This window comes from Miniopterus schreibersii, assembly GCF_964146895.1.
Source record: "Miniopterus schreibersii genome assembly, chromosome: 9".
Taxonomy (NCBI): domain Eukaryota; kingdom Metazoa; phylum Chordata; class Mammalia; order Chiroptera; family Miniopteridae; genus Miniopterus; species Miniopterus schreibersii.
The window spans coordinates 57,331,783-58,410,606 of NC_138118.1; the positions used below are offsets into that span (position 1 = coordinate 57,331,783).

Below are 1,078,824 nucleotides of genomic sequence, written 5' to 3' on the forward strand. Positions count from 1 at the left end.
TAGGATCCAGGCGATCGGGGGTTCGATTCCCGGTCAGGGCACGTGCCCGTGTTGCCGCTCGGTCCCCAGTCGGGGCGCGGCTGCGGGAGGCAGCCGATCAATGACTCTCTCATCACTGATGTTTCTAGTTCTCTCTCCCTCTCCTTTCCCCTCCCTAAAATCAATAAAGATAACCCAAATCTGAACGGAACTACAGGCGCGGGAAGAACAGGGTAGGTGGGAGCCGGGCGGGGGAGGGGACCGCAGGATGTTGCCGGGCGGGGCCCAGGCGGTTCTGGGAAGTGTAGTCTCCCAGGGCTTCCCGCTCGGGCGCCGGGAGGACCTGGACAGGCTCCCAGAAGCCTCCGGGGCGGCTCCCGGGAACGCACTTCCTGGGACGCGGGGAGCGCGAGCCGGGGAGGCTCTCGGGGTGGGCGAGTGGAGTGCCGCGGGCGTGAGGAACAGGTGGGTGCGGCGGCGAACCGCCCGATCCCTGGGTCTTTGGCGTAAGTATTTGAGGGTTTTGTGTAAAATAGGTAACTCGAAGGGCATCAGGGACTTTGAAAAGTGCGGACCCCATTTGTGGGTATGAAAACTGAGTGAGGAGAGGTGTCTGATAGAGCTTTAAAAACCTGTTTTGTACACGGGGGCGTGGAAACGGCGCAGCGTCTTGCGGGGATCGCCGCGGGCTCGCGGCGGGGCCGGCGGGTGTGCGCTGTGCAGCTGCAAGGTGCTATTTTTGCATCACTGGCTGCCGCCGGTTGTGTAATGACGACCTGCTGGCGGATCAAGCCCCTCTCCGTTGCTGGGCTGGGCTTGTTCTGAGAGCGCACAGCCTCCGTTGCGCTCTCTCCTATTGGCTCGAACTGAGAGAGGTTGTTTTTTTTTTTCCTTTTTCTTTTTTCCTCCCCCTTTCCGCCAGCTCCGTGCTCCTAAGGACGCGGCTCACAGGGAGGGAGGCAGGGAGGGAGATGGGGAGGGAAGGTGGGGGTGCAGATTGCTCTGGAAGCTTCGTTTGCTTTCCTCTGAAGCCCAAGTTCGGTTACAGGCCACACTTGGTGACCGCACGTAGAATAATTGCTCAGGGATCCTAGGGTGTGTTTTTTAATTGTGAAATGATCTCCCTTAACTTTGGAGTGAGCAGTTATGCTTGATACCTACTCAAGACACATACATTTAGAAAATAAAAATAATTCGATTGAAATCTCTTCCGTGCAGACCTCAGTAGGACAGCATTCTGTATGTATCATGAGCGTGATAGGGCTGGTGATAAACGCCTTAATTCAGGAAGTCATCAGGCGTTCGCAAGTGTGCTTTCTCATCCTACCAATGGAGATAAGGAGTATTTGAAGAGGAAGTTGTTGATGCTTTAAAAAGATATATGGAAACATATTTAAATAGCAGGTTGAGCCATTGGTGGCGCTGTAAACTCAAAAAAAAGCATTCTAGTTGCAAATTTTAGCATGCACAGTGCAGATCAACTTTGCCTAGTTTTGTGTCAGTATCCATTAAAGAGGCATAAAAGAAACATCATGAATTTATTTTACTTCCCAGACAATTAACTGCACAGTGTTTCCTCAGCCCTTTTTATTGTTTCGCTATAGTTATGAAAATGGTCTGAAAATTCATCAAATGTTTACAATTTATTGCTGTGACAATAAAGTGATTTTTATCCTTATATCTCCTATCTTCTCAAATCATCAAGTGAGAGTTGTTTTTTCTTCTATATGTTACATACAATGTGTGAATTTAAGAATAAACTGCCTTGCCTGGCTGGGCGTGGCTCAGCGGTTGAGCATCCACCTGGAGGTTCCATTCCCGGTCAGGGCACATGCCGGGGTTGAGGGCTCCATCTCCAGGCCTCGAGTGTGCAGGAGGCAGCTGATCTATGATGACCCCCTTATCATTGATGTTTCTTTCTCTCTCTCCCTTCCACTCTCTGAAATCAATAAAGATATTTTTTATTTTTTTTTGAAAAAACTGCCTTTTAAAAATACTTACTGCCCACCTTTTTGATATAACATCTCATTGGTTTTAGATGTTTGCTAATTATTTTTCCTAATCCATGTGAATCCAAATTGAGTTTTAAAGAAATTTGTATTAATTTGGGACATTTTTTTCTATTTCTTTAGGCCCAGATCATTTCTACTCTTTGTTCAGATGTGCATATATTCTAAGTTGATTAAAGTTGTTTTAGAACTATCAAGTACCTCAAAGAGTAAGTACCTCCTTCAATTATATTTTTCTTCTTTTTGCTACCATATATCAGATGACAGGTTTTTCTCTTTTTCAACAGAATAGTTATAGGACAGACCTCCGTTGTGAGTGCAATGATTGATGAACTACAAGTTTCAAAGAAAACCCAAATTACAGGTAGAAGGGACTGCAACTGTTACCATCAAGAATTAATTTAGCTGCTGTTATGTGTCTTCTCATATAGCTATTCCTTAGTATTGTCCCTGAAAAAATATGTAGCAATGGGTCTGAATTTGTACAGCTCTTAGCCACTATTCCTGCTCCATACTTCTTTGAACTCTATTCAAAACCACAGAACAGGTATCCTTTTGAAAATATTTTTATTTGAAATGGTATTTTTGATCACCTTTCACTGTGTACCAAATTTTATTCACCTACTTCTCTGAAAGTCACTGTGGAACAGATAGTCGAATGAGCAATATGAAATAGTGGTTTTGAAACAATCCTTACTTGATTTGGTCAGTAACTACTCCAAAGAGAATGCTCTCTCATTGTTATATGGCTGTAATCATCTGTGGGTGTTTGCTGGTAGTTCAGAAGAAAAGCATGTTACTAGCTAAAGAAAGTAATCCTGCTACTACTCATTACAAACTTAAATTGCTGATCATATTCTGTTTAAAAAGGGCTCTACTATTCATGGTCTTGCAGCTACCTTGGGGGACATTTTACAGATGAGTATTTGAAGTTCAGAGGACATGGATATCTTGTTCAGTTTGTAAATGGTAGCTTTTGTTTGGCAGTTAGGTCTTTGATCCCTTCGGCTACAGTGCCAAGCTGTCTCTCGATGGAAACAAGCCCACGCATCATATATATATGACCCAGCTCAAGGCTGTCTCCCAGCTAGTGTTCATGAGTGTTCCTCAGATTTGTTAAAGTGTGTTCTTAGCTTTGCATATTTTCCACAGTCCCTAATAAGGGCTTTTCACATGGCAAAAAGATGATTATTTTTCCCCTCATTGCTATTTTAATAGGAAAATATAATCAATTATTTAGCTTTGATGAGCAAATATTAATATGATATATTAACCACTCTTAATGAAGAGGGGTATATCCAATGCACAGCATACTTATTAAGTTGAAAACATAAACAACAGCACAGTCATAATTGATTGACTCTCTAACCACTGTGTTACTTAATCACTGTTGCCAAACTTAGATATTTCTAAAAGCATAGTTTGTGTGTAAATACCTGGGAATGGCCTCATTTTTCTTGGGAAGAAAAAGAACTTTTGTTTCTTAAAAAAATGGGAGAGACTGCCAATAGAGAGTGGAAAGCAGGGGCACAGTCTAGAAGCAGCTTGGAGGGTTTACAACACGGACTATGAATGAATGGGACTGTTGTTAATACAGCAAATTTATAACTTTCTCTCTGTATCCTGACCATACTCATGTGGACCTTTCATTTGTTTGTTTGTTCATTCATTTAACAATAATTGAGTGCATTCTATGTGCCAGTGTTGGACACAGTGAATAAAACAGAAGGCTCTCTGTCCTCCTGGAATTCACAGTCTGGTGGGAAAGATAAATACCGAGCAAGGAATTATAAGCACAATTGCTGCTACCAAAGGAAAAGTACAAAGGTGCTACCAGAGCATCTAACCAGGGGCAGGGGAAGATTAAAGAGAAAGGGGGGGAGGGCAGGGTTAGGGCCAGGCAACTAGGAACTGGAAAGATGAATTCGTGTTAGCTAAGCAAAGAATAGGATGGGATTAAGAAAGTTCTAGGGGGGCATGAGGAAAAGACCTTAGCCAATTTAAAAAGTGGAAAATTTGAGAAGTGAAAAGCGGTATAGCTATATAGATGATAGTGTGTAAGGTGGGAGAGTGACAAGTAAAAAGATTGAGAATTTGGCAGGACCAGATGGTAGGATTTGAAACTTTAAAAACTTTATTCTGAGGGAAATAGGAAGTCACTGAATGGTAAGAAATGTAGTGATATGATCAGATTTGCATTTGAAAAAAAATTATTCTTGATTCAAAATTAGTTGGTGCACAGCACAAGAGTGGAAGTTTCTTTCCTTCTCAATACAAACAAATCTTAATCCAAGAGTCAGGATTACTTTCAGTTTTAAATCACTAAACATATTCATTCTCCCAACTATCCCTACAAAGTGTTACTTCATCCTTTTAGTAGGATATATGACTTACCAAATCATACGTATATGGAGTTAAGAACAGCATAAAAAATAAAGCAGCCAAAGAAAGATACAAAGAACAAGGACATTAATTCCATCACTGAGGTTGAAACTCAGCTAAAGAATTGAGATTAATAGTATTTCCCTTCTGAAAAAGTGCTGTATCCCTGTTGGCTTTGTAAATAGGACTTTTAGGTAATCTCTGCGATCTGAGCTAAGAATGCTTCAGCAAAAGCAAGTTCAGGGGACTGGTATATCACTTGTATTGATTTGATACAGGATAAATTTGAACATACTTTATACTGAAATACTGACTGTTTATTAGTGTCATTTGATAGTCTGTAGACTAAGAAATACAGGAATTTATTAACCATAAAGTGGTTCATCTTGATCTTGTTTCTCATTCCATTTGCGTTGTAGGAAGCAGTAGTACAGGGCAGTTTGGAGAAATCTCAATTACCTTGTTGATCCAAGGACCTGTCCCCTACCTCTGAAAGCAAGAAGGAATTATGATTGGGTTAGGACTCTGAACAAGTTATCTGAAGGTGTTCTGAAGCTTTGAAAGAAACAGAGGGATCCTTTTTCTTATGTTTCACATCTTTGATCAACTCATCATTGTCTTTCATTGCTCAGTCTTTTTCTAACCCTGAATAATACATTTTTGTAAATAGGTACACTTTATTGGTTCACTTTGCTTAATTCCAAACAATAATTACTTGAGATGTAGTAATCATACAACTACTTTCACTATCAGTATTTTGAGCTCTTATAAAACAGCATATTCTTTCCCTCAATCTGACTGTTAACATATTGGGGCGAGGTCCAGCTCTTAGTGGCCTTATTGTTCCTCCTGGGCCTGACACAGTGTTTTGCATGTGCTAGATACTGGGTAAATACCTGTTGAATGAATGATTGCTTAGCAATGGCTACTTCCTTGTTCAATTCTGCATTATCGATAGCCTACCTTAGTGTTACTGAACAGAAAAAAGTTTGTCCACCTGATCCTAGCAGAGCCAAACACTAGACACTGAGAATTGGAATGGAGAAATACTGGCTTTTATTATGAATGGTCCCACCCAGGAAAATAGGAAGCTAATACTCAAAAGCTCAAACTCCTCGATGGCGTGTAGGTTACAGATTATATAGAGAAAATCACAAGACATCATGGGTTAGGAGGTTCAGAGTTGTGCTGGGAGCCGATTGGTCAGAAGTGAGGTAAGGGTAATAAATCATTTCTTGAGGTCTTGACGACAGTTCTGAGATCTGTTCTGGTGTCCCTTTATCTGGTTCATGAGAAAGTAGCCAGGGGGTTGTTTCACCGTAGGGCTCAGGGTCTGAAACACAATTTAGATCAAGGTGTTATCTTTAGCCTGTCATTTGTTAGGTCCAGGCTACTATCTTCTGGTGCCTCAGGAGTTGCTGGTTATCTGGGAAAAAGGCTATGTCTCAGGGATGGATGGATGGATGGATGGATGGATGGATGGATGGATGGATGGAGATAGGTAGATAGGTAGATAGGTAGATAGATAGATAGATAGATAGATAGATAGACAGACATAGATATATAGATAAATATAGATATATATGGAGAGAGAAAGAGGAGAGAGAGAGGTGGTTTTTAGAGGTAGGATTTAAACCTAAATTTAATTAAAGTAAAAAGAACCCTCGGTTTCATTTGTTGACTTTTCCAGTGTAAATATTCTCAAACTTGCACCAGAGCTTCCATTGCTGAACCAAGGTGGTTGGTTGCTAAATTTAAGCAAGATGGTTTTTCCCCCCAAATAAGGACTATATTTTTTTTGTTTTTTTTTTACCCATAACATTTTTTTAAAACAGTTGCTACTTCTGGTCATATTGACAGAAAGGAACATGATAAACAAGTAGTAAACTTAGAACTAATTATGCTTAAAAAATGGTCACTTGTGCTTAAACTCTGATTGTATATTGTACACTTACATATGTATGTACAGGTATGTGTGTAAACACACCTATATTTTCTGCTACTAAAATTGTTCCTGGTTTATATGATTAGATTAAATATACAAATACATCATTTTCTAAAGAACATTGTGCTTCCCATTTGAACACATCTGGCCAAGTCCTCACCCAGTTTCGTAGCATGTTGGTCATGTTCTTTCTGACCTCTGAACTCCTGAAATGCTACCCCGTCATCTCAGTAGGTCATATTTGATTCAGCAAAAGATAATAATGGATTCTCTAAACCTATACTGTATCCAGAAGTAAGAATATCATCAACCTTGCTGCTTTGTCATCATCTGACTAAAAGAAGTAAATGTACTACCTTATTAAAGTATAAAGTAGTCTGTTCTGTTGCCTTGTAGGGGGCATGATAGAAGGCAGAGAAAATATATTCGAGCTGTGTCCGGAGAGTGAGTTTCAAACTTTTGAGGAAATTAAAGCTTAATAAGATACCGGGTTTTATGGTTTGTCATATACAGAAAAAGAACACAGCCTTTTAACTTGGGATGAGAGAAAGGCCTGGCAGCTTTTCTTCTTTTCCTTATAATAGCAATAATAGAGATAGGTTATCATTACTTCAGAAATCTTAGTGTTCATCTTATATGAGCAGTAACAGTGTAATAAGCAGCGGTAGTATATTAACATACTTACCAATAACCAGTAGTATGATAAACTGCAAAGCATGCAAGTCATCTTGAGGCGGCCAGGAAGCAGCTGGGCAGAATAATTTCAGGGACTTTTTCATGTCTTTTCATTTGACTGACTCACTGGAGAGGAGTCCATTTGTGTTTTGTAATTTTCTGGTGTGCCTAGCATAAAAGAATGAGATGTTTGCTTTTTCTTGTTTTTTGAACTGCTGCAGTGTGCCAAACATTGAGCTGGTCCCTGAGAAGTGATTGACATTTGCCTTGCACTTCCAACGTGCCAGGCATGTTTTAAGCACTTGACATTATATTAACTCATTAAATACTTAGAACAGTTCTGTGAGGTAGGTCGTGTTATTTTTCACATTTTATGGATGAGGAAAATGAGGCACGGAGAAGTTTGTATCTGACCCAAGGTCACTCGGCTAGTAAGTGAGGAGGTGGGGATTAGAACCCAGGCTGTCTGCCTCAGCATCTGCCCTCAACCATTCTGCTTTCCTGTGGTGCTTCTTTCACTACATCTTTGTCTTTTATGAGCTGCCTTCACCTCTGTTGTGCACTAGTCTCATTTTACATTTGCATGAGCATTTGAGGCTGAACTTACAGTGTTTGTAATTAATGGTTGTTGAATGCCCTGACCCTATATGTTTGAGTGCCTGACACATGAAAGTATTTAATTTATGTGTGTGGAATGCTTATTGACAACCAAGAGGATTTAAGATGTGTTAAGAGAATTCGAAATTAATTTGGTTGTTCCTGTGATTCGCTGTGAAGATACTCATGTCTAAAGACTTTAGTTGCTATGTGACCCAGTCAGCGGTAATTGTGGTGTGTGTATGCCTGTGTGTGTGTCTGTGTGTGTGTGTGCGCACCTGTGCTCTGAGGTGTCACACACATGTATTTATAAACATTTTTATTGTACATATAGAGGCTATAAGGATAGAATTTTCTCTTTTTGATGACATCATTAGTTATGTTGCCAATCAGCACCACCTTTTTCCACTCTGCTCTTCTGTTCTCTCATGATTTGTCCTCTTGTGTGTGGCCCCCCTAGTCTGACTGACAGCACTGCTCAAGCCTGCCTGCCTGCCATGGGCTGTCGGGATGTCCATGCAGCCACAGTCCTCTCCTTCCTGTGTGGAATCGCCTCAGTAGCAGGCCTCTTTGCGGGGACTCTGCTTCCCAACTGGAGAAAATTACGACTGATCACATTCAACAGAAATGAGAAGAACCTGACTGTCTACACGGGCCTGTGGGTGAAGTGTGCCCGATACGATGGGAGCAGTGACTGCCTGATGTACGACACTACTTGGTATTCATCAGTTGACCAGCTGGACTTGCGGGTCCTCCAGTTTGCCTTGCCCCTCAGCATCCTAATCGCAATGGGTGCCCTGCTGCTCTGCCTGATTGGAATGTGTAACACAGCTTTCAGGTCTTCGGTGCCCAACATCAAACTGGCCAAGTGTCTGGTCAATAGTGCAGGCTGCCACCTGGTGGCAGGGCTGCTGTTTTTCCTGGCAGGTACTGTGAGCCTCTCCCCATCCATCTGGGTCTTCTTTTACAACACCCATCTGAACAGGAAGTTTGAGCCAGTCTTTACATTTGACTATGCAGTGTATGTCACAATCGCTAGTGCTGGGGGCCTGTTTATGACTTCCCTGCTGCTGTTTATTTGGTATTGTGCCTGCAAATCTTTGCCTTCTCCTTTCTGGCAACCACTCTACTCCCATCCTCCCAGTATGCATACTTACTCACAGCCCTATTCAGCACGCTCCCGCCTCTCTGCCATTGAAATTGACATTCCAGTAGTTTCACACACCACCTAATGGAGAAATAGTTGTTAAAGGAAACATTTAGCCTCACATTTCCCTTGTACAAGGAGCTGTTTTGGACCAATATACATTTTCCTTTGTTTCTGACCAGTCTATGAAGCCAAATTTGTCCTGGTAGAATGAAGTGCTGCTAGTTTTATGAAAAGTACATTATTTTAAATGTGAATCATTCCTTTTATCTTGCTTCTTATGCTAGGAGGATTTTTTACCTCTATATTGATGTCTGGTCAGTAATTCAAGTGGAAAGGACCTGTGTCTCAATTGAGGTGATTTAGAGCAACATAGTAGTGTAAAAAATGGTGGCTAAGAGAAGCTTTTGTATGTGATCTTTACGAATATTTCAGAATATGTATTGTCTTTTTTTCTATAATACCTTAAACCAGTTTAAAAAAAAGGCAATTTCAGATATAAGAAATTTCTTTCAGGTAATGGTAATTAATAATCTTTACAGTAGTCAGACTACCAGCTTAAGGCTGTGACTTTTCTTAGTTCTCTCGGGGCCAACTGCATTGGTTAGAGTTAGGTATTTTGAAGATTACTTTCTTTTGTGAGTTCCTTATCTTCTACCTCATGCCAGTGTTTAAAAATAAAATGCATTTTAAGTGATACCAGAGAAAATAAGCCAAACATTTTAAATACCTATTAGTATGGATAACAGTTAACAATTTTAAGAGTTAATGATTCTATAAATTATATTCTTGTAGTTAAAATGTGCCATGAGATGGATTGGTGCTTCCTCTGAGGCAGAAAAACATTTTTTTACAGATATCATCCACTAAGTGGTACTCATGCCCATGTATAATCTCTTAGTAACTAAGGAAAAAAATAATAGAGGCCCAAGTGGCTTGCTCTCTTTTAGGCAGTGTCCGGGGACAAGCATCTGTTCTTCAGTGACAAACATCAGAGGTTCACTCTCATTACTGCCTTTTGAGTGATGGGCGAAGTAAGGTATGGCTTCACCATGACCACATTCACTCTTGACTCAGCTCCTGCCCCCATCATTGCGTATTTCCTTGAGCATATATCTTTGCCCAACATGTTAGTAGTTACTATAGAGGATACATGAAAAGTGTGAGACCTTGTCCCATTCACTAAAAAATTTTGATAGAGAAGTTCAAACTATTATCTGACAATTAGGGAAGAGTCTGACATCATTGGTAGCTGCTCGTAACTCCTCAGTCATTGATCCAGGAATATATTTCAACCAGAGACATGGCTTTCTGGTAGACAAACTTATTGTACAATGCTAGCAATATTCTGGAGCCTAGAAATTCAATTCATTGGATCCTTTAGAGCACCTACCGTAGCTGAGACACTGTAATAACATTATGTAAGATTCATGAGAATGGGCAAAAGCAGTAGAGAAACTGTTTACTTTTCACCTCTGAAAGTATGGTGATATATTGAAGGAGGAGAATTTAAAATCTCTTCGAATGGGCTAACATTTAGATGAAACCATGTTAATACTGAGATGAATGCTTAGAAATTCAGGGATATTGGGTCTTTACCCTTGTGAATTTGAGCTGCTTACTTAATTGGTGTAATTTGCTACACATCAGTACTGTGTTCATAAGGATTTTGTTCTATTAACCATTAACCATTACTGGACTGTTTTAACATTCCACAAACAGCTAGTTGCATGGTAAATAGGTTCTTATGCCTCTTTACAAATCTGGAGTATGATTCTGGTACTTCTGTGGATGTAAGTGGTACTTTTATTTTTTCTAATTCCAACACTAGTTTATGTATATAGCAAATAAACCCAGGTCTATCATTTCTAAATGCTATTAGGAGAAAGCATGCACGGCTGTGGGTTTTTAGTTACAGCTCCTGATTTCCTTCAGTTCTGTTCCTTTTAACTCTTGTCAGATTGAGCTAAATCTTGGTCATTCCAAGACAATGGCAGGTAGAATTTTGAGATTAATGTTAATTTACCCCTTTGCTAATTAATTTCAGTCCCCTCACTAACTTTGCCCAGAAGTGTCAGGAATTCCACTATCTCCCTGTTCTTTGTGTAAACAATGTTAAAGAAAAGTAGACTCAACCATTAATATATCACACAGTTTTTAGTCCAAGGGATCGTAACTATAAATGCTAACCTTTTCCTACAAGAATGTTTTGGATTTTTTTCCTACTCTGTAGCCTTAAGTCAGTATTTATTATAGATTCATTAGACAAAAGAAACAGCTGTTTCCCTTTTTGTCTCTACTATTTCAGATTTGCGATCAGTAGCTATTCTTCAAAGCCATCAAAGGAAAGCAAGTATTTATAATTTTTTTTGTGTGTAACTTTTGAGCACTCATCAGGCTGTCATTGTGATGGGGGATCTTTTTTTGTTACAAGCCATTAATATTAAGGGCCTTTTACAGAAGCCAGCTTGAAAAGCAACCTTAAATGTGGTATGATGCACCAGATTTGGTTTATCCAGCCATGGGAGAAAGAACCCTGTTTACTTGTAAATATTCACTGTAATAGATCATATGTTTGTTGTAAGCTGCAATGTAAAACCTCAATAAAACTGCACTGTACTTCTTGATGTTATTAAAAGATGTATTTTTACAAGTTTCTGATTCTATCTTCATTTTCCTCAGTGCTTTAAGGTAAAACATTTTGAAAAATGTTTTTCAAATATGTGCAAATTTAAAGACACAGCCCCATTTAAAGCTATATAGAATAGCAATTGGAAAACTGGATTTATTATTTCAGAAGCATCAGAACCCTTTATTCGTTTCTAAGAGTCATCCTAGGAGTTTACTGGACTGTTTAACATCCATGAAAAAGCACTAAGGGCAATCAGTGTGCCAGATTTGCCTCATCAGTGGAGTTACCTAATGGACTGTGATTTTGGAGACTGGGAGTTACCAAATGGTTAAATAGAGGACCTTTCCTTACTCTGCAGAACTTGAGGTTGCCAGGAGAAGTGGTCCTGACAGGTAAGTCACCTTAAAGTTTCTGAAATCAGGGATGAGCTTTTGGTGTTTTGGATGACAGCCTCCTGGGATAGTTCTCACGTACGTGTACTCCTCACTGGGCCCTCGGGACCTTAGATGGCAGAGCCATGTGTTGCACTGGAAGCCCAAGGCTGCTTCAGGCGGGGTGACTAACACACCACAATGTGGAGTCCGCCCCTCAGTTGGACAGGCTCACTGAGGGTGACTAAATGCTTGCACATCCTTTCGTGCTAACCGGATTCACAAGAGGCTGATTCACCAACCAGGAATGAGAACTATAGATTACTTGCATCCACTATGCGAGACCAGTGTTTAAAAATACACCCTACGCAGAGCTCCTTGGAGAAAAGACTGATTCTAGTCCTGGCTAGGAAAGTACAAGATGAGCCCAACACGTCTTGTTCTTCCAGAAAGTGAGGAAATGCTCAAAGAATGATGGAGACTTATCGAGTTACAGAGGAGCCAGCCCCAAGAGGCCCTCACTGACCGAGTCTGGGAAATCCGAGCATCAGAACGAATAATAGTAATGGGTTATAACCCACTGAATAACGCAGAACTCCATGTGTCCCTACTGCAATAAACAGGCAGAGAAGGAAGAAAAGCAGCATGTCACAGTAAGACAACCGCCTTCCGACCCAGGAAGGTTCTGTGTCCGTGCTGGGCACACAGAGCCCTTTACTCCTCCCTGCAAGACTGTGGGACTCAGAGAAAAAGCTCAGTTACAGCCTGCCTAGTACTCATATCCAAATCTCATGTTGACAGGGAATTTGGGCTTGTTTCTTGCATTTTGTTTGGAAATATTCCAGCATTCCAGACTGTCCTGTAAAACAAATTCTTCAGTAAATTTTGAGGAACTAAGTGAGATGGTGGGTGAGGGAAGGAGAGAGAGTTTTCCATATGAAAAACCTAGTGTATGAAAAACCCATTTTGTATGAAAAACCCAGTGCAGCTGGGTCCTGTTAGCAGGAGACTAGTAATCATGATTTTGAAGGGTCTTTGTTCACTAAAATCCTCCATAGATAGACAGAGTGTGTGTGTTCAAGTCTCCAGGGTTTTGCTTTCTAGGAAAAGGTAGCAGCTTTTCATGAAGAGAAAAGGCATTACCAGTACTTGAACTGCATTATATCAGTGGCTTCTCTCCAAGATTCACACTCATCAGTTTGAAGGGATACTTCTGGTAAATCAGGATAATTCAGTTGTATTTTAACGTAATGTTTCCTCTACCCCCATGTCCCTTTTCTTGCCTTCACTCCCAGGCTAACTCTGTGGTCCAGAAGGTCCCAGTGGGGATTTTAGCACCAGGAGACTGCTGCAGGGAGTGGGAAGGCCCAGGGCCTGGCAGCCCCACTCTGGGGTGAACAGGAAGCCCATCTTCCCCCTCGCTGGCCATGTGAATGAGGGCTTTGGCTCAACTGCCCTGTCGTGTTTCCAACCTGCTAACCTGCTCCTGGCCACTGGAGCCAGGTGGTACTGGCCAACTGTGCACCTCCTCCCAACTCCCTGTTCAGTGACACCAGTTACTTGAAACTGGCCATGGTGGAAGTATTTATGCCACAGAAATGGACAAATTCTACAAGTTACAATCTATTTCTCTCTTTTTCTTCTTTTCTTCTCCCTCTTTTTTTCCCTCTCTCCCTCCCTTTACTCTTGAGAGCTGTTTGTGAAACATTTACCAGCACACACCATTGTTCAGGCAAGATTAATTTGCTGATGTAATAAGAGATTAAAACGCATAAGGCACTTTGGCAGCCCAGAAGAGAGGAATTTATTTCCCTAGGTGGGATTCACTTACCTATCTGACTTCCTCCAGCTCACTACCTATAAACTGCCTTTCGCAAAAACATGAACCATATTTCTGCCTTTGGAACTTTTTATGGGTTATTCCTCTGTCCACATAGCTCTGTCCTTCAGGTCTCTTGGGTCTTCTTGGCCACAGTATTTAAAATCGTATCCAACAATATTCCCCTAAAACACAAATGATTTCCTGATGCCTTCTCTGTTTCATTGTTCTGCATAGCATTTATCACTGTCAGTGACCATAAAACTTTACTCATTTGTTCAATTGGTCTACTTTGACTAAAATTTAAGCAGCATAAGGGCAGGAATTTTTGTCTGTTATATTCACTGTTATATGCGTCTCCAGTGTCCAAACAGTGGTTGGCTTTTGGTAGAGACCCATAAATGTTTGTTAAATAAATGATTAAGTTAAAAAAGATTAACTTGCTGAACTTCAGGTTAGTTGATGAGGAAATTAGGAATCGTATCAAGTGCTGAGAGCTGTAAAACTTTATCTGTGATAAGGGATTCTGTTTCCAGCATTGCCCCATTTCCCTCCCTACCACCAATCCATCCTAAAGACAGGAAACAGAATGAACTTAATAAAATGCAAATATGAATAATCTCTCCCCTACTTAAAATAATTCAGCAGCCACCTGTCAGAACAGAGTCTAAGCTCTAAGTTTGAATGGAAGGCCTTGTGCAGTAGCACATACAGGAGAACATCAAAGAACATAGAGCCAGGAAAAACAAACTGCTTGGCATAGCACAGTGACCCAGGAGTTATCTAGAAGGAAGTTTTTCTTGCTGTGCTCATAGCTAATAAGGCTCTTAGCAATTATTGACACTATCTCACAAGTCGAATGTAACAAAGAATGCAAATTTAATAATAAGGGAAATTCCTCTTCAGGGACCACTAGATTGGCCACATTCCTTACTCAGGGAATTTCTGTTTCCTTTATGATGGAAAGAGTGACCTGATAAGTGGGATAACTAGCCTTTAAGATGCCCCCAATGGTCCTTGCCTCCTGGTGTTCATACCCTTGTGTGGTTCCATCCCACACTGAGTGGGGCTGACCTCAGTTACCAGAGATTTTGCAGAAATGGTAGTATGTGACTTCTGAGGTTATTGATCATAAAAGACATTGTAGCTTCTGCCTTTCTCTCTTGGATCACTTGCTTTGGAGGAAGCCAGCTGCCATGCTGTGAAGACAGGCACAGCCCCATGGTTATCATAGGAGGAATGGAGGCCTCCTCCCAACACCCAGTATCAATTTACCAGCCGTGTATGTAGGAGAGCCATGTCGGCAGCAGATTTCCTCCACCCCAGTTGAACATTCAGATGACTGCAGCCTGATAGACCCTAAGCCAGAATCACCAACTAAGCTGCCCCCAACTTTCTGACCCACACAAACTGTGGAAATAATGCTTATTGCCTTAAGGTTCTAAGTTTTGGGGGGTGATTTGTTACACAGCAATAGATGACTAATACAAAGAGCTAAAGCAAATGCAGGGGATCAATTTTGAGGTGTTGTGATATCATAAAACATCTCTCTCGCAATCCCAGATTCCCTTGGAAAGTGCTGAATTTTTATTGCCAATATGTGATAAAACAGTCTAATCTGAAGCCTGTATGTTGGGGGTTAAAAGTGAGAAAGATCTGATCTGAGCTTTGGTTGGGAGCAGAGTTCTCTAATTTTGGTTAGGTTGTGAGTGACTGCTGATGTCACCAGAGAAATAAACTGAAGAATAAACATACATGGAGTTTGGGATAGAAGTTAAATACATTTACAGTCCAACAAATCTGATACTCATAGTAATTATATGGTTACCAGGAACAAATAAACCATAAGTATAAAAAACACATCATTTATTTTTGTCCATCTGATTATTTCTGGGGTCATTCCTTCAGGAAGAAAATTAAACTGATAGTTTCCTAGGTAGGAGAGGAAATAGCTGATTCTAAGACTCATTAGGCAGTTGAGTTGGCAAGCAATACCTCCCACTACTAGAAAAAAGGTTTGGGACACGGAAGCTAAGTTGTATTGACATTTCAGTACAGTGAATGTAATCTGATTGTCTTGCTAACAGTTGGCCTGAAAAGGGGGCCAAACTAGGTGGTTTAGGGCTCCAGAGGGGAGAGGCCTAAGGACACTGAGCTCCTTGGTTGGGGAATAAAGGAGAGAAGAAAATGTGACCAAAGTGGAAAATGGCACAACCATGAAAGCACCAGAAGCCAACTTCTACTCTTTTCAGGCTGCTTCTGTCTCCACCCAGCCTGATCAACTTGCCAGTCGCTAAGGTGGAACAAGCCATAAATGCAGAGGTAGAGTGGGGAGAGACTAGTAAACTTTCCCAGGTAGAGCCACGATGCCCATGGAATTAAGGTAGCTTTGATAGGGAGCAGAGCAGGAAATAAGAATTTCCCAACATTTCGTGGTAGCAGAAGCGTCTGTAGTTCAGCTGAAGTCCAGGGAAATTCTGCGTCCTTAGAAGTGATATCATGAAGGAATGATGCACAAAAATTCACTTTATTCAGAGTACAAAAGTATGTATTAAGGAAGTAAAGGAGTCAAACTTTTAAGATGTCGAGAGAAAAATGGCAAAGAAAAATCATCTTAATGTTTTACTTAAAAATCCTGCTACTGTCAGTCACATATCAAGAAATTGGCAGCCTATCTTTCTGTGTTTGTTTATATTTTTGTTTCTACAGATGCCTCTGAGTTTTTTGTTAGAAGCAAAGTCACTGAGACTGCCAAGAGAATTAGCAACACAGACATGAATCATACCATGGGCAGTTAGGAGGCACCCCTCCCCACTTCCCACTTGTATCTGTGCCTTTTGAAGGAATTATGACTTCAGGGCAGGACTGGCTTCACAGGCAAAAGACCTGCACAGTCACACAAAGCCCTGTGCTCAGAAGGGTCCTGCTCTTAGTTTAATATTCAGTGGTCACTATCTTGAAAGTCTTCATTTTTGAACAAGGGGCCCTGCATTTTCATTTGGGTCTGGACTCCACAAATTATGTAGCTGGTTGTGCATGAGAGCACTCGGGAAGGGAATACAGCGGCTCTGGATGCATGCAGAACTGTGATTTTATCCAAACTGCCTCTTGCTATGCAGTAGGAAAAGTACTTCGATTTCCATCTGCAGCAAGGACAATGCCATCTTACTCCTACAGTTATTACTGTAAGAATTAGGTATTTTTGTGAAGAAAGGCAGATAAAGCACCTAGTATAGTATCCCTGGCTTCACTATGATTATTGTTCATAGGTCCAACTATCAGATCCCAAGTGATATGACTGCTGATCATAAAAATAAGTATCCTTATAAAATCAGGTGTCTATTTTTGCTTTACATTTTACAGACAGCTATGGATTTAGATCTCGAATGCTATCACTTTTGCCAGGATCCTCGTGACTTATTCTTTCTGTTGGAGCTGTTAGGAGAGACTAAGGAAATTAGCAATCCTTGTAAGTATTAGCTACTTCATGTTGAGTAGCTCTGTTCTTCATGAGTCCAGAAACAAGGAGGTCAGCATGAAGTTTCCCTGATTCTTCAAGGAGGTAGGAAGCTAACCAGGATATATGTTGCCCTTTCTGATAACCTGGGACAAAGGATGTTTTCACCGTTCCCACTATTAAAACAGCTAGAACTTTTTTCTGGCTGGAGGGAATATAAATTTGAAACTTATGAAGTGATCAAACAAATAGCCTCCTGTTTTAAGCCAACCCCAAATAGCTACAGTAAGGGAAACGTACTTCCTTGTTTATTACTTTGAAAGAAAGGGTGATATTGGAGCACAGACTGACTAAACCCAAACCAATCCTTAAGTGGTCCGCACTGTGGGGAGAGGACAGGGAGCCAAGACAGGTCATGACATTACCGAAGACTGAGATGATGTACCTCAAACCAGCATGTATAGATTGTGCCTAAATAGAGCCTTTCACTATTAACAGTAGTTATATTCACTAAAGCCACCGTGAACACAGAATTAGTGTATACTGAACCCATTGCTCCTGGGAGAAAAAGAGACTGAGATTCCTGGAAACCGCTACTGACAACGTTTTCATCAATCGATCAATACATTACCTTGTTTTATGTGTGTTTCTGTTTAATCTTATTTGATATGTTTTTAATTCATTAACACTGAACTCATGGCCACACTCATGCCTAAACAAACTTATCTAACACATGTGTTTTCTACATAAGACACATCACAGTTTTCTTGCACTTAAGAACACTGTACAGCACTTAGCACTATGCTTTAAGGTCCTTTTAAACAGCAAAATTGCCAACAAAAAGCCAAAATGCAAAAAACGTGGCATTAAATAGATCACAAAAAGGACACTGTTGACAGTATGAGAGCTGAAACAAGAGTGTTGCCTTGTTTGACCTCAGCTGGGAACATGCAAGTCAAACCCTTCCAATTTTTGCTGCTCTGCATGAATCCGAGACTGACCACGAAAGCCCATAAGGATTGACTGCGGGGTAACAAATAAAATTTTAGTGAATTGGTGAATTTATAAATAACGGAATCCACCAATAATGAGAGTCAATTGTATACAGAAGTTGAGAGCGAGCAATCCCAGAGGGTGGGTTAAGAGGTGCATATAGACATGAGACCAGGCCATCGCTCTCATCTCCTCTTGGAGGAGGCAGCAGAGAGCACAATGGGTGTGGAGTCCGGAGAACTTGGGGAGTTCCAGGTCTCGTCTTACCAGCTGGGCAACTTTGGGTCGGCGTCTGCAACTCCCATTCCTGTTTCTCAGTTTCTACATCTGTGTGTTGAGACCAGTAACATCCGCCTCACTTCTTTCAAAGGGTGGTTGTGAGGGTGCAATGGATTTTTCTTTAAGTTCTGTTTACTGTCACCTAATGCTGGGGCAGAGAATGAAGGAGGGGAAGCAGGTGTCATATTTTGTATCAGAAATTTCCTTCGTAGATGGTTTGGCTCCCCAGAAAAATCTAAAGCCAAGTCCATGCAAATGTTTGGATTTGGATAAATATGTTTCCAGGTAAAATGCATTACGAATCCAAGGAAACTAAGTATAACCATGAGCATTTTCTGGATGAACTGACCTTGTGGAATAAGATAAAATAATCGAGCCAACAGTTCAAAGACCTACAACACCCCTCTTCTACTAGGATTTTAGGGGGAAATATGGAAATGAAAAATAGCACTTCTGATGTAACCACCTTGGGGGAGGGACCCAGTGAAAAGTTGGCTCCACTCTTATGGACAGGAGTTGGGGTAGGTGGACCAGACACTACAAAAGGCCCCAGCCCTGGGTGATGGTTGCATGTTAGGAATGTACTCAATAACACTTAATCACACGTTTAAAAATGGTTAAGATGGTAAATTTTATGTTATGTATATTTTACCACAATAAAAAATAATCATGAAAAAAAAAAAAAGCAAGTGGCTGGCTGGAGTTTGCCCACCCCTGCCCTAGTGGATGGATCATCATGGGTGTTTTTGGCTTAGGAGACTCCTAGACTGTAAGAGAAAAGGGTCTATATTTACTCGGTTCTTCAGTAATACGACAAAAAGAAAAATTGAAGAAAACAAAAGGGCCCAACCTGTGGCCAGTGTAGAGCTACTGCACTGTTCTTCCATCATGTTAGGATAAAGATGCAGCCCTAACCCTTCCCTTGTAGGATAGGAAAGGTGGGACATGCCATGAGCCTGGAAGAGGCATTTCTATTTTGTCCATTACAGCCCTGTCCATCCAAGGAGACCCCTGCCTGAGCTGTGAGTACATTCTCCTCTGAGGCAAGGGGGTAGAGGGACAGGGGACTGGGGACTGATGTCTTTTCTGGCTTTTAAAAATTTGTTCACAAAGTCAACAGGTAGATTTACTTTCCTCTTTTTGAAGTGCCTAAGGTAAAAGATATTTATTTTAGTTGAACCTATAGATTAGGTTAGAGAAAATTGATAATAGGCTGTTAGTATTTTTTATATCAATGCAAAAAAAAATTCTTCAGGAGAAATTCAAATAAGTATGTAAACCTGCTTTGAAAATGGTAGAATGTACCATAAATAGGAGGTATTAGGAATTGCCAAGTATCTATGGCTATATATATTTACAAATATCACTTCAATATAATCTCTTTCAATGAAAGATATTTAAAAAGCAGTTTCATCTTCAGGTTTGATATTCCACATTCTGTTTTGCCAAGATGAGGTCTTCTCAGCCCTTTTTATTATGATTTTATTCTGTGCTTGATATGAAACTAAATTAATGAGCAGCTATTTCTAAAAGTTATCATCTAACACTATTCATTTGCTTTTCTGTTTAATTTGTATCTCCTGCTTCTTTTTTTGATGAATAAAAAAAGACCAAATGTTTGGTCTTATTTTAAGACCAAACATTTATTTAGCCCTATATGTCTACATGTAATTCTTATATTTGAAACTCCTTAATCAAAACTAAATGTGGCCCTGGCTGGTGTGCTCAGTAGTTAGAGCATAGGTCCGAGGACTGAAGGGTCACAGGTTCGATTCCCCACCAAGGGCACGTACCAGGGCTGCAGGTTCAATCCTCAGCCCCAGTTGGGGCACATGCAGAAGGCAAACAACCGATGTGTCTCTCTCACATCGATGATGTTTCTCTTTCTCTCTCTTCCCCTCCCTTCCTCCTTTCCACTTTCTCTGAGAATCAATGGAAAAAAGATCCTCGGGTGAAGATTAACAATAACAACAACAAAAACAAAACTAAATGTGGACTTAGTTTTAATATTTGCCTTAGTAATTAGTTTATGAGTATAGAAACAAGTAAGTGATATGTTTTATAATATATTTGTGCCTCTGTTTTTTAGGTCAACATAAAGTATGCAGCTTGACATAAGAGCACTAGGAAATACCTGTGACAACATGGATTTTGATCATCTGAATGTTGTCTAAGGTCTTAGGTTTCCCAGTGTATCCACACATCTCAGTAGTAAGATCACACTGAATTATGCCATTTAAAGGACAATAGAGTAGACATCCTGTGCTGTCACCACATCCCATTTTTTAACTAGACAAAACCTGATGAATCTTTAAAACCATTCAGCAGCCTGGCAGGAATGGCTCAGCGGTTGAGCATCGACCTATGATCCAGATCAAGGTTTGATTCCCAGTCAGGGCACATGCTCGATCCCCAGTGCCCATCAAGGACTCTCTCTCGTCATTGATGTTTCTACCTCTCTCTCTCTCCCTCTCCCTTCCTCTCTCTGAAATCAATGAAGACATGTTTTTTAAAACACACACGCACACAAAACATTCAGCAATAGTGCTTGAAGGGTAACTCCATGTAGAGGTATTTTAAACTTAATATTCCACTCCTAAAGATTGGAAACTGTTAAATTCCTCAAAATTAATCCTCAGCAGTGAAATTTCAGGCATTATGTGTACTAGAGGTGAGATTCTTTGATTCCTGAGTTTCTCCTGGGAACTCCTAAATCATATCATACGAGCCTAACCAATTTCAGTGCATTTTAGGCTAAAGCCTTGTAAAAGCATGTAAAAACTCACTGAGATTTCATGAGAAAATATTTTTTAAATTCACCTTTATTGTTGAAATTGTGACAGATATTCCCCTTTTTTTTCCCCATTGACCCTCTCCATCGCGCCCCACCCACCTCCCAGGCCTTCATCATGCCCTTGTCTGTGTCCATTGGTTATGCATATATGCATCTAAGTTCTTTAGTTAATCTCTTCCCACCCCCTCCACCCCACCCTCAACCCTCTTTCCCTCTGAGATATTTTTTTAAAAGATAATTTGAAGATCACTTTGTGAAATGGTCTTTTGCAAAATACATTGTGATATAGAAAACAATCCTTACTTTAGCATTGCACTGGGTGGCATGTATAAGTAACAATTTTTTGAAAAGAACAGACTATATACAGTATATGAAAAAGTTCTCTACAGCCTTTGAATTTGATTGATCTGCCTGGCTATAGCTTTATTTTTGTGGAACAATTATGACATCTAGTGGTTACTCTAAGTAATTCCAAGGAATGGTTTCACATGCTATGTCTGCCTTAAATTCATTTAAGTATGAGAACTTGCCATTCAAACAATACTGTTTCTATGTAAATATCTCTTTACATAATTATATGGGATAAAGACAAAGTAGTTGAATTTCTGAGTGGAAGGATATGTATTTAAAATGTTGATAATGCCAATTCACCCTTCGAAGAAGGTTGCACCAGTTTCCGCTTCCACTGTGATGGAGAGTAGGCCTTCACATCACCCTAACAATGAGGATTACCAAACACGTTCATTTGTGTTTTAACTTTCACTTCCTTATGAATGGGGGAACTTATATTCTATGGCTTTTTTCTTTTACTTTCTTTTGTTTCTTATTTTGTGTGTTTAGCCACTTATATTTGTTTTTACATTGTATTTGTTTATATTGCCGATAGGATTACGGATGTCCCCATTCCAGCCCCCTCTTTGCCCTCTTCCACCCAGCCCCCCTCCCGCCTCTGGCCATCACCACACTGCTCTCTGTGTCCATGGGCTGTGCATATATGTTCTTTGGCTAATCTCACCTTCTTTCACCCAGTGCCCCCTCCCCTCCCCTCTGACAGCTGTCAGTCTGTTCCATGCATCCATGCCTCTGGTTCCATTTTGTTCATTAGATTCCACACATAAGTGAGATCATGTGGTATTTGTCTTTCCCTGACTTAGCCACTTCTTTTTCTTTGTCAGTGAGCCAACCCACATCTTTATTCCATTTTTTAAATTTAATGGTTCTTAAGCATTTTTTTTGTTGGCAATTTTTGCATAATAAGGAAATTAGTCATTTATCTGTCATTTCCATTGAAAATATTTTTCCTACATTGTCATTTATACTTTGTGATTGTTTTCTGCTTTGTAAAATTTTTAATTTTTCTGAAGTCAAGCATATTAGTTTTTTCCTTTCTAATTTTAGTTTTATTGTCATATTTAAAATGGGATATTGGTGACATAAGCAGAACTTTACTTTTATCTCTATACAATTCTGTATTATTTGAATATATTACTATGAGCATGTATTACTTATGTTACAAAAGTTATTTTAAAGGACTACTTAATAACGTGGAAGATATTTAGAATCTGTAGTTAACTACAGAGCAAGTTATAAAACAATAAGTAAAATATGATCCCACTTTAGAAAAATAAAAGAATATCTATGCAAAGAAAAAAGACTGGATGGATATACTATACCAAAATGTAAACAATGATCTCAGAGTTGAAGGATTTAGGTAATTTTTTATTGTTTTCTTTTGTATTAATCTCTATTTTTCTAAACCCTCTATATTGGACATATATTCCTTTTGTGGTTATCAAAAGTAAAAATAATTATATCAGAATGCATTAATTCCTGTGTACAGATCTCTGTAAGAAACTTTTACTCTAATTTCCTGTAGCTTATGTTTTACTTCTCTCTTCCCTATTCCAATGACTTATTTCATTCTTAAAAAGTTGGATTCATCAGGCATGTCTCATAAAAAAAGATTATATACTTCATTAATACCTTTAAAGGGAGAGATTTGTGGTTTGTGGAGCGAGAAGATAATTCGATACAAAAATATCAAACATGAAGGTTATTTCTTCTACCACATTTCAGTCAGGCAAGACCTCTAGTCACTGGGTTTCTCCTCCATGCTTGACTGACCTCATCTGTATTTTATGTGGAATAAATAGCAAGTACTCCTGACCTTCTTTGAATTCTTTTTATTTACATAATTATATTCACCCTTGTTCCAGAAAGGATTTACAGTAGTTAATAAAAACACACAAAGTTTAAAAACAAATAAAATGTAATCAGATAAAGTAAGTGTAAAATAAGTGGGTGAAGAAATCGGGACAAAGAATATAGAAGAGCCAGGATGGTGTGGCTAAGTGGTTGGGTGTTGACTAAGGAACCAAGAGGTCACAGTTCTATTCCCCGTCAGGGCACAGGCCTGGGTTGCGGGCTCCATCCCCACCAGGGGTGTGCAGGAGGCAGCCGATCAATGATGTTTCTCTCTCACCGATGCTTCTATCTCTCTCCCTTCCTCTCTCTCTCAAAAAATCAATAAAACCTATAAAACCTATTTTTTAAAAAGAGGAGAGATAAAATGAAATTATGAGATCTGTCCCTTAAGGGCCAGCACTTTTCTTGAGGGTCATACCAGCCTCCTTAGCTGCCAAGAGAGACCAGAATAGGAAAGGGTCAAACTGCGCTGAGATGGAGCCCAGAGGGAAATTACTCCAGTGTGACAATAACAGCATTTACTGAGGCTTCCTATGGGTTAAAAACAAGGCTCTTTACATCATGGTTTTATTTAAACTTCACAATAACCCCATTGTTAATGGGGAATGTTTATTTTTGTTTTTCTTGACTCCCTAGGAAGGACACATTTGGGAGTCACTCTTTGGGCTTCTGCCCCTTATAACATCTTCCTCCTTAGGAGAAGTTGGGGGAGTTGATGAGTTTGAGAGACTGTGGCTCCTTCACCAGGCAGACCTATTCTCCAGCCCAGAGGCTCTCTGCCCCTCCATGCACAAAGCTTGCTCTTGGAGCTCGGCCTCCTACTTCTGGCCTTCTGATGTGTTCCTCAGTTCATCTGTATCAGTAAGAAACTGACACTGTCCACAGTCCCTTATCTAAAACTCATGAGGCCACTTGGGCCTCAAAATTCAGAGATTTTCATCTACAGGTTCTGGGACAACTTCCCATCATCAAGCATATTATTATTTCTGCAATGAAAGGTATGAACGCTCACACTGAGTGGGATAAATTAAGACTATATCACAACAATTCAGATCAGATTTTACTGTCAAGTGAGTTCAGCTGATGTTGGATTTCGAAGCCAAATGAGTTTCAAGACACTTGGTTTTTAGAACGCTTTGTATCTTGAATTGTAAATGTCTGACTTCTGTGTGTACTTCCTCTGTTGGCTCCTGGCTGGGAGAAGGGAGGAAGGCGGAGGTGGCTGCACTTGGAAGGTAATAAAGCTTAAGCTTCAGGGCCCCCTCCTGTAGCCTTATAACTTATTTTATATTCATAATTTTATATTTTCTTTTAAAGAGACCCCTCAAAAACAGAAGCCTCAGGCCCCCAAAACCTAGGTCTACCCCTGGAGAGAGGTTTGATGGCCTTCCCTAAAACCCCGATAGCCTAAAGGTAGGCACCATTATCCCCATTTTTCTAAGGGAGAGACTGAGGCAAAGAGAGCTTAAATAACTTGACATTCGGTTATAAGTGGCAAAGTTTGGATTCAAATCCAGACAGTGGAACTATTGAATTTGTGCTTTTATTTACTGCCTTTCCACATGGGTGGATAAAAATAAGAAAATAATTGGTATTTACTTTCCAGTTAAAGCCAAGAGGGTAGCCCTTATCCCAATAGAAATAACCTTAGGCATCTTAATTTCTATGAACCATCTCAGTGTGATGAGAAAAGAAGGAATGGATTTGTTTAAATAAAAGCCACTAGCATCTTAGGAAAAGTACTAACATAGCGCCTCTGTACACTCTCTTCTCGAGAGAATCCTTGGGATTGAGTCCTGTTTGCCCATAATCATTTTCCTGTTGTCGAGCCTTCAATATTAGGCACAGTCTCTGCTTTTTTCTCCCCCAAAGTGATTGTCTTTCCACTTCCCAACATCTTAGCTATATTTGGCTTTTCATGTAATTCAATCTGGAAACCAGCAAGAGCTGTGTACACAGAATCCTCTAACGTTTCTCTCACGGTAAACAGTCTCGCATTTATATCACCTCATTTACTCTGCATGACAAACCTGTGAGAAAGGGGAACAGGGAACACCTACCTTTTGCAAGTGAAGAAACAGGACAAGAGAAACTAAATTCTCCAAGGTCACCAGGTACTGGTAAAATCGGCACCAGGACTCAGGACATTTCCCGCCTCGCCCAGGGACACTATGACCACCTCTGTTTTAGGCAAGCTTGAAGGACAGGGTTTTCCACAAGGGAAAACAGAGAAGATTGCTCATCTAAAGAGCATCCACCCTGCCCTGGCTGGTGTGGCGCAGTTGGCTGAGCGTTGTCCTGGGCACCGAAAAGGCGGCTGGATAGATTCCTGGCCAGGGCAACATGCCCAGATTGCAGGCCCCATCCCCAGTCGGGGTGCGTTCGGGAGGCAGCCGAGCGATGTTTCTCTCTCACATTAATGTTTCTCTCTCTCTTTATCCCTTCCTCTCTCTCTCTCTGAAATCAATAAAAACATTTTTTTTAAAAAAGCTATAAAGAGCATCCACTCCCATCATATATGTTCCACCTTGTTTCACGCGTAACTTCATCGGCTGCTAAACTGTTGAGTTCCCCAAGAACAACGAAACCATTTACACATTCAGACTGATTCTTATTTCACTCTCTCATTCCCCTTCCACTTGGCATAAGAGAACAACAAGGAAAACTTTTGTTTTAGTCCTCACAATTCAACAGTATTTTAAAACATTTTATTATGAAATATAAAGTTATAGGGAACAATGATAATCCCTTGAAGAGCATGGTGATGATACCACACAGCTACAATACACCTTAGCATTTTGCCATACGTTTGCTTTAGATTCTTTAAGCGAGTGTTTCTCCAATCCCATTATTTTCTTGCACCACTCAGAGATAACCAGCAAACTAAATTTTGTGTATTATCGTATAAGTATTTGTACAGTACTTTTGCATAAATAAAAAAAGATTATTTTATATTTATATAAAAAGGAATTTATCATTGCTATAAATATCTTGTATCTTCCATTCTGCAATCTGTTTTTTACACTCAATGGATGTTTTTTTACACTGATGTTGAAAGCTAATAGATTTATGCCTTTGGTTGTTTCATATTTATGTTTTTTAAATTGACTTTCAGAGAGGAAGGAAGAAAGACATTGATGTGAGAGAGAAACATCAATCCGTTGCCTCCCACATGCACCCCAGCCAGGGATTGAACCCCTAACCTGGATATGTCCCCTGACCAGGAATCAAACCAGGGACCTTTCCGTGCACGGAACAACGCTCAACTAACTGAGCCACACAGGCCAGGGCTATGTCCTTAGTTTTTGTAATATTGTGGAGGGATCTTTGTTGCCATTACATTTTCTAATTGTTTATGAGAACACTATTGATTTGTAATCAAGGAAACTTTCTGAACTCATTTATTTGTTCTAATAGCTTGTGGAGTCTCTTAGTTTTCCATGTAGGCAATCATCTGAAAATAAGAGCAGGTGAGCATTTTTAGAATGATTGTATTTCTCAGTGTAACCTGCACTTTCAGAATAAGAAGCTCCTAGGATATCTCATTTCTAAAATAAAATCATTGTCCACTATCTACAAGCGTCTGTTCCGATACAGAGATTCAGGAAGTGCCTCCTATCCCCATCCTGAGGTTTTTCAGGAGGTGGTGTTATAACCCTGTTCTTTTTTGGCTCTGTCACCAAAGATTTCATTCCCTGAAGAACTTGGTGTGGCTTCAAATGGAACCACAAGGCCAAAAACCTAGAAGCAAAGGGGTTACCTTTGTGTCAAGAAGAATATAGTACCCCACTTAAGGATATCTGTGATTTTATACGACAGTAGACTTTTTGGGGGACTAGTCTTTAGATTTAGGAAGGTCCTAATCAGATGTTTCTGCAAATAGATTTAAATAAATCTATCTCTTCTCTTTTTGTTTGTCAATGAAACAAGTGGAAGAAGAGCTGTGAATTCAGTATTTTCTGTTTCCATTGAGAAGAAAAGTAAAGAGTCACATAATGAAAATCAAGGTGAAAGATGCATTATCTTTGTGGCCCTTTATTCTGACCACCTATCAGGGCTGGGCAAAAAGACTAGTAGTCATAATAAAGCAAGAGTCTCCTGGAAAAGCATTGTCTGGTTTCCATGGCAACTGGGAGCCAGAGTTTTAACTGCATGTCCTGTCATTATTTTCAACTGACATCATTAAAGGACATTTTCCCAAAACTCTGCTCAATAGAAGACATTAACGAATAAACTCTATGCATCGATTAGGGTTTTTTGGATGCAAACAATAAGAACTGACTAACTTAAGCAAAAAGTTACTGGAAATATTCTAGGTAGCTCAGAGTCAAAGGAAATGTTGAACAACTGGGCCTCAGGAAGGAAAGAGATGAAGGCAGCTCTGGGAAACTGGGTAGTCGCTGCAGAGAACTGCCACTCGTCAGCTCTGCACGTTCCTGTTTGTGTCACTCCACTCCAGAGACACTGATTGGCCTGACTCATGCCAAGCGGCCCTGCCCCACCGCCCTTGGTCTGTGTGTCGATGGGCTGAAGGGGGGTGGCAGGGAAAGCACCTTCCTTTTCATGTCCTCCCACAACTAGACATGATGGAGAGGGGGTAGTTCCCAAGGGAAATCAGGGTTTTCTTATCCCTGATTTCCAAGAACAGGAGAGGTTCTCCAAGAAAGGGGGAGAATTGCTGTAGAGGAGGGTACAACAGATATTCATTTCACTCCTCCTCAGCATGATTTTTATCAAACCTTAATACAGCAGTCTCCTGGCAGAACCTCCTGGCAGTAGCACCAGAGGGGTCTAGGACCCCAGGAGGAGAGGACTCCTCTGAAAGTGGGTCCAGGAATGCTGGGAGGGGGGCCTCCGTCAAGTCCACTGGGGGACCCCAGGCTGCCAGCATGAACCTGAGTCCTTTGGGAGAAAGTAGCCTTTTCACACACACAAATAACGGGACAGAGTCTTTTAGAACCGAGAAGAGTGTTCAGTAGGCCCTTAGGGTAGGCTGGCCTAGAAAGGTCCCATAAAGGGACTGGGACTTTTATTTTTAACTTCAGACTATTGTGAGAGCAGTGAGCTCCCAGGAGGCTTCTGAGGTGCCCCTCTCCTACTCTGACACCTTGGCTTGACCACACACCCAGAGTTTGCTCTGAAACGTCTCTCCCATCAGCCTTGTCTTGCTTCTGCTGCTGCTCCCAGTGCCTTTGCCTGTGAAGCAGGTACATGTGCAGATACCAGAGTGGACCACCTGAGTTCAAGTCTGGACTCTTCTACCTACTTTCTGTGCCCCTGTCCTGGCCAATATGTGACTGCTGATGAAGCTCTCTAATCTTCATCTTTGTAAGATTTATTAAAATACCTAATCCTAGCCCAGCTGGGTGTGGCTCAGCGGTTGAGCATTGGCCTAGGATCCAGGCAATGGCGGTTCAATTCCCAGTCAGTGCACATGCCAGGGTTGTGGGCTCAACCCCCCCGTCAGGGGCGTGCAGGAGGCGGCCGATCAATGACTCTCTCATTATTGATGTTTCTATCTCTCTCTCTTCCTCTCCTTTCCTCTCTCTGAAATCAATAAAGATATGTTAAAAAAAACACCAAAAACCTAATCATAGAATTACCCCCATTTCCTGATAGCATCTAATCTGGAGAGAAGCCCTGCTTCCTTAAGCCCTCCCCCAAATCACCTAACATAAAACCAAATTCTTCATAAGCCCTTTCCAACGCCTTCTTATCGAGACACCCACATCTTCCCATGCTGCGAATTTTCCTTCTCCGTAATGAGTAATAAACCCAACTTGTTCAGTGACAGGTGTTCCTGATGGTCTTTAGCAGGAGTGTACTGACACAATCGTGGGTTTTGAAATTTGAGCGACCTGGTTTGGCATCCTGGCTCTGCCACTTACCAGTTGTATGACCTGACAGGTATCTACTATGCCTCAGTTTCCTCATTTGTAAAGTGAAGATAATGGCAGCACCTTTTCATCAAACTGTTACAGTATTAACATGTAAAGAGCTTAGCATAGTGCCTGACACATAATAAGTTATCAATAAATATTTACTAGTATTATTGGCTCAGCAATAGTATAACTTTCTTTACCTAATGGGCATGCTGATTCTAAGATTTGCATTTGATTTTGCCTTTAAAGATTGGTGGAATTACCCTTGATTTTTTTCCCCATAGTTCTTGCCAAATCACATAAACCTGAATCCCAGTGTATGTGTGCATGTGTGTGCATGCACTATTTGATGGGAGATGAGAGTAAGGCCTAACATTTACTGAATATTACATAACAGACACTTTGCTGGGGTTGTTTACTTTATTCAATGAACAAAAGCTAAGGAGATTTTTCTGAAAAATTTTTTGAGATCAGATGCAAAATTTTCCAGCAGAACTGCAAACAGTTTTGCTGGAAAAAGAGGCCATTTAGCCATCCTCTGGAGGAATTTGATCCTAATTTAAGTCTGAAGCAAGGATTTAGATTTAATTTTCCTGCTAGGGGTTGGTATATGCTTTGCCAAAGACATGACCTTCAAATTTTTTTTTTCCAAGAAATATCTTTTAGAGGCTGCAAAACAAATTCAACTCACATGAGAATGTAAATTAAGTTAGGCTTTGGAATCACATATGCTACTTAGTGGCTCCGTAGAAGTTTGACAGCAGAGTTTAGGTTGCAACAAGCTCCAAGACACCCGAGAAGACCTTTCAGTTCACGGTCTGGAATGATTAAATGATTAAAATTGCTCTTTAATAATTAAACGTGCCATCTGTATAAGGCAGAGTGTGACCTTTCACCCTGGCTCTCTCAGGCTGTTCTAGAATTTCTGCAGTTGGCACATGTGGTATCAGAAATCCATTGCTATTCTTCCTTTGAAATCTTAGAGGAGCGGACTTAGAGCAGCTGTTTTTGTGCTGCCAGATTTCATTGAAATGTGGGTTTTAAAAGCCCTTGGCTGTCATTTTGAGTTAGCTTACCTTAATCAAAAATTTCACCATAATATAATTCAGCTGATGCCTGAAACTCAATATAGCGGAACATTTGCTGAACAATGCACTTAACAATAACCAACTGGAATGTATGTTTTCCATTGAGATGTCCTTTTCATGTTTTATGTGTCCTCAAAGATGTCTAACAGATAATGAACATTCTTTTTTCTATATTTTTTAAAATATCAAGAAAATAATCTCCACCTTGCCCTCTTTCCCCAGGTCGGGCACATAAAAGGAAATGTGAATTTGGAGAACTATATGCTCTACTTCTGCAGTACCACTTGAAAATTGATGCTACCCAGTTAAGACGACTGTAGTGACTAGATAGCAAAGATGAGTACATTTGCATGTTTGTCTTAAATGTTACATCAAACAACTTCCACAGCTCAGAGATCGACAGGTACAATGGTCTGTACAAAGGAGTATCTGTCACCATAAACATGATTTCTCTGTGTGTTTGGGGGAAGGGGGCACTGACCTTAACAGTGCTCGCTAATTAATCTGTAGTGTCCTGGAGACTTTTCATCTGCTTATCTTCAGCAGGCTGTTTAGTTATTACAGTTCAGCTTTTAGGCTACATCCAATGCTTTAAATGTTGACTTTAGTGCTTCTTTTGGAGATAAACGCAATTCTCCACTTCCATTAAAGCCAGAAGCAAAGATAAGTGAGTTAGTCTTATTTTTAATATATACTGCAAATTTTATTTTAAAAAGCTAAATTCAAAAGGTTAAGGGATTAAGCAAAAAAACAACAAACAAACAAACAAACAAAAACCCCTTCATAGATAGACAACAATATGGTGATTACCAGAGGAAAAGGGAGGTAGGGAAAAGTAGGAGAGGCTAAAGGGGAAATAAATGGTGATGGGAGGAGACTTGACTTGGGGTGGTGAACACACAATATAATATATAGATGACATATTATAGAATTGCATCCCTGAAACCGATATAATTTTATTAAACAATATCACCCCAATAAATTCAATAATTAAAAAAAATTTTTTATAAAAGCTAAACCATGGGGTAAACTCTCTTAGAATCTGTTATTTGAATTTGTTTCTCACATAAACTTTATAGTTGGTAATCTGGAAAAATTACCCTATTTGCTTTACTGAGTTTTTTATTGTATTCAGGAGCCAGATGGAATTCGCTGGGCATTAAGACATAACATAAAATAGGGTACATTTTTCCTTTTTCCCCAGCAAGATTTTAAGCCATGGGGACAGAAAACAAGTATTCATTTATTCATTTATATATTTTTAAAATGTTTATTTATGATTTTCTCCTATAATGGATACTGGACTACTTACCACCACGAATGAGACATGTAAGAACTCAATCTTGAATTAATATAGGGAGCCAAATACATAAAATAAATATCCATAATATAAAGTAATTTTACATATATATGTGCATATGTATATATATATATGCATACACACACAAATTTATAAATCAGAGGAGAGGGAATTCAGTTTGTGAAGGAAAAGTGTGCTGGTTATTTGCCAGCTAACCCTCCACATTCATTCCCTACCCTTCTCTGCCCTACTCTGACCTCTATGCATTGCATTACCTCGGTTACTTTGCCCCTCTGGCTTTGGGGGGATAAGTATTAAAAGAAAGAGGTCAGGGTATGTATTCCCCCTGCTCCTTCAACCAAATTATTTTTCCTCTACCTTATGACCACAGCTCCAATCGGGCAGTCTTTCTGCTCCTGCTTTGCCCCTTCATTTCCAGGGCTGGTAATAGCTTCCCTTTGTTATTAGTCCCTGGGTGCTTCACCATCCTTTGCTCTTGTTACTCCTGCTCACACCTCTGTATTTAGTCCCTTCATTGAATTCTCTTCAATTAACTCTCCTGCTGGGCCCTAGGCTGACACAGAGAGGGGTACAGAAGGTCAAGAAAGGTGATACGGAGCTTCCTTTGCCCTCAAACGTTCAACATATATACGTGGATAGATCTGAGCAAAGCTATTATCCAGACGGAAAACATGTCATTTTTGTTGCCACCAACAGATGGCATCAGCAGTCATGTCAATCACTTAGCACTGTGCATTGTTCTTTTCTTGAGTCTGTTGGCTACTGTGATAGAATAATCACCCTTATCCTGGGTTTCTCGGTTTCAGTTACCCATATGTATAGGAAAAACATGGTATCTGTAGAATCCAGTACCATTCACAGTTTCAGGCATGCAACGGGGGACTGTTGTATTGTGATTTATAATAAGAAACATATTTGATCGCTGTGTCTGTTTCTGAGAGCTTTAAGTTTTCTTTTGTTATGTTAATGAGGCGGCTTCTATTGACATCCTAAACCCCAATGTAACTATGTTTGAAGACAGGGCCTTTGAGGGGATAATTTAGGGTAAAGAGATCATAAGGGTAGGGCCCTAATCCAATGAAACTGGTGTCCTTATGGGAAGAGGAAGAGGCACCAGGAGCATGCACTACAGAGGAAAGGCAGGTCATTGTCTATAAACCAATGAAAGGGGCCTCAGGAGAAGCCAACCCTCAACTTGGACTTCCAGCCTCCAGAACCGTCAGAAATAAACTACTTTGTTTAAGCCACTGGTCTGTGGCATTATGCTATTATGCAGACACATGCACTAACCAATGAACTGTAATCCACAAGAGACTAGGGCAAGTGACTGAGACAATGAAAGAAAATATTTGTGTGTGTGGCTAAAGGATAATAACATCAGATGCCTGTTAGCATTAGGAGAGGGCCAGGAGTTTCTTCCGAAACTTGAAATGAAGAATGACTTTGAGGTTTCTCTCTTAGGTGACTGGATGGATATTGGTGTTATGAATCAAATTAAGGAGACAGGAGGAAGAACAAATATGATGGGGAGTATGAGTCTGACTTTGGGCATACTGAATTTAAGGTATCTGAAAAACATTCAAGTAGAAATTTCCAGAAAGAACCTGAAATATAAGCCTAGAACTAAGGCGATAAATTATTTTTTTCATATAGATTTCATTGAAAATACTTATTGAGCACATAGTATATGCTAGGTACTTTTCTAATGCTTGGATTACATCAGGAAACAAAAGAGACAAAAATCCCTAGTCTGTGGGGCTTATATTCTAGTGGACAGGAGAAAGAAAAAAAGCAATAACATAACAAGTAAATTATATGGTATTTTAGAAGGTAATGCAGTGCCTGGGAACAATAGAGAGAGCCAAGGGGGTTGGGACAGGAGGGGGTGTGGACTGCATTATTCTCTGCAGAGGTTCAGCCTCATTGGGAATATGCCATTTAAGCAAAGATTTAAAGGAGCTGAGGGAGTTAACCGAGGGACTACCTGACGGAAGTGTGTCCAGGCAGAGGAAACGGCCACTGTGAAGGCCCTGAGGTCATAGCATGCCTGGTATATTTGAGACGCAGCAAAGATGCCAGCATTGCAGTAGCCTAATCGCATAAGAGAGAAGTAATTACAGATGATGCCAGAGACGCAAGATGGGCAGATGTCAGATCACATAGGGGTCAGCTCTTTATAAGGAGCTTGGGCATGATTCTGAGTGAGATGGAAGCTTTAGGATAGAAGTATTACCTGGTCTGGCTTTTAAAAGAATTACTAGCAAGGCCAAGAGAGTCGGGCAGGACAAGGGCAGAGAAACCAGGTAGGAGGCTCTTACAGTAACAAAATGGGAGGTAGAGGTTGGCTCCTTTGACGGTAGAGATGATCTGCTAATGAAATGGATGTGGAATTTCAGAAAACAAAAGGAGTCAAGGATGATTCCAAGGTGTGGGATCAGGAAAACTGGGATAGGAAAGTGGATGGAAGGAAAGCTCATAAGTTTTGAACATGTAGAGATGTAGCGATCAGATGCCATTGTTTGAAGAAGTTGAATAGGCATTTTGATATATTTGATGGGAATTTAGCAGAGAGGTCCAAACTAAAAATATAAATTTAGGAGCCTGAAGCACATGGTTGATATTTAAAGCCATATCACTGGATGAGATTGCCAAGTGGATAAATATACCTAGAAAAGAAAACCAAGCATTCTGTCTGGATCACTCAATATTAACAGGTCTTAGAGACAAGTAGCATCCAAAAAAGAGACTAAAGCAGAAACAACTTAAGAGGTAGGAAGACATTCAAGAGAACATGGTGAACTGGAAGCCAAGGGAAAAATATATTCAGGAACAATATTTGATCATTGGATTTAGCACGTGGAGGTCATTAGTGTCCTTGACAAGAGACTTTTTGGTGGATTGGGGGCTGGGGAATCTGCTTAGAGAGGGTTTAAGAGACAGTTGAATCAGAGTTGAATCAATGAATACAGACTACTCTTGCAGAATTTTCTTCCAAGGGGAAAATAAGGAAGTGGGGTTAGAAAAAGGTTTGTATGTGTTTTCAAAGACAGGACCAATAACAGCATGTTGATATACTATTGAGAATGATCCAAGAGAGACTGAGGAACAAATGATGCAAAAGAAAAACAGGAGAGTTTCTGGAGCAAAGCTGTTGGAGAGATGAGGAAGGTGAGATTTAATGCCCTTGGGTCAGGTTTGACTTTAAGTAGGAGCATGAATAATTCCTCTATAGTAACAGGCATGAAAGCAGAGAATGTGAGTGCAGATGCTGGGGTACATGTGGAGGTGGGGTCTAAGTCAGTGTTCTTCTGACTGGTTCCATTTTTTCGGGTAGTAAAGCAAGTCATCGGCTAAGAGTGACCTGGGAGGCTGAGGAGTAAGTGGTCATTGTTATGTCCAAAGAGCATGAGACTGCTGGTTCCAATCAGAGGTAGCAGAGTTGGGGCTACCTCTCTGGGCAAGATGGTACTTTTGATGAGGCAATGAAACCTCACTTACAAGGCACCAAGAGACTGAGGTCAGTGCAAGGGTTTTCAGGTGTCCCAACCCTCTGCCTGAGGTGGGGTGTTGTAATTGTTGAATAGATTCAGGACTAGTGAGGTATACATTTGGGCCAGGGGAGGAATCAGGAGGCACAGCAGACTGTTAAAGAATGAAATTCAACCAAGTAAATATGAAGATCTAATTGGCTTTATTAAGCAGTTCATGAATCAGGCAGCAAACTATCTAGCAACCAGAAGGGTGCTTGGAGGGGTTGTACAAAATGGAAAGTTTTTATAGGAAGAAGGATGAGGCAAGGCAGCTATTAACAAAAAAAATAAAGGATTGTTTTTAGACATCTTGGGGTGTGTGGGGGAGGATGACAGCAAGGATTTTTTTTTTTTTTGGTGCAGATTGCCTCTACTTTCTATGGGGGATGGAAAGGGCCATGTGACAGATTACCTCATTGGTGTTGACCAGAAAATTCCAGACTGGTTGATGAAATTTATATTTCTGGGAGAGGTTGAAACAGCAATTAGGTCAGGTATTAAATCTAGGTTTGGTATCATGGGCTTTAGCACAAGTGATGCCATTTGGGCCTGTGGTTTTCCCTTTAATAACTACGATGCTCTGAGGGAGGGAGTGTCCTGATCTTTTCTACTATTCTGCTCCAGAAATTAAGGGTCTTCTGTAACAGAAAACAATCACAATCTACTGTTCTTAATTTGGAAAAATATCAAAAAACTTTCCCTTTATCTTTTATTCATTTGGATGGAAAATTTTTGTTTATTTTGTGTATGTGTATATGTGTAAGAAATATATACACACATATATGGAAATTGTATATAGGTAGAAAGAGCAAGAGAGCAAGCTTGATTTATGAACAAAGGAGCTTTATAGATGGGATTTGTAGACTTACACATTCCCCTTCTTCATTGCAGATGTTTAGATGAAAAGGAGCATAGGGACCTTATTTAAGAACAATAAACACAAATCTTTTACCACAATTTTTCCTTCCTGTGAGGAGTCCTAAAAGGTTGTTGTCAAGGAATGCTCAACAGATGAAGAACATAACTCACAATGGCTTAAGCAAAGGGCAAATTATAGGCTCAGACAGTAGAACAGTTTGACTCCAGGGACTGTCTGATCCAGGGGCCAGACAGATCAGCAGGAACCTGTTTCTTCTGAAATGACTCAGTTCTCATGGTGGCTATTCCCTTATGAGGTGGGGTCCTCTGAGAAGCAGATGCCAAGACAGGGTTAGACAGGACGATGATTTGGGTCTCCATGTATCAATGTCAACTCAGGCCTTGTGTCCAAAAGACCTCAAAATGTCAGGTATTTCTCTTTCCCCAGTGTACAGTCACTCTAGTAAATGGTTATAGGTCCTTTGTGGAAGAACTGGGAGAATCATTATAGTATATTTTGAAGCAGTGTTGTGGCGTCCCTTCTAAAAAGTGAACACCTCTTTAGTCAATGGGTTCTGGATCTGAAAATTGGCTCAAGTTTGGGAACTGCAGAAGGGATCATGACTTTTTATTGGGGCTATTGCCCTCAGCCTCCTGCTCCTCTATTTTTGTTCTTTTCTTGTGGACGCTAAACAGTACCTTGCTGACTGCCCCTCTCTTTTGCTCTACTAACCACCATAGGTCAAGCCCCCATTGGCCTCCCCTCTGACTTTGGCGGTTGTTATGGCAAATGTGGCCTCCTGGCTTCTTGCATTTAAGTACCACCAGTTGACCATTATTACTTTGGGGGCTCTTTTGTTCTGAATGGATGTTATGAAGCCCAGATCCATGACTGCTTCTACTGTCAGTCCTGGCCTGCATGGAGAGCCATCGCTGAACTTCTTAGTGACACTGGTATGCTCCTTACCAACACATTCCTGGTGGCCTTGGTGAACGGTGTTTTCTCAGGACCCTCTCCTAGAACATAATCATCTGGTGGTTTTTCTGGATTCATATAATATGCTTACTTCAGCAAGCCTAATTCTCTAGCCTTTTCATTCCTTCCTATTCCTCCAGCCTGGACAACTCAGGCATTTCTACTTTCCCCAGTGTTGGCCATCACTTTCTTCAGGCTTCTCAGAGCCACCCTAACAGTGAGTGTGTCCCCATCCTGAGGGCTTGCTAGTGCACTAAATCCCATGTCCTGCAAAATTATCCCCAAGTTGATGAACTCTTGCTTACCCAGTTTAACATTCCTGCTCCTTGTTCAAGCACCCTCAAAATTCAATATTAGTGGCACTCATTGGCAGAAAACAATAAAAGCTAATTATACTTTGGAATATAATTTTTTCCTCTCTTATCAGGCCCAGCATATCTCCAGCTGGATTCTACTGGGATTGAACCATTATTGGCCTAGGAGCCAGGAGAAGAGGCAGGAGGCACATATGAGGGCACCTATTCAGACACCCTTGTTTTCTAGCACACAGGGAGGCCACCCCTGCAAGCTCTGAGATTTCAGAGGGAACTGCAGAGTCAACCTTACACCCCTAGGAGCATCCATCCACTCACCAAGGCCATCAAGAATGTGCTGATAAAAAGGGCTCCAGCATCACTAAGAAGTCTGGTATCTCTTCTTTATAGGATGAAACTGATGTAGAGGCTGGACTCATTAATATCCGTGTAGATTATGAGGTTCCCAAAGTAATAAGGCCCAGGAGGTGGCACTTAAACATAGCATGTTTCAGGGTCTCAAGCTTTTCTAACCAGAGCTCTGGCCTCAGCATAAGACCTGCCTGCCTAGGCACGTAAATGTCTCTGGAACTCTCTATCAGGTCCTCTGCTGCTTAGCTTTGCCCACTCTTCCATTACTAGGGACAAAGTCTACCAAAGAGGTCCTCTAGATTCCACACTTAGTCATTGACTGCTAGTCACTAGCCCTTGGTTTCTCATTACCCCTCTTTCAGGGCATCAATACAACTCTTTAACGAACCAATTCTGTTGTTCTTGTAGGCACCACTTCCCTATCCTTTCAAACGACTGAATTATATACCTACCAAGGCATTCTTATCTCCACTAGTTCATTTTCCTAAGTGGAAAACATTTCACCACCAATAAAATTTTTAGCCATTTAGCTGTCATCTCTTTTCAGGAACTATTCATACTCCACATACTGCTCAAGGTGGCATCTTTATACATTGGAGAAGAAGTGAATCAGTCTCAAAGCTTTATCTTACCTCGTTTTCTCAGAACACTTCTCGTAGCATTTGTGTTAGTTATTGTTATTTTAAGAATCAGCTGCCAAGATGGGATTAGAAGTACGAGAGGTTTATTAGGAAAACAATTGGGAAAGATAAAGGGGAGGGAGCTAGTGAAGGCGGGGAGAACCTTCACACAGCAATTCAGGTATGAAACCTGTAAAAGAGGGGGGAAAGGAGGATTTATTTGGTAGAACTTCAGAGTATACAGCCCAGTTCTAAGAAAGTTTCAACCAGATTGACAGGAAGTCCTCGAGCTTGAGCCAAAATCTTCCACTGGAGGCACCCTGCATTAGTGCTCCTGCATGCTTAGTCTTGGATGGAAGCAGCCTGTAGGAAGCATGGACTTGGCACAAATGTGATGGAAGAATCTGGGACAACCGCTGAGGCCATTAGTGAATTATGCTGTGAGCAGGGCATATTCACTGCCTTACTCTGCATGGTCTCAAGATGACTTTTGGCAGCTATGGGAATTAAACCCTTCCCAGTTCAAATCCAGAGAAAGATAAGCATCTTTGGCCCAGCATTCCTATCAAAAGCCCAGAGATTGACTTGGATTGGACCAGTGTGGGTCATGTGTCTACCCCTGACCCAGTCATGGTGGCCAGAGAAATGCCATGTTCTGATTTGTCCAGGTCTAGTTTTCAAGCTCCACTTCCAGGGTAGTGTCAGAGCCCCACTTACACTATGAGAAGTCAGAAGTGGTGAGGGGCTGGTTCCCAAACAAAAACACGCACATAAAGATTATATGTATTTTTAATATATATATGTATATATTTAAATATGTCTTTATTGATTTCAGAGAGAGGAAGAAAAATAGCAACATCAATGATGAGAGAGTCATTGATTGGCTGCCTCGTGCACATTTCCCCCCACTGGGGATCGAGCCTGCAACCTGGGCATGTGCCCTGACCTGGAATCGAACCGCAGTCTCCTGGATCATAGGTCAGTCGATGCTCAATTGCTGAGCCACAGCCAGCCGGGCTGTATTTTTAATATTAATGGCTGTTGCCTGTTTATTTTCCAAAGACACTATAACAATTCACTGTTCCACCAAAAATTATAATAGTATTTTTTTCTACATTTTCACTAGCAGTGTGTGCTAGTTTTGTTTTGATTTTTTTGCTGACCGGATGGGTACAAAGTGCTACCCATTATTACTTCAATTTACAGTTTCCTAGTGCCAGCATGCGTTAAAATATTTTTTAACACATTCTGGCTACTTGGATTTGCTTTTCACAGGTCTCTACTGGTTCTTTTCTTGCCACTTTATAAGAGCACTTTTCATGTTATAGCTTATAACCCTCCATCTGACCTCTGCATTGCAAACAGGGAAGAAAAAAGTAGTCTGGACTCTTCACAGCCTTCCCTCTCTCCATCTTTGTTATCAGTACGAGGTCCACAGGACTCAGGGTGCAGTCTAGATCAATATGCCAGGGGTGCTAAGGGACAACAGCATGTTCATTTTCTGTTTGTTTTGTTAATCTTCACCCAAGGATATTTTTTCCATTGATTTTTTTGGAGAGAATGGAAGGGAGGGTGGGAGGGGAGAGAGAGAGGAACATCAATGTGAGAGAGACACATCAATTGATTGCCTCCCTCACACGCCCTGACCCGGGTCAGGATGGAACCTGCAACCCAGGTACGTGCCCTTGACTAGGAATCGAACCCATGACCCTTCAGATGGAGGGCCCGTGAGCTAACCACTAAGCCACACAGGCCATGGCTGCATTGTTCATTTTTGAAAAACAAAACAAGATATGCCCTGGAGGGAGAAACAAGATGATGGCGTAGGTAACAGCTGCACCCGCCGCCTCCCGCAACCACATCAAAATCACAACTAAAATACAGAACCGCCATCACTCAGAACCTCCTGAGATCTGGCTGAACAGAAGCCCCACAACCAGGGAACTGAAGCAGCACCGAGACCGGTAGGAGGGGCGGAGACGCGGGCGGATGGGGGCTGAATCTTGGAGACACAGCCGCAGGCCCACACCCGGTGCCGCTGTTTAAACCCGGGAGGGAATCTCAGCAGTGGCGGTTTCCTGGAGGAGTGAGGAGTCCCAGCCCCACAGCAGGCCCTCAGCCCAGGGCTCCAGGGCCGGAAAGAGACGTCCCCACAACTCTGGGCTGTGAAACCAGCGGGGACTGTCCCTGAGGGTCGCGGAGGCTGCGGGAGCCCCAGGCTTTCTTCTTAAAGGGCCGGCACACAGACTCACTCAGACACTCTCCCTCTGAGCCCAGCGCCGGGCAGCAGCCTGAAGGGACCCGGGACACTCGGGGAGGAACTAACCTGCCTGAAGTCAGGGTGAGAGGCGGAGGGGCGGCTTCCTCCCAGGCAGAAGGGCTGGCGGAGGCCATGGCTCCTTTGGCGAGTCCTCCCCGCACACAGCCGGCAGGCAGGCACCATGTTTGAATTGCCAGCACCTGACTCCCACCTTTGGCCCCGCCCCGTGATTCCCGGAGGCCCCGCCCCTCCCCACCTGCAGCTCATCCAGGCCATTTCCAGGGGCTTTTCTGTGCAAGTGGCCTCTCCAGCCTCATGCTTAGGACTTTCCTAAAATCTCTCAAACAAGCAGCAGCGGGCCCCATACGGCTTGATAAGTGGCCCCAGGCCTGGCACTAGCGGCAGCTGCATTGGCTCATAGCTTGGCCTCTCCTGGGCACCTCCAAGCCCAGCACAAGTAGCAGCCATCTACGGTTTGCTGTGTAGCTCATGCTGGGTGGCCCTGGGCAAGGCACTGGCACAGGCTCACTTTGCACCTCCCAGGAGGCCCCAGAGACAGTGCACCTAGTGATCAGACTTGACCACACTGGATTACAACCCTACCACATCCACGAGTGACACACTCAAGGGGCACACTTGGTGAACACTGAAGCCCCACTGAAGTAAATCCTGCTCCATAGGGGTGTCTCCAGCACAGCAGCTCTTTGGCTGTAGTTGCAGCTGGTCCTCACACCCGATTGGCCACGTGGCGAATTCCTCCCAGTGATACCAATAGCAACCAAGGCTCAACTACAACAGGACAGTGCACACAGCCCACACAGGGGAGCACCTAGAAGGCCCAGCTCAGGTGACTGGGGAGGCTGAGGCCCTGGGCCCTACAGGACACCTACTACACAAAGCCACTCTACAGATTCCAGGAGACATAGCAGCTCTACCTAATACATAGAAACAAACACCTGGAAGCAGCCAAAATGTGGAGGCAAAGAAACATGTCACAAAGGAAAGAACAGAAGAAATCTCTAGAAAAGGAACTAAATGAAATAGATCCAAGCAAGGTAACAGATAGCGTTCTGAATAATGGTTATAAGAATGCTCAAGGATATTAGTAAGAGTATGACGAAAATAATTGAGAAAATCGATGACATAATAAAGTACCAATTTGAAATGCAGGCTACCTGAACTGAAATGAAGAATAATTTATAGGGAATCAACAGTAGAGTAGAGGACACTGAGAATCAAATCACCAATTTGGAACATGAAGAAACAAAAAACACCCAACCAGAAGACCAAAAAGATAAAAGAATCCAGAAATATGAAGATAGTAGAAGGAGCCTCTGGGACAACCTCAAGAGGCCCAACATTCGTATTATTGGGGTTGCCAGAAGGAGAGGAAAGAGCAAGAAATTGAAAACCTATTTGAAAAAATAATGACAGAAAACTTCCCCTACCTGGGGAAAGAAATAGACTTACAAGTCCAGAAAGCACAGAGGGTCCCAAACAAAAGGAACCCAAAGAGGCCCACAGCAAGACATCCTAATTAAAATGCCAGAGGTTAAAGACAAAGAGAGAATCCTAAAAGCAGCAAGAGAAAAGCAGTTAATTACATACAAGTGAGCCCCCATATGACTGTCAGCTGATTTCTCAACAGAAACTGCAGGCTAGAAAGGAGGGCAAGAAATATTCAAAGTGATGAAAAACATGGAACTACAACCAAGATTACTCTACCCAGCAAAGCTATCATTTAGAACTAAAGGTCAGATAAAGAGCTTTTCAGACAAGGAAAAGCTAAAAGAGTTCATCACCACCAGACCAGCACTACAGGAAATGTTGAAGGGTCTTCTTTAACAAGAAGCTAATGAACAAAAGAATATGATGAACTAAATAGATTCAGAGACATTGACGCATGTAACAGACAATCATAATACAGAGGGAAGAGGGGAGGGGGGTGGAGGGTGCAAAGAGATTAACCAAAGAAATTATATGCATATATGCATAACCCACGGACACAGACAATGACAGGATGAAGGCCTGGAGAGGGGGTGGGAGCGAGGTGGAAGGTGTCAATTGGGGAGAAAAAAGTGGGTCACCTGGAATACTCTCAACAATAAAGATAAATTAAAAAAAAAAAGATAGGCCCTGGTTAAGGACAAGTTTCCATGCCCTGTCACACCCACCCCTACCCCCACCCCACCCCCACAGTGCTCAAAGTTTAGTCATTCTGGAACCATCTGCATCATTCTGCCATATCCTTTAAACTATGTACTCCAAGTTATAGTTTTCAAGCTGTGTATTGTTGCCACTGTTTCATTATAACTACTAATTATATTTTTCTGATACACTTTAAAAATAAATTCATAGCTATGAAAAGAAAAAGAAACATTCATCTGTATACCCGTTAAAACACACCCTCTACAGGGAGACTGGCGAGCGCATGCCCCTAGGGCCACGGCGTCCAGGACGGGATCCAGGAGGCGCAGGCTCGGGACCGCAGCACCTGCCGCGCCCCCCGCGGGCCGGGTAGGTTCACCTGGGAGGAGGGCGCACGGAAAGGCGCAAAGCTTTCCACGCGCCTGAGTGGTGAAAATGAGAATCCAGGCCTCGTTCCCAAAGCAGCCTTACAGCAGGACCCAGCGAGCCTGGGCGCTCAGGGCCCCGGAAGCCCGCGCCCGCGCCCTGGCCTCGCCCCGCGCCCCTGTGCGTTCCGGCCGGAACCCTGCGGCTGCCGGGGTTCTGCGATTATGCTGGGCTCCGAGGGGCTGCCTCGGACCCGGGCCGCGGCGGTCACAGTCCCCGACCCGGGGCCGCCGGGGCCGCTGGCTGCGAGCTTGCGGGACCCAGGCCTGAGCCGCCATGTGCGGGCTGCGGGCGTGGGGCCAGGTCCTGCTGCCGGTTCTCCTCGCTGTCCTCCTCACCCAGCTCTTCATCAGCTTCTCCGAGAAGGGCCTTGCCCAGGTCTCCAGGCCCAGGGGCCAGCAGAGGCCGCGCTCGGACGTGGACAAAGGTGAGCCCCGCAGCCCGAGGCCGGCCCCCAGCCCGAGGCCCGCCCCGCAGCCCGAGGCCCGCCCCGCAGCACCCCCTCCCGGCCCCCAGCCCGAGGCCGGCCCCCAGCCCGAGGCCCGCCCCGCAGCGCCCCCTCCCGGCCCCGCAGCCCGAGGCCCGCCCCACAGCCTGAGGCCGGCCCCGCAGCGCCCCCTCCCGGCCGCCCCGCCCCGCCCCCGCTCGCCTCGCCGCCTGGTCGCTTGTGTCCTTGCGGTGCTGGCGAGAAAACCTATGGAAAGGCTCCTGACGTTCTGGGTGAAATCCAGTTAAGTTGGGCTCGAATTAATTTGTCTTATATCTGAAATGGGGGGAGAAAGATTAAAATCGTTTTAAGTTGGGGCGAGAAGGCCCCTCCCCTGGCTTTCCGCAGGGCCTGTGTAGCAAGCACGTGAGCTTCGGGCTGTGAATAAGCCGTTGGTTTTTGTTCTAACTGGACTCCTCTCAGTGGCCATAGCTAAGTAGTCTTTCTCAGTGTTTTAAGGTCTTCGCTAATAAATTGCTCACTTTGGATCTTAAGAAGTAATTGCTTTGGTTTGGAGACTTCCCTTGGTGTTTCCTCCCCAACGGAAGGGATTTTGCAGCGTTCAGAATGGTCCTGAGTTGAATTTATGAACTTGGAAGTAGGGTTTTAGAATCCTAAAGGGGAACTGTATATAGACAGAATAAGAATAAAATTTAAATTACTTGGAAAATGCCCTGTAGAGCCAAGATTGCCATTTTTATGAAGACTGTAGGACAGGATAGTTACTGCTGTCTGGTTCCCGGGGCCCTAAAGAATGTTAGCATCTCTGAGTGAATCCGTCTTCCTTACTAAAAACAAACCCAGAGCGCTCAGCTTGGAGGGGAGGGCAGTGGGGAGAGACTGAATTAGAGGCCTGGCTTGTTCCCTCCGGCTTCACCTTCCCCGTGGATTTCTCTCCTGGTCGTCTCCACACACACTCCAAGAGGAACAGTGTTCTAGCACCATCCTGCCCTGTTCTCCCCACGCCGGGACCTAAAAACACAGGCCACACCTAGACACAAATCCTTCCCTTTGTTCCCTAGCAAATTGGAGTCGCACTAGAATTTCAAAGGACCTTATTAATATACTCAAGTAAGAGCAAAATGAGAGTGAATAAAACAAATGAGGAATCAGAGAGAACACAGTCAGTGCTAGGGCTGACCACGCTGGCCAGGGCTGCTGAGGAAACAGCTTCCTTCCCGAGGGAAAGCCTGGTGCCGCCTGTCCTAGGCCTCCCCCGAGTGTCTGCCTCCCGGCCTGGGGCAATTTCCCCTTTGTCCTTGCGTGTAACTTTCCTATTAATAAGGATATGGTCTCTTAGACATGATTCCTTCACTTCTAAAACTGAGAAAGGGATTCTAACCGCTCACTGAGATCCCCACCTACATCCCTGGTAGGATTCTGAGTGAGTGATAGGACTTTGTGGGTGATCCAAGGTCAAGTGAGACCTCCCCCAAAGCAGGTCGCTTTGATCCTGAGGGCTTTTAGCCCTCACGTTCATTTATATTTGAGAACTTAGTAAGCAATATCCTAAAAACTTACAGTCTGCACTTGGGACTTTGGGTTAAGAATTTTCTTCCCCAATATCTAATGAATGAATTTAAAAAGTACTCCCATGTAGAGAAATTCTTTCACCAGGAGCAACCAGACAACAGGTGGGCATAGTCTAAAAAGCAAGTGGCAACCGAGAAAAGAAATCAAACATTCTGGATCAGCACAGCGTGGCAATGCTCTGGTGCCACCATCACCCCTTAGAAGTAACTAGAGAGTCACTCAATTCCAAGAAATTTCATTAATGCTCCCAGATTTGGGGATGCAAATTGAGCAGTATCCTGTTCTTTACTCTGTTCTGAAGATTAAGATAGGAAATGGACAGAGAGAGAGAGAGAGAGAGAGAGAGAGAAGGGTTACAGAGGAGAAATAAGGAAAACAGAAACTGAAGAGTAGCCTGACTTTGATAGAAACACAGGTTCCTGAGCTACAAACTAGATTTAGGGGGGCAGATCTACAATCCAAAGACATCCCCTTTATAGAAATGGGAAACACCTCCAATTAGCTAGAGTGAACCCTGACAGTGGAAAATGGCAAAAACCTCAGAAGAGAGTGTAGAGCCCCACAGTATAACAAAATCTGGCATAGTCTCATTTGAGTTCTATGCCTTCGTCAAATGCTGAGAGCAACCAAGTGAACAGGACATAAAATATCACAAAACTCGTTTCTCATAAAAAAAAAATCTCAAGGACAGTGGTAAGGTGATCAAGATGAAAATAGACAATATAACAACTATATGCAAATACTGCATGGCTAACAAAATAAATAATGAAATTGAGGAGTATATGATAGCATGTAGAAAATAATCTACCCTAGAAGAAAACATAACTCAGGGAACAGATGAAAACTTCCCCACTAGTGCTTTGAGCTAGAGAACCACCAAATGAGAAATAGATTCAGTGAAACAAGTCTCCAAGTTAAGATATCAGGAACAGATGAAAAGGTAGTTTTCTTTTTGTTTGTTTGTTTATTTTGTTAATTCTCGATCAGAGATACTTTTTGCATTGATCTTTAGAGAGAGTAGAAGGGGGAGAGAGAAAGAGAGAGAAACATCCATGTGAGAGAGACATATGGAATGATTGCCTCCTACACGGGCCTGATCGGGAGCGGGGATCGAACCTACAACCCAAATACATGCCCTTGACCTGGAATTGACCTGAAACCCTTTGGTGCAAGGGACGACTCTAACTACTGACCAGTAACCACTGACCAGGGCAAAAAGGTAGATTTCTTCAAGGAAATAAATTGAAGGGTAAGTAACTTGAACATGAGACAAGGCTTTCAGGCTTTCTCTTTATTCTGGAAGTATCTATTTGTTTATTTCTGCTAATGGTAAACACCAAGGATGTTTTCCTTGCACCCTCTAAGTATACTTATTGTATTGGGCTCTGGTAGCTGCCTCCTTCCTCTGTCCTCTAGACTAGGGGGTGCTGTTATCTGAAGGAGGTGGGGTTTCACTCTTTCCCCTAGTAAACTTCTCAGTCCCTTCCATCTTCTGCTTACCCAAAAGGGCCAGAAAGACTGTAAGAAAGATTGCTAGTTAGTAATGCAAATGCTCAATCTAAACCTTGGCGATGGATCCAGATCAGGTGATGTACTAACATGAAGCTAATGAGGCCATGGGGGCAGATTTGGAAAGCAATGGAAAGGTCAAGAAAAGTGAAGGTCTGAATGATGCCAAAATGCATGTGAGAGAGGAAAGAAGATGCTAGTTTGAGAACAGAATATTGTGATTTAACAGTTCATGGTTAGAGCCATGTGGGGTGATAGCAAAATCCAACTTTAGATCATGGAAATAGTTTGCTCAAAGTCAGGTGAAGAACCTACATTTTTCTGTATGGTGGAATTTCAGTTGATTTTTATTTTTTATGTATATTTATTTCTTATATTGAACATGTACCACTTTTATAACTACTTAAATATAGTAAGTCTGTTTTAAGTTGGGGGGGCAGGTTAACAGATGACAAGAAGGGGAATATCAGGACTTAGTGGAAAGAAGCGAAGCTGTGGTCTTTACATTCACGGGAACATTTTTGTCTGCAGTATAAGAAACCAAGGTTATTCACATAAGAGAAATGTAACTGTCTCACTTGAGCAAGACAAGAGGAGAAATGCAGTGGACTCAGGAATGAGGGAATCGCCACCAGTTCCCTTTGCTTCTGTTTTTCCTTTTTTTTTGCCTGTCAACTTCATTCTCTCCTACTAGCTTCTTCCTCAGGGCCTCCTTCTTGGCCCCTGGCAGCGCCCAAGCCCACATCCCTTCAGCTTTCCAAGCGAAGAGAATGAAGCCCCCACTACCCTTCGACCCTCAAGTTCCAATTTCTAAGCCGTGGGGGGAGGATCCTGATTGGTCTGACTTGGTTATACTCCCTCTCCCTGGAGCATTGGGTCTGGTCTGGGATTAGCCCAATTTGATTCAGGAGCAAAGCCTTAGGTGCCTGGCTGGGATCAGGGAGTTTGAGGAGGAGAGGGCAGTGACCTGTCCTACTATGTGTTCAGAGCTGAGGGAGCAGTTCTGCAAAGGAAGGATGGGTTCTGTTTCCCAGGAGAAGGGAGAGGTGCTGGTGGCCGAGTAAATATCATGGATGCAAATCCATACTCTGCCATATTAGCAAGCGAGCTTGAATGCGCTGACTTTTGTGAGGTCAGTTTCTTTATCAATCAAGTGGGGATAATAATAACCACCTTTCCGGATTGTGAAGATTGGCTATACTTGTTTACAAGCCAGCGTTTATGTTTATAACTTGCTCAGTAAGGATTTCATATAACCCGAGGGTGAGGGTCAGCTTATATTACCCATTAGGCCGAGTTTCTGCTGTGGCTGCTCAGAAAGGGTGAGCATTTCTCTCATTGGTCATTTCAGAGGTGCTCCTTTTCCAAGTTCACACGAAGATACCCCGTGTCTTCAACTAGTGCTAGCAGCAGCCATGTCTTCAACTTTCTCTAATGTATTTAAATATATAAAAGTTTGCCCAGCCAGCATAGCTCAGTGGTTGCCCATCGACCTAGGATCCAGGAGATCGAGGTTCGACTCCCGGTCAGGGCACATGCTGGGGTTGCTGGCTCGATCCCGAGCGGGGCGCCTGCAGGAGGCAGCCGATCAATGACTCTCTCATTATTGATGTTTCTATCTCTCTCCCTCTCCTATCCTCTCTCTGAAATCAATAAAAACGCATTTTAAAAAAATAAAAATAAGTATATAAAAGTTAAGTAAAAGCCATGTTGATATCACATACATGCTGATATGATGCGATAAGAAGAGAGTGTCACCTCTGCAGTGTTCTTTCCTAAAACCCATATTCACTCCAACCATGAGAAATACATCAGACAAACCCAAATTGAGGAACATTCTATAAAATATTTGACCTGTACTCCTCAAAACTGTCAAGTTCATGAAAAACAGGGAAAGGCTGAGAAACTGTTACCGACCAGAAGAGATATGGTGGTTAAATGCAATGTGGTTTCCTGGATCTTGGCACAGAAAAAGAACATTAGTGTAATAATTGATGAACTCTTAATAAAATCTGGAGTTTAGTTAGAAGTGATATATCAGTGTTGGGTTTTTAGTTTTGATAAGTGTATTATGATAATGTAAGATGCTAGTGATGGGGGAACTGGGCGAGGGGTATACAGGAACTCTCTGTATAATCTTTGCAGTTTTTCTGTAAATCTGAAATTGCTCCAAAATTAAAACTTAAGCTAACAAAACAAGCTGTGGGGAGCAAGGAGAATTTGGAGAATGGTGGCTTAGTCATGTGCCTTTTGTTTCCCTGCTCCTGCCTCCTGGGGTGAGCCTGAAGGCAGCTTTCCCACCGCAGCTGAGCAGTAGAGTCTTTCCCATTGACCTTGCCTTTTCCTCCACTCAGCTTTCCCCTTGGGAACTTCAAGGATGCTTTTGGATAGAAGGAAGGAACATTCAATAAGACTTAATTTGAAAAACTGTTGTAAGTTTTTTTCCAGCCAAATCAAATCTGTTTCCAATCAAACAATTTGAAATTAAATAGAAAAGTATGACTTTTTCCATAGAGCCTGTGAACTCTGTTCCCCCAAAACAGAGTGAGTTTCTTCATTGTTACTGTACCACAGGACAACTGGGGTATTCATTTCACACCCTACTTACTTTACAGAGATGTTGGAGTCATAAAACGAACCACTGAAATGCTTTTTCACAATCTCATATTTTTTATTCTAGAACTTCTGAATATAAGTTATATTCTAGTTGTGTGGGGTTTGTTTGTTTTTTCACAAAACAAGAAGAATGTAAATCCTCATTTGAAGAAAGTTTTTAAAGCTTTGTGGCAAAACAAGATGGAGAATTTATATTTTTTAATATTTAAAGGACTAGTTAACCAGCTATATCTTGGCAAAACCATGCTGAATAACAGAATTACTCAAAGAGGCTTTTAAAGTATGGTGTTTTAATTATACAGTGATATTGCGATTTTTTTCTTATTGTTTTTTAGAAGTCATTTTGTAGAACTGACTTGGGTGATCAAAGTTAGATGGTGCCATTTCCTATTTTTCCAAGTAGCAGGGGAAATAAAGATTTAAATAGCACCAATGGGAAAAGTTTCTAGATTATTGAAAATAATGAAGTAAAATGCTGGGGTATGGGTGACTATGCTATGAAACAGGAATGACTAAATGAAATGCACTTTTATATATATTGAGCAATAAGTAGGCTTTGTATTTAAATTTTTTTACTTAATATTTTTTCTTGTAGAATGTGCATTAAAGAAAAATTGTCAACTATGCATAGAAGATAGAAAAGTAAGTTAACTTTCTTATGAGGAAATTACCTTGGGAATGTTATAAAGTCGCATAATTAAGAGCTGCAGCCTAAAAGATATGCTAAACTTTGTTCTATACAATTTCTATAATATGAATGACTAATAGAAGTTATTAAGATGTATTTCTACATTTCAAACCATTCTCCAAGGATCTAGAAATAAATAAGAAGTAATTTAGTGTAAACATGTACTTCCTTCTAGATGCTTCAAAAACAGCAATTTTTTGCATGAAAAAATTGTACTGACTTTGGGAAGAATTTTTTTCTATCAAGGAAAAATAAGCCCTTTGAGATACAGTGAAAAATTTCTTGCTACTCTATCCCCTAAAGACTAGGAAGGATGACACACTGTTCCCTAACCACAATGTAGCTAACGTCCCCTTTCCTGATGATCACATGTCTGACACCTTTATTCTTCACTTCAGATTTGGAAAAAAGCAGAAATGCCGTAAGTAATGAGGTAAATGATGTTACAGAGAGCTTGGCAGCAACCCTCTCAAAATCATTCTACTCTAACAAGTATTGGAGAACTGAAAAATAACACCAGAGACAGTTAGAAAGGGCACACTAGCAATTGCTATCTGTCATAGTGATCTGGAGGTACCGCCCTGTGCCCCTGCTTATGTTCATCTAGGCCATTCCTCTGCTTTAATGAGGCCCTGGGCTCAGGGCTCTTGGACTTCTTTCTCTACTCAGTTCCTGCCATAATATTATGTGCTTTTCATCCTTGGCGATGGCCCAGACACACTCTGTCCTGCCGTGTCTGGACTTCCTCAGCTCTGTGCATTAGGAGGTCATTCCCATGGCCACACCCTGAGTCTGCGTGATCTACAAGGGCTCTTGCATTTTCATTCCCGTGCACTAGACATACTTTTTGGCCTCAACAAGACAAAGCCAGCTGGCCAGCATGGTTCAGTGGTTGAGCGTTGACCTATGAACAAGGAGATCACGGTTTGAATCCCAGTCAGGGCACATGCCCAGGTTGCAGGCTCAGTCCCCAGTAGCAGGCAGCCGATCGATGATTCTCTCTCATCATTGATGTTTCTATGTCTCTCTCCTTCTCCCTTCCTCTCTCTGAAATCAATAAAAACACACACAAAAAAACAAGGCCATCCTCTAGTCCTTTAATCTCATTTTTCCTTCAGTTTATGGCCCCCTCCTATGGACTCCCTTCCTTCCTGTGAATTCTCATGGCTGTTCACTTGAATGCACACTTTTCTTTCTTTGTTACAATGAAAATTTTCAAACATGAAAACAGTATAACTTTATACCTCCCCCCAAAAAATTCCAACTTGACCAATCTTATTTCGTGTATACCCTCTCCTTCAAAATGGATTGTTCTGAAGCAAATAATGGTACAAATACTGCGAAAAATACTGAGTAAGTGTTGTTGTGCACATGGAAATTTTAGAGTAGTGGACATTGAAAGGATCAAAACAGCATTTACTAGTTATTTATGGGCAAATGTGAGATACAGCAGAGGTTACACAGATACAGAGAGAACTGTTTTTGTGTTTGGCAGGTACAATATGTACACTACAAAAAACAAATCTCTAAATGGAAGAATATAATAATTTCAAAGGGAGTAGAACAGATATAAATGTAACAGAAGTTTATAAATGAAAGTATTCACTTCTAGTTGGTATGCCTAGATTCGATTTCTTTCAGAGAATAAGCAGAATTTGGTCTGAGCCTTGAGGATTAGGTGAAATCTGCACAGGAAAGAGTAGGCCTTGGACACACAAGCCACGGCAGAAAGAGAGAACAGGTATCCACGTGGCAGGAGTGAACATCTGGTGTGGTGGATGTTTGTGGAATTACTTGGAAGGTAAATTTCTCTCCAATTGTGATGGGGTTGGAATGCCAGACTATGGAGTCTGTGTTTTAACAATAGGGATTCAACTGAGTTATTTTGAGCTAAAAGGTGACATGACAAAAGTGCTAATTTATGATAATGAATAAAGCATCCGGAGGGGCTGGAGGAACAGAAGCCCAGGAAGTCTAGGATTGTGCCAGCTGAAAGGTAAAAATGGAAGAACTGACAGAACTTCATGAACTGCAGAGAGAGAGAAAGTAAGAACAGGAGCCAAAACCCACTGGGCTTGCTCCTCTCTGACAGGTTCAAGGTTTTTCTGGCAATTTCATCTCCCTAAAAACCCTGCTAGATGGAAAACAGAACAAAACAACCTGCTAGATGGCATGGACTTGATTCCTAGGAACTCCAAGAACTAATAACCAAAGCCAGAAGTCTCTGGGTTGCAATCCTTGAACCTAGACCTTGACTTTGCAGCTCCAGTCTTTACACAGCAGTCCTAAAGGACAGGACCCATTCAGCCTAACTGGCTTCAATCTCAGACTTGTCTAAATGACTTCATTTGACCTTTGGTCTTGCTTTGCAAGAAACAAAAACTGGCCTGTGAATACCTCCTGCTCTCAGGCTGTGTCTAAGGGGTGGTTCCTTCCATTGAGGTGAGTCATTACCTCTGCTGGTCTCAGGATGTACAGCTAGAAGTGACTGGGAGAGGTCTGGGAATCAGTCTTGGAGAGCTGATTACCAGCACAGAACCACACTGATTAGGTTAGAACTCCAGGTCCCCTATTTATTAAGTGTGTGGCCTTATGTGAGTCATTTCACTCCTCTGTGCCTTGTTGTCCTCATCTATAAAGTCGACATAATGGTACCTAGCTCACAGGGTTGTCAGGAGGATGAAGTAGTACATAAAAGGGACTTAGAATGACGCCTGTCACATGGTAAGCACAACATATGCAACAGCCATCTTTCCCACTCTGTCCTCACTTTTTCAACTTATCCAGGTTCTAGTCTTATCTCCCACAATGGTTTCCACCTCTGTACCTTGCTTTTGCTTACTTGGGCAAGGGACTTAGAATTCCCTTTTCCTATTTCCACACGATTATCTGACCACCGGTGAGCAGGAAGAGGGAGGGGGTGAGGCTAGGTTGATTGACATCACCACTGGGCCCACATATTACAGAGGAAAAGGGTGCTGCTGACAAGAGGAATGGGAAAGATAGTTGGAGAGTAAAACCCTGTCTTCAGAAGTCATTATTACTACCTCATGGAGTAACATCTCAGGCTTAGTTCCCTAAACACAGCCTGAGAAAAAGATTCAGGTACATGTCATTTCTTCAGTGACTGCTCTTTAGCAAAAATCTATGAAAGAGTAAGGGACTCAGGACAAGTAAGGGACAAGAGCCAAGCGAAGATACGCTCTCAGCTAAAGTCTCCACTTGGCCTGAACCATGGACTGCCCTGGGGCGAAAACAAATCACGTAGCAGAGTTGTCCCTGTCCTCAGGCAAAGATGCCCACTGTTTGGAACCCTACATATTAGTCAGTTACTGGCGGAGTTGGGGTGGGAAAGTTAACTCACAGGCAAGGTCGTCCCTACCCACTGAGGACAACTCAAGAAGGGCAGCTTGAGCCACTTGCAGCCACCACTCATTGCAGCTGGAATTGAGTGCATGAGCCTGGTAAGGGAAATCTGGGCAGACCACCGACAGTATCATGATGATGATGATGATGATGATGGCTGTAATTTATTGAATACTTATTGAACTAGTGCTGAAAGCTCACTAGAATTGTGATTATTATAATTGGACACTGCTTTTATTTTTTTTGTTTCCAAATACAGTGTTTTTGGTGCAGTGGAGAAAACACTTGCAAAAAGTTTTGTTTTTCATATTTGGGGTGTCAATTAAGTTCGGCATTTTGGTTAAGCTGTAACGGTGAGTTGTCCGTATTTGAATTTTTGCGTACTTTTAAAAATTAACTTGCAAGTACTAGTGATTTGCTACAGTTGAAGGATTATAAATTATTATATTTGGTTTATTAAAATAATAGCAAGGAGAGAAATGGGGGACATCTGTAATACTTTCAATAATAAAATTAAAAAAATAATAATAATAGCAAGTTTGTTCATCGGTGTTTCCCCTAATATGGGCTGATACTAGATTTTCCAGCCTTTGTTGGGTCAACTAGGTCAACATTCATTCTGATCGGTGGGTGCCTTACTGTACCAGTTGTTAAATACTTTAAATTTCATCTCTATTCTAGTGTACAATAACCATAACCCAGAGACGGGTGGATTATATTCTTATGTTGTTTTAGGAACTCCATGAATTTTTTATAAACTAGTCCTGGGGTGAGGACACATTGAGTCCAGTAGCATAACTATAACTTCTATTTCCCCAGCTAATGTATTTTTTCCTGAGAATTGCCATTCAGAACAATGACTCCCTAGGACTGAACATATCTCAATCATCAAAGAATCTTTAAATTATATCTATCATGTTATATTTTGGTTTTGTTATATGGTAACTACCAAGGCAGGGAGATGTATTAGAACATTTTAAGAAGTTTTCAAAGAGAGTTAAAACAGAAGACTTCCTGGGAACCCTGACGATCTAGAGCAACCAGCTGTCTGTCTTTTTCTTAACTGAAATGAAAAAACATAAATTTTGCCCTCAAGTCCCTGTTTTCTGTAGGTACTATTAGGTATATTAAAATCATAATTGTTTGTAGCAAAGAGTTTATAAACAAGTAACACTTCATATATTTAGTATGATGGGTAACCCTAGTCTCCTACTTCGTGTTCTGCCCTTACAGTTACACATAGCATGCGGGAAGGGTGGGGGGAGATTGCAAGTGCTAGAAATATGTTTTCCCAGCAAACACTTGTTGTCTCTTTGATAAGGAACTGCTGAATCCCCAAAAACAAAGCATCCCCTGATATCTACATACAAACCTGAAGGCAACTTGGATAAAATAAAGGAAAAAATAGCCAGTGGCCTAATAGTTTACCAATTTGGAGATAATGTTACCTCCTTTTAGCAACCCAAATTATTTTAAGATGGTAGTGACCGCTGTGCTAATGGTGATTTGATTGGAGTATGCAATGTATGCTATTGTAGCTTCAGAAACGACTGAATCTGTACTTAAGAATCAGACTGTGTGGTACTAGAAAAGATGAAAACATGAGACATTATTCGTCTTCTGTTAACTTAAAATATATTTCTTTTTATAATTTCAGTTGACATGTTCGGATTCCTGATGCTTCTGCTCATCGCAATAATAATTATAGCATTCATTTGGCATTGCTGCATCTTTCATTATTACCTGCAGGAGTATGTTCATTGTGTCCTTAGTAAGAATGTACTTTGGGATAATATCATTGAAGAAAATGCTAAGCTAGTTATCAGAAATTTTCTACCTTTTCAATGTAATAAAAATAATATATCCATATGATAAGGGAAAAAGTTCAAAAAGTACAGAATATTATAAAATGAAACATTTAACTTTCCCACCCTCTACTCCACCTCTGATACCTACTCACCAGAAGTAATTTTTTTAGTATGATTTTATTTGTAGTTCTTCTTTCAGTTACCTCAATATATTTGAACAATATGGTTATATCTCCTTTTCATGATTTATTAATTTTAGATGTTATCTTTTGACCCCTTATCATGAAAGCTGAAAAACTTATCTTGCACTATCTATATTTTTTGTTATTTTGCTGTTATCATTTTATTTTTGAATAGTAATTATTAGCTTTTAAGATTAGTAATATTTCTTCTGTTGGTTATCTTTTTTACTTTGAGTATAAAATATATTTCTTTTTATAATCTCAGTTGCTGTGTTTAGATTCCTGATGCTTCTGCTCATTGCAATAGTAATTATAGCATTCATAATGTCTGTTTCCATATTGCTCCCATTATTTAAGATAAGAAAATTTGGAACCCTATACATCTTTCTATTTATCATCTCCTCCTCTATCTTCTAAACTCTGTAAACTTTCTCACTCATTTGACCTTTTCAAGTATATATTTACGTTCTATTCTGTAACTATGTTTATACCATGAAATGCTTACTCTATAGTTTGAATCTAAAATTTTTAAGTGAATAAAAAGAATAGAACATATTATGATTGTATAAATATTGTTTGTAAAGAACCAAAATGGAAATAGGAAATGTAATTCTGTCGCTAACCCAGAATGCTTGACAGAGAAGTAACTAGTGTCCGGATCAAATTGATTCTCTTTGCTTACTCTCCATTTCTCATCATATGCTTCACTTCGGCTTGTTTCATGTTTACATTGTGCTTTTTCTGTACAGCCTTTGCATTTCCTAGAGTTTTCAATTACCTTCATTATTTCTTGTTAAGAAAGACACATGTATCTTTATTCCCATCACTGTGATTATTCATCTTACTATTTGGTAAATATATATTCACTTTCTTCTTATAGACATTCTTCTAAAAGTCCTGACTCCCTGTTCTAGTTTATAAAACTTAGTTTATTTTCAGTGCTCTACTGAGTTAGAAGAGTTTTTTGGGTCTTACATCTTCCTCTTTTTAGAATTGATTTTTTTCCCTTTTACTAGAGTACATCCTCAAGTAATTTTTTCAAAAGGGGTTCACAGAAGTATGGAAAGTATTCCCATAGTCCACACATGTCAAGAGATTTGTCTTTCTCCATTATCTGTCAGCCCAGCATGGCATTATTTTTCTTTCTTCAGATTGTGCACCTTTTCCAAAAGGACCCATCAATAAGACAGGTGCATGCTAAAAAGCCCTCCTATAAGTAAAATGTGCCTATAAAAAGGTAAGGGTTGGCCACATATCCTACTTGCTTACCTAAGACCTCTACTTTGTATAGGATTTTTGTATTTTTCTGGCTTTGAGCCTTTATCTCCTTGTTTATTAACATACAAATATAAAAGACAGGGTATGTTGGAATAAGATCACTTCTTATTCTTTACCCTCCGGAACGTAAATATATTCAGAAGGAAGAACCAATAGTATACATTGCATGTGTGGTTTAAGAGGTTGTGGCAAACATGTTGTTTTTTTCTTTTATACGTTTTCTTCCCCAAATCCTGGTGTCTAATACGTGTTATCACTTTTTTGTATGATGCTTATGAATAAAGTGGCAAATGATACCCGCGAGAGAACAGGGTCCTGAGCAAACATCCATCACTGAAGCCTCTTCTACCTGCAGTTTAAAAGGAAACCCCACAGTGCAATATACAGACATGACATAGATTGTACACCTGAAACCTGCATAATTTTGTTAACCAATGTCACCCCGATACATGTAATAGAAATAAATAAGTAAGTAAAACTAGGGGGCAAAAAGGAAATCCCTGAAGCCTTTCTGCAAATATGGCCCAACAACTGTACTCGATTCTGGTTTCGCTCTGCCATCCACCCCCCATCTCTTCTTCAGTTTCCTCTAGAGATCTCCTAAGCCTCGTTAATTCAATGAGCACTGTATTCTGTTAGAGGAATTTGTCTTACTAAGGATTTATTTCACTTCATGATCCACAGATCTTGGTTGGGCTCCAGAAACATCCACCTTTCATTTAAAAAAATGCCCTTGAATGACGAACTGATTACTACATTGGATCTAACATTCTTGTTACTCAGCAGATATGATTTAAAAGTTAAAGCACTTTTGAAAGTTTCAAATGTTAGAGAATATAAATGTTTAACTGCTCATCTACTCAGTTCCTGCTTGATTCTCGTCTGTTTCAGCAAATACGTATCGAGTGTGTATTATGCCCTCGGCTGTGTTGTCACTAGAGATATAATTGTAAACAAGAAAGGCCAAATTCTTACTTTCGTGGAGTTTACACCCTACTAAGGGGACACAGACAAGAAACAAGCAATTGTTCATTTTATTATTAACTTATTGATATTTTAATGATAGTCCATTAATTTTAATTGTGTTGTTCTCACTCAAACACTTTAATTCTCCTGCTGGATAAATAAAAGGAGAGCTTTATTAGAGGGTTGGTAATTTAAAAATTGCATAACTTTAGTCTTCTAATGAAATAAACTAATTCTAATTATAACCTTAACTATTCTGAAAATAAACCTTACTAATTCTAAATTTACCATCGTTTTGAACAGCCCCCGATTCTGTATTGCTGGAAGACCATACACCTTTCCTACTCAAGGTAGGAATACTGACAAGTGTTTTAACTTATTTCATGAGATGCCTAGACTTTTGGTAACTCACAGCTGGAGTCTTTCCCTTACTATTCCAGGCATCAAAATTAAGTATGAGTAGAAAAAATGACAGCAGATTTCATTGTTCTCCTTTCTAAAGACACATTCTTGTAGCTTCAATAGTCTAGGATGGGTAAAACCACGATATTGACAGAGAAGAGTTAAAATTTCCAACCCAAACTGGATATTAATAGCCTTCCCAGTTCCCCCAACTCCTACTCCAGGAAAGCAACTCAACAAAAGATGACCTTTGCCTGAAGGAATCCTTGTGAACTTTTCCCAGATTAATTCACTTCCTCTTACCTAGTTGGCTGATCCTCTATTCACCCTTCTCAACTGGATTCTTGAATCTCTCCCTTAGCTACAAGGCACTCTCTTACCCGGGACCCAAATCTTGGCTTCCTTTAGCTCATCACTCCTGGCTCCTGGCAGACACTCCCCTGCCCAGGCCTGGACCCTGAAACCCCAGCTGAAGTCAGAACCAGGGCCCCACTTTTCACCTGGGCAGTTGGACCACAAACATTTTTAGATCAAATATGACTGAGAAAAGGGTACTGCAAGGTCCTTTATAATTACATTAAAAATAACTTCGGGGGAACATCCAGATTATTGTGCTGCTCTGGGCCTTCGGGACAGAACAGTAAATCTGAATGAGAGGCAGGGTAAACCTCACAGGGGCAAGGGAAATGTCCAGCACATACACACTCCACTGCCAGCTCCTAGGTCTTGTTATGTAGAAATTGCCTGGGCGGTAACAGGGTGCTGAACTGTGTCAAAAGCTATTTGAGGAGGGGCCTGGAGTGCTTCCTAGGGTTGAAGCCAGAGCCCAGGGCCGCAGAGCATGCTGCAGGGTGTTCTCCCTCTGCGTTAAATTCCACAGCAGACTGCGCTGGAGAAATGCTCTGAAAAGAGCACAAGATTGAGTATTTATTATTTGAGGTAGAAACAATGATAACAATTATGTATTCACTGATTGAGGCAATTAGTTACACTAACTTCATCATAGGGAATAAAATGTAATAAAATTCCCAAGGCAAGATGCTTTTGCGCCCAGAAGAATACTCTCCAAGCCCAAGGGGGAAATGCCTGTATTAAAGGACTGAGTTAAGGAAACAGGATTCTTCAAAAGGAACTGAGAAAAAGATGGAAAAGTGGGAGACGGGGGCTATCTACATCAAGAAAGGAAGGTCTGCATATGGTTGGGGAGAGATTCACGAGTGTCCTTTGGACTTACAAATTGGGAGGTTCCTGGTAACCTGTCTTATGAGTGTTTATTCAAGACAGAATAAGCAGACTTTTGACTTACGGAGTAGAAAACTATGGAACCTGAAAAATGTTATACACAGTGTGGGGTTTGACCACGATGCTCCTCGCCCACAGTGTCAGCTTCCAGGAGTGGGGGTAATATCACCCCTCTTGGTCCTTGGTACTTGGGCCAAACTTCTCTAGAATTGAATTCAGAAGATGAATTGCTGGGTTAGGGAGTCACTGAGCATCCACGGTTTTCTCTCGCTGGAGACTAGTCTTGTGGCCACCACATAAGGTTTGACCTTTTCTTATTTGTCAAATTTATACCCAAGCCTGGCCAGCGTAGCTCAGTGCTTGAGCATTGACCTTTGATCCAGGAGGTCTCGGTTCAATTCCCGGTCAAGGCACATGCTCGGGTTGAGGGCTCGATCCCCAGACGGGGGGTGCAGGAGGCAGCTCATCGATGACTATCATCATTGATGTTTCTACCTCTCCCTCTCCCTTCCTCTCTCTGAAATCAATAAAGACATTAAAAAAAAAAATTATACCCAAGTTGGTAATACGTGAAGTCACTTGAGCTCTAAATATTAAAATAACAGTAACATTAAAACCTCAGAATAGAACTCATATGATTATTTATAAATATTTTGTGTTTAGCACTTTAAAATATTAGGTGAGTCATCATTAACTTTTCTTAGAAAGAATTTGAAAAGGTAAATTGATTTTCTCTTCTCACAGTATATGATGAATAGATAACTGAAAAGACATCTTCCAGAGAGAGAAGGAAGTCTCTATACTGGTAAGGTTTCAAATTATATCGCATGAATTTTCTGCCTTTTCCTCCCTCCAATTAAACAAACTTTTAAAAATGTAACCAGAATTATTAAGAAAGTAAATGGAAATCAAATCTGTAAGATGTGAATGGGTTTCCAATGCCTGAAAAACATGTAATAGAAGGAAGCAGAAGATGAAGATTACAGCTCCTCGCTCAGGCTGCCTTAGTGGAATTCTGGGCTTAATTTACTGAGTATTGTGTCATACTGGACAACTAACTTAACCTGTCTGTGCCTTCATTTATTCAACTGTTAATATTATCTAACGATAGTGACTGAATCATTGGGTAGCTCTGAGGATAAAGTGAGATTTTACAGGTAAAATATTTAGAATAGCCATAGACTCTTAGCACTTGAGGTCATATAAAGGTCACCCTGCCCAACCCCTCATAAGTAAAAGAACTAATGTAACAGAGCAATGGTAATAAAAATTTACGTAAGTGCAGTCTTCTAATGAAATAAGTCCAATTATAACCTTAACTATCCTGAAAATAAGCCTAACAGATTCTACATTTACCATCATTTTGAACAGAGCTCGAGTGTGTACGGCTAGAAGACCGTGCAAGGACCCTCTTATGAAGATTTTCGTCGTGATGGGTGAACAGCTAGGAGCCACCACTTGGATTAAAACAGTTACTAATTTGGCTTCGTGTGTGTATGTGCGTGTGCTCACATGCGCTTGATTTACAGCAGGTAAACACGAGGCACACTTTTCCTGCCACCGCCCACATCCCCCGGAAAGAAAGGGAGCCCCTGGCTAAAGGCGTGCGCCGTAGGCCTGTGCTCCTGGAGAGTCAGTGCAGGTGAACAGGGAGGGAGGGAAGGAGAAGGCAGTCACCTCCCAGAAACCTGCGGGCACCCTCCAGGCTAGAGTGATCCCCAGGGGGAGAGAATACATAGCAGTTTAAAAGATCAGTGACGCTAGGGCGACCGTATATCACCCAGACTGGCACCATTTTGAGAGCGAAAGGGGTGGTATGAATCTTTATGGTGTGAGAACAGGTGTAAGTAAACCAGGACTATGTTGGGCAAACGAGTGTGTAGTCAGGCTGGTGAACAACCACTGTCATAGGGGAAATGTGCCCATTTAATGTTGTTGCGGGGATCGGTTATATGCAAACTTTTTAGAAGGCAATCTGATATCTATTACTATTTTATTTTTGGGGGACTCTTTGACTTGGTAATTCTGTTATTAGAGGTTTTCTTTCCTTTACAGAAACACTTCACGAGTCATCACAATTATGTGTATTAGTTGAACCATATGACATTTCTGTGTTTTTCCAGTTATGACATACTATAAGGGGCAATTTCATATGCTTGAAACTAATAAAATGATCAGGAGTTGATCTAGGTTTTATGGGGCCTGAAGCATATGGAATTTTGGAGCCTTCTCTAAATTTTTTTTTTTTTAATTTTCCTTTTGTTATTTTACAAGAAATATTTGACTCTGATAACACATATTTTCAGGGCCTTGAAAGGGCTAGGGCAAATGAGGGCTCCTAAGCTTAAGCTACATGACACACACACATATTCTAAGAAATGTTTTAGAAATATTACATCCTTGACTAGACTTGAATGAGAATGGGACTGTTAAATACTACATTTGGGGATGTAAGTTAGTAAAAGAATTTTAAAAATCAGTTTGCTAACATAAATCAAGAGCTTTAACTTTTTTTCACACTTTATGCCAACAATATCACTTTGGGGAATTTATCCTGTAAAAATAAGATGAATAGTTTTATTTTTTAACATTTAGCTCTGTGATCCATTAGAATTAGTCATGGTATAGTGTGTGAGATTCAGCTACAAATTTTTCTTCTTCCAAATGCCTATTCAGTAGCCCCAGTACAATTTATTTTAAAAGCCCATCTTTATGCCAGTTATATGAAATGGAATCTTTTTCACAGATTAAATTTCCATACACATTTGAGTATATTTTTTTATGTTCTAGTCACTGTCATTGGTTTGTCTGGTTTATCATTCCCTAACACCATAACTGTTTAACTATGGAGAATATATAAATTATATTAGTATCTGGAAATAATGTCAAATCATTACTTTTTTTGTTTCCATTTTTCAAAAATTTTATGTTCAAGCAGAATAAAGATAAGCTGTTAATTCTAACTTGTGCCAATGCTGGAAATTACAGAAAATGAAACATTCGGCCTCCAAAAAACATAATCATTCTAGAACCTCAAAGTTCTGCATGGAAAGTAATTTATGCATTTACAATGATTTCCTCTTGGTTTGCTTCAACTTGGTTTTCCCCTCCCTCCCCTTTCCCTTCCCTCTCTCTTTCTTCCTCTTTCCTTCTTTCTTCCTTTCTCTCTTTTCTCTTTCCCTCCTTCCCTCCTATTTTCCTTTTTCAGAAGCAGGCTTACCAAAGAATTTGATGAAATTAGAGAATCTTAAAAACTTCATGTCCTCTCATGCTGCCCTGTTGTCCAACTTTTGCACAAGAACATTTCGTTTTGAATCAAAATGCGAACGCAGCGGGGAGGGAAATGTTACTGCAGAAGAGCGTTCATTATACAGTTGACTAGAATAATCATATAAAGACTTTGAATGCCAAGGACACATTTTTTAATGCTTTTTGACTAGATATTCTGTTAAAAATAAAACAGTGAAACATCTAAAAAATGAGACCTGAGTCCAATCCAAAACTGAATTCAATAAGGCAATATTTTGAAATCTTAGTATAAGGCATTAAAACATACTGGCATAAATTATAGAACTAGTTATAGATTTTTTTTCATATCTAACTAGTAAACTTAAAGAAAATGTAATGAACTGTATTGAGAGAAAAGGAATTGGTCTTGGATTGTAAGGAAGCAGGACCGTGAGAAGAGAGAAAGAGCTGGAAGGCCTGGGGTTGGGGGAAGCTTCCGCTTGGGCGATGGGAGTGGAGTGAGAGGAGTTTTGAAGACAGCGGCTCCCTGAAATTGGGTTCCCTGGGGACAGAGATTTGCCTGCAGGCGTTTCCTGGGGAATGCTTTTAGGAATAACACACCTGAGGGAGAAAGAGAAGCAGACTTGGGCAGAGGGAATAGTTGAACTGTGCTAAGGCCCAACAGAGCCCTCAGTCAATCCTCCAGGGAGCTCTGGGAATTGGATGTCTTCCCTCACTGAGGCAAAGGGGCCCAACCTCCATATCAAAAACCATCATTAGATACGGGATGCTGTCCAAAAAAAGGCTTAACTATGAGTGAGGTGGCTCCCTTTGTTTGAGGGCAATTCCCAAAGGGATCCTGGAAGCTGGAGGAACCAGCACCCTGTTCCTGGGGAGGTCCAGGCAGCACACCACAGCAAGCACAACAGTAGCTGCCGTTGATTTAGGGGAATATCGAGAATGGTGATGCTGGGAAGATAGGATTGAAACGTTCTACTCTCATAAGAGCACACGCCTCCCTCACCACTTTAGCGTTTTCTTCATAGCCTAAGTGAATATTTAAATTTCTTTCAGTTATATCTTTCCACGGGTATCTGATTTTTTTTTTAATTGACCCAATGCAGGCCTTTTGCCACATGTGACCAACTTTATTTTTAGGTTAAATAAATGTTGGAATGGAATTCATTGTGATGGTGAGCGAGAGGGGGGAAGATATGTAAACAGAAGATGGTAGATTTACTAGAAAAAGAAGGTAATAAAAAAATGGGGTGTCTTGAAGTAGAAAAAGCAGATCTAATGGAACATATAGTGGGGGAGTAGAAGGTTGTGGCCAGAAATTATAATTTCTTTCTAGAACACTAAGAGATGGAATAATTTATATCAAGGAGTAGCAAACTTTTTCTGTAAAGGGCCAGATAGTAAATATTTTAGGCTTTTCAGGCCTTATGATCTACTCAACTTTGTTGTCGTTGTGCAAAATCTGCCAGAGATAATACTTAAACAAATATATATGACTGTGTTTCAGTAAAATTTTACTTTTACTGAAGGCAGCGGGCCAGATTTGGTCTGTGAGCCATAGTTTGTGAATCCCTGGTTTAGACGATGAAAAAGACCACTGAACCAGGGTTTGCCTAACTTGTTACACTGAGCTGTCACAGTTGTTTTTTGTTTTGTTTTTTAAGTGTTTTTTATTGATTTCAGAGAGAGGAAGGGAGAGGGAGAGAGAGTTGAAACATCAATGATGAGAATCATTGATCAGCTGTCTCCCGCACGCCCCCTGCTGGGGATCGAGCCCGCAACCCGGGCATGTGCCCTGACCCAGAATCAGACCTCGGTCTCCTGGTTCATGGGCCCACATTGAACCACTGAGCCACACTGGGTGTAACGATTGTTTTTAAAGAGGCCAAATAAAAGAGCCAAAAGAAGATAAAAAGGAAAAGCTGGAAGAAAGTAGCCATTATGTGACTTCTAACCCCACCACTTTTGTCACATTGTTGATCATGTAAGCATAGCCTTTCAGTTCATGATTTACTTTTCCACGCTTCACATTTATAATATTACTTCAGAAATACTCAGGTTGTTTTTAGATAGAAGCAACGATTAATCCAACCAACGCCACATATGCCACCCTGATAGATCTAAATGGGTTTTGACAAGCACACCATTAGAAGTAGCTAATCTCAGGATACAAAATATAGCAGTAGCCTAAAAGGAATAGATCCGACTTCTGAAATACATGAGGGACGGGGAAAGGAGTCTTTCCACTTAATTTGTGAGGTTCTTGACAAATCTGTTACCCTCTATACTTCATTTTGCAGCTGTTCAACAAAAACACACTTGATACGTTTCTAGAGTTTTGAAATCTACATAATAAATTGAACTCACTTGAAAAGATGTTCAGTGCCCTTTTTAGATATTTCCCACATCCAAGTTCCTGCTCAGCCAAATCCACAAACATGGATGTTATTAAAGAAAGCCTTCAATGTGCTATAGTTGAGAAGAGATGACCCTACCCATTATAACTGTAGAGCCAATAGAAATTTACTCCAGAATTTAATTTACTCTTATAATTTGGGTTTCAAAATAATTAAAAAGGGAGAATTAAGAGAAGCCTTTATGTCTCTTAGCTATCTTTTTGGTAAACACATGCTGTTGAATTATATATTGAGCATTCCAGAGCCTAATGAGTAAATTGTGAGTGAAAATTGTGGGAAAAGACTTCGCCTGCTGTTCCATTCTGGTAGAGGAGAGTGACAGGGAAAAGGCTGAGGTGAGGGGAAGAATGACAACAGCTTTGTTAACCCGACCCTGCAGATTAGATGGTCATTGCCCGAAATGCCAGCTTCTGGTTGGCTCTAAGAAAATGCCCTTTTCTCATTTCACTCACCAGCGTTTCTCCCTCCATTTAAATGGTAATTACCCATTTATAATGCGTTGCAAGTGTGTCTAGTTTTACTCAGAATCCTCTGGGAGCTCCAGAAACTAGTACTTTCATAATGAAGTGGAATTATTTCTTTTGTGGAGTTATTTCTTTGCTTGGGAAGATTTTTTTTCTACTCTCACCTGCACTTCCCCCTCTCCCCCCCAAACCAATAGGATTCTTCCAATCAAATAATGAGCATTGGCAAAATTGAATAATGATATTGCAGTCATGTAACTTTAAATAATATCTGTATTTTAAGTAACTTTTAATTACCTTGGTAATTGTGCATGCATATTAATTTGGTATTAGTATTGTTTTCTCCTAAATAAATCAGACTTATTTCCTGTAAAGTCACCATCCCCCTCAATTTTTTGTTTTCAAAATTACATTTCTATATTATTTTAAAATCTAATGGTTAATTCTGATTCTGCACCTTTCCCTTTCCCCCTCTTTTCTTCATGCATGGCATTTAGTTCAAGGTTCAGTTGAGTATTCATATCAATACTGAGTGTTTACTTGTTTCTTTAGGTGTAGGATTTTATCATGACCTTCCAATGGCTTGAATGCAATCGAAGTGCCAGGCAAAACCTAATATCTCATGAAATTAATAACCACACGTACTAAGTATGGATCCCTCCACACACATTCCTGACCTAGTATTTACATAATCAATCACTTAATATCAATAACTTCTATCTTTCTGATATCAAGATTATTTTTATGTAAAACATCAAACTCATGGGAGAACAAGCATTTTTTTTGCCAAGTTATTTATAATAAGTAGGATTGAGTAGTCAATATAAAAAGACAGAACTTGATAAACTACAATGCAGGGATAACATTTTTTCTATAAGTTAAGCAAGATTTCTGTCAAAAGGGTGTCTAAATGAAATAAAACCACATAATGAAACCCTGTGTGTAATAATAAAATAAGAACAACAGTAAGAATAATGAATAATAAGAAGAAGGCAGTAACGCTTCTCAATGGGCTTCTAAAATGTGACAAGAGCTTTTTTTGGAGGGTGGGGAGTTCTGCGGTCAGATTTAAAAGCCTCCTCTGGGATTTACTAGATGGGAGATCTAAGGTCAGTTGCTTAACACCCGTGAGCTTTGCTTTCCTCATGTATATAGGAATAATAATAACCACTTTGCAAGGAAGCTTAGAAACAATGTAACAAAAGCTCCTGGAATAGAATATATAATCAATAAATGACAGCTCCTGGGCAGATGAAAGAGCCAGACAAGATAACCACCATGAGGTAGAGAGAGTCCAACCCCTGAACCAGCAAGATCCTAGGTTCTAATCTCTACCCACCACTTTTTAGCTGCTTAATACTAAGCAAAGCTATTTGAATACTATCTCCCTACGTAAAAGGGAAATAATGCAATAAAAGCTGTATGAGAATTTAAATACTGTATGTAAAACACTTTTTATAGTACCTGGCGCATAGTTGGTACTCAAGAAATGATTCTATTATTGCCTATGATGAGCCTGTTATGTCACCGTAGGCCTGTGGGCACTGTGCGAACATCAAGAGGAACCGTACAGGGAGCCCTAAGACACTTAAAATCCTTCCAGGAAGATAAGGCCTTGAGGTTAGTATATAAGTTCAGAAAGTGCAAAATATACTATAGTAAGTTCCACGGTAGGAGCCCCCAGCTACCTGAGAGTTGAGTTCAAGTCTAGAGAAGCACATTGACAGGGATCAGGCAGGCTCAATGGAGGCAATGGAAGCACATCAGCAGAGTTTACAGAGCTGCCAGGAAAGCAAGGGGCAGAGATTGGAACTGCCCGAGGGAATTTGGGGGAGAGGAAGCAGAATGAGCCATGAAAGCCACAAAGGTGGGAAAGCACAGAAAATACATGAGTGAAATAGTAAATAAGTTCTTCTGTTTATTTAAAGTATAAGGAATGGGGAAGTTGCAGGAATTAACACCTGATAGTTACTGGGCACTTATGTGCCTGGCACTGTTCTAAGGGCGTTACACATATTACTTCATTCACTTCTCACCACAACCCCATGAAATGCATTTTAGGATTAACTCCACTTTATAGGTCTGGAAACGGAGTCCTTCTAGTGCCTACAAGTGCAATACAAATTGGTGCCACTTCCCTTGAGCTGTAGCAGCGCGGTGCTGAGGCACAGCTTGGTAAGTGGTGTGTGGGCTACACTTCTTCCCCTGCGCACCCCTCACCTCTCAGCCTGATCCCACATTCAGGACCCCTCAGCCCACATTAGCATGTGCATCAGTCCTGCTTAATGTCACAAAGCTGGGCAATCTGGCTCCAGAGCCTGAGCTTTTAATCAAGACACTATGAGATGGGAAAGGCACCTGGTCCTTATTTGTGGGGAACTTTGAAATCCACACTTAGGAATCTGAGCTTTGTTTTAAAGTTACTGGGAGACATTGACTTTATTCTGAAGGAATGCAGGAGCACTTTTTAGCAGAGATGGGGAATAATAGAATCACATTTGTAAGAACACATGCCTTGATGGTGTTCCTGGGGGGACAGGGAGATGGGAGGGTCGATGGCTTAGAGGGAGATTCAGGCAGGGAGACAAAGTAGAAGGAGAGTGCCGGGCGTTCAAGTGGGAACAGTGGAAAGCCTCAATGAGGGCCCTGGCACTGGAAAAAGATGGAGGGGACAGGCTGGAATGACATTCAGATTAGAATTGGCAAGCCCTGGTGATCATTTAGAAGTAGAGAGTAAAATGTAGGAGCTGAAGGAGACCCCAAGGCTTCCAGCTTGAGTGATTGCAAGATAATGATGCTGATAATATAAAGAAGGGAAACTGGAGGAAGGGCAAAGAGGTTTTGGTGAGAAGGATTGAGTTTTCGTGTTAAATCTGTAGTCACAGCAAGGCATGCATGTAGAAACTTCAACTGACAGTTGGGATTGGGGGTCTGGGCCTGGGAAAATTTGAACTGGAGACGTAAATGAGGAAACAATCACCATGAAGCCATGGGTGTGGGTGAGAGTGATTGTGGATTGTGCTGAGAAAAGCAAGAAGAGCAAGAATGGGTCCTTCAGCACAGCCTTAACCTGGGTGTGGAAAGAAATTATGGAGCCTCGCCTCCAAGAAGATGGTGGAGTGACTCACGGAGGAGCTGGGCAGGACACGGCAGGGCTGAGATGTGGGATAAGGGCGGTCAGGAGCACCAAGTGCATGGCACAGGCAAACGTTGCTCCTGCACTTAGGCTATTTTGCAAACTGCAGTAACACTTTTAAAGTATTAGGATGTTTCAGGATACTAAGGAGCACTTTGCTAAATATTAGGTATCAGAGTAGCTGAAAACAGATTGTAGCATTCCAAAGTATCTTTTTTTTAAAAATTTATCTTTATTGTTGAGAGTATTACAGGTGTCCCATTCCCCTCCCCCCCCCAATTGACTCCCTCCACTCCGGTCCCACCCCCTCCCCAGGCCTTCACCCCATTATTGACTGTGTCCATGGGTTATGCATATATGCATATAACTTCTTTGGTTAATCTCTTCCCACCCTCCTTCCCTCTCTCCTCTGAAATATGATCGTCTGTTGCATGTGTCAATGTCTCTGGATCTATTTAGTTTGTCAGATTCTTTTGTTCATTAGCTTCTTCTTAAAGACCCTTCAGCTTTTCCTGTAGTGCTGGTCTGGTGGTGATGAGCTCCTTTAGCTTTTTCTTATTTGTGAAGCTCTTTATTTGACCTTCAGTTCTAAATGATAGCTTTGCTGGGTAGAGCAATGTTGGTTGTAGTTCCATGTTTTTCATCACTTTGAATATTTCTTGCCACTCCCTTCTGGTCTGCAAGGTTTCTGTTGAGAAATCAGCTGACAGTTGAATGGGTGCTCCCTTGTAGGTAACTAACTGCTTTTCTCTTGCTGCTTTTAAGATTCTCTCTTTGTCTTTAACCTTTGGCATTTTAATGATGACGTGTCTTGCTGTGGGCCTCTTTGGGTTCCTCTTGTTTGGGACCCTCTGTGCTTCCTGGACTTGTAATTCTATTTCTTTCCCCAGGTAGGGGAAGTTTTCTGTCATTATTTTTTCAAATAGGTTTTCAATTTCTTGGTCTCTCTCTTCCCCTCTGGCACCCCCAATAATACAAATATTGGGTCTCTTGAAGTTATTCCAGAGGTTCCTTCTACTATCTTCATATTTCTGGATTCTTTTATCTTTTTGGTCTTCTGGTTGGGTGTTTTTTGTTTCCTCATGTTCCAAATTGGTGATTTGATTCTCAGCGTTCTCTACTCTACTGTTGATTCCCTATAAATTATTCTTCATTTCAGTTCGTGTAGACTTCATTTCAAATTGGTACTTTATTATGTTATCGATTTTCTCAGTTATTTCCCTAATAGTGTGCTTAAACCTTCTTATGAACAAAATTCTGAACTCTGTATCTGTTAGCTTGCTTGGATCTATTTCATGTAGTTCTTCTTCTAGAGATTTCTTCTGTTCTTTCCTTTGTGACATGTTTCTTTGCCTCCACATTTTGGCTGCTTCCAGGTGTTTGTTTCTATGTATTAGGTAGAGCTGCTATGTCTCTTGGAATTTGTAGAGTGGCTTTGTGTAGTAGGTGTCCTGTAGGGCCCAGGGCCTCAGCCTCCCCAGTCACCTGAGCTGGACCTTCTGAGTGCTCCCCTGTGTGGGCTGTGTGCACTGTCCTGTTGTAGTTGAGCCTTGGTTGCTATTGGTATCACTGGGAGGAATTGGCCACGTGGCCAATCAGCTGTGAGGACCAACTGCAACTACAGCCAAAGAGCTGCTGTGCTGGAGACACCCCTATGGAGCAGGATTTACTTCAGTGGGGCTTTGGTTCACCAAGTGCGCCCCTTGAGTGTGTCACTCGTGGATGTGGTAGGGTTGTAACCCAGTGTGGTCAAGTCTGATCACCAGGTGCACTGTCTCTGGGGCCTCCCGGGAGGTGCAAAGTCAGCCTCTGCCAGTGCCTTGCCCAGGGCCACCCAGCATGGGCTACACAGCTAACCGTAGTTGGCTGCTCCTTGTGCTGGGCTTGGAGGTGCCCAGGAGAGGCCAAGCTATGAGCTAATGCAGCTGCCGCTAGTGCCAGGCGTGGGGCCACTTATCAAGCCGCATGGGGCAGCTGCTGCTTGTTTGAGAGATTTTAGGAAAGTCCTAAGCATGAGGCTGGAGAGGCCACTTGCACAGAAAAGCCCCTGGAAATGGCCTGGATGAGCTGCAGGTGGGGAGGGGCGGGGCCTCCGGGAATCACGGGGCGGGGCCAAAGGTGCGAGTCAGGTGCTGGCCATTCAAACATGGCGCCTGCCTGCCGGCTGTGTGCGGGGAGGACTCGCCACAGGAGCCATGGCCTCCGCCAGCCCTTCTGCCTGGGAGGAAGCCGCCCGCCGCCTCTCGCCCGGATCTCAGGCAGGTTAGTTCCTCCCCGAGTGTCCCGGGTCCTTTCAGGCTGCTCCCGGCGCTGGGCTCAGAGGGAGAGCGTCTGAGTGAGTCTGTGCCGGGCCCTTTAAGAAGAAAGCCTGGGGCTCCCGCAGCCTCCGCGACCCTCAGCGACAGTCCCCGCTGGTTTCACAGCCCAGAGTTGTGGGGACGTCTCTTCCCAGCCCTGGAGCCCTGGGCTGGGGCCTGCTATGGGGCTGGGACCCCTCGCTCCTCTGGGAAACCCCTACCACTGAGATTCCCTCCCGGGTTTCAACTGCGGCACCGGGTGTGGGCCCGGGGCCGAGTCTCCGTGATTCAGCCCCGACCCTCCCTCATCTCCGCCCCTCCTACCAGTCTCGGTGCTGCTTCAGTTCCCTGGTTATAGGGCTTCTGTTCAGTCGGATCTCAGGAGGCTCTGAGTGGTGGTGGTTCTGTATTTTAGTTGTGATTTTGATGTGGTCGCGGGAGGCGGCGGGTGCAGCTGTTACCTACGCCGCCACCTTGTTTCTCTCCCCCAAAGTGTCTTGAATTGCAGGAGGCACATTCTATCCTGTGACAGGGTCACGCACAATAAAGGTTTGACCTCGCAGGAGAGAGGTTGCCTAGAGCATCCTGTAGAGAAGGAATCTGAGCAATGCCCAGGCTCCCTGGGAAAGAGCACTGGGATCTATCAGCCATACCTACCCTCTGTGGGGGGAGTGGGGAGTACTGTGCCTAATGGGTCTGCCCTTCATTGGGTGCTTCCTATGGTATTGTCAAAACTCTAAAGTCTGTGATGATCAGAACCTAATTTATTATGCACATCAACTGAAAAGGGGAGGGAAAAATGTCTCCTCATAATTTCAAGCACAATTTCCCAGTGACAGGATTTGTACAATGAAGCTGAATGTCAGACTCTCTAAGAGTGAAAAAATGCAAAAGAAGGTATATTTGATATAAGTAACGAAGGATCACCACACGCCTCCGAGTCAGCCCTTTCCTGATGCAGAGGTGTGTGTGTGTGTGTGTGTGTGTGTGTGTGTGTGTGTGTGTTCAGTTGTTTGGGACTTTAGATAAAGGTCGTAATGGGAATATAGTGGGAATAAATGTATGAAGGGAATCGAGAGTAATTGCTTTTTACCGAAAGAGGAAAAACATTATTTAAATTTCTGCAGTCAAGCACTTTGATGATAGAAAGCCACAGGTAGGGAACATAAAAGCCAATGCTGAATAGAATCATTCACTGGAGAGAAGTCACAGCCACCACGTTAATAGCATTTTAGATGAGACTCTCCACTGTTCTATGTAAATAACTGTTGTGAAAAGCTTTCATTTCATAAGTACTCATTATGATAGACATTTATTGTTAGTCTTGAAGAAGTCATGCATAGACAATTTTTGGAAAATATCGTTATAATTTAAATACCTATTGGAATTAATTTTAAAATAATTTTGCCTTGCAGGATTCTAGAGGTGTAGTTCTTTGTGTTTCTCCTGACTTATTCACTGTATTGTGAGAATTTACACCAATCGTTTCATCTCTGAGTCAGAATATAAGCCCCTGGAGGGCAAGGGCGGTGTTTTATCACGGTGCCATTGACATCTCTGGGTACAGTCCTGCCTCTCGCTGGTCTCCCCTCACTTTTCTCCCCATTCACCGACATTTTCAAGAGGCAGCTTTTACAACCCGTCTGATGAAAACGGAAGTCATGGTGCCCACCATCAAAAACTCAAAATCCCGCTGTGGAGAGAACAGCCGCCAAAAATAGACACAACTAGTAGCAGAGAATGGGCTCGGTAACTGCTATTTAAAACCTCGACTGCGTTCTCATTCTCCTTCCAGCCACAGATAAAATTCTCAGGGATATACGGGCAAGGACTTCGCTACTTGGGCTCAAGAGGTATGAGAGCATGGAAGAACTCCGCTATTACTATTTCCTGGTCTCGTTTAGTATCTCTCTTCCCTGTATCTTTGTTCTCACTATTTTCTTTCTGACAAGGGCCTCTTGTACCGATTCCCAGAATTCATTTGTCAAAACCCTAATACTTTTTCAAATCTCATCTTAAATACCACAGTCAAACAAATTTTCTTGGTCTCACTTTAGCAGATACGAGCTGTTCCCGTTCACTTTTCTTTCCCCGCTCTCCTGGTACTTAAGGTGGACATTGTGTGTGCAGAATCTCACCTTTACCACTTACTGTTTGTGACATCTTGGGCACATTAGTAACTTCTCTGGATCTCAGTTTTGTCATCTTAAAAGGAGGAGTAAAAATAGTTGCTTGTCGAATTAAGTCAGACAGAAAAAGTTGAGAACCACATGATTTCACTCATATGTGGGATATAAAACTGAAACTCATAGACACAGACAACAGAGTGGTGGTTGCCAGAGGGAAGGGGGTGGGGGTCGGGGGTGGGGTAAAGGGGCCAAATATCTGGTGAAAGATGATTTGACTTTGGGTGGAGGACACACAGTTCTATATACAGATTATGTATCATAGAAGTGTACACTTGAAGCCTATATAGTCCTATTAACCAATGTCACCCCAATACATTTAATTAAAAAATATAGTTGCTTGTTTACATGGTTGTGGTGATGCAATGAGATAACATGTAAAGTACTTATAGCAGTGCCTAGCAGATAATAAACAGTAGATAATAGCTGTCATGCCAGCACCTTACAGTTTCGGGCCCATAGGTATATAAGTTGACTTGAATAATAATGATAAAATTGAATAAATGATGAGTTCATTTCGGTCTGATTCCTATAAGAAGAAAGGGAGTTAGAAAGAGATAGATTAGGGTAGAATGGATTTGCTTGAATAAGCATTTATTGTATTTTTGCTTTGTGCCACCATTGGGGATACAAGGTGGACAAGACAGATAATATCAGGGGAGATATTTGGTCAAAGGATACAAGCTTTTAGTTAAAAGATGGATATGTTCTGAGGATCTAACGTACAGCACAGTGATTATAGCTAATAATACTGTATTCTATATTGATAGTTGCTAAGAGAGTAGATCTGAAATGTTCTTAACACAAAAAAGAAATGGTGATTAGGTGGCGTGATAGAGTTGTTAGCTAATGCTGTGGTAGGGGTCATTTTAGAGTCATCAAATCAACATGTTGTACACGTTAAGCTTACATAATGTTATTGTTAATTATACCTCAATAAAGGTGGGGAAAAAGACAGACAATGTGGGCACTAAAAAAAGTGAAGAGTGCCCTGGCCGGTGTGGCTAGGATGGTTGGAGCATTGTCCTGTACACCAAAAGGTCAGGGGTTCAATTCCCTGTCAGGGCACATACCCAGGTTACAGGTTAGATCCCCAGTTGGGGTGCATATGGGAGGCAACTGATCAATGTCTCTCTCTCTCTCTCTCTCTCTCTCTCTCTCTCTCTCTCTAACTCTCTCTCACCAATGAAAAACTTATCTTTGGGTGAGAATTTTAAAAAAGGGTTTTTAAGTGAAGAGCAAATAAAAATAAAAATTGTGACACTCTTGAGAGGAAAAGAAGGCACTGAAATTGGGGAAAGTAAAGGTGGGGAGCCCACTTGAGATAAATAGGAAAGGCATCCTTGAGGAAGTGGGGTTTAAGCAACTACCAAAATGTGATCAGGAGTCAGCCACGAGCAGAGTTGGGGGAAGGAACACACCGGGTGGAGGTTCTGAGGTAAGACCGAGTGTGAGGTGTCGGAGAAACTCAAGTTCAATGTGACTGAAGTGAGCAAGGGGTTGAGCTGAAGACTTAGGCAGGGATCAGACTCTGTAAGGACTTATAGGCCATTAGGAGTCTGGGTGGCACTAGACTAGACTGAGACCCTGTGATTTTCAGCTCTGCTTAAGGCTATGAAACATGTAGAAAAATATTTGGGAGTAGGCGTTGAGACGCAAGAGCAAAGCCCAGGGGTTGTGACTAAGAACAGTGTCAGAGGAGACAAGAAATAATCTGGGAAGTGGAGGAGTTGCACTGGGGAATACGAGAAGCTATTCTCTTCTGGAGGGTCCCTTTCTACACAACAGCTGCTGCCTTTCTGGAACGAACGTTGACAGGATTTTTCTCATAGCAGATGGAAAGTCCAGCCGACATGGTGACCTTTGGAATGGGCGGTTTCTTTTCTGCCAAGTGGAACCTTTTCTGTGAATGTTTTTGCAGAGCGAACTGTCTGACCTTAGTGCAGGGTGGCCAGTGCTATCCTTCCTGAACACTCAACCTTCTTCCTTCCATGTCAGCGGAAGAAAATAAATCATTTATGTTAGCTTGAGTAATTGAAGCTTTTCATTTCCAGTTGACCCCTGTGTGTGTGTGTGACTAACTTGAGTTGATAATCATTATTACCCACATACAGCTTTTCAAGGGATGGACCATGAGTTGGAAAACATTGCATTTCAATAAAAATTGGTATAATGGCCTTGAACTTAAGCTTTCCAGTCTAAATGTGAAACCTGCGAGTTAACATTGTATTACATTTCCAATAACGACTGTGTCCTTCTTGTTTCAGGCTCCCTTCAGGATTTTAATCATCCTTACAGCCTCTTTGAGAATGATTGAACTTCTAAATTCCCTTAAGTTAAAATTTTAAATTCTAGTGAACATTTTCGTAGTGTATCTTATTACTTTTACATTATGACGTGTGTGGTAATTTAAGATCATAAGGGTTGAAAAAGCTCTTGAAACAAGATTTTACGGTTGGTTTAAAATTTTCTTTCAACTTTTGAATAATCTCCTTCCTGGCTAGTTTTACAATCATAGTCTTCTTCCCTTTGAACATAAAGTGTAATAAGTATAGAATGTTCAAATACCTGACATAAATTTATATATGGGGTAAAGATTAAAGGTTACACCCTGTGACTCTCTCTGACTTGGCTATTTTTTCATCACTTATTTTATATAATCAGATTGAACCAATGATGATATATCATAATTCTAAAATGCACAATACTATCTTTCAAGGATTAGTGATTTTGGAGTTGTTTGATGTTACAGTAAATGAAATTATGAATACCCTTGTTTTCTGGGCTCTGTTTGACTTTTTTCCTTTCCTCGCCTATCAGGGAATCTTAAAAAATAAAGTGCAACTCAGCTGGTTGTCTTTGAAGAATAACAATTTGAGATGAGAGCAAGTTGATAGTGCAGTAATAAGGTCTGGTGATAGCTTTCCCAGGAGATATCTTATGCAAAAAATGATGGAGGTCTGCCATCACTGAGCACAGAATGCTGCCATTCTCGACTTTAATAGGAAAGCATTTATCTTCTGCACCTGCTCCAGGATATGAATAGCTGTCATGTACTCCAACAAAAGAGAGGGAAAACTGTCACTATGATTTTTAAAATATGCATTGGCATAAGAATAAGGAAAATATTTTGAGCACTTAGAATTTATTGTTCTTGCTCGATTAGGCCTGGTTTCTACAGTGAATTATTTAATTTATTTTTAATATTATTAGAATTTTCCTATTGAGTTCATAGTATGACTTCATCATTACAGAAAGCTCTCTGAATTATTAAAGAGAGCCTGTGTGCGTGCTTTATGAGTAAAAGGTTATGCATTTATGATTACTGAATTGTCAGTGACACGTAGCAGAATGAAACACTTAGATAAAATGTAAATGCAGTTTTTACAAGTATGCCGGTAAGACATAATAAAACTTATTCCTAAAATTTCACTAAGTAGAATAAATGTCAAAATGGAATAAAATGCATATTGAAATTGATTATTGGAAAGACAAAAGGTTGACCCTGAAGCCAGAGCCTTAATGTTTTTATTTTATTTTAAAAGATATTTTTATTTTATTTTTTAAATTGTCAAGTTTATTTTTATTAAAATTGTTTTTTTTAAATTGATTTTATTGGGGTGACATTGGTTAATAAAATTGTATCCGTTTCAGGGGTACAATTCTGTAACACATCATCTGTATGAAGTCAGAACCTTTAAATGTTTTTTAAAAATATTGAAATGCTATTACTTTTCCACAACACTTTTATTCCTAACTATTACTGCTTTATTGGGTAAAACTATGAAGGAAGCCTGTCAGATCTCCTGTATGGTTATGTTTGCCCAGCAGGTGTTTCCTCCTGTGGCATTTTACACGCTGATTTTTCTTAAGCTGCTGTCTTTCAGCCTTAACTTTCTTGAGAAATATTCAAGAGATTTTAAGACTGCATAGACACGCAGTGTATACATATATAAATTTTAGCAAAGATTAATCTGACTCCTCTTTTAGCAGGGCTACTGCTGTTGCTTAAATGTCTTTGGACCTCTTTCTTTGAAATGCCCTTAAAAATCGGCATTTAAAACACATCATCGGTGGTTGCAGGTCATCATTCTGGGGGGAGGGTTGGGAAATGGGAGCCAAGGATTTGTTTCTGAAGTAGCAGAATGGCACCCAGGGCCCTGTGCGGTGAGCAGGCAACTGAGTGTTTCAGATCATTCATTCTTGGTCGGAGTCAGGGATAGGATATACAGAATGTGTTGCGTGCAGGGGAGAGGAAGACTGAAAAAGCAGAGAGGAAAAGGAGGGGCCAGATTAACTATAATAAGAATTTAGAAAGAAAAATACAAACTGGTTTCAGCAGTTGTTGAAAAGCTTTGAGTTTTCATGGCGACTCTTTTGAACAAATGCAATCACTTAGAAGGACTGGCCTCCCATGAGGCAGAGGTTTCACGTGATTTTCACTTCTACTTCTGAGTTCATTATATCCATATTAGGATTTAAAGTGAAATAAATTAAAACGGAATCTGATTAATTCTCGGCTCTTCCACCCACCGAGCATCAGTCTGGCCAAAAATCTTACTCTCCACCTTGTACATCATGATTGATTCCTAGTGGTGAGACATCTTCTGAACTTTGTAGAGTTTCTGCAAACTCCTGAGTTACACAGGTAGTGAGGAATCACGGTGCCTCCAGGAAATGTTGCCTTTGGACAGAGGGAGCAAAGTAAATTTAGAAAAAAAGGGAAAGGTGCCTAGATTCAGAGAGTCACCATTCTAAGTGGAACTTTGGGGGGTTTTCACATTAGGAAGCGACAATCTGGAAAGAGATAAAAAAAATGATCGGTGTAATACCAGTTGCTAGCTGAAACGTTATACTAATTATCCCAGCTTCTTTAGGTCTTACCTCATGAGATTGAACCATGTGCTTGGAAGAGGAGATGAAAATTTAGATTTAGGGAAGCTAGTCCCAGTTCAGCTCTGACCTTAAATTACTTATGATCTTTACAAATTACTTCAAGAAAATGGCCGCTTTCTCTTTTTCTAAATGAATCCTTAGAGACAGGAAAATAGTAGTGTCCCTATTGTATAAATAAGGAATTTAAGAGACAATCCAGCCACCGCAAAATAAATTGCCCAAGATTGTTTGGTTTTCAGAGGTGGAGCTGTGCTTGGAAGGATACAGCTTTTGTCTTATAAGAAGCTGCTTCTCTGTGAGATGGCAGCTCAAAAATTTCTTTTAAATTTGCCTAAATCATGCAAGAAAGAGGTGATTGTGCTAGGAAAAAAACCTTCCCTGTCAGTGAAACAGCATTTCTGGAGGAAAACGCTTTCTCAACTGTCCAACAGTAAACCAGAAAAATATATGCTTGGTTATAAAGCTAAGGATAGGTTTGCTTTTTATTGCCGTCATATTTGGTTCCAACACTTCCAGTGATTTCCAGCTCAAATGTTTCTTTTATTCATCACTGTGAAAATACAAAAGCACATAAGATTATAATAAAGCAAGTCTTCTGGTCACCTGGAAATAAAATACTAAAACCTTAGGGAACTGGGTTTCATATTCAGGAATGGTTTTATGTCCACTGTTTAATCCTAACAACATTTGAGACTTACTGTGTACAAATCTTTATCGGTTGTTCAGAAAAATTGCAATAAAAATATTACATAATGCCCCTGACATCAGGCACTATAGATGCAGATTCTAATTAGTAGGATATTTTCACGTCCCCTTGCATAAACCTACTGCTCTAGCTTATAGACAAAGAGGTATTTCATTTGAAAATATAATTACAACAGAAAAAAATCAATGAAGTGTTCATAAACATATGAAATTACCAATATGTGTTTTGGGGGATTTTTGGGGGGAAGGTTTGTTTTTTTATAAGAAGCAAGTAGAAGAGCAAAATATCCATGGTTCAAAATGCTTAATCAAATGTCTCTCATCCTCTCTAATTGTCTCCTCAAAGTTTCTCCAAAAGAGCCCTCAGCATTTTATAATCTCAACAATTCTGAATTGTTGCACTAAGGGGGAAAAAAAGGCTAGAATTGCTGTAAAAGAAAGAACCATTTACAATGTTCATTGAAATTGAGCCACATTAAGCACACTGTTATGAGATGGCTACTTTTTTGTACTATTTAGTATATACCCTTTGAAGTGTTATAGTATATACCATTTCATATACATTTTGCTAACTTTTAGAAAATATTGGCTCTTAATCAAGAATGTAACTTATGCCATATTTTTCATTTGGGGAAAAAGATCAATTTGAATTGTTATTATCAGCTTATAATAACAAGAATAAAATTTTATATAACTTTATGTTAACAAAACATTGTCACAAATATATAACCCAATGAGAGGCTTTTTTCTTCTTCTCTCCCTTTACCCCCTTCATTTTTCTTTTTTTCAAGTTTTATTGAGATATAAATGACATATAACATTGTATGACATTTAGTATTAGCATTAGCATTAGCATGCAAGATAATGATTGATATTCTATGTATATGCTACAAAATGATTACTACAGTAAGTTTAGTAACATTCATCGCCTCACATAGTTTCAATATTTTTTTCTTGTGATGAGAACTTTTAAGATCTACTCTCTTGGGAACTCTCAAATATGGGTATAGTATTATTTATTATTCTCACTCTGCTGTACATACCTCCCCAGAACTTATTCATTTTTACTGGAACTTCGTATCTTTTGACCCCCTTTGCCCATTTCACCCATTTCCTACCCCATGCCTCTGGCAACCACCGATCTGCTCTCTGTATCTGTGAGTTTGGCTTTTTTAGATTTTACATATAATTGAATATTTTGGGCATCTTTGTTATAAATTAATTGAACAAATATGCATGGATTTATTGCTGGGCTTTCTGTTCTGTCCATTGACCTATATGCCTATTTTGGGGGCAGCATCATATACTGTTTTGATTACTGTAGCTTTGTAATATAGTTTGAACTCAGGAAATGTGATGTCTCTAGCTTTGTTCTTTCTCAAGATTGCTTTGGCTAGTCAGAGTTTTTTGTGGTTCCATACAAATTTTGTTCTATTTCGGTGAAAAATATTTTTGGAATTTTGACAGGGATTGCATTGAGTCTGTAGATTGCTTTGGGTAGCATGAAGATTTTAGCAATATTAATTCTTCCAGTCTGTGAGCATAAAGTACCTTTCCATTTATTTGTGTCCTCTTAAATTTCTTTCACCAGTGTCTTACAGTTTTCAGTGTACAGGTCTTTCACCTCCTTGATTAAATTTATTCCTAGGTTGTTGTTGTTTTTATGTGATTGTAAATGGGACTGTTTTCTTAATTTCTCTTTCTGATAGCTTGTTGTTAGTGCACATAAACAACGGAATTTTGTATATTGATTTTGCATCCTGCAGCTTTACTGAATTCTCTTATCAAGTCCTCTACAAATAGACAGTTTTCTTCTTCTTTTCCAGCTTGGTTGCCTTTTATGTCTATCTCTTGCCTGATTGCTTTGGCTAGGACTTTTAGCACTATGTTGAATAAAAGTGCTAAAAGTGGACACCATTGTCTTATTCCTGATCTTAGAGGGAAAGCTTTTAGTTTTTCACCATTGAACATGATGTTAGCTGTGCACTTGTGGCCTTTATTCTATTGGGGTATGTTCCCTCTATACCCAGTTTATTGTGAGTTTTTATCATGAATGGATGTTGAATTGTGTCAAATGCTTTTTCTGCATTTATTGAGGTGATTGTATGATTTTTATATCCTTTCTTTTGTTAATGAGGTATATCACATACACCATGATCAGGTGGATTTATTCCAGGAATGCAAGGATGTTTCAACATCTACAGATCAATTCTTCACTCATCTTTGTTTAGTTCACCATGTGTTCCAATTTGCCTAGGACAGTCCTACTGCATGCCTGTTGTCTTAGTGTAATTACAAATAGAGCCCCCTCAAATAAGCACATGAAAACATGTTCACCATCCTTAGTCATTAGAAAAATGCAAATTAAAACCAAAATGAAATACCACTACACACTTACTAGAATGGCTATAATTATAAACACTGTGCGTACCAATTGTTAGTGAGGATGTTGAAAAACTAGTTTTAATACATTGCTGTAAAAAATATAAAATGGTGCAATCACTTTGGAAAATTATTTGATAGTTTTTAAAAAACTTAAATGCACTTATCATACCACCCAACCATTCTACACCTAGATACTTATCTAAGAAAAAAATAAATACATATGTCTATACCAAGACTTTTACATGAATGTCCATAGAAACTTAATTTATAATAACTCCAAAGTGGAAACCCAGGTATGTATCAAGAAGAGAATGGATACATTATGGTATAGCCATGCAATGGAACACTACTCAGAGAAATAGGAAGAAACAATTGCTGCACACAACATGGAAGAATCTCTGTGTGAAAGAAGCCAAGCAGGAAAGGACATAATATATGATCCTGTTTATATAAAATTCTGTAAAATAAACTTGTAAACAGAAACCAGATCAGTGGTTGCCTAGGAATGGGAAAAGTAGATGAAAGGAGATATTGCAAAGTGCTACAAGGAAACTTTTCACGATGGTGAATATGTTTATTATCTTGACTGTGGCCATGGTTTCACAGGTGTATGTCCAAACTCATCAAATTACAAATTTACATATGTGCAGTTTAATATAGATCAATTATACTTCAATTAGGCTGTTAAAAAATAATGCTGCCTGGCTGGTGTGGCTCAGCAGTTGAGCACTGACCTATGATCTAGGAGATCTAGGAGTTTGCGGTTTGATTCCTGGTCCGGGCATGTGCCCAAGTTGCGGGCTCCATCCTCAGCGTGGGGGCGGGCAGGAGGCAGACCATGGATTTATGAGTGACTCTCTCTCATCATTGATGTTTCTATCTCTCTCTCCCTCTCCCTCCCTCTCACTAAAATCAATAAAGACATATTTTTAAAGAAAAAAAAAATAATGCCACTGTTCACTCTCAAAGGTATTACAGTTTGAATGTTGGTAATATCTTATTTGTTAATCTGGGTGTTGATTTTATAGATTTTTTTTTAATATATCTTTATTGATTTCAGAGAGAGGAAAGGAGAGGGAGAGAGAGAGATAGAAACATCAATGATGAGAGAGTCATTGATTGAGCCCACAACCTGGGAATCGAACCCGTTCGCCTGGGTCCTAGGTCGATGCTCAACAGCTGAGCCATGCCTAGCCGGGCAATTTTATAGATTTTTAATTTGGGTATTTGTTTTGTAGATTCATTCAGTTTGTAAAAACCCACTTACAATATGTGCACTTTTCTGTTTGTTATTTTTCAAACAAACCATAACAACAATAGAAACAAAAACAACAAAAAAAGCCTGGAAGAATCCCTGAGGAAACATGCAGAAAGTGTTTCATTTGGCCAATAAACTATAGAACAGCCCAATTCTTTGTATTTTTTTTTATTTTAGAGAAAAGAAAACTGAGATATAGAAACAACTTACAAAAATAATAAATATTTCAGAGGCTACTTCAGCTAGCTTTTTATTTCCTGAAAAATCTATGTGCTTTCCTGTGCTTTTCAGGCCAGTGAAAGAACTGGCCTGTCTTTAATAAATGTTTGTTATGTTAAAAATAATCATCCTTATTTATGGTCATCCCTTATACATTCATGTCATAATTCATGATGATTCACAGATTCCTTCAGAGGTAAAAAATAATATTTATTTCAGTATTTACAGCGAGTTTGGGGACACAAAGCAACTGACCCTTGTCATTTAGTTCAATGATGCCAGTATAGTTTTTGGGACAAGGAACTGTAATACAAAAGGATTTTAAGGAAACAAAAGATGTCCCACTAGTGGATAATATCATTCTGATCATAGAATAAAATGAGCAGTAGAAGATAATAATATATTCATCAGCATTTGAGATACATGAACACTTAAGAAAAAAATAGCCATGCATTGAAGTGGATTTTTATGCATTTTGGCAGCAGCAACTCAGTAGAAATCTGTTATCTATGGAAGATTTTTTATTAGCGGGGTAAAAATAAGCAAACAAGTCTTTGAGAGTAAAGAGCAATTTAGTTTAGAAATTGATTAATTTTATAAAACAATAAACTAACTTTTAAGTAATATGGCTTATTGCATTTTAATAAACACTCCCCAAGGATTAATTTATTGGTATGATGTTTTTCATACAGTAGTCTTCAAAGTGGTGTAGACTGATTTCAGTTCAATTCATAGCCAGTTTAGGGAAGGAGAAGGTGGTAAGGCAGACAGGGAAGATACAAGAGATGGGCACCACAGAGCAAGAGACAGCAGAGAAATGCTCTGTAGATTCTAAAATAAATCATTTCCAGAGATCTTCAGCTGTTACCCAAAGCTTTGGGTTCCTTACAGAGTGTAGAACAGTCTCTTGGTTCCCTACTCAACATCTATTTCCCTCCACACATGTGCTAAAATGACCCTGATTTTGTTGAATAGCCATGAACTTGAGAGAGTTTGGCCTGATTCCCAGGCCCAGAGGGTAAATCCTAATTGGTTTATGACATTCTCATTTCCTTGCCAGTAATTGTTTTAGAAAGGACATATAACTCATTCTGACCAATCAGAAATAAGAAATCTGCTGGAAGCTTCTAGGAAAGGCTCTCTCACTCTTAAATAGGACGCAAGAAGGACACCTTCCTCTTCTTTAGTTGGGCAATTTTGTATCTAACTGTGGTTCCCAGAGCCACTTCAGCTACTTTCTGATAATGAGATAAGTGAGTCGGTGGAAAAAGTTGATACCTTATGAGGGGCAGAACTGAGCCCTGGAAAGAACCTAGGTCCCGATGATGTCATTGAGCCCCTAAATTTTCCAACCCAGGGCTTGCTGCTAACCAGCCAAGTGATCTTGAAGATTGATCTGGGCCTCAGTTTCCTCAACTATAAAATGAGGAAGATGAACCTTTTACTCAGTCCATCTGGAACTCCTCAGCTCTACCATCAATCCATGGTTCTTGCAATCCATAAATGGTTCACTGAAGTTACCAAACACTTCTTGCTGGTAAAAAAGCATATAACCAGGAAAATGCAAACATCAGTGAGCTCTACCATAATTTTTCAGTGTAATTTCTAGGAATACAAGTTTCAAAAGTTGCCTAGGGCCACACAAAATATTTTCAGGAAAAAAAGAAAAAAAATGAAGATTTTCAGGCATTTCAAATATCAAAAGCTGATATGTGCCCAGTGTTGATATAATGTGAGAAATAATTGGCAAGAAGCGTGAACTGCCACAGTCCTATTATTGTATTGATCACAGTATGAAAGGAGAGATGCTCTATGCCAGGCAATCTCACCTCAGTCACTTTTCTTTGGACCGTTATGTGAAGGTATTTTGTAACTTGGTGATTGTTCTCACTACTCTTACTTTACAGCTTGGGAATTTCAGCTTCAATGAGATGAAATGGAATTGTCTTTTGCACCGGGAGGTCACAGCGACTATTCTATCTCCTTTGTTCTCTGTTAACTTACATCTAGTGTTTCAAAGCCATTTCTTCTTGGTCTGGGTTTGCTAATGATATTTAAGGATTGCCTGACCTTTCCATTACTTACTGTTAAATATTTTCAAAGCAAAAAGAGAAAAGTGGATTCTTGCATCAAATGGGGTTTTAAGCTAAATGATTTCTAAGATCTTTTCCCACTCTTGAGAATCCCTGAGAAGTAAACACTTTCCCCAATGGAATTTTTTCTATTTTCAAAAAAAACTATTAATGTTTCCAAGTTATTGATAAAAAAGAAAGTTTTTTAGTCTAAATCCATCTAAAGTCAGCCTCATGTGAAGGCAAAGAAGCAGTGATTTTCAAGGGTCCTAGGATGTTCCCATGAGTCCTGCACCTGTGTTTGAAATGCCTGCAGAAGTCAGTTAATCACCATCTGACATAGAATTTTCCTCTGTCAAGAAAAGATGGACCAGTGTGCTCTCCAAATATTTTTCCAGGTTCAAATTTCTATGAACCAATATTATATGAATTAGGAAATTAGTAAAGGCTATTATATTTTCTTCCATGTAAATCAAATATTCGGTGAGTTCCTATAATATACAAGGTACTATGCTTTTATTTCATGCCAAAATTAAAATGTTATGGGCAGAAAACCAAGCCAATAAAAATGTAGGCATCACCTTGGAAACCCAGGACAAAGAAAGCAAGTGATAGAGACAGTAGTGGGAAAGGTCAGGAGAAAATCCTGCAATTTGTGGCCTAAATTAAGTTATAACTTAGTGTCCCATCTCTATAATGGCAGTACACTGGATGCTTTTGACTCTTAATAAAAGCCACCTGTTTATAAAGGATTAAGCATCTTATGAACTATGGCAGAGCAAATATAAATGTGATTTGGGAATCCTAAAACTAATAATAATCTCACCTAATGCTTTTTTAAAAGTGTACAAACTCTATTTTGGTCATAATGGTTCTAACATTGCAGATACATCACCATAGAGACCAGCTTTTCTCCGAACAGAGACTCTTCTCTTTGGAAATAATGTCAGGGAAAGCCAGTCTGCTTTCATTCCCCTGCCTCATCTCTCCTTTGTCTTTCCCATGATGCCCTCTGCTCACAGGCACAATTCCACCCCTGTTTCTGTCTAATCGTAGTTCTTCAGACTATCTGCAAGCTTTTCAAAATCAACTCATCCTACCAGACCTGAATGCCTGGGCTCTTCCCCCAAGCATGTTTCCAACCAGCCTGGGTCTCTGGTACATCTTGAATGCCTGGGGTCTTTCTCCTCTCCCCTCTCCCCCCTGGTTGGCTTGTCCATGGATACAGCAGCTGCCTCAGTTGCCCTGTCTGCCTTCTCACCTTCCTCACCCTCCTCCTAGGATCAACCAAATCTTTCCAGGCCATCCCACAAAATAAGCCATCCATATCTTAGAACTGAGCACGGGGCACAATTTTCCAGTATTGTGCTGGCCTCCTAGCTTAAACATCCATTTCTTCTTTCGGCGGAAGTTCTGACTTTTGCTTGGGATCCCCCTTTCTCCCATGTTAGTCCAAGTAGACGGGGTGAGCCTCTGTTCTAAGCACTAGGGGCTGGAGTTTGGGACCCAAGATAAACTATTCCCACAGTGATTGGGTCAGAGGTGGGAATATGACCTAAAATGACCCACACAGAGAAAATGTCAGACTTCCCCTAGAAGTGGCAGGATAGTTGCTCCCTTTTCTTTGGTTAAATGTAAACCTGAAAGGTTGCAACTGAAGCAAGTTTGACACTAACATTTGCAGGTCACAGAGCAAAGGAACAAATGGAAGCCTATGTTCTAAGAATAAAACCATGTGCCTAAATATGTAAAAATTATAAAATCAAACTCACTGCTAAATACAAATTGTTACTTTCCCTTTTTGGACAAATAGATTTTCTCAATGACCTGGAAGGTCAGGTTCAAATTCTCATTCTCAGACTTCTACTTTGGAACATGGGTTGGATGAAAATCTCATACTTTGTCCCATTCTGCGCTTCTCACTCCTGCCTCAGTTCTATACCACAAGACTCATGAGCCACATACAGACATCCTAGCCCGTTCATCTGAATTCCACACTCACCCTCTGCAAACAGCTCCCTCATGGTCCCCAAAGTACACAAATTGGCAATTTAGTTCACCTTCGGGTAGATGGACTCAAGGAGGAGGCCCACAAAGGGCTGAGAACTAACCTAGAGATTTTGACAGGAAGTTCTTGGGTCCACGGTCCCAGAGTGTGATCTAGAAGAATGTGACAAGTCTCCAGGGGAGTCTGTGCCTTCGCTCCAGAGGCCCTTTGTCCCCTGGGGAGGCACATGGCTGGAGGAGAGCCAGAGAAGAGCTGCCTATTGTACAAGGTCCAGGAGAGGGGCCCTTTGCCTGGATCTAAGGGTAGCACTTAGCTGCAGGCAACCATCTCACAACCACCAGGGTAGGAGCTGCCTTAGGAAAAAAAATCTAACACACCAGAGAAGAACTGGACAAACCAAAAGACTGAGAGAACTGGGTAGTGGTTACACCATGTGAGTCTCCACATAAGCCACACCTAAAGCCAACCCTATCCTGGGACTGTGCGGTTTTATGAGCTAATTCATTTGGTTTTTGCTCAAGCCAATTTGGGGTGAGGTTTCTGTCACTTGGCGACTGAAAGAATCACGTCTGATAGGCTTCTTGGTGATGGTGTGTGAATGACTCATGTCTGGGCTGCTCTGCTTCCTGAAACTGTGGGATTAACCTTGGTCTCGCCAATCTCTGCAGATGAAAGAGCCCCTCCCCCTCATTCCCTACATCCTGGTGAGGAGGGGGTTCTACGTCCAGGGCTAAGTCACTTCCTTGTCAGCCCAGTTGTGCCCAGGTACCAGCCTGCCTTGTGCCTAATCCTCCTAGTTAACAAGGGGAAGGAGCTAGAAACTGCCAAACAATAATCCACTCATTTAACTCTTGCTAAAATTATAACTACAGTTGAGCCCATTGAAAATATGCCACAACGTGATAAGCCACAAAGAAAAGACTCAAACAACTATGAAGGCTCTAGTCTTGAAAGCATCAGTCCCTCATCATCAGCTTTCTTAGCGAGGGCGGTCCAAACGCGTGGGAAGGAAATGAATGCTCCTGTTTTGAAAACTGGTTCTTCTCTTTATTGACAGGTGTGTTAATCGTTTAAGAAGATGCATATTTGTGCACATTTTGTTTCCTGTTCCCCTTTCCAATGGCCTGTCTGATTTTAGTACCAGTTAATAAAGGTTCAACTCAGAACTTTAAACCCCAAGCAGAGGCTCTAAACCCCAGAAATTAACTTCTTGAGGTCATATGGAACACTGTGTGAGAATAAATAAAGAGAATTAATTAATTCATTAGTTAATTATAATGCATATAATACTTGATCAAGTTCAACTGATGTATTACTATGTTCCCTATGAAATCCCTAAAAACTAGGGTGTGACACTTTTTCTTTAATAAAAAGAAAAATGTTGAGGATGAGAAGCCATATATGTGGATTTTTTAAAGTGAATATTAGAACATAAACTTTTTAGGGTATTAGTCCAACCACAACTCACCCCCAGTTCTTTAAAAAACAACTTCTCTGCTGGAGGGTATGTCTGTTCTGTTTATACAGCATGCCTCACCACCACCCCTCTCATCTCTGGCCACAGAGAGGAAGAGGTATGAGCAGAAATAAAGCTGATGAACAAAGAAGCAGAGATGAGACACTAAGAGGGCTCAAAGAGAGACTTGCACATACAAAACAAGAGTGGTGGCCAAGGGTCTTGACAGCTTTCCAGTTCCTGGTTCCACTCTCACCTGAGGCCCACTTTCAGCTTCTTCCTATTGGTGCTGAGAGACCCCTTGCCTCACCTCCCATAGCTTTCCAATAAAATCTGGGGTTTTTTTTTTCCTCCTTAAGCTAGCTCCAGAAGTTTTTTGCTATTTTAAATGGAAATTCTTAACAAACATATGCTTTTTAAAAGTTTGCCTTTTAACTTGTGTACAGTCATGGATTTTCAGCTCATTAAACTTAAAAGCTTCAGAGAGACTTTCTTTTAGTCTGAGAACATCCTGAAATTCTGCGATTACTGTCACTTGAACAAGAATTTGCTCTTCTGCTACATAAAAAAGTTCTATTTAAAGCAGTCTTTTTTACTGGAGATACTGTGAGTGGTACAACTTGCAATGGTCTTGGGGTTTCAAAATAAAGATCACTTCCCTGAATTTCTCAGCAATAATTAGATAACTAATCAATTGCTAACATCCACAGTGATTCAAATAATCAGCAAACTTGACAATATTGAACTTTACCTTGGGTTTTAATGGTCTCGGTGTACTTTCTATTTAAGTGATGTTGAAGCTTTCTTTGAGTAAAGGAGAAGAAACATTTTCTGCCTGGTTTCTTCTAACTTCAATTAATGCCACACCTTCTTTTTTTTAAAAAAGCAAAACAAAACTTCTATAAAAATCTCCCTATCGTTTAAACATCTGTATTAGTTTTCTAGGGCTGTCATAACAAAGTACCACAGATAGGGTGGCTTAAACAACAGAAATTTATTTTCTCACAATTCTGAAGGCTAATACTCTGAAATCAAGGTGTCAATAGGGTTGGTTTCTTCGGAGGCCTTTCTTCTTGCCTTGTAGATGGCTGCTTCCTCTTATGTCTGTATATGGTCTTTTCTCTGTGATTATCTGTGAAATGTCCTCTTCTTTTAAGGACACCAGTTATAATGGATTAGGGCCACCTAATGACATCATTTAACCTTAATTACCTCTTTAAAGACCCTATTTCCGAATACAGTCACATTCTGAGGTACTTGAGGATTAGGACTTCAACATACTAGTTCTTTGTGGAGGGGGTTGCCTTTTTTTGGTGGGAGGAAAGACACTTCAGTCTATAAAAATTTTTAACCAATATATTTTGATTACCTAATATGAGCTGTTTTAAAGATTGGGGACAATTATGAAAAAGAAAAATCCCCTGCCCTTCTAAAGATCCAAGTCTTGAGGGTTTATTTTATGTAGGATGCTGTTTAAGCCTCTGTGACAGAAACCCCATAGTAGAATAGGTGAAAATTTCTCTCCTACATTCAAGTCCCGAGGTGGGTGCCCAAGCCTGCAGGACGGCTGTGCATTCCTAGCACCAGCTTCCTCTCTGGGCACAGGGCAGCGTGTTGATATTCATACTCTTGTGTCAACTCTCCCCCACCCCCCACCTTGAATGAAGGTTGGACATAGTGTCTTGTTCCCAACAAATAGAATACAGTAAAAGTAATAGCATGTCACTTCTGGGGTTAGGTTAACAAAAGGATTGTGACTTCTGTGTTGGGTACTCTCTAGCTCTCTCTTCATCTCTCACTTACTGACCCTGGAGGAAGACAGCTGCTATGTTGTGAGCTGCCTAAGGAGATGTTGCTAAGGGAGGCCTCTGGCTTCTGGCCAGCAAGGAATTGAGGCTCTTTAGACCCACAGCCTGTGAGGAACTGAATGCTGACAATAGCCAGTTGAGCAGGTTTAGAAGCAGATTCTCTCCCCTCCCCCACACAGTTGAGTCATCAGATGAGACCACAGCCCAAGCAAATAGCCTGACAGCAACTTCATGAGAGACCTTAAGTCAGATGCACCCAGTTAAGCACCTTCCTGGTTTTGGACCCACAGGAACTGTAAGATAATAAATATTTGCTGTTTTATGCTACTAAAATTGGGGGTAATTTATTATGTAACAATAGACACTAATATACATTTCATCTATGCTTTGGAGTCTTCTCTCCTGCTTCTCTTTCCACACCTTCCAATAGCAACTAGACATGGAGAAAACTATTTAAAAGAAAGAAAACCTTCAATTTACGTTTATTCCCCTTCTAGCTACAGCTACATTACTCCCTTCCTCCTTTGAGCCAAACTTCTTGAGGTTTCTGGACTTACTCAATACCCTTTCCCTTCACGTTCCTTCCATTTCACTCCCCTCCTATTTATTCTACTGCTGTGTAGTCTTTAGCCCAATGAACTCTCAGAAACTTCTCTCACCAATGTCTCCAACAAATCCAATGGGAATTTTCAGACCTTATTTCACTTCACACTTCTGTATCATTCAGTACACCTCATTTCTCTAAGTGTTTTCCTTCCTTCATACCGATTCATCAGGTTCCCCGGTTTTCCTATCTTTTGGAACATTCCATCTCGGCCTCTTTTGCAGGCTTTTTTTACTCGGCCCTAAAAGCTCACGTTCCTCAGGGCTCAGCCCAAGGTTGTTTGCACTTCTCACTCTGTATACTGTACCTGGACGGTCTCACTTCTAATGAAGCTCTGATTGATATCCAGCTCCTTCCTGAGCTCCAGACTCATATCCAACAGTTCTACTCAGCAACTATAGGGCTACACTTATCATTAACTACCCCCCAGTCCTCCTTTTCTTCCTCTTTCTTCTATCACAGCAAATCACATTAGTACCTGGCCATTTTTGCCCAAGCTCAAAAAATAGTCACCTTGACTCCCATCTGTCCATATGTGAAATTGTTATTGTTCTCTTTTTTTAATACTTTACAATTCCGTCCACTTCCCTCCATGCACAATGTCACAACTATGGACCAAGACACCATTATCTCATGCGTAGGTAGCTGTAACAGCCTTCTAACTGGTCTTGAACTCACTGTTCTCTCTGCAGCCTATGGGGTTGTTTTATAACCCTTTAAAAATGTCAGTTCCCTGCTTAAGGCCCTTCGGTACTTTTCCATTGCCCTTAGGATCAAGTCAGAGTTTTATGTCAGAGTGCACAGGTAGTGTGGCCATTGAATTTATCATCCATATGGGGCACAGTGGAGAGTGAAAGGAAGTGCTGTTAATAATTATGAAGGAACAGGTGTGTCAATTGAGACTGTCTGGAAATAGGGGATAAAAGGTCACCTTGTTTATAGAGCCCTGGGAGATTTGCAGCATATCTCCTGTGCTATCATACCCCCAGCTATTCTGAACTTCATTCATTTCCTTGAATTCACCCTGCTCACTCTTGCTTTGAGCTTTTGGATCTATTGTTCCTTTTGCCTGAGAAACTTCTCACCTCTCTTATTCTTCTGAAAAATTTCTATTCATCTGTCTGGTCTTGACATAAATGTCCCTTGTCCAGGGAGATCTTTCCTGACCCATAGATTCCTGTGCTGTGGGTTCCTATAGAACCCCTCCTATCATGCCTCTTGCTCCTTTGTATTACTTATAATTAACTACTTGAGGACTGACTTCCCAGCTGGACTATAAGATCCTTGAAGGAAGATATTGTCCCTGTTTTGTTCATCCCTATATCACAAGAAGGAAGCAGTTCATGGAGGTAAAGCATTCAAAGTGCCTGTGTGGGATTCTAAAAAAAAAAAATCTCCCATCCTTTGACACTGCAGTAGATGGTATTATCTTCCCAACCTCCCATTCCTACTTCTGCTGGCTGGCAAATTTCATAGCCCAGGGCAGGAATTAAGCACTGTAGAAGTTTTTGGAGATAAAGATCTCACTTGCAGCGATTCTGACTCAGTTGGTCAGGTGTGGGCCCAACCAATAAAAATCTCACTGAATGATTCTAACTTGAAGCCAGGATTGCACGTAGTACTCTGAGTAGTGCTGTCCAGTAGAAATTCTTGAAAAGATGGGAATGTTCTATGTCTTTTTTTATCCATTAGGTAGCCATTCACTACATGTGGCTATTGAGTATTTGTAATGTGGTTAGCGCTACTAAAGAAGTGAATTTTTACTTTTATTTTACACATTTTAGATTTATACATGTGACTAGTGGATGTTGACAGTACAGCTCTGGAACAAAGGCTCTCAAACTTGAGTGTGCTCCAGAACCAGCCAGAGGGCTCTTAGAGTGACCCATTGCTGGGCCCCACCTCTAGAGATTCCAATAGTGTGTGTACTTCCAAAGTGGGGCCTGACAATTTGCCTTCTAGCCAGTTCCCAAGTGGGACTGCTGGTGCTGGTCGAGGCACCACACTTTCAACCTGTTAAAAATATAAACTCAGGTCCCATCCCAAATCAGAATCTACATTTAAACAAAATCCTCAGATTATATGTATGAACAGCAGAGTTTTTATTGAGGTGTAATTGACATATAACATTAGTTTCAGGATGAACACTGCAGTTCAAGAAGCACTCGTTTGGATGATCTGTGTAAGTCAGACAAGTCCAAGCTACCCATGAGCACAGCTTCTCTCCTCTGGAATTAGTTATACCTTCATTTAGCCTTCACCGTTCAAACTGGTTTTAAAAGAAAGCCGAATCATGTGTGTCACCCTGCTCTTTGTCTCATTAATGAATCATTCTCAAGATCCAAATTCTAACAGTAAATACCCAGTGCTTCACATAAGTAGAAATATGTTCCATCTAAACCAAACACTTGGTTTTCTCTCTGTGGTTTGTATTCTGCTTGCAAAGTTTTTCAGCTTATCTTTAGTTTTTTTCACAGGTTGCTTTTCTTCCCCTTTCAGTTTCACTCCAAGCTGAAACACAGTCCCTCTCTTAAGTTCCCAAAGCAAGACTTAGCTATAACTTTACCAAAGCCTTGGGAATCTATGGAATGGAAACATGCAGAAAACCAGGCGCTGGAAAGAAGTGCTTCAGGAATTCATAACCATACCTTTCCCAAGGATTATTCCGACTTTTGATTTCATTTCTTGACTTCTTGACGTGTTGCTAAGACACAGTTCACCTACCTACCCTGGACCCCTGCCTCCTACCAGATGTCTATGCTTCCTCCAAATTATAGCCTTTCCATCTCATCTGAGGACCAAAGACAGAGAAAAACCCAGCTCCCCCTTCTGTCCTGGTGCAAAGCCTACCCCAGCCCAGGTGTGTCCTCATTTGCAGTTCAGTTCCTTGCAGTCCTTAAACCTCTCCAATCTAGAAAGGATTTTGAAGGTTTCCAGTCACACCTCCCACCCCCAAATATTTATCTGCCTTCAGAGGCACGTAGTAAAATAAAAAGATGCTATAAGGTTTCATAAAAGTTAGAATTCTGCTTCAGATAGAACACCCTTTCCATATAAAATAGTTTTGTTAGTTCATTCAGGGAACAGATCGAGATGTCAGAAATTCATGTGTGGTGGCTGTATTTTTAAAAGTATTAGTGGTCATTTGTGCATGCTTGCTGTGTGAGTAGAAAGAATGACTTGAGTGTGAGTCAGGTGCCCTCTTTTTTACTCCTTATTTCCCCTTTTCAGTAATCTTTCTAAAGCTTCCTGTTTCTTGACATAATTTCAGTGAAATTTAACTTGAACAAAGTCATGTCATCAGACAGTGCTGCAACAACTAGATATTCATGTAGGGGAAATGAACCCCAACTCATACCTCACACAATACACAAAAATTAATTTGAGATAGATTATATGCCTAATCATAAAATCTAAAACTACAAAGCTTCCAGAAGAAATCGTAGGAAAATATCTCTGCAATGTTGGGGTAGGCAAAGATTTCCTAAGAAAATACAGAAAGTACTAACCACAAAAGGAAAAAAAAAATGGTAAGTTGAACTTTATAAAAATTAAACATTTTCAAAAGACACTGATAAGAGAATGAATAGAGAAGCCACAGAATGGAAGAATATATTTGCATCACATACATCTAAACAAACACTTGCACCCAAAATATATAAATACACCTACAACTTAATAATAATTTTAAAAATGTAATCTTAAAAACTGGCAAAAAGATTTGAAGGACACTTCACAAGAAAGATACATAAATGGCGATTAGGCACTTGAAAATGCTCGGTATCATTAAGTTCTCATAAAAATACAATTTTAAAACACAATGAGACACTACACACCCACTAGAATGGCTAAAATGAGCTCATACATTTCCAAACTCTCATATATTGCCAGTGGACGTATAAAATGATATAACCACTCAGGGCAATTGTTCAGCAGTTTCTTATAAAGCTAAACACACACTTACCGTACAATTCAGCAATCCCACTCATAAACATACCAAGTGAATGAAAAGATGACCTCACAAAGACCCATTGCAAATGCTTACAGCAGCTTTATTCCTAGTAGCCCTAAATTGAAACCAGCCCAGGTATCCACAAACAGGAGAATGGGTTAGCAAAGATAGCAAAAACAGCAACCACCTATGATATAGTCATACAGTAGAATACAACTCAGAAATAAACAGGAACTAACTACAAACACAACAAGGATGAGTTTCAGGAACGTGCTTAAGTAACAGAAGGCAGGCTCTAAAGATTACATACTGTGTGATTTCACTTACATGAAGTTCAAGAACAGGAAAACCCCATCTGCTGTTACAGAAATCAGAAGTTGCCTGGAGGTGGAGGTGGTTGGGAGCGACTGGGAAGAGGCCAAGGCAACTTTCAGCTGTGATAGAACCTTCTATGTCTTCATAGGAGTGTGCGTTACGCAGGAGTCAAAACTGAAATCTGTGTGTCAGTTTTGTCCCAACTGATCAAATGTACAACTAAGAGCTATACAGTTCTCTCTATTTAAGTGATACCTCAATTTTTTAAAACTTGAGCAGCTTAAAATATAATTGCATTTAACCTCTGTTACATTGATCCCACTAACTCTACTCATAATGGTCAGCTACTCAATGGTGGTGATGAATAGCAGTTTATATGTGTTGTTTAATTAACTAAAGCTACTGTTGCTATGAATTGTCTGAATTTTGCTTAAATTGCTACAGATTTATTTTAACTTCTGTTTTCAACTATAATACGCTGTAGATTTGCTTTTAGAGAATGACTGAGTTTTCAACTCAATTTCCTCAATGTTTTTCACCAACGTATGATCCTCTTACGTGCTTTTGTTCATTTTTATTTTCTGATCTGAAAGGTCTTCAACATTTTATGCTTTGCCACCAACATCCCATCAATTCATCACAGCCCAGTTCAAGTGCCATTTCCTCGATGAAGCTTTTATTCCCTTTGTAGCTAAAAGAGCTCTCAATTCTTTTCCTGACCTATTATAGCAATATTCTCTCAAGTCCTAATTCCCATGATGATACAACAGCTTAAAATGTATTTGGAACTTCTTTTCTTGAGTGCAGGCCACACAGGTTTAAGCCACAAAAAGTATTCAAACGTCTAAATAAATATTTGAACTCAAAAAAATATTCAGTCTCATGTAATATGAATCTCCTTCCCCTGAACCTAGAGCATACATGTAAAAAGATAAATAATTTGAATGTGTGAAAATAGATCTTGCCTTATCTGGAAAGTATAACAGGGAAAGTTGAATGATACTCTAACTTTTAAACTCTTATGGTTAAAATATATTGTTCTCATATCCAAGGTCATTTTAGACCTTACAGTCATTGTACTGGAAAAAGTTCAACAAAATAAAACAAAAGTGATTGATAATTTCCATCTTATTATCAAAAGACAAGAGACTGGTTTGACTCGAAGTATCTGTTTTAAACAGGCACATCATATATTTATGACAGCTCTATATGAAGACAGTTTTATATTTCAAATTATTTGTGGTAGTGGCAAGTATTTAGTCAACTCACTAGTGAGAATATTGTATACTCTCATTGCAAAGGTTAGTTGTATTGTGTTGTGTGGGACTCTTTAGTATGTATTAAGGACCATCACTAAATAAATATATTTTAGTTTTCAGGTGTTGTTGTTGTTACATTATATTTACTTAATGATCGAGGCTCATATCAGTCAGTCCTGTACTATAATGGCAATAAGAGAAACATTGCTAATAAGTGATGATTCATTACACTGGATATACAAACCCTGCTTCATAACTTTACTAATTGTCTTCCCCTGTTCCAGACATAAGCCAGTGTCAATTCTTATTAAAGGAGCATTTCAAAAGCCCTGCCAAATAAGTGCATATAGAATGTAGGAATTAACATGGTATTAAACAAACTACAGCACCATATCTATACTACACATCAGATACTGAGGTAGGTAGTTAAAGATATTTACTAAATTAAAAACCACCAGAGGGCAGCTTAATACAATAGTGATTGAGTAATTAAAAGAATATGGTAGTATTTTAAAAATAACTCCAATAAATTAGATACTATAAATCTATAGATATAGAGAAAAGAGAATAAAAAGAGACACATTTACTATTTTAAAATTTAATTTATAATAAATGTTTCTGAGTTTGGCATATTTGCATTATATTTTATAGGTAGTGCACTTTTTTTTAAAATATATCTTTATTGATTTCAGAGAGAGGAAAGGAGAGGGAGAAAGAGAGATAGAAACATCAATGATGAGAGAGTCATTGATTGAGCCCACAAGCCGGGCATGTGACCTGACGGGGAATCGAACCCTGATCACCTGGGTCCTAGGTTGACGCTCAACCGCTGAGCCATGCCCGGCCGGGCTGGAGTGCACTTTTAAAGTTGATCTTCAAATACAAATATGAATTAAAATTATTCACCTCACTTTTTTTTTTTTTTTTTTGGCAGTAGCAAAATTAACCAGGAGATCAAGCAACTTAGTCAATATTAAATTTTTTAAAATGTGATCTTAGATTCCTCCCTCTCCATAGTAGCCAATGCTCCTCCTGTACGAAGGAAGTGGCACCGTTAGCTTGTCTTTCTAATTTAATGTAATTAAAAATGAAAATTAAGATGGTAATGATAATTCTATTTAAAGTACTTTGCATAATTTGAAAATAATTGATGTATTAATTTCTTTGCTCTTTGTCTCTTCCTCTAGTTTGAATGCTCCCTGAGGTAAAAGTTATATACTTAGGGACCTTGTAGAACACAGTGGCTAGCAGTTGGTTTTCAGTAATTTTTTTGTTGGCTTGAGTAAGTAAGTAAGTAAATAAATTCTTAAGGGACTAACACTTCTAGAAACCATTCTATGTTTTCATGTACTCAACTTCCATCCATCCCTCCATCCATCCCTCCATCCATCCCTCCATCCATTCATCCCCACAGACATCTAACCCTCAAAGACAATCTTCAGACAGCATTGCTTTCTTTTTGGTAATTGAAAAAGAAAAAGAACAACAACACCTTTCTGCCCTGACCACACTGGTCAGTGGTTAGAGAGTGAGCCCTCAGACTGAAGGGTCATGGGTCGATTCCTGGTCCAGGGCACATAAGTCTGATCCCCAGCCTCTCATGGGGAGCATGTGCGAGGCAACCAATCTATGTTTCTCTCTCTCTCTCTCCTCCTCCCCCCTCGATTCTACTCTCTCTAAAAATCAATGGAAAAAATATCCTTCAGTGAGGATTAACCAAAAAAAAAAAACACCCCAAAAACTTTCTCAGTGAAGAATTCCCAGTTTAAAGACCTTCCTTCTAAAATATATTGAGTAGTCTTTACAATAGGGGCAGCCTCATTTTAAAGACTGACAGCCTTCCTCAACTTCCCTGTTGGCCAATGCAGCGGTAAAAGTGTGTAAAGGTGCATTGTGCTGTTTCCCTCCCTAAAGCCTGGGTTGCTGGTTAGAAACTACTTTCTGACAAACTGAAAGATGAAGCCTTTCTTCTTTCACAGGATATATGTTATTTATCTTGGAGCTTTTGAAGAAATTTATTGCCACTCTTGTGGCTTCTTTTTTGTTTGTTCTTTATTGTTGAAAGTATTACAGATGTCCCCCTTTTTTCCCTCATTGAACCCCTCCACCAGGCATCCACTGCCCCCCCCCAGCTCTTCTCCACATTATTGTCTGTGTCCACAGGTCATGTATACAGTATATGCATCTAAGTTCTTTATTATTTTTTAACCCTCACTTGAGGGTATTTTTTCCATTAATTTTTAGAGAGAGTGGGAGGGAGGGAGGGAGGGAGAGGAGGGAGAGGAAGAGACATATCGATTGGTTGCTTTCCAAAGGCCCCCCTGACAGGAGCTGGGGATCGGAGATCAAACCCGCAACCCAGGTACGTGCCCTTGACTGGGAATTGAGCTGGAGACCTTTCGGTCTGTGGGCTGACACTCTAACCACTGAGCCACACTGGCCAGGGCTCTTGTGTCTTCTTGGTAAAGTAATATGAGCACTAGGACTCTGCCCTCGGCCATGATCTCCTCTCACATACAAGCCCCACAGCTCTAACAATCACCTCCATGCTGATGCCTTCCAAATCTGTACTTTGAGCCCTGACTGCTTTCCAAAACTTCAGATGTGTGTACCCACCTGGATGACCCACAGCTACCTCCCACCCATAGTGGGAAGGGAAGGAAAGGAAAGGGAGAAGAGAGGAGAGAGAAGAGAGTACTTGGATGTTTTTGTAGAGTTTACCTTCCTCCTCTTCTCTTTAAAAACTGTGAGGAGAATACAGACTCCCAGAAAATGTCTGGGATCCATCAACAGCAGAGACTTGTCCCCCTTGCATCTAGGATTCTGGGAAGAGGGTGCCATTCAGAGAGCCTGACACAGCATGAGGCAGCCTAAGGAGGGTAGAAGTGTCAGAGGGTCATTTTTAGGCAGAAAGAGAGGCTGGAGACAATACTCCACCCCCCCCCCCCCAAGTTCCTCAAGGCTTACTTGAAGCAGAGAAAGGATATAAAAGTTCCATATAGTGAGGACTGGGGATGCTGAGGATTGAGCCAGTGACCTGCCAGGAGTCATCATTAGGGGTCACCTAGAACTGGAGGCTAAGTGACAGAGGGATGTCAGCCTCCTCAAGAGGGTTGAGATGAGCCAAATCAAGGGCATGGTGTAGGAAATGTGGGTCAGGGATTGGGGTTGGAAAAGACACCCAACAGGCCCTTAAGAGTGTTTACCAAGAGCAGAGACCAGAAGTCACACTGTCCAGGTGCTAAAAGAGAGCAGGCAGTGAAGATGGGTCAGTGGGAGCGAGTAAGGAAGGACCAGGTGCCAGAGTTCCTGCCCTCATTGCCATTATGTGCTACCAGAGTGGTACATTTGTTAAAACTGATGAACCTACATCGATGCCTCATAATCACCTAAAGTCTGTAGATTATCTTAGGATTCACTCTTGGTGTTGTGCATTCTGTGGGTTTGGACAAGTGTATAATAATATGTGTCCACCATAGTATCATACAAAATATTTTCAGTGGCCTAAAAATTCTCTATGCTACAACTATTCACCACCCCCCTCCTGCAGCTGAACCTCTGGCAACCACTGATCTTTTTACTGTCTCCATAGTTTTGCCTTTTCAAGAATGTCAAAGAGCTGGAATTATACAGTATGTATCCTTTTCAGATTGGCTTCTTTAACTTGGCAATATGCATTTAAGGTTCTTCCATGTCTTTTCATGGCTTGATGGCTCATTTCCATTGTCAGTATGTACCACAGTTTATCCATTCACCGACTGAAGGACATCTTGGTTGCTTCTAAGTTTGAGCAATTATGCATAAAGCTGCTATAAACATCCATGTGCAAGTTGTTTTGTTTATTTGTTTGTCTGAGATAGAGAAATATTGATTCGTTGTTCCACTTATTTATGCATTCATTGGTTGATTCTCATATGTGCCCTAACTGGGGATCAAACCCACAACCTTGGCATATCTAGACAACCCTCTAACTAACTGAGCTACCTGGCCAGGGCCCATGTGCAGGTTTTTGTATGAACATATGTTTTCAACTCCTTTGGGTAAATACCAAGGAGCACAATTGCTGAATGGCATGATAAGAGTATGTTTAGTTTTGTAAGAAACCACCAAACTGCAAAGTGGCTATACCATTTTGCATTCACACAAGCAATGAATGAAAATTCTGTTGCTCCATATCCTTGTCAGCACTTGGTGCTGTCAGTGTTCTGGATTTTGGCCATTCTACTAGATGTGTAGTGATATCTAATTGTTACTTTAATTTGAGTCTCCCTGATGATTTCTGATATGAATATCTTTTCATATGCTTGTTTGCCATCTGTTTATTTCTTTGGTGAGGTGTCTGTTAAATTTCTTGGCTGATTTTCAAATTATGTTGTTTTCTTATTGTGTTTTAAGGGTCCTTTCTATATTTTAGATAATGGTCCTTTATTAGATGTGTCTTGAGTAAATATTCTCTCCCAGTCTGTGCTTGTCTTCTATTCTCTTGACATCATTTTTGCAGGTCAGAAGTTTTTAATTTTAATGAAATTCACCTTATTGATTATTTCTTTCATGGATTGTGCCTTTGATGTATCTAAAAAGTCATTGCTATACCCAAGATCATATAGGTTTTCTTCTATATTATCTTCTAGAACTTTTATAACTTTGCATTATATCTTTAGTTCTGTGGGTCATTTTGAATTAATTTTTGTGAAGGATGTAAAGTTGGGGTGTTGATTCATTTTTTTGTGTGTGGATACCTAGTTGTTTCAACCCCGTTTGTTGAAAAGGCTCTCTGACCCACTGTATTGCCTCTATTCCTTTGTCAAAGATCAGTTGACTATATTTATATATATCTATTTCTGAACCCTAGATGCTGCCAATTCTTCTGTCAGTATCACACAGTCTTAATTACTATAGTTTTATAGTAAGTTTTGAAGTTGGATAGTGTCAGTCCTTTACCTTTGTTCTTCTCCTTCAATATTGTGTTGGCTATTCTGGGTCTCTTGCCTCTTTAAGAATCGGCCGGTTGATATCCACAAAATAGCATGTTTGAATTTTGATTGGGATTGCATCTATAGATCAAGTTGGAAGAATTAACATCTTGGCAATATTGAGTCTTTTTATGCATGAACACAAAATATCTCTCCACTTATTTAGTTCTTTGATTTTATTCATCAGACTTTTGTTGTTTTCCCTCATATAGGTCTTATACATATTTTGTTAATTTAGACCTAAGTATTTCATTTTTCGGGATTCTAATGTAAATGGTACTGTGTTTTTGGTGGGTTTTGTTTTTTCTTTTTACTGTTTTCAAGACTTTATTTTTTTAAAGTTTCTTTATCTTTATTGTTGAAAATATTTCAGATGTCCCCTTTTTACCCCCATTGATCCCCTCCACCCTGCATAATGGTACTGTGTTTTTAATTTCAAGTTCCACTGTCCATTGCTGGTCCTCAACATATTTTTTAACAGTAGCATGGTAATTAATCATATGGCTGCTTAGTAAGTTAACTAACCTCTTTCTTTGAAACAATATTTAGATTGTTTCCTGTTTGCTGCTATTTAAAAATACCAACCAGATAATGTAAAATCCTATACATATATCTTTAAAGGTTCCTAAGGTCACTTCTTTAGAATAAACTCCTTAAGGTGAAAATTCCAGATCAAAAAGTATGCAAATTTAAAGGTTTTTGATATATGTGGCCAAATTGGCCTTGAGAAGTGTCATGCCGCTTTAAATTTTAACTGACAGTGTACACTTCTCTAGCAACACTAGGTATTGTAGTATTGAAGTTCTCTTTTGGAAAAAATGTTTTTGATTGAAAAAATATCTTGTTTTAGTTTGTAATTTTATGATCACTGGAGAGATGGTACAGTTCTTATTGATGGATAAATCTCTCTATTGAGAACACCAATAATTTGCTCTATGCTGCCAGGATTTTTCCCATTTTGGTACTTTAACAGGTACTGAGCACAGGGAAGTGGCATGATGTGAAATGTCAGTAGTGACAAAAGCAATAGGTGTGTGTGGTTAATGGGCAATGATATAAGGATCCTTCTTCCCTTCTCAATAAGTAAAACATAGTCCAGAATAGAAAAATCCATTGAGACGGAGAGTAAATTAGTGGTTGCCAGAGGCCACGGGGAGGGAAGAATGGGGAGAGACTGCTAATAGGTACAGGGTTTCTTTTCGGCATGATAAAAATGTTCTAGAATTAGACAGTGGTAATGATTGCACAACTTTACGAGAGTACTAAAAACCACTAAACTGTACACTTTAAATGGGTGAAATTTGTGGTGTGTGAATTAAATCTCAATAAATCCATTATTTTAAAAAATCAGTGTAACTATTTTTCAAATATACAGATGATATTTCAAATTGAATCAACAGGACAGTGTGTTTTAAATAATTTTCCTAGGGCAAAAGAAAGATCAGAGGACTCCAGGCTTACTGAGCCAACATTAATGCAAGGGTAATGGGTACAGTTTTTCTATTTGGGGTGGTGAAATTTTTCTAAAATTAGATGTCATAATGGTTGCATAGCTGTGTGAATATACTAAAACTCAATAAAGTGTACACTTTAAAATTGTGAATTTTGTGGTATGTAAAGTATATCTCAATTTTTAAAGTTTTTTTTTTAAGTTGGCACAGAGTTACTGCATGACCCAGCCATTCCACTCCCAAGATAAATGGAAATGTACATCTACACAAAAACTTGTAACAGGTGTTCATGCCAGAGTTATTCATAATAGTAAAAACAACCCAAATGTCTATCAGTTGATGAAAGGATAAAGAAAATGTGGCTTATCTTCATAAAGGAATATTAGCAAGAAAAAGGAATGAAATATTGACACACGCTGCAATAGGATGAACCTTGAAAACACTGTGCTAAGTGAAAGAAGCCAGTAGACCACATAATGTATGATTCCATGTATGGAAAATGTCCAGAAATAGCAAATTTACAGAAGCAGAAAGTAAACTAATGGTTTTCCTGGGGGAGGAGGGGAAATGGGGAGTGACTGATAATAGGTAGGGGCTTTTCTTTTAGGGGTGATGAAACTGTTCTGGAGTTAAATGGTGGTGATGTTTGCACGATCTTGTGAATATACTAAAAACCAGTGAATTTAACACTTTAAATGGGTGAATCATGTGGTATGTGAAGACTGCATCTCAATAAAGCTGTTTAGGAAAGAAAATATGCTAATGAATAGTTACAAAATGTTGAGAAAAATGTTAAAGAAAGACAGATGGTAGAAGGTAGTCTCTGCTAATATAATGTAAAAAAAAAAAAAAACAAAACCCAAAGAATCCTCTCTTCCTTTTTCAACCTTTTTCATGAATGATAGCCAGCATTTACCCATATCTTGAATCCATAATGGCTCCTTAACCCTATTCTAGATCTTGAGTTTATTAGCCAGGATCATTTCTCCATTCTTTCCCCCACCATGGATTCATGACTCACTGTTCTATGCTTGCACACATTGCAAGTATCCTGCTTACTCACAGAGTTTATGAATTCCACATGCATTTTTTGCACAATTTCATGCTGTATTACAATAAAAAGTTTAATCCCAAATTTTTGCTTTTACCTTGCACTCTTTTTAAAAATATAGAAATACTAAGTAACGTTGGTAGCATGCATTCATGCCAGACCATCACCACAATGTTCGATTCTGCCAGAAGAAAAGCATTTAACATTAGGCTTTGGTTCTTGTTAGTATTCAACTCTCTCTCTATAAAAATTATGTCTCCCTGGTAACTAGGTAGTTTGAGCCATTGTTTTGACTTTTAACAGCGTGGGGAGTGGAATTTTGTCAAATGTTTTACGTTATTGCACTTCCAAATTCATTCAACAAACATTTATTGAGTACCTGTTATTGGCTAAGCACCATTTATTTATAATGATCATTAAAGAACTATACTTGATTAATCAAGTGTGACTTTTCTCTTGCAGACACTGGTAAGAGCACTTCAAAGATGTGAATGGGATTAATTCAGGGCTGCTGCTCCTGACAGATAAGCCAGTCTACTTGCTTGAGAATGACATGCAAAAAAGAAATTAGGTAAGAAGAAACTTATATGAGTAAATTAGTTTTGCTCTTGTAAATTGTAAAGTGCTTTTGTTTTTCAGATTTTTTTGTTTTTTTTTTTAAAACAATTTAAAGAAAAATTCTCATAAGAACTTTGGGAATGATGCGGACATGGAAAGCAGGAGGCTATGTGGTGTGCTTGCTTAGAGGAGCACAGGAATCCAGAAAGTTTAAATCTTACTATTTTATTTCAACTTAACCTCGAGAAGCAAACATCAATGACCAGGCCTCCCTAACATTTTCTCTACTGCCCATTTTACTCAAACTTGATTCTAACCTGAAGTTGCCTTTCACGAGGAGAGAGCCCCACCTATTTCCTCCATGGGACCTGGTATTCCACCCAATCTCTATATGTCTATATACATTGACCAAGGTTAAAAAGAAAACAAAATCTTTCCTCATTGTTTGGGACAATTTATCTGCAAAGTCTAAAAAAGTAAAATGTACCTCTGCTTTTTGGAGAGAAAAGTTCAGAAATGACTGTGTTTTGTAAATAAAAACTTCACAATACTTATCTTTGGCTAAAGATTAAGCATGAGAAATTCCAACCATTCAAAATGATAATTTTTGTAAAATTAGACATAGTAAAAACAAATGGATCAGATTCTTCATCTGTTGCAGACATTTTACAGCTTTAAATGTTGCCCTTATGTATATAAGTGCTGTATTTGAAGTCATTTGCATAATAAATTCTCATTCTTATCAAGCACTAACTGTTCTGTAGGAAAAACCCACACTCCTCCTCCCATGTGTCTCTTTGACTCTGACATCAGGTGTGTGGGGTCTGTTCCCACACCTAGCGATTCTGTGACATCAGCTAGGTGTCCTTCCATTTAACTCAATTCTGACAGTATCTACCCGGATAGCAACAGATCCTACAGGTTAAGGGCCCAGGCCCTATCTCGATGCCAATCAGAAGTAGTAGGTCCTCAGATTACCCACACCTTCTGGCAAACTTGGCTACAAATCAGAGGTTCCCATGACCTCCTCCCCTCTTGGATTTGATTATTTACTAGAACAGCTTATAGAACTCAGGGAAATCCTTACTTACATTTACCAGTTTATTAAATGATATGATAAAGGGTACAGATGAACATTCAGATGGAAGACATACGTAGGGTAAGGTGTATGGAAAGGGGCTTGGGCTTCCATGCTCTCTCCCAGAGCTCCACTGTCCCAGCACCTCCATGTGTTCACTAACCTAGAAGCTCTCCAAACCCCATACTTTGGGGATTTTATGAAGCCTTCATTATAGCAATAATCAATAACTAACTCCACTTCCAGCCCCTCTCCCTTATCTAAAGAATGGGAGGTGGGCTGAAAATCCTAGGCTTCTAATTATGGCTTGATCTTTCCAGTGACGAACCCCCATCCAGAAGCCATTCAGAAGCCCATCAAGAGGCACCTGATTAGAACAAAAGACACTGCTATCACCCAGGGAATTCCAAGGAATTTAGGAGCTGTGCATCATGAACTTGGGTCAAAGACCAAATATTAGTGAACAAGTTCTTAGTTCAGATATCAGTAGCTGCCCCCATACTTACCAAAATCAAATAGTGAGTTCACCAACACCAGAGCTTTAGCAGAGTTTGAAATCTCTCTCTCTCTCTGTTTCTTTTTGAAGAGGGCTCACAAGATTAGCACTAGAAGACGCTCCTAGTGCTCATATCACTTAGGTAATTACAAGGGTTTCAGGAGCTCTGTGCCAGGAACTGGGGGCAGAGACCAATATATATATATTTTCCATTATCTCACATGTACTGAGGACTATTATAAGTGGTTTATAAGTATTAACTTATCTAATTCTCATACAATACTATGAGGTGAGCTCCAAATAACATAATGTAATGGCAGAGAGTGATGCAACATGACATGGTGTGATATGATGTAACATAATGTGATGTAACATAACACACCCTCATCTTATAAATGAGGAAACTGAGGCACAGGAAGAATGAGTTTCATAGCTTTTAAGGAATAAGGTTAAGATTTTAACATATGCACTTAAACACTTTTATTTAGATCAAATGCTCTCATGTTAAGCACAAGTTCTTAGTTCAGATATCAGTAGCTGCCCCCATACTTACCAAAAGCAAATAGTGAGTTCACCAACACCAGGGCTTTAGCAGAGTTTGAAACCTCTCTCTCTCTCTCTCTCTGTTTCTTTTTGAAGAGGGCTCACAAGATTGCATGAGCATTAGGCACCACAAAACTCTGGAGCCACACCTGGGGCCTGCTTGACTGGTCCTTGTTACCTTAGCGGAATTAAATAGGAACCAAATTTGTTGGAAAGAGATTTGGGAGCCAGCAGCCTGTGCTGGATACTCTGTTTGCGCCTCCAGATGAACTCTCCACCCTTCTCGCCCCTAGTCTGCAGCTCAGGAGATGTAGCTCTATGGATGTGTCCCTGGCCTCCTTGCCATAGTCAGGGTCCAGCAGTGGGGGCACCGCAGGAGGTGGGAGGATGGGAGGAAAGAGCATTGATTCCCTTGGCTCCTTCCTTGGCTGATCATGTAGGGTGAGTTTCATGGGTGATGACTTGTGCAGTCAACAGGCCCCAAGCTCAGAGGACCCTACGCTTGGTTTAATGCTTTGCTGTCACCGTCTTGAAATTGTCAATTTTACTTTGAACGTGTGCGTTGTCAGTGAAGTCTGATATGTGAACAGAGGAGGTAAGCACAGTAGGTATCTGCCACTTCTGGTTGTCCCGTTAGCATTTCCAGTGCCCCACGATCATGGATTCCTTGCATGCACGATGCCTGGGAGTTCAGTGAGACGCAAAACAAGCACAAGGTAAAAGTGTCTCATCTACGATAGATTAAGCCCAGAAATGCCCCTCTTTCCATTTGAATTAAAACTTGCTTAAAATTCAGGAAAAAAGGACAATGGCATTCTAAGAAACATGAACAACCAAGAACTCTACCATGCCCTTTCTTACCCACGTTACTTCCCTGTATCAGCTAACCACTTGCACTAAAAATGATGCCTTAAGAGGAAGGAGAAAGGGCAGGCAATCCATAGTTCCCTTTCCTTTCAGCCCCTCTTTACTAATCAGTAAGCCAAAGGCCGAGACTGCCAGCATAGTGTCTGTATAAAGAAGTGAAATAAAACAGTCAAGTTAGTTTTTGTGCAGCATTTCTACTGTTCCTGTAAGAAAAAAAATACACATGTATATGCAAACTATTAAATACGAATTTTATAATTTTGGTGATTCCGCTCTTAAATGCTCATTATATCTCATTTAAAACTGACCTTGCACAGTGAAAATAGTAAAATTCAGATTAATAACGTAAATTTTTTAAAATTTAGAATGGCATTAGATAGAAAAATTTTTTGAAAGACCAGTCAAGAGAGGGGGAGAGAGAGATTGTGGAGGGAAAACTAAAGTTTTATATTTTAGGGCCTTCAACCACATTTTTTTTTGCATTTTAAAATTTGCACTGGACTTTACAAATTCTGTACTGGGCCTCACTTGACAGTGGCTGCCTTCCTCCACACAAGGTCACGATTCCTGATGGGTGGCCCTTTTCTATGGGTCTCCCTGGGTCCCTGTACCTTCAAGCCTGCTGCAGGTACCACACTGTCACTATTCCAGGGTGTGGTGGGAATGTGGAGGGAAAGAGGGAGACTTCACCTTCCCTTGTTTCCTTCAACCTCTATCCACCTTTGTAAATCATTTTCACTAGTCTCTTGTTTACAGTCCTTTTGCATTTATATACTTTCTTATAGACAATTTCAAACATAGACAAATATCAGATGCCCACGTAATCATTACCCAGCTTCAACAATACTTCTTTCACTCTTCTGGAGTGTGCCATTTGTTTCCTGCAGGGCTCCTGGCTGATCTAGGGCCTTCTTATGCATTTTGACTATTTAGGGTCACTACACCCCTCTCCTCGACAGGGAACAGTAACATGGCAGCCTAGTTCTGAAGAGAATCAAATGGACATCATCCCACAGATTAAAATGAGGAAAGTGGCTTTAGACACATCCCCTGCCTGTTCAATGAAACTTGGTTCCCTAATTCCTTCCCCAGCATCCTAGCTCATCTTAATCCAGGCTTTATTTTGTACACAAAGTTGCAAAGAGAGGGCATATTTGGTGTCATTTAGAATAAGCGAATCGCATGAATCAATAGCATTTATTCCCACAGATTAATAAGTGCTTCATCTTTTCATTCATAAGAGAAAAGGAACCACTCAGGAAGATTTTTTTTCTTTGTGAGGAGGTCCTCTTTGGGAGAGAATTGATTACATGGTCTTAGATCAGCAACATATTTGTCTTCCACGATTTCATGAGAATAATTTTGTCATTAATGAGATTTGCTAGTAAAGCAGAAAGGTCATATCTATAAGGATAGCATCATTTGTAATATGAGACCCTGGACTCTTTTCTCAGCAAAAAAAAAAAGAATCATTTCAGATTTAGTCTTTTCACTAGTAGGCACAATAAAAGTCATATGCTATTCTATAAATGGGTATTGGGAATTAGACTGTTTTTCATCATGTCCCACCAGGGGTACCATAGAATTGCCAAAATCAATAGTAACCTAAAGAAGGAAGGGTTGGGAGGAAGGACTGATATTTTTTGAATGCCTTCTTTGTGTTATCAGTGCTCTCAGCTTCATTATCAGTTTAATCCTCATAGTAATCCTAGGAGGCAGATGTTATCATTCCTGTGTTATGTAGGAGGGAGGTGAACCTCAAGGAGGATAAGTTGCCCCAAAGCCCATAGCTACATAGTAATCAGCATAACCACCTATTTTTGCCTTGCAGTGCTTGACGCTATGAGAAGCACTTTACATCCACGGTGAAACTTAATCAACCCCATGTAGTAAATTGATTTATGCCCATAGTACAGATGAGGTGGGTTAAGCAACTTGCCGATGGTCACATAGATAATAACTGGCCAAGTCAGAATTCCCAGTCAGTGCTGGCTCACTCAAATAAACCCTTGCTATTCTTACTGCCCTCTGTTGGCTCCCCAGGGAGATGGGCACACTGTTACAATTACTTTTTCCATCTTGAATTCTCTTGCTCTTTACCAATGTCCATTCAATCATTCTTAGATCCTTCTCTTTGATAAAAGACACAAAAGCAAACGTGAGCAGACAGGTCCTTTATCATCATATTTCATTGCACAATCAGTCTCAACAGTGGGCCTGTTCTTATCTCGACCATTTTCTTGTCTAACATAAGTTTCTCCTTTCATTGTCTCCAGACATTTTCACTCAGGTGCTCCTAAAATATTTTAAGAAGCAACACACTCCTCACCACATTTTTAAATTGATGCCTAAAATTTTTATCATGTTAAAAGAGTTGCATATATGTGCATGTGTGTAATTTCCAACACATTATAATGACATTTAAAAATAAATTGTCACATCACTATTTGATATCTATCCAGTAGAATCTGAACAATATAGCAGTTCAATACTCATCACACTTTTAAAATATATATGTCAATTCTTCTTTACCTGTAGGACATTTTTTTGTTCATTTTTCTTCTTGAGATGTTATTTCCATTCCATTTCTTAATATATTTTATCCTTTAAAATATTTATTTCATGAACAACATACTTCTATGCAACAAAAATATGTAAATAAATAAAAATAATTTTAAAATTTTCTGTGACCATGGGTTCAAAGTATTAGAAAATTCCACACAATTTCTCAAAACAGCATAATTATGTTACAAATACTGAGGAATAATTACTAAACTTAAAATGTAAAATTGTATTGGAATTGCAGTTCTTAATGGTAAAGCCTTTTCCCCTCATATATTCAGGGCTAAATATAACAGGGTTGAACATCAATGCTGAATGTATGACTTGGTACATAGAGATAGTCTGAGAAACTCTTAAATGAGTAAACAGGAGTGATGGAGTCTTGTTATAGCAACAGGGCTCAATTCTTTGAATTCTTTTGTTATATGCCAAAGATTCCAAGGTGATTTATCATCAAGATTATTTTTAGCAACCTTTCATCTGATGACTTGATTAGATGTCCTTCCCTTTGGTGGAAAGCAGAGAATTGGAGTCCGTCTGATTTTCGAGTGGATTAATTACCCTATCATTAGAGTCACTCGCTTCCCCTTCTTGAGCACACCCCGGGCAGTGCCTTAGAAGGTTTGGGCTGAGTGTGAGGTTTGCCTTTCTATTATCAAGTGATAAAAGAAAGGTGATTGCTCAAAGGAGATAGGAAGAAATAAACAGATGCTTTGATCATAGGAGCTTTCTGGGATCAGTCTAGTTTTTATGAAAGCGTATCCGGAAAAGGAATCCCTTGAAACAATTCATGCCCCTCATTAAGACTTTATGTACCCCCACCCCTGGTTCAAGACTCATTATCTCTAGCATTTGTTTTTCCAAGCTATAGCTCATTTGGCACTTTAGCACCCCAGCACTGCTGATAAGTGCGGTGGCTAGTCTTTAATATTTGTCCAGTGAAGTGGGCCTTTTTTCTCACCATCTTTAGTACATATTTCCCCCCCCCCCCCATGGGTGTTTCTTTTATCCATTCAACTACACTGTATCTTTTTATAAATTTATCTTTATTGTTGAAAGTATTACAGATGTTCCCCCTTCCCCCCCATAGGCCCCCCCTCCCACCCTCCCATTTTCTTAAACTTGAAGCTCTTCCAAAAGCTCCCTTAGGGCCTTGTAAATAAGACAAATATATGGGCACAGATGTTTAAGTGTCCTGGCCAATCCGATTGAAAAAATAAGAAAGAAAGGAAAGAGGTGTAGTAGGCAGTTAGACAGACATGTGCACAGCAAGGACGATGGGTCAGGTATAGAAGGTCACCTGGGTAGAAAGCCCCAGGTGCCCAGAAAGGACAATTGTAGGGTGGGGCTGTTACCAGGAAACCCTGGTTGGGTTCCGGCTGCCCATCATTGTGTCCAATTCAACGGAGGCAGGGTTGAATCATATAAGGCGTCTGTTGAGATGGCCAGCCAACCAAGAAGACAGGGGGTTTACAAGCATCCAAAACCTGTCTTACCGTATGGTGCAAGAGATGAGATTATAAAGGGGAATAGGGCAAATTGAGGCTGGGAACAGAACACAGCTACGTGCAGCCCCAGAGGTCTGCAGACGTCAGCTATTGTTCTTGACGGATCTGGTGATGCATGGATAAAATGGTATCTGAGTCTTGTGTCAGCACATGTTTCTGACTGTTCCCTGCCTCTAGCTTTATGACTTTGTTATCACCCTGTGGGTTTGCATCCAGCCATAAACTGGTCTGCTGAATTCAAAGGGAACACAATGGGTCTGGAAAGGACAAACTTATAACTATATCATACATCATACTATGAAATAAGCACAACTAGTTATACAATCAAACTATAAATCACAATATTCAGGCTATTGTACCCCATCAGGACCTCACCCCCAGAGTGACCTTTTCCTCCCCTAACATATCGCTGGTCATGTGGTTTGGACCCCCTGATCTTTCCTCCCTGGAGATAACATCTAGGCCTCAGTTGTATTTCAGCTCCAGGCCCAGAAATAGTAGCAAAACCAGATAAGCAGCAAAACCAGACAAGCAACACTAGGGTTATCCTCAAGACCAGCTGCACTGGATAATGACCCCCTGCCCTGGTGCCGGCCAATCAATCAATGGAGACCACAACCCTGAAAGGACACACCTGGAAAACTGCTGAATATTCTATTGAGATCTTCCCCTGGCACCTCCTTAAGATCTCCACCCTTAAAACCCTCAGGACGGAGACCCAGTGCGATCTCCCTCCAGGGAGCAGGCCTGCACCTTTCCCTTCCTCTTCACCTTCTCCCTCCCCTTCACCTTCCCCCTCCCACCCCCAGGCATATTACCATTACCTTCCTCACTCCCAAGCTCCAAGGGCGCTTCCTTTGCCTCTGTAACCTGTATCCTAAGCCCATTTCTTCTAAGAATTACTTTTTCTACCTCTGTGATTTACCAAATAAATATTCCCTTATAGTTTGGGTCTTGGCTTTGAATTCTTTCCTAGCCAGAACTCAAGTACTGAGGTTGCTGAATGCAGGTCGGCCTGGCCCCAGAGGTCTAGCAACCAGTGCCATTCCTGCCACCTACAACAGAAGGAAAGGAAGGGAAAAGAAAGGAAAGGAAAGAGGAAGGAAGATCACAAAATACTCTCTAAGGGGATTTTAAGTTATAAGAGGTTGATTCTCTACAGAGAGCCTATACATCAGGCCGCAGTTATTTGGCCTCTTGGGTTTACACAGACATTGATGGCTTCCCTCCATTCAACATCTATTCCTAGCTTCCCCCAGCAGGAGTACTCCTGAGACAGGCTAGTGAGCCAGGACAAGTGGAATAGGGAAACTGAGATAGTCACAATATCCTACCTTCCCTAACCAAAGACACTTAAGAGAAAATTTATAGTTCCCTTCCCCAACCAGAGGGTAAATTGTTTAAATCAACCTACTCAGGGAGATAGATAATGAACATTTAATTAGTGCCATTTGTGCCAACCACACCCAAGGACGGATGGAGTCTGGGGATTAAATCTCATTTTGGTGCATGGAGCTGATAACTGTTCTCTGGAGATCTTTCCCCAAGACCTGCCTAAACTCCCAGCCTTTAAAACCCTCAAGATAAGGGACCCAGAGCACTCTCCCTCTGAGGAGCATGTCTGCCCATTTCCCTTTCTCTCTTCTCCTCCCCTGGGTGTATTACCTTTGTCTTTCCCCCCTCCTAATCTTCAAGGTCCTTCTTTTGCTTCTGTAACTTGTTTCAGAAGCCCGGCTGGCTCACTTCTACTACCTCTTATAATTTGAGTTCTTGGCTCTGAATTCTTTCTTTGCTGAACTCGAGAACCAAGGTCCAGTTTTGCCGCCAAAACCACTGGTAATACCCCAGCTCATTCTCAGCCTCGGGGCTTTAGTGATTGATCCCATCTCCATTCTACAGGTAAGACCTCATTTTTTTTGTTTGTTTTTTAAATTTATTTTAGAGGGAGGAAAAGAGAAATATTTATTTGTTCCACTTACTTATGCATTCACTGGTTAATTCTTGTATGTGCTATGACTGGGAATCAAACCCACAACCTCGGCATATCAGGATGTCACTCTAACCAACTGAACTACTCAGCCAGGGCCAAGACCAAGACCTGGTTTTAGCCATAATCCATTATATCCCATATTCCTGACTGCAGGAATTGATTGGTTCAAGTAAAATGCTTTTATTTATTATTTTTAATATGTTTTTATTGATTTCAGAGAGAGGTAGAGATAAAAACATCAATGATGAGAGTCGTTGATCGGCTGCCTCCTGCACACCCCTCACTGGGGATCGAGCCCAAAACCCAGGCATGTGCCCTGACTGGGAATCGAAGCATGATCTCCAGGTTCATGGGTCTACACTCAACCACTAAGTCATGCTGGCTGGGCAAATAAAATGTTTTTAAATATACGTTTTGGCAGATGCCTCTGGCAGAGATGCTTTCTTTGCTATTGGACGTAAGTGAAGAGAACAAGCGCCAGAAGTCTCTGGCAGCTATCTTGCCACCATGAGGGCACAGGTCTCTTAAAAAGAAATACAACACCGTTTGTAGTACAATTCCTTCTTCCATCTTGAGTTTCTCAGTTCTTGGCAGAGCCAAGAAATGAAGAGAAAGAAACTGGGAACTAATCATAGTCACTTGACCTAGGATCAACTTCCCCCTGAGGCAGATAAATTCCCAAATATTCTGTTATGTGAACCAATGAATTTTCCTTATTGTTAGTTAATATGCATTAGTTTCTTGTTACTTGCTACATGAAAAGTGATAATATAGTCACTGCTGTAATCAACATCTCTGCATTTATTTTGTTAGTTAATTTTTTGAAATATTGGTGTTAGCAGGGACATGGTGAGAGCTCAGTTCTTCTCTTCTTGAAGAAATATTTCAGTCAAGAGACAAAGTGTACTGAAGCTGTCCATAAGTTGCTGACTTTGATTGAGGAATTATAGACATCAGAAGCTTTGAGTTGACTTTTGACAAAGGTAGTAAATTCAGACAACATTATGACCTAATAAACTTTTTTTTTTTTAAATGAGAAAGACAAAATATAGCAAGGAATTTATTTGCCACAGCAAAATATACTTAGGACAATGAAATAAGGAAGGACACAGAAGAAGCAACAGGAGAGACTAGGCTGGGCGGCTTTGGCTCACTGGGAAGTCAGAGAGAAGGGGGAAAGGGGACCTTGGAGACAGGTTCAGGGGATTAGCCTGGGGTGAGCTGGCGCTGCCCATTGCTCCCCTGGCTGCAAGTCTCCTGGGATCCCTTAGAGGTTAGAGGTACATGCCTAGGGGACAAGGAAAGGGGGAAGGGAATGTCACCCGCTTGAGAGCTGGCTGGGACCTTCATTTTCAGTGGTTTTAAAGGCTGGGTGTTTAGGGGAGTTCTTAGGGGTGGATCAATAGAATGTTCATCAGCTTTATGCTGACGGACCAAAATGAGGTTTATTCTCCTAATTTGTCTGTCCTTGGGAGTGGTTGGCAAATGGCACTAATTGGATATCTTTTATTTGTCCAGAGTAGGGTGATTTAAGCTACTGACCCTCTGGCTGGGGAGGAGAAATGCAAACCATTTACTCTTGAATGTCCTTGGTTTAGGGAAGATAGGATTTGTTAGGTGGCTGCAAACTGCTGTATAACTGTCTGTCTCAGTTTCTCTATTCTACTTGTCCTGGAATTTTCCTAGCTTTTACTATGCTATAACATTGGGACTAACTCCCCGGCCGGGCGTGGCTCAGTGGTTGAGCATTGACCTAGGATCCAGGCGATCAGGGTTCGATTCCCGGTCAGGGCACATGCCCAGGTTGTGGCCTCAATCAATGACTCTCTCATCATTGATGTTTCTATCTCTCTCTCTGCCTCTCCTTTCCTCTCTCTGAAATCAATAAAGATATATTTAAAAAACAACAACATTGGGACTAACATATACATCATTTAAAGAAAAAATACCATTGCTTAAAAAGATTGAAAAGCCAGATACCTAGATTTTTATTAATTTCAGGAAAGAAGTATTGGTGTTTATACAGGTCAACATATGGCACTTCTCTTTTCTCTACCTGATCTCTAAAGACATTGAGATCAAAATGCCAGGATTCTTCCCTGATGGAGCTGCTGTGGTCACAACTTAGCTATGTCATCGCAATGGACTTCCTAATACTTCAGTCCTGAGCTGGACTTCACAGTCAGCTACAGGCAGTGCTGGGCCAGCACAGGCTTGTCCTTATGAAACCTGACAAAAGCGTGCAGACAGATACACAGTACATGGGCTAGCTTCCAAGAGAAGGAAGAAAGGAGGGGCATGGCTACAGCGCCCAGCATCTAATCTCAAACTGCACCTCAGTCCTCTTATGTAGAATGAGATGAGTGAGAGGCAGGGGCCGAGAGACAAGAAAGCAAATATACAAAAATACGTATGTAGAATTGTGACAAACACTAGGAAAGAAACAAATAAGGCCTTGTAAAAGAATAAATGGGTGAGATTGTTTTAAAAGAGGTAGTCTGAACAGGCTCCTTTGTGAGATGACATTTAAATTGAGACTTGAAGGGTGACTGGAAGCCTGTCCTTCAAATGAAGGTAAGAGGCTGGAGCCCGGCAGCATTCCAGGTGGAAAGATCAGTAAGTACAAAGGCTGGTAGGTGGGGAAGAGCAGGGATGGAGGGCAGGTGGCCCAAGATGAAGCTAGAGATTTAGGCCAGGGCTGAATCATGCAGAGCTGTGAGTGATGGTCAGGTGTTTGGATTTCATTCCAAGTGAAATGGGAAGTTGCCAAACCATTGAAGAGTTTTAACAGGAGAGTGACGTGAACTGATTAGTGATTTAAAAAGATCACTGTTTTGAAAATGAACCGGGCAGGTACAAGAGCAGAGATGGGAGATCGATTGGGAGAATACAGCAATAGTCCAGGTGAGAGATAACAATGCCCTCATCTAGATCGGCAGCAGTGGAGATAAACAGAAGCCTAGACAGTTTGCTGATGGATTAAATATGATTAAATATGGGAAGTCAGGAACATCTTGATTTTTTTTTTTTTTAAATCCTCACGCAAGGATATTTTTTCCATTGCTTTTCAGAGAGAGTGGAAGGGAGGGAGAGAGAGAGAAACATCAATGTGAGAGAGACACATTGGTTGCCTCCTGCACGCACCTCAACTGGGGCCGGGGATGGAGTTGCAACTGAGGTCTGGGATGGAGTTGCAACTGAGGTGACTGCCCTTGGCTGGAATTGAACCCAGGACCCTTCAGTCCATGGGCTGATGCTCTAACCACTGAGCCAAACTGGCTAGAGCAACATCTTGACTTTTGGTTAGAACAAAAATACAATGCAGTGGTCCCTCAGTTTTCGAATGTGATTCGTTTCGGAAGCCCGTTCGAGTTCTGAAATGTTGGAAAACTGAGGGATCCAGGGCTGAGAGCTGGGCCTCAGGATCTTGCCCTCAGAGGAAGCCATGGGGCATGTTCAACTCCCGAGGCAGGTTGGAAGACCAAAGCATTTCCTTCTGGGTCTATGGCGTCCCTAAACCGAAATGTTTGTCAACAGAGACATTTGAAAACCCAGGCACCACTGTATTTCCTTCCTTCTTTCCCCTTCTCCCCTTCTTTGTTTAATTATTCTATTCTTCTTAGTCTGGGAAGAACACATCAATATTTTATTTGTAGACATGCTATGTTCAATATACATAGCTGAGATTCAACTCTATGGATATATGAATCTGGAATTTCCATTTGGGATATGCATTTGGAGATTATCACCAATAGACGACATTTAAAGCCCTGGGAGTGCTAGAGAAGCCTGAGAATTAGTAGCCAGTTGGAGAGGTGGAAAACCAGAGTATAGCATTGTGGAAGTCAAGGGAAGAGCATTTCAAGGAGGGCGGGGCTGACTGTGTTACACGCACTACCTGAGCACTGTAAGACCAGGACAGAGGGGCTTTCTGCACTTGGCCCCCTGGAGGTCTCACCTTGCCCTTGACAAGCAATTTCACTGGGGGAAGGAAACCTAATTGTAGTGCGTTGAAGAATGAATGGGAGGTGAAGAAATGGAAACAGTTATAGGGAGCCCTTCTGAAAGATTTTGTTGTGAAGGGGAGTAGAGAAGCTATAAAGGAAAGAGAATGTGAGGACAAGGGTGGCATGTGTGTGTATTTAAAGATGGGAGATTTCAAAGCTGTTTGTTTATTGTAAGAGATGATCCAGTAGGGTAGGAGATGGTAACATGCAGAAAAGAAGGGTTAAGCAAAGAAATGAGGTCCTTGAGGAGACTGAATCCAGAGCACAAGGGTTGAGACTGAAAACAGAGTAAAGGCCTGTCATCAACCTAACAGGAGAGAAAAAGGAGAGCAGACGTGAGTAGGCAAAAAAGATGAGGGAGGCTCCATCTGATGCTTCTGTTTTCTTACTGCTATTCAAGACCTAGGATAGAGTCATATATATAGTCCCCAGTAATTCCAATGTCTTAAAAATAATATTTTAATGCTGTCATATGCAAATCAAAATATGATTTAATTTACAACATTGTGAGGCTTTCCATGGATATAAATTCACAAAGACAACTTCCTTGGTCAGAACATGTGTGCAATTTTTTTTTTTTACTGCAAGTACATTCTAATCAACCATATTTAGAATTAAATATAAAAGAACCAAGAGTATTCTATAATTATAGATATAATTACTGACATTTGAAATCTGCTTGGTTGAGTAAACCAGATAATTAGAATTTTATGTTAAATAAGCTGAGGTTCAAACCTATGCAGGACTGAGTACTTTGCACAGAGAAAATTTTCCCTGGCTAGACTACTACATTTTTAACCCGGGCCAGGTATTTCAAAAATATGCTCTTTTGTGGTCATAAGGGAGCACCAGATGGGGATGGAATGGGTGGGGAGAGAAATATTACACATGACTGTGCAATCACTTCACCGCTGTTGGAAAAAGACAAAACCATGACCAAATTCGAAACATTACCTTTGGCCTCTAAAGAACAGTACATTTTTTGGCTATCATCCTCAATAATTTATCTTTCTTTTTTTTTTTTTTTAAAGTATATCTTTTTGATTTCAGAGAGAGGAAGGGAGAGAGAGATAGAAACATCAATGATGAGCGGGGTTGTCATTGATCAGCTGCCTCCTGTACGCCCCCGACCTGGGGATTGAGCCTGCAACCTGGGCATGTGCCCTGACTGGGAATTGAACCATGGTCTCCTGGATCCTAAGCCACACCCAGCCAGGGAATAATTTATCTTCATGTAACATAATCTGTTTCCTTAAGAACTCAGAGAGCCCTACACAAGTTACTTCATTTGTATTCACTGCATTCTGAAGTTGAGAGCAATTGTCTAGACTAGTGCTATTCCATGGAAATATGACACTGCCACATGTGTAATTAATAAATTTCTAGCATCTACATTTTAACAAAGTAAAAAGAAATAGGTGAAATCAATTTGAATGTTATATTGACCTAACCCAAGATGTGGAAAGTATTATCATACCAACATATAGTAAACATAAACACTTGTTCATGAGATATATCGCATTCTTTTGTTGATACTAAGTCTTTGAAATCCAGGGTGCACTTAACACTAGAGCACATTTCAATGTGGACCAGCTACATTTCAAGGGCTCAGTAGCCACATGACATCTCAGTTTTAGATAAGACTGGAAACGGTCATGTGTGGTCCCAGAATCCAAAGCCCAGGCTCTGTTTCAAGGTAATATAATGTGAGTCACAATTTATCATTTTCCTGCTCAAAAGCCTCCCAAGACTTCCTATCACTCCTAGGGCGACAGCTAAAACTCTTACCTATAAGGCTGAGCATGATACAGCCCTGCCTTCCTTGCCGACTTTATGGCCTAACAATTTCCCCTCCTAATTCTGCACCCATCCCCACTCCCAGCTTTACCTCAGGATCCTGGCACTTACTCCCAGTCAATCCTGGACTGCATTTCCTTATGGCTCAATAACTGAATTCATTCAGGTTTTTGCTGAAATGTTGTCTCAGGAAGGCCTGTGATGTAAAATAGCTCTCCTCTCTAGCCAGTCTCCAGCTACTTACCTGCTTTTTTGGTGTTCATTACACTAGGCACTGAAAATGCATGCATACTTACCTGACCGGAGATACCATGATCATGAAGGTGATTTCCCAAGGCAAGGCTTATCCATTGCGCTCGGATGTACTGACCCCTGTGATTTCCCCAAATGTGGGAAGCTCGACTGTATAATTTGTGGTAGTGGGGGACTGTGTTCGAGCTTTCCCCTACAACAAAAGTAAAAAAGAAAAGAAAATGTACATACATTTTTAAATTTGTTTACTATGTGTCTCCTTACAGTAGGAAGTAAGTTCTATGAATAGGTCAGGGGCATTGCTTTGGGCACTCTTGGATCCCCAGCACTAGGACTAGTACCTGGCACACAGCAGGTTTGCTGAATGGATGGGTGAAGAGTGTTATTTTTTGGTAGACTCCTTGAGATTAAATGTCAGCCTATCTGTTTACTATGTTTATTCATTGAGTAATTGCTTAACTTCTTTAAACTTCCTCATCTGGAAAATGAGAGTATTATTAACAATAGCATCTATTTCATAGAAACGATGTTGCTTTGGCAATTAAATGAGACAAAGAAGGTAAAGTACCATAACTGGGAGTTGTAACCTACCCCACCATTCTTTTGACAATGTTTCTGTAAATGCTGACTCTAACTAATATGTAGCTTGTAGATAAACAGCATATTTGTATAAGAACCCTAGGAACTAACTTCAGAAGTTACAGATTCCAGCTTTCAGCTGTCCCGGTTTTGGGGGATTTGCTGACCTTCAGCCGTAGAATCAAGATGACATAGAACCAGGGTGACCTACACCAGACCATCACTTGACCACTTTCAAGATCCTTATCGGAATGGACTGTGCTGGCCTGCACGTAGAGAGCTTTCCAACCCCTTCCCCTTGATTTCCTTGTTCTGGTTTGCCTTTCCCTCCTTATAAAAGGAAGGAGAGGTGCTCAGATGCTTGCACTGAGATGTTGAGATGGGCTTTGTAGAGTCCCCCTTCTCCTCAGGTGACCAGCACTTGAATAGAACCTCTTTCCTTTTTCACCAGCATCTGTCTCATGAGTTTGTTTTTTGTGGTGGCAGACAGCTGAACATGGGTCCCAGTTACAGTACCTCATATAGAATCAGGCTCATAATAACACTCAAGAAAATGTCCTACGATTCCTTTTAGTTAAACAAAGATGAAAACGAGTGCTGTGGCTCAGAGGTTCTCCTCAACCCCCACCACCGCTCCTCAGGCCTAGCTCTTTGCCTCTTCAGCGCCTCCGTTCCCATTCACGTTCAGCCACCCTTTCAGTTCCATCGAATGCTGTTCGGCATTCTCTCCCCTGACTTCCACAGTACAAAGGCCTTCCTCCCACCCCCTGCCTGCTCCCTCTCATCCCCTTCTGCCGACTACTCTTCTTCCCTTGTTTCTTCAGGCTCTGCCTTCAATGCTAGCTACTCCTTGCCCACTCCCTGAGCAATCTCATCTACTCCCAGGACTTCAGTTGCCATTTCTATGCTGCTGATTCCAAATCTACATCTCCAGCCCCACTTTCTCTGCTGAGCTCCATGTCTGTGTCTGCAAAGGCCTTGTAGCATTCCACTTGGATATCCCAAACTGAAATCAAACCATTTCCTCCAAATCAACCCCCTCCTCTTCTACTAATAAGTGGCCCCTCACCCACCCATTTTCCATACCAAGAAATGCAGTGTGAGCCTTGAGTCTTCCCTCTTCTATCTCACAATACAATAATCAGAATGTACTCACATATCTGTCTACTCTTACCTACCCCCATCGCCATACTTGAGTCCAGGCCAGAATCACTTTCTGTTTAGAGTCCAGCCTAGATAAACTAAGTTTCCTAATAGACCCTTCTGTATCCCCTTCTTTCCTTCCACTAATTCTCCACAAAATAACTAGAGCAATCTTAATAAAATGCAAATCCAATCTCACTGTCTTATCGTGCTCAGAGCCTAACTGCTAAGCCCTCCAAGATGATGGGTAATTCTCCATTGCCTTTAGGATAAAGTCAAATTTTGTGCACTTCGATGCAAACAGCAGTCCTCCAAAGTATCGTCTCCCACATTTCTGTCCACCACTCCTTATGCTTTGCCTCCCCGAGGCAACCACTCTCAACTATTTTACCTGATTCCTTTGGAATTATCTCCATATCTTTAAAGAATATTTGTATTGCTATTTTAAAAAAAAATTTCAGTGACTTCCAACTCTAGAAGATGAAAATTTAGCTTATTTTCAACAAATCCTATGATGTCCACCACATGTATGAACACCCCCCTTCCTTGTCTTCTCAACATGACCATGACTTACTTATATAATGAATTTAGTATTGGCATTGCTATGACTTTGTAAATGTTATTCACATCTAAGCCATACGGTATACTGTCCTATTAATACTTTTCCTGCACAACTTTTTTTCTTGAGTTAATAACTATCTTTTCCCCCTGTAAGTAACTTGGTTTTTGAAACAAAGAGGCTTGACTCCATTTTTTATGTTTGACTGTGGACAGCTTTCAATTTCCACCCCTCTTGTTCCTATCTGCTCTACATCTCGGCAACCAAGATAAGAAGACCAGTGTAGGCATTTACCTCCAACAGCTGATGGGAATCTCAAATATTGCAGACTATCCCATGCCTGGGAAATCCTCCACTATTCTGACTCTACCTTTTAACCACAATTAAAGCCAAGCCACCCCTCGCCCTTTGCTCATTTCCTCATCTGACCCCTGAATAACCCCCATCTCTGCTGGGTACCCAGGCTTATTTAGATTCAATGGTGGGTGAATTGTGTCATGTGTCTAGATATCCAATAAATTCCTGAGTGGGCAACCATGCCCTGTGCTGGACAGACTGATTTATGTAGTTTTCACGTACTTACCATTAATACATCCCCCAAATACTCCCACCCCCAATTTTGTAAATCTTTCCTCCAAATGCTTTAAATACCGGTCATTTTATCCATGTCATTTTCTTCATGCTGTTTGTCCCAGGGCCTCTGCCCTGCTCCAGCTCACTGACTGGTTGATCTTAGGCTTCCTTCAGAGCGGTGGCCATAGATTTTCCTTTCCCCATCAAGCTGCCTCTCTCATGTATCAGAACCCTATATCCTGGATTCCATTTTCTCTTTTCTTTTTTGGTTAAACAAATCCTCTGATAGCTTCCTGAGAAATGCACCTTTGAAGTAATGTTTTTGACCTTTCACATCTGAAAAATCTATATACTACCACCCCACTTAATTAATAACTTGGCAAGGAAACACTACATTAGAAATCATGGAAGGGAAAAAAAATCATTTCATTCTGCTGTTTTCTAGCATCCAGTGTGGCTGTCAAAAAGCCTGAGGATATCCTGATACCTGATTCTTTTTAGAATTCTCTTTTTCTTTTTTGACAGTTTTTAGAATATGAAGTGGGGAAAGGTAGGCTTATAGCTGTAATACCAATAATACAATAATTGATAAATAATAAGATGCCTCAGTGTAGGTTTATTTTCATCCATTGTCTTGGGAGGGCAATCGGCTCTTTCAATTTGGAAAGTCATGTGCTTTCATTTCAGGAAATTTTCTTGAATTGTTTACTTTGATAATTTTTTCCCTCCATTTTCACTGTCTCTCTTTCTGGAACTCCCATTGCTCAGATATTGAACTTTCTGTACCTTTCTCATCTTTTATCTCTTCTCTTTTCATCATTTTGTTTTACTTCCTGAGAGATTTAGCCAACTGTATATTTTAAACTTTCACTTGAATGTTTTCTGTTTTTAAACTTCACCTGAGGATATATTTTTCACTGATTCTAGAGCATGAGGCAGGGAGAGAGAGAGAGAGACACCCATGAGCGAGACAAACATTGATTGGTTGCCTCTGTAAAAGCCCTGACTGGGGATTGCGCACCCTTATCGGGGATCAAACCCACAACCCGGACATGTGCCTTGGCTGAGAATCAAACCCATGACCCTTCCATGCACAGGAAGAATCCCCAAGCAACTGAGCCACACCAGCCAGGGCAGAATTTTCTTTTACACTATGATTATTTTAATATCCAAGAGTTCGTTTTTTGTCCCGGCCAGGCATGGCTCAGTGGTTAAGCATTGACCTAGGATCCAGGAGATCAAGGTTCAATTCCCGGTCAGGGCACATGCCCGGGTTGCAGGCTTGATCCCCAGTTGGAGGCGTGCAGGAGGCACTCAATCAATGATAACTCTCTCATCATTGATGTCTCTCTCTCTCTCTCTCTCTCTCCCTCTCTCTGAAATCAATAAAGATATATTTTTTTTAAAAAAAGAGTTCATTTTTTGCCCTGTAACCGTTACTTTTAAAAACAAAATAAACTGGTGAACAAAATAGATCCAGAGACATAGAAGCATGGAACAGACTGGCGATTCTCAGAGGGAAGAAGGGGATGGGGGTTAGCGGTGGGGTGAGTGGGTGGGAAGAGATTAACCAAAGAACTGATATGCATGTGTGCATAACCCATGGACACAGACAATAGTGTGGTGAAGGCCTGGGGGCGGGGGGTAGAAGGGGTCTGGGGAGGAAAAAGAGGACATCTGTAATACTTTCACCAATAATGATAAATTTAAAAAGATTTAGGGAGCATTTGAGATCTTGCTTCCCAGCATGTCATTATTTTGGCTTAAACAAACTAATAAAAATTCTCTACGGGTTAAGAACCAAACCAAAACAAACACATTTAGAGCATCCAGTTCTTGTTCAATGACTGCAGTATCTTATAATGTTTTGTCCATCTTTGAATCTTTGAAGATATTAACAATAGGCTTTTCTTTTTTCTCCTGCATAGTCTTAATTTTTCCCTCATTGTTTTTCTAAGCTAGTTTGTTTTTGTTTCTTTCTGACTAGAATATTCCGTCAGGATTCCAAGGTGGTGGTGGATCAAGTGGAAGCTACACTGACACTTTCCCAGGACCAAACTGGAATGACAACTAAAGTATAGAAAAACCATCCTGGATAATCAACTGAAGACTAACTGGACATATAACCAAGGACATAAAGTGGAGACTGCACAGAGACTGGTAGGAAGTGCAGAAGCACAAGAGGGCTGGCTGGGCCACCACAGGTAACAGCTAAAGCTCTGGAGGGATATCTCAACCGTGGGGGGTTCCCAGTGAGAACTCTGGCTTCTAAACCCCAAGCTGGGCACCCCAGACCAGAGCAGTAGAGCTGAGAAAGGTACTCAGATAACATCTGGCTGTGAAAATAAGTGGGGTTTCTGTCTGCCAGAGAGACGTGGTTGGAAATGCAGGCACCCTCTTAAAGGATCAATGCACAAAGTTTTGTGTGCAGCCACTCACTTTGGGCTCCAGCAGAGTGAGGGCAGAGTGGGCTAGAGCTGTGTCAGGAAAATCCAGGATGCTGGTTCTCGGGATAGAGCTTGGAGGGCAGCCATCTGGGTTCCTGTGCTGAGTCATTCCCCAATACTGCAGAGGACATATTTCTCAGGCAGACATTTACTATCCAGCAGCTTTTGCCTTGGGGGAGGGGTGAGAGAATTGCCCCACCCCCTGGAGTTTACACCTTGTTGTGGTCTACAGCCTGAGGCTCATTAAAAGACTCAGAAAAACAATCAGCCTGCAAGAAGAGGTGGATCTCTGGGTGCTTTGAGTCTTTGCCTGATCTGCTTCTGGACCTTGGGATTGGAAAAGCAGAACCTGGTGCACATCTTGGTCCTTTCCAAACACACCCAGAACCAGAAGAGGGAGCCATGAACTGTGGATCACTGATAACTCCAAACAGGGTACTCAAGGCCAGTGACAAACAGCACCTGACATTGGTCTACACCAGAGACCCTCCAAAAAGAGGGTCTCTACCTAATAGATAGAAACAAACCCAAATAGGCATTCAAAATGGGGAGGCAAAGAAACAAGCCCCAGATGAAAGAACAGAATTCTTCAGAAGAAGAGCTGAATGAAATAAAAATAAGCAATCTATCAGATATAGAGTTCAGAATGCTGATTATAAAGATGATGAGAAAAGATAGGGAAATTATTATGAAGGAAATTAAAAATCACATAGCAGAAATAGAGAATATGTTGAAAGGGATAAACAGCTGATTAGAGGAACCTGAAGAGCAGATAAGTGAATTAGGAGACAGGGTAGAAAAAGCACTCAATCAGAGATCCAAAAAGAAAAAAACAAGTAAAACAGGATTACAGCTTAAGAGAACTGTGGGATAACATGAAATGTAACAATATTCCCATCAGAGGAATACGAGAAGGGAATAAAAGTGACCCAGGTATAGAGAATATGTTTAAAGAAATAATGGCACAAAACTTCATTAATCTGGTGAAGGGAAAATCAAACAAGTTCAGGGAGGCATAGAGTGTCCCAAGCAAGAAGAACCCAAAGAGGCCCAAGCCCAGACATAATTAAAATGCCAAAAATTCAAGACAGAGAATCTTAAAGGCAAGAAGAGAAAAGCAAGCTGTTACCTACAAAGCAGCTCCCATAAGGCTGTCAGATAATTTCTCATCAGAAACACTACAGGCCAGAAGAGAATGGCATGAAGTATTCATGGAAATGAAAAAAAGCAAGGATCTGAAACCAAAACTATTCTATTCAGCAAGGCTATCATTCAAAATAGATGGTGAAATAAAGAGCTTCCTAGACAAAAAAAAAAAAAAGTTAAAGGAGTTTATCAGCACTAAACTAACATCGCAAGAAATGTTAAAGGGACTGCTGTAATAAGAAGTAGAATGCTTGGTAAAGCTCCCCTGTGAAGCTGTCCAGACCAGGGCTTTTTTGTGTGCTGGGATTTTTTGATTACTGCTTCGATTTCATCAGTTGTTGTTGGCCTATTCAGGTTTTCTGATTCTTCCTGATTCAGTTTTATGTAATCTCACTCATATGTGGAATCTAATGAACAAAAAAAATCTGGTGTACAAAACATAGAAGCATGGAACAGACCCAGGAATCTCAGAGGGAAGGTGGGGGTGAGGAGACATTAATCAAAGAACTTACATGGATATATGCATAGCTCATGGACACAGATAATAGTGTGGAGAAGGCCTGGGGGGAGGGCGGGCAGGGACGGATACTGGGTGGAGGGGGTCAATGGGGGAAAAGAAGGGGACATCTGTAATACTTTCAACAATAAAGATAAATATTCCATCAGCTATTTGGATATCCTTGGCTGGCTGCCCATATCTAGGAGAGAGACACTAAAAAGTTTGGGGCAAGCTCAATTTACATGGTTTAACCTGTCCATTGTAGGCTTCACTGTAGGGCAATCTGTTGGTCAGAACTATGGGAAGAAAGTGAGGAAAGAAGGATAGGTGTCTTGACTTTCAATTATTAACTTTCTGTAGGTTGCCACTCAGCCTTGCCAACTGTTGGCTTAGGATTCAGCTTTTTGGGGACTGACAAGTCAGTTACTACTCAACTATAATTTCTCCAGCTTCCAAAATTATGTTGGTGATGTTTCTTCTTTATCTATGTGTTTTTGAAATTATGCTTTTAAGAAATCCATTCACTATAGTATCAGTGGCTCTTCAGGAGTAACAGAAATTACCTTGAGTGTTGTCTGACATTTCTAATAGGAATTAAAGTATGCCCAACCCTCACTGTATCTACCTTTGGTCCTTGCTGTTCACCAGCCTTATTTCAGTTCATTTTCTACTCAGACCACTTTTCAATCTCTTGAATGCAGCACATTCTCCCTTTGCTATCTGGCCCCCAAGAATGCTGATCCCTCTGCTGGGGACTCCCACTGGCTGCCCAACTGCCTCTATGGATCTTTCAGGTCTCAGTTAAGGTGAGATTGCTTGGGGCGGACATTGCTTACCCTCAGATTGGGGTGAACTCTCCCTGCTGTAGGGTATTTGAAGAACCCACTGCCTCTATTTTAAAATGGGTCACTTTTATTTTCCCTCATTAGTCTGTAAACTTTGTGCAGGCAGGGGCTGTGACCATGCTCCACCTCTTTCACTGCAGTAAATCCAGCTCTTAGCACAGTGCTTAGGACATAGTAGGTGCTCAAAGTGCATTTGATGAATGAACAAATGAGCACAGTGAAATTATTTGCTTATGATAAGAAAACATGGTACTGGAAACTGATTCTCAGCCCTTTCCGTTCAACTATATTGGCTTATCTCTTGTTTTAGTTTGTAATGAGAAGTCAAACATACTTGATTAGGAAAAGGATATAACGATCCCTTGAATTTGTAGGTTGGTAGGACCAGGAAAATTGTCTATCTCTAGTTTACAGATGAAGCAGAGAATAAGTGATGCTATACAGTTCACGAGAGAAGGTTCTAGAACTGAGACTATCTTCAGGCTCCTAGTAGTGCTGTTACTTATTTGTTTATATGGGTTTACTGTTTGAAACACCCCTAGGATGTCACCTCTCCAACTGTATTGTCTTTTATACTCTCTCCATGGTATTTCTATCTTGTTCTCTTTTCCTGACCTTCGTCAAATAACTACCATCACGTTGCCATTTAAGGGAGTAAATCAGCGATTCTTACTTGGGGTTATTCAAGAACTATCTCAGGTTCTTCTTCAATTTATACGTGTCTCTTCCTCCTCCAGTTCCTGCCTAGGAAGTTCTAGGGTAGTCCTTTGAAAATGCTCCCCAAGTGCTGTACACTGAATATTTGTCCCCCAACCCCCCCAAATTATACATTCAAACCTAATCCCCAGTGTGATGGTATTTGAAGGGTTTTTGGGAGACCATTAAGGTAGGAGGGAGAAACTGCAATGAATGGGATTAGTGCCCTTATGAAAGAGGCCCCGGGGTGCCTCCTCACCCCTTCTGCCACGTGAGGACTTCGTGGGAAGGTGATGGGAAGAGGGTTCTCCCCAGAATTCAACCGTGCTGGCAGCCTGATCATGGACTTGCAGCCTCCAGAACTGTGAGGATAAATTTCTGTTATTTAGAAGCCACTCAGCCTATGGTGTTTAGTTATAGCAGCCCAATCAGACTAAAACACCAAGTAATTTTATGTGACTCATCCTCATAGGTGGGGAATATTGGGTTAAATAGCAGTTATGACCAAACTGTACTTTATTAATCCACCGCTGATGTATGCTACAGTGGTTCAACAAGTGATAGTTGTAGAATGTGTAGTTCATTTACAAACACCAACTGGAGTAGAAAGGAGCCTCTTTCTACTCTTTCAGAGCCAACTGAGCATTTTCAATACCGTACTTTTAATTTCTTTTCATAATGTAGGAAAAAGCAAAATGCTGGGCTGGAATTTAGGAGTTTTGATCCATTTATTAACCTGTTTGAGTTGACCAGTTCCTTGAACTCTCTCTGCTTTAGAATAGTTCCTATCTATCAGGACAAAGATAACTATACCCAAAGTATAGCAAGAGAAAAAATAAATGCCACACATCATGCTACAGAAATGTTTCCTGCAGGAAAATATTTTGGTAACCAAAGTGTATCTCAGTCTGGAACTGTAAACTGTGAAGATCTTGGGGACAGCCTTGTGGCAGCTCTAGACCCATTTCTTTGTATAATATCACGTTAGTTAGAAGTAGTATTTTCTTATATTGTACAAGTTATACAACAGTGAAAAACAGGAATAAGATGCCATTGTAATATTTATGCGTGGTTTAACAGAAGAGGAGAATTTACTAGTATTTCGACTCACACTTTGGCCCTAGTAGTTTATTTTCATCAAAACTATTCTGACCTAATTTATGATTGAATTCATTTGGATATTTCAACAACCTCTTTGTTTTTTGTACAGTCATTTGCAAGTACATCAATTTACTTAGTTCCCTAGGTCTCTTGAAATATATAATAAAATACAGAATTAGCTATAAAACAATCAGACAAATTTAGGTCTTATTCTGAACAAGCCTGGAGGTTTGTGTCAGCAGTAAGTAGTTTCTGTAAATGTAAAAAGGTTTCAAACCAGGAGTGAGTGGGTAATGGACGGCTAATAGAAGGGAGGGGAAGACGAGAGGAGGCCTCGCCGATTTGGGTGTGAAGGCAAATGCAACCTTCCATTTCCCTCCTCTTTTGACTTTAATTGGCACTTTGTCAAAAATGAGGAGGAGGAGGAGGGGGAGGGACACTTAAGACTGGACATTATCCAACAGTTAGAACTTAAAAGTTGGTGACAGGAGTTTTGGATTCCATGTAACAGTTTCACTGATAACTCACTGAAAACGGCATAGCTGCTTCACTTTGTGGCTCTTCGGTTCCTGGATGAGTTCAAAAAAGGATGATAATATTTGATCCCAAAAATAATTAACTAGGGTAACTATTTAGAGTTTTAAGAGGATATTTAATTATGTAAATTTCCACCACTTTAATAATGACACTCTGACCATATGTCTTAATCTTTAGCTATCTATGCTTTGGCCCTGGCCGGGTAGGTCAGTTGTCTGTTAGAGCATTGTCCTGATAAGCCAAGATTGTGGGTTCGATCCCTGGTCAGGGCACATACAAGAAGCAACCAGTGGATGCATAAATAAGTGGAACAACAGATTGATGTCTCTGTCTCAAATCAATAAAAATAAATTAATTAAAATAAAACGACGATTTGGCTAAATTCTAAAATTTTACATTAATAAACAAATGTTTCCTCTCTCTTTACATATGTTTTTATTCATTTCAGAGAGAGGGAGAGAGATAGAAACATCGATGAGAGAGTCATTGATCATCTCCCTCCTGCACACCCCTTATTGGGGATGGAGTCTGCAACCCAGGCATGTGTCCTGACTGGGAATCGAACCGTGAACTCTTGGTTCATAGGTTGACAACCATTTAGCCACACCAGCTGGGCAACAGATGTTTTCTGTTTAACTTTATTTTCCAACTATTCTTCACACCCTTGTCAACCCTGTTTCATGGATTTTTTTTTCCTGATAATATTTTTTCATAGTTTCAGGTCAGTAAATCTGCTTCTGCATCTGTTGGTACTGTAGATTCTAATCAAATCATCTCTAGCCTTGGCCAGGTAGCTCAGTTGGTTAGAGTATTGTCCCGAAACACCGAGGTTGTGCATTCGATCTCCAGTCAGGGCACATACAAGAATCCACCAATGAAAGTATAAATAAGTGGAACAACAAATTGATCTCTCTCTCTCTGTCTCTCTTCCTCTCCCCCTTCCCACCTTGCTCTGTTTCAAAAAAACAAAACGACCTGTCTTTATTTCATCTTATTTGGATTAGGATTCATTCTCTTAAAATTTACTGTCAGCATATTAGCCTGCTATTTTTCTTATATGGACAAGATCCATTTATAATAATGGCATAATTTATGTATAGCATGACTAGAAAAAATGTATCTTAAAATTCACATAATTTCTTGTCTCTCTCATTTGTGTATTAATTACTCTTCACTAATGTGTATACTATTTAGTATATAAGCTAGGAGAGGAGAAACAGCCATTCAACTTAGAATCAGAATTTTGCAGCTAAGACTGGTGATCGATCTAGTTCAAGCCCCTCATTTTAAAGATAAGAAAGTGGGTAAGACCACACAACACTTAGTGATAGAGTAGGGACTAGAATTCATGACTCCTGGGTCTCCAGCCTCTGTTGCTACCACTCCAAGCCTAATTAATACACATGCATGCTTTAACTGATGAATCTGATTAAGGTCAACCCATGCTGAGTTAGCCCCTAGGTAAGCTTATTTGTTTGTATTCAGACACTGCACCTCTAATTCAGGCCAGCCAAAACTCTAACCTTGTGAACCACAAGTTCAGATGGAGAACTGGCACTGATCCATCTTCCCACTGAAGACACATATGCCACACAGATGCTGGATAGTCATCATGGTTTCTGAGGACAACACATCACTTCTCAGTGGCAGCGCTACATTCTACATTCATTAACAGACCTTTAATTCGCATCCACCATGAAACAGGCATGTTGTAACTTTTGTATCATTGGGTCCCTGCCCTCAGGACCTTACGATCTAAAATGATGGCAAATGTGAAACAAATAACTGAGTCCTAGAACATAAGTGTACATATCTTCAAGACATCCACTTAAAATTTTTCTTCTTTGCTCTCTCACTTTCTTGCAAAATTAGCGATTTTAATATATAACCAACAAAGGAAGCAGATAAGCATATCATGGAAAGCTGGTTATTCATAATTGCTAAGGTTTACTTGGCCCATTGCTACCGACTGTTTCTCCTGCGAGCTATACTGTTGTAATTTGGGGAATTTTTTTGGAGGTGGGAGAGCTGAAGTTTTGGAGTGGGGTAGGTAAAAATGAAGTAAATATATATTTTTAATGTTTTAAATTAGTATTTTTATTATAAAAGCAATGCATTCTTTGGGTAAAACACTTAAATTATACTTAAAAGTTTAAAGTGCAAAATAAATGTTTTTTTTTCTATTCTGGGTTTGCACACTTAACAGTTTTCTGGTTTCCCCCCCACAGATTTTCTATTTATGTAAATACACATATATGTATACATTTTCCCCCACAAATGGGTTAATGATACTTTTTTTTTCACTTACCCTAGATATATTTATACATCAATATATATTGAACTATCTCATTAAAAAAAAAAAAAAAGCGTTTACCTATCCCTCCTCAGCCTTTGGCTAAGTAAGATCATCTGTAAAAAATCTTTACCTACTCTGTATACCTTCGTATGCATATACCATAATTTATTTAAGCAGAAGTTGACCATTTAAAAAGTGGTAAATACTAAATACTGGGGTGGTAAAACAGAAAAATTACATATAAACAGCCATTGCCAGAGTAAATAATAGAACAGCCACAGACATATAGTCAGAGTTTATTAAATTAATGACTATTTGTTAATCTCTGTCGACTCTTAGAACCCATCAGTAATTCGGTTGCTCTTGTCTTCATTCATAGCTGCTGATAACTTTCTCCCTAATTAACATGAGCAAGTGGTAAAAGTGAAACTTTCCTGTCTGAGGCCATACTTGGTGCTGTTAGTAATCCCTAGATATGGTCACCATTAACCAACATCCCTGCATTTTAACTCCTGTCGACTTCCTGATGAATTCCCCACCCTCCTGTGCTCCCCACTTGACTTGACTTCCTGTGTTTTTTTAATCAGCAGCAATCCATCAAGACCCTATAAGGTGCTCAGTGCCCAGCAGAACACATCTAAGTGTTTCACCTCACAATGTAGGGAAGGCAGGAGGCTAGTTTTTGTTTTAAGATACAAATCTATTAACAAAACACAAACTCCCCAAAACTTCCTTTAAACCAAACTGCATTGTCACACGCTCACGAGCCCTTGTTACACAGCCAGATGACTCAAGATAACTAAACTTCTATTCATAAGGAGCTGGCTGGCCCCGAGTCAACACTCAGGCCCTCCCCCACCTTCCTTCGCTCTCCCCAGGGACACTGACATTTGGAGCCCTCGTTTTTTAGAGGAATGAAGATGATGTGCGTTTGCTGCCTGAACGGTTGGCTCTGGGATTTTATAAAAGTACCTCCTGCCCCCTTTTACAGTTTTTTTTTTTTTTGAGGTGGGGGAAGGGGAGGTCAGAATCTCTGGCCTCTAAGTCTTCCAGTTTGGAAATATATTCTGCACAGGGGCAGCAGGCTAAGGACTTGCGTTTGCTATTTACTCTAGAAGCGGGTATTCCTATCAGAAATCCCATCTACGGCGTGTCTCACGGCCACCGGGGATGAGGGAAGCGGAGCCCCAGCCCTGCCTTGCTCCAGCTGAAGGGGCCGCTTCTGCTCCTGACACTAAACTGGCCCACCTTTCCCTTGCCATCTTTCACTTCACAGCTTCCCAGGCAAAATGAAAAAAAAAGAAGTCACTGTTAAGCCTGAGTGTGTCCCCGAGGCCTTTCCACTCCCCCGACCTGGCGGCAGCCCCCCAGCTCCGCGCTCCATTCACACGCGGTGGTGGCGGGGAGAAGACCACGCAGGTGACCGGTCTGGACTCGGCCCCTTCCCGTCGGGGCGTCTCCAGGCCCGAGGCAGGGTCCCCAGCTGCGCGCTCCCCGCCGGGCCGGGCCCAGGTCCTCCAGCGCGGGGGCGGGGCGGCAGGGCCGGGCGGAGCGGGGGCGGCCAGGAGGGGGCGCCGCGGGCGGGGAGGGCCGCGCAGGACGCGGGCTCCGAGCGGGGAGCCGAGGTCGCGCCGGGGTCCCGCGCCCGGGGGCGGTCGCCGAGGGGAAGGCGGGGCGCGGCCGCGGGAGGGGCGCCGAGGGCGGGGCGGGCAGCGGTTCCGCGCCGCGGCTCTTTCTCCCGAGCGCCCGAAACTCGGGGCTGAGAACTTCTCCCCGCCCGCGCCCTCGGCGCCCCCCGGCGCCCGCACCGCGCCCCCGGCCCGCCCCCGCCCCTTCCCGGGCCGCGCCGCCCCGGTTACAAAGGAGGGAAAATGAGCGGGGCGGCGGCGCGGCGCGGAGCCACTGCGGCGGCGGGGACCGAGGCCGCCCCCGGCACCACGTAGAGCGCGCCCGCCGCGCAGCCCGGCCAGGCCCCAGCGCCGCCTGCGGACGGCCGCCCGCTCCGAGCCCCGCGCGTCGCCTCCCGGCCGGAGGAGGAGGCGGAGGCGGAGGCGGAGGTGGAGGCGGAGGCGCCGCCTTCCCCGCGCCGCGCGCTCGCCGTTGTCTGCGCTCCGCTCTGGACCAGTTTGGGGAAGTTGCCGCGGCCCGGCGTCGCCCAGATGTGCGACCTCATTGAACCGCAGCCGCCCGAGAAGATCGGCAAGATGAAGAAGTTGCGGAGAACTTTGTCGGAGAGTTTCAGCCGCCTCGGTGAGTGGCGCGCAGCCCGGGCACCTGGCCCGGCGCCCCCGGCCCCGCGCTCCTGGCACCCGCGGCGCAGCGGCCGCCCGGGGCTCGCGTGGGGTGCGCGCCGCTGGGCGCGGGCCGTGGAGGAGGGGACAGTGCCGGGACCTGGGGGAGGGTGACGACGGAGAGGAGCGGCACCCCTTTCCTTCAGGATCCGGGGTTCCATTTGTGGATGATATTAAGCCTGCAATTTGGGCTCCGGTCCTCGCCGCTACGCTCGGGCTCTCTGGCCGCGGGGGGCCGGGCGAGGGGCCGCACGTGGGGCTGCGCGGCTGCGTGGGTCAGTGATGTTTTGCGCTCAGGCGTTGGCACGGGGTGTCCAGGCAGTAATTCAGCTTTGGACGCTGGCGAGCCGCGGAGTTGCGCCTCGGTATTGTCTAGCACAGCCAACCTAAAGAGAAGTGGGACAGATACCTTGGGACCTTTTGTTCGGCGCTCAGGTCCTCGAAAGCGAGAATGGGGTGTTCCGTCCCGAGGTCTCCGAATTTTTCCATTGCTGCAGAGAAATGCGCGCTGGGAACTTGTCGGAACATTTAGGAATTTCTCCCGAACTTCTCCCATCTATTAAAGCCCCGGGACTATTGTCTTTAAACCGATCAACCAACTGACCAACAGATAAAAACCGACCGAGACGTGCTTAGGACATTTAAGAATAAACCCGTGTGACAGACTGTAGCAGGGAGGCACCAGTGTCACGTGGAACGGGTTGGCTGGCTTTCTGAGGCTGACCATAGAAAACCCCTTTAAACCTTAAGACGGTGGCTGCCACCTCACATAACTTGCATTTGTACAGCTAACTGCTTTCAGCAAGAAAATCGTGCCAGCACTAAAAATAACCTCAGAGTCCCTAAGAAGCCTTCTAGGCTTTGTAACGTGTCATCCACGTTAATGAAAGTGTTAATGGAAATTAAGCAAAAGATGCTTAATACCTTAAAACCCCGGGTGCATATGAGTATTATCGTCATCCTTCTATGCATGTATTTAAAAATCATTATATAACTGCATTGGAAAGTACGTAAACTTTCTTTGAGTAAAAGGAAACATGGGTCAACAGTTTTCTTTGTTGTCCTTTAAAATTTTGTATTGGGATACATCATCTTTCCCATGATGACGATGTAACGTTACCGCGGGAAACCAATATTTAGTCCTGGTTTAGTTTATTACATGCCCTGGATATTTGCAGTTTCACTTTTACAGGGTAGGGATGCATATGAAGAGCTTGTACACTCAAATGAAGTTTGAGACCAAGAAGAGTGAGAGGGAGCTAGGTGTGGAGGTGGTGTTCATTATTAAGGAGGGTGTTTCAGTCCTCCCTCCCCCCAAAACCATCACTGGGGCGGTTCTGGAGTCCATTAAGCCCTGTTCTAAAACACATTAACTGTATATTTGCTAATGCTAATGACTCTGTTGGAGCCCTTCCAGTTTTTTGTTAAATAATTCATTGCAATCGAATCTCAGTAAGAAACCAAGGACATTAATACAAAAATTCCTTATGTTTAAATAATTTCAAGGTTTTGATCGACAATCAGTAAAATTTGGATTAACTACAGTGCTGTCAAATGGGGTATTATAGTTAATTGGATTTTCTAGCTTCCTGAGATTTAGTGATGCGAAACTCCTTTTGTATTGGGATACATAATGAAACTCCTTTTGATTCTGACTCTTGTTAAAACGTCTTCTGAGATCTAGTAGGTTTTAATTCCTTTTGGAAACAGTACATTGCAGTAAATATAACATCATTGTATTGATGGAAGGTCTTGATTCTGAATGGCCTGTCTCATTCTGGAATACTGTAAAAGGAAATAAAGAGATTTAAAGTAATTATGCCCCTGGCTGGTATGGCTCAGTAGGTGGAGTGCCGAGAGGTCACCAGTTTGATTCCTAGTCAGAGCACATGCCCAGGTTATGGGCTCCATCCCCAGTGGGGGGCATGCAAGAGGCAGCTGATTGATGTTTCTCTCTTATCAATGTTTCTATCTATCCCTTTCCCTTCCTCTCTCTCTCTCTCTAAAAAAAAAAAATCAATACAAATATATTAAAAAATAAAGTAATTATAATTGAATACTAAGCCCAAGACATTTATTAGAAGTAGCATTACAGAAAAATGAATCTTTGTTATCTATGTATTTTCTTGATGTGGTATTTGCAGAATCAAAAATCAGTGAAGTCAATCTGATTATTTAAGGATTTTTAAGGTACTGGAGGGTGTTGAATTGAAGTTTTACTATGGGATCCTATAGTGCATAGATGAAGGGTGTGGTGCATAGACAGACTGGGGATTTCTGGTGTTGCCACTTGTAGCTGAGTGACCTTGGACAGGTCCTTCAATTTCTGAGCTTCAGTTTTTCATGTACAAATCAATTTGTTATTGGCATTTAGTGAAATAATACATATGAGGTCCTGTGTGGTATGTAATAAAGATTCAATAGGTGTTCATAATATGTTTATTATCATTATTAGTGATTGCATCATACGGACATAATTGATCTTCGAAGTGGAACGCAAGAGGAGTAAGGGCATAAGTGGCCACTGACTTGGCGGTAGAGCTAGCCTGAAAACAGGATAGGTTTTGGAGTTGGGCTGGTCTGGGGTTGAACCCCTTTTTCTCTGCTTGCTGTGCACCTTGGGCAATTATCAGAATTTCCCTAAACCCCAGACTTCTCATTTGTAGATTTTCTTAAGGTCGTTGTGAAGGTTAAATAGGATAAAATACATAAAATATCTAGTGCAAGATCACTCACATGATGGACATCGTTACTGGAGGCTGTTATTATTCCATCCAATTATTTTGTTTATCCCCTGTCTTACTCCTTCATGGGTACTTCATGAGGAGATGAAAGAGTAAATATTTATTCCTGTTGAATAATCCAACATCACAATATATTCATTCCCTTTAACCAATCTGCGATGGCTTTTGAAATTAACATACTGACTTTATTTTGCCTTTTTTAGTATGATTCAAAAGTGTAGCTTGTTATATGATAAAATGCACAGCAGCATTGTCTAGCCATAAGAAAGTAGTAATCATTCATCTACAGAAAATAAGGGCGATTTTTGAAAGTATACGATATCCAATCAACATTTATTAATAATAATTTCGACTATATAAAAGTGACAGTGCTGATGTGTAATTTATTCCTATGTGAAAGATCATGCCAACTTTGTCATTGCCCACCTCAACGACAGCTCATCCGAGATTGCGGTCTAATAAAACACATTGGCTTTCAGGCCATGGCGCGCTAATTTACGACATCTGCCAGGGAGTGACTATAATGCAGCTATGGTTCTTTTATTAGATGGGTGTAATTGAATTTCAAAGCCATCCATTGATTTCAATAGTATTTATGGCTTTCTGCTAAGTAGTGTCAGTGTGTTGATTTATTTAGAATTTACTACAGTTGTCTCTCATGTTGTTTTTAATATTTAGGTTAGCATAAACAAAGACAAATGGGAATTTGTTAATTAATTGCTTAGAAAGTTTATATTAAAATCCACTTCCTCTTTTCTTGTTTTATTTTTATTTTTAATTTTTGAATGTTAGCCTGGGAGGAGAAAGGCTTCCTGTGATATCTAGTGTAAGAGTAAGGTCAAACTGACATTTCTTCATAGTCATTTGAATGCATTCCTTCACCCTTATTTGGGCTTTCTCCTAGAGAAAGGAAGTTTATACTCTGTGATATTTGAGATGAAACCCATGTATACCATTTCTTTAAAAGAGTTTTTGAGAGACCTGAGTTAAAGGAAGAGTCTGTGGTTACACTGAATTTTGGGGTTCGTTACCTTGTACTGTAAGTGTGTAATTGTAGAGTCCGGTTGTCATTTGATAAGTCCATTCTGTCAGAAAAGAGAAATGGAAGGTTAAAGGGTCAGGCAAAATCGAACTGTTGTACCTCTCCCAGTGTAGTTTCAGAAGATTTTAATTTGAAAACTATGAAATGGATTTCATATCTAGGATCTTTTCGTAAGAGAGTATATGTATGGTTTTCATATGCCAGAACTTGAGAGTGCCTCAAAATGTAAGGTGTTGACTTTTTCCATTGAGATATGTAACTCATTAATTCAACATATAATTACTGAGTACCTCCTGTGTTCTAGATATTGTGCTGGCATTCAGATTCAGTGACCATTGGTAGTGGTCCTTGTCCTCAGGACTTTAAGAGAAGACAGGCCAGTGAATGGGCACTGACACTATGTGTAGAATGAAAAATTCTGCCTTGAAGATGAGCATAATTGCTATTGGAGAACATAGGAGGGGCACCACTTTGGTCTTGGTGAGATCATGGAAAGCTTTCTAGAGGAAGCAGTGTCAGAGCAGAGGACTGAATAGAAAATCTGGTTATCTTAAACAGTTTAACACATGCCCCGCTGTTAAGCCAGAAACATGTAATATGCTTTTTGTTCCATGATATCCTTGAAGACAATTGTGGGCTTACATTTACGTGAATGATTAATGACAGTCGGGGAATGTAATCAATAATGAGATGTTGTGTGCTTGCTTAGGTCTTCAGTGACCTGGTAAATATTTGGAAATGGCACCTTTAATTGGCTTTTGTTGTTACTATTACCTGTTCTTCAGGGCAAGAATTCAATATTTAGAAGAAACTGTGTAAGCTGTCAGCCTAGCAGTGAAGGGTTTCAATGAAGCGATAAACTTCTTAGTCTTAAAATGTTCTCCCCTGTAGTGTCCAGGGCTTGAGGATAGTGTGCAGGGGAGAGAATCTGGCTTCCTGTTCCTGTAGCTTAGAAAATACACCTGCAATCCCCTCTTCTGTTCTCCTTTCCTTTCTACCTACAGACCACACCCCTCTATCCAGAATGTTGGAGGAACTGGCAGGACTTAGAGGGCAAGAAGGAAATAGTCCACTCTGGGTGTTAAGAATTCTAGTTTTCTGCTTTCTTCATCTCTCAGCTTGAGGGCCTTTATTCCATATTTGCAATTCTCTAAGGGATTGTATCAGCTGTAGTTCTTATTGGATGCTTTGCTTAAGAAAAACCATGGCTAAATTTCCAGAACTTTTATCATGTCCAAAGTAAATGTATTCAAAAGTTTGTGCTGTGAATTATAAGCTTTCTGCTGTTTGTACCTTGTATGGCAGCCACATAATGATTTCCATTAATCTTCATTAAATGTGCTAGGTATGAGGCTGGACAATAATTGACTTTGTATTTGAAATCAACAAAATAATCATTTCTCATTCTAAAAAATTGTTTTTTTTAGATGGACCCACTTGTCTATATTTATGTAGGTCACTAATATATTATAACAGCTTCACTAGTCAAGTATGTTAATTAAAGAACATGCCTTGGATTGAGGGAGCAAGGGGTGTAGTCTAGTAACATTGTTGACCTGTATTTAAAGAAAGCCTTTTATTTTTATTTATTTATTTAGATGAGAAGTTTTACGTTCTAAGTTAAAATTTAACCATTAAGAACTAACCCTAACCATCAAGAATACCTAGGATCTTATATATGTATTTCTATCAAAATAGGTTATTTTAGATTTAATGTAAGTTTAGTCAAATGCATAATAAAATATGTGTAATTGAATGTGAGGCCATTTGAGACTGGGACAAAGGCCTGTCTTTTAATTTTCCATTCAGAAGAAGTTGTTCTCAAATAAAGGAAGTAGAGGAAGCTAACACAGATCAGTTTCTTAGACAAAAGGGAAAGATTAAGAATTAAATTTTCAGAAACATTTTCTCTCTCTTAACCTGCTGTCATCCTCCTTAACGCACCACCATTACTGCTGATGTTTTAAAAAGACAAATTTTTAGTATAAAACAGAAAATATACCTTGTTTTTGAGATTGCTACACTATAATAAGCTTTAATATGATAACTTCAGTTTAGGTACGTGACTTCTCTCAGAGCTTAATTGCCAAAATAATTTGCTTTCCATTGCTTTAGTCAGAGTGTGGCTTTCCAAGTACTTCTATCTGGAATAGAACTATCAGTAAGCACCTATGCACAATTCTTTAAATTTGAAACATTTCTCCAACTAGTGGTTTCAGCTAAATTAGCTACTTTGTGCATTACCTTCATATGAATCATTCTAAGTGATTGTTGGATTTAAGCAACCAAGTGTTTGCCAACTATGCATAAAATACTTCTCTTTCTCTTTTCCAGTTCTGAAGCCCGACATATTTAAAATAAATTTCAAGAATTCACTCGTTCCTATAAAATATTCTGAATGTATTGTTTCCTTTGTTGATGCTTTGTTATCAAATTTCTCCTGTTGATATGCTTGAATTATATCTCTGCAGTGCTTGTGATACATGTTTGGTCTTTCATCACCGTGCTTAAACTTCTCTCAGTAGGAAAATCTCATTCAGGGCGGTGTGCAGAGTGGGTGTCACCCTGACACTTGGTTTGGGAGGTCCATATACCATGCATAATGACATATGCGCAAAACCCAGAAGTTTAAGGGGACATTTCTTTAATAGTACTTTTTTTGATTCTGTCATACTTTCACTTAAACATTTTCCTACTGCAGAAGAGGAAGGGGAAAAATATGCATGCTTCTTTTCTGTACTTGGGAGGGCAGTACATTTACATATGTATGAGAGTGTTTCACAAAGATGCGTGCTGTGCGGTTCTCTCATTTGTATCATAACATTGTTATTCAGGCTGGGGTACAGTTTTACTTTCTGAAATGAAAACGCCATACTGCTTGGATCTGTTTGGTATTTTTTTCTGTTTTTTAGAACTTGGCCTCTTTGAGACATTTCACAATAACTGTTTCCTTTCCTTTCTTATTTTATAGCTTTGAAGAAAGACGACACCACCTTTGACGAGGTAGGTTAAATTTCTTTATCTAATGTTAGATGTATTTAATTACTGCCAGGTTAAGTCAATAGGTGCCAACTTCCCACTTAGAAACAGAGAAAAAGTGCGTTAAAAAAAGACCAACAAGAGGTGATATCTTTTTAGTTACACTATTATTATTTTTCAATTGTAAATAAGCAGTCAAAATGAATGAAGAGAAATGTGTCTTTTAAAATTAAAAACACACCAAACACACCAAACACACCAGGCCTTGGTGGCGTTGCCTTGTTGGTGATGTGCGTGCTCAGGACAGGCCTGGGGCCGTGGGTGAGCTGGGCAGCGCAGCTCCCTTGCGGACCTCCTCTGAAGCAGGGTGTGATGCGATGTTGACGCCACATATTGTCTGTCGGACTCCCAGAGGAGGTGCTGACTTTTCCCGTTCTAGTTTTCCTATTCTTTGTATATCAGATCTGTCTTTATCTACCTGCTACAGAGTAGCAAAAAAGCCTGTTCAAGTAAGGCAGAGGTAATTAATAGCATTCTGAATGTGATTTTTCAATTGTACTCTTTCCTGAGTTTTTCCAGTATCAGTGGGAATCACCAGAAAAATAATGTGTTTACAAAATGTTCTCAAGAGTGCTATGAAGTGGTGTTTCATTGTCGCCATCCAAACCACAGTAATTGATCTGTGCTGTAAACTGGACCACATGTGTACACGTATATATATTGCGTGTTTATATATGAACACAGATGTATCTACGCGATGTGCTTATCCTGAAGCCTAATGAAAGCATAGGTTAGTTTGGTGTGGTTAACAGCTGCAGAGTCCGTGACATGTGCTACCTGTCGTCCCCCGCTGTAGTGCTTCAGCGAGGAAAGGACATTTGTGCTCCTGGAAAGCCCCCTCGGCCGTGCGGCTGGCTGTGGTGCGGGGCAGGAGCACGCAGGGAAAGCCTGCTGCAGGCCGGGGTTTCTGGATGGGGCCAGCGTCATGTGGCTGTCGCGGTCTCCCGCTTCGCCGGCCTGCTGCACCTGTCCTCTTTCCCGGGCTCAGCTCTGCAAAGCTGCATGTCCCTGGGCTCCGAAGCCACTTCCCCTCCCAGCACTCCTGCACCATCCTAGAAAACTTAGTTACTCTAGACCTGAAGCAATAGAGGAATCTTTTCTTCCCCATCTGTAAAGGTTGTAACGATGTTCTCTAAACCTGTATTTCTGGAATTTCAGCAGTGTTATTGAGATGTTTTTAGGAGACTATTTTCTTCTCAGAAGAAATCAACATGAGAATATTGGGCACCTTTTCTCTCTTTATAAAGAAAAGGCTCCCCTCTAATTATGGAGGTAATTTAAGCTCATATAAAAAAGAAAAATACGGAAAAAGAGAAAGTCTCCCGAATCCCATTTCCAGTTACAGCCACTGTTGAAAGTTGTTTTTGCTTTTTTCCTCTTGTTAAAAAACACGCAGAAAGCCACAGCCCCTATATTACATCCTGTTCCTCTTTTAACCTGGAACAAACATGTTACTTTCCTGTGTTTTTACTCATGACCCCTAATCATCATTAGGAATGTAAAAAATATCTCATCTTGTTTAAATACCATTGTTAATGATCCTATGCTAGTCTGTCATGTGGCTGTGACACGTGGCTTTTAAAATAATCTGAGGCTGGAGCCTCCGTGAAAGTTAAGGAGGTATATTAAACCCTCCAGTCCCCCGAAATGTCTGTACAGAGATTTTGTAATTTGGGGAAAAATCATCCTTAGCTTTTACAAAGTGTTTTCCTTCCTCTGTACCACAAGAGATTGGTTAAATACCTCAGATTAGTGGCTCTCAGAATGTGTCCCCTGGAAGAGACATTGGAGGTCACGTGACCCATGTCGTCATCTCACCGATGAAGAAACTGAGGTCCATAGGAACCTGGTAGTTCCCAGTTAACCAGGGGAAGAGCCAGGGTCAGGAGCCTGGGAGGCAGCTGTAGCAACGGCTGCCTGACTATAAATAAACCCTAACTCAGCCACCGTCTCAAGAGCTATCGACTGACCCTTCCTAAGCCTTTTACAAAGTTGGTGTGAGAATTAAATCAGCTAAGTGTATAAGGGTTCCAGAACAGTGATGGCACATAGGAATCGTCTCTTAATTGGTATTGTCATTGTCCTTGCCATCACCTCCCCCTCATCACCGATGCTCTCACCGTGACATCCACCTTCTGTAGTCGGAAGGGCTGCAAGGATGAAGCATTTAGTTTGAAATTAAGAATTGGAGAGTTATTTCAGATATTCCTCTAAAATTCCATATAAGGCTTCGTGTGATGATTTGCATGTTAATTAAAACTGTGAAAATATTGTCTAAAACCTACCACTTCTCAGGTTCCTTCGGAGGATGACTGCATTCAGCTTTGCAATCCCTCAGGTGGCCTGCACGTGGTTAACAGTCAGTAACTATCTGCTAAATAAGAATAACTATCGGTTGCCAATCAGGAGAGAGAATGTTGAACTGAGTACCAGATGATGTGAATTCTCATTTGCCGGTTCCTACCTATCAGGGCAAGTCGTTTAATTTACCCAGGGCTCAATTTCTCATTTGTAAAACCAATCAATTAGACTATGATCTTCAAGTTGCTTTCTCTGTTTAAATGTATGACAGTGTCCTACGTAACAATCAACATAAAATTACAATTTTGCCAAGATCAGAAAAGAGCATCAGATCTGTGATTATATAAACAGAAAGTCAGTGACTTCTTCAAAGATCATCTTTGGATTATAGTGATAGAAGTTTTCCTGAACTTGTTTTGTGATCTTCCTCTCGAAATCCGGGGAACTGGACCATGTGTTGGAATTCAGTCAAGATTTGAGTCTTAAAACCCTGGGCTGGGTGAGCGACTTAGATGGGCATGGAGGTGTGGCGGCTTTCTCCCTTTCTGTGTTTATGAGCTGGAGGCTCCTTATCTCGAGGAATGGCTTCTCCAGAGGGTCTGGAGCTGGAGTTTAGTTGCTACTCCCCAATTTATGTAGAGGATTTTTCTAGGACATGTATACATGTTGGACCTGGAATGGAGGAGAGAAAAAATATGGACCTTTTTGAAAAAAATATTTATTTACTTGTTTTTAAATAGGCTGAAATTACCATGACTGTTAATTTTCATAACCAGTCTGGAATTTATTCAGGAACCGTGTGCTAATGCTTGTTGTAGAGAGAAATGAGAGGCACTTTGGAAGCTAAGTATTGAGGCCTCAGATAGTTAGATTCGTAGGCAATTTTGTTGGAATAGGGAATTTTGTTGAAGCCTTAGGGTTTGACGCAGTAAGTGGCTAAAATGAATGGGCTAAATAAATAATTGTTGGCGAAGCAAATGGTTAAGCCAGATTGAAGGATCAAAGAAGATTGCTACATTGTGTCACAGTTTTAAGTGGACAATGTTTTTGGTGACATTGTGATGAGAGTTGGTGTTGTCACTATCAATAGTGATACTATTGCAGAACTTTCCAAATTTCTTTCTTACCTTTGCTCCCCAGTGAATGGCCATGGCATGTCCCCTAAGTGGATCCATTCTTCCTGGGGCAGTGAACAGCAGCTATACTCTGACTTCTGGTGAAATTTGGAATCTTATTTTTTTATTTAATTTGTTTTAAAATAATAATACCTAAAATGTTAAAGGTCAGAAACACAGCTAATCTGCCCTAATGTAAAATTACCACATGTAAAACCTTTTGAACTTTGGAAGCAGAAAGCTCCAATTAAGTGTAAATATATGTTTATAGAAAGAGCTGGAGAAGTCTAAAGCCACAGCAATTCATGAATGGTTCTTCTGCATAAATTAAGAGGTTAAATGGTGTAGCTTTAGTTCTGCTTCATGCCTCTGTTACTTTAGCTCAGATAAGTTGTCAGAACAAAATGTTGACTATGCTTGGCTCTTTGGGGGAGAAATGCAAAAATTTTAGTGATCAAAATAAACCTTTTCAAATGAGAAGTTTTATTTGTCTATGGTATGGAGTCCAGATAGTTCAGCATTTATTTAGTTTGGAAAAAATGGGTGATCGTTTATGACTTTTTCTAATTAGTCTTCACTCTGCTCAGTTATTTCATGTTTGCGAAGTATAGGGGCTGCTAGCACATTTGCACATTTTTCTAGCCACTCTATTTTTTGTATACTAGAAAAATGTGTACAAAGCCTACCAAATAGCTTCACATTTTTACACCTGATCTGTAACTTCTCTGAGCTACCTTCTTACAAGTTAACTTGCTTCCTGTCTGCTTAATGTGATCATTTTGTGAGATGGATGGGAGCAGTAGTCCATTGATTTCAGCTTCTAGTCCAGGCCCCTCTGTTATTTTGTATGAAGACGTACCTATCATAAGCACCTGTAGTGAGAAAGGCGGCGGTGATTTTTATGAGAACTAGAGTCCAGGGCTGAGGTACAGATATGATTTGGGGATATTCTTGGCCATTCTTTTCCATCCCTTGAGGGTGGTGGAAGCTCTTGCAGTCTTTTCTCTCCCTGTCATCATCATTGGAGGCCTCAGGGTCTGTGTGAATGATGTTTGCATTGTATGCAAGGATCTAGCTTCAGACTTCTTAGAGTTCCTCATCTAAAATAATAAATCCCAGGAACAACCTTTTCTTCCTAGCTCTCTCTCTCCTGCTGCACACTCCCTTTGTCTTTCTCTCCTGGCTTCCAGTTTCCAGAAAACCCCTATCGCATTCTTCCAGCCTAAGCCTTCCCCCCTCCTCTGTTCACTCATGGTACATCACTCTCTCCCCAGTATCCTCAATGGCCTCGCCACTTTGTACTTTGCTTGTAACCTACTCTGCCAGCCCTTGATTTTGACCTGGCATCTTTTCCTTTCTTACCCAGTGGCTGCCAAGAGCTGCTTGAGGAAACCACTCTACAGTATAAATAAATTTATCGTCTCCAGCCTTTGCTGGAACCTGAAGCCACTGTGCACAGCCTTACACTGTGTGGCTGGCCTGCTTCCTGCTGAAACCTTTCCACTCCCCTCAAACCTCCTAGCAACCCTCCTCCCTTTAAGGAGATGACTTTCCCCCTGTATTAGTTTGCTAGAGTTGCCATAGAAAATTACTACCAACCAGGTGGCTTAAAACAACAGAAATTTATTGTCTCACAGTTCTGGAGACCAAAAGTCCGAAATCAAAGCGTCCCCAGGGCTGGTTTCCTCTGAGGGCTGTGAGGGAGGGATCTATGCCAAGTCTCTTTCCTTAGCTTGTTTGTTCACATCGTCTTCCCTCAGTGAGTGTTCATGTATCCAAATTTCTCTTTTATAAGGACATCAATCATACTGAGTTAGGGACCCACTCTGCTCCAGTGTGACCTCCTCTCAATTTAACTAATTCCATCTGCAGTGACCCTGTTTCTAAGTAAGATCACATTCAGAGGCACTGGGGAGTTAAGACTTCAACAGGAATTTTTGGTGGACACAGTTCAACTCCTAACTCCCTCCAACTTCTTACAGCACTTAATGCCGTTAGACTGAATCAGCACCTTGCCCCCACATGTACCTTCATTTGCTCCAGTCTTACTCCCCACTCCATCCCCATCTCAGAGGAGAGTTGTCTTTTCTGTTCTAGGCTAGTTCCTTCTCCACTTCCCTTGATTCCTTCCCCTCCTTTCCATGCCAGAAACTTGTGTAATGGAGTCTTTCTAATCGGCATTTTCTGTCTCTTCCTTTGTGTATAGGTATTTCACCATAGGCCTCGAGCATGGTTAAGTTCCCCATCTCTTTCATCATAACGGAAGCCCTCTGTCCTCTGTGGTCATTTTCTTTGTTGTTGTTGTTGCTAACCCTCACCCAAGGATACTTTTTTCCACTGATATTTATTTATTTATTTATTTAGAAAATATATCTTTATTGATTTCAGAGAGAGGAAGGGAGAGGGAGAGAGAGATAGAAATATCAGTGATGAGAGAGTCATTGATCGGCTGCCTCCTGCATGACCCCAATGGGCATTGAGCCCGCAACCCAGGCATGTGCCCTGACCAGGAATTGAACCATGATCTTCTGGATCCTAGGTTGATGCTCAACCACTGAGTAATGCTCAGCTGTGCTCCATTGATATTTAGAGAGAGTGGAAGAGAGGAGGGAGAGAGAGAATGAGAGAGAGAGAGAAAGAGAGAGAGAAAAGCATTGATGAGGAAGAGAGACACCGATTGGTTGCCTCCTGAATGCACCCAGACTGGGCCAGGATCAAACCTGCAACCTGGGTATGTGCCCTTGATCAGGAATCGAACCCATGACTCTGGTTCATGGGCTGACACTCTAACCATTGAGCTACACTGGCCAGGGCCTCTGTGGTCATTTTCTCATGCTCTCCTTTTCTGGTTTGTCTTTCCCTTGCTGTTGGCTACCCTGTATTATACTCACATCAGCGTGGCTGACTCAGCTTTCTGAACTCCACAGTCAGATGTCCAGATGCTCAATAGATGTTTCTGCCTCTGCATCTCTTGGTCACCTTGATCTCAGCACTTACAAAATGTTACTAATTCTTATATTCTCTAAACCTACACCTGTTCCCTTTCCTATCTCAGTGATTGGCTTTAACAGCCACATGATTTTTCCAAGGTGAAAACCTGACACCATCCTAAATTTCCCTTCAATTCCTAAATGTAGGCATTGGCTCTTGTTCCCTCCTGCCATCTCCATTCCCACTGCTGAGGTGCACATTCAGCCTCTTCTTGTCCTGCCTGGACTTGCAGTGGTCTAACTGGCCTCCCTGCCTAGAGCCTGCCTCCCATTCCAACTGAATGACAGACCTGAAACACAAATCAGGCTATTCACCTGCTTAATACTTTAAAAGCTTCCTGTCAACTTTAGGTTCAAGTCCAAACTCCTAGCTTGGCTTTCAAGGCCTTGTGTGATCTGTCTTTTGCCTATCTTCCCACTTATCAAACAGTCATCTCTTAATGTCTTCATCGCCGTTCCAGCTACCATGATCTCAGTTTAGGACTTTATCCCTTTTACCTATTTTATCCCAGTGACCTCCTAATTGATCTCACTGTTCCATCTGTCACTCTTCTGGTCATGGCACTTCCTTCCTTTAAATTCAAAGATTTGTACATCAAGTATTTGTTGATGTCTGTTTTATGTGAGGCTGTGGATATGCTCTCAACCTGACTCTCAGTCTAGCCAGTCTCACAGAATTTAATCCACTGACCAGTTCCTATCATCTTGTGGTGTGGTGCCCAGGCACAGATGCAATGTGACTCTTTAGAGTAAGATTTTATATACCTTTATATCCTATTTTATTTTCACGTGATGTCGTCATGTCTGCCAGTCCTGGAAGGTACGGACCTATCCCATGCAAGATGTCTAGAAATTTAGACTATTCTGATTATGCCAATAAATCTTTATGTTCAAATTCACCAAATTTGGATGACTGAAAAAGAACTTTACTTCCTCCTTAATTCTGTCATTGGAAATCTAGTTGAAATTTTCAGACGCTTGAAACTTTCTTTTGCTTCAGTTTTCCCTTTGGTTTGATCACATTTACCATCTCCCTAATTATGGTAGGCATAATTACCATAATTATGTCTAGTTTCAGACAGTGCCTACAATGTCTGGGTAGTGCTGTAAAGATTAAGGGAGGAAGTTCATGTCATAAAATGTAAAATGTATGACATTTGGGAGAATTAGTCACTTTCATTTTCTTAATTCCCAAAAGACAGAATGTTACAGAAGTTGAAGGCACCGTGCATCCTGACGACAGGCCTATTTGCCTGTAGGAAGTCTCTCCTATAAGGGCAGCTGGTGTTCCCTTTTGGGCAGTGTTTTGATTTGAGTGTTTAAATTCATTTACAGAAAGCTGACCTTGGGTGTACAAAATCTCTTGATATAGCCTAGGTACTTATGATTTTCTCCAACAAGTACAAATGGGCTGAGCTACGGGGGATATATTATACCCATTTTCCTTCTGACTGAAATTTGAGTAACTGATTTATAATCCAGAAATCCTTAAATTGCTTGATTGTATTTGAGATGCTCTTATGGTAGGAGCCATAATGATAATTGAAATCAGCTAAGTCAGGTGGTCAGGTTTTTTTTTTTTTTAGTAATCACTATTTCTCTATTACAGTTGACATACAATATTATATTAGTTTCAGGTGTCTAATCACATCCTAGTGATTAGATATTTTATAACTTACTAAGGATCATCTTGATAAATCTGACACCATGCATAGTTATTAGAATATTATTGATTATATCCTCTATGCTGTACTTTACATCCCCATTACCATTTTGTTACTACCAGCTTGCACTTTTTAATCCCTTCACCTTTTTCACCCAACCTCCCAGACTCCCTCCCATCAGGCAACCATCAAAATGTTCTTAGTACCTATGAGTCTGTTTCTGCTCTGCATGTTCATTTATTTTGTTTTTTTGACTCAATTGTTGATAGATACGTATTTATTGTCACTTTTTTTCATATTTTTGATATATTTTAAAAAAATGTTTTTTTGTTAATCCTTACCTGTGCATATTTTTTCTATTGATTTTTAGAGAGAGTGGAAGGGAGGGAGATAGAGAGAGAGAGGGAGAAACAGCGATGTGAGAGAGACACATCAAGTGGTTGCCACCTGCATGCACCCTGCCCTGGTCTGGGTATCGAACCTGCAACCCAGGTATGTGCCTTTGACCAGGAGTGGAACCCAAGACCCTTTGGTCCGCAGGCAGACACTCTAACCACGGAACCACACGGGTCAGGGCTCTTCTTTTTCTTAAAGAATACCCTTTAACATTTCATGTAATACTTGTTTGGTGGTGATAAACTCCTTTAGCTTTTTCTTGTCTGGGAAGCTCTTTATCTGTTCTTTGATTCTAAAGATAGCTTTGTTGGGCAGAGTAATCTTGGTTGTAGGTCCTTGCTTTTCATCACTTTGAATATTTCTTGCCAATCCCTCTGGCCTGCAAAGTTTCTGTTGAGAAATCAATTGACAGTCTTATGGGAGCTCCCTTGTTTAACTTTTCTCTTGCTGCTTTTAAGATTCTCTCTTTGTCTTTAACCTATTGCATTTTAATTATGATGTATCTTGTTTGGACCTCTTTGGGTTCATCTTGTTTGGGACTCTCTGCACTTCCTGGACTTGTATGTTTATTTCCTTATCCAGGCTAGGGAAGTTTTCCATCATTATTTTTTAAAATAGGTTTTCAGTTTCTTGCTCTCTCTCTCTTTGTTTTGTCACTCTGATGATTTAAATGTTGGTATGCTTGAAGTTGTCCCAGATTCTCCTTACACTCCCCTAATTTTTTTGGGTTTTTCTTCCTTTTTTGCTGTTGTGATTAGGTGTTTTTTGCTTCCTTATATTCCAAATCACTGTTTTGAATCTTAGCTGCTTCTTTTTTATTGTTTCCATGTCCTTTTTTATATTTTGAAGTTGTCACTAAGTTTATCTACTCTTCCCCTAAGTTCATTGAGTATTGTTATGACTACTGTTTAGAACTCTTCATCTAGTAGCTTGCTTCTCTCCATTTAGTTTAGTTTTTTTTTAATGGAGTTTTGTTCTGTTTTTTTCATTTAGGACATGTTTCTTTGTTTTCTCATTTTGGCAGCCTCCCTGTGTTTGTTTTTATGTATTAGGTAGAGCTGCCATGTCTCCCAGTCTTGGTAGAATGGCCTAATGTAGTAGGTGTCCTGTAGGCTCCAGTGGCACAGCTTGTCTGTTCATCTGAGCTGGGCACTCCAGGTGCTCCCTCCTCCCCCCATGTGGGCTGTGTATACACTTCTCTTGTAGTTGAGTGTTGATATTATTGGGACATCAGTGGGAGAGGTTTACCCTCAGGCCAATCTGCTGCAAGGACTGGCTGTGACCACTGTAGAGGATCAGCTGTGCAGGGCTCCACACCAAGAGCAGGACTTACTTCAGTGGGGCTCTGATGCCTGCTGAGTGTACCCCTTGAGTGGGTTGGGTCCCTTGTGGAGGTGGTTGGGTGGTACTTCAATGTATTCTGAAGCTGTTCAGTTGGGATACTGGCTCTGGGGCCTCCAGGAGGTACAGGCCAAGGTTGGCCACTGCCTGTGTTCTTCCTGGAGCCACCTGGCATGAGCTACAAAGCTATCTGTAGATAGCTGCTGCTAGTTCCGAGCCTGGGGCCTCTTAGTGAGACGTATACCGCAGGCTAGATGCTGCTTGTTTGAGAGATTTTAGGAAAGTCTGAAGCATGAGCCAAGACAGGCCATTTGTATGGAAAAGCCACTGGAAACAGCTTGGTGGGTCTGCAAATTGGTGGGTTGGGGTCTCAGGTGAATAGCGATAACGAGGTTGATGGAGACTCAGATATGCAGCGTCTGTGGAGGAAGGGCTCAGAAAGCTGCCCTTCAGTTCTCGCCGTGATGCTGGATAATTCAGGTCCTCCCTGTATGTTTCTGATGCCTTTTTAGTGCTGCCCCAATGCTGGAGCTCAGAAGGAGGGAGTCTGAGTAAGTCTGTGTGCGAGCCCTTTAAGAGGAACTGCCTGGGACTCCTGGAGCCCTGAGGCTCCCTCAGCCTGAATCCCCACTGGTTTTTATGGCCAGAGGTTATGGGGACTTCTCTTCCAGGCACTTGTACTCTGGGCTGGGGAACCTTGTATGGGGCTGAGACCCCTTGCTTCTCATATCCCTCCTGATTTTTATCCACCACTTGTAGGTGTGGGACAAGCCTGTCTGCATCTCGGCCCCTCTTCCCAGTCAAAATGTAGCTGCTTCTTTAATTCCCTAGTTGTAGGGCTTCCACTCAGCTAGATTTCAGGCCTTTCTGAATGATGTAGTTTAGTTGTATTTTTATGTGGTTGTGCAAGGAGGCCTGTACTGTGTTTACCCTACGCTGCCATCTTGACCAGAAGCCAGTTTATTTTATTTTTTAAAAATAAGGTAAAAGAAGTGTCTTTATTTTTTATGATCAAATGATTTTCTTTTTTAAAAATTAAATTTATCAGGATAACATTGGTTAATAAGTATATAAATTTCAGGTGTACAACTTTATAATATGACACCTATATACTCTATTATATGCTCAGTAGGTCAGGGTTTTTTGAGGACGGGAGTAATGGTCTGTACTTTCAATTAATTATTTTTTAAAATTTGATTTTCTTTTTTTCTTCGTGTCGTCCCTCTTTTCTTCTTGTCCTGTCCTGTCCTTTCCTTCTTTTCCTCCCTTCTTTTCCCTTATCTTTTGTTTAAGCATATGAGCCTGGGGATTTTATTAAAATTTTTTTTTTAATGATCTTAATATATGGCAGAACTCTTTGCCACAGTGTCTTATAATGCAACACTGTGTGCTTATTTTTAAAAATGAGATAAGTAGTTTTTATGTGTGTTTTTAAAAAGCTGCTCATTAAATTCCAAATTCCATGATATTAAATCTTATATGCATGGGTGAGGAATGTGTGGGGGGAAAAATTTTAAGGCTCTTATGACCAGTTAAAATAAAGTAGAAGAAATTGTCTTAACATATACTTGTATACACTGCTGATATTGTGTCATATAGAGTACTTATTTGACTTTTCACTGATAACACTTTTTCCAGCCTGGCCAATCTCACTTGTAAGTATTGAAAGAGACTGAAATTGTATGGAGAACTCTGGAGTCCTAAAGTCACAATTCCATGTGCTCATTTGTGTTCTTTCAACCTGTGGACACTCTCATGTGAGATGTCTGTAAAGTGTGATTCTAGAAGGTATTTTTACGTTCAGGCACTCACCATTCTAGTCTAGCTGACCTCAAACACATTGTTCTAACTGTGTTGACCTATTGAAGTATGCAGATAATTTCCTTAAAAAGCTGTAGAGCAGATTGATGTCAGTCTCTCAGTTGTGTTCTCATGTATTTTCTTGTGTGGGAAAGAAAGGGGCTGAGTTGCAGTTAGAGTACTAGGAGTTTGGCATAGTCCAGAGTTTGCCCATAGGAATGTGCCAAGTAGGAAATTATCACCCATGACATATGTCTTTGTGGAAACAAATGGAAATATGTTCTTCTAGTCTATTCCTTGCCTTAAGGCTGGGCTATGACTATAACTTAGTTACCTTAGAACATTATTTCTTCTGTTTTAAAGGATTTTTCAAAGAAGAGAGGGCACCAGTTTTGTAAAACAGTGATGGGCATGAGGGTGAGAGTTTTCTAAATGCTCCCTGAAGATTTTGGTGTGGACTTCACCTCTCCCTACCCCAAATTACACCTTGAAAATAACTTCTGCTGCAACCAGGGTTGTTTTTTGAGTGTATGATATCCCACAAGTGTATTCTGATGATAAATGATTGATAGCTACTCTTCTAAACTATTATTGAACTAAAAAGGGGTGGAAGATGGATATTGGTACAGTCACATGCAGTCTGAATTTTTTGAACAGCTCTTGATTTCAGATCATGCATCCTGATTTTTGGTTCAGAAAATATAGTCCTAGTTTTGCAACTGTATACTTCTTGATATCACATTAATTTTCCAGATATTTTATCCAAAGGGGAAACTATGACAGAGATAAAGAAATTTTAAACGAAGGAGGGCTAAGTAGACATTATTCCACAACAGATAAAAATGAGTAAAGATGACTTATGGTTATATTTTCAATTTTAACAAAAATTTTATTTAAAAATTATTGTTAAAGAAGCGAGAAGATAGATGGGATAAAATTGTGTTAGTCATTCAAGGCATGAATTACAACTTCTTTTGTGTTATATAGGCGCTCATTTATTTTGAATCTTCAGTTGTACAGCTTCTTTATATTGTCTTCGTGAATATGATGAAGAGTTTCTGCAGGGCTTACTTCCCTTCCCTTAAAAGGCAGACTGTTTAATTTTATAAATGAGCATCCTTGAGTCATTAGATATTGGGGTTCAGGTGTGCAAAATGCTTGTTAACATATGGCCTGTCCCCAGATGCCTTAATTGAGCTCAGAACTTTCCCCAAGAGGTTTGCATTACTTTATCTAAATGATGTTACATGTGCAAGAAAAAGGTGCTTTCATCATAAAAGGAAAATATAAATAAATATGTTCTTTGCAAGATATACTGATCTGCTTTACATTAATTTCTCTACAGTTATTAGAAGATAAAAATCTTGCAGCCCATATGAATGGCATTAATTTGATAAGTTTCAGATACTTTTAGTATCTACAGCATTCCATTTATGTCCCTTATTATATTGTTTTATATATGCATTTCCCTCAATTTGAAAAATTTTTTTTCAGGCAGCGTAGGCTTCTCACCCTGGACTTTCTTCAGGAAAAATACCTTCTTATCACAGTTACCTATTTTTCACTGAGTAGCTTTAATATTTGCTACTAAGGAAAGTAATGCTCACTGCAGAAAATTTACAAACTAGTAAAAAGCATAAAATAAAAGTTACAGTGTTAAGCGATAATATCCTTGTATATACAGGAGTATGATCTCAGCTTTAACATGTAAAACATACATGTTTCTTGCATGGGGGAATAAAGGAAATACAGAAGGCTGATAGGGAAATTGAGGTTCATTGGAGTTCGGACTTGCTCAAAGCTCCTTAGCTAGAAAGTGGTTTAATCTGTGATCCCAGCCTAGTCTCTCTGATTCCAATGTGTGCTTAGCATTTTACTGAGCTGTGTCCCAGGAGAAGGGAGAAACAAAATCTGGGCACTGGATGTGTGATATTCGGTGTATTGATGGGGATCTGGCCTAAGGTTCTTAGAAAGATGCAGCTGATGTTTGGTAGTAATTCTAACAGATCAGTGGTTTTCCTAATAAGATGTAGAGCAAGCGAACCTGGAAGATTCCTGCAGTAGATTCCAATGTAATTTTTGAGCCAAGTTCCACCAAGTTACAGAGAAGAAACTGAGGTCCAAGGTAATTAAATAAATTGCTGAAGAAAGCATGGTTGGTTAGTGTGAGATCACGGACTCTTCTAAATTACTCTTTGCGTTGCTCGTATTGCTGTTTTTATCTGTATTTGGGTGGGGTTGGGTGGAATTGTTGAAGAAATTAGCTTCCTCCTTCTAGTAGGCATTAGGATTCAGAAGACAGTGAAGGTTACGGGAGGTTAACGGATGGATGAGGTACCGTGGATCACCAGCCTGCTGGGAGATGTTAGGCGAGTGCTGGTGTGTGTTTTAAATGGCATGTTCAGAAAGCTGTGTCAGAAGATCTTTCAATGGGTGTAAATTGAACACGGCGAATAGTTACTATTGAACAGAGTACATCAGATAATAAAGTCATTCTTCCTTTTCAAATCCTATTAGCCTGTGCATGTGAAGCCACTCTAGCTTCATTTTTATTTCATATTGTGATACTTGAAATCTTCATAAAGCTTAAAATATAGAGGAAACAGGCCGATCTTTTAAATATTTACATCTCAGTAAGAAAAAAATATTTTAGGTGGGCGTGGAGAGAGACAGCGAATGCTTTGTATTCCTTCTCTTTGGTAAGTGGGTTTCGAGAATATCAGACCCAGGTTTTCTCTCTGTCCCCTTTACCCCATGCGTCCAGTATCATTGGGTGTTCTTTCCCTTTCCCCCCTGAAACTGCTTGGTCTTGGGACTGTGCTCAGCCACCAGCCACCGTGCTTTCTTCACCCCGAGCCCTTTCACGGCCCTGGCAGTGGGTCCAGGCGGTTTATGACCATTTGGCTGCGTGTGCCATCCTTCTGCTGTGGCAGACGTGCCCCTTTCCTGGGTGACCGCTGCAGGCCGGGGAAGAAGCAGAGCAAGTAGCTGGCAGGAGATGCTGAGGTTTTGGAATGATTGGCCCTCTTCTGCAAGTAGAGAATCATGGCCCTGAACAGGAACTTGAACGTCCTGCTCCCCACTGCCTTTCAGGGATGACTTCTGTCATGCCTGTCATTTGATTTACTTTGTCTAATGTTTTTACCTCCATTTGATTTGGGAAGATTTCAGGACATAAAGAGTTATTTTTAGATTCTTCTCTGGTACCAGTTGGGCTCAGAAGTAGGAGAATTTGTGACCTCTTAGTGTTCTTTTGTTTTGTTTTGTTTTTAGCCTCACCTGAGGATATGTTTATGGATTTTGAGAGACATACAGATGGACAGACAGACAGGGAAGTGAGAGAAACATTGGCCAGTTGCCTCCCGTACTCGCCTGGACCCGGCATAGAACCTGTAGCCTAGGCGTGTGCCCTGACGGGGTTTGAACCTGAAACCTTTTTGGTGTACAGGACGGTGTTCCAGCCACCTGGGCCCACCCGGCTAGGGCTCTTTTTCTTTTTGATGACAAAGAGCAGAGAAGTGAAAATCTCGAGAGGGTATAATCAGTTTTCCAGTTACCAAGCTCATTGAGTTAATATTTACTCTTAAAATGAATGTATTTGCCAGCCCTTCCTGCTGTTTGTTTGGGGAACATGTAAGTTCCATGTGAGAGCCTCTAACTTGTTTCTGCTTCCATTCGGGCATTTTACCTCTGAGGCCGGTGGCTAGTGTGCTCAAGGGTATAATACCCTTTAGTAGTATTGTACTTCAAATCATATTTATCTTGAGAGTAAAGGAAGGGACAGAGATGAAGCTAAATCATTTTTTTCCTGTTTCTCTGAGTCTACTGCTCAGTCTTCTTAAACGTATTTCTAGTAACTCAGTCGACACATACTTAAGCAGTTAAGAAAACTGGGATTAAAATACAGCCTCAAAACAGATTGTAAACAAAATAAACTGATGAACAAAATACATCCAGAGACATAGAAACATGGAACAGACTGAAGGATCTCAGAGGGAAGGTGGGGAGGGGTGTGTGGGTGGGGAGAGATTAATCAAAGAACTTATGTTTATAAGCATAACCCATGGACACAGACATTGGTATGGGGAAGGCCTGGGGGGTGGGTGGAGGGAATCAATGGGGGGAAAAAGGGGACATCTGTAATACTTTAAACAATAAGGATAAATTAAAAAAATTGTACTTGAAAAGGTGTGATATTTATTTATTATTCTAATACTCTTACATTTTTACAATATAAAATAACACCTGGTTATTAATGAACAGATAAAAAATATGATATAGAAAAATTGGGAGAGTATGAAAATTTTATATTTAGTAAAAAAATTTCCCAATACCTTTAAAACAATATTCATTTCAGTTTACAGTGTTGTTGTTTTTTACATGCGTGAATATGATATGTCCCGCTATTGTTCAAGTTTTTTTTAAAAAAAAATAAAGATCTCTTCATAAAGTATTGTAGTGCTCTTAATCTTTGTGACTTGCCTTTTCATTTGCCATTTATGTTATTTTGAGACATCTTTTAAAAAATGCTAATCAGCCCTGGCCAGGTGGCACAGTTGGTTGGAGCATAGTCCCCTACACCACAAGGCTGTGGGTTCCGTTTCCGGTCCGGGCACATACTAGGTTGTGGGTTCTGTACCCAGTTGGCACGTACAGGAGGCAACCGATCGATGTTTCTCACTCACACCAATGTTTCTCTCCCCCCCCCCCGCCTCTCCCTCCCTTCTTCTCTCTCTCTAAAAAAAAAAAAAAAATCAATAAAAACGTCCTTGGGTGCCCGGCTGGTGTGGCTCAGTGGTTGAGCATCGCCCAGGAGATTGCCATTCTATTCCCGGTCAGGGCACATGCCCGGGTTGGAGGCTCGATTCCTAGTGGGGGGCGATGACTCATTATTGATATTTCCCTCTCTCTCTTTCTCTCTCTCTTTCTCTCTCTGAAATCAGTAAAGACATATTTAAAACACCACACATACACAAAGTCCTTGGGTGAGGAATAATAATAATAATAATGATAATAAGAATGTTTTTGTTGTTTCTGGCTCCTATAGATTTTTATATACTTATTTTGTATTTTGCTATTTTACTAAACACTTGGTTTCAGTATTTTTCAGAGGTTTCCTTTGGGTTTTCTAGGTATGTAATCATGTCATCAGCAAATGATATTTTTATCTCTTCCTTTACTGTTTTTTTTAATTTTTTTTTTCTCTTGATGCTTGTAACTTTCTAAATTAAAGCTGTTATTTTCTTTAGCTCTCGGGTGAGTATTTTTCCAATATAAACAATTTTAATGAACATAAAATGTTGATTATTTCAACTTCGAGGTATTTAATAACGAAAGGGTCCTCAGGTACATTTTATTGTAAGTTTTGTTGGTGGGTTTTTAAAGCATCCTGTGTAAGAGACCTGCTGATTACATTTAATTATTTGAAGAATGTTTTGAGGAATTTTAAAATTTATTTATGTACAAAAAGAGAGACATATGGGTTTTTATTCAGTATCTTCTTGACATTCCTTTGCACTTAATAGTCTGTATATTAAATGTTTGAGTCATATCCTGCAAGATATATCAATTAACACATAATATTTTTGTCCAGTCAGAAACCTGCAAAATGTGTATGAACTTTTGGTGAGACATCTGCCACCATTTCGGGGATCATTGAACATCACCAGTTTGGGGATGAGTCACAGGAATTGTTGATTCGGTGGTCGATGGGCTGGGTATTTTTCTTCTAGATTTTTAAAAATTTTTGAGTGATTAGCGCTTGCTGTTTTTGGTTGTGACTGGGTCTGTCCAGGGCTTCCCACCCTGAGCTCCCTCTGCCGGAGGGTGGTGAGCTTGGGGATCTTTCTTCTCCTGTCTTCCAGCAGGGATCTCTCCCCCACCCCACAACCTTACGTGCCTACTTTCCCTTATCTGTCCAAGCAAGGATCATAATCTCTACCTGGCAAACTTATTGTGAAGATTAATCAGATAATGCTCGTAAATCCTTGAACAGGTCTTGGCACACCGCAGGCACTCCGCTTCTCAGGGCTTGATAGTGCCTCTCAGCATCCACCATGCTCAGTGACATCTGTGTCATCCTTCACGCCATCTGAGCCCTCACGTCTGGGGAACAAGCTGAGGGTCGCGTGATGCCTCCTTAGCTTCCTCATGGGACACCAGTGGTCTAATTTTAGGAACCTCTTCATTTTAAAGATGGGGAAACTGAGGCTGTGAAGCCCAAATTTAGGCTTCCTCCTGCCGCCGCTCCCCACCCCTCCCATCACAGCGGCCCTTCCATACCCGTGTGCGGGCCGGATCTTGCGGGAAGGAACGGCCCCTGGTGGGCTTTGTCTGCTCGGTGGGTTATTTCGTTTGTTCAGCACAGTGTCTTGCGTTTAGTATGTGCCACGTAAATGACGCTTGAAAGATTAAACAGACAACACTTTTGGAGTCTTTTTGGTGAGTTTATTTATATCCATAATCTCTCTTTTAGAATGCCATAGAATTCACTGGTCGTTTATTGATTATGAGACCAAAAAAAACCACAACAACCCAATTTTTTCTTTTTTTAAATTAAATTTACTAAGGTAACATTGGTTAATAACATTATATAAGTTTCAGGTGTAGAGTTCTATAACACCTCATCTGTATATTGCAATGTGTGCTCAACACTCAAAGCCTAGTCTTCTGTTGCCAATATAGTTGACCTACTTTATCCTTAAATGTTTTTTCTTAATGTACATTATTTAATCTTCCCAATAATGTTGGCATTATTATTTCTACTTTTACAGGTGGGGAAGCTGAGTTTTAGATTAGTTAAGCAACCAGCGCAGCAAGGCTAGTGAAGTGGTGGAACTGGGGGTGACCTGGCCCCCTCAGTAACGGCTACAGTAGCTGCTGGAAGGGACTTGCTGGATTGTTGGCTTTTAAAAGGAACGTTGAAAATTCCTTGCATTTAAATGATACTGAGTTACATTTACTGGTGAATTGTGTGACTTTCAAGTTACAGATTAATGCTAAGTGTGTAGTAGGGTAGTCCTTGGCTGTGGGACTAATTGAGAAACAAAACGACTGTTGCTGCAAACAAATTGATTTGCCTACTTAGAGTAGGCGCTTACTCCAGTCCTAACGATCCTCCAGCATTTGCCTTCAGGATTCTTTCTTATCTAATTAAAACGTACAGGCAAGATGTTGTGCGTTTTCAATAATTTAGTATCCACGACTTTTACCCCTGCTGTTCGTTTGAAAACAATTTAGAATAATCTGTGCACATTTTAAAAAACCATAAAGTGACTGCCCATTTGTGCGGTGGTGTTTTTGGTCATGTAGAGCTTATGGGTTTTTTGTACTTACCTTGAAATAACCTTGTAGAAAAATTGAGGATCCTGTGTGGTGACTGTTTCCAGAAGTCTCTAGCTTGTGATAGGGGGAAAACAAGCTGTGTGACCCATGGATATGTCTTTTGGGGTTAATTCTGTTTGTATCTTTGGATTTTCCTCCTCTTCCCAAGATATATAAAAAAATTAAACATTAGAGATTACACATTAGTGCATTGGATTTTTATCTAAGGTTGTCCCTTCTCTAAGTGGGGAGTGAGGGGACATACCTACTGACCTTATTAGAGATTTGGGAGATGTGTTATTCTGATCCCTGATAGCTTAGCAAAAGGCTATCCTGACTGTTTTTATTGAACGCTCTTCCTGTCATTGGGGTAGTTTATATTGTTTATTTATTTACCTTTGTGTAAGGAAGTTCCTTCTTTACTGGCTCATCTTATCATAGATCAAAGTTTCCACCCAGGGACCTTTACTGAAATAGTATTGTCGGAGGCTGTGTGTGGTTTCTTTCTGTCTTCTTTTTTTTTCTTCTTTTAAAAGCTTTTTGAATTTTTGCCCCATCTGCACTCGATGGTTTTCCTTCTTTTTATTTATCACTACTGTGTAATGAATATTCATAGTTTCATTATTAATGCAGTAGCATACCATTTGTCAGCTTCCTGGCTTCCTGGTACTATAATTAAAAAAAAAGACATCTGATTCTTTTATTTATTTTTCTTAATTTTTGTCATCTTTCTTTGTCTACTTTAAATTTTTTTCCTTCTCGAGTTTGTAATCATGTGAGTTTTGGGCCCCTGACTGAGACATATGTGCAGGCCTAAAACTGCACAGTTCGGGATGTCAAATGGTTTAAGAGGATTTCTGTCGTGGACTGAGGAGAGTGGAGCTGTGCCTTCTGGGGGTATAGTCTGACCACATGAATACCAGTAATTAGGCAGCTTTTATTTTAAGAGAGGGGCAGCTGTTGCTAGAGTTGGATTTGAAGATCTTTAGTTATTTTGCTCCCTCTTTAAAGAGCTACTGTCCATATATGCATCTTGTTGCCAGGGGGGATAGATATTGGCATATTGATAATGTGAAACGGAGGGGAAAATCTGAAAAAGAATATCAGAAGTGTTCTGAACATTAGATTTTAAGGTATTACGTTTGTTTACTTAAGTTTCCCCCCCAGTTTATTTAAAAAAAGTTGTTTATGTCAATTAATTTTTAGTGATTTTTAGGTACGATTTTCACCGATCTCGCACTTGATCAGAAGGTCTAGTGGCAAAAGCTCCCCTGAGCATCCGCAGCCATCCCCTAGAGATTAGGACAGTGATTGTGCTTTCCGGGGGTTCTCAAGCCTTTTATTTAAATCAGTGCTTAACACCCAGTGATGATTGGGGGGGGGTCTGTGGAGTCAGAGGGCTGGACCATTGTCTCTCCCTTTGCCTTGGTTAAAGGCCCTGTCACCCCTTCTCACATCAGGCAACGGTGTTGCTGCAGATCCACAGCAGATGTTTATAGGGCTTCAGAGTTTACAAAACAGTTTCACATGTTGTTTCAGTACATTCTTGCAGCAGCCCCACGGAGCAGGGGAGAAATACTTCCATCCCTGTTTTGAGGAGGAGGGAAGTGCGCTCCGGGAAGGTGAGTGCTGTGCCGTAGGCCACAGATTCCTGTCCTCACAGTAGAGCTGGGTCTGGAACCCAGGTTTCCCGCCCATCTACCCTCTGTTACTCTGCGTCACCCGAGGGAGTCGGGGTTTAAGGACATTGCTTTCAGGATCAAATTAGGGGAGGTGTGTGACCTAAAAGCCCTAGTAATACGGAGTTCAAAATGATAGTCCTTTCTTCAGTGTTATAACATGAATGACAAATAATATGAGTCACCCACTAATGTGCCCATTCAGACAAATGCATTTTATTCTTTCATATTTCGTGACAGATTTATAGACCTGAATACTTAATTTCCCGTAGCTGTGAAGAGCATAAATCTTATTTTGTATTCTTCAGATGCCTCCAGAGCCAGCAGCTCAAATTGTGCTAGGAATATTGGCAGTTTGGCTAGGAGGAAAGAAGGGCAGAGCGGCCGGCAGCCAGCCCCTTGAGCGTAAGGAGGAGATGAGAGGCCTTCGACAGCGGCACAAAGTGGGGCAGAGCTTGGGTGAAAGCAGGCCGCTCCCTGTGAGAGGCATTTAGCGTTCAGTAGGGATTCGAGTTTCTGCTCCACCACTTGGTAGCTTTGGTACGATGGACAGACAGCCCCCTAATCCCCGAGCCTCAGGATCCCCCTGGGAGCCTGAGGGCTGTGAGGCAGGGTCGGGTATGGGCTGAGAGGGCAGGGTGCTCGCTGCCTGGTGCCGTCAACCTGCGGTTGTGTCCAGGCTCCAGCTCTTCTTGGCTGAGCGACACTGACCGTCTCCGTGCCTTATGAGATGGGGGGATGGTGCCCTGGCCGGTGCAGCTCGGTCGGTTGTTGCATTGTCCCCTACACAAAAAGGTTGCGGGGTCTTTTCCTGGGCAGGGCACACGCCTAGGTTGTGGGTTTGATCCATGGTCTGGGTGGGTATGGGAGGCAACTCATCAGTGTCTCTCTCTCTCATAGATTTTTTTTTTTTCTCTCTCTCCCCCTTCCTGCCTCTCTCTAAAGTCAATAAAACATACTGAAAAAAAAAAAAGAAAAAAAAGAAATGGGGGGATAATAATAATAATAAATATAGGGAAGTATCTGATGCCTCTGTTAAGCTCTCAATATGTTAGTTTTTTTCTCTCCTCTATAGGTTTATTGAGGTTAAGCCCAAAGAAAGAAATTTGAATACCACTAGAATATAATTTTTTAACATTTGCATGAGATTTCATTCATGTAGTTATTGGCCTCTTATACCTTGGGCGTTTCTTTTTAAATGTGATATTTTTGTACTATTAATCACTGAAAATATTGTGTTATATCATGTCTAGGAAATTCATTATGAGCCTTTCGAAGAGAGAAGGCTTTGTGATAGAAGCCAGCTGCCCAGACATTTCCCCTCCTCCCCCCTCCCCCAGCAGACAGCAGGAGCAGCCTGTTGGCCGGGGTCCAGATTTCCTAAGTGACGGGATTGTTCCCGGGGCCAGGAATGAGAGGAATCTGCCCAGATTGGAGATGGCCTCAGCCACTTCGCTGGCTTCCTATCTGCAGTCTCCTTCCCCAACTAACTGACCTGGCACCGTTTTCCATCGTTGGGCATGCTGTTTGCACACGCTGGCAAGTGTGGAGGTCTTGCTATGAGAAAAAAAAAAAAAGACCTTTGAACCTACTCTTGAATCTCATGGAAGTTTTTCTGTTTTTCTTTGTGCTGTGGAAGAAGAACTGGGAGTTCACTTTAATTTATGGTTACATCTCTACGAATCAGTATGGTCAGCCTCTGGCTGTGTTTTTCACGTGTAGCACCTTTGCTGACCTAACTCACGTGTTGAGGTTGTGGTTTTACTTTCCCCATTTACTTAGGGTGGGAAGGGTTAGTTATTTGAATGGCTCAGACCAGGAAATTTTTGGCTGTTGTCAGTGGAATTTGTTTATCTTTTCCGCTCCTCTACATTCCTAGCCTCTGAGCGAACTCATCACTGTGATTGCACTTCACTTTGTACCAGCTCCTCCCCGGCTCTATTTTTATTAAATACCTGCTATTTCTCTCTTCTTTGGATGTGAATTCAGGGAACCCCATGCAGATATTTTAGAAAGGGCTCCCTTGCTCACATTTGTTGAAATAAAAATATTTATTGCGGAACACTTCCTGTTCCCTTTTTATTTGCCTACCTCCTAAGTACATGTTTTCTGCAGGTATTCTCTAAGATTTAGGATTTTTCTGTCTGCATAATTTTTTTAAATTTAAAGTTGATGCATGTAGTGAGGGTCCATACTAGCACTGTCCAATAGAACTATAATGTGAGCCACATATAATTAACATTTTTTTCTAGTACTCATATTAAAAAAGTAAAAGGAATGGGTTACTTTAATTTAGTATATGTTATTTAACCCAATATAATAACCCCCTTAATCAGGGAAGGTGTGTTTTCCAGATCCCCAGTAAATACCTGAAACTGGATAGTACCAAACTCTCTACATATGCACTATGTTTTTTCCTTTACAGACATACCTGTGATAAAGTTTAATTCATACATTAGGCACAGTAAGAGATTAACAATTCTAACAATAAAATAGAAGAATTATAACAATATCCTGTAATAGAAGTTATATGACTGTGGCATTAAGTAAAATAAAGGTTACTTGAACACAAGCACCTTGATATCACAACAGTGAATTTGATAACCAAGGTGGCTACTAAGTGACTCGGGCAGCCAGCAGGTACAGCATGGAAACATGGACAAAGGATGTCTTGGTGGGACGGAGTGGGATGGTGCGAAATTTCATCATCCTATTCAGAATGGCCTGCAATTTAAAACTTAGGAATTGTTTATTTCTGGAATTTTTTATTTAATATTTTTGGACCATGGTGGAATGTGGTAGTGTGAGTAACTGAAACTGTGGAAAGTGAAACCTCAGATAAGGAGAACTATTCATCAAAATATTATAATTTGGACATATAATCGATACAAAAATTATTATTGAGATTTTTGCAGTTTTTTGTACTGTTTCAAAATATGTTTGTTTATTTTATACTTACAGCATATCTCAGTTTCGACTAGCCAAATTTCAGGTGGTCAGTAGCCACATGTGGCTAGTGACTCCCTTATTGGTCAGCACAGATCTATAATGTAACTTTTGTCTCAAAAAGGCATCGCACTATACTGGCAATTATTTTCTCATCAGAGTGGCTTAGAAAAGAGGCATGAGTCTGTGCCTCCTGCCTTTGTCCATAATTAACACATATCTAGAGAAATTTCCTTTGTTAGGAAAACTAATTGTGGGATAAAACATGAATTCAAATGTAGCGTGTGTCAAGTCACCTAAACAGTTGACTGCTAGTAATAAAAATTGCTTTGTCTCACGGCCAGACTTAGCAGTCAGGACAAGACTCAGCATTTAGCACAGTCCCTGGATGCACTCACACAGAACTCACTTTAATGCTACTGAAGTCTGCCGCAAAGCTGGGAATGCTGTTTGTCATGGACACTGTATGGTCCCCCTACCTCCAATTACTTTTCAAGGTCATGGGGTTTAAAAGATGATTGATCTTTAGGATGCTAGCTCATCTGCCTTGTGTTTCATTTTGTGCACTCATTTTTCCAGGACTCCTCAATTACTTTCTTTGAAAAAATGGTTATCGTGTATTAAAGATCGTTTCTGAATCTTAAATATAGATGGTTATGGCTGAATCTACTCAAGGACAGTGTTTCTTAGACTTTAATGTGGATGTGAATCACCTGTGGATCTTGTTGCAGTGAGAGTTTGATGTAGTAGGTCTGAGGTGGGGCCTGAGAGCTTGCATTTCTGAAAAAGTGTCATACGATGCTGATGGTGCTAGTCCACAGGCCATCCTTGGAGCAGCAAGGATCTTGTGCTATGGTAAAAAAAATGACAATTTTGGTAAGTTTTTATCAGCCTGCACCAAAAAGAGAAAACTAATAATGTAGAGAGTGAGGTTTTCCCCTATGCTAAAGGTACTCTTTTGTTTTACTAATTTCTTAAAATTCTGAAATAATTTCTTTCCTGCCTTCTTGTTACCATGATCATTGTAAATAGTAGTGATTTTTTTTTTAATGACCTTTCATGGCAAAATTAAAAAGCTGACAACCCTATTTATATCTCCAAGTTAATAAAATAAAAGAATTTTACCAATCTACAAACTCCTAAATTCTGAGGCCACAATACCATCTAAACTAGTGATTTCTAATTTTCTTTTAAAGCATTTAATAGGGTCTTGTATTGATAAAATTACTTGGGTAGTTGTTTAATGTCACTTTCTCCACTGTGCTCTAAGCTCTGTTTCCCCCCCCCCCAACACTTTGTCCTTAGTACCTAGCACTGGGTCTGTTGTCTGTTAGTTTCTAATCAATACTTTTAGGACAGCTTTATGCATTGGGAGTACTGCTTCCTCAGGGAGTGTTTTGGAAATTAGAGAGAAACTAACTGGTTGTCCAAAGGAATGGAGTGTGTACTGGTGTTTGGTGGGTGGGGGACCAGAGGTACTAGACATTCTGTATTGTACCTAACAGCCAACCATAGGAAAGCTTATACTGTGCATTCTGCAAAGTCTTAGTGCAGAGTCATTGGTGAAAGACCTACCAATAATTACCTGATCCAAAAACCTAACCCATTTAGCATATAAAGACAAATTTTTTTTGGCGCAGTTCCATTTATTAAATAAATTTATTATATGAAAATTTCAGGAATGTAACAGCTCAATACTTTAAAAGTTGTACTTTGATTTATTGGTAAGTTAACAAAGACATTTTGGCATGTTCCATCACCAGCAGAAGTGCTGCTTGCAGTATTGAGTTGTACCAGTGCTCATTTGTGGCAGTGTGATGATTATGAATATACGTCTGTGTATTCTCCCTCTGTCTCTCTCTCTCTGCCTTTATTTAAAAATATCTCCTAAAAAGTCTTGCAGGTGTTCAGGTGAATGTCTTTTACTTCTTTTAAATTTAAATTTACTCACTAAAAATGGTTGCAAAAAATCTTACATCATTAAATCATTTAGTGTAGTCACCCTTATTACACAATGAAAGTAAAAATTACTCCCCTCGATTTTGTCCTTACATTTCAGTTTCTCTTTGTGTGTGTGTGTGTGTGTGTGTGTGTGTGTACACTACTTTGTAGATTCCGAATGTTTGCTATCAAAAGGTGGCGCTGGCCCGACAAGGTTGAGAACCTGTTTCCGTGGAAGCATCAGGGAATCAAGGATTCCTGGCTTTGTCTTATTTTTGTGAGCTGCTCATTTAATGTCCCTGAATTCACTAGATGATCTGCATCATGCACGTTATAGTGAATGTTTCGTGAATGAGCTCACGCATGGGAAGGTGCCCCAGCTGACTTGGTGACTGCTTGCCCAGAGCTCCTCAGAAAGGCAGACTGCCTGCCTGAGACCCCCTGTGCTGCTTCCCTTGTGTTTTCAGTGTGGACAGACAGACCGTTTTGGAGGAAGGGATTTGCCAAATGCTGAGCTATGGAGGGGTGTGGGGGTGCTGCTGGTGGGGGGGGGGCGGTTTTCCTGAGTTTTAAAGTTTGTCAAGTGAATACGAGTAGAGTATGATCTGGTTTTCCAGGAAGAATTTAAGATCCTCAGACCAGGGGCTGCTATTGTAAGAAGTTTTTGACAATTACATTTGGCCTGTTTCAGAGCGATTAACTACAAAACCCATTAAGACTCACGGGTTGGGGAGACTTGTATATGTTGCTCAGCAGTTGGCTCGGGTGGGCTACGGGCTCAAAGTCCAAGGGGGAGCCCACAGTTTACACTTGGTGCCAGGAAAGGCTCCTGGGACTGAGTTGACGAAAGATGGCAGCGGGTTCCACAGAAAACACCTTCGAGTCCAAATAATTCAGGCAAGCTTAGATCTGGCTAGAATGGTGCTCGTTAGTTGGAACTAGAAAGGTACAGGAGACTCAAGGGTAATTGCCACTGGAAGAAGGTCACTGAAGGTGAAGCCACTTGAAATGGAGATCAACATTTCATGATTAATACACATTTAAGGTTTGATTGGGATTTGGTCTTTTAGAAAACAATCTGATAATTATGAAAATAAAGTTTGTTCTAGTCTTTATTTGCAACTATGTGCTATTCTTAGGAAAAAAGAAATGAATTAAGTTTTTTTTGAATAATTATTTCTGACCATTATATGATAACACATGCTGTCCATCATTTAAGCATAATTATAAATAAATTATTTATTTATTTATATTTTTCTAAGGGATTTAAAACAATTTAGTAATCACTTCATTCTCTTTTAAAATTGTAGATTTTTTCCCCATCTTTAATTGTTAATTGTAACGAGGATCCAGAGATCCTCATTTTCTGTGGTCTTATATGTGACAAGCAGTTTTCCAAAATCACTTTCATTAATCTTATGAAATGTCTGTTTTGCAAGATTTGTAGTTGATTTGTTTGCGTTTTCAGGCCACTGGTGGGAAAGGCAGATAGGAAGGAATATTTGAGTGTGGAACTGATTTTATATGTCATTAATTCTCCAGAGAATGTTTTTGAATTATGATAAGCTACGTTTTGGGGATAAATATTTGCATCACAAATTCCCTCATACCCCTCAAATTCTTTGTGTATTTTGTAATGCCAGTTTGGTGATAGAATCAAGGGCTGATGTGTTTTTATCCCTCTATCACAGGATCTTATGCAAAGTAAGTTCTTAATAAGTGCTTGTTGAATGGAATTGTTGAATATCATGAATTTATATTCTTCCATGATTTCATAGTTGCAAAGTTTCTCTGAGTTGCTCAAAATTGACATGATAAAACTTAGCCTAGCATTCTTTTTGTGTTAACACTTTATAAGGTAATGTTTTCATCTAAAATTTAGATCATAACTGTTAAATGTTTGCTTCAAAGAGAACACTTATTCTTTGAAATTAATAATAATCTAAAAAATCACACACACAAGCTGGATAGCATCTGTGCAGGGAACTTTCCTCTCAACATTATGAGTAATTATGAAACATGACCAAAGAGAGGTCTTGTAAATTATGAATATTCTGAAAACAATGAGGCAGATTCTCCTGCTGCAAAGATAAACCTGGAGTTAATGGAAGCGCCATATGCCTAAGGGGAGCTGTCATCAAGACAAACAAGTAGTTTGTCAAAATGGCATTTAGATGATTGTAAGCAATATTAATCCAGACATAAGCTGTTGTCAAGCTTAAGTCTGAGTGTAAAAAGAGCTATTTTAGGCTTATTTGTATATTGTTGTCTAGTGGAGCAAGTGATTTGAAGCCATCAAACTTTTAGGGTAAAAGATGGAAAATTGCATATAATTAACCAGCATTTGGATCTCTTCTTTATCAACTGCTGAATGCAAACTTTGATTATTTGAATTATCTTGTCTGCTTTGACCCATCCTATTTTATTATGAAATGCTGGAGAAAGTAAGCTGCTTTTTCCACCTACAGTACCACTTCTCTCCCACATAAAGGAGGGGTTAGCAAACAGAGGCTTTGTGTAATATAACACTCATTATACTTAACCATCCAAGGGAGCCTGAGCCCCTGTAAAGCAGCTGTCTCCCAACTGGGGTACCTGTACACTTAGGGGAGTAGAACAGACTTTGTAAGTGGTATGTAGGCCTGGATAGTTTTAAGAGAATCTCTTTTCAGCTCCTTAACTTCTGATGAATTCTTCGTGAAAATTAAGCTCCCTGAAAACACACTCATGGTCTGGGCATCATGCAGAATCTTCTTGCCTGCCCTTCCGCAGCCTTCTCCAATTGTACATAAAAAAATACTCTCCTCCATCCATAATCTTGCTATGGTGTATCGACTCAAGGCTTTTAAAGGTCTGTTCATCAAGCAGAGGACCAGTTCATACTTTTGATGTCAGGTAAATCTTAAGGCCCCTTAACTATTCCCTACACCATCCATCTTATTAAGCAGTGCATTACTAATAACATTTATTTTTATGTTTAATATCTATTATAGCCAATATTATACTTATTATGCCTATTAATGATAAGTATAAGTAATTATAATAAATATATAAAAATGAAAGATAGGGAAATAATCACAATAACTGAATCCAGAAGACAGATATTAAAGCTTAGAGTTTTGTGGTCACAGGAAATCAAAGGCATTTAAACATTTTTAAGTATGTATGAAACTTTTTGCTCCAAAGAAGTGCAATAGAGTATTTCTAAGTCAGCAAAATACTTTCAAGCCTAATGTATGAGGGTGAAATTCTGAGGGAAGAGAGGAATGAAATATGATTTCAAGGAGAAAAGGGTATAATGTAAGTTTTCCTAGTCATTGTTCATATAAAACATGGATTATGTTGGGAATGAAATCTCCATGATATTTAGGCTTCTCTGGACACATTTAAAATAATAATGTTAAGAAAGTGAAAAGACAGCCTACAAAATGGGAGAACATTTTTGTGTATTTCATGTCTGATAATGAACTAATATCCATAATATATAAAGAACTATTACAACTGAACAGTAAAAAGACAAGTAATCCAATTACAAATTGGTAAAGGATCTGGATAGACATTTATCTAAAGACATACATATGGCCAATAAACATATAAAAAGATGTTCAACATGGTTAGCGATCAGAGAATTGCAAGCCAAGACCACAATGAGATACCACCTCACACCTGCTAGGATGACTAGAATGAAAAAGACAGACAATTACAAGTGTTGGCGAGAATCTGTGTGGTTCAGTTGCTTTGGAAAATAGTCTGTGGTTTCTTAAATAGAATTACAGTATGATCCAGTAATTCCACTCCTAGGTATGAGAAATAAAAACATGTCCACACAAAAAACTTCTATCCAAATATTAATAGCAGTATTGTTCATAATAGCTCAAAAATGAGAACAATCCAAAATATAAAATGTGGTGTGTCTGTACAGTGACATGTTATTAGTTAATAAAAAGAAATGAAGTGCTGATAGATGCTAAAACATGAATGAACTTTGATAACATGATGTTTAAAGAAAAAGCCAGTTTCAAAGGACTACATATTTTGTGATTTCACTTATATCAGATGTCCAAAATAGGTAAATCTGTAGAGACAGAAGGTAGATTAATGGTTGCCAGTGGTTGGGTGGGAAGGTGGTAAGAGGTTTGGGGATTGACAGCTAAGGAGTGTGTGGTTTCTTTTTGAAGTAATAGAAATGTTCTAAAATTGATTGTGTTCATGTTTGCACAGCTTTGTGAATATATTAAAAACCATTGAGTTATGTTCTTTCAATGGATAAATTGTATGATATATGAATTATACCTCAATCGAGCCATTTTAAAAAAACAGTGTAATCATTTTATTTTCAAAATGTCAGTGTTTACAATATGCTGGAAATGACATACTTTGCATCCTTTAAATAAACTTATGATGAAATGTTCCAAATATAGACATAAAAAATTTATAAAGCAACTCATTTCTGCAGTCTTAAATTACCAGCTATTTGGGTGCATACTATTTCATTGAGTTGATGCATGATACTTGGCTCATTCTCCTACGTAAGGCTGTTTTATGTTTTGATATTTTAAATAATGAAGACTTCTGTACACTAAAGTTTTTTGTTTTCTTTTGGCTATTTGGGTGAAATTCAAGCTGACTTTCAGGAATGAATGATAGTAATCAAAAAAATTATCGATTGCTTAATATATGTCAATTTTGGATTTCCTCACAGCAAAGTGTGAGTTAAACCATATTTTTATCTCCGTTTTGCAGGTGGGGAATCTGAGCATTAAGTAACTTGTCTCAGGTCTCCAAGCCGGAAAGTGAATCTGTGAACCCCTTTTGAGCTTATGTCCAATTTGAGGAAATAGCTCTGTGTAGTTCATTTATATATTTTAGTGTGTGTGTGGGGGAAACAACAATAATCAACCACACATAGATTACAAAGTATTTCCTGGCTCAGATAAGCTTGGGAAGCTTACATTTTCTTCTTGGTGGACACACATTTAATATTCAAGTCTCTGAAAACTACTTCAGTGAAGAAGCCTGTTTAACTTGAACTTCACTCTCATGTTCTTTAGATCACTTCCTAGGGGCATCCCCTGTGTTCGATGAGGAGAACTTTTCATGGAGAGCCATTTGGGCAGGACAACCCAGAGTGGTCATCAGATTCCTGTCCTGGGTCCCCAGAAGCCCACTTTATAAATATTTGATGAGCATGGATATTTACTAGAATTTCTTGAACTTAAAAATGTAATGAGACTATGTATTCATGTTACTTCAGAAAATTCAGTTGGCTTTAGCTTTTATTTTTGCATAAAGATTAGGCAAAAATCACAAGGTAGATAGTTAGGAACTTTCAACATTCTACTTCTAAGAAAAGAAAGTAGATGCCTTTATAAAAATGAGCTGCTTTGATTTTACTGAGCACCTGCCATGTGGCAGGCTTTTTGTTGGAAACAATGAGGGAGGGCCCTCATCTCATGGAATTTACATTGTAGAGAGATGTGGAGATTACTGTTAACTCATGTCCTTTTCTTTAAAAAAAACACAAAAACCTTTATTGATTTCAGAGAGAGGAAGGAGAGGGAGAGAGAGATGGAAACGTCAGTGATGAGAGAGTCATTGATCGGCTGCCTCCTGCACGCCCCCGACTGGGGATGGAGCCCGCAACCCAGGCATGTGCCCTGCCCGGGAATCGAACCCCCATCTCCTGGATCCTAGGTCGATGCTCAACCGCAAAGCCACGCCCGGCTGGGCAACTCCTGTCCTTTTCAACATGCTTATATATGTACAGGGTGGGGCAGAAGTAGATTTACAGTTGTGAGCACACGAAACAGAGTTTATTCTTGTATTATCGTGCGAACAACTGTAAAACTACCTTTGCCCCCCCCCCGCTGTATATCCCTACACGTTATTATAGTTGGAATGTTTTCTGCACCTTGTGACTGGGCACTTGGTCTATTCTTGGCAAGTAAGTTCTCAGTTTTTTCATGCATTAATGTTTTGATTATGGTAACCAGCTTTGGGTTTTTTCTTTGTTTACAATGTGTCGGTCTACAAATAAATCTTTTTTCTAATTAAACAAATGATAACTTAACTTTAAACAACCCCAAATTCTTTAAAATCACTAAAGACACTGAATAAAACTGGTTCTACATTTTCTTCCTTTTTCTGTAATGCAGAAGGAATTTTAAAATTCTAGACATTTACCAGGCTTGCATTGAAAAAGCATCTAAACATCTGGTGAAGGTGTTGGTAGATTTCTTTGGTGAGTTTTCTATCTAGTCTCATGATAGCATTGCTTAAATAATTTATAAGGGAAACTCTGGGTATTTTTCTCCTTTTTAAATAGATCATAACACATATTCGATAATACTTAAATGAATGTTTTTAGACAACTATATTTATGTATAGTTAGATAAACAAAAGTGCTTTCACCTGTTAGCAAATACAAGCTCATTTCAAGATATAAAAGTCTTGTCTTTAACATTTTGGCCAAAAGAAAAAAAAAAAGGTTCTTTTTGAAAACATGTTGTCTTCTTTTAATTTCCCTTCTTGTCACACACACTGAGAATAAATAATCGCCACATACTGGACTTCTTTTAAACAGATCACTGATCTGGGAAGTGCTCACTTAGTCTCAGAAGGGGTTTGGCCATCGGAGAAGAAAACCACAGCTGACTTTTATGGGTAGAGGCAGAGGGCAGGAGCAGCCCACTTTTCCCCAGCAGTTGCGTGGGCCTAGGGATGACTCCAGCTAGTTAGTGAAACGAGTGCTGGCTTGTTTGTATTTCTTTAACCTTGCTACTCTTCACCCAAACATTCAAAGAAAGGCAGTCTAGCGCCTTTCATGATTCACGAGGCTTAGGGAGAGAGATGTTTCTCTCGTGGATGCCTTTAGTTGTTGAGTTAGTGGTTTGCCTTAGGGTGGCAAGAGAGTTTTCATTCCCTAATTAATGAGAGGCATGCGGACAGTGTGAAGGACCTGCTTTCTCCTAGAGGTGATTTTTAATGATTGAATGTGCATGTGAGTGTCTTAAGCCCAAAGCCAGACTGGATGCTTTAATGGACTGCATTACAAATTAGTTGAAAAATATAACTTGTCTTAATTTTTTTTCTCTTGTTTGTTTTTTCTGCATTAAGCTCTTTCCTCTACCTTTTTTTTTTTTTTTTTTTTTAAATTAAGAATATAATATATGCATGCACTACAAAAGAGCATAGAAAAAAATTTTCCTCTCAGGTTCCTAGTATCCCTCTCTAGAGACAGTGCTAAACAGCATTTTAAAAACTCCTTCCAGACATTTTCTATGCTTATAAATCCTCTCCCCCCTTTTTTTTATACTAATGGGACATGCCTTGTTTTCCTTCCTAACAATATATCTCGTGGGTGTTTCATATCAACCTGCAAGATATATTTACAGTTTGCATGCTACTCATTGTATGGTTGCATTACAGTTTACCCATTTTTTAAATCGGTGAACTTTTAGATCGTTCATAGGATTTCGTCCTGACAGCGGTGAGTGGACAGTTTTGCTCACACCTGGAAATGCTGAGTCATACAGGCTACGTAGAGTTGTAACCTTAATGTATATTGCCGAACTTGCCTTTCGGAGAGAGTGCACTATTCACACCCCGCCCACCATGACTTTTTCTCTACCCTATGTTCTGATTTGTTTTTCTGGAACTTACAGATTTTTCCAGCCTGGCATATGCAAATTAATATTTTATTAGTTGTTTTAAATTTGCATACTTTAGTTATTAGTTTGGCTGAGCATCTTTTCTTTTTAAGCTTATAAGCCATTTTGATTATTTTTTTCCCTGTGAACTCCAGGCTACTTCTGATACTGATGAGAATTACTGCACAGGTTTTTGGGGGACACTCAGAGACTTGTGTCTTAGAACCTTCTTAGTGTTATTAGAGTCCTTGGAGGTCAGTCATCTCATCCCACCTTCCACTTGGTGTAAGATATATTTTATAACCTTTGATCACCTGCTTGAATTCTTCTAGTATTAGGGGCTTAAAACCTTACGGGCATCTAATACCTCTTTTGGCTTTAACTGACAGAAAATTCAAGATATGTTAAAAGAGTAGTTGAATTTATAGAGAGGGTGGGAGCAGGTGGACTCTTTAAGTAAACCACAGTAATGACGCTAGAAGATTCTCAGGCCCAGTCTGGGGACCAGAAGCAATGCATGTTTAGTCAGTCTCATCCATTTGATTATGCCATGGGAACATAACCAAGGAGGGCTCTTTGGGGATGGTTAGTTAATTATTGCTCCATAATCAGTTACCCCTAAACTTAGTGCCTTAAAACAAATAATAAACATCTAGCATCTCACAGAGTTTCTGTGGGTCAGGAATTTGGGAGCAACCTAGCTGGGTGGTTCCGGCTCTGGGGTGGCTCAAAAGTTGTAGTCAACGTTGGTTGAGCTGAAGTCGTACGAGGGCTTGTCTGGGCTGGAGGGTTTGCTCGCACCTTGGTCACTCACATGGCTGTTGGCAGAAGGCCTCAGTTCCTTGTCACGTGAATATATCTCTGTAGAGTTATAGAGAATGTCCTCAGATTCTGGCAGCAGCTTTCAGAGTGAGCAATACGGGAGAGAGCAAGGTGGAAACTGCAGTGTCTTCCATGACCTCAGAAGTCACATGCAGTCATTGCTGCAATATTCTTTTGGTTACAAAGGTCAGCCCTATTCAGTATTGGAGGCGACTACACTACAGTGTGACCATGAGGAGGCAGGGATCATTGGTGCATTCTTGGACAACCATGGCCCTCTGGCCCCCAAGGACTCACATTTCTCTTACCTGAAACACAAGATACACTCATTCCTCTTAGGGCCCCAGATCTCATCCCAGTCCAGAGGCCAACTCTTTGTGTAGGAGCATTAGGAGATATTTAAACATATTCTGGAAATGCTAGATATCTGTTAAGAATTTTCCTGTGTCAGAAGAACTTGTTGTATTTGGGTAGTGTTCTCAATTATTAAAGTATTTCTGTAGGTTCTATCCTATACTATTTCTGGCCCAAGTAAATAGGAAATAGATTTATAATCCTGACAGAAGAAAGGAGGTCTAGTCAAATATTCCAACTTATTTTTGGTCAGAAAAGCTTTATGACTTTCACTAGTTCTTGAAAATGAAGGTGGGGTTCCTGGAAAACACATATTGGAGACTTCTCAGTCCAGGAACTTGAAACCTACCAGGGAAAATAAGGATATGAAAACTGCTGGCTACTGACTTGCGGTTTCAGCTTCAAGCCCAGCATTTCATATTTTGTTTTGTGAGGCTGGGGCTGGAGCTCTGCGAAATACACTTCCCAGACTCCCTTGCCGGCTGGATGCCTGTAGGTTTCTGCCTGTAGGAGGAGACACCGGCAGAAGATTGAAGTGGAGGAGGCAGGGGGAGAAAGGACTTGGCTGTTTCGGCTCCTGTCGGCATTTCTCCTGTGGCCGGCTGTAACTCTGAGTCTATAGTTTCTTTAAGATTTTTGGCATCAACTTTGCCACAGCCCCTAACCACCGTCCAGGTATCAGTTACTGTGCATGTCCTGTTCCCCCCACCCTGCTTGGATTCCTGTTACCCGCCCCTCTTTTGAGCACCCAGGTTCTCTTAACCCCATAACCCCTTTTGCTGCTTTAGCCTTAAGGTTGTAGCTGCTTCTAGCAGTTACTAATATTAGGGTTATCTCTGTGTCTCCTGTTTACTTTTTCGATCCCCCAACACCCATGTCATCAATTTCCTCTGTTCAATCCCTGCCATTTCAAATACCTAATGTCTGAGGTTTCTGCATTGCCATTGATTGAAACAGCACTAAGGTTTCTAAATACATCACCCTCACAGTTACAGCGACCTGTTTGTAGTTATATTTTCTTTCTTGGAAGGGCATAGCAAGAGGCTACTATTCTTCATCTGGTTCTTTGTCCAGATGTTTAGTGTTTTTCTGATTTTTAGGACTCGTGTCACTGACTTCATTTTATGGACGTGTTCTCATGAGCAGGCCTCTGGGGTCCTCCTTCCTTTCTCCATAGTGGTCTTAGAGATGCAGTTATCCAGGGTGCCCGAGTACTTTCTTTTAATCTGTTTAACCCCAGCACTTTTCCAATCATCCTCAATACTAAGGAGTATACATACCCTTGGCCCCACCTGGTCCTGCCTGAGCACCTGCTCTGTGAGCCTCTTCTGCACACGTCTGCGTGGCCTCCATCCTCATAGACCCTGCCCAGCAGTGGGCCCCTGCAGGACCTGCTCTTACTATTCCTCACATCTTATGTCTTTCCCAAGGCTTGGCTCCTGTACTGCCATCTTTTTTATTTCCCTTTTCTATGCCCAACTCCAGTTCCCCCTTTTTCTTGTTATCCCCAGTTGGATTTATTCATAGTTTATATATTTTAAAATTCAAAGTGCTTGCTGTGAAGATATAACTGCTGAATTACTTGAATTTCACATAAGGACTCCTGCATGAGGAAACGTAATTATATTAACTCATTGAATCAAGTGAGCATTTTATAGACCAGAGGAAAACAACTAGTGATTTCATTCATGATACCTCTGTTCTGCAGGTTAATAGATTAATTAAGCCTTTCTATTTTTGCTAGAGGGGTTATATGTTTCTTTAGTAACCATTTATCTTGTTGCGCTGTTTGCATAGCACCATAAAGTAGGTGCATTGAGGGATAGCCAAGGAGTAAAAGGACTCACTCAGCTCTTGTCCCTTGGAAGACTATACTGTGTACCTGGGGAGCCAGAACACATACATTAAGCAGCTAAGGGACCAAAAGAAATGTAAGAAGATGTGATAGAGTCCGTATGTAATTGTATGTTGTGGGGCATATAATAACACTGCTTCCTGTGTGCAGGCCCTAAGCACTTTATGTTGGCTCATTTAATCCCCACAATTTACACAGTTCCTCTACTTTGTCCTGTTTTATAAGTGGTGAATCTGAGGCTTAGAGATTAAATCACTTGCCCCAGGATACACATCTACAAAGTGACAAGAGTTTAGAACTTGAACCCTAGATTGATCTGAGTGTAAAACTGCAAGGTAGACCTGAAGGTTGCCTGCGTGTGTGTTGTGCCTGTGTGCGTGTGGGTTTTAAGATGTGCTGGGTCCCTTCTTCATCCCTTCCCATCCTGCTCTGTGCCCTGGGTGGCCGACCTGTGTGGCTTACATCAGTGAGCGCCCTTGCCCTCCAGCTTCCAGGCAGATTCCACCATGGGAAGAACTCAGGAGATCAGAGGGCAGGTGGAGGATGGGTTTTTATTCCTCCAGCTCTTTCCTACCAGGCCCCAGCCTGTGGGCTCCATAGCTCTTCCCCCCGACCCTTCTCTGTGTCTGTCTCTGAATTCAGGAATCACTCTTACCCCTTGACCCTTCCAGCATAGAGGGGTGACGATTCCTTGTTGTCAGTAGCACTAACCCTGCCCCGATTTTAAAAGTTGTCCTTTCAAACTCAGTTTGAATGTGTCATGTTTCCTGTTGAGGCTGGTTTGAGGAAATACTTGCAAGGCATTCCTTCCTTTCTCCCTCTCTTTCTCCCTTCCGTCTTTTCTCAGTGTGTCCTGCATAGAGGTAAGAAGTAGCTAAGACGTGGTTCCTGTGCTCAAGGGACTTATAGGTGAAAATAATAATATTCGATTAATAGTAACAGAAATGAAAGCTAGTGATGTGGTGAGAAGTGGAGTTGGGACTAGATAATCTAGCACATGAAAGGAGTTGATTACTCAATGAGAAATGTAGCCAGCACTTCCCAAGTGGGTTGTTTATTTTTTCTACCTGTACATGAGCTTTTAGCTCCTGGCCAGAATTTAGAAAAAAACTTATTTTTATTTAGTTTAATAAAAAAAAAAAATTAAGGATGGTGTACATCTTTTTGAAAAAGGGAGTAACTGGAAGTGTGGTTTTTAAAACTCACCCTGTTCACTGAAAAGGTAAGTTCACCTTAAGAGTTGTCAATCGAATAAACGTCTCTGCTTTTGCCCCTGGCTTTAAGGTGCTTATGAAGTTTGAGAAGGTCTGTCAGGTTTTGTTTTTTAATTAGTAGACATTACTTTTTTGGAGCAATTTTAGGTTTAAGAAAAATTGAACCTAGTTCTGGTATCACCTCTTACCTCCCCACCCTCAATTTCTCCTATTATTAACATCTTGCATTAGTGTGGTACTTCTGTTACAATTGATGAGCCAATGTTAATTCATTGCTATTAACTAAAGTCTATAGTCTACATTAGGGTTACATAGTTCTGTGGGCTCTGACAAATGTCTAAGGGCATGTATCCACTGTTACAGCATCATACAGAATGGTTTCACTGCCCTAAAAATCCTCTCTGCACCACTGATTCACCGCTTCTCCCCTTCCCCTGAACTTGGCAACATTGATCTTTTCACCATCTCCATATTTTTGCCTTTTACAGAATCTTATATAGTTGGATTCATACAGTACATAGCCTTTCCAGATTGACTTATTTCAATTAGCTATATGCATTTCAGGTTCCTCCGTGTATTTTTGGGGAATGATAGCTCATTTCTTTTTATGGCTGAATGGTATTCCATTGTGTAGGTGAACCACAGTTTGTTTATCCATTTACCCATTGAAGGACATCTTGGTTGCTTCTGGGTTTTGGCAACTATGAATAAAAGCTGCTTTAAACATTTGTGGGTAGGTTTCTGTGTGGACACATGTTTTCGACTGGCCTCCCAGGACTTAAGATATATCGAGAGTTTGGGAAGGCCTATCAGTTTTTTTAACAGCCAGGAAAAAATGTAGTTTTTGTCTCTGTCCATGTTCAGCTCTCACCCTGTTATAATGGCTTGGTTGATTAGATAATCACTAAGGCAAAGACCCAACATCAAAAGATCACACAGGAAAAGGAAGTATTTCTGGAGTAAACTACTCATTTTCAGATGTGAAGTCCAATCTCTCATCCAGAGAAGGGAGTTCTTTGAACTATAGTCAGAGCCAAGGGGAGATACTTGCCTCCTTGCCAGACACATTGAAGCTTAATTAATCACTTAATTAATCACATACTTATGTAGGACCTGAGAATTAGAGTTGAAATAGAAACTGAGTATTTGACATTAATAAATCAAGTATCAAATACTTATCTGTTTTATAGTTTTATATGAGCAATTTACTTGATGATTTTTATTTCAAATTGAGGAAAGTAAACACATTACAAATGCATTTCTAGTGTATGAACACATCTTTGGAATGTTAATGTGACTCTCCCTTGCCTTTGAGTAAGCAAAGAGCCATTCTTTCAAGACTTCCTGTGGCCACAATACTTCTGCCAAGGGGTCTGACTCCCTGGGAATTTGCCAGCCTTTCTTCGGAGACGTTGACTCATGCTCAGGCACCCTTAGAGTTTCTAGTGGTCGGTTGAGATCTGGGTCAGTGTAGGTGGGTGCTAAGCCAGACATATAAATTTCCATCTCAAATCACCTAACTCTTGAGTGGTGTAATTTCAGGAAAATCGCTTCAACTTTTTTGTATTTTGTGAGTACCAAGCCTCCTTCTGCTGCCTGGGGGACATTATGAAGGTAGATTAGCCCAGGTTTTTTAAAGCACTTAAAGCTCCCCAGGGGAAGGGCCTTGCAACTTCCAGGCATAATGACTGGGTATATTCCAGCTGGAATGAGGTGAGCAAAGTGCACTCACTTTAAAGCCAAATGCTCTCACCCTTTTCTTCCGAGGATGCCACTTAGCCCCTTCATGGGGGTAATATATCTTGAATGTGAAAGCATTTGAGTTGCACTGGGGGATATTTTGATTTATTATGCAATATTTCACCATAAATCTGGACTCATAACATTTTGGTATCTGAACCTAAAGACATCATACGCAGTGGCCCAGAATCTTCCTTACCTAAGTGAGGGCGGGCAGGTGCTCCTCCTTGGTTCTGCAGAGCCCCTAGGCTGAGCTTCTTGATCTGCTTTTGCCTGTTTAGTGGAGCCATTCCCGTCTGCAGTATTCTCCATGTAGCTCAAAGCATCTCGTGTGAACATTGAAAAATGCTTTCCTAATTTCTTACAATTATTAATAAGAATCGTAAACGAGAAGTATTTTATATCCATAACATTTTTTTTTTCCTATTTCACAGCAAATGACTGGCTAAAATAATGATGTAACATCTTACTGCTCTCAGAGTTGGACCCTCTTTCTGTTGATATCAGCAGATAAAAAATGTGAATTGGAAATAGTTGCAGAGAAATAGATATTTAAAAATATTTTCTAAAAAAGACAGTTTATGGGTGAGACATTGGAGATCACTGTTGTTCATTTACTTAATTCCTTCTTTTCATTTTGTAGCAATAGGAGACTGTCATAGCTTACACTTTGGAGGTGTTTACGTAACAGGCAGACCATCTTAGTAATGTGACAGACTTTCAGTAGTTGATGCCGTCAGTTTCTTAGCTGGATGTAAAAGTAAAAGCTGGATGGAAAGTGTAACATGATAGTTCATTTGAGCATCCTTAGGTCTCTAGTGCAGTGATGGTAAAAATGTTCTAGATCTACATAAATTAATCTTTTGATATTTTTTCTCGATCTGTGTTGTTCAATACTATAGCCACTAGACACCTGACTTTCTTCATACTTTTGTTTTTAAAAATGCATATATAGTCTGGTTTTTATAAGTAGCATTCCCAGTGTAATGTGGACATTAGGAGTCTACAGATTTTTGGTGGAATATCGGTTGAAATAAGAATCTGCACTTTTGAGTAAGTTTAAAAGATAGTTGGGGGGAAAATTTATGAACCCAAAACCCCAAAGTAGAACCATCATCTCCGTTGGTTTTGGCATTTTTCTTGTCCTTATTATGTTCAGACCCTGAAGGGTTGGACTACATGCCTTTCTTTTGAACTGTTTGCAAGAACCAGCAGAATTTTAAGGCACTATAGATTCTTTTTGTTCAGTAAATAGATAGACATTTCTTGCTGAGACAACAGAAATCTGAAACTACTTTTAAAGACTACACATAGTTTAACTCTGTGAATGTTGCCAGATATGACCTTATTAAAATAAAGTTATGATACTTGGGCCTGCAAGAATATTACCCGGAATTGCAGTACAGTTGGTTTAAAAGGAAAGGTAGGGGGAAAGCCCTAGGATAAAAAACTCCACACTTGGGATATTTTCCCGATTTTTTTTCCCGTTTTATCCAAATATTTTCTATTGTATATTTTCTACTAGTAGATCCTAAGGAGATCACAAAACTATGTTTTATTCTTGTCTTTAGGGAGTTTATGAAATAATGACATAAGGCAGAAATGAAGAAAAAGCTCTTAGAATGATACAGAGGGCTGCGGGAAAGTTCCAAGTAGTTCAGAAAGAACTCAGCAGTCGAGGTTTGTGGAGGGGGTGGAATCCTGGAGCTGAGGAGAGAGAGTGTGTGTGTGTGTGTGTGTGTGTGTGTGTGTGTGTGTTTGGTTGACTTTTCATTTTAAAGACTTTTTAAGAGCAGTTTTAGCTTTATACTAAAATTGAGGGGAAGATACAGAGATTTCCCGTATACCTCCAGCCCCTGCACATGCATAGTCTCTCCTATTATCAACATCACTCCCCAGAATGCTGCTTTTTTTTTTTTGTTGTACCAAAGATGAATCTCGGATTTACTCTTTATAGTAAAAGCCCTACCTTATTACTTCAAACTGCACTAATTAGGAAATCTTTGTGAAATGATTAAGGATTGAGCACAAGTAGGATTTTCTAAGAAATTAATGGCATCAGTGACATCAAGTAAATGTTTGACCTGTTTAGAAGATAGTGGGTTAAAGTACGTCTGTAGTGAAGGACCCGTGCATAAACATTCCAGTAACATTGAGTATGCAGAATGTTAAGAAGGAAGAGTGTGTTGGCTAAGAGCATAGAGGCTAGCATCAGACTCCCTGGATTTAAATATTGGCTCTACTACTTACTTGCTTTTTGGCTCGATCAAGTTATTTAACTTCTCTGAGCCTCGGTTTCTTCTGCAAAATGATAATAATAGCCCTGACGGGGTTACTTAGTCGGTTGGAGCATCATCCTGTACACCAAAGGGCTGTTGGGTTCGATTCCCGGTCAGGGAACATACCTAGGTTGCAGGTTTGATCCTGGGTCCAGGTGTATGCTGGAGGCAACTGATCAAAGTTTCTCTCACATCGATATTTCCCTTCCTCTCCCCTCCTCTCTCTAAAATCAATGGACATATCCTTGGGTGAGAATAAAATATAAAACAAAATGATAATAATAATCTTGCTTACCTCATAGCATTGCCGTGAAGATTGAATGTATTAATACACATAAATACTTAGATCCTTGCTTGATACCTAATAAACACTCATTAAGTGACTGATGTTATTTGCTTATTTATTTTTAAATTAAATTTCCACCTGAGGATATATATTTACTGATTTTTAGGGAGGGGGGAGAGAGACATCAGTGCGAGACAGAAACATAGATCAGTTGCCTCCCATATGCGCCCTGACTGGGGATCCAACCCACAACCTAGATATATGCCCTGACCAGGAATTAAACCCAACAGTCCTTTGGTGTATGGGATGACACTCAACCCACTGAGCTACCCGGCCATGGTAACTGTTATCAATGTGTTCCTAGAACTGTGCTAAGAGAATTTCTGGCATCAAAAATCTTACAGACTACCAGGTAAAAGAACATGTATTGATATATAATATACATAAAACTTCAGTATAATGCAGTACAAATAGGTGCATACTTTCTAGTTTGCAATTTAAAAATGGTAACTGATTCAGTGCACTTTTAAAACCTAATTTGAATCCCTTCAGATAACAGAAAAGTAATAGCTTTTCAAAAGACATGCTCTGCAGTTTAGACTTTTCCATGAGTTATGAGTGACCTTCCCCTTGTTGGACCGATTAGTGAAATTTGGCTGTTTGGCCCACTGGGGAAGTGTACACTAACATTCAGCCTCACATCTCAGGCGAGTGTACTGATTAGGAGGAAATGCTCCTGTTTCTTGAATATTTTCCTACAGCCCAGCTGCAACACAGTGGCTCCTGAGTCTAAGGACGTGGAAACTGGCAAAACCATGGAGTGAAGCCACTAGCAGAGAGGCCCTCAGCCACACCACTTGGCACCTGAGATGGAACAGACCTTGGTCATTGGGTCATTTCCCAGTGATTCTGAAACCTTTTCTGACAGAATGTTATGACGCAAGTGAATTGAATTCTGTGTTTGTTACAGGATTCCTGTGAAACCTTTTGAGAGGCCGAAGTTTGCCTACTGAGGCCTACTCAAGCTGAAATGAAAAACAACTATATTTTGCAGCTTTCCTGTTGGTGAAAGGTTCCTGTGGCTACTGAGGCTCTTTTGCTAGCTTCATTGCTATTTTAGAAGTGTGCTCAGCAGGACCTCTGCAGTGCACAACTCCAGGGGACAGCCTCATAGGTAGTTTATGTAAAGGGCCCTCCCTGGAATTGCGTAGTCCATGGCCTGCCCACCTGCACACGGGGGGTCACTCTGAATTCTGCTCTTAGTCTTGTTTTACAGCCTGTTGTTACAAGGTCCTTGGAATGTGTGCTGATCTTATGGATGAAATCGGGCCTTTCACTAGACAAGGCCTTCAAATCCAAAGACTCAGATGACCCGTATTTAACCATGCGCCTTCTATGCCTGGTGGCATTAACCCAAATCCATGGTTATCTCCCAGGTTTTGATGACATGCCTTATCAGTGTGATTCACCTGGTGGTGGGTTTGAAGGCTTTCTGACCCTCGTGAGCTGGGACTTCACTAAGCATTCTTCACTTTTAAGTTTGATTTGTTACTGCAGCCACTGTTGCTGAGGGTGATCCTTCTGCGGTCACTGGCAGGGCTTGGAGGTTATAAATGTTGTGTGCAAGAGGCTGCGTCTCCCTTACGCAGCAAGGCGCTGTGCTTCCAGCTGCTCCGGGCGGGGTCTCAAGCCACTGCCCCAGCTGCCCCAGGAGCTGTCAGAGCCCACTCTCTCCTGCATTACAGAGGGATTAAGTATGCTCTTTGCTAGAGCTGTGTCTGGCAAGAGTCTTAGAACACTTCCAGGAAAGAAAAACAAAATTGTATTTCAACAAAGGAGTAAGAGAAGTTGGCACTCATCTCAATGAGGTCGTGTCACTTGGGACACAAAGTTTGCGTGCTCTTTATCTTAACCAAGTTTGTAGGTACTCCGAGGAATTCTTTGTGCCTGTGCTTTTAACTTAGAGAAGTTGGAACAATAACTTTGGGGTGATTGGAGCCAGGATGATGTATTTTGTGCATATAGGTTGATAGGAATTTATATTTACTCATGGACAAAGTAGATCACTGTTCATGCCCAGATTTCTTTTTTTCTACATTTGGGAGTTAGGAGTAGTGGTATAAAGCAAGTCTGTTCATTGGAACCACAGGAGTTTGGAACTGGAAGAAATTCTGATACCTTGTACGACAAACTCATTTTGCAGGTATTGAAGCCAAGACCCTGAGAAGCTAAGTAACTTGTGTGAAGTGACAGAGCTGGTGGGTGGTAGAATCTGAACCAGCACGAAGGCCATGCTGTGCCAGTGAAACATGTCCTGCTCCGTTCTCTCCCCAGGCAGGTGCCCTTGGAGAAGATAGAGAGCCTGGGGCATGTAAAGAACCCCTCTGTGGGGGGGGGGTTCACTTGAAGGGTTTATTGAGGTGCTATGGAATAATGCTTATAAAAGGCCCTATTACTTACTGGAAGAGTGGCCTTGGGTAGTTAGTTAACCTCTCTCTGCTTCGTTTCTTAATCTGTAAAGTCACATATACTTCCTTATACAAGTGCAGTGGTGCTCTAAGCTAAAATCTGTAAAGAACTTGCAGCAGTGTTGAGCACAGAGCGGCTGCTATGCAACCATGAGCTGTTAGGATTATGTGTTGAAAGTTGCCTTTTTGCTTTTTTGTATAAGAGAAGAAATATCTTTAGAGAAGTTTAAACAGTTATCATCTTGTGACCTTGCTCCTAACTAAGAGTTTTGAAAAGGGGAGAGACTTCAACACCAGATAATCATGTTTGAATCTGGGCTCCTGCACTTTCTAGCTGTGCGACCTGATGCAGCTATGCCACCTGTTCAGTTTGCTCCTCTGCCAAATGGAGATATGAATATACATCTATATATTCATTAGGTTGTGAAGGGTAGAGGAAATGGATGTGAAACCCAGCCTGGGTGCACAAATGGGAGGTGTTTTCTGTTGAGTGGAATGAGTGGAATGTCCACACACACACACACACACACACACACACACACACACACACACTTCTGTTCAAGTCCCCTTTCCTCCATTGCTCTCCAACTTTCATACATCTCTCCATATAGATTATAATACATCTGCATCACTTTCCTTCACTTTATATATACTGTCTTGAATAGTTAAATAGTTTGTTGTGTCTTTGTTTTCTCTCTCTGAAACTGAGTTCTTCTTGAGAAAGAGCATTAAGATTTGTACTTGTTTTGGATCACTCTCGCCTCAGTACTGAGGGTGTGATAGGTGCTCACTGAGAAGCTGTTGATGTTGATGGAATAGTCCATCGAAGTAACCAAAGAGTGGGTCTTCTCCTACCAGCGGTTCAGGACCTACTCTCTTCAGCTTTCTTTTTGCTTGATTACTGTTTTTAATCTCAGTACCTCTGTGTTAGCACTTTCTGCCTCTGAGCTATGAGGAGAAGCCATTGTTCCTTTATCTCTGTTGTTCTAGTGCAAGAAACTGGAGATATTCCTAGTCATTGAATTTTTATCACAAAATATTTTTGCTTAAGATTTTTGGTGATATTTCTCTCTTCAGAATGTCTCTGTGAAAATTCATTGCAGCTTTTAGTCACATTTAATAAAACAAAACCAAATTTCCATCATTTTCATGGTTCAAGAGCTTCTTGTCAGTGCTTGTATTTTATAGAACTTTTCCTCTGCAGAGTAGAAATGGCTTCCTAAAAATACTGGGTATTTATAGTTATAGAGGCTGAAGCTCTTGGAAATTGTTTACATTATCAATCTGGAGGTTTTTTTCCTTCAATCCTCACCCAAGAATATGTTTTTATTGTTTTATTTTTATTTATTTATTTAATCCTCACCTGAGGACATGTTTTTTAAAAATTGATTTTAGAGAGAGAAGAAGGGGGTGGGGAGAGAGAGGGAAACATCAATGTGAGAGAGAAACATCAATTGGTTGCCTCTGGTATTGGGATCCAATTGAGCCACCTGGCCAGGGAAAGTGGAATTTTAAATATAATATCTTCTGATATGTTTTTTATAACACATTTTTACATTTTACCTAAAAACTTTCTAAATGGATTTTTGCCCCTCTCAATGTTGCTTAAAATTATGTTGATGTTAATAATATGTAAGGAGGAGCATTCATTCATTCAGTATTTAATGCACCTTCTATTGCAGGTGGTGTACTAGGTTGTAGGAAAATAGTGGTGAATGACACAGACTTGGTATATTAGTCCTTGTATAATTTACAGCTTAGAGAAAAGTAGGAAAAAACTAACCTTCAAATGAAGTCATGCGCAAGGAAAGGTTAAAGTCAGTAGAAGTTGCTAAATTTCACTATTACTGAAACTAATGAATGTTTAAAAAAACCTTTCAAGATGTGATGAACTATGAAAGTAAGGCAAGATAAATGTAGTTTTTTCTCCATGATTGTTTACTTTTGCAAACACTATGATAATTTGTTTCTCTATACTTTATGTGGCAGAGAACCCAAAGGATCTTAGACATTGTCCTGCAGCCATCTGACACCTATGACAAATTTAACCCCTTGCAGCCCAGTGTTTGAACTTCAGCGTGCAGCATTCAAGGGAAAGGAAAGAGCTTCTTTCTATGAAACTTAAGATCACAAGTAGAGACAGGCGACTCTTCTGTTTCCACTAGAAAGTGGATGACCCCCATTTAGATGATATTTGGGTTGCCTTTACTCTGCAATAGATTTTCATCTGATAATTATAACGTTGAATTATTACGGTCACTCTCCTGAAGGGAACACAGCACAAGCAAATAATCCCTTAAAGTCCTCGTTGTTTTTCTACAGTTTAATGAGATTCTGAAAGCTGTATCTACATCCAGTGTAAAATATTTCTTTTCCCTTTTTGAAAGATGTAAGAAGGATTGACTTTTTTCAAACTGAAATAGCTAAAGGAAGAGCCAGCAGAACTTAATACATTTGATAAAGTTTATCAATCATAAGTGATTTAGGACTGTATCTTCTATTAGACATTACCTGTATGGATTAGATTGATAACCGATAGCAAGATGAGAGCAATATGAAATCTGCTGTGTGCTTGAGAAGAATTGTGAAGGTCTGAAGAGCAAAGCTCGTTGAAGGAACTCTCTTGGGGAGAACTTTTGGTAAATCTCAGTTGATGATCAGCTCAGCCCTTTGTCTTGGATCCCTAAATTTTTACTCAAGGGAAAAGAATTTGAAACGATGTTTTACTTAGGCAAGGTCATGAATCAGCCTCAGTAATGACTTACTGCATCTTATGTACTTATATCCACCAGATGCATGGAAAATCTATTTGCTTGTTCCTTTTAATTGGTAGGTATTTTTATTATTATTAATTATCTTATGCATTTAATTTGATAAACTGCTTAAATTTGGGGGGTGAAATTTAGATCAGTATAATCCTATTTAATAAAAACAAAACCAGGCACTGCAGACCACATTGCAGGAATGTAAATGGGCAAAGTGCAGGCTGAGTAGAGTGCTTGGTGTATTTGAAAGGCTCATGTGAGGGCGGGGGGGGGGAGGATTGGAGGGGGTAGTGTTGTTTTTATCTCTAGCTGATTGTATCCTGCAAAAATCCAAGCTCAGTGTTACAAATCTTCAAAAATATCAAGGGACTTAAGAAATTCAGACTTTATGTTAAATCACTACATCTTCAAATGTCCTTAATTAATTAATTAAGTTTTTTTTTTCTTAAAAGCATGGTGGATGTCATACAAACCAGTTAAAAAGCGAATTCCCAGCCAAGGGGACAGTTTTAACCTCAGCTGCAGTCAGGGTCGATAATTGAAAGTGCAACACGGGAAATAACTGTAGAGTAGCTTTTAAGTACTGAGGGGAAATCCTTTTAAGTGGCAGCATATCCTGGAAGCTTTCTCCTCTTTCTAGAAATCCAAGCATCGGAGGGAAAAAGATTTTGGAGAGGCATTTTCTATGTGTGCAATACTGGAGAACCCCGCTTTTAAAAATGTCAGCATTTACAGCCAAGTTGGAATAGTGGTAGTATTGCATGACTGAATTATACCTGGGCTGCAGTCTGAATAATTATAAATGTGGTCTGGGAAATTGCTTCATTTAGCACAACAGTTCTGTTATGGAAATGTGACTTTTCTGGAGCAAGTCATCATGCTTGCAAGTGGGTGAATGGACCGACTTTCTATTTGGGACACCAAGAAGAATTGCTGGTTTGACCACATCACTCCTCTGTTAGCACTCCAGTGGCTTTCTCCTGTTCACGCGTCAAACTCAGTAGCCCTGCAGAGTCCTTCCCTTCCTGACCCCGGCCTACTCATTCTGCCAGCCCTCCTCCAGTACTGTTTTCCAGCAATAGGGGGCTACTCTTAGTTTCCAAATGATTCATGGGTCTCTCTGTTTTTGCATCCCTGCACCTGTTACTCCCTTTGCCATGAATACAATGTTGCCTGGTTAGCTTCTCTGATTTCCAGACTCAGCTCAAATATCTTTTGTTAAACAAAGACTTTATCTCTAAATCAGCACTTGATAAGCTCTGATTTGGGTAGACTTTAAAAAAATAGACAAAAATTGTATTTATATCAGGCTCAAGAAGTGCTTTGATTCTCTGCCAGGGTTGCAAGAGAAATGTTTCATGAGCTTCCTAAGTATGCTGTATAAATAAGTCAATTTACATGAGTTTCCCAAATTAGGGATCTTCTAGCTCCTTTGGATAACTCACAGTGCATGTGAGCATATTGACAACTCTGAGAATTAGTGTAGCCAGTGCCTTAACTTCATTTGATTAGCATTTTTCAAACTTAATTGACAATGGAACTCTTCTTTCAGAGTTCATCTGTTAGTGCCTTGAGGAATGTCTGGTTTGGGGACATAATTTGGGAAAATATTGCCGTGAAACATGCTTTTGATTAATAAGAGGAAATACCTTAGGAAGGAATGTCTTAGAAGTAGAGAAAACAACAGATAAATTTTGTTCATCATTTTGAATGGACTTCACCACTTGGTTTCAGTATTTTACTATTTGCTAATTCTTAGTGGAGACCCTTCAAAGCCATGACTGGCCAAATTGCCACATAGTCCAACAACAAGCAGTGCAAATTTATATCACAATCTCTTAATAATTTTTTACTTGAAAAGTTGCAGTCACACAAAAGTAAAGAAGAGGGTATGAGGAACCCACAAATACTTTTTACCTAGATTCAACGGTAAAGGTTTTGCTACCTTGCTGTTGTTTTTTAAGTCATCTGCCCTCTTCTTTTGCTGAACTGTTCTAAGGCTCATCCAAGACCTCGTGTCATTTCACTTTACACTCTTCAGTTTGCATCTTCATAAAAGGGGCCATTGCTTTATATGACCTCAGTAATATTGTTGCATTTATAAAAATTATAATAATTTCATGGTAATGTTTAGTTGCCAGCCCATACTTAAACTTTGAAAAACATTGAGATATAGTCCACAGACCATAAAATTCCCTGTTTTCATGTACAATTCAGTGCTTTTTAGGATATTTACAAAGTTAGGCAACCACCACCATCTAACTTCAGAACTATTTTATCACCCCCCCAAAAGAAATTCATATGTATTAGCAGTCACTCCCCGTTTTGTCCTTTCCCTTAACCTAACTTTTGTCTTTAGATTTTGCCTGTTTTGGGTGCTATATGGGCTTTTGTGACTGACTTCTTTCATTTAGCTTAATGTTTTTAAAGTTCATCCATGTTTTAGCATATTTTAGTACTTTATTCCTTTTTATAGCTGAGTAATATCCCATAGTATGGATATATCAGTTTGCTTATCCATTCATCAGTTGGTGGGCATTTGCTATCTTTCTGCTTTTTGGTTGTTAAGAAACATGCAGTAATGAACATTCATGTACAGGTTTTTGTGTGAACATGTTTTTCACTTCACTTGTGTATATTCCTAAGAGTGGAATTGATGGGTGATGTGGTAACTCTATGTATAATTTTTTGAGGGACTACCAAACAGTTTTCTGAAGCAATGGCAACATTTTACATTCCCATCAGCAGTTTATGAGGGTTCCAGTTTCTCCACATGCTTACCAGCGCCTGTTATTGTCTGTGTTATATTTTAGCTGTCTTAGTGCGTGTAAAGTGGTATCTCTTGTGGTTTTGATTTGTATTTCCCTAGTGTCTAAGGATGTTAAGCACCTTTTTCATTTAGCTATTGACCACTGTATGTCTTCTATGGAGAAATATCTATTCAAATACTTGCCTAGTTTTTAAGTAGGTTATTTGTGTTTTTATTATTGAGTTCTTTATATGTTTTAAACGCTAGTCCCTTATTAGAGATATTAGTTGCATATATTTTATTTCATTCTTTGGTTTGTCTTTTTACTTTGTTGATGGTGTCCTTGGAAGCACAAAAGTTTTCAATTTTGATCAAGTCCAGTTTATCTATTTTATCTTCTGTTGCTTGTGGTTTTGGTGTCACAGTTAAGAAATTATTCTAATCAAGGTCATGTAGATTTATGCCTATTTTTTTTTTTTTCTGAAAGTTTCATAGTTTTAGCTAATACACTTAGGTTTTTGAGACATTTTCAGTTAATTTTTATATATAGTGTTATGGAAGGGGCCACACTCTCAGAAGTAAAATCTTAGCTTTAGGTTTCAGGTGACCTAGAGAGATAGCTATTTTCCCTTTGCCTGCATCCACTTGTGCACCCATCCCCACCCCCACTCCCCCATCCTTAATTAATCATGATATAATTTACTAGAACCTATTTGTATAGTAGGGAGTACAATCAGGGTTTATAAGAGGACAAAGTCTCTATTACAGATGTGATTACATTTAATTAAGTCAACAACCAAGTTATAATGGACATCTGCCATATTCTCATTCTTGCCTACTTTTCCCCTGTTCTGGAAATGGGACTTGTTTGTTCTCTGTGGAGTCCCCTTTCCACACTCTCTCTGTCTATAGGCTGATCTTACAGCACATACTTCTGCTGAAAGAGTGGGGAGTGGGCAGACTATACTGACTTGGCCTCTGAGGATTGTATCTCTAGAGCCACATATAAGTAAAATAAATGAACAGGCCGAACAGAAACAGACCCATAGATACAGAGAACATTTTGACAGTTGCCAGAGGGAGGAGGGTTGGAGGATTGGAAGAATGGGTGAAAGATGGGTACTATGGATGGTGTCAGATGGGTACTTGATTTATCAGGGTGATCACTTCCTAAACTATATAAATGTCTAATCATAAGGTTGTATACCTGAAACTAATATAATATTGTATGTCAGCTGTTAATTTAAAAATTAAAAAATAAATTAATTTTTTAAAAAGAAAAAATTCTTCTGGCATCTTAGAATAATTTCCCACTAACTTCTGTATTATATCTGTGTAAAAGTAAAACTTAGACACAAATGCTTATAGCAACATTATTCCTAATAGCCAGAGGGTTAGAACAACACAAATTTGCATCAACTGATGAGTAGATAAAAATGTAATATGTACATATGTAATGAAATATTCTTCAGCTGTAAAAAAGAACGAAGTACTGATGCATGCTATGACATGGAGAAATCCTATAAACACGCTAAGTGAAAGAAGCCAGACACAAAAGGGTCATGAGAGATACCTGTCATTAGTGGGAAAGAAAACTGACAAATACTGCTATCTTACCACCAGGAAGGGGTGTCTGTCTGTTTATAAAACCAGCATGAGGAAAGGTGAGCTGAGAGATGGATTCTTAACTATCCATGGAATAGCTGAACCTAGCTTTGCTTGAAGCATAGACTGTTTCTGGACCTATCAGATACACGAGTCTGTATATTCTTCTTTATATTCGCAGCTGAAAGAGTTGTGGTTATTACAAAGATGGAGTGCTAGAAACTGAAGACACCAGATATATAAGCTTCTTTGTGCCTCCATGGACTTGACAACTCAGAAAGAGAGTCATGAATGAATGGGTGAATGAATTAATGAATTAATGACAAATGCAAGAGCAGACATAGCTATGAAATAGATGGATAGCACACCTATTGGGGAGGGGTTAGGGAACTGGGAAAAGCCCTCAAAAAGATTAGTCTTAAGTTGAGAGGTAGGTTGGCCTTCACTAAGACTTTCTGTAAACCACAAACCTGATTTTCCCACTGCAGCCTGCAGAAGTCATTTCTGTTATGTTATCGAAGATGGATGTGTTGTTACATTCTACAGGTGGCATAGCACTTACTATCGATTGGGCTTTACCAGGGAACTTTTCTTACAGCCGTGAAGAGAAGGTGGGAACTGACTGTAGCAGGTTGTCAGAAAATTCATAATTTGGGAAGTAGTGTTAAGGTTGCAGAACATTATTTTATTTTATGTGATGTATTTTTGAAATAAAGGCCCAGTGTACATTGTGCTTCAGGTTAATCTAACCCTTTGGAACTTGGGATCATTTCATTCAACTCATTCATTTCACAAAGAAAAAAAATTATAGCCCATATAGGCTATAGAATGTACCCAAATTCACACAACAGGGCTTGAACTATAATTTTGGTTTCTTTACCCTTGTTGCAGTCTTTCTGCTACTTTATATTTTCTCCAAACAAGGCTATTGTGTTTAAGAAAGAACATATTTCTTAAGAAGAAAAGCTAGTGAGACTTGCAGTAAAATTCTTGAGGAAAAAATAAAGAACAAGGGAGGGTTTTATGTGGATGAGCCTTTTGTTTAGCAGATTGCCAGCTGGATGCTTCCATCATTCGGAGTTGGGTACCCGCACCCACTGCAATGGCTGGATGGCTGCCATTCTTCATCCAGATGGTGCGCCTCGTGCCTGTTCAATTAGGCGAGGAGCTGTGGCCCTCGCCGAGATGGTCAGCACACCTAATCCCAGCATTCAGAATTGCCAGCATACTGAATTTGAGATAAGCAATTATTAGAAGTCACCGATCAGCTCCCTCCCTAACTCTCAGGAAATTGTTTATTTTGTTAAAAAAAAAAATCTTCACTGAGCCACCATCTTCTTCCTTCTGCAAACTCCACAATAAGAAGATTATATAGGCTCCACTGTAGCTTTGAGTAAGATTATCGAAAGTGTTAAGGTGTGAGCAGACAAAATAAAGAAAAGTTAAATTTTTTTCTCAAAGAACAATTGATGCCAGTGCTTGGTCCTTTCCAGTGGTGGGCACTGAAAATCTTTACATAGAATAGGCTGTTGGTGTGCCAGTCAAGACTTGTCTTGAAGTTTCATTTGGATAGCAGGCCCATATGTATATTTTTATTTTGTATGCTATTTGGGATGCTGAATAGGGGGCAGCTGCTGGCATTGTGGGAGGAAGGGTAAGTCTCTGCCCTCCCCGGTGAGCATTGGTATATACCACCCCGCTTAGTTCTTTGTGTCTTTCCTGGTGCTCAGTGAAATCGCTTCTAATGAATTTGCCACTGTAGTAGTTATGCAACTTACCTAACAAATAAGAAGTTCCTCCAGCACCTTTACTCGTGTTAGGTAAAAGCAAACACTAAGTCGATGTGACATTCACGCTCTCTACCACGAAGGATGACACAAAAAGACAACTGTGTTCATGCTCAGCTGAAAATTATTCTGTTCCCTGGTTGTCCAGGAGCCATTTGCCAGAGCTTTGGGAATAGAATACGCTGTCAGTTATCCTTACATTGAATGTACTTTATTTTGGGGGATAAGTGAAGTGGGAGGAAAGTACAACTTCTGGAATCACTTGGATCTAGTGTGGAAAGGTGACTGGGAGAGGTGAAATCTGCATAAAGTGAAGAGAGGTGAATGTAGAAGCATATATGAATATAGAAAATAAGAATATAGAAAATCCAATTTTTTTTTTTTTTTTTTAGTAATGGCTTTACTGCGGTATTAGTCACATACCGTACAATCCACCCATTTAAAGTATACAATTCAGTGGTGGTTATTATATCCACAGAGTTGTGCAACCATTGCCTCTGTCAGTTCTAGAACATCGTATTACTGAAAAAGAAACCTTGTACGCTTTATCTGTCACCTTTCTCCCCCTACCTCACCAGCCCTAAGCAGTCACTAATATCCTTTCTGTCTCTGTGGATTTGCCCATTCTGAATATTTTTATATAAATGGAATCATACAATTACATTATGTGGCCTTTTGTGTCTGGCTTCTTTCACTTAGCGTGTTTATAAGATTTCTCCATGTTGTAGCATGCGTCAGTACTTTGTTCCTTTTTATGGCTGAATAATATTTCATTATATATGTATATATTATATTTTTATCTACTCATCAGTTGATGCAGATTTGTGTTGTTCTAACCTTCTGTTAGGAATAATGTTGCTATAAACAGTTGTGTCTAAGTTTTACACAGATATAATACAGAGGTCAGTGGGAAATTATTCTAAGATGCCAGAAGCATTTTTTCTTTTTAAAAAAATTAATTTATTTTTTAATTTTTAAATTAACAGCTGACATATAACATTATATTAGTTTCAGGTGTACAACCCTATGATTAGACATTTATATAGTTTAGGAAGTGATCACCCTGATAAATCTAGTACCCATCTGACACCATCCATAGTACCCATCTTTCACCCATCCCTGCAACCCTCCAACCCTCCTCCCTCTGGCAACTGTCAAAATGTTCTCTGTATCCATGGGTCTGTTTCTGTTTGGCTTGTTCATTTATTTTATTTTTTAGTTTCCAAATGTAAGTGAAATCATCTGGCATTTCTCTTCCTCTCTTTGACATATTTCACTCAGCATAATACCCTCTAGGTCCATCCATGTGGTTGCAGATGGCAAGATTTCATTCTTTTTTTACGGCTGAGTCATATTCCGTTGTATATATGCACCAATTCTTTATCCACTCATCTATTGATGGAAACTTGGGTTGCTTCCATACCTTGGCTATTGTAAATAATGCTTCAGTGAAATAGGGATGCATATGGCTTTTCGATTTAGTGTTCTGAGTTTCTTTGGATAAATACACAGACATTTTAGTTTGCCATCGTTTAAATGCTGGTTGACCTTTCAGAACACAAAACCCGTGTAATTACTTCTAAGGAGTAGATAAAAAATTTAGAAGACTGCTTTTAGTTCAAGTTATAGAGCTGGAACTTTTCCGCTGGTTCCATTCTCAGGAGTTTTTAAATTTCTTCCCTCATACATATCACTGTCAAAGACGTGGTTCTCACACTCTGTCATTTCACTTTGTCTAAGTGATAGCGCCTCCCCCGATCAGACACTGTGGGGCTCTGTGGTAGTGATCCTCAAGGAGCAGGGAGGGGCAGTAAGCAGAGGAAATAAATGTACAGACATCGGTGTGTTAGGTACCATCGCAGGTACCAGTGATTGGAGAAGAGGGAGTGATGCCCTCATCCTGGAAGGGTCAGGGAAGACTTTACAGGGAAGACTTCACTGATGTGGTCACATTCAAGTTTGAATTTTTAAAAACTGAATGAGAACCTAGATTTTTTGTCACAATATAAAATAGTTTAAATTTTGGGGCACTGATTTTTTTGTGTTGTTACCATCATGATCACTGTTTTTAAGCACTCATTGTTTTCTTTTTTTTTTTAAATGAAATAAAATCATGCTTACATGATTACAGAATGAAATAAATCATGTTTATATAACAAACTACCACACCCTGTCAAGTTGCACAGAATTTTTAAAAAATTCTTTGAATTTCTATTATTGATACTTTTTTCCTGAGCTTTTATATTTATTTTTGGACTAATATTTTCATTCTTTTATCTAATTACTGAACAGAAAACTTAGATACTAATGGAGTGTAATATGTGGGAAAATGAAGTTTGTAGTGTTAAAACCATATATTTAACTAGAGTTTAAAATGTCAATCCTAGAATTACAATTAATACAGTTGTTTTTGCATAAGTTTTCTCAGTATATTTTTACTACAAAAATGACATTTTAAATTCTAAATTCGTGTTTAAAGTTAAACACTAATTATTGTCTTATTTATAAATGTTATGAGAATTGCTTACTTCATTATACTAAAAGCTCTAGAATTTGGAAGAAACTCTTAAAATTGATTAATTCATTGCTCAGACATAGTAGATGGTGCCTATTAACAGAATTTTCTCTAGAAGTCTTCTGACTTCAGTATGATAATTATTCACGTCATTCTGCTGAGAAAAATTTGGATGTGAATAACCACAAATCCATCTTTCATAAATCTTAAAACTATAAATCTCAGGCTTTATTTATTATGCAACACATCCTTACTTTGCTTTCATGATTAATACTATATAATACAATAATGGAATACTGTGATTGATGTATTTTTAAATATTCTTACATCCACTGAATTTATAGCAAGGTTAAAACTTATTTTTACATATATATCAAGGGTCTAATAAACTGAATTAAAAGTCGTTTGTCCATAAACACACCACTTACTACTTTTATAGAGTGTTCAGTTGTGCTGATTGCATTGGGATGAATGTTTGTCATGGAAATACTCTTTGACAATGGGCATTTAACTAAACCTAGTTCTACAGTGAGAGGGTCTACTGTTCATAATGAAGGGGGATATAAAATTGCATGGAAATTTTGAAAGAGTCTTACACAAGGGGTGCTTCCAAAGATGGAACAGTATTTTTAAGAATATGGTTATTTATACCAAGAAGAAAAATAAAGCCTTTCAAACAAAGCCATGTGTTAATTATTGGTCTATGGGTCCTCCTGGGTAGGATCATGAGAAACTGTAGAGTTGGACCTTTGGCTACTAGAGAGATGGCTGGGGATCACTTGGTGGGATATCAGAGTTTATATTGGAAGTTTTAGTGTGAACAGATCATATCAATGTAAAGGCAGCATAGCCATAGCGGAAATGATTTATTGGGAAAGGTGGGGCCACTAATTCCTCCAGAAGAACATGAAAGATGAACTTCTGCAGATGTAGACATGTCCAAGGTGAGAAGAGAAATGAGCTGTACAGTAACCCCAACAGCTTAATTTGCTTCCATAATTATTCTTCTAAATGGGAAGGTAAAAAAAAAAGTCAACTTTTAGATTTAGATGTCTCAGAGATGATTCTCAGAGGGCTAAAAAATATCCTAAAATGCATAATTATGGTTTATGCAAGCATGTTTTTCCAAAACATTTTGTGTAGGCAATTTTACAAAGGATGATGAATGGAAACCACAGAGACATACTTGCCTCCTCCCAGGAAGCACCATCCCCTCCTCCTCTGCACACTGGCAGCTCCAGACCTCCTGGGACAGGCCAAGCCCTCTCCCCAGCGATCCCCACCTGGCTTTGCTACCAAGCCAGACACTCCTCTTACCTCTCCTTCTCTGCCTGGAGGGGGCAACACAGCCCTCTGAAGAAAGAGCCCCGTCCATCTGGGATTTACTTTCACCTATGGTGTAGAAGGTTTAAGTAGGTCCCGCCCCCAACAGTCGATTTTAGGAGCCCATTTATTGAGCATAGTTCACTCTTACTATGTGGTGTTTGGCCATGATGGGGGCAGTCATACAGGCTTATCAATAACATGGATCTCATTAGTACTGAGATGGTTTTGGGTTGAGGTTGGTTTTGAGGATCAAGGAGCCTGAAATCTTGCCCATTCAACCTTCTTTTCCATGTGTTACCCTTTTATTTATAGTAGGATTTTTTTCCTCGAAGTATTATTTTTCATTTATATGTATGTACATTCTTGTGCCAAAACGGTGCTATTTTATTTATGGTAGGCATATAGCACATTCTAATACCTGGTATGGCTAATCTGACCTTTAATTCATTGTTTCCAAATTTCTTTTAACTATTTTCATCCTTTTGTATGCTTTGCTTTTTAAGGTCTGAATAAAGCTTCTCTAACCCCCAAATGAATATTGGCATAGACTATTTAGAACTTTTTTCTTGAAATATAAATTTGGCCATTCCTAGCAAAGTATCAATAGTTAATTCTGGGTGTATGAAATAGATCCAAGGGATGTGCTTTATGAAATAACCAGCGAACCGTGACTCTGTTGAAGGGTTTATATGCTTAACTTATAAACAGCACCTTCTTGAATTACACTCAGAAATAGAATTGATTCAGTGCACCAGTGTAATTTATTCTTTTCTATATATACAAACAGATATACAAATCAGCTGTTTTCTACATTAGTTAAGTACCAACTACCTCCCTGTGAGCTTATAATATGATTCACAGATTGCAAAAGCATGTAAAACTGAGAGAAAAACTTTTAAACAACCACGACCTTGTTTCTACTTACTGATTTCTTAGCATCCTGCTTACTTTCACAAACAAGTTCAGGTTTTGCTCACAATAAAATGCTATTAAAATTTTTAAAAAATATATTTTTATTGATTTTTAGAGAGAGAGGAAGGGAGAGAGAGAGAAACATCAATGAGAGAGAGAAACATCAATTGACTGCCTCCTGCAGGACTCCTACTGGGGATCAAGCCCACACCCTGGGTATGCGCCCTGACTGGGAATCAAACCGGTGATCTCTTGGTGCATGGGATGGTGCTCAACCAACTGAGCCACACCGGCCAGGGCTAAAATGCCATTTTTAGTAAGAGTTAAAACAATGAGTACACGAAGGAAGACGTAAACTCGGAAAGGAGAGGATGGAAGGTGAAGCTGTATATCAAGAATTTTTGGCTAGGCAATGATCCTGTGAAGGGAATTAGCCAACTTCAGAGCTCATCAGAAAGGCCAGCTGGTAGACCAATCTAAGAACAGTCTTTATGTTGACATGTTCAGTCAGTCAGAAAATATTTAGTGAGCACCTACTATATGTCTGTCACTCTTTTAGGCCCTGGAAATATAGTAGTGAGCAAATCAGACACAAGTCCCTGCCCCTATAGAGCTTACATTTTAGTGAAGGGACACCAATAAACAAAATACACCATCTGTGTGGTGTGTAAGACAGTAAAAATTGTTAAGGAGAAAAGGAAATAAAGCATGGAAGGGAGATAGGAAGTGTTGGGGAGAAGCTTACATTTTTGTTGGAGTGGTCAAGGAGGGCCTCCTTGAGAAATTGACTTTGGAAAAATGGCCAGAAGGCCATGAGGGGTGGTAGGTCAGAGGAAAGAGGTGCTGGCAGAGGGGACAGGTTGTGCAAAGGCCCTGGTATGCTTGGAGGAGGGAGTGATGGAGAAGGGGCTAGGAGACTGAGTGAGGGGAGAGTTGTAGGAGGTGGTTCCAGCATCTCCAGGATCATCCCAGATGTTTCAGGGCTCTTCAGCTGAGAAAGATCAGGGCCACAAATAAAACCAAAGAAACCAGCTTGCCACCGCTTCTATTTTTATTCAGTCGTACATCAGGTTTTTTATGTGCTCAGAATTCCCAACATCTTGAAGAAGGAGAAGTGATGTTATATCCTAGTACAAGTTTGCAGTTACTTTTCTATTTACTTTGACGTAGGCCATTTTGAAATTTGAGCAAACATTTTAGGATGTACTTCTAAATGTGGTACATCGCTGTTTATTTTGGAAGCAAATAGGAAAGGACCTGTCTGGATCCACTTGGCCTTATGAATACACTACACAGACAAATACCCACTAAGAGAGTATTGTTCTAAAAGCAGGCGAACCCTGTGGTTTGTAATCTTGTTTAAACAGTCAGAGTTGCAAATAACGATCCCTGAAATATAACTTCCTGTCATTCACCTACCTGCCAATTTCCCCTTAAATTTATGGGTTTTTATAAAACTTACTGTGAAACTTGAGATGCTTGTAATAGTCAATTTCAGACTCATTTTATACTTTTTTCCAGACAAAGGTGTTTTAAAATTATGCCGCTGAAATCCTGTAGTCATTTCTCACTGTCTTATTGTATTGTTGGCTGTTTGCTGTCTGCTTAAAGAAAATAGAGTGATGCTTATAAAATCGTGGTTTCAGTTCTGTTCAGAAACCTAGCTGGGTAGTCCTTTCATTGAGGCCTCTTCTGTGTATTTCCTAAAGGGGAAAACACCACCTCGCTTTTCGCTTTCGAGGTGATGGGGAAGAATACATAATCTGTTTTCTTAGAAGCTGTTCTTTCTTGTGATTAGGACTGGGAAGTCTACCATCTGCACCCTGATGCATATACAATCAAGCCTGTTTCCTCTGAAGTTGATGATTGGTGCCTAAGATGACTCGATTTTTCCATTTTAGTGACATTTGTGATTTTTATCCCTTTGTTTATGGAAAGGGAAGATGGGGGCAAGTGTTACGAATGTCAGGTCTCTCTGGTTGGTGGGTTGGTGTCTCGCTCCAGGATACGTTGTTTCCTTAGGCTTTCAGGGAAGCGGGGTAGGAAGATGCCCCACAGTGCCAGCTGTGTGGCTGCCAAGCAGCTGGACCACATAGGCGCCTCTTTGGCAGAGTCAACACTTGGGCCAGAAAGGCTGTGACTCAGCGATGAGTGTAAACATTTGTTTAGTTTGAATGATTAGGAGCAGAGCGTCTGGTCCCTGGTTATGAACTGATTTGAAGAGCGAAATGGAGGAAAGCTGCAGCCTTTGCTGGAGAATAGTGCTGTTAGAAGTATGGACTCTAGGGCCTTTAAGGGAAGCCACTTAAGTTCAGAATATCAAGGGAAGCAATGGTGTTGGAAGACAGGCTCTTGGTGAGTTCTCCAAAGCTGAGCAGAGGGACTGGCAGAGGTGAGAGAGTGGAGGGTTTGCCTGGCACCCTTGGCCAGGGCTTGGGGTAAAAGCAAGGTGCTGTTTGCTGAGAGCCTTCACAGTCACATCAGTTGGTACATGAGCGAATAAATGCGACCCAGATCTTTAGGAGGAAGAGAGGGATAGCAAGAACCAAGGGAACAGTTCCCCCCTGTATTATTATTTGCTTATATTTATGTCTCTCCCACTAGACTGTGGATGCCCCGAGGGTGGTGTTCATGCTTATTTATTTTGTATCACCACTGTCGACCGAAATGAACTGAAGGATGGGATGAATTTTTCTTTTTAATGTCATTTTTTAACCTCTTCAGTTTGAGGGCAACTTGTTATTCACATACAAGAAGTCCACAGTGTATAATGTTACTCTTTCTTTCCTCCTTCCTTCCTTCCTTCCTTCCTTCCTTCCTTCCTTCCTTCCTTCCTTCCTTCCTTCCTTCCTTCCTTCCTCCCTCCCTCCCTCCCTCCCTCCCTCCCTCCCTCCCTCCCTCCCTCCCTTCCTTCCTTCTTTCTTCTCTCATTCATTCATTCATTCATTCATTCATTCATTCATTCATTCATTTTTATTTTTAATCCTCACTGGAGGGTATTTTTTCCATTGCTCTTCAGAGAGAGTGGACTGGGGTGGGATGGGAGGGGGGGGAGAGAGAGAGAAACATCAATGTGAGAGTGAGACAGAAGCACCAATTGGTTGCCTCCCACACACGCCCCAACCAGGGTCCGGGGATCGAGCCTGCAACCCAGGTGCCCTTGGCTAGAATTGAACCCGGAACCCTTCAGTCGGAGGGCCAACGGTCTAACTGCCAAACTGAGCCAAACTGCCAGGGCACTTTTCTTCCTTTTAAGGTATGGGATTTAAAGGAAAAGGATTACACAAGGCCAGAGGGCTGATCATCTTCATAATAATGCAGAAGTAATCATTGGTTCATTGTTCATTTGTTCATTCATTCTGTCGTTCATCAGACATGCACTACCAGTTATGTGTCAGGTGCTGGGGATGAAAAACACAACATAGTAGTTTAAGAAGGAACTCACAGACTTCTGTATTTGAAATAAAAAGAACAATAGAATAATCATCCACCTAAATTGTTTCCAAAGGATTTGTATTAGGAAGAGTTGCAAAGAGAGTTGGGAACTGCTCTTAAGAAACCGAGCTCAGAGATAATACTGTGCGATCAACTTCAATGTATTAACTGATAGCAATTTGAAATAACAAAATGAATTCAGTTACATATTCAGATACAACATTCTAAAGCTTGTTACTTAAGATAAATTTTTCTGATAATTTACCCAAAGTAATTCTATTTGTGCTTTATACTAATACTAATGACTTATTAGGGCAGGTAGTATATTGTCTCTTTAAAGGCTTCTGATGGAAACTGCCTCAGCCTTGGGCAAGTAGCTCAGTTAGTTAGAGCATTGTCTGGATACACCAAGGTTGCAGGTTTGACCCCCAGGCAGGGCACATGTAAGACTCAACCAATGAATTTATAAATAAATGGAACAACAAATCTCCCTCTCTTCCTTCCTTTCTCTCTAAAATCAATAAATAAGAAAAAAAAGAAATTATCTCAAACTGAATTAATGTATATTTAGTTAAATTGTTTATTCCTTCCAGGGCCCTCTAGAAACACCAGTCCCCAAGGCAGTTTATTTTAAAAGAGAGTTATAGGTAAAATTGCAAAGAACGGAGAAAAATCCAACTGGTAATAGTTTTTTAACCTCTTAAAATACTATGCACATTGTGACTGTGCAAGAAATGCTCTTAAGTGAACCCAGTAGATTTATTGGCTAAGAAGAGATAGCTTTCTTTTTAAATCAATCTACTTTTGTTGGCATAGTGCAATTATATTATGTGATTTGCTGTATAAATCATTGAATCTTTGATTTGTAAGAATGAGTTTTTTAAATGATCTTTAGTTCTGTAGATTCATAGTCACCATAGGCTACTGGACAGACTGCCTCAGAATGTTATGGATGGATGTCTCCAACTTACTAATATGCTGTGGCGCTCAGAGGCCATTATCTTCATTATCTTACTCCTAGCGTTTTAGATGTGATTAAAAATGATTCTCTGTGGTTGGATGTGACGGGTCTGTAGCATTAGTATCTCCTTTGTGTGTGTGCATAAATTTTATTTATACACATTTAGTTTATATTTTTGTATACATTCATTTATATATATTTACACATATATTTACATATATTTTGTATATGTGTATATACATACATATATGCTTTGTGTATATATACTACACACACAAAATATATATATAATTTGAGGAATAAATAAGAAAGTGCCATCTTGTGTAGCATGTGAATTTCTTTATGTTGTGAAATATATATATATATAAATATATCTGTATTGATTTCAGAGAGAGGAAGGGAGAGGGAGAGAGAGAGATAGAAACATCAATGATGAGAGAGTCATTGATTGGCTGCCTCCTGCATGCCCCCGACTGGGGATCGAGCCCACAACCCGGCATGTGCCCTGACCGGGAATCGAACCCCGATCGCCTGGATCCTAGGTCGATGCTCAACCGCTGAGCCACGCCCGGCCAGGCATATTGTGAAATATTAACTTGACTAATGACATTAGGAGGACATCAGTTTATATCATCCTTGGATTTTATGACAGCCTCTTTGAGCTGAACTCGAGTTTTTTTCCATCATTAGACATTTCCTAATGTCTGATTAAAAAATGAAGTTTATTTGCCCTCTTAGACTGTCACATGTTATTTAATATAATTAAATTTATCTATGAAATCATGTGGATAGAAGAGCACCCATTCTTCATTGATTGTAAAAGTAAAGTATAGAATGAATAATAAATTTAAAATCACAGTGTAGAAGCAGCCAGATGAGACCCTGGGGTCAGACAGAATGAGTTTCTATTTGTCTTGCTCTCAAACACACTGTTCTGTGTTGGAAATCTATTGGGCATATTAATCAAATTCCCTGTGTAGGCTGTTCATAATAAGACAGTGCCTTAAGTTGCATGTCTCATCACCACATATCAGATGTGCGTAATATATAGGGATTTAGATCAGATGCTGGAGTGTTTGGACGCTTTTGTTCCTTTGAGTCCTTGAGGGTGGAGAAGAGGTATGTGTGACAGAAGTTAGCTCCGGGTACCCTGACATTTATTATTTTATTGGAATATATTTCTGGAGACACAATTGGTATCTCAAATTAGATGACTGAATAATTCATTTTTAAGAGTTTAAAACTTTGTGGGCAAAACAGATTTCATCCATGCATGGGTGTGTTTGAGAATATAACTATGTACACAGTTAACACCTTTCCCCCAAACTCTGTTGGAAAATTAAAGGTTCATTTATGGATTCTACAAAGAGACGAACTCCTGCATTTGGGAGCAGTGCACATGCTTGAAAGTATGGATGCTTGGCTTTATCTTATAAGAGAGTGTCAGAGTCAGGGGTTTTACTCCCCTCTATCCTATGCTCTTTTTATTCTTTTTTTATTTGTATGGTTGTTTTTTTAGGAGATACTTTATAAGACTTGACTACTTGGGGCATGAATTTTAAACTATTGTTTATTATTCAGCACCAGACCTTTTTGTTCTCTCATATTGATGGTCTGTAAGAAAACAGGGAAATGGGGAGAAAAGGGGACATCCATAATTCTTTCAACAATAAAGATATATTTAAAAAAAGAAAAGATAAAATAAAAAAAATAAATAAATAAAAATAAAAAAAAAAGAAAACAAGGAGGCTCTTCCGTTGAGCCTGCTTGCCTGTAGACTTGATCAAATGTCACTCTGATTCCTGCGCACTTCTGGCAAGCTAAGAGGTATTCATGAAATGCTTCGTTCACTTGTTCGAGACAAATATTTTCATTACATACTTGGTAGAGGTGGCTCCATTTGTGTGTCTACCAGACATTTCCGTCCCGATCTCCTCTTCATAGACTCGTGGATTAACAGGTGCACACTGTCCATTTGTCCTGAGAATGTGCCCACCGGCAGTGTTCAGCTCCTGTCTGGGATACCCGCGCACTGGCGCCCGCATTGGTCAAACTGCATATTTTTGCTAATTGTCCTTGTGTTTCTAGTAATATAATACAGTTAACAATAAATGGAAAAATATAAGTGTAGAAAGAAAGAATGGTTGTTTCTGTGAAAAGTAAGTGAGATGCATTGGAAGGGTACAGGCATGCTCTGGCGCCCCTCCCCGTTTTTCCGGTTGACTTGAGTGTAGGGGAGACAGGTCTAAGGATTGTACAAATGTAGAAGACTTTAGCCCAAGTGTCTTTAATCTTCCCTTTATGAAACTCAATACTAGGATTTATAGATGATGCTTTATGGTTATGGTTAATGTGGGGGGCAAAAGACTGAATTCCTGATCATCTTAAAGAAAAATCCTTCACTGTATTTCAAAAGATAATTGAGTGAATGTCCATTTATAAGGATTAAGTTAAATAAAATGTTTAAGGCATGTATTATACTTTTTTGGTCAATCACTGCTTTAAATGACATTTTGCTTTGTCCATTTAGTTGTGACATCCATTAGAGTAGATTATTGCTTTACCGTCTACATTCACTTACTTGTATCTGTTTGTGCACTGAGATTATATATGAGCCTTTTTCCTTTTTATTTTTAATAGTCCAGTCACAGTCCCAAATATTAAAGTTTACATTTTTACTATCTAGTAAGAAAATATCTAGAAAACAATAATAACCTAAAAAAACCTTTAGGGAGAATGTATAAATATCTAAAAGAAGGCTTTTCTTTTACGGTAGAAGCCAGTTAAACACATTTTAAAACTTTTTTTTCCTCCAAATTTTTCTTTAAAAAACTGTTTATTTTGGAAATAATTTACACCTACAGAAACATTGTAAGAATAGTACAAAGAACATTAAAATATCTTCTCCCATTTGCTTTGTTATTTGCTCTTTCTGTCATGTATCTAATGTGTGTAGATATGCATATAGATATACAATCTCTCTCTTACACACAATCTTTTTCTGAAGTATTTGAGAGTAAGTTGCATATAAGATAACATATCTTTCCTAAGAATAAAGATATTCTCTTACATTCCCCCAGTGCAGTTATTAACTTCAGTGTATTTTGCATTGACACAATACTTTTTTTCTAATCTGTGGTCTGTTTTCCAATTTTGTCAATTGATCTAATAATGTATTTTTATGGCATTTTTTCCCCTCCTAGTGAAAAACCAAGCCTAGGATCACACATTGCATTTAGTTGTCATGTCTTTTTAGTCTCCTTTAATCTGAAACAGTTCTTCAGACTTCTCTATTTTATGACATCAACATTTTTAAATATAGGGTATGGTTTCTTTTGTGTGTGTGTGTGTGTTTAATGGAGTGTTGCTCCTGTTGTGTGATATTTCCTCTCGTTTAGATCCAGGTTCTGTGTTCCCTGCCAGAGTATTTCATCACTAATGTTGTATCCTCAGAGTCTCACATCTGGAGGCACATGACATCCATCTGCTCCTCAGCTTTGATGTTGATTTCTATCATCTAGTCAAGGTGTTAGCTGATTTCTGTATACTATTTTTTCCCATCCTACTCACAGGCAATATGTGGGGAGACATTTCCATGCAGATATCTTGCTCCTCATCAAAATATCCCCCCTAGACTTAGCATCCATCAGTCATTCTTTGTAGTGGTTGCAAAATGATGATTTCCCCCTCCACATTGACATATGTAAGCAAGAGCCCTTCCCTTTCCTCAGTGCCACTCTTTTAATTATTGAAGCACAATAATTATGTTTTTCACATATTTGGTCTTCCAATAATCATTAAAATATCTTTTACAAAATTGAAAACATTTCCTGTTGAGATTTTGATTAGTATGGCATTGAACTTTGAAACGAAATTAGGAAGAATTGCAATCTTTAAAGGGATTTCACTTTTTAATTCATGATCTGGGCAAACCCCATGTAAACATGAGATGTAGGAAGATTTAAGAGATAGCTAGAGTACTGAAATGTGTTTTGTTTTTTCTTTAAACCTAAAAATTGATCTTCAGCATGGGTCTGTTACATTCATCAACCAGTATTAAGGGCTTGTTTAGAGCTGGTCTGAAAGTCAGGCTGGGTAAGAAGTAGCTCTGGGCTACTGGACTTTTGGGTTGAGGTAGCCTCCCTTAAAATAAGAATTGTGAACAAAAAAAGGCTTTACTTAGGAGGTGGGATTTAAATTGAGTTCTGAAGGGTGAGCAGGGTTTGGGTAGAAAGTGGAAAAGGGGGGCTTTTGGGGTAAGCGTAAAAGATGGGAGGGGAGGTACTGAAAGTAGAAATAATCGTGAGGTATAAGGGCAAGAACTGATTTAGAGGCACATTAATCACTAAATGTGTATTGGGGTGGGGAAGCAGTAGACTACGTTTTTGGGGTGTCTTGATAACCAGGCAGGTTTTTTACCTGTGTTACTTTGGGTAACACGCCCACCCAACTCCAAAAGAAGGATTTAGGCAGTTATTTAAAACATAGCATTTTCATATATGCATAACCCATGGACACAGACAATAGTGGGGTGAAGGCCTGGGGGGAGGGGTACAGGATGGAGGGGATCAATGGGGGGAAAAACAGACATTTGTAATACTTTCAACAATAAAGATAAATTTAAAATAAAAATAAATTAAAAAAACCCAGTATTTTACCTTTAAAACATAATGAACTTTTCCCAAAGGAATCTGAAAGGAAAGAGAAAGGCATTATTAGTCATGAAGAAACTTATCTTGAATTACAAAAGCAATTTCTGAGATACTCTGATGAAATTGTGAAATTATTCACCTTTTGCTGATGATCTAACACAAACAGGAACTGTTGCTGTAGCCAAAAGCAATCACTGCCAAAGGACAGGAAAGCCAATGAATACTTGATTTAAGTCATCAGGTTTGACAGCCCAGAAATGTGATTTAGAATTATGACTTCTTTTTTCTCAGTGTCACCTAAATCAATACCAACAGTATTAGAATGACAAAGTATAAAGTTAAAAAGCTCAGGCTATAAGGGGAAAGTATTAGGAAGGAACTTCAAGAAATCCAGGTTGGATCTCGGTAATCACAGAGCAGTCAGAATGGACATGTCCAGCACATTCCTATGACCCTTTCCTGCATCTGAAATGAACTGAAGAAAATTATTGCTGCCCTGGCTGGGTAGCTCAGTTGAATAGGGCATCGTCCCGGTATGCCAACATTGTGGGTTTGATCTCAGGTCAGGGCACGTAAACAACCAATGAGTGCATAAATAAGTGGAACAACAAATGGATCTCTCTCTCTCTCTCTCTCGCTCTCGCTCTCTCCTTGACTCAAATCAATAAATTTTAAAAAAGAATAAAAGAATTATTGCTTCACAGATTTCCTACGGATGTTCAGTATTTGGTTTAGACACCTGGGATCACAGACCAGTGAATACAGATTTCTAATGGAAATTGGTAATGATGCCTAAGAAAATAAATAAGAAATGGAAATATAAATCGAAATAGCATGTTATTTTGTGATCACATTAAAAAATATAACAACCTGAAGATGTAATCTTTTTCACTTAGGTCATAATTAGCTTTCCCTGTATGTCAGTATCATTAAACCACTTAGTTAAAAATCTGCTTAATAATTTATATTTTATAGAAAAATATTTTTCATCGTTTACATAGCATGTGAAAATGACATAATAATCGTGCATGTTAAAGTACCAAGTCAGTAATTTATAGGCAATGACAGTAATAGCTATTAACAAAAAAACCTATGGTTAATCAATTCTTGCAAAAGTAAACTAGAAAACACAATACAGGTGTAAGTTAACAATATATATTGAAAATGTGTTATTGTAATAAAAACTGCCATACAAAGTGACCCAGTGGGAGAGTGTCCCAAGACGGGATTTCTGAGATAAGCAGGTGTTAAAATCATTGGTGCAGTTAGTGCTGATGTCAGAGACAGTTTCAAATAGCATTCATGTGTAGAAACAGTGTTTACGATGTGATTACCTGACACCACCAACCCATATGCCATAATGAATTTGCAGAATCATTCTCTCTCTCTTTCCCTCTTGTCCTGACTTCATCCCTGTCTCCTTTCTTCCATCCCTCCCACCAAAGTGACTGTGCTCCTAAGAATCTACCAGACGTTGTGTTCAGGGCTTGCAGCCATAAATAAACAAGCCGGAGGAGTCTCAGTGGTGTTCACCTTTGTGGAGCTTGAGTTCTGCTCTCACATTCTTCTACCCTAAGTGCCCGTGTTCAGACAGGTTAAGCATGCAGTTACAATGCAGTGCTAATACGAATATTGGAGTCATTTATATAATTATCTTGATCTTCAGGAGACACAGATATGGCTAAGTGTGGTTGAAAATGTATATGAGACTATGGAGTTCTTGTTTAAAAATGTCATTTATTAATTAATTTGAGAGAGGGAGGGAGAGAGACACACAGAGAGAGAAACATTGATTTGTTGTTCCGCTTATTTATTCATTCACTGGTTGATTCTTTCATGTTTCCTGTCAGGGGATGGAACCCAAAACCTTGGTGTATCTGGATGACGCTCTAACCAACTGAGCTACCAGGCCAAGGCAAGTTCTTAATGGAACTTGTGGTTCCTTTCAGGAGCCATAGAAGATGATGGTTCTGGTTTTAATGACTAATTTAACATCAAATCTATGGTTCATAAAAATTTGTGCTGTACAGATTAAAAACTGCCTTTATTTTTGTTATCCTAGGGGTCATTTGTTGTTTTGAATATGAACTGAAGGGATGTTTAGGGAGGTTGGGTGTGGGTAGAGAATCTCTTTGAGTTGTTGAGCAAGAGTGATGGAGAATGGAAGAAAGGGATTAAAGTGCAGGAATGAAAATAAATGTTTAAGTGAGCTGAGGTCTGTGAGTCCTTGGACTCTTTTGAGTTAGAGAAATACTGAAGGCATTTTCCCATTTCAGATCTTCCTTCCCAGACTGGCCCCCAGGGGGAACTGTTAACCCAAAGTAGTTTAGTTGCTGACTAGAAGCCTGTTGGAAGATTAGCAATTCATGGTTGTTGGGGACAGACTGCTTTTGTATATTCAGTGTTCATAAATTGAGTTTTCATAACTTAGGAAATTTTTTACCTTGAAATAATATTTGCTTTCTTCCCCCCTTTTTATTGAATATATTAGGGTGAGACTGGTTAACAAAATTAAACAGGTTTCAGGTGCACAATTTCACAGCACATCATTTGTACAGTGCACTGTGTGTTCACCACCCAAGTCAAGTCTCTATCTGTCACCATTTATCCCTCCTATACTCTCCTCCACCTCCCTTCACCCCCCTCAAAATAATATTGGAAAACCAGTGGAATTTGCTCCAATTTCTTTGAAGACATGAAATATATCTTTTTATTATTATTATTTTTTTCAAAAATGGATCTTTATTGATTTTAGAGAGAGGAAGGGAGAGGGAAAGAGAGAGAAACATCAATGATGAGAGAGTCATTGATCGGCTGCCTCCTGCACACCCCTCGCTGGGGATCGAGCCCACAACCCGGGCATGTGCCCTGACCAGGAATCGAACCACAATCTCCTGGATCCTAGGTCGACGCTCAACCGCTGAGCCACGCTGGCTGGGCGAAGACATGAAATACATCTTACCTATGTTTGGATCCCTCCCTAGGTTGGTTTTAGGCACTTAATCATTGCTGAATGGATGGAAGAATTTGGAAGTTCCTAATAAATTGCATATTACCCGGAAATCATTCTTTGATGATCCAATAAGAAGAGAAACTTTTGGTCTTTTTTGGGAAAATTTTTATAGAACTTTAGAATTTGTGATTGATGTGAGAGACCCATGTAGTCTAACTGCTTTATTGATGCTCGAATCTACATTTTTAGTTTTTAGTTTTTATTTAAAATTTCTAAAGTTAATAGACTTTTTTATGGATACATATGCAACTTCATTAGAAGAATCTGATAATTTGCCCTGAGAATCTTAATTGTTAATGAAGTGATGTACCACCAAAATCAAGGGCCCACATCTTTAGATTGTAAACCCTCTAAGGCACATCTCACCCGTATTTAATGCTCTGAAAGGCATGCAGGGTGGGTCTGCTTGCTATTTGCTTTGTTAGAAGAAGCAGATAGTGTAACACTTAATTGTGTGGGCTCCGGAGCAAGAGCTCCTGGCTCCAGATAGGGTGTGTTTCAATTTAAATTCTGGCTCTACTAGGTTTCCTTATTTTTTTCAGTGCTCTAGTTTCCCCACTTGTAAAATGGGAATAAAAATAGTACCTACCTACCTCAAAGGATTGCTGTACAGAGGAAATATGTCATTTCATGTAAAATGCTTAGAACTACCTGGTATTCTTATTCTTTATATTATTTATATTATTATTAACTTCCTTAGCTATGTCTGTAATTTTATTTAGAAAGTGTTTATTAAGTGAATTAAATAAAACACTGCAACTTAATTTATCTTAGAAAGAAATTCTTTTGGAAATACTAAATACTTCATTTATAACTATTCAGTGTGATAATGTGGTTTCTCTTACATTGAGCCAGATGGCGTTCTCTAGCTACAGAATAAAGGATCCTTTAGCTGTGTGTCATTTTAGTAGCAACCGCATACATTACTTTAAAATGAAATGAGCATGGAATTAAAAAAAATGATACATGGCAAATGTATAGAATTTTTACTAGGTTGTAAGAGAATCATGTTTGCATCTAGGTATTTTTAAGAGCATAAAAAAGATGCATTGCCCGTTCAGCGTGGCTCAGTGGTTGAGGGTCGACCTATCATCCAGGAGATCCCGGTTTGATTCCTGGTCAGGGCACATGCCTGGGTTGCAGACTCAGTCCCTGTGTGTGTGTGTGTGTGTGTGTGTGTGTGTGTGTATGTGTGTGTGTGCAGGAGGCAGCCGATTAATGATTCTCTCTCATCATTGATGCTTCTGTCTCTCTCTCCCTCTCCCTTCCTCTCTCTGAAATCAATAGAAAACATTAAAAAAAAAGATGCATTTGAGTAAATACTTGTAAAGACTTATTTTGACAGAGATTACTTTAGAAGGTAAGCAAATAAAAAACAAAAACGGAAAAAGCCTGTAAGTTTAATTATAAATGTGCCCATGAGTCTTTCAATGTTCAACTTAGATTTAAGTCTTAGATTTTTTATTTTATGTTTTGTTCATGGTAATAATTATTTGAAAATATTTTTTAAAAATTCTAATGTAGCCTAGCCTGGCATGGCTCAGCGGTTGAGCGTCGACCCAGGATCCAGGCGATCGGGGTTTGATTCCCGGTCAGGGCACATGCCCGGGTTGCGGGCGCGATCCCCAGTCGGGGGCGTGCACAGGAAAACTTGTAATTTTAAATAAAGTGGTCAGAACCATCCTATTTCTGTTCACAGAAGCTGTGACTTTTGAGCAGACCTGGAATCCATGAGGGAGTGAGCCACGTGGCTGCATGGGGGAAGTGTATTTTAGGTGGGGGAACAAAAGATATGGGTGGAACAGAGTCAACAAAGGGCAGAGTAGTAGGAATGAGGTCAGGAACATAAGCAGCATTTTATAGGGCCTTTTAGGCTGCTGTAAAATTGATTTACTCTTAATGAAATGGAAAACCATTGGACGTTTTTGAGCAGAGTAAGGTTATTTGGCTTCCATTTTTAAAGAATTGCTCCATTAGCTGTCCTGAGACTAGACAGTAGGAGGCGTAGGGCACCAGTTGAGAGGCTCCTGTAGTCCATAAGATGTTGCTGGATCAGGCCACCATCCAAGGAGGGTGGCTGCTGTGAAGATACTAACAAGTGGTTGGAGTCCTGATTTCCTTTGAAGGTAGAGTCAACAGGATTTGCTAACTGCTTGGGTATCAAATTAGACTCATCAAGGCTTTGGGTCTGAATAACTAGAATGATGGAATTATCGTGAACTGACATGTGGGAAGACTGTTGGAGGAGTCTGTTTCAGGATTGTTGTGGGGCAGAAGGTCAGCAGTTTTGTTTCAGATGTGTTGAGTTTGAGGGGAAAGGTGCAGGTTTCTACATATAATCCCATAGCACATGTGTGTTATACTTAAAGGAATACAAAGTAAAGGAAAATTAGCTATCATGTGCTCCAATTTGAGAAATATATGCATTTAAATATGGAATTGTTTTAAGGATACAATTGATTGCAAATACTTAGGAACTTGTATTTCTGGCTCACTTCCTTATGTCATTGTTCCATCTAACATTTCCTTTTCTGTAATTAGAGATTGTATCTTCTTTTGTTGGCTTGGATTTTAGACAAATATACCCAAACATTTCATTACACATCTATTTTTCAGAGATTTATCTTTCAAGAATTATCTACATTCAGTAGCCATGTGTTTATTCCAAAATGATTCCACAATTGCTCAAGTATACTTGGAATTCTGTTTTTATAGTAATTCAAAAACTAACCTACAAGCCATGCAGGAAAATTAGTCTGGAAGGGATTTTCAATTTTTAGACATTGACTTTCATTCAACCTCTGCTTTGGCACATTGTACATTAACACTCCTAAAGAGCCAACAGCTTTTCATATGCCAAATTTAGTCTTTTACCCATCAGTAGACTAATGACCTGGACTACCACATTGTTATGTATGAGGGCTCTGCCTGCTGGACTGTGCTGGGGTGGAGATTGGGCCCTTCCTCCTGTCTTCTGCCTCCTGCCCAGGACTGCTTGGCACTGTGACTATCCTCACCTCCCAAGCCAAGGGAGGCCAAGGTTTGCAGATACCTTTGTATTTATCTCAAAATAGATATTATATATTAAAAATATATTTCCCAATGTAAATGAAATATTTGCTGTATTTGCTAAGAAGGGATATTCTTTAATTATATAGTATCATCTTAGGAGAATCCTTGCCACAACATTTCCTTGTTTCCTATATCAGGATTAGTTACAATTCTTTTGGGGTTTATGAGTCTATGGCTTTATTATAAAAAATCTTTTTATTAATTGATTTTTTTTTAATTCTATTTTTTTTTTGTAGAGAGAGAGAGGAAAGGGGAGAAAGAATGAACAAGAAACGGATTTGTTCTTCCACTTATTTATGTAGTTGTTGGTTGGTCCTTGTTATGTGCTCTGACTGGGGATTGAACCCACAACCTCGGTGTATTGGGGTGATGCTCTAAGCAACTGAGCTACCCAGCCAGGGCTTAAAAAATCTTTATAAACACTGTCATGTCACTTATCATGGCTACTAAAAGGCTTAGTCAGATTTGTTGTTTAGCAAAAGTGAAATGCTTTTCCTTTGACTTAATTTTCTCATGCACTTATTTTTATTTTACTTTTCAATTGTGATAAAAAGCACATGACATAAACTTTACCATCTTAACCATTTCTAAGTGTCCAGTTCAGTTATGTTAACTAAACTCACATTGTTGTGCAGCCAATCTCTAGAATGTTTCTATCTTGCAAAGTGGAGACTCTGTGTTTATTGAACAACTTTCCATTTTCTCCTCCGTCTCATCAATTTATTTTTAAATTACTTTAAAAATCTAATACATACACAGAGCATTAAAATGTCAGGTTGTACTAAATGGATGATTGTAATAAAACAGCAGTTTTGTGTTTCCCATGTTTCTTCCTCTACTTGTTTTAATCTATGTGGATAGTGACAGTGAACTCTTTTTTGCTGTTCCTCAGCAGAATATGTCACAATTCTTATTTAAATCAGTAGTGTATATTTTCATTATGAAGACTATATACTCAGTATTCACTATCCAGTAGAGTGGTGTAGTATGCTTAGTTGCCATTCTTGTATGACTTTTTTTGTTTCAGCTTGAGTTAATAATGAACATTTGTTGCCTATTTAATTTTCCAGTGGCCCCACCCCTTGTCCCCCTTCCACATGTGCTGACGATATTTTAATTGATGAAAAGATTTGGGGTCCTCACAGCTCCCACTTTTCCAGCTCCACACTTACTCCTTAGGCCTGAAGAGCCTCCAGTTATCCTGGGACTTCCTTCGGTGCTTCGTCATGGTGGGTTGCATGCCCTGCGCTGGATGCTGAAATTTTGTTCCTTTCATGGCCGAAGCTGCCATTATTTTGTTCTTGCACTCGAATGGTTTGGTTGGGTGTAGAATTTTATGTTGGAAATAATTTTTTCCCTACAGAATTTAAAAATCATTGCTATATATTGTCCTCTAGGTTTCATTTTTTATTTCAAGAACTCCTTGCCATTTAATTGGTTATGGGATGAATCTGGAGACTTGTGTTTTGTTTGGAAATTTTTCTGGTTTTCATTACTTTGCTAGTCACCTCTCTTCAATTTTCCCTGTACTTTATGGAATTCCTGTTAGACTTTGGATCTACTGGGTTATGGAATTGGTAGTCTAATCCTTTTATTTGTTTACTTGGGTTTTCCATCCTTCAGTTTTTTGTTTCTCTTTTCCAAGTGATTTCTTTTCCAAGTGACTTAGTTTTACCAACTCCTTGCTTTAAATTTTTATTTGCTGATTATATTTTTAATGTTAGAGATCTCTTTCTTGGTGATTGATTTTTTTTTTTTCCCCCATAGCATCCTGGTTCTTATTTTATATACGTGATATCTTCTTTCTCAGACAATATTAATTATAGGCTCTATTTGTTTTGTCTGTGTTTAAATTCTTATCCTGTAGGGAACATTAAACATAGTTCTTCTAAAAAATAAAAGTTTCTCCTTACCTTAACATATTCTTCTGTGCAATGTCTGTGTTACATTCAGGCTGTTTTTTCCTGTTTATTTTTGTATGCTGCTCTTATATGTAGGAGGCTGTTACTGAAGTTATGGTTTTCATCCCCAAGAGCGAGTCTTGACATGTTGAGGAGCACCTGCCCGTGGAAGGCTCATGGGCAGGTCGTTTGGCTGTATGGTGATGAAGTGGTAAGCAAACTGCTTCAGCATGGGACTCACAAATGTCAGTATGGGAAGCCTTTTTTCTTAGAAAGGTTTAGTTTTTCCAGAGAAGATTCTTCTACCCTCTTGGTTGGAGAAATTAAGCCCTGTATGTGGAGCAGATTGAAGGAGTAGATCTGAGGGTCCTAGTGTTTTTCAGTTAGCAAATTTTCACTCAGTCCTTCTGTGTTGATCCCTGATTCTGCGCCCACTTTTTCTAGATAACTGATCTTCAAGCCTCTACAGGTCAGATTCTCCAGGGAATAACCTGCTTGCTTGCATTGGGTAGGGGTGGAGGCCTGCAGGGTTTCAGTTGCTCCACAGGGAGACTTCACTCAACTTTCACGTTTTCAGTTCTCCTCATTGTCTCTGTTCTTGGTTTACCTGGCCTGTCTGAGTTTTGTGCATGAATTGGCTGACGTCTCATTGATACCTTCCTAACAGGCACTTGACCAGCAGCTTTCTCCGCTCTAACTTTCCCTTTGTCCCTGTGCATTTACATCCTTTTAATTCGTTTACTAGCCTGAGTTTTGAGAGGGAGAGGAGAGAAAAGGTCTGAGTGGTTAATCTGCCATGTTTAACAAATATCCCATCCAACTATTTGAATTTTTATCTTGCTAGGTTGTACGTATTTTACTATCCACCTTAAAAATCATTTCTGAAATGAGGCTGGGTGTAACATGTTTTAAAAGCTTCCTTTGAAGGATGGTGCGGTGTGTAGGCATGAAAATGCAATATGGAGCGGAGCACAGAATTGAAAGTTAATGAAATCTTAATATAGTTTTAGAGTGAATAGAATTCAATATGATTAAAGACAACCTTTGCATTTTTAGATATCTGACGTATATAATCACCGTTCCTTCTACCTAGTTATCCCGCCCTTCACCCCAAATAAAAGGAGTGGAAAAAAATCCCAAAGAATAATAGAGTATACTTTTAGGCACATTTTCTTTATGTCACTACCTCTTTTTCAGTGCTTTACGGGTACTTTAGAGATGTGGGCATACTGAAAAATAGCCATGGTTTAAGCCCCAGGTAGTTATTTTTAGCTTTTACAGGCAACCATTCACAATCTTGGAGACAGGGACACAGTGCTTCCTTGCTACATCTTGGATCATGACGCCAACCACTGAGCACTCCTCATTGCTACATCAGTTAGTTTTATGAAGAAGAAATAATGATCTTGAGACCTCCTATGCATGGCCATACAGCTTTTAGTCAGATCAGTAAGTATTTATAGAATAGTGTCCATGAATTTAACAGATGAGACTGGACTTGTTCTTTCTGAATCTCAGTCTAATGCCCTTTTCATTTAAATAATTCCTGGATTTACTGTGGGTTGCAAATGTTAGTGCAATGTATTAGCAAGTAGAGTATATGTACCAGTAATTTTTACCTTATTTTGACACCACCAGCATTTCTGTAAATCTGTTTTGACAATAATAGGAAGTTTGTGAAGAAGGCTTGTAGTCAGAATTGGTTTCCAAGTAGCATCTGGGTCTCCCTTGGGAGGTATCACCATCAGGAGCGGTTTCTACATGAATAGCATTATTTTATATTTTCTTTGTTTCAGCTGTGTGAACTCTAAAGTTACAGATCTGACATCTTTGTAGATATAAACCCAAGTTTCATTTTCTACTTTCTAGCATCGACTTGCATTTTTCATTATATTTTGCATAGAGGTCACTGCACTGTTATGATGAGAAAGAAAAACTGCTTTAAATTCAGGGCATTGCTTCTGTCAAGTTAGAAAAAGTTATCCCTGGAGAAAAGCATTTTGCCAGCAGGGTTCCGCAGCTTGCGGGGTGTACTTGGAAAAGGTGCATAAAAATGTGAAGCACGTGAGTGAAAGAATAGTTCATTTAGCCCGTGTGTGAAATTCCAGATTCCCTTTTTATGCTCTTATGAGAAATATCCTAGGTTTTGTACATATTTGCTTCTTTCCATTTTGAAATGGTTGCTGTGTACTCTTCCCCAAGGTATTAAACATGTGATGACTTCTGTGGAATGTAAATATTAAGGTTGATGTCTAAAGGTCGTCTTTAAAATTTTAAACACCTGCACTCCTTCATACTTAAATATTTATTGAAGAGAAGTTGTGTAAGTTATATAAGCTGTGGTGAGTCCTGGAATAGACCCCCAGTCTGTGACGCCTACCTGCACAGACTTGGAGAAAACGGGCCAGGGTTAGCACCCATTCCGTAAGTGCTCCCCCGGGACAGCATCTTCAGAGGTTTCCCCATTCTCCTGTCACTTGAGTCTTTGTAATGAATCACTTGGGCAGATGCCTTTCTTCTAATTTTCCCTGTAACACCAGACACTCATGGTTGTGCTGTTGGAAACCAGGAAAGGCTTATATGGGAAGTGGTTGGGAAGCAGACGTTGGACTAGTTTGTGCTGCGATATAACTGCTGTGTTGCTCTTTGTCTCTAGAGTCAGCTCAGTGGATGTCTCAGGCCCACATGAAGAAGTGCCAGTGAGAGAGCATCTACTTGGTCATTGACTTGGAGTCCTCTGTTTTTTTTCATTCTTCTTAATGATTTCCTGTTGAGATCCCCTCTGACTTGGTATTAATCAGAAACCTGCTTACTGAGTAGAGGGGAGTTGTTTAAGCTGGCTCAGATAGCATGTCATTGCTCATTTATTGGAGTTATTTTGTTTCCTTTAAAAATGGACTTATAGCATAAGGATGCTAATGTAAGAAAGATCCTTGAGGAAGATCCAGTGTGTCATTGGAATTAAATAATTTGTATAAGGAGATAAAAGCAGATGGAGTTGGGTCAGTAAATTAAAGGGTTAGTCCACACGGTGTTGGATGCCTAAGGGGTGGGAAGGAAGGATGGATCACTGTCATCAAGATCTGCTTCAGCCCGCCCGGGTGTGGCTCAGCGGTTGAGCATCAACCTAGGATCCAGGTGATCAGGGTTCGATTCCCGGTCAGGGCACATGCCCAGGTTGTGGGCTTGATCCCCAGTTGGGGGTGTGCAGGAGGCAGCCCATCAATGATTCTCTCATCATTGATGTTTCTCTCTCTCTCTCTTTCCCTCTCCTTTCCTCTCTCTGAAATCTATAAAGATATATATATATCTTTATATATATATATATATATTTATTTATATATATATATATATATATAAATAAATCTGCTTCAGGGTGGAGCTCTTAATTTTTCATTTTTGCACCTTAGTGCTTGGATATGTAGTAGGGTTTTGGTATATGTTTTTTAAAAAGCAGTCAGGGATGGAGTACTGTCAAGTGAGATGTTGAGATTAAGCTCTAAGGTGAGAGGAAAAGTAATGATTACATTATAAATACTAAGGATACACAGAAAGCCAAGAGGAGTAGAAGGCAAAAAATGATTTGAAAAAACAATGAAAACAAACCATGTAACATTGATTGAAAGGTCTTTAATTAAAAAAGAAACTTAGTATTCTTTCGAATACTAAGAAACTTATGCATTCTATATTAAATTTCTTTATACAAGTAAATATGAAATATTAAAATCAAACCTACTGTTTTAAACTTTAAAATCTAGTTTTTCAAGTTTATATGCCTCTTGTTTAGACTAACTGAACTCTCTTTTATTTTAATTGGAAGCTTGTATTGGATAAACTCTGGACTATTTTGGTATCTGAATGATCAGATGCCAGTTGTTTTACTAATTTAAAGAAACATAACTGAAACATCTTGTTGACTATTTTCCTATCCAGTGTGGTATTAATATTTAGTATTGTTAGTGAATTAACTGATTTACCGTGCATACCCTAGAATCTTTGTGCATTAATTAAAGACGATCATGTAAGTGTTCTTGAATTAAAGAGCTAATTGATTAAAAGTTGAAAATATTCAAATAGCAACCTGCTGAGAAAATGTTTCATTTGGAAAATTAAAGATTTGTGAGCAGGGAACTATAACTGCCTTTTAGGTATGAGTAAGGGGTGAAATAATCATGTAAGACTTATATGACATGTCTCTTATATTCCATGCAGTCCTCGAGCAGCTGAGTTGCTACTTAACTAAGAACAGATATTATTTTTAAAAAGCAGTCAAGGATGGAGTATTGTCAAGTGAGATGTTGAAGTTAAGCTCTAAGGTGAGAGGAAAAGTAATGATTACATTATAAATACCAAGGATACACAGAAAGCCAAGAGGAGTAGAAGGCAAAAAATGATTTGAAAAAACAACAAAAACAATGAAAACAAACCATGTAACATTGATTGAAAGGCCTTTATATAAGCATATGTGACCAGAGTAATTTTTCCCAAATGAAATCCCCATTTCTGTTTCCTTGCTTATGAAGCCCTCGCTGCAGGATAAACCCCAAACTCAGGCTGGCACACAAGACCCTTCATGGTTGCCCATCGTCTTCTTTCAGCCTTATTCCAAGCCTTACCTTTCACCTTCCTGCTTCCTTCTCCCCCAACTTTCCCCAGATCTTCTGTAGGGAACTACCTTTATTCCCACGAAAGATGTCCTATTATTTCCTACCTCTTCGTTGCATTCATGCTGCTCTTTCTGTCTAAAAATCCACTAGCTAACATTATGAGACTCTAAAAATATAACTTGAAAAATATTTAATGGCTTCTTTTGGCATTATACCACATGCATTAAAGTAATAAACAATTGAAATATTTATTTTCTACCCCAGTAAGCAAAGACTAAGAACATAGACATGGTATTCCTTCTTGTATTTATTCAACAAATATTTATTGAGCACCTACTGTTTGCCAGAAACTATTCTTGGCCTTGGATATTGAAGCGATCAAGATAGAGACATTTCTGCCACCATGGAATTTTTACTTTAGTGGAGATGACAGATAGTAAATAAAAATATAATGGTCAAGAAGAGTGCAAGGAATAGAAACCAAAGCAAGGAAAGGGGAAAGAGAGACAGGAGGGGGAGTGTTGGTAAAACGGTCAAAGAACCTATTCCTGAGAAGGTGATGTTTGAGTGTAGGTCTCAGAGAAGGGAAGGAGTAACCGGGGAATATCTGGAGGAAGAGAGGGCAGCGGCCTTGAGTTATAGGGGGGCTTAATGTTCTTCAGAACCAGGAGGGAGCGCAGGGTGGCTGGAGGACAGTGAACAAGGGGACTGGTGAGGAGGTCATGGTTAGAATGTAACATTTCATTCTAAATCAGAATCTTTTAAGATTTTGAGCAGGGCAGTGATAGTTTCAAAAATCCTGGCTGCTGTGTATAGACAGGCAGGGAAAAGAATAGGAAAGTAGCAGCAGAAAGGCAAGTTAGGAGGCTGTAATGACCATCATGGAGAGACGGACTAGGATGGAAGCAGTGGAGGTCTGAGAAGTGGTTGGATTTGAACTATGTACTGAAAGTGGAGTCCAGCAAACTAGCTGTTGTGTTGGATGTAGGATATCAGAGAGAACAGTCAAGGATCCTCAAGTTTTTGACTAGAGAAATCAAGTATATTAATAGTAGGGCCATTTATTGAGATGTGAATACTGGGGGCGGGGAGCAGCCTGGGGAGGGTATGGAATCAGGATTTGGCTTTGGACTTGTCAGATTTGAGATTGATATATCAAAGGAATTGTCACCAAAGTAGTTAGATGTATGAGTCGGGGGGATAAGGGAAAGGTAGGGCCTGGAGATATAAATTTGGGGACCCACAGTGTATTGATGGCATTTAAACCATTACATTTAAGATCACCTAAGGAGAGAGTATAGACAGAGATGAAAAGAGGTCCTAGGTCCCAGTCCTGGGCCACCTGCACCTTAGAGTTTGGGAAGAAGAGAAACCACCAGCAAAGGAGACAGAGCGCAGAGGAAGTGAGATAGGAAGAAAACTAGCTGTGGAACCCAAGTGACGAAAAATGTTTCAGAATGGAGGAGGTGATCAATTGTATCAGTCGCTGCTGATTGGTTCAGGCGAGGTCTGGGAATTGCACACTGGGATTGGCATTGTGGAGGCCATTGCTGGCTGTGGTGGAGTGGAGAGGACGGAGCCTGGTTAAGATCAGTTGAAGAATTGCCCTGGCTGGTGTGGCTCAGTTGGTTGAGCATCGTCTCGGGCACCGAGAGGTTGTTGGTTCCATCCCCAGTCAGGGCACATACCTCAGTTGTGGGCTCAGTCCCTGGTAGGGAGCATGCAGGAGGCAGCCAATAGATGTTATGCTCCCACATCGATATTTCTCTCTTCTCTCTTCCTCTCTTTCTAAAAAATCAATAAACTAGTCTTAAAAAATAAAATAAAATAAAATGAGTTGAAGAATGAAAGGCAGTTTTTGCTTTTGGTCTCAAAAAATCATTGCTAAGATCAATGTGTAGTAATCATTTCACAGTATATACACATACCAAATCATTATGTTGTAAACCTAAAAGTCATAAAATGTTATATGTCAATTATATTTCAATACCTTGCCTTCCCCCACTCCCCCAAAAAATTAAAACAAGGAGAGGCAGTGAGTGGCGCCAATTGGGATAAACTACTTTTTGAAGAATTTTGTTATAATGAGAACCATAGCAATGAAGCTATAGGTGGGAGGGTTAAGGGATCAGGGGAGATTTAAAGTGGAAGATAACTTTGGGAATAGTGACAGTGTCATTCCCCACACTCTTTTTTGTTAAACAGGAAGCATGCTGAGCTAAAGCAGTCCTTAGCTCTAATATTTACAGTCCCTATAAATATGAGAAAATTGTCACCAAAAGACATAGGGCTTTTTACATTCTCTATGGTGTTAAAAATGTTTTTATAAAGTATCAGATTGTAGTGCATTTACAATATGCTTTTTTCTTTTAACTTCTCAGATGTTAGATAATGTCTTTGAACTGATAGAAGCTGAACTGCACTGTGTGAGATTTTCTATAAACCTAGAAGTAATTTCAGAGTAAAAATTCTAGACAGGGCTTCTATGTCTGAGCAAAATTGGTGACAGTTATGGCATTCTAATTCTTTTAGAATACTTAAATGGAATTACAAGAATTGAACATTTCCCCAATAAAAAGAAGTATTGGGTGGACATGTCAGTTGTTAGAAACATTTAAAAGAACTTAAATACTTGAAAGGTAGCTGATACATGCTACTTGATTATTGTTCTGCTAGGTGGGGCTGGCTTAGTTTTACTTAAAATTAATTGCTCACACAAAAATATGCTTCCCAGCCCTGGCCGGTGTGGCTCAGTTGGTTGGGCATTGCCCCCTGCACTGAAAGGTTGCCAGCTTGATTTCTGGTCAGGGCACATACCCTTTGTGTGTCCTGATGGCGGTAAACTTTCTCATTCCAATTTGTTCAGTAAACCTTATCTTGAAGCTGCAGGTTTGTAGTTACAGTGGAGAAATATGATGGATAGTGAGAAAAATAAGAAAGTTGAGAGAGAGAACAGAATGAGAGCGGGCTAAATGTTTTCATTACAGCTCATAGAGAACTATAAATAGCTCCTTCTACCTTTAGCCAGAGGAAATATCAAGAAGAAAGGCTAAAGGTAGCACCTATAGCTGTTAGAAAAAGTGGTTGAATTTCATGGAATGGTGCAAGAGCAAAGTGCACACACAAATATATGCTTCCCAGCCCTGGCCAGTGTGGCTCAGTTGGTTGGGAATCATCCTGCGCACTGAAAGGTGCAATGGCAATAGAAATAGAAACCCCAATAGTGAAGAAGAATCATATTGATAGGAGCTGATGGACTTAGGGGGTGACTGAGAAAATGAGTTGACAGCCCATGGCTGATACAGAAGGATTGGGCACCCAGGCATGTCCGGTCCCTGAGCTCATGATCTCTCTCCATCCAGCTGTTCTGCATCGGAATTTATGTTGAAGGTAGTACTTCAGTGTATCTGTTCACATGGTTTTACCCATGATGTTTCTTTTCTCCTTACCAAACCTGCTTCATCCCTTAGAGTTTTGAGTTAAGGAACTTTGAGGGGTGGAGACGAAATATCTGAACCAAGGCGGACCTGCGCCAGGTTCTGGTCCTTGAAGTCAGGTGGCCTGGCCAGTGCTGTAGTTGCTACGGGCCCATGGAAGGAACTGGTTGCGGTGGGCTCAGTCAGGAAGAACGAATTGCTGGTTATGTGAACTTTTATATGATCCGAATCTTCCTTGAACGATTAGGAGAAACAGTGACTGTTGAGGGAATCTGGTGCTTCAGGGGAGGATTCATAAAACTAAGCTATTCTATTGGCCTTTGTTTCATGATAAGTAAAACTCTGTCTTCCCTAAATGAGAATCAGTATTGGGGAAGAGATTGAGAGGGAGAGATGGCCACCAGGTTCCCATGACTAGCTGTTGCCACAGTCCCCAAGCGCAGTTTTCCTTAAAGAACATGGAAAAGGAGTTTGATTGTCTGCATCTGGGATAAGTAGGAAAAAACACATCTTTGAACCATATGGGCAGGCAGTGTACTTGGTGTCCCTGGAGTCCATCCAAATAATCTTCCACCAGAGGGGAGAAAAGAACCATTGTTCATGAGGGTTCAAATCACGGAAACTGTTCAACTCTACTAGGCTGGGCTCTTAGGATGTTACAGAGGTTCTTTGTTAAATTATCAAATTACATCCAGATATAGACGACAATTCTTATGCTGAGAGTAATCATTGCAAGTCTTTGGATATACATCTCTCCCCTCCCCCAACGTCTTACCTATTAGATTCTTTGTGACTCTAGTATGCAGAATTTGTTACCTAAAGTGAAAATCGGCCAGCTTTGCTTGACCCATCCTTCCGAGCCTTCCTGCTTCTGAACTCTCATAGTTTTTTCTTTTCCTTCTTCTATGGCAATTATTTCTTGTGGTACATTTCTTTGTATAAGTATCCGTGAGAGCAGCAATTGTGTCTCATTCATCTCTATGCTCCCCTATAGTACTTAATACAAAGGTTAATAAATGATTGGCACGTGAATAGAACATGAAAAAAATCCTTTAGTAATGACATATAGAAAATGTAGTTTATTTTATAGTGTCTTCTTAGCACTTTTCTGACATATTCCTTAAGTCCCTAGTGTACCTTTGTGGCTTTTTCCAAAATCCACTTCTTTAATTTTTAATAACTCTCTTTCCTTCGTGACCAGAAGCCTTCAAAACTCAGAGTTGGTGTAACAAACTGATTTCCCTTTCACAATTCCTTTGACATTTCTTAGCTACTTAAGGGTGGTGATGTTTGCCAACACTTTATAAACAGTCGGTAGGCTAAGTCAATTTATTCCCCTTTAGGTATTGTGCCTAGAATTTGAATACATGCTACCATAGCAACTTGGATGCCTGGTTAAATTAATCGGTCCAAGTATTTAGGCTTCCGACAGGTGCAGATAACAGATTAATAGGTAATACTCCATGACTTAGGGCAGTTATACACATTTCCCTGTAAGTTATAACAATAAATTAAAATTTTTTAATATATATGATAATTTAGTGCACATTTATAGAAATGTTATCATATATCGTGAGTATGTGAGTTAGCTTTGTAAAAACCTTTGGCTGCTATTAAATCCATCCTTTCCTGCCATCATATAAGTCAGCGTCAACCTTAAGTCCCCTTTTCCTAGAGTTTAAAGCAACACACCTATTAAGGGACTTAGCTCCAGCTCTGGCATTAGTGCCTCACAGTAGCTCCGCATCCTTTCGTACATGCGTTTCCATGGGTATTAGCACTCTTGGTTACAAGGAACTCAAAGTCAACCTGAAGTAGCTAAAGTGAAAATGGGATTTATTGGGAAGATAGTGTGGCAGAATAGAAACGAGGGCTGAGCAATGACACTTGAGAAAGTCAGGCAACCAGGCAGTGCTGAGACCTCAGCGGCCTGGACCAGGGACTCCACTGTTTCAGTGCTGTCTGTCTCTTGCCCTCGTCTCGAGACTCTCAGTCTTGGCAGTTTCAGGATTTCAGTCCAGCTTTTCTTCAGGGCTGGAGACATGGACATCGTTGGCTTCTAAGCTGATGCTTTCGCTGCTTTGCCACCATCGGGGGTGGAGGGATGGGGTACAACTAACTCAGTTGTGCTTGGAAAAGTCCCAGGAACGACTGGCTAAGTTGGATCCCCTGTCTGTTCCCAGACTGGGGCAGCCTCCCGAGACTGCAGTGGATGCTGCTGGGGGAGGATCCATTTCAGGAACCTGTCTTATTTTAATAACCACTCAAGAAAAACATTCCACAAGGAGTGGCAGGGAAGGATTCAGCCAATACCCATGTGCTGCTGTTGTCGCCGCTCAGTGGATCCAAAAGGCGGGCAGTAAGTTAAAGCACTTCGGAGTTGTTAACATCCCTGTTACTTGTGCATTTTGCAGCGAATCTCCTTCTCTTTTATGCCAGTGAGACTGGTCGGTGATACGATCATCTGATGATTCGTCCTTAGAGAAATGGTTACTTTGGTTTGCTTTCTGTTCTTTGAGAGTGATGTACATGTAGTTTTAGAATGATTTAAATGAATACCAGTATTAGCTTGAAAAGGCAAATACTAAGACATTGGCCACATGAAAGTTAATTAAATTACATAGGAGCATGTATAAGTAAAATCCTCAGAGAGAGAGATACATCAATGTGAGGGAAACATCCTTCGGCGACCCGGCTGCCAGGCTGCTCCCCCTCCCCTCTGCATGTGCCCATGGGGGGGATCGAACCTGCAGCCCCGGTATGCGCCCCTAGTGGGAACTGAAATGGCAACCTTTGGGTGCACGGGGTCATGCTCCAACCATCTGAGCCACTCTGGCTGGGCCATATTTTAATTTCAATTGTGAGTTATCTTTTCCTTATTGTGTTTACTGTTGAAGGTACAGGATTGTTATTTATTCTTTCCCAAGGTCCTGCTTCCTGTTGTGTTTTATTTCTCAGGTATATAGAGTAAGACAAAGAAAGCAAATTGTTTAATGAATACTTTTTATTTTAATATTTTAAAGTACATACTAGATCAGTGGCAGGGAATTTCTAGATTTAAAAAATGTCAAATGCAGCCCTGGCTGGGTAGCTCAGTTGGTTAGAGTGTTGTCCTGATACACTAAGGTTGTGAGGTTGATCCCCAGTCAAGGCACATACAAGAAGCAACCAATGAATGCATAAATAAGTGAAACAACAAATCAGTGTTTCTTCCACTCTCTCTTTTCCTCTCTCTAAAAAAAATAAAAAATAAAAAAGTCAAATACAATTTGAAGTTACTTCTCACTTATCTATTTGGTAGGAAGCTTTCTTCCTTTTGGGGTTTTTCTGGTTTTCTAACTAAGTGAAATTTTACAAAGCTGGAATAAGGTTCCTAAAAGCAATAAAGCTGACTCATAACCTTGAACTAGAAAACCCTTTCTCCCCCTTTGATAGTTAACTCAAAAACTTAGCTAAGTTTTTGAAAAATGAGCCTTCGCTTCTTAAGAAGCTTTTGAAAGTCATGGATTTGTTGGCTTTCTCCTTCCTGGCATCAGGAAGAGAGAAAATCCTCACATCTGTTCTCTCTGCCTTTTGCCTTTATTCTTGCTGTTACCTGAGGATTTTGTGTCTGCCACTGAAGTTTTATAGTTTAATGCACATTTCTCAGATCATATTAACACCACCCATTTGGAACTCTCTGATACTGTTCTTTGGTGAAGGTGGCCAGAATAAAATCACTTGTACATCTGGGTCGTCTGCTTCATTTCACACATGGGGCATGGCACCATATCAAAAATCCAGTTGCTTTTGCTGGAGCGTGAATAGGAAAAACTGTACGGGGCCATGGAAGTGCCCAGGCATTTTTAGTATCACCTGAATAAATAGTAACTACATAAATGTGTATGTGTATGTATGTAGAAACCATGCAGTGTGTGTTTTAATGCAAATACAAGTCTTATGTAAAGGATTAGAAATTTAACTGAGGAAAGCAAAGACTGAGATGTAGACAAGTTGTTACCTGGGGTCATTGAGGACACACACCCAGGAAACACTATGTACAAGGGGGGAAAATTGTTCCCTGAAGAGGAGGAGGTTGAACCCTTGGGGAGAAGTGGCAGATTTCAGATGTTTGAGATGTAGGCAAAAAATAAGGCGTGTCTTTTTCTTATTGTAATCTGCATCTACCTGCTTGTGTTATTAGATTCATGAGTCTTCTATGCTGCTTTTTACCAACATAATTTAAAGTTCCCCTGTTATAGCTCTGTCTTTGGAGTTTTCATTTCCACCTGAAGGAAGTTCATAACTGGATGTTTTTCACCTGGACATATTTTCTGCAGTTCACCAGCCCAGGGTGTATCTCTAGCCAAGATACAAAAATAGAGCCCCCATGTAGGCGCTGCAGGGAAGGGAGAGGCGAATACTTTATGGCCTGTGTGGCTGTGTCTTCTTTTTATCTGTGTTCTGGATGCATCAGGGTTTTGAATGGTCTGCCCTCAACCTTACTTTTCCCATAAGTCCTCTTGTTTTTAGGGTGCAACTTAAGAAAATGTAGCGTTTTTCAGGAACAAATTTATTGGGTTGTGATAGCATCACATGTTTACTGATAAAATTTGTTCGTCTTTTCCCCTTCAGAATCCAGAAAACACTCAAAGTTGTGTAATATTTAGAAGAAAATCCTAAGGTTTCCATGAAACGCCACGAATGGGATATGGATATTTTTGGTATTGTGGTTAAGTAATGACTTTTAAACATTCAATTCAAACTCCTTCAGAGGGTCTCGAGAAAGTATTTTAAGTAGCTTTCACAATGTTTTGAGAAAATATTTCAGAGGGTCTTGAGAAAGTATTTTAAGTAGCTTTCACAATGTTTTGAGAAAATATTTCAAGTAACTAAGATTTCTTTGAACATATAGGAGTGTAAGTAATAGCTGGCGTCCGTGGAGAATAATTAAGTTTAAAATTTTTAGGGTTTATAAAAAAATTAGGGTTTAAGTTTTCTAAAACATCATGAACATTTTAAAATAAATCATATCCTGAACATTTCTCTTTAAAAGTTTACAATAAAAGGAAATTGCTGGGGTTACACGGAATTACAATATTTTGAAATTCAAACTCTTTTGGGGAAATTTTTATCTTTTCTCCATCACTTATCAAAATGAAATATTTTTCTCTCCTTAAAAGCTTAAAGGTTTAATGAAATTAATTAATAAATTAGGTGGCTTGTATTAGATTTATATAAGTAGTCTTTATCTTACCTCTTTCTTAATTTTTAAAAACTTTTCTTATTTAATGTCTCTTTTTCCTTTTTCAGTTAGTCTTTCTGTACTTCTTTCTTCAGTTACTTCTTTTTTTCCAGGTTCATTTTTTTTTTTTTGGGGGGGGGGTAGGGAGGCATCTGTCTGTAATATCCTACTTATATAAGTGAAGGTCAGCCATCTGGCAGCCTCATATATCTGAGATAGCTCCAGGTAGGTTGATAGGAAATAAGTTTTTACACAAATGAGAAGAACCATAAAGCTGTAAGAAGGAAATCCTAATGGCAAAGAGAAAATAACCAAAAATTGAAGCAGAGAAACACATAGATGTCAATTATTGAGATCAGGGCCTGTGGCCCTGCATCCTCTCCATTAAAACCCTGTTGCCTGTCAGTAATGTTCATGACTGACCTCATCATCAATGAAAGATTAATTGTGTTTATTACAATCCATTTAAAAAGCCAGGGAAGTACATAACAGTTTTAAAATTTTTAAAAATCACATATAAAGGCAGCCACTTCAAGAAATTAATTTTCATTTTTCTGCAAAAATCACTTAAGCAGATGTCAGATTCTAATATTTTTGTCGACCCCTTTCTTTCCTGCCTTTTCCTTTATATCCACTGAGATACTATTTCCACAAAAGGCTTTTTGTCTCTTCTCTTTAAAGATGACCCTTTATTTTAACTTCTTCTATTGTTCTTTTGTGGTGTACTTTCAGATGCATCTCAGTGTCCCCCAATAAACATTCGTAGCAGTAGACTGTGAATCCTGAGTGCCATGATCACAGTGGTTAATTTCCTGCAGCTTTGCCCCCTGGACTCTATACTTCTGCTCTGTGGCCAAACTTCTTGCATAGTCGTATACATTTGTTGACACTCTTTTTTGCCCCACACATTTCTTAAGCTCCCTACCATTTCCACTCCACTGGAGCGTCATCAGCGCCTCCTTCTAGTATTTATTTATTCAGCAAGTACTGAGTGCTGTTCCAGGGGCTGGGGAAGCAGAACAAATCAAGCGAGTAGAAGTCCATGCTCTTGAACAGTTTACATTCTAGTGGGGGAGGAAGACAAACAGATAAAGTCATTTAGATACTGAAGCCAAACTTGTGCAAAGTCAAAGGGGAGGGAATGGAAGGAGTCTGCTGGGAAGAACATTCTAGGCAGACAAGACAAAGATTCCTGAGGCAGGGATCAGTTTGAGGAAAAGAAAACGTGTCCATTGTGCCTGAAGCCTAGTGTGGTGAGTGCTGTGGGCTCCCTGCTCAGGGGGTGCCCATGCTAAATGGCAGCCCTTCCTCTCCAGGCCTCAGTCAGTGACAGCCGCCAGGTGTACACAAGGCTGGCCCCCTGCTTCAGTGGGACTAGTGTTGGGTGCATTTGTTTCACCTGAGGTCACATCCCTCCTTGGCTTTTCCCCATCTTCCTGTCCTCCTCGTCACCCCTTTCCTCTGAGATCATGTCCTCAATAAATTAGGTGAACCAGAATCCTGGCCCAGCTCTGTTTCTAGGAAACCCACATTAGTGTACTTTTGACTTTTTTCTGGGCTCCAGATCCTTAGGTGCCTACCCAACATGTCCACTTGACTGTTCAGACGTACCTACAACTTCACGTGTATAAAAATTGAATTCATGACAATTTCCCCTTCTTCCTGTATCCGCTCCTTTAGTTTGGGACCCCACCTTTCACCTGATTATACTAAGAATGCAGAGTCCTGCTTAGATTTTCCCTCTCCGTTAGACCTCACATCCAGTCACTCAGCAAGTCACTCCTCCTGAATGTCTCTCACCTCCTGTGTCTCTCCGTCTCCACTCTTCCTGCTTTAGCTCAGAGCCTTGACTGAACTATTGTTTAGTCTCCCAGGTGGTCTCCTTCCCTCCCCGTTCCTCCAATCCATTTCTATACCACTGCCCCATTGCAAAACGAAAAATCCCATCCAGCCCCTTCTGCTTATAGCCCTTTAGCGATTTCCTTTTGGATTATATGGCAGCCTCCTGTAGGATAAAGTGGCTCATTTCTTAGCAGGGCAACAGTGCCAGCCAGTTATGCTCTGGCATCGGCCACCTTTCCTCCAGGCTTCACAGCCGCCACTGCTGCGTGTACTGCTCCTGTCCTGCTGTTTCTCAGATGCCCTCCCCCCCGGGCAGTGCCCAGAGGCCTCCGCTGTGCTGCCTCCTCGGTGACGTCCTCTGTGAGCCACGAAGGAACATTACTTGTGTCCAGTGCACTCATTTCGGTGTATTGGGATCACCTGCTTTATCTTAGGCACTCACAGGGTTCCTGGAATGCACTGTGGTTCACATTGCTGGGCGCATCAGCACATGCTTTTTGAATGAGTAAATGGGAAAATAAGGAGAAGCTTTATTGTGTTAAGTTTTCTGGCTTTTCTACAGGATAGCTCAGTGAATATGAATGCTGTACATGCTCTTACCCACCAACTCTACAGAAAAAAGGGTAGAGAACTACTTAGAATATAGATGAAGTGACTAAAGAGAACACTTCTAAGGTGGGGTTTCCCCAGGGAACACTGAATGATAGGGGAAGGGAGATTAAGCCCTAAACTGTGGAGTTGGGAAATTCATTAATTTGTTAACTATTTATTTAATATTGGCTAAACGCCTAGCATTGTGTTATGTGCTTTGGGGAAACAAAGTTGATACCGTTCATTCCACGAGGGCCTCAACTCGGGGAAAAAGCCGACAGTACAAGAGAGTTTCGTGAGGCAGCCTGTGACCAAATCCTAGATGAGTCAGTAAGAAGTGCTGTTGGTCTGGCAAAGGAGTCTTTGTGGGGTCATAAACAAAACCTCAGGTTTTTGAAAGCCTTACTGAAATGAAGCTTGCTATGCAGAAATGATGTTCACATAGCTTAATAGTTTCCAGATATGAAGGAGATAGCTGTCTCTCGGCTTTGGTGAGGAGGGGAGTACATCACATTGTGTTTGAAGAAGAACTTTCTGTAAGATTTTTGAGTGAGCTTTTGTGCTGCAGAAAAAATAAGGTTCGGTATCTTCACAGTGTCATTCAGAGGGATGAAGGTGAAGGTCGCTTGCCAATGGGGGATGGGGGAGATAATTCCTTTAAACCAATTAGGATGTGAAGGGAAAATGCTTTTCCCTGAGGTTGTTGTTTTTTTTAACATTTTTAAACACATTGTTTGCGGGTAGTTTTCATCCCGCACTCTACTACCAGTCAACGTAAAACGTATGAAACGTTTCCCGCATACAGTGTGTTAAAAATTGAATTTTGGAACCCTTAGCCGGTTTGGCTCAGTGGTTAGCGCTTCGGCCCTCGGACTGAAGGGTGGCGGGTTTGTTTCTGGTCAAGGGCACGTACCTCGGTTGCAGGCTCGATCCCCAGCCCTGCATGCTGGAGGCAACCAATTGATGTTTCTGTCTTTGTATCTCTCCCCTTCTACTCTCTCTAAAAAAATCAATGGAAAAAATATCCTCAGCTGAGGATTAACAAAATAAAATAAAATTGAAGTTTGGAGACAGAGGAAGGGAGAGAGAGGGGAGAGAGAGAGAGAAGGGGAGAGAGAAACATCGATTGGTTGCCTCATGAACACACCCCGACTGGGGATCGAACCTGAGACTGAGCTATGTGCCCTGACCGGGAATTGAACCCACCACCTTCTGGTGTAAGGGATGATGCTCCAACCAGCTGAGCCTCACCAGCCAGGGCTTCACTGAGCTTTCTGATTTATAAGTGTGAATCCAGTTCTGGGAGCAATGGGAATATTGGCCACTCATCGCTGACACAATAGCTACCTCCTCTTGCCCTTTAATTTCTTAATTAGATGAATATCTTTGAGGTGAGATTTCATGCCTGGCTCTTTTTCTTTTATTTCCTGCCTCACATGTTTCTCAATTGTTTCCTTGTGTCTTAATCTAATTTATTACCCTTTTGTGGTTCTGTTTTCTGAGGATAGGAAATACTTTAAGCAAGGAAAATTGTAGATCAACCACTTTCCTGTAGGCGTCGCTATGAGAGTAGCAGTTTGGCATTCTTCCTTGCCACCCAGCACCATGTGGCATGACTTGACACAATTAGCCTGAGGACTGTGAGATCTGGTTTGTGTTGGCATTTTACTTTTGAGAGTGGTATGAGCCTAACCCCACCAAGAATTCTGCAGGCTCATAGCTTTTTTATTTTATCATTTTAGTCCGTAAATGCTACCTGTGCATTTTTTTTTTTTTTTTTACCTCACATATTGGTGCATTATTTTAGAGTTCTCATTATGCCCCATTTGCGTATGACAAATAAATACACACAGACACATTAAACCATTTTAGTGGCTTTTGCATCATGAATGATGGTAGCCTAAACTTGGCCTTCTGTCGGACCTCAGATTATTGTTTAATGGGGTTGTCACTCAGGATACTTACTGGCTTCCTCCAGTGCTTTTAAAAAATTGAATTGAGTCTGATGAGGTGCATCCCCTTGATTAAATGTTTTTCTTCCCATGCAATCACCATTAGCTCTTTGGCTCCAATTCTGTATTCTTTTGAAGCAGCCCTGCATTGCAAATCAATATCTTTCTGGCGAGACAGTGTGTTGTGAATCGCCTGGACGGCATATGCACAGTTACTTTGGCTGCAATGCTGCTGCAGAGCCCGGTTACTCTGCCTTCCTGGGAACTCCACAGGCAAGTCCATCGTGTTTGGAGGAAAAAACAAGAGATTTTTTTGGAGGAAAAAATTGCACTGTTAAAGCTATTGATACTGAATGTTAGCATGTGCTTTGTGTTCTTCTGAACTATTTTTGGTCCTGTTCCACGGAGATTAGCTTCTCTGGGGTGATTTCTGGGTTGTTGTGTGTGTTTTTTTTTTTTTTTTGCTTCTGCTTCCCCCTTTCTTGGTTGTAGTACGGCCGTACCATTTCAGCTTGCTAGTGCAGAAAGATGTGAATTCAGTTACTGGATGCGCCTGGCCTGGTGCAAACACATTGCTAGAGACATGTTAAAGAGTTGCAGGTGAATCGAGCCTGAGAGAGACAACAGCGAAACGGTAAGAGGGAGCATGCTTAAAATTAGAGCAGGGGTTTTAATTTGGAGCATCTCGGCGAGTCTGAATCCTGACTCACTCATTTATAACTTGAAAAGGATTCATTTTATGCATGTCATTTTACTCATCCCCTTGCATTTAACTGCCAAAAACATCACAGACTGATCAAGGGGGTATTTAAATTAGGGATCTGACTGGAGGTTACTCATGGGAGAGTCTCTTGAGGCTCCCGAGGCTACTGCTTGTAGTTTGTAAACACCGGTAGCAGTGACAAGATGTGGAAAAGGTTTCGCGACTGTGCTTCTTTGCCATAGCTGAGTCTTATTTCTCCTGAAACTTACCTTATTTATTACAGCTGAAAGAGGTCGTACAGATTGTTTTGCCTGGCTAGGCTTGGCTGTGTGCCCTCTGAGTCAAGCTAGAGAAGGGGCAGGAGACCACTTTTTTCATTTGGGTAAACTGATGTCTATGAATTAGCTGGGTTTGATCAGAGTAGAATAAACATCTCTGATACATTAGGGACCTGGGGCTTCCTCTGTGCTCGTCCCACCCCCGCCCCTTCTGGAGCACAGAAACGCACCTGCTTTAAGTGTGTGCTGCCTGGCAGAGGTCAGTGTGCTGGTATTTTGCATCGTTACACCTGTAGTGGTTATGCTTTCACATATGGAAGTGATGATCCTTCGTGCAGTTCTGCTTGAGGTGCTGGCTGGAATAGTGGACCATTAGCATTTTGGATGCAAATGGAGAACCCCTGCTGCATTCACGAAGGACCAGGGCAACAGACAGGCTACTCCAAAATGATGCTTACAGCTCCTCCAAAATGATGCTTACCAGCTTGTGAAGAAGATAACAATCGAGAGACAGAAATGCAAACCTTGATATATCTACAGAGGTTGAATTCCTGTTTCCTTTGTTAATTGGCACAGAATATTAGTGGGTAGGGGTGGTTGAAGTTGAAGGACATGTTTTAATGTTGTTCAAAGTGAGGCTACTATACTACATGGTCCTGGTGAATTTATAAGGATCTACCTATTATATAGGAGCTGAATGTTAAGGATGTCAGCATTTGATTTTTTGCTTTAAAAATATTCTACTTATGTGTATTTAACTCAATAATTCACATAAAATTTAAATGGTATAGGTTGTGACTGTTAGTTGAGAACATCATCAGTAACTTGCTGTACCATGCTGGCCATAAGCCAGTTGTGTATAATTTTATGACATAGGCATTTTTACGAGAGACCACCTAATTACTTGACAGGCTAACTGAGAGAAATCTTGATAATATATTGGGGTTCACTAGCATATTTTGGGGGGGAGCCTTAAATATGCTTCTGTATTTACTCAACTGTTTATTGTAAAGGTTGGACATTGATTTTTGGGAATGAATATTTGAATTTTCTTCCAAAGAAAGTTCAGATTTTTGTGTTTTGACATTTTAAAATTATTTTTTTAAAGAGTAAAGATGGACTATAAGCTATTATTTCCAATACTTCAGTTGTTCTTTATAAAACAAAGAAACAAATAACTCTTTTTCTATTTAGAAGATGATGTGCCCTGTGTTTACTGTTTTTTTTTTTCTGAGAGTGATGTGTTCTAGCTATTTATATTTTTACCTTCACTCTGTGTCAGCTGTGAGGTTTATTTTTTCGGGCTGTGACAGAAGGAATTGTACATTTGCAAAAAGTAAGTAATTTTTTAAAAGGGAAACAAATAGAGCAATAATATGACATTGATTTTACAATCATACATTTTTTTATTCCTCATTGTTCAAACATTTATTAGCCATCTACTATGTGTAAGAACTTGTAGGACATGCTCTGAGGAAGTATAGATGAAATAGATACACTCCCTTCCTTGAACTGAAGGAGCTTAGATATAATAGCATTTGTATTTTTTTGTCTGGAATATGCTCCATTATACTTTCTCATGAATAAGTAAATTTAATGCTTTTTGAATATTATATTTCCCACTTAGGAGAGTCCTTTGCTTATTTTCTTTTAATCATTTATTTATTAAACAAACATTGATGATGTCTACGGTGTAATAGTGTACCTACTGTGTATCAGTAAGTAAAATAGACCTGGTCCCTGTCCTCAAGAAACTTACAATCTACTTCAATTTAAAATATTTCAAGGAGAGCCCTGTCTGGTCTTCCTCAGTGGTTAGAGCATTGGCCCGTGCACTGAAGGGTCACGGGCATGTACTTGGGTTGCAGGTTCGATCCCCAGCCCAGGTCGGGGTGCCTGTGGGAGGCAATTAATCGATGTGTCTCACATTGATGTTTCTTTCTCTCTCTGTCCCCACCCCTCTCCCTCCCTGCCTTCCACTCTCCCTTAAAAAAAAAAAAAAATCAATTAAAAAAAATGTCCTGAGGTGAAGATTAACAACAACAACAAATTAAAAAAAAAATTTCAAGAAGAAATTTTGGGGCCCTTTTTTCTTTTTTTCATTTTGGGCACTTGTGAAACAGAAACTGTATGCTTTGTTTTTTTAAATTGTGGTATAACATATACCTAACAAAATTTGCCATTCTAAACAAAATTTTTTAAAATAATTTTTAATATGTTTTTAAAAAAATTGATTTTAGAGCAAGGAGAAGGGAGAAGAATAAGAGAGAGAGAAACATCGATGAGAAACATCGATCGGCTGCCTCCTACGCATCCTCTACTAGGGACTGAGCCCACACCAGGCAGGTGCTCTGACCGAGAATCAGTCACACCGCCTCTTGATTCATGGGTCGATGCTCAACCATTGAGCCACATCGGCCAGGCAGAGATTTCTCTTTTTAATTGTACAATTTACTGACAATAACTATATCACAGTGTTTTGCTACCATCACCACTATCCAGTTCTAGAACTTTTTCATCATCTCAAACAGAAACTCTGCCCATTAAATAGTAACTCCCCATTGCCCCTCCCCCCAGGTTCTGGTCATCTGTAGTCTGGTCTAGTCTATTCTACTTTCTGTGTCTGTGAATTTGCCTATTCCAAGATACCTCATATCATATCAGGTGGAATCATACAGTATTTGTCCTTTTGCATTTGGCTTATTTCACTTACCTTGTTTTTAAGGTTCATCCATGTTGTAGCAGGTGTCAGATTTTCATTCCTTTTTAATGTACGCTTTGATTTTTTTAACGGAAAAGATAGCAATCCCCTCCTCCCTCTATATGAATTCACTAAATCAAGTTCCCATAGGGACACCAGCATGGGTAACTTAGAGATACTAAAAACAAAGACCTTGTGGGCAGGGGGAAGGGATCAGGAGTAAGAAAGCACTGAGGGAATGACCTATGGATATATTACGTTTGGGTTCTTTGCATGGCCTGGTAACTGAGCACGGCAGTTGGGCTGCTTACACTTTTCAAGTCAGTTCTTTGCTGATGGAGAGCAGCAATCTGTTGAAACAGTCAGTGGAAGGCTGGCCTGTGGCTTTTGCCATTACTAACATTTGAATTGCACGCACTCTGCCTCTAGTCCCTTACTCTAACTTTATAAGCAATGACTGATCATGTTGAGGTCCTCTTGTAGAATCAGAGACGCTTAGAACTGGCAGGTATTCAGCAGTAGTATTGTCTCAATGGCTCCTCATCATTCGTTCAGCCGGTGGGAATCTCCAGCTGCCCACTGCAAGCCACCTTTCACTCCCCACTGCTGTTCTGGGTGGACACTCGGTCTGAAAACCCCGGTTATCCTTTGAGTTGGACAGACAGGAATGAGAGAGGGTGTAAGCTTGATGTCCTATTAAGCAGTTTTCCATTGGATGAGGTAAGCTTGGCTTCATCGTATAGCAATCTCTTTCTCAGATTTCTACTTGATACTGCTTCTCTTGAATCCAGATGTTTTCCTGATAGAGGATCCTTTTTAGAAAGCCAAGTTAAGGCCCCCAGAGCTGTGTATTTATCTGCCATCGACTGATTTGATGTTTCTTAGCTTTTAACAAAGCAGCCAGGAAACACAAACATGTATGGAGGAGGAACAGTGAACGTGGCAGAATCGAATGCCTCAATCACCCCATCTTCCCCACCAGCCTGCCCTGTTGAATGAATCTTATGCTTTCTGCACCCCCTCCCCACAACTTAGCTTTTCAGTTCTGACTTTTGATATGAGGCAGAATTAGGTAAATCAAAAAAGTAAGTTGCCCTGGCCGGGTGGCTCAGTTTGTTAGCGCATTCATCCTGTACACCAAAATGTTGCAGGTTCGATCCCTGGTCGGGGCACATACGGGAGACAACTGATGGATGTTTCTCATATCGATGCTTCTCTCTCTCTCTTTCTCTTCCTCTCTCTCTTAGATAAAAACCTATCCTTGTGCGAGGATTAAAGATAAAAGTATGTTAAATTTGGGTGGTGGAGGTTGGGCAGAGGAGGGAATGATGGATCAGAGAACCTTAGACCACAGAGCAGTTATTTTGCTTTGAAAGTGCTTTTCTTTTGCATCAGAAGAAGACAGAATGAGACAAGTGTTACAGATCAGGTCTGTCCTTTGCTCATTTCTCTCAGGATAGAAAGAGAAGGCAACCTGATGGTCAACAGCTTGGGCTTTGTAGTCAGGGTCCTGGAATAAATCTCCTTCCTTCTGTTTACTCTCCGCATGGCCTTGGACACGTTACTTAATACTTATGTGCCTCAGCGTAATCATCTGTAAAATCGGGATAACAACAGTACCTCATGGGCTTGTTGTAGGGATTAATTGAGAAACTACATATAAAGCATTTTTGGTAGCAACTGTTATGTAAGAGCTCCACAACAGCTTTCATCAGCATTGTCATCATCATATAGAAATCTTTAATTTCCATCTCTCTTTTCTATCAGCTTGCATTGCATCTTGCCCACTCCGTCTCTAGTTGCTTGATTATTGAGCATACATGACTGTTTCCTAGTGTTAGTGGGTTTGAATGTATAAAAAGAGGGTCTGAAAGAGTGCTCCAGCATTCTGTTTACTGTGTGGCAGGTTTGGGAAGGAAGGGTCTATAGTCTATAGACTTCCTCTCCTGCCCAGCGGATACAAGTTGCCCCCCTCCCCTCCCCGCTTATTCCTCAGCTAAATGAGATCTCGCTAAAAATACAACAATGACAGCGGAGTGCTGCTGGGAGCACTGGGGGTTGTTTTCAGGTGGCAGACAAGCAGCAGGGTATGTGTATCCCACTGCTCTGCTCTATTCAGCTTGGATATCTCAGTTAGGATTCACTATTGACTTGCCCCAGTCATAGGAAAGGTTTACAGAGCCAGTCCTTGTGAAATCAGTTCGGACTTTATTATTAATGGATTGCTGTCAACTGAAATTTCAGCTCTTTACAGTAGATGGACCAGTTGTCAAAGCTGTATTGAAAGCTGCACTCCATTTCTCCCCAAAGGTTCATTGTTCCCTGTGTTTCTCTTCATAAGCTCTGTGTGGTTAGTGACCCATATATGATTCTCTGAAAAATTGAAGAGCTTCAAAAGTCAATCCTGCATTGAAGGATGCCCTACATTTTTCTGAATTCTTTGGTGGGGCTTGCGTCTGGATTTATTTTATGAGAGTAAAAACATTAAATTTTTAAACTTTCTAACATCACTTATGATGTTAATCACTAAATTTTTATCCAAGCATTAATAATGTATTTAAATTTTATTAAAAAGATGGTTATTGTAGGTGAGGAGAAGGGAGTTGTCTTTATTTATGTAGCCATCTGTTTCAGACTAAGAAGAGAGTACACAATTTTATTTCTCCTTCAGGAAAAGAATTTAAAAATATTTATAATATTTATTTTTAAATGCTGTCCATATGGTTTCCAGGGGAAAGAAATCCAGGCCCTAATGGATCAGTCAGTACCTCCAATAGTGTCTTTTTAGTGTCCATTTTTAATGTTACTGTGCCTTCTGGATGCTTTATCTTACATGAGGGACAGAATAGTGAGCTTACAGATATTTGAAAGGAACAAGTGCGAAGAAACAACTAGCCTGGTTTCATATAGAGAAGCTACGGGTGGTGCAGTGAAACTCAGAAGAGAAACAGAACAGAATTCAGAAGGCACCTGAGACTGTTGTTTGCACAGCCTTTGAGACATGACTGCTTCTTCGGTTCTCATGATGTTAAAAAACCTTCGCATACCAAGTATATGTGTACAGTTCGAAAGCATCCTGGACCATGGTACTGATTTCAAACACCTATGAATCTGAGTTCAGATCTGTTTATTGGTTATTAGTGCTTCTGACGTGGTAGATATTTTTCAATTGCTGTAGTTCATATTGGTCAGTCCCCCTTGCCAGGTTATTTCACACCTCTGCACGGTGAAAACACAATCTAGTTTTCCCTTCTTAAGTAGGGCCCAAGACAAAGCCCATTTAAAAGAAAATCTATAGTTAAACCTGTAAAGCCTATGTGGAGGAGGGAGGTGTCCCTATTTGCAGGCGCAGAATTTTTTTCCAGAATAAGAGCTTTAAGGGAATTCTGTCTTGATGAAGAAACTAATTGGCCATGCAGTGTGAGCCACTTTGTAGCTCGATTCTTCTGTTTTGTCAAGAATGGGTGTTCCACTTCCCATTGCAGCTCTGGGAATTGTGTAGGTTGGAATAGGCTTTGCCCTGGAATCACAGTAAAGCCACTCCCTTGTTGTGCGTGTGGGTTCTCATTTCATGTACCCCGTTTCTGAGCCCCCTGGCTCTAAGTGTGGGGGGGTTAATATAGATGTCATCTGTATTTTACTTCCCAACACTATCATTTGGCCATATGATGTGAATGCTATACCCCTGAGTCTGTCTTTTTTTCATGATGGAATTTTAACCAGCGTATAATTATGGATGTCAAATGGGAATCAGAAAATTCACGTATCTTCTTCTTTCTCCCCTTGACCTTTTTGGGATATTGTGTAAGTTTTTGGTGGAAGCAGTGACCCGGCCTTCCACAGAATTGCCGGGTCCTTCTGTTTGGGATTAGGAGTTCATGTCCTTTGTCTAGTCTGGGTGGGAAATGTTCAGAATGATTTTGTGGTAGTTTTTTTTCATCGATATGGTGGCCAATGGCAAAACAATGTTTTTGTAATAAAACATATAAATCCATACATTTCTGTGCAGGAAGTAATGTTACATATGCTGTTATAACTTGTGTACATTCTCTGTTTCTGTTCCTCACTCACCCTAATCCTGTTGATTTTTAAAGATATATAAATATATCGGGTATACCCACTACTTAAATATATTGGGTGTACCTTATCAAAAAAACTTTATTTCAGAGTTCAAAATTATGTTAAAGGATTATTTGATGTTACCACGATCTTTTGTGGGACATTTGAGCAAAATAGTTACCCAAGGAAGATTGAAATGACTATCACTCATATTGTACCCAGAGATTGAAGCAAATCTTGCCTCTGAAGAGCTTGACCTCTTTCATAATCTCAATCCCTTACTTGACCATAGTAGCAGAACCTATTATTACACAGTTTAGAGCCCTGTACCTCAAACTATACCACACACATATCTCCTGGGAATCTTGTTAAAATTTAGGGTTTGACTCAGTGGGACTGTGGATGGGTAGGGAAGGGGGCTGAAATCCCAGGTGACGTCAGTGCTTGCTGGTCTGCAACCAGCAAGGGGTTAGAGAATATTCCAGATAAAATTCGGATCCCCAAAGATAACTACCTCTGAAAAACCTGTATAGGCCACAATTAACACTAGAGGTGGCATTTCTACCTTTACTATGAGTGTTCATTAAATGTAGTGTTAAATTTATCATTATGACTTGGACAAAATAAAGAATCTAGAGGTTAGTAAATATATGCATTTATCTATGTGAGTTTATGATCAAAGCTGTATCTTTTATATCCAAATCAAGTGTGTAATTGTAACAGAAGGGAAGGCAAGCAAATAAAATTATTTTATCAATGTATATTAACAATTTAAGCTGCTGGGAAGACCACCTAAATATTTCATAATAGAATTAGGAAAACTGTTATCAGGCCTCTTGGTGGTAATGACTGAAGCCCACCCAGTGAGGGTTGTAACAAAACTACAGCCACTGAAGCGGCATAAAGGAATGTGGTGTCCTCAGGAGTTCTCCATTCAGCTGTGTCCATTAGCTGTGGATTCAGGATTGAAATTAAATCAGGTCAGACCCCAAAGAAACCAGTCAGTAGAAAAATAAGCATTTTAAAATTAAATCACAATAATAGACTGAATTCTGGTGAGTGGGAACAGCTGGTGAAAGCCTCTTCATTGATGGAAAAGATCTGGGCTCAGAAGGTGCCTCATTTTTATGTAGTTTTCTTAAGGCTGATTTTTTTTTGAAACAGCCAGTGTTTAATTAAAGGGGAAGGCTTATACTAAGTTAACCAATCCATTTTTGAGTAAATATTAACAGAACACCCATTCCATGCTGTCTTTTGGGCTTTGGGGACATTAAAGAAATAGGAGATATGGTTTCTGTTTACAGTTTGGTCATAGAAATATAATGAGTGCATGAGAAACAGAGCAAAACAAAGACCTCCTTTCACCCCCGTAAAATTAGCCAAACACATGAAAACAGATTTCACAGTTGCTTATGAAAGCATGTAAGACAGCATATATTTAAGTGACAAATTGTGAGGTACAGTCTCTGAAAATGACATAACTCTTAAGGCAGCTTTGGCCGGGACAGTGGCAGTGACAGTGACATAGGGGCACAACTAACATTTAGTAGGCAGAACCAAGTTTGCCAAATGTCCTACAGTGTGACTGCTGCACCATAGTAATTCCTCAGACAAAGCCCCAGGACTCTGTCACTGAGAAACTATGCCAGGATCTGAGAGTTAAGGAAGACCCACAGAGACTGGGGCTATCAGAAGTGTTCACGTGTGAACCTGTCTGCCTCCTTTCTAAACGCTAAAATCTGAAGGGAAATGGAACGTACAAGGAAGCACCAAGAAGTGATTTTATGTGTCTGGCCTTATCTAGTTGATCTATATAAAATCATTTACCAGCTATAAACTGCTGCCTAGAGTTCATAGTAGAACAGTCGAGCTGTAAAAGATCTTAAGAGCTGTTTACTCCCGCTGTCTCATTTGTCAGATGCGAAAACTGAGACCCAGAGAATTGAAGTGACTTCTTGTAGTCACTTAGTTCTGACTTAGGTGAGCAGCAGGCTTGCCTGTGTATTGGCTAATGTTCTGAAGGTGATTTTGGGCAAGATCTTGGTTGTGATAAAACACAGCTGTAAGTAAAAGTACACTCATGTATATATCCCTTTGTATACGTATAGCTAACACCTCCTATATCTGTTCCATGTAACCATTCACACTGCCACCTCTACACACACACAGGCACACCCCTTAGAAAATAAAAAAAAAAAGACTATAACCAAAGAGAGGACAGTATACTTTTAGATCTTCCAGGTTTAGGTTAGAGATGAAGGTAGCTGTCATGGGTTACGATTGAATAGGCTTTAGAAATCCCCACCCCACCCCAAATACCTTGTCCACCCACCTCCTAATAGCTGAAATTCCCTTTACAAGGGATGGAGCTTTTTATTCTGTATTCCTTAAAGTTGAAGTACTTCTGGGAGAGGTAATACTCTTGTTTAAGTGTGCTAAAACTTGTAAATGACCGATGGTGGTTTTTTTTATTGGGAGCAGATTTTGAGGGGAGATACTGAGTAGCAGAAAGCCATCAGGCCCTCACCAGGTGATGGGTGAAGGGGAAAACAAATGGAAGAGGCTGTTGGAATGTCGGGATTTTTGCTTATTTCAGTTTTTGCATTGGACCTGTGGTGGATATGCCTTTTATGAATGTCAAAAGACCGTGACTTAGCTCACTGTCCGATGCATGGTATATATTCGCTGTGGGTCAACTGGAATCTTTTAAACCGGTTCTTTTTCTGGTGTCTGTCTCCATGAAGAGTGTGGAATGGAGAGTCAGAGAAGGAGGCCACATTCCGAACCAGGAAAATACCGATCACCTGAAGATGGTTGATTCAAAGGGACAATTTTCAGCCCAAATGAATTCACTGGAAATGAATGCCAGCCTTAACTGAATTAAGTTGTGCTCTTTCCAATCCACTGCTGTGCGTATGGTAGACAGTTGTCTGGATTTTACATCGCTCCAAGCTAAAATTGTAGGTCAAACTGTGACTTTTGGAGCCTCCGACACCGTTTGAATTTCAAACAAGTTTTACTGAGTTTTGAGTCTGCTGGCTCGTGTACAGACCCCTGTTAATGATGAGTGAACCAAAATAATTGATTCAGAGGAACACCCGAATGTGTGGGTACTTCTCTAACCTTGTTTGAAATTCTGGCGTCTATTGAACTTGCTGGAAAAAAAGATCAGGGATTTATTTTGGTCTTTGTGATGATTTCTCCTCTGTATCTGTTTTCAGGTACCTCGAGACATCCCTGCTTATGTAAATTTTGTCACTTCAGTTTCTAAATGGAACACAGAAGTGTGAAAAGATGCAGTCATAGAGAAACTAGATCCTTGACTCCTGTTAATATTGGAATGCCTCTTGTTTTCAGGCAGCACCGATAGGACAGCTGCCTACGGTGATTGGCTCTGGGCAGAGGTACCAAACGTGTTTTCTTCTGAACCCACGAGTTGAGAAAACCCCTTTAATCTATGGGAACCCCTTACTTTCTATAAGTTAGTAAAAAAATCCTTGACCAGATCCTGCAAACAGAGGTTTGAAGGAAAAGGTCCTCTTGGTAGCTATAAAATAAAGAGGAAAAAAACCATTCTTTGCCCTTTGGAGGAGACAGTCATGTTGAGATTAAAGCATCCCCAAAGAATAATTGCAACCCTGGGTACGCCAAATATCGGAACGGAATAAATGCACAGTCACTGAGGTGAAGTCTTAATAAAGGATTGGTCTGAGTGCATGGGGTTTAACCAACAGGGCTACTGAGCAAAGGTAATTTTTGAGAAGAATCTTGAATAATATAGTTGACTCATGGCTTGGTGTTGGTGTGCCCCATGCTGAGGGCACAAACAGTGAATGTGTGAATGACAGTGAAAGCTGATGGGGTAGGGAACGCCCAAGGGTCTTCTGTGCCTGGAACAGCCGTAGTCAGTGGCTTTTGTACTTGGCCAAGTGCCCACATCCTTAGAAATATATATAGCTAATATAATATGATATAATATAATATAATAAAATATATATAGCTAAGGTAATTTTGAAAACCAATTTTTTAATCTAAGTATTAATTACTGACAATCAAATTTCTTTAATTTCAAATACTAATTTAGTGTCACTGATTATGTTAACATATTTCAGACACCTTAAAAAAAGAAAATATGCACAGATATGATTATTGCAAGTTAGATTACTAAACTGTACTTACCCCAATTTAAAACACCAATTGTTGGTTTAATTAATTTCAATGTCATTTCTGTATTCCTTTATATACCTTCCTAGAACTATAGGTGTCCTTATTTAGATTCCTTCTAGGGGTTTCAGTAATCATATTTTTTGACTCTTCTTGGTGTTGTGTAAAGTTTACAAATCCACAAGTAAAATAATGCCGTCTCAGGACAGCCAGGGTTATAGGGTCTGAGTTGTGGACTGTTGGAGTCTTGGTTGCTTTTTCCAAAAGTGATTCAGATTCAGATCTGAGTCACTGGTTAGCAGTGAAGTTTTCTTTCTCAGGGTTAAATTTCCCATAGGTATTAAAATTTAACTTATTTCCAAAAACAACACCTTCCACATTGGATTGACATAAGTTCTCTTTGCAATCTGGTATCTCTCCACCAGACATACATATTCTTTGTAAGATATTGCTTAGGTGACATCACATACCCTTTAGCCTTTTATTGTGTGACACTGACCTGTTCTGTCACCATCGGAACACCCTGTGTTGCTAATCTTTTTACACCTGTGCTGCTTAAACCCTCTCCCCACAGGCTCCGGTCAATCATTCTTATTCTCAGTACAGTTCTTACTTTTTATCCTTGGCTTACTCACAGTTCCATGAGTTAAAAACCAACCGGATCCCATTGTATTTATTCTCCATGTGCCCTTTCTATTAACTTTTCTTTCTTGAAATCATAGCAGAGTCATGGTTTCGCAGTAACTCAACTTGTTCCACTTAACCGTATTTTTCTTTTTCTTTTGATGCTCAAATATGTAGTCACGGTTCGGCCAGTAAGAACCCCCTTGTCCTTCTAGCATTGTCCCTGGCGTTTTGGAAAGGATCCCAGTGTTCTGCTAGCAGCTGGATATTTCGCAGCTGTTTTGTGCTTCCTGCCCTGTGAGCTGGAATCAGGTCACCTTCCAAGGAGCCCTCTTTTTTCATAGTGGAGAATTGGAACGTAGACCACAATCAGGGCACTAGGGGTACGCATGAAAGTTAGTAGTGCGTCAGACGGCTACAGTGGGGTGGTTGGAAACATCTGCCTTTTTGAGGTTACGGGTTTGCATTAATTTTTCCCAACTGGACATATGCTTCTGCCCTCAGGTTTTCGTACAGTTTGAGGTTTTATCGTCATCAAGACTTTCTGTGGCACTGCCCATAGCATTTTGTTGTGGGAGGAAAGACAGATTCTTCTGGGGGAGGGGAAAGGTTTGTGTAGATGGCTGACCGGTTGATAGAAAGATTCAGATGAAGATGGAGCACCGGGGAGCAGCACCAGTGCACAATCCGGTTTCTAGAACCTTCCTTCATTGCCAGGACTCCAGTCAGCTCATTCTTCTTTTCATGTACCCCGGGCACTTCAATGGTTTTATTCTGTGAGCCACCCGAGATTGCAGCTCTCCGGGGAAATGAGTGCTGTTCTCGCTCTGTCTGCCCTGCGCCCTTCTCTCAACCAAACCCTGCCTGGTTCTCGGCAGGGCCTGCAGGGCTGCCCAGCCGCTCGTGAGGTCAGGCACAGGGCCGAGTCCTCGTCATCTTCAGGAAGGGCCTGGAATCTGCTTTCTCTCTTGCTTGTGGCCAACAGAGACAGCCAGGTCACGTTTAAGTTGTTTGTCCCAGAGATTGGAAACTTGAAACTTTTCCAGAGCAGTCACTTTGGCCTGTGTGGAAAACTCGAGTATAGGTTACTCGAGGAAGATGCTTGCCCACAGCAGGTGCTGGTACTGGTATCTTCACATAAACCTCGGGCACAGTGGCGACCAGCATAAATTGTGTATAAACTTAGTTATGTGCAGAACCTGCTCATGGGCTTTATAATGCCGATGGAGTTACACCGGGGAGAAAACTCTCAATGTGTGCTTATTTATTGATAGTGGTCATAGAATCGTCACTTGTTTTCTCCTGGATCTGATACAGTGGATCGAATTCAGGGAGTGGTATCTGCAACATGTTCCTAAGAACATTCTGCTCAAATATCAAGGTGCTTCAAGCAGTTTCAGCAAAGGTGGTGTATTAGTTTTCCATTGCTATGTAACATATCACCACAGACTTACCAGGCTCTTCTCTCAGTTTCTGTAGCTTAGAAGTCCAGGCAGGGCATAGCTGGTTTCTCTGCCCTAGGTCTTACTGGGCTGAAATCAAGGTATTGGGTGTGGTCGTGGTTCTCACCTGGGGCTCAGGATTCTCTTACAAGCTCACTAGTTGTTGGCAGAACTTATTTTCTTGTGGTTGTAGTACCCTGATCCCCATTTTCCTGCTGGCTGTCAGCAGTGACCACTCTCAGCCCTTAGAGGCTGCCCCACTGCCTGTGCCACGAAATGTTTGCTTTCTTGCAGGCTAGCGAGATCGCATCTCTATCTTCTGTGACTAGCTGGAGAAAGCGTCCTGCTTTTTTTAAAAAAATATAATCTTTATTGATTTCAGAGAAAGGAAAGGAGAGGGAGAGAGATAGAAGCATCAATGATGAGAGAGTCATTGATCGAGCCCGCAACCCGGGCATGTGCCCTGACCGGGAATCAAACCCCCAGTTGCCTGGGTCCCAGGTCAACGCTCAACCGCTGAGCCATGCCCGGTGAGCTTGTCCTACTTTTAAAGAGCTCTCTTGATTAGGTCAGGCCCACCCAGGATAATCTATTTGCTCTATCATATAACATTGTGGTAGTGATATCTCACCATATTCAACTCATAGGGGAGAGGATTATTCAAAGGTGAGGGACTATGGGTGTCATGTTAGAATTCTACTGATCACAGTGGGCTTGTAGTTTTTTTAAAAATCTTACGTTTGTTGGTAGCTTTATTAATTGATTGATTGATTTTAGAGAGAGAGAGATTTGTTGTTCCACTTATTTATGCATTCGTTGGTTGGTTGTTGTATATGCCCTGACCTAGGATCAAACCCGAAACCGTGGCCATCAGGACGGCACTCTAACCAACTGAGCTACCTGCCAGGGCTGTTTGATAGGATTTTATGCATGTATATTCAGGGCGTCCCCCTAAAGATGTATACATTACTATAAAAGCCAATTCTGTTACATTTTGAAAATGAAATGTATTTTAATAAACACTGTCTTTATAATTATTCAAAGTGTGTATACATTTTTTTGGACACCCTGCATATGTTTATTATTTTTGTGTCAAGCCTGGTGTTTTTTTGACCATAGCTTTTGGATAATAAATGTTTCAGAGCTCCAGCCCTTTTTAGCAAGAGAGCATGAAAACCCACTAATTTAAATGAACCTTCTTAAATCTGATTTATTAATTCGACAGAACCTTATTGAGCTTTCCCGTGGGCTGGGTACCGAGCACAAGACGCTGTAGGAAAAGGGCGCAGTAATGTGGACAACATCTTTGCCTGCATGGAAATGGACAGGAAGATGCTGAGTCTCCAATGTGTTCTGCTGATGGGAGCCTGGGAAACATGGTGCCTGGGAAACCACTGTGGGATATTGATATTCTTAAGAATTTTCATATGAACTCGGAACTAACTGGTCACCATTTTCCCATTATTTATGATTCAATTCAGTCCCCATTTATATCTTTTTATAGTATCATTCTATACACATTTACCACCTCATTTGATTTAGATATACATATGTAAATCTTTTAGGTCAAGTAAGAAACAGTATTTTACGGCTGAAACAGAGAGATTAGCTTCTTTCTGAAAGTGTCACAGTAAATTGAAAGATCCATGTGCTTTGTTTTTTATCCTTAATTTTTGCTTTCTTCAGCTTTTGGTTTCATTGACTTTCTTAATTGTTTTCTATTTCATTTATTTCCACTCTGATATTTATTCATTATTTTCATTTTTCTGCTTCTCTGGGGTTTCGGTGCCTCTTCCTTTTTCCAGTATTTTAAGTTATAATCTCATTGCTTTGATACCTTTTGTCTTTTCTACTATTTACACTTAGTACTGTAATTTTTCTACAGCTGAAGTTTTACTTTAGCATCCTGCCATTTTTATATTTTATATTATCTTCATTTAGTTCAAGATACTTTCTGTTCCTCCTTTTGCGTTAATTTAGTTTCCAAATATTCGCTGTCACACCTATCTTTTAAAGTACTTCTCCCCACCCCCGAGTCCTTTCTAAGATATTTTCTTTAACACTGGTTTTAAGCAATATGATATTGATGTGTCTTCGTGCCATTTTCTTTGTATTTCTTGTTCTTGGGGTGCACTGACTTCTCAGGCCCAGGCGTTTATATTTTATAATTATAATTCAATTGCTTTGGTTATGTGGGTGGTTTCACATCCATGTCACCTATATTGCGTGTGGCTTTCACATTCTTAAGGAGGACACATAAAGCCTTAAAAATGTTGAGTGTATCTGATCTCCTTGTGGTAAATGTTAAGTTTTTGATCATGTGTAGAGGACTTTGTCTTTTACAAATATCTTCGGCTATTTTCTGGTCTCATAAATAAATATGATGATGTCCTTCTTATTTGACTTAATTAGAATCTAACCTGTGCTTAGTAGTTGAGACACTCTTAGGACAGGTTGATGCTGAATTACACACAGAATTTGGTGTGATTTTTTTTCTATACATTTCACTGTGCTTATACATACATACATATATATATATATATATACAGATGCCTACATCTATGTCTGTATCTGTCCGCATGTACATTTGTATCTGTTGATATCTGTTCCTACACATAGATACGTTAATTCCCACATGGAATCATCCTATATATATATTACTCAGACACTTGATAGTTTTACTTTAACAAATATAGGATTATCTGAAATATCTTCTGTTTTTCTGCCTTGTAAAGGGATGTGGAAACTTCACAAAAAGAAAAAAAAAACTTTAAAAGCAATTTTAGAGCTATCTTTTCTCTAGAGAGGATAATAAAGCTGCCTAGCTTTACAGACAAGCTAGAGGCCATAAAGTTATTGAGTAAGAACAACAAAGTCTCCAGAGTATAGGGAGAAGGAAAGAGTTAGACATAAATTAGAAAACCAGGAGCAAAAGTCAGAGACTAAAATAAGATGAGAGAGTGGGATAGGCTGCACAGAAAGAGAGTGAGTGGAGATGTCGGGAAGGGGATAAGGGTCTAGCAGAGTCATGTCAGCAGAATTTTGAAATGTGTTAGCGTTTTTCTTTTGCCAGTATTACTCCTTTTCACCCATTAGTTTTGGTATTTAAAAAGACATTATTTTTAAAATTTTCAACATCTCTAACCATGTTAATGTTTTAATATGCTCCATTCCATTTTGGAGATGAAATCAAGATGAGGGCAGATTTTAAACATACATATTCAAGCATAAAAGTTTAGAAGAACATTATGATCTTTTTGTCTGTGTTAGCTGCTTCCGGAAGACCCATGAGTTAAAACAATGATCTGATTTAGCTCAACTGAATTTATTTATTTTTTAATTAGGGAAAGTTTACCCAACTTCTTTTTTTAAAAAAAAAATTTATTTTTGTTTAAAATATTACAGATGTCCCTTTTTCTCCCCAATGACCCCACCCCATCTCCCTCCCCAGTCCCTCTCCCCACCATTGTCCGTGTCCTTGGGTTGTGCATATATGCATATAAATTCTTTGGCTACTCTCTCCCCCTCCACCCACCCGCCCTCCTCCATCCCGCTGACATTCGTCAGTCTCATCTATGCTTCCATGTCACTGAATCTATTCTGTTCATCAGTTTATTAAGTTCTTTAGATTCCACGTATAAGCGAGATCATGTGATATTTGTCTTTCGCTGCCTGGCTTATTTCACTTAGCATAATATTCTCCAGGTCCATCCATACTGTCCCAAATGGTACGAGATTCTTCTTCTTTACAGCTGCGTAGTATTCCATGGTGTAAATGTCCCACAGCTTTTTTACCCACTCATCTAGTGATGGGCACTTGGGCTGTTTCCAGATCTTAGCTATTGTAAACTGTGCTGCTATGAACGTCGGGGTACATATATCCTTTCTGATGAATGTTTCAGGATTCTTAGGATACATTCCTAGGAGTGGATACCCAACTTCTTAATGATTCAGAAATAATCCCACTTGCAGTCAGATGGTAAAACAGGTGACAAAGTTCAAGAATCACCTTGGGGCACTAGCAGTCTAGGCCTTAAGTCTCCCGTTTTAGGGCAGCATTTTAGTGACATAAGCAGAGTGATTATGAGGAGTTTTTCATATTGTGATTTAAGCTGGTGTGGCTTTTAGAATGTGTCCTTTTTGGGTCTTCCCCCAAATTAAAAGTGGCATGCTTTTTAGAATAACAAATCAGCATGGTTTTGTTTTTTTAAAAGATTCTTATAGACACTTTAATTTTGTTCTACATCAGCCATCCATCCATGAGGATAAAACTCTGTTGTACCATAGCCACATCTGGTCAATATAAAGTACTCAAAAATTACAATAGATAGTCCATTTTACCAGATTATGTTTTTCTCCAAAAAGCGATGCTCATATGTTAAAATTAGTTGATTATTTATCTTTCTTCTAGACTGAAAAGAACTTTAAAAATTTTTTTTAAAGTTTTCTTCTGTATTGAAGACATTGGGGCGACTTTGGTTAATAATAAAATTATATCGTTTTCAGGTGTAAAATTCAATAGTACCTCATCTGTATATTGCATTGTGTGTTCACCACCCAAGTCAATTCAGCATGTTTTTGGTATTCAAGTTTCAGGGGAGAGTTCTGAGTGGAATTTCTTTTTCTTTTTTCCCCCAGATATGTGTCACAAAGATGTCTACACGGAACTGCCAGGGAATGGACTCAGTGATCAAACCCCTGGACACAATTCCTGAGGATAAGAAAGTCAGGGTTCAGAGGACACAGAGCACTTTTGACCCATTTGAGAAGCCCACCAATCAAGTAAAGAGGGTGCACTCAGAGAACAATGCCTGCATTAACTTTAAGACTTCCTCCAGCGGCAAAGAGTCTCCTAAGGTTAGGCGGCACTCCAGCCCCAGCTCGGTAAGTGCAGTCTCTCATCAGTGGTAAGCAGAAGGAGTAGCCCTCTCAGAGGAGTAGCACGCTGTGCTGGAAGAGGGCGGGGGCTTGATCAGTGCATGCTCTCCCAGGGTGGTTTAAATTAGGGGAGAGAGAGTGTGTGTGCTCCAGCAAACTATATACTGACTCTTTATTCATAAGCACCCACAAGCAAATGAGAAATGATCCAAAAAAAAATCATTTTTTTTTTTCTAGTTGCTTTCAGTTAGAGGAATTTATAATTAAAAACCCTTTGGAATTTCAGGATAGCTTTGAATTTGGCAAGTCCACAAAGAATGTCGGTTCAGAATAAATGTTAAAATTTGTTCACGTGTGTTATTCCAGTTTGTTTTCAGTGTCACTGTTTTAAAATTTAAGAGCTAGACATTGAATCTTCTTAACAGAAACTATTTTATTATAATAGAGTTTTCTAAACTCAAACTCTATCAAGTTTTGCCTTTTGATCTACGGAGGTTTAAGATCTGAGGTGATTGCTGCTTTTGACTGAAAATTTTTACTGAAACTACTATTTCCAAGACTCTGCTGCATTTAACATTGTAAAAAAAAAAACAAAACACACACACCTTAGGATCTTTTAAATTAAGTAATTTTCAGATTTAACTTACACTTAAGAACCGTTTCAATAGGTGCACTTAAAAGCTAAGAGGAGAATGCTAAGAGAATTTCGATGCTGTCTTCTTGCTAAGAAAACACATGCCATTTCACAAACTTTAAACATTAAATACCATGAGAGCCAGATCAGAGCAAGAAATGTCAACTGCGAGGAGAGTATTGACACTTCAATTTAATTAAACTGTATGACACTGCACAAACTTGGTGTCACATTTTGTGTTAACGAAGCTGAAATAAATGTTATTAATGCAACATTTGTGAGGATAATTGATTATCAGCTTTTCCTCCAACTGGCGCCATCATCTTGTCTATGATTGCAAAGCAGCGTCCGTCTAGGTCACAGATATAGCACTACCTCTGGGGAGAACTTTCAGATTTAGTGTCATTTAGAAGAAATGAAAGGCGTTGTTGTGAATGACTAAGCCTATGTTATGGAAAGAGAATTACGTATTTTTACTATGTATTTATCTTAATATCTTTGTATCAACCTATAATTGATATGTAGAAATGGCATTTTCAGGTATTACAGTGAGGCATACACTAACAATTATTCACTGTTTAAATGAAATTTAATTTAACTGGTCCTGTATTTTATCTGCAATACTAATTATAATCTAATGCTATGCTATTTTTTTATTGCTCAAATTGTTCCTGCCTTGGCCACTGGGAGCTCTGTGTCCTTTTGAGATGTCTTCACACCTTTGTTTCTTGAGCAGTTTCTTGCTTTCTTGTCCTGTGGGACAGTCTTGGCTTCTATTGTGCTTTCCAAACCCCAAACCTAGAATCTGTTATTTCTCTAAAGAGCCCTGGTTCCACTTATTGGAAAATGGGATTTAGAAATGGGTCCTGGGTTTGCTTGTTGCCACTGGGGGTCATGTAGTTTTAAAAGTCAGTGTGTACATCATAGTATCAATAGCAATGGGGTTTCAATATTTACTTTTAATTTTTAATAAGTGATGAAAATCCTTATCAAGGAAAGTTGAGATGTGTCTGGTCCTCTGTGTATTTCTCTGTTTAAAGTTACAGTTTATTTTTCTTAAAGTAATGCTTGAACATAGCTTGAAAGGTCAAATAGGAGAGGATTCTGGGAGGATGGTAGTGGCATAGGTTTTGAAACTCCTCATATAATTAGAGCAACTAAAACCAAGGCAATGGATGACATTGACAACAAATACAGGATGGGGCAAAAGTAGGTTTACAGTTGTTCATATGGAAAATAATACAATGATTAATAAATAGTAATACTAGAATAAACTCTGTGTTTCAAGTAAATCTACTTTTGCCCCACCCAGTATAGCAGACCAGGTATCTCCATGAACCTCAGAGTAGGAGTGAGGGGAACAAACCATGAGCAGTATTAAGAACTGCGCCGTACCCGAAAGTGCGAGGGAGGAAGCTCAGGGAAGGCACAGGGCCTAGAGCCTACTCTCAGAGCCAGGGATCTTCCACCTTGCCATCAGAGTGCATGCTGGCAGCTCGTTGGACCATTCTTAGGACAGTGACAGCAACTGGGAGGGACTTCGATGCTCCTCTGAGTGGGTGAGTGCAAGGAGGTCAAAGGCCTGCAATGAATAGAAAGTGCTGGAGCAGACTCTGCAGGGCAGGTTCAACAGGGGCAAAGGAAACAGAAGGTGCAGAAAGAAGTATTGCAGACAGACAGGGGGAGAGTGTGTGCTAGATCATCTTTTTTTTTTAACTTCATGAAAATAAAAATGTTTATCCTATAAAGCTAGAAAAGCTATCTGGGCCATACCCCGCTATTCTTAAACTACAGAAAATTCATGTTACTTAAAAATAATCAATAGACAAATTATTGGTTGAATGCCATACAAAACTATGAGAAAAAAAAAAGGAGTAGGGAGCTGAATAACGTCTTTATAGATAATGAAAGCAAGCAAGTGGATTTTTAATGATAAATCAGCAAAATCCAAAAGAATCAATGGAATTACTACAAAAAAAACCAAGAGAAGCTATAAAATAGAAAGTTATGAAATTAACCTACAGAGCCCAATATGAAACTGTATAAAACTGTTGTAGAAACTCTTGTACAAGCCACGTCTTCCCAACTGTGTATCTACCTCTATGCTGTTTGCATGCTGGTCATTCTGTGTGTTAGGGGCCATGACTAAAGTCAAAGAACTAAGAGTGCCTCAATTTTAGTGACCGTCACATCCATCTGTACCTCCTGATTTTGTCCACATAGCGGCACTTTAAAACTCAGGTTTTCTGATTCTTCCTGATTCAGATTCAGATGATCTCACTCATATGTGGAATCTAATAAACAAAATAAACTGATGAACAAAATAGATCCAGAGACACAGAAGCATGGAACAGACTGAAGAATCTCAGTGGGAAGGTGGGAGTGGGGAAAGATTAACCAAAGAATTTATATGCATCTATGCATAACCCATGGACACAGACAATAGTGTGGGGAAGGCCTGGGGGGAAGTAGAAGGGGTCAAGGGGGAATAAAAGGAGACATCTGTAATACTTTCAACAATAAAGACAAATTTGAATTAAAAAAAATAAAGTTCAGGCAAAATGTAAAGAATGTGATTTTATCTAAATTGGTGTATTTCAAAAGGTGTTTCACAGATTTGTTGACTTGTTTCAGATGTTTTTGGAGTGCCTGCCCTTCCTGAGGCTAGGTCTAGGGTAGTGTTTAATGCTGTCACTGACAGGACAGACTTTCCCTCCCCTTTTCCTTCCACCCCCCCCAACCCGGCTGTGCTCTCCAACAGTGAGGACTGTTGGGAGCACTACAGGAGACGGCCTGCCTGTCTTGCTGGTCCAATTTAGATGGGATGTTATTGGGCTGTGCTGTCATAATCTGAGATTAAAGAGAACATAGTTTCAGACATTCGTATACAGATTACTGTCCTCTATACATTCCAAAAATTCCTCAGCATTACCTCCTTCTATTACCCGCCCCCCCCCCCCCCCCCAATGTACATCCCATGCTAGGTAGGCCCAGTCTAGAGAGGGGAGGGGGAGGGTGCAAACTTGAAAGCAAGAGTTGCACTTCAGTTCTCAGATGGTCATCCTTAGGGGGTCTCATCTTGGTATTGCCTTCTGCTTGTGGGGCTAGACCGTTCCCAGAGAGAACCAGGCCCCCTTGTCAGGTTGTCACCACGCATGGGGATTGGGTGTATCTCTCTGTCCAGCGTTTAGATCTATTTTGTTATCAAGTTACCCATCAAGTATGGGTTACCTTAGTGTGACTCTGTTTAATGGGGCTAGAAATGCAGGATGATAGAGCCTGTTCTGGAGATCCAAGGCAGAAGAAAAATTAGCCAAGGCGGCTCTCGCTTCAAATCCTGGTTGTTGACTGAGGTCACAGTTCTGGTGGAATCCTTCCCATCTTATCCTCATACCCACTCTCTCAATTATAATATAATGTAATAGAGTGGTGGTTCTTACCCGTGGTTTTCCCCATCAACTATCTTAATCAAGGGGTTATGCATAAAGGTTACAATCTATTTCAATGAATTCAGTATGAATTCTTATAGCCATATCATGGTATCATTACAGTGAACACAGAGGTGTTACTCATGCAGTTTATAAGTATAAATACAGTTCAGAACCCATCCCTCTTTTTAGGATAGGGTTTCAATAGATGATGGACTGTATCATAATTTAATATCTCCTACTTTTGGGTAGGAGTTAGGTCTACATGTAGATTCCACCAATGTAGTGGTGGTAAAAAAAATCTGTTTTTGATTCCAGTGAACCTGGTTTGAATTCTTGCTCTGCCATTAGCTGTAGGATCTTGAATGAGTTACTTGATTTCTCCAGTCTTTACATTCTTCTTGTTCAAATGGCGATACTAGTAGAACCAACCCCAGGGTGGTGGTACAGGGATTAAATTTGGATAATGTATTTAAAGTGATTAGCTGAAGCCTGGCTCATACTAAACATACGATGTTAGCTAGTTTTTGTTGATTGCACAATGAACTAGAGCTAACAAGGTCAGGGTCCAAACACCGTTCAGATGAAATATTATCTTCACTTTTTCATTATCCATGCCAATGTCCCCCACCACTGGTCCAGACAATTGACAGTTCTCTGTACCTTTATTCTGTTAAAAAAAAGTATAAACATTATCTCATTAAATTCCACGTCTCTGTGCAGTTAGTGTCCGCTAGTTATTGCTGATTAGCTCTCTGCAGTTCCAATTCCCTAAAGTGCTATCTTAAGCCTGCACTCTAAGGAGGGAAGCGATACGCAGGGAATAGGTGCCCCATGAAGCCATTTCCCACCCATGCATGCACATGACATCAAAGATGATGTTTGGAGTTGACAGCATATGGGTTTGATGTAGCATCTTCATTTAAATGTGATGCTTTGATAAATTTGCAAGGGAAAAAAAGGCAAACCAAAGGCTTGAACTTTAATTATTAAACTAAAGAGGACCTCTCCTTCTGAATTATTCTTAGTTTTGTTCATTTGACAGGACTGGTTTTATTATTGGCTTCTTTAAAGACTTAGCACTTAGATTCCTTATTTATTTACATAGTTATTACAGGTCAGAACATTTTTGCGTACTTAAAATAGGAGACTGCTTTTATGAGAATCTAACTCTTAAAGTTCAGACTATCTCATAGACATGGCCTAGTCCATAGGCCCATTCTCTTGGAGACTAGAACAACTTTCAGGGAGGTATTATATGTATTCAGTTTGTGCTGTGGAGCTAGTGTGATTGATCTGTAAGTTACAGTGTATTTCCATAATGTCTACATACCGGTTTCACAGGGCAAATAACATTGATTGTATGACCACCACAGGTGGGGAAATATTAATTTTCTGCCATCACAGTGTTCATGGAATATATTTTAACCATGGCAGTTAATGCATCCACATCCATTTAATTAGATAAATAGACTACTTTGTGCCATTAGCATTTTCTCTTACTTGATTTTTCTTGCGGATAAATGGGGTATGTTTTAAAAAATACTCCCCTTGTTTTTCTAATGTCCTCAATTTAATTTCTTCAGGTTGTAAGTGTAGTATGGTCTGTGTCTCAGAATGATTACATCAGTTCTGATATAAGACAGTTTATGAAGAGTGATTAATTTTTAGAAAATTATTTGTGCCTTCCCGGCAGAGAAAATATCCTCTTACAAATTTTGTGGGACCATGTCTAGCTCTTGCTCTAAATACGCATTAGCAGTTTACCTCCTAATATGAGCAAAGAGGAGATTGTCTGCTGCTGCTTTTTACTTCAACTTAGATTGAATTTATTCTTAAAGGAGCGCAAAAGCAAACATACAGACTTCTCATTCTGATTTTAAATAATTTAGAGTGGAACTGTGAACACAATATTTTCCCCATTGAAGATCATTTTACACTGAAGTTTAATGTAGGTTTTTAAATTTCTATTTAAAACTTGGGCTCAGGAGGGTGATGCTAAAGTGCGACATTCGCAAGCTGTTTCCCTGTGATGAAAAATGCATGAGAACATAACCCACACAGGACTTGTCAGGTGATTTTGAATGTAATTTCCCGCTAAGTTTTACTTGGTCCAACTCAACACATGGTTTGCACTTCACAAGTTTCTTGAAGAAAAGAATAGGCTATTGTCTTTATGAATCCTTTCCTACTATATATGTGTTGTTCTTTTTCTAGCTGCAGTTAAATGTCTAACTCATATTACTCTCAGGCATTCTTCTTTTCCAGTATGTGCATGTGTATTTACATTTTAATTCAAGTATTGATTTGGCTGCATCCCATGGGTCTTAAAATGTCATGTCCTTACTGCCACATATTTATTTATGAGTTTTCTGTTTTGATTTTCTTTTTGGCCTGCATGACTAAACTATTTAGTTTTTCTTTTATTCTTTATTTCTAATTTATTACACTGAGTTCAGAAAAAGTAGCTTGGAATGTTTCTGTGATTTTGAATATTGAGATTTTCTTTGTGGCCTAATCTGTGGTCATTTTTTGTGAATGTTAAATGTGTACTTAAAATAAAAAGTATCAATATGTGAATTAGATTAAAATATTAATTCTAATATGCAAGCCCACATATCCCTTACTTATTAGTTGTCTGCTTGCTTTGTTGATGTAATGAGCGATGTATGTCTCCCACTATCACCATGGGTTTGACAATTTCTCATTTTATTGCTATTAGCAGTTGTTTCATACATTTCAAAACTGTGTTATTTGGCTCAAAGTAGTTTGTGATGATTAAATTTCTTGGTGGATATTAATGTTAATTTTAATGAGATATACTAATTTAATTCGTTTGTTTCCTATAGTCTGTCTTGTCTGCCATCAGTATTGCGATAGTGCGTGATTTTGCAAAAATACTTACTTTTGCTGTATTTTTCCTGTACTCCTTTATTTTCAGGTTTACTCACTTGCTTTAATTTTGTCTCTTCTCAATAGCATATTGCTAGGTTATCTTTGTTTTTTTAGTCTGAGAACTTTCTAATAATAGAGGAAGTTTGTTCATTTATGTTTATTGTAATTTTTGATATGTTTGGATTTTCTTCTTATTTTATGATTTTTCACTTAACATGCTTTCCTACTGAGTACCCTGCCTCCTCTAGCCTCCTACTTTTTACCCTCTTCGCCCTTCTTCCTTGCAATTGTTTCTTTCAGCCCTTTCCCCCCAGATTTGTTTGGAATTTGTATCTTATTTAAATTATTCTAGGGGTTACCTTTTAAGAATTAAAACTCATACATTTGTAGTTAATCAGTATCTGCAGTCAATCCAGCGAATCTCAATATGCTTTATTTCTCCTATCCTACTGTTTCTTGCTTTCCTGCAGCTCTTCCATCACTCCAACTTCATCTTATATTGAGATAATATAGAATTTTATACCTAGATTTTTTTTTGATGGTGGTAAGATTGCAGCTTTTCCATCCCACTTGAGTAACTATTTTGAGTATAGTATTCATGATTCAAAGTCATTTCCCTTTTCATTTTGAAAATATTGCTGAATTGTCTTTCTTCAGCCAGTGTTGTCTATAAAAATATTACGCTTATTGGATAATTTTTCTGTTAAGATGCAACCTCACCTCAGAGTTTTCTGGGAAAATTCTGTTCAAACATTGAACTTAGTACTTTTTCACCTATGTCCATTCTTTTATTCACTGCCCATTAAATGTTTTATTTTACTAATTAAATATTTAATCTTTAATCTCTCTGAAGATACTGTTATTTTTATTCAAAGTTATTTTTACCTTTGCAATGTCAACTCTCTTACCAGGGTTTGAATTTACTTCCCATTAAATTTTACACTTATTGATTTTTCTGAAATGATTTGTGATTTTTGACACTCATTTTTGTGTTGGAGAATTGCTGTCGGCTTATTCTGTCTTGTGTAAATTGTCTCCAGTAATTGTACGAGAGAGGCAGGAGTTACAGCTTGGGGATGTGGGCATGTCCTGTTTTCTCTAGGTAGTGGCTGCTTCTCTTCTTGCTCTGCCCCTCTAGCCTGGATACCCACATTCTCAGCTGTGTCTTCTGTGCAAATGTCCCTGTAGTTTGCTTGAGGTGACGCCGCATGCCCAGCTGTGTGTGATATTTACTTAGAAGCTCCTGCTTCTTTTAATTGTAATAGTCTTTGCCTACATGTTGGGGCTTTAAGTTCCCCCAATTTTTTTCTCCAAAGTTATGATCCTGATTACTTCTATCTTTCAGAAGTCCTCAGAATTTCTGATTAGATATTGGTACTCTTTTCTGTTTCCCAATTCCTGTTTCTGATTGTCTTTTCAGTCACTGCATGACATTTCAGATGGCAAGGAGGTAAGAGGCATGTGCTCAACTTGCCACAGAATCCTTATAAATGGCGGGAGTCAGATTCATTGTCAGGATGCTGTGTTGTTTTGTAAGTGGTGCAAGAGTATATGCTCAAGAATAGTGTTCTGTAAACTTTTTGGAGGAAGCTATTTCCCTGAACTTCTACTGTTGGTTACTTACAAAGCACCACAATCATTAGCAACTTGTTATCAATTATATATGTACTTATAACTAGATCAGATAATCCCTTTAAGATGCTTTTAATTCCTCATATAATTATCATTTGCTAATATGTTTTGGTATTGCCCTTTTATAGCGATGTTAAAATAATATGTAATTAGCTTCCATGGAGGACAGTGCTCTCTGGTGAAGTTGGGGTGGAAGTTGAGCACAGCAAGTAATGAGCTCTCTCTCTTAGCACTTTTATGGTCATGATGGGGGATACATACCATTTCTTAAGGAAGAGTTATTTTGTTGCAGCTAAATCTAAGGGATTGGTTTTTGTAGACATAAAAGAGTTCCTTTTCTATTAATTGGTGATATCTGAATGATAGATCTTTGATTTGTCTTTGATTATCTGTTTGCATCATCAGGTATTGGAGGAATACCTTTATATGACTAAATTTTGTACAGTCATGATTTATAACAGGGTTCAGATAATAACTATTTTTAGCTTTGTTGGCCATGTGATCTCTGTTGCAACTACAACTCTGTTTTAGCTTGAAAGTCATAACATAATATCTAAATGAATGAGTAACTGTGTTCCAATACACTTTATATACACTAAAATTTGATTTTCATATAATTTTCACGTGCTATGAATTTTTTTGATCCCCCCCCTTTAAAAATATCTAAAGACTTTTCTAAACTTATGGGACATATGAAAACAGGTGGTGGATGGGATTTGCCAGCCCCTACTTTAGAAGATTATATGATGACAGAGAAAATAGTTACAATATTTTGAGTGGGAAAAAAGCAGGTTACAAGATAGTATGTATAGTGTAATCCCATTTATGTAAAAAAGCAGTCTTCTGTATACAGATAGCATTGGAAGAAGAGGTATCAAAATATTTATGGTGATTCCCTCTTAATGGCTAGATTATGGGTTAATCTAAACTTCTGTACTCTTTGTATATTCAGAATTTTGTACCCCAAATATCTGTTGTTTTTAAAAATAAGCATTCTTATATCATAAAAATGTTATTTAAAAAGTGACAGAGGATTTGTATATTTTTAGCGGAGTTGGGTTATTTATTGTTAATTAGTTTGATACAGTCTGTTTTGTTTACCCTCTGCTCCATTTTTAGCCGACAAGTCCCAAATTTGGAAAAGCTGACTCATATGAAAAACTGGAAAAACTAGGGGAAGGATCTTATGCTACAGTATACAAAGGGAAAAGCAAGTAAGTTCATTAGTTTTTTAATGTTTCAATGTGAAATGTACTTGCTCTCTTAAACTAAGTCACAGTATATTTAAATAATTTTCATGTAATATATAATAAATTTCCTCCCTCAGATTTCTTTTTTAACAAGTGTAAAAGTGAATAGAATTGGTTTTTCCTGCTAACAGTTTTGCAGACTTGTCTAGTTTGTCTTTTCTGTCCCACCCCTCCCCCCATCTTTGCTTCTCTTTCTCTCATTGGAGTTGGAAGCCTCTGGTGAGAATTCATTTCTGGGTGAATGATATGAATAATTTATCATGGAGATTTAGCTTTTGCTTAAGAATTAGAGTAGTGGCTTGACAAAGCCAAATGTATTGGCCATTCTCGATGTCTTTTTAAATGAGTTTTCACTCATCTTTCAGAAATTACTTAATAAAAAACACTGCATACTCTTTTTTATCCCTACCTGTCTCCTTTGACATCACCCTGCACATATTTTCACAAAGAGCAACAACTCTTCCCCATTTGTTTTCTTCCCCCAGGTCAGGGCACAGATTTAGGTCCTGAACAGCTCACCCCCTGCATGTTTCTGATAGACTTCCTCCCTGTCTCTGATTGATTAGGAGCACAGAGTTACTGTATTCAGTGCCATGTAATTCATAGAAAACTTAATCATATTTCAGAAATAAGTGCAGGGGACACAAGCCTTGTCTTACCTTAATCACATAACCAAATACTATTAAAAAACTATTTTCTAAATTATTCCTGTTTTTGTTTCCTTTGAAGTCATTATAAAAATTAGGAAATTTTAAGCTAAATTATATAGAAGAAAATGATCTGAACTATCATTTTAAACACATAACTGGAAATGTTGATTGTATGCTGATTTAGGTGGTTTTTGGCTTCTATGGAATGTGTTCTTATACCTTTGTGCATGATTTTTGAGTTAAGAAGGTGAAGGAATATTCCTTATAAAAGAAGATATGTAAGTAAGGAAGCGCAGCAATGCTGTACATAAAAAATACTAGTATAAATTTTGAGATCTTAGATATTTGAAAAAAGGTCTTTGTTTATTTGAATGAAAAATAAGAATGATGGGGAGTAAAAACCAAAACAAAATCTAAAGGGCCACTAATGACCTAGCGGTGCTGCTTGAGCGTTGCGGAGTGTCGCGATAATGGTCTGGGTGGTTGAGCTAATTTCAGTAGGGGTCGTGTCCCAAATTTTAAATTATTTCCTAAAGAAAAATAGTACTCTGCTGTATAAAAAGTACTCATACATCTCATGTTAATAGCATGAAGGTAACTGCACTGGGTTAAGCAATTATGGTAAATATAGTCTGATATATGCTTTGTCCCGTTGACTCCTCACCATGCCCTGTAAGATAAGGGCCTATTACTGTCGTCTCCATTTGACCAGGACACTTTGCGCTTAGAGAGTTTCAGCTGCTCGTCCAAATCCATACAGGTGGTTAGTAGCCATACTGGTTTTGGCCCGTATCTATCTGGTTTGAAGGCATTATTTTCCTAACCATTGCACTACACCGCTTCCGCAGTGTAAGGCCTTCCTTGGGAAGAGTTCATCCTTGTTGAATATTCCAGATGGTTCTCACATATACTCTCACTCGGTTTAATCATGAATCAAACAGATACAAACATACGATTTCATTATAAGGAAACAAACCAATCATTTGGAAGTCCTTCCCACAAAAGATGTGCTCCGCTGATTTCCAAATGTAAGTTAATAACTCTATTAAATGCTTAACTTTAAGATTTATGGCACAGTCTTAGGGATGGTTGAGAAATCCTTCATTTATTATGCCTGAATAAAAGGAAGACTGCCTTTTACGTACCTGCAGTCTTTGAGAAGGATGGCTCTGGACAGTTAATACTTCTCACTCCAGCAGGTTTAAATGTATCTTGTCAGCATTTCTCAAGCAGTTTCAAGCCTGCTGGTCACATGTAGTATTTAATTTCCTCCAGCTGGAGATGAAAGCCATTGACCACTCGCCTCCTATAACGGATGAGAGGCTGCATGTGCTTGCTTGCTTTAAGGTGTCGAGGTCAGGCCAAAGAACAATAGTTACGTGCCATTCAGCAAGACCTGAGGGCTGCGTTTGTTTGATGCATCCCCTGAAGTGCTACACAGTTTAAAGAGTCGCTGAATGTTGGGATCCCTGTTGCAGGTTCCTCGATAGGATTCCTCGCTGCTGTCCCATAAATGTCTGCAGCCCTGCCCCCATCTTTAAACACTGTCCTTAGCATCTTCTCCAGGAGCAGCTATTATTATCTTGCACTAAAGCTGCCTGTCATTTGTAGAGATCTCACTAATTTTTGGTTTAAGAGCATTTTACGGATGTCGATTTCCATGGGCCAAGTTCGGAATCTGCCATGAACCCCATTGCATTAGTTTGCTAAGGCTGCCGAAGGAAAGTACCATGAACTGGGTGGTTTAAACAAGAAATTTATCTTTCTTACAGTTTTGGGGACCGTGTAAGACCAAGATGTTGGCGGAGTTGGTTCTTTCTGAGGGTTGGTTCTGTAAGGGACTCTGTTCTCTGCCTCTCCCCTAGCCTCTGTGGTGTGCTGGCTTCTCGGTGTGTCACCCTCTTCCACCTTCATGTTCACATGGTTTGCTCCCTGTGTGTGCCTGTCTCTATGCCCAAATTCCCCCTTTTTATTAGGACTCTAATCATATTGCGTGACCTTATTTTAACTTGATTACACCTGTAAAGACCCTATTTCCACATAAGATCACATTCTGAGGTATTTGGTGCTAGGACACCAATATATCTCTTTTGAAGGGCACAGTTCAATCCATAACACTTATGAATTTCAGACCTCACTAATTTGGCATTGTGTTTATAACAATGTTCTTCTTGTCCTATTTATGGTATATATAAACCATCTTTTATTTCATGTTTCTTCTTTAAATAATATAAGCAGAGGATATACCCCCAGCAAGAGGTTTGTGCAGTTGTTGATTTTGGTGTAGTTGCTGTTAGCCATAATTTAGAAACTTGAGAAGGAGTAGAAAGACTTTTTATTACTCTTGAATTCTCTTGATTTTCTTATTCTTGCAGGGACACATAGGTTGGGTAGTTGACTGTGATTCCTATACTGTGTAAACCCCCTTGGTAATGAGTTTGGTTCTAAAGAGTTTGGCTGATTAACTGCAACCATATCAATGTAAAACACTCAAGAATAAGTTTAAAAAAACACACACAAAACGCTTTAAACTTTTCATATTTGAGTAGAGATTTTTTTAAAAACATTTCCCCAGCTTCATAATTATTTCTTTGTGCATGTGTGTGTTTGTGTTTGGGACAGGGAAGCAATTTATCATAACTCTAACTACTAATCTCTATATCCTGGTTTAATTTCCTTATTATGTTCTCTCTTTCAAATCCCTTTAAAATTTAATATAGGGTTTTAAAAGTCATACATTGTATAACACCTCAAATTTTAAAACTTGGTATAAAATGTCTTTAATTCAGCACCGTGAAGTCATCGCTTTACCTCTCAGTTTCCCAGGGACGTTTGTATATTAAGACACTTGCTAACCTGTTCTGAGCTTACTCAACTGGTGATGAGTATTTATTATGTTATTTTTATGCCTTTTCTATGCTGTGTGTGAAAAATAGGTATCTTAGATGTGGATTCTGCTGTCAAGAAACAATGATCTTGAAGGGAGGTGGCCCATATACATAAATAAGTCTATAAAGTTAGAATGTAATATATTCTGTAAAAGCTAGAATGTACTTAGAAAGTCCAGGTAAAATGATGTGGAGTTTCAAAAGCAAGGAAGAGAGGATGAGATTGACTAAAGTACTTTATATATGTTCTTTCCAGTGGTGAGTGTTTGAATTCACAGATTCATTTGCTTTTTAAAAAATTTTATTTTTTAATTACAGTTGCCATTCAGCATTATTTTGTATTAGTTTCAGGTATACAGAATAGCAATTAGACAGTCACATACTTTGCAAAGTACACACCTGGCACCACACATAGTTATTACAACATTATTGACTATATTCCCTGTGCTTTATTTTATATCTCAGTATATTTTGTAACTACCAGTTAGCACTTCTGATTCCTTCACCTTTTTCACCCAACCCCCCCAACCTTTTCCCCTTTCGCATCCAAGAGTCTGTTCTCTGTGTGTGTAAGTCTATTTCTATTTTGTTTGTTTGTTTACTTTGTTCTTTAGATTCCACATATAAGTTAAATCATATGGCATTTGTCTTTCTCTGACTGACTTCTTTCACTTATTGTAATACTTTCTAGCTCCATTCATACTGTTGCAAATGGTAAGATTTCATTTTTTTTTTTTTAAGGCTGAGTAATGTTCCATTGCATAAATGTACCACAGCTTTTTTTATCCACTAACCTATTGATGGGTACTTGGGCTGCTTCCATAGCTTGGATATTGTAAACAATGCTGCAGTGAACACAGGGTGCAAATCCAAAAATTTGTATGGAGACACAAGACCCCGACTAGTGACAGCAATCTTGAAAAGGAAGAACAAAGTTGGAGGTCTCTCACTTCCTGACATCAGATAATACTACAAGTCTATAGTAATCAGAACAGCATGGTACGAGCATAAAAACAGACACGTAGACCATTTGCTTTAAAATCAAGCCTTCCTCATCACTGTGTGTATTGGTAGGACGCAAGACAGTTCTCTTTTGGGGCTTGGTGGATAGCTTAGTATCAAAGGGTGATACTAAGCTATCCACTAAGTTTGTTAAAGCCTGAGGGCCTTAAAGTAAAGGCAAACTGATTCATTTTGATTATTGTGCGAATTTTGATTAAGCAAAGGTGCTATCTTTGAGTGTTAAAGTGGAATTGGCTATAAGCCATATCATTTGGAAAGGTTTGTGGGTTGTTAATATGTGAGCGCCCATGCATGTGTGGCTTTGATAGATAGGAGTTACAATCACCGGCCACCTCAACTCCCAAACTTGAGATGAGGTGGAACTCACCTGCCCCTGAGAGCCCTGGGGTCTGCTGGTGGAGCATACCCAAGTCCCTGCCAGTGCCTGAGTCCCCCAGTTTCTGCACGCAGTGGTGACACACCACGACCCTTTACTCCTGCGGGGGACAGAGGCCTCTCTTTTCGGGGCGGGGTGGTGGTGGTGCTGTAGCTGCTTGCTTTTGATTTTCTCATACTTCTAGTGTCATTTAGATCAAGAAAAATCTTTCTCTTGGTTCTACCTCTGGAATTAGAGTATTGGACTTTGACAAAGCCATCCCACAGGCGGTCCTGATTTCTGGTAATTTTTTCCTGCTTATCTTCAGTTTCTGTTGAGGCGAAGATGCAAAGCTTTACTCCTGCGGGGGCCTGCTAAACACAGAAGTCTGCCCACGCTGGTTTGTGCCAGCCTTAGGTTATCTCAGAGGCCAATGAGAACAATGAAGGGGTTTGCTCACCTGTGTAACAGGAGACTTGCGTGATTGAAAGTGTCAGTCTGCCTTTAGCATTTCATTCTGCCAGTCTCTGCTGAATTATTGAACTTGAATGAAACGACCTCATAAATTGAGAGACTAGCCCAAACCAAGACTGAAAAATACTAAATACATTTCAAAGAGCTCTTCGAAGCCCCGGGAGGAATAGCCGGAAGAAATGCTGTTAATTAAAACAAGCAGCAGTCGGGAAAGACAGTGGCAGTTAACCACCTTTTCAGAATTTGTGAGATTAAAGAGGTGGCTTTTACTGTTTGCCCTGAAGGTCAACTCCATTGCAACACTATCAGGAGTAGTTTGAAGAATTTTAAAAGTCAGAAATGCCCAGATGGAAACTGATGGCTCACCGAAGTTTCAATCTTAAGTGTTGACACGGGGACTGTCATGCTGACTTCCAGTGTCCTGAGATGTTACTGCCTGCAAATGGGAGCTCTGTGCCAAGGAGAGGCACGTCTGATTACTTGGTGTGAGCTCTGCTGCAGGATGCTCCCGAGGCCCTCTCTCTGTTTCTCATTACGTCTGCTTTGCTTTCTTTTAGACTTTGGGTCCATGGGCCAAAGCTTATTATCACAGCTCACTTCTAAGATCAAGCCTGTATCCACACTATTAGTCACAGGGTATGAAAATGGCAGCATAGTATGATAATACAGTCAGCATTAGCTTTGCAATTTAATGCACAAAATACGTGACAACATACAAGAGAAACTGGATTTTGCTCCATGTGATTTTTCAGACCTGGTGCTCCTCGTGTACAGGTAAAAGTTGAAAAAGTAAAGTTTTTATCATTGCCTAGGCCGAGGGGGATAATAACCCACCCACCAACATCTGCTAATTTTATTTTTAAAAAGCAGAGCCTCTCTTGAAATTGCAGATTCAGCCCTGACTTCCTTTAGAAAAAGAATGGAGGGCAGGAGGGTCTGGTTCATTGGTACAGCTGGTTTCACTTAGCCTGCAGCAGATAAATAAACAACGCCTAATCTTTTCGACAAAAGTGACAATGAGGATATTGTTTAGGCAAGAGGCATGATTTCAATTATTAGACTAAACTGTACAGGGATAATTTTTTTATTAGACAATGTTTAAATGTATTGGCCTCTGTTGGTCATTCTTGTTATAGGGTTCTTTGATCATTTGATTAGGGGCCCCTCAAAACAATCAGTGATATTTTCTGTCTTCAAAATTGAGGTCATATATCAGCTATGCCCAGCTGGTGAAAAAATGGGGGCATTCTTTAGATAGTGGAAGAATTTTTTGACAGAGGTAGCGTGGAAATTTCCAATTATTATAATGTCAGGGTTCCTAGAATCTCCCATAGTTCACCCTAAATAGTGTTTGAGGAGAACTGGAGGAAGGATTTGATGGTGAGATTGGTTTCAGTTTAAAGCAGACCCACATTCCTGAGTTGTTTTATTATTATTGTCACTCCTTTAGTTTAAACCAGGATGATAGGGAAGTAGTGTCTTTCTAGTCTAAACCAATGGTTGTCAACTGGCTCTCAATCTTTCACCCCAGGATACATTTGATGATATGTATCTGGAAACATTTTCGGTTTTCCCAGCTTGGGGAGAGGTGGTTGTGTTATGGACATGTAGAGAGGAGAGGCCAGGGATGCTCTTGAACGACCATGCGGATGAACAGAACAATCTTCTTCAACAGACAATTCTTTACTGCAAAGTGTGATAGTACCAAGGTTGAGAAACCCTTGTCTAAACAAGGAATGCATGGAGGCTGTGTTTGTTTCAAAGAGCTCCTGCCTTTAGAGGCATTTACTAAGCCCCTGTGGTGTTCTGCGTGTGAGGCCAGGCAATGGATATGTAGTGGTGGGAAGAACTGAGTGCCTCTTCTCATGGACCCATCATCTAGTTGGGAAGGCAAAAATTAGTCAAGTTAGCAGATATATTTGGAGTTTTAAGTTGCTTAAAGGAAAAAAGATGTATGAGAAAGAGTTAAGATAGAGAGTGGTGGGTTTTATCTATTTGTGTGAGAGAGGGGTGGGTAATAGGTGTACTTTCAATGGATGGACAACGGAAGCCTTGCTGCGAAGGGGACAGGTATGCTTAGATCTGAAGGAGGACACATGACCAACCAGGTAAAGAATAGGGACAAGACCCTTAGAAGAGGTTGGTAGGTTTCACAGACTCCGAGAGCCCCCCCCGTGACTGGAGGCATGGGATGTGTTCAGGGAGATTTGTATGAATTGAGTTTTGAGAACTTGGCAAGGCCTTGTGGATCATCTTAGGAATGTTCTGCTTATATATTGCTGCAAAGTGAACCACACCAAAAACATAAAGACTTAAAACAACACTGTTATTTAATTTGTTGCAGTTGGGGAAGGGCTGGGCAGGAAAGGTTTCTGTTCCATGTGGTATCATTTTGTGCAGCTTGACTGAGATAGGAGGGATCCATTGCCAACGTGGTTCACTCACGTGGCTGGATGTGGCTGGGAAGCTGGAGCTGGCTCTTCACATGGTTTGGGTTTCCTAATAGCATTCTGTGTCAGAGTGAATGTCCCCTGACATAGGAAGTCAGATGTCTGCCTTCAGCCCCAACATGTAAAGAGCTTGGGAGTTGTTGCTCCTATCCTGACAAGGAGAAAAAGCTGGGCAAACTGAAAATCAACAAGTTTTCTTCAGTTCATCCAAGAACAGAGTTCACAGGGAAAACCACTATACTAAAGTCTGAAGAGACAGACACGTCAAGATAGACAGAGCCATCATCTATCTCCTTACCTGGAGCACAAGCTTCTGGAGCCATACTGGTAGGAATGCTGAAATAGTAACTGATGATCTGCTGGCGACTGAGTGTGGACTAATATGAGAGTGAAAACTCCAGGAGGCTGCAGCTGTAGGAAAGCCCCCACATTTTCTCGGACTTTGCCTTCAGGAACCCCACAAGGTTCTCACAGTGAAGATCATGGAAGGAAGATCCCCTTGTGGCTCTGGCAGTGGGAGGGGGAGGGGGATCTTTGTAAAATATATCCAGACCTTTCTCCATCACAAAAGCCTACTCTGCAGGGAAAAGTCTTTGCTGGAATCTTACCCAGCCTGTGAAGGGATTTTCTTTCTCCCACTCAGTCTCTCTCCAGCCTCCTTTCTGTCTCACCAAAGTGGGAGAAACCATAGTTAACAATGGTCGGGTTTGCAAGGAAATAGACTGGGAACACTGCAGTCAGGGAAGGAAGTCGGGGTTGAAAGGGAAAAAGCTACATCATAATGGGAATACCTGCAGAAGAGGGGGTGGAGCAGAAGTATTTGAAGTAATAATGGCAGAAAACTTATCAAAATTCATGACAGACACCAAACCACAGATTCATGAAGCTCAGAGCCCACCAAGTAGGCTCTGTATAAATATATATAAACACACACACACACACACACACACACCCCGATGCCCGCAGCTAGTCATATCATATTCAAACTGCAGAAAAACAAAGACAGAGATAATCTTGAATGAAGCTAGAGGAAAAAATACTTTACCGTAAGGAACAAGGGTAAGAATTACATCAGACTTTTCATCAGAAACCAAGCAAGAGCATGGAATGGAACACTTAAAGAAGATTCTTGTAAAACATCACCAATCTAGAATTCTGTATCCAATAAATATCCTTCAGAAGTGATGGACAAATAAAAACTTTCTCAGAACTTTCTTCAGGCATTCAGGCAAAAGGAAAATCATGTAGTTTAGAAAGCTGGACCAACATAAGCAAAAGAAGAATGTCAGAGAAGGAATAAATGAAAGTAAAATAAAATCTTTTATTTTTCTTAGCTGATTTAAAAGTAAACTGCTATTTAAAGCAATAATAGGACAATGTAGTGGGTGATTATAGATAAGTGAAATGAATGACGACGGTGTCACAAGAATGGGCAATTAGAATTGAGAATACTCTAAGGCGTCTATGTTACATATGAAGCAATATAGTGCTATTTCATGGGGGACTTAGATAAGTTAGAAAGGTATCAGAGGAGGCAAGAAAAGAGTGGGGAAAGGACAAATACAATGAATAGAGAACAGTTACAAACAAGATGGGTATTAATATACCAATCTCAAAATCACTCAGAATGTAATTGGTCTAAATACACCAGTGAAAATGGAAAGACAGAGATTGCCCATGTGGATGAAAAATGAGACCCAAGCCCGGCCAGCGTGGTTCAGTGGTTGAGCATTGACCTATGATCCGGGAGATCGAATTAATGACTCATCACTGATGCTTCTCTCTCTGAAATCAATAAAAACATATTAAAAAAAACACAAGACCCAACTATATTTTTTTTCTATTTTTTCTTTTTAAATTAAGTTTGGGGTGTATTTTTTTTTTTTTCTATAACAAACTTGCCTTTCATATAAAGACTCAGGTTAAAAGTAAAAAGATGGAGAAAAATATACCATTCTAACACTGATTACAAGAAAGCTGGAGTAGCTATATTAACTTCAGGCTTAGTAGACACTTCTGACCGTTCAGAAGATCTTCAGGGATAAAGAGGGGCGTTACAGAGCGATAGAGGGATGGGTTTCCCAAGAAGACATACAGATCTTCATGTGTATGCACCTGTCACTAGAGTGTTAAACTATGTGAGGAGGAAGCTGACAGACGGGGAAGGAGAGATGGACAGATCGACAACTGTAATTGGAGACTTCAGTTGTCAGTCATAGACAGATCCCGCAAGCAGAAAGATCAGTAAGGAATAGATGAGCTGAGGGGCACTACCAGGACACAGAAAGGGAAGCTGCCGTATTTCAGGACCTGTGCCCAGAACTGGCAGTTTTGCTCAGGTGTTTGAAGAGACTGGATGGAAGGTGTAGGGGACATACGCTGCACCTCTCAGTGAGGAGTGTCAGAGAATTTGGGGCCATGTTTAAAAATCTCACAGTAGAGATTGGATTTCATTCTAGTCTGGAATGAAATCTTTGTCAGCTGTGCACAGAGTTCTTCAGTTACCTTTTCTGACCACTTTCTTGTTGACTCCTTTTTGAATTAACCTCACCAAGTTTTAGATAACATTCTTAAGACGGACAGAGATTCTGTTTGGAGTAAGGGGCTTTGTGTAGAGGGGGGCCTTTTGTCCTGGTTTGCCTGGGACAATCCTGGTTTATGGTTTTTGTCTTTGTGTAATTGTTAATACTTCTTTTTACTAATTCAGTGTTCCCATTTGGGTGATAAGTTATATGATCACCTTACTTAGATAATGCCTTATTCTTTTAGAAATTTGAAAAAAACATTTTGCCAAAACTCCAGATTTGCTTAAAATATATTATGGCATTTATAATAAGTATTTAGAAGGATTAATTTTAATGAGTCTTCGGGGAGCTTTTCGAATTGTTCGTAATTGCCATTGAACCTCTAACGCAGATTTGACAATTTAAAATGCTTCATGGCTGGTTCATGGGCTTTCGACAGCAAGGTATGAGCACTAGACTTCATGCTTTTTGTGAAACAGCAATGATCAGTCTAAAATTCAGATAACCTACCTCGATCCCTTACTACTCATAACATAAGTGATAGGCTCAGAGTAATTTAAGGTAGTGGAAATGCTGGAAATTTGAAGCAGGAATTAATGAGCCCACTGGGGCTTGAGTGAAATCCGGTGCTATTAGAGCTCCAAGCTAATAGGTTATAGTGTCAGTGAGTTTTAGTCAAATATGTATGGTCTGTTTAGCACCGATGCACACAAAAGAAGTATACTATACCAGTAGGAGCAATTATAATAATGGCGAGATGGCATGTTGCAGAAAAATCTAGGACTACAAGCTGCGTAGAGTGATCAAGTACAAGATTGGGTTGTAGACTCTGTTGACTGGGGATAGGCCAGGATCAGAGAAGAAGCGGAGTGGGGTTTGATCTGATTCTTACCCTAAGTATGCTTGGGTTGCCCAGGAAGTTCAACTTAGGCTCTCTTTTGTTGTGTCATCTTTGGGCCCAACAGCAATACCTACCCGTGTCAGTAAAATCTGAAAATGGAAAAGGTAAATGCAAGCTTAGTGGCTTCTATCCAGAAAAATATCTGAGCTTAAAAAAACATCTCAGACAGAGAGGAAATTATTTTAAAGGTTTTGGGCATGAGACATTTTTCATGCTTAATGGCTGATTCAAGAAAACAGACATCGCTTTCCCTGTATAAACAAATTCTTTGAAAAATTAAAAGATAATTCTGTCTGTAGTTCAAAATAGTCCCTTTGGGATTGCTGTGTTTTTAACCATCTCTGTTTTCGGGGATTGAAATCAGTGGTCCTACAGATCCACCAGCATTGTCTGAGCTGAGGGAAAATTGTAAACACTGGATACTTCGGTTAATAGTTGAAAGCCCTGTTGTAACTCAACAGAGAATAAGGTAGAAGTTATTCCTAATTGGCCTGATGGGTGACACAAGAGTGAATTCGGAAGCAGTTTGGCAGCCAGCACAGGGACAGACAGGCTAAAAAGCCCCTGAGGAAGCAGAAAAGGGACCAAAGGCTTTTGTTGTGCCTCTGATCAAGCCTCTGGGGAGAGAGAATAAGGAAATGGAGATCCTGAGAAACCAAATAAATGTTACAAAGGAGCCCTATTGGGGATCCCAGGGGAAGTTGAATTCCTAATGAGAAGGCAATGGACTAGGTAAAAACAGTCACACTTTTTTTTTTTACTTTGTGTTCCTGAGAAACTTTCAGTGTTAAGCTCTGGAGAGTTGTGGGCACCTGTGACTATGCCCAAAGTAAAGCATAGAAAACTATTAAATTAAAATAGAATATATCTCATCTCTGAGCGAAATAGGAGAGATGAAATAACAGAACACAAGTACTTAGAGCTGGACAAAGGAAGAACCAAGGAAGGTGAGAGGGACAGCTAGAGAGGTAACAAGAACACCAGGCAGGTACCACGGAGGGAAGAGAGTTGCAGAAGAGTGTGAATGATGAGGTCGGGTACTCAGCAAGGTCAAATCAGATGAGTCCCGAAAGAATCCATTACACTGGCAATTAGGAAGGTTTTTCTTAAGTATGTGTAGGGGATTGGTGGGGAAAGCGACCCACTTGCTTTGGGTTGAAGAGATAGAGAGAGAGAGAGAGGGAGATGAAAAACGGAGGCTAGAATGCAAGCTGTTACTTTGAGGAGTAATACAGGGAAGGGAAGAACAAAAAGAAAGGAGAGAAATACCTTTTGTTTTAGTTTTGAACTAGGAAAGAATTGAGTATGACATAGCTTATAACGAAGGAGTCAGTAAATAGAGAGAAAATGATTAAGGAAAACACTTGAAGTGCACAATTTTGATGGAGAAATCTGAGGAGCTCTGTTTCGTCTGTCGCTTGAACTTGATTCCATATGCCACAAATAACTGGTCTCCCCTGTTCCTGGTCTGATAATCTGTAGATCGGAAACAGCTGTCTTTATTGCCAGCTTCATCTCATTGGGGACTTAGACCTATCAGAACATTACCCTTCTTAAATCTTTCTTCTCTTTTTACTTGTGTTCAGAGTTCTCATTGAACTCTGGTGTAGAACATTGTGTCTCTACTTGGCCCTTTTTATTCCATTGATACTAGTTGTGATTTTTAAGAACAATATCGATTTTTGTGAGTCTCTTATTTCTCTTGGTGCTACCTTGCTCTTTGCAATTTAGGGTTATGAAATAAAGCTGATATTTAGTGAACACTGGGGTAAGCGTCATTTTTTTTCACCTATAAAAACAGGGCGAGTAATAGAATTGATTTCTTACAACTGTGAGGAATATATATAAATGAATACATTTGGAGAATTTAGAACATTGTTTTGCATATCGTGCATGGTCAGTATCAGCTGTTACTTTTTTTAGTAAAAATCCCAGAAAAGCTTTGAAATAAGACTGTTTCCCCCATTTTACAGATTTAGAAACGGAGGCCCATAAATTTTGAGTAGCTTCCCCACAATCACATAGCTAAGTGGGAGAGCCAAGATTCAGGCCCAGTCAAGTCCAACTAGAGAGCTGAGTTATAATTTTTATCTCCTTTTATTTTTTGGGGAAAAAATTTGAAATCTGCTTTCTTAAGATCTGTTCTTACTCTACCCTTTAGTAATGATTGACTCTGGGGATACATAGCTAATTTCTCCCATGATTCTTATATCTTCCTTTGTGCCAGGTTGCAATTTCCTTTCGTTATTTATCATTCGTATTCTCTGCTGTTCTAGGCAACCACAGAGTGACATCATCATAGCAATTTCCCCCCTTATTTCACCCAAGTGATTTGTGGCTTTCCATAGAGGAGATACCTGCTTGAAATAGAATACTCATTGTTCCTCTTTCCCTTCGGTCAAATATGTTTATTTTGGACAAGGTTTTCCATTCCGTTGCTGCCTTCTCCTTACGCACCTCAGCTCAGGGTTTGATGGCACCTATTTCTCTTACTACCTTTTTATTCTATTCATGTGGCAAACATAACTCCTGATCTGCCAGCACCTTGACAACCCTTTTACCCTTCTCATAAATAGTAGAGGAACTAACATCTAACATTATAGCAAGAATAGCACCTTACAAAAATAAAATTCTTTCAAGTAGAGTTTTGAATAAATCAGAAACTCAGCACCCGTGAGAATCTGCCCGAAGTATATTCCCACCACTAACTGTGAATGCAGTTAAGCATTCAGACTTAAATTAAGAGGAAAAATGGTTGTCTCTACCTGTTAGGCCATTTGGAAGTCTTGCCAAAACTTTATAGTAACATATTTATAGCCACTTCCTTATATATTTGTATCTAAACAGGTACATTTATATTGTTTGTATGTATTTACTCACACAAGCTTTTAGATGACTTATTAAATGATAAATCATTTTTGTGATGGTTGATGTGACCTGAGCTAATTTACCATTGACCTACCTGTTAAAAAAAAAAGTACTTGTTTAATTGATGAGAACTGGAGAGAACAAATATATTTAAGTTTATTTTGTCTAATAAAAATGGTTATGCGGAAGATGCTTCATCAAAAATACAATTGTTGAAACTAACGTGGCCAGATCTCTACATATGGAGCCACTTAATAGTCAGCCTGTACAGTTATATTTTCCTTTCTACTTTTCAAAAACTTTCTCTTGTGTTATATATAGTTCTATAATGCATGAACACTCCCCCATATTTGTATATATGAAAAACAAAATGCAAGGTTAACACCTGAGTTTATACCTGAGTAGTAACAGAGCAGCACTGGAAACTTGAGTGTCTCCACCTCCCATCTGTCCTTTCCTTACCCTGCTTCAGAATTGGAGGCATTCCGTCTATCTGAGATAAGTAATCTCCTCGTTTTTAAAAATAGCCTGTGTAATCCCGCCATACTTTCTCCTTAGACACTCAAAATGAATGTTTTGTAATATAATGACTGCGTGCTTATCTGACAAGATTAATCATGTTTTCTCACTTTCTGAAATTCACTATCTGAATTTCATTTGATTAATTAGTGGCCTGGATTTTTAAGATTGTGGTAAAAATGAGAGAATAAGGAATGCATTTTCTTTAAAAATTGGTGTATTTAAAAACAAAAGAAAAAGGAAAAGTAATCCTCTGTGTTATAACCAGACAAAGTTGTTTCTCTTACCATGGACACAAGATATTAGTTTTATAGTATCCATTTTAATAGTAATTTTTATGTGGATACATTCCTTTTATTTTATTTTAAATATATCTTTATTGATTTCAGAGAGAGGAAAGGGGAGAGAGAGAGAGAGAGAGAGAGAGAGAGAGAGAGAGGAGAGAGAGAGAAATATCAATGATGAGAGAGTCATTGATCAGCTGCCTCCTGCACGCCCCCTACTGGGGATCGAGCCCGCAACCCGGGCATGTGCCCCGACCAGGAATCGAACCCTGATTGCCTGGATCCTAGGTCGATGCTCAACTGCTGATCCACGCCCGTCCAGGCTACATTCATTTTTTTTTAATAAGAGAAGAGTATAACTAAATCTTAGAAAAAAGAAAAATGGTAAACAATTATTAAGCGACTAAATATCTTATCTGCAGATATTTGACACAGAAAGATTTATATATTTGTATTCAGTTTACCCAATTTGCAGATATACCACTCATTTTTTTAAAACTCATTATAAGGCAACGTGGTGCACTAGCTAAAGTCTCATTTATTTTCTGGACTGGGATTTGTATACACGGTGCAGTTATGGAAAAATTTCTCAGTTGGATAACTACTGATGATTTCCCATCTGCTTCAGTTGGAGAAGCATGATGGCAGTTGTATTCATTCCTCATTTTAGGTGAAAATTAAGCAAATATCTAATTGCTTTTGAGCAAATGTTACCTCTGGAGTCAGGGACTTTACTCCTTTAGCACTCACTTTGAACTTAAAAGAAAATCATATCAAATAACTTCCTGTTAATGACGGAGAAAGACTGACACACACAAAGGAGAGACGTTTAGGAAAGCTGCCATTTATGATTTCTTAGTTATAGAAATTGTTGTAACAGGGAAAGCTGGTAGAATCCGCCCTGTCTGCAGCTGTGCACTGGTTTAGACCTTGTTGGACTAAACCAATAAACAGGTACAGCGCTCAGTGTTTATTGAAGCCGGACTCCACCAAAGCCGTTCATACAAGGAAAACCTTGCCACATGGTTCCTTCTCAAAGAGGCTATGTTATGTCTTCTCACTCAATGGAAATGAAATTTCTTATTAGAAGCTCATTTTCATGTTATGGAACAGTTTTTTGTTTAAGACCTTGTCAGTTTTCCTAGTTAAACCTAGCAAACCAGATAGCTCTACAGAAAAGGGATGCTAGTGTCCTGTTTGATGGCGACAAACACACATGCTATTACTTGGAAAGCCCTGGGAGTAGCATAGGTGGATTTAACAAATTGAGTATTCACCTTTTTGCCACCAAATATTTTATAGTATGTGTGTGTGTGTGTGTGTGTGTGTGTGTGTGTGTGTATATATATATATGTATATATATATACAGTATTTAAACCCTAGAAATTTATTTATTTTTAGTGTGTTTTAATTTATATTTATAAATAATATTATAGTCTGTTTTCATCTGTACTTATATCATGAGATATATTTAGTGGACTTATAATCTCAGTTACTTTACCTTTATTGGTTAGGGATAAAAATGTATATTTAACTTCTTCAGGTGAACATTGTTGGTATGTTAGCTTTTACTTCATTTAAAGCTCTCCCTTAAAAAAAAAAAAGTAGTGGGCAATAAATATATTGATGTCAAACAAGATCAAACATCTAATTATTGGATCAATATTGTAGAGGACTTGGCATCCAGATCTCTCCTGAGTCTGTGTTTCTTTCCTTATGTCCTGTTGCTTCCCTAGTTTCTGCTCTCTGTGCTTTAAATGTGTTTTCCCCGCTTCTGAACCTTTGTTTTTGATAGACCCCTCTGTGTAAGTGATTACCTCTCCTTGTCACTCTCCACATCCTATTCCATCTCTAAGGCCCAACTCAAGTCTCACTCATACTATGAAACTTTCCTGGTTTCTGACAAGACTCCCTCCTTGACTAAACTTTAGTTATGCTCGTCTAAGCCCTCTTTTTGACGAGGCCTTGACTTTGCCAGCTACCCCTCACCCTCCACCTCCTTGCCAGGCCTGGATAGCTCATTTTTCACTTTAGAGAAACCCTCCCAACCCTTGATTTCTCATTGCTCTGGCCTGCCCTCAGTAAGAATCCTGTTAGATCAATTTAGCAAGATTTAGCCCTACCTTTGATGTCTCCTCTTAGTAATTTTCCATCAATAGTGACTCCCCTAACCGGCTCCTTGGCTCCGTATCCCTACTTGGTTTTGTTGTTTTCAGAGTTAAGCCTTACTTTCCTCTCCCCTATTGCAGTAGACTTGAATAAAGCCTTACTGTTTTAACAAATGTCAGAATAATTTTTCCTTTTTTTTTATGATTTACTTGCTGCCTTGCTTTGTATCTACTTCCTCCTATGTATATAGCTTATTCTCATATAGATAATTAACTCTTATGTGTACAGTTGACCCTTGAACAATGCATGCATTAGGGGCAGCTGCCTTGCATGCAGTCAGAAATCCACTTATAACTGCAGTCAGCCTTCCACATACTCAGATTCTCAGCCATGGAGCTGAGCCTTGAGCAGTGCATGTTTGAATTGTGCAGGTTAATTGAACTGAGCTCATCTGAAAAAAGTCTGCATGTAAGTGGAACCGTGCAGCTCAAACTCTTGTTGTTCAATGGTCAACTTTATATATCCTGTTCTTCAGCACCTGTCACAGTGCTGTTAACAGATGTTTAACTGATAAATGCTAACTATGTAATGAGTGGGGAAATGTTTAGGAACGCTCTGATCAGGCTCTGTTAGTGCAGAAGAGGCTTTGACAGATGGTCCTTAGGAATAGAGATTTGTAGTTGGGAATAGGAAGTTCTTTCTTCAACTGACATTTGGTTACTGTGGGCTTCAGTTCTTCCAAGTCTAAGATCATGTCTGTTGGTTTATAGCGTATGTGTCCTGGACATGATTCGATTAGTTGTTTTCCATCACTGGGCGTGGAGCACACCCGTTCTACTGAATCCTGGCCAGGTCAGCTTGGAGGAACTGCCGCATGGGTCCTGCCCCCATGTGGCTGTCAGGTCCTTGCAGGCTTTTATTATCTGGCTAACAGGGTTGCTTTCACTAATAAATTAAAATGCAAGAGTCATGGTATTTTATGAAAGAAAGAAGTACTGGGGCCATTTTCCTTAAAAGGAAAGTGTGAGCTTGTTTGAACTTGATGCTTCCTGGGTTCTTATTTCAGCCCATCCAGTAAAAGGATATATTGTTAAATCAAAACAAAAAAGTAAGTGGCCAAATATAAAAGTAGGGTGCCAGTAAGAAAAATCTACACCTAGAAAAAATACTCCAGAAGATACATACATGTGGAATAATTTACCTCTAAATAGTGGGATTCTTACAGATACAAAATATTTCTGTATTTTCCAACTATTCTTCCATAAACATATGTTACTTTTGTAATGAGGATAAGACTTATTTAATCCATTCTAAAATACATTGACTTATTTTGAAATTTGTAAAATATTATTAGAAAACAGTGACATTCTTTGAGAGTAAATAATATGATCACAAATGTCTGAACAAAACATGTACTGGTGTAAGCAGAGTGCCTCTGGTGAAGGAGGGACCAGTATGAGCGTGTGGACCACACGCCTTTCGCCTGTGGTTCACTTTAATTGTTGCTACCACACAGAGAACTTAGGAGTATGGGCTCTGAAGTCAAATCTCCTTTAGATCCAAATTGTGGACTTGTCACTACTAGTTGTTAGACCCGTGCCTCAGTTGTGTAATAAAGTGAAATTCATGATAGTATCTATCACTTAGAGGTGTTACAGGGATTAAATGAGACATTGTAAATAAAGTCCTTAGTCCAGGGCCTGCCATGCTGTAGGTACTTCAAGGGTATTCAACACAAGTGCTATTTTTGAGTTAAAGACAACTATCTTGATTTTAAAATTATTGACTATGTATGAAAACATTTCATTTTAAATCAAGCTAACTAATTTGTACTCTGGCTCTATTGCTAGGTTTTGGAAGTAGTGATTCTAGAATAGATCTTATATACCAATTATATATAATTTTTATGAAGGTCTTTTTTTATATTTTGTATTAATTTACATATGATAAAAGAGCTGATTAATATAAAACCTGATCTTCAACCCATGTAGGTGGATTGTTTTCAGCTTTACATTTAATTTAATCATTTTTACTTTGACATTCTGCTTGCCTTTAAAGCAGTCCATTTTAGTGTTACTTTTATTTTTAGAACAATCTTTTAGGTTTAGGTAATTCATGATAATAAATGCCATAGCAGTGTTCTCCAATCCTTTTTGTCATAAAAGACAAATTAAACTAGGTAAATTTCCCCTTGCTTTATATTGTTTCTTAAATTTTATTTTAAAGATATTTAACAATGACATATTTCCTGTATTTATGAAAGTAATATATTTTAATTGGGGAAAATAAAAATTACTCATAATACTCCTTGGCTTGATATGTCTCCTAGTCCTTTAACCAAGCTACTGTGCATTTTTAATAATTTTGTTTGTTGGTTCTCCATGGGCCTTTGCAGCCAAACCCAAAAAAGAAAATACTAGCTTTCTATCCTGATTATAATATAAACCTTAAGTGTATGTGTGTGCACGTGCCTGTGCATTCATGTGTATCTTTATTAGAATTGGGTTGAGATAGTTTGAACTCTGAATACCCCTGACTTAATGGCTCTCCAGGGCTGTTTTGATTGTTTAGTCCTGCTGTTCCAAACTTCATTTAATTTTGTATGACTATGTTTGCTTGGAAAATGCAAGATCTCTGTGGTTAATAGTACTTTGCAGTGAGTATTTGGGGACTGCTCAGAGCCTCATGGTGAATCAGGAATGTACTTTCTGGTGCATCTCACTTAACTTCTTGGAGATACTTTTTTCCTGAGAGTAGAAACTTGACTTCTCTCTTGTGATGCTGAACATGTACATCTGTACTAGAAAAAGAGGAACATTTATGATTCTGTTAGAGAAATGGGAACATCATACTTTACACATCTTAGAACTGGGAAGGAAGCCTGAAACGCTATAAGGTTGAACATCAGACTTGATTGTCTTTTCCTTAGTCCCAGCTCATGTGTTGACTCACTCTGATCGTGATGCTGTAGTTAGGATTTTAAAAAAGAAAATTATGAACGAGTAGACTTGATTTTTATTTTTAGATACAGTATGGGGCATAATATGTAAGAATTTGGGAGAAAATATAGATGCTTCTCAATTTATGATGGGATTACATTCCAATAAACTCATCACAAATAGAAAATATTGTAAGTTGAAAATGCATTTAATACACTTAACCCATGAAACATCATAGTTTACTTTCAACATGCTCAGAACACTTGCATTAGCCTATAGTTGGGCAAAATCATCTCGCTGCTGCTGCCCAGCATCACACAAAAGTATTGCATCACATATCACTATTCTAGGAAAAGATCAAAATTCAAAATTTGAAGTATGATTTCTAATGAATGCGTATCGCTTTTCCACTATCATAAAATTGAAAAAATCCTAAGTCAAACCATTTTAAGTTGGGGCCCATCTGGTATAAGTAATCTAAGATAGGGGGAAAATGATAGTATCATCCAGAAGTACATCCATTCCTTTTCTGCCTTTGTGAAGCCTTTTCTATGGGGAAAAAACTACTGAAGATAAAATCTACCTAAAGTGGCAACTTGACCTCAGAAAGAGAAAGTTTGATTTCTCTAGAAATGTAGAATGCAGCCTTTCCAAAGACCTCAGTAATATGCTTCTCCAGACAAGGGTGCTTGAAAGTGGGACTAGGGAAAAACAAAAAAATAACCCCAACTTTTTTTTTTTTTTAGAGAGAGAAGGGGAGAGAGAGAGAGCGAGAATGATAGAAACATCCATGTGAGATCAAAACACCTTTTAGTTTCCCTCCGTACGCGCCCTGACGGGGGATTGAACCTGCAGTCTTTCGGTGTATGGGATGACTGAGCCACCTGGCCAGGGCACCCCAGCTTCTTTTTTTCTTTATCTTTACACCATCCCTTCATTTTTAGTTTTCAGTGCTTGTATATTTAAGGTGTTGCATATTTAAGGATATACACTGTTGTATGTTATGGATAAACACTTCTAGAACTTATTAATACAGTAAGTTTCAGATCTCACCCTGTGAAATATCAATCTGTGAAAACTCTTCATAATAGACTACATTTTATTTCTTTTTTTATGAAACTCTCCCATCTCATCAAATACACATGACCCTTCTCTAGCACTTCCAGGAGTGTGTGTTACCAGCTACCTTTCCATCTGTGGTGTCCTGGTATCTTTTCCATGCTTTGAGCCTTCTCTTGATATGTTAACATTCTTTGTCTTTCATAACTGTGCCTTACTTTTTAAAATAAACTTAGCTATGTTATTCATGCATTTTAGTTCCATCTTGTCTTATTTCTTCTTTGGCACGCCATTTCATCAAGGGCTGTATGCATGTGACTCCTTGCTCTACCCAGAACGGTTCCTTGCCTCTGGAGGTGTTCCAGGAGGATACCAGGAAGTATACAATCTATTGCCCTAAAACTCCAGAAGGTTAATGTATCAAAATGGATGATAAAAGTCTCTCCAAACCAAACAAACATTAGACCAGATTACTATAGTACAATTCAGCTCCGTGAGGGAAGGAGAGGAAGCACTAGAAATCCAGGAAAATCTCAGGTTTGAAGCTTACACATAAAGGTGCTATCAGGTAGAAGGGTGATAGAGAACACGTGGGGTGACTTGCCTTCTGCTTTGCTTCTGTCATTGCTACCAAGGAAAGGTAGCATCCGGTACCCAACTGTGGAACTAATAGAGGGGGGAGTTAAATTATCAGATGTCTTAGGAAGTTTAATAGTACATGGTCCTCTAAGGAGTTCTCATTTAAGACCTGAGAAGCCCGTTTCACAGAATTTTAAAGAAATTGGGAGTTGAGATTGCCCCATTTCTGTCAGTCTTTGAGGAACTGTGAAGAATTGGAGCAGCATTAGCAGCCTTGAGGTGCCCAGATCCTCATGGAAGAAGCTGGGCTCGGTGAACCAGAGCCAGAGGACATGGTCTGACTTGCCCTCTGTGTGCCCTTCTTATTCCCCCTAACAAAGTGCTTGTTCTGATGATTTCTGAGTAGTTAGAAAGCAAATAAGTGATCTGTGAGTTCGTAAAAAATTATGTTGTCTGGTGGGGCGTGGTTCAGTGGTTGAGCATCGATCTAGGATCCAGGAGATTGAGGTTCGATTCCCAGTCAGGGCACATGCCCAGGTTACGGCTCGATCCCGGGTCAGGGGTGTGCAGGAGGCAGCCGATCAATGACTCTCTCATTGTTGATGTTTCTATCTCTCTTTCTTCCTCTCTCTGAAGTCAATAAAGAGATATTTAAAAAAAAATTATATTGTTCCTAAATAACTTTAATTCCCTTTTTTGATCAGATTGTTAAGCTAGTGGACTAGCCAAAATACTGTAGATACTGTGTATCTGCTAGTTGATCAAATGTAGGTTAGTGTTCCTGTTTTTTTTGCTGATTGATAAGGGAGAGATAGGCAGTTGGGTGATACGCTACTGCTCATGGTAGATTTAAAGCAAGCTGATGAACTATACTGAAGAGTAGTAGGGTTTCTAGTACCTCTTTTACACGATAAATGGTTGGCTCACTCATTATTACTGAGCCCTAACTGTGTGCCAGAAATTGCACCAGGTGCAGAATTTCCAGCACATTCCAGGGGTAGGTGGAAGGTCATTGGTGTGGTCTGGGACAGTGGGGTGGAAACCTGGCTGAGAGAGTGGAGGTGGAGAGGAAGGACTGGATTGGGGAGCTTGAAAGTGAAAAGAGAGAGAAAAGAGAGGGCAGGTTCCCCAAAAAGAGCATAGGGTGGGAGTCAAGTGTGGTGTCAAAGAGCACTGCCCTGGACCTCATCCTGCTCAGTGTTGTCACTCTTACCTGGGCTGAGAACACATAGAAGGATGTGTGGCCAGTGCCTGCCACTCACAGGCTTGGAATTTAGAAGACACGGGAGGCCTGAGCAGTTGGCATTTTGTTAGGGATAAATAAAACTGCTGAAATTATGTTTAAAAAGTGAATCCTTGAGGGAAAAAATGAATTATTAAGGACAGGGCTAGTTAGAGATGGTGCAATTACAGGGCCCATGAAGAAAACTCAGGAGTTTTTAGGTGTTGGCAAGATCACTATGAGTTTGTAGTGTTTTGTGACTATCACAGTCTCATTCAAGCTAGGACAAATTAGTGCAAGTTTGGTTTCTGGAACGGGGCAGGCTACTATCCCAACCCACTCAACACTTAGTGGACCACATCTGTTAGTGTGTACACCCTGGAAAGGGCATTTCAAAAGGGATTAATTAGCTGAGAGGTATCCAGAAGCTTGCAGCCTGAGACTGTGAGGGCACTCAAAATAGTTGAAAAATTTTTAATGTTTATTGTAACAAGGAGACTTTAATGTTGGAGCAACCAGACAAAGGAAGAGTGGCACTGAGAAGTTGATGCAGGAATCTAAAGGTTTAACACAGAGGTTCCCAACCTCAGTTGCACATTAGAATCACCTGGGGTGTTTTAAAAAATACAGATGCTAGGACTCCACCTCACAGCAAAGAAATCAAACGTAACATTGCCTGGCCCCACCCAGGAAATGTTATGTTTTATTTATTTTTAAAATAAAAAAAAATTTTAATTACAGTTGACATTCAGTATTATATTAGTTTCAGTTGTACAGTAAAGTGGTTACACATCTATATAACTTACAAAGTGATCCCTCCAGTAAGTAGTACCCACCTGGTACCTACTATATACAGTTATTACAATATTATTGACTATATTCCCTATGCTGTACTTTACATTCCTATGACTATTTTGTAACTACCAATATGTTGTTAATCCCTTTATCTTTTTACCCAGCCTCCCAATCTCCCTTCCACTTGGCAGCCCTCAGTCTGTTCTCTGTATCTATGAATGTGTTTCTATTTTGTTTGCCATTTATTTTGTTTTTTAGGTTCCAAATATAAGTGAAGTCATATGATACATGTATATTTTACAGTACGTTGGTACAATGGTATGTTTTAAAGTTCCCACGTTGATCCTAATATATAGCCAGGGCAGAGAACCTGTGCCTTCTGGCCACCTGCAGAGGCTGGGCCCGTCCCTCCTCAAGCCTTGCCTCGTTCACGCGGGGGCAGCTACACTGAGCAGCAGCCCCTATGTCAACTGCTCCCAACACTGGCAGCATGGACTCCCCTCTGCCTCACATCCCTGTTGACCCAGGTACCACCCAAGGTATAAAACTGCCTGATCACCTACTGTCCCTCAGACCTCACTCCCGTATTCTCACTACACCTCCTGCACCATCTCTTTTCCCCTCCTTCAGACTCTTCCCCTGTCTTCTGGATCTAGAACATTATTCTCTGATGAACAAATTACATATTCTCTATCTCTTTCTGTTTTTTAATTCCTGCTTTAATAGGAAACTGGCTTTCTCTTGAGGCTATTACTTCCCTTGAATGCTTCCAAGTGACCCACCCTTTTATACCCGACCTAGATTTCCTACTGAGATCCAGAGCCATAAATACCAGTGCTTCCTTTCCATCTCCACTTGGATGTTCCCACACTTAGATCTTCCCAGATGGGACTCTTGGTGCCCTCACTCTAAATCTCTTCTTTAGTTTTTCTCAACTCTTGAATAATAAATGAAAAATGGTACCTCCTTCCACCCAGATACTGAAGCCGGGACATTTGGAGTCATCCTTTCCACCTTTCTCTACACCCAGTTCAATTTATTCTGACAGCATGTCGATTCTGTCTTCAGAATATCATTTTCCCTTCTCCCGGCTCTCCCCAGTACCTGGCTCTTTGTGGCCACCATGTCCTCCAGGAATCACTGCAGCAGCCCCCTGACCTCCCCCTGCTGCCACTGATGTGCTCCTTCCGACCATCCTTCACCATAGTGAGTGAGCCGCAGACACATCATTTAATCACACCATCCGCTTTCTTAAGGTCCTGCGGTGGTTTTTAGCAATCCTTCCTGTGGCCCTTAAGGACCTCCATGATCAGGCTCTTTTGTCCCAACTCCGTGAGTATGCCCCTCACCCCACTCCTGGCCAGCAAGCTCCAGCCATTCTTTTATATTTTGGTTTAATGCATTGTGTTCTCCGCCTCTGGGCTTTGGTACAGGTTGTTTCATTTGCCTGGAATGTTCTTTGTTTACTCTTTTATATTTCTTGTTTCAGCTTAAATGTCATATTTTCAGAGAATCCTTCTGTAACTGTTTAAACTAGGTTCTTTATCTTTTTAAAAGCACATTACAGTTTTCCTTAATTGCATTTATTAATTACCAAGTTCGTATTAGGTGTTTTAAAAAATTTATAGAACTTTTTATAGAAAATTAGTAGAGAACATAGGTATAATAAATCCCCATTAGCCAATTACCCAATTTCAAACATTATCAACCCTTGTCTGATTTTGCTTTATCTATATTTGTTTCCCTCACTTATTCTGAAACAAACCCCATACATCATGTTATTTCATGGCACATTTATTTTTTAATAGATTAGAACTCTATTTTAAAACATAACTGTGAAACCATTATCACATCTAAAATATTCAACAGTTCCTTTATATCATCAAATATACATATGCACTGTTGGAGTCAAGATAAAACTGGATCTATATATTGCAATTAGTTGATATCTCTCTTTTAATCTATGGGTCCCCCTCCCATTTCTCAGGAAATTTATTTGTTAAGAAATGCACTCATTTTTCCTGTATGAAGAATTACCTGAGGTTTGGATTTTTCTGATATATCCCAAAAATGTTATTTAACTTTCCCCCATCTCTTTAAAATAAGTAGTTAGATACAGACTTGGTTAGATCCAATTTGGATTTATTCTAGAGTAGAATGAGTGCTTCCATCAAGAGGCACGTACTATCTGATAGTCTCTTTTTTTGGTGATTTTAGCAACTGTTCCTAATCTATTAAATGATTATGGTTAGCAAAATGATGTTATTCAAACTCTATCATTTCTTCTTCATTTGTTACATGCAGTACATCTGTAGAGAGAAACTTTCACGTATCAACGACCTGGTTACGCTAAGATGCAGTGTATATGAAAATATATGAAAGGAAAGGGAAACGCTTGATATATTCTTTATATTTTACAGTTTTTTAAACTAATAAGGTGATTCCATAGCACCCTCCAAATATAACTGATGGCTTTTTTTTTTAAGTCTTTTTATAAACATATGGATTTAAACAATATTTGAAACCTTTCTAACACAGGTATTATTTTAGCAATGCTCAAATTGTCCCATCTTTGATGAGTGTGAGCCTCCTGCCTCCCTTTGACATGTTTTAGCCTCTTTGTAGTTAACGTGCTTTATGTCTGTCTCCTTGGTGAGATATAAGTGCAGGGAACATGTCTGTGTTGTTCATCCTAATTCCAAGCACAGAATCATCATTTCTCAATGAGTATTTGTTGAATGAGGGGCGGGATATTAACACTTAATTAAGTGGGGGTCTGTCTTGTACAAGCACATTTCGTTTAGTCTTTGTGGAGTCAGAATGTGAATCAGAGAGTGGAAATTTACAGGAAGCAAATTTCAGCTCAATGTAATGAAGAACGAAATCATTTAGGGATGTTCTAGGGGAGTTTGAGTTCTATCAGAGTCTTTCTGGGGGGGGGGGGCTACCTTTTTTCCAGGCCCTGAAAGGACAAAGATAGATAAGGGAGAAAAGATCTTCTTGTCTGTTCAGAAGTCTGAATGATCACTGAGGTTTCTTTACTTGCAAGGTAATAAGACTCTCAAACTCTTCAAACTCTTCATTGCCAGACTTTATTTTTGGAAAGGCGTAAAGTTGGCTGGTTTAAAGTGGTTGAAATGTACATAATTCTGTTTTCTCCCGTGAACATTATATGCCACTCTAATTAATTTTATGTTTCAAAGTTATTATGAGTTTGTACATTTTATAAGACATTGGTGGTGATGAATTATGCTTTAGCAGTCATCGTTTCTTTTACATGTAATAATTGTTGTCTAAGCATAGCATACCCTTTTCTCATTGTATTAAATCTTAAAAAATATATCTTTATTGTTGAGAGTATTACAGGTATCCCATTTTTTCCCCCCCAAATGACCTTCTCCACCTCGCTCCCACCCCCTCCCCAGGCCTTCACCCCATTATTGACTGTGTCCATGGGTTATGCATATATGCATATAACTTCTTTGGTTAATCTCTTCCCACCCCCCACCCCCTTCCCTCTTTCCTCTGAAATATGATCGTCTCTTGCATGTGTCAATGTCTCTGGATCTATTTAGTTCGTCAGATTCTTTTGTTCATCAGCTTCTTGTTAAAGAAGACCCTTCAACATTTTCTGTAGTGCTGGTCTGGTGGTGATGAACTCCTTTAGCTTTTTCTTATCTGTGAAGCTCTTTATCTGACCTTCAATTCTAAATGATAGCTTTGCTGGGTAGAGCAATCTTGGTTGTAGTTCCATGTTTTTCATCACTTTGAATATTCCTTGCCACTCCCTTCTGGCCTGCAAAGTTACTGTTGAGAAATCAGCTGACAGTCGAATGGGTGCTCCCTTATAGGTAACTAACTGCTTTTCTTTTTCTGCTTTTAATATTCTCTCTTTGTCTTTAACCTTTGGCATTTTAATTCTGATGTGTCTTGCTGTGGGCCTCTTTGGGTTCCTCTTGTTTGGGACCCTCTATGCTTCCTGGACTTGTAAGTCTATTTCTTTCCCCAGGTAGGGGAAGTTTTCTGTCTTTATTTTTTCAAATAGGTTTTCAATTTCTTGCTCTCTTTCCTCTCCTTCTGGCACCCCAAAAATACGAATTTTGGGCCTCCTGAAGTTGTCCCAGAGGCTCCTTCTACTATCTTCATATTTGTGGATTCTTTTATCTTTTTGCTCTTCTGGTTGGGTATTTTTTGTGTCCTCATGTTCCAAATTGCTGATTTGATTCTCAGTGTCCTCTATGCTATTGTTGATTCTCTGTAAATTATTCTTCATTTCAGTTTGTGTAGCCTTCATTTCAAATTGGTACTTTATTATGTTATTGATTTTCTCAGTTATTTCCCTAAGAGTATGCTTAAACATCCTTATAAACAAAATCCTGAACTCTGTATCTGTTAGCTTGCTTGGATCTGTTTCATTAAGTTCCTTTTCTAGAGATTTCTTCTGTTCTTGCCTTTGTGATATGTTTCTTTGCCTCCACATTTTGGCTGCTTCCAGGTGTTTGTTTCTATGCATTAGGTAGAGCTGCTATATCTCCTAGAATTTGTAGAGTGGCTTTGTGTAGTAGGTGTCCTGTAGTGTCCAGTGGCTCAGCCTTCCCAGTCACCTGAGCTGGGCCTTCTAGGTGCTCCCCTGTGTGGGCTGTGTGCACCGTCCTGTTGTAGTTGAGCCTTGGTTGATGTTGGCATCACTGGGAGGAACTGACCCCCAGACCAATCAGCTGTGAGGACCAGCTACAGCTATAGCCAAAGAGCTGCTGTGCTGGAGACACCCCTATGGAGCAGGATTTACTTCAGTGGGGCTTTGGTCTTCACCAAGTGCGCTCCTTGAGTGTGTTACTCCTGGCTGTGGTAGGGTTGTAATTCAGCGTGGTCAAGTCTGACCACCAGGTGCACTGTCTCTAGGGCCTCCTGGGAGGTGCAAAGTCAGCCTGTGCCAGTGCCTTGCCCAGGGCCACCCAGCATGAGCCATACAGCAAATCGTAGTTGGCTGCTACTTGTGCTGGGCTTGGAGGTGCCCAGGAGAGGCCAAGCTATGAGCCAGTGCAGCTGCCGCTAGTGCCAGGCCTGGGGCCACTTATCAAGCTGTATGGGGCAGCTGCTGCTTGTTTGAGAGATTTTAGGAAAGTCCTAAGCATGAGGCTTGAGAGGCCACTTGCACAGAAAAGCCCCTGGAAAGGGCCTGGATGAGCTGCAGGTGGGGAGGGGCGGGGCCTCCGGGAATCACGGGGCGGGGCCAAAGGTGCGAGTCAGGTGCTGGCGATTCAAACATGGCGCCTGCCTGCCGGCTGTGTGCGGGGAGGACTCGCCACAGGAGCCATGGCCTCTGCCAGCCCTTCTGCCTGGGAGAAAGCTGCCCCTCCTCCTCTTGCCCGGATTCCAGGCAGGTTAGTTCCTCCCCGAGTGTCCCGGGTCCTTTCCGGCTGCTGCCCGGCGCTGGGCTCAGAGGGAGCGTCCGAGTGAGTCCGTGCTGGGCCCTTTAGGAGGAGCTGTTGGGGCTCCCGAAGCCTCTGCGACCCTCAGCGACAGTCCCCTCTGGTTTCATAGCCTGGAGTTGTGGGGACATCTCTTCCTGGCCCCGGAGCCCTGGGCTGGGGGCCTGCTGTGGGGCTGGGACCCCTCACTCCTCCAGGAAACCCCCACCACCGAGATGTCCTCCTGGGTTTAGACGCAGCACCAGGTGTGGGCCCACAGCTGCGTCTCCGAGATTCAGCCCCCATCTGCCCTTGCCTCTGCCCCTCTTCCCGGTCTCAATGTTTCTTCAGCTCCCTGGTTGTGGGGCTTCTGTTCAGCCAGATCTCAGGAGGCCTTGAGTGCTGGTGGTTCTGTATTTTAGTTGTGATTTTGATGTGGTTGCGGGAGGCGGCGGGTGCAGCTGTTACCTACGCCGCCATCTTGGTCCTAACCTATTTTTTGAGAATAAAGTATAATAGCACTTTTAGGGTATTTCAGAATAGCAAAGGCTAAATAGTTCTGAAATGATTTCTCATTTACACGTGAATAAAAATTGAATTTAGATGGGGATAGTAGTACCACGATTACTTAGTTAAGTTTTTGATATTTGAAGTATGTATTTAATACAGTATCATTAGCATTTTAACTTGTGTCTTAAGAATAAAAGAAGTGCTATTAGTAAATCTTTCAAGTATTAATGATAATGACTTTGCCAAAAACTTAAAAATTTGGCCCAAAATATTATTGTTGATATACCCGATCTTGTCATTATCCTTCTTCTGTTAATATCTACATTTTCTACTGTTGCTTCTAAACCAATGCAGTAAGGAAACAGAAGCGTGGTGTCTACCTGAACTTGGTAGTATTTTCCTTAGTAGTTTCTCTTGAGGCAAAATCATAATGAAAGAGTGAGGAAGAATATATTAAATTTCCCAGAGCATATTAAATTTCTTTTAGGTATATTGCCTTAATTTCCTTTATATCCTTAGACATAATTCTTCTAGGTGTTAGCACATGGACATTATTTTCAAAGATGATCTAGATAGTATTTGTAATTTTGTTTTATTATACTGTTATCCTATTAATTTCAGGTAACTAATAAAATAGAAAATCTTCAAGCTCTCCTTTGAGAATTGCTTGCCTGTAATGACATTCTCTTTGTGCATCATCTTTTGAACCTGGAAAACTTACCCTGAGCTAACTGAGGAGTCTTTCTTTATAGGTTTCAGGAAATGTTGAGTGAACAAATGAAGAAATGCATGAAAATACGAATAGGCTGTTGACATTCAAAGCTTCGCTCTCACAAGAGAATTGTAGTATTATTTACACACTTAGGGCACACAGAACTGTGGGTAGAGTTCTGAAGCTGGCAGAGATGTGCATTTGTGATTAGAACCATTCTGAAAGCTGGATCCACTTGAGCATGGCTCTGCTGGGACACCCAGCCCCCCATGTCTCTGCGTGGATAGCTCTGTGCGTGCTCGGGCATCCCCTGGCTCTTCTTCATGCCGCACTTGCCAGCTCGTCCAGTTTGACAGACCAGAGCAGTGAGACACTCATCCTTGGGCCTGAAGTGAGCTTGACAAGGAGGCCAGGCTGGGAACAGCAGTTGTTGGAAGAATCAGAGAATAAAGAAGAATCTCTGCAATTAAAATGGCTCTCTATATAGCTTAGAACAACTAGACACAAACCTGACAGCTACCTCCAATAGAATGTCCTGTGGTGATAGTGGCACAATTTAAAGCATTTATTTTTAACCACCTTATTTTACCTAATTTATGTCTCCGTTGCCAATCAAGCCTTGATTGCCTTCTGTTCATTAGCTTTTGATTTAATTAATAAGACTTGTTAACGAGGAATCTTCAATATTTTCCTGTAAACAGCTCTAATTTATTGCTTCAGTTTGAATTTCGTAATCATTCTAAAGAACTTAAATCGGTGTTTGAAGCCTATGTTTTGAATCTTTAATAAAAATAGTTTAAACTCCCGGGTAATTATTAGATACAGTGTTTAGTTTGTTTTTGATAGAACAACAGGCTTCTTATTTTGATATCTTTAAAAACTGACAGTTTGGTAGAGTAGTAACTTAAAATTTCAATTATTTTGGCCAGTACTAAATTTAAAAAAATACATGTACCAAAGATGGAACATTTAAAAATTTGTCATATTTGTTCCAAAGGTACCTTTTCCAAAAGTGGAGCCAGTGACTTAACAATTTTACTAGATTTTAGAACTGAGTGATTCAGGAGTTGGCGAGTGTCTAGACATGTAGAGAAAAACTGATTAAGAAAAGAGAAAGTCAGAGTAACTCTTAGGTTAAAGAGCAATTTGATAATCAATATGGTTCTTTGTGGGAAACCAATGAAGCAGTTGGAGAAGAGGAAGACACAGTGATCTGGGCTCATATTGTTAAAGGATAATGAAAGTTTTGAAACCTGTCTGTTGGGTGCAAAAGGCTAATTAACAAAGCATTCCATAAATCATAAAATTTTAAGGAAATGAGAATTTTCCATATCTGCGTGCATCAAAAACAGAGAGACTGCATCTTTAATTTGAAAAAGAAAATATTTAAACCAAACATGAAAAAATGTGAAAGCTTTATAAAATTTTGAGATTTCTGAAATATTTGAAAGTAGTAATTTTTTTGATTGAATAAATTTGACATGTAACATTGCATAAGTTTAGGGTATACAGCGTGTTACTTCAATGCATTTATCTGTTGTACTATGATTGGCAGTGTAGTGATATTTATCACATTATAGTACTGTTACTGTCTATATTCATTATACTGTGCAGTGGATCTCTATGGATTGCTTATTACTCATTACAACTCTGGTTTTACAAGTCTTAAAAACCATCAGTCTTATCTATCATTCTTCCCCCAATTCCCTGCTAACCACCATTTTACTTTGTCTTTTTTTATACGTTTAACTTTTTTAGATTTCACATGTAAGGGATATTATACAGTACTTGTGTTTCTCTGTCTGACTTATCTCACTTAGCGTAATATGTCAGGGTCCATTCATGTTTTCGCAAATGGGAGGATATCTTTCTTTCTCGTGGCTGAATAACATTCTGTTGTGTTGAGCACCACTTCTTTTTCTGTTCATTCATTGATGGGCGTTTGGGTTGTCTCTGTATCTTGGCTATTGTGAATAATGCTACGATAAGCGTGAGAGTGCATATATCTTGTTCAAACCCTCTGCATAAAGGTTCCCTTTTTCACCATATCCTCTCCAGCTCCCATTATCTCTTGCCTTCTTGATGATGGCCATTCTCACAGGTGTGAGGCGATTATCTCCTGTGATTTTGATTCATATTTTCCTGATGATTAGTGATATTGAGCAGTAATTTTTATACCTTATTCTTTAGTTATCTTGCAGGTATAAGGAAGGAAATAGCACATTAACATTATTAATATTCATTCAATGAAATATTTTGAGTCTATTGCAGGCAGTTTTAGGCACTGAGTACATAGCAGTTACCAAAACAGAAAAAAGTTCCTTCTCTCCTGGAGCTAATAGTCTAAATCTTAAGGAAGTATAAATCTTAAGGAAATGTTAATTTCATGTGATGTAGCACAAAATCTCAACATCTCTAACTGTTATGTTTATCATAACTAAAATAAATTAATACTTGGAGGTTTAATTCATGGAGAATTATGCTTCAGAATCAGAATCCCATTAATCTGGATCTTGTCCTTTCTTTCCTTTTAATCCTTACCCAAGCATATGCGTATTGATTTCAGACGAGAGGGGAAGGGAGGGAGGGAAGAAGGGAGAGAGGGAGACAGGGGGGTGGGGAGGGAGGAAGGGAGGGAGGGGGAGAGAGAGAGAGAGAGAGAGAGAGAGAAACATTGATGTGAAAGAACATTGACTGACTGCCTTCTGTACGTGCCCCAACTGGGGGATTGAACCCACAACCTAGGCATGTGCCCTGACACGAAACCTTTCAGTGTATGAGACGATACTCCAGCCAACTGAGCCACACTGGCCAGGACTGGATCCTGTTCTTTTATGCGGTTAATCATAATAAATATGTTCAAAATTTTTTTTCACTACAAAAATAACGCACATTAGTCTATGAGATTAAAGGTGTTGTACTTCTAATTGCATTTAAAGAGTAAGTTTTGGCTCAATTGAAGATTCATCTCCTTTCAGTGTATTACAAGGCAATCATAGCTTCATGGTCTGAGAGTGTGTTTTAAGTATATAACCTTCAAAAACATGAATTCCCTGTATCTCAGGATTCAGTTCATAATATATATAAGTTAACAATCTCAAGGGAAATGGGAAAGCTTTGTGGGAAGGTTGTCTGTGTGTTTTTTCATGGGTGAGGGGGAAATATCAGTAAATGAGGGGAAAATTCCAAGCAGTTCCTGGAATTAGTTACTGCCTCCTCAGGGAGCAAGTGATGAGCTCAACTGGGCTGAGAAAAATCTGTGCAGATGTCAGCTCTGACTGCATCCCAGCCCGAGGCCCCGCTAAAGGTCTCCCTTACTCCTAAAGGACATAGTGAAGAGCACAAGGTACAGTCTCCAGTTGAACTGCGTGTGCATATTAATGTTCTGCCTGCACCTGGGTACCCGGAGCACAATCAGGATGAGAACACATAAGTGGTGTACTCAGAGAGGAGACTTGCAGGGCAGAAAAGCAGCAGGTCTGACCTTCCAGCTGAAATACAAGGAAAAATAAACACCACGTAGATGGCAGGCACATCGTGGAGCCTTATAATCAGATCTCCTTATTTGATTACTGTAACCAATAATGTATTTCCACAGTGAGTTTCATGAGGAATGCCAGTAGGATGGTTGGGCTGTGATAAATTCTTGGCCTTTGGAGTTTCATGTCTGCGGCAGTTTTTTGAGCAAAAACAGACCAAATGAATTCAGATCTGAAAAAAAACATTCAAGTTCTTTATTTCAGACTCAGTTCTCCTTTGCTAGTTCCATAACCTTGAAAGATCTTTGGTTGCAATTTAAGTTGCAATGGAAAACCCTTTTTCATCTATCAGACTGGCAAATTTAGTGGTTGATAGCATAGTATAGGTGAAGGGGGAACAGGGGCTCATCATTTGCTATAGGAAGTGTAAATTGGTACAGACCCTATGCAGGATAATTTCCTACTATTCATCCGAATTAGAATTTAGAAATGCATGTACATTTTGATCTTGCAATTTTACTTTTAGGAATTTACCTTATAGACATATTTTTATGTAGATGAAATTACATTCTAGGAATATTTATTGCATCATTGTTTACTGTTTTAGTAGCAAAAAGTTGGGATCATGACAGGTGCCTATCAATACAGGAGTAGGATTGAATTAAGTATCACAGTTATGCAAAGGAATACCATGTGGTCTTTTAAAAGCAAGATACAGTTTTCCATGAATTTAAGAGGAAGTCACCAAAATATATTAAGGGATAAAAACTTTATCCAGTGTACTCTGTATGGCATACTACCATTTGTGTATGTACACATGTGTATGTATTCTGTGTGTGTGTGTGTGTGTGTGTGTGTGTGTATGGGATGGGCAAAAGTAGGTTTACAATTGTGAATATGTGAAACAGAGTTTATAATTTTTTTTAATCCTCACTGGAGGATATGTTTTTACTGATTTTAGAGAGCAGGGAAGGGGAAGAGAGAATGAGAGAAAAACATTGATGTATGAGTGAGACATCAATTGGTTGGTTCCCACTTGTCCTCCCACTGGGGATTGAACCCGCAGCCTCGGTATGTGCCCTGACTGGGAATTGAACCCACAACCTTTCCGTGCATGGGATGACACTTCAACCAACTGAGCCCCACTGGCCAGGGCCAGAGTTAATTCTTGTATTGTTATTTATTATTGTATTGTTTTCCATATGAAAAACTGTAAACTTGTTTTTGCCCACACCTGTATGTGTGTGAGTGTGTGTGTGTGTGTGTGTGTTTAAGTATACATGAATAATAGTAAGTGGTGACCTCAGAGGATGGGAGCTGGGTGGCTGAGAAGGATGTGGCAGGGAGATTGACTTTTTCATCAAATGCCTTTTTGTATCTTTACAAAATTTTTAATGTGTGCATGTAGGCCCAGTAAAGAAAGTAGAGCATTCAGCCTGGCCAGTCTAGCTCAGTGGTTGAGCGTCCATCGATGAGCCAGGAGGTCACTGGTTTGACTCCCGGTCAGGGCACATGCCCGGTTTGTAGGCTCGATCCCTGGTGGGGGGCGTGCAGAAGGCAGTCACTCGATGATGTTTCTCTCTCATTGATGTTTCTGTCTCTCTATTCCTTTCCTTTCCTCTCTCTCTAAAAATCAATAAAAACATATTTAAAAAATGAAAAACAAAAAGAAAAAGCATTCGATTAGAAGACTAACAGAATCAACCGGATAAAAGTTATCTGCCTAGTGCATTCTTACTTTTAATTAGAGCTGATACCCATTTAGAATGCATCTGGAAGAACCATCTGCTTTGGATAGGTCTTGTGTAACCTTGTAATAGTAAAATAGTCATAATTTTTATTTTGATGATACACTGTATTATAAAACACAATCAGACCAAATGTAATTTTAGGATGCTCTGGTAAGAAAAAAAATCTTGAAAAGGGAGGCATGGTTGATATTGAAAGGGAGGGAGGAAAAAGGGGAGGGCAGAAGGGAAGGGAGGAAGGAAGAAGGTAGAGGGAAGGCTGAGTATCAAGTTTCTGTCCTTGGGACTGAATGACTTCAGTTTAGGACCGAAGATGAAGACATTTCAGCAAAAGAAACAAAGGAGCTATTGGAGAAACAAAGAATGTTATTTTGACTGCTCGATTTTTAATTAATCTGAGAGTAATTGATGGAGCATGGAGCACGGTGATTTTGTTAAGCACTAGTTTCATTCTGGAAGGAACATAGAATGAATCAGAGAAAACTTCAGTTAAATTTTGGACTATGCAAGTGTGAGTATTTGAAATGGAGTATTTAAAGTGTGAGTATTTATGATGATGATGATATAGAATTCCCAGCCTGACTGAAATTAATCTTGTTGTGGCGGCATAATTGAGTCCCTGACATTTTCAGTGCAAAAATATAAATGGTAAGGAAGAAAATTAGAACCATAACAGGAACAGATTTTCATGGATTTGCCTCTCATTTTTTTCTTTCCTTCTTTTCCAGGGTAAATGGGAAGTTGGTAGCCCTGAAGGTGATCAGGCTGCAAGAAGAAGAAGGGACACCTTTTACAGCTATCAGGGAAGGTGGGCATTTCTTTTGTTATCTTTGCTTTTGTGTTTACATGATACCTGTAGCTGTTTAAATATTATGCACCTCTGAATATGATGAGTTTTAAAATTATATGGTTTTATCTCTTATTGGAATGTATAAGCGGAAATTTAAAGATCAGTACCTCTTGCAATCATATCAAGTCATGCTATATAAAATGAGACTATCTATCTGATTTGGTTTGCAGAGCTCCTAAGGTACATATTAATCTAGCATTACTCTGTATTTATGACTTTTCAGGAAAGTCCTTAAAATGGGGGATCAGCCCTGGCTTGGTGGCTCAGTTGGTCAGAGCGTCATCCTATACGCCAAAAAGGTTGTGTGTTCAGTTCCCGGTCAGGGCACATACCTCGGTTGTGGGTTTGATCCTCTGGTCAGGACACATATAGGAGGCAATGGATCAGTGTTCCTCTATCACATCAATGTTTCCTCCCCTCCTTCTTCTTTCTAAATAAATAAATAGATAGATAAAAGGGGATCATACTCTTATTACTCATTTATATTCGTTTTTGATTTCTTTGTTCTATCCCTTACTACATTTTCTATTGATTTTTCTTATTGACTTATACATACTCTTTATATATTAGCATCATTTATGTTATATTTTCTTTTGTTCTGACATTTTTCTAGAAATTCCTTTTACAATGTATTACTTGTTACATTTAAGTTTTTATTAAATACAATTGCTCTGTCTTTTGCTTTATTACTTTCTGCATAGTATCTGTACTCCAAGATAATATCTTCTTTTATTACCGGGAAGTTTTAAGTTCAGTTTCAGAACTTTTAGTATTAAAAGCTCTACCTCTACTACATTTTTGAAAGTACAAATTATTTTTGCACTGAAGGAACCACAGCTACTTGTTCTGGTAATCTACAGTGAGGTATGAATATCAGCGATTTACTGTAATAGTGTTATTAAGGTATTGATGAGCTAAATGTAGTCCATTACTGGTTTGTTTTCCACAACTATTTTTATGATTTAAATTATTTTTGAAAGTCTTTTTTCTGGTTTCATCTTTCATTTTCTTTTTTATTCCACTTCAGTTTGGTTTCCATAATTCCTACTTAGCTGAAAATGTTCTTATAAAGTTAATCAATGACCTCCTTCTTATCAAATAAAATAGACACCTCTTCTTCTTAATTTGCCAAACCTTTTAGCAGATCATACATGGTTGAAACATTCTCCCCTGTGACACCAGACCTTTCGAGTAGGTAGTTTTTTCTCTTTCTGTTGTGCTGGTTCCTTTTCTAAATATTAGGGAGTTTAAGGACAGGGAAAGGGCCTTCTTTTCTCTAATCAGCACTCTTTCCAATGTGATTTTATTATTTCAAGAATTTAAATAGCAACTATAAGCTGATGACTTATACATGTCTCCCTTTAGCGAAGACCTTGTCTTTGTCTTCATTCTCATATATCCATTACCTGGCATTTCCTCTTGAATCCAGTAATATATAAGAAGGATAATATATCACTGCCAAGTGAGGTTTCTTTCAGGAATGCAAGGCTGTTTCAACCTCGAATAGTCAGTCAATGTGTAACAGTCATCTCGAACTTAACACATCCAAAGGAACTCTTTTTCCCCTCCATCACTCAAATCATTTTCACCCAATATTAGCAATAGCAGCACCCAGTATTCCTCCTTCCTAAATCTTGCCCATGAAGGAGTCCTGTAAGTTACTTGACTAAAACATGTCTCAAATCTGTCTGCTTTCTTTATCTTTATGGCCAGCCTCAGTTTCAAGTACTGAATGGCCTGTTTTTCCCCAAAACATGCTACAAGATTTGCTATGTCAGGGATTTTACACATGTGTTCCCCATTCCCAGAGTGCTCTTCTCTGGCTCTTCTCATGTGCCAGGTGTCAATTCAGATGTTTTCTTTTCAGATAAATTTCCTCTTACTGTTATATCTAAAATAGCAGCTGACCATCATCTTATGCATTTTTATTCTCCATGTCAGCACCCTGTTTTCTTTATAGTTCTTATTGGAATCTGAAATTAATTATTTTCACTCCTCTCTACTTGTATATAATCTTAGTGAGATCAGGGACCTTATTGGATTGTTCACTGCTATATCCTCAACATGTAGCATGGTAATCATAATATTTATTGAGTGACTTAAGGAAAATCATTGAGTGACTATAGAGTATTAGACACAGACTCTGCCCTCAAGGAATCTGCCTTCCAGGTGGGAGACAGAACATACAGATAATAATCTGAGAAATAATATTAGGTGGCATTTCAGTGCCAAATCATTTCTAAAATATTGTAAGTTTTAAGTAAATTCCTCCATTAGTCAAGGGAGGTAAGGTGTCAGGTGGGCCTTGAATTAGGCATAAGAGAGATAAGCAGTGAAGAGCAGATTAAAGACAAGTTGCATTCCGGAGAGGTATAGAGGGAGCTGAGACCAGAAAGCTCAGGTACAGTGACTGGGTCAGGAGTTCTCATTTGGTGGATGTGGGAGGATGGGATGGTTATTGCTCCATAGAAGGTATCATCACAATAATTGGATAGTGCAATTGACATTTAGTGCAGAGCTGGACACTCTGCAATATGTAGGACACTAATACAGAAGTAGGAAACTGCAATCTAAGTCCCTCTGCCAGTTTTTTAAAATAAGCTTTTATTTGAATGCAACACTCCTATTTGTTTATGTATTGTATGTGGCTTCTTTTTCAGAATCAAGTGGTTGTGACGAAGTACATGGTCCACAAAACCTAAAGTGATTACTGTCTGCCCTTTACAAAGTTTCTCAACCCCTGCTTTAATACAATGAATAGTTGTTTTATGTCCCATAAGCCTTTTGAATGTCCTACTGGGCATTCATGCAGGTGAAAACCTGTTTATATTTGTCTTAGGCTATTTGCCAACTATTTAATGTATAAACCCAAAGCATGCTCTGCATACATTTAATATGTACCAAATTTTCTAGGAATATAACTACCGTGTAAATGGAAGAAAAATTATATTTTGTTTTATTTAAAATTTTACTAGAATTTGTTTGCCATTTTGGAAAGTTACTTATCTAATGGCAATATTGCTTGTGTTAATTAAGTCACTAATGTAACACTTTCAAACAGTCTGAATTTGTAGTGGTTGTGTTCAGGCTTATTCTATATATAGATGTGAGCACCACTCTATCATGATTTGCAGTGTAGTTGTACCTCCTTTATTTATATATTTAAATACATCTTTTATTATAAGTTATTTTTTATTTCTTTTACATTTTATGTATTGATATATATTTGAAATTCTATATATAAATATCTGAAATTATGTGTGCACACAGACCCTATTATCTATGAATTTCATTTCATTGTAGCATTTGTTATATAAAGAGGATATTGGGTCTGATGAGATTGGAAACCACTGGCCGAGATGGAGCTGTGGGTTCCACTTGAGTTAAGGAGGGAGGCAAGGTTAAGAGTGCTATTGAATTTGCTTATGGTAGACCCTGAATATTAAGGAGGAGAGTGGCAAAGAGATGCCTGACCTAGAGAAAAGCAGGGGGAAAATGAAATTGAGTAGTAAGCCTGTTCCGTGGAATTAACCAGCCTAACCTTGCTGTTGGTGCCTGTTAGTAGACAGTTCATAATGACTTTACTGGATCCAGCTGTGACAGTTGGGTCCCTCAATGGGAAGTTCAAGGAAAGAAGCAACTAGGGTCAATTGAGGCTGTTGATGAGCTGTTTATACTGCCTGGATATGAAGCAAGGCCCTTGGGCACATGGTTAAGTCTTGAAATAAGCTTAGGAACTGTGGCTGGGATTCAGTTCTGTTGTAGAATGCAGGGCTGGCTGTGTAGCTGGGACATTTTGCGTGTTGGAGAGTCTCTGAAGAACTTTGAGCTGAATGTATTAGAAAGCTAAATCTGATATTAGGATATGATATAAATTAGATAAGAAGGAATATGGAAGCTGATAAATCAGTTATTCAAAGTAGTGCAGATTTATTAGGACTCAGGTTTATTGGAAAGTAATCACAAAAAAAGATGGGTAGAAAATGAATTGTCAGAGCAAGGTGAATTATTGGTTATAGATGATTTGAAAGGGAAATATCAATGGTTTTGAGATTGACTGAATAAAAAGATGATGCCACAGGGAGAAATAGTTTGTGATTCTCTGGAGAACTTCTTTTAACACTTTACAGTTTGAAAGGGCTATTATCCAATTTAATCTTCACATTAGCTCATTGAAGGTTTGTTGTTACTGTTTTTTGTATAGGATTTATATTGTTTATAGAATCTGTATTATAAATATGGAATTGAGGCTCAGAGAGGTTAGATGACTTGTCTGAGGAGTTGGATCTTATACCTAGATGTTCTTAGATCAAAACAGTGTCCTGCTAACTTTGAGGGGTAGTTGATTTGGATTTTAGGTATTTTGAGTTCATGAGCCATCTATTATGATAGTGCTTGTTGGCGATGTGGCAGTGTAGCTTCCAAGAGTGCAGCCTAAGTAGGATATATTTAGCATGGTTTTTGTTTTTTTAAAATATATCTTTATCGATTTCAGAGAGGAAGAGAGAGGGAGAGAGAGAAACATCAGTGATGAGAGAGTCACTGATCGGCTGCCTCCTGCATGCCCCCGACTGGGGATCGAGCCCACACCCGGGCATGTGTCCTGACCTGGAATCGAACTGTGATCTCCTGGATCCTAGGTCGATGCTCAACCGCTGAGCCACGCCCAGCCCGGCTAGCATGGTTCTTAACAAGTTGAACAAGTATCGTGTTTTTGTGGGAGAGATCTTTGAGTGAAATCCGGGAGTTAATTTGTAAGGCAGTGTAGTGAGTTGGAAAGCCCCATGAATATTAGAGTCTGGAAAGCTGGGTGTTGAACCTGATTTTGTTTTTCATCACTGTACATTATAACGCAAGTCACCTGTATTAGTTTGCTAGGGCTGTAACAAAGTACCACACATTGAGTGGCTTAAACAACAGAAATTTATCATCTCATGGTTCTGGAGCCTAGAAGCTCTAGGTCAAGATGTCAAGGCTCTCTTTCTGGGGGCCATTTGGGAAGAATCTGTTTCAAGCCTCTCTCCTTGGCCTATAGAGGGCTATCTTCTCCTGTGTCTTCACATCATCTCCCCTCTATACCTGCCTGTGTCCAAATTTCCTTTTCTTATAAGGACACCAGTCATAATGGATTAGGGCCTACTCTCATGAACTCACTTTAACTTAAAATTACCTCTGAAAATTTCCTATCTTCAAATAAAGTCATGTTCTGAGGTCCTGGGGTTAGCTCTTCAACATAAGAATTTTAGGGGACACAATTCAGTCCGTAACACCACCTAATGGCTTTGGACCCCAGTAATCCCACTTGTAGAACAAGAAGTTGGTTTGTGTCATCTCTTAGAAACTGTCTACCTCTGCATTGTGGTTTTCATTTCCCAAGGGACCTTTAAACTCAGAGATCAGAGAATGAAATGAATTGTTGAATCCTGGAGTTGCTGATCACAAAATGGCATTGTGCTTTCTTTTGAATAAAGTATTTTGAGGTTTTCCTAATAATATCTGACTTCTGAGTGATGTTTAATGGATAGAAATGACCCTATAGTAAGAAGAAGAATTAAACTTTGGGTCAATTTTGGTTATTTGTTTCTCTTTTGTCTTCTCAATCTTGCCTTTCATAGCCTTATTTTTCTGCTGTTCACATGGGGAAACAAAAGCTAACACCAATGCTCATCATCTTTTGCTATTAATACTCCTAGAAATCTGTGCACATTAACCCTTCTTTGTGGCCAGTGGTAGAGCTTGAAATACTTAGGACGAAGGTGGGAGATGCTTGCGAGATGTGTTCATTTTTATATTTTTACATTGATGAGGGAGTAGCATGGCTTGTGGAATTGCAATGAAACACTTTAATTTTAGTTTTCCTCTTTTCTACTCTCTTGGTCAATTTCCTTATTCACAAAATGTCAACAGCAGGAAGATTTCAAAGTAGGAAAGCACCGCACAGTTTTCAAGTGGCTGCTTGCCACTTATAAGCTTACCTGGGAATTTAGGTTTTAACACATAATTTTCACCTACAGTGTAAATACTTATAAGCAACCCTAATCTTACCTAGATTTATGTCCAAAGGTGGACTTTGAATTTTATCTCATAGAGCTCAAGTGCTTAATGGCTTGATTTAGGTTCAGGTGCTTTGAAACTCATTCTGTCTTTGATGGCAGCTTAGAGAATTAAGTAGCAGTGCTGAGGGCCAGCTTTTCTCTTTTAATTTAAAATCTTTAAATGATATCGTCATGGTTTTTAATGGTACTGATAAAGAATCAGGAGATAGGCTTTGAAAGGGAGTAGATGGAATTTCCTAGGATATGCCAGCTTTAAAATAACTTAAAAGTGTATAGGTTCTTACTCTGTGATACTATATTCTAGATGTCCAAACATTTTTTTTTTTTTTTTTGACTAAGGTTTCCCTGGACAAGGAATGAAAGTGAGGGAACCAGTTGTCTCCTTTTGTGGATTCTTGAATATTTAATGGTTTTCTTAGGTGAGAGTTAAGTTTGAAGAGAAATCTATTAGATATTCTAATAGAGAGCAATTTAAAATTATAATAGTAATAATATCAACGAACAATAATTGAGTGAAGAAAGTAGGACACGGAGAGGTTAAGTCACTCAGCCAAGGTCACAGCTAGGGTGTGGCAGAGGTAAACATTGAATCTGGCCAGTCACACTCCAGAGCCCACACTTAACCATTACACTACGGCAGAGAGATTTTGAGTAGAAAATTTGGATTTATACTGCATATTTGTTTCATAAAGAAGGTTATGTTATTGTCATTAAATTAAGGTAAGCAAAAAAGATAGATTTTGAGGGCGGTGAATGTAGGGGGAAAGCTTGTTTATGAAGGTGCAGGCACATTATTCAGTAAGTATAGTGGGGCAAGCTAGGGTCAAAACCAGGAAAGGAACAGGATCAACAGGGCAGCTGAGGGACAGTCTGGGCACAGAGAAGAAAAAGAACCCTGTAGTGGTAAACTGTACACTGTGGAACTCAGTATTTGAATATGTTCTTTTATTTATTTTTTTAATTTAAGAATCTTTATCATCACTGCAGTTGTATAACAAATATATGTAAGACCCAATACAGTTAGTTAAGAGAAAGAACAAGAGATATAAATATTAGGATATTGGAGAGGCACAGGCAAAAATACTACTATATATAGATGGTATAATTTTTGTATCAGAATCCATTGTATTTTACAATTCAGTGACCATATTTTTTCTTTTAATTTTTATTATTTATTTATTTAAATTAAATTATCTTTATTGTTGAAAGTATTACAGATGTCCCCCCTTTTCCCCCTAAGTAACCCCCTCCTTCCCCCCCCCCCCCAGGCCTTCATAGCAGTATTGACTGTGCCCATGGGTTATGCAGATATGCATATCAGTTCTTTGGTTAATCTCTCCTCGACTTCCAATATATTCTTTTTAATACCTGTCCGAAAGTGCCCTGTGTTTTACCCAGCTTTTCTCTCTCTTCTTCTCTTCACCCTTTTCCAGAAACTGAGTCTTTGTTCCATTTATTCCTCAATTGATTCCCCCCCCCCTTTATGCTATTAGAATTCTGGCAAAACATTTTTAATTTCTAATAAAAACTGAAGTACCCAGGAAGGCAGAGGTAAATAGAAATTGAAGAGGTGATTAAGAAAGAAAGACAACATTTTTTTTATGTGGGAACAGTTAAACTGCTAGGAAAGTGAATAATTGGTCCTTTAATTGTTACTTAATTGTATAATTGTAATTTGATTATATAATTAAATATTTAATAGTACAGTGAGTTTGGTATATAAATGACCTGTGTTGATATTTTTATAATGTGGTAAAGTTATGAAATAGAAAATAAGGCTGATTTTAATTGAGCATTAAAAATTTTCTTGTTTATTATTTGAGTTTTGTCATCACACCTGTCTTACATCACAGCCTCTTTATTTATTTTTGTTATTGTTTTTTTAAACCATACAATTTTTTTTCCTTATAGCTGTCTGATATAATTGCTTATGAAGATTGAATGTTAGGTTTTATATCTGTGCTGTAATTCATTGGTAATTAACCAATCTGAGTTCATTTTTTGCATTTCATTTTTGGAGTATTCTATTACTTCCCTAGGGCTGCCGTAATAAATTTCCACAAACTTAGTGCCTTAAAAAGAACAGACATTTATTTTTCCACAGTTCTGGAGGCTAGAAGTCCAAAGTCAAAGTATCAGCAGGATGTGCTCCCTCTGAAGGATCTAGGGGAGAATCCTTTCTTGTCTCTTCCTGGCTTCCAGTGGCTCCCAGCAAGCCTTGATGTTCCTTGGCTTGTTTCTGCATCATTACAATCTTTGTGTCTGTCATCACATGGCCTTCTTTCTTGTGTTTTTTCCTGTTCTTACAGGAACAGCAGTTGCTGGACTTGTAGCCTACCTTATCTTCATCTTAGCCAGTTACATCTGCAAAGACACTATTTGCAAATAAGATTGCATTCTGAGGTTCTAAGTGGACGTGAATTTTGGGGAGACACTAATTCAACCCAGTACAGGTGTTTATTCCTCTCTATTTCACAGAGAGATTTGTAATAGTGGACTGGGACATGCATTGCACCTTGGAAAGCTCAGGAGAAAAAAGGACTGCATAGTGGCTTTGATCAAACTTTTCACTGCTTTCTTTTTACTAAGTGTACATATATTAGACGAATGGATGCATTAGTTTTCTTCATGGTGATTTCTTCTTGGTCTTTTCTACATAGGCTCTTTTATTTTGCTTTGAATTTTTGTTTTTAAGAATGTGTATTACTTTCCTGGGTGATTGAAGGACTCGTGAACTATAGCTTGTGTGGAGAGTGATCGTGTCAGGAAGGGTAGTGAGTATGACTGAGGCATTGGTAGTTAGGTTGGAAGCAGACAGAATTGATATAATAGAGATCCCTGAGGCTACTAAGTAGATGTGAGATGACAACAGTCTGTTTCCACAATTCTGTGTATTGATTGTTGGGACTTCAAACACATTTACGCCAAGACAAAATAGAAATTTTGATTGGGATCCTATGCTGTTCCACGAGAGTCTTTTTTTGACCCAGATATGCAGTCCAACAATTACATAGCTCTTTAGATCAAATAGAACCTAAATATTCTTTGTAATATCCTTTGACAAGATGATTTCTGGATTTCTAATGTCTGGACACCTTCCTGGTGAGAGAAGGAATCTGCCAGAGAAGTCAGCTCTTTCATTCCCTCCTTTTCCCCTGACCTGGAATCTCTCTTTCAGGCTCCTGGAAGCTGAATTGAGAAGTTGGGCACAGATGGGAAGTGGGGCCCCAGGAGCATAAGCTCCTTCTGTAACAGAACAGACCACAGTGTGGGGAAAAAGCAGAGAGGGCAGCCATCTGTTCCTCTGTATTTTATCAATAGTGGTCTTGTGAATTGTTCATCATCTTGTAATGATATCTAAATTAACAAGTAGATTATAAGAACAATTTTTAGTGAGGCTTTCCCCTGTGCTAATGCAGATCTGACCCTATACATTGGGTGACAGGTTAACTATGTATCTCTCAAGGGTCTTAAGAATGCGTAGAATTCAGTAATTCTGTGCTCAGCTTAGACATTTCTGATTTCAGCTGTTTTATTGGCAAATGTCCGTGAAGGCACTAATTGTACCACCATTGTTTGAGATATTTTAATCTTCTTGGAGCTGATTTGGAAGCTAAGTCAGATTTTAGAGATCTTCTTGTCTAGGGGGTCTCTCAGTTGCATGTTGGTGGCACTCAAACTGCATGTTTGGCTCTTGCAGTCAATTTTAACAAATTGGACGAATGACCAACCAGCAAGGGTTAGTTTCACTTGTGGCTGAGAGCCTAGGCTCTTAAAGTCTAGCTGCCTGGATTCATTTGGCCTTCATTCTCACCTATATGTGTGATTTTGCACAAGTCTGTTAAACTTTCTGTGCCTCAGTTTTCTCATTTCTAAAAGAAGGATACAAATACTGCTGACCGCGTAGGATTGTTGGGATATGGCAGTCATTAAATATAAAGATGAGGCCATAAAATAGAAACAATCAAGGAGTAATGAAGGTTTCTTGGAAATACAAAGTTCATTAACAAGAATTAAAAATTCAGGAGAAGATTTGGATGGTCATCTCAAGGAAAACTCCCAAAAGAAGATCAAGACGAGTTATTGTCTCTTATCTCTTTGAGGATGAGTGTTACAATTCCTTTTAATTTTTTTCTTTATTGTCTCTGTTTCATTTTTTTCCTGCTTGTCTGTTTTGTTCTTTCTTACTGGAAACATCCTTCAGCTGCCTGGAGACCTTGATTGCCAGCTCATTTAAGAGTGAGACCCTGATATTCTGACTGGAAGGGCTAGGTTCCTGGGTAGGAAATGTCGTTGGTTGTTGGGCTTCATTGTAGGGTGATGGGGTGGGTTAACCAGCTTTTTCTCCTCACAGCCCCTCGGATGTCAGTATGTGTGGGTCTCTTCTTGAGAAGAGACTTACATTTCTCCAGAAGTGATTATTTAACCTCCTGCCCAAAGGATTTAAGTTTGCTGCCCACATCTTGGTGACTGAGTAAGAGACTGGGGTTGCAGGGGATTCTCACCCTTCAACATGCAGAGTTTTATTGAATCTTCTTACTTTCAGTTCAGGTCATGCAGCTAGTGTAGAGGGACTAAAAGGTATTGAAGTACTTAAGGCAAAAAATGATGAAGGCCTATAAAAGGCCTGGGCAGTAGGGAGAGATAGATGAATGTGCTTGGGAGGGACTTAGAGGGACACCTGGTAGGGCTTGGTGTTTGGGCATGGAACTTGATAGAGACGGAGGTGTGCAGAATGACTTCCATGATTCTGGCTTGAGTAATTGAGTGGATAGTGGAAGTATTAGGGAAAGGACTGGAGGGTGGGGGCAGGTATAAGAAGGGAAAGATTGTAAGTGCAATCTTAATGTGTTAAGTTTGAGGTCTGATGTTCATGTGGCAGTTGTTTATATGGTAGTGCAATTTATATAATAGGTCAGGCGTACCTATATTGGGAATCTTACTTGGCACTTTCAAGTACATGATCTTATTTAATCTTTCAACATCATGAGGAAGGTTGATGTTATTATCTTCATTTTAGTAATTAAGAAGCTGGGATCTAAAGAAATTTTTGTCCAAAGTCTTACAGACAATGATGTGGCAGATACGGAGTCAGCTTGAGTCTTCTACCCCATGTCCAGAACAGTGCCTGACACATGATAGCCACTCAGTACATGTTGATGAGTGAGTCAATGAATAAATGAGTCAATAAACTCCACATCATTTCTTATTATTCTACTACACTGCATTACATTTGACACAGAAACCTATGTGATCAAAGTTGTACACAGATTTTTTTCAGGCTACTAAGAAGCAGAGAATTGAAGTTGGGAAAGCACCATACAGCGAGTCAAAACATTTCGAGTCTTGATAGAGACTGTGCTACTAGCTATGTGATTATGAGTGAGTCACTTAACATTTTTTTTCAGTTTCTTTGTCTTTGAAATGAAAGGGTTAGACTATCTGATCTTAGAGCTTCATGATTAAAATAATAGTACCAGCATGAATCTTTACTTGGATAAAAGATCTATAATTGCATCATCAATATTCTTCATACACACATGCTGTAATGCAATGTGCATTTACTGTGTTTAAAATATTTCTTTTAAACCCTCTAATAATCTTTATGTCTGTCACTGCAAAACTTAGCATGAATCGCTTCAGAGCATTTGATAATTGACAGGCAAAAACTTTGTAAATGGAAGATAAAAATCCATGAGTCTAGACTTTGATTCTAAGTAAGTTTAAGTAAATTGACAAAATTGTTATTCTTTATAAGTCTGAGTAATTGAATGGGTGTCTGCCAATTGATATCAACAAAAAATTTGTAAGCTGTTAGATCATGTGACTTCAGAAACTATGAAAATCATCTTTTCTTTTTATGTCTAACTTTAAAGGGTAGAACTTTTCAAATCAAGTAACTTATTTCTTGTCTGCTTTAAATTTGTAAAAAATATGTATTACATTTTCTTCTCTTTTATTTGGAAATATAAATGTTTTCTTGGAAATATAAATTGAACTATGATACATTTATATTTGAAAGCTTTTTGGAAGGATTATGTAACTAGCTCAATCTGAAAGCATTTATAATTGGCTAAAAATCTTCATGGACTTTTTTTGATATCTTATGTGCTAATCTTTTGAAAATGCTCTCATTTAATTCCCACAATAATCCTATGGTATATATAGATATCAGAATCTCAAAATTACAGATGAGGAATTGAGGCCTAGAGATAAATAAATTGTGTTGTTTCAAACAATTTGTTAGTAAGCAGATAAGTTAGATTTTAACTGAGGTCTTTTAACTGAGATATTTGTTCCAAAGATGACACCTCTTACCTTCAGAATTTCTTGACTAATTTCAAAAAGTGATGGGAATTCATAATCTATGTGTAAATTGCTTGTCATGATATTAATTGTCTTAGCTACTACAAATTGCTTTATAAAAATGCAATCTCTTGGCATACCTTTGTCATTTTCAACATTTGAGAAGCTGTTATATTGTTTTGCTGACTAAACTATGTATAAATTGTTTGTTACTAGATAGTAACAGAAATAATCAAAGGATGACAAACTATGAGCAGTAATTAATTCATGACCAATGTCATGACCATTGACAGAACTTAGTGTTATATGTTTTCAAGTTCTAGACTAAATTTCCTTGAATGTTTAAGGAACACTTAAGGCCAATAGTAAACAAGGAGACTTTTTAATCTTCGTTAAAGAAAGATATGTGATGTATATTGGAACAAACTTTATGGAAAAGAATTTGGCAGTCTTAGACAGAGGGGAGAGGGAGAAAGGGTCAACAACATACAGGGGTAAGCAAAAGTAGGTTTACATTTGTGAGTATGTGAAAGAGTTTGTTCTTATATTATTATTTATTAATTATTATTTATTTGTTTTACAACTATAAACCTACTTTTGCCTGCCACTGTATTTGAAGAAATAATTGCCGAAAACTTACTAAATTTATTGGAAAATATGATTCATTTATTAATCAAAGAAGGTAAATGAACCAAAATTAGGAAAAACATAAAAAGACCCTAATCTGGACCCATTGTAGTCTTACTGTTGAAAGACAAATAGATAACCTTGAAAGAGAGGAGTAAAGCAACTCATTACATGCAAGAGAAAAAAATATAGTTTAAGATCTAATCTCTCATTCAAATCCTTGGAGGCAAGAAGGCAGTGTAAGGGCATATTCGAAACAAAACAAACAACCTATCCACCAAAACTTTCCATCCAACAAAACTATCCTTCAAAAATAAAAACTAAGGACATTTTCAGGTCAGCCACAAATTGGGAGAAAATATTTCAAAATAATATATCTTATAAAGGATTTATATCTAAAATATATAGAGTATTTAAAGAGGTCCAAGACTCAGTAATTAGAAGATTCCCCTAATTTTTTTAAATGGGCAAACAATTTGAATAGCTATTTCACCAAAGAAGACATACAAATGGCTAATAAGACATACAGTGAGAGTTGACTATACACCCAATATAATGGCTATAATTGAGGGATTAACAATACAAAGTGTTGGCAAGGATGTAGAATATTGCTGATGGGAATATCACATGGTACACCACTTTGGAAAACATATTGACACCTTAAAAAAATTGAATAATAAATTACCATACTACCCAGCATCTCTACTCTTGTGTATCATCTACCCTGGAAAAGGGAAAACATCCTTTCACACCAGGATACTTATGAGAATGTTCCTAACATTACTATGCGGAAAAGCACAAATCAGGGAACAATTTCAATACCCATCAACTGTTGAATTCTTAAACAAAATATTGAATAGTTGTACAGCAATAAAAGGATCTAATTACTGATAACATGCTTCAACATGCTTGAACCTTGAAAACATTATGCTTAGTTATAGAAACCTTGTGTATGTACATAAAATTCCCAGTAATGGCAAATCCATAAAGACAGAAAGCAGATTAATGGTTGCCTGGGGCTGGAGTTGAGAGTGGGGATTGACTGTAAATTTTCACCACTTTCTGATAAAATGAAATTGTAATGAAAAGGACTGTAGTAGTTTTTGAATTAAACGGGAAAGAGCTCTTTGGTGTGGTCATGGAAGAGATAGGATTTGGGCTGAGCTTAAGTAACAGTATCTTATTTGGTTCAGGTTGCTAGAACAAAATACCAGAGACTCAGTAGCTTATAAACAGCAGAAATTTATTGCTCACTTTTCTGGAGGCTAGAAGTCTGAGACCAGAGTGCCTGGGTGGTTGGGTGAAGGCCCTCTTCCAGGGCGCAGACTTCTCCTTGTATCTTCACGTGGTGGAAGAGGCTAGAGAGCTCTGTGGGATCTTCTTTACGAGCATTCATCTCATTCTTGAGGGTAATATCCTCACGACCCAATGGCTTCCCATTGGCCCCGCCTATTAATACCATCCATCGCCTTTGGGAGTTAGAATTACAATATATCAATTTGAGGGCGTGGGTTACAAACATTCAGATCATAGCAGATAGGTAGGATTCACACAAGGGGAAGTGAACAGGGAAAGGCATGTCCACTAGGGTAGCTGGCTAAGGTAGGAAATACTGCTCCCTCCCCGCCCTTCCCCAAGCCTGTCACTGGTGTAGGGGAAGTTAAAGATCTTGGTGGCGGGATGTATGTCGGTTGCTCCTTAACATTTTCTGATGAAAAGCCTAGCTGTTCTTGTGTTCACTGTTATTACACTAAAAATATAATCTGGATATTGTTTTATGCAAATTCTTAGTTTCCAAGAGTTGTGTTCTTTTGTTTTTTATTACTCTCACATTTGTTACTGTGGCATGAGTGCCACTGTTGATGCTGGGTCATTAGTATGGCAGGGCATCTGGGGTAATTGGTGAGGGAAAAACCGAGAGACCACGGATCTCTGAGAGAATGTCATGAAAGCTGAGAAAGGGGACAGAACAAGATGCTGAAAAGGAAGAATGGGTCTGGCCGTGGGGGATTAGTGAGGAGCTGTGAATGATTTGAGTGTCCTAAGCAAGGGTGAGTTTGAAGTTGACAGAACCATTTACAGAAACAAGGAAGCTGGGAGTGGCAGTAGTTTTAGGGTCAGTGTTTGAATAGAACTTTCATATGCTGACCTTGAGGGGATAGCCATTTATCCCAGTAGAAATCACTGATAGTAGGATTTTGAGCTGAGAGGAACTTGAGTGATTATATAATCCAGTTCCTGGATTTTTCAGAACAGACTGAGAGCTAGAGAGTTTAGTAGGTTGTTTGAATTACCATGGTCAGGAGAGCTCAGGCCTGGAGTGAAAGTCATGGGAGTCATTACTGTAGGGAAGATGGCCAGAGATCTGGCGTGAATCACATCTTTAGAATGCGGCCCTCACCACAGAATGTATCTGATCTTGGGGGACGTGCCAGAAAGATACATCGTTTAGGTTTCTCTGTATTTCTCATTTTCCTCTGACATTTTGGAATGTGGTGGAACTCTTCAAAAGACCATCAAGTAATTCCCATTTTAATTTTTTAAAAAGCAAATTAATGCCATATGTGGAGAAAATGTACCGTATAGTTTATGATGGGAAAAGTTTAGAAGTAGAAAGTTAGTATAGGATATTTATATTTTTTGGACACCTGCCATCTCAGTGAAGTCCCTGAGTGGTATACTCATAAGAATTGAATTGATAATAGCACTAAAAGAAAAGCTCTAACAATTTGAACAGGGCCCAAGAAAAAGAATTAAAGGAAATAATAAGCGAGAACTTGGCAGTGGCCCTGTCATCTGTGAGCTGACACTCCTTCCTTCTGTCCTGAAGTTTAGGGCTAGTGTGGGTAGGACCCAGCAGCAGGGGCAGTTTTAACAATGACAATTTGGTTTCATAGAAGTACTTATGATTATCAAATTTTCTTCATGAAGACCAGGATTCATTTCTCTTCAGGGGCTTTTTTTTTTTGCCAGATTTTAGGCAGTTTCCATGGTGAGCAGCAGATTGGTTGTGTTTGGTTATTTAGGATCACCTGGGTAACATTTGTTATAAGTTCTAAATGCATAAGTCAATTCATAAATACTTGTCTGTGACCTTGCTATCTAAATGTGTTTAATTATACTATAAAGATTATAAGCCTTGTGGGAAGAGATACATTTCTACTCTCTTAGGGACTTCCAGGGTTGATTTGGATCTTAGGTTCATCCATTTGGAATGTTGCAGAGAGCTGATGGGGATAAAGGGAGCCAGTAACTCCCCACACCTACCCATTCTAACCAGCAGATCCTAAACCCACAGGATTGATCACTAGATAGATTCAAATCCATAGCACAGCTCTTAGCACTAGGACATGCTGCTTCCCAGAGGCAGGATCACAGAGCTTAAGACGTAACCCTTAAGTGATTTGCTACTTGATTGTCCCAGAGCAGCAGACCAGGACTTCACCCCTGGTCTAGATTAGAAAAGAATCCAAACTTGTCTGGCAGGGATTCCCCCATAACCTGTGAAATTTTGGGGACAGAGATTAACCAGATACTAGACACAGTGCTATTTCACAAGGTGATTAATATAGCAGAGCTTATTGATACCACACATGGTGGAATAATTACTGCAAAAGACAATATTTTTGAAGTATTGCTTTATCAGGGGAACTAAAACTGAAAATGGAAAAACATGAAGGTCCAGCTGCCTATTATACAATTTTGTTTTCAGATGCATGCTTGAAAATGTTCAGAATTGGGGAACTCTGGTAGCTTAGCTGTAGCTTGAAAAAGTATACTTCTAGACACTATCTTTCCAGAAGACGCTTTCCTCAGTAGTAGATCGTTGCACATATTGCCATTAAGCTGCTCCTATTATAATTTCAGATTTACCTAAACTATTAAAAATAAAGTAATAAAATTATTCTAAGCAAGCAAATGATAGTAAATTTGGTTTGTTAGGAGTCTTTTCCCTCAACTCCGAGTTTTATGCATGAGATAGAAAAATTACTGACATTAAATCTGCAATATTTAACAGGCCGTCCTGCCGTCCTGCTTCAGTAAAACCTCCATCATTCTAAAAGGTTTTGAGTAAAACAAAATCTTAAAACCCACCAAGAGCAAATGGCCAATATTTTTTGTATGTATATAATTTGTTACCCAAACTTTTCATTTGCTGCCATTTTATTATATATATTATGGTACTTGGAGCAAAAATATGGCCAGAGAAATATATGAGAGTATTATTTTCGTTGATTTGATTAAGCTGCATATTGCTTTTGGGCTTCATAAAGCATCTAAGCAAATTCTTAAGTATGGTGTTATATTGCTTTGGCGTGTGCATGGAATTGTTAGTGGGAGCTTTATGTGTCATTGGAGGGCAGTGCCATGGCCTTTGTTATTTCAGAGATGAAGTATAATGCAAAAGCAAATTTGAGATAACAGTCAGGATCTGAGATTTTCAAGCCTATAGACTTTTCTTATGAAATGTTTTTTTTACAAGGAAGAAACTGAAGTGGTTTGTTATGCATATGTGACCCAGAGGATATCTAGCCAGCTTTCTTTAATGCTGATATTTCCAGGATACAGTCCTTTCTGCATGCATGCGCATGAATATATACATCAGTACACCCCTGCAAATTAAAATCTTATTTCAAATAACTCATGTTTAATAAGTGTGATTTGTGTTTTTCGTTTCCCTGGTGAGTGTGATTAAAAAAAAATTTCATAGAGATATACATGTAGGAAACTGTCTTGTTTTTAATTGCTATGGGCCCCCTGAGTTCATGGAATCACTCTAAGTAATTTGTGGCCCTTAGAGAAGAAAGAGAAGACATTTCTTTAAGGTTTTAAATAGTCATTTATAAGATTAATGTAGACACCCAGTCTTTTGAGAGTTTCCAGCTTTTTGAGGAATATTAACCTTCCCTCAGTAGGAGGAGGAGGTCTTCTAATGCTGAACACGTGCCCTTTCTCTTGAGGGGTGATGAAATTCCTCCCTTTGAGATAATTTTGGTAAAGGAATAATTTGATTAGAAATCAATTAAGAAAGCACATACAGTAATTCACACATAGGAATCTTTTATAGAATTTTTCAAATGAAAACTAGAATGTTTTTTTCTTAAGGATAACTAGTGATTTCCACTTAGCAAAAAACCAATGACCTTTTCAAATTTTTGGTCATCCTCAACTGCATTTTATAATTTGACACTGCTGCTGCCACTGACCCTTGCAGTATTTAACGGGCCTTCCTGTATTGTAGTTTTATTTGTTAAATCTGGCATCTTGAAGTCCCCTCTCTTCTGCTTCCTCCTCTTTGTACTTCTTTTGGGCATCTCACAACCCCCTGGACTTGGTGCTGTCTCTTCACTTCCTTATCAGAGTTCATCTACCCTGATGTATTAGCTGCCACCTCTCTATGCTGATTTTCCAATATATATCTCTAGCCTTGACTGTTTTAGCTCCCAAATTGAGACACCTTAATATAACTCTTATTGAATGTATTGCTCCTATCCATTGGAACTTAGCATGACCAAACCAAATTCTATTTTGAATGCTCTGGACCAATGATCCTATTGCATTCAGGGTCAACATTAGTCTCATTGATTGAAAGAAATCAGGTTTTCTGTGCTGGGATCGTGTTATGTTAGACTCCTTTCTGTCCTCTTAAGTCATCTGTCACCATTGTAGAGTTTTGTTTAGAATGGCAACCCCTTTTGTTCCTTTCCTTTCCCTCTTCATTGCTGTTTTCCTGTCCAGGTATAAAGTAGTATCCTTTATTACTTGAAATAATACCCTTTCTGAGTCCCTCTGATTTAGGCGTTCCTGCATCCAGTTTCTCCTGCATTCTGCTACTAGATCAGTCCTTGTTTACCACAGTTTTATGGTGGGTTGTCTGGAGTTGTATGCGGGTTCATTGGGGAGTGCTTCAGGAGAAACCTTCAAGGAAGTGCGGAAGGCAGGATTGGGCAGAAAGAGGAGCTGACCTGCAGTGAAGTTGTACCTGAAGCCTCAGCTAATCCTACAGAATATTCTAGAGCTGGAATGGGCTTTCACAGTTGCAAATCGAGGCAAAGGGCCAGACCGTTTTAACTCCTTAGCTCTGGAGAGAGGCCACTGATGTGATCTATTTCAAAGACCCTCTAATTAAATCTGCATGGCTATCGTTTGGTCTGTAACCACCATGGAAGTCTTTTCTGCCTCTTCTGGTGGCTGTGAGCAAGTCACCCCCCTCAGAAGAGGCATGAACTCGGAGGAGGCTGTCTCTACAGCCAAGAGCTATTTCCAAAACAGGACACAGCTGTGGAGCAGCAGCGGAGGGATGGGTGTGTTGGTGCTGAATAGGGCGGCAAGCTGAGCCCCACAGGCTCCACTGCAGTCACAGTCAACGTTTCACTTTCCTGTGTAGGAGCCCCTCTATCTGCTTCATCAAGGTAAATATCTCTGCCTTACTTTGAGGATCCCTCCGTGATCCAGCCCCACCTTACCTGTTTTTGAACTCAGTTTTTACCATCTTCCCCGCCTGTCCTGCAGTCCAGTAGGGTTATCCTCAGTGTTGGTCTGGTCTGCAGCCTCCTTGAGGTCCCTGCTCACCCACTGTCCACTCTGCACCTTCATGCAGGCCTTCGGGCCTTTGCCTCTGCTGTCCTCCCTCCTGCAGTGTCCCCTCTCCTCTGAGTCTTCTCTTCTCCTTTCACACTCAGTCTGTGAGTACTGAACAAATATGTACTCCATTGCATACTTTATCGTAATTGTCACTAGTTTTGTGTGTGCCGTGCTTTAACGTATTATTTTGGAAGGTGAGGCATATTTACTGTGGTATTCTTGATAGAGTCGAGCAGAATGCTAGGCTCATAATGGAAAATCAATGAATGGCTATTTTATTTCCTGATTGCTTTGTAAATGACATAGCCAAAAAACACACAAAACACTCAGATTGGTAAGATAAGATTGAGCTCAAGGGATGAAGTTTTCTAAAAGAATTGCAGAATTTTAAGCTTCTAAGGGTTTGTGTGGCTCCTGAGTAGATGACCTGAAGTGGAATTATGAGTTAATAGCACGTTCCGTATCCTCTTGTCCCCTTCACTTTCTCACACTGTGCTGGGGCCAGTGCAGCCTGCGGTCCCTTCCCCGTGATCCCAGTCCCCCCTTAGGAACTTTCTTCCTATCTCTATACCCAATGCTGTGCTTCCCTCCACTCCTTCCTCAGCTGCCCAGTAACCCCCTCTACCCACAGAGCAGCCTCTCCTGGGCATCACCCCTTCACAAAAATTTACGTTTATCAGTGAACAAACTACATTTACACACAACAAAACTTGATGTTGGTTGAAAAAAGCCAGACCCAAAAGAGCACATAATAATTGTTACAAAAGCAGACAAAGCTATTTTGTGGTGTGATGATCTGTTATAATCGGGACAGCAGTAACTCTTGGGAGATAGAGTATTTAGAAGGGCACAGGAGAGGGTTTCTGGAATGCTAGGAATTCTTTATTTCTTGATCTAGTGCTGATTATGTGGATGTGAGCTGTGTACTTGGAATTGGTACTTCTTTATATGTATGTTATCCTCTGAGAAAAAGTTTTAAAAAATGATCTTTCCACTTGGCAAGCCGATCACTTTATGAGCCCTTCTGTGACCAGGGGCATGTGTGGCTCTCCCCAGATGTACTGATTTAGAGATAACAGAAAGAGAGGAGTCATGGACTTGGCCCTATTTGTTCACCCTGGTCGTGGTGGCTCTGGGGAGAAGTGAGAGGTTATCAGATTCATCCATGTGTTACTCGACATTATTATACATTAATAATAAAAAACTCTTGTTAGAAGTTTTGAATTTTTTCCCCAATAGAGCCTAGTTATCAGATTGTTTTCCTGTATAGCTTATTAATTTTGCCTATTGCAAAGGAAATGCCTTTACTCTTGTTTTACCTTCAGGAAGAATTAGGGAACAGTTGCTCATGATTTTCCTTAGGTGTTCTAGATAGACAGTAATTTGTGTTGAAAAAATTGCCCACTGGGTACTTCAGAATATCTGGGAAGGGAAGGTTGAAGTAGAGGGAGAAATTATTATGTGTTCTCTTTGGCTACGTCATTCAACTTGGGTGCACTTTTTCATGGTACAAAGGCTTCGAGCAACAGAGAGAATCTGTTCTCCGTTGGACGTTTTCATTTTCACTTGGGTGGTGTAAATTAATGTGATCAGATTGGAAACGCAGAGACAGGGAAAGTGTTGGTAGCAAGCCCTACTGAGAAAAAGTAGGCTTGGATCAGCCAGACCTGGTCTCTAATCTGAGTTCTGGCAGTAAGTAATGGGAACTTGCGCAGATTGGTCAACCTTTTTCTAAAAGGGCAGTAATGAAGCCCTTTCCACGTGCAAGATTCTCGTGAGGACTAGACAAAGATTGTAAAGCTCCAGATTCAGTAAGTGCTCAATTAAAGGCTGTGATTTTGTTTTTAATTTAAAAAGAACTTTTCAATTACAGTTGGTATGCAATATTAGTGGTTACACTTTACGTATTACCTTACAAAATGATGACCCTGATAAGTCTAGTACCCATATGACACCATGTATAGTTACTACAACATTATTGCCTATCAGGGCTGTGATGGTTACTGCTGTGGTGACATAGGGCTGGAACAGAGGGGACACACATTTCCAGGTTGTTATTTTGAATGCAGAGTATTGCGGTACAGGTATTCCATAGTAAGCTCTTCTGGGATGTTTGGGAAATAAAAATAAATGGGAGGAACAATCCTTCCTCTTCAAACAATCACACAATTTTGTGAAAAAACTAAACGACAATTTTATGGTCATATATTAACAAGTAGTACAAAATCTTTCATACATACAAATAGGATTCAAAGTAAATGAAAGTTCCTGTGTGATGGGGTTTGTCAGGAAAGGCTTCTGTTAAAGGCTAGAGGTAGGTGTGCCTAGAGCTGAGTTTTGGAAAATTAATCATCATGATGAAGACAGACAACATTGATTCTTTATGGACTCTGCTGGGCGCTTGAGTTTCTGTTTTATATGTATTATCTAATCCACAGAACTTCCCTGGGAGGTATAACTCCTGGAATTATCTTCATTTTATAGGTGAGAAAAACCAGAGCTTTAGTGGAGGAGTGTGACAGAGGTCTACACTCTTGTCGCCGGCTGCATCATCCTGAGTGAGCACGGTGTTTGTAGGGGATATCATTAAAATTGTTTTGGAAACAGTTGCCCTTATGGGAGCTGTGAGTTAGTTGGGTAATCAGTAATTCTACCTTTGTTCTCATAAATCCCAACAAAATGATAACTAATAAAAGGTAGCCTGGTGTAGTGGAAAAAATGTGGATGTGGAGGGAGAAGAACTGGTTTCAAGCCCTTGCCACTTGTTAGCTTCTGTGCATCCATGGACAAGTTACTCAGCAAAGCTGAGTGTCTGGATCTTCACAAAGGGTCTAGAGATAATGTATTTTCCATTTTGCTCTATAGGGCCATTGTAACCATCTCCTGGGTTTATGAGATTGTCAAGTGCTACAAAAGAAGTTATTTTTGTTAATAGTACAAGTTATAGACATGGTGATGATGATAATAACATGGTGATGATGATAGAATCTCAGCAATAATAATAATTTAAAAGAGTAGTAAAAATAGACAGTAATGCTTTGCATCAGATGGCCACAGGGATTGAACTGCCCAGAGCTGGCAATATTTCAGATATTTACTGATTAAGTTGTTTTGGTAGATTTGCAGTTTATGCCCTTCTTGGCTCAAACAAGCAATTAAATTCTCCTCAGGAGATCATGCAAGGTTACCTGTAGTTGAACAGCCTACATTGCTGAAATTTTGGCTTCAGTTCAAAATTCATGGCCAAATTAGCATCGGAATCACTGAGGCCTATTCATAAAGAGTGGATTATGTAGGTAACTAAAGTTTATGTAGTTAGCTAAAGTGACTTGAGGTTCACAGTGTTGCCAGGAGATAGAGACTGTACTTTTATACTGTACCTATCTGCGGGTCTGACTGTGTTTATATCTAAGTGAGCGTCTGACTTGGGCTGGAGCGTGCTAATTTAACGGAGGCTGCCTCCAATTTAGCAACTGAGATTTGTGAAGGGCCCCTAGGGCATTCCAGGGAAGTTTTTGTATAAATGAGAGATAATGGCAATATTTTAGTAATTCGCAGATCATCCCTTTAAGTAAAATTCTTTACAAAAACCACTAAAATCATAGCGTAATTATTTCTAAAAATTAAATTCAAGTGCTCTTAGGGATGTTTTCAGAGCTAGAAAACATTCGTTTCAGGTGTTCAGTAGTCATTGCCCTGCCTTTCTTGCAGTAGTATAAGTAGTGAAGATGTGTATACAAACTGATGTCTTGGAAATTTTTTTGTGTGTTTTTTTTTAATTATACTTTATTTTATTTTAGCTATCATAGGCAAATTGTATTTTAAGGAATTGTACCAACAGGATTTTGCATTTAACGCTAACTGGGACTTGGACTTCTCAGGCACTGACTGATTATATAGAGGGACTAGATTCCAGGACAGAACCCAAGCTAACACTGGACTGTGGAGATTTCCCTGGGTCTTGCTGAGGGGCCACAGCTCACCCAAGAGGAAGTGCTGGGTAAAGTGTCAATAGGAGATGAAATGATGATCATAAAAATTACTCAGGAATCTCAGGAATTAGTCCTGTGACTCAAATGCGTGCCATTTTATTCATTTTCCCAAACTTTAAATATTTCCTAATTAGTCTTTGTATTTCAAAACTCCAGCAAAAAAATAGGCATCACTCTGGACAAACTCCCTGTCGTATCCCACATCTCAAAACGGGGTTGGTGCTTTGAAGAGACTAGAAGAAAGTAAGACTACAAGCCTCGTCACAGAGTGGGCTTCTTCCTCCTTCATGTGGTTTTCTGAAAACACACGCACGCACACACATGTGTGTGCATGTGTGTGCATGCCTGCATTTTGGCAAAACTATTCAGAAGAATGCTTGGAAGCTTTTCTGCTGTGGTGTAGGTAGTGGAGACATGATTGTTTTTAGATCAGGTGTTTTTTTTTAATAACTTAAAAAAAGATTGCTTGATATTAAAATTATAGCAGATATAGTTCCTACTAACAGAATTTTTCAGATTGTATAGACTTTAATGTTAGGGACTTTGGAAAATGTGCGAGTTATTTTTAATAAATTCTTGATAATAAGACTTACTCTGACAAAATTCTTAATCATAAATTTATCATTGTTTAAAAATTGTATTACTCATGTTTTGGAAAGGATCATTCGAGAGTAAATTAACATAAAAATGACCATTCAGAATGTGGTAGTTATGCTTTTGTTAGAACTCCTAGCAGTTTTGCTTTTTAAGTTCATGTCTTAATTGGTCATCTGGATAGAAATGTCAAGAAATTGCTTTTGCAATTATAGCTATCTTAGAATAATTCTTTCTAGAGAAACTGAGCAAGGATGCCAATTAATTCCAGCTGTTGGAGTGAATTGTATGTAAATATCTGAGTTTAACCTCCAGTAATTTAGGGGAGAAGCTCTTAAATGCTGTAATTTAGCAACCAAAAAGCTTCACAGGTCATTTGTGCCCTCATTTGACTGAATTCTTTAATGAATATTGATTTCTCTCTTTCCTTCTTCATGAGCTCAGTATCCCTGGCCGCTGTTGGCTATTTCTGTGGAGGTGCCAGTTCTAGTAGGAAGGCAAGATTGGGGGAGGAAAAAAAAAAAAAAGGCTTAATTTCTCATTTTAAAATTTGTTATTATTAGATATTTTCTCTAAACTTGAATACTCAGTTGCATATGTGTTTAATAAAAAAATTAATACACTTTGTTTTTTTAGGTCTATAGAAAAATTGAGCAGAAAATCTAGAGAGTTTCCATATACCCCTTTTCCCCTGGCACAGAATTTATAATTGATGAACAAATTCATCGATACATTTTTATTTACAAAAGTTCACACCTCACATTAGGGTTCACTGTGTGTTGTGCAGTTCTGTGGGTTTTGACAAATGCACAATGACATGTGCCTACCATTACTGTCTCTTACAGAATAGTTTCACTGCCTTAAAAATTCCCTGTGCTCCCCCTGGGCATCCTCCATCCATTCACTCGTGGTCCCAACCCCAGGCAACAGTTGGTCTTTTACTGTCTCTATGGTTTTGCCTTTTCCAGAATGTTATATAGTTGGAACCATAGAGTATGTAGCCTTTTCAGATTGGCTTTTTTCACTTACTAATATGCATTTAAGGTTTCTCCTTGTCTTTTCAGGACTTAATAGCTCATTTCCTTTTGGCGCTGAATAATATTCCATTGTATGGATGTAACATAGTTTAGTGATCCACTCACCTACTGAAGGGCATCTTGGTTGCTTCCAACTTTTGACAATTATGAATAAAGCTGCTATTTACATTCTTGTGCAGGATTTTGTGTGGACATAGTTTTCAACCCCTTTACTTAATTTCTTTTTACCTAGGAATGAGTACACTCTGAATATATAGGTAAGGCTAAGATAAACCATTCCTTTGGGGAAGATGAGAGGTTTGGAGGGGGAAAGATGGACTATTCAAATTTAAAGTATGAGTCCAGCAAGAGTTTGCAAACACCAGACTGTCTCCTGCCACTGGGTTAGTGGTGTGGGGTGGGAATGGAGAAGCTGGAAGGATGTTTTTCCCTGCATGGTTACAGTTCAAACCAATTGAGAGGAGCATCAATAAACAGCCTTAATCAGTCCCAATTAAGAGTCCTAGTAGATTAAATTCTCGTAAACTTTTAAACTGCATTTATAAATTTAATACATTTGCTGCTTTTAAGCATTCAAATGCCTTGATCTAACGACCAGAACTTCTCCGAGTACTTAAACTATTATTGTAAATCTAATAAAACAAAATTGATATAGTTCCTCTTAAGAATTCCAGTGGTGGTGAGAACCTAGTAAAACTCTCTTATACCTTTTCATTTAAAATCACAATTTTAAAATAAATTAAATTGGAACTACAAGCATAGTCTGTCAACATATCAAACTATCTTAACCATGATACACACTGTATTGAGTAAATATTGAACTACATCCAAATGATTACACACTGATTTCTAAACTTAACCTCAGAGGTTTAACACTGTGGGTTTGATTTTATTTGATTTGATCCTTACATGAATACTTAAAATTAAACATTCCCAGAGTTCTTGTCACGCAGAGGGATTCAGAGTTAGCATCCCAGGAAGAGCAGGCTTATTATATGAAGTGAGTCAGGTAGCTTACCAGTCGAGATCTGAGACCTGGTGGAGGGCCACCAGAGGTGTCCAGGGCATCTCCCCAGGCCGCTGAAGGACAAGCTGTACCATTCTGTATAGTTACTATGACAACCAGAAGATTCCAGGTCTCTACTCTTAAATAATCCTTTTATCTCATTTGGATTTACAATTCTCCAAATCCGGAGCCACTTCTTTCATCTAATCTCTTCACCTTCTCACGGATTTCTGTATTCTTTTTATATTTTTCCTGTCTGGTCAGGGCAGAACTCTGAAGGCTATTTAATCTAATACTCCTTAAATCTGTCCCTCTCCTGCTTCTGTCCATCTCCAGCCACAACACTGAGGTCTTGCTCATGACAGCTGTGCCGACTGAGTTTCCAGCTATGTCTGACTGAGATCTCATCTGCTTGTTGAATGACTTACTGACAGGACAGTGACCATCATTCATGCTTACTGAGGAAAGGTAAAGAAGTAATGTCCTTTTACAATTCAGATATGGATGTCTTATGTGACATTTATATTCTGTATAAGTGTATTTCTAAGTAGTAGAGTGAGTGTCAAGCACAACTAAAGGCTTTTCACAAAAGATTCACTATGAAGTACAATTTTAGATTAGGTTATTAGGATTGACTTGCCTCTTTCAGTCCCCACATGTAGTCCATTGATAAATCCTGTTGGCTCCACCTACAGAAATATCTGAAATCTAACAACTTCTCACCACATTCTTGGCTCTACTGTTAAATAGCCTCTTGATGGCTTTTTGTTTATTTTCATAGTTATCCCTAGCCCCCTTCAGTCCATAGCCTACCTTCCACACAGCAGTTGGTATGATCTTAAAACACAGATCAAAAAGTTTTTCTTCCAGTATCAACCCAATGCCTCTATCATAATAGACTGAAATCCAGATTCTTTACCTGTATGTTCTAGATCCTGGCTTCTCTCCAGCCTCATGTCCGATCAGTGTCCTTAACCAGACTGGCCTCCTTGTTCTTTGACCACATGAGGTTATATCTCAGGACCTTTGGACTTACTGTGCCTCTTCCTGTAACTCTCTGCCCTGACATATTAACGTGCCCCTCACATCAAAGATTACCTCATCAGAGACATATTCAGAGTATGTTTAATCTCCTTTCCATTTAAACTCCCTCCCTGCACCCCCCCCCCCCCAGTCTCCATTGCTCTGTGGTCTCTTACTGATTAATTTTTATTCAGAGTTCTTACCGTTAGCTGGCATAGCCCTGTGTATTTATTTATTGCTACGAGCTCATCACTATATCCCCAGCTCCTATCATAGTTCCTCGCACTAGTAACACTTATAATACAATATACTTGCTGAATGAATGAACAAATGAGTGAATGATTTATTATGTGTGAAGGCCCAATAAAAGCAAGGGCTTTGCCTGCCTGGTTTATAGCAACCACTCAAATATTTACTGAATGAATGATGGATGGATTTGGGTTTAAGTGACTTTGAGGCATTTCACTTCCTGGTCTTAGAGTCCCTTGACCTTGTCTTACTTACAGTAACCTTTTTTCCTACCTCCCTTGCTGCATCACCTGTCCCTAGTGATGAAGTGGCTGAAGGGAGTCTTCTGTAAGTTTCACATAAGAGAGTCTGATGAAAGCACTTGTCCTTGGCCCTTAGGTGATTTAATCTAGTTTCCACGTGCCTTGCTTCTTTATGTTATGTAAAACCAGAAGTAAAATTAGTGGTGTAAGAACAAATATGAGAATAAAATGGGAAATTTGAAATTATTCGAAGACTTAGGGTTGCTAAAGATACTTGTCATCTTCAGTGTGTAATTCACGTTAGACATTGCCGTTCATAGTTTTAAAATAAGCCACTTTACATAAAGAGTAATTTATAGTAAATACCTAGTATTTAACAAAAGATGAGTGTTTTTAAAAATCTGAAAATCCCTTAAAGTTTGAATATTAAAAATGTCATCCAAGGTGAAAAAACTAAAAGACTGTGTTGCTAAATATTGAAGTATCACCGAGGGTAAAACAAACCCTTATGTTTGAACAGTGCCATACAGTGCAGGAAGCATTTCCCCTACTTTATCTTGAGCAGATATGGGCCTGAGATCAGGTTTGATAGAAATACTTTAGCTCAGAATGTAGGTCATTAAGAGGAGCTTCTATAAAAGGCTTTGGAGAAGTTCTTTTAGACAAAGCACTTAGAGTAGTTAGTGGCTTCTATCCCCAGGGTTGCTCAGTGGAGACCAGGTAGGTCACATGGGTAAGGACTTGGTGAACTTTCCAGAGTGCTTAATGGCCCCCTGCACAGTCTCTTCTCGTGCTAGTAGTCAGGTGCTTCCCATATCTTCAGCCCTCACCTTGTCATCCACCACGTCTGCGCCTAGATCCTGACTCTCTGCCCTTGTCCTTTCTCTGGAGAAATAGGGGAATAGTGAGATTATGGGGTTCAGAGTCACTGGGCCTGGGTGTGGTTCAGCTCTGCCACTTAATCTTTCATAGGCTTATTTTAATTCAGATCTCATTTATGTTCTATAAAAACCCATGCTTCCAACTATTAGTTGATTGATATTGGAAACCACCACATTTTTAAGATTTGTGAAGCCATTAAGCAAATAATGGCATGAAGGGATTCTGCAAATCAGAATCCCTTGGGGAGCATTGGGGCCGTGATTCCACACAGGATGCGGAATCAGCATCTTCGGGGCTTAGGTACCTAGATCTCATTTTCTAAGTTTTGATGTTTGAAACCACTGTTTTGGGGACACAATAAGAATTACCAGACATAGTCTCTACCTTCAAGATGCTTGTGTCATGCTAAGCGAAATAAGTCAGAAAAAGTCAAGAACTGTATGATTTCACTCATATTTGGGATATAAAACTGAGAGCAACAAATGAACCAACAAGAGAAACAAACAAAAACTCATAGACACGGACATCAGTATGGTACCTGAGGGAAGAGGGGTGGGGAAGGGGTAATACAGGGTAAAGGGGGTCAATTATATGGTAATGGCAGAAGATCTGACTTTGGGTGATGGGCACACAGTACAACATACAGATGATATGTCATAGAATTGTACACTTGAAACGTATAGATCTTATTAACCAGTGTGACCCTAATAAATTTAATTTTAAGAAAAGATGCTTGTGTCTCGTTAGAAAATGAAGAAGACATGAATGATACAATTAGGAATGTGATTAAGTTGATTTTTGTTTACTTGGTTGATGGGAATGGAGGGGAGTCCAGATGAGACAGCATGGGGTTGGGTGTCGTCGATTTTTTCTTGAGTTAGAGTGTTTGGGTAGACAGGTACCAGATAATCTGACTAGGGTAGCAAGAGTCATTTTATTTATTTATTTCTAATTTTTATTTTATTTTATTAACTTTATTGGATCACGTCTCTTGGATTACAGACTCTTGAAATCTGATGTAAGCAATCGACCCTCCCCTATTGGGAAAATACAAAGTCACAAAAATTAGCACACCCTTCAGGGGTTTCTTGAACACCTGGCTCCGTATTAAAACTTAGTTCTTAAGTCTAATGAAATAACTGAGTCTTATGGACTGAAGAGCAATGATTATTTCTGGGCACTATGATCAAGTGCCAGGTTTATGTGCAAGAAAGTTTCTGTGCTCTGGAGAGCTGGTTTTAGATGTGGGACACTTCTGAAAAATATTTTTGAGTAATATTTACAAATGGACTAAAATTCTAGAATGCAGAATGGTAAACTTCGTATGTTAGAATGTGATGTGAGAGTCAGTACAGGTTACATAGAGGGAGCTAGGGACGGGCCAGCGACCGCTCTCCCTTCAACGCCTTGTCCTTTTTGTCTTCTGTCAAAGACTGGGTGTGGTCATCTCCAGGGGAGAAAGACATGTTGGACCCAGAGGAGCATGGCCGGAGAATCAGAGATGGATTTAGAAGCCCAAAGAGTCATCCTTGTTTAACTTTTTCTTTTTCTTTTTTTCCCCCACTAGATTCTGCCTTTCAGGTTCCTGCTTGCCCTTGTCAGGGCAGGTGGGCAGACAGATTCAGAGGGATGTGTGGAGACCATCTGTGGTCTGAAGGTGCGCTCGAGTTTTGTAGTATGACCCTTAGGTTTATAGATTCTAAAAACAGTGTCAGAAGTCATATTGAACATCTTTTAGTGTAGTGATTTTTCAAGCCTGGGATGGGTTGTATATAAGAGTTATGGAGGGGAATACTTGTGTTGTATAAAAAAACATGTACAATATGACTGTTGTTTCCATAATAGAAATTGTGGGACATACATTCACCATAATCATTTTGGCTGTGGTGGATGTGCTGGTGGTCAAGTGAGAAAGTTTTGTAGAAAGCTAGAAAGAAAAGATGTTGAGATCTGGTCCCATCTATTTATTTAAGAGGCAAGGAAAGGAAACAAGTCCCAGAGGTGAATTGAGTTAGCCAAGGTTGCACAGCTAATAGTGTAGAATTGAGACTATAGCCTGTTCTCCAGAGTTCTAACTTTGTGCTTTTTTCCTCTATGCTTATGTCTTTGGCTCCCTATGAAGAAGTTCATTAGCCATAATGAACAGTCCCGCTGTTGCAGGGTGGTGGAACCCACAGCGAGATAGCTTTCTAGTGATAAAGGTTGTAAGCAGGGAAGCCCATTTGCTTCCTTCCTCCCATCCCATCTGTTCTTTTCCCTAGAATACTCACCTTAATGGTTTCTACTCGCTGTGATGTGTTTCTCAAGGCTCAGAAATGAATGGCACATTGGTGCCTCCAGGGTTTTAGAAAGGTCTTGTAGAAACCACGTATTAAATGTAAGAAACAAATACGTCTATTTTCTGGTCGTCTTTCAGACTTCTTCCAAATGGCACCACCGAACGCTGTGCTTACTTTCACTAAAGTGGTATAAATCACTGGTTTTAGTGGAATGTGATTTATTAGACAGCTTTATGCATGGTTTTCATTCAGAATCAAAGTGGAATGCTTGTGAATAGTGAAAATTTTCTCTATTTGAAATTGTTTCTCACCATTATGGTGATTCTTCATCCCTCCTTTCTGAACTGACACACAGGGCTGCTTGCTGGGACATTCAGTTCAGTGCCACCAACATTTATTTTATGCCGACTGTGTAGACATCTGGAAAGATATCAAAGAATGAAGGGTGAGAGTTAAGCTGTCATTTAAGCTTTGGGATAGATGGATGAGAGGCTGGAAGTAAATTGCTTCTGAGGACAGGCTACATCTATGTTCCGTTTAAGAATGGACTGGCTATCTTATTACCTTGTTACCGTCACCGGAAGCTGTCACCCTCAAACCAAGATACTCTTTTCTCCTGTCTTTTCTAGCCTAGCATATCTGTCTTCTTCGAGAACTCTGATTTATTTTAAATGCATAAGAAAGATAGCTGCATGGTTGCCCCCATTGGGAAGATCGTCAGAGTGATTTTCAAGAATCATGGGATGACCAGAGCTTAATTCCTACTTGTCATTTGAACAACAAAGTTTGGAAAGTTCATGAACCTTAAAAATACCAGAAAGCTTTCAGTTTTCTTTAAAGCCTTAGTGATTTGCCAAAAGTATCCAACAGAACTACCAGAACAGGACATTGTCCTAAAAATACTTATACAACCCCTTTAGATGTATTAAGAGTTAGGTAGGCAGGAGAACAGGAATTAAGATAATTTCTTGTCTTTTAACTGTGGTCTCTCCCATCCCTTGCTTTGCTTGGGCAGGGCTGCTGGGTGGGGAGTTGAAAACAAAAGGGGAGTTGGTAGCCTGAGTTCAAGGAAGGACCAAGTAGAAGCTCTGAGGAGTTGTATCAGTTCAAGCCGAGTCAGACCACTTAACAAATGGATTCTCACATGCTGAAAAGCATACAACTCGTCTCCACTGAGAGATTTAGCCGATACTGCATTTGTAGAAATTCTGAGGGATGTCTCTTTACTTTTTCATTGACACTATTTCTGTATAAAGTAAAATGAGAGTGAATAAAGATATACAAGAGTACACACACACACACACACACACACACAACTAATACATATATGGTGTCATACATACAGAAAAAAATAGGAGGAAAGACCCCAAATTGTGGTTATCTTCCAGCTGAGATTATGATGGAATTTTTTGCTTTTTACCTTTTGAAATTGATACAAAATAATTTTTGCATTGTGAAACTTCTGTGTGATACTGTAATGGTGGACACATTTGTCAAAACCCATAGAATGTTCAACAAAAAGAGTGACCTCTGGGCTTTAATCAAAACAGTGATCAGTAGTAGTTCATCTGTGGTAACAAATGTAGCACACTAAAAAAAGATGCTAATAGTTGGAGAAACTGTGAGAAGGGGGAAGAAAGGGTATATGGTATATGGGAACCCTCTGCACGTTCTGATCAATTTTTTATAAACCTAAAAACAGCTCTAAAAATAGTCTGTTATTTAAAAATAAAAGTAATAGAGTATTGTTAAATTTTTGAAGGTAACTGAACATGTGACTTAGTTGCCTCTTAGGGAGCTTCACCTCTAACAGCACTTATGTCTGAAGTTTCTGGTGGAGTGATGTGTTTCATTTTATATACCCAGCTCTGATCTTTCCCCAGTGGCCCCAAGAGTACTGGGAGGATTGGGAGCTGGATTGTGGTTAATTGAGGCTATTTAAATCCCTGGTAGTTCCAGACACATGCTTATGGAATAGAGGAAACTAAATTTTATGGGGTGCCCCCTCTGTGCTGGACACTCTGCTAGGGGTTTCGCATGTCCTCAGCTCCTCCTTGTGGTGTCCTTGTGACATAGATGTCATAGATGAGGAGACACCTGAGCGAAGTCACAAGCTAGCAGAGACCAGAGCTTAAAATTCACATGTATCCAACCGGCTCCTACTGTGTTCTTTTGAGTTCTTATAGTGCTAATTCTTAGTTATGCATTAGCCAAATTTAGCACTTTATGTTATATGTTTTCCGACAAGATGCCATTTTGATCCCACGAAACTGGCATTTGACGTTTTGGTGATATGTTAGGTGTCTTGAGTCCACTTTCTTTGTTGTCTGATGATCTTCACGTGAAGGCCTAGTGAAGGGCTTGAAAGAAGCCAGCACAAGGCAGAAGCAGGCAGTGAGAGTGTGTGCCAGAAAATAATTTGGTAACCCCACTAGGAAAATGAAGGCGGAAAGGAAAGGGCTGGAAACGAGTGGCTCAGATTGGAGAAAGCAGCAGCTTCTAGGAAAGGCATTTCAAACAAAAAACAGGTCTTTCCCTCGAAGAACCAGAGTGTGTCAGACACAATCTGACAGTTAAACACGCACATCTGTGTGCATCTGTGCATGCACACAAATGCACTTATGCACACAATTGACACTCTTTGTAACAAAATCCGGTATCACAGGGAACAAGTGTATGGCTGAGCACTGAGCACTCTTCTAATTAGAAATAAAGGTCGGAACCAGGAATCCTGCTTTGTAAACTCCTTCAGCCTTCGGTTAGGGTCTGAGTTGGGTGAGAGTGTGATGAAGAAGCGTTAACGCATTTGCTGGGCTGTGGTGCAATATCTTGCACAGGAAACCACCGGCCTTATTAATGTTGCTTCCATTGGAGAGATGTGCACAGCGATGGTAGTTTTCCCACTTGGTTTTATTGGGATCAAGACATAATTACTGTACTCTAAGGAGTGTTCTGTTGTTAATTATTTAGTTTGCTTGTTTAAGTAATGAGAGAAATTCTAATTCCTTAAATTGACATCTTCAATAACAATGGGAGCTACCGATGTTTGCTTATAGGTCATATGAATTTGATAGAAACCAAACACTGGCAGCAAATAATGCTGTTTCTCTTTCAGCTCTAATATTTTGGCTTTCTAGTCATTAGCTCCAGCCCTTTCTTTCCCTTCAAAAAGTACATGCTTATAGTTTAATGTAAGTCATCTATACTTGTCACACACAGTGAGGTGCGAGCTTCAGATTTGAAAGTAATGATTTATCTTGATACTTTTAGATTAATTTTGCAATTTTATCAGAAAATTGATTAGTGACTTGATTATTTCATTTCATTAGGGTTAATCAGTGGTGATATTCTTAAGCCACTGGGAATTGACAATCTCTATCTCAGTAGGTTGACCTTGTATATATGGGAGACATTTGTACAGCTTTGAATTTTCAGAGTAATGTTTGTTAGGAAAAATAACCTACCTAATCATTTTCTTGAATGAAAAGCATCCTGGATGTGAAAGCCACTGTGGCTCTGGTCCCCTTAGTGCTAGGATGGTGGCAGGGGATACTTTTGGACACAGACCTGTGGCGAGGCCGCCTGAAGTAGGAGCCCCATTCCCTGAAAATGAAGAAACTTCCCCTGTGCTTGAGAGAGCCAGGACCAGTCTCTTGAGAACTTTCTGGTCTGGAAGCCAAAATTCACTTTCTGATGAGAGGTAGGAAAATCCTTGTATAGGGAGATTCAGTGGCCAGGAATTAATCTGGATCGCTCTTACATTATTTCTGCCTCAGGTAATGAAGTTTTTTACTATGTCGTGTATAGGATAGTTTAGTTTTTACTGAACTGTATCTCAGCCCCAATCTTCTATTGATAGAGCATTCTGAAAATTTTGCTAAGGAAATGGTAAGAGTTTTCAACCTATTGTCACAGAACTACCAAGTTTTAATTTTGATGTTGTAGTTTAAAAGGTAATAGATTTAAAAAAAAAAAAATAAGTTTTTTCCCCCCCTCATTGTACCTTGGCTTTGCAACAGGCATATTAATAGAGCAACAGACCAAAAAAGCCTGTGCAAGTTCAGCCAGAAGATATTGGAAAATTAGAAAAGCACTTTCATTGCTAATTGCATAGGCAGTTAATATTGGAGCCTGGGGAGAGTCTGCCTGTGGAAGTGTAGTGACGTTTGGCAGTTAGGAAGGGTGAGTTTGAAATCTGCTAATAAATAAACCCTGACGTTGGCCAGTGGGGTTTAACTTTCCAGGATCTCAAGTTTTAATCTACAATGAAGGACAAAGCTTAAGTTAACTTCTCAGAAATTCTTGATAGAAAATTCTCTATTTTCTAGCTTATGTTTTATTTGCACACATATTAAAAAAAGATGGTAGAAATAAATGTTTCATGTCTAAGCTCCAGATTTTTGTTCATGTGATCTTAACCGTCTCTAAAGTCAACAAATGATGGACAAGAAAATCCCAGTGCCATTTATGTATCAGAATGTTTGGGCTGCAAGCTGCACACGATGTTCACCCCCGTTTTAAATGAAAAGGAAATGTATTATCTCACACGATTAGAAGTCTGGAGGAGAGGTGGGGCTCCAGATGCTGTGTGACACTCCCCCCTCCCCTCCCCATCTCTGTGCAGCTCCCTGTCACACGGTGAGCGTTGGAATGCTCCCGGTCATGTCCAGCAGGGAAAGAGAGAGAAAACCCAAGCACGGAAGTCTTTTATGTTTCTCCCTTTGTTTATTACACTCTAATAAACTACATACTTTGTACCTTTTTCTTCTTTCTGTTTATTTTTTCTTTGTCATTCCCCAGTAGAAGATAAGCACCACGAGGGCAGGATATTTTGCTCTATGTGTCTTTTGTTCATGTATGTGTCTCCAGTGCCTCACACATAGTATCTACTCAGTAAACTTTTATTGCATGAATGAATGAGTTCTCTTAACATTTTATAAGAAAGTGTTGCATGACATGTATCTTTGAGCTTTAAAACGACACATTCTAAATTTTGAAGGTATTTAAATGATAGAAATTATATTATGTAAATCTGGTTGATCACTTATGGATATGAGTGTTTTTTTTCCACTTATTTTAAAGGTTTCATTTTACTCTTCATCTTTTAAAATCATTAAGTGAGGTGAAGGGGTTATGATGTGCAAATTGCCAGTTATAAACACAGTCAATATGGGAAAGTACAACATAGGAAGTGTAGTCAATAACCTTGTAATAACTATGGATGGTGTTAGATGGCTACTAGACTTATTGGGCTGATCACTTCATAAGTTAGATAAATGTCTAGTCACTAGGTTGTATACCTGAAATTAATGTGATATTGTATGTCAACTGTAACTGGAAAATTAAAAAATTATTTAAAAAATTAAATAAGTATAAGTAAAGTCATTAAGTGGAAACATTTTCAGGGGGGAAATTTCCACCACAAAATTGAGTAAGTTCCTTACTTGAATTCCTTTTGTAATCCTTTTTTTTTTCCCTTCAAAATGAAGTGGAAATTTAAAACTTGCAGGAAATAAAATGTCAATTTTCAGATGTAGAGCATGCATACAAGTGGAGGTTGCTTTTGCTAGCCCTCTTTTCTGGTGCCATTGGTTTGAATGCATTCCCCACAGATCATCTCATAAGACTTGTTGTAGTAAATTATATTATTTACATGACAAGTAACGGGCACCACTCAATGCTAACCTTTTATTAGACATGTGCATTTTCATTTCTGTTATTATTATACCTATGTGAATATTTCTGAAAAAATAAAATGAGAATTTTTTTTCCCCCCCTTGGTGACACTGTTATGTCACTGAGCTAGGATGGCAGTGACCTGGTTTCTGTCCATTAACAGCTGTCCTGTCAAGTTGTCACTAGGATAGTACATTCAGGGGGTGACTTGTATGTGAAAGAACTTCTTTGCTGAAGACAGTCCATTCTGTCTGTTCCTGCTGGGTGAATCTTCTAGAAGTTCAGGTCCTGTTTAACCCCCTTTCTTTTTCGTATCCAAAAATAATTAAGCTCCATAAGAACCTGAGAAATGGACATGCAAACCTTTGTCTCAAACATTGTCCTCGTTACTCTCCTTCAGACATTTTATTTTATAGCTTATTTTTTAACTAAAGGTACATAAGGCCTCCTGCCCTTCATGACTCTTGTTATTTCCCCCCAACCGTGTTCCTTGAGCTTAGACTGTTCCACCTCCTTAGAGCACACGCATAGGTGCCTCTGCTCCAGTTGCAGTTCTCTCTCCTTCCCCTTCATTGCCTTAGTATTTTAGTTGTTCACTTGTTACCCTCTCTCAGCACGTACACAGATCTGTGGTAGTAAAGTTACCTGTGTGCTTCTCACCTACCAGGTGCAGGCATTTTGCTTAAGGTGGGGGTCTGGGTAAGGTAGTTCTCTGAGGTGCCACCGTCCATGCTGTTGCTGAGCATTCTGCACACAAGCGCCAGGGATGTTTGCAGGAGGCCGTCTCCCTTTACAGCTATGGATCCATCAAACTGAGCGGGACCTCAGGTGCTAACCTGGGAAGAAGACATCTGTTTGCTGAGGTAGCAGGAAAGGGGGAAAAGATACAGACACACCACTCGCCTAGTTCCCCACGCAGGGTAGGTGAGGACTGTGATCTGGACAGATGTGGAAAAGCCAAAGTTGTGCATGTTGCATGGAATCCTCCAGTTTTTAAATACTCACTACATTTCTAAAACATTGCACAGGCCAAGCACCTCAGGTCTGTGGGTTGGATTGAACTCTGCTGTAAGCCTACGTATGGTTTAGACACCTCTTCCTTCTCTCGCTGATGCCGCCTTGTTTATGTGCTTATCTCATGCTGGGTAAACGGTTAGGATGTACTTTTCATTTCTAACAAGAGCTTTTAGAAAAAAATTACAGTTTCAAACAAATATTTTACCATCTTGCCATAATCTGAAATGTGAGTGGAAATTAAATAGTGCCTTTTTTGTTACAACTTTAGTGTCCAGCATTTCACCTGCTTGAAAGGAGAGCTGCTCGTGATACCCTATAGGAGGTTTCTTCGCTTCTTTTAAAATTGAGTGAACTATATAGGCTCCGTGTGTTTGTCAGTTATTACAGAAACGAGAGTGATTTATTTTGATCACCATATCTAGGCTGAACTAGACACGGTGCCACAAGGTAACGGGTCTGCAGCACAGTGCAATGCTGGGGGCTGTGCTGCTTGCGGCAGTTTGTGGAAGATCATTTAAGGATTTTATTTTTCTCATTTGCACATGCACTGTGCAACCTTCACTTAATAGGCGTCTTCTGTAAACTTAGCACTGAACTGAGTGCAATGAGCACAGTGGGAGTGAGAGCAAATAATGAGCAGGTGGGGATACAGAGAGGTGGAAATAGGTCATCAGGTAATTATAACTCAGGAAAACTGATGGTGCTGAGGGACTGAGAGCAAATGCTCCTACCTCGAGCCTTGGGGGTCAGCAGAGGCGTCCAGAGGAAATGAATGCTAATTGAAGATCTGAAGAGATGGCCAGGATGCGGGAGGCTCAGAGGCTATGGGAGAAGGAACAGAAGAGACAACATCCCAGAGGTCTGAGGGGACACGGCGAATTGGAAATCTGCAAGGAGCACCATGTGGCTGGAGTTCAGAGTGGGACAGGGGGCCAGAGGAGCTGACCCCCTGTCATCAGGAGTCCTATTGTGCAGGTCCTTGTGAGTCCTGTTAAGCAGCCCTTGAAGGGGTGTAAAAAGAGAAGTGACTTGATCAGGTAAAGGCAATTTAAAAACCCCCAATCTGAACAGCAAATTCCTCTTTAGCGCTCTTCTTTACTTATTACTATCTCTTTAAACCACTTTAGTCCAGATGGTGATGCTGCAAGTGAACAGTTGCACAGATATATCTGAGATATATCTGGTGTCCTTCTAGTCTTTTTAGCTTCAGGTTTTCCCCCCCCTCAGCACTGTATTAGGAGTCAGGAAGTCAGGAAGTCAGGGCTTGAGACCGGTGGCCAGCTTTCTGTATATTTTATTTTCCCAGTTGTCAAATGAAGGTTTGGATTAGATGCTCTTGATGGTGACGCTCAGGTTTACAATTCTGCGAGGATGGTTTCACACATGCGTGATGAGTCAGTCACCCTGTAAGATCACAGATGTATTCAGTGCACTCACATTTTACATATAGTGGTGTGTGTGTGTGTGAATGTATATGAAACAAGATGAAATGTTATTAGAAAAGGAAATGTGGGCCAATAGGGGTGGAATACGTTTGAGAAAACGATGCTAATGCCAGTAACGGGTGGCTGTTCATCACAGTTCTCAGGGGATGCCTTCTGTATGGAAAAGCAGGTTGTCTGAGCAGGAGCCTCTGTCAGCACCAGTCACAAGCATAGGGACAGAGACACTAAGAAAAGCCCTTCCATTGTCACAACATTTTAAGCTCAAAGTGTCAGGAGTCAGACAGTTTCCTAGCTACATGAATGTGTGATCGAATTATCCCTTCATCCAATTCTCCTGGTTGGCAGTGGTGGAGATAGAGGTGCAAAATTTCTAGAAAATTTGAGACCATACTAGAGAAACCTCTTTCTTCCCCTGTGTCCTTTCCTTGAATGGCTGTTTTTTGTTTGTGTTTTAACTATCACGACAATCTGAAGTTACCTTGCTAATTTAGAAACATAAAATATATAATGTGCAACTGACTTTTTACTTTACTCATATAGTTACCATAATAGATAAATGTTTTATCAGAAGCATTTCTATAATACATTTCATGAAACCTAGCGCTCTTAAGTTGTTGCCAGTTTCTGAGTACTAGAGACTCTTAAAAAGGTATGACAATGGGTTTTTATTTTATTTTGTTGATTTTATAGAGAGAGAAGAAAGGAGAGAGAAACATTGAATTGTTGTTCCGCTGATGCATTTATGGGTTGATTCTTGTATGTGCCCTGACCAGGGATTGAACCTGCAACCTTGGTGTGTCGGGATGACACACTATCCAACTGAGCTACCTGGCCAGGGCCAAAAAAGACAATATGAGACTCTAATAAAAATTTTAAAAGTAATTTTTGTACCAAAGTGGCTTCTCTAGCATAGGAGAGAGTTAGCAAGGTTGGGTAAAGCCTTTCCCCAAACTTATTAAATAACATTTGGCCCATGTAACTTTGCATAAATGGCTTTATTTTTTATCACCATAGGCTTCTGAATACTGAACACTTGAGATGTCACTCTGCCCTTTATATAAGTATATTTGTTTTTCTCGCTTTTGTGTATTTCCAAATATAGAAAAGCCTCCTTCATGTAACAGAGAGAAATGAAAGCAGTCAGAGACAGCTTTGCCAGGCCTGCCAGCACATGATGGGAAGGCGGTCTCTGACTGGATCCTGAATTGCTTGTCTTAGATTCAATATCTTGTAAAACTTCTGAATATTTCCGTGGGGCTAGAGTGGGCCAAATGTTGTGTCAAGAGCAGCTGAGCAGGAGAAAGCACTGCTTGGGGGAGCTAAGTGGGACTCTGTATTAGCGACCTGCCATAGTGGCTGAGCTCTCTCAGAGCTGAAATGAACTCAGCTTCCCACCAGGGCCCCTCTGCTAGAGGCAGCAGGAAGGATTTCAAGGCCTCGTCCAGGCCTGCGGATGGTCGGCTCTTTCGTCATAGGGTTGTTGGGGTGAAGATCACATGACTGCTTGAAGGTTAACTGATGCTGTGAGGAACAGGGTTCTGAGACTGTGCACTTTCCACAGAATTATACAGTAGTTTGTAAATTTTATAGCTTTGACTTTGTAGTTCAGTCAAAGGAAGTAGTGGCATGTTTGGAATTTCAATGCAGAGGATATTCAAGGGTAAGAGTTAACCCCATCAAAATTTTTTATATTTTTCATTGCTCTTCCTTTTGTGATAATAATCTGTTTACAGTGTCTCTAGATCTTTTAATTGTATCTGTTTCTTAAAGCACTGGATCTGATAATGTACTTATTGCAAATTTTTTTACATAAAACCGTACTCTTTCACAGATTTTAGAAATTGTTGTGTGATTGAAAAGGCCATACACCGCTGACCTTATCAACATTCTATTCATATTGAAAAACCTTATGAGCTGACATTTTTTTTGGGTTTTTGAACTGGACAGGGAAAAACCCACACACATCAGAATACCGTAAAATTTTCAGAATAAAGATTTTCCTCTGCCTTCTGGCTCAAGATTTTATATCTTTAGATGGAATCTATCTCAGTGGCTCTGTATGTGTGTGTGTGGGGAGGGGGGGTGGGGGAGGTGGGGTAGGGTGGGGCTGGGATACTTAAGTATTGAATAGTGATTGCCATATAGTAGATGTTAGATAGATATCTATTGGGTGATTTTTGGCCCCATCCCCATCTGCTTTGACTTGGTAGGTTTGGAATAGGACCTGATGAATTTGCGTTGATATGAGGCGGCACACCAGTTGACTCTGATGTAGGTGGTTGAAGGCCCACCAGCACCTTGTTGTGGGCCTGTGGCTGTGGCTATGGTGACATAAACGACCTACTTCTGTACAAAGGGTGTGGGTGGAGATAGAGTCCCCTGTGTCCGGAAATCTATAAAATTACCCTGCTTTCTGGAGGATTCTGACAGTGCTCCACCACTTGACTGGTATCTTATGAAGCCGAGTGTCCTATGTGCAGGCCCTTAGGCCCTAGGACTTGCAGCCATGACAAAGAAAATATTTTGACTTTCAACTTATCTTTATATTTGTAAAAGAATACAATAATAGCTATTCACATACTTCATGTGGGAGAAGTTGATTTAAGTATAGCCAAACAGTGATAGTTATTATGATATAAATGTTTATTTTTTAACCAGAAGACATAAGGAGCTTGGTGACAAACCACATATCTTTTTCTTTCATTGCATAGTTTGTCATTTTCTTACAGACTGAACATGAACCCACATGTAATACAGTATAAAATAGTTCAAATAAAGTAAACCACCTAATAGCTTCTAAACCTAGTCTTTATAGCCAGACAAAAAAACAACTCTTTGATTGTCAAGTCTTCTGGTAAACCCTTTGCTCCTGAGTTATCTCTTTTCTGCCTAAAGACAGTACTTGGAGCATAACCACTACTATTCCCAACCCTGTTGCTTAGCAACATTTGTTTCTGCAGAAGTTAGTAGCAAGACCTTTACATTCGAGAAGAACCACATGTGTATCAGTCACATACTACCTGCATGTGTGTGGATCTTCCCAGTGGCAAATAGGAACCAGATTAGCTACAGTACAGAATGGCAGCTGGTGGGTCATCTACAAGTTTAACTGGGAGTAAACAGAGACAATAAAATTAGAATCTTTGGCATTGAGCAAATTAATCTTAATGCCGGTAAGTAACTGTTTAGATAAGAAATCGTTTCGGTTTTTTGGATTAACATGTGATAGAGCAAATTAGAGACTGATACAGGGCCTGCTGTATTCCAGGATAGGAAAAGAGACCCTTATACTACAAGGATTTATACCCATACCCCAGGGAGTGGGGGTTAGTAGTGACAAATCACACTGTAGTTTTACTGATTCATTATTGTTGTTGTGTTGTGGTTGCATATTAATTGTTCAGTTAAACATTTGTATGCCTTTTGTAGTATTATTTCAGTGTCTTTAGCCAATTAGCTTGTTATAAAGAACTTTTCCAGATGCTTTTTATTTTAAAAGGGATATATCTTTACCACAAACAATTCAAATTGTATAGAAAGGTTCATGTAGAAAACTAACTTGTTTCTGTATCCCTCCTTTCAACAATGACCATAGTTTGATGAACAGGTTTTTCCTAACTTTTTTGTGTTCTATGCAGAGTCAATTCCTGGTCATTTGGTGGCAGATTAATTGGTTTGAATATTAACAGTGGTAAAAAAGTAACAATGCATTTGTGAAAAAGTTAAAATTGCTTTGAACCAAGTAAACCCTATTAGGTTGAACCATGCGAAATTGCTGTTAGTAGGTCAAAAATGTCAAGTATTGGCAGTTTCAAGTGGTTAAGCTATCCTGTAGAGGAATTTGACCTTTGAAGTGATTTAATACGCAGTCTATGTGGTCCTGTGAAGCTGCAAGGTGGAAATAGCCCCCAGGTGACTGCTCTTTGCCAGGAGTCAAGTGGTGGAGATGCAGGTATGGATGGCAGGGGGAACGGTTGAGGCTGTAGTTTCCAGTACCTCATTTCAGCTCTGTGACGTTGGGGAACTCAGGAGGGGAGCAGAGCAGGAGGAATATGCAGTGGGATTAAAAAGCTCAGCTAAGGAACAAGCAAAACAGTAGACTTTCTGATGGTTATAAAGCAATTTATGATATTTGTAAGGTACTCCCAACTGTTGTATTATCTTTCCACATTTGGACAACAGCTGCTGAACAAAAAACATGTCTCTAAACTCTGCATGTGATTTTAGCTAAATTAAGTTTATATGACATCACATTTGTTTTAAGCTTGTGTTTTGGGTTAGCTATGACCTTTTTTCCCCATAGCAGAGTTGACTCTTTGTATGTATGTATGTATGTATAAAGTATACAAAGCAAAAATGGTGTCAAAGATACAATTCCATTTTAAACCTCATTGTTCCACTTTTCAATTAGTAGTTTATGGTATGTGCATGTGTGTGTGTATAAGGTTACATATCATTAAGGGGAGTAGAACCACAATATTTATCCTAGTATGCAGCTGAGTAGGCCGCACACCATGCAGTGCCACACACAAGTTAACCTGGAGCTGTGCGTCAGTTCTCAGGGTATGCAAATATCTCTGCCTGTCTCTCTCTAGACCATTTATTCATCACAGACACAGTTAAACAGGCAATCTTGTCTTTTCTCTGCATCTAATCTTTTTTTGTTGTGATTTGCCCGTAAGATTTTACCATTCAGAATATTTTACTTATGAAAATACTCAGAATCCACTGGCAAGTAAGTGAGATAGAACTTCTCATTGAAAGTAATTGTTCATTAGTTTTTATGTATTGTTTTCCTGTCTTTCATGGCTCTTTTATTCTGAAAAGGAATTGGAAAGATATAAGATTAAATCCACTTATTATTTAACAAGTAACATAATTATGTTCACGTCTTTTTTCCATACAATTTCATAATTCATTATAGGGAGATAATTCATAGGAAATATTTTTTCAAAGCTCAATTATGTCCTTTGTGGAATTATTTATAAAAACTGAAATCTTAAACAATCTATTATTATTTTTTTTTTTTTGAGATGCGCAAATGTCACAGTGAGTCTGATTATGGGGTGGGGTTGAGGTCGTCTCATTCTTGTTTTTAATCACAGGAAAGGAAGCTTGTATGGGGAAAGAATGGAATTTAAGAGGCAGAACCAGCTGCTCCTTGCCAGTATTGTTAGCTGGTCTTCTCTGGGTTTTTGGAGGTGTTGATATCAGAGGGCCTTGTGTTGAAAATGAGTGTCATCTGTCATCAGACTGAGACCTGGGGCTAGTATGGGTCTCATAGTAGAGGGGGAAGATAGATCACACTTGAAGAAGACCTGCCAAGGTGACAGCAGGCCCTTTTCTCATTCAAGGAATAGATTAAGCCCTGTCTATATATCTAGTTTTATTATTTCTAGTGTAAAGTGAACTTCACACCCTTAGAGCTATCTAGCTATGGGCTTGAAGAAAAAAATCCATGTCTATTGTGGTTGTAACATGCCTGAGACATGGTTGGCTCCTTGGGTAGTAACTTTTGTCTCCTAGAGAAGTCAGGTAGCAGTGCCTCTGGTCTACCTCACTGAACAGAAGAAAATGTGGATGCACTATTTCTTTCCAGAGGCTAAAGCGGGAGTGAACAAGGATGGATTGTGTTTATTTGTGATCTCCCCTTTCCTAGTAGGATGTCAAACAATGGACAAGAAGACTATCTGAAATATTAAAGAAAGATTTTGTTCGTCTTTTCTTTATTAACATTGCTTTGAAAAATAGCCATGGCAGTGCGAACCTGATAAAATGAAATACTGTTGAATTTTTCTGTTAACTAAAAATGTATTGTTATCATGATGAGGTTGGAGTTTAGGTGGAATTTATCTCTTCCAAACTGAAGTGGAAACTGGAGATGTTTATTCTCTGAGTGGGAGGGGTAGGTTTCAATATGATTGATGGTTGGGTATCTGAATCCTGCTACCAAACTAAGGAAGGACTCCCTGTGTCCTTATATCCTGCTGGGACTTTGTCAGAGGCACAGTTATCTTTAGGAGCAACAGTGTTTTTCTGTTTTTGTGTTGTTTCAACATCACAACCCCAAAACTATTGTTAGAATTTTCACCCTCAACCCTAATTACAAGTCTTTTACATCATGTGCAATTACAACTTTTCAAACCTCACTGGTGAAATGAATTTCAAACGTTGCCATATGTTTTCTCAGAACCTGTGAGGAAGCCAGGAGTGCTGAAATTATGAATGCTAGTGTTACAGGATTTGTTTTGTATATACACGATAAGAAAATAACATGTGGTATATTTATGGTATTAGTGGGATTACATGGAAAATTATTTTGACAGTGTTTGTCTTGAACAGGGAGACATACTGGTGCTGGGACTGGTAGGTGTTAATCACTGGGCTGACTTGGCAAGCCTGGAGACAGCATGGATTACAGTACCTGGCACCTTACTGGGGACAGTGGCTGCTGCCTTGGCAGCCTCCACGTTAGTCAGGTCTGCCACCCCCTTCACCCCCCCATGTTGGTGGATATCCCAGACGGTTTTCCGCCCTTCTCTGCCATTTTTCTGCCATCAGCTTTGAAAATAGTGGCTCTATTCGTTTCCAAATGTGAACTCATTATGTTAATCTCAAAAGGAAGAGGGCTTGCTTTCAAGTACAGATGTCAGTACTAATTTAACTGATAGTGTGTTTTTAAAGTGTATATAAATGTATTTAGAAATCTAAAACCTGTAATAATTGAAACTTACTAGAATTAAATGTGGAAGCTTTGAGTTTTCTTGTAAAAATGGTCAAAACTATCATGTAAAAAATGGCATGACTTTTTTCTATATTATTCACTGTCAGGAGAAAATATTTTTTCCCAAGGCAGGCATTTGATTCTACTGAAACTATAGTAGAAACACAATAGGAAATGATGGGTATGAAGACATTACTTTGAGAAATGAGAAAGAATTTATGTGCAAGTGGTGAGAGAAGAAAGGGGGAGGGGAGTAAATAAATAAATCAATATAAATAATTTTTAAAAATCCAAAGCAAAGGATCCTCCAGGGATGGGATTCTCATTGAAATATAAGCTTCAGTTCCTTTTTGAAGTTGTTGCTGATAAAGATGGATCATCAGTTAATTTGACAAGCTGAGGGATAACTTGAAAAATGAAATTGGACAAGATTACAAATGATATTGTGTAATGCATTTCCAAAACTTGCTTCACAAAGCCAGGTTCTTTTATACAACATGCGATTCATTGGTTCTTAATTCATTTCACTTTATTTATGTTCCTGTACAGACTATGTGTGAAGTACTATGTGTGCCTGGTAATCATTATCAAATATACTATTGTGGTCTGAAATATCGCTCTCTGAGGATGAGCTTGCCTCTGAAGATTAGTGCAGGGGCAAGAGTCCTTTGTAAAATGCCATTTAACATTTTAAATGTCTATTTTAAAAGTGAGCAAATGTGAAGTTTGGTCTCCAGATTAATATCTGAAAGCTAGCTATTTAATAAAGCTTTAATTATTTAAGGCTGATAGGCCAGTTGAATTAGTAAAAGAAGGAAGTTTATAAATTATTAAAATTAACAATACTAAAGTATCATAAGCCTATATAGTAGACTTTTCTTCCAAGTTCAAGTGCTGTGATTTAATTGTTATTTTTTAATTATTTTCTCATGCATGCTAACTTACAAAGCTGAGATAAAACTAATTTGTAGATGTTTTAACTCTAAGGTTTTTAGTGTGTAAAACTAACTTCCCATGGCAGATATACATTAGGCGAAAGAGAAGACCTTCCCATGATAACGTAGACTTCTTGGCCTTGAAAAATACACACACATACACACACACACACACACACACACACACACACACACACACACACACACACACACACAACAATGCTTCTGATTTGGCTTCACAAGGAACACATTTCTTGTCTTCTAGTGTTGAACCAGCCACACCAAGTAATTTTCAGTCCGAATAGCCTTCTTTGGACCAGTTATGTGTTTGTTAAAATTTATCTTGGGATTAAGGATATCATGTATTGCCCTGAAACATATTTGCCTGGGGAAGACAACGGAAATTTATAGCAATAACAATAACTAAGAACAGGAGCTCACATGCCTTGAGGTCATACCAAAACTTAACAGTCTACATGCTTTACCTCTCTGTCTTCTCTGGGGACTGCCCAGCCCAGTACAGCCTCTTTTGTATGGTGATTATATATTTAAAATATCATTTTATTTGAGTAAAATATTAAATAATTTAGATTTTCTTTTTCTCTTAGTATGTTAAAACATGGGTATGTCTTTTTATTTTTAAAAAATATATTTTTGAAGCAGTTTTAGGTTCACACCAAAATTGAGTGGAAAGTACAGAGAGTTCTCATATACTCCTTGCCCAACCCACTCCACCCACCCAAGCCTTTCCTACTGTCAGCATCTCTCACCAGAGTGGTATGTTTGTTACAATTGATGAACCTGCATTGGCACATCATTATTGTCCAAAGTTCATTGTTTACATTAGGGTTCGTGCTTGGTGTTATAAATTTCTTTTAAAAGATGTGGTTTTGCACTATTAGTATCGAGGGTTCAAGGTTTGTCCAGAGCTGCCAATGACAGTGTCTAGGTTAGGAATAAATACTTGAATAAATGACGGAACACATGCAGAACATTTTTTCTCTCTCCAGGTTGTGTGCCAGAAATCAAAATTGAAGACACAGTATTAGTAAAATAAATAATGATGATAGAGGAAGCTTCTATTTTTGAGTATTGTGCGTGAATGGTGATTGATGTAAAGGAGATAATTCTGTTTATTTCTGGTCTTACTAAGGGATGAAGAAGAATTTATTCCTAAATTATACTTGTGCTTTTAATATATAAAATGCTCATAAATTAATTTAGTAAGCTTTGGATTTGATTATTTGATAAGATGGGCTACTTGCATGGTTCAGTATTTTTTACATATTTCCTCATCTTTCGTGGTTCTTTTATTCTTATACAGAGAAGATATAAGACCACATCTACTTATTATTTAATTATAAGTGATGTTTTACAATATGCTCATGTCTTTTTACCCTGAAACTTCATTTTTTGTAATAATAATAGGGAGATATTCCTAAAGAAATATTTTTCAAAGCTCAATTATGCCCTTTGTGGTGTTATTTATAAAAGCTGAAATCTTAAACAATACAATTTTTTTCAGATTAGCAGTGTCACAATGAGTGATTAAGGGGGAGGAGTTGTCTCATTCCTGTTTTTAATCACAGGAAAGGAAGCTTGTAGGGGAAAGAATGGAATTTAAGAGGCAGAACCAGCTGTTCTTTGCTCAGATCTTGAAATTGCCAATATTGTTAGTTGGTTTTCTCTGGATTTTTGAGGCATAGATATTAAGGGGCCTTGTGTTGAAAATAATTGTCATCTGTCATCAGACTGAGATCTGGAGCTAGTACTGGTCTCATAGTCAAAGGAAGATAGGTCAAAGTTGAGGAAGACGTGCCAGATTACAGCAGACCCTTTTCTCATTCAAGGAATAGACTAAGCCCTGCCCAACATGGTCAGGAGGTCCCTAGATATGTATTTCCCACTGGGGACCTTAAATGAATGGCATTCAGTAAATTTATTGATTTGCTATTGTTTATTGGGCCTTGATCTAAGGGATGGGATTTGGAGGACAATGAATGGTTGCTGCTTGATTTTGAATATTTTTACTCACACTCCTCCAAATGTCCTAAATCCAACAGAGAGAGCAAATAAAACACACATAATCCACAAATTCAAGAGTATTAGGAAACAGCAATAAGCCTGTGGTTACAGAGAGTGGTGCAGGGGTGGCTTACAAAAAGGTTTCAGAGACTGTAAAAAAAGTAGAGAGACATGGAAGACTTAGACAAAGCGTGGAGAAAATCACTCCAGAAAGAGAAAGCTGGGACTTCATATAGTTCACAGAACTGTCTACAGGAATGGAGATCAAAAGTGAGAGGGACCAAAGCTGGCAGCCGTTGAAAAACATTGCTTCTGGGAGAGACTCAGTTACATAGAGAAAGGATGCTACCCTCATAAAGACATGACAGTGAAAGTAGAGAGGGAAAGAAAAGGGAGAAATTAAGGGCCCTATACAAACAAGAAAGAAGACACACTAAACCATCCCCTTTGATCCCACTAGCACCATCCATAAAAGCTGCATAGAAGAGGGAGAAACTGATTGAAAGGGTCCTCAAGCTAAGAGCCCAGGCCATTGAGTGAATAGTAATCAAACAAAGTGGCCCACATCGCTGCAACTGCTGTAAAGCATCAGAAAATGTAAATCAGTGTTTCTGCTGATAAAAATGCTTTTTAGAAAATCATCATGAAATTAAATTGTACACAACACTATAATCTAAGTTGTTTTAATTTAGGCACTTGTGTACGTGAAACAAAACCCACCTTAAACTGGAAATACAAATTCTTACAAGAGAAATGAACAAAAGTCAAAATGAAATGACATTAGAGTTAATAGAAGTCCTGGGAAATACAGAAGAAAAGACAAAATCAAATCAGAAATGACTAAATCACATGGTGTCCAAGAAAAAATAAATCCAAATGACAGGTGACCCAATTTATTAACATTTACATTCAATTTAAATGGTTTAACTATCAGTTAAAAGTTAGATATTGGCAGAATGGATTAAAAAAACACATAACCGAACAATATGCTGTCTATAAGAAATTCACTTCAAATGTAACAATATTGGTAGACCTAAAGCAAAAAGATGTAAAAACATACACAATGTAAACACTAATCAAACGCAAGCTGGAGTAGCTATATTAACATCAGACAGACTTCAGAGTAAAGAAAGTTACCAGGGACAAAGACATTATATTTTGATAAAGGGACCAATTCACAAAGAAAACATAGCAGTACTTGATGTATGTATGTATGTATAGTAAACAACAAAGCTTCAAAATACACAAAGCAAAAACTGGTAGAATTGATTTTTTATTTTTTTTATTTTTTAAATATACCTTTATTGATTTCAGAGAGAGGAAAGGAGAGGGAGAGAGCGAGAGATAGAAACATCAATGATGAGAGAGTCATTGATCGAGCCTGCAACCCTGGCCTGTGCCCTGACCGGGAATCGAACCCTGGATCCTAGGTCAACGCTCAACCGCTGAGCCACGCCCGGCCGGGCAAAAACTGGTAGAATTTAAATGAGAAATTGAAAAATTCCAAATTACAATTGGGGATGTCAACACTCCTCTCTTAGTCATTGATAGAAACTGTCAACCGGCAAGATCTAATTGTCATTTATAGAGCTCTCTAACCAACATCAGCAAAATATACAGGGTGGGGCAAAAATAGGTTTACAGTTGTTTGTTTGGAAAATAATACAATAATTAATAAATAATAATACAAGAATAAGCTCTGTGATTCGAATACTCACAACCGTAAACCTACTTTTGCCCAACTGTGTACATTACATATATTTAGCACATATACCAAGACAAACCAGATCCTGCCTCATAAAACAAACCTTAACAAATGTAAAGGAGTTGATATCACACCAAGTATACTCTCTGACTGTGATGGAATCTAACTAGAGATTAATAACAAATAACTGGGGGTAGGGGGTATGGTGGAGCTTCATCTAAACAAAAACCTAGTTCCTCTGCCTTTGATTCTGAATTGTCATTGGCTTGGAAAATCGGAAAATAGGTACATTTTATCTGACAATGTCCCAAAATGATAATGAAAGATATCAGTTGATTGTTACCCATGATCAATTGTCTCTCTGTCCACTTTATTTGCAGCCTCTCTGTTGAAAGGACTAAAGCATGCTAACATAGTGTTGCTTCATGATATCATCCACACCAAGGAGACGCTGACACTCGTGTTTGAATATGTGGTGAGTAAAATAAGAATTCAGATTTTAATGGACATGAGTAAAAATCTTATAGTATGATCATAGAGTTTGATTTTTAGGTTGCTATACTGAAATGAGTATTTTACCTGAATACATGAGACTTAATTTTGCATAATTTTGAATGATATACATCTTAAAGAAAAATCCTTAAAAATATTAATTTGAATTTTCATTAGGTATATATATCTATAACCTATTTGCTACTACAATACACTATAATTTTTAGGTTTATCAAATAGTATTAAACAGCATGATGGTGATCATTCCAGCAAAGGAAGTTCACAGACAATAAAAGTGGGTTTTATTGATGCAGGAGGAGATTTTTAACTTATTTTTTCAAAGGCATCCATATTTAGATTTTTTTTTTTTTTGGTGGAGCAGAGTCTGATACCTACAATTTAGACTTCATAGTTTTTCCCCTCACTTGGTATTTCAGCTATTAATTAAAACTTCCAATATGCATAATACAATGTAATGATCTTATTGTGTTGAGAGTATTACTGCTAGAAGACTTGGACTTGAACTCATAATTAATCTTTCTTCGTTTCTCTTAGAAAAACATATGGTATTTGTGTAGCACCACTTCAGCATTTAACTGTGGAATCATGAAATGTAACCATGATAATTAGCATCTCAATTTTCACAGATGGATCTGAGAACATGTAATTTATAAGATACAAATGACATTGGTGGAGACTTTTATTGAGAAGACTAGCTGTTGGTATTGTGAATGTATTAAGATCCCACTTGTAATTACCACACTGCTTTTTTAAAAATTTGAAATAGTTTTCAATTTTCCTTAAATATATATAATAGAATGAATATTTGCAACATTTTTATCTTGCTAATGTCTGCCTGTGTCTATTTGTCATATGAAAATTATTGTCTTATGACGAAGCCATTCATCTTGTCTATTTACATATAAATGATAGATACATTTGAATAATATGGTAATGTGGCTACAAGGACAGCTAGAGCTGAGCAGTTGAATATATTACATGCTACCAAGAATGGATGGAGATTCACACGTTAATGCAAATATCATTTCCTTTGTTTAATCGATGATGTTGGCATCAATAATGTATTCAGCTGGTTTAGAACTGGAATTTTTGTTTCATATTTTCCAGTATGTCTGGTTGCAGCATTTCAATTAAATCTAGTTTTTTTCTTAGTATGACTGACTTTTGTAATGTTTTGTGGAAAAGATATTTCAAAAATATACTTGTTCCCTCTCCCCAAATTGGATAATTAAATTCAAAAGAAGAAAAGCAGTTTGACCCACTAAAATTGGTAACAGTGATAAACTAACAAAAATAATGTTAAAATATGTCCTCTAAATCTTAAAAGAAAATTAAATATATTTGTGAGGCTAAAAATGTGCCTAATAGATCAGATGTCATTTGATGCTTTTCCTGTGGAAGTTGTCATATAAAAAAAAGAAATTCTCTGTCTTGCAATATTTGCTAACTGATGAAGACCAAGGTTTAAACAATCATTCCTTTTTGTGTGAGTGAAATTTCCTGTGGCTTCAGCTCTTGTGGATACATCCCAGGTCCTCTTAAATCAACCACATGGTGACGTGCACCTGCGCAGTACTCTCCTGACAGCATTTCACCCCTAACTTCTCTGTGGGAGGTGAGGCTTAGATGAACCTGTTCTCTTAGAGAACGAGGCGAGCTTGTATCCCTTATGGTTCCTGGCTGCCCTATCCTTGCCTCTTCAGTTCACTCTCCCTTATTTTCTTACTTTCCCATTGTTTCCAGGCCTTTCTCCTTTCTGACTGACCTTTTTTGGTCAGTCTTTTTTATTTATCTATCCTTTTGCTCCCTCTGGTGAAGCACTTTTTGCTGCTACAACTGAAGTTCATTTGTGTGGTTTTTGTTTATTTTAAGTACCATGTTTCAGTGAATCTCTGAAATCGGAGTTGGGAGGGAAGCTGGTAGAGAACAGCTCTGGGCTGTGGAAATATCTTACAAGAGTCTTTCCAGTTAGAGAGGGAAGGTTGAATTGCCCAGTGCAAAAATAACTTCCCTGAATATTTCCTAAAGTTTTTATTTTTGGACATTACTCTTTCATTGCTTGTTGTCTGTATATATGCTGATATCTTGAGGAAAATTAAGGTTATTACATACTTTAATGGATTAGTTTAATCTGATTGCTCTCAGTATCTAGCAGAAATAAATTCTACTCTTTTCTCACATGTTTTATAGCAATGGAAAGGCAATTGTAATTTCAAAGCATGAAATGCCTTGGGAATTAGCACAGATCTGGGTGAGAGACACAGAGTAGAAAATAAGACAGCACTGTGAGCGTGGGATAGTGGGTGACAGATCAGAAGGGGAAGTGAAAGAACGTTAAAGACAAGTATGACCACAGTACCAAAGACCAGCAACTAAAATTTACTGAGTTTTATGCCGAGCACCGTGCTTTACAGTTATTACTTTCAGTGTTCTCAGCAGCCTTATGGAATTATGAATAGCACCACTTTACAAAGGAAAAACCTAGGGATTAAAGAGATTAAGTGCTTCTCCAGGTATTGTAGCGTGTAGGATAGACTCAGACCCATCTTACTCTGAAGGCTAATTGCAATATTATACCTCCTGTTTATTTTTACAGCTTTCCTTAGGCTGAGCCTTTGGTAGAGAGGGAAAGGAAACTTTCTTCTTTCCTTCCACAGCACTCTTTGCACAACCTTCTGCACTTATGAAGATCTGGAGTGCTGTAAATCTTAAATACAGTTAAACTGCTTTATAACTTAAGTAAGCTTTATAGGCTAGCCATTTAAAATTTTATTTTAATTATGAAATGGTTAACTTTCCATGAAGCAAACTTTTAAGTTACAGTATTGTTCTGTGTATTTCACTGGCATCTACTTAATCTCACAAACATACACACACTCACGCACTCACACACACACACACACACACACACACACACAACCATGTTATAAAGCAAGCCCTAAAATTAGTATCAAACATTTTAATCTACAATTTCCTAAACTTAATGATATTGCCATATTTCAAAATTTTTCATATCAAAGTTATTTTCTTTAAAAAGCTGATATTGTAGTTTCACGTAATTAATAGTACCTGTTTTTTGAGGGAAGGGAATGAGTACCTTAAACAGTGTAAGAAAAATCAATATATCATACCCAATAAAACCCTAGACCTGAAGGGAAAGTAAAATAATTTAAGATTCATTAGATATTACTGGATTTTTTCTTTGGATTAGAATTAAGTATTCAAGGGTTTTTTGAGGTACCTGTGTAATTTGAGTTCCCCAAAGTGAAAGGTTCTTATTTAGGATAGTTGACACGTTGTGTAACATATTTGTTTCCTTTGCTGTAAAAGAGAACTCTAAGCCTAGCTGCTTTCTGTTCTTCTCACCAATGACATATTAGGTTACATAAAAGCCTTCTGAGGGCCAAAATAATGAAATAAGTGTTGAAAAGTTGGTGATGTGAAAGAATACTTGAGGAAATGACTTTGAAGGTCATTACTAAAGTGATTTAGTGGATAATAGGACATTGTTAATATCCCTTAAGTACTGTGAAGGGCTCCTAAAACATCTGAAATGTAGGTTCTTACCCATTTTCAAAGTGTGTAAATAGAATGACCTGCAAGCTGAAGGTTGGGGCACACTGGGAAATGTGCTTCCCGGACTGCTCACATCTCAGTCTTGTAACACATGGGCTCTGTGACGTGTGCTATTTGGATACTGCCTTCCTCCAGTTCCTAAATGGGAAGGAGCATGGTCAGCCAAGGTGGGGCTCGATTAGCTTGAAGAGGCATCTGGTTTCATAATGATCTAAATATTGTTATAGCTGTCTCTTTTCTGCATGGGCTTGAGACTTGGAGAAGAAATATAGAAAATAGTGAAAGTGCTAACACATTTTTTTTCCTACTTAAACAGAAAATTAAGCCTTTTAGTTTTTATTTGCTGCCAGAGACAAGTAAGTGCCACATTACCCTGTTTTACACCATGCTGAAAAATTTAAAACAGATTCCATAAGTGGAAATAAGAATATTAATAGTAAACATGATTATGTAAATATACATTACCATTAGCTAAAGGGTGTAACTCTTCTGTTCTATTTTAAATTAAATGAGAGCAAAGTATGTGTAAAAGACTTTTCATTACACACTTAATAATTATGTATAAGAAGAAAAGCAGCAAACTTATAGCTAATCATGATATTCATTGGAGCAATCATTTTATTTCTTCTTCTGTGCTGTAAACTCATGAAATATTCCAAACTAATGTGCAACATTATGTCAAACAAAAATCTGTATTCCACATGAAAGAAAACTGTCACTGGAAATCATATAAAGTGATTTATGTGTTACCAAAAAAATCACATAATTTACTTTTTATATTGCTTTACATGCTACAAAGCACTTTCTCATAAATATTGTTCTGTTAGAGTCCCTTTTAGCCCTTTGAAGTATAGAAGGCATGTAATACTGTTATCCAGGTTTTTATTGATGAGGAAAATAATGCTTAGAGAGAATTCAAAACAGATTTACTAAAATCACTCAGATAAGCTAATGACAAAGGGAAGCCTTATGGCCAAGTCGTTGCATTTCAGCCTGCGGCCTGCTGGGGTTAACCAGCGGCGTAGTTTGATGTGATGGTCTGAGGTATCTGTGATGTTAGGATCTGGAACTCTCAGCAGATTCTCTCTTGTCACCCTGTCACACAATCTACCTAATTGTTTGGCTTCTCTGCCTCATACATCTTGATTTCTAAATCTATAAAGAATGCTTTCATTTGCATGATTTCATGGCACATCTGTTCTCAAAAACTGTAGCTCTCCATCAGTATTCTGGTTTCCAGATTAAACTGTCCTGGTACAATTCAGCATTTTCCTGCTTTTCTGTGAGAAAAAATACATGTGCTCATGTCCATGCACATACAAACTAAGTGGGGGTGATGAGGGAAGGCCTCGCTGAAAAAGTGAGAGGTATTTAGGTAAAAGTCTGAAGGAGGTGAAGGAGGAGACATCTAATCTAGGCAAGAGCCTCCCATGGAGTGGCTGCGTGGGGAGCAGCAGGGCGCCTGCGGCTGGAATGGAGCAGCCGAGGATGAGACAAAGCCCAAGATGCTGTGGGGCCTGGATTGTGTCAGGCCTTGTAAGGTTTTGTTTTAATGAATTTTGCTCAGAAATGAGATGGGAAGCCACCGAAGGGAGTTGAGCAGAGAAATGATCTGATCCAATTTATGTTATCATTGGATCTCTCTAGCCGCTTTCTTCGGAATAGACTGGAGGTGGGCAAGTTCTGAGACAGGGAGACCCGTCAGGAGGCTATTGCTGTTCGCTAAGCATGAGATGATGTCAGCAGTGGAGATGATGAGAAGTGGTTGGATTATGGATATATTTTCAAGGTTGAGTGATAACATTAGATGCGGGATTTGAGAGATGAAGAGGAGTCAAGGGTGTTGCCAAGGAGTTTGGCTTGAGCCACTACGATCATGGAGCTGCTGTGAGGAGAGGCGGGCAGACCGCAGGAGGAGCAGCATGGGCAAAATTCCATGCAAGTTTTAAGTAGGTTAAGTTTGAGAGCCTGTTACATATGCAAGTGGAGATGTCACAAAGTGGTTGGATACATGAGTCTGGAATTTAGCAGAGGGATGCAAATAGAGATTTAGAAGTTGTCTGGGTTATAGATGTTATTTAATAAGGAGTCTGGATGAGATCACCAAGTATGGTAATTGTTACATTGGTGGCGCTAAATGAACCATGCCTTTGGATACTCACACTCTTAGGTAGGCCCTGCCCCTTAATCTACCAGGGTTTGTGACTTACTCTAACCAATAATGCGACATGGTGAAAGTGACATCCTGCCAGTTGTGGTCCTGACAGCCTCTGTTTTGCACTACTAAGCGTCCTGACCAGCTGCGTTAGAAATCCAGTAGTCCTCCTGGAGAGACCATGTGGAGAGGGAGAGACGCTAGACTACATGGAGAACCCAGAAGACAGTGTGAAGGTAGGCCCTAGACGTAGGACCCCAGCCAACCTAGCTAAGTGCGAGACATGTGACTGAACAAGCTATCAGGACTAGGGGTAGAGGGGAAGCATTCCAGGCTCACAGGTATCATATGGAGCCAACATGAGTTGTCCCAGCTATGCCTTTTCTGAATTTGCAACCCAAGGGTCATGAGAAATATAATAGTAATAGCTGTTGTTTTAAGCCACCAAGTTTTGGGTTGGTTTGTTATGTAGCAGCCAGTAGCCAAAACACCATATAAGTGGATGAACACAGAAATGGAAGAGTTTCATGGACTAAACACTGGGGCACTTCAGTATCAAGGGTCAAAGTGATGAGAAACAACCAACGAAGGAAACTGAAGAGGAAACACCAGCAAGATAGATTATTTGTGAACTCAGATGAAACCGTTTCAGCTGAGACTCTGAGCTGTATGGACTTGGGTCTCACAGAAGCAGGGGCTGCCTCTCCAGGGCCCAGTAGAGTGTCTGGCATAAAGTCGGTGGTTAGAAAATACTTTTCATGTGAATGAATGAGTGACATTTGAAGCAGGACGAGCGTGAGACTGTAATAGTTCTACTACTTAAAGCAAACAACCAATGAAAGCATAACTACTTAATTCATAGTTTTGATTTTTTTCTTTATTTTTCTGTTCATCTGTATTCCATCTTTAGTTTCTATGTATAGTCTTTATTTTTTCTTTCAAGACAAATATTCTTTCAAGCAGAAGATTTAGAACAAATGTGACTTCGTAGCAGCTACAGGAGGCCGTAGACAAAGCCACCTCGTTGAGTCACAGGAATTAGTGTCTGGCCACTCTGAATAAATGTACCAATCAGAGTTCTCTATTGCAAGCAAAAGAGATTCTCTTTGGCTGAATTAATCAGAAAAGTTTATTGAGAGGATAGCACGTGGCTGACAGACCTGCTGGGAAGACTTTAAAAATGCACAGGAACAGTGCGAGGCTGGAGAGCCAAAATCATGTGGTGTAACTGCGCGCTGAGCTCCTGCTGCTGCCAGGAGTGTGAGCTCAGACAGTGCCTCTTACTTCGCTGGCCTGGCTGCCCTGGGTGACGGGATGTTATTACCTCTGTTGATGATGTCAAAATGGCATCTGCATTCTCCATGCTTCTTTGGGTCTTTAGCTCCTAATGTTAAGTGAGGGTTGGCTGTGTTTGGTTTGCTGACACTAAGTCACATGCCCATGTTTTGACTGCACAGGCCCCTGAGAAAGTGTCTGACCTTTTGGTTTTTGTAAAGGCAGGTTGGTGTTGCCTCCCACCCAAACTCATAAAGCAGGGGATTTTCCCAGCATGAGGAATACATTCAGATACAGGACACACTTCCCTCCGGTGTCTGCTCTTCCCAACCCCCTCCCCCCAAAACAACACACCTCATAAACATCCATAAGAATAAATTCATTATGTAGCCCCAGGTAAATTGCATCTAGAATGTGAAAAGAATTGTGGATGGTATAGTCGTAGAACCATTGTTTATAATCTTTGAGATATCATCAAGAATGAAGGTGAGCAAAAGTAATGCTGATTTTTAAAGGGTGGCAGGGAACAAACCTCTGAATCTATTAACATAAAAGCTTACTATAGAACATTAGTGAAATTCAGAAATAGATTTTTAGACAATAAAGTCTAATAATCTTTGTTCCCTTCTAGTAAGAAACAGTGGTATTTCTTGATGTCAGCAAAGCTTATGATAGGGACTCTCATGAGATCCTTATAAATAGAATAGAATTTAAATGCACTTGTTCAAGATTATTATTCTTTCGGTTTATTGCTGGTTGAACAGTTTTCCCCAAACTCTATTGATTAATGAATTGAGAAAAGTCTATCAGGGTATGCTGTAGGGCACTGTCCTTGACCTTATGCTATTTGATATTATTATTAATAACTCAGATAAAGACATGGTGATGATGTTCTTGACCCACTTGTGTATGTGTGATAGCTGGGAGTCATAATTAACACTTGGAGTGATGGAGTCAGGGGTCAAAAAAGAATCTGACGAAATGATGAACTCAACCTACAAGGTGCATTGCTCTGGGGATAAGTAAAATGGTCTGTTTGTATTTTTTTGTTTTGTTTTGTTTTTTAAAGCAGCTCAACCTAATACAGAAAAACAGGGTGGAGGAAAGTTAACTTAAAAACAATTCATTTGAAAAAGACTGTAATTTCTTTGGCTCAAAGAACTGCAGCAGACAGGAGTGTGCACCAAGGAGGGCCAATGCAGAAGCAAGAGGCCTGTGAACCGCATATAACAGCGACTTTCAACCGCTGTGCGGCAGGAATTTTTAAAACCTGCACTGCCTGACTGTTTAGTCAGGGACACTTCAAGGCACTGAATTTAATTTACAACACAAAATATCTGACACTGACCTCTTTCCCCTTAAATTGACAAATAAATAAATGACAACAGCCAACATAACAATAGCCATTTAGTGTGAGTGAATCAAAATTATACTTTTTTTTGGTTAGATTGGCAAAAAGTGTTTTTTGGTGTGCCGCGGAATTTTAGTAATTAATGTATGTGTGCCATGAGATGAAAAAGGTTGAAAATCACTAGTGTATAACATGAAACCAGTAAGTGCAAGAAACTTATTCAAGAGAATTAAAGACATACTGGAGAGCAGAGAAAAGGTAACATATCTATTCCAGACAGAAAAAGAAAACCAAGTGTGAGGGTTCTTGGGAGGCTAGTTTGGGCTTAATCCTGGGTAGAATGGTCAGATGTTTTGTGTTGTAAATTAAATTCAGTGCCTTGAAGAGCAGTGAGCACCATGTTACTAAAAGCATTCAGAAATACTGGAGGGAGAGTTCCTAACCTCTACTCTATGCAGGCGGCTGAAATATGTAATTTAGCTATGCTACTTCATGCAGTCATGACTGAAACCATGAAGCAGGTATAGGTTCCCTTCATTTTGCAGATGAGGAAATTCAGGAAATGATGTCAAATACAGTTGACTCTTGAACAAGGTGGGTTTGAACTGCATGGGTCCACTTATATGCAATTTTTTCAGTAAAAACGTATAGTATTGTAAATATATTTGCCTTAGGCTTTTTAAAATAACATTTTCTTTTCTCTAGCTTACTTTGTTGTAAGAATACAAGATATAACACATATGACACAAAACACATATTAATCGACAGTTGTCAGTAAGGCTTTCTGTCAACAGTAGGCTGTTAGCAGTTAAGTTTTTGGAGAGTCAAAGTTGTACACAGAATTTCAGCTGTGCAGGGGATCGGCACCCCTAAGCCCCGTGTTGTTCAAGGGTCTACTGTACTCCATGCACGCCTTTTGCAGTGGGTGCATGATATTTCCAGTGTCGAGTGGGAATCCAGGTAACTCCCAGTGTACATCGCAAAAGACTGCCCAAGTGTTTGCAACTGTTATGTAAACTCATCCCACTTGGAATAAGTTTTAGAAGCAGAAAAATGAGTTATGTTCGTTCACTTAATAATTCATTTGTTCATTCATTTTTTTCCTCCAGCATATAGGGGCTATTGTCACTGTGCCAGGGATTATCCTTAAACTCTAAAGGTACAAATATATTGCCCTTGTACTTATTTATTTATTTTTTAAAAATATATCTTTATTGATTTCAGAAAGAGGAAAGGAGAGGGAGAGAGAGAGATAGAAACATCAATGATGAGAGAGTCATTGATCGGCTGCAGCCCGCAGCCCGGGCATGTGCCCTGACCGGGAACCGAACCCTGATCGCCTGGATCCTAGGTCCATGCTCAACCGCTGAGCCACGCCCGGCTGGGCTGCCCTTGTACTTAAACAGGTTGAAATCCTGTGGACGACTGCAGACTTAGACTAGATGATCTCTGCGTGCCACTTAGGTTATAAATTACTGTCACAGATCTTCACGTGTCATGGGACTACAACATATTTGTGTTGTAACACAAATATGAAAACAATAGGAAAACTGGATTTGACTCATGGACTTTTCTTTCTAGAAGAATTTCAAAGATGTTGTAGTGTTATATATGGAGAAGTAGTTATACAGTGTAATACTGTGATTCTGTATTTTGAAGGGATGGGTTGTCATTCAGAACCGAGCACCAAATGTGAACAGATGTAAACATTGTGGATGATTGACTGTGCAGGCCGCGTAAGATAGAAGAAGTCTGAACCGTAAGGAGAAACTAAAGAAATGAAAAGGAAACGAGCTAGCTTTCAATCACTGCTCTGTTCTTCACTTCTCATTTTCTCTAATTGGTAGGATAAAGTCAATTATCTTCTTTCTGTCCTTTCCCTAATGGCTTCTCCTCATCGCATGAGGAATCATGGTCTCTTTCAGTCATTTTCAACTGTGTGTGTTCACTATCATGTTGGATGAGATTTTAGTTTTTTTCCTCTTTAATCATAGCTATCTTCTCTGTTTTAGTTTTATTTCTTATGGTCGCCATCCTTATTAGGAAGTTCTAATCATAGTTCGATATTTGAATTCACATTTGTGATAGAAGCATGTCAGCTCTCTAACTGTTGCTATAGTTATAGTAAATGTCGGATCACCCACAAAAACACAGTTACGACAATGTTCCACTATAGATGATTTTTTTTTTTTTTTTTTTTATGAGAATACACTCTTTCTTTATGGACTTTAAAATTTTTAAATTTTTTTTCTTTAATTTAGAATTGTATTATTTAAACTTATAGGCATTTAATAGGGGAGCTGTGATATGTGTTATTTGCAGAGAATAGATAAAAAAAAGGCTATCGATAGAGGGAAATCATAGGGAACATAAGAATAGTAATAAAAAGAGAATTCCTTTAGAAAGAAAAGAATGCATTTCACATATGAATTAGTTGGGGGGTTTTTCTGATAGGAGTTATCTCCACATTTCTCAAGTTAAGAAAACAGTCTTTTAAAAACTGTGCATGTGCCCAGCCCTGTGTGGCTCAGTGGCTGAGCATCGACCTAGGATCCAGGAGATCGAGGTTCAGTTCCCAGTCAGGGCACATGCCCGGGTTGCGGGCTTGATCCCAGTCGGGGGCGTGCAGGAGGCAGCCGATCCATTACGACTCTCTCATCATTGATGTTTCTATCTCTCTCTCTCTCTTTCCCTTCCTCTCTCTGAAATCAGTAAAGATATATTTAAAAATAAAAAATAAAATAAAAACTGTGCATGTTTCAGGGGGCAGGTGGAGATAGGAGAGTGATGGTATTAAATGTAGTAAGACTGACAATAATGATAAGTGGGGAGAAATCACAGAAATGGACCAGCTAAGGTACTAAAGTTACCGCCTGATGAAAGTGATCAATACTTCCAATTACCTTTACATTATGTTTGACTAGGCCACTAAGTAATTGGAGAAAAAAATCATTAGCAAATTTATCTCTAAGTGAGAAAATTTCCATTATTATATATCATGCAAAATGGGGTGTCTGCAACTTCACCAATTTTCAGAATCAGTAATTTGATATATGAATATCCTTATAATGACCACTTAGGATTTTCTTTTATATAATAATTATTATTTCTTATATTTCAAGAATACTTAGTTACCATGCTATAGTTTAATATGCATTTTGTGCTTTGGTAAAGGTATATTAAACCCACTTGAGGTTTAAATCATTGATTTTTATTGCTGATTTTGTGTAGGTTATGCAGCACATGAAGATAGATTCAGTTAGTTCTGTGGTTATGAAGAACAACAGTTTTTAAACTTTCAACTCTTTTAGCTAATTCTTTAGGATTTTCCTCTAGATATCTAGTAAGACTTTCTTTTATTTAGACAGTTCTTGGTCATTCACCTTTTGGCATCATTCATCTTTTGGCATCATTCATTTGGCCGGCATTTTCCTACAGTGAAAAATGGGGAATTTAATGGACTGTTTTTCCATTCTTCTACTTTCAAACTAGGGAACCCATCCTATCCTGTCATCCTTTGAACCTCCCATCCTCTCTATATCAGTATATTATAATTTTGATTAAATCAGAAATTCAGTATTTGCACTATTATGTGGATATAACTCTTGTTTGTAGCTGAGGTCTGTTGTATATTGTGATTACTTTCCCCCTTCAGTTCAACTTTTGGTTTCCCTGAAATTATTAACAATTTCCCATTTTTTAATTTCTGTTAGTAATTCAAGGCCTCCCCAAGCCTCTGCCTGGTTCATCTCCCTTCACTGACTTCCTGGGATGTCCTCCCCCCCCCTTTCGTGGGCTGGGGCTCTTTTATCTCTCCATCTCAAGATGTTTTGTTTTGGGGGGAACTGAGTTTCTACAGGTTTCAGGGAAAGAGTGTGCAGATTATTTTTTTGAGAAATTGCATTCCTGAAAATATCTTTCTTCTCTACTCATGCTTGATTGACATTTTGGCTAGTTATAGAACTCTTGGTTAGAAACAATTCCATTAGAATTTCAATGGCATCACTCCAGTGTTGTCTAGTTTCTACTGTTTCTGCTAAAATACTCCTATTCCACTGTTCTGAAATTTTAGGATGAAGCAAGAAATAGATCAACTTGCAACTTTATTTTCATTGGGTGAACCTTTTTAATCTGGAAACCCATGTCTTTCTATCCTTCTTAAAAAATATAACCGTTTTATTGAGAAATAATTCACAAAGCAAAATTTACTCTTTTAAAGTATATAATTAAATGGGTTTTAGTATATTCACAGTTTTGGGACCATCACTACTACCAAAATTTTAGAAAATTTCTTTATCCTTAACAGAAGCCCCATACTGTTAGCAGTCACTTCAAATTATCTAATCCTTAGCAACCACTTAGCAACCACTAAATCTACTTTATGTCTCTAGGTTTGCCTGGACATTTCATATAAATGGAATCATTAGTATGTGACTTTTCTGATAGGCTTCTTTCACTTAGCATAATGTTTTTGAAGTTTATCCATGTTGTAGCATAGACTTTATTCTTTCCCATGGTATGTATATACCATGTTTGTTTAACCATTCATCAGTTGATGTACATTTGGGTTGTTTTCACCTTTTGGCTATTGCAAGTAGTGCTGCAGTGAACATTTGTGTACAAGCATTTGTTTGAGTACCTGTTTTCAGTTCTTTTGCGTATACATACACCCAGGAGTAGAAGTGCTGAGTCATTATATAACTCTGTGTTTAAGTTTTTGAGGGACTGTCAGTCTGCTTTCTAAAGTGTATGGCCCTAGCTGGTTTGGCTCAGTAGTTAGAGTCTTGGCCCTCGGACTGAAGGGTCTCGGGTTCGATTCCAGTCAAGGGCACATTCCTCATTTGCAGGCTCGATCCCTGGCTCTGGTTGGTGCGATCGCAGGAGGCTACCAATCGATGTGTCTCTTTCACATTGATGTTTCTCTCTCTACCCCCACTCCACTCTCTCTTTCTCTCACCCTTCCACTCTCTCTGAAAAACAATGGAAAAAAAAATCCTTGGGTGAAGATAAAAAAATAAACAAAAATAAACTATATGCACCATTTTACAATCTAACCAGCAGTTTGTGGGGTTTCAGTTTCTCCACACCCTTGCCAATACTTGTTATTGGCTGTCTTTTTTATTACAGTGGGTATTTAGTGGTTTCTCATTGTCATTTGTTTTGAATTTTCCCTCATGACTAATGATGTAGAACATCTTTAATGTGCATGTTCTGTTCCAAAAATTGTCTTAAATTATTTTGTTATGATTGCCTTCCTTCATTATTTCTTTTCTCTTTGGATCTTTTATTATGTAAAAGTTCAACTTCCTGGATTACTCTTCTAATTTTCTTGTGTTTTGTCTCTTATTTTCTAATTATTTTTTGCTTTAGCTCAATGGTAAGGGACATTTTCTCAACTTTGTGTTTTATCTATTTTATTGAAGTTTTTAAGTTTTATTATTAATTCCAAGATACTCTTTTGTTCTCAAAATATTTCATTATTACTTTATTTTTAATCCTCCCTTGAGTACATGTTTTTATTGATTTTAGAAAGAGAGAAAGGGAGAGAAAGAGACAGAGACATTGATGTGAGAGAGAAACATCAATCAGTTGCCTCTGGTATGTACCCTGACTGGGGATCAAACCCGAAACCCAGGCATGTACCCTGACTGGGAATTGAACCCACAACCTTTTGGTGTATGGGATTACCTTCCAACCAACTGAGGCACACCAGCCAGCACTCAAAATATTCCATTTTATAATATCCTTTTCTTGTTTCAAGGTTGCAATACGTTTTCTTACCTCACTGGAAATATTAATAATAATCTCTTTGAAGCTGTTCTAACAATATTTTATTTGTTTCAACCAAGTTAATTTTTTTCCTTTCAGTTTGCTTTGGTCTCTGACTTTAATATTATAGCCTTTGGTTTTTGATAGCTGTGGTTCTTGGCTGTCTAATCATACTTGAAAGTGGTACAGTTACAGCCTGATTGGTAACTCCACATGTGTGGATGGCTGGTTCACCATGAATTTCACCATGGACCCTGACTAAGCCATTTTGTTGGGAAACCCTTGATATCGGTGCCCATCTGCTGCAGTGTGTGAGATCCTTAGTGAAGGTTCTCCTAAACCCCCACCTGGAGGCAGAAGCCTAGCTGCCAGTCTTTGGAAGTAGAATGGGGGATAGGATCCCACACTGCCCCCCTGTTTTAGGATAGTAATCCTTATTCCTGACTAGTTGCGTTTTCTAGTATAGACACTCTCTGTTTTATACTCTCTGGGGTTGGAGAGGCAATTGTCTATGTAAGCAGACCGGGAAGGGATCTAAGGATTAAATAGCTACAGAAAAGCCTTTCAAACAAGCTTTCATATTTTAAACCTCCACAGGTAGACCTTATATTCATTCTCACATCCTGGTGCCACCAACCCACAGGCCTTTTTGGTTGTTCCATTGTGCATATAGGGCCCTGTCTAGCTAGGCTTTCCCCTCTGCCAAGTTAATAACCCATTTGTGTGTTTTGTGTGTGTTTTGTGATGCTAAACTTGCTATCTGTTTTGGAAGTTCTAAATTTTGGTGAGTGGGGATTAAAGAGAGTAGAAAGTAGGTGCATATGTTCAGTTTGCCATACTTGACGTGGAACCTCAACCATTCTTTTTTTTTTTTTTTAAATGTTTTTTGTTTTTTTAAAAATATATCTTTATTGATTTCAGAAAGGGGAAAGGAGAGGGGGAGAGAGAGACAGAAACACCAATGACGAGAGAGTCATTGATCGGCTGCAGCCCGCAACCCGGGCATGTGCCCTGACCGGGAATCGAACCCTGATCGCCTGGATCCTAGGTCGACGCTTAACCGCTGAGCCACGCCCGGCCGGGCTCAACCATTCTTAATAAGTTTAAATATGAGCAAATGCTTGAGCTTGTCATTGTGTATGCCACTATGGAATGAAATATTTTTTTCACATTAGAGGTTGTGAAGCACATAAATCTTTGATATTTATCAATTGTCAGAATTTATCAAATGGGACAAGGCTATTGGAACTGAAGATGTTTGAATTAACTGCTATTAGATTATGGTTCCATTGGTAAAATTTTAGGCACACCAGCAGTGTCTAAAATGTGAGGGTGCTTTCATTAGAGTGTCCTGCCTTGATGTAAAATATTTATGCTTGTTATGGTCTTTTAGTTGTTTTTCTGTTATAATTTGTTATAATTGTGGGATGATGATACACTTATAAAGGCATACTCACACATTCGATAGCATTTTAAGGCCAACAAGAACATTTTTACAATTATGGGTGTGTGTAAGGAAATAAACAATGCCGAAGAGTTCTGATTTTAAAACCTAATTATTAAGAATGTATAAATTGCTCATTTTGCAGGTTCATTGTGTTTTTGATTAGAAAACTCTTTTTAGAAAACAAACTTTAGTGTTTTACGTTAGCATACAACTTCAAGTGAGTATTTGCTCCTTTCTCACTGGCAGATACAAGTCCAGTTACAAATCCCCAACAGATGCTCATGCCTCATTTCCATTTTATAATTTAGGAACGGAAAAACTAATTTGTCATGGCAGTTATTTGCTAAGTAAGAATTTTCCATCTTCTGGTTTCCCCCTTTTTTCTTGAATATGTGATCTTCGTTTTAAAGCCTTGGATCTCAGTGATTAGCTTTCATTTCGGTCATCGTCAGGAACATTTGGAAGATAGAACTGGCTCTCTTTTTCCCTCCTTCCATTTCTCTACCCTTTTTGCTTGAATAAGGAAGTTAGAAACAGCAAAGAAAGACAAAATGTTGAGTATCTTAGCTAGAATCTAGGGAAATATATTAAGGAAAGAGCTCTTCTAACAAGACAGAAAGTCGTCAATACCAGGGGGAAGGGGAAGCAGAGAGATGATTACTAGCAAAGTGTCTATTAGAAGAAAAGAAAGGGCTAAGGATTTTTAATGTTACCAGATTTCACCTGAGTAAAAATACCATAAATTGAGTGGTATCTTGTAATGGGTTAAAGGGCAAGATGATCACTCTTGTCTGTCATCCTGACATCTGTATAAAATGAATGGGCAGCTAGTCTCCCTGAGGGCACAAGCTGGGTTTCTCATTTGGTGTTTCTCATAGTACAATTACAGTGGGAATTCTGTAAATCTTTGCCAAATCAATGGTTATTTCCATAAAATTGATGCATCAAGTATATTCTCTGTGTGCGTGTCACAAATGTAGTCATTTTTCAAGATTTTTAAAAAAGCATCCTTACAGATTGTGACAGATTCTGACCATCCCCTCCTTTAAAGAAAGACTTGCGATATAGCTACAGGAAATATGGTCACCAGAATGCTTCCAGTTGTTAGCAATTCCAGGGTCTGTCTCAGCTGCAGAGCTTGATTTTGAATGAGTTCAAACCTTTCCTCAGACATCCTGTATCTGGAGACTGTGAGGTAGGGGTTCAAAGGCCTCCTCATTTCTGCCCAGTGCAAGGCAACTCTGGCGCTAGGGTGGCCACGGCTTATTGGCCCGCATTGCAGTTTGCCTTCCTTTGTTCAACCCTGCTCTCTTCTCCTTCCTTTCACCTAAGGAACATATTGTATCCTTTTACATAATCAGCATATTGTACCCCAGACTCCATCTGGAGAACCCAAGTTATGACACAGAGTCATAGAGATTAATTTAAAAATACTGTCTAACTCTTTAACAAGGATTTGTTATCTTTCAGGGAAGTTACTGTTAGAATATGGGGTTCTGACTTAAGTATCCAAGTATCCCAGATCTCATACCAGAAAATAAAAAAGATTTTTAGAGTTCAGAGTGGAAAACAATAACATGGTTTAGCAAGAATTTCTAGAAAATTTAACTTTAATAAGCAGTAATTGAATTTGAAAAATTGTAGCATCCTTTTGAAGTTACTAAATTCTTGCCAAATGTTCTATTAAAATTTATGTGGGAAAGAAGGCATGGGTGGAGATGGAGGAGGGTATAGGGAGGGATAAATGATGATGGGAAATAAAAGAAAAATTAATGCAAACACATACATGTAATTATCTAATTTTCTTACTATATATTATCAGTGGAAAAAATTGAGTGTGATTGGCTTACTGTAGAAAACTATTACTGTTCTTTAATATTAGATCTCAGTACCTGCAGGAAGGTTATATTTTTCTTCTTTCCCTATTAAACATAGGCATGGGCATGTGACTTGCTTTGGCTAATAAATTGTGAGCAAAAGTTATCAATTATCTCAGCATAACCTGCCTAATCCTGACTAATATATCCCAGAATATGTGCTATCCAACCACCCGGAGGAAGCCAATGTTACCATCTGCTGTCTTCTTTTATGACTCATACACGCATGTTAAATGTATGTATGCGTAGTTATTTATATGTGTGCTATATTCAGATATAACATATGCTGTTTTCTTAACCTTTTATACTCATAGAAGTTAATGTACCATTGTTTCAGATAAATAAATGTAGTTATATATCAATGTTTATCCACATTTTTAAATCCATGCACCTTTTGTATTGATATAAAAATCCTATGCTTTTTTTTTTTTTTTTTAAATAAATGTATCTTTATTGATCTCAGAGAGAGGAAAGGAGAGGGAGAGAGAGAGATAGAAACATCAATGATGAGAGAGTCATTGACCAGCTGCCTCCACTCCGCTGACTGGGGATCGAGCCCGCAACCTGGGCACGTGCCCTGACCAGGAATCGAACCCCTATCTCCTGGATCCTAGGTCAATGCTCAACTGCTGAGCCACACCCAGCTGGGCAAAATCCTATGCTTTGATACTATTTTAAATCTTGGATAAATTTAAAATTCTTAATAAAACAAAATCAAATAATGATAATTTTAAAAAGGTTTTATTAGATACTTAATTCTGTTTTTTTTACATTCAAATCCACATGTTTGATAAATACAGGCACTAAGGTTGCATCCCACAAGCTTTTTTATCATAATGTCCAGGGTCAAGCACTGATGTGGTCACCTTCCATGTCAAGTATAGTTTCTGCTATGTTGTTCTTAATAGAAATTTTTATAACTAGCTTCTTATGTTGATTACAATAATTATGTGTGAGGCCTACTAATTTATTCTGAAGTAAATATTCAGATTTTTGCCCAAAATTCTCCAGTATGATTTTCTGAAGAACAATTTTGTAATTATTTCAAATTTGAGCACCAGTAACTTCTAAATTTTGCTAAGACTGACTTTCAAATGGTATTTTCAACCATAGCATCAGAAAAGCACCACCTGAATTTATCCCGACGGACTGGGTAAATTGTATTCTTTCTTTTGAAAAATTTGTCAGTAACCTTTTATGGTAAATTTCACTAATTTCAAGAGTATGGAAAGACATTTTTAGCTCTGACTCACTGAATACATAACTAGATTTTGGCATAAAAGCTTAAAATATATCATGAGGAGCAATAATGTTGGTCTTTGCTTCTTGAAGTTTCTGGATTCATATTTAAAACATCAACTATATCTGCCAAATATGTCAGGTCCCTGGGAAAGTTATTATCTTGGCAAGTTTGCAAGTGTCTAGTGATTGAGGACAAAAATAAAAGTTATTTTTTCCAAGGTACTTTAAATTTTATACTCATGCCTAGCAAGGATCTAAGCACATTTCCTTCATTTGTGAATCCAGAAAAGCTAGTAGCAAAAGGGACAAAAAAGAATGATGATTTGATTTCTGCTAAAAAATTTTTATGACATATAAGTTAGCAATTTGACATTTGGTGAGAGATCCTGAATAAGAAATACTTTGGAATTTCTACTCCATTTTAACTTTTGGCAATACAAAAATTCATGAGTTTTTTTCCCCCCTCTGTGATCTGAGGTCTTTTTATTCTTTGCCATTGAAAGAGCTACTTGAAACAAAACTTTTACAATTTTTGTGGATTCTTAACACATTTCACTGCTCAATTTCTTGTGCTTCAGAGCATCACACTCTGTAGGTAAAAACTTGCATTTAAAAAAAAAATGTTGGTATGATCCTTGTACTCATTGAGTTTGAGAGATAAAAATGAACTTCGCCTCTTTTCATACTATATTGATATAATGGCAGAATACTTTTTAAAGCAGAGATCTTACATAAATATGCTTATGCTCATGTGTGTCACAAGAATACCAATATAAATGGTCTTTTTAATCACGCACAGCAAACAGACATTTCACATACTTTGTCCTGCCAGGACTTTCTCTGAAAACTTTGTCATTCTATACTCTATGTATTCCCAACAGCCAGAAAGATTTAAATAAACTCTGTATTTGTGATATAAATTTATTTTTCAAACTATTGTTCCAGTTAAAGAATTTTTTACTTATCCCATTTTGGAGTCTATAGACTGCAACCCTTGCCCCATAAATAATCATATATTCATAACCACGTTCAAGAAATCCAAAGTATTTTGCCATGTAAAATCTCAACAACATTACTTCTCATACATCCCATCTGTATTTCCTTGGGGCGACAAAACCTCCTAAAATCATTACTACTAGGTCAAGTGATATGAACACAAGTTATAAATGTTTCATTTTAGGTAAGAAGAGGAAGAGTGTTGTTCACATTTTTTTTCTTGTTGTTCTTATTTCCCTTAGGGTCATCAGTAAGCTCCTAAACATCATGTACTTTTTATTCATCTTTATGTATTTTATAATACTTCCTCCAAAATAAAAGTTTGAAAATATGGTTTGATTTTCAGTTGATATGCCATAAAAGGATGAGTGACAAACTAACAAATGATAATGGTTTACTTTTTTCGTTGTGATCGTGTTCCAGAATTACTGTTTTTAAAATTAGAAAAAAACATGTACCTGAACCTCATTGCAGTATAATTCAGAAAGTTCTAAGCCACACATCTATTATGATTGGTCCCTCTGTGGGCCTTATTCTTACCCTTTAGAACCCAGATTATGAAAAAGGCTCCTCTATTCTGCTTTGTAGTCAGCAAAAGCTATTTCAGAATGGCCACCTTTGATTTCTCTGTCTTCCCTTCCCCTCATTATATCTCCTCTTCCTCTCCTCTCCCCCACTTTAGTTCTCTGCTTCTAAGGTTTTTTCACATTTTCATGTTGCATTTACCCTATAATTTCAGGATATTCTATATTTCTAGCAGGGCAAGTCCAAAAGGTGTTTTTGGAATTAAAGTATTCCTGAGAACTATTCTAGTTCCTTTATTTTTCTTCCATCTCATGTTTTGACTCCAAAAAATTTTACGTGGCCCACTTTGTTAACCTCCCCCCCCGCCCAAATTCTTGAGGATGTTCGGTGATCAGACCATTCCATTCTTAATACCCATTGGCTTTTTATTTTTCCTTTCAAAAATCCCCCTGGCTTCAAAATAGCATGAACATCTTTTTAAAGTGGCTATTTGACTCTGTTAAAATTTATTATATGGTTAGGCTTGTGAATGGTTTGCCCAGAGGGTGTATAAACCACAGTGGGTAGCTCTTTCCTTCACTGTTTCAAGAGAGCACATTTTATACATTCTCTTAAATGCAGGAATAGCATATGGTTCTGAAGAACCACAGTGTCTACTTGTAGAAATTTTCCTAAATTGCTTAAACTTTCTAAATCTATACTTTGAATTTATTTAATTTCATAAAGGAAAATCATATCTCCTAGTTTTATAAAGCAAATGAATTATTAGAGTAATAGAAGTATAGGTAGAGATATGTTAATTTTATCACTTAGCCCCTGTGATACTGAAACGCTTCAGACACTTGAACTATTGGAGCATGAATATTTGCATTATTTAGATCAGAGAAGAATTGCTCACAATAGTCTGCTGCGGTACAGCTATACAATCTGTCTACCCCTGATGCCATTGCCAGAAGCCAAATAATAAGGTTGCTTGTTTTAATGGAAAGATCTTTCAGGTGGCCGGTTTTACATGATGGGACTGTGGTTGGAAATGCTTTCTGTCCAGCCTCCAGCCCCAGGCTGCCCATGCAGTTTGGATTCAGAATTGACAGCTGAAACCAAGTATAGGCAGAATTATGGGATAGCTAAGTCACATATAGGCTTAATGTGACCAAAAAGAACAATACATTATACTTAAAAAAATGACAATAATTTAATTAGAATAAAGCACAATACTGTGACTGCTATGGGAGGACTTTTGTGTACGTTAATGACCCTTGCCCTCCCCGGGGAATTTGTGTGTGGTTTACTGGTAGAATTTCACACATTTCCAAAGTGGCTTAAAACCAGATAAAAAGAAAACAACACAGAAAAGGGCTTTGTAATATGTAAAATAAATATGCTCAGAAAGAGTGGAATATGTGAGAATATTCCATTTGAGGACATATTTTTGGGTGCTAATGGGATAAATTGGAAGAACTTACTCTCTGTTGTCATACCATGTCCTATGATGCCACTTGAGGCACAATCATCTAATTGTAATTAGAATTTCTACTTCAGGAGGAAGAGATAGCATTTTTGTACTTATTCATCAATGTCTTTTCCTTTTTCTTTTGTCATTAAAGATAAGGGATTTCAATGCATTAGCATAATACTTACAAAATTTTATTTTTTTTAACCACTGTTTTAAAAATGGACCCCTTTGATACATACTGGGTATAAACTTCCTCTATAAAGCATCTTGAATGACTGTGATTTCGTTTTAAAGGAAAGTTGATTAAATGTTTCTTTTCATCTTTTTCTCACTAATGAATGGTGCTCACGTGTTAGATCTCGTAACATTAAATTTTATTAATTATAATTTGGGAATGAAGTAGATGAGTACAATAAAGCTTAATGGACAAAACTGTGATTTCAAAGGCAATTTAAACCTGTGGACTTCATCTAAGAGCAGTTTGGAACTAACTGCGCAGTAATTTGATGTATCAATTCTTACAGCAGCGTAGGCTGATTAAAACGGAGACTGTAGCTAGAGGAAAATTGCATTGATTACTATAGAAGAAAGGAGGGCTCAACTTCTGTAAGTTTTCCTCAGTTGCCTCTAGCAGCACTATTCTCCAATGAATTACATAACTTTAATGAGCTACAGGTGAAATAGGTTAAAAACTAAAATGAGAGTGAGTTCTACCAAAGTTCATAACTACCCTTCAAGTATGGTTCTATTTAGAATGCTCGTGGTGTGTCCCAGACCTGGGACAACAGTAATGAAGGTGACATTAGCTAGTGATGGAGCAAGCATCATAAGTAAACATCTGCTCTACATGTTTCCTTGGTCACACTAACACTTACCATTGTTACCATTAATTTTGGGGCCACACACAGTACCGCTAAAGAGTGGCAATAATTGCTCTTGTCCTTTAAAAATCTGCAAATTTCTTGATATGATCTTTTACCAGTCAGGGTACCATTTTAAGTTTCATTTTAATGGTGTCATTGACCTGGAGGAGATTGGAGTGTCTACAGTCAAACTGGGATGGAGACTAAGGAGCTTTGTAAACAATCAAAAATCAGTTAAAAGGAAGGCTCTCTGTTTTTATGCTTCCAATTTGCACATGTTATCAACTAGTTCGTAACCTATCCCATCTTTTTTAATCACATGGTTCCACTTAATTTTGTAAAAACAAGTTTTCATTTATTTCAAGATGAAAGTATAACTGAACCTTGGTATTTAGCGATAACATAAACCTATGCTTTATGAAGAAAGAAATTCAGAATTAGTTTTATTTTCTGGCATCTTTCTGTAGTCTTACTCTTGTGAAGCAGGGTGGGGTTTTTCAGTGTTATAAAAATTACACCAAGCTTGAATATACTGACTTTCCTCTTGCTGTCAAAATGGAAAACTAGATGAAACGGAAGTAGAGAATGTGAGGTATATTAAACAAAACTTTAAGATGAGGATTTCTGTTGGTTATCCCCAGAAGGACTTCCTTAATTTTAGCCTAGATACTAAAAATAAGGCTGTGCTATTTTCAGTGCCATATTTTGGCAGTGCTTCTGAAGAATCTCAAAATTTGCTGACAAATATTGTGGACCCCATGCTTAGCATTGTAGGAGAATGGAAACAAGTGCATGTTTTGGGGAAGGGGCTTTATTTGGTTTGCTGCTTAATGACATACGCCCTGTCTGGAAGTCAGCGCTAATGCAAAAGCATAGTTTCTCCGAGGATCTTGGTCTATCTTGAAATAGGGGGTTTGATCATACGAAGAACCAATAATTGGAAAACCTCACTTCATGGTTACTGCATTGGTTAATAAGAAATACAAGAACATACTGAGTGGCTAAGCTTATTTAACAATTGACTTATAACTGTTCCCACCCTGGAAAATGTGTGAGTAAATTTCATCTCCAAGGGATTGTGTGAGTTTGTGGTCTTCAGAGAGCCTTCTTACCAGTGGCTGTCAGTGGAGGGATGCTGCTTCTTTCCCCTGATGCAGAGTGCATTTCAGAGAGAGGGAGGGATGGAGAGTGGAAAAACATGAAGAAACGAATGTCCTAGGCCAGCTTTTCCTCATTGTTTCCTTTGGCTGGCCTCTCTTTCCCAGTTCTCTCTTACAGGGCTGTTCTCCGCTCAGGCTTGTTTGGAAATTGTCGGTATATTCATGATTTATCTTTGTAGTTTCCTTTCATGTCCTTTCTTTTAAGTCTCCTGGCTGTGTACTATTAGTCATGCGGCTCTCAGCTCTACAGATGACCGAAATTAACTGAGACTCTACTGTGTGAAGTGCTTGTGAGTAAAAAGTCGGTTCAATTTTCTGCGGTCTCTCTGTTTCCTGCCTTTTTGCAAGGGGAGATTTCTCTCCTGCCTTCTAAATTGATCCAGCCGCAGAGTAATCAAGTCAAGACGGGGAAACCCAAATTGTAAATGTGGCACACTTCTCTACAGAGAACCTTGCTGTTCAGGCTGATAGGATTTCAGATCTGTTCCTCTGATTCCTTCCCCTAGAAACACTCCTGTACCTATGTAAATAGCCAAATAAATGCTACCTGATGGGTAATCAACAGCAAGGAAGAAGGGACCTGATTTTGAAGGAAATACACGCTAGCGTGGAGTTTGAGCCTTTGGAGCCTCTTTCTGCTCCCGCTCTGTCTTCCACATCACCTGTAAGCCTAGCCATACCTGATGGCTTCATTTAAAACCACCTTCTGCATGGAAGATTGATGAGGTGTCCTCAGGCATTCAGGTAAAATCCTGTCAGACACAAGCACTTCTGAAGGCCTTGCCCTGAAGAACAGCAGCGGCGATGGAGCAGATACGATTGGAGGTGTGGGAAGGTGAGGTGCGACATAATGCAGGGAGGGAAAGAGGAAAGGTGAGCCAACAGCCACGACAGAGATTGAAGGCCGAAGAGCGATAGTGTGTGATCTGCAGTCACGGGCATCTGTTCTAAAGCTGCATCTTTTATTATTTGTACAAGAAATAGCCAGAGATCAAGGCAGATTGATCTGAGATTATTCGTGTGTCATCTGAGGATAGTGGTTCTACCCAGGCTGACTTTAGAAAATGGAGTGACAAAGTACCTTCTAGCATTATTGTTTAGTTTAGTTCTGTTTTATGGACCAGTGCAAATCATAAGGGGCACATAATCCAATGGTTTGTACTAAGAAGAGAAGTTAAAAGGAAAGAAGCAATGTAAAGAAATCTGTAATTTTGGCACATCTAATGCAGTCTCAGATGTAGTGCTGTGTACTGAAAAAGAGAGAAAAGAAACAGTTTTTAATGCAGGTAGAACAGAAGTTTGCCAGGGTACAAAACCTTGTACTATCCTGTCTCTTGCTCCGAGATTCTCCATGTTCTTACCCTGACCACACAGAGCAGTCGGAGGCTAATAGTGAACTTGCCGTGTGGAGTCGCGGTGGTTGTGTACAAGGGCAGTGGAGTGTGCGTGATGGTGTCTGAGCGTGTAGACGGGAGGCTCAGATGGAAGGATGGGGGCAACCCCTGGGAGCTCCAGTTTCCTGACTGTATTTATCGTTCAGTTTTTAATTGCAGTCCTTCCAAATATTCCTCCCTACTCCAAACACGCCACAAAAGGTTGTCATCATCATGATCATCATCATCATTATAGCATCTACCAGTCACTGGGCAATGTTCTGAACACACTTGCTCATTAATTCTCACAATATCTGTATGATTAGTTATTTTAGGATTATCCTCATTAGATGAAGCTAGTGATATACAGAGGTGATATGATGTGCCCAGGGTTACGTAGTTAATTAATGACAGCCGTGTGTGTATGCATGTGATGTGTATGCACACACACATTTTCATGCCATACATTTAAGTAAATACGAATTTAAAAATTTTAAAGGTTTGGAAAAATCTTTATTAAATGTCCTATGATTTCATTTCTGAAGAAGCCTCTTTCCTGAGATTCGTGATGTTGATGCCATTGGGCATAGACTCAGAAGGGCATCATGTGTACTTTGAGGATCAGGAATCCCTCCTCACCCCACCCTGTGCCCATTTCTGATGTGTTTCCTTCTTTATAGCTTTGGTTTTTATTTTTTTTAAAAACTTGAATACTTTATTCTTGGAAAAAAGCTATAATAATTTACAAGTATTAAAATCCACAGAATATAAACTTTTGTCTTATTTATTTATGCAAAATCAGCATTTAATAAGTGTCAAATATATAATACCATAAAACTTTTGGAGGATCACATTAACAGATGTTCTTATGTTGAACTATTTTTTCATTCCTAGGTGTCACTTTGTTTGGTGTTGAATTCCAGAACCTACTGTCAGAATTTACCCATCTGTGGTCATAAAGAGCCTGGTTTAGTTCTCTCCAGCTTTCCTTTGGTTTTGCCTGCTTTGGCATTGTAACTGTAAAGAAGGAGTGGGAAGCATCTTTTTTGTTGTTCTGGAGTGATTTATATCTGTTACTCGAAGCTTTGGAAGATTTTCCATGAAAACCCTCTGAACTTGGTACATTTTTTTAAAGTATAGCTCTTCCATTCGTATCTCTTATAGAATCAAATTTAATCATTTATTTTTTAAAAGACAAGTTTTCTCTAGATTTCAAATGTATCGGTTTAAAGGTGATTATAATATTGTTTAGTTCAGTTTCTAGTACTATATGATTATAGTATATTTTTAAATCTCCACATTTTTACTTGTATAATTTTCCTTATTCTTAATATTGATTTCAGAAAAACCCTCATTTTAAGAAAAAATTAGTCTGACCAAAGATTGGTTTGTTTTATTGGGTTTAAATATTTTTTTCAATTTCCATGAAAATAGATTTTCTTTCTTTGCATTTCCTTTTCTTATTTCCCCCTTTGGACTGTTTTTCTTCCTTATTTTCCTCCTGCTACCATTGACCTTACGACCCCATTGACTGGAAGTAACATTACTTTTTGGATTACTAAGAAGGAAAAAAGAGAACATATTCAAACCATGACTGAGAGCTTTCCTATCATTCAGAATTTCTACTTATGCTTATTGCAAGAGCCCTACAGGTTTTTAATTCTGGCACTTCTTATAAAAATCTTACCTGGAATTTTGAATGAATAGTTTCCAGATAAAAATTATATCTCATCTTTCCATCTTTCTTCCTCACATGGTCCTTAAGTTGTTTGTTGATGCTTATGTCATCAGAGTAATTACTCTGCAAATAGAGCAAAATAAAAGTTTGCTCAAACACAGGCAATGACATCTGTATTTCAACTACTGCCTGGTAATAGCAAATTAATGCTATTATTCCAATGTCAAAGATAAATGGTATGTCTTACAGTTGATGGAATATAGTATACCTTGATGTTTATTTAGTTGTGGGAGAAGGTGTAATATGACTTCTGCTTTCTGATAACTTTTGAGACTTCCTCTATGTCTAATACATTGTCAGTTTTTGTGAGGATGCCATTTGTGTTTTAAAAAACATGCAGTACAAGTTTATTGGGCACAAAAGTAAACATGCTATTTAATTGTGGTTTTCATGTTCTTCATCATCTTCCCCCCTTTTCTGGGCCAATTCTATTTGATTTTCGAAAGAAGTAAGCTAAACCCTTCATGATTTTGAGAATGTTTTAGTTTCTTCCTTTATTTTTATATTGTTTTATGTTGATATGTTGTTAAATTTATCAATGTTTACTAAATTTTCCTTGAATTCTGCTTATCTAATATTTATGTTGATATGCTGATTCATGTTTATTGACATTTACCAGTATAACTAACGTAATATAAATGTATAATATAGAAAATATATTATTTCTCTTTTTTTTTTCTGTTTATTATTCTTAGTTTGTACCTTGAAAACAGTGTGATATGATTTTCTTTATTTTGTAAACTGAGTTTTTTACATTTTTATTAATTTTAGAATGTCATGGATATATTATAATTGATATGATTGGATGTGCTTTCTATTTACCATTTTATTTGTTGTGTGAGAAGCAATTAACAAATTAGATATAGTTCTTTTCTCGTGGTCTTACTGTGTAATGACCAGTATCTTAAATAATACCTTATTTTTGTATATCATGTTATGGGTTAAAAGTACTTTCTTATGTACTTGTTTTTTGTTCTTCAAAACTCTTCTCAAGGGAGATGTTTTTCCTGTTTGAAATGACGCAAAACTTAATAATATGGAGTTACAAAGTGGCAGTTTGGAGTAGAGAATTCATTCCTCAGTTTGTTAAATGAATAATATAAAACTTGTATATATTCACTTAGGAAAAACTCCTTAGAACCAATTATAATTATATTTTAGAGTCATTTTAATGAGCTATACTATATGTAAAACTATTTCCACCTTTATTACTCAGTTCTTCTCTGTGTCTGACATTTTCCTTGGAGCAGAGAGAGAGTAATTTTCAAATTAAACATAGTTTCTTTCATCATGGAGTTTGCCTTTGATTTAGAAGCTAAGCACCTTGACTGTGGTCCAAAATAAAGGCAATATTGTCTCAGAACATATCTAAGAGCATTTCTTCTGTCCCATTTTCTTTCCCTTTGCCCTTCAGTTGGCCACCTTACGTGTCCTTAGTGACTAGTGTAGTGCCTGGAACATAATAAGGGCTCAAGAAATGGCATGACGAATAGCGAATGAATGCTAAATGCTGCCATATATCCTCATCAATTACCACCTGGCATGAAATGAAAACTCAGTAAAGGAATCTGAACTGTTGTCACCATGGTTACAGCAAGGTTCTTGAATATGTATCATGATTTCTCAATAATTGACTCCTGATAATAGGACTCAACTACTCATGTTCAGTGGCTTTTACAGAATGATTAAATGTTATAATTTTTATAGTATCTTCCAGTAAGACAAGAAAAATTGGAATAGCAACTTTACATGTTTTTTCCAAAATCCTTTATAGTTCATAAACAGAAAAGCATTAAGAAGGAAATATATAATTCTGGGCAAATTGAGCTTGGGATATTTAAAAGAATAATGGCATATTAATAGGGATTTTTTTTTTTGTTATATCTGGATGTATTTTTATCTTAATTTATAATTTTGAAAGTACTTGTATTTTATAAGGTATATTTTTTGAAATATATTTAGGAGTTTTGGAAACCTGAAGATTGTTTTTTAATGAATACATCTAAGAGAAATTTAAATAAATCCAGTGAGTAATTTTACTATAATGATCTAATTGTAGTATTTTTTCCACACAAAATAATCATAACCTGCATTTGTACTTGAAAAATACAAGATAATTGAAATTATAAATGGATTGGTTAATTGTGTATGTGTGTGTTTTAGTTTAGTTTCTTAGTTAAGCTACTTATTTTAAGGTTGGTTTTGTTTGTTTTTAGCTAAAAGATTTATATTCAATGAGAAGGGAATTAGGCATTTAACAAATTATGGACATGAATTCCTTCTAATACACAGATATATTTAACATAAACAGAGCCTAGAGGTAAAGGTAATGATTGAAATTGTTTAAAAATGAGGGTTGGAGGAGCATGTGATTGCGTAAACTAAAAAAAAAACCCACCACTTGTCTTATATTTGCTTTGTTCAGAGGGTAATGGTGACTTTGAAGTAGAAAAATATTGATTCATCATGTTGTAGCCAGAGGGACGTTAATACATTTTCTCTTTTTTTTTTCCCTAGCACACTGATTTATGTCAGTACATGGACAAGCACCCTGGGGGGCTGCATCCAGATAATGTGAAGGTAGGAAAAGATCTTTTTAAGTCAAGTATTAGCATTCTTCTTGTGCATTGTTTTGAGCCAAAGTCTAATCTCTCTACCATAACTTTACCTTTTAAAGAAATGTTTGTGTACAGAGAATACCGAAGTGAACCATAGCCATTGGTTGTAGTCAGGAACCATGTTTAACATTAAATATTTTCAATGGAGTATTATTGTTTAGATGTTATTGTATTTTTTCTTCATGGAGAAACAGTAATGAGTGAGATCCACTGGAATCCTGTTGTAGCACTATTTTTAGTAGCTCTACCTTGGAACCCCATACTGAAGTGTCAATTAGCGTCAATATAAAGTATTATTAGCCCGGCTGGGCGTGGCTCAGCGGTTGAGTGTCGACCTAGGATTCAGGTGATCGGGGTTCGATTCCCGGTCAGGGCACATGCCCAGGTTGCGGGCTCGATCCCTAGTCGGGGGCGTGCAGGAGGCAGCGGATCAATGACTCTCTCATCATGGATGTTTCTATCTCTCTTTCTTCCTCTCCCTTCCTCTCTCTGAGATCAATAAAGATATATTAAAAAAAAAAGTATTATTATTTTGAAGCATGCAACAGACTGAGGAATTTCAGAGGGGGAGGTACGGGAAGAGATTAACCAAAGAATTTATATACATAACCCACGGACAGACAATAGTGCAGTGAAGGCCTGGGAGGGGGCCAATGGCGGAAAATGGGGAGGGGCATCTATAATACTTTCAACAGCAAAGATTAATTAAAAATAAATGAATAAGTGTTATTATGACCCAAAACAGTGTTATGGTGAGTTCACAGAGCATACTTTTCATTTGTATATACAAATAATTAACAGTGGTTCTGTTTCCTACTGCTGTCTTCATTTCTTTTACTATAAATTGGATTACTATGTGTCAAAATAACTAAGTTTTTATGATTTACCTCACAATTATCTTGAGAATTCTCCCAAAATGTCAAGCTTACAATAGAAAAGCCTTTTTGGCAAATGTTAGGGAGTTAGAAGATACCAAGTTATGCCCGAATGTTCAATGATGTGCTCACATTCTGTAACTCAGATGACTACATTTCATGACCCTGAGAATCAGTTAAGTACTATAGATGTATCTAAAGTAAAATGTTCCAGTTTCTTCCCATTCGTAGTCTACACCACTCTTCACAACATGGCATGTTTTTTCTTTTGTGCTTTTCCCTTCGCTTGTAGAGGTATATATGCTGATATGAGTTTTGTGTATTTATTTTTTGCTTTATAAAAATAATACATAGTTAGATTGGGGGAGAAATTTTAACAGATGAAGAGACTTGTTTTATTAATCTTGGTCATGTTTAATAAATGTTAATGGCACATGAGCATAATTTTATTTTTTTTACAATTAAACATATCAAATTGTCTTATTTATATATATATTAAATGTCCTTTTCCTAGGGTTGACGGGGTTTAAAATTAATAGCACAGTACATCTTTACTCCTGTTCCCTAGTTTAACCCTGGGAATATATAGAGAGCCCAGGTAGTAAGACCTTTAGCTTTGGGGAACCCAGGGTACTAACGGCCTCAGTGGAAATCAACAGCAGCTCTAATTTTCACTTCCTGGCTTCTAATTGCAGTGACAGGATTGAGATTAAAGAGCTAAATGAATCTTTTCAAAGAACCATGGCATCACTGGGTTTTTATTATTCTTACTTGGTTTTCTCACTCCCCCTTTGTGTGTCATTAGTTTGGGACAAATATTGATGGAGTATTTTGTCGGTGAAACAAACAAAGAAAGGTCATTCCACAAAGTATCTCCGTGTTCACTGCCCTCGGGCCAGTGTCAATGGTGATTTTTGTAGCATTTGTAAGTTCACTCCCGGAAATGGTATTTCAGCTTCTCTTAATCTAGTTTCGTAAGCTTTTCTTTCACCCTAAGGTTGCTCATCATACTTCAGAGGCTTCGTGTTTGCCACTTATTCCAAGTACAGGTTGTACCATGGCAGGAAATAAGATTTACTACTGCAGGAGTTGACGCCTCCTAGGGCATGGTGACAACTTAGTGGGGAATGAGATGTGCAGTCAGCATAGAAATAATGTAAAGAAAATTAGATGCAACACCAAAAGAGAGAGAGAGAGGGAGAGGAACTTTGATGTGAGAGAGAAACATTGATTGGTTGCCTCCTGTATGTGCCCCAACTGGGGATTGAACCCGCAGCCTCGTTATGTGCTCTGACTGGGAATTGAACCCACAGCCTTTTGGTGTATGGGACAGTGCTCCAACCAACTGAGCCACAGCGGCCAGGGCGGCACTGGGCTTTTCAACAGCAACACTGGAAGGGAGATGGCAGTGGGCAATGGCTTGAAAGTTCTGATGTAAATTATTTCCAACCTAGTATTCTATACTAACTACAGTGAAGAGTGAGGGTAAAACAATTATTTTCAGATGTTCAAGGAGTTGGAAATTTTGCCTGCTTTGCAGTTTTTTTCAGGAAGCTACATAAACATGTACTCCACTAGAACTGGGCACAAACCAAGGCAGAGAAGACAAAGACACCAGGCACAGAGGCCACCAGAGGAGAGAGGTGGAGGAGAGCCTCAGGACAAGAGTGAAAAGAATCCCAGGATGACAGTGATGCATCAGGCTGGGAGGGTAACCCACCAGGCCAACTGGAGCAAGTCACATGTCTCCAGGAGAGATTTCCAAGAGGAAGAATTATTAGAGAGAATACCTATGTGTTTAAGCAGATTTACAGGATGGGAGAAGAGTTGCGTGCTGGATTAGTGGTAACTACAAAAGAAAACTAAGCAAAGGAAAACAAACCCATGGACAAAAGAACTAGATCATTGCCAACACTAGAAAAAAACAAATTGTTGTGCAGGGGCAAAGGAAAGTGTTCATATTAAACGACGCCTCAGCTGAAAACAACATTTCCATGATCATAATAATTTAAACATTAAATGTGGATGTAATTTAAAAAGAAAAACACCTCTTCACGTGATTGTGTTGTAGCTACGCCTGTTCCATGATTCACATCCTAGAATAGTCATCCATTTCAGCTGCCACATTTTATATAAAATAAAGATCAAGACCATTGAAATTAAAGGGGGCTTTTCGACTCTGTCTAGTGTTTTTTTTCTCTATCTGGCATGACTAATACACACAATTACTGTAATTCGCTTATTATTTGTGACTTTATATGCACTCAGTCATATAGGTTTAACATCATTTTTCCTATTGAAGATAATAGTTGCACCTTCTCTGAGGGGTATGGGAAGTTAGAAAATAGAAAGCATCTTGTTAATGCCTGGGCTTTGGCATCTGAATTGCAGTGCACAAAAGCAGATGGCCCTTATTTCATGTCGGTTTCCATGGGAGGCCACTCACCTAATTATGTACTGACTTTTCTTCATTGTTTGCCGCTTAGAGACAGTGCACTCCTCCAGGGTTACATTTAGGATCTGCACTGCAGGTGAAAGTATTCTCAAAGAAGTCTGACTGCGACATAGTGACAGATGCCCCACTGGTATTTCTGTTTGATGTATTAGCATATTTTTTTCATGCGGTGATATTTATTGTCACTCAAATCTGTGAATGTGAAATGAAGACCATGAGAATAATATTTACTAAGTTAATAGCTGTTCATAACAGTGGGCTAGATGTTAATTAAAAAAAAATACAGTTGAGCTAAAATGAGACCTTGTAATGGTTCTCTATAAATTTAAGGAGATGTGAAAACCAGGTGAGCGAAGCTATAACCTTTAAGAGTGAATCTTCTTTTAATAACACCAAAGCTTTGTATTTAGCTAAATTAAATACATCATTAAATATTTGGATTGTAATAAATACTGAATATTGATTATGGTGAACAGAAGGAATACAGTGATCAAATCCATTTGCTTCTAAATTTGGTGATTTTGACTTTTAGTTTCATCACTATGCACATGGCAATGTGTAGAAATATTTTAAATATTTATCTTGGATTCTAAAATGAACATATATTTGTTTATATTTCATATATCTTTGTTTATTGTAAAAGTATGGGGTGTCATGCACCTAAGAATTGAGGAGATTGTTCTTTAGTGTGAGTCAGGTAGAATTTCAAGCATTACAAAGGCCATGTATCACTGAAGAATGGAAAGAAAAAAAAAACAATTAGAACAGCATGAAATAGTCTGGAAACTTTATACTAATTCCCAGCAAAACATCTATTAAAGTTTTATCTTTTTTGATGTATATTTCTTATATGCACTGGAATAAACTCATAAGAAAAATTGCCAATTTAACTAAATTTCTTCTAGAATCACTTTGCTACTTTAATTGCCTACAAAATGTGTCTATTCTCAACATGGCACTCTGAAATAAATATTCACTATTAACTAATGGTTTATTTCTTAGTATAATGTCAATTTTAGACAAATGGGTAATTTTAGCAGTTAATTACTTAGAGGGCAATTTAAAACCTGAATCAAAAGCCGGAGGACATTGGCTTTGTTATAAATATTTATGATAATTAAAAATCTAGCAACCAATTGCTAGAAAATGATAATTGATATGTAGGAAACTGGTTAGATTTTTTTATTTTGTAAGGTAGCTAATTCTTTTCCCCTCTTCATAAACCTTTTACTATGAATATTATTGGGATTTGGGACTCATAGCTGGGTTGAATGCAGAACTTGTATTAGTTCTTCATTTTACAATTCTCTGTGATATACAGATTGATCATTGAGTTAAAAAATGACCATAACAGTCTAAATCTCATTCTTTATTCAGTTCTTCTTGTGGTCTTTAAAAATTGATAAGCATGAGAGAATGAAAATTAAAAAAAAAAGAAATTAATTGATGCTGTCTCCAGTTGATATGCAGAAGTGTGGATGCTCCAACCTTATTACGATTACGACATTGGGTCTTCCTGTGTTTTTATGTAATGTACCTTCATTTCAATGTTATCTTAGTGATGTTTCTAAAAAACACATTTGCTACAAGTATCGGGAATCCTGTTGGTATAAAGCTGAGTTATGTTTTTTATTTCAATATCTATATTAATTTAAAAAGATGAGAATCATTATAGTTGAAAAATTGCTGTTTTTCTTTCATAGTCCAGAGAACAAGCAGGTGTGCAGCAGGCAGAATAATATTATGCCAAATTAAGATTGTCTTATACAGATGGCGCTGAGAATTGGTTCCTAAATGAGACTTTCTGATGTTCAGATCGAAAATGAGATAACACCCGGTTTTCTCCATATTCTGAATTAGAGCTCTCATGTAGCTGGTAATGATTCCTACTACATTACTGTGAATATTATAGAGCCTTTCCCCATACTATACTTTGAGAAATATAATTATTTCATGACTCTGTTAAAGACTGTTTTAAAAATTTGACATCAAGTCTCAGCACCTGTCTAGATTTCTTGTGAGTTTTTACATCCTATTTTTGTTATAGCAAAATAATCTTTCATATATAAAGTGAAATTTCATGTGTCAATTCATATTGTATTGGACATTCAGAAGGGGGTCTAAGTAGTGAATTTCTGGTTAAGATGTGGGGCCTGCAGTCAATGTTCAGAACATGCCTTTTGTATCGTGGCATCATCTGCTGATCCTGGAGGTACTTTAAAACCCAGATTGAAAAGAAGGCATCCCAAAGATTGATGAGATACAATCATTGGAAGTATGCGATGTGATATTTTAATTGTAAGATGGAAATACCCAGTTTGGGGAGTACCCAGTGGGAATACAGCCTCCTGGGTTTCAAGCTCCAAGCCATTCACCTTGCCTCGTTTCCCTTAAAGATGGATCCTGCATTTGACCCCTCTGTTTGCATGTTTTCTAAGACTAACATGAGAACCCAGGGGGAAATCAGCCTGAGAAGTAGAGTATACACACACTCCCAGGGATTTTTCTGATTGTCTCGAACAGGCACCACCTTTATGTGACTGGCCAGTGCATATCATAGATATTTTCTCATAATATGTAAATTCCTATTACTTAAGGCCTCTCTCAAAGGATGTATGTACAGAGAGGTTTGTTGATCATATGTATCCAAAATCCAAGTGTTTTCTGCATTCCATTTCAAATTTATTTTTCTCTTTGATACAATTTGTACAAGCCCTTTACACTCCAAGATTCATCACCTTCGTCAATGTTTCAGTCAGCATCTCCTTTTAAAAAAGTTACACTACCCTTATCATTTGACATTTAAGAAAATTCATTTGATTTAGTGCCTAAGATGTTACTTTAGGCAGTAAAACCATTTTAAATTCTATTTTATTTCTTTTTGTTGTGTTTAAAAAAGAATGGCCTTGTAGTTGGGGGAGAGTAACATCATTCACAAATGAAGTTGAGTAAAAATTTGTATTTTGTGCTATTTCTTTTTAGTTCTAATAAGTGAGTATCAATCAGGTCTGTTGTGTAATTCTCAACCACGTTGCCAGACAGAAACTTGACAATGACCGATCTTAAGATTATATTGTTTGAATTCCTTGAAATGACTGTTTCAGGTTTTCTCTGGGAAAAGTATTTTGGGTAGCTATGAAAACCAGTAGCTTAAGTTTTATCATTTTGTTTGTAGTCAGCTAGGGAATATTTCTAAAACTAATTTTAAGCTGCTAACCAGCTTTATTAAAGGGAAAATTCTCATTTCAGCCCTCTTCATCTTACATAAAAACCCTAATAACTTGGAAACCCACTTACTATAGTAGAGCTTTTTCTAAGAAACTTTGCAAAAAAAAAAAAAAAGAGGTTTCATAATCCCCATTTGACTCCTTGTAAGCATCTCAGCTCTGGTTCCCATGGCTTCAGTCTGCCTGCTCACTTTGGGTGGCTCCGTGCCTGGAACAACACCTTGCTTGAGATCCCCTGGAAGAGAGGGCGGGATGAGGGGCCGGTTCTGCTCAAGGATTACAGAAATTGTGCAATATCTTTCCCCACAGAGCTTGCCTAAGTACCTTAAATTCTCATTTTTTCGGTTATTCCTTTCCAAAAAGTTGTCATCTTCAGGAATAAAATATTAATATTCAAATATCTTAGAGAATGTAAATTAAATTGTTGATTACTATGTAGGGAATGTGTCTCAGAACCTTGAAGCAGAAAGCTGAATGGAAGAACTCGAAAGGAGCAAAAGTGGCAGGACAGGCTTTCCCTCCTATTCAGGTTTTCCAAGATTTGGACCCATCCGCAGTACATGGCAAAAAAAAGTACATGCATATCTATGACCTAATGCCATTTGTGTCTTATACCATCCCAGTAGCACACTTAATATCGTCAAGCATGTCCAGAGTGACATACATTATACCATAACTTTGAATATGTAGGGTTTTATTTTTGTCTCCTTTATATCTTTGTATAACCTTCTAAGTATTCTTTTAAAAAAATTCAACAATGGGATTGTAATGATGCTTTGAAAAATAGATGTTTGGATGTGAATTGTGTACATTGTATTACAAGTTAAGATTTGATATTTGCATTAGGCATTTTCAAATTTGAAACTCAACCAAATGGAATGAATCATGAATTACTCTGGGGCTTTTAAAAATTGAAGGAGACCTAATTTTATGATGAAACCATTATCGGATGCATATTATAAAATATTTTGACATTCATTAGAAATTTGGGGATTTCCAAGTTTCTAATTATTTTTCATTTTTAGGAAGTTTGATGTCCAAATAATTTACTCTTTGTGTAGTTTATGGGTTTTTAACTAATACAGTGTTAAACATGGAGCATATTATTTGAAGCATTTATTACCCATGGACAATTTTGCTTTATTTGCCAGTGTCACATTGCCTAGTCTTGGGTTCACACAATCTGAACTACTTTTAGAAATAGTACACATACTTTTTGAAAAATCAAATAGTACAGAAGCCATACTCTTAATTGTGGGTATCTGAGCCAGACAAAAATGGGTTCAAATTACCAGTACTACCTCTTAACTTGCGATGTGTCCCTTTGGCCAATTCATTTAATTTCTCTGAATCTTTATTTCTTTCTCTATGAAATAGGAATAATAATATCTTTCTGACAGAGGTCTTGGGAGGAGTAAATTATCTAAATGAATATAAAATGGTACAATGTCTATCACAGTAAGGGCCTAACAAATGGCAGTTATTGCAGTTGTTGATTTGTAGAGTGCCCTCCATTTGCTATTCATAAAATAATGGAATGGTACAATATTAAAGCATGAATGACTATTATCTAAGACTCAATCAGTCATTTTCAAGATGAGAAACCTAAAATACAGAGGTGTTGACAAGCTTGGTCCCCAGAAGGCAAAAAAGCAGCTTAACTATTTTGTAAGAATTGGTTGTGTGCTGTAAGGCAGGAGTTCATTTCCTTCTGTAATCCCTAAAAGAACCTGGATATTCCTTAAAGGAAGTTCACCCGTGCTTAGTCTCTTATTAAGTGGGCCCACATATATTAAATAATGCATGCATTTCAGACCATTCCTGGAACTCAGTGACTCTAAACATTGAAACAAATAGCATCTGATCACACACCTTTACACTTTGAAGGAGAGGGAAAATAAAACTTGTTGCTTACTGCAAGTGCCAGTACATCTTCTCAGTAATAAATACAACACATTGAGTCGAATAATGTGTGCTTTTTACCAACATTTACTCTAAAAGTTTCGATCAAAGGACTTATGTTGATATTTTTTACCTGCATAGAGCCTGAAGAGTTTAAGAAGGGAATAGTATTAAAGATTATTCCCAAGTAGTCTACACCATGGCACTGAGAATCCGAGCTGCTTCCTGCAGGGGATGGCAAGGCAACTGGGCTATAGATAGACCTGCTGCTGGCAAGTGTCCCTGTTCATCATATCATTGTTATTTAAGGCATTTTCCCATTGGGGTTTTGATTGCAGAAAGTGAACATGTTTCAAACTAGGATATAAATCTTCAGTGATCATACTGAAGAATTTGGAGGAATCTCCTTTTATAAAGTTGAGTGAAATATCCTGAGGTGACAAGGTGGTCATAGGAAGACCTTATGGCTACCACAGTGAAAAGACAGAAAGAGAGTTTCGAATATGTTGTTGTTTCCTCTTCAGTACAACAGCTGTCTTCTACCATGTTATTTATTTCTAAGAGGTTTTGAAATAGCAAAAACAAATTCAGTAATCACAGGTTCATTACATAACTTGCTAATTGAGACTTGCAAACTTGGGTTCACTTAATAAAAGTATTTTGCTTATATTGAGTGTATAACTCTTCATTCCTGCATTTATTAAGCATCAATCTCACTTAAGATAATGAGGGGTAGTGGAAAGTTCACAAGCACTGTGTGATGGTTGGATGAATTTGAGTGTTTCTTGTGCATTGAGAGCTTTAGTTTTCTCATTTGTTTCAAAGAAATGGAAAAATATAGAACCAAAAATGGAAAGAATTAAATGATACATGTAAAAGTACTTGGACCAGTGTTTAAACTAGAGTAAGCCTTCAGTTAGTATTGGTCCCCCTTCTTTTTGGGAACTGATATTCCATTGATGGTTACTATGTTTTATTAGCAAATACCAAAGGTGATTTTTTATTTTTTATCTGCATGTGACTGATTTTTGGTGGTCCCTCTTGTTCTCATAGTGTCTTCTGGTTTTTACCAGGATCAAATATATCTTGTTGCATGGTGATTTATACAATGAGCAGTTGAAGTGGCTTTCTCAAAAATTTACATGGAAAAGTTAGGTACTTGCCTACTGGTCTAAAGAAAGAAATCCCCAAGACTTGAGTTCTCAGGACATTTCCAAAGAACATTCCATAGGATATTTTATTTAACGCAGCGTGGCCTCTGCTTCCTTACAGCCTTACCACCCTTAGCCAGTAGTGCATATTCTGTTAAGCACATTCCAGTGTTATTTCTAATGTTTTCATTAAGTCTACTGTTGTCCTCTTGTTAGCATTACTTTTATGATGGTGAATTGGTAGCTTTACAGTTCATATGTTATCTTTTAAGTTTTTCTTCTTAATTTATTTAGTGATCTGCTTGCTTGGTTTCCTCAATATTTTCCCTCATAAAAGCACGGGGTTTGTCATATAACACATCATTTCAACTTGTGCATCTAGCGAATGATCCATTGGGTTTTCTATTAAAGTGTTATGTGTAATGAATTCTGTCTTTAGAGTGACAGGTTTCCTATCACTCATCCCTTCCATAGGGCTTCTCTTCGTATAATGGCAGGATCAGTTCTACATTTTTGTTGCTGTTGGTGCTAGATCCTTTCTCCTCTATGTCTTCAGTACACTCAGTTTGTGTTGCTGTTACAGTGCAGACCTCCTGAAGCGGCGATTGTGTGTTTATCTGCCCCTTACACCCCGGGGCCTGTGAGTTCCTGAGTCCAGGGCCTACATCTTATATTCTCTTCATCTTTGCACCCCTCTTCCATGGCAGCACCTGGCACATGGTTGACAAAGCCTGAGTGGATATATTCTATGGGAATTCATCCTTACTGTGTATTGCTCAAAGATCTAAACATTTGTTTGGGGCTATAGCTTAATGTTTGGCTCTGTCTGTCATATTGGGAGCTTAGTTTGTCCAGTTGTTACTGGAGTGTGTAGTTTCATCCTTTCCTAACACTGATTTTTGTAATCTCCTTTAATATGTTATCCTATTTGGATAACATGTGTATTATTAGCACGCGGATTATATATTTTCATTAATTAGGAAAGATATTAAAAGAAGAGCCCTTTGGGACTGTTTGATCTGCCCACTTCTACACTTAGCTTCTCGAGAATTCTATTCCATCATTTCCTACCTGTCATTTTTGTATCTGCTCCATCCAGAAGTCTCTTACGTTCGGTTTAGAAATCACATTAGCAGTATAGGGGTGTCAGCTGTGCACCAGCTTAGAAAGGCACAGTCTGTGGGAGGTAGGATGATGCTGTACTGCCGTAGACATGTGCAGAGGGTGCTGTAGGAGCCCAGAGGGGGAGCACCTCATGTAGACCTGTAGGGGAGTGAAGGTGTGGAGAGGTGGTCAGGGAAGGCTCCAGGGAGGAGCGATTCTTGAGAAGAGACCTAAGATATACATGGAGATTAGCAGGCAAAGGGGACAGAGGGCTTTCTGTCAGAGGAGAGTTAAGAACAAAGGTAAAGGGTTGTGTGCTCTGAGCGTGGGGGTGGGTGAGATTGCTTGGAGTCAGGGAATATAGAGTGATGACTCCTGAGCACTCAGGTGGATCAGGGCTCAGCTCAGTGGCCTTGAAGGCCATGGTGTTAAATGCCCAGACTTTATCCTGCAAAGCAGCCTTTACATCAACACTTTGCCTACTTGTTTTGATTTCTGCCCAAGATTCCTGTAGTGTTGTGGTTAAAGGCATGGCCTTCGGAGTCAGGCTGCCTGGTTTGAGTTCTGGCTCTGCCGCTTAATTGCTGTGTGACTTTGAGAAACTGCTCCATGTCCTCCTCACTAATGCATAGATGATAGAAGTAGCTTCTTCATTAAAATTCTTACAGAGATTAAATGACCTCATATTCTATGATGCATAGAATGGCAGCTGGCACTTGGTGTGTGTTTGTTAAACTAAAATGCACTGCCACGGCTGGATAGACAATCACGTTCTGAGAAGTCGGCTACGCCCCCAAATTAGTTAGCACCTCGCCAAATGCCAAACTGTCTTCTCAAAATCAGGTTATTATTTTAAAATTTTTAAAAATGCGTTAAATTTATTAGGGTAGCATTGGTTAATAACATACAAGTTTCAGGTGTAAAATTCAATAATACATCGTCTGCATACTGTTGATTGTGTGCTCACCAATTAATTTCATTTGTTGTAGGGTCTCCCTTTGTGTTTATTGTTCTTTCGTAAAGCTATTGAAGAAATGGAGTGGCTTTGTTCACTCACTCTTTTTCCCTTCTGAACTGAAGGAATATGGATTTTCTTAGAAATGGTGAGCATTAGGCTTCAGGGTGCAGCGGCTATTAGAAGTGAAGGCAGCTGGAAGCTGCTGGTGATGGAGCTAAGTCTTTCCATCTGCTAACAGGGAGGGTGGAGAAGAGTTGTCAAGTGTTTGCTTCCTAAGGTTCCTGAGCCAGGGATTGAATGTAGCCTAACACAAAGACTTTACTTTCTGATGCTTAGATCCTGGAAATAATGGTCCTCAGCCTTGATTGCTCCACAGCATATTATCACATCCAAAGATTTTGAAATGAATTCATCTTACTGTTATTTGAAGGTATCTACCCTGTAAACAATTGACTTGGCTTTTATAGCCCCTAGTTAGTTGGAAAATATTCCACAAATGCTAGCTTCCAGGGCCCTCAAGGAGTTGCCAGTCTTTTTCCATTCGAATATTCTGGAATCTTGATACCATCCATCTTTGACAACTTACCCATTTAAGATTTTCCTGAAGCTGCCTTTTGTTACTAGCTGATTGTATAGACTAGAACGCCAATGGCACTTAAAACATTTGTTTTTATTTTTGTTTTAGAAGATTAATTTTCAAAAACTATGTCAATTAGGTTTATTTTGGCTAGTAAATTGTTTAAAAATACTCCCTTTTTCATAAACAGAATATTGGACAGCCTAGTGAATCACATGTTTTGTTATCAACATAGACATATTTGATATGATCCAATATGAAACTAAACAGAGAAGGCCTTCAGTCGCTTCGTTAAATTTCTTACAAAAGTATTACTCTTGAATTTTTTATTTCTCTGTTTTCTGAGTTTCCTTTCCTTTTTGATGGGTCTGTTCTGTAATTAGTGAAGGTACATGTCTGTCTTTAGGTAATGGCCTAATCTCTGCAGCCATATGTGCAAAAGCAGTATAATTACAATGTAGTATTAATTGGACCATGGGACTGTTTTAGTTTTAATTATTTGAAATCATCTTATCTTTTCATTCCTTAAAGCATGTTAATGGGCGAATCCTTGGGTATCATGTTTATGCTGTTTCTATGGAGTTAAACATGTGCACATTTACATAAACTTGGTAAAATATTTTGCGTCTTTTAATGTTATGGATAGATTTTTTCTCTGTCTTAAACATTATTTTAGGCTTGAGGAAATCAAATATTATAAAGAATTGATTCTTTACATCTTGCTTAATTTATAGAACACAGATTGAATTATATATCTCTTTGGCTGAGGAGGTATCACTCTGGGTTGACATGATGGATTTGTTAGAAATTTTCAGATTTGCTTCTTAATAAACAAGGGCTTTCCATACCTTTGTATACATTCTGTTTAAATAATTTGGTAGGCAATTTAGTGATGGGAGTACCCATTTTTAATAAATACAGGTACTTGGCAGACTGTATGTAGAAACTGGCATTTATCTGTGTTCAGATTTTAACTTTTCTCTCCCTATTTTTTCAGTTGTTTTTATTTCAGTTGCTGCGAGGGCTGTCTTACATCCACCAGCGTTATATTTTGCACAGAGACCTGAAACCACAGAACCTTCTGATCAGTGACACGGGGGAGTTAAAGCTGGCAGATTTCGGTAGGAAAGCAGTTAATTACCAGTCTATTTTGTCACACTGTGCGAATGCCCGGCAGATGGTAGCACTGCATTTGTTTAGGCGCACTTCTTCTAGCATTATAGATCATGGTAAAATTTTTTTCAGGAATGAAGGAATTTTTTTTTTTTTTTAATCATCAACATCATGCTTGGTGGATTTTTAAAAATTTCAGACTGCTTGTTAGAGTCTTAAGTCATCATACACATAAATTACATCTCATATATTTCCAAAGGAAAAGTCAGTAACATTGTGAACATAAAATATATTGAAAGAAATCTCTTTTCCCCCCCTTTTTATTATGAAAATATCAACCACATTTAAAAGTAGAAAGTTAGTATAATGAACTTCCATTGCTCATTACCCAGCTACAATAATTCTCTATATACTGTCACACTTGAAGGAACCTGAATTCATGCCCCTGGACTTTTTCAGGGCATCACAAAATATATTCAATAGTATGTGGTGCCCTAAGGTTTTAATAATTTCAAAATCTAGGGGCAGTGTTAACCTTTTCAGAGGTGACTGTTGCTTTAAGAATTCTCAATAATTTTATAAAAGTTGACACTGATGCTGACTGGAAAGCTGAGGTCCTGGTCTGGACCCATACGATGCCATCTCTTCCTTTAACGTGTTCAGGTTGGCATCTTCCGGCCCAGAAGCTTTCTTGCAAACACTCTCTGAGGCACCCGGAGAGGAGCAAAGTGCTTGCCCGTCCTTGCCCGCCCCCCGCCCCTCCCGCACCAAGCCTGCCTGCCGGCCTTGCCTGGCTCTGCCGCACCCAGAGCGTGCTGAGCTGACTCCTAGCGCCCGGGAGTGCTGATGTGTTGACATTGCATTGCCTCAATTATTTTTGAATACATATTCTGATTAGAAATTTGTTCCATTAGGAGTGGAATGGAAATATTACCCTTGGGACATAAAGACGCCTGAGGTTGAGATATGGGCTTTTGCTGAAATATGATTATATTTTCTCACTCTACCCCCACCCCTCCCGATAAATTAAAAAAAAAGCAGGCAATGTTTATTTCTTATTCCCACGTTAGTAGACTGTTCAGTATCTTTGGAATGAATCTACCCTGTTGGGTGTTATATAGTCTTTTCCTCAAAATTTGAAATACAACAAAAGTGAACATTTGTATTTTGCAAAACTTTGTCATTTGTACTCCTGTAGTTTGGTAAAAATGATGAGTGTGTGTGTGTGTGTGTGTGTGTGTGTGTGTGTTTATTGCTGATTTTAGCATCAGAACAATACTAGGTCTTTCTATTACAGGGTAGAAAATAATGGGAGAGTAGGTGGTAGGAGAGAAGATTTGCAGTTCCTCACATTCAAGGTTATTGAATTTTCTGTGAACATATTTGTAGTTTATCAGTAAATTAATAAGGATTTATAGTCATTTTTTTTCCGGTGTGTTAATATACTATAAAGTATATGTTGTAATAAATTGTTGTATTAAACATTAAATTTTATTGAGCATGGTTTTCTTAAATATTTTTAAAATACATTTTTGCAATGTTGGTTTTGTCTGTATAACCAAAGGTATAATAGAATTGTATATAGAAGTTTACTAGGGGTTGTTTTTTAATTTCATGATGACTTTTACTATAGAAGTTAAGTTTATTTAAAAGATTCTCATGGAACTTTAAAACAGATATTTTATAATATCAGATTCAGAAGTAAATTGAAATGTAATTTTAAGCAACTTAGAAAGTTTTAAGAAAATTTAGGAAGTATAAACAACTCAGGTAAATATTAACATTTTTGTTGTATATTTTCTGAGTACCTTTCTTCTCCTCTCTTTTCTTGCTTCTTCCACCTATTATAAATCCTCAAAAACCAAACATACTGTTTTTCAAGTCATTTTTAAATAAGAATATGTTATGAACATTTTCTTATCACATATGAAGAATTTATTTGTAACAGCTTAGAGTTTATCCTTAATGGCCAAAGCTCAGCCTCATTATTCCGTCCCTTATCAGCTAAAATTCTAGTTCTTTCTAATGATTCCCTATGACGCAGTCCTGTATGGAACACGCTTGCAGAGAAAGCTGTATATTAAAGCCTATAATTCTTCAGATGAGACTGCTCCGCAGAGAGGCTGTGCCGTGCCCCTCCCTCAGTGTCAGGGACCGAACCTTCTCGCTGGGCAGGCACCCTTGGTGTGCATCCTGTGCCTGAAGTGTAATGAGCGAGATCCATTCACCAACTGACAATTTCCCCCAATTAATTGTGCATTATTTTTGTCTTTTAATTTAAGACATGCAATTAACTGTGATTTACTGCACTTGGGCACGTGTTTGTGTCTGAGATGAAGGAAACAGGGTGTAAACTGCGGAGAAACTAGACAGTCAAAATGGGGTGATGCCAGGCAGTGGAACAATGAGAAACTAGGTCTTCATTCAGAGTTTGATGTATGAAGAGCTTTAGAAACAGTTTCTTTGTGCTACCTCCTTGTATGTGAAAAATACCACAAAATTTTAATCAAAGGAGACAAATGAAATCTGTATGATTATTGCTCCCAAATTGTGAATGCTACTACCTTTATTAGAAAAATGTATTGGGGAAAATGAGAGAAACGCACCGGACTTGATTGAGTGTATTCTATGTGCCAGACACTTAGATATTTTTGTTTCAGTGTCTCTTCAACCTAGTCAGGTATAGTAACCTATATTTTTGAGAGAGGCATGAGATTGAGAGAGGGTTAGGATGGTGCCTGGGCTTGATCATATAGGTCAGTGGTTGCAAAGCTGGAATTCAGGTGCTTTATCCCCTATTTTTCACTCTTAGGTGGCGCAGGGTCTTTGTATTTATACACACAGATATGGTACCATACAGAACTGCCTAATTCCTAGTAAATTATCGATCCTTATGCATATATATTCAATTTTCTACATAAAACAAATATGACACCCACACTATAAATAAATTACACTAATACCAAAAAAAAAAAAATGCATCACTTAATTGAAAGAACATTTTATCATTTGACTAATTCAATAATAGTAAGTGAATTTAACTTGAGTACTTGGAGATTTTACCTGCTGGCCAAGGTAAACCACATGATAATGCGTTTCCTGACCCATTCAGGTTTAAACAAAGGGCAGTTCTGAATTCCAGGTGGTCAAAATGCTGTAACTATTTTCTTTTTCTTGTGAGCAAAGTTATATTTGAGCAGTTACCTGAGGCTTATTTTCTATATGCAGTTTGAAGAAGGAAATTACCCATGATTTAGAGTCACCGTGGCTTTCCTAATGCAGAGGTTGGTCCTGCCTGTGTATAATACAATAATAACATGAGGCAGAGGCATTCAGGCTGGTTTCTGAAGAGGTGTTCATCTTTACATTATCTTTGAGAAAGAACGTTTCAGGTCTCTTATCCAGCCTGTGTCTTCACCCTTTGCTCCTCCTTACCTACTGTGGTATAGTCAACCCCAAACTCGTTCCCGTATCAGAGCCTCTTACTTAGCCTTGCCCTTTGCCTGGAGGACTCTTCCTCCTGCTTCTCACTGTGGCTGCCACTTTCTCATCATACAGATCAGAGATCACGCGTCACCTGTTCAAAGAGGCCACCTTTCCAGAAGTCAGACCTTTCCCATCACTGTCATCCAGTTTAACTTCTTCATTAGCACTTCCAGTGCATTGAAATTGTTTTGTTCACTTGTTTGTCTGTTTGTTTTTTTATTCTGCTACTTGTAAGTTTCTTGAGGACAGGTACTTGGCCTTTTTTGCTCACTGTTGTCTGTGTTATGTCTAGAAGCATGCTTAGCACATAGTAGGTGCTCAGTAAATATTGGTTGAATGAACAAAAAAATATGCATGACTACAATGAATAATTGTGTAAAGACCAAGACCCACCTGAATTTACTAGTTTCTGCTTGATTTATTTTGGCAAAACAGTTTGCAAATTAATTTTCTCTTCATCACTGCTGTCCTGGCTGGGCACAGTCATGAGTGTAAGTGAAATTTGATGACTTTAGATAGTGTTGGAGCCTCAGGATTGCTTTGAGGCTCTGATATATAGGCTCTACATATCTGTTTGATATTTACTATATTTGTAACCTCAGGCTGCAGAAATAAGTGTCACTGAGTGAATGTAAAGATGCACAAAAGATGTATAAGATCTGAAGATCCTACTGTGCAGACATTTAATGATTTTCTAATTGTACTGTTGTTGAGAACAAAGTGTGTTGAGCATTGAATTAGGAGACCTGGCTCTGTCTATAACTAGCTTGTGACATTCAAGAAGTCATTTATCCCCCCTAAGCCTTAGGGTCCTCAACTGAAAAATAAGAGTATTGAACTGACACTTTCTAAGATCCTTTTCAGTGCTGGTTTTTTATGTTGTACGTTTCTGAAATTATTAACTTATTTTCTAATAACCAGACATTCACTGGTGGATAAAAATCTGTCCATTGAATCTGGAATCAATGCTATACCACCTCTCCTTAGAATCTAATTTTTTATTCTAGCTTCTAGAAATTCAAATAGATGAGAGCCACGCTTTTTGTGATATACATTGAGATCACATTAAAAGAAAGTTATTGAAGTATGACAAGTAAATGCATAAATAAATTTGCCTAGAAAGTAATGTTCATTTGCAGTATGAAACATGAAAACATAAAGGTATTTTTTCAGGTAAATGAGATTAAAACAAAATAGATGAGTCTGTATAGTTAAAGCTTCCTGCAATTCTTGCAAGATGATGGTGTCATGCACATTTCCCAGCCATTCCTCTGCTGTTTTTAAGGGTCATGGCCTTGCTATATGGAAAGACAGCTGGGTTAAATTTGCCCCTGTAAAAAAGAGAGTGACAACTCTGTAATATAAGCACTTAAGGTCTTGGCTTATTTTGCTGGCTTTTCCTAATGTAGGAACCGAGTTAAATAGCTCAGTGGTTTTAATCAAGTAAAATTACACAGCTCTTTCCCACCAGAGGTCTAAAATATTATCGTCCTAATGTTAGTAGTTTTCTCCTTCTGGCTGTTCCTTGCCTTAATTTGAGAAAGGAAATGATTGTAGATCACATTTTAGATTAATTTGCAGAGTACATCAGAGATGTAACTCTGCAGAGACGACATTTATTTGTAACATGCCTCCCAGAATTCACATAGGAAAGAGTAGAAAACAAGGAAATCGGGTGCCTTCAGATGCAGAAAAGAGTCTGTCAGTTTGATAAATATTTACAGTCTCTGAATTAAAGCCTGTTAGTCCCCAAAGTATAGACCTTTAACTTTTATTATCATTAGCATATAAAATTCACCATTGAAGCTCTAGTTATAAATTCAGGGTTAGATATAACAGTCCATTCATATGGCCTGTAGGAGTCAATTTTTTCTGTACCTTTGTTTTAGAATATATTTTCTATTAGCAAAAATATCTTTATTACCCAGTGAGGTATTACTCTACTTTTAAAAAGGTCCTTTGAACAGTTTAGTGCATAAGCAGTTTTAATGCAAAGTTTTGGGAAGATGCTTTTATATAATTCTGAAAGGTGGAGAGTATTTTTAGAATAACTGATGCTACAATATGAACCAAAGAAAGCAATCCTCTACCCCCAATTTTTTAAGACTTCATTAAACTCCAAATCAAAATGTATATATCTTAAAATCTATCAGATTATCAAGATTACACATTAGAAATAATTTTGATTGACATGTGAACTAGATAAAGCTATTTCCCCCAACCCATTATTTTAGCAACGTGGTAACCCTTCTGAAAAGGAAATTTTCTTCTCTCTGACCATGAAGTCATCACTTAGCTTCATTACTTAAATCTTGTTTAATATTCCACTCCTCCCTCAAAAGGTTGCTGGCTTTCAGAAGGGATGATGACATTCAATTCTGTTGTTTTGTGTTATCACAGTGTAACTTCTCCCAGGTATGGTGACATGCTACATATATGAAGTTTTTTCTCCTTTTAAGTAGACTTCATTTTTAGGTTCATAGTAAAATTGAGCAGAAACTGCAGAGAATTCCCATATGCCCCCTGCACTCACACATGGGTAGCCTTCCCCTGTTATCACCATCTCCCACCAGAGTGGTGAATTTGTTATAATTGATGAACCTACATTGATATGTCAGTATCACCCAAAGTCCCTACTTTACATGAGGGTTTACTCTTGGTGTTTCACATTCTGTGGGTTTTGATAAGTTATGATGACATGGAATTTATTTGGCACTATAGTATCATACAGAAGGGCTTTGCTGCTCTAAAAAATTCAGTCTGTATGGATTTTTTTAAAGCTGTAAATGGGAACAAGAAGGAAATACAGTATATGAATTGCAACTAATATACATATTCTACGCTTTGAGAAGTGTCTGTTCAGTCACCATTAAACAGATTGAAGCAGTGCGGATAGGGGTTGATTGCTAAGAATGGCAGCTTCAAACTCCATGGAAATGAGGACATTCAAAACAGTGTTCATTCATTTTTAGCCATATCATGCATGTGAGGTAAGGAAACATTTTAAATGCAGAACAGACTGCTACAAATAGGGCTAATTATCATCTCCCCACTGTCCATGGAAACCTTTTGGGCAAAGGGATTTCAGTATGAAAACATATTTTTTTCTTATACAATAAGGGGGCAGGGAGCAAAATTGTTGTTAGTAAATCAGAGAAGTGATGCAGGATATGAATTGAAATATACCAATATATCCTCTTAAAAAATCTCTGTAGGCGATGACTGGAACCCTCAGTGCTGGCAGTGATGACCAGATAGGGAAAAATATAGGTGACGTTAGCAAGAATAGCACTGAAATGAACCTTAGGGTTATGTAACAGGTGCTACTCAAGACAACAGTGATTACACTTGAACATGAGTTTTGTTAACCTGCAGGTAAGTGTAAAAGGCTGCTTGGAGTTTAACAATTCACTAATGTCCTTTATTTATGGATCTTCCTTCATCTCCTGCTCTTCACCTTCCAAGAAGCCACATTGTAAAATGCAGCCAAAACCAGACTCCTCTGATCCATCTGTCAATATGCCTGATTTATACTAGAATCTTGGAGACAGTGAGTCATTGTAGTCTAAAGCACATGTTCTCTAAAATTTTTACTGGAAGCAAGAAAAACTGACCAGCGACTATGGGAAATCTGAGATATGCTGTAAATTCTGAAAGTTAGATGTACTGGAAAAATTTATGAATTTTATTTTATTTTTTCTCTCGATACTGTCAGTTTAATATTAGTTTGCTTTTTTGTTTTATTCTCTGGTTTTTTGTTAATCCTCACCTGAGGATAATTTTTCCCATTGTTTTGTTTGGTTTTTTTAGAGAGAGTGGCGGGGATGTGGGGGAGACAGAAAGGAGTGGGGAGAAAGAAAGAGAGAGAGAAAGGAAAGAAGGGAAGGGAAGGGAGGGGGAGGGAGGGAGGGAGGGGAAGGAAGGAAGGAAGGAAGGAAGGAAGGAAGGAAGGAAGGAAGGAAGGAAGGAAGGAAGGAAGGAAGGAAGAAAGAAAGAAAGGAAAGAAAGGAAGAGAAGGAAGGAAGGAAGGAAGGAAGGAAGGAAGGAAGGAAGGAAGGAAGGAAGGAAGGAAGGAAGGAAGGAAGGAGGGAAGGGAGGGAGGGAGGGAGGAAGGAAGGGAAGAAAGGAAGGGAAGGAAGGAAAGAAAGAGAAAGAAGAAAGAAAGAAAGAAAGAAAGAAAGAAAGAAAGAAAGAAAGAAAGAAAGAAAGAAAGAAAGAAAGAAAGAAAGAAAGAAGGAAAGAAAGAAGGAAAGAAAGAAGGAAAGAAAGAAGAAAGAAAGAAAAAGAAAGAAGAAAGAAAGAAAAGAAAGAAAGAAAGAAAGAAAGAAAGAAGGAAAGAAAGAAGAAAGAAAGAAAAAGAAAGAAGAAAGAAAGAAAAGAAAGAAAGAAGAAACATTAGTGTGAGAGAGAAACATCAATTGGTTGCCTCCCGCACATGCTGGGATTAAACCCGCAACCCAGGTACACGCCCTTGACGGGAATCAAACCCGCAACCCTTTGGTGCACGGGCCGACACTCCAACCACTTAGCCACACCAGCCAGGGCGTTCTCTACATTTTTTTAAATGCCGTATATGTTGGTTTACTTTTGAAGTAGTGCATATTTATAGTAGTATTTAAAATTTTTCTTCTCTCTTTGAATTTTTTTTTCTCTCTGTTGTAATAAACATAGGAAGCTAGGACTTTTCTCTTTTCATTATCATGAATGGGAAATAAAAAAATGAAAACAGAGAACATGATCTTTGCTGCTTTAGGTATTTTAGATGCATGTCTGAAAAACAATCTATGTTTATTTTATCACATACGATAAAAATAACCTTGGTGTGCATAATCCAGCTTACAAATCTAAAGGAATATAACTTTTTTCAAAAATTCAAACTTTAAAAATAGGACATCTCCCTATAAAATATCTGCCAAGTTATTTGACATTCCAATTTTTAATTTGGAAAGATACTGATATAAAATGCAGATTGGAGTGTTTACTCCATTTTCGGGGTACAGTTGTTAGCTAAAGAACTCTGTTGTATGAAATGGTGACCAGCTGATAGTAGATGTGAACACTGCTCAGAACCACCTGGAAGTCATAGAATGGGGAGCAAGGGGTGACAGCAGAGGCATGAAGAGAGGCGAAGGTAAGTTGGAAGATTCAGGATCATACGGTTATGATGGTTTCTGAAAAATCAACAGAAAGCTCTCAACCTACTTAAAATAAGTTGTGAGCATCTAATAAAAATCACTAATATTAACATTACAAGAACAATACAAAATAAATATGATATGAAAACATTTGCTCAAAGAATTGGAAGCAGAATGTGATGTTATTGCTGAAGTCATCACCACTTGTTGATAGAATCCTGTCATTGGGAAAGGTGTGTGATTGGGAAAGGTGTGTGTGTGTGTGTGTGTGTGTGTGTGTGTGTGTTCAGAATAAAGGCAGCAACTCTGTGATGGGAAAAATAGAAATAAATCTGTTATAATTTTATAAGAGAAAAGGAAAACTCATATTCACATTCTCAAAATTTGTTATTTTAGATTTTCTCTGGATTTCTTAAATCCTCACCCGAGTACATGCTTCCATTGATTTCTAGAGAGAGAAAGGGGGGGGGAGAGAGGGAAACATCTCTGTGAGAGAGAAACCGATTGGTTGCCTCCCGTACACACCCCCACTGGGCATTGAACCTGAAACCTTTTGGTGAACAGGATGACGCTCCAACCAACTGAGCCACTGGCCAGGGCCGACTTTCTCTGGATTTTGAAGGCACCTTCGAGATTATCTAGTTCCAATGTACTAGATTAAAATTCTTAAAAATGTACATACTTTGGCCCAGAGATGCAAAAATAAGTTAACATTGTGGCCGTTACGTAGTAGGTGATGTGTTCAGTTATTATTACCGACATCTCTAGAGCCCTAGCGTCGTGCCCATTAGACTATTGATACCTTATTTAAATCATGCATAGTCTTAGTTTCCCAAACATGTGAGAAGGTGGAAGTGCTAACCAGATGTCCGCTCAGAGGAAGCGCAGCTGGTCCGATGGCCTGTGTCAGCTAAACAGTGAGATCCTTGTCAGGAAGCTGGGTCCGGAAGACTGGCTATCACTCGGTACTGAACTCTGGAACTAGGTAGAAGTGTGGCTTGAGGAAACTGCAGGAAACAACATAAAGAACAATTCTCCCTGCAGACCTGTCCGAAGCCTGGCTGGAAATATAAGTTGGAATGGAGCCTCAGTAATTCATGAATTAGAAAGAACCACCTCTCTGATTATATTCGTAGGATCAGTTAAAGCATTGAGAAGCCCTCTGGGCAGATGAAGGCTGAATTGGCTTAACAGTGTTCCCCTTAGAATTCAGCAGTGCTGGGCAGTAGCTGAAAAATGCTCTTAATGTCCCCCAGGGGGAGGACTTCTGTTCAAATCTGACCTTTTCCATGGGTTGGAAATAAACAGGACACAACTCCAAGCAGGTGAAGCTGTACCAGAAGGACTTAGTAAAAACATTTAAGTTCGAAAGAGAAAACTTTTTACATGAAAGCAAATACACCCATATGAAAAGACAATAAGGTAAAATATCCCAGAATGGTTGGGGCACATTCTGGAGCCAGATACCTTAGTTTGAATCCTGCTTCTGCTATTTGCAAATCTTGTGTCCTTGAGTGAGTTACTGAAATTCTATGTGCCTTAATTTACTTGTTTGAAAATGAGAATGATCATAGTAATCCTGGGCACCTCAAAAATTGTTTAAAGAATTAAATAATTTCATGCTTATAAATCATTTAAAGACAATGCTCGGCTTATAAACAGACAACATAAATGTCCTATTTATTTTTAACTGAGTAAGTTTAAGTGTTCAAAATGTTATTGATTTTTTAATGTGATTTTCCCCTCTAAAATGTTTAGTGTACTTTTTGGCTTTATTTTTATTTTTTAACCCTTACCCAAGAATATGTTTTACTGATTTTAGAGAAGGGAAAGGGGGAGAGAGAGAGAGAGAGGGAGGGATAGAGAGAGAGAAACATCGATGCATGAGAGGAACACTGATCGTCGCTCCAGTCCTCGTCCCCATTGGGGACTGAACCCGCAGCCTCGGTCTGAGGCCTGACGGGGACCCTTTCGGTGCACGGGACAGTGCTCTATCCACCTGAGCCACACCAGCCACGGCCTCTTTTGCTTTCTTGAAGAGGGATATAATATGGAATATTAATAGTTCACTCAGCACATTTTTACTGAGTGCCTGCTGTATACCGAGACTGCTCGTGGCTGAGTGTGCAGGGTGAACCAAGGTAACCAGGGTGAACCATGGCTCTTGCAGTCCTGCTTCGAGCTTTCCTTGCAGCCTCAGTGTCACCATTTTGAGTACCAGTTATTGTGTTATACAGAGATGCCCCAGGAACTAAGGAACTTTTGAAAGCGATCTGATTTTTAAATCGCCTCGTACATTTTATGGAAATTGTCATTTGTCTATTTTAAAGCATAACTATCAGACAAGGTGAGATTTTAAAAGTAATTACCTACAAATGAATGTTAGAATCTTTCTGTGGTTTGTAGTTCAGACTTAAAAATATCTCTATAACAGAGCCATTCATTTTAGCTTTCCTGGTGAAAGGACTAAGGATAATTAAATAAAAGGGAATTATTCTGGTGATAAGACTCTTTACGATAGATCTGTAGCACCAGTGTCATTCTTTGAGAAGAAAATTATACTTTATGCTAATTTTTAAATGGCAGAGCACTTTGGTAACTAGCCAAGAATCTGCTGGTATTATGCATTTTCTCCTCATAAACAACTGAATGCTTCTGCCAAATGTTTCATTAGGAGAGACCTGTGAGATAAGAAGATTTTGTGAACCACAAGAAAAATCAGTCTTAGTTGAAAATATAATTACACTTTAGTGTACAGGTTAATAAAGAAATGAGTAAACCTTGAACACTATTAGAATGAAAGCTACTTCTGTCTGGTGTCAACACTTGTGGTCTCCTAGGGGCAGATCTTGCTGCAGAAATTATTTTTACCTTGTCAGGTAATGCAGAAATCTAAATGAAAAATGGCATATTGGTTTTTCAGAGTCTTCAGAGATTTGATGTTCTGTGAAACAGTGAAATTAGTTTATGAGAAAACGATGTAGGACCTCTATGACTTGTTTTCTAAGATTTATGTGGCAGTTTTTTGGAAGTAAGATTTGATGTCAGAGTTCATTTGACCAGTCTTTAAAATCTCAAGAGGAAAAATACACAACTAGAAATATGCATACATTAAGGAGTACACATGTAATCTTCAAAGAAAAGGTCTGTGTAGATTGGTAAAATGAATGATTTAAGATCACAATAGATTGTAGGTTTCTTAGCAAATATATGAATTTAGTGCTTTTGTAGCATGCAGCTTTTCTTCCACTAAAAATATCAGTACCCTACATTTTGTCAGCCCTGGCTATGACAGCAAACTCAGTCACTTCTTAAATTTTAAGAAGTGGCTTATTTTACCTTCTTTGTGAGTGACATGTCTGTGATCTACTTTGGATATAGGTATCTTCGCTGTACAGTGTTGAAGCAAAGGATGAGCATTTTGCCTAGTACAAGATGTAGTAGTCATTCTGGACTCCAGTGTCTGAAGCATTTTTCGCTTTGAATATTGAATTCAGCATTTGAAAGCATTCTAGTAGTTGAATCATTCAGACATGTTATCTAAAGCTCTTAACATTAGATTGCTTTTAGGAAATGAAATTGATTCAAATCTGTCATTTCTACTGCTAATCATAATAGCAGCCCTTTATAGTTCATAAAGTGATTTCATAGCTCTTATTTTATTTATCCTTATAACCCTGTGAAGTAGACAGTACAGGTCTCATTACCCCCTTTTAATATGAGAAGATTGATTTCTGCTTGCAATATTAGCTCAACGTGGGCATCAGATTGACCGATATATTAACTTTGGCATTTCTGCTAAGACTGTGTACTTAAAAATAATTCATCTTGAAACCATCTTATAAGATCATAGGACTTCCTTTATATCTTTTAAATAGCAACATGAAGAGCATTCAAGGAGTTCTCATTGTTATGCTGATCAGTGATCTTTTAAATATGAAAATTATAGATAAATACGTTTTGCTGTCCAGTGAGTTATCAGTGGAATAGCTATAAATGAGCTCTTTGATCTGCCTCTGATAAGTAGAGAAGTTTTGATGCAAATTTGAAATTGCCCTTTAGTCACTAAGTGAATGTAAAATAAACATAGCATTTGTACCCACCCGATCTAACGATTATCTAGAAGTTGAAAGCACAAACACTGAAGGCAGTAAAACATGCCAGTATATTCCAACTTGCTCTCTCATTGCCAAAGATAAAATTTCTGGAAATCAGGATTAAAAAACAAAAACAACTCAAAACCTTTTAAAAACGTATGAGGCATCAAACAAGTGCTCATTAAACTATTCTGCACCTCTTCCTTTCTCCAAGCTGCCCCATTCCCACCCGGCCGCTGACAGTCACTGTGGGTGCTGATGTAGATGAGGTGTGTCACTGATGCCTGAGGGAATGAGGGGGCAGGAAAGAATGAGAACTACTGTTTGTCTTCATAGCGGTCAATTGTTTTGTTGAGAAACACAAGCGTGTAATTTTTTTTGCTCAGAAAAAAATATCATACTTGGTATATTTAGAGAGCTAAAAGACCAGAAAAGACTATAAAAACATTGGAAGGGAAGCTTTTCCATCCTTGTATTATTTTTAGGAGCAGCTAATTTCCCCCAGTTAGTTGGTAGGATGACTGTTATCGCCTTTATACACTTATCCTGCTTTCTTTTTACAGAGGTATTCAGAGCCAACTTTTGATGGCTGAGTCTTTTACTGCCTCTGTAAACCTGAAAAGGCATTTCTAAAACAACGGTCCATGGAACATACATTAATAAAATATAATTTTTAAAATGAAAATATTGTCCTTGGTCGGATCAGTTGAGGGTGTGCTGCATGAGTGTGTCTTCCCCACCTTCCCCTGCCCAGTGGAATCCCAGTGTACATTAGCTAATGATTAAAGATTTTTCACCTTGCTGAAGTTGAAATAAAATCTGACATTGTAGCTCTCGGATTTCATTAAGGACAGATGTTTGAGTCTGTAGAACTTAAATTGGGAAACTGTTAGTGTATTAGTTATCTTTTGCTCTGTAATAAATTACTACAAACTAAGCTGTTTAAAACAACACACTTACTATCTCTCTTCCTACGGATTAGGAATCTAAGTGTGGTTTAGCTGAGTGCTTCTGCGTCAGGTTCTGTCACAAGGCTGCAATCATCTGAAGGCTCTGCTGGGAAAGGCTGTATTTCCAAGCTCACATGGTCATTGGCAGTTCCTTGCAGTCTGTTGGACTGAGGGCCTCAGTTCCAAGCAAGATGTTGGCCAGGGACCGCCCTCAGTTTCTTGCCTGTGGATCTCTCCAAAGTGGCTGCCTGCTCCATGAAAGCATGCAAACCAAGAAGGCAATACTGTCTGCAGCCAGATAGTTACAATCTTGTGTAAAACTAAGCGTAGGAATGATATTTCATCACCTTTGTCATATTGTGCTTTTTAGATACAAGTAACAAGTACTTAAGGGGAGGAGAGTCCACAAAAGCATGAATACTAGGAGACAGGGGGTTCAGGGGAACTATTTTAGAGTCTGCCAGCTACTATTCATATGAAAAGTACTACCCAATTATTTCACAGCGATTATACCGTGTGATGTGATTTTTCCATAAAGAAGAACAATTAACTGAGCATGTGAAGCCTGAAGCTAGGATGTAAAGATGTATAAAGGGTATTGATTGGTGCTTGTGTGAGATACTGGGATGAGCACTCTGCTTAAGTATTTTACCTAATAAGACTTCTTTTCCATAAAACCATATAGAAGCTTGAGAAGTTGAGCAAGCAATAGGTCTGGAGTTCTCAGGCAGCTCACTGAGAAAAGAGACAGTTTATGCCACTAATTATAATATTTTCCAACAGGTGACTTCTCTATACAGAATCGGAGGCCAGAAAAGGGTGCCACACTTTATGCTTAGGCGACTTAGAGGGAACCATCTAAAGTGTTTTCAGGGGATGAGTAGGATTTTATGAGGTTTCTGAGGTAAGGACAGGGGCGGGGCCAAGTATACGTAAAGGTAAGGAGTTTTACATAGTGGAGATATCTACAGTACCTCTACTGGTAACCTGACAAAGGACAGAGCCTTTACAGTTTAGCCAGGGCCAGAGATGCTGGTGGACATATGGACATGAAAGCCAGAGAGTAGATTAAATGTCAGTTAGGTGGCCATAGCAGCAGATGGCAACTACTTGGTTATGTTTTTTATTATTTACTTATTCCCGGCTGTCTTCCAAAATGGCCCTGCAGCAGCTGCTGATTGAATGGTCTACTTGCTTTATTCTTATTTAGCCTGCAGGCGTTCTAGGCAGACTCTGCTTCCCCCCCCCAGTTTCCATCTCCAAGTTCCACCTTCAGGCAAGTGTATCTGGAAGGGCACCTGGTGTCAGTGCTGGGAGGCCCCAGGGGCTAAAGGGCTGTGGCACAGAGGGTCTCAGCACTTGCTTCTCCAGCCTCCTATCAGCTAGAACCTGCTGCCAATCAGGCAGGACCTGGGTCATGTCCAGTCTCTGCACAGATAGGCCCTTGGGACTGTGGCTGGGCGCTGAGCTAGGTGCCTGCAACCTAGAGTTTGCTATGCAGAGCCAGTTGACAAATCTGGGGAGGCCAAAGCTGGGCGAATCCTCTGGACTAGAAGAATGACAGCCAAGTCTCACGGCAAAGACTAGGGGTGAAAAACTGGGAAACCTGTGGCTTCTCTGCAAGCTGATCCCTTGGGCAGAGATAACAGCAAAAAGGCAGGCTCATTTAACAATGAAATTTAGTAAAACATGGTTGCAGGGGTGAAAAGTCTAAGTGCTGGTTCTGATGTTTTACTAATTAGCTAGTTGACCTTGGACTAGTCAAATGAAAGGGATAGCTTTGTTTCTGATAAGATTGGATTTAACCTTTAAATTTCATTTTTTAATAATTTCAAGTTTTTCTTAAAAGCTATTTTCCTAAGTGAGTTTATTGTATTGGCTCCCATGTGTTTATACAGTTTATGGTCATTTTCTTAAATACCTTTAAAAACTTCACAGAAATTTCTGCTTTGCCCACAAAAAAGTAAAGGAACCTGACAAATATAAAATTATTGTTGACTGCCAACCTTATCTGGAATGGAGGTATTACTTATTACCTTTCTTAGTGTAAGAGTGCCAGTGACTATTATTACTAGGTAATTAGGAAAAAGGAATGGCTAAGAATGAAGTGCTTTCAGAAAGTTCATTTTCAAAAGTAAATTCAAGGCAAATCCGGAAACGCATCTTCCCCCCAAAAGAGGATGTATAATCCTTTCCCTGTTTTTCGCTCTATATTTATTGTTCTAAACATGGAGAATAAGGGAATGAAGTGAGATGCCAAAGAAAAGAAGTCTACAAATATTTGCTCAGAATCTTGCGAACCTAATCACAGTAGCCATTTAACAATTTTCAAGATACCTTCGAGTCCTGTCTTCACATAGTATATCATTGATAACGTGGAATCTGTTTTTATCACGAACATAGCAGGATTTTTCATATTTTATTTCCATATATTGACTTTTACAGTGATAAGTACTATATGTTCTTGGCTTTAAAATAGACATTATAGGCAGCTCTAAAGAAGAAAATAAATATTACCTTTTATCCTTCTTGACCCATATAGCCCCTGTTAACACACTTCACAGTCTTCTCTGTATACTTACATAACTTGCTTAATTTTTTAACAGCATATACATTACCTTTTAAGGCCATATGATTTAATTAATGTGGTGGTTTTCTCACCAAGCATTCACCAGTTCATGAGTTGTCCCCGTGACATTCATGGTGAAATGGAGATTGATGTGACATACTGGAAATGCAGTAGAAAATGGACAAATGTTTTTCCATAAAACGGTCACAAACTTTATATTTAAATCCAATAATATTGTATTTCAACTTGAATAGGTCCTTTGCTTCCATTTATTTCAATATGCATAAAACATAGTACTCAAATTTTAGTGAAGAGGAAGCTTTTATGCAGAAAACCTAGTCTCCTCTATTAATGCTATTTCTCTACTGTAGTTATTAGATTCTCTTCATAGATAATAGATTTGTTTAATCTTGTTAAATGGACATTATTTTAACTTTTAATATGTATCTAAATCTGAATAATTCTTTAAACCCTTCCATTCTGAAACTTCAGCTTGGGTGCCCTCAAGAAGAGAGTAGTCTTCATCACAAAACAGTTACTGCTCCCTGATTTTGTGCCTCCTGGTAAATGGATGAATATTCATGTTGAGTCTGGCATCCAAATTATTTTTAATAATTCAAAGTGGAGGGCATCATAAATAATAGTTAAGGATACTTTTTCATATTATACACTGTTATGTGCTTTATCAGAGAAATGCATGGATGGCCTTTCTCCATTGCTAGTGGGAGTGGGGCTCTTGGAGTGCCACTGGAATAAGCATTTCCGGAGGCCCCCACAGGAGGACGAGATGTGGCAGAAAGCTTTTTTGCGTGGAATTACATCCCTCATTTTGCAACGTTCCATTTCTCTTAAACCAGTCCTGGAATACATGCAGCTGGGGATTCAGCAGAGCTAGAAGCAAAGCCAGGGTCCAGAGTTTCCGTTCCATGGTGGAGCTGGGTCTGGTGTAGCATCAGGCTAGTTACAGTCCATTAATTTATTGTGTGTGGAGTCCACATGGCTGAGAGCCATGTGGGAAAATGCAGAGTGTGAGAGTGCTGCAGGCCAGGAGTCAAGCCTGAGAAAAAGGCAAGAGAGAGAACTCTAGGAGTTTATATATTTCAAATCTTTCGTGCTTGCAATGACCACGCCTTCTCTGGCCAATGACCTTTTCCCAGGTTTGACTGACAGGCAAGTCCCCTCCTTGTGTCACTCAGACTTTACCCGGCATGAGTCTATTTGGACTTCCCTTTGCTCCTTTCCAGTTACTCAGTAACTGGGTTTATTACAATGGTGTCAAATCATAAACTAGAAACATTTCAATCAGAAATCACATAGATCTAACCACTAACCTATTTTCCTCATTTTAATCTTCTAATAGTTTTCAATTTTAGTATTTTATTATCCAGCTATAACAATGAGGTAATTTGCCTTCAGATGTTAATTTTTAGCATTTATGTTGCATTGTATTTTACTTAAAATGAAATTTACCCATTACAATTTGATGAGTTCAGAAACTCTCCTGGTTCCCTAGAGCAATCAAGTAAATATTATTTTTCCTACTATTATTTTTTTAATTTTTTCAGACCTTAGACAACCTGGAAGAGTGGAACCCCAAATAATAAAACACTACTCGGAGAACAAAAGCTCTCTCTCATGAGATAGTCTAGACTGGGGTTGGCAAACATTTGCTCTAAAGGGCCAGATAATAAAAGTTTTCAGCCACGGAGTCTCTGTAGCAACTACACAAATCTGTTGTTTTAGTGAAAAGGTGGCCACAGGCACTGTTTCAACAAATGGATGTGGCTGGATTTGGTCTGTAAGGCCAAATTTCCACCCTTCATTCTAGACTTCAAAATTTCGTGTTTCTTACTAATAATAGCCAGTGACCCGGATAGAAAACATTTAGCTCAGTGAGCTTTTCAGGGAATGCATTAGGTAATGAACTAATTTGTGGCATTTTAATTTAGTACACTTGTCTTTTGAAAGTTATTATTTCTGAAAGTGTCGAATATATGTGGCATTCCAAAAACCTGCAAAGTACAATTAGAGTAAGTTAATGTTGCCCAATTTTTTTGTAATAGCAAAAAGATAATGGAAAAAATAGTTTGGAGTCTGCATTTGAATAATTGCACATTATAAATCTCAAATCATACCACTTACCTATGAAAGTTTCACAAATTGGTGACATGTCACATTGTATTTTCTTTTCATGCAGTGTTGCCGCTCTAAATGGCGTTTTTGAAAAATGAGCAGTCTGTCTTTGTTTTGTCAGTGTTTCATACCCATCTGATCAGTCTCACTAAGCCCCACGGGGTTGAGAGCTTGTTTTGGAGGAAGAATGTCACCCCTAGGCTGACGGAGCATGCCTGCAGACTACTGTGACAGGAGCACTTTGCTCCCCTCAAACATCCAGCATGATAATGTCATGTTATCTTTACCAAACCATTTTTAAGTTGAAGCCTAGCAATCTCGTAAAAACGCAGCCCACATTCACTAACTCACACGTTGACAAAGAATGGGCTTATCATAGGAGCTAGGTAAACTTGACAATTGATAATAGAAAACAGTCACTTGTTACTTCATAACAAAAATATTGCAAAAAAAGGATGTTAGCATAGAAAAAGTGGTTTTAGGAAAAAGTATTATATGACTTATCTTTGGAGTTAAAAGTGAGTAATGTGTAAAGTTGCTATTTTTTAAGACAAAAAAGTTTTATAGTAAATGGTTGATCGTGTAAAGGATATCTTTTTTATAAATTCGTGGGTGTTTTGTTTTGTTTTAAAGACTAATTCCCTTGAAGTTTCATTTTAGAAATGTACACTGTATTCACAACATTGATGTAGTTTCATCTTTAAAGCCATGTAATAGAGTTAGAGCAGTTTAGTGCCCATGAGGTATTGTTTTGTACTTTTGAATTTTAATCTGCAATCATTAATTCAAAGTTTAATCAATCCCCTGTGATAAGTTTTACTCAATTTCCAGAAATATATTTCATACAAAGACCCCTTTGAGCTCTTTCAATGAAATATTTAATGAAGGAACCAGTGAGATAGTCAAAGAATGGATAGCAAAACAGCACTTTTCAGACTCTGGAACTCAAATTTGGTTTGAAAAAAGATTCTAAATTTAAAATGACCTCATCTATATTGTAATGTTTTAAATAAAGCTTTATTGGTGAAGATAAATGCTTTGATAGACACGTTATTTGGACTAACAAGATCATATAGCACTAGATGAATTTACTTTTTGTAGCTGACAGCTCTTTTAAAACCATGACAGTCTTCTGGAAATGTCCTTGGTCCTCTCAAACTCAGCATGTGTTATGTTTGCTGACAAGCAAGGATAAGTAGATTGTCAGGTTGCTGATTCTGAGTTCAAGCTTCTCAGAATCTACCCAACTGTATTCTTACATCCATTAGTTCTTGGTTATTTAGACAGCATGCCTTCATGCGGTTAAATTGGATGTAGAAATGAAACCTTCATTGTATGAATTATAAATTTTTTTGAAAATTCTAGCTGCTTGGGCAGTTTTGACACTTTCATCTTAGGGAAATCTATTATCAGTTTGTATACTTGCAAGCAAGATTCAAGGAAGATTTTTTTTTTTTAAGTTGGAAATTGCTTGATGATTCAAATTGCTGATGCCAGCTTATCCTAGGTCTTAGCAGCTAAACTGGCAATTATGCAGAATGCCTAATAGAAGTCATCTTGGTTGTAGTGGTGAGAATATTTAACTAATAGTTTATGTTGGCTTGTTCCACCCAGTCATTAACTCAGGGATGCCAGCCATAAGTTTCCCTACTACACCAGGAAAGCCTGCCATTTAAACCAATGACTGCTTCAGGATTCAAACGATGAAATATAAAGGAACATTGTAGAATCTTAGGTTGGAGAACGGCCTGCTAAGACTGCACAGAGCGGAGTGAGGACTTACTTGACACTTTTTCTTTCTTTTAAAAACAAGTATCATATTTTTTTTCATTAGGAAACATGAATACACAGTAATAGACATTTCTAAGAGGAGAAAATGGGAGTATAGTGAAAATTAAGTTTCCTTTTCCCTCCTGCTTCCTTGCTCCCTCCCCACAGGCATTGCCTTTGCCGGTTTCTTGGGTCTCTTTCCAGAGACATCATGCTCATGTATAAGCTATTATTTTTTTAATGCAAATAGTACATAACATGCCCATCGTTCTTTCTTTTGCCTTCCCCCTTAGCAATGGTTGGTTCCATGTTAGTACATGTAGACTTCTTGGCCTCATTGGCTGCATTTTGTAGCTATCCCATAACGTATTTAGCTATTTTTCCCCCTGGAATTTGAGATTATGTTTAGTGTTTTGCTATAAATAGTGGTAGAGTGAACTTGCACTATCCATGAACATAAGTCTTTGTGGCTATAAATACAGGATAAACACCTGGAATAAGGGGCCATTGATCACTCTCTGAAACGCACCCAGCGACTTGCACGTTCAGTTCAGCCAGTCAGCTCAGTGAACACAGTGCTCATTCCGCACCTGTGCTGGCCCTGGGGGCTCTTGAGAATCAGACGCGGCCTCTGCCTTAAATAGGCTACGGTCGCTCTCCAGAGACTGCGATGCTTCAAGGTAAAGCGCCTCGTGTCAAATCAGAGGTGTAGCTGGATCTTGTGGACATCCACGACAGCAAAAGTGACTTCTGACGTTGAGGATCAGGGAGGACTTTGAGGATGAGTTGGAATTAGAATTAGACGTGGGAAGTGGCAGAGAAGGGCTTGTGGGGAGGGGACAGGAAGCACAGCTGCACCAAAACACACACTGGGTGCCCTGCTCTCTGCCACACGGGCCTCTTCACCACGCCTGTGACATGCCAGGCCCACTCCTGTCTCAGAACCTTGGCACTCACTGTGCCCTCTGCCTGAAATACTTCCCCTAGGTTTCTTTATGGCTTCGTTTCTTTACAGTAATGCCCATGGGGCATCGAGGTGCCTCAGCTTCTGTTCCTGTTCTTGTCTCTTCCCGTGATGCCACCATGAAAGTGCCTCCTATGATGGCCTCGCGTCACAGCGGGCTCCTGCCTAGTGTCCTGCGTGGCCATGGCCATCTTGGCCTCCTCTGCCTTCTGCCCAGGCCTTCGCCTTAGGCCTCCACAGTGCAGTCAACATCAGGCTGTCATTTCCAACCTGATTTCGTGAGGGTTGGGCATTTGGTGAAGGGCAGGGCACTGCAGCTCAGGGAGACTGCTTGCTTCTGTTTGAAGTTCATGCAGAACCTCAGTGTGAAAGAACAGGGTTCTCTCTGTTTATCTCCTGCTTATCTCTCTCTCTGCCTGGGACTGACTTCTGTCTCTCCAAAGTGAGTGTATCCCAGGGCTGCACCTGGAATTTAGGCCTCAAGTTCCCTCCTCTTGAGAATCTGCGGGCCCTGGAAGGACTATTTTCAGATCTTGGGGTCCCCTTCCATTCTCAGGACTGAGGCCATTGGCCTGCAGCCCCAGTAAACAACCAGAGCACTTAATATTTTCAACAAAACACAACCAATAGTCCAGTGCCAGTACTCTTGGAGTGGCTTTAGACTTAAATGTTACTACAAATTGGGCTTTATTGGTCCTGTCCTTTATAAGGTGGAGAAAGCTCTCGTCACCTACCCTTTCTTCAGTCCTCCAGGTTCCTAAAAACCTCTGCTCAACAATTGGAGTGAATATCATGTGTTGTCTTTCTTGAGGCAGCAAACATCTTCCTCAATGAAACCCAGAGCCTCAGGGACCTATTAGCTCTGAGAAAACATGCGCCCAGTTTACAGTACACCCTTTGCTCCTTTTGAAGCTTCAAGATTCAGGTTAATTTCTTAGCTTGCCCCAGAACAGTGGGTGGGGACTTACTTTACATTTATATAACAGAAATTGCCGTTAAGTCGGTTTTCTTAGATTAAAGGAACAGTCAGCCTCAGGTAGATTCAGGTCTCTTCGTTCAGTAAAACTGAACAGCTGGAAGCTTTGAAATAAGTGTGTTTGTACTTCTCTGCTCATCAAGATTTTTAATAAAAAACCTCTCAGATCTGGACACACTTCTTTCTGTGTTTGAGTTAACTCTTTGAGAGGCAGCTAAGTTGCTCTGCAGTATCAGAGACACTGACATTGCAATAGTTGGTATCTGAGCTGGTTTTAACACATCTTAATATTGCCATTCATGGGTGAGACCCTAGTAAGCAGAGGCAAATTGACCCCCTAGTGCTTAGACAGACTTAGTCTTGTCTCGGTATTGCATTTTACAGAATACTCAGTGTCATGTCAGGGTGCAGAACGGGTGAGAGTGGTGGTAAGAACTGAGGCAGTTATAAGGAATGATGCTTGCTCATGGGGCTTATCATATAGATGGAGAGAGAGATAAACATAGAGATAAAAAGATTAATAAAACAGTTTTACATGCTAACTGCCAAGTGAGCCAAATAGAGAGCCAGATGTAATATAAAAATTTGGAGGAGAGGTTGATTAATTCTTGAGGTTTCATTTATCTAAATTTTAAATACCCTATTAAATGAAGTTTAAGAAATTATGGAATTTGTTAGGAAAGTAAGTCTAACACTTGTACTATTAAGAACCAGTAGTTTCTATATTAATAATCTACAGTATAATATCTCTTTATATTTTTATTTAACATATATGTGAGCAGCATAAATGGATTCAAGTATTTTATGTATGTTTTGAGTTTACTTTTTTACCAAAAAATATGGATCATGAACTTTTATGTGATTCAGTTTTACTCACATTAGGTTTTTAAACATTTTAAAATCCAGGGATAGATTTTCTGTTGAAACCTGACACAAAGTCCCATGGTGTAGGACAGGGAAAAGCAGAGGTACTCTGGCTGAGGTCAGGTTAGATTACTCTCTGTTGGCCAGGGCAACATACACATGCCACCTGCTATGGGAACACTGCCTCAGGGTTATGGTAGGTGGCTGTTTTTACAAATGTCAGCCCAACAACAGGCTCACTATGGGCCAGACACCCTACCAGGAACTGAGGATCCAAAGGCAAAAATGAACCATGGTCCTACCTTCAGGGAAACTGCAGTCTTGTCTTGGGCAGGTGGCAGCTGACATGTGAAGGAATAACTTAGGATGTCAATGCAAGCACAGGGCTGCAGTCAGTCACAGATGGGGGGGGGGGGCTCATTATTTGGACCAGGGAGGAAAGGGCAAGTCAGGGTATAGTTTTGAAACTCATATAAAAGTCCACAGCTGAGTAAGGCTTTTCAAGATATGACACCATACTGTGCAAAGAAACTGATGTGAAAGTAGATAATTACAGGTAATATGATGGGCTGCTAAACAGCTGGCTGGAACATAGAAAGGAGTCAGGAGAAACAAGGCTGGAGTAATAGCAAGGGGTTTATTCCTTGGAGTTTAGACATTTGGGATAAAGCCCAGGGGATCCATCAAGCTCTTTAGCAGAGGAGTGAGAACTGATCAGATTGATAATAGCCAATATGTATTTGGTGTTTCTGTAGGCCAAAGGCACAATTAAGCCTTTTTCATGCATTTCTTATTTAACTCACACAAACACCCCATCACTCAGGTGTAGTCATTGTCTCAGGGATCCTAGAAGGAAGCAGAGAGCAAGTCAGATGGGGTGGTTGAGAGGAATCTGATGAAGGGACTATTTATGAAACTGGGGACACTGTTAAAGATGTGACGCTCCTTCAGGTTGGCAACACTGGGGAGCTTTTCCCACTCCCCCACTGTGGGATTAGGAGAGAATCTGATGCTGCAGCCCACTGAGTAAGAGCAGTAGCCTTCCAGGGGAGAACATAACAACTGCCACTTCCCTGTCCAGCTGGGAAGGAGCCAGGGAACAAGTACACCACCCTCACTTGTTTCTTTCCCTGCGATGGTTTTTCCGTGAGCCTCCCACTGGCCAAACCCAACTTGAAGCCAGGGGCCAAGGACTCCAGTTACAGGCTCTTTAAGCCTAGCTTGTAAGTAAGTGGTAGTCCCCTCTGACCCCACGGAGGAAGCTCTCTCACACCACATGCAACTGTCTCCTCCTCAGACTGTGGAAAAAGAAAGGAAGGGTAAACATAGCAGCTGGGAGACCATGTGGGAGCTCTTTCTAAGGTTCAGGACCCAGCAGAGTACGTCTCGGGGCCCGGAGTGCCAATGGCAGTGAGGACAGGACAAATGGAAGGGATTTGAAGCAGTGGAGGCAGATGGACCAAACTGGGGACCTCAGCTTCCTTCTCATAAGATATGACAGACGGTCTTAGATACTTTCCAGCATGAAAGCTCTGGGACTCGTCTCCGTGGTGATTGTGACATATATTTATTTCTTTGGAATTAATGTATTTTTGAAAATACTCCACAAATGCCCAGTATACCTCCTTTAGGAGATTTGAAGTTTATTTGTTTACTATATTACTGATGCCCAACTCCAATTACAGGACAACCAAGACTGTCACCAAGTGTCACTTTTCATCAAATTATCAAAATAAACAGGCATCTCTTTTCTTAGACGTTTTCTCTTAATTATAATGTTTGGAATCCTATGCTGAGTGCAGTATTGAGACTCCCAAAATATAACTGGACCTCGGCTGAAATAGTATGATAAAAAGACAAAACTGAAAACATGAGAGAAAATAGTTCAGAAAAATTGGGCAGCAACCATAAAATAAAAAATGTCATGATTCAGTATGACTCAAACCTCCTTTCCCTTGAATTGGCTTAAAAATCACCTCATTAATTTGAACTGATTCAGTTGGACATTTACTGTTGTAAAAACATAAAACCTCTTAGTTCATTTTGAAAGTAACTGCCTATTTTCATCTCATGAAATATTTTTAAAATTCACTTCAGAAAGGACACCTCAGAACTTTTTCTTTATACGATATTATTACATATGCTTCAGATTAGCTTTAACCACACCCAAGGTTGAGGTTGCTGGATAAAAGGGGGTCCCCAGGGTCCTGTGTGACCTGAAGTAGATTAGTTTCCTTTCTGTTAAATTGAGTATACCAGTAATCATACAACCTTTTAAGTTGCTGTAATGATGAAATGATATCATATATTTAAAAACCCTTTGAATACCTAACAGATTATAACTGCTCAATAAATTCTCATCAGGCTTCCCTATAAATACTAGCATATGCACTGATTTTTATATTTTAGTATTATCCATAGTAAGACCAGGTAAGGATATGGTCCCCTACACATACACACACACACATAAACACACACACTTGTTTTTTTAATTGAGTGGTTTACAAAGGAAATGGGAATGCTTTTCTCTTCATCTCCCAGAGGAACACTCGCTCTAATTTCTTACTTCTCTTAAAATCTAAAAAAAAAATTGAGAGCATATGTTGTCATTTCAAATGTCATGTGTGTATGATAATTTCATCTCTATAGATTGGCTTCTTTCCTGTTAAGTGCAAAGCATACCTCTGGCATAAAATCATAATTATTCTCAGGTTATTTCACCTAATTATAGTTGCGATTATTCAGTAAATAATCTCTCTTTAACACATACAAGTGCATACTCATAATATTTGTGGTATATATTCATCTATGAGCAAATGGCCTAAAAGTTTTGAGTCTTATGTCTTGATTTGTAACTTAGATTTTATGATGAATTTAGTATGTTTTACTTTTAATTTTTAAAAATTGGAAGCAAATCAGCATGAATATGGAAATTCATCAAAATTGCTAATTTAGTCAGGTTATGAAATTCATTTTCTATATTGTGTTGTCATCTAGCCTTGAAATAATGACACTGAGTTTCATTAACTGAGAAGCAGGAACTAGAAAACGAAATGTAAGCCAGTGGACTGTGAAAATGATGATATTTTCACATACAATCTATTGAAAATGATTTTGCATTTTCTGCTAATGCACATGTGATATGATAGGATCATTGAGGTGGAATTATTTACTTAAAGGCCTTTTTAAGAACTTGAGCATATGTGATTTTCATGCATTTAGTAAACAAGGTTTTCAGTAATATTTTCTTAGGATCACAAAGTTTTAGTACAGACGTACCTTGGATATACTGCAGGTTGTTTCAGAACAGCACAATAAACTGAGTCACACTAATTCTTTGGTTTCCCAGTGCATATAAAAGTTATTTTTATTTTGGAATGCGCCTTTCCCTTTGCTTTTTAAAAATTTATTCATTTAATTTTCAATTACAGTTGTCATTCCATATTATTTTATACTTGTTTCAGGTGTACAGCATAGTGGTTAGACAATTACGAACTGATCCCCCTGGTAATTCTAGTACCCACCTGGCACCATACATAGTTATTATAATATTATTGACTATATTTTCTATGCTGTACTTTACATCCCCATGACTATTTTGTACTTCTTAATCCCCTCACTTTTGTCACCCATCCCCTGTGGCAGTCATCAGTCTATTCTCTGTATCTGTGTTTCTGTTTTCTTTGTTCCTTTGTTTTGTTCTTTAGATTCCACATATAAGTGAAATCATATGGTATTTGTTGTTTCTCTGTCTGACTTATTTCATCTAGCAGAATATTTTTTATTTGAAACACCATCTTTTTAACTACACCTATATAAAAAGGCACTATTGTATTCTGTACTGTTATGAGTTAAAATACATTAAAATGATTCAACATCATCCTCTGTGAATAATATGGCTTTTGGCATATATAAAACTGATATCATGGGTTATGGATATAAATTTCAGTCATATCTCTATTGTTATCCAATTTATTGCAATATGCCAATAACATATTTATATCCACAAACTGTAAATGATAAAAAAAACCCCACAGTTATGTTTGCACCATACTGTAGTCTACTAAGTATGCAATAATATATGAAAGGCAATGTACATGCCTTAATTAAGACATATTTTATTGCTGTAAAATGCCCTTATCTGAGCCTCCCGTGAGTTGTAATCTTTTGGCTGGTAGAGGGTCTTGCCTCTATGTTGATGGCTGCTGACTGATCAGGATGGTGGTTGCTGAAGGGTGGCTGTGGCAATATCTTAAAACAAGACAATGGAGGTTGCTGCATTGATTGACTCTTTTCACAAACAATTTCTCTGTTGCATACGATGCTGTTGGATAGCATTCTACCCACAGTAGAACTTTCAAAGTCGGAGTCAATCCTATAAAACTTGCCAAAGCTTTATCAACTAAGTTTATGTAATATTCTAAATACTTTGTATTCATTTCAACAATCTGCACAGCATCTTCACCAGGAGTAGATTTCGTCTCAAGAAACTAAAGAAACTACTTTTTTTCACTCTTGCATAAGAAGCAACTCTTCATCTGTTCAAGTTTTACCATGAGAATGCAGCAACTCAGTCACATCTTCAGGCTCCACTTCTAATCCTAGATCTGTTGCTGTTTCCACCACATCTGAGGCTACTTTCTCTACTGACTGGAGTCTTAAACCCTTCAAAGTCACTCATGAGGGTTGGAATTAACTTCTTCCAAACTCCCCTTAATGTTCGTATGTGACTTCTTCCCATGAATTACAAATGTTCTTAATGGCATCTAAAATGCTTAATCCTTTCCAGAAAGTTTTCAACTTACTTTTCCCAGATCCATCAAGGGAATCCCTCTCAATGGCATCTATAGCCTTACAAAATGTGTTTCTTAAATAAATAAGACTTCAAAGTCAAATTACTTCTTGATCCACAGGCTGCCAAATGGATGTTGTGTTAACAAACATGAAAACAACATTAAACTTGTTTTACATCTTCATTGGATCTCTGGGGTAACCAGGTGCATTGTCAGTGAGCAGTAGCATTTTAAAAGGAATATTTTTTTCCTGAGAAGTAGATGTAAAAGTGGGCTTAAATCATCAGTAAACCATGTTGTAAAGAGATATGATGTCATTCAGACTTTGTTGTTCCACTTATAGAGCACAGACAGAGTAGATTTGGCATAATTCCTAAGGGCCCTAGGACTTTTGGAATAGTACTTCATATTCAAGTCACCAGTTGCATTAGCCCCTAACAAGAGAGTCAGCCTGTCCTTTGAAACTTTGAAGCCAGGCATTAACTTCTCTCTAGCTATGACAGTCCTAGATGGCATCTTCTTCCAATACAGGGCTGTTTTGTCTACATTGGAAATCTGTTTTTATCTTATGGATAACTTGCTGCAGCTTCTACATCAGCACTTGCTATTTCACCTTGCACTCTTATGTTACTGACATAATTTCTTTCCTTAAACCTCATGGACCAGCCTATTCTAGCTTGAAACATTCCTTTTACAGCTTTTTCACCTCTCTGTCTTCATAGAATTGAAGAGAGTTAGGGCCTTGCTCTGGATTATTATTTTCCTTAAGGGGATGTTGTGGCTGTTTTGATCTATCCAGACCACTAAAACTTTACTCAATAAGGCTGTTTTGCTTGCTTATCATTCATGTGTTCACTGAAGTAGCACTTTTAATTTCCTTCAAGAACTTTTCCTTTGCATGCGCAACTTGGCTAACTGCACAAGAGGCCTAACTTTTCAGCCTATCTCAGCTTTGGACATGCCTTCCTCAGTAAACTTAATAGTTTCTAGCTTCTGATTTAAAGTGAGAGACTCTTCCTTTCACTTGAACACTTAGAGGCCATTGTAGGGCTATTCATTGGCCTAATTTCAATGTTGTTGTGTCTCAGGCAATAGGGAGGCCCAAGGAGAGGGAGAGAGACAAGGGAATAGCTGGTCTGTGGAGCAGCCAGAACACACACAACATTAACAATAACTTTGCCATCTTATATGATGTTTGTGGTGCCCCCAGATAATTACAAGAGTAACATAACTGATCACACACCAGCATAACATTTATAATAATAATGAAAATTTTAAAGTATTGTGAGAATTATCTAAATGTGACACAGAGCCATGAAGTGAGAAAATACCATTGAAAACATAGTGTGAATAGACATGTTCCATGCAGTGTATTCACAAACCTTCAATTTGTGAAAAACGCAGTATCTGCAAAGTGCAATAAACTGAGGTGCAATAAAGCGAGGTATGTCTGTAGTTGGACATACTCTGAACTTTCCTTAGTCTGACCCATAGGTCAGCAAACTTTTTCTTAAAGGGCCAGATACTATTTATTATAGCTGTATAGGCCTGTCAACTTCTCAGCTCTGCTGTTTAGTGCAAATGCAGCCATAGACAATATGTGAGGGAATGGGTGTATCTGTGTTCCAGCAGAATTTATTTACAAAGACAGGTAGGTGGTTTGCAGACTATCGTTTGTTGACTTTGATCTCATTCCCGTTGTTATTTTATACATAACATAAGCAAGAGAGCTTAAGTGACTTCATCAAGGAGACACATCTAACTGGTGTTTAAACCACTATCAGGAATTTAGTTTTTTCATATCACAAGTCTTCCAATATATAGGCTAATGCTCTGACAAAAATAGCATATTCCTTATATGGTATTCACCCAAAGAATTTTGACTCATTGGTCTTCCCAGCACATCTTTAATTTCATTTAAAGCAGTATTTACCTGAGAAGTATATTGTTTTTATTTTCTATACAAAATAGAAAAAATAAAGAATTCCTATATATGAAATTTAATTATTTGAATATCTCTTTTCTTGTTTAGAATATCTATATTAAAATGTGATCATTTCTGTTATTTAAAATGAAAGATATAAAAAAAAAATCTGTGCCCTTTAGAATAGCCAGAAATTAGACATAATTTATTAACTTAAATTCAAAGATAATTAAAATCAGAGCAAAATAAAATATTGTCTTAACATGTTTAAATGTCTTCTGGACTTAATTTTATTCTATTAGAACTCACTTTCAAAAATTCCTCTTATTCATTGGAGAGACTCTGAAAAGTGCCAATCAAAACATTTTAAAGGGATTTTGTTATCCTGTAAGAGTAGATTCTGTTAAAGTAGAAGTCTGGACAGAAACAAAACCAAAAATGTTTTATTCAAAGGAAAGAAAAAGATCTAGTTGTCATCTCAAAACTTTTTTCCACTTTCAACAACACCATGTTATTAAATGTACAGTTGGCTCTTGAATAATTTGGGGGTTGGGGGCACCAACCCTTCACACAGTTGAAAGTCTATATACAACTTTTGACTCCCCAAAACTTAGCTACTAATAGCTTACTGTTGACCAGAAGCTTTATCCGTAACATAAACAGTTGACATATATTTTGTATGATTTTATACACGCGCGCACGTGCAGGGTGAGGCAAAATTAGGTTTACACTTATTTGTATGGAAAATACAATTAATGAATAATAATACAAGAATAAGCTCTGTTTCACGTACTTACAACTGTAAACCTACTTTAGCCCCACCCTGTGTATGTATATAACTGTATTCTTAAAATAGAGAAAAGAAAATGTTATTAAGAAAATTTTAAGGAAGAGAAATATTGTATTTATTGAAAAAATTCCACATATAAGTGGACCCACACAGTTCAAACCCATGTTGTTCAATGATCAACTGTATAAAAAAGCATAGACCTGTCCCTGAAACGCCCACATTTCCGGCTTCCTTTGATGGCAAGTGTGGGGCAAGGGAATGGAAGATATCCAACTTGCATAGTGCGTGTAGGGGAAGGTTAGGCATTGAAGTATTTTATTATTCACATTAAAAGGTATTCCAATTAAATTTTATTTTTCAATAAAATTTCAGTAAATTCAGATAATTTGTCTATAATGTATTTTGAAATTGATAACTATTTGTCATGGACAAGCATGAGGCTAGTGTAACAACCTTGTAAGAGACGGTGAGGACCTAAGGACAGGGAAGAAAAGAAACTATAAAGTAAAATCCATTGGCCCGGCTCAGTTGATTGGAGCATCCTCCCATACTCCAAAAGGTTGTGAGTTTGATTCTAGTCAGGGCAAGTACCTAGGTTTCGTGTTCAATCCCCTCTCAGTGTGCATACGGGAGGCAACTGATCGATGTCTCTCTCTCTCTCTCTCTCTCTCAAATCAATAAACATATCCTTAGGTGAGGACTTTAAAAAAGGTAAAATCCATTGAATTTTGTAATTTTCGAAGTGGAAGGAGCCTGCAATGAGACAAGACTTCTGGCTTTAGTGAATGGATCGATAGTGATGGTTAGTGGTGAGTTATAGAACACTGGAGAGCGTAGTACTGGTTGGAGAATTGGGGACAGGAGAAATGTTTGAGATAGCTGTGGAAGATCTAAGTGGCTATTTTTTTTATGTAGAAATCTAAAGATTTAGGGGAAGATTAATTCTAGAGATAATGTATTTGAGGCAGGCAGCATATAGATAGTAACTGGAACCAGGGGATTATATAAGATCATCCAGGAAAATCTGTCAAGTGCAGAGGAAAGGTTAAAGCCAGAACTTGGGAAAACACCAGAAGAAAATGCTTTGCCTTTTGTTTTGTTTGGTGGTTGTTTATTGATGCACTCTAAGAGCAGCAATAAAAGATTTTCAAACAGCTTTAGCACATCCTAAGATACTTAATATAAATCCTGTAGGACGGAGAGGACTCCATTAAAAATTGGTATGAAAAAAGAAATTCCTGGCAAGCTCCCTGGACTGTGGAATGGGAAAGAAAGATAAAAGCCTTTCTCTGCCCTTCTCCAGGGATGACTCATGGAATAGCGAAGTTCTCCCTTTCTAGCCCAACTGCCAGATGTTAAACTGTTACCCAAATAATTCATGTCTGTGTGGATTCGAGTTATGAAGAAAGGAGACCCTGGCCTAGACATACTGATTTTGTGATTAACTAAGAACATGACCATCTTTTTCTAATTGTTCAGTTTGGGGAATGAAGTATGTTGAGGGAGAGGTGTGGGAATTGCTCTAATAAAAACACGAAATCACTGACAAGCACAAAACAGTGGCCCATCCTCTGGAAAGACTGGAGTGGTGAAAGATACTCCTTTATATCTTATTTTTAGTTGACTTTCACAAGTTCACCTAGCTTGTACCATTATTCCACTTTATTAGAAAGAAACAAGACACCGTTGCCAGTTCTTTTTCATTCCCTTAGTCAAAGCGGATACATGGGCATTTTCATTCTTGACTTGTCCTAGGTTTAGTGATGTTCTCCATAGAGCCTGAGAGATTACTCAAAGTCTCCAAGCAATTTTACCACCTGCAAAAAGGATGCATTGGAATTTGAAGGAATGATTAGATGTGCGTGAATATAAAATCTAATGTATATCTGTATACGGCTAAAATAACTTTTCCTGTTTGGGGAACCTAAAACAGTTTACTAGTAAAATGCATTTACTCCTGGACTCATGGCATATCCCCAGTCTTAACGAAGGAGATGGCTGTAGGGACTTGTGGTTGTGTTGAGTGCCTGCAGGACATCCGTGTACCCATGTCTGCTGAGGAGTTGCATAGACCCAGATCTGAAGCCCAGGGACAAGCAGAAGCAAGCTGGGGGTAATATCTCATGAAAAATCACCTGTCCGTAACCGTTAAAACATGGCATCAGTCACAGTTACCTACAGAGTGTATATACATTTGAGAAAGCCCTGGTTTGAATATATAACCCTAGACAAAACCAGCATGTAGGGGAAGATCCCAGAAGGAGACCAAGTCACTCCTATTGATTCTTCCATATCTGAGAAGTCAAGGGAGTAGATTTAAAAGAAGAGGAGTGAGGGGGCGGTGGGGAGAAAAAAAATAAAAGAAGAGGAGTGGTCAGCAGTGTCCATTGCAGCTGAGAGAGCTGGTAAGGCCTAGAAAGTCTCTGCTGGTTGATGCTGAATGACTGGCCAGCGTAGGGCATATGCCATGTGATTTATTCTGTGTCCCTGCACCGGCAAGAGGGTAGAACCAGGCTAAGGGTGGCAGCAGATGTTGGATAACCATCTTAAAGATATATGAAAAGGAATTATTTCATTGGGTAAGAGGTTAACTATAAAGCTTCAGAACTCTTCTAGAAATCTAAGATTCTGCTCTGATAGCTAGTATCAAGGTTGCCCATCTTTGAATAATTGGCACTAAGGCTTGAATAAGAGGATTTTTTTTACTCTACTTTAGGGTCTTTGATTAGTTTGAAACAGTAACATCTTACCGTTGGATACTCTAAAGTGTCATGCATGCTGTTTTCGGCGCCCTTAACAACAAGCACCTGTTCATAAAGCACACACTCAGCCACAGCAGCAGTGCGCGGGTAACCTATACTCATCTGGTTAGCATTTCACTTGGCTTTTTAACTTTTAATTCACACTAAACATTAATGTAAGAAGTTTTGATAATAACCCGTGAACTTCATCTTTTTTAAAAGGTAGTGTAGCGCTCTTCCTGTAGTGTAACCATAGCAACTGGCAAGGAACAGAGAAAGAAAGCTTTCACACATGCTGGGCTAATTAATCCTGTCCTACAGTTTTCCTTCAGCTGCAGGATGCAGTTTAATAAATTTTGCACGAGTAAGCGTGTTTTGATGCATGAACTGTATAAATACATAGCAATAACTTTACCAAAAATATTTATAGAAAGTCCAGTTATATATTCCTACTTCAAGTGTACTTTCTTTTTCTTTTTTTGAGTCATTGTTTTAATAATTTGCTCCTTCCCTGAAAAGTTTTGAGGTTTATTTATCTTTTTAACTGAACACATATTGGTAGGGTGAAAACCTTTTGTTTATCAATATACAGGACACTTTCCACAAGAAACTGTTTCAATTGATTTTATTAAAGTGAGACGTTGAGTTTTCTCAAGCAATGCAGAAAAATGTATCCTAAAGCTATAACATGCTTCCACATATGATACCTTTGCACACAAATCATTTTAAGAAACTGTCTTAACACACTGAAGAGTTGGATATGAACATCTCATTTTCACGGTTCCTTTGGGAAGTTCTGTGGCCCTCGTGAGGGGAGTTTGAGCAGCCCTTGGCCAACACATGTGGGAAGGAGGAAACTAATGGAGACAAAGCCTTTTCTATTTATATTTTCCAGATCTATTTAACCAGTTTTATAAACTTATGTGAACATAATTGACCTGAAATCACATATAATTATTTAGATTTATACTATTTCTATGTTATTTTGAGACCATGCTCTCCCTTTAAAACTGAAAATACCAGCATTTTCTATAACTAGCCTGGTTTTCTGAGCTGTCAAAGAAAATCTCAGATGTTTTCCTTCTCCTGTCCCTCTGGCCTCGCTTTCTGTCATCAGGGCCTCAGAAAAACCAAGGGAATCCAGCCTGAGTGTTTTTGGCATCCCATTTGACGTGAAAACAGCATATGGAACTAGTCAGAACCTATTTCAGGCCTGTGAGTAGCTCTTTGGTCTCTGTATAGAAACATGCCCATTTGAGGGATTACAAAATTCTGGAAACACTGCCACTCTAATTGTCCTATCCGTTGTTCAGTTTTGCCTGAACTGAGGTAGGAAAAACCCTTGCAGAGAAAAGGTCAAAGGGATTAAGAAGTACAAATTACCAGTTATAAAATCGTCATGGGAATGTAAAATAAAGCATAGGGAATATGGTAAATAATATTGTTATTATGTATGGTGGCAGATGGGTACTAGACTTATCAGGAGGATCACTTTGTAAGGTATATAAATGTCTAATTACTCTAAATTAAAAAGGAAAAAAAAAGAAGTAGAAGTTGTTTCGGAAATCTGTTATCAAAACTAGTCATTCTGTTTATGTGCAAAAAAGCTACACCACGTATATGTATGTATGCATGTTTATAATCTGTACATTTTAACATAGAATACTTATAAACATTAACCAATTTATAATATGCCATTGTATTATTAGAAAAACTGCATTGTAGAACAGTTGAGTTACTGTACCCATAGTTGAATTAATTAGAAATTCTTTGTCTCACCAGCTGTCTTATTAATTTTAACGTTTACATAGAATATACTAAGGGAATACCAAGTGTTTAATAAACAGGGAAAAAAGTCCTTTTTCTAAGTACTACACAAAAATTTAAATAAGCGGAAGAAGAAAATGAATTTATTATGGTAAAATATTATAAAAATGCATATGTGCTTTGAGCATCACAGTGATAAATAATACTTTACTCTTGTCATTAATGAACATGTGATAGAAAGCTATCACAGAGATTTTTTTCTTTTCAAAAATAACATTTTAGATTTTGTGATTTTTAAATGAATCATAGTTATTATAGAAAACTTGGAAAAATATATTTCCTGTTCTTTTTTTCTACGCCTAATTACTTATGGTTGTGAGGTCAAACTGCATACACATTATCACTTAACGTATTATTGTGACCATTTTCCCAGTTTTTAAAAATTCTTAGAATACATTTTAATGTATTTAACTATTTTTTTATAATTACTTATTTAGATAGTTTTCAAATGAGCTTCCTAAGTAAGCATTTCCTAGGGAGTACTTGACAGACACTGAAGCCAAAAGAAGTTTTTGAAATATCCTTTGAAAAAACTGTCATAATTTCACCTTTCAGATTCACAATACACATTAGGAAAATTAAGGGCACTGAGAAGTCTCACTGTATGGAGTACTGTTTAACTTTTTAAACCATTTTTTTTCAAAATGATTTGATCGTAGAAGCCTTTCTGGTAACATTATTTATAACTCCCAGAACTAGAACTCCATGAACATTCTTTGGAAAGTCCAGAAAATTTCTACACTTCTGTGTAATATCTAATCATTGATGGATCATTTGTTTACTCTCCTGAGATTTTATTAGAGACAGATGCTTTATTAGGCATATAAATGATTTACTAGCATGTGTTTGAAACAGGTAGACCTTTCTTGTAACCTTGACACTGAATTCGTGATTCTGTATTACAGTGTCGTGTTTGACCTTTTAAAACTGTGAACATTCAAACTTAAATTCCCTTGTTCCATTAATACCTATTAAACTTCTTTATGTTTCATGTAACCTGCAGGTCTTGCAAGAGCAAAATCGGTCCCAAGCCACACATACTCCAATGAAGTGGTTACCTTATGGTACAGACCTCCAGATGTCCTCCTGGGCTCAACAGAGTATTCCACCTGCCTTGACATGTGGTGAGAAACGGAAGCTCTTCTCTAGCTAATTTATCTAAGTGCTTGGTCTGGGTCAATCCTAGACAAACATCCTAACAGTTTGAATGAAGATTAATGGTGGGGAGTGCTTGCCTGTGTGTGGCAATGATGCTGGATTTTTAAAAAGCATGATTGGGAATATTCCCTAATCAGAGCCTGCCTTGCAGATGGGGCCTAGTAACCGTTCTTGATGGACAGGGGCAGAGACATTTTTCTAACTGTCAGTACAGTGATTTTTCTCCCTAAAGGTCCTAATTTGTGACTTTATTTTATGACAAGGACATATATCTATATCTCCAAACAACAGTATGGGTTGGAAGTAGTAGCAATCATGTTTAAATTCACAACATAGCTCAGATAAAAGATTTGAAAGTTTTAGTGTAACTCTCAGGCATTAAATTTGGTCCAGTATACTTCTGAAAACTGTTGGAGCCAATTATCCAAAATGAAATAAAACTACTCTTTTAAAGGGTCACAATAAGTTTAATTTCAGTGAAGTCTCGGTTTTACAAGATGGTTTAGCAAAATTTAAAACTCTATCGTGATAGGAGACCCAAAGACTAATGAGATTTAATGCATAATTATTACTAATAATAAAGTACAATGAGTTCCCAATCTATTGTGATCTGGCTGAATCAAATAAGGTAATAATTTTTAGCACTCAGGAAAGGCTTACTAGTGACTGTTGAAAATGTCCTTTATTAATAGAAAAACCCCTTTCTAGACTCACAATTGTGTTTAAAGCAAAACAGTTTACATAGCACATGGTTATTTTATAGCAGGAATCATCCTCCAAGAATGACTGTGCCCCATATACAGAATTCAGCTACATGTTCATATAACGTTTATGACCTCAATAAAACTTCAGTTCGTGTTGTTTATCTCACTGCCATGTACTTACTTCACAGCTCTGCCCTCAGTTATCTTGGCTTTTAGGTAATTAGGCTGTGATGAGGTCTGGCTTCTTCCCTGATGTTTGTGATTCAAATATTTTATGGCGAGAAACAAGTTCCTTGTGATGTAGGGCACAGTGTAGATTTTCTTAATTTAGGTTCCAGCAAACCCCCTAGGAAAGGTTTTGAAACCACTAAGATTATATGCAATATTTTGTGTACACATGGATGTATTTATTTTTATGGGGTGTAGATCTATGGCTTTCAATAGAGCTATAAAGGAATCTGGGTCATGAAACAGCCTAAGATCTATTGCCATACATTTTGTAATGCCTTATAATAAATCTAATACCATTATAATGCATGTTCCAAAACACTGAGAATAAAGATGACCATCTATCATTGGGGAGCTGAGCTAATAATCTATTTATTTTTTCATCCCACTTTCTGGCTTTTTTGTTTGTTTGTTTTGGACATTTTTTTGCAGTTAAATTTTTTTCCCCCCAAGACTAGGCAGGGGCTTGGGCAAAATAGATATTTTGATCATTAGTTGTAATGGAAGAAAAAATTGGAAATAAAGGTCAAAGAATGCATCAAGATATCTGTTAGACTAATTTTCTAATTCCCTTCCTCCCTCTTCCCTTAGACTTGAGAGTAGGCTATGCAAATAATCATTACTTAATATTTGTGAGTTATGGAGTGGCTTTCTGTATTTTTTAAGTATGGAAATTGTGGGTTGCCTTTCATTGAGGTCAGTTGAGGACTCTGCTAATAGAACATAATTTGGAAATATTTGTAGCTTGGAGCCAGTTTTTTGTCTTAGTGTTTGGCAGTTCAGTTAAGGCTCTACCCTTATAATTGGGAGAAGCTGTTTTTTATACCCTATTGGCTAATTTTCCCCAAACCTTTAAAAGGGCTGTTTAAAATACAAAGAGCCACTTAGGTCGTGACTTGCTGATATATGTTTCTTATCATTGGTATTTGATTTTCCGTCTTTGCCTCCCCCACCTCCCGCCCCACACCCTTCTTTCCTTTCATATTTGTGTGTGTGTGTGTGTATATGTGTTTGTTTTAAGGAAGGGGGCTTGGGCACTTTTTGCCCATTTACTTTAAACTGAGACATAATGAAGTATAAGAATAAGACTGCTATTTAAAGTGGAAGGGAGGGCCCAGCTGGGCGTGGCTCAGCGGTTGAGCGTCGACCTAGGATCCAGGTGATGGGGGTTCGATTCCCGGTCAGGGCACATGCCGGGGTTGCAGGCTTGATCAATGACTCTCTCATCATTGATGTTTCTATCTCTCCCTCTCCTGTCCTCTCTCTGAAATCAATAAAGATATATTTTAAAAAAATAAATAAATAAAAAGGAAAGTGAAAGGGAGGAAAACTGATCCAAAATAGTAGACCCCAGCCTTGGCTGGGTGGCTCAGTTCGTTGGAGTGTTGTCCCATATACCAAAAAGGTTGCAGGTTTGATCCCTGGTCAGGGTGCATAAGGGAGGCAACCAATTGATGTTTCTCTCCCCCTCCCCCACCCTCCTTCCTTTCCATCTTCCCTCCCTCCCTCCCCCCCTTCTTCTCTCTCTAAAATCAATACACATATCCCCAGGTGAGGATTAAAAGAAAAAGAGTAGACCGCCCCAAATGCCCTTTTGTCTGCATGCAATAGTTATTGGCAAAAACAAATAATAAATGTGTTATGCTTGAGCCGTTTCCTATGCTTCTTGGCTCTTCATTTCCAAGCCCTAAAATCTGAGCTATGTCTATGCTATGCCTGTCATTCTGAATTTGATTTCATTCCAAGCCATTTCCTAAAAGTCGTTTTGTTATTATCCACTAAGTCAGGTAAAAATACATGTGTTTTTCCAGTTAGAGAGAAGTTCACAGGGCACTGATTTTTGCATAATAAATGAGATCGATGCTGGGTATGTGAAGACCTAGAAATGGCACTCTAATTGAGTCATGGCTCAGCTGCACCAAGGAGAAGCGCAAATATTAACCCATGGACAATAGCAGGGGGGCAGGTGGCAATTGTTTCAGGCTATTTCTACAGTTCATTTACCATCCTGGGGCAGTAGGGTAGTAACTAAAACCTAACGATCCCTACACACTGTTATATTTTCCAGTTTTCCGTTTAAATAGCCACAGGCAATAAAACATTAATGAAGACACATAGGCATTAACCTCGGCAGCGAGTGCTGAGAATCGGAACCCGCCGTGTCATGATTTCCTGCTCTGGGCCTCCAGCCCCGTGGTGTGAACGCTGTGCAGTGAGCGCGCATCAAGAACGACAGTTTTCATACCTTTGTCTCCCTCCGTGAAGGGGGCTTTAAGCAGAGGAATTGGACATTATCTCGTGTATAACTTCTCTTAATTCTTGGATTTTATAACTCTTTGAAAGTCAAGGCATAGGAAATTATCTTTAAGCTTCTAAACCAAAAAGGCTTAGCAAGCACTGAGAGCCACATTAAGAGAAGTGCAGATGCGAAAGCAGCTTATCCGTGTGGTTAGTTCCTCCCTGTCAGGGAGCTGTGTTCTAGCCATGGAGGTCATTGCTCTAAATAAGCTTTGTAGTCCTTTATAGAAGCTTATAAATATGTTTAGAGCGGCATTTATTTTCTAAAGCAGAAGGTCACTAGGGATCATTTTAAGGGATTAATTTTTAACATAAGGTGACTAAGTTATCTGTAGCTAATAAATAATTATCTCGTCAAGATCACAGTGCTTTTGGGGGCCACAGTATTTATTAGCACTACCTTATGGTATCAATTACAGTGCTCCCCAACATGGTGTGTGAGGAATGATAGCGTGTCAGTCTCTTCCTTTCATCATCTGTTTAAAAGCTAATTAACATATTAACTATGCTTGTCAAAATGTGGGGCAAATCGTTTATAAATAAGCCTGTCAAATGTAATGAGATTGCATATTAAATCACCCCTTTTTCTATTACATCTCTGATTTAAGATTAAAATTAATTTACTTAACATTGTAGCAGCTGGGTGGTTAGAAAAAAATTTCCATACCAGGCTTGATATATAGAAAAATGCCTGCATCAAAATTGATTTTGCATATATCAGGAAAGAAATTCCCTATTTATTGAGTATTATAAGGCCATTTGACATTGCTTTTTATTAAATAAGCCAAATCACCACACATATTGGAAACAGACAAGAGTTGCCATCATTCTTAATGAACTCTCTTGAACCAAGGAGATTTATGTAATAAAATAAGGCTTTTTTGAGGACTCAGGTTTGCTTACCAGTGTTTTAGGAGAAGGAACCAGAGGTAAATCCTACTATAGCCCCCATCCTGAAAATATATTTGTTCTCCATGAAGTCCTATCATGAGTAATAGGGTAATAGTAGTAGTAATAAGTGAGTCTTAAGTAATAGTAATAATAGGAACAATAATAGATACTTTCGTTGAACACAGACTGTATTCTAAGCTTTCCCACATTTTAATTACTTACCTATTATGCCATAATACAGTGGAAGAAAGCAAAACCCAGGAAGACTAAGTAGGATAGAAAGTAAGGTCACACGGTCAGTGAGGACAGCCAGCATTCAAACCTGCTGCTAATGCACTCCAGAGCCCTTTTCTTTCCAACATATTACATAATCTCTTAAGATAATTGATAATAAATTGGTTTTCCTTTCACTAGTACAGTTATTCCAAAACACAAGGACAGTAAAATTCCTATTTTGTAATTTAGATTATGTTCTGAGTCATGTTGAATCCTTTGTGTGCTTCCAATAAAGGGTGTCGCTTTTTCCTCTCACTCAGCAACCTTGAGGACTGCCTTTCTCCCCTCACATTACTATTCTGTATTATATAGTTTTATTCAAGGAGGAGTTTCTTTAAAATACATTTAAGGCATGAATCTCCAAATTGAATACGTCTTATGGGACCAATATCTCTGCTGGCACATATTTTCCCAACTCCTCACCATTACTCATTTATCACTTCTGCTAAAATGAATGAGTCCATTTAAGAAAGAATGCTAGGAAAAATGAGAATTTGAGTTCACGGGCTATATAAAGTCATCTATCTGTTAACACTATTTACACATTTATAATTAATCAGATCGCAAGACCAAGGAGGATTTTAATTAGTCACTGTCACAAGTCTTTAAGAGCTCTGGAGAGCTGCTCAGATAATACATGATCCAGGTGACTTGTCCGTGTAGTCACTGACATGCAGTGGAACTTAACAAAAGAACAGGCGACAGTCAGAGGGCGTCTAGGTGGTTGAAAGCTGAGCTCATTGTGGCAGCCATGGTTTCTGAATCCACTCCTACTATATTTAAGTCCCTTAAAATTAGGATGACCGTATAGTATGTATTCCAGAATACCTTTGAGAATTAATAGTAATTCTGCCAGAACAATAGATGTAAGACAGGGATTTAATTGTGATATGTGTTCATCTTTCTCATAAAGCACCAGAGCAGCAATTTTTTAAATACTAGTAACCAGAAAAGACTTAATGCATGTGAGTACTTAATTCACACCAAAGTCAAATTTCTTGTGGAAAACTTCTATAACATTGATTAACGAATTGACTCCAAAAGTGCAGTTCTCTAATATTCGATGATTATGGCATTATTGAGTGGCTGCCAAAGTACTGAATTTTGTGATAGCCTTGGAGTGCTGAAAGGAACCAGTCCTATTTTTCTATCAAAAGCTTAGTATGGTTATGGTTTTTACATCCCATGTTGTTTATCATTGTGTGTTTGTGAGAGGAAGAGTGTAGGTATGTTTTCAATGGATATGTTTGGTCATTTATTAGTGGTAAGTTGGCTGAATAATAATATATAAAATGAGGCATTATTTGTAGTCTTCACTACTAAATATTTTTTTAAAAATAAAAATTCCCTATTTTTATAAAAGTTGGCAAAGTAATTGGAACCCACAAATCAGTTTTTGGATGATTTTTAAATAGCCAATCACGATGACTAATTTTCATGATATTAAGATAGCCCTTAGTATACTCAGCTGCTTCACTGGTTTGCGAGATAGCAAGATATGGTTAAATATGAAATTCTTTAAGAAATATGAGACTCCACAAATGTTGAGAATAATGTTCTTACCAGTTCTTAGTATATCAGCCAAGAAAATATATTGCATTTTTATTGGAATAAGGGCATACCTCAGAGATATTGCAAGTTCGATTCCAAACCACTACAACAAGGCAAGTATTGCAGTAATGTGAGTTGTGAACTTTTTGCTGGTGGAGGGTCTTGCCTTCAATTTGTAAAAAATGCAACATCTATGAAGTGCAAAAAAGCGAAGCACAGTGAAACCAAGTGTGTCTGTATAGCATCCAGGGGTGCTATAGGATATTTTGAAGAAATGGAGGCTGCTGTATCTGGTTTCAGGGACATTAACATCGCCATATATGTCTAGAGAATTAGAAATTTAGACCCAGGGTGTTCTCATCGTGTGTGCGTGCGCGTGTGCATGTGTGTTTAATTTGGAAATACATAAATCAGTGCTCAAAGTTTAGACAACATTGAAAGTATGCTAGTGCCTTTTATGTTTTAAGTTGTGAATTCATGCAGAAATCAGTCCTCTGGTCGAGTAACTAGCAGTGGTTTGTTGCCTAAAGGAGAGGCAGTCTTGTAGTAGAGAACACATCGAACGCCAAAATTAGGTTCTATCTCTGCCCCTCCTTCCCGTGTAACCTTGGTTGACTAAATCCTTCAACTGTCCTTATCTTCAGTTTCTTAATCAGATAATAAAGCCTATGATAATGAAGCCTGTTTCAGGGATAACTAATAACTAATAGCTGCCACCACAGTAGCAATAGCAAACATAATAATCTCCTGTCTCACCCACACTCACCCTCTAATTTCCCAGAGCAACTGCTTTCATCTTGTTTATTGTCTGTCTCTATATGTCTTAAATAATTGTTTATATTACTATTTATTGATTTATTATTTTAGACTAGGTAGATGTTATGATAGATGAGGGTTTAATTTTCTGTCGACTGTTTTTCCCTTCATTCTCCCAATATAGAGTCTATATCACATTTTGAAACATTAATATGTAAATATTCCTGCTTAAGTCAGGTAGCATTCATGATATGTATACTTTCTTGCATAACCTTGTGTTCTTCTGGACTTTATAATTGTCTCTGATTTTTATTAGTTTAGTTGTCTTTGTTCTTAATTATTTATAGATATGAAAGATATGTCAATTATGTATGAAAATAAATTCCAAATGCTCAAGCATATTGGCAGATCAATCAATCCCATTTAATTTTCTTGACATCTCCCTCCCTCAGCCTTTTCCTTGGAACTTTTCTCTCCCCTGTCCCAGTTCTCTGATTTCTTGCTTTGGCACAGCTGAACATCTGTCATCTTGGGACTTCCATTTGCCCCTCCCCTGTTGTCACAGGTCCTAAGTTGGTTATTGTCTGTTTCCCTTCCAATCTGTTCTCTACCCTCTTCTGCCCTGCCCTGCCCTGTGCCCTGGATGGCCAGCCCTGAGGTCAATACATCTTCCAGGCTGTCTTGGCTACAATTCCAGTTGGGTGCAGGCAGTGGACAAGTGGGAGGAGAGGGAGATGGAATACTTTCCCTAATTCTTCCCTATATTAGCCCATATTTCTGGAAATGGCTGACTACAACTTCTGTGGGGAAGTCCCTCTTCCATGGCTCTTGCTGTCCATAGATTTCAATCACACTTGACCTTTCTTTCTAGGGGGAATAATGGCTTTTAGTTCTAAGGCAGGTGATGGCTTCCTCCTGTTGCTAGCCTCTTAGTGTTTCCAGGTCTTACTGGTTCCCTCCCACCTCTGGAGCTAGTCACTTCATTAAAGTCCATTCTGGGTTGGATTCGCTCTCCCTCTGGACCTTTACTGATCACAGATTCCCTGTTACCTGGATTCCATGTCTTCTTTCTTTAGCTTCCTAGGAATGAATGCATGAGAGCTGCAAATTTCAAATACTTAGCTTTCTGAAGATGTCTTTACTCTCCTCCCACACAGGACTGATGAAGTTTCAGCCTGAGTGTATCGTTAGGCTTTCCCCTCAGAATGTTGAAGGCCTTGCTCAGTTTCTTTGGAGCTTCTGGTGTTGCTGCTGAGAAGTCCGACTCCACTCGGATTCGCAGCCATTTGTGCGCCCCTCTTATTTCCTCTCAGGAAGGTGTCAGGCTCTTTTCTCTGTCCCTGGCATTCTGAAATGCCCTGACTGTTTAGTTGGGTTGTGTCTTTTTTGGTTGGTGCTGGGTAAGTTCCCTTCAATAGAAAGACAGCTGTTTCAGTTCTCAGAAAGTTTCTTGAATTTCTTTTTTAATGATTTCTTTCCTTCCATCTTCTCTGTCTTTGCTTTTTGGAAAATTTGTAATGGTTTGTTATTGGAGCTCCTATCTTAATCCTCTGTTTTTAAAAACCTTCTTTTTCCTCTTAATTTATCACTTTTTATCTTCCAAACCTTTCATTCTTTTTGTTCAAAATTTCAGTTGTCATATATATAACCACTGCTTTCTTTTCCTCTGGTCTCTGTTGGAAGCTTTCCTCAACTATGGGGGTACAGGAATCCTTGGCTATTTACTTTATCAATGAGGCGCTATGAATCCATATACTTAGGGAGCACTACTGACTGCTCAGTTCATTATATATCATTCAGACAAAAAGCTGGACTCTTCACTGGGCGAGCCTCAGATGTCAGTGTCTGAGGCCTATTTGTTCTTCCCAAGGTGCTACTTCACGGCAGCTGACCTCCTCCAAGCAGGATGGGGGAGAGGAGCTGATGGTCACACAGGCCAAGAAACATTTTTCACTTAATTTCCCTTTTTCAGCTCTGTGCCTCACTCTGCGCTCACCTTTTATCCTCAATTTGGGGCCTTTTGGATTTAATTTATCCAGAGAATAAACACTCAGTGTCCTGCTGGTGGGTTGGGGTGGGAGATAGTCTGAAAAGACCTGTAGGTCCATTGCTTGTACAAACTATTTCCAGTTGTCTGTCTCACCTGCACAGATTCTAGAGACTGTGTCTCCAAGCCCTGAGACTTTTCTGAGTTTTTGTAGGTAAATACTCTGACTATATCTTGAAGGTGTAACTGCCTGTGGTCTGTCGAGACTGCCACACCTTCATTCACATCTTCTGAAAAAAAAGGTACCTCTCGTTCACTCGTCTCTTCATCTATTTATTTTATTCTTGCTTAAAATTGTATTCCTTAACTGACACCTTAGTCACTTTAGGGAGGGAGGGGGAGTCTGCACACACCTTACTACTTGTCCTGCTCTTCTTGTTGATAATTTAATATTTGAGGCTTTAACTATGGACGATTGACTACTAAGGTCTTTCTCCTATAGAAATGTGTGATTTTGCTTGGAAAAAGATTTGAACTGCAAGTGCTGATGGATGGGGGCCACTCAAACAGCACAATGCAAGTAGGAGCCTCTTGACTGCTGGCATCTTAGTGTGGTGGTGGAAATTGTAACCCTAATCACTTAAGTGTTTGGAAATGACATCTTATTTATGGAAAAAAACACAAACCTTCAAAAGAAAGCCATATGCTTTTTGATGAGCTAGTGATAAAAGGGAATAAACTGTGTGGTGATAGTTCTTAAAAAGATGAAATTTTACATGAATGTAAAGAATTGATTGTAGAAAGTAGGCCTTTTGATCAATGGTGTGTGTGAATCCAACATCAGCTTGCTATTAAAACTAGCAGAAGCAATTAGTGAAACTCTTTCAACAAATACTCTAGTCAATATAAAGTTGAAGGTGAAAGGGTAGACTGTTACTTATACGAACAGAAAAGATATGATTGGATGGAAATGTGATTGGAGAGAAAACGGGAGCTTGGATAAACATTGTGTGTCTATAGTTCGTAGAGGGATTTGGGTGTCTGCTTCATACTGTTCATTGAAGGATGGAAGTGGGGACTTCTGGACTGTTGTGCCATTTGTGAATTAATTCCTCAGGACTCTGCATTATCTGAAGTGTATTTTAATTAAGAATGACATTTCTATTTACTGGTATTCTGCTGTATGAATTAATATAACAATGTTCTAGTAGCTTTCTTGATTTTAGATGCTACATTACATAGTTAATAAACTTAGATATTTGTTTTGTTTTCTGTGGGTTTTTTTTTAAAGTTTTGCTCTTCAAATATAATGATCCTAGATTGATAAAAGATACCATTAAGGGGGGAAAAAAGGAAATAATACAATAATTGAAAAAGAATTAAAGTCAAACTTAACTAAAATAACCTATCAGTGGCCAAGAAATAGCCTTCTAAATTCCATTAAAAAATAAAACAATCATAGTGTGTGACGGGCACTTAGCAAATTACTAAAGACAGAATCTGAGTAGTTTCCTGTTTTCCTATACACATGTGGGTTGTTTATCTTTTGCTATGGCATTTTATGTTTCTATTTCCATGTGAGACAGATTCCAAGAATGAGGAATGAGGAGTTTAAGTGTAATTGCATTTTGTATAGAAACTTGGGAAGAGTTTTCTATTCTTCCTCATTGATAACTTAATGGTTCTTCCTTGACTGCTAGCTTTTACCATGTTTGCTTCTGAAAACAATATATTAATGTCCTGATGTAAACTTAACAAATTACAAAACTTTATCAACTATATAAATTTTCATTATTTGTCATATTTAAGCCTAGTGTATTCAATTTAAAAATAATTTCAGAATTTTAGTAACCCGGTGAAATCAATTCATAATTTTCTTTTATTGTTGTTTTATGGCCATTTTATACCCCATCCCCAAATTCTGAAGGTGCTTGCTTATGTTGCACACACCAACTAACTGGTTGATGATAGCAAAGAAAAAAACCACCCCTAAAATCCCAGGGCAGCCCCCTTTCCACAAAGATCTCTCTTACACAATATAAGTATCTTGATTCACTCATTCATTCATTCATTCACTCATTTGACAAACCTTACAGAATTTCCAGAGGTTCCGGAGTGAAAAGACCTGGTCCCTGTCCTCCATCACCATTCACTAGTGCCACTGCATCGCACAACTCCAGGGGGCATCATTCACATTGTAGAATATGTGTAATGTCTAGTCTGTACAGCCACGTTCCAGGGAAAGTCTTTGAGAATATTTCAGAAAGCCCACAGACTCCACCAAAAAAAATGGACAATGGGTGGGATTTACAATGGAAAGATTTTTGCCTTCAAGTCATCCATATATTATCTAAGATCTCAGATGGTTGTCAAATTTTTTTTAAATTAAATTATTTTTAAATTGATTTTTAGAGAGAGAGAAATAGGGAGGGAGAGAGAAACATCGATGTGAGAGGGAAACATCCATCGGCTGCCTCCTGCACACATCCTACAGGGGATCAAGCCTTCAACCCGGGGCCCTGACTGGGAATTGAACTGGTGACTTTTCAGTGCATGGACGACGCCCCACCAACCAAGTCACGCTGGCTACAGTGGTTGTCAAATATTTTACTGTCAAATATTCTCTCAGCAGTTACTCTCTTCATGATATGCTAGATATGGCTTCTCTAAAAAGATTGCTTGAATGTGTCATTTGCTTTGATCTTTAACATAATTATCCATGAATAATTTTTTTCCTAATTCTCCACATTAATGCAGGAGGATTAATACGTTTGCAGGGAGGAATCTTATAATATGACTTCCTTGTTCTGCATCAGCTGTCACATAAACAGAAATTAAAGATGCACAAGGCTTATTAATGTTTTCTTCTTGTCGTGACTGGTCTGTACATATTCCTTGGAGAAGTGCTTTCACTGGTAGCATTTTAAATGGCTAATCAAATGGGATTTCTCTCTTCCTTTCTTGCTCCATAGTATGAGAAATAATCTCTCTCTGCTATTGAATGCAGTATTTTTGAGTTTTATGTTATTTACTTATAGTAGTCTTCAGTAAGGATCTTTCCTATTTACTTTTTTTATTTTATTAATTGTGCCTAGTTTCTGGATGTTCCTAGTCTGAATATTCTCAGTTATCTATATAACCTGGGGCTGTTATTTTAATATTTTATTTCTAGGATCTTCATCTTTGTGGGAGGCTGTTTTGAATTTTCAAGCATTTTTTAAACATAGACAACCATCTTATTTTCAATACACTAGCAATGGTGATAGACTTCAGATTTTAGGGAGAGTTTCATTGTCTGCTCAGACCTGAATCTTGAAGACTTGATTTTGGTATTATCTTTATCTTTCTTAGCATTTATGTCACCAGGAACAAGAACAGATTTGCTGTCGCTCTTTCTTCTTTTGTAATCTGACTGGACTGACTGCATAAAGCCACTTTGCTCTAGCGGGGGAGGCAGCCTGCCATAATGAAGGGATCACTGGCCCAGGCTTCAGAGTCATGGTTTCAGGTTCTGCGACTGAAACTGAGACATTCAAACATGTAATACAGTTTCCTTAGATGTAAAAGTCAAAACATTGTCTTAGGCATTCTCTAAAATTCCTCTCTCTCTAAATTTTACCATTTGAGAAAATGTACTGCTGAACCAGAGGTTGCCATGGAGACTGCTGGCATTCCTTCAGAGCGACTTATAAATCAAGTTAGGGTTTAGATATTTGGGTGAAATTACTGAACTGATTTTTTAGTGTTTAGTTTTTTATATGATAATGTTAGTTCTACATCCGGTTTCTTTCTCTATTGTAGTTTCTTGTGTCTACTGCTCAGACTAGTTTATGCAATACATTCATTCATTTTTAAGATCTTTATCGAACACCTATTTTGCACCGGGCACTGGGTCAGGCCCTGGGGCTTATAGAGATAGAAAGACCCATTCATGCCTTCAAGGTCAGAGGGAAAGACTGTGATGAGCTATAAAACAGGTATACAGTTGGTGCAGTGGTGGCTCAGAGGTGACAGTGATAAATTTTTTCTTGGTGGATTGTTGAGGAGAGGTGGGGGTCAGAGAAGGTGTCACCAAGTGGTAATTACTTGGGCTGACTCGTCAAAGCCATCTTTCCAAGATGACAAAGCTGGGGTTGAAGGCCATGAAGGCCGTGCTGTGGATAAAATATCCCACAAAGAGGTGAAACAGCTGATATTTGTGGGTAGGAAAAAGGACATGGTCTAAGAAGCAGGTAGAGAAAAGGGAAGGAATTGGGAGTAGGGGGTGTAAATGGTTGGAGACTGTAATGGAAGGATATTTAGGAATACTTAGGATATGACAACTTGATGACTGAATGAGAACAGTAAAGCAAAGGCAAGGGTTTTGGATGATTCTTATGTTCCTGGCTTAGGTAACTGGACCAGAATGCAAAAGTACAGCTTTTTCGTATGATTAAAAAAATACATATGTATAAAATTACATATACACACAAATATATATATATATATATATATATATATAAACTATATGTATACTGAAATATGTATATTAAGGTAGGTAGATAGGTGTATATTAAAATGTGTGAGCAAGAATTTTCATTGTAACATAAGAAGCATTAATGCTGGTTGCTACTTTAAGGTGGTTGTGTTCTTGAGCTTCCTCAGAAGTCTTATTTCAGATGTCAGTGCTGTTAAGGGGGCTCCTACTCACCTGCCTGGCACCTCCTCCAAAGTCAGCAGCCGAATGCCCTGGGCCTTGGCCTTACTGAACTACATTAGCTGCCTGGACTTCATTCTTTGCTTTTACTTAATTTTTGTTCTGATATGCTTAATTTGCAAATGTACCTTCTTAGAGATATAATTTTGTCTCGTTTGAAAAATAAATCTTAGAGTTTCTCATTATATAAAAAGTCTATTTTTTTGAATTGAATGTTTTTTGAGATGGGCTTTTACCCACAACCTAGGTTTGGTTTGGTGTGGTTTTCATTCCTTGAGAACTAAGTACTCCAGAGAAGTATTTGACTAAGATATATTGTGCCTATCTGAGCCTAATGGAGCGCTAACCACAGTAAATGATGAGTGACAGTTTAATCAATTCAGTTCCTTCAGTAGTCACCAAGGGCATGTGGAATGTAATTTTTTAATCTTTCACTTTTCAAATTCTGCAAATGCCAACTTGAAAAGATCACATCTGTTATGTGTAATAAATTTTCTTATAAGTTATTGCAAAAAAAAAATTTGTTTTAAATTTTGATCTTTTAGAAGCTAACCTCCTAGGGAACAAAACTGTGGTCTGTTTTACAAATATATACATTTCTACAGGGAGAAGTGAGATAAATGGTACTCTTGGTCCATTGAGTCGCACTAGCTTTAATTGCATAATGTTTTATTTCAGTGAAGCATGGCTAAATAAAATTACCTATTAGGTTAATTAATGAGGAACCTTTCTGAGTTAGTATTGCATTCTTAAGTGTGAGGTTCAGGCTGTGTTTAGCATTTAATCTAATTTATTTCACTAGTCTACTGTCTTTGTTGTTCCTTTGACTGGAGCCTAAATCTATATTCAGAGGATTAATCCAAGTTATAAAACTCCTTTCAAAACAGAATTACTGAGGTTCCTTTCAATTCTTGCTCCTCGGTTTCGGGTCTTGCAACCAGCAGCGTCAGCATTGCTTAGAGGCTGGTTAGAGATGTGGGATCTCAGGCCTCAACACAGACTAGTCGGTCAGAACCCTCATTCTAACCAGATCCCCGTGTGACCAGCAGCCACATTAAAGAGTGACAAGAGCTGCTTCAGATGCTTTTTTCCCCCGATGATGGACACACAGACTTTGAGGGAATTTCTGGTGCCAGCATAATGTTGAAAGAAAGAAAGGCAAAACCTGCAGCGAGGTATGGTTCTGCTCATCTGTCCTCCTGTCAGAAGCAGCTTGACACTCTCTTTATCTACAGCCCTCTTTCCGATTCTCTGAACTTGAGTAGAGGCCTCATAACTTTCAATTAGGGAGGTCAAAATGAGAAGGGGCAGGCAGGTCTCCCTCGTGGCAAGAGTGTGAGCTGGCTGGGTCGCTGTCCTCCCTGCACATACTCAGATGTGCAGGCTCTACTGTGTCCTGATCCGTGCTCTGTGGTTGAAAGCTGCCACCTGAGAATGAAACTGTCACTCTGCTTAAAACTCCCTACCCTAAGGAACCTCAAGACTTTATTAATAAATGGATTTTAGAAGCTAAAATCTAGGAGAGTTTTTTTGATATTTTAATTGAATTATATTTTAAAATATTTGTCTTTCTTCATTGTCTACTGAGATAGAACCAAACTGTTGCCCTGAGAATTGCCCTGAGAATTAGGAAGGAAGGAAGAACATTGTTTTATTTTTTGATGACCAAAATAAGATGAATGTAGTTTAGATAAATAATAATCTCTAGGTCCTGTTTTATATTTCTTCGTGTGGGATAATAATTTAATGGTCAAATTAGCATCTCGGAGCATCAGTGTCTTTATGAGAAATTGAGTACACTCTGCTTGGAATGTCAAATGCAGGTATTATTTGAGTAGGGAGTTGATGGGTTTAATTAATCCTTATTTTAGTTGAAAGATGTAAAGTTGTCCCAACAGGACTTTAACACATACGTAGTTAATACATAGGTAGATTACAATGCATCTTAGCAGGTGACTGTAGTGACCTAACCCTATTTCATTCAGGTCTGGGAGGGCTGCTAAATTACCCTAACCCCTTGGCTCATTTGAACTTTGTCTTTAAGAGTAAAAGACCAGCCCAGTTGGGCGTGGCTCAGTGGCTGGGCATCAACTTAGGATCCAGGAGATCCCAGTTTGATTCTGGTCAGGGCATATACCCCGGTTGCGGGCTCGATCCCTGGTCGGGGGCATGCAGGAGGCAGCCGATCAATGACGACTCTCTCATCATTGATGTTTCTATCTCTCCCTCTTCCTTCCTCTCACTGAAATCAATAAAGATATATTAAAAAAAAAAAAAAAAGTAAAAGACCAAACCAATGTTCCGAGAAAGATGATAGTGGCTAATATATTTACGAGTTAATAAATTCCAGTTGTAGCAAGTACCATGAGAAGCTTGGAATTAGGAATGACCTGACCCAGCCAGTCTGAGAGATCAAGAAGCTTTCCCAGAGAAGTGTCATTGAACTTGCTGTTCCCTCCTCTGATGAGAGAAGTCCTGGCCCCTTCCTTGGGAATTCCGTTCTTTCTCCGCACTCCCCCCATTGCCTAAAACTTAATAGTTTAAATTTTTTCATCTTGAATTTCTTTGCCTTAGAGTGTGTATGCCAGTTTTCAAATACCTGAATATCGAACTTAATCTTTAATTAATTTGCTGACCAGGTTATTTAAGGTTAACTTTAACAGGCATTTTACATTCTAGCCTGCACTTCTAGGTGGACTTATGTTGTTTTCAAGAAAAAGTTCATCAAAATGCACGGAGGTGTTTTTTTTCTCATGTGGAGAAAACTCAAAATGCTGTGGCTCTTCTACTTAAATGACAAATTTTATATACTGTCCCAAGGAGATGCTGTCCATCAGTTTGTCCTTTATTAAAAATAAAATTTTGATTTTTAAAAATATATATTTTTATTGATATCACAGAGAGGAAGGGAGAGAGAGAGAAACATCAATGATGAGAGAGAGTCATTGATCAACTGCCTCCTGAACGTCCCTTACTTGGGATCGAGCCCACAACCCGGGCATGTGCCCTGACCGGGAATCGAACCGTGAGCTTCTGGTTCATGGGTCAACACTCAACCACTTATCCACACCAGCCAAGCAATAAACTTTTGATTTTAGAATAGTTTTAGACTTACAGAAAACTTGCAAAGACAATAGATGGTTTCTATATACTTCTTACCTGGTTTCTTCTATTGTTAACATCTTACCTATGGTATATTTGCAACAAGTAAGGAACCCACAATGATAAATTGCTATTAACTCAACAACTTTACTTTTATTTTACTGGTTTTTCTCTAATTTCCTTTTTCTGTTTTAAGATCCCATTCAGGATGCCACATTATATGTAGTCATCCTGTGTCCTTAGCCTCCTCTGGGTTATGGTAGTTTCTCAGACTGTCCTTGTTTTTCATGACCTTGACAACTTTGAGGAGCGCTAGTCAGATATTTTGCAGAATGTCTCTCAATTTGAAGTTGTCTTGATGTTCGGGGGAGGAAGGCTGTAGAGTTGAAGTGACCTTATCGCAATCTATCAAGGGTGTGTGCTGTCCACATGACTTATCACTGTTCACATTAACCTTGTTCACATGGTCAAGGTATTGCTCGCCAGTTTTCTCCATTGTCGAGTTACTTTCCACCCCCACCCCCACTTCCATATTCTTTGGAAACAAGTCCCTAAGCTCAGCTCTCACTTGGTAGTTGAGAAAGGGAGAGCGGAGGGAGAGTGGCACTGCTTTTGATTAATTCATTCAGCAAATATTTTTGAGCCCATACTATGTGCCTGACACTTCCCCCTGCCTTGGGGACAAGCTGATGACCACAGCCTGTTCCTTGTCTTTTGGATCTTCCATTTAGAGGAGACACACTCCCAAAAAGCAAATACAAGCTAACATCCTTTGAGTGTTGTGAAGGAAGCATGCTAGGGAAAGGAGGGTGAGACATGGGGCCTGGGCAGCGAAGAGGAGCCTGCCTTACATATGGTGGCTGAGAAAGACATTTCTGAAAGGAGCCATTTGGACTGGGCCCTGAATAGCAAGAAGCAGTTATCCATGCACAGAATGAGGGGCAGTGCATTCTGGGCAGAGGGAGCAACTCGGGCACAGATGGTGACATGGGAAAGAGCGTTGCGTGGTTTAGGAGCGGACAGCAGCCGGCACGGCTGGAGGAGAGAAAGCCTTGTGGATAGAAGGTGTGACATGGGATTGGAGAGCGTGCGGGGGTCTCCACTCTCTCCGGTTTCCACTCTTGGTTTTAAGGAAGAAAAAAGCTCAAGGTATCATTTAAAAAATCTGATTCCTCTCTTTTCATCTACACAGACACACTGATATTGGATGCGAATAGAAAAGAACTTGAAATCTAATATTTCTAAAATTTCATTTATCGAGTGAAATGTTCTGTTGTTTATGAAAATAATAGGTAGTACTTTCAATAGTAAGAGTTTGCTCCCCAGTCTTCTAAACACAAAACATAAACTTCTTTAAAAACTTCCTAAAAGTAAATTCTCCTCCTTCCATCCAATCCATTATTCACATCAGCTCACCAAATCCTCTATTTTGAGAAGAAATTCTGATAGAGCTGGTTGTAGAAACACCATTATTAAAAGTCACCATTTTCTCCCAACTTATTTCTAAGTTAAAAATACTTTAAAGATCAAAATATTCACCTTAAATCAAGTTTTAAGAATCTATCAATTTTTTAACTTTATTTTTATTGTCAATTCTGTTACAGATGTCCCCATTTCCCCCCCATTTTCCCGCCTCCACCCAGCCACTGCCACCGTCTCCCCACACTGTGGCCTGTGTCTGTGGGTTATACACATATGTTCCTTGGCTAATCCCTTCACCTCCTTTCATCCAGTCCCCCCATCCCCTCTGCCATCTGTCAGTCTGTTCCATGTATCCATACCTCTCTTTCTGTTTTGTTCATCTGTTTATTTTGTTCATTAGATTCCACCCATAAGTGAGATCATATGGTATTTGTCTTTCTCTGACTGTGGCAACTTTGAAAGAATAGCTGTCACAGAAAGCTGCTGAGGAACGTAGCAAAAAACCAGATCTTATTTGAGAGTCCATTTCTAGTAATTATTCACAAATAATCATAATATGTAGTTTCTTTTACTTTTTCTCCATAACTGATAAAGATGATTTTTCTTCTGTTTGTAAGTTTTTAATGCATGTAGAGCATAACATTGATAAGGGTTCAGCAAACTTTGTAAAGGACCAGACTAAATATTTTCAGCTTTTCAGGGCATATAGTCTCTGTAGCAATTACTCAACTCTGCCATGACGAGAAAGCGGCATAGACAACGCAAATGAAGGAGTGTGGCTGTGTTCCAGTGCAGCCTTATTTATGGAGGCTGAAATGTGACTTTCATATAACGTGCATATATCACCAAATAACCTTTTTTTTTTTTTTTTAACCATTTCAAAATGTAAGAGTCACTCTTAGCTTGTAGGCTTTATAAAAACAGGCACTGGGTGGGATTTAGCCCGTGGCCCATAGCTTTCGGACCCTTGTGCATTACTGGGTGTGGTCCCCCTGCCCCCAGTAGAGGTTATACTCCAGTTCGTCTCAGTCGTTTGCTGCCATGAGTGGGAAAGAACAAGATGGCCTTACAACTAGTGGTTGCAATTGCTTCTGTCCTCAAAGCTACTTTATCTCCTGAGCTGTAATCTGGGTTCCCCACATGTGTGTCCAGCAAGCTTTATCCACTGTATTGAGATGCAGGAAAAACCTGAGGCCTTCTAGCCCAGGGATAAACACCAACTTCTTAGTGCAGAATATGGACTTTTCTCTTTTTAACTTTTCCGTTTTCCACTCAGAGCCAAAACAACGGCGTATGGCTCTGTCTAGATTCCTTCCTTACTGGATCCTGTCTCCACCTGAACTCCCATGCCCGCCCCTGCCGCCATCACTTCTTACCCATCAGGTCCTGTCCTTTAAGTCATCAAGAGTACAAGTCCTTCCTAGCTCTCTGCATTGCGACGAGCATATCCTCTTGTATCTTATCATGGGAATTGTGTAGACTGTTTTAGAATTACTGTGTTTATAGTATACAGATATACTTGTAAGGAGCTTGATAGACGTTTTTCTAAAATTGACAGCAGTTTTGAAAATTTACATGACTATACCAATAATGAGAATCGAAGCTGAAGGAAAACAAAGAAACTTTTCTCTATATTATGAGAAAAGGTCATCATTATGGTAAAGGAAAGACTAAGTTATCTCTGTATTCTTTGTATTTTCTTTACAGATGACATTATAGAATTGTTACAGAAGAGGTAATCAAAGATTATGCATGCAAAATTTTAGAAAGAAAAGCATCAGAGAGGTGTGTCAGTTTATTAATGTTACATTACTTTTCTACGTTTTATACTATTTGTCACGTTTGTTAGATTTAAGTCTTTTATGACTTCTTTTGATTTATTTTCTCATTCTAAATGCCCTTTTTAAAAACAAAAAATTGATTGATTGATTTTAGAGAGAGGGAGAAACATCAATTTGTTATTCCACTTATTTATGCATTCATTAGTTGCTTCTTATATGTGCCCTGACCGGGGATCAAACACACAACGTTGGTGTATCGGGATCATGTTCTAACCAACTCAGCTACTAGGCTAGGGCTTCTAAATTCACTTTTGTACCCAATTTTTTATTCATAATTTTATATTCTTTATTAAAATAAGAGTTTCAAAACTGACCTTCAGGCCTAAAAAATAGTGTCTGCTCATAATTACAGAAATGATCAATTCAGCTTGTGATAAAAACCTATTTATACATCTGTGGCATAAATTAAATTTGGAAGTTTTGAGTTCAGAAGAATTAAAAAATGTGTAAGCATGGTGGATGTTTTATATATTATCTTACAAGGTAACTAATCCTAAAATAAGTATTTAAACACACTGTGTCTTATGACAACTTTAATTGTGAGCTTTGTGACCAGTTCTTATTTCTGGAAAATTTAGACTAAGTGAGTGATAATTACATAATTACTCAAATTGTCAAAAGAAGCAATAACTTAAAGGAGACATGCACTGAAATAAGTTTATCATAAGTGTAGAACATAAGTGGATGAATTGTTTCTAAGTAAACTGCTAAGGTCAGTCAACTTGATCCATCAAGAGCGCGCACAGGCTAATGCAGAGTAGGAAGGGGAATAGAGGAAAGCAGGTGGTAGTCCCTTCAGATTACATTGAAGGGCTTTTGTTGCTCTTTGGCAGTAAGGCAGCTCCAGTAATAAAGTATTCTGCTATGTTAATATGTTGATATGTTTTATATTTCTACTTTTTAACTTTCTTGAGGTTCCTATCTCTTTTTATAAATTCTTGAAGTATAATTCTCTCAGCTTTATTAGTATACCCTAAGGCATCTTTGAAAAGTGATGTCATAGGAAACATCCATTAGAAATGGGAGTTCAGGTGCCTTCGCTAGCTAAGCAGGTAAGAGCCTACAGATGTGCTATATCATCGCCTTCCCGCTGAGCAGAGTTACAGCATAGATTTGCCTTTTAATTGTTCTGAGTATCATATTATGGAGATGGTATAGACTAAGCACAAGCAGTGGTTAAAGATTTCTGTAAGGAATCCTGACAGTGTAATGGTTACCTCACCAGCTAGCTTAGCAGGGTGGACAGCAGGGGTGGCTGTGCCTTCTAGTAAGGGTCTTCACACTCAGAGGTGGAGCTTGTGGTGGGAAAGACTAAGGCCCAAAGGTGGAGAATAGAGGGTTTGTTCTGAATACTAGAAAAGGAAGGTGCAGGTAGCTATTTAAATCTGAGATAGTTTATGTAAATGTAAATAAGATGACAATAAAGGTGCAGGTTAGTAGTCTTAGAAAAGAATTTGTTGCATTAAAATTTGTAAAATCACCAAATTGAAATTTTACACCTAACTGGACATCTGAAGCCCTAATATTTATAAGAATATCATTGCATTTTAATATGCTAATAAAATAATTCTCAATACCTCTATTGTGTCTCAAATCTTAAATGAAAAATGTTAAAACCCATCTGCCTAGTACATTGATTTTTGAAATTAATTCTTTACTACTTGAATTATTTTTTTATACAAAGTAGCATTTGTATTTGTTCATTTTGACTCTATATACTATTGGTGTTTAATTTGGATAGAAATTATGTGGTATACTAGAGAAGAGATTTCTGTAAATGCATTACTTCTTTAATTCAAAACACTATTTATATACAATTGTGATAACAACTGGGTAGCTATAGAGAAGTAGGCCCCTTGTCTTTAACCTCTAGAGCAGGGGTGGGGAACGTCCGGCCCACTTTGGTCCATGAAATCATTTGGTCTGGCCCTGCCAAGGCTACTGCAGGCAGGACTTGAAATTCAATAAATGTGGGAGTTTTTTTCATAGCTAATTTATAAGCTGATACTTTTGTATGGCCCACAAATGACGTTATAAATATCCAAATGGCCCTCGGCAGGAAAAAGGTTCCCCACCTCTGCTCTAGAGGACCTGAAATAAGGTAAAGAAACAAGGGTTTGCTCACCCTAAATTGAATATGAGTGCAGCAGTTAACCCCATATCTTCATGATTTATTAGGATACTTTCAGGAAACAAACTCATTCAAGTTAGAGCCATTAAAAAAAAATCTTGGAGAATTGCTAGAATGTTGGTAGAGAGATCTAGCAAAAACACTGGATTATCTGAATATCCAGACTTTAGAAAGGCAGGAACCAGGCCAATTCAGGGAACTTGGTCTGCACGAAGGTGGCCTAGTTCTCTGACACTAATGTGACTTATCCCATCTACATATGCTAAGTTTATTTTCATTCTGCTCCAAGTGACTTGGTCTCCAAAGCCCCAGCAGAAGTATTTGATTAGCTCTCTGCCTATACCAGGGATTGGTGGCTTCTATATCAGGGTAAGCAGTTTCTGGACTGTATCCTGTAAGTAAGGTAGAGCCACCACGTTTTAGATTTTATTGGTTTCCACCTCTTTTTGAGCCCAGTATAGTTGCATGTATTTAAATTCCTTTCAGGGCAGTAGACAGAGACGGGAAAGAAAGCTATGGGATCTAGGTGTATCTTTAACAGCCCCTGGTTCTCACTGAGAACCTTATTTATTCATTGTTTCTCTCTAGGAGCAGGTGTTCTAATTCCAGTTTTATTTTTCTAAGCAGAATATATTGAAGTTTTTGTAACAATTGTCTCTTCTCTGTTTAGGGGAGTTGGCTGCATCTTTGTTGAAATGATCCAAGGAGTTGCTGCTTTTCCAGGAATGAAAGACATTCAGGATCAACTTGAACGAATATTTCTGGTAAGTTCTTTACAGAATGTTTTTGAGAAAAATTGGTTTCTAATTCATCCTTTAGTGACACATTCCACAGTGGTAGTGGAAAATAATTTGAAACAAATTTATCGGTTGTCACACTTAATTCTAACATATTTTTGGACCTTTGAAAAAGCAATAAATTAGTTAATAATTATGTTTTTAAACTACTGCACATTAATAATATGTCAAAATGGTAAGAAAGGACAGGCTTTCAGAGGCAAAATGAGAGCTCCAACAGAAAAATTACAAATAATTTATATAGATATCCCCCTTCTTAACACCCTCCCATCACCACCCACTTAAATGTGGGCTTTGATCTGTAACCTTTTCCCATAAAGTAGAGCTTAGAAAGCAGCTGAGGGGAGGAGAGGATAGTGACTTTAAAATGGAGATACCAGACAAACATACCTCAGCCAGGTTTTCAAGGTTGTCGGCAAAGATAATCATGCTGGTAGCATGTGCCTTTGATACAGTGTATTGAGAACGACACTTTCCTTTTGTGATCTTTCTCCCAAAACCATGAGCACAGTCTAGGCATGAAAAACACGTCACACAAACCCAAATTGAGGGCCATTCTACACAATATGTGACTAGTACTTTTCAAAATTGTCAAGGTCATCAAAAACAAGGACAGTCTGAGAAACTGTCATAGCCCAGAGGAGGTGACAAAGACATGACAACTCAATGTGATATGGTATCCTGGGTGGAATCCTGGAACAGAAAAAGAACATTAGGGGAAAACTAGTGAAATCCAAGGAAAGTGTGCAGTTTAGTTCATATCAGCATATCAATGTGTGTTTCTCAGCTATGACGATGTTCCATGTAATATAAGATATTAACAATAGGGGAAACTGGCAAAGGATCTACAGGAACTCTCTATACTATTTGTTGTAACTTGTCTGAAACTATTCTAAAATTTAAAATATTTAAATTTTTAAATGTACAGAAAATAAAAATAAAATGTGACCTAGAGCTAGGTGACCTGGGTTTATCACCTGCTCGGTCACCTTGGGCAAGGGACTTAGCTCATTTCCCATTGGAGAAATGAGGGATAATAGTAAGACTTACCCCATAGGTCATTTTGAGGAATAATTGATTTAATACACATATGAAGTGCTTTTAGAACTATTCCTGACACATGGTAAATACCCTGTTGATTTTCTGTCTGAAAGATCTATCCGTTGATATCAGTGGGGTGTTAAAATCCCCTACTATGACTGCATTACTATCCATCTCTCCCTTTATGTCCTTCAGTATTTGCATTATATATTTAGGTGCTCCTATGTTGGGTGTATAAATGTTTACAAGGCTTACATCTTCTCATTATGGCTTTCATTTTGAAGTCTATTTTGTCAGAAGTAAATATTGCTGCCCCAGCTTTCTTTTCTGTTTCCATTTTTATGAAATACCTTTTCCATCCCTTTACTTTCAGTCTGTGTGTGTCTTTTGATCTGAAGTGGGTCTCTTTTAAACAGCATGTACAGCATGGGGCAAAAGTAGGTTTACAGTTGTGCGTATGGCAAATAACACAATAATTAATAAATAATAATGCAACAATTAACTCTCGCATACTCACAACTGTAAGCCTGCTTTTGCCCAGCCCTGTATATGAGTCTTGTTTTGTAGCCACTTCTTTTCAGTTCTACTTATTATTTCTTATCCATAAATTCCCACACAATAATAAAATAATGCTTTATGATTATAATAATAATGCATCTTTATAATGGAAGATTCCCACAATATCAAAAAGTATAAAAGTTGAAAAATCACCCTTTGTTCTACTATGCAGAGAAATATCACATTTAGTCTTTTGATGCATATCTACCATTTCTACACCTTAAGAAAATTGAATCATATCTTGTGCACTGTTTTGTTACTTTTTTTTTTTTTTACTTAACCATATGTAATCAACAGCTTTCATTGAAAAATAAACCTAGAAACTTATCATCATTGTTAATGACAGGGGAGTGTTTCATTGTAGGGTGAGATGCTATTTGCATAGTTTATTTAGTTTTTAACTGTTATAAGCAGAAATATCCTTTGTACAGTTATCCTGTTACTTAAGAGTTATTTGAATTAAAAGTCCTTTCTTCAATAAAAGTTAATTTTCATAAGTCTATTGACTGTTCTTACACATCCATCCTTTTATCTAAACTCATGGAACACTTCCTTCTCCCCATTTCCAAGAAAATCCCTTGCTGATTTCACTGAGATTGCATTGAGCCTCTAGACTATATTAGGAAGAAATGATATAAAATTGAGCTCTACCAACCAAGAATAAGTTATATTCCTTTATTCGTATTTTATGGCCGTTGGCATAAATGTACAGTTTTATAAACATATTTTCTTTTGCTTTTTTTCTACTCCATTCTTTATTTTAAATAACTTTTCTCCAGTTATTTTCTTAAGACTATAATGAACTTGTTCATATATTGTATCATTGAAAAATAATAGCAGATGTGGGAATTTTAATGTGTGCCTTAAATAGATTTTAGTGTGCATTAAATAGATTATTATACTAAAACATCTTCAACTATTTAGCTTTTTAAAAATTAAATTTTTCCATTACCATTTATTCACCCTATACCCTCTCCCACCTCCACCCCCCGCCAGTCATCACACTTGTCCATGTCGATGAATTCTTTCTATTCTTTTTCCTTTATTGCTCAATCCCTCCATACCCCCTGCCTCCACCCACCCCCCACCCAAGAGCTACCAGCCTGCTCTCTATGTATGAGTTTGTCTCTGTTTTGCTTGTTAGTTCAGTTTGTTCATTATATTCCACATATGAGTGAGATCATGTGGTACTTGTTTTTCTCTGACTGGCTTATTTCACTTAGCATGATGTTCTCCAGGTCCCTCCATGCTGTCGCAAAGGGTAAATTTTTTTTTTTATGGCTGATTAGTATTCCATCTTGTAAATGTACCATAGCTGTTTTATCCACTCATCTACTGATGGATGCATCAGAGAAATATCTTTACCTATATGTTATTTTAGAATGGATTCAAAAGAAAAGGAAATGGTTATACTAGAAATGAGGTATATTCTCTAGCAATAGAACAAAAAAATGAGTTTCATGAAATCGTAGTCTATAGATATAGCTTAGTCAAAGTTTTTGTTTTAAATATCTTTTTATAATGTAAGTAATTTCCAATAGGTACTATCCTGTTGGATTGCTTCCTGTATGAAGATTTTGCTTGTATTTCTTATTTTATGGCAATAATTTCCTAATTTTATGGGTATTCAGAGGCCTTTGAACTATGACTAACTTTTTAATAAATCAAAGAAATAAATCATTGTAAATTCCCATGGCAAACTACTGTTTGCTCCTGTTAGAGCACAGAGGCCCTTAAATGCAAATAAGCATCCTGACTAATGATAATAACTCTATCTTTTACTGTAGTTATTTTACATGTATAGTGCTTCTTATAAGTAAAATATCCTTTGGTAATTAGGAGATACATGTCATCTTCTAAAATTGCTGCTTTAGAATTAAAATGTTATGTTTTACTCTGAAAAATTAGACATGGTCAAAAAAAAAGAAATCTACAAACTTCTTTTGACAGTAAATGTTATGATCTTAAATATTTTATTTCCTCTGCTGACTTGTTTAAATTTGCAAACGTTAGCTATATGTCATGTTTTACGAGCAGATGCTCTCAGGAGTTGTGCAATCATTGGAAGAAGACATTCTACTAACCCAACATGGTTGAGTCACTGGGGAAAAATGCTTTTCCTTGGTGACCTTTTATGTCTGGTCTGGAGAGGAATGGCTATTAAAGTGTAATTAAATCCACTTTCACAGCTTCTCATATAAACTGCCAGGGACTGTTTTTTTAAGCAGCAGTTGTGTCTTTGGCATCTGGTAAAGCATTGCCAAGGAGGTAATCAACTTTGAGAAGTCCTGAAACATGGGATTATTTGGTTTGTCTTGTAGTTTAATACGGGGATTAAGTCCGTTTATTCGCCTGTGAACTGTATACAGAAAGGTGGTTAATAACTTTGAAGCACAAAATTAATAGCTTGTTACCAAGATAACTAATATGATTAAATTCCACACAGTGAGTCTTTATAACAAATGTGAAAAGCAACAAAGATAAGTCAGCGAAGCCTTTATATTTTTCTTTTGATGGTGTTTTTTTTTTTCTCTCTTCTTTAGTGGAAAGGAGCAATTCACATTTTTAACAAGTCCAATGAATTTATTTCTGCATCGTAACTCTGTTGATAACTGTAAGGTGCTCTGGCTATGCTATGATTTGAAATTTCACCATTAAATCATTTTCCTTGAAATTGTGATGCTCATATGCAAGAAAGAAGGAAAGTGATAGAACTTTGACAAATTATATTTAAGATATTTTGAGTTGCCAGCTGAATGGGCCCTTAGTTCTTTAAGCAATAACTGCTCTTAGGTGAAAACGGTGATTTATTTTCTTTTTTCAGCACTACCCATTTTTTAATATGGCATGATATATTCTATTCACTTTCATTAATTGCAAAAATAAGCAGTAGATGTATTCATCCAGGTAAATATATATTTAGAGAGACAAAAGTCAGAACTAATAAAAAATTTGTATTCTAATCACATTATTCTGAATTGAAAAAAGAAATCTGCTTGCTGGAGCCCTGGGACTATGCGTCTCTCTCACTTCACAACAGCTGAACAAATGGCAGAGAGTGCTTGCGCAGCTGTCTGAGACCTTTGGCAGATGCTCTGGGCTTGTGTGGCTCATGGCCTGATGTACAGCAGCCGGGACAGAGGGACTAGCATGATTCTGTTTGGGTTGTTCTCTCTGCCTTTGAATGTTTTAACCCTGAGGGTCTCACCTTTCTCTGTCTCGTGAGTCTTCTGGCTTGCAATGGAATTTCACCCACCAGTTGTTTGTTAACCTATTGCACATTGTTTGATTGGTACAGCTGTTAAAATGTTTTTCTTTCTTGTGTGTATATGTCAGTCAGGACTTAAAAGTGGGTAAGTGTGTGAGTGTGTGTAGCAGACCCACTTGCAACTTAGAAAACTACTACTCAGACTGCCCTTCGAGACAGATCATTCCCTAGGCCAGCCTGTTTTGCAGTAGACTGACTGTAGAGATGTAGTCTGTAGACCCAGTTCCAATCCTTGTTTCTCTATCCTGGCTCTCTATCCAGGATCTTTTTTATTTTTTATTATATTGATTTTAGAAAGGGAGGAAGGGGGGAGGAGAGAGAGAAAGAAACATCGATGTGAGAGAGATACAGCCTGATCAGGGATCGAACCGGGAACCTAGGTATGTGCCCTGACCGGGAATCAAACTCTACCTTCTGGTGTATGGGACGAGATTCCAACGAACTGAGCCACACTGGCCAAGGCAGTACCCAGGATCTCAGCTGGAACCATAACCCTGAGGTTTCATGATTGGCTAGGACAACCATATATAGAATGTAAGAGAAAGCTGACACTGACCCCTTAAATGGTTATTACTATTCCAATTGGATGTAGCGGCCACATTGTTAAGATGGAATATTGATATCTGAGATTTGTATCATCGCTACCATTACTAGGCTTGCTTGAGGTCATTTCTGCCAAACTTTCTGAGCTCTCACTCTGCAGCACAAGGTGCAGTGGAGACGTGAAGGAATTGTGTGCTGCATACCTGCCCTGGAGGAAATAATAACAGTCAGGGTGGGCAAGCAAGCATACCTTTAGGAACAGAGTCATAAATAATTGCTGAGCCATGGGCCAGTGAATGAGAGACCCAGTGTTAGTAATAGGTCCTGTCTTAGTTAAAATACTGAGCTTTGCGAGTTAAATATTGGGTGCTGATCCTAGGCATTTTCTTTTGTTTTTATTCTCTCTGAACAAGTTACCTTGTAATTGGATTGTAGTTTCTGCATCTCCAAAGGGAGGAGTTGAACTAATGATTTCAATAATGTCTTGCAGCTCTAAGCATTTTTAATTCTAAAATGCATGATATTACAAGATTATACATAAAGTCTGTGGGTGGTGTTTAATGATAAAATTGCTAAGGAAATTCTTTGTAAGCATTGAAGAAAGTTTTGAAGTGAGGATTTAAAGTGGAATAAGGGAGACAGGAGACATCAGGTGACAGTGCAGGAGCCAGAGTCCGTCCTGTATGGGTAGAAGGTGAGATTGGATGTTCAAGACTGACTTTGATAGATTGAGGACTTTTTACCTTATTTTATCTATAAAGTAATAATGAGACAGTATAATTTTTTAATAAGAGAGTAATAATGTTAACATGGCTTTAGCAAAATTGATATAGTATGATATAATGATAAACTAACTGTACAAAGACTGACAGAAGTAGAGAGCTAAGCAGTACATGTTGGGGCGAAGGCTATTGAAACTATTAAATAACATTTTTTAAAGTCGACTTTAGCGAAACAAAGTAGGGGAACCCAGGCCTCTTTGAATTTGTGCGTGCTTCTCACAAGCCTTTTTGATAGGCATCGTTATTTACATGGTAGCAAATCTTTTTCAGAATGCTAAGTTTATAAAAAAATCAAGTGGTTAGAAGAATTTAAAAGCAGTATGAAAATAAATAAAGATCACCATTTGTAGGTAACCAGTGTTACACATTTTTGTTCATTTCTTTCCTACGCTTTCACAGTTGGGTTAGTAATAAATGTATGGTTCTGTATCCAGCTTCTTTTTATTTTCACATTAAATAGGGAACAATTTCCAAGCCATTAATATATACTTGAAAATATTATTTAAATTACACTATAATGTCTTATAAATGTGCCCAAATGTACTAATGCATTGCTATATTAATATTACTAGGTAATTTGCCTGTTTTTTTTTATGCTGCAGGAAGCATCACATATTCTTATCTCATTCAATTATTCTTTCAGCAGGATTATTACACTTCTATTCTGTGCCAGGCACTGTGCCTACAGGCCACGGTAAACCAACAGCACAGTCTCTGCTCGCCTCAAAAGTGCTGTCATCTGGGCTACATTTGAATAGCTTCCAGAAAGTCAAATCAGAAGGCTGTTGTTGCAAAATTGTTTCGATACCTCCTGGATATAAAGGATACAGGAAAGAAAGGAGTCAAAGATAACTTCGGAGTTTCAAGCTTGTGGATTAGTGAGGGTCCTCAAAAATAATGGGGAAGTTGAGGAGTGGCCGTGGAGGGACTGGAAGAAGTGAGCTCCAGTTCCTGGACTTTCAGTGATGGTGAGCCAGGTGGAAATGTCCCGTACGCAAAACATACAGAATCAGGAGAAAGAGAAAGATGAAGGGCTCATTCACTGGGCCACACCAGTTCCTAACAAGGAGTAGGTGGAGGGGGAGGTGCCTTGGAGCCCTGCCTGAGCCTCGGGGACATTCACAGTCTGTCACGAGGGTGTGGGTGGGAGCTGGACCAGGAGAGAACAGCACAGTGCCGCAGAAGTCAAGGTGAGGGTGCACCACAGACAAGTGAAGGAAAAGCAAGGAGGAAAAAAATCCCTCCCTCCAGGGAGATTACACATCAGCTCAGGTCTGTTTAGCTGCTGGATGGGGAGTCATAAGGCAGAGCCTTTCCTTTCTGTCCCGGACAGTTCTATACTTGGGGTCTCACATATGGTTTCAGAGAGATGGTGTGTGTAGTGGAAACAGTGAGAAACTGGAGCAGTTGGGAACTGGCCAAATACCTCTTTCCTTGTGGCATCTTAAGGCCCTAAGTGGGTTCTCTCCATGTGGGGTAGCTGGAGCTTCCTCATGGTATGGCGATTGGGCTCTAAGAATGGGTGTCTTAGAGGACCAGATGGAAACCACATAGTTTCTCTTAACTTAGCCTCAGAGGTCATACAGCAACTCTCTACCCATCACAGCAGTCTCAAAGCCTCACCCAGAGTCAAGGGGAGGGGACACAGACCTCAGTGCTAGATGAGAAGAATCTCAAGAATGCTGGGGCCATGTGTTAAAACTCCAGAACTGAAATGATGTAAATTTTCATCAGGGCATATCACCACGTTGAGCTGATAAACAGCTTTGTAGGGAAAAACAGCCTGGGAAGCAGTTTTTTCAAGCTGCTAGGTTTCTGTTGTTTTTCCCCTACTTCTGCCAGCCATTACAATACTGTTTCCCATGGTAATATGAAAGTGTGAATTGCCACAGAGCGTGATTGGGTGGGTCACGAGGTCCCTCACTTCTCACCCCCCTTTTCTTCCTCTTTTGACTAACAAGGTCACAGATGTGTCAGACTGAAGAAGGTGGTGAAATACTTCCATAGTGTGGCACATCTGAGGCAAGTGAGGGGGTGGTGACACTTCCCAGCAAACTCTCCGAATGTTGTCCATAGAGATTTTTATATCTCAAATTCTGCCTTAAAATGTGTTATCGCTTGCAGTGTGCTCCCCCAGATAAGTCTTCTATTCCTCAGAACATCGCCTATGTTACCTCTTGTGGGAGGTAGCCGGTAAGGTGGCTCCCAGTGGTCCCCACCTCTTGGTAGTTGTGTCCTCTGTCATCCCCTCCCCTTGAATGTGGGCTGGACCTAGAGACTTGCCTCTAATGGATGGGCTATGGCAAAAGTGAAGGGGTATTAGTTCTGAGGCTAAATTACAAGAGGATTACTACTTCCTTTTTGTTCGCCCTCTCACCATGCGACGGGCTCACTGAGACAAGCCAGCCGCCGTGTTGTAAGTTGCTCCGTGGAGGGGCCCTCCTGCCAAGGAGCTGATGTTTCCAGCCCGCAGCCAGAGAAGACCTGAGGCTTGGCAGCACCCATGTGCCTGAGCAAGGAAGTGGCTCCTCCCTCGGCTGAGCATTCCTGTGACTCCACGGCCAGAGTTAACGCTTTCGTTGCCACCCTGTGAGAGACCCTGAGCAGCAGCACCCAGCTAAAGGTGCTCCCAGATTCCTGACCAACAGAAACTGTGAGATAATAAATGTCTGTTACTTAAAGCCACTGAGTTTAGACTAACTTGTTCCACAGCAGTAGGTGACTAATACATTTCCTTGGATCCCATGACCAGGAGAGAGTAGGTACTATTGCTTTTGTTTTATAGCTGAGGAAACTGTCTTCAGAGATTATATGACTTGCCTAAGAAGACCTGTTTAATAAGAGCCAGAACTGAAACTAAATCCTAAAGCTGCTGACCCTTTCACCAAAATACTCCTTTGTAATTGTTTGGCTGTTTTTGCTGATTGGTAACCAGGAGTGTGCATGAGAATGACTTGGGAATCACTTTCTGAATACGCATTCTCAGGCCCCACTTAGGGCTCCTGAATCAATCCCAGGGGTAGTCCTCTCTCTATGTCTTCAAATATATGAGCAAGCCCTGGCCGATGAGTCCTCTGGGTTAAGAAACTCTGCTCTTAAAGATACGAGTCATACTTTGAAACGTTGTGCATGTTTTAAATGTTCTGGCCTTTTGCGGCAGCCTAAAAACCTAGGTCGTGGAGACATGCTCTCCAGAATACAGGAATCGTTCTTGTCAGACTGAGTCCTGTGCTTCTCACAGGGATAGTTTTGGCGTGACTCTCTTGGGGGACTCCTTTGTAACAAGTATGAGGGCTTCTTTCCCACGGCTTTGTGTTAATAATAGGTAACTATTATTAGAATTGTGTGCACAGCAAATGAAGATTTGTAGTCATCATATCCCAGCCCTGTAACTTCCTGTCTGTTCTGATCACTTGGTTAACATTCTGCGTCCCTACCTTTTCTTATACCTCAGAAGACTGTACGCTCAAGGATACATCCATCCAGGCTGTTCCTCTTTTGTGAGGCATGGGTTCATTTAAAATCTGACCTTGTATCATCTCCTACCCAACCTCCTGCAAGAGAAGAAAAAGCCTCCTCAGAACATTCTATCCTACATCGATCTCTCATGTCTCATTATCATATATCTCAATAGAAAGCTGTGGCTATTTGATTAAAATTTATCATAAGAATAATCTACCCAAGTCATTGGAGCATGTCCCCTGGAGAACAGTTTTATCCTAAGTCAAGTTAACAGATGATCTGACCTTGGAGCTGAATTTGTCCCCTCTCTTGTTTCTTTGGAAAATGACAGGCATACGTTCTCCAGGTAGTGTGGAGATTATGGCATTTTTGTATTCTACCTAAAATCTCCTTATCTGTAAATTTAGTTGTACTAGAAAAGTACTGAGAACTGTTTTGTTTTATTTTTTTAACATCCCCAACTTATTTATTTTATAAATGGAAGTTTGTACCCCTCATTCCCTACCTCTGGCAACCACCAGTCTGTCCTCTGTATCTATGAGCTTGGTGTCCTGTTTTGTTTAGATTCCTCATATAAGTGAGATCATACGGTCTTTGTCTTTTTTGTCTGACCTATTTCACTTAGCATAATGCCCTCAATTTTCATCCATGTCATTGCAAGTAGCAAGATTTCATTCTTTTTTATGACTGAATAGTATTCTCTCTCACACACACGCGCGCGCGCGTGTGTATGTATGCCACATTTTCTTCAGAACTGTCTATCTTAAATGTACCATTCATTTAATTTTTTTTCTCGGTATTGTGTCTAATGTAAAATCAGATTTCTGTTACTTTTGAATAAGTCTAGATGTTAAAATTGCCAGTGAACTTGAGTTTCTACTTGGGAGTACATTTTCCTTCAGGACAAGAGCAAGGGCCAGGTCATGCTTCACCTTTCATGTTGGCCAATCACTGATAAAGACACAGGAATTGTTTAGGGACACACCCTGTGTTGTCAAACTTGTGTGCCATCACACCTGCCAGGAATTACTCTTCTATCCCCAATGTCTAAATATAACCCACCTTTTTAAATATCAGAAATGCTTAGTGAATTTTTCCCTAATTTCCCAATTACAAATTCTCCTTCTCCTCGACTTCTTGGTTTCTTTACCTAAACCTCTCTGTTGTCTCCCTTCGACTTGACCTTGCAATGCTGTTATTTTTGCTTTTAGTCCCCTAATAGAGCTTAGGATTTGGGAATAGGTGTGGGGGAGAAAGGAGTACTCTGTGTGAATCAACCATTAGCATGCACCCCGATGCTGCAGAAATAGAGTCGCAATAATAGAATTATTGCAAAGAATTACTGCATTTTTAAAGTTTTATTTTTTATTACAGTTTGCATTCAACACTTTTTTGTATTAGTTTCAGGTGTACGGCAGAGGAGATAGACATTCATATAGGTTACAAAGTGTTCCCTCCTGTAATTCAAGTGCTTACCTGGCACCATGCGTAGTTATTACAGTATGGTTACTCTCTGTGCTTTACCTTATATCCCCATACCTTTTGTAACTACCAATTAGTACTTCTTAATCCCATCACTTTTTTTTTTTTTAACCCCGTTTCCCAGTACAACTCTGCTCTGGCCTCCATCAGTTTGTTCTCTGTAAGTCTGTTTGCTTATTTTGTTCTTTAGGTCCCACATATAAGCGATATCATATGGTATTTGTCTTCGTCTGACTGACTCATTTCACTTATTGTAATACACTCGAGGCCAACCATGCTGTTGCAAATGGTGAGATTTCATCCTTTTATGGCCAAGTAATATTCCACTGGATATATGCACCACAACTTTTCTCTCCACTTGTCTGTTGATGGGCACTTGGGTTGCCTCCACATGTTGGCTGTTGTAAATAATGCTGCAATAAACATGTTGGTGCATATATTTTTTCGAATTAGTGCCTGGGATTTCTTTGGCTATATACCTAGAAGCAGAATCACTGGGTCATAAGGCAGTTCCATTTTTAATTTTTTTAGGAACCGCCACACTTTTCCATAGTGGCTGCATCAATTTGCATTTCCACCAATGGGATTATTGCATTTTTTAAGCTTCATTGTGTTCTTTTTTAAAAATGCATCTTTTGGGAGATCTCTGTGGGGGTGACATTAAGAACCACTTTAAAAATTAAAGACAATTTCCCTTCGTTTGTTTAAAAACAGATGTGAGTTCATATTTCCCTTTAGTTTCTCCTTTTGCACTTCTTGTTCCAATAAAATATGTACGTGACTATGATTTAACATTCAGATGCATAGTTCATTTTATTGGAGCTCGGTAGAACAAATTATCAATTTGCTCTAATGAAAATTTAGTATTAAAAATGTTTCATGTTTGCCATGTGAAAAGCAAATAGCTGAAAGGTGTTAATAAAATCCTTTTTGGAGAATAATATTGGGCTCATTTCTCAGATCCCATCTTATTTCCGATAAAATGAAATATTGTTTCTCTCTCACACAGAGTAGTGATTTGTGCACATTTTAATCTGATTATTGACTCTTTGGATGTGATTCATTTCATACAGCAGCTGTGGGTGCCTAGGATACTCCCGGCAGTGGGCTTCAGTGAATGTCTACTTTGATGAAGTTTGACACAATGTTCATTGAGTTTTCTTTGTAGTACTTAGTACTGGCTGGGAGTGCCCCTCTGTGGAAATCCAGAAGCTAAACCATAGGGAACTTAATATGATTGCCAATCCCTTACTGATGGTCTTCCTTATAATGAAAAATTTGTTTAGACAAATAATCAGGTAGTATATAGATGGCTCGTCTCATAGTTGTGAGCTTCCTGATACCATGATGTCCAATTACATATGAAATGGGAAAGGTATTAACTTTAGTGAAATTACAATCCTCTATCAAGCAAAAAAAAAAAAAAAAAAAAAATTAAACATGTAATACAGTGCTTGTTCATCTTTTCAAACATTAAGCTCAATTTTGTAAACAGTAAGAGATGCTTTTATATGGGAATTCTTGGTACCTTCCGCTTGGTTTTGCTGCGAACCTGAAACTGCTGTATAAAATAAAGTTTATGAGGGGGAAAAATGATGCTGTAGATGAATCAAAGTGGAATACTGTCCAAAAAAATCCATTCTCTTCTTCTGAGTCAATAGTAAGATTTCCCCTTGCAAGAATTATGTCTTCCTTCTGTCAGTGAGCCACTTTGTGGAAGGAAACAGACACCTAGGCAGTAAAAGCGCTTATTGCCTGGCAGCTGAATGAAAGCTGTGCTGGGTGGGCCTGGGCAGGACAGAGATCCTGAAGCTAAATGACTGGCAGCATAGTAACAAGGTCAGGGAGAGGCATTAAAAACCTATAATCATTACTTTGGGAGTAGAGAACAGGGATGGGGCATTGCAGATGATCCTTCTTTTTTTTCCTGTGTATTTAAGTTGGTATGAATTGGTTAAAATGGGAGCATTCATTTATTTGAACAGGCCTGTATCAATATTATTTCAGAAAGGGTAAGAAGTGCTGTATCATATTATCTATCACCTAAACTCAGTGACTTTAATAGAAATGAATCTTTAAAAGTGGTCTGTATGTTACAACAACTATTTTCTGACTTACAAATACTGAATTATTATTTACTAGTAAACTATTCTGTCTCAGCCACCACTTAGATTTTTTTTTTAATCCTTACCTGAGGATATTTTTGTTATTGGTTTTTTAGAGAGAGAGAGAAACATCAGTCAGTTGCCTCCAGTACTCCCCCCAACTAGAGATCAAACCTGCAACCTAGGTACGTACCCTGACCGGGAATCGAACCCCCAACCTTCTGGTGTACAGATGATACTCTAACCAGCTGAGCCACTCAGCCAGAGCTTAGCATTTTTTTCTCTCTAACTGATACTTAAATTTCTTTGTCTTTTGGATTCCAAAGTAATGATTTTATTTATGAAAATGCTACAAGAAACAAGCTGGGTTTTTTTTATTTTGTTTGTGTGTTTGTTTAATAAAACAACTGCTTTTGCTGTTCCTGTGCTCAGAAAGTTAGAAAGCTGAATGAAACACAACAGAACTCTCATTTCCTCTAGCCTTTGACTTCCCTCTATTGGTAGTCCTGAACCCCAATAACTGAGTTTGACAAATGCCAGGAATCTAGCTTTTAATTTAAATTTAGTGTTCAGAACTCTATATTAAGGTAAAAAGAACTACAAATATGTCTACTGTTGGCTACTTCCATCTCACTGCTCAGTATTTTACTGACCCTTCTCCTGTGATCCTGCCCTCCAGACAGCTGTGCTTTATTTTCGCTGATGTGCACTTACTCCAGGTTATTTCCACTGATGTCAGCCAGGCCTGACAGGCCAACCCTTATGTTTATAGCATTGGGATAGAATCCAAGAAAGTATTAGAAGGTCGTGACCTCTCCTGCAGGTACAGAAAAAGATGCTGAGATTGCCATTGGTATTATAATAGTTCGTCAAGGTGTTCTCCAATGACAGAGACGAGCACTCTGACTTTTTCCTCCCACATACCCCAGGCTGCTCTGTGATAATTTTTGACACTTCACAGCTGTCTGTGACAATAGTAAGGACACGTTTTAGAAAGTAGAAAAAGACAAAGATTTCATTTTAAGAGGGTCTTTCTCAAACCCATAACAAAGGAGACATTCTCAGTGAGGTCCTCACATTTAGAGATAAGTCAGAAGAGCAGCTTGTAGGGAATGATTCAGAATGCTTCTTTGTTCTTCAGGAAACTCAACATCTTAACTACAACCAACGTATTAACTTAAGAGGATGGCATGTTTTAAAAATCAGTGTAATCTCAGATCTTTTATTCGTATCTATTTGGTCTTCATTAGCATAACATTATGGGAGCAAGGTGGTCAAATGGCAGATCGGTTTTCAGAAATATGTAACTAAGTGAAGAAAGCAAGTACAAGTCAGTAGGCAAAAGTATTATGTTTTATTTGTTGGTTTTGGTTTTGGTTTTTAGTCTTAGAATTTCTGAGAATGAAATATTTACCTTTACGCTCTTCAGCAGTTTTTGGTTAGAAATGCTTCCTTTTCTTTTGTTCTCATTCATCTCTTTATGATACAACTTTTAAATATTGTGAAGGAACGGTATGCTGTCTAGGATGACAGATTAAGTACCTTCTTTTCCCCTTACGGGAACCTAGTAAGAATTTGAAGACTTATCGGTGCTGATAGCTTACCCCTACGGTCAGTGTGTTCTACAAAAAATAATGAAAAAAGGAAATTCGGGCCTGCTACCAACTCTCAGGATACACAGCTTTGATAATACCAGCCTGTCATTTCAGATGATAAGATAAAAAATTCACTCAGAAAAGAAAGAAGAAAGCAAAGAGATTGTATCCGCAGTGTGTCGCAGCATAACCTGCTGAAGAAATAATGTAGTGATAACGAGAACATGACATGAAGGTACCTTCAGTAGTCGCTCTGCTTTTTATTTTCTCCTTTCTTGGAAAAGGCAAGACTTTTTTTTCTAAATGTGAGTATAAAAGGAGACTTTCTTTTTATCCTTTTGCTCTGTTCTTTAATTAGAAGATTAGTATTTAATTAATTCCACTGAACCCCAGGGGGAAAATTAGGATATGTTGCAGTAATTTGGGTATTCACCGCCTAGCAGGATTTGAAGAACAGTTGGTTGACCTAAGTGCTTTGTGCTGCCTCCATTAAAATAACACACAAATCTTTCTTGTAACTGTAGCCAGCACAGCTTCAACACAATTGTTGTCTTCGAAGCTCTTTACCTTTGCATTACACTGTGTTTAGGCCCAATATAAGTGACACAACATTACCATCTGTAATAAACTTATGAAAGTTATGACTCCATGTCATGATAGGTAGTAAATATAAAAGTTTATCAGATTTTTGTAGATAAATTCTTGAATGAAAGCTCATGATCTCTGGACTGCTTGTTGGAAGACTCAACTTCTACTCTTGTCTCTATTTGTAATTGGACATGGTTAAGCAGGATTCATTTCTTCACCTATAGAATGAGGCTAGAATATCCATAGCTTTCAAAAAAAATGTTAGTAATGTAATTCTTTTTGAAATAAATTTCACCTATAATCCTGAAACCCTCAAGTCCCACCTGCTTGACCGCCCTCCCCATACCCCACAATAGCCCTGGTGTGTGTGTCCAAGAACTTGTACAACTCCAAGGAACATAGTATGAGAACAGTAAATGGAAAGATATACCATGTTCATCAATAGGAAGAATCAGTAATGTTGTGAAGTCTCCAAATTGATCTCCAGCTTTAATCTCTTGAGAGAAAGAAAAGATAAGGCAATAACTATAAGGACAATCCTCACCTATAAAATCTAAAATAAAGAACAAATGTGTTATGTATCAAGTTGGGAGGTGAGGGATGCTTTGGTGATGGGCAATTTTGACTTTTTCTTTTAACCTGAAAAGATTGTGAGCAAGATCAATAGGGGAGCAAGTAAAAAATTTAAAATTTTAGATTTTGAAGGAAGCTCTTATTTGTTCTTAATGAATATTAGTTGATGTCATCTTCTGATAGTTGCTGGTGAGTTGGTTGAAATGAAGTCTAAAGGATACAAGAGAAAGTCTGAAATAATTTATTAAGCAGTGTGCTTGACTGACAGTGAGAAATAAATGATGAAATTAATGAACAGCATTGAGAGCCAATATGAGGTTTAAAGCTGCTACCTTCTCCAATGAATGGCTACCAATCAGAGTCCAGTCTGGAGTCAGAAACTACACTGTAATTTAAACAGGTATGATTTAATATAGAGTTATTAACTATTTGCAAGAGATTTGCTATTAAGGGTATGGAAGACAGGGACAGGTGGGTGGGAAGAGATTAACCAAAGAATTTATATGCATATATGCATAACCCATGGACGGACAATAGTGTGTTGAAGACCTGGGGTGGGGGGGCGGGTGCAGGGTAGAAGAGGTCAATGGGGAAAAAAATGGGACATCTGTAATACTTTCAACAATAAAGATAATTTATTTTTTTTAAAAAAAAGGGTACAAAAGAGAATTCTAAAGGATATCCTAAAGATGAAGGGACAGAACCTAGGAAGGGAACAAACTTGGAAAGGTCTCCATTCCCAAGTTTGGGTTTCAGACCCCATTGGAAAAGGTGTGGCTTCAGCCCACTGATTGGCAGGGAAGCTCTTTGGGTTGCCCTGGGCCAGAGCTGGTCTACAACTACAGAATGGAGGCTAGTGGCATGGAACTTCCAATCAAGACTAGCTAGCTTGGAGCCTCCCTCTGGGGTACCAGCGGGCCTAGGCTGGTGGGTAGGGCATTGCAAGCCGGAAATCCTGTCTTGGTTTTGGCAGGCAGGCAGGGAACTTCTGGCTAGGGCTAGAAAGCTAGAAAGTGAGGCCAACTGGGTGGTATGGCTGGTGTGCTGCCTGGGTTCAGGTGCCACCAGATCAAGCTAAGATCCTTTCTCCTCCAAGGTCCCTCCAGCACCACCTACTGGGAAAACTTAAAATTGTGCCAGCTGGTAAGGGAGAAATATTCCAGTATCACAAGTAGGCAATGGATGGTGCATTTGGGGCTGAGTAGCATTACATTGATAAAGGAGAGAGTTCCTAACTTGTGCCCTGAGTACTCATTAACAATTTCAGGGACTTTATTTCCTCAAAGTCAAATGCAAACTCATAGGCTCATTTCATTATTAAATGATAGTTTAATTATTAAAAGAGAAAAACATCTTACACACTGTGAGTCAAAGGAAGAACAAGATTAACTCCAGTCCAGGCTTATGACTCCAGTCCAGTTAGAACTCATGGTCAGGGAGGCTTGGAACATCAGCAATTTAAAACTGCTACACTTGGATAAAATGACACATTTTGGCAAAATTTTAAGGTTTACAATTTCATATTCCAGGGTGTGGCCACTGTACCATTCCGACACAGAATTAGCATCTCTAATTAATGTTATGTAAAACAGAGGCCTGGGAGGCAGTGCCCAAGGAGACGTTCCTTGTGAGGCAAAATAGTATTTTTAGGACCAAACCGGATTTTTCTTTTAGGGTCCACATGGCATGAAACAGATGGTGATGTGGGCGGCTGTGGTTTGAGATCTGAAGCAGTTCATAAAGACACCCAGTCTCGTCCTGGTCCCACCCAAGAGGCAGTGATGGCTACAGGCTGGTCCCGGAGACTCTGCTGCAAGCTCCTGTCAGCCATCCCTGTGGGCGGATGGCTGCACCCTGCAGACGGGGAGCGCCCCAGACTAGACTGTGGGGCAGCTGGGAACTCAGCCTGCTGCCATGTTCAGAATTAGCATAGCCATGCCTATTTTAATCTGAAAAGGAACAGGGAACACTTTTTCCACCATAGCTCTCTTTAGTTCTTAAAGGTACAACTTAATGTTGAAACTCCCCTTCCCCATAGGTCCCATTTTTCCGCTGCCTTGGCTGCATTTATCCAGAAACTTGGACTGTGGCTGTTAACAGGGAAGGAGAAAGTCATTAAACATGCTCACTTCTTTTTTTCCCCCCCAGAAAAACGTTATACATTCTTGATAGAAATTCTTTACTACCAATACCTGTATTACCAAATTCATTTTCTTAATTCGATCACATCTCGTTGTTCTCCCCATTTGTGCTCCATGTCAATATTCTGTTCTAGTTATTTTAAATTTATTTAATCTTGTTGTCTCTTTTTATTTAATTAAAAAGCACTTAGAATTCCACTCTACAGAAGTATGTGAATATAGAAGTTAAAATCCTCCCCAGCATCACAGTAATCCCCTCCCTGGTAGCTCTGATGAAAAGCTGTGTCTATCCTTTCTTCTGTGCCTGGGCATAAACAGTGTGTGCTCATGAGTGTTGTATGTTTCACTAAAACATGTTACAAGCACTGTTTTCAACTCCCTGGATTTTGTCGCCTAGTCCTGAAAATTAAGGTTGTTCCTAGGTTTTTCCTGTCATGGAAGGAGAGCCCCCTGCGGTAGCATCCTGGTTTACATGGGGCTTCATGCACTCCTGCGTTACCTAGCAGACAGGATTCCTAGAAGACTGTTGGGTGCACCTTGAACATTTCTATAGATTTTGACAAATCCTCCAAAAATGTTGAACCAGTTTATGCCTCCATCGGCAACGATGCGTGCGCCCTCCCGTCCCACACCGATGCCGGTATCACTGATTCCCCCTAGAAGCTGCCCTCCCTCCGCCGGGACTGCTTGGCGCTTGGGCCACGCCAGCCCCCTTGTTCAGCCTGGGACTCGCTTTCCTGAGATAGAATTGTCGAGGAGGGGAAATCGTTTTCCTCTCCCCTTCCGAGTTCTTAGCGGAGACCCTTGTAGCGAAAGACAGATGAGCAAGAGAAAAACAAAAGTTCCTTAACATGTATCCTCATGTAATTGTGGGAGATACCCGGGGAAAGATGAGTAGCTCTGTGGCGGCTTAGAATTCAGACCTAAATACCTTCTTTAATAGGGAAAGGGGATGGGGTAGAGGAGAGGAAATGATTTTTAGGACAGATGAACGGGTGGGAGGCGTGATAGTTTGTGACAGTTTGTCTGGGTGTGGTGTCAACTTCCAGCCTGCTGTCCTGTGACAGCAGTCCATCTCTGCTGGCGGGTGAAACTTCTCTCGTCAAGGGGATCTGTGACATTTGAGCTCCTTTTGGAGGATCTGTCTTTAGGCAAATAAGGGGACTTCAGAGGAAGCCTCTCCTTACATTTGCTGTTTTTCAGTCACCTGCAGCGCAAGATCATCAGTATAACAAAGCAGCACATTTGGGGGTGGCGTGTTCTGCTGCCTTCGGAATAAAGCCAAGAAAAGCTTGTTTCTTCTCCTTGATGATTTGCCACAGTAGCCTGGTTCCCTAGAGACTGTGTTCAGACCAGACCTTCCTGGGAGTCGCCGTAACATATGCTGTGCTTCTAGAAAGGTGTGGGTGGTATCACTAAACTAACCAGGGTCAGTTTTCTTCATCTTGTGGAATGGGAGATAAAGTTAGGATAGTTTTTTTCCCCCTTAAACTGTACGCATTTCCAGACAGAACACTGCTAGACGCATTTATAAAGTGTATAACAATCAGATAACTGTTACCAGTAATTGGCAGTCAAACAAATCCACCGCAGTTACAACCACCCACCACAGGAGCAAAATAAATTTGTTATTTTTTTTCTTTTTTCCCAGATGAATAGAAGCCTTAGATTCATTTCAGCTAGATAGAATGAAAAAGCCTTTAAGCTAGCAAAGCTGTCAATAAACTGGTTTTTACCCCCCGTAAAGACAATATAACATCAATAAAGAGAATGAAAACAGGAGGGGGGAGGGGAAAAAACCTAACAACTACTTTAGTTTCATTTTTATACATGTCCTTCTAATTTTTGTTCATCTGTCAGTATTTTTATGTGGTTAAAATTCTTTTTTGAATATCATTTTACATTCTGATTTTTTTTCCACTTTAAACATGACATTTTGTTAGATATTTTAAGTAATACTTACAGCCTTTGTGGTCATTGTGTGTTAGGTGAGGTAAGGATGGTGGTGGCCTCCCAGAAAAGACATATGCCACTTGAAGAGTCCCACTCCTGGACTAGAATTGCTCATCCGGGCACAGCAGAGCCTTAGAGCCTGGGAATGTGAGCCGGGGGAGGGGAAACGCCAGAAAACAGGGATGGTGGCAGTGGCTTTGGTGGCAGTAATTCCACGCGGGAATTTGTTGTCTGACAGGTCACAAAGCTCGCTGACTCAAGGTGAAGCCAGCTAGCAGAGCTGAGATTGTGCATTTAGTGGGCTGGAGGGGAAATCAGAGTAATCGAGGGTGAGAGGAAGGCAGGCAGGTGAGGGAAAATGAACAACAGCTACCGAAACGAGAATCACTGCTTTCGATTCAGGTTTAGAATAAAGGCCAGAACTTAACCTTCTCAGATTCAGACTACATTTGAGGTCATTCTTTAAAGTTTTTCTTGAGCGTTGTTAGTTGTTAATTTTACCCCTTTCTTGCTTCCTTCTTCCCTTGTGTTTGCATTATAGCCTCCAATGCCTAATTGGCATTAAAAAAAATAAATAAATAACCTTAAAATCATAATCTCAAAGGGACTGGAGCATATCAAAGTGACTGAAGGAGAATTTACAGTTTTAAAAAGCTTGTCTTTGTTCCTGTCAGAATACTTAATTACTTCTGAAATTTTAAATAACATTTGAATTTAAATTTACAAGAGGATATTGGCTTAACTAAAGTTTTTAAAACAGTACCCTAGAACAACGATTTTTAGCTGGTGTGCCGCAAGCATTTTTAAAATATGCAACACCTGACTGTTTAATCAGGGGCACTGACCTCTTTCCCCTTAGATTGTCAAATTAGAAAAAAAAAAAAAAAGACAACGGCCAACATAACAATAGCTGTCCAGTGTGAATTAATCAAAATTATACCTATTTTTGTCAGATCAGCAAAAAACATAGTTTTTGGTGTGCCACAAAATTTTAGTGATTATTTTATGTCTGCCATGAGATGAAAAGGGTTGAAAATTGCTGCCCTAGAAAAAGAGATTGTACTTTGTAGTTGCATTTTATGCTAAATTTTCACCTTTTGAAAGTGACTGTGTCTTTTTTTAAAAACAAAATTAATTGCTTTTGTGGTGTAATTAACATGCTATGTTTAAAGTATACCATATGATAAATTTTGCTGTGGAAACCATTGCCATTATCAAGATAATGAACATACTATCATACCTGGAAGTTTCTCGGTGCCTCCTGGTAATTCCTCCATCTCTTCCCTTTTCCTCCCTTCCATCTCCAGGCAACCTCTGATCTGCTTTCTGTCACTATAGATTAGTTTGCCTTTTCTTAAATTTTGTATAAACAGAAATATAGAGTATGTACTCCTTTTGTTTCTTCTTTTTTGATGGGAAATCTGGTGTTTTTTAGTGAGCATAACTATTTAGATTCTTTTATGTTGTTGTTAGTGTCAGTAGTTCATTCTTTTTTATTGCTGAATGGTATTCCATTGTATGGATATACCACAATTTGATTATCCATTCATTCGTTGGCATTTTGTTTCCAACTTTGTTATTTCTGATTATTAAAAATGAAGCTGCTATGACTAAATCTTTATATGGACATTGTTTCCTTTTCCCTTGGGTAAATACCTAGGATTGAAAAGGCTGGCTCATATGGTGGGTGTATATTTAAAAAAAAAAACTTGCCAATCTCTTTTCCAAAGTTGTACTGTATTACATTGCCAACAGCTGTGTGTGAGACTTCCAGCTCTACATCTTTAATTTTATACATTTTAATGGGTATGTACTGATATCTTATGGTGGTTTTAGTTGCATTTCCCTAAGGACTCATAATATTGAGCATCGTTTCATGTACTTATTTGCCATACATATGTCTTATTTGGTGAAGTATCTGTTCAAACTTTTTGTTTCCTTTTTTTTTTTTTTTATGACAGCTGAGTTTCGGGAGTTTTAAAGAATATATTCTTGATGAGAAGTTTATCAGATATATGAGTTTCAAATATTTTTTCTCACTCATCGGCTTATCTTTTCGTTCTCTTAAAAGTTTCTAAGAGTAGAAGTACATAATTTTGATGAAGTCCAAAGAAATCTTGGGTCTGTCCCACGGTCAGAAAGATTTTGTTTGTTTTTCTAGAAGTTTTATAGCTTTAGGTTTTATATTTAGGTCTCCGATCCATTTTTAGTAAATTTTTTATGTGGTTCTAGGGATAGATCAAAATTCCTTATATAGCTATACTGTTGTTTCAGCACCATTTGTGGAAAAGAGAAGACTGAAGGAAAAGACTATTCTTTCTCCACTGATTGTCTTTGCAGCTTCACTGAAAATCAGTTGACCATGTATGTGTATTACTAGACTGTTCCATCCTGATGCCAGTATCACACTCTCTTGATTACTGTGATTTCATAAGTCTTGAAGTCAGGCTTTTTAACTCTTTCAACTTTATTTTTTTTCAAAGTTGGTTAGCTAGTCTCTCTGTATCCTTTGCATTCCCATGCGAGTTTTAGAATCTGCCTGTTCATTTCCATTAAAAGCTTACTGAGTATTTGAATTGGATTATGTTGAATCTACAGATCAGTTTGGAGATAATTGGCATTTCTCATAATCTGAGTCTTTCAATCTGTAAACATACTGCATTTCTACCTTGATTTAGATAATCCTTAGTTCCTCTCACCAATGTTTCATGGTTGGAAATGTAGAGATGTTGTGCATCTTTTGTATAACTATATAATATTTTTATGCTATTGCAAATGGTATTTTTATTTAAAATTCTAGCTGTTCATTGCTAGTATATAAAAATCCTATTGATTTTTTTTGGTATATTGATCTTATATCTTGCAACCTTGCTAAAATCAACTTGTTCTAATAACTTTTCTGTAGATTCCATAGTTTTCTATGTAAATGATCATGTCATCTCTGAATAGCTTTTCTTCTTTCCTTCCAACATGAGTTTTTAAAATTTTTTTTCTTGCTCTTTGCACTGCCTAGAACCTTCAGTACACTATTGAATAGAAGTGGTAAGAGTGGACATCTTTGTCTTGGTCTTGATCTTAGGGGAAAGCATTCAGTCTTTGCCAATTAAGGATGATGTTGGCTTTAGGTTTTTTGCAGATGTCCTTTATCAGATTGAGGAGGTTTCTTTCTGTTCCTACTTTGTTGAGAGTTTTTATTAGGAATGGAAGTTGGATCTTGTCAAATGTTTTTTTTCTCATCTATTGAAATGATATTATCTGGCATTATCTTGGACATAAAATATGCTGCTTTTCTTATCTCTGTTGCTCTGCAGGTATTGTGTCTTGCCTCTGGCTGCTTTTGAAATTATCTCTTGATCACTAGTTTTAAATAATTTGATTATGAGGTAGTTTTTGGTTTACTTTTGTGCTTAGGGTTCATTAAACTTGTAAGTCAGTTTAACATTTTTATCAAATTAGGAAGATTTCTGGTTACTGTTTTAAAATATATTTTATTCTACCTCCCTCTGTCACTCTGCTTCAGGAGTGACAACTACATATCTGTTTGGCCACTTGATTCACTGATTGTCACTGATATTCTGTTGACTTTTTACTTTTTTCCTTATGTTTCAGTTTGGAGCATTTCTGTTGCCATGTCTTCAAGTTTAATCATTTTTTCTTCTTCAGTGTCTAAATAGTCATTAATCTCATCCAGTGCATTTTTCATCTCACATGTAGGAGTTTGTTTTTTTTATCTCTTCCATAGCTTTCCTCTTTTATAAATTCTGCCATCGTCGTCATCTCTGGGTCAGCTTGCTTTTTTGATTGATGTTTCTTCTCATTATAAGTTGTATTTTCCTCCTTTTTTGTATGTCTGGTAAATTTTTAAATTATTATTCAATGCCATATAGTGTGAATTTTTTCTGGGCATCTTTGTATTTCAAAAAATATTCTTCAGCTTGTTCTGTGACATGGTCAAGTTACTTGAAACAGCTTTACCCTTTGAGGTCTTGGTTTTAGGCTTTAATAGGCAGGACCCAAGCTGTGTTTAGCCGAGGGTGAGTTTTTTTATAATACTGAAGCAAGGCCCTTCTTAGTACTCAAAACAATGCTTTGTGGATGCAGAGGTTTTCCACTCTTACTCTTAGGAATATACACTGTTTTCAGCCCTGAGTGAGCTCTGGGCACTATTTAATTATTTGGGTGGTTCTTTCCCTAGCATTGGGTAGTTTCATGAATTTCTGCACTCACCAGTACTTAACTGAATCATCAAGATCATCAGAGCTTTATCACAATACTGATTTCCCCTCTCTGATAGTCTACTCTGAAAATTCTAGCAGCCTTTGCTTTCCTGGATTTTCAGCCACATATTTTCAACTGAGAGAGGTTACTAAGCTCTCCTTCGTTTTCCCCTCTGCATTGTGACCTAGAATTTTTTTCCAGGCGGTAAGGTAGATTTCACCTTGTTTGTTTTCCGTCTCTTGGGAATCACTGTCCTTTGTTGCCTGACATTTACATACTTGAGAGCAAATTTTTTTTGTGTGCGTATGTATTTTCACTGATGTTTTAGTTGTTTCGAGCAGGAGGGTAAATTCATTCTCTGTTATTTGATCTTGACTGGAAGTTGTGATTGTGTCCTGATGACCCCTAGCATTTAGCATGCTGCTAAGAGCGACTATTCCTCAGACTGATTATAAAGAGTCACTTACATAGATCCACATACAAATAACTGGGTGGTGTGTAAGAGAAAGAATAATATGCAACTTATTTAGAGGATGTGACAGTAAATAAGAAATGTCAGACAACAGAGCTTTTGTGAGCAGGACTTTCCCGGGATTTCCTGGATTACTCCTCGCCCTGGCCAGTTTCAGGACACCAGTGCACCGGAATTTTACCTTCTTCCAGTACTGCGAACAGTAGAATTAGCATGGGCTGAAACTATGTAACTCATTACCTACCCTGATTGATCCAAACCAGCAGGAGAGGCATCCAGTTATCACAACCTCAAACAGAGGCTTGGATTTACATAGAAAACAAAACCCAAATCCCCCTCTTCCTTTGTTCCCTTCCTTTCCTCTCTCTAGGTTCCTACCCAGTGCTTCCCCCAGGGGGTCTTCCCAGGGCTTCATATTTGTTGTTCCATGACAGATGCCTCCACATCAGCTAGTGTTGAACTAGTCTGTTATTCACTGTCTTCCTACTTTGAGTTCTGTTTTCTGGCAGTAGATTGTTCTTTGCTTATGTGCACTTGTTTGTACCAATTATTAGAACTTCGTATTTTCTTTTATTACCTACGTTTTCCAAAATTTTACAAGTCCAGAAACTGAGTCAAGATTTAAAGAAAGACATTCTAGAAATCATCAAGGCAAACTGCCAGGTCATTTTCCACATGGGGCTTTTTTTTCTTTTTTTAAAATGTCACTTCCAGCATTGAGAGTATTGGAGTTTCTGTTCTTCATAAGTAACTCCAGTCTGGTTGGAACCCAGGTTCCTATTCTATTTATTCACCAATGTTTTATTTTTATTTATTTATTTATTTTTAAATATTCTTTATTGATTTCAGAGACAGGAAGGGAGGAGAGAGAGATAGAAACATCAGTGATGAGAGTCATTGATCGGCTGCCTCCTGCACGCCCCTGACTGGGGATCAAGCCCACAACCTGGGCATGTGCCCTGACCCGGAATCAAACCTCGATCTCCTAGATTCTAGGTCAATGCTCAACCACTGAGCCCCGCCTGGCCAGGCTCACCAATGTTTTTAAAGAAAGAACTTTCTTTCTATAGACCACACGGTCTCATTATCCTTGTGGGTTTTTATTCCTGCTGCCTCTCCTTGAGCTAAGAAAAGGCAGTTCTTAGTTAGGAGAATCTTTGTGTCTGACTATAATAATCACAAACGTTATGTAACAGGATTAATTTTGAGGTAACATGTAATTAAGACTCAATCTAAAGAGGGTTAGCTCTGCACGGGAGAGAATGCTGGAGAGTGTTCCAGGCCCTGTCTCTATGACTAGTGAAATAGCTATTCAAATTTGAAAAATTGCACTGGAAAGTAGGTGACCTGATTTTCTTTTCTTTTATAATTACAGATGTGCTGAGAGTATCTCACATAAACTCTTCTAGTATTTAAGCTGATGACATCTTTGTTAGTTGTCAAGATATTAGAACCTTAAAACATCACACCAATAGACATGTCTTTTATGCTGGTTCCATCACTAAACTCTGCCTTCGGTTTATTATCATCCAGTACTGATTATTTGAAGTCACACATTAGGTAAACCAAGTTTTAATACTTATAATTCTGGTATGAGGGAAGTTGGGGATTAGGGAAGAAGGGAATATAATTTAATTGCAAAACTTCCTTTTGCTCACATTAAGTTGTCTGCTATTTGCCTCCCCTTGCTTCCCCAAATTAGTTTCTATTTCAGGGATTTTCTATTTTGTTATGAATACTTTTTATAGACATGGTAAAACTAAAACACAAAGGCAATGCAGAACCGAAGTAGAAATTCCTTTGTGAACTTCTCATTCTTGGAGTTGAAACATGAGATCATGCTTAGAATGATGGTCTAGCCTGTGTTCTTTTTTCCATGATTTTTACAAATGTTACCAACTCGACAGCATTAAATATGCCATTGTATACAATGATTATTTTTTCCAGATGTTTATTAGAAGACCATATATTGTCTCCAGGCTTAATGTGATGTAGAGGTGGCAATAGTACTCAGCAAGTATAGGGATTTTGTGAGCATTAAACAAACTAATATTTTAAACAAATTTACCATAGGTTAATTGTCATTAAACTAAGTTAGCTGCCAGTAAAGCTTAGTTGTCATTATTGTTATTAATAGAGTCTTGTTTCACTTGAGATATAAGTATTACATCCCACTATGGTGTATGCCCAGAGTGTGTGAAGAGACAGCCTGTCTTGGGTTGCAGTGCCTGAGTGCCTGCTTGCCTGGCTGTTTGGACCAACCATTTACAAAGTTTCACTGTTGAATGGACCAACTGTGAAAGCCCCTTTCAGCTCTCAAAGTCTTTTATTTATTTATTTATTTTCATCAATTGAGTGAGGGCGGGGGGTGGGGAGATCAGTTTGTTTTGTTTCACTTATTTATGAATTCATTGGTTGATTCTTGTATGTACCCTGACTGGGGATTGAATCCCCAACTTGCTACCCAGCCAGGGCTTTGATTAGTTTTTTATTCATATTAAAACACATAATCCTTGAAACTAAGTTTTGAAAAGTTCTGTCTACTGTCACTAATATTTATTAATGTACTGAGTGTGTTTCCCTTCTAGCATGCCGTCTTCCTCTAACAGAATGTTCTGTGTACTGTCATTTGACTTTGCCTTAGTCTCCTGTGCTGTTCCTTGCTGTCTTAATGCATTAAGTGAGGTCCAGACCCCTTAACACCTTAATCTCTTCTTGTCTGACTCAAACTCACATGCCTATTGTTCCTTTTTATCAACTCTGGTCAGTCTCTTTATGGAGCCCCCTTACTTACCAAGCTCATTCCTATTTCTTTCTTTTCTCAGGCCGCTCCCCCTTCAAGGCACTCCCTGCTTTCACTCTTACCCACATTCCATCCATTTTAGCCACTTTGGTGTCTGCAGCCTCAGGAAGCTCTTCCTTTGCTAATTCCTCTTTAGTCACGATTCACATCACACAGGTTGTACCTGTCCTATGTGCCATCTACACCCAGCATTGCTCCCAGTAACTGCAGACATCCAGCAGCATTCCTCTTCCCGACAGCGATTTTCCCCGTCAACACGTATTTATTTTTCATACCTTGCTTCATAGAATATAGGTCAGACTCAGTTCTGTGTTTACATGCAAAAAAATAAATTATATGAACATCCCACTAAACATTTGTTTGCTTTTACAGGAAGTATTGTAAAAAAGATAGTTGGTGACATATATTAGTAGATTACTGTGTTTTAATTACATTTTGAGAACTTGATGGTGGCAGGGTTAGGGTTGACATGTAGCATGTCAAAATTTCTCCCATTTAAAGTAATGAGAACTAGGCTCTCAATTAGCATTTAATACAGAACTTTGGCTTTGCAGATATGGATTACTGACCTAAAGTGAACAGTGCCTGTGCTAACCATCACTAAAAAAAATAGATCCGTACTGCTGTTTAACTGGAGGATGCTGTGGGTTAGAGAGCTGCCTGTGGAAACAGCAGCCCTCCAGGCAGTCTTCGCTTGCGAACTATACACCTGCGGCTTAGAGCTTCAGCCCTTGTGGATTTTGATTTGGAAATATTTGAAATCTGACATGTTTTTTCTGCCAGCAAAACCATAATACTCATAACACATTTCTACCAGTCACCCTTTACACATGCCTCTCATTTTACCATGATTTCAGGCAGCCCTTCAGGCCTCAAGGACTGGATTTCATGTATCCATCAAATTTAAGGAAGTCTATTCCAAACATGCTCTCAAGGATTGATGAAAATCCATCAAGTCATTATCAGAGGTGGTGCAGTCCCCTAGAGAGATGTTTACATTTAGCAGTTCATATTCTTCAGAGATTGTGCTCTCTGTAATTGTTTAATGTGTGCCACGTGGTTCTACCTGGGCTGTCATCCTCTGTTGAAATAAGAGTTGTGTGTTGTTACCGCCCCTCCACAGCCCACCCAACCCATCTCCAGCCGTATCAGCTATTTGGTCAGTACTCCCTGGGAGATTTGCAGTCCAGATCTTAGGCAGCATTGCAGGGTGCCTTTGAAACCTCACTACGTGCTACCTCAGACCTCGCTGTGATCCACCTAATGCTACTAGATGCTAGATGCCTTTTATATTCATCAGTTATGGCAAGTTTGAAGGTTTTGGAAACCAGCTTCTACAGAAGTGGGAGGGGGTGTGTGTGAATGTGTGAATGATTTTTATTCATCTGTTAAACTATTGAATAAATTCAACAAAGCATTGTCCATAGTAACTTTAGATGCACGTACTGCGCATCTAGAGGGGCGCAGAAAGTGACTTAGGAGGGGCCTTTGTTTAAGCCTCCCACAAACGCCAGTATGCCTATTGTTCCTGTTAAGAAAACCAGGGAAAGGAAATAAGAAACAAAATCCTTATATCAAGGAAGAAGGCAGTCTGAATCCCTGTGGACTCTTGTTTTTCTGTTCCTGGGTCCCCAGTGATGCTCCCTTTCTTCACTTTATCTGCTGGAGTCCATTCATAATGAGCAAAACGGTTTAAGGACACAGGTCTATTTTCTCTGAAGTTAATATCTCTTAGTGACATACATTCCACTTTTCAAAAAAGATTGACCATTTGAAAAGAGATTGTTCCCCACTGTTTTCTCCAGTATGGAAAGATTTTTCAAGATATGTAAAAAAAAAAAAAAGGCAGTGTATAAAATATGTCTAAGTGCCCATTAGTGGGAGGAAGAGAGAACGTTCTGCTGAGCAGATGGATATGGTATGATGTTCAGAGAGTGCACAGAGCTATTTCCAGATGGGGCTTCCTTAAAGGACTCAGGACTGGGCCAGTGCTAACAGAACCACTTTTTATCAAATACTCTTATATACTGTTCATCATTACTATTAATATTATTATGTTTGCATATAACATTTTCATTAAAATTTTAAAGCTGAGAGTTAAAACAACGTTTTTAGAGAGGAGAGCCCTTTTAAAATCACATGTGGTCAGTTTCCATATAAACTCAGCTCAGCAGTAGGCTGGATGCTTGGTGATGCTCCCTCAAATGCTGGACTTTTGGTCTGTCTATAGCTCTCATTGATTCCTCCAGCTGCCTGAACAGGTGTTTGTGCTTGACATGAGCAGGGCTTTGCAATGGATGAGTGTCAGAGCTTCTGGAAGGGCTGTGCATTCAAAGAGCTCTCTCAGGGAGAGCCAACACCACTGTACTCTGTTGTTACTCGTGTCCTGTAAGTAGGTGAATCTGTGCACGGAGATAACAGAGCATTTTGAATTACGGAGCAACCAGGGTGCAAAAGCCAGCCAGACTTCCAGATTATTTCCATAACTAAAGAATGGTGCTGCTTACCAGTCTCATTCAATTTCGGGGTTGAAACCAAAGTAGACTGACTTTGCATCAGCCGAGGGTTGCAGTGGCAAACAATAACTGTGGCTATACAGAGGGACAGTAGTATTTCTGAGTGAGTTTGTGATATAATTCATGTGACGTTAATGATGAGTAGTTACATACTAGGTAAATTCAAAATCCTCAATACAAGAGAAACAAGAAGAAAGGGAAAGGAAAAGAAGCCATCCTTGTTCAGAAACCTCAGGAGTATCATGATGGAGCAGAAAGAATTAGGGCCTTGGGGTCAGAGCTCCCTGTTACTTTCCCACATTCTTCATGGACTGGCTCTTTGTCTTCATACAACTCTTCACTTTCTTGGCCTGGTCTGTCTCATGAACACAAGGGTACCTAGCCTGGTAGGATTACTGTGATGACTGAAGATAATATATGTAGAGAGAGAGTTTGTAGCAGAGAGAGCCCAACATACAGTTGTCTCGGGTAAGATTCACTTTGCTGTTCTTACTGGCAGCGATGTAGCAGCCTCTGTGCTGAGCTCGCTTCCACTCGCACTGCCTGCATCAGCCCCGTGGGCTGGCTCCGCTCTGAATGGACAGCTCCGTGCAGGTACCAGCTCCATGCATTTCTTCTTTCATGTCTGTAGTATTAGGCTTTGATGTTCCTTCTACACCTTATCCAGAGAAAATTGCACCAAGTAGACCTAGCTTTGATCTATTTTCAATTTTGACTGAATTATGGACAATAATACTGTATTTTAAAGTATAGCCAGAGACTCCAGGCTACAAAATTTCAAACCCCTTTTAGTCCTTTCAGATCCTGAAAGTAGATGATTAACTATTGTCAGCTCTCCATTGACTTGGGCTTTCTCAGCTATTGAACTCCTGGCTCCAATTCACACCTCCATTGTCCCTTTAATCCTGTGTAATTTTTTGTAGTGCCTTAATTTCAGGAGGGCATTTATGTATTTGTTTTGTCATTTTAACAGAATTATGATCTTTGATTTATTCTATCCTAAAAGCTGCTTTTAGTGTAATGGTTTACAAAGCATCCTATAGCCAACAAAGGGACTGTTAAAGCATTAATTATATCTTCCTTTACTGCTTATGGCTTTCTCCCCATGACGCCAATGTGTGAAATTTCAGGTTATCAGTACTGCAGGGGGACTAGAAGTGCAAAGAACTCCTCCTCATCCTTGATAATGCTGCACGACAAACCACTTAAAAATTCAATGGCTTAAAAATAATTATTTATTCTTGTTCAAGTGCTCTTGGGTTAGTTGGGGTTGGCTGATCCAAGCTCAGCTCATCAACTACAGGTTAAATCCCGGTTTGCTCCACACATTCCCTCCCTCCTGGGACCAGTGGGCTAATCAGGGCATGCTTTTCTCTGGCAGTGGCAGGAGGGCAAGAAGAGTGAATGGAAACAGGTGTTTTTTCTTAAGTCCTACGTTTGTAACTGCCCCTTTCCCGTCCACCCCCATGCCATTGGCCAAACTAGTCAGAGTGCCATGAATTGCTGTATAGTCAGGTGGCAGAGGTGCAGTTATAGGAAGGGGTGAGGAGTCAAGATCAGTGATAAAACTAGCTACGTCTGGCTTTGTGGTTCGAGCCTTTGTTCCAGCAAATCTACAAACCTCAGCTTCTCGGTGATTGCATTCATTCATGGCATTCAACAAATAATTTTACCATCTACTTGGTGTTAGGCATTGTTCTAGGTGATGAGTCTATAACAGTGAACAAAATAGTGAGAAATCCTTGCCCACATAGATCCCATATTCTAGTCAGAGAGACAGAAAATAAATAATGCATGCGTACATGCGTGAGTTTATCAGTGTATAACATGTCAGAGAGTAAAAAAGTGCAATGAAGAAAAATTAAATAGGGTAAGTAACATAATTCACCTCTCCATGCCCCATAGAGTGCCGTTATTAACAAGTTGGTGTTTGTGGTTAAGGGGATGGATACTGGAACCTGACCACTGGGGTTTGCATCCTGCTTCACCTTTCACTTGCTTTGTTATCTTGGACATGTCTATTATTTTTTCATTGCTGCATAACACATTCCCACAAACTTAATGCCTTAGAGAAACATACATTTATGACCTCATAGTTTGTATGCGTCAGGAATCCAGGCAGTAGCACGGCTGGGTCCTCGGATCACGGTCTCACAAGGTTACAGTCTAGATGTTGGCTGGACTGCAGTCCTTTCTGGAACTTGGGATCTTACTTCAGTCTCATGTTGTGTTGGCAGAATTCAGTTCCTTATGGTTGTAGGAATGATGTTCTCATTTTCTTGCTGTTAGCTCTCAGCTCCTAGAGACCTCCATAGTCCCTTGCCATGTGACTGTCTTGTAATACCTCTCACAATATGGCAGTTTGCTTCTTCAAGGCTAGTGGGGGAATCTTTGTCCAGTCTCCTGAGTCTACTAATACAGAATGTAATTCTGGGACTGACTCTCCCCTCACTATTGACGTATTCCATTGACTGAAAACAAGTCACAGATTCTGCCTGCATGCAGTGCGGGGGTGGTTATATAAAGGCATGACTAACCGAAGGTCATCTTAGAATTCTGCCACAACGTGGTACTTAACCTCTCTATGCCTCAGTTTCCTCATCAGTAAAATGGGGCTAATGATAGTAATATCTACCTCATCAGGTGGTTTTGAGGATTAAAGGAATTAATTGAAGTAATTGAAATAACTCACTTAGAACAGCGCTAGCTACAGAGAAATTTCTATATGTGTTAGCTATTCTATTATCTGTAAAATGTGAGGATTTTGTTAGGCGATTTTTAAGATCCCTTTCAGCTCAAACATTATATGATATTTTTATAATGCATCATAAGGCAAAAATGTACAAGGACAAGAAATATGACTGAGAGAGAGAGAGAAAGCACAACATAGGGACAGGTTTTTAAATTAACCTAAATAGACTACATTTCAAGGAGGCAGGAGTCATTCCTCCTTTATGTTGCCGTCAGTGGAACCTCTGTAAGTACTTCCTGATGTGAGATTGGTGAGCTGTCTTGTGAAGGTGCCTTTGGGGGACCAGAGGCTCTCTAAACAAATAGTGCTTTGTAAGAAGTTTCCTCCTTTGGTCACCATACTGTCTCTAAATTAACTGAAGCCTAAGGATCTCAAATAGATCATTGGATGATGCCCCTGAGTTATGTAATGTTAGTTTGAATGTAGGTGCTAGTGCTACGTTTGAGAGGTGGAAGTGTGAATGGCTTTTCACCAAACTTGTTTAAACATGAATAACTGAAGCAATACAGCCCCTAAAGGCCCTCTGCCACCCACATAGACCCATGAAGAGAGGGCCTTATGGTCACCTCTTCCTGAGGCCACAGGAAGGGTCCAGACCTTGCTATTACTGCTTCCCCTGCTAAGAGCCACTGATGAGAGCTGTTCATCCCCAACCAGACAGGAAACTGCTTGGGTGTGAGGGTTGGGGTTGTGCAGTCTCTCCATTCCCTGTCTCTGGATGATATACTCTGTCTGGAGCAGTGAGGAGCCAAGAGGCAGCTTTAATAGTTGTTTGTATAATTCATACTTGTGTGTTTATGTTCTCTGTGGGAAGGCCCGTAATTTAGAGCAGCAGCACTACTGACCCTCCAAGCTGGATATTTAGGGGGTCACCCTGTGCTTGTAGGATGTTTAGCAGCAAACCTGGTCTCTATCCACTAAATGCCAGTGGCAATCCCTCCCTCTCTCCCTTGTGACAACCAGAAATATCTACAGATCTTGCCAAATGTCCCAGTACATTTTATATATGTATTTACATAGTTATCAATAGTTTTGAAGAACTAATTAAAAACATGCGTGATTTTTAAAAATTCAAACAGTATAAAATGATAAAGAGTAAAAATATGTCTCTTACCCCAATACCTTAGCACCACTTTTCTCCCTCCAGAGGCAAACATGTTACCATTATTTAGATCACCAGAGATCTCTGGAGACTGCACTGAAATTTATATAAATGCAGATATGGGTATCTAGTTATGAGACACACAAGCATGTGTATTTTATATATATATATATATATATATATATATATATATACACACACACACACACACACACACAAACACACACATATATATATATTTTTTTTATTTTATTTTTTTAATATATATATTTTTAAATCTTCACCTGAGGACATGTTTTGAGAGAGGAAGGGAGAGAGAGAGAAACATCAATGTGAGAGAGAAACATCGATTGGTTGCCTCCCATATGCACCCTGGCCAGGGGATCGAACCCAAAACCCAGATACATATTCTGACCAGGGATCAAACCAGCAACCTTTTGGTGCATAGGATAGTGCTCAGTCAACTGAGCCACACCAGCTGGGCAGTATTATATTTTTATTAGCAAACTTTTTTCATTTATGTTCAAGATGAAAAGAAAATGTCTGGAATGAATCTCTTTTAGTTTCTTTCCATTGTATTTTTAAGAAATAGTTTGTCAGCTCTTTCTGGACGGATATATATTCTCTCAAGCAGAATTATTTCCTGCTTGGTGAGAAGCTGCATCCTCTTAACTTATTCCCTTGGCCTCTGGAGCCTCTCACCATGATCTCCTTTAAGACTGATGCCGTGTGGCAGTAAGGAAGAACTCTTTGGGGCATCAATATATTAAGCCCTCGACGGAGACATTTTTCATCTAATGAAACAACTGAATCCTTCAAAAGTGCTAACAGCTGGTTTTTGGTTGGGAGTATGTGAGCTGTGGCTTTTATTGATTTTCTTTTTCTATTGAGGACACTGCGTACCTCATAAGGTTGTATTTTTTCATATCACGGTACCACCTTCTCACACAGTGGAATACGATATTCTTATCAAGGCTCCTTTTCATAATAAAAGCATTGCTGTTCCTGCTACTTCCCAGATCTGTTTTCTGTATTATGGTAACATGAAATTTAAGCTTGATTTTTGTTGGTCTTAGGATCTGCCCTTAAAGTTGACTTCCATATTACATAGAATATATAATATGTATCTTCAAGTGTATATGTGTTATATAATTCAAGGAATATTTTTCAAACTGATAATTCCTGTGCTTGGCCAGGTAAAATAAGTATACTCTTGTACTACTGATGGGATTATTACTTGACCTGATGATTCTACAGGATAAATTAGAAAAAAATTTAAAATATTCATAGCATTTGGCTTAGACAGTAGCCTTCTCAGAGCTGCTAAATACTCACAAGGACACAAATCTTTCTGATTAGAAAAGTCCAACAATGGGAAAATAGATAGGTAAATTATTTTTATTATTACTACTATTACTATTAGCTAACAAAGTACCAAACTAAACATTTTATGCATTATCTCATTAACTCTCACTCTGTTGTGAAATAGGTATTATTATCCCATAACCACAAAAGGAAAGTGTGTCTTAAAGAAACTAAGCTATCAAATGATAATGATGATGGTGGTGATGATAGTGAAGGCAGCTAACACTGACTGAGTCTACTATGTTTCATGTGGTATTCTAAGTACTTTACATGTGTTACCTTTTTTAATCTTCTTATCCAGAGCCTAATAAGGTAGGCACTCCTTGTTATTCCTGTTCTCCCAAAGGGGAAACTGAAGCCCAGGGAAGTTAACTAACTGGAATAAAAGAGGTTAAGTTATAGCATTCAAAATATTTAAGTGGGATTTGAATGCAGATAGATTGATTTTGGAGACCACATTCCTACTTCAGGGTCTGCCAAGGTCATATATGTGGTTGGTTTAGTAAATGGCAGACCAAGTCCCAAACTCAGCTCTGATTGACAGTCTCTTAATCACCAAGCGGTATAGCCAGTTAGTTAAACTAATTCGATTTAATGGATTGGCTTCTAGTATGTCATGTGAGTACTTACTCTCTTCAGAACTGAAACAGGTAAATACGTAGCACAGAGGGGTGTCAAGGGTAAGGAAGAAGAGAGTTCTCTCATCGTGTTAGAATCGCATCCCCTGGCCTCCCCTGGCTGCCTCCAGGAGGTGACGATGGCTCCCCAGCTGGGTGCGGGTGGACTGCTTCAGCCCAGAGGGAAGGATACCAACTGAACCCAGAACCTAGAAACAGTGTAATAGTAAAAAAGGAGTGTGAACTTTGGAACCATTCACCTTTTTGAAATCCTGCTGCTGCTTCCTGCTTGGTGAGGCCTTAGTCAAGTCCGTTTTCTCTAAGCCTCAGTTTCCTCATCTGTGACATGGAGGAATATGAGCCACCCAGAGGCATTGTTGTGAGAATTAAACGAGATGGTGTATCCACATGTTCTGCACCAAGGGAGCACTTGAGGGTGTAGTTGAGACTCTCCTTTCTCTCAGCCCTCTGCCAGCACTCTCCACACACATTTTCATAGTTTTACAGAAACCCCTGAGTACTTAATGCTCTTATCTTGTACACATGCCCCTCTGAAGCCTACAAACATGAACATTTTCTGTACCCAGCCAACTAAGAGTTTTCTACCTTCCCCTCACTCCAAACACAGTCCAGCCTGGCCTGAAATGCACCTGATATTGAATAATTGTAAAGTGACTTAAGAACTAGGGATATGTCTTGAGGTGTTTTGTTTGCTCACCTGTATCACCACTGGCATCATCTAAAATAATTGAGGTTTTCTTGGTCAGGGGTGGGAGGGTCTGTGTATTTTCAAAGTGTTTGTTTCTAATCTAGTAACAAAACTTGTCATAGTACATATTAATACGAGAGTCAAATTCTGCTTTATATTATGAACACGCCTAACAATACTCAATTGCCTTGTTCTGTACTATAGTTGTACCTGCCACTTTGTTCAGATCTCTTAGTTCTGAAGTTAATGACAGAAGAGGCTGTTAGGAAGAGATGGGTTTCTAGCAGGGGACTATCCAAAGATAGAAAAGTACATTTTCAAAGGCATCTTGGGGAAACCAAACTCGTCAGTTTTGGTAGGAGGTGGCTTAAGGCTTCCTGGGTGAATAATTTAGTAGAGGACAGTAATTTTTCGACTTAAATCTGATTAAGTTGCATGCATGCAAGCATAGTACATGGAATGAGAAAGTGCTGAAAATTACGGTGATTGTTCTTGGACTTGAGTGTGGTACTTGAAGGGACTTGATCATATGTTTGCTGCTGACAAGGCTGGTAGCAGAAGGAAAGACACACATGGCTCTGTTTGTAGATTACAGTGTGGTTTGTAAATGCATCTGCGGAGGACAATCTCGTACAGGTAAGACTCCGAGTCAGCTGCCTGTGTGCTGTCTCTAACAGCAACATAAGGGAAATAGCAGTGGCAATGAGAGATTTCCTCCTTTTTGAATTTAATTTCACGTGTACTAAAAGAATGAGTCCCCAGGACTCTTTGGCAGCAGTGTCATTGGCCAAAGTCTTAGTTTTATATCTTTCAAAAATGCCTACCCACCCTAATCGCCATTCCTCAACTTGTTGTACTGGGAGCCTGTTTCAGTCATAAGAAACCATAAAACAGAGGTGGCTGAATATTTAAAACAGTCAGTGAGCTCTTTGAAAGGACCGAGTGACCTGCCTTTTTAGTGAATGTGAGCATTAGACGACTGCACCTCCGTTGGACTGGCACTTTGCTCCCGTTTGTTGACAGGCAGCCTTGTAAGGCTGTCCTTTGTGCCCTGTACCCTGTCCGTGGAGAAAGGGGGCAGCGGACAGGGAGTGATGAGATGCTGCCTTCTTGAGAGATCAGAGGAGGAGCAGCTGCGACAGCTTCAATTGTGCAAGGAGGCCACACTGTGTCACCGTTGAGATTCCTAACTTTTGGGAAACTTTTTCCTTTACTGAAAATAATAAACCATCCAGGCAATGTTTTGTGATATGCTGATAATCCAGAGTAAAAGCTATTTCTTCCCAAGAAATAACAAAACAAGATCGTCTTACATAAATATAATGGAGACTAGGAAGATTTGCCCACTGTTGGCCCAACCCCTGATTTGTCTGAGTATCTTTAATCTTAATTTTGTCATTTGCATGAGGATAAAACTCATGGTCAGAGGTCAACATATGTGTTTAAATGATTTTTATGGTATAATCTAATGGGGGCCCATTAACTCTTTGGAGTCCAGAGACCATCCTTTCGCCCCTCCCCCGCCACCAGTCACCATTAGCCGTGTGACCCCTGCAAATCACTCAGCCCGTTACAGTCATCATTTGTATGTCTGTGTATAGCTCAGAGATCCCCATTTAGGGTTCATTATTCATTGTATCACATTTCATATTCATAGGTCCTGGAGCCCCTTCCCCCCCAGCCCCTCTGAACATTATAAAACTTTCTGTCCAAACTATCACGATGGAGGATAAATTAGAGTGTGTGTGTGTCTCACCTGGAGCCCCTCCAGGACAGGTTTCCACTCTCTTTTCCTTGGTACACTCAGGCAGGCAGCAGATCTCTTGGCCTGCCAACCCACCCTTTCCTGCGTGACATGGAGTCTCAGTCAGTACCGGCCGCTGTAACAGAGTATCATAGACCGGAGGCTGGAAGTGCAGGATTGGGGTCCAGCGTGGTCTTTATGTGAGTTTCCCTGGAGGGTGTGCTCAGAGAGATCCCACGTCTCCTCCTTTTTTTTCTTTTTTTTTAAATTTATCTTTATTGTTGAAAGTATTACAGATGTCCCTTTTTCCCCCCCATTGATCCCCTCCACCCCACCCCCAGGCCTTTTCTATACCAATGTCTGTGTCCATAGGTTATGCATATATACATATAAGTTCTTTGATTAATCTCTCCCCACCCACTCCCCCACCTCTGTCTTCCTTCTGAGATTCCTTAGTTTGTTCCATGCTTCTGTGTCTCTGGATCTATTTTGTTCATCAGTTTATTTTGTTTATTATATTCTACATATGAGTGAGGTCATGTGGTACTTGTCTTTCTCTAAGTGGCTTATTTCACTTAGCATAATACCCTCCAGTTCCATCCATGCTGTTTCAAAGAATAAAAGATCCTTCTTTTTTACAGGTGCATAGTATTCCATGGTATGCATGTCCCACAGCTTTTTTATCCACTCACCTACTGATGGGCACTTGGGCTGTTTCCAGATCTTAGCTGTTGTAAATTGTGCTGCTATGAACATAGGGGTGCATAAGAAAGATCTTAATCCCATCATGAGAGCCCACCCTCCTGACTTAATCTAATTCTAATTATTTCCCAAGATCCCACCTCCAAATACTATGTCACATTCAGGGATGATGGTTAGGGTTTTAACTTAATGAGGTGGGTTTTTTGCTGGGGGGAGGCACAAACATTTAGTCCACAGAAATAATTGTTTGGGGGGGAAAAAAACTGATTAAGGAGTAAGGAAGATATAGGCATATATCTGCTTTTGCATTAGTTTTTTAACTGATTCATATATAATCCACAGTGCATAACTAATAATTTCTAGTCATTGGAAAATAATTGGCCAAATATGCCATTGATGCAGAAATGCATTAAAATATAATGTAAAGTTAACCAGGTAGCTCACAATAATCTAAGCTGGTGCTGATGAGGCTAAATGAACACCGGTTTAGCATTTAAATATCAAGAATAACAGCAATTGAACATTATACTGAACTCATTGTCACCCTGATGATGAACCCATAGTTCCTGAGAGAATACCTTGTTTTCAACCTTGATTTACTCATTTCAGATGATAAATACCAAATTTTAGCATTGGTATCCTAAATACCAGTTTGGGACCCACTGAATTGGTTAGAAGTAAATAGTCCACTTATAGGTGAAAGTCTTTGGTGTTGCATTAAGAGAGACAGTCTGCTCTGGACCAGGTGGGGGCCTGTGGAGCCTGTGGACCTAAAGGTTATCATGAAGGTCACCCTTTATCAGGGACTGTCTTTTCCATAGTTGTATCCTAGCATCTCTAGCAGAGTCCTTCTCAGTAACAGGCTTGCAGTAATTTCTTTATGAATAAATAGGTACTAATATACACATATGTTGTAGTTGTAATTGTATATATCCAAATAGTATATATACAGTTGCAAAACTATAATAAAATATTGCCAATGCAGCACATACTGTGGAACCCCCTTGACCTAAATTTTTAAACAACCTTTCTGCTAGTAAACTTACCAGAGATTTAGTTGTAACTCACACATTCCTGCACACCCATTCAAAGCTCTAAAAATAGCAGCGTCTTTTTTAGAAATAAGGTAAATGTATGGATTTCCTTTTGTAAGCAGGCCCTGACCTACATACTCCCAGAATAGGCGCAGCCCTTACTCTGTCCTGTCCTCCCTCCCCCCCAGACACAACAGCACAGGGGTGGGGGCACCCCTTTTAGTACTCTCCACTTCCGGGAGCCCCCATTCTGCCTCTCCAGTGCCCCTTCCTAAGTGCAAGTAGGTGCCTCTGTGAACGAAGAGGTAAGAGGCTGAAGAGGAGAGAAAATCCAGCCTGACCCCTGCAGGGCAGCCACTGTCCCTCCCGCCCCTGGCTGTAGCAGGGCCAGAAATGCAGAGAAAATGATTCACTTTGTAGCCACCCTTCATCCCCTCTAGGAGAGCTCTTGTCACTTCTCCCAAGTCCCAGCTCCTGGGTTCTTGACCCCAGTCCCATCCTGCCTCCCTGAGGGCTGGAGTGGCTGCCCCAGGCTCGGGCTTCCTGCGTCGTGGGGACGGGAGCCCTGTCCTGCTCCCTGGCCGCCTCCATCGGGAGAGTGTTGTGATTTCCATGGTAGCTGTGCTTTCGTCGGAAATGCTGTCATACGGGTGGTTTGGCTCTGTATCGCTGTCTGGTTTGTTATGGATTTAACAGCCTTCTGCGCATCAGCCAGGGGACTAACCACCATGCAGAAAATCGTTTCTTTGGGAAAATGTATTATGAGTCCCAAACAGCTCTCAAACCATTGGAACACAAGTCCATTTTAGGAGCCAATCTTTTATTTTTCATTATGGAGTTTTATAGCAGTAGAGGGATAATAAGATGACGGGATGAGTTTTCAACCTACCATTTTTATATAATGCGATTTTCCTTCCTGAATCTCGGGCAGAAACTCATAAACAGCACAAATGCCCATCAGTAAGACAGTGGATGAATAATATTCCATTCACATAATAGTCACACAAGAGTTTGGATGAATCTTAGCAATATAAGTTTAAAAAATAATCCCAAAAGATTAGCTACAGCATTATATTTTGTATATAAAATTGAAAATAAGCCCCGGCCAATTTGGCTCAGTGGTTAGAACGTTGGCCTGCAGGTTGCAGGGTCCGGGGTTCGATTCCTGCCAAGGGCAGGCACCTCGGTTGCAGGCTCTGTCCCTGTACCTGACTGAGGCTCGTGCGGGAGGCAGCCAGTCAATGTGTCTCTCACATCGATGTCCCCCCGCCCTCTGCACTGCCTCTGAAAAGCAATGGAAAAATATCATTGGGTGGGGATTAAAAAAGAAAATTGAAAATAAAACACATTTTATAATCTTTACAAGGACCTAAAAAGGAAAGAAAATAATGAACATGATTCAGGATGGAGCTTACTGGTGATGGTTAAAACTTAAATGACCCAGCTTTTGCCTGAGGTGGTGAGCTCAGGGATGCGTGTTATGTTAATTAAAACAAAATCCTGTGCACTAGGTCCACAGAAAGAAAAAAAATAATAATACGAACATTTTTTCTCTCTCTTTGGTTTGAGGGATAAATGCTCCTATGACTGTGAGATTGAATAAGAATGAGTGAGAAAATAGGTGTTCTTTGTAAAAAGCAATATAGTTGTATCACTCCTTGACTTTGAAACCAGGCCCTGTCCGGTAGGTCAGCAGAAGCACCGCAGCACCAACTGGGAGGAAAGGAGCCACGCAGCTGGCGAGGCGGCCTGGCCGACCGTCAGCTTCTGTCTGTCGGTCTCTGCTGGTCTTGCATTCATAAGTTGCTTTAGAAGTCAACTGAGATGAATTAACAGTCCTATTAATAATGCTGCACCAGCATCTGAGTGACAGGGTGGGGAGGGCACCAGACATAACCCCAGGTTGTGTTCCATAGGTCAATGGAACAGAACAGAGAGCCCAGAAATAAACCCACGCCTGTGTGGGGTCAGTTAGTCTGTGACAAAGGACAAAAGAACATAGCGGGGTAAAGACAGTCTCTTCCATAAATGGTGTTGGGAAAATTGGACAGATACATGCGTAAAATGCAACTAGACCACATTTTTACACCATATATAGGAATAAACGCAAAATGTATTAAAGGCTTAACTATAGAATGAATTTTCAAGCTTCAGTGTGCACATGCTCCCCTGGGGTTCGTGTTGGAATTACAGGTTCTGATGCATCCAGTCAGGAGTGGGGTCTGAGCCTCTTTCTGCGATGATGCTGAGGCTGCTGATTCAAGAACCATGCTTTGAGCAGCAAGGCTCTGGCACCTCGTGCTCCTGCCTCCAGATCCCTCTCCCTGGTTTTTCTACATTTTGTGCTGCTGCTTCAGGCAGTCAACCTAGTTCCTCTGCGTTCACTTGGCAACATCGCCCCCCCCCCGCACCCCCAGCCTCTGTGGCCTCCACCCTTTGGCTCCTGAGTGACGGGCACGTGCGTTTCCATCTCCATGGCTCCCACAGCGCACATTTGGGGACTGACAGTCTGAAGCCCTGTCACAATAACATCACTCAGTGAAATGAAGGGAAGATGTTGAAATGAGAGTGAAATGGATGGAGGAGTCAGGGTTTAGGGAAACAGGGAATAGAAACAGTAGAAGAAAAGAGAGGGGAAAAAATGAAAATTTAGTTGGAGGAAAACATTTAAATGAGCTGCAGAATTTTCCAGTAAAGAGCATTTTCTAATTTCTCTAACAGCCAACTGCTTGTGTTTTTCATTCATCTACCAAAAATCCTTTGTGGCCCTCCCGATCCAGGCCAAAGGCTTTGAAAACAATCTATAAAGCACCTAACAAAACTGAGGACCTCTAAGGGGTTGCCTAGGTACATTGGGCTAGTCAGTGGTCCCAACCTTATCTGACATTAGAATCACTGATGAGGTTTAGAAAATTCCACATACCCAGGCTGCAGCTCAGCCAATTAAATCAGAATCTATGAGATGTGTCCCACTCTTTAGTATCGTTAGTATTCTTTATCTTTTTTTTTTTTTTTTCTACTTCCCAGATGATTCCCATGTCTAGCCAAGTACCTCTAAGCCTGGCCTTTACCTTCTAGCAGGTGATTCGAACTCACTTAAAATAAAACTCTAAGAGCTGTCCTTTACTTATTTGGGTTACTTTTCACCTAACCCTTTGCCATGCTGAAAACTGCACAATATTTTGGAAACACCATTTCCTTTAATCCAGCTGATTAAATATATTCAAGTAGTTTACTGAAGCACGGCCGCTTTTCATTTTCTCAGTCCCGTGGCTCCCTCTCCTGGCTGTTCTTAGGTAAAGCTCCCTGCTCTGCAGAATCTCACTACAGGCTCCACTGCTCCGTGGAACATAACCCCAAATCAGCATTTTAAAGCAGCTTTCCTAATCCTACATCCAGCCTGTACGCCACTGGCATTGTCAGAAACGAACAGTTTGAACAGCCTAACCCCTTATTTAGTGGCACTGTAGCTTAAGCCTTAGGGAATGTATGTGTGTGTGCGCACACACACGCATGGACACACACACCACATACATGGGTATATTTTGCTTATCTTGCTACTAGAAAATATTTTTATAGCTGCTGTTGATTCTGCTGGTTCCCTGCAACATAATGAACATTGGTACTTACTTTGGATAGAAATCGGGGAAGGAAAGCTTTCATCCGCACCTTCCCTACCCTCCACATTCAGTCACACCCTTTCCTCATCAACTCACTTCTCCCCATCTACCCTTATTAGGACAAATAAAAACCAAGGTAGATGTAAATGCATGACCTCATCTTGTCGCCCAAACTGTTTGTTGTTGTGTTACATCAGAATTTTACTGCACATGACCCTCCGTCTATGGAGGCAGAATGTGATTTTTATTGTATCTGAATGAAAATGTGCCGTCCAACCCTTAGCTCTGATTAGACCTCAGAAGGCTGTCTCCCATTTTATACAGCTCGTGTCATGCGGACGTCCTTTGTTGTATGCTGATGTCTCACCCCATTGCCCTTGTTTTCCGTCTGACTCAGCACAGCGTCAGTCAGTCCCCCATGGACACTGCAGTGTTGATTTATTACAGGTGATGTTCCAATCTCATTCAGAGTAAGCTTCCAACCCACCTCATGGGACGTGGGTCCACCGTACCCTGACCTTTCTGGGTCATCCCATGGAAGACTGCCTTGTTTATTTTCATACCTTTTTACAGGTAGCGCCTGGTATGTGATATGGCTCAGTGATTACATCTGTATTAGTTGTTTATTGCTGCATAACCATATCAATACAGACGTAACGACAACACACGTTCATCAGCTCACAATGCCTGTGGGTCAGGAGTACGGGCCTGGCTTAGGTGGGCGATCTGTATTAGGGTCCTACAGGGCTGCAGTCAAGGTGTCACCTGGGCCTGCGTCTTATCTGAGGGTCAGCTGGGGAAGGATCACTTCCAGGCTCATTGGCTGTTGGCATCATTCACGTTCTCGTGGGTTGTTGGACGGAGGCCTCAGGTCTTGCTGGCTGTTGGCTGCAGCCACCTTCTTTTCCTTGCCGTGTGTCCTTCCTACGCGACAGCTTGCTTCCTCGAAGCCAGCAAGGGGGGGTCTCCTAGCGAAATGGGAGTGAGCATCTTCCACAATATAATCACAGACACGACACCTTGTCAGTTTGCCATATTGTGTTGATTAGAAGCAAGTCCCTGGTCCCATCCACACTCCAGGGGAAGAGTATGAACACCAGGAGGCAGGGGCTACCGGCACCTTAAAGTCAGCCCGCCTCAGTCTCCTTTGATTTCCACTGGGTGGTCCCATAGAATTTGTAGTCAACTAAACACCATGAGTCTTTTTTTACACATATTGTTGCCAGCCAGGTCTTCCCATCTTGAATAATTAATTAATAGAACCTAAGTACTGGACTTTATATTTGTTGGTATTTGGTTTCTCTGTGTTAGGTTCAGGCAGTTGTTCCTATCTGATTAAATATTTTTTAATCCTGACTCAGCCATCAGAATATTACAAATCCCTTCTATTGTGTGCCATTGGAGAACGTAAGATATTTTCCAGTGTCTTCCTTTAAGTCACCGAAGACATGTATACATATATATATACATTGTGTGTGTGTGTGTGTGTGTGTGTGTGTGTGTGTGTGTTGGACTGAACCGAAAGAAGGAATGAAAAAGCCTAGTTTCCAATACCCAGAACATCTCTCTAGAGTCTGGTCAGTTGGCTGTGAATCATTTAACATCACTTGAGCCTCATTTCTCCATTTGATCTTCCTGAGAGCCAACTGGACAGCTCTGAAAGGCATAGTCTTTTCTTTTTTAAAAAATGTTTTAAAATTTATTTGAGAGAGAGAGGAAGGGAGAGGGAGAGAGACATCGATGAGAGAGAAACGTCAATTGGCTGCCTCCTGCACGCCCCCCTACTGGGGATCGAGCCCACAGCCCAGGCATGTGCCCTGACAGGGAATTGAACTGGTGACCTCCTGCTGCATGGGACAGCGCTCAGCCAGCTGAGCCACAGTGGCCAGGGCCAAACACTAGTTCTTGAACTCAGCTCTAGAAGTTCAGAATTTATAAAGTAAATGTTTTAGCAGAGGGGCTCTCTTTTTCTTTTTTCCTCTGCCCCTCAGAGGCTGTCATGATTGGTGTGATTTAAGCCATACCTGTCAGCGCATAGACAGATCTGGAAGAATACATTTGAGGGCATTAAATGCGAGTTCATCGGGGTCAAGCAGTGTAAATCTTTACTGATAAGGTGAGACCCCCTCTTGTTTTCCTAACAGATACGAAAAGTCCTGGAATTCAGAGACATTCTTTTGGGAACTGTGTATATGTAACCATGGCGAAGAAAGATCATTCTGTAGCTGTGGTTTGGCATTTGTTTTCTACTACTACGTATGCTAAAGAGTTCCACATGTTTTTCTGGATCTTAAATCCCTCTCCTAAGATCCATGTCTGTATTTCCAACTGCCGTCTTCACATCCCCTATCTTGACCTGCAGGCACTTTTAACATTGAACAGGCCCAGAACTAAACTCGTTGCCCTCAGCCCCCACACTTGCTTTATCACCTGCATTCTTGGTTTCAGCTAATAACTTCTTGTTCCCTATAGAATGGCTTTTAAACAGTAAGAAATGCATTTTACATCGTGACTCACAGGGAGCGTGCGCGCGTGTGCACACATACACACACACACAGATACAACCTGAACAGAAGTTTCATAAAACACTATGGATCTTTACCATGTATGTTACCCTCTGATATCTCCTCTTTATTTCTTCTTTTAAAAATGCTGATGTCAACACTCTAAATGAAATTTACAATTCCCCAGTGAGAGCCCAGTCTCACCGCTCTGTCTTCTGTGACAAACAGTAGATGTTAGCCCAATGGGACCTGTAGTTTGGGAAAATCTGAAACAGTTAAAATATAGTTCCCTTGGATTTGGTTCTGGCCCTAGCCCCCTCCCCTCCTATAACCCAGTCTACAGTTCAGTCGCACCAAATTTCACAGTTACCCAGATACATCATGCATTCATTCCATTCATTCATTTAGTCGATATTTACTGAGTACATGGCATATGGTGGGCAGTAGGAATCCAAACACAAACATTATGGTCTTCACTCTGTGGTCAGTCCACAGTTCAGTTAGAAGACAGACAAGTTACCTAACAATTATGAAGCAGTGAGTAGGTCCTGTAGACATCTGCAAAAAGCCCCCAGAGATCACAAAGATTGTCACATGCAACCTGGACCAGAGAATCCAGAAAGTCTTTCAGGAGAAGGTAAATTGTGGGCTGAAGCTAGACTCAGAGGTAGGAGTTAACCTGACTAATTAGGGGCAGGACATTCTGGAAGAGGAAACCAGTGGGAAGATATAAGGGCCTGAGCAACATGGGTATTTAGAGGAAATATTTTGACATAAGCCTTTCCTTTTAACCGGAATACTTTCCTGTCACTCTTACACTTTCTTCACTTGGCCGACCATTAGTCAGGGTTCCTTCTACCACTAGCTGATCCTCTCCAATGCAGCTTTCCTCCCTGCCCCCTGGTAGACTCAAGCAATCCCTGCTTTGGGCTCTCACTGCCCTTTCCTGAGGGAACACTTATGTTGAAGGCAGCTCATTGATGTCTTTGTTCATCTGTCTCACCAGAGTAGGAGCATCTCAGGGCAGAGCCCAGTCTCACCCCTCTGTCTTCTGTGACACACAGTAGATGTTAGGCCAGCGAAGAAATGAACCAGTAAAGGAACAGGAAGATGTGCTCGTCACAGCACAGGTGTAAGGTGAAGCTGCTTAAATGAATCTGTAGGTGAGTTTTTAGCATATCAGAGCATGTTGTTTTAAGATTAAAATGGGCCTGAGATGCTTATTTGCAGACAGATAACCACATTTTCAGTGTTGAAGGCACACCGGATACAATTTTGTTTTATTTTTTGCAGTTTTATTTGCAAAAGGTTGTTTTTGGCTTTTAGATAATACTTCTCTTTCTTTCTGACTTAAAAGCATCTTGGTAGTGGAATTTCTTAGTTGATTAATATAAATGAAATTCTGACACTAGAGACAACACACACCCACTTTCCTTATTGCACAAGTACCCTATCATCTCCAACCATATGTTTCACCCAAACTGTCTTTCCCAAAAAGGCTTTTATAAGAAACAAAACTGACTTTTAATTCTTCTTTTCCTTCGCCCACTGGCTGCCCAGTTTATATTTCCTGTGCTGGTGGCCCAGGAGTTGTAGGCAGGAGAAGAATTTGAGACCTGGAATCTCATCAGTCAGTGCTTTAATAATTCATGAAAAAGTCATATTTTTTTCTCTTTGCGAGTAAATTTTACGAGATGGCCTTAATATTTGATGATCACTTTGAAACAGACACTGGACCTGGATGAGGGTGGTGCCTGTAAGAAGGTTTTGCTAACACAAGCATCGTGGAAGCAGGTACCATTGGGGTAGCAATCGTACCTTTGTGAGGAGTGAGGGAAGGAGATTTAGGACCTGGCTGGACTTTTCATTGTTTATAAAACCTTCGGAGGCTCTATTTCATATGTAATGGATTAGCTGTGATCAAGTCGTGATTTTGAGCTGAAAGTTTCTCTCTTTAGTTGCTAAAGTATAATACCGATGACTCCCTTTGTCCTTCGTCAGAACTCAATGTGAGCTCGAAGTGGGGCTTCCCCGGTGAGCTGTGTGCGCTGTCTGCACACCAGATTGTCTCCCTCTCTTGACATCGTGGTTGGAATAAGTAAAAAGAAAGGGAGGGGGGTGCCTTTTGCAGAGACACTGTTATCACACTCGTTCACGTCAGACACAGTGGCTTTGTCTCTTTTCCAGTCTCACGACTCTTCCAGCCCTGTCGCCTAATTGCATCCCCACTCCCACCCAGCTCATCATTAGTGGGACCTGGTTTGAGTAGATCTGCCTATTAATGTTTGTATCAGTTAGTACTTGCTAAATTAGCCAATTACAATTTTAAAGAAAAGTCGTATTATCAGATCCCCTGAACCCAGTGAAGATCATAATATGTGTATTTAGCCCTGTTTCACCAGAGTGGGGGCCAGTGCGTGACGCGCTTGCTATATGTGCGCCACCCTTTGACTGGACAGCTTTGTCCCCCCAGTAAATAAATGCATCAGTAATCAGAGCTCTGTATTTCCGTATTGCCCAGAGGTGCCTGCTAATCCTCAGAGACAAGTGAATATGCCTCATCCCCCCCCCCCCAAAACCTGCCACTCCTCCTGTTTCGCCAGCTTCTGGCTTTATCTCTTGCCCTTTTTAACCTCTGACTCTTTGTGTTGGTTCATGATAGTTGGAGTTAGACCCCTGCCCAGGGGTCACTGTGGAAAAGTGGACAGACTAGGTTCTCCCACATGGCCAGCTGCCTGTCACTGCCCCCATTTCCTATGGGTGCTTTGAATAGTATCTAACAGGGACACAGCACCTGCCGATGCCAGGTACTGTTCTCACCACAGATGAGGTAGGTGCTGTTATCACCTCCGGTTTACAAATGAGGAAGCAGGAGCTTAGTGAAGTTATTTCTTGTCCAAGGTCACGTAACTAGTAAGTAAGTAGAGGTGCAAGGAGTCTGTATACAGGGTCTGGGCCTTGAACCCTTTATCTCCACTGTTCTCCTTTGGTGATTTACTGTGATCATTGAGTAAAATAGCCATAGATGGTGGAGTTGGAAATTCAGATGGAGTGTTCCCAGTTATATGGGAGCAGGAATTGTCCTTTAAGTCCTTTAACCAGATCAAACGTTGTGGTGATAGAAAAGCACACTGGGAAAGAAGGTAGAAGTGTGGGTAAGGAAAGGGGAAAGTCTAGGGAGAACAGTATTTTGGGACGAGAAACCTGTAAATCACATAATTAAAGATGTTAACAGTCATGAGCATACGGCCAGTAGAGAACGCGAGCCTCCCAAGCTGTCTGCCCTGCTTCTTTGAAACATAACGGTGCTTGGAGGATGTGGGATGAGAAATGACAGAATTCTTAGAACTGTTCAGTGATGAGACATCTGATACCGGAGTGAAGGGCAAAAGCTCATGAAAGAATCATGAGGGACACAGACATACTTTATTCAGGTCCATGAAGATGATAGGATGATAGCTTATCCTTTGAGTCCTAAGCCTACTTGTTAAATTTGGAGTTGATAAAATACAGCCAATTTAACTTTTCTTACCTCATTCAGCTGCATCTGTTAAAACACAGACATTCATCTTGGGTGGCTCTTTAGCCGGGTTTGTTTTTTACTGAAATAAAATTTCTGGCACACGATAATGGAAAAAAAAAAAAAATCCAGAGTTTCATCATATGCAGTGTACTGTTTTCTACACTGGAGAATTTTGAGTGCTTTGGAAATAATAAGACTGTTTCCACAATTTCCTGCTTTCCACTAGGTTCTTGGAACGCCAAATGAGGACACTTGGCCTGGAGTCCACTCTTTACCACATTTTAAGCCAGGTATGTTTCATTAATTACAAATGACTACGTGCTTCCTGTATGCCAAGGGTGAAGGTATAAATGTTCCCCCTCAAGTGAATATATTACCTTGAAAAATTCTGGTTACTTTCTCCATTGCGTATTAGTGGAGTTCTTTTATTTTCACATTTTATTTGTCTGTAAAGATAGAATAAATGATATCCCTCATGAGAGATTTTCAGTTTCTATAAAAACAAAATTTAAATTGGAGTATGACAATCTGTGTGACTTCTTGTAAATACTAGGAAAAGTATTAAGTTGTAAAAAGGAAAACATTACATTTTGATTTTTTTTTAAAAAACTAGAAATTTATGGTTAATTAATTTGAGTTTAAACATATGAAATATTCTGAATGTCCTATTGTACAGCATTCAGTCCTTTTTAATGTAAAATATTTAAACACCTAAACTGGAAAATCTGAAAGAAAAATGCAGAATTTATAAAAATGAACTGTTACTTTTTTCACCAGTAGGTGGCAGTAAAGAAACTTCCAATTTTAATGATTATACTAAACAGGAAGAATCTCAAACTTGGTTTATTTAACTTTTATAGGAGGGATGAAAGGTTTGGAATTGGAAACTTAATAAAAATCAGTGGAGTGAATTATTGTAAAATGATTCTCTTGTTGGTTTTTATTTTTTTCCTTGGGTTACAAAACATGCATTATAAAATGCAGACCCACCATAAAATTACTGAAAGGGATTTTTTGGGAAGATCTAATAGTTCATTATTTTATGAGGGAAAAGAGCTATGAATAATTCCTGTTATGGGAACCAAGTGTATTCTTTTTCCCCTCTTCCTCTCTTTTGGGGGACTGTCAAGAATAAATTATCAATCCCCCAAAAATGACTGCATTGGGAAACTATTTTTATTCTTAGTGTTTTTCTTCTGAAAGTGTAGAGTGTGTACTGAGAATTCTTTTATCTTCTTCAGTGCCCCAAGGACTCTCTGTACTTTAAAAGTTTTAACTAACTTCTGTGTTCTAAAAGACTATAGCAACTTAACAGTTTAGATGGACTTTTTTCCTTCTTTTTTGAGCCAAGCAAGAGTCATCCTCTAACGGCTCCAATTGTCCCTGTTGAGTCTAAGTGACAACACAGCTCTTTATAAATGTTTCAAATGTGGGCCCTTAAAGAAGGTTAGCTTCCCCTTGTTAGTATCTAAAATATAAAATCCTAAAGAAATAAAACAAAAGAGAATATGAAAAAATCTCAAATGAATAAACATAAGAGCAGAAAGGAACAATTAAGGTAGGTAGGCATTTGGCCTGCCAAGTTTCTGCACTAGAAAACATTGATTAATTTGTTGACTTTGGTGTGAATAGAGTGTATCTTCATCAGCAACATTCAAAAGCATTTATTAAATGTGTCCTGCAAAGTAATGTGATATAATAGAAGATAAGCTAACCAATTCGTAACTTGAGATCAGAGACTGTGCATAATACGTGTTTTAACATTCAACAAATGCTTGTTGCCCTGAATTGTATTGAATGATTAAAACAGATATTACTTATGTGACTCGTAGGATATGTATGTTTTAAGTTATTTATATGATATACAAGTGTCATTTCAGACACATAATACAGAATAGGTAATGGGGGTACAGAGGAATAACGTGTAGATGGTGTAAGGCGTGGGAGCTGACAAACAAGAAAGACATTATGGGCAAAGCTGGAGGCTTGAGGATAAGAGCAGACATGATAAATGCTTCCTGAGTTGGCTTGAGAAGAGCCAAGGGAAGACAAGAACAAGAAGCCCACCTATGAGTCCTTTCATGCAGCCCGGTAACCAGACCACCGGGAGGTCCTAGTTTCTGTCGGCCTGGACCTCATCCTGGAGGGGAAGGTGCACATTTCCAGAGGAGAAGTGTATCAGTTGTAGGGTCCGTCTGTCCTACCCCGAACCTTTACCTCCTTATTCTGCCCCAAAGAGTGCTTGAGAGAGTCGGAGAGAAAACAAAAATGTCTGAGCCATGAGGACATACTTTGTTTTGTTTTGTTTAATAGACTTTATTTTTTAGAGCAGTTTTGGTTCATAGTAAAATGAAGTGGAAGGTACAGAGATTTCCCATATACCCCTGCTCCCATACATGCACAGACAGAGTCCCCATGAGCAACGTTGCCACCAGAGTGGTATATTTGTTATATTGATGAGCCTTCATTGACATGTCAGTATCACCTAAAGTCCATAGTTTATTTATTTTTTTTAAAGTATATCTTTATTGGCTTTCTCCTACCTCCCTAATCTATCACCAATGGATTTCATGTAAGCTACTTACAGTACACTCACAAAAATTCTTAAAGAGTATATCTTTATTGATTTCAGGGAGAGGAAGGTAGAGGGAGAGAGAGAGAAACATCAATGATGAGAGTCATTGATCAGCTGCCTCCTGCACACCCCCGACTGGGGATCGAGCCCACAACCCAGGCATGTTCCTTGACTGGAAATCAAACCTCGATATCCTGGATCCTAGGTCGATGCTAAACCGCTGAGCCATGCCGGCCAGGCAGAAGTCCATTTTTTACATCAGGATTCATTCTTGGTGTTGTATATTCTATGGGTTGGGGATGCATGTATAATAACATGTAACCCCCACTATATTACCATACAGAATAGTTTCACTGCCCTAAAAATCCTCTGTGCTCTGCCTTTTTATCTCTCCCTCTGTATCTGCTTGAAGAATTTCACATTTATTTTCAGTAGAGGTCATCAGTAAAGATGGAGACTAGCAGAGTGCCTAGAAAATGCCAGAGAAAATGTAGTAAGATTAAGTTTTCAAGAAATGAAGTTCTAATACAACCTTAACAACAACAACAACAAAAATCCTAAGGAGACTGGTTTCATATCCCTAATCTTGGAATTTTGTAAAATTCAGTTTTCAAACTTCATCTCACTAAAGTTGATATGGAATGCCAATCACTAAATAAAGACTTCTCTGTCTCTTCAATAATCCAGGCCTCCTCAAGAGGATTAAAGCCCTTGATATTGTCCAATTTGTGTGATTCGATTAATATCCTACCTAAGAAAAGAATTAGAGTTTTAGCCTAAGGGTGGAGATTAGAATTAAATGAAGACACAAATAATTTTCAGAGATATCGAACGAATTGTCATCTCCTTAAAAGTGGAACATTTAAGTTGTTCCATACCATAAACAACCGTACACTTTTTATTACTTTAATTGGTAAGTTGATGTTTTATATTTATCCTGCTCACAGTGCACCCGCAAGATATGTAGCCAGAAACCTATGCATTGCAAAAAGTCCTAACTCTGAACTTTTAAACATCTTTCTAAAACATAAAAATCAAGATCTCAGGAAGGGGCACAAGAAGATTGGAAGTTTAGATCTAAAACAAGTAAACATGATTCCCATGTTCAAGTTGGGTCCTGACGACAGTACCTTGAGTAGGAAACTGTCTCCAAGGAAGGAGTGGAACTCCACAAGTTCAAAGCCTTGTGCAGTTGACCATCTAGAGCAGTGATTCCACATTGCTGTGACTATGTGGGTGAACCAATGAACCAAGGGTAGGGTGAAAGAAGGCTTTTCTTTCCTCTGTCTCTGGGACTTTGGAAGCACAGAGCACAGCATGGTGTTTGTACCTGAGAACTTATGTAAATTTTTGCATTTGAGAATTCTTAGAAACACAGAATAATGGCAACAAATTCAAGTACTGGTTGGCGATACTCTGCATTGTTTTTCACTGTTTGCCAAGTGCTTTCACGTGCACTATGTCACAAGGTCCTCAAGGGGCAGGTAGGCAGAAAGATGAAGCTGAAGGTAGTTGAGGAAAGCCCTTTGTCACATTCCAAGTAGCCCTGGGCCAGAAGCAGATGTAGCAGTCAATTCTGAGTGACAGTGCTCGTGAGTAGTTGTTAATTGCTAATGCCTGTGTGGTGAGCTGGCTTAGCTGATCTTGTCTTGGTTTTGCAGGGCTTGCCTCCAAGCTGCAGGTTCAGTTCCCGTCTTTCCACGCATACCTCCTGGGAACAACAGATACGAAAGAATGCGTGCTCTTCTAGTGGCAAGAGACTGGAGCACAAGGGGCAGGCCCATAGCCACAGGCACATTTCAAGCATAATTAATCCTTGCCTTGTCCTGCTCGGAACATGAGTCATCCCTTTGTCCCATGTAGCCACAACATCTACTCCACTGTATATAGTCACTCAGTAGTTTATCAGCTGGACTGTCCTGTAACACGGAGCTTAGGTACTGGTAAATCTTATTTTACTTATTAATGGCCTCAAAGCGTAAGAGTAGTGATGCTCACAATTCAGATATGCTAAAGTCAGTGCCACTAATATATCATCATTTACACAAAACATCAGTGGGGCAGAGAAGTAGACCGCACTCATGAAGGTGAGAGAGGGAGAGAGGAAATATTTGCTGAATAACTAATGTCCTACACTAGGTCTTCTAACTTAGTAGCCTTGTTGGCTACTCCTGGCTAAAATAAGTGAATCAAATCCATTTCTGTTTAAAATTATGTTGATTTTATAACCCCTTTAAGCCATTATCATAGGGCTTCTGCTGCAAAACAAAGGCATAACTATGGAATAATAACTTATGCTAATAGATAGGTGGGAAAAAAAATCTTGGTTTGTGTGAAGATGCGAGTAATATTTTACATCCCTCCGCTCCAGATACTCAAGTCAGACCAATCGGGTGATAAACTGACTGTTAATAATTAGCTCAGTTGTAAGACCTGATGTAATTTTCTTCCCTTACACGTGTCCTTGATTCTGTGCCATCAGAAAGCCGTTGTAGCTAACAGACAATAATGTTTGCAATGGAGATTATTTTAAAAGGACATAAGTATGTATATACACAGATGCTTTTGCCTCTAGAGCCAGCTTTGTAAACCCAATTAGTAATCTCTTGACTGTAAAAAACGACAATCGATGCTCTCTCAGAATGCCGGCCCTCGCTCTCTGCTAGGGCATTAGAGTCACAGGATTACATATAAGGAGTTAGAAGAGCATCGGCACGTCTGTGATTTCTATTCGTTTCTTTCACTGTTGCCTCAAGATGGATATTTAGAGTAGCTTAGCATTTGCCCTCCCTAGGGTAACATTGCTTTTTATATACCATATGCCTGTTTTGTACATGTATAACATAATTGTACCAGATGCTCAGCTTTTCAAGCATATTAGTAACAGTTGTGGTGGCAATAATAGCTAACAAGTATTGAATGTTTATTATGTGTCAGGCACTCTTATTAGCTGTTGAGTTGCATTTTCTTATTGAACATTCATAGTTAACTCTTTAAGGTAAGTACTGCTATAAGCCCCATGTATAATATAGGGAAACTCAGGCACTGAAAGATTTTTTTTTTTTCTTTTTTCTAAGTAATAGTCTAAAGTCAGTAGAACTTGGAAAGACATTTGTCTGGCGTGTCCTTTGTACCCAAGACAGGTTCGCTCTCCTAGATTTGAAAGGATTAGACACTTGAAGCACATGGGAGAGGGCAGGGAGTCAGGAGAGTATTGTTTGTACTTGTATTTATTAAATAGGCTTCATTTTTTCAGAAGTTTTAGGTTCACAGCACAACTGAGCAGAAGGTACAGAGATTTCCCGTTTGCCCTTGTCCCCACACATGCACAGCCTCCCCCATTGTCAACATGCCCCACCAAGTGCTTTATTTGTTACAACCAATGAACCTACACTGACACATCATTATAACCCAGAGTCCATACATTGCATTAGGGTTCACCTGTGCTGTTGTTCATTCAGTAGTTTTGGTCCAATGATTGATGACAGGTATCCATCGTTATAGTATCATACAGAGTAATTTCACTGCCCTAAAAATCCTCTCTGCTCTACCTGCTCATCTCTCTCTCCCTTAGCCCCTAGCAACCACTGATCTTTTTACCGTCTCCATAGTTTTGCCTTTTCCAGAATGTCATAGAGTTGCAAGTGAGTTTTGTATTGCTGGTTAAAGGAACTTTGCTTTGTCTGTGCTTATGTGTCCCAGCTCTTTGGTAATGGTAGACTGGAGCAGAGTCCTGGCTCAGCCCCTGCCACTAGCCTGCATCAGGCAACTCAACCTTTCTAATCTCAGTTTACTTTCTTGTAGCATGAAATGATTAGACTGCCTGGTAGCTCAAGCTTCCCCGAAAAGGTTCTCGGTGCTCCCTTCCTGATCTCTTTCCCCCTTTGCAGAGTTTGGATGGAGGGGTGGGTGGGGACACACGGAGAGTGAGAAACAAAATCTTTCTTTTTTCTTTTCTGGGAGCTGTAAAGATTCATTCTGATTTATGAGTAGTACACTTTAGACTTTAATAAATGCCTAACTGATTAAACTCTGCCTCTCTAGAGAAAAATGTCTTATGGAAAGAGAAGTGTTCCCTGACTTTTAGGTTGGGAAAGGTGTGATAGTTGGAAGACCTCTCCTGGGAATACACCCTCACAAACCCACATTTGTATGTATATTAGAAAAACCAAATGCTGTCCGAAGTCGGAGTTTAATGAATATAGCAGAATGTTTGTTTCTAAAAGTTGCTCAAAGATTATTCATTTTAACATACGCACATCAGTAGTTGAAGGATGGTTTGCTGCAGCCAGGGCAGGTCAGGATGCTGCAGTCTCCTGTTTTCAGGACTGGAGATGGCTGTTAGCATCTGAGGAAGCCACTCCGGGTGACAGCTACAGGGCAGTGCAATTCTGTTCGGCGTTAATATGTCACATCAAAGCCTCTCACTGATAACACTAGAGCTATGTCATATCTCAATCATATATTCTGGGGATATCAAGTGTTTTAAAGCTTCGAATTGCAATTGTGCAATTTCTAAAATGCCCTGTTTGGATCACTGTGCTTTTTTGGAGCTGAGATATCTAATGCCCATAGTTTGGAACAAGCTTAGCCTTCTATTCGGGGTAAACCTTTTCTGCTGTACAGGAATTCTGCTTTACTTCTTTTCTAAAGACTATAGATGGTTTCAGTCCAGCTCTTTTATATCTGAAATGTTTGCTGCTGGCCTGGCATTCCTAATAAATATAAAAAGGTACAGTATTGCGGACACTTGTAAATATAGTTTTCTTCCATTGATGGTCCCTTAGTGTTGGTGCCCATGATGTATTGAAGGCTACTTATGATGGTATATGTTTTGTGCACTGCTCTATTCCCAGTGCCTAGAACAGCGCCTGGCAGACAGTAAGCACATAATAAATATGTGCAGAATGAATAAGAGAAGGAATGAATACTCGTACCTTCTGTCCTGAAGGATTGAGGGGAATTATCTGCTGTATAAACGAGCAACTGGGGTGACCGTCTGAAATGCCACCAGAGGGATTCATGACTGTGCTCCCTGTTCGCCCTTAGAGAGGACTGGAGCCCTTTCCTTCTTTCTACCGAAGCACCCTTGAGAAAGGCTTCGGGGTCCATGCCTCGGCCAAGTAATAGGATGCCCACAGCTCTGCTTCCGTCCCTACTACTTGTACAAGCTCAGTAAGAAAAATGCATTTGTTCAAATGCAAAAGAATCCTAAGGAATTTCATTGTGCATAGTTGAATATATGGTTGAGAGCAGCGGTTTTCAACCTTTTCATCTCATGGCACACATAAACGAATTACTAAAATTCTGCGACACATCAAAAACTAATTTTTTGCAGACCTGACCAAAAAAAGGCATAGTTTTGATTAATTCACAGTGGATGGCTGCTGTTGTACTGACTGTTGTTATTTATTTATTGACAATCTAAGGGACAAGAGGTCAATGCCCTTGACTAAATAGTCAGGTATCGCATGTTTTTAAAATTCTTGCAGCACACCGGTGTGCCTCTAATGGCACATTGGCTGAAAATCGCAGGTTTAGAGGAGTTAATTATAAAATACATCCAATATTTCCAATGGCGTTTTGGACATAGTCATTTTTATATTGACTTATATATTGACTTAATATAGTATTATTTACATTGGATGATATTAAACACATTTGCAAAGGATACACTAATATTTGCGACTTCTTATGATTTTTGTCTCTGTTGCTTAGTCAACCTTCACCTCCCTCCCCCCCAAAAAAGAAAGAAACAAAAATGTTAGTTTACAAATCCTGGCTTAGCCTTGTTAATTTCTGTGCATATACTTGGTGTTTTTTTGTTGGTTGGTTGATTTAACTATTTGTTTTCTTGTTACTGAAGTTAAAAACACAGCAGTGTGTTATAACGTACACAAAACCCACATGGATGAAAACAGAATTTGGAGAATAACATAATTCTCCTGCCCCATGCAGTACATACCGCTAAGCAGATGAATAATTTCCAATTTGGGGTCCACCCTCTTGGGGTTCCAGTCTGCTTTCAGAGTGCCTCGGGCCACGTCAGGTGGAGCCCTTTCAAGCTGGGAGACGTGAGGGCCTACAGCATCGTTTTCCACTCGTGTCCCTGTGGAATTTCAATGAATTGCAACGCGAAAGCGTGGCTGGCAGTTTGAGGGAAAACCTTCCCAGCCTTCTGTCCCCCATCCTCATCATGTGGCAGAGCAAGTGATTCCTGCCCTGGCCCCCGCTGTGCGGGACCATCCTCTGCAGTGGCCCTGCAATGAGAGTAGGTAAAAATCAGCCTGCAGGTTTAAATTACTTGCACTCCTCAGTGTACTATGAGTTGGCGAACGCTTTAAGTCACAACAGTCTAAACTTCTAGTTTAAACATAGTTGGGAAGAGAAAGCCGACGTTAAAGCACCCAGCGAGAGAGTAAACTAAACGAAGAGCAGTGTGAAACACGCGCAGGCAAGTACTGGAGTAGTGTGACACGTTTACTCACATATCTATTGATATGTTGAATATCTATTTTATTAAACACACCTCTGTTAATTTGGGGCACTCGTGTAAGCCCGTTTGTGTTTTCAAAACTGACATGGCTAATGATGTTGCTTTCATTCTAATGAACATTACTTATATTTCTGATGGAAATAGTTTTTAAAATACAATGTAAGTGTAATGTATGCATACTGCAGAAAATGCTAGAAATGGCTCTGTTTGAAGTTGTGTGTGGACTTCAGCAGTGAGGATCTGAAAGATGCTGTTGAATCCAAGACATCAGGTCCTGCGTGTTACTCCTAGTGTCAGGCATCTGAGTCTGTCTTGTTTTCATGGAAAAGAAATAGATGAGGGCAGTGGCTGTGCCTCTGGGCTCTCGGGGGACTGTGTCCGTATCTACATTGCAGCACTTTTCATCCTGTGTTTGTAATTCTGCATTTACATTTCTGTGCCTCTGAACTATAACCAGGACTCATTCATATTCCTGTGCCCAGTGCCCAGTGCGACACCTGGCACACAGACAGGTACCCGGGTGACATTTGCTAAAAGAACGAAGAGTTTATGTGAAGCGATAGAAGGTAAATGTAGGAACAATTCGTTCTTTCTTATTTTTTCTACTTTCATATGGCATGTTTCACCGTCAGTTTTGGTTCTTTTATGCACAGCTGAAATTGACATACTGTATTTTGGAAAAAAATTTCTATTAGCATATTCTGTCAAGCTCTAAATAGAAGCAATTCTAAGAAGTAATATTTATGTATAGTCATTAATTGCTAAGAATAATAATTTACTTGTAAATGTAAGATTGTATTAATTTTATCTGTAATGGAATTCTTTTTCCTCCCCACATCATAGCAAATTATTAAAATTGCTTTGTGGGGAGTACAAAGTTAAGAAGATCAAATTTGTTTTACAAGGACATTTGATGTAATTAATTTTAAGTATATATCTTGCTTTTTAAATACCAGACTTTAGATGATAATAATTTTTTTTTTAAAAAAAACCTTTACAAAAAGAACTATTCTTTCCATTTCTCCTTACTTTGTCAGTTAATCCTCAAACCTAGAATATGCCTTTAAATTTAAATTTCTGCTCTACATCAACTGGCTGAATTATGTTGCATCTTATATAATGCAGTCTACTAGAGAATAATTTAGACGTTAGACATTCTTTGTGTTGTTTTTTTTAAATCCTCACCCGAGGATATTTTTTCCATTGCTTTTCAGAGAGAGTGGAAGGGGGAGAGAGAGAGAAACATCGATGTGAGAGAGACACATCAATTGGTTGTCTCCTGCACATGCCCCAACCAGGGCCAGGGATCGAGCCTGCAACTGAGGTACGTGTCTTTGGCTGGAATCGAACCCGGGACCCTTCAGCCCACAGGCCGATGCTCTAACCGCTGAGCCAAACCAGCCAGGGGTAGACATTGTTTTGAAACAAATAAATACATAATTGTTGGTGAACACTTTTGCCTGTAGATTCAGATCAGTAGATATTTGTGATCAGGCCTGATCTTCAGCTAATGTACATCATTATAGTAGAGCGGCTACTTTCTGTACTGATTGGTCAATGCCTGTGCCTTGCAGGTTATTAAATATTTTGACAATTACTCCTGCTTGAATAATGACTCTGAGACTTCATGAGAATTTTAAACAACTTTGGAATCATCATGGAAAGATTAATGTATTCTCAGGGGAATATTTGAGTTGTATATGTAATTCCAAATCTTGGAAACCTGGAAATTGGAGATCAATAAGTGCTCTATTAGTCATCCTAAACCCTATCTTTCTGTCACACCCCATGTTCAGTTTATCAATACATTTTACTGGCTCTACCTTTTTAAAAGTTTCAGACTGACCCCTTCTCACTGCACCCTGTTGCCATAGCCCAAGTCGTATCAACTCTCTCCCGAACAATGGTAATAATCTTTTATTGGTCTTCCCACTTCCAGTTTTGTCTCTGGTAGTGTGTTCTTCAAACAGAAGCCACAGTGATCCTTAAAAAAAAAAAAGTCTAGATCACATTTAAAGGCCACAAAGGCTCTGCGTAAGCTGGTCTTCCGCCCGTCTCGGTCTCAGCCTCCACTCATCTCTCCTGGGCTCTGTCTGCTCCAGCCACCCTGTGCTCCAGGCTCACTCCAGCCTTGACATTCCCTGCTGGAATGCAGGCAGGAAGGTTTCTGTCTGATTCCCTCCTGTGTCTTCAGCCCCAAGAGGTATACCTGGCACACAGTAGTTGCTCAATAAACAGTAATCAAGTGAATGAATCCTTGTACAGTAGTATTTCCAGTCATCCCTTTGAATCAACTCTGCTTTTAGAGATAGGAAACTGTGTCCTTAAATTTCTTTTTGTTCTTCTTGTCTAATGGTATTCTTCTACGTGAAACATACTGTAAAAAATATATATAAATAATTTTTAGCCTCTCCTTCAGAAAGCTTAGAGTTAAAAGCAGACAACACTGACAAAAGACACCAACAAATATTTAAGCAAATTTAAGCCTACTGAGTGGTAAATTATTAAAAAGAAACGAGATCACTATGAAAAAGAAACCATTTAATTTTACTGGAGAATGTACACACACATCTTGTCGAAACAGAAAGACACCATATTGTTATGTGTAAAGATTTTATATTATCCTTTAATGGAACTCAGCCAGATTTCCAATGGGAACTTTGTTTATTTTGTTGGTGTCTGTTTTGTTTGAAACTCGCCTTTCCTTGTCACCCAACCTGAAGTGTTCCTCTCATGTTGGCCACTCCGCATCTCTTTGCTTCACTTTGTTAGAACATTGTCTTCCCCCACCCCAGCTTTATTGAGATATAATTGACATGTAACATTGTATAGGTTTAAGGTGCACAACATAAGAGATTTTATATGTGTATGTATTACAAAATGATGAACCACAATAAGTTTAGTTAACAAATCTGCTACTTCACAGTTATAATTTTTTCAGTGTTGAGAACTTTTAAAATCTATTCTCTTAGCAACTTTCAGATATACCATTCAGTATCGTTAACCACAGTCACCATGCTGTACATTACATCCCCAGAACTTATCTTATAACTGGAAGTTTGTACCTTTTGACTATTTTCCCCTATCCCACCCGCCTCCATCCCCCCAGGCAACTGCCAGTCTGATCTCTGTTTCTATTATTAGTTTGGGGCTTTTCAAAATTCCACAAGCAAGTGAGATTATAGGGTGTTTGTCTTTCTCTGTCTGAGTGACTTCGCTTAGCATAATGCCCTCCCCATAGAATGCCCTCCGGGGTCCATCTGTGTTGTTGCAAATGGCAGGCTTTTCTTTTTTTATGGCTGAATAATGTTCTATTGTATATATACACCACATTTTCTTTATCCGTTCATCCATGCATGGACATTTATGTTGTTTTCACATCTTAACTATTGTAAATAATGCTGCAATGAACATAGTGGTGCAGAAATCTCTTCAAGATAGTGATTTTGTTTCCTTCAGATATATACCCAGAAGCGAAATTGTTGGATCATATGGTAGTCCTATTTTTAATTTTTTGAGGAACTTTCATACCATTTTCCATAGTGGCTGCAACAATTTACATTCCCACCAGGAATGTACAAGACCCTCCTCATCACTTATCTCTTGTCTTCTTGATAATAACGGTTTGAACAGGAGTGAGGTGATATCTCACTGTGGTTTTGATTTGAATTTCTCTGATGATTAGTGATGTTGAGCAACTTTTCATGTACTTGTTGGCTATTTGAATATATTCCTTGGAAAAAATGTCTGTTCAGCTCCTTTGCTCATTTTAAAAATTGGAATATTGGGGTGGTTTTTGCTATTGAGTTATGTAAATTTTTTATATATTTTGAGCTTATCCTCTTATCAGATATAAGGTTTTCAAATATTTTCTTCCGTTCTTTAGGTTACCTTTTATTGTTTTCTTTTTTTGTTTTTGTTTTGCTGTACAGAGCTTTTAGTTTGCTGTAGTCCCACTTATTTTGCTTTTGTTGCTTGTACTTTGTGTATCATATCCATAAATTCATTGCCAAGGTTCCCTGATTTTTTCTGTGGTTTCAGGTCTGACATTTAAGTCTTTAGGTTGGTTTTGGGGTTTTTTAGTTAATTTTTGTAAGGGGTGTAAGATAGATGTCCAGTTTTATTTTTTAATTATTTTGCATATGAATATCCAGTTTTCCCAGGCCCATTTATTGAAGAGACTGTCTTTTCTCCATTGAGTATTTTGGCTCCTTATCAAATATTAGTTGACTTTATCTGCTTGAATTTATTTCTGGGCTCTCTGTTCTGTTTATTAGCCTATGTGTCTGTTTTTATGCCAGTACCATACTGTTTTGATTACTATAGCTTTATAAAGTAGTTTGAAACCAAGAAGTATAATACCTCCAGCTTTATTCTTCTTTCTCAAGATTATTTCGACCATTCAAGGCCTTTTCTGGTTCCATATGAGTTTTAGGATTGCTTTTACTATTTCTGTAAAAAGAAAACACAAAAAAAGCCACTGGAATCTTGATAGGGATTGCATTAAATCTATAAATCACTTTGGGTAATATGAACATTTTACCAATATTAATTTCTTCAATTATGAGCATGGAATATCTTTCCATTTATTTGTGTCTTCAGTTTCTTTTATCATTGTCTTATATTTTTAGTTTGCATATCTTTTACCTCGATGGTTAAATTTATTCTTAGATATTTTATTGTTTTTGCTGTTGGAAATGGGATTGTTTCATTTATTTCCTTCTTGGATAAATTGTCAGTATATGGAACTGCAACTGATTTTTGTAGATTGATTCTGAGTTCTGCAAGTTCACTGAATTTGTTTATCAGTTGTAACTCTTTTGGCGGAATCTTTAAGATTTTCTATATATAAAATCATGGCATCTGCAAACAGACAATTTTACTTTTCATTTTGGATGCCATTTATTTATTTACATATTTATTTATTTATTATTTTGCCTAATTTCTCTGGCTCAGACTTCCAGTAAGTACCATGTTATATAAGAGTGTCACCCTTGTCTTGTTCCTGATCTTAGAGGAAAAGCTTTCTATCTTTCACTGTTAAGTGTCATATTAGCTGTGGGCTTATCATATAAGGACTTTATTGTATTGAGGTACTTTCCTTCTGTATCCAATTTTTTGAGAGTTATTATCATGAATGGATGTTGAATTTCATCAAATGTTTTTTCTTCATTGATTGAGACAATCGTGATTTTTATCTTTTTATTAATATATATATTTTAGACTTGCATGTGTTGAACCATTCTTACAAGCCAGGATGCATACTATTAAAGAGACATTTTTTCATTGCTTGTGGGAAAATGAAAAGTAACCTTTCAGCATCTATTTAAATGTAAAATGTACATACAGTTTGCCAAGCAGTTCTACTAGATTGGAGAGTCTGACCAACAGAAATGAAAACATCATATCCAACGGAAATGAAAGCATCAGTGTATAGAGATAGAGGTGCAAGGATATTTAATAAAGCACTGTTTTTAAGGTGAAAGGAACAGGAAGCCACCTAAATTTTCATCAGCTTGAGAATGTCAAATAACTTATGGTACTTCTAGCCTATGGGATATTAATAGAGTTTTAAAACAATTGTTACATCTATTTTCTTGATTTGAAGGATGATCCAGTATATATTATTAAATGCCTAAAAATTTTTTGGCAATGTTTATTGTACAATTCATCTAAAAAAATAAAATAGTGTATATAGTATATGGGTTTGTGTTTATTCACATAAGAAATATGTGGAAAGAGACATACAGAGCCATTAATAATTGCTATATCACCAGGAGTGAGCAATGGGAGCAGGAGAGATTATCAATATCTATTCCATGCTACTTTGTTGTTTAACTTGATAAAGCAAACGTTATGTTTTAATTGAAAAAATAGAATAAAAGTTGTTTAATGATAAATATCCATTATAGGACATTGATGGTTGGCTTTGAGCAAGTGTAAATGTCATAGAGTGTAAGAAAGGAGACCCAACGTGACTGTATTTGGTCAGAGGTGTCTTCTTAGAGAAAACCGAAGGTCTCACTTGACCGATGCACCAATATTCTCCTGTAAAGCTTCTTATAGTTTGGAGGTTTGGAATTTGCATTTCTTTTTTCAGCCCAATAAAAAGTTTGATATTCTAAGAAGTAATCACTCCGAAAACCAGATTATGAAACAAGTCACTCTAGACAAAAGAAAACAGTACTTTGTTGTTTAAAATGTTAAGCTCTCCTCGTTTCAAAGGTGAAGACCTACTGTGGCTAGCATAGTGTGGCTAAATCCAACACTGTCTTTTTAAAAGCTGATTTTTTAAACATACTTTTCAAACAATATAGACATTTGAAACAAAGATTGTTTATCATTTTTCTTTCTGTTTCAGATCGCTTTACTGTGTACAGCTCTAAACACCTTAGACAAGCATGGAATAAGTAAGTCTTTATACAGATTGTGCTCATTCTCTCACTCTCTTTTAATTTTTAAAACTCTCCTGATAAGTTTTCATGACTTTTTTTTCATCTGTTCGTCCAGTTATTCATTCATCCATTCATTTAACTATCAAGCAGTTGCTAAGCCCTAACTGTGCCAGCCACCATGTTCAGCCTGAACCAACACTGTTGTACATGCGAGTTTGTGTTCCTAGGGCAATGTGGTGTTGCTTCAGAGCTGTAAAGCCTACAACTCATTTGGTCAATCTTCTTGTAACTAGATTTCAAGAAACATTTAGCATCAGCAAAATAACTTTTATTAAGTACAATATAATGACTGACTTTATAATCTAAATAAAGTTGGTGACAACTTTTGAGCTAGATAAAATTGATCTTTCAAGTTTTTTCAGTTCTCTTATTTTTCCCCTAAGCTTTATTGGGAAACTAAGTACATACATCACTCCATTTATTTAATTTCAGTTCTGTCACCTGACCTTGTTAAAATAGTTTTATTTATTGGTTTCGAAATTTGATGAAATCTGTAGACCTGGGTTTCTCGAGTTATTCAGAGGTCTTTTATTGCAAGTCTGCCTGTTAGTAAATCATTGAAAGTTGAAAGGCAGAGTAACTGAGTCACTTGTTTTATTGTGGGTATCACATTTCAAGCAGTATGCTATGGAAACGGTAACTAGAACCGCTTTGATAAAATATACTATAATTTATCAGAACAAAATTTTGTCTCGAGGGAATTTAGTGTTATTGTCTCACTTTTTACTGTTACTACATTTTAATTATAGATGCAATAAGTTATGAAAGTAAAAAGTAAGACAAAACCTTTTTAAATAAAAATGTCTTTAATCAAAACTGCCAGTGGATGCAGTGGACAGCTCATTGTGAGGAACTCATGGAATGAATGCATTAAATTCTACAGTGCCTTATTTGAAAGATTTGACAGTTTATTTTGATTAAATTCATACTTATAAGAACACTCGAGTATAATTATTTTTGTCAAACACCACGCCTTACATTTGCTATTTGAAGAGTCAGTTCTTAGTATCTAGAGTCTCCCTAATGTTTGAGGAGGCACGCCCTCTGCTGGGAGCATTCTGTGTGTGTTCCTCACCCTTTGACTCCCCCCTCTCCCCACCCCACCACCACTTTACTGATCAGTGGTCTAACTTATTTTAATTAAGGGTTTTCATACACCAGGCAATATATACATTATACAGTTCCTAGCTTAATGAAATGATCAAACACATTCCTCTCTCATAATTGCTCAAAAAGTTTTGTTCAACCAACTAACCACTTTATGGAATACTTCTTGATAAGGCAGTTGAATCTCTAACCCTATCTCTGAAGTAACAGGAAAATATTGCACATCTACATATAATAGCATCTGTGGAGAATAATCTCTAATTTAGAGAACTCCTTTTCCTTCCTTAAGCCAGAAAGAACTAGAATGGCCTCCAAATTGTCCAGGAAAATATATAACAATTCTTATCCACTTAGAATGGTTTACAAAAGACCGGGGGTATGTGTCTGTGGATGATGCTATGATATTTGTCCCGCCGTCCTCTGGTGGATATGACCCTTCACCATACACACTTGGCCTACTCCAGTCATTCATTGTTGTCACTTGTAGACTTATATTCAGCATCTGCCATCATGGGCACACTAACATATATGCCCCAACAAATGGCCTTTCTTGTTCAGTCATTCCATAGTGACTAGTGGGATACCTCTCAGAGAAGATGCTTTTGTCCATTTGCATTGCTCTATCCCAGGCAATGTCTTCAAAAAGAAAAAGGAAATTGAAGTAGTGTTCAAGCTTTGTGTTGTTTCACTTCAGTCTGGCCACCTATGACCTGATGCTTTCCTTTCTCTGAGAGAGATTATTTCTATCACAGCAAAAGTAGTTAATTTCAGTGGCAAAAATCAGGATGTGCATCCTGTGGTAGTGCTGCTTTAGAAGTTTTAAAAACTATGTGTGTTGTGCTCAATCTTAAAATTTTTCTTAAAGGCTACCAGATATCAGTAAATATGCTTTTACTTTTGAGGGCAAATAAGAATTTTTAGGAATATTATTTTTCACAAAATAAGAACATAGTGTCTTTTTAAGAAATTACTGTAGAGATATTTATGGCTTGCGTTTTCCATGAATATGGGATTTATATTTTTTTTCTACCAAAAACAAGGTCTAAAATACTGAAGGCAGTATTACATTTTCATGTCAAGTTTTTTTAATCAGTTGACAGAATTGTAGTTAATGATTTTCTTTTAATCTTTACCATCACATATGCTTTTTAAAAAAATTAGAATTAATTCAAAGTTATTTAATAAACTGAGTCCCAACCTTAGATTGCTTTGAAAATATTTTAGGTAAAATATTAAAAGCTGAGCTTGAGGTAAAATATTTGAAATTATAAATATGACTTGTTTAGAACCATGCTAATTTTAAGTCCCTGAAAGTGTTGCCTTAAGGATTTATTTCAGAAAACACTAAGTAATAAAATCATCACTAAAAATATTATAAAAATATTACTTTCTGATATCCCAGTGTTACATACCGAATCCTTAGAGCCAAGCTGTAGCCTGTAGCCAATTTTAACCCCATGCAATTTACAAAGAACTGAGGATTCAGAGACATTAATTTTATTACTGATTCTTCCTCCACATGGATGTGTGACCCTGCAACCATCATTGACATTTCAACGTTTCTCACTTCAGAGTGAGGTCTAGATTTGGAAAAACTGCATTTAAACCCTATTAGTCAAGTGCTGACTTTCTCCATCGCTGCTAACTAATTTGCTTGTCTACAGCACAATTATGAAACTGAAGCAATTGGTAAATTCTCTTCTACAGCAGTACCAGGATCAAAACAGAGTGAACTCATTTGCAAGAACTAATTTTAATTCAGTTTAGATGGGTTAATAAAGGATGCGTAGGTTAACATAAAGAAGTAAGTCACAGTTCAAAATTAAGTAACAATGCCTTTAAAAATACATATTAACTCAGCTCTTAAAGCCAGTGGATATGTTAACCTGCCTAAGCGAGTAAGAATTTCTTGAGAGACGAATCCTCAAGTCTCTTTGAAGGGCTCTAACATGTGACCCAGATTATTTGGGGGCCAAGTCTGCCCTAGGTAACACCCATGCAGCTCCCTGCTGACTTCATTTACACCAGTAACCATGGGCATAGTTTTATCCTTTGAAGGATTTTCTTAGTATTCTGGGCAAACAAAGCACGGATGGGGGAAACGTATCAAAAGACCTAGCAGCTATCTAAACTCAAAAGGATAATATGAAGAAGAAATCTTAATTACAGGGTTGGGAATAATAAATATATATTAATAAGAAAAGAAAGTTGTTTTATTCCCTTAACTGGAAGTGCATGATCTGGGTGGGCTCTTCCTGCTCAAAGGGGATTTGGGACTGAAGGGACACAAATCTTATTTTATAAATGCATGTACTGTTTTCTGACTGCCTTCAAAACATTCCATTTTATTTCACTGGAGTTATAAAGACTCTCCCTATTTTTCTTTCAAATCTCTCTATTTATAGTTGTCTGACATTGGCATGTATGTGCAATCAACCAAGAATTTCAGCCACTTAACAGATCTTTTATTATTTTGGCTGTAGAAGAAGCCTTAGTGTATGTTCTCCAGCAAAGTTAAGGGTAGGATTCCAGGAACACATTTGCTTGTTTTGGAACTTTTTAACAGCTGAACAATTTTCGGAGGTTTGAAAGTAGCAAAAAGAGAACTGAGGATAAACCATCAGAGTCACAGAAGACAAGACTTGAAAACGTAGCTCATGGCTAACGGAGCAGAGCCCGTGCGCAGACTTGCACAGGCGGAGATAGGCCCGCCTCGTCCCGCTCGCTCCTCCCGCTCGCTCCTCCCGCGCTCGAGGTCTTCTTATAACCCTTCCTGTAGTAAGTCCAGCTGGACTTCTCCTAAGAATTAAAAAAGTTGATACTTTAAAATGTGTAATAAACACAGAGACATTGCAATGAAGCTACCTTTACAAAGATGGAAAAATAGAGAAGAAAACATTTACCTGTGTGTATTTAATGTATCAGCACAGTCACAAGCCCTAACATTGTGTTACTGAACTTTTATTAGTATATTTTATCTCATTTGATGATTCACTTCCAATACGTATTTTAAAGATGACTTGCTGGATAGTTGTGTCACATGTGAGTAAAAATGTGTTTAAAATAATATTTGGAGGAATAACATTTCATTCTGTACATTTATGTTGGTGGTTCTCTGCTGCATTTTTCTTTTTGTCATATTTGGTTGCTTATCAATTAAGATTTAAATCAGTGCCTTCTCAAGAAACTGAAACGCCCCATTTTCTATTGTACCTTATTCTAAGTTGATCTAAAATTTTCTAAAATAATAACATATTGCAAAGTAAGATAGAGCTTTCAGTTTCTTTACCAGTTGTTTAGAAATGGAAGGTAACAACAGTTATTAACACTAGGAGGAGCAGTTGAGTTGAGCCAAATCTTTCAATTATCTTTTTCCTCTCACATTTTTTCATTGTTGATCATTTTTGTTATAATTCTATTTACTTCAAAGTAAAAGTTTTAATTTATTTAGTGCCTGGAGATTTTTTTCTTACATTATTTTCAAAGAAACTGTTCTTTACATCATCAATGCACTTTTTTCAGGATGGGTTTATTGGGGTCACAAGCTCGAAAGCAGACACTAACCAGACATTTTGGGATTCCATTCCCTTAACTCAAAGGATGAGCTGGAGATGCAAATTTCAGCTGCCCAGCTCTGTGGATCTGAGTCCAGCATTAGGAGGCTACGTGGGGTTTAAGTTCTTCACCACACCCTTCAAAATATTGTTTCAACACTTGAACAATAAAATCAAAGCAGGTCTCTGGTCCTGACCTTGGATACCCACACATGGCAATGTTTGGAGACCTCCTACTGTCACCTGCCTGCTTGAAAGTCACAGTTCAGAGCAGTTTCTGGGGATGTTCATTTTCACAAGAATGAGTCATTAGTTCAGATACTAAAAGCATTATGTAGGTGAGATGTTTATAGGTACATTAAACCCCATGTCACCTAATGGAGAGCGATTCTTCTAACAGAGTGGATTCTCGAAAGGGAAATAGAGGAAGTTCTAAAATAGGAGCTGCTCTCCAGGCTCTGGTGGCAGGCCTAGAGAGCCTCAAAGTAGGTGGCATAAAAGTCTATCCAAAGATGTGGGTTGGGGGCAGGTGCCGGAGCACAGAGAGAAAGCTGTCCAAGAGAAAGCTGGCAGGTTTGCCAAAGGCCTAGTCCTGATCACTGATAGTAGCAAAGCATAAATGTGATAACATATAAAATGTTTCTAATCAAAGGTTTAACTTAATACACTCATTGCTCCATAGTCATAGCTGTAATGGGGACAGTGTGCTAGTTAACACTGGGGCAGCCTTTTGCAGGATAGAATTTGCTTTCATATACGTTGTCACCTCCTCCTATGCTTATAACACTCTTAGGAGATAGACAAGGAAGATACATTGACTTTTTATAGCTGGAAATAAAAACCTTGCTCAGTGAGAGTAAATGACCAATGCTATTGAAAACTGTAACTTGGAATCTATGTCCCAGTGTGAAGCTTTTGACAGAAATATTACCAATTTTAAAACCCTGATATTTGAGTGGGCTCATCAATATCTGATTTTATTTTGTTTTCACTGCAACTTTGAGTAGAGAGAGCTCTCCTGGGAACTAAAGTCATTCATTCCCAGTCTAGTTTTTAGGTGTTTAGAGAGCTGCGATGGGGTAGAAGCTTGACTTCCTCTGTCCTGGGGAAATAGTGCTTGCAGCAGGCTGACCACCCACGTCCGCTCACGCCTCTCCCGTGCCACTGTTGGGGAGTACGCCGTTTGGAAAAAGGTGGGTTTGTGACAATCTCGGTGCTGGAGATGACAGGCCTACCGGCCACCCACTCAGTCCCTAGCAGTGAGATTTGCTGCCCATTCCACGCAACTCCCATTGTCCCCAGGAGATTATCCTCTGTCATTTTGTGTCATTGCCAGGTTTCTTGTCCATGCCTTTCTTTCTGAAGCCAAGAATTCAGTGTCATTAATAACCCCTGGTGATGGCCAGGGCAGGCCTCATGCTGTTTGTTATCTGTCGGGCGTGAGTTTTTTGTTCCCCTTCTGATAGACAGAAAATATCCATCTTCTCACCCACTAATTGGCAGTGTGTGCCAGGCCTGGGAGTTGGCAACAGACATTGTTTTTCATCCTTTCAGATTATGTGTTGGATTCCTCATCCAAAGTACACTCTTATGGTACAGCTAATACCTTCCTTCTGCCATCCAGCTCATTAAGGAGCAAAACCCAACCATGCTTCTGAAGCAGCAGAGGGCTCCCAGGCGCAGCTGCGCTCCACGGTTCCCTGAGAGGGGGCCGATAGAATTAGGCTTTCTCGAACTGTTCCCCAAAGTAGATTCTAGAAGTGTGAACTGAAGAAATTCTTCTGCTTCTCCAAAATGTAAAATGGTGTATTTGTATTCTGTGACTGCCATGACTAATTACCCCAAGTTTATTGGCGTAAAACACCACAGAGGTGTTTTTTCACAGTTCTGCTGGGCAGAGCCTGGATGGGCTCAGCTGGTTTCTCTGATCTGGGTGTCACAAAGCCAGGGTTAAGGTGTTGGAAGGGTTAGGCTCTGTCTGGAGGCTCTGGGGGAGAATCTCTTTGCAGGCTTATTCAGGCTGGTGACAGACATAAGTTTCTTGTTGTCATCAGGCTGAGGCCCTGTGTCCTTGCCGGGTGTCACCCAGCTCCCAAAGGCCACCCGTGTTCCTCACCATTCTGCCTCCTCCTTCAAACCAGCAGCAGTGCAGTGAGGCCTTCTCATGCTTCAGATTCCTCTCTTCCACTTCGGTGGGGAGCTCTCCCTATCCCCACTTCTTGTGATATCATCAGAAGAAGAATTTTCCAAGATTCGCATGGGAGAACCAGTGGCATTTATTTGCATGGAGTTAAATTCCTGAGTTTCCAAGTCCCCATTTCCCTTTGTTCCACCAAGGAAGAAGTCCAGCTATGCCTTTAGCAAGGCTAGGATTAAAGCTGTTGCCCAGAGTTTCTGTTCCATGTCTGTACAGTTCAGTCCAGCATCAGGAGAGCTTAGTTTGTGTTCCCTGCTGCAGTCTGTCAGTCTATTGCATGTGGGTTCCACAGGGCCACATAGCTATGGTCAGAACATGGGCAGGAGCAAAGCCAGAGGAACGAAAGAGCCACAAGCCAAGAGCCAAGAGAGTGAACTCCTTTGTCTGGGGGATTATGTATCCCCAAATTTTCATGTGCTTGCATTGGCCCCACCCCCTCTGGCCAGTGATTTCTGTTCCAGGTTAGACTGACAGGACCTTCCCTATGTCACCTGGACTTTATTGTGCATGTGTCCATCTCCCCTCTGTTGGACCCCTTTCCCCAGTGATTTGTATGGAATGGACCAGTCGTTCCCAGGAGGGTGAAATTGCAGCTTCCTGGTGAAGCTGTCCAGATGGCCATGCTTATAATGTCTGGCCTCCCTTTTGCTCTCTTCCTATTATTAATAAATAGCTAATCACAATGGCATCAATTCCACCCTCTCTTCTGCCTCCAGCGAGAGTTTTTTGCTTCTAAGGCCCACCAATATAGCTCAGGTTAATCTCCCTATTTTAAGGTCTTTAAGCAAAATTACATCTAGAAGGTCTTTGCCATAAAAGCTAACATTCACAGGCTTCAGGGTTTGCCAAGTGGACATCTTTGGGGCCATTCTGCTTTCCAGAAGTTGCTACTGGGGTTTCCTACTTAAGGATGAGTCACAGGGTGAGGCAGAGCAGGGAGACAAACCCAGCCCTCCCCAGCAGTCACAGTCTGCTTTGCTTGATCTCTGGTTCATCAGGGGACAAGGACAGGCCCCTTACTGATGGTTCCACATTGCCTGGTTCACATTAGGTATCCTCAAAATTATATGTAAGGAAGAAATTATTTTCCACCCCTAGCATAGAGAAAAAAGAGACTATTCTCAGGAAAGCTCATAGTCACTGAGAGAACTAAAAGTTTAGTCTGACATTTCTGCCCTTGCCAGATCAGTGCTGTCCTGTAGAGTCCTCTCCCTTGATGAAAGTCTCTGCACTGCCCAAGCAGCAGCCATTGGCCTCCTGTGACTACTGAGCACTTGAAATGTGGCTAGTCTGTCTTGGGGACTGAATTTTGAAATTTTATTTAAATTGAATTAAATGTAAGTAGCCACATGCTTAGCTACCACACTGGGTGGCACAGCTATAGATCAACATGTGAACTATTCCTTTATTTTCAGTGCCCACCAGTGTCAGATGAGTGTGAGTGCCCGATGCTTTGGAAATTCTATGCTCAAGAGTCCTTGCATTTTGCACGCAAGTATCCAGAGATCTTGCTTTATATTTTTGCTTCTCACTGCTGTCATGTATTTGTAAACACTGTGAGAAGATAATAGCTCTGGAGGACCAAGTAAGTGTAATAAATCTGCAGAGGGAATAGTGGAAGTATCAAAGAACATCAAGCAGACATTCCTTCCCTCCGGAAGCCATGCTGTTCCCTCCTCAGGGGCACTGCCTGTTGCAAGCTCTCTTCTCCTGTTCTCTCTCTCTTTTCTGTTGGGAACTGCTAGGGGTTAGGCACACAACTCTTTCCCCTTTTTGAACCCCCTTAAGAAGTCACCTCTCTGCTGTTGTTCCCAGTCCCCTTGATCTCCCCTAACTCCATTCAAAAATCATACAGGCTCAGCTGCCCCTTCACCACAGATAAGGTACTATTGAGAGGGACTCTACTTTCTAAATGAGCCTCCCTTGGGCCTCTGTGGGTACATATGCTAATTCCTCAGCTTCAGAACATTGAAAATTGCCACATTTTCAAAATGAAGTGTGAACAGAAATGCAGAAGTTTTTACTGCTCTTTATTTATAGGAAACACCAGATATGAGATCCCTTTCCTCAATATTTGTTTATATTATTTTCTTTTGATTAAGAAAATATTTATGAGTTTAGTGGATTGTCGGCCTCAAAATGAAGATGAATGTAAGAAGTCACTGGACAAAGAGATGATTTCGACAATGTCATCTTTTGTATCCACTGTCGCTCACTTCACACTTGACCTTGGTTGTTGTTTTTTGTTGTTGTCTCACTTATTTTTTTAATTAAATTTATTGGGGTGGCATTGGTTAATATGATCATATAGATTTCAAGTGTGGATTTCTATGTAACAATATCTGTATATTGCACTGTGTGCCCGCCACCCAAAGTCAGGTCATATTCTGTCACCGTACATTAGATCCCCTTCATCCCCCGCCCTCCCTCCCCATTCAAAATTAGGATTGGACAAGGAACCCAATCATTTATAGGGACAAGGGGTCTCCCTCATCATTTGGGGAGACTTTCTATAAAACTGGGGCTCAAGTTCCACTCATTGTGAAGATACAGTTAATAGATTTACTCATGTTGACATGTGCATCTGACATCTGCTGTGTAGACAGTGGTCCTGCTGACCTTGTAAGAATACACAGTCAGTAAGTATTGTTGATATGAACCAAGAAAGAGTAGAAAAGAAGAAGGCTGCAAAGCTCATTATTGGCACAAAAGGCAAGAAAATGCCTGAAAACAACATAATCTTTGGTATCATAGGGATCAAGTTCCCATCGTAGATTCATTACTGCGTCATATAATACTCAGGAAGTTCACTAACCAATCTGATCCTGTTTTTCAATCTTCAAAACCCTTGGCAGGATTTTGCAAGGATTGAGTAGGGTATTATGTAAATGATAGGGTACCTTAGGCAAACGTTATCTTTCCTCTCTTCTATTTTTTATCACACCCTGCCTCCCCTGCCGGTCAGAGCGTTCTGTTCAATTCCAAATAAGCAGTTGTCCTTGAACATGAATACCACTGCTGTACAGGTTCCCCAGACTTCTTCTGGAATATTCCTTCTACCTTTCCAGGAGCAGGTACTATACAGCTCTGTCACCAGATCATTTTTAAAATACTTCTTGTGTAGAAACAAGATTCCCCCCTCCCTAACAGTTCTTTCCTAAGAGTGATATATTAACAAATAGCATTGTACATAATTAATGTAAAACTTTGATTCATCCTAAGTCTTGAGACACATTTATTAGACAGTTTTTCTAGTTGGAATGAAGGAAATCCATAGACAAACACTGCTACCAGATTCAAAACACCTGGTAGACCTTTTCACAATGCTGTCTATATGTGAACTAAGTCTAAACTAGGTGTGTAGCCCCTGGGTGTCCACTTGACCTAAGGGTTTTAATGGTGAGAATGAAAGTATTCTTATTGTTTACAGCTTTTAAATAGGGAGGGTAGGTACCTTATCTCTAGAAGTACAGTGAATAAAGGCCAGGAGCATGGCCTTGGTTTGGTCCGAGTGTCATCACTGGGGAGCAAATGGGTAGGGAACTCCGAAGGTCACTGGCCACCTTCTTTCAGACACTGAGCTCAGTCCATACCTTAAGGCACAAATCCCATGTTACCTCGTTGTATCCATCATGGGAGTGACTTTCATTTTGTCTTTAACAACAACAAAGGTACATTAAAATGCCTTAAACACATGTCTACGACCCCCAAATTAATTGTTTTGTCTTATCTAAAAGCACTTTTAGATGATTCTGACATTTTTAGGATCTTAGAAAATCTAGTGGTGATTTACAGTTAAAATCTCCAGTGAGTGTATATGTGTGTGGATGTTATTACTGAGACTATAAATGAGATATACATGAATAGAAATATTAACTCAAAGGCATCAGTATTCTGGCCCTCGTTGCATTGTTATACAGCCTACCTTTGCATATCTGCATGTGAATGCTCTGCTAGTCCTCAGCTGTATTTAATCCCTCAAGACTCAATATACAAACATAATGCCAAATAGAGAACTTCCCTTAAATTATTCCGATCTCCCCATAAGTGATTTCCTATTCTTCCTGCAATGGAAAACATTTGATCATAAGTTCAATTAAATCAGCCATCATCTTTGTGATGTTTGTCCAGCGAAATCCTTTAGTGACTAAACCAATAAACATACCAGCTGTGTGTGTGTGTGTGTGTGTGTGTGTGTGTGTGTGTGTGTGTGTGTTTATGGTACAACTGTTGTGGAAGAATCGATTTGAAGTCAAGATGAAGAGTAGTTCTCATTTCTGAGGCCAGATTTTGCCCACTTCACTGCAGCCAAGGTTTAAAAGATTAAACTCTTAGCAGGGATAAAATCATGTATATTGCATTCGTTTAAGTGCATTAGCTTTTATTTCCCACCTCAGAGCTTAGTTTTCATATATTGAGCTTTCAGTCGAAACTGATACACTTTGGAGATGAGAGTGAAAGCTGCCCAACCGCATCCACCATTCTTCCTCCTATTTCTTCACCTCCCTCCTCTCACTACTTAAAACCAAAGAATGACTGTTGACACACAGTGCTGAGTTTCTTGGGGAAAATGCCCTCATAGGACTACAGTACCATTTATGGTTTCTCAGGTGTGTGTCAGCTCAAGCAGTAAAATTTATTAGAGGCTTATAAATGTTGATTGTTTCTAGTCCTGATCCTAAAGCATTTCAGACAACAGATAGAACCAACCCCCTCCAGTGTTTTCTCTCACGCCTTTCCTACTGACCCTACTGATGGGGATGTAACTGAACCCTTACGTATACATATCTTTACGTGTCCTGTAGAGGGCAGCATGTTCTGGGGAAAAAAAGGTTAGAGGACAGCTACTTATCGCCATAAAATATGAGATAAGCAACTGATTTTTTTTTCCCCCTTTAGCAAAATAGGTCAGATATCTCCAGTAGGAAAGCCTGAGCTGCCTCACATTTTGATTGTCTGCCCCTCTCTGCCACTTTAGGTATCTGCTTAGATGGTGAATATTTTTATGATTTGGGAGCACTTATCTCGGCTACTTAATTAAGGATTACACGAGGTTCCGTGCCTTGGCCACCAAATGGACCTACGCACGTCATTTTATCTATTAGATGACTACAAATGGGATTTTCCATTTGTCTGTTGTTTCTTGTCACCCAGGACTGAAGTTTAGAATTTGAATCAGGTTATACCCACAGTTATAATTTTATGTGGTGGTCAAGTGAGACTTTCCTCTCCTATTTTAGAATTCAGCTACCTCACATCTCTTACTTTTTAGTTGTGATCCCTGAAAGAATTCTGATGTCTGTTATTTTTCCCATGGGAGTGAAACACATTTCCACAGGGACATTTTCTATCCATCTTGATTTTGTTCCTGACCCCGCACTCTTCTCTCTGGTTACATTCACAGTCTCTCAATCCAATCTCTCCTCTACATCTAAAGAACCAAATCCTCCCAGTGTATAAACTACACAATTCTTTTTTAAAACGTTAGAAACTTTGAGAAGCTGTAGCAGATTGTTTAAGGACAATAGAGCAGCACTGTCTGTGGATCCTGACGCGCTGATGGACAGGTTCTGTATCCGCACGTCCAGTGCGGTAGCTCCTCGCCACATGGGGCTCTCGAGTAACTTAAAATGCGCTTAGTGCAATTGAGGAACTGAATTTTTGATCATATTTAATTTTAGTTAACTTAAATTCATATAGTTACATGTCACTCGTGGCTACCAAATTGGATAGTGCAGAATAGAGCATTACTTCTGATCACTTTGTAACAAATGTTTTACAAAATATATTGTGAGCTGGATTAGACTTTGCAGCTTAAAACCTACTGCCCAGGCTTTCATTCTCTTGCTTATTTTTTTCTCAGATAGCTGTAGGCTTAAATCCAAATCTTCTGACTCAGCTCCAGGATTTTCCCTCTCTCAGAACATCTGAGCCATTTTCAATTTTCAAATTCTTCGATTTTGTTGAATATTGAACGCATCTCTCTCGGGTATCCAGAGTGGAGTTTCAAAGCGTGGCATTTCAGCAGCTTTCATTCTGTGGGCACAGGCCGTTTCACCATCGAAGCTCAGTCATCTCTCGACATCTAGTTTTTTTCTAAATATAGAAACAAATTTAGGAAATGTGCTAAAACCTGTCAAGCTGCATACAAGCTTGATACAAGTTAGCACATTTTCCTAAATTGTAGGTAGGTAGGTAGGTAGGTAGGTAGGTAGATAGATGAAATAACTATTTACATGGACTACAAGTAAAGCCTATTTTGTTCCATCCATTTTGAAGCAACCTCAATATTCTTTTGAAAATGTTTTTGTAAGTTCCCATGTAATCATTTTTTCAAAATGCTTCCATATCTTTACCCATGGTCTGCAAATGAATGTCTTCAGTTTTCTACATTATGCTGATGTTGTTGGTTTTAAGACATAAGAGACTTTTGTGTAGTGGTTTGTATCATGCCACTAGCTTCTGCCTCATGTTACGGACATGCCGGAAAACATTCTTACCTACATGTTCCTGTTCCTAGCAATTATAAGTACTTGGACCCCAACTGATAATAAATGTGCAGCTTTTTAATGCTATTCATTTATCTTTCTTTTATTTCAGCTGTAAAGATAGAATTAGTGCTCAAGAAGATAAATAGCTCTAGCAATTATGCCAATTTGGGATCTCTTTAAGCCATGGAAATACATCAACACCCTTCCATTATAAGTCATTTTCTATAAAGAGCCAGATGTGAAGTTAAAGGCAGGAATAAAGGAATGTGCAACTTAAAGGTTGTGCTTTTTTTCGGTAAAGACTGCCTCAGCCTATTCTGTGCTGACCATCAAACCATCCTTCGTAGCCCTGGTGCCCCCAGATCCACAGTCTCCTGCACACAGTGAGAGAGGAAAGCATGGATGGCTGCTGGTCACATTGTTTCCTGAGGGACCAGCCTCTTGGGAAAGCATAGGCCTCCGCACCCCACAGGGCACAGCAGAGCGCACTAGAGAGGGATCCTGAAGTTCTTGTCAGCCCTTTGTTAGTAACGGGCTTAAGGCCTGGGCTTCATGCACAAGGCCAGGTTCCTGCCACTCTAAGACTGGTAGGCTTTCTGTTAATGGACATGTGAGTTTTCTGCAGATCTAGACCAAAGTCTCCATAATATAGCAACTATTTCTGTGTTGGGGATGCCATTTGCAAACTCCAGAAACACTTTAAAAGGCTATTTGATAATAGAGAGGCAATCACGCAGGTTCATTTAGGTAGTAAGAATGAAAGGTCAAAGGCAAGGGCTTGGAACAGAGAGAAAAATGCGAAGTACCATTTCTTCTCTCTGTTGCTACAAATCACTCCTTAAATTACGCATTTTGATGTACGAGGCAGTGATGTCTTGGGATGGAAATGTATGACATATTTTTTTTCTAAAAATTTAAAAATCTCTTCTCTGATGGCTTCTCCTATTGGTAGCATGCATCACATCACGTCGCATCACAGACTAAATTATTTTCCAGACCTTGAACCGCAAAACTAAAACACAACCAAAACAATGTTTTCTCCATACTAACTTTAGCATCAGCCCCAGCCACATATGAAGTCGCAGTAATCCCTCCCAAACGCATACAGTTACTAGAATTCTAGTAGATGTCAGTTTGCTGTTCTGCAGCTCTGAGGGCCCTGGTTCAGATGTTAGCGAGTCAGGCCATTTGGGGACCGTTGGCACAGAAGGATTGGGACCGAGAAAGGAGGAATGGGTGACTAAGTGGAAGACACGCTTTCTCACTGTTGTCTTGATAAATCTGACTTGAGATCAGTACCTGGGAGGCAGGAGGAAATCCAGACATATAAGACAGACCAGGGTAACAGGAACCAGTCATGAGGAGCCATAAAATGAGGGAGACATTGGACATTTCCAAAGAGGGCCAACATAGTTGGAGTGAAGGGGAGATGGGCAGCGAGGGAGAGTACACCTTGGTGTGTAACGCAGCAAAACACATTGGCAAAACCTTAAAATTAAGAGGCGGGTCCTGAAGTATATCTATCAAGAAAGTGTTTTTATCTTAAGGTGTATAAAATAATATTGAAAATATTTTTACGTAAGGTGCTCTATCATGTTTCCTCTTAATGAGCATTTAAAAATAATGAGACCTGTACAAAATTTCCTCATGACCTCAGTCCTCCTATTTTTTCTATTGTTGTAAATCTCACAATGAGATGTTTTCTACCAAAGGATTTTCAGGGATATACTCTGACTTGGGAAAGAATATTAGTCTTTTTTTAATCACTCTTTTTGTTTACTTTTGAAAAAATATTATTTTGTATTAGTTTCAGGTGTACAGCATAGTGGTTAGATAATCATGTACTTTACAAAATGTTCCCCCTGATAGTTTTAGTACCACCTGGCCCCATACATAGTTATTACAATATTATTGACTATATTCCCTAGGCCATACTTTACGTCTCCGTGACGGTTTTGTAACTACCAATTTGTACTCCTGAATCCCTTTACCTCCTTCACCTAGTCCCCTGACCACCCCCCTTTTAAAATACTTGTTTTACTGCATTTAGTAGGGTCAGTTGAATTTTTGACATGTATAGAAATGGTGGTAAAGTAGCAGTAATGTTTATTATTAATACCAGCAGCTGCATTTGTTCATGGTACACGTGGATGTGCCTGCAGCATGCCAAATGCTTTGTCTGCATCATCTAATTTAATCCTGAAAATCACTCTCAAATAGTTTTCCATCGTTTTCAGACAGGAACAGTTAAGCTTATTTTAGAAAGTTGATTTCCCTATCTTCAATTACATTGTAGCCTCAAGAGCAAATTTATAAATATATCCCTCATATGCCATTTTATACATTCCAGGGCTGAGACTAGGATGAGGCAGGTAAGGCATTCACTTTGGGTTTAGAATTTAAGATGGTGCCTCTCCCCCAAAAAACAAACAAATCAGTAAACCAGATAAGTCACATATGAATGCAATATTTTAAAAAAATCAAGATAGCTTCAGTCTCCGGCTTCTTTGGTCTCCATCAAACAGTGGTTCATTAGCACCCATTCCCCCAGATCCACAACCTACTTCTTAAACACAAAAGCTGGTGAGGTAAGAGAAAAATGGGCCCATTTGCTTACTGCTGAAGGCACTGTAAACTGGCAAACGACATGGAAAACATCATGGAAACGTGTTAAAACCTGTAAAGACAGTCATTTGCGGAACATTCAAGAAACATAATTTAACATCTAAATGTTCTGGGTGCGTAGGAATGCACAGATAAGGTTCTTGTTTTCATGGAGCTTACCTTCTGGAGTATCCAGGACAATAAACGAGTAATAAAAAACAAAGTACCCTCAAAGAGGAATAATGCGTGAAGACAATAAAAGAGGGCAAGCTGAGAAAAAGAAATGGCAGTGGCGAGCTGTAAGCCATATGAGGCTGGGATTTGGACTGTTTTGTTTACTTTTATATCCTTTGCACCTAGAACAGAGCCCACCACACTGTAGGCACTCAAGAAACCGGTGTTGAAGAATGAAGGTGCCCGCTGGTGAGAGTATAGTGAGTCCGAGGAGAGTGAGAGGAGGGGAGATTGCAGACCAGTCCCCTTGTCTATAAGGAGGGGTAGTGTGAATCCTCTCGTAGCTGAGTATGTAGAATAAGCGAGAGAACATGTGAAAAGACTCTAGCACATAGTAGATGCTTTGTCTCCGTTATATACCTTCCCACAGTTGTGTTTAGACCAAGGGTGTCGTTTGCTGGCTGGTCATGTCTTTTGTGAGAATCAGAAGAGATCAGATAGTTCAGCAGGTAGTTCGTTCAGTGTGCAATCTAGAAGACACTGGGTGACAGAAGACAGATGAGAGGCTCTTATAGGATCAAAAAGCATTACAAGGTATTTTGACTTTTCTTCTTAGAGCATCAGACCCTTGTAGAGGTCGTCCAGCCATTCAACAGCCTTCCTTCTTGTTTCACACATAGCACACAGGCCAGTTCTCCTTCCCATCATAATGAACCCATAGAGTTTCAAATACCAGGTGCAATGTTATATTATAAGGAAGCCGAAATCAGCCCTCAGCACATCGATTCCTCGTTTGCCTTGAACTAAACTTCAGTAACCCGTAAGTTCTGGCCTATCTGAATTTTCTTTCACATTACTTTAAATGGGAGAACTGTTTTTGGTGATTTTCTCCAATCCTAACCATTTCATGGGTTCACAAGACAACAACTCTCTTTTTTTTTAAGGAGTAGGCAAACATTATTTCTTCTATATCATCATAGGATGCTAAACTCCATCTTTTGACTTAAAAAACAAAAATCTTTCCTTTTTACATTTTTCTTATCTTGGCTCATGTCCAGTCTCTAAGGAAATAAACATGGGAAGAAAGAGTCCTGTGGAATGTTAGCCGCACTGGTATTTCTCTGCCTTTTCTCATGCCCCAAGATTCGCCGAAGCTGATAGAAATTCGCCATGCCTCCTCTGAGCAGCGCCACGGCGAGGCATTCTTCTTGTAGGAGTCGGGCTGTAAAAGGTGATGATTTCCTTTTACTCCGTTCGGTTTAAGCCTGTAAAAAGCATTAAGTGAAAAATCAGATATATTTGTTAGGGTATTTATTGCGTTACCAAGTTATATTTTCAGTTCTCATTGAAAGGTTTATTGAGAACATAAACTTTGAAGAGGTTTTGTTCAGGATTAAAGATTTTTTTTCCCCCCCTCTCTTTTGGCAAAATAGTATCACAGCAAAATGATGCTTTTTAGGACCTATTTTTAACTGTTTACAATTGAGAGACACATCAGACCATTCTGAAGAAGCAGGTACCAGCCTTTGAGACCAGCCTCTGATGAGATTTGTAACTTCTACAGGGTTTTAGAGGAATGAACGGCTATGAAGTTACCCTTTCCATTAACTCACTTTCCCGTAATGCAGATGCACCAATAAGTTAAACTGTTTTTCAGGAGCTTTTTACACTGAAATGGTTTTCACACTGCAATTGCAATTGGAACTAAATATTTATAACCAGTCCATCTGAATGTAAAACATAAGCCAGAGCCAAAGTTTAAAGGTTTTTTTTGGATAAATGAAGATTTGAATTTAAGCTACTGATGCATCTTTTATCATCAAAAAATGAGAGTCATCTATTTCACATTCAATAGTGCTGTGTAATCAACTGCTGTGAATTCAGGAAAATTGGATAATCTTTATTCTCTAAATAGCATAAATATCAGTAACACCGCATGGGTAGGACATTCACTAACAATTTACTTTGCTTCACTCTTGATGTCCTAAAAATGTTTGAACACTTGTGAAATAGGTGAAATAATAAGATTCCTATAATCGATTTAAGCAAGTTATGGTAAGGAAAGGTCAGTCTTCACAGCAGCCCTGTGAAGTGGGAGAGGGTATTAATTTTATCCTGATCTGTATCTAGAGTTGGAAAGGTTACGAGTCGCCTGATGTCCTTCAGGTAACAATGGAATTCCATATGGGGCAAGATCATGTGGTTGAAAAGGTCTAGTGTTTGTGACTGGATATAACTGTAAGCAGAATAACTGGGAAGTTGGAAATCTGTTCTGTTGATTGCACATCCCTTTGGTTTTGAGGATATTCTACACTGACTTGTGAATTTGGAATTTTCTTTTAAGTATTTTGTAAGTTTTAGCTTTCTGTTTAGAAGGGTTAGTTATTATTAATGTATTTTTATTTCCTTTAGCAAAATAAAATATATCCCCTCCTATCATGTCCTTCTGTCCAGAGGATTGAAAAGTACCTACTGTGCTTCTGCTGTTAACCACATTATTAAAGTAAAACACTGAACAAAAATTATAGAATCATATAATCACTACTCTCCTAAATTGAGGAATCTTTTCTAAAACATAACGGAAGTACAAGTATAATTCCTGACAGGTTTGTACTATCCTATATGAGAAAAAAAATGTCAATGTTTGGCAAGCTCTAACAAATCTTAGAGTAATTTTTTTAAATTATATTATATAAACATGTAGAATTATAGGTTAAGTTAGTATGTGTTATAGTGTTTTATATAAGCTATTAAAAAATAAAACTTCACAACTCACAAAAGTCACTGATGCTAGGCACTGGAGAAGAGTTGGAGAGGATTTTAAAGTGGACTCTCTGTAAAAACAATGCAGGGAGGTAGTTAATGGAGTCTTTCCCATAAGCAGGTGAGTGGAAGTCTGATCTACTTTTGTGGTTATTAAGGAAAAGTAGATTTAAATAGGTACCCAAGGGCTTTTGTTGAAAAGAATATAACATGAAGTTCACTATTAGTTTTTGAATATTTTATGATAATATCTACATCAGTGGATTTATGAAGTATAAATATGAAAATCTATAGCTTCATATTAGGACATAGGAAAGACTGGTATAATTATTTCACCAGTTTTAAAAAACCAGGCCACTCTTTATTTTAGAGTGAACTTACATATATTCAATGACACCTCTTTTTCCAGGGATGGTAAAAAAATAGTAATAAAATCAAAGCTAGAAAATTTGGGGTAAATATCTAGCTGAGCTCTGAAATCCAAAGCAAGAATGTAATGTTTTCCTTTTACTGGCCCACTTTTTGGTAGTTTTTAACACCTTTAGCAGTGTCGGTGCTAGTGCTTTCAAAACTCTGATTCATTCACATCCTGCTGAGGGCTCTTCAGCACTTGCTGTACTTTTCCACCAGGTCGAGTTTACTGTGAGGGCGGCTATGTATTGAGTAAGAGTTAGACCTGAAGGAGAGACCTAACCGTAGCAGGGCAGATTAGTATGACTGGCTTTGAGGAGTTTTTGTCTTGCCCATGTTAAGGGTATACTCCACCTGTTGTCTTTATTTAATTTAGGGCAGTTGGGGTGTTAACAAGAATATAGAAAGAAAATTACCCACAGCAGTAGAGTTCAAAATTAAAGGAAGAGAGAAATATTGAAAAATGTAAGGTATTCTTATGGAAAACTTTAAAATAACCCCATAATCCCCTTACCAACTGGGTAACATACAGCTTGGTATAGATACATTTTAGCAGTAAGTCTTTTTTGTTTTTTTGTTTTTTTTTTAATTTTTTATTGTTGACAGTATTACAGATGTCCCCCATTCCCCCCCCCCTTTGCTCCCCTGCACCCAACCCCAGCCCCACTCCCACTTCAGGCCTTCACCACATTATTGTCTGTGTCCATGGGCTATGCATATATGCATATAAGTTATTTGATTAATCTCTTCCTGTCCCCCCCTCTCCCCCTCCTCTCTGAGATCTGTCAGCCTGTTCCAGGCATCCATGCCTCTGGACCTGTTTTGTTCGTCAGTTTATTTTGTTTATCAGATTCCACATATGAGTAAGATCATGTGATACTTGTCTTTCTCTGCCTGGCTTATTTCACTTAGCATAATGGTCTCCAGGTCCACCTATACTGTCCCAAAGGGTACGAGATCCTTCTTTTTTATAGCTGCATAGTATTCCACTGGGTAAGTGTACTTTTTTATCCACTCATCTACTGATGGGCACTTGGGCTGTTTCTAGATCTTAGCGATTATAAATAGTGCTGCTGTGAACATAGAGGCACATATGTTCTTTCCTATTGGTGTTTCGGGATTCTGAGGATATATTCCTAGAAGTGGGATCGCTGGGTCAAAAGGCAGTTCCATTTTTAATTTTTTTGAGGAAACTAATACTACTTTCCACAGTGGCTTCACCAGTCTGCATTCCCACCAGCAGTGTACCAGGGTTCCCCTTTCTCCACACCCTCGCCAGCACATGGCAGCCCTTCTGACAGGTGTGAAGTGACACCTCCTTGTGGTTTTAATTTGCATCTCTCTGATGATTAGTGACACTGAGCATTTTTTCATATGTCTCTTGGCCATCTGAATGTCCTCTTTGGAGAAGAGTCTATTCAGGTCCTTTGTCCATTTTTTAATTGGATTGTTTGTCTTCCTGGTATTGAGTTGTATGAGTTCCTAATATATTTTGGAAATTAACCCCTTATCAGATGTATCATTGGCAAATATGTTCTCCCATACAGTGGGTTTTCTTTTCATTTTGTTGATGGTTTCTTTTGCTGTGCAGAAGCTTTTTAGTTTGATATAGTCCCATTTGTTTATTTTCTCCTTTATTTCTCTTGCCCTAGGGGATGTATCAGCGAAAATACTGCTACATGATATGTCTGAGATTTTACTGCCTATGTTTTCTTTTAGGATTTTTATGGTTTCATGTCTTACATTTACATCTTTTATCCATTTTGAGGTTATTCTTGTGTATGGTGTAAGTTGGTGGTCTCATTGCATTTTTTGCATGTACTTGTCCAATTTTCCCAACACCCTTTACCGAAAAGACTGCCTTTGCCCCATCGTATGCTCTTGCCTCCTTTGTCAAATATTAATTAACCATAATGGTGTGGGTTGATTTCTGGGCTCTCTGTTCTGTTCTATTGGTCTATATATGCTTATTCTTATGCCAGTACCAGGCTCTTTTGATTACAGTGGCTTTGTTGTATAGTTTGATATCCAGTGTTGTGATCCCTCCAACTTTGTTCTTCTTTCTCAAGATTACTGAGGCTATTCAGGGTCTTTCTTAGTTCCATATAAATTTTTGGAATATTTGTTCTAGATCTGTGAAATTGTGTCGGACTCTAAAATTTAAGAGTCAGAATCTGGATACTCCCCATTTTGTAAGTAAGACCCTTTGATTATCTGCATCAATTAAAATAATACATGTGAAAGCACTCTGTAAACTGTAGAGGTGCCTACAAATAGCATTATCATTATATAGCATTCAATAGTCAGGTGAGCTGACCATTATGGGAATGAGTGTCTACCAGGGAAAGTGTGTCATTAACAGTTTCACTCGAGTAAGTGAATGAGAATTGAACTATTTTCTATGCATAACAAAACATAACCTATTTATGGAAAATACTAAAAATATTATCTGTTTACCTTGAGGGAAGGAGTCTCATTTTTTTTTTACAGCAGTGCATTGACAAAGAAAGTCTCAGCATTAAACAACTCTGTGTCTCTTCATTATTAATGTAACTAACAGTCTTGCCTCTCATTTCATTGCACAGCCCAGTGAACAGAGAAGTTCACTGCACAGGCCTAAATCTTTCCTTACATTAGTCTTTATTTTCCCCAAGAGTTTATTCCAATGTCAGGGATTCCCTTCATGTTCTGTTTGACCAATTACTGACCCCTCTTTGCTAAATGAATAGATTTGAACCTATTTTCTAAAAATAAGTCACTTTTTGAAAAATTAGAGCAGTTTTATGACCACAGTCCTCCCTCCACATCCAAAGCTTTGATAAGAAGGTGATTAAATGACCATTTTGCTTTTGATGTACAGACAAAAAAAGAGTGCAGCGTCTGACAGGTCTGTTCAGTACAGTCGAGGAAACAGTCAGACTTGTCTTTATGGGTGGGCGGGCTTTATCCCAAATCATTTTCAAAAGATCAGTTGTTGTACAATCCAGTGGCCAGTGCCCATGTTGGCAGCTTTGCCACAGAGACAGTATGTCCACTGTCAGATGAAAGGATCCGGCCCCCTGGTTTTGCTCTGTGAGGAGTGTGACAGTAAGTAGAGCCTGAAGAGGGGACCCTCCACACCACTCACTCCAGGCCACTCTTGTTTCCAGCTCTGAGAGACAAAGCGCACACTTATGCTGTAGACACAGGCCCACAGTGTGTGTAATTCTGTCCCACTATAGAATGCAAGTGAGGGATATGCTAGAACTTTTTGTTCCCTTTTATTTCCTTTTAAGCTTTTACATGGAAATCAGTATCTTCATTGAATGCTCTAGTAAGTAAATTAAACCTACTATACCTCTACTCTCTATGCCTGTAGCTTTCATGAGCTAAAACATTAATAAATCCCTGTGAAGATTTTTATAGAGATATTTACAAGTCAAACTCTTGGGAACAAAATGTAACTATCTTAGTTGTTCTGCAAGTAGACATATCATCAGTTTTAGAGGGAGTCTTTTTGGAACAGTATTAAAAAAAAAAAAAGCAAAAAACATACAGTCCCAGTTTACAAAATAACTTTAAAAAGACAAAGACCGATTTTTTTCCCACTTCAAAGAAAAAAGAAAATGACACCGTCTGGGAGAAGGCATGCTTGGAAGATGTTTCTTAAAGACCAGGACTTGACCTTAAGATGTTTATGCTCAAAAATGATTATTTACTTTTTAAATGTATGTTTCCTGGGTAAGTAAAACTTGTGTGGGTATCACAGTGGATGCGCTCAGTCCTCAAGCAAGCGCGTGGGCGGCCCACAGAGGCCGTGGCCCTTTCCACTCGTGTTGCTGTGGCCCCGGCTCTCCTCCCTCTCGCACCGTCATTTCCAGTCTCCTCAGCTTCCGCAGTCTGCTTTAGTCTGCCAAGAGCTTCTGGATTTGCTTTGTCCTTTGTTTTCAGGATGGCTTAAACTTGGGTGAGTTTTCAAAGGCTGCTTTTCACTATTTGTGTTATTTTCTTTATATATATACATATATATATGTATACACACACACACACATATATATATATAACGTATATACATATGAAGGTAAAGTGTGTGTGTGTGTTGCATGGATATGGACTGGGAAAATAAAAATTCATTATGATTAGAATAGCAGTATACCATTATTTTCAACTGTATTAAAAGCATTTGTTTGAAAGTTACTCATAAGATTTTCTCCACATACACCCTCTGAATTCAGTAGGGATTGCTTCTCTTCATATCATGAAAATTTATAATTTAAAAATGTCTTAGATTTTTTTTCCCCCAGGAGTTTCCACAAACACCATCTTTTACTTTTCAGAAAATGAGTATGGAATGACCGTGACAGTCTCTTGTCCCGCATACCCAGCCGGGTTTATGTGACCCTTCACGAACACCACTTACTGCGTACACCTCCGAGCTGATCAGCGCAGTTCTGGCAGCATGGGGCAGATCCCCACTCACTGACCTGGGTTTGAGCCCTGAAACCAACAGGAGGGCCTCACCATTGACAATAGCATCTCCCCATTTGTCAGAACATCCTTTGAGATGCATCAGGGTCCCTCCCCTCAAGATGTGGGAGTCCCAATGTCAACCACTCACAGAGGGTCAGCACTCCACCCCAAATGCCGAATGCTCCATGTGAAAAACCCACCATACCCCATCTCTCTAAACTGCTCCCTCCACTGAATTTCCTTGACAAGTCCCCCTGATCCTCCCCTCTCACATCTCTCGATCGTCTGATGTCCAGCCTTCTTGATCAAGATGCAGAGCCATCTGAAAAAATTCTCCTGTGCCCCTTTGTTAACCCTTCCCATCCCCAGCCTCGGACAACCACTGCTCACTTTTCTTTTCTGTACTTTTGCTTTTCCCAGAATGTCATACAAATAGAGTTATGTACTATGTAGCCTTTGGCTTCTTTCACATAGGATGATGCATTTGAGATTCATCTATAAAGTTGAGTGGTAAAGGGACATTACCCTGAAGCAACTCCAGTTAGCTAATATTTGAAGCTTAATAAAGGTCACCTAAAAGAAATAGTTAAAGAAAAAGAAAAAGAAACAACACTGATTTAGTAATTATTCAAGGGAGAAAGACCTAAAAATTACAAGTGTAGATTATTTTATGGTATCTAATTAGATTGTGGAGATTATAAATATATGCCTATGGGGGGGAAAGTATCTTCTACTACCACTAAAAATCATCTAAAATGGATGAAATACCACAAGCACATCCATTCAAATATATATGTGTAGGTGAAGCAAAAAGAAAGTAAGTGAAATCTCCAGGGGCCTAGGATGAAGAAACAAGTGTTGGCGTAGGTAGTTAGCTAGTTGTTATTAAAGGAAGGGAGCAAAGGAAATCAGACATTATTAAACATAATCAACTAGGGACCATAAGCCTACTTGCTTCCCTAGGAAGTTATAGCTTCACACATTCCCCAGAGAACCACTGGTCTGTTCCCCACAGATCACTGGGGAGAAGGGATTGAACAATAAAGGGGAGGTGAGCACGTGTGCAGTAGGAGTCAAGATGGCAAACGCAGAGGCCCTGTCAGTCTAGCCTGGGAAGAGAATAGACTGGTTAGGAGGTGGACCCATTGGAAGCCCACGAAGGCTTGGGAAGTTGATTGGTTATTTTGAAAAGGTGCCTGTTCCTTCCCAAGCCTGAGGTAATATAATCAGCTTGAAAAAGAAGCTCTCTCTTGCTATTTCTGTGCCCGATAAGTAGCAAGATAGAACTTTTTCCATGGTGGGATGGATGGAGAGGGGACATTGGAAACCCAGGGAAACTCCTTTGATTTTTCATCTGGTACCACAAATAAATCTTATCACCGGACCTCATCCTCCCTTGTGGGTCTACTGGAATGCTTTCCTGGCCACACTGCAAGAACCCCATTTCTACCAGCAACACAAGGATAAATAAGTGGTAAAGATGCAGCTGCCTTGTGGTGGAGCCACTTAGGAGTCAGGAATTCCCCACATACAGACAAGGGAACTTCAGCTCAGTAATGGGCTGGCTGAAAAAAATGTTTCCAGCAGAAGGAGATTGCAAGGACAATTGTTTGTGTTAGCCTTGGTCCTGGATGGGAATGAAAAAGCCTCCACTTAGAATTCTGTGAGTTTAGGTTAAAATTTGTATAATAGCCATGGCCTCAGAAGCCAACAGAAAGAACTTGGAGTACCTAATTGTTGAGCCAGCCCCAGGACTCCTCACAGAAGCAAAAGAAAATTTCTATGAGGAAAGATTTTCTTAACCCAGGCTCCTTAGGATTCCCAAAGATTAACATTAGCTAAGCATGAGCTCACAATCCAGAATTATAAAACATATGGGAGAAAACATTGTGAGTGAGGGTCAGTAGCACAAGCAACAAAATTAGACTTCTCCCTTACCTACAACTTCAGTTGTTGGTAATTATGAGACAAAGAGCATAATTACATTTAAAATGTTGTAAAGAAATAAAAGATCAAGTTTAAAACTTGAACCAGAAACCATCAAAACTGAACGTGTAAATTTGCCCAAGACTTCAAAAGAACAAAAATGAACAGTAAAAACGGAATATTAGATGCACCCGATTAGAGAATTAGTGAAACTGGGCGGTAGCTCTGAAATAATTACTTAGAATGGAGAACAGAGGGACTACCAGATGGAAAATATGAAAGAATGAGGAGAGGCATGGAATATTTAATAAGATGGCATTACATTGGCATTCTAAAATGAGAAAAGAGAGAATTGGGGAAAGGCAATATTCTAAAAGTAATGGCTGGCCTTTTTTCCAGACTTGATGAAAGACACGAAGCCTCAAGTTCAGGAAACACTGTGAATACCAAGCAGGTTAAATCAAAAGAATGCCTTCCATTGCAATAGCTGAACTCTGAGGAGGGAGAGAAGAGCTATCAGGCAGAGACAACAGGAGCCTGTGAAATAATATCTCCAGAGTTCAGAGAAAATGCTTTGAACCTAGAATTACTCCCCAGCCAACTATTATCCTATATGAAAACAAAGTAGAGAATTTATCACCAATTTCTTTCATCATGGAAAGAACTTCTAAAGTTTGTATTTCAGATACAAAAAAATAAAAATCTGAGAAAGAATATCTGAAACATGGGAACTAAGGTGATTAAATTGTAAACATGGTAAAGCTGAATAATAACTGTTTAATCTGTGTCCTTAAAAGCATAGAAAACAAATAAAATATTAGACAATAACAACGTGAGAGATGGGACTAGTGTCCTCAGAATTAAAGTGTTCCAATGTTCTTGTATTGTTTGGCAGGATGGTAAAGATAAAATTTAACTCAAATAGTTAAAGTTAAATGGTAAAATGTTAAGGAGCCATTCACTTGGGGAACTGAGGGTGAAGGTGTAAAGTGTGGGAGTTTCTTCTGATATCCTTGATGGTTAAAAAACACCACCACCACCAAACCAACTTACCCCAAAAGGACACCACTAGCCACGGATTGGGTGGTTCTGTGGTGTTTTTGCTCACATATTTATTGAGTTTCTAATGGGCAGCGGGGGTTATTATTAGGAACACAGTATAACCTTTATATAGACAAGTGAAACATATAGAAATTCATTACTATTCCACCAAGAAGCTCCATAATAGGGGTTAACTAGGGCACAAGAGGATTGAATTAAAATCAGGATAGTGTTTTACAAGAGTTCTGACCTAAATGGGCTAAACCTGGGGGAACATCCTTTCTGTGGCCTCATTACTGAATGAAAGAGCTGCTGCTGTCGGCTAGGAGGCTCATTTCACTTCCCATTATTCCCAGCTTCATCCTCAAAGCACTGAGGATTTCAACTGTAGTATATTGAAGTAGACAGACTTCAGTTTCTTTACATCATTCTTCACTCACTTCTGTATTGAACTATTTCAATTCTTTCATAAGCCTGTAAAGTGTTTCTTAACTAAATTAGTAATGGCTCAAATGGACGAGCCAACTCTTGTGACGTCATACGTAAGACAGTCCAACCAGTGCGACCTTAAACAAATGTATAGAGGAACTTTAACTGTGTGGCATTACTGCAATAGTGAGACTGTGTGAAGCAACTTGTAACACTCATCTTGCGGAGAAAGAAGGTGTCAGATTCTGGATTGGTCATCTGCTGGTGCACTGCCACCCAACCAGACTATTGATGACTGGTCATGTCTTGTTCAAATGAACTTTCTTGAAGAACCTGATTGTTGTATCGTTGTCACTGTGTTGTATGTCGGGAGAGCTCTAATGCTTGTTGCCTTAGCATTAATTGAAAATGGAATGAAATATGAACATGTGGTCAAGTTCATAACACAAAAGTAGAGTGGAGCTTTTAAAAACAAGCAACTTTTATATTTGGAGAAGTATTGTCCTAAAATCCAGCTGCACTTCATAGATACCAGTAGTCATAGGAATTACCATTGCAGTCAATAAAACTGGGCTGCCGGATGCTATTGCCTTGGAAATGGAACTTCAGACGGGCCCCAGTTTATCATAACTAAGAGCCAAAACGTAGGCTTGGTGAAGGATAAGTCAGTGAAGCCTTCGTGGGAACATTGATAAGCAGTTTTATCAGGCTCAAGCTTGGTGGAATTTCAGCCTCTCTGCTTGGATTATGATCAGCCTAGTTGGAAACTTAGCAAAAAATTCTTGCTGTTCAGCATTTAAAACATGCTTATAATTTTTATCAATTGATCTTTCCTGAAACCATGCAGTATTGAGTTATGTCTTCTTCAAATCTATTTCCATGCCAGAATCTTATCAAAAGGTAAGAAATTTAGAGAGACTGGGTGCCGAAATACCCATCACAATACTTATATGTTTTTAATATCATACAGAATTAAAATCCCAGGAACTGGGAAAACCAATGTAGATCACCTGTGGTTTATCCCTTCATTCATTTCAGACATTGACAGTAGGGCTTCTATGGCTGTTTGCCTGCTACTTCATGTTTATAGCTCCCATATTTAAAACAGTAGACATCAGGTTTGTGTAACCACTGATTTTGTTGGCTTCTGACCAAGTTTATGATGATTTTTTAATGTCTTTCTATAAATCTCATTTTGTGCAGTTATGAAAACCTCCATTTTAAAAAAATCACAAACCTCTGGTGGAAAAGTTCATGTAAAATCCACATTGTACAGAAGCACATATCTTTACTGTCTCCAGACAAAACGTCTGAAAACTAATTTAATGTTTGCACTTTGGGGTGCAACTTAAAAGAGAGGGCCTAAAAAAAAGAATGAGTGAGCTATTAAAAGATTTTCAGGAAAATATTTTGCTTGTCTTGTGTAAGACATATGGAATATTCCCCCAAAAAACAGAAGTTAGTTTCTGCTAATGAATTGAACATATATCTAATATTTTATATTCCTGTTGAACTGTAATTTTATATTCCTGTACTGAACATTTTGTCTTATTATTTAATTGATAAAACGGTGCTGTGTGTTGATGTTAATTCAATCATCTATTTATATTGTCTGGATGTATGTTTATAGTTCTCTGGGGAAAATAATTTGTCAGTGTCCATCAGCTTGTAAAACTCATTGTTACAGTTTAAGCATCTAAATAAATATTGAAATGCAAAAATAAAGTTAAAAGTAACCGTTAAACACATGGAAATAGAATGTATAACTTCTAAAACAGGAGATGGAAATTTGAATTTCAAAATTCAATCCAAAAGAAGACAGAAAAAGACAAAAAAGATAAAGCAGGTCAAAATAGAATGCCAGAGTAAGATGGTAGCAGTAATTTAAATATAGCAGTAATCACAAAATGTAAATGGAGTAAAATTTCTTCTTAGAATATGAGGATTATTTAATTGAATAAGTATTAAACCCAGCTATATAGTATTTATGAAAGAGACACCTTAAAATTATGGATGTGAAAAATTAAAAGAAAGAGGCTTACAAAAGGTATGCCAGGCAAATACTGAATGAAAAAAACACCTGAAGTTATTAAATTAATAGGAGAAAAAAAATGAACTTTAGCCCAGAAAGTTTTATTAAAGATCAAAACGGTCAGTACAGAAGGATTGACGACTTAATTTACCAGGAAGAGATAGCAGTGCTAGATTATTATGTACTTAATTACTCAGCTTTAGAATATATAAAACAAAAATTGATGGAATTACAAGAAAAAATTTTTTTAAATATATCTTTATTGATTTCAGAGAGAGGAAAGGAGAGGGAGAGAGAGAGAGAGAAACATCCATGATGAGAGAGTCATTGATCGGCTGCCCCCTGCACGCCCCCAACTGGGGGTCGAGCCCGCAGCCCAGGCTTGTGCCCTGACCGGGAATCGAACCCGGATCGCCTGGATCCTGGGTCGATGCTCAACCGCTGAGCCACGCCTGGCCTTGCACAAGAAAATTTTTTAAAGTCTACCATTACAATGGGAGATGGCAAACAACAGCCACTACTGTTGTAACATTCTGATAAGGTACGCCTCTGGCCTGGGATAAAACTTCCAAATCCTGTAAGATAGCCCGAAGTGTCGTATCTCAAACAGCTTAGATGGTCTCAAAGGTTCTGGTGATGACAGGAACTCTGGTGTTGAAAATGCATGTGGAGAGTTGGAATAAAAGTGGTTCTTGAAATGCAAGTGAAGAAATAGCAAACTTTCTAAGTTAAAATTTTATATATGTAATTTATATATTTGTGTATAAATATAAATTCTGTTTGAATGTCACAGATAAGCATTTGTCTATTTCATTGACATAATTAAGGTTTACTCAGTTTGGGAGATGAGAAATGAAATTGTCTTATATTGATGAATTCCTTATATTTAGGTATATATGTATAAAATTTAAATGTGACCAGCAATCTATTTCAAAAACAAAGATACAACTACAAATATAATTCTTCAAAATAGTGAAACCATGCTTCAGGTATGATCCATGGCTTGTTGGAGCCGTAGGGACTGCACACATAATGTGGTTGTCACTCTTATAACAGAGTCAGGACTAAAACTCAGATCTGGTCTCAACCTGGTACTGGTTTTATTTCATCACAGCCATAGAAAATGGAAACCAATGTGTTTTTCACCGTGATTATAGATAAACTGTACATGTATTATAAGTCCAATTTTTAACATAAAGCCTACCTACTGCAAACCTTGCATTTGATATTTTTAGAACCTTAATGGAAAGATTGTAATAGTGAGAGCGTCTTAGGAATAATTTGGGTGGCCCTGGCCCTTCTTAAAGGAAAAGGGGGGAAACTGTAGAGACTTGATGGTGCCTCTTTTTCCTGTGGGAAAATTTCCCTTTGCCAGGCAGAGACATTTAAAACCAATCCACTGATCAGGTTTTTAAAAACAGCCGTTGCAGCTGCCAAACACCAAACCATCTATGATACCTTCATGTGCGAAGATTTAGAGAGAAAGTCTCTTAGGTTAGACCTTTAGAGAATTTTTTTTTCTTTTTTCCCTTTTTCTTCCTCTGCCCAAGTTCATTGCTTCCTTCCCTCTTCTGCGCTCCCAATCCTGCCTGCCCCCATAACAATTTTAAATCAATACTAAAAAGCTGCTTGAGGAGGGGAGTGGAGGGTTGTTGGGCACTGAGGAAAGGTGTTTATTGGCTAACTGGGTGTTTACTAGCTTCAGGGTGCAACTTTCCCACGGAACAGATACCCACTGGCAGGTGCAACTTTCTCCACGGGCTTCTGGCTGCCTCTGAGTCTGTATTTGTTGAATCTTGTTGCAGACACACACGAATCCGAGGGTAAAAGCCTTTAGAAACAATCTGAGAGCCTGGCAAATACAAACCACTTTATTTATTTAATTAATTGTTTTTTTCAATTATAGTTGACATTCAATATTACATTAGTTTTAGGTGTATAGTGTAGTGGTTAGACATTTATATAGCTTAAGAAGTGATTGCCCAATTAGTCTAGTACCTAACTGACACCATACCTAGTTATTTCAGTATTGTTGACTATATTCCCTGTGCTTTACTTGACATCCCCCTAACTATTTTAGAGCTGTAATTTTGGATAGGTTTGAATTCACTCAACTTTCTAAATGAGCAACCCACTACCTTCTCAGACTCCCACCTAGCTTCCCCTGGTATTAGATGGGAACAGAATTACCTTATTGGACTGTCATAAATGAGAGAATGCAAAAGTGCTTTGACACATGTTCAACTATCCATAAGTGGTAGCCATTATTAGAAACACTTTTTTATTATTAAGCTAATTATCCAGGATTGATCGCACTGATCAGTGCAATAGAGATTCCGTGAAAAGCAAGGCTGGGCTGGGTTGTGTGGTCTGCTACCCATTTGAAAGCTGTACCACATGGAAGACTTTACTCCTTTGCTTTTTTTGGTATTCTTGAGACATATTTTCTATCTACTGTTATTTTAAAGGTCATCTTGAATTGATTCTGCCCCATATGGTTTAAGCATATCCCCTTTGTTAACCTGCATGCTAATATTTCGATTGTTGACATTTGACAGTGTACTTATTCCACAAACTTTATATTCAATGTAAGAAAATGTGAATTCTTAGAGAAAAAGTAACATAGTAACTAGAGAATTTAATAGCAGTTTTATTTTAATTCTCCTGGTTATTTTGTATTAATTTTCCTATAAATGTATCCATATGTGTATGCAGTACATAGATCCTCTGAACAAATTCTGGCAACTATTTGATAAATTATCCTCTGAAATTTTCTACCTCTGGACCTAGTTCTAGCCTGCAAGTATCGACCCTTTGCTTATAGTAGGAATATTTTAAATCAATGAGACTAAGGTTATATGAGTAAAAGCCAGTTTAGAGTAACAGATACTCTGAGAACCAATGTGAATTCGGCTTCTGTTTATTTTCAACAGATAATTCAACTTGTTTTCTTGGCCAGGAATAAATAAGTCCAGAAAATTTGGGTGAGCCTTACGTCTTATTTAGTGACTTTTCATGTTTGGTCTGATTTCCCTCTTTTGTGCTTGTTTTCAGGCTCAGCTATGTGAATTATGCAGAGGATCTGGCCTCCAAGCTCCTACAGTGTTCCCCAAAGAACAGACTATCAGCACAGGCTGCCTTGAGCCACGAGTATTTTAGTGACCTGCCCCCACGGCTATGGGAACTGACCGATAGTGAGTAGGACAAATCCACAACATCCAAGCAAAGCAGGGACATCATTTTAGTATCTGTGTGTAACACACATGTAGAGAGATTAATGTTTGCGTGTGAATGTGTACATGTGTAAGATTATGTGCTTGCATATATATTATGAGTTTGTGTGTGTTTGTATATACATATATATATGTACATTTATGTGTGTGTGTGTGTGTGTGTGTGTGTGTGTGTAGTGAGAGAGAGAACAGAGGGAAAGGGGGGTTGTGTGTGTATATATTTAGTGGAATCCTGCCATTCAAACGCCAGCTTACCAGACAGAGGAAGAAAATGGATTCCTTTTTTGCTATCTCTGCTCTGCAGTTTGCAGCCGCGTGTCTTTGTATTTGATTATGTGTGTGTCCAAAAAATGATCTGAGCAGTCATAAAGGAAAAGGAAAATATGATTTACATATTTATGCATACAGTACTTTTTAACTGGCTGCAGTACAGAGGAGAAATGATTCATTTCTGTTTGATTCTCAGAGACCATCTTGGTTATAACAAAAACCTTAAAAAGGGCTGCTAGGCAGTGAGCTGACGAATAGAGTTGGCAGTTGGCTAATGTGCCGAATTGACATGTAGGGACTGAAGACATAATTCATTTTAACTGCAAATGCTCTTGGTATTAGTACAGTCAGATCTTCTCTAGATCTCTTAAAACAAAACACATTCCTGGGTGGGTTTCTGTTTTGTTTTTACAAAAGTGTTCATATTTACACAGCCTCTCTCAATTACATTTTAAATATTCGGGGAAGGGTTTATGGCTGGGAGGATCTCATCTTTCTTCCAAAGTGCGAAACAGAATTCTTGTGAAATTTCGCAAAACACCATTGAAGTTAGAACATTTCTGTTGAATGGTGATACGTCCTTTCCACATGCCCATTAGAGATACTTCTTCTCGTTCTTATTGCCTTAAAATTAATACACTGCATATATGCATAAATATTTGCAATATGCTTATTAACCCTTAAGTGTACATCACTTGCCATGCACATACATACTTATTTCTTTAATCGTTTGGATTTAGACTTTTCCCTCATTGTATTAGATTCTCCTGACAGCAATAACCCTTTTATTTTGGAACTAAGTCATAGGTAACAACTGCTCTTGGGTGTTCCTAGGCTAAGTGTTTTTTTTTATAATCCCACAGTTAATTTGAATTACTTTTTATTACCCTGAAGTGACTATAGATACATAACCCACTACTCCCCCTATGCTTTGTTAAATTTTTTTATATTACATCTTTGTTTTATATTCTGCCCTGCTTCCTTTCTAAAAGTCTTCCCACTGACCATTACAACAGCTATCCCCATTTTTTAAAAATTAAAGATAAAATCCCTATGGAAAAATAATGAATTGACGACACGTCCTTTTATACTGAAGGGAAAAAATGATGCAAGTGGGCTTATTAGTTTATGGCTCATCAGACTCAAACACATGGTTTGTTTCCCTTTTTAGTATAACTTGTAACTCGACATCGCTCCTCCTTGGTGACATCTCAATCCCATCTGACTTGATGATTGAGCTTAAGCCAGGATTTTGATGGTCTGTGAATTCTGAATTTTGTAGTCGTACTTTTCTGTTAATATGGACTTATTACCCACTTGCCACTTAGTTTATCAGCCAGTGGTTAAATCCATTTTCTATCAGTAAGTAACTGCCTCCACATTATCACTCGGCAGCAGGCTGCCAGCGGAGACAGCCTTGTCCCCGTCATTAACAAGCACAATGTATGCAGAACACCAGAGGGGAATTAAAACCACAAAAAATACCTCAGGGTGGTATTTTTAATATGAGAATTTAATTTGTAATTTCACAGATTAAGAATTTTGGCTGCATTAATCCCTTTATCAGCTCACAGCAGGCTATTTGCAGAAGCATAACCATAAGGTGATATTCATTGGCGGAAACACGTCTTTGCATAACGTTAAACATCAGGAGGAGTGAAACCTTTTGAAGGGGGGAGAATAAAGATGAAAAATCATTATTTTTTTAAAGCAAGGTTCTGCTAAATGCCTCTGGTAACAATTTTGAGTTACAGAAATGCTATTTCTGTGTGTAGTAGATAATCATTATGAAGCATAAATCCAGTCTCAAGAAAGGGCAATCCCAGTGTTAAATACTGTGGTCATTTCCATTTTGAACAACGTGGTAGACCTTGTAAACATGTTTACAAAACAAGGAATCCTGAGACTTTGGAGACTTTGGGAACTAGTTCTAGGTGAAATGACTAGTTTGGGTGACTGTTATCTAGGTTAATATTCTGTAGACTATATTTAGAAATTCTTAACAGTCAGTTTTACATGAGTGTGGAGTCTTGTCAAAGTTCACCTGCTGGCAGATGGCAGTAGAGCTGGCAACACCCTCATGTGCTTCCTTTCCAAGGAGATTTGATAAGAGGTCCCCCTGGGAAGACGTGTTGCAGAACCAATAAATGGATTGTCTTCGCCAGCAAGTCATGGTTTAGATTCATCAATTCCAAGAACCTCACTGCATTGTGTGTTCAGGCCGCTACAGCAAAATATCATAAATGGGGAGGGCGGGGTGCTTAAACAACACACCATTTCTCACAGTTCTGGGGCCTGGAAAGTTCAAGATCATAGTGCTGGCTAATGTGGTTCCTGTGAGAGCCTTGTCCTGCCTGTGGACGGCTACCTCTCTGTATCCTCACTGGGCAGAACGAAAGCGATCTCTTTCTCTGTTCTTATAAAGCCGCTAATCTCATCATGGGAGCCCCACCCTCCTGACCTCATCTAGCTTTAATTATTACTCAGAGTCCCATCTCCAAATACCATCACATTAGGGGGGGGGGTTAAAGTCTTCAACATAGGAATTTGAGAGGACACCGTTCAGTCCAGAGCACTCACCTTCTTAAAGACAGCACATGACATTTTAAAAAAATGTCCACAGAAGGAAAATATTTATGAAGCAGGAAGTGAAACCAGACGAAAGGGAGAAGAGTCGAACAAAAATAAGTTCAAAACGGGCTCAAGCCTTCTTGGCCACTTTTAATATATCGGATGCTGGGAAAAGACTATCAAGTGTGGTCAGAGCCTTGGTTACATAGAGCACTGCAGTCATTTCATGGATTATATAAAAATGAAGTTGTACACTTATGCCAGACTCTCACTTGCTTTGGAAGGACATATAACAATAGACTATCTTTCTTTATTATACTAGTCCTTCAAACCTCACCAGTTTCCGTAATACCAACGTTTAGAAGGAATGCATTCGTGTGCCAGCGAGGCAGGAGTTACAAGTTGATCAAGCAGGAGTGATGGTCGAGTTCCCCGGAGCTCTCGCGGTTGCAGCGGGCTCATCCTGGTGGCACCTTGCCACTCTCCCTCTGTCCTGAAGCCCCAGCAGCCTTGCCCCAGTTCTTCACAAAGATTTAATTGCAGGGAAGTAAATGAAAGGCTGATTTAGAAGAAATTCATTACTTTTTCCAAATACACCACAGGGCATTCTCCTGTGTATACTATCAAGTTACATAAATTATTGAAGCTGAACTACCCTTGTCGAAGTAAATGAACAAAATACACTTCATAGCGCAGAGGCCTTGATTTTATTACATTCGTTTGCTAATTCACAAAACTCAAATCTGCAGTAAAGGAAGGCCAGCAAAGTGGTGCAGTGTGAAGAGCCCCTGAGCTGGGAGTCAGACCCCCTGGCTTCTGGATTCAGCCCCGCTAAGCAGCCGGGCAACGCCGGCCAAGTACCTTATTCTCTGTGTGCCTCTGATTTCGCATTTAGAGAAATGGTGCTCCCTAAGGACCTTTCCAGCTATGTTTGTAGGTTTTCCTACATGTTCCTAAATTTGTCGTGTATTTTATCCTGAAACAACGTTATGGCAGCTCCGTGTCATCTTTTAAAAAAACGAAACAAGCACACCCATTTCAAATATACTTGCTGTCTCCAATTCCAAGATTTCCATTGTGGATCCTTTTGAACCAGGCTTTTGCACCCACGACTCCAAAAACCAGTGTTTTCAGTTTATCCGTTGATCCTTCCCCCAAACCCTCATCTTGATCCATCAGCAGAATTTAACCCAATTGACCATCACCTCCTCTTAGTAACATTTCCTTCGCTTGGATTCTAGGACAGGACTCCCCCACAATTTTCCTTTCACTTCTACTGTTCAGGCTCCTGTGGATTTCTTCTGATTTGCCAGACCTCGCACTGTTAGAGGGCCCTGGGGATTAGTCCTCAAATCTTCCTATATTCGCTCCTTAGAGCCCAGATGATCCCATCCAGTCTCATGACTTAAATATCATTTATACATTGACAGCTTCCCAATTTATACCTCCAGTCCCATCTTCCCTGATTGCATATCCACCCGACTACTCATATTCTCCGTTTGGCCGTCTAGTAGGTATCACAAACTTAGTATTACCAAAGCTGAACTCCTGATCTTTTCCCCCAGACCTGCTCCTTCTGTAGTCTTCCCCTTATCAATAAATGGCAACATTGTTATTCCAGTTAATGAAAGTTCTTTCTGATGCCTTTTTTTGTCACATGCATACTCACTTCTTCCACAGGCCCTGTTGGTATTATCTTCAAAATAGATTCAGAATCACACCTCTTCTCACTCCTCCAGGCTATCACTGTGCTCCAAGTCATTCATTGTCGTCTTTTACCTGTATTTTTTTTCTTTGTTCATTTTTTTTTTACTTTCATATTATTTTGTATTAGTTTCAGGTGTACAACACAGTGGTTAGATAATCATATACTTTACAAAGTGTTCTCTCCAATATTTCCTGTACACCATGCATAGTTATCACAATATTATGGACTCTATTCCCTGTGCTGTACTTTATATCCCTGTAACTATTTTGTGACTACCAACCTGTACCTCTCATCCCTTCACCTTTTTCACCCAGTCCCCCAGTTCCCCTCCCCTCTGGCAACCTTCAGTCTGTTCTCTGTATCTATGAGGCTGTTTCTGTTTTGTTTGTTCGTTCATATTGTTTTTTAGAGTCCACATATAAGTGAAATCATACGGTATTTGTCATTCTTTGACTGGCTTATTTCACTGAGCGTAGTATCCTGTAGGTCCATCCATGCTGTTGCAAATGGTAAGAATTCGTTCTTTTTTATGGCTCAGTAATATTCCATTCTATATACATACCACAGGCTTTTTACCCACTTGTCACCTGTATTTTTACAATGGCCTCCTGCTTCTCTTCTTGACTCCTGAGAGTCGGCTCTTGCTGTTTTCTCTCTCCACATGTGTACTCCCTCTTCCTCTAGATAGCCATGGCTCACCTTCTCACCTCCTTTGGGTCTCTGCTCAAAGGTACCTATTTCCACACCAGCATTTCCAGTTTCTCTTCCTTGATTTATGTTTCATCATGACACTTACTACCAGTTGATATTTTATATTTTTTCGATTGTCTTTACCTGTCTCCCCCAGATGGAATCTACAAGAACAGGGGTTTCATTTTCATTCTGATTCATGTACCTCAGGGTTCCAGAGTCCTAGAATAGTGTGGGGCTCAGTAAATATTTCTTTAATGAATGAATGAAAGTATGGCACAAAGAAAGGCAAAATATGTTGTTTTCGCCAACTGAGCTGTGACTCTGAGGGTAAGGCAGACTCCCCTGTAGTATGTGTGTGTAAATCTGTAAATGTGTGTGGCTGTGATGACTCCAACTTTCAGAGACCAATACCTATCATGATGTTCCACGGGTTAGCCCTCCAGAATTGCATCTCAGTGTCCATTTTTAAACAGAGAAGGTAACAGATGCATCGATAAGTACATAAACGGTAACTTTCCATTCTGTCCACAGTGTCTTCTATTTTTACCGTCCCAAATGTAAGATTGCAACCAGAGTCTGGAGAGAGCATGCGGGCCTTTGGGAAAAACAATAGTTATGGCAAAAGTCTATCAAATAGCAAGCACTGATGAGCACAGCGTCCTCAAGAGAGCACAGGTAAGATGGCCCACTTTACCTGGAAAGTAATATTGAATAGATGTCAATAGATCTTTTTTACATGAAATATTTCAGATTCACTTTCCCCCATCTGCTAAGTCTCTTGTGTTCATTGTGGCTTTCACCCCAGATTCCACTGAGGTGCAGTTTGTATATTCAGGCACTTCTGGATTCTAACCCAAATTGTACTTTATTTATATGGTCAGAAGCAAGCCATTTAGTCATAAGCAAATCACTAGAACTGTTCACACATTCTTCACTGAGGTGAGAAAAAGGTTAACCTTGCGCCGTATTTGACCCACACAATTTTTAAAAATTAGTTTGCTATCATTTTAAAATGGGAGATTTTGCACAAAGTCTGGATTTCTGGCTTTTCTTGGAAGATCAGCAGCTCTGGCAATACCGTGCTCCCGATCCTGCCAGGAGTGTGTGAGTCCGCCTGAATGGTGGCTGCCTCCCTTGGAAGAGACGTGTGCTTCCCTGGTTTTGCTCAGCTGCCATGTGGGCCACTTCGGATTCCTGCCAGGCCCCTGGTGCAGAACTCATCAGGGTGAAGCTTTCCTTTTTTTCCGATATGCTACTGTGACCTCTGCTCTTCTGCAGATAGGAAGCATAATCTAAACAAGGCCACCTCTAGGCACATCAGCCTGTCCCAGTCATCACACATGCTTCGCAGAAACAAGCATAAGACAGCAACTTCTGAAAAGGCTGTGTCTCTCTTTGCTGCCAGATGGAAGTGTCTGGGTTTTTGGAGTTTTGTGCCTCTGTATATACCTTTTCATTCAATGTCACATAACCCTCTCAAGCAAATAGAGAACCAACTTTTCTGTGGGGAAAGCTTTGTAGTCGCTGGTCCATGTTTGTTCCTTGCTCGTGTAGATGTTCAGTAATTCAATGTTCGAGTGAATCGGAGGGTGGGTACAGCATTGCAGGAGCTCCTATTCCTTCCTGTCTCCTAATATGAAAGAGGTTAACAGGCTCAATTGTCAGCCTGGCAAAGGGAGCAAATTAAATTGCCCACCTTGTGGGTAGGAGTGAGATCCTTCATTCTTTAAGTTATTTTTCCCTGCTGGATACAAAGTTACCTAGAAGCACAGCTTTCGTCCCCAGTAGCATTTGTACCCCATTCTGAATTTCAATTGGTCAGACAAAGAGGGGGCTGAGTTTTTGACCAGCTACCTCCTGGTCCTGAGAATGGTTTGAATTCATGAGGGTTGCAGCATAGACTTTTTTAAGTATTTAACCTGCGTTACCATAATGAGGCCCCTGGCTTTATAAATCCTTTAGCCAATTCAGTAGAACAAAACAAATAGTGGACTTTATTTGGGCTGCTCTCTCATACACACATGCACACAAGCAAGTTTGAATTTCAATGGCGAGGTTGTGTTCTTTCTTTTCTGCTCTTTTGATATGTCTCTGGCCTGAGCCTGGCCAGTCAAAGCTGTTAGAACGTGTGTGATGAGGTCAGCTTCTCCTTGTAAAATCAAATCAAACTCACGGACAGAAGCATAGCCCGTAAGGACTCAAAAATTAATTGAAAAGAGATTTCAAAAGGTGCTCAGAACTGTTATCATCAGTATTTGAAAGTCTTTAAAAAATGTATTTTCTTTGCAGTGTATTTTTAAAACGAATTTAAGGTTATATCTGCCTGGTGGAAGCTCTTCCTCTAGAATTATTTGGTAATACAGATATTTTCTCTATAAGTTTTATCATTTTACATCAACTTGTAAAGTTTTAATGTCCTTATTGTTTTTGCTGTTTTCTTCCAAATCAAAATAATACCTCAGCTTGATTCAACATTATATTGGGAAAAAGTCTAAATTTTTTATTTTCTCAGAAAAGCTTCATGGAGGCTGGATTTTAAGACTTCTGTCAACAGAAAATCAGTTTAATTTCTTCCCTTTGTGGGTTTTTAATTTTAATCAAATGGGACCACCTTAGAGATAAAAAATATATAGCCTATATATTGTAGTAATACATCCTGTACAATGGAACTTATTCTGACCAATGGTTGAATATCAAATTTTAGACATAAAAAGCAAAAAGTCTCTATAAGTGTGGGTATGCATAAAGAAAAACATGGAATTTTTTAGATTTTAATTTTGTTGTTGATGAATTATTTAACTGTTTAGAGCAGGATGTAGCATCTTAAATTTTCTTCAAATGCCCCAATTCTTTGTAAAGCCCAAAAAGATTGGGAGGGAAAGGAAAGAGGTTGGGGCCCCAATAGGCTGGGGGAAATGCTTTGTACCACTTCTGGTTTTGAAATGATGGCGGACTGGTAGACAGGAGTGTTTCAGGTCATATTTTTTTCCGATACCTCGGTACCAAGCTGCTTCTGTACTCGCATGCTAAGGTCACTTCATTATTTAGTTAATAGTCCTAGATTTGCATGAACTAGATAATGAGAAGCATTTTCCTTTGCAGCAGAAAGTGATTTTGGTTTCAGAGTCCTGAGACCAAATTAAATGAAAAGAAAAACCACAATCACCAAAGTTTAAAAATAGAATAGGTGCCACTGGATGACCAAAATACTGTGCTTCCTACGTTTTGTTATCCTCTGAAGATGTTAACAGACTCAGTATCTCATATCGTCCCCACTCTTTAATCAGCATGGAAGGGTAAGATCCTCTTAATGTCCAAGGGAACCTTAAATATGCATAGAGATTTTCCCCGAGGAAAAGACTAGAAGCTGTATTGAATGCCACATCCATTAGTATCACTTATATTTGCATCCAGTGATAACAAACACAGCCCTATGTTGAGCTTAATTTTCCATTTATTCTAAACAGACAGGAAGTGCTCGGGTCGCTCTGTCTACTCTTTTTGCTGAATACAAGAAATAAGAGTCGCCTCTAATCTTTTAGACAGATGTTTTCTAATTTTTTCTGAAATGATATGCACTCATTAGGGTACATCTCTTTTCAATGAATCAGCTGGCCTTTAGACCCTATTAAATTTGTAGTAAGTATACAGCTGTCTGTCTAGTGCATGAAAAACTTGTATTTGGTTCAAGTGAAAGAAGTTAACTGCATGCATATTTTGGTGACCTTCTCCTTGCCTTGTAGAGTATTATCTTTGCTAATCAACGTTATTTAAATATTATATGACAATGAAATAAAAAGTGTTAGGCTCTCTCTGCTTGACTTAGTCATCAAGCAATAATTAACTGTAAGTAATCTTCCAGGTAAACAGAGTAGAGTGCATCAGCTGCTTAAGAATTTTAGTTAAGTAAGGTAAAGATTTTTTTAAAACTAAACTCCAAACAGAATACACTGCACTGGTGCTGAACATTCAGTAGAGCTGTGTGCTCACACCCCGAGGTGCCAAAACCCTGGGGATTTTTAAAAATCCAGGTTCCTGGGCTCCATGAATCTGCATTTTAAAGAACACCAAAGGATGTCGATGCAGGTAGCCTTTGAACCACATATAATGAAATATTTAGTAAATATGCAAGAATTGTACGTTTGTAAAGTAAAACAATCAACTTACTGTGTCAGGACTGGATATAGATAAACTAGGAAAACCCACCCTTTCCTTTCCTTTTTTTAAGGAAAGTTGTGTAGACTTGTGCTAAGAAGGTAACCACTATTCACATGTGGCTTTTTAAATTTAATTTTTAATTAATTAAAGTTAAATAAAATAACAGTTTTTGTTTCCTCGGTGGCAGCACCACATTTCAAGTGCTCAGCAGCCACACATGGCTTGGGGCCAGGGCTAATGAAGAAACTCTCCAACATCACAGAACACGCTCGTGGACAGCTGGGGAAGAGCATGTCTCCTGCCTGCCTTTTAATTATTTATTTTAGCTTTTTTTTTTTAAAAAAATGTCTTTATTGATTTCAGAGAGAGGAAGGGAGAGGGGTAGAGAGAGAGAGAAACATCAATAATGAGAGTCATTGATCGGCTGTCTCCTGCTCACCCCCTACTGGGAATTGAGCCTGAAACCTGGGCATGTTCCCTGACCAGGAATCTAACTGCCATCACCTGGATCCTAGGTCGATGCTCAACCACTGAGCCACACCTGCCGGTCCCTGCCTGCCTTTTAAAGGAGGAAGCAGGGAAATTAAACTGGATTCAATCAGTAAAAATCTGTGTCAGTTCTAAATCATAGCCACTTAAGAGAAGCTTGAAATACAGGGTGTCCCCAAAAAATGTATACACAGTTTGTATAATTATAAAGTCAGTGTTTATTAACATATAGTTCATTTTCAAAATTTAAAAGAATCTACAGAAATGAATAATTTTTTTGTCAATGCCTGTTTTCAAACTGATGACCGTTCCGGCCCAGGCACTGCTGATAATGTGAAGCAATGGAATCGCAAATATCAAGAATCATTTCGTTTAGTATCTGTGCGCCCTCAGTTCATCAGCTGTTGCCGGTTTTGTACCATAAACTTTATCTTCTATGAATCCCCATTAAAAAAAAGTCTAATGTCACTTTAGGATAAATTTCCTTGTTCAAAGCTTAGTCTGGCTTCACCCATTATATTCACATTTTGGGGGGATGCCCTGTATTTGAGGAAGAGAAACTCTCCAATATGGAAAGAGGCAGGTAGCAGAGCAAGAAGGACAGAGACGGATCATTGAGAATGACAGAAAAAGTGGTGCCCCAGGAACAGAGAGACCACGAGAAGGTGGCTTTGGGATCTTTCAGGGGAAGGAGACACGGTCAGGTTTCCTCGGTTATTGGTGGTCTTTGTTGAGATTGCCCCGGAAAGTAAGGAAGAAGAGGCCAACGGTCTGCGTAGCTGCACGAAGGCTGAGTGTCCCTCAGAGTCCAACGGGAGCTTTAGCTCTGCCGTCTAATCGCCGTCTGGACCCTGGGAGCCGCTCCTGAAGAAACATCCCCGGGTCCCTCTCCTTCATGCTAGGACATTGTGGCAGCTGTCTTGTTCTGTTGCTGCATCAACTAGCATGGCTCCCATCTTCTCGTCTCGTGGCTTCTGCTGACTTGTTTCTGCTTAGCAGGGGTCCTGCTTACTGTCATTTCTCTGTCTCTCTCTTTCTGGGGCAGTTTCTAGCTGAGCCCTTGGCCTCAGATTTATACGGTCCTCAGAAGCAGCTCTGATGGGTGTAGTCGTCATCATGACGTGGACAGCAAGTCTCTGAGCAAGGCTCTTTGGTCAGTCACCCCTGACTGTAGATGGCCCTGGGTCAGGCGCTGGGCCCTGATGCAGTCCGCTGAGCTGTGACCTGGGTGGCCAACCTCTTCTTAAGGAGACCCTCAGAAGAAGGCTCAGGGCTCAGCAGTCTCTGACGCTCCTACGAAGCAAGCAGTCTAGTCTGAAGGCTCCTTGCCTGGCCACTACCAAGGAAAAAAATCAGCCCCGTACAGACAGACACTCCAGTTTTCATGGAGCAACAACATCCTCATTGTGTGATATTTTTGAGCCAAGGTCTTTTTAAGAAGCCACGGTGCATTTTCTCAACTATAGACACAAAAGGAGATAATACCAATCAGCACCTAACACAATATAAGAAGTTCAAGTGTTGGATCTAGCTTTCTTTCAGTAGCAGGAAGTCTTCTGATTTTTTTGGCAAGAACTGTTATTTTCTGCATGATCCTGCAGAGTTGTTTTTCCTATCAAACAACTACAGTTTTATTCTCTGTTGTCTCATGTAGTTGACAAGACTAGTTCTGGAAATGACAGAGGGGGAAACAATAGGTTTTATCTGAAAGAATCCCCGGTTTTTGTCATTCCTCCTACATTGCTGCAGATTAAAAAATACATCTTATTTGGGAAATTGACAGTGCTTGAAACCACAGATGCATAATGCATATTATGAACACCCTTCAGAGAAGAGGCTGGAATGTGGTTTAGCTTCCCCACCCCACCTCCGCCCCCCTTTCCACAGTTTCCCCTCCACCCTGGAGAGTCTATTATCTCCTCTAAACTCTGATGCAAATTAGGCTCAGGAAGTTTGCCTCTTCCCTCCTCCCTCCTCCCTCCCCCTCCCCCTCCTCTGCCTCTTCTCTTCTTTCTTTGATTCACCTCTGATCTGTACTCTGAACCATCACCACCAGCCCTGTGAAGGGGTTAGCAAAGGACTCTAAGGCCCTTGCTACCTAATCTGCTTAATTATGTCCTGGGATTGTGACAAAGAAGAATGAAAATAAAGATGAAGATACCATGCTTCATCCAGAGTGCATTTTTTAATTATTTATTTAATTTTCTTGTATTGCCATAATTTCAGATTTACAGAAATGTTGCAAGAATAGTACAGAGAATTCCTGATACCCTTTCCCCATTTTCCCCAGATGTTTGCATTACACACACACACGCACACAAATGTGTGCACATACGCATCATTTTTCTAAACCATTGTTTTAACTCACATGACACTCCATTACCTTTAAATATTTCTGGTGTGTTTTTCTTTAAAAAGAATTCAGAGTGTTATTTTTTAATTTTAAAAAAATATGGTTTTTGCCCTTGCTTTTCCTTTTCCCTTCTCTTATTGAGAGTTTTTAAAAGCAAAATGACTAAAAGAGAAGAACCGTTTGATGCTTCACAGATTGGTTCGTCAGCACGATGCTCAGAAATGGGCTATATTTTTGTGATTCGGTGTTTCAGGTCAGATGAGCTTTCAAAATGGGGAGGGGTAGTGAATAGCATTGCAACTTGTATCTCTGTCTTTTTAAAACCCAAATTAATTTCTTAGGGACTATTTAGCTAGCAGCATAATATAAGTGAAGCTTTTTTACAAAAAATAGTGGGCACCAGATGTGATGTGGCTAGTAAGCAAGATGTCTATTAGAACGCTTGGCCAAACTATTAGGAAGTTAGCAGTCACATATATTATAACAAGTAGTTATGACCAGCTCAGGTGCTCTCTTTTTCCATTTTATTTAATGTTGAGTCTTATGAATTTGGGATACAGAGGGAATCGTCTATGCCCTAAGTGCACTGTATTGTATTATTAATACCAGGATAGCAGCTGAGTCCCACTAGACGGTCTTTGTGGTCTGTGGATACTCTAAGAAGTGTCTGAGCATGAAAGGAGGCTGTTTGAGTTGAAGTGGGCTGATGGTCTGGGGTGACATTTGAATGCATGGAGGACAATGTCTAAATGATAATGTCGAGACAGGAAGGCAAAAAGAAGCTTGAAACTATTCCCATTGTCCCACGATACTCATCACTCCTCCTGAGATAGTTCTCACATGGGAGCTTTGTCTGGGAAGAAATGGGGAGTGGGGTCAGGGAGGGATACACACTGGGACTCCTCGACAAAAGCCAGGGATTCAGGTCCTTAGACACATTAAAATTCTAGACAGATAGCAAATGTAATGAAAAGCACAACCCAAATGTATTTCCAGTCTAACAAAATTAAACATTTTAGCTAAATTATTACAAGTATAGTTAACAAAATGTTTGCAATACTCTGAGATGCTTCTATGAATAAAGCTCTTAAGAACATCAAATCAGCTGTGCAAATGAATAATTTACCAAATCTGTTTTGGAATTTAGGATAGCTGTTTCCTCTACCAACACACACATACATATGCACACACACAGGAACACTCACATTCTGTACACTCACACATTTGGTATAGAATAATTTTTCAACAGTCCTAGAGTTGCTAGGATAACATCATAGATCAGTCAGGGGGTTGCTTTTCCACCTAGAGAAATAATGCACAAAGTCTCAAACAAAAAAGCAATACAAAAGCTGGAGAAATTGATGGAAATTTAACTCATAATAAATATCACCACATATGCTAAGAGTAGAATCAAATACTGTGGCTCTTGCCCTGGCTGATGTGGCTCAGTTGGTTGGGTGTCGTCCCATGTACCAAAAGATTACCAGTTGGATTCCCAGTCAGGGCACAGGCCCAGGTTGCTGGCTCCATCCCCTCCCCAGTAGGGGCTGTGCATGAGGCAGCAGATCAATGTTTCACTCTCACATCAGTGTTTCTGTCTCTCCCTCTTCCTTCCTCCCGCTCTAAAAATCAATTTAAAAATCTTAAAAAAAATACTGTGGCCGTTAACTTCCATATTTGGGTGAATTTTTTTCCTTTAAATTATCACCATTCTTTTATGTATAGTGCCCTTGGATTTTTAATTGCTCTGGATTATCATTTTCAATGCAATTAGTAAAATTCCCTCAATTACATATAATAATTACTGTAAATGGGGCTATTGGCCTAATTACTATAAATGGGGAAAGATGTGTGATTATCGTGCAATTAAATCATGTACAGTATTTTTTTTAAATATATCTTTATTGATTTCAGAGAGAGGAAGGGAGAGGGGGAGAGAGACAGAAACATCAATGATGAGAGTCATTGACCGGCTGCCTCCTGCACGCCCCCGACTGGGGATCGAGCCTGCAACCCGGGCGTGTGCCCTGACCAGGAATCGAACCGCGATCTCCTGGATCCTAGGTCGACGCTCAACCACTGAGCTACGCCCGGCCAGGCCATGTACAGTTTTTATTTTACATTATTACATACAATGGCATAATGATGAATTATATCATTCCCTGGTCAACTAATCTACTTTATATTAAGATACCTAGAATTGTGATCCATTGTCAAAGATCCATGTCCCCAGTCTTTCTTCCTGAGGTAATTGAGTTACCCTGTGGTCTGGGAACCCACTAAATAAACTGTACCCAGGCAAGAAAAATCTGGAAGGAAAAAATCTTTTCACCTCCATTAATAAGAATGCCCAGATTATTCTATGGTTTCACCATTAAATCGTCCTTGAGCCCAATGCCAAGTTCTACCATCCCTGTTTGTTTTTATGTAAATGAGCAAAAATCAACACCCCTAAATGATGGCAACATTTAAAACATGCCTGAGGTGGGGAGGGAAAGGAGGTTCTTCCTCCACCGTGGCAAACATGATAATCACCCCTAGTTTACAGATGCACACTTAACGAGCTGATAGCACCTAATTAATTCTGCGAAGGCTGCTGCTTGACAGAGAGGGATTATGAGAATTGCATATTGATAGTGGCAGGAGAAATAAATCTATTTTCTCCATGTCAGGTAGGGTGTTCTTGTGTTCTTTAGAAACTGGCACATCTCAGAGGTGTTGCTCTCGAAATGATCTCAGGATAGAAAGAAATCAGTAATTACAGAGCCAGGCATTCAGTTGTGTCCTAATTTTCCCACCAGTTTTTCAGTGTTTCAGCTGCCTCAGAGACTTAAAGTATTCTCATTAGGTAGCTGCCGAGGCAGCCGCTCGCCTACTCCCTCGTTCTCTCACTCGCATTGCCTTTTTTTTTTTTTCCCATTCCTGCCTTGGGAGTGACTGTGAAGATCATTTGCTGGAATGATTGGCAGGTTAGAGGATTCGATCAGATGAGTTCCTCTTAGCGCAGGTCAAAAAGGCTAGTTAGCAGGAGCTGTCGAAAAATGCCAGCAGCATTCGAAATGGGAAATGTCATGACTTCGAGGCAGGGGGTGCCACCTGGAACAGAAAGCCCCCAGCTCATTAGCAAGTTACAGGATGCGGGTTTAACTGGAGGGAGCAGAGAAGGAAAGATAATACCCAATAGGAAAAATGATTGTGAAGTGGAATTGATTTCATGTATAATTTGTTTATCACTAGAGGGGACAAATGCTGTCCTTCTGACATGAGCAGAGGAGTGTGGACTATGAATGAAGCCACTTAGCATAATCTCCAGGTTGAGCTTTGGATTTAAAGAATGCAAACTTCTTTATTCTTAACTGTGGAAATGATCAGGTCATGTTACATTAATTAAAGCTGACATACTCTCAAATGTTTTATCTGGGCTATGTGGCAATTCAACAGAAACGGAGATGGGCAACTTTAGAAAATAAGAGGGATTTTTCCCCCCGCTGCTGGTGTGGAAGACTAGCTCAGTTGCATACTGAATTATAACAGGGCTGTGGTTAGCTAGGCTGCACAAACCAAGCCCAGCTTCCTGATTCTTATGCAATCATTTATAGAGGAGAGTATTTGCCTTTTGGGAGATTTAGGTCTAATCCATGTTAAAATATATTTGTATATTTTAGAATATGACTGTATCATATTTTGGTGCAGTGTTAAAATTTTAATCTGTTTTTTTAAAGGGAGGAAGCTCTCCGGTTTCATTACTGCCTAGTTGTCAGTTCATCTAGAATTTGATATTTTACCATAAAGTCAGCAACTTACGGTAGCCACATTTGCAAACAAAGGGAAGCTACAGAGATGTCCTTGCAGGAAAAATTAATCTGCAATTTGTAAAAGGAGTATGTAGTGGCAAAAAGAAAATAATATTGCCTAGTGTGTACTCCAACTAAACTCCAAATGTAAAGGTGCAGTGTTTTTACAATATGTTAAATGAGCTTTAAAGCCTTTTTGTACATAAATCCCAATAGAAAATGTTTTTCCTTTTGATAAGAAACTTTTATGATATCATTTATCTTTTACACGGAGATCTTCATTTGTTATTTTAAGTCACAAATGCCACAGCTGCAAGTCTTCCTGGCTGAGCCCCAAAGGATGTTTACTTAGCATCTAGATTTTGGGTAAAACATATATTTTCAAAGTGTCTTTGCCTCGAGTTTCCCTTTCCTCTTAAATATTGAGACAGTTTATGGGGCCGTTATGAAATAGCCAATGCTCGGTTTATCGAGCTGCCTCAGACTGCTGTCTTCAGTGATCGGGACTCTTAAAACCTCCTAGTCAAAACACTGGTGGAAAATGCATCCTGTTCTGAATTCAGCGTAAAAAGCTTAGCATTAAGCTACTGAATATAGCTGTCAAGATATACTGCATTCGTTTGTCAAATCTGAAAATTTAAACATCAGTGTGAATCCACTCATCCCCTCACTTGAGAGTTTTATTGTGTGGTCCAAATGCAGGCCTTTGAAAAAAAGATTAGGAAATACATCTGAAATGGTTCATCTAAAGTTAAGATTTTTTTTATTTTCCCACAGTAACTCAATTTGTTAATGACTGACAGATTTATTAGAAACATGAATAAATTAACTATTTTGAGAGAAAACAGTATCAAGGATATTTTTTTAAGTCAGAAAATTGGGTCTAAGTTGTGTCCAAGTGGATTTTCCAGTTTTAGACCAGCTCTCTAAGTAAGATGTTCTTACCTCTCAAGATAAACAAGCCAGAGGTGTCTGGCAGTCAGAGCCAGAGGCGAATGGTGGCGTTTGTTCACCTCTCCTGCCCGCCTCTTTCTCCATTCCCTGCCCTCAGCTTGGCCTTCCAGAGTTTGCACTGCATTCAAAGACTTTACAGACTCTCCACTAATCTTGCATTCCTCTCAGTGAATCCCCTCTCCATTAACTAAAATAATGTTTGATACATATTGACATTCTTATATTTATCATTCCCTGTGTTGAATCTTTTCACAGTATGGATTGAGTGGCCCAGTTGTTAAAATTTCACCTTCAGATTTGTAGATTCCCCTAGATAAGGTCCCTATATTCCAAAGTAATGGTATCCTTATAATTGTCCTCTATATCAGCAGTTCTCAAGGTGTGGTCCAGAGACTCCATGGACTCAAAACTGTTCTCATAATAATACTAAGATATTCTTTGTTTTTTGCACTGTTGACATTTGCACCATGGGTGCAAAAGCATGGTAAGGAAAACTGCTGGCTGCTCACATGGATCAAGGCAGTGGCACCAAACTGTATTCCCAGGGACTGTTCCCTTTACCACTACACAATGGCAACTGTTTTGAAAAGCCAGTTTCACTTAATTATGTTCTAGATAAAGAGGTAAAAATTACTGATTTTTTTAGATCTCTCCCTTTGAGTAAGTGTTTCTTTAGTATTCATTATGACTCAATAGGAAGTTTGCATGAACCATCTCCAGTGTAGACTTAATTACATGGCTGTCTCAGGAAAAGCTCTGATGTGGGTATTTGAGTTGCAAGGTGAACAAGCTGTTTGTTGGGTATTTTTCCCCCTGAAACATGGTTTTCACTTGAAAGAATGACTGACTGACAGAGAAGTGTGGTTTTTTTTAAACTGGGATATTTGGCAGACATTTTCTTAAAAATAAGAAAAAGTTAGTCTGTCACCTGAGGAAAACAACTCATAGTATTTGCTGCCAATGATAAAATGAAAGCTTTCAATAGAAAATTGGAGTTTTTGGAAACTTTAGAAAACTGTACTTCCCACTGTGAGCTTGACAATGTCTCAGAACCTTTTCAAGTGAGATGGGTGGTGATATAAGCAAATGCAATTTTTTTAATATTATGTAATAGTAACTGGAACCAAGGTTTGACTGCCTACTACCATGAAAACCAAAGTCGTGAGACAGATGCAGGTGAAAAAGGAAAGAGGTCCTGACCATTGTGGCTCAGTTGGTTGAGCATTGTCCTATGCACCGAGAGGTCACAGGTTTGATTCCCTGTCAGGGCACATGCCCAGGTTGTGGGCTCAATCTCCATTAGGGGACATGTGGGAGGCAGCCCACTGATGTTTCTCTCTCATCAGTGTTTCTATCTCTCCCTCCCTCTCTCTTCTTCTCTCTCTAAAAAAAATCAATAAAAGCATTTTTTTTAAAGGAAAGAGGTTTATTCAAGTGTTGGCATCTTGAGAAGATGGGGGAACTCTTGTCCAAAGCCCATCTTAGCATCTAGGTGCAGGCAGGGGTTTTTATAGGGAGGGAGAGGGAAAGCAGAACAAAGAGATCAGGAGGAGGGTCTGTGGACATGCAGGCAGTATCCCTGCTGGCCCTGATATGGATTGTTAATGTCAGAGTACTGGAACCGGTCAGTGATAGCCAAATTCCTGCAGTTGGGCAATCTGCATCAACCAAAGTTACGGTCAAGGCCATTTTTTGAACAAACAGGAACTGGAACTGCTGATGCCTACAATGTGCTTATAAGGAAACTGTCAGTATGTGAGTTCTTTTTATCAGTTTGTTAGTATATTTTATTCTAATACCATTTCATGATTAGAGTAGTATAAATTTTTATTCCCCAGTACATAGTGAAATATGTCAACATTTGAAAGGTCTGCGTAAGTCATTGAACCAGTGTTTTCCAAATGACCAGTGCATGATTTAGAAAATCATTGCATGAATAAAATATTCACTAAAATTGTAAAATAAACCAATAGACTTTAAAGTAACAGAACACCAAGAATTCATTGATATGGTTTCAGATTTGCCAATGCAACTAACCCTTAAGAAACTAGCACTTGTTGAGTTTTGTTGTAATATAAAAGAAGAATATATATCTACAATTATCTGAAAGGGCTATTAAATATTTCTTTCTTTTCCAATTACGTATCTGTGAGAGACCATCTTTTCTTCAGTTGCTTTAACCAAAACAACATATCACAGAACAGACTGAATGCAGAAGCAGATATGAGAATCCAGCTGTCCTTTATTCTGCCAGATACTGAAAAGATTTCCATAATAAAGCAGTGCCATCACTCTCAATAATTCTGTTTGGAAAATATAGTTTTTATTTAAATAATGTTTTTATATTAACATATAATGGATATATTTTTTAATGAGTTAATAAATACTTTAAATTATCAGTTTTTATTACAAATACGGTAAATATCAATAGCTATAATTCATATAAACAAAAGTTCTTTGTTTTTTTAAATAGCAAAGGTTCTTAAGACTAAAAAGTATGAGAACCACAGCTTTATATCACTAGTGATATGCATTAACTTTAACATGCTAATTATGTCGCATGAATTTTCCCCTGTGAATAAATTACTATTCACTGAATTTTTTTTCTGTATAAAATTATTCCACTTCTATCCATCAAACTGAATATCTTAGTTTTTCTGGGGATACAATGGATAAAATCCCTATTCTTGTGTTCACACAGATACTATCTGAAAATTACAGTAGAGTGCCATTTACTATGCCGTTAATGATTAGTAGACCAAGTCTTAAAGGACTTTTGCTATATATTAGTTGTTTGGGCTGTAACTTCTCTTTTCTCATATGCATTAGGTTTGACCTAACATGGGGAGGCCCTGACTATAAAACACTAAAATCATCAGGCCATTTTCATACCATGTTTAAAGGACTCAGGGGGACTTTCAATACAGCGCCCTTATCAGACTAAGCGTAAATTCAGTTTCTTTCAGGAGAAGGGACTCAGGTTTTTCTCTGCCCACCTACTAGGCAGTAGCTCATGGAAACCTGGATGAATTTGGGATTCAGAATTGAGAGTTACTACTCAGCATGATTAGCAGTCAGATTAGGGTTCTGGTTTGTGTGTGTGTTTTAACTCTTTATTTTGAAATACTTTTAGATTTATAGAAAAGTTGTAAAGCCAGTGTAGAGAGCTATATACCCTTCACCAACTTCTAATATTAACCACCTTTATAACCATGGCACATTTATCAACTTAAGAAATTAACATAGGTCCCGTACTATTAATTAAACTACAACTTTATTTGTAGTTCACCTGTTTTCACACTCATGTCCTCCTTTTGTCCCAGGACTCCACCCAGGGTGCCACATTGCATTTAATTGTAATGTCTCCTTAGTCTCCTATGGTCTGTGGTAGTTTCTCAGTCTTTCCTTGATCTTCATGACCTTGATGCTTTAGAAGAGTACTGTTCAGTTATTTTATAGAATGTCCGTTATGATGTTTTCTCATGGTCAGACTGTGGTTATGGGTTTTGGAGAGGAATACCACCAAGATGAAGTATTCTTCTCATCACATCATGTCAAGAAGTATATGATATCCACATGACTTATCACTGGTCGTGTTGACCTTGATCACTCGGTTAAGGCAGGTGAAGTTTTAAAGCCCATGCGATATGCAGAAAGTAAAATCAGAAAGGCAGAAGGTCTGGGACAGGTTCTCAATCAAATGGAAAGAATTAAAGATGACTTACTGAACTGAGGACAGGGCTACCTGATGTCAGATTCAGAAGGGAGACAGAGAAATTAATCTCAAGGTTCAGACCTGATGAAAATGGACAGAAATGGAGGAGAGGAGTCATGGACAGAGATGACAGTGTCCAAGTTAAGAATCCTGAGATGTTTCAGCCTCTGACTCAGGATCAGTGGTAGAATTTAGCAAGCTGTCTGACAGAGTGTGAAATATATTTTGTGAACATAAATAAATGTATGGCTATTTTACACACGTTGGGAACAAATCCAGAGCTTCGGCTTCTCTGTATTGAAGTCCTCTGTCATTTGTCTGTCTTCCTTACCAAAATCTAAAACTCAGCGTATAGGAATTTGTGTACTGTCTTATCCTCATTTATGGGCCATAATTTGTGCCCATTAATATTTTTTTAGATATTGACTAAATTTGTGAATATCCAACTAACTTCCATAATCTTCTTTTCTCTCAGCAAGTATTTTTTGAGTAGCCGTTATATGGGTGTTGTTTTAGGCAGTAGTAAGACAGTTTCTAGCTTCAAAATACTCACAATTTTTTTTAATTTAAATTTTTTTCAATTACAGTTTACATTAAATATTATTTTGTATTAGTTTCAGGTGTACAGCCTAGTGGTTAGACAGTCATATACTTTACAAAGTGGTCCCCTGGTATTTCAAGTACCCACCTGGCACCATGCATACTTATTGCAATATTATTGACTTTATTCCTGTGCTGTATATACATCCTCTGACTATTTTGTAACTTCCAATTTGTACTTCTTAATCTCTTTACCTCTGTCACCCAGCCCCCCAACCCCACTTCCCTCTGGCAACCATCAGTCTGTTCTCTATATCTATGAGTCTGTTTCTTTTTTGTTTGCTTATATTGTTCTTAGATTCCATATATAAATGAAACCATATGGTATTTGTCTTTCTTTGACTGACTTATTTTACTTAGTATAATACCTTAGAGGTCCATCTCTGCTGTTGCAAATGGTAAGATTTCATTTTTTTATGGCCGAGTAATATTCCAGTATATATATAAACCACAGCGTTTTTATCCACTCGTCTATTGATGGATACTTGAGTTGCTTCCATAGCTTGGCTATCGTAAATAATGCTGCAATAAACATAAGGGTGCATATATTCTTCTGAATTAGCGTTTGGGGTTCTCTGGCTATAGACCCAGAAGTAGAATTGCTGGGTCATAAAGCAGTTCCATTTTTAATTTTTTGAGGAACCTCCATACCATTTTCCATAGTGGCTGCACCAGTCTGTATTCTCACCAACAGTGAACGAGGGTTCTCTTTTCTCCACATTTTTGCCAACATCTGTTATTTGTTCATTTATTGATGGTAGCCATTCTAACAGGTGTGAGGTGATATCTCATTGTGGTTTTAATTTGCATCTCTCTGATGATTAGTAACGACGTTGAGCACCTTTTCATATGTGTATTAGCCATCTGTATGTCCCCTTTGGAGAAGTGTCTATTCAGGTACTTTGCCCATTTTATAATTGGATTGTTCAATTTTGTTTTTTTGGGAAGATACTACAATTTAGAGACACGGGTACAAACATTTAAATTTCAGGATAGGCTGCAGCAGAAGTTTGCATGAATCTACATGGGAAGACAAATGAGGTAAGATGAATTCTGCCCTAGATTCTGGAGAAGTTTCACAAAGGAAGAGATTTTATGCGAAAGAAGGAATTAGGTTTTCAATGGGCATGAATGAGAAGAGGGTGTTTTCAAGCAGAGGAAACACTGAGAGCGGAGCCCTGCCACAAAGTGCAGCGTCCTAGGGAATGGTCTGGAAATGCTAAAGGGCACCGGGAGGCGGAATGACAAGTAATGGGACTGAAAAGTGATGTGAAGCTAGCTCGCGAAGGGCCTAGGGTGACACGCTAAAGAACTTCAGTGTGGTTGCCCAAGGGGCAACAGGCATGACTTCCCGGTAGACCCAGGAGAATCAACTCATCTTCAAGTTGGATTCTTTAGGGTCATATAACAACCTTGAAAGAAGATGTGGTATTTTCTCCTTTTCTTAGAACTTCTGATTATGGTAAATCATGTCTTGAAAGTAAGTAAAGAAAATGCATAAGATTTCATTCACGCTTGTATCTAACATAATATTTGAATATTATAAATTAAACCAACACCCTTTTTCCTAGCTGAAACCTATTCATCCTCCAACCCTAAAATTTTGTTAATTTATTTTGGGTATGGTTCCTCGAATACACGTTTCTCAACATGTATGTAATGGGTTTCTTGAAAAGTTACACATAAATTCTTTATTTTAGTTAAAAGAATATGCTTTCTTTGTTCAATATACCTTTTTTGTAAAATGAATAATGCCCCAATTCAACTTTTGTGAATATATAGAATTTCATATATTAAGATATATTGACAACATTTAGGGGAAATGCAAAAACTATAAAGTTAGATAACTGATTTTCCAGGGATAAAAATGTAAGAAAATTTTTGAAGTTAAAAGAAATGTTAAAGAATTTAGTATCTTCATGGTCTTACTTGTAATGTGCTCAGCATTCAGTAGATGTGCAAAAGTGTTTTCATGAATAAATTCATACTAATGTTTATGAACTTTAAGTTTCTATAAGAGTTAACTCCAGTTTTTTGCCCATTTTGCTTAAATACAAATAAACTTTTAAGTATTTGAAGATCTTAAAGTGTGCCTAACTACTTTAAAAGCACCTAATATTTAGAATATTTAATAACAATAATTTTTTTGATGATGGTGATGATAATGACCCCAAAAATGTTGAAATAACTCACATAAGACAGATTAAACGTAAATTATTTAGAATTGATGACAAATATTTTTAAAAGGGGTTTTTAAGTAAATTAAAGTATACCAAACTAGGTAGACTATTATGCACCCTTAAAAATCATAGTCGCCCAGCGGGGCATGGCTCAGTGGTTGAGCATTGACCTGGGATCCAGGCAATCGGGGTTCGATTCCCAGTCAGGGCACATGCCCGGGTTGCGGGCTCGATCAGTGACTCTCTCATCATTGATGTTTCTGTCTCTCTCTCTCCCTCTCCTTTCCTCTCTCTGAAATCAATAAAGATATATTTTTTTTAAAAAAATTATAGTCATAAAGGCAGATTACACAGAGAAATACATATGATAATGTGAAAAAAGTATATAATATTCTCCTTGTGCACATAAAATATGTATGTAAAGAAAAATGACAAAGGAAATACATTAAACTGGTATATACCTGGTTTAGCAGAGAGAAATGGTTTTACACATTTTATTGTATATTTAATAAAGTTAGCGATTTTACAGTTTGATAGCTGTAGTAGTTTCTCACTGTAGTTCAAACTTCAGACTCGCTCGGATGGATCCAGGCTTTGTGCTGCTGTGTCATGACCAGACCTTCACTCTGTAGATGGTAGTGTATGCTGAAGAACCAGACATCAAGCCAGCTAAACTTATTTACTGCCACAGAGCGTTTCATAATTTCACATCTGAAGTATTTCTATTAGTATAAGAAGTGCTATTAACACTAGAAATAGCAGTGTCCAGATTATTAGGGAACAACCTGAAAACACCATTTAGCCAAAAGCAAAGAGAAGAGCTAAAGTAATCACATCAGAATAAGGATTTGAGACTCCAGACTCTTCCTTCACCTACGGTTTATCTCAATGCATGTCCCCAAGGCTGCTTTTTGAGTCTTTTTTCTTGTTTTTAACATAACCTCCTTTCCTGTCCCAAGACTAACTGCTCAGTGTTGTTTTGTGGGTTGAGAGAATGGAGGCATTGCAAGAAAGCCATGACTGTTTGCCAGGTTGATCCACTTAACTGTAGCTCAACAGCTCATGGCTGATGGAAAGTCTTCAAGGGAAATAATTTCTGTTATTGCCTCACCTCATCCCCCAAATATCTCCTGATCGTGGCAGGTGTTTGTCTGTCTGGAGAATGTAATACAGTCCTCAGTGGTCCACTGCCCACCTGTGAGGCCCTGAAACGTTTGCAGGAGGTCAGAAATTAAGATTCTCGACCTTATCTTTGTCTTGTCTGCAGCTTATGGATAAAGAAGAGAGGCTGGTGAGACAAAAAGCATTTCCGTTTATTTGTACCTTTTATATTTGCAAAGCAGGGTGAAAATAAATTTTGAAAACAGGATATATGTGAAAAAAATGAATTTGTAGAATTTTTATATTGTGTGTTTTCACAAACATATTTGAGACCTGAAACCAGCTTAGTATGTGGTCATTTTTACATAAACATTTTTCAAATATATAAATTCATATTTATTTATTTGTGTCAACAAAAAACAAATTGTTTCCTTTTTTGCTCTCTTTCCCTTTCTTTGTGACTTTCCGGGCAATTCTTTGCCATTCAACAAGCTTTGCTTTTTGAACTTTGTGGGGGTTTTTTGTAGTTTCTAACTTCCACCTTCCTTCCATTTCTTTACTTGAAATGTTACCAGGGAAGACCAAAAAAAAAAAAAGAAAAGTGTGTGTATTTGTGGGGAGGTGAAAAGAAGGCAGAGAGAGGAAGACTGCTGAGGGGGGAAAGATTTAAATGAGAAATAGAATGAATGCTTCACTTGTTGGCTCTTAGCACAATTACCATACCTTAGGAAATATGCGGGGAATAGTTAATTATGGCTAAAGGAGCCCCCTTTTGGCCCTGGGAGCTGACTGTCAGCTCTGAAGGATGTTGAATTGGAAGGCTGGTCTCTGTATCAGGCGGTGGATGGTCTGCCCCCAGAGCCAGGCAGAGAAAAGATAGCTGGACCAAAGTAGCCTCAGAAAAGGGAGCCACGTAGAGCATTTGCATACTTTTCCTGCAAAGGGGGTTTAATCCAAAGAAAGAAGGAGATCTCAGTATTGTCAGGCAGGCTTTGTTCAGGGCGAAGAGCAGAAGGAAATCTGCTGAAGGGGTTTTCTCAAAGCCTTGGTCTCAGCCTTGAGGTTGTTCTAGTAAAGTTATGTTCTTGAGGGGTGTTTGCACACTATTGTCTGTTTGAAGATCTTCTAAACCCAAAGGGCTCAAAGTATCCCCCTTTGCCAGCACAAAGGAAGGGAATTTGTGTGGTAAAAGTGACTCGTGTTGCAAACTGAACCCAAGCACCTTTTGTTCTTGCGCAAAATACTCTGAAGTTCCAAGGATGTCTTTTCGAGCCAGACTGAGTGAGTCGCACCATAAAAGTGTTTGCAGGCTAGAAAACAAGGAAAAACCAGCCCACACTTGTGTCTTTCTTTGCCAGCTCAAAGAGGCCTTAATGTAATTTCCCCAAAAAAGATGACTCCAAAAAAATGTGTCAGGTAAAAAAAATAATTTTTGATTGGCTTGGATCACTTTTGCCCTATTTCCTTACAAAATGTTTGAGATTGAAGCGTTTAACTAAGTCTAAAGTTGAGGCAGAGTATTTGGGCCATGAAGCCGTGCAAGTTTTCTGACCAAACCACCAACCTTATCTTTTATCTGGCACCATGAGCTTCTGCTTGTGGTCTGCATCCAGTTTTCAGAACTGTGCCTTTTCCTCTAAACTGTGACGGTTTTCTAACAATCTACTTATTTATGGTGAGGATGTCTATCTGCAAACCTGCCCACATAGTAAATGATCACAATACTTACGGGTCAGAAATCAGGACTTGTTTCAACTTCTCTAGTCGGTTTGAGCCTAAGTCCCCATAATCCTTATACTTCAGGAACATACGTAGTAAAAACACAGAACCTGAGTTTTAGACATAGCAACATACTTGTTTATAAGGATAATGCCAGTTGGGAGTGCCTTTTAAACTTATGATCTTCCACGTGGAGCTTAATGCTTCAAAAAATAGGGTATCTTAATACATTATGAGTATCATTGAAAACATACAAACTAAACATTGCTTGTGGCTTATCAAGCAGGATATATAATAAAACTTGACCTTGGAGGTTAGAAAAAAATACATGTATTTATACAAAGCAACTAATTTAGCTTTACTTATTTTATTTTATTTTATTTTATTTTATTTTATTTTATTTTATTACATAAGTAATGATCTGCTTTTTTTTTTAGCTTTATTTTTTTAAGGGTTTTGCTTTATCAATGTTTTTATTATTATTGTGGCTCATTTGGAGATCTGCATGGAAGACCCTATACAAATTCAAAATAAAAATAAGTAATGAAAAATCTGTCTAAGGGTCTAAAAAGACAAGGAAATGTCCATCTGAGTCTCAAAATAAAGGCAAAACCTGTAACATGTAAAAAAAAAAAAAAAAAAGAGAAAGCTTACTTTGAAATTAGCATGAGCCAGCTTCTGAGAGAAAAGTTGTGCCCTCTTCATTGGCAGAGTAATTAGGAAACCTTTTATCACCGTAATCATATTTTGGGGCTTCCACTGATGTTATAACAGCAGCAGTTGTGGATCACAGGTGAGGTTGGAAGCTAAGACATTGGCAATGGCTAGATAAGAGCTTTCTGAAGTTATAAATGGGTGGATGACATGGTGCTTGCTGCTTTCCTAAATACGTTATTTTTTGTTATGGTTGAGACGCTTGTCTCTGATCTAAGTTAACTCTGCTTTGCTGGAAACGGTGCATTTCTCCCTGCTGCTTTGCATTTCTCCCTGTGAGAAGCGTGTCTGAAGGGGGGGGACCTGAATATACCTCTTTGTTGCTGAGCTTGTCAAGCACAGCGCTGTGTTCTCTTTCCCACCAGGAAGGTCAGGCCGCTGGGGGCCAATCTGTTTTCTGAAATGAACCCCACTGTCTGTCCCTGGTGTCTGACAGATTGAAACAGTTGTCTGTGTTACTGCGCTTTCAATGCTGATTAAATGCCCCGTTTTCCGGGGAAAAGGGAATATACATAGGCGACATTGAAAAGATAAAATTTTTAGAAAGGCCTGGACTTTGGCTGTTAATATTTACCTAAAAGGCAAATTTCATTAACTTTCTAAGAACATATTTACAGATTCAGGAAGTGAACTGTGTGCACTGTGTACACACACACACACACCCCAACACACCAAGATAAGCCTTCACTTGTGAACTCTACTTCTAAAGACTTATATTGTGGGGGGTTTTAAAATCGGAGTAATAAAATTATGAAGGATGGAACTGTTTCAGTAGTAGAATTGTAGAAGTAAGAGCCTTTTGTTCACGTAGATTTCAGCTTCATGTATTTTGATCGGGGGTGTGTATAAAGCCTGAAGAAATTTGTACTGTGCTGAGCCTCACTTCAATACTCTCCAGATAATTGAGCTAATTAAATCTTTACCAACATTAACACAACTCCAGCATTCCTTGGATAGTGGATAATTATTGCATGAACATGGCAAGCTTAAACTAAACAGACGAAAATAGAGTTCTGTGCAATGGGTATTGAGCTTATTCTTTATTCATCTTTTGATAAGGTTTAATTAAAACTGCCTCTCTCCATTGTGGCCAGAATGAATGTGCTTGTTTTCTTAGTGAAAAGCAAATTATTCACTTCAGCCATGGTTCAGTAATCAAAGCCTTTGCAAAAGTTTTGGGTTATAGTGTAGCTGTGGGGATGTAATTGCTGCAATTCTGTATGAAGGCTTTATCTTTTTTTTTTTTTATTACTTTCTCTTGTTTATTTTTGTAGAAAGAAATTTATAAAAGCCCATTTTGTGACTTGGTTTGGAAGTACATATGTTTAAAACCTTTTTATAGATTTAACATGGCTAGATTTTTCAAGCTGTACTTTTTACAGCCTCTTGCTAAAATGAAGGGGGAAAGGGGACAGACATTTAAATATATGGCATTTGGGGTGATCTTTTTAGTGAAGAAAGATCAATGAAATCTTTAAATCCTGTTGCTGCTGCCAGATTGACATATGAGTCGACAATCCTAAGGGTATGAAAGTAGTAGACATTTGCAATTTTTCTGCAAATATATATTTGCATTCTCTTTTACCTTCCTTAAGGCCACCAGAAATATTTTTTGTGCTGTTCTTTGAAAGGGGATTTTCCCCCCATTTGTTGGTGATAATTTTACAGCATGAATAGATTTTATATATATTAATGACAACTTACTTGGGAACTTATTGTCATGACTGTGCTGTGATTTCTTTTCCTTTCTTCTTTTGTTTTAATAAGTGGGAGATTACAAGGATACAGGATGTTTTATGAAACCAAGGACAAAAATAAAAATAGACCTCGGGCATAAACTGGAAGCAGGGACTTAAGCACAGACAGGCTTTCTCTCCTTCAACATCTTTTTTTTGTTGGCTTGATCCTGGCTTTCCCTGCTCCTCTAGTAGAAACTAAGTTCACTTGTCCCATGATTTGTCCTAAAAGACCAGACACTGCTCTAGGTCAGCTTTCCCAATCCCCCCAAAGGAAATCCGCCCTTCTTAGCTCAAGTGAATCAAGCCTAAGTCCAAATTTTAGTTGTCTCTACTTATTACTTCTTACTGCACTTTTTGCTCATCAGCTCCTAGAGACGGAGGAAATAGAGACATAAGCAAAAGTTTCTTTGTCTGTAGAATTATTGTGAGGGTGAAGTCACTGAATGTGGCGTTTTTCAACTCCCCTCATGGGTAGTGATATTAATCTAGTGAACTGGAAATAGTGTTTCTTAAATGGAATAGACTAGATGAGAAAGGAAAATCTCAGAGATCACGCATGTAATAAGAATAAATACTGTTTCAAGAAATTTTTGTTTCAGTTGTGTGTCCGTGTGTGTGTGTGTTTGTGTGTGTGTGTGTGTGTGTGTACGCAAGTGGACCTATGTTGAGTCACTTAATAAAATGTGTTTTTACAGTCAGTGGTGGCCAAAACAAGTTTGAAAGCCAGTGACTGCTCCTTAGATCCCTTTCAAGGTTTCTCTTGGGAGGCAGAGGGAGGAAAGGCGACGTTGGGCAGGACTCCAAGCCCATCACTCTCCCCATCAAAGTAGCTCTACTTTAATCTGCTTTATATTTTATGTTTCCACCTAAGATATTTTTTAAACAAAGGATGCAGTGGCCAAAAGTTTGAATAAATGATTTCCCAGGTCCCTTCCTGGGATTTTTAGAACTAAGTACAGTAGCCACAGGAACCAGATCAGCATTATTTTGGTTTTCTGTACTAGGGAGGGCTTGGGAAACTATCCAGCCCTCAGTTATTTGAGGTTTTATTTCTTTTTTTCTTTCTTTCTAAAGTTGACATGCAGTTTCCCTACTTAATCCCATAAAAAAAACTTTGAGACTTAGCATATAACCAGGACAACACTAAATCTGAATGGGCTTTAAACAGCCTTACAATTTAAAAAGGGAGAAAGCAGTGAGCCTTTCTCCCTGCCCTTTTCCTGTTCATTCTTTAGGGAGGAATGAAAGGCAGAAGTGAGCAATGGTGATATGAGTGAGAACGATCTAGGCAGCCCCCTCACATGCCTGAATAAGGTCCTTGGAGAACTGAGGATCATGGAGAGAAACAATCTCTCTAATAGAAATAAATAGTAAGAGAACAAAGACTAAATTAGAAAAACAAGCTGACTTCTCTAAAAGTGCTTTTTATATGACTTCCTTTGGAAAGTTAAAATAGGTTTAGCAATTGCTTTTACTGCCCTTGACATTGTTGGGGGCATATAAATGGCCCAGACTGTCCTGAAAGCTGGGATCTGGTGTTGAGCTCTATTATTTAATTATGAGTTCTGTTGTGCCTATTTGGAGAAAATGTGAAGTGGTTATAGGCTTCCTTTATTTTGACATTTTGTTACTGAACCTTTTATTAGTCACTTACTGCATTAGCATCAGTCCTATTAGCAGGAGGCTCCACTCAGTATAGGAACTTGTCTAATTCCAGAAGCTGTATGGGGTAGGGATGGAATCTTTGGCCTGAACCAGCAGCCTGCATTTCTCTACTTCACTGAATTGCGTACTAGCTCTGTGCCTAGGCTAAGTCCAAACCTTTCTAAAACTCAGTTTTCATCTATAAATCAGGACTAGGAATAGTGCCTATCTTACCAGCTTGTTGTGAATATTAAATGGAATGATAAATGTAAAGTATTTAGCACAGTGGCTTGTGTGGCTCAAAGCAAGTACTTAATAACTGTTATGGATCTTAAATTTCATGAAGTTCATGATAAATGAAAAGTTTCTTTGAACTCTTTTATGATAACTCTTTTTTGTCTTTCCATTTCCTTTACCTGAAATTAAAAAATTTAAAAAAGCTAGACATTCTTGTGTGTGTTATGTGCCGCAGAGCGGGCTCCCACTCCTGATGACTCTGAATGTCCACAATGTCCTGTCCTCAGCAGCCCTGCTCAGCTCCTGTAGACTCATGCCTATGGTCTTTATGAAGTCAGTCCGTTTCATATACGGTTTTCCTCTTTCCTACTTTCTTCTATTTTTTCTCAGCATTATACTCTTTTCCAAAGAACCTTGCATTCTCATGATCTGCCTGAAGTAGGACAGCTTCATTTTTGTCATTTTTGCCTCCAGAGATGTTTCAGGCTCACTTTGCTCTAGGACCCGCTTGTTCGTCTTTCTGGTGGTCCATGGTGTCTGTAGAGCTCTCCTCCAACACTATATTTCACATGAACCAATTTTTTTCCCTGTCAGCCTTCTTTATTGTCCAAATTCCACATCCATACATAGTAATTAGGAACACAAGGGTGTAGATACCTTAGCCTTGGTTTCTAATGACACACCTTTGCCCTTGATGATCTTTTCTCACTCTTCCATTGCTGCCCTTCTAAGTCTCAGCCTTCTCTCGATTTCTTGGCTGAAGTGTCCATTTGAATTGATGACTGAACTATGGTAAGCAAAATCTTTAACAATTTCAATGTCTTCATTGTTAAAGTTGTATATTTCTTCTGTAGTCATAATTTTTGTCTTTTTGAGGTTCAAATGCAGTCCTGCTTTGCACTTCCTTCTTTCATTTTCCTAAGAAGTCATTTAAATCATTGTAACTTTCTGCCAGTAAAATGGTGTCATCTGCATATTTTAAGTTATTGATATTTTTTCCAGTAATTCCCACTCCTCCTTCCTTTGAGTCTAGCCTGTTTTTTTCTATGATGCGTTCTGCATACAGATTAAACAAATCTGAAGACAAAATGCACCCTTGTCTGACACCTTTGCCTATAGAAAACCATTCTGTCTCTCCATATTCTTCCCTGACCTGACAGTGACTTCCTGTTCACAGTACAGGTTACACATCAGGACAATCAAATGCTGAGGCACGCCCATTTCCTTCAGAGAAACCCATACCCCCTCATGATCCACGCAGTCAAAGGCTCTACTGTAGTATATAGTACATAGACTAATCTTCTTCTGAAATTCTTTGGAGCACTCCAGCATCCAACGTGTGCTTGCAATTAGATCTCAAGCGCCTCTTCCTCTTCTGAATCCAGCTTGAACATCTGGCATTTAGAAGTCTGTTGCATCACCTTGAGCATCGCTTGCGTGGGAAACTAGAACAATGGTCCTGTAGTTACTGCACTTCTTGACATTTTTTTTTTTTTTTTAATCAATCCTCACCCAAGCATATCCTTTCCATTGATTTGATTTTTTAGAGGTAGTAAAAGTGTGAGGAGTAGAGAAACATTGATGTGAGAGAGACACATCAGTTGGTTGACTCCCACACGCTCCCCGACTGGGGCCGGGGATTGAACCTGCAACCGAGGTATGTGCCCTTGGCCGGGAATTGAACCCGAGACCCTTCGGTGCACAGGCCGACACACTAACCATTGAGCGCACCGACCAGGGCGTTGACATCTCTTTGCTTAAAGATTGGATGTATGTTGATTGTTTCCAGTTATGGGCCATTGTTTTGTTTTCCATTTTCGTTGACATGTTCTTGTTAGGATTTTCACAGGTCCAGTGTCTGTGGCTTGAAATAACTCTATCTGTAGCCCATGTCCACCTGGTGATTTATTTCTTCACAGTACTTTCCGGGCAGCTTTCCTTTCTAGACTTACAGGTTTTTCTTCATAGGAATCTCCTTCAGAGGTATCACATCACTTTGTTTCTTCCGTGTAGATTTTCAGTACACTGGCTCCACCTTCCTGTTATTTTCTCCTGGTCGGATAATGTGCTTCCTTGCTGGCCCTTCAGCACTCCTAAGCTAGGTTTGAATTTCCCTTGTATTTCTTGAATCTCCTGGTAGAGAGATCTCTTCTATCACCTTACTATTGGCTGTTGTAATCATGTTCTGTCTCTGTGAGAGTCATTGGAAAACCGCATTCAGGATTCTGGCATTGCTGCTATCACCTTTTGCTTTTGCCTCCTGCCTGTCTCTAACAATTTTAAGTGATTCTTCTGGCATCCAGCTTGACTTTTCTGTCCTTTTTACTTCCAGCCTTGTCTTTTCGCATTCTTCCCGAATATTTCTAGTTACTGTCCACAGTTCTTCTGGTTCTCGGTCAACCAAATTTAAACAGTGAAAATCTGTTCTTTATGGGGGGGTGTTTGAAGCTGGACCAGAAATGTAATGGCTTTGACAGCAGATTGTGTGAGTGGTTACATGGGTGCCTGGGGAAGGTCTGGAAAGAAAATCTTACCAAAGACCATTTAGTATAATGTCCAAACAAGCACCAACTACTCATTTTTGTAATCTTTTCTTTATGCATTTTATGCCTAGAGAATTCTACTCTGCCATAAAGCACAGTAATCAGGTTAATAATAATGACAGTACTTTCTGAGGGCTTACTGTGTGCCAGGCATCGTGTTGAGCACGTTACATGAATACTTTCATTTCGTCCCCACAACAGCCCTCTGAGGTCAGTGTTCTCATCTCCATCTGCAGAGGAGGAGACGGAGACATGAACTGTTCCTTCGCATCCCCAGCATCCCACAGCTGAGTGGTGGAGGTGCCACCATAGCCCAGTTCAACAAAGTGCTAAAAATGTGCAGGGGAGATGTGTCATCTCATTGCCCTCCTCACTGATCTTCTGATTCTGACTGACAGGCCTGCTTCATTTCAAATGTTTCAATTGGAAGCAGTCTAAGCCTGTGCAGTTATTTAGTTGCTAATGTCTAGAGCAACTTGGACTACCTCTGGAGATAAAATTAGAAATGCAAGAACTACAGTGCCCCCAAAACCCTGTCCAAATTGAGTTAATTAATCCGTAACTCCAACACCCTACAGGCCCTATTTAAATACAATTTCACTGTTAGTGAGAAGCTCCAGGAACCTTGATTAAAACTGAAAGCAATCAGAAATAAAAAATATAAATCTGTCTTTAATCTGAAACTCTCAAGGTGAAAATGTGGCATAAGTCTCATATTGTTTCGCTTGGCTCTTAAAATACATGTTACTAATAAAATGACAATGTTCTATATAAATTTTGTAAGGTAAAATTGGTCTGAAAACATCTGAGATTTCTACATAAGCCCTGTGTTTTACAACATATACTTAAGATACTGTTATTATGGGCCATATTCAGATGGTCCTGTCATTTTATAAATACTACTTCTTTCAGAATTAAAAATGCAGTGGATACTGTAGAATTGAGCTGCAGCTCTTGCCTCTGACCAGTCTCCATATATCCAGGCAGCTTTTCCTTATTTCTAACAATACTGGGGAGAAATGATGCAGAGAATCCAGAAAGCATTGTATTTGAGGATGCATTGCTTGAATCGCAGCAGTTGTAGCATAGTAATTTTTGGCATAGTCTCACAGTATAAAACTAGCTTGTGCTTCTTAACATAGTAACCATTTTGGAGCAAGAATTCCAGAATGTTCTGATGCCTGGAGCAAGACCAGGAAAGGAATAACCCACTGACAGATATTTGAGAGCACTGAAAGAAATGTATATTAAAAGCAAATAAAGTAAACAAAGAGAAGAAAACTTGCAAGTGAGAGATGATTGAAAGGAGAAACATAAGCTGCTTCTAGCTTTTAATTTCACTATCAGACTTTTAGGTTATATCCTTATAGTTACATAGTATTGGGGACAGAAGGCCAAGGAGGAAAAGAAGAGAGACCATTGCAGACGTTCCTTCCTACAAAGAGATTTGAACATGGGGATGGTGTTTTGCCTTTTATTTTTACCGTTTACATTCTTAACTAATTGCTGAAGCTTTATGAGGAAAGCCATAGGTATTTGCTGCTCAGGTATCAAATACTCTTTAAAAAGGAATGGAACTCTGGGCTCCTAAGAAAACACTAACTGAATGAGACAGAAGGAGGGGTGACCTGTTCCCTTCGATGTTTTAAGATTTCCTATTGATGTTGATCACCAAGATGAGCAAAGACCTGTTCCGATTGAGCAGTCTCCCTGCGATCCATATAGGGCCTTATTTCTCCAGACATAGCTTTTCAGAGGGCTGAAATTTAAATTAATAAACCAGCCAGGGCTGCATGCCGACATGACTTGAAAGTTAACTGGAATTTATTGATCTGCAGCCTACAAGCTGTTCTATGCTGTGCTGCACACGAGAAAGCCGGTCTTTAAAGTCGCCAAAAAATTTTTAATTACCTCAAAAAAGATCTTTTACAGCTGTAGACAGTGCTGTTGTTTAACTGGAGCCTTCTCCCCCTACCCCTCTTCCCCCCAAATTGGGTCATTAATGACTGGTGTTGACAAGAGCAGCAGCTAATGCGACATTCATCATCCGTGCTCAATTTTCTGCATTAGCGGAGGGGAACAGAGGCCGTGGCTGGCCGGCCACTCTCAGCTCCTGTCTGGTGGGGCTAGAGAAGGGGGGGTTCAGAAGATGGGGGGGATACAACTAGAAGCTCCCTGTTTCCTTTATTAACCTGGGAAGAAGCTTGCCTCCCTGCATGCCCCCAACTTCTTAAGCCTATTTCCGTTTCTCACTGGACGCTCTCTCTTGAAGAGACACCTGTTGTGTAAATCTAGACCCTTCCTCTCAGGTGTCCTACAAGAGCCTTTTAAACTTCAAAGGGGTTTACCTGGCTTTGCTGTTCAGAAATATGTATAATGGTTACCCCCGCGTGTGTCCTTTGTGATTTTATAAACTTTTCCAGATGCTTCTCTCAGCTTCTGTTTTTCCATGCAGAACAGCCTTCGTTTCCTATTCTCTTCTGCCCACCTATGATTTTTTTCTCTCACGCACACACACCCCTATATCAATAAGGGGTTTTTTTCACCTCTATTTTTAAAAATAATAAATATTTTATTTCCCCAGTTTCACTGGACTTTTTAAATCAAGTATCTTGCAGGACACAGTAATTAAACTTGTACATATTGGGTGGGTGGGTACAGATAAGAGAACTCGGTACAACAGCCGGAGCATCTTCTACTGCTCATTTTTCAGGTCCCCCACCAGCCCCACCCCCACCAGCATCTAAATCTCCAATCTCTCTCTCTCTTCTCTCTCCCTCTCCCTCTCCCTCTCCCTCTCCCTCTCCCTCACACACACATACACACACACACACCTTTCTATGGTTTAAGAGGCAGGTGGATCCTGCAGATTTGGTGGGGTTTTTGTTGTTGTTGTTCGTTTGGGTTTTGGAGGAGTGTTCTCTCCCCCTCTCCCTCCCTCTCCCTCTCTGCCTCCCCCAGGATAATTTTTAACATTAAAAAGAAAATCCAGCTAATGCTGGTGACTAGTTTCTCGTAACATTTCTCCGATGGAAAATGTTGGCTCTAGTCATTACTGCCCAGCTTTAATCAAGTGCTCTCTCCCCAAGAAGACACTCTCCCCAACCCCATGTTAACTCCGTTATTGTAATCTGTCTTGGAAGTGGAACCTTGTCAAGGGTTTTCAGAGTTTAAATAAATTATGTGCCCTGCTTATTTACCCTCTCAAATAATTCAAAATGATTGCAGAGACATGCCCTCTCTCTATATAAACCATGTTGCTTTCCCCCTAATAGATTGTGTTTGCTTATATGATAAATATCTTATACTTTATTGTAGGTGATGCCAACTCGCCTCATATGGAGTGAGGCTATTAGTCCCAGGATCCAAACTGAACATTTTTTCCCCCATAAAAATCTGGATGGGTGCATAAATTCTCCAGGATAGCAACCAACTCAGAAATTATTCCTCTTGTGGGACAATATTTCATCACTTTTATTCTTCTAATCTCTGTTTCTAGTGATGTTTAACCTTAAAACGAGCATGTTTAACATTAAAATCACCATCAGGGAATCAGTCAAGAAGTAAAAAGAGACCTAGGGTTAAAAGTTTATGTATCTTTTTCTCTGTCTATCTACACATACATATGCGTACATATACGACCAATACCTATCTCAGGATTCTGAAGAACATGTAAATAGTAAAATTAAGCCATACAGTACAAAGTAAACATTTCCTTTAAAAGAGAATTGTAAATCAGATAATGATGCGCATGTAGTTACATTTTGCTTGCATAAAAATTCTCCATTTCCAGTCCCTTTCATAAGGTATGACTAGCTTCTTTGGTGGGTATGAAGTTGGTGAGGTAATAATTCGCTTTGTGCCTTAGGGCAGAAAGTGGAATGACCTCTCTAAGGACATCCCTGTGCTGGATGTGTAGGCTACGAATTCAAGTACGCCTGAGTGTCCACCCTTAGGGGTATTGCAGTCCGTCGGGAGGCAGACAGCAGTCAGTGAGTCTGCCGCGGTAATGAGGCCTGTGCCCAGGAGATCCGGCGGGAGCAGCGAAGAGGGCTGTGTCGATAGGCAGCTGGTGGGACTCCTTGCTGAGAAATGGAAATGTTTTCCATTTCCTTCATATCCATACAAGTCAACAAATGACTGTTCAATTTTTGCCATTTGCTGGGCATCGCGGGAGACAGGTGATAGCTGCTGTCTGTAAGGGGCCTGCAGACTGGCAGCATAGCAGGCCGTCTGTGAACATTTACAGTTAGGGAGATTATTGTTACTACGTAGCGGAGGCCTAATAATGTTGAGTATTCTGGATGTAACGATAGTCCTAGCTCCTTTTGAATAATAATTTTCATTCAAAACACTCTGATTTTTGTCATAAAACAATGTTGCCCTCTTGAAAAAGAATCATTACAAAAATGGAAGTGAAAGGGCCATTTCAGTAAATAGCCGTGCAGCTCGGGAAGGAGTCCTGGATAGGAGATGTTATTCAGAGGGGGTGAAATGTTGAAAAAAGCTTTATTTCAAAACATCCCCTCCCTTGTCTGAACGTGACCTTCACATTGGGAGCGTCTTCACGAAAAAAATCAGCACCACGTTCAGCACAGGTGACAGCCTGTTTCTTCGTGTTCTTGCCTTTTTGACCTCCCCCCCTTCCTGCCACCTTCCTTGCACCCTCGGGCCCCCGGTGCGCTCAAACCTGGAGGAGAGCTGACCGCCTTCGGCAAATGACGTTCTAATAGTTTTTAGCGGTTCAGGCTCTCCCAGTTAGCTTGTAGCTAATGCATAAAATGTTAATACTTCTTAAAAAGAACATATGTTCCAATCTCCGTGCCTTGTCAAGCACACACTAATCTGTTAGCAATTTTAGACCTGACAAAAGCTTGTTCTTGGCCGCATATCTGTCTCCATTGTATATCCTGTGCAAGTTCAAAGCATGATGATGACATTAAATAGCACATGTCTTGGTTTTGTTAGCTGGCTCTACGCTGTTTTATGTGAATGCACTGATTCCACTGTATGGAATTAAATATACCTTCTGGGTGTGTTCCGGTTGGCCTGATACATTCATTTTATTCTAGTCGACTTTCCCCCCCTCTCTTTATTGACCCAATGCATCCAGATCTATAATGGAGGGAAAAATTGATTGACTCAGAGAGTAGGGGATTGCAGTGTAGTGATTTCACGCTCAGTTGTTGGCTAACAAGGCACCATAGTTTTTATTTCGTGAGGCCCGGTGGCAGGAGATGAAGAATTGGGTAAGGCGCAGCTGCCACGGTTACCGAGCAAGCAGCTTAAAGGGCTTCAGTGTTCCAAGTGTGAGGGGAATTGTCTCTTCCCAGCAGGTAAAGGATAGATCTAGACAAAGTCTGTCGTGTTCAAGATGCTGACTGGCTTGGCCAATTCATAAATCCGAAAAATTACAACATCCTCCAGTTGGGAGGAAGTGGAAGAGACATTTAGTGGTGCACTTAACCCTTTTAATGCCATGGATGTAGACCTCCTGCTTGCTGGTGCTTTCCAGTCTCTCTCTTTTTTTTTTCTTCTTCAATAAGGGGGTGTTTTGTGTTTAAAGCATCTTTTAAAAATGTAATTCCTCTTTCCAAGTGTCCTTTTAAATCAAAAGGAGAGATTAATCAAAGAACTTATATGTTTATAAGCATAACCCATGAACGCAGACATTGGTATGGGGAAAACCTAGGGGTGGGATGGGTGTGCGGGGTGGAGGGGATCAGTGGGGAAAAAAAGGGGACATCTGTAAAAAATAAAAATAAAATAAAATAATAAAATAAATGAGGTCAACTAATTATCTCCTTTAGGTGAAATCTGGTCAGTTAATCCATTCACTTTTGCTGCTCTGTAGCAAGATAATGTAATATATTTACATTCTTTTTCAGACAATTAATGATTTTTCTTTTTTTTTACATATTTCTCTGAAAGAACTAGAAAAGGCTAATGTTTATGTGCTGGTTGTGTTTATGTGCTGGTGTGCACGCGCCCATGCACACGCATGCATGTGCGAGCGTGTGTGGGACCACCACTAAATTTTTACTACTTCTTAAATACTTAAACTTTAGCATATAATAATTTTTGTGAAGTCAAACGGCCTCTGAATTTGGCCTTTCCTCCATCTATGATGGTAGTCTCCTAAGTCAGTAAAGGTTCTGAAGAGGAACACAGGGAGAATGTTTATCCTATTAAGAAACCTGTTTTCAAACATGTTAAAATTATTGTTAATATGCTAAGTCCCAGTGAGCCAGTAAAGAACCTCTACTTGATAAACTTAGCCCTCTTCTAGTTTCTTTGTATACTTAATACAATTGTATCGCTTTCTTTTTTTTAATCTTCACCCGAGGATATGTTTCTTTATTATTATTATTATTATTATTATTATTATTATTATTATTGATTTGGGGGGAGGGGCATTGCTCAGTTGCCTCCCGTAGCCTAGGTATGTGCCCTGGCTGGGAATCGCACCTGCCCCTTTTTGGTGTTGGCGGACGGGAGGGCACCCAAACCAACTGAGCCACCCAGCTCAGTTGTATCTCTTTAAAGAGTCTTAGAATTTAGATTTTGATTTAGCTGTGTCTTTCAGGTTATGAATCCAAATTGGATTTTACTATAATAGACACAAGACTCATATTTCTTTATCATTTGCCTCATCAGTGCACAAATATTTTGTTATTTTATCTGGAGAACTCTTGACTGAAGGGCACAGATGTCATTATTAATATTTGCTTTTTAATGCCTGCAGTGTTCTGAGGATTGTATATCTCATGAAGCAGGCATAATTTGTTCTTAAAACTGGAGCTCTCATGTGCAGACTACTCCGTTTGCTTTAGTGTTCAGACCTGTTCTCATCCCCCCCATCTGTACCCCAGTCTTCAGGCTGTGTCAAAGTTTGGGATTTGAGAATTCAGATTCTCAGTCCTAAAGTAAGTCTGATTTGCTGACACTTACATGTCCAGTGGGAGCATCCTTCTCTGAGTCCATGTCTTTGATAGGGAATGGCCCTATTAAAAGTGGCTCATTGTTATTGAGATCCAAATACTATAAATTCCATCTTCTTCTTGTTCATGCAAAACAACTCCACCTGTTAAAAGCCCGAGGGAATGCAGTTAGCCTATAAAGTGGGGGGCTGGACCTGAGTTCCCATAACTCTAGAATTATGATGGGGTTTCGTTGAAAACTAAACCTTTTTTTTATTTCCTGATTTTTATTTCTCTGATTTCTTAGCAGTTCTATTTGAAATAATGTTTGCCATCCTTTTACAATGATTTAAATAAAAACTGGTTTGGAATGTCTTCCCTCTTGGAGTTTCCCATTTGGTTCCAAAAGGGCACTTCTGTTCGTATCCCGAAGAGGAAAAATGCTTTCCCTTTTCTCTCTTCATAGTCTCCCTGTATCCAGGTTCATACCTAGATGGATGACACAGTCCACTGGTAGCTAAATATCTACATGTCATGGTTACTAAGATAGAAAGGAGTCTCAGTTTTGCCCATTTATGATGTCATATTATGGCCCATAGTACTCAAAGAAGTAAAGTAGTCTAAAGAAATGGAAACTAGAGCCAACATGAAGTGGAAAAATCCTCGCAGACTCTGTTGCAGCTCTACCCATACATTATATAAAACCAAGCCTGTGTGTTTGGGATTATGGTATTCTTAAATGCAACCAATGGCTTAATTGGTATATTAACCAGTCAGATTTTCCTCATGTGGTTACAACTTCTCCAAAGCACCACAGGAAAATTGTAGCTTCCCATATAGACCACTCATCCATACAGTGTTGTGTCTTGTGAATTGTGGTGTGATCTTTTGGTCTCAACAGATACATAGCAACTTCAGAGTAGTTTAGAATATAGTGGGGGGAAGTAGCAACTGGAATTACCATTTGGGAATTTTCCCAACCAGTAAAACATGTTTTCCCTCCTCCAATTTTATCACTAAATCTCTAGATAGGAATGGCCTTGTAATATAAGAAATCAATATGATGGGTAAGACCTATATTATATTTCAGGTTAACTTTTATGCATCTCTTAGATATCTGGTAAAGCTAAGTGGACATAGGACATATTTTTTAGCTTTAATAGTTTCACTCTTGGAGATTTTAATCATTTCTGGTGTTGGTGTTGTATTTTAGTCATAACTCATGTAAAAGTTGCTTCCAGGATTTCCCCCCCAGTAACTTATTATGTGCTGGGGCTATAAAGCTTAATTAGCTATTATCCCTGAATGAAAGGAACTGACAATTGAGCAAGGGAGACATACATGTAAATATCTTAGTTTAATTTAGGTGGGAAGTGCCATAGCCCTAATGTGAAAGACGTGATATAGGAGACAGAATAGCAACTAGGACCGGCATGTAAATAAGACAGCACATAAATACTGGAAGCATTATTAATACCACGTGCCTGGCTTGTGTATGGTCATTGTGACTTTTTGTAATAGCTGCATGGCCCATAGGTTGAGTGCCATTTTCCACACATGGTAAAACTAGAAAGAGGTACGCAACTTTTATCAATCAATCCAAGTTATCCTCTGAGAATCCGATGGGGACACTGATGCCCCCATGTCTGTGAGGTGTGGGTGATGGAGTGGGGCTCTGGCTGGGCCTTGGCCAACTGCAGAGCTGGGGGGGCAGGGTAAGGGGCGCACAGTGAAGGGACCAATCTCTCTGGGGTCAAACACCCTGGAAAGATGCAAAGGTTGGGATTGGAGAACCAACAAGATGCCCTAGACAAAAAGGGGCTTGAACTGGAGACAGAGAAACTTTCAGCCGAGTGTGACAGTAAGTGTTTATTGCCGTGTCATCGAGCAGGGAAATGACCCTATAGAAGTAGTGGAATCCCTCATGGAGGGAGGCTCTGATTACAGTATATTATATATTCATTGTAAAATTTTGGAAAAGCATGAAAATAAATCTCTTAGAGTCTTAATACCTTGAAATGGTGTTGGTTAACATTTTGGTGTATTTGGGAGCTTGGGGAGTTGTTTTAGCTTTTTTTTCTTAGCAAAATTGTATTCATACTTTACGCTATATAACTTATTTTTTATTTTATTTTTTAAATTACAGTTTAATTCAGTATTATTTTGTATTAGTTTCAGGTGAACAGAATAGTAGTTAGACAATCATATACTTTACAAAGTGTCCCCCTCCAATATTTTTAGTACTCACCTGATACCATACATTGTTATTACCGTATTGTTTTTTATAATCTGTTTTTTCACCTACTGAAATCTTGTAAAATCTTGAACATTTTCCCGTGTCATCAAATACTCTTCTGCAATGTCATTCCTTTTTTTTGCAATGTCATTCTTATTGGTGTGTATTCCTTCATATGATGTGCCACCGTTCTATTTAACCAACCATTGAACATTAAAGTTGTTTCCAATTTTGAACTATTATAAGTCATGTTGCAGTGAAGATCCCTGCATATAAATCTTTTCATACTTTACTAATTATTTCCTTAGGATATACTTTCAGAAATTCTAACTCAGATTTTGAGCCAGCAGGTATGGATAATTGAGGTTACTAATATATACTGGTACATCGAAAACACTATTAAAAAAAAATAAAGTGGATGTAGTAAGCAGCATGGCATGGATGAAAGATTCTACGGGAAGCAATTTATTCTAATGCTGAAGAATTCTAGGACCTGGCAGCTTTGGTTCAAATCCTGGTGCTGCTTGCTGTATGATAAACTCATCTCTGTGCTGTGGTTTCTTCCTGTGTAATGAGATAATTCACATGAAGCAATTAGAGCGGTGCTTGGCACAAAGTAACTCACGTCACTGAGTTGCTGTTAGTATTACTGTGACAATAATTTAGGTTTGAAGAGAGCCTATATTCAGTGACTAGAGGAAACAGAGAGAGAGAAACATTTGACAAGTCAGTAGGAATCAGAGACTGATGGGCTGTGTTAGACAAAGGAGAAAAAAAGTGAAAATGTGAGTCAAAGTTTTTAACCCTCAGAGATCCAGCGGAGTGGATCTCTCAGTGGTGGAGCTGCCTCTGAGCATCTGAAGTTGACACAGTGGGAGAGGGACACAGGCTGGTCAGTGTCTGTAGGTTACAAGGTAGAGGCTGAGGAAGGAGATGTCCATTTAGGAGTGATCAGAAGTGACCTGTTGAGACAGAAGTGGATGGGTTCCCAGGAAAAGTGAGGGTTGAGAGAGCAAGGCTTAGGATCCTGGACCACTGGAGGTAATTGGAGATAGCGAATGACAGGAAAGAAGAAAACCAGCCATGGACACTGAGAAGATGGCACTGCAGAGATGGACAGAGAATTGAATTGTGGATACCATGGAAGGATTAATGCCACAGAGGAGAGGGTACTCAGCAGTGCCAAGTGGCAGAGAGTTCAGAGATGATGGGAAATAAAAACCATTACTAATTATAATTAACCAGTTGAAGGGAAGAGATTTTGAATGTGCTTTGTGTATTGTATGATGGTTCTTTTTGTTGACTTTTATTCTACCTTTTTTAACGTTCTTTGTGAATGTTAGTCATCAGATTTTCTTGGTCTTTTTCAAACCCTACTTAGAATGACTTTTTACTCTGTAAGTTACCTTCTAAGAAAACTTGCAAACCAGTTAGTCATCCAACTTGCCTCCTAACAGATCTTTATTTCTCCATCATAACATCTTCGGCACAGTTGCTTAAGCATTTGGTTCATGTAACCATTAAAAACACACGAACAAAAATGCTGTAAAATAACAAGACTGCAATATTTTATGCCATAATCACTTGCCAAGTCTCCCCTTTGAAACTGAAGCCATTTTTGTGTCATTGAAGTATAGTAGAATGATCCATAAACAAGATTTCTGTTGGGTTTATATAATAAAACAGATGAAATCATTTTAAGCAGAATGTTAAAAGCATTTGCTTCCTAATTCAGACCAAGCTTGATCCAAAAAATATCCATCATGTATCCAAAATTTAAAAAGACAAAACAAAACTGAGTGTTTTTTGATTCCCAATTCATTTGCTGCGTAAACCTGGAAAGACTTTTTCAGATATAAAAACTCAATCACTAATGTAAATCATCTCTTATTTTCTTCCACTCTGTGCAAGTGTTTTTCCCAGGATCATTTTCACTCTTACATTTTAAGGCTTAGCTTATTGGCACTCACTTATCACCTTCTAACTTTATATGTAACTCTCACTGGAACTGGCTACCAGACTTCTTGTTACTAGTTACCTTCCTATTGGTGTTTCCTGTCCCCTTTAAAGTACACTTTGCTTTGTCTTGGTTCTGAATTTAATTTGAAATATGATTTTCCTTTAGGTCTGGTGTACCTGACTTTGCATTAAATCATCCTAAAGTTGATTCCCCCCTCCCTGAAAACATGTGGTTGGATAATTTTTAAATCTCTTTGTTAGATTTGGCTAAAACTGTTTTTTTCTCCTGTTTTCTATTATTTTTTGGGTGCCCAGCACAGCACTGATCCCAGATGGATTCTTTAGAAGGGCTGTTTGACAACAAGTTGAAGGAGGGAGTGAGGAGATCCTTTTTTTCCTCTTGCCTACAGCTGCTCTCAATATGGCTCATCATGACTGAAAGGAAATGAATAAAGATGAGTTATCTGAACTGAAAATCAGCCACAGAGCAGAAGCAATTCATACTCCTCAACCCATCCACAAATTCAGTAGGGAAAAGGAAGTCGTTGCCGTCACTTATTTATTCATATATTTTTAATGGTGGCAGGATGGTTTTTTTAAATTGTGTACCTTTGAGTAGTGGCCATTTGGAGCATTTGTGAAAAGCCATATGGTTTCCAATGAGATTCCCATCACATTCTGTGCGTTTGAAACCATTTCTGCTGAGCCTCTTGGCACAGCCTGCACTTGGAGCGTGAGCGGACCCATGCAAACGCTGTAGACAAAACTAAAGAACATGCAAATAACATTGAAGGAAATGTTAGTGGTTTGACTTGCCATTTTTGGACCAGCCTTCATTTGGATGAGACAACCTATATTTTATTTTAAGCAGCTATCATTTCCATATTTTGTGCATTACATATCTCCAGTGATTAATTCCTACCCTTGTGACTTAGGTATCATAGTCCTCAAAAACATTTGAAACTGAAATGTGTGGAGAGTTCTGAATTGGGGTCCAGGTTAGGAGGGAGCATAAGATTCATCAGAGAAATTGCTGAATCACACGTTTCACATTTTCTCTATAAGAAAGAAGATGTGTGTGAGTACGAAAGGCAATTTCTAACTGAAGTGATCTCATGTCCCCTGGGATTTGGGAATATGAGCACCTAAACTCTGGCCACAATCAGCATTTTTTAAAAAATTTATTTATTTGAAAGACATCAATTTGTTGTTCCACTTATTTTTGCATCCATTGGTTGTTTCTTGCACATGCCCTGACTGGGAATCAAACCCCCAACCTTGGCATATCAGGACAACACTCTAAACAACTGATCCAGCTGGCCAGGGCCTGGCCACAATCAGTTTTTATCCGTGACAAACAAGAGGCTCACTGTGGCTTGTCCTGCAGAAGCCACATAGTGCTTCTAGTTGTACTTCAGATTCTTACAGATCTGGGCTCAATCTCAGCAACATCATTTTTTGCTAACCGGGTGTCCATGGGTGAGTCCCTAAACCTCTCGAAAGCTTGTTTCCTTCGTTTCCAAATATGGATAGTAGCACTTGTCTTACAAAGCTGTCGGAGAATTAACTGAGACAGGAGGGGTGGCAAGTGCCTCCTGCCACCTGAGAGGCACCCGCGCATCGTGGCTTGGCTGTCAGGAGTTCTGCTTCCAAAGGCAGCTGTCCGGGTGCAACACTCACTAACTCTGTGGCCTTGGGGACAGAGCCCCCGTTTCCTCACCTAGACAGCGACAGTCATCATCTTCATATCTCATGGACTTGTGATGAGAAGTGACTGAGTGATTCATCGAAGCACTTAGACCGGTACGTACCTGGTACTTGGAAAGTGCTCAGTGCTCCCATGTGATGGTCGGGCAGATGGGCGTGAATGCTTGTGATTCCTGGCACATCATGAACAAACAAGTGGCAGCTGCCATCCCTGTCATCCGAGAGTAATGCAATGTGGAGTCCCGCTTCACAGTGAGCACTCTCGATTACACGCCCCTAGCTGTCAGCCTGGAGTTTGTCATGGCCGTGGAAGCATCCGGTCTGGCACTTACCAGCTGTGAACTGCTATTCTCCAAAGCCGTGAGTTCCACAGCTCCCAAGATACTTCCTTACCCCTTGTGATAGCCATCAGCCAAGCACAGGCATTTTTGACGTCCAGTTAGGCTATGGCACTTCCAGACTTGTTAGGTGGGAGGTGTGGAACTGGTCACAACTCACATAGTAATGGAATAGGAAAAGTTCCCTGATTCCTGAGCAGGTTTCTCTGAAAAGTAATGTGTCCTTTCCAAGATAAGTTACGCTATATTGCAAGTTGCTGTAGAAAAGGGGGACTGTGTGAGGCCTTTCCAGGACAGGTGTATGAGTGAGTGAACCTTCTGCCCTGAAAAAGGTAAAGAACTGATGGGCAAAGAGTTGACATCTTTCTGCGGCTTCGATGTAGTCAGGCCATGGGGGGAAGGGGGAAGGGAGGTGGGGTGGTATATTTAATGTCCTGGCTATCTTGAAGCAACTCAGAAAAAGCACATCCTTAAACTTCAGGGCTCCAAAAGAGAATGGAAATGATGTTACATTTTCAATAATATGCTTTTCTCAGGAGGAGAAGCACTTTTAATATCTGTAAACACTTTCTTTAATACCCAATAAATGTGATATGCTGCTGATGGGGGGGGGGATGCCTATTTCAATTTTGTGCTTCAGGGTAGCAGAACAATACGGAGTTGATATTGCAGTAACTAGGCTCTCAAAGTACCCTTCTAATGAAAAACAGCACTGTTTGGGCAGTGATTTCTGGCATCTTTATATTTCCTTTAACTGGAAACAGAGGAAATGCTAGCTTGGTGTCATGACTACGGGATACTGTGTTCTCTAACTAAAAACAAATTGTGGGGACAGTTTTGCCAAGAACAATAAAGGTGGTTAGAAGGTATGGAACGGAGTACTTCTGGAGCTCGTACCTAGCAGCATCATGGCCATAGATTGGTTTGCTAACTAAAGGACTGTTATTTTCTAAGATACAGTCACTTACCCTCCTTCCTGCCTAGCGCCTCAGTGGTGAAAAAGAGCATTCTGTAGAGACGAATATCTTACCATATAAGAATCATGAACAGTCGTTTCGCTTACAGTCGTGGACCCTATCAGCACTGTAAAGTGAGGACTTAGTGTATATAGATTCTGGGGAACAGCACAAGCTCTTTCTGTGATAGGCTAATCCTAAAACGGCTGTGGAGTAAAAGTACCAAAATCATGTTTTTACAGCAAAGTCATCAACTACTTCGTTATTTTTACTATGATCTCCCTGTTAATACATCCTTGCCTTTACTGTTGCAGAACAGTTTGAGGCAGACAACATGTATTTATTAAATAAAACCAATGAGCCTAAAATGACTTTTAAAATCTAAGATATGATTGCAAAATAAATAAACTGGATATTAAAACAGCAAAGCTATAGACACTACTAAATTCTTCTTGGCATTCAGCACATGGTGAGAACATAATAAATAAAATGTTAGTCTTCGTTTTCCCCTCAATTTGTGAGTCAATAATTTCTATTAACAGTTCATAAAATGGCATGTCAACATGAAATATAAGTACCTTTTTATGTAACACTAAAGTAATAAAATCTCTACAAAAGTTGAGAAAGCAAATTAGCTATTCTGCCTTCTTCAAGCTTGATACTTTTAAAAGATTAACTTTTCTCTTGGTATCTCAAATGTTTGTTATTTTTTAAAAACTCTTGAGAGGGAGGCACAGAAAAGAGAACAGTCACTGCCTTCTTTGACAGACGGGCAAGTGGCATTAGCATGGGCAGACTTATTGGAAAACCCTCAATGGAGGACTTTATATAACACGTGGAAACATTAGATTATATATATTCTGATAAACTTGTCTTTCTTTCAGAAGTGCATCTTCTTAAAGCAGTCCAACAAAAACACTCAAGTTTGAGTTTTCAAAAACCTCTGTTCAAATTCCGTAGTTCCAAGTTGATGTCATTCATTCAGACACTCAGTACATATTTATTTATTGCCTCTGTATGTATAAGAAATTTTACTAGTTGCAGTGGTCTCTTTAAGCACTGATTTCTCTAAAAATACCTACTTGTATTCATGAGAACTTTTTCATTTTTTTCTATTAAATATATTTCTTCTCCATGTTTTCCCAGTAATCATTTGAGTTTTGTGTTTAAGGGATGTGATTTTATTTTTTCTGTTTCATTGGTACATTTAAGTTCCTATCACTCTCAGGGAAGACTTCATGAAACAGATAGGAAGACCTTTTTTTGGAGAGGAAGGGGGAGGTTGGACACTAAGAAGTCCAGGCTTGGGGAGTGACCCTGTGAAGGCACCAGTTGAGGAACAAATGTGAGGAATGAATGGAAGGAGGTGGCTATGAACTGGGCTTGGAGGGTAGAGGGCAAGGGAGCCGTGGATCCAGGGTGCCTATAGGCCTAGGGTAGCGACAAAGGCAAAGGCCCCAAGATCAGACTGCCAGGCTCAGCCTTACCACTTACTGACTGTAATCTGGAGAAGTCACTTACCCTCTCTATACCTCCAATCCCTCATGTATAAAATGGAAAAAATAAGAGTAATAATAAAAACTGTATCTCATAGGGTTCTTGTGAGGATTCAATGGAGTTAATACATACAAAGTATTTAGAAGAGTCTCAGGCACGTAGTAAATAAACAGCAAATTTTAACCATTACTACTATAGTTATACGTCCTCTTAGAGAAGGGACAAGTGGTCAAGGAGGACAGCCCTAGCTTGGATGCATGGTGTTGTCAAAGCCATTCCAGACTCCTTTCTCTGGGAAATATTGTGTATGCAATAATACAAATTGTACATTTAGTGTACTTACATAATTGCTCCTCAATTATTTTCTCTATCTTCAAAAAACCAAATATATCTGTATGTTCCTTAAACTAGCACCTGTGTGATTCATTCACACTACTCCGTGATAGCAGTAGTTTTCCTCCTGGCCAACAAGATATTTGGTCAGGTTTTTTGTTTGGTTTTGTTGTTTGTGTTTTTTTACTTTATCTTTATTGTTGACAATTACAGATGTCCCCCTTTTAACCCTATTGATCCCCTCCACCCCACATCCATCCCACCCCCAGGCCCTCCCCACACCAATGTCAGGTTTTATAAATGTGTTGAACAAGCCTATAGCAGGTGAAAGCAGCAGAGAAGATCTTCTTGCCAGAGTGTAATGATATTCTCTCTTCGGGCTGTTCATGTTCACTCTGTGTCTTGCTGTCCAAAGCAATCTGGAATGAATAGGTTCAGGGAAGTTCCCAGGTCCCTTAGAAGCCAACGTAAGGTTTTATGAAGATGCTGGTGATTTTGCAGTGTAAGTATTCCTAATAATAGGCCAAGGGTTTTAAATTGAGGAGTTTGTGCCCAAGGGAAAAATAGCACTGTGATTATTCTGATTTATTGAGGAATGATCCATATAAGAAACATTTTAAATAGATGAAGACTACAACTTTAGGTGCAGAAACTAGTTGTTTTAACCACTTTAGATAAGAAGGTGTTTAGGAAATTGATTAAGGCTTTGGGATCCAATAGCATGGGCTTAGTCTTGCATGTAACACCTAATTGCGTGATCATAGTCTAAGTGTTCATTTCCTCATTTGGGAAATGCCAATATTAAGAGCATCCACCTCACAAGGAAGCTATAGGGATAGATAACTACAAGTCGCAGATAGCATACAATGTTATCTACATAGCAGAACACTGGAAACACACTGAAAGTCCAATAGTAGGTGAATGGTTATATCAATTATGGAATAACCTTATCATGTTCATTAGTTTAACAACTATTCCTTCACTGATGGGAGAGTAATTTCAACCAGCTGAGATCCAAAACTATGAGGAAGTCTTAACTTCATGGAGTGAAACAATAATTACGATTACTAATATTTATATAGTGCTTATATGCCAGGTCCTGCACTTACAAGTACTCATTCAATCTTCAGAACAACTCTAAGAGAGAGATTATTTTCTATACCCCTTTTACACGTGAGGCTAGAGGGGCAAAGTAAGATGAAGAAACATGTCCAGCCAGTCGGTGGCCAGGCCAGAGTCAGGGTGAAGGAACTGGGGACTTTGTATGCAGTTAGGAAGTAGAGTGAACTAAAGGCGGCTCCAGCAAGGCTCATCCAGCTCTGTGATTTCCTAGACAAAAAGTAGAAGGACTTGGATATATTCAGATGAATAAAATGCACCATATTGCAGTGTTGGCATTATAGCAGCAGGCTCGAAGTACGGATGGAAACTGCTATGTTCTGTGTAGAAAGCCCTTCAGGTATCAATATTGGCGGCCCGTGGTTCTGCAAGCCCAGCTTCCAGTTGCAGACCGTTTTCTGCCTGCCTGCTCGGCACTGCCTTTGTGGAACACAAACTGTGACGTACTGAAGGAATCCAAGATGCATTTATAAAACATCATGTCAGGCCCTTTCTAGTCCCAGTGTCCCCTGGTGATCCAAGGTTAGGAACTAAAAAAATAGAACAGAAAAGAGCAGAAGAGGAAGCAGACACCAGCTTATCACAGAGATATGTAGAGTGAAGGAGATATTTTTGTTTAAAAGGGAGACAGCTGAGAAAGAGTTATTTGATCCCTGCTGCTTGAGGGACAGTAGGGAAAGAAGGTATTTTTGTGATCCCTCCTCAGCGTTCCCTATGTGGCTTGGTTCACACACTCACAACACAAACCGAGCTCTAATAATACATTGCAATCAACCACAGAGATGTTGCAAGCATTATGCACAGTAGTATCTGACATTCAGCTCTCTTTTGATTACTTCCAGGCCTATGACATTTAGATGGCTGCACATTTCTTCTAACCTCAGGGAACTCACAGCCAACCTCTAATAATCATGAGCTGACATAGAAACTCTAAGGAATGGGGGTTTAACTGTGTTTCATCACCTTTAGGGTGGTAGGGTGAATGAGCACTGTATTAGGAGTCCAAAGACATGGGTTTGGGACTAAATCTAACCTTATCACCAACCAGCTGTGACCTTGAATGTGTCACAATCTCTATGAGGCCTCTGGTTCCCTTTCTGTAAAATAAGGATAGAGTTTTGGGTCTCCAGAAGGGCTTTCAACTCTAATATTCTATGTGAAGTCATCAGTGAGTTCTGGCTCCAAACAGGTTCAAAAGGGAATAAATAGTTTCCACATTCCACTGAGTAAATTGAGCAGGAAGACCAAGAAAGGAGACATCCCAGATGCTTGTCATGTTTACCCATCCACTGGGAATGGCTCAGATAGCTCCCAGAGTAAGCCACACATCCCTTTTCTAAAAGGAGAAGTGAAAATGTTAGTGTTGCATTGAATGTTTTATTTTTTAATCTATTTTTAATTACAATTTACATTCAATATTATTTTGTGTTAGTTTCGGGTGTACAGCATAGTGGTTAGACAATCACATGCTTTACAAAACAATCCCCCTGACATTTTAAGTACCCACCAGGCACCAGGCACAGTTATTACAATATTAATAACTATGTGTTTCCTATGGCACACTTTACCTCCCCTTAACTGTTTTGTAACTACCAATTAATACTTTTCAGTCCCTTCACCTTTTTCACCCAGTCCCTCAACCCCTTCCCTCTGGCAACCATCAGTCTGTTCTCTGTATTTGTGAAACTTTCCATTTTTGTCCGTTCATTTATTTTGTTCTTTAGACTCCACATATAACTGAAATCATATGGTATTTGCCTTTCTCTGTCTGACTTATTTCACTTAGCACAATACCCTCTCGGTCCATCCATGCTGTCACAAATGGTAAGATTTCATTCTTCTTTGTGGCTAATATTCCATTGTGTAAATGTACCACAGCTTTTTCATCCACTCATCTATTGATGGGGCGCTTGGGTTGCTTCCATATCTAGGCTATTGTACATAATGCTTAAGTAAACATAGGGGTGCATGTATTCTTTCAAATTAGTGTTTTAAATGTCAAATGCCTCTGCATTGTTTTTATTTTTAAAGTTCTCTCTATAGCATCTTCATTATCAAAGTTAGTCAATCACTGCGTTATTGGGAAATACAAACATGAATTTTTTTTATCTCACCTATGTCTTTACTAAATTGTATTCTATTACAGCATGCTTGAAAATTTGTGGATGTACAGGTTAGGTCAGCAAGTGCATACTTTTTGAGCAAACTAATGTAATGTGGAAGAGTTGTTCTTAATGTTTCCCTCTCTTGTATTTGTGGGTGCCCTTCACTGTTAACTGTACCAAGCCCCACAAATCACTAATGGACTGTTTGCCAACTGCCTGTTTGCCTCATAAGGAGGCAGCGTGTTAACTGACAGCCTTATGTGTAGAAGGTCTCATGCGGAGAGACTCATGAATCGCATATCTGGATTTCTCTATATATTTTTTTCACAAAAGTCTAACAAATTCATGTTGTCAAATCTTAGGAGAGGAAGTGTGTTTGGTAGCTTGAGCCTGCCGCCCATACAGGCTCTGTGTGTCTCCCGTGAAAGACCAAATATCATCCCAGTGGACCTGACCTAGTTGAACATAAATACACCATTGAGGAGCAACTGGCTTCAGAATTAATCAAATTTATGAGTAAATAGGATGGCCTTGCAAGGAGGCTACTCTTGAAGTGCCTCTTAATTAATTTTTAAAGCAATGCAGCGGCCTGTATCTGCCCTACTGATGGCAAAATCCGTGAAATGAAATCGTTGTGTTGAAGTCAGTTGGATTGTTCACATTTTGCAAGATTAGAAAATGAATTTAACCCGGAATAGGTTTATAATACAGAGCCTTATATTTTTTGGTAAGATGCTGATCCAACCTAGGAGCTGAAAGTTAGGGCTGATTTTACCATACAAATTAAGGAGGCATTTTCCCTGTTTATTTACAAGGTCTCTGAGTAGATGTACTATATTTGTAAGTGCATCTGAGTTTCAGTTTTTGTTATTCATAGAGTATACTCACAGGTTTCACTGACCCTGTCCCAACAACTCAGCTCAATCTGCATCGGAATTGATCACTTATTAAAATTTAGAGAGCTGGGAAGCCTCTGTGCTCCTGGACCTGCTGGTGAAACTCATTAAAGAATCAATCACCAATTAGGGCATCCATCCACAAGGCTGGAAAGGACAGCATCCAAATCCTCACTTCACTTGAGAATATTATCTGGAAAAGAGGAATATTTTTCAGTTCTTGCTCACCTAAGCTGAATTTTGAGAAGTAACCATAAAAGCTGAGGCTGAGAATTATAATTAGATCTTTGGTATAGACAAATTATACAGTGTCTCTTGATTTCTCATTTTAAATTCCCCCTAAAAGTTCACTGGATACAAAGACAATCTCTGAAGAGAAAGCTACAAAGCTGTTACATGCAGCCCTATATATGCCTGTTTGTATTTCACACTCTCTTTTGTCACCCAGTAACAGACAAAATGGAATTCAATCTAAGAATTTCTTTACTGTCTTTTAAAGATTTTCCTCAAGGACGTATTTCCAAACAATGATGAAAAATATTTCTAATTAAAAAAAAGAAAAAGACAATTTGCCTAGTTATATGGTCTTTTCTGCACTCACAGTGACAAATGTTAGAAGTATATTTCACGTTGCAGTTCACCTGGATGAATGTAGACATAGGGCCATAGGTATCTTTTCAAGTAGCTGCCCTGCTGATTGCTATGATGTAGCAAGGCCATGGCTCCGATGTGAACCCAGTCTCAATGCCATGTTGCATATGGAGCTGTTATCTAGGTGACTTCCTAGGTCTCAACCTGGTGCCTCAGCTTTGGATTCCAAATCAGCCAACACCATGACATTGCCCTCAGACAATGGAGACTTTGAAACTCTCTGATACAGAGAGGTGGTACGGCGTGGTGAGGGCCAGGCTGCCTGTTTGTGAGTCCTGGGTCTACTACTTGGTTGCTGTGCAAAATCACTTAACTTTTGGGGGCATAAATTCTCATCTTAAAAAAATGTGCATAGTATCATCTACTTCATATGGTATGAAATTAAATTGTTTTGTAGAAGGTAATTGTTCACAGTTTATAAGAATAGAAAATGTATTTAACGCAAAGGGAAATCATAATGCAGAGCCTGATTTTCTTGTGTAAGGTGGTGATCAAGCCTAAAATCTGATCATGGGGGCTGCTTTATGTATGGTTATGTAAATAAAATAAATTAACTTTGTGAAGTGATTCAAATAGTACCTGGTACATAATCAACATTTTACTGGTGTTAGCTATTAATAAATTTGTGTGCGTACTTATCACAGTGAAGGAGTCCTTGCAGAGCTCATAATTGAGAAATAAAATATAAAACAAATTATTTAAGCTTTTCAAAATTATACTTGTCAGGCGTGGTGCCAGTCACCTTATATCCCTTATCTTGTTAAAGACTACATGATTCCTTGAGGAACACATATTTTGCTCTGTTAAAAAAGAATTAAACAAGTACAAAAGGAATATTTTTCATTTTTATATGTAGACCGAATATCCATTGATATCCAAGTTACATTTCATTTCTTAACTGTTTCTTAAATATCACACATTATACCACCATGCTGCATTCTTTTCAATTTTTTAAAAGTCTTTTCTCATTTATGAGTTTATTTTCTGTTTACCCATTTGGAGAGGTAGGTAGATCATGGATATAGGACATTATTATTTCCGATTTTTAAATGAGAACACTGAAGTTTTGTGAAACGGAGGTGAAGTGACCACCCAAGATGCAATGGTCCAGGTTCATGGTCCAAGGCCACAACCAAATCCAGCCTCCGATTGTGCCAGACTCGGTTTCAGCCCCTTGGCTATGCCGGGCCGTGGACGCTGTCTGCCCCATCACGCATCTGCCCAACAGTCCTTTCCAAGAGCTGAATAAAGCCACCAGCTTTGCCTGATTTCCAAAGCTATTGATTGTGCCCCTCTTCTTCACTCATCTTCTGGGTAATAAATCCATCCATTTAGAGACAAGAAGAATTCAGTGTTCAACTGTGGTCTGCTACACACATGTCCACTTTCCTTACATTTTCTTTGAACAGAACACAGTAAAACCTATTGTACAGCTCACCGGCGTGATATCGCTTTGATAGACACTGAGTGACCTAATATACACACTCCAGTGTACTCTAATCTGTGGTCTCCCAGCTCCCACTCGGCAGGAATTCTGAGATGTTGATGGAACCCCGTGATTTAACAGAGCAGTCGGGCTGCCCTTTCACCCCTCACACTGGTTCTGACAGCTGCCTGCCATGTGTAGAGAAAACCTCACAGGCTGAAACCCTGTCACAGACTAAAGGTCCTTGAATAAACATACAAGCATGATCATGCTAGCACTCTAAAATTAATTTTTTAAATTGAATTTGTACTGGGGAAGTTTTACAGCTGAAGATCCAGAGCACTCCTAAGTGTGCCAAGTGCCTTCTCCCTTTAAAAATAAAATAAAGCAACACACACAGTAAGCCTGGTGTTGTCCACACTTATCTGAGCTACCTGTCTTTTTCAAGTGGATTAAGCCGTTTACCAACACTTAGATATTTCTACTCGGAAACAGTTCCAAGCCTCCAGAAATCATGTGCAGCATCTCCTGGGTTGGTTAGGAAACTCGATGTGTGTTTAAGCGATCACTTTAATCCAGGCTGCCTCTCCTTTTATCAGGATATTCTTCGGGTAGAAAAGAATGGAAGGAGGCTTTAGGCACGACTTCTGTCCTAAATATAAAGTTGGCTTTAAAAAAAAAAAAAAAAAATCCCTCCTCGGCCCAAATAGCATTGTGCTTTATAATTCATTCTTTTCACATACAGTACCCAGCGTTATCATGGCTAATGTTTTCCTGCTGAGCTGCCATCATCCTTTGTCAAGCTGTCAGGGTATTAAATTGATGTACCTTCCACATTTGGATAGAGGTCATTATCCTGTGCCTGGTTGCAATGCCTCTGCTGAGCAGGTTAACTGCTTGAGGTCTTTCATCTAGATAAATGTTTCGCCAGCACTTTTGCTCTGTGATGACACGAGCTGTTCCTTAGAGGTCAAATCGTGATTCTATGATAAGTTGTTCCCTGTGTGTTCACAGAGAGGGAGAGGACTGGGGCTCAAACTTCATCACAGGCCTAAAAATAATGGTAAATGCTCCTTTTAGCATCCTTCCCAAAATACTGGATTTAGGACTCTTAAAAATATGGACATTTGTATTAATTTTATATACGGAGAAAATTTTTGCTTTTAAGTAGTTTGTTGTTTCACTGTCATGAAAGTTCTACTAAGTGTGTCACAATCCACCCTTTAGTTCTGATGATGGCAGAAATTAATGTGTGTGTATGTAATAGATAATGTGCATTCTAAAACTGCAGGTTTTCTAATATTAAAATAATATTTAGAGTTGTTTAAAGACCACAATATTAGACACCTTGGTACTGTCCACATAGGAAGTCAGTTTTTAAGTGGAGACGTACAATTAAATCATTTCACTTTAGTGAAAATTGGCTTGTTAATTAAAAATAACTTCAGTTTGCTTGAATTTGATTTTGTATAATGAAGAATATGCATACCAACTAAAAAGGAAACATGATTTTAAGTGATTATATTATTACCAAGTAACTTATAAAACTTGTTTTTGAATTCGTAGGTTTTCAACCTAATTTTTTTTATTGTGGTAAAATACATGTAACATAAAGCTTATCTTAACTAATTTTAAGTGTACAGTTCAATGGTATTATATTCACAGTGTTATATACAACCATCACCACCACCCATCTCCAGAACTCTTTTTTACAAATGTGGTTTTCTCACTGAAGCAGGCCTTATCTTCATATCTACCATAATTAGTGTTGTTATATTAGCTAAAAGAAGGGTTGGGTTTTTTTGAGTAAATGGAATAATATTTTTTAAATATATCTTTATTGATTTCAGAGAGGGAGGAAGGGAGAGGGAGAGAGAGAGAGAAACATCAATGATGAGAGAGTCGTCACTGATCTGCTGCCTTTTGCACGCCCCCTACTGGGGATCGAGCCCTCAGCCCGGGCATGTGCCCTGACCAGGAATCGAACCGCAATCTCCTGGATCCTAGGTCAATGCTCAAGCGCTGAGCCATGACCAGCCGGGCTGGAATAAATTTTTTAACAAAACTTTTTAAAATGCTACTTTATACTCTCTTTTAATATGTAATCAGAATTACACATGAAATTAACTTTCTTGATTTGTACTGAATAATTTTAGGCCAAATTGCTTAATTTTAATCTTTACCGCATTTCTGTTTAGAACTAAAAATATATTGAGTTTTTTAAAAAATGCATAGTAGTATTTTCAGCAATTGGACTAGATTTTAGATTGTTGTTTTATTAAGGGTCAGTTATGTGCGGTCTACAAATTTTATCATAAAATGATATTTAAATTCTGTATAGAGGTACCATCTTGTTATTGAACTTGGAGTCAATGAGGTCAAATACACTGATAAATGTATTCAGTGTAAAATATCTCACTGTTAAAGAATAATTCATGTACTTTTTTAAAAAGGAGGATAGTAGATAAATATACTTATATTCCATTGAACCCATTTTAAAGAATGATATAAAATCTTTATTTTAAAATATCAATATTTTCAGTAAGCCAAACATTACATCCTTTGCCACTATTAAATTTATGATCAGAGTATCCTGTTTCAACTTCAAAATGCACAGAGTACATAATTTAACTAAAACATTTATGAAGTAGTCAAGCAAAAAGGGTTAACAATTATTAAATGATCAGATTCCAATCCTAGAAATGCTGAGCAAATGTATGGACTATTTATCTTAAAAATAGTTGTTTTTAACATTAATTTTAGTGTTATAAATGGATAAGTAGCAAAATCACTTTCCTCCCAGTTATGCAAACAATTTGTGTTATCCAAAGGCTAATCTGTGGTCGCCCAGAACACAGGATTTCTCCAAATCTCTGTAGTTGGGCCTAAGCCAGAGGCCCTTGCTAATCTCCAGTGGATACAGAACTTACAGGATTTCTTATGTAAGCACTCTTCCCAACTTTATTAATTCCTGTCCTTGCTGCTGATCTAGCATGAAAGAAACTAGGGCAAGAGTTCAGTGCTCTTATTTGGAGTTGAAACTACATAGTTGAGAAATCAATGGCATCGCAACATTGTCATTAAACGTACAACTTTCTAGCCTTGAACTTTTTTAGTACCAGGAGCTGATGCCTGTTAGGTTAAATGTGTAATAGGATCCACAATCTTCAGATTCCCCTTGTCAGCTGAGCTGCCAAAGCACAACCGCATGATTAACTCCATCAGATATGCCCCCTTGCGCAAACCTCATGAATATCTATCATGAAAGATGCTTTTCTAGGTGCCTGGGTTGCAAAATGCATTCCAAATTCACATTCCCCCCTGCCTTCAAGGAGTTTACTTTTTGTTTTGATGAGAAGTTTAAATAGTAATGCAGTTTATGTTGCAGCTATTAAGTAGTCATTAAAGTAATACTTAATGACATACTGAAATACGCTCTATGCATATCACTAAGTGAAAGAAGCAGGTTGCAAAACAGCTATATATAGTACAATCCCATTTCACCAACTGAAATATACTCATATATGCATAGAAAGAAGACAGAAAAATATAAGTTAAATACAAACAATGTTTCTCTCTTGATCAAGTGGAATTATGGGTGAGTTTAACTGCTTGTGTGCTCATATGTAACTTCTTCAGTGAGAGGATCTTTTTGGTAATGAAGCTGTTGTCACTGGGCCTGGGGATGACTCTTGGTTTTGGGTATGAGGCTATGGGCTGTGGACAAGAGAATAGACTATTAAGATGAAAAGGAGAACCCGCTTCTCAAGATCATTTTTGGAAGTCAGAACATAGGTGATCCTACCTGTAGAGAAGGCCAAGCACCCATCGCTCACTCATACCAACTCAGATTCAGGTCTCTGTTCTTGGGCAACAAATTCCATTCTTGCTGGGAAGCCAGGAGGGATTAGAGACAGAAGTGAACCGTCTGCCATGAAGTTCTCTTGTGGCCTTGGCCATCCACAGTCTACAGGTCTGCGTACCTGAAGGAGGGCCAGTTAGGGCCTATGCATACTGCCTAGTGCCCCGTTATCTGCGTCCTCTAGCCCAGAATCCTCTCAACTTTTTCCATTGCTAAAAAATATTTGGATGCTTTTGCACTCAGGGGTTTAGGGGGAAGGAGCTTGGTGGAGTGGAGAGGACTTCGTTTTATAGCTGAAACCTAGCTCTAGCCCTTACAAGTTGGATCACCTGGATAATCCTTTAATGTCTCAGTTTATATCAGGAAATACCTTTAAAATGGGGATTGCACCACCTGCCGTGCCTCCTTTTAGGAGAATTTGAGAAACCAAAAGGAAAAAAAAAAATCATGTTAGAAAACCTAACTTTATGTCAAGAGATTATCCAGAGACTCAGTTTTTATTAACATTTTACCAGCTCCCGTTTCTTTGAAGATGTTGAGGAATAAATTTTGTACCCGAGAGGGACAAAATTGCCCCAGCTGAAGTGCTGCTTTCCTGGGCATATCTGTTTACATGCCACAAGTAAACACCAGCTCTGAGATTCACGCTGCAAACCTCTAATGCTTAGGACTCTAAAGGATTTAATTAAGCTACAGGATGTATGATTCAAAAGCAGATTGTTTCCATTAATTTTATGAGTAATTTTGTTTTTGTTGGCTGAAAACTAAACCCAGGGCAGGAGTAGTGCACAGTGGGAGAGAGGACTTCTTGGAACAGCACAGGGTTTATGTCACAGACGTGCCATACTACACAAATAAGTACATGTGTGCACACAGACCAGCCGCCGTGACTTAGTATAGTCAAAGCTGGATTCGTCTCCCCTTACAAGTCAGCTACCTCTCTCAGCTTCTCTCTGCATCTTGGTCCCACTCTGCTCACAGTGGCTCTAAGTCTCCTTTCATCTGTATTTCCTATCAGCCCATCTTTTTTTTATATAATTTTATTTATTGATTTTTAGAGAGAAAAATTTATCGATTTGTTATTTCATTTATTTATGCATTATAAAATGGGCAAATTACTGTCAAAATCATGGCTTTAGACTTTATTCCTGGAGAGAACATAGAATTTTTTTATTTTTACAACTTTATTGATAATATATTTTACACACATAAAATTTACTCAAGTTCAGTGGTTTTTAGTATATTCACAGTCATACAAACATCACCACAATCTGTTTCCAGAATATTTCATCACCCTAAAAAGAAACTATATACCCATTAGCAGTCACCCCCATTCTCATTTCCCTGCATCCCCCTCAGCTCCAGACAACCACTATTCTACTTTTGTTTCTGTGAATTCACCATTTCTGGACAGTTCACATAAATGGGATTATACAATTTATGGCCTTTGGTGACCAGCTTCTTTCACTTACCATAATGTTTTCAAGGTTTACCCATGTGGGAACATGCATCAGTACTGTATTTCTTTTCTTTTTCCAAGTAATATTCTGTTCTATGGATATACCACATTTATTTACCTGTTCCTTAGTTTATAGATCTTTGAGTTATTTCTTTTTTGGCTATTATGATAATACTGCTATGAACGTGAAAGTGGCTGCACTGTTTCACATTCCACCAGCAGTGCAGGAGGATTTCAATTTTTCCACATTCTCATGGTGTTAAAAGTTTTTGTCTAAGGACCTCTGATTCAAATTAGACATGATTGACATTGTATCACTGAGGATGGGCTATGACTTAATACAACAAGTGTTTATTTCTTGCTCACACTTCATGTCCACTGAGTCACTGTGGGACTCTGCTCAGTGACACAGGTTAACAAGAGGCTGCATCTCCACACATGCTTCTATAGTCACCTTGGCAGGGGTGGGGATGCAGCAACATGAATACTGGCCCTTAAAGCACTCACGTGAAAGTGCACATTTCATCGGTCAGAGCAAGTCGAATGGCCATGCCTAACTTCCAAGGGAGCTGGGAAGGGCATTCCACCCAGGTCCAGAAAGCAGAGAGCTGGAAATTCGTCAACAGTACTAATGACCACCATGGAAATGTGAGCGAACACTAGAGATAATGTAAAGCATTTCTAGGGCAGGGTGAAAAGCCATTCCCTGTTTACTTTGATCCCAGAGATATTCAAGAAAGATTTCCAAAGGAGGAAAACAAGTCTGGGGACAAAAATGGGAGCCCTGTTGGGTGTCAGACCTGGAAAGGAACATGGATTGAGGACTGCAGTAAGAACAGGAAGCGAGGGAAGGCATGGAGTCAGAGTGAAACAGCGGGTCCCACGTGCGAGTGGAGATCAAGCCCACCTTCTAGATCTGAAGAGGGTTTCACACTGCAGCCTAGGTGGACTCTTCCTTAGTCTCCTCTGTATGTCATCAGATGTCGGATGCTCGCCCCACACAAAGGACCTCAGAGCCACTGGACTCAATCTTTGTGCTCAGCTCTTGGTAGTGCTTCTGGTGCCTGGTCTCTCTGTCAGCATTGTGTTATGTTTTGGCCTGTGCACAGCCTGGTGCTTTTTGCTGTGGAACATCACGTACTGACCCAAGGTTGGCGACACAGTGGCCATCAGGCTTCACCAGCCACTACACTGATCACAGCAGGGTTTTCCATCCTCTGTTCCCTCAGGAGCATCCTGTTTTCTCAGTGCTTAAAATTTGAGGAAGTGAGCCTCCCTTCGTATTTAAAAGGAAGACATGTCAAATGAAAGAAGTTTAGATTTCATTATGCCAAGTCCAGTTTTTCCTTAAACTTCCTCTACTTTGGTTTAATTGTAGAAGGATTACAAGTCTACAAGATGCTTAGGATCTTATATCTATATGTTTAGAATTCCTCTTCAGAATAGTCCTTCAAAAATATCAACAACTGGCATTCAAATGGTGTGTGTGTGTGTGTATGTGTGTATGTGTTGAGGAAAGGGCAAATCAGGGAAGAGGAAATATGAAGCTTCAAGAAAGGCAAATGAGGAATGGTCATGTTGCATTTGATCAGGTGAAAACTGTGGTCAAAACACGTATATTTTGATTTTTGATCTCTTAGTCTGTTCTTTAATGCTCAAGAGAAGAAATGGTTATAAGCCCTGGCCAGTATGCTCCGTGGTTAGAGCGTTGACCCACATACGTAAGGGTCACAGGTTCGATTCCTGGTCAAGGGCATGTAGTTGGGTTCAGGTTCAATCCCTGGCCCCAGTCAGGGCACATGCAAGAAGCAACCAATCAGTGTGTCTCTCTCATATCGATGTTTCTCTCTCCCCTCCCTCCATCTCTTCCACTCTCTCTAAAAATCACTGAAAAAAATATCCTCCGGTGAGGATTTAGAAAAAAAGAAAGAAATGGTACAGCCCGGCCAGCATGGGTCAGTGGTTGAGCATCGACCTGTGACCTAGGAGGTCGCTGTTTGATTTCCCGTCAGGACGGGAACCCTGGTTGCGGGCTCGATCCCAGGGATCCTGCAGGAGGCAGCCGATCAATGACTCTCTCATCATTGATGTTTCTCTCTCTCTCTCTCCCTCTCCCTTCCTCTCTCTGAAATCAATAAAAATAAAAAAATAAAAGAAATGGTATAAAATTAGGGTGTATAAAAATAAAATTATGTGAATCAGAGAACTGTAGTAATTCTGTGCAAACTCCGTTCAGCACCCAAACCAGCATGCAGATCAGTGGAAGGAGCAAGGTAGAGGAACAATTCAGTGTGGTTGCTATGACAACCCTGTGCTGATTGGAATAAGACTGAGGAATCATGATTCATGCCTGACTTTACATTTTCTTTTTCCCTTCTTAACTGGCTCCCAAAGATTTGCAGTCCTTGGGGCCTCCGTGCTATCAAGCCAGGTCACAGAGAGAAACCGTGTGACCCTAGCTGTCCCCTAGCAAGGAAGGCACAAACAACTCGAGGGCCTGGGATGTACAGGGTACACGTGTAAATAAGATTTAACCAAGGAGATGAAAATTAGCGGAATCATCAGAATGCCAAGCTTCCAGGCCAAGTTCTGGTACACCACAACTCTAAAATGACAGAACCGAAGTAAGACCATAGAGGCCAGATCAATCCATGGAGAGCAGATACAGAAGGCCATGACGCGGTCTTCTGATGATAGGAAGAAACACTATGAATGATAAGAGAAGCAAAGGTTTGTCCAGAGAGTAGAAATCAGAATTACTTCACTAACAGCTTCAGCTTTCTCAACCATAAAATAAAATACCTGCTTCAGAGGCTACTGTGGGGACCAGAGGTACAATAAATTCTCTCCAACTGCTCAGAAGAGTTGTCGGTGACCCTTTCTGACAGGGTAGACATAGGTGGCCACATTATAAGCAGTTGCAAATTCTTGGCTGATAATTGTTTTTATCTTAAAAGGAGAAGAGTTCGGGATCATTGGCAAAGCTAAGAGAAGCCCTCGTAATAATTTTTATATTCACAACAATAAAATAACAAGGGTAGCCCATGAAATAAAGTGCTTAGCAAAGTATTTAATATAATTAGTAAGAATGGGTACTATGGAATTAGTTGCCATTTTTATCCTGCAATAATGGGGATACATCGCTGATGACTTTAATAAAGAAGGAAAAGGAGGGAAGAGTGAAGGATTGTGTTTTGGGAAAAGAACTTTTGACTCAGCTCCTCCGACTCTGAGGATCATTGACTTAGATCCCTATTTAGGGATCCACAACACCCTTATGCTTCTGTTGGCAGCTGCCTTCATCACATAGGATGGTCCAGAGTCCACCTCTTTTGAGGAAAACATGATGCATAGATTGGATGAGATTTGGGGTTTGGGGGGTTTTGTTTTGGTTGGTTGGTTGGTGGTTTAACATTGAGGGAAGGTGCGGGACATCCCGTAGGCCCTTTCCCTCCTTAACAGGAGTGTTCCTAGATTGTGCCACTTGTTTGAAAGGAATCACCTTTAAGTACTTAACTTATATGGACGGTATTTTCCCTGCAGCGTGCTCTAAAATCCTGGCTGGATAGTGGAAATTCTGTGATGCTTCAGCATCTGACATGTTGATCCTGAGGTTCTGACCTGGGTCGATGGGTCTATTAATGGAATTCAGAAGGTCTGTTTTCCACCTGAAATTGTATGAAAAAAATCTGCATGTAGCTATATAGATGCAGTCTTCTGGAGAGAATCCCTTGATGTTCATCTGGTTCTCAGGTTTATCACTTACTCAAAAATGGTTATGAATGTATCATAATCTGAGTGCTCTGTTCCTGTTTTTTTTATTGGCAGTTGTATTTATCAGTGTTTCACCCACTGAGGAGTTGGTAAGAGTAGGAAAGAAGAATGACGTTAAATAAATGTTTTTGGAAGAAAAATCACACTTTCAGATTCTGAATTGAAACTGATCTCCCCTATTACATAGCAATGTAACATTTTCTGTATAATATTATTAAAAACTCATCAAATAATGCAGTTAAATTTTGTGCATTTTAGTGTAAGTAAAATTTACCTAAAAAACATAAATCTATATATTAGGTTCTAATTAGTGATATGTATACTTAGGGGCGAAGTGTGCTGATTTCTGCAACTTACTTTGAAATGCATCAAGATAATCATAGGATGAATTAGTGGATGGATAGAAGGATAGGCAGATGAATAGATACGTTACAAAGCAAACATTTCAAAATGTTAATTGAAGAATCTATGCAGTGCATATATGGATGTTTACTGTATAATTCTTTGGTTTTTCTGTATGTTTGAAAATTTTAATAAAAAGCTGGGGTACTATATGATCATAACATTAGGGTATTTACAACTGTATTGTCACAGCAGAGAGAACAAGTGTCAAAATAAGTGAGTGGAAGTTGGTTTTATAACTTATTTAATGAATTAATGTGGAAGAATTCTTTAGTGCATAGAAATAAATCTACATATACAGATGCTCCTTGACTTATGTTGGGGCTACATCTCAATAAACCCATCATAAGTTGAAAATACCATAAGTCAGAAATGCATTGTAACCTACTGAATACCATAGCTTAGCCTAGCCTACCTTAAACATGCTTGGAACACCCACATTGGCCTTCAGTTGTGCAAAATCATCTAGCTGCTCCTGCTGCCAAGCATCACAAGAAAGTATTGTGCCAAATAGTGCTAGCCTGGGAAAAGACCAAAATTCAAAGTACAGTTTTTGTTGAATGCATGCTGCTTTCACACCATTGTAAATTCTAAATACTGTAAGTCGAACCATTCGAATTTCAAGTGCAAAGAACTTATGGTCAAGAGGAATTACTGTAATATATGTGTATGCTCCAAACAGTGACCTCCAAACACTTTTTTTCAGATTGGGTAGTGTTTGTACAGTTTTATTTGGAGGTGGTTCTACCATAAAGCTCTTCTTGCCATTAATTGTTTTCTAGTCCCTCTAAATATTTCTTTGCTTGATTTCACACCATTAATTCCTTTCTGCCCTATCTGCTTCAGATATATCTTATCTTATCGGAATCACCCATCTCTAGTGTGCTGGCAGTCTTAAGCAAACTATATCCCATGGAGCTAAAAAAAGATTTGCTCTGCTCTCCTTTACACTTTACCAGACGTACGTCAGTGTCTAAAAATCAACCTGTTAGAATTTTTCCTAATAAGGAAAGACCAAGAGAGACGAGATTTAACTTTACTATGTTAACCCAAGCATGAGTAGTTTTATATCCTGACTGAACCGAGGTACTCAATAATTGATTATGAGAACGATATAAACCCTAACACTAAAACTCAGGAGGTTAGTAATTAGAATAGTAATTAGAAAACAGAGGGCCTTTCCATTGCAGCGTCTCAGACCCTGGCTCACTGTTCATAACATCTCATGCAAAGCCACTAAATCTAACAATTGCCAAAGGCACAAACCCAAAACAGCTTGTTGGCACTGGTTGGGCTATTTTATTTTGTTTATTTGTTTTATATTTGTATACTTCATGCATATACATTCTGTTTAGTTGTTATGTTTCAAATGGAACTCTGGTGATTTTCCTCCCCCATGATAACACCAAGCAACTAAGTCACTAGGTCTGTTTTGGTTTTTTTCTTCCAAATGACCCCAGTGTTCAAAGGGACAACTTTTGAAAAGAACTTAACAGAGCATCATGAGACATGATAGGTGCTTAGGGTGCAATTTTAATGCCAACAGACTGGAAAACAAACAGCTTAACCCAGACGAGACATGACTTTGTTCTTTAGCATCTGTGTGAAGAGGAAAGCAGAGCTTTGTGCTCCTGTTCACAGGTGTGGGAGAGACGATGTCACATTCCTGACTTACCACATTGTGTGTGGGATTCTGGTTTGGGGCAAGGCGAGAGGGTATTGCTTTGCTTCTCGCAGTAAGATTTCAATACACGTAAGTCCATTAGTGCTTTTGTTTCAGTCTGCCACAAGTGGACACTAAAAAAGCATGAAGCATCGCTTAATCCTAGGGGCCTGGTGCATGCTGGCTACTGTTGCTGCATTTTCCAGCTCTCATGCCAATGGAAGTGATTGACCCCAGGCCTGCAACCACTGTTCTTTGCTCTGCCACTAAACCACTGAGCTGTTGGCACTTTAATTGTTTTATACCAGGAGGAAACCAATTATGTTGATGTGAATGTCTTATTCATTAGACATTACGGGCTTCACATTTTTAATGAGCTGAAACTCTGGGTCTGCATCATGCAACCACAGTGAATCAAGACAAGAGGGTAGCGATGACGTTCTCTAATTCGTTGCAGTTGCTTTTTAAAAGATTTGACAGTATTTCATAACTCCAAAGGCTGCAATTTAAAGTCTGTCTGAGGTTGCAGGCTAATCAAAAGCAGTAAATCATGTTTCAGTTATAAAGGGCAGCAGCTACATTTTGAAAATTGCAGCCCTTGGAAAGTTTAGTTTCTGTGTCATCATGAGTGCAGGACACCATGGATATTTCTCACGGGCAGAATAAGACCTTTCAACATTGTCACAAACCTGGTGCACTGTGAGCAGTCACAACAGTTATTTGAAGAACCTGCCTAATTTAATAGCCTCTGAAGGCTGCCCTTGAGTTAGAACCTGGGGACTCCCCGCTCAACAGCCTCTCAGACGTCCTCACTGCACACAGACAGAGCCCAAGCCATCAGTCAGGGCATGGAGGGTGCTCTGCCCCCCCACCCTCACCTACGCACTTTCCCCTGCATCTGTTTTCTAACATCCAGTTATGTACCCGCCCCATTGGCCTCTTTCCTCCCTTTCTGCACATTCAACTATTATTTATCTTTCAAAGTCCAGTTCTTCCTCGCCGCATTGGTACCTCTAGGACAACACTTCCATTTTCCATTTTGACTTACAGGTTGTGTTGGCCGGCACCCCCTTCCAAACTCTTGGGGTTCCTAAGGACAGCAGCGGGTGTTGGTAAATATTTAACAGCCGGCTCTCTAGAAAGAAAGCAGAAAAGCCCTAATTGGTCATGCCTGTCTTGTAGCTGGTGGTGTAACCCCTCCTGCCATGGCCAATTTCAAGGGTGGCTGTGTTTAACAACTGGCTTGCAAAATTCCTGAAAATGTTCACCTTCGGCACTTGTGAGCCAGTTCAGGCCAGCTCCAGACCGCCACTGGGGTTATGCTTTCATAGCCCTTGTATTATTCTCACCATTCACCCTAGCTGCTGTGCTTTGCTGAGAAATAGATGCTCAGTAAATGTTTTCTGGATTGAAATAAGCAGGCCAGTCGATGGTTTGGCTCTCTGCAGTGATTTCCGCAGAGATCCAGGCAATACTTACACTTGTCATTTGAGAGCGGTGGCCGTAGCCGTCTCCTCCATGCCACAGGTGTGAATCTAAATAAACGGATTTGTTCACAGTATAACTGAGAATTGCATGAACTAGTTGATGGTCTTGAATTCAGCAGCCTCATTAGAGCAGAATGGGATCCTCCATGGCTTCAGTGGAAAACATACAGAGGAACATCTAAAACAGAGTCAAGGAGATAAGTGAAAATTCCCCGGGAAGGGCTGAGGGGCGAGAAGGCAGCAGGCCCGGTTCCCACCTCCTCGTCAGCAAACCCTCTGCCTTTCTCGGCGTTTAGCATTTGTAATACTTTGGTGACGCACGTTCCGGCACCGGAATGTCAGTGTGTTTCAGTTCATGTAGTCAAGTGCCAAGCTCGCTGGCTCGGTTTTTATCATAAACTTGGAAATTACAACATATCAATTCTGTTGTTTCTGTTAGGGTGACCAACTCATTCCGGTTTGCCTCAGTTCCAAAAACTGAAAGTTCCACATCCTGGAAATCCCCTCCATCCTAAAAACCAGGATCGACCGTCGCCCTGGTTCCTGTAAAGGTTGTGGCTCCCCCAGCGAGCGCTGTGGGTAGTGAACGGGAAGCATTCCTCTTGCTGCTGCCAGAAGACACTGCACCAGTGACGGAAAGGATTAGAGCTTTTTAAAAAGTAGTTTATAATACCACTTCTCTTTTGAAGGTCATGGTCCTATTTTGCAGGCACTTTCATTGAATGAGAGAATAGATGGAAATGTACTTTGGATAGGAGAAAATGCCACCTAAGCACACAGTGCTGGTGTTTGTTTCTCCTAATGATACACATGTTCCCAGATTATATCTATTAAAACTCATCTGGAGTATTATAGAACTAGAGCAACTTTTTATAGTAGGATAACCAGTATCAAAATACTTTAAAATAACCAATTATAATTTTGCGGAGAGTACATATTGGATAACTTGACACTCAGCTAAAGTCTTAGCTTCCATGAGTCAGTGCTCAGTGATTTTTCCTTTGTTGAGAGTTGTTCATATTGTAATGCAGCTACACGGGAAAGAGCTGGGGGGGAGCTCAGCTGGCTCCCTGGTGTCAGCAGCCCTCGGCGTGGCCTTGTTGGACCCTTCCTGCCGACAGCAGACATTCCCTGGTGGAAATGATGTGCTGTGGGGTGTATGGTGGTGTCCACGGTGTGTCACCATGTGACAGTACCAGAACGTGCCCCACAAGGATAGATGTTTCGGCTATAGTGTGATATTTGTGTTTCTACCTGTGTTCAGCAAAACACCACAGTAAAAATTTATGGCTTATGGGAAAAAATAGAATAAGGGGGAGACCAAAATGTATTCAGTTTGGTCTGTTCAGGCTGCTGTAACAGAACACTATAGACTGGGCAGCCTTTAAACAACAGACATTTATTTCCCAGAGTCTGGAGTCTGGGAAGTCCAAGATCAAGGCACAGTCAGGTTCAGTGTCTGGTGAGGGCCTGATTCCCGTTCTTGCTGGAGTCTCTTACAAAGGCACTAATCCCATTCATGTGGTCTCTGCTCTCATGATGTAATGTCCTCCCAAAGACTCCACCTCGAAATACAATCACATTGGGGAATAGATTTCAACCTATGAATTTGGAGGGACACAAACATTCAGTCTCCTGCACATAGCATTCACAATAGCAGTTAAAAAACACTAATAAAAATATTAGCACAATTTGCAGGTAAAAGAAGCTGGACGGAAGGGTTGGGGATGGTGAACTTTGGGTAAAAGGGCAAAATGTGCCAAGATCTGGGAGAAATGTACAATAAACAGTTAATTCCAAGACAGAGCTTGTCGCCCAACCAAGCCAAGAGGAAGCGTGTGGGGTAAATGGGCAGCATGTGCAGTTCCATTCACCTCTCAGCTTGCATGCCACTGTGCTTGTCTCCTGTGCATGGCTGCTGCAGGTTGGTGGCTCAGAACTTTTACATTGGAAAAAATATCTGTCCCGTGAACCAACACAGCTTTTGGTTTATGCTGACACCATTCTCTATTTACCAGTCATAGGTCATCTAATTTATGATACAGAAATGCATGTTTCAGCTTTGCAGATTTCTGCTGAGTAAAATGGTTCATGAGACAGATTCAAATTGTAGGTTGTCATATATGTTGAATTCAAAACGCTTGGCATGAAAACTGCCTCAACACTTTGGGTAATAATGCTAGACAAGTTTTAATTTTGGGAGAAAAAATCCACCTGAAAATGAAGTCACATCCCCTCTCAGATCTTTTAATTAAAGTCAGACCTGAACCCTGTGTTTCTCTGACTGCTGAATACTTAAGAAGTGTTTATGAGATTTGTGTTGTGCTTTAAGTTTTAAAAAATGCACACGCTGCTGGGTTACATGACTTTGTATTTGGTTTATTTAAATACAGTTTAGTAGGACTATAATATTTAAGGAAGGTTAAAGTGTCACAATCCTATTTAATTAACTTATCCCCACTTGGACGCCAGTCAATCATAAAGGTAGGCTAAGCAAGTAAAGCTTCAAATATGAAACCCTTGAAAAGAATAAGCCATGTTTGATGAAGGCTTTTCTAGTCTTAACTTTGTCGTTAAAACTATTTCAACGAGCTATTTCAAACCTTACAGAGTATTTATGTATGTGTGTATGTTTTTATATATGTGATCTTTTAAAAAGATTAACTGTCTTAGTTCTTAGGAGACCTAGATCAGTACTTTCCCTGAACCTTTTTCGGCCTTCTCTGAGACAGGACATACTCCCAGCATTGCCATCCTTTAGTCCACATGTGTCTAAAATATGACCAGTGTTTTACATTTACATAAATTTGATTTAATAAATAGTCACACCATTAAAATAGAGCATTCTTTTCAACCATAGCTAATTATACCTCATATAATGCCTGGTTTTTAATGGGGATTTCAATAAATGTCCGTTGATAATGATGATTATTGAAATGATATGTTAAGTCAGTCTCCTTGTGTGAGAAGTGCTTTGTTTTGAAATGTTAGACTTATAGCTTTGCCTAAAAAATTTTAATTAAGATCACCACTTTGGCACGAAGCTTAAAATGTGCCAAGTTGCTGCAATTAGTGCATTGTGCATCCATATGGATGTTACCAAACAGCTTTCAACTTAAAGGATTTGGGCGATTTTGAATGATGGGCCTTCTGTTAAGCTTAAAACAAAAGCCCGTCTATCTCTGCATTCATTTTAATTAATATTCTCTAGCTGGTCTCAAAGATGTGTTCTCTTCTGGGGGGAAGATGCATGATTATCATAAATCAGAAATAAGCTACAGAAGTAGATTTGACTAATTTTCTACATCCTTCTGTTTCATCCCATTTCTTTCCACCCCCCACCCCCACCCCACCCCCGCCAAGGAGCTTCAATGCAGTGTCAGAGTAACTGGAAAACACTGGTTTCAAATGTTCTAAAGGAAAACCTGTATTTCAGCCAAATCATAACGTAATTAAACTCACTCAAAAAATGAAGAAATTAAGCTGTCCCAATTTTTTTTAAATCAATTTGAAATTTACAACTTGTTATTTTGAGCCCAACATTCATATAAAGTCGATAGTATAAAACTTGAGTAAATGTGTTGTACATATACAAATGAATATAGGTCAGATATGTGTGTTTTTGTATATAGACATGATATTTTTACTTCAGAGAGATTTGGACTTGCCTAGGTGCTTAGGGTTTAGTAACTTTATTTGTGGACTTAATTTTCTACAGTATCCAACTCTGCTTGAAGATGAATTAGGTACAAGAGATTAGTTCAGTTGTTTTTCTTAGTATTTTAAGCGAAATCAAACCCAAAGTGGCACAATCTGGAAGGTTTTATTATTCCTGGTTATTTTTCATGTGAACTCTTACTGATATGGTACTTGGGGAAAGAGAAGCTTTCTAAACTTTGTTTTCCGCCAAAACTGAATAAATTCTATGGACGGTTCTATGAATTAGTTAAGGCCCAGGTTTTCTAAATGTTTTCACACAGCTCCCCTACAGTCACTCTCCATATGCCTTCAGAAAAATATTCATTCCAATGGCCACTGGATTCCTCTGACTACTTGGGTACCCAATTTAGGGCAGCTGTGAATGCTGCTTTAAAAAGTAGACAGTTAAAATTATCTCCCAAAATCTTCATTGAATTAATCAGAATAAAGTAAATGTGAAAATTACAAAGCAGAATTGTAATTTACCAGAATACATGGGTAAAATAATGCATCTAACGTGAGTGGAAAGGCACGAAGTCAGTAAGTCTGCTCTAGAACACTGCCATAGCAGGTCCCAGGTTTATTTTCTTTATTCCAGCATTATGGAAATTTGTTCGCGATAGCCACTGGATTTGGCACAAAGATACCCTAATTTTTTCATACTATCTGGATTTTTAATTTTTATTTCCTTTTTTCAAAGCATGTCATTAGTTACATATCTGTCTTCAAATGCCTCCTGATATACCAATGATTTGGATTCTACATTAGAAAAGAAGGCTGGAATTAGTTTTATTATAGATAAAAGCTAAACTTGGTCAAATAACGTACATTGTTTGTCTGGAAGAGAATTCAGTTATTTTATAATTCTACCCTGTCTTTGCTATCGTGAGGTAGCTTTCTTTCCACCGGATTTTAGTAATTGTACCCTCTCTGTTAGGCATCTTTACAAAGAAGTGTCTCAAATAGAAATGAGCGGATCACCCTACAGTTTCCCCTTCATCCTGGTGAATATCCTGTTCACAGTGTAGGCGATGAAAGGAAAACCTACAGTTGTTTTAATTTGGAACCAAAATAATCACATCTTTCCAGTGAAGGCTTAAAGGTGTGGGGGGAGGAAGGAAGGGCCAGAGTCTGTCTGTAGAAAAAGAAATACTTTGTGGAGGGGCAATGCAGCAGGATAAAAATTTTTTAATAATTTAAGAAAAACAATAAAACAAACCCAATACCTTAGAGGGGGTAAATAGGCTAGTGGAAGGGAGGCCATCTGACCACACGGAAGCACCCCGAGTTGGGGTCCTCGGCTGTGCCATCCCACCAACAGGTAAACTCCATGTGTGTGTAGGGGTGTGTATGTGTGTGTGTACACACGGAGATTTAACGAGGAGCACGGAGGGAATTAGCAAGAGCCTGGCCCATTTTTAATTTGGGTCTGTTTGCTTGCATTTAGCACTTAAGGGCTCTACATTCAGTTTGGTCCGAAGAGTGATGAAGCACTCCTCGCTTATGCCTCAAATCAGAAATGCATGAAGTGCAGCTGCAGAGATAATACATTTTCCCCAAAGGCTTTGGCTGAGCAAATTAGGTGTCAATGGGGTGCCTGCGCAGGCAGTACTCTCTCTAATTAGTCTCTTGAGCCTAGTTGGTGGCGGGTATGAGATGATCTAATCAATTGGTCTGTGTCTGATGGTTCCTGTAAAAATCCTACCAGGCAGACTCTCTCCCACAGGTCACCCACCTGCACAGCGGGACTGCTCATTTTCATTTTTCATCTCCTCCATCACATGATGCTGACAGTTGGTTTTAAGAAAATTGAATCCAAAAAATATCTAGTTCATAGGGCACATGGGTCAGGAAAAAGTTGCATTATGGGTACCAGCGATCCAATTAATTAATATTTATAGCTGAGAAGCTCTATGTAGATATTTCTGAATAAGGATTTTATCAATAAAATCCAATTTCTTGTTTAAAACATTCATTTCTAGAGAAAGAACACTGTAAAAGCAGAAAGCAAGATAAAAATGGCATCCATTAATCAAATGATTTATAAACCTATGAATTGATGTGCATATAGTTGAGCTTATAATTTATATTCGCTGTTCATTTGTATTGTGTGTGCAGTCTGTTTTAACAATCTATTAAATGCAAGGGAAGGATTTACGTTGGTATTATATTTTGCTTCCTATGAATATCATTCATGTACCCTTCCTCCTATCACCTACATCCCCACCCATCACATGTATGATTTAGACATTTAGACTTTAAAGAATTTTTCTAGCAGTAAACTCACCTACCTTGAAAACGGAAACTGATACTGATGTTGCCCGAGGAGGGAGAAGGGACATAGCTTGCTGCTGGTGAACAGTGTCAGTCAGGGTACTTGGCACAATTTGGGCTATAGAGTCATCTCACAGAGATGGAAAAGAGTCTAGCTCTCATTGACATCTCCCTTTTTTTATGTTTTTATTATTGGGTTTTTTTCATTAAATGTCTGACCCCAAACCTAAATAAACGGGCTTATCCATAATCACTGTTTACCATTTATTATCCAATTACTATTATTATATATTATCCTTTATTATCCAATTCTATGCCCTGGGTTAGGTACATGTGATTCTTATAGAGAGTACACTTAAAGAATCAGAACAAAGGCAAAGACAAACACCCTTAATAGCTATAAAAAATATATATATATATATTAATCCAATAGAATAGTAACATGCCATGGACTATGGTGACAATATGGTTTATTGTTACATGAAATCAGATACACTGAAAAGCAAAGCATTCTTTTCAAATAGAATGTCTTGGGTTTTTAAAAGGTTGGCCTACAGGAAGGTGTTAATCCTACTCACCTTTCTCAGCCATCAGTATATCTTGGAAGGCCTGCTCTGTACCCGGCAATGTGCTCTTTCAGCAAGGGCCCAGGCACAGCATTCGCCCTAGTCAGTGTGCGCTGAAGGAACTCTACATCTGAGAACATCCACTCCCAAGTTTTCAGATCTACCTTTCCCCTTCCTGTCCATTCAACAACTGTGTACTGAGTACCTGAGCTGGGCCTGGGCTATGCTCTAAGGACACACTGGTCAACAAAACCAAGCTTCATCAAGAACATAATGATGCCATCTGCCCCCTTGCTTGATCCCTCATAGGCGGTATCCTCACACCTCAAGAGGGACTAAATGAAGTCACTAGTTCAGGACGTCAGCTTGGAGACCAGGTCTGCATTTTGTTGATTAAAATGGTGGAGCGGAGGAGAGCCAGACAATGACTATATTATTTGGATGTGGCTGTGGGACCTCCATGCCTAGGCAAGCAGATGTCAGGACAAACCCACACTGCTGTTTGGCCAGAGTGGACAGGCATCCTGGAAGAGTTTAAATCTCAGCTACTGTTTAAGCAACATGGAAGAGAAAGGGCATTTTTGACATCTGCTTAATTAAAATATCAAGGTTGGTAGTGGGGCTAAGGACTGGCTGAAGATGCCTATAGACAGGTGTGGTTGAAATGCTGCAGGAACAAGTGCTCTTTCTCACCTTGATGCCATGGGCCTCAGAAAAGATGTCATATGCCTCAATCAGAATAGGAGCAACAAGTAGAACAAAAGTTAGATTTTCTTCATTTTCCTGGAAGATCAAGGTATAAGTAGTTTCCATGAAATTATTTCTGCTAAGGCAGTGACTTTTTAAAGAAGAGGTTTGATAAAGGCATATCTGGACAACCTGGCAGGGGCAAGGAGTGGCCAAGTGAGCCACATAGAGAATTGTTCCACAGCAGCAATTATTTGAGATAACAAATAATTATTAGTGGCAGCAAAGGGCCTGTGTGTGGAATCCATCTACTCCCAGGCCTCTCCCTCCACCCCCACACTTCTCCCAGAAACTTAAGGTAAAGACTTTTGTTTACATTTGGCACAATCACTTAGGACAGAGAACTCCTATGAATGAAATGTTACCCCCTACCTTACACCATATACCAAAATGAACTCAAAATGGATTAAAGATCTAAATGTAAGGACGAAATTCTTAGAAGAAAACATAGGGATAAATCTTTATAACCTTAGATTTAGCAATGGATTTTTAGACATGACACCAAAACAACAAAATAAAAAATGGATAAATTAAAATTGCTTGTGCATCAAAGAACACTATCAACATAGTAAAAGGCAATCCAGGAAAAGGCAATAAATATTTGCAAATTAAGATACAAATATATAAAGAACTCCTATAACTCAGCAACAGAAAGACAACTCAGTTAAAAATGCACCAAGGATTTGAGTAGCTATTTCTCCAAAGATAGACAAATGGCCAACAAGCACATGAAAAGGTGCTCAACATCACTAATAATTAAAGAAATGCAAATCAAAACTATAGTGAGATACCAGTTCACACCCACTAGGATGTCTATAATCAAGAAAAAAAACAAAAACAGAAAATAGAAAGTAACAAATGTTGGCAAGGGTGTGGAGAAATTGGAGCATTTGTATATTACCAGTGGGAATATAAAATGGTGTAGCCACTGCGGAAAATAGTTTGCCAGTTTCTCATAAAGTTAAATACAGAATTGCCATATGACCCAGCAATTTCACTACTAAGTTCCCAAAACTGAAAACAGGTATTTAAACAAATACTTGTACATGAATATTCATAGCAGCACTATTCACAAATTTTAAAAAAGCCCAAATATGCACCAGCTCATGAATGGATAAACAAAATGTGGTATATCCATAAAATGGAATATTATTCACCATAAAAAGAATGAAGTACTGATACATGCTACAATATAGATGAATTTAAAAAACATTACGTTAAGGGGAAGAAACCAGACACAATAGGCTGCATATTGTATGATTCCATTTATATGAAATATCCAGAATGGGTAAATACATAGAACAGAAAGTAGATTAATGGTGTCAGGAGCTGGGGCAAGGTGAGAAAAGGTGTGACTGTTTAATGATATGGGGTCTGTTTGGGGGATGACAAAATGTTTTAGAACAAGATGGAGGTTATGGTTGCACAACATTTTAAGTGTACTAAATGCCACTAAAGTATAGGTTTGAATATGGTTAATTTTGTTATATGAATTTCAGCTGAATCAAAAAGGGGAAGGGGGATAGAAGGCTAACCTTCTAAAAAATCATTATAGTAAGAAGTGAGCAGAGGGTGGAGAGGATGCCACCCTCAACTGAAAGAACTTTTGGCTCTCTTGGCCAAGGTAGGGCCATGCAGGGGTGAAGTCCTCGGTACTACAGCCCACACGGACAGCAGGGAGCAACTGCACTGTGAATTCTTCACAGAAGGCCAAGGTTTCCTCTCTGCATGGGGAAGACGACAGTGTGGCACTGCAAAAGGGGACAAGCAGGCCTGACCAGGCCTCACGACCTCAAACTTCTATACGGAGATGATGTGTTGACTCGAGTCAGTGGACTGATGGATCGAATCCCTGGGCAATGGGACTTGAACCTAGGAGTGGTTTTTTTACCCTTCCTGGCAAGACATTTTTTTTTTCCATCCTAGAGACTCAGTGAAAATACTTACAGACCAAAAAGTAATGTGGACAGGAGCAGGATAAACAATCCTTCTCTCTTTTCAAACCATTCACATGGGAGTAGTTACTGAGTTTAAGCAGCAGCATTGGAAATGCATAGTCATATGCTGGAAGTTGGCAAGAGACTGGCAATTCGGGTCATGTCGACCAATTTTCATTCTACTTAAACTATGTCTGATGATAGGGAATGGAGGAATTATAGACAGCTGGAATTAAAAAGCATGTATGTGGTCCATTTTTCTGTTTCTTGTTCATAAAAATGAACACAATGACCTATCCTTTTCATGGTCTATGTGATGCTGTAGGCACTTAATTAAGACCAATATTACCACTGATGACTTGGGGAAGGAAATTTGATGAATTCTCCATATTAATCCAAGATGAGGTTAGATCTTTTTTTTTTTTTTTTTTTATCCTCACCTGATACATGCTTAGAGAGTGGGAGAGAGGGGGGAGAGAGAAACTTGGATCGGTTGCCTTCCATGCATGGCCCTCCTGGGGACCGACCTGCAACCCAGGCCTGTGCCCTGACTGGGAATCGAACCAGCAGCCATTCGGTGCACAGGATTACGCTCAACCAACTGAGCCACTCTGGCAGGGCAAGGTTAGATCATTTGAATTCACGGAGTTAAATTCTTTGAAGGGAAGTAAAAGCAGTCAGAATATTTATCATATTATAAGAACTTTGGGGGTAAAAGAGACAACTTTGCTCAGATACATGTGCTTGGCGTGGTTGTGGAGGAAACAGATAGGCTCACTTTGGCCTGACCAATTTTGGTGTCTCATGTAATTTAGGAAAAATGAATGATGTAAGGTTTTTTTGGTGGTGTTTTTTTTTTACCATATAACAATTTTCTCTTTTCCTCTTTCCAGGATTAAGTTGTCATCATTCTGGGAAGAAAAAAACAAAACACATTAATGAAGTGGCCAATAATAGGAAGGGAATCATGGATCAGTTTCCTTTCGCTCCCTGTGGTGGATTTCACTTACAAGAAAATTGAAGCTGGCAAGACCCTGTTTTCTCTACAATTTATTCAAAACCTTGCACGCATTTGGATACCTTGTGATTTCCAAGAACTATGTGAAGATTAAGCTTCGCTTACTGATACATGGCATGTATTCTTTTCAGTCTTTTGTGTTTGATTTTGTTTGATTTCCCTCGGCAGCGCAGCGTCTCTGTAAAGGTTTTTATGCTTTTACCAACCATGTCTTAAATACATTAAGACAACACATTTGGTGTTCACACTTCTTCAGTAATGTCTGTACTTGAAAGCCACACAGTGGCATGAAACGATGTGTGCTTTCCTGGAGACCAGTGCACAGTTTGCAACCACTAGGAAGGAAATGTTTAGCTGAAGCAAACTCATGTTCCCTGACTGACTTGACAACTCGGTTCCTGGCCGTGGGGCTCCACTTGTCGCCTACCTTTTGAGGACATTTGCAAGTGTGATTTTTTTTTTTCTTGGAAATACCGCACATTTATCTAGGATATCAGAACCTGCTTAGCATTTTCAAGCCACATAGCATGACTGTTTTCCAAGCTGGTTGGAAATGGAGAATCACGTATCAAGCATTAAAAACAGAGACAGGGATAAATTGCTTCCTTTTCAACCTCTGGAGACTGAGGTGACTTTTTACATGTTTTCTGGGTCTTGTCAACATCTTATTTTTTCCATCCACTCTTTGACACTTTGTGTTTTCTTAGTGGAGAAGAGAGTGAGGAACAGAATGTTTAAAACTTGGGCCCACAGAATGGGACTGGCTGGATGAGCTCTGAAGGCCATCGTTGCTCGTTAACATTTAAGAAGCAAACTACAAAGTGATCCAAAGTTAAAAATCGGCTCATTTACATCAGAGCAACTTTAAATTACATTTTTTTAAACATTCCAAGCTGACTTGAAGCCATCATTGGGTACCCTGACCTTAAACTGTCTCCTGGAAAAACTGTTTGAATGCAGGTTTTAGAAGCAATACGGGAGTCTTGCTTTAAAGAATGGGAAAGGGAAATAGAAAGGCCTGGCTTCCCTTCTTGAAGGAGTTGAGAGACCTTGGAGGGTGGAGGCGAGTATGTGACATGGAGAGAGAAGTGGGTTGGGCATCTGTTGAGCTTTGATCTGGAGGGAGAGCTGTCTGACGTGGGCTGTCTCCCAGGGGGAGAGGCCTCCCTGCAGAATCCCAGAGTATACCGAGGCTAAGGGAGTGGTTAAATTCATCTAAAGCATGAAACCTAGTTCTTCAGGACACAAATTCCTATGGAAATACTTCGTGTACATTGTTTTACATTTTCCTATTAGAAAGAAGGAGAGACCAAGAGCTTGAAATGCATTGCACTTTGAGAGATCAAGTCTAGGAATTATGAGCCAGTTTGATAAAGACTTTCTCTGAGAGTCGGGTAAGGGGAAGAGATTTTCTACAGTTAAACCCAGTATACCTAGGGAATTGGACCCAGAATTCCTAAACATTAAAATGGTACCTTCCCTGCAGTGGGATGTGAGTATATAATATATTCAAGGTCACAGTCCATCCTATCCAGAAGTAGCATTCATTGTAAGCCTCTAAGTGTTAAGCAAGGAATTATTTACTGATTGATATTAAAGAGAGCAAAAGTTACCCAAGGCTAGAGTATTTACTATTTGCCGCCTAGAAATCTTTCCATTCTTCTTTCATACATTCCAACTCATTGGTAGTCTTTAGAGGTATTTTGATTTAACGTGCATTTAAATTAGGATTTCTTACAGTAAATATGGAGAAGAAAACCTTACATGCAACTGAAAACAGCCTTGCCTGTGGTTTGTCTTGAATGAGTCATTTGGGGGAGAGGTGTAACTTTTGTATTTTACTAAGTTTCAACCAAGAGCACCTGATGATTGTCTGGCTATTTAATAAGCTTTCTAACTTGAAATTTTGAAAATATTTAGTGTTAAAAGACTTCCATCAGGAAATGTTAGAGTCATTTAGAAATATATCTCCACTGCCCTAGGCAGCTTCTCTTGGGAAATGAAACATACTAGCACTCAGAGGGGGTAAATCAGTTTTATTACAGAGACATACCTCTCAGAAGATCTTGTTTAGGAACTTCTGGTTCCCCATCCTTGCCATCAGTACAGAACATCCAAAGTTTGGTTTCTCTCTCCCTCCTTTCCTCTCCCATTTGCGATCGTGTCCTGCCTCCCCTTTTCCCCCCACCGTCTCTAGCTGAGGGCAGCCATGAAAAATCATCACAGAATGTGCTCACGAGCAGATTTATTATTCCACTGAGAAAGCACTGGAATGTTTTGAGAGATTATTTTTACAGGAAGGAGTAGCTTGAATTCAAACAGCTGGACTAGTGAGAACACATGAGCATGGGGACGTATCAAGGCAGCGTCCCCGCACACACAGTATTCCGAGGGGAAACGTGGGACTTCATGTCCATGTTCTTAAAGGACCAGTGTGGTTGACTTACAAATACAAGATACGTAGGACATGAAAAAAAATGTTTGCAGTGCCCAGAGAAAAACGGGGGGCACAAAGCAAGGGTGGCTGTCCGCCCTCTGATACAAGGGTGAGAAGCTATTTCTACCTCGCAAGAGTGATGAGAGAAGTTTCCAGGGGCGCCTCCAGGCTTGCAGAGAAAGCGAGGCCTCTGGGTATCCTTTCCTCCGTGTGTACATGACAGCCAGTGTAGTCACTACCCTAGGTCATGCATCTGTATAAGATACTCATCTGTGAATATTCCTGGTTTTGTAATCTTTGTTATATAAGAGGAAGTTTAGGCTGTACATACTGGGGTAGATTATTGCCTGCCCCCATACATAGGAATATGCTGCATAATTGTGCATAACTTCCATCTCCCTTACTGGCTTGTAGGCAGAGGAAACCACATATGTTACTGCCTTGCAATCCTCATACACCAAAAACAAAACAAGACAAAAAAAAGCAAAAACAAAACAAAAAAATCTCAAATAAAATCAGCAATCTCCTATTCTCATTCCCTTCCCACAGCAGCATATTTTAGAGGCACATATAAAATCTACATTCTCTAGTTGGGAGTGGATTTTTTTTAATTTTTATTTTATCTTTTTTTTTTTTCTGTAAGATACACTGAGATGCGTACTTTCGAACAGGGGGTCGGTACCTAAGAAATGTGCTAGCATCATTCAGAAAACTATTATACTTCAAAATAACACATAGTAAGGAGAATGGAATAATACATGTTGCATATTTGTTACCAATTGTAATTTGTCTGTATTATGAAAGATGTAATGGTTTGTCAGCTGTCTCTGTTGTTTTCTTGTAACATGATATGGAATAAAAGAATCTCTGTACATTTTCTTGGTACATCTTCTTGGTGGGTACCCAAAACACTGTCAAAGAAACACCGTCTTGAAAACTCTTAGGCACAACCATTCTCTAAAAAGGAAATAGAGACAAAATACACAGTTCTCTAGGATGTAGGAAGAAGTGAGTGAGCTGGAATGTTCCAGGAGTCTTTTAAACCCTTTCTTTCCTTGATTAGTGGGGCCAAATTTAGGTGAAGGGGAAGAGACTATGCAAAACAAACCTTGTGAGCTCGAGGGTCCTCACAGCCCCCCGGCGCCTTACTGACGTTCGCCACGTGTTCTGTGCATCTGGAGCCAATCTGGTTTTGTTTAATGACAACCCTATTTATCTTTTATTACCTCTTTTTCCTTTCTTTTTGTTTTGTTTTGTTTTGTTCTGAACATACCCTAAGATGAGGTTACCCCCCACTGAATACAGAGCTTCAGCCCTCCGACGTTCTGCCAGAGGCATTACTGTTCTCCGAGCCCAGCACTCTTCCCTGCGCACCACCTAGTGGGGCCTGCACCTGGATGGGCAGGGAGCTCGCACTGGGATAGACAGTGTCTCCTTGGGAGGCTGTGTCATTTCTGTCATCACCCCCTTCTTGTCAGATATGTTAGCTTCATAACCCCAACCGAACCCCCATGAATAGATAAATTGCTAATAAGTTTCATGTCAGATACAGCCATCAATTTATATTGATGATATTCAGTGATTTAAAAATATCTTTGAAGTTAAAAATCAAAAGTTCAAGTCTCATGTTAAAAGGGCACAGGACCCTGGCTTTCCCCTGGGCAGACCCTCCCCTACCAGCAGCAGCTACCCCAGGTCTCCCTCCCCTTGTTCCTCTCCTAGAACTTGCGCGACTTCATAGCTTATAAGCCCTTCACAAACTAACGTTCTCACAAAACCAAACATAAGTGTTCTAGGCTGATGCATGTTCCGTCCCAGAAAAGCTCACGTGAGCCCATGCCCCCTGACTGCCCCTGCTATTTGCCCTAAAGCAGCGACTCATCTGTCCCAGAGGCATTTTCACAGTCCCACCGCCACCTGTGGACCCCGGGACAGGAAATGGGGAAGACTTCACGGTGCCCAAGGTAGAGCTAACAGACAAATTTCTCAGTTACATGGGAACCAAGTATTACCCTGGAAACTGATTAGAATTCTAGAAATGTCAAAAGAATAACTTGTTCCTGAGAGTTGTTTCAAGGGAGCAACGTTTTGCCACTGCCCCCCTTCCGACTGCCACGGGAGCGCACAGGCCCCTTGCTGAGGTCACTCGGCAGCCTCAGCAGCGGGCTCACATTTTAGAGCTGACTGTGTGCCGGGGTTGATGTAATCCCACGAGCTCTCGAAAGATGAAGGCAGAGGGCTGGTATCTCCAAGAGAGCAAAGAAATGGCTCTGGGAATTCCTTTTTAACTTTTTAAATGTGGCAGTGGAGACGACAGTCATCCCTTATCTTCATAATGGCCCGATGCTCCCTTTTTCTTCAGCAAGGGCTGTCCGGCTCTGTCAGGTTGGAGGCTGTGCTGTCCTCAACTTGGCCCCAGAGTAAAGAGCAAGCGGAGGGGAGGGTGTCAGCACCCCTGAGCCCCTAGGCTAACTCGTCCAGTTGCTGCGATGGCAGGCGTTGTAAATCGCAGCAATGAGAACCCCACAGCGGCCCAGCCGCCTGCTGCTGCCGGTGGGTGGTGGTGTTACGGGCATTAGCTTTGAGAAGCTTATACAGCAGAGGGTGGCTAGGATAAAGGACACAAATCAGGGGAAAACTGACAAGATTTAAAAAACCCAAGGCCTCATATTTACTGTTCGTCCCCCAGGCTCTGGCTGTGCTGTATTGTCTGCGTTGAGTCCTGCTGAGAGAGAGCCACGCACAATAATAGCCGGGAGCAGCCTCGCAGCCCCAGAGCCCGCCTCTGCCAATAGTGCAGCCTGTGCTGGTGGGGAATGGGATTCCGATAGAGTTGTCTTTTTCCTCCTGCCCTGCAAGACCACCAATAATTATGGTGGGGTAAGGGTTCCCTGTTGGAGTTTGTCCTGAGAAGTGACGCAGTGTGGTTCCTGGCGGAGGTCGGTGCTACAACAGCCCAGCGTGCCTGGCAGATGCGGACAATGCTGGGGAAGTGCAGGGACACATGTCTGAACCAGCGGTTCAAGGATTTAGAGAGGTTGCTTGGGGCGATGGGAGCAGGAAGCGGTGTACAGATGCGTCAGAATACGGTGTGAAACAATCAATGATTCTTTTCCCTCTCTCCATCGACAACCAACTCAGGTAACTGGGTACTTTGCATCCTCAAAGAAAGGCTATAATCCACTCAGATCCTTGGGGAAAGCAGGCACAAGTCCTGCAACCTTACTCTGCCTAATATTTGGAGAATTGAGACCCTCATGTATCCACACCATTAGCCCAGTGACTTGCAGCCCTGGCTCTCAATTAGACTCATGGGGAAGTTTTAAAAACACCCCAACCCCAGACCAATTCATTCTAAAAATACTGAGGGTTGGGCCCTGGCATTGGTCTGTTTGAGGAGCTCAACAGGTGATTCTATTGTACAGCCCACGAGAGAACTGCTAGACTGTCCTTCCTCCTGTCTGTCTGTGAGAGGGTAGGCAAATTTCTTCTGGAAGAGCCAGATAGTAAATATATTTGGCCTTCAGACTGGACAGTCTGTCACAACTACTCACTCTACTGTTGTAGTGTGAAAGCAGCCACGCACAACTCGAATGAGCATGGCTGTGGTCCAAACGATTGACGGGCACTGAAGTTTGAATTTCACACAATTTCACATATCATGAAACATTTTTCTTTTGACTTTAAAAACTACTTAAAAATATAAAACCCATTCTTAGCTCATAGCCTCTATATAAGCATGCAGCAAGCAGGAATTTGCCTGGGACTGAAGCTTGGTTACCTTGGCTTAGAATGCAGCCCTGGTCATGGTGGATAGGGCAGGACCACCCCCAACATTTGCAGGGCCCAGGGTAGAGTCAAATGGAGGATGACATACCATATATCTGAATCTTTAGTGATATAAATGTGACTAACAAAATGTTAAATACATTCAATTCTCCTATCTTGACAAATATGTCTTCATAATGACCTAGAGGGCCAGGGTTTTGCTTAGAATTCTAGGACTCCTCAAAGTTCACCAAAACGTGGTGGTGTGCTATTTCAAGACTACCTCCTACTTTTCACTTTCCACTCCTAGCTCTAGGAGTGTGTATCCAGTGTGAGGAGCTGCCCGGCCCCCATGTCCACGCTCAGTCCATACCCTTGTCAAAGAGCCTTTCCTTGGCCAGCCCTTGGGGAGGGAAGTTTTGGGGAAGACGCCCTTTGCAGAGAGAATTCAGGGGCCTGGACATCTGGAGTATGTGGAGTAGAATGGGGGAGGTAGATTCCAGTTGGTTATGGCTCCAGGGATTCCTTATTCTGTGGGGAAAGCTATGCCTGGAAAGGATCAGAGCCAGGCCCTTTAAACATGGGTTTAGGGGCACTACAGTTAGGTGATAGGAGCCTGAGAATCAGCTCCCATGAGTTTTCAGGTCCCTTGTGCATTGGCCCAACCTATTCCAAACCTATGGAAGCAGACCTCATAATGTGAAGCAGAACCATTCTGAGGAAAGGGCAACAAATTGCTTCCATCTCCCGGCGTTACAGGATCTGGACCCTGGGTCAGTCATGTAATGGAACTTGCTGGTACAAGTTCACAAGAACCAATTGTTAAAAATTTAGGAATTTTGTGAGCCAGTACTTAAATCATTGAAAACTTGAAATCAGATGGGAATACTTACACCACAGAAATCGGCAAACTCTACAAATGAGGTCTTTTTTTTTTGAGAGCCAGGTTTTCAACACACCACTGCCTCCTGTCCCCTTTCTTTCCAGGTTCATGTCCCATTTCTCTATGCTCAAGTCCTCCACATGCACTGTGCTGAGCTTCCCACTGATCCTGGGACACTCCAGGCCCCCTCAGGCCCCTGTTCTTGTGCACATGCTATTACCTCTGGTTGGAATGCTCTTTCCCATTCTTCTAGCAGGCAAGTTCCTATTAATCCTTTTAAGACCCTGTTTCAACCTATCTGTGTTGCAAAACATTTTAGAACTTCCCTCAAAACATTTTTCCTTCTTCCACATCCCCACATCACTTTGAAAATAGTAACAACACGGGTCTTTTTTCAATCTCTATATCCTCAAGCTCAAAATGGAGACTAAGACACCATAGATGTTTAACGATATCTTTTGTGGGGTTTTTTTAATGAACCCGTTATTAAAGGGTAATACAGATTAAACAAGAGTATCATGGAATTTAGTTTAGCTTCCTAAGAAAGGGTTCAGGAACCTGCAAACGCTGTGAATATACTACATGTATACTATGCCCTGCAATATGCAGTTATATACCAGGTACTGCCTAGCTCTCTGGGAGAAAGAGAAACCAAAGAGAAAAGATCTGTGCTTGTCCTTGAGGAGCTCACTGAAGCAGTGATTCCTACGTGGCTGACAACCAAAATCATTTGGGGAGCTTCCTAAACATTCCTCCTGAGCCTCAGTCTCCAGGGTGGCGGCCCAGGTGTGTGTACATTTTTAAATCTCAAGTGATTCCAACGGTCAGCCACGACCGTGAGCCACCCTGTAGGGGAGTTGAGACACCTAACTTCCTAACCAGGCTGTTTGCCTCCCTCTCAGTCTCCTCTCTAGCCTCACCACCTGAAGGCTCCGTCAAATTGCAAATCATTTGGGAGGCACCCCTGCTTCAAGCCTTTCGGTGGCTCCTCCTCAGCTCCAAGGAGCCCAAGCTCTGTAGAATGGAATCAACCTCCACTCCCCCCATACACTATGCCCCCCCTTTCCCCTCTTCACTTTAATCTCTCCTCACCTCTCAGTTGTCTTCCAGCCTCAGGGAGGCTTGCACCCCCCACTTTTCCTCCCTCTACCTGGACTCCTTCTCCCTCCTCCGCAGGTAGCTGCATCCTACTTACGCTTTAAGGCTCACCTTTTGCATCACCTCCTCCGTGAAACCTTCACTGATGAAGCCCCTTCTTCTGGTTAGTTGACCTATTTCTCTTCGCTACTCCCTCCCTTCATGCACACAGTGTGGCAGAGGCTGGCTAAGTGTTTTCTCCTGGACTAGACAGGTTAGACCGCATTTCACAGCCCGCCTTACGAGGACTGACCAATGGAGCATCCACAGACGTGTCGGCCCCCTGGCAGGCCTGGCCCATTAAAGCATCTTGTACACTATTCCCGTGTATTTTTTCCTTTCTTGCCATCTTCATGCAGATGAACATGGCTAATTGGAAGTCACATGTTTAAGAAGCTGGGACCGCAGTATGGAAGAATTACCCTAGGGAGAGGGCTGAATCACCCTTTAGTCTCTGAGTCAATTATTTGCCAACTGCAGGCTGAAAAAAAGTAATTTTTTTTCTGCTGTTGGTCATGAATATGCAGGTGAGGGTCCCTGCTTTCAGTTGTTACCAAAGTTGAGAATCCAATATGGTGCTCTATATAATGTCATTTAAGGATCCCCATTACTGCTTATCCTATGTCATTCCATGCTCAAGTTTATTCATAAGTTTAGCATCAGAATCATGGTATTTTTGGTCATCTTATTTTGTGGGCCAGTAAACATACCCTGAGAGTACAGGTGCAGCTTTACTAAAATGTTGCTACCTTTCCATGGAGGTCATCTGTTGCTGGTTGAGGTCCTGACTATCATTAGCAGCTTGGTTGGGTTGAGGGTTCATTGGGAAGCCTGGAGGCACACTCCACCTTCTAAGCCTACACTGGGAATGGACAAGAGGCAGCTGTTTGCATGGGGTGGAAATGGAACTTGAATATGGGTGTCTCCCAGATTCCTCACAGTTTAGAGAGGATTGGGGTGGGAAGAGAAGGGACCTTCATTTGCTGTCTTGTCAGGTATAGTTGTTCTGCAGTGGAGATCAGGGAAGTATTTGGGGGAAATCCCTGGGTGAACTAGACTAGAATGTCCAGAAGAGATTAGCAAAGCCAGGTTACCTGTTTATTAGGGTCTAGTCTTCAAGCTTAGTATCAAATGAAGTTAAGCTATGGAATCAAACGGAGGTTTAAAAGCAAACAAACAAACAAAAAAAGCAGGGAAGAAGAAAGAAAAAGTGAGAAACAGAGCAGCCTCGACAAAGCCTGGAGATGTCAATCAATACTTACAATTGGGTTTGAACAGACTCCTAGGAATGCTTGCTGAAGAATTCCAAGGATATCTATTCACACAGAATAAAATATGACTGGTGCCCCCTTGTTCCGGTTATCTATTGCTGCAGAACAAATCCCCCCAAAATTTAGTGTCTTAAAATAACAATCATTTATTACTTCTCATGATTTCTATAGGTCAGGAGCAGTTTGGCCAGGTGGTTCTGGCTGGTGATTTCTCATGAGGCTGCAGTCAGATGGTGGCTTAGCTGGGGTCTTTAAGGCTCGTCACTCAGATATCTGGTGCCAAAGCTGGGAACACTCAAAGAGCTGGCGGCTGAAACATCTAGAGCAGAGCACCTCTAACGTAACGTGATTTCTTCATGAGGTCTCTGAAGCATGACGCTCAGGTGAGCTGGACATTTTATTGGGTGACTTAGGGCTTCTCAGTGCGTGTGCCAAGAGAGCAAGAGAACCAGGTGGAAGCTGTATCGCTATTTATGACCTAGCATTCTATTTGTTAGAAGTGAGTCACTAAGGCCAGCCTATATTTAAGAGAAGGAGAATTAGACTGCACCTTTTGATGGAAAGAATGTCAAAGAACTATGGGCATGTTTTAAAGCCAGAACAGTCTGCCCTCCAGCCACAAGTTATTTATATTGATCCCACATGCAAAATATACTCATTCTTCTAAGACCCCCCAAATATGTCATCTGGATGGCATCCATCTGGGGCTCAAGGTCCAGCATCCCATCATCCAAATCAGGTTCAGGGGCTGCAGATGGGTCTCCCTAAGTGCAGACCCTCAGTGACAGCTATTTGAGTACCATTCTTAATGGGAGTATCTGTGAACTCAAGTGACAAGATTTTTGCTCCCTTCACCCAACATACTTTGGTGAGATAGGCATAGGATGCCGCTGTAGACATTTCAGTGGCCTTGGCAATCAGGTAATTAGTAGTCTGTTGCAATTCTGAAATCCACCCAGGTACATGCTGCCAATTCCTTGATTGGAGCTCAGTATTGTTTCCTAGGAATGATTCCCCATGGCTCTTGGCTCCACTCCCTGAGCTCTTGGTTCCTACCTTTGATTTATCCTTCCTGTTCTATCAAATGGATCCCCATTTTCATAACTGAATCATTTTCTTGGCCTGCTTCTTTACCATAGAATTTTGGGAGTCCAAGAGCATCTTCTCATTCTACACTACCTCTGTCCCTTTTAGTCTGAGCAGGCAATGTTTTCATTAGCACACGACTCTTTAACATGTTACATGCTTCCTATCAATCTTGTTGGGATTCACTACCTGAGACAAAAACCATATCCACAGATCTCAGTGAGGTAAGCTTTTCTATCCCTTAGACTTCTTCAAAAGCTGTGAGAGTGTGCCCTTAAGATTTTTAGAAGCGTTTCTGTTTGATGGAGAAATTTGAAAGGCCTGCCCTTAAGATCTTTTGACTGAGAGAATCTATGAGGTACTACCTTAAGTCTGTCTGAGGTCTTTCTTAACAATGGGTCTAGAGTCCCACCAATATTTTCATATTTAGATGGAAATTACATATTTTAATGTTAGCCTCATCTGTCTGGAGAGGATGAATCTGAGAAATAGTTTTATTTTTTGAACCCCAAAAGTCTTGGATCTTTTATACTTAATTCTTTCTTGAGGTCATCTCTCTCCTCTCATATTTTACTATGGGCAGGTAGAAGAATCAGGTGGCACCTTTAATACTCATAGTAGATCATAGGTTCATAAGGTACATTTTCTATTTTCCACATCGCCATTGGTGAAAATATTGCTAGATTTTCCACCACTCTATAACCACGGTCTCCTTTCTTGCAGTTCCCAACACACTTTCCTCACTTTCCTATAATCCCTCACAGCCTCTTCAAAGCTCTTTCAACCTCCACCCTTCACCCAGGCCCTGAACCACTACCACATGTTTTAAGTTTTGTTGTGACAATGCCTCACTTCTAGGTACCCCCAAATTCCAGTTATCTGCTGTGAAACTAACCACTCCAAAAAATTGGTGGCCTAAAAACAGCATTCATATGTGTTACCTTTCATGGTTTCTGTGGATCCAACGTTGTGGATCAGCTTGTTTGAGTATTTCTAACTCAAGATCTCTTACAGTCAAATGTTGCTGGGGCTGGGGCCAACTCAACAGCTTCACTCTCTGATATCGGGCACATGGGCTCAGAAGACATGCATGGCTGGGGCTAGAACTGCTGGGTCTCTGCAGGCATCTTTCTGTTTGTCCATGTGGTCTCTCACTGTGGTTTCTCTAGCATGGTGGTTTCCATGGTCCAAAGAAATGCGCCTTAAGAGAGAGAGCCAGGCAGAAGCTGAATTGCCTTTGATGAACTATCCTTGAAAGCCACAAGAATCCCTTCTGCTATTTACTCTTAATTAGAAGCAAGTCACTCAGGCCAGCCCAATATTTTAAGAGAGTGGGAATTAGATTACACCTCTTGGTGGGAGGTATTTCAAACCACTTGTACACTTGGGTTAAAACCACAGCACCTCTGGAGTTGAACAACATGGAAGCACTGTCTTAGTATGCATTTGCTTGCTGATCGGGAAAAGTTTTGTAGACTGGGAGAAAATCCAAGACTGTGATTTTCTTGGAATTCTGGGAGTTAGGGCTCTGTTTTTAAAATTATCTGCAAATGACTATTATTCCACATAAGCACTTGAGAAACCTTTGCCTACGCTGTTGCTTTTGAATCTGGAGGTGATAACTTGCCTCACAGGAAACCACGGATTACACAGAGGAGTTTTGTTCTCTGTCCCTCATTAGCTTCCGACTTCCCAAAGCCAGGCAGCCACTGTCCCAAAGGAAAAAGAATCCTCCTCAAGTAGCCGGCGAGCGGCTCTCTCCATTTCCAGTCTCTAAGACTTCCTAGTGCTTGGATTTGACTTAGTCTGGATAAGTAGCTTTGTAATACTAATTTTTAGAAACCCTGCTGTGCCAAAGAATTAACTAAGCCATTGTCTAGCTTTAAATGCCTCACAGGGGACTAAAATAACAACTTTGGGGACAGACCAGCCCATTTTTCAACCCCACCTCATTCAAGGCAACAAAAATCTCTTTTCCTCAAGGCTTTTTTTTTAGTCTGTGGAATGCCAATTTTGTGGTCATCGCTAGGATAGTGTGCAATCAATTTTCCAAGTGTAAAGAACTTCTAGGGGTGCAGAGATTTTTCTTTGCAGGCTGACAAATGAAAGTATATTTATGGGTGTGGGGGGTGGTATGCAAAGGAGTGATGTTCCACACGCAGAGATGACTGGAGGCTTCTTTTCTATATTTAAACTATATCTTCCAATTCATGAAAATGAATTTCTTTCCTTTCCCCCCTTAAACCATTCTCCCTCTGCCCCCTTCCCTCTCCAGACTTTATTTATTTTTTAAAAATAACTGAGTTACATGTGATTCATTCCTAAAGCTTAAGACTTATTTTTAACAACTTGCTCAAAAATAAATGCCATTGCTCACATCCTTAGGGAGAGTGAGTTGCTCTGGGGCAGGCAGAGGAGAGGTAGACTTTTCGTGAGCATTATTTGGTGAATGAAGATTTAATTTCTATTAAAATAAATTGTGCAGAAAATGTGACAGATCGTTGAGTAATATAAAGACTACTATACTGGACACGAGATGAGAAATGATTGAAATCCACAAAGCTACAGTGAGGGGGACTTTTCATTAAAAGTTTTTTTAATGGTGTCAGTGTTGTTTTGAAAGCTGAGGTTCTATCCATTGTTCCAGGGGACTCATTCCATGCCACCTTGTTCATTTTCTTTTCCTCACTGTTAACAAGCATTGTTAGGAGTCTAGGAAGTTTTGATAGGAGCTCAGCAAATCTAAACTTCAGAGATCACTGAGCTGGTGTAGACCAGATGAGAGGAGGGATGGGGGGGGGGGGGTGAGTCAGCAGGGAAAGCAAAAGAAGAGAGAGAGAGGGCCAGAGAGAGTAGACTATGATGACAAAATATCATATTGCATCAGATCAACTTCCAGCTCTTAGTCTCTTCATTTTAGTCACATCTTTCCTTCTTGGTATCAACAATATTGTTGCCAAAACCCTACGGCTACGGGTGACATCAACATTTAAATCTACCAGGACAGATGGCAACATAAATGTCCTTTGTTGCTCTCTTAGAGGATTCCCAGGGCTGCTGCTGCTGCCTGCAGTGAATGGGACCTTAGAGGTGACTATTTCCCACAGAGGCGCTTTTTAGATTTACCTTCAGGAAGTTAAGATGCTTCATTGTTTTACGGGGAGATTTGTTGGCAAAGATTGTGGGAATTACAACAGCAATAGAAAGCTAATGCTGGAATGAAAGTTACCAATTAGCAACTCTACAACATCCTGTCTGCTCAGCCTCCCAGGATAACAGAGGAGATTGTTACAGCTGGCCACCTCTAGCCAAAAAGTTTGTTCGTGACCATACAGAGTAGCCTGGCTAACAGATTGCCTTAATTATAGCCAGGGAAAGCTCCATGGTCAAGCCCTGTTTTTGATCAGAGACTCGCAAAGAATACATTTAAATTTATGAGCATGCACTTAATCAGAATATGGCCTTTTGCTGAATTGTCTTAATTTTTTAATGTGCTATTTTTCTGTTCTGTGACAACCTCTGGTTGAATGATTTTCACTAAATACATTATAACATTAACATTTTTTTAGATGATTGAATCCTCGGCATGACTCCAAGTTCTGCTCGTTCTCTACATGAGCACAGGCTCTGGCACACAGTAGGCCCATAACAAACCTGCACTGAGTGAGGGAGTGGGTAAGTGTCTACACTGCTCTTCTTCCACCTGAAATGCTAATTAACTCCTGGCCATCTGCAGGCTACCCCAGGAAGCTCCCCTGACCTGCCTCTGCTCTGCTTCCCCAGCACCCCATGTATAACCTTTCACTTATTTTATTTTATCTCCTTATATTAAGTTATAAGTATTTGTCTATTCACACATTTGCTATTTCTGTAAGTCAAAAAGGCCAAACATCAACAATTTTATATGGTTCAGCCTAATAGAAAAGCAGGAGCACATAGTAGGTATATATCAACCTAGGTTGAATACTGGCTCGGTCGCTTCGGTTGCCGTGTGTCCTTCCCAAGCTCCCTAGCTTCTTAATGCCTGTTTCCTCATGTGCAGAATGGAAATAATAATAGCAACTACATCAGAGTGGTGGAATTAAGATGAAATGACACCCACTGCATGTTAGCATGCAGAACAGAAGGCTTAGTTCATATAATACATGTTAGCCACAGTTAGTCAATAGATAAATATTACTAGTTGGGTAAGATGAAAGCAGGCTCGCCTTCACGGAGCTCACAGACATTGGAAGTATGAGAATCAGTGTGTCAATGCTACAAATGAGGAAGGTGCTGGGTGCTAAAGGCATCTGTTTCCAACTCTCACACCAGGGTGAAATCATTTTTCTGTAGATCTGGTTTCCCAAGTAAACTGTCAGAGGACTTGACTCTCTTTTTCCCTGGTATATGGTGGATGCCATAGTTCAGTAACTAGTATGTGGCGATACTCAATAAATGTGTGTTGAATGAGTTAACTAATCAATGACTAAATGAGCTATAGCTCCAGTCCTATGAACATGGGAGACAGAAGCGTCTCAGGTCAGCGTTCAGAGCCAAAGCAGCCAGGAAGTTCTTCCTTAGAAAATTGAAGTTGTCCAGTGTTTTACTATAGAGGCCTATGGGCCAGGACCTCTTTTGGATGGAAATGGCAAACAGGTGTCACTCAGTTAGATCCTGGGGTTTTGACTGGTTTTTGTTTATTTTTAACTATCTTTTCACAAGGCTGAGGCACAAAAAGTGGATTTTTGAACATTACTGTTTATGTAAAGTAAAATCATGTAAGCACAGAAACAGAGGAGAAAAATGAGAGATGATTTCACCCAGTTCACAAGCCGTCTATTTATTCATTCATTTTTGTACATCCCACAAGCATTCTATGTACAGGGCACGGTGTTGAAAGAAAAACAGCCAGCCCCCAGCCACACTGTTTAATGGTCTTCTGCTTCAGGAGCTTTTTTCTTTTCTAACTTATTTCATTGTGTACATTTATTCATTTATTTAAGAAATATTTGCTAAGAACCCAGTGATGGGCACTGAGGACTCAGTGATGAGCAAGCTGTCTTGGCCTCTGACTCCATTAAACGTGGAGTCTAATGGGGGAGGACAGGCATTATCAAGCAGTCACATAAATATATAATCAAGCTGCAGCTACTGCAGAAAAGGAAAAAGAGGGTGCAATGAGAAGACATAGCAGGAATCAGGAAAAGCAAAGTCTGAAAGCTGAGAGGAGGCAGAAGCAGGAGAACGGAAGACAATGGGGGGAGTGACTTGGGCAAAGGGCCCACAAAGATGAAGGAGGAGACTAGGTGCTAATGAAAGATGTAATCTGCTCGGATTTGCATTTTTCACTGTTTACCAGCAACTAGATTGTGGGTTCTTTGAGTTATGAGGCTGCATCACACTCATTTTTTCCTCTCTGCCCACATCCAGCAAAGGGCTTTGAATGCAGGTGCTGCTCAGTTAACACTGATTGAACGCAAGAAAGCATGTCAATGATGTGACCATGCACTGGGATGTTAATGATGACCTAGCTCAGTGGATATTTGCTTCTTCAAACCAAAAGATACCCTAGAAACTCCATTGCTTTCCCCTTGGCCATGCAGGTGAGAGATGAAGGAGCATGGCCCTGCTTCTCACTTAAGGAATGTTTCAGTTTATATTCCTTCTCTGAGAGAAAGAGTTCTTGGCTATCCCCTTGTCCAGATTGTCATTAGAAGAATCGCCAGTTGGCCACAATCTCAACTGCAAGACTCACTGGTCATTCTGATGATTTGGGGTAAGCGAGGCTGCGGGATGAAGCTCTCTCCCTAGCTCCTAGCTCTGCTCTCTCGCACAGAGTCTGATCAAGCTGCTCAGGTTCCACATTCCCTGAGTTCGCTCTTTCTGTTCTGAAGGCCTTTGCCCCTACACCGGCTGGTCAATAGGATGACAAGTGTCCTTTTGGAATTATAACTTCTCATCTTTTGGGATGGATGCTGAGTAACTCTGGCAAATGCTTCTATCGGCTGCTAAAGAACATGTTGCCTTTGAGATCCTTAACAATATATTTGCCACCTCCATCCTTAGATACTAAGGAACAGGCTTTTGGAATGGGGACAACAGGCAGAGATAAATTTCAGAGGCCCTTTCACACAATAATTGTCTCAAAATGGGCCCAGATTTCAAGGATCTGCATCCCCTCCGGAGAGACTTTTCTTCCCAGTGAGTAGAGAGTATGTGAGTATGATTGTAGAAATGCAGTGAGAGAGAGCTCCTGATCACTCTTTAAATTATTTGATGCTGACACTGATGTCATTTGTAAAGCCACTAGAAACCACGGGTGATGGCTAAATGACACACATGTTCTTAAACAGCTTCCATATTTATCTGCTTGGCTGTTTGCCTCCCTTCTCATTTCTCGTGCCATTCTGTGAGATAGCCGCAGCCTCAGAGATTCAGCGAGGCCGTGCTGAACCCATGAATACTAAAGAATCGGTTTCCTTAGTAACAATAACCATGAAGAGGCCCTCAGAACTTCCTGCCTTTCTGTCCATCTGACTTTCTGTTTGTTTCCTCTTGGTCACATGGAAAAAGATGCCCAACCCAGGCCTGCCCATAAAGGACACACACATTTTGTGACCCAGACGCAGAAGGGAGGCGTGTCTCTGTGGACGTCACATTTCTTTTCTCAACCTGCTGCCCTGTTCTGTGTGGTCAGGGCTCAGCTAGAGCATCTTCAAAGGCCCATGGCCATCTCAGAACTCATTTTCTTCCTTCAAGTCAAAATCTGGAACTACAGAACCATAGCGCAGGGGACATAACTGAAATGACACTTTCTACAATGTGGCGCTTTCCAAAAAGAAGACATCCCTTCTTTCCACAATATTTCTAATTCTAAAAAGAAAATGTTAACCAAGTAGAAAAGTTCTGATGATTTTCTAGGTATTTTTTTGTTGTTGTTGTGAGAAATTGCCCTACTTCCTGCCCCAATTCCCAACTCTAATCATGATGAGCCCCAGGGGCCTCCCTCCCCAAAGGGTGCAGAGGGAGACACACATTGGGAAACCTTGGGCTCACTGTCTGGCCTCTTTTGATGAACCCTGCCATATTGTCTCCTGGGCACACCCTGGGGTGCCTGCCTTCTGTGACTCGATCCCCTGGCCTGGATCCTGACTGTGGCTGCAGAAGCATCCCTCTGCACGGCAATCTCGTGAGGCTCCTCCTAGCCTCAGCCATCCTCAGGGCTGTGTCCACCCGGTGTGCAAACACAGAGCACCATCTGGACTACGCTGCCACACAGCTCTGGGTTTGACTACAGATGCAGTTGCTTCTACCAGGACATGAGTGTGGAGTGAAGCATGGAGAGAGGCAGACAGGGCCTGATCATGGAGGCCTTGCTGATAAGCTTGCTGATAAGTGAAGGCAAGCCACTGAAGTGTTTTAGTATTGTTGGGAAATGGTCTGATTTGCATTTTTAAAGACCTTTCTGGCAACTGTGAGTAGGATGGATTTGAAGGGTTAGAACTGGGGACAGGGAGATCAATTAGAAGCCCATTCCAGTCAGTAGTCCTGGTGAGCAGTGATGTTGGCCTAAATTTGGGCATTGGCAAAAGGAATGGAAAGGAAGGGGCCTCCCACAGCTTTTCCACGTAGCTCTGTCTACTAGACGCCTCCTTCAGACATTGCATCTGCAGTTCAGGCTCCAAGGCTTCTTTTGATCTCATATCTTTAAATCTATATGGGGTTACCTTACCCTCCCACACCCTACACTGCATCTCAGTTTGTTTTTGACTCCCAGAACCTAGTATAGAGGTAGGCTCTTAGCAAAACAAACAAACAAACAAAACACACACAAATTGTTGAATGGGAGAACGAATGAACTGAAATAGTTTTCAATTTTAATCCTATTTAATAAAACCTGTGATCCTGAACATTGCAGCCCTCCTGCTGTCCTCATTCAAACGTGTTACAAAAGCTGGATGTATGTTCTGATCAAAAATTAGATACGAGTAATCTGGCTATCATAATGCAGATGATCCTTGATTGGTATGTAGTATCATTTTCTCTGTCTTGGATTTGACACTAAGTGATAGATGTCAAATGGTATATACCTCAAACCCTTTAGCTAGAAGAGAAATAAGTGGAATTCAAGAGGTTAATTCTGTGCAATTTCCTATTTACTTAGAGATAGAGGCAGGGAGGGGCCCTCTCTTCACAATTTTCTCAATTAAAAATTGGGCCAAAGTCTGGTGGGACAGTGACAAGTTGAATTGGGTACACACACAAAGAGATAGCTGAGACATTTCAATCAGTTGAGGACTTACTGTGTAGGATTTTTTTAAAAATATGTCTATTGATTTCAGAGAGAGGAAGAGAGAGGTAGAGAGAGACAGAGACATCAATGATGACAGTCATTGATCGGCTGCCTTCTGCACCGTCCCCTCTGCTAGGGACTGAGCCCAAAACCTGGGCATGTACTCTGACCAGGAATCAAACCGCGATCTCCTGGATCATAGGTTGATGTTCAACCACTGAGCCATGCCGGCCAGACACTGTGTAGCATTTTGAAGGCAACACAATTCATAGCTAATAATTTGAATAGCTTCTCCCTTCTGGTGGTCTTAATTTGTCTTTGATCTAGAAGTAAAAATTTCAAAAAGTAAACACAACCTGCATGCAGATGTTTATAGCAGTTTTATTCATAACTGCCAAAACTTGGAAGCAACCAAGATGTCCTTCAGTAGGTGAATGGAAAAATAAACTACAGTACATCTATTATCAGTGGGGAGCTCTCTGCACCCCTACTTTTGCCGGAGGAAGTGGGCTTCTTGCAATGTCATTAGACAAAGAATTTTCTGAGACTCACATGGGAGAATGAGGTATTGCAGAAAGCTTTATTTCTGTGGAATCATACCCCTTAGTTTCCAAGGTCCCATTTCCCTCTCTTCCACCAAGGAAGAAGTCCAGCTGTGCCTTTAGCAGGGCTAGGATTAAAGCCTTTGTCCAGAGTTTCTGCACAGTCCAATCCAGCATTAGGCTAGTGTAGTTTCTGTTCCCAGCTGTAGTCCATCAGTCCATTGTGTGTGGGATCCCCAGGGTCACATGACTATGGAGGGAACATAGGCAGGAACAAAGCCAGAGGAACAAAAGAGCCAAGAGCCAAGAGCTCGAAGAGCCAAGAGTCAAGAGAGAGAATTCCTTTGTTTTGGGATTATGTATTCCCAAATTTTCGGGGCTCACAGTGGTTCTGCCCCCTCTATCTAGCCAATGAAAGATGTTTCCAGGCTTGACTGGCAGCAAGCATCTTCCCTACATCATCCTGACTTTACTGCACATGCAACCATCTCCCCTTTGTTGGACCCCCTTCCCCCAGTGATCTGTAGGGAATGGACTTATGGTTCCCTGGGGAGTGTAAAGTTGCAGCTTCCTGGTGAAGCTGCCCAGGTGGCCATGCTTATAATGTCTGGCTTTCCTTTTTCTCCTTTCCTTTTTTTAATACTTAGCTAATTACAACAGTATCACATCCAGGCAATGAAATATTATTTAGTGCTAAAAAGAAATGAGCTATCAAGCCATGAAAATACATAGAGGAATTTTAAAGGCATATTACTAAGTAAAAGAAGCCAATCTGATAAAGCTACATACTGTACGATTTCAACTGTATGACATTTTGGAAAAGGCAAAACTATGGAGACAGTAAAAATATCAGTGGTTCAGTGGTTGCTAGGGAGGGTGGGCAGATAACTAGGCAGAGCACAGGGAATTTTTAGGGCAGTAAAAATATTCTGATATTATAATGATAGATATAAGTCATTGTATATTTGTCCAACCCATAGAGTAAACTGTAATGTAAACTATGGACTTTGGGTCCAATGTAGCTTCATCCTTGTTAAAAAAATGTACCATTCTGCAGAGTCATGGGGGAGACTATGCATGCGTGGGAGCAGGAGGTATATGGGAAATCTCTATATTTCCCTCTCAATTTTATGGTTAACCTGAAACTTCTCTTAAAAAAGTCTTAATTTTTTTTTTTTTTTAAGACAAGAAAACACAAAATCAGAACAAACAACTGTGGAGTAAACTCAATGAGGTCAGCTATGAAATGAAGTGCACATATTATTCTATAGCCCAGGATTTTAAAAAATAACTCAAGGCTTACTTTTTGTATATATTCCCAATAAAGAATTTTTACAAACCTTGTACATCCCATGCACAGTTTTAGATAACTTTGGAAGAGCAAGACTCCGATGGAAAAAAGGACACAAGGACCCAACTTGTGTGAAACTATCTGCTTTTCTGTGACAAGAGGTATTCCTGTTAAAGACATGAAAATCTGCAAATAAGTACAGAGGGGAACCAGTGTAGTTCTCAAATGCTGTGGTAAGGAACAGCCTTATGGCCTCTGACTCATCAGCCGAAGGCAACAAATCACCACCAACAACTCAAAAAGACACAGGAAAATACAACTACTTCAAAATCCATACCACAGCAATTACCATATTTTAGCAAGTGGTTCCACACTGAATTATTTCACAGTTATAATTAGGTTGCTAATGCAGTGCAGAATTGGACGATACACTAATTTGGTATACACTTTATCTAATCTGATGAAAATGCAACATTTTGCTGGCCAGACTTTTTTTTTAAAGCAATTAAAAAGGACTTCTTCAATTTAAGAACTTTAATATCACATTTTTTTAGTATTGTGTTGGGCTTTGTGGTGTGTATGTGGTGGGGGAGGGAGGGGGAGAGAAATTCCATCCCAATTATAGGCACGAGCCATATGCTTTTGTCTCTGATTCCTTTCCAATATTCATCATGTAAGATTCTTTTCTTGCTTGCTTGCTTTTTTCTTTTTCTTTTCTGCCTTTGGTGAATTATAACTGAATTTCCTTCTCCAGGACAATTCTCTGTTCTAGTCATAGTAAATACTAATTTCATTTCCATCCTATTATTTTTTCTAATTAAGCATTTGTCATGCAAAAGGAGATCTGAGGTGCCTGTGCTTTCCATTACGTAAAATATTCAGTTATGATAATAGTTTGGGGATGGTATCTTGAAGGTGTTATGGAAAGAAACCAGGGAAGAAATAAAATAAAAGAAACTATATTTTACCTTGAACTTTTGCCCATTTGTTTTCTCCCTGAGAGGCCACAATTGCTGATATTGACAATGTACCATTATGAAGGATGAACACATAATTAGCAACTTTTAATAAGGAGAGTTTCTGTCTAAATTTTTAAGGTTAAAATATAATCCTCCATCTCATTTTTTCTCTTCTACTTACATTTAACAAAACCTATAACCTATACTTGATGAAATGTGCTTCTGAGCTCAAATTGTTTCAGAACAAAGTAGGAATATGCCAGAGGACAACCTGATATTTCTTGAAAATTCTTTCTTCCTTCTTATGACAAATCCCAAGGGGCTGGGCTCTGTTGAAGGAGAATTTGTTTTCTAAACCCTTTGAACACAAAGCTTTTCCGTTTTCTGTAGCAAGATGTTTTTCCCAGACAAACATTAACAATCACATCTTATATCTATATTTATATCCATACATATACTACATATCCAAAGCATATATATTCAATATATGTATATCTACATGTATGTCTTTATCAATCAATTTATTAAATCTTAGGCTTTAATTTTCAATTCTTTCTATAGTTTTCACTGAATAAGTTACGAAACTGGATTTTATTTTATAAAGGTGGGACCATTTCCTCTCAATGTCTCAAAATGTAGACTGAGAACTTTCTGGCTTTGGAAGGAAATCTGGTGTCTTTTCTAAAATTGCTACCTTCTGAAACACACTGTGTATGGTGTGTGTGTGTGTGTGTGTGTGTGTGTGTGTGCACCCTGGTTGAGTAAAGAGGACTATCAGTTGAATCTTACTGTGAATAACTGTGTGTTCTGTATTTTGGAAGATGCTGCTGAGGTTGGTGTCCCTCCCAGATCTGTTTACTGGGCTGGGGAAGTTCCCTCAGCTGCTCCGAGTGTTGGCTGCTGAGGGCTCACAGATGTCCCAGTGGGCCCAGTGAGCCCTCAGCAGCCAACACTAGGCTAAGTGAAGAGCCACCTCAGCCAGGAAGTCAGTGGGGGTAGGCCACACCCAATGACTGACTGATAAGGGGTAGCACCCTGACCCCAAGCAGGAGCAATTCTGTGCCCTCCCCATGGTCCAGGCCAGGGTGGACTTCCTCAGAGACCACATCCCTCACCTTCCCTGTCCTGTTTCACTCCTTCCCTCCCAGGATTTCCCTGAAAAGCAGTAGCCTGCACCCAAACACACTGTCTCAGGCTGTTTCTAGGAAACTTCTTTCAACTTTAGACACTCAATTTCCTAATTAATAAAATATGGATAATAATTCCAGCCTACTTTATGTCTCAAGGTTGTAGCGTAAATGGCAAATTATGTGAAAAAATTTTGTAAACAGCCAAAGCAGTAAAAATAGTTTGCAGGCAACATGATATAATAATTTAATATTTAACCTTAGGTTCTATGAAAATATGATTGATTTCTCCCAACTTGTGCTTTTTACACGTCAGGCTAATGCTTGAGTGCTCATATCTCACTCCCTAGTGAGAGCTGACTTGTAAGGGCTGCTGACCTGTCTGCATCATTCTCTGCACTTGGGCTCTGCAGGTGAAAGACGGTGAATGAAAGAGCAAGTAAAGTAATTAACTGAGAGAGGCAGGAACGCTTCCTATGAAAGTTTGTAAAGAGCCAAAGTGAAAGAGATGTGAGTCCAGCATAGGACAGTGTCAGCCTGGAGAAGACACAGCCCCCACCAAAGATCAACTATGCAGGAACCCAAGAACCTGCCTGATCTTCACACGGTTTTAGGCAAAGCCAGGAATCAGATTGTTGTATGAAATCTCCAGATCTTTAAACACTAACAATATACTTTAAAAAAGTCTTTAACACCCTACTAATTCAAGCAAAACATGACGGAAGGCCTAATTGGGCTAGTAGTGTGTTACCTAGGTCCAGATTTAATTCCCTGAGATATGAGACCTGGTGATCCCCTTTGAGGCCTCAGCTCCCGCACAGCGCTCAGCACCTGGTAAATAAAAGACCCTGGAGAAACAGGACCACCGTTAGCATTGCAGGTTTCCAAGGAGTGAAACGGCTGACCCCTAGTTTTAGAAAACAGCCCTCCACTGTGCAAAAGCCACTGTGCATATGGTTCTTTTCCCTAAACAGTATTACAACATATGAAAATTTTTATTCACTTGTCAGCTTGCTGTTGCACAACTTTTCAAGAACACTTAGTCTGTTTCCTCGTCTATTAAACAGAAATAATTATGCGTGACTTGAAAATAAGCTAAAGTTTGTAAAAACGCTTTACAAACAGTGGCAATGAACTCAGATATAAGAAATCACTGTTTTCTAAATTCTTCCCTGGAACCTAAATTTGGAACCGAGGAACAAAGTCTCTCTTATCTTTTTTCTTTTTATTATTATTATTATTATTATTAATACTCACCCGAGGATATTTTTTCCAGTGCTTTTTTCAGAGAGAATGGAAGGGAGAGAGAGAGAAACATCGATGTGAGAGAGACACTTGGGTTGGCTGCTTCCCGCACATGCTCTGACCAGAGCCGGGGATCGAGCCTGCAGCCAAGGCACGTGCCCTTGGCCCGAATCGAACCAGGGACCCTTCAGTCTGCGGGCTCTAACCACTGAGCGAACCAGCTAAGGCTTATCTTTCTTCTAAGATGGGTTTTCTTAACTTTAGTCATGATTTTGCCATAAAAACTGCATTATTATTTTCTATTAATATTAATTACATAATCTTTTTCTTTAAGTCAAATAACATTTTTTCCCTTACTGCCAATTATATCTTTCAACTACCAACTTGATCTTTGTCTTAAGCAATAATATCCATGAATGCACAGGTTTCATTTTCTAATATTCAACTTTTACATACACACACATATATATGTATATATGTGTATATATATGTGTATGTGTATATACGGGGTGTCCCAAAAAATGTATACACACTTTACCAGCTGATAGCTCAATTCTGAAAAATGAAATGTATTTTAATAAACACTGCCTTAATAATTATTCAAAGTGTGTAGGCATTTTGGGGGAACTCTGTATATATGTGTATTATTCATCTATGTATTGCCTGAAATCACCTTGCTTATCACTTTAAATGTCTTCACCATTTGGAATACTCTTCCCCCAGGAATAGTAGAATTTCACAGGAATATTCTCTGTATCTCTGAGTTTATTAATTTACTTACTGAGCGTTAGTCACCTACTGTCAATCTTATATGGAACAGGCAGGAGAAGAGTAACATCATTGGCTCCACAAAAAGCTTAAACCCCTCCAAAAAACCACTCTAGTGAGCTCGCACACAGCTAAGTCTGGTGGCGCCTTCTCAACAGCTTTCTCACAGGGAGCTGTCTGGTGCTGTGTTCCTAACTATCCAAACCCCCACCATTATTTCTAAGATTGGCTTTAGTCATTTAATAAGATAATGGCATTTAAACCAGCCCCCATTAGGATATGAGATGAGGTTAATAATGTCAGTCTGCGTTTAAGTGGCGTCTCTCCCGGTAAGCACTGAAAGTTTTACAAAAGTTATCTCATTCTCATCTTCATGACACCCTTGGGAAGCCATCGTTTTTGTAGCTTTACTACAGAGAGAGCAGCTGAGGCGTCAAGAGGTTACATGCACTGCCCAATCTGCCGCCGGATCTGAGATCCCAGATCTGCAAGCTGGTTTGATGTTGCCTAAAGTATCTGTAATGCGTGTGTTCATTTCACACTAAACGTGGGGAATGGCTCTGAAAATATTTACATTTAGGTCTGTTAATTCATAGGCTCTTTAAACCCTGCAGTGTGGAATCAGTGGGATGCGTCTTCCCTAATTAGCAAACAGACATAGAGGTCTAATGCCGAAGCCTGGCATACTAAATACCACCTTCCAGGTGATTTGTGCAGCATTTGCATGTGCCAGGCACTGTTCCAAGTGCTTTATAAATATCGACTCATTGAAACCTCATAATGACCCTATGGAGGAGGTGCCATTACATTACTCACCGTTTAGGGAAGGAAACTGAAGAGGTTAGACAACTTGCCTAAGTTCCCACAGCTGGTAAGGGGCAGAGCTGGGAGTCAAATCCACTCAATCTGGTTCCTGAGTTCATATCTTCAAACCAGAACATTCTGCACCCATCAAGCTTTTAATAGCTGTTTGTTTCTCTGCTTCTCATGTCAGTCGAAGTTGTTTTCCCTGTCAGTGATTATCCTCCTAACCTTATTCCAGGCAGAAATTTCCCATTTAGCCGGTGATCCTGGCGCCCAAACTGTGCTTATAGTCTGGCTGGATGACTTCTGGTATTCTAGCAGTGACTGCAAAAGAGGGTTTCAGAAGCTCAGCTCGGCAAATCATCAGTCCATCCCATTCGGAGTTCTACAAGTCACCTCCCAAAAATATAGAAGAAGGGAAATCCTTGCTTCATTTTGCTTTGGAAAAGAAAGAGGGACATTCTCCCACCGGTTTGCCCAGGGCTGGGATGAGTTTTTATAGGAAGCAACAATATTTTTCACAAGTGACTCATGCAATACACCTTATGTTCGGAGAGTTTTCAAAGTATTATACATGTTCATTATCTCATTTGATCCTTATACAGCTGCCCAGTGAGATAATCAGGGAAGCTATTTTTATAACAGCCATTTCACAGATGAGAAAACGGAGGCTCAACATCGTGAAATAAACTTGTCCAAAGTCACCAGCTAATGAGCTACAGGAATAGAATATATGTCCAGTGTCATATGGTAATAAGCCCTATAAATGATCTCATCTCATATTAAGCTTAATAGCTTCTGGTGATATCATTGTTAAAACTGGACATTTAAATGAATAAAAGTCAGAGTGATTCCTCCTTAGGGTTGCAGTCAGTCAGGACACTTGAGAACATTTAATGATTTCCATGTTCAGCTCCCTCCTCCTGTTTGAGAGAACATGAAATTGACTTTCCAGGGTCATCAAAAGGCGAAGAGCTCCCATGTGGCCACTTCTTTCAAACCTGGGACTTGTACTTGCTTGCTTGCCCAGAGGCTGCCCACCGTCAAGTGAAGGGGACCTCTAGGTCTGAAGAAGAGACATCTCTCTTGTTTCAGGCTGTGTCCCTTCTCCCTTGGTTATAGACACTGTGTGATGGAATATTAGTTCCACTAAGGAAGGAATGAAAAGGCAATTCACTTGGATGTGTAATGTACAGGTTAGGCATTTGGTCCTGGAGGTCAAATCAGCCAACTTATACTTTCTCTATTAAGTGTTTTCTATAGAAAATTGGTTGTTTTTTTTCTTCCAATTGCTGAAACAAATGCAGTGAATTTACCACTTATAATTTAAGATTTTTTTTTTCTACTTAGTCTGCCTATTTATTTATTTTTATTACTGATTGTTTTCCAAACATGTCGTTATTGCAAGCAAGCATTGGCTTCCCCCTTCTGCATAGGTTCTTACCTAAACTTGACTGGGATCCAATTGCCTGACATGAGCTTCTTCAGTTTTTCTACCTGCCACCTCAGGGTTTCCTGGATTTTCTCCCCCAGTCCCTCTTTCATGAGAAGAGAAGACATCCTCCCAATTTCTACTGCTAGAGACCCCTCCCATACCAACTCCTTGAGAACTTCACTCTGTCCATTACAAAAATCTCCCCTGACACTCTCAACCCACTGTGTGCCTCAGCCTTTCTCTCTTTACTGGGATATTTCTCTTTACCCACCAAGAGGTTTAAGTCTTTTCATTTCCATTTTTCATGGCATCCTGTCTTTGCTGGCTTTTATGACATTAAAGTCTGACTTTCATCTCTTTGCAGTTTCTGTTTCATTTACTTACATTTCTTTGTCTACTCCAAACATAGTTAAACACAGTTATGCTCCAAAATTTGGTCCTCAGCATTTTCTCTATTTTCTAGAATTTCTCATTTGGTGGTTTATCCATCACATTGTTATTACTCTTGCGTCTGATGTAATACTTTCTTTGTCAACTTGACTTTGAAACAGCATATGGGTTTCATTTCTAAAAAAAAAATGCAATTCCCTAAAAAAATTTTTAACACATAGGAAGCATCAAAATATCAAAAGTCTAGCAAATCATGATCAAGTATATGAGACTTATTTCTAAGAATGGAAGGATAGCTCAATATTAGGATACTTATTAATATAACTCACCATATTCATAGATTGAAGGAGACAAAACTCATATAATTACTCTACAGATGTTGAAATGTGATAAAATTTAACATCCTTTCTAATAACTCTCAGTATTGGGAATAGATATTGTTTCTTTAACATGATAAAATAAATGTCTCTCATCTTAAATGTCAACTTTATTCCTTACTGGGAAACCAGAAGTATTTTAATTAGGTCAAGAATAGGGCAATTACATCAGTAGATGAGTGGATAAAAAAGCTGTGGGGCATAGACACCATGGAATACTATGAAGCTCTAAAGAAGAAGGATCTCATACACTTTGGGACAGTATGGATGGACCTGGAGAAAATTATGCTCAGTGAAATAAGCCAGGCAGAAAATGACAAACATCACATGATCTCACTTATATGTGGAATCTAAAGAACTTAATAAACTGATGAACGGAACATATTCAATGACATGGAAGCATAGATCAGACTGACGAATGTCAGAGGGATGGAGGAGGCAGGTGGGTGGAGGGGGAGAGAGTAACCAAAGAATTTATATGCATATATGCACAACCCAAGGACACAGAGGGACTGTGGGGAGAGGGACTGGGAACGGGGATGGGATGGGGTGGAATGGGTCATTGGGGAGAAAAAGGGACACCTGTAATATTTTAAACAAAAATAAAATTTAACAAAAAGAATAGGGCAATTATTACTAGTATTATTTAACATTATTCTAAAAGCACTTGCCAACACAATTAGACAAGAGAAAGAAATGAAATTTAAAATAGCAAAGAGAAAGAGGTAAAATTATGGTGATTGGAAATCTTAGAGAATCAACTGTAAAATTATAACATAATAAAAGAATTTGGTCTCACCTTTTGTTGGTGAGAGTATAATCAGATGCAACTTACATGGAGAATACCTTGGTAACAGTTATTAGAATTACAGTATGTCTAACCTTTGACCCAACAATTTGATTTCTAGGAATATATTCATGTACTTGCACATATACAAATGCTATAAATACAGAATACTTATTGCATCTTTATTTGTAATAAGTGATTAGAGGCAAACACCCATGAATAGAGAACTAGTTAAATCTGGTATACCATTCAGTAGAATATTATATAGTCATCAGAAAGAATGAAGCAGCTTTATGTGTATTAAGGAACTACCTCCAACATATATGAATAAGCAATGAGAAGAAGGTGTAAAACCATGTATATAAAGAAAAGAAATGGGGAAAAAGATAGTATTTCCTTTTGTGCCTATATTTAAATACCTAAGGAACTGCCAAAAATGGTTGCTCTGGGAGTGGAACTGAGTGACTCAAGGAAAAGGGTGAGAGGAAGAAATTTGTTTTTTGCTATATGGGTTTGGTATAATTGTGAGTAAAACAATTAGAAAGTATTAGCAGGACAAAAATGCTAAAAAACAAACAACAAAAACTCCCACCAACAATAAGATTAAATCTACTGCCTCCTAAAGAAATGGAAAAGGAATTCACATGGAACCTCTTCAGTGGCTATGTAGAAAACCACCCAAAGCTTAATGACTTAAAACAATAAAAATGTATTACGTCTTACAATTCTGTGGGCTGACTGGGCTCAGCTGGGCCATTCTTCTGCTCACAAGGTATAAATTGAGATCACTCAGCAGCTGCGCTCAGTTGGGAGCATGGCTGGCACTGAAATGCGCAAGATGGGACCTCAACCTCCGGACCTTTCTGTGTTCCCTCTCATCATTCAGTCGTCCCAGAGCTTCTTCACGGCATGGCAGCTGGCTTCCAAGAGCACAAAAACAGAAACTGCCTGCCTTTTTAAAAAATATATTTTTTTAAAATATGTTTTTATTGATTTTTTTTTAGACAGAGAAGAAGGGAGAGGAAGAGAGAGAGAGAAACATCAATGATGAGAGTCATTGATCTGCTGCCTCCTGCACGCCCCCGACTGGGGATCAAGCCCGCAACCCAGGCATGTGCCCTGATTGGGAATCGAACCCCGATCCCCTGGATCCTAGGTCAGTGCTCAACCACTGAGCCATGCCGGCTGGACCCGCCTCCCTTTTGAAGGCTTAGACCTGCAACTAGCATACTGTCATTTCCTCGTGATTGTACTCCTGGTTAAAGCAAGTCCCAGGATCAATCCAGGCTCAAGGAGAGGGGAAACAGACTCCATCAGGAACGACAAGGAATTTGTGGTTATTTTTAATCCACCACAGACCTCTACATTTGCTCAGCTCAGATCATCATGGTTATCACAATAGGTATTTGGAATTATTCCTTAAAGTGTTAATAAATCTGGGTCAGATCATCCTATGTAACTCCTAATAGTTATTGTTTCTCCAAACAAAATAGCTCAATTTCTGGCCTTAGAAAAGTAATTTTATAGACTCTTAAAATTCAAGAGCTGTTTTAAAAACTACTCAAAATTCTGCTGGAATTTATATAGGTCTGTTTTGTAGATACAAAGATCAGGTGACATATTTATAAATCTAGAGAAAGTAGGTGAAATGAATTTTAATCAACCTTTATTTAAAAAAGAAAAGTCAATATATTTCTGCAAGGAAGATTTGTATTTCTGGAAGGCAAAAACAACCAAAAACCAGAGGTCTCAACTAGCTCTATTACTAATAGTAAAGAGGAGCCTGCTCTGGATGCCCTGCCCAGGAACTTGGCAGGGCCCTTCCTGGCCACCAGGAGTCTCAGTGGCTTCCTAGGAGGGCCAATAAAAGGGACATAGGGCTGGAGATAAGACCTCCAGTCCACCAGAATTAAGATACACTGTTGGCCATAATCCAGACTTCTCGTGGGTCCTCTGCTGTGTCTCACTCTTTCTTGTTTCTGAGTTTCTGCAGACACCATTCCTGTTTATCACAATGCCCTCCTCTCTCTCCCGCCCACACTTTTCCCTTTGGCTCGGCTAACTCCTGTTCATCCTTTAGGTAATGGGATTATAGTTCTTTTCCATTGTGAAATTTCCCCAAAATTAGGTCAAATGCTCTTGGGGAAATTCCTACTTCTGTTGTATAAATAATTTTCCAGAGGCTGCCTCACCTTTTCTCTGGGGTCTTAACCTCTGGGATGGCCCCCAGCAGCATGTCTGTACAGGAAGACTAGCTTCCCTGGCTCTGATCAATTAATCCAGGGGCAGACACTACACTCAAGATGGACCAAAGATATTCCCTGTTGGACTGAAATACTTGGAGTATTGATAACTAAGTCATATTAAGGAAGCACGTTAGAAGGAAGGTCCATAAACTTCTGCCAGAGAGGTGGAGCTAATCTGAGTCTTACACTTGTTTATCTCCCCCTTGTATCCTCTTAGACGCCTCTATGACTTTCCCATGCATTAATTTCTTTGATGAAGCTATCCAGAGTTGTCTATAACTCCCAACCAAAGACAATACAACTAATACCAAAGGGAATGAACTCATGCATGCATGTATGATAAATGGTGTGAGTATTTGTTCTGTTTCTTTTTTCAGTGGTAGAATAAAGGCTCTGTGAAGACAGGGGCGATGTCTACCTTATTTGGCATTATATCTTGAACACCAAGCAGAGTATTTGGCACATGACAGGTGCTTCATAAATATTTGCTGAATGAATGAATGAATAAATGGAAATACAAGATTGATGCAGCTCTTTCTGAAGCATCTGGGAAAGAATGAGACTTCATTACGGCTGGGCAGGAGGGTGAAGGGATCATCGTGGGTTTGGATTACAAGTTGGTAAGAAATGCTTTGAATGTAAATCCTTGATTGAATTGTTCAGGGGGCCATAAAACTCAATCTTTGGAAAACATCCTATATTATCTGACTGCAAAAAGAGTAAAGTATGGATTTTCTCCTTACCTTTGGATGCTCAGAGTAGCTGAAACAGCTTTCTTACCATAGACAGAAAAAACTTCTCCAGACTTGTGCAGTGTAGGAGAGGAGGAAGGTAGCTCTGCGAAGCTGTGGGCCCCGCAGGGCTGTGTGGCCTTCACTGACTGACCGGTGTGAGGGCAGCCGTGTGGCAGGAACAATGCTGGAAGCCTCCAGTGGTCGGTGTGTGAGGACAGAACAGCCAGGAGAGCCATTTGCAGCAGGAAGAGTAGCCAGGGGTGAATGGAAATGAGTGGCTAGGTCCCATTTTCTGTCTATTCTAATTCTCTGGAAACAGGCCTGAGAGAGTTGAAATTTCAGTATCCACATTGGTTCTACAGCCACAGGGTTCTGGGGTTGCCCCTAAGCTCTTAGCACACCCAGGCTGGCGCCACAAGGGTTACACTATTTTAGCTGCATACAGAGGTTTTCTAGTAAGAAATAAGGAACCTAAAGGACACAGGTTTTTAATTCATCACAGAGGCGTGTCTCTTTGCAATTTTTTTTTTTTTTTGTAGGACATGAACCTGCTAGGCAACTTGGTCAGGTGTGTGAAAACGGAGTTTAAAAAAAGGGGAGCTTTGTATTTCTGTGCTTCAGCTATCTACTTTGTAATTGCCCTGAAAGATGAAGTAACTTTGTATTGAAAAATGTCTCAATAACAGTCCAATTCTGGATGCAAAAACATCTCTGAACTTTGGAATGATATCCAACTAAGAGTCAAAGACGAAAGCCTGATTTCCCAGCATTCACAATACAGTAACCCTCCAGCTTCATGACTCACCTCATCCTTCTTGGGGAAGGTTCCAACTCTACAAGTTCAAGCCTGTCCAATCCTGTTAGGAAAATACTCGTCCAACGCACAGGTGTCTATGGAGAGGTGAGACATTTTGTTCAGTTGCTGTGGGTCTGAGACAATCAAATCTGTTTAGGAACAATTTTATCTCAGACATTTCTTAATATTTGGTGTAGACCTGTAGCCTTAAAATTTTGCTGAAGAGTTATTAAACAGCTTTACTGTAGTTAGCTAAGGAGAAATTATATAACCCAGTGGTTAAGCTCATATAGTTTACAGCCAGACAATCTCAGTCCAAATCCCCATTCTCCTGTTCATTTGGGTGCGACCAGCTCCTAATTATCTCTGAGCCTCACTTTTCTCCTCTATGAAATGGAGATAAAATAGAGCACTCCTCATGGAATGAATGTGAGAATTAACAAGCACCTAGTAAGCACTCAGTAAATATTATTACAGCTATATTTAACCTTGTAATATAAAATAAAATTATTTTACAAGTTCAGATTTGTTAGTATGGCAGTTTTAAAAAAACTGCTACAAATTCCTTGACACTGCTTCATTTGAAATGGTATCTATGTCTCCATCACTTGAATCTGATCAGGTTTGTGACAGCTTTGACACTATGTTGGAAGTGACACTCTGTGACTTCCAAAGCTAGGTCCTGACATGCAGCTTCTGCCTTGCTCGCTGGAACACTGAGCTGCCATGAATAAGCCTCACTGGAGAGGCCACTCGCAAGCCCTCTCGGTGACACTCCCAGCGGAGTCCAGCCAGCCCTGCTTAGGAGGAGGCATCCGCTTTTGGAAGTGTATCCTCCAGCACCAACTGTTCTAGCTCTTAACTGCCTGTGTCACCCCCTTGCTGCTGGAGTCCGACCAGCTGAGTTCCAAGTCATTCCTGCTGGCCCTGTCCAAATTCCTGACTCCATGAACTGCGAGAATAATAGAATATTTAATATTTCATGCCACTAAATTTGGCATAAAATTTGGCATAAATTTGGCATAACCATAGGTATATGGAACATTTAGAAAATCATGGGTTTGGTGATAACACTAGGGTAAAGGGAAAATTAACCATATCCAAGTCAGCAGATCCAATCTTGATCTGTGTGCATATTTTTTCAAACATATGTCAATTTTTATTGATGGCAAAGTTTACTTTCTTCTTTCTAAGCTAAAAGTCCTGTGTTAATCTGAAGGGTCTGCACAAACAGAATGCCATATAAACGATAGCAAGGCCCCAAGGGGAAGCACACTAGCCATGTAGACAGAGGCTTCTCTTCTGTTCTTGAGAGAACTGAGGGGAAATGAAAGCTGAATAGAAAAGCTCTGGGTTTAAACAGACCCTGACTGCACTCCAACCTATCAGATCAATATTGCAGAGATTCCTAAAATCAATGTGTTGAGGCAGTTTTATCAAATGCACTTGCCTACTGATTAAGATTCTGACTTTATTTTATTGTATTGTATTTATTTACTTATTTTTCCTTTTTATTGAATGTATTGGGGTGACACTGGTTAACAAAATCTAACAAACAAAATGAACTAACAAGCAAAATAGAGGCAGACTCATAGATAGAGAGCAGACTGACAGCTGTGAGTGGGGGCGTTGAGGGGTTGGGAGGGAATGGAGGGATTGAGCAAAAAAGAAAAAGACCTCATGGACAAGTGTGGTGATTGCCAGAGGGAAGGAGGGGAGGGAGAGGTGGAGGAGGGTATGGGGCCCTAAATGGTGATGGACGGAGGCTTGACTTGGGGTGGTGAACACACAATACAGTGTACAGATGACGGGTTGTAGAATTGTACACCTGAAACCTGTGTAATTTTGTTAATATTCCTGATTTTTAAATGTAAGCACGCAAACCTCTTTGTTGTGATCAGAATTATAGTGTATTAAAGCAGCAAGATACACAATGCCCATTAGATTATCCTACTAGCTTGATCAGTGAGGAAATTCAGGCTTAGGAAAGCAAAAAAACTCACCAAGATAAAAGAAACAATGGTGCCTTTAACCCAGCCCCAAAGAATACGCCAATGACCAGGCCTTTCTTCTGATGCAGAATAAATGTAAGAATGGCAAGTACATCCCCTAAAGGCCTAGTCCTGGACCAAATCGGATCACAAGAAAGCTATGCTTTGAGCCTTTTTTTTTTTTTTTTTTTTTGCCTCCTTACAGAAACACCTTCCCCCATCTAAGATGCATTATTATATCCCAGTTTTTATCATGGGTGGATATAAGAAACGGCGATCTGACAATGCCCTTTGATGTTTGATCTTTCTACTAAAACATCCAAATAACCGTCTTAACAGTGAGGCAGAATTTTGTGTTTCCTAATGAACTGTCTTCAGGTGACAAAAGCTGTGGAATCTATCACGCTTCCCGGGGTTGCTGCTGCGCCAATGCATGCGGTAACTGCGCTTGAATTCTGGTTCCCGCAACCGACTGACTGTGTGAGCAAGTCCACTTCTTAAACCTCCACGTCCGCGCCTTCACTCTGGGTCATCATCTTGCCGCTTCATCAGCACTGCTGTGAAGATTAAAGTCACTCACTAAGGTATGATGACAACTTTAAGGGGGGGAAATGGGTGTGTGTTTTTTTCTTTCTAAATTTTTTTCAAGTATTAAGATCTCTTCAGCCTCAGATGTCTAATAAAGTATAAATAACCCGGTGCTTTTCTTTACCCTGGCCAAAGAAATGTTGTCAGATCCGAAATGACAATGCCTGGTTGTATGTTTCATTTGTTCTTAATCATAATTCCAAAGATGTTATTTTAAGAAGAATTTGTACTGTACTTTAGAAACTGTGGATTGACTTCCATGTTACCTTCTGCCAGAGGATTTTAGGCTCAAGCAAGAAGCAAGCAAAAACAATCAGATCAGGTTCTGATTTTAAAAGCTGTATAACATTATTTCCTCCATACACACACACAAAAATGTCAAGTCATGCAGAAGGTAGAGCAGAAATGCTTGCTTATAGAAGCACAAATTTTACTTGTTCTCTTAAAAACTTCTTTCTGCACCAAAATGATTCCAAACTCAGTTCCCTACATCTTAGCCAATCAAAGAGGCCTCTTTAAGTTCATGAAACATAAGGTTTTAATTTACAAGGGATCATCTATATTTCTTTCCCAGGGCCTCACAGAAGGACTACATTTTAAATCCAATACAAATGCCTGCATGCTTTGCTAAAGTTTTCCCAGATAATATCTACTATTTGCAATTGCATAATAACAGAAGTAATTAAAGCAGAGTCATGAGATGGTTCTTTACCTCTGGTGTTTTTGAGACACTGAGGGTTAAGTAGCAGCATTAGCAAAATCTTCTTTAGTTAACCTTTGAATTACAAGAAAATTTTGGATAATTATTACCCTACCTTGTTGAGGATAATTTAGTGATGGTGGTAATATTTTTTCCTTTGATACTTCTACCTTTTTAAATGTGTTTTCTGAGATTTGTGTACAGGTAATCCTGATTCATATTAAGACCTACTGAACATACCCATCTATATTAAATCTTTGCATCTTACCATGTTTAATATGTAAATTCTGACAAATTACGGCTGACTCTCGAAAGATAAGTTAGCTCAGGATCTCAATATGAATCAGCCAGAAATGTCCTATGAGATGAAAGCCAAGATAATCAAACTTACAATCTCTTTTGCTAAGTTGTTTTAAGGAAAGCAATATATATTTTAATCCTTACCTGAGGATATTTTTTCCATTGCTTTCCAGAGAGAGTGAGGGGGTGGGAGGGAGACACACGTTGAATGGTTGCCTGGCGCACGGCCCCAGTATGGAGCCCGCAACCAAGGTATGTGCCCTTCGGTCTGCTGGCCGACGCTCTAACTACCGAGCCACACTGGCCAGGGCAAAAGCAATATATATATTTTAAAAGATGGACCTTTCAAAGTGAATCTAAATTGAGACTCTGTGTGTAAATGAATCTAAGAACTCTCTCACCAATGTCAAGAACAGATTTGTGTAACAATGAAGAAAGAAAAGATACTGTTTTAGAACTGCAGCAAAATACAGATGTTTCAGAAGATAAGAATTAGCTAATGTAGATATTCCTGGGTTGGAAATTCAAGAAGAAATGAGGTAGAGATCTATGCTGAAAGTTTAGGCAGAGTTCCACCTACAGCATCTCTATAAAAACAATCTAATAGACTCTTAGGTGAGGCCTCCCAGGCAGGAGGCAATAGCATAGTCTGAGCTTTCTCTGTCACTGTCAACTCCCTAACCAAACAATACTCTTCACTTGGAAAGAGAAGAGTCAGGAACTCAAAGCGGAGTAGGCCAAGTTCTCACTTTCTTTTCTGGACACACAAAAGTGATACAGAAATGAGAGTCCAACCTTATAAAGTTTAGTTTCAAAATATGTTAGGTCTAATCCAGCAATTCTCAAACTATATTCCATAGCACATTACTGTCAAGCAGAATATTTATATATTGTGTGTGTGTGTGTGTGTGTCTTCCAAGTTCATAGGTGCATAAGTATATTCCAAATGTAGAAAATACTAGGTAAGATAAAGTTTAAAAAGGGTTCTTTACATTACTACTTCTCAGAGATTTTATTAAGTTAACATGAGTCTCCAACAAGGACAAAGAGTATGGCCTTTTTCCAAATGTATTTGAACAAATTTATTTCACGGAACGCCCTTAGGAAAGCTATTGTATTCCACAGAATACAATATGGAAAATGCTGGTCTAACTCATCAGTGAGTCCCAGCACTGATACTCCTACCATCTCGATCTTAGTGTAGAAAACTGTGTTAAACACTGAGGAACTGCCATGATCTGCACCCAGAAACCACATTTTCTCCTATAATTTTTAGGAGTGGACTTGTTTCCCAATGGACTTTGTTCAGACATAAGGCCTATTCTGGCACTTACTGGCTGTAGGACCATGGACAAATGACTTAACAGCTTTGAGCCTTAGAGCCTTCATCTATTAAAAGAATATAATAATCAGTACCTACCTCAAAGAGTGGTAAAGTTTAAGTGGCACAATATATGTACATATAGTGTACATTAAGAAAAGCAGTACCAAATACATATGGTAGGCACTCAAAAATCTAGTCTTAACCAGTGTTATATACAACCTCTGTTTTTTAATGAAGGTGAGGGTGATTCAAGCCTCCCATCACAAGCCAGCAACAAACAACTCACCTAGAAGCTCAAGGTCCACCAGGTCAAACTTGGAGCATTCACCTAACTGCTTACGTGTCCATGTGCACTCAACTGTATGTAATCAGAACTGGATCTCTAGCCCTAGTAATTATCGACATTCAACCTGACATAAGCAATCTGGAGAAACTTTGGAAGATCTGGGAAAGGCTTGCTAAAACAAAATATTTGATATAAGAAAGTTTGACTGAGTCTAATACTTACAAAACTAATATCAAGGAGAAATTGGGTTATGTTTATAGTTTCTACCAAATTGAAATATTTTTATGAAGAAGTTCATAATAGTTCATACTTATTTAGTAATTTTTATCTGTGGATCTCAAACCTTTCCACATACATTAGAAAATAATGTATTTTAGATTTAAGTGAAAATTTTCTGCTCATGTTTCTCTTCTAATATTTTGTTACCCAATACCTTCAAACCTCCCCGAAATATAAGACTGATTATTATTAGTTATAATTCTGAACTGTTCCTGATTTTAAAGGTTTCCTCTGTATCACATAGGGTTGATAAATGAAATATGATGTTGATATAAAAAAATAATTTAAGTGGATTTTTAACTTTGGAAGACCAACTTTCAGGAAATAATATTTTCATTTTACAAGGTCTTCTTCACACAAGCCATTGAAAACTTCAAAAAAACCAATTTAAGAAAAAAGAATGATAGCTACTTGAAAATGAAAAAACATGGAAAGGGTTAAAATAAGCATTTAATGAAATCAAGCCAAACAAGGCCATTTAACCTGTAGTGCATCCCTTAACATTTCTGGGCCTAGTATTCATAATTGTAAACTGGAGAAAATTAACTAGTTCCTATAAGATGTTAGTTCTTTCCAGTTTCATGACCTGATAAGAATGACTTTTTCTTTCTTTGTAACTCCAACCACTGCACTTCTGAGCCTCCTCCCTAGTAAACTTCACTGTCAAGTAGAAGATAAAATAAGCTCACTTCTGCACAAATAAGCTTCACTCCAACCACTGCACTTCTGAGCCTCCTCCCTAGTAAACTTCACTGTCAGGTAGAAGATAAAATAAAATTTTGCCCGGCCGGGCATGGCTCAGCAGTTAAGTGTCGGCCTAGGATCCAGGCGATCAGGGTTCGATTCCCAGTCAGGGCACATGCACAGTTGTGGGCTTGATCAATGACTCTCTCCTCATTGATGTTTCTGTCTCTCTCTCTCCCTCTCCTTTCCTCTCTCTGAAATCAATAAAGATATATTTAAAAAAAAAAAGAATTTTAATAGAACAACTTTTGAAGCAGGAAAGTGTCACCTACTCTGAGGAACAGAACTGAATAGTCTGCCATAGTCCCTGTGCCCCACCCCCTTGGGAGAGAAGAGTTTAGAATGATAGTGGCCCAGTCACCTAAAATGACCTTGAGAAAATGGGACACAAGACAGATAAGTCTTTATAAGAGAGGAATGGTAGAAGGAAAATGACTTGGTAAAGACTCTAAGCATGGGATACTATCAGCAAAGGAATGAGCACCAAGGTAGGGGGCTAGAGAAGTGTCCTGGGAGACTGTGGATCAGGATGCTGGAAGGTAAAATGAACAGTCATGTACTATGAATGCTCAAAGGACATCAGTGAGGGCCTGTGCTCCCCAACCTTCTTTTCAATATCAGAATGTTCCATGAATGACTACCAACACACACAATACACACCCACACCCACACCCACACAGTGACATTTGATATCTATTGTACATTTAGTACCTGTTGCTTTTTCTTTTCATACATACTAGGAATTCAGAAACACTTTATTTTTATTTTTTCATTTTTTTAAATCCTCACTGAGGATATGGGTTTTTTTAATTGACTTTAGAGAGAGAGAGAGAAAAACATTGATGTGAGAGAGAAACGTCCATCAGTTGCCTCCTGTACGCGCTCCAACCAGGGGCTGGAACCCATGACTTAGTATGTGCCCTGACCGGGAATCAAACACTCAACCCTTTTGGTGTATGGGATGACTCCCAACCAACTGAGCCAGGGCCAGAAACTCTTTAAGACAAATATATATTTCTTGAATTTACTGAACCTATGAATAGTTGAAGAACAATAATATATGTATCTAAAACAGTGTCATTTTGTTTTAACAAGTAAAGATATGACTACACATCCTTTAGAGACACCAGCATGCACGGTGGTGAAATTCACAGCTCCCCGTTAGCGTGTAGTACAAGTAATGTTGCCAAGCTCAAGGTGTTTGCCACTTTGGGTGTTCTATTTAAGAATGAGATGTGGTTGTCCTTAGGTAGTTTTATTTACGTGCAGCAAGGAGTCAGGGGATTTACATCCAAAGCTCTTTCTTTCTGAAGGGAGGCTTAGCCATTGACTAAATATATAATATATGCTATTTAGCCAATTATATTTTGATTCCTTCTTTGCAATTGGCTATACTTACCTGGTTGTGTTCCAGTCAAGCTCATCCAGTTACAGCTGCATCTGCAAACTATTGTACTGTGTTTTAACATTTAGCATGAATAGCATTTAGTAAGAAACAACCAGGCCTTGAGATCTTTGTCCTAATAATTATACCCATCTTAAGTAGTGACCTTCATGTGTAGACTAATCTTCACACTTTTCAGTGACAGTGTGCCCTGGTTCCCTCTTTCACAGTCATCTTAAAGCCATCCCCTGCTTATGTGGGGGGAAAGTGGCCTTTAGTAGCTCCCTATTGTCTATCTGTATAATTAAGCCCAAACTTTTTTAGCGTGGACTAAAACTTTCTCCTGACTTCCCCAAAATATCTCAGCCACACTTACCCCCACCCTCACCCCACCCTTTGAGCAATTTAAGCATTTCAGAGCTCCCCCTGTCTTTTGCACCTTCCACCCACCTCTCCATCAGAACCCTCCCCACTCTTTGCACAGGCTGGCTGCTTCCCTTGTGTTCCTTCAGCTTGAGGTGGGTTTTAGGATTACCGATCTCCACATCTGTGCCCCCACAGTACTCAGCCCTCCTGTAAGGCTGGGCCATGTCTTATTTATCTTGTACTCTTCTACTTAACAGCGCTTACAGCATAATAGGTGCTTGGTAAGAAGTTATTAGGCAAATAAATGGATAAACAAAAGATAGAAAATAAGGGTAGAAAAGTATCCCAAGAGAGTCGAATCATAGGCCAACAAACCCCAGGTAGAATTAATAATACAATGGCACTTGATTGATAAAACTGAGTCGCGTAGTTAAACCGTCCTTTGAAAATAAAAAACCTTACACAGAAAACAAGAAGAATGTAAAGCAGCTGAGATGGATTGTGTTGTTTGAAATTAGGAAGAGGGTGTTCAGGTTGCTTTCAGCTCTCAGGCTTGTTTTATTTTCTAAACTGGCAACCACGAGACAGCCCAGTCTCTGGCACCTAACTGGCCTGGGGCTGACACTCCCAGAAGTTCCCTCCAGGGCCATGGGCGTCCTGGGCTTTGGGAGGCTCCTAGTAGCTCCCCAGGGCCCAGGCTACGGGCCAGCGCAGCTTGGAGCCACCTCTGGGGTCTGGGGGGCGGGGGGCGGGGGGCGGGGGGCGGGGTCAGGGGTTCTCCAGTTTTCTCTCAATATTTAATGGGTCGTTCCCTTTGCTTCTGTTTCTGACTTGATTAAAGAGGAGAAAAAGGAGCTGGACTACAAGAATAGTAGCAGACGGCGCATCTGGCTTGAATTTTGAAATTGCATCCGAGTTTTTGCTGCTGTTCTTGTTTTTGTTTGCTTGTTTTGGTTTGGTTTTGCTTATTTGTTTGTTTTCATTTTACAGCGATCCCGAGAACTCCTCCTTGGGGGAAATGGCGCATCCAAAGCCCGCCAAGCCCAGCCTGAGCGCTCCAGGATTTATCAGAGTAGTCGTGGAGCCAAAACCTCCACAGACATAAACTCAAAGGCAGCCGTGCGCTCCTTAAGTCAAAGGCATCTTTTCCGATCGCCTCGCTCGGTTTGCCGTTTGTAACCAGCGTTAAGAGCAGGATTTTAAAACATGAAAATGGATAAAAGAAAAGCTAAGTCCCGCGGTCCGCCGACTCCTATTCATTATCTCCAGCAGCATATGGGACCATTCTCCTACTTGTCCTCTCCCTTTCTTCCTCAAAAGTAAAAGCAACCAAGCTTGTCCCGCTTCACAGCAAACCCACTCTTTGTGCCCGAGCGGTGCCTCCGCCGCTACTACTTCCTCCGCCTCCCGCCTCCTCCCCTCCCGCGCGCCGCGGACTCGCGCTCAGGGAAGACGGCGGCGGGCGCCCTTTGCGCCGGGAAGCCAGAGCCGCGATTGGGCGACGGTCCCTGAGCCTTCGCGCTCCGCGTCGGTTTCAAGGCTCCTCCCTCCTGGTGAAAGACAGACTGCGGGGCGCCTGGAAACCGGTCGGAGGGCGCGCGAGGGAGAGGAGAGCTAGCGAGTTGAGGGATTGACACAAATGGTCAGGCGGCGGCGGCGGAGAAGGAGGCGGAGGCGCTGGGGGGAGCCGAGGCCGCTGGGCTGCCGAGAGTTGCGCGCTCTACCCGGCCGCGGCCACTAGCGCGGCGCAGCCTGCCGGGAGCCAGCGAGCCGAGGGCCAGGAAGGCGGGACGCGACCCCGGCGCGCCCGAGCCACCCGGGCACTCGCCGCCGCCCGCGCTTCATGAATCTCAAGTTTCCGCGGCGGCGGCGGCTGCGGGACGCGGAGCGGGAGCCGGGGGAGCGGGCCGAGCGCGGCTCGGGAACGACGGAGGGCACCGGCGCGGAGATCTCCCTGGCCACAGGGGGAGCCGCCGCCCGCCGCGCCGCAGCCAACCCCAGCCGAGCGGCGCCAAGAAAGGAGCCGAAAAAGTATGGCTGAGGAGGAGGTGCCTAAGAAGTCTCGGGCCGCCGCGGCCGGCGGGAGCTGGGAACTTTGTGCCGGGGCGCTCCCGGCTGGGCCGGCGGCAGAAGGGAGCTGGGACTCTGGCCGCCGCCGCCGCCGCCGCCCCCCAGCTGACTCCGGGCGCTTGGCGCGCTGGCTACTGCTGCTGCTTTGGCTGCTGGAGGCTCCGCTGCTGCTTGGGGTCCGGGCGCAGGCGGCGGGCCAGGGGCCTGGGCCGGGTCAGCAGCCCCCGCCGCCACCGCCTCAGCAGCAACAGAGCGGGCAGCAGTACAACGGCGAGCGGGGCATCTCCATCCCGGACCACGGCTACTGCCAGCCCATCTCCATCCCGCTGTGCACGGACATCGCGTACAACCAGACCATCATGCCCAACCTGCTGGGCCACACGAACCAGGAGGACGCGGGCCTCGAGGTGCACCAGTTCTACCCGCTGGTGAAGGTGCAGTGCTCGGCCGAGCTCAAGTTCTTCTTGTGCTCCATGTACGCGCCCGTGTGCACCGTGCTGGAGCAGGCTCTGCCGCCCTGCCGCTCCCTCTGCGAGCGCGCGCGCCAGGGCTGCGAGGCGCTCATGAACAAGTTCGGCTTCCAGTGGCCCGACACGCTCAAGTGCGAGAAGTTCCCGGTGCACGGCGCGGGCGAGCTGTGCGTGGGCCAGAACACGTCGGACAAGGGTACCCCGACGCCCTCTCTGCTGCCGGAGTTCTGGACCAGCAACCCCCAGCACAGCGGCGGGGGGCACCGCGGCGGCGGCTTCCCGGGGGGTGCCGGCGCGTCGGAGCGGGGCAAGTTCTCGTGCCCGCGCGCCCTCAAGGTGCCTTCCTACCTCAACTACCACTTCCTGGGGGAGAAGGACTGCGGCGCGCCCTGTGAGCCCACCAAGGTGTACGGGCTCATGTACTTCGGGCCCGAGGAGCTGCGCTTCTCGCGCACCTGGATCGGCATCTGGTCGGTGCTGTGCTGCGCCTCCACGCTCTTCACGGTGCTCACGTACCTGGTGGACATGCGGCGCTTCAGCTACCCCGAGCGGCCCATCATCTTCCTGTCGGGCTGCTACACGGCCGTGGCCGTGGCCTACATCGCCGGCTTCCTGCTGGAGGACCGGGTGGTGTGTAACGACAAGTTCTCCGAGGACGGGGCGCGCACCGTGGCGCAGGGCACCAAGAAGGAGGGCTGCACCATCCTCTTCATGATGCTCTACTTCTTCAGCATGGCCAGCTCCATCTGGTGGGTGATCCTGTCGCTCACCTGGTTCCTGGCGGCCGGCATGAAGTGGGGCCACGAGGCCATCGAGGCCAACTCGCAGTACTTCCACCTGGCCGCCTGGGCCGTGCCGGCCATCAAGACCATCACCATCCTGGCGCTGGGCCAGGTGGACGGCGACGTGCTGAGCGGGGTGTGCTTCGTGGGGCTCAACAACGTGGACGCGCTGCGCGGCTTCGTGCTGGCGCCGCTCTTCGTGTACCTGTTCATCGGCACGTCCTTCCTGCTGGCCGGCTTCGTGTCGCTCTTCCGCATCCGCACCATCATGAAGCACGACGGCACCAAGACGGAGAAGCTGGAGAAGCTCATGGTGCGCATCGGCGTCTTCAGCGTGCTCTACACGGTGCCCGCCACCATCGTCATCGCCTGCTACTTCTACGAGCAGGCCTTCCGGGACCAGTGGGAGCGCAGCTGGGTGGCCCAGAGCTGCAAGAGCTACGCCATCCCCTGCCCCCACCTCCAGGCGGGCGGGGGGGCGCCGCCGCACCCGCCCATGAGCCCCGACTTCACCGTCTTCATGATCAAGTACCTGATGACGCTGATCGTCGGCATCACGTCGGGCTTCTGGATCTGGTCCGGCAAGACCCTGAACTCCTGGAGGAAGTTTTACACGAGACTCACCAACAGCAAACAGGGGGAGACCACCGTCTGAGACCTGGGGGCTCGCCCAGCCGGGTCCCAGCCACCCTCAAAACTTTTCCCCGTGGAGTCCTGGCCCACCCCCGTTGCTCCAGGCTTCCTCACTAGACACTTTCCTCTGCAGGCTTCTTTTGAACAACAGAGCTCCTGCAAAAGCTTCCGTCCCTGGGGGCCAACGGACTCGAGGCCCCAACTGCCTGAGGGGGGGATGGACCGACCTCTCTCGCTGGTACCAGGACTGTACGCTTTTATGATTGTAAATAGCCTGTGTAAGATTTTTGTAAGTATATTTGTATTTAAATGACGACCGATCACGCGTTTTCTGATCCTTTCTTTCCTTTTTTTTTTTTTTTTTTTGGTTTAAATTTAAATTTGAATTATTTAGGGCGGTTTAACCATTGGAGGCTTTTCCTTCTGGCCCTCTTCGGAGGACTGCAGAGATAAAACCCGAGCGCGCCGGCCCGGTGCGCCCCTCCCGCCGCGCGCGGGTGGGGTGCGTCCAGCGCTGCGCGGGCCTGGTCACTTTCCACCCCCTCTTTCCGCTCCCTCCCTCCCTCTCCTCGCCTGAGTTTGGAGATCTTAAGGTACTGAACTACTTAAAGCTTTCAAGTCTGCCCTTGTCGGGGCCAGATTTCCAAGGCCTGCCCCTTTGACTTCCCGCAGCTGAATTTTTCACAGTTGAGAACCTTCCCCCGAGCTTCAAGGAGGCCCACGTAAGTTGCTGCCGCAGCCCCAGGCTCCCTCCGCCCTGGCCTCGGACTCCCCGACACTCCCTCCTTCCACCTCAGTCTTAGAGGGTGAGTGAGAGACCCAATGCCAAACTTTTTAAAGTCTAATTTTTGGTGGATGAGCTCATTTCATTCTCGAGCGTCTAAAACCTGGTATGAGTTTGGCCGGCGTCATGGAAAGATGCGGTTACTGAGATTTGGGAAGAGGCATGAAGCTGTGCGCGGGTTGGGAGAGACTGGAGCTGGGGGTTGTAAAGTGTTCATTCTAATTGTATACTGATGCCTGGCAACCTGCCTGTAGGACTGAGACAGTCCGGGTTGAGATGTTAGCGTGCTGTGGAATGGAAACGTTGAGGTCACCTGGAGAGCTTTGTTGAGGAGTTGCTCTTTGCTTTCCTTAGCAGGACTGCAGAACGTAAACTGCGTTTGAAAACTTGAAGGAGATTTCAGTGTAATGGACTTCCCCAAAATGAAGTGCTACTTTCTGATTTTTTTAATCAAATAATAATTAGACATATATCAGAAACTTTAAAATGTAAAAGTTGTACTTTCAACATATTGCAACTCTTATTCAGCAACACATTCTGAGGGAGGAACAATCCACATCATTAATAACCTGGTAAGATGCCAGGAGGTAAAGGAGGTGGAATAATTGATGGGATTAGCTCCTGAAAGAAACAAAATATGGGCATGCATGCTAAAGGGAAACTGTGCAGGTCTGCTGCATTAAATCCTGTGTGCTCCTTTTTGGATTTACAGAAATGTATCAAATGTAAATCTTTCAAAGCCATTTAAAAATATTCACTTTAGTTCTCTGTGAAAAAGATGAGAAAAGCAATCCTCCTGATTGTATTGTAAACTTTAAGAGTTTATCAAAATGCCGGTACTTAGGACCTAAATTTATCTATGTCTGTCATACCCTAAAAATGACAATGGTCTTTGAATTTGGTATGCATTTATTCTGTTCACTATCACAAAATCATCTATATTTATAGAGGAATAGAAGTTTATATATATATATAATACCATATTTTTAATTTCGCAAATAAAAAAAAATCAAAGTTTTGTACAAAATTATATGGTTTCTGTGCCTGAAAATAATAGAGTTGAAACTGTCTAAACTATGAACTATCTTTGCATTTTATAGTATCTTGTGGCCAGTCCCACAGTATATAAATTCAGGAATTCAATGAAAAAGCCTATCTTTAAACCTTCATACCCATCCTTCCAAAGACTTATCCTACTTGCATTGTGATTGACATTGTGAAGTCCCTAGAAAAGATCTGCTTGCAGAACAGTAACAATATAACATAGAAGTTTGAAAATTATTTCTTTACCCAAAGAAGGTTATTAAAAAGAGAACTCTAATTTTAATATTAAAATTTTTTTTTGTTTTGAGGGGTAAATTTACATGACTTTTTATAATATGGAGGTTTATTTTTAAATCATCAGCCATCACCTTTGTGACAATTTTTATGAGGTATTGTCTTATATTTTCCATAATCTTGGATATTCCAAAACCATAAACAGGTATTCAATAAACGGTTAACTGACTGTGTTTATAAGCATTTTAAGCAGCAGTAGGGTGTATAAGGTTGTTTTGTTGTTTTGCTTCTGAAGACTCCATTTTTATATTGTTCTAGGAACATTCTCCAGAGGCATTATCTAGTTGGTCTACTCTTAGTCAGAATTTATATACATGCATATATGTAGAATATATATATTTATATATATATATACACACACACATACATATCTATATATACACATATGTATATATATATACACATTAATTTTTATAAAATAGAGATGCAAAGTTTACTTATACATTTTACAATATGGAAATAAGGTTATGAGAAACGGAAAATGCCAGATGAAAAACCTTAAATACCTTTAAAAAACAAGTCTCTTATTCCTTTACAGACTAAAAATATCTTTATTAAATTTTCCATGAAAACACTGTGTAATAAAATGACAAGCGGCTAAAATGAAGACCATTGATACAATAGACTTACTTTCAGGGTTATAAGGCAATTGTCTTATGTCAATATTTTAAGGCAAACGAAAAAGTTAAATCTAATTGAAAATACAGCATTCAGTTTTAAGTACCAAGATGGAATTTTATGTTCTTTTTTTCTTTGTTACATTAATCTAATATAATAGATATCTGAAAAGGTTTTATTGTATAGACACACAAAAAATAGCAATTCTTATACCAAATTAAAACACGTCTCCTCACAAGATAATTTGATCAGATAATTTCTGGGGGGGGAAAAATTAAGATTATTCTTCTCTATCCATGGAATAAATATAAAGCATTCATATTGTGGGTGTCCTTAAAATGATGTAACTACAAATTTGTTGCAGAAAGGTTTTACAGTGTTAGATTTAAATAGCTTTAAAAGACATTTTTAAGTAGGCACCAGGCTTTGTGTTTAGAAAACAACTTATTTTAAATTATGTAGAATATAGAAAGGCAGTGTATTATTTTGTTTCTTTCAATACTGGTGGCAAAATAAGACGTGCCTGGAAAATTGTAAAGCTACTGGGAATATGGTACCATTAACATGCTGTTTCCATGATAAACCCTATTTTCAGATGGTTTGGTTTGCCTATCAATGGGAGTCAATTTCCCCCCTCACGGTGTGCTGAATTCAACTTTTATACATAGTATAAAAGCCTTCTGATGCTCTCTTTTTTTTAAAGCCAATTTTAACTTGAACTTTGTCGGGGAAGAAAGTAATATTTTTAATCTCAAAGCCAGCCAGTGTCAAACATATGCAAAACAGCTGGACCAGATTTTTCAGTTTGTCTGGGGTAGTCACTTGTCAGCCTGAGTTTACATATTCGGTCCTTTTGTCTCCAGTGAGCACCGAAGCCTTCCTGTAGTTGCATCATTTCTGAAGTCTAGCATTTTACTAGGAAAGGAGACCACAGTGAAGAGTTGGTAGCCAATTAAGAAAAAAATTGCCTAAACCATAAACCATTTCAGGACCTGGATGGTTTCCAATCACTTTCCCTGATATCATGTTTCAATCTTGGTACACTTTTGTTTTTTTAAAGTATGCCATGTTTTCAGTGTGTGTGTTTGGGTTCAACTTCAGCTACTCTAACTTTTATTGCTTTCTAATCCATCTATTGGCTGTGGGCCACATTTTATGTAATGTACATGCAGTTAATTGAAACCAGTGGTATGACACTGAGTATCTCTGACATTTCTGATTATAATATTCTGCGTATCTGGGGCCTGAGAGATAAGACTCAAAATGTGCTCATTACCTATGTCTTGGGCTGGACACGAGTCATATAGTTATTGAATACTTCACAGAATATACTAATTTCAAAATCTTGCAGGATTAACCTGCAGGAGCCAAAATAAGATAGGGACTGTATATAAGAACTCTACAGCTACATTACTAAAAGAAATTGCAATACTACCTGAAATTCGAGGCTTTTATCTTGAGGCCCTTACATTTGAAATGGGGGTCTTACAAGGGAAGTGCCAAGGTAATGTTTATTTTGGTGACTCCTAAGATTTACATCTATATTTTAAACTGTTGGCAGATACCAAAAGAATTTGAAAAACAGTACTTGAGCTTCAATCCTGACTCAGAATTCCCTTAAACTTTTGGGGCTTAAATATTTTGGTTCACTTTGGTCATACCTTTTGACAATGGATATGTTAAACAATTACAGTGACAAAAGAGCTTATTTGGAATCTGGTGATTAAAAGGCAGATAGACTCTAGACCAATTTTATTAAGTTTATCATGATTTGCAGTGTCACTACTGCATTACAGAATCAAGTTCCTGTTTAAATATAATAACACTTCCTTTGGTTACAGCTTGATTTGGGACCCCAATAACAGGTCAAATCAAAGAGCTTCTCACGGAAATCTTTCTCATGTCATGGATAGGCTAAAGTATATTCTGTAAGCACATCCTATAATGAACACGTAATAAATATTGTAAAGGTTATCATCAGTTTTATAAGTGAAGCAGATTCTTAAATTGCTTGCAAAAATCAGATAACATTTTCCAATAGAGATTTCTCTAAATCATTTTATATTAAGATGGCGATATTCTAAAGAGGCGTATTTTGGGGTGATAAAATCAAGTAACGTATTTTCTAAAAGGATCATTAGTACAGTAGTTGAATGGCACATTCATATAACTAATAATTCTAAAAGCAAAGTTGCACATTGATTATTCCTATACATTAGGTTTAATTGCAAAGCATTGACTTGCCCATTTTACACACGCAGTCTATTTTTTAAAATAAAATCGGCTTGCTTGAAGACAGTTTTTAAGTTTTAAAATGTATAATATGCATATTTCATATAAAGGTCTCAAGAAATTTCATTCACAGTACTGACTTTCAAAAGTTGTTCATAGGAATGCAATGATTAACATGAAAAGGAACCACTATCGCTGCTTTCAGGTAGGCCTGGGTTTCTTTTCTTTTTAAAAACCAAGTATCCTCTAATTTGTGGATATCTCCATGTTTCAGATCTCAATACCTGTTTGAATTAAATTTGCTGGGGAATAACTGCAGGATCCCCCCATAGACAAAGTGTGGCCTCTGTTTCCTTTTAAGTTGGCAGTGTGTCCTTGCTTAAATGAAGCGCTCTGAGACGGATTGTTCTCTTGCCCTTGGAAATGCTCATCTTCACAACCGTAGCAGCAAATACCTGGAAGTCATACAGGCTAGTTAAATGCATATTCCAAATGCCAAGTGCTACTTGATTGTTAAAAGGATTTTTTTCTTTCAAGATAGATTTGGAGACTATTCTTGACCTTGTATTTCCAACTCTCGGAAAACATTTTTTAAAAGTTAACTTCAGCAAATGCTCTGTCAAAAACTCAACTCAGCTAGGGGGACCCGCTATCCACATTTGCCCAGACCCAAGGTGTTTCTTGAAACGTGGAACTTTCAGTAGTAAAACCAGGAAAACCCTGGGCAAACTGGGATGGTGGGTCACCCTGTTCCATGGATTAAATTGTGAGAAACTGTTAGGTTTTATATATTTATATTTAATTTCCTGTATTATGCAATAATTTCCCATATAATAATGCAATCCACTGGAACGAGATTACACACTCAAGCAGGGATTACTCCAAATGGCTGTTTATCAACAGATACTTTTTCTCAAAGGCAGTAGGCTTAGCACCCATACTTTCCCCAAAATGAAAAGTTCTATCTACAGGGAAGAAAAAAGAAGTAGATAAATTTAGAATTCTGTGATTACTGGTAATCATAGAATGTAGCACATGGGCCATGTGCTCCACAGCCTTCACATTTCTATTTGCATCTAACTCTTCAGTCAGAATTGCCCACCCCTTTCTATATTGAGTTCATTTTTCCTGTCATTCTTTTTATCTATCCATTCCTATCACCTTTCTTGGAAATGCACATAAAATTTTACTGCTGTTGTTGTTGAAACAAAGCATTATTCCTGCTATCTTTTCATTAAACTCAGTGTAAAGGAATAGAAAAGATGTGCAGATAATGTAATTATTTCAGGAAGTACCCACACATTAGACCCTTGAGCTGTGATCCTCATTTGGCAATATCTGAACACATTTTTTATTGACATGACTGGGGGCTGGGGTTACTGTGGCCGTTTAGTGAGTAGAGACCAGGGAAGCTACAATGCACAGGACAGCCCCTGACAACAAAGAACGATCTGATCCAAAGTGCCGAAGTTGAAAAATCTTGCTCTAGTCTAAAGGAATACTTAAAAATGTGAAAAATTAATTTTAAAACAATGAAATATTTTAACTTTATGAAATACAATTGAGGAAAAATATGGATTTACTGTGCCTACAGCATGGGTCTTACTTTTGACTACAACTTCCGTTTTAAATGATGAATAGCCTGATGACACTGCATAGCTGTCACGTCTTTGTCTCCTTGGGCTGCTATAACAATATATCATGGACTAAGTAGTGTAAACAACAGACATTTCTTTGTCCTACTTTGGAGACCTGGGAAGTCCAAGATCAAGGTGCCAGTAGATTCGGTTTCTAATCCTGCCTCCTGGCTTATAGACAGTCACTTTCTCATGCTGTGCTCCCTTGGGGGTGGAGAAAGAGAGATTTCTCTTCGAGTAAAGGTACTAATTCCATCATGAGAATCTTATAGTCATGACCTAATCCAAGCCTCATTATTTCCCCAAGACCCCACCTCCAGATACCATCACATTGGGGCATTAGGACTTCAACATAGGAATTTGGGGGGAAACAAACATTCAGCCCATAATAGCCAATAATATAAATCTGCTTTTATTATTTAAAGCTCTGACTGCTGCACTTCCCCCAATTTTTACAAAAGGATGTTCTAGTCACTGAAGGCGCCCAAGGTGTCTGGGGGCCTTTCTGCAGTTTTCCTGGCCACCCATCTTCTGTCTTTGTCACTACACTTGGGTTGTCTTGAACACACGTTGGATTCTCTCAGTTTTTATGAGACTGGTTAAATGTAATAAATCAATCTGCAGTGCAGCTACTGCACCATTTGAGAGAGGTTGGGTCCTAGTTAGAAGGAAGAAGGCCCTTGTTTGAGAGGGCTGGTTCAGAGCAAGAATTCTGCTACAGGAGTGGTTTAAGGACGGGGGAGTAGGCAGGCTAACAAGATGTTTTAGGTCCAAATGTGGCAAATTTGTGGATTGAGAGCCCTCAGAGTGGCACAGCTGTCCCAGGAGCTCTGTTTGTCCATTTGCTCATTGATGACTTGGGGTAGATGAAAGAAGCAGCCTGGGAGGGGGAATCTTTATGTCTCAAAAGCAAACAGGTTGGGGTTATTTGGCTTTGAAAGGGATAAAAAAGAAAGGGGTATAAAGAAAGCCAACTATTCTTTCCCCGGATGCGCCCTCGTGGAGGTGAGTAGGAGTTGAATGGAAGCATCTCTTGAATAGGGCCGTGACCCTGGATTGGAAATATCACCTTCTTTCCTCATTCTCTTTTTCAAAATAAAAAATCAATTTCAAGATAATAGGGAACTGGAAACAGGGAAGTTGAATGTCATCTGGGAAAGAGTGTTGGACTTGTAAGAACCTGGCTTGAATCCCAACTGGCTCTTAGCCTCAGATCTATTCACCTAAAATGGTAATAATAACAATATTTTACTAAACTGACTGTCGGGAGGGTCAAAGAAATGAAGTATATGATGATATTTTTAGCACTAGAGAGTCATCTACAAACCTTCGCCCTCCTCTGCCCCCTCTATATGTCTCCCTCCTCTACCTCTGCTTTGCCACCACCCTCCCCTCCTCTCTCATCTCCCTGAATTTCCTCTCCCTTCTCTTCTTGTACTCACCTCTGTGGCTCATGGAAATGGAAGAAGCATAATGCAAACTAATGTAGCACTTTTCCTGCATCTTCTTTTCAGGCGAAGCCTGTCTTACAAGATGTATTCAGATAAAAGATTAAGTTAATGGGCAGCCTTAAGGTTAAATGACACAAATAATGTTCTGTATACTAACTAGCGATTGCGTTTAAAGTGTAAGTGCATTTCTATGCAGTCATGCCCACTTTGGATACACCGTTTCAAATTCGATTTCTTTCCAGCTGCTAACAATTCTGACCTAATTGGTAGGTTATACACTTGGGTAACATGGCAACAGCCCTTTGAGGCCACTCCAAATCATGACCAGGAAGAGAATCATAATTTCCTTTTAGAAATATGTTCCTTCCTGCAATGATAACTAATTGAAGAATTGAAGGAGTCCTTTGTCTGTCCTTGTTGACTAAATTGCCAAAGGGAGCTTATTCAATAGCATATGAGAATGTTCCTTTGATACTACTGAAATGTACTGAATGTATTTTAATGCGTGAAGTCGAGCAAGGTTGAGGGCTTATATCAAAGTAGTTGATAGGTCATTTTATTATTTTCTTATATAGAAAGAGCAGCTAGCCATTTAGTGCCTTGGTCACCCCTGTGGTCAGTGTAAAAAATTTAAAAAAAATTTTTTTTTATTGATTTCAGAGAGAGAAAGGGAGGGGGAGAGAGAGAAAAAAACATTGATGGGAGAGAAACATCATCGATTGGCTGCCTCCTGCATGCCTGAAACCCATGTGCCCTCACTGGGCATCAAACCGGTGACCTCTTGGTGCATGGGTTGACACTCAACCACTGACCCACACCAGCCGGGCTCGTGTGTTAACTTTCTATTGCTGCTATAACAAATTACCATAAACCTGAAAAACACACATTTATTGTCTTACAGTCCTATAGGTTGGAAGTCTAACATTGGTTTTATTGGGCTGTAATCTAGGTGTAGGGCTGTGTTCCTTTCTGGAGGCTCTAGGAGAGAATCCATTCATTTCCTTGCCTTTTCCAGCTTCTAGAGGTTGCCCCCTAGGTCATGGCACCCTTCCCCCATCTCTAGAGCCAGCAGCCCTGGGTCAAGTCTTTCCTCTCACTGTCTGATTCTCTCCAGCTGGGAATGGTCCCCCGCTTTTAACAACTCATAGGATTAGATCAGTACAGAGCAAGGTCCCAAAGGTTAGAGTGTGCCTATCTTTGGAGGACCATTATTCTACCTGCCACATCTCTGTTTAGCTGTTGGAAACAGCTAGAGGGTCTTTCCTTTTAGAAGTATTCCCACCACATTCTCATGCTTTACAATTTCATATTTTAAAAACTAGCTCCCTAAATTTCTTCTGTCCTTTATTTCATTCTCTCAAAGTATGTTTCTATCAATGTTCAATTTCCCCCCTCCCTTTACCCCTTTTGGTAAGCATCTTGCAAATCAATCCTAATTCTCTAGCTCTACTATTTCTCTATATTCTAAATGTCATCTTTCTTCCTCTTCCTCGCTACATATCCTTTCACTTGCTACCCTTTTTGTTACCTTATATGTGGTTTCAATACATATTCCTCTAGATTCATGTTTTGTGTCTGTCCCAGAAATAGGTCAGAAACAAACGGTGATTAACTAATGTTAACCCTCTTCTCCCAAGTGAACACCTATAATCCCACTATTTATTTTTTATTTTATTTTTTTACTACAGGTGACATAACCACATGGTTTTCATTAGAAACTTATCTGGCAAGTTAATTGCGTTTTTGCCCTTTGGTGAAGGGCTGGATGTGAGAGATAGTGGACACAGTTAATCTCATCTCTATTAATCCTATCTGTATTTCTGACTGTGATTGTAGGTTTTAATTCTTCATGAAGTTACCATCATATTCATAGAGAAAAACTTTTCTCTCATGATCTTTAACTTAAATTTTTGTCAGAAAAAAAATCTTGATTGCCTGAGTTGCATTTTATACAAATTCAGGTAATGAATATGTGTACCCAAGTTTAAAATGTTATGTTGACATTTTTGGAGAAGGAAATTTTCTAGCATTACAAAGGAATCTTTAAAAACGTTCTCTAAAATGTAATTTTTAGTCTACACTAGCAACCAAAGGCAAGATTGTTTTACTATCTAGACCATTTAGCTAAAATTATATTTTCCCTCTCATATACATATAAATCTGTATGAAAAATGTTTGCCTTTTCCAGCAACTATTTAAGAAGAAGGATTTCAAGTTTTCATAGCTATTTCCAAGTATGCATTATTTGTAAGCATCTGAATTTGCAGGGATTACATTGAAATACAGTAGTATTTCTAAAAATCAGTAATGAGTTAACATATACAAAGTATTTAATACTACTATCATTTATATTCTTTTAAAATTTTATATCATTTGTACTTTCTATAACTTTTTTCCCCAAGTAGGGATAATTCAGTAACAAGCCAGAGGTAACTTGAATGTAGTAAAGGCTCTATAAATAAAGAAGATATATTTTAATAATATGGAGCTTCATTAGAGCTGAGTGAATTAACGTAGGAGGTGTAGGGAGTGTTTGAAGATCTCAGAGAGGGCAAGTTATAATGACACCTCATTCAATGCTAACTAAAATAAAACCAGATGATCCTCAAAATATACAATATTTATCAGAGCTGGCAAAGGGTTTCTAGGAATTCTTAAAATTGATCATGCATAAGAATCACTCAAGGAGCTTATTAAATATGAGGATTTCTGACTTCATTTCCAGAGAGACTGATATTGTGGGCCGGGGAAACATTCAGGAACTTCCATTCTGATGATTCTGATGCTTGGAGGTTCTTGAGATGGTCTTTGAAACACTGGGTTAGGTCAAGTTAAGGAAATGGGGAAAGGACCAATAAGAAGAGAAATGGCTTGGAGAAGGAACACACTAGTAGACCCAAGGGGGACAGGGGGATCATGGATGAAACTGGTGACAAGATACCCAAGAGTGGCAGTTCTGGCAGGACCCTCCACTCCACCAGTCTGTCCTTCAGTTTTTGATAGGGACAACTGATGTTTCTCAAGTTTGTGTGAAGTGTTTAGTGAACAAATTTAAGACAAGCCCCTACCCATTCCTCCCACCTCCAAGCTTCCTCTTATAAAGACTTGTGCAAATTTCACTGAACTCAGGGCCTGAAAATTACAAGAACTACCTTTTTAGAACTCATTTCAATAGGGAGCAGACCTGCCCTTCCTGCTCTGTCTTTGTCCCTAAAGATTTAAATCAGGAACAGCCTGGTGTGCCCAACAGGCCTCTCTCCAAGGCCACTGAGTGGTTTGCCCACATCTAAAATTCTTTTCATGTTAACCTCTACTTCGTGTAAGTAGAGGTTAATTTAGAGTTATCCCTTAGTTAAAAGACTTTCAGAGTAAAATCAGTTCACTGATCACTAGGTAAGGAAGAAGAATATGATTCTCTCTTGCTTAGATGCAGCTTCTGACAGTGACACAGGGAGGGTGGGCAGTGCAGCGGGTGGAGGCTTGATGGGCAGGCAGAGCAGGGGCTTCAAAAGGCTCCTGGTCTTCCCAGGCTGGGCCCATTTGCTTTCAGGGGGGCAGCCAGTGGCTGAAGCTGAGCATGGAGGCTTCTCAGGCAGCTCAGCTTCTCCTCCTTTCTGATTTTGTTTGTTTAGGTTTTTCATACAACTGACTTCTTAGAAGGCCCTTCCTTCCCAGGGAATTCACTAATCAAGCTAATACTCTATTTATTTCCATAAACAAAGCCTATGAAAGAGCAGTTCACTCATGAACTGAGAAATGTGATCATTTCCACTGTTGTTTGGAGCGCTTCAAAGCACCATTGTTGATGTTCACATCAATTAATCCAGGTTACTGGGAAATGTGAGCAAGACAGGAATAAAATATATCCCAGCTGATTTGACAAGATTAAAATACACACAAAAACCAAACTGAAGGTGTCTAAATTCATGTTGTCTTAAGCATGTTAAGAACTTGTTTCGTGGGAAAGAATAATCACAGTACAAAGGAGGGGACTGTTGCATCTTTTTGGAATGAAGTAGTTTTATTCCACAGAACGTACTGGAGCTTGGAAACTTTCAATCAGCCTCTTCCTCGGTGCTGGGAATATACTGGGAAGTGATAACTCCTCCAGGTGCAGTGAACGCCGTGCTAGTGTCTAGGGAATATGAAGAACAGTTTTGGGTAATTGTTTTTATTATTGAAATGTTTTTATGGCCAAAGTAAAGACAGATATTGAATTTCAAAAATAAACATTTATTAGATCTAATTAATTATTGATAGTCTTAACACTAAATTCAAAGGACACACGGGTCATGACTAAAAAGAAGAAAGATTCATTCATTCATTCAGTAGTTATTCCTTCCAGATAACAAAGTGTATCAATTTCAAGGCTAAGGAAAACATTTTTAACCAAAGTTACAATAGAATGTATTCGAATTAAGCAGAGATGGTCGAATAAAGTCCTTTGTAGGAAAATAAAATTGCTCTATCTCCCGCACATTCCACTTGCCCTCACTAATTTTTCAAACTTCCTTTTTTTAAAATTGAGATATAATTCACATATCACAAAAGTCACCCTTTTAAAAAGTGTAAAGTTCGGTAGTTTTTGAAATTTTTTGTTATACAACCTCACAACTACTTAATTCCAGAATATTTTATCAGGCTTAAAGGAAACCCTGACCCATTAGCTGACACCCCTTCTTCCTTCTTCCCCGATTCCCTTGACAAATACCAATCTATTTTCTGTCAGTACAGATGTGCTTATTCTGGATACTTCATGTGAAGGGAATCATACAGGTGGCTTCTGTGTCTGGCTTCTTTCAGCTAGCATAACGGTTTCTAAGTTCATGCACTTCACTCCTTCTTATGGCTGAATAATAGTCCGCTGTATGGATTTACCACATTTATCTGGTCCTCACCTTGGGTTGTCTCCACTATCAAGAATAATGTTGCTATGAACATTTGTGCACAAGTGTTTGTGTAAAAATATGTTTTCAGTGAGGAGTGGTGCTGGGTGACTCGATGTTGAATTTTTTGAGGAGATGTTGTTTTCCAAAGTTTCACCATTTTCACCCTCACCAACAGGGTACGGGGGTTCCAGTTTCTCCATATCGCCTCCAACGCTTGTCATGGTCTTTTCCTTACAGCCATGTTCATGAGCGTGACGTGGCATCTCACTGTGGTTTTGATTTGCATTTTGCTTCTTTTAATATTTTGAAATTAATTCAATGGTGAAAAAAGGAAGGAAGTTAATGATGGTTTTCACACCTCTGAATAAACTATAAAAGGAAAGCGACTCAAGAATTAGTGCATAACTTACCTATTTGTGTATCACTGTGAACAAAAAGGATGCAGATGGCTTATTGGAATGTGTAATATAACAGATGTAGAAAAATATAAAATATTACTGCAAAGCAATAGAATTCACTGTGTTGGGTGAATAGAAAACAAGTGAGGTAACTTGTAAGTGCAATGGGCATATTATAAAGTTTTGGATAGTCGCCAGCGGTAGGCTAAAATTTTGTCCCTGAGCTTAGGAACCAAAGTAAAGAGACAAACTGTAAAATCCTTGGTGCTCATAATATTAAAAACAAGTTAGAATCCTTTACTATCTAGAGTCATTCATTCTCTGCATGTTCCCTGTAATATCAAGGAGATGTTTAATCTTGATGAAGTCCTTCCCCTTGATTACTATTTTTGGTGGTAGAAGAGCTAAATTTGGCCTCTAACTTCCTTCTGCCCAGCTAGTGGTCATCTGCACTCTTCCTCTATGCCGTGCTTCCTTTACTCCTGAGGAAATTCAAACTACGGTGTTATTTTTAATTATAGGTCCTTAATACCCTCAAACAGAATTAATTTTTCTTTCTCTGTGTTCCCATAGCACTTTTTAAGCAGCCGTAACATTGAATTTCTCATTGATTTCTTTATGTGTCAGTCCGCCCCCTTGAACAGTGCTGGCTTTCACAGAGGGAAGCGTCTTCATCTTCTCACTGTCAGTGCCTGGCACAAAGCAGGTGCCCAACAAAGGTGGTTGTGTCAGGCGGATTTCCATGATCACTCCTCACTTCCCACCCAGAGAATGAAGTGAATGCATGCCCCAAATGAACATGCCTTTGTTATTGATCTTTAACAGTGACCTGCACTGAGGATCATCCGGGCAAAAAAAAGCTGTGGTACATTTACACAATGGAATACTACTCAGCCATAAAAAAGAAGGAAATCTTACCTTTTGTGACAGCATGGATGGACCTAGAGGCTATTATACTAAATGAAATGAGCCAGTTAGAGGAAATCAAGTAGCATATGATTTCATTTATATGTGGAATCTAATGAACAAAAAAACTAATAAAAAAAAGCAGAGACAGACTCATGGATACAGAGAACAGACTGCCAATGTCAGAGGGAAGGGCGTTGGGGGCTGAGTGAGAAGGGTGGAGAGATTAACCAAAGAAAAAAAAGAAAGAAAGACTCATGAACACAAACAACAGTGCGGTGGTTGCCAGAGGGAAGCGGGGGCAGGGGCAGGTAGAAGAGGGGAAAGGGGGGATGGACGGTGATGGAAGGAGACTTGACTTGGGGTGGTGAACACAATATACAGATGATACATTGTAAACTTGCATAACTGAAGCTTGTGTAATTTTATTAACCAATGTCACCTCAATAAATTCATTAAAAAATACAAATGAAAAAGTGACCCCCAGAATGAAAAATCTTTTCTCAGATTTTAGCCCACCATCTATTCTGGAAACCAGGTTTTCCTCCGCTTCCACTTCCTAATCCTAATGGAAGCTTTTATTTGTATCCTTGATAAATGTAATCTTGTTTCCTGCAGAAAAAGATAACTTCATCTTGCCAGACTCAAATGATCAACTTCAGTTTTAATGCTGTCACAGGTCATATCTGCTCTGTCAACCAGTTTGTTGTCATTTGCGTATCTGGGATAATCTGAAATATATGCATTTGCCTTTTTGATGTAATTATGTACTTAATGCCACAGGGGGAAAATATCCAGTACATTTAATTATTTATTGGAAAATTTTTGTTGTTCTTCTGATTTAAGAGTCTAAAACATCACATTTCTCTCCCTTTCCACCTTCTACCAAAGCTTTACATAGTTGTGGGGAAATGTCATTATTTAATATGTGTGTCCTCTGCTGATGTGTCTCCCTGACCTGCATATGTGTCCCCACTGTGCACGCTTGTAGCAGCCTGCACATTCATTATCAGAGAACTTGCCACAGTTCAAGTAATTGTTGGTATAATTGTCTCTCCCTTACTAGTCTACAATCTGTTTTACTCAGTAACTCAACAGCTTAGCACATTGCCTGACTAAAATTTTGGGTCAAATCTATTTTAGATTAATTACATAATATGTATAAATACTATATTCTTTCATGTGGTTCCACCACTGAATCAGTAACTAAAAAGAGGGGCTATGCGGTCTCAAAATAGCAAGACAGACATTATCGGAGGGACGGTTAAGGCAGTCAGCAAACCAAATGATTTCTCTGATACCCCATTTCAGGTTTACTATAAACTAATCAAATAAGGTCTTACATTCAGCAACATTTAAAACCTCCTAAAATATGGAATCTAACATTTTATCAATACACAAAACAGTAATTTGGAACTTAATCATTTCAAGGTTTATTTTTATTTGTTGCCCTGAAACTTCTACGTAACTCTAGGCTGCATTGCTAAATCAACTGGGACATCTTACTCACTATTAGAGGGGCTTTGTTTCCTGAAGCAGTAAAAGGATCTTATGAGAAGCCACTCACACCCCAAAGGAGGTCCCACAGCAGGAAGTCTAAGGGAAGTGTGGTGGTGAGAACTCAGTATAATTTGGTTTTTTTAATTTCCACTCTGCAAGACATCCCCATGATATAAATATTCCTAATTAGCACAGAGTTTCAGTTCCTTCGTACAAAACGCTGTGGTGCAATTTAAGGCTGCTTAAAATTATCTTAACTTGTCCCATTTGGCAAACTAAGCCAGGGCCTTAAGAAATGTAGAGCTGTAGTGTGCAGGAATGCAGGCAGGCTGTGCGAGCTCTCTGCAGATCTGAGAGAGCCTTTTTGTTGACCTTACACTGAATTCTTATGTTTGAATATATCATCAGGATGCAAGAGCCAGCTTCTGGCTAACTGACAAGAGAAACTTCTAGAACATCAAGGCAGAAAAATACAAGAAGTGGAAAACTACCAAAACTAAAGTTTTTCAAATACAGTTCTCTTTCTAACACACATTCGCATAAGCAGCCCTAACAAAAAGTAGGTTTTCTGATAGCAGATGCCAAAAAGACAAAAATATTATTCCTGTCTACTCTCTTCCTCTTTCGTTAGGTATTGGATGCCATGAAAAAGAAAATATATCTATATTTCTTGAACCCACCCAATATTTTTGATATCTTGACATCTCTATTTATGTTCTGCCCAAAAGTTAGCGATATGAAGGATTTATTTTAGATCCTGAGCTTTATTTCCTGAATCAGAACAGCAATCATGATGGATTCACATGTTCATGGCATTGAGTCTGGGCTATGGCGTGATCCTGTTCTCTAGACATTTACAGTTGAAAACATGTCATTCAACAAGAGAGATATTTTCCCCCTACTTTCTTCCACCGCCATAAAATATGATAAAGTACAAGAATTAAGAAAATGAACAAACATTACACTAATAAAACTCAAATAAACCATGGAATATGGAACACTGAAGAAAATGTGGAAGAGGGAAGAAAACAAGTTAGGCAAAAGGTAAAGAAAAATGAGACCAAGGATATCAATAGATTAAGAAATGATTGTAAATGGCAAATAAGATCAAAATATGACTCAAACATTCCTGAATTAACTAGATAACTGGCAAGTTTTTCTTCTGATGAGAAGCAAGGCACCTCCTGGGAAACAATTCACCTTAGGATGAGTTAAATCCCCCCAGCCTGGTGGAGGATTAGTGACAAAGTATCAGGAGTGAGATTTACAAGCACTGCCCTTGGACCGGACCCCCATGAAACCATACCTAAAGCCTACCAAGAAGGCAGCCTGAGAATGAACACTAAAAGTGCTGTTTTCATTAAAATCTGTGAAAGACAGTAGTAGCACACTTCCCCACTGCGCTGACAAAGTGCAGCGTGAAGGGGTGCCCTACTGCATTGCAGAGTTCATTATGACTTTGTGGAGCTGTTTGGCTCATTGGCAGTTGGTGCAATGTGAGTGCATCCGGTTCACGTAGAGTTTTCACATTACACTATGGCACCATCAGTGCAGGTGGAACTGAGTGGCTTCGACAGTAAAGGGAAGTGGCCCTGTGTCAGTGTGGGCAGCAGAGGGGTTGCAGGAGTGCCTTTGTAGAAGCTCCATGGATGCTGCAAGCTTCAGAAGCACATCTCAAGACGAGGAAAGTGGTGGGCATAATACCATAGCTGTCAGGACCATCTTCTTGAGCCCATGAGACAATCTTCAGAGCTCTTGAAATTACTGGGTGAGGGTGAATTTTGAAAATGAACTGAGAGAGTTAACCATGGTTAAGTCCAAGCTGTGGGTTATGTATCGGGTAACATGTAATTTGTCATCCCAACAGGGATGACTTTGAGAAGGAAGGGTGTGTGCTACTAATAATTATGCTGAGACAACAGATGCAAAATGAGACTGTCCTGGACAAATTGGAATGTATAGTCAGTCACACCATGAGGAACTGTTGCTTTCAACTCTGTTACATAAAATCACACATCTAAATGAAGTAAGGAGATGAGGTCTCACAAGAATGACAAGGCAAAGCTAGAAGCATAATGTTTGCATTGTCATGCTGACCCTAGTAACCCCCTTCCCGACCCACATTATAGTCTAGAAAATTATGTCTGGGAAATTATGTCTGTCAATTATCCATCACTCATTGGCAGCCACTAAGCATCCTACCTTGCTTAGCATGGTCACACTGTCCCCACAGTTGTGGTATGCCCCACTTCTGTCATTTGATTATACTCTCTGCCTTGTGATCCTTCTGGGATAGTAGCCTTTGAAGGCCCAAAGAGATGTTTTTATGTTAGACTCCTGGGGGTCAAGTTTAGAAATACAATGCTTCTCATCACAGCTGGCCACATCCATCAGTTCTGTCAAGATACTAATGGTAGAAAATTTCTTTACAAATATAGTTGCCCTGAGATCAAGATCCCAATTTACTTTGTTCCTAATTCACAAAGAGAAGTTGACTTCTTTTTTAAACTGTTGAGCTTTTGTTTTTAATGAATTCTAACATGGAGCTTGAAATTTCCATTGCAAACTATACTTGTTTTGTTTTAAGTGACTTTATAACGTTATTACAAAGTTTCAGCATCCAAAATTGAACTGTTCCTCTGTCCAGATGGCCCGTACAGATGAACTATGCAGTCGTCGGTCCTTGTCCAAGCTCACTTCTTTGAACAACTGCCTTTGTGTGAGAGGTTATGTTTGGTAAGTTAGCTCCCCAGTGCCTACCCAGGTGCAAATAATGCTGGAGTTGGTGCCATATATGACAACAGAGGGGCTGTGAGTCCACTGACTCTAGGTCTGATTGCTCTACAAAAGTTGAGAAGCAGCTACCAACTGCAAAAGTCAAAGCCCAGGAGGCGTGATAACTATTTTCTTTTATTTAAGATATCTGCCAAGAGTCTTACTAAAAATTCTCTTTATTAACCTTCCCAGTAATCTATGAACTATGAGACTACAGATTTTTTAAAAATATATTTTTATTGATTTCAGAGAGAGAGGAAGGGAGAGGAAGAGAGAGAGATAGAAACATCATTGATGAGAGAGTCATTGATCGGCTGCCTCCTGCACGCCCCATACTGGGGATCCAGCCCACCCACCCCCTACCCCACTCCGGCATGTGCCCTGACTGAGAATCGAACAGTGATCTCCTGGATCATAGATCGATGCTCAACCACTGAGCCATGCCCAGCCAGGCAGAGAACATGGATTTTTGTGTTTTGTCCACAGGAGTATCCCTGTAACAGTGCCCGGCTCAAAAATAGTTGTTTAATAAAAGAATATTTCTTCAACTTTAAAGCAAGGGTAGTCATAGTGCCTGTCAGGAGGACTGATACTCAGCTGGCTTCCATTGTAATATATAATTTCAATGTCACGGGGTTGTTGTAAGGTGTGCATGAGGTAAAACATGTGCAGCACTTACGGTAGAACTCGACACACAGCAAATGGTCATCTGTAGGGAGATAGGATGTTGGCATCCAAGAAGATTGGGGAACAATGCAGGAGCCCAGTAGTGGGCACCCCTGGGTCTGAGAAGCAGTAGCAGTGGTTTGTATTGAGTCCAACCTGGCTGTGGGGAGGACAGTTGCTAAGAATGCTGTAGTCCTGGCCTCCTCTATCCAGGCTTGAACCTCACTGCCCAATAAGGGATTTGGGGTAGGGGGAGTTCTGAGGAAACTGGTGACAATAGAGGAAAGGGCAAAGAGGTGGGAGCTGAAGTTAAATGCACCTCCCCCCCCCCCAACCTCCAGGAGCTTGTTTATGATTCAACCATTAGTTCTCCAGTCTTTTGATTTAATACATTGTGTGTTCAGTATCTAGTCTCTGTTGAAATGCAAATGCCTGGGGGCTGGAGGTCCTGCATTAACCTGTCATCAGTAAATGGCCTGTATGTCATCTGCCCAGGCATACTGTTCTCTTGGTGAGGAGATGGCAAAGTTCTGAGGGGGGGCCACATGGCAGATAAATTTGATAATGGGGCACAGAGGTCATCAGAGCACCGGACAGTGCCCAAGAAGGGGCAGCCCCATCCTGCCAGGGAGGAGCACTGACAGTGGATAGCTGCTGGGTGGCTAAGGTTGAGGGGCAGAGGGAGCAAGATGTGAGCAGACAGGTAGGAAGGATCTGTTAGCAAAATATCTATTGTGTATCTGGGAATAAATTGTGTTAAAAAGATGAGAAGCTCAAGATTATTCTCAGGCTTCAATTTAGTTTCTCTGTTCCTTTTCCTAATAGAAATTTTATTAACTTAAGATACAGTACATGGTGCTCTTTGATTAAGTTATGTATATAAGAATCAGGTCAGTCAGCGAAGGTTAATTTGGTTTGAAATTTATACTATTTGTGCATTTTATTTGGTAATAATAATTCATATACTTCACACTTATATATACAATATAAATAATCTATATAATCTATATAATCTAATGTATATTATAATATATAATCTATCACAATAACTGAGAGGCATGTGGACATGTAATATTAACTCCATTTAATACACGAAGAAACAAAGGCACAAACAATTAAATGTGAAAATAGGGGCAGAAACCCCCAGGGATGGGCATTCAAACCATGGTTTTCTAACTTTAGATTCAATAATTTTTTTTAATCGTACTTGGCTGCCTCTCAGCCACAAATTAATTGGTGGCATCTAGCAAGCTGAAAAACAGTATTTTTTCTTTTTGCCATTAAATAGGGAAGCATTCTAGGTTCCATCCACCAGTTTCTTCCTGTTACATGTACTAATTGAAGAGTAAACTAGTTCTATTCTCTAAACCAGCAGTTCAAGAAATACACAAGATGATCTATTTTGTATGGGTATGGGAAGAGAATATTAGGGTATTTTTAGTTTTATATTTTTAGATATGTTTAAAGAACATACTAGAGCACTACAGTATACTTTAGTACATATATACATAAACATACATATACACATATAGCGATAAATTTGTATAATTTATAAGTAGGTGCATTTATAAATACTGGGATGAGTGCTCTCTCTCTTTTTAAAACACAGAATTGCATGCTCAAAAAAGCTTGGAAACCATTGTTCTTAACTGGTAAGCACTGTCCCTAAAATGTCTGCGCTGTTTTTAGCTAAGCACACCTCTCCTTTTGTTTCACCTTAGGCTTAGTGCAGTGCTGCTGTGCCCAAAATAACAGAAGCTTTGAGTGAGAAGGGCCTGGAGGGATCAATTCGCCTAACCCCTTCATTTGACAGAGGAAGAAACTGAGGCTTACAGGGGTTAAGGGATTTGCCCAAGCTGACAAGTTAAGGTTGAGCCCTACAATATGGGAAACGGATGGAAAATCCAGTTAATGCTTAGCCAGCCATGGTAATGTGTCATGGGGCTGTCTTGCAGAAATTAAATCCGTTAATAATCCCCAAACCTTATTTTAGCCAGGAGTTTCAAATGCCTCACCTATCAAACCCTTTGCTAAAGATGATCATGCAGTGGCTTTGTTTCTCTGGGCACCCAAGAATGCCTGCATTAAGCAAAAATGTCACACATACTGCTCACTGGGTATCAGGTTATGCGGGGAATACATACAGCTATTTAATTATATATATCAACTGTCAAAAACAATGGTATTGAAACAAATATACTCCCCACACTTGGCTGCTGTAAAGAATGGAACCAAATTATAATATTCCCCAATAAGCAAATAATTACTCGCTCAAAATCTACTCAACTTTGAAATACTGTAAGTCTGCTTCTGAAGGCACAGTCATCTTGGATTTTAGACCAGACCAATGCTGGACTATTAACATATACTAAATTACAGAATGTTTGGTTCTATTCCTAGACTCTAGATCTCATTCATTGATCTGGTTGTGTGCTTAGTTACCAGTGCATAGGGTTTTATTTACTGAACCATTATGACAGATAAGACTAGCCCCACCTTTATTACTTTTTAATTTTATATAAACATCCAGACTATTATTGAATGCCATCCCCCCTCCATGAACTTTTACAATCCTTTTGCCTATTCAAAAGCAAAATAAAATAAAATACCCCAAAGCCACTATAAGCAGTAAAAATCCTACTAGTATCTTTATTGGGAAACTCATGAAATTTATAGGCTGGCCTAGGGAGAATTGACTTTCTTATACTGTTGGATCATCGCTCCCCCACCCCCAATGGGCTATTTAATTTTTTTTCAATTAGGATATTTCTTTTTATTTATTCAACCATTTTATGTCCCCTTGGCAAATGGGATCTTTTTATTCTGTTCTATTTTCTAACTCAAGCTGTGGAATTTTTTCTTTTTTTTACAAATCTTAAAATCTGTCATTTTATTGCGCTTTCTTATTATTTATAGTAGCTTTTTAGTTGATTCTCTTGGGGTTTTTCACAAAGTCATTCATCTCATTTTTGAATAATGACTATTTTGCCTCCTCCTTTCCAATTTTTATGCTTATTTTTTGCTCTTATATAACTGTATCAACTAATACTTCTAGAACAATTATATAACTATGCTTCGATGATTGGTCATTTAGAATTTTTTCCCATTATAATGTTGCAGTTAGCATTTGCCCAGAATTTGAGTAGTTTGGGTAATTTCCTTAGGCTAGATTCCTATAAGTGTAATTTGTTGGGTCAAAAGGTGTAATTTTAAAGACTTTTAATCCATTTTGTCATAGCTGTTCCCAAAAAGCTCTGTCAGTGACTGCAGTCACCTTTCCTCCTCTGTCCCCAATCCAGAGGCTCCCAGCCCAGATGCCTTCTCCCTGCCCCTTCCTCTGTGTGCCTCCTTTTTAACTGGCCACTGAGGGGCCACCCAGGAAACTCCAAGTCTAGCCTCTCAAAATCAAATAAAAATCAACACAAGAACATAAAATTGCTACTTGAGTAACCCACTAATCAATTTGGAGATGAAATTTAAATGAATTGGAGATTATTTGTTCACTCGACTTGCAAAATATCCTAGACATCTCCTTTCCCTCATTCCTCACATCTAAAAGCAGTGGCCAAGTCCAGTAGATTCCGTCACCCTAACTTCTCTCCTCTCCGGCCTTTAATCTCCATCCATAGTTACTGCTCTAGTTCAGGAACTCGTCCTCTCTCATCTCCACCACGGTAACACCATCTAACTGATCTTACAGCCTTTGAACAATTCTTTCTCCACCTACTTAAAACCCTTCAGTGGCAGGAAAACTCCTTAGGATGATCACCATCTATCTGTCCAGCTTCTCATTTTAAACCTCTCCACTTACATGCTACCTTCTAGCCAAACCAGACTATTTGCAGTTCCCTAATAAATTGTAATTCCAAGTCTCTGTACTTTTCCATGTGCCTTTCCAACTGTAGGGATGCCTTCCTTAGCACCCCACATGTCCAACCCCATTCACCCAGAAAAATCCTTTTGATCTTTTATGGTGCCACTCAAGGAGGTTCTCTCTGGGGAAACATTTCCCACTCCATCCCTTGCCCTTACCCTAGAACTATTATAGGAAGAGCTATTCATTGATGGAATATGGCAATATTTCTTGAAGTTCGTTTTGTGCCCAGTTACCAGAGTTCTTATATAAGCAGAATAAAGATTGATAAAAATTGGTAGAGACTGGCTTTCCCCACCTTTTTGGTGAATTATATTTGTTTAAATGTGACTTCAAGGTTATTCGATACAAATCTATTTCCACCATCAGTATAAACACAAGAATTGACATTGCAGAAGGGCCCTAAATCTTGAGCTAGGGAAGGAATGTTTAAAAGAGAAGAGTCACCTCCGTACCTCCCTGCTTTCTAGTGCTTGGGGTGCTTGCCTTGTTGACTGTAAAAGATCACCTTAGGCCCTGGAGAACAATGATGAGAGACTCCCAGTGACTCTTGCAATTTCAGACAAAGCTTTTGGTCTCCCTCTTTTTGTGGTGGGGGAGAGATTCAGAAATCCTGGGAACTAGTTTGATAGAAAGGTAAAATCTTAGAGTTGAAACAGGGATCAGCATATCATCTAATTGAACTCTTTGCTTCCAGAAAGACCTAAGGAACTAGATCTTTCTGTTTCTTTCTTTCTTTTTGTTTTCTTTTGTTTTGCTGCATTATCAAATATTTATTTCAATAACTTCCAGAGAGTTAATGCATGAATAAGATTTTGACATAACATGAATTCATTACATCTGTACATGTTCATAGCAAAGACTGTCTAGAAGAGCGTAGTTTTAGTGGGTCAACTTCTGTTTCTAAAGGCCTGTGGAATGAAAACTCCTTTGTTCATCCAAGCCAGCACTGTCAACCCTCACCTGTGAGGAATCCTGGGTCTCACTTCCTTTTCTGCCTGCCACCCATCTTATCTCCTCGAATTCCATTTCCTGCCTCTAGCGCAACTGGTAAAATATTGCTGGTTTACTGGGATTTCTATGGAGTAAGAGTCTTCCCTGAATAATGCCAGTTATACGTTTCTAACTTATAACCTCTATTCGTGTTCTGCACAAGTGGGTGAGGTGTGGGGGAGTGGGGAAGCGGGGAGAGCCTCCCATGGAAATGCAGCCCTCGAAATTCATCGAGGAGCCCAGCCGAGCGTGGCTCAGCAGTTGAGCATCGACCTAGGATCCAAGAGTTCGGGGTTCGATTCCCGGTCAGGGCACATGCCTGGGTTGCGGGCTGCAGCCGATCAACGACTCTCTCATCATTGATGTTTCTCTCTCTCTCTCTCCCCCTCCTTTCCTCTCTCTGAAATCAATAAAGATATGTTTTAAAAAGAAGAAGAAAAAAAGAAATTCATCGGGGAAGTGGGGGAGGTGTTCCCATTCCACACCTGGAGGACGAGTCTGCGCAGCTCAGCGGCCTGCCCTTCTGCGGGCTGCTCCAGAGCAGGCCAATTTATTCCAAATTCCAGCGCGAGTTAATATCTACTGAGATGTTCAAAGCAAGTTAACCATCTACGAGTTATGGGGGTGCTCTTTATTGTGGATTCATTGAGAGACACAGACAAAACTGCTAACATATGTTTCTGTTGCTAGGCCTTAGTCTTATCACAATTGGAAACTGTAGAAAATCAATTACGTGCTTTGGATTACTCCCTTCGCTGGCGCCAAAGCGTTTCTCCATTCTTTCGGGATAGTGAGCACTTCGCAACATCTACCACTAACAGCCTGTTAGGATTCTCTGCTAAATGAATGTAGTTCAAATAAACCAAACAGAAGGCCAGTGGAATGCTAAACATGCCCCGCTCTCCTCCGTCGCGGCCTCCTTGCAGCTTGGGACCCTTCTGCCTTGCTGCTGTAACATCTGGACAGCATTCGGGGTTGTTTCTCAAGGACACAGGCGTGCACCTCCGGTGAATTTCAACTTTCAGCATCTCTCTGGCTCTAATCTATATTTAATGTTTCATGACTGGTAGTCAAAGAAGCTTCAGCTAAATATCAGGTTGGAATGAAAATGATCCTTGGGAGAACATTTGCTTCCAGCGTGCGCCAGCAAAGTGTCTGTGACAGAGGCTCTCCCCAGAGATGTGTTGCCCATTCTCTTGCAGTAATAATAATTACGCCTTATGATTGCTGTGCCCACATAATCAAAGATCGCTTCATCACACGTGATCCCAAGGGGACGCTGCTTCTGCTCCTAACTGGATGTCAGTCACAGAGAGCAGCACCCCTAGGGATCCCCAATCTTTCCATTGCCCTTTTCAGTACTGTGTTGTTAGCATTGTGTTTCCAGTATTCTTCTCAATGCAAATGATGTGTAAATCATGCCCTCCAGAAGGCACATGTGGGGGGGGGGCGGGGGGGAGAGGGGAGGGGGGAGGGGGCAGTGTATTCTTCTCCCTGGCCCCTCTCCCCAACCTACCACAGGGATTTCTCCCATGGAACATAATTACATCTGTGCCATATGGGCTCATTTATATTCTATTACAGGTTAAGCTAATACAACTCAGAAATATGCTAAAAATACCTCAAAGTATTCTAAGGCTGTCAAAACACTTGTCATTTCTTGCTCAAACGTTTGATTGCTAGTGTTTTTGTTTTTGTTGCAAGATTCAGAGAGCTGAGAAAGCATGCTGGTGTGCTGGTGTCCAGTCTATAAATATAGTTTAATTTCCTGTATTATTGCAATCTTTGGGCTTGCAAAGAAAAAGATTTTTCTTTATAAACCTGGAATGGCCCCAAGACATGGGCACTGAAGCCCCTTTACTTGTAGATTTTAATTTCCCAAGAGGTAGAAAATACAGATTTCAGATGTGTGGTTTTGTCATCTTTAGACTATTTCTTGTCTTTGTTTGATGTAATTATTCATTGTGACAGAAAAACACCTGCAGCGGGCTGACACACCAGAGAAACGTGCTGTTTGAGTTGTAAGAGTTGGTTTGGATGTCAGGCAAATCTTGTCAAGATTTTGCATGTGGCATGATAATTAGAAGTACAATCTGTAATGAGTAATGAGTTCAACAATGATTCACAAGGGCATGTTGGGTTGTTTTTATGCAATGGTTAAAGTCCATCAACTCATTAATTTCCACCATCAGTTTGGAAAATTGGTAGGTCATGCTTGTGTAGACTTTTAACCTAATGGTTTGATTATGTAATTAATTTTTTCATTATTACTATCTTAACATGTTAGTGAAATTTTTGAAAATTCGTCTTGGGAGCAGAACAAGCACAGATATTTTACTTTTCCGTGCTTGGCAAGCAGCATTTCCAAAGCATGTATGGTACTAATCACATTATCAACCATCAGTTAAATACAACCCATTTAACTGAGAACTGAATTCACGCAAAAGCATACTTTTCTGATTTACTTATAATTGTTCTGTGCTACTGGTTGAAGGAGTGGCTAAGACTGCCTGGTTCCAATTTCAGCTCTACTACTTGGTACACTGTTGTTTTGGCAAATTCCATAATTTTTCCAGTTCCCCAATCTATAAAATGAGCATAGGAACAGTAGCTCTCCCCATAGTGTTGGAAGCATTAAACTAGACACTGTACGTAAAATACTAGGTTCAGTGTCTGGCACTAATGATCACTTAGTGAATATTTGTTGTTATTGATTTTAGTTTTAACATAAATGGCTTCTTTATATAATTACATAGTTCTTTTATTTTTAAATTTTTTTTGGTTAATCCTCACTCGAAGATATTTTTTCCATTGTTTTTTATAGAGAGTAGAAGGGAAGGGAGGAAGAGAGAGAGAGACATAGATGTGAGAGAGGCACATCAATCGGTCGCCTCCCACGCACACTCTGACCCCGACCAGCTCTGGGATCAAACCTGCAACTCAGGTAGGTGCCCTTGACTAGGAATCAAACCCTCGACCTTTCGGTGAACTGACCAATGCTTTAACCACTGAGCTACACTCGTCAGGGCATTAGATAGCTCCTTGAATTTAAAAATTATGTTTTTGCCAAAACCACATTGTACAAATTTCCATTTACCTTAGAACATGTGGGCCAGAATTTCTTGGCAATTTTGTATTGCACAACCAAGTTCTTACTCCATTTAGAATCAATAGAATTTCATGAACTTGCATACGAAGAAAATGAAAAATTCAGTGTTAATATACCAAAGACAGTCTTTTCTGCTTAATACATGATTTTGAAGTATTTGTACATTTAGGATTGTTCAGGATACAAAGTGTCTGAACTTGTGCAATTGAAATGTTACATTTAAATAGGAAAGAATTCCAGCTTATGGTGGATAAATGCTTGAGCCAGTAACTATGACCACATTTTTAGTTTTTGCTTCTTTTAATCCTTAATATAGAGCTATTTGAAGATTTTGAAACTCTGTGTGTGAGTGTGTGTGTGTGTGTGAAGGAGAGAATCTATACTGTAGACACATGCACACAAGAGAACCAAATTTGAGGTCTTCATTTCGGGATTCCTGTTCAGCCCTCATGACCTTGGGTAAGTCATGTGCCCTTCAAGTCTGCAAGATTGGGCTACAGGTTATCTCTCAGGCCTTTCCTCCTTCTATCGGGCTGCTTATGCTACCATAAAAGCAGAATGAAAAAAGTGAAATGATTGTGAGAGGCGCTGTAGGTTTCCCTAGACACTTCAAAATTACATTTTTGAATGGAAGACCTAAATAAAAATTAATGTAGAAATAGGAGTTTCTTTTTCACTTGCCTTGGCTTTGTGGTTAGGATGGAGACAATGACAACATGAGGTATGGGCAATCTTTTACAGCTGAGCACCCCCATCGCCCTCCCTGGCCGGCCTGCCTGTCGGCACTAGGTTTTTGGACAAGGGTGCGAAAGATTTTACAAGGAAGCAGCAATGTGATTCTAGCCCCTCAAGGCTTATGAAATTTCATGTTTAAAACTGATATTTTTCAGCTTTTGGAAAATGTTTTTTTTCCCCCTCTCAAAATTACCCCCCGAGACTTTTCTGCAGAGAAGATCAGACATACAAACTTTTGATGGTTCAAGTTCAATCACCTTTTTTCAGTTTCCTTTTGTCAACTGTATTGTAAATGGCTTTAAAGTAAAATAAAAGTTTTCCTCTTTAACCTTACATTTTAAAAATAAAATAAATCTTAAAAATGGTCAATGAGATTTATCCCTCAGGCTAGGTCAGTATGAGATTAATGTTTTCCAAAATGTCATATGGTTCCTTTCTTATAAAATCTCCCTTAACCTATTCCACTATTTTCAACATGAGACCACCGAGGGTGTTAGAGATAAGGACTTGTAGAAATCTATTCTACTGAGAGTCAAAGGAAGGTCTTTTTCTTTTCCCCCGTAGTTTCCCTTAATAGGTCAGGAAAAAATTCTTTGAGAAAAGCTGGAAGTAAAAATGAAACAACCTAAGACAACCGCTAGGTTCACAAACACAGACATTTATTTGTTTCTGGGGAGAGAAAAGTGTATGTGTGTGTGTGTTTGCTTTTACCTGAAGCCAGACTTAATAACAAATTTAAAGTTAATTGCATTTATTTAAAAATGCCCAGTCATGCCATGCCTTTCTAAGAGACAAAGATCCCCATGAGAAGCCTTGTTTTCCTGACGTTGCCCTGGATGTCAGCAGCTCTATAGAAGTAATGGAAGTTATAACCATTCTGCTTCTCCATGCCAGATCTACATGCTTACAGCTTTAGAAACAGAGCTACTGTGTTCCCATATCTTCTGTAAAAGACATTTGTCCTATCCAGAAGGAAAGATCATTTCAAATTTGAACATCCATTTATAAAACTTTTGGACAGAAAAGCAAATTCCTAGAGTCCCACTTGACTGAAAAAAATCTATTGTATAAAAAGTCCTCTGAAGATGAAAACAAATAGAAACTTTAGTCACAAAATTATGTCATATTTCACATAACCTATGTAAACTATCATCTGGAAGACAGTGGGAAATCTGAGAACTGTGACTAATTTTTTTTTATTTTGAAAAGTCCTCTTAGGAAATTTAATGCATTAGAATTGTAATGTGTGCTCTCTATTGTTGCTTTTTGTTAATACTTATTTGACTTTTTGGTAGGAAATTTAGAATAATCACAATATATTCAAAGAAAAATATAAATGTCATATAGAGATAAATCCCATTGATATTTTGTTTTATCTCCTTCCAGTCTTTTCTCTATGCATAAAAATATATTTTAGAGTAATGAGACTGTACTACATGTAAAATTATATATCTTGGATTTCCCCTCCCTTAGCATTCTTTCATCATTTCCTCATGTCTTTAAATATTTTTCCTGAATTCTGTTTTTAACAACTGCATAATATCTCACTGTACCATAACTTTGTTTACCTTAAACTGCCATTTGGGGACTTTAGTTTCTTGGAGATTTCAATATGTAGTGAATGATCTTTCCAATGACTTGGGTTTTTAGGTCTCTAGTGGTTTTGTCCTCCCCTTCTACAGTCACCCTCTCCCAAGGCCAGGCCTGCTGGACCATGTCATTCCTGCTCTCTAAATGTTATGTATCGCACTCTGACCAACATCTCCTGACCTTCTGGTCATTCCTCTAGTATTCTGATTATAATTCTTTGACCCCATTGGGATCTCCAATTCTACCACCTTTTCATATCTCTTGCATCCTTCCTGTCCTGGTCCCCCTTCACCCAGCTGAACTCCACCCACAACAGTCACTCTCAATAGCTCACACCTTCAGTTTCCTTGCCATTCTGCTTCATCACGCTTGCTTGGCAAAACCACAATGCTGCTTAAATCCAACTCTACGCTTTTCCTGCACCTGGGTAACTTATCGTGGCCCAAGAACCACACAACTGTGCCGATCGGTCTCACTTTAAATTCATAAGCACACACTCAATGAACCCTTAGTGGTCGCAGTAACCATTCTATGCTTCTCCAGTCCATTCACTTGCCTAATCGCTGCATAGCTGATACCTTCTTGTCTCTCCTCGAACCCCCACTATCCCCTCCTCCCATCTTTATCATCTTAGCTGATGGTATTGCATCTTACTTTACGGAGAAAACGGAAGCAATTAGAAGAGAACTTCCACTGACTCTTACAATCACATCTCCACACTCACATCACCCCTCCGCGTGCTATTGACCCGCCTGCGAACGCAGACGAGGCCTCCCTGCTCCTCGCGAAAGCCAGCGCCTCGCCTGTGCCCCAGAGCCCATTCCTCCTCACCTAACTCCTTTAGTAATTTTTCTTTCTCTGTCCAGTATCATCGAGGTGTATATCCTCGATCAGATCATTTCCAGTGGCATCTACCATCTTTCCCTGCAGGCTCTCACTCCATTTCTTTGCAACAAAATTTGCTGAAAGGGATGTCTCTACTTGCCCTTTCCGATTCTTCTTCCGTTCTCTCCTGAATCCTCTCCAGTCCGATTTTTGCCTCACATCTAGTTACCTACCATATCTTCGTGTGGTCGCCTCAACTTGCGCACATCAAAAACCACTCCTGATATGGCCTCGCCCCTGTACCTCCCACAGCTGTCCCCATCTCGGCTGATGGCACCACCACCTTCCTGGGGCTTAGGCCACAGCTTTGGCATCATCTTTGACTTAGCTTTTTCTCACACCCTATATCCAGCCCATCAGGACGGTTGTTATTCTACTTTCATCATATATCCAGAACTTGCCCATTTCTCAGTGCCACCTCTGCCACCACCTTGGCCTGCACCGCCATGACCAGCTTCCTAACCTACATCCCTGTTTCCACCCTTGTTTCTCCCACCATCTATTCTCAGCACAGCAGCCAGAGTGATCCTTCGAAATCTAAAGCTGATCAGATTAATCTCCACTCAGAATTTTCTAATGGTTTCCCAGTGTGCTCGGAGTGAAAGGCAAAGTCCTTACAATGTGCTCTGACCCCAGGTCCCTGTCTGAGGCTTCTCCATCTCGTCTCCCCGAATACCTTCCACTCCAGCCATGTTGGTCTCCTTGCTGTTCTGCAAACATGCCGGGCAAATTCCAGCTCAGGGCCTTTGCACTAGCTGTCGTTTTATCTTGGAAAGCTCTTTCAGTCTTTATATGAGTGTTATCTTCTCCATAAAGCCTGCCCTGTTCACCTTACTTTATATGACACCCCTGATAACCTCCTGTCCTCCTGATCCTTCTTACCATGTTTTCTCATTACTCATTTTATCCCTTTATCATATAGGAAAGCTTCCTGTATCACAGGGAAAGCTTCTAACAAGCTATGTAATTTGCTTTTTTATTATGTTTGTGTTTATTATCAGCATTCTTATCTAAAATGTAAACTCTTAGGGTGTCCAGGTCGTCATTTTGGTCACCGAGATATACCAAGAGCTGAGAAAAATGCCTGGCACATAGTAGGTGTTCAACAAACATCTGCCCCCAAACTTTAGTAAATAAGTCTACTCATATAGAAAAAGCAAACATTTAAAGGCATGTTAATCATCTTACTTCAGCCAATACTTGTTTCGAAATCTGGCTTTCCGGATTCAAGTGTAATTCCTAACTTTGGTTTGAAACACCTAATTCGAAACTTCGCCTTCCCATTCTTTGGAGAGGATGACTCAGAGTGTTTTGATGAGTAAAATGAGAAAGGATAGCCAGACACTGCAAAGCAAAATGAAGAATTATGACAACCATCTGGATATTTCAGCTACATGAACTCCTGCGGTGAACCCCTGTCATCCAGCAGAATATATACCTCCCAGCAGAAACGCTTTAATTTGTGAATTTAGCATGGAGAGTGGTGGGTTGGAATGGGCATGGTAGGGGGTTGGCCATGAAAAGGAAGTGGCAAGTGAAATGGAAGGAAAATAGATGTGCTAGAAAGGGCATCAACTGCCTAACCCTTGTAAGTGACCTGACCTGTAGTCACATGGGGGAAATGCCTGTGTGTTTCTGACCGAGAAAACTGTGATGTGCACTTACTGCACAACCAAGAAGGGGTAGCATTCCTCTTTTCGTCAGATCTGAAATATTTTCTTTGTTTTTCATTTACACTGAGAATCAAACTGTAAGAGTGTGCTTCAACTTCTCCCCCATCCCACATTCCAGAGTCTGAGCTCAGGCTACTACTAATCTGTTGGGAAAAACAGATTGAAAAGGATTTTAAAAGATCCCTTTCAAGTGTGAAGGCATTTGAATCCAGTCAGGCAGACAGGAGGGGCAAGCACTGAGCAAACACCTGCACTAGCCAAGGAGAGCTCAGAAATAGGGCTTGACCTAGCCGGGGAGGGTTTTGCTAAGGAAAGTGGGTTCCTGCAGAAGAGGAAAGCAAATGGGTCTCACAGGAACCCGGCCATGTGTGTGCAAACTGTCCTACAGCCATTTAAAATCATTTTCTCCTGATCTGCTTTAATCAGCTTCCTATCAGTTTCTTTCCCAGTTGATATATGCTGAGCAAAAATTACTTTGTCATTTCATGGTGAAAGTGGGAATAGGATGGGGCAGGAGGGGCATGGGGGAACTGAGCAGAGTAACAGCTCTCATTCCATAATTCGGCTATGTTTTGTTTGTTTGGGAGAATTAAAGGGAAGTAAAAGAAGAATTTTGCCAAGGCCCCAACAAAGGTGCTCAGGGCTCAGAAGGGCAGTAAATAGTTAGGGGAGCAGAGTACAGGTTTTTCAGGAGAACAGAAAAAAAGCTGCCAGGAATAGGAGGTAGAGAATGCTAGGATGTATGTGTGTTGGAGAAACACTGCAATTTTCTGTAGAATGGTCAAACAATGCTTTATTGACAAGGTAAAATTTGAACCAAGACCTAAAGGGAGTGAGGCCTTAAGTCATGGGAAGGAGAGTATTCCAAGCAGAAAACAGTAAAGACCCTGGAATGGAAACATACAGACAGGGTTTGGAGAACATCATAGTTGTTGTGTGGTTGGAGTTGAGTGACCCTGCTTTATTTTTAATAATGGGTGTTTTTACAACAGGTTCACAAAATTCCTGAAAGTTGAACAATTTTCTCGTGATTGGGAGCAGACTGGCAATGGGATTCTAATGTAATTGAATTGCAGTCAGAGGATCTGGTGTAAAGTCAACTCTTCAGAACTTACTAAAATCTAACATGAAGATTATGCATTTTCTTTACATAGTCAATGCTTCTGTCAATGAGAATTGTAAATTATAAGTTGAGTAATCCCTTAGACTACCATTTTGCCAACTTTAGTTTGGAAATAACTGAGTTCTAAAGTGTGCATAACATTTTTTAGAAGCTGTCATCTTTTTTCGTATGCAAGAACCAGTTCAATTCCCTTAAACAAAAGAACACAACCATTATTCTCCTTTCACCTGAGTTTTGCCGACAACAATGCCTTCTCTGTAGTTGGTTAGCTATTATTTTACAATGTGACAAAACATTGCAATATAAAATTTGTTCCAATTAACATTCTGAAAATGTTTGCTTGCTGGAGGAAGCACTTTTTTTCTTTTCTTTAAAATGCTATGAATTTTGTAACTGTAATTGAAAAATAAAATTTCAAAAGAATGCTATGTGTTCTCTTTCTCTCTCTTTTTAAAAAATATATCTTTATTGATTTCAGAGAGAGGAAGGGAGAGGGAGAGATAGAAACATCAGTGAGAGAGTCATTGATCGGCTGCCCCCTGCACGCCCCCTGCTGGGGATCAGCTCGCAACCAGGGCATGTGCGGGGACTGGGAATTGAACCAAGATCTCCTGCATCATAGGTTCATGCTGAACTGCTGAACCACACTGGCCAAGTTGTGGGTTTTCTTTTAACATGTTTTAGTTTAAACCTCCTGCTTTATCATAATGGAGTCAGCCCTAAATAGAGAGGGATGGAACCAGGAAATTTGGGATAAGACAGAAACTAGGACAGCAAAAATAAATCTTGAACAATGAAAACAATGGGGTTATTTATTATTGTCCTATGTTTTATTTGAGCATTTCTTCACTGACCTATAGAATTATGGAGTCCCTTAACCATTTATTCATTACTTCAACAAATATTTGTAGAATTCTTACCTTTGTACAAGGTGCTGTGCTATAGATACAAAAACAGTTAAAAATCTGTTTAGTGTCAACCTAAATAAAGAGATAAATTGAGGCAAGCTCAAGTTATCTGAAATTGAGTTTATTTAGGAGAAGCAGAGGAACTGCAATGCTGGAAACTCAAATTATAGCAAGCTACAGGCCAGAAGGTTTGGAGTGGGCTGTATCTGTGGGCAAGGAGAGCAAAGAGGGGAAAAGTGCAGCCAGAGGCCAAGTTCTTTGGTTTGAGGATGGGGAAGAGATTCTTGGTGGATATTCATTGGTCAGGAGGTAAGTTCCAGTTTTCTGTAAGTCAGGGGGTCACAGGAAATCAGTCTCTTGATTCTTAAGTTGCATTTTCCTGAGGGCACATGCATTAGATTCCCCATTTCATACCCTCCCTTTCAATCTTAGGTGGAAATCCTTTCACGCAGAAATATATATAGTGTCTGCTTTGTGACTCCATAGTGCAGATCTTTCAGCTCCAACTGACAGGACAAGGGCAAAAATCGACTCAAGGTGTGGGCCATTTTCTACTTAAAAATGGGGTTTAAAAAAGGAGATGAGCCCGGCCGGGCGGGGCTCAGCGGTTGAGTGTCGACCTAGGATCCAGGCGATGGGGGGTTCAATTCCCGGTCAGGCCACATGCCCGGGTTGTGGGCTCAATCAATGACTTTCTCATCATTGATGTTTCTCTCTCTCTCTCTCCCCCTCCTTTCCTCTCTCTGAAATCAATAAAGATATATTAAAAAAAAAAAAAAAAAAGATGAACACTTTCACTCATGATTGAAGCTCTTCTGGCAGCCTATAGTCCTATAGAAGATGAAGGAGAAGATTGGGCATTCACTCTCACCACTGGGATAAGTTAGCATTTCCAAATATATATATAATGTATATAATATATATAATATATATAATATATGTTAATAAATAAATAACAAATATAAATATATATATTTAACCTTTGTCTACTACCTTCTTCCTCCCAGCCCTGGGGAGTCTACAGGAAGGTGCTCTGAATAGCAAGTTTAGAAGGGAAAAAGCAAAGGAGGGAAGGCTGCTGCTGGGGCTGTTTCCCCAGGTGAAGGGATGATTTTGTCCAGCCCAAGTGTGAAGTAAAAACCTGTGAAGGAAGAGGGTAGACCAGATGGGATAGTGGGGCAGCTTCTTCATGTTTTCAGAGTTGACACCTCATACTGAAGTTTCTCTTTCTTACAAAAATGTATTATATTTCCAAAATGTCAGACATAGTCTTTATCTATTGTCTACAAAATCAACTGCAAATCTAAAAATATTAATAAATATAATGCATGTTGGGCTAAAAGGTTCATTGACTCTCTCCATTATTATGAATGATTAGAAACTGATTTTACTCAAAGAAGCAAGCAGTAAAAGAAAGGCGTGTTAAAAGCTAATGTTCCTTTTTGCTGGCATACCCACTTATGAGCCTTTGCAGTCGCTATTCTCTTGTCCCAGATCATCTTTGCACAATTAGCTCCAATTAGGTCACAATTCAAAGGGTCCCTCTTCAGAGAGGCCTGCCCCGACAACCCAACAGACAGTAGCTCTCCGCATCATGCTCATCATAGCACCCTTCTTTAATTTCTTTGTAGCAATTAGGTTTTTCTAAAATGTATTTGTTCATTTTATGTGTTTGCCAGGTAATTTGTATGTCTCCTCCCTCAACCAACTGAAAGGAAGGCGGAGCTTTTGTGTACCTTGTGGTTAGTTTTTTTAAAAAAATAATATATATATATATGTATGTGTATATATATATACATATGTATATACACATATGTATATATATGTGTATATATATGTGTGTGTATATATATATATGTGAATGTGTATATTTAATTGTCTGGGGTTTCTGCAGTATATTCTTCATTTGGAGTCCATGATTGATTCCAACATTTAGATCATATATATTTGGCCTGTGTGCTTAACATCCTGAATGCTGAGCCAGCTACTTACTGATTGTCAAGGTCTATTTAAAAACATTAAGGGATTTGTTACTATGATCAAGTTTGTTTTAGACTTTTATAGGTCAAGATTTTCATTGAATAGTGCCTCTGTCTCTCCAAAACATTTATAGACTTTCCATCTTCTACCTTATAGTGTTCTCGCCTTATTTGGACCAATGATTTGAAATTAGAAACTTTGTCTTTCATTGTTGTTAATCTTGTGTATAGCTTGGGTTTCATATTCAGGAAATGAGTAAATGATAAGAGATACAAATGATCATGAGATGTGTGACTTAAGCCTACAAGGAAGTGTTAGTCTTCTATCCAAATAGATGATTGGGCTCAGAGGGCCCAGGAAGTGACTAAAACTTAGTCTAATCTAAAACAAACAAGTTATAATTAATATCACTGGTTGAAGCTGCTTGAATTAGGAAAACCATAATCATATCCTGCATCACAGTTATTACTCAACTGTGATATCTGTAAGAGAAGACTCTATGTGCTCTATTAGTGACCAGGCATCTTATTGTAGATGAATTCTACAATCATTCCAAAATAGCTTGTCTATCCAATGTTCCTGACTTTGCTTTGTTCGTGGGCCTGTCTTAAATTTCCCAGACCTAGCTAATATCAATCAGGAACATTTAACAAACTCTACCAAGGAACCTGGCTATAACAAAATGGCCTCAGCCAATGCTTCACTGGTCCCCACCTGTTCCTACATTGTGAGGGTTATGTTCTGTGGTAGGCACGTCTTTTCTGCATCTCTCAAATCACTCCTTTCTCTGATCCACCAGAGGAGCTCCAAACTCTAAGTCTTTCTCTCAAGTTTCAAACACATTCAATCAATATCTTTATGGAGGTGTCTGGGTAGATTGAATTATTGGACCCAACCCTTCATCATTTCTTATATCCACAGCCCTTGCCTTATAGTTTTGCTTCTCTCTTATTAAAGGCAGAGTATACTTCCCCACCTCTTGACTTTGGGCTCGGCGATGTGTTTTGCTTTGGCTAGTAAGATGTTAGCAGCTGTGATGCAAAAATCATCTTGAAACATGCTTATGTGGTTGGGCTTGCTCCTTGATATGCCTGTGCCATCACCGAAAAGAATGTGTCCTGAATAGCCCACTGGGACCGGGGAGATGAAAGCTTTGTTGAGAAGACCCAGATCTGCAGACCTGCAATGTGAACCAAAACCAGCCCAGCTGACTCACAGATCTGTGAAAATGCAATAATTTTTTCAGTCACTGCATTTTGAGGATGCTTGTTATACACCATTATTGTGGCAAAAGCTAATTTATACAAGATATAGATCTTTCCATGGTAAAGTCAGATATTTACATCTTGTGCAAAGTAGTTTGGTGACTTACTGTCCTGAATGTCCCCATTCTAGAGTAGCATTTTGGCTTTACCTTTGTGCTTTCTCATAATAAAAAGAGAGTCTTCCTATAAAGTTGAATTTTCCTCTAACCACAGAGACAGAAAATCAAAAACTACTTTTAAATGACCACTTTGCCACTTCTGGAAAAAAAAATAAAAGCTTGGCTGAGCACTATGCTATATAGATGAAAACCCAGATTTATCAAAAAGACAAATTAATGAGTGGTTTGTTTTCTTTCTGAGGAAGTATTTCTCTATAAATGTGACTTCACTTTATAAAAATATTTTTTGAAGTAATGATTTTTTAGTATGTCTGTCTCCTGCCACTGGACTCTACATTCCCTAAGGAATGTTTTGTTCATTTCTATGTCTCCAGAACCAATTCCAGTGCCTGGCTCATTATATTTGGTCAACAGTTGCGTGTTGAATTTCTTTATAATTAAATGCAGATCTTATAGAAATTCACGTGAGTGGAAAAAGCTGAGGACTGGGATGACCTTAGAAAAGGTCAGAGAAGTGGTGGTGGCGGTGAGCTTGAAAGATTGGATAGGATTTGAGTTGACAGAGAAGAAATGGGAAAATATTTTAAGTAGGAAGTGAAATGAACAACATATGATGACTAGAAAGGACAGAACTCATTCAGAACCATTTAAAACAATTTACTTTACAAATATTTTACGTATAATGTTAAAGAAACTTTTGTTGTAAAAAATGAAGGTAATCTATTATTGACCTCAAAGACCAACCAATACTAGTAGAATTTCTTTAAGGTATTAAAGAAAGTAGAAGTACAGTGAAGTTATTTTCTTTTCATTAGTATGTTGAAAACTGGTAAACAGACAAATTGCAACCCAAATTCTATTTCTGTTTTAATCCTATTGCTCCAATTCCCCTAAAAATTCCACTGAGATTTGCTTTGATCTGTATCAGCATACTGTATGTCATTATTCTTCATTTCTCACACTTATCTTGAAGCATATTTGAATTGAATGGGCTCAATATATTCCACCTACCATTTTTCTTTAGGCCCTAGTACATTGGTTTGCATGTAGCAGATATGAAAAATAGTTGCTGTTATTATTTTTATTGATATCTATACTATTAGCAATAGCTAATTACATTGATTCCTTATCTCAGTGGCTCTTTGAGGTGGGTACCAAATTCAAGTCTTTTTTGTTGAGGAAACTGAGGCATAGAGAGATTAAATGATTAAGAGATGAAACACCAACTCACACTGGGAGTCATGGCAGCACCATGACTCGAGTTCAGATCTGCCTAACACCAACACCAAGCTATTTTGAATCAAACTGATACATGTGGTTTAGAAGACAACACAGAAACAATTATATGCCAACCATACATTTTATTTCAGTCTGTGGCCAAATATCATTGCAGTACAAAGTGGTGTGTTATATATTGTATAAATTTGTGTGTGTAAATATGTACATAGAGCGTGATTTGACTTTCTCACTTTCTGATGATAAAACTTGAAGGATAATTGTTTCTATGACACACGAATTGCACATATTTTTTCATTTTGCAGACCCTGGAATGTTCATTTATCCCTCTTCAGCTTGGGAGTTACAATGTGCTCATAACTAGCAAGAGCGAGCCTGCTGCTGCCACCTTAAAGTCAATGCTTAAAGAATCTCATAAAAAAGTGGAAATTCTCACCTTTATTTAAGCTTTCCAGGAAATCTCCCAATAGCCTTTTTGTATCTGAAAATGCATTATACCTTGTTTAAAACACTGTGGGAAACAGTTTTACTTTTTTTTTTTAGTTTCACATAAAATGACTCGATGAGCTACCAAATGAAAGCTGGGAAAACTCAGTGAATGAGGATGATTCCTTCAAAAACTCCTATATAGAATAGAGCTTCCATGTTCCCTGCTTAAATAGCCAGACTGGTTACTTTACATCTTCATTTCACTCCTCACTAGAAATTAGAAATTCTTTAGGACATGCTCATTAGTTACAGTGAGATATAACTGGTACTCACTAGTAGAAATGAGACAATGAACATACCCCGAAAAGCTGTCTGACACAGGAAAGACTGATAGCTGGAATGGAGCTGTATTGAAGCAAAATTTTTGAATGCTATTAAAATTAAATTGGCATTAATCTAAACTAGGTTATTTTAAATTAAGATGTTAATTGTAATTCCCAGGAAACCACTAAGAAAATAACTCCCCAAACATAGTAAAATAAGCAAGTAGTATACTAGAAAGTAGCTATTTAATGCAAATAAAGCAGGGATGAGTGAATCAAAGAATAAAGAAGATAAGACATAAAAAGCAAAGAGAAAATTGTAGCTGTAAATCCTACTTTGTCAGTAATTACATTAAATGTAAATGGATTAAACACTCCAATTAAAACTCAGGTTGGGGGAAAGGGGACAGTTGTGATACTTTTAACGATAAAGATAAATTTTTTTAAAAAAGAAGCCAGAGATTGCCAGAATAGATTTTAAAAATGATCCAACTCCTTGCTGGCCACAATAGATAAACTTTATATTCAAGGACACAAATAGGTTGAAAGAGAAAAGGATGGGAAAAAATAGACCCTGGAAGGAATAACCAGCAGAGAGCTGCAGTAGCTGTATTAATATCAGAAAAAATAGACTTTAAGACAAAATTTGTTACTAGAGGTAAAAAGAGCATTTTATAATGATATAGGGGTCACTTTATGGTCAATCTATGAGGACAGCATAGCAATTATAAATATATATACATCTGATAACAGAACCCCAAAATATATAAAGCAGAAACTGACAAAATTGAAGGAAGAAAAAACTATTCAGTCATCATAGTGGGAGACTTCAGTATCCCACTTTCAAAAATGAATAGGACAGGCATAATATCAATATGGAAATGGAAAACTTGACCAACACTATAGACCTGTTAGACCTACCAGACACCTATAGAACATTCCAATCAACAGCAGCAAAACACACACTCTTCTCAAATTCAAATCCACATAGAATAGTTTCTAGGATAGACCATATGTTAGCCACAAAACAAGTCTCAATATATTAAGAGGACTGAAAACATACAAAGTACATTCTCTGACTACAGTGGAATTAAATTAAAAATTTTATGTCAGGAGGAAATTTGGAAAATTCACAATTATATGGAAATTTTAAAAAACATACTCCTAAATAACCAATGAGTCAAAGAAGAAATCACAAGGGAAAGTAGAAAGTACTTTGATAAAGTATACATTATATCAAAATCTTTGGGGTGCAACTAAATTAGTGGTTAGAAGGAAATTTATAGCTCCAAAGACTTATATTTTATTTTTCATGTGTTTTATACACATATATATTTTTGAGGTTTTTTTGTTGGTGTTAGTTCTTACCCAAGGATATTTTTTTCCGTTGATTTTTAGAGAGAGTGGAAGGGAGGGAGGGAGAGAGAAAGAGAGAAACATGGATGTGAGAGAGACACATAGATTGTTTTTCTCCTGCACACACCTCGACGGGGGATGGGGATCAAACTTGCAACCCAGGTAACATGCCCTTGACCCAGAATCAAACCCTCGACCTTTGATGAAAGGGTGAATGCTCCACCACTGAATCACAGCAGCCAGGACTGCATAGATTTTTTTTAATCCCTTCACCTTCTTTCATCCAGCCACCCAACTTTTTGCACCAGCAGGGATGGATCTGGACATTATTATGCTAAGTAAAATAAGCCAGTCAGGGAAAGACAAATACCATATGATCTCACTTATATGTTGAAACTAATGAATAAAGATCTATATTTTGAAAGAAATAAAAAGAAATAAAAAACTAAGCTTCCACCTTAACAAACTAGAAAAACAAGAGTAAACCCAAAGCAAGCAGAAGGAAGAAAGAAGAAAAGATGATTTTCCAAATGTTAAGAGAATTAGTGATTTTTCTATAAACTCAGTGAAATATGTCATTTGAAGAGCTCACTATAATTTTTAAGTACAGAGACCATTTCAAATTTTATATTATGATTATAAAAATAACTCTGGTTCAGTTAGAAAAATTGAAAATTGCCTAAAAGTATTTTAAATATCACAACCTAAAGTTAAACATCATTAACATTTGGTACACTTACAAAAGTAACTCTAGTTCACTTAGAAAAATTGGAAATTGCTTTAAAGTATTTTAAATATCACAATCTGGAGTTAACCATTATGAACATTTTGGTACATTCCCTTCTAATCTTTATTTTAAGCTCACATGCATAAAACTTACGTAGTGGACAGAAAATATATACCTATCTTTCTAGGTTTTACTCCTGTGAAAATTCAAATATTATAGATACACAGAGAAATAGATATCCATATATCTCTGTCTCCAGCTTTATTACTCATCTATCTAGAGAAGAAAAAGTGACTATCCCCTCTATCCCCTACTCTCAATCTCATTCTACTTCGCAAAGGTTTGGTGGGCATCCCTCCAGACAGTTTCCAAATTCTTAAATTATGTTTAAATTTTTATTTAATTTGGGTGTGTTTTTTTTTTCCTTTGTTTCATTTAACCATATAACCATATGTTCTGGAGATCTCTTTATATCAGCACATGGAGATCTACCTGCGTTTTAAACTGCTACCGAGTAACACAATATGGACATATCATAATTATCTAAACAACTTTTCTGCAAGGTATTTAATTTGTTTTAATTTCTTGCTTTCACAAGTGGCGCTGCAATGAACGTCTCTGGAAATACATTTTTATGCACATGTACAGTGTTTCTATAGGATAGATACCCCAATGTATGCATATACAGCCAAGCTGTCCCCTAAATAGGCTGTACTGTCACCATTAGTGTGAGGCAGATAAGCCCCCTCCCAAGATGTCCACGTCCTGATTCTGAGAACCTGTGAATTTGTTACCTTACCTGGCAAAAGAGACTTTGTAAATGGGATTAAGGCTAAGAACCTTGAGATGGGAAGATTGTCCTGGATTATCCAACTGGGCCCAATCTAATCACATGAATCCTTAAAAGCAGAGGATCTTTCCTAGCTCTGGTCAGAGACAGAGCTGTGACTATGGAAGAATGACCACTGTTGGCTTTAAAAATGGATAGATGATGCCGGGTATGCTGGTGTCCTCTAGATGATGGAAAAGGCCAGGAAATGAGTTTCCTTCAGAGAACCCCCAGAAAGAAATGCAGCCCAGTCAGACCCACACCTTGATCTTAGCCAAGCAAGACTCACAGTGGACCTCTGAACGACAGAACTGTAAGATAATAAATTAGTGTTGTTTTAAGCAACTAAGTTTTTGGGCAATTTGTTATGCAGCAATAGAAAATAAATATAATTCATTTAAGAGAATACCCATCTCTTGAAATTCTTAACATTAGATATTTATCAGTCTTTTTAACTTTTGCAAATTTGATAGTCAAAAAATGGTGAACCACTATTGCTTTCATTTGAATTTCCCTGATTCCTGAGGAGGCTCAGATTCTTTTCATATGTTCCTGACCCTTCACATTTCTTTTGTGACTTGGCGGTGAATAACCTAGGTTCATTTTTCTGTTGGATTGTTTGACGTTTCTGATTGATTTGTAGAGTTTCTTTTATATTTTTACATTCTGATATTAGTACTTTGTAGCCTTTGCTTGTTAACATGTGTGCGAAATATTTTTCCCCAATTTGTCACTTGTCATTTTACTTTCTCACCACTCATTCCACTTTATTGGAGTTGCTCAATCTGCCTCACGAATTCCTACCTCAGCACTCAGTGTTGCCTGTGGGTAAGCACTGCCTGTGTGTGCCTTACGCTAGGCTGTTGTTGAAATGGGAACGATCTATGCTGGTGGATTTCTCCAAGGTTGAGTAGATACAAATTCTGCCTAACTCTATGAAAGAAAAGAGTTTTGTGTTTGTTTATTTATTTTTTAATGGAAAGATAGTAGGGAAGATTGGTTTCTTTCTTTCTTTTTTTTTTTTAAATTCTCACCTGAGGCTATGTTTACTGTTAGAGAGAGGAAGGGAGAGAGAGAAACATCAATTAGTTGCCTCCCATACATGCTCTGTCTTTGGCTGGAAATTTTATTTTTTATTATTTTTTAAAATCCTCACCGGAGGATCTGTTTATTGATTTGAGAGTGAGGGAGAGAGAGAGAAACATGGATGTGACAGAGAAACTTTGATTGTCTCTTGCACACGCCCTGACCGGGGGTTGAACAGGAAACCTAGGTATGTGCCCTGACTGGAAATCAAACCTGAAAGCTTTTGGTTGATGCTCCAACCCACTGAGCCACCCAGCCAGGGTGAGATAGTTGGTTTCTTGAGAAAAGAATCCACAGATCTTCTAAAATCAATGAATTGAGAAGTTGAAAGGTTGATTCAGAGGGATAGATTTTTTCCCCCCTCAGATACTACCTGACCTGTTGTACTGAACAGAGAGGCCTGTTCAGTTGAGCACTCAGCCAGTGGGTAGTTAGGACCAGCCCTAGTCTGTTCTCATTAAACCAAAATTTTAAAAAAGGAAATGTCCTGGGGACCTAAAAGAGTCAGGTACATTTAAAACACAATGCGTGACTAAAAAGATTAAAAGCTAATATTTGTTGATGGATCACCATGAACCGAGCTTCCCACTGAATTCTCACAGCAAGCCCATAAAGTGAGTGTTGTTATCGCATTACGCAGATGAGAAAACTGAAGCTCAGAAGGGCAAGCAACTTGCCCAAGATGGCATTAAATGATAGAACCTGAACTTGACTTGATAGAACCTGTCTGACTCAAAAGTCTTAACCACTATAACTATGCCAGATGTCACATTTGAAAACTAGTCTTAGCCACCCTATAATAAAAAACTCGTCAGTAATCTGAACTAGTAAAATATTCAGAATTACACCTTGTTTAATTAATTTTGAGGCTATATAAAATAACTGGAAATCAGGTTACAATGTGTCCAGTAGAAGAGGATTTTTTTAAAAATACTTGATTGAATAGACAGCAGTGATTTATAATTAGTCATTGGTTTATTGGCTGATTAACTGTTGATTGAAGCTTCTGAAATACTGAAGAGTGCTTGAAAAGTAGCTTTCCCCATTCCTCTGCAATCTTATTTACCCTATAATTTGCAAAATAAATCTTCTATTGAGAGGTAATAAATACAGGAACTTCGTTATAGCTCCTACCTGATTATCTCAAATGCTGGATTTGTGGAATCCAGACTAATGAATTTAACTGTTAGGTCTTGCTTTCCCGCTCCTCTCCGACATGCCTATATGTGTGGGGGCGACTGGAGAAGGCAGTCAGCTGCCAGTGTGACATAGAGTGGGCTAACTGCTCTCTGGAGAGAAAAATCTATCCTGGGGATGTTTACAGCCTGTTCAGAAGCTGTCAGTAGCCCTGGGGGCTGCAGCAGAGCCACAAGGCTGGCCCTGCCCTCCAGTCCTCCTGCCCCGAGGGGGGCTCCAGGACAAGCTCACACAGAACCATCTCAGCACTTACCCAGGCCTGTGCATTCCCTCCACTTATCTCACCAAATCTAAGAATCGCTGCTCACAAAAAAAAGATTGAATCAGCTTCTTCAACAAAAATTCCTCTCCCAGTATCTTTCCAGAACAAATTAACCAGTTTGTTGCCAAGAAAGACATGGGCCACAATATGGCCAAATAATGGAAAACTGTTGTATGTGTGTTCTCTGTTCTTTTCAGTCTTGAAGGGGGCGCCCTCTGAAGGCATTGCCTGAGTCCCAAGACCCAGAAACGCCATTGCCATGACTTTATCTTTCAAAATATCTTGTAAAATAAGATTAGAGGTGAGGGAGGACTCCCGATTTGCTATTTGTTTGTTTGTTTGGTTACCAGAATTCCTTCCTCTGGGGAACCACCAGCCCTGAGTCTGTGCCCCCACCACTCCCAGAGGTGGCATCAGGAGCCTGGCCTGCCTTTGAGAATGAGTCCTGCCCCAGCCCCAGTCACTGCTTCGAGGAAGGGCTGGATCCCTAACTGGCTTGGAACGGTCCTTTCAGAGTCCTACCTGGGGTTCCTGCCAGAGCTAGCAGGAAATCCTATATCTTGCTCTTGCAGGTCTTTCCATTAGGGAGATGTGAAGTTAGTTTACCAGTGGCTCTATTCTTTAGCTACATGGAGGAGGTGGCTGTCTGGAATGAAAAGTAATGAGGAGAAGACACGGAGGGAGGCAGTCAGTGGAGAGACACTCTGAGGACATTGCCCGAGCCCCCTGATCGAGCTGCCTCTTGGGCCAATTAAACCTATTGGTTCCCAGTGACTGGAACCAAACCACCCTATCCCTTCTGGCTTCTGCTAGTTTCTGCTCAGTTCTGTCACTTTGATCTCAAGATCCTGAGTAAGACTTTCTTCCATGTATATTCAAACACCCTTTGACCCCTCCCCTGCTTCTGCGAAATCGGATCATTCTATACATACTGCCTTATAACTTGCGTTTTCACTTAATGTGTCATTGGCACTATTTCAGGTAATACATTTAGAGCAGCCTCGTTCCTTTACAACAGCAGTGTGTCACAGGAATGCATCAGTCCTCTGTTTATTTTTAGACTGTTCAGGGATGAGTGGACATTTTGTTGGTTTCCTAGTTTGGGGTATTATAACCCAACCTGCAATATACATCTCTGTAAAAATATCTTTAGGCACTTGGGTGAGTTTTTTTATAAGATAAATTCATGGCAATGGCATTTCTGAGTCAACAGTTTCATAGCATTTTTCATAGAAATGTCACAGAAATTGCCAAATTGCCCTCCAGGAACGTTATGTTAATACCAGGCTCACAGTGACAGCGTATATGAAAAGGTCCCTTTTCCCACACTGGATCCAAAGTGTGGGGTATTATTATTCTTTTTAATCTTTGGTAATCTCTGAGGTCAATATATATCTCATTGTTTTAAAATGTGATTCTTTAAATATGAGTGGGTTGAGGTTCTTTCCTTCTGCTTAATGGTTATGTGTGCTTCTTTATCTGAGACATACTTGTACATACCTCCTCGCTTCTTTTCTGCTGGCGTCTTCATGTGTTTCCTGGTGATTTGTAACAGCTTGTTTCATCATAAGTGTATCAATCCACCGCCTGTTATATAGCCTGTCATTATTTCCTATACTGTCTCTTTTTAAAAAAAAATATATCTTCATTGACTTCAGAGAGAGGAAGGGAAAGGGAAAGAGAGATGGAAACATCAATGATGAGAGTCATTGATGGGCTGCCTCGACACGCCCTCTTCTGGGGCTCGAGCCCACAACCTGGGCACATGTCTTGACCTGGAATCGAATCACAATCTCCTGGATCCTAGGTCGATGCTCAACCACTAAGCCATGCTGGCTGGGCTATTGTCTCATTTTTTATTTTTATTATTTTTATTTTTTTATTTTAATTTTTTTAAAATTTATCTTTATTGTTGAGAGTATTACAGGTATACCATTTTCCACCCCAATTGATCCCCTCCACTTCCCTCCCACCCCCTTCCCAAGCCTTCACCCCGTTATTAACTGTGTCCATGGGTTATACATATAACTTCTCTGGTTAATCTCTTCCCACCCTCCACCCCCTTCCCTCTTTCCCCTGAAATATGATTGTCTGTTACATGTGCCAATGTCTCTGGATCTATTTAGTTCATCAGATTCTTTTGTTCATTAGCTTCTTCTTAAAGAAGACCCTTCAACATTTCCTGTAGTGCTGGTTTGGTGGTGATGAACTCCTTTAGCTTTTCCTTGTCTGAGAAGCTCTTTATTTGACCTTCAATTCTAAATGATAGCTTTGCTGGGTAGAGCAATCTTGTAGTTCCATGTTTTTCATCACTTTGAATATTTCTTGCCACTCCCTTCTGGCCTGCAAAGTTTCTGTTGAGAAATCAGCTGACAGTCGAATGAGTGCTCCCTTGTAGGTAACTAATTGCTTTTCTCTTGCTGCTTTTAAGATTCTCTCTTTGTCTTTAACCTTTGGCATTTTAATTATGATATGTCTTGCTGTGGGCCTCTTTGGGTTCCTCTTCTTTGGGACCCTCTGTGCTTCCTGGACTTGTAAGTCGATTTCTTTCCCCAGGTAGGGGAAGTTTTCTGTCATTATTTTTTCAAATAGGTTTTGAATTTCTTGGTCTCTTTCTTCTCCTTCTGGCACCCTAATAATATGAATGTTGGGCCTCTTGAAGTTGTCCCAGAAGCTCCTTATACTCTTTTCATATTTCTGGATTCTTTTTTCTTTTTGCTCTTCTGGTTGGGTGTTTTTTGTTTCCTCATCTTCCAAATTGCTGATTTGATTCTCAGTGTCCTCTACTCTGCTGTTGATTCCCTGTAAATTATTCTTCATTTCAGTTCTTGTAGCCTTCATTTCAAATTGGTACTTTATTATGTTATCGATTTTCTCAGTTATTTCCCTAACAGTCTGCTTAAACATCCTTATAACCAAAATTCTGAACTCTGTATCTGTTAGCTTGCTTGGATCTATTTCATGTAGTTCCTCTTCTAGAGATTTCTTCTGTTCTTTCCTTTGTGACATGTTTCTTTGCCTCCGCATTTCGGCTGCTTCCAGGTGTTTGTTTCTATGTATTAGGTAGAGCTGCTCTGTCTCCTGGAATTTGTAGAGTGGCTTTGAGTAGTAGGTGTCCTGTAGGGTCCAGTGGCTCAGCCTCCCCAGTCACCTGAGCTGGGCCTTCTAGGTGCTCCCCTGTGTGGGTTGTGTGCCCTGTCCTGTTGTAGTTGAGCCTTGGTTGCTGTTGGCATCCCTGGGAGGAACTGACCCCCAGACCAATCAGCTGTGAGGACCAGCTGCAACTACAGCCAGAGAGCTGCTGTGCTGGAGACACCCTTATGGATCAGGATTTACTTCAATGGGGCTTTGGTGTTCACCAAGTGCACCCCTTGAGTGTCACTTGTGGACGTGGTAGGGTTGTAATCCAGTGCGGTAGAGTCTGATCACCAGGTGCACTGTCTCTGGGGCCTCCAGGGAGGTGCAAAGTCAGACTCTGCCAGTGCCTTGCCCAGGGCCACCCAGCATGAGCTACACAGCTAACCGTAGTTGGCTGCTACTTGTGCTGGGCTTGGACATGTCCAGGAGAGGCCAAGCTATGAGCCAATGCAGCTGCCGCTAGTGCCAGGCCTGGGGCCACTTATCAAGCTGTATGGGGCCCGCTGCTGCTTGTTTGAGAGATTTTAGGAAAGTCCTAAGCATGAGGCTCGAGAGGCCACTTGCACAGAAAAGCCCCTGGAAATGGCCTGGATGAGCTGCAGGTGGGGAGGGGCGGGGCCTCCAGGATCACAGGGCGGGGCCAAAGGTGTGAGTCAGGCGCTGGCGATTCAAATATGGCGCCTGCCTGCCGGCTGTGTGCCGGGAGGATTTGCCAAAGGAGCCATGGCCTCCGCCAGCCCTTCTGCCTGGGAGGAAGCCGCCCCTCCACCTGTCGCCCGGATTCCAGGCAGGTTAGTTCCTCCCCGAGTGTCCCGGGTCCTTTCAGGCTGCTGCCCGGCGCTGGGCTCAGAGGGAGCGTCCGAGTGAGTCCGTGCCGGGCCCTTTAGAGGAGCTGCTGGGGCTCCCGCAGCCTCCGCGACCCTCAGGGACAGTCCCCGCTGGTTTCACAGCCCGGAGTTGTGGGGACGTCTCTTCCCGGCCCTGGAGCCCTGGGCTGGGGGCCTGCTGGGCGGCTGGGACCCCTCCCTCCTCCGGGAAACCTCCAACCCCGAGATTCCCTCCCGGGTTTACCCCGCGGCACCGGGTGTGGGCCCGCAGCACGTCTTTGTGATTCAGCCCCAATCCGCCCGTGTCTCCGCCCCTCCTACCGGTCTCAGTGCGTCTTCAGCTCCCTGGTTGTGGGGCTTCTGTTCAGCCAGATTTCAGGAGGCTCAGAGTGATGGTGGTTCTGTATTTTAGTTGTAATTTTGATGTGGTCGCGGGAGGCAGCGGGTGCAGCTGTTACCTACTCCGCCATCTTGTTGTTCCTCTATTGTCTCATTTTTAAAAATTCTTATTTATGTCTTCTTCTGCTAGTCTGAAATTTTCATTTTCATATAGCCAAATGTAGAAATACTTTTCTCTTTTTATTTTTAAAAAACTCAATAATGTTATAAATCTACTCAATAATGTTATACATCTAAGTTCTGACAAATAAGATATATCAAAAGTGGGGGTTCTTTTTGTTGTTTCTGATGCTCCATTTTTAACAACAGACTATTTTTAGAGCAGTTTTAAGTAAACGGCAACCTTGAAGAGAAGGAAGGGATGCAGAAGCATCTCGTGAGTTTCCAGGACCCCCTCTGTACGTAACAGGTAGCATGTTCCTTTTCCTTCTTCCCCTTTTTCTTTCTTCTGTTGCGTTGGATGAGGTCTGTGTTAGGTGGAACTCCAGGTTTCATACTGGACCATACAAATGAGACTCTTACCCTAAGAATGGCAGCAGTGAGCTGGAGGGAAGCTGGGTCTCTGATAATCATGGACTCTCCAAATCGGCCCTCGGTTGCCTACCTTCAGACTTCATTTATAGGCAAGAGAAATTAACATCTATCTTGATCAAGCCATTGTTATTTCAGCATTTCTGTCACCTGCAGAAAATCTAATCCAAAGTGATGCAGCCTGGATAAGCAACAGGCTCAGAGGAATAATTTTCAGAATTTTAGAATTCAGAAGTGGAAGTTTCAAATGATCATACGATACAGTCTAGACTATAGTTTTATTTAAAGTGGAGTGATGTTAAAAGCTATTTTTCTTGAAAAGATTAAGGAACTGTGAGGCCAGGATGTCAGAAAGATCATCATCAGAAATGCTTTAAGGCCATTGGAATGATGGAAAAAGGGGAAAGCCTGGGCTCTTGGCAATGAAATCCCTTATGAATGGAGGGCACTGTTCTAGGGGTTGGTAGTCCCTGTGAAAATGGAAAAGAGGTTGCCATTTAAAAATAACATGTCCTCAGACAAGGGCGTTTGATAGAGACAGATGGGAAGACAAGGGTCTGGAAGCAGCAACAAATACTACTAATGGTTACCATTAATTGAAGAGGTGGAGAGGGCTTTAAGGGGCCTGATGTCAGTGAAGGCCAAGTTAGAGGTCATGTGAAATGGTGGAAGGACGTTGCAAAAGTTTGAGCAATCTGTTACAGTGACCGGCACATAGTAGGCTCTCACTATGTGTTTGCTGATTGAATTGCCATAAATTGGGGGTTCTGAAGGCACTTGAAAGAGAAGAACAAAAACAGCACCATGTGCCAGGTGACTCTAAGCATTTGGCATGTATTAACTCATTCAAACCTTGCACCAATCCTATGAAGTCGGTACTATTCTTATTCTCATTTTCAGATGAGGAAATTGAAGAGCAAAATGGTTAAGGGTTTGCCCAAAACACATAATAAGTGGTAGAGTCAAGGTCTGAATGAGAGCCTTAAAACTACTACGTGCATTGTCTCTTGTGCAATGCTCTATGCCTCCCACTGAAGGGAGGGGGAAAGTTGTCGCAGTGTGTCTGAAGGGGCAAGGAAGTGGAGAATAGACCTGATGAGGGATGAGAGTGGAAAGGATGGAGGAAGGATTGGCCTTGGGTAATAATACATACTGATAACAGAGATAGAGATCAGGGAAACCGGAGCTGGGAAGAAGATTGGAGAAACATAAGACTATCAGGACAGAGAGGAAGTGAGGATTAGACAGCCCCAGGGTTCCAAAGTTTACTTTCGTTTGCCATGTGTCTGTCAGGGTTATTACATCAAACACTAAGCTGAAAATGTAGGACATCTCAACCTACCTATTAGAGAACCCATATCCTCATGCATAATATATGCCGTCCATAATAAAATATGCAATTTACTAGATGCTGGGGAAATTAAACATACAAAGGAGGAACGTGGTTTGCTTGCTTGTTTTGCCGTCTAGAGAAATCAGTGGAACAATTTGCAAAAACGGAGGAGAATGAATATCCAGAATTAAGGGGGAAAGGTGGGGGGTAAAATCTATGTATCTTCTTTAGAAATCAATGAATGAATTTCTAAACCAAAAAACAGAGGGACCAAAAGCCTTTGCTCAATGAAACAAGAGGCTGTTCTTTCACCCACTGTAGACTATCCCAATGTGTCCGGTTGGGAGAATTTTTATAATATTGTTTTTTGTGCGCTCTCAGCAAAAATGACATTTTCTCTTTGTAACATGTGGACTTAAATTCCTAGAGGTAACAAAACAAGCACACTAGGTTGGTTAAGCATTTGAATTTTTACTAATCTGATGGCTAGAAAAAATATGATGTTATTGTTTTAATTTGAATTTTTTCTAATTAAAATTGAGATTGAGCATCTGTTACTATCCTAATTGAACATTTTTATTCTGTGAATGCATCTTTATATGCTTTGCTCATTTTCTATTGAGTTTTTTGTCTTTGTTAATTGATTTATAGGTATTCTTTATATATTCTGATTGTAAATACTTGGCCAGCTCTGTGTGTTGCATATAACTTTGTAAGTCTGTGGCTTGTATTTTATCTTTATTTGGGGTGTCTTTTGTCATACAAAAGATTTTCATTTTAATGTAGTCACATTTGTCAGTCTTTTTAATTAATTGAATTTATTAGGATGACATTGGTTCACAAAACCATACAGACTTCAAGTGTACAACTCAATAAAACATCATCTGCAAAAAATTATTGTTATGGTTTGTGGGTTTTGTGTCTTATTTATGAAGTCATTCTCTGCCCTATGATCATAAAAATTTTTATATTTTTCCTAAAAGTTTAGAAATGTGCTCTTCTTCTTTAGATATTAATCTATTTGTAATTGCTTTTTGCACACAGTTTGAAGTAAGGAGCTAATTATAATTCTTCCTTATTAACTAATTATACCAATATAATTTATTAAATTACCCATCCTTCCTATACTAAGTTGGAGATTTAGTAGGATTTTCTACATAGATGATTAGTCTAGTATTAAAGATAGATAAGTAGGTCAATTGAATAGGCTTTACTTAATAGAAACTTTCTATTCAATAGAGAGTCTCTATATAGTCAATTGATTTTTTAATAAATTAAATAAGCCAATTCAATAGGGAAGATAATCATCTTTCTAATAAACAGTAATGGAGCATTTGGGTAGCCTTATGCAAAAATAAAATAAAGTATACCTTGACCCTTAACTCATAATATACAAAATTTAACTCAAAATGGATCATAGTCCTAAATGTAAGAGCTAAAACTATAAAACTTCTAGAAGAAAACACAGATAAAATCTTAGTGACCTTAAATTGGTAAAGACTTCTTAAACATGACACTAAAGGCATAAACCCTCAAAGAAAAAGTCAATACATGGAACTGCATCAAAATTAAAAACTTTTGTTCTTCAAACATCACTGATATTGTAGTAGGCAGTTAGACAAGCATGAGTAGAGTAGGACTGATAGGCCAGGTACGGAATGTCACTAGGGTGGAGTGCCCTGGGTACCTAGCAATGGGAAAAACTGGGAAAACAGGGAACTCACTCACCCCCAGGATGACCTTTTCTTCCCTAGCATATTGCTGGTCATTCGGTTCAGACCCTCCCCTGACCTTTCCTCCCCTGGTATGTCATTGGTCATATGGTAGACCCCCTTAGAGGAAGAACAAGGGGGCTGAAGAATAGCCTCATTTGACAGCCAGACAAGCCCTTGTATAACCACTCCCTTAAGCATTAAGCCCTCAAGACAATGAGGTTCTGACCATCTTAGGAACAAAGCCTCAGGTCTGATGACCAGAGAGACAGAGTTTTGGTCAAACTAGAGATAACATCTAGGCCTCAGTTGTGTTTCTGCTCCAGGCCCAGAAAAGCACCAAGGCCACACAGGGTGAACCCATTGCTAACATCAGGATCAGCTGTAAGGACTAATGACCTCCTGCCCACGTGTCAACCAATCAGTAGAGAATACAACCCTGAAAGGACACATCTGGAAAGCTGATGAATATTCCATTGAGATCCTCCCCTGAGACCTCCCCTAAGATCCCACCTTTAGAGAGGGGCTAAAACCCCTTAAGACAAAAGACTCAACACACTCATTCTCTCTCTCTAGAGCCACCTGAGTCTTCTTTCTTTAGGTGTGTCTCTTTGCTTTCTTTCTCCTAAGCTCCAAGGGCCCTTCTTTTGTCTCTGTAACTTGTTTCCTGAGCCCACACAGCTCAGCTGGGTCACTTCTTCCACAGCTCACTTTTTTTACTTCTGTGACTCTCTGAGTAAACTTTTTCTTGTATTTGAGTTTTGGCCCTGAATTCTTTCTTAACAAGAAGAACTCAAGTATAGAGGTTGCTGAACCAAAGTCCAGTTGTTGGCAACAGTCTGGTGTCATTTTGCCTCCAACAACATGAAATTGAAAAGTCAAGCGACAGTCTAGGAGAAAATATTTTCAAAATATACATCTGACAAAAGAATTGTGTCTAGACTATATAAAGAACTCTTATGACTAATTAACTATATATATATATAACCCAATACAAATTGGTAGGATTTGAATAGACACATCACTAAAGAAGAAATATGGATGCCAAATAAAAACGTGAAAAGATGCTCAGCATTATTAGTCATTAAGGAAATGCAAATGAAGGCCACAATGAGATATCACTTCACACCCATTAGAACAGCTAAAATTGAAAAACCTTGACCATATCAAGTGTTGGGAAGGAGATGAAGGAACCAGAAATGTCATACACCCTGATGGGAATGTAAAATGATACAACTGTTTTGGAAAACTAGAAGTTTCTTAAAAAGTTAAACACAGCTTATCTATGTATGGCCCAAGATGAAAAAGAAAGCATATATGTTTACAGAAAGATTTGCACATAGATGTTCATAGCAGCTTTATGAATAAAAAAACTGGAAACATCTCAAATGACCATCACCTGGTGAATGAATAAGGAATTTAGGTATGTTCATACAATTAAATTAAATAAGAGTCTCTTTTCCAGTTTTGTGGCACAACTCACCATGAACAGCAAAGTCTCCTGCAACACCCTGTATGAGGAGGTGCAGGAAGTCTCCATGGGAACCAGAGCAAGAGCCAGAAGTTTTTGGAAACTGTGAAGCTACAGATTAGCTTGAAGAACTATGACCCTCAGAAGGACAAACGCTTCTTGGGCACTGTCAGACTTAAATCCACTTGCCCTCCCAAGTTCTCCATCTATGTTCAGGAGGACCAGAAGCACTGTGATGAGGCCAAGGCTGTGGATATCCACCACATGGACATCGAGGCACTAAAGAAACTCAACAAGAATAAGAAACTGGTCAAGAAGCTGGCCAAGAAGTATGATGCCGTTCTGGCTTCAGAGTCTCTCATTGAGCAGATCCTACAAATCCTGAGCCCAGGCCTGAGTAAGGCTGGCGAGTTCCCTTCTTTGCTGACCCCCAGTGAGAATTTGGTGGCCAAAGTCGATGAAGTGAAATCCACGATCAATATCCAGATGAAGAGGGTGCTGTGTCTGGCAGTGGCTGTTGGCCATGTGAAGATGACACATGATGAGTTTGTGTACAACATCCTTGTACCTGTCAATTTCCTTGTGCCATTGCTCAAAATGAACTGGTAGAATGCTGAGGCTTCATACATCAAGAGCACCGTGGGCAAGCCCCAGCACCTGTACTAAGCTACAGCTTAATGTGCTATACTTCTACCATTAAAAAAAGAAATTAAATGAATAAATAGGAATATCTGGAATAAATAGGAATAAATAGAATTAACTGCAATAAAAAGGAATAAAATATTGATACAAACAACATGGCAAATCTCAAAATACTTATGCTCAGTGAAAGAAGCAAAACAAAAGAGATTAGATATTATATGATTCCATTTATATAAAATCCATTAATAACAGATATATAATGATAGAAAACAAATTAGTGGCTGTCTGAGGAGGGAAGAATTACAAAGGACATAAGGAAACTTTTTAAGGTGATGGGTGTGTTCATTGTACTGATTGTGGGGATAGTTTCATGGATATTTACATATGACAAAACTTATTAAATTGTACACTTAAGTATATGCAACTTATTTTAGGTCCATTTTACCATCAATAAACATAAAAATAGATATGTCCAGATAGAATTCTTTTTGTACCTTAACAGATAAATGCATTAATAATGAAATAACTAACATCATCTTTTTTAAGTCAAAGAATTTGCCAAGTTTTCAGACTTTTGTAAAAAAAGTTTTTAATGGACAGCTCAGTTACTTATATTAGTTATGCATAAAGAAAACACTTTTTAGTTAATCATGGCATGTATATACCAGTGTTCCCATATCATATATCCCTTGCATTAAAATTTTTTATTAACTCCAGAATGATTTGCTGATATCATCCAATGTGGTGAAAAATTAATCTCTTAGGCATAGAGAGGAATGTTGGATGTGTGGGATTTTTTTTTTTTTTAATCTAGAAAATAAAAAGCACTTAAGATTCTTTGTCTAAGATGTGATTTTAGAATAATTTCACTCTGGTATTGTTTGCAAAAAAAGGTTTTTATTTTCTTAAAAAATAAAACTTCTCACCTTTGATAATCAGATACTTTAAACATGAGCTCTCCCATCCTGTTCCTGAACTGATGTAAGTAAACATCTCATAATCTTTAACTTCAAATGGGAGCTGCTTCAAGGCAGTCACACATGAGGCCACATGTATTGTGTCTTCTGCTGGCACTGCCCCTTCAAACATTTTCAAAATTTCTTTGGTAGAGTCATCTCTGAGCCAAAAGAACAATTGGTATCTTTATTATAGTTACAAATCACCCAAAATGTTATTACGAAGTTTGATAAGCCGCTCTATCTACCAAATCTGGTTCTGCATTATTTCAGAGTATTTTCAAAAATCCTCCCAAATTAATTTCCCCAAACAAACCAAAATTTGCAACAATCTTTTGAAAAAAAATTCTACTCTTATTTGGCTAGTAGGTTGCTTGACCAATACTGTCGTGCAGAGACATGTCTTTTTATTTTCAAAAATAAAGAAATTGGGGCTTTAAATTTTACATGTAAAAATTGACAATAATACATTAGTTCTTCATGGAGGAATCAAGACTTGAAATACATATACAATAATACAGTTACTAAAAATAGAAAGCAGCCACATACTAAGGTCTTTTTAGTTAAATGCTATAATTCAAATATGAGAAAATTAATTTCTCTTGACCTAAATTAGTGAAATCTTAAAAATGATTGTCTCTAGAGAATATCGTTTAAGAGGATAATGTCACTTTTAGACACATTCTAAAATTCAAACTCATTTTGTAGCAGAATTACAGAATAATGTTTCAATTAAATTTGTTTCCCAAAAACCTGTCAGACCTTCATTTCTTTGGGAGATACTTTCACCAGTTGGCTGTTCAGTTTCCCAGGTGAAATTTCATTCATTGCTGTTAAGAATATTAGTGATATTAAGAATGTGTGAATTTAAATCAAACTTCAACCTGTCTTCTGCATGCTAAGGTTAAATATTAGTATAACAAAGAATTAAAACTATGCGTAATTAGTATTTATCAAAATAAATGTCTGTTCTCTTGGTATTATTTCAAAAAGAGAGAGAGAGTAGATCCATTGATTTTTCAACTTATCAAAATGACATGAGCCAGACTAAATGGATATCTTTAAAAGCATATAATCATGACACCCCCACATGATTTTAAGGAAGCTACTCAAAGTATTAATGATGTCATCAAAAGGCATCATTAAGAAGAAATGAGCAAATTAATACTGACACTATAAAGAATATATAATCCATTGGAGTTTACATATATGAGTTCAATATGTCCATGGCCCTGTTTAGATAATTAATCTGTGTGCTTACACAGGCTATGAGGATTAGCAGCAGAACTCACACCAAAGGATGTCTCAGCTGAGGCTTTGCAGCAGAAAGTTCTTTAAAGTAATGCCCAGGCCTTTAACATAGCCAACTAAAAGCACTCCACTTATGGAGCAGATGGTCATGTAACAAGAATGTTTATTTTCATGGTGAGATCCTAACAAAGAGATTAATATCAGGACTACAATGACCACAAGTATTGCAAAAAATCTCAAAGTGAGGACCATCTCGCTTGCAAGACATTTTACTTAATGTCCCTATGTCCTCTTGGTTTGGAGCATGAGTGACTGTAACTGTGGACCTTAACAAAGACAATGAGAGCTCCTGATGGAGGCCTAGGAAGACTGGTCCAAACGCATAAGCAGCAAAGTTGGCGACCTTGCCAGCACCCATTGAGAGCAACCTAGTCCACCACAACCATCCTACAAGATTTGCATGACCACTTTGACCTGCCCTCATGGATCCTGTTCTGGTGTCAGAATAGGAAAACTTATTTTTATTGGTTTTATTTCAAAATGTAATCTTCCCCAATGAAAATACTCTAGCTCATAGACAATCCCATACTAACATAAAAGTCATATACGCCATGCTTCTGGCTATAGCATTCGCTTCTGAAAAAGCTCCTGTGAATCACACAGTTAACAGAAGAGAAACTGTTGGTATTGGAGAGAGCATGATTCAGTCTTCAAATCTCAGACTTTTACCTCCACATGCAGGCTACAGGGGCTGTCACAGCCCTGTCATGCCCCATCTTCATCGGGTATCCAATGGCAAGTGGGTGTGGCCTAGGCTGCTGCTGGGCTTCCCTCCATGGGGAAGTGGAAGCACAAATATAAAGGCAAGACTGACAATTTCTGTACCTCCCCAGGATGATCCCTGGCCCCCTTTGCTGCTGCTACTAGGATGAGATTGTGTTCTAGTGGCACCTAGTTCTGGGCTGTGTAATAGTAGACGTCAGTAAACACATATTTTGTGGTTGAAATGAATGTATCATTGGCCGTGAAGCTCAATGTAAAAGGAGAAGTGTTCTCATCAAGCATGTAGCCTCACAAACTGATTACTACAAAGGTGGCCTGAATTTGTATATGTGTGTGTATAATGCAGTGAGCCCAGTGAGATCTGATTTTCATATGCTTACTCCAGAAAATCCCAACCCAGGAGACAGCAAAGAACCATTACAAAATGCACCTCTGCTTATTGGTGGTGTGGGTGTTACAACACAGGTACAATGGTTCCAATGCAAAGTACTATTGTAAGAGAGCTCCAGCCATTGAAGGGTTTTAAGCATCCTTTGACCTGATCTGATGTTGTTGAAATTGTCAGTCTTGGCTTTATAGTTGTGCCTGAGAACATTCTATATTCAATGTGTTCTTATGGGCAATATTTTCTACACAAAACAGTGAGAAACTTTAATGAAAATATTTTGTAGATTTTCCCATCAGTCAGACCTCTGGTTTCTTCCTGGTCAGTTTCCTTGGACACATGCCATATGCTCATTTTTACACAAACAACATGTTGGTGGTAAATGCAAGTGGAAATATGAAGTCTAAATACTGCAGGTGCAGGACAGGAGCTACCAAAAGGACATGCCACGAAAAGGGGGAAGGAAAAAATAGATCCTCAGGGAAGTCTCACTCCAAGATGAAATGAACTTTCAAAACATAAAGAGGCTGCAAGAAGGAAAGTTAAAATTCCAATATCTGTCTTGGGATGGGAAGAACAGCAAGTGTTCTTGATTCAACCCAAATATGGCCTGCTGACCCCAATGTCTGGCTGACCCTAACATAGCTGGCTGACCCAAGTTTTGCCCATCCCTTGAACCAAACTTGAACCTTATGTAAAACTGAAGTCATTTGGAGATCATTTGAAAATATTTTCCTCTCTTTGTCTTCTAGTTTGGACTGAGAGTACTCTGAGGAGAGCCATGTGGAACCACAGGGGAAAGAGCTCATTTTTCCTTTTGTATGTGTTTTAATGAGCATTTTCCTGCGAGCGTTAGCCAAGGAAGGAATGGTGAGCATAGAGGGACTCCTTAATTTGTGCAGGGTGGTGTGAGCAAATGCAGTTTCCCACTGAGGCAATGTGGTAGGAGCGGAGAGGAATCACTGGATTTGAACTTAGAAGCCATAGTTCTGGGTTCCTGCCCTAAGCAGCCATTCAACATGCTGCAGGATGAATGCTGCGGTGGACAGATGAAGGAATACCAGCTACACCTGATTACAACATTTCACCAAGCCTGAGACTAATCTACAGCAACCACAGAAAGCAAAGCTCAGGAGGTTACCACCGGGGGTATAAATATATCCTGCATGCAGGGCAAGAAGTGGATACTTAAGATGTAGCCTCTGCTAGGTGTTCACAATCTGAGAACCACTGAGTGATGAACATGGATCTCTATAGGCGATTCACAGGAAAAGTCTGGTGTTGGATGCCACATGCAGAGGCGTCAGGACTCTGGCTGAGCCTTGAAGTGAAGAGAGTTTGACTAGATAGAAGAGAGGGGGAGAATGCATCTTAAGTAACAGGATGCAAAAAGCACAAAGGGGTTTAAATCATGATGAGAACATTTGTAAGACAGTGAACTGACCAAGACGACCAAGGGAGGTTCTGGAGGGCGGTAGAGAGCAGGTCAGCCTTGAAGTGGGCCCGGGAGCAGGACTTGGCATAATAGAAGCACAGGAGGAACACGGCGCCATTGCTCTTGAGTTGAAGGGAGATGTCCTGGGTGACTGATCTGGCAGAACGGGTGGGTCCTTCCTCACCACCTCCTGGCTGACTCTTGCTCCATGCACAGCCGCTGAGGTTGGATGGAAACCAGCGAACATTTCTGTTGCACGCCCAGGTGAAAAGATATTCAGATGTGTGGAGCAAGCCCGCTCGCATGTTCCCTTGTCCAAAAATTAACCAACATGATGAAGACTGGATCACACGCTTCCCAAACAAACCAAGTGCCTCTTCCCTTTCATATGATTTGCCAGATGACAGATGATCCCAATCCCTGTAATTACTTAGATACTTTAATTGACTTTCAGTGGCAGTAATAAGTAACTGGAGTTCAGGCTTGTAGAATTTCCTTCCTAATTGTCGCCGTTAAACTACTTATTATAGGGATAAGTAACACACCACTTTATTTAAACCATTTCCTACATTCTGCAGTTCATGTAAATTCCAGCGAAGGTGTCCCGGCATTTGCAGGCCCCTAGCAGAGCTGTTTGGGAGCTAGGAGCACTGTGGTGTGCCATTAAAAGAGATTCTCAAGCTGGTAGACTGTTTCGTTTGAATTAGCAAGCCACAGTTTCCAACACTGACGCATTTCCTAGTGCTTCGGATTTAAAAGGCTGTAGAAAGGATAATTGACCACAGCTTGTCAGCACGAGAGATTTACTGTCATTAGCACAAACTCAGATGAATTACTTTAATATCACAGAATATAAAAAATGGCCAGATAGTTTCCTTTCTCAGTAAGTTAAGAGTACTTAAACAGCTTTTCACACTTCACTTCTGCGTTTGGGTGTAAAGGAGGGAGGAAATTATAAAGGACTCATGAGTGGGAGTGGAAGGGACGGGTGGAAGTAACCTGGCAGAGGTAGGAAAAGGTAGATTTCAAATTGTCGAAACATATTCAAGTGAACAGACCTGTTCAAGGTTGCTTGTTTTCAGGCTGGCATAAAAGCTAAATCCACATTCATTTTTTTAAAAAAGTTTCCAAAATTGACCTAGCCGGTTTGGCTCAGTGGTTAGAGCATTGTCCCATGGACTGAAGGGTCTCAGGTTCGATTCTGGTCAGGGGCTCGACCCCTGCCATGGTCAGGGCTCAAGTGGGAGGCAGCCAATCGATGTGTCTCTCTCACACTGATGTTTCTCTCTTTCTTTTTCTCTCTCTTCCACTCTCTGAAAAGCAATGGAAAAAATATCTTCAGGTGAGGGTTAAAAATAAAAACCCACAAAAAAAGTTTCCAATATTGATTTATATTTTTCAGTGTAGTGTTAATTTAGAAAATTCTGTTACAACTTGGGTTCTTTGTGTTTTGACTCAATTGTAGAGAAGAAGTACTAGAAATATTATAAGGTACTAGAAATATTATATTAGATTCTCAAGCCTTTATTACACCCTAGACACCTGTTTGGGAGACCTGAAATGTTTTATTCAGGGCAATAAAAATACGGCCCTTTAACATGCTCAATTTTGTTTTGTTTTTGAACCGTCCACTCTTCTGAGGATTGTGTAAAAGAGAGCCAGTGCCCAGACACAAAGAATGCCTAGGACTGGAGCAATTTATTTTCACTTTGCTTCCCCATGGTTCCTTTGGCAAAAAATATTTGCCTCCTAAGTCTTAGAACCCAGGGCAAGCCACCACTGGCAATTATTTCATTTTGATTTTGGGAGGAGGGCTTCATTCTTGCCTGATCATTGAATCTAGACTTGCTTTGCGATCTGTCCCCTCTACCACTAAGATACAAATGCGTGGGCCTGGTTCCTGTTGTTACCGTAACTGAAATGGGACTAATCTCACCGGTATATGCGTGGCTCCGCATTGCAGATTTACATATGTGAATGCCATTGCCAACTACTCTTGCTCCATTAGTCAATTTGTTGGATGGTAAACGCTATCTGCTCTATTCCCTTTGTATCTCTCAAACACATTGTATCATCATACCTGGAAGGCGAAAGTTGTAGAAATTCCCTTCTGGAAGGAAGGAGACAGTCTGTAAAATCCGACAGCATATCTACTGCATATCTTCTGCTTCCCTTCCACCACTAAGTGTCATGACAATAACATAGAGGGAAATGAACATTTCATAAAATAACCTCATTTGTAGCATGTTGTTAAAAATGCATTAACGACAGCAGCAATAACCAATGGCACAGCAAGCCATGTTTTCTCCCTGCAGGCTGGGAAGGCAGGTGGGTTGGACTTCTCAGGAGCAGTGAGTGGTGACATTCCAGAGCCTTGGGGCTGCAGGGTCTCTACCCGACTCTGGTTTCGAACATTCTCAGCGGGTCATTGCCTCACCTACATCTCATTAATCTGGTGATGGCTCGCCTCCAAATTGCTTTGAAAGAGTCATAGTTTGAGTCTCCTAGTTCCATTTTCAGCACTCAAGAATGGAGCAGAGGCCCCAACCCCCTGGCCATTTGTCCAGACTTTGTATGTTTGTGTGTCACAGAGAAAGACATAGTATTTCTATTTAAAGAAAAAACGTCATGTAAAGAGGCTAGAGTGAGGGTGGAGAGGGATTTGAGAAAGTAACTTCAAAGTTTTCTAAATTCAGTTATAAAATGCTTGTTCCTTCATCCCTACAAGACAGGTAGTAACGGAACTGCTACCTTTATCAATGCCAAATGTGTGTGAAATGATGGCAACCCTCATACAAAAAAAGAAATGGCAAGAAATCGTGGTGTGCCTGACTAGGTTATATTAGCCTGGGTTGATTCCTTGTTGTAGCCAGGGGTCCTTTCATGTTCTCCAACACAGATTGAATCCAGGCCTGACCAGGATGACAACATTTCCTCTTGCATAGATAGTCATGTGTCCTTTTAATAAAATCTACATGCTCTGTCTCTGCTTGGCGTGCAGCTTTAACCGGCCCATCGCATGCTGCCTGCTTGAGGCGGCCATCAGATTGGAGATGCTTGTGGAAGTGTTGGGAGGCACGAGCTGGATGCTGGTCACGCCTGTGGCCAAGAATCTGCAAAGTGGACTTACTCCATTTCCCGGACCAGAATGCAGGGGAAAAAGGAGCTTTTAAATTTAAATATGACCACATGCCACTCAGAAAGGCTTAGCATCTCTCTCCAGGGATGGCTTGGCCCATATGGCAGGTTATAAGGGATGTTAGAAATTTGTCAGAAAGGAAAAGAGAGAGAAAAGAAAAAAAGAAAGAGCTAAAAAGAGAAAGCAAAAAGTAAAGGTTGGATTTCGTTTCTGTGCCTGTTTCGTTTTTTGCAATGGAATGCTAAGTGGCTACACTGAATGTTTCACCCGGTTGTGTCCTAATGAGTAGCTGCATTTCTGGATGTGGTAGCATGTGGTACGTGGGCTCGCTCTCCTGGATTTCATCTGCCTGGAGGAACATGCCCCTCTTCACTTTCACCTCCACTCCCCTGACAGTTCAGCTCATCTTTCTGGCAATAGAGAGACCATCAGTCACCAGCAGCCTGCCCATGAGTATAGGGGAAGGCAGGCGGGGGGAGGTGGCAAATGTTAAAACACTAATGAGACAAGGCTGTGTGTGGAGTGACACCACTGAAAAGGCTCCGTGTCTTTTCTGCAGTCATGATTTCCCCTAATCCTCACGAAGTCAGTGGGCTGGGGAAGAACAGAGGGGACTTTCAATCACTACACTGGGCCCCTGAGATTCTGTGGTGTAGATTCTGATGGTTGATTTTAACAGATTTCAATTTGGCATTAATATTTGCATGTCCCCTATTGTTACGTGTTTCCCCCCAAATTTAAATAGTTTTACTTTTATTCTCTTGAAAAGCAATCTATACAATAAAAAGAGCTACAAAGAAGTAAATAAAAATAATCTATAATCTTACTACCCAGTGATAACCCATTGAATACTTTGATAAATATCTTTCTAGATATTTTTTCTATGTATGTACACACACAAACATAAACAGACATGCATATGTTCTTTTAAAAACCTCTTTTTTCATTTAGAAACATATCATGCCCAAATTAACTATGTTCTACATAGTTAATGGCATCTTTATATTAGTTGTATGGTTTTTTTCTTCATTATTATAAAGCACTTTTGGGTTCATCTTTGCACACTTTTTTAATGTCTTAAGAGTAAATTTGTAAGAGCAGACGTGTTGATTTGAAGGTTATGAAGGTTTGAAATACAGATGTGTTCTCATATTGTCTTCTAGAAAGTCATTAATGATAAGTATCACTCATGTATAATTTTTTTTTTTCAAATGGATGTTTAGGTGTTGATTTCCTGCCTTTCCAAGGTACAGAAAAAAAAAAATCTAAATACCATGTAAGATGCTTCTAGAAGGGAAAAGCATGCTATAGTCAGATGATTATTTTGTCAAATGAATTGTCCTTTTACATTTCCTGTATTTTAGTTATAATACTCTGTTAAAATTGCTAATGATCATTTTTTCAAGCGTCTTCATGATTTTCAGTATAATTTTGTGGCTTCAAGCTCATTATGCCGTGTGGGCACAGTGACTTTCAGATAGATTGTAGGCAGGCATATATGTTGGACTTGTTTTGGAGTTTAAATTACAAAACTAGATGATTCCTACAGGCGGTGTAATGTGAATGTGAGACAGAGTCCTGGGGAGGCTCATCCTCATTTGGTCTGAAAGTGGTGTCCAAGCCCCTGACCAGCAGCAGGCAGCATGTACATTCAGGCCTGTGCGTGTGTGAAGGTGTAGGCCGTGGAGACACACGTCACCTGGATGCCCACTGCTAAAGAAACACCTCCATAGTCTTGTGAATAAACAGAAGGTGAGCTAAGAGTGTCATGTGTGGATGTGGGGAGAGGTGAAGGAGCCGTTGTGACAAAAAGGAATAGGACACTTTGGGATAAGGTGGGGAAAATTAGGAACAGGGGCTGCATTTCCCAAAAAGTACCATATCTAGGCTTTTTAGACATCAGCAAAATAATCAGATTAAGGCAAAAAATGTAGTCCCAGAAGCAAAAATGAAACTCAGACAAAAATAAACAGTTGTATAAATTCAACAAGTTTGGTTTGTGCTGATTTCAATGTGTGTGTGTGCCTGTGTGCATGTGCGTGTGTGTGTGTGTGTGTGTGTGTGTGTGTGTGTGTAGCTATGAGTTTGCACAGAGTTCATTGTTCAGTAGCAGGAAGACATACATCACTGAGCCTTATATATTGTATCATGAAGCTCAGTTCTTTAAACATGAAATCATAGCCAAGCCCGCTGGGTGCAAACATAAGGCATGAGAACTAGCCCAGAACCACAGCCGTTATCATCTGTTATCTGGGCCTTCATTAATATTTATGGAGCCCATAGACTAAGCATAGAGCCCTCCATAACTCAGGGAACCGACACTGTGTTCTGAAAACAGTTTAATCTTGGCTTTTCATGTAAAAGCAAAATTTAAAAATGTTTGCAAATCGCAAAAAAAAAAAAATGTGCCTCAAGATAGGCTACATGGCTTTAAAAATTCATTTTTTCCTTTGAATTTAAAACCTGTGTCCTGTTCTAAAATAACCCTGCAGACAATTTCGGTCCCTTTTGAACTGCATCCCAGAAGAATAAATTCCCTGTCTCTCATTCTGCCTTGTTTTCGTGTGAAGAAGGAAACAGAGAGCCTGGTGTACCTAGGACAGTTTATGGGACTTTAAATAAGTAACTTAACCTCTCAGCGCCTCAATTTTACCTCTCAATTAAGGACAATAATACCCACCTCTCGAGGTGTTAAGAGAACTAAATTAAATATTGGAAGTGAAAAAAGGTAAAACCAGCTACAACATGGCTGTGGTTTCAGATAAAGAAACAGAGGCCCAGGGAAGTTAAATGGTCATTTCAGTGCGGTGAATAGATTTTCTTCACAACTCTGGGGATTTTCTATGTCTGTAAACATTACCAAGCTGACACAATGCTTTTCATGAAAATGGCAACATCTTTCCTCATGCCCTGTGTTTTCATGTTCCCTGAATTTTTAACGTTTCTTGCTCTCAAGTAGCTGCTGCCATTGAGCCCTGACCGTCTGTCCGTCTTAGCTTCAGTGGTGAAGGCTTAGGGTGGGTTTTACCTAGCAGTTCACAGGCTGTCTCAGGGGTGCCTGAGTGTCACAGAGTCTCTGTGCCTCTTGAAAGCCCTTTGTGGCTGTTTCTGGAATGAGTCCCAGTGCTGGCTTCACACAGGTGTGTTCATTCTGCAGCCTCCCTGAGGTACGGTTTCCCCTTCCACCACTAGCTGAAGACGGCTGTCTACTCGTAGACTCTATGAGCAGCAGGGCCACAAAATGTGATGACTCCCTTTCCTGTGTTGCTCCTTCACACATCACCCTAGTCTCCTTTTCTTGCTCCTACGCAGACCTATTTTTTCTACTCCTCAAGCCATTGCCTGATTGACATGAGATGTGTTCCTCAATAAGCCCAGTGACCTGATCACATCAAGGCAGGAGACACCCAAGACTCCAAAAAAAAAAAGCATTAATTGCAAGAGCAGGGAAGCTATCATATACTCAGAATGACTTTTAATAAAAACTCACTGAAAGAAATTAATTTTTTTCTGATGATTTACTTTTCTGCCTGTACAAGACTCATGTTTTGACTATTTGCAAAGCTCCTACCCTGGCTATGGCTGATGGCTGGACCTTCCACACTGGAACCCTGGTTTTGTTTTTCCAAGAGTGGGGGAAATCACTCCCCAAATCTCCAGTTATCCACAACAGATTCCCTTCCACTCTGCTCTACTGTCTTTTCTGTCATGATGACAATAACAAAAACGCAATAATAATAGCTAGTACTTACATTACTAGTGCTTGCTATGTGCATGGAGCTTTCCTAAGCACTATAACTATATTAACTTGTTTAATGTCTGCACCAAATTACTTTATAATATCAAAGAATCTGAGGACAAGTACTGGGGTCAGAGCGGTGATAGAGTCAGACTATGAGGACTTTTAGTACCAAATGGTGGTTCTCAACAAGGGGAAATTTTGACAATGTCTGGAAACATTTTTGATTGTCTCAATGGTGGCAGGGGGTGCATTGCTACTGGCATCATGTGTTATGTTTTGAGAGGAAGGAGCCTGTTATGACTTCATCCAAGTCTACATTTCTCTCTAGGATAGGTGTCCCCAGCATGTACAGAAGGAAAACCATGCCTACTTAGTCATCAGGCACAATTAGGGGTTGATATCACTGGAATCATCTAGGAACAGAGGCTGGGAATACATCTAGCTTCTGGTCTCCCACATCCATTTTCTTTGCATTCCCCATGAGGGGAACGATAGTGAACTATTCCTACATTTTACATCTTCAGAGTCTAATGCAGTTATATACTGTTTTTGTGATGGGAGACCCACTTTGAACCTAAGTTGGTACATGATTATAATTCAAACTGGTTGGGTATTTCTGAGCTGGTAGAATAATCTTCAGGCCTGCTAGAAGATTCTACCCGAAGAGGGAAAGGCCCTTCCGAAGGGGAGAGAAAGCTTGAAAATGTGATATGATACTAAAACTTAGGAGTTATGGGGATAGGGAGTAGTCCTGAGGACAGAACAGTGCCTGTCATTTAGTGTCCATGAAGATGAGTCCTCTTTGGGCCCAGTGAGTTTATATGTGAGTCCCGTGGTAAGCCGTGGAGCAGTGAGTAAACCTGTAAGATTTGTTTTAGGAAAACTTTACAAAAATTTTGTCCAAGGAGCACAGCTATGTTTACCTAACAGGATGTGAAATGGAACAGAACGCTGAACAGTTTGGCATGTGGAGGGTTCTGGTGCCTCAGCTGAGGGGAAAACATCTGGTTTGGGAGGCTCTGGCTGGATTCCTGGGGGAAGAGAGCAGAGAAGAGGGAGCACCCACTAGAGCGGACATGAGACGCTCACCGGGGACTCAGGAGACATTCTTTGGAAATATTTTTGCAGGCCTATGAATTCTGATTTGTAATGTTACCACTTGGGAACATGCATGCCTGAGGAAATAGATGGTGTTTAAAATTTCACAAAGATTTCCATACCTCAAAATGCTAACAAATATGGCGGTTTGTTATACTTTTCTTTCAATCCTTCAAATTGGCGTTTCCTCCTGGCATGCTTTGTAGACTTCTACTTTCAAAGGGCTTCAAAGCATTGCTAGAAATAATATACTTACAGGACAGCCTGAAACTCTGGAAAAATGGCCTCATCATATCATTTATGAATTACCTTAGTATCAGACAGGGCATTCACAGCAATCAAAGCACATTAATTTTAAAAGACATTCTGTGTTTTAGACCATAACTACTATATCCACATTGAAGTAGTTTAAATATAAATGAGGTCTATGAAAATGTAAGACAAAATACAACTGCCAAAATTATATAAGATTATTGGCAAATGTTGGAATGGCAGCCCAGGGCTAGGCCTTAAAAGGTTGGGAAGAAATTTGCCCAAAGACACTCAAACTGTGTAAGCAAAGATACATTTTACAATTCCATCCACTTGGACTTTCTTTCTTTCTTTCTTTCTTTCTTTCTTTCTTTCTTTCTTTCTTTCTTTCTTTCTTCTTTCTTCTTTTTTAAATATATCTTTATTGATTTCAGAGAGAGGAAGGGAGAGGGAGAGAGAGAGATAGAAACATCCATGATGAGAGAGTCATTGATCGGCTGCCTCCTGCACGCCCCCGACTGGGGATCGAGCCCGCAACCATGGAATGTGACCTGACTGGGAGTCAAACCATGATCTCCTGGATCCTAGGCTGACACTCAACCACTGAGCCACTCCCGGCTGGGTGGAATTTCTTTATTCAATATGTTGACTGCCTACATGTACAGTGTCACTCTCATTATATTCTATTGGGTAAAGTAAGTCCCACGGCCAGCCCAGATTCAAAAGACAGGGACTACACAAAGCCATGAATTATGGGAGGTGGGGTTCACTGGGGACCATCTTTGGAAACTGGCCACCCTAGGTAATGCCAGTGACAAAAAGTTGGAGAAAGTGAGCTCTGAGCTTAGGCAAACAAAAAGAGCTAACTTATAAATAGATCAGAGCATGTTAACTAGCATATAAGCATCGATATCCTTGAAGTACAGAAAATTATACTATGTATAAATAGGGATATATATATTTTTTAATTTTGAAAGACATACCACATGACAAAGAATTAGATGAGCACTACCTTGGGTTTCTCATCCTGAAAATGTACTCCAGGGGAGGAGAGCATTATGCTATCCTGCGAAAAGAGAAATAGGACCTTACTCATTTGGAAGTTAAGGGGTAGAAGTCAGAGGTGAGGGAGACATTTTAAAGTAAAAGCTTGAAGGAGAGGCTGTATAAATTCTCCCGGAATGCCCTTCGTTTCCTTGAGGCAGTTAGAAGAATGACTGTTTACTCAGGGTTGAGAAGGGCAGAGTTAAGTTTGGCATATGCTGTGGAAAATGGGAAATGTTTCCAAATAGAGGGACATGGTATGCTGAACAGCACTGGGCCAGCTGATGTTGGACTCGTAAACGTGTAGCATGGCCCCTTGGCAGAGCCGTATGGTTTTCTTCTGTAGCACTTTGGCAGGGACAGAAACAGAAGTCAGAAGTTAAGGCTTCATAAAGGAATGGGCTGTGAGTATTGGAGGTATCTTTCTCTTTCCTTTCTTCAGGGAAGACTCTGTGGAGACAGCTCGAGGATCTTGTAGGCATCACCTTTCATGACCCTCCCTCCATCTGCTGCCTCCAAGGGGCACATTCTTGACTGGCACAGCTTCTTCTCCATAGGTGTCTTCTTCCCATATCTACATGCGAAACAAGGCCTATATAAGACTCATCTGGTTGAGATCAAGATGGAGAAGATACTTTATAAAAAATTTATTTCATTGATAATTTACAAAGTTTTTAAAATATTTTCCCTACATCAGTAATGCATGTTCTTTCTAGAAAATTAGAAAATATAGATGAAGGGGAAAAAGGAAACTTAAAATGACCATAATTCCACATTGCAAAAATAACTACGTCAATAATTTGGTACCAATTCCAGTTACTTTTATGTCTATACAAAGTTGTCATAAGTAAGTGTAGGGTAGTGATTACACTCAGGACCAGGTACATAATTTGGAGGGTCCCGGTGTAAAATTAAAATGTGGAGCTCCTTGTTCTAATATTAAGAATTTCAAGATGGTGAAAGAAGAGCATTAAACCAACTATGGGGCCCTTTGAAGTTTGGGGCCTCTGCAGGTTGCATACCCATGAAGTCAGCCCTACTTGTTTCCTAACCTTAAGCATGAACTAATTTACCAGCTGCAGGACTTTCCCTTCCCTTTCCTTCCCTTCTGCTAGCCTCAAGGGCAGCTCTGGGGCTGCCAGAGTGCTTGCAGCTGCAAATGTGGCTAAATAAAACCAGTCCAAGGGACCCTCCTCAGGTTTCATCCTCAGCAACATATAAAATTGAGTAGTTTACTTTCGGATATTTCCCATTTTCTTTTTTTAATCCATGCTACCCTCTCTTCAGCCTCCTCTCCGAGGGAGCCAGGCCCTCCTAGACCCTCTGAGGGTTGGGGTCCTTCTGCCAGCTGACCCAGCAGACAGAGCACGAGCCACAAAGGATTATTCTGGGCCCTTGAGATGCAATGGAGTTTGCTGAGCTGGGTTTTGAACTTGTTTGGACCTGTAACCCCCTTTTCTTCCCAATTTCTACTTTTAGAATGGAAATGCCTATCCCACCGTTGTGTTTTGGAAAGATAACTTGTTTGCTAAGTTCAAGAGGTCCATAGATGGAAAGGAATTTTTCTCTAGTATGAATCATGCTCAGAGTCTCACCTATACCTGACTTAGATGATTTAGGAGATAAGATTGGGACCTTTTTGAGTTGATTACATTTAGATGAAATATTAGATATGAATTGATGCTGGAATAGGTTGTGACCTTTAAGGATTTAGGAAGGAAGTGAATGTATTTTGCCCATGGAATACATGTAAGTTTTGGGGAGGCCAGAGACTATAGTGTACTGAGTTGAATTGTGTATCCCTAAAAGATATATTCAGGTCTTAACCCCTCATACCTGTGTTGTGACCTTATTTGGAAACAAGGTCTTTGTAGATGTAATCAAGTTGAGGTCACACTGGCTTAGGGTGATACTTAACCCAATGACTGGTATCCTTGTAAGAAAGAGATCTGGACACAGAGACACATCATGGATGAAGGAGGCAGATATTGGAGTGATGCAGCTACAAGCTAAGGAACACCAAGGATTGCTGGCATCCTGCAGAAGCTTGAAGAGAGATATGAAACAGATTATCCCTCAGAGTTTCCAGAAGGAACCAATCCTGCCAACATTTTGATTTTAGAATTCTAGCCTTTAGAACAGTGGGAAAATAAAAAATTTTTAAGCAGTTAAGGACACAGTCCCACTTATGATCATTTGAAAATGATCACTATAGCTAAGCATGGACAAATGATTTGGGTGGAGCAAGAGTGTTGATTAGGGAGACAAGTCTCTCCTCAGTGACCCTCTCATTGGTCCAGGCAAAGGATGATGGTGGCTCCAACGAGGGTGCTAGTGAAGTGGTGACAGTGGTTGGAATGCATTTTGAAGGTAGAGCTGATCGGACTTGCTGGTAGATTGGAGCAGAGGGTAAAGGAAAGAGGGGAACAAAGAAAGGCTCAAGGTTCCTGGGGGAGCCCTGGGTGGACGCAGGTTATCATTTGCTGAGTGGGGAGACTTGGAGAAGAGTAGGTGGGAGATGCTCAGGAGTTTCCTCATCAGAGTTCCCATGGGGATGGCAAGCAGTAACGTCCTCCCTTCAGCTGGTCCAGAGGGCAGCTGGGTGTCTAAAATCTCCACAGCCTCCCAATGGGGGTTCCCACGGGGAAAATCCCCGTGGAAATGAACTGTGTGGAGAAACAGAGAAGAGTCTGGTGCACTCATGGAACTCACATCCAGCCATGCCTACAGTCAGCCCCAGCTCCTTCAGCACTGCACCAGACTCAACAACTCCTCCCCTTCTTTATTGCTAAAATGTATCTAACTTGGGTTTCTCGCATTTGCCTCCGAATGAGGCCTGAGCACAATGAGAAATATAACTCAGTAAATGGTAAAACAGAGCTGATGATATAGTAAGGTACCTGATGCATTAATAAAGTTTCTTAAAATAAAATTTTGAATCTGTTTCTACCTGTTTCCAGGGTGAGCGGGTGCAATAAGAGGTGAGACAACATAAAATAGTATTTCTATTGAAAGGATTTTTTAAAAAAAAACTGTTATTTCTTTATTTAAAAAAATGAACACCAAGGTAAGTTGCTTCTCTGCTCATCTTTCTTCCCCAAACTCTCCCTGAGACAGTGCTCAGCTCCCTCCTCTCCCATGGTCCATGGCAGCAGTGTCTGTCCCAGGGAAACTGCCACCCTGTGAAGCGGACTCTCTCTTGAGCTGCAAACCTCTGAGGCTTCAGAGTCACGTCTCACGTGCCGACGGCTGGCTAGTGCCTCACACCCCACGTCCTGCGAGCAGCATCCTTGGGACTCACAGCCTTTCTCCGCACAGCAAGAGCGATGTGGCACTTGTTTCTGAGGCCCTGCTGGAAGGAAGAGCGGGGCCAGGCTGGGAGTATTGTTATCTTTGCCTTATTAATAAAATAGGGTTAATGATTTATTCATAGCCGGGACAATGCTGCTCTGCTCCGGAGGACGGCACAGAGCTGCTACATTAGAGATGAGCAGCTGCTGGGGAAGAGATGGGCACCTTCCGAGAAATGCTCTTAAGCTGTTTCTATGAGGCAGAGAGCAGGTTTATCTGACCAAGTCAGGGCCGCGCGGCAATTATTTGTATACTGTGGATGTTGTCGGATAAATACTGGGATGGAAGTCCCTGGAAAGGTGCCCCCTTGCTTTTCCATTTCTCATCTAATGAGTGTTTGTTCACCTTCTTGCTTTATTCTTTCCTGCTTGGAACCTGGAAGATGCCTGAGTTTGAAATGCAAGATGTGTTATCTGGGGGGTATCAGTATAATGTACTTGTGGACGTGATCTCCATCAAAGAGAGCTCATCCCGGGAAGGAGAGGAGAGAAATGGTATTCGGGCTTTTCCGGTGCTAGGCGAAGATTACACTATTTTTACAGAGTAAATCCTTTAAAATCATATCTCTTCTTTCCCACGTAGACTGCAGCATTTTTTTTTTAAATAAATAATTAGGAAAGAGGTCAACGCACTGCAGAATCCTGATAAATAATTGGGAGAGATAATTTTTTTTTTTTTAATGCCAATTACTGTCACTCTTGTTAAGGACAGGGTACACTCCTGTTAGTGCAACTGTTTGTTGGATAATTAGCTGGCTCAGAGGGCAAGGTGAGGCAGGATTTGACAGTCTCCAGAAAAACAAAAAGGAGAGAATTCGTTTCCCAGCAAACCAAACCAGCTCTGGTTAGAATGGACAAAAATTGGATTTATTTACGGCCAAGTTGCTGTTTTTGTTCTATCACTTCAGACCTGAGCCTCCCTGGCCTCCCCTGAGACCTCAGGAGATTTAAATCAGATGTCAGAAAGGAGAGCTGGATTTCTGCCCCTTTGGTGCCTAACTAGAGGGGAGAATTCAAGGCCATAGGAGGCATTAAGGAAAATCTCATTGTTGGTGTATATGCTTCCGCACAGCGAAGCTTCCTGAGGGAGCCCTCCCCTCTGCTCAGCTTCCTTGAGAAGAGATCAAATGTTTCGAAGCACTTCCACCTTTACTAATTTTTAATGCCTCTACCAGACGGAGACTTGCCCATTGGAAAAAAAAAAAATCCGTGTTTGTTGAAACAGCCAAAAATAAAAGTGACCCTCTAACAGTAGCACATTTAACTTCCTCCACAACTACCAGCAGGAGCCAAGGAATACAGCTTTTGCCCAGCATATTAAGCCTTGAAAATGTCTTGGGGAAGTGATCACACTGCAAATCAGAATATATTTAAATGTAATTCACAACATTCAGAGTCTCCTTACACAAGAATCCAAGAGGCTACCCCCAGATCCTTCCCTGTAACTTCTGCAACTCCCAGCCCCACCCTACCCATTCCTTTCCTTTGCTCCTTTGCCCCTTTGCCCATTCCCTCCCCCTACAAAAGCCACCCACGAGGGTCCATGCAGGATCCAGGAATGCAACCCTAGGATTTGATTTCCCAGGCCATCAGGAGATAACACTGCCTATCAGCCAAAAAACAGAGCTTCCTGACAGCAGTTGCAGAAATTACAGCTAATTATATGCTCCATGTTTCCTGCAAAAGATATATATTTTAAGCTGCTGGGCTGACTTTCTCCCTTGGCTGTATTTAAAGGTTAGTTCCTGACCTGCTTCCTGGTTTAATGGAATAATTTAAATATTACAAATCATTACTTGATTCTAATGAATTATATCTTCCCCTGGCACCTCACAAAATCCTTATCATGCCAAAGGAAATAGTTGGAAGGAACAGGGCAACCTCCATGGTAATAAACAGAATAATAAGCCATAGGGTTGTAGATTTCAGGATCCCCAGCTTCTTGGGTGGTTGAAAGCGTTTGGCCCTGGGCCTCCCACTCCTGGAGCACCTGAGGCATGTGGCTAAGCAGCATGAACTCCCACTCCCCTGCCTCACATGATTCTTCACTTGGCTTAATTGTCAGCTCCCACTAAGAACATGTAACATCTCATTTTCCCAGAGACTGTGGAAGTTTGAGCTTTGCTTATGGCCAAGTTGGGAAGCCCAATGTGCAGCGTGTCCTTCCTTGATGTGCACATCCTGGGGATGGTCTGAACTTACTTTGGTTCATAGAGTCCTTTTACTGAATTTCAGCTTCAAATTCTAGTGATGATCTGGACCCAAACAGTTTCTCCTTGGGTGTGATTATGTGAGCAGATAATCTCATCCAACTTGGTCTATTTACATATATTGCCACTCTTATTAAATGCAGGCATACCTCGGAGATATTGTTGGTTTTGTTCTAGACCATTGCGCTAAAGTGAGTATCACAATAAAGTGAGTCATAATATTTTTGCTGGTGAAAGATCTTGCCCTCAATTGGTAAAAATAAATAAATAAATAAATAAATAAATAAATAAATAAATAAATAAATAAAATGAAATGAAATGAAACACCTATGAAGTGCAAGAAAGCGAAGTGCAATAAAACAAGATATGCCTGTAGAAGAAAGCAACCGAAACATATGTATGCACAACAAAAGTGATATTCATGGCAAGGAAGAAAAGAGCTCTTCTCCCAGGAGCTAGAGGAAAGAGATTCAAGTCTCTTGATTTCGCTTAGATAAGACCAGAGGGCTCAATCAGCCTTGTCAACTGAATCATGATTTTAGCTGTCAGATTGAAATGCCCATGTGAAAACCCACCATGTATTCAGATGAATGGTTTGTGTGGTACCAAATGTCCTGATTTCCACTTTGGTGACTAGCAGATTTGCAAATGGGGCGAGTATCTTTAGAATTAGCAACCATGCCACATGTCTCTCATTACATGGAACTCTCCTGTAGTGTATTGAACTATTGGTAATGGAACTTCTGAAATAGCTGATAACCCATAATTATTTTTACAAAGGATAAGCCTTGTAAATATATGCATTTAAGCTGCCTGGTTGATATGACTCAAAGTCTACCTTATTCCACAACCTTTGAAAAATCTCTTACACTGCCCTGTGCAGGTAATTCCACCTTAAAAACTAATTTATTCTTTCTCAGGAAGTTCCCCATTAAAATTCAGAAATCCCTGGAAGAGGTAATTCACCTTAGGAAGGGTAAATTTATCAGATTGTTTTCTAAGATGATGGGTAAGGCAAGGGTCTTAGTGAAATGGACTCAGTAGTTATGCCTTGGGGAGAGGAGATGGTAAATGTGGAAATGTCCACCAGGGGCTGAAAGAGCCCCGTGTCAAGACTGCCCATCATTGCGACATCTTAAGTGTCAGGAGCAGTGATAGGCCATTAGCAAAAAGGAGAAGTGTGCCCAGCCGGGCATGGCTCAGGGGTTGAGCATCAACCTAGGATCCAGGAGATCGCTGTTTGATTCCCGGTCAGGGTACGTGCTCGATCCCCAGCAGGGGGCGTGCAGGAGGCAGCTGATCAATGACTCTCTCATCATTGGTGTTTCTCTCTCTCTCTCTCCCTCTCCCTTCCTCTCTCTAAAATCGAGAGATACATTTAAAAAAAAAAAAATCAATATCCCCGAAGGCAAAACTTTGAGGGAAAAAAAAGGAGAAGTGACCTCCTGCTGGACAGATATTGATCACTCCCAAATAGACAGGGAAATACCCAAATGGAAAATTCAAGTGTGTGAGTGTATAATACTACACTAGTAAAATTAATATTTGAAGCCTTTTATTTTTAAGGTTTTTATTTGTGTGTGTGTGCGTGTGTGTGTGAGAGAGACAGAGAGAGAGAGAGAGAGAGAGAGAGAGAGAGAGAGAGAGAGAGAGAGAGAGAGAGAGAGAGAGCGCCAAAATGGGAAAACAGGGCCCTTGGAGTCATCTTCTCTGAGCAAAGTTAAGTGAAACCAAAACTCTCCTAGGGATAGATTTGAAGGTACATACAATAAAAGCAAAATCCAATTTACAAAGAAAATCACATCTAAAAAGATGAATGTCAATGAAACTCAATTTTTTTGTTTTGTGCAGAGCAGAGGAGAGCACAGGGAACTGGAGAAACCTCAGCTGATTTCTCAATGGGGAAAAACAAAATGTCTCACAAATCCCGATGTGCTTTAAAAGGAGACCCATCTGATGGGTGTCTCAGCCTCATCGTAGACACTGCAGAAGGGCGGTCTAACATAATACCTCCTTCAGCAAGACAGTTTATCACATTCAACAGAAATGACAGTAGAAGGAAGAAAAGGTTGGGAAACCATTCTGGGACAAGCAACTGGTGACAACAGGATGGGAAAATCCAGCTTCCCCAAATATTTATTCATGCTTATGTAAACCTCAATTAGCTGTCTTCAAATGCTAAGCCTCTGCTGAAGAAACAGAGCATTTGGAAATGCAGCTTGGAAGTTGCTTGGTGTCAGTTATTTTGCGGCATTGTTGATTAATGCAATTGAAGTATATATTACAGAAACAGAAAGGAAATGTGACTTCTTCAGGGACCCATTAATTTCTTAAAGATAAAGTGTTTGAAGGTTCAAAGGCTTTGTTGAAGCTTATTTTAAATTTAAAATTTTCATTGCCAAGGGATTGATTACCATTCTTATATTAGCTTTGTCAAACACCAAGTTGATCTTAGCTCTTTCAAAGTTTTGTGGTACTCATCTGTTTTCTGAGATTTTTTTTTTTAAAGAGAAGGCTGTCTTACAAGTCCTCCCAAGGACAGACTTGCTTTCCTTTTGCAAGAAGAGCAAGACAAAAATTTCTAAAGTCTTACAAAGAGCAATTCCCACTTTCCCCATCTTTGGGATCTTGAAAGTAATTTCTGCAAGTCAGGTACAGCACCTCCTCATTCAAACACTTCACCATATTAGTTATTGTTTGGTTTTCCCTGGACTTTAAAACATGAACTCATGTAAGTGCCTTTGTACATTTCAAGCTTTAATAATGTTGTTGAGGGACTCCTCAGTAAGATTATCCCATCTCTTCACCCCAAATGACTGTACATAGTTCTTTTTATAACTCTCTGCTGTCTTGCTCTGATCACTGCTCAAGGCACTCTCATAAACAACACCCTCCAAAAGTGAGCCAAGACGTCCCAAGCACCAGTCTTTATTTGTGCTGTCCCAATAGTGAACTCGTTAGTTCAAGAAGTCAGAGAGCAGTATTTCCGGCCCCTTAGAAACCCAACCCAAAAGAATACTATTATTTCACACAATGGCAAGAACCAGAAATATGCCATTAGGAAATCATGGTTAAGATGGCACTGCCATCCACCCAGATGAAGGTGGTGGCATTAGTAATAAAAACATTGTGACTCAAGGCTTTGCCACAGGAAACTAATAATGAGATTGCTAATACCCTAAGAGCAGTTCAAGAGGAAATCTTTTTTCTTACAAGGGAAATATTTTCTTCTCATCTGTTTTGGTTTTCCTTACTTTTCTAGTCCTGGAAAACTCCTACTGCTTGGTGTTGGGAGTGTGAAGTCCAGTAAGCAGGGGGCCCTCTGTTACACTGTGCTTCCTTCGTGGCTGTCTCCAAGTAGACTGGGAAGTGTGGACCAATCCCTGGGCTCAGACCTTGAGAACTGACCCTCCACAGGTGCACCCAAGGCTTGATTCCATGCAGCCCTTGAACTGTTTGGGCTTGGCTAAATGGGGACACACATTCTCCCATCTGGTGTGGGAGAGTCTGCCTCAAGGAATGCTGTCACTCACATTGACTATTTTCAATGCCTTTTCTATTTGAGCTCAATGTTGGAGATAACTATCTGCATTCTACTACAAATATCTGGAAAGCAGCAGCAGGCTAGGCCTGGGTAAAAGAAACCTGACTTTGAAGATGCTCCCCTTCCCCCAATCCTCTCACAGTGGTGTCTTCCAGGCTGGCTGCAGATCTTTGTCTCAGCCTTCCCCCTTCCAAAGTCACTCTTCCCCAGGCATAAACATATTCCAAGTACCTGTTTCTGAATTCCCCATCCCCAAAGAATTGGCAGGAGAATCTGGACTGAAATGGCTTTAATGTGTTCCCAATCTCTAATAACATTTGCACATTAACTAGCTCTCTACCCCTTGGCTGAAAATAGTGAATTATGAGTACGTGGTGTATGTGTGTAACTAGGTAAATAAGTGGCAAAGACACTTGGGGGCTGAGATGAGTGAGGTGCAGTTTCCTATGACACTAGAGCAGGAGTGGCGCCAATACACTGTTGTTCACAGACAGCCAAACACCCTCAGATAGGCCCTTAATAAAGGCAATGAATGATGATGATGATGTGGCCTGGGAATGAAGGGGAAATGTGAGGTGGAAGCACAAAACCAGAGGCTATAGTTTCATTGATGCTAAAATAAATATCCCCAGTGGGTGGCTGGCGAGCAGCATGGAAAAGCACTTAAAGAGGCAGGGTTTTGCCATCATGGTCAAGCCAAACGCCCCTTCCTGGGTATCACATTCTGGTCTGGTGTGCACCTAATGGAGGTTGAGCTGACATCTCATGGGGAATTCAGAGGTGCTAGCTTTACATTATTGGAACTTTGCAGAGCAATTTCCTCTATACCTAAGAGTGTGTGGACACCCTAGGCACTCTTCACTCTTGAAGAGCCTTCCTCTGCAGGGAGCTGCACAGACTTCACAGGAGTAGAGCTAATGAATGGCCTCTACTCTATGCTTTTGATTTATCTGAAAGGGTTGTTTGTTAACAGTAAGAGGGTAGATGCCTTGGGAGGGACCTATCTCCTCCCACTTGCCTTTCTTTAGCATTCACCAAGCACAGACTTACAACCATATCCTAGGGTCAAGTACTGCCCTAGGCATTCAGGATACACAGGAGTAAATGGTCTCTGCCAGGGGTGGGGAGGTAAATAGTATCATCATTGTTTGGCAGATGACAAAGTATGGTTAGAGAGATTAAGTGGCCCAGAACCAAGGTATCCTAAAGGATTTTATTAGATTCATTAGATACTCAATTTGAGAATTTGAAGGGGAGAAGAGACCTTCACAGTCATTTCTCCTTCAAGGAAGGCACACAGAAACAGACTTATAAGCCATGGAAACTACTCTCCCCTGTCATTGTTTACATCAAATGCATGGAGTATCTGAGCTGAGTGCACATGATTGGCCTGGGGCATACCCTGCTACCAGGGCCATGCTAGTGCTATGTCTCCACCAGTTTGCTCAACCCCAATCACCTTCTCAAACAAGCCAAGCTCTATCTTTCAATACCATTCTAGACCTCTGAGTGACAATGATGGTGAATAGAAGCATGACTACAGCAATAATAACTACTACTTCTACTATTACTACCATGTCTGCTGATATTGAATTCATCTAGGAGTCACTTTCCCTACAGAGCGCTATAATGTCAACCCTGCAGGTGTCATTTTTATGCTGCAGTGTAGTAGTTGCAAACATAAGCTTGTGAGTCAAACAGACCTGAATTGAATCACTATTATCATATTTTACAAATGAGGAAACTGAAGTGCATAGAGTTTGTTACTTGACCAAGATCACATAGCTTGTAAGTAGAAAAATCATGCCAAGGGTCTACCTGTTCCTGTCTTACTCTTGTACCTTCACTATTTCACTATGGGATGCTATCTACCCTCATTAAGCCCAGCATTTATTGACAATAGGAATAATCTGTTAAGCACATCCTGTGTGTCAGGAAAGGTACAAAGCCCTATACACGCACTGTCTCATTGAAGTATCTTCAATTATTCTTTATATTTACCTCCATTTTATGGAAGAAGGAAGGAGCTCTAGAGAGATTTAATAATTTACCCAGCATCTCACAACCAGAAAGTAGTAGAATTCAAACTTGATTCCAAAAGTGTCTGACTTTGAAGCCTATTTTTTAACCACTATGTATGCTATTTAGACAACAGATGTGGAAAGGACTGATGGATCGGGTCATAGTAAAAATTTCCTTTTATCACTGGGTAGAAATTTTCACTTTCTCAGATACAGAAAAAGTGTGAGTGTCCAGTTTAGAAATCCAGGTTAGCAGCAAAGACAAAACAAATACACAAAGACATAGGCCCTCAAATTATTAAGCCTTTGAGTTCAGAGGAAAGTTTCAGGTCATATGATCCAACTTCTCTCTTAGTTCAAAAAGTTGGTATTTCCACATCCCTGCCAGGTAGAGGAGATCTCATCCCTAAAAAGGAGAGTTCTGGCCTAGATCACCTAAAATGCATTTTTTGCTGAAATTTGATGTATTGAAAGGAGCAAAGATACCCAATATTATATTTGGGTTATTAATACTGATAAATGTGGTGCTATTTTTAATTAGTCTTGACTTCCAAACCATGCAGGTTAACAATGGGTGGTAGGATGAATGGATTTTTTCACTATGGTTTTCTTTGTCATCTAAGTTTTCTGTTTTAAAAAATATATATTTATTTTATATATATATAAATATAATAAATATATTTATTTATTTATTATAAAATATATATATACATAAAATCACCCCACACTTAAAAAGTGCTATTTTTAAAGAGAAATGAACACACCAGATTTCATTAGTGTTAAACTGAAGTGCAAGCAGCATAGGCCCCAGAGTTAAACAAACCTGGCTATTGAATCCCTGCTCTCCATTCCTTACAATTTGTGTGGTTTTAGCCCCTTCTCAACCTCTCTGAACCTCAGTCTCCATTTGTCAATGGATTTTCCACCTACCTTCCAAGAATTGTGAGGATTAAATGAGATATTGCTGAAAATCACTTGCTAAATCTTGTCCCTTCCTTCCCCTTTTACTCCTTTCACCAGTTAAGAATACAGCTTGCAGGGGCGGGGAAAGTTGTGGGGGCACAGTGTTCTGATGAATTGCAAAGTCCTAAGGTTCCTCCTACAGTGTCATGAGGAGAGCGGCTAATGAACTCATAAACATAAAACAGATAAAAAGGAAACTGGACAAGAAGAAGGAGGAGGTAGCTGAGATGTAGTAAGAAAACATTTCAAGAGCCTATATATTGTAATTTAAGTTTTCATCTGCATCTCATTATCTTAATAATCCAAAACAACAGCCCTTCGATGCCTCACACAGAAGGAGGGTGGGAAATAATTTCCTTGGACAGGGCCCCTGGCCTCTCTATCACATTAGATATTATTTCCAAATGTTGAGTGTCAAGGGAGTGCTTCCCATTCTCCTAACCATGAAACAGTTTGGTTCCCTTTGGGGAAGAGATGAGTTTAGCAGCCCACGGAGCAGCCTCCTGAAGGAGACTTCTCTGGAACCCCAAAGCCCCACCTGGAACACAGTGCAGCGGGTGGAATGTCCATAAGAAGCCCTTTCTTTACCTACGTCTGCACCCTCCTTTTGGAGGTTTTATTTCATTTCTCCTCCTGGGAAATTTAATGTTATTTTAAAAACTGTTCTTTTGAATATTCAAACTTACAAAGGAGTTTCAATAATAGTACAAAGGATCTTATATGCTCTTGGAGTAAATTCCTCAAATGTTAACATTATAGCACAGTTGCTTTAATTATTCTCTCTAATTATATATAATTATTATCATTACTATTTTCTAAAACCATTTGAGAGCAAGTTGCAGATAGGATGTCTCTTTGCCCCTAACTACTTCAGTGTATTTCCTAAAAACAAGGGCATTTTCTTACATAAACACAGTAAAATTATTATAATCACAAAATTAACATGACTATGATGCTATTATTAATCCTCAGACCTTATTCAAATTCCACCATTGTCTTGACAATAGACTTTATGACAGAAGGATACAATCCAGGATCAGGCCTTGCCTTTGGTCTCTTTAGCCTCCTTTAATCTTTTTCTTTTTTAAAAAATTTATCTTTATTGTTGAAAGTATTTCAGATGTCCCCTCCTTTCCGCCCCCCATTGATCCCCTCCACCCAGCATCAGCCCCCGCCCCGTTCCAGGCCTTCTCCACACTATTGTCTGCGTCCACGGGTTATGCATATATGCATATAAGTTCTTTGATTAATCTCTCCCCCCCCCCCATACTCTCCCACCCCCAACCTTTCCTCTGAATTCTTCAGTTTGTTCCATGCTTCTATGTCTCTGGATCTATTTTGTTTATCAATTTATTTTGTTCTTAGATTCCACACATGAGTCAAATGATGTGATATTTGTCTTTCTCCGCCTGGCTTATTTCACTTAGCATAATACTCTCTAGTTCTATCCATGCTGTCCCAAAGGGTAAGAGACCTTTCTTTTTTACAGCTGCATAGTATTCCATGGTATAAATGTCCCACAGCTTTTTTATCCACTCACCTACTGATTTAGCCTCCTTTAATCTTGAACTCTTCCTCTGTCTTTCTTGGTCTTTTAGGACCTTGACATTTTTTGAAGAATATAGGAGACTGATTTTGTAGAATTCCCCTTAATTTCAATTTGTCTGATGTTTCCTCGGAGCTGTTTTCAAGTTTGCAAATTTGGCAGAAATATCATGGAAGATATGTGGCCTCTTTCTCAGTGTATCAGACCAGGAAGCATCTGATGTCAATGTGTCCTATTAATTAATTAATACAAATCTGGTATGGAGATACTTTGAGACTATTAAAATATTGCTTCTCCTCAAACTTTTACCACTAGTTTTATCTTTTAAAATATTTTAGAACTTACCCCTTTTTGTAACTTTTGGCTAAAACTAACAAAGGTGTACTGTTAATTAAAGCCCATCTCCCCAGAAAGCCATATATAAGAAGAGTGCACTTTGAGGCGCAGGAGGCAGCCCGTCGACAGAGCGCAGATGCCCGCAGACCAGACTTGTTCTCTCGGCATCTCCGAAGCTCACTTTGTCTTTCGCTCTTCCTTCCACTCCCACTGGGAGATAACGCTTTCAATCAGTCCTCCAAGCTGGCACTGGGACAAACTGGGCCCCTGCCGGCCTCCAGAGAATCTCCCATCCCTGAGACTGCGGTCTGGTGGTTTATTTTGGAGGATTTTTGCAGAGCTTTTGTGTTTTCATGTCTGTGGATCTCTTTATGATGGTTTCTTATTGTTTACATTGGACATTGTTAACGTTCTCCTGTGGCAGGGCCCTGAGTCCTGAGCCCCGGGTCTGAGCTGGTAAACTAGAGTGACAACCAGCTGGGGGCCAGCAGAAGGGCAAGGAGAAAGCCCCCCACCGCCATGTGAGAGCTCAGTCTCTTTATTCCTCACAAGACCCTATAAAAATGCCAACAGCTTGGCAGCTGGACCCTAAGCACTGCAGACACTTCTCAGGAGGTATCCTGGCCCTTTTGGGCGCCTTCCCAGCACTGCCCTGTGGGTGCTCACCCCGCTTCCTCCCCCTCCACTCCCACCCGCTGGAGAGCCCACCATAGTGTCTGACAGAGCAGACCCTTGGGGTTAGCCTTTTCCTTTCGAATTCTGCTTTCTTAGTGGGAAACAAATGGGAAAATTTTATAAAGAAAGAAATTGGCATTCTGTCCTGTCTGCCCGGGGTGCGGTGGGGATTTCAGGCTGCCACTGTCTGCAGTACCTGCCACAGTCACTTAGATGGCCGGTGCTGGGACCGCCGAGCTCAGTCTTGGCGCTGGTCGCCACGCTCCACTCCAGGAGAGGCCAGATGCATTTTCTTCTCTCTCTCTCTCCATGATACAAATTGAAATACAAGAAGTTGTTTGTTTTTTCAAATAACAGTTTTATTGAGATCTAGTTCTCACAGCCATACCATTTACCCATTTGAAGTGTACAATTGGATGATATCAGCACATTCGCAGAGTTGTGCAAGCATCACCACAATCAACTTTAGATCATGTACACCGCCCCCGAAAGAAACCCTGTACCCACTAGCAGCGACTCCCAAGGGGTAGTCTGGAGAATGGCAGGCACTGTTCCTCGAGCAATAGTTGCCCATCTTTGGTTCTTTCCCTCGACTTCAGTATTCAGTCACCATCTTGCAGATGAGCTGTGCCTGCAGTGGGCTCTCGGAGAAGGCCGGTTTAACTGATGGCAGCTATGCACTTGGGTTTCCTTCTCTAGGGAGCACGAACCTGAACTTGAGCTTTGCCAATTTTGACTTCTATTTTCTTCTGATTTGTTCCCTGGGGAATTATGAATGGGTTATTCTTAGGAAATGACAGGATTATGGGAATCATCTTTTCTAGGATTTACAGCTTTAGTAGCACTTTCATGTACATGATGTTATTTTGTTCTCCCAAACAGCAGTTAGAAGTAAAAATAACAATAGAATTCACTTACGAAGTGTTTATTCTGTGCCTGGCAGTTACAAGTAGTTTCCATACATGCATTAACTCATCTAATCCTCAAGCTTCAGATGAGACAGGGCTCCTTAAAATTAGCCAGAAGTACAGAAGGTTAAACAGTGACAAGCCCAAGGTCTTGGAGCTAGTAAGGGCAGAGCTGAGAGGTGAGCATATGTAGTTTGATTCCAAACTGAATTCTAAGCACCTCCCTAGTTTTCTCCAGTGTTCCCACTTTAGAAGCAAGGACTGAGGCTTTGAGAAGTTCACGTTATGAAAGGAACTAGTGAGGACTTGAATACAAGCATTTGGACCCCAAGCCCACAATGCTACAACAAGACAACACATGTCCATCTATGACTTAGACTTAGTTCAGTATCTTGCCAGGTACACAGAATCAAGTTCTTCAGGTAACCCCCCCCTCCCCAAAAAAGGGAATAGAAAACATTCCCGATGGAAGCTTCATATTATCAAATATATTGTTATTATGACAGTAATAGTGTACAGAAAAGCTACCAAAATGTTCTCAGATTGGTTCTACTTTTGGTGGACCAGACCAGAAGTACTTTTCAAACCAATCTCCAAGGTCAGTTTTCCCTTCTTTATTTTTGCTTCCCTTTGCAACCTCTCTTGACTTCTCTTTCTCAGTGTTTCCTATTGGCAAACAGGGAATGAAGCACATGGATTTAATAACCAAGGCAATGATTCATGTACACTTTCATCTAATCAGAAATAGCAGCGGCAGGCCCAAGAACTCATTTTGGTTGTATATCATTTTAAAAGAGTCGACGCACATGTCGTTTAGAGAGAAAATAATAAAATTTAAAAAGCAAAAGCCAGCTCGGACCTGCCAGCTGCAATGATTGGTTACACAGGAGAAACCTATGGAATTCGGAGGCCATTTGGGTTTTGTTATGTGAGCTGAAGCAGCACCAACTGTGATCTCTACCACTTTAAACGGTTTAATGACTGTTGGATAAGCCTTCAGAGTTAAATGGTTAAATCACCAAATGCTCCATAAAGTAATTATGCAAACAATTTTCTGGCTAATTATCTAACATGAACAGAAGCACACAGCTGCTAAGATATATAATTGCTGTTTCACCAGGGCTGGCTATTGTATTTACATAATTCCTTTACTGATCTTGGTGCAGTATGGTGGGAGGCCACTGATATAATATCTCATGAAATGAACCAGTTAAAGTCGAAGCTCTGCTGACTCACTTTGATTTTTTTTTTTTAAGAGACTACATTAGGGCCTGCAAGTTCATCCATAATGAGTGGACAAGCACATAACTAATAAGGACATTTGTATGGTATGTCTAAGTCTTGCACATATAAGTTTAAATTGTCCAATGTGGGTAAAGATAAATATTTTAACTCATTAGGTATATCATTTACATATATAAAAGTACACATATCATAACTGTACATTTTACAAATGAACACTCTCCAGTAACCAGCACCCAAAGCAAGAAACAAGACATTGCCAGGGCCCCAGAGGATTTACATTTTCAGAGAAACAAAGATTGAGAGAGTTCACCAACTTTAGATCCCTGCCCAAATAACTATTAATGACTATACTTCAAGAAACTGGAACTTTAAGCCCAAAGTAAAAGGGCAAGAACCCATGATGAGAAAAAAAATATATATATATGTAAACATATTTGTAAATCTACAGAAGAACTGTGTTTTCTTTTTAAAAAAAGATTAATTAGGGAGTTGTTCAAATAACAAGAAACTGAAATGCTAGATGACAATATATGGACAAAGGGAGCGGGAGAGGCTGAAATTATAACTCAATAATACAAGTTCATTGTATTATTCAGGAGCAAAAGAAATAGGTTCATTTTAGACTTTAAGCAAGACCTTGGACTCTTTTAAAATCTAAGAGTAATGCTCAAAGAACAGAAAAAAGGTGTATAATTTCCAGACAAGTACATATGAAAGAAAGGAACAAAGAACACTAGAGTGATGTAATAAGAAGCAGAAAGAAGAAAGAAAATGTAGCAAATAGAAAAAACAAAATAGTGTAGAAAAAGTCTAGATATATTAGTAATCTCAGTAAACGTAAACAGACTAAACAGGTTTAATTATTACTAGATATATTAGTAATCTCAGATTTTTTTAAGAAACACAATCCATGTATGTGCCACTTACAAGAGATATACCTAAAATATGATGTTTCAAGGTTAAAAGATGTGGGAAAAGATAAAACAGGGAAATACTAACATGGCTGGAGAATCATTATTAAGGCAAAAAAGCATTACTTGGAATAAAGAAGGTGATGATTCAGTGATGAAGAGCAATTCATAGGGAAGAGATACCAATGATGAATCTGTATGTTCTAAACAAAACAGGTTCCTAACTTATCAAAGAAATCTGACAAATCTATCTTAATAGGAAAGAAGCAGAGGCAGAGGAGGAACCTGGAGGAGAACATTCTTGAAAAAACTTCTGTGGTAAATTATACTAAGAAGGAGCTATTGTGGCTGAAGGTAGTTACCCTGGGTTTGTTGGACCTTTGTTTTAGACATGCCCTCTGAGTTTTGTTATATAACATATTCCTTTAAAATAAAGGTAGGAAATGATTAAAGTGATAAACCTGTAAATGGATTGGCAGTTTATAACACAAAATCATTGGTTTGAAAGTTATAAGGATCTTGGGACAGTTTCATACACCCTAAGGTGGTAATCCCTGAACTAGGGATAGAAAATGGTCCTTAGAAAAAGATCTTGTGAAGGAATTAGGATAATTAATACTCAAACTGCATATTGTGGTCCCAATTCCTGCAAGGAAAGAAGAGCTTTTATTGGACCAATACATATGTATCACCTGTCTGAAGGCACTGGGCAGTGACCAGAGTAGGCAGAAACAGGGAAGCACTTGATCCATGAAAGAAGGGAGTTTGTCTCTGGAGGAGAATTCCATGCCTCATGCTATATGGGGTGCTAGAACTCAAGCAAAGATAAAAACCAAAAACTTACAGTCTTTTTGGCCTGCAGGAACAGAGAACAGAGTGTGGGATAGACAGAATGGCTGGCAATTGAGGGTGGGGATCCCAGAAAGAAGGAAGCCATGGTGACAAGGGGGATACATTCTGCATACGAACTCCCTTCAGATCTTTAACTGACTTCTGAGCAATACAGTCACGAGTGGAAGTCCAAATATCCCAAGGAGAAAATGGCATCCAGACGGCTGAAAGGGCTGAGGAAAGATTGCAGCAGTTGGAACCGCAGGGAAAACAGTGTGTAGTTTGATTCAAAGTAAAAGAGTTTGGTAAATGCTTTGGGCTTTTCATTGAAACAGCAGAGAGACCCTAAGAGTAAAGGCCACATAACAGTACTAATGGGCTCACTCTGGAACTAAGAGAAAATAAATCCAGTAAAGCATAAAACCAAGCCTCCCGAAGTTAATGGTGATCGGTTAGTAATTTGACTGTTTGCTTAAACAGAATTGGACTCTTCAGAATAACATCACAAGATACAGAGTCTCTACGATAGGTCTTTTTAACAATTAAAGATCACTAGGCATACAAAGAAAACTTTTATTGTGATGCGCAGTCAAGAGAAAACTCAATCAGTATAAACAGATTGACAAGTGACCCACTTATTGAAATTATGAGACAGGACTGTCAAAAGATATTTAAGGCTGAAAAGGACCTGAATGTAAATCCTGAAACTGAAAAATACATTGCCTGACATTTAAAAAAATCATTAAATGGAATTAATATCAGAGAAAACAGAAAAAATTTCAGGGAACTTGAAGGCAGATCAATAGAAATCATCCAAACTGAAACTCAGAGAGGAAAAAAATGGGACAAAAATGAACAGAGTCTCAATGATATGTGTGCGGATCAGTATCAGGTGACCTCATATAGGTGTAAATTGATTTCCAGGAAGGGAAGAGAGAAAGAATAGAGGGAGAAAAAATAATTTAAGAAGTAATGGTGTAATATTTTTAAAGTTAATTGAAAAAAATAAACCCAGAATCCCATGGATCAAGGATGCTGAATGAACCCCAGTAGATAGATATTAGTAACCTAAGTAGGATAAATATTAAGATAACCCCACTTAGGAACATCGTAGACAGACGGCTGAAAGCCAGTGGTAAAGGAAAACACCTGAAGACAGAAAAAGATATATTTTATGTAGGGGACAATGATTGCAATAACCGCTGACATCTTTTAAAACTCATCATCGAGAATTTTATACCTAGTGAAATATATTTAAAAATTGAAGGGGTGGGTGGGTGGGGATAGAATAACCTAAGAACTTATATGTGTATATGCATAACCCATGGACACAGACAATAGCCTGGAGGGGAGAGTGCAGGATGGAAAGGGTGAATGGGGGGAAGAAGGGGACATTTGTAATACTTTCAAAAATAAAGATAAATTTTTTTAAAAATTGAAGTGAAATAGACATTTTTAGTCAGATAAAAGCTAAGAGCATTTGCACCAGCAGAACTGACTGCAAACAATGTTAAAGGTTCTATATATCTAAAAACATTTTTAATTTGTAAAATCTAAAAATGCTAAAAGTTCTTCAAAGGGGAAATGTAAGTTGGAAATTCAGGTTGATAGGAAGAAAGGAGAGTACTAGTAATGGTAAATATGTGGATAATTATAAAATACTGCTTTTCCTTTAAAAAAAACTTTATAAATCAAGTGATAGTTACAACAAACAACTTTTTGTAGAGAGTTATAACATTCATAGCAATAAAATATATGACAAAAATAGAAAAAAAGGCCAGAATATAAATGGAATTGTACTTTTGCAAGGTACTTGCACTATCCATGAAGTATTATAATATTAATTCAACATAGACTGTGATCGGTTATGTATATACATTGTAGTTCCTAGGAAAAGATATAAAGAGGTAAAGATAAAAAGCCAACAGAAGAGAAGATGGAATAAAATGCTAAAAATTACTTGATTACCACACACTCACACACACAACACAGGAAAGGAGAAACAAAAGAACAGAGGGGGCAAATAAAAAATAAATAGAAAGATGGTAGACTTAAATTCAACTATATTATTAATTAAATGAAATGTGAATTGATGAAACACTCCAATTAAGAGGCAGAGATTGTCAGATTGGGGAAAAAACAATAATTATATGCTGTTTACAGAAGAGTTACTTTAAATATAAAGACATACGTTGAAAGCTAAAGGCTGGAAAAAGATAGACTATGTGCACACTAACTGTAGGAAAGCTGGTATAGCCATATCAATATCCAACAAAGTTGACTCCAAAGCAGAGAATTATAAGAAATAAAGAAGGTTATTTTATGATGATAAAAAGATCCAGTTCATCCAGAGACCTAACAATGGTAAATGCGCATGCATCTATTAGCTAAACTGCATATAAAATTGAGTTGAGTGACAAAGTTGTTTTCTTTTTTTCTTTTTTCTTTTTTGAGAGCTCCTTTCCTTTCTGTGGCTAACAGTGATGTGAGGATAGAGATGGCTTAAATAATGTTTACAGGGAGTGTAATTGTATACGCAATGCAGCTGAATGGTATGTTTCCGTCTGCCATGAAACTATATTTGGATTTCAGGTGGTAATTCTTTGTTACTTTTTGAACTTGAAAGTAAAAAATGTTACTCTTTTTATGGATGTAACCCTAAGTTCATGAACTATATTTAGGGACGTCCTTGGCGGACTTCTTTAGCCAAGAGTTGTGATTTGAAAATAAGCTGGGTGAACAGCCCAAAGCAGTCATGGCCATAATGTACTCTGTGGTGAGGCCATTCCTTTGGTGTTTCTTTCTGGATGTTAGGCTACCGTTGTTTCCACCAATTGCTGAAATCCTGGCATTAAAGTGAGATAGTAACCAGTGAGCATTCTTGATCTTCTATTGTGATAGCAATCATGTGCAAGACAACACATTGAGTCATCTATTATTCAACATTTTCAAGTTTTTATTTCTCTGGAATAAGCTTCCAGGAGTAAGAGAGCTGGGTCATATGTTAACTTTATAAGAAACTGCCAAACCACTTTTCAGAGTGGTTGTATCATTTTGCATTTCCACCAGCAACGTATGAGAGTCCCAGTTGCTCTGCACCCTTGTCAGCACTTGGTGTCATCAGGATTGATATTTTCTTCACTCTAACAGGCGTGCAGCACCATGACTCATAGTTCAAATTTGCATTTCCCTAATGGATAACAATGCTGAACATCTTTTTATGTGCTTATTTACCATTTTTATTTACTCTTTGGTGAGGTGTGTGTTCAAGTCTTTTACTCATTTTTAATTTGGGTTTTTGTTGTCTTTTTGAGTTTTGAGAGTTCTTCATATATGTTGGATGCAAGTCCTTTATCAGATTTATAATTTTCGATTTCTTTTTCCAAATCTTTTCTTCTCTTGATAGTGTCTTTGACACAGCAAAAGTTCTTAATTTTGATAAAGACTTACTTATCAAATTTTTATTTTATGAATGGTATTTTTGGTGTCATTTCTAAGAATTCATCATCTAACTCCAGGTCATGAAGATTTTTCTCTTACATTTTCTTTTTAAAGTTTTGTATATTTATGATTCACATTTAGATCTATGATCCACTTTGAGTTAATACCATTTGTTGAAAAGACTATCCTTTCTCCATTGAATCATATTTGTCAATTGCTTTTGTCAGAGATAAAATAGCCATATTTGCAAAAGTCTATTCTGGACTCTATTTTGTTCCATTGATCCATGTGTCTATTTTCTCACCAATTCCAAACTGTCTTGATTACTGTAGCCTTATAGTAGGTCCTGTAAACCTTACACCAAAGAGTTCCAACTTTATTTTTCTTTTTCAAAATTATTTTAGCTCTTCTAATTCCTTTTCTCTTCCTCATAAATTTTAGAATCAGTTTCTACATGATTACAGCATGTATACAGCATGTATAATCTATACAAAAAATTCTGGCGGGATTTTAATTGATATTGCTTAAATCTATAGCTCACATTGGGAGAATTGACATCTTTAGTGTGCTAAGTCTTCCAAACTGAGAACACAGTATGTGCTTTCATTTATTTGGATCTCCTTTGATTTCTCTTGTCAGCATCTTATATAGTTGACCATATAATGACTACATCATGTTAGTTGCAGTTGTCACATAGTTACAATTGTTAGATTTATAATTAAGTATTTCAATTTTATGAGCTATTGTAAAGGGTACATATTTTTTAATTTTTAGTTTCCAATTTTTCATTGTTTATATACAAAATATTTGTGTGTTGAAATTTAATCTCCACTGTTTGTTTACAGAGTTCATTAGCAAATACTGAATAGTTTCTCATAATATTTAGCTCTCACCAGAGAAGGCAGAACTAGACCCCTTGAGGCTAACACACAGCATACAAGCCAGACTGGAGAGAAACATGGTGCTGGGAAGCAACCCAGGCTTAGGTAAAATGAGGCAGCTCTGGGATCTCCTCCTGTCTTTCCCACAGCTTCTCAAGTATGTGACCTTGAGCAATCCCTTTGCACAGGCCTGTCACACTGTAAGCAATCAGCAAATATTAGCTTTCCTTGGAGAGAAAAAAATATGGAAAGTCTATAGCCATTATTTCCAGATTGTTTTTTCTTTTTAAACACTGAAACTCTTTCTTCAAACAACAGCTTTTATGTTAAACCCATAAAAAATGAAACTGCTCTAGCAGAGTGGTTCAGTGTCCAGCCTATTTGTTGGGCCTATTTCTGGACCCTACCCTATATTCTCAGCAATGTTCAATATTCCCTAGAATTTCAAGAAACAATGTTTGAGAAAAAATTGACTATAGCATGGATGTAGGAATCCTGTGAAGGTGGCCAGACTCCATGGGGTCAGAGCAGAGAAGTATGTACAACCTTGCTACTCAAAGTGCAGTCTCTGGACCAGCAGCATCACTTGAGTCCTAGGCCCCATGCAGACCTACTGAATCAAAATCTGCATTTTGACAGGATTGCCTGCTGATCTGTGTGACCATTAGAGCCTAAGAAACCCTAGTACTGTGTTTGGAGAGGGAGAAAACATGCAATATAGAGTCATCACAAAATATGAGGCATACCAAAAGAGCTCAACTAAATTTTACCAAAGCTGCATTCCATTAATCCCCTTTACTAATGGAATATTATTAGCATTTTTCCATATGTCTTCAGGGATTATGAATTTATTAAAAGGATAATACATTTTACTTATCTTTTCTCTTTGACCCCTCAGACCCATTTTTGGATTTCTAAATTATCTTTTGATTATGCCAACAACCTCCCATGAGGATTAGTGAATTCTAATTCTTTCCTTTAAAAAAAATGTTTTCCAAGCCCTGGCTGTGTGGCTCAGTTGGAGTGTTGTCCTGTATACCAAAATGCTGCAGGTTTGATCCCCAGTTAGGGCACGTGTGGGAGGCAATGATGGCTGTTTCTCCTTCACATGGACCTCCCTCCACCTCTCTCCCTTCCTCTCTCTCTAAAATCAACAAACATATCCTTGAGTGAGGATTAAAAAATAATGCTAATAAATAAACAAATTTTCCAACTACAGAGAGAAATTCCTAATTACCTGACTCTACAAAGTGCGTTGTAAATGAAATATTAGCTGTTTGAGTAAAAAGGTACTGCACACAAATAATTGAACAAGATCGAGAGCACCCAGGCGGGAATCTCTGCTTCTTCACAGTGGTGGCTCTCCCGCTCCCCATCAAGACACTGGCATTCTGTTTGTAAATGATTGATTTTTTCCTCTCATCTGAATACTGATCAATCTATAACCAGCTCTGATGTTAATATTGTGCCAGGATGAAAAACAGAATAATAATGACACAGCAGGGGTCCCAACATTGAAAGAGAAATGGAAAATCCAGCATATTGAAAGTGGTTTTATTATCTACTTTTTTGTGATCTGACCTGGAGTCCAGAAATTGTGGTTTCCTTCCAGTTCCTTCATCTATAAAGTTTGGGATTAGTTAGTGACTTTCGGACTATTTTGTGGCTATGGAACCCTTTCTGCCAAGGAAATGGTAAAAGCAGCCCTACATGTGAAAAATAAAAAGGGACAGCTTGAGGGCAAGCTGCAGCGAGAGCCAGCTTTGAAGCTCCTGGGCAAGTTGCTCCTGAAGTGTTGCCTAGCTCTGCAGGTCAGGCGGCACAACAGGTCGTGCTTGAAAATTAATGGGTTAAAGCCAACTTGTATTTACCGGAATAATTTTATGTTTATTCTTTATGTAAAAAAAGATTTATAACGTACAGCGCTGAGGGGAATCTCTGTTAAAGCAAGTGGATCATGGCCACTTATTGGGTTAACAAGTGTATCAAATCCCATCAGTTCTTTCTGAGCAACACCCTACACTTTCCATTCATTCTCTCCTTGCTGCTTTTAAGCCACCATCCTAGCACAGGCAAACACAGCTCCTGCCTGGACAATTAGGACAGCCTCCCAAAGAGCCTCCCTCCACCTCCAGTCCTTTGGGGAGAAAGCCAAGGTTTATACATACCAAATAGGTAAGAGATTTGCAATTTGCTCCAGGCTTTGTTACAGAGCCACACTGCTGTGGAGAGCAGAGTCCAGGATCCCTTGCCTGGCCTGAAGAGTTCTCCTCTACGTGGTCTACTGAATTTTCTATTTCTCATGCTCTCCTTGGCAAGCCTCACAATCTAGTCAATGGGAGTTACGTTCTTTTTCTGATTTGCACCCTACCCAGTGCCTTTCTCTCATTCTCCCTTTGCCTAGATCTCTTATCTATCCTCTTTATATGTCTAAATAATACCCACCTTTCAAAGACTGAGCTCCAATGCTACCTTGTCCCTGAAGTCCTCCATGAGTCTCTCTGACCCTCCCAAAGTCCTCCCCATCCCCAAACCCTTTACTTAATATACACATGCACCTCACTCTGAGCACTTACCCCATTCCAACTTGAGTCACCCCTCTATACATTTAGCTCATGTTATTTTATTATTGACTTCCCATGCTTTCTCATAGTGACTACTCAGAGCATAAACCATGTCTTGTTGAATTCTGAATCCCTCATGATGTCTGTCATATGCCAGATACATAGCAGATATATGATGAATAAAATATGATCTGTCTTATATAATATGATTATTGTTTCCCTGAGCAAACCTGTGTTACAAAAACAATTTTTCAATGGGAAATGGGGGTTATAACTATTAAATTTAAGGTCATAAAATTATTTTTCTTATATAAATTTTAAGAGTAAGGCTTTTAAATAGCTCTAAGTGTATTTTGTTATTGTGAGTGGATACAATATATTGGGTAAGTGTAACTCATGAAAATGACCTAATGCTCTTCATTTCCCTTTAATTCACCCATTTGGAGCTTCTCAATCTTTATTACCCTTGATCCTGAACCTGTGCTTTCACATACAGTACAGTTCCCAACTAATCACAATGAACCAAATCTAGGAGGGTATTTGAAAGACCTGGATGCTATAGAGAACTCAGTTACCTAAATTAATTGAGTCTTTTTACTTTGTATGTGGAAATAAGAATTATTATGTCATTGGTCCCTATAGAAAATGTTGCAAAAGGGAGAGCTATATTTCCATTGAAATTCTGCCCTCTCATCCCTTGGGGATTGTTGGGGGACCTTTCTTTACTTAACTAATACTCTCCTCCCCATAGGATGAAAAGTAAGCCAAGTGGTCAGAGCCTATGTCATTCAGGAGCCATGGTTGTAGCAGCGGGCAGCCTTTCCTCACTGCAACTCAAGAGCTCCTTTCTGCTCCCAGGTCCACAGCTGTTTGGAAAAGTGGAGTTGAAGCCTGCTCCCAGACTGAGTCAATCAGGTAAATCTTATTTTCCAGTGAGTATTAGAAAAATTCCATGTTGGCCTCCAGTCAAAGATGTACTCTCTAATCCAAATATAACCAGCCCCTGCATTTTAAGGAATGTTGGGTGTCTTTTCTGCCAGTTGCAAAAGCTATCCCTGGTTCCCTTTGGCTTATCTTTACACCTCTTCTCTATGAGTCAGAGCATAGAAAAAAGGAGAGGTGAGTCTTGGGGTCTCCAGCCTTGGCCACAAACCCTCCTGCATTTGTAAAACATTTTATAATTTACAAGGCATGTTTACTTTTAGTAGCTCACTTTATCCTCACAATGCTGAGAGATACATTAAGATCTTCCCACCCTTACCCATGATCTTTTCAGTGGCTAAGGATTCAGGTCTTCCGACAGTAAGAAAATGTTCTCTCTGTTCTGTCCTGGAGTTGGCCCTTGGCAGTGGCTTGAACAAGATTCCTTCTGTCCTGTTTCCTATGAGCTAAGGCTGGGAATTCTCTTCAGCAACACTCTCAAACAGACCTTCCCGATGAACTGAGGGACAAAGTTACATAAGTAAAGGAAGATGCATGTGAAATGTATTTGAGAGGAAGTGACAAGAAAAGGGAATGTGACTAGTCAGTGACTGGGTTGGAAATCCAGCAACTGTGGCAGAAATGCTGAATAAGAAAGAGAATTTGGAAGAGCAAGCAAGGCTTCATTCCCTTGGTCCTCTGACTTCCAGGTGACCAGGAGAGTCTAGTTCTGGCATCTGTAATAAACCATAGTATATTCATAGTGAGGTGGAGCTGAGGGACCTGGAGTACTAGGAGACCATTTGAAGATAATGACAACGTCCACTGATACTGGAGAAAAGTTAAATATTATTAATGACCCTCAATTTGAATAGGAACAAAACTGTCTCCTTCCCCCTTGACCCATCCCCAATCTAATGCATACTTCTGGGGGTATCCAGGACAGACAGAGATGGAAATGCTGCTTGAGCCAGTTTCCCATTAGTTCTCCAAAGGCAAAGAGGTCATATCTAAAACTGCTGCTTGGCAACCTAAATTTAAACCTTCACCATCGGGTGGTACTCTTGTGATCTATAGAAAGGACTCCAGGGTAGAAGTACACTAGTGAACATGAACACTGCCCTCCTGGTGGGTACACCTGATGCATTTGCCCTGGATCTTGCCAGCCTAGCATTTACCTACATGGTTTTTTTATTGGGTTGCTATCATGTGGATTTCTCACATACCACCTTAAGGAAGAAGAAAGAAAAGGAAAATTTATTAAGCATATTATCATTTTTCAGGCAGGATGCCAGCTAATTTATAAAAGTCATCACCCCAACAGGAAGCCAAAGCAGTAAGTGGCATCTCACATTAATAAAAGAGTCTACAGTTTATAATTTATATAAATTATCTCGTTTAATCTTCATAATGGTCCTGTTGTGAGGAGGGCATGGTCCTGATTTTTAAAATGGAAAAGCTGAGAATCCAAGAGGTTGGCCAATATCACCAGGAGTTTCAGAAGGGCTAACACTTATACTCAGATTAGTATCCACCTCACCAAGGCCTGAGATGCCTGGCTTCAATTTATGACTTATTCTGAAGGCATGGAAAGAATGGAGGCTTCAGAATCATGCAGATGTGGGGTCCAATCATGACTCTGGAACATCCTAGTTCTGGGTCTTTGATAAATCTCCTAATCTCATGGGGATTCAGTTTATTTGTCAAAAATGAGAAAAATAACACCTATTTCATAAAATTGCTACACAATTTGAATGGGATAAATTATAGCATGTGTTTGAAGCTTAACAAATGTCATTTGCTCTTATATATATCCTCTAGAACAGGTAACCACTGAGGGAGTGGTAGGTGAGAGAAAGACCTAGGGTCGGAATCTGGGTGTATGATTAGAAATGTGAACACATGTTTATCAAAAGGAAGAATACCCTTTAAAAACTGAAAGCCACTATTCTAGAATTTATTAATCTCAAAATGTGTGATAAAAATTCTTCTGTGCCCTTTCTTCATGGAAGGCAAAAAATGGGGTGCCTTCCTTGAAGACATGGTGCCAGTCAGCTCTGGTTGGTTTTGAATATCTAGTCTTCCTCCAAGGACCGCTGTGGAATGAGATGCAGACTCTCCGATTCTAGATGATGGCCATGTCCCTAAGTAGTCCCTCCATCCTTGTGTGGTTTCTTAGGGACTTTGCCTGCATCTACAGGGTCAGAACAATAAAGGATACAGTTTAAAACTCATAAGAAGCCTTTGAAATCTCCTACCAATAGTAGTATCCCTGGTAATCCCTCAGGAAATTCTTTGAGCTAGGTTTGCTGGGTTTCCCTCAGCTTTTGTCTTATGGTCTTGGAAATCAGCCATACCTAATTGCTCTGACATAGTTTTCTCATTAATAAGTCATAAAGTCACTTTAGTAGGTCTTGACTAGCATTTTTTAAATTAAAAAGACAATACCAGATTAGAAATCTCAAAATGCATCATGCTTATCCTTAGTAAGTATTTCCCCCCCCCCCCCCCAGAACATTATCCTGTGTAGGATATTTTTTAGTGTGGGTAGCCATAAAAAATGTTTCTAAAACATGTTCTAAAAAAACCAGGTCTTACATTATAAGTGCCAAGAATACTCATGGAATAAGTGGCAAGGGTTAGACTTTAGGTTTAAATCTAATATTTCACAGGTTATTTTCTTCCAGGCATTTCCATTAAAATATGTGTAGCTGCCATTAGATAAATGCTCTTCCCTTTTGATACAGCTGCATGAACCAATCAGCTAGATTTTCCCCTTGTGTCATATTTATCTCTACCACCACCTACTCCTACCCGTCATATTTCCATAGGGGAATCTCTTTGAAAGGCTTCCGATATCTAGTTCCTTACAGGGTGGAGTACTCCTGCTATTATTCTGGGCTTCTCCTGAAAATGAGTACACGATCAGTCCATCACCAGAAATAACCCAATCTTACCCATAGCTGCTCAGGAGTCTATAGTCCAAAGGATGGAGCAGATCTTTGTCATCATTGTTGTTCTCCTCCTCAAGCCCCCTTCTGCTGTGTTGTCCTGCCTTGCCCTGGATGCTTGGGAACAACCTCTCCCTTGGAATTTCCTTCTCTGTGCTTTTCTACCCATTTCTTCTTGGGGAGCTCAGCTTCACTCTAGCACCACTCCCTATAGTCAAACCAACTTAGTCCCACTTCAAGTTTTCACCACTCAGATCTGCATAAGCAGATTCTTTCCACCTGGATCTTCCCATTCTTGAGAGTAGAGTTCTCTGAAGACTAAAACCTCTCTGGCTGATACCAATCACTCCTTACAGCCAACTCTAATGCGCTGTTATGATTAGATGGAACAGTGATGGCCAGGGACACATGGGATGAAGTGGATAGAGCATCTCATGCTGCCAGACTGGTTTTATCTGATGAGACTGAGTCTCTGTTCTCTGCATCACAGGAGGTCTTCACATTGGGCAATGTGTAAGCTGACATAGAGATTTCTAAGGAACCTGTGCTTTTGTCCCACTGAATAGTGTTTGAATCAAAGGATATTCAAAATACAGATACACATTAGTCCCTTCCAGGGTCCTATAGTTCTATAATTGCTCAGAGAGGGAAGTGTTGTTAAGGACCAGAGTGATGACAAGGCTTGGTTACATAGTGAGGCTAGAAGGATGGGTGGAATTCAGAGAAGCAAAGCAATGTCAATAGAAATTGTAGGCAAATATGACAGACACGGCAGAAAGGAATCAGGAGCCTGTGTATAGGTCAGTGCTCTAGGCTGGTGGGATGGAGTTTGGATAGAAACTCAGTGGTGAGGTAGAATGAAAATGTGGGTTAAGACCAGACCCTCATGGAAGTACTTAAATTTCAGGAACAGAGGGAAAAGCTTGAAGGTGTTTGAGCAAATGAAAATGGTGTTTTAAAGAGATTACCATTCTCCACTGTGGAACGGGATTTGGTGCAAAGAGACATCCAGCAAAGGTAGGTCATCAGAGGAACCACTGTAATAATCCAGAATTGAGCAACCAAGACCCCAACCAGAGTGATGCAGTGGAAACCTAGAGGGAAGCATAGGTCTCAGGGCTTTTACAAGACAACATGCCATTGACTTAAAGCAATCTAACCAGTAACATTTTATTTAAGCACTCGGTCTTGAACCAGTTAATTTGCCCTTCAGATGTATTTTCCCTGAATATGTAAACTCTCTCATTAAGATACAAGCCATATGCCTGCTTTGAAGCTAAGCCAGACCCCACCTAATGCTGGCCTTTACCTCTTTTTTCTCATTGGTAATCAGCTCACTGAAGCAGATGTTACTTCCTGACTCCAGAGATGCCAACAGCCTCACAAAGAAATGGATTATAGAATTGGGGTCTGCACTCAGCATGATCCAAATATGGAAATCAAACTGAGGCCTTCTTAGACTCCATGCTTGGCAAGGAGAATGAAACAGGGCTTAACGTTGGTCCTCAAAAGACACTATGGTTACCAGAGCCATAGTGGGCCCATTACTTGCCTACAGAAGGTCTTGCCAGTAATAACAATTAAACACTAATGGCATACTTTCAATTTACCTTAATAGATTAGTTCGACAAATATTTATTGGCTATGTACCAGGCATTAAACAAGGCTTTGGGGATAAAAAGATGCACAGGGCACAGTACTTGCCTTTGATAAAGCTTCCAGCTGAGTAGGAGAGACAGACCTATAAACAACTAAATGGCATCACAATAGAGTGTTTTAGTCTCTGCTTGTCCTCTGTGCACCAAAAAATTGTAATGATCTGACGCTGTAGAGATAGAGAGCTTGGGATTAAAGTCTTCCGACTGTATACTTTTCAATAATCACTTGGGAGGTCACGAAGTCACATATAAACACCTTCCATTAAACCTTTTATTTGAATAAAAGCAAAAAGGAAAACTAAAATCAACAAGTCCTCAGTAAAACCTGGGAGTTTTCCCCAGAATGATTTTGCCTTTTCCCCTGGGCCTTATTTAGCCAGTTGTGGTTGTGCTGTCTGACCTTTTTGTACAGAAGCCTTGAACTTCACTCTGTGGAGGCCCCTATTCTCAGTTCCTTGAATGAGTTAGACTAATGACACTTAGCAGTGAAGAATTCCAACCAACAGCAATAGGAGCAGTAGGTACTGGAGGGAAGACAGCCCAAGCCCTTAGTGAAATCCTTCTGGAAGACTTGTCAAAGTAGAGTCTACTGAGGTTTTTTTTTTTGGTCTAGAAAGTTTAGGAAAACTGGAAAGCTTGTTGGTGAGCTTTTAATCTTCTCTGTGAATTATAATCATTTATTTACAGACAGAATCCTGTCCCTCAATAGGAATTGCTTCCCAGTGTCAACAATAGAAGTCATCTTAGGAGAAGGTCAGCCCAAGATTACTAAGAACAGATTTTGTTATTAGTCATTTAATTTATGTTTTTCTGTAACAATCAGACTGTTGGTCTTTGCTAAGAATTAGAACCATATATGATGGGAGTCTGTTTTTCTGTGTTAAAGAGTTTTTTGGTTTGTTTTGGTTTTGGTTTTGGTTTTAGTTTAAATGAGGTGTTTTCTAGTGGTGGGGGATACATAAGATTGAGGTTGGAGAAGGCTAACAAAAGAGATGTTGACTGGCAATAAATGCTGTAATTATATTGGCTTTAAGGATTATTTCAAACCTTAGGAAGAGAAGAAGGTATTGAGAACTCTTTTTTTAAAAAAAATTAAAATTGTAGATACGATGCCTCTAAATAGTTCCAGGCTAGTTTCTTTGGAAAGTATACTACCTCTTTCTGCCCCTCATATCCTTGTTAACTTTAGCTTAATAATAATGTGAGGGGCCAAAAAAGCTTTTAAAGCTGATTTCCTTCAGTTTGTTTCTTGTCAGGAACTGGAGGACTGATTGGCCATGAGGTCTGCAGTCTCCTGGCTATTTGTGAAAGTATAACATGTAACAAAGTGCACATGTCTACAAGCACACGCACACAGTGTGAGATAGCAGCACAGAAAAATATGTGGACATTAACTAAATTTCATTAAAACTGGAAATGGTAAGAGGGATAATAAATCCCATTATTAGGTTGTTTTCTTGTCCTCAAAGTGAAGTGCAGGTTGATCAACAGCCCTTCCTAGAGAGTTAAGTCAGATACCATATCTGGGCATGATAGGGACAAGACCTGGACCCCCTGTTGGTCAAGGACAAGCCAAAGTCCGCTCATGGAGGCTGGAAGTGTTGAAGCGAAATCATACATTGTTTTCTGTGCTTTTCAAGTGAACACAAATAATTCAACAACAGCTGTGTTTCACTCCACTGGAGTTCCCCAAACATATACCGATCCCAAAAGTCACCTAGATGGGTACAAAACAAAGTAATTCGTGCATTATCCACTTCGGCTGTGAAGGCAGGTGCCAGAAATGGTCTTCTGCAGATTTCAGATGATTGCATTACATATGGAGTAAGGAGAAATTCCATAGTTCCTCTTTTGCTGACTTATGATCTTTTCTTTTATTAATCAAGAGATCCTAGAAAGTTGTATGAATCACAAAGGCACTGAAAAACATCAATACAACATATGTTGAGCCAAAATTTCCCAATGTCTGAATTATTCTCTGGTAATCATGTTTCCACATAGTTTAACATTTTAAAGCATAAGTTACCAGCCTTCCATGAAGTCTAACATGGCTCTTCCTATAAGAGAAAGAACTACTCCCTTTATTCAAGTTAAAACACAAAAGGCTACATTTTCCATCCATTAGGAGAAGCTAGACGTTTGACATGCCTTAGACTTCTACCCAAGGCAATTAAAGAGAAGGTTAAAGAGTGATTCATTTAGAAAATATTTTTGAGTACCTACATTTCAGGCATTACTAGTTGCTGGTGAAACAAATACTGCTCTTGCCCTCATAAAGCTTATAGTCTACCACATATCTGGGATGCTCACCCACTAGAAGGATTAGATTCAAATTATGCATTAAGGATTGCAACAAAGTGGGGTATGCACTAAAAAGGTGATCAAGAAAGTAAAGGGTCTGGGAATCGTGATATGGAGAACAGTTGAAAGAAATCGGAAAGTTTAGGGATGTTGTAGGTATTATATTCTGTAATTCTAGAGGGTACACTCTAGATCAACAGGTAGTGAATTTTAGTTCAACACAGGAAGGGTATAACATTTAGAACCATCTCAGAATAGATGAGCTGCTTTGGAAAGTGGCAGGAGTCCTACCCCTGTATGTTGAAGTAGCCACTATCTTAGACATCACTGCTCAGTGGTCTTGTGGAGGCTTTTTTTTCCCACCAGGCAAATGACTTCTAGTGAGTCCTCTAATTCTGAGGTTCTATATTCTGTAAATCTGATGAAGCTACCAGCTCCATTTAGCAATTCACTCTTCAGCCTGCATGTCCCTCCCAGCCTGCAGAGATCTGGGAGAGACTCTTTACCTTTGTTTCAGGAGAAACAACACAACACTGTAATAGAAATTGCTCTTTCCTCTTACCACAAACTAATCGTTAAAGATCATCTCTCTAGAGAGATGGTCACTGACCAACTGTTTTATGGCAGGGGCATTCAAAATCATGTAGTTATTTGTTCGGATTTGATGGCAGAGCCCAGACAATAAGCTCCACTGTTTCATTTTCCATGACGTGCAGATTGTAAGTGGTTGATTTTGATTCATGTTCTGAAGGGCATTGGGATGGGAATATTTGATTGCAGCTGGTCACATGCTGGGCCTAGGACATAGATTCCTTCAGTCTAACTCTTCCAGTATTTATTTAACTTTGTAATGTGCCAGCTCCAGTCTTCAGAGTTGCCTAGCTATACGATTCTGACCAGAAAAATCCTAAACTTTTTCCCTACATTTTCCAATTCTCCTTCTTTTCTGTTTCTTCCAAATCAAACTTTGAGGTTCCATGACTGTTTATATAATCAGACACTTTGTTTCAGACACAGCACAACTAATGTTTTTGTGAGGAAATGCCCTGCAAATGCTTAAAACCTCAAAACAATTTTCAAACCTCTGCTTTCTTTTTTTCCTTTTCTCTTTTTTAATGGAAAGAACAATTAAAGGGATTTTAGGGGGAGGGTCTGGCATACAACACCTTCAACCACCTTTCAGGGTATTTTCTTTGGAGGATGTGATACAGCTGTTTAAACTTAAAATTATTTACATCGGACAAAAAACCTTGATTTTTTAAAAGTCATATGATTATATATAAACTAAAACATGGCAAGGAACCAAAACTTGGCATTTTTCGTGGACATATATTGCCCATTGGCTGTGGCTTCTGAAGGGTGTTTCTCTGGGCCTTTTGGGTTGTGGGAAATGATAAACAAAGACTACAGAATGAGAATTTTACCTAGTGAGTCATATTGGGTTGCAGCTGAATTTGAAAACAGCAGGTAGTCATCAGAAGGGTTTATATGAAGTCTAATGGATCAGAAAAAGAAAGCAAGGGGAAATGGTTTCTTTTCATACAGGGCCAGTTTCTCATCTGATGTAAGTCTTAGAGAATTAGCCAACATATGGAAATTATCCCCATGTGGTCATATGGGATAGCGGTATGAGGAATCGTTAAGGAAACAAGAATATTTAGCTTTGTAAAGAGAAGACCTACATAGGACAGATAGCTCTTCTAAAATATTTGGAAGGTCAGCACATGGAGAAGGGAGTATTGTGTGTTGCTCTCAGGGGCAAAACAGAGTTAATGGATGGACTTTGGAGAGACAGGCTGTGATTTAATATTCTCATCTCCCACTAGGGCAGCAGAGCTGTATCCTCACAGCAAGACAGGCTCATATAAGGGGACAGGAAGCTATTTCTGGTGATGTTCCCTGGGAACTGGGATGGGAACTGAGGAGACTGACCCAGCTCTGGGACTAATAGCAACGTTTCAGCCTACCAGATATGGCTCAACTCCACATGCAGTATCCATATGCAGTCCAGGCAAAAAGGCAATGAGGAGGAATAGAAGACACCCAGACTTTGAAGTCAGGAAGGTCTAGGTTGAAACCTTGGCCCTATCGTGTACTGTCTGTATGATTTTGGGGGAGTTGCTTGGCTTCTCTGAGTTGGTTTCCTGATCTGTACAATGCGGATAGCATCACCTGTGCTAATGGACAACTGTTGTTTAGGCCCACTTGGCATTCTTTCTCACTGCTTTAGTAAAATCACTTTGATTTCCCCCAGGTAAAGTAGACTTTTGGTGTCAGTCAAGGTGGCCTGCCAACCCCTGGGCAATAAAACTTTGCCTCTCTGGATTTTTAATCCTGAGTACACTGACCCCAGGATGGAAATGATTGGATTTCATCAATTATAATTGAAAAATACATTTTATAAATAAATAAATTCATTTCTATTTTTAAAAATGTTTGGAACTGATTCCTTCTAAGGATGGCACCATGAAGATGACTGTCCTTTAGTTCCTGCTGTGTGGATTTCCTGAGCCACCAGATGGCTGTCCTTCCTGAGGCCTGGTTGCTCAGCTTCTCCTTCAGTTCTTTGAGCTGCCCCATGTTCTTCCAACAGATCGTATTTTCACCTAAGTCAGCTGAATCAGGGTTTGTGGTTTGCAAAAAGAAAGAACTATATTAAGGTACACATACCTTACCAGGGTTCCTAAAATAATTAAATGAAAAATATACATAAAGCCCATTACACTGTCCTAGTGTCTGGCACATAATAGGTGTTCAATAAATGGTAGCTATTGTGACTATCAGGTACTGATAGATGAAGTAGAGAATAATTCCAGCAGGTGGGAAAGGCCACATTCTGAAGTTAAGGTAGGAATACAGAATCAGGGGTTATTTATTTCAAATATCAGACCCTAACTGTTAAAGTTGGCTTGCCCATGGGATTTGGTGGGACTTCATGACTCTGAAAGTGATGACACTAAGACTTAAAGTCTCCAATCAGAAGATCATAGAAAGTTTCCCACATTGGGAGGAAGGCTGGACTTGAGGGTCTCCAACATCTCTGCCAACTCTATGCAATTAATGGTCTAACTGCCATAGGCTTGTGAGGAGGTGCAGGAGCCTCAGGGCCTTCTAGGCACCAGGGAATACTTCAGTCTTGCTCTTACCTAACCCTGGGCCATTTAACACTGTTAATAATCTCTTCTCCTAGCTTTCCTGTGCCCTGCCCTCTTTCCTGATTTTCCTTCTACCACCCTCACAGTGCCTTTGTACATGCTGTTCCCTCTGCTCTTAGCCCCTTCTTTACTTCAGCCATCAGGCTGACTCCTCTTTGTCTTTCAAGATTCAGTTGAAGGGTCAGTTCTGTTCAATGCCTTCTATTCCACCCTCAGCACTCCAGTCCTCTCCCCAGTGTGGCTTAGCACCCTCTGTTCAGCAGTCAGCACACTGTGTTTTCATAGCTGATTGCTTGCCCCATCTCAACTGTGAGGTCAAGGCAGAGGCTAGACCTAGTTCACTATGTATCCCCAGTGCCCAGCACAATGCATGGCACAATGTAGGCATTCACAAAACATTTGAGGAAGGAAGGAAGGGAGAAAGGGAGAGTGGGAAGAAAAAAGCATAGGAAAGAGAGAGGAAGATATACCAAAGGGAAAAGACCATATACTGCATGTTTGAGTTTATTTGTTGTGTGTGCATGTTGGAGGTCATTTGTTGGCATTAGTTCTTACAGTTGGAGACCTAATTTATGCAAATATGTCAAAATGGAACAGGTGGAAACTCTTTCACTATTCACTTCCCTGGCTTTGCTGCCAAGGAGCACAGCTGGGACCCAGAGAGTGGCCCAACCTGAGAGGCTGATGAGAAGACATTGGGGGAATCAGATTGACTAAATAGTATAGGCCAGCACTTTAATTTCCTGCTCTAGGTAGCTCTAGCCCTAGATAATTCTCAACATGTTTCCTCTAGAATTAAAGATTATAGGATAGTTCGCATCAAGTACACTTAAATGTGCCTAGTGTAGTCTACATAAGCCATCTTAAATCAAAATATTTACTGCATGAGCCCAGAGAGAACACACTACCTAATTATTTATCCTTCATTAGTTAAGGAATGGAGTCGGTGATGTGTTAGGCGCTTTAATCTCCATAGGCCATAATTCTATGACTAACTCTAAAACAAAATGAGAACCAAACCCTCCATTAGCCGGCTTTAGCCCGTCCTGCTTTGTTTCCTCCGGCTGTCTTTATGAGCATCTCCAGCGTTGAAGAACATGATGATCCCTCACCATCGTGTGCACCATACCCAGAAACATTTAGGTGACTTGTAATTATTCTTACTAACTAAATTGAACTTAGATCTTACATTAGAGAAAAACGTGTGTCTCTTTATATTTTGAACTATGAGCTCCTAGGGTAGGGGCTGTGGTGGAAGAAGTCGGGCACTGGTGTTATTATAGTCAGTCATCAGGCCAAGCCTCACTCTTGGTCTTGCCTCAGACAGGGAGCAGGTGTGGAGTGCGCACTGGCCTGCCTCCCAGGGCATGTGGGTGGTGGGAAGGAAGGTCTCCCTGCCCGGCCACACGCCCTCAGTCCCCGCCCTCAGCAGAAACACTAGGCATGGACTCTTCAAGTGCAAAGGAGAAGATGCAGAATGCTCACATTTCTCCCATAAACAGTCCTGCTCCAAAGTTCTAGGAGTCATATGAATTCATCTCTGTCCCACAAGGAATGACACCTGAAGCAGCCAACCAGCTGTTTGTTGGGAAGAAGCAAAAGTGTTTAGCTAGGAGGAGAGATGTGGGCATAGCTTACAAACGAGATGGAGAGACACTTGAGTGTTATCGTCAGGAAGATTAGGCTTATTCTCCATGGTTACAAAGGACAGAATTCCAGGGTGGACATATTTCCAACCAGTGTGGTAGAGACATTTCTATCAGACGGGACTGTTCAAAAAGAAAATGGGCTACCTCAGGAGGAACTGTAGTCCCTGTCCCTGGAGGACTTTAACCGCACACCAGGAGCCCACCTCATGAAGAAATTAGGAAGGGACTTTGGAACCCCACCTGGTAACTGGGCTAGAAGACCCTGAGGATTCCTTTCTTTCTCAAAAGTTTAAGAAAATACAACCTAAAAGAATCTAAGAGCATGTCATAGAGGAAGAAGGATTAATTCTCTTTTATTTAAAATAGATTTTGTGGGGTCTTCATGAGTGTTCTGGGGGATGATCACTAACCAAGGAAAGCCCCCTAAACAAAAAATATTCACATTACCAGAGTAAGCTGGCAGGAGCCTGGGGACATAATCCCAGAATCCCAGAGCAGTTGGCACATACTGGACAGCATCTAGAATTATTTTTATTAGTCATTATGAATTGCCTACTATACACATAGCACTGTTGTAGGTATTGGGAGAATTACAAGATGTTTATGGTCCAAGGAAAGTGTAATATATATGGAGAAAGACATTTTTACTAACCAAAAACTCAAGGTCAACATTGAGAAAACTTTGAAAATATTTCAAATATGAAAGAAGGATATTGAAGAGGGTTCCAGCTGTAACTTTGAAGGCCAGTATTTGCCCAAACCACATCATACCTGTGTTTAAGTGTTCCATGGGCACGGGCCTATAGTGTGACCCCCCACATCCCTCCCTTAGCATCCCTCAGCCCTGTCACGGTCTAAGGTCGCGTAGGAAGAGGAACTCTGCTCTTGGGGTAGGCTTTTCCTTTCACTCAACAGTGTTTTACTTGGCAAGAACAACGCATGCAAACTATTAGTTTCCCTTTCCTGATCTCTTTTTCTTCTTTATTTCCATGGTGTTTTATCGATACTTTGCCTCTGTTTCCCTCCAGACTGGCAAAGAGGAAAACCATGGGACAGGCAGGGAAAGCAAATGATGGGAGGCAGAAGAAGAGAAAACAGTTTCTTCTTTCACCTGAAAGACTATATCACTAATTCTTACTGTCCAGGTGATGTTAAGCTTCACAATGTCCAATGAAGCTGGGGAAGTGCCCACCTGGTGCTAGCATCCCAAGCTGCCTCCAGGCTTGGTTTTCTTGAACACACACACACACACACACACACACACACTTTGCATTCAGATTTGGGAGAAATAATGACTCCATTCTCATTTGAACCAAATACCAGATGACATATTTCCAATTTGAAAATGACCGCTTAATTTTGTAGACTTTTAGATCAGACATAGAAAAATACCGAGCCTACAGGGCATGAGAAGGAAGGAAGGTGTAAGCCAGGAGGAACTCTTGACAAACAATTTCAATGGAGCTTTGTATTTTCAAAGCAGTTTTAAGTCATGAAGCAGCCCACCCAGCTATCCCGAGAAAGTAGGTCAGCACAATATTTTCACAGGTGAGGAAACTGAGATACAGTGTTTCAGTGGCTCACCCAACACGCACAACTTGGGTAGGAACACAGACTTCCGGAACTCCATCCAGACAGTTAACCAGGCGGCATTCTTCCCAGAAAGAGAAAATACAGGCATTTAGCTACTTTTATATTTTTATATGCTAACTAGGCTGAAACACCGCTGTTGTGGACCAAGAAGTCTTAAGGTGATAGCGCCCCTTAAAGGCAGAGATTGACGCTTGCGAGTATTCCAGCTTTGTCTGGAGTTCAGATGCTGTGTTCTGGGGATACAGTAACCAAAGAGGTTGCTGGAGAAAGAGGGGGTCTGGATTCTAGGAGTAAGCTGCATGACTGAAAAGTCATTGAAAATCTCTGAGCCTGCTTTTTCATCCTCAAAATGAAGACAAAATATTTGAAAGTTTTCTTTGGATAAATGCAGTAAAACATGAAATAGTTGAGTTATCCATAATTTAACTGTACTTTTTAAAGTATATATGGAAAGAAGTGGTAGTGCCCCTTCTCTGCCCCTCCAATACCACCCCAGAGCTTGAAGCATATTTTCCTAGGTTCATACAAATGCATAATATATATTTACATCTATATGCAAAATTCATATTTTATAATTCTTTAATAAAAAGGACTCATCTGTTCTTCAACTCCTTCTTTCACTAACAATATGGCATCATTCCACTTCATGCTGATTCTGTTTTAATGGGTGCAAAACATTCCATCACATGGATCTTACATAATTTGTTTAGCAATTCCTTTTTTGATGGAACTTTTAAATTACCACTCCTTGCTCTTAGAAGTAAAACAGAATTGAAAGTTAGAAACTACAAAATGAAGTGTGTGAAAGACAGATATATTGATTTCATCTGATACATGAAATAAAGATGAAATTTTTGTGTGTTTTGTGTATGTGTCTGCATTATATTTGTCTTATTTTGTTTTAAATTGCCCCTGAACTAGAAGTGGAGTATTAGCAGGTCTTTTTGTTAGGGGACAGAAATTGAAATTTTTATTAAGAAAGTGGAAGCTGAATTTTCTATCTCTGATGTGCTGTTTACAAATGTAAGATCTAAAATGGAACAATGAAGTTCTCACCTGTGTGTTAGGGCCAGCAAGACTACTTATGAGGGGAATATGTGGGTCTTGGCCTTAATTTTCCAAGTTCCTCATATCCGTTAGTAAACATTGATCAATCGGACCATTCTCTACTTCATTTTGTCTGTGCAAACATAAGAGGTGGTACACAACATAATTTGTCTGACTCTCATGATTTATGATTTATGGAAAGCAGTGACAACTAATGGTAACCTCTCCTGAAGACAGGGTTGAGATATTGGTTTGCAATCCCCCCCAAACCAGTGCAGTCCTTTTTCTTGTCCAAGGGCTGGAAGCCAGAGGTTCAAGGGTAGGTGGCCTCTACTACTACCCACAACTCTGGTAAAAGTACAAAACCAGGGCTGCCTGTTAGGTCTCTGAGGTCACATTCCCGAGTGGAAGGAGTGTTGCTGACACTGCAGCAAAGCCTAGACCTGGGCGAGCGGGCCTGTGGACAGTGAGGCAGCCTTCTGCTGATGGTGATTGTTATTCTCAGTCTTTATTCCTCCATTCATTAATGGTGGATATTGTTTGAAGACATACACAGGCTATGGGAGCACCATGTTCCCTTTGTCTCCCAGTCAAGAAAATATATCAGAATGCAAGTGAAAGAAAGCGACATAAACATGGGGATAATCTTTAATCCCTTCTGATGTGCAAAACTTTGACACTTTGTTCCGAAGTGATTGTGATCCACCAGCATGGCCAGTGCAATGTCTCAAGACCACTGGACAAGATTAACTATTTAGTCTCTTTCACGTCTGAATTCTCCACCTCTGTAATAGATACAACAATCCCAGCCACAACCAGGCAGCAATTCCTTATAGGATTTTGATCAATCATAGTGATTTTGCATAGAAACATCTAGAAGTCAGGCTTAGAAGCAGGCTTTCTCTCCCACATGTAAGAGACAACATTTCCTAACATGTGGCCTGAAGGGCATTTCCCTCTTCTCCCCCACCCCCTCAACAAACTCCAAAAAACTTACTTTTGCCTAAAGATGAATTTGTTATGAAGTTGTTACAAACAATGGATGAAAACCCAGTTCTACATCATGTAATCCAGGGAAAGGCACACAGAGGACAGGACCCAAGGAAACCAATAAGGCCAAATAGCAAATATTTGAACACCAAACTTTCCCATCCTGATCACTTCCCGCCACCCCCCTTTTTTTGGTTCTAGGTCACTGATTAAAGGTTTTTTTCACAGATAACCTCTTCTCTCTATTTAAATTTACCCAGAGACAGTGCTAACAGGATGCCTCTGAAAAGTTCTCAGTGCTGCTCTCTCCCTGGGAGATGGGAAGAGCAGAGCTCTTTGCAATGTAATCCTCCCACCCCAAATACACCTTTTCATGACTGGTGAGCATTTGCACCTCTCCTACTGAACAGTGATCTCATGTACACTCAAATGCCCCAGTGCAAGGGAAATGCCACTAAATTCTGCTGCCTGCTGAGCTCTTGATTTGCACGGATAGGAGCACTGTGGTTATGGCCTATGGAGCTAAGCTTCCCAGGGAAGAAGGTTATACTCACATTACTCTCACTCTAGGAAGGAGCTCTGTATTCAGCCTCGTGTTTATAAAACATGAAGGCACATGTCATAAAAAAGTTCTGCATATAAATGAAATAATGCAAAGCAATTATTATGCTTGTTAAGAATGCAATAATATGATTATGAAATGTAAAGTGTTAATAATGAATAAAATACGTTTTAACTTGTTTAAAATGATTTTCCTGTTTCTTAAATGCGGTATGTGTGTGAAACTAAAAGAAGGAAAGATGCCACATTGAAGGAGTGTGGAAAAGGCAGAAACTTAAACATCACAGAGACAAAAAAACAAAAAGTCAAGTCCACTGTGTTTGTTATCTGTGCAGACTGGCTGTCAATATTGTTCAAATTAGCCGGTTAATTGTCAAATCTCCAGTTTACTTCAGGCTGTGTAGATGGTGTTAGTGGCAAAATTAGATGCTTCATAAATGGCTCTTTTGATGTTATCTGCAGATTCATCTTTCCTAAGTAGGGCTATTAAAGCAGCTTCTACAGTGGTGGCAATCTTTCCAACGAAAGGAAAATAGCTAAAATGCTTAATGGGCCCCCGAGGCAAAGATGATGGGAGTAATATTTAGCAAGCTCTGACAATACAGGAGTGAGTGGGGAAGCACCTTTTCGGGTGCTCAGTAGTGGTCATGGAGACTATGAATAATCACCTTCATTCATGACCTAGGAGCTTTCAACTTGTCAGGCCAACTCACCCTCCTCTTCTTTTCATATCTCCATTTCCTTCAACCTTCAGTCCATCCCCCTGTACACACACCTATTCCTTTCAGCTCCTGTCTCTCCAAACTATTCACAAAGAAAAACCAAATATATTGTGCAGGAACCCTTCCCCTTTCCCTACCCTGCTTATAAACCGTCACCCATCCACATGCATCTCCTCTCCCTTCTCTTGTCTAGGGTAACCCCTCCACCTGGGCTCTGGGGGCCGTTTTTTCATATTTCTCAGGTGCTCTATACCACTCTCAAGTACAGCCTCCCTTCTCTCCTCTATATTCAACTAATCCCTTTTAATTGGAGGGTTCCCACTGACATTAAACATCAAAAAGTTCACCTCACAGAGTGGGTGTGCCAGATTAATTACAGGACAAACAACAAATAGTGTTTTAGTATAAATATGTCCCAAATATTGCATGGGATAAATACATATACTGAAAAGTATTTGTTGTTTAATTGAAATTCAAATTTTACAGGGAATCCTGTATCTTTATTTGTTAAATCTGGCAATCATACAGCAGAGGTCATTCTAGCCCACCCACTGTAGAAAATAGGACTCCCCACCTCAGATACTTTCTATTATCTTCCTTTATTTTATTTTAAAGTAAATTTTATTAAATCTATTGGGGTGAGATTGGTAATAAAATTATATAAGTTTCAAGTATACAATTACATAATGCATCATGTGTATGGTCAGTTATTTCAACCTTGATTGTCTAAGACAGAATTTAAGACATCTGCTTACCCTAAACCTGATCCTCTCCTATTGTTCCTCATCTTGGTGAGTGACATCTAACAGCACAAGCCAGAAAACAAAAAGTCATCCTGTAAATCTCACCTCCCAAATGGCCCTTGAATCGATTCTTTTTATCTCCATAATCACAAAGGAATATTATTATCTCTGGCTAGATTACTGCAGTGGCTTCTTCACCAAAAGAGCTACATTCACTGACTCAGAATTCCTTCTAATCTATTTTCCACATTTACAGCTAAAGTGATTCTTCCACCTGTAAAAAAGTCTTCATTGGTTTCTTAGGGGGCTCCAAGCTCTCTTTCCAGTCTTAACTTATGCCACTCTCATCTTAATCCTCTCAACTGCAGCAGCAATGGCCAGAAATCAATGTCTTAAATGCAGCTATGCAGTCAAAGGGCTAAATGAGAAACTGATTACAAAATAACTAGTTTAAAAGAGTGTAGCAAGAAATAATGTTTCATGTGAAAATCAGCCATCTGCCAAAAACATGGTATAAAATTTAGGGCTGAAAGGCTCTTCACACATCATGTGGTTTAATTATCTCCCTCCAAGTAAGAGAATGAAGAAATGAGCGTTCAGAGAGAAGGAAATGGCCAAAGCCACACAGCCATTTAGTGGCAGACCTAGGAGTGCCTGAATCCAAAGTCACACTTCTTGCACCAACTAAAGAGGGAGTGACTATTGAGAAATAAAGTGCCCTGAGAATTACCATAACTCTAAAGGCATGAAGGAGTGGATCAGAGTGAGGCCGAAGCAGATGAAAGGACTGAAAACCAATCCACCCATCAACCAAACATGCCCGCAAGGGAACTAGCGAGCCTTAGGACACAAGAATCAGAAACTTTGTCAATGAACTTTCAGCAGGTTGAATAGGCCTGATACAGACAGATTCCTGCATAACAGTCAGTGCATGTGGATGGGCCTTGGTGTGTGTACCAACTGCTCAGTATATAAGGAAACAATTGGGTCTTGACCAAACTATTCACTGAGAGCCCACTTTCTATGAGTCTGCCACATAAGCCACCTGTTACCACCTGGGGCTTTCACAAGGAATCTTTTCCCTCTTCCATGAGTCCTTGAAGAAACTAAAAATGATCAGCGTGGTGGTCACTGCAAGTTACAAACTGAGGGCAACATATTCAAGGCACCACTATTTCCTGACAATTAGGCAAAGGTATCAGCCGAGAGATCCTAGCTTTCAAAGGACATCCCAACCTACTGAGCACAGTTCATACTTTGAAACCAGATTTGTCGTTCAATAACCAAGGAAAGCTTTCTGGAGGACGCTACTACTGAGATCAAGGGAGCTGAGTAAATACCTGTGTATGCATATCACTAGGGGCACTGAAGTGTAAATGGGTGTGAAAGTTGCCTTTTAGTGTTAAAAGACCTGACAAGATTCTTTTCCAAATGAGATTGGAATTATTGGTAAATTTGTTGAGCTAAGAGATACTCTTTATCAGCTGTAAGTATTTTTAATTGGTTTCCAGGGAACACCTGTGTTAGGGTTATAAGCATCAAAGGTGATAAACAACTTAATTATCCTCCCAGAATCATTAGGAAAAATTATCACTGTTAGTGAGCTTTCTTTAATGCCTTCTTTTGAAGTGCCATCCTGCTACTATTGTGGGGCTATTTGTAGTTTATTTCCCAGAGCTTTGATGCTCCCTATAAACAGAAAAGGCAGTTAGAAGTACATTACTGAAGCCATGGCCAGGTAGCTCTGCTGGTTAGAATGTTGTCCCCACACCCCAAGGTTGGGGGTTCAATCCCTGGTCAGGGCACATACAAGAATCAACCAATGAACGCACAAGTAACTGGAACAACAAATCGATATTTCTCCCTCTTTCTCTCCCCCTTCTTCTCTCTTTAAAAAACCAATAAAGTAGATTAATGAAGTTTATAATATTTTCACTGGTCAGATGATAGATCGTATCTTAAGTTACCATCGGGCACAGCTTCTCCTTAGAGAAGCTTCTCCTTAGAGAAGCAGCCAGTTAAAGAGAATCTGAAAACCTTGTGAGAATTTTTGGGGTGGGGCAGAAAGCATGGCAACAGAGGAAGCCTGAGTGTAGCATTCGTTGCCTTATCATCGAGGTTTCTGAGAAAAGGGAGTTGCCAACCCAGGAGATTGTTAAAGGCAGGGAAGGGAAGAGTTTTATTTTCTGTTCATTTCCAATCACTGTCTTTAAATTTTTTTCATGAAGACAAATGAAGACGTGAAGGCAGAGTGCGGTAGCCTGTGCAGCGGTTAGTGGGCCAGACTCTGCTCAAAGTACCTCTTTCCTCAGATTCCACCTTAGGAGCATGAAGATTTTTCCACTTTCTAGGCTCTATTTGAATACAATGTCCCTGGGAGGTGGTTTTTCATTTTTGTTTTGTGTTTTAAATACTGCTATAACAAAGGACAATAACCTTTTTGTAGAAACAAAGAACAATCAGGACGTGGTATCTGAGTAGAGGCCAAAGATGGACTTGCCCAAGTTCAGACTGGCCCAGGACTAACCCTGAGTTATTTAGCAGTTTCGTCTGCCTCCTTCTTTTATTTTTCTGTCACATGGAAAAATTTTCTGGCTCGTTTTTACTCTTTGAAATGGGGTTATGTGGTTAGCCTTACCTGTCTTTTTACCTGGCAGAGACTATGTTTTGAGTATCTTAAGAAGTGGTATGATAGAGTTTTAAGGGAATATACTACAATAATTCCTAAGCACTTCATGTTTTAGAAAATATTAACGGAGTTGAAAATCAGAGTTGCAGAGTTGTAAAGGGACCACAGGGAAGCTAATCCTGTCTCATTTTATGGAAGGTAAGGCCCATCTGGAAAAAGCTGTGAGCCCAGGACTCCTGGTGAACTACCCTATAGCCTCCCCACTTGAACCTGCTGAGGAAAATCTTGCACGGTGGTTGAGACTAGAATCATGTTAAATAACTGTCTCCATATGATATCTCTGGTACAGGATAGAATTAAAGGGAAACAGAGTGGCCGCCATCCTTTCAGCCCTGCCCCAAACTGGTAACCTACCAAGAAGGCGAAACAATGGATTCCTGAAGCCATTTCGAAGCGCGGAATGTTATATCACAATAAAAATGCCAGTTGGACATTAAAAATCAGTGCTTAAAAAACAGACTTTCAAATACCTGGCTTAATTGCTTTGAATTTAAATGGAGAATGAAGCAATTGAGTAGTCTCTTGGTCCGACTTGATTCAAAAGAGGTTAAACCTTTGTTATCACAATGGGCCTATTAACCTGTGGCTCTATAGACTGTGAACTTACAGCAGGGGTTGTCCCCTTCACACTTGTCTGTCCGGTCACCAACTTCCCCTTCTCCTTTCCCTTGTGCAGCCAGTCAGCTTTAAATTTTTTCTGAATGATGATGGGAATTGCTTGTTGAAAATCAAAAGCTCCAGGTATATCCATTTACATAATAGGAGAGAGAGAGATCCAATCTTATGATTTCATATTTGATATGTGACATGCTTTGGCTCCAGTAAGATATTTTAAAAATTCTGGTTATCTCAAACCAAATTACCTCTGTCTGTAAACAAAGGGTCAAGTAGAAATTTTCTTTTTTTAAAATATATCTATTGATTTCAGAGAGAGGAAGGGAGAGGGGGAGAGAGAAAGAGAAACATCAGTGATGAGAGAGTTGTCATTCATCAGCTGCCTCCTGCATGGCCCACACTGGGGATCGAGCCCACAACCCGGGCATGTGCCCTGACCGGGAATCAAACTGAGATCTCCTGGATCCTAGGTCGATGCTCAACTGCTGAGCCACACTGGCTGGGTATCAAGTAGAAATTTTCATGCACTCTGCAGACCCCAACACCCCTGCTCTGTTTCTTACCTGTTTCTACCACAGCCCTATTCCTGAGATCTTTCTAGAGAGACAGGTAAGAGAGATCCTTCCTCCAAAGCTCCAGTTTCACACTAGAGAAAGACAGATGTCTTCCTGCTCTGGGTTCTATTATTGTTGACAGGGAAGGGCAAAGACCATGAGTTTTACAGTGTTTAATTGGCCACCAGCCCATGGCCAGCCATATTGGACTCTGCAATTCCTGTCAGCTGGTATTGATGGTGGTCATAGACAAGGTCACATGAAGCATGGCACCTACAACCCTTTTGATTTTGAGTAGAAACAATGATGTAGAAAACATGATGGTTTTTAGAGACTAAAACTCATGTTTAAGAATTCTGCATATTCAAAATTTCTCCCAAGTTTTCCTCAAGCTCTTTTCCCAGCCTAACTACCATAGAGATGTAACACAAGTTCCCCAGTAACTGTGGCTCTCGGTGACAGTGACTTTATAGATACCTCTAAGGGATTCTTTGTACCCTTAGAATATTTTCCCTAATTTATCAAATTGTTTCATAAAACAACCCTATCTACTATTACCAAACTACTAGAATTAATAGAAAGAGTTATTATCTCAGCACTCTTCTTCTTCCCATCCAGGCTTGGCCTAGGGCTTCAGATTGAACCTCAATACTAGTAGAGGGCAAAGTTGCAACCCAGGTGATTTTTGTCTGTGGAGATTTTTCACCTTTAATCTTATTTCTTGGGTAATCTCTTGCCATTTGTTCCTGAATGGCCAATAGTAACCTCATGGTAGCATCTGATCAGTGTCAGAACCCTCTAAACAGTTCCTCTCAATAATGTCACCCCAGCACCTTTACTAAAACCCTTGCCAGGTCTTAGCAAAACTAGCATCCTGTGTTCATTTTCTTCAAGATCTTATAGATAACCAGCAAGAAATTTAATACACCAGCACATGATTAGGTTACATGGGCAATATAGAGTATGTGACTTAAAGTCAAACCACAATACCTAACCATTGTAGTAGAGAAAATGGCCCAAACAAAAAGCTATTATTATTATATTGTTATTCATCAACAGCAGCAGCAACTATTATAATTTTTCTATAGGCTTTCTATGACTTTACACATTAAAGTAAGGAATGTGAAAATTTCTGTGTCTTCTAGATGGCCATTTGGGGCACGGTCTTGCTGAGATGTTTTCAGTCTCTCTATTCTGTCTCCTGACCTGCACTGAAGGCATCCAGCCCTGATCAGTCTCAGATGCAGGCATGGCTGGGTCAGCACATAACAGAGAAATAACTGGCCAGGTAGGTTGGGGTAGAGTGTTGCTGCTTCAAATCCCCTCATTTCCTGTCCTCTTAGGAGCCATATGGGGAGTGCAGCCCTGAACTTCTCAAGCTCCAAAGCTTGAGATTCGTGAAATATCTTTAAGCTCAGTGTAGGATGAGCAGACAAGGATTTTCCTTCCTCTAATTTAAGCCTGACAGTCTTAATATTCTGCATGACAGGGTTTAAGATAAATGAAGAATCCTTTTTAATATGTGTGGAAGACTGGGCAAATGCACACCCTCCCCCTAATCCTCAAGAGTGGCACAGGAATTGGCATCTCCTGAACTACTTGTAAGTGAAACTAACAGAGTGGTGATAATATTCCTGAGGGAGCCATTGTGCCTCAGTGGTTGGGGTTGATTGTGGGACCTTTCCCATTTCTGGCACAGTAACCGGAGAGTAATCTGTCATCTGTCTGATGCTAACACTGAGCCATTCACCAAGCACTGATGTTCTCCGGACTTTGGCTACTGTGTTGTGCTGGCTCTAAAACAGAACATATTTCTCAAATGAGTTAATGCCTACCTTACCACTTTGTTGCAATGTGTAATTATCAGAAATGACACTTAATTGTTTAATTATAAGACCAAAAGGTAGATAAGAACTGGCTGCAAGCCAACTATAAGACCAAAACTCTCTCTCTATAAAAAGGCATATAATATATGCATATGTGTCATACATGTACATACATATCTAGAAGTATTTTATTTCACTGTTTATGTATAAATCTGTACTTGCATATGTTTTAAGCATACCAGATTGTTATGGGTATGATTCAGTGATCATACAGGTTGACTGCAGGAGAGATGCAACCCAAAGCCTTATGGTTACATTGGTTCAAAAGGTGAAGTCCTTTACACAGGCTGCTTTAGAAACAGCGTTACTGAGAACTATTGCTAAATACTACTCTGCTGAGCTACAGTGACCTGGTCTTCTTGCTGCTTTCTTCTTTGGAAATAATTCACACTGCAGTGAGAGCCTACAGTGACTGGACTGCACACAGTGCCAATTCAAGATGGAGAGACGGTGAGTCAATCTCAATAAAGTTTCCGAGCTGGAGTCTGGAACTTGCCCAAAAGAAGGACTGATCCTTTGAGAAAACATGAAGAAAGGAATATTCACTTAAATCCCCTCTGGGATGCGTGCTAAACAGTACCTAAAGGTCTTAAAGAAATGTTGGCCTCCCTTTTCACAAGAGATCAACATTTTTACCTGTATTCATCTATTTATTTTTTTTACAATGGCTATTAGGTGTATCATACTTCTATCTGCATTTTATAGATAAGGGCATTAAGGCTTGGAGGGGCTCGGTAATGAGCCCAGCGTCATGCGACCAGTAAGTGACAGAAACTAAATTTGAACCCAGGCAGTCAGGTTCCAGATCCCATCACTTTGACCTTCAGCCTGTACCAGTTCACCTTGCTTTGGTTTACGACTCGTACTAAAACTTTCAAAAACTCAGAATGAATTAGGAAAAATAGATGGTTCCCACCAGTTTTGAGTGTTCTTCTTTGCTAGTTGGAAGCCTTGGAAAATACCTAGGAAGAAAATAAAAACAACAATGGCAGCAGAGGTTCTGGCGAAAGCAGGGTCTCATCGTGACTCAACCTTGGAACAAGTCCAGACTCCTGCTCTCCTGCTTGGCGCTATTTGCTGAGGCAGATGCAGGAGGCAAGGGGAGGTGAACTGTGGAGAGTATTTAGCAGCCCCCACTCCTGGGGTTCATTAACCACCAAGGAGATGGGTGTCACAAAAATGGTGCAAGTCACTCAGGAAAGCACTGGCTAATGACACTGGTCTCAGGTTCCCAAGCCCAAAGGTCAACTACATGGTCCCTTCAGAGACCACCTTTAGTGCTGCCACAAAACTATCAGGGCTGTTAGAAAAAAGCCAGTTGGCTGTTTCCCTTTCCTCAGCCATTGTGTGTACTCAATATTTTAAAGAGAGGCTTGAGATGTCGTGAAACCCACAAGGGGATTTTATAATAATCCTCTCTTACAAAGTCTTCCCTAATTGTCCTCCTAATGTCTGAGGTGACTCTCCTCATTCAAAGATTGCTTCATTGAGCAAGGGACATTTTATGAAATATATGATCTGCAAAGCTAGCCTTACCCCTGAGGGGGGAAAGGGGATGCTGGCTCATGTGCTTGGGGAGGGACTTTTTATGTATTCCTTCAACAAAGTTATATGAGGCAGCTGCTGTGACTGGGCGGCTACCTGGAGGCTGAGGGAAACACAGGGATTGATGGCACGGTCCTTTCTTGAAGAAGACTTTGGAGTCATACCTGCAGTGCTCAGAAGGGAAGGGCTGAATGGAAATTGCAGAACAGGACAGACTTGGTTGACCGTTGCTGCCATTTTGCTTGGATCGCCCTTATTGTTACCTCCCCACTCAGGTCTCTTCTACCCTGAGAACAGTAAGCAAACACAAACTTAGAAAGATAGAATTTAAGGTAGAACACCACAGAAAATGTTTTAAAGTCCAACCTATCTTGGCAGTCTAGCTTCTAGACTCATTTTGATGTATGAGTGTCACATGGTAGCATGTTTACAAAGGTAAAAGTCATGAGAAAGAGAATTTCTGGAGAGGAAGAAAAGGTGAATTGGCCACATGGTGCATGGGAATAAAACGCTTTATTATAGCTCCAGATTTGCTACTTACTTGCTATATTAGCTGTAAAATGCACAGCCTTTCTAAGTTTTAGCTATTTTCATGTGGAACGAACAGCAACTGCCCTGATGTAAAAATAAAATAAGCCATCCTATACTATACCCCATAACCAGATTCATTTTGGAGGGAAAAGTAAGTGAGCTCATAGGCCTTTAACCTTTCAGTATTTTTTCTTTAACAGTGTTACTTGTTGGTTTAAGGTGACAGAAATATGGAGTATTTCTGTAAGGCTAAGTGATTTCTTACCTCATGAAGCTGTAATCACCATTGTATCAGACACCTGACATGCACTATTTCTAATACTTTCTGTGTGACTTCTCTCTAACTCCAGCCACTGCTGTGGTAACTACTTCTGCATGGTTTCTAGTAATATTCACCCAGGCTCACCTTGTGATGTGCTCTATGCCCCGACTTTGCACCTTCTGCCAGCAGGTCCCAATGTTAATACAGAAGTTTAAAATGGCACAGGGCCCTGCTAGGCACCCATGAAAATACAATCTGGAAATGCAACGGAGTTAGCACCCACATGGGATAGAAATTTGACCAGTGGGTGACATGACACAAATGTGGTGATCTCCATCAGATCCTTGGTTCATTTTACCTGTCTGGTTCTGAAAAATCCTGAGGGATCACAATGAATGATGTAGAACTGGTATAAATTTAACTAGCAGCCCAAATCACATCTGCTACGCCAGATGTGTTATCTTTGCTGCGAGTGGATTTAAAGGGCCTCTGGTACTAGGTATGAGAATGTGTTCTTCTCAATGCCCACAAGGAGGAAGGATCGAAGGAAGCTTACAGTCTCATTGTAGGGACAGAAACTCGCATGTGAAATTTGCACTTTCTGTCCCCATGAAAGTACGGTCTGGGTTTCCACTTTGCAGTGGGGGGGGGGGGGGGCACTTCAACCAGGTGCACAGAAAGGGTTCCACTGAACTTGAACCTTCTACTACCACGTTGTGAACTCTTCAGGCCGGTGGAGTTCACTGGCAGGCAGAGAGGGGAGTTAGTGTATAGGCCATTGTAATCCACCCTGATAACTGTGTGGAGCTAGATCGACTGTTACAGAATACAGCCAGGGAGGAAGATGCACAGGATCAGGAAGGTTACCTTCGTGGCAGCTCTGCTGGGTAAGCACGCTCACATTGGCTCTCCCTCCTTCCCTGCTTCACTCCCCTCACCCCTCCCTGCCGCTCCCTGGGAGCTGGGAAAGTAGCAGCACAGAAGCCTTTGCCTCAGGCTCCCCTTTCAGGATAATCCAAACTCAGGCTGCTGTCCCACTGGTAGGTTCAAATGTACTCACTCGCTGGGAAAGAATGTATATGCCAGCACTTTACATATTTCATGTTACTTAATCATCATGATGATCTTGAGAGGTAGAATAATTATTTCTATTTTCCACATAAGGAGACAGGTTCAAATAAGTCCAGGATCTTGCCAAAGGATATATAGTTTATGAGTAGCAGAGCCAGGATTTTGCCCAGGAAGTGTCTCATCTCACTCTAAAATTCAAGCTCTTTCCTCTATATTTTAGATCAGTGATAATAAAAATACACACACACAAAAAGGCAATTTCTTCTCTTGTATCACTGATAACCACCTTTGTACTAGTAGTAGTTGGTTTTCACTTTAAGGCTTAGTTTTCTTTGTAATATGTAATTTAGGATAAAGAGCATTGTAAATATTGTAGGGATGTCAAAGGAAATGGCAGGGTTCCATCTGAAACGTGTTATGGAGGAAATCAGAGAATGCTCTTTTAACAAATCAAGATCTAAGAAGTGCATATAGAGATAAAGGAAAAAGTCAGCTCATTAAAATTTTTTGCCTTCAGGAAATAATTCGTTTCTAAATAAATTCAGCACAATAAGAAACATGAGAGAAAAAATTGAAACCTTATCATATAATTTTAGTTTGATTATGTCACCAATAACCTAAATGGCAGTTGAGGGGAAAGAAATAAAATCCATAAAGGAAGTGAGAAAGGTTAAAGAAGTCAACAGTAATTAAATACTGACTAAAACCCAATGGAAATTGATCTGTATTAGCTGACGGCCACTCCTGTCTTTTAGAATGTTCTGCATCAGTAAAGAGAGAAAAGAAAGGTTTCTGCTATGTTGATATAAAGATAAATCATTTCTGAACCAAGGTTTCTAATTCGAGACAGCAGTGGATTCCCAATATCCATTCTAATATTTCACACCTACTGGTAGGTATTGAAATAGATAAGATCCTGTAATAAGGCCCTGTGAACCTGAGTCATAAGAGCTTCATTGGTTTGCTGGCTGTTTACCCTTGTAGAAGCTGAAAGCAGGCGGACTCAATCTAATGCAAATCCGAAGTGAAAGAGGCAGCTCGAGCTTTTAGTTGTTATGGCTTCTGCTGGATGGTCATCTGTCCCCAGGGTTATATCTGCTCCGTAGCGACTCAGCTGACAGCAAGAGTCTGGAAAAACTTGTGCCCTACATAGGATTCTGTTATGGTGTTGCCTGTGGATGTTAGGCTTTCTTAGATAACACACCTAATGGGAAACAAAACTATGTGATGTTTATAAGCTTAAATGCTAACATTACAAATAATCAATCACTGTTATTAATGATGACAGTGACTGCCATTTATTCAGTGCCTACTATATTCTGGTTCTTTGATTATAAATTGCTGTACCTACAACTCTAGAAGGTAGGTGTTATTCACACTTTCTACATGAGGAAACTGAGGCTCAGAGGGAATAAATATCTTGCCTAAAGGGAAGAATGAAATAGTAAATCATCCAAGAAGGCTCCTCTCTGTTCTTTCCATTGTACAACGTGGCTGCCCATTCACTCCCATAAGCAAAGGCAAACTAATAAAATCCTTCATGTTACCAGAAGGAGTGTTCTAGAGAATAACCAATGCACATTTTTGGAGTGGTGAGTAAATATGACTAAGGCTTCTGCCATAGATCATAGTTGAATCAATAATAGTAACAAAAATACAGTTGATTCATTATGATATTTGAGCCATAATCTCTATCGAGTGATGCGAAAGATGCACAGTCAACTCTAGAAGGCTATTCATTCATTGAACACACATGTGTTGAATGAGTTCTAGGTGCTAGAGTTGTATTAGATGCGAGAGCTGAGAAAAATAAGAAAAAATACAGAAATAAATGCATTGCTGAAAGGAGTTCTCAGGCTGTAGTAGTACTCATTAAATCAGAATGGCATTATGCTTATGGTAATTCCTCTGATTTTTAGCAGTCATACAAATGGTGGTCTAGGTCAATCTGAATAAAATTTATAGACCAACATTTTGATTCTCAAGGTAATTCTCAGTTCAGATCACCTGGGAGTCAAGGCTCTCTTTATGGACTTTCATGGACTACCATAGATGAGACGGCCGGTTTATCATCAAGCCTATTTTCCTTCTTCCTGACTACATTGTTAGTTACTACATAATTAGACTCCTACTAGCCTCCTTTGCAGTTAGATATGGCCATATGACTGAGTGTTAGCCGACGGGAAGTATTTGGAGGTGATGGGCACCAATCCCCCTCTGATCCATAGACATCTCCCAGGAGTTTTCACCATGCTCCTTCCCCTTTCCCCATTTTAATGCAGATGAGCCTAGTGACCCTAAAGCCACATGTTAAAGATAGCTGAGCCATAACATGGAAAGCACCTGTAAGCCTAAATGACTACATGGAAGGCCACCCTCCCGGGAACCCCTCATTGTATTATATGAGCAAGAAATACAGTTAAGACACTAACATTTGGGGGTTCATTTATTACAACAGCTAGTACTACTGTAACTAATACAAATGCTAACATATATATTCAGCAGCTGCTTATCTGAGTACTATTAGGTACCCAACCCTTCTTCCCTGAAAATAATTCAACAAGCAGACAATATGGTTACATTATCACATATAGGTTTTCCCATTTCAATAATCAGTAATGCATGATTCCTGAGTTTCCCTTACTGCTGGTTTCATTTGGACAATTGTTTTGTGCTACATTAGGATTTGCTTGCAAACAAGTTAGCTAATCTTTTTTTTTTTTAATGAGAGAGAAAAACATGAACTTGAGAACTAAAAGTTGATGGCTAGTGAAATTCTGTGTCCTGGGGAAAAACTTCCAGTATTTCATTTAGGCTAATGTCAAACTAACTAATGGAAGGAACATCACAGTCCTGGAGAAGCACAATGGGGTCTGGTCTGAAGGAGAATAATGTGAGATCCCCTGCCTGAATTCAGTGTGTCTTAAAGGAAATGGCATTTTTCTGCCCATTAACTCAAAGATTTGACACAAAGTGAGCTGAGCCAAGTCCCTGAGTGAAGAGCGAGACTACACCTGAGCTCTTGGCCTCCACCATGGGGGCAGCCAGGTGGGGCAAAAATGACATAGACTTTGGTATCAAACCCTAGTGTGAATCCTCACTATTCCCCTTGCTTCAGGTGCTTTTAAACTACTTGAACTTCAGTTTTTCTCAGTAAACAGAAAATGATAATATCCATCTCTCAAAAATGTAGTGAGATAATCATAACTTTATACAATGATTGAAGGTTACTAGAATTGAGGTGATGATCACTTCATTGTAAAATCACTATGTTGTACACCTGAAACTAATATAATATTGTATGTCAACTATAATTTTTTTAATGCTGTGATTATTAGAGGCAGTGTTTTTCAAAGTGCTAACAAATAAAGTACCTTAATATATGGTAGGCTTATTAGATTTATTATTAATTGAACTTATGTTTGTAAAGAGCATACAAAGAAAGCTTGAACCATTTGCATCAAGATATAACATGCAACAACTAAGTGTTTGGGCTACTGATTTTATGGTTTTCTTTCTCATTTGTGCAATAGCAAAATTAAGTTCATTTTATCCTGTATTATTCAATAACTAAGGCAAAATTATGACAAATCATTTCTAATAATCTCTTGGAGGTACAATTCAACAAAAACTTCTCAAGTGCCTTTAATATGCAACACATAGTGTTGGTTTTTAAATATGTTGCATCTTGCATTTTGTTTGGCTCACAAGGGTTATTGTAACCCTCTCTTGTCACCAAGACATGAATTATTTTATCTCAGGACCACTGAGACATAAGAGTGTTTGTTGCTATTACTGCTAAAACTTTATTCAACAGTCAGTATCTCAGAATGAGTACATGAACCTCTTATAAAAGATTGAGAAGCCATGAGTGCAGGTTCATTTATATCATGTGTGTATTTAATGCTCTGGAATTATAAAACAACACTAAACAAAGTAGTGAAAGAAGGGGCAAAGAATAAAGAAGGCCCTTCTTTTTCATTCCCTGTATGTCATCAAGTGAGGTATATTTAGTTTGGGCATGGGATAATTTTAGGATGCAAGCTTTCTCAAGGCTGGGACTCCCCAGTCTTGCAGATATTTTAAGCTCTTATTAATCAGTCTCATCCACTTTATCATTCCCCAATATTTGTACCACATCTACCTCACGGTAAACTGTCACCATGGTTACCATTCATTGTGATTTTGGAGGGGATGAGGCATTCTCACCTCCTCTACCTGCCTGGATCCCACCTCTGGCCCGTTGAAGGAGAACGATGAAAGTAGGAGGCTCTTGTGGGCAGGTTTGTAATGCACGGGCAATAAATCATATTAGAGATAACAGAAGTGCACTGGCTTCCCTCCCCTGCCAACATCTCTGGAAAGCCACTTCTGCTGCACATCTCTTCGGAGAGCGGTGGTGATCTGAAGAAACGCTTCCTCTTGAAAGAACCCTTATTATTCACAGTGGAATACTCTTGAATTTTGCAGATCGTCAAACACACACAAAAAGTTTTTTTTTTTCTTAATAGTTGAGGAAATAAGCCTAAAGAAAACGTGTACCTAATCCTATTAGCTGACTTAATATAGAATTATTAAAAAGCCTTGAAATACAGGATTTAACACAATTTTTCTAGCAGGGTGTGATGTAATCTGTTTTTGTTCCTCGGCTAGCAGATGGCTTACCTTTAAGTAATTTCCAATATGTTAAGAGATCAAAAGCCATCCTCTCGCCACCAAGGCAGTAATCGCTCCTCTCCGCTGGGGGTTGCTTGGGACTGTGGCAGGGATATGCAAAGGCTCCTGGCATTTCCAAAGATAGAAGGGCGACATTTCTTCAGACTTTGAAGTTAATAATCCTTCAGAAGTTAAAAAACAGGGATTTTTCAAAACCCTTTTAATGTTCTATATGCCATGCACGGAAGTAAACACCTGTAGGAAATCGCTGAGGGCTGGTGCAAAGCTTGGACGAGCCTCTGCGACCTCCGGTGCCCTGGACCCGGCCGCGGCTGCTGCGGGACGGTGGGAGCAGGTTGTGCCTCGGTCAAGCAGCGCTGTCTGAGGATGTGGTTCCTGAGCTGGATGTTTTGAGAATGATGCTAGAAAACAATGTGAAAGCCGTTGCCTGTGCTGTCATTACGGAGCCCAAGCAGTGACATTTATGACAGGCCTATCCCCGCTATCAAGACGTGACTCTTCCTGAGGCTGGGATGCTTTCAACTGCTTCCTTACGCGTTTGTCTCATCGTTGGAAATGATCTATTGGTGAAGAGATGGGGTAAATTTGCATTTGGGATTCTGTTTGATCTTCACCACAAGAAAGAAAAATGTTTTGTATCTTAACAGTTTAATATGTTCCTAATGGACCTAGAGCCCAGAGTGAATTTTTTTTTTTTTTTTTTGGTTAAATCCAATTCGGATCTTCATGATGTGCTGAGTGATAGAACCCTGATGAATTCTGAGTTCAGACAGGCCTAAGCATCTCAGGGTTCATTACCACCTTTGCTTAAGGCTCTTGCTTTTGATGCAGAGACGTCTCATTTTATTTCTTGGACCAGTTAATTTCAGGCTACTTAAAATAAGAGAAAAGTCTCAGTAGGAAAATATATTCTTAGGCATACAGGAGACCTAAGGTTGGATCTACCCGTTGGTGATAAAATGGATTGTTTTAACCTAAGTGCCAGGTCCCTCTATTATCACCCACTCCTCCTTTCAGCGTTTTGGTTTATGAATTTGATAGCTGGAATGTTGGCAGTGGATAGGTAAATGAGCATCTAATAGTCATCAAAAGAGATAGGAGAAAATCAAAACAGAAATTCAGAGACATATGCAAGAAGCTTGTAGGTCCCAAGTTTCATTTGGAAAGGAGGTGTGGCCAAATGGCCAGGAAAAATTATGAGATGGGAACCTGAAATGTCGTGATATCATTACACTCAACACAGAAAATCACACATGAATAGAGAGTACCTATTTTCCAAGATAGACTCAAGTTTGGAGCTATAAGTAATATCTGTTCTCTGTTCTCACCCACAGCCAACAAGGAGCAGCAATATTCCTCACAGCCCTCAAAAGTTCTACCCCCACTATTCTACAAGGTATTCTCCTTTCAAGAACTTTCTGTTATTTTAAGTAACCCAAAATCACTGATCCAAGGAAGAAAACGAAACCTCTCCATATCAAAAGCAAGCTCTGGTAAGAGTACATGATTTATACTGACTCTTACACAAATCTTTCCAGAATGATTTCAACACAGCTGCTCCTCATACTCTCTGGAATCTCTTTTCTTGTCCTTAAAAACCATTGTTATGCCTCTGCTTTCGTCTCCTCAGGATTAAAGGACCCACTGTTTCTTGATCTAGCTTTATTTAAGGCCTCTTGCTTCCTCGTGGGTCTCCCTTGTTGTGAATGAGGGTACAGGAGGTGGTAATTCAAGTAGAAGGCTGAGACTATAGCAGGCCATGGGCTTGTTCTTTCTTCGGTCATGTACCTAAAGATAGTCTGACTTTAAATGGAATGTCTAAAACCTAACTATAAATGACCGAATAGTCTGGGAAACTTGGAAAGTCAGTGATTCTGTTGGAATGTTGGTCTATCAGCTTGGATAATAATTGCTCATCCTGTAAGACGAGAGAGGCAAATAGTCAACTCTCATTGGACTGGGTGCGTGAGGTTGGGGGAGGAGTGGGAGAGTAGTCATAGAAAACAAAATACCACGCATAAAAATGAAACTAGTTATCGCTTAATCATTCATTATTGCCCTAAGTTTCATTAAGGAGCAGCATGATCTACATCTTGTTCACCTTTGAATATTGCTTAACACTTAAGGAATATCTTAGTACTTTTCCTCCCCCCACCCAAAAGAGAAGATTCAAGGCTTGGAGTTTCTGGGCCTCCTGTTGGGAGAAAGAAATGAGTAACAGGCTGAGTGGGGGGACTGTCCATTTTGCTTCCATTCCTGGCAACCAGAATGGCTCTGCTCACCCTGCCTGTTCATTTCTGAGGAAATTACTATTAGCAATAATTAGCCAGTACCTAATTATTCAGCTCCCCTCTCCCCTGAGTGTGTGTCCCACATCCTTGCAGCACCTGAACCACAGTCAATCTATGAATCCATAAATTGACACTGAATAATGTCAGATTGGTTGCATAAGATATTTATTGGATGTTAAGCATCTAGTTAGAGAATTTTAGATCATGCACCAATGTGACACTCAGCTCACAGGAAAACTATGACAATTCTCAAAGAGCTCTGGTTGCTTGAAAGGAAAATATTGCATAAATCATAAGGCTAGCTCTCTTCCTGTCTCCTCAGGGCATAACAATATTCTCTCTCATGTCGCTGGAGAGTGTTGACAATTGCCAACTTCCTTCCCCATCTCCCCATATCATGGACCACGGAATGGGTTAATTTTCTACACTCTGGACTCAGACTTGGGATTCCTATTCTTTTTCCTTTGTTAAAATTATGGGGGTGGGGAACCCTACCTGTAATGAATGCAGAAACACAAAGCCAAGAAGGACTTTTAGAGGTCAATAAATTCATCTCTCTGTCTTTTTGAAGGACTGTATCCCTTGCCACTTGGTCAAGAGCTCCTGGGATTCTGAGGCGATATAGGGTGAATGCGGGATGTCTGACTCCAGCACACAGTCAAAAACTCAGCCCAGCAGTGACTGCGAAGCGCTTTCTGTCTTCCTACTGTGCCCTGAGTAAAGACTTTTCACTTCATACATCATTCACAACTTGCTACAGGGATTTCACAAAGCCAGTACATACCCTCAACACAAAGAAAAGAAGAAAAAGAACAGGTCTGGGGGGAAAGCGTGTCTGCCAAGTGTAGCGTTACCAACCTGGAAATTAGCAAGGCACAGCGCAGTCAAGGACGTTTATCAATTAAACAAACGGAGCTTCTCGTCCCGTTCACACGTTCGAGAGCCAGAGAAATTCAGAGTCAGACACGGCTAGACAGGTTCGTGCGTTTGCTTGGCTCTGGTGCCACGAGGAGCAAGGCAGAAAATGGAAACTGGAAGCTATTCTCCCCCTAGAGAGAGCTGGTAAACGGATACTGATTCCTAGCATATGGCCCCCAAGATCCCAGGGCCCCAGAGGAGGGTGCCGCCTGAAGGGGCTAGAGATACTGTCAGGGCTGGGTGTGCTGCCCACAGAGACTGGAGAGAGGGTGCAGGGCACACAGGGGACAGAAGGCCGGCACTTGAGTCCTTGCATGGTCCATGCCAGGATTCTTCTCCACAGGAAGAGAAAAGGGTAGCTAGCTATTTCTTGCTAATTCTTGAGGGATTTTCTTTTTTTCCATAAGATGAGTCCTCATGAACATTCATGACTATTTTCTGATTGCACTTCTACTAAATAGTCATTGGAATTCTCCCCCAATTCTGTTGTTATATTATGTTGTTATGTTTTAGGTTATGTTATATTGTAATGTTTTATGTTATGTTTTGTTATGTTATATTGTGTAATATTGTTATATTGTGTAATATTATGTTATATTATATTCTGGTTGGGCTCATAGTAGCTTGATGGGCAGATTTGCATGGAAGAAATTGAGCCATAGAGAATTAGTCAGAATTCATCAGAGACAGAGTCATTAGTTTCCAGCTAGTGAATTAATTTAGGAAAACCACTGGATATGTTGTTTTCATTGTCTTTTCCTTCTGAGAAATAAAAAATGTTGGTTTTTGAAGCTTAGTGAAAAACGATCGGCTTTGTTATTAAGCTGAGTCATCTTAGACACCAAGTGCTCATTTCATTCTTTTTTCCACTTACACTCACCCCATGTCCTTCCCCCTAAGCCTCATGAAGAAATTAGGGGCAGGTTGTTTTCCATGTCTTGCTCTTAGACCTAGAAGCTCACCAAACCCATGTCCATGAAGCTATAGACAGAGCCCAGGGTCACCATTCAAGTACCAAATACAGGGTGCCAGGACATGTCGACTGTCTGTCCTGTCCTCAGCTTCAAGGCCTGGAAGCCTCTCCCACACCACACTGCACAAGCACACAAAGAGCCTAGGTCGTGGCACATGACCTCCACTGACTGGCCAAGTTCTGCCCTTTCTTGACTCTTTCATCTCCTGATCCCTGTTTTTTCTTGATCTTTTCCCTGGTCTCCCACATCCTCTCCTGACCCTGGGATTGGAGCATCTATTCTGGTTCCTCTTTCTAGATTAATATAAAGTAATCCACAGGCTCCCTCCACCTCCAACTCTGAGGTTGACCCACTCTTCTGACTCTAGAATTCCCACAGTTTTAAACAGAGCTCCTTCCATCAGACCAGCCCTGGGGGATACTGTTGCTTCTGATCCCATTTGGACAGAAAGGGAGTTGGGGGGTTTCTGCCTTGCACTGAACACTTAGGAGAGTGGAAACCTCTCAGAAAACTCTGAATTTAGCTTCCTATCCTTATGCAAGAAATCAGTCCTTCAAAAGCAAACAAAAGACTAAAAAATCTTTCAGGGAGAACCAAACTCACTGTGTCATTCATTCATTCATTTATTCAGTAAACATTTGTTAAGTTTCCACTATGTACCAAGCATTGTGCTAGATTGAAGATGCTGCTAGGTTCTCATGTTTGTGCTGCTCAAGAGGATAAGGCTAATGCCTATCCCATATGAACAGACTTGGAATAAAATCACTGCAGAGTGTTGCAATTTTATTTGGCCAGCCAACAATCAAAGTGCCTGATTGTTGCCATGGCCCAAATGTCAACAATATGTTGCTCAAAAGGTCTCGATGACAGACTGCTTATAGGAAATGTTATGTGTAAACCTTGGGCAGAATACATGATGTCAGAACAATGTCCAATTCCATTTTCTTTCCCCTTGGTTACTTTTAATGATTTTTCTGGGATCTGCCTGCTTCATGAGACATCCCTATATGAGCCCAACAGGGCTGACTCATCTCTTTATCATCATTCAGTTTGTGGATTCTAATATTCACCATGTGTTTGATTAGCTTATCTGACTCTTGCCTGGAAACTTAGTCGAGAGAAAATCCAAGATCACAAGATGATGGAACGGATATTTAAACCCCTTAGTACGAGAGGCTGACTTTGTTTTCCTTTATTTTACAGAAAAGAAAAGCAAGGCATAGTTGCAACTGGGCAGTGTAGTCTATAATAGGACCCACACATTTGGGCTCCCTATATTGAGTTTCCCTGAAAAGAAACAGAAGCATCACAGTAAGGAATAAAAATCCATGACAAGGGGAGGGTAATAGAGTATGCTCACATAAAAATAGATTTTGAGTATCTCTGTCTGGTAGCTTGGAAAGGTGACAAGTAATGTAAGGCTCAGAAATGAGTAGGATTCTAATGATTTTATCATAGAAAACTACAATGGTTTATTTTCAATGGTACTGCAGGTGGAGACCAACTTAATGGCACTTGTTCATAAAGGCAATGTAAATGCATAGTTTGGAAACTATGAAGAGAGAAATCCTTCAGATAAAGAAAATGTATGGAGTTTTTGTGCGTAGCTTCATTCGATCAGCCATTATCCCCTCAGAAGTCTTTAATAACTCTGTGGTACCTCTAATGAAAAGCTTTCCTTAACAGAGATATGGTTACTTTAAAAAGAAAACTTTCTAATACTAGCCTGAAAGATACAGAAAAGCTATTGAAAATCAATTGAAGAACCATAGGCATGTTGCCTTACTGTGATTGCTAGAGATTTGGAAGAATTTTGCCCAAATTGTGCTAGATTTGTAAAGATTTTCATAATAGTGTTTGGATTCAGACCAGCTTTTGTTCAAAGCACTGAAACAGCATAGAGGGACATGCAGGAGAAAGACATGATTAGGACAGTAGTTTTTAACTTTGAGAGCAGAATGGTTCCCCAGGGAGTCACTGACTACATTTTCGCCAGATATATCAATGGGAGAAATACTGGATTCTTGGAAAGTGAGCAGAGCACTGCACAACTTCCTGGGATATGAGAGGAGAAAAATACCACCGAAAACCAGCAGCCATCCATTAGTTCTCCCAGTGGTGCTCTGATTAGACTAATAGGAGCAGGTGTTTGTAATATGGGCCATTATCTATCACTTGAATTAAAAAGTCAATATACATACATTGCTGGTGGGAATGTCAATTGGTTCAACCATTATGGAACTCTGTTTGGCAGTAGCTACTAATAGAACATGGAATATATGTACACCATATCACCCAGACATTTCATGCCTAGGAATATCCCCAACAGAAATGCATACATATATTCACATGTACAAAAATGTTCATAGTAGCACTGCTTGAAATAGCCTTAAATTGGAGACTACTCAAATGCCTATCAACAGTAAAATGGACAAATTGAGGTAAATTTATAAGAGAGAAAACTGTATAACGTTTAGTTCAGCAACTACTTGCAACAATATAAATGAACCTTATCAACACCATGTTGAACACAAAAAAGTCAGATATAAAATACTGAATGAGTCCATTTATTTAAGTTCTAAACAGGAAAAGTTGTTTTATGATGCTAGAAGTCAGGACAGTGATTACTCTCCAGGGGTGTAAGTGACAAAAAGGAAGCTTCTGCCTCTGATCTAGGTGTTGATTAAAGGGGTAAGTTGAGTTTGTGAAAATTTACTGAGCTATCCACTTACATTTTAAGCATTTTTCTATATGTGTGTGTGTGTTAGTTTGCTTGGGCTGCTATAACAAAATTCCATAGAATAAGGGGCTTATAGACAATATTTATGTCTCAGGATGGGAAGTCCACAGTCAAGGCATCAGCAGACTTTGTGTCTGGAGAGAGCCGGCTTCCTGGTTCCTAACAGTCATATTTTCACTGTGTCCTCACAAGGCAGAAGGGACATGGTAACTCTCTGGGGTCTCTTTTATAAGGTCACTAATTCCATTCCCATAGGTGATCTAATCACATCCCAAAGGTCCCACCTCCAAACATCATCACACTGGGGATTAGGTTTCAACATATGAATTTGGGGAAGACACAAATATTCAGTCTATAGCAGTATGTTTTTCTTTAATGAACTCCCTCCCAAAGGATTGATGCAATAAAAATCAATAATTTTCTTAGACAATAGAGATAATAAATATGTAATTGAAGAAAGACCTTGCTTACATATCACAAAAAATGCAAAATACCTAAGAATGTACCTATAAGAAATTTTCAAGATATCGTTAGAAATAAGAATTTTTGAGTAAATGAAGATACATGCAATGCTCATAGATGAGAAGACTCTCTGTAGTTCAATAACAAGGTCATACCTACAGAAATTTGGCTATAAGTGTGAAGCACCCTTCTGTGGTCTACCCCATCAAGGGAGAGCCAGCTCCAGGGTTCAGAGTAGGTCAGACTCAGACTATAGATGAATCTCACACTCAGCAGAGAGTTGGAGGCAGAACTGGAAAAATATGGGAATTACCTGGCATTCTACTTGATAAGAGATAAAGGGAGAGTGGAAATTCTCTGATCAGTGTCTGTGTCTTAATGTTATATAAATTCTACCTCATTATATTTTTTAAAAGAATCAAAGTGCAGTATTGTCCAGAAAGGGAAAATAACTCTAATTTTAGCAAAACCTAAGATAAACATCATGCTCTTCTAGATAGCAAGACAGTCACAAAACTCTAATAGTTAAAACAGTGTGGAATCATCACAGGAATTGACAGATGAGTGGAAAACAATAAAGAGTTAAGAAACTAATCCACATAAATGAGGAGATCACATCTAACACTTGTCTTGGCAGACTATTCATTTATTTATTTTTATCATCAATTTAACTACATTTTCTAAGATAGGCACAAATTATAAGGTGTCAAGCATACCATTTCTATTCTTGCTTTATCCCCAAATTATAGGGTTGGAATAATGGGTTCAGTTGAAAGAAAAATACCTGATTGCCACACCACCTTATTTAATCTAATGCTTACTCCGGTGTCAATAAATTAGCTATAGTTCTCTGTGTTTTCTATTTTTTCTATTGGTTTGTTTTATTTATAAAAATTAGATTTAACTAATATTACATATGATTCATAAGAAAAATTATAGAATTTAAACTTGTAACACTATACTCCCATCAAATTGGCAAAAATTAAAAGTCTGATAATAGCAAATATGGGTGATGATATGAAGCAATGACAACTCTCACACACTCCCTGTGAAAGTGTAAATTTATGCAATTACTTTGACATTATCTAGTTGCATTAAATGTATACCTAACCCATGATCCAACAATCTTACCCCTAAGTATATATATACTCTTCTGCACTGGTGCACCAGGAAACATGTACAAGAATATCCATAGCAACATTATTTCCAGATTGTAGAAACAACCTCCACCCCCATCAATAGCAAAAAGTATAAATAAATTGCAGTAGAGCATATAATGGAATATCATACAGCCATGAAAATAATTACATCTCAGCCACATACAACTTCATGATGTCAAGTGATAGAAGCCAGACACAAAAGAACACGTACAATATGAGTCCATTTATATAAAACTCTGAAACAGGCATTAATACCTTCTAGTGTTTAGAGATATGTAATTAGGTGGCAAAAGTATTAAGAAAAGCGAAAGGGTAACAACCAGGAAAGTCAGGAAAGTGGTGACCTTTGAGGGGACAGAGAGGTATTGGGACTGAGAAGGAACACATGGGAGCTCCTAGGGTACTGATAATGGTTGGCTTCTTGATGGTTCATAGTCACACAGGTGACACTTTATTTATTAAACACGTCTTTAGATTGTATTACTTTTCTACATATGTGCTTTATTTCCCAATTCTTTAGTTAAAATAAGTCCAACATTTTGGGTACTTTTTCTTGGGGTGGGCCAAAGACATGTCTCTGGACCATGACTTTCCTTCCCCTGAGGCCCAATTGTCCTCGCAGGTCAGGTTTACTGCATGTAGCGCTCCATGTTAGGGAACAAATAACCCTTGGTCCTGAGATACTTCACATTTCACAAGACAGAGTTAGCTAGCATTCTCTATTTTAGAAGTTTGGATTTATTTCTCCTTATGGGATATATCATGAGCCTGTAATTAACTTTCTTCTTCTTTGTTTTTTTTTGTTATACTTTAAAAATGAAGCCAGGTGTTTTGAACTGTATTTTTTGATCTAGTGAAATACAGAGTGCTATCGATTAGATATTCTGAATGTCATCTGTTTGTTATCATTTAGTAATGTGATATGCCTTGTATGTCCACTTTGGGGGCTTTTTTTTTTTTTAATTCCTGTATTTGCCACTATTGCAAAATCAATCAAATGTGAGCAAAAGCACAGGCAACTTGAATGACCCAGAACTGAGATTTGAACTGCCAAAACAAGCAGTAAAACAATTTTACTAGCTCTAGTGATTGTCAGAAAGATAAGAGTTATAAACTTTATTTCAAGTAAGTTTCTGAAAGATCTGGAAATGTAGTTATCGGAATGCAGATTGTATAGAACTTTATGTCCCCCTGATTATTCACAGATGCAAATTATCATGCAATTGGAAGCATATTAAGATATTGTAAAGATGTTCTGACATTAGTACTACGCTGCCTTTGTTATGTTAGGGTCAGTCTGCTCATTCTTGCCAAAGAAAGAGCCTTAAAGTTTGTATTCTTCCACACCTGGAAAATGATCAGGTAAGAATTTTACTCACACCCACCCAACTGGTGAATCACTCTTTCTTCCAGAGAATAAAATTTTTCTTGGGAGAGAAGCAAAAAGCAGTTACTTTTTAAAAAAATATATTTTGGCATAGCCAATGTGGCTCAGCAGTTGAGCATTGACCTATAATCCAGGGGATCAAGGTTTGACTCCCAGTCAGGGCACATGCCTGGGTTTCAGGCTGCATCCCCAGTAGGGGGCGTGCAGGAGGCAGCCGATCAATGACTCTCATCATTGATGTTTCTATCTCTCTCTCTCCCCCTCTCCCTTCTTCTCTCTGAAATCAGTAAAGATATATGAAATATACATCTATGAATTGTTTGACTTTGATTAAAAGAGTATTTCATAATTGTATTTCACTTCATGTTTAAATTTCATATTAAAATCAAGATTAAAAAATGAAATTGATCAGCTTACCCCCACTGCATCTCCTTGTTTTCATGGCTGGCTCCATTTGATTCTCACTTGCCAGTTTAAAACCACCTTTTTCTTTGAAGTAGGTTCTTCCCATTAGTCTCCCTCATGGTAATTTTTTCTTCTGCGTTGTAGCATTTATCACATTTTTAATCACATGTTTATTTGATTGTGTTTTTTGTGGTCTGTCGGCCCCATTGGCTGAAATCTTCATCAGGGTAGCTATACCGTCTGTTTTATCAACACTCTATAGCCCATGCCTAGCATAGGGCAGAGTGTAGTCACTCAAATATTTGGTGGATGGATGGAAGAAAATTACCAGATTGAAACTACCAGATGAAAACTGCCATCTTATCCTCTTGTATTACTATGATGTTGTAATCCCAGGTATGAATTCTTCCTTGCATTATCTTGCTAGACGCTTGCTCATAGTACTAAAGGGAGCTCAACATTATGAAATCAGCATTATGGACTCCATTTGGCTGTCCAACAAACCTACTGAGTCAAAGCAGGTTTCACCTTCTGTCAGAGATGCCTTTCTCCTCTCCTAATGCCATCATCTTACACACTAACACTCTCCCCACTTTTTCCTCCCCCACAAAAGCAAAGTAATGAAGATAAATAGGCATTTTACAGACAGGTAATCTCATGATAACAGATGCCTGTTATTTACACCAGCAGAGCCCTTTCCACAGTGTCAGGACTTGCCTGCGCCCACCAGGGTCAGATTCTGCCAGTTCGTCATCTGTAAAGGTGGAGGGTTCATTAGGGCTCTGAGAACAGCTGTCTATGGCTGCTGTGGATCAGATTACAGGATCTCATTAACTCCCTCTCCTTGCCTGCTTCAAGCCTTTTGCTAGGACCAAGACCTATTATTTCAACTTGTCTGGTATCAAGAGAGCCAGAGGCTGAGAGTTTTGTTTTACCTACTTCTGGTCAGTATCATTTTAAAGTGCATGCTAAGGAAAAGCAATAACAATAACATTTATTGCAAATGTTGCTATGAAATATGGAATTGTTTCATATCTCCGAGCAACTAGTTCTTATTTGAAACTTCCTATTATCTAGTTAAGAATGGCACAGTTTAAATATTAATCTGCAATAGTCTGTGAAATACAGAGACGTTAATAAAAATCCTAGGAAGTTTAATTGTTTTGCATTGCTTTTTTTGTTTTAAGTTTGGTTTGGTAACTTATCTGAGGAATGAAAATGGCCTGAGTGTTATTAAAAGCATGTGTATCTGCTTGGGGTTCACTCAGCACAGCAGACTTAGCTCAGAGAGTGGGCCAGCATTCTAGTTCTTCAAAGCACAAACTGCAAGGGCATACTGGTCTTTGCAAGAGTCCGCTGTGGACAAGTGGAGGGTGACTGGAGAATGTTTCAAGATAAGGAGAAATACATGTGTCAAGTCTCAAAGAAAGGAGAGCATGGAAGGATTCAGAAATAAAAGGAATGCCATTTGCTGAAGAACAGAGTATAGAGGGAAGAGTGGAGTTAGAATAGAAAAAGGGCAGGTATAGGCCAGGGTATGCATGGATTTATAGAGTATTTTAAGGACTTTGCTCTTTAACCCCAAAGCAAAGGAAGCACCTATGGCTTTTACCAGGCATGAATGAAGGTATGAATGTGGTCAGGTTTGTTTTTTGAGAAAACACATAGACTTGACATGGGTGATTAGTAAAAGTGAGGTTGGGATGCTATTGTTGTGATCCAGGATGAGAAATCATGGTAGTTTGGATTGAGATGTTGACTGTGTCGATAAAGAAGGAAGGAAATGATAAGATTTAGGCCATATTTAAGACATAAAAGCCTATATTACTTGTTAATGAATTGAGTATGTAGTGTGAGGAAGGAGCTGAAGTCAAGAATGCCTTCTATATAGTTTTTTAGCAATGGGGTGGATAGTAATGCCGTTCACTAAGAGATGACACTGGAGAAAACCACATGTGAAAGAAAAGATAATGACTTCAGGCTTACACGTACTGAGGCTGAGGTCCTTATATCCAAGAGAAGATGTTGCATGAGCAGTTAGATACAGGTCTAGGGCTCAGAGGAGAGGTCTGTCATCAGCACTGATAATTCAGGTCATGGGAATGGATGGGATGGCTGGGCAAGAGAGGGTTCAAAATGAAAAAAAGGAGGGCCTGAATCCAAGCTCTAACAAATTCCAGCATTTAGTCTTTGGAGGGGAAGAACTGACAAAGAGCCTAAGAGCAATCAGAGAGTTAGAAGGAACATGTGAAGAGTGGAGAAGGGGAGGAGAGGAATGGAAGCCAAGGGAAGAGGGTGTTTCAAGATAGAGGGAGTTACCAATGGTGGTGGGGCAAGGTTAATGTCGCTGAGCTTTGAATAAGATGAGACCTGAAAATTGTTTGCTGGATTTAGCAATATGATGGTCACAGGTAACTTCAGAAAGAGCCATTTTATTAGAGTGAAGGAACAAAGGCCAAAATGAAATGGGTCTTTAGAGGAGTTAGTGGAATGTGAGGAAATGGAGAAAGTGGATATAGAATTTCAACAAATTTCATTGACATGAGAAAAGGGAGGGCTGGTGATGAAAGAAAGCCAACACAGAATGGGGCTTCTTCACTTATTAAAACAGGAGAGGCCAGAAGATTGACGACCACAGTCCAGTTGAGAAGGAGGGATTGAATATACAGGGAAGAAAAGGGTTCATTGGCTATATTCTCCAAGGACGCACGCTGCCACTGGGTATCATCCTGTGCTAAACTGCAGGCCCTTCCTGTATCTTCTTCTTGTCTATTAGCAGATGCTACAAAAAAGAGTCCCTCTATCTTTCAGACATTGTCTCTGTATTCAGCTTTCTGAATCAGCAACCTCCACTTTGGCCAAGTCTCTTGTTGATCCTTCAATTTTAGTATATGTGCTGCCGAAGCGAGCACATCTTGTTGATCCTTCAGACTTTAATGGGCTCTTGCTCCCTGAGATCAATCCAGTCCAGCCCTCCAAGTTTACTTCCCTTTGGCAAAAAAACATAGCCACAGAACAACCAGGTTTTTCACTTGCCCAAGATGGGAAATGAAAGGAATAAACACTAGACTCACAAAATATCAGTACTGTTCGATGGCCGAAAATATTTGCCCTATGTCATAGGAAGAGCCTATGACCAATCTCTTACTCCATCTTAAAAAACACCCAACTTCAAGGACAACCTACAGTTGTAAGCCAGATGTTGTACACTCGTGTGATTCTTTATGCATGCTTAATGGGTTTTCCTCTTGGGTCTCCCTCTAGCTAGGTTTCTATTAAATTCAATATGGCTGTAACTCCCACAAAAATCTAGTCCCATCTGTTTTACATTTCTTTCCTGGACCTTTTAATGTCCTAACTTACTAGCTTGGAGAAAATATTGAAAGCTGAAAGCAGTAGATAAAGATTTGTGTTCAGGAAACAAGCTGTCAGCACAGATGTATGGTATAATTTTTACCAAAAGTTCAATATTACCTTAATGTGTATTCAGGGAAAAAGCTATAAATATAATGTTCACTCTAAATGGGATCATAAAACAATAGAATATTTTCATGGCTTTATACCTAGACATTGGGTTGAGGTAGTTTTATAGTCTATTATTTCTGATTCTTCTGTGGTTACTAGTGGGGTTTCATAATGAAAGAAAGAGAAGAAGGAAAAAAGGAAAGAAATGCGGAAGGAAGGAAGGAAGGAAGGAAGGAAGGAAGGAAGGAAGGAAGGAAGGAAGGAAGGAAGGAAGGAAGGAAGGAAGGAAGGAAGGGGGGAGGGAGGGAGGGAGGGAGGGAGGGAGGGAGGGAGGGAGGGAGGGAGGGAGGGAGGGAGGGAGACATAGGGAAGGAGAAAAGATTTTTAAAATTCTGCTTTAGTTTTTGCTCTAACAAGGTAACAAGCATATGGGCATCTAGTTTAAAAATCCAGGATCCTGTGATATTTCCTTTGGTTCCATCTCTGCTCACCTCATGCTAAGAGGAAGCACAATACAATGATAAGATCATAAACTTTAGAGACAGATAGATCTGGGTTCAAATACCAGCTGCATTGTTCACCATCTGTGAGAGCTTGGGCAATTTTCTCTCTGAGCCTCAGTTTCTTTGTGAAATGTTTAATAATATGAACCTTGCTGGGTCACTGTAAGGATTATATAGGATTATATGTGCAAAGTGGATTATATATCAATATATAGCAGCTATTGCTGTAAAATGGACTGAGACCTAATAATATGCATGCCTGTCTATTCCCTTCATGAGAGAAAAATCTAATTGGAGTAAGAGCCACCTGTTGCAGATGGGGGCCATTCACAATGAGTGGAGTCATTCACACTCGAGTTGTGACTCTTGTAGTGGAGGGGACCAAATGCTCCTTAGCATGATGATGTCAACATTATGGTTTCCTATGAAATATCCTTTTTTTCTGAGACTAGACTGTGAGGTTTGGGGGTGGGGGTGGGGGTGGGGGGGATGTGGTGAGTAAAATACTGCTGAATACTGCTTTGATGAATAAGCTTACTTCTTAGGATGAGAGGAAATGGGCCACAATTCCTGCAGGTAGGGAAATCGAATCAAGGTACTTTCTATCTCCTTAATGCATAAATCCAGCGCAAACCCCTTTCCCTTTGGAGTCTGCAAAGCCTGAGAAGCTTGAGTTCATGACACCAGGAAGAACACAGAGGAGGAAACTCCAGCGAGGAGCAATAGAGATTCCTGAAATGAGATCTGAGTCAGAATTCTGGCTTACACCACTAGAAGGTAATAACTTGCATTGTTTTAGCCTCTAAATTCATGGTACTAACACTAAATATGTGAGAATGTGCAGCCACTGGAAGTCTCATCGATTCTGGTGGGAGTGTAAAATGGTACAGCCACTTTAGAAAACAGCGTGATGATTTTTTATATAGTTAAATATAAACTTACCATGTGACTCAGCAAATCTACTCCTGAGCATTTACCCAAAAAAGAAAACATATGTCCACAGAAAGACTTTTACATGAATATTCATAGCAATTTTATTCATAATAACCTCAAACTAAAACAACTTAAATATCTATCAACAGATAAATGGGTATCTATACATTTTGGTATAATCATACAATGGAATATCACTTAACAAAGAAAAAGGAAGAACTACTCTTACAAGCAAAAATATGGATGAATCTCAGAAACATTTAGCTGAGCAAAAGAAGCCAGACAAAAGATTACATACTAAGGTATTTTTTCCCATTTCTAGGAATATATAGAATAAGTGAAACTAATCAGTAGCAATAGAAATCAGAGTAGCAGTTGTTTGGGGGAAGGAGGTGGAGTGGGATTGACTACAAAGGGACCTGAGGAAACTTTGTGGGGTTCTATATATTGTTTAGGGGGGTGGTTACATAGTTATGTACCATAAAACAAAACTCAACTGCATAGTAAAATTGTATGTCAACTATGCCTAAAAGAGTTGATAATAAACTCTTGCTAGGTGACGCTGTACATGACATAAAAACTCAGCTGCATGAAGGCAAACAGACATAGATAATCCTAACTCTGACATTAACTAGGCTATGTTACCTGGAACAAAACACTTAATTTCTCTGAACTCCCATCGTGTTCTTATTTGTAAAGCAATGGGTAGACCAAATCAGAGGTTCTCAACCTTGTCTGCACATTACTATCCCTTGGGAAACTTTTAAAAAGTACTACTGTTTGGGTTACATGCCCAAAGATTGTCATTTTAATTGTCTTTGACATTGGGCTCAAGCACTGACATTTTTCCCCAAAAAACTTTTTAACTGATAATAATATGTATTGGTGTGAGAATCAGAGCTTTAGAAAGTTTATTCAAGGAATAGTCTGCATTTTTGTCTCCTTGGAAATTGGCCTCTGATCTCCAGGAATAGCATCATTGAATATAGGACTATGGCTTAGAAATTGTGACAATGTTGGAAGAGATTCCTGGAAAGATATAATAAGTGACATACATTTTTCCAAAATATAAAATGGAGAGTCATTTTCTATGAGGAATAAATATTCAATAACCAGTGCCAGCTTCCTCCATCATTATCTGAGAGTAAATGAATATAAAAGATAGATTATTGATTTATAGAAATCACCTTCTAAGAGAAAAATAATCAGAATATTCTTGAGCTTATAAAATTTTGAATTCATTTTGAATTTGTTGTAGTTCAAATTTCCTTTTTTATAAAATAGACCTACCTGGTTAGGAAACTGGCTGTTTTTTTCTTGATGGCCTATCCAAGAAGCCATTTAATTTCTTGGCACTCAAAATGACTGAAACATCTAGAGAAGGATCTTCTGAGCTAGTTCTCAGTGAATCACCAAAAAGGCCCACGAGTTTCTTTAACATTTTGAAGCTAGTCAAAGCACAATCCAATCTGGTAATTTAAAGAGTAATTATTCTTTTTATGGATTATCCAGATGCCCCGTCTCCCTTATTTCTTTGCTTGTTTGACCACCATTTGTCTTTATCTATTTGAAGAGAGGCTTGAGCACTTGACGGAAACCAGGTCATAGTTAAATATATCTGTTTACTTGGCAAGTAGCTCCATTTGTGGGAAGAAATGGAGACTGTTTTTGTTTTGTTTTTAAATAGAGGTTTCAGAATTATCCTAAAATCACTGATTACAAGCTCTCCACATTTGATGTTATTGATATGGGGGAAGGGGTGTGTGTATTGGGGTGGGAGATAGGAAAGATATGATAAACAGTAGACTCAATAGCTCAATCATGAAACATGGGACTAATTCTATGTTTAAAAGTTGTTCTTTGACCAAATAAATTTTTTTCTATTTAACCTGCTACATCTTAGCCATGGAATAGATATGAGCACAAGTCAATGTCATTGTTTTAAAAATTATCCCAATGGGGGCTATAAGGGTCTTGAGAAAGAAAACCCACACTGGTACAATAACATATGGTCTAACAAATTCACAATTGAGTGACTTTTCTTGCAGCTGTGCTTCAAATTATAGGCATTTCAGATGCTTAATGGTCACTTTAATTTACTGTGAGGAAGTGTATGCTGAGCATCTGGAATGACATGATTTTTTCTTTAATCATTTTGATTTAGGTGACACTAATTACAAGTATCATCATGGTCTGTGGAGAAAACATTGGTTTCACTGTTACCTGCCAGGACTTGTTTCCATCCTCTACTGGGGCTTTTTTCCCCCCTCTTGGACCAAAATGGGTTAAATCACTGTTCTTAAAAGGTCCTTTGCTACTTAAGTGGCTGCATGAGCATGGATTTGTAACAATGGAACAAATTGGTGAATTTGCTTAGCCAAACTAACACATTAAAAGATTAAGAATAGTGGTATTTAAATTAAGGTAACTGAAAAAAGCGGTGTACATCTGCCCGCCCTGGAAATTTTATAGCTAAATAGGTGTAACAACTTGAAAGACCTTGGAGTAACATAAAGTGTTTCTGTCTCTGACTACACAGGTAGTTTTGAGAAAAGCATCACTGGGTATCCTGCCAAGAAAGTATTAAGTACGGAATGGGGCAAATGGCTTACTCTGAGCTCTACAGTCGTTCTGTTTCCTGTTTTAAAGGTATAAAATAGAAGGTTAAAGTAATCATTTAACTCTAAATCCCAAGAAGAGATTTAAATTCAAGATCAAAATATCTCAAACAGACGGCTTTTCAAACTAGAGGGAAGATGCAGGAGATATGAATAAGTATACTTCAATATGGAGACATTATTAATATGTCTCAAAAAATATTTATTGAATGAATGAAATGAGAATCCCAACCAATCGAGTCTTTAATAGGAGCTGTTTAACAGTTCTTAGAGCTTAAAAGTCTTTTAAAAATATAAGCACCTTAATTGTTTAAAAAAATAGGTAAAATCCCATAAAGACACTTTCTACTGAAAAGATCCAACTCTGTTGCTGGCCCTGCCAATATTACTTTTAGCTCTGTGCTCCCTGAGTCTCACTTTTCAGGTGGTATATGAGGACCATAACATTTTTTTTTTCTCACCACCAGGCTGTAGTGAACATCAAATGAGCAAATAAACTGAAAAGAACTGAAAAATGCAGTGTTTTCTACCTTATCCTATTTATGTTGTCCTGTTTAAAAATGGGATTTTCTTCTGTTCCTCTCCCACATACATACTGATGAAGGTATTTGAGATCCAGACACTGCATTTCTTCTGAACTTTGTAAATAGCAGTGCTTTCAGTCATGGGTTCATTCAGAGAGGTGGCACTCAATTTGTTACGTTCATAACTAGCTAGTTAGTAATAGTAAGAAGAGAGCAAAGGGAAGGCCAGACATTATAAGTATGGCCATCTGGGCAGCTTCACCAGGAAGCTGCAACTTTACACTCCCTAAGTAACTACCTGTCCATTTCCTGTAAATCAGTGGGGGAAGGGGTTCAACAAAGGGGAATATGGGTGCATGCTCAGTGAAGTTGGGGAAAGTAGGGAAGGCTCTTGCCTGCCAGTCTAACCTAAGGTTAAAATAATTGGCTAGAAGGGTAGAGCCACTGCAAGCATGCAGAATCCTAAAGACTTAATCAGTTAAGCTCCCAGTTATAACCCTGAGATGAAGAGTTCTCACCCTCTTGTCCCTCTCGTTTCACTACCTCCTCCTTGCACTCACTTGTTCCGTGACCCACACTCACCTGCCATGTGGCCCTGGAAGCCACATGGCCCATGGACATGCAGATCCCATGGGCAATGAACAGCAACTGGAAACACAAGCTAAGCTAACCAGATTCTGGGTTGGACTGTGCTTTAATATTGAGGGAAGACTCTGGGCTTTGCTGAAGACAAGATGGGACTTTTTCCATAGCAAAACAGGGAGATGGGACCTTGTAGGGGAACCCCCTTAATGTTATCTGATCAATAAAGTTTTCCATGATACCTCATCCTCCTATGGGGGCCTCAGGAAATTCTTGTTCCCACAGCATCCCTAGAGCTCCACTTCCACCAGTAACAGGTGAGAACACAGAGGGCACCCCCTGATAACAAATTATTCCAGAGATGATCAGGCCCAGTCCTGTTCAGTTGGATTTGCTCTCCCTTGTTTATATGCTTTGAAGCAAATTATTTCCTTATTAGCACATCCTTCCAAAAAGAGATAGCAGAAATCAAAGAGTACCATCATATATTCTTAGAGTTAAAAAAGACATTAGAAATTTCAGCCCAGACCCTCCTGCTACCTAAGCATAAGGTCGTGAAAGACCACATCTGCCTATAGCAAAGCTAGGTGTTCCCCAGGTCCCTGTATTAATTTGACTGATAAAAATGCTTTTGGCATAGAGAGGTAAAAGGCCTTGGTTAAAATGGGGATCATCACTTCCCCAACCCTTCCTATCCACTTCTTTACCTTGGTATTTGAGAAGTGGCATTGGTTGAGGTGTCCCAGAGCCTATAGTGAAGGTATTTAAAGCTATGGACCCTTTGTAGTTTTTGGTTCTGTCCTTCAACTTCATTCTTACAGAATCTATAAAATACAGATTCTATGAAGAGAAACCTCTTCATACCAGATGCTTTTAATGTCTTGGGTATAAAAAAAAATTAGCAACTTCAATATACTCAACTATACTCAAATTAGAGCGTATTCTGGATTGATAAATTATGAAATATGTACTTAAGGAGATTTATGTTACAGAAATTTGAACTAAATATTCCTCAGGTGAAGGTATCATGGTGGCCATCTCCCAGCATAAATTCTTCCCTGTTCACTTAGTATACCAGTCATGCTAATTCCATTCACCTTGCCAGAATGCGGGTCATTTAGGAAAGGTATGTGACCTGATTCTATGAGGGAAGGTCTGCTAAGAGGAGCTGGGGTTTCTGGGAAATATTTCCTTCCTCCTAAAAAAAACTCACAAGGAAGGTATGGCCAATTTTCTTCCTATGGACATAGTTATGTCTGCATGTGATGACCAGAACTGCTGCAGCCATCTTCATGTCCCTCTGAGAATGAATCCACCATGTACGTGTTGCAGAGCTAAGAAACATGTCAGAGAGGTAGAGGTGAAGCCCTGAGAAATTGTGTCTCTGGGAAATAATAAATTATTTTAGCCTGTTTAATAGACGATTCCTGTTAACCTATAGCTGAAAGGCATCCTAAGTGAAAATTTGCAGGATAAAATTCTAACTTAATCATTGATAAGCCACCCTCATACCTCATTGCTGTGAAAATGCTTCAAAACAAGTAGCTTGCTGATACATGGCCATTCCCTGTAAATTTCTCTGGAGAAGCCAACATGAGGCTGAGAAGAGAAATTATTATTATTTTTGAAGGATCTTCCTGGATAATCTATTCCACTTGCTTCAGGTGGGCTGCATAAAGGATGAAATTAACCAGATAGAGGGGGGTGGGTAGGAATCAATCAGCATCTTTATTGAATGTCTTCTAGTGCCAGAATTCTAACAGAGATTTAATCAAGAGCAGGTAAAGTATTTATATTCTTTTCATGAGAAAGATTGTTTATACTCAATTATGCATTTCTAAAGGAAGTTTTCTTAATTTCCAATCTGATAGCTCTTATGCTGTTAGAACCTAGTGCAGAGAAATGTGCCTGATGAATGTGTGTTGACTTTTCTTTGCTAGCCAACATGAAGGTAGCCAGACCTTGCCAAAGTCAGCACGAAAGCTATTTCTCATGAGTAATAACAATAATATTCTTTTCCTTTATAGCACCTTTAATCCAAGAATCTTAAGCCTATGTAAACATTTGCCCAACAATACATGCAACATTTCAGTATTGGGTTGGTGGAGAAATTTGACTAGATGGAAGAACACGGAAATAAAAATAGAACCCAGAATCTTAACTCATACTGTTCTTTCAATCTATTGTTCCCACCTAACCATTCAAGAAAAATAAAAAATTACAGAGGCTTCAGCAGGACAAACAACAAAGCTTTTCCAGCCCTAACGGATGATTCATTATTTCTCTTTTCCTGCCTTGTAAAATTATTTTTAATTTTTTAATTTGTGTTACATTTTGTTTTTGACAGCGGGAAGTGTTGAATGTCAAAGGATGGGGCAATTCATCTGATTATGACTATCTCAGTATCTTGGGTCTGCCAAAAAATTTGGCAATATGTGAGGAGTGAGGTTTCTTTGGATATTTACAGAGCTTCCTGTTGGACTAAAGTATTGTCAAAACAAACTTTCTCTTTGTTGTTAAGTAATTCTCTTTCTAAATTGAAAGAGGAGAGAAAATAATGGAATCAAATTTTGGAGGAATAAAAAATGATGATGAATTAAATTTCTAATAGTCTGAAGTTCAGCAGATTATGAAGAGAGTTTTGAATTCCACCGTTTAGGACTTAGGATAAGTCAGCAGAAGCTAGGTAGAAGTTTAAGAAAATTCATAGTGAAGCTAAGATTTCATGTCATTATATTTAACAGACAACAAACTCTTTGAACATAAATGAAAATTAATAAGCTAATTGTAAATTAATCATTTTGTAATAAAGTAGGCCCACCAGGATCTCAACTTGGCAACATTTTGATTAATCCATTGTTGGTTGATTGGTGATTACTCTGTCTTGATCCATAAAGGCTTTGAAATATCTTCTTAGAAAGTAATACTGTATTAAAAAATAATTCTATTTAACATTTCTTTTGTGTATCCCTCCACTTCAGTCTGTGTTAGCCAGGGGTCTGATTCTGTCCAGCACACAGCCAGTCAACTCTCAGACAACAACTTGATAGTAAAGACCTTGTTTAAACAGTCTCTCATGTCCCTGAAGCTGAGTTCACAAAGAGAATACAGAGGAATGTGTAGATTTTCATCTAGTTTACATAATGTACCTCTCAGCAATAATTCTCAATAATCCTTGCCAGGGACCTACACTGAAGCTGTGTCATAAACTGCTTAAAATGATACATTAAAGCTGAACTTAATATGGAAACCCAAGATACCACAGGAAATAGGTCTAGATTTAGTAGACCACTTACATTTAGTGGAATGCCAAATCATATGTATTATTGAAGGTATATATTTTTTCATTTTATTTTTTTAGATTAGGCAAGATCTGTCCATCTCTGGTTGTTAATCTTGCTGTGAAATAACAGCTGATGGATAATTTCTAATTTTTAAAGAACCTTATTATTACTTAGTACATTGACTGCTCACCTCACAACTGCCATATGAAATGACTTGGACAAGCTTTATTATCCCCACCATTGTCACTTGTTCTAGATGGCTCAGCTGCTGAATTGGCCTTAGAATCCTGATTTTTCATCCATTTATCTTTTCTCTCCACAGTTGTTATTTTCTTACAGTCCTGAAATGTGTGTGGATTAGCCCTTAAAACCTAATTCTTTTCTATTAAAATATTTTTACTATCTTCACTTTATTTTCCTGTACTGTCTCCATAAGAACCGAATCACCACATAAATCCCCATTTCTAGGTATAATTTCTCTCTAATGTTGCTATAAATTATTCAATAGATTTATCCCAAAGGCTGACGAACTTCCTTGTGGAGAGCATCTCTCCTGTACTTAAAAACCATTCAAGATAAAAACAACTGCATGCTATTATTGTTACCCTATTGGACCAAGTCTGCATTACAAAATCCTCTATAAAATCTTTAAAACTTTCTGAAATTGCTATAAGCTGCCCCATTCAGAGGGGAGGAAAAAATAAGAAATATTCACACTTCATTGTTAGAAATGGTTAAACCAACTTTACTACTTTACTAGGGAAAAAATTTCAACAAACTCAGGTCCTCTATAGGTCTCTTCATTATTATGCTCTCTGCTGTAACAAAGTACTTTATCTGGCATCAAAATTACATTAATGCCCTATTCACACTGCTCTTGCAAAAAACAAATACTCTTTTGTGTCTGAGTTTTCTACATGGTTGCCCTGATGAAACATATGCCACTGGAGAACAAATATATTGATGCAAGTTAAAAAGAGCAAATTAATTCCAGAACCTAGTTAGAGATAAAAGATGCCATTTTCTTACTTTCTGAAATGTGACTTATATAAAATGTCACACTGGGCTGTATTCGTGGCGGAAAAGCACGCTGTAACTTCATAACCGGTAATTTTTCTAACTTGACACTTTGTCCGTTCCAAAAATGCTGAGCAGAATTGTGGGCAGCTTCTTCCCGCCACTTCTGGCTAGCCCATTCAGTAAATCTTAATGTTATTATTGAAGATGAATGAGCCACCCAAGGGTTTAGCAACTTGATTCCAAAATCTCTGTAATGTGTTGGTACAAATGCAAAGAGCCAAATTTTGAAGTTTCCTGGATCAGCAAGAATACCCTTTCCTGGGAGGACTTTTGATGCTTCCTTTTTCTGGTTGAGCTGGGATTCTACAAATCCTCCTCAAAAATTTTGGTACCCCTGCCAGAAATTGGAGAATAAAGGGGAGAAACTGTAAACCTTTCTTAATTGTTATCCAAAAAAAAAAAAAATGATCAGTAAGTACATATTTCACTGAGTAATTGTTTGCTGGAACACAAGATTCAACAGAAGAGAGATTTTTATACGTGAATCAGATGCTTTCACTCTCAATCAGCACATCTAAGCCACTCTGCTTCCATGTTTTAGACTGAAGCTAAAGTAAAACTATTTTTCAAATAACTGGGTGAAAAGTGAAAATTAAAACAAGTTCTAACAGTCATGCCGGGCACAATTGGAAGGAATTAAAGATTTGAGCTTTTTATTTTTGTTTAATTCACTTGTAATTGTTTGTAAGGTTAGGTGTAGCCTCGGATATTTCCAGAGTATGTGGCAGAAACAGCTGATCCTGAAATTCTGATAGGACATTCATTCATTGAAAATAACATACACCTCTTCCATCACCATGCAGTCCACTTCCTGATGTATACAAGGCAATTCATGAAGAATGAATGAATGAATGAATGAATGAATGAATGAGAATGGAGTGTTGGCTGCTTGGTAAATGATGCCTTCCTTCTCTTGGGAGACATAGCCATTCATTCTCATACAGAGCCCTACTGGAAAAAGAAATGATCTTGACACTAAGGGTCAAAATGTGAGTTAGAAGAAGCAGAGGGAATGATTCGAACAAGTGCTAGTCAGACTTAACTAAACTGGTAGTTATTTACTATGCCACCTTCAGAATGTTTCTTTACATTAATTAAGGAAAACAAGAAGTTAATGGAAAAGACAATTGCTTTAAACTCCAAATTAGAAACAAAAAACAAAAACCTAGACCATAACCCTTCTCTGAAATTTGAAAATTGGTCTTGAAACACTTCAGTCCATAGCATTTTGGAGCTGAAGCAGCACCATACCACATCCTGGAGTAGAAGGACTTGTGCAGGTTTCAAACGGTTTCTATATCACCAGTAGCTAAAAGTCTCTCTTGGGTGATATTTGCCCAGCATACCAGACTCTCCCCATAGACAGGATGCCATTGGTTTCAAGAGAATTTTGATCAGAAGTAGGATGTGAAATTCCAAATTCCAAAGGTGTATTACAAAAAAGAAATACACCTTTTTCCATTTTAACTTTCGATTCACAAATATTCTCTATCTTGTTGAAATCAATGAAAAGATAAACTATAATCATGTTAAAATAAGAAAATGGAAGAATCTAATGGATCTTGATTGTCAAAATTCAGGCACAATCAGCCACAGGAATGAGTTTTCCAATAGAAACTATGTGTTGGGCCCGGCCAGGCGTAGCTCAGCGATTGAGCATGAACCTAGGATCCAGGCGATCGGGGTTAAATTCCCGGTCAGGGCACATGCCCGCGTTGTGGGCTCGATCCCCAGTTGGGGGCGTGCAGGAGGCAGCCGATCAAGGACTCTCTCATCGTTGATGTTTCTCTCTCTCTCTCTCCCTCTCCCTTCCTCTCTCTGAAATCAATAAAGACATATTTTTTAAAAAAGAAAAACTATGTGTTGGGTTTTATCAAATAAGGACAAAGAAAGAGGCATAAAATACAAATGTCTGCAATATAATAAAAAGAGATAGACTACTGTATGACTAGAGCTACTAATTATAAAATAATATATGAGTGACAAAATGGTTATGCTTTGTAGATAAGATTAGGGATAGAGCGTTAATATTATTGCTAGTAGGAAGGAGAGGTTGGAGAGACTCATGGGAAAAGAGAGAGATTTCTTGAAAACCTACTACATGTCTACTGCAGGTACCATATTACTACTTCCTGCACAAATTATTCAGAGGTATAATTGCTTATAGGCATGGTTTATCCTAAGCTTTATAATATTTTAGTTTTTTGAATGGCCCATCCTGGTGGTGCTCTGTGGATGCATGAGTCTGCTTCTTAGGGCCACTTGCCTCTGTATGGCTGGTAATCTCCTTCAGATTAGAAATTGTCTTGAGTTCATGGAAATAGATCCCAGGTCAAAGGAATTAGATTTTATTCCCTGTCTTGCCTTTAATGCACTGCAAGGCCTTGGGTGATTAGTGTATAACTTCAACCTACATGAGAGCCCTGGAGGCCTGACCCATGCACACCAACTCACATTTGAAAACTGGCTACTTTAGGGGAAAAGTCTAACAAGGGCAATGGAATAAATAGTAATTCATTCAAATGCTTTGTAATAAAACAGGTGTAAAATATAACTCCTGATATAATAGTATCAGGGCTCTGGGATATTTTTCCTCTTCCTAATAAAAGTCTAAATTTATATCCTTTTATTCCTAAAATGCAACATCTCTTATATAGGAATTAGCTTAAGGAAATTATCTATATAAATTCTGACTATAAAATTCACTATAGTGTGATTTATAACAGTCCCAAATTTAAAACATCATAAATATCCACAAGTGTGATATTTATCAACTAAATTAAAGGTAAAACAAGATATAATAGGAAATGGTATTTTACGAGAATAAAAAGATGCCAGTAGGGAACTCCAAGGGCCTATCCCTCAATGGAAATCCTGAAGTGGCTGGCTAAAACTGTCAGTCAACTTTGTCAGAACTATGGAAGATAATCGAACATTTACAGCAGCCAAATACATGCTTAATCAAGAAAGGGGTAACTGAAACCCAGTACAAGAGCTTTGTGGCATTTCAACTTACCTTTGCCCCACCCAACCCCCTCTGGGACAAATGCAACCTTGAGGACAACAGCTAACATCCCTGGAATGGATTCCTAGCGCTGGTGAGAACAAAGAGGACTTTATTTACAAAGAATCAGTTACTTGAATGTAAATGAATTAAATGCTCCAATTAAAAAATGCTCAGTCCAAAAGATTGGCAGAACGACTTTTTTATAAATGATCCAACCATATGCTGACTACAAGAGACTCTTTTTAAATCCAAAGAAACAAATAGGTTAAAAGTAAAACAATGGGGGGAAATTATATGCAAACAGTAACCAAAAGAAAATAGGAGTTGTTATAGTAATATCAGAAAAAAATATATTATAGGTCAAAAATTATTATGAGACAAAGAAAGACATTATATATTGACAAGAATGTCAATATATCAAGAGGATATAGCAATTATAGACACATGCATAGCTAACAACAGAGCCCCAAGATATATGGAGTAAAAATTGATAGAATTGAAAGGACAAATAAGCAGTTCTACACTAATAGCTGAAGACTTATATACTCCACTTGCAATAATAGATAGGAAGCAAGGGCTGTAACAATACCTTAAGTCAACTAGGTCTAGCAGACATACACAGAGCATCCCACCCAACAATAGTAGAACACACATTCTTCTCAAATACACTTAGAAATGTTTCCAGGTTAGGCCATATATTAGACCATAAAATGAGTCTCAATGAAGTTTAAGATTGAAATGATAGAAAACATCTTCTCTGACCACAATGGAATGAAACTAGAAATCAATAACAGAAGGAAACCTGTACCTCACAAATATGTGGAAATTAAACAACACACCCAAGCAACCAGTGGATCAATAGCCAATAAGAAAATACTTAGTTGAATAAAACTGAATTCAAGGACTCTGAAGGATTAAATAAAATCATTAAAATCAAAGTAAAGTATATATATTGACATGGAAAGAATATTCATATTCTATCCAGTTTAAAAAGAAATAGGCCAGCTTTATGTGTATAGGAGGATACCATTAAAAAACCTCATACATGAGCATTTACACAAAGAGAAAAGCATCTAAACAGGCTAGGCAAAATGTCCATTATCCTTAGTTGATCACTTTTGATGTTGTTTATTTTTTCTTTCTGTTTATATTTTCTAATATTCCCCAATAAACATATATTAATTAAGTAAATGTTAAATGACATTTAATAAAACTAAAATTAAATGAAAACTAAATAAGTGCTATTATAAGAAAATAATTAGACTTGGTTTTGGACAGAATTATTTCTTCAGTTACTAGTTTTTGAAGCATAAAGTCACTGAAACAAGCAGACAAAGGAAAGGAAATACAGATTATTTAAAACTAGCAAAATACTGCATGCATATAACAGGCAAATTTCAACAAAATTTTTATATAATATAGGCTTTTGAAGAAGTTTTCAATCAGAACATTTAGCTACTGGCCTGATTTCTCCTTGATATGATTTACAGCCAGATAACTTAGGCTTCGAGGAGAAAGTAAGCCCGAGCATTAAGAAGCACTATTTCAGGTAAATGATGATTTCACTGCTACCAGTATTTGGAGCAGGCATTTCAGGATGATTGATCCTCCAGAGGAAAGAAAGGAATTTCCTCTCTGACAGTCTGGGGCTCTTTAGGACTGTCAGCAGGGCTTGCTTGCTTTCACATTGTTGGAAATCAGTTCTGCACTAGATTTCTTTCAAGGATAAAAATTGTATGGGAATAAAACATCCAAATACATCTTCTCTCTGGAGCTTTGTCTTTATTCTAATATAAGGAAACTTTTATCATGTCAAAGTCATCGTAAATTTGGTAAAGAAAAAGCCAAGTCATAAAATGCAAATCAAATCATAAAGAACCAGACTCAATTGGCAAAAGAAAGAAAGGAGAGGCTTTTGTTCTTTTATTTCTTAACTTAGTGCCAAATAGGGATCATTTTTTGAAAGAATTAAGCATGAGAACTGTTGTGTCCCAAGAAAGATCAGACAACAGGGGAAGTGACAGCATCCTCTCCATTATTTTCTGTAATATAAGATACCACTTGGTGAGCAAGTTAAAAAAAATATATCCAAATTTAAAAATACAAGAATAATATAAGAATTAATCTATGTTTGTAAACACTTTCAGTTTCTCAGAAGAAAATCAGTTCCACATGATCCTTGACATTTCTAAGCCTTCCATTCTGTTTCTCACTAGATTTGCTCTCAGAGAATAGGACCTCGTCTTTCTCCAAGTTCCTTACCCGCGATGCTTCCTTTTCTAGTTTTCCACAGCACTTAGCTAAGCGATGGGCCTTCCCCGTTTTTGTCTGTGAAGTATGCCTTCCTCTTTGACCACAAGCAGGAACTTCTGATGTGTCTTAACTGCAATTGAGATCTATTTTATGACAGTAACATGCATATGACATTGCATATTAAATTCAGAGGAGAAAAAAATGACAATTTGTAATGTCTCTGAGCTACCTAGAGAGACAATGCGGACTTCCTGCCAGAGATGGGGCCCTGATCATCCAGACCAAAATGATCTGGCTTTCTCCAAATTCCAGAGGGTATTTCTGACTTACACTGCTGGAAGAAGAGCTACCCAACCGCAATTTTTTTGCTTATCTTTATCCGTTTTCATTATACTTTGGGTTTTCACAGTTAGAAACATTTCCTCAAATGTATCCCAGTGCCCTACATGGATTAGACTCAATGAATTTTGTGAATTCTTGTTTCTAATGATTCCCTGCAGAGTTGGGGATCCTAAAAGGCAACGGGGGCAGAATCCAGCCAGGAGGCCAGCAGAGGCTCTTCTCTGATTGCCAGTGTGGTGGCAGATGACAAAGCCAGTAGCAAAATCAGAGGGCCCCCTCCATGGGCTGACACTGGTGTTTCATCCCCTACGGACCCACAGCTCTTTAATACTCAACCCATTAGTATTTGCTCTTCCTGGTTTCTACCACAAAGGCAGTTTTTGTTTAAGAATGACTTTTATTATCTTTCTTAGATATCATATATTTTTTTGTCTTTCATTTTTAAGTAACACAAACCAATAGAATGGGAATATAAAAAATAGTGTTCAGGGACAATAATAATTATTTAATATCAATTGAACATTTATGACTGAGTATAGTATTCAGTATATTTTTTCCTTCTGTTAAATCTGTTGTTCTAAAACTAGAATTTAGATAAAAGGAAGCCTTGAGATTCACTTGTGATCCATCCTAGCTCAGAATGCTAGGCCAAATGGATGTGGCTCAAAGCACTTGCTAATAGTAAAGAGTGTCAATTTACCTGAAATGTAAACTCTAGAATTCAGAGTGTTTTCTTTGATTGACCAAGGATTAGTTTCATTCTTACATAGGTTTTGCCTCCCCATCAAGATTGAGGAGTCTCTCCTTGCTTCTAAGACTCTAGTGGCAATAGAGGTATCTCAGGAGCTAGAGAGGCCCCAGAGTTAAACATGATCAAATAGTCTTTGAAAGTTGACTTCATAAAGTTCTGGATTAAAAATGTTTTGCCATTATGTTTATGTTTTCTCCTATTCTATCTATCTATCATCTATCTATCTATCTATCTATCTATCTATCTATCTATCTATCTATCTATCTATCATCTATCTATCTACCTATCATCTATCTATCTATTTATCTAACTATCATCTACTTATCATATTTCTGTGAGAAATTTCTGGATTCTTTATATACCAAATACAGACCATGTAAAAGCAAGAGGGCTAGAAATTCCTGTCTAGACATCAAAAATTTCCCCCTCCTGGCTGGGTGTGGCTCAGCAGTTGAACATCAATCTAGAATTCAGGGAATCGAGGTTCGATTCCTGGGTAGGGCACATGCCTGGGTTTCGGGCTCTATCCCCAGTGGGGGGCATGCAGGAGGCAGCCGATCAATGATGACTCTCTCATCACTGATGTTTCTATTTCTCTTCTTCTCTATTCCTCTCTCTGAAATCAATAAAGATATTTAAAAAAAAAAAAAAATTCCCCTAGCTGTTGTTAACTGTGATGGTTAGTTTTATGTGTCAACTTGGCTAGGCAATAGTACCCAGTTATTCAATCTAACACTAATCTTGGTGTTACTGTGAAGGCATTTTGTAGATGTGATTAACATCTACAATCTCTTGACTTTAAGTAAAGGGAATTGTTCTCCATAATGTGGGTGGGCCTCATGCAATAAATTGAAAGACCTTAAAATCAACTGAGATTTCCCTGAGGAAGAAGAAATTCTGTCTCAAGACTGCAGCATCAGCTCCTACTTGAGAATTTCTAGTATTCCAGTCTTTCCTATAGGTTTTGGACTTGTCAGTCCCCTAAATCACACAAGTCAATTCCTTTAACTAAATCTCTTAATATATATATATATATACATATATAAATATAAATATAAATATAAATATAAATATAAATATAAATATAAATATGTATATATATATATCCCTTACTGCTTTGTTTCTCTTTAAAATCCTGACTGATAGACTGACATACCTTTGAAACTAGCATTAGGCTGAACATGACACTTCTCAAAAGATTTTGAAATAATATTGGTGTGTGTGCAGCAGGGGCAAGCTTTGCTATTTTCAAAATCTCCCTGCCTATCTGAAAATGCTAACTCTACTCCTCTACTCAGGAGGGGTTACCAGGCCTTTCCTGTGTGATGGTTTGCCCTTCTGTTTGATCTCCTCCCATCTCTAAGACCCAGGGGTGGTCACTTCCTCCAAGGCAGTTAGGAACTTCCTTTTTGTCTGGTCATAAGCTCTTTCTACCTGTATCTTATAATAAAGATTGTCATTCACACTCCTAAGCTCTGTTTCTGATATGTGAAAGGGGATTTTGGAATTTGGGAATCTGTTTTCTCTCCCACAAAAGCCTGACCTTCAAAATTATTGCCTTACTAGAGTCTCAAAAAACTTAATTTGAGGCTGAGTAATGACTTTATTGTTCTAGATGATGTATATTCTGGCCCTGACTTACTATTTTAAAAAATACCTAGTTAATTCTGATTAATTAAATTTCCTTGTGGTCCAATTGGCCTGAACTTTATTTAACAGCTTACAGTAATAGGCTGTGGTAAATGATTTTGTTTCATTGCCATTATTTCTTCCCTCTTTAACAGAGACACTTTCCAATGTCACTAGCTTGGAATTTGGCCAGGTGACTTCTTTGGCCAATAAAATGTGAGAAGAAGTAATGTGCACTACATTCAACCAGACTTTAAATGTGTGCATATGGTTTGGTTTGCCCTCTTGCATTCTTGAAATCCACCATGAAGAGACATTGTCCCACAGAGCCACAGTTTCATCATTCTGAGTCCCAGAATGTGGACACATATGGAACAGACCTGAATCCAACACACATCCTGGTGCCAAGCCCAACCAAATCCAGCAGAGCCACACCTATCCATAGACCTGTGAGCAAGAAACCAATACCTGTTGTTATAAGTCAACTGAGATTTGGATGCAGGTATTTGTTACATACCATTATTGTAGCAAAAAGCTGACTAATACAGTAGTCTTGTAAATTATTCTTGCATGCTCTGTATTTTACATGGTACATAGTAGGTTTAATTCAAATTATATATCTGATCATCCAGTTTAACCAAGACTCCATATGAACTGGCAAAGAAAAGTATTTTGCACTGAATAGTTTTTGTAACCACACTGGGGTGAATGCACTGGAAATCTATCTGGTTTGTATCAGCAGGTCAGGAAACTGGCAAGGTCTTCACACAAGCAGGGCTTCCTACTTCACCTTAGAGTGCAGCCACTCTCGACAGGCTTTCTGTTGGCCAAGAACAACACACCATCCAGTGGGAGGGTAAATCCAACTTCTTCATGGCCATGTGCTCACTTATATGCCTCCAGCACTGGGCAACATCTTATCAATGTGATGGAGAATAAACTAGGGATGACTTTTGGTATGTATCTATTACCATGGGTATCTGTCTTCTCCGTCCTCTGTTGACATCTGTGATGGCCTTCTAAATAACTCAGGGCATCAGAGAGTTGTTCTCTCCCAAGCTAAGACAACTCTGGCAAACCCATCTGTATGATGTGTGCACTGGGCACATTTCCTTGTCGAATTATTCAATTAAATCTGATAACGAGAGCACACTGACACAGTTAAACACTCAGGTGAATAAGGGATTCACTTTGAAGTGCAGAAATTTCTGGAATCATCTGTGTGTTAACAAGTGATGATTCTCACTGCCATCATCCAGGGAGGAAGAAGCTTTAGAAGAGGTAAACTAGAGTGGAGCATGCTGGAGGCTTTTTCTGGCGTGATTTCAAGAAGATAAAAGGTGGAGGCAGCTTCCAGTGTTCGTCTGAGCCATCAATCTTTTTAGAATAAATGTAATTAATTTTAAAAGACAAATAAGGCTCAGTTCTTAATCTTACTCCTTTGAACTCTGATGGGACATAGAGAGATGAGCACAAACATAGGTATCAGCGCATCTCATTTTGGATCTTCCCCCCTGCAAAACCCCTCATGCACAACCTTACAGAAACTTGGATTTTTTTCATCTCAGTTCTCATTCTGTAAAATGAGCAATAATTGACTGGTCCCCTGTTATCACCATAGTACATATTACAAAGCACCAGCAAAACTTTTTGCAAATAAAAGAACCATCCAGAAATGCAAATTTGGGTAATAGCTGTTATTTAAATATGTTGTAGACATTATGAGACACCTATCAGTCATACTGGCTGTCTCTACAATAAGGGTATCATTACTAACGGAGTTTTGGCACTTGGAAAATGCCAGACTGTATTTTTATTAGCCTACCCAGTCTCTCCAGCTAGTCTATACATCTTTACAAGTAAGGATCATTTCTTAACTCTCTTTTAATTTTCATTACTTAGTACAGTATAGAAAGCACAAGGTAGGTAATCATTGATTATATCATAAAAGTAGCTAATAGCTGCCATTTATTGATCCCCCTTCCATGTGTCAGACCCTGTGCCAACCATTTTTACAAACACTATCTCTAATTTGTACACTTGAACAATCACTCCAAAAGAAAAAATTATCCCCATTTTACAGATTAAGAAACTGAGAGTCATAGAGAGTGCAAGACTAAGCTGAAGCTATACTGCTAGTTTAATAAAAATGATTATGCATGTAATGAATAAAATATGTTTTAAGTAGTAGATAGTCACAGTTAACAGTTTAGGAAAGCAGGAACTAAGTTAAAGTATCACTAATAACTGCTAATTGCTGACATATTCATTATCCTCATCAACTATTTATTCCTATTTGTCTGCTAGGATCAGGGAGCTGCCTTGGGTGTTACTTAACCTCAGAACCCAAAGCTTTGCATCAGTGTTTAGAAAACAAATTAAATGTGTGAATGTTCATTTCTTTCTTTAAAAAAAAGTTATTGAATTTATTGCGGTGAGATTGGTTAATAAAATTATATAGGCTTCAGGTGTACATCATCTGTATACTGAATTGTGTGTTCAGCATCCAAAGTCAAGTGTCCTTCCATTACCATTTATCACTCCCTTACTTTCTTCTACTCCCTCGACCTCCCTTCCCTCTGGTAATCATCATAAATCAGTTCAATCACATAAGACATCTGTCTGGTCTCAATCTATCTTTTCAAATAATTATATCTAACTTATGAAGGGGAATTTTTTGTCAAAGTTTCATGCTCACTTACTATTGAAATCATGTCTTACGAAGTCATATCTATAGTTTACACACTAGTTGCCCCATATTAGCTCAAAAAGAAAAATGTAAAAGCAAGACTAGAGAGAGAATGAGGGGACAAATGATCCAATAAAGTTTTGAAACGCTCAACCTGTTTAAATGTAGTAATAAAATCATTACATGAAGAAGCTAGAAAATAAATTGGTTTTCTCAAGCTGTGAAAATGTTACCCCTAAATTTATATAAGTTGGGTATTATTTTTCCACTGATCTCCTCATGATCAAAATTTGATAACGTGGATGAGTCATTTAGGTGAGTTTTGTCCTCAGAATATCTCAGTCACAATAAGGAAAGGACTATTTGGCTAACCACTGTCTTCTTGCCTCTGAGGAAATTGAGAAGTGACAACCTGTGGTCAGTCAGCTGGCCTGTGTCATAGCTGCAAGTAGAAACCAGGCTTTCTTCCCAGGGCCCAGCCCCAAATTTCTAAACTATACTTTTAGAAATGCACTATCCTTTTCTTGTGGAATAATTCAAAATGTAATATAAACTTAAACAGATATTCTTCCAGTCATTAATTAGCCAGTGACTTGAATAGTAAGCCTTCAAAAATGTGTAGTAAATCTAATTTTTAAAAATCAACTCTGCTTTTCCACAGCGGCATGGGGCACCGGATAGCCCGTTCTTGTTTACAAAGACCCTCACATTTATCGTTATATTTAGTCTTCACTGCAATCCTGTGAGCTGGGATTGTGTTCTTGACTTTGTGCATGAGGAAAGTGTGGATCAAAGAGGCTAAATTATCCAGCTGGTGGGTGGCAGAACCAGGGCTGAAATGGCTTTATAAACTTGACTCCATTGCTTCCTCCATTTCAATACATTTCTTAATTCTTCTCACGAAAGAGTTGCCTGTCTCCCAGTGGGTCCAAGCTCCCCCTTTCCAGGGCAGAGAGCTTTGGCCAGGAGGCAGCTGCCTGGCCAGGAATACACTTTCAGCCTCTGCCCATTTGGGTGGGGCCTGTGATAAGCGCTCATCAGTGGCATGTGAGCAGAAGTGTTATGTGTCAGAAGCAGACATGCCTTCTGCACTCTCTCTTTCCCAATCCTTTTGGCTTGTGTTGGCCTAAGTGTCTTGGAAGGCACATGATGAAGACAGCAGAGCTGCTGAACCTGGGTCTCTGAATAACAGAGCAGCTGTGCCTCCCACCCTTCTGCTTTATTAACCAGAAGTACTCACAATGGACTATTACCTGAGCAAAAAAATATAGATGTTTCTTGCGAAAGCAATGAACTTGTGGTGCTTATCTATTATAGCAGCTAGCAGTACTCTAACTAAAATGAGTATAATTTTTAAAAGAATACAATTCAGATTTCTGTTATTTCTGTCAAATCTGTATAAATACTTGTTTACTCACTCACTGACTTTAATTTTGCTAAATGGAAATGACTCTGGAGGGTCATTTATCAATGACTTCTCTTTCTGTTCCTTGATTTTCCACTGGTTTAAGGTTAATGAAAATTACTTTCCTATATTTCTACTTATGGCACTCACACAAAAGTGTCATAAAAGCATCTGTATGACAGTTATTTCTAAAAATAAATAGATAACTGACCAAAAAAAAATTTTATTAAGACTTCCCTCTTTTAAACCTTTCCCATCTTCAAAAACATTTTTTGAGCAAAATTTACATCTCTGGCTGGGGAAGAAGTGGTGGCCTGGAATTAATCAGTGAGGATTTATTATCTCTTATGAGTATAGCTCATACCAGGGCTTCCCTGCTGGTCGACAGCCCTCAGAGCCTTAGCACTCAGGATGCTCCCTCAGGGACACACAGGACCTGTTGTCTGGACACTGGTTTCAAAATGTAGCCAAAAACACATGCCAAGAACTCAAATCACTCCCACTTCCCCACCACACAGGGGGTCTGAGGCCCTCACCCTTGCGTTTCCTTGATGTGGTTGCTCAAAGAGCAAGGAGTGGGAGAAATGATGCTTTTGAGAAAGCGACCTAGAGGAATTATTCTGACAACTCCCTCCCCCACCCGGAGCTTTCTACTTTCTTTCTCCCAGCAATGTCAAGGTGTTGCTCCTCTTAATATTTCAAGTCTAAAATCTGAATCCAAAATCTGAGGAGAAGGAAAGCTTTGCCAACAGAGCAGTCCTCATAGCAGATGATAAATGCGTCAAGTGCTTTTTGGAAAAAATCCTGAAAGCAGAATTTGGTCACTAGAGTAAATCACCACAGAAAAAGAAATAAATCTCTGTGACATCTGCTAATGTACACCATTTCCCTTAAACACCTCTCCCTGTCCACTTTCCACACCTCCTTCCTCCTTTCCCAATGCTCCTTTTGTTCTGTGTTTTTTGGCCTTCAGGGAATGACTTAGCTGGCAGATGGTACCAGGAAAACTGAAGGTATTGCATCCAGCTGTGTGTAAGCATATTGGTGAGTTAAAACCCTGGTCTAGGATCTGAAATAAAAATCAGCGCAAGCGAAATGATGGATGCTTTTTTTTTCATGCCTTATTCATTCAGGTGCTCAAAAAGCATTTGCCATTCACCTATAGTGCTAGCACTATTTAAAACAATGGAGGAACGAAAATAAAAGCTATGAGGCCTGTTTCCCTAGCCAGGCACAAGCTATATGCTTAAGGATCCCAGACAGACTATACTTAAACATAAAGAATGAGAGATTCAACTAATTAAATGGGAAAGATCCACATGTTGGAACACATGATGCATGAATCAGAAAAAGCATGCACTTGTTTTATTTGTTTGTTTGGGGAAAGATTGCCCTTGGATAAATTAACAGGAATCACATGTTATCACATGTTATATGACATGTGGCATATAACACCTGAAGGGACATCCTTGAGCTGAATGCATCCTGAGTCAGACTCTAATTACAGCCCAGAGTTCAGATTTGTCTCCTCCACTTAAGAGGTGGGTGGGACTCTAGGGAGAGTCTAGTGGAGATCCACAGAGGTGATGAAGGCCTGCAAAAGAGGGCTCTGAAGGAGTTGATGGGAGCAACAGTAGGCCCCCAGCATAGCTGGATTCACACTCAGCTCTACCATGAATCAAAGCATGTTCCTCAAAAGAGTCCCGAAGAGACTGGCCAAACTGAGCTTCCACTATGGAGCTTCTACTCTTTTCTGGCGATTCTGATGTCAGAATGGGCCAATCCAGAGCTGCCCACATGAGTCACCTTGAACTCCACCTGCTTTGCATTATTGCCTCTTGATTCTATTCCCTGGAGGTTCTTCAGACATCTGGACTGCATTGTGGCATGATATGCTTCTCATTTTCCCCACAAACATCACTGATTGAAGGCAGATGACACCTGACCTTAAGCTCACCTTTAGGAGTCTGTGCTAAGCATGGTTTAGCACAGCTAGGTTATAGGATGGCTGTTATTCCTATCTTCCAACCCTATGGGTCATGGGTTATTTTATAGAACTCCAGCTGTTGTACATTGCCAGGGAGATCAGAACCAGATTGAAATGCTGTTTAAGCTAAACATCTAGATAATTAGAGCCCAAGCCCAACTATTAAGAAAAGCCACACCTTCAGAAGTCTTTAAGAACGTGATAGACACTCGCCTGTCTTGGATACTTAAATACAATTTTCCATAAAAGATGATTTCTTGGTGTTTCCTCCAACACTATAACTGTATATTCCAAGCATGCAAGCACTGGCATTTCTTGAGCTTTTACTTTCTCCTTTGTCCATGTGTTTGGGGATTGTGGGAATGAAAGGGAGATGGAAAATCTGAAAATTAACTTGGAGCTGCCATATAGCCCTTCCTTGGGGCTGGAAATGTCCCAGTAACTTTTAAATTTGATTAAATGTTTGTTTAAATGCATGTCATCGGTTTGAAATAAAATTCATTGGCTTGATTCTTTGGACATTCTCTTTGATGTCTTCCATCATCTTCATCACCATCATCTTCATCACTAAACTATATTGAGCTCTCACTGCATGACAGGTTCTGTGCTAGGTGCTTTACACATATCATCTCTTCAAGGTCTCACAACTCCATTAAGTAGATACTATTAGTGCCCCCAATTTGCATATGAGAAAACTGAGACTGGGAGAGGTAATATGGGTTGCCCACTGGGTGATATGCCTCCTCCCTTTTTTTTGGTCTAATCAAGGTATCTGATAAACAATCACTTCTCTGACTTGGGTCTCATATTAATGGGGTGAGTTTTACATTTCTTGCATTCATTCCAAGTGAACGAAACACACTTAGCCCTTTACTCACAAAGCCTCTCTCTATGCTACTCTCTCCTCTCTGCTCCTGAGGTCTGTTATCTCCTTGCTCCCTCATCTCAGTCATGTGTCTGTCCTCATCGCCCCTATGTGTGGAGTTTCTAGACACCTTTCCTTCCATCCTCTCTTCTTCCTACCACCATGAATGGCAAACTTTTTCATGCTCTCAAAAACTATTAGGCAAGTTTCCAAACTCCCAAGGAAAAAAATGTCCAACTATCTGGAGCATTTTATGCACCTGACACCATCACAGATTAGTGGCATCAGATTACATATTCAGTAAGGACTTCTGCCACATGCTGTTGCAATTAGCCACATGGGAATGTGCAGGCCAGGACCCTGCACAGTTATTCAATCATTGCCATACTACAACATGCAGAGCAGTAAGAACTTAAAATGCCCTAGGAAGAGAATGCTGTATCTCATTAGGAAATGACATTGTGACTTTCCTGGGAGTGACAGCTCTGGCAGGAAAAGATTATGGCCTGGATTTCTAGTTATCACCAGTGTAACTATTCTAATTCTCCAGCTCCATGTCAGATTTTTGATAAAAAAAACAAAAGACAAACAAACAAACAAAAAACTTGAAGATGGTTTGACTGAGGCATGGCCTAAAATAGTGCCTATAGATTTTAGATGCTTGATCATCCATGAGAACCCATTGGAGGGACAGATATAAGGAATTCACTAATCCTTAACCCAGACATTGAGTTGAGACCAAGGGAAGTGAATCCAGTTGGAAATGCTTATGGTACATGGCCAAAGACAATAAAAATAGCACCTATCAACTCTGCTTCTGGAATTTTCTCCTTACTTCCAAATTTTGCAGGGGCCCCCTGAACATTTAATCTCCTCCTGAGCTACTAAGGACTCTGAACCATATCTACCTGCCCTTCCCAGAGTTCCAGATCTGGACCTACTCTCCTCTCCGACTCCTACCACCTGTTTGAGGGCCTCATTGTTAATAATATGTGCTTTTGACTTAGTTTTATAACTGTTACCATCTAACCAATGAAACAGAAATTTGAAGGCATTCTCTTCTGACTGATCTTTTCCATCTTCTATTTTAATTACAATGGGATATTAGCTAAGAACTCTGCTTAGTGGCATAATATTAGAAAGTAGGGGAATAAAACAACAATTTAGAAGTCCTGTAATAGAGCCTTATGGCCTGTCTCCCAATCAGCTAAAAGCTTTGAATACCCCTCAAAATACGTATGATGTTAGTACTGCAGTGAAAATCTGCTCTGTGCAACCATTATATAATCAATGCTAATCATCAAACTGTAAGCCAGGAATAGTCATGATGCTGCTGTAAGAGTGGCCAGGTCACTGTCTACAATTAACATCCCCAGAAACAACGCCAACACTGCCTGGGAAGATTAGAATGGAGCATACTCTTTTTTCCACTTTTCAGTAGATATTTAAGTATCTTAGTAAGGACAGAATTTATATTATTGCCACCTACAGTTGTGGCAGCGACAATGGTATGTATTCATAAAACCTCTTTTCTTTTTTCTTCTAGGCCTAAAACTAGACCATATTTTCCAGCTTCCCTGAAGTTGGTTGAAGCCACATAACTAAGTTACAGCCAATGGAATGTGGACAGAAGTGATGTGCTAGACATAGGCCCTAAGCCTCCTGTGTGGGCCACTCCTTCTCTTCCTTTTCCTCATTCGACTGTGATGTGAACAAGAAATGAACTCTCCTTGTCTCAGACATCCCCCCAAATATCAGTGACACTTACAACAGTTACCCTGATTAATAAATGTGCTTCCCTTGCATTCAGAAAGGTTCACTTAGTACCAAAGAGGTAATTGGCACAGCCAATACCAGGACACACAAAAAATTAATTTCATGGGGTTTGGTTTCAAGGTAGATGCCAATTACACCTTTATTTTCAAGCAGGAACTTTTTGGCATATTGCTATTGCGAAATATCTAGTTTTCTTACCATCTTCCTGTTTTGCTTCCTAAATAACGCCGACATCCTTTGTGGGGCTGTGCTCTTTCCGCCCACCTTTGTGGCCAAATGGGACCTCACTGCTCTGTGCAGGACATTCTACAACCCTTCAGTGGTTTTCATCTGAGTGAATTCAAACAAAAGGAATGTGGTGATGCAGGCAGTAAAGTAATCTCAGCCCCCTGGGTTCCTTGGCCTTTTACACAGGGCACATGTCCTCAGCCAAAGCACTTCGGATTCAGACCCTTATATGAGTCTACAGTGTATGGGAGGGTGGGGATGACTTAAAACAGATGAGAGTTTTAAGTTCAGCCTGTGTTCAACAGTTAAATTCAATTTAGAGACTTCCCAAAACCTTTCTGAAGTTACTAAAGGGCCATAAGAAATCAGCTTCTTTCTTTTGTGGTTGCAGATTTAATTCTGCAGTTCATGAAGCTGCGTCAAACTGCTTGCGTAAGTAACACTGCAAGCTGGTGCTGATGGAAATGAGGATGGTTTCTTCTTTGTTGTTAAATACTTACAGTGATTCCACAAACATTCAGCCCCCACTATTGTGTTAGATGTGAGAGCCGTGATTCCTGATTCCTGCCCCCACCCCACCCAGAATTCAAAGATGTGTGGTGAAATATCCACTGAAAATGCCTTAGAAAGGAAAAGACTGATGGCGGGCCTGGTGCCGCAGAGGTTAAGCTTGAAAAGCCCATCCTTGGAAAGACTTGAAAGTCTCAGGGAAATACTGGGGTAGAGTTACAGGACTGAGAGGTGTGCTGGAGATTGGAGACACTTCCTGCTGAGATCACATTCCCTGCCTCTGTGTGGTCAGCGCAAGCCTTTTTCAGCACCACAGAAAATCTGCCTGCTCCTAAATTGCTCCTCATAACACAAACGTAGGTTTAGGATTACATCCTGGGAGGCCCAAAGCTCTAACACCCTGGACCCCTTTATACCTACTTGGTGTGCTGTACTATTTTTTTCTTTAATACCAAAACTTGAAAGCTAGAAATATGGTTCCCATTCCATAATCAATTGGTTAGTAACATGACCTGGAACAAGTCCCTTCTTCTCATTTGCATCTGTGAATTGGAGAATCTTTTATATGAAGGCATGCAATAAATATGCGTTGATCTGAAATCCCCTAACTCTTTTATCATCTGTAAGAATATTTAAAATGGAAAAATTTCTATAGACTAGTGCTCCCTAACCTAGGAGTACATCAAAATCACCAGGGAAGATTGCCTTTCTTTGTTAAGATAAAACAACACTGTTATTTGTCTTTAGTTATCTTTTCTTTAAGATATAACTTACATGTAGTAAAATATACAGATCTTAAGTGTACAGTCAATGTATTTTGACAAATACAACCCCATGTAAATATCACCCAGTCAAGACATAGCATTGCCATCATCCCAGAAGTTTCCCTGTGCCCCTTCCCAGCTAACCATTCCCCTTTCAGTCAACCATTCTTTGATTTCTGTAATTATCTAAATGGAATTAAAAGTATTTACTCCTTAATTTCTAGCTTTTTTTCACTCATAATGTCTTTGAAAGTCAGTAATTCTTTCCTTTTTATTGTTAGTAGTATCCCATTGGATGACTATACCTATACCTAAATTGTGTCCTCCCCCAAATTCATATGTTGTATTCCTAACACTCAATATGATTGCATTTGGAGATAGAGCTTTTAGGAGATAATTAAGGTTAAATAAGGTCATAAAGGTAGGGTCTTAATCTGATAGAACTGGTGGCCTTATAAGAAGAGGAAGATAGAGGTCTTTCTCTGGATGTACTAACTGATGAAAGGCCATGTGAGGATAAAGGGAGAAGGCAGCTGTCTACAAGCCAGGAAGAGAGCTCTAAACAGAAACTGAATTGGTCAGCATCTTGATCTTGGACTTCCCAGCCGCCAGAATAGTGAAAAGTAAAATTTCTGTTGTTTAAGCCACCCAGATTTTGATATTTTATTTGGAAAAGTTTCAGCAAGTATTTATTTAAATATATCTCTGTCCCATTCTTTCCTTGCCTTTCAGGACTCCAATTATATATATGTTATACCTCTTGATATTTTCTCACAAGTTACTGATGTTATTAAATATTGTTACTCTCTCTGTTTCAGTTTGAATAATTCCTATTGACCTGTCTTAAAGTATACTGATTCTTTCTTATGTAGTGTCCAAACTGCTATTAGCATACTCAATGAAATATATATATTTCAGCTTAAGAATTTCCACTTGGCTCTTTTAAAATATTTTTCACTTCTTATCTAAACTACCCACCTGTCATCCTTGATGTCTATATTACATGTAAATTCTTTAACATATTTATAAAATTTTAAGTCCTTTTGATTAATTCTTAAAACTGAGTCATCTATGTGTTTGCTCCAATTTGCTATGTTTTCTCTTGATTATAGGTCACAGTCTATTTCTTCATCATATGTCTTGTAAGTTTTTTATTGTATTCTGAACATCATGTAAGAAAAGATTTGGAGAACAAATAGAACATTATTTTATTTTGTTTATTTTTCCTTCTTCTCTATGGTAGTTGTATTGGTAGTTACAGCAGGTAAGATATTAATAGTATACTTTTCTTCTAGAGTCAATTTTAGGAGAGGCTAGGTCACACCTTTAATTATGTCAATGTCATCTGTATTAACATAACTCCCCAGAATAGATTTAAGTTTATAATTTCCATATGGCTACTTCTGCATTCGAATTTTATTGAAAGACATATAATAATCATCTTTATATACTTGAAAAGCAAATAGTTCCAAAAATTCTTCCAATCACAGCTTTCAGCCAGAACAGGAGTATCAACCACAATGTAAACATATTAAATACCCACTATATTATGGGCACCAAACTATGTTCTGGAACACAAAAAGCTATGTGGACATTCCTTGCCTTCAAAGGCATTAAAATCTAGTTAGAGAAATAGGACAGATACCTAAAAACATGAATAATATGGTAAAATAGATTTTTTAATATGCCAAATGAGTGATAACAGAAATAAATATAGCTCTGTGAAAGAAGTATTCACCAAGAGCTCTGATGATTAGGAAAAGACTTCATGTGGAAGACAAGACTTTAAATGAGTCTAAAAGAAAAGGTAAAGTAAACGAGGCAGGGTCAGGGAGGCCTTTTCAAGAGAGAAGATGCCATGAACAAAACATGGTACATATTTAAGAAGATGAGAAATATTACAAAGTTTGGAAAACATCATATTTTGGAGGGTCTAGGAATTTGGTTTTACATGAGCATTAACTCAAATTCCAAGACCAACTGTTAATGCAGAGCCATGTAGTCAGAGCTGGCTTTGAAATAGTCCATCTTGCGTCAGATTGTGAATAGCGGCAGTGCCTCTTAGCCCTCAGATCTCCTTTTTGCCTTTTCCCTGCTCTGTATCCTAGTGGAGCGAATCTCACCAGCTGGACTTGGCATGTAAGATTGGAGAGTGGGTGGAAAATAAAGCCAGAGTATTTGTATCCTCTTTCTTTTCCTTAGAATTCTCCAACAACAGCTGTATCACTTCCTTGGTGCCTTTTCTTACCTTCCCCTAGGTGACTCTTGCCCCTGAGATCTGGTGACATTGCTCCTCCCTTTCTCTCACCGTCTGGGACCTTAGCAGCTCCCTAATGCCACTAATCACTGAGGTCTCTCACCAACCCCTGATAAACTTCTTGTCCTCTTTTATTGCTGCTATAATGAAGTACCTGCATTGAGTTCCTTGTGCTTTAAATAGCCACAGAGGTTCCTGTTCTCCTGATTAGATCTGGTTAGAGCTGGGGGATATGATTATAAGTAACTTCCACTTTATGCTTCCACTTTATGGATTATATTTATACTTCTTGTTTTTGAAAATTTTATGACAGATAGCACTTTGTAACCAGAATAAAAGAAACATTTTAAGAAAATTAACATGAATGTAGTGATAAAGTAGATGGCAATTAAGAGATATTAAATACAAATTACATAAGGCCTGCATATGGAGTTCTGTAAATTGTAACCAGAGAAAGTAGAGGAATACTTGGGTGGATATACCAAGTATAGAGGCAGACACTAAAGCAGTGATTCCGAACCAGGGGGGTATGAAAGGATCATCTGCAAAGCTTTTTAAAAATATGCATGTTGGGTATCACCCAGACCAAATTAATCACATCTGAGGCTGAGTCCAGGCAAGACTATTTTTAAATGCCTTCCTGAATGGTGCCCATTAGCTCCATTTTTATTTTTCATCTTCCCATCACCAATGAGAACCTTTAGACATGAAGGAGCCACTAGAGAGAAGAGCAGGTTCACTAGGAGAAAGGCCCAGAAGAACTAGAGGTAAAAGTGTGGTAAGTCAGATGGGAGAAAGCAAATCTATGTAATATCAAGTACTGCAAAATAGCATACGCTGTCATTTATACCTAGAAATTAACATCTAATAGATTTTATTAAAATGTTTCAAGTGGGTCTAATATATTAGCTCTAAAAACATAAATGTCTAAAATATATTAATGTAGTGGAGAACTACATTCATAGTAGTTTTAAAGACAAAGGGGGAAATGGTTTTAAAGACAAAGATTTGTCTATCTAAATGCTGTCTAAAAATGCCAAATAAAAGAGAGGGATTCCATTTGGAGCAATGTGTTTTTCTAAACCACGAGAACTATGAGAAAGATCCAATAAACATCAGTGTTTTAAATGCCAAATTAGAATGAATAAATAAATGACCTTCCCAAGGGAAAACTGACTCCTTTGAAATTTTAGCAAATAGAGTTGTAAGTGCCAGATTTCCTTATTTATGGAAAACTAAGCTTCATTAATATTGAACTTGCCAGTTATCTACATAAGTAACAGATCTTCATGAAAAGAGAGATTCAGTAATTAGCATTTAGCTCTTCATTAAAACATATGAATAGCTAGAAAAACATCAACTTAGTCCCGAAGTCCACAAACATAAAAATTGTCTTTTATTATCAGAACACCATTTATGAGAAGTTCAAAAAACATTTTACGTAAAGCATCTAACAAGTGAGCCCTATGCTTAATTGATGTGAAAAGTTTTATTATATTTAATAAGACACCCCAAACCGCGTTCACAGGCCTAACTTAAAAAATACTGGAAATCTCTAAGCCAGACAAAGAAGCAATCTAATGAGGAGGTGTTCTCCATAGGGACTGACCCAGGGTTGAGCAAACTGCTAAGAAATCCATACTACAGCTCTCATGGTCTGGCCTCCCACCCACAAGATCATTGGGAGGAATAGCTCCTCTCCCAATTAAACATGCGTCAAGGCTCTGGCCTTCTGTGCTGCACACAACAGAAGCCCTATGCATGCGCAGTGCCAGGGCAGGTTACGAGGATGCTCCCATTGTGAAAGGCTAGAAATTGGGCCAGCAGGGGATAGCAGCGGTGGGAGAGACAGATTGGGCCCCATATGGCTCTGTAGTGTCTGGGAGAGGTGAGAATGAAGAAAACAGGGGAGATTTGGGTTAATCTAAGGCAGTGGTTCTCAAACTTGTTCAGGTGCCAAAACCCCTATTGGTCTGTATCATTCTAACATATAAATTAGGATCTGTTTTACTAGCAGAAAAGGTGACTGTATTATAGATACACATTTTAGTTGTACATGTAAATATACATGTGTATAAATACATATACACAGTACAAAATTACTACCATCTGTCTAGGAAAACAAGCTGTGCACTAGCCCTGACCGGGTGGCTCAGTTGGTTGGAGCATTGTCCCATAAACCACAAGGTCAAGGATTCAATTCCCAGTCAGGACATATACCTAGATTTTGGGTTTGCTCCCTGCTCAGGGCATATAGGAGAGGCCACCCATATATGTTTCTCTCTCACATCAATGTTTCTCTCTCTCTCTCCCTCCCTTCCTCTCTCTCTCTAAAAAAAAAAAAAAATCAATAAAAATATATTCTATGATGAAGATTAAAAAACAACAAGCTGTGCACTAAATGCAAGGGACTATTTCCCTGTTTTCCTATTAACATTTCTTAGCTTATTTAAGTCATCTGCTCGTGTTCACAACCAGGCAAGACATCATAAGTGCCAATGACTTGAGAAATAATTTATGAGAAAAACATGAAATCAAAGTAATCACTCATTAACTTACATTTTTCTGAGAATTGGAAAAAGACCGCTATTTTTTTGTGAAAATCAGCTTGGCCCATCATAAGAAACACCCATAATTTGTTAAGACCCTTGGACAGTAAACAACTGAAACCTACCTGAGCAATAACAGGGGAAATTACTACAAGGATGTCAGAGTATATTTTGGAATTCAAGGGCAGGAATTTAAAAAGAAAAACTCACAAATTGTTGGAACCAAAAACTGCGAAGCCAGAAGGAATCTTTCTCTACCTGTTAGTTCTGTTTTGCTCTGTTTGTCTGATTCCCCCGTCTCTCTCTCTTTTCTCTCTCTCACACACAAACACACATACAATCTCCACCCCACCCCCAATAGTTCTCTCTGCCTCTCCACCCCCCATCCTCTCCATCCATAAAGAAATAGGATGCGGTGCATTTCCCAACCCCCACACACATCTACACACACATCTTCAGCCATTTACTGAACTCTACTTTGGGGCTGCCTTCCTTTGGGCCTCTGAGAAACAGGGGAGCGTGGCTAGCATCTTCTTCGTGATCATCAAATCCTTAATCCTTTATGCAAAGAACTTTTATTTACAAATGTTTCACCTATGCATGTTTTAGGTTATGAAAGTGGCAGCGGGAATAGACTAAGGTCCTGTTCTTAGGCATCTGCTGAGACGTTCCTGATCAGACACGGAGTTCTGCTCTGTGAGCACCTCGGATTGCGGATTTCCTTACAGGGTTTCCTGAGGGGAGCTGCTTCCTTCCCCTCAGGGATGGTAAACATATGATGGTAAATATACAGAACAGCAGCGCACAGACACTTGGACTGTCCTATCAACAGGCGAAAAGCTACTATGTCCTGAGGACAGGACTAAGAAGCCGCATGAATGATGTCTAATGCCTGGGGGGGGAGCCGGGCAGCTGCGGAGCTGGCTCAGCCTGCAGAGCCCGGGGAGGAAGATTACACTGCTTCTGTGGCTCCAGACTTTCCATGTTCTCAAAGAATTGCAAGTGAAAGAGTGACCTGATGCTGAACACTGTAATCCGTCCAGCTGGCACTGTCATGTCTAACTCACCTGTGAGCACTGAGCTGCCTAAGCAAAGTAGGCAGCGGCCATGCGCTGTGGCCGGGAAAAGTCCAGCCACCCGGGAGACCTGTGACTTCTCCACACTTCCAAAGGGAGTTGTCTTGCTTTGCTGGGGGGTTATTTTGGCTGGGGGAGAAGGTGGTAAAAAGATGATTGAAGTGTGAAAACTAACAAATCGCTGTTTTGTGCGGAAGGGTAATAACTTAGGTTACACTTCAGGCATGTGTCAGGCGACTCTTCACTACGTTATGTCGTTGGCCAATGAAGCAGATGCCTTTGGGTAGAACTGAAATATTCTAGCTGCTCCTGCTCATGTGTCTACATGCCCCCTGATACAGATCTGTTAAGCACAGCTGCTTGACTGGTGTCACACAGTGCCATGTCCTTTGTCCCACATCCTGAATGTCCCAGGTTGCATGTACCCTTAGGGGGTTTCCCTCTTGGATCCTGGTGGGTTAAAATCCTGATCCTATTTCTAACTGCAGAGCCTCTGCAGGCTAGCTTTATGCCCAGGCACATGCCTAAAACATTTCCACATCATTCTGTCACATGCCTGAAGTTCCTGCATATCTTTCTTCCTGTGGTAATGCCTCTTAAACCTGCTCCATCCTTTCCATCCCCTCTGTCATCACCCCCACCACCACTTGCCTGGGCTACTGCAATCGCTTCTCAGCTAAGTCTTTGCTCCCAGTCTTTCCCAAAACTGATCCATCCCATAAATGCTGTTAGAGGCGCCTTTTCAAACACCCTTGCTTAAGAACCATTGTCTCCCTGTGGCCAGCTTAACACCATTGCGTGTACAAAATCCTCTGACAAGTATTCAAGGCCCTTTGTCAATGTGACAATAATCTAATTTTTAAAAATATATCTTTATTGATTTCAGAGAAAGAAACGGAGAGGGAGAGAGAGAGAGAAACATCAATGATGAGAGCATCATTGATCGGCTGCCTCCTGCAGGCCCCCTACTGGAGATTGAGCCCACAGCCTGGGCGTGTGCCCTGACTGGGAATCGAACCGAGATCTCCTGGATCATAGGTCGATGCTCAATCACTGAGCCACGTCGGCCAGGCAACAATAATCTAACTTGACAGTATTTTCTCTCATTGCTCCCCTGCACTTACATGTGCCCTTCAAATAAACTTTATTATTCTGGTTCTGGGGTACATTCTACACCTCAGTTTGATTTGATTACCTCTTAAAAGACCCCACCTCCAAATAAGGTCATTCTAAGGTACTGGGGGTTAAGATTCCAACATATCTTTTTTTAAAAAATAATAATAATAATTTTTTATCTATTTTCAAAGAGAAGAAGGGAGAGGGAGAGAAACATCGATGTGAAAGAGAAATATCGATCGGCTGCCTCTGGCATGCTCCTTACTGAGGACTAAGCTTGCAACCCAGGCATGTGCCCTGACCAGGAATCTAGCCAGCATTCTGGTGTATGGGATGGTGCCCAACCAGCTGAGCCATACCAGCCAGGGCCAACGTATCCTTTTATAAGATATAATTAAATCCATAATAAACGCTGATAAATAATGAAGCTTTGATCATTATTTTGGCCAATAGAAAGGCCCTTTTACCACCAAAACCAGTAATAAAATGTGGGCAGAAGGCTCTGTGGACCCAACAATCAACAGTTCCAGGGAGCCTCTTCGACACAAGCACCTGCAGATCCGTTTATATGTTCACCACAGCTCAAGATGTAGGGGATTATCCTTCTCAGCCCACAGATTCAAGAAGACAAAGTCTTCTGCTGAACAAAGTAAGATATAAGAGAATAGGCCATTGGAAAGCTTTCATAAAGAAGACCAAGAAATTCCATACCATCACCTGACAGAATTCCTTCCTAGACACGTCTACTTCATCTGCATATGTTAGCAAATTGATTCGTAAACCACCTAGTTGGCACTGTATTGGTGTTTTTGTTACAAGTTTCTCACGACTCACAAGAGACACAAAGGCCAAGTAGTATTCCATGGTGTGAATGTCCCACAGCTTTTTATCCACTCGTCTACTGATGGGCACTTGGGCTGTTTCCAGATCTTAGCTATTGTAAATTGTGCTGCTATGAACATAGGGGTGCATATATTCTTTCTGATTAGTGTTTCAGGTTTCTTCAGATAAATTCCAAGAAGTGGAATCTCTGGGTCATAAAGCAGTTCCGTTTTTTATTTTTTTTTGAGGTAACTCCACACTGCTTTCCACAGTGGCTGCACCAATCTCCATTGCCAGCAACAGTGCACAGAAGGTTCCCTTTTCGCCACATCTTTACCAATGTGTGTTGTTTGTTGATTTACTGATGGTAGCCATTCTGACAGGCATCCAGTGGTATCTCATTGTGGTTTTAATTTGCATTTCTCTGGTGATTAGTGACATTGAACATACACAGTGGAATACTACTTGGCCAAAATAAAGAAGGAAATCTTATTCTTTGTGGCAGCATGGATGGACCTGGAGAGCATTATGCTAAGTGAAATAAGACAGTCAGAGAGAGACAAGTACCATGATTTCATCACATGTGAAATCTAATGAACAAAATAAACTAATAAAATAGAAGCAGAATTATAGGTAAAGAACAGACTGACAGCTGTCGCTGGGGAGGGGATTTGCAGGGCTGGGTAAAAAAGGTGAAGGGATTAAGCAGAACAAATAAACAAACAAACAAAAACTCAGAGACACTGATGTCAGTGTGGTGATTGCCAGAGGATATGGGGAGGGTGGGGGAGGTAGAAGAGAGTAAAAGGGGGATAAATAGTGACGGAAAGGGACTTGACTTGGGATGGTGAAGACACAATACAATATGCCGATGATGCATTATAGAATTGTACTCCTGAAACCTATATAATTTTATTAAACAATGTAACCCCAATAAATACACTTTAAAAAGGAAAAAAAAGAGACACAAAGAAATGAAACATACTCTTTTTTGGCCATAGTACGTGGTGGTCTAGACTGTGTTCCTATAAATCTGACACTCAAATCTCACTGAAGGATGCCCCCTGCACAATCAGATATTGGGTTAACTAAAGATATAGGCAGCTAAGCAAGTATTTTATATGTGCAGAGAACTGTGCCTTAGTCTCATTATTTTGGGTCGTTTCCAGTTCCTCTAGAGACATTGTGCAGAGGTTGTAAAATGAAGTTAGGTTTTGCAGCAATTAAGGACTGCCTTGTTGACAATACAGCAACGACCTATGATTTTTTAAAATGTGTTCATAAATTTAACTCACGAGCTAACCAAGATTTTTATAAAATGTTATATTGTTGTGAAGAAAAGTTGGGAGGATTTGAAACTATTAATTGTTTAAAAATAGATTATCCTATCTAAGAATTAAAATTAAGATTTAAAGACAAAAGCCAAGATATAAGGTTCCTTCCAGTGGTTTCTAACTAGAAACTTTTTTTTGAAGAGTCAAGATACTGTATATACTTAAAAATTAATTCAAAAGAATGTAAAGATTGAATTGTTTACTAAATCCAGCCACTTCATTGGTAACTTTTGAAGTTGTTACTATATAATGCTCTGTCATCCTTCTTGCATACATCATAAACTGAATTACACTGAAAAAAAATTCTCCATTGTTTTCAACTCCTCCTGTTTTCAGTGCATTTTTAAATTGAAAAATATTTTATTGATATCTGAGTTCAAAGACAGTTCACTCATCATAGGGCCTAAGAGCAGTTCAATAACCTCTAATACAGTGAGTATAAAAGCTTTAACCTGACTATTCAATCGCAGCTAAAATAACACTTGACATCCACCTGATTTCTGCATTTTCAACAACAACCTGCTGAATTATCTTTTCAGAATTAATAATATGGTAAAGACATGTCATCAAGTCAGGAAATGATACTGTTGCCTAACTCAGGACAAAAAAAAAAAAAATCTGTAAAAAATTTTCAGAACAAGATAATACAAAACGCAGACACTCTGTTTCACATTAAAATTTTTTAAATGTAATATTGTTCCTGTGGTCGTGAAACATTGATTTTTCATCACCATGAACACAACCATCACGGAAATTATATTTTGCCATTTCGGGTTATTTCCTGAAATACATCAAGATTATTTGGGGATTGATGGAAACCTATACCCACCTCATTCCTCCTCCCTTCTCCTCAGGGAAAAGCCTGCTGTGGTCCATGGGCGGGAGAGCTCAGGGCTTTGTGGGAATCTTCTTAGAGAGAATTTTTGCCTGTAGGCAGCATGAATGATTGAAGATAATCAGACACTCTCCTGCTAACCACAAAGCAGTGGATTCTGGAAGAGCTTGGCTCAGAAACATAGCTGGACCCCAGAGACAAAGATGAAGTGTGGTCCCCCGTAAGTTGTGACTCTTCCTCCCTCTAGGAGGCCAAGGGAGCTGACTGCTGGGCAGGCTGGGCTTCCCTGCGCCTGGCCTAGGAGAGTGTGGGGGCCCCGGGGCTGGCGGGGCGTCCCCCAAGGCATCGCGGGGAGACTCGCAGCCCGCTGGCTTCTTCACCATTGACCAGAGAAGGAGAAAAACTCTAGCATCTTTCTCTGCCCTCGGAACTGCTGCGCTTAAGGTACTGGATCTGAGTCCAAAGTAGCCAACAAATTAAAAAGGGAAACTACTTAAGAGGAAGATCAGTCAGAACCAAAAGAACATGTGTATAGGAAAATAAAGGATTAAGGGGGAGAGGAAGAGGAGGGGTTGGTGGGGGAGGAGGCAGGGAAGGCGGAACAAGCTGCTGGTGCCCAAGGAGGGCATAATCTGACACTCACTTCAGACGAAACCAAGGAGATAACAGAGAAGAGAGAGCATCTCAGAGGGAGAAACAAGAGCAGAATCAGGTGTAACGGAAGGATGTCCCCACCCTCAGGGGAACAGGCTCCTGCCACTTCTGCCCAGAGAGATTTTATAATTCCTATGCGTATCCCATACTTCCCTTTCTAAATGTCTAAATGTTAATATTTATGGAAGTTTATGTAGAGAGTGCAGAGAGGGAATATAATACATCTTTGACTTCACCGATCTCTGGCTTAAGAAGAGCCACATTCAGACCTGAAACAGAGACTACTGAATGGATATCTCTCCGAGATCCTAAGCTCTGAGTTTGATGCTCTCAATGAAAGGGACTTTTGGACTGTCTCCCTGGGGCACAGGAAGTGGACTGTGGTAGTCATAAGGGCTTTCACGAACATGTCCCACTCTCTTCCTCCCAGACACATGGTAAACTTGCAATTCCCCTACCCTTTGAAGTTTAATGTGGCCATGCTACTTTCTGTAGACAATAACACATGAGAAGAGAGGTATGGTTCTATGAGCCAATTCATGATTGCCATATTCCCGTCCCCTTAGCGTAACAATCACAGGAATATGTCAAGATGAAGCCTCAATCAGCTTTGGTCCCAAGTGACTAGGATGAGCAGAAGCCCTGACCATGGACCACAAGAAAAATGTGTGAGATAAACTTTTCTCAGCTGAAGATACAGAGATTTGGGGATTGTTTGTTACTATGACAAAACCTACTATATACTGACTGATGCACATGTTAAAATGAATTAGAAAATCCTGACCCTTGGTGGAATAGGTACTGCTTAAAACACGTAAAAAATGAGAAACTCACATTAAAAATGACTACACTTCACAATTGTTGAAAAGTTTTAAAGTTACAACCATGTTGCTAAACTCTTAATGATACCTTAGAAAAATCAAGAAAAAAATTGTATGAGGATCACAGTTTGTCCTGGAGTCAGAGTGGAAAGTAAATTCTTTTCTTTTTTTAAATTTACCTTTATTGTTGAGAGTATTACAGGTGTCCCATTTTTCCCCCCAATTGACCCCCTCCACTTCGCTCCCACCCCCTCCCCAGGCCTTCACCCCATTATTGTCTGTGTCCATGGGTTATGCATATATGCATATAATTCTTTGGTTAATTTCTTCCCACCCTCCTTCCCTCTTTCCTCTGAAATATGATCATCTGTTGCATGTGTCAGTGTCTCTGGATCTATTTAGTTTGTCAGATTCTTTTGTTCATTAGCTCCTTCTTAAAGAAGACCCTTCAACTTTTCCTGCAGTGCTGGAAAGTAAATTCTTATATATCTCCTGGAGACCCTATTGAAATGGATGCACTCACTCACAGCCTCATTGTCCAGTTGGGGAGCATCTCAAATGGTTTCTGCAGGCCTTCTGAGTTTTTGTTTTTCTTTTGGGCCCTTCTTACATTGGATGATGTTTTCTTGATCAAGAGTGAAAAGAAAGAATAAAACCTGTGATGCTCACCTTTTGACATCTTTCCAAACTAGCAGTGAGTGAATATATTCCCTTATGAAATTTAGTACAAGCTACAGAGACAGAAATAAAGAAATTATCATAAAACATAATGTCAGGGAGGTAAGTATATTTCATTGCAGCCACTGGGATTTATATTTTATTTACTGGCAAAGAGAAAACTTGTGTTAAATGGATTCTTTTTCCATGAAAAATGAAGATGTGATATGTGAGCATGTTATAGAAGAAAATTATCTGATGTTCTAAGCTCTTTGCTGCACATATTAGGGTTTTAACCACCTAAGCTAAACCATTTATCCTTGTAGGAGCACCTGTTCTATAAATTTTTGTTCTCACTCCTCCAATCACAGAACCAGCATAGTAACAACAATAGTATGAGGTCACCTGGGCAGGTTAACAGTACTTAAGGGGTCCTTTAACAGTACTTAAGGTGTCCTCTATGAGGACAAGAAAATTGTGTTTAAATAGGAACTAAATAACTTCTATGGTTAAGCTATATACAGTTTTCTGATGGTTAGAAAAAGTGCATGTGAGATTATACACATATAATCTCATTAACAGGCAATTAAAAATAAGATATAGGCATAACTATTGATGGCTCTAACATTAATTCTCAGTCTTGCCACATTTATGGAGTGCTAAAGTCCTTAGCCCAGAAGTCCTTTTTTTTAACTGAAATATTGACATAACATTATATTAGTTTCAGTTGTACAACATAATGATATAATATTTGTATGTATGGTGAAATGACCACCACAATAAGTCTAGTTAACATCCATCACCACGCATAGTTACAATTTTTTTTCATGTGATGAGAACTTTTAAGATCTACACTTTTAACAACTTCCAAATATACAACTCAGAATTATTAACTTTAATCACCATGCTATACACTACATTCACGGAACTTATTTATTTTATAACTGGAAGTTTGTATCTTTTGTCCACAGTCGCCCTAGGAGGTCTGTAGATAGAATTCAGGAGGTCCAAAAACTTAATTGAAAACCTGATGTATTTTTGATGTGTTTAAAGATATTCTTAGAAGGGATTAATAGGCTTAATCAGACTGCCAGAAGGATCCACTGCACACAAAAACTTCATAATCCCTGTCAGAAGTAGTAATCATTCATATTGTTGTTTATTTGGCAAAATGGGTTGTTTATCTCCAGCACAGTTTGTTCTTTCTGAGTCCCAAACATTTACTCAACAAACATTTATAGATCCTCTATGTGTGCCAGGCACTGTTCTAGATGCTGGGGATCCAGTAATATAGAAGAGGCTTTTGCCTTGGAGGAACATAACTCTTGTGGGAAGACACAGGCAACAGACAAGTAAATAAACCCAGTAATTTCAAACTGAGAAAAGTTCAGTAAAGGAAATACACAGAATATTAAGTAAATGGGGCCGAGTAGGGGATCCGCAAACTCTAAAAAGTTGAGGTCTGAAGGTTGAGCACATGCCAAACACAGGAAAAGGTGTGGGAAATATATGCCAGGCAGAGGAAAAAGCAAAGGCCAATTCACCAAGGCTTCAAAATCCTGTCGGTCCATGACAGGCTGGCTACCTTCTGGTCACAAGGCTGATAAACTAAGTCCAGAGACCTTTCTCCGTTGTTGCAAGTGCTCAACTCCTGACTCAGTGTTCAGAGTTCATCAACTGCATTCATGTTGCTCTTACTGCTTTTCCATTGCTCTGCACACATCCAACCAAGAGAGCAACCAGGACTGGCAGCTCCTTCTGCAACTCCCATAATGACCTCGAAAGGCAGAAGCGGGAGGGTGACCATCTTCCAGCCAAGCACTACCTGAAGGCTCCCCTAGTCCTGCTCCCTTATTTTTCTTGCTACAATGTCTCTGCTCAAGACAGGAAAGTTAAGAGTGAGTGAAGGAGCCCATTACCATATTCTCAGTGTAATCGTCCTCCCTCTGCACCCAGTTCGTAATAACTTTTAGATACACTTTAGGTCTTCCACCACAATTAAATGTCATGGCCTTTAGTTAATATATCTCCTCTGAAGCATATATATGATACAAAAGGATACATGATGTCTCTAACACAGAAGACTAATAATCATTCACTGGTGTGCTATTTTAAAATTTTTGTAGTAATGTATATTTTTCTTTATTGCTACCATTAATCACTGGGGTTCCGCCGTCTGGCATTATCCATTTGCCCTCGTTCGTTTACCAGTTTCTCATTCTGTTTTAAGCATCCACTTTTTTCCCCTCTCAATCCACGGTAGTAACCATATGACAGACTCTACACCCAAGTCCATAGGTGTCATGTGACCTAAGCCCAGCCGATCAGAGCCCCAAGTTCTGCTGGCCACAGGGATGGGTTCCGGGAAAGGCGCCAGAGGTGGTGAGATGTCATGAAACTCTTAGTAAAACTTCTGGACTTTAATTTGAGCACATTGAGAGTAAATAGTTGTGAAAACCACCTCAGAACCCCATGAAACCCAGGAATAAATATAGCACATGACAGAGAGGAGAGCCAGGCCCAGTAATAGAGAGATTGGGTGCTGGTAGCCCTATTAAGTAAAAGACTTGCCTGAAACCAGACTTACTTGGAATGGTTAGTTACATCCCTGAATAAATGTCCTCTTGACTTAAGTGAGTTTGGGTTAGGTTTTCTGTCACAACAGAAGAAGTCCTAATACCTGGTGATCACTGAAGACAAAATCATTCACAAACTTGTTAAACAGTCTGCCACACTACATTAGCCGCTGCTCAGCCTTTGGCCATAATATATTCATCCTCAAATGGATTTATCAATATATTACAGTAACATAGAATTATTTTCTCTCCTCATTTTTACTCCTCATTCTTTCTTGTTCTTTTCTTTTCTTTTCTTTTCTTTCTTTTTTTTTTTATATAGTATTATTCTAGATTTAACTCCACACTAACTTACTGTTTTGTATATATGAAGATAATTTCTTAAGCACAATCACTACAACCCTCACTATGATTCAGAGCATTGAACTAAGACATCAATACAGCCTTTGTCAAGGACAAGCAGGAAATAACTAGTAGCTGACTTCATGAGTCTAGTACAGAGAAACAAGTTTCAAACGATACCTTGTATTTAAGCTATATGATATTTATATTCCAAAGGGCAATCAGCAAAATTCTGATATTATAACACACACACACACACACACACACACACACACACACCCGTGATTACAAATGTGCATGAAACAAGGTTTCTTTGACAGTTTAATGAATGGAATTTACTCCATTCCAAAGTCTTGCAACTCAGCAACCCACTTCAGGCTACATAATTTACCCATCTAGCTGATACCTTGTCCAAATTGGAAATGTGCTTCTGCCTTTTGCTAAAAGTATTTGGATGGCCCTGTGTAAAGGGAATTGCTATTCCCCTCTTACTCTTTTCTCAGGAGACTCTTAAGGTTAGACCAGCAGGACCTTGGAAGTTTCAATGCCAGGCCAGCAGCTGAGACCACCTTCAAACTCCATCTCTAGGCACTTTTCAGAAGACCCCTGGAAACCCACTTAACTTCTCCTGAGTCTTGTTTTCTCCAACGGATCTCAGAAACGGTAGGGGTCAAAGCTGCCAGCCTCCCAGGACTAGTGTAAAAATTAAAGATAATGTTGGTCAACTGATGAAGCAATTTAAAATAATTATGGAAAAAGAAAAAGGTATACCATTTAACTTCTGGGTTATTTTTATCATTTTTGTAAATCCTCCAGATTGTTTCAAATCAGTAAGTTGATTTAAGAAATAGAGTTTTCTCATGCAGCCAGTCGGTAATGCTAGACAGCTATGGGATTGTCTTTTCTTCCTCTCTGCTCCTGACAGAGTTTGGAGCCCTCAGGGCCAGAGTTTCTGGCAGAAATGAGGCATTCCAGGCCTTCTGGGGACGCGGTGTGTGTCTCTCATCTTGTACAGAGAGAGTTCATTACTGAAAAGTGTGTGCTGTGGGTGGGAACTAAAAACAACAGGCCCCAAAATAGCCTACGGCTGAATTAATTACCTGTGGACTCGCTGCTAATGATTTGGGGAGCACATTGGTGCTTAATATTTTATCTGTTTAGCACCACTGTAAGGAATTGTTTTTCTCTTGGGTTTCTGCTGCTTCTGAAGCAGAACCCACACCTTCTGGAGCTGGTGCTCCCTCCTGGTCACAGGCACCAGGACGTGGGGATGGGGACTGGGGCCTCCAAAGAGGGGGTTCAGGCTGTCCACGGAGCAGCAACTTGTCAGAGGCAGGTTCCCATCCCATCCCGGCGTCCTTCACTCACATGCTGCCAAGACAATGGCAGAATAGCAAGAATCGGGGTTTGAACTCAAAGTACTTTCGTCATGAATCCCTAGAACATTCTGAAAACACGAGAGGCACTCAAGAAACATTCACAATAGGAGAGGAGAGGGAAGGGTTCTAGGAGTGGCGGCTGAGTATTGGATTACTCCTAATATTATTCCCAATAGCCTAATATTTGGTTAAGCCGCCGTAGGTGGAGCAGAACTCAAACCCAGGCTGTGCGGCTTCAGGGTCGATGTTCCTGGGAGCCAAGTTATGCTGCCCATGAGAAGAGCAAGATGGAAGAGACAATAGTGACAGTCACAGGCCGCTACCCAAGGGGGCCACAGGGCGGCTGGCGGTCTTCATAATCAAAGCGGAAAAGGAAGCCAGACAAGCCACAAGCGTTCATGAAAGGAGAACATATCCGATGCTCAGGACATGCACCTACATACATGCACGCATGCACACTTTGCCCACCTGGGAGGATGCATTCCCTTTCTCTAGAGGAGAGGTTTGGGTGGGAGAGAACTGGTGCCTTCGACCACAACAGGGCTACTTGTTAAAGAAAGAATTCCTCGAGGCAGGTCAAAGCTATGACACCAATACAAGTTTCCAAAATGGTTCCTCAGTTGCAGGGGAAATCCAGGGAGATGCAAATAGCCATTTCTCTGATGATCTGGTTTGATCCAGAGATAAAAATGCAGGATATCAAGTAGAATAAAACAAGGACATATCTTCCAGGCAATTCTCCATAAGTTTCATTTCTCATAAGCAAACTTAAGGCAAATATTGGGCAGCAGATAGTTTGAGTTTAGAAATAGGGAAATTTTGTGCTGTTGATTAAGAGCAAAATCTATATGCTTTTGAAAAATCAACTAAAGAGAGGTGGGAAGGGTGTGCCATGAAAAGATGTTAAGGGAGCCCTGACTGGTGTTGCTCAGTGGTTAGAGCATCAGTCCGCACACTGAAGGGTCACAAGTTTAATCCCCAGCCAAGGGCATGTGCAGTTGTGTAAAATGGGTTTGACCCTTGGCCCCAGTTGGGGCGCATGTGGGAGGCAATCAATCAATGTGTCTCTCTCACATCAATGTTTCTCTCTCTCTCTCTCTCTCCCCCCTTTCCTCCCACGCTCTCTAAAAATCAATGGAAAAAATATCCTTGGGTGAGTATTAACAACAACAAAAAGATATGAAGGGATATGTATGCTCAAGGGTTTGCTGAAGAGCCCACCCAACCCCCATATGCAGTCAGCATATCTGCCTCTCATTCTAGACTTTATTTTTTTAAATATAATGAATCTGGAAACACAAGTTTAAATTTCAAAAATCACTGAAGTCATATATATTAAGTGTAAAATAGGCAATTTTTTTAAAAATGTCAAAGCTGGTACTAAGGTTACCCATGGCTGCAAAGCGTCACAGAAGCTGAAAATAAAATGCAGGTGACTGCTTTATTGCTGTTGGTTTTTAACTTCAATATTGCCTGTGCTGCAACTTCTCCCAATGTACTAATAAACCAAAAGAAGGCCCTGGAGTTGTGTAAAATGGGTGATTTCATTTCTTTAAAGCTGAGGATAATCACATATCTGGCACCTTATATTTCAGTGTGGGAGCCACAGATTAATAACTCTTCCATCTCATTTATCCCACCCCATACTTCCTCGGTTTCCAAATCAGTGAAATTGTGACTTGCTGGCCAAGTCTGAGTGTAGTATCCAATCACCTTACACGTCAGGGTGCTCGCCAACTCTGTTTTGTGAAGCTTCCACGGGCTGGCCCAGGGGGACAGATGGATAATTTTGCTGATGAATGTCTCATGCTGTTCTCGAGGAGAACTTTTTTTTTTTTTTTTTTTACTGTGGCTGCAAATGGCTATAAATCCAGCCCAGGCTCATCCCCATCTTCAGGTGCACCCCATCAGTTGTAGGCATCTTATCAGCAAGAAACAGCCTTGAATGATAAATATTCCAGCCTCCCCAGAATCAGTTATCGAGAGATTCAAATCGTGGTCAGTACTTAGAGCTGCTATTACTACAGACTTAATGCCAGTTACGCTTTGTACTTATCTCTGTAACCAGAGAGGCTGAATAGCTCTTTTTATGTCTCCACTCCTGGTCACTAAAAGCTGAGTTCATTCAAAATTTCCTCCTGCCTAGGGAGCTCACAGGCCTGTAATAAAAGTTGAAGAAGAGATTTGTGTGGATATAAAGTAAAATGTATGTTTCCTCTGGCATCTACTCCCTCCCCACAACCCTGCCCCAAATTTGGCCCCAGGGCAAAGGCACATGAATCTGAAGTGGTGGGGCAGAGTGAGGGAGAAACACGCCTCCCTGCCCTCAGCATATGACAAAATGGTTCCAGCGTAATGGGGTCTTTTTCCTTCTGTCCCTTTGTTTTCATGAAATTGATCTACGGAGTCTGACATCTAAATAACGTAGGGCTTAGGATTTATGAAAATTTGCCAGTTCTCAATGGAAAATGACCACTTTTTCCTGCATGGTCCTAAAAGCATACTTCTGATGAAACTAAATATAAAATCTCAATTGTTGGGAAGATTAAGGGGAACTGGTAGGTAAAAAAAAAACCTTACTCTCCTTCATGGGGTACCGGCACCATGAGATACATAAAGAAGAGAGTCTGAAGTTAATAATACTGTCTTGTATATTTGAAAGTTGCTAACAAAATAGCTCTTAAAATTTATCACAAGAAGAAAATGTGTAACTATGTGTGGTGAGGGATGCTAACTAGATTTATTGTGGTGATCACTGTGCAATATATACATATATTGAATCATTACACTGTACAGGTGAAGTTAATATCTTATATGTCAATTAAGCCTCAAGTTTTTAGGTATAATTAAAATCAGCACATTAAAATAAAGAAGACAGTCTGGAAACTTTTATAAAGAAAAATGGCAGAGTGTTGGGCCACGTGGCGCCCCCACCAGAAAACTAAAAGTACCCATGCTCAAAAGAATGCCTCTCAAAAGGAAGTCCACAGACACTTTCATCAGCTCTTAAAAGCATCATCACTTATCTTTCTACATTGTATGGTTAATAAGATTCTCTATGCACGAAGCAATGTTCTGTAAGAAGCCAACCTTCCAGCTTGGATTCTGTAGAACTCACGTTTGCATGAAGCACTCTTCAGTGGCCAAAGGTCTTCCCTTTGTGTTGTAGTTGACACTCACAGCGACCTTTGGTATGGGGCCGGCGTGAGTATTCCCATTTCACTGATCTGATCAATGAGGTTCAGGCAAGGTTAAGCAACTTGTCCAAGGGAATGAATTTGGTGATAAAGCATGCATTTTGGCTATATGCCTGGGTTACAAAACATTAGTGCTCCCCATTCTGCCACACTGTCACCTAGGGTACCAGGGCTGCAGGTGAGAGGTGGGGGAGGGGCTAGCCATGAGCAAGAGGGGTGGACTGACCCATCAGTGGCCATTTTTGAGGCACACACTTGTAGTCCAGCCAGAACTTTGATTCATTTTTCTTGATGTCATTTTTACACAGCGGAAATAACCCCTCCCCCAATTATCTAGTTTTATATCACTCATAAAAATATCCCTTCTACAGCTACCCATTTCCTTTCTTCATAGGGTCATGCTCTTTTCACAGTAAGCAACTTCGTTCCCTTGATGTCTCATCAGTATCTGAGGCAGATCTTCCCCAGGAAAATTTCAGTACCTCTCAGGCCGTCCAAACTTTAATGGTGAGAGGAGAGGGGCAAGGCCTGAAGCAGAGATCTGTGCTCTGCTCTGGGCTGTGGGTGTCTGGCCCCATCATCCCCTCCCAAGCCCAGAGACAGGCCGCTCAAACCTCAGCTAAGAAACAGAGCTAAGAATGACATCCTACCGAGGTAGCCTGTGAGAGGAAAAAAGATGCAACGCCAGCTTTGGTCAGCGAGCGAGCACAGGATTTCAAATATGCCCCAGAACTCCCAGGGCCATGAAAAGTTATTTGCTTAAGAGCTCTTGGTAAAATAAAACAAAAGGTTAAATTCCCCCCCAAATAACTTTATTTTCTCTGTATGTAGAAAAGTTCTCTAAATTGATGACCTCAAGGCAGGCAATTGTATAATTGTGCTACTGAACAGATGACAGAAAAAGATTTTCCTCTGGTTTTTCATCACCTTTCAGTCCCGTACTCGCGAGGTGGAGGTGCCATTCACTGCCGTCTTTCAACCTCTACCACCTTTTGGGCAGAGGGGAAGACAAAAATCCATGGGTTCCTCTTTCACTCAGAGATTAAATGGTCAGATAGTGTGTTTGGGGCCGCATTCCAAGTCCTTCTGAGGCCATTTAGAAGCATTTCATCATTGCAACTGTTGTTTTAGTTTTTCATCTGCTCACAGCTCAGCCCCAACAAGCCTAGGCCTGCCCCCTTTCTTTCCCTCTGAAGCTTTTTCCTCACAAAGAGCCAGGAAACTCCTCACCTCCTCTCACACACTGAGAAGCTGTGGAAAGAACATGTCCCAACTCAGCGAGTGCAGGGTTGGTTTGTTCTTTCTTGGCATTCAGTCTCTCAGCCCCAAATGGAGATTTATCCATACGCGTTTTATTGCTTCCTAACTCCACAGGACACTCTAATCCATTTTGACTACATCTCATTTCTTATCTGGCACAAAAGTTTTCTCATTGATACACATGCCTCTTGTGTGGCCCTTGTGTCTATTTTTCAAAGCTGTCAGAAAACAACACTGGTTAACAGAAAACTCCCAACCGGTGTGTATCAGAGAAGCTTTTCGTTTCTGTTGCTCACTGTCTTCTCCGTAGCATCCCAAGTGCACCTTTGCACAGGCTGGCAGAAGGCCTGGCTGCAACTCCAGCTTCAATGCATCACTGACTCTCCAGCCCCCCCCCCCCCCTTTAGAGCGTCCTGGGCAGGATCGCGTGCCGGAGAGAACACCCCTGAAGACGAGCCTCGTCGTGGCTACCTCCACAAAGACAGTGGCTCTCTGACTCAGGCTTGAAATATTTGCTGTCAGTGGTGCATGGAAAAGGTAAGGCTTCTGAAAATGGCTTTTAAAACAGCCGAATCAATCACCTGGGTAACTGGGCAAACAGAAAGTCAAATAAAATTTAAAAATACATCTAAGCATAAACCAGTGGGGCCTCAAAGAGCCCGAAGCAGCCTTGAGACAAAAATTTTGAGTGGCTCTAAGAGTCAAAAGAAGTGCAAAGAGGGAGCCATACCTTAAGGGCTCAGAGAGGAAGCTCCTTTGGCCTGGCTTGCTCTGATCCTGAATGTTTGGTAATGATTCCAGTGCTTTTATTAAGATTATTTGTCATGAACCAGTTCAGACAAGGTAAGAGCCAACCCAAATCTATCTCACAAATGCACACCAGCCTCGCATCCTTCATGACGTGTGGGCTAAGCTGAGTTACTTCCCCAGAGGCAGAGTGCCTGGGCAAAGGATTCCAGGACCTTCTCCTGCTTTGGTCTTTAAGCACTCTAAGCCATCAGGAAAATTAAAGTCTGACCTGGGCAAAATTATTAAGGGGATGACATTCTTATACAATTCTACTCCTGACTACTCTATCATAACTTCTCCTTATAACTAAATATTTGGTGATTATTAATGACTTTCTTCCTCTACTTTTTCCTCCCAATACTCCTCCCCATTACGTAGGCTCTGCTTTCCCTTACCCCTGGGGAAGATGGTTTTAAAGCAGAAAGCCTCCAAGGCTTTCTGGCTTTTGCTTTCTAAAAGCCTCAATGTTTTAGAACCGTGGGAGGTAAAGGAGTTGTGGGTAGAAGTGGAGTAGTTTTGTTTTGGAGAAGACAGGGAAGAGACCAAAATAAAAGGGTTTCTCCATGTCTAGAAGTAAGAGAGCAGGAGACAGAGATGTTGGCTGATCCCAGAGGGGCAGACGCTTGGATCAGCTTTCTGGCAGCACCACAGGGAAGCCTCCAGAAAGGCATGGCCATTAGACCGATCTAAGAATAGGCGCATTCTCTGACATTTCCTGCCCATCTCTGTTCATGGACTGAGGTTCTCATCTCCTCTTCCTGTGGTGACCTCATTAGACTTACTAAGAATTCTCATATTCCTGCTATGTGGACAGATTTCAATGCCAGAATTGAAATCAGAGAAGAAAAGAAAAACCTCAAGATTTACTTATATTTAATTTCTTAGTAGATGGGCTAGTTGCCCTACAAAATGGTCAGAACTGTGTACAAATGCTGCTATTCAACCATTTGTTGAACCACAGAAATGACATTGTCTTGTTGCTCACCAATTAATGAAAAGGTAGTTTATCCACCAGGCAGGTGCTGAGCTTGCTGGGTCAGCAGGGACCTCTGCCTGTCACAGGGTCTCCCTAAGTAAAGGTCCTCCACATAAACCCTTGCTTTTCCCCTGCCGTCCACGAAGCACCTACTGGGGGCACTGGTGGAAAGTGAGAAAGGGTGTAAAGGACTTAGGTGGCTACGAGCTGGGAGCAGGAAGAACCACAAGTTAAAACACAAATCTGCTTGGCAGCCTCTGGCCTTCTCTTTGGGAGGCTTGGCTTTCCTGTATAGGACGCATTTTCCCATCTTTTTGTTTCCCATCTTCAAATATATGTTTATGTCTGTGAGTATATCTCTGAGCAACAATGAAGAATAAACTAACAATGGGCCCTTTGCTGCAGTAAAAGCAGGGAAACAATATCCTTCCATTGATGTCAAGAGAAGAATAGCCTCTGACTTTGGATGTTTTTACAGCCAACTATTTAAAAAATATTAAAGGCCGAAGTTGAATAGGCATCCATTAGACACCAAGAAATAATGGGAAAACGGACATCTCTCCCAACTTGAGCCCAGGCCCCTGCTGAAAAGCAAAGGAAAATTCAACAGAGTCCAGTCTCCTTGGGCATGTTTTACTTTGGAACTGTCAACCAGCTCCAAGCCTTCCCATGTCCCCCAGGCAAAATGGGTTTCTGCCTTCTCTGCTTTGCCATGAAATTTTGTGTTATAGAATGAGATTCTTCCTTGGGTTATTCAAACACCATCATCTACGAGCACCTACTGTAATCAAGGCTCTCTGTTGCAGGCCTTATAAAGATGTAGAAAATACAGTTCTGCTCTTAAGATTCTTAGAGTCTACCAGGCAGTTATTTTGTGAAAAGTTATCTTGTCCTGTGCCAAATGGCTTGGCATGTCTTAAACCCTCTACTAGACTGCAAGATCCTTACAGACATGGTTTGTGTCAGTTCTCTCCTGCTCCCTCAAGAAGCTGTGTCCAGCATGTACCAATATATCAGTATAGTAAGGGCTCCATAAATGCCAGAATTGAGTCCCCAGACTTTGGAACTAATGTCAAAACTTGATGGGTGGATGAGCAGCACCTGCTCCACGTGGTGTCTTTCCCCACACCCACTTGCTTCTCTCTCTGGCCAACCTCTACACACTTCTGAAGTGAGGGTCAAAGATTTGGCTCTTGCCCCTTTACTCACTCAGTCCTCCTTAGCTCACAACTAAGATAGTCGCACTAAGCGTGAAGCCTGTGGTCTACTGCATAGATGTTAATAAACACAGTCATTCAATTGTCTCCCCCTCTCCCCTTTCCCTGCTGACCCCAAGGATATGTGGTTGCTTTTCCTTTATGTACATTTTCTTTAAGACAGTTGTAGAAATCCTTTCTCATTGTAAATGCTTTGGGTGACCATTTTGCTGCCTCTCTCTTTGTGATGTGGTTTGTTCCTTTCTTAATGTTATGTGATTTGTGAAAGAGGACTCTCATTCATAAAGAATTTCACATACTGGTCAAATCAGATTTAAAACGCCAAACATTGGCAGGTGCATGGACCCAAGAGTTCGAATTACAGTAAGGAAGCCCAGAGTCCTCATTTGGGTTCCCCCAAAAGTAGACTCAGAGACGGGGATTTGGGTACAAAGATTTGGAAGGTGATCCCAGGACACATGGAAAGGAAGTGAGGAGATGAAACAGAAGGTAAATCAGTCATCAAAGGGTGTGTTGATGAGCAGGTGGCCACTCTGGGCAACTAGGGCTCCATCTTGCTGAGGAGCCTGTGAGACACTGTGCAGACCACCTGGGGCAAAGTGTCTGGGTTATGTGAGACTCTATTCCACCCTCTTTTACTGAAGACTGCTTGGGCATTCATTCCTGTCTTGTCCAGCAAGAAGTTTCTAGCTCTGAAAGCTAGAAAATGCCCTCAGGCAGAGAGAAACAGGAGCTTGAGATAAGAAGTCTTAGCTTATATAGAAAGCTGACACTGAAGCTGCAGGAGACCTCCAGAGTGACTGAGGGGATACACCAGGCACCAACAGCATCTTCTGCACCTACTGATGTAAATGAAACCGAATACCTAGCAGGACCCACCCTCTAGAGACAAAGAATGTTGTACCTGGGACTGCACACGGGAATCCAGCTGAGAGTGAGAGTGGGACTGAAATCCAGCCCATATTCTGTTTACCCAACTCTATGCTCTGGCATGAGGCTGCATCCACCTGGAAGAAGGGAAGTTCTTTTTCAAATTTGCACAGAAGTGCCAAATGGGCTAGCAGTGACCCTGATAACAAACACTACCTTAATATTATACCAGATGCCAACTTGACAAGGATATCAGCATTACAGGGTCTGATTTTACACACCTTGGCTTCTTTGATGTGGAAAAGGGGGCACACCAGAATAACAGGGCAGTGAAAAGCAGCCAGATTTAGCACTAGGTAATCCCATTTTTGGATATATAGATGATTCTTCATGCAAATATAAGTTTTGCTACCACCCCATTCACAGCAATTCTCTGAGATCCTTTGCAGCAATAATTAATGCGTGCTTTAGCATGAGCTTTTTTTCTGTTTCCAAAAGAGATTTTAACTTTTTGCCACAGAGAGAGGGGGGACTTTGTCAAGTTGTCCCTTTTGCCCCTTTGCCTGTCACTGGAATTTGCTGCATAGCTGTGCCTGTCCCACTGAGCATTTTCACCTGACCAGAGTCTTCTTTCTAAACCCATCTCATAAGTGAACCTCATAGATTCCCAGTGGTCACCACTGAGGGATTGGCCTGCGAGTGATGTCTCTGGTTAGTTCACAGTTTGGAATTTCAATCAGTGCTGTGGCTCCCACTTCCCACGTTTACAATAGACATGTTGACTTTGCTGAGTATGTTTCCTGAATTTGCCTGTGCTTCTGGGTAAAGGCTTTTAATGTTCTTTTCTCTTCCACAAACTGTGGTTTGCATGTTTTCCATCTGACTACTTAATGGCAGGATGCCTTTCTCCACCTACGACCAAATTGAATTTTCTGATCATAGGTTATTTACTTAGTCTTTGAAATCCTATAACTTGTTCCAGTTACTCATACTGACTGAATAACTCCTGCAGCATGAGAGAGCTCAGGGTAGTCTCACATAACCGAACTCAAGTCAAGGGCCCTTTACATTCTGATAGCTATGAGACCTTGTGAAGACCTCCTTGCAGGCTTTCCTATCTTAACAGTTGTTAACTTCCTGCAATCAGAGAAAGTTGGGGCTGGCCATGGCTTGGAGATCATCCCAAGTGGTGTTCAGTGTCTGCAGCTCGTAGACTACAAGATTTTGCAGAAATTTGATGGAGAAAAATTATTTTAAGGAGGACTACAATACATGCGCTCTCTCATTATGGCTTTACTTAAAATGGAAGGAGGCATATGATGGTGAAGAGCAGTAACTCTGGGATGGGCATTCTGGCATGACCTTGAGATTTCGTTATTTTATTCCTAATTTTTGATAGCTGTCATCATGGCCTTAGCTCTAACCCTGGGTGCTCTGCAGATTCAGTAGGTAAGAGATGGCAACTGGCACAGAAGCACATTTTTAACACAATGAAATTTGGTCTCATGCACCAGGCAAGTTCTCCTATTTCCTATAAACAGGGAGCGGAGATGACAGTTTCATATTCTAACAATAGCTACAGGGAACTACTCTGTTGGCAAGTGAAATCATCGAGGAGCTCTTATTTCCAGATGCCTGCTTTTTATTTATTTAAGTTAATGATTAAAATAGGTGGACAAGCCCATTTGACTTTCTGCATGTGAGAAACAATTTTGTTTGATATCATAAAGTTTCTTTTATCAATATGTAACCTGTTATCACATTGCCATTTATGTTCCTAACTTGAAACTTGATCCTTCAACTCCTGTAACAACTTCTTGGGTTTTAAGGATTCAGGCACAGCTATTTTTTTAAATAATTGGAACCACTTGGAATAATGGAATAGAGGCTTTGGGGATCAGACAAACCTGAGTTTAAATCCCACTGGCTAGCTCTGTGACCTCAATCAAGTTAGTTCATTCTCTACGCTCGCCATCAGAAAAACTTGGGCTAATATTAGTTCATAGAAATGCTGAAATGATTCAATGAGATAGACAAATGTATTTTATTTTTATTTTTAAAAGACTATTTTTTTCCAAGCCATGGAAATCTTTTTTTAATTTTTATTTATTGATCTTAGAGAGAGGAAGGCTGGGAGAGAAACACTGATTTGTTGTTCTACTTCTCTATGCATTCACTGGTTGATTCTTGTATGTGCCCTGACCAGGGATGGAACCCGCAACCTTGGCATATCAGGACGATGCGCTAACCAACTGAGCTACCTGGCCAGGGCTGATAAGTGTATTTTTAAAACTAATATAGTGTCTGAAATATAATAGATCTTGAACTTACCAAATTATCTTTTTTATCTATCTCTATATCTCTAGACTTTCTTTTATGACTATATTAAGAACTCTAGTAAAACACTCAATATTTCCCTCCAAGTTAAAAAAAAAAACTGCCTATGTAGATTGCTAATATTTTACACATCTTCTTTCAGGGCAATATTTTTGCCCCTTATAAGTCAGAAGTTAAGGTTCCTATTTTTGAAAATTGTGACTAGGCCTGTTTCTCCCATCACCCCCTCTATGCTGGATTCTGCATTGGTACAAGAGTTCAACAGGATTTCAGGGATTGATAAATCAAATGAATCATAGCTTCTAAATCTGAACTATTCCTCTCCTTTAGCATGAAGACAAGTAGAAGTAAAAAGACTTTCTACGTTGCCTCTGTGATATTTATGGGTATCAGTTCTCTTAGCTGACACCTGGGTTTAAGAAATGTCACCACTATGTTGTTTTCACTACTACTCTTGTAGCTGTTCTCTGTCCTTCTATCCTTGGAGCACAAACTGGCAAAAACAGTTAGTTCATCATCAGTCTTTCTCTACCTTATCAATTGTGATTCAATGGCAAACACTCTTGGCCAGCATCTGGCAAAACTGGAGTCGTTGTTTGAGGGGTTTATTTTCTTTTCTTTTTAATGAAATCATTTTGGAGCTCTGCCACAAATCATTGAAGAGGAAATGCAAATTTTTGTCTTGCGAATGCTAACATTTGTTGAGTATATCTAAAGAGTGGACAAGTAAGAAGTTCCTTTCTTAAATCCTCAGTGGTATGTCTGGGGACATATGTTTGCCTTTCCCTTCTCTCCCCATGTGTAGAGACACACATGAGTCTAGCCCAGTATAGGATTCGCTGTGAGGAGGTCCTGGCTCCTCGTGACTGCTTTAAAGACTGGAGAATGTTGTGTGTGCCATGGAACTCTCTAGCAGTGTGGCCAAGTGGTCTGTGGGACCCTTCTCAGAAGAATCTTTTAAAAAAGAATAAAACATAATACATAATATGTCAAGGGAAACCAATATATTGAAATACAGTTATCAAAGTATTTTATTACGCTATAATAAATACTTGACTAATGCATAAAATAACAAGGCCTTGTGGCAGGCCTAATAATAACCATAATTCCAAGTAGTGATAAGCGTAAATATTATAGAATATAAATAATAAAATTGGGGATATCTGAAACAACAGTGAAATGACATGAAAATACTCATGATTTTTACTGGTAATAAAGTCCTAAGTGTTATTAACACTATTGTGGTTCGTTTCCTACATTTGTAATTACAGGAATGTTATAGTTCAGAGAATAGCAAAAATAAAGGTATCTTTTTTTATTCCCATCCAAGTTTATTGATCTGTGATAGGCAGTTAGACAGGCATGAGCAGAACAAGGATGACAGGCCAGGTACAGGAGGTCACCAGGGCAAAAAGTCCTGGGTGCCTAGCAAAGGACAATTGTAGGGTGAGACCTTGTCCCCAGGGTAACCTTTCCTCCCCTAGAATATTGCTGGTCAAGCTGTTTGGACCCCCTGATCTTTCCTCCCTAGAGATAATTTCAACTCCAGGCCCAGAAAAGCAGCAAAATCAGACAAGCAATGCCATGGCCAAGGCTGACGTCAGGACCAGCTGCATTGACTAATGACCCCCTGCCCTGGTGCTAACCAATTAATCAGTGGAGACCCCAGACCCTGAAAGGACACACATGGAAAGCTGCTGAATATTCTATTGAGATCTTTCCCTGAGGCCTCCCTAAAATCTCCACCCTTAAAACCCTTAGGACAGAGGACCCAGTGTGCTCTCCCTCCTGGGAGCACACCCAAACCTTTCCCCTCCCTGTCCTCACCCCCCCACCCCCGTCACCTTCCTCACTTCTAAACTCCAAGACCCTTTCCTTTACCACTATAACTCGTTTCCTAAGCCCATTTCTTCTATGAATTCCTTCTTCTACCTCTGCGATTTTTCAAATAAATGTTCTCTTATAGTTTGAGTCTTGGCTCTGAATTCTTTCTTAACCAGAACTCAAGTCCTGAGGTTGCTGAACCCAGGTTTGGTCTGACCCCACTAGTCTAACACTGGGTGCCGGTCCTGCCACCCTCCACAGATCTCCCTGAATTTTACCTCACCAACCCCTTGGATGTTCATGGCCCACAGCTTAAGAATCCTCAGGCCTCGACTCCCAGTGTGAAAACTAAACTCCTCTGGTTAGAGATTCTCACCCTCTGGTCTCTCTCACTGCCAAAGCTGCAAGGATTCCCGAGGCAATTCCTTGCCAATGGCAAGAGGCAAAATCTGAGCATTCAAACCCAAAGCTGTACTTAAGAGAAGGGCCTTTGTCTTTGCTGACAATGGGACGGATTCACCCTGAAAAGATCATTGTGTACCTTGGATGTTGGTTAATGTGGCTTTGAAGGCTCTGGAAGACACCACCAGGAGAATTCATCTCCTTACAGACTTTAATGCCACCACATAGCAAATAGTGAAGGGAAAGGGCAGATCAATACTTTCAGTTCTTCTCAGTTGATGTCTGCGGCCAGGAAGCCCATGGTGCTGCAGGCGAGCCTTAGAGAGAGAAGCCTGGAATGCTCGCACAGGGCACTGTCTGGGTGTTCCCAGCACTACCTTCTGTCTGTTTGTTCTTCAGTGTTTGTTTTTCTATCCCAATCCCTCCTCCTTCTCAGCCTGGCTCCAGTTCAGCTCTGAACCAGGGCCTCAAAGGGCTGAAGGCAGACTTCCTCTATGAAACCCTCCTGAAGCCATCCTAGGGCTCTGCCAGTGGGAGACAGGAGTCACAGTGCCGGGGACAGTCATTGCCACCTCCCTCCCTCCTCTTTTTCTCCTCCTGCCAAACCCTGACAGCTCTGGAAGCCCAGAGCCTTCCTCTGACTCCCGAGCAGTTCTCCGCGCTGTGCACTCCTGCCAAGCCACGGGGCCAGCTCTAGGAATGTGTTTTTAATATTCATTGTTCACTCTGTCTGTTACCGATGTGTGCACTGCAATTATTGTAATTCTTTGCACATGTGTTGTTATGAAATGGGTGCCTTTCAAGCTATGCCAAGTTATTTTTTTTTCTTTTCTGAAACCCAAATATATTATTTCTACCTATGTTTCAGTTAGTTTGCCACGCTTCTTTATTTTATTTCAAAGATCAGTCTGGGCGGCAGAGAAAGAATGGCGTGTGCACAAAGCAAGGTCTGCCTGCTTTCCTCGTGGTAGAACAGTTGCTTTTGATTTCACTTGTGCGGTTTTTACCTCACTCTCTTGTTTTCTTCTTTCCATGCACACAACCAAGGCAGCTTTCAGACATGCGCATCCCACAGGTGCTGCTCCTGGAGTAGCCACCTGCATCCAGGGGAAGGCACACATGGGGTGTGCAAAACAGACATGCATACGTGTGTGCAAACAGCATTCAGTTGGAAGATTTCTTGGATATTAGTTTTTTTCTCCTCTTAGTGGCAGGGAGGGAAAGGAGATTGAGAAAAGTCATTTCTTTTTTTCTTTTTCTTTTTCTTTTTCTTTAACTCTAATTGGGCCTTTTCTGACACAATGTAGAAATGTCAGCCACTAAGGCCACAAAAAGAATTATATGTCTTCATTAATTCAAATTCTTATTTTTGTTTTTAATTTTTACCAAAGAAAAAATAGCAAAAGTAAAAGCAGATTTAAAAATCTGCTACCATTTTTTAAGTTTCTTAGGACAATGACAAAACCTTCTTAAATTAAGAAAACTATTGTCTTCCCATTAAGAACTTACTCTTGAGATTCACAGAAACTAGATTAAGGATAAAGCAGTGGAGGCTGATGCCACTAGCTCTCCCCAGATACATATTCCTTACTTTAGATTCTCAGGCCACTTTCTGTTTTTGCCAGGCAGAGAAATCTAACCCTGTCTCACTTCTGCCTACTAAGCATTTTACTTTCATTGTTAACTCTATCTATTTGTCACCATGAGACATTATTATTTTAAGGTAGCTGGGAAGCAGGACTGCTTGATGCATAATAGTGCTGTGACTCTTGTTGCCAAGACGGAATCAAACACATGGAAAGTGGCTAATGTGGGAAATCACACCAGAGAGAAATAAACATGCAGACAGACAAAGAGAGGCAGGGGAAGAAAGAAGGGGGGAGGATAGATAGATTTATTTTTATTTTGAGGAATTGCTTAATGTTATTGTGCGGGTTGGTAAGTCCAAAATCTACAACATCTAGACTGGTGTTTAATCAAACAACTGGGTACCATACCTAGCCAGGTTGACACATGAAATGAACCATTGCATAGCTGTATAAGATAACTGGGGTGAATAATCTCCATCCCTTCACTAAACCAACCTATCAAAGATTTAGAAGTATAATAAGGTAAGCAGATCTCCATATTGGAGCCAATGTGACAGACGTATTCTGCCCCAAGAAAATTCCTTCCAAAAGTAAGTCTTTGAAGGAGGCTCCTCTAAGGAATCTATCCCTGTCCTGAACTCACACCCCCTCTCTAATCCACACTCTCTTTACTCCATTCATCCCCTACTCAAGCCCCTTAGTTAGATCCCCAAACCACCACCACCGGAAACTCCACCCCACCACATCTCTTGGTCCGTCCTCTGTCCACACTCTGAAACAGTGTCCTGTGTTCAGGCCTGGTGTTCGCTGAGCTATCCTCTGCTCAGCTGTAGGCTCCAGAAGGGCTGGAGAAGTCAACTCTACTCCTACGATGAAAAACAAATACAGGTGCCCCAATTCTTTTTCAGTCCCCCCAAAAGTGAAAGCTTTGTCTGCTTACCTTACAAGTAGGGTAGTCAGATTTCAAAAAAAAGCCCAAGTACATCTGAATTTTAGATAACCAGCAGATTATTTTTTTAGTATAAATATATCCTATATTCCGGACATATGCTAAAAAATGATTCACTGTTGATCTGAAATTGATGTCCAGTTAAATTTGAATTTCAGATCAAGAACAAATAATTTTTAGTAAAAATATGTCTCATAATATTTGGGATGTATTATTATGCCTTGTTGATCTGAGGTTCAAATTTAACTGAATATCTTGCATTTTATCTGGCAATCCTGCAAATACAAGATACTCCTCAAACTCATGCAATACTTTTCTCTCGGTGACAGCTTGGGCTGATTTCCTATCTAGTGACAAATACATTTCCTTAAGCAAGGCTTTGGGTCTTACTTCCTCTGCAACAATAGCTTATAACCACCTCTCCTCCCAATACCAGATACCCTGGTGGGATGGGGCCTCTTCAGCTTTATTCCTTCTCCTAACTGGGGGGAGGTGGAAGAAGTGTTAAATTTATCTTGTTCAGGTGGATATTTTCAGAGAAGGGATCATTGACATACCCCGTCACCCAGGCTCAAGACCCTAGAGCCATCCTCAATTCTCTCTTTCCCTTAGTCCACCCTCCTAGGGCTTTATTTACAATGTCTTTTGCACCCTCTCCCTTTCATCCCAGCTGTCCTCCAAATCCAGACTCATTATTTTTCACTTCAGTGACAGAACGAATTTCTGAATTTTTCTTCCTACCTATAGCATCTCTCTTCTGAAGTCCATCTACCACACGCCCTGTCCTGAAGTTCAGTACCATCGTGAACACTCAAATATTCCCAAGGCTCAGAAGCATCCTGTTTCCAGAATATCTGCCAAATGAAGTCATATATTTTGGCTCATATGAAATCCAAATATCAAGCCATAGATTAAGTCCCTCAAGCAACTGACTTTAAACCAAGATCACAAACTTTTTCTGTAAAGAGACAGATTGTAAATGTTTTAAGCTTTGAGAGCTATACAGTCTCTGTCACAATTACTCAACCCTGCCATTGTTGCATGAAAGCAGCCATAGACAATACATCAATGAATAAGCATGGCTCAGTTCCAGTGCAACTCTATTTCTAAAAACAGGTAGGGAAGATGGATTTGGCCTACAGGCAATAGTTTGCCAATCCCTTCTCTCACTGCCAAATCAAACCTGTTCTCCAAGTCCCAGCTCAGGTGTTACTTTCTCTGCAAAGCCCTCCTTGATCCACCCAGTTTGAAGTGACTCCTTCACTCCATGCTCACAACACTTTATGCCTCTTTGATGGCCATGCCCACATGCTGCCTTGCACAGAGTTCATGCCTCATCCCCTGCAGAAGTCACTATAGTCCTTTACACAGGGTAGATGTTCAATAAGAAAGTATTAATAGGAAGAATAACTGAAAGTCACTGTATAGTGAGTCTAGAAAAAGGGCAGAGGCTTGATCAATGACAGCTTCTTGCTTCTTCTCCAGGAAAAGTGTGGGTTCCCTTGAAGACCATGGACCAACACCAAATGCCTTCTGGAGAAGCCCAACTTCCAGGCCAGTCAGCCATCATTTAAAACAGACAGAATCCTGCTCATCAAAAATAAATTAGCTAAGCATTCAATTTCCCAACCAGGAAGATTGGTATTGCAAATGAATTTAAGCTGAAACCATTTTCCTTTTTGAAATACGCCTGTGTTTCTAAGCAGTTAGACAGACATGAGCAGCGCAAGGGCAATGGGACAGGTACAAAAAGTCACCAGGGCAAAAAGTCCTGAGTGCCTAGCAAAGGACAATTGTAGGGTGGGACCTTGTCCCCAGGGTGGCCTTTCCTCCCCTAGAATATTGCTGGTCAAGCTGTTTGGACCCTCAACCTTTCCTCCCTAGAGATAACATCTAGGCCTCAGGTGTACTGCCTCTCCAGGCCCAGCCAAAGCAGCAAAACCAGACAAGTGACCCCACGGCTGACCTCAGGACGAGCTGCATTGACTAATGACCCCCTGCCCTGGTGCTGACCAGTCAATCAGTGGAGACCCCAGTCTCTGAAAGGACACACATGGAAAACTGCTGAATATGCTATTGAGATCTTCCCCTGGGAGCTCCCCTAAAATCTCCACTCTTAAAACCCTTAGGACAGAGGACCCAGTGTGCTCTCCCTCCTGGGAGCAGGCCTTCGCCTTTCCCCTTCCTCTCTCCATTCCCCCCAGGCACATTATCTTTGACCTTCCTCACTCCCAAGCTCCCTAAGCCCATGTCTTCTACAGGTTACTTCTTCTACCTCTGTGATTTTCCAAATAAATGTTCTCTTATAGTTTGAGTCTTGGCTCTGAATTCTTTCTTAACCAGAACTCAAGTCCTGAGGTTGCTGAACCCAGGTCTGGTCTAACCCCACCGGTCTAACACCTGGTGCCATTCCTGCCTTGGCCAACACACCCAAGTTTTTAAATAAATAGCTTCATCTGATCTGAACTGCCAACGTTGTGCTCCAAAATCCATCTCTTAAGAGAACTTGTTACCTGCTTCCATTCAAAATCCACGAGACTCCAAGGCTAGGAAAAGCCAGGCCCTATCTTCCTCAGAGAAAGGGTGTCAGAGCTGGGAAGAATGAGCTGAGGAAAAGAGCAACAACACAAACATTTCTCCAGCAAAAACTAGGAGAATTAAAAATGGTTTTATAGTTAGCTATCGCTGAAAATTGCAAGCAAATTTATTTATCTAATGCGTTAGTATTTTTGTCACTTTTCTGGATTTAACAATTGTTTAGTGATATTACCACACATTTGATTTTGTCTCTCTAATCGTTTTAGGTGCATGCCATGTCCTCTTACTTAATCTATAGATCTCTCAAGGGAAGATACACATTTTCTGTTCTTGCATACCTCCTAGAGTATTACAATACCAGGGCCACGGTAAATGCTTAATAAGCATGCAATAAATCAATGATTATATGGGACAAATTAATCTGCTAAAGTCCTAGGTGGAGGAATTAAGTTACTAAAGTTAATATTTTAAAAAAGAATTCTTCCCTTCTCTTAAAATCCTCATCCCACCTCTTTTTCACCACCAATTAGTACCTCTAATTCCTTTGAAATTTTCATAACAATAAGAAAAACCAAAATTTTGCTTGCAGCTATGTTTTATTGGATTTAAAGGTTCTTTGATGGTAGTACACAACACGTGACACTTAGATAGATGAAAAGCAGAACTTTTTGTTACTTGCCAAACCAGAGAAGGCTTCCAGGCACAGTCACACAGAGGGTTACACCCAGGGCTGGGTAGTTTATGTATGGCAAGCAGGGTGGGGTTAACCAGGTTTAGCAGTCTCCCCATGAATTGGCTGATTCGAGTAATTTCGCAGGCCTGTTTCTAGTTCTCTGGTACCTGGCTCTGGAGTGATTAGGACTGGTACATAGAAACCAGGAATGTGAGGGTTCTTGGGTATGAAAACTTCATCAGCTATTCAAAAAAGGAACTAACCAACCTCTAGTCAGAGCCTCAAAACTAGATCAAAACAACATTTTAAAAATAACTATGTTACATGCTGCAATAGAAGTCATTCACAACACCCTCATCTATGTTTCATGAAAGCAGGAACCTGCCTGTACCATTCTTCTTGTCACTGTATACCAATGCCCAGCTATAACCCAATGCCTGGCAGGTGGAAGGCACTCACATTTTCTTGAGTAAATTAAATGAATCCATATTTTTACTCCTACGACAGGGCAGAAAGGTGGAGCACTGAGAATGCTGGCCTGGAATCTACACTTTTGGTAGGCAGTGGGACTTGCACTTCAGGGCGAAAAAAGTATAGTATAGCTACTATTCGGGGGAAAATGTGAATAAGGCCGATATTGGTCAAGAGATTATATCCATAATCCAGAATGTTTTTGTTTTATGAGAATGTCGGATGCAAATAAAACAGACCTGCATTTATTGTGCTGATCAAATCTGAGAGCAAAGTGATATTTGGCAGGAAGAGAAATGGGAATGAAAAAAAAGAAACTGGCCAAATGCCAGCTAAACTGCAATGATTCTACTGTGGGATAGAATATAACAAAGCTTCAAAAATCAAGAAGCAAGGAAAGATAAAAAATGAGATTGGATAACATATGCTCATGAGCTCTGGAGAGTCATGATCTTGGAAGAGAGAGTCACTGGTTTCATAAGATCACAAGATACTAAGAGCATGTGGAGGGGTTATCACAGTCTCTTGGCAGAAAAGAACTGAAATAAAATACATCTAGATTTAGTGTAGATAAAATATATAGAAAATAATGCCTTGGGTCTGTAATCTGTAATGACTGTAAGTCATTAACCCAATGAATGCAAGAAAACAGACTAAAGAAATTATACTATCCCACTACAGTGTTTCTATGGGAAGTAACACATGAGGGCTTCAAGATAAACTCTAGAAAGCTTTAGAAAGCTCCAGATGAAACAAATTCAAATGGCTTCTTCATCACAGGACCAATCAAATTCTTTGTTAGGTTGACACATGTTGGGAACCTCCAAGAAGTAAGCATGGTGGGAGGGTTGTGGCTCCAGAACCCTCTTTTTGTGAACCAACTCATGTTTCATAGAACACTCTTCGATAAAGCCTATGCTAACATGATATTTTTCTACCTGTGTTATTTTTGTAGTAACACTAGTTATTTTCTGCCAGAGAATTTAAGCAACTAAATTCTAGAACAAGTAATGCCATCACTAATTCTTAGGGACAAACTAGAAAATTCTCCTTGTGTCTAATATAGGTACCTATGCCCTTTGAGAAAATACATCTGGTCCTCCTATGATATTCTTGGGATAGACTAAATATATGATAATATCAGCTCTCTTCAGTGTTGAGAAAATAAAAATAAAAAAAGATCTGAAGCAGGATGTGGTGAGTGATGAGAGAACATCACACTGATCCTAATGTTAACCATTGTCCTACCGTGTTCTTGTTCACCTACTTAATTAAAAGCCTAGAAAAAAAAAAAAAATCAACTTAAAGCCTGGAACCAAAGCAGCAAGTTAAGAATAATATTAGCAACTAGAATTCAATTTCTGCAAGTCTGCAAAATTCAGCAGTGACTGCTATTGAATGAGCATCTGAGTAGGAGACCAAATAATATTGAATATCAGCATTTAGCTACTTAGCTTGATGTGTCAGGCAGAGGCAGAGGCTGTAGTCAGCATTCCAGAAACAGTAGAATGTGATAGGCAGGTCTTCACCCAGCAATTTGCCCAGTGATTCTGAGATAAGCAGTCTCTCTCTCTTTTTTGCTGTAAACCTCCTTGCAAGATATTGTGATTCTGATGCCCTAACGGGACAGTTGTTTATTGACATTATGAATGATGTAAGGTCATTTTATGATGACTTTCAGGAAACTACTGGCATTCCTTTTTGTTGTTTTATTATTTTTTAAATTTAAAAAATTTTTTTCAATTACAGATTGCATTCAATATTATTTGGTATTAGTTTCAGGTATACAGCATATTGGTTAGACAATCATACATTTGGGAACTGGAAATATCAGAGGCACATTACTTTTTTATTCTTTATTTAGATGTTCATTAAATATCTATTATGTTCATAGGAGTCATAAACACATGGCCATGGAGGCTACTTTTAAAATCACTGATGTTACAAGGAAAACAGCCCCGAGGAAGCTGGTGGCTTTCAGTAACATCTCCAACAATGGCTTCTCTCATTGAAATATTTATTAAGTACATACCACGTGCTAGGTCCTTTGTCCCCTGGCCCGCTCAGCTCTATCTTTATAACTAATGACCAAGACAGCCTAGGCAATCAGGCAGCTTTTAAATTACTTTCAATGGCAAAAGGAACAGACAGATGGTCACACAGCCACAAGTATCAAGCAGGCATCCTGGGCTCAGGTATTGCCATTGGCTAAACAAACTCACACTAAGGGAACCACACCTGTAGAAAACTCAGGTATATCCATATACCAGGTAACAATGACAAACACCATTCCCAAAGGGGCAAAGAAAACGAAGCTTCTTTATTTTCCTATAACTATGGCAACCAAAGGGGTACAACCCCAGTTTATACCGGCTGTCTCAGTGTACCAACTGGCCTAACATTTCCCTCTAATGTTTTATTTTTTAATGAAGAATTATTAATAGTTGCTTTGGTAGATCTCTACTTTGTATTCTCAGCTTCTGACAAGGTCTTGTCTAGTAGTGTGGGAGCTGTATATGAAATTAACACATTTTTATTTACATGTGATTAAATCTAAAAGGTGCCCAGCAATAATACATTTCTCTTTTCCTTATTTTTTCCAGTCTCAGCATAACAAGCACCTCCTTTTCAAAGACAGCAGGCAGTGCCCTCAGGCAAGAGAGAGCTCATGAAGCTAATTTCTTACAATTTGGGTGATGGCGGGAGAAAGATTCAACACCGGCTGTCCCTATTGGCCATTGTCGGGCCAGCCTATTGTATGGTCTACACCACACCCACACCCTTCAAAACCCATGACTCCACTAGCCATTAGCTGGCAGGATCAGTAGAAATGTGTCTTCATTGGTTAGGTTGGAAACATGAATAGGAGCTAGAGGCTGGGCCATCTTGTCATAGAGCTTATGGAGAGCAGCCTGAATAAGCTCATTACATAGGTTCATTATTTATTGTATGGTTTATATATATATATCTCAACAGTAATTATTACTTGGTGATGCTGTTTTATTTTGCCAGAAACTCTTTCAGCAGCAAGGAGCTCAAAAACCCAAAAGCACACATTTAGAGAAAAACTAAATTCTGAATTTCGGTTTCACAAAGTTATTGATGAATGTGGAACTTGCAAAGAATGTTTATCAATCTAGTTTGCCATTGACCAGGAGGGCTAAGTGATATCACTGACCACATGAAAACCAGAAGACACAAATCTGAAGAGGAAGCACCAGTCTCTATTCCAAAAGTCAGAAGTGATTTTAAGACTATATTCAAAAATAAGTGTTGAACATGTGCGCCTGCAGAAAACACGTTAACACATCATTCAGTGAAGTGTGACTTTTCACTTACCTCGAATGATTGTCCTTCATTAACTTCACCCTCTTTGGGTTCTAGGTTTCCTTTTGGACACAGGAAACTGAAGCAATACTGCTCATGTGTTGGCTCCATGGCAGAGGAAGAACTGCACAAATAGTTGAAGGAGGCCAGTTTGATAGCAGGGTCCTAGATACAGCAGAGAGAAAATCAGTTAGTTCCAATAAAGGTTGTTTTTCTTTATTTAATTCATGAAATTAAAATACATCTTTTGGATAGTCATTCAGTCAAAGAGAAATATCTGACATTGTTGTCAATGTTATTATAGTTTCTGGTAAAAACTTCAGCATTAAAGATAAAATTATTTGGTTTTTGGTCTGTAAATACAAATTTTAGTAAGGTACAGCATGTAAAAATATAATATTTTTACTAAATTAAGAAACCTTTGTAGCAGAAATATATATATAATTAATTATAGCATCCCCAAAAGCTCCCATATTCCACTAATCAAAATAGAAACTTTGTCAAAATGTATAAATAGTATATACACACACGCACACACACACAAAGTTAAAGAGACTGAACTATAAAATTGTATATGAGGAAGCTGTTGTTCAATGTTATTATGGAAATACACATTTTCTCTGCTTCCCACCATCCAGGTCTCTCCCTAATGTTGCAGAACCCATAGTAAGAACAGAAACGGAAACCCATACACTGTAAGTCTAAAGTTTCATAAGTTATAAATCAAACTAGAAACTGTTAAAAAAAATGATTGATTCTGCCATGACACATAGACCTTCAGTAATGGCCTGAAAAGCCAGGTTATAATTTAGAATCCCCAGATTCCTTGGAATTCCTGTGTGGAACTGGCTGTTTGGGGAAAGCACCCATCCCTGGCTCTTCCTCCCACCAGCTCCCTCTGGCACAGCAAGGGCCTCATACAAACAGACAAGGACATTCCAGACTAGTCCATGAGTCCACCCTCTGTCAAAAGCATCCCTCCCCCATCCCTAAATAGCTGTCCTTTGACCAAATCTTAGGCCATGGGGTGTTCATAACTGGTAGTGTGGTCCACTCTTGGGAGCAAGTACCCAAGGAAAATGCCTACCCATTCCTGGGAGCAAGTCAGAAACCATCTGGGCAAAAGGACTATAAAACAGCCAGAAAACAATTAATAATATGGCATTAGTTAGTCCTTACATATAATAATTATTTTAAATTTAAATAGAGTAAATTCTCCAATCAAAAGGCACAAAGTGGCTAAATGGATAAAACCAACTCTGACTATATGATGCCTGCAAGAGATTCACTTCAGCTTGAAGGACACACATAAGGTGAAAGTTAAGGACTAAAAAAAATGATATTTCATGCAAACAAAAATCAAAAGAGAGGAGTAGCTATGTTTATATTAGACAAAAAACTTTAAGTTAAAAACTAACAAGAAGCAATGAAAGCCATATATAGTAATAAAGAACTCAATTCATCAAGAGAATATAACAATTATATATGCACCCAACATTGGAACACCTACCTATATTAATAAATACTGATAAATCTGAAGAAATAGACAACAATTCAATTATAGTAAGGGATTTCAATACCTCACTTTCAACAACGAAAGTGATCTGGTCATCCAGATAGATTATCAAAAAGGAAATATTGGACTTGAACTATACTTTAGACAAAATGTACCTAATAGAAAAATACAGAACATTTCATCCAAGAACAGCAGAATACACATTCTTCTCAAGTGCACATGGGACATTCTCCAAGTTAGATCATATGATAGGCCATAATAGTCTTAGCAAATTAAGAAGATTAGATTTAAATCATTTCATATCAGAAAAGATACCAAACATTTCTTCTGACCAAAATGGTATGAAATTAAAAATCAACAACAGTTTCCCTGGCTGGTGTGGCTCAGTTGGTTGGAGCATCAACCAGTACACTGAAAGGTCTTGGGTTCAATTCCCAGTCAGGGTACATACTCAGGTTGTGGGTTCGATCTCTGATCAGGGTGCATAGGGGAGGCAATCAACTGATGTTTCTCACATTAATGTTTCTCTCTCTTTCTCTTTCTCTCCTTTCCTCTCTCTCTAAAATCAATAAAAACATATCCTCAGGTGAAGGTTAAAAAAAAAAATCAGTAACAGTAGGAAAGCAGGAAAATTTGCAAATATATGGAAATTAAACAACACACTCCTGAACAACCAATGGGTCAAAGAAGAAATGAAAAAATATCTTGAAACAAACAAAAATGGAACACAGTATATCAAAATTTATGGGATGCAGCAAAAGCACTTCTAAGTGGAAAGTTTATAGTAATAAAGGTCTACATTAAGAAACAAAAAAAGATCTCAAATAAACAACCTAAACTTAATCCTCCAGGAACTAGAAAAAGAAAAACAAACTAAGCCCAAAGTTAGCAGAGAGAAGGAAATAACTAAGACCAGAGCAGAAATAAATGAAATGGAGACCAGAAATCCATAGGAAAAAAAACAGTGAAACTAAGATTGGTTTTTTGAAAAGATAAACAAAATTGACAAACCTTTACTAGACTTAGAAAAATAGAGACAACTCAAATAAATAATATTTAAAATGAAAGAGTAGGCTTTACAACTGATGCCACTGAAATACAAAGGCTCATAAGAGACTACTATAAACGATTACATTCCAACAAACTGGGTCCCTGGAAGAAATTGATAGATTCCTAGAAACAAACAATATACCAAGACTAAATCATGAAGAAATAGAACTTCTGAACCTATTAATAATTAGTAAATAGGTTGAATCACTAATGAAAAAAAATCTCTCAACAAATAAAAGCCCAGGATCAAATGGTTTCACTGACTAATTCAACCAAACATTTAAAGAACTAATACCAATCTTCTCAAACTCTTCCAAAAATTGAAAAGAAGGGAAGACCCCCAAATTCCTTTTAAGAGGCTAGCCTTACCCTGATACCAAAGCCAGATAAAGACACTACAAGAAGATTTAAAAAAAACAAAAAACTGTAGGCCAATATCCCTGATGAATATAGATATAAAAAATTCTTGATAAAGTACTAGCAAACTAAATTCAGTGACACATTCAAAGGATCATAACCATGATCAAATAGAAATTATTCCTGGATACAAGGATGGTTCAACATATGCAAATCAATAAATGTGATTCATTAAGAGAATTAAAAAATAAAAAGTATATGATCATCTCAATAGATGAAGGAAAAGCACTGACAAAATTTTAACATCCTTTCATGATAAAAACTCTCAACAAATTGGATATATAAGGAACATACTTCAACATAATAAAGGCCACATATGACAGGCCAACAGCTAACATCATACTCAGTGGTGAAAGCTTGAAAACTTTTCATCTAAAATAAGGAACAAGCCCAATCAGGTGTGGCTCAGTGGTTGAGCACTGACCTAGGATCCAGGAGATCAGGGTTCGATTCCTGGACAGGGCACATGCCCGGGTTGCTGGCTGCAGCCGATCAATGACTCTCTCATCATTGATATTTCTATCTCTCTCTCTCCCTCTCCCTTCCTCTCTCTGAAATCAATAAAGGTATATTTAAAAATAAATAAATAAATAAATAAATGAATGAATAAATAAATAAATAAATAAATAAATAAATAAATAAATAAATAAAATAAGGAACAAGACAAGGGTGCCCACTCTCACCACTTTTGTTTAACATAGTACTAGAAGTTCTAGCCAGAGAAATTAGGCAGGAAAAATAAATAAAAGGTATAATTTCTATATTACAAAGCTACAATTCACTTCTCTTTAATAAAAACAGTATGGGGCTGCATAAAACAGACACAAAGACCAATGGAACAGTTGAGATTCCAGAAATAAACCCTCACATATGCAGTCAACTAATATTTGACAAGTAAGCTAAGAACATGGGAAACGAATAGTCTCTTCAATAAATGATGCTGTGAAAACTGGATATCCACATGTGGATAAATAAAATTGGATCCCTATCTTATACTACTCACAATATTAACTCAAAATAGATTAAATACATAAAAGTAAACCTGAAAACATAAAACTCCTAGAAGAAAACATAGGGAAAATCTCCTTGACATTGACCTTGACAGTGATTTTTTGGGTAAGACACCAAAAGCACAAGCAACAAAAGCAAAATTAAAAAGTGGAACTACATCAAACCAAAAAGCTTCTACACAACAAAAAATATCTCAAAATGAAAAGACAACCTATAGAATGGGAGGAAATATTCACACAACATGTATCTGATAAGAAATTAATATTTGAAATACATAAGGAAATCATACAACTCAATGGCAAAAAAAACAACAAAAAACCCACAACTAATTCAATTAAAAATGGGATAAGAATCTGTAGACATTTTCCCAAAGAAAACATACAAATGGTCAGCAAGTACATGAAAGATGCTCATCATCACTAATCATCAGCAAATGCAAATCTAAATCACATTGTACAACTTAAGACTTAAACCATGTTGTATGTCAATTATATCACAGTAAAGCTGGGGAAAATAAAAAGAATCTCACTTCTCTCTAAACCTCTCCCTCCTGTTCTCTCTTCTGCTAAAGTTCTAATCTTTTTAAAGTCTTACCATGCAATGTGAAATTGATCAACCTCATTGTATCTATTAAAAAAAATTTTCTGTCTTGTATCTGGATCAAACTTTATGAACTTGAAACTGAGAATTTGTACCTTTGATCCAGTGATATACTGACACCAGCTCATACCACCACATGAAAACCAGTTATTAGCATCTCTTCCTAACTCCACTCAGTGAAGTCCCATTGGTAGCTTAAAATCAGTCATCCTGAGGTTATTTACACTGCAGAAACAAGCAAACACCACAAATTGAGGCTATTTTTCTAGAGAGTCATCTGCTGAACATTTACCAACAGACCATTGCTTTGATTCCAGCTCTGAACTAGTATCTCCTGGGGTTAATGCAAAGTCATATCTCATGGCCCTAAAGTATATAATCATAGGAGGAGCAAAGAGGAAGAAAAAAAAACATAGAATCAGTTAATACCTTAAGTTACTATGCAATGGGCACTCCACACAGGCACAATCCTCCTCTGTTCCCTGCCTCTGTCGTTCCAGTCCCCCACCTCCCTCTAAGTGCAACCTGAGGCACATTTTCCTTTTTTAGGAGAGACATTAATACAAAAATATAAGTATTAAAGAGTCTAGCACCTGAGACTTCTTGTCTAAGACAATGTGACTTTTTTCTTTTGTAAAAAATCAGGAATACTAATGAGTTTCTTTACTAGAGCATCACAAGGGATTCCAATTCTGTTAAAATCCTGGCCAAGAGCTTCATGTGCAGAGGGTGGTTAATTGATGGATCAGACACTGTTGGAAAGTTAAATAGATAAGTTCCAAGACTACCCAGCACAGTTAGGATATAAATAATTTAGTAATACAGAAATTAAACAGATAAGGCACACGTTTTTAAAGTGGATCCTGATTATTTCCTATTACAACAAATATCATACAATTCATTCTTTTCCCTAATGAAGTGTTGAGCTCCCAGATTATAACAAATTTATTAGACAGTATTTGATACCAAGAAATCCAGTCAAGCAGAATAATTTTGATGGCCCTTTTGTCAAAATTATCAGGCTCTGTTCTGAAATTTCCACTTCTCCATTTATTCAACAAACATTTGCTGAGCACGTCTAGGTACCAGGCACTGTTCTCCATGATATAGATACAAAGATGAACAACATAAACAAGATTTCTGCTGCCAATGGAGCTTGCATCCTAGCTAGGAGAAGATGACACAGGCACCTAAACATGTATAGTAGCAGAACATGACAGAGTGGATCCAAATGTGAATGCCTGGTCAGGGAGGCTCTACAAGAGGTTGCCATTTGGGCTGAGATCTGAATGATAAGCATAGGCGTGCTAAGATCAGCAGCTGTCTGGACAGAGCAGACAACCAGACAGCCAGTGCAGAGGCCCCAATACAAGAACGAGTTTGTCATTTTCAGGAACCAAAAGTTTGGCTAGTGCGGCTGGAGCATAGTAAGCAGGTTGGAGGTTGTTTGAAATTAATTAGGATCCCAACCATGGAGACTTCATGTCCAGAGTAAGGAGTCTGAAATTCATTCCAAGTATAGTTGGAAGTCATTGGATGGTTTCAATAAGGGAAGTGACATAATCTAATTTATATTTTTAAAAGATCCTTCTGCTGCTTTTCTAGGCGTGGAGTCAGGTGGGGTGGGAAGAAAGGATGACTGGGGGGAGGGGGGACAGAACACCTGTTAGGGGGCCAGCTCCAACATCCAGAAAAGAAGCAGGAGCAGTGACCACTAGGAACCAGCATTAGACTCTTTGCTATGTCACTTCTTTTTTTTTTTTTAATAGATGTAAATCTGGTGGTTTAGACTAAGGTGATTAACAGTGGAAAAGAGAAGATGGCTCTAGGATGTAAATTAGAAGTAGAATCAAAATGACTTTCTAATGGATACACTATAAAAGATGAGAAATCAAAAAACAAAATCAAGGCTAACACCTAGAGTTTGGGCTTAAGTGCATGCATGGATGGCATATTTTAATGAGATAAGAAATTCCATGGAGAAGCATCTTTAATAAGGAATCACCAGTTCTGTGTCAGCCACACTAAGTAATGCCTATTTGGCACACTCACTCACACATATATTAATTTAAGCTACACTGTAGGGACGGTTAGTTGTCCTAATTCAGAATTTAATCTTCCAGGATGTTTGGACAATATTATATCAGAAAATCTACTCCCCACTGTAGTGGAGATTCTAGCCAGTAGATGTCACTACTACAAGTGCTTCAGCTACCGTTATTTCTAACCAACACCAAATATTTAGCTAATTAGTATGATGTTATAAATGGTGTTCATTAGTGAAATTGCTGAAAATTGATAAAATCAGTGGAAATAAAGATATATGCATTGCTTCAAATGATCTAGAGACACTATCTAACCTCTCATAAACAGTACCTACTGCAGGCTGTACTCTTGTGACTAAAGCCTGAGAATGTAAATTGATACCTTAATGGTGCCGTGTCCAACCATTGGCTCCAAGGATTCTGGTTGGCAATGCCAACTATCAGGGTAAAAATTCTTTATCTAGAATACCATTGCATCTGACTCAAATGAGCATTTCATGAAGTGTGGGTGGACCACCTGAAAGAACAAAGAACTAGCTTAGATCAGCTTAGATCCAGAACAAGACAAGAATGTCTGCTCTCGACACTTCTATTCAACATTGTAGTGGAGATTCTAGCCAGGGCAACTTGGAAAGGAAATGGAATAAAGGATATTGGATTGAAAAGCAAGAAGTAAAAATATCTCTATTTGCAGATGACATGGTCTTGCATATAGAAAATCCTAAGGCCCAGCTGGGCGTGGCTCAGCAGTTGAGCGTCGACCTAGGATCCAGGCGATTGGGGTTCAATTCCCAGTCAGGGCACATGCCCAGGTTGTGGGCTTAATCAATGACTCTCTCATTGTTGGTGTTTCTATCTCTCTCTCTCCCCCTCCTCTCCTCTCTCTGAAATAAATAAAGATATATTTTTTAAAAACAAAAAAACAAAAAAAAAAGAAAATCCTAAGGAAACCATTAAAAAAAAAAACACCTACTAGAGCCAATTAACAAGTTCAGCCAGGTTGCAGAATACAAGATCAATATACAAGAACAATAGTACTTTTATTTACTTTCAATGAACACCAAAAAATAAAATTAAAGAAACAATCAATTCCATTTATAATAATATCAAAACGATTAAATACTTAGGAAGAGATTTAACAAAAAAAAGTGTAAAACTTAGTCCGGGGATTCTTAAATTTTGTTGAAAGAAATAAAAGAACAACTAAATAAATGGAAAGACAACTCATGTTCATGGCTTAGAAGATTTAGTATTGTTAAGATGACAACATTCCCCAAACTGATCTGCAGATTCCATGTAATCCCTATCAAAACCCCAGCCGGAGCTGGCTGGGTGGCTCAGTGGATTGGAGCATCATTGTCCTGTACACCACAAAGTATGCACGTTTGATTCCCAGTCAGGGCACATATAGGAGGCAACCAATTAGTGTTTTTCTCTCTCTCTCTCTCTCCCTTCCTTTCTCTCTAAAATCAAGAAACATACCCTCAGTGAGGAAGAAAAAAGAAATCCCAACTGATGTCTGATCCTAAAATTGATATTGAAATGCAAGACTTGCTCAAACAATCTTGAAAATTAAGAACAAAATTGGAGAACAAACTCATACTCCCTGATTTGGGGAGGAGGGTACCGACAGTGAGGGTGAGATGCCCCTTCTTCACTGTGGTTATGGCCTTGAGGCGAGTCCAGTCAATGTGTTTACCCAAACACATCTGGGCAAGAAAGGAGGAAATGAAGGGTGTTGGTAAGAGAGTGCTAAGGGTAGTTTGGGTAAAAAAAGAAAAGAAAAAAAAGAACAATGAACATGATTAGCAAATAGTCCACAGGTAAATATGTGACACCGACTTTCCTTTATCTACTAAATCTTGTCCTTAAGCTTTTCTTTTTTTTTTTCTTTTTTGGTCTATATCAGAAAAGCAAATCAACCATATCACTCATTAAACCAGGCTGGATGTAATGGGATCTCCAAAAATAACTTTTCTCTCTCTCACCTTTAATTTTTTACCTTGTTCCACTCTCAGGTGGGATTTCAATAAATGTAATATCTCCCAATCACAGTGTCTTGCCCAATGCTGCTATCATACCTGGTTCTTCTTAACAGAGTGTACCCTTTCACTGGCATATGTCAGACATGATGCCTATCCAAGCCTATTGACCCCTCCAAAAAGCCATCTCGGTCTCTGTGCTTAAATGTACAAGTCACACTCTTCAGTAGCCATACTCTGTGGATATCTGGTGCATAGGTGGATAGTGTGCCTGATGCCGTCATCTCTGATTATTCCTCAGCATTGCAGGGGCCCTCCTCCTCCACTGTTCTCCTAAGACAAAGTGAGTTTTCTATAGTATCCAATTTTATCTTGTTTATTTTTCACCTTCTCTCCAAATTCCTACCTCAGTTTCTATATATTTCAGTTTCCAACTTCTTGATCAGATCTTTGAGTCCTCTGACAGACACAAGGTGACTTCAAATAAAAGTCAGTAGTTTGGAGAAAGAGACAAGTAGTGACATGAATATATACATTCCATGATGCCCTCAGTAAAGGGAAGCAAATCTGTAACTTCAGATTTCTGTGTTTAGCAAATTGCTTAGCATGTAGGAAACATTATCTATAGAACCCAAGTATTAACTAGAAGGCCTAGCTAAAATAAAGTATGTATACATGTGTATGTGTGTTTGTATGTGTAACTTTGATTACATGAAAAGATTTTCAACATGCAGATTGTGAAAAGAAAAATAGCCCCTCAACCACATGAAATAAAATCCTCATGCAGTAATAAAATAGTGAAAACAAATATGCAGGCTCTGAAATATAGAAAATAAAATAAAAAGACACAGGAATCCCATTAAATCTGCAGCTCCATTCATATTCAACCACACCCACTCTTCAGTTAGATTTTGAAAAATTCTCTGGCTTATTTCTTTCAACTGTATTTGGCTTCTCTGTCTTTTCTTAATGTTCAGAAGCTTTTTAAAAATTCCTTTACCAAGCATTGAATTTGTAGTGGGCCATTCTATATTTTAATATTAGTCACACTAAACACCCACTGAAGAATCTGAGCCAGTCATTTGATCCTCAAGTCTCAGCTCTATATAAGCACGAAGTCTTGTTTTAAACTCTTATTATTAAATAAATAAAATAAGGCATACATTTCCATCAATACATTTTTAAAACATTATTTTTAGAGTAGCATGTTCACACAGATGTTCTTACAAAACATAGGCAACTGATGCTTGGTTAATTTAGTGAGTTTCACATTATGTGTTCAATAAATAGCAGAACTGATTTTACCTCTTTCACCCTGTTCCTCCATACCTAAAATTTCTTTACCAAACACAGAGCTTAGCTAGAGGCAAGGCTTAAAATCTTAGTGCCTATTGAAACATAACACACTGACTTAAATTTTTATTATGATTAAATGACCTTTTGTTAAACTAGATATTGTTAGGCAGGAGAGACCACTAAGGTTTCAGTTGGTAGAAGTTCAATATAAGATGTGACTGCCTCATTCTTGCCATATTGGTGATCTTTCCAAGGTTGGCTCTGTTTTGCGGATACATATCTGAATTAAGAATTAATTCTCAAAAAGTAGTTATCAACTATTGTACATCTACAACTGCCCTAAGAAAAAAATTTTAACACCTGAAACCTACATAATTTTATTAACCAATGTCACCCCAATAAATTCAATAAAAAAGAAAACAATCAGCTAACTTGAAGATAAAACAATATAGATGACCCAAACAGAAGAACACAGAGAAAATAGACCAAAAAAAAAAAGAAACAAAAAAGAACAGGAACAGAGCCTCAGAGAATCGTGAGATTAAAATAAAACGTCTAACACTTGTGTCTTCAAAATCCCAGGAGAAGAGACAGTGGGTGGGGTAGAAAACTATTTCAAGAAATGATGCTTAGTAATTTTCTAAACTTGTCAAAAAGCCTAAACTTATAGATTCAAGATGAACAAACCACAAGCATTGCAAACACAAAGAAATCCATGCCGACACATCATAGACAAATAACTAAAAACTGAAAGAAAAGATGAAATCATAAAAACAATCACAGAAAATGATGCCTTAGCTAAAAGTAAAAAATAATTTGAATGTGACAATGGATTTCTCATCTGAAACCATGGAGTAAAAAGGAAATTGCACAGATTTTTTTCAAATGCTAAAAAAAAAAAGTCAACCTAGGATTCTATAAGTGGTGGAAACAAACTTCATGAATAAAGAGGAAACCAAGACATATTCATATAAAGGAAAACAGAGAATTTGTCACCAACAGGCCTGTGCTGAAAAGATGACTAAAATTGTCTTTTCTGAACAGAAAGAAAATAATGAAAAAGAAAAAATTTTAAGTAAATAAAGTAGGAAAAAAATATTTCCTGAACTACACGTGTGAAACAGAGTTAACATCAACAGGAAAAGGCAAATCCCTTAATTAAAAAATAAATTTAAAACATGACCAGGCAAAGATAGTAAAATATTCAATATTGGTAAAGATTCAAGGATTGCAAATTCTGCTCAATATGTAAAATTCATATATTCTTTCCTAAGGATAGTCAACGATATGTATGAAATGTCTTATGAATAGTCATTCTAAACCCAGTAATCCTACATATAGGACTCCTAAAGATGTATTCAAAATGTGCATAAAGATTTATATTCAAGGAGGATCATATCAAGATTATTTATGAATCATAATTAAAAAGCTAAATTTTCCCCAAAATAGAGAAGTAATAATTATGAGATAAAACTTCCTGTAACTATTGAACATTATTTCATTACAAAATGCTCTTGTTATAGGGCTAATTTTTTAAAGCATGTTACAAACTATATGTACAATATATTTCCATTTATATGTAAAAAGAATCTTAAAGGATATAGAAAATGTTGTGGTTATACCTGATTGATAAAATTACAGGTGATTTTATTATGTCTTGTGTGTTCTTTTATTGTTTATTTTCAAAATTTCTTTAATAAACACGCTACGTTTGTAATAAGAAAAAAATAGCAAGAAATTTTCCAGGAAAAGATTTTTCACCAAAAAAAGTAAAAGTGACTGGCCACAACCTTGGAGGTCTTTAGGGCAGTTTGCTCCAAGAGTTAGTTGTTCCAAACCCAATGCTATTTTAACTGCTTATTAGTTTGTAAGTCCTGCAATGGAAGGCCCACCTTTTATTTGCCAGCAGCACTAAGTAGGGCCAGATGGCTCGCCCTTTGGAGAAATGGTTCTCAACCTGGCTGCCCATCAGAGTTGCCTTCAGTGCTTTAAAAATACACATGCTCAGGCTTCACCACCCAGAGTTTCTTTCCCTGGAGATTTTGAGGATATAGAGCTTGGGACTCTGGAGTGTGTGTGTGTTATTTTTCCAGAACTCATTGTCATTTGTGATTTTTCTAAAGTTCTAATGTACTACATGACTTAGGCCTTGATTCTTTAATAGTCTTATTTGGTATGACTTAACTTTCTCCATTTGTATGACTGCATTTGGCCCCACTTGACTGTAACTCCAGTTACAACAGACAAGACTTCTTTTTTATGCAACCAACATATTTTACTATCTTAAATTAAGAATGAGTTTAGCAGATAACTTTTCCTGTAGGTATTTATTCCCAGAAAACAGGGCTACAAATTGATTTTTCTAAAATACAATTATTTTGAAAAGATTCTTTTGCTTTTGCTTTATAAATAACTATACCATACGACACATTTCTTCATATAGTTAGCTTGCCACACAGTGTGTTTGGGAGGATACATAAAAGGATTAGCATTGTGCATTTGGAGGCATTCATTTTACATGTATAGTTCACAGGCAATCTATGGTGGTCTGGCCAAAATGTGTGTATGTTTATAACTGCCATAGAAGCTTCTGAGCCCAAAGTAGTTTGATGATGCTAGGTAAGTAAAACAGTAGAACCCTGATTGTACCCTGAAGAGGATTTAAAACTCTTTTCTTCAGAAAAGCTAAGGACTCTTTACTTAAGAGAGGAGTAGGCTCCTTAGCTTCAACAAAAGGATGTTGATCCTATCCTTAGAATTGATGGTTAAGACAGTCCATGGGCAACCAACTATATAGATGCACTCCAAGAAGTTGTCATAAAATACAAGGTGGTGAAAAATAGGTTTACAGTTGTTCATGTGGAAAATAATACAATAATTAATAAATAATAATACAAGAATAAACTCATGTACTCACAACTGTAAACCTACTTTTGCCTCAACCTGTATAATCTCAAATTCCAGCAATGTAAATTTTTTTCAAAAGCTCAGTTGGAAAGACAATATTTGGATAAAATAGCTTAAATGTCACATGTAGACATTCAAAAATAGGTCCTTGGATCAAGTCAGACATGCAGAGACATGGACCTTTTCAGAATTTTTTTCACTAAATCATGCCTTAGGAGAACATTAATAGTTTATACTTGAGAATCTCTCAACCTTGGAAATGTGTTTTTGTACGTATTTTGTGGACATTGCTTATCAAACAGCAAGAGGTGTTTTTTTTCTCCAAGTACTTTTAATTATTTTAGTAGTAGAATTTGTTTATAAATACAATACATGCTCACTGAGTAAAATTCAAAAAATATAATATAAATGATAAAAAAAGAAAACAAACCTAACAAACTCCCCAAAACACTATCAGCTACCACTATCATTACTAGAATTATGAAAATCTAAGCTATATATATATACACTTATATACATTATCTAAGTATATTAGAAGATAGATATACACACATAAATGGGATCTTATACATTTTAACCTGATTTTTTTCATTTACAAGATCTTACTGAATAGCAATGCACATAAACTTTCTCAGTGACTATATATTATTACACTGTATGGATGTACAAAAAAGTATTGAGTAAATAGCCTATCAATGTATTTACTACTTGGTTCTAATGTTTTGCATTAATATAAAGGGCACCATGTTGAACATCCTCGCATGTCTTTGTGCAATTATCTGATTACCTCCTTTGGATCGATATCTAAAAGTGATATTTCTGAAACCACACAACCTGATTCCGGAAAAAGGGAAGAGTATTGACAGGGAAGGTGAAATGCCCAATGTCTCTCCTACCAACAGTCCTAAAGTGACCATTCCCTCTACCTATTCCCACCATTTTGTCAAGGTTTTTCACTTTTTGATACTAATAAGTGAAAAGTTTTCCAATGCAAAATAGTTATCCATATTTCTTCCTTGATGAATTGCCCTTTCATGTCCTTAGTCCATTTTTCTACAGAAATGTTTATCTTTCTCTTATGATTTATAAACCCTTTATATAGTAGAGCTTGTAACACTTTGCCACACAAGTTGAAAGGTTTTTTGTTATTGTTGTTGATTGTCAGCTTCTATATTTAATAGTTTGCCATTTGCTGATTGAGAAATAAAATGAGAAGCACGATATGTCACTCACACTATAAATTACAACTTCTCCTTTATCCCTCCAGACCCAACTTAAAGCTTTAGCTCCTTCCTTATCCTTACATGATCTCTGCCTCTGCTTAACTTCCAACTCATTGTCTGTAGAATTTATTTGGCAGTTTATCCCGTCGTGCCTGGTGACATAGCTAAGTATCATAAATCACACTAGAGTCTTATTTGTCCAGGCCAGTAACCAACTCTGTAACAGGAGTAAAGCATTCTCTCCATGCTCTCAAAGCAGGTGCTCAATAAATAATAAAGACTTATTTAGAACAATGAATAGGGGAGAAAGTAGGTGAGAGGGGTCACTTGAATTTTTCAGGCTTGAGGAGAGGCATGGCTGAAGCATTCAGCCAGACAGATTATGAATCCCCATTGTACTCTTGCTTCAACATTCTGGCCCCAGATAAATCCTATTGCAATCACGTCAACCCCTGAGACATATCTGTTTTATCACAAGGGCATCCATGTAGAGATGGTCCCTGACTTACAATGGTTCAACTGAACAATTTTTCAACTTCACAATGGTGCAAAAGGAATATGCATCTAGTAGAAATCATACTTCAGATTTTTATCTTTTCCCCAGCTAGTGATATGTGGTATGCTGTGATGCTGAGCAGTGGCAGCTCCCTGCCAGGCACACAATCACAAGGTTAAACAGCCAATACTCTACAGTGTATGGTGTTGCCAGCATTTTTTGGATGCTGTGTTTTGTGTTTTCATATCCCATAATGTCTACAAAATGTCCATCTATGTCTCCTTCTGGTGAGAAGAAGAGAAAGGCAATTACTCTTGAGATGAAACTCAAGATAATTGCCCACTCTAGACTAACATAAGTGTTCTGAGCACATAAGTTAGTCTAGCCTAAACTATGATGCTTGATAGGTTAGGTGTACTAAATGCATTTTCGATTTATAGTATTTTCAACTTAGGATGGGTTTTTGGGCCACAACCCCATTGTAAGTCAAAGAGCATCTTTATTCAAGTTTACCACAAACACTCCCAGTTTATGCCTGCTCGACTTGTGTAATTGTTAAAAGTTCCCCCTTTCCACTTCCAAAAGTTTGGGGAAATAAATTAAAACATTTATCCTATCTACTTATGGCTCTAGTTTCTAATTTATTTCCTAAGCTGATAGTCTACCACAAAAATTAAAAGCCTTAGTAGATGAAGATGAAGTTTTCCAAGTAGGAAGCAAATTTTGGCCCCCTTTTCTTGGTTTAATCAATTAAATTTATATGAGAGCCCAACCTTGAAGGATTAAAGAAAACATTCAATGCACAGATAAAACATTTAACATTTATATGAGGTTTTTAAAAGGTCATAAATGGTTCTTTTATTGTGTTCATGTTTTCTTCAACTAAATTGAGAACTTTTCAGAGTACCATTATTCTTAGTTTTCATACCCCTTCATTATAGCACTCAAACCAGTTCTCTGAACTCAGTGAGCATGCAATAAATTCTGCTGTGAGACCACTGGGGCCTGGAGATTTTAATTTGCTTTTTGATTAAGGGTGTTCTTCCTCTTGACTGCTATCATGTCATCACAGACTTGTGAAGGGATAATATTGATTAGAGTGCTGAATAGGAAGTGGTACCACAAAAACCCAGTTGAATTATAAGATTCACTTTTATGTCTTTGGCTCAACTGTCCATGGATATAGCTCCTCTGAATTAGATGTGTCTGAAAATTCAATTACCCCAAATGGAAACATCTGGATCCTTTTTTCTTCCTTTAATCCTTTGTCCTGGTGACTTTGCCAGACAGTCCATATCCCTTGTTGGTTTGGCAGGAAACATATAAGGGCATAGTTAGAAGTAGGGGTAGCTTCTTAAAATGTTTCCTTGTCTGGTTTTTTGTTTTGGTTTTTTTTTTTTTTAGTCTATGTGGACAATTTCCTCCTCTAGATATTAGAATCACAAATTTTTATCAAAGTGAAGACCTTAGAAGAAAAGTTATTGTGACTCCCTCTTTTATAGCAGGAGGAATTTGGAGGGAGGCAAAATGAAAGGAGCTACTCAAAGTTACATATGTAATGATGGCAGAGCTGTACTCAAACTCTTTTTTGTTCCTGATCCCCAACCAGGAGCACTTAGCGTTATACCAGACCCTAAATGCCTAACTGAATATTAGCTATTGTCTCATTCCAATCTGTGATACTAAGTTGATTTTAACCATAGAAAACAATTGTTCAATTAAAATAAATTTGAATCTCATAAGAGACAAGAATGATTTTTCAAAAAAATTCCCTGATATCTTTATAAATGCTGAGGGATAAAATTAACTTCCTTTTTGGATGGAAGATTTTTGTCAAGCTCAGAAAGACATGTTTGTGTGTGTTCATAAACTGGAATCAGAGAAAATGGGATCTCACAGGGGAGATCATGGCCCAGGTCAGGAGCCATCATGTACATCTCATCGCTGCCCACAGTTCTTTTCATAAAAAATGGATAGTTCTGGGAACAAAGAATAAGGGAGAGGTAGACATATGTTTGGTCGGTGATTTTAGTTTTAACTTAGGAAAAGCAGAGAATAAGATCTTATAATTATATCTGTAGGGGATAGAGACAGCCCATTTAGATAAGCTGAATATCTAGTTTTCTAAACTGAAAAGAACAGTTTTGATATTTTGGCAAGCTGTGACCTCATGCAGTGGAGAGGCTACAGAATACTACTGACCAAGAGAAGCAATTTTTAAATAAGCTATCACATGTCTGAGAATTCTAAAAAAAATATTTAAAAGTCTATTTAATATTATTTTGAACATAAATTCTTTTTAAAAATATATATATTTATTTCAGAGAGAGGAAGGGGAAGGAGAGAGAGAGACAGAAACATCAATGATGAGAGAGTCATTGATTGGCTGCTCCTGCACGCCCCCAACTGGGGATCAAGCCTGCAACCTGGGCATGTGCCCTGACTGGAATCTAACCGCCATCTCCTGGATCCTAGGTCGATGCTCAACCTCTGAGCCACGCCTGGCTGGGCTGGACATAAATTCTTATCTTTATTTCTTCCAAAATGTGTTCAGTGACATTTGACAAATTAAAAGTACATTTGTTTCGTGTACAATTATTTTTAAATCTTTACTGAATTAGCTACTCTTAGGTGTAAGTTGATCTTCCTCCCATCTCTCTACTTGCCTTAAGGCTCAGAGGTGATGTTGAGGTTGTGAAGAAGAATCATATGACATAAAGGAAATAAAATGAGGGCATGAAACAAAAGCCCCTTCTGTGCAATCAGAGGATTAGGGCAAGAAGGGTGATTTAGGCTTGGGAGAGAGTTACAGGGAGTAATTAGAAGAGGCAAGAGGAGGTAGGACACATGAATCCCGGTGTCCCTTTTCCAGTGTTTGATTTCGAAGACTAGTGGAGAAAGGATTTTAGTTAAGTTGTGGGGATGCTGAAAGCATAGGTGTACCTGCCCTGCTTGGTACCCTGGGAGGAATCCCTGAGCAGGGCGTTCTTTCACAACTTGGAGAAGGCCTAGTAGTGTCTTTAAAGAGAGTGAAAGAGTCTGGCCAAAGGGAAGATCCATCTCCCTATCTCTCAAATGGATAACCCAAAAGATTCCACATGCTCCCATAGATGGCAGATGGTAAATGGATGGTGAGTTGAAATCCAGAAAGCTTGTCATGGTGCCTACCATGACTAGAGGTGAAGGGGCCCTACACAGAATTTACACAGTCAACTATCCAGGCTTGGGAACTACATGGAGGATATGGAAGGTGCTCAGCAAAACCTAGGTAGTAAGAACATTCTCATGAAGAATGTAAGTGGGGCCAAGGCAGCAGAGAGGAGCCACTTGGTCCCACCCCTGCTATGAAATAAGAAGAAAGGCATGTATGTATTCATAAGCCACAGATTTCATGGTGGGTACTGAAAGGAAACTCACAATATTCATATCTAAGGGCAGAGTGAGTTCAATTTTGTAACTATTCAACATATAGTTATTCTGTATTTGGTAGCATCAAGTTTATGGTCCTAGAAAAGTGAAAATAGGCTAAAAGTCCTAGCTGCTGCAAAGTTGCAAGACCACCACCTACCGGTAATCGGTTCGTATTTCAGGCACATTGTTCTTGAATTTGCTGACAAATTAAGAATGTCAAATACAATTTATACATTGTGACAAAGAACATACAATTTCTTAATATTACTCCCAATTCCTGTTGGTGTTTAGCTGGGAATTGAGAGTTTCTGGAGAAATGTACAGAAATCTAAAACAAAGATTTTTTATTTACAAATTATTTTCAGTGTTCTATAAGTTTCTTCATCTTGGAGATAATTTAGATCAATGGCCAAGGAAACACAACATATATAGGGGTGGAAAGGTTATATAAACATTTTTAGAAGAAAAACTGTAAGGACTAATTACTATCCAAGAATTTTAATGAAAAATGATAACTAAAGAAGTTATGTAGTTCAAACCAGCACTGTCCAACAGAAATATAATACGAGCCATCTATGTAATTTAAAATTTTCCAAAGGCTACATTTCAAAAGCAAAAATAAACAGGTAAAATTAATCTTAATAATATATTTATTTAACTCAATGTATCCAAAATATGTACCATTTCAACACATACTCAGTATGAAAAATGATTAATGAGGTATTTTACATTCTTTTTGTCATACCAAGTCTTCAAAATCCAGTGTACCAGTCTGCATTCCCACCAGCAGTGTACTAGGGTTCCCCTTTCTCCACACCCTCGCCAGCACCTGTCATTTGTTGATTTGTTGATGGCTGCCATTCTGACCGGTGTGAAGTGACACCTCATTGTGGTTTTAATTTGCATCTCTCTGACATTAGTGACGTTGAGCATTTTCTCATGTGTCTCTTGGCCATCCGTATGTCCTCTTTGGAGAAGTGTCTATTCAAGTCCTTTGCCCATTTCTTAACTGGGTTGTTTGTCTTCCTCTTGCTGAGTGCTATGAGTTCTTTGCACACTTTGGAAATTAGCCCCTTCTCAGATACATTCTTGGCAAATATGTTTTCCCAAACCATGGGGTTCCTTTGTATTTTGAGGCTGTTTTCTTTTGCTGTACAGAAGCTTTTTAGTTTGATGCAGTCCCATATGTTTATTTTTTCTTTTGTTTCTCTTGCCCTAGGTGCAACCACTGTGGAAAACAGTATGGAGTTTCCTCAAAAAATTAGAAATGGAGCTGCCTTTTGACTCAGTGATTCCACTCCTAGGAATGATCCTAAGGATCCTGAAACATTCATCAAAAAGAATATATGTACCCCAATGTTCATAGCAGCACAGTTTACAAATAGCTAAGATCTGGAAACAGCCCAAGTGCCCATCAGTAGTAGATGAGTGGATAAAAAAGCTGTGGGACATTTATACCATGGAATACTACGCAGCTGTAAAGAAGAAGGATCTCGTACCCTTTGGGACAGTATGGATGGACCTGGAGAATATTATGCTCAGTGAAATAAACCAGGCAGTGAAAGACAAACATCACATGATCTTGCTTATACGTGGAATCTGAAGAACTTAATAAACTGATGAATAGAATAGATTCAATGACATGGAAGCATAGATGAGACTGACGAATGTCAGAGGGATGGAGGAGCATGGATGGGTGGAGGGGGAGAGAGTAACTAAAGAACTTATATGCATATATGCACAACCCAAGGACATGGACAATGGTGGGGAGAGGGACTGGGGAGGGAGGGTGAGGAACCGATCATTGGGGAGAAAAAGGGACACCTGTAATATTTTAAACAAAAATAAAATTTTTTAAAAAAGAATGAAAAAAGTAAATATAGTTATGAACATTGGAAGAAATTGTCCCATGCCAAAACACATAATAAAAATAGCTACTATTTTCCACATGCCAAAAAATAATAATAATAATAAATCCAGTGTATGTTTTAGACTTACATTAAATCTCAATATGGATGCTGAATTTTCAATGGTTAAAGTGAAATGTGATTCTACCAAAATAATAAATTGTGTTAAACAAAAAAAATTGTTACACTACTTCTCTTTTTAAGTTTAAAATACTTAACATTTTAAATAATTAAAATTTTAGTTCCTCGATCACATTAGCCACATTTCAAATTTCAGTAGCTACCAGTGGCTAGTGGCTACCCTTTTGGAAAGCACATGCCCAAGCTGACATTTATCACAGGTGCACAACTGATGCAAATTGAATAGATGATTAAATAACATACCTGAGTTCTACAGATTACTGGCTGCTACTTTCATATTTTTTCATTGAACAATTATTTAAACTAATTAGATATGGAAGAGGGAAAGAGAGAGAGAAAACAAGAGTTTGGGAGGAAGCCATAAGGAGAATTAGAATTCCATTGACAGAATTGGGGGCACTAAGAAGGAAGCCTTGGTTCAAGAAGGAAGATGAATAAATATAGAAGCTCTGAAAGGTCCCTGTGAGGATTGAAGCCCTCATTGATAATCCCTAGCACCTGTAGAACTTGCCATCAGAACTGCTTGTATCTCTTGTCCCGCAGCTTCCAATGGCTGCCCACAAAATTGTCCTATCTATTCTGGAAACAAAGTCAAACCCCAGCTGTGCTGTGCTATGGTTTTGTTTGCCTGAGCCATGATTCTTAGGATGGTAGTGTGGACTTTGCACCCACTTATCTTTATAGCTTCTCTGAACCCTAAATTTCAACTTCTGCCACACTTGACCATGAGCTTCTACTTCTGACCTTGTCCTAACCTATGCTGAGGAAGTTTGCAGTATCCAGCCTAGTCCATCTACTTGAATTCCAAATCATGCTGTGTCACCAATTCACTTGGATACTCAGCATCTGTGGTAGGCAGCCTCTACAATGTCCCCCAATAATCCCCACCTCCCAACATCAACACCCTGTGTAATTCCTTCCATTTAGTGTAAGCAGGACCTAAGTGATTCACTTTTAACCAATAGAATACAGCTAAAGTGATGGAATATAAATTCTTCTGATATTAGGTAACAAAAATACTGTGGCTTCCATCTTGTGTACCCATTCTTACTCTCTCACTTATTTATTCTGAAGAAAGTCAGCTGCAGTGTTGCAAACTGCCCTATGCAGTGTTGCAGACTGCAGTGTTGCAGAGGCCCACATGGCAAAGAACTGGAGAAGTCTAAGTCCAACAATCTATGAGGATCTGAATTCTGCCAACAACCACATGACTGAACTCATGTTAACTCTTATCTATGATGAATTGAATTTTGGACATTTTACGTGATTACAATATATTCAAACCAGAATGCCTACAAGATACTTGGTAATAATAGATCTGGAGCCTAGGAAAGGGAGAATGGTAACTCCTTGGCATCAAGGCTACAAAGAAAGTCATGGCATGTCAATGTCTTTGAAGATTTGAATGTAAGTAAGATGCATTTGTCAAGTGGGTGAGGGGAATAATTTCCCCTCTTTGAGTCTCACTTGTCAGAGAGTAGGAATCTCATGAGAAATATTTGTGGAAATTCAAAAATATACCTATAGCCTAACCTTCCCTTGTTAACAGACTTAAATCAGAATCTCCAGGAATAATGAATCATGCACATTTTTCTAAGTTCTAAGAGAATGGAGCTTAAAAACATATTAGTCTCTTGCACAGAATTCCATATGGGCCAGGTCTGTAGAGTTTAATACAAGCAAGTTTTCCAGAAAGCCTCCTTTTTAGTATAACCATCTCACTAATAAGCCAGTGTCATGGCACAGAACTAACCCGCAGAGAACTAGTACCATAAGTCATCTTCTTTTGTATTAAAAATATCATCTGCCATGAACTTCCATGGCTGTTCAAGCCCCCCAATCTGATTCTTCTACAGAACTGTCAACTAGTACTCCCAGAACTACGTTAGATAATACTAGTAAAGTCAAACATTTTTGCTTTGTTGGACTTTATTGGGATTACATCTAGTGATTTTTCAGTCATATGGCAGGCTTCTTGGTTGAGATATATAAATGTACATTAAGCTAAGGAAATGTCCATCCAGTCCTATTTAACTAAGAGAATCTTTCAAAATCAAGAATGAACATTAAAATTATTGAATTCACTTTCAGCACCTTTGGAGATTATTATAAGAGTTTTCTTGTTCGTTAATAGGCATTATACTGTGAAAAGCTGTCTGGAGCCATTTTAAATGGAGCAGAGCAGCCATTCTAGAGGAACTGCATGTACCACTTGCTCCTTGAACCTTTGGAACATTTGGCCTGGGCAAAATAACCTTTGGACTGGGCCAAACCAACATTGTTTTATAAGCAATTGTTTGTAAAACTAACAGGAAAGCAGACATCCTGATCACAGGACTGCTGATTATGGACACTCTTTCTGAAGATAGAATCAGTAATCAGCCATGCATTGCTGAAGAATTACTTAATTTTTTAGCACCATTAGAAATGTTTTCCTCTATTCATGTAATCATTTCCCTTCCTTTTCTCATTAAAACCCATTGCCTTCACCCTGTAATTTGGCACAATCTGAGTTTCTGCCTGCATATGTGCCTCTGAAATGCAATTCTGTGATCTCAAATAAATGCCTGTTGGCTTTTTATTTTTAGGTTAACAATACTATATTATTAAATTATAAGTAGGTGATTTTTTATATTTAAATTGATCATAGTATATTATTCTTTATGCTCTTGGATTTTACTTGTTAATTTATTTAAGATTTTAATGCATTTTATCACAGATTGATCTGTATTTTTCTTTTGTGTGTGTGTGTGTGTGTGTGTGTATGTGTGCACGCTCAAGCGAACATGAGTGAGAAAGGAGAGAGACAGGAAGCAAAAGGAGACCTCAGCATGTGTAAGTGAAAGAAATTGGGTGGTGAGCACACAATGGAGTATACATATTTTGTACTGTTGTACACCTGAAATTTACATGTTATTAACCAATGTCACCCCAATAAATTTAATTGAGCATTTTTAAGTACAAATAGAGTAGAATGAGCTCATTTAGACTTTGCGCTCTCTCTCTCTCTCTCTCTCACACACACACACACACACACACACACACACACACACACACACGAAACCGTGCCCCTTCTAAGAATCCTCCAAAAAAGATCTTCAGAGCAGTTGGAAAATATTTGATTTTTTTCCAAATTCTCATTTTGCAAACAAAGAAGCTGAGTCCTAAAAAGATTAAGTGCTTGTCTAAGTTCATGTACCTGGGTCTCTCCTGGCTAACAGTATGCAAAAATTGAAAGGGAATAGGTCCTTGAGGGAAAGCTAGTGTAACTTTATTTAAGTTGGAGAAAGAAGACTGACTGGACACTTCATTACAGTCTGCAAAATGATGAAGGGGTTTCAAATAAGCAATGACAAGCTGTCCTTTTTAATTCTCTTTCTGGACAGGAGAAGTAAAATGGCTTTAATTAATTCAAGAGGGATTTAGGTCAATAGTAAGAATTTCCTGAATGAACAAATTCCAAGACAATAGAAAGGACTGCCAAGGAAGCTGAGGAAGAGCTTTTTGTGAAGCTCTTAAGAAAAGTGTAGGCTGCTGGTTTTCTGCAATGATTTCAGTACTATTAGGCTGAATCAGATACAATTGCTGATATTCAAAGTGTTTTTACCTATAAAAACATCAAATTCACCTAGATCAACTTAACACATGGAAGTAAGTAGGTAGGCTTAGCCATAGAGGACATTTTGTCTTCATTTTAGCCTTTAATTTTCCTCTACCTCCATAGAATGTATAGGATGGAAACAGATGTATTTAAGGTCAGGATTTAAAGCTTACAAAAGATTCTTCTTAAATTAAACTCTTGTCATTTAAAAGCCAGGGTTACCAGTATTCTTATTTGTGTAACCAATAATTCCATAACTGATAAAGTATGTTTTAAATGAAGTATTAAAATCCATATCTGGGGTGCTGAATGTCCTTATGGTACCAAGATATGCCATCTCAATGAGATCTTTGGCAGTTCAGGACTTCAAGCCAGTGTCAACCACAATGACTGACGATGCAATTTGGTGTAAATGCTGGTCCAGTAGGTTATCCCTCTCCTCATTTTTGGGTCACATGCCATCAAAAAGGTAGTTATGCAGGAATTTTTCCCATGGCTGTTGACTTTGGGCCATTGTGTATAAATTACTGCTAAGCTTTGACATTATTTACTATACAAATTTTTTCAGACTAGGGAACTACATTGCTCAGTTCTGTTATGATTTCTCCTATGTAGCTGTGTTCTGATCAGTTCCCATTAAAAAAAAAAAAAAGATTCCTAAGAATGATAGAAACTTTTGAAAGAATCAGACCGGGCCTACTACATACTAAAGGAATGGGGTTTTCTCTCAAATGAAAATGCACAATAAACTATTTACCTGGAACATAGACAAGTAAAAAGAACCAAAAATCAACAATAACAACACTGCCCCAATTTTGTTTACTCATCTTAATGGATATAATGCATCTGAATGGAGTTAAAACTTTATACTGCCCTGACATGTAAGCCAGAAAATCCACCTTTGCCATTTGCAATGGCGCTAAAGCAGTGAAACCATACTTCCCATAGGAATTCCCAAATGCTCCCATTCACTCTGTTCTTATACTTTTGGGTGTCTACCACACCCATTGTTATAACCATATAATTTAGCATTTAATCCTATTAGGTGATGTGTTCATGTGTGCATCTTAACTTCCCATTCACCACAGTCTCCTTCACAAGCTCAGTGACCTTCACTTCTACACCTTCATGAGCACAGTGACCTTCAGTATAGAGATCTAAGTCTCTATGCACCTTGATGCTTCATCTGAATGGAAATGAGATTTGAAATTCCCACTCATAATGTTCACAGCACTCACAGTACCTTGTACAAATCAGTCAATTAAGGATTCTCTGGTTGCTTCCTTGACCTTTTGTATCCAATGCAGTTTCTAGCACTTTCCTGGACACATAGATGCTGAACTCTCCATGCTCCCCACCCCCATGTGCACACCCCAAATCTGCTCCCAGACCTGTGTTCTCTGCCCAGCCACTCAAGCTAGAAACCTCAACTTCCACCTTGACTCCTTTTTCTTTCCCATCTGCCTTACCTGATGAGTCACCAAAGTCTGCTAGTTTTACCTGTTATCTTCACATTTTTTGAGCATATCTGTTCTAGGCTGCCTTTGGTGTCATTATCCCAGTTCAAGCCTGCTTTACCAAAATCTCCTCCAAAATGGTTACCATTCTCTCTAAATTACAAATTGGACAAGGTCACGCTCCTGCTTAAAACTATTCAATGCCTTCCCATGGCATGCAAGCTCCTGAAGTGTCCTACAAGGCCCTAAGAGGTCTGTCTTTGGCCCACTGTCCCTGTTTCATTGTTCATAATTCAACAAAAACCACACCATTTATGGTACACTCACACCCCACACCCCACCCTACCCCACCACACACACTTCCCTGCTCCCTGCCTCTGCCCGGGTGCCCCCTCTTCCTGGAACTTTTACCACCTCACTCATACCTTCTCTCCTTGCCTGCCTAACTCTGATTGGTTCTTTAAGTCTCAGCTCAGGCAAGTTTTTTCTGAGCCTCTCTATGCTCCAAATCAGACTGGGTTGGGTGAACCTCCTCTGTGGTCCAATATTGCCCTGTGCATGTATCTATCATTGTGTTATTCCTGACCTGACAACCCTTACACTCATTTCTAGAATTGGCAGTACCATCCCCTAGTGCTGTCAATGCTACCTCCAAAACACATCTCTGATCCATCCAGGCCTTTCTCTCCTCACTGCTCATACCTAATTGAGTGTCATCTCACTCCTGATTCCTGTAATAGCCTCCCCACTGATCTTTCCAACTCCATTGGACCCTCTTCTGCTGAGTGGCAGCCAGAAGGATATTTTAAAGTCATATTTATAGATCATGTAAGTCCTCTGTAGAGACTTCTTAATTACCTTCCCTACACTGACAATGGGCCTCACAGGCTCTGACTGCTCTGGCCCTGCCCCTCTTTCCAACCTCTGCTCCCATTATTCTCACCCTCACTCACCAGCTCAGCCTTAGGATTCTCAATTCTAAACTCATTCCTGCCCAGGGCCTAAGGGACAAGCTGCTCCCTTTGCCTAGATCATTTGTGCCCTGACTCTGGGTATGTCAAATTCCAACTCATCTGTCAGGCCTCAGCCAAAATACCATTTTCTCAGAAAGGCTATTCAAGTCCCAAATCTCACTTAGATCCTCCTAATCTCACTCATAGTACCAGCTGTGTCCATTATAAAAGTGATCACAGTTATTAATTATATGTTTATTTGTTTAATGTCTCTCTTATCACACTCTAAGCTTTATGGGGAGCAGAGTCAGGCATGGGTTTAGTTTTGTTTTGTTTCTAATCTCTGTATACCACAGGCAATACAGAATGAATGAATGAATGAGTGAATGAATGAATGAATGAATTGCATTTACCATATTATTTTTAAATATCTCTATTAGTGTCTGTTTTCCCCAATAATTAGTGTTCCTTATGCACAACATTAAATGTCACATAGAAATGTTTAATAAATTTTACTGAATAAATGCCCAACAATTGTGTGGATTAATTGATTAAGAACTGATTTATTATGAATTACATTTACTCAAGAAATTCTAAGTTTTAAAATATGTTCTTTATTATTTTAGGTAACTTTATTCCATATTTCTGAAATTAGCCTTAAATGATAGTTTTATGCATTCTTTTAAGAGAGATGAACACATACATATTTCTGGGAATGTCATCTCAATATAGTATTTTGGAAATTTCTAATTTCTAACTATGTTATATAAAGAATTTGCTGAAACATCTAGGCTATTTATCTGCTTCTAAAAGGGCTTTATTAATAATATTTTAGGTGGATAACCACCTCTTGTATTCTAAAAGTCTTCTGCTGAAAAGTCTGTTGTATTAAATAAATTTTTCTCCATGTGTCTTTTCTGAACTACCACTACTGTCCTAAGTTTACAAAATTGTTCATTATACATTCTTCAACTTTATTAGTATATCTTAAGATTGATTATAACATATTTTTGAAGCTCCAAAATGGCATACTTAAATCCAGGCTCTGATCTGGGATTAAAATTTTAAGATTAAGGGGGAAAAATTCTCCCTAGAGATTTTTACTTTGAAAAGGAGAGAAAAATTAATACATATTATATCAACAAAAGATTCTTAAAGCAGTACACACAATTAAAGCCTGAATATACAAATGAAATAAAAAATCACTATGATGAAATGAAGTGTCTCATCGAGTTAAGTGTCTTCGAGCAGCTGGAGTTCGAGTCCCCTCTGGATATACTCATCTACACCTGCATTGCAATCTGCTTCCCATGAAGCATCCAATTAGTCCCTCTTCCTTCTACCCTCACATGTAGATTATTAGTTCCACAATTATTCTCCCTGGCCTCCATTGGGGGAAATGTCTAACAGTTGCCTTAACTCTTGAACATTTCATTGCCTTTGAAAAATCCAATTCCATTCAAAAACTCCTTGTTTTATTTGTGGTGCACACATCTTTACCAAAAAATTTTTCAATAGAAATTCTTAATTTCGAAAGCTCAAGAGCAAAAAATTTTATGCTTTCTTTCTCTTCCTTTAGATCTCTCTTTTCAAATGAAAATAGCAACATTTTGAAACATGATAATATTTAAGATTTCAGAATAATTGACTCCAGAGAGAGAGAACTTCCATTTCTAACCTTCCCTAAATCTTTACCTTGATAAAAAAAAAATTGGTCTTGGCTAAGAAGGGTAATTGTAGTGGATAATATGGTCAAATGCTGTATACAAATTTTCTAAAACACTGAAGTTGTGATACTTAATATTATTGAGGACTTATTTTTTTCTTAAGTAAAAAATTTAACCCACTTACTAACAGAGTTTATCCTGCACGCATAAGGCCAAAATAATTTTCCATTGAGGTAACCAAGGGATCAGATTTATTATAAAAAATGTTTTTTTGGTTCAGAATGCAAGTATATCTACAACTACATAAGCACAGATGATGAAAATCTGCTTTGTTATACTAAAGGGTTTACACCTTTATTATATAGATTAGTAAAAATAACACTAGGACTTTCAAGAGATAAATGGATAAAGGACATGAAACAAAGTTCACAAAGAATTGAGAATGGACCCAAAACTATTAAGTGCAAAAATGTGCTACACAGTCTTAATTATAAAATGAAAATCGGGAAATGACCTAAATAAAAAATTAAAATATGGGAAATGGCTGACATAGAATGGAATATTATACAGTCATTTAAAAAAACATGTTTAGAAATTATTAATAATCTGGGAAATGATTCTGTTATGTGAAAAAAAATAGAATGCATTTATTTGTAATTATATACAATATGATCACAACTTTCTCAAAAACAAGAAAACAATGGGTTATTAGTCTGCCACTGACACTCTCCCAGGACTAATCTGGATTTACAACTAAAACATAGAAAAAACATCCTGAAAAACAACTGAAGACGAGCTGGAGAGCACCCTCATAACCAAAGAGGAAAAGTGGAGACTACAAGGAGACTGGTAGGAAGCGTGGATGTGAGAGGGCTGGCTGGGCTCCCATGGGCAGCACAGCTGAAGGTCCAGAGGGATATCTCAGCTGTGGGGGTTCCCACTGAGGACTCTGGGGCATAAACCCCAGGCTGGGCTTCCCAGCCAAGAGCACCAGAACTGAGAAAGGTGCCCACATGACATCTGGCTGTGAAAAGCAGCCGGGTTTCTGTCTGCCATGGAGAGGCGCTGGAACTGCAATCACCCTCATAAAGAACCAATGCACAACTTTTCGTGTGCAGCCACTCACCTTGGGCTCCGGCGGAGGGGGAGTGAAGTGGGCTGGAGCTGTGTGGGGAGAGTCTGGGGAGAGTCATTCCCCCAGACTGTGGGAGACATCTTTCTTGGGAGGCGAACTTTAGGTTTTTGCCTAAGGGGGGGGGGGGGGCAAGCAATTGCCCCACCCTGCTGGAGAGCCTCATTCCCTGCCCAGAGGAGTTTCTACAGCCTGAGGCTTGTTAAGAGACTGATAACAATTAGCCGCCCCACCCTGTGGAGCTTCTACAGCCTGAGGCTCATTAAGAGGATCACATTAACAAATCTGCAGATTGAGGCAGACCTCAGGGTGCTTTGAGTTTTTGCCTGATCTGTTTTGGGACCCGAGCCTTGGGAAAGCAGACTTTGGTGTGCATCTTGGTCCTGTCCAAACACATCCAGCCCCAGCAGTGGAGACCTCAAGCCTGGGGTTGTTGATAGCCCCAAACAGGGTACTCAGGGCCAGTCACAAACTGCGTCTGACATTGGCCTGTACCAGAGACCCTCCAAAAAAACTGAGAATCCTAGCAGATCTGCCTAACATTTATCCAAAATGGGGAGACCAAAAAACAAGCCCCAAATGAAAGAACAAGAGAAGTCTCCAGAAAAAGAGCCAAATGAAACAGAGATAAGCAACCTCTCAGATACAGAGTTTAGAATACTGATTGTAAAGATGCTCAACAGCATGAAAAAAGATTTGGAAACTGAAAAATGACCAGTCAGAAATGAAGAATGACATAGCAGAAATAAAGAGTACATTAGAAGGAATAAACAGCAGATTAGAAGAAGCTGAGGATTAGATCAGTGAATTAAAAGACAGGGTAGAAAAAAATCACTCAATCAGAGACCCAAAAACAAAAAACAATTAAAAAACAAGAGGACAGCCCGGCCAGGTGTGGCTCAGCGGTTGAGCATGGACCAGGGATCCAGGTGATCAGGGTTCGATTCCCAGTCAGGGCACATGCCCGGGTTGCGGGCTCTATCAATGACTCTTTCATCATTGATGCTTCTATCTCTCTCTCTCCCTCTCCCTCTCCTTTCCTTTCTCTGAAATCAATAAAGATATATTTTTTAAAAAAAAAAACACAAAAAAACACACACAAGAGGACAGTCTAAGGGAGCTGTGGGACAGCATAAAACATAACAATATTTGTATTATAGGAGTGCCAGAGGAGGTTGAAAGTAAGCAGGGGTTAGAAAACCTGTTTGATGAAATAATGGCAGAAAACTTCCCTAACCTGATCAAGGAAAAAGGCACACAGGTTCTGGAGGCACAGAGAGTCCCAAGCAAGAAGAATCCAAAGAGGCCCATGCCCAGACATATAATAATTAAAATGTCAAAAATCCAAGACAAAGAGAGAATCTTAAAGGAAGCTAGAGAAAAGCAAACTGTTATCTACAAAGGAACTCCCATAAGGCTGTCAGCTGCCTTCTCATTGGAAACTCTGCAGGCCAGAAGGGAATGGCATGAAATATTCAAGGTAATGCAAAAGAAGGATCTGACACCAAGACTACTCTTTCCCACAAGATTATCAATCAAACTGGATGGTGAAATAAAGAGCTTCTGAGACAAAAAAAAAAAAGGTTAAAAGACTCTATCACTACAAAATCAGCATTACAGGAAATGTTAAAGGGACTGCTATAATTAGACGTAGAAATAAAGAGAATGAGAAACAGCTATAAATGTCAGTAGATAAGTATCTTTCAATAAGAACCTTAAATGTAAACGGATTAAATGCTCCAATAAAGAGATATAGGGTGGCTGAATGGATAAGAAAACTTGACCCAACTACATGCTGTCTACAAGAGACCCACCTCAGAACAAAAGATTCATACAGGATGAGAGTGAAGGGATGGAAAAAAAATTTTCATGCAAATGGAAATGAAAAGATAATAATACTCATATCATACAAAATAGATTTCAAAATGAAGACCATAACGAGAGACAAGAGAGGCCATAACATAATACTAAAGGGATCAATCCAGCAAGAGGATATAACTCTGATAAACATATATACACTCAATATAGAAGCACGTAAATTTATAAAAAAATTTCTAGAGGACTTTAAGGGAGAGATCGACAACAATACAGTCATACTCAGGGACTTTAACACCCCATTGACTTTACTGCATAGGTCTTCCAGACAAAAAATCAACAAGGAAACAGCGACCCTAAATAACACACTAGATCAGATGGATTTAATCAACATTTACCGAACATTCTACCCCAAAGCTGCAGAATATATATCCTTCTCAAGTGCACATGGGACATTCTCAAAGATAGACCACATGTTAGGACACAAAACAAATCTCTATAAGTTCAAAAAGATTGAAATCATATCAAGCATCTTCTCAGATCACAGTGGCATGAAACTAGAAATCAACTACAATAAAAACACTAAAAGAGATTTAAACACATGGAGACTGAAAAGCATGTTTTTAAACAATGAATGGGTTACCAAAGAGATCAAGAAAGAAATAAAAAAGTTCCTGGAAACAAATGAAAACAAACACACAACAACTCCAAATCTATGAGACACAATGAAAGCAGTCCTAAGAGGGAAGTTTATAGCACTACAAGCCTACCTCAAAAAACAAGAAAAACTTCTAATAGACTCTTTAACTCTACAACTCAAAAATTTAGAAAGGGAACAACAAGAAAAGCCCAGAGTAAGTAGAAGGAAATAAATAATAAAGATCAGAGCAGAAATAAATGACATAGAGACTGAAAAAAAAAAAAATACAAAAGATCAATGAAACCAAGAGCTGGTTCTTTGAAAAGATAAACAAGATTAATGAACCTTTAGCCAGACTCATTAAGAAACAAAAAGAGAGGACCCAAATAAACAAAATAAGAGACGAAACAGATGAAATAACAACTGACCCAACAGAAATACAAAGGATTGTAAGAAAATACTATGAACAACTATATGCCACCAAGCTGGACAACCTGGATGAAATGGATGAATTCTTAGAAAAATACAACCTTCCAAAACTCAATCAGGAACAGTCAGAAAGTCTAAATAGACCAATAACTGCTGGTGAAGTTGAAGCAGTAATCAAAGGGCTCCCAGCACACAAAAGTCCTGGCCCAGATGGCTTCACAGGGGAGTTGTACCAAACATTCAAAGAAGTATTAATACCTATCCTCCTCAAACTACTTCAAAAAATCCAAAAGGAAGGAACACTCCCAAACTCTTTTTACGAGGCCAGCATTAGCCTAATTTGAAAACCAGATAAAGACACTACAAAGAAAGAGAATTACAGGTCAATATCCCTGATAAACATAGATGCTAAAATCCTCAACAAAATATTAGCAAATCAGATTCAGCAATATATTAAAAAGGTCATACGCCATGACCAAGTGGGATTTATTCCAAGGATGCAAGGCTGGTACACTATTCACAAATCAATAAATGTGATACATCACATAAACAAATTGAAAGATAAAAATCACATGATCATATCAATAGATGCAGAAAAAGCATTCAATAAAATCCAACACCCATTTTTGATAAAAACTCTCAGCAAAGTGGGAATAAAGGGATCATACCTCAACATAATAAAGGCCATATATGACAAACCTACAGCCAACATCATACTCAATGGACAAAAACTAAAACCATTTCCCCTAAGAACAGGAACAAGACAGGAGTGTCCATTTTCACCACTCTTATTCAACATAGTACTGGAAGTCTTAGCCACAGCAATTAGACATGAAGAAAACATAAAAGGCATCCAAATTGGAAAGGAGGAAACAAAACTGTCATTATTTGCAGATGACATGATATTGTACATAGAAAATCCTAAAGACTCCACCAGAAAACTACTAGGTTTAATAAATGAATTCAAGAAGGTAGCAGGATATAAAATTAACACGCAAAAATTGGTGGCATTTTTATATACCAATAATGAACTCTCAGAAACAGAAACTAAAAAAAAATCCCATTTACCATTGCAACTAAAAAATAAGATACCTAAGAATAAACTTAACCAAAGATGTAAAAGACCTTTACTCAGAAAACTACAGGACACTGAAAAAAGAAATAAAAGAAGATATAAACAAATGGAAAAATATACCGTGTTCATGGATTGGAAGAATTAACATCGTTAAAATGTCCATATTACCCAAAGCAATCTATCAATCTATGCAATCCGTATTAAAATACCAACAGCATATTTCACAGGTCTAGAAAAAACACTTCAAAAATTTATCTGGAACCAAAAACACTCCAAATAGCCATGGGAATCTTAAGAAGAACAAAGTTGGAGGGATCACAATACCTGATATCAAGTTATACTACAAAGCCACTGTAATCAAAACAGCCTGGTACTGGCACAAGAACAGACATTGATCAGTGGAACAGAACAGAGAACCCAGAAACTGACCCAAGCCATTATGGTCAATTAATATTTGACAAAGGAGGCAAGAACATACAATGGAGTAAAGACAGTCTTTTCAATAAATGGTGTTGGAAAAATTGAACAGATACATGCAAAAAAATGAAATTGGACCACCAACTTACACCATACACAAAAGTAAATTCAAAATGGATAAAAGACTTAAAGGTAAGACATGAAACCATAAAAATCCTAGAGAAAAACATAGGCAGTAAAATCTCAGACATCTCACATAGCAATATGTTTGCTGACACATTTTCTAGGGCAAGAGAAACTAAGGAGAAAATAAACAAATGGGACTACATCAAAATAAAAAGCTTCTGCACAGCAAAGGAAACCATCAACAAAATGAAAAGGGAGCCCACTGTATGGGAGAACATATTTGCCAATGACACATCTGATAAAGGTTAATATCCAAAATATATATGGAACTTATACAACTTAATAAAAGAAAGACAAACAATCCAATTAAAAAATGGGCAAAGGACCTAAATAGACACTTCCCCAAAGAGGACATACAAATGGCTAAGAGACATATGAAAAAATGCTCAACGTCGCTAATCATCAGAGAGATGCAAATTAAAACCACAGTGAGGTATCACCTCACACCTGTCAGAATGGCTCCATCAACAAGTCAACAAACTACAAGTGCCTGGGGAGAATGTGGAGAAAAGGGCACCCTAGCACACTGCTGGTGGGGATGCAGACTGGTGCATAATGGAGTGGAAAGCAGTATGGAGTTTCCTCAAAAGATTAAAAATTGACCTGCCATTTGACCCAGTGATCCCACTTCTAGGAATATATCCTAAGGAACCCCAAACACCAATCACAAAGAACTTATGCACCCCTATGTTCATAGCAGTGCAATTCACAATAGCTAAGATTTGGAAACAGTCCAAGTGCCCATGAGTAGATTAGTGGATAAAAAAGCTGTGGCACATTTACGCCATGGAATACTATGCGGCTGTGAAGAGGAAGGACCTTTTGGCCTTTGGCACAGCATGGAGGGAACTGGAGAGTATGATGCTAAGTGAAATGAGCCAGTCGGAGAAGGACAAGTACCAAATGATCTCGCTTATATGTGGAATATAATAAACAAAATAAGGTGATGAACAAAGTGGATCCAGTAACATAGAAGCTTGGAACAAACTGAGGGATCTCAGAGGGAAGGCAGGGAGGGGGGTGTGGGTGGGGAGAGATTAATCAGGGAACTTGTATGTTTATGGGCATAGCCCATGGATGTGGACATTGGTGTGAGGAGGGCCTGGGGGTGGGATGGATGTGGGGTGAAGGGGATCAGCGGGGCTAAAAGGGGGGACATCTGTAATGGTCTCAACAATAAGGATAAAGAAACATTAAAAAAAGAAGAAGAAAGAAAGAAACTTCTAATGCACGTTATAACGTGGATGAACTTTAAAGACATTATGCTAAATGAAATGTGAAATAAACCATTCACAAAATACTGTATGATTCTACTTCTATGAGGTATCTAGATTGGTCAAATTCATAGATACAGAAAGTAGAACGGTGGTTGCCAGGGCTGGGGGAGGGCAGGGAATGGGGAGTTAGTGTTTACAGGTAGAGAGTCTCAGTTTAGGAAGATGAAAAAGTTCTGGGGATGGACAGTGGTTATGGCTGCAGAATAACACGACTGTATGTAATGCACAGAACTGTACTCTTACAAACGGTTCAAATGGGAAATTGGTGTTATTATATTTTACCACAAAAACAGAGGTAGTATTGAGTTTCTATCTGCCCTATAACTAGCTTTCCTGACTGTTAACATCCTACATAACCATAGCATAATTATCAAAACTAAGAAACGAACATTGGTACAATACTATTAATCAAACTACAGAGTTTATTCCGATCATGCCAGTAGTTCCACTAATGTCCTCTTTTTCTGTTCCAGGATTTAGAACATACTACGGTTTTGTAACAAAAACAAAAACAAACAAACAAAAACACAGGGAAAGCTTTTATAGAAGAATTTGCTATTTGCTATTTGATTTCTTAAAGACTAAAATCTCTATTATTATATTTTATTTATTTTTTAAATATATCTTTATTGATTTCAAAGAGAGGAAAGGAGAGGGGGAGAGAGAGATAGAAACATCAATGATGAGAGAGTCATTGATCGGCTGCCTCCTGCATGCCCCCAAATGGGGATCGAGCCCACAACCCAGGCATGTGCCCTGACCAGGAATCGAACCCTGATCACCTGGATCCTAGGTTGACACTCAACCACTGAGCCACGCCCTGCCAGACCCTATTATTATATTTTAAATATCTTCAAATTTACCAAAACAAGGTTCAGGAACTTATGTGTTGTATAAAGCAAGTACCATATCAATTACAATTAGGTTATAACTAGGATTAAAATCAAAATTAAAACTGGATTAAATGATACAGTTTATTTCTCTGTCAATAGAAGTCCACAAGTGGGTGGCCCAGAGACAACATGGAAGATCCATGGTGCCAGGATGTCCAGCACCTTCTACCTTGTTGTTCTGAATGCATGGCATCCATTCCCAAGATCATGACCCATGATTGCTGCTGGAGCTCCAGCCATTACATCCACATTCCAGGAAGCCAAAGGAGGAAAGAAAGGCAGAAAGGTTTTCCCCCGCCCATTAAGGACAATATCCAAAAGTTGCACTTCCACTTACATTCCACTGGCCAGAGCTGAACCACGTGGCCACATCTAACTATATGAGAGGCTGGGGGTTATAATATGCATTCTGACATGGTATGGACCTTGCAAAAAAACATTAAGAGTTCAATTACTAAGGAAGGGAGATGTGGAGAAGGATTTTGGAGGACAAGTAGTAGTCTGCCACATGACGCATCCTTCATTCTGGACTTAAGTATAAAATAGAGTCTAGAGAAAACAGAGCAAAAAAATTTCCTCTATGTCATTGGCAAACATGTGCTTTCATTACAGAAAAGAAGTTAAGGCAAAACATGTGACTGCCCCTGATCTGGTGGGTATAGGTGTCCTTAGAGATCATATGAACTGCTGAATTAGAGTCAATGAGTCTCTACATTTAAGCAGCAAACCAATCAACTCAAAAAATAACATTTATGAGGCATCTACAATATTGTTGAGCACACACCCAGAGCTAAGCTGTACTCTTAAGAGTAAAAAAAAAAAAAGTAATTAAAATTTGTTTTAAAAAGTACAACACAGTCCCTAACTCTCAATTTATAGTTCTATAAAAGAATTAAGATGTTCAGATGAGCAATGACAGCATAAGACAAAGGTAAACAGAGTACTGGATTTGCCCCAATCCCGCCTAGTACCATACCATCACCCTCCAGACCAGGATACGTTTCTTGCGCCTATTTAATAACAAGGTTCCCATCCAATAGGTTGAGACCTATTAATAAATCCAGATGCTTTACCTGATCAGTCTATAACATCTTGTCATCTCCCTTTAAGCTTCTCAACAGGGAGAAGGTTAAGCCTGCACCCTAAGTCAGGACCATTATTTCAGAAATTCCCCCACCAACCAACACACAAGGAGACCTCACCATTTTGTCCCTGCCTACCTCATAGGTCTTCTGGAGGTGGAAACAGTATCTCTTAACAAAAAGGCTGGGGCACTAATCACTATGCTGTACACCTGAAACCAATACAAAATAATATTTGGAGGAGGGGGAGGCTAGGCAGACCATTAAATGTGTTTTAACTATTAAAAGAGGTAGGCGGATGTTCATTCTCTTTATCTATCTGAAGAATTTCCCCTCCTGACATTGAGTCATGTTCACTTTTCCCAAGAGGAAATAAAGTGTTCCCTGTAAATTACAATCTTCTCTCTCCTGGTGCTGTGGACCCATGCCAACATAACAGAGACAGCCAAACAGAGGACTGTGATAAGCTCCTCAGGTGCCAGGGGAATGTTATCAGAAGAAATCATCTTCCTGTGACAAGACATATGGATCCTCAGCATACTCACAAAACAATTGGGCCCCCAAGGAATAGAAACTCATCAAAGACTCAGTGGGGAATTGTGCACAAAACAGAAATGGAAACCACTGGGAACAGAATTTTATTAATCCCAAAAAGTTGTGCCAATTGGGTTCTTAGGAAAAGTCCCCAGATTGATACGCCTGGAGACAAAGTACTTTTGGTGACAAATATGATAAAATCTTCAAGAAATACCCTTTTTTCACTTAAGATTACAATATTAAATTTGGAAGACTGTTTTAGTCTATAAAATACAGTTGTTATATTATCTGTTGTGCCACAGTAGGCAACTGTGTATACCAGGAACAAAAATTTAATGCTCTTGGATGTGCACAAAATTTAGAAATGCAACCTCTTTTATTTTGTCTATAACTAAATGGGTCTTTGCTACCTGCTGGGTAATAGAAAATAAAAATAAATAAATGTCCAGCCTACTTGAAGCAGAGCTTAGTTTCTCCAGAACAGAAAGCTCGGTCTCAGATTTTTCAGTTTTTCAGACTTTTGCTTTCAATCAAGATGGTACCCAAGGATGGAGCAAATGGGTGTGGCTTGAGTTACCTGGTGGAGGTGTCCTCAGCTGGTAAGGTGTAGGGCACTTTAGCCTCTGGTTTCTGGGACAACATTTTTTTGTCCACCAGCTTTCTGCCTGCCCTGCTGCTACGTGTTGCTAAAGTCTGTGGCTACTCTGATTCCAGATCCGTTCTTTTGACTTAAGAACTGCTCCCATGAACTCTTGTGCACTGTTGGTGAGAATGTAAATTGGCAAAGCCACTATTGAGATTCCTCTCAAAAAATTAAAAATAGAACTACCATCTGACCCATCAATCCTTCTGAGTATATTTCCAAAGGAAATGAAAACAGGATCTCTAAAAGTTCTGCGCTCCCATATTCACAACAGCCAAAGTATAAAAAAGCCTACATGTCCATCAGTGGATGAATGGAGAAAGACGTGATAAGTATACATATATATAATTCCTCATCTGGCCGGGCGTGGCTCAGCGGTTGAGCGTCGACCTGGGATCCAGGCGATCGGGGTTCGACTCCCGGCCAGGGCACATGCCCAGGTTGTGGGCTCAATCAATGACTCTCTCATCATTGATGTTTCTTTCTCTCTCTCTCTCCCTCTCCCTTTGTCTCTCTGAAATCAATAAAGATACATTTTTTTAAAAAAAATTTTATATAATTCCTCCATGAGAAAGAAGGAAATCCTGTCATTTGTGACAATATGGATGAAACTTGGGGGCATTATGCTAAGTGAAATAAATCAAAGACAAATAGTGTATGATATCACTTGTATGTGAAATATAAAAAAATCAACTTAAGAGAGTAGAAAAGTGATTACCAGGGGCTGGAGCTAGGGGAAATTTGGAGATGTTGGTCAAAAGGTACAAATTTTCACTTATAAGATGAATAAGTTATAGGACCTAATAATGTATAGCACAGTGATTATAGTTAATCTACTCAGAAGTTGCTAAGAGAGTAGATCTTAAATGTCCTCACCACAAAAAAGAAATGGTAATCATGTGAGGTGAGGAAGGTATTAGCTAATGCTATGGTGATAATCATTTAGCAATATATAAGTGCATCAAATCAACATTTTATACACTATAAATTTACACAATGTTATATATATATCTCAATAAAGCTGGAAAAAATATAAAAAAGACTTTCTCCCACTGAGACCCAGAAATAAATAGCTCTACATTCTGGCTTGGGTTTCCTAAGCCAGTTTCCAATAAAGCAAAAGTTTCAGCCTGGGAACTGTCTCATGCAAGGGAATATACATATTTTGACAATAATTCGTTCATCTCTTGGTTCCATAAATATCTCCTGCCTGAAGGATTTATTTAAGAAAGAAAATGATGGCTATTGAATTTTTCTATTCCAATTGAGTGAGTGATTCATTCACTAGAGATCTAAGTGATGATGATAAATGGAAATATAGAAACTAACACTGGAAAGAACTAATCTCTATTTTATAGGCCTGAGGAAACTAAAGCTAGGTTAACTTAAGTGACTTACTCAAAGCCACCTAGTTAGTTATCGGCAGAAGTAGAATTTGAATCTAGGAGCCCTGACTCTTAATTATACCACAGAAGTTAAAAAGATATTTTTTTATTTATGTAAATTATTACTGATTTGCTTCAAACTAAATTGGAGTCTAGATTTTCACTTAGCAATAGTGAAAATGTTAATGTGCATATTGTTTTTACCTTTTTTAGTTAGCCAAATTGGGATATGAATAGTCTTTGTTAATATAAATTAATTAAAAATCTTTAATTTTCATACAAATATCTATTTTAAACTGAGGCAGTTCTGAGTCACTGTGAGAGACAGAACACTGGGATTTCTCTTGGTTCTCAGTATTATGTCTTTGGAATACTTTGTTCCAAGCAAGCATTTCAAGAGTTCTTTTCCTCTTAAAAATCTGAATAAGAAAGAAGAAACACCCAAAGAAAGTATTTGGGTCAATTTGACTAATTTCAAATCACAATTACACTTTATTTTGTGTTTCCAAATAGGTCCAAGAACAGAACTACCTGACTCCAACATTAAAATCTCTTGAGAAACACTCCTGCAGAGCTTGTTTCCCAGCCACGTCCATACATGTGCCTCTGTGGATAGTACATTAATAGCACTCACAATAGAAGGTATTGTTCTTTATAGCTAGTCAAATTAATTATTTGAGCACCCCATGATGTACAACATGAAAGAACAGCTTTATAGATATTCAGGGCACCATATAATATGCCATGGTGAATTATTGACTCTAATGAGAACATTCTTAAAAGAGGGAACTCCCAAGGGTGCTGGCTGAAAAATTGGGAGGAGGAGCTCATAAGTTAAATCAATAATTAGGAAGACAGAAGGAAGAGAGACAGATTGGGCAAGAGATTTCTGAAAATTGAACACTTGTCATCTGTGATCTCCCTTGCCGACGATTCATTAAATAAAGATAAACTTCAGTCACTTATTGACTAACATGCCAATAAATCCTAGGCTACATGGCCTGTGATGCATGAAATGGATAAACCTAAATATATTGCCAAGGGAGTTGACTAAGAGTGATGTAATTTAGAGAAATTCATGAGCATATTTAAGTATTGTGCTAGTTATGTGTGTTTCACATTTATATGCCATGCTGAGTGTTGTGTTGGGTTGATAGGGGATATAAAAGAAGCAAATAACATTTTTAAAGGAGTTTACAGGTTATCTAGAGACATCAACAATGCATATATGATGTTTCTCAAGAGAATTTACCAGTATTTCTAAAAAGACCACTTCGATCATTTGCAACGTGGAATTGTATCTTTTACCTTATCTCTAACTCTATCTCACACATTTTACGTAAGTAAACTTTCTTTAAAAGCAGACGGTTTTAGCTCTTGCCATGCATTCTGCCAAGGACAAAGAGATGATGTAAGTTTTGTAACACATGACTAAAATAAGGAAAAGTGTAACTGTAGGCTGCAGTAAAATTTTCAGAAGCACTCTTGGTCTCCTCGGATCACTTATGTATATTGTCTTAAAGGTTTTACTACTGTGTAAATCAAATGCGGAAGAATGCTGTCTGTTAAGGTCCTGGAACATGGACAACAATATTCAGCTCCTAGAACTAATAGAGAAATCAACCTATATATATTTTACACTACTCAGAAAAGTTTGTAAGATAACTAGCATTTTGCAGTTGTAGGGAAATAAGAAAGGAGGGGGCATGGAATCCTTCATTCTTCTTTCTATGGAAGTGCCAGGAGGGTGGAGGATGAGTCTACACATGTTTGGGACTTGCTGGGTTCCATCCACTACACTCCCCCTTCCATCTGCTCCATGAAGGAGCTCAGTTCAGACTAGCTGTAACTCCCACCAAGGGTAGGGAGCACATAAAGAATCTCTTTGCACCAGCAAACACATTCTCAGACGAGGTAGGCACAATGTTAAGGTCTACCTTGCTCTTGGACTCTTCTATCTATCGCCAAGACTTCTAGAACCTCAATTCTGCTTCGTTCAGTCCACTTTCTAGTGCCTTTCATGTCTGGGTCTTGTAGCCCAGGCCCTTAACTTTTATTCTCTCACTGCTAATGCTTCCCCGACCCCCCCACCACCTCTCCTGTAGCCTGAGATGTTACTGTATGTGAATTCACACACACACACCCACACCCACACACACACACACACACACACACACACACACACACGAGTTTCCCCATTCTGAGATTTTATGAAAGAACAATGGTAACTGAGGCAACCCTTGTTATCTCCCTGTGGAGTTTTTTGAGAGATTGATGTTTTGTATTGTTTTTTCATCCTAGGAAACATTGGCCTCAAAAGGCAAAGTCTCTGGCAAGAGAAATGTTCCTAGAAGGACCTGAAAATACAATCTCCTTTCATGACAGTTAGCAAAATATCTTCTGTCACTTCTGGGGCTCTCATTCCCCCTCTGTGCAGCATTCATAGCATTCAAGTATATTAAGCATTCACATCATTTATATGTGGCTCAGCCTCCGTTCTAATCCTATGTATTAGTACAGCTAACTGCAGCTCACTCGGTGCTGCTGTTTGCACAGCTGGACATGTCGGATAGAATGAGTTCATCCCTTCAAAGATGAGCTTAAAACTGCCGTCTAGTAGTGTCTTTCTCTTTTACACCTACGACCATTTCTCATTGTTCTCACAAGAACAGTGAGTTATAATGAAGTCATGTCTTTTAGTGTAACGCTGCAGGTGCACAAATGCTGATAAACCTCCTTAACTCACTGTCAGATCAGCATGTTTATCTTCAAGCTGCAGAATGTATTTAATTATAAGATATGAAAAGGTCCTTCAGATTTGTTCTCTGGGCCCAGAGCTAATGACTCATCCATGAAGCACTGTGTCTCCCCAAAGGTTACAATGACTAGTTGCTGATCTTCTGAAGAACTCATCTGTGGTAGCATCTGGATGGCAAAGTATAGAAATTTCTTTTAAAAATAAAGAAAGAAATAGCTTCTAAAGGCCCAGGAAATTTTACCAAATATAGTTAACACAATTATACACATACACACAGACACAGGAATATATATATAGATATGTAAATATAAATACACATATACATATATACATATATACATATATATGTGTGTGTGTGTATATATATACAGAGAGAGAGATGGTAAAATGTAGCCAGCTTCCAGAACTGTGCTATAAGGAATTCACTCTTAAAATCTTAAAATGCAAATACCCCTAGGAGGTTATTAACATCTTAGTGTAAATTAAATTTAATTGCATTACTTTCTTCTTAAGACTAGATTTCTGAGGGAATGGGAGTTTGACCTGAAATTGGAAGGGAGATGTGTGAGAAGGCAATGGGTGTTCAGAAGAGAGGAGAGAAGGGTTTTGGAGTGCAGAACTCTCTCCCCAGTAAGACAGGGCTGGGAAGGTCCCTTCAGAAGAACATCCTGCATCCAGACGGCCCTGAGATCCTAAGGGATTGGGGAAGCAAACTAAGGAAATAGGAGGAAGGCCTGAGCATGGACATCCTTGCCCACTGGGCAAAAATGGAGAGGGTACAAGGGAGACAAGATTCAGTCCCAAAGACAAATAGGCGTGGAGGAAAGTGCATTTATTGAGAGTTAGATAGACCATTTAGCCTCTAAGCATGTTTTCCTCTGCCTATCTCACTTCGCTCTTAGTGTAAAGATCATGTTTTATGAACAACTTATTGGAAAGTGTTTTAAAATTATAAAGCAAAAAAAAAAGCCCTAGTGTAATGTAAATTACCATAGTTATTACTTCTATTAATCAGTATTTACTGAACACTGACCATTTACCATGCACTGTACACAATAAAGCATCCCTTCACTCAAGTTTCTCAGGGCTCAGTGAAGGGGTCGGGTGAGTAAACAAATAACCACAGCAGAGAATGCAAAACACACACTTGGCATAAAGTGCTACGGGGATAAAGAAGAAGAGGACCTGCCTCTGCCTGGGAAAATGAAGGCTTTTCCGAGGAGATGGTTGAGCGGGGTCAGGCTTGATGAGCTGTTCACCGGAGGGGACCATGGAAAGTCAGAGGCAGTAACAAGGGCAGAGGCAGCCAGCCCCACGCAGCGAGTCTATGCTGCTCAGGGCTGCTTGGCCTAAAAATAAAAAGCGCAGGAATGCCAAATCTCATAACTAACTCCCCTGGCCTGATTCCATGCTCACCGAGCTGCCCTCTGAAAATAATTTGGCTTCCTGCTTAGATATGCCTGCAGGGAAAGCACATGCTGGTCAAGGAGCTGGAGTATGCAGTCCACCAGATGACTCTATTTCTCATTGTGAATTAATAAATCAGTATTCTGGCTGATGCTTTTTTTTTTTTAAAGAGCAGGAATGAAACTATCACTTATAAGGCAGATGCAAAGAAAATTAGGTGAAAATTCACCAGGAAATCAGCCTTCAGGCTGACGATGTGGACAATGACAGAACAGCTGTGCAAGCTCCGCAGGTGACATCCGGAAATGGGCTGCCGACAAAGCCGTATTACACAGCACGTTTTCTCCCCACGTGAAGTGCTCCCTCTCACAGTTTTCTGCACTGTTGTAATCCCCTCAAATAGCCCAGCCATAAGAAAGCAGCACATGTCAGTCATCCCAGCCTTCTGGAAACCCGGGCCAGAGGGTAGGATGCATGCACTTTATCGAACCCTTTACCTTTATCGGCTGAATTGTGTCCCTCCAAAATTTGTGTGTTGAAGCCCTAACCATAGCACCTCAGAATGTGACTGTGTTTGGAAAGAGGGCCTTTATTTAAATAGGTAATTAAAGTTGAATGAGGTCATTAGGGTGGGCCCTGATCCAATATGGCTAGTCTCACAAGAAGGGGAGATTAGAACACAGACAGATAGAGGAAAGACTATGGAAGCCCTGGCCAGTGTGGCTCAGTTGGTTGGAGTGTTGTCCCACATATCGAAAGGCTGCGGATTCAGTTCCCAGTAGTGGCACTTACAGGAGGCAACTGATCAATGTTTCTCTCTCTCCCTTCCCCTCTCTCTAAAACCAATAAGCATATACTTGAGGATTTTTTTCAAAAAGAGGACCATGTAAAGACAGAGAGAGAAGATACCCATCTGCCAGCCAAGAAGAATGGCCTTAGAAGAAACAACCCTGATGAAACCTTGATCTCAAACTCTTAGCCTCCAGGACTGTGAGAAAATAAGTATCTGTTGTTTAAGCCACCCAGTCTGTGGTACTGTGTATTATGGCAGCCCCAGGAAGCACATACACATCCTTTCAGATTCCTCCCCCAACCTTCCAAACAGAAGATGCTGTCTGTGACCTTCAACAACCTGAAAGGTCGTCCATGCCATCAACAGGAATGCATGTTAGTCCTCCATGCTTATTTTCACTCCAGTTACTCAAGTGGGTGACTTTGGAGGCCCAGCCATGATAAGCATTGTCTAGTTTTGCTAATGTAACCAAAGACATCGTTTCTGAGGCACGAGGGGCCTGAAACTATAAATCTTGTACAAACTGCACAAAATCTTTGACACAAATGAATGAGGTGAAGAATGTATATACCAAAAGCACAAACTTTTTTTTGGTTTTTATTTTTATTTTAAAAAATAGAGGCTCTGGCCTGTAGTTCGGTTAGAGCATCCTCCTGATACACCAAGGTTGTGGGTTTGATCCCTGGTCAGGGCACATACAAGAATCAACCAATGAATGCATACATAAGTGGAACAGCTAATCTTTCTCTCTCCCCCCATCCTCTCTAAAATTAATAAATAAATAAATTAAAATTTAAAATAAAATCAATACCCTTCTGGATAGGTGAGCCACAGAGAGTGAGACCACTGTCCAGTTAGTTCCTAAAGATCTATACTCTGGAACAATCAGAACTTTTCTGAAAAGTGGGGTCCCTCAGTTCCAGACCTATGGCTTTGAAATCTGCTCGCACACAAGGTTCAGTTCTTTTTGCAGCGAAAAACTAGTTTGAGAAACTGGAACCCTTTCATTTTTGCAACCAAAACTGGACTCAAATATGTTTCATTCTTTCCCTCATTCACTTGTGTGTTTTTTTACCTCTTCTCTCTCTCTCTCTTTTTTCTTTTTTTTTTTTTTTTGAGAAGCAAGATTAACATATATTTCCCTTGTAAAAATCATTAATAGATAAGAGTTGACGTGGTTCACTAATATTGTGGTTCATTAATGTGTCCCTTTTACTGTCCACTGAAATATGCCACATTTGGAGAGTAAAATCTTCTTAATTCCCAATGGAGCAGCTCAATACCTGCTCCATTTCCATCAGTCTTCCATTGAAAAAATACATCAGCAGTGGCAAGTCATGTGGATAGCATATACTTTTGAAATGATATGATGAAAATGGCACTTCTCCCCTGTGGTCTTCTCCCCAAAGCACATAAACCCCAGTCTAATCACGAGAAAAGCATGAGACAGATCCCATGTCCCCAACTGAGGGGCATTAGATTAGATATCTGACCAGTATGCCTCAAAGTTGCCAACGTCATCCAAAACGAGGAAAGTCTGGGAAACTATCACAGCCCAGAGGAGCCTTAGGAGACAAGACAACTAAATGTAACATGAGTGAGATCTTGGAACAGAAAAAGGACATTAGGTAAAAAATGAAGTACAGTCTTAAACTATGGGCTTTAGTTAATATTAATCTTTCAATATTGGTTTATTAATTGTAACAAATGTATCATAGTAACTTAAGATGTTACTAATACGTGAAACTGGGTATAGGGCATAGGGGAATTCTCTGTACTATCGTCACAATTTTTCTGTAAATGCAAAATTGTTCTAAAATTAAAAGTTTATTTTTTAAAATGTTTCTGTTTAACTCTACCCAAAGATCATCACTATCTATAACCAGACTCTAATACACAGCGAGACAGTCTTCTCCAAAATTAGAATATGTGGCTCCCCTCCCCTCTGATTTCCTCTCCCAGTGCTACTTTTATACATATTTCATGTAAGCACTTTATCTTTCAGTAACAAGAGCTTCTGTTAACTTTCAACAGTTGACGACTGCTGCTCCCTCTTCTCTTTAAAACAAATACTTTAGTGGAGGCTTCATATCATCATCACATCCCCTGGTCGGACCCAGCACATGGCTCTTGTCTTCATGTTTTCTCCATGGGGATGTCTACAACTTCAATTCCTGGGGCAGCTTTCTCACAGTCTAAGCCCCAAGATTTCATTAAATAAAGCCCTCTGGGGCCAAAGCTCAGCTGCTAGAAGTGGTAGAGAGATGCCAAGAGGCCCCACACTAAATCAGTGTGAGGAAAATCGATAGCAGGGAGAGCCGGGGTGTAACTGTTTTCAGCCCTTAGCATTAAAAGTCCTACAACAGATGAATGCCACTGGGGACCCAAAGTCCCTAAAGAGAGTAAGCTTCTACTGTCAAATCGTTTGGGCTCCAGGTTATTTTTTGTTGCTTTTTTTGTTTGGTTTTTAACTAATCTAAAAGCAGTGTTTATTTGTAGAAAAAGCCTGTTGGCCTTGAAATTTAACTCACACTCAAGTTGGCTCGAATTCAGAGCTGAGCTTGATCTTCATTTATTATTCAATAAGAAGAATACAATTAGCCTGGAGTTGGTTTTCAGACCCAAACACAAAGGAAGGCTCACATAAATCTGAACAGGGATAATTCCACTCTCCCTATAACGGATGTGATGCTGGAGCAAGTAGCAGGCAGCAAATCAATACACCACCATCCTCCTCAAAACCAGGCTTAAAGGGAGTCTTTGCCCCTGCTCGGAAAGCGAGGCAAGATAGGCCTGCCTAGCAAATATTTACCTAAGGGAATCTTTTTTACTTTGTAAGTCATTGATTTAGAAAATAGATGGGTGCTAAGAAGAAAGCCTATGAAATTCCAATTACATATGCTCAGCACAAAAGTAGCTGGCGCTAGGAAAGAACTGAGCTGCTAGTCCTTCAGGAAAGAAGAAAACTTAACCTTCCAGTGAGCCAGGTGGCATCCTGGAAACCCTCTAGGAGGAAAAGAGCAACTGATAACAGAATTGTTGTGAGTCACATATGGATATATATTCCATTGACCTTTATGGAAATAAGATGTTTCCATTTATATCAAGTAATCATCACTACCAAACAAATTAATAAATACGTAACTATATCATATGATTAGGTCAGTACACAAGAGTTTTGTTCCCTCAGTAACAGCTACCATCTGTTGACCACCTGTTGAGTGCTAACTATGTATCAGGCACAATGATAAGTTCTTCCATTCATTAGCTCAGTCAAACCTCACAAGAATGCCAGAAAGTAGGTATCACTATTATTATCCTCACTTTATAGCTGGAGATACCTGGGCTCAGAAAAAGTAGATCATTGTTCTGAGGCGTTGCCAGCTGGTTAGAGGGAGAGCTGGGATTTGAACTCATGCCTCTCTGGGGCTGAACCAAACACAAAGCCGCCATGCTAAAGGTTCTCGGTCACTCTTACCCATACACTGATTTACTTCAATACATAGGCCTCCCTGCCACCTCCAAATGGCTATTAGGAACCCAGCAACTCAAGATGCACCTCCAAACAACTATTAGCAGCCCTACAACTCTCAGTCGCCATGACGGAGCTTCCCTACTGAAAAAAACATGCAAGAGTAGAGAATACTTATGTGACCCACAATTCATTTCTACCACCTCCAAATAACTGTTGAGAATTCTGCAACAATAATTTATGATTTAAAAAAATCTTCCCTCAGCAGAAGACTTTAGAACTATTAGATCAGAACCATTAAATCAAATGTGTTAAACCAGGAGGGCTTGTTAAACCCACAGGATGCTATCCCCCCACTCTGGAAATTCTGTTCCCATAATTTGAAGGTCTGAGAATGTGCATTTCTAACATGTTCTTAGGTAATGCTCACGCTGCTGGGCCAGGCCTTACTTGGAGAACCACTGCATTAGACTGTCTGACCCATCAACACAAAAATACCAGACAATTTCCAGAGTCAGGGCCTGTTTCATGTGTATTCAACCAGTGTAGTTGCACACAACTTCATCCATGCTCTGAAGGGTCCTGCACTTGGGGTTTAATGTTCTGCAGTCATTGTCTTAAAAGGCTTATAATGATTTGGTCTTTGAAGTTTGTGTTTTGTAAGTGAAGTTTATTGGGACAATGAAGCATGTTTTGGGGACCTGAAGCCTTAGCATGGTCCTACCACCTCCCACCGCCTCTCCACCTCCTTGGGATGGGTTCTCAGTCCCCATTGTTCCATAGCCCCCAGCCAACCTAGGATTGTCCTTCTCAAACCTGCCCCAACACAGCTGCCACCTGGGGCAGCTCCCAGTCATGTTGAAAGAGGAGGTTAGGTCTGCATCCTCTGCCGCCATAGGGGCCTGGGCATTGGTACAAGAATGGTTAGTGTTGGGTGCAAGCTCCCTAGCATCTCTGGATGAGGCAAGCTGGTGACCATCCCAATTCAGGCTGACAGCACCATAGCACATTCTGCAGGAGACTCAGAACTTAGGACTCTGCCATCCAGAGGTAGAGAGGTTGGTGGGAAAGACTCCCATCATTCTTCTAAATTCTAAATGTTCAAGTGTTTGAGTTATAGCTTGATCTTAAAGGAGAAACAACTTGAGTTGAATAATCCCTATTAAATGAAGTATTTTACAAACTTTTGCAAACAAGCTTTGAATGTGGCATTCCAGGAGCTTTTTCAGCTGTTGACATGATCACAAGGAAAAGAGATATTTGAAAGACTTGAATGGAACTTTTAGTGAGAACTTTATATAATCTCTGTCTTCCTTCCCACCATAGCCAATTCATTTGAAAGTGTGCTTAATGATTTACGCCCATCTTCACTGTTTGGAGAATACCCTAGATCAGTGTTTCTCAAACAAAGTGCATATAAATCACCTGGAGATTTTGTAAAAATATAGATTCTGATTCAATGGGCCTGGAATAGAACCCAAGAATCTGCATTTCTAACAAGATTCCACGTGATGGTGCTGCTGCTGGTTCATTCTAGATTCTTACCTCAAAATATGGTCCATGGAGGAGTAGTATCAGCAATCCTTAGATGCTTAATAGAAATTCAGAATTTTTAAACCTACAAAAAAGAATCTGGATTTTAACATGATCTCTGGGATATTCACAAGCATATTAAAGTATAAGAAGCGTTATCCTCGAACTTCTGCACTATTACCTTCCTCTATTTCTTCTGCTTTCCAAAGCCACAAGATGGGAATTAGTCATTAGGACTACTGGTGACTGTCCCAAGTTTACATAATACGGTAGGTTTTAGGAGGAACACATTGAACTTTGTTTTATTCTCTATCCTGACTCTCCCGACCATGTTTAAGCATAGCAGAACTTCCAGCCATGATCTAAGACTCATTTGTCGCTTTGGTTTCCATAAAAGATTGGTAGAACCAACATTTTCACTATTTAAAGGCTGCTAAATCTGAAGAAGGGGACATCCGTAGGGAGTCATGGACCAAACTTGAATGGGACCAAACTTTTCTGACCCATCGGGTTTTTGCTGTGAGTAGCTGCAAATTATTAATAACCTTAGATAATAATAAAATGCATCAGAAAAGCCCTAAAATTATTGCAATCCACTATTAAACATCCACACTACTTGCTCTGAGAAGCAGTGAAGTCGAATGGTTAGGAGCACACAAAGGCGCCAGAGACAGTCTGGATTCAAATTCTACTTATGCCTCCTGTAAACTGTGTGATCTTGAGAAGATTACTTAACCTCCTTGTGCCTCAGTTTCCTCATTTAAAACAGATATGATAACAGTACTTACATAAAGTTTTATAAGGATTAAATAAAGTAGCAATGCCTTTTGAACCATGCTTCGTGCAGAGTACGCTTTGCAAAGATGTCTAATTGCAAACTTAAAAATATGATTAAATGTTTAAATTTCTTTTGCAAAGGCTCAATATTTTATAATTTAGCTTAACTGAATCTGTTGTGCTGTGACTGGGTACATATTTTTCATCCCATTAAAGAGAAGAGGAACGTTCCCATAATTGCTATAGCAGTGAACACATCAAGCATTGAGAAGCATGATGAAAGTGAGGTCAGCGGCCATGGCCCCCAAAGGTCCTGAAGGGGAGGCCCTGAGTCTATCTCTGTATTTCTTGGTCACCCACTAGTTAGAGGAAGAAAATTCAAAATATATCTCCAGACTCCCATATATGTAGAAAGTCTCACCAGTGTGAAACCAATTTGTTTTACTTTAATATTCAGAGATTGTTGTTTTCTGAATGGTTAAGCAGCCATCAAAAGCTGCCAAGGTACTGTGCAAAATGAAGTTTAAAATGGAATGTTTAGCAATTAAATCTCACTCTGTAACCTGGCTAGTATTAGTGCAATAAAGTACAATATACAAACACTGCTTTTTCACTTAAAAACCTAAGGGGAAAACCCGTATAACAGAGACTCTCAGATTTCAATGCTCCTTCTCCACACAAGATACTGAAGATAGGATCAAGTATATTGCAAGATGTCTGCTGCACTCACAGGCTTTTCAGGTGCCTGCACTACGAAGCCGGTTTCCCTTGTGCTCCATCAATTATTTCTTTGTTTTGCCTGGACGGTGCTTGTAAACCCCTCAAGGTGTGCTCCTGGGCAGCTATGTGTGTTTGAGAATTTTCCCTTCTGATCCCTCCTTGGTTGTCTCTGAACCAAAACTTATTTGCAGGCAAGAGAAAACTGATGAAATTTTTATGACATTTAGATTTTCAAAGCACATGGTAGTGGCTCAGTAGGTTTGCTTACCTTGGATTAAAACCTATTAACGTTCCAGCACTTTCCTCTCCGTGAGATTCATTTCTGACTCGCGTGTGGTGACTTGCAGAGTGCTTCATTACAGCTCAGGGGCACAACTGATGCCACACCAGCCATTAAAAATGAGTGTGTGAGAGTAAAAAAAAAGAAACCTTTGTAGATGAGGGCCAATTCGTTTCGAAGGCGATGACTGTAAGAGCATTCACAAAGCAGCAAGCAGTAGCTCAGATTCAAGCTATGTCGTTTTCTCTCCTATTTTTAAATACCAAATAGAGAACTGGGAGAGTTCTTCCTTTATGACGGCAGCTTTGGTCCCTGCCCTTATTTTCTGCCATTATAGCTCCAGTTAAACTGTGTGAACAGCCTGTGTTTTTTGCCGTGGATGAAAATCCGTAAGTCTGTGTCTGGCTGGGATCCTAAGGAAAGTCATCTTATTGCCTATGCCTCAGTTTCTTTATATTCAAGATATACTCCATACCAAACTCTCAGGATTGGGGGGAGGAGTAGGGGAGCTAATGAATATAATTTTTATAAGTAAAAATCAGCAGATAGGTAGAGCCCAAAGAATTAATTTTGTTGTTACTAAGGTAGCACATTTACTATTTGCCATCTCAAGATGCCCCCATAGTTTTTCCTAACTGATTGCAATTTAATCTGGTTTTCAACAATCTGGTTATCATCTACATAGCTGCAAGCTCTTAGATAAATACCTTTGGATCATGGTTTCTCAATCTCAGTAATTTTTGACATAATGGGCTAAATAATTATTGTGGGGGGTGGGGGGTTAAGGGGCTGACCTATGCGTTGTAGGATGTTTTACAGAATCCTTGACCCATTAGATGTCAGTATGCCTCTCCCTACCCAATTGCAACAACCAAAAATGTTTCCAGATAATGCCAAACGCTCCGCAGTAGACAGAAGCACCCAACAGAGAAACACAGCTTTGGAGTTACTCAAGCAGGTGTGGCCACAGGTTGCATATATCATAAGTGGAGAATAGCAAGAGCAATGTAGCTAGAGAAAGCCAGAGGAACAAGTGGACACACTCCACGAACCTATCGCGATTTGCACAATGCAGACAGTAACTAAGCCTGAAAGCTAACAGTGGCCACTACAGCAAAGAAGGGGACTGACGCTGTCAACAGAAATTTTAGAGCAGGATTTGGGGCAGATAGGAAGGTAGCTCAGGAGGGTTTCCAAAACTACAGGCAAACATCTAATAATGGAAAACGCCACCCCATTCCAGGGGCCATAGGAAAAGAAAGAAAAGTACCCAGGACAGAGTTGGTCAAGGGTAAGCTGAGGACAGAGAGGAGAAAAGCCTTCTGTGTTGGGCAGAGAGTGGCTGAGAGGGGAAAGGACAGGGTAAAATAACATGTGGAAAATGAAAAGGCAAGAAGAGGGGAGACAAAGACAAGAGAAAGAAGAGCAGGAGAGTAACAAAACTGACAGTGAACAGAAAGGAAAGAAATGGGAGGGAAGCCAAAAGATATGAAGACATGCCTGGCTTCTGAGCTCATCTGAACCCACCTGAATCTCTACTTTGGCCTCCTGCCCTGTGACTGTCTTCCCCCCACCACTGGTGTGGCCCCTAATCAACTGTATCTGCTTTCTCAGAGGCTGCTCTGCCCATTGGGTCATGCAGTCAGGGGCTGGCTGGTAGGAAGAGACAGCACCTACTGCTCTGCTGAGGCCTCAGTCCAGATTCTGCCCTTTCCCTGCTCAGATCTAGTTCACTCAATGGCTCCTGGTTCCCAGTGCTAATCATCTTCCCACACAATATTAGGCTCATCCTGGGCACAGAAAGGATGTGCTGATGATATCCAGTCCTTAAGGCCCTCCGCTCTACCTCTCCAACTTAGTCCATTCTCATTCTAATATTTCCCAACAGTGTTTTTTAGAAACTTAAGAAAGGTGATAGTAACACCCAGTGCATATTGAGCACTTACTACGTGCCTGGCACTATTCAAATTGCTTTATCTGAATGAACTCATTTGATACTCAAATGAGTTTGCAAGGTAGGTGCTGATATTAGTTTCTCTTTACAAATGAGAAAGTGGAAGCAGAGAGTGGTTAGATCACGCAGCTCACATGTGATAAAGTTAATCCCGCACAGTCTGGTTCCAGAACCCACATTCTGAAAATGATCCACTACTTTGGGCTGGAGGAGAATCCAAGAAAGCTTTCTGAAAAAGTTGGAATTTGTGTTAGACCTAAAAGGATAGACAGCTCTGAATGTGCAGAAGCACTGAGGGGAACAAGGGACATTCTCATTGAAGGAAACAGCAAAGTCTGGGAGATGGGAAATTATGAAGCACAGGGCAAGCATTTTGGCCCAAATCCTCTTATTGATCTTTATTCAGAGAATGGAGTATATTTCAAAGAAGGTCCCTCACTCTTACCTGTATCCCCTAAATAGGTGATTGGCTTTCCCATCTACCTAGTGCCAAAGAGAATTCAGGACATAATCTAGGATTACCTTTCCCGTCCCCATCACCCACCCATCACCAGCCACACACATCCCAAGCCCTGTCCCTCTCTCTCCTCTCCATTCCCACTACCACTGCCTCAGTTTATGGTCTGTGACACCTCACCTACACCATGAAGTAGCCTCCTACCTTGAGCCCCATCTTCAGCCTCAACACCCTTCAAGTTGTTCTCCACATCAGTGCTAGGGTGTCTTTCTAAAACACCATCTGGTCAAACTCCTTCCCCACCTGTAGGATAAATCCAAGTTTTTTTGAAACAATCCACTTGTGATCCAGCCTCTTCCTAGACACATCTTCTGCCATTCCCCCATAGGTTCCTATCCTCCAGCCACACTGAAGGTACTGTCCTCTCTACAGAAAGCTTTCTACCCTAAAAAGTCCTTCCCCACTCAGCCTTCCAACCCTCAACCTCTAAATGTACCCTGAAAGTTCTTGTTCAGGTGACTCAGCCTGCATTCTCCCTCTGGAAGCCTTCAATGACCACATAATGCAAGTTAGGCATTTTTTCTAGGTTCCCATAGCATGTTATCTGAGCCTTTATTTCCTACATTACATTTAATTGTTTTTTCATGTTTCATTACTCAACAGACTGTAAACTCTTTACAGGCTGGGGTTTTGAAACTCATTCTCACCTGCATTTCCCAGTGCTCACTCATGTTTGATAAGTGAGTGAATGATTTATTGGATTCTCGAATTCTGGGGTCACAGACATACACCCAGTTCCATCCTGTCTTATCCACCCTCTGCTTTAATGGAAGACTCATTACTTTCTCCACTGGCTCTGTTCTTCCATCTAATTAAAATAGCTAGTTAATTACATATTACTGTCATTACTAATATCTTTGTGTTATCATTTTTTAAACTGCAAGACAGAAAAGCTAGTTTAAAAACTGGTTAATCCAGATATAAGAAAGATATTTATACACTTAATTTAAATCCAAGGCGTGTTGAACACTCAAGAACTGGCGATGGCATCTTCATCTCAAAGGAAGGATCATAGTTTGACACAGATTCTGTTTGTAATCTGGCAATATAAATTTATACATTAATTTTTTTTAATATTTTTGTCATTCTAGTTACTTACTTTTATCTTTCCAGTGATTTTTTTTCCTATAAAATCTGCTTTTTTTTTTCCTTCCTCTCTGGAGAACTTAAGCCCAATTATTTACCCACACCCTCAATTGACAGCTGTTGGGCTCCCTCTCCCTCTTTGTTTTAAACCTAGAGTTGCACTGGGGTTGCATTTCTCCTCTGCGGCAAACTTGGGACTCCTCTATCCCTCAACACTTAGATCTACTTCTCATCTTGCTCCCAAGCTGATTATGGGTCCTGCTTTGGGGTTGGTAGTGGTGGTTTAGTACTAATGAGACTACTTACTAGTAATAGCAGTAGTAGTAATATTTTTTTTAATTTGCTATGTTCCAGAGACTCTGCTAAGCACTCATCATATGGTTTATTACAGTTAAATTCTCATAGCACTCCTGTGAAAGCCAAGAGAAGAACTCAGAACCAAACCCATGCCTTTCTGATGGCAGGGTAAAGAAGCAGCTCCTTAGTAGGTCTTGTAAACGGCAAATGTAAGAAGTTGTACCTACCTTCCCCCACCTGATTACAGACTCCCCAGCCCCTCTTGTCTTCTCACCACCTGTCTCCCTGCTGGAACACAGAGTGAAAAAAACTATTACTATGGCTGCTGCTCATTCCTTTGTATCTCTACCTTTTCACTTTGCCAAGAGTTCCTGACTCCTATTGCCTTGTCTGCTTACCCCCTTTTCAGATCTTTGGTTCCTGATCCCTGCTATATCTCTATCAAAAACAACAGTACCTTTCATCATTATCATTTGCAAGGAAAAGAAATTTTTCGAACACCAAACTAGGCAGACTCTCAGATTAAGGGGTGTTTCTTGAAATGGAATAGGTTTACCTATAGGTTCAACTCATGTCCCAACAAACTCTTAATGCTAAAGCAATGTGGTCTTCACAACCTCAACACTTAGATTTAGAACTAGACTGGAAACCAACTCACCAGTTCTCCAGGGTCGACTGGCCCTGCCACCCATCCTACCAGAGTAATGTCTTCATCCCTCACATCTCAAGATACTCAAGACTCAGGAGAGATTTAAAGTAGCTCCTTTTCTCAAAAAGGTAGACATCCTTGGCTTGGATCACCTTTCCATCCACGTTAAGACCTGCTGGGCATATCTGGTGCTCAGTGGCTTCACCTGAAATAAAGGTAGCACTTCCAGCCTGTCTTGTCCTTTCATGCAAGGTTCTCAGAGACATGCAGATTGACCAGAGGCTGTCTGCACTCAACTTGTAAGTCAAGAAACATGAAGGATAATACAAATTATGAATTGTCTCTCTCTTCCATCTTCTCCCTGACTTCTATCTTCCCTGTTTACCATAGTGACTTAATAAATTCATTCTTCATTCAAATTCTAAAATTAAATATTGTGTCTGAAATACAACTGGATGCATTTTGAAGTTCCGGCTACATGCCAGGCACTAGTCTTGGCACTGGGTAGACTATGATGAAGAAAACAAATGTCCCTAATTTCATGGAGTTTGTATTCTGGTTATTTAGATAACAAGAAATCAATCACATGCACAAAATTTCAGATGGACACTATAAAGAGAGTAAATCACAGTAGTGGCATAAAGAGTCATCAAGAAGGTAGAGGTCAGCCACCTTATAATGGCCAGGGGCAATGTATTTGAGGAAGCTCTGATGATTCCTCCTCACCTGAGCCAATTTGCCCAAAGACACTTGTTAATTAGATAATCATTCTTGGTTATAATCCCCTTCAGGGAAGGGCTTACGTGAAAGCACAGCGACATTTATAGAAAATATTTTGTAAGTGACCATCACCTAATTAATTTTTCTCTTATGTTCGCTTTGGAGCCTGTTAACTAGAAAAAAACATTGGGTTGCTCCAATGAATCTCTGATAACTGCACAAGAAACTTATTCCTCATCAAAGATTTACCCAAAGTACAGAGACCACCTGACAATGTGTTTTACTTTCTTTCACCCTAAATGCTCTTTACCCACTGGGATATTATCTGTTGACATCCAACATCTGTTGTTCATTTTTGAACACTAATCCCTGTGGTGTGTCCTTTGGGTGATCAAGCTTACTCTAAAGCTCACTATAAAATATTCAAGAAGATTGGGACTCTCCTATTTTTCCGCTGACATTTTTACCCCTCCTTTGATTCCACCTGGATTTTATTTTTTCTTTGCTTTCCCTTCCACTGTTCACTTCCTCTTTCAGGTAGGCCTTTTCCTTTCACCTGTGCATGCCACACAGCCTTGGCCATGTGCTTTCAAACGTATAATACTCATAGAATTCAAGCAAATTTTTAAGAATAAGAGGCCACATCCGAGCATTATTTTCATAGGAAATAAAAAATTTTAAAGATCAAGTCTATTTTCCTTGGCAAGGCATGTTTTTTCTATTTAGGGTCTATCAAAAGTTGTACTTCAGAGGCCTGTCATAAACTCCTAGGTGTTAGGAGCCCTTCCTTCATCAATGCTCTTTGAAGTTGGGAATTTAAACAAAGGATAATAAAAATAATTATGCTTATATTTATTTTTGTCCAGTACCCTTCATTCCAAGACATAAGAACAACTTTCAAACAAATTAAAGCCTACAACCACTTTTTCTCACAGATAAATATTATGATGAATAAGTAGCTGTAAGGGTATGTTAATCTGCCAGATACACAGTACAAGCTGTGCTGAAACTGAACTGAAATTTTCAAAACACTAAAATGAAAATGTCTACTTCTATTATCCTTTCCCTCCTACTGCTTCTAACAGCTCCCACCCCATCTTCCAATTTCCTCTGAAGTGGCTAATTGTGATGGGAAAGGCTCTTCAAATCATTTCAGTGACAATGCACTGAGATTGTTAACCAATGTGTTAAAAGCTTACAACAAAATGGTTTCATTGGGAAGTATAATTTGCTTGTCATTTTCATCTTTCCAGATGTTATGGAAGTTTCCTTTATTCACCAAGCCAAAGAACTGGCTTTGAAATTGGCAGGTAATTATGAAATACTTTGTAAGAATAAAATCATGGGATAACAGTGAAAGTGTTCTTTCTCTGAATCTTCCCCCATGCTCATAGGTTTGTTCTTATCTTCTGAACCTCTGAGAATTCCAGGAGAAACCTTTCCTATAAGCAAAGTTCTCAAAAGGTAACTGGCTCTTCACCTCTGGAGCATTTCTTTATCCCATAGGATGCATAATAAGACTCTTCCTAAATCTTCAAAATCTCTAGTCTTATCACCAATAAATCAAAAGCCAGATGCTACCTAGTGGCTCTCCCTAGGACATCTCAATTAGACTTCCATTTGTTCTACAACCTAAATATTGGGCAGCTCAGGGATTCCATATAGGGAGGTAGGCTGGACTGAGCCTCATAGGCCCATTCACATTCTAGCTCCACTCATTTGGATCCTGGTCACTTTGGTCAAAATCAAACCTCTCATTCCCTATTTGTAAAAGAAGAACTTTTGACTCCATCTCTAACTTCCTATCCTGCTCTAAGATTATATTCATTTCCTGTAAGTGACCACTGGAAAGCAAAAAGCAAAACAACAGAGGGTAAATTAGCCATCCCATGTGTGATCTAATTCCATTTTTGCTTCATACAGACCCACCAGTCTTCCTCACACAAATCAAGACAATAGGGAAACTCATATCTTGTGGGTGTTAAAAGATAAATTGAGGCATATTAAAATTTTTAAGAGTTTGAGCAAAAAAAAAAGCAATTGGAATTGAGCAGTGCCAAACCTGAAGTGGTTAGGAGAGTTGTACCAACAGGAGCCAGGAGAAAGACTTATAGAGAACATGCAAAAGAAAATAAAGGAAGTGATTTGATTGGCTATAGTTTCAAGCCTAGTTGGCTGTCTGTAATTGGTTGTTCGTAGCATGTTGATTTCGTAACCTTGCATTTACAGGCTTACAGTTTGGTTTTCTTTCATAGGCCACCACAGCACTGGAGTCAACTTAGTCTAATGGCCTCCTTGTTTAATTAATTTAATATGGCAAAAGCATTTTTACAACCAAAGGAAAGGGAGTCAGAGTACACAGCCTCTACTAATTCCACAAAAATGGGTTTATGAACTAGAGCAAACAAGTTAAGATTTTCCTAATAAGGAGATCAAGCTTTTCAGATCATTCTAGAGTGCTTCCAACTGGAGGCAGATTGAGGTTGTATTTCTCCTCCAGTAGAGGAACAGCTTTAGAAGCTGTTTGATAGACTACGGGAATTCAGGTGTCCAGAGCAAAGAGTTTCCACTTGTGTGCGCAGTGAAGCCTGTTCATGAAACACTTCCCAACAGCCCACCCCATAAGGAAGTGCTGCCTCCAGGTCTCTTGGAGCAGTTCTACACTCTGGTTTCCTACTTAGTGTGGAAAACCTATGTTTCTGATTATTTTCCCAAATTTGGCATGAACTAAAAGTGAGTAACACATTGCAAAAGAGGTCTGTGCTGGACAGCCACACAGCTGCGGCCCTTCAGATCCAGTGTGGCAACCCCAGGAAAGGGTCTGGCACTCTGGCTCCGTGGAGTCCCACCCTCCACACAGCCTCTCTCCAGAGCAGTGCCAAAGGGCCAGCTCACGCAAGGCCTCCCCACCTGCTCGCCCCATGTTGGCCTTCCTAAGCTTCCCTCTCTCTCTGCAACGTCTCCCAGCTTCTTTCACGCTACAAATTTCATTCCATTTAGCATGTTGAAGCCTCCTCCCAGATTATTCATCAAGATGTGAAATAAGATAAAACCTAATCCACAGTCCCTCAGCTATGAATGCTCAAAGCCAGGCTCATTAAACATATCTGTCAACGATGGATTACACCAGCCTTAGGCCCCAAATTGATTGGAAGGCAGGGGAAGGGGTACAAAGCATCTGGTTGCACAATATATTCAAGAGAAGGAACTCCTTTTAAGGTGTGGCCAATTAAATCTGTTTAGAGATAACTATAGGCTACATCATTTTATAGATTCTTTTCTCTGGCTGTTAATGGCAGCCAAAGGGATGGAGAAACAGATGTCAAGCTGGGAAACAATAATTTGTGTACCGTGTGCGAAAAGCTGAAAATCATTATGAATGGGAGTAGAACAATATACCATATTGGAAGCAAAACTAGTGAATTCCTGCATGGATTCAAACACTATTTCCTTGTGTCAAGAGAAGAAGAAAAAATACTGAATTCTGTTAAAGTGCTTAAAGTCACATTTCGCTAAGGTTCTGATCTATCATCCTGTCATTAGCATCCTCAGCACCATCTCCATCATGATATACTTTGTATTTACATTAGGCTTTTCAAGTTCAAAGCACAAAGCAGACACATCAGGCAATTAATCACCTTGAGGGATCTGTGTTGGGTGGAATGCCTTCCCAGCAAACGCATTCCTAACATGTCACTGGGGCATCCACGCGGCAGGAGTGTTCCTGGCCTACAATTTGATGTCATATGTTGGCATTTTGTCAGACTTCAGATACACATTTTCACCTACCAAACTGACAGCCCTATTTTCTGAATCAAAGGAAAAGTGAGTTTGCTGCTTTTTTAACATTAAGAATCACTCCTCTCCATTTGGGTGTTTCTGGGTAGTAGCCACATTTTATACACATCTAAAAGGCGGGGGGGGGGGAGCTAGGGGGGAGGAAGTAAAATTAAATAAATATATTAACTGTTTTTCAATGAGAAAGTGAGCAATAGGAAAAAAGTAATTAAATCTGAGGAGATTTATAATAGGAAGCAGATGTGGACGGGAAAGTGATTTGAAATTACCAAAGGGTTCCAGACATCTTCCAAGAATATGTTCTAATACATAAACATTTAGCAGCACAATAGCTAGGCCAAAATTGCCCAGTGTCAGAACTTCACCTGCATTCTTAAGAAAGTTTGCTTTTCGCTCCTCGAGATTAAAATGGGAAAGAAGGGTTTCCCATACTTGAGCTGTTTATTAACGATTCCTCATTTATGATGGACAGTGAAACTGGGCATATCTGTTTCGCTTTTTTGTCCTGGTAGGTTTCACATTCTGCTTCCAATTCCCATGCCCCCGTGCTGTTCTATTTGAATTTCCAATGCAGCGGAGGAAATGGCTCCTAAAATATTAAAATCCTGTTTTCATTGACTTTCTGTACGCTTTGTGACCACATTTCTATTCAGATCAGGTTGCACAGCGTTTAACTTTGCAAGTCTAAATTTAAAGTTAGAGCAACTGCATGGTCCCCCTTAAGTGGCTAGCTCTTATAACAAGGGAGAAGCAGTCTGGAAACTGCAGAGAAGCCAGACTGTTTTGTGTGTGTGTTTTTTTAATTTTTACTCCTCTTTTCAGACTTTTTGAAACTGTTTCAAGCTACAACTATACTTTAAACAGGGGCTCATTTGGAGCAAGACACCAATCTGGAGAAAGTCTCCAAGAAGCAAACTTGCCTAGGTTCCCTTTGCATGGGAAATAGTCTCAACCATGTCCCCAGCCCTCACTCCAGAATTTTTCTCCTTACCACCAATCCCACTTCCCCTAAATCTGAATTCTACGCAGAAACCGTTTTTGTTGTCTAATACTACACCTTTATTGCTCCATCCCTGAGGCTAAGCAGTATGGTCTCGAAAAATGAAGCTGACCATTCTCTTTGAGGGAGTCAGGCTCTCAAACCCCAGCTCAGTCCCCAAGAAAAATTCTCTGAGAAACTGAACTTGGGGCCTCTGGAGTCTGTCTGCCTCAGGGAACTTGTTTGCCCCTCCCTAAGTAGCAACTCTCACTGAAGTATTATAGTTCTAATAATTAAGGCCTATATAGTATATTGTAGTTCATAAAGCTTGTTTACACCTTCATAACAGCTCTATGACAGAAGGTGGGCAGGTTTTGTTTTATCTACATTTTATAGATGAGGAAACTTTCATTCAGACAGAGTGTATGAATTGTCTAAGATCATAAAGGTAATGAGTAGAGAACAGGGTCCAGCCCAGGCCTCCTAATTCCCAATCTTGTTTACCTTCCCCCATAAGCATGGGTGTTCCTATAATTCCCGATCCCAAAAGCAGGGTCATTCTCAGAAGTTTTTATTTTCCTGGTACTTCCTCTCTATTCCAGGTGAAGCAGACCAGAAAAGGTTTGGAGAATTCATTCAGACTCTGGTCACACAGCTTGTGTGCAGAGGTGGCCTGTCTAAACGTCATCCCAACTCACTTCACTTTGATCTATGTTAGTCTTAGTCATATTCAAGATGGTCTTCAATTCTGCAAATACTTGTGGAGCCCCTAAGTATCCAGGCACTATACAAACTCTGAGGAGACAACAATAAATAAGACCAACCCCGAGCCAACCATTGAGGAGCTTAGAGTTTAAATGAAACATACAATTATAGTCCAATATAACACAGTGGTAATGGAAGGCTTTCTGAAAAGAGGGATATAAATTAAGGCTTGAAAAATGAGTTAGCCATAAGGAGGTGGAAAAAAATATTTCAGGTAAAAAAGTTATAAACACACAATTATTATTATTATTACTTCATTGGACAACTATTGTTTAATGGGCATAGTTTTAGTCTTGCAAGATAAGGTTGGTTACACAACAATGTGAATATATTTAATACTACTAAACTATACACTTAAAGTAATTAAGATTGCAAAATTTATGTCAGTGTATTTTACAAAAATTAAAAATAAAATATTTGGGGGACGGTTTTCACCATGTACAAAATCCACCATTCCTGAACCTTTGAGTACTGAAATGTGACCTCTGGGCTCAGCTTTTACTGACTTTACATTATTTCCTGGTGGGACATTTCAGTCCCTCTATTGGTCAACTCTGATAAAGGACAACTCTGAGTAAAAGGAGTATTAACTGTGACTTCCTCCAACTTCAGCCTTCTGGACTGTTCGCCCACTCCGAGCCCTGAGCTCCTCCAGGCCTGACCAGACCAACCATGCTAAAGTGCAAACAGTAAAACTCTGCCCCCCCCCCCCCCCGAGGCCATGCTGAGGAAAGGAAGAGGGTCCAGGCACAGCGATTTAAAACTGTGCCAAGCAAAACATCTGTGTAAACAATTTTTAAATTATTTTAAGATAAGAAATTCATGCCTCACCCTGGACAGTGTGGCTCAGTTGGTTGAGCCTTGTCCCGTGCTTGGAAATGTCCTCAGTTCAATTCTCGGTTAAGGCACATGCCCGGGTGGAAGGCTCCATCCCTAGTAGGAGGCATGCAGAAGGCAGCCGATCAATGTTTCTCTCTCATCGATGCCTTTCTCTCTCTCTCTCCCCCTTCCTCACTCTCTAAAAATCAATAAAAACATATTCTTAAACAAAAAAAGAAATCCATGCCTTGTAAGGTCACTTATTCCTAGGATTCTGGGGTGTGGGGGGAGGGGAAAAATATGATCTAATACATAGTCATTTAACAGCACAATAGCTAGACCAATATATATATATTTGGGGGGTTTTGTGGCTTTTTTAAAAAATAAAGTTCTCTCTGAGCACCTCCAGTTTGGATTGACAAAGGGAATACAGTACGGTCCATGTGTCCTGGCAGCAGCCCCTGAAGCTGTTCTGGAGCCCTGGGAGAGCCTGGCAGAGCCGAAACAGTGAGGAAGGCGACCTGGCCCGATGAGGTTGCTGGCCCTTTCCCACACAGGGTTAAATTAGACTAGTCCAGCACCCCAAGCACGTTCCCCGTTTTCCCAGAACACTGGGCAAAATTGCCAGCATTGGAACTTTCAGAAGTTGGAAACGCTCCGAGGTCCAAGGAAAATGTTATCCACAGAAGGGAAGTGTTACCCAAGAGCCATCACAGCTGGTCTCTCCCTGTCCCCCTCCTTCCTTACCTTTCCCCGTATACTCGCTCCAGAACACTGTGTGCTCCTCATAGGCCAATAAACAACCAGAGTAACCAGATGGGTTCTAAGGGAGACCAAACTTGAAACAGCAAGGCAAGCAACACTAAAAACCTATCCAAGATTCTTAAATTCTTTGCAATTCTTATCTCAGAAAAAAAGAAAAACTATAGTCAGCTGCAAGCTCCAGCAAGATCAAGGATCTTTCCAAGGGTTTTCACTGGCTTCTGGATGACCATCCAACCAGCCTAGCATGACTTGCAGGACCTTTCGTGATCTGGCTCCTGTTTCATTTTTCTAGCCATACCTAACATCACCACTCTCCTCTCACACTGAACTCCAGCCATACTTCTTGATCCTACCACATTAGTTACAGTTAATTAGTTACACTATAAAACAAACAAAAACATTGTGATTCATAGCAGACAGATGTTCCTTTCTTATCTAAATTCCAGGAGACTGACAACCCACATCCCTTTTGCTCAGATCTCATTAACCAGAACTAGTCCTAACACTAGGCTGGGAGATGTAGTCTCTAGCTGGGTGTCTATGTGCTCAGCTAAAACTTGCAACGTTTGGTTCTAAAATGAAGGGAGTACAGATGTTGGGAGGTAATTAAGAGTCTGTGTTGTCTCCCACCTCTGTGTCTTTGCACACCTGCTTCCCTTAGTCAGAGTGCCCCTTGCCTGGATAATTCTGCTCATCCTTAAGACTTAGTTCCAACATCACCTTCTCTGGGACCCAAACCCTTGCTCTTGCATTCTCGGAGCATCTGTGCTTCTCTCTCTGCCCCAGCACTTACCCTACTCTTACTATAACTGCTTACTTGTCAGCGCTCCTCCCAGGCCATAGGTTCACAATAACAGGGGCTATGTCTTTCATTTTTACACTCACAGAGCTCAGGCTAGTGCATGATTCATAGTGGGCTCCCAATTAATGACTGTGGAATGAAGAAATAACATATGAGAAGGAATTATCTGGAAATACTAATCAGAATTCTGTTCCAGTTAATCTGGAAATTGTCATATTATTTCTTTCTCTCTCTCTTTTTTTTTTTTATTTTAATTTTTTAACTGTCTCAATATGACTGTGCTTTCTAGTCTTGTCCATATTCCACATTAATTCTGATGCTTTTGAAAAACTACATATATTATTTTTTCAAAAACATTGTTGAAATAATACAGGTAGCTAAGTGTGGGCATTAGATTAATCTGGAAGTGGGTTATTTGGAATTTGGAACAGATTTGCTGTAAAAATATTTTATACATGGTAGTTGGGTATCCAGCCAGGCCACAAAAGAGCTATAAGTCATAACGTAACTAAACTCAGAATCTTACAGTACTATAGGTCCTACCCATGCAGAAGAGGGCAGTTCTCTGGAGAACTCAGAGCTCCAATTTTGTTCCCCACCCAACTTTACCCTTCAAAGTAAGCTTAGGGGCACCTTAATTTCGGTTCTCCCAGAAACAGGCCCTGAGAAGAGGATTTCAGTGCCAGTGGTGTATTGGGGAGGTGCAGGGAACACAGGTAGAGAAGCGGAAAGTAATGCAGGGAAGAAAAGCAGCCAACATAAGTTGTGCTATGAAACCAGCTACCATGGAGAGCAACGACCTGAAGATGAATCCTACAGGCAAACCCCAGAAATGGGGTAAAATGCATGCTTCTGAGTAATCCACCCAAGGGCAAAGGAATCAGGGCATTTATATATCAATGCCTGAGAGCCATTGTTAGAGCGCTGGTGCATGGGGGTTGAGGACCCATATTGATTCCCTAATTTTTCATCCTCGGTTCAGAAAAATAAAGTCCTCAGAACAGAAATACCACTAACCGGCAGTCAGAAGTCACTGGGCACACACTTAGAGGTCTGAAGAAAACGTCAAACACTATGGAGTAAAAGAAAGGAAACCTTGTCCCTATTGTACAGTTATGACTTTGAAGGCAAAGAGAAGTGACTCTGCCTACCCATTCTGAAACAAAAGTCTCTCAAAACTAAACGGAGGGATCTGAAGGTCCACCTCCAGGCTGAGCCCCCAGCCCGCCTGACATCTGCTCCGTGTCTGAGTCTAGACCTCTCCTGGCCTGCACTGCTCTCAAGTGAGGTTGAGGTAAGGGAAGTGGCCTTTATAATTAGGAACACAAGCCTACAGTAAGAGTAAACGTTGGTTTAAAATAACAGCTAAATGGTCAATGAAAGGCAAGTTCCTCCCTTTTTCTTTTGTAAAAGTAGTTCAATTTCTGTTCTTTCCAGGTGGCAGTTGACACCCTCCAGAAAGCTGAGATGCCAGCTCATTAAGGGGTCCAGGAATTAGGGGATCACTTACCTCCCGTCCTTTTGCAACAACAGTAAAATCAATCTCTGCTGTTCAAATTGGGATCTCCTATTACATTAGAGTGCAGCATTCAAAGCCACGGTGGGGGAAACGCCAATGTTTGTAGAGCAGAGGAAATCCTATCGTGGGGCAAATTGTAACTGGGAAGGCATGGGTTGGGGGGTAGCGGGGGCAGCCCCACCTTGGGTAACTCAAGCCTCCCACAGTGCCTCAGAGGAAGAGAGCCTGGCCTGGTTTTCACATGCCATCTGCCCTGCCTGGACCCTCGGCTATTGTTCCTTCTCTCTGTTTCTCCAACAGAGGCCAGGACAACTTGTACTATCGACGAACAAGCTACCAACTCAAAAGGCTTTTTTTTTTTTTCTAAACTAGTAACTTCACTGTAAACTGAACTAAAAAACTATCAAGCAAAGAGAGTTTTTTAGACTTGAAGAAAACCATTTCCCAGGGGGAAATCTCCATTGGAAGAGTCTCACAGGCTGGGAAGTGCTGGGGAAATGTAATTCTAATCAAAGGAAGCTCCTCACCCAGCATAAACCCAGGGCTGTTCCTGAACAGAAGCAGAAAATGTACAATAGGGTCATAATTAGGTACTGAAATTCATAGAACACCAGTGGCAACACAGGAATTTCACGTTAAATGAAACCTCAAATAATTGTTCTGTAACAGAAGTTGTATTTTTGAACTATCTTAGACGTATTTCTTTCTTAAAGAATTATTTAATGCATCTAAACGAAAAAGCAAGTTTTTTCTTTTATAAAACAAGAAAACATATGGTTTTGCCGTCACATGCACAACACCTGCTTTTTGTACATATTCTTTTTATATGTTACTTTTACATCCTCACACTATGTGGATTTTTACTGATCCAATGCCATTATGGTTTTTTAAAACTGCATTAAACTCTATGTCATAAAATTCACCAATTTTAAGCATACATTTGAAAGATTTTTTTAGTAAGTTCACCAAGTTGTGTAACCATCACAATAACCCAGTTTTAGAACATTTCTATCCCTCCAGTGAAATCCTCCTGCCCATTTCCAGCTGCTTCCCATTCCCACCCCCACTAATCTACTTTCTGCCTCCCAGGACTTGCCTTTCCTGGATATCTCATGTAAATGGAATCATCTAGCATGTGGTCTTTGCTTCTGAGTTCTTTCACTCAGCGTAATGTTTTTGAGGTTCATCCCTGTGGTAGCCTGTGCCAGTACCTCCTTTATTTTTGTTTCTGAGTAGTAGTCCATTGTATGGAGATGCTTCATTTTGTTTGATCCCCTCACCAAGTGATAAATATTTGGGTTGTTTCCACTTTGGGACTATTATGAATAATACTTCTATGAACATTTGCATACAAGTCTTTATTAACAATATAGCTATGAATATTTTTAGGCGACTCTATAAATAATGCTATTTTGAACATTTGCGTGCAAGCCTTCAGGCAAACATATGTTTTTAGGTCTCATCAATTCATTTTAAAGCAGAGAAAACAAAGAGCTTGACATACAGTCAAGAGAAAAAGAACCTTCTTATTTAGACTTAGAAAAGGTCTTCTCAATAGCTTGAGGAAAACACTGCACTTTAACAGGGGGAAAAAACCTTTTTACTATAAAATAACATGTACATTGGAGAAATTTTAGGAAATAAAGAAATATACCACCTATCAAACTACCGTTCAGACATGAACACTCTTGACATTTTATGACTTTTCATCCAGTCTTAATTTTATAGATATGTATTTTTGCATAGTTTATGTCATGCTATGTCATATATAGAATTTTGTCTTGTTTTTTTAAATAAACATTTTATATATAATTAAAACTCCCCATAAGCACATTTTTAATGGCTGCATGTATTCCATCATGTGTGATACACCATCTTTTATTTAACCATTTCCCATTGTTGGACATTTAAGTTCATGTGTTCAGTAAATATTTACTAAATGCCTAGTGTGGACCTGGAATTGTGCTAGGCACTAATGATATAACTATGAGAACAAACAAGCATAATCACTACCCTCGTGGAACTTACAGTCTAACATATCACTATTAAAATAATATTATTAAAATCCTCAAAAGATCTGTATTCTCATTATATATTAATTCCTTATGACAGAGCCTTAAAAGTAGAATTAATGGTTCAAAGAATATTAATACAAGGTGTCCCCCAAAAATGAGCCAATAGCTCAATTGATGTCCCTTTCTTTTCAGATTTAACCCATTGGAATTAATAATTGTTCAAAATGTGTATACATTTTTGGGGACACCTTGTATTTTTAAGACTCTTAAGAGATACTGACAAGTTGCTTCCCAGAGAGGTCATACAAATTTGCATTCCCCTATTGGCAGTGAGTGCGAGTAGCAATCTCACCATTTTTTTGGTCAACACTGCATTTTTAACAAAGCTTCCAGCTACTTTAAAATCTTTTTGGAAATGGACAGAAATTTTTCCATATTAATAAAAATCAACTCTCTTATCTCCTATTTTCAAATTTCAATTTATTCATTACTACAAAATCAAGTTTATACCTTAAAGCTAATAATGCAGCTAAGAAAATTTTGATGACTAACAAATCTTGTATAATAGATGTTTTCCCAAATGCCTATCCATGTAGCAATTCATTTTCTTAATAAAGATATTTTCCCTTTGTTGATACCACTTACATTTGATGCCTTTGGCATGTTAAATAATTGAATATAATTTCCAAAATGTGCTGGTAGTTCAGATTAAAATATTTGGGGGATGCCTTTTGTCTAAGATTAAAATTCAGAGGCAAGCTCTGGACAATTACTCAAGCAACTGGGGGAGTATTCTGAGTGATTTTATAAGGTATCTTAATGGTTCAGATACAATCATTTAAAAAGCAGTTGAAGGCAATTTTTGTCTTCAGCTACACAGTGGTTTCTCTGATATTCTGACTGAGCTTTCTTTGGATACTTCATAATTACTTATAGCTTCAATTTGCAGCCCCAACAGACCTCCAGAACTCTTCATCCAAACAATAACCAACATATGGGGGCAAGGAGAGAAATTATTAAGGGCTATTTAAATCAAATTTAAGTCAAATGAATTTACAGAGAGAAGAAACAATGCAAACGTAACACAACTCATCTGGCCGGCGCAGCACAGCTGTTGAGCTTCAAACTATGACCCAGGAGATAGAGGTTCGAATCCTGGTCAGGGCACATGCCCGGGTTGCGGGCTAGATCCCCAGTAGGGGGCGTGCAGGAGGCAGCCGACCAATGACTCTCTCATTATTGATGTTTCTATCTCTCTTTCTCCCTTTCCCTTCCTCTCTCTGAAATCAAAAAAGATATTTTTTTAAAAAAAACAAAACCTCATTCAATGTCAACATTTTAAACAACAGAATAGTATATTCCATTGAATGGTCATAGAGTCACAGGTTCAAGTTGAAAGAAACCTCATCAATCTCTAGCCCAACCCTTTCTTATTTTACAAATAAAACCCATGAAAATGAGATGAAATGACCTGTCTGTGATCCCACAGCAATACATGGGAGAGACAGAACTTCAACCAAGGACTTTTGTTCCAAAACCAGATTTAGTCACCATACAACAATTTTGGCTTCTCAGCAGGCTTTTAAAATGATATTCTACCTATAAAGACAACGGTAAATAACAGCAGCTACCATTTACTTTATTATACACATTCAATGTGCCAGGCTCTGTGCATACATTTTCTCACTTAATCCTCACAGCCCCCCGATGGTATGCAGCAAACGAGGAAAATGAACTAAAAGGCAGTTAAGTGTCTTGCTCAGAGTCACACAGTTAGGAAGTAATGTACATAAGGACTGTAATCTACTCGAAGTGTGGTCCATAGACTGTCCTATTAGAAATGCAGAACTTCCAGCCCCACCCCAGACTTATTGATCCTACTCTGCCCTTTTAAAAGACCCTCCTGTGATTCATATGCCCATAGAGGTTTGAGAGGCAATGGTAAAACCCAAAGCCTATTTTCTTAGCCATTTCACAATACTGCCTCAAATCTCTGAAAAAGTCAAGGAGACTATTATAAATAATTTTGTAGGCATCACATAACCAAGAATTAAAGACAACCCACTGCTTTAAGAGCTTTCATATCAGCAATAAAATCTAACAGGAAAACTGCAAAGGACAGACAAAAACTGTAGAACAGACAGTGTTCAGTACCACCAAACGGTATATTTCCATCAATTCCAACAAAAATTTATATTAAAAAACAAAAGAACAAAACTTTAATCTACAAAAGCATAGATAGTCTGATACTGTTATTAACGGGAGCCCCACAAATATTGGAAAACCAGGAAAACATGGTGAATTTATGGAGAAAGCCTCTATTCTCTATCCAAGAGCAGCTCCCATTTGAAAAAGAATTGAAAAATCATAAAGTGTTACTTCTGAGAAAAATTATCACAACTACCATATATTGAGATGATGTTCTCAATAGATAATAAAGAGCAAAACACTTAAAAACTGACAAGTTAAATACAAAGTCCCAATCATTGTCCATAGGAACACACTCTAGTGTTCTCGCTATAATTCCTCCCAAAAAACCCACACAAAAAACAACTTGACATTTCTAAGTTCATAAACAACACATGGAATCTGTACAGCACAGCATAAATAATAAGCAAAAAGTACTTCCCAGAACTTACAGTGAAAAAGCTCTGAGGGGGAGAAAAAAGGGGCCTTTAAACAGTGCAATTAGTGTAACAAAGTTACATTAACACATAAATAATTTCACCGGCAGGTCATAGGATTCACATGCATATTTTATCAAACTGTAAGAAATAATTTTTCAATCTGACCCTGATCCTTCTGTGTACTTTGAAGTCTGCAAATCAGCAGTATAGCCTATAAGTTTAAAGAAATTTAGAAAGAATTGTGAAGTTAAAAGGTACTTTTGATGTTTGTTCTTTTACTCCATCACAAGGGCATTCGATACAACTGAAGAAAAGTGGAAAATGTTAATGGCCAAGAAATTTCCATAGTGGGCATGTTCATTTAACCCTTTATGCACACTGCCTGTCATAGGCCAGAGGTTAACGACACCTCGGAGTTCTAATAAGTTCCCAGGCCCTGTAAACGGGCCCCTTTTAATAACTCTCTCATTACTGCTACTGAGCCTCATTCCCACCTCTCACCACAATCAGTCCCTAACTTCTTGCTGCCTGTCGCCCCTCATTTTACACAGTGGTTCAGGCTGAATCCTCTGAAGCACCGCTCAGATCATAGTATTTCCTGCTCAAAAACCCTCAGTGTCTCCCCTTTATCTGCAAAAGGAAATTCATACTCACAATCTGGCTCTCAGGGCCTTTTATAATATGCCCCCAATTACCTTGCCAATTTATTTCCCACACTTTCCTCCACACCAACCTTAATCTCAGGTCAAACTGAACTCCTTGAAATTTTCCACCTCACATTTCCCTTCCTCAAATCCTCATATAGGGAGGTTATAGCCTGAGTTTGAATCCCAGATTTACCTCTTACTAACTGTGTGGCTTTGGGCAAGTCATTTAACCTTTCTGTGCCTCAGTTTCCTCATATGTAAAATGGCAACAGTATCCAAATTACAGGGATGTTATGAGGAACGCTTGACTTAATAAAGGATATGCCAAGCATTTAAAACAGTACCTGGTGCAGATTAAATATTACATAAGGTTAGCTATTGTTATTATTACTATTAATATTTTCCTCCCAAAATCTCAAATGTTTACCATCATTCCCTTTTCTCAGACTTGAATGATCTTCTCCCCCCATCTCTGTGTTCAAACCCACCTCCCAGATCCAGCTCAAAGGAGACCTTGTCCACAAATTCATCTCAACATCTCTTAAGGAATACTCAGCATTTAGTTGGCAATGAAAATTATTTGTTGAAAGAATGAGGTTTAGCACTGACCATTCCTCCTTGTAAATGCCTGATTACAGGTCTGTGTTTTGCACTGATCTTTAAACTCTGTGAGGGCAACTACAGCCATAACCCCAACACTGGCCCATTGCCTAGTCTGCGAAGTCCTTAACAAATATCCATTATATAAATACATAAATAGAAGTTGGACTCTTCTAGCATCTTATTTGCACTTACTCTATGTTCTATTTCCCATATTATATTAATTATGGTACATTATTTATATGTGTAATGGTAATAACTATATTACTCAGGGTAAAATCCATATCTGATTTGCCTTTATATCCCCAGTGACTGGCATAGACTCATATATACCGGGTGCTTACTTTTTTAAAGGAGGAAAGAAAGGAAGAGAGGAAGGGAAGAAAGGAAGGATGGGAGGAGAGAAGACGACAAACACTAGTGCTAATGTATTACATGAAGAAGTTCTCTTCTGCTGATTCCCACTGTCAGAATGCTTCCATCTAAACCAATAGAAAATTTACTATGCCATAAAAATTAACTTTGTTATGCAAGATTTCTCCTGATTCTAAAAGCATATGCTAGCCACATTGTCAAGGATGTTTTTACAAACTTTTCTATCCCTATTTAATGTCTCCTTATAAAAAGAAAAAATAAGGGGGTGTGTGGGTACATTTCCACCAAGCAGCAGAATTGTCAAAGAGTTTTTCTGTTCCTTTTTCCTATGGACAATCCTTATGGTTTGTGTCAATCCCACAGCTCAAGCTTAGAGCAAGGATTTTCCCCTTACCCCCATCCCACTGGGAAATTCAAGCATCCTGCTCACTCCTTCTTCTGGCATGCTTCTGGGTGTCAGCTAAACAAGATTGTGCTGGAGTCTCCAGATCTCAGCCAAGACTGTGCTGACTAGCAAGGAAAAGAGCATGGAAGGGAAGGCTCCACATGTCTACTCTGCCCAGAATCCCTCTTGCTAGCATGGATGACCTTTCTGGCAACTATCACCAAGTCAGAATGCAGAGGCTAAGAATACACCCAAGAGCTTCTAAGCACAGTTCTCATATTACCACCTCCTCAGGGACTATAATAGTTGGTCCTGTCTGATATAGCAAAGAAGATATTCAAGGAAGGCAAGAAGGAAATGCATTGCTGGTTTTAGCATTAGTACCAACCTGAAGTCAAGGCCTTATAAAGAAAATTGGTAGAAATTTTAGAAAACAATGTCTGCAGTGAAAATTGCTAGACAGTGAATACTATAATGATAACAGGCACAGACTATGAAGCCAGGCTGACCCTGACACACACCCAGCTCCTCCTCTTACTCACTGTATGATCTCTGCATTTGGCCTATGCTCTGAGCCTCTGCCAGTTATAATGCTTTAATAAAATAATGTTTATAGTCTACCTAGCACTTAGTAATCACTTAACAAATGATAGCTACCTTTGAGAAGATCAATGTAAAACAGTGATTCTTGCAAGACAGCTGTCTCTTTGCTATTATTGTTATTGTCTATTTTGCCCAATCTTTAAATGTTGACACTGATCAAGCATTTAATCAAGTGAATAAGTATAATACAAAAAATTCCTAGGCAGTGCCCTCAGTGCGTGCGCCCCCCGCGCCCCCCCCACACACACACACAATCTGTCTCTTGCTTCAACAGTGTTTGGATGGAACAGGCCCAGGGATGCCCCTTCTTCCAGCCTCCAGCCACCCTCCAACCTCTCTTCCGATCACCACTTTTGGAACTACCTCAGCCATCCTCAGCCTCTGAGAACAACCAACATTGTTTTTTGACCTTAACTCCTTACTGCCTAACAACCACGAGCTCCCATATCCATCAGAATTATTCCACCAAGGTGGAGGCTGCCGTCAGCTGCCTGGCCAACCTGCATCTGCGGGTCTCCTACACCGCCCAACCTCTAGGCTTCTATTTCCACCCAATAATGTGGCTCTGCAGGGCATTGGCAGAGAAGAAGTGAGAGGGTGCTGAGCATCTCTCAAAGATGCAAAACCAGCGCAGTGGCCATGTTCTCTTCCAGGACATGCTGAAGCCTTCCCAAGATGAGTGAGACAAAACTCAGGGCACCATGGAAGCCGCCATGGCCTTGGAGAATAAGCTGAACCAGGCTCTTTGGATCTGCATGCCCTGGGTTCTACCTACATAGACCCTCATTTCTGTGACTTTCTGGAGAAGCATTTCCTAGATGAGTAGGTGAGACTCATCAAGAAAATGGGTGACCACCTGACTGACTCCACAGGCTGGCTGCCGCCAGGCTGGGCTGAGCTAGTATCTCTTCGAAAGGCTCACCCTCAAGGACGACTAGGAGCTTTAGGAGCCCAGAGGCCTTTGAGGGGCCCTTCTGCATCCCCTGGTGTCTGGCTTTTGCCTGAGCGTCTCGATGAAACCACTAGCTATTCTTTTAACCACACTGGAGCCCTCTCTCATGCTTTGGACCAAATAAAAATAATAAAGCTTTTTGCAGAAAAAAAAAAAATACATATATAAACCACAGAACATAGTACATAAATTCAAATAAAATCTGATATTTAAATGGGGATTTCCAAAGACTGTATGTGGATCTTGCTTTATAGAAAGATTAAATTTTTTTAATCCTCACCTGAGGATATTTTTTTCCATTGATTTCTAGAGTGGAAGAGAGGGAGGAGGGGGAGAAAGAGAAGAAAACATCAACATGGTACATGCCCTTGACAGGGAATCAAACCCTAAACCACTCTGTCTGCGGGCTGACCCTCTAACCACTGAGCCAAACCGGCCAGGGCAAGAAAAATTAATTTTTTAATAAAATGATTTCTAAAATTATTTTCTAATTGCCCATTGTTCTCTATTACAAATAATGAAGGGTAGGAGAAATAACATGCAACTTGAAATTTTTTTTGTCTAAAACCATTAAAATGATGATCTTTGAAATCAAACAATTGAACACTAAATGATGACTCTAGTCGCCTCTTCGCACTTCATGTTTCCCATGCAGCAGCAACCTGAGCATCTTTTGGCTACTATTGGCTACCCATTTTCCTTCCTGAATCATACAATGTCCCATCATCCCCAACTTCACATCCACTGCTTCTATCTTTGTGGCTTTGCCCTCCATTGCCTAATAAGGCTGAACAATACTTTCATTCCTCACAGTTTAATACATGGGACTGTAATTTTGAGGATGGAGATTACATAAAATAAATCATTTTCCTGCTTTATTAGGCTTAGAGTATTGCGCGGTGTGTTTACTTTTAAAAGGGACTACTCATACTACATATAATATCCAAAAATGTTGCAGAAAGGCCCTTATTAAATTCATAAAGCTTTCCTCATACAGCCAGGATCATCATAAACTGTATTTGTGAAGTGTGAATGAAAGAACATTTATTATGTCTAGTCAGTGGTGTTTCCAACCTCTGCCAGGCTTTTGTTTTTGTAAAAAAATTTTCTGCATTAAACACACACACACACACACAAGAATCAATGTTCCTCATTAGCAAATAATTCTTTGTTCATCAGTGAATGATGCTACCAAAATGACAAGTTAAGAGCTGTGGGTTTTTCAGGCTTTCCATTTTAGCAGATGCATCAAATAGCTAGTTTAACTTAAAGGGCTAGCATACCAAGTAGCCTGAGTTCTCCAAAGTTAAGGGAAAAAAAGGTGCAGATTCAATCGCTTTCATATATTGCCAAAATAGAGGAAAGAGCCATGCTCATCATAAAACTAAATTCTCCTTTTAAAAGGCAGGCTGATGATAACCACCAAGTTATAAAAGTAATTAGAGAATTTTCAAATTATCTAAAAAGGTCCTCCAAGACCATTCAGGAAAGGAACACTATGTAATTGCAACAATTTCTCAGTTGTGTTTTACTGTAAAAGTCACATTACAGGCTCTATATAATGGCCTGCACAGGATTCTCTTACGTTCCCAATAAAACAAAAGCAACTCTGCTGCTGCTGCTGCTCTAATTGGCACCTCAGTCTTTCTGCTTACTTAGCACAACTTCCCATGAAAGATATTGAACCTACTTGAAGTTGTCAAAAATCCTTTAGAAACTAGGGGTTTTGGTGGAAGCAACCTGCCAATAATATTGAGTGAGCTAAATAAGGAAACGCGGCTAAGCAAGGCTGGCCCATATCCAAGCTCTGGATGCACTGTCAACGTGGCAGGGCATTCATTCAAAAGATCAGCTCCTTGGTAGCAGAAAAGCAAAGTTCAAAGGGAATGTTTCAGGGAAGCTAATTTCATGTTTGCGTTTAATCTCCATATTAAAGAAACATCAGACAAGTGGTATTTAGAGAAACTAACTCTAAGGCTAAATCCAAATTCTGGGACTCAAGCTATGTCTGCCATTTGAGAGAACAGCCATTAGGGAGAATGACCAATAAATAAAGAAATATTTTTACAAAGGACATTAGATTTCTATATCCTTTGTACTCCGAGAAAAAGTGAGAGTATTCTGTTTCCTCATATACTAACTGAACTCATTAGTCATCAGAGATTATTCTATTTGATATATTTTTCTTTAAGGGCTGTCTGGCTCTCTTTCCCTTCTGGAATTCCACATGCACCAGGTTGACACATCTCCTCATCAAAGTATAAAATATTCCTGGACAGGTAAAATAGTCTCTGTCACGTGCCTTTTACTTTGGATATGTATATTTCCTATGTAATTTTAATGTATCTGTAAATCAAAAGCATTTACTGGAAGCAAAAGGTGAACCTGGGGTTTACTGATATTTTGTGCCAGGAACTTTACATCTTTCAGATGGCTTGTATGCCATCTGAATTTTTTTTAAATAAATTTTTATTGATTTCAGAGAGAGGAAGGAGAGGAAGAGAGAGAGAAAACCATCAATGATGAGAGTCATTGATCAGCTGCCTCCTGCATGCTCCCTGTTGGGGATCGAGCCCGCAACCAGGCCATGTGCCCTGACTGGGATTCAAACCTTGATCTCCTGGGTCATAGGTTGATGCTCAACGGCTGAGCCACACCAGCGGGGCTGCCATCTGAATCTTACTGAACTGCCAATGGCCACCATTGGGCCAGATTTTCATGCAGAAAACTTTGATACTGACAACAAAATGACTTTTATTGAAGCAGGTTGTCAAACTGAAATAACGGGGATTGCACTAGGAAAAGTTATTGAGCAGAGCTCTCTAATTCATACAATTAATTGAGTCAATTAAGCCCACCTAGTAACCTGCCTTCTAATCTCTAGGTTCATCCACTGGCCAGGCTCAGCCAACTTCAAAAACCAGAAAGCTGGTCTAATGATCCTGCCCAGGGTGTAAGCCAAGGGTTGGCCCTGCTGGATATAACCAAGGAGGAAGCCACTACTGAAGTAGTATATAATATATTCACACACAGTCCAGATAAAGAAAAGAGATTTTGTTTAATGGTTTTTCTCAAGACTTTAGGAAGAGGGCAAAAGTAAATATAATTTTTACTCAGCTAGAGAGGAAAGGGAAACACTCAAGCTAAAATCAAGGGAAGAAAAGCGAGGGTTGGATCTCAGTATTTTATATCTTGACCTTTTCCACAAAGAATTGAGACATCTCACAGATAACAGTAAAGAAAAAAGTGGAGAAAAATTTATGTGAAGTGCTAAGTTGTGACCAAGAAGAAAGAATATAAATTGATCCATTGTGGCTGAGCTCCATGCTTCTTCCCAGCTAAACCAAAAGAGGGGTAGGATAGTGGAGTAATCCTCACTATCAGAAAGTAGCAAACAAACTTGTATTACTCCTGGAAGCCCCTCTGGTGTGGATCCCATAGAACTCTGTGAATCAGAAGGAATCTAGTGACAGGCCTCAGTTCCAATGGGAGCTGCCTACCTCCACCTAGGCCAGGGTTTGGATGACAGGGAGTAAAATGTAAACCCTAGTCCTTGGGCATTTTGCGCTCCTGGAAGGTCTGGCCTTCCAGAAGGAAGGAACCCAAGTGGAAAATGACCTGAAGTACCTTACCATGAAGTACCATACTCTAGGGAGGATATTTTTAAGTAGTTTAGATACCTAATTTGAAATACATGATAGCTTTGTCCCAGAAAAAATGAGCTATAAATTTTTCTTTTTTCTCAAATCCAAAAACTAGATGGTATTTTTGAGGCTCACAAGTACATAATGCTACTTATTTCTGTCCCACAAAACAACACTTTGGCATCAGACTCCTGGACATGCCACGCAGAGCCACATTTGGTGGATAACCCCTACATGACAGATAGTGGGAGGGCATGCTCTTCCCTGCCCAAGGCTCTGGATTATCTTGCCTAATTGGCTACCACGTGTGGACCTCGTTAGAAGAACATGCAAGTGCTATACATGGTAAAGAATGTATTTCTGATAATGTTTCAGTTAGGTTTGGACCAAGGCCAGGAGTCTCTCTGGCAGACTAAAGCCACTTTACCCACACTTTACTTTTAGCAAGAAGATTCATGATAAGGAAATATAAACAAGACATCTAGGATCACAAGGGGACCCCACCCCACTTCCTCACCCTACTCTTCTACCCCTTCTCAAAGATGAGGAAACATTCCCAGGCAATTAGTCATGATTTCTTTTCTACCTCAGTCTCTCTCCTGCTAGGTTTGCTAAGAAAGTTTGCATCAAGGACTTCGGAAATTCAAGGCCAACTTTTGAAAGATTTTTTTTTTTTTTTAAGAAGTGAATACCAGCAAAACTTCATCTGATTTAACACAATTCCTCCCCTAATGTAAAATGCTATCATTTTTAAATAAAAATAAACTATTTTTAAAAATGCTTTATTAATGATAGGAAAGCCTTCATAGTAAAATAATAGCAATGCTTGGTTTTAAATAGTTTCTGGGAAAAGGAATAATAATACAGTTTTCTGTGTATTAGTTTGTCTTGTTGCTTAATATGTTCAAGATTTGTGATTTGCTAAGGCCAACGAGAGACAAATATTTGAGCCTGTTTTGAAAATCTACTTTAGCCAATACTAAGTGGGGAACCATGACCATTCGGAATAATAGACTCATTATTATAAAGAATTAACTCTGGCTATCACATTAGAAGACATCTGAGCAACTACCTTCCTTTATAAATGGAGAAACTCAAGCCCATGGATGTTAAGCATCCTTAAAAGCAGTCCTGCAAGGGGCTTAGCATTGGGGCCAGAGGCCTTTGGATGCTCACTAGATACATGACCACATGCAAACTACATAACCCCTGTAAGCTTCAGCTTGCTCATCAGTAATATGGGGCTAACAATCATGCAAACCTCAGATCGATCACGAGGAATAAACAAGTTATTAAGCACAAAGCACTTACTGTGGGAGAGGAGGAACTAAAAAAATGTTAGGTGCACTATTGTTGAAAGAGGCAGGGAAGAATCAGAGTCAGGGAGCCAAGCAAATGGGGTTTTTCCTGATTACCTTTCTCTAAAACTTGACTATTAATGGAGTAATGGAAACATTATTGAAAACATACAGTCCAGAAACATCTCTAGTATAATATCAAAATTTGGTATAAACTGGAACTTCACTACACTGTATGTTGGAGAGGTAGTAAGCCTCCTGGTTAAAAGCATGGACTCTTGAGCTAAACAGTCTGGGTTCCAATCCCACCTCTCCCACTTTCTAGCTGTAAAACTAAGCAATTTATCTAATTTCTTTGTGCCTCATTTTCCTCCTCCATAAAAGGACATAATAATAGTACCTATGTCACAGAGTTGTGAAAATGAACTGAATTAATATTTGGACAGTACTTAGCATAGTGTCTGTGCAAATGCTTTAAAGTTTTTATTTTTATTTTTATTATGATAATATTACAGGACCATCTAGCACATCATCCAAATTATCTTTATACTGGAAGCATCCAAAGAAATTTATAGTAGTAGTTTTACTTCTAAAACCATCTAGAATCATGGACTCTGATAACTGGATTATGCTGAGGCACCAGCATATAATTCTATTCCTAAAAATGATTCACTGAAATTTTAGAAATGCCTGATTCTGGAAAACACTGGATGACTCAAAGATAACAGTGTGGATTTAAAATTTGATTCACCCTTACCTTTAAAATGAGTACTTGTCAACTTCTCTTGGCCCTAAGGTAACCCCCGATAGGCGATTAATAATACAGCTAGGGTGACTTCCTATTCAGTAGAATTTGTTTGCTTGTTTGTTTTTTGTTTTGTTTTTTAACCCTCACCCAAGGATATTTTTTCCATTGCTTTTCAGAGAGAGTGGGAGGAAAAGAGAGAGAGAGAGAGAGAGAAACATCAATGTGAGAGAGACGCATTGATTGTTTGCCTCCTGCATGCATCCCTGACCCAGGCGGGGGATTGAGCCTCCAACTAAGGTACTTGCCCTTGGCTGGCCAGAATCGAACCCAGGACCCTTCAGTCAGTGGGCTAGTGCTCTAACTACTGAGCCAAACTGGCTAGGGCCCTATTCAGTAGAATTCTAATCATCTTTTTTGGTTTTTTTATTGTGAAGCCATAGCACTTTTAGGGGAGCCATGAACTAGCCCAATCATTTTCCAGAAGAGGAAACTGAGATCTAGAAAGGTCGAGTACTAGGCAACATGCAGCTAGTGAATACTGAAGACCATACAGGATAATATTTGAGGAACATTAGACTGCCTTCTCTAGTCATCGGAGAGAGTTCAGACTTTATACTATAAATCTGATTAACTGAATCCATATTTTATAATAAGGAGCTTAAATAGGAGCAGGTTGAACTTCAAATTACTTCAGATGAAAGTAATGTATCTTTTTGGATATCAGACTCTTGTTTAAAAATTCATGTACTTTAAAATTCCTGTTACAGAGAACATAAACAGTACATAGAGTTTGATCAGTCAGTCAAAAAATTAATCTCAGGGGGTAAATGTTTCATCTTCCAGGGCATCAGAGAACTAAATAACAAGCAATTTTCTAAATTCCATCCTAGTCTTAAAATCGTCTGTTTATATGATATGGATGAGTAGCTTACTTATAGAGGCTGGTCACTCCCTGCAGAACCACCTCTCCTGAATATAATCATCACAATATATCACTAGCATATGTATCCAGCATGATTCAGAAATGCAAACTGCAGCTTCTTTTTAACTTAAAATTTTGAGTTGAGTTAACCATATCTCTTACTCATGTTACACCATCATTCAACCTCACAAGGCCTGTATCATATTTTACTAATTTTATTGTTTTCCCCTTACCTTTTCATCCTAACTTCCATTCCCCTCTTTGCCGGAGGCATCCACACTAATGTTTATAAAACATAAATGTGTTTAGGTATGTTTGTATCTTTGAGAAATACATAAAGTTGTTTGTATTGTTGTATGTGTTTAATTTATATACATATAATTGTGCTATAAAATATTTTTTTCTTTTGCATTCAACATATGTTTTTAAGATCTATCTATGTTGCTTTATGCACATCTAGATAATTAATTCTAAGTGGTACATAGAATTCTACTACATATGTATAGTCCACAAATGACTAATTTATTCTCCTAACAATGGATATCTCAGTTGCTTCCAACTTTTTGCCTCCCCAAATAGAGCATCCATAAACTTACTCATACATGTTCCCTTATAGTCCTGTGTGAGAATAGCTCTACAGAATATACCCAGGAATGGGAATCTTAATGTATATGACCAGATTTCTCTAAGCACTGCCAGATAACTCCCCAGAATAGTTGTACCAGGTTAGACTTCCACTAGCAATGCAAGAGGGTTTCCCAACTCCCTCACCAATAGTTGGTATTATCTGACTTTTTGATGTTCATCTGTCTAATGAGCGGTAGAGTGTTTCGGACCTATTCTAGTCTACCAGTTCTCTCAAATGTTTGAACCTGCTTCTTTTGGTTCCTAAAGTCTTCTGGATCTTATACTTACCTTTCACAGGCCCTGGACAACTAGAAACACTATCTCAGGACTATCTATGTAGACTCTTCCCTCACAATCCTGCTCTACTCTTTGTATGTCATGCTGACCTCAGAACTTCTCTTATAGGCTTTCATTCTCTTGTGAGAGGGGGATTCCAGGTTCTCCTAAAACCTTTCTGGATGTTTCTGTTCACCCTATGGGAGTTCTCATTCATGGAGTCAGTACTCAGTGCTGAGTTCCTGCCCTTCTCTCCCTCTCTCTCTTTCCTCCCTCCCTCCCTTCCTTCCTTCCTTCCTTCCTTCCTTCCTTCCTTCCTTCCTTCCTTCCTCTCATCTCTCTCTGCCTCGTAGATGTGACATGTTTTCAACTTCCTCCTTTTGACTGACATGACGTGTCTCCATTTCTTATATTCACTGTCCCCTAGGTGACATTCTCCTGCTCTTCTCTGGTGTGATAATGGAGGGAAAGCGATAGGAGGAGAACCTGTATTACTATAGGGGGAAATACACTGGAGAATTTTGAAAAAATATTGTCTTCATGCACTTACTATTCCATACGAATAACACTTTAACCATTCCAAAGTACTTTTACATATCATTTGACCTTCTCAAAAACCTAGATAGAGAAGTTGTTACCATTTACAGACAAAAATAGAAACCAAGACTGAAAAAAGTGAAAGAATTTTGTTCAGTAATAAGATAGATAACCCACAGATAACCTCTTTTAGAAGAATTCATGTGTCTTTTACAACTTTTCCCCTAAGTATATCAGGAAACCTTTTTAGAATAGCAAATCTCCCTGTTCTCTCTTTGGTGGATCTGGTCATCTGAGCCAAAAGGAAATTCTGGCCCAAAAATGAGGACTGTTTTGTATCTGCTTTGCAGCAAAAACTTATGGTTGCTCTTAAGCATTTGCAAGAACCTCTGAATTCTTATTCCTTTGTTGGCAATTTTTCTATAATTAAAAAAATATTCTAAAGTATGATCATCACTGTTCTAGTTAGAACCAAACAGGCAGCTGTTCATTTATTCAGTCTATATTATACTTATTAAATTGTATCATACTCTGACACAGATTGTGGATTTGATTCATTTTGTGGACTAATCATTTTAAATGTCTAATTCTCTGAGTATAGACCTATATACACAGTTTATTTTAATCATGTAATTGTACTTTTATTTCCTGGGAAAAGTAACATATTTTTCCACCTATTTCTGAAACAGTTTTAAGTTAAAGACATTTGGAAAACACTTTTCTATATCCCAAGTGAGCATTTTCTGCCAGGAGGTTAACAAAGACCATCTCTGCTTGAAGGGAGACTGTTTGGGTTGGTGAATGGAGACAGACCTGATTATGAATCCTAACTTTCTACAACCTAACAGCTGTGTGGCTTTAGGCAAGTGACTTAATCCCCAAACCTGTTTTCTCAGTAATAGTAAAGGAATAATAGTACTTATGCTGAAGGGTGAATGCAGAGATTCAATAAAGTCACGTATGCACAATGCCTACCATGTAGTAAGCACTAAAATGCTACTTTTCTTCTTTCTCTTTTCCTTACAAAAAATAAACAGAATCATCATGAACAACTCTGTGGTACTCCAGAAAATCTACACTAAAAATATTGCAGAGACTATTCCACCTTTGAAATGAACAGCAGAAATAGGCATTTGTATGCCTTGTTGTCCAAATATGTGGCCTGGTTTTGCCCTTTGCACACAGTAGGAACCTGGTATGCCAGAGAAAGACGCATCAATAAATGAATGTAAAACTCTATGTGAGCCTAGAGCATGAGCGATTAACACAATAGCAAATGTCATTCAGGTGAATGGTTTCAACCAAATAAAGCTATATTTAGGGCACAGTCTCATTCCCTGCTACTCTCTGGATAGTTCTTGAATACACTTTGAAGTCAAGGAGAGTGTCTCATATGAATGAGATGCCGAGGGAGTAAAGAAATACCGGCGGGGGGAGGAGGGGTAACTAGGCCTATGTGGTGTTTTTTAAGGAGCATAAGGTATTTAATAAGGACATTTTTTTCTTACAGAACGGAAAAATGCTATTTTAGAGTCAACCAAAAGAGCAAACAAAATCCATGTAACCTTATGCGGCATGGCCTTTCCTTATGCAAATATATTAAAACACTTCAGAACTGCTCCTTTCCATAATTTATATAATGCATCCTCTCTAGAAGAAAAAAAAAATCCTACTTTCTATCGGGTAGTTAAAAAAAATAGCATGTCACTTTTATTCCAAGAAAATAGGAATACACAAACCCAGGATAGTAATTCACCAAAATAAGGGCTGTTTTCAACAATTGTCCATACTCACCCTGCTCCAGAGTACAGGTAGAACAGGCTCAAGAGGAAAGATAACAAAGCTTAAGCCCAATTTATAATAGTGCACTGCTACAGTTAAGGCTGCTTCTCCCTTCAACCCAGGGGGCAGTGGGCAGGAAAGGGAACCCAAGCCCAGTATGTATAGTCAAGCACAAAGTAGTTATTGAAGGTCCTTAGAACACAGATGTTCTACTAGGTCTCTGGGGGTCCTATATAAGAATGATGAGACGTAAAGCCCATGTTCAGGGCACTACCAGTTTTCCCCCATTGGACTCTACCCCTTTCAGCTTCTCAACTTGAGGCACACGGTGAGCAGCTTACTATAAACCTACTCTAAAAACCTGAATATTTCCAGCCAAATCCAGCCAGAGCAATATATCAGGTTACTCTGCTGAACTGCGCTTCCCTCTCATATGTGAGCCAAGTGTTTCTCAGCGTAGGCCCAGGAGATCAGTGAGCTTATAACCGAGTGCACTGGGTGGGAAGAGTGTAAAAGCCGAGACCCAAAATGGGCATTAGGACAGGGTGGCTGAGGTGGCTGAAAGGTACAGACCAGGAGGACGAAGGAGAGAAAAGAAACGAGAAAGAAAAAGTAAGAGGTTAAAGGATATTATCATGGCCCCCTTTCAGAGGAGGAAGCTGAGACACAGAGAGCTGAGAGCCGCGCAGCTAGTGAATGGCTGAGCCAGGCAATAGGCTCAGGTGGTCAAGCTCAGAACCCACTTGTTTCTCCACTCCACATACTGCCTTTCACTAGAGAAAGCCAAGGGCCTATAATTCTCAGCTCAGCCCGTGTAGTAACAGCACATGCTTGTGTCTGGGTCTCTTGGTTACCACTAGGAAGCAAGCACCCCAGGGTAGCATGGTGGTCCTCTCTGACCTCTCAGCTTCTGAACATCACCCCATCACCACACACAGGAGGAAACAAGCTCTCTTTCAGGCCAGGGTGGATGTAAGGTATGGTTTATGAAAGGGTCCTATTTGGTCCTTTCTGTTTGACCCACTATTAAGCCCCCATAAAGCTTCCTGGTAAAAGAAAAGCTTTCTTAATGAGAAATTCCCCATGGGGGCAAACCTGTCATTCTCTCAGGCCAGATTGTCATGGAAACTTTTATAAAGAGGCGCTCAACACTCAAGTCTGCGGGCAGAAAAAGGATCCACGCAGTTGGTCTTTTGTAAAATTATACAGATTTATTCATTGCCACAGTGAGGCAATGACACAAGTTCCTTTTACTGATGAACGGAATTGGAACACAACGAGAGGAACACAGTCAGAATTTAATTTGTCAGACCTCGTGCCACTCAACTAGCCCATATATTTCAGTCCTCAAACAGCCCAAACAATCTGTTTTAAAAACAATAATCAGTGCAAAAAATTATAAAATAATTATGAGTTGAAAAATGCATGACTCTTTAAAGTAATGCTCAGACATCTTAGTGTAAATAATAACAGGGTCTTCTTCTCTAAAGGAGTCAACAGACTACAGCCCTTAGGCCAAATTGGGCTTGTTACCTGTTATTATACAGCCCAGAGCTAAAAATGTGTGGGGTGTTTTGTTTTGTTTTTATCATTTTTCAATGGTTAAAAAAAATCAAAGGAAGAATAAGATATTGAGACATGTTAAAATTATATCATATATAATACATAGTACATAAAGTTTTATTGGTACACAGACATGTTCATTCATTTCTTATTGTCTCTGGCTGCTTTTACGCTACAATGGCACAACGCCTAAAATATTTACTATCTGGCTCTTCACAGAAAAAGCTTGCCGCCCCCTTCCTAAAATGACAAATATATTGCACTGGCAAAATTTCCACTGTCTAATTATTGAATTGTAGTTTTTAATCGTTAGAAAACAGTGAAGCATTTTGTGACTCTCCCAGTAATTAATTTCTAAAAGCCTTGTTCTAAATACACATTGCAACCTCTTCTTCCCTCTAATGATACGTTGCGATCCCTTAATTGTTTCAAGGGGCATGTTTTCTCTTACACTAAAATGATGTCTGACTGATACAAACCAGGGCCGTTCTTCAAACGCCTAAGTGAAGCAAAGCAGAAAACATCCCATGCACACGGACATTCATTTGGCAGGAACATTGTGCTGCTAAGCTTGAAACCAAAACAATTAAAGCCAGTAAAGACAGAGCACGTGGGCTTCTGTTCCTGCCCCTTGCTTATTCCAAACTCCTCAAATCCACAGGAATTTTTTGTGCAGCTTTTCATTAAGCATTTCAAAAGGAAAACAGGGTACCAGCCTTCTTAGGATCTGTAGGGTTCGTTGTTGTTGTTTATGACTGTCCTTTGATGGTGGCTGACCCATGAGGGCAAACCTGCCACTTATATTTCTCTTAAAAAGAAGTGAACTGTCACAGGATTCAACTGCCTTGTTGTCATTTTACGTACAGATATGTAACATTCTACTGTCTGCAGATCTGATTTTCAGCCACGCTGCTCCCCAAATACATGCCTATAGAATTGTTCCAAATCTGGCATTGTCATTGACTTCAAAAGTTGCTCCCTAAGCAGAGGCTTTGGAGAAAAGACACAAAACAGACTCACCAATTATTATAATTCAGGCATCTCCTAGGACTTCATAAATGTGCTGTAATAAATTATGTTATCTCCCTAAGTTACATGAAAGTTTTATTTGTATTCAAATGATAAACTAAGCAGCAACTTCTTCATGGGAGGTACTGGCAAGAAAGAAGGCCCGCAATTAAGGGCCTAGGAGTCTGTGATCCAGTCCCAGGTCCTCTGTACCCACTCGATAAGCTAGGACATTGGAGAAAACGTTGTATCTTATGTCAATTTCACATTATTCAAATACGTTTTAAAGTTTTGCAGAACTCTATGGAGACATCTATCTTGTGATCTTAATCAGAAAACTATTCATGACTCAGATCTCAAAGACTCCTTTAAACCAGTTTGGGAAACTACTGAAGCTCATTCAACATCCTTAAAAGCTGTTCTAAGACATCGTTATAATCAAATGCAATATTTTCCCCAAACAAAATGAAAACTTTTGTCTCTGACTTGCATTCAACCACTTCAAGAGATATTATTTACTTTAGTCCAGAAATGTAATTATGAAAAATATTATAATTTTTATAAGCAGTTTTAAAAAAGAAATAAGCCAGCAAGAAAATCTGTTTAGCCAACCAAAATTTTCATTGGTTCTACAGAATAATTAATGCCACTGTTTGTCTTTGCTAGTCATTACTAACTATCTAAGTCAAAGAAGGCAAATATCTCTCTACCACAAGACCTGATTTTTTGTTAAGAAATGAGCCAAAGGGAATTTTTTAAAAGTGGGGGAGGCAGCACATATTTAATTAGGCCTAGGCTTGTTGCCTGATTTTCATTAGGCCCCTGCCTGATTCTGATTTGGCCCACTCTAAGTACTTGTAGGCCACTGGGCACGAAGGCCAGTGCTTATTTTCATGGCTGTTTCAATTCATCAAAAAAATCCTTTGAAGGATGAAAGAAACTCCACATTTTTTCACCTGTTGTTCTTTCTTGTGTGCCTGTCACTTCACTAGCCAAACTTGCTTCAAGCCAAACCAAATGCTTTCCAAACCTCTACAGCATTCCTTTGAAGATCTTAAGTTAAGTATTTTCTTATGCTGACCAGTATAGCTTCCAAATAAGGAATAAAAAAATAACGTCGTTCTTAAGTTATGTTTTTTTAAAATACCAGAAATGTAAAAACACATTCCAATATGTGCAAAAAAAGCAAAATTCCTCTTCTCCAAGTTTAGAAGTCTCAAGCCAAATACACCTGATGTTCATTACCACACCCACAGCACATTGCTTATGTATGACAAAGTTCCCGCACAGGCCATATGCTGTTTTTATTGTTACCACTTCACCAGTTTTCCCAGGCTCGCTAGAAAAAGTATTTTATAAGACCAGCCCACTGAGTGGGCTCATCTTACTACGCTGATGAAATTTGGTTTGTTCTTTACTTGATTAACAATAAACATCTCCTTATTTCTAACAGCACAGCAATTAGAACCCTGACCTGTCACCACCGGCTTCAAGTTTTGGCTTTCATCAAAAGAAAAGGAATTTGCCAAGAAGGAAAAGCACAGCTCTACCTTCAAGCTAAACATAGTTCTGTCTTCTAGAAAATATGCACTTTCACACGGCTCCAGCAAATGCTCTTCAAGCAGCTTACAGAAGATACTAAGAGAAGTGCACAGCAGACCCTAGTGTGAAGTACTGGTTTAGCTGAAAGAGATGCAAACTAGCAAAAGCTGATACCAAAAAGCAGAAAAGACTACCCAGTTGATATAAGAGGAAATGAGGTCTCACTAATCTGCTGATACTCTTTGAGGGAGTCAAAAATAGATTAAGACAAAACCACTGGACATAGAGGATATATCTAAACTTCTTGAAGCTTCTTACAAGAGTCTGTACCAAGGCTTTAAAAAAAAAGTTATGAAGGTTACATTAAAGATGTATTCTTAGAAAACCAACCAAAAAAAAACAAAAAGCAGAGTCAATTTTCTAGATGGATCTTACTGAGCATAGTCATAGATTATCTGTTATTATTGTTATTATTATAATATTTTAGATAACCTATTGTTATTATTAAATGCTTACCATATCCCAGGCACTGTACTAAGCACTTCATGTAAATTATCTCCCATACTCTCAAGAGCATCACTAAACAGGTAATATCTCAATTTTTCAGAATAACCAGAGCTCAGAGATTTGCCTAAGAAACGCTCCTAGCAAATGATGCTAAACTAAGATTAATTGGTTAAAGGACTTTTCAGCAATAACTTGATTTCTCTGAAGTTTTCATAGTGACAAAGGCATTTAGATAGCTATAATGTTTTCTTATCCCATGTTTTTATTTCTGTATGGCATTAATAAATAATCAATGCATTCCTCACCACCCCAGGGGATTTGGAATTCGCCATGGATCGGTTCTCTAATTCTTGCTCACTCTTGCTATTTATCAAATGCGAGTAAAGCTATTTCATTCCATAGAAATTATTGAGTACCTATTATGGATCAGGCAATATATAACTATCTTAGACTTGATTGTGAAAACAAGTTGAAAGAATTTACCAATATCAAGCAGAATATTCTTCCTGCAGTTAGAGTTTGCTCAGTCCTCACAGGTCTGTGGGAACCAAAGAGGATGCCCTGATCAGCTAACCCAGATTTCATGGCTTTCCCCCTCGACTCATTGGGACACACCCACCAATCAAGCACTGCCCAAGCAACTCTAGTAAATCCCTGGGGGCATCTCACCTGTGGTAAGGAACAAGCCTTGTCAGATGCCTTGTGGCTTCTAATTCCTCCTGCCCTTTTCCAATCCTTCCATGGACACTGTTGGACTGGAAGAGAACCGCCCCCACTTTGATTGCATTACATTCTGTTAGAGGGGTCCCTAAGTAATCTTGCTTGTATCTCCAGTGTCCAACAGAGTTTTAGCAAAACAACTCTTTTCATTTTCATTTATAGCCTCACCCCAACTTTCTGAAGGACTGAGACATGATATAAAAGGAGGCAGGACTACATGCAAATTTGAGTCATAGACCACACCATTCTCAGAATAGCCCCTCTCCTCTGATGACTAAGGCTTGTTACTAGAGCAAGCCATCACCCTGGCTCCCTCAACCCTTATAATAATCTCCCAAGATGATCTTCAGTCCTTTTACAAAAACACTTCAGACATGCCCTGCCCACCAGTAATTATGACATGCCCAAAACACGGCTGAACCCCAATGGAAGCCACCATATGGCCTTATGGCCATGTTCAAACACCCACCCTCACCCCCACCACAGACACACATCCCTTACTAGAAAATAAGTCCCTTGAGGTACATATGCTAAAGTTGGAACTAAATTATCCCTACTTTCTGATATGGCTTATTGGGAGATTTAGGGGGGCAGGAAGGATAGAGCATACTTTTAGGTACACTCCTAATAAACCATCAGAAAACAATGATAAGGGTCATCCAAGAACAACTCCTGTAGAATTGTAAGAATAAGTTAAGTTCTGGCAGGATGGCTCTAGGATGGAAATTTAGAAGACAAGCAGGAACTAGCCAGAAAAAGCCCAAAGCACTAAAGATCTGTTTTCATGGTACCGAACAGAGTTATAACTTTAGAGAACTTAAGTCCAACTTCCTCAAAACTGAAAACTACATCTTCTCAACAGACAGTTGTTGCCCAGCTGGTATCCTCTCAATCCATTCCTGTAGCTTTAGCTGCCTGTATCATTAGTGAACAGTTCCCTTCATGAATCAATGGGTTCCTACCTCAAGCATTTGTGTCTCTTTACCTGTGGACTTCCTCTGCCTGCAAGAGCATGGTCTGCCCAGTCTCGGGGTAACCTAGAAGTGGTGGGGAGTTCATTCTTCCAGGACTAACCCTGCACCCATGAGCAGCTCCAGATGGTGGGTAAATGCCCAGCTTCCTTGCCCCTTGCTGGAACTATGAAGTCTCTTAAAGGGGGCCTGGCAGGATTGAGTCCCAGGCACCCAGAGAGAGTCCCAGGAACTCTCTACTGACTTTCCTCCCATGTCTGTTTCATAGCCCAACTCCCTCAATGTGCTTCCTGGAACCACTTCAAAAATAAACTACCTGCTCCCAAATCCTTGTCTCAGGATCTGATTTAGGAAAACAAAGATGACTACTTTCAGGTAAGAATCCTCTAAAATACAAACTAACCCACTATATTTATGCACAAGAAAGCAAAGAGTTTTGAAGGAAAGAAGTACTAATTTCAGAGGCTTGAGGACCTTTCCTTTCCCCAGCTTCATCACTGGGGAAGTGACCCGAGTCCAAAGCTAACAGAGAGAGAGAAGCTTCTGGGCAAGGTTCCCTTACACAGCCAAGCTTAAGTGTGTCAGGGAAGATAAATGGAACAAGGAGGAATCTCTCCATGCTTCTCAATTTCACCTCAGTTTCAGGAACGCATGATCCCTGGCTTCAAGGAACTTAGTCTGTGGAAGAAAAGTAATCATAAGTAATCATTAAAATAATCAAAATGTATTGTGTCATCCCTGACTGCTATCGCCATGGAGGGGGAAGCATTTCAGTAAATATTTGTTGAGTAAATGAATGAACAAACTCTGTCAATGGAAGGTATACCCTTAGTAAATTTTTAAAGACAAGCAGGTCTTCACCAAAGGAAGGGATGAAGGGCCATTCCAGGCAGAGGGAAAACATGTAACTAGAAAAGAGCTAGAGTCTACAATCAGTCTAGAAATCACTAGCTTTCAAATTGGGCTGCACACTGGAATTACCTAGGAATTTTTTTTAAAAGTAAGGCTGTGGTCACATCCCCAGAAACTTTGACTGAAGTGGTAGAGGGCAAAGCCTGATACTTGGATTTTTTAAACTTGCCTAGGTGATTCTAACATACAGTGAAGTTTAAGAACCACTACTGGGCCATCCTACAAACTTCCTTAATCCTGCTTTGTTGCCTTTTCCCCCAACAATCCTCACTAAATCTTCCAGTAAGTCAGAAAGATAGAGTGTGACAAGTTTCAACAAATTCACAGGAGCTCTTTTTGTCCTGTGTTGTCTGTCCTCTCCTCAGTAAGAATTGGATGACCTTAAATTACCCCCATAAAGAGGACAGGCAGCCATAGAAATTGAACAAAAGGGATGGTTGAGTCTTTTTAGTCCAGTCCCATAACCTGCCATGTGCCCAAGCTCCACGAGAGGACCTTACAGTGGAATAAAAGCACAGGCTCCACCTTCCTTCCCTCACTTCCAGCCCATTCCCTCAGCTCCTGTATCTCTGAGGCTTTTATTGTAACAAGGTATTATAAATTGTGTGGAGGGAGATCCTCCCTATTCGCCATGGAGCTTACAAAATGATTCCCCTGGGGACCATAGCAAAGTAAATGTGACATACAATTTCAGAACAGGAAGAACTGGGTTGCTTTGGGATAGTACAGAAATTATTAGCTGTGGTGTCCACATGGAGATCAGAATACTGCTCTCAACACCACTTCTCCTTTGTGCCTTTAGGAACAGGTTGAAGAAAAGGGATGGTTATGCCTGGTGGGACCTATTATGGCAGGAAACACTCACAAAAAAGAACTCTTTCTCATGGAGACTTAAACAAGTTTCTTTCTGTTTATAACACTTAGCATTCATTCCTTTTTTAGGACATAGTCTTTGTGTGTGTGTGTGTGTGTGTGTGTGTGTGTGTGTGTCACTATGACATTCCAACAAAGGACAAGTGGGGAGGAGTATTATTCCATGTGACATTCACAAACCTAACCTCTATCAGCTGCTTCTGAAGGTCACTCCTCCCATGACTGGAAGTGAGCTGTGCACGGCCAGGAGCCCTGGAACACTAAGCAAGCAGCAAAATCGGGGGCTGAGACTGCCTTTCTGGCACACTCACTACAGTTTCTTTCATTCACTCATTCATTCATTCATTCATTCATTCATTCATTCATTCATTCATTCATTCTCTGAGTACTTGCTCTCTAACCTGCATTTTGGAGGGTGCTAGAGAACAATGTTTCCAAATCTGATGATAAATCTCCCTGCACTCTTTTAAAAAATACAGGTTCCCAGGTCCCACCACGGTATCCCTAAATCAGAATCTTCAGGGAATTTGTACTTTTAAAAAGCACCTTAGCCCAGCCGGGCGTGGCTCAGCGGTTGAGCATTGACCTGGGATCCAGGCGATCAGGGTTCGATTCCAGGTCAGGGCACATGCCCGGGTTGCGGGCTGCAGCTGATCAATGACTCTCTCATCATTGATGTTTCTGTCTCTCTCTCTCCCTCTCCTTTCCTCCCTCTGAAGTCAATAAAGATATATTAAAAAAAAAAAAAAAAAAGTTTAAAAAAAATAAAAAATAAATAAATAAAAAGCACCTTATCATATGAATAGTTAGTTTGGAATGATTGGTCCCTCTGCCTTGGTGGACTCTTAGGCCTTGTTGTTCTGTGAGTCTAGTTCACAAAGGTCACTTCCAGTTGGATTTCTAAGTGAAATAATGTTATCTCTATCAGCAATTTCCAGATCACTACATGCCATGAAATGCCAAGCCCGCCCACAACTCCTTAAAAAGCCCGTTAGGTCCCTGGCCAGTGTGGCTCAGTTGGTTAGAGGGTCGGTCCATGCACCAAAAGGTCGCTGGCTGTGGTCATGCAAATTTAAGAGGCAAACAATTTGTGTCGATTGTCTTGGGTGGCAACAAATTATGACTTTACTCAGCAAGTTGCTGTCTCTGAAAGGCTGCCTCTGCGAGTACTAATCAAGTGCTGGCATCACACAGGAGGGGAGGTGGCCAAGGGAATGGGCCAGGAGAGATTAGAACACATCTCCTGCGTCTATTTTCCTCTCATAAACTGTAGTCCCAGCAGCTGCAAGTGTCGTCATTTGTTGTCTTTTTTTTCCCCCCCCCGAAGCCCGTTTTGTCTTATCTGATGTTGAAACTGCCTCGCAGCTTTGAACACCAGAGCATCGGAATAAGAAATCAGTTGGAAGTTTGTTGGCGTGTCTTCCTATGCTTGACATTTCCACACTGATAAGGTGCAGCTAAACATTGACTTTTCGGTTAAGTTCCGATTAGGTGTCTGGTTGGTGAGCATTGATTGTGAAGCATTATCTTTCTTCTCCTTTGGGGCACTGACTTCTCTTCCAAAAATAGAAAAGACAAAAGGAAAAAAATTGTTGCCTGAAGTGTTGTCATTAATTACCTGAAGGTCTTTTCTGAGCTGTGATTAAAAATTGTCATTGACTTTTGAGACATGGGAGTATTTTTGTTGAAGATGGTGTTGGTGAACATTAGGGCATATTAAAAATCTGATTTGTACACTTATAGGTTATTCACATGTCTTCAAATTAGTCCATTGAGGCAAATGCCACCCTGTCATCAATATAAGTGCACAAACCAGAGAACTGGATTACTTTAATTATTTACTGCCTAAATGTATATCTCTGCCATTTAATCAATAGTGAAGATCTCTGTGCTCAGTTTAACCACCACAGATCCAATCTGATGGATTAAGCTTCCTTTTACTATTAGCTTGGAATAGAACAGTTAAGAGAATCTAAAACACAGATAATTTTGCCTCTCTAAACCCTTTATGAGTTTCTCATTGTCTCCCAAAGGAGATTGTAAATTCCTTGAAAGCAGGACAATCCTTGATTGATTTCCCAAGATGCAACATTCCTAGTCTTCTGAAAGTATTTTCTTGTTACTCCACCAACTTAAATTATTAAAACCTATTCAAAATGTTCTTCAAGTCAAATGCTCAGACAAATCAGCAAGTACCATGTGGCCAGAGAGTCAAAGCATGGTCTCTGTTCCCAAGGAGTTTACAGTGTATTTAGAAAGAAAGTAATACAGAATTATTTACTGATATGATGTAGCAAAAGAAAAATCACTGTATTCAAAGGAAAGTACCTTCACTGTGGGCTGGAATGGTGACTGTCGCCTTTATGAGTAAATTAGCCCTAGGCCCTGAAAGAATTTAGCTATGTGAAAGGCAAAGACCTTCCAGGTTTTCTGTAAGATAGGACATTCTGATTGCAGTGTATTGCCCACCTCACCCCCCAAATTAAAATATTTTATGTAAAGAAAATTTTGTTTTAGGACCCAGGTGACTAGCTCGATTGTTGTTTTTTCAGCAAAGAAAACTAGACATTACAATCTTTGTTTCTGCTTTGGTAAGGCAGCTGAAATCTGAAATATATATAAATACATAATGAACGATACAATATTGCTTATATTTGTTTTTGACCCATAGAAGCTGCAATTTCACATGACTCAACCATACACGTACACATGTGCATGAGCGTGTGTGCACACACACACACACACATATACATTCAATGTAAAACTTCTCATCTCTATTTGATCAAAATCCCCTAACTGTGATCATTTTTAGCTGTATTAACATTTTAACATTTAACAGGCAAGTAATAAATTCTCAATAAAGGCATTTCTATCAACACTATTAATATGTATTTCTACAAAGTCTGCCCTCAGTACCTATAGCATGAACCTGACTTGGCAAAAAGAACACTTGATGATTCAAGTTGTGGATAATGAAGCCAACATTCTGGTTCACATTCAGATGGGCACTTGCATTAGCCCTTCACCCCTAGGAATCCACACCCAAAGCCACTAGCAATCGGGAGTGAAAGAAATGGGAGGTCTTGAGTCATCTCTCCACTGAACATGTCATCCACATGACTAAAGCACAAATAAACAGGTATGAGAGTTTCAGTTAATGAACATAATAAAATAAAATAGACCATTGTTGCCTATCTGGACCTCAGAGGGAAGAGAAGCACAAGAAAGTCTGGTAATGAGGTGGGCATATACCATGCAGGACAGCACAGCAAATTTCGCCTGGTCTTCTCTGTAACAAAGGGGAGCCCATTGGGCTTTCACACAGGGTACAATTCCAAGGATTAAACACAGTTTATTTTTTATTTCTTATTTATTAATTGTTGTATTATTTATTGGTATTACAACTGTAAGCCTACTTTTGCCCACCCCTGTATATGTTGCTCATCTGGATAACTGTGTACCCCTCAAAAAATCATTGTATTTCATGTCAGTATGTCGGTGTTCCGCATTAGACCAGAGTCTCTCAGACTGGGGCAGGCTGAGCCATTTGGGGAGATCTGCATATTCTCAGTTGGAATATATTATCAAGAATTTATTAATTTGAGGTATTGATTTCACTGATAATCCAAAGTAAACATATCCTGAATTATCTGGGTGACCACCTGAAAACCAAATGCCAGCCCCACAGACCCTGTTTGTCTTTGTGTTTGCAATCAGATCGGTGCCAAGTAGTCCCACTTTAATTGTCTGCAGCTAATTAGCAGTGAACCGAAGTAGACTTCAGAGGTAAGTGAGGCTTTTGCACCAAGTGTGCGCCAGATGACTTCACAGTGTGCCTGAGGAACAAAGGTGTTTCAGTGCTTCAGAAAGAAAAGAGTGGTGAGAATTGCATCATCCCATGGCACCCGGTGGGAAAGGCAGACCAAACCCAAGAGAACCTACACCGCAGACGCTAACACTGCATTAAATTACTTACGTTAACTGTAAAGGAGAGAGTTGTCGGTAATTTGTCCATTTGTTTTGATAAGAACTACAAGCTGTAAGAACTGAACATAAGAAGTTTATGCCTAGTTTTAGTTTGTACATATTTGAATTTAAAGGATTTAAATCAGCAATGGGTAATACAGGAATTTTTAAGGGGTGCATAAAATAAGAACAGTTTTAAACATATGAAAGGAAGCTCCTCATTACTCATAATATGAGATCTGAAAACTAAATCCATAATGAGATAACCTCTGCCGTTTTATATAAAGTTGCAAACCTCTTCACATATATACTTACTATCAACTGCTCTGCTTGTATTTCTCCAAGTACTTGTCACTGTCTAACATATTTGTATTTTGTTTATTTATTGTGTTTATTGTCTATCTTTTCCCCCAGTGCACTCTCAGAATATAAGCTTCATAAAAACAAGAATTCTGAGCTTATTCAATGCAGCATCTTCACTTGCCTAGAATGGTATGTGGCCCATAGTAGGCACTGGATCACTTGCTGAATAATCGATTCGTTAATGAAGGCCTGTGACTCAGCAGTTCACCTCCTCAGCACACACCCTGGAGCAACTCCCTCACTTGTGTGCACAGAAACATGAGCCAGGCAGCATTGTTTGCCATAGAAGGAAAATTGAAAAAACCCTCAGTAAAGGAAAGAAATACACTGTGGTGTGATCATACAAGGGAATTTAACAATTAACATAAATTAAATTGATTTACATGGATAAAAATTTAAAACTATGCTGGGAAAAAAAATGAATTGCAGAATGATACAAGCAGTAACGCACAAATGCCCAGATAGAAAAGGAGATGGAAAGGATACGAAGGCTGAAAGGGGGGCTTTGGTTATAGCTATAACTCATTATTTTAAAATGTTTTACATGAAGAAAATAAGGCAGATATTAATATTTCTGAAATTTGGGTAATATTTCTGAAAATTGGTGCATGTTATATTTCTCTGTATATTTCTCTGATGCTTAAAATGTTTCATAATTTTTAAAAAGCATTTTAATACAAGTGAAAATAACTGTTAGTTTCTTTTCCTGCTTTAGTAAGTAATTATAGCCCTTTCTATGATAGTGATCATCAGGATGACGGTTCTTTTCCCCTTTCCTCGTCTTCCCCCTTTCTTCTGTAATTATTGTTAATAGCTATTTTGTTTCTCTTTATATCATGCTTCTTTCCAAAAATCATTTGATATAGCATACAACAAAAGATATGAATAACAATCTAGCAAGGTTAAAAAATATGTAAACAGGCTAGCTATTGAAGTCACCATTAATGCCATAATTGAGCTTCGAATTTTTCTGGAATGACCAGCAAGCACACCAAGCAAGTATATGGGTCTTGTTGTTAAAAAAAAGTTACCTTGGGGAAGACAAAGCTTTTCCTGTGATTGAAATCTCTCGTGTGTGACTTTATACAGTGTTAGGGATACAAACCTGGACAATATTCTCAAGAGCATTTTAACTAAAATAAAAAGTTGATTTCATATGCCTTTTCTTGCAACAACTTTAAAAAGTAGCTGAGGACATAATGTATTAGTGCTATTCGGGAAAGGGCATTTATTCTTTAGAAGCTAAAGTAACATATGCCTTTAGTCATCTAACTAAATCCAAAGATAAAATACCCAAGTGGGTAGGCAGGGAGCATGTCTCTTAGATAATTGTTCCTAAATATAATTTCCCTTAGACAAGCTACTGATAGATGGAAACCAAGCATCCATCAATTAAAGATTATAGTCACAGACTTGGACCTGTAGCTAAGTTATTGAGCAAAAGTGGGACGCTTTATTAAGTACCACTTGCTTTTTTTTAGAAATAACTTGAAAGAAAATAATAAAGTAAACATTCATCATAGGCTCCAACTAAAAGAATTCTATTTTTTTTCTTTTAGATTCATCTATTCTTTAAGTCTAAAAGAAATGCTATTCAGAGTCCTAAGTCCGGATTTGGCAGACCAAGGGTTATGCATGCCAGGGATGCTGTGGTTTACTAGTAGCATTTTTTTTATATCTTTTCTAATGTCTGCAGTGTAGAGATATATTGCAGGGATTTCAGTTTGGGTTAGTCCCAAGATAAGACTGTAATTGAATGCCCACTTATCCATTGACTATTTCTGCTATGACCAGCAAAATAAAGAAAGACAACTAATAACCTACAACATTGAACTTAAGATAAAAAATCAACTAGTTATAAAAAGCTTGTAATAATAATAATAACCACTTCCACTTGCATCTCCCTTTTATGTATGGTCTCATCAAATTCTCACAATGGTTAGTAGTAAAAAATAATAATAATAACAGTAATGACACTGACCCTTAGGGCAATGTGGTGACTTGACCTAAATCACAGAGCTGGTCAACAGCACAGCCAGGACTTGAATGAGCCCTGGCTATAAACCCAGCTGACTTGCCGTAGTCCCAATATAGCCATGCAGTCCTTGGTAAGAGAACCAAGGTGCAGGACTACTTCCCCTTCTTTTCCAAAGACAAGGCTGTGTGGTCTTCATTCCTTCAGTCACATGATTGTGAGGGTCATGAATGGACAATTCTCTATAGATCTTCCCTACACCAACTCTCACTAACAGAATAATAAAGCTTTCCTCAGAATTATATCATCTCTTAAAGATGGAAAGCAGTTACAAAGAGGGAGTTCCTTTTGGGAAGATTTTTTAAGGTTAGTTGATGAATTGTGACTGCAATTAATAAAATTAGAAATATGATGAGCAGATGCACATCTAAAAGCTGATAGGCAATCACGTCCTGAGTGATATGTGAAAGGGATGGTCTCCTTTCAGAAATGAGATCCATAGTTTTAAGGAGTCCATAAGCAGATTCATAAGAATTGCTTTCAAACAAAAGTTATGCTTTCATTTGTTTGTTTCTCCTATATTAAGAGCTCAGTGTATAGGATAGAAGTACTTTCTTCAAATGTGGAATGTAGCATTATGCTTATTTAATAATTAAGGGAAATCTAAAAATCATAGAGCTTTCCAGATCTGAGTTGATCATATTTTCAACCTCCTAGTCTAAAACAACTGTCAGCAGAATGAAGGACCCAGAGGGATGGTTGCCCTTGCTAAAGCAAGGTGGGAAGGTCCTGGGACACATGCACAATGTAAGCAAGACATTCTTTTCCACAAGTGTCAGGATCACTTACCTTCAACTACCAGCTCAACACAGCTGGGGGGTTGGGGGAGTCTGGGAGCCCAGAAATACATTAAGTAGCTTGCCTAATTTTAAACCAGTGTTTTCTTCCATTTATCCAAGTGCATAAGGCATACTATTTTGTGCCCCTCAAAAAATTCACTGTTTTCTTTCGTTCACTCAAACTGACTGACAGATATCATACCTAATACCGACCAGATTTCAATAGTATCTAAACCTGTCCTAGGTAAACAAATGTCTGTTTTAAATTAGTCATCATAAATATGACTCCAGAAGGTAATATTATTCTAAAAAAAGAATGCCCTGGAATTAGCAAAATACATATTTCCATGGAGATTAAAACAACTACCCAGCTGCAATCAGTTATGTGGAGTCTTCAGTTATAAAAAAGCAAAGAGATTGAATCACCAAAATAAAAGTCAGGTACCACAGTGTATACTTAGTGGGGGTTTATCCAGAAGTGTCTGTGCTTGATGCGAATGACATGGCTGGTGAGGTGTGAAAAACTCAGGCACAACAGGAGGAAGACATCTCTGCTGGAAGAAAGCTTCTTCAGCCACATTTCATAGCCTGAGGCTGGTATTAGGAGGACTCATAAAAGAAACACCATCTTTCTCAGTGATGATTTCTACTTTCTGTAGCAGGAGAACCAGTGCAAAATCAATGAAACAACTTGCGTAAACAACCCATAACAGACAGCTAATTTAGTGCTAATAATGTTGATTAGTGACAACCAGAAAACTGTTATTTGTCATATTTAAGAGAGAAAGTATTATTTTAATTAATGTATTGTTTTTATCTTGGGTCTGCTAAAAGTTCTTTATTGTAGCATTAGGGAAAGTCAAACCAAGGAGTTGAGGAGAGGAGTCAATTACTACATAGCAAAGAATCACAGTAAATATAAGTGATCACATGTTATTATCCCACAGCTCCAATAAGAAGGGAATCCTATGGCATCACAAATTCACCCATGTGGAGGAACTTGCCTAATTCTTACTGCAATTTGCTGCTTTTGTGCCTAGGACAAGCAACTTAGTATAGCCACTGCGTAGATTCAGAATCTTAAAGTAGAAAGAAGACAGGAGATGTCACTTAGTACAACCTCCAGCTCAAGACAGCAACCCTCACAGATTCAATCATTCATTCAACAAATATTTGAGTACCTATTATGCACCAGTCACTATACCAGACTCTACCATTGCATTCTGAACAACATAGGCAAGAACCCCAACATCAAGAAGATAACAGTCCAATGGGTGAGACAAAGTACAAGTAAACACATGAATAATTGCAGATTTTGAGAGAGTTTATGAAAGAAATCAACAGATGCTGGGGTAGAGAACTACACAGGGCAGAGGAAACCCAACTACAGATACAGTGGTCAGGAAGGTCCTCTCCAGAAAGGTGGTACTTAAGCTGACTCCTGGGGGAAAAAACCTTTTCCTCATAAAGAGCTGAGGAAACACCACTTCAGTGAGAAGAAATGGCCAGTGCAAAGTCTCCATGAGGGCAAGTATCAGCAGCATAGTGAGGAAAGGGAAGTAGGTAGTTAAAGGGGTGGACAGAGATCAGATAATGCAACCCTGTTGATCACAATAAGGTTTCATTTTACCTTAAATGCAATTAGGAAGACTTTCAGCAGAGAACTGGCAGGATGGGATTTATACTGAAAAAGATGCTCCACCATATACCATCTCTTATGGCACCATAATACCCTTGTGTCAACTGATAAACTAGGTACCAGTTGTTTAGAACCTCTAGACTCCTTGTGACCTATGTGATTATCATATTTTTTATGAAGTAAGAACATGTGCCTAACAGTTTGTCCTGTAATAATAGTAGTTATAGTGTAATAGCAGGGCTAATATTTGTTAAGCGCTTCCTATATGACAAACACCATTTTTATTCAATTTATTGGGGTGACACTGGCCAATAGGATCATATAGGTTTCAAGTGTAGATTTCTATGATACATGATCTGTTTATTGCATTGTGTGTCCACCACCCAAAGTCAAATCATCTTTTGTCACCATATACTTGATCCCCTTTACTCTTTACTACTCCCCAACCCCTTCCTTCTGGTAACCACCACACTGTTGTCTGTGTCTATGAGTCTCAATTTTATATCCCACATATGAGTGAAATCATATGGTTCTTAGATTTTTCTAACTGACTTATTTTGCTTAGCATAATTTTCTCAAGGTCCATCCATGTTGTCACAAATGGCAGTATTTCATCTTTTCTTATGGCTCAGTATATTCCAAAAGACTCATATAAACAAAATAAAAAATGAAAGAGAAGTTATCACAGACATCACAGATATAGAAAGGATCATACTAGAATACTATGGAGAAGGAAAAAAAAAGAATACTATGAAAAGCTATATGCCACCAAATTCAATAACCTAGAAAAATGGAGAAGTTCCTAGGAATCTATAAGCTTCTTAGATTGAATCATGAAGAATTAAGAAATCTAAATAGACCAATAAACAGTGAGGAAATTGAAACAACCATCAAAACCTCCCAAAAATGAATGCCCAGGACCAGACGGCTTCACCAGTGAATTCTACCAAACAGTTAAAGAGAATTTGATATCTATCTTCCTCAAACTCTTCCAAAATATTGAAGAAGAAGCAATACCTCCTCACACATTTTATGAGGCCAACATAACCCTGATACCAAACAAAGCCTGGCAAGGATAACACAAAAAAAGAAAACTACAGACCAGTAACTCTGAAACATACAGATGTAAAAATCCTAGACAAGCACCATTTTAAAGATTTTACATTATGAGTTCATCTAATCATCACAATAATCCAATGATGTAGGTTCAATTTTATCCTATTTTACAGATGAGGAAAACTAAGTCAACTTGTACAATATGTAAATGCTTTCTATTTCAATGATTTCTGCTTTTATCTTTATTATTTCCTTCCTTCTACTTTTTGTGGATTTAGTTTGCTCTTCTTTTTTCTAGATCCCTGAATGAATGCTTACAAAATGGACAGTCAACATTTCTACTTTCCTACTATAAACATTAATAGTAAATTTTTCCTCTAAGTACTGTCTTAGCTGCATTCCACAAGTTTTGGTAATTTTTTTGTTATAATTTAGCCCAAAATGTTTTCTAGTATCCATTGCAATTTCCTTTTTGATCCAAGATGTATTTAAAAGTAACACTGCCCGGCCAGGCATGGCTCAGTGGTTGAGTCAACCTAGGATCCAGGCGATCGGGGTTCGATTTCTGGTCAGGGCACATGCCCGGGTTGCAGGCTCGATCAATGATCCTCTCATCATTGATGTTTCTATCTATCTCTCTCCCTCTCCTTTCCTCTCTCTGAAATCAATAAAGATATATTTTAAAAATTAAAGTAAATAAAAGTAACACTTTTTGTCCAAACATTTGAGAGTTTTCTAGTTATCTATTATTGAATTCTATTTAATTCCACTGTAGTGAAAGAATATTCTGTCAGATTTCAATCCTTTGCAATTTGTGGAGACTTGTTTTATGTCCCAGCATATGGTCTACTTTTATAAATACTCCATGGGCTTTTGAAAGAAGGAGCATCCTATAGTTGAATGCAGTGTTCTATGAATGTCAATTAGGTCAAGTTGTTTAACGATATTGTTCAAATATCTGTTCTTACAAGGTGTTTTTGTGTGTGTGAATGTACCAGTGACTGGGAGAGGGAATTAAAATCTATTTGTCTATTTAATCTTGTCAATCTTTGCTTTATGTATTTTGGGGTTATATTATGTGTGATTGTTTACTTCCTGTTGAATTGGCCCTTTTAGCATTAAGAAATATCTTTTTATTTCCAGTAATATTTTTTTGCTTTAAAGTCTACATTGATATTATAGCCATACTAGCTGGCATTTGGTTAGTGTTTATATGGTCTATCTTTTCCATTATTTTACTTTCAACCTATCTTTGACCTTTTATTTAATGAATGGCTCCTATAAATAGGACATAGTTGGTTCTAGTCTGACAATATTTGCCTTTTAGTTGGAGTATTTATTCCAATTACATTTAATATAACTATTGATATACTATATAGGCTATCTTTGGATCTTTTTTTCTCTTCTTAAAAAAGACCCTTTAACATTTCTTGTAATACTGGTTCGGTGGTAATAAACTCTTTTAGCTTTTTCTGGCTATAGGCCATCTTTTAAGATATTTTTCCCCATATTTGTCCCATCTGGTGTTTTGGAGGGGGAGTTCTTTATCCTGCCTTTTCTGCCTTCTCTTAGATTAATCAAGTATTTTTTATATTCTATTATTGGCTTTATGTATTTATTCTTTTGGCAGTTGCCCTAGAGATTGCAGTAGCTCTTCCCCTTACTTAGCTCACAGCTGAGACAGGGCAAAGCACTGCATTGTCTCATATCTCTGGTGCATCAGGACTAGAGTGTAAGTCCTCCAGAATACCACGTGGTGCTTTCATCAACATACAACAATTAAATGTATGCTTTATTTTCTTTATTTTTTTATTTTTCTTTTTTGTCTCTGGGTCGCATTTGTCCAGGAAACTCTATTAACTATAGATTCTGATAAGGTTTTTTAAAAAAATTATTTGTTTTCTTCATGCAGGATATTGTAGACATTTTATTAACCAGGTCCTCTTGCTTATATTGCAGGTATGGTGTGACATTTTCTGACACAAATACGGTATCTCCACCATGATTCTACCACAAACAAAAAGTCAACCAATGCCTGAAGTAAAAGTGTGCTAAGGAGTCTTTATCAAAAACATCCTGTACAGTAGAGGATACATCAGCTTTCTGAACATGATCTTCATAATTTATAATTCATAATTTATAAATCATTGAGTTATCATACTTTTATCATTTCCTTAATAATGCACCAAACCTAGAATAGTTTAACTCATTTTCTCCCTCTTGCCCTTTGTACTACTCCTGTCATATGTTATAAAACCCAAGAGATATTTTATTATTATTAAATAGTACTCCTTATATTTATTCATCCTGGTAATCCTCATTTCTTCTTATAATTTTGTGCTTCATCATGGATAGTTTTCCTTCTTGTGTTTCCTATTATACAGATACAAGTTACAAATTCTCTGAGGTTTTTGTTTGTTTGTTTTTAAAGTCTGTTTCACTACTGGTCTCTGGTATAAGAAAATAGGCAAATTACATTGTTATTGCTGGCATGAGTCAGACCATAAAGGCTAGGCTGGAGGTAAATACTTTATTGAATGGGTAATGAAAAGGCACTAAATTAAGTCATTCAATGAGCTTTGTGGCAATGTGCTAGACCACTTAGAGGGAAGAGAAACTAGAAGTAGGGAGACAAATTAGAAGCTTATTAGAAAAAATAGTAAAGACTCAAATTTTGGGTGTCGCATCAGGAATAGAGAGAAGGAAGCAAATTAAAGAGATGTTGATAAGTAAGAATAGATCTGATTTAAGAACTCTTTGGATGTGGGTAAGCAAGAGAAAAGGGCCAGTGAAAATGGCTTCCAGACTTCGAGGCAGTAACTAATTTAACTGTGCTACTATTAACACAAGTGGGAAGTTAAAATGAAAATCTGGGGTTGGCAAGGAAAGTGAAATATTGTATATCATGTTTCAGGAGCTTGGATATTTAGGTGGAAATGCCCGGAGGACAGCAGGACTTTCCAGAGAGATTAGAGATAAAAAATGTAGATCTGAGAGACATTCACTAGGAGAACTAAATGAAAACATAGCTAAAATGGGATCTAAGAATGGAAAAGAGTACCTAGAGCGGTTGTACCCCTCTTCTCATTTCACCTGCCTCTCTACCCCACAAATTCTGCTTCCACAGACTCTGCCCCAGTGCACTGACAGTCCCTGCCTGCCGTGCCAGACAGGAGCCGGCTTGGGAAGAGATAATTGCAACAATTAAGTCCGTGACTTTAAGTAGAAAGTGAAGGAAGAAGATAACAGAAAGAAAGGCAACCTAAGGATTAGGAGAGGAAAAAGCATATTCTATGTCCCCAGGGCCACCCAACTGAGGCGGTGATATCTAGGCTAAAATATATATGTAATGCAACATTCATAATTTGAGCTAAGGGAGAGATTGTCCATATATTTCAAATAATTTTGTCTAATAGAAATCTAGTTACACACAAGTCTTAGAAGTGAGAGTTGTTTTCTTAGTCATACTTTATCTTTTTGAAGTCTATATAATAAATATTACATTTTCAATTAAGAAAACCTATACCCTTTTTTTGCTCACTTCCCTTCCCACTCTGAACCACCCTTCCAAATAATATTTTTTTTACAATATCACTTAGAATGCTCTGGTGTATGTCATTGTCTGAAACCAGGGTACCAGCAGGGAATTCAGCAATGGGAATAACGGTTCTGCTTAACACAATCCAGAAACATAATAATCAGGAAAGTGGATAAAGCATTTCAAGTCTAGGGAGAACCTGAGTGTTGCTGAGCAATAAAATAATATTTTAGTTAATTATGGTAACTTTCTTATCTCTGAAGAAGAGCTTCATGCATAATGTTAACATCATAGCACAAGAAAGAATCTCTAGAGATCATCTGCTTTTAAGCAATTGAGCATCTAAGTCATCTAAGAACAAAAGTTGTCTAAGCTCTTGAACTTCTCCGCAACCTCCCTTGACAACCCATTCCAATGTTCTGAGGTTATGATAGTGATGAATTTTATATCATATATTTGATTGCAAAATAGATTCTATAGGAGTAGGGAGAGGAGACACACTTCGAGTTAAGTTCGAAGTTTCATTTATGTCCCAACGGTTGTCTTGCTGTTGTCCAACCATTTCCAGATAATATCATGTACTCCTACCTTCTGAGAAAGCTTGATTTGTAAGTGTGGTAGAAATTTCTTATTGCAAGATTCCACTTGGAGGTGTGTCGAAATTATCATGAAGAAGCAAAATATAAAAATGAACAGTCCTTAGAGATACCCAGTCATGGCTAATAATCCAGTTAATTGAGAGGAGGCTATTTGCTTTTTACAACTAAACTGAAGTTTCTCTCTCTTATGAACAGACCTACTTCCAAAGGGTAATACATATTGAGTGAAATACACAAGCTTCCTATCCATCTCTTTCTGTTGTAGAATAAAATTATAAACCATAAAGGTGTCCTTGATAACCCAATTTCCCTCCCGTGAGGTAAAGCCAAACAGCTAATCCTTCTCTGTGAGTAAACAAATCAGCCTTCACTTGAAAATTTAAGAATAGAATTTGCAAAACATCTGTGTAAGGAGTATGTTTGCTCTTCCTTGGGAGCTCGGAATTTATCTTTGCCACTGACAAAGCATAAGAGTGACCCAGCACTAAATAATGAAGCGACCTCTCAATGTCATTCACAGTTGAAGGTTGGAAATTCTACCCCAGTCTGTGAGTTGCAATTCACTAGCTCTGTCATAACAGTGGAATAACAGCAAAACCATTTGACTGTCACCCTTTCATTATTAATTAAGGGTTAAGATTACTTATGACGCATCATTTTATGTTGTCCAATAGTTCTGATGAAATCACTGCTGCTTTTATGCAAGCTATTAAATACATGACTTGGAAGACTTTCTAAGCTCAGTTTATAACTGACATGTGGTTGTCTGGGGATTTGCCCTCTAAAATCTGATGATGAATCCTGCCCTTGCAAGCATTTTCTTTTTAATGGGCATTAATTAAATGTTTATCAATGCTAACAATTAATCCTTTGTGTCCTTTCTTAATATGGCTATTGATTGTAGACTGGGAAAGTCGCAGGTTCCATAATGGCTGACAGAGTAACATCAAATTAAAGCAGCTATGATTTCAATTACTTAAGTAAACCATCTGGGAAACCGTAGAAAGGTCTTCAGCTATTAGGAATGGTGCCTTAGTTCTTGATTGTATTTTCACAGCAAACATCTAGATCCTTCATATTTTTTACATTAGCAAGTCAGAGGATACAGAGGTCCTCTTCAAAGTGTCTCCACATCTCATTTTCATTTCTCATGGTGTTCAAAGAGTCAGTTCTAAGGCTTTCTCTCCAAACTGTTGAGAGACTGGCTTATTTTCAATCCAAGAATGCACAATGATATGAGTTACATGGAACTGCCTTATCTAACATTCCTAATAATAAACCACAAACAATTTAGCTAAGATTTGTTGACTTGTCCCCCTGACAAGTCAACACAGCTCAAAGCCCAAGTCACCAAAACAGTACCAGGCATTCAATTCAGAGCAGAACTCAACACTCCCAGGTGTAATGTATGACCAGACTACTCCGAATTTATTACAATCTGACTAACCTCATTTGTGGCTGCCAATCTGGAAGAGGCAGGCAGGAGCCTGTGAAGGATCTTAAGTGAACTCTCAGCCACACTCCCCATAAGTCTGCTCTTATTTAGATAGCCATGCAGATGAACATATCACAAAATGTGCTCACGATATGAAAACGTGCCAAGAGGAACAGGCAAGTCTTAACTTCAGTTTAGAGTCAAAGGTAGGAATGTGGATATGATCCAGGGCAATGCAGTGGTGAGCAAACTGAGTGGAGAGACATTTAATGATTCATCTAACTAGCTGGCTTTCAGAAGGGTTCTGAAGGCACCGGCCTTTGGCACACTTGAGCAGGTTTATTTTTTTTCTCCCAGCACTGCAGGCACTGAGACAAAAGCATGGAGGAGGGGTTGGACTAGTAAGACAAGAGGATAATTGTGCTGTTGTTTGGGCACTGCCTTATTCCTTTCCCCTGAGATTACAGAAATTGTTCGCTTGGACTACATGAACTCATCTCTTTAAATCATATCAAGGATAAGATATTGCATTCTTTTGAAGTCAAGTAAAGTTCCTTTTCACAAATCTTCATGGCAGAACCTTCTAAAGTTCTATCCCAGGCTTCAATTCTAAAATTGAGGAAAGGTATTTTGTACGAAAATGCTTTTTAATAAATTATCTCCCAATAAAAATAACTGGTTTGGGTTTGGTTTTGTGTGTTTTTTCTGATCACTTTGCCACCAGTGGAAACACCAAGGCATGACTTGAGAGCTCCCTCCCTACAACATCTGATAGCCGCTTGCAGGCCACCCCAAATAAACAGATAATCCTAGGTAAAAACCACTAGATTAGTTACTCAAATACTACAGGAATCTCCCCTGTTCCCCTTTCCTGACAGCCATTTCAAGCATGTCCTATGTGGAAACTAAGGAACTATAATGTCCTCTTTCTTTGTCTTCTATCTCTTCTCTCTCCATCTCTATCTTTCTTAAAACTTTCTCATTCCAAATAGAAAACTGTAACTAGCTTCCTTCAAAGTCTCTACTGTAAAGAGGTAGGCATCAATAGAGAGAGAAAAAATTTAGTTTAATTTGTTTAGTGGCCATATCCCTAAACCTCAATTAACATCTACTTTCCTTTCTCTTCTTTTCTTAAGATGTGATACAATATGATATAATAAATATAATATAATATGATATAATAAGTACAACACAATATAATACAATACAATGATATAATACAACATTTCTATTACTATTATAATATAATGTCACATAGTGACTCTAATGTTGCAATTAGTAGAGAGAGAACAAAAATATACTTACCAGAGTGGACCATCATGATTGGACTAACCCTCAGTCTTTCAAAGCTGAGACTATATTTACCATAGTAACATATGCTTCATATGCTTCATATGTTGTCTTTTATGCGTAGCCTTGTCCAGTTGCATTATCCCAGCAGATAAAGTTCCTCTGTGTCCCTACAGCACTCTGTTTGTGTTACTAATATATCATTTTATATATTATGTTAGAGTTAATTATTGATATGCCATGCCTTAGATCATGAGCCATCTGAGGCAAAACCCATAACATATTTGTCATTATCTCATTACCTCTTCAAACAAAGCTTAGCACACAGAAGCTACCAAAAATGTGTGTTGAATAAATGTTATAAATGAAGAAAACTTCTTGTGCAAGGAACCTCTACACCAGAATTGACAATCATGGCAACTGGTTGTCTTTTGAAAGCAGGCTAGATGAAATGGAGGTCTGATTTACCCGAAAAGAAACCTGAGATAATGTGAAATCAAAAAAGACAAAGATGGAGAAAACAAATCCAATTTTTTTTCTGAAATATCAGCTTAATGACCTAATGGAAAACTCATGTGTACACACACAAAGTATGTTTCAAAGTACCCATCTTGCCATGGCTGGTGTGGTTCAGTTGGTTGGGCATTGTCCTGTGCACCCAAAGGTTGCCAGTTCAATTCCCAGTTAAGGCACATGCGCAGGTTACGGGCTCAATCCCTGGTAAGGGGCATGCAGGAGGCAGCCAATCGATGTTTCACTCTCACATCATTGTTTCACTCTCTCTCCTTCCCTCTCTCTCTAAAAAAAGTCAATTTAAAAAAATCTTTGAAAAAGAAAGTACCCATCATGAATGTGGTAACTCTGCAAGTCTTGGCCTTCTAAGACTTGAGCCTAGAGAAGTGGACAAAGCTACTAACTGGAGCCAACAGGAGTGATGAACTGGAGAAATACATAACAGTCCATCTGTCATCTTGGTTTCATATGTCAATGGTCCCATTGAGCATAGGGAGGATCAGCTGGTACATTTCTCAAGATAAGTCAGTCTCCTGAGTGAGAAATACCTGCTCCTACTTTGGCCTCTTTCTCCAGCCTTTAGCCTATGAATCCAAATCATAGCAGTGATTTCATGGCAAGGAAGAAACAAAGTGCCACCTATCATGGGAGCCCCAAGGCATCAGAATAACCTCATTTAGGTGAGTGTAAAAAGAGGACCTAAACAAAGGGGTATTCTGAGAAGTCACCTTAACGTAATAAATAGCCCCAATTAAAACAACCAGGTCCAGATTTTAAAACAGGTATTATCCAAACAACTCATAACCTTCTTTTTATTTGATGATTGAATTCACCTGAAGTTTCTGTGTCTTAGTTCAAGTTGCTGTAACAAAACACTATAGACTAGGTGGCTTAAACATACTTATTTCTCACAGTCTGGAGACTGGGAAGTTCAAGATCAAGGTGCCAGCAGATTCACTGTCTGGTGAGACCCATCTTCTTGGTTTTCAGAAGGCTGTCTTCTGACTGAATTCTTACTTGGTGGAGAGAGACCACCTCTCTGCAGTCTCTTCTTATAAAGGTGCTAAGCCCATCATGGGGCTTCACCCTCATGACCTAATTACCTTCCAAAGCCCCACCTCCAAATAACATCATACTGAGGATTGAGGCTTCAACTTTTGAGTTCTAGGAAGACACAAACATTCAGTCCATTGCAATGTGTAACTAAATTAAAGGTTATTCCATACTTAGTTGTCAAGAGAGAAGGGCCTCAGAAAGGTCTCTACTGGTGAAAATTGGTCCTTTAGGACCTAAATATCAGTTTCCTATAAGAGAGAAGCTAGGTCCTACTTTTGAAGCCAAAGGTGTAGAACATACCCCTCTCCATGGTTCCTACCCAAGAGAGCCCATCACAGTTATTCTAATGAGCTCATGTTCCCACTTTGGCCTCCAAAATTTGAATCCAAATAACCATTCACAAAACCAACAGAATCATAGGTGATTTACCCACTCTGGACACAATGTCTTATCAAACACAAGTCTCATCTCTCCAGAACAGGGCAGGAAGCATATAGATTTCAATGTTTTTAATCTTTTTCTCCCACGTGTTCAAAGAATTCTCAAGGGGAACTAATCCAATGAGTAGTTTCAAGTCAAGCCAACAGCCAGACATGATTCTGGTCAAGAATAATACCTATATTCTTGGCAGAGTAAAACTTTAAACTACCAAGACAATGGTTAAGAAATAAAAAATAATTTTCTAAGAAACTCTAGAAGAGAAGATGCAAGGTATATGCAAGCTTGAGCACATTTTTTCTTTAATCCTTTCCCTGAAATAAGTTTTTTTAATATGTTTTTATTGATTTTTAGAGAGAGAGGAAGGAAAAGGAAGAGAGATAGAAACATTGGCTGCCTTCTGCACAATCCCCACTGGGGATCGAGCCCACAACCCGGGAATGCATCCTGACCAGGAATTGAACTGGCAACCTCTTGGCGCATGGGTCAGTGCTCAACCACTGAGCCACATTGGCTGGGCCAGAAATAAGTTTACTGAAAAAAATACCTTTCAATGGCTTACCTAGAGTCAGAGATAACTAAACTCCACACCTGAGAATTACCCTTAGTGGCAAAATTACTGTAGGGATTTGAGGAGCCAGACAAGTTTATTTTGCATCTTTCAATGCCAGCAAACTGAACATGAACACATAAAGTGTGAAAGAAAATTCTTAAGCTGATTTCAAATCACAGGCATATGTTTGGCTGGAGAAACATATTGAGGAACAAACACTTCAAAGGAAAATCCTTTAGAAATGGAATCACTGGCACCAGAACCACTGCCTGTTAAATCGTTTGACCAAAAAGACTGCTTCAAGAATCCTCAGCTCTTTAGCCTATAACCAAAGCAAGAAATATTTGGAAGCAGTCCTGAAACCATAACTTCACTTGTGACACAATCCCTTTTCCATAACTCTGGCCAAACAGTCTAACTCTCTAAGGAACCATGAATCAAGCAATCTCTTGCCCTTGATGTACCCCCCAAGTAAAAAGGACTTCCCACAGGTAATTAACTGTGATACAAATACAATGCAAAACTACTCCTCGGAAGCAACACTGTTTTTGATATCACAATGTTATCACTTCTGAGTTATTTTCTCATAGGCTCATTTTCATCTTATCTTTTGGATTAGTGTATGTAGACATATACCTACATATGTAAAATAAAACTTCAAGTCAGGACTTAAAATAAATGACAAGTTTTAAACTACTTGATGGAAAATTTGAGAGTACTTCTGTCTGTGATTTATTTTGTTCCACAAATTGAGGATATATTTAATTCTCTGTGTTTACTGAACATGCTTATATGGAAGGAGACAAATAGTAGAGAATGAAAATAATTCTCTGAAAAATATTTAAAAGAATTTTCATAGATATCAAATCACAAGTAAGCCACTCAGACAAACACTCTTTGATGGGATATAAATTATGCATGTGAACATAAATTATACATAGAAAAGCCATTATATACATGTATGCATATTTCTGGGTGTTTATGTTCCTCCTGTATATAAGAAGGGATAATTACCTTATCTCCAGGTGCCAGTGGCATTGAAATCATTTAGTAATGCATAAATAATTTTCAGAAGTTTTTCAGAACCATTCCTTTCCCTAGTATTTATGGGCACTTATTTCACTTTCATTCAATTATAAATTAGGCAACTTATACCCACACCAAGAAGAGTTCTCTGTGATGCTACATGCACAAAAGCACACAGCATTTTCTCTTTTTTAATCTCCACCAGATTCTGAGAGGCAGTTCTCTCTTTCTGAAGCTCACATGAGTATTCATTCATCCAGACTGCTTTCTGCCCTGCTCTGTGGCAGGCCTCAGGCCTAAAGAGTTTCAAGGCATCAAAAACTTTAGCCGAGAACCTCTAGGAGCCAAATAGCTTCATCCTTAGTGCTCAGAAGCTACAAATGCCTTGGGTACCAAAAGCAGCAGAGCAAGGGGGATCGCAGCAGCAGTTGCATTGCAGGCTAAATGAGAAAAGCCACTTCAGAAGGGGCAACTATTTGCATGAAGCTCAGTGAGAGTCCCCCACCACTACCTCCATCACCTTCTAAACACTGTCTCTTGATATTTGCTTATTGCTCAAAAATGTAATCACTGTCCTGGAATTCATCATGCTTTTCCCTGCTTAGATAACTCCTAAGGGACCATCATGACAGGAGCTCTTTCTGAACCCAGTTAGATAACATGGGGAGTTAGATCTACTTTTGCCAAGAGGAATGAAAAGCAAAGGCAACAGGGGATTACATAAGACATTCCCCATCCAGGCTTGCTCCGATTCACCATTCCCATGATTGGACTGCGCTGCAAAGCAGAGTGATATACACGTAACCCATTACACTCCTAGGTTATCACCTCCAGGTCACCATCAGGTCCATGTCTCAGCAATTAGTTGTGAAACTATAAACCTCCGTGACCTTTGGTTTTCAGGATTTTTGAAACTAAAAAGAAACTTAGTCTCAAAAGAATGAAGATATAGACCACTTGGCAAAAGAAATGAGTTGTCTGCCAGAAATCTTCAGATTAACATTCAGGTTAACATTTGTTCTTGTTTGGTAAACCTCAAAAAAGATCTCACATGCCCCCTCCCTCCCCCCGCCCTATCCTTCCCTATCACCCTAACCTAAGTTGGAATAAAACTCATCCTCCTTTATGTTTCCTTAACATTTTGTTCAAATACTTATCACATCCTGCTATCACTATATCATAATTTCATATATGCCTGGTCTCCCCCACTGGAAAGCAAGTTAGCTGACATCAGAAAATAGGCTTCATTTTCTCCAATATGCTGAAAACAGCTGAATCCCTACTGCCCTTATAGGGTATTATGAATAGTCTTTGAAGTTGAAAAAGGTCCATATTAAAGCATATGTAGCAAAAATTGTAAGAGAATGTCAAATGAACCTGGGTATGACAGATTAGGAATTGATTTTTTTTTTAAAGAAGGACATAGTGTCATATTCAGAAGCCAAGATGAGTCTCCTATTACCCCTGTGAATGAGAACCTATTAATACAGGATTGCATGGGGCCTTTCTGAAGTAAAAGGGTACAACTCTAGAGAAGGAGTTTAGAGTAGTGGTTTAAAATGTGGGCTCCGAACTTAAAGCGTCTCCCAATGGCCAATTTGGGGCATATCTGAGCAACAAAATAAATAATTATAATAACAGATCATAACCCACACAACAGAATAAGAATTCATGCAGCTTCTACTGGTATAAATAATGACAGCTCTTCCTGGCAGTCGAATTCCTGTAATAATTGTGGAAGAAATGATGAAAACAGAAAATCACTATACAGAAAATACTGCCATTCTAACTATTTTCAGGCAAGATTCACTAATGAATGCTAAAATTCAGGCAAAAGTCTGAAGAGAAATGGGAAATTGATATTGTCTCAAAATGTCATTTGACAGCCAATGAATGAGACTTTTTATAACAAATAAAACTCTACATCCAGCGAGTGGTCCCGCAACAGTATCTTGAATGGCTTTATGTACTTACTCTTAGTATATTTTTTAAACTACATTTTCAAATGTCAAAGGCAAAAATAGTACATTTGCAGTAGAAAAACCTGGCAGACACCACCTAAACCAAATAATAAAAGTTCACATCACCAGTAATAAACAAATAAAAATTATGTGCCTCTGATATGATGCCCTGAGGCGAATACATCACATCTATGGTATTTTGGTAAAAAATTTAAAAATAATAAAAACCTGAATTTAATTTTGAGTAAATATCAGACAAGCCCAAATTGAAGAACATTCAATGAAATAATTTTACTTTCAAATAGTTTCATGGTCATGAAATACTAAAAAAAAAAAAAATGTATGAGGGACTTTATAAGTTGGAAGAGACTAAGAGACACTATAATTATTTTTTCTTTCTCACTCAAGGATGTTTTTTTATTGATTTAAGAGAGAGAGGAAGGGAGAGAGAAAGATCAATGTGAGAGAGAAACATCAATGTGTTCCCTCCCGTATGTGCCCCAACTAGAAACCAAACCCACAACCTTTTGGTGTACTGGGTGAAGCTCCAACCAACTGATCCACACCAGCCAGGGCAGGCCATGCTACAGTTAAATGCGTCTATGAGTTTGACTGTTAGGTCCCTTGTATAACTGGCATCATGTAGTATTTATCATTCTATGTCTAGCTTATCTCACTTAGCACAATATCCTCCAGGTTTATCCATGTTGTGGCAAATGGTAGGATTTGCTTCTCTCTCGTGGCCGAATAATACTCATATATATATAAAGATGTGAAATATATATATATATATTTCATTCACATCTTCATTTATCAATGGACATTTAAGTTGCTTTCACATCTTGGCTATTATGAATAATGCTGCAATGAATATGGGCATGCAGATATTACTTCAAGATTTTTATTTCAGCCCAGCTGGGCGTGGCTCAGCGGTTGAGTGTCGACCTAGGATCCAGGCGATCAGGGTTCGATTCCCGGTCAGGGCACATGCCTGGGTTGCGGGACTGATCAATGACTCTCTCATCATTGATGTTTCTGTCTCTCTCTCTCCCTCTCCTTTCCTCTCTCTCAAATCAATAAAGATATTGGGGGGAAAAAAAGATTTTTATTTCAGTTCTTTTAGATATATATCCAGAAGTAGGATTGCTGGGTGATATGCTAGTTCTGTATTTAATTTTTTGAGGGGCCTCCATGTTGTTTTCCATAGTGGTTACACCAATTCCCACCAATAGGGCACAAGGTTTCCTTTTCCTCCGCATCCCCACCAACGCTTGTCTCTTGTTTTTTGATAAAACCATTCTAACAAGTGTGAGGTGATACTTCGTTGTGGTTTTTGATTTGCATTTCCTTGATGATCAATGACATTGAGCACTTTTTCACATACCTGTTGGCCTCTTCCGTGTCTTCTTTGGAAAAATGTCTATTCAGTTCCTGCGCCCAACTTTTAATTGGGTTATTTGAAGTTGTACAAGTTCCTTTAACTTTTTAGATATTACTCCCTATCAGGTAGATGGTTTGCAAATATTTTCTTCCATTCAAAGGGTTACCCTTTTGTATTGTTCATTGTTTCCTTTGCTATGCAGAAGCTTTTTAGTTCTATGTCATCCTAATTGTTTGTTTTTGTTTTTGTTGCTTGTGCTTTTGGTGTCAAATCCAAACAGTCACTGCCAAAACCAATGTCAAGAACTTTTCCCTATGCTTTCTTCTGGGAGTTTTATGGTTTTAGGTCTTACATTCAAGCCTTTAATCTAAGTTAATTTTTGTATATTGTATAAAATAAGGATCCAATTTTATTATTTTGCATGTGGGTATACAGTTTTTCCTAACACCATTTATTGAAGAACTGTCCTTTCCCCATTGTGCATTGTTAGCACCCTTGTCTAAGTCTGTTGACCATATATGCATGGCTCATATCTGGGCTCTCTGTTCTTAACAACTTCATACTTTTTGAAAAATTCAGTCTCCCTCACAATAGATATTCAAAGAGATACACTTGCAGACTCAAAAAAAAATGTCGAGGAGTTTCAAAAACACTTTAATAGATAAATTGTTAAAATAAGTAAATAGCTTCCAAAAAAGCAATTTGAAAAAGTAACCATATTTTAAATAAATAGATTCTGAAATATGTCTTTAAAAAATTAGATAACCAGCAAGTTCTATATGAGCCAGATGAATAGCAGTTTCTGCCTTATTCTACTTGCAACATATAATTCTTGCTCTTTATATAATTGGAAGATACATGCATAAAACCTACTCCTAAACATTTTCAAAGCAAATATTTCTTTTTATGTTTAAATACGTTTAAATTGCTGTTTTGTTTTGGTTCAACTCGGTTTTTTCTTGGGGGGCAGGGTGTTTTGGTTTTTGTTTTGTTTTGCCTCTAAAAAGTGTGCAGTGCCTCTTGGGCTCAATGGCAGGACTCTGGGATTTCACAAAACCTGAGCTGGAAATTACAGTCCTGAACTAAGACTCCAGCAACACAGGATTATGGAAAGTCTGGTATTATTTCAAGTCAGGATTTTCTTCCATATCCAATTTCACTTAAAGCTGAGCATTAGTCAGCCTGCACCTTTCCTAGAGCAGAAAGGAGATTTGATTAATATGATTTCTTTGTAGAAAATCTAAGAAGATTAAGGCACAATGATATAGGGAAAGCATGCCCTTTCTCAACATGACATTCTTCAGCACTATATAGAGGTCTGAAGATCTCTCTAGTCATTAGATTGTTCACACTCACTGCAACTGAAAGAGGGGAAAAAAATCTATCATCAAGGGAAACTTTCATTTTTTTCACATTTTAGTTTCCATCTCACGAACAGGTCAACAAATCTGGAGGTCGGTATCGATTTCACCCTACAACTAGGCAGGAAAGGGCATTTTTCAAGCAAGCATTTGCAGATTGTTTCCCCCCTCTACCCCACCTCTCTTTGGGGGCTGCACTTGTAATGGTCTCTAAGGGGAAAACTTTGTGTTTTGTAATGGTCTCCAGGGGAAAAACCCTTCTAGACGACTTCTGTATTCAGTGAAGCACAACACAAAATAAATCTAGTTGGGGTGATTTCTGTTAACTATTTTCCATCTGTACATTCTGAAAATCTAATACTAACCAGGAGGCATGCTTTTCTGGGAATATATATACATATATATATATAAAATATCATCTGCTCTTCTACTTTTACTTCATATAGGTTTGTATGAAAAAATATATATGTTGAGAGAAAAGAATAAAATTAAACTACCTTTCCCTAGACCCTCTCAACTTTCAGCACATGGGTATCCTACTCCCCCTGCTTCGCTCGAATGTACACCATTTGAGATTGTGATAGATGGGAGAGTAAATTACTTTCAATAGACCATTTCCAAGGTTGTTTTCTCCTTAGACTATCACATGTCAATTTGATGGATATGAATCGGAAGATTCGGTTACAACAGAAAGGGCTGCAGGGTCAAAATTCACTGTGCAGCCTTCTTTGTACATCTCAGCAGCTCAGCTAAGACATCTCGGTGCTCATGACTTAAAGAACCCCTACTGTACCAGTCAGGGACCTCTTGATCCCATGATCCTCTTCAGAAATCTGACAACCCACACAGGTCTTCCTAAACAGACACAAAACTACCTTACTGTGGGAGGGGGTGGCAAAGCTGATAAACCTGGTGTTTAACATCCATGTGCTCAAGTACAATTTATATTTCATTTAATAGACAAACACTTCACTCCTGGCTTTGAAAACAAACAGGTTTTTACTTGTTTTCACAATCTTTTTTTTAATAACTTTTAAAAATATTTTTATTGATTTTTAGAGAGAGAGGAAGGGAGAGGGAGAGAGAAAGAGAAATGTGGATGTGAGAGAGAAACATCTCTGGGCTCCCTCCTGCACGCCCCCTACTGGGGGATCAAGCCTGCAACCTTCTGGTGCACAGATGAAGTCAACCAACGGAGCCACAGGGGCTAGGGCATGTTTTCATAATCTTTACAACAAAGTAGCGCATAATACTAGTATGTTAGTTAAATACTCAGTTACATTAAGAACTATTCCTAGTTTTGATACATGGATCCTAGCATAGAAAAAAATAGGGGGGGGGGGACTCTAACATAATTCATCAGAGAGAAAGTAATAATAGTTATTCAAATCGAAGGGCATCACTAAAACTCAGACTCTATTCTCAAGTAAAACCCTAAGTTTTTATTCTTAACATCACAAAGAAAAAATATATAAAGCCAAGGGTCAGCATACTAAATAGACAAACAGTAATGTGTCAAGGATGCCCTTACAACCCATCCCTACTAGGTCGAATCATGAAATTGTCACTTTTGAAGGCCAAAAGTGGTCAAATATCAACAATTCCATATGTTCCCATATAATACTTAATACGGCACTAGGTACAAATTAGGTATAGAATCTATCCACGTCTCCCCATTTCCACCACGACCAAAAGTGAAGCCCGCATCTCTCATCTGGAAATTTCAGCAGCCTCCCCACTGGTCCCGCTGCTTCCGCGCTCTTCTGTAATTTGCCCTTCCTTCTGTAGCCAGAGTGATCCTTTTTCAGCAAACATACATGTGAGTGCACAAGCCATGCATGTGCTGCTTGATGAATTTTCACAAACTGACCACACCCACGTAACCAGTGCCCCAGATCAAGAAATAGAATATTCACATTAATGGATTCATACAATGTGTCCATTTTTGCATGTGGCTTTTCTCACTCAGCATCACATAAGTTGTTTCATGCTATCGTGTGTAGCAACAAATTGTTCATTCTCCTTGCTATGTAACATTTCAGTGTGTGAATGTCACAACTTATTTATCTATTCCACTGTTGATGAGCCAGAATGATTTCTTAATGTAAATAAGGTCAAGCAATTTCCCTAATTAAAACTCTTCACTTGTTTCCCCTTGCTTTTAAAATATCCAAAGTCCTTGCCATGGTGCTAGCCCTCGCCAGCTCCCTTCCCACGCTCCCAGCAGCCTCTCCCTGGCCCCATGCTCCAACCACACCGTCCTTTTTCCTATTTCTTCTCTTCGTTATATGCTAAGCCCTTTCCCAACACAGAGCCTTCAGACAGGCTAGTCACTTTCTGGAATGTTCTCCATGGCCACCATCCCATCCTCTACCCACCCAAATCACGGCCAAATTTACAGGGCTGGCTCTGACTCACCCTTCAGCTTAAATTGTGATCATCTCCTCATCCATGCCTTCCTTAACCTTCTTTCTTGAAACAGCCCTTTATTCATACCACCCTGGTTGTTTCGCTTTGACTTTTCACTTTATTTCACCTTGGCTTTTGACTTTGGCTCTGAGAGGAAAATATTAAGGATAAAATGCCTACATTATTGATAGCAGAGAGAAATACAATTCCGTCATTTTTAAAGCAGAGCTCCACGGGGCGGCGGGGGGGAGCAGATTTAATGTCTTAGTTACAGTAAAACCTCAATTCATGCAATCAATTCAATCAATTTAATAGAAGCGTCATTCTAGCTGGTTATGATATATAGAGTTGTTTTTTAATGGTTAACCATTTTCCACTTTTCAATCTGTTGCTTTGGCATCCTACCCAGTCAGTATGAGAATTAAGGGCTCCAAGTGGCCCACAAATAGAGAAAGGCTGAGACCCAAATCTTCCTTTTGCAATCTCCAAATTCCTAACGAAACTTCCACGATGCTCTGCAGCACACCTCCTGGGAGTGTTCCCTGCAGGCCAAGTGGCACCAACTTCCCACAAAACTATATACAGAGTTCCAAGAACAAAATCACTCCATCTGAAGAAAGGGAGGTTTTGTATGAAAAGCATTTGTTTACAATGTTTTCTATAAAGATACAAAATGTTTCTACAAGGAAAAATGAAGCAAAAATTTTATTCTTCTTTTCAAAACTAAACCATAATATTCAATCAAGCAACTAGAGAAAGTGAGCCAGCACATGTATGTAATTTGCAAGCCTTGGACATTTCTATTAGAAGAAAAAAAAAAGTGGTCTGTATTTTTAAAGGGTAGTAGGGAAATTACATGTGTTCATTTGGGTTTAACTTCTTAATGAAAATAAGCTTCTTATTCTGGTAAGAAATGGGTCACAGGAATAAAAGTGTGTGGTAAATTCAACTTGACAAATGAGAAAATGAATTCCTGAGGGTAAAGCCTATTAAAAGAATATTTTAATTTAATCATGCAACGAAAATTTTTGAGAATCTTCTATATATGCAAGAAACTGCCTTACATATTTTAATGAGGCAAAACATAGTATTAGTTATACATAGTAATAGTTTGTTCTCTTACTAACTTCTCCGCCATAACATTAAAAAAAAATCAACTCTAAGGGAAAAAATGTTAAACCTCTACATGAAGATGCCAGCTTCTAATATTTGCTCATAAACTTCAAAATTCAACGATGTGTTGCACCCACAACTTAAAGGCATGCGCAGAGCTCTAGGCATTTCAGGGAACAAAACAACAGCCTGCTTTCTTGGCATAAAATGTGATATGATGCCACCTTATGGTTAAAAACTAAACGTGCTGATAAACAATCATTTTCAGATATACCTGCTTGCTTAGACCCCTGAAGGGAAAAATGATGAATACTAACAAATCTGTGAAGTTCACAAACCTAAATGCACAGAACCAACTGAATCCTGGGAAGAAAATATGTGACACTGACGGCGCAGGTGCACAATATCTGGCAACAGGAGGAGGGCCTTTGTCACAGGGCCTGCTGACCTGTCTTCCCATCCTCGGTGGCTCCTCCTTTGAAGGTCCCTGTTCAAATGCCAGGTAGAGAGAGAGACAGGATTGCTCTGTGAGCTGAGCCAGGCCGCCTCCCTCTCTGTGCTTTGCTTTTGTATCCTTCCTAAAGGGACAGAGGAATCACTACCAGAAAAGGAGAGAAAGTTAAAATGTTAATCTGAACATATTTTTTTTAAAGAGGAAGAACATGTTTCTAAGTGCCAGTTTCATACACAGTACAGAATATTAATATCTACTGTTTTGTCTGCCTTGGAGAGTAAACCCCGAGGGGCAGATCCTGCCCTTTGAATCACAACAGACACTCTGGAGTCCCTTTGCAAAGAATGGTGCCGATGCTTAACGCTCAAGTTTTCCTTCTGAAATTTAAGATTCGTTCACAGTCGTTTTTGCGGCTACCCGTGTGAGTACATTAATATTAACGATGCATCTATTTTCGTTTCCTAAATATTTGTTTTACTTCTGAAAGATCTTCACAAAGATCTCCAAAATCTGCCTGTGTAACACTGTTTACTTCCCGAGAGAGGACTGGAGCTGGCACCACGTAATAAATAACACATAGACATCTATTCAAGGACCCACTTGGACTCTCCCATTTGGCTGCCATTTCACTCCTGCCTCTCTTTCTGTTTAACCTTTTGCCTCCTCCAGAGCTGTTAGCAGAAGCCACAGTATGAAGAATGGGGGTTCTTAGAAGCCGCCGAGATCAAAGGGGTCCCCCCTGCAAACAGCATTTCTCTCTTCCTGGGCAGTTTCTGCTCCTGCTCTCTGGGAGGAAGGGGGCTGTTGGAGGAGGGGAGAGAGAATTTTTTTTATTAATTCCAAGCTGACAACTTCAGAGTAGGAATTTAGAAGTTTTACAAGTAGAAGAAATGCGTAACTTAATGTTACAGGTGATACACACAGCCTTTTTTGTTATGGAGACAGAGTCCAGAGATTCTCCCCAGCTCCACCACCCCCCAGGCAGTGTATGAGGAAATCTGTTTAACAAATGTTAACTGCTGCCCTTCTCTTTCTTCTCACTGCAGATTTGCTTTTCTTAGAAAGTGATGGACCTTTTCTTTCCTATAGGCCGGGACTAAATATCACTGAGCCCAGAGATGTGAGAAATCCTCCCCCCACCCAACCCCCACCCCGCCACTGGGTCACCTTGTAGAGCCCCTCCCAATCTTGGGCAACTGCAAGAGCCAAGTCGCTTCTGCTTTCCAGAAAAACACTCAGGGACAGACACCACGTCCTCCCCAGGGTCTCGAGGAGCAGAGAGAGCTCTTATCTGACAGCAAGAGAAAGTCTCCACCCAGCCCTTCATCATCTTACCCAAAGGCTGGCTGTGCAACCTCATCAAAAACATAGTGAAAACCATCAGTATATGGAAGGAACTAAATAAAATCAGATTTGAGGGATCTGACAAAGTACAAATACATGGAAATTTAGAGCTGTGCTGTCCAATATGGGAACCACCAGCCACCTGCAGCTATTTACATTTAAATTACTTTAAATTAAATAAAGCTGAAAATTCCATTCTCTGATCACACTGGGCACGAGGGGCTGTTGTGTTGGACAGCCCAAATAGGAAGTGTTCCCATCATTGCAGAAAGTGATATTGGACAGCACTGATACAGAGAGTGCAGAAAAGTACATTTGGGCTCTTTGAACTCCGCTGTATCATTTCTAATGCCTTTTAGTAAACATCCATCGAGCATTTATTTCATGCAAGACATTGGACAAGGTACAATGGAGCATACGAAGTTGGATGTAACGGTAACTGAACATTGGGGGTTTACATTTGCAATTTAGAAATAGACACATAAATAACTACCTATATTATAGACAGAAATGTGTACTACAACAGAGGAACCACCTGGACAAGTAGAGAAGAATGAGGCCATTTTGCAGTTTTCCCCGTCAGCTCCAGGATTCCAGGATAACTAGGACTGTCCCGATGGAGAAGCTGCATGTTTCCATGCTGTCAGCTCCACATGAACAGCCTTTGAATGTGTTCCATCAAGACTGGCTTGAAAAATCCTCCAAAATAAAATTTTCTTTGGTGAGAAGAAGACATAAGAAATATAAGAAGCACCACATGCTAATGGATTTGGAGTCAGAACCCCTTTTTGAGAGCTAGTCCTACTTTGCGTGGCCTTGGGTAAGCCATTAGCATCTCCAAGCCTCAGGATTCTCATTTTCAAAATGAAGAAAACAATCCCTACCCCGGTGCCCCAAGAGCTAGTACTGTAAGAATAAACATGATAATGAAGGCACCTCGGCGATAATAGAATGCTGCATAATTATTATCACTGAAAGGAACATGAAACTTTGGAAGACATCTAAATTCATTGCTGACAAGTAAATTTTGATCTGCATGTGGAAGTTTCAAATTCTGCACGGGAAAAAATAAAAATTTTCAATCTATAAATCTTTGTTTAGATTTAAAAGTAAAAATACACACTCCCTGTCATCACCCCTATCTCTTCATCTTGATCGCAGAGGACAGTCTGCCTCATGCCAGCATGAAGGAGGCCATAGCATTGACGGTGACCTCACCTTGAATGAAAATAATTAAAAGTTTCCTGGCTAGGAAAGTCAGCCAATGAATGGGAAAGTAGAATAGGTTGACTTGTTACAGAGAATGGATCGGCAAGACCAATGCTGTCATGTACAAATGGAAGGAAAGGAGGCCTTGAAACAATCACTAGGTATGTGTTCTGCTGATTTCATGAGGGATTTTAATAAGAATTTCACACTTTGTAACCACAAGCTTGTGAGTCTGTCCGTGAAAATGCTTCTGTAAACGTAAAATGACACCACTTTCCTGCAACTCCAGGCAATAGGACGGGATGATTTCTTTTTCAGCAGAGAGTGTGACTAGGTTGGTTTTTTTCCAGATGTGTAGGGAATGGTTTCAATTACCTGGTGCCATGCCTTAATTTTGGCTCCCCTGCCCTCCCCCAAATCTATTGGGTTTGGCAGTTCCAGCAAAAGAGTGGCACCATGGAGGGGGCCTTCCAGCCATCCAAGCTATGGTTTCACCAAGCTCACCATGCAGCTGGCACAGACTCACGTCTAATGGAATCGAAATGCTTATCCTGGGATGCAAGGCACTGAATACCATACATTTTCAACAAGGCGGTCTAAGGTTAAAATAATAAACTTCAAATGATGCATGCCACATGTGACATTTTGGTTCCAGACGTAACAACCCAAACCATGGTCCTTTGCTTGACAATTCCAAAACAATATTACTCTCCCAGGATTCTGATTTTGATTTTGCCTCAATTGCTCACAGATTACTCTTTGGCAAACCTGGAGACAACACAGTACTGTTTAAAAGGCACATGCTGGGAAGCCTGCATGATCATCTGCACTAAATCATCCCTGAATTCTTCATTCCTGTGGTCACTTAACCATTGCCACAAACGCGGCACGGGCTTTTTCTTCTGCAGGAAAATCTGAAATAATCACTATAAGTAAGTAGTAAAGTGAATTCTCCCCCTCCCGGAATAAAACAATAGACATTTGTTCTAATATAATTGGCCATTTATCCCAGATCTCAGCAATTTATAGCTCAACTGTCTGAAACTGAAATCACAACATTTTAATAGCAAATTATAGACTTATCAGTCATGGAAAAGTCCAGAACTGGGCTCCAAAGAGTCCGAACTTTGGTATACATTTCATAACCCAGTTGAAAGATCCAACAGTCTTTGCATTTTTCCACTATTTTGAAATTCTGTATTTAAATTATTTTTAAAACTTTGAAACACATATTTTATCTTGCAGTGCTTCAACCTTAATGACCTTAAGTGCATAAGTGTAAAACAATCATGGGCATAACTATTATTTAGTTTTCTGTTTTATCACCATAACTTTGTGATGAAGGTAAGTTGATAACCCTCCCTTATTACGTTATAATAAGGCTAGTATGAGACCTACAATCACACAAGTAATTAGTAATAAAGCCACTTAAGTGGTGAGTATTTGGGGACTTGAAGGTCACCTTATTTGAAAATATAGTGATGGCTTTTTCTGTACTTTAGTTGAACTACATAAGCATAGCTAAATTTATAATAAAAGTACCAAATAACAGAATAATAAAATATTAAAAGAACAATGAGAAAGACAACCAGACTGTTTCTAAATCACTGAGTTAATATATTCTAGGTGGCTGGATTTTTTTTTTATAATTTCTTCAGAAAAAGTACTTAAAGGCAAACTAATATGTCATTAGGGCACAAGCAGAAGTGGGACTGTTTCTAAATCACAGAGTTAATGTATTCTAGGTGGCTACATTCTTTTTCTAAAGATCTCTTCAGAAAAAGAACTTAAAGGCAAAATAATATGTCACTAGGGCATACGCAGAAGTGGAGAAATGCAAATCAAACATAATCTAAGTATACCCAGAAAAAAAGCTAAAGGAAGCAGTGCACTCTGGGAGATAAAGCAAAGGGAGTTTTATAATTTCTGAGCTGGAAGGACTCGGGAGCTGACCTATTCTACCCTAACATTTCACAAATGAGGAAAATGAAGCCCAGATAAGGAGTTAGCCTAGAGTGAGGACAGAGTTGGAACCACAAATCAGTCCCCTCCCTCTATTCAACCAATGCCCATTCTGCTAGACCCTAGTCTTTAGTCCAGTTCTGACCATGACATTGAATTGTCTCTGAGTGACACTGGGCCAATCACAAAATCCTCCATGCCTCTGATTTCTCCTCTGTAAAAAGAAAGATAATTGAAGCCACTCCATTGTCTTCATAAGATGATTGTACAATATTATTACATAGACCATTAGCATAATAAAGTTACACACTCAAAAGAATAAAAAAGAAACATCAAAGTAATGTGTTTTTTAAAGATTATTTGAAGTTACAAATGGATAGGAAATTCTCAAAGTTCAAGGTCCTGAAGAAGGCTACAGTTAGTAATCCCACAGAAGAGTTATAAAACAAAGACATTTTATCTTCTTTCAAATGCTTTCCCAAAGTTATCCAAGTCAAAATAATCATGGAGAAGAAAAAGAAAATATAGCTTCTGAATTAATAGGCATTAGACACTTGAAACATGAAACAGCAATAAGTATAAAAATTTAAATTTGGGGATTTTCCTTTTGTGTTCCCCTCATAGTTATTCATGATGAAGGCAATATTATTTGCAAGTAAAGATAAACATTCTTCGCTGATGACAGCAAACATTCTTTGTAGCAAAAACTCGCTAATGAACATATTCTCACCAGTGGGTCCCTACCACCTACCAAGAAGGAAAACAAACTAATTATTTTTCTTGAATTTTTTTCAATTTTTGTATTATCTTTTATATATTAAGCAAAAAGATGACTGAATGCCTCTGGGCCCCTTAAATCATATTTTATTGCATTTTTTTCTTCACTTAGTCATATTATGGGAAGAAAGAGCCCATTCTTGCTGATATTTCTTTATAAAAGATACCAATATATGATTACTTCTCACCTCAAATTATATTGAAGAAATTGGCATAGAAATAGATTATTGCTTTATATCATAATTAATGTGCTTATGATGACTAAAGAAAATAAGGTTCCTTGCATGGCCCTGTGCCTAGAAGGATTCCTTGCACATAGGAAAGCCACATCCCTTTCTTTTACATTCATGTTTTTCTAGCTTAAAAATATGGAAATGAGCATAGATTCCAACGATTCCAATTATAATCAATATAACCAGTATAATCAACCAATAAGTTGTTCAAAATCAAGGTTGATTCGAAATGAATTCAGAAATGAACCCATCATGCTATCGTTTGTGTGGTCTAGAATCTTTTTTTATTTTTATTTTGTTTAATTACAGTTGATATTTGACATTATATTAGTTTCAGGTGTATGTTAGATATTTATATAATTTATGGAAGTGATCCCCCAATAAGTCTAGTACCCACCTGGCACCTATATGGTCTAGAATCTTAAATATATCAAGCACAAAGCCACAAGTACTGTTTCAATCACTGATGAGTTAATTTTGTTCTATTCTCTGATAATAGACTGATTCTCTGATCTATACTCACCATCTATTCTACTCAGACCCTTAGTCATAAGAGAAACTTGGCAAGAGCGTATGGTGTGAGAGTAAATCCCTCACCACTACAGTATTGAGAGGAGATTCTTCAAGGTAGGGGCGGGCCCTATGGGAAAGTAATGAGGTCTAAAAGTGGGAAAGGACTTCCACTTCTGGCCACAACAGATAAACTTTCCTCTTAAACAACTATAAAAATTGACAAGACACATGAAATAACTGTTTCCAGATGTTGGAAAACAGGCAAAATCTGATCTCTGAGAGAAGGGGGGGAAAAAGTGAACCTGGAAGTACTTTACGCATCTCAGTGTAGGGTGCTGAGGAAACAGATCAGAATTCAGGGCCAATGAGGCAGCTAGAATTGGTGGGGCATGGTACTGGGAGAAAGAGGCTGTGTAATATGTTTGTACAAAACATAATTCCAAGTTGAGAAAAGCACTATAAGGAATAAATAGTTACAGGGGCCAAAAATCTGTTACAGGGGCCCCCTTGAGTCTTTGGCTGGATCCTAGACAATAGATGCTCAGAACAAGACTCCACAAAGCCAGGGAAAGAACTCCAGAAGAGCTTTGGGCTGAACTACTATCAGTTCCCACAGGATTTGGAAATGTTCAAGTTTCAACCCGCCAAAACAGAGAGACCTCACTAAACACTCTGAGATTTCAACAGACCCTTGAAAGACCATGCCTTCGGAGAAAGGCTGCTCTAGCCCTGGTAAAAGTTCTCTAGACCGGCCCTAACAAGGCTGAAAAACAAGCCTTAAAAGAGCAAACTAATGGCTATTTTGCCAAGCATACCACGTAAACCCTTTAGTAATACACTGTATTAACTATGCTGCTTGTCACTAAAGGATGGCCAGTGTGTGTTTATGCTGCATTAGGTCAGACAATCTTACTCCAGATCTACAGGCAAAATCCTAAGTAATCAAGAAGTGAACTACGTGGAAATTATTATATGTGGACTCTGTTTTTATCTTATTTGGTATTTTTCAAAACGAAGGCAGAAGGCATGGTTTGCAAAGTCAGCAAGGAGATCCTAAATCATCAACTGATCTCACTGAGCAACCTTGTAACTTATCTCAGTCTTTTCACCAATCTCTCAAACACTCATCAATGGTATACCTAAACTCCTTTCTCCTAAAAAATTATGACTAACATGTACAAGTGCTTGCTGGTGTCAGGGAATGTGCTGATCTCTTTACATGCATCATCTCATCTCTACAGCCCCATAAGATGGGATTAATATTACAGGCATATCTCATTTTATTGTGCTTTGATTTTTTGCACTTCACAGATGTTGTGTTTTTTACAAATTGAAGTCAAGACCCTCCACCAGCAAAAACATTACAACTTGCCTTATTGCGATACTCACTTTATTCTAGTGGTCTGGAACCAAACCTGCAATATCTCTGAGGCATACCTGTACTCCTGTTTGCACACGAAAAAATAGAGGCTTAGAGAGGTTTGGTATAAAATGCTTAATGTCACACAGGGGTAAGGGATGGAGTAAGGTCTCTAACCCACATCTATAGGATTCCAAAGCCAGGCACTTAATCACATACTCAACCGATTCTCTATGTTGAGAATAAACATATGGATTCTAATCTCAGACACTCTCAGAGTTCCCACACAAAAATTCCACAAAAACATAACAATCAGGTAAGTAAATAAAAGCCAGACTTTTCTTTATGCTTCTTGCCTCATTCCTTCCTATCCCAAGCAGCTGGAGCAAACTAAATTGTACGAATTTTAGTTTTGATCTGGATATGAATGGGGGTGGGGAGGGCAGCATTTTTAAATTATGGGGTTTGAATAACTTTTTCTCTGTTGTGGTATTTTTATCAAAAATGGCAATTTCCAAAGAAGGCCAAATTCTTTGATATAGTCTGCTCTAAACTCTCATCTATAATTTTACTCTAAACATAACTTTCCCTATTGGTTCAGCTAATCATTTAAAGATGCTATAGACATTCTTAAATGTGTAGACTTTCACAAAAGACCTGACCACTACAAAAGCTCACAGTATAACCCTAGACAAGTCAGCGAATCTTCCTGGGCCACAGTTTCCTTGTCTAAAAAAATGAGGACCTTGAACGACATTGGCATTCACCAAATTACATATCACAGAACACAAGTCCTAAGAGACACTGCCCTCAGAAAAGAAGCTCCAGGTCAAATAAGTAGGAGAAAAGCTATAGCTATATTTAGAGACTCATGATCCATTAACACTGGATAATGTGTTATAAAATTAAGGCCGCAGAAAAGTCCTGCAGTAAAGAAACCTGTTTAACATTAATTTCAAGTTTCCCAAACTTATTTGACCAGAAAGCCATTTTTCCTGAAAAAATGTCTACAAATATCCAATGGAAGAAGTATGCATTCATTCACACAAAAAACTATTTAATGAACATCTACTATATGCCAGACAATATGCTGGGTATTGCAGCTAGAAGGATAATCATTGTTCCTGTTCTGCAGAGTCTAGAGTTTTAATTGGGAAGATAGACACTAAATAAGCAACAAATAAACAAATATATGATTCCAAGTTAATAAAAGCAATATGCAGAAAATACATTTTTTAACATAAAACGACAAGAGGAGCATACTTAGATAAGACAGTCAAAAAAGGCATCTTTAATATCATAAAATATCAAGACAACACAGTATCCTAAATGATGCTAATATAATTTACAAGATACTCATATAATTACTAACATTTAAGGTGGTATTTGAAGAATGAGAAGGGGACTGCATGTGAAGAGCAGAGGAACATATTCCAAGCAAAATACCAGCCAGCATCCTTGAAAATCCCAGGAGGTGAAACTTCTTAAATTGAGAGAATCCAAGGGCCAGTGAGGTGGAGGAGGGGTGGCTTCAGAAGGAACTGGAGAGACTGGCAGGGGCCAGATCATGCAGAGCTCCTGGGCCACAGAAAAGAGCGTGGGATTTACTCTAAGTATATTGGAAAGGAGTTTAAACTGGGAGGTCACCTGATAGAATTCGTTTTTGAAAAGGTCATTCTGGCCCAGCACGTGTGGCTCAATGGTTGAGCATTGACCCATGAACCAGGAGGTTAGGGTTCAATTCCTGGTCAGGGTACATGCCTGGGTTGCGGGCTGGATCCCCAAGGCAGGGCATGCAGGAGGCAGCCAATAGATGATCCTCTCTCATGGTTGATGTTTCTCTCCCTCTCCCTTTCTCCCTCTGAAATAGATATTTTTTTTAATCTTTTTTTCATTCTGGCTGTCCTGTGAAGAACACTTTGGGGAGCCAAGAGAATACTTAGGAAAAACAATTAAGAAGCTGTCTTCATTTTTAATTGCTGCTGTAATAAATTACCGCAACCTTAGTGGCTGAAATAATACAAATTTATTTTCATACAGTTCTGTAGGTCTGATATCTGACAGGGGTCTCACTGAGCTAAAATCAGCAAGACTGCATTCCTTTCTAGAGGCTCTAGGGGAGAATCACTTTCTAGTTCATTCCAGTTGTTGGAAGAATTCAGTTACCTACGGTTGTAGAGCTGAGGTTCTCCTTTTCTTGCTGGCTATAAACTCAGGCCATTCTTAGCTTCTAGAGGCCACCCCCGTTCCTTGGCTTGTGGTCTCCTTCCTCATCTTCAAAGCCAGCAATGGTGAAGTGAGCCGTTCTTATGCTTGAAATCTCCGTCTTCCATTTCATCTCTGACTCAGTCAAAAAATAGTCTTTGCTTTCAAGGACCCATATGATGACGTTGGGCCCACCCAGATAATCCAGGATAATCTCACCCTTTGAAGGTCCATACCCTTAATCACATTGGCAAAGTCCCTTTTTGCCAGGTAAGGTTAACATAGTCACAGATTCCGGGGACTAAAGTGTGCACATCTTTGGGAGGATAGGAGGAGAAGCATTACTCTGCCTACTAGCAGTTAAGTGAAACGTGAGGCAAATTAGACCAGTGTGGTAGCAATAGAAAAATGTTTAAGGCATATTTTGGAGAAAGAACTAATAGACTTGGTGATACTTGATTATATGGTGGAGGGGTAAAGAAGAAAAAAGTAAAGGTGAAAGTCGAAAGGAAAAGTGGGAAAAACAACCTTCATGTTCTCAGCTTCTTTAGGACAGCAGTCCTAAACAGAACCCCTCAGCCAGGAGATTGCTCCCAGGAGAGGGGCTGACACTGGGTATGAGGCAGAGAAGGGCAGCCCAGGAAGGACTGTCAGTCAGTTTGGCATCAACTTCTAAAAATTCTAGCAAGGGGGGAAAGGACTACAACAAGTTATTTTTAAATATGTTGAAGTCCAGATTAATTTACTAAGAAGAGTTTTAGCAGAATGGGAGCAAAAAATACAAGAAGAAAAGAACAATATTTTGGAAAACACATTAGTCAGTTCTCAGCAATAACAATAAAAAATATAGTAAACAATTGCTCAGGGAAATTTTGTAAGTAGAATGCTTTCAAATTCTGCCACATTGTACAGGGTGGGGCAAAAGTAAGTTTGCAGTTGTTCATGTGTAAAATAATACAATAATTAATAAATAATAATATGAGAATAAACTCTGTTTCATGTACCCACAACTGTAAACCTACTTTTGCCCCACCCTGTATGTTATCCTATACATTGATTTTTTTTTTTTTTCAGTAGAAATAAGGGCAAGGACCTCTTTCCTGGTCTTCTCAAGAAGCATTTGGGGTAGAGGTGGAAAAAGGCATAGAGAGATTAATGGTGATGGGAAAAAATTAAATTACATTAAATTTTTTAAAAAAGAAAAAGCATCAGAGACTATGATCATTTCCTTTCTCTTTTCATTTTTTTTAACATTAGGATGATTTGAGAGCTGCTTTATTGGACTAAAAGCCTTACAATTTATTTTTTTCAAATAAATAAGAGTAAAAAAATCAAATAATAATATATCAACATTGGTTCATTTGTTATAACAAATGTACTAAACTAATGTAAGATGTTAATCAATAATCATGCAAACTGGGTGTGGGATATATGGAAACTTTCTGTGGTATCTTTGTAATTTTTCTGTAAGTCTTAAATTTTTCTAAAAATGATGTTTATATTTAAAAAGCAAAAATCACAAAATAAACATGTTAATGGAAATTTTTAAAAAACAGACAACCTTTGCCCAGCTGGCATGGCGCAGTGGTTGAGCATCGACCTAGGATCCAGGCGATCGCGGTTCGATTCCCGGTCAAGGCACATGCCCGGGTTGCGGGCTCGATCCCCAGTTGGGGGCATGAAGGAGACGGGAAGCAATGACTCTCATCATTGATGTTTCTGTCTCTCTCTCCCTCTCCCTTCCTCTCTCTGAAATTAATTAAAAAATGATTTTTTAAAAAATAGACAACCCAGACTAAATTTCTTTCCTTATATTGGCAAAAATTCTTCATTGCTTTGAAGAAGGTGCCCAGGCTGGGGCTTGATACCACAGGGACTCCTGCTCTGGGACCTCACCTGCAGCAGGACCTTCAATGGACAGAGCACAGACTCAGAGGCAAATATCTGGAACACACCCCACGCTAAAAGATCAGTTTAACTCCTCATTTCCTAAGCCAGCAGTCTAGCATAATGCCCTAGGGAAAACTTCCTAGAAAAATATCCAAGGGATGGTTAAAAGCCATATGCACAGAGCTGTTGCTTCCTGTACTATTTACAATATTGGAAAAATTAGAAACAACTGAGTGTTCCAACCATAAGAGTATGATTATCTTATGGACAATCTACTCACTGAAATATTATATTGCCACTAAGTGATAATTATGAAGATTAAGTTGCATAAGGGAGAAAGTTTATGATATCATACTAATGATATAAGGTGGGTGTTTTTAAATCGAAACATAAAAATGTACATAATATGTGAATGTAACTTTTGTCAGTGACCACCCAAAGGGTCCAGATTATTAATCTTATAAATAACTCACCCTCCTTTAGGCTGTCTCTCATTTACAAATATTTATCACACACCAGGCAGGGTTCTTTACTCTGTGAAGCATATCTTGAGAGCAGACTCTTGACACAGTTACATAAATGCTTTGAATGACAGATAGCACAACCTGACCCACATCAGATATGAGGGTCAGCTGGCAGGCTAACTGGCTGGTGAGGCAAGCAGGCCCTCCTCCCCCATAGCAACCTGTGCTTCTTTTTCAAGTCACACTGTGGTTTTAAAAGGACAATCTTTATTCAGTCATTCATTCAGTAAACAGTTACTGAACTAGGTGCCAGGCTCTCTGCAAAATGCTGGTGATCAATGGTGAGCCACATGGACATCATGTCTCTTGCCCTTATGGAATTTACAGTCTAGTGTGAGATATAAATAACCCCATAAATATGTATAGTAGAAAATTGTGTTTCTACTACGAAAGAAAATAATATGAAAGGATTTCATATTATTAGAGGATTTAGTTTATATGGAGAACCATTTTTGCTCAAGGATATAGCACATATCAAGCAAGCACTGTCTTTGTGGGCAGTTTTTTAACGTGAAAATGTTGCAGACAGTGAGTTTTAAGTGGTGTTCATCTCATTCACAAATATTTAAAGTCTTGAGGTAGAGCTTCTAAGTAGAGAGCCATACACTTCCTCAAGTTCTCAGCCTCCCGATAACTCCAATAAGTGCTCCAAATTCTCAGCAGAAACATTCTCATTTCACTTTTTCTAGAGCTGGCCTCATATTTAATCTTGGAAAAGATTTCACAGCCCACTGCAAACCCAAATCCTTTTTCTGTTTTTTACTACACACACACAGAAAGAGGAAAAGGTATAACAAGAAATGCTAGGTGTGTAAACATTTATAGCTAATCTACCTGGCATCTACACCCCCATTCTCTGGCATGAACATAATGTTTATTTGGGGACCTACCCCTTCCCCACTCTTGGCCTGGTGTGCTGGATGGGATGCCCTTCCCACCCCCACAGGGGAAATAGGCGGCTCAGTACAAAGCCAACCTAGCCGTTGTTCAGGCCGAGTATGTGACATAAGCCAGTCCAGTAGAAACACATCTCAGGCCTTGTGATAAGAATGGTGGGATAAAGACTCGCTCTATTTCACTGGTTTTGAATCTGAAAGGATTAGCCCCAGGAACTTCTGACAGCCATCTTATATTACAAAGAGAGGGCCTGTCCATTTAGATTGAACATACAAAAAGCTACACCAAAAGGTGAAGTAGGAGAAATAGACCTTGATATCACAAAGAGCCCCAGATTCCAGGCCAGTTTTCTCTTGCATAATCTACATGTGGTCCATGGCAAATACTCTCAGTATTCTTTGCGCAACATGCACTGGAAAGAGAGGTCCATCAACACAGCCACCTCTCCTGCACTCCTGTGGTAGAACACCTAGCAGGCTGGTCTCTGCCTTTCAGATTTACTATGTAATCATCAGGCACTGGTCCACTATCTTCCCTTAACCACAGGGAGGCATATCAAGTTCTCCATGCCACGTGTAAAACCTCCTTTCTCTTGATCTGAGATGAAGTAGGAAGCACCCTCCCAAACCACCTCCTTGGAGATGAGACTCAGCACAATTCTCTCCAAAGAAATTCTTACAAATCCTGAAACCACCTCTACTCTCTCAATCTTTATATGACCTTTATGCGGGCAAGGGATTTAACAATCCTGTAAGCAGGAAATTCCTTTGGAAATTCTCCATAGGAATTCACTCAGAAGGCAGCATTCATTGTGTCTTTGGATCTTGGTTGAATGGTCCATGTTAATATTATGTTACACATGTGAACATCACCCATCACATATTTTCCAAAGGAAAAACACTGAACATTGCCTCAATGTTTTCACCTTTCCTGCAGTGTCCAAAATGAGAAGTCACAGACAAGATAATCACAGACAAGAACCAAGCTCATATTTTCCATATTCAAGGAACTACAAAGGGTTTAGAGGAAAGCAATCAAGATGAATAAGGAGTATAAAAACTGAGGATAAAGGAATTATGTGCTCTTAAAAATAAATACCTAACTGTAATCCTGACATATAAGAATGTCTACACCCCTAGGGGAGTATGTCAGGTTAGTTCATCTAAACTCATAACAAGTTTGACTTGGTTATAACAGAACAGATGAAACTAAATTCTGGCAGAAAGTTATTAAATAATTTAATGGGTTACCGATGGAGGCCATGGTCCTTATTTGAAGTTATTTTTAAAAATAGAAAAGCCTCTCTTTAAAACAGTTTAGCAGAAGTCTTACTCTAAAGCAAGGTGTAACCTCTTTAATATACTGCAAGTCTTTTGCATGTATGGCCATTGTTGATTTTCCCACTGTAGTTTCTCTGGGTTTCTTATCGATGCCCTTTGCTCCAATCTCTTTTCTTTTTTAACTCAGATCTCTCCTGTTTCTCCACATCCTGTGACTTTCAAGTCCACAGCTCTCAGCTCTCATAGCTCCCTAGATTTGTCTACTGGGAATTTCAGCCTTAACCATTCTGTTCTAACTTTCAAATCAATATACCCAAAGCTGAAGGCTTTATCTTCCTAGCCCTCAATCCACTTACTGTCCACACTTCTCTGTTTGGTCAGTAGAAACACCATCCTAGAGACCTGGAAATATTTACTTTACAATTCATGTAGTGAATATGAATCACTTTCCTTTTATGCCAGGCAAAATACTACTAGGAACACAAAGATAAGGCACAGACCTTGTCCTCAAAGGGTTTCCCCTCTACCACATATTTATTCCATAATCCATTTCAATTGGGATTATAATATTTCCCCCAAAACCATCTCCCCCTTGAATTTCATTTTTTCTGCCCATATATACCTCTCTTGGCCTCCTACTCATACTCAAAGTTCTAAAGTAATCCTTTATGCCTGGCCTTCATGGCACAGCAGTTGAGCATCAGCCTATGATCCAGGAGATCAAGGTTTGATTCCTGGTTGGGGCAAATGCAGGGGTTGTGTGCTTGATCCCCAGCCCAGGGCATTTGGGAGACAGTCGATCAATGACTCATCATTGGTGTTTTTATCTCTCTCTCTCCCTCTCCCTTCCTCTCTCTGAAGTCAATAAAGACATATTTTTTAAAAATCATTTAAAGTAATCCTTTATTTCTTCTTCTTTCTTACCCTATTGGTTTCTAGGCTCTATCAAATTTCCTTCATAACATTCCTCATATTCAATAGGAAACATTCACTGGATGTCTGCCAAATGCTAAGCACTGTGCTAAGCAAGAGCACAGTGATAAACAAGACACAAAGTCTCTATCTTCAACAATTTCAGAGTCGGTGTAAGAAAAATCAATAATTACAGTACAGCAGGATAAATATTATAATGGGCCTAAAAGAGAGGTTTCTAACCTGACCTGGACTCAAGGAAGGCTTCCCAAAGAAAGTAACACTTGAACTGAGCTGTGAAGTATCACGTGGTGTTAGCCTATCAGACTGGGACATTCTAGACAGAATGACAGCAAGTGGTTCAGTAGAGCTGAGGCATGAGCACAGGGAGAGAAGAGCAAGAGGTGAGACTGGGAAAGTAGAAAATAGGTCACATCAAACATAAAGGTCATGGTGTGCTATGGATTGAACTGTGTCCTCCAATCAGATATGTCAAAGTCCTAAACCCCGGTACCTGTGAATGTGACCTTTTTCGGAATAGGGTCTTTGCAGTTATAATAAAGTTAAGATGAGGCCATTAGGATGAGCCCAAATCCAAGATGACTGGTGTTCTTATAAGAGGAGGAAAATGGTGTGTGAAGGCAGAGCTATACAGGCAGAATGCCGAGTGACAATGAAATCAGATACGAATTTCCACAGCTGCAATACAAGGAATTTCTGGGGCTATGAGAAGCTAGAGAGGGCCAGGAAGGACCCTTCCTACAGGTTTTGTAAAGAACATGGCCCTACCAACAAATTTATTTCCAACTGTTGGCCCTCCAAACTGTGAGGGAATAAACTTCTGCACAATTGACTTTTTTAACCAGAGTAATAAAATTTACATTTTACACCACTAATATTTCCCTTCCTCTGTCCATCTCATTTTTACGCATCCTTCAGTCCTAGCTCAACTCTCATTTCCATGAAGCCTTTTTGTCTTCAATACAATGTTCGATTCCACTTCACCAAAATTTACTGAGAACCTGCCATATCTGATACATTATCTAGCTGGTACAGATAAAACAGAGATTTCTAAAAATCCAAAACTATGCCTCCCTTTACAAAAAAGTTGGCAAACCAGCAACAGAAAACACATCACAGTATCATTCTTTCAATCAACAAATATGTGTTGAGTGTTACTATGTGTTCCGTACAGTTCTAGGCATTGATGAAACAGTAACTAAAACAAACGAAAATGCCTGCCCCAATGGCACTTACATTATGGGAGGGAGGGGTATCATAGGAAAGGCCAGGAGGAGGCGGGGACAGACTATAAAACAAATAGTTAAAAACACAGTGCATCCTAATGTGATAAATGCAAAAAATAAAGCAGAAAAGGAGAATAGGAAGTGCTGTTTCAGTGGGTTCTCCAACAATCCCTACTTATTTGCATCCAAAATCTGATGGGCTGAACTTTATGGTGAAAGACTAAAAGGTTTACATCAGGAACAAGACAAGACCGTCCATTCTTACCACTTCTATTCAGCATTGCACTGAAGGTTCTAGCCATGCCAATTAGAGAGAAAAGTTAAGTAAAAGGCACCCAGATTAATAAGTAAAACTATTTCTATTTGCAGGTGACATCGTCTTGTATACAAAATCCTAAGATATCTACTAAAAAAACTGTTAGAACTAATAAACAAGTTCAATAAGGTTGCATAATACAAGATCAATATGCAGAACTCAATTGTATTTCTATACAGTAGTAATGAGCAAACCAAAAATGAAATTAATGAAAAAATTCCATTTATAATATTAGTAAAAAAAATATATTGAAGAATGAATTTTTTTAAAAGAATGCAAAACTTCTACTCTGAAAACTACAAAATATTGTTGAAAGAAATTAAAGACCTAAATAAATGAAACTACATCAATGTTCATGGAATGGAAAACTTAATATTGTTAAGATGGCTTTAGTACTCACAGTGATCTACAGATTCAACAAAATCTCTATCTAAACCCCAGATGGTGTCTGTGCAGAAATTTATAAGCTGACTAAAATTCATATGGAAATTCAAAGAACCCAGAAGAGCCAAAACAAAATTAGAAAAGAAGAGCAACATTGAAGGACTTATAATTCTCAATTTCAAAGTTTACTTCAAAGGAACAGGAATAAAGTGAGTTGGGCTCCCACCTCACATCACATACAAAAATTAACTCAGTATAGATCAAATACCTGACTGTAAGAGCTAAAACTATAAGACTCTTAGAAGAAAACATAGAAGTAAATTTTCATGACTTTGGATTAGGTAATGATTTCTCAGATGTGACAAAAAATTAGATAAATTGAACTTCCTCAAATTTTTTAAATGCTTCAAAGGCATCATTAGGCAAATGAAAAGAAAACCCATAGGGGACAAAACACGTATCTGATAAGGGACTTGTAGCTAAGATATATGAAGAACCCCTACAAAGCAATAATAAAAAGACAAATAACTCAAGTTAAAAAAAAAAAAAAAAAAATGGGCAAAAGACTTGAATAGACATATCCCCAAAGAAGATGTAAAAATGCCCACTAATACCTGAAAAGATGTTCAGCATCATAAACCATCAGGAAAATGCAAGTCAAAACTACAATGAGATATCACCTCACACCTGTTAGGATGGTTATAATGAAAAATACAGATAATAACAAGTGTTGAAGTTGTAGAAGAGTTGGAACCATCATACATGAATGGCAGAATGTAAAATGGTGCAGCCACTTTGGAAAATAATACAGGGTTGAGCAAAAAGTAGGTTTATAGTTGTGAGTATGCAAAACACAGAGTTTGTTCTTGTACTATTATTTATTTATTATTGTATTATTTTCCATACTAACAACTGTAAACCTACTTTTGTCCCACCCTGTATAGCCTCTCCTCAAATTGTCAAATGTAGAGTTACCATATGACCCAGCAATTCTACTCCTGGCTACATACCCAAGAGAAATTAAAATATATGTCCACACAAAAACTTGTACATGAATGTTCATGTCAGCATTATTCATAATAACTAAAAACTGGAAACAACCCAAATGTCCGTCAACTGATTAACAGATAAACAAAATATGGTATATCCATACAATGGAATATTATACAGCAATATAAAGGAATAAAGTTCCGATGCATGCTACCACATGGATGAACCTTGAAAGCATTATGCTAAGTGAAAGAAGGCAATTATGAAAGAATTATTATATGACTCCATTTATATGAAATGTCCAGAATAGTAAAATCTACAGAGACTAAAAGTAGATTAACATTGCTAGGGCTGAGGAGGTTAGGGGAAACGGAGTGGCTGCCAGTAAGTACAGGGTTTCTTTTTGAGGTGATAAAAATGTTTTAAAGTTTGTTGTTACTCAACCGTGAATATACTAAGAAAAACTGAGTTGTACAGTTTAAGTGGGTGAATTGAATGGTATGTGAATTATATCTCAATAAAGCTGTTATTTTTTTTTAATGGATTGGTTGAGCCTTGGTCATGTGTCTATACCTTAGCCGTGAAGGAGGCTGGGAAAGTGAAATTGCCAATGCTCACCGTAAGCCCTTGGTCATAATTGATGAAGATGCTGATGGAGAACCCTAAGCACACTTGTTTTAAATAGGCTAAAAGGTGGTCATTAGGTTGTAGCAGTCAAATCTCCAGGTTAGAAAGAACCAGCTTAAAGACATGACAATTGCTTCTGGTGGTGCAGTGTTTGGGAAGAAAGATCGGCTCTAAATCTTGAAGATGTCCAGCCTCATGTTGCTTAATTTCTCAATTAAGCCACAAAAAATGGAAAAATCATACTCTATGTTAAAACATACAGACTTAACTGTAGTTGTTTAAGCCAGTTTAATTTTCTCACTTCCTTAGTTTAAAATACCTATGTATTCCTATCTACATTTCATCATATAGCAAAACAAAATATTTCTGTGTTTGAAATTTGGAAACTAAAACATCAAAATTTATACTTTTATGGGCTTGCCCTTTTAAAAAACAGTTTGTATTTAACTCACTGTTAATTTCTTTCTTAAAAATAATTGGATGCCTGATTATCCTTGGTTTCCAAACACTTGCAGAGCTGGAAGTGTCTTTTTTTTTTCCTTACATTATCTATAACTAAAAAGACTTATGGGGGAGAAAGAAAGCAGATGTTTTCAAATCCTCTTTCCAATTTAACTTAAGGGATCCTTACACATCCTGATGCGATTTTGACTCAAGCAGCTTAACTACCACTTGTAAGTTATGAAATTCCAAATGTTGGCATTTTAATCTGTATTTAAGAATAAGCACTGAATAATTTATGTTTATACTTCTTTCAAGTTTTATGTATTTAGTCTAATAGTCTCTCTTCAAAAACAACAGAGAGACAGCATGATTTTGTATATGAGATGTGTTTTCCAATGGCAAGTATTTATTGGATAATCTTGTGTCTTGGTTTTACTGTAACCATTACTATGCTGTTATTCACAGTATTTTCCTACTATACAACCAGTGCCTGGGACAATGGAAAATATAAATATGATTTACGTTTGTTCATTGACTATTTCCAACTGAATAGGGGATATTTTCTCCTCAATCTCAGTCCTGTTTTGTTTTGTTTTTTAGTTTTTGGTGTTTATTTTTTGGCTAAGATAAAGCAAATAATCTTCGAAAGGCAGATTCTGCTAGGTAATAATTTTTTTTCTTAAAGAAATCTACAAACTGAGCACCTAAATTTCTAAATCAGTGATTGTGGATATCTTCTGTTAGTGTTCTAAAAGCTCAAATACTGGGGGACAAACAAATCTAGAAAGAATGGCATGATGTGAAGAGATCCAATTATAATGAACATTTTTCTTTGGCATTTTCATATTTCCTTTGAGAAAGATCACTTTCTTACCATACCCTGAATGAAAGCAGTTTTTGTCCTATGATTTTATTTTCAGGCATATTATTCTCTGACCTGCTCACTGTCCCATACCCACCAATCCTGTGGCATGACGCCTTCAGACCATTGATCCTACCACACTTTCACTGTCCTTGCCCCTTGTGTACTCACTTCTCTCCTTACCCAGCCTGAATTCCAGAGTCAATCACTAAATCACTCCCCTGTGAGACCCTCAGCTCCCTTTCCCCACCCCTCCTTCTCTTAGTCACTTGGCAAAACCTCAACCCTCATTAAATCTTAGTCTGCCTGCTCCACGTGGCTGACTGATCTCACTTTAAATTCATGACCAGTAACCCCAAGTGGGCCCTCTATGCTGCCTGGTAATCACACTATATTTCCCTAATCAAATCATTGTCCCACACTCCCAGACGGCTGCATTATAATCTTTTCCAGCACCCTCTCCCTTATCCCCACTCTCAGCAGATGACCTTGCTTCCTATTTTAGTTAAGGAGCCATAGTGATTCTTTTAAAACACAGTGTTATTTCTGTGCTCAAAACCTTCCAGTGGCTCTCCTTCTCCCTGGCAGAAAACACCAAAGTCCTTACAATGACCTACAAAGCCCCACCAGATCCGACCGTATTAACTCTGACCTCATCCTGCATGTTCCCCTCCATTACTGCTCCCGAGCCTGACTGGCCTCCTTGCTGTTCAGCTCACACAGCTTCTCCTACCTGGAGGCTGTGGCACTTGTTTGTTCTGCCTAGAACACCCTTCCCCCAGGTGTATTTACGTGGCTCCCTCCTTAGCATTTGTCTGTGTTCTCAGTGAGTTCTTCTCTGACCATTTTATTTAAATTTGAATCCACTCCTTCACTCTGAAACTCCTTCTACCCCTTACCTGCTTTATTTTTCTCCATAGCTTTCATCACAACCTGCATATTCAATGTTGTGCTTACTCTTTTGTTTCTTGTCTGTTACATCCACTAGAATGTAAGCTTGGGCCTATGGGCTAAGATGGTAGCCTGTTTTGTCCACTGTTGAAATCCCAGCCCCTAGAACAGTACCTGATATGTAGTGGTTGCTTAATAAACATTTGCTGAAGGAAGGAATGAGTAGGTGAATGAATGAATGAATGAATGAATGAATGAATGAATGAATGAATGAATGAATGAACAAATGAAGAATATTAAAAGAAGTGTGTCTCCAGTCTATGTCAGGCTGTTGCCTCTGTAATCATTAACATGGGACACTTAAATACAAATTTATATTTGATTGGCAAAAGGAGAAGTTGGAGAGTCTCAAAAATAATCTTAGCCTACCAGAACAAAACAGCTGTGACCAATGCTGTGCCGAGCAGGAGCATCTGTGAGCAGTTTCCTTTGCCCAGAAAAAGGGAGCTGCTCTGCTATATCTCAGAAATAATGGATATCTCAGAAATGATGGCTTGTAACTCAAAGCTGCTTTTTCTCTTTTTAGACAATCAGAAAATTTATATTAGGCCCATGAAATTTGCATAAGTCCCACTGACATTAACCAATACAACTTACCTCACTACAAAAGCTCTTTTTAAGTAACCAAAGGTTGCTTTCATGTTAGTCAAAGTTAATGGCTTGTCATAAATGCAAAAAAACATATTAATAAGATATATTATCAATACATAAATATAACCAAATTTTATTGTGCCATAAATCATTCAAAGTGTTTTCTTCTATTTATTTTTAAATACAGCATTAAATTATGTAGAGCTATATCATTACAATCTGGGGTGTTGGGTTAGAGATTTTAATTGAGTAATGGTTTGGGAATTTTTTTAAAGGAAAAAAAAGCAAGATCAATTTTCCCCTTGCAGACTTTAGTAGGCAATATGAATGTCACATATATTACCTGCTTTATAAATCATTCTTTAAGATCCCTCTTCAGTCTCAGCACTCAGAACAACAACCCAGCAAAGCACTGAAAAACTCCTCAAATGTAAACCATTAAAATGAAATCTGTCTCTGAATGTTTGAAAAATTTACTGTAAAAATATCAGTTTGAGATTAAGTGAATAAAATTAATCACTCATGACCCTGAAGGAGGAAAATGGGGACAGGAGGAGCCAGAAAGCACTACAGAATTTAACACTGCTATCAGGGAAGTCACTTAAGGGATTGCTATTGATTCACTGGGGCTAAATTCAAATACAAGCTTTTCTTTGTTATTCAACTAGTCATGTCATTTTTTAATCATCAAAATTAACCAAAAAATAGCCACTAGAATTTTTTATTTGAATTTATTTGTTGCATAAGCTAGCTAAAATCTATATAAAAAATTTAAGGCAAATTAGTTCACTTGAATGCCAACTACAGGGACAGGGCCAGCATTGTTTTTTTAAGCTACTGCATTGCAGTTTACACCTATGGATGTGTGAAAAACAGCTAATTTGTTGACCCTTCTATACTAACCACTGTCTATTGATTCCAACATGCACAGAGCTACATAGGGAAGGCAGAGAGTGCTGAGTTAAGAGAAGCAGCTTTCTGCCTTCCTGCAGCACGTGTGGATGGAGCCACACAGTCAGCTACAATCTGCTGTTACTCCCTCTTTTGCGAGTGCATACCTTATCTCCCCAAAGACTTGCACCTAGAGCAGTGTTGGGAATTCCTGTTTCTTCTATTGACTGTATGTTCCTTAAGGTTAGGACCATGTCTGAGTCACCTTCCTAAATCTCACAAAACTTAGCTTCATGAAAGGCATGGATGTATATATTCCCTTTTAAACAGCAAGCCCTTGAAAGAATAAAAACCTCAGTCTGATTAATCTTTTATGCCCTAGCACAGAGCCTTAAACCTAGTTGGCAATGAATAAATAAATAAATAAATAAATAAATAAATAAATAAATAAATATCGACTCAATGTTGAATGAATGGTTGAATAATGAATGAATGAATAGCAAACACTCTACAAGCCCTTGATAAGTGACCTGAGGGAATATCTTCTCTATGGCAGAGCATTTCTGTGTCCCAAGCCCGCCTGTCCCAGCTGCCTGCTTCAGACATGGGAAAATCAGAAGTATCTGTGCTGCAGTAGTGCCAGCAGAGCTGGGCCCATTCCCAGCAGAATTTATAATAACATGTAACATTCATGTCCTAGAGCTAGTTCGTCAACTGTTTTAACTATTTTTTAGCAAAAACTAGTTTAAATTAGCTAAAACTAGATAGCATTTGTATTAGCCACGTCTCCAATTTGGAAAGAGGTTCTCTTTCAAGAGTCCTTTGGTAAGAAAGTAGCTTGAAATTCTGAAGCATTCGCTTTTTTAAATAAATAAAAAATTTTAAATCCCAGAAAATGTATAAATGCTAACTAAATGTATAATAGGACTATAGTACTGTAACTCACTAATACTGTATAATCTTATGTAATACTAAACCACACTGGACTAGACTAGACCATGCTATACTACACTTCTTTACAATATTTTCCAAAGTGTGGTCCTGGGAGCTTATAAAAAAAATAAATATGGAATTCAGGGCCTAACCCTAGACCTAATAAATTCAAATATTTGTATGGAGCCCGTAATCTGCATTTTAGTACACCCCTAAGGAATTTCTTTCAGAATCTTTTTCATAGAAAATACCACCACCTTGAGACCACTTTCCTGCGGGAAAGTCATTCATAATTTCAACTAAGGATTCAAAGGATGAATCCTCTCTGCACCCAGCCCCTGCTAAAGCTCCTTCCTGTTACATTAGAGATGCCCCAGCCTTATCTGTGCTCCAAGTTCTGTTGGTGGTTTGTCACCTGAGAGAGAGAACCTGCAACAAAGCTCAGGTAATATATAAAGGGAACTGAGGAAGAAGAATGGAATCTCCACTAAGGGGTAAAGGCTTTGGAGCGCCAGGAACTCCTGCCACTCACTGTAAGACGACAGGGACACGCTTTGGGCAGACTTACTTCCTTGCCAGTCCCCTTTCTCTCTCAGGTCAGTGTCACCCAATCCCCACCTACCCATTTTTCTGCCACTCCCCACTGACTTTGAACACAATTTCTCTTCTCCCTGCCTCACTACAAATCAGGCCCCAAACTCACAGCCTCTCCACCCTTGTCCCTAAAGCTAACATCTAGTGCCTGTCTATTTCCCTATTATCATCAACTACGAGAAATAAATAGAATCTAAAAGGAATCTTCAGTCCGCTTTATCTTTCCTGATGAAGCATCAGACCACAGCTTCCAGACGCCTTGCGGCTCAGTGGGATCAGGTGACTGGTTCTCACCAGTGGAATGTTGGGGACGCAGTGATGTGTGTTACCTTCACTGAGGTGGATAAGAGCATGTGTAACTTCTCCACAGTCTCTTCCCACCTTGTCCAAAGGCTGGTGCAGACTGGATTTCAAGGCCTTAAAGATGTCAGAACAATTTGTTGAAAATGGCCTGGATCCTTGCATGGAGCAAAGCTCCAACTGACCCCTGACAACCTGCACTGGCTGTGACGTGAGTGAGAAACCATCCTTTATTGTGCTGAGCCACATTTTGGATTGTTTATTTCAACAGACTAACCTGACTACCACAATTATATATATATTTTTTAATCCTTTTAGAGAGAGAGAAACATTGATCAGCTGCCTCCTGCACGCACCCTGATCAGGGATCGAACTTGCAGCCCAGGTACATGCCCTGACCAAGGATCAAACCAGCAAACTTTTGGTACAGAAAACAACATTCAACCAACTGAGCCACTCCAGATGGGCCACAATTATATTTTTAATTATACAGAAGGCAGATCAATTATAATTGCAAATGTACTCAAGTCAGTATAAATTTCTAACACAAACTCTATAAAAGTGTGCCAGCCTTGAACCATTTTCTTAGTATAATAATGGCATTTACTGTTACCAAAGTTTTTGTAATTGTGAATGTATATTACCAATATTAACAGTTGGATCCTTGAGTTTCTTTTTCCATACATTAATTTTTACATGAATCACAATAGGAAAATAAGAGTTGTTTATATGGGTTGTCATTCACAAGTAAAAAATTTGGAACCATTAATGTCAGCAGTGTGAGGAATAAATTATATACATCTGATACCCTTCAAAATAATCAATACTATGTACATTTAGCCCCAGTTATCTTTCTTGATAGTGGGTTAACTCTCTACAAATAATTTATAAAAGTGACTCAAATGAATCTAGTTAACTTACATTACTGCCTGTCTTGCATCTCCATTACCTCCAGGAGATGAGAGCCCCGCAGCAGATTGTGCCCTTCATGTCCTTGCTCATCTCCCTTGACTCAGTCCCCACCTTCCTGTCCTTTCACACTGAAGCAATGCTGAGTTACTTGCAGTCTGTACAAGTCGCCTAAAAAGCATATTTAAAATGCAGATTTCTGGACCCCAGTGTTAAGAGTCATGTTCAGTTGACTTTAATAAATATCTCGGGTAACTCTGATGTGGGTGAATTATAAATCACCTGTTGAGAAATACTATTTGAAACAAATAATAAAAATACTTTAAAACATTTTACAGAATTTTAACAAGAAAAAATGCCACAAAATGCATTTTTCTATTGCTTTTAAATATTTAGACCAGGTACTAATTTTACTCATATATGAAGTTATAAAAATAGGTAGTATACTTCTAAAATATCTACTAAATTTATTTCTAAAATAAATAAACTAGAAACACCATTTCCAGTTATATTAAGAAAAGTATTTACAACTATTCTAATGTCAACTCCTATGGGTTTTTTATTATTATTGTGGATCTATATATTAAAAACAAAAAAGTGAATCAATTTTTATACCGATTGGACTGATTTGATAAAAATAAAGAGCAGTAATATAAATAGGTAATATTACCCGCCAAAAGATCAGAAATAAACAATCACAAGTTAAAATTAATGGGGGGGGAAACAGCCTCACCTCAACTGCTAGTAGAGGCTATAATCTCACAGGTAGAATCAAAAGAAAAATTTATTTTTCAAAATTGAATTTTAGCCCAGAAGACAATTCCATACATGTCAATTAATTATGCCTCAGTCTAACTTCTTGACCATTAGTTTAGCTACAAGAACTAGGCTATTTTTAGTGAAATTTAGAAACATAAGCCTAAAATTTCATTTCAATCTACTGTGAGACTTTTGCAAATCACTCCCTTTCCCTTCTTACACTCCCCAACCATAAAATAGGACTAACACTTCTCTATAACCTTAATATTGAAAAAAATACACCATAGTCACATCTGTGCCAAAATTTGAGATTCTAGGAAATAAATCACTGGATATCAATGCAAAATATAATTACCCTGAAAGTTTCCCCTGTTGCAGTATTGGTAGAGTACATATTTCAAATGTAAATATTTAAAAAGATTGTTCTCATGATTAACATTAATAAATATTTATTGAGCGCCTATAGGGTATTTGGTAATGTACTAGTGAGCAATCTTACATGAAATATATATAGATTCACATTGCAAAAAAATTACATAAATTAGAGTTTCAAGAATTGGAGACTGACCAGGTTCTCCTCTGGAAAAAGGAATTCAAACACACTAAGAGCTGGCTGACTGCATGAGAACTGGACACAAATCTCAACAGCTGAGGTAAACCACTTTCTCAGGTGCCAATCCTGCAAACACCACTTTCAGATTTCTTCTGAGGAGATACCACCATAATCCCCAGGAGACCTGAAGGAACACCTCTCTGAAGTCAGGACTTCCTTCTCTGAAGTCTATCAGCCACATCAGCTCTTCTCTACAGCCTTCTAAGCCTAGTGGTCCCCCAAAAATCTCACTTTTAGTAAAACCTCAAGCCTCCCCATAGAGTATCTTCTTTCAGAATTCTAGACTTGGCTTCTTTGATTAAAATTTCTTTTAACCAATTTGTAGAGCTCTTGTCAGACAGGAAATAACACATTGCAGAGTAAATAACCCAAGAACTCTGTGTGAGCTTCAAAACCTCGTTCTAGCTTTGACTCACCCTGGAACTTAGGAAGGTGACCTCACTTCTTGGGAACTCTTTTTTCTCATCTGGAAAATGGAAAGATGAATACTAACCTGTTTTGATCAGAGGTTTTTTATGGGGGGGGGCAGGAATGCTTTTTGTAAAGGTCTTTGGAAAATACAAAGAGCTATAGAAAGATTAGATAATAAAGGTTAGTCTAAGCAAGACTGGAATGGCTACTTCTCTTTATTTTTATCCTCTGTTGAATTAACCTTTTTCTTTAGGTTACAAAAGAAGGAACCCTATATTTCCTTCCAGAGGAAGTTTTTTAAAATAAGTTTTTGAATGCCATTCATGTTTCAAGTTCTCCTGGAAATGTCTTTTTCCCTCTAGAATTATATAGCCAAGATAATGAGGAATTCAGAAGAACCACCTGCTGATGAAAACATACACAGGCTGGCCTGATGCCCAACAAAGATGAGTCCAATCCAATGACCAACTGAAGAAATTGCCTCTTTCTGCACAGACAGTTGGGTCCCTCATCTCTTAACACAAACCTAAGGTCTTACAGCCCTTTATCAAACCCTCATGGAATAGAAATACCTTTCCCAAGGGATCTGAATTTTGAATAGGTTAAATTCCTCACCAGCTTGGAAGCTTTCCCTTCCCCAGTTTATTTTCTAAAAATAATTAATTCCTTCTATTTTACAGTTTACAAAGCATTTCCACATATTTTAGTGCATGTACAATCAAAGAACATGGAAAGGAGTACTACTTGAATGAATTCACACATAGGTATGAAATTATCTGTCTACCTAAGTAATGAACGGATGCCCTCAGGTAATGAAAAAGACAAATGTTTTACCCTGCCCCCAAATTTTATAGTCATATTCTATTTTGTGTTTTTGATGGCAAAGAAAAGAGAAATAATGAAGCCAAGATATTTTTAATGTCTTATTTCACCTATCCTGAAACAAACTAAAAATATAAAATATAAAAATAAGATATAATTTTGAGTTCTAAAAAAAGTCCTTAATCACTTTTACTAAACCAGAGGTACTAAAAGAATGCTTGACAATAATTGTCATCTTTCATATGGGAGTGCTTTTTTTTTAAAAAAACCAAAAAACTGAAAAAACACTACATCTATGGTCATACATTACATTTAGACAGAAACTTAATATTCTTAAGGTTTTTACATACAGTATTTAATTTAACCTTGCAACACTTTGTGAGGTAGGCACAGAAGCTATTAGTATCCCCATTTTCCAGATGAGTAAATTGAAATCAGAGGAACCTAAGAACATGCCCTTGTCTGCTTAGTATTAGGTGATAGAGCTAAAAGTCAAACCTAGGATTGGACTTTCTGTACTACACAGTGCCGCTTGCCTTGCTTATTTTAGGAAGAGTAGAAAATACGATTGGAGAGGCAGACAGGGGCCTGATCCTGGAGGGTCTTAAATGCCAGACAGCGCCAAATCACTCAAGATTGGTGTCCTTTTTTTGTTGGAGGGGGTGGGGAGTGATTTGTGTTTTAAATCACAGCTAAGCTATAGTAAGGCATTGCACTCACTGTGATTCTTTAAGAAATGCTAAAAGAATCTAATGCATTATCCTAAGCAGGTATTGAAATGTAAATTTGGAGCTGGGAGACAATAAACTGATAACTAGCACAGTTATCTTTGTTTCAAGATAGCTTGGAAGTCCTCCTTCCCTCCCACCTGAACCAGAGTAATGACAAATGAAGTTGCCATTGAATGGAACCATGATTTAGTAAGCTTCCTACAGACATTTCCCAGGCTATTCTATCTGAGTTCTTGTAACCGTGATCTTCAATTGGTTCCTGAAAAATATTCTCCTATAGCATCCTTAATGATAATTCTAATGTAAAATTCTAGCTCTTCAAAAGTTTTCTACAGCTTCCTTTTTGTGGAGAAGACAATTAGAAAAAAAGGAGAGGGAAAGATGGCATCTGGAGAAGTGGGGATTTTTGTCCCAGCATTCTGCCATGAACCACTGAAGCTGACCATGGTAGTAAGATCAATCTGAAGGCAACTGGAACTTCAGTTAAAAAAATATATATTTTTTTTTTCTATCCATCAGTGACTGATCTTCTTGCCCGCTTGACAAACACTTCTATCTTAAGGTAGGGGCATCAAAAACCTTTTCCCATTGATCTCTTCAAGCTAGCCACACCCATTTAAGAAATGAAAGAGACCAAAGGGAAAGGGGAATTAAGGTGGAAAGTACTTATTAAGCAAACATTGAAAAAGTATGTTCTTGCTCAAAGGTTTGTAAATAAGGGAATAGCTGCCATAAGCTTCTCCACCCAGAATGTATATAAGTGGATTTCTGGAAGCTCTTTAATGTTTAGTGCTCAAGTCCTAAAAGTTTCTAATGGGGAAGGAAAGACCAAAGGGAGAAAAAACAAAAAAAAGAAAAGATTGAAAACTCTAAGTTCTTCCATCTCTGTAGGAAATGTACTGTCTTTTCACAACCCATCAAACCATTAACTTTCTTTCTCTTTTTTAATGGTTGTATTACAGTGATTCATCTTTCACTGTAAGAACACCTCTCAAATATTCCACAACACATGTAATCAAGAACCTTAAAACACATCAAGCCTTCAATAAAGCAATTCCACTTGATACCATTGACCCTGTACTCCTCTAGTGCCTTCCATAATAAAATGCTCTCCTGATTTTTCTCCTACCACTCCCATAAGCATTGGAATTTCTTGGGGTTCTTCTATCTTCACCCTACTCACCCATCTCCTCAGTCATCAATTCCATGGTTTCAATTACCCCCTACATGGAAGTGACATGTGTTTCTGCCGCCTAGACCTGCCTTCTAAGCAACAGACCTGTATATCCAACTGCCACTAACCACAATACAAATGCCTCTCAGGCACCTCAAAAGCAACATTACAAAACTAAAATCATCACCTTTCTCCCAAACCTTTCCTCGCTCCTTTATTCTTCCTCTCAGTAAATGGCAGCACCATACACCCAGTTCCTCACCAAAGCTAGAAACCACTCTTGCTCCCTCTTTTCCCTTCAACTCCAACAAGAAATACTACTTCCTAAATGTTTCTGAAATCCACCCACCTCTCTCCATCTCCTCCCCTCCCCCCCCAGCAACTCCTCTAATTCATGGCACTACCATCTTATGCCCTCTTAGTGAAGGTCCTTCCACACAACCCATTCTCCGCACAGCTGCCAGAGACATTCTTATGAATCAGAAATCATATCGCATAACTCCATCATGAGAAGGGCTTAAAACCCTTCAATCATTCTCAGGATAAAGTCTAAAGTTAAACATGACTTTAAAAGTCCTTCTCTTGCCCAACCTACCTCTCCACACTCATTTTTCCTTCCTTCTACACCAACACTTCCAAAATCTTTTATTTTCCTCTTGCCTCTGAGCCCCTTCCTGTATACGCTGCTGACTCTGCAGAGCCCTCTCCCCTTCCATCTAGTCCTGTGCCCTTGGCCTGTTCCTACCCACGCTGAGATTAAGTGGTCCATCTTGTGAAGAGCATCCTCAGACTTCCCTGGATTGTGAAGAGACTCTATATTGTGCTCCCAGAGCACTCTAAACTTTTCCCCAGCTAAGCATGTATCACACTTCATTTTTCTTTACTTATTTTTTAAAAGTCAGCTTTGTTGAGGTATAATTTACATACAATTAGAGTAACCAATTTAAGTGTATAATTTAATACGCTTTGACAAATATGTCAGTTGTGTAACAGCCACAATCAAGATATAGAACATTTCTATCAGCCCAAAGAGTTCCATTGTGTTTTTTTCCAGTAAATTCTCTCCCCACATCTCTGGCTTCAGATTAACCACCAGTCTGCTGTCACTATAGCTTTGCCTTTTCCAGATGGCATATAAATGGAATCACATGTAGGCAGTCTATAAACTCCCTGGCAATTATAGACAGCAAGCAAACCAGAAGAGCCGTCTTACAGACTAGCCCATGCTGGCGGGAGGAGGGGAAAAGGGCAGCTACAGGTTGGTGCGACCATGGGGACTCGGTAGCAGTGATCCTTAGGGTGAAATTGGTGAGGAGATTCAAGGGAGTAATTCGAGTAACCATTTAGGATCCTGCATCTGGGCAGAGGAAGATGGTGAGCTTGATTTTGGATGTGTTTTGATGGAAATGGTAGAGATGTTCAACAGCGGTTGGAAATATAGGACTAAAGCTTGGAAAATATCTGGAGGTGGATGAGCTTGCCAAGAGAGTGGAAGAGAAAAGGAAAGCTATGGCCTTAGCCTTGGGTGACGGCCAAATTAGAGAATATGAACAAAGATTAGTCCGTTTTAAAAAAAGAAGGGAAAGGTCAAAGTAAACAAAAAGATCCCAGATAATGCGGTCATAGAGACATGAGAGCAGAGAATTTGGGGGGGGGGGGGGGGCGGGGCATCAAAAGCTGCAGCAACATGAAGGAGCATAAGAACTGAAAAATCCTCTTTGGACATCAGTGAATGACAACTAATATATTAAGACGGACTCACAATGAAAAGTATAGTAAAGTAAGGGCTTTCATTTACAATTTTGAAACATTTAACAAAGTTTCCAAAAGGTCACACAGGCCCAGCATCAACAGAATGAAGAAAACGCAAAAGAAAGTGGCCAGGAAGTTAGCCGGCCGGTGCAGGGGCCTCAAGAAGAAAGGCGTTTATCAGGAAAACATAACTGCTATTTTTCTGAAACTCCCGCTATTGCTTATAAAAACCACAACACTCCTTGGAGTTTGAAAACATTTTCAACATGCTTCATTTTGGAGATTTGGAAACAGTACCCCAGAGAGGATTCAGTTTTGAAGGGAAAGGAGCCAAAAAAAAAAAAAAAAAAAAAAAAAAAAGATTGCATAAGAAGCAGTGTAATCTTTCTTTGATGGCACTCACTGGGCGTCCTCTGAATTTACAATCAGGGGCTTCTAATTGATAAAGCTTTGATAGCACAAAAGGTCACCCTGGATTACTCAGTCCTGCTTTGCAACACACTGTGCTCTTCACAAACATCAGCAATTAACTGCAATAAATAATGGCAGGAGTCACCCCTTTCAAACACACGACGGCATCCTGAAGCCCTTGCCTGCAGTAAACAGCAGTAGGAACTGGCCTTTGTTGCAAACACTTTCCATCCCACAGTTAAATTCACCTCTGAAGCTTGTCTGCTATTTTTTCCATTTAACACACTCATTTATTCTCCCACATAATTTTTTTTTAAAAACATATTTTTAAAGAAAATTTCTGTATCATAAGCGATATATGAACCTGCCATTTAAAAATCTCTTTAATTAAATTATTCCTTCTTTTATCCAACAGCCCTTTATTGTCCCAATGATTTATTATTTTAATTCAGTCCAACTTGCAAGAAGGAATTGGGTACCATTCTGTTGTAACATGTCTCATTCCCATTCCAATTTTGTTCGCAGTAAGTGTGTTACAGTTCTTCCACTGGCAGTCAAGGAAACTTCATACAAAAGCAGCATTTACTTGCAGTTATAACAGAGCCAAGTAATACATATGCTATTTGACAGTTTGGAATATCTGTTTTCCAGCATTCATCTGGAGCTGTTATTGGAACCATTAAAATTATTTTTTTACAGTTTTTAAAGGCCCAAGACATACTAATTTGTCCTGATGGATGGTATAATGTGTTCAGGTAGAAGAAAAATAAGTGTTACATAAAACATGACTGAACTGCCAACCACCTCCTCTTTACCTTCCTTTTGACTGTATATTTTTTCTCTCCATTGAAAATGGCAACCAGCAAAAAATAAAACCCCCATTCTGATTTGCTTTTTACTTTGGTGATATTCACACCCCTTATCACAATGAGCAATGCCATTTTTAATCCAAAATAAGACTGAAACTTTTACTTTCACATAAAAGTAAACACAGATGGTCTGATAATAGTAGAGATTTTTGTACAAACTGCCTCATTTAAAGCAGGCCCATTTAATGCCATATTTCATTAAATATGGCCTGTCTTAAATCAGACAGGCTCTCCTACAAGGAGCCAATCTTTATCTTTATTTAAACTCTGAGCGTGTAGCTTGTCTGTCACTATAAAAGACTTTGCCTTCTTTGTACAGGGCCAGACCTTAAAGCCGAAAAGCAGGGTGGGTCTCTTTAACCCAGCCAGACCAATCCAATTTACAAACAGATTGTATTCAAAAGTTCTTTTGTAAGTCTATTGTGGGATTTTAAAAGCATTTTACCATAGAAACAATCTTATACCCAGTGGTTAGGTTCTTAGGAAAAGCCATAAAAGTCTGTTTAACCAACCATATAGTTGTGCTAATAGTTTAACAAGACCCAAATGCACCTGTGCTACATAATGCTATAGAGCTACGCACAATGTTTCTAGGAGAAAATTCATTGTGAGTTCCAAGTTTTTATGCCTACGACATAGCTTCCCAGTAACACCCTCTTCATTTTCTCTTGCAGATTTCAATCCCTGTTGGGCAACAGAAGTTGGTCTTCCTTGCCCTAAATAGTAGCCACTGGCGTTGGCCACTATCATTTGTTGCCAGGGTTCCAGCATAGTAGAAGGAGCCTATATAGAAGGTGAACACAGAGACTGGAGTCGAGAGGTGAAGGTGTGGGATGGAGCCTAATAGGTTAAGGATGGACAGAAGTCTCCTGCCAGCTGCCAGCATACACCTCAGGCCACACTCCTTGGTCTAACCTGTGCCCCACCATTCTTTTCTTCTATCCTAAGGATTATTCTTTCTAATTTACTTTCAGTGGCTACTACCTGCTGCTTCCACCAAGGTGTCCTTCTTCCTCCTAGTCTGCGACACCACAGAATAACCATTGCAGCTTTTTTCCTTTGTTCCCGTGTGTCCTTTAGAAGTTTCCTGAAGATTGTTATCACTGCTAACAAATAAAGTCAGGGAATAAAAGAGCTCTCCTAAATTCACTTTCCACATCTTTTTAGAAATATTTAGACTAAGTTAAGAAAGACAAAGGTACACCTGGATATTAACAAAAGTTTTTGGAAGACCAAACAAGGTATGAATTTCTATGACAATGCTCAAGTGCAAGATGAGTCCCATTAGATGAAGATGTTCCACTTGGGGGGGAAAAAAAAAAAAATCTGGCTCAGGTCCCACCAGCCAGAAGCATCAAGATATTCCAACTCACTGCCCGGCCGGGCGTGGCTCAGCGGTTGAACGCCAACCTAGGATCCAGGCGATCGGGGTTCGATTCCTGGTCGGGGCACATGCCCGGGTTGTGGGCTTGATCAATGACTCTCTCATCATTGATATTTCTATCTCTCTCTCCCTCTCATTTCCTCTCTCTGAAATCAATAAAGATATATTAAAAAAAAAAAAAAAAGATATTCCAACTCACATTTGGGAGGTTTCCTTTTCTTCCTCACCTCCCCCAGGATGGGGGTAAGGTGGTGCCCTGATAAATGGATAAATCTCTCCTTCTGACCCTCAGGCCATCATGCTCACACATGAGATGTTCCTTGCTTAAGCACACCAGTTCATTCAGTTGGTACACCATTTTTTCTGTCAGAAATCTTTTAAGTTAGCTTCCAAGACAATAGTAAATTCTCACTGTCTACAGCATCAATATGCCCCACCTCAACTTGCTTCAGAGGACCTTGCTCCAAAGACAAGGGGTCAAGTTCCAATTACTCATAAAGCTGTCACCTACATTGACGCACCACCCCAATCTATGAAAGCTAACTGTCCTCCTGCCAATTCTATATCCTCTGTGCTCTTCAACATGTCCCTTCCCCCTACCTTCAGGCTCCCACTGCTACTCTCCTCCTAAGTTTGTATTCCCAAAAGAAAACCTTGTGTGGTAGGGGTTTATTCCAGGTGCCAAAAAATTTCCATTTTCATCCATGTTCTTTTTCCAGGCCTTCCATGTAAAGGCTGTTTACAACCCCCTGAAGCTGGTAGTCCAGAATTAGAAATAACAGCTTCTGGGAACAGTGGGGGGGAAGGGGGAACACATTATGTCAATAAATTATCCTGCCAAATATGTTACAGAGGAACCCCCAGACCAAGGTTTTTCTGTTTGTTTCATGATAGGTTTTCTGTGAAGGCCAAATCAGGGTCATAAAGGATACAGTGAGAAGGCCTAACATCCATGTAATTAGAGTCCCAAAAGGAGAGGGGACAGTGAATAGGACAAAAGGAAAGTATGAAGAGGTAATGTCCAATTATTTTCAAAGACTGAGGAAATTCATTAAGAAATAAAATCAAGAATCCTTATAAACTGTAAGTAGTATTTAAAAAAAAACTGCACTAAGGCACAGAAATCAGAAATCATTAACTGTTTTGCATGTGATAATGTTTTTGTGAAGATTATATCTATTTCAGCAATCCTTATGTTGTGGACATACTCAGGTTTATGGGTAAAATGACATGATGTCAAAATAATCAAGGGATGCAAGAGTAAGTAGTGATATAAACTAAGAATAAATTGCAAATCTTTTCATGAGCTGAATTTTGTTGAAGTTGGGTGACGGGTAAGTCCATACAATAGAAACTAAAGTGGAGAAGAAAGTCAGCTTGTTTTTTAAATTGTGGTTTAAAATAACACATATAATTTCCATCTTGACCATTATTAAGTGTACAGTTCAGTAATGTTAAGTATATTCACATTGCTGGGCAACAGATCTCCTGAACATTTTTTTTCTTGCAAACTGAAACTTTGTATCCATTAAACAAAAACTCCCCATTTTTCCCTCCTCCCAGCCCATGGAAACTACCATTCTACTTTCAGTCTGCATAAATTTGACTGCTTTAGGTACCTCATACAAGTGGAATCATATAATATTTGTTTTTTTGTGACTGGCTTATTGCACTCAATATAATGTCCTCCAGGTTCATCCATGTTGTAGCATATGACAGAATTTACTTCCTTTCTAAGGCTGAACAATATTCCATTTTATGTATACGTCACATTTTGTTTATGCATTCCTCTGGCAATGGACATTTGGGTTGCTTCCACCTCTTGTCTACTAGAAATAATGTTGCTATAAATATGGGTGTGCAACTATCTCTTCAAGGTCCTGCTTTCAATTCCTTTGGATACATGTCCAGAAGCAGAATTGCTGGATCATACAGTAATTGATTAATTGATCCAAAAATTAAAATTATATTTTTAATTTTTTTGAGGAACCACCATACTGTTTTCCATAACAGCTGCACCATTTTACATTTCCATCAACAGTACACAAGTGTTCCAATTTCTCCACATCTTCTCCAACACTTGTAATTTTCTGGATGGGGGATTGTTTTGTTTTGTTTTGTTTTTATAGCAACTATCCTAATGGGTGTGAGGTGATATTTCATTGTGGTTTTGATTTGTATTTCTCCAATGATTAGTAAAGGCATCTAGTTTTCTAAGGTTGACCTGATGAGTTTAAGAGAGCTACTAAGCTGGTTGAATTTAGAAGTGTGAGGGGCATAGTTTAGGTCAATACTGAAATTTGCCTCATCTGCTGCATAGAGTCCTATTGATATGTATGAGTTTATATGAAACAAAGTGAATGGGTTTGGTTCTAGTCTCTGATGTTCAGATTAATCAAAGTGGCCAATACAGTGGCAGATTCATGGGGAAAAATCACTAAAAGCCAAGATGGTATGGAAACAAGGGATGGATATTGTTGGGAAACAATTCTCCATGGATCTCTCAAGTTTTTGCACATCTTATAAGCTGAGGCAGTAACTTCTCTTGTTCTGGACTGTCTTTCCAAAGATGTTTGTATAGTGAACAACCTTGGAAGATAAAGATATTGTCTCCTTTTGTAGTTTCAAAAGACAGGCAAGCTTACTGGTCATTATAAAAAATTCAGGTTTCCTAACTTCAGGGTTTCTCTCCTATAATGCAACTCACTGTGTGTGCAGATGTCACTTGACCTCTTTACGTTGCCCTGAGGAAAGTGGCATAAATGCTAATTTTTGGGCTGCTGTTATTGCTGTAATAAATGGTCTTTTGTCTCTGACCTAGGAGTCTCATGTCTTCTGCCAGCCATCCACAAAACTGGTAGGCTACCTTATTACCTTGCAAACAAAATAAAATCAAATTCTTCACCATTCATGATAGAGATCTAGGAAGTAAAAATGATAAAAGTAATACATATCAGAACCTAAGAGATGCAGTTAAAGGCATGCTCAGAATATACAGTCTTAGAAATTTATACTAATGATCACAAAGAAAGAAAATGAATGAATTAAGCATTCAGATTTATTTTGTTGTCCAAATCTAAAGAAAGCAAAGGAAGATAACAACAGGAAAAATTAACTAGAAAATTTTTTAAAAAAAGAACATATTTTTTAAACCTCAATTCTTTAAGATAAATAAACACATTAGATAAATCAAAAAAAATTGGGAAAGCACAATTATATTTTTAAAGAAGTAAAGCTGTAGACATAACCACAGAATTAGAAGGTATTAAAAGAACAATAGACTCCTTTGCTCAAATTCATAAAATAAATCTGAAAATGATTCTTTAGAAAAACAAAGCATATCAAAATTGAATTCAGAAAAGATACAAAATCTAAATTAGCCAATTATCATTGAAGAAATGTTGTCAGATATCCGCTCCCATCAAAAATCATTAGGCCCATATAGTTTCATAAGTAAAACTATTAAGCAAACTAAAATACTATTCAACTGTGGTTTTGTGTGTATATATGAGTGTATATTTTAATTACTTACAAAGATATATGTGAAATATGTATGCATGCAAATATAATGTTTAGGATTTGCTTCAAAATAATATGGAAGGAGAAATAGAGAGTGGGAGGGGATATAGATGAAACAAGCTTGGTCAGGAATTTATAATTGCTGAAATTAGGTGACAGGTACGTAGGGTTTCGTTATACTAGTCTACCTACTTTCATATATGTTTAAGTTTTGCATAATAAAAATGTTTCCAAATACTATTCAAACTATCTCAGTCAATAAAAAATAGGGAAATCATTCGTACTTTTTTTTATTGATGTTTAGAGAGAGAGGAAGGGAGAGGGAGAGAAACATCGATGTGAGAGTGAAACATCAATCAGCAGCCTCCTGCAGCCCCCTGTTGGGGATCGAGCTCACATCTCAGGCATGTGCCCTGACCAGGAATTGAACTGGCAATCTTTTGGTGTCCGGGACGATACCCAACCAACTGAGTCACACTGGCCAGGGCCATCCATACTTTTTTTATCTTTTAATGAAGCCAGCAAAACATTGGTACCAAAACTCAACATATATTGCACAAAAGAAAACTGCAGATCAATATAATATCTAGTCAAAAATAATAATTAAATTATTACCAAATGGAATTTAGCAACACAAAAAAATACATTCTTACTAGCTAAGTTCATCCTCATTATTAGCAAATGTATTAATATAAACCATCATATTAATAAGCTGAAAAGAAAAATAATAATCATCCCCATAGATAAAGTGGCTTTTGATCAAATTAATATCTGTTCTTCATTTTAATTAACAAATTCTTAAGAAAATAAGGATAGATACTTATTTCACACAATTTTATAAAATCAGGCATCATGCTTAATTAACACCAACTACATTTCTATCAAAGTTAAAAAAAAGAATGCCAATTATCAGCATGATTATTTAACATTGTTATGGAAGTATCAGCTGACACAATATTAGAGAAAAGCATGAATTTTAAAAATGTTGTATAAAATGAAAAATAAATAGCTTTCCTTACACAAACAGCAACCAATTACAAAATATAATGGAATAAAAGATCTCATTTATAAAAAGCTCTAAGATTAAATGTTTAGCAATAAATTTATCAAGAAATATGTCACAACTTATAAAGGGAAACCTCAAAATGCTACTGCAGGTCACATACACACATATATACACAAACACACACATAAAAGACCTGAATAATTAATGGAAACATTATGATACGTCAGATATTGTATAGGAATAAGACAAATAGTTTTCAGTGAAGAAAGAAAGGATCATTCAATAAATGGATAAAATTTTAATTTTTTAATAATAAAACTACCGGAATAAATACATAAGTAAATTATTTTATAATATTAGAATGAGAAAGTTCTTCTAAACAATGAAAAAAATCCAGCTGCATGCAAATTGAAATGTTCTAAATGGCAAAAAAAAGTTAAAATTTAAGGAAAAATTACAACATTATTGCAGTCTAAGGGCTAACTTCCTTAATATATAACAAGCTCCCACAAGAAGACAAACCGTTAAATTGGGGAAAATATAGGCAATAGGCATAAAAAGACAATTGAAAGAAAAAGAAATATATAAGGATTTTTTTCCTTTTGAATAAAAATTTTATTGATTGATTTGAAAGAGAGAGAGGAAAAGGGAAAGAGAGGAACATCGATTTGTTGTTTCACTCATTCATGCATTCATTGGCTTGTATGTGCCCTGACCGGGGATTGAACCTGCAACCTTGATGTATCAGGACGATGCTCTGAGTTGCTGGCCACAGCTTAAGAAATATTTGAGCATTTAAATATATGAAAAGATGCTCAACCTCACTCATAATAATGTAAGTGCAAACTGAAGTTAGGAGACACCAATTTTACCTATCAGATTGACAATTATAAAAAAAATTGAAAGCCTACTGTTGGTAAAAGAGAAACAGGCATCCTCACACATTATTAGTAAAAATGCAATTGATACAATATCAATGGAAGACACTTGGCAATATCTATCAAAATTTAAAATGCATCTATCTTTTGATCAAAAATTCTATTTCTAAAAATATGGCCCACAGATATTTTGCACATATGAAAAATGATATAGAAAGAAAGATGATATTGTAAAAAGGTTTTTAATAGCAATAGATTAACCGCATCAATTAAGACTAGTTAAATAAATTTTGGTACACCCATGCAAAAGACTATGACACAGCCATTAAAAGGATGAAGTAACCCTTTATGTACTAATAAAGAATCATTGCTAAACTATTAAAAAACAAGTTAAAAATATAGAAATATATAGATATATATAGATAGATAGATATATGATAGATAGATAGATAGATAGATAGATAGATAGATAGATAGATATAGATATTGATACACACACACACACACACATCTTATATAAACATAGGCTATCTCTGAAAGTCTCCACAATAAACTAAAAGGAAGAATTATCTCTGGGAAGAGGAACTAGGTGGGGACAGGGATGGGGGGATTCATTTTGCATTCTAAGTCTATTTGTACCTTCAGAACTACATCTCATAAGCACATATTACCTATTCAAACAATATGAAATGCAGCATAAAGTCCCCCAGAAAAGACTGGAATTTGCCCAGTAGAAAGGAAAAATCTGATATTCTCAATGTTGGTTTCAGTTTGAACCAGATGGCCTTTGGAGGATCAGAATACCTCTAAGGAGAAGATTGCCCCCTTATTTAAGGAGACAACAGCTTGCTTGTGTTGTCTGCAGCTGGTTACCAGCCAGGCATCAACATGAGAATATCTTGTCCAAATTCCAGAAATAAAAAGGCTTTGTTAGCAGAACATATGCTTTAAAGCTAAATTTTCCAATATGGTAGCCACTAGCCACATGCTGCTATTTAAGTTTTAATTAATTTCTTTAAATTAAAATTCAGTTCCTCGGTCTCACTAGCCTCATTTCAAGATCTTAATAACCACATGAGGCTAGTGCCTAGGATAAAACAGATAGAGAAATTTCCATCATTGCAAAATGTTCCATCGGGTAGTGCTGATCTAAAGAATAGCATTGCCACTAAGTTGCTGGTCTAATTTTGTCAACCCTTATTATTATTTACTTATTATTAATAATAAACTCCTTATAAATTGAGATTAATATTTGATATCCAGAAGTAAATAGAAGCATTATACTAAACACTAAGTGTATCTAAAATAGATATAATTTTTCAATTCAAAGTTCTTATCCTTGGACATCAAAAATATAATCAACATAGTTGTTCAACCAAGTGTAACAGATGTGTACAATATAGCAAACCACACAGTGGTTATTTTATATATATATATATATATATATATATATATATATATATATATATATATATATATATATATATGAAACAATCTGACGAAAGGACTTGAAAAAATATAAAAAGCACTGTATTAGAACTGGAGGTGGGGAAAAGCACAAGAAAACAGGTTTAGGGAAACAAAAATAAGAGGGTATAAGGAAAGCAGAGATGAGAAGCAGTTGGTGGAGGGCTTTGAAGGTCAGAGGTTTGCATTTCATAAGAGAGCAACAGTGAACCTCTGAAGAAGCCCTGTTAGCCTCTCAGGGCAGCTTACCCGCAGCTAGCCACTGCTAATTCTGCTCTCCTAGCTTCCACCCAACCTCCAAATATTCAACAGCCATGAAAAAGAAGGAAATCCTGCTCTTTGGGACCACATGGACGAAACTTGAGGACATTATGCTAAGTGAAATAAGTTAGACAGAGAAAGACAAATACTATATGATATCATTTATATGTGGAATCTAAAAAAAAAAGAAAAAAACTCATAGAAAAAAGAGTAAGAGGGTAGTTGCCAGAGGCTGTATGTGGGGGAAATGTGGAGATGTCAGTCAGAGTACAAACTTCCAGTTATAAGATTAATAAATTCTGGGAATCAAATGTCCAACATGGTAACTATAGTTAATAATACTGTATTATATATTTAAAAGCTGCCAAGAGAGTAGATCTTAAATGTCTCCCTCACAGAAGAGAAATGGTAATTATGTGATATAATGGAGGTGTTAACTAACCCTACTATGGCAATCATCTCACTATATATATATAATCACGTGGTACACCTTAAAATTATAGAATGTTATATGTCAATTATATTCAATAAATCTGGGGGCAGGAATTCTCCTCCAAGTTCCACTCATATATCCAAATGGCTTATTTGACATGCCTACTTGGATGTCCCTTCCCAACATTGCTCTGTCTTTAGAGATCTTTGCGGGTAGAGACAAACTATATATTTAGGGCACCTAGTTCTCAAGAAAGACCCCTGCCAGTGCTGGGAACACTGCTGATACTTGGAGATCTTCTGGGGAGAAGTAATGAAGTGTAGCCTCTCCCACCATGGGAAAAAGAAGACATCAGCGTCAGCTCATTGCCAGCCAGGCCACAAGGGTGACAAAGTTAACAGCAGTGATCTTTCTTATCTCTCCATGCATTTCAAATTTAACAAGGCTAAGGCTTAATTCTTTAGTCCCTGTATCTTAAACCCTTTCTTCCCCCAATTTGTTACATCTCAAAATGTACTGCTATATACGCATTACTCAAGCTAGAAACCGAAGGCTTGTCCTAGAATCCTCCCTCTCCCTAATTCCTCACATCCAATCTATCAAAAATTCCATGCAGCTGCACTGTCCAATACGGCTGTCGTTAGCTACGTGTCGCCACTGAGCACTTGAAATGGGGCTAGTTCAAACTGATGTGTGCTTTAAGTATAAATTATATATCAGATTTTGAAGACTTAGTATAAAAAGAGAATGTCAAGCCCGGCCGGGCGTGGCTCAGCGGTTGAGCGTCAACCTAGGATCCAGGCGATCAAGGTTCGATTCCCGGTCAGGGCACATGCCCGGGTTGTGGGCTCGATCAATGACTCTCTCATCATTGATGTTTCTGTCTCTCTCTCCCTCTCCTTTCCTATCTCTGAAATCAATAAAGATATATTTTTTTAAAAAAAGAGAGAATGTCAAATATCTCACTAATAATTTTTACATTCATGATGTGTTAGTGATAATATTTTGGATATATTAGTTAAATTAAATGTTTTATTAAAAATTAACTTCACCTATTTCCTTTTACTTTTTAACACAGTTATGGGATTTTAAATATATATTTGGCTTGTATTTGTGGCTCACATTATATTTCTATTGGGCAGTGCTATTATACAGTATATCTATCAGTGTCACCCAAATCTACTTTCATCACCTTAACTCAAGTTGCCATCATTTCTTGCTTGGACTACTCTAATGGCCTTCTTATTTCTCTTCATGCTTCTTCAATGATCCCATTCTAACTGACTCACAAACCATAGGAATCATTTTTTAAATGTAAATCTCATATTTCTTCCTCACTTAGTATCTCTAAATGGTTCCTCAAAAATCCAACCTTCTTATCTGCAAGGCCCTGGATATTATATGATTTCAGCCACCACCACCCCACATCCCTGTCCATTTCTACCATCTCATCTAAAGCCACTTTTCCCCAGGCCCTCACTATTCTCCAGAAGTATTCAGCATCTTCATTTCCTAAGATGTACTAAGCTTATACCCGGCAGGGCCTTCACACCAACTGTTCCCTGTGTCTAGAATGTTCTGCTTAGCTCTTTGACTATCTCCTTCCCATCTTTCAAGTCTCAGATTATACATTAGTTCCCTAAGTTCTCCCTGATCAGCCAGTCTAAGGGTTTCTGCCCTTTATTCTCCACCTCAGAACTCTGTTTCCTTCTAATATTTTTCTCAATTTATAGTTACATATTTATTTGTATCTTTAACTGTCCCTCTTCCTCTGTTAGGCTGTAAGCTCCATGATAAGAGGGGCCAGGTCTATTCAGTCTAATAGACCTAGTGTTGGTCCAGGAAATTATATTAGGTGCAGTATATAGAATATTTAAAAGTAGAGATTAGTTAGAGATGAGAAGGTTAGAGATTTTTTTTTTAAATGGACCCAAGAAATGCCTAGAGAAGAATATGTCAGAATTAAAATAGTTGATACTAGAAGAAAGTTCCAATGCTGATCATCTTTGGGAAAATTGGACAGATTCAAATATGTGATCCAGAAGCATTCTAATATCTCTTATTTCTAAGTAGAACAACTTTGGCGAAGGAATCTAATCATTCTTTTTATCACAATATTAATTTAATGTCTGATTTGGAGATGTCTCAAGTTATACCTCCTTAAGTAGTACTCTTGCTCCCCTATCAGTCCTTGAAATCTTTCCTGGAACTTCTGTCATGCTGAGTAAAAACAAGATGGGATTCTCTGACCAAGCTTTGGGCATAATATCATATGATGACCTGATGATCTCTCCTGGGAGGCCAGTTCTCTTCCCTATAGTTCTCAATTGGCATATTCCCTTCACCACAGTGGACCAGGATTGACAAGTCTCAAATTTATCTAAAAACAGGTCATAAATGGTGTGTGATGTGGAAGAATGCTCATAACATATTTATAAAAATAAGTTTAAAACAGTTATATAATAATGCAGTGTCAAACACAATAGTGCAGTCAGTACTCAATAAATGTATGGGTTTTTTTTGTTTTGGGGGTGGTTGTTTTTTTACTTTTTTGTGTGTGTTTTTTTTAAATCTTCACCTGAGGATATATTTTCTATTGCTTTTTTTTTTTTTTCAGAGAGAGAGAGATAGAAACATCAATGTGAGTGACACATCAATTGGTTGCCTCCCGCATGGGGGATGGAGCAACCGAGGTATGTGCCCTTGGTCGGAATCAAACCCAGGACCCTTCACTCTAACCACTGAGCCAAACCAGCCAGGGCAATAAATGTATGTTGAATAAATTATTTAATTAATTGTAGCTAGAAGAGAGATTATATTTATTGTCTACACATAATATACATGCATGAGAAAAAAAGACAAGAAAGTTATAAACCAAAATGTTAACAAGTGCTATTTCTGAGGTATTGAGATTAAGTACTTTTGGTGCATGACCTTTTCTGTATTTTCCAGTGCTGTGTAATTATATAATTATTTTGCAATAAGGAAAAAAATGTTATTTTTATAAACAAAGCAATAAACTATCAAAGCTACTATTGAGCTCTCTTAGGCTCCCAACAGCCTCAGTTTTGGCAGTGACTCAGACTGTGGTGATTATATAAATATCAATTTGATTGGGAAATAAAGAGGAAAGGGGTGAACTTACATTCTCTGAAGGACCTAATAGTCAAACCATTACCAAGGTGACTCCCTTGCTCATCGATTCTAGAAAAGAAAGTGAAGGCGCACTAAGCAAAACTGATTTAAGTGTTAACTAACTGCAGCTCAGGAGTGTGATGGGAAGGAACCTTCTCTAATGACAATTCTGTTCGAGAGTTTGTTGCCAAGTCTTCAGATGTTAGGTAAAGTGTGGACCAGAATTCAACTTGATGAAGGCATAATGCAGACAATAAAGACATAAGATATCACTTAACTACAGAGGTTTCAACCTCTCTTTTGTAGCTACCATAACATAGGGCATGCTTTGCATATATGGTGCTTTATACTAAGGTATTTTACTTTTACTTCTAATTCTGTCATTCTCCCTCCCATATTGATCCCCAAACTAGAACTGTTCACCCAATGACAGTTAAATCAGCAAGGTCATCAAAGTAGCTAGATTAGATGCATGGGAGACCCAAGAGCACATGCATTTGTATTTGCAATGTCTTCTCAACAATAGAAAAACCAAGGACAGTTTTATAATGTGCCAACTTGATATGTAATATATATTCTCACAACCAAATCTGATTCCTTCACTTCAGATGTCACCTTTTAAAACAAAAAGCAAAAAACCTCCTCAAGCCCAGGAAGAAATGAAAAATTAAATAACTGGATCAACTACAATGATTGGAGACCATACTACCTTCTGCTGGGTTTTGTATACAAGCACATAACAAACACCATGCACTTTAAAGATGAAAATTAAACAAAGAGCAAAGGATCTGGCAGTAGTGTCTAAGTGTAAAGATATCACTGCATAATATTTTTAAGATTAAAAGTACCCTAATTATATCATTTCAGAACTGAGACAATTAAACCATGGTGTTTAAGAGGAATGAACAACCAAAGAAAGCAGCTTTTGCATTGTCTTAAGCACATATTAAACTATCAGGAAAATATATCTATATACAAGAGTATCCGTTTCTTCTCTTTCAGCTTGAGGCTGACAGGACCTACAGATAAAATGGTCCCCGGCCAACTCTCTTTTGATATTTAAAGGATTTCCTTATTTAGTCTGAATTATCAGCCAGGCTTACAGCTAGCTGACTTTAGAAAACTGCATAGCCAAACCCCTGCCTACAGTTCCCCCTGCAGTTCACGAAGTTCTGTGCACAAGTAAACACAGTAGGATTAGGAACCAATTTTAACTCTTTTATCATTTATTAGTTACTTTAAATTATTAAATATATAATTGACATAATGTTTCATTAATTCTTTTATCAGTCATCATACACACTAAGTTCAATTTTATTCTGTGAATAGTTTATCACATTGAGCTAAGCCAACAAGCTGCAGCCACGTGTATCATGCTCACATGAAATGCAGACACATAGCTTCAGCCAGGAGTCACGGGCATTCTGAGGAAGCTGAGCAAGTCTGAGAGAGACATCCAGACACGTGGAGTGAAAAACGCTGACCTAAGGGCACTCATTTTGCTGTGACATAGACACAAGTCAGTATTCAGAGTGTAACATGACAGTCAGTACTCTCTAACTGCAGACAGGCAAAGTGAAAGGAATGCCTCTAACTTGGGTACCTGAATCTTCCTTTCCTTAGGAAAGGAGGCTGTGTGGGGCTGCCGAGGGAGTAAATCCAGTCAATTTACTAATCAAAGAAACACACCAGTTACACACAGGGCATGGGACTTCATCAGAGGCCTTGTTCTCTTGTGGAAAAAAAGCAGAAATCTAAGTTTATCTGCACTTGTGAAATAGCAAGAACAAAACAGGGGGCAGCTGCTTTCTTGGTAAATTCCAGCCCAAGGGTCCCAGTAGCCAGGAAGCCCTCTAGAATGAAAAGATGCTGGTATTTGTGCCAGTGTCTAACATGCCATGGCCCAGCTTGAATACTGGTCCTTAAGCCAAGGCAGGGGCTGAGTGGTAGAGGGCTCATGACTGCTCCACTTGGAGTTTACCCTGGTATATGAGTACAAACCCATCAAGATTTTTTTTCAGGTGGTTTCCCGGGTCTCCTAACACCTTGACTGATAAGAGATGCTGTTTAATTCTTGATGTCAATATGGGAGTATAAACTCAATACATTTGTTTAATGGAGTTGAAGAGGGTCTAGAAACACACACCCCTTTTTGAAATTTGTTACCAGATAAAGATGGCATTTCAACTCAGCGTTGAATGGATGGATTGTTCAACTTTACTGAGGTATAACTGAAGTATACTCAAGTGCAGGTTTAAAATACACAATTGATATGTTTTGACGTGTTTATACTCACAAAACCATCACCATAATGAAGATAATGAATGTATACATCACCTCCAAGTTTCCGTGTGGCCCTTGGTAATCCCTCCTCAATGGCCATCCCCACTCCACCCCACCCTCATCCCAGACAACGAATGATCTACTTTCTGTAACTATAAATTAGTGAGCATTTTCTAGAATTTTATACAAAACTGAATCATATAGACTGTGCTCTTTTTTTGGCCTAGTTTCTTTTATTTAGCATAATTATTTTGAGATTCATGCAGGTTGTTGCATTTATTAACAGTTCATTCTTTTGTATTGCTGAATAATATTCCACTGCATGAATATATTACAATTTTTTCCTTTTACCTGTTGATGAACATTGGTTTGCTACCAGATTTTGGTTATTACAAGGTAAGCTGTTATGAAGATGCATGTATAAGTCTTTGTGTGGACATAAAGCATAGCCATGAAAATAATATCAATGTAGAATTCAAAGCAAAATGCATTAACTAGGACAAGAGAGAGCTTTAAACTGGCATCTACCAAAAAAATACACTGGCAAAAAGCCTTTAAATAGCCTTCACAGCAACTTTCTATTGTTGCCAAAGATCTATCCTGAACAAGACACCAGGTCCAGATGATTTCACAGGCAAGTTCTGCCAAGCTTTAAAGAAATGGATAGCTTTCACCATTTTCAAATGGTTTCAAAGCATAGGGGAAAATAAGCTTCCAAATTAATTTTGTGAGGCTGGCACAATCCTGATCCAAAAACCGAACAAAGTGGCACCTAACAAACAAAGGATCTACCCAAAAAACTTCAATAATAATGAGGGGAGGGGAAATCTGTAGAACAATCTCCCCCTGTGAATACTAATTTTAAAATCTTAAGTAAAATATTAATTAAATTTGGCATAGGTTTTGTTTTTTGTTTTTCAGTAAAACAAATGAAGATTTGAAGAAATAAACTGATATTCATTAATGAATTGAAGAAAAGATGATTTTTTAAAGGATTTTTTCAAAAATTATCATTCATCCTTGATTTAAATAAATAAACCTCTTCATGAACTAAGAATGAAAGAGTATTTCCTCAGTCTTATGATAAATAGGTTAGCTGGGACTTTGTTTCTTTGTATTGTTCAAAGGCTTTTACTATGTATTTTCAGAAAATAAATTCATTTCCATTGTAAAAATAAGGAAGACAACCGGGGTGGACATAAATTGAAGGTATTTTGACAGGTGGTGAAGGTGGCACTGGGATATTCAACGTGTAGATGGGAGAATTATCACACCATCATATTAAAATTTTTCATAATTAACACAAAGCAGTTCATGTACGTCAATAAGCTCATTAATCTTCACACAATACTTCTATTAAAGAAAAATGAATTACCTGTCTGTCTGATTAGTAGTAAAACTGAGAGAAAATGGGATTCCATCAGTATGTCTTCTACCTCTGTACCAAACTCCACTCAAAAATTAGTCAAAAGACTAAAAAAAATTCTATATGCATTTTGGTTTTTTCCTTTCCATTAACGACCTCTGTGAACTGAGGGCGTGTGGGGAGTGTGAAAGCAAAAGGGTAGACATCAGCCATCTCGAAAAGACCAGAAGAAAGTGAAGAGACAGCAGTGTCATTGGGGGATATCAGAAACCTAAAAATGAGCAAGAGATGCACGGCCTGGTTATAATATTCCCCCCAGCTGCCTTTCTCTCAGCTCCGATTGCAGCTCTGTCCTGTACCAGGTTCCTGAGTCAACAGTGACTAAACTAAGGAGTGAACAAATGACCTGAGTCCTGAGACCTCGGCCAGTTTAGAACGCCTGCCTCCCAAGTCCCCTGCAGGCCAGTCTGACCCGAAGACCTAGTCCCTCCAGAGACAATCCCTACAGGGCCCTCATGACTGCGTCACAGCTCATCCCGACTCTCCGATGTTGGGCAGCTGGGCTTTTGCTATGATTTCTTCCCCAAATCTAAAAATAATATAGTCCCACTATCCTCTTTGCTTATGCCAAGCTCTTCCTGGACTATGTAACAATTGCCTATTACTAAAGTTGTGACTAGTGTTTTGCCATCAACAGATTCTCCACTGGATCATACTTCTGGGTGTGAAGTGTGGGGCATTATAGTCCACAGGGAAGGAGTCAATAGCCAAATTTTTCACGTAAAAGCCTTATTTTTGGATCTCTAGGAACAAACCATGTTACCTATCCAAGCCTTAGAAATTATACAGGGATGGGCAAAAGTAGGTTTATAGTTGCTCATATGGAAAATAATACAATAATAATATAAGAATAAACTGTTTCATATACTCACAACTGTAAACCTACTTTTGCCAACCCCTGATTTAAGGAGAGAAATGACTAGTTTAATAACCCAATAAACCCTTTTATAAATACTACTTATTTTTTATTCCTTCCTGCTGGGTTCATGATAAATAAACTCACTTTTTTCTCTTTAACATTTTATATTGTCCTAATTCTTGTAGTTATTTGAAAGTCCTCAAATTTATGCAGTAATTTAGAACAGACAGATGGTTTCCATTAAAAAGATGAAGTTTCGCCCAGCCAGTGTGGCTTAGTGGTTCAGCGTTGACCCATGAACCAAAAGGTCTCTGGTTGGATTCCCTGTCAGGTCACATGCCTGAGTTGCAGGCTCGATCCGCAGTAGGGGATCAGCCAATTGATGTTTTCCTCTCATAGATGTTTCTATCTCTCTATACCCCTCCCTTCCTCTCTCTAAAAAAATAAATAAAAACTTTTTTTTTTAATGAAGTTTTGCAGATACATCAGACATTTTGGAGAATAGAAAAATGCAGTATTCTTAACATTCACATTTTCCAGAGCAAAATTTTACCTTATAAAGTACACCGATGATGGGGGGGAAATGGTATGTATAACACTGTGGAATGCTGAACTAATCTAGGTGGTATTTTCAATAAATTACTAATGTACAAAAATTTACCCCATCTAATGGTAAGAGATTGAATAGAGAAATTACGGTTTATCCAAGTGACAGAATTTCATGCAACCATTAAAAATCATGCTACAGGTATAAATACTCAATTGATTCTGTAATTAATTACTGAAAAATATTTAATATGTTCAGGACCTATTACATTAAAAAAATGCAACTTATAAAATAGTTTGATCTCTACTTAAATACATAGGGTGTCCCCCCAAAATGTCTACACATTTTGAATAATTATAAAGGCAGTTTATTAAAATATATTTCATTTTCAAAATTGAGTTATCAGCTGTTAAAGTATGTATATTTTGGGGGACACCCTGTATATGCCACATATCTATAGTACATCCATGTATGGCTACATGGATGCAAAGAAAACAGTCACCAAACTATCTCTCTGGGAGATAAGAATAGAGTGGGTTTTTTCCTGGTTTCTTGGTGACTTATTTTCCATTTTTCCCATTATAGACGAATTTTCTTTTTACTCATAAAAAAATTACTTAAAAATTGTATAATTCAGTAAACTTTTAAAGAATTGACTCTCCCTCAATCAGACTCAAACCTTAAAATATGGTATGTTAATACTGCCTGACAGGCATTATCCATTTGTTTCTACAAAGTTGTTCCTCCCCAAGCCCCAAACAAGTGCTGTATTGTACTTCATGCATCCCACCTTCTCCTTGGTCACTGGCAACTACTGCTGCTATACAGCTCTTGTCAACCCAGGCATAATCCTCATGACCGGTTGATGCCAATAAATTTTTATCTCCTCTGCCAGCCTCTCTCAAGGTCCTTATAAACTTGTTAGATTCTGAAGTAATACCTCAGAAAATACTCCCATACAATTCAGTAGACTGAGAAATTACTGTTAAGACTTATGTTTAAGTCTTAACAATAAAATATTCTCCCAATAATACTACTGGACCCATACAATGGAGTATTATTTGGCAATTATAAGGAATGGAATACTGACACATGCTACATGGATGAATTTTGAAAACATTGTGTTAAGTGAAAGCAGCCAGTTGCAAAAGACCACAGATTGTATGATCCCATTTATATGAAATGTCCAGAATAGGCAAATTTATAGACAGAAAGTAGATCAGTGATTGCTTAGGGCTGGGGAAGTAGGAGGGGGATAATGAAGATTGACCATTAATGGGTACAGGGCTTCTTTTAGGAGGCACAAACATATTCTAAAATTAGATTATAGTGGTGATTACACAGCCCTATAAATATAAAAAAATAAACTGCAGCCCTGGCTGGTGTGGCTCAGTGGTTAGAGTATCGGCCTGCATACCAAAGGGTTTGCTGGTTCGATTCCCGGTCAAAGGCACATATCTGGGTTGAGGTTCGATCCCCAGCCCTGGTCAGGGCGCATGTGGGAGGCAACCAATTGATGTATTTCTCTCACATGGATGTTTCTCTCTCTCACTTTCTCCCCCTCTCACTCTCTTCCCCGCCCCTTCCACTCTCTCTAGAAATTAATGGAAAGAATATCCTCAGATGATTGACAAAAAAACAAAATTGCATACTTTAAATTGGTGAATTGTGTGGTATGTAAATTATATATTAATAAAGCCATTTAGTTCTAAAAATACTCTAACTTTTTATTACAGCTACCACTGAATAGTTACTATGTGCAAGAAACCTTAGAGACTCTTACCAAATCCACAAGGTCAATTTTTAATCTTAGAGATGAGAAAACAAATTCAGTAAGCTTAAAATGTTTACTCAGTTACAGAGCTTTTCAAGAATGGTGCCTAGATTATGTCCCTCTAAAGAAAGGTCTCTCTAAAGCCCGTTTTCTAAACTGTCTGCCATCAAATAGCATATTGAAAATATTCAGAATAAGAGTATCATTAACATACAAATGGCCTTGAAAGGGCAGGCATTTTGTTTTTATCAGTGGTGGGAATAAGTTTTTTTGAAGCATCACTGATAGGAAATAAGGCTTAAAAGGTTGGACACCATTGTTATTTAATTCAAAATCCACATCTAGAAAACAAATGGCTCTAGAAAACAATTAAAAGTAATTAAGGTTATGCAATTTGTCCCTTCTCTTTCAGTTTCTATCAGAGCTAGAGTGTAAATGTCCTCAAGATACAAACATCAGCCCTGGCCAGTTTGGCTCAGCGGCTCAGAGCGTCAACCAGCAGACGAAAGGGCCTCGGGTTCAATTCTGGCCAAGGACATGGGAGGTAACCAATTGATGTTTCTCTCTTCTCTCTCTCCCCCTCCCACTCTCTGAAGAGCAATGGAAAAAATATCCTGTGAGGATTTAAAAAAAAAAAGAAAAAAAGAACTAAGTTACAGACATCATCTGATTTGTCTTTTTTAAGTCTATGCTTCTAGAAATTCCTTGTTCTTTATATTAGATGAAATGCCAACAATATATAAGAAATTGCCATTTCTTTAAATTACATTCAGTAGGCAAAAATATTCTTTTATTTAGGTTTTATTATTCACATTTAGTTCCTATCCAAACATTTAGAGGACTTTACAAATACTAACTTATTAGCCATTATAAAGGTCATTGGAAGAAATACAGATATGATAATAAAAGGATCACATTTTGTGGCTTCACCTATAATGGAACTAATCATCTATTTAGTTGTTGTGTTATTCTATTTGCTGCTGTAACAAAATATCGCAAACTCAGAGGCTTAAAACACCACAAATTATCTTATGATTCTGTAGGTCAGAAGTTTGACACAGGTCTCACTGGGCCTAATTCAAGGTCCTGGCAGGGCTGCATTTCCTTCTGGGGGAAGGAATGTTTCCTTGCTTTTTACATTTTATAGAGGTTACCTGTGTTCCTGGGCATGTGGCCCCTTCCTCCTTCAAAGCCAGTAAAAGTAAGTCCTTCTATCATCACATCACTCGGACCTCCTTGTACCTCCCTCTTCCACTTTTAAGGGCCCTTATGATTACACTGGACTCACCCAAATAATCCAGGTAATCTCATCTCAGGGTCCTTAACTTAATCCTATCTGCAAAGTCCTTTTGCAACTTAACATATTCACAGGTTCTGGTAATTATGACATTGACATCTTTGAGTGGCAATTATTCTGCCTACACAGTTGTCCTTGTCTTTAAAGAAATCAGTATTATACTCACAGTAAATTGAGCCTAAAGGGGGGCAGGAGGGGAGCATATTAATGGTTTAAGTAAAGAATGTAGAACTTGGGATGAAAAACCCCTCCTTTCTACTTTTTCAAATTTTTACTGGCATTCTTACTTTGAAGATGAACCATAATTAGGTATGTGAAAATAGAATAGGTTGCTACTCAAATCCATGAGAAAATGGATCTACATGAATCTTATAAATTTTTTAATTTGAACAACCTCCTTCCCCCTAAAAAAGCTTATTTTGTGTCTTCTACCTTTCGATACATTGTTCTGCCTTGGCACTCAGGAAGTACCATCTACACAGCCTATATCATATAACAGGATACTATATTAATTCAAACTTGAGAAGAGGTAGCTGGGAAAACTATACTTGAGCATACTGACCATGAATTTTTAAGAACCTTTAAAATAGAACATCCAAAGGATCATTCATTATATATGTATATGTGGTTAAGAACTCAAACCTCTCCTTTTTGAAAGGTCCAAATTCAAAGTGAAAAGATATCACAATAAGATTTAATTCCCCAGAATAATGCACTATCCGGTGTTTAACTTTTTCAGTTTAGCTTTGTATCTTTTTTGACTCCAAGACAGAAGAGTGATGTTTGATGTACTCAAGTCATAGCCAGCATCCACCAATTCTTTGATTCGACTTTTTAAAGTACTTATGCTTGAATCCAAAATCCGAGGATTTTCAATTATTTGTGAGATGCTAATTTTTTCTTCTGTGAGGCAGTCTATTTTATCATTAAATTTTTTCTCTCCCAAGAAGATCACCTCTGGATAGCTCAAGACAAACTTCTGCACCTCTTGTTCAGTACATCCAAGAGAAAAGAGTTTCTCTTTGACATTTGTGTAGTTTCTTTTGGCACAGTCATTGGAAAGGTCTAGGATTTCAGCTCCTGGACCACGTATCAGAGCAAGCAGCTCCTCATTGTTCAAGTTGAACGTTGACTGTAAAAACTTAATGTTAGCTTTTACCCGTTTGGTGCTCTGAATTAAGATAAAAGGGTTTTTAAAAATTATTTTCCTGACAAAATCTACGGGATCTCTGTGACCTAAGGACAAACAGACTTCCTGTAAAAATTCAATCATCTGTTTATTCAAATCAAGACTATTGGAGAAGGTACGTGAGGCATTGGTCAACAACCGACAAAGGCATTTACGGGTCAATCCAAACGAGGACAGAAACTTTATATTATTCTCTAGGTTTACGTTGTTATTGGACCGAAAAAACGACTCAGGAGAACGTTCCAAAATATTTAGAATTTCAAGATCCGATGTCATAATTGTTCTCCACAAATCCCACCGTTTTGAAAGATTTTCAGTTGTGCGTGTTAAGGCTCGTGGGTATCTCGATATGATGCTAGCAATCACTTCGTTGCTGGCTCCTTTGGACAGAAGGAACATCTTCAGGTCCTGCTCATTAATACCTGTCCTATTAAAAACTCCAGGCTGTCGTTTCTTCGCCATGTCAACATCTACTCCCATAGTAAGTAAGCTATTCAGTAGTTCATTCTCCAAAGGCTTACTGTCTTCATGATCACACTTCACACCAAAAAGCCTAAATGAAACTGGCTTGAAGAGGATTTCTGTTGAAAATCGGATCATCCATCTTGAACCAAAGAGAAAGTTACTTCTCACATACAAGAGATTTCGTGGTGCCAGAATGGTCAAGTAGCCCCAAACTCTTGGAATGCTGTGTAAGACATGTAAAATATTATATAAATGCATGCATTAAATAGCTAAAAAAAACACATTATAATCCTAGAAGCACCATGGTCATTTCTATAAGATACCTGTAGCTCCAGCTCTCCTGCTGCTGTGGTAACAATCCAGCCACTGTTTTCCCACTCTCTAGCTTGTTACTTCTAGTTATCTGAGGGCCTGGGCTCCATACATTCTTAACATAAAGAAAGGCAGTATAGCATCATCACTGCTCCAGCATTACTCCTACCTTTACCTTGCTCTCCTATTTGGCCTGACCCGCCTTGGCTATTCAAGCCAGCTGCCCCTCTCCATCTCTGCTTTATTCTCCTGATTGCCAAATCTTTGGCTTATTCCTACTAACTGATGTTTTCAGTTCCGCCTTGTCTTCCAACTTCCCAGAGCTTTGGCCTTGCCCTCACCCATAGATATCAGACTTCTTTGCCTCTGTTCTCACATCCTGGTTATCAAACCCTAATCTAGCCCTGAAAATCAACACTTCAGAATTCCTAATTTGCACCATAAACATATTTTTCTAGATAAATGGCACTCTTTAAATCCAGGCTATTACTAGAGCCTAATTCTCAGCTTATCTAGACCACTGGTCAACAGCTCCAGATCCCAACCTCCTCATTCGATTTATTTTATTGTCCCCTTGGTTGTAATCCAATAACTCCAAACCAATGTTCATCTTCAAAATGATCTAGTTGGGATATTTAATCCAAATAGTCCACCACATGCGGGACTATGCTGCGAGACATGTTTAAAAAGGTACTCTTACCATTCTCCCCAACACACCACATTACAAAAGACTAACCCAGGGGCTCTCTGCATCTGTTTCACAACACATATAACTTTGTACAAGTGGCTAAAACCTCAATAACTCATTTTCCTGATCACTCAAAAATAAGTCATGAAATGTATGATAATAACCACAGGTCCCTACTACAATGAGCATCTCTATTTATAGGAAATATTTTATGAGGAAAGCAAAAACTATTCTTATCAGATAATTCATTTTCCTAAGCTACTTGTGGTCTGAATCATACAACAACAAATATATTTTTTAAATTGTACTTTCTCCTTTTCAGACTATACAGTTGTGTCGGACTTAGTTCTTGGTTTCTAATTACTTACGATGGGCTCTTATCACTTAAAGGGGGCACCTCCCTCTTCCTCTCTCCTAATGCAGCATAAAATAGATAATAGAGCTAGATGGTTTCAACTCACCACTAATATCTCTGGGCTTGAGATGCAGTTTTCAAGATCAATATCAAAAAAAGCCCCTCTGTGTCTATCCTTTTAATTACTCCTATTTAACAAGAACTTGGGATTATGCCTACAGACTGGGGACATTCCCATAGCTCAGATAATCTACAGATACTCAAAGAACTGGAAAAATATTCCCAAACTGTAGAATCAAATAACATTCATACAAAAATGCAGACTGTTCACAAGGAAAATATCAAACAAAAACACATTTTAGATTGTGCTATACTCTGAGTCCACTATTCTTCACTTCTCCATAATACTGCATGCTACCCTGCAACTATATACTCTCCCAAAAATGCATGAAGTTAGAAACTTTAAAAAAAATAAATAATAAGGTCTTCCTTTTAACTAAAGGAGAGGCTTTACTTTGCACAGCTCAGTAATTTGTTCTTTCAGACGCTCAAGGGTGACCTCTACTGGATAATTGGACAGAACACTGACAGCTAGATAAGAGGAGTGCTTTCCAAAGAGGGGCGGCAAGATGATCCAATGGAATGTAGGAAGAAACAGTAAAACTCCAATTTATATTTGTCTCAGCCTCTTTAAAATTTCCACTTTCTATATATGTTTCAAAATGTATACAATAATACTGTAAGACATGTACACAACTCATCAGTAAATAAATACAAATATATTGAAGGTACATGTATAAACCTTTCTTAGAGAGTATACACAATCAAAAAAAGCCTGAAGGCCACTACTCTAGACAACATACCCTCAAACAAGGCTGAACAAGCCACAGAAAGTTCAAAAGAAATTCTATGAATGACAGACTAAAGCCAGTGAAAATATATGCCAAATTTCTTAACAAAAGAGCTTAAGGTTTCTCCTGAATCTGTCATAGGTGGATTTTATGTCTTTATATATAATTCATTCTCTATGGAAATATCTTTCACACAAATTAACACATACAAAACCAAAATGAGCATCTTTCCCAGCCCCTAAACTAGACCTCCTCTTATTAATAAAATTGCTATCACTAACCTGAGCCACTCATGATAAAAATACAAAAGTTGGCTTTACTTTTTCTTTCTCAATCACAGTCATCAAATCCGGTAGATTCAGTGTGTTCAGCGTCACTGAACTCCAACCTCTCTACTCTTTGCTATTCCCTCACCCGGACTACAATAACCATCTAACTTGCTTCTCTAACATCAGTCACTCAAAACTGCCATCATAGTATACTTATAAAACAAAGATGTAATTATGTCCCTCATTCCCTGATTAAATATCTCTGCAGCTCTCCCCTATGAAGTAAAATCTTCAGACAGACCTTCTAAGCCCTCACCACATGGTTTCCCCTACCTTTCTAGCTAGAATCTATTCTATAGCCTCCCAACTAGGCACCACTGCCTCTCAAACCTCTGGTCCTAAACATCCTTGTCCATTCTTGTCTCCCTGCCTTTGTTTAAGGTGTCTTTTGGAAAGGCCTATCCTCCTGATGTCTATGCATGGTTCAAAGTCCCATTCAAATACTACCTTCCTACAAATCTTTGACTTAACAAGCACATACTGTTGAAGTAAATCACTTATTTTATAATAATTTATTACTAGGGCCCGGCCGGGCATGGCTCAGCCGTTGAGCATTGACCTAGGATCCAGGAGTTCGGGGTTCAATTCCCAGTCAGTGCACATGCCCGGGTTGCAGGCTAGGCAGCCAATCAATGACTCTCTCATCACTGATGTTTCTATCTCTATCTGCTTCCTTTCCTCTCTCTGAAATCAAAAAAGATATGTTTTAAAAAAATAAAAAATAAAAATAAATAAAAAATTTAAAATGAGGCAGGCGAGAGGGATTGGGGAGGGGGGTGGGATGGGGTGGAATGGGTTATTGGGGGAAAAAAGGGACATCTGTAATATTTTAAACAAAAATAAAATTTTTAAAAAAATAAAATTAAGCGACTTATTTACAAAAAAAAAAAAGGGGGGCAGATCTAACACAATAGAAAGATGTCCAAGATATTATAAGGGGAAAACTGCATAATAGTATGGCCACACACACACACACAGTGTCCAAAAAAAAATGTATACACACTTTAACAGCTGATAGCTCAATTTTGAAAATGAAATATATTTTAATAAACACTGCCTTTATAATTATTCAAAGTGTATGTATACACACAGAGAGAAAAATGAAACAAAACAGTTATCTCTGAAAAATTAAGGGCAGCTATATACTAGTTCTGAAATATTAAAATATTTAATTTGTATGTGTTTATTACAATCACACAAGAAATTTTTTTTAAAAAATAAAATGGTCTAGGAGTGCAAAAGCATAATGGAAAATATTTATTGCCTTTCTCTATTTTTCAGTTTTCAACACAAATATGTTAAACCTGATAAGTCTCCATCCAACATACATTACATCTAGCCAGGAGGATAAATATTTAAACAGCCTAATGCAAGAAGTATCAACTGCCTCGACCTACAAGTTTCAAAAACAATTACTATTCCATAATGTATTTCTATCTCAAATTAATGTTTTTAATTAACCAAAACCATTACTGCGAGGACTGAAATCCAAAATTAACAAACACACTGCAACTCTGTGTACCTGCGACTCGTGCGGCCTAAGGCATAAAAGAGGTTTTCCATGGTCCTCGGCTCCACAGCAGCCTACTAAAGGGGCTTTCCATGGAAAATGCTCATCACTGGCCCTTGGGCACTGCACTCCAGCTGGCCTTCTTTGGACAAAGCAAGCTGTTTAGAGATCTTTACAACAATGCATTTCTCACCTCATTTGTCTTAAGAGGGCTTCTGCTCTCCTCCAGAAAAAGCTGGAAAATAGCTGTCCCTAGAAATGACAAAAAAAGGGGAGGGAGTACAAAATACCGTCAGGACTTCCTCATACAGAATAAACAGATCAATCCCAGCTAACGCTGCATTATGATCTAGCGAGACGCATCAAGCGTCTCCCAGAGACACAGCATCAGGGAGGAAATGGCCAGTACACGCTGGAGTACCGTCAGAAAGGGCAGCGGAATCGCGAATGATCTGTAAAACCAAAACGAAGTGCTTCACACGCACGGTCTTCATTAAACTCCGCGCATGAAAAAGTAGGCATTATCCCTAAAATTACAAAGCGCAGAGTTTTCTTACTCGCTTCTCTTAGGTGAGGCGTAAGGTTCGAACCCCCAGGTGAGCCTGTACCTCTAAACCAAGGCTAATCCCACAGGCTCCAGCCCCTGGCTCCAGCCCATGGCCTCCTCCCACGCCTCTTCCTCCCGCAAGGACAACGGTGCCAGGAGCTGCGCGGAAACGGGGCTCCGCTATACATCAAAGTCACCCAAACCCGCTTCTGAAAATAAAAGCGCAGCAGCAGCAAGACACCAACTCCAACCCCGACCGTACCTATACACAGGAGTGAGCTCTACTTCCGCCTCTGGAACGGAGCGGAACCGGGGGGCGGAAATGGACCACTAACTTCCGCCCCGGCCGCGCGGCGACGTGACGTCACCGCCTCGCGCGCCCCGAGGGCCTCCGGACCGCCCTTCGCAAACCACCGCAAGACGCCCAGCAGGGGGCGGCAGGACACCGCGGTAAGCGCAGGGAACCCCCACCCCCACCCCACCCCGGAGCCGGGTTTTGGAGGGCGGGGCGGGGCGGGGCGGGGCGGGGCCGGGAGCTCGCCCGAGGCTCCCGCAGCGGCCGAGAGTTGCTGCAGGAATTTGTTGCCTGCCGGCGACACGCGCTGGGACAGTCGCTATGATAAACACCAATTGTGCAGCGGATAGGTGATGACGCTTATTGACACGATGCGGACGAACGCTTGGGCGTTTGGTGCGGGAAACCGCGTGCGGGGCGAGGCCCGTGAACGGCCCTGAGGCCTTCTTTCCCGACCCGCCTCCTGGAGCGCGGCTGCGGGTCCGGATTCAAGCCCGGGAAGCGCTGCATTCTAGTAGAATTTTATTTAACTGCTTGCAGCAGGGCTGCTTCTGGTTCTTATTGAAGTGTGACGGGTTTGGGTATTTAAATAAGTTTCAACAGCAGCTTAGTCTCCACAGCAGATGCGTTTGGGGCACTTTGGGGGCGCTGCTTTAAATCACCTGCCTGGGGGTGGCAGTGGAGGTGAATGCAGTGCAATTCTACTGTTACCTCCAAAGGAAAGATGACACCCGGGTTAGTGAACTAATCATCAGGCTGCCAGGTCATCTCACGGAGGCGTGGTGGCCCCTCGGGAGACAAATTGGGGCAGAGGGTTGATGCTGAATGTTACTGCAGGAAAGAATTTCCTGTTTTACCTTCCTCTCGGCGGGAGCGCAGTGGTAGAGCTTTGCTCGTCCCATTTCTGCACCAATGAACCAATTAATGTTTTATCGTTACTCGGTCCCTTAGATTACTCCTAGCTGATTGTTATTGTCACTCTGTTTTGAATTACCTCTGTTTTGTTGGTTTATAAGGATAAAGATTTACCTTCGGGCCTTTATATTACTAATAATCAGTCTACCTGGTAAGTGACACTACGTACTGCAGTTCCGTCAGGTAAAAATTCGTGCCGAAAAACTAGAAATGGCCTCTTTATGTAAATTCCTAAAACCTATTTCTGTATGGAAGGAGCTCTTGTATCCACATTAACAGTTACTATTATATATAAAATTATATACGTGAATATATAAATATTTTGACTATACACTGCTTTACAATCAGACTGTAAAACAATAAAATCTTTTTTTTTTTCAATCCTCACCCTAGGGCATGCTTAGAAAGAGAAAGAGAGAGAGAAGCGTCAGTGCGAAAGAGGAAACATGGGTTGCCTTCGGTATGTGCCCCAACCAGAATCAAACCGGCAACCTTCCCGTGCACAGGATGACTGACTCTCAACGGAGCCACTCTGGCCCGGCAACAATAAAACCTTTTTTTAGGCATTATTAAACTTCAGACTTTAAGAAGACCTTTGAGATTATGGAGCCCCAATCCTCTCATTTTACAAATGAGATATTAAAACCCTTAAAGTGGGGGCCCTGACCTGGTAGCTCAGTTGGTTAGAGCATCTTTCTGATTCACCAAGGTAGCAGGTTTGATCACCAGCCAGGGCACATACAAGAAGCAACCAGTGGTAAGCCCATCAGTAAGTGGAACAGCAAACCAATGTTTTTCTCTCCCTATAAATCAATTAAAACAAAAACCCTTAGAATGGGAACTAGCGCATCTTATAGTTCTTTGATCCCTAAGTCTTCTATGCTTTATACCACATGCTTCATTGCTCAACATAGGTTAGTAAAGCTTATTTCAGACCTACTCAGGTGACATCACTTAAGTTTGTTTTGAATGAAACCTTGTAGGGAAAGGAGATTGGTTCTTTTGAAAATAAGTGCCATATTTCCTATCCAAATTTCTCAGATTACAAATATATTTTAAATGCATATTAAAAAACACTGAAGAGAATAACAATAAAAGTTTAATAATGGCTGCATTAGGATAGTATATTATCAATTATTATTTTTTCCTTCTCATGTTTTTGCAAAAAGGTTTAACCTTTAATGATTTGTGAGATGTTGTCATTACCTCCAATAAGAGCAATGACTACTACTTCAGTCACTGATGGTGTATTACAGTAGAACCTATATATACCTTGTCTATATTTTATTCATTGACTTAATGAACGTTTATTGAGCACCCGATTTCAGGATGGGGGGGATATAGTGGAAAACAAAATAAAGGCCCTGCCTTCCAGGACCTTATTTCCAATGATACGTCTCACTCAGCCTGAGTGTCTGCTTCTCTGCATGTTTCCCCACTTCCCTCCCCAGGATCATAGCTGACCCATGCCCTACTAAAGTGATGTAATTAAGAAAAAGAAAGTGTGGTTGGAAACACTGATGGGGAGGTGGGTGCTGTGTGGGGGTGAAGAACTGAGGCAGGGAGTAGGTGATGATACAGCAACAAAGAGGGAAAGAAATGAAACGAAGTGGTTGCAATATGGTGGAGGGGAATGTTTCCTAGAAGCTGTTCTAAAGTTCTCATCTTTCTGGGCTTGTTATAGAGGCAAAAGTAATTCAATTTTTAAGTCAAATTTGTATTGTCACATTTTTTTTACAATTTTCTTTCTTGTCTAAAACTGTGGGGATATTAGATGGTACACATGTCTTTAAGTGACCATGCTTGAGAAAAGAAAGGGTTGCCAAGCCTGCATTGGAGTATCTCCTCCACGCTTTTTAATCCAAAAGTCTGTTGCAGGGGAAAGCACACTCTGAAGCCCTCCCTTCATAAATTGGACTCAGGAGATGAGCTGAAAGTATAGTTTGAATTCAGAATCTATGCTATACGCAGAAGCACCTCTGACCTAAGGTTTTTTAACTGTGTCGAAGTGGCTGCCTGACCCTCTCTGCTCAGGAAGTGTCCTTTGTTTTTCATGCAAACAGACTGCCAAGCCACAGCCCCTCAGTTGACCACTCATGTTTGAATCTCAGCAAACCCAATTAAGGTCAGAAGGAAGTGGCCCTCCATCCCCCCACCTTCCACCCAATACAACACCCACAGACTCCTGAACTCAATAGACAGATGCATCCCTCACCCCACATCAACTTCCTAGACAGACCTGCCAGTGACCTACCAGTCTCACTTGAGGGCTCTCAGAGGAACATCAAGTCTCTTCTCCCACTCTCTCTTGGCTATGGCTGTTTTGCCTGTATATGAAAAAAATTAAAAATGAAAAGACTATAAATTGCTTATGGTGGAGAAAAGCAGTAGATAAAGTTATTCTGCTAGGCACAGGTTAACAGTCTTAATGTTTGCAAACAAACCAAAAAAGCTAGCATAATTTCCTTCCATTTGAAAACAATTGCTTTTTAACAACCTTAGATTCTAAAGATTTTACAGCTGGTAACTATCTTTCTCTGAAATGTGCCTAACCAGGGTCTAGAGAGACTTGAAGAGTCAGCTTTCCTATTCCCACACTCATTACCGCAAGGGTCTGTGGCAAGGAAATGGATACTTTCCCTGGCAAATTTGCTGATTCCAGACCTGATATGATCCTGGGTTCTCACAGTAGTTAGATTCCACCATCAGCAGGACAGAGTTAGCCAAGAGAAGCACAGTAATCATTGGAGATCCCATTCAGTCTCAGTCCCGTTCAGCCTGGCGAGTTTAAGTACCTCTAGGCTTGTTTCATCCTACAGTACCGTGCCTTCAATAAAGTGATTCTTAATCACTGGTAGAAAATGTTATCTTACTGTAGTAGGGAAGCAAATAATTACAAAATGTAAAAAAAATCTTCCTTGTTCAAACCTACCTATTTACAGTATTTATTGAAATCTCAACTTTAGAGATTATAGTGAGGTGATTTTTAATCATAAACATATTTGAAAGGGGAAACAAATTAAGCCAACATATATAGCAAACTTTTCCTATAAACGTCCAGATAGAAAATATAACGTGTCCAAAAAAAATGTGGGCTTTTCGGCCCACATGCAATCTCTATTGCCTATTCTTCTTTTTTCTGTCTATTTTTATAGCCCTTTAAAAATGCAAAAACTGTTTTCAGTTCCAGGGCCACCTGGCCACAGGCCAGAGTCTGCTGACACCTACATTAAACTATAATGAGCTACTCACATATACCTGTAATTTAGTTTGTTAAAGTATCCAAAGAAGGGGGATTTTGAGAGAAAGAACATAGAAGAAGAAAATATTAATAATGTTAGAAGACATTCATATAATACAATGTGCCAGGCACTATTCTAAATCACTTCACCTATATTAATTCATTTAAGTCTATGATGGAAATAACATTATCTCCATATTACAGATGAGAAAACTGAGACAGAGGCTAGGTGACCTGCCCAAGCTCACACAGCCAGTAACTGGAACCTACAAAGTCCAGCTCCAAAGTCTATGATCATAATTGCAGTGCTTTGCCGACACTCAGAGAAAAACAGTATTTTAATTCACTATAGAAGCTACAAAAATAGAGATGTTTTTCTATAGAAAATAGAGAGGGCAAAAAAATTCACCCATAATTCAATCACTTAGAAATAACCACCATTTACATTTTATTTATATCCTTTTGGTTTCTTTTCTTTAAGAATATTTCTATACATAATTTTTTTCCTTACTCAACCGATGAGGTAGGTATCATAATCCTGCAGATAAGGAAACCAAGATTTAGATAAAGTGACTTTTTCAAGATAAAGCTAATGTGTATGGAACCAGGATTTCAACCCAGGTTGTTGCTTTCAGAACCTGTGCTCATAACCCCTGGCCTTTTAAAAAGTCTAATGGAGATATTCACAATCCCAAACAAAAGCACTGAACTAGATGATATCAAAGGTCCCTTCCAGCTCCAAAACCCTGAATCTGTGGAGTGGGAGATTTCCTCTCCATTGTACTGAGGCGGTAGATGGCTCATCCTTCATCCTACCCTAAGCATTCAAATCAGTGCAAAAAAAAAAAGAGTAGATTCTGATAAATTTTAAATGGCCACTACCCTTGGTTAGATGTGGAGAAGGGGAGATGGGTGCTGCTTGTCAAATAGCCACTGAGGAGAGAATTTAGGGCTGCCCCTAAACAAAGTAACAAAGCCTGGGAAGCCTCAGGTTGCCAACCTCCAGCCTTCCCCACTACACTCCTGGCTCCAGCATCTACTAAATAGCTCCTGTCCTCCTGCTCCCCCAAATCCCACCTTAACATGAGACAAGCCAGTTGATCATGAAGTGCCCCCTACCCCAGTGCTACCTGTAGAGCTTCCCTCTGTAGCATTACCCATACGCAAGACACTAGACTCTCACCTCTCCGCATCCCTCACATCTTGTTGTTCTAAATCCTAGCTGCACATTAGCATCGCCTAGAGAGCTTTTTAAACACCCTGAAGCCCAGCTCTCTGCCCCCAGGGATTCTGATTTAATTGGCTTGACATGAGGCCCAGACATTGGTCTGATTTTTTTGTTTTTGTCTTTTTAGTCCTCGGTAGATGATTCTGATGTATATCTAGAATTAAGAACTAGTGCACCTTTGAAACTGGAGTTTCTTAATTTTCATCTGCTGGTTAAAGCCCCGCTTGGATTCTGGGGCCAGTTCTGTCCCCAGCCAGGGAAAATTCAAGGAGCGTTAGGCTAGCAGTTCAGCAGCTCAGGGCTTAATCCCACTGTGACCTAGACTTTCAGTTCCAGTAATTACAGGCTGTTGTTGTTCCTTGTGATTGCGCCCCTCTCCCAAAGGAACACGGGGAGTTAAGGGAAAACACACGCGGCAGCAGGTTTACTCTCATCCCCTCCCATTTCCTTTGGCACCCCCACCCCCACCCCATTCCCTGCTCAAACCATGGTAACAAAGTTGTCCTGATTAAATGGTGTCACCTGGTGACAGGCATGGATAGGAAATTACCTGACCTACCATCTCTCAGTCATGCCTATGTCAAGCTGCCAGGTCTTTTTATTTCACTACATAACCTCTGTTAGTGTTACTTTAATTACTCCTTCCCAAAGACATCTCATCTTTAATCTCCTTTCCTTTCTTCTCCCTTTTTAACTTGTACATAGTTAATTCCTGAATCTCTTTCTCTTCCTTGATTGGTTTTCACAAACCTCCGCCAACCACAGCTGGGATCATGCCCAAGCATAAGACTAGTTACTATCAGTGGTGTCTTCGAAACGGAGAAAAGGGAAGATACATTTTTTAAAGTGAAATTTTGCTGTAAAAAGAAACAACCTAGAGTCCATAAAAGTGCTAATAAAAACTCTTCACAGTTCCCACAGAAGTCTGCATTCTCTTATTCTCAAATGAAACCTTTTCTTCGGAAACCAGAATTCAACATAAATGTTATTTTTTAATCAGTTTGTTGTTTTCTGCTTTGATACTTGTTTTACATTAGTTAGGTTTTTACTATTTTTCTTGTACTATTTTTTATAACACTTCATTTTGTGAATTATTCTCAGAACATCAGCACCAGCGATAGCATTGTCTTCCTTGAAAATTCTTCTCTGCACCCTAGTCGGTTTGGCTCACTGGCCCTCAGACTGAAGGGCCCTGGGGTTCAATTCCTGCCAAGGGCCCACACCTCGGTTGCAAGCTCGATCCCCAGTTCTGGTTGGGGCACATGCAGAAGGTAACCAGTGATGTGTCTCTCTCACACTGATGTTTCTCCCTCTCTCCCTTCTACTTTTTCTGAAGAGCAATGGAAAAAAATATCCTCAGGTGAGGATTAAAAATAAAAAAAATTCTACTTTGAATACCAAAGTTTTGGACCCCAACTCATCTGTAAATTGAGGACTGCATATGGCCACACTGGGCACTCCTTTAACTAAGAAGTCTGCTTTTCTCATGTCACGGGACAGTCCTTGAAGTTTGCCAAAGGAGAGAAATAATTCTGATGGCAGATTTTAATGACATCTGTTTCTGTTGATAAGATTGATGACTTCCCAGCTATCAATGAGGTGAAGGGAGTTATTCTGTTCTTCAGTCCAGGAGAATCTACTAGATATGATTTTCCTAGGGCCAAGGGGAATATCATTACACAACATCCCTTATACCCACTTAATTACTATGACAATCTGAATATTGTCATGGTAATTGACATGCAAAACTTTTAGTCCCAATTATAATGTCTAGAACTATTCTCAGAAAAGTGCTTTTAAAATTCAAATATTTGCCTAATTAAAGATAAGTACTCTAAAATATGTTCATTCTTCCTGACATTAAATGTAAACCTTAGCTAGATTCTGTTCTCTATTTTGACCAGGAACTGTGATTCTCTATGAACATTAGCAAAAGACAAGAAAGAAAGAGAGAAGTGAGAGAGAAACAGAAAGAGTTTGTTGTAAAGCACATAAAACAATTACATTTTTTTCTATTATGTAGTAAAGTATGTGTTCTATATTACCCTTGAGAATATCACAATAATGATTTGTTATCTTTCTTTATTTTTAGTACATATTTAAATTAGTCATTGTGAATCAGATATCCTAAGATCATTTAATTAATTACCTGCTTCACCTAACTCCTACTTAAATTTCTTCTCTGGATATATTACTCCTACTGACTAAATTATTCATCTCACCAAACTTTCTAAGCTGACAAAGCCACTTGGCTTTCTAGCTAAAGTGCTATTGTGAAAGCAGGTCTCAGCTCAACAAATACTTTTTCTTTTATTAAAAGATAAGAGTGAAGAACCATCATGTCTAAAAATAGATACTTGGAGCTTAAAATCTGTCAGACCATATGTTGTACGACTCCAAGATCCAGGAAACAAAGACATCCTTCTCCTGGGGGTATGTATTATTACAGTCATTCTAGCGGATCAAGTGCCAGGCCATTTGTATGACTGCACAGTCGCTTAAACATCTTTAGAGGAGAAACGGATATGAATTCCTGGGGATGGTGAAGGGAAAATGTTAGTGAATTGGCACCGATCTGGTCTGCATGCATTTATACCTGTGTTATGGGAATGCATACAACTATGTGAATTTTCTCCCAGAGTCCTTGAGACTTCTTTTAAAGATTACTTTTCTTGTTTCTCATGGACAATACATGGAACAACCACAAAGTACAAGATTGGAGGCAGTCCTCACCTATAAGAGAGACAGCATTTTATAAAACGTTATAAGATTGTTGTAATTCTTTTTCTGTATTGAAATTTTAATATTTTTCTAGTGGCTATGTTATTTCATTATTTTAAAGTTTAAAAACTTGTTTTAAAACTTTGAATAAGATTTTCAAATCTACTGCCATTAATCTCTATATATTTGTACACATATAGTGCACATTTTATAACATTTTCCATATTTCATATGGTGCAAACTCAACCATTTTCAGAGATATAATTATAGCCTTATGGTAGAAGATCATGCTGAGACTGTGTACATAATACATTGAAGCAATTTGGCAGTTACTTTAATTTGGGCCACAAACAATTCAAACCTCCAAAGGGAATTCTTTTCCACTTTTGTAACTACCAAATCTCCACTTCTCTTTAGATTGCAGAGGCCCAACTGCATTGGCATGTTTACACAGCCAAACACTTTTATAACATTAAGATTAAGAGATTCAAGTCTTTTCTTATTACTTAGCAATGGTTGTGTAGGCTGGTTGTGAAGGTAGAAATGTCTGTTCTTTGTCAACAGAAGAACTTCAGTACTTTTCAAGTGATGTACAGGAAAGGAGGAAATTGTATCACACAGCATTTCTTCTAGGACATGAGACTATATTCCTTTTAGTTTTTAAAATTATATACATGTGTGTATATGTATGTACATGTACAGAAAAGTTTACATACACATGATACAAAGATACAAAAGAATATATGGTAAAAACTTAAATCTCTCTCCTTTTTCTCGATTACCCGATTTCCCTCTCTGGAGGCAAACAATATACCCAGTTTTTTGAAGATTCTTCCAATGATAATCCATGCTTTTGCCAAATATGTATATAAATTTCCTCTCTTCCTTTCCCTTCCCTTCCCTTTTTCTCTCCTTTCACACATAAGGTAGCATACCATATACTCATCTCTGTTCCTTGAGTTTTCACTCTTAAAAGTTGTTCCAAATCAGTACATATAAAAGTCATCATTCAAGCTACTGTTTACGCAGTAATTCATTGTATATCATAATTCATCCAAACAGGCTCTTAATAATGAGCATTTTAAATGTTTCCCATCCTTTACCCTTACAAAAATACTGCAACAAATACTTCATTTGCACATATTTTGTATTGCACAAATGCAACATTATTTATAGAATGAAAACCTAGAATTGAAATTATTAGGTCAAAGAGTATGAGCATTTTCAATTTTGACAAATGGAACCAAATTGCCTTCTATGAAAGTTGTACCAATTTTCATTCCCAACAGTGATATATGAGAAGGAAGCAATGTTTTTGACTAGGATCCACTTCACATTTGTACCCCAAAATAAATAAAAGAACAAGTATATTATTTTCATGTTATAAATGTCAGGAAACTCCAGCATTTGAAAGATAGAAAATATAGAATAAGAGATAGCAATCTGACATTTTATAGTAACCATTTCATGGTTTGTTGACAAGCAAGAAAACCATTCATCATGTAGCAGAGAGAACTTTGAATTATATTTTTAAAAATCATGAAAACTGTTAAATCATTTTATTTCTATTGATAATGCTATTATTAAAAGTAATATAGAGTTGTTGCCAATAATAATGATAACAAGAGAAGAAATGTTGTATGGTGTATACAGGACTTATGTAATACATAAAACAAGGAAATATATAATTAGACTTTGGCTTTTTAAAAATCTGTTTCACACCCTGCCAGTGTAGCTCAGCACTTAGAGTGTCGACCAGCGGACCAAAGGGTCTTGGGTTTGATTCCTGGTCAAGGGCACGTACCTGGGTTGTGGGATCACTACCCTGGCCCTGGTCAGGACACATTCAGGAGGGAACCAATCAATATGTCTCTCTCACACCAATGGTTCTCTCTCTCCCTCTCTTTTTCTCTCTCCCCCTCCCTCCCCCCCTTCCACCCTCTCTAAAAATCAATGGAAAAAAATACCTTGGGTAAGGATTAACAACAACAAAATCTGTTTTACAATAATAGTTATTTTAATGTTATAAAACTCAAATTTAGCCCTCAAATTTACTAATAGCTATTCTGGAAGTACATTTTAAAATTATTTTAGGGAAAAAAGCCCTTGAAGATACAATTAATCTTTACCAGAAAACAAGATATTGTGTTATTTATGAAATAAAAAAAGCTTTATGAACTTATAAAAATAGTAGAAATGAGAGAACAGAGCCAGAGGAAATTAATTTGAATCATATCAGGAAGTACTGAAGTCAGCTATAGAGAATGCTACTTTAGCAATGAGGGAAGGAGCACCCAGGGAGTTACTACTATGACATTGAAAATGTCCCAGTTCTTCAACTGAGCGGCTGGTTAACTGGTTCCCATTGTATCACTTTCCTTTATTCCTTATGCATGTTATAGTTTTAGTATGTATTAAAATATTATGTAATGAAAACATTTTATTTTTTAAATTTTTTATAATTGATTTAAGAGAGAGAAGAAATGAGAAAGAGAGAGAGAGAGACATTGATTTATTGTTTCACTTATTCATGAACTCATTGGTTGATTCTTGTATGTGCCCTGACCTGGGATCAAAACCACAACTTTGGCATATCAGGACAATGCTCTAACCAACTGAGCTACCTGGCCAGGGCCTGAAATAAAAACATTTTAAAAGAAAATTTTTAAAAAATGAATTCTTGAAGTACATTGTTAATTTTTTGTCTAAGTATCTTAAAAAGTAAAAACAGATATTTCCCCCTGGGTAACCTCAGTGTTTTTAATGAGTAGGTTTCATGCAGCCCACAGAAGTCTTGACCATATACTTACCTATCATTACTATTTCTTTGATATTTCTGTATCAGAACTCAAATGACTCCACTGGGTATTAGAGAAAACCTGCTCCTAACATAAGATTAGAACAAAATCCCAAGAGGATTAAGTCTTCCAGGAAGGTCATTCTGATTCAAGTAGACAATTTTGAATTTGGATTTTAGTATTTGGTTAACTCCTATTAAGCCAACAGGCACCTTTTGTAGATATTAAGATACTAGACTGAGTTTTCATAATGTCAAATCATTGTAACATCACGTTAAAGCATAAACGTTCATTTTCTCAAAATAGTAATTTCTTTCTGTTAGCATATGTGTTCTGTCAGAGTGAGCTTATTGAAAGGAGGCTAATTCACAATTAATTTTCAGTACTATCCCCTTCTCACAGATATCCGATGTGCCGGCCTGTATTGTAGTTTGGTCTTACTCATTTGTTTTCATTGTAAAAACAATCATACCTATAGCCATGAAAAGTCAGCCCCCAATCCCACTTTTCAGAGGTGACCATTGTCTTTTACCATTTGTGTTTAATTTCTTTATTACCTCTATAACTCTAAGTGACATTTCTACAATATGATGTCTTCATTTTACATGACTTTCTTAAATTTTATTTTTACTTTTATTGAAATTGCATTTTTATAACCTAAAAAAATCAAACACTACTGTAAAGCTGATAATGAAGAATAGGAGACTCTGAAGGCCCTGTCCCTCTCAATCCCTCACACCCAGTCTTCAGAAGCAAGTTCATTCAACTCTTTTATTTCTTCCTATAGCTATTTATATCCATAATTCTAAATAATATGTTTATGCTGCTTTTTTATTATTCCATTTTAGATGTTTATATATCAACTTCTTACTATGAAAATTTTGGATTTGGCTCCTGTATGTAATTCTTCCACATTCTTTTCTACCTACCTTACAATTTTAGTCAAATCATTTTGGCTATTTATTTACATTGTTATTACCACACAAATATTGCTTATAACTAAGCCATACAGTGTTGTTTTGTTTTCTATTTACCTATTGCTAATTGTTTCATGAACTACAGGACTGTAGGAGTCCTTTTCTGTTTTTTCTCAGAAACATCCCTCCTATAGTACAGGTCACTCTCCAGCCCTTCTGCATGATGACAGCCTAGAATTTTACTAATTATTACGCTAAGTTTTCCCTTTGCCCCTCCTCTTGTGTTGAATTCTGGTTTCCAGGAACCTACATCTTCCTACTTCATGGGGTTTTTCTTTCTCCTCATTTTAATAGAGCCTATCAGTTGATAGCTTCCTAAGAAAGAATTTATAAGAAGAATATTTTTGAAATTATGCAAATCTGGAAGTGTCTTTAATTTACCCTCCAAAACAATTTGCCTTGGAATCCAGGGAGCTGAGAATCATTTTCCCATCCATTTTTTTTATGACATTGGTCTCTTGTCTTTCAGCTTCCAATGTTGCTTTTGAGAAGCATGATGCCTTTCTTACCCCTGAATCTGTTTCTTTCTCTATGGGGACCTTTATAAAACCTACATGCATTCATTCACAAACATTTATCAGGCAGCTGTTACTGTGCTAGACTCTCTTTTCCAGGCCAGGGATTATAGCACTGAAAATAGAAAGGCATATCCCTGCCTTTGTGGAGCTTACATTCTTGTAGGGGGCACAAATAATAAGCAAGATAAATAAAATATAGTATATTAGATAGTGATAAGTACTCAAGCAGGGAAGGGGAAATTTGAATAAGAAAGGCCTTATTTAGAAGGGAACTTAGAGTGAAGACTTGAAGGAAGTGAGGAAGCAAACCATGCCCATATCCGGGGGATGACCATGTTGGGCAGAGAGAACTCTAAGTGCACAGACCCTGAGATAGGAGTGTTTGTCTTGTTTAATTAACAATTAGGAAACCAGCATGGCTAGAAAAAAGTGAACAAGGAAAAATGTAAACGGCAATGAGCTCAGAGAAGTAAATAGAGTCAGCTCTTGTAAGAATTTGCCCCCCCCCCCCGTTCTTTTTAAATTTATCTTTATTGTTGAAAGTATTACAGATATTCCCCATTGATCCCGTCCACCCTGCATTCGCCCCAGGCTTTCACCACACTATTGACTGTACCCATGGGTTATGCATGTAAGTTCCAAGAACTTGGCTTTTTATTCTAAAAGAGTTGAGATGCTATTGGAGAGTTTTGGACAGAAATCTGACTGATCTGACTTTTGGTAGTTGGGTAAAGAATCACCTGACAGCAGAGGTAGGGCAACACTTAGAATGCTATTGCAGTAATCCAAGTGAAAAGTAATGGTGGCTTGGATCACAGTGGTGGTAGTGGAGTTGTGAGAAATGGTCAAATTCTCGGCGTATTTTAAAGGTATAGCAACACTGTTTGCTGACTTACTGGATGTGAAGTGGGAAAGAAAGAGAGGAATCAAGCATGATTCTCAGATTTTTGACCTTCAAAAACAGAAGGAGTTGTCTTTAATTGAGGTGGAAAAGCCTGTGGGAGGAAAAGATTGGAGGGCATATACCAATAGCTCAGTTTTGTTCATATTAAATTTGACATACCTAGTAGAGATATCAAATAGAGAGTCGAAGAAGAATTCCAAACTGAGATATAAATTGAAGAGTTATCAGTATATCTGTGATATTTGAAGTCATGTGCCTGGATGAGATCACCCATGGAGTGAGTAGATATAAAAGTCCAAGGACTGAGCCCTGAGGCACTCCATCAGTTAGAGGTTGAAGAGCTGAAAAGGAATCAATAGAAAATACAGAAAAGAGGCAGCCAGAAAGTTAAGAGGAAAACTAGGTAAATGTCATGTGTCCCTGCAGTCAAGTGAAGAAGTGTTCTCAGGGAGGATCATCTGTGTCAAACCTTACTGATAGATCGAGGAAGATGAGGCCTTAGAGATGGCCATCAGTTGGCAGAATGTAGATCATCAGAGACTTTGAGTAGAGCAGTTTCAATGGCATGATGCAGATAAAAATGATTAGAGTTTAAGGGTTTAAACTCTAGAGTTTAGGGTTTAAGAGAGAATAGGCAGAGAGAAATTGCAGATGGCTGGAATGCTGCTGAGAAGTGAAAGTGAAAAACAGAGCAGCAGTTGGAGAAGTGAAGGTTGGTTTTATACAAATAAACACATACACACACACACAAGAAGGGAGAGAGGGAAGGAAGAGGGGAGGGAGAGAGAACATATTTGTACTCTAATGAAAAATGATCCTTTAGAGAGAAAATTTGATGATTCAGGAGAGAAAGGGGAGAATTACTGGGGCAATCAGTCTCATTGAGTAGACAAGAAGGGATGAAGTCTAATGCACAAACAGAGAAGTTGTCCTTTGCTAGGAATGTTCATCAAAAGTAACAGCAGAAGGTAGAACATGGGCCTCATGGGGCAGGTAAAAGGATATTGTTGTGATAGCGAGTTTGTGGAAGATCTCTTTTAATTTATTCCAAACTTTTCTCAACAAGAGAAAGCAAGATTGTTAGCTGAAAATGAGGATGCTAGTGATGGTTGGAGTTTAATGAACGAGAAGAAGGTATGACATTGTCATTAGGAGAGAGAATGAATCATGGAAATACAGTACGAGTAAAGCAGCATTAGGAGCCCCTTGGGGTTAGTGCCATTCAGTTAAACCAGTCAGCATGGTCTTCCTGCAGCCTTATTCGGGGGTTTGGGTACAGACAATGAGTGAGCTTAGAGTTGGATTTCACCAGTGTTGTGGTTTTCTTAAGCAAGGACAAAGAAGGAAGAGGCAAGGGAGATGAGAATACAAAATCTCTCTATCCCCAGAGCTCTGTAATTTCTCAGTGATTTCCTTACCATAGTACTTTCATTCATTATGCTAGGTGACCTGCAGGCTCTTTCAAGATGGAATGTCATGCTCTTTAGTTCTGGTAAATTCTCACATATTATTTCTCTCATATTTATCCTCTCTGCTTTCTCTGTTATCACTTTCTAAAATCTTGTACTAGTTGAGTGTTGGACCTCTAACTTTCTTATCTTTTCTTATTTATTTCCTTCTCTGTCTTGTTTTACTTTCTGGAAAATTTCCTGGAGGATATTTTCCCACTCTTCTTTTGAATTTTTTCATTTTCTAAAATTCTTTTTATTTTTCAAGAGCTGTTCTTGGTCACTGAGTATTACTTTTTAATAGCTCCCTGTTTCTGATTGTGTACACAGTCAATACCCTCTCTTTATCTCTGGGGATGTAAATTACATGTGCTTTAAATTTTTTTCTTTACTCTCTATACTGTCTCTGTTTTTTCTAAGTTCCTTATTTATTTTGGCTCCCGATTTTCACGTTAAAAATTTCCTCCTGGGCCCTAGCCAGCATTTCTCAATGTTTAGAGCATCAGCCTGTGCACTGAAGGGTCATGGGTTGAATTACAGAGCACGTACCTGGGTTGCAGGCCCGACCCCCACCCCTAGTAGGGGCTTGTGTGGGAGGCAACCAACTGATATATCACTTGTCAGATCGATGTTTCTCTCTCTCTCTCTCTTCTGTCTTTCTCCCTCTCTCTCTCTCTCTTTTTCTCTCTCTGTCTTTATCTCCTTTCTTTCCCCTTCCACACTCTCTAAAAATCAATGGAAAAAATGTCCTCACTCCTTGGATGAGAATTTTAAAAATTCCCTCCTGATAATTCTTGATTATCTGTTTTTATGTGCATTAATATTGGCAGGGACTTGTGATGAGTGGGCTCCTCTAAGGATGATTTGGCAGGGCTAGTGAGTTAGAGGGCTGCCAGTTAAAGACTTTTGTATCTTCTTTTGGATTGATCCATTTCCTAAGAGGGGATTCTCACAATATCCCATCTGGGAATATATGTCTAGCCTCAAAAGTTCTGGAAGCCAAGAAGGGAAATGGAGTCAGAGGTTTACTAAATCTTCCTGTATCAGTTTGGCACCTCACCCTAACCTCAGCTATTCCAGGCACCTACAAGTCTAGGACCTGTCTGATTCAAAATTTCTAGATATGAATTACAGTTTCTAGTTCCACATGTAAGGAGCTTGGAAGTCTGTAGTAATAAGTAGAATCAATAACTCTTCTTGGATCTGTAAGAGGTAAGGACACTGGGCAGATGGCTGCCCCCAAGATTGGAGAGACGGGTGAACCCAAGAAGTCGTGGCTCAGAGCAGAGACTACTAAGTGGAAATGGTTGTGGGAACCAGTGTTGAGGTAGGAAAACCTGAACTGTAATTGACAAGTTGCTGGAAGCTCAATGTGGACAAGTACCAGAGTTTAAAACTTGGATGTTTATATGAGCTAGATAATTAAGGCTTGACCACTAAATATATATGTATTAAGACTTACGTAAGAAACTAAATAGAGCAAGAAATGCTGAAGGTTCAAGCTGGATTCAGAAAAGGAAGAGGCATTCTTCAAGATCTAATTGAGAACATTAGTTGAAGTGCTCCAAAGAATTTCAGAAGAAAGTTAGTCTGTGTTTCATAGACTACAGTAAAGCCTTTGACTGCATTGATCATGAAAAGCTATGGGTTGCTCAGCACTTGATTGTCCTGATGTGTAACCTGTATTGTGGACAGGAAGCCACTGTCAGGACAGAACATGGAGAGACAGAATGGCTTCCTACAGGCAAAGGTGTCAGACAAGGGTGCATTTTATCTCCTGATTTGTTTAATCTGCACACAGAACATACCTTATGAAAAACTGGGCTAGACTCAAAGGAAAGAGGAGTGAAAATTGGTGGAAGAAATATCAATAATTTAAGATATGCAGATGACACCATCTTACTGGTAAAAAGTAACAAGGATTTGAAGCAACTTCTGGTGAAAGTGAAAGAAGAAAGTGCCAAAGCAGGACTACATTTGAACATCAAGAAGACTACAACCATGACTACAGAAGAAATACACAGCTTTAACATAAACAATGAAGACATTGAAATTGTTAAATATTTTGCCTACCTTGGTTCAGTCATTAACTTAAATGGAGACTGCAGCTAAGAAACCGAGAGAAGGCTGAGACTTAGAAGGGCAGCAGTGGAAGAATTAGGAAAGATCATCAAGGGCAATGATATGTCATTAGAGACCAAGGCTAAGGCCATCTATACCCTTGTACTCCCAATTACTATATACAGAAAGTTGGACAGTGAAGAAGGCTGATTTTAAAATGATTACTTTGAAAGATGGTGTTGGAGGAGAGCTCTATGTATATCTCGGACCACCAGAAAGATGAACAAATGAGTACTTGAGCAAATTAAGCCTGACACATCACTGCAGGCAAAAATGACAAAACTGAAGCTGTTCTACTTCAGGTACGTCATGAGAAGGCAATGTTCTTTGGAAAAGATAATAATGCTGGGAAAAATAGGACACAGCTAGAAAAGAGGAAGACCAAATATGAGATAGATTGATTCCATAAAAGAAGCCATGGGCATAAGACTACAGGAGCTGAGCAGGGCTGTTGAGGAAGGACATTGTAGGAATCACTTATTTATAGTGGTCAGGAGTCTGAGCTGACTCAACGGCAGGTAAGGGGCGCGCACGCACACACACACACACACACACACACACACACACACACATACACACAAGTTAAAACTAATTCAGTAGGGCAACAATTCTTTATTCTTGTCTCTTCTCATTCCTCAACCTTGAAGAAACTGAATACTGAATTATAAATGCTGTTTTTGTTTTCTGAGAATGAAGGAGCTTAGCATAGCAGCAAATCTTCATGACTTAACCCAAAACTATATTCAGTTAAAATATTTTTATGGGATTTTCCAAATGCTTTAGGCAACTGGGTGGGGAAGGAGGAGGTGCTAGTCTCTTATTTTTATAATTTTATTAATGTTTTCTCAAAAAGCCTCTGATTTTTTCCTTATTTGGAAGAAAGGTTATTTAATCTTTTGAAACCACTTTATCACTGACTAGTTTTAATTAATGTTTTGCAATTGTGCTACTACTGTCTTATAAAGATTATGAAGATGAAATTGTAAAACTGAAAATATTCTAGCTACCTTGAAAAAGTTTTACTGTAGATGTTATATATAATAATCTTTTGAATTCTTTGAGACTCTATTTTCTTAACTGATTATAACTAATTATTCTAATATCTTATTAAAGTTTTACCATCATTTAAATGTTAAAATCAGGATAGATTATGAAATGTGTCAAGCTACAGAATTGTAATGTGGTCTACAAAACTATGATTAATAGCCACAATATCTTTCTTTAGTTTGAAAGTAAAATTGTCCTTTAATTTTTTAAATATGTTTTTATTGATTTTAGAGAGAGAGGAAGGGAGAGGGATAGAGAGATAGAAACATTGATGAGATAGGACCATCAATTGGCTGCCTCCTGCATGCCCCCTACTGGAGATCAAGCCCACAACTGGAGCATATTCCTCAACAGGGAGTCAAACCAGTGACCTCTTGGTTCATGGGTCGACACTCAACCACGAAGCAACACCGACCAGGCTTGTCTTTTAATTTTTATAAGGCAATCAAGTTTTTAAATTTACAATTATAAGAACACCCTAATGAGGGCCAAAAATTGTCAAGATCCCTTTCATATATTTGTTAGGCAAAAATAAGTTAATTAATTTAAAATCCTACTTTAACCTCCTACCCCCAAATTGTGATGCAATGTCCTGTGGTGACACAGAGAAAGTAAACATAGTCATGGTTAAGGGCACTAAACTTTACTATCTGAAAAACCCAAAATCAAGGCCTGCCTCTGCTTTTTATCAGCCCCACAACTTTGGAAAAGTTGCTTAACCTCTCTCTAGCTCAATCTCCCCATTCCAAAATGGAGATAATACATTCTTCATAGAGTTGTTAGAATTATGTTGAAAGCATTTAGTACATGACTGATAGGTACTTGGTAGACACTCAACAAATATTAGCTGTCACAATTATTCTTATGGTGGGCAATTTGAACTTTTGGGGTTTCATAATTTCTTCCTGTTTTAGCAACTGTAGTTTTATTCCCTTTTAGGGTCTGAAATTCTAAAACAAAAGAATATTATATAACATCTTGTTCTTTATTCTTATTTATTTATTTAAAACCCCAATATCTAAATTTTATGTGTACATTCTAGTTTATCATTATTAATATTTAATCAATAATGAGGTACATTTCCTTGATATGCCTATTGTCACATGTCAGTGCTTCTATGATGATAAGCCATTTGGGGCCTTTATAGAATCCCATTAGGTGAGATGTGATATATAAACAAATCACATAATATGAAATCATTACATCACTAGGCTCATTCAAAAGTCAAAGTGAAATATATTTTTAATTGTTTTGATTAAACCAGGTATGGTAGCTGAAAAAAAATGATTTGCTTTCCTGACATAAGTCTGGAGGTGAGCAATTATTGTAGTGGTTCAGTGGCTTAGCAATGTTACAGTCAGTATCTCTGCAATTCTCTTGGTCTTTCTGCATAGATAAAATGATTGTGGCAGTTCCAGGAATCACGTCCTGGAAGAAAGGGTGATGTCTGAGGGGAACATGAGCCATCTCTGGTGTTTTTCCTTTCTTTCTTTTTTATTGTGGTATAACTTATATGTAGGAAAATGAAAATATCTTAAACATACCAATCAATGTGTGTTGACAAATGTATATACTAATGTGGTCATCGCATAAATCAACACATAAAATATTTCCATCACCCCTGAAAGTTCCCTTGTGCTCCTTTTCAGACAGTCTCCTCACCCACCCCAGAGGCAACTATAGTTCTGATTTCTATCAGTAAAGCTTAATTTGTCTTCTTGAATTTCATAAAAGTGAAAACCACACAATATATACAATTGTTTGGATTTTTTTTACTCAACAAAATACTTTTGAGATTCTCCTGTGTTATATATAAGTCCAATCAAGAGGTTGGACTTTTTATTGTTGAGTAGTATTTTATTGTCTGTTCCTTTTTGTCAGGATACTAAAAACTTTCCTAGTAAATGTCTACTTGTATCTCATGGGTCATATCTGGTCATGTGGCCACCCTTTGCTGCAGGGGAGGCTAGGAAAGTACTTGTGTTTCTAGCTTCTATCATGGGAAGGTATAGAGGAGAAGGAGGTTGTCAGGAATGGCTTTTGAGTAGCCAAACAACATCGACTAAAATGAATTTCCCAATTTTAAATTTTATGATGGAAGTTGCATTTTATTCCTTTTATTTAAAAGTTTTGGTTATCTTACTTATTTGGTTATCTTACTTACTTATATTACTATTTGAAATGCACACAACATATTCCAAAGTAAAAGTTTAAATTGGAAAGAAAGCAGTGAAAAAAAATGTAAATGGGAATATGAAGCTACTTGTGTCACAGTAAAGAAAATAATGTTGTTACCATGAAGAAATTTTTAAAAAATGTAAAATTATGAAATGTGTAATTGGTACACTAAAAAGTTATATTGTTCAAAACTGTACTGTCCAATATAATAATAGCCACTAGCTACATGTTGCTATTTAAATTAAAATTAAATAAAAAGTTTAGTCCCTCAATTACACTAGCCACATTTGAACAGTGCAATAATCACATGTGGCTAGTGGCTACCATGTTAGTGTAGATATAGATATTTCTTCAGTCATTATGGAAAGTTCTATAGAACAGCACTGCTCAAGAATTAGGGGGAAAGGAACAAATAACAATAATTTTCTATCATTAAATAGAATGTTAATTGATTTGGGGAATTACCAAAGAGTGATGGATAGTATTACTACAGAAAGATTTAGTTAATATTTAAGTAAATACTAAAGCAAAAGAGAGAGGAGAAAAATATGCAAATATTCATTTGTTCTTTTAATAAATATTTATTGAGCACCTGCCATGTGCCAGACCTTTGGGACGTAGCAATGAACAAATTAAACAAAATCACTGTTTTAGGGGCACTTCTGGAATGAGATTGGGGATAGACATAAAATAAACAAATGATGTCAGGTAGTGGACAAGTGCTGTGAAAAAAATGAAGCCAGGCAAGGAATGGAGTAGGTCCAATATCCAACTAGTATGAGTTTTAGAAAGTG

The 1,078,824-nt window shown here is 39.3% G+C and overlaps 4 protein-coding genes and 1 pseudogene across 12 annotated transcripts; 4 read left to right on the top strand and 1 right to left on the bottom strand.

Moving 5' to 3' along the window:
- Positions 1 to 356: 356 nt before the first annotated feature.
- LOC308561962 (claudin-12) lies at positions 357 to 60,687 on the top strand. 5 transcript variants are annotated; one of them, XM_081147681.1, is made up of 9 exons: positions 357 to 444; positions 2,112 to 2,197; positions 30,477 to 30,657; positions 49,799 to 49,845; positions 53,517 to 53,610; positions 54,915 to 55,008; positions 57,795 to 57,841; positions 59,880 to 59,940; positions 60,507 to 60,687. In XM_081147681.1, exons 3-8 carry the CDS (start codon positions 30,618 to 30,620, stop codon positions 59,891 to 59,893), a joined length of 336 nt encoding a protein of 111 aa, XP_081003807.1. In that variant the 5' UTR covers positions 357 to 444; positions 2,112 to 2,197; positions 30,477 to 30,617; the 3' UTR covers positions 59,894 to 59,940; positions 60,507 to 60,687. The 5 variants fall into 5 exon arrangements, with proteins under 5 accessions (XP_081003807.1, XP_081003804.1, XP_081003803.1 ...); XM_081147678.1 differs by lacking the exons at positions 30,477 to 30,657; positions 49,799 to 49,845; positions 53,517 to 53,610; ... (2 more) ...; positions 59,880 to 59,940; positions 60,507 to 60,687 and adding exons at positions 2,276 to 2,352; positions 8,048 to 11,387; XM_081147680.1 differs by lacking the exons at positions 30,477 to 30,657; positions 49,799 to 49,845; positions 53,517 to 53,610; ... (2 more) ...; positions 59,880 to 59,940; positions 60,507 to 60,687 and adding exons at positions 2,276 to 2,352; positions 8,048 to 11,387 and having other exon boundaries at positions 384 to 485.
- Positions 60,688 to 133,351: 72,664 nt separating this feature from the next.
- CDK14 (cyclin dependent kinase 14) lies at positions 133,352 to 629,826 on the top strand. 3 transcript variants are annotated; one of them, XM_081147670.1, is made up of 15 exons: positions 133,414 to 133,622; positions 140,421 to 140,452; positions 251,607 to 251,852; positions 261,555 to 261,649; positions 297,914 to 297,993; positions 348,821 to 348,915; positions 378,274 to 378,336; positions 391,621 to 391,744; positions 427,759 to 427,879; positions 450,467 to 450,560; positions 500,592 to 500,655; positions 515,798 to 515,846; positions 548,124 to 548,263; positions 554,076 to 554,219; positions 626,391 to 629,826. In XM_081147670.1, exons 1-14 carry the CDS (start codon positions 133,532 to 133,534, stop codon positions 554,189 to 554,191), a joined length of 1,410 nt encoding a protein of 469 aa, XP_081003796.1. In that variant the 5' UTR covers positions 133,414 to 133,531; the 3' UTR covers positions 554,192 to 554,219; positions 626,391 to 629,826. The 3 variants fall into 3 exon arrangements, with proteins under 3 accessions (XP_081003798.1, XP_081003796.1, XP_081003797.1); XM_081147672.1 differs by lacking the exon at positions 554,076 to 554,219 and having other exon boundaries at positions 133,352 to 133,622; XM_081147671.1 differs by lacking the exons at positions 133,414 to 133,622; positions 140,421 to 140,452 and adding an exon at positions 233,491 to 233,631.
- Positions 629,827 to 668,683: 38,857 nt separating this feature from the next.
- FZD1 (frizzled class receptor 1) lies at positions 668,684 to 674,627 on the top strand. Its single transcript, XM_081147847.1, has one exon. It carries the CDS (start codon positions 668,869 to 668,871, stop codon positions 670,810 to 670,812), a length of 1,944 nt encoding a protein of 647 aa, XP_081003973.1. The 5' UTR covers positions 668,684 to 668,868; the 3' UTR covers positions 670,813 to 674,627.
- Positions 674,628 to 725,107: 50,480 nt separating this feature from the next.
- On the top strand, positions 725,108 to 725,760 carry LOC308561855 (large ribosomal subunit protein uL1 pseudogene; annotated as a pseudogene). The gene has a single exon. The product of its transcript is annotated as a large ribosomal subunit protein uL1 pseudogene (transcript).
- A 324,349-nt stretch (positions 725,761 to 1,050,109) lies between these two features.
- MTERF1 (mitochondrial transcription termination factor 1) lies at positions 1,050,110 to 1,057,957 on the bottom strand. 2 transcript variants are annotated; one of them, XM_081147861.1, is made up of 3 exons: positions 1,057,902 to 1,057,957; positions 1,057,286 to 1,057,344; positions 1,050,110 to 1,053,270 (listed from the first exon to the last, which is right to left on the bottom strand). In XM_081147861.1, the coding sequence occupies exons 2-3, from the start codon at positions 1,057,288 to 1,057,290 to the stop codon at positions 1,052,109 to 1,052,111; spliced, it is 1,167 nt and encodes a 388-aa protein (XP_081003987.1). In that variant the 5' UTR covers positions 1,057,291 to 1,057,344; positions 1,057,902 to 1,057,957; the 3' UTR covers positions 1,050,110 to 1,052,108. The 2 variants fall into 2 exon arrangements, with proteins under 2 accessions (XP_081003987.1, XP_081003986.1); XM_081147860.1 differs by having other exon boundaries at positions 1,057,105 to 1,057,344.
- Between the last annotated feature and the right edge of the window lie 20,867 nt (positions 1,057,958 to 1,078,824).

Coding starts and splice junctions, on each gene's coding strand:
- LOC308561962 (XM_081147678.1), top strand. CDS start 8,085: ATGGGCTGTCGGGATGTCCATGCAGCCACAGTCCTCTCCTTCCTGTGT.
- MTERF1 (XM_081147860.1), bottom strand. CDS start 1,057,145: ATGGAAAACCTCTTTTATGCCTTAGGCCGCACGAGTCGCAG. Junction 1,053,271..1,057,104: donor TTAGGCCGCACGAGTCGCAG/GTACACAGAGTT, acceptor TGTCTTACACAG/CATTCCAAGAGTTTGGGGCT.
- FZD1 (XM_081147847.1), top strand. CDS start 668,869: ATGGCTGAGGAGGAGGTGCCTAAGAAGTCTCGGGCCGCCGCGGCCGGC.
- CDK14 (XM_081147672.1), top strand. CDS start 133,532: ATGTGCGACCTCATTGAACCGCAGCCGCCCGAGAAGATCGGCAAGATG. Junction 251,853..261,554: donor GGCACTCCAGCCCCAGCTCG/GTAAGTGCAGTC, acceptor CTCCATTTTTAG/CCGACAAGTCCCAAATTTGG. Junction 515,847..548,123: donor CTTAGACAAGCATGGAATAA/GTAAGTCTTTAT, acceptor GCTTGTTTTCAG/GCTCAGCTATGTGAATTATG.